This window comes from Cnephaeus nilssonii (genome assembly GCF_951640355.1).
Source record: "Cnephaeus nilssonii genome assembly, chromosome: 18".
NCBI classification, from domain to species: Eukaryota; Metazoa; Chordata; class Mammalia; order Chiroptera; family Vespertilionidae; genus Cnephaeus; species Cnephaeus nilssonii.
In genome coordinates, this window is record NC_137089.1 from 47688279 (window position 1) to 48841711 (window position 1153433).

The window sequence follows — 1153433 nt, forward strand, 5'->3', positions numbered from 1 at the left end:
ATTTTGTGCATTGGCCCTTTAAGAGAGTACCTGAATTTCCAGCCATCTCTCCCTGACAGACAGCAACCCTGCTGCTTTCACAGCCAGATGTTATGTGGGCACCCTTCTCAGTTCTGGTGCTCTCTGCTTGGGGGCCCAGTTGGGGATTAGACCCCAGAGTTCTCAGTGGCACCCCCCACAGCTGAGATATCTCTCCGGAACTTCAGTTGCTGTCTGTGAGAGCCCAGCCAGCCCTTTTGAGCCTGAGCCTCTCCTACCAGTCTCTATGTGGTCTCCACTTTCTATCCTCAGTTATCAGGGTTCTCTCCAGTGAGTCTTCCAGTGATTATTCAGGAAGTTTTCAGTGTTTTAGTTGTCATGCCAGTTTGGTCCTAGGAGGGTGTCTGTGCAGCATCCACTTACAGCCATTTTTTTATCTTTCCTAGCTACAAGAGGATTTTTGGTCTCTACTCTGATGTAGTGATTGAGCTTTGAGAGGTCTAGAAAAAAGGAAATTACTTTGTTATTGCAAAGGCATTGTTTAGCAGGTATGTTGTACTAGATGTACTGTACAAAAAGACTGACAGACTCAATTAAGGTGAAGATGGATCTTTGTTAGGGAAAAATACTGCCCTAGGACATGACTACCCACAATGAACTGCTTTTAGTTAGAAAATGTTAATTTCAAACCATTCTATGTGGTTACTTTTGGTCTCTTAATTTGTAAGGCCACCATGCAGGCCTCCCCTGAGCTTGTCAGGTTTACTTTGGGGCCCCTTTCATCCACATGTATCATTTTCCTGATTTTGTTAGTGCTTTGTCCATTTTTCTTTTGGTTCTGGGGCAAATTTAGGACAACTGTTTTTAAAGTCTTTATATAATAAATCTAATGTTTGAGCTTCCTTGGGATAGTTTGTGTGATTTTTTTCCTTTAAATATGTCACATTTTTGTTTCTTCGTGTGTCCTGTTTTTTATTTCGTGAAAATTGGGCCTTTAAATGTCACAATGTGATATCTCTTAAAACCAGAATCCTCCTTCTCCAGGAGTTGTTTGTTTTCTGTTTTGATTGTTAAAGACTGTAGTAGTCCATTAGTTTTGAGACATTTCCAAACAATTTTTGCAAATACTAGTCCTTCTGTGTGTTCACTAAAGTCACTGTTCTTTTAGGTATGTGTAGCTAATGTTTTGTGACAGATATTTCCTTGAATTTCAAGAGCTCTCCAGTCTTTACCACTTGGCTCTGTGCTATGGAAATTTTAACACTTAGTTAGGCTTTCTTTGAGCCTAGGAATGAGCTCAATGTGACAGTTTAAAGTCTTCTTGTGATTTTTCTGGGCATGTGTCTTTCCCATGCTTGCATTTGGCTTTCTAATGTTTCCTGTATACAGCTGCTTATGAATGTCCTAATTTCCTAAGTGTTGTAATCCAAACTTCTGCCCCAACCTTTAGATTGTCTATTTTATGTCTCACCACCACCCCCACAATCTCTTACCCTAGGCATCTGTGAGTGACCTTATAGCTGTTATAAGCACTGCCCATAGATTTTCCTCTTAAATTCTGATTAAACAAAGTAGAGATGAACACCTTGCATTAGTCTTTATCACCCCAAATAATTCAGAACAAAAATATACAATAATTTTCCAATAAAGTATGCTCTATCCCTTCCAGTTAAAGGGAGAAGACTGGAAACTGGGCTCTTGCTGCTGCTGCTTCAAGACCAAGACAGCCACTATGCCAGGAAAGAGGTTGGGTAAGAGTGAGTAAAAATACCACAAAACTTTCTGACCATTCTGAATATGGTCTTTTCTTAATTGGGTGTAAGCTTGGGGGCTATGAAATTGCTTGTTGTTTAGAGCTCTGACAAAGTTGGTTGAGACAGTTTCTGTTTTTTGTTGGTGGTGATGGAGCTATCATCTTCCATGTTTCTATAAGGGAACTAGAGCTTGGAGCTTCCTTAGGCCACCATTTTGCTAAAATAAATCCCTCTCTCAATTCTTTTTTTAATCTTTAGAAATTTGCCAATTTTAAAATATTATTTCAGCCTATTGATTTTCATGACTCTAGTTTTCAGATTATCTCACACAGCATGTTCTATATCTCTACCAGCTTCTTGTCATCTACAAGCCAATAAGCAAACCCTTTACTGTTGTCCAGTTCTCTCTTTAAAGTTTCAAAGAATAGCATGATCAATGCAGTGTTCTCCAAGTCTTTTGTTCTTCTTAATGCCCTCACCAACATCTATGCAATAATCAGAACAGTGTGATGCCATTGAAATAAACCTAGTTATGAAAGGAGCAAAGGGAAGCCCAAAAAGTCTAGGCATGCCATTTGTGTAGCTTTGTCAGGAAGCTGCAATTGAACCCTCCCCAGGGAGCCATCGGTCTGTTCCCCATGGATCTCTGGGAGAGGGAACGGACAGGTGGAGAATAGACGCATGACCAATAAAATCTGGGTGAAAGAGGGAAGGTATTTGTCTATCAGTGACACCTGGGAACAGGTCACTGGCCAGTGTAGGCATGGTCATTGCAAGCGTGGGAAGATTTGAAGTATTTCGTCTCCTAAACAAAGGAGCTGGGGCTCGTGGGCTCTTGTGCTCCTGGTTTCTCAGAGGCTCTCACGCTCCTACATCTGCCCACACGGCTCACAGCCAAGTGGACCCCACACCATGGACTAATGAACTGCCACCAGCCTACTACTAAGCCGGACCCAGCTCCACCGTGGAAAGGAAACTTGGAACACTGGTCTGCTTCCAGCTCTCCTGAATCCCCAGCTGCACCTCTTCCAGGACTGGATTAAAGAAAACGGGATTTCTGTAAACCAACGGATGTAATTCCATGAAAATAAAGCTTTCTACCACATCTCATTCTCCCATGGGGGCCTCTAGAAATGCTTATTCCAGTGGTACCCCAAGAACCCCATTCCCACTAGCAACAAAGAGAGACCATCCATGCATTTCTCTGATAACAAGTTTCTTATAATTATTTTGGTTATAAATGATTTCTAAAATAAGGTTTCCAAGCCATGAAATCTCCCCAGCAAACAGTCAATAGATATCTAGCAGTCCTGCCGATTTCAAAAGCACTAAATGTCAAAGGAGTTAATTATTGATGGCTTTTAAATGACATAGATTCTTTCATTCCCCCAAATTCCATTACAAAAAAAAATTTTATTTCACATTTAAATTTTTAAATGGAATTTTACTTGTAGCAATAAAAACTAGCAGTTAGTTATCAGAAAAAGTAAAAGCTTTAAAATCAAATAGGCCAGTATTCAAATATTGATGTTGGAACTTACTAATTAAGCAAATTACTCAACTTCTAAAAAACTATTTCATTTGGGGGAATAAAATGGAAAAAACAACTCCTTGCAGGGATACCATAAAAATTAAATAAAATAGCACATATAAAGTTTTAACACTAAATAAAAAGTCCTAGTCTCTAAAACATAATAACATAATCTAGACCTTTTCCCTAAAACTATTAATTCTGACTAATTTTATTAAAGAGGTATTATGTGGAGGCCAAAGTGTTGTTTTATATGCTTTCTAATTTCCGTATCCTATAACATGATTTAATATGATGTAACATATCAGATAGGACATTTATGACTGACAAATGGGGGAGCCCATTAGGAAGATATTTACATGAGGGGTAAAAATTTTCTTAATATAAACTTACTTATAAGACAATGGTAAGATATGTACACATATAATACCTTAATAAAAAAATTGAAAAAAAACAACTTACTTATAAGAGAGAGTAAAGATCTGTGCATGTTGCCCAATCAAATTAGTGCAAGTCAAAGAGTAAGCTTTTCCATAACCAATGGACACAAAACTCTGGGGGGTGAGGGCATGTATGGGTGTGGGGTGGGGGGGACAATGGTAAGATATGTACACATATAATACCTAAATTTAAAAAAGTGAAAAAAAATAAATAAATAAATAAATAAATAAATAAATAAAAAGGGAGTGGAAAAACAAAAAAAAACAAAGAGTAAGGTTTTCTTTGAATGTACCACAATGATGTGTGCTACTCAGACTGTCCTCCATCCAGTTCCCTTTGCTCATGCCTGACTCTTAGAGAGAGAGGAATACAATGAACAGCAAGTAGACATAAAATACTTTTCACTTGACTTCCTCAGAGCATAAAGGGACACAGATCCATGCTTTCTTATACTTGAGATAACATAATGAAACACAAGTCAAAGAGAGAAACTCTCACCCACTTTGGAACAATGTAAGACCCACAGTTTAGGAGCTAAACTAGGGAGCAGGGGCACATACTAGGTGCTGCTCATCACAAACACAACAGACTGACATACTGCTACACCCAAAGGCATGGCTTTCACCTACACCTGGTGCCATGCTGGCAAAGGATGATTCCCCTCCAGATTTGGCACCACCCTGCCCAGGCACCACTTCTCTTCCTCTCTTACCCAATGTTCACAACACAAAAGGTGTGCAAATGCTATGCAAGTCTGTGAGCTGCATCACCACGCACAGGTGGTGTGCATGCAGGGAGGAATTAATGAGGAGAATGCTGAGGTATGAGAAAGGACATATAATTGGCACACATCATTTAAAAAGTTGATTTACCTTTACAGTTCTTCCTTCGTCTGAATACAACACATTCTTTTTTTTTTTAATATATTTTATTGATTTTTTACAGAGAGGAAGAGAGAGGGATAGAGAGTCAGAAACATCGATCAGCTGCCTCCTGCACACCCCCCACTGGGGACGTGCCCACAACCAAGGTACATGCCCTTGACCAGAATCAAACCCGGGAACTTTGAGTCCGCAGGCCCACGCTCTATCCACTGAGCCAAACCGGTTTCGGCTGAATACAACACATTCTTGCATAACAAAATATTGATTTGCAGTAGCACCCCATATTACTGAGAGTCCATTTTCCTGCTTCCTTGCTGTGCCTGTTTATGGTTTCGGTAGGAGCCACATATCAGCACAGTATTCACCACAATTGCTGAGAAACTGTTACAGGTGAAAATGAGTTGTTTTGTGGTGTTGTGAGAAAAGAATTTTAAAGGCACACATGGAGAAGTTTAAATGTGACTGCAAGATTTTATTTCGATTTAAGGGAATTAATACAACCTCAGGGATGTAGAGGGTGGGCAGGCTCTAAAAGCACTACCATAAATAAATGAATGAATGAATGAATGAATGAATGAATGAATGAATAAATAAATAAATAAATAAATAAATAAAAGCACTGCCACGAAGCTTTTGTTAATCCTCCATATATTTTCTTGGTTCACGTAAAGAATATAGCACCATTCAAACTATCCAAACCAACTCTCTGAATTGTCCTGGGCCTGAGTAAGGCCCCCCTCCCTCCACAGGGCTTCCACACCCTCTATTCATCTGATTACTTTTCCAGTTTTTCCCAGGCTTGGCTCTGCCCCTCTCTGTCCACACCCTGGCTCTCGCTGCACAAGTCCAAAAGTTCTGTTACATCATCTGGTTTCTACTGCCCAGTGCCCAGCAGAATAATTCCCCTCCTTCTTCCTCTGGGAATTCAGTACCTGCAGCATCCCTGGGGAGATTGTCCTGTCTGAGCTGAGGACTGAGCCCCCTAGAGTGTGTAAATGAGTCTGTTTATGCTATAGTTTCCCAGCAAGCTAGATGGGATGCTGCCCTGCTACCTGCCTCGGCTTCCCAGTTTAAGTTTATTATTTAGTTCCCATTTGCATTCTTCCTTACATTAATAACTAGCTACCCACACTAACAAAACCACATGATTACCGAGAAATATTTTGCAACATTAAACAACTTATTCTAGACATAACATGAATAAAGCATAATACCAATTCTGTACATTGACAACTAGATGGACATTGAATGATAGAACTACAAATCATTTTATGTTTATAAAAATATAAATATACACCTTAGCCAGTTTGGCTAAGTGGATAGAGCATCAGCCTGCAAACTGAAGGGTTCCAGGTTCAATTCTGGTCAAGGGAACATACCTGGGTTGCAGACTCGATCCCCAGAGTGGGGTGTGCAGGAGGCAGCCGATCAATGATTCTCTCTCGTCATTGATGTTTCTGTCTCTCTCTCCCTCTCCCTTCCTCTCTGAAATCAATAAAGGTATATTTTTCAAAAGAAAAAATATATACAAATATAATAAAAATTTTATGAGATACAAGATATTTTTTAAATTAAATTTAAAATTTCAGTTTTATTTCAATAATTTAAATTTTTTTATTTATTTTATGAAATGTGTGTTTTGTATTTTAATTTTAATATTTCAGGAGAAAAATATGTTTTCAAAATCATAAAGTGTTAAAAATAACTTTTTAAGAATTTTAAATGCTTTCATGTATATTTTATAAAAATAGGTCTATTTTAATAATTTAGATCATTACTGTCAATTGAATATAAATTATATAAAAATCTTTATTACTTTTATATAATGACTGATTTCCCAGAAATTAATGCAAGTTATAATAAATTTTGTAATAAAAGTATATTTATTATGTATATTTTATTGCATTATTCCTTCAAACATCTATCAAACTCCCAGATATGTAGAATGCTTAAGTTCATCTTTGATATTTTACTTTCAGTTATACAAAAATTGTAGCTTTATATATATTTTTATTTTGTGTTTATGAAGACATTTATCAAGATACAATAATAGAATGTGTATATTTGTTAAGTGTTTATTAGTTTAATTTATTATTTAACTACTAGAGGCCCGGTGCATGAAAATTCATGCACTGGAGGGGGGTCCCTCAGCCCAGCCTGCCCCCTCCCACAGTCCGGGAGCCCTCAGGGGCGGGAGGCAACCCGGCAATCAGGGGAAGGTGATGCCCCATCACACCTCTGCTGCTGCCACTGCCAGCAGTGCAAGCCTCGGCCAGCCCTGGTTACATGAGCCTCGAGCGGCCCTGGGCAGCTGGGCAGCCGCCATCCAAGGCTTGCCTGTGCCTCGAGCGGCCCTGGGCAGCTGGGCAACTGGGGGGCTGAGGGGACTGGGGGACTCCAGAGGCAGGCGCGCAGAGTGGCCGGGCCTGCCTGGGGGCAGGCCCTGCCACTCCACATACCTGCCACCCCGGTGGGGCTGAGGGGACTGGGCACCACCATCTTGTGGCTGTGGGTGCCGCCATCTTTGAGGGTGGGGCAGTCAATTAGCATATTCCCTCCTTATTGGCTGTGGGTGTTGCCATCTTTGAGGGTGGAGCAGTCAATTAGCATATTCCCTCCTTATTGGCTGTGGGCGCTACCATCTTTGCGATGGCTTGGGGGTCAATTAGCATATTCCCTCTTTATTAGGTAGGATTTACACATGTAAGCCACACTTGTTCGGGGCAGTCTGGGTGGGGGGATTCAGAGACTCTTAAGCAAGAAGACATCAGGCCTCAAACTGTAGCCGGAGGATTCAATTGGTGGGATTCCTCCATTGCTAGTGAGCGTGGGGTTCTTACGATATCTTTAGTAAATGAATTTTCTAAGACTCACATGGGAGAGTGAATGGTTTTTATTGGCGTGGAATTATACGTCTCAGGTTGCAAAGTCCCACTGTCCTTAAACCAGTCCTGGAAAATACATAGCTGGGACTCCAGCAGAGCAAAAAGCAGGGCCAGCTCAAAAGTGTCTGCCCCGTGGCTGAGCCGGGTCCAATGCAGCCTCAGGCTAGATTCAGTTCCGTGTGTGGATCCCACTGGCTGTGGCCCCCAGGAGTCTGTGGGGAGCAGATTTGGAGAATGTTGACTGCAGCTTTCTGGCCAAGCTGTGTAAATGGCATGCCTATATTATCTAGCCTCCCCTTTATTCCTTCCCTGTTTAATAACCAGGTTATTACAACAGTATCAAAACTTCTCTGGCCTCTATGGGAGAAGTCCTCCCTAAAGCCAGAGTAGGAAATTGGAAAATGGCAGACATAAAGAAGCGTCAGAGAATCATTACCCCAGTGCATGGGAGGCGACCTTTAGAGACTCCCAAAACCAGGTTGGGGAAATTTAAGGTTAAACTAAAGGTCCAAGAAAGTGTGGAGAAATATATACAAAAACATATACACAAAGAATACTCTTGAGCTTCTCTGTTTGTGACTATTTCCATCCCAACATCATGTAGCCTGAAAAATCTTGAATTACATAAAGAAACAGAAAAGTTCTAATAACCCAAATTTCCAGAATAATATGCTTAGCGAACATTTAAGCATATTTTAATTTTGCTGTAATAGGCAACTCACTATTCAAATAACCACAAAGAGAAAGCCATAAAAAAAAACAAAACAATTTAGCTGAGCTATACAAACTACAAGAAAGGAAGCTATAAGCATAAGCCACGAAAGGGCAAGAGATCACTGATGTTTTAGGGGTCTGGCCGCATATGCAACTGAATTACCTGTATAAACACATTATCTCCATCTAGGGTGAGCAGTCATTACAAACACAAACCAAATCCAACATAAACTCTCAAGAATTATTTATGTAAAACACAGGGCTGCTGGAGATAATGAAACAGTCACTTACAGGAAGCCCAAATAACATCAGATAGCTTCCAAAGCAAATACCCTGTGGGCAGTGGATTGACCAACATTCTTACCACAGTAAGGAATCTGATGGTTTCATGGCTGCTTAACAAGACAAAAGCAAACCTAAAAATGAAGAAAAGCAAAGGGCCCTCTATGCTTCCGAAGCTTGCTTTTTGGTTGTTGTGTGTGTGTTTTTTGCGGGAGGATGGGGTGGGGAGTCAACAGCATCTTAGCCCTGGCTAAATAGCTCAGTTAGTGTGTCATCTCAATACATCAAGGTTGAGGGTTCTATTCCCAGTCACAGCACATACAAGAAGCAACCAATGAATGCATAAGTAGTGGTACTTATTGATATATCTCTCTCCCTTCATCTCTCTCTATCTCTAAAATCAATAATTTTTTAAAAAGTCAACAGCATTTCAAGGCCATGCAGTCATTCCATATTATTCATTACATGAAAATTTAGTCCTCAGTTGTCCGTCAGCTTTTTTTACTACGCACATACTTATTTGACTTAACTTGCTTGGAGTAAAGCGCTTCAGGTGACCTAGACTGACCATGAAATATTGTAAGTACAAAATGTTCTCTAGGAATCAAGTTTTCATTAACATGGCCTAACTGGACTGAAAGTGCACTAGAATTGTCAACACACAAAACTGATCAGCCGAAACCGGTTTGGCTCAGTGGATAGAGCGTCGGCCTGCGGACTGAAGGGTCCCGGATTCGATTCCGGTTAAGGGCATATACCTTGGTTGTGGGCACATACCCAGTGGGGAGTGTGCAGGAGGCAGCTGATTGGTGTTTCTCTCTCATCGATGTTTCTAACTCTCTATCCCTCTTCCTTCCTCTCTGTGAAAAATCAATAAAATATATTTTTTTTAAAAACTGATCATAGCGCACATCCTGGCGTTCTCACTTATTTGATTCCTACAGAGATTAAAAGCTCTCAAATCTTCCAGACTGGCCTTCACTATTCAAATGTTTTCCTTCTTTCTAGAGTCTGAGAAACATGTGCAATGGCAAATAATTAGGTAATTGCAATTTTATGGAAAACTATTTTTATCAACATTTGGATCTTTAGTGCTCCTAATAAATTCAGAGCATTGCTTCTTTGTGACATCTCAGATTACAGAGCTGGGAGTAATTTCTAAACAATATACTTGAAGCTAAGCAACCATAGAAACCATTCATGGAACATTTCCGTAGAATAGTAGATCAAATCTTAAGCTTAAAATTATGCTAAATTCACATGGAGAAGTATATAACAAAAAAGAATGGGTAAGGAAGGAAGGAAGAAGAAGGATTTTTAATGTATAATCTGGGATAAGAAAATATTTTGCAGCAATAAAAATTCTATTAAATCGATATTTAAAGTTACAGGTGACAGAATATGGGAGTTGGGTTTTTTTTTTAACTATTTGAAATAATCAAGAGACTTGAAAAGGATGGAGACACAGAAGGAACAAACAGTGGAGTAAAATAAATTCAAAATAATTTTATAAACATAATTGTGGATACCAGCAATTTGTCAGGTGTGTTGTGTAAAGAGCCACTATAAAAGCTGTATGGCTTATGAGTCACTTGGTCTCTGCTGCAACTGCTCACCTCTGCCATTGTATCATGGGAGTTGATGATACACGAATGAATGAGTATGACTGTGTTCCGGTACAACATTGGCTTATAGATACTGAAAGTGTAACTATGTAATTTTCATTTGTCACCAAGTGATATACAATCATCAAAATGTGGCCTCAATCCTTAGACTGCAGGCCATACAAAAACAAGAGGTGCTGCCAAATTTGGCCCATGGGTGGTAGGACCAAGGTCACTAACCGTACACCACGTGGGAAAGAGGCAGGTGGGATCTCAGCGAGGGCATTAACTAGCTTTGCCCCCCAAAGCGAGAGTTGCAGCATGATTGGAGGGTTTGTTGTGGGAAATTCGGCTCTAGCCAGGCCAGTTTCAGCAACCGAAGATCATCTCTGCTGACTAGATGTCATCGGATCTCCTTACAGTGGCAACGCTTCTAGTGGAACAGGTGGTAACAAGAAAGGTCATCAGTTTGAAATGGGAGCTTTGAGAAAAAAGGGCTGAGACCTATGGCGACATGGTAGGAGCAGGCAGCGGGGAGCATGCAGCCCAATGGGCTGGGCATCATAGAAGATTCAAGACTTTGGGGGAGAGGGAAAGAGACCATTAAGTAACCAGAGAAGCAACTCTGTCATTAGGCATGCTTAGAGGTGTGCCTCACCAAGTGCCCCATCCTAGTGGCCTGAACAGAGCTTCAGGCATCAAGACAAACACTGTCCCCACCTTGTGGCAGGTGTGGAGCTCCTTATACGCTGCAGGCATTTTCAGGGCAACTCAAAAATTAAGTGAGACCGAGCATGCAATTGAGTAGGTCCATGAGAGGCATAGACTGGAGGAGATCTAAGATGGCAGCAGTGAAAAAGGATGCTGACCTTGTCCCTTCCATGAGCAAACGCAGATATACGTATAGAGAGAGAAACTGTTCCTGTGAGAATAATGAGGCTACATGAACAACTTCTGAATAACAAGCAAGAGAAAAGGACTGAATAGGTGGAAAACTGCAGGAGCTGCGGGAATTCTCTGTGCCCATTGGTGCCACTGTTGATGTTCCCTCCATTTCAACTCAGGAGTTCTACTCAGGTGCTTTGGCCTACCTGTCAGATCACCACGGGGCCTTCCCAACTGCATCACCAGGAGTTTTTTGCCTCCAGACAAAGGAAGCAAGCAAGAACAACAGGGTGTCACCACAGCACCTGGTCTCCCTGCTGGGAGCCACTCCAGCCTGGCAAGTTATGTTAATAACTAGCTACTACACTAACAAAACCACATGATTACCAGCTTCCCAAAACTAACCAACACATAACGACTACACAGAGGTTGCTTCCGCACAAGACCACTTTCCGTACAACAAACTAGCGAGAGACAGTACTGAGAAGGTCAGGGAGACGTGAGAACTCTCCGGGACTGCAGAAATTCTCTGGGGTCAAGCGATGCTGGTGAGCACCATTGTTTATACTCCCTCCCATCTTCATAAGGCGGGGAAAGGGCTCAGTCCAAGTGCTCTGCCTGCCTGTCAAGGTCGCTGTAGCAAGTCCCTGGACACATTGCCTGCGTCTATTTTTGCCCCAAACAAAGGGAGCAAACGGGATTAACAAGGCACCATTACAAAGCACTGGCCTTCCCTCCTGGAACCACTCTGCCTCAGCGGGCCAGCGCCCCAGATGCCTTAGCCACTCACCCCGCTCCTACTAGCCTGCCAGACTACCCTACACAGTCCATGCAGAGATTGCTTCTACAAAAGGCCATTCTGTTTCAAGGTTGGAAGAGAGGGTTGTTTTGTTTAATTCACATAAACAAAAATAGAAAGTCAAACAAAATAAAAAAGAATATTTCAAAAAACCATAGAGAAAGGGGAGAAAATGGCAGCCGAATAGGCAGACCTGTCATGCACCTCGTCCCAGGGCCAGATTGGAAATACAACCAAATTGGAGAACATTCATTCCCCTGGAGTTACCAACTGGGGTCCAGCTGAGGAGGAGACGTATCCAGGAAGGACAGAGAACGCCTGGAGACCGGAGGAAGGGCGATGTCAAGAGAGGACCTGGCCCAGCTCCCAGGGCAGCAGGCTGGCCGGCCCAGAGTGAGGAGGGAGCTCTCTGCTGTGGGAGGTCTGTCCCCTCAGAATATTGAGGTGCAGAACCCGGGCTGGGCTCCACAGCTAGAGCGCCAGAGCCACGACCAGCGGCCCACGGAACATCCAGTCCTGAAAGGCAGCAGGGCTGCTGGCCCCGGGGAGCCTGGAGCTGGTAGACCAGTCCCGGTCAGAGAGAAAGCCGCAGTTTTGTTTTTGGGGGTTTCTTTTGGTTTTTGTGTGTTTTTTAAAAACCCAAAGCACAGGAGTTTTCATTTGCATCTTCTCACCCAAGGCTTTGGTGCAGGGAGGGAGGTGCAGACTCGAGGTGCCTCGGGAGAGGCTGGGGTGGGACGCATTGCAGGGAGACGTGGAACAGCAGCAGCCAGGAGCATTGGGTCTTGAGCCCCCAAATCCAAACAGCCATTTCTCCTGAGAGGAGCTGGCCACTCCCAGGAGGCGCAGGGCAGGAAAAGAAACAGAAAAAAGAAAAAACCCACCCTGGGTGATACAGCCTGTCCCACACTCAGGAGCTGTGCATGCCACACCCTGCATTTTGACCTTTTCAGAGGAAACCAGAGCAGAAGCTAAGCCTCCAGGTTTAAAGGTCTCAGGAGCGTCAGGGACTGGACTGGGGGAGGGCCATCTGCCCCACTATCCTGGGAACCAGACCGGTACTTTCCCTGCGTGGGCAGCTGATAGAAACCCCAGGTTTGCAGCTGACCCCCTGGCCTCCTAGAAGGATCTCTGTCCAGCCGAGGGCAGAATAATATTTTGGGCCAATCTCAGAGGGGAGCTCTGGTGCAGGGAAGCACACCCGCCACATTCCCTAGGAGCCAAACAGCACCTCCCGCACCTGAAGTCCTTTCAGAAACACTTTCCAGGGATTAAGATTGACAGCTGGCCACCAGACCAAGGCAGGCAGAGGTGGAGCCCGGGGAACCAGAGGGAGTTTGCTGACCCAGCGATGGCCCCATGTGCTAACAAACCCAGGTTAGAGGGCAGATGGGCCCCTCCTGCTTGCAGCCAAGGCCTGTAGAGACAGACACAGACGGTGGGTAGTTGGATTGCTCGGAGCTTCAAGCCGGTTGTTAAAAGCCAAAGGAGGGCAGTTCCTGGCAGTGGTTAGCACCTGAGCACCTCACAGGAAGCCCGGAATGGCAGACAGAACAGAAGAGTAGGACCCAAAGGGGAATCCCGCGCTAACCTGCTGAAATGAGCGCCACTTCACTTTTTTCCCCTCACTTTTTCTTTTCTATTTTTCTTCCTTTGTTCTTCTTTTCTTTTTTAATTTTTTCTCTTTTCTGTCTTTCTTCCGTTTTTAAATTGTGGTTTTTATCTATCTGGTTTATTGATTTATTATTATTCTAGTCTCTGTTGTTTCGTTTATATATATAATTTTCCTCTTCCCTTTTCCTATTTAATTTTTTCTTTTTTTCACTACTGAATTTTTTTTTTATTTCTCTGTTTTCTTTTTCTCCTGCTTTCTCATCTTTTTTCCTTTTCTTATTTTAGGTCGATCTGACTTCTCTATTTTCCTTTTCAAAATTTTTTGCTTCCTTTTCTTTTCTGTGCTTTTTTTTCCTTTCTTTTTGTTCTTCTTTATTTTCAACTGTTTTCCTTCCCTTATTCCACTAATTCTTTATTCTTATTTTCTTTATTTTGGCTCTGCATCTACATATTCCTTTCCACCACTTTTTTGTTGTTTTTTGTTTGTGCTTTTTTAAATTTGTTTTGTTTTGTTTTCTATTTTTATTTCTTTATTTTTCTATAATCTTTGTTCTCTATTCTCTCTCTCCTAATTCTCTTTTCTCTGGTGCTTGCTTTGGTTGGTGCTGTGGGGGTATTGTGTATGTTTTTGCTTTGTTCCTTTTGTTTCATGTTTTGTTGTGTTGTATTTTGTTCTGTTCAGTCAGCACCTCCACAACAGCTTGGACAACATAGGTGGGGTGAGCAACATAGTCAGCCAGCCTGAGAGGAGACTCCATCCACAAAGGGAACAATAACATTCAAAAACCAACTACAACAGGAGAACCCACATAACTCAAATAAGGGGCTTTCCTAGAACACCCAGATCAGAATATGTAAAAGACTGCACCACTGGGTCCCACAAAACACCTTCTACATAAGACCGTCACACAAAGTCTGGGTGCTATAGCAGCTTGATCTAATACACAGAAACAAAGGCATAGCAAAAAAGGGGGAGACAAAGAAACAACCCTGAATAAAAGAAAAATAGGCAACACCAGAAAAGGAACTAAATGAAATAGGGGCAAGCAATTTGTCAGATAAAGAATTCAGAGTAACGGTAATAAGGGTACTAAAACAATTCAGTGAGAACTACAAGCAACTTAATGAGAATTATAAGAGACTAAATGAGAGCTACCAACTTGAAAAGAGAGGTTGAAATACTGAAAAAGAATCAATTGGAAAAAATTTAAATACATGCAAATAATGAAACTGGACCACTTTCTTAGACCATATATAAAAATAACTCACAATGAACTAGGACTTGGGAGTGACTGAATATAAAAGGTGAAGGAAATAAAGAATATATATGCATTTACCATGGACACAGACAATAATTTGGTAAAGGCCAAGGAAGGTGTAGGCAGGGGAGGGTGGAGGTAGGCAAAGTGGGTTTGGGACTCCTGCAATAATGTCAACATTAAAATATATTTTAATAAAAAAAAATTTTTAATATATTTTATTGATTTTTTTACAGAGAGGAAGGGAGAGGGATAGAGAGTCAGAAACATCGACGAGAGGGAAACATCATCAGCTGCCTCCTGCACACACCCTACTGGGGATGTGCCCGCAACCAAGGTACATGCCCTTGACCGGAATCGAACCTGGGACCCTTCAGTCTGCAAGCCAACACTCTATCCACTGAGCCAAACCAGTTAGGGCTAAAAAAATTTTTTAATGAACTAAAGACTTCAATGTAAGACCAGAAACCATAAAACTCCTAGAAAAAAAACATAAGTAATAAACTCTAAGACATTGTTCTCAGTAATATTTTTTCCAATATTTCTCTTGGGTAGGGGAAATAAAAGAAAAAATAAACAAAGGAGATTAATTCAAACTAAATAGTTTTTACACACTTTAAAAAAAAATTCAACAAAAACGAAAAAGAACCTACTAAATGGTAGGAAATATTTTCCAATGTTACATCCAATAAGGGGTTAATAACTAAAATTTATTAAAAACTTACAACTTAACAACAAAAAAACACACCAAATAATCCAATTAAAAGGTGAGCAGAGAACCTAGAAAGACATTTCTCCAAAGAGGGCAGACTGATCGCCAATCTTCTCTAATAAAATGGTAATATGCAAATTAACCATCACTCCGCTACATAAGCCACACCCACCAGCCAAGCCACGCCCACCAGCCAATCAGGGCGAGTATGCAAATTAACCCAAACCAAGATGACTACAGCCACAGAGAGCAAGGTTTCCCAGGTAACAGAGCAAGCCAAGCTTTCCATGGCCGTTGCAGGCCTAAGCCTCCACTCAAGCTACAAAGTTTCAATTATAGAAGGTAAACAAATTCAAACAAATGGCAACAGAATGGAGCTTGAGAGAGCAGGCCAGGGTTGCCGGCGGCAACAGGGGAAGCAAAGCTTTAAAGCACACCCTGGCCGGGCCTACCCGCTTAAGGCAACAAAGTTTCAACTGTAGAAGGTGAATTAACTGCCACAGAGATGGCTGCCGCCCCGGAGGGAACAGCAGGCTTGGCTCTGCTCCAGGCTACAAAGTTTCAATTGTAGAAGGAAAATAAATCCCAGATACCAGGGCCTCCGCTTAGGTTGCCAGGGGGCGTGGCCGGCCTGCAAACCACCACAGGCCCCTCGCTCAGGCCACCCCACGCCCCAAGAGAACCCCCACCCTGATCCGGGACACCCTTCAGGGCAAACCAGCTGGCCCCCACCCGTGCACCAGGCCTCTATCTTATCTAATAAAAGAGTAATATACAGATTGATCATCACTGCAACACACAATATAGCTGCCCCCATGTGGTCAAAGATCCTGCCCCCATGTGGACACAAGATGGCCACTACAAGATGGCCAGCAGGGGAGGGCAGTTGGGAGGCACCCGGCCTGCAAGGGAGGGCAGTTGAGAGGGACCAGGCTTGCAAGGGAGGGCAATTGGAGGTGATCAACCCTGCAGGAGAGGGCAGTTAGGGGTGACCAGGCTGGCAGAGGAGGGAAGTTGGGGGCAAACAGGCTGGCAGGGGAGCAGTTAAGCATCAACCAGGCTGGCAGCGGAGTGGTTAGGGGGTGATCAGGCTGGCAGGCAGAAGCGGTTAGGGGCAATCAGGAAGGCAGGTAGGCAAGCAGTTGGGAGCCAGCAGACCTGGATTGCGAGAGTCCCAGATTGGAGAGGGTACAGGCTGGGTTGAGGGACAACCCCCCGCCATGCACGAATTTCATGCACCGGGCTTCTAGTAGAACTATAAAAAGGTGTTCAATGTCAATAATCAGAGACATGCAAATTAAAACCATAATAATATATCACCTCAACCTGTCGGAAAGGCTATCATCAATAAATCAACAAGTGTCGGTGAGAATGTGGAGAAAAGGAAACACTTGTGAATTATTGGTGGGATTGCAAATTGGTGCAGCCATGATGGAAAACAGTATGAAGGTTCCTCAAAAAATAGAACTTATTTACAGTGGCCATGATATGGAAGCAACCTACAATCAATATATAATTGGATATAAAAGATGTGGTACATTTATACAAGGGAATATTACTCAGCCATAAAATAATGAAATTATACCATTTGTGACAACATAGATGGATCTAGAAAGTATTATGCTAAGTGCAATAGGTCAGAGAAAGACAAAAGAAAAAATATGATTTCACTTACATGTGAAATGTAAAAAACAACCCACCCGCCCTCCCCTGCCCAGATCTCCTCTGCTCACAAGCATGCTTCATCATCCCATGGAAATAAAACAAAATGGAAATAAACTTATAGAACCAGAGAACATTGCCAGGAAGGAGCTGGTTTGGCGGGCTGTGTGGGAAAGGTGATGGGATTAAAAAGGACAAATTGGCAGTTACAAAATAACCATGGGGATGTAAAGTGCAGCATAGGAAATACAGTCAATAACATTGCAATAACTGTATGGTGCCTGGTGGGTACTAGACTTACTGGGGTGACTCTGTAAATTACAAATGTCTAACTAAACTACTGTGTTGTATAGCCGAAACTAGTATAATATTGACTGTCAATTGCAATTGAAAATAAAAGTAAAGAAAAATAAATACTAAATTTTCAACTTAAAAATAGTAATAATAATAATAGTACCTACCTAATACATCCATTATGGAGATAATTTTTTAAAGTATGTAAAACACTTAGTAAAATACCTGGCATAGAATAAACATTCATTAAATGCCATATTTTGCTTTTATTATCCAAAGTGTGGCATAGCCCTTAATGTTTGTTATTCCAGAGATAACATAAACCATACATTTCTTTCTTTTGTAGAGTTTTTTTTTAATATTTATTGTTGAAAGTATTACATATGTCTGCTTTTTCCCTCATTGACCTCTCCCAGCCCACCCTCACCCCCACCCCAGGCCTTCACCACCCTACCGTCTGTGTCCATGGGTTATGCATATATGCACACAAGTTCATTGGTTGATCTCTTCCCACCCACCCACCCTCCCCTGCCTTCCCTCTGAGGTATGACATATGTTTTAAAATGTTCAGCCCATGGTTCCAACTGCCAACTGCTTTGCTGCTGGCTCCCAGATCTAGATATTTTGTCCTAAAATCCAGACCAAATTCAAAACCAACATGTCCACAAACAAAATTTAAATGCTACATCTTCCCTTCCCCAACCCTGTCTATTCAGGGTCAGCTACACAATTTGCAGCACCCAGAAAAGAATGAGAGGGCAGAGGAAACTGATTATGGAACTAAAATATACAGCTTTCCCCTTCCTCCAGGATCTCTCTCTTTCTCAGCTTGTCACGGTGTTTATTGGCTATTTAAAGTTGTTCTGGGTAAACAAAAAAATACAATTTTAATTGTAAGGGTGAATTTTATGGTTCATTCTCATTTTATGGAATACCAGTTTTAAATATAAACACAGGAGCATTAAACTCATATGTGGACTCACAGAAATTGCACAATTCCCATTTTACAGTTCATCCATGCACATGTATTTTGTTCTCACCAAAACGGTGGAAATACAACACAAAACAAGCAGGACTGTTTTTAATTTTGCTTCTTGACATGTGTACATCTATCTAGCCATCCTGTCTTTAGCTTACTGATGAACAGGAAGAACTCGCCCTTTCCTTCAATGTCATCATTTTCAGCAAATACAGGAAAGAACATGAGCAAAAAGGATATACTAGAGTTTGTTTTTCGTGTTTCCTAGCACGCCTTCGCCTTCTTCCTGAGTTCTCAGCCAGTTCTGGTTTGACGGGAAAGGGTGGCCTCTCGGAGCTGTCACAGTTAGAACCACTTCCCTGGTCCTCACTTTGAATGTACCCACTGAAATTCTATACTTCTGTCAACGGGACTGCAAGAAATATACGCATACAAGTTCACTGGTTGATCTCTTCCCACCCACCCGCCCTCCCCTGCCCAGATCTCCTCTGCTCACAAGCATGCTTCATCATCCCATGGAACTTCACTGAGAATACTCAAGTTCAGAGACAAAATTATTAACAATTTCAAGACAGTGACAATTAGAAAGCATGGTTTTTTTCTGAGAGAGGGGCCCTGTATCTACCCTGAGTTCTGTGGCTCAGTGTGGAAAATCACAGAGCCTTGGAGGTCCAAACCACCAAGCTGAAGGCCAGCGCAGCCTCCTCTGTCTCACCAAACACAAGACCCAAGCAAAGCATGCCGCAAGTGCCCGTCTCTTCCTGCCTTCCTATTGCTTCTGCATTTGGAGTCCTGTAACTTTCAGGTTCTTCAACGCTAACCCTGCTCCCTGCCCGTTTATCATCTCAGTAGGGGCCAGGGATGCTCCTAAAATGGACATCTGACCCTCACAAATACATGCACACTAATTAAAACCCTCCATCTTCTTTTAAGATTCAATCCATATTCCTCACCATGGCTCAGGCCTTACTCCCTCCTGGCCTCTCTAGCCTAATCTCTCATCATTTGCTCAGGGGCCCCACATAGCACCCTGCCCAGCTTCTCCTGGTACACACATGGTTCTCTCAGCTCTGCCTCCGTACTCCTCCCTCTCCTGCCAAGCTCCACCTGGCCCCACCCCTTCTTTACCCCCTCAACCTTCTAGATGCGGTGGAGGGCTATTGGCTGCTGACAACCCTGAATACATACCCCTGGGCTAAGTGGCTGTCAGTCACAGTTTATGAGGTTATGTATAAATGGTTTCTTCCCTAAGCTGCCTTCCCCAGGAAGCAATAAGCAAGGTTCGGACGAGGACAGTGATTTTCATCCTTCGTCTCCAGCACAGGTTTAAGGGCCTTGCACAGAGCAATCCTCGTAAAAGATCTCCACAAGGACAGTGCCCCGATGACGTCAGACCCTGGGCAGCAGCCTGCAGAAGCACACCCGCAAAACCTCTCATTTTCACATTGAAATCTTCTTTACATCCGAAAGGCAATCATAAAAACTGATCATCACACATTCCAATTCATTCTTTCATGAGGAGTTACCCAAAAGACTTGCACTGCAGTGTGGTGACATGGAAAAAAGCGCTCCTCGGCACGTCGGGACAAGGGGTCTGTTTCTCAGGGCTGCCAGCTGAATGCTGTGTGCTGGCAGGCAAATTACCTAGCTTCTCCAAGGCTCTGGTGTGTTTACCTCTCAAATGAAGTTATTATATTGGATGATGGTCAATATATATGCACTTACCAAAGTCATCTGCTACATCCAGGCACGTTTCAATAAATTATCTCGTTTTTCCCCAAACAATCCCCTTTTACTAGGACTTGGAGTTTAAATATTTGCATCCTCTGGAACTGGGAAAGCCGTGGTTATTAGGAACATGGTCCCACGGTGCTGTACCTCATGCCTCTTTTCTGAACATCCATCATACTCCATTTCAAAACTGTCACTTTCCCGGTCCTTCCGAGAGGTAAGAGAAGGCGGAGTCCAGGTGTCTTCCGCTGGTACACACTGTGCGAACTGCCCTCGGCCCCCAGGTCAGCCTCATCTCGCTACTTTGGCTCCTTCCACTCTGCAGCTCTGTCCAGAAGTGCCTGGCAGCTGTGAAATGCTGTGGTTCTTATACAACCTCTGAACAACTCTGACCAGCCCTTTGCCGCCCTGTTTTCCCTTCTACCTCAAATCCCAGGTGCAAAGGTGCTGCGTTATGGTATAGCAAACGCCAATTCCCTGGAAACAGCATATGTGCAAAAATAGCCTGAGCCCAGTGTGCACCCTAACTTTCCCCGGTGCCCCCCAAACAGAAGAATGGCTCACCCCGAGGAAGAGCAGATAGCGGGGAGAGCCAGACCACTGGGCAAACTCTAAAATCTGGAATGCATTTTAGACTCCAGCGGTGATGCTGAGGAGGCAGGAGGCTTTCAGGGGGACAGGACACATGTTTGAACGAGCCCCTTGCACCCTCACAGACTGTGGTGTTGTTCCCACACCAGCCCCGAGGCAAGGAGGCAGAGGCCGCAGCCAGGGAAGTGGAGCATCTTGGCAGCCCCTGCAGCTGGTTTCTCAGAACTGCTTGTGTCTTCTTCCAGACAAACCTCTGGAGAACCACAATTTTAAAACTTACTTCAGGTCACAGTTATTTTGGCAGGTCTCTGGAAGGGGGGAGAGAGGACTAATACTCCCTTCCCAGCTCCCTCCCCATGACAAAAAGAGAAGTTACAACACAGGCATGTTGGAGCCAGTTACAGAAACACATTTGGAGATGGGCAGTGTTGCAAAATGTGCAAACATGGAGAAGTAATTTTGCGTCTAAGTAAATGTCTGGAGACTTCATTTAAATGGCCCTTTGTCTTCGCCTGGCCAAACTGGCACTTGAGGATCACAGAAAAGGCCTTTGTTTCCTCGGTGACATTGGGAAACTCTGGGCGCAGAAAGCAAGCTTCAGGGGATCTTAGGAGAGCAGAGCCTGAGGATGCACCTCTGCTTCCTGCAGGGTCAGAGTGGCATTAAACACTTGGCTTCAGTGAAATATTACACTTAACATAATTTTTAATATATTTTTATTGATTTCAGAGGGGAAGGGAGAGGGAAAAAGAGATAGAAATATCAATGATGAGAGACAATTGTTGATCGGCTGCCTCCTGCACGTCCCCTACTGGGGATTGAGCCCACAACCAGGCATGTGCCCTTGACCGGAATCGAACCCAGGCTGTGTCGCCACCCAGTCGCTCAGGCCAGAACTCTGGAAGAGTTTTTTATTCTTCTCTTTCCTCACCCCACTGTCCCCGCAACAGCAAGTCCTATAGAGTCCACCTCAAAAATATCCTAAGTAGAACTCCTCTCCACATCAGTTGCTTCCATACTAACCCGTGTCTTCCTCTTTTCTCTAGACTATTGTACCATCTTCCAATGCCAAACCTAAAGTGTCTTCCTGCCCACTCTCACCCCTAGCCAGCCTCCATACAGCAGTGAGAGTATTGAACTATCTGTTCAAACTTCCAAATGCTTCCATCTGCAGTTACCAACATTTATGGTCCCGTGGGAACCATGCCTCATCTACACCCTGACCACATTTCCTACCATGAGTATTGTGGTCGTCAGCAAAACAGCCAGCTCACACAGGTACTGGTGTGTGCCAGTTTCCCTTCCTGATGGCTCAGCAGGACCATGTAAACAATCTACACTAACAATCCACACTAATAATAGACAAATATGTAAATTGACTGTACCTCTGCGATGCCCCACAGCCAATCAGGAGGGAATATGCAAATTAGTGGGACAAAGATGGCAGCTGGAGCCAGCTGGAGCGGGCAGGAGGCTTGTGTCGCCTCCAGCGATGGAGGAAGCCAAGCTTCCTGCCCGCCTGGGCCGGCTGCCAAAAGAGGGGCCTGTGGGTGGCAGCCAAGGAGCAGGCCAGAGCAAGCAGGAGGCTTGGGTCACCCGGGCTGGCTGCCAAGGGAGGGGCCTGCACCACCATTGGGATGAGGGCCCCTGCTGGGGGGCGTGGCCAGCCTGAAAATGGCCCTCAGCCCCTTACCCAGGCTGGCCACGCCTCCATGGGGTGAGGGTCCCCACTGGGGGGCGTGGCCAGCCTGCAAAAAGCCATCAGCCCCTCACCCAGGCTGGCCAGGCACCCCAGCAGGGACCCCCACCCTGAAGGGGGCGTGGCTGGCCTGCAAACTGCCCCAGCCCCTCACACAGGCTGACACCATCCCCAGTGGGGACCCCCACCCCAATGAGGGCATGGCCGGCCTGCAAACCACCACAGGCCCTTTACCCAGGCTGCCCTGCCCCCCAAGGAAACCCCACCCTAATCCAGGACACCCTTCAGGGCAAACCAGCTGGCCCCCACCCATGCACCAGGCCTCTATCTATACTAATAAAAGGGTAATATGTTAATTAGACTTGGAGACCTTCCAGGAGACCTTCCAGATGTTCTTCTGGACAAAGCCATGGTGGCGGGGCCAAGGTAGAGGCGGTTAGAGGCCAAGAGGGGAGGGCAGTTGTGGGTGATCAGGCCGGTGGGCGGCGGGGGAAGGTGGGGGGGTGATCAGGCCAGCAGGGGGGACAGATGGGGGTGAGCAGGCCAGCAGGGGGGCCAGTTGGGGGTGAGCAGGCCATCAGTGAGGGTTAGTTGGGGGCAATCAGGCCGGCAGGGGGGAGCAGTTGGGGGCAAGCAGGCAGGTGGGGGCAAGCCAGCCAGCAGGGGGGGGCAGTTGGGGGCAAGAATGCTGGCAGGGGGGAGCAGTTGAGGGTGATCAGGCTGGCGGGGGGGCAGTTGGGGGCAAGCAGGCCAGCAGGCAGAGTGGTTAGGGGCAATCAGGCAGGCAGGCAGGTAAGCGGTTAGAAGCCAGCAGTCCCAGATTGCAAGAGGACTATGGTGCAGATAACATAACATAATGATGTTAATTCTAAATAATGTTTTTAATTTTTAGTCCAGTAGTCATCAATCCAGTTGTCATAATAACTGCTTTCTTTTTTAAAATATATTTTTATTGATATCAGAGAGGAAGGGAGACTGCCTGATTGCCCCTAACCACTCTACCTGCTGGCCTGCTCGCCCCCAACTGCCCCCCCGCCAGCCTGATCACCCGCAACTGCTCCCCCCTGCCAGCATTCTTGCCCCCAACTGCCCCCCGCCCCCGCTGCTGGCTGGCTTGCCCCCACCTGCCTGACAGTCGGACATCCCCTGAGGGGTCCCAGATTGGAGAAGGTGCAGGCCAGGCTGAGGGACACCCTCCCCCCTGCACGAATTTCATGCACTGGGCCACTAGTAATATAAATAAAGCCACTTTAAAATGGAGCTGGAGCTGCCAAAGATACTGCCTTGCACATCTTATGTCTCAAATCTTTGAATGATAAAACGGCAAAATAACCTCTGGACTGTGCTTAAGCAACCTTGTTTCCCAAGAACTGCAAAGATAACAAGAAAGCAGTTATGCCCTAGCCAGTTTGGCTGAGTTAGAGCGTCAGCCTGCGGACTGAAGGGTCCCTGGTTCGATTCCAGTTAAGGGCACATGCCCAGGTTGCAGGCTCGATCCTCAGTAGGGGGCGTGCAGGAGGCAGCCAATCAATGATTCTCTCTCATCATTGATGTTTCTATCTCTTTCTCCCTCTCCCTTCCTCTCTGATATCAATAAAAATATATTTAAAAAAAGAAAGCAGTTATTATGACAACTGGATTGATGACTACTGGACTGAAAATTAAAAACATTATTTAGAATCAACATCACTATGTTATGTTATCTGCACCAATAGAAATGCCTCCCTTCTATTGATAAAATTGTTCCCCTTCTGCCCTAACCGGTTTGGCTCAGTGGATAGATAGAGCGTCGGCCTGTGGACTGAAAGGTCCCAGGTTCAATTCCAGTCAAGGGCATGTACCTTGGTTGCAGGCACATCCCCAGTGGGAGGTGTACAGGAGGCAGCTGATCGATGTTTCTCTCTCATCGATGTTTCTGACTCTCTATCCCTCTCCCTTCCTCTCTGAAAAAAATCAAAAAAATATATTTTTTTTAATTGTTCCCCTTCCCCTTCTAATAAATACCCATTGCCTTTGTGTCCTAATCGAACACTATTTGACATTACGCCTGAATCAGTGCATCCCAAATAGCTACTATTATTGATCTCAAATAAATGCTTGCTGGCTCTCACTTTGAAAGGCTTTTATTTTAAGGTTAATGAGAACACAGTCTGTTAGGTCTGCAATAACAAAATACCACAGCTGAGTGCCCTATAAGTAAAATAAATTTATTGATCACAGTTCTAGAGCTGGAAGTCTGAGATATGGATGTCAGCACGGTCAGGCGAGGAGCCCCTTCCAGGTCACAGACTTACTGTATCCTCACGTGGCATAAGGGCTCGCTGTGATAAGAGCACTAATCCGATTCATGAGGGCAGAGCCTGCCAAAGGGCCCACCTCCTAGCAGCATCGTACGGGGCATTAGGATTTCAACATATAAATCTGTTCAGCACAATATTTAGACCCTAGCATATAGGAAGTGAGACTTACGGGAGAGTCTACAGGGATTTTTGAGAAAGAGTTTCCACAGGAGAGGTATCCTAAAAAAAGAGAAATTCTCTCTTTTACCTCTGGATATTGTCGTGCCTCGAGTTGACCCCTGGGAGTTGTGCTTGCTGTTCAACTTGTTTCTTGTCTCATAACAAAGCCATCACCAAAGACATCAACACAACGCAGAAAGATGAAGAGGTTCTGGATCCTTGATGATGTGTCCCTCAATCATACGACTTCAGAGTCTACCTCTTTTAAGACTTCCTAAAGTAGTAGATCACAAATTTTCTTATGGTGTGAATCAATCTGAGTTTGGGAATCTGTCACATGTGTCCAAAAGCAATGTGAGGTTACACCTTCCTTCATCACACTCAGTGCTGCTCCTTCCTACTTAGAGTGCTCTGTTCCAAAATCTTACCTACACTGGGCTTAGTTCAAGTGCCACCTAGTCAACGGAATCTCCCTGACCTCCTGGCTGCAGTGGCATCTTCCTCCTTACTCGACATTTTTGTTGTTGTTGTATTGCCCTCTTCTTTTCTCATGACATTTGTCATTATATAATAGTCAAGAAATGTGACCCAATGTGATTTTGACAACACAGAATAGACCGGGTTCTTGAGCTATTACTCATGAAGAATTGGCAGGACTTCATCTCCCACTAGGTATAGAGTTCAAATAAGCAATTCATATTAAAATACTAAGCATATTTCACAGATCTAGAACAAATACTCCAAAAATTTATATGGAACCAAAAAGACCCTGAGTAGCCACAGCAATCTTGAGAAAGAAGAACAAGGTTGGAAGAATAACAATACTAGATTTCAAGTTATTCTATAAAGCCACCGTAATCAAAACAGCCTGGTACTAGCACAAAAACAGGCATATAGATTAATGGAACAGAACAGAGACCCCAGAAATCAAACCAAGCCATTACATTCAATTAATATTTGACAAAGAAGGCAAGAGCATACAATGGAGTCAAGACAGTCTCTTCAATAAGTGGTGTTGGGAAAATTGGACAGATACATGCAAAAAAATGAAACTAGACCACCAACTTACACCATACACAAGAATGAACTCAAAATGGATAAAAGATTTAAATGTAAGACTGAAACCATAAAAGTCTTAGAAGAAACCATAGGCCAGCAAAATCTCAGACATCTCTCGTAGCATTATGTTTACCAATACATCTCCTAGGACATTGGAAACTAAGGAGAAAATAAACAAATGTGATTACATCAGCACAGCAAAAGAAACCATCATCAAAATGAAAAGGGAGCCCACTGTATGGGAGAACATATTTGGCAATGATACATCTGTTAAAGGGCTAATATCCAAAATATATAAGAAACTCATACAACTTAACAGAAGGAAGACAAACAACCCAATTAAAAAATGGGCACAGGACCTAAATAGACACTTCTCTAAAGAGGACATACAGATGACCAAGAGATATATGAAAAAATTCTCAAAGTCATTGATCATCAGCGAGATGCAAATTAAAATGACAATGAGTTATCACCTCACACCTCAGAATGGCTACCATCAATAAATTAACAAATGACAAGTGCTAGCAAGGATATGGAGAAATACACTGCTGGTGGGAATGCAGATTGGTGCAGCCATTATGGAAAACAGTATGGAGTTTCCTCAAAAACTTAAATATGGAACTGCCATTTGACCCAGTGATCCCACTTCTAGGAATATATCCTAAGAAACCTGATATACCAATCAGAAAGAATGTATGCACCCCTATGTTCATAGCAGCACAATTTACAATAGCTAGAATCTGGAAACAGCCCAAGTGCCCATCAGAAGATGAGTGAATATAAAAGTTGTGGTACATTTACACCATGGAATACTATGCAATAAAAAAGAAGAATCTCCTACCCTTTGAGATAGCATGGAGGGACCTGAAGAGTATCATGCTAAGTGAAATAAGTCAGTCAGAGGAAGACAAGTATCACATGATCTCACTCATATGTGGTGAATGGTGTGGATCCAGAGATGCGGAAGCTTGGAGCAGAATGCAGAATCTCAGAGGGAAGGCAGGGGATGGTGGGTGGGTGGGAGGTAATCAACCAATGACTTTGTATGCATCTATGCACGGCCTATGGACACAGACAACAGGGCAGTGAGGGCCTGTGGTGGGTGCACGGTGGGCTGGAGGAGGTTAATGGGGAAAGAAAAAGGATATATGTAATACTTTCAACAATAAAGAATTATTTTTAAAAAGAAAGAAACACATCAGGCCAGAAGGGAATGGCATGACGTATACAAAGTGATGAAAAGCAAGGGACTAAATCCAAGAATACTCTATCTAACAAGGCTATCATTCAAAATTAAACGTGAAATCAGGAGATTCAGAGACAAAAAAGGCTAAGAGAGTTCATTGCCATCAAACTGGCAATGCAAAAAATGCTAAAGGGACTGTTGTAAAAAGAAGAAATAGAAAGGGACACAGACATAAAGAATAAAAAAGGCAACAAACAAGTACCTATGTATCCTATGTAATAAAAGGCTAATATGGCCCTAACTGGTTTGGCTCAGTGGATAGAGCATCTGCCTGCCGACTGAAGGGTCCCAGGTTCGATTCCAGTCAAGGGCATGTACCTTGATTGTGGGCACATCCCCAGTAGGAGGTGTGCAGGAGGCAGCTGATCAATGTTTCTTTCTCATCGATGTTTCTAACTCTCTATCTCTTTCCCTTTCTCTCTGTAAAAAATCAATTAAAAAATATTTTTAAAAAAGGCTAATATGCTAAGTGTCTGGTCATCCAGTCGGCCATTCAACCAATCAAAGCGTAATATGCTAATGATATGCTAAGGTCGCTCAACCACTCGCTATGATGTGCACTGACCACCAGGGGGCAGACGCTCTGACTGGTAGGTTAGCTTGCTGCTTGGGGTCTGGCCGATCAGGACTGAGTGATACAGGCCGGACATGCCCTGGAACCCTCCCGCGGTCCCTCCCCAGCTGGTCAACCTCCCGCGTCCCTCCCTGGCCCCGATCATGCACTGGAGGGGTCCCTTGGCCTGACCAGCACCCTCTCGCAATCCGGGACCCCTCAGGGGATATCGGAGAGCCAGTTTTGGCCCAATCCCGCAGGCCAGGCCAAGGGACCCCACTGGTGCACCAGGCCTCTAGTCTATATATGAAAGCCCAGCAACAGTTACAGCAGAACGACCAGAATGACAGGTTGTTATGACATAAACTGACCACCAGGGATCAGACGCTCAACACAGGAGCTGCCCCCTGGTGGTCAGTATGCTCCCACAGCGGGTGCACCTCTTAGCCAGAAGCCAGACTCACGGCTGGCAAGCACAGCGGCAGGCGGGTGGTAAGGAGTGAGCAGGTGGGCGGTTAGGAGCAAGAGGTCCTGGATTGTGAGAGGGCACAGCCCAGGCTGAGAGACCCCACCCCAACCCCCATGCACAAATTTCGTGCATCCAGCCTATCCTATCTCATAAAAGAGTAATATGCAGATTGACCATCACTCCAACACACAAGATCAAGATAGCTGCCCCCATGTGGTCAAAGATCCTGCCCCCATGTGGACACAAGATGACCACCACAGATGGCCTGCAGGGGAGGGCAGTTGGGGGCGATCAACCCTGCAAGGGAGGGCAGTTGGAGGCGATCAACCCTGCAGGGGAGGGCAGTTAGGGGTGACCAGGCCGGCAGAGGAGGGAAGTTGGGGGCAAACAGGCTGGCAGGGGAGCAGTTAAACATCAATTAGGCTGGCATAGGAGTGGTTAGAGGGAGATCAGGCTGGCAGGCAGAAGCGGTTAGGGGCAATCAGGAAGGCAGGCAGGCGAGCAGTTGGGAGCCAGCAGTCCTGGATTGTGAGAGGGATGTCCCAGATTGGAGAGGGGTGCAGGCTGGGCTGAGGGACACCCCCCCACACCCGTGCACGAATTTTGTGCACAGGGCCTCTAGTAGTCAAGAATAACCTTAAACGTAAATCAATTAAATGTTCCAATCAAAAGACATAGGGTAGCTGAATGGATAAGGAAACATGACCCATTCATGCTGTCTATAAGAGATCCACCTCAGAACAAAGTACTCACACGGACTGAAAGGGAAGGGATGGAAAAAGTTTTTATCAGGCAAATGGAAATGAAAAACAGGTGGGGTAGTAATTCTTATATCTCACAAAATAGACCTCAAAATGAAGGCCATCAAAAGAAATAATGAAGCCTTCTTCGTAATATTAAAGAGATCGAAACAACAAGAGGCTATAACTCTGGTAAACATACATGCACCCAATATGGGAGCATCCAAATACATTAAAAAAAACTTCTGGAGGATATCAAGGGAGAGATAGACAGCGATACAATCATAGTAGGGGACTTTAATATCCCATTGATAAAAAAATCAACCAGGAAACAGCAATCCTAAATGACTCACGAGATCAGATGGAATTGACATCTTCAGAACATTACAACCCACAGCTACGGAATATACATTCTTCTCAAGTGCACATGGGACATTTTCAAAGACAGACCACAGGTAAGGACACAGGCTAAGTCTCTACAAATTCAAGAAGATTGAAATCATATCAAGCATCTTCTCAGACCACAATGGCATATAAAATTTCCCTGCCACGAAAGCCAGAAATTACCCAAAATAAAAGCAAGCCCTTGAAAGCATATTTCAGGTTATTTGAAAGGCCTGAAACAAAAAGATGACTCAGATATATGTCCTTCTTGTACTTTCTTTTTTATAGATGCCATATTTATAAACTTATTAATCTAGATCTCTACTCAGTTTATCAAGTGAATGAAGGTATCCCAGCAATTAGATTTACTGCAATTCTCTAATAATTTTGTCATCTTGATTAAGCAATTTTTATATATATATTTTTAAAATTCTGTACATTTTCCGGGGCTCCCCACACCTTCCCGGGCCCCTCACGCGGGCGCGTGTGAGGAGGGGTGACCGGGCGCGGGGTCCCCACCCTCCGCTGACCCCTGGCGGAGCGGCTGAGGCTGTTCCTCTGGGGACCCTGCCTCAGGCCGCAGGGGCCCGAAGGAGGCCAGACTGAGAAGAGCGATCACATTAACTTGAAGGTGGGGGGCAGGATGGGCCTGCGGGGCAGCTGAAGGTTCAGAGGCACACACCCCTTAGTAAACTAGTGAAAGCCTGTCGTGAACGACACGGTTTGTCTAGGAGGCAGATCAGATTCCGATGGGCCGGGCAGCCCAGCAGTGAAGCAGGCACACCTGCACAGGTGGACATGGAGGATGGAGATACACGTGATGTGTTCCAGCCGCAGACAGGGGGCGTCTGCTAAAAAGGGAACCTCCTACTTCCCTCCAGAACTCTGTTCCGACCTTCTCAAGGAGAAAACCGCAGTTTGGTTTCAACACCTCTGACTACTCCAGTAGTGTTCTCTATTCTTTCATGTTCCCCTTCCCCATCCCTTTATTGTACATAAAGTATCTCATGTATGTGCACACGCACTTGTGTGGGGGTTTTTAAGCCAATGGTATGTTTTGATCGACATCAAATGGAGATGAGATGGGAGAAAAATGCTGGTTCTGTAAAAACACCGCCTCTCTCCAATAGTGGCATGCTCATTCAGCTCTGATCTTTATATTCCTGTAAGTTATTTTGCTCTCACTGTTTAACAACAACAACAACAACACACATAAAAATTCTTGCATACCTTGTTTGATTGGAGAATTTTAAAGTTTTTCATTTATCATTGTAAAACCAAGGACAATTTTATAACTTTCTTGTACGTAGCTGTTACATGTAGGGCAATCCGTCTTTAAGTAGGGATAAATTACTCTTAAAAAAATGAAACCTAGATAGTTTTCCCTCCAAGTCAAGTGTCGTGTTGTTTAAATAAACTTCTTGTTTAAAAAAAAAAAAAATCCTGTACATTGGACCATAGCCAAGTCTATATTAAAACATAACCAAATAATGTGCCAGCACCTATAAAGTAATAATTTGGGGCCTTAAAGAAAAATATTGGTTCAAATTCAATACTAGAAATACTAGAAATTCAATCAGAAAGTAGATAAGAGCTCCGCTAGCATTTAGTTTTCTTAACCAATCTCCGGATAGTACCCAACAGTTTTTATTTCCCTTCATAACTATTTGGCACATTCTTTGTTTGCTCATAAAAAAAGATCAGTGTCTATTTATAACAGGTTTTATTTTTAAAACTGCCAGGATCAACTGAGGAAACACTATTTATGGTTTCCTAGAGCACAGTCGCCACATACATTAGTAGCATTTCAATAAAAGGAGGAGTAGAAATGTTCCCCTTCAATTGCTGAGCACCCCTTTCTCTAACTCCCACAGCCAGGCTGAACCCATAACCTCAAATCACCAGCAAACTCAGAAGGAGAGGGAAGTGAGTCATATCCGAGGTAAGCGATGTTGCTGAGCCAGAGAGGAAAAGAGGGCTTCAGAACCCTGTAGGTTTTACTTATGTGCTTACAGCATGACATAAAAAGGAAATCCCTCAGAAGAGTCCAAAAAGAAAAGCATCTAAATGCTCTGAGGACGTGAGTTTGGCTTCTAATTCGTTTCTTTTCAGGAAGCTTTGCTTCCTTGTGCACACATTTGCTTCACCCAATCTAGACGTCCTTCACTGGATGCAGCGCCGAACACTGTGGGCTGCCCTGACATATATTGTATTATATAATGACAGATAATTGCATTAAAACACACCCACACAGGTTTACAACTACAAAGTTCCTGATATGAACAACTCTAGTCTTTGCAAAATGTCAGCTTTTATGTAGCTAAACCAATGTAAAACTAGTAAACAAATGCCCTATTTCTCTGAAGGAAGCACCTGCTAGCAAAACATGCGTTTTTGCTCCCAGGGGGGCCAAGACAATACATATGCCTGTAAATCGCAGAGAAAGCTTCCTGGAAAGTAATCCGTGAAAAAGGGGTCATGTCAAGCTCCTTTCTCTCTGTCAGTCTTGCATCAATCCTGGTGAATTTCCCCAGATGGCTGTCTTACTGCGCCTGCTTATCTTCAAGTCAGACTGGTCATTTTCTGCTATTACATTCACCAACAGGACAGAAAAAACAGAAAGGATTTTCAGAATAATCCTTTATCCTGAGCACTGTCAAGTTATACCATATTTCATTCCGATTAACACTGTTTCGATTGGAACTGCCCAGACATTAACCATCCTATATAATAAAAGGCTAATATGCAAATCAACCGAACGGCAGAACGACCGGTTGCTATGACCGGCACTAACCACCAGGGGGCATATGCTCAATGCAGGAGCTGCCCCCTGGTGGCCAGTGCACTCCCACAGGTGGAGTGCCACTCAGCCAGAAGCTGGGCTCACAGCTGGTGAGTGCAGGGGCAGTGGCAGGAGCTTCTCCTGCCTCCGCAGCAGCACTAAGGATGAGGAGCGGACCTAAGCCGTCAGTCAGACATCCTCCGAGGGCTCCTGGACTGCAAGAGTGTGCAGGCCGGGCTGACGGACACCACCCACACACAACTGCACGAATTTCGTGCACCTGGCTTCTAGTAATGATAGAATATATTCAGACTTTCTACCTTATTCAGGTTTCTTCATTTAGCTCAACTTTCGATGTCTCTGCTACTTCCCAATTCTAAACAGATCAAATTCTAGAAATAACCTCATACTCTTTCTCTGCATCCTGCCAACCAAGAAGGTCAGTTCTTACATGGGATTCCTGACTTGGGCCAGTTAATGATATAAAATTGAGACAGTGTGGAGGACCTCTGACCCCTGGCCATTGCCTCAGATTGTGCACATGTGACTGGCTCACTGCACACGAATTGCCAGGATGGCCACGGACGCAGCTCTGCTCCACTCTGCGACTTAGAAAGCTCACCCCACTCATCTAAAAATTAAAACACACAAAGTGATGTCAGCAACATGGCAGGACGAGAAGCCATCCAGTCGCTCCCCTTGAAATTACAACAAATCGGACAAAAGATTTCCTGCTCAACGGACAAGCATGCCTGAGACATCACGCACTGAAACATCGTAAGGTGGGCTGATCTGAGCGAGCGGTGGAAAAAAGACAAAGATGGAGAAGTGCAGAGACAGAAACCAAGCACACCACAACACACCCTTTAAACACAACAGCAGTGAAAGGCTTGGATACAGCACCCACTGGGCAGTCCAGACAAGAGGGCAGAGACAGCAATTGAGCTTAAATGGCTGGCACACGTTGAAACTGGACCCAGGGCCAGGAGCAGAAACATAATCTAAAAAATTTACAGCACTCCAAAGCCCAACAGCACCACACAAATGATTCCACAGATGCAGGAATCTGCCTACCTCACCCCCTGAGGCCCAATAGGCAGCAAAATCCTCACTCAGCAGATCACAAAAGGGCTGAAAAAAAAACCACACTTCTAACCTAAGTGGTCTGTACTCATGGTGGCTAAACCCACGAGGAAGGGCAAAACTGTAGACTCATGAACCCACATTCCCCCGCCCACCCATTCCCAATCATCATGGCACAGCCTGGTAGAGGCAGCTGGGACAATTCTGCCACAAGCTTCAGGCTATAGAAAGATGGTAACACAAACACAACTTCATTAGCTATAATCATTAGCTATAAGGAAAATGCAAATCAAAACCACATTGAGATACCACCTCAAACCTGTTAGAATGCTATTATCAATAAGAAATAACAAGTGTTGGAGAGGAAGTGTAGAAACTGGAAACCTCATTCACTGTTGGTGGAAATGTAAACTGGTACAGCCACTATGGAAAAAAATATGGAGGTTCCTCAAAAACTTAAGAATAATCACCCTGGCCAATTAGCTCAATTGGTTAGAGCCGTGGTCGGCAAACTGTGGCTCACGAGCCACATGCGGCTCTTTGACCCCTTGAGTGTGGCTCTTCCACAAAATACCACGGCCTGGGCGAGTCTATTTTGAAGATGTGGCATTAGAAGAAGTTTAAGTTTAAAAAATTTGGCTCTCAAAAGAAATTTCAATCATTGTACTGTTGATATTTGGCTCTGTTGACTAATGAGTTTGCCAACCACTGGAGAGTATCATCCTGATATACCAAGGTTGTAGGTTCAAACCCCAATCAGGGCACATACAAAAATCAACTAATGAATGTATAATAAGCAAAACAACAAACTGAAGTCTCTCTCTCTCTCTCTCTCTCTCTCTCTCTCTCTCTCTCTCCCTCCCTCCCTCCCTCCCTCCCTCCCTCCCTTCCCTCTCACTCTCTCCCTTGCTCTCTCTATAAAATTAATTTTAAAAAAATAAAGAATAGAGTTTCACACATGACCCAGCAACCCCTCTTCTGGGTATCTACCAACAAAAAAGAAAGAAAACATTTATTTGCAAAGATATATGTACTCCTATGTTCTTTGCAGCATTAATTACGGTAGCCAAGACATGGAAAAAACCCAAGTGTCCTTTGATGGATGATTGGATAAAGAAGATATGGTACATAAATACAAGGAATACTACTCAGCCACAAGATGAAATACTGTCATTTGCAACAACATGGAAGATCGTGCAAGTATCATGCTAAGTGAAATAAGTCAGATGGAAAAAGACAAGAACCATATGATTTCACTCACATGTGGGAAGTAAAACAGAAAGCAAGAAATGAACAAACAGAACAAAATAATTTATTCACACAGAAAACAGTACAGTGATAATCAGAAGGGAAGGGGGTAGAGGGAGGTTGAAGAGAGTAAACTGGGACAAACATATGGAGATAAAAAGAGACTAAACTTTGGGTGATGAGCACAATACAATAAACAGATGATGTATTATAGAATCTTGAAACTTACACAATCTTATTAACCAGTGACACAAATAAATTTAATTAAAAATACCAAAAAGATCATATGTCTTTATCCCTATTAAATTTGCCTGCAAATTTCCAGCCCATCCCAGACATCAACCTCACGGATATTACAAAGATTCACCAAAATGCTTCCTTAAATTAAAGTTATTGGGGTGGTTTTTTTAAAATATATTTTATTGATTTTTTACAGAGAGGAAGGGAGAGGGATAGAGAGTTAGAAACATCGATGAGAGAGAAACGTCGATTAGCTGCCTCCTGCACACCCTCTACTGGGAATGTGCCCGCAACCAAGGTACATGCCCTTGACCGGAACCAAACCCGGGACCCTTCAGTCCGCAGGCCGACGCTCTATCCACTGAGCCAAACGGGTTAGGGCAAGTTATTGGTTTTATTAAAGAGAAAATAAACAATGGGACTACATCAAAATAAAAAGCTTTTGCACAGCAAAAAAAAAAAAAAAAAACCATCAACAAAACAACAAGAAAGCCCACTGCATGGGAGAACATATTTGCCAATGTTATCACCGATAAGGGTTTAATCTCCAACATTTACAGGGAACTCATACAACTTAACAAAAGGAAGATAAACAACCCAATCAGAAAACGGGCAACGGACCTAAATAGATACTTTTCAAAAGAAGACAGAAGGAAGGCCAAGAGACATATGAAAACGTGCTCAAAGTCACTAATTATCCCAGAGATGCAAATCAAAACAACAATGCGGTACCATGTCACACCTGTCAGAATGACAAGTGCTGGCAAATCAACAAATGATAAGTGCTGGCGAGGATGTGGAGAAAAAGGAACCCTCTTGCACTGCTGGTGGGAATGCAGACTGGTGCAGCCACTGTGAAGAACAGTATGGAGTTTCCTCAAAAAACTGAAAATGGAACTCCCATTTGACCCAGTGATCCCACTCCTAGGAATATATCCCAAGAAACTAGAAACACCAATCAGAAAGGATATATGCACCCCCATGTTCATAGCAGCACAATTCACCATAGCTAAGATTTGGAAACAGCCTAAATGCCCATCAGCAGATGAGTGGATTAAAAAACTGTGATACATCTACACAATGGGATACTATGCTGCTGTAAAAATGAAGGTGTTCTTACCATTTGCAACAGCATGAATGGATCTGGAGAGCATTATGCTAAGTGAAATAAGCCAGTGAGAGAAAGATAAATATCACATGATCTCACTCATTTATGGAATATATTGAACATCATAAACTAATGAACAAAAACAGATCCAGAGACAGAGAAGCATCAACCAGAGAGTCAAACCTCAGAGGGAAGGTAGGAGAGGGCGGAGGTAAGGGGGAGAGATCAACCAAAGGACTTGTATGCATGCATATAAGCCTAACCAATGGACACAGACAACAGGGGAGTGAGGGCATGAGTGGGGGGTGGGGGGGTAATGGGAGGATAAGGACACATATGTAATACCTTAATCAATAAAGAAATTTTTTAAAAAATTAAAAAATAAAGTTACTGGTTTTAGTTTTTATACCTTGCTACAATTAAAACTTGATTTTTATCTCCAATTTTAAAAAAAATGTTAGGGCATTTTTATGTTAAAAAAAAAAGAAACAAAAAACAGAACAAAACACCATATACTCCCTCTGCCCCCTGCACATGGTTTCCCCAATAACTTCTTGCTTTGGTGTGGTACATTTGTTTGTTGATGAACCAACATTAACACATTATTATTAAAACCTTCAGTTTTCATTTGGGTTCATTCTGTGTTGTACATTCTATGGGTATTGCAAATGCATAAGGGCACGTATCTTTCATGATAATACCACACTGTCCTAAAAATCCCCTGTGCTCCACCTCCTCTACCTCCCCCACCTTTCCCCAAACCCCTGACAACCACTAATCCTTTTACTGTTTGATTTTTCCAAAATTTCATGTAGTTGGGATATGATATGTAGCCTTTAAGGATGACTTCTTTTGAAGCATCCAACTTATATAAAAACATCCATCTTATATGCTATATATAAGCATCAACTTATATATAGTTGTTTGAACTCTTAACCCTGCTATTTTGGCTTCTGTAAATGCTTGCTTGCTTAAATAATAAGGAAAATAAGACTACTCCCATTCCAGAGAGGCCATAAACCTTCCCCTGACGAAGTTATCAGTGCTGGCGCCAGGCCAAGCCTTTGGTTGAGGTCTCAAAGCCCCAGCACATAGGGCTCTTTAAGAACTTGCAAAGGGGACCAGAAACACCCCATATTTGGGAGACAAAGAAGGTAAAAACATATAAATAGGGAAAGTTCCTCCATGTTGGGGCCGGAATTTGAAATAGTTTATCTAGGCCCCGAGAGGAATAATAAAGTGTAACTCCATCTCTCTAAGCGTTGCTTGGTTCTTCTCAGGTCTTCTGTAACACTTTCTCCTGGCAACATGCATTTAAGGTTCTTCCATGACTTTGTAGCTTGATAACTCACTTCTTTTTTTAAAAAAAATAAATCTTTATTGTTCAGATTATTACAATTGTTTCTCCTTCCCCCCCCCCATATCACCCCTCCTCCCAGTTCCCACCCTTCCCTCTGCCCTTACCTCCCCCCCTCGCTATCCTTATCCATAGGTGTATGATATTGTCCAGTCTCTTCCCGTACCCCCCACACAGACACCCCCTTCCCCTGAGAATTATCAATCCACTCCCATTCTATGCCCCTGATTCTATTATGTTCATCAGTCTATTCTGTTCTTCAGATTTTTAATTCACTTGACTTTTAGATTCACTTGTTGACAGGTATGTATTTGTTGTTCATAATTTTTATCTTTACTTTTTTCTTCTTTTTCCTCCTTTTAAATAATACCTTTCAGCATTTCATGTAATACTGGTTTGGTGGTGATGAACTCCTTTAGCTTTTTCTTATCTGTGAAGCTCTTTATCTGCTCTTCAATTCTGAATGATAACTTTGCTGGGTAGAGTAGTCTTGGTTGTAGGTTCTTGCTATTCATCACTTTGAATATTTCTTGCCATTCCCGTCTGGCCTGCATAGTTTCTGTTGAGAAATCAGCTGATAATCGTACGGGTGTTCCCTTGTAAGTAACTAACTGTTTTTCTCTTGCTGCTTGTAAGATTCTCTCTTTGTCTTTTGCCCTTGGCATTTTAATTATGATGTGTCTTGGGGTGGTCCTCTTTGGATTCCTTTTGTTTGGGGTTCTGTGCGCTTCCTGGACTTGTAAGTCTATTTCTTTTACCAGGTGGGGGAAGTTTTCGGTCATTATTTCTTCAAATAGGTTTTCAGCGTCTTGCTCTCTCTCTTCTTCTGGCACCCCAAAAATTCGGATGCTGGTACGCTTGAAGTTGTCCCAGAGGCTTCTTACACTATCTTCTACTTTCTGAATTCTCTTCTCTTCTTGCTTTTCTGGAGGCTTGTCCTTTGCCTCTTTGTATTCCAAATCATTGACTTGATTCTTACGCTCCTCTAGTCTGCTGCTGGGTCTCTGTATAATATTTTTTATTTCAGTCAGTGTATGTTTCATTTCTAGTTGGACCTTTTTCTTATCCTCGAGGGTCTCATTAAATTTATTGGCTTTTTCCATGAAATTCTTGAAAAACCTTATAACCGTGGTTTTGAACTCTATGTCCAGTCGTTTGTTCTCCTCCATTTCTTTTGTTTGGGATCTGTTTCCTTGCCTCCTCATTTTCATTTTTGCTGCTTCCCTGAATTGGTAGGGTAGCTTTGTGTCCTATTGTGTCCTATTGGTTCAACGGGTCAGCCTCCCAGTTACCTGAGGTGGACGCTCTTGGTGCACCCCTTTGTGGACTGTGTGTACAGCCTTGTTGTAGTTAAGTCTTGATTGTTGTTGGTGTCACTGGGAGGAATTGACCTCCAGGCCAATTGGCTGTGAGGACCCGCTGTGTCTATAAAGGAAGAATTGCTGTGCTGGAGACACGTTTATGGGCTGGGACTTGTTGCAGTAGGGCTTTGGCACTCACTGAGTCTGCCTCTTGAATGTGTCCCTTATTGGAGTGGTTGAAATCTGGTGTCGTCTCACACCGACCACTAGATGCCCTTGTTTCTGGATCTCCAATGGGGTGCAGGTCAGCTACTGTCTGAGGCCACTCAGCAAGAGTTACAGCAAAAACTGCAGTTTTCTCCTCTTTGCTTGAGTGGTTTTGGAGCAGTCTGACTGGAGCTGCAGTTTATTTGGTTAAGCTTCCACAGGGCAGGCCATTTATATGCAAAAGCTGCTGTTGGGAGCCTGGGCAGGTTTGTAGAATGCTTGGGGCGGGTCTCAGGGCGAGGCGGGGTCTCAGGGCGTCACTAGGCGAGGGCGTGGCAAACAGCAATGGCTGCTAGTCTACCTTTTCTGCCTTTCCCGTTTCCAAGTCCCTGCACCCCGCGCTCCAGCGCAGTAAACACTGATTGCTGGGCGCACTTCAGCAAGAAAGTCACTCTCACTTTCCGACACGATGGCCGAGAGTCCAGCTTCTCCCCGTAGGTGTCTGGGTCCCCCTGGCGTCCCCAGAAACTGGATTTCAGAATGATCGGGAGCTTATCTCCCTTCGGGTTGGAAAAAAAGCCGCGCGTCCCGTCGCCCGCCACCAGCCCGATTCACTCGCCTCCGTACCTCAGCTCTTCCGTGTTTGTTCTTCCTTTTTCCTTCTTAGTTGTAAATCTACCATTCAGCCAGCTTTCCTGTGGTTCTGGGTGATAGACGCTTTGTCTTTCAGTTGTATTTTTGAAATTGTTGTGCGCGGCAGCAGTTTAGTTGTTTAACTTTGCCGCCATCTTGGTTCCACAGCAACACACTTCTTCTTAGTACTGAATAACATCCCACTTGAGGAGGCTTCTCTCTTCTTGCTCTTCGTCTTCCATCACCGTCACCATCACCATTGTAGCTATGTGCCAAGAATTATTCCCAGTGCTTCATGCATACTGATTTATTTAATCCTTATAACATCTTTATAAGGTAGGCACATTTTACGTGAAACAGAGGAAACATTGTACTGAAATGGTTTACGGAAGGTCACAAAGCTAATAAATGGAACGGGATGTGATCGCAGGTAGCCTGGCCCAGAACTCATGCCCTTAACACATGAGCTTGGAGGAAAAACGTCGGAAATCACTGTCACCGCCGCGAGGTTGGTAAACGCGAGGTCGGTAAACAGTGACGCTGCCTCCGCGGCCCCAAGCCGGGCGCCAAGGAGGAGCCGGCCATCCCCGAGGCGGAGGCCGGGGCCCGGCCCACGGGGGGAGAGGAGGGGACCACGCGGGAGGCGAGGCCGGGGAGCCCAGCTCGCCCAGGGCTGCGGAGGGGGAAGCGGCGACCGCCGCCTCCTCGACGTCTTCCGCCCCCCCCCAAAAAAAGCGCCTTTTCTTCTAGAAGTCTTTCCAGTTGGACGGCTTCTCCTTCAAGAACAAGGAGGAGGCGTGAGAGGCGGCGGCCGAGGGCGCAGCTGGGGCCTCCGACGGCGGCGAGGACGGGGCGGGGGGGCGCGGGCGGCGACGCGCAGGAGGCCAAGCCCAAGGCCGCCGTGGCGCCCGAGAAGCCGCCCGCCAGCAAGGAGGCCTAAGGCCGCAAGGGAGCCGTCACGGCCGAAGAGAGAAGGCCGAGGCCGGGCCAGCGCTGCCGCCTGCGAGGCGCCCTTCGCCGCTGGTCCTGCGTGTCCTGGGAGCAGGAGGCGGCCCCAGGGGGAGCAGGAGGCGGCGGCGGCCCCGGGGGGAGCAGAGGGGGGTGGCGGCCCCGGGGGGAGCAGTTGGGGGTGGCGGACCCGGGGGGGAGCAGTTGGGGGTGGCGGACCCGGGGGGAGCAGGAGGCGGCGGCCCCGGGGGGAGCAGTTGGGGGCGGCGGCCCCGGGGGGAGCAGGAGGCGGCGGCCCCGGGGGGAGCAGTTGGGGGCGGCGGCCCCGGGGGGAGCAGGAGGCGGCGGCCCCGGGGGGAGCAGTTGGGGGCGGCGGCCCCGGGGGGGGGGAGCAGTTGGGGGTGGCGGACCCGGGGGGGAGCAGGAGGCGGCGGCCCCGAGAGGGGGAGCAGGAGGCGGCGGCCCCGAGAGGGGGAGCAGGAGGCGGCGGCCCCGGGAGGGGGAGCAGGAGGCGGCGGCCCCGGGAGGGGGAGCAGGAGGCGGCGGCCCCGGGAGGGGGAGCAGGAGGCGGCGGCCCCGAGGGGGGGAGCAGGAGGCGGCGGCCCCGGGGGGAGCAGAGGGGGGCGCCGGCCCCAGGGGGAGCAGAGGGGGGCGGCGGCCCCGGGGGGGTGCAGGGGGCGGCGGCCCCGGGGGGGGTAGCAGGGGGGGCGGCGGCCCCAGGGGGAGCAGAGGGGGGCGGCGGCCCCGGGGGGGAGCAGGAGGCGGCGGTGGCCCCGGGGGGGGGGGGGAGCAGGGGCGGCGGCAGCCCCGGGGGGGGGGGAGGAGGCAGCGGCGGTGGCGGCCCTGGGGAAGGAGGTGGCGGCCCCCGGGGGAGCAGGCGGCGGCGGCCTCACCTTCGTCGGCCCTCGAACCCCTCCCGGAGGCCCCTCCCGGGTGCAGCCCTGAAGCCCCCGGTGGAGGCGGCAGAGGAAAGGGGCAGGATTCCCTGAGATGATGGAAGACCTTTGCTCCCGGTTTGCGTGTCGGAGTGGTGCTAGGGGCTGGTTTTGGAGAACTTGTCTACAACCAGGGGTTGATTTATAGAGATCTTTTTTTTCCTTCCTTTTTTTAAGCAGCAAATTTTGTTTTTCTCCCCTCCCCACAGACCCATCTCAAATCATTGTTACCACCCTTCCGACAGGCCCAGGAAACCTTCAACACCTTCCTCTACCTTGTTTCTTTTATTTTTATTTTTTTGCATCAGTATTAATGTATTTTGCATACTTTGCATCTTTATTCGAACATGCAAACTTTGTCACCAATCTGTGGACATGCCCACATAGGAAGGAGACGGGTGGGTCACAAAGAGATAGAAGTCCGATGAAATGGTCGGGGCCCATAGGGAAATGTAAGGTGCCTGGCATTGCCAAGGTACGGGGCCACAAACGATGGTGGGAGGCTTGGTCTGTTTGTTTTTGTTTTTAGAGAAAAGTTGTTAGGATGTATTTTGTGAGGCAGGTTTACAACACTACAAGTCTTGACTAAGGAAAGAGAAAACACCAATACCCAGATTTTTAAGAAGATTATAGTCTTAGTTCGCTTACACCATAGGGACTTTTCACTTAATCTCATGTTAGGTGCACCAGTCAGTGATTAAGATGAACTAGAAGTTGTATAGACTTATTGTTTATTGCTGGTTTATGACCTTAATGGAGTGTAATTATGTATTACCAGCAGGGTGTTTTTAACTGTGACTATTGTATAAAAACAAATCTTTATTTTTTTAATCCTCACCGGAGGAATATTTTTCCATTGATTTTTAGAGAGTGGAAGAGAGAGGGAGAGACAGAAATATCAATGTGAGAGAAACACAACCATTGGTTGCCTCCTACAGGAGCCTGCAACCGAGTCACCTGCCCTTGACCGGAATCGAACCCAGGACCCTTCTGTCGACAGGCCAAGGCTCTATCCCCTGAGCAAACTGGCTAGGGCTAATAACAAATCTTAATATCCAGAAGCACATGAAGTTTGCAACTTTCGAACCTGCTCATTTTTGTAAAACTTCAGTCATCTTGGACCTTTTAAACACAAATTTTAACTCAACCAAGCTGTGATCAGTGGAACCGTTACTGTTTATATTGTATGTTTTTTATTACAGCAGACAATGCTTTCTTTTCCAGTTGTCTGTGAGAATAAAGGAAAAAATCTTCAGATGCAATCATTTTATGTAGCATCTTCTTCTGACATGTTTTGGAGAAGCCTTGACCAATTTGACTTAGAGATGGAATGTAACTTTGCTTAAAAAATTGCTATTAAACTCCTGCATACAGTGTTCTAATTTTCTGTGAGCACGCTAAAAGTGAAAAATAAATGTGAATGTAAAAAATAATTTTCAATGCTTATTCAGTGCTATACTGCATATATAATTACACACACACTATAACTTCACTCTTTAGTATTTCTCAGAAATAGTAACTCATCTGTCTACATATTATTTTCCTTTATTTGCATAAATATTTAATGAGTGTATCTTTTCTCAAATTCAGTAATATGCATAGATGTAATTGATAACATCAATGACTGGACTCAACCATCGAATCTTCAATTCATGTTAAATTCCCCTTACTATATGGTATCTCCATAACAACTTCAGACAATTTAGTCAAAGTTACACTTTCCAACATCACTTGTAAAAACTGAACGTTAATTTTAAAAGATTATGAAGATGTCATACTAAAGAACACTGGGCCTGCTTACATGCCTGCTGCTGTGAGAGGCCCGTGGACAGCTAGTGCTTCAATTTCAACACTGCCTCTTTTGGGCAAAGCCATAACCGGGTAAGCAGCTTTAGCTGGAAAACTACTCTTGAAATACTGTTTATAGATTTTACTGACAGTATCGAAGTCATTTATGTTGGCCGATAACAGTTGTTTGTATTACGTTAGTGAAGTCATGGCATGCAGCGCTCAGAATCTCACCCATGTGGATAAAGACTGACTTAGCTTCTTCCGCCATCCCTCCTGGAACAAGTTCCCCTTGAAGGGTCCATACCTAGCTGTCCTAAAATGTCCGTCAGGGGTGGGGAATGTTCAGCCCACGGGCCTTATTTGGTCTGGCCCTGCCAAGGCATTAGGGGTGAGTTTATTAAATGTTAAGAATCCTACATAATAAAAGGGTAATATGTAAATTACCATCACTCCGCTACACCCACAATTGGGCCAGCGGGAGGCGCAGGGGGTGGGACTCGGGGGTGGCCGGGGTGGTGATTGGGCCGGCAGGACGCTGAGCTCGCTTCGCCAGCGGCGGCGCGAGCTCAGCATCTGCGCCATGGCTGTGCTGCAGCACAGAAGGGGCCTATGGGGCAGCGTGCCGGGCGTCTGGAGGCCCCGGCTGACGAGGCGGCACGGGCGGGCGGGCGGGCGGCGCAGCTCCCGGGGGAGGAGTCTGGCAGCGGTTGGGCCGAAGGAGCGCGCGCGGCAGTATCCGCAGAGGACACGGGTTTCCGCGCAGCCCGGGCCGGCCGAGGGAGGGCTCATGAGGGAGCCGGAAGGCAGAGGAGGCGGTGGCGGCCCCAGCCTTCCTGGGCGGGAGGTGAAGGCAAGACCTCAGCCTGGGCTCCGGCCGCCGGAGGACCACGCCCCCACCCCGCCTCGCCCTAGGGGCCCAGGGACTTCGGAGCTGCCGGCCACACCGGGTCTGACCAGTGGACAGCCAGCCTACACGTGCATGATTTAATCATGCACTGGGCCTCTAGTGATGTTATAAATATCCAAATGGCCTTTGGCAGATAAAAGGTTCCCCGCCCGATGTAAACGGTTCAGCAGACTCACAGAGCACGGCTGCAGGACCAATGACACCTGAGGTTTTCAAAGTGCTGATCACCTTCCTCATCAAGGACATGATAATATTTTTCTCCTGTGACAGGGCCCCTGGAAGAACAAGCCCCCCACCTCCCTCCATAAACCCTCGCCAGCCTTAAGGCTCCAAGATTCAGACTTTAATATGTAAATTTACCATGGGGTTTCAAAAAATAACACTAGGCCAGATCACTAAGAGCTTAATGTTTAAGTCCTATATATTGATATTAATGTATATTTAATAAGGACCAGAATGAAAGTAGGGAAATATTACATCCATGAATGACTATTCCCTCACTCCATTACCCTAGAACCATGGTCGGCAAACTGCGGCTCTCAAGCCACATGCGGCTCTTTGGCCCCTTGAGTGTGGCTCTTCCACAAAATACTACAGCCTGGGTGCATCTATTTTGAAGAAGTGGCGTTAGAAGAAGTTTAAGTTTAAAAAATTTGGCTCTCAAAAGAAATTTCAATCATTGTACTGTTGATATTTGGCTCTGTTGACTAATGAGTTTGCCGACCACTGCCCTAGAATAATATGTTAATTTTCAGTGACTTGATTTCTCACTGGATTTGGGATCCTGAGAAGATCATCGGAAGAATTTGTGAGTAAAGACAATTAAGAAATATAGTCTGATCCTCAAATTACTACTATGGAAGAGATGGGTGATCTCTTTGAACTCCTAGAACAATTTGATCTCCAGAGTTTGTCATTTACTCCAAGTACATAGAAAGTTGGTATACAGTGCCCAGAAGTATAATGAGGAATTGAAGGGACAAAAATCACTTAGACCGCCCAACCAGCATGGCTCATTGGTTGAGTGTCAACCTATGAACCAGGAGGTCAAGGTTTGATTCCCAGTAGGGGCATGTGTCCAGGTTGTGGGCTCCATCTCCAGTGTGGAGCATGCAGGAGGCAGCTGATCAATGATTCTCTCTCATCATTGATGTTTCTGTCTCTCACTCTACCTTCCTCTCTGAAATCAATAAATACATACATATATATTTATTTATTTTATTTCATTTTTTTAACAATCACTTAGACCCGTGGTCGGCAAACTGCGGCTCGCAAGCCACATGCGGCTCTTTGGCCCCTTGAGTGTGGCTCTTCCACAAAATACCACGACCTGGGCGAGTCTATTTTGAAGAAGTGGCGTTAGAAGAAGTTTAAGTTTAAAATATTTGGCTCTCAAAAGAAATTTCAATTGTTGTACTGTTGATATTTGGCTCTGTTGACTAATGAGTTTGCCGACCACTGACTTAGACCAATCTTAGATAATAGAACAATTCAAGAATATACTTCTTAAACAGATTGACAGCTGTCAGAGGGGAAGGGAGAGGGAAGGATTGGATGAAAGAAGGTGGATTAGCCAAAGAATAGACAACAGTATGGTGATAGCTAGAGGGAAGGGGAGAGTGGGGGTTGGGTGGAGGTGGGCAAAGAGAGGGGAAATGGGAACATCTGTAATATTGCCAACAATAAAAATAAAGTAAAACAAAATAGTGAACAGCCAAAAAAGAAAAAGAAAGAATATACTCCCTAGGATAGTTAAGAATGAAAACAACTGTCAATATTTTATCCTAATAAATGTTATTGCTAAAAGTAATTGATATAAAACCTGTCCATGGTAGAACTTAGATCTGCAAAAACAATTTTTATTTAAAAATTATCTAGGAAAATTGGACTCAGAAAATATTGTAACTGTAAAAGATAACGTGAGCATCAAGGTGGAGTGAGAAGACCCTTTTGTATCTCCCCTTAAAGATACAACTTGGACAACTAGAATTCAACAAAGGATCCTCAGCTCAACACACAAACACGTACGACAGATCCATCCATACACTGGTACACCTGAAGGTGGGTGTATTGGAATGAACAGGGGAGGTGTGATGGTTGCCAGAGATGCAGTTGTTTGGCAACCACCACGACCCCAGCTGACAAGGTAGCAGTGGAGGTGTCATGCTGGGGGCCTTACATTATGGCCCAGAGGGTAGGAGGAGACGAAGCAACATCCCTGCTTAAAAAGCAGGCTCCCACTGCAGCCAAGCCCAGTGGCAGCGGTCTGGCAGCCACTGTCACAAGGTGACCTTTACTAGCAAGGAGGCAAAGCTTCACTCTTGGTGAACATTACTGATAGAGAGAAAGCTCTGGACTCGAGGCAACCATTACTGACAAAGAGGCAAAGCCACAGGTTCATGAACCTGCCTCCCCTTGCCCACCATGGCAGTGGAACTTGGTAGAGGCAGCAAGATGCCTGGGATAGCACAGCATGGATGGCATTTATTGGTAACTAAGAGGCAACACCAGGGGTTCGCCTGCCCAAAGCCCTATTCCCCACCACATTCAACCATGGGGGTGGGTCTCCTGAAACAGGTTACCCAGACAAAGGAGGCTCACCACCCCAGGAAATACAGAGCGTTTTCCATGAAGCAACATAGCCCCACCAATATCCCAGAGGGTCCAGCAGAGCAAGGGAAATAAACAAACAAACTTGTGCTATAGCACCATCTACTGGAAAACAAGGAAAGAGCAAATGGTACCTACAAAAATTAAAAGTTTACTATCTTAATTGTGCAGACAGAGAAACAATCTGTCAAATACCATAAATAACCAAGGTAGCAAGATGAAATCAAAGTCTCCAGAAACCAAACTCAAAAGACACGAAAGATGGACACAGACACTGGGGTGGTGGTGGCTTGCCTGGGGTGGGAATGACCGGGGGAGGCGGGAGAGGGGGTGTCAATAGGGGGAAAAGGAGACATATGTAAAACTGTACACACACACACAAAAAAAAAGCCATGAAAGATGTGACTTAAATGACAAAGGATCAGTGCCTTGGCCCTTGAGGCTCAGTTGGTTGGGCATCATCATCCCATGCACTGAAAGGTTGCCAGTTTGATTCTGATCAGGGCATATGTCTGGGTAGGAGGCAGCTGACTGATGTTTCACTCTCGCATGGATGTTTCTCTCTCTCCCCCTCCCTTCCTCTCTCTCTAAATATCAATAAATTAAATTAAAATAAATGACAAAGAATTCAGGATTACAGTTGTGGAAAAAAATCAACGAAATATAAGAAGCTTCAAAGTCACTTATATGAGCTCAGGAGTAAAATTAACAAACAAAACGACTACTTTACCAAAGAGATTGAGATGATAAAAAAGAACCAAACAGAAATTCTGGAGCTGAAGAACTCAAAAAACCAGAGGAAGAATGCATTAGGGATCATTAGAAATAGAGCAGAGCAGATGGAAGAAATGAGCAAGCTCAAAGATAGAGACCTAAAATAACTCAGGTAGAGAAAGAGAAAACTAAGAGTTTAAAAAAAGAAAATAGCTCAAAACAACTATCTGACTCCATCAGAAAAAGCAACATAAAGATAATGGGTATCCCAGAAAGAGGAGAGAATAGAAAGCCTACTCAAAGAAATAATCCATGAGAACTTTCCCAACCTATAGAAAGAACTGGACATTCAAATACAAGGAGCTAACAGAACAACTAATTATTTCTGTGCAAAAAAGGTGTTTTCCAAGACACATTATATTAAAACTGTCAAAAGTGAATCACAAAGAAAGAATTCTCAGAGCAACTGAGGAGAGAACCTACAAAGAAAATCCCATTCGATTATTTTTTTCAGTAGAAATCTTAAAAGCCAGGAGACAGTGGGATAAAATATTCAAAATATTGAGAGAAACCAACAGCCAATAATAATATATACAGCAACATTATCTTATTTTTTTAATATATTTTTATTGATTTCAGAGAAGAAGGGAGAGGGGGACAGAAACATCAATGATGAGACAGAATCATTGATCGGCTGCTTCCTGCACGCTCCACACTGGGGACTGAGCCCGCAACCCGGGCATATGCTCTGACCAGGAATCGAACCGGTGACCTCTTGGTTCCTGTTTCAATGCTCACTCCTTGAGCCACACCCAGCTGGGCAACGTTATCTTTTATACATGAAGAAAAAATAAAAGTTTTTTGAGACAAATGCTAATGAAATTTACTACCACAAGAACTACATTATAAGAAATGTTGGAAAAAACTCTTCTAACTGAAACAAAAAGACAAAAGTATATAATTTTAAATAAGATGACAGCCCTGGCTGGTGTTTCTCGGTGGTTAGAGCATCAGCATGCGCACTAAAGGGTCATGGGTTTGATTCCTGATCAAGGGCACATACCTGGGTTGCAGATTCAATCCCCCACCCTAGTCAGGGTGCATGCGGGAAGCAACCAATCAATGTCTCTCTCTCATATCGATGTTCCTCTCTCTCTTTTCTCTCTTTCTGTCTCTCCCTCCCTCCCTCCTTTCCACTCTCGCTGAAAATCAATGGAAAAAAATACCCTTGGGTGAGGATTAACAAAAATAAATAAATAGATGACAGAAGCAGAAAATATAACTATACTTCAAATAGGGTATTTAACACTTAATATAAAGATTAAAGGAGATAAAGCATTTAAAGTAACGATAACTTCTCCAATATGCTATGAATTAAAAATATAAAAAGGGTAATTTAGGACAACAAAAACATAAAAGGAGTGGAGGTAAAGGACTGAACTAAAGGTGAATAAAGATAAGATACAATCAAAAGAAAATGGACTATTGTAGGTACGAGACATTTTACATTAACCAAATGGTAACCACAAAACAAAAAATCATAGCAGAGACACACAAAAAAGGAGTTAACAGGGGGAAAAAAAAACACAAAAGAAAACCACCAAACTAAAATGGCAGACAGAAACACAATGGAAAAGAAACAATGGACATACAAAGTTACTGGAAAACAAGACAAAACAAGACAGTAGTAACTCCTCATATATCAATAATCAACCTACAAAAAACTAAAAATGGAACTCCCATTTGACCCAGTGATCCCACTTCTAGGAATATATCCCAAGAAACTAGAAACACCAATCAGAAAGGATATATGCACCCCTATGTTCATAGCAGCACAATTCACCATAGCTAAGATTTGGAAACAGCCTAAGTGCCCATCAGCAGATGAGTGGATTCAAAAACTGTGGTACACCTACACAATGGGATACTACGCTGCGGTAAAAAAAAGAAGGAATTCTTACCATTTGCTACAGCATGGAATGAACTGGAGAGCATTAAGCTAAGTGAAATAAGCAAGTCAGAGAAAGATAAATGTCACATGACCCCACTCATTTGTGAAATATAATGAACAACATAAACTGATGAACAAAAACAGATCCAGAAACAGAGAAGCCAGGCGTCCTCAAACTACAGCCCGCGGGCCACAGGCGGGTGTTTTTGCCATTTTTTTTTACTTCAAAATAAGATATGTGCAGTGTGCATAGGAATTTGTTCATAGTTTTTTTAAACTATAGTCCGGCCCTCCAACGGTCTGAGGAACAGTGAACTGGCCCCCTGTTTAAAAAGTTTGAGGACCCCTGGATCAGACCGTCAAACCTCAGATGGAAGGTAGGGGAAGGTGGGAGTAAGGTGAAGAGATCAACCAAAGGACTTGTATGCATGCATATCAGCATAACCTATGGACCAGGGGTCCTCAAACTTTTTAAACAGGGGGCCAGTTCACTGTCCCTCAGACCGTTGGAGGGCCGGACTATAGTTTAAAAAAAACTATGAACAAATTCCTATGCACACTGCACATATCTTATTTTGAAGTAAAAAAACAAAACGGCAAAAACACCCGCATGTGGCCCGCGGGCTGTAGTTTGAGGACGCCTGCTATGGACACAGACAACAGGGGGGTGAGGGCCTGAGTGGGGGGGGGGGGGTAGGGAGGCAATGGGGCGATAAGGACACATATGTAATACCTTAATCAATAAAGAAAATAAAGAAAAAAATAATCGACCTAAATGTAAATGGACTGAACTCAGCAATTAAAAGGCACAGGATAGGAGGATGGATTCAAAAATAAGATCCAACTATATGTTACCTTCAGGAGACCCATCTCAGCTCCAAAGACAAATATAGGCTCAAAGTGAAGGAGTGGAAGATGATACTCCAAGCAAACGGCATTGAGAGAAAAGTGAGTGCAGGCCCATACTTTCATCAGACAAAACAGATTTCAAGACAAAAAAGGTACCAAGAGACAAAGATGGACATTTTATAATGACAAAGTGAACAACTCATCAAGAAGACATATTGCTTATTAATATAAATGTACTCAACCTGGTAGCACAAAAATATATAAAACAATTACTAACAGACTTAAAGGGAGAAAAAGACAATTATAGTCAGAGATTTGAGTACTGCTGTTACAATGGACAGATTATCCAGGCAATGTCAATAAGGAAATAGCCTTAATTGACACTTTAGACCAAATGAACTTCGTTGACATTTATAGAACTTTCCATCCAAAACTACAGAATGCACATTTTTCAAAAGTGCACATGAAACATTCACAAAAATAGACCATCTGCTGGGTCACAAAACTACTCTCGATAAATTTAAGAGTGAAATCAAAGCATATTTTTCTTCCTTCCACAATGGCATGAAAGTGGAAACCAACTACAGGAAAGCTGGAAAAACCACAAATATGTGGAGATTAAACAATGTTACTAAAAATATATTACATTAAAGAAAGAATGTAAAGAATTTAAAAGATACACAGAGACAAAAATACAGCATATCAAAATTTGGGGGATACAGTAAAAATAATAAGAGGGAAGTTTATGACATAGGCTTACCTCAAAAAACCATGAAAATGTCGAGGGATTCCAAAATGGTGGCAGAATAGGTAGAAGCTACACTCACCTCCTCCCAGGACCAAACTGGAATTATAACTAAAACATAAAGCAACCAACCTGAATAACCAACTGAAGACTAGCTAAAGAGAAGTTTTCTATATGCAAACGGTTACAGAGCAGCCACACTGAGACAGGTAGGGAGTGTGGACATTCGAAAAGGGCTGGCCCTGCCTTACAGGCCGTTGCTGAGTCCAAAGGGCCATCTCAGCTGTGAGGGACAGCACCTGAGAAGCATGGGCTTTCACCCCCACAGCAGCCTCCCCAGCCCAAAGCACCAGAGCTAAGAAGAAACACCCACATAATTGCTGCTGCGAAAACCAGCGGGATTTTGTTCACCATGGGAGAGACAGAATCTGCTAGGGACACAGGTACCCTATTAAAAGGCCAACAAACAAAATCTTATTCACAGCCACTCAGCTTGGATGCTGGTGGAGAGAGCACAGAGCAGACTAGAATCATGCAAGAGAGTCTGCAGTCTGTTTTGTGGCTCTGGGGAGGGAGCTGAGGGGACAGCCGCTGGGACCCCCTATGTTGAGTCACTCTCCTGTACCACAAATGTCGTCTTTCTTGGGTGGGGCTCACACCGTCCTATGACATCAGCCTGGGGGAAAGCAATAGCGCCACCCTCTGGACTCCCTGTCACCCTACCTTACAGAGCTCATGAACTGCAGAAGAGTCCAGCGGCTAGACCAATGCAGAGGTCTGGGCAGACACAGGAGCGTCAGTACTTTGGAGGTGGAGCCATCCCTCCACTTTCCTATTAACCTGACTGGTGCCTCCATCTGAGAGATCCATTAGCCCCACCCTGGGGGCTCCATGGCCCCACCCGCCCTACGCTTGGTGACTCCACCCTGTCGAGGACTGGGCATAATCTGGGGCAGACTGGGTTGTATGGCTACAGAGAGAGGGACACACACCCCACCTTCCTGCAAACCTTGACCTCCTGAGCTCTGACTCCTGGAAGACTTTGGGACAGACTTGAGTTGTACAGTTCTAGAACGGGAGAAATTTTCCCCTCGCACACCCAACTGGTACAGAGCCTTACCTGCACACAGCCAAATCTCAATCTCTTAGGACCTGATAAACTCTGCTGGCCTTACTCTGAAGACTCCATAAGACCCTGCCCCACAACAAAGGTACCAGTATGTGAGCACCTAGCGGGTAGAAGACAGACCTCGTAAACCCTGGAACATTTGCTGGGTGGTCTTAGGCCCAGCACTGGCACCAACTTTGAACCTGTATCAACCTGGTGACCACCACTTCTCCCTACCTACTGACCCGCTGAGAACCCATCTCATGCAGCTCAAGTACTACCAGAGGCTGCTTCAGTGATTGAGCCTATCAGGCAGTCAGAAGGCGGAGGCAGGCAGAGGTAGAGCTCAGAGTTCCTTGGGACTTTTGCTGACCTGCCCCAGGGCCTGGTGTTGGTAAAAGCCAGCCTTGATGTGCAGTTGGATCCTTGCCAAACACACCCAGCTACAGCAGAGGCTGCCACACAAAAAAGCATGAAATGAATATAGGAAATCCTCATACATCAATAATTACCCTCAATATAAAAGGACTGAATTCAGCAATAAAGAGCCACAGATTAGCACATTGGATCAAAAAACAAAACCGAACCATATGCTGCCTTCAAGAGACACATCTTAGGTCCAAAGACAAAGGTAGATTCAAAGTAAAAGGGTGAGCCCAGGCAGGTGTGGCTCAGTGATTAGAGCTTCAGCCGGCCCAATGAAGGGTCACAGGATCAAATCCTGGTCAAGGACACATACCTCGGTTGCAGGTTCACTCCTGCACCGAGTCAGAGCATGTGATCTCTATCTCTATCTCTCTATCTCCCACCCTTCCACTCTCTCTGAAAAGCAATGGAAAAAAATCCTCAGGTGATTAAAATATATATACATTAAAAAAAGGGAAAGGGTAAAAAATGAAAATGACTCTCCAAGCAAATAACATCCACATAAAAGCAGGTGAAGTCATACATGTATCTGACAAAATAAATTTCAAGATAACAAAGGTAACAAGAGACAAAGATGGACATTTTATAATGATAAAGGGGACACTATATCAAGAAGACATAACATTTCTTAATATATATGCACCCAATCAGGGAGTACTGAAATGTATAAAGCAACTAGTCACAAAACTAAAGGGAGAAACAGATCAAAACACAATCACAGTTGGGGACCTTAATACTCCACTGGCAGCTCTAGCTAGATCATCCAAACAGAAAAATCAACAAAGAAATTTCAGCCTTAATGGCACACTAGACAAAACTGACATTTACAGACCCTTTAATCCCAGAACATCAAATTATACATTCTTCTCCAGTGCACATGGAACATTCTCAAAGACTGACCATATGATAGGTCACAAAAGTAACATCAACAATCAAGATTAAAATTGTACCAACCATATTCTCTGATCACAATGCCTTGAAATTAGAAATCAAATGCAAAAAGGGAATAAACCCACAAGTACGTGATTAAACAACATACTACTACAACATGACTGGGTTAAAGGAGAAATAAAAGGTGAGATCAAAAGATATACAGACAAATGAGAATGATAATACGACATTTCAAAACTTCTGGGATGCAGTGAAAGCAGTAATAAGAGGGCACTTTATATCATTACAGGCTTATCTCCGGAAACAAGAGTAATCCCAAATAAACAACCTCACATTACATTTTAAAGCACTAGAAAAAGGAGAACAAAACCAACCCAAAGTCAGCAGAAGAAAGGAAGTAATAGAAGTTAGAGAATTGAATGAAATAGAGAAAAGACTATACAAAAAATTAATACAACCAAAAGTTCTTTGTAAAAAAAAAAATAAAATTTACAAACCCATGGTTAGACTCACTAAGGAAAAAATCCATATAATCAAAAGCCGAAATGAAAGAGAAGTCACCACAGACATCACAGATATACAAAGGGTCATACTATGAAGGACTATATATATGCCACCAAATACAATAACCTGGAAGAAAGGGATAGGTTCCTAGAAATATATAACCTTCCTAGACTAAATTATGAATAACTAGAAAATCTAAATAAACCAATCAGCGGTAAGGAAATTGAAACAAACATCAAAAACCACCCCACCCCACCCCCCAGCCACGCCAACCCAGCCCTACCCAGTTTGGTTCAATGGATAGATTATCCACTTCCATAACAAAGGGTCCCAGGTTCGATTCCAGTAAAGGGCATATACTTTGGTTGCAGGCTCCTCCCCAGCCTGGGCCCCGGTCAGGGCTCCTGCAGGAGGCAACCAGTCGATGTGTTTCTCTCACACTGATGTTTCTCTCTGTCTTTACTTCTCTCTTCCACTCTCCCTAAAAATCAATGGAAAATATCCTCGGGTAAGGATTAACAACAACAAAAATTTTTAAACCACCCCCCAAAAAATGTCCAGAACCAGATGGCTTCACCAGTTAATTCTACCAACCATTCAAAGAATATTTAAAATCTATCCTTCTGAAACTCTTGCAAAAAAATTGAAGAAGAGGCAACACTAATAGAGCATGACCCTGATAACAAAATCTGGCAGGGATAAAACACACACACAGAAAAATTACAGACCAATATCTCTGATGAATATAGATGCAAAAATCCTAGACAAAATATAGGCAAATTGAATACAACAGTACATTAAAAAAATAATACATCATGATAAATGGGATTCATTCCAGGGGCACATGGATGGCTCAACATATACAAATCAATCAATGTAATATGCCATGTTAACAAAACAAAGAATAAAAACCATATAATCTACAATGGGGGGAAGGACATATGTAATACTTTCAACAATATTTTTTTAAATCAAATAATTTTATCAATAGCTGCAGAAAAAAAATTTGCTAAGACACAGTATCCATTTATAATTAAGACGCTCAATAACACAGTAATAGAAGGAATGTACCTAAACATAATAAAGGCCATATATGACAAACCCTCAGTCAATATAATACTCAATGATGAAAAACTGAAAGCTTTTCCTCTAAAATCAGGAACAAGGATGCTCACTTTCATCACTCTTATTCAACACTAGAAGCCCAGCTCGAGAAATCCCACGGCCCCGCCCACCCGCACTGGTCTTTGGTTGTTACCGCATTAGGGCCACTGGGTTTTTATAATATAGATAGTTCTAAAGTGCAAGCCAGAACAATGAGGAGAGAGAAAGAAATAAGACATCCAATCAGGAAGAAGTGTCACTTTTTGCAGAAGACATGATTCTGTACCTACATAGAAAACCTAAAAACTCCATAAAAAAACTTATTAGAAACAAATAAATTTACAACAGAAAATCAATAAATAAAAATCCACTGCCTTCCTGTATAACAAAACTTCAGAGAAAGAAATGAAAAAAAAACTAGATTACAGTATGTCCCAATATACAAAAATTCATTCAAGATTTTTTTGGATTCAACATGGCAGCCGGCAGGATGGGAGGGAGGGAGAGTGTGAGTGAGGGAGTGAGAGGGGTGTATGTGGACGTGTGTGATGTGTGTGGGGGAGGTAGGAACAGTTAGATCTTGCAGAGTCTTGGGGATCAGGCTCCCCTGGACAAAGAGCCCCTGCTACCTCTCTGGCACGGAAACCACACCATCTTGAAGCAGGGAGCAACAGCGCCTAGAAGCACAGCCATTCCGCCATCCAACTAGCCTTGGATACCGCCCCATACAGAACCAGTGAGCCACATGCCAGCGGTACCACACTAGGGACCAATGCAGAAAGCTGCATACAACCCCCCACCATGGGCTCAGGGACCACACGGTGAGTCGCACACTAGAGGGACCTCACAGGTTATCCTCACCACAGGTGCCGGGACCCCACGGTGAGTCACATACTAGCAGAATCCATGACCTCACAGGGAGTTGCACGCCAGAGGGACTCTGCCCAGGCCCCTGCAGACCCTGAGCATCTGCAGCTGAAACCTGCTGGACCAGATTCATGGGGGAAGGTACTACAACTCAGAACAGAGACAATCAAGGCGTGAGGCCCAAGGCAGACCCAGCCTCTGGGCTGAGGAGTCCCTGACCACTGGACAGCTGGCATGACGACATTGGGGTTGACCTCACTGGCAGCAAGTCAGAGGGGAGATCCCCCCACAAGTGCAATATCAACAATTAAGACCCAATAATAACAGGAGAGCCCAAACCACATACACAAGGGGCATTTCTAGAGCATCCAGCTCAGGTGAACAAAAAGACTACACCAATGGACCCCTCAAGACACTTTCTACATAAGGCCATCCCACAAAGACTGGGAGGCATAGCAGTTCTATCTAATACATGGAAGCAAATCCAGAGACAGCTAAAATGGGGAGACAAAGAAACAACTCCCAAATGAGAGAAAAGAAGAAAACTCCAGAAAAATAACTAAATGAGATGAAGTCAAGCAATCTATCAGACAGTTCAAAGCAATGGTTATAAAAATGCTTAAAGAACTTAGTGCAAATTACAACAGCATGAAAAGGAAAATAGAGGACATTAACAAAAATCAAGACAGAAATGAAGAATGATATATCTGACATGAAGTACACACTGGAAGGGAATGAAAGTAGACTGGATGAAGCAGAGGACGGAATCAGCGATTTGGAAGACAAGGTAGAAATAAATACCCAATTAGAGCAGACAATAGAAAAAAGAATTAAAAAGCAGGAAGATAGCTTAAGGGAGCTCTGGGACAACATGAAACGTTACAACATCTGCATTACAGGAATACCAGATGGGGCAGAGGATGAGCAAGGAACAGAGAACCTATTTTTTTAAATAATGACAGAAAACTTCCCCAAGCTGGTGAAGAAAAATGTCACACAAGTTCAGAAGGCACAGAGAGTCCCAATCAAGATGAACCCAAAGAGACCCACCCACACCTAGACACATCATAATTAACCTTTTGCACTCAGATGTCGAGTGTGACTCGACACGGTTAGCATCGGTAGCAGCTCTTTTTATACTCTTTGAATGTATCAATAATTTGAAATATAAAAAAATCCAAATAAATAAGTTTGTATGAAAAGAAACTCCAGTTTTTTGTTCTACTGCCACGCTTTGTAAAATCTGGGGTATTTAAGAAATTAAATCCCGAGTGGAATAAAGGAATCGAGAAAAAAGCAAGCGAGTGCAAAGGGTTAAAATGGAAAATGTTAAAGATAAAAAAAAGAATCGTAAAGGCTACGAGAGAGAAAATTACATATAAAGGAGTTCCCATTAGAATGTCAACTGACTTGTCAAGAGAAACACTTCAGGCCAAAAGGGAGTGGCATGAAGTACTCAAAGTAATGAAAACAAAGGCGTAAATCCAAGACTCCTGTATCCAGTGAGGCTATCATTTTAAATTGAAGGTGAAATAAAAAGATTTCCAGACAAAAAAAGACTAAAGGAGTACATTATGACCAAACCAGCAATGCAAGAAATGTTAAAGGGATTGCTCTGAGAAGAAGAAAAGGAGAGAAGATCATAGCCATAAATATAAAAATGGCAATAAGTATATACCTATCAGTAACAACCTTAAATGTAAATGGATTAAATGCTCCAGTCAAAAGACATAGGGTAGCTAAATGTATAAGAAAACATGACCCATATATATGCTGTCTACAAGAGACCCACCTCAGAACAAAAGATATACACAGACTGAGAGTGAAGGGATGGAAAAATATATTCCATGCAAATGGAAAGGGGAGAAAAAAAAACTGAAGTAGCAATACTCAAATTGGACAAAATAGACTTCAAAACAAAGGCCATAACAAAAGACAAAGAAGGCCACATCACAATACTAAAGGGAATGCTTCAACAAGGAAATATAACCCTTGTAAACATATATGCATCCAATATAGGAGCACCCAAATATATTTAAAAATTCTTGATGGACTTTAAAGGAGAGAACAACAGAAATACAGTTATAGTAGGTATACTACAAAGCCACATACACAAAACAGCCTGGTACTGGCATAAGAATAGGCATATAGATCAATGGAACAGAACATAGAACACAGAAATCAACCCAAGTAATTATGATAAATTAATATTTAACAAAGGAGGCAAGAGCATACAATGGAATCAAGACAGTCTCTTCAATAAATGATGTTGGGAAAATTGGACAGATACATGCAAAAAAATGAAACTGGACCACCAACTTACACCATACACAAGAATAAACTCAAAATGGATGAAAACCTTAAACGTAAGTTGTAAAACCATAAAAATCCTAGTAGAAACCATAGGCAGCAAAATCTCAGACATCTCTCATAGCAATATGTTTACAGATACATCTCCTAGGCAAAGGAAACAAAGGAAAAAATAAACAAATGGGACTACATCAAAATAAAAAGCTTCTGCACTGCAAAAGAAACCATCAACAAAAGAGAACCCATTGTGTGGGAGAACATATCTGGCAATGATACATCTGATAAAGGGTTAATCTCCAAAATATATAAGGAACTCATACAACTTAACAGAAGTAAGACAAACCATCCAATTAAAAAGTGGGCAAAGGACCTAAATAGATACTTCTCCAAAGTGGACATACAGATGGCCAAGAGATATGAAAAAATGCTCAAAGTCACTGATCATCAGAGATACAAATTAAGACAACAATGAGGTATCACCTCACACCTGTCAGAATGGCTACCATCAGCAAATGAACAAATGACAAGTGCTGGCAAGGATGAGGAGAAAAGAGAACCTTAGTACACTGCTGGTGAGAATGCAGACTGGTGCAGTCATTATGGAAAACAGTACGGAGTTTCCTCAAAAAATTAAAAATGAAACTCCCATTTGACCCAGTGAACCCACTTCTAGGAATGTATCATGAGAAATCAGAAACACCAATCAGAAAGAATATATACACCCCTATGTTCATAGCAGCACAATTTACAATAGCTAAGATCTGGAAACATCCCAAATGCCCAACAGTAGATGAGTAGATAAAAAAGCTGTGGTACATTTATACCATGAAATACTATGAAACAGGGATGGAAAAATATATTCCATGCAAATGGAAAGAGCAAAAAAAGCTTAAGTAGCAATACTCAAATCAGACAAAATAGACTTCAAAACAAAGGCCATAACAAAAGACAAAGAAGGCCACATCACAATATTAAAGGGAATGATTCAACAAGAAAATATAACCCTTGTAAACATCTAAGAAGAATCTCTTACTCTTTGAGACAGCATGGAGGGACCTGGAGAGTATCATGCTAAGTGAAATAAGTCAGTCAGAGAAAGACAAGTATCACATGATCTCACTCATATGTAGAATCTAAGTTAACCCAATAAACTGATGAACAGAGTGAATCCAGAGACTTGGAAGCATGGAATAGAGTGCGGAATCTCAGAGGGAAGGCAGGGGAGGGTGGGTGGGTGAGAGGTAATCAACCAAAGACCTTGTATGCATATATGCATAACCCATGGACAAAGACAATAGGGTGGCAAAGGCCTGGGGCAGGGGGCTGGAGGGGGTCAATGCAGGAGATAAAGGAGGACATAGATAATACTTTCAACAATAAAGAATTATTTTTAAAATAAACAGTGCTTCCTTATACTTTGTTTTGTAATATATTTTTATTGATTTCAGAGACGAAGGGAGAAATAGAAACATCGATGAGAGAGAATCATTGATTGGCTGCCTCCTGCACACCCCACACTGGGGATCCAGCCACACGTGCCCCGGCCAGAAATTGAACTGTGACCTCCTGGTTCACAGGTCAACACTCAACCACTGAGCGCCATGCCAGCTAGGCCCTTATTGTCTTTGAGTAATATAATTTTTAGTCAACTACTGCACTGAACAAGTAACTAAAAGTTCTCCCTCTCAATCAGTTCTATGATTTGCTGTTTTACTAACCACAGGTTTCTCATTACTGTTGGTTTCTTAGTGCCAACTATTAGTCCTCCTTTTGAGATAGACTATTTACTTTCATATAATCTTTCGACAGCCAAAATTTCTAGATAAATTTAAAGTAGCTGCTCATTGAACACGAACAACATACAAGAACTCACACAGGTCTACACTTGGCAGCAAAAGGACCACTGCACAATCCTTACAAAGTATTTGGTCAGTTATTCATTTGAGAAAGGATAATTCCTGGAACCTTTCTAACTTAAGAAAGTGAAATCTATCTGGCTTTTATCATTAATTTCATAAATGAAGTTGCCAAAAAAATTTTTGATCTTATGGACTACATCTAAAAATGAAATGGAGCCAACACTTAGGAATTTTTCTGAGTGAGAATATCTTACTACAAATTTAAATAACATGGCAATCTTTTCATATCCAATTGTTGTTGTTTTTTATCATGAATTCACTTCACTCCTTGAGTTCCCCAACTCCTTTACTGACAAAATGATGGTTTTGACTTGTCATTTATTTTCAGTATCAAATGCCTTCATTAATTTTCTCTTCAGAAAATGCTGTTTTACTTTCAATGCTCCACAATACTTTTTAAATAGCCAACATTTTCAGTATGAACCATAAGATTTCCATCTATTCTTTGTAACTTCTGTAAGGCATATTAATTTTAGCATAAAAGATATTCTATTCCCCTGCATGTCCTGCTTTTTAATAAACACAATACTGGATGGGAATTTAATGCTAATGCTCTAATCCATTCTGTTGCTCAGTACAGCCATTCCCTTTTTTAATGTTTCCATTACATAAACAAAATATATATACTTACCAAAATATTGGAATCTTTTTGTGAAAATAACCAAAAATCAATCAAATTGGCACTGGAAAATTATATTGGCATTTATCAAAAAAGTAAAACCAGTGCCTAATGATACAATGATTCTACACATATATGTCAAAAAATACACTTAAAAGGAAATCTGGGGGAAAAATTCCTTAAATACCTCTGAAAATCCAATTATTCGTGATACAATTTCTCATTAGTACTTATACTCTTTAAAATGTATGTAAGAACACAGTTATGTGCTTATTAAGAACCAACATAGTTTTGCCCAGGCTGGGTAGCTCAGCTGGTTAGAGCATTGTCCAGATATGCCAGATAAGGTTGCGAGTTCAATCCCTGGTCAGGGCACATACCAGAGTCAACCAGTGAATGCATAAATAAGTGGAACAACAAATAGATGTCTCTCTCTCAAGTCAATAATTTAATTTCATATGTCTACCAGTACCACCCAAAGCCATGCACACCAAATCTATTAAAGAAAATGCATTATTTTCCAGCTGTGTCCTCTAAATTTTCAAAAAAATATATGAATTTTGTACATATATATCAATAGCAATATATATTTAGTGGGAAATACTTAAATCAATAAATTTTTACTAAGCAATCTAGACTAATAATATTAAATGATATTCAAACTAAGTCACTCTACATTTATTTACCCAAATCTGAAGTATGAAAAATTCTTTTAAAAGGATAATTTAAAATTATAAATTTGGGCATTTTACACATAAAAGACTTAAATACCATTGACTATCCTTATAAATGTTTGTTTCAAAATTCTAAAAACTCCTCTTAACAACAACTGCCATTACTTTAAAATACTAAAAAAATTCTGAAAATTAGAAAGTAATTAAAGCATAACACTGACCTAACAGGACAAGAATTTTATTTTTGTAATCTTTATTAATATAAGATCATCCCCTAGGGCTCATCTGCTAGTTTTTTAAACAAATTTCAAAGGCAATTTTACAGTTCATTTAATACCACACACTCCTATAACCTTATCCCCTTTACAAAACAGACAAAGGAAGAATAGCTTCAAAACTGTTGTCTTAGAAATGTTACTACAATTAAGAGTGGTTCAGTATTAACTTCTATAATCAACTCGTGTGTCTTAGATTGCCACGTACATCTTGATTGTGACATGCAAAATGGATCTTGCTTTTGCATGCAGATTTCAGCAGAGATCCACAGTCCCAAAACAAAAAGGGGAAATAAACATTACAGGGCCAACTCAAACATATAGTGGAGAGGAGAAAATCAACAAAAAAACCTTCACAATTAGTGGATATGGGGAAAGAAAAGAGGACAAAAGATCAAGGTACCCAGAGTCTCAGCCCACCAATATATGAATAATTTAACAGCATTCAGCACCCATGTATGATAAGACACATTTTCGAAGTGGAAAAGAAGTTCTTAAAGGGACTGACTTAGACCATCAGACTCCTGTGTATGACATCAGTGTAATTCAACTTAATCTCTCTTACCAATTTAAAAGTTTTCAGAATGTATTCCAAGGTAATAGTTCATTTCAAACCTATTTTAATAAATTACACATGCACTAATTTGTATCTATATATTCTCTATGTATATGTCATTTTAAACATCTTTGATGATTAAAATAGAATAGCCATGTTGAAATTATAAGTTCAGACAAACTATTATTAATGACTAAGAAAAGTAGCTCAAAGCTTTAGATATGAATGAACCTGACAAAAACATGTCAGGGCCTGTTTAAGAAATCTGTCCTTGTTACCAGACCACCTTTCTATTTTGTGCCATGAACCCATAAGAAAAAAGAGTATTTTCAACAAAGTACTATACCTACTGCTTTGAAATGAAAAACAATTACTTAAAATTTCTCACTTTGGTAAAAGCAGAACATCAGTTCAGAATTACATAGATCCCAAAGTGAAAGACAAGTGGAATGGATAAATTAATCCCAGTCAATAATAAAAGCATTGGGAGAAAAAAATGTCATCCAAAAAAAAATTTTATGAATCAAAAATAGAATGTATATTTGGATAATTACAATCTATAATTCTATAAAACTTGCTAAAATTCAAACATCTTTTTAATATATTTCTGGTGAAATCAAAGTCAAAATATAATACTTGGCATTCCTCCTTCTGCAAAGAAGAAATTAAATTAATCGAGTAATTTGTTCTCTAAAATACTCTGCAAATTCCAATTTACAAGAAGCATACAAAACATGATAAAACAATAAAAAAATTTTATATGGATGAAAACCTACAATTTCAATCTTTGCTACCTCAGCAAGGTACTTTCCATATACCACATCAATATAATAGAAATGGCACAGTTTCTGAGAACACGATCCACATTTTATTTACATTTTAAGACTAACTTTAATCTCAAAAATCACATATCCATTCACCTATTTCCTTTTCGCTGATTTCACTTCAACTTAAATGCATGGTTTGTCAAACAAAGACTGTAAACAAATATTTACCATGTCTTTTACATGTAACACACAGAAAAGCTTTTAACAGAAATTCATTGACCTTCCCCGTGACTTTTTTTATTATAAATACAGATATGAAAACAATCCTGAACATATTTTTTATACTACTGGTAGTCAGCACCCACACCACTTCAAAAATTAAAACAATTTGAGACAATATGCATTGTACCTGCTACTTTAGACAATTTAAATTGAAGCTCTTTCACTAAGCAAGATGATAAAGCATGCCATTTCTCTTTCCTTCTTGGGATTTTTTACTTTTTAGTAAAAATCACCATACTTTCATCTTGTAAACCTGAATTCTGTTTTGAATACTCCAGGTTTATGTTTAAATGACAGTGCCTTAAAAAAATTGTGCTGCATTTTTTCTCCTGTTACCTGAAAACATAATGTGTATACATATATTAAATATATTCTTACAAATGTCCAGGTTATATTTACCAGCTGGCATTCTTTTACTTAATGTGTGGGTATTCTGCATTGTGATATTTAATCAAGACATTAACATGAGTAGAAGATTGTTGATTTAAGACAAGTTTGATATCCACTAAAATTAATTGTTGTATGTTTGTCCTTCTGGTGGCTGTGGAAGCTTCATATTTTCTTTGGACATCATTAGACGTCTTAGTTCTTGAAGTACAACTTTAATGCTATATGAATTTTGCCATTTTGCTAATACTGGTATGCTCCGTGCATCTACCTGGAAAGAAGGAAAAAGAATAAAATTTATTACCAGTTTATAGTATGGCATCAATTTATTAAACTATTTAAATAAGTCCTTTTAAAAATTCATAGCCTGGCTCTATTTTCAAAAAAGTTAATATTATTTTAATGTAATATTTAGGGGAAAATATTCCTTCTTTAACACGTGTTTCCAAATAATTTATGTCTTTTATGTGTGTGAATTTGTGCTTTTCTATATTTTACAAATAAACATGTAATGAACTTTAGTCATCAGAAATTTTAAAAATGTTGTATTAAATAACTACACTGTAAATATATTTGGCAATTCCTTTTTGATGAAATAAGGTTAGAAGGTTCCTCTCCATTTCCAACACCGCTACCTGGAATCTGGGCAATTATCTCCATTGGGATTTAGGAAAGAACTGTGAACCTAATTAATCTTCCACTATGAAAGACTGACAGAATGGGGTTGGAGCTCCTTCAAAGTCTCATTCCCAAGTAACTGCCATCACTTGACAGTTCCCCTGGAAAATGCCAATCACAGACTTCTCTCTATCTGACCTCAGAACTCACCCACTGGGTACTGCCTATTCTGCCACCAACCCACTGCCACCCTTATGCCTGGCACTGAAAGCAGTGCCAATTGTTTAACATCTCTACTGCCTGGAGAGGCAGTAACAAGGCAAATAGGAAGGTGACTAAAGTGCTTCAGAGGATATCTATTGATATCCACAGGGACTTGGAAAAGTTCTAACATGCCTGTAAATCTAGAAGACCACACACGTATAAGGCTGTGCACAGGCTCATGAAAGATCTGACCTTGAGCAACATACAAAAAAAGATTATGTACCATAACCAAGTGGGATTCACCCCAGAAATGCAAGATTGGTTCAATATTTTAAAAGTCAATCAATGTAATATGCCATAATAAAATAGAAAAAAAAAAACATTATTATCTCGGTAGATACAAAAAAAGCATTTGACAAGAGTCCAATAATCTTTCATGATAAAAACACTCAAACTAAGAACAGAAGGGAACTGCCTCAACCTAATGAAGGGAATCTATAAAAATATACAGCTTGCATCATAATTTCATAATTTATGAAAGACTGAGTATTTTCCTTCTGATATCAGGAAGAAGACAAGGATTTCCAGTCTCATCACTGCTACTCAAGACTGTAAAGGAAGTTCAAAATAAGCAATCAGGCAAGAAAATTAAATAAAAGGCATCCAGATAAAAACGAAAGAAGTAAAACTATTTCTATTTGCAGCTGACATGATCTTCTATACAGAAAACACTAAGGTATACATTAAAAACACTACTAGAGCTAATAAACAAGTGCGAGGCTTTGGGATACAGGATTAGCATACAAAACCAGTTGTATGTCTGTATACCTGCAAAGAACAATCTGAAATTCAAAGAAAGAAACTAATGCCAATTACAGCAGGGATAAGAGAATAAAGTACACAAGTATAAATTAACAAAAGTGTAACATGATACAACGAAAACTATAAAACATTGTTGACAGAAAGACAAACACCATAAGATATCACTTATATGTGGAATCTAATGAACAAAATAAACTGACAAGCAAAATAGAATCAAAAGCATGGCTACATGGAACAGACTGACAGCTTGTGAGAAAGGAGAGTGGTTGGGGAACTAGATGAAAAAAGGTGCAGGGATTAGCCCCCAAAAACATATATACCTAACACACAGACAATAGTGTGGTGATAGCCAGAGGGAAAGAAGGGAGGGAGAATGGCAACAGAAAGAGACTTTGCATGGGGCAATGAACGCATGGTGCAGTGTGCAAATGATATTTAATTGAGTTGTACACATGAAACCTGTATGGTTTTGTGAACCAATATCACCCCAATAAATTCAAGTAAAAAAACTGTTGACAGAAATTTAAGACCCAAATATACGTAAAGTTCCTATACACATGCATCAGAAGACTCAATATTGATTAAGATAACAATATTCCTCAAATTGATCTACAGATTCAATACAATCCCTATCAAAATTTCAAGTGCTTTTTTTTTTTAAAGAAATGGACAAGCTTATCTTTAAATTCATATAAAAATGCAAGGAAACCAGAATAGCCAAAGGAATATGAAAAAGAACCAAGTTCTCCCAATTTCAAAAGTTAATACAAAGCTTCAGTAATCAAGAAGATAGTACTTTCATAAGGATGGACATACCTATCAACGGAATATAACTGAGAGCCCCCAAATAAACCCATGCTTTATAATTACAAACTGAACTGATTTTTGACAAGAATACACAATAAGGAAAGACTAGACTCCTCAATAGTGTTGCTGGGACATCTGGATATCCACATGCAAAGGAATGAAGTTGCACCCTTAACAAGAGACAAAGAAGGCCACATCATAATGAGACAAAGGCCACTTCTTTGTCTCTTGTTATGGCCTCTATTTTGTCTGATATAAGTATTGCTACTTCAGCTTTTTTTTTTTTTTCCTTTCCTTTTGCATGGAATATTTAAAAACTCTTGATGGACTTTTAGGAAGAGATTGACAGCAATAGAGTCATAGCGGGGGATTTAAACACCCCACTGACATCACTGAACAGATCTTCCAGACAAAAAATTAACAAGGAAACAGAGGCCTTAAAATACACACTAGATCAGATGAATCTAACTGATATTTACAGAACATTTCACCCCAAAGCAACAGAATATGCATTTTTCTCAAATGCACATGGAACATTCTCAAAGATAGAAGACATGTTAGAGCACAAAACAAGTCCATACAAGTTCAAAAAGATTGATATAACATGCTAAACATCTTCTCAGATCATAATGGCATGAAGTTAGAAATCAACTACAAAAAAAAAACACCTCAAAAACACTCAAATACATGCAGGCTAAATAGCATGTTATTAAACAATGAATGGGTTACCAATGAGACCAAGCAAGAAATTAAAAACTTCCTGAAACAAAAATGAACACACAACCAACCAAAACCTATGGGATACAGCAAAAGCAGTCCTGAGAGGGAAGTTCATAGCACTACAGTACAGGCCTTCTCAAGAAACAAGAAAAAGGACTAATAAACTATCTAACACTACAACTAAATAAACTAGAAAAACAACAGCAAGAAAAACCCAGATAAAGTAGAAGGAATAAAATAATAAAGAGCAGAAATAAATGATATAGAGAGTAAAAAATACAGTACAAAAGATCAATAAGTCCAAGAGCTGATTCTTTGAAAAGATAAACAAGACTGATGAATCCTTAGCCAGACTCACCAAGAAAAAGAGAGAGCCCTGGCTAATTTGGCTCAGTGGACAGGGCGTCAGCCTCCAGACTGACGATTCTGGTCAAGGGCACATGCCCAGGTTGCGAGCTCGATCCCCAGTAGGGGCATGCATGCCCATCAGTAAATGAGTGGATTAAAAACCTGTGGTGTATCTACACAATGAAATACTATGCTGCTGTAAAAAAGAAAGATCTCTTACCATTCCCAACAGCACGATGGACCTGGAGAGCACTATGCTAAGTGAAATAAGCCAGTTGGAGAATGATAAATATCACGATCTCACTCATTTGTGGAATATAATGACCAACATAAACTGATGAACAAAAGTAGATCCAGAGACATAAAAGCATCGAACAGACTGTCCAACCTCAGAGGGAAGGCAGGGGAGGGTGAGAGTGGGGGGTAAGTGAGCAACCAAAGCACTTGTATACATGCAGATAAGCATAACCAATGGACACAAACACTAGGGGGGGTGAGGGCATATGCTGGGGAGCAAGAGCTTACAGAGAGAGGTCAATGGGGGAAGAGGAGATATGTAATACTGTAAACAATAAAGAATTTAAATTAAAAAAATTAAAGCACTGATAAATGCTACATCAATGAACCTTGAAAATATTATGTTAAGTGAAAGAAGTTAGTCACAAAAGACAGTGTATTTTATAATTCCATTTATACACAAAGCTCAGAATAGGCAAATCTACAAAGAAAGTAATTTAGTGGTTGTTTAGTGTGGAGGAAGAGAGGTGGAAAGTGACAACTAATGGGAAAAGGATTTGCTTTGAGAACGACACAAATGTTCTAAAATTGGATTTTGGTAATAGGTCCACAACCCTGTGGACACTAAAAAACATTAAATTATACTTTCAATGACTGAATTGTATGGCATGTGAATCATATAACAATAAAACTCTTTAAAAATAGGAAAGAGCCTGGCCCGTGTGGCTCAGCAGTTGAGCGTCAACCCAGGAACCAAGAGGCTTCCGGTTCGATTCCCAGTAAGGGCACATGCCTGGGTTTCAGGCTCAATCCCAGTAGAAGCCATGCAAGAGGAAGCTGACGATGATGTTCCTCTCTCATCGATAATTCTATCTCTCTCTCCTGCCTTCCTCTCTCTTTCTAAAAATCAATAAAAACGTATTTATTAAAAAAAATAGAAAAGAAAAATAATTTTTATAATTTCTGACAAGTAATTGAAAAAATGTTAAGATATATTTAAAATGCTTCCTCTAATGCTTTAAGAGTAGCAACTCCATTAGCCTATATAAATAGACTTCATCAGTGAACTAGTTTATAAAATAAATCGAGAGAATACCAAGTTCTTTCCAAAGCAGAAACAAACACTTCCAGCTGTAAAGTTAAAAGATAGTTAAATAAACATAAGTGATTGCAAATCCTGTAAAATACCAACAGAATGCATAAAAATTTGGGGACAAAAATTAATGAAAAGGGCGGAGGGAGCAAAGGGCATGGGAAAATAAATATCATGTCAGAACAAATCTGCATCTTATCAGTCTGTAATATACAATAGCCTCCAAAATTTGAGACCTCACAGCATAAAGCACTGTAATTGATGCTTTGCAATGCCGACCACCCATAAGAAATAATTCTGACTAGTTGTGTTAAGTAAATTTAAACCCAAATGACTAAAGTAACACCCATAATTCATCTGGTATGTAAATAACCTCAAACTATATAAAATTAGCCTGGCACAATCATTAATGGTCAATGTGAAATTCCCTACTATTTACTAGTTATAAAGTAATTTAAGTTCTTAGATATCAATCAAGAGAAAAATTCATGCCCAATATTTTCACCCTACCTCAACATTCTATACACACACCTACACTCCAATAATTAGAATCAATATTTATTTTACTGTTTTCAAATCCCCATTATGAAGTATTGATGGGAATGTACATTCACAGGGTCGAGTGGGACAGACATGGACATAGCCCTGTGGAAAGCAACTTGGCAATATTCAATCAAGCTGAAGAAAAGCCCCACACCTCAGGAGACATTCTACTTCTAAGTATATGCAATGGAAAAGTGCTTCTCAAAGTATGTTCCATGGAACAGTGCCAGGCCTTGAACTGATTTTTACTAGTCCATGACAAGATAAACATAGGGATTGAGAGTAGGTGTTTAGAGAGTTCTACAGCGATATGACAGAGAATTTTTTTTTTAAATCAGAGCTTGTATTTTGTCTTTTTTATTTCACTTTTCTAGTAATTCAATTTTATTATATTTTACAAAAGTTTTTCTCTACATTAGAACCAATAAATAAATACTAGTTCCAAAGAAGTACTATACTGCCTTAAAGTACTAAAACATTTGTGCAATTTTTTCAAAGCAAACTGAAAAAAAAAACCTAAATGCCCAGCAAGTAAAAAATGGAATATTAAACAATAAAAAGAAACAATCTAATATGCATGACCCACCATGGATGAACCTAAAAAAATCATTGACATGATTCCACACAAAATCACACAATATAGAGGAACACATACACACAGGCATAGTAAAAGTACAACAATCATGTGCAGAAATTATAACAGCAAATTCAAAACAGGACTACCTCTAAGAAATGATGGAAAGGGGAAATCAGGGAGTTAACTATTTATAATGCAGTCTTTAAAAAAGATGTTACAAATAAGACAAAAATGTTAAAATCTGACAAAGATAGGTGGAGGATGTTGGTCATATCATTCTCTAAAACTGGTCTGTATGTTAGAAACAGTTATTTTAAAAACATCAAAAATTAAAATAAAAGTGACAAAAAATTTACAGTAACTGCTACAAAGGAAAATAACAACATTGTGACCATAACAGAGTAACAAGATATCTGATTAAGATTGGGAAATCAGAGGAAGCCAAGATGGCGGCGGAGGTGAACGGCTGATCTGCTGCCTCGCATGGCAGTCTCGGAAAAACAACTAAAAGATGGACTGGTGAGCGCGGCGACTCCTGCTCGCGTCTCCCCAGACCGGGCGGCGGCTCCTCTCAGCCAGCACCGCAGCCGGGGCCATGAGCTCGTGGGCTCCGCGGCAGCTGCTGTGGTGGCGGCCGCGGACTCGGCGCAGCGGCTCTCGGTGAAGGAAGAGACCATCTTTCTGCGAGACGGGCCCACCCGCGTCACCGACCTGGCCCAGCTCCCCACTGAGATCCTCGGGGCCCCGGAGACCGCCAACACCGACTTAGAGGATTCTTAAGACTTCCTGTCTTACATTCAAGTCCTCTAGCCATTTTGAGAGAGGAGGACCAAGAAGGCAGCAAAGTCAAACAAAGGAACTTCGCGCACAGCAATTTCAAAGTTAAACAAAGGAACTTCGCCACGCACAGAGCGTCTGCCACCCAGAACCACAAGAGAGCTGGCTGAATGGTGGATTTACAGCTAAGAGAGAAGAGGAAAGAGCGAACTCTGGAGAAGCTGAGGTGCGGAGGCGCGTGGGTCGGGGGAAGGGACTTGTGGCTTTTGTTCCAACCCTAGGGGAGATTAGCTCCCCAGACGCCTGCGGGAAGAGGCTGGACTCTCGGCCTTCCTGTCGGAGAGTGGGAGTGACTTCCTTGTGGAGGTGCACCCAGCAATCAGTGTTTGCTGCGCTGGAGTGCGGAATGAGGGGGCTTGGAAACGTGGAAAACAGAAAAAGCAGACTTGCAGCCAGTGCGGTTCGCCTCGCCATGGCCTGGTGGCGCCCTGAGGCCCCGCCCCGCCCTGAGACCCGCCCCGCCCTGGAACCCGCCCCTCTCGTTTTGCAGGTCCGCCCCGCACGTCTTGCAGGCACACCTGGGCTCCAAGCAACGGCTTTTGCATGTGGGTGGCCTGCCCTATGGCAGCTTGACCAGATAAACTACGGTTCTAGTCGGACTGCTCTAGGGACGCTCAGACAGGAGGAGGAAACTGCAGTTTTTGCCGTAAGTCCTGCTGAGTGGTCTCAGGTAGTAGTTGACCTACACACCATTGGAGACCCAGAAACGAGGGCATCTAGTGGTCGGTGTGAGATGACACCAGATTTCAACCACTCGCATAAAGGACACATTCCAGAGGCAGAATCAATGAGCGCCAAAGCCTTGCTGCACCAAGACCAGGCCCATAAATCTGTCTCCTACACAGCAACTCTTCCTTTATAGACACAGAGGATCTGCACGGCCAATTGGCCTGGAGGACAATTCCTCCCAGCGACACCAACAACAATCAAGACTTAACTATACAAAGGAAGACCAAGATGGAGGCATAGGGCGGAAGCCTGATTGCTGCCTATCACAACAATTTTGAGTCTACGACGGGAGAGCGGAGCAGACACCATCCAGAACCACCGGAGGGCTGACTGAGCAGATGCTCTACAACTAGAATAAAAGAGAGGGGTACTCGGGATGATGCTGATGCCGGTGACCCAAAGATCACACTTTAAGAACTACGGCTCAGACGACACAGTGGCGGCCTGGAACGTGCTCGGCGCAGTTCCCCCGGCGGTCTCCGGCTGAGGGGAAGGCCCCACTCGCTGCCGAGCACGGACAGACGAGTCCCTGGGAGACATGGGGTGGGAGACTCCGTGCTTGCTGACCTCCGAGTCCTTCAAGAATCTCAACGCCCCGGAAGCGGCCAGGTGCGCACGCTCGGTGACTGGCCACCGCTGCAGACCCAAGGGCCGACGCAGCCACCCCGGACCAGCCCGCTGCCGCGCACCGGGCACACCGGAGCTTCGCCGAGCCTGCCGCCCAACGAGTTCTGCGGCGGCTGCCCTGGATCTCTGAGAAAATGGCCAAAGGAATTACTGAGATGGAATTGACCAACAGGAAATGGGATCAAGAAGACGAAACCCCGCTGGGTCCCGGATCCGGGTGAAGCTGCGCGCCCCTGGGTCCGGGCGAGGCCGCGGGCCCCTGGACCCGGGTGAGCCTGGGCCCCGGGTCCGGGCGAGGCCGCGGGCCCCTGGACCCGGGTGAGCCTGGGCCCCGGGTCCGGGCGAGGCCGCGGGCCCCGGGACCCGGGTGAGCCTGGGCCCCGGGTCCGGGCGAGGCCGCGGGCCCCGGGACCCGGGTGAGCCTGGGCCCCGGGTCCGGGCGAGGCCGCGGGCCCCGGGACCCGGGTGAGCCTGGGTCCCGGGTCCGGGTGAGGCCGTGCCCCCCCTGGGTCCGGCCGAGACCAAACCAGAGGGAGTCGGACCTGCATTATCACCATTTGTCCACCATCCAGAGCTGAGGGGTCAGTGCCGACATGTACTCATAAGGAACTGGTGGACATTGATATTGGGTCTCAAAAGAACTGTTGGTCCAGAAAGAAACTCACTACAGACTGATTTTTTGCCTGTCAGCATAACTATTATTGCCCGTAGCACATTCAATTCTTATAAGTACATCTCTAGTGACACATGATTTCGCTCATCTAGGGGAAATGATGAACAACATGGACTGATGAACAAGAACAGAACCAGAAACAAGGAGGCACCGATCGGACTATCGGGCCTCAGAGGGAGGATAGGGGAGGGTGGGGGGAGAAGGGAGAGATCAACCAAAGGTCTTGTGTGCATGCATAAGAGCCTAACCAATGGTTAAGTTCTCTTTGGTTAAGAGATCAACCAAAGGTCTTGTGTGCATGCATAAGAGCCTAACCAATGGGGCATCCATGGGGAGGGGTGTGGGATGGGAATGGGGGGATGAGGACAAATATGTGACACCTTAATCAATAAAGAAATTAAAAAAAAAAAAAAAGATTGGGAAATCATGAAAGAAGATTTCTCTAGGAAAGTGACATTTACATTTAGAATCTATCAGGATTAGCCAGAGTGAAGGAGATGTCCTGATAGGAAGAACAAAAACTGCCAAGCTCCTAGTGCCAAATGCAAGGTGTGCAGAGCTGTGTGTACTCTGAGCTGATAAGCCAGGACAAGAAGCATGCACATTGTGGCTGAAGCCATTAAAGAATTCCAAGAACAACAGTGATGTGACACAATTGGTGCTTTAGAAAAATCCCTTCGGCAGCTTGCTTTGTAAAGACTGGAAGGGATAAATAAATAGAATCAGAGAGGTTGTTGAAGGGTCCAGACAAGAGATATTAGACAATATTCATTTGCTGGCAATGTAAATAGAAATGTAAGACCTGACTCAAGTTACATTTTCAACAAAGACTGACAGGACTTGATAGATAGGTTGAGGAAAAACAAATAAGGAGGAAGTAAAAATGTCAAAAGGTATATAAAAGTCCCTTTTAGGTCAGATAAAGGTCATTAAAAAGATCGGTAGAGATTATTTAAGGTCAGTTTGAAACTGAATCCTGAATTTACTAGTTCCCACAATATTACAGAATTAACCATTAATTACTTAATTTACAGAGTCTATAATTTGAAAACAAACCAGCAGTTTGAAAAGAAAAGCTACTCCTGGCAGAGAAACTGTTATTGTTGTTGTTATTATTCCTCACCTGGGAATATTTTTCCACTGATTTTTAGGGAGAGTGGAAGAGAGAGGGTTAGACAGAGAGAAACAGCAATGTGAGAGAAACACATCAATTGGTTGCCTCCTGCACACACACCAGGGCCGGGGTTGGGGAGGAGTCTGCAACCACGGTACAAGACTTTACCGGAATTGAACCTGGAACCCTTTGGTCCCCAGGCTGATACTTTATCCACTGAGCCAAATCGACGAGGGCCTGGAAGAGAAATTTAATTAAAGAAATCACCCTTGCCAAAGCTGGTTTGGCTCAGTGGATAGAGCGTCAGCCTGCGGACTGAAGGGTCCCAGGTTCGATTCCGGTCGAGGGCACGTACGTTGGTTGCGGGCACATCCCCAGTGGGGGGCGTGCAGGAGGCAGCTGATCGATGTTTCTAACTCTCTATCTCTCTCCCTTCCTCTCTGTAAAAAATCAATAAAATATATTTAAAAAAGAAAAAAGAAATCACCTTTGCCTGGCCAATGTGGTTCAATGGTTGAGCATCAACCTAGGAATCAGGTAGGGGTTCGATTCCCGCTCAGGGCACATGCCCAGGTTGCAGGCTCAATCCCCAGTGGGAGATGTGCAGGAGGCCGCCAATCATCTCTCATCATTGATGTTTCTATCTCTCTCTCCCTCTCCTTTCCTCTAAGAAATCAATAAAAATATATTATAAAAAATATATATATCACCCTCATAAAGGCAATGCTATGTCATAAAAGAAGTTCCCTAAACAATATCCTTCTGTAAATTGAAAATGTTTCTTAATCCTGCTTCCATCACATCTCTTAACACTACTTAACATAGAAGTATTAAGTATTCACAATGTAATTTCTAGAATAACCACTGGAATAACAGAATGAAAAAGGTTGAAAAGAACCAGTTCAAAAGTAGGCAAGATAAAAGAAACACATGGGAAAATAAAATTCACAAAATAAAATGAATTATTTAAACTTGAACACATCAATAATTATTGTACATTAAATGTAAGTGGACTAGGGGAGAAACCAAGATGGCGGCATAGGTAAACACCTGAAATTGCTGCCTCCCACAATCACTTAAAAACTACAACTAAAAGACAAAACGGACATCATCCAGAACCAAAGGAAGGCTGGCTACGTAGAAATTCTACAACTAGAAGGAAAGAGAAAAGCACATTGAGACTCAGAGGAGGTGCGGAAGTAAAGTGCAGAGGTACGGAGGCACGCGCACACAAAGGACTGGAAACTGAGTACGCGGTTGTCTTTCTCAATCGGGAGGGAGACACAAGCTCCCGACTCCTCTGAACTCCAGTTCTGGGCGAGTCTCTGGGGACCCAGACTCATACGGAGAGAAACTGGACTGTCTGGCAGTGGGCAGAACTCAAGGGCGGCTTTCTCTCAGAGGTGCTTGCAGTGATTACCACGGGACACTGAGACCCGGGGGCCTCTTAGGACAGGGCTGACAGGAAGCCACTGCTGTTTGCTCTGCCCTGTCGATTCCCTGAGACCCCGCCCCACCCAAGCTGTGTGCAGAGGCTTTTGCATATGAATGTCCTGGCCCTTTGCAACCTAAAATTACCTAACAAACTGCAGCTGAGTCAGAGAGACCCAGAACATCCAAAAGAAGGCCCAAGGCCCCACAGCAGCTTGCACTGCTTCACAGCTGGGCCTCATCTGGGCACCTCCAAAACCCAAACAAAGAAGAGGAATCTGCAGGTATCTCCATAGCTCCTGCTGGGTGGACTCAGGCACAGGCTAAATTAGCACCTCCTTGGAGATCCAAGAGCCAGTGTACCCAGTGGTCAGAGTGGGAACATCCAGATTACAACTCCTCAGATCCATAAGGGACACACTCGGGGGGCAGACTCAGTGAGCACCAAAGCCCCACTGAAGCAAGTCTTGCCTCATAAGGGTGTCTCCAGCACAGAAGTTCTCCCAGCGTAGACACAGCTGATCCTCACAGCCAATTGGCCTGGATGTCAATTCCTCCCAGTGATACCAACAACAATCAAGGCTTATCTACAACAAGACTGTGCACACAGCCCACAAAGGGGTGTACCAAGAGTGTCCACCTCAGGTAACTGGGGAGGCTGAGCCACTGGGCCCTATAGGACACCTAGCACACAAAGTCACTCTATCAACACAGGGAAGCAGCCAAAATGCGGAGACAGAGAAACAGGTCACAAATGAAAGAAATGGAGGAAAAAAAACGACTGGATATAGAGTTCAAAACCACAGTTATAAGGTTTTTCAAGAATTTTCTAGAAACCGCCGATAAATTTAGCGAGACCCTCGAGGATATGAAAAAGGATCAACTAGAAATTAAACATACACTGACTGAAAAAAAAATTATACAGAGACCCAACAGCAGACTAGAGGATGGCAAGAATCAAGTCAAAGATTTGAAATACAAAGAAGCAAAAAACAACCAACCGGAAAAGCAAAAAGAATCCAAAAATATGAAGACAGTGTAAGGAGCCTCTGGGACAACTTCAAGCGTACCAACATTCAAATTATGGGGGTGCCAGAAGAAGAGAGAGAGAGAGCAAGATACTGAAAATCTACTTGAAGAAATAATGACCGAAAACTTTCCCCCACCTAGTGAAAGAAATAGACTTACAAGTCCAGGAAGCGCACAGAACCCCGAACAAAAGGAATCCCAAAGAGGACCACACCAAGACACATCATAATTAAAATGCCAAGGGCAAAAGACAAAGAGAGAATATTAAAAGCAGCAAGAGAAAAACAGTTACCTACAAAGGATCACCCATACAACTGTCAGCTGATTTCTCAACAGAAACTATGCAGGCCAGATGGGAGTGGCAAGAAATATTCAAAGTGATGAATAGCAAGAACCTACAACCAAGATTACTCTACCCAGCAAAGCTATCATTCAGAATTGAAGGTCAGATAAAGAGCTTCACAGGTAAGAAAAAGCTAAAGGAATTCATCACCGCCAAACCAGTATTATATGAAATGCTGATAGGTATTCTTTAAGAAGAGGAAGAAGAAGAAAAAGGTAAAGATAATAACTATGAACAACAAATACATATCTATCAACAAATGAATCTAAAAATCAAGTGAATAAAAAATCTGATGAACAGAATAAACTGGTGAATATAATAGAATCAGGGGCATAGAAAGGGAGTGGACTGACAATTCTTGGGGGGAAGGGGGTGTGGGGGGTTTGGGAAGAGACTGGACAAAAATCGTATACCTATGGATGAGGACAGTTGGGCAGGGAGGTAAGGACAGAGGGTGGGGTGGGAACCAGGTAGAGGGGAGCTATAGGGGGGGAAAAGAGGAACAATTGTAAAAATCTGAACAATAAAGATTTATTTTTAAAAAATGTAAATGGACTAAATGCTCCTGGTAAATTAACAAGATTGACTCTCAGGGCCCACCTTTGAGTTGGCACATACCAGATAGGGAGGTCTGGGAGTGACTTGGCAGGTCCAGAGCTGGGATTTCTAATGACCTTTGTACCTTCTTCCTCTGTCAGGGTCAGGCTTTTGGCCAGTGCACCCAGCAGAGGGGTATGAGCCTATATGAGACCCACCACTGGACCTGCCACTAGGCTGGTGGTGGAGGGTGAAGAGCTAGCTGTGCATCCAGGGCTAAACCTGTTGCCAAAAGTGCGGTTACATACAGGAAGCACTGAGCAAATTTAAGTAAATATAAAGGTGTGGCAAAAGTAGGTTTACAAGATAAATATCACATGATCTCACTCATATGTGGCACATAATGATCAACATAATTTGATGAAAAAGAATAGATCGATCTAGCCCTAACCGGTTTGGCTCAGTGGATATAGAGCGTCGGCCTGCGGACTGAAGGGTCCCAGGTTCGATTCCGGTCAAGGGCATGTACCTTGGTTGTGGGCACATTCCCAGTACAGGGTGTGCAGGAGGCAGCTGATCAATGTTTCTCTCTCATTGATGTTTCTAACTCTCTATCCCTCTCCCTTCCTCTCTGTAAAAAATCAATAAAAAAAAAAAAAAAATATATATATATATATATATATATATATATATATGAATAGATCAATCTAGAGACAAATGGTAGGGGAGGGGGGTTAGAGAGCAACCAAAGGACTTGTATGCATGCATATTAGCATAACCAATAGGCACAGACACTGGGGCAGTGGGGGCTTGCCCGGGGTGGGAATGGCGGGGAGGGGGCGGGGTGTCAATTGAGGAAAAAGGAGACATATGTAAAACTTTAGACAATAAAAAATAATAAAATGGAATTGGACACACACAAAAAAAAGTAGGTTTACAACTGAAAATAATACAATCCTTTCCTATATAATAAAAGCCTAATATGCAAAGCGGCAGAACGACCGGTGGAACGACCAGTCACTATGACACGCACTGACCACCAGGGGGGAGATGCTCAACACAGGAGTTGCCCTCAGCCCACAGACTCCAGGCCAGCCAAGGCAAGTGTGAGTGGGGCCCTCTGATTGCCCCACTGGTCACCCCGCAGAGGGAGGCGACCAGCAGCGGGGAGGCGGGACCGGCGAGCAGGCGGCACCAGGCCGGCCAAGGCGGGTGCCAGCAGGGGCCCCGATCACTCCACCGGTCACCCCACAGATTGGCCCTGATTGCCAGCCAGGCCTAAGGACCCTACCCGTGCAAAAATTTCGTGCACCAGGCCTCTAGTAATTAACAAATAATATGAGAATAAACTCTGTGTTTTGGATACTCACAACTATAAACCTACTTTTGCCCCACCCTGTATTGAGGATAACGAAAGCCAGGTTTCTCACTGTTGGAGGAGGAAGAGGGAGAAAGAATAATGTAGTACATTATGTAAAACTATAAAGAAAAGTAAGTAAATATAAAAAAATTTTTTTCAAGATATTAATTACCATTGGTGGAGAAAGAGAACATAGGGATGGGATAAGGAGAAGCACACAGAAGTTAAGAATATTGCTAACACTCTATTTTCTAAGGTGAATGAAGTTCATTTATTATTATTGTGTTATTATGATTGCTAACATGCATTTTGCATATCAGTGTGATCTCAACATGGCACCTTAAGAGCCTAAACTTCAAAGTCTAAACCTAACAATCTACTTATATTAGAAATTCAGCTACTTTCACTAACTTTCTTGTGTGAGTCAGGTAGTGTCTCATTTTTTTTTTAATTTGCTTTAAATAAACAGTTTCAACTATGACTACTTGTTCCAATACAGACATACTTGGTTCCTCAAAGAAAAACCTCCTCTTCATAAATATTCATCATTTTAAGCTCACTAAATATACCTTAACCCTAAAGAAAAATAACATTTTTTTTTAAAATGGTCATCTTTTCACCAAATAAGAATTCAATGAACTATGACTACTGAAGCAATAGTTAAAACCCTAAGAGAAGTGTTGCTATCACATCTATATAGGCTGGTACATGAAGGTTGTAAGGATGGGTTGACTCATAAAAGAAAAACAACATAAAATAAACTTTAGACTTTTATCTAAACAAAGGTCCTTTTTTTTTTTTTAACTTTCTCCTGACTATATAAGTTATAAAAGAATAAAATGAGTACTTTAACTTACCATTCCACTGGAATTATTTATTCCATTCATATTAATTTTGGTTACAAATCTAACTGATGGAGGAGCTTCTGGGTATTTAGGTCCACATTCTACTTTCAGGCTATATATTCTGTTTTCATAATTTGTCTGGAAGGCAAAAAAATAATAAAAATAATATTCAAGTGCTAATAAAGAGGGAAAGTACTTGATATTATTATGTATGTGATTAAGAATTTACTTTTCTACATTCATTTGACCTATTGGTAGAATAAACTGCAGCAAGTATATTTAAAAGTAGAGAAAAAGCAGAGATTTTATAAAATAATTCTATACAGCCATATCAAAATGATCAGAACTCACTTTTTGTGATACAGGCAATGCCTATAATAAAATTAAAGCAAAAATCAAAACACTTAAATTCAGGTTTTACTAAAAAGTTTACATTGTGGAGGAGAGACTACCTGACTATGTCACGCACATATAAAAGTTCCCACTTGTCCAGGACAATTCTGTTTATTCCTATTGTTCCAGTATTAATATTAATAGTGCTTCTTTTCATCCTCAAAAGAATCTGGTTGGACAATAAATTATATGGTTATCCCACTTATAGAGCAATCAATAACTTCTAGCAAAAAGAAAAACACTATATTATACCATGTTACAGTGAGAAAACAGTATTTCATGCCTCATTAGTTAGAGCAAACTTTATGTTTCCACATCATTTTAAAATACAGTTTCTTAATTAAGAAATTTAACATAACCATACTATAAAAAAGCCATTTTAAAGCTACCAGACTTAATGGTTCCAGATTATTCCTGGCTGATATTTCATACCTATAATTAACTCTTCTTTATCCTTATGACTTGTTCACTTGGTTAACTTATTGGTATACAATTAAAATATAAAAGTGAAAAATAAGTGAAAGAGACAAATGTAATGCCTATTGGTTTCTACAATAAACCTTGGGGAGAGGGGAGTAGCTAACCATCCGTCTACAGATTTCACTTACCAAAACTTCCTTTCCCTTAAGTAAAAGCTACTCCCAAGAGGAGGTCAGATCTTGGATATTAAGCTACTGAAGTTTAAAATGGATGCAACATTCTTATATATGTTAAATATTTCAATATTTTACAAAAGAAACAGTTGTATAAAACTCATCACAGTTTAATGGTAAATATATTAATATAACCAGCACTTTTGATATGTATACAAAGGACTAACACCAGACAGATCTCACGGAAATCATCTAGTCTGTGGTTCTCTACTTTGGATACACATCAGCCTCTCTAAAAACTTGCATTTTTAAAATAATGATAGTAATAATAGACACCGCCCAAAATTCATAATGTTAAAGATACTCAAGAGTATGTGGAAACAACTAGAACTCTCATACTACTGGGTGTTGAAAATCATACAACCATTTTGTAAACAAGTTGGCATTTTCTTATAAAGATAAGCATACACCTACCCTATGAATTAGCAATTCCATACCTAGGCATTTTAACCAAGAGAAATGAAGACAAACATATGTTTACAAAAAGACGTGTAAAGAATGCTCATAGTAGTTTTATTTGTAATAGTCAGTAAGTAGGTAAAATCCAAATACCCATTAACAGGAGAACTGATAAACATACTATAGTATATCAATAAAGTAAAATAGTACTCAGTAATAAAAAGAAACTCTACATGGAACAACACAGATGACTCTCTGAGACAGTATGCCGAGTCAAAAGAAGCAAATTGGTAAGTGAACACACTGCATGATTTCACTTATACCAAGTTCCACAACAGTCAAAACTACTCTAGGGCGCACAAAGCAGGGTGGGGATGAGGATGGGAAGGGACACAGAGAACTTTCTGGGGTAATAGAATTGTTCTCTATCTCGATAAGCATGTGGGTAACAAAGTACATTTGTCAAAACTAACGGTATGTATTTCACTATATGTACATCACACCTCAAATTTTCTAAAATCAAAAAACTATTAATCTAATTCAGTGCTCAGAATAAACATCACACTAACTTTTGATACCCTGGGCTAATTTTTCTTTTAAATTAATTTATTTTAAATTAACAACCAAATCTTTCTATTATCTAACAAAAGAATGAAATAGAAGAGAGTAATAAAACAAATAATTATTAAGAATGCCCAGATGGCGTGGCTCAGTGACTGAGCATCCATCTATGATCCAGGAGGTCATGGTTCGATTCCCGGTCAGGGCACATGCCCAGGTTGCTGGCTCGATCCCCAGTGGTGGGGGTGCAGGAGGCAGTCAATCAATGATTCTCTCTCCTCATTGATGTTTCTCTCTCTCTCTCCCTCCCTCTCTGAAATCAATAAAAATATTTTTTTAAAAGAATGTACTATAGTCAGATACTCTCCTATTGTCTAATTATTAATTCATTTAATTCTCAAAATGTCTAAAGATGGATATAGTACCTCCATTTACACAGAAACATACATATAAGGAAAAGTAACTAAACCTCTAATGCTAAAAAGTATTGCTTCAGAAAACTGATACACAAATATATCGAAAAACAAAGTTGCTAATCATATAAATTCAGATACTGGAGTAAATAACACACACACACAAAAAAAACAGTAATCTTCAGCAGTAGCAAAAAAACAAACTAACAAACAGAAAAACAGCTAACCAAGTTACAGTATGTTGAGGTAAGAATTTTCCTATTACCCTGGCTGAATGTAGATAGCTAAAGCTGCGGACAAAATTGCTCTAAATATGGCAGCTTCTAAACAGAAAACTAAGATGAGACACCAATCTCAGCAGGTTTTATTAAATGGCAAATGAGTACTGTGACCACTCACCTTCACCCAGTCCCATGTGCCTCAGTGAGGGAGATAACTTGAAAGAGGATGCAAGGCAGAAAATCACTGTGTGCTGAATAGTCTGGCTTAGGAGGAGTACTGTACCACTGCAAGGTCCTCCCCTCCACCCTCTTCCTGGCACCAAAGAGAGAGAGGGTGCTCAAAGACTAATTGCAAGCAGAGGACTCACTGGAAGAGAGGCCTGGCCTGGCAGTCAGCAGCATTGGTCTATGTTTCCCCTGCTTGCTGAGCAGACTCTACCCTTCCCACAAGCTAGCAAAGTGTTTGCCCTCCCTCCCCGCACTGGGCACACCCTGGACATGGGAGTTTCCTGCAGTTCTGTGACACCAACTTGGAGAGTCCGCTGGCGGCCACAAGAGATCAGGCAGGAGCTGTTCCTCCACATTTGCGAACTGTGCTTTGAAAAGCCCACAAAAATTGCGGAGGAACTTACACATAAGCTCCAAAACATTCTTCAAGTTTAAAGTTCACGGGAGGTAGTGGCTCAGTGGATAGAGCGTCAGCTCACAGACTGGAGAGTCCCGGGTTCAATTCCAGTCAAGGGCACATACCTCAGCTGTAGGCTCGATCCCCAGCCCTGGTGGGGGTGCATGTGGGAGGCAACCAATCAATGTGTCTCTCTCACATCAATGTTACCCTCTCCCGGTCTCTCCCCCTCCCTTCTACTCTCTCTAAAAATCAATGGAAAAATATCCTCAGGTGAAGATAAACAGATAAAAAAATTTTTTGAAATTTATACTCCATCAAGTTCAGACCATCTCAAACTATGCATTAAGAAAGATTGCTTATAAGTTATAAGCACTTTTTTTTTTACCAGACAGACCATGGTAATAATGTTCACAGGCAGTGAAAATCAAAGTTTTCATTATAAATACCAAGTTATAAAACACATTAAAAAATTCTAATCACCAGTATTATATTTCCTTCTTCAAAAGTCTTATGGAAAAAAATCAGAGCATGGGGGGTGGGGGGCATTTGTTAGTGTAGTAGTGTATATAAATTTTGCAAAAGAATACCAGAAAAGCCGAAACCGGTTTGGCTCAGTGGACAGAGCGTCGGTCTGCGGACTGAAAAGGTCCCAGGTTCGATTCTGGTCAAGGGCATGTACATTGGTTGCGGGCACATCCCTGGTGGGGGTTGTGCAGGAGGCAGCTGATCGATGTTTCTCTCTCATCGATGTTTCTGGCTCTCTATCCCTCTCCCTTCCTCTCTGTAAAAAAATCAATAAAATATATTTAAAAAAAAAAAAAAAAGAATACCAGAAAATATAAAACATTCATTAATTAATTCTTTAAATTTAACAATGCTTATTACCTGATCCATTTTTCTTTTATAATAATCAACAGGAAATTTAAACTCTACCCAATGGGAAAATAGGTGAAATGTTCAGTTAGCAAGGTAGCAAACAGTATACAAAACCAGAGTGAGAAAAAAAAACAACCTTTAAATTTGTTTTTTCCACCAAGTCAAAATATTATACAACTAGAGGCCCAGTGCATGATTTAATCATGCACCTGGTGCACCAGCGGGCTGGCTGTCCGCCTGTGCACCAGGCCTTCCGAAAGCCTCCTGCGCGGCGGAGGCTTTCGAAAGGCCTTGTGCCGGAGCAGACAGCCGGCCAGCTCCCCCGCTTTGGCTTTTGATCGCGGGGGAGCTGGCCGGCTGTCCGCCGGTGCACCAGGCCTTCCGAAAGCCTCCGGCGCAGCCATGGCACAGACGCTGAGCTCGCGGCGCCAGTGGTGCCGCGAGCTCAGCGTCCTGCTGGCCCAATCAGCTACCCCGGCCACCCTGAGTCCCGCCCCCTGCGCCTCCTGCTGGCCCAATCGTGGGCGTAGCGGAGTGATGGTAATTTACATATTACCATTTTATTATGTAGGATACATATTTCAAAGACTCATTGCAGGGAGTGCAATTAATGGTACCTTTGAGTAAGAAATGCAGAGTAGAAAAAAAATTCCCAATCTGAAAATATTTAGAGTAAAAAGAAAAATTCACAAACTTCAGAAAGACCTAAGAATAAAGAACAATGGGCCTGTTCCCAACATCACAAGAAAATATTCAAGAATCATAGACTTTTCAATATATTTTATAAATGAAGAATCTGAGGCCTATAGCATTTACATGGCAAGTCAAATATCACAAAGCAAATAGCAATGTGCTCTCAAAAGAAACCAATTTAGAAATTATTGGTTATACATAGTGAGCTAGTAATGTATTATGTCAAAACACACTGTTTGCTCTTCCCAAATAACCCCTCCATTTCCTCACCTTTTCTCCTCTCTATCTGGAATGTTCTCCATCCCCATCACCACCTTCTGAAATCCTACTAGTCAGTTCTTTAAGGCTCATTCCAAAGGCAACTTCCTCCACTGTTCAGCCTTCCTCAATTATTCCAGCTAGAAGAAACATATTCTAAAGTCCCATAGTGATCTTTCTCTGCCATATTTAGAGTCTGTCATTTACATTTACTTTTTCTTCTCTACTAAACTGCAAACACTTTGCTGGCAATGACTATATCAATCTTTTCCCCCCAATTCTCCAGAAAATCAAGTATCATATTGTGCACAATGGTAGTACCAGTAAATGTATACAAAATAAAAAGGGAATAATTGTTTCAGTTAGAATTTATCATAATTATTTATTTTAATATATTGTAAAATAAAATGCTTATTGTAAAGTGGATATAAATATCAATAAAAATATGTAATTTATAGCACTGACCCTTGGTGGCCCAATAATCATGCCTGTCCACCTTGTAAGTGTCATATCTTCATCATCTTCAAGGCCCCAGCTAACCGTACCATCGCCTACTCCTTTTTGTCCTTCTTCAAGTTCTTCCAACAAGCGAAAATTACGAGGAACTTTAACTCCTATACAAAAGAATGTCAATGTAAATGCAAAAAGCTCACAATTATAAGAGCTACACATATTCAATTTCAGCATTTTCCAAATTAACCTTTATAAATTATTTCCCCAAAAAGCAAAATTTCCTCTGAAAAAAACATTCTGCTCCAGAAAATTTTGAATCTAATAACCTCTCAAAATGAAAACCCTACAGAAAGCACTGTACCAATATTAATAGTACAGAACATGTATATAAATTCCTAATTAGTCAATTCCATACTGACATAAATTAATCATCAAAAATCATTATAAATAATTGAGTTTTTGTTCCTAGCCAAGAACAAAATGGACATGACCAGAAAGTTCACAAAAGTTCGATTTTATTAATATATATTCTTCTCTAATGACTTTTAAAGAATAATGCCCTTCTTTTAAAATGTACTAAGAGGCACTATTTTCTAGAATATGCTAAAGCAGCCCCACCCATGGTCCTCAGTTAGTCTCTTTCCTGTTCTCATCCCTAATCAATGGAGTCCTATCTCTCCCAGCTCATTTCCTTATGGGTATAGCAATTTCCTAGGACATGCCCTTCACCTCTTTGCCCAAACCCTGGCAAGTTTTACACAATCTACAAACCTCTCATACCTCCAGTTCTCTAGCCTTTAACTCCATCACTCCTTACAAATTCTGAAATCTTAACACAAATACCTTCCTCTCTGCCTAGATTCTCCTAGCCTTTCAGTTTCCCACTCCCTCATTTTCACTAAACCTGGTCTTTGCCATTATTTTAATTTCTAATCCCTGGAATCAAACCCCGATTCTTCCAATTTATCACAAACTTTCCTAGGAGTACTGGCCTAACCTCTCCAAAAAAAAAAAAAAAAAAAGGACCCTATGGTTTTCTCTGTTCACAACAGCATCTCACATGAAACACCCTCCAGCCCCACTGCACAAGTCCTGAAAAAACCTTTTCTCTGGCTCAGGCAAGAACACAAACTCACACTCTCACTCTCTCATGCACACACATACAAGCAATTATGAAGCACAAAGAAAGAAGTGATTTGTATAACTTCTGTCTCTTGCTGAAATCAAAATATCTCTTTCACTTACTAATTCATAGTAATACTTTGACATATAATCAAAAGCTAGTAAGTACTGTAACTTAAAACAAAAACACTAGCCACTTTATGTTTTGTGCTTCATAAAAAATGCTTGAAAACCTTGGGCCACAGAGATATGGAGCTGTTATAAATCCCAAAAACAGAAGTAGTCATTATTATAACTACTGTGATTATTAATAACCATTTGTTAAGCATACATTATATTTTAAATAAAGTATCCCACTTACTATTAAAAGCATTCTTTCTACAGTTGCAGAAACTCAAGTTTAAAGAAGTTATGTGACCTGCCAGTTTCTAGACCAAAGTCACTCTTTTAGCCCTGAAGTTACATAGTACTACAAGCTACACAAGCAGCATATCATGGCACAGATCTAGGAGTCAGACAGCCCGGGCCCAGCTCCCAGTTCTACTGCCCACTTGACATGTGACCTCAGCAATTATTTCATCTGTAAAAGTGTGATAACAATAGTTCCTACCTCACAGAATCATTGTGAAAATTAAATAAGGTAATGCACTGGAAACAATAAATCATGGCCACGATAATTTTAGTGTCCATATTAGGTAGAATTATATATAACTTCTACTTAACTCCATAAAAATTGTGTGAAAATAAGAGCTTTTTGTACAATCCTGTAGGGTGACCCCTGGATAATTTTACCCTAACCTGTAAGTTTCTAATAACATAATTGAGACAACTGCTATTTTCCCATAGCTATACAGTTATGATCTTCACAACATATTGCTACTAAAATGCTTTTTAAAGTAATCTTGCACAAGCTTGATTACACTTACCATTATGTAGTCATTTCCAAAGAATAATTCTAATTTCTTTTTTTCATAGAGGACAAAATTTTATTCTAAAAATAGATCTCAGTAATAATGAAATACCAAACATGGGTCATAATAATAAAAAGAGAGGTATTTTTTTTCTGAAAAGTACATCATCTCTATCATATATTGCCAAATCTCATTTATCTGTATTTTAATTAATTTTATGGATTATCCAAGGAAATTTTTTAATCATTCACTGGATTCTGCCTAATATACATCTGGATTGCCCATACTGATCACATCAATTGGCCATAATACAGTAAGTAGAAATTATCTTTTTATATCAAAATTCTTGATATATGATATTCTCTGTAAACCAAAAACTGATCACAAAAGTTACATAATTAAATGTAACTTATTAACCTATTAATTGTAGTTGCATGTTTATCAGGATATCTTAGGGCATTTTCACACTATTAAAAATTGGTGTGATTTATTTTGAAAAATCCAAGACAGAAATTCTGTCAGGGCATCCAAGATGGTGGTGGAGTAAGTGGAAGTTACACATACCTCCTCCCAGGACCAAACTGGAATTACAACTAAATTATAAAACGGTCAACCTGAGTAACCACCTGAGGACTAGCTAAACAGGAGTCTTATACCAAGGATTTTCACAAGAAGCCACATTGAGACTAGTAGGAAGGGTGAGACAAGGGCTGGGCCTGCACCCACATGTAGCAGTTGAGAACCTGGAGGGATAGCTCAGCTAAAAAGGTCCCCTGAGAGAAGCAAGAGGTCTCAACCCCATGCTGGGCTCCCCAGCCAAGGGCACCAGAGCCAGAAAAGGAGCCCACATAATATTTGGCTGTGAACATCAGAAATTCTGTTTGTCAGGGAGAAATGGGAGTCTGCTAGAAACCCAGGCCCCCTCTTAAATGGCCAGTGCAAAAAATCTCATTCACAGCCACTCACCCTGGGCTGCGTCAAAGGATGGCTCAAAGCAGATTGGGGTTGCGAGGAGAGACTGAGTTGGGTAGCTCCAGGGAGTCCCTCACCACCAGCCCACAGATACCTTATTTCCTGGGTGGATCACTCCCTTTCATACAGCATCAGCTTGGGGGGATTCTCTGGCCCCACCCTCCTAACTGTTGCTCACTCTACCATGCTCACTACAGAGGAGTCAGCTGCCTGAAACTGTGGTGCACTTTCCTAAAGGGATCTTGACAAAGTCTGGGCATATACAGGAGGTGTCAGAGGCTGACTTACGTGGCTCTGGGGGAGGGGCTATTTTTCTCTTGCACGCCCAGAGAAAAATAGCAGAGTCCTCCAATGCACAGTCCTCCCTACTCACAGTGAAATCTTGGTCTGTTCTGGCCTGACAAACTCTACCACATCAATTGGCCATAATACAGTCATTGGTCCCACCCTAACGAATCCCTGAGATGACAGCCCACCACAAAAGTCTGCAAGCACACGGCGGGTGGTGACTGGCCCTGGTGCACAGAGACTTCTGCTGAGTGACCTCAGACCCAGCACTGGTGTAGAGTTCAAATCTGTATCAATCTGGTAAATACCACTTGTTCCTACCTGCTGACTCAATGAGAAACCTACCTCACGCAACTCATGTACCACCAGAGACTCTTTCAGGGACTGAGTCTAACAGGCAGACAGTAGGCAGAGACAAATCTCGGGTGCCTTGGGCCTTTTGCTGACTTACCCCAGGCCCAATGCTGGTGAAAGGCAGCTTGGAACCTCCTACACACACCCAGGACAAGGAGACGCAGCCACAAACTGTGGATCACTTTTTACCTCCAGATAGCCAAGGGCCAGTCACAGGCACCTCATGACATTAAAGTGCACTGGAGGCCCTCCCAAGAGGCCCCAGAACTAACACACCCTGGTGGCAGGCTTCACACAAGTCACAGCATGACCCAATAAGCTCCACAAGCAGCACACCCAAAGGGAGATCTTGAAAGGAATCAGATCTTTCTGGGGCGAACTCCACTTCCAGGGCCAGGCCCTGCACAGCAGTACATACACTGTGGTTGGGGGTCGGTCCTCACAATCAGCCAGCCTGTGGGTGAATCCCAGCAACATGCCAACAGCAGTCAAGACTGAACTACAGCCTAGTGGGCGTGGCTCAGTGGTTGAGTGTCAACCTGTGAACCAGGAGGTCACGGTTCGATTCCCAGTGGGGGCACATGCCCAGGTTGCAAGCTTGATCCCGTGTGGGGCATGGAGGAGGCAGCTGATCAATGATTCTCTCTCATCATTGATGTTTCTATTTTCCTCTCCCTTCCTCTCTGAAATCAATAAAAATATTTTAAAAAAATAAATTAAAAGACAACTACAGAGATTAAAAATGGTGGCAGAGGAAGTGGATTATTAGGCTATGTGAAATAAGTCCATCTGAAAAAGACAAATATCACATGATCTCACTTATTTGTGGAATCTAATGAACAAAAAGAATTGACCAACAAAATAAGACCCGAAGCATGGAGGCATGGAACAAACTGACATACCTCAGTGTGGGGTTGGAGGGACGAGAAGAGATAAACCAAAGAACTTATATAACTTACATGCATAGCCCATGGACACAGGCAATACCTGGAGGGTGGGGGGGGGTGGGGGGAGGGATAAGGGCTGGAAGGAGGGGGGTAAAGGAGGAGAAAATGGGAGATATCTGTAATACTATCAACAATCTATATATATAAAAGGCTAAGTGTCCATCCGTCCGACCAGTAGTTATGACACGCACCGACCACCAGAGGGCAGACACTCAACGCAGGAACTGCCATGACACACACTGGCCATTTAAAAATAAATGGCACCACGGACCTGGCACCAACAAACCAACATTCGGCTTCCCCCAAGTGGGACACCACCCCCCCCCCCCTCCCAGAGCAACACCCAACCAAATCACAGCCAATGCTGCCAAGACCCCATGGCGCAAAATGCGGCCCACAGCCCAGCCCGGAAACGGTCACTGTGGGTGCCAGGGAATGACATCACATAGCAACGCCCGGCTTCCTCTCCCTAGTGACTAGCCTCCTTGGAGTTTCCTCAGCCCAAGAACCCAACTTGCTTTATAGCCAGGTGCAAACATTTTTACAATTTAACCAAATGTTTGTGAAGCATTTTCACATGCCTCATCTCATTTGATCCTCACAGAAGTCCTGGAGTAGGTAGATAAAGAGACTCAGTAGAATCCTATTTTCTTTTCATTAGCCAGAAAACAGAGATTTAGAAAGCTTAGAAACTAAGAAATGGTGGACCTTGAAAGTGACTTCAGGTTTTCTCACTGCACAGAATATAGTCAAACACTGCTAAGTTAAATATTTTACCCTTTGTTCTCCCTGCGTGATCTACAATAATAACCTGCTTCGTGTTGATATTTATTGCTGTGTTGCTGACAATTACCTGAGAGAGAAGTTGGGGTGCTTCATTAAGCTGGAAAAAGTTTAACTAAATTAGAAAGCAGGTCTAATTAAGCAAGTTTATTCTATATCTATAAAAGGCTAAGTTGACTCGCACATGTGTGATACATATAAAGCTCCTGCTGGCGCCAATCACACGCATGTGTTTCAATCTGTCATTGTCAATCATGATTTTGGTTGACACTTCTATTATAGAGAAAAAGCAAATAGTGATATTAAAGTATCTCTTCTAATTAATTTCCTTTCATTGTGCACGGATTGGGACACTAGTAAAAAATAATGAACAACATAGACTGATGAACAAGAACAGACCCAGAAACAGGGAGGCATGGATCAGACTGTCGGGCCTCAGGGGGAGGGTAGGGAAGGGTGGGGATAAAGGGGGAGACCAACCAAGGGACTTGTGTGCAAGCATATGAGCCTAACCAGCGGTCAAGGAGAGCGGGGGGGGGGGGGGGGGGATGTGTGGGGAGGGGTGTGGGATGGGAGTGGGGGGATGAGGACAAATATGTGATACCTTAATCAATAAAGAAATTTAATAAATAAATAAATAAAATAAAAAGACTCAACTACAGCCCTAGCAAGTGGGGCTCATTTGTTTGGAGCACTGTCCTGTACACCAAGGTGTGGAGGGTTTGATTTTTGATCAGGGCACATAGCCAGGTTACAGTCCAATCCCTGGTCGGGATGCATACAGGAGGCAACTGATTGATGCTTTTCTCTCACATCAATGTTTCTTTCTCTCTCTCCTTTCTCTCTCTTAAAAAAAAAAAAATTTAAAAATCAATAAAAAATTTTAAAAATAAAATAAGACTCAATTACAACAAAAGAGATCACAAACCCACACAGGAGACATTCCTGGATCACCTAGTTCAAGTGATAAAAAAGACTGCACTCGCCGAAACCGGTTTGGCTCAGTGGATAGAGCGTCAGTCTGCAGACTGAAAGGTCCCAGGTTCGATTCCGGTCAAGGGCATGTACATTGGTTGCGGGCACATCCCTGGTAGGGGGTGTGCAGGAGGCAGCTGGTCGATGGTTCTCTCTCATCGATGTTTCTAGCTCTCTATCCCTCTCCCTTCCTCTCTGTAAAAAATCAATAAAATATAAAGACTGCACTAATGAGCCCAACAAGACAGCTACTACATAAGGCAACCATATCAAAACTGGGAGACAGATCTAAATACAGACAGGCAGTCAAAATGGGGAGACAAAGAAATGTTCCCCAAATGAAAGAACAGCAGAAATCTGCAGAAAAAGTTAAATAAAATGAAGATAAGCAACCTACCAGAGTTCAAACCAATGGTTACAAGGATGCTTAAGGAACCTAGGGGAGAATGAGTAAACTCAGTGAGAATGTACACAAACAGACAGTAAGCAAAATAAAGGACATAAAAACTGTAATAAAGAACTAGTCTGAAATGAAGAATACACTAGAAGGAATCAGCACCAGGTTAGATGAAGCTGAGATTTGAATCAGCAGTTTAGAAGACAAAGGAGCAGAAAACACGAATCAGAGCAGCAAAAAGAAAAAGATGTTCTTTAAAAAAAAAAGAGGATAGTTTAAAACAGCAGTTGCCAACCTTTTAGACCTCACAGACCACTGGTTGGCGACTGCTGCTCCAAAGGTTTCCTTAAACCAGCAGTCACCAACCTTTTGGACCTCACGGATCACCTCGGACCACTGGTTGGCGACCGCTGGTTTAGAGGACCTCTGGTAGCCTGGCTGGTGTGGCTTAGTTGGTTGGAGCATGGTCCCATACACTGCAAGGTTACAGGTTTGATTCCTACTCAGCACACATACCTAGGCAACTGATCGATGTTTCTCTCTTACATCAATGTTTCTCTCTCTCTCCATGCTCCCCATTCCTTCTCTAAGATCAGTTTTTTTTAAAAAGAACTTCTGGCCCTAGCTGGTTTGGCTCAGTGGATAGAGCATCAGCCTTCAGACTGAAGGGTCCCGGGTTCGATTCCGGTCAAGGGCACATGCCCGGGTTGAGGGCTCGATCACCAGTGGGGGGCATGTAAGGGGCAGCCGATCAATGATTCTCTCTCATCTCTGATGTTTCTATCTCTCCCTCTCTCCCTCTCCCTTCCTCTCTGAAATCAATAAAAATATTTTAAAAAAAAGAACTTCTGGGACAACATCAAGCATAACAACATCCATGTCATAGGGGTAACAGAAGAAGAGAAACAGCTAGGGATTGAGAACCTATTTGAAGAAATAATTACTGACAACTTCTCTAACCTGGCAAAGGAAAAAGGCGCACAGTTCAGAAAGCAAAGACAGTCCCAAACAAGAGGGCTACACCAAGACACATCACAATTAAAATACTAAATGTTAAAGACAAGAGAATCTTAAAAGCAGCAACAGCCTGGCCAGTATTGCTCAGTGGTTGAGCAACGACCCATGAACCAAGAAGGTCACGGTTCGAATCCCAGTCAGGGCACATGCCCAGGTTTCGGGCTCGATCCCCAGTGGGGGGAGTGTAGGAGGCAGCCGATCAATGATTCTCTCTCATAATTGACGTTTCTCTCTCTTTCCCTTTCTCTCTGAAATCAATAAAAATATTTTTTTTCATGTAGCAACAGAAAGACAGTTATCTACAAGGGGGTTCCCATAAAACTATCAGCTGATTTGTCATCAGAAACATTTCAGACCAGAAGAGTTTGGCAAGAAATATTCAAAGTGATGAAAAGCAAGGCCCTACAACAAAGACTACTCTACCTAGCAAGGCTATTATTTAAAATGGAAGAAAAACTGAATAAAAATAAATTCACAGACAAAAAGCTGAAGGAGGCCATCACCACCAAACCAGTATTAAATAAAATGTAAAAGAAACTTCTTGAAGATGAAGAATGAAAAAACGTAAATATAGCCCTGGCTATGTGGCTCCTGGTTAGAGCATCATTCCGTGGACCAAAGGGTCAGAGGTTCAAATCCGGTCAAGGGCATGTATCTCGGTTGCAGGTTCCCAGCACCAGTAGGGCTGCATTCAGGAGGCAACCAATCGATGTGTCTGTCTCACATAGGTGTTTCTCTCTCTCCCTCCTCCTGCCCCTTTCACTCTCACTAGAAATCAATGGAAAAATTATCCTCAGGTGAGGATTTAAAAAAAAAGCAGCCCTGGCTGATTTGGTTCAATGGATAGAGCATTGGCCTGTGGACTGAAGGGTCCCAGGTTTGATTCCAGTCAAGGGCACATGCCCAGGTTGCGGGTTTGATCCCCAGCAGGGGGTGTTGCAGGAAGCAGCTGATCAATGATACCTCTCTCATCATTGACGTTTCTCTCTCTCTCTCCTTCTCCCTTTCTCTCTGAAATCAATAAAAATATATTTTTATAAAAAGCAAACATAAATAATAATAAAATGGCAATAAGTATGTACCTATCAATAATCACTTTAAAAGTACATGAGTTAAGGGAGGAGGTCAGTGGAGGGAAAAAAAGAAACATATGTACTACTATTTGTAATACCTTAAACAATAAAATTTTTTTAGCCGAAACTGGTTTGGCTCAGTGGATAGAGCATCGGCCTTCGGACTCAAGGGTCCCAGGTTCAATTCCGGTCAAGGGCATGTACCTTGGTTGCAGGCACATCCCCAGTAGGGGGTGTGCAAAAGGCAGCTGATCGATGTTTCTCTCTCATCGATGTTTCTAACTCTCTATCCCTCTCTCTTCCTCTCTGTAAAAAATCAATAAAGTATATTAAAATATATATATATATATATATATATATATATATATATATATATATTAGCACTTATTTAAAAAATAAAATAAAATAAAAAATGTTTTAAAAAAAGTAAATGGGTTAAATGCTCCAATGAAAAAATAAGATATAGGGTAGCTGAATGAATAAAATAAACAAGACTAAAAACAAAAAAGTAAAAAAGGTAAATATTAAAAAACAAAGAACGGAGCCAAGCCTCCTGCTTGCTCCGTGGCCGCAGCCATTTCTGTTGGGATTTATGTATCTTCTATAATTGAAACTTTGTAGCCTTAAGCGGAGGCCTGAGCTGGCCAGGGTGTGCGGAAAGCTTGGCTTCCTCCATCACCGGGGGAAACCCTAGCCTCCTGCTCTTTCCAGCTCCGTGGCTGCCGCCATTTCTGTTTGGATTTATGTATCTTCTATCATTGAAACTTTGTAGCCTTGAGTGTAGGCCTAGGCTGTCAAGGGCAGGCGGAAAGCTTGGCTTCCTCCATTGCCAGGGAAACCCTCCCTCCTGCTCTCTGTGGCCGTAGCCATCTTGGTTGGGTTTATTTGCAAATTCGCTCCTGATTGGCTTGTGGGCGTGGCTTGTGGGTGTAGCGGAGTGATGGTTAATTTGCATATTACTCTTTTATTAGATAGAATTTGTTTTATTGATCTCAGAGAGAAAGGAAGAGGGAGAGAGAGATAGAAACATCAACGATGAGAGAGAATCATTGATTGGCTGCCTCCTGCACGCCCCCCACAGGGGATCGCGCCAGCAACCAGAGCATGTGCCCTTGACCGGAATCGAACCTGGGATCCTTCATTCTGCACGCCGACGCTCTATCCACCAAGCCAAACCGGTTAGGATGTGCTTTCACCACTCTTATTCAGCATACCACTGGAAGTCCCAGCCACAGCGATCAGATAAGAAGAAATAAAAGGAATCCAAATTGGAAAAGAGAAAGTAAAATTCTCATTATTCGCAGATGACATATTGTAAATAGAAAACCCTAGAGACTCCACCAAAAAACTACTAGATTTAATAAATGAATTTGGCAATGTAGCAGGATACAAAATCAACACCCAAAATCGATGGCTTTTTTATACACCAATAATGAATTCTCAGAAAGAGAAACTAAACAAGCAATCCCATTTACCATTGCAACAAAAATATTAAAATACTTAGGAATAAACTTAACCAAGGAGGCAAAAGACCTGTATTCAGAAAATTACAGAACACTGAAAAAAGGAGACAGAAGGAGATATAAACAAGTGGAAGAATATACTGTGTTTGTGGATTGGTAGAATCAACATCATTGAATCAACATCATTAAAATGTCCACACTACCCAAAGAAATTTACAGATTCAATGCAATCCCTATTAAAATACCAACACCATATTTCAGAGATCTAGAACAAATAATCCAAAAATTTATATGGAACCAAAAAAGACCCCAAATAGCTGCAGCAATCTTGAGAAAGAAGAACAAAGTTGGAGAAATCACAATGCCAGAGACCAAGTTATATTACACAGCCACCATAATCAAAACAGCCTGGTACTGGTGCAAGAACAGACATATAGATCAATGGAACAGAAAAGAGACCCCAGAAATCAATCCAAGCCATTATGCTCAATTAATATTTGACAAAGGAGGCAAGAGCATACAATGTAGTCAAGACAAGTCTTTTCAATAAATGGTATTGGACAGATACATGCAACTTACACCATACACAAGAATAAACTCAAAATGGATAAAAGACTTAAATTTAAGTCGAGAAACCATAAACATCCTAGAAGAAACCATAGGCAGCAAAATCTCAGACATCTCTCATAGCAATATGCTTACGGATACATCTCCTAGGGCAGTGGTCAGCAAACTCATTAGTCAACAGAGCCAAATATCAACAGTATAACGACTGAAATTTCTTTTGAGAGCCAAATTTTTTAAACTTAAACTTCTTCTAACGCCACTTCTTCAAAATAGACTCACCCAGGCCGTGGTATTTTGTGGAAGAGCCACACTCAAGGGGCCAAAGAGCCGCATGTGCCTCGCGAGCCACAGTTTGCCAACCACGGTCCTAGGGCAAAGGAAACTAAGAAGAAAATAAACAAATGGACTACATCAAAATTAAAAGCTTCTGCACAGCAAAAGAAACCATCAACAAAACAAAATTGGAGCCCACTGTATGGGAGAACATATTTGGCAATGATACATCTGATAAAGAATTAATATCTAAAATATATAAGGAACTCATACAACCTAACAGAAGGAAGACAAACAATCCAATTTAAAAAATGGGCACAGGACCTAAATAGACACTTCTCCAAAGTGGACAGATGGCCAAGAGACATATAAAAAAATTAGAGGCTCGGTGTATGAAAATTCATGCACTGGAGCAGAGGGGGGAGGGGGGGGTCCCTCAGCCCAGCCTGCCCCCTCTTGTTGGAAGCCGCCCATTGTCTTCACTAGCAGAGAGGTGTGGACAAGGAACCCGGAAGGCTGGTCAACCTTGAAGCTCTGAAAGGTCAGAGCCAACCACCCACTGTCTAGTTGAGACAGTGATAGCTAAAGCAACCTCCACCTTTTAATCTTGTGTAAATCCTTGCTTTGGCTGTTACTGGAATTGCCTGCCTAGAGCTATGGGTGGATCCCATAGTCTTAATAAAAGGGATTGCTAGGCCGGAGCAAAGTGAAGTCCTTCCCCTTGAGTCGGGCTCCCGCCTGGCCCCCAATATTTCCAAATTAATATTTTCTAGTCTTTCTTTTGCGTGCGGCCTCCTCCAGAGCCAGAACCCTGAACCTGAACCCTGAATCACGCGGGACGTGAAAGGGATTCACAGACCAGGAGCCCTCAGTGGCAGGAGGCGACCCAGCAATCAGGGGAAGGTGACAACCCCATCACACCTCTGCTGCTGCCACTGCCAGCAGCGCAAGCCTCGGCCGGACCTGGTTACCTGAGCCTCGGGAGGCCCTGGGCAGCTGGGCAGCTGCCATCCGAGGCTTGTCTGCACCTCGAGCCAGCCCTGGGCGGCTGGGGGGCTAAGGTGACTGGGGTACTCCGGAGGCAGGTGCATGGAGCGGCCAGACCTGCCTGGGGGTGGGCCCGGCCGTGCCGCGGGGCTGAGGGTACTGGGCGCCACCATCTTGTGGCTGTGCACACCTCCATCTTTGAGGGTGTGGCAGTCAATTAGCATATTCCCCCTCATTGGCTGCGGGTGCCACCATCTTTGTGAGGGTGTGACAGTCAATTAGCATATTCCCTCTTTTTTAAAAATTTATTTTTTATTGATTTTTTTTTTTTTTTTTTTTTTTTTTACAGAGAGGAAGGGAGAGGGATAGAGAGTTAGAAACATCGATCAGCTGCCTCCTGCACACCCCCTACTGGGGATGTGCCCGCAACCAAGGTACATGCCCTTGACCAGAATCAAACCTGGGACCCCTCAGTCCGCAGGCCGACGCTCTATCGACTGAGCCAACCCGGCCAGGGCAGCATATTCCCTCATTATTAGATAGGCTGCTCAAAGTCACTAATCATCTGAGATATGCAAATTAAAATGACAATGAGTCATCACCTCACATCTGTCAGAATGGCTACCATCAACAAATCCACAAATGACAAGTGTTGGCAAGGATGTGGAGAAAAGAGAACCCTCATACACTGCTGATTGGAACGCAGACTAGGGCAGCCACTGTGGAAAAGGGTATGGAATGTCCTCAAAAAAATTAAATATATGACCCAGTGATCCCACTTCTAGGAATATATCCTAAGAAACCCGAAATACCAATCACAAAGAATGTATGCATCCCCTATATTCATAGCAGCACTATTTATAATAGCTAAGATCTGGGAACAGCCCAAGTGCCCATCAGGAGATGAGCAGATAAAAAAGCTGTGGTACATTTATACCAGGGTATACTATGTAGCAGTAAAAAAGAATAATATCTTACTCTCTGAGACAACATGGAGGGACCTGGAGAGTATCATGCTAAGTGAAATAAGTCAGACAGAGAAAGACAAGTATCACATGATCCCACTCATATGTGGAATCTAAGTAACAAAATAAACTGATGAACAGAGTGGATCCAGAGACATGGAAACATGAAACAGAGTGCGGAATCTTGGAGGGTGGGTGGGTGGGTGGGTGGGAGGTAATCAACCAAGGGCCTTGTATGCATATTTGCATGGCCCATGGTCACAAACAACGGGCGGTATGGACTGGGGGCGGGGGGTAGGGAAGCAGCCTGGAGGAGGTCAATGGGGGATGTAGGGGGACATATGCAATACTTTCAACAATAAAGAATTATTTTTTTAAATGATTAATAAAAATACAGGCTCTCCAATGGCTCTCTAATAGGACTAAGTCCAGGTATGGTTACTGGATTTGACTGGAGGGAGAAGGGTGGCATACATTTTGTTTCTAAACCAAGTACTAAACTTTAAAACATAAAACACTGATGCTCTCTGAAAAGACACTTAAACTAAAATTATGCTTAAGACCTGGTTTACTCATAAAATTTTTGCCATGTGGCATTACTAATTAGGATATATCCAGCTGTGAATAGCACTGAAGTTCTCTGTGTGAACAACAAACACAATCAACATCCTGAGTGCTGTCACAAGCACCTTATTTGTATGCCCAGATGGGCATCTGGCCCTTTATTGATGTCTTCCAATTATTGGCCCTATGTAACCAATGCCACAAGAAAATAGGACAGGACTTGTCTTACTATGTATGTTCTAAAAGTGAATATAACCATTGCATTAACTATATGCTCCAAATATTTATTAAAAACCCAAACCAAATCCTTTTTACCATTAGTAATTACGAGGACTCTTATATAAAAGCCTAAGCAGACGACCAGCCAGTAGCTATGACGTGCACTGACCACCAGGGGGCAAACGCTCAAAGCAGGAACTGCCCCCTGGTGGTCAGTGTGCTCCCATTCCAACCTCCTGCCATCCCTTTCCTCCATCCCCCAGCTAGCCGCCCTGATCGGTCCAATTGGGACTGGGTGATGGCCCGGATCAGCCCCGATAGCCGGCCAGGCCAAGGGACCCCACCCATGCACGAATTCGTGCACTGGACCTCTAGTATTTATATAATATTGTATATTACCAGTATATGCATGGCCTAGTTTTACTATTTCAAATAGAAAATACTGTTTGAAACTAATAGAGTTGCATCAATCTTCTTTCCATAGGTCCTTGGATTTCCTTAAATGATGGGATCACATTCATCACAGGTTCTATACCAAATGGCTCTTCTTGAATAATACACTTGCATCCAATGTAAAAAAGAAAATTCCCAGAGTTAATGCAATACCACCAACAGAGCTGCCAACATCAAATTCTGATCCTTTATTTTCTTTAAAATTTATAGTTGCTATGATTGTTACTGATGAAGAAACAGATGTCACGGAACTATTATGGATTGCGGTCATCCTGGATGTTGATATCCTAGGATGTGTTTTGTGAAACATTTATTTTGGGTATGACTTTAAGGTGGTGGAAGTCTCATTTGTTGAGACCCCTGGTGTTGTCATTTTAGATGTTGCTATGGGTTTCAAGGTGTTGACAGGTCACATTTTTTGAGACTGGGGAAACTAGTTGTAGATGGGTTTCTTTTGGAAGATTCACTTGTAAGGCTGAAAGGCACATATGGGGTATCCTTGTTGGTTTAGTAGTGGGGCTTTGCAGAAGTGTGGAAGGATTTCTGCTTGAAGATCCCCCCTCACCCCAGCTAGAAAGGGGTGGATATATGGGCTACTTCATTCACCGCCTCTGGCAGCTTTCACCAGTGCTAGCACCAGTAGTGCCCCCACTATAAACAGGGCCCAGCCACCTTGCACAAGTCTCATTGTTCTGAGAGCAGTACACAGAGTCCCCAACCCAAGTGGCAGTGGCCCTAGCTAAAGTGGCCCTTCTGCCAAGCATGCCTACCCTACCACCATGTGTCCGCCGCCCCTCCCCCCCACAATGACCAAATAGGACACAGAATCCAGGACTGAAGTGGACCTCACCTGAAGAACCTGAAAGTGGGACAAGGGGGGCGGGGCACAATGGAATAATTCTAAATGTGTTGGGTTTTGTTGCCTCTTTTTCTTTTAAATATATTTTCATTAATTTTTTTTTACAGAGAGAAAGGGAGAGGGATAGAGAGTTAGAAACACTGATAAGAGAGAAACATCGGTCAGCTGCCTCCTGCACACCTCCTACTGGGAATGTGTCCACAACCAAGGTACATGCCCTTGATCGGAATCAAACCTGGGACCTTTCAGTCCACAGGCCAATGCTCTATCCACTGAGCCAAACCGGTTAGGGCTTGTTGCCTCATTTTTATAATGAACTCAGTCAGGTGACCTTTATGAGCATCCAAAACTACAAAGTAAACAATGTATAATTACTGCTTCTCTTTACATAAGTGCCAAAGAATAAACCTAGTTACTGTTAAGCTTTTCATCATCTTTTTATATAGCATTTTAAGAAAATAGTTCTAAGATTAATGGATAAATTATTGGCAATGTTAGCATTTAAAAGGTTATAGCAGCTAAGACTTGTTTTAAAAGTATAAGACAAAACCAAAAACAAATAGTAAACTATATTTTTAAGTTCAAGGCTAGAACACTCTGCTTTTATTTCAACCAACCACTAATGCCTGTGAAGAAGGAATAACCACAAAATAAGGATGTTACTCAACAAAAGTTGCAGTGTATACGTTAGCTGCTCTCTAGATCTCGAGGATCTGAGCCTTTTTTTATAGTCATGCTAGTCCTTTTTCTGTGTATATATGTGTTATTTTTTAATACGATTAAATATTTTAATCGTCATTAAAAGAAAGTAGCCCATATGCCCACCCCTTTCTAGCTGGAATCCTTTAATTCTATCAATTTTTAAGTTCAGAAAAATCTCAGAGATCATCCAGACACCAAACACTTTGGAAGAAAATTTTCACCAGAAGAAGTTAGGTGATAATCCCAGACACTTATCTACTAGCTAGTTGCCAAAGCCAAAATCCAAGTCTCCAGGCTTCCTACTAACCTTGTCTCCCCTTTACAATAAACCCCACTCATAAGAGATAAGATCAAAAGTAATCACTCATAAGCAAAACTGAATTCAAGCCACCTAGAAAACACGCTTGTTTTTAATCTGAAGGATATCATTTGCCTTTAATTCCATTAAACTAGAAATAAAGGCATAAAGACTGCCAAATAAATACTAAAATGAGTGTTGCCATGCTGTGTTCATTAGAAATAAGAATTTTCCAATTTTAACTTATAGTATAGTTTTGAAATGTGGATCCCAGTTAACAGTCTGGATGTACAAAACTCAAAAAATTCAGAAATAATTATGGTTAACATTTTAATGTCTTTTCAGACTATTTTCCATACAGCACAATAGTTTCTGTGTTTTTCCCAAAAGTGAAATCATGTAACTCATAATTTTGTTAATTCCTTTTTCCCCACTTATGAACATATCTCTATATCTACCATAAGTAAGTATCATTTAAAATGCTCCCTGTGACTAATATTAGCCTTGCTGGGAGACAGGGGTAGGGAGTTTCCACTGTGCACTCCTATATTCCTTAACCAGGTGAGTTCATCACCTACTCAAACATTAATGGAAAAGACCTGTAGCAGCAATGGAATAAATTTTTTCTGTCTTATTTGCTTTTCAACCCTACTTTAGCTGGTCCTCATGAACACAGAGGTCAGCTACAGGTTCCTTCCCCTCAACCAAATGCCCAAAGTGTCTGAGGAGTTCAGGAAGAGAGTGCCTGGGCACGTGTGCAGTACAATGAGATGACTGGCTCTTCCAGGTTCACACCAGGCTTATGGGGGGCTAGGTTGCTTACCTGCCCCCTGCAGAGTTCTCTCAGGCACAGGGGTTTCTGTCACTGTTCAACAAACCTGCTGGGTTATGCTGTTAAGATGGAACTCTAGAAAAATTCCATCTATGATTTTAGTTCTCTGGTTCCTGCCCCACGCTGGGAGTACTGAGTTCCAGTCAAACCCCCAACAAGCTTACTTAGTTAAAATAACATATTTACTTAACACCTCCTTTATGACAGACGTTTGCTGTGAGATTTACAAGTAAAAGTATTTCATTAAAGCTCACCTTATAACTTATTTTTATTTTATTTAAATATATTTTTATTGATTTCCGAGAGGAAGGGAGAGGGAGAGAGAGATAGAAACATCAATGATGAGAATATCGTTGATCGGCTGCCTCCTGCACGCCCCCTACTGGTGATGGAGTCCGAAACCTGGGCATGTGCCCTTGACCAGAATCAAACCCGGGACCTTGCATTCCGCACGCCGACGCTATATCCACTAAGCCAAACCAGCGAGGGCCCTTATAACTTACTAACATCACCATTTCACAAAGTAAGAAAATTAAGGCTTAAATTACCAGTTTAAATTTTAGGAATAAAACTCTGATATTCAGACATCTTTTTAACTAAGAAATAGTAATTTCATAAGGTTCAATCTAATAAGGGAGAATGAGTAGGGAGTCAGGGTTGACATTTCAGTTTCAAAGCCCAATCTGTTAGTCATTATTCTCCACTGCCTCCACATGAAACCACTTTACTTCCCTACTAGCTCCTGCTAAATCGTCTCCAATCCCTGCAAATCTGATGTGGATGAGAAATACATTCTGACCAACTGTGGGAACAACTGTGACAAAATAAACCCTGTTCTGAATACTCTTAAAAAGAACCTTTTCATATATCACATACTGGTTGTGTTCAAAGCAAAATATTCCTATCCAGGGAAATAATGTATCATTTTATATTTTTTCAAAGTACTTTCTCCTATAGCCATCCATCTGAATACAAGAAAAATCTTTTGAGGTATGATGAACAGATATATCCACATTTTACAAAGACCAAAGACATAAAGTAACTCAATCAAGATCACAGCAAACTAGTAGGTAGCCGAGTCAAAACTAAAACCAAATTTCCAAACATGGTATATAACACTCTTTCTGAACTGTATACTGTATCGCACCTTATAACTTATTTATAGGGGGAGAGAGGGATTAGGGAGAATACAAATATCTACAACTTAAAATACAGTACACATTTTTCAAGAAATATTCACTGTTGAAATTTGCTATATAAACAAAAACACTATAAAGCAAGTTTTAAAACTTAATTCCCAGAAATAGGGACTTACTTGCTGCTTTTGCAGTACTTAAACTCACGTTAATATTCTATATAATTAAAGGCTAATATGCAAATAGACCAAACGACAGAACAACCAAACAACCAGTGGCTATGACGTGTGCTGACCACCAGGGGGCACGCGTGGAACATGGTGGGCACTGGCAGCAGGCAGCAGAGCGTGGAACATGGCGGGTGTCAGCCGCGGCGGGATGGTGGAGCAGGTGAGCGGGGGCGCAAGACCAAGGCGGGGTGCCAGTCACTGTCATTAGGGCGAGCCTCTGGTGGTTACTGAAAATTCTTTGCTCCTGCGTGCCACAGTCCCGCCCGGCGCTCGCACCTGCTGCCAGTGCCAGCCCTGCTTGCACCCACAGCTGGTGCTGGAGCCACTACTCACACCCACTGCTGGCGCCTGGCACCAGTCCCAATCACTCAGCGCCGTCAGTGGATGCGAGCGCCAGCTGTCAGCCCTGATCGCCCCTTGATATGGCTTTTCCACCTCCCCCTGCTCCTAAGGGGCAATTGGGACAGCAGCTGCCACTCGCACTTGCTGCTGGCGCCGGCCCCAATCGCTCTGGCAGACAGGGCACTGGGGGCCACAGCGGGAGGAACCAGGCGGGGGTGCGGAGGATGGGCCGAGACCTACCCCTATGCCCACCGCAGCCTCGTGGCCCACAGTTCCTTTCAAGGTGCACGAATTCGTGCACTAGGCCCCTAGTAATATAAGAGTTCTCTATAGGTAATATTTTTCTAATTTTTCAGAAATTCAATACTCAAGTATTTTTGTTTTATTTGAATATTCTTATATTCTCAAATTCCTGATTATTTTCCTAAGAAAAATTACGTAAATACCACCATATAGAGGAACACATATTAAGCAGCAAAGTATAAGGAGACCTGTATTTTATCATCCATTCACTTTTACTTTCATTCATTCCTTTGCTCCACAAACATTTGACTACTATTAGATGCAATTACTACACTAGGCATTTACTACCAAGAGGACTAGAACCTTTGGTTATCTTCAAGAAGTTTACAATCTAAGAGAGGACAATTAAAGAGACTGCACAATAGAATGTGAAAAGTATTACGGGAGCACCTAGAAAGGAGAACTCACTTCAAGAGAAGGGACAATAAGGTCTCCTTGAAGAAGAAATTCTCCAGAAGCACCACAGAGAACAGAAACTACCTCGTTAAAGAGTGGGTGAAAATATGTAAGATGTCAGGGAGAACATCAAAAAGAAAATGAATAGATCAATCTAACTACAGACAAACACTGCAAAGACATTAAGTTCTCCACAATTAATGTACACATTCTTCCCATTTAAACTGAAATTCCAATAGCATATCCTAGAACTTGATTAATATTCTTATGGAAGACGTCTTCTAAGAGGCAAGAGTTTGGAGAAAATGTTAAAGAAAAAAATAGAGGGGATACTCCCTAGATATTTCATCACCAGCCAAAGAAATTAATTAAGATAATGTGAAATCAGCTCGACCAGCATAGCTCAGTGGTTGAGCCTCGACCTGTGAGCCAGGAGGTCACGGTTCAATTCCTGGTCAGGGCATATGCCCAGGTTGTGGGCTCAATCCCCAGTGTGGGCGTGCAGGAGGCAGCCGATCAATGATTCTCTCTCATCACTGATGTTTCTCTCTCTCCCTCTCTGAAATCAATAAAAATATATATATTAAAAAAAGATAATGTGAAATCAGTGCAGGAATCGAAAGACTAAAAAAAAACCACCCAAAACAGATAAATGCATATATGAAAACAGAATCCTATCTAATAAAAGGCTAATACACTAATCAACCAAACGGCTGAACAACTGGTCGCTATAACACACACTGACCACCGGGGGAGGTGAGGGGGGGGCAGACACTGAACGCAGGAGCTGCACCCTGGTGGTCAGTGTACTCCCACAGGGGGGCGCTGCTCAGCCAGAAGCTGAGCTCACGGCTGGCGAGCGCAACAGTGACAGCGCTAAGGATGTCTGACTGCTGGCTTAGACCCGCTCCCCCGAGTGCCTAAGTCTGTCATCCCCCGAGGGCTCCTGGACTGTGAGAGGGCACAGGCCAGGCTGAGAAACGCCCCCTCCGAGGGCACAAATTTCGTGCACTGGGTCTCTAGTCCTATATAATAAAAGCGTAAGATGCAAATCGATCGAACGACCAAACAACGGAACGACCATCTGGGACTACATTATGACACCCACTGGTGTCAGGCCAGCCAAGACGGATGCGATTGGTCGGGGGCCCAGCCATCGCCCCATGATCGTCCTGCAAAGGGAAGCCCAGGCCACTGGCCAGCGGGGTGATCAATCGGGGGTTCCACAATCGTCCTGCACAGGGAGGCCCAGGCCACTGACCGTCAGGCTGCAGCGGGTGGGTGGGGCCTCCCTCTGGGAGGGAAGCCCGGGTGCTGGGTGCCAGCAGTCAGAGGGAAGCCCGAGTCCGGGTTGCTGGCGGCCGGAGGGGAGTCCTGGGTCCTGGCAGCTGGAGGGAAGCCGGTGCCGGCAGCCAGGAGAAGGAAGGCCTACTCTTGCATGAATTTTGTGCTTCGGGCCTCTAGTATTTAATAAAGGCATTTAAAAGTTAGCAGATATCCAGATTAAAGGAGACTAGAAAGACAGAACAATCAAATGCAACCTTGGATCATGTATTAGAAAAAAAAATGTATTAGTATTTAGCTTTAAAGGACATCAATCAGAAAATTGGAGGAATTTGAATAGGGCCTATAGATAAAAGTCTGCATCAATGTTAATTTCCTAATTTTGATATTTATATTACTGTAATGTAAGAGAATGTCCTGGTTTTCAGTAAGTACAGTGAATTACTTAAGAGGGAAAACACATTATGTCTATTATATATTCATCTCAGTGAATATTTTAACACATTTCTAAATATTGTCTTTAATCAAATCTAAGATGACATCAACTATATGATAGACCATTATTTTAAGAAATTAAAAACTACTACTGCCTCACCAGCGTAGCTCAGTAGTTGAGCACTGACCTATGAACCAGGAGGTCACGGTTCAGTTCCTGGTCAGGGCACATGCCCAAGTTGCAGGCTCAGTGGGGGGTGTACAGGAGGCCTCCGATCAATGATTCCCTCTCATCACTGATGTTTCCATCTCTCTCCCTCTGTCCTTCCTCTCTGAAATCAATAAAAATATATTTTTTAAATACTACCAATTAAACTATATAACAAATACCCATTTCAGGTATTAAATTATCTTAGAATTGATGAAACATGGTAGGTAAAAACATATCTGAAAAAACAAAATTCAAATCAAACGCTGTACATCTGGGCCCTGGCTGGGTAGCTTAGTTGGTTAGTGTTATTCCAATTTGCCAAAGTTGTGGGTTCACACAAGAATCAAACAATGAAATTAAAAAAAAAAAAAGCCCTAGCTGGTTTGGCTCAGTGGATAGAGTGTCGGCCTGCGAACTGAAAGGTCCCAGGTTCAATTCCGGTCAAGGGCACATGCCTGGGTTGTGGGCTTGATTCCAGTGGGGGACTTGCAGGAGGCAGCTGATCCATGATTCTCTCTCATCATGGATGTTTCTATCTCTCTCTCTCTCTTCCTTCCTCTCTAAAATCAATAAAAATATATTTTAAAAAATAAAAATAAGCCCTAACCAGTTTGGCTCAGTGGATAGAGCAACGGCCTGCGGACTGAAGGGTCCCAGGTTCAATTCCGGTCAAGGGCATGTACCTTGGTTGGGGGCACATCCCCAGTAGGGAGTGTGCAGGAGGCAGCTGAATCACTGTTACTCTCATCAATATTTCTAACTCTCTATCCCTCTCCCTTCCTCTCTGTAAAAAAATCAATAAAATATATTTTTAAAAATAAATAAAAATAAAAATTTTAAAAAAGAACCAACCAATGAATGCATAAATAAGTGTAAAAACAAATTGTTTCTCTCTCCCCCGCCCCCTTCCTCTCTCTCTACAATCAACAACAATAAAAAAAATTGTACATCTGAAGCATCTGTATTACACTTCAAACATAAGTGGAAAAACCTCTGGACTAGAGGATTTGTAAAATACCTCAATTCTGTAGTAAGGGGGATGCGTTATGTTTAGGATACTATGAATCATGCTATTGGTACTCTTTTAAGTTACAACCAAAACTACTCTGCCCCCAGCTACTCCCAAAAATGTCTGCAACTATATGAATAATTCATTCAGAAGTCTATATGCTGTATACTAATTCAGCTGGTGTTTAGTCAATGAATATATCTGAACATAAAATATTTTTAGTACTGTTTCACTTGAGAAAAGGAAACTAAAAACAAAGTTTGTAAGTAAAACATTATACAAAGGGGGAAAGCTAGGTTTTACTTGAGCTATTTATTTTCTCATTATTAAGTCAGTTACATAGAAACAGTATTATAATAAAGTGATGACAATACAAGAGGCACTCAATAACATTTGGTGAATTTATGGCAGATGCTACTTTCAACTTTCAACATTTATGTTGAAAGTCCTGTAGCAGGTTTTGCTGATTTCTAACATAAAGAAATTCTTTCCCCAAGGTATTACATTCCAGGGAAGTGAATACAACAATGTAAGCAGATACATTCCAATACAATACAATAAATTGCTGCAGAAGATTTTGCTCACATACACTTATACTTCATTGATCAAGGGAGAATACAGAAGTTATTGAACATTCTCCAGAAAAGCAGCTAACAATGTTTATTTCAGAACTAAGAAGGGACAATTCCCTTCAAACAAACTAGGGAATGGACAAAAATTAGGTAAGCTACAATATACTCTGGTTCTGCTCTAATATGAATTTCTAAGTAAAATTAGGAGTGGCATACACTCGACAAAATGTGAGGTCTTCTGACAGAGTCCACTTAAATAAGTGGAACTGCTCTCCTCTAAGTCTTGGAAGTTGCAGTAAGCTTCCAAAGTTAGAAAGCCATATTAAACAAAATAAGTCAATATTTTCCCTCCAAATCACTGCTTATAAAATAAACATTTTCAGAAAATTAAAGACTTTTCAATAATTTAAGTATTTCCTCTTAGGAAATAACCACTTACATCACTACTGTTGAGCAAACCAAAACTGATTATTTGGGTAGATGACACTAGCATGAATAACAAATAAAATAATACACCAAGTTATGCATTGCTTGTACATTTCACTAGATTGAAAAATATATGGCATAATTATAGTACTTACAAAGCATAATCTTCTTGGAGTATGCCTGGTGTCTGGCTATACAACTTTTTTTTTAATGTAAGGTTAAACCTCACACCCAGGTGGAACTTAAGACTTCTACCCCTCTGTCACATGGAAATCATGTAAGATAACCATAACCAGATCATTAATTAGAACTTACATAAATGTCAACATGATGTTTTTAAAACAAAAAACCAACTAACTACATACCAGAATCAAGAGTTTGCATTCTAATAAAGTAGAAATAAATTGGACTTGGACTTTATCAAAATTTAAAACTTTTGCATTTCAAATGACACCAAGAAAATGAAAAACCACAGAATGTGGAAAATACGTACAAACCATATATGATAAGAGACTTGCATCTGAAATATAGGAAGAATTCTTACAACTCAACAATAAAAAGACAAACAACCTATTTAAAAAATTAGCTAAGGATCTGAATAGACATGTCTCCATATAAGATATACACTGAGTGGCCAGATTATGATCTCTGAACGCATAATAATCTGGTCACTCAGAGTGTGTGTGTGTGTGTGTGTGTGTGTGTGTGTGTGTGTGTGTATTAAAGGCCCGGTGCATGAATTCGTGCATGGGTGGGGTCCGGCCAGCCTGGCCAGGGGGAGGGGACATGGGCGGTTGGCCGGCCTGCCTGCTGGTCGAACTCCTGGTCGAGGGGACAATTTGCATATTAGCCTTTTATTATATAGGATATACAATGAGTGGCCAGATTATTATGCATTCAGAGATAATAATCTGGCCACTCAGTGTAGAGAAAGCCCATGAAAAGACGTTCAAAATCATTAGTCATCAGGGAAATGCAAATCAAAGCCACATGAAATACTATGTCACACCATTAGAATAGCTAGAATCAAAAAGTCAGACTGCTAGTAAATAAGAGTTGAGCATACTATCAGTGGCCAATCACTTCACATCTTTCAAAGTCTGTTGGTGATGGGTCACTGCACATTTGTCACTCAGTTCACTTTAGCAAAGCATGTAGCAGTGTTGCCTCCTTGTCTACCAGTGGTAAGTAAACCCATGTGACATTCTGTAACTATAGTCGAAAAAGAAAATTAGCCCACAAAGATGAAAGTGCAGCAAAGAAACAAAAACTAGTAACATTGGAAGTGCAATCTGAATCAAATATAAATAGTTATAGAAGAAATACCCCACCACATGAATGTTGGAGACTCTAGAGGAGCAGCCAGAACTTTGTAAAGTTGAGTTTATTTATTATTTATATAAATGAGAAAAGTGACTCTGAAGAAAGGATGACAATGTCCCAGAGGAAGTAAAAAAACTTCAGAATAAACTCTGAGAGAGATTTCCTTACACTGAAAGCTCAAAGGATATAATATTGGAAACTGATCCAAACCTAGGAACATGAGAATTCATCAAAGCATAGAAAAGATGTTTGTGCTGCATCATAAGTTATACAATCAGGAGAAAAAGGCAAGCATTGTTCAAACTGCTATTGAGAAGTTTATAAAGAAATAAAACACTAACTCTTAATGTTTAGTGTACTAAACAAGTATGTTTACTACTTTATTCAATCTCCAATACACTATAACCACAAGAAAACTTTTTAATGGTTTAGTAAACATTTCCAAATGTCACAGAATAATCATAATTTTTCTCACTTAATAAAACTGATTTGAAGTTCAGTTTTAATGGTCATTTTTATCACCCTGTACTACTGTGCAAAGGGAGGACTGTCTGTATAGTAAGGTTGTATTATCCTATTGTATATAATAAAAGGGTAATATGCAAATCGACCGAACAGCGGAACGACCGGTCGCTATGACATGCACTGACTACCAGGGGCCAGACGCTCAACGCAGGAGCTGTCCCCTGGTGGTCAGTGTGCTCCCACAGGGGGAGTGCTGCTCAGCTAGAAGCCAGGCTGAGAAGTGCAACAGCGATGGCAGGAGACTCTCTTGCCTCTGCGGCAGCACTAAGGATGTCCAACAGACGGCTTAGGCCCGCTCCCCGTGGGCTCCTGGACTGTGAAAGGGCAAAGGCCGAGCTGAGGGCCCCCCGACCCCCAAGTGCACAAATGCTGTGCACCAGGCCTCTAGTACTATAATAAAAGGCTAATATGCAAATAGACCAAACGGCGGAACAACCGAACGGGTCACTGTGACATGCGCTGCCCACCAGGGGGTGCGCGCAGAACATGGCAGGCGTAAGCAGCAGGCAGCAGAGCGCAGAACATGGCGGGTATCGGCCACGGCAGGATGGTGGAGCAGGTGAGCGGGGACGCCAGACCAAGGCGGGGCACCGGCGCTGTCATCGGGGCGAGCCTCTGGTGGTTATTGAAAACTCTTTGCTCCTGTGCACCGCAGTCCCACCTGGCGCTTGCACCTGCTGCTCATACCCGCTGCCAGCGCCCAGTGCCAGCCCCGATCACCCCTCAGGGCTTCTCCACCTCCCCCTGCTCCTGTGGGGCAGTTGGGGCAGCAGCCGCTGCTCGCACCCACTGACAGCACCAGCCCCGTTCGCACCTACTGCTGGTGCTGGCCCCGACTGCTCCACGCCATCAGCAGGTGTGACGGGGCCAGCGCCATCAGCACGTGAGAGTGGCAGCAGCGGGAGTGGGGCTGCCAGCAGACAGGGACCAGGGTGGGGGCAGGAAGAATGGGCCAAGACCCGCCCCTGTGCCCACCACAGCTTCACGGCCCACAGTTCCTTTCAAGGTGCACAAATTCGTGCACTGGGCCCCTAGTTTAATCACATTATCAACATCAAACATTTATCAAGAGCATCCAGATTCCTAACCTAGAAAAATCCAACAGGCCAGTTATTAAAGTCTCAAGCAGGAAATACACTGACCTGCTATAGTTCAGATCTTCTATTATTTAGTTCTCAGGTTCTGTTATGATTTACACATGTAAATCTCATCTATTACTACTCCCAAGTTCTGCCCATATATCCAAGTGTCTTCATCTTGAAGATGGGAAAAACATAATCATGTTGTCCAACCTTTGCCTGAAAGGGCTGGAGAAAGCAAGGCTTCAGAGATTTAGTGGTATGCCTGGCATGGCACAGTAATCTATCAGGGGCAGCAGGGGAATTAAAGCACAGTTCCTGTTCCAGTATACATGATGCCGACTTCTGAAGAGGGTAATTAAGTTTTATTTTCCACCCATTTGGCTTACACAGACCTAAGAAAAAATATTCCATTTTTTATGAGCCTCTCATTACTTAAAGACATTTAAAATCATCTGCATTCAGAATCACATTTTAACACTAGTAATAATTTTAAAACATTTTGCACTTCAATGTATCCTGGATGAGATACTGGGACAGATCGTGGACATTAGGTAAAAACTAAGGAAATCTGAATATAGTATAGGTTTTGGTTAATAATATGTCACTATGGTTCATTAATTGTGACAAATGTACCACACTAACGTAAGATAATATAAAACCAATTATGAAGTATAAGGGAATTCTGTACTATATTCACTTTTCTGTAAATCTAAAACTCTTGTAGAATAAAGTTAAAAAAAAAAAAGTATTGCACAGCCCTAGCTGGTTTGGCTCAGTGAATAGAGCGTCGGCCTGTGGACTGAAGGGTACCGGGTTCAATTCTGGTGAAGGGCATACACCTGGGTTGCAAGCTTGATCCCCAGTAGGGAACATGCAGGAGGCAGCCTATCAATGATTCTCTCTCATCATTGATGTTTCTATCTCTCCCCCCTTCTCCCTTCCTCTCTGAAATCAATAAAAATCTATTTTTAAGAAAAGTACTGTATATACCTTTTAACCTAACACTAATTTAGTACTGAGATATAATGAAATTTTTGAATCACAGGCACTAAATTCTATTCCCTAGAGTAGTGTTCCTTAAGCTATGTATGTCTTGTGGAATCTCCTAGGAAGGAAAGTGTGAAGGCCACTCTCTAGTCTAAAGGGAAGTAAGATTCATGATTTGAGGAATATTCAATAGTTCCTCATAGCAGAAAGAACACTAGACTGAGGATAAAACAAAACCTGGATTTTAATCTTGCATTATTAGTAACCAACTATGTAAAACCTTGTATTTCATTAAGCCTCTGTTTTCTCATCTGCAAAATAAGACCAACTGGTATGGAAAAGCATGTTTCAGCTTAAAGGTCTCAGTCCAATTAGAATTTCTTCCCAAAATGTTTCTTCAACTATGAGAATAGTAAAATAAATGATTTAGATAATGCACATTAAAATATAATGCTTGCCCTAGCAGGGTGGCTCAGTTGACTGGAGCATCCTCTGGCAAACCAAAAAGAGTACGGATTCAGTTCTGGTCAGGGCATATACCTAGGTTGTGGGTTCAATCCCCAGTCAGGTGCATACCAAAGGTAATAGATCAGTGTTTCTCACATGAACATTTCACAAGCTCACTCAGTGCTCGCTCGCTCTCTCTCTCTCTCTCTCTCTCTCTCTCTCCCCCTCTCGCCACACACTCTTTTCTTCCCCCTCTCTCTAAAATCAATAAAACATATGATGGGGGGGGGGGGGTTTGAAATATACATAATCCTATATAATAAAAGGCTTATATACAAATTGTTCCCTCTACAGGGTGTTTGACCAGGGGGCGGGGCCGGCCCACCAACCACCCATGGCCCCTCCCCGGGCAGGCCCAGCCCCAATCTGCCCAGATCAGGGTGGGCCGGCTGGACCCTACCTGTGCACGAATTCATGCACTGGGCCTCTAGTGCTTTAATAAAAATGAAACGATATTTGTCAAGTGTTTTTTTCTTTTGGGCCTATTATCAAACAACTATTTTTATGAAGATTATTTTTACTTAGCCGAAGCGAAACCGGTTTGGCTCAGTGGATAGAGAGTCAGCCTTCGGACTGAAAGGTCCCAGGTTCAATTCCCGTCAAGAGAATGTACCTTGGTTGCAGGCACATCCCCAGTATGGGGTGTGCAGGAGGCAGCTGATCGATGTTTCTAACTCTCTATCCCTCTCCCTTCCTCTCTGTAAAAAATCAATAAAATATATAAAAAAAAAAAAAAGATTATTTTTACTTAGGCCATGGCTGGGTAGCTCAGTTGGTCAGTGTTGTCCAGATACATCAAGGTTGTGGGTTCCATTCCCGGTTAGGGCACATACATAGAAACAACCAATGAATGCATAAGTAAGTGTAACAACAAATACATGTTTCTCTCTCTCCCTTCCTTCCTTTTTCTCTCTAAAATCAATCATTAAAAGACTATTTTGACTTAAATAAAAAAAAGGATATTACATCCATCAAAATCATCTAATTTTAAATTTCACGCTATATCACTTTTATTTCACAAATATAGAGGTACTATTTACTTCCCTTGCTACCAAAAAGCAAACAAAACAAAATATAGCTTAAAACTTAAAAATAGCTTCAAAACATAGTCCAAAGCTTTCTCTGCACTCATCTCTCTACCAATACAATAATACATTTAAGTGGTATAAAGCACAGAAAATGGATAAATGGAATAATATTAAAAACTTGACCAGGCCAAGTTGTTAGTAACACTTTCAAAACTAATTTCAGTTAAAAAAAAAAAACTCAACTACCAAAAATACCTTCTTTTTTATTATTCTAAGTTTCAAATTTCATAAATCTAAAAAGCAGAATGAAACTGCCACAATTAGACTAAATATAAACTGTAAAATGCAGGCTTCCTCTGTATAACATGCTAATAATCAGCAATTTTAGAATTTACATATATTACTTGGGGATGGGGATACCAAATTACTTTATTTGAAAGAATGGTACAAATGAAAAGACAAAAGTGGATGATTTGGTACAAATTACAGAAAAGATAAAGGTTAACATGCAGTATTGCTTTGGTGACCAGGAAGTCACCCCATGGCTATGAAAGCCAGCCTAAGGCTTAGCTCTCAAGGTCTCCCGGGGCGTGCTTGTCAAAGAGATACTCTGCCATTCCAGTTTCATTGACTTCCAAAAATTACCAACCATGATTAACAAAAAGTATCTGCTATTAGTATCATCTAATATTTGGTCTTTTCAAAATATTTTTTTCTCTTTCTCATATGAATTACATTAGACAAAAATGATGTTTAAGTAAACAGTGCAATCCATAAAATGAAAACTATCAATCAAATTAAAATGCACCATTTTATTACTAAGTTTTCAAGAACCTATAGGTACTAAGTACAACTCTAAAAAAGATATGGCTCCATTCACAAGCACACTCAAGTTCAAATATCAAATACATTAGAGTTGTAACACTAAAATGTCACTTTTTAAATAACCCTTGCTTTATTAGTTAGCTCTGACCCAAAATATACTGAAATATTTCCCCAACCCTAAAATCGTTAAAATCTTATCATCTGACACCTGTACATAATAAAGATGAGAATTAAAAGACAATTTTCCATTAAAATGTGTGTAGCATGTATCTTGAAATATTACCTTAAAAGTACCAATCACAATACACTGAGGCCTTCCATTTCAGCACATAATTTGAAAATTCGTTTTATTATGCAATGAAAGCATGAAATAGTAAATCAACACTGTCCTATAATCTGATTTCAAAAGATCATATCCAATTAACATTCTTAATAAAACTTAACATTTTTTAATTTAACACTTTTTTTAAATGGTCAAATTTGTAAAACCTTATCGTTAAAACTTCATTTCAAAGTCTGTGCTCATAGGAAACCAAACATTGTATTCAATACGACAGGAGCCGAGCAGCTTATCCAAGAAACCACTTTCTCTTCAATGAGCTTTCATCTCGTTCTGAGCTTTTATGTAGTTTGCACTGCAGTTTTCCACTTAACGAAAAAAGAGAACTCGGATTCAACGAGGTAAGAATGGTCATCTTTCTGTTATTACAAAAAAAAGCAACAGTCCTCTTCTCATTAATCCTCTCCTCCTCTCCACATGTCCAGGCGAGTCCAGGAGAACTGGACCCCCCTCCACCCGGGATGCTCCGCCACCGGACACCGCCTCGCACGCCCGCGGTGGCCACCCGCCCACCCAGAGCCTCCTCTCCTCCCGCCCACATCGCCCGGCGCTCCACACCCCGACGGGCGCCCGCGGACCCCAAGAGCGCGCCCGCGCCGGCATCACCGCGCCCCAACCCGCGAGCGTGCGGCCGCCGCACGAGCACAACCCGTCGCCCCCGACGGCCGCCCCGGGCCCTGGGCGCGGGTCCCGCCCGGACCTCCCCCGGTGCGGGCTTCGCTCCGCAAGGAGCCCGGCGTCCGAGAAGGCGCACTCCGGCTTCACCCACATGGTCGCGCCCAGCTGCCAGCAGCAGACGGAGTGGCAGAGCCGGGTTCGAAGTGCGAAAGCCTACAGCCCGGCCCGAGAACCGACCTGTGGAGACCGCCATCTTCTTCTGCACCCCGACGCAGCCGTCTGCACGCACGCACGCACGCACGCACGCACGGCGACGTCATGCGTCACTTTCGGGAACGCGCGGACCAGCCCGCCGCGCAGCGTCTCTTCTCGCGGGTCACCCTGGACTCCGCCCCCTGCGGCGGGTGCTTCGGTGACGTGCGGGGGAAGGGACTTGGGACTTCGCGGCTGCCTGGGCGGCTTTCCGAGACTCTGATTAATTCAAAGTGAAACGTGAAAGGAAGAGTTTGTTGGGAGGACTGGGAGACACAGCTGAGTCAATCACCGTAATGTAGAGCAAAAGACAGAGAAAAGATCTCCAAATGACAGGTGCAGCCGCCTAGGCCCGGAGAGCGAGCCTCGAGAAGTGCAGTAAGGAAGGACACACGCTGCTTTTCAAACCCTTAGTGGAGTTAAAATTTTATATATGAATTAAGTGCCTTATTAAGAATCTTCTCAGCCCTAGCTGGTTTGGCTCAATGGGAAAGAGCGACGGCCTGCGGACTGCAGGGTCCCAGGTTCAATTCCGGTCAAGGGCACATGCCCGGGTTGCCGGCTCCATCCCCACTAGGGGGCGTGCAGGAGGCAGCCACTCAAGGATTCTCTCTCATCATTGATGTTTGCAGCTCTCTCCCTCTCCGTTCCTCTCTGAATCAGTAAAAATATTTTTTTAAAAAATACAAAACATTAGAGAGGCTCAGTAAAGGGTAAATAATGACTTTTGTCAGGGAAGATTCTAGCCTAAGTCGTGACTGCCCACCATGACCAGCCTTTAGCTAGAAAGTCTTAATTTCAGACCAACCTGTTGTAGGCGGTGGGAACGGTACCGTGGGGTCAGACCAAACTTGGGTTCAGCAACCTTGGTATTCTGGCTAGGAAAGAATTCAGAGCCAAGAAGCAGACGGTAAGAGAACATTTATTTGGTACATCACAGAGGCAGGAAAAGTAATTCGTAGGAGAAGAAAGGAGTTATGGAGGCACAGGAAGGTCCCTGGGAGCTTGAGAGTGAGGAAGCTAATGGTAACATGCCTGGGGCAAGGACGGAGAAGGGGAAGGGAGCGGGGGAGGGTGCTCCTGGGAGGGAGAGCTCACTGAGTCCTCCATCTTAAGGGTTTTAAGGATGGAGATTTTAGGGCGGTCCCAGCAGATCTCAATAGAATATTCAGCAGCTTTCCAGGCGTGTCCTTTCCGGGTTGTGGTCGCCGCTGATTAATTAGTCAATGCCAGGGCAGGGGCTCATTATTCAACGCAGCTGGTCCTGAGGGCAACTATGGGATCACTGGTCTGGTTTTGCTGCTTTTCTGGGCCTGGAGCTGAAATACAACTGAGGTATAGATGTTAGCTCTAAGAAAGAAACGGGAGGGGCCCAAATCTAACTACCAGTGATATGCTCGGAGAGGAAAAGTCCCCCTGGGGAGATGAAAAGTCCTCTTCAATGGATTGTTACTAGTCACCTAGGGCTTTCCATCCTGATGACCTTCTGTACCCGGCCCTTCGTCCTTGCTCTGCTCATGTCTAACTGCCTGCCACAAACCTATGTGGTTACTTTAGGTCTCTGGATTTGTAAGATCCCCATGCAGGCCTTCTCTGGGCTTTTCGAATTTAGTATGTGACCCCTTTTCATCAGAAAGTACATTATTAAAATAAAAGTCATGACAAAATATGGGCATTGACCATTCTGTGTTGAAAAATGATTCAAAAGAATTGAACAAAAATTTCAAGGGGCCCTAAGAATTAAACTGACTTATTCGTATTTTTCTTTTGATAAATACATAATAGTGAAATGATTAAAATCTACATGGAGGAGAGAGAAGCCAAGATGGCGGCGGAGGTGAACGGCTGATCTGCTGCCTCGCATGGCAGTTTTGGAAAAACAACTAAAAGATGGACTGGTGAGCGCGGCGACTCCTGCTCGCGTCTCCCCAGACCGGGCGGCGGCTCCTCTCAGCCAGCACCGCAGCCGGGGCCATGAGCTCGTGGGCGCCGCGGCAGCTGCTGTGGCGGCGACCGCGGACTCGGCGCAGCGGCTCTCGGTGAAGGAAGAGACCATCTTTCTGCGAGACGGGCCCACCTGCGTCACCGACCTGGCCCAGCTCCCCACTGAGATCCTCGGGGCCCCGGAGACCGCCAACACCGACTTAGAGGATTCTTAAGACTTCCTGTCTTACACTCAAGTCCTCTAGCCATTTTGAGAGAGGAGAACTAAGAAGGCAGCGAAGTCAAACAAAGGAACTTCGCGCACAGCAATTTCAAAGTTAAACAAAGGAACTTCGCCGCGCACAGAGCGTCTGCCACCCAGAACCACAGGAGAGCTGGCTGAATGGTGGATTTACAGCTAAGAGAGAAGAGGAAAGAGCGAACTCTGGAGAAGCTGAGGTGCGGAGGCGCGTGGGTCGGGGGAAGGGACTTGTGGCTTTTGTTCCAACCCTAGGGGAGATTAGCTCCCCAGACGCCTGCGGGAAGAGGCTGGACTCTCGGCCTTCCTGTCTGAGAGTGGGAGTGACTTCCTTGTGGAGGTGCGCCCAGCAATCAGTGTTTGCTGTGCTGGAGTGCGGAATGAGGGGGCTTGGAAACGTGGAAAACAGAAAAAGCAGACTTGCAGCCAGTGCGGTTTGCCTCGCCATGGCCTGGGGGCGCCCTGAGGCCCCGCCCCGCCCTGAGACCCGCCCCGCCCTGGGACCCGCCCCGCTCGTTTTGCAGACCCGCCCCGCACGTCTTGCAGGCACACCTGGGCTCCAAGCAACGGCTTTTGCATGTGGGTGGCCTGCCCTATGGCAGCTTGACCAGATAAACTGCGGTTCTAGTCGGACTGCTCTAGGGACGCTCAGACAGGAGGAGGAAACTGCAGTTTCTGCCGTAAGTCCTGCTGAGTGGTCTCAGGTAGTAGCTGACCTACACACCATTGGAGACCCAGAAACGAGGGCATCTAGTGGTCGGTGTGAGATGACACCAGATTTCAACCACTCGCATAAAGGACACATTCCAGAGGCAGAATCAATGAGCGCCAAAGCCTTGCTGCACCAAGACCCGGCCCATAAATCTGTCTCCTACACAGCAACTCTTCCTTTATAGACACAGAGGATCTGCACGGCCAATTGGCCTGGAGGACAATTCCTCCCAGTGACACCAACAACAATCAAGACTTAACTATACAAAGGAAGACCAAGACGGAGGCATTGGGCGGAAGCCTGATTGCTGCCCACCACAACAATTTTGAGTCTACGACGGGAGAGCGGAGCAGACACCATCCAGAACCACCGGAGGGCTGACTGAGCAGACGCTCTACAACTAGAATAAAGGAGAGGGGTACTCGGGATGATGCTGATGCCGGCGACCCAAAGATCACACTTTAAGAACTACGGCTCAGACGACACAGTGGCGGCCTGGAACGTGCTCGGCGCAGTTCCCCCGGCGGTCTCCGGCTGAGGGGAAGGCCCCACTCGCTGCCGAGCACGGACAGACGAGCCCCTGGGAGTCATGGGGTGGGAGACTCCGCGCTTGCTGACCTCCGAGTCCTTCAAGAATCTCAACGCCCCGGAAGCGGCCAGGTGCGCACGCTCGGTGACTGGCCACCGCTGCAGACCCAAGGGCCGACGCAGCCACCCCGGACCAGCCCGCTGCCGCGCACCGGGCACACCGGAGCTTCGCCGAGCCCGCCGCCCAACGAGTTCTGCGGCGGCTGCCCTGGAGCTCTGAGAAAATGGCCGAAGGAATTACTGAGATGGAATTGACCAACAGGAAATGGGATCAAGAAGACGAAACCCCGCTGGGTCCTGGATCCGGGTGAAGCCGCGTGCCCCTGGGTCTGGGTGAGGCTGGGAACTGGGTCAGGGTGAGGCTGGGCCCCGGGTCCGGGTGAGGCCACGTGCCCCTGGGTCCGGGCGAGGCCATGCGCCCCTGGGTCCGGGTGAGGCTGAATCCTGGGTCTGGGCGAGGCCGTGCGCCCCTGGATCCGGGTGAGCCCTGGGCCCCGGGTCCAGGCGAGGCCGCGGGCCCCTGGAGCCGGGTGAGCCCTGGGCCCCGGGTCCGGGCGAGGCCGCGGGCCCCTGGAGCCGGGTGAGCCCTGGGCCCCGGGTCCGGGCGAGGCCGCGGGCCCCTGGAGCCGGGTGAGCCCTGGGCCCCGGGTCCGGGCGAGGCCGCGGGCCCCTGGAGCCGGGTGAGCCCTGGGCCCCTGGAGCCGGGTGAGCCCTGGGCCCCGGGTCCGGGCGAGGCCGCGGGCCCCTGGAGTCGGGTGAGCCTGGCCCTGGGTCCAGGTGAGGCCGTGGGCCCCTGGATCCGGGTGAAGCAGTGCCCCTGGGTCCAGCCGAGACCAAACCAGAGGGAGTCGGACCTGCATTACCACCATTTGTCCACCATCCAGAGCTGAGGGGTCAGTGCCGACATGTACTCATAGGGAACCAGTGGACATTGATATTGGGTCTCAAAAGAACTGTTGGTCCAGAAAGAAACTCACTACAGACTGATTCATTTGCCTGTCAGCATAACTATTATTGCTCGTCGCACATTCAATTCTTATAAGTATATCTATAGTGACGCATGATTTCGCTCATCTAGGGGAAATGATGAACAACATAGACTGATGAACAAGAACAGAACCAGAAACAAGGAGGCATCGATCGGACTATCGGGCCTCAGAGGGAGGATAGGGGAGGGTGGGGGGAGGGGGGAGAGATCAACCAAAGGTCTTGTGTGCATGCATATGAGCCTAACCAATGCTTAAGTTCAACAGAGGGTTGGGGCATCCAAGGGGAGGGGTGTGGGATGGGAATGGGGGGATGAGGACAAATATGTGACACCTTAATCAATAAAGAAATTAAAAAAAAAAAAAAGAAACGAAAAAAATAAAATAAAATAAAAAAATAAAATAAAATCTACATGGAGGTCTAAAGAGTTCTTTCAAAGAGTACAAAACAAAAATCTAAGTAATTAGGAAGAATTATGTATCCAAAAAGTAAACATTTTACTTCCTTGGTGTGGACAAGAAGTGGCCCCATGCTAACCTGACAAGCTTAAGGAGGGCCTGCGTGGCGGACATGCAAACACAGAGACCCAAAGTAACCACAAAGGATGGTCTGAAATTGCAACTTTTTAACGAAAAGCAATTCCTGGCAGAGAGTCAATCTTCCCTGACAAAAGTCAATCTTTACCTTAACTGAGTTTGTCTATTGCCTTTTGCATTTATGATGACATTCCTCAGAATGTCAGGGTAATTCCCTTCTCCAGACCTCTCAGGGCATAACCAATGCACCAGGGCAGAAAACCATAAATCCCCTCCTTGTTGTTATCATGTTAATTGTTGACTTTAACTACCCCGTACCCACCTATGTAAAAGATGTACCGGTATGTATCTATCATGTTACTTTTCATCCAAACCCAGAGGTTTCCCCGATTTGCTTTCTTCCACCTCCCTAATATGTCACCAAAGGATTTCAGGTAACCCACTTAGGTCTTCTCTTTTGATGGTAATGTATAAAATAAGGTGCAAAAATTACATTCTCTGGAGCATTATCTCAATCAATCTGTTGAGATTTTAATTCCAGGCAATTGTCAACAGTTTAGCTCAAATAAACTCACAAAAATTCTTATGTTGATGTTAGTTTTCACTCTAGCAACACAGTAGAAATGTTGTCATTGTAGATGTAAGAAACATCCAAACCTGTAGAAAATTTTTATGAGTTTACGTGAACCAAAGTGGCAATTGCTGGGAAGCAAAATCTCAAAAGATTGAAAACATGCTCCAGGAAACTGTAGTATTACAATTTATTTTATATTTCAGAATCAAAGAAGACATAGGGGGTTACATGAAATCCACTGGTGATAGATTAGGGAGGCAGGAGAAAGCAGCATGGGAAAATCTCTGAGATTGTGTTAGCAGTGGGGAGCTCTCCAGGTCCCCACCTGTTGCTGGTGGGAGTGGCATTCTTCTCTTTTCTTTCTTTTTTTTTAAAATATGTTTTTATTGATTTCAGAGAGAGGAAGGGAGAGGAAGAGATAGAAACAATAAGAATCATTGATCGGCTGCCTCCTGCCCCCTACTGGGATCGAACCTGCAACCCAGGCATGTGCCCTTGACCAGAATCAAACCTGGGACCCTTCAGTCCGCAGGCTGACGCTCTATCCACTGAGCCAAACCAGCTAGGGCAGGAGTGGTATTCTTGTAATGTCACGAGAAAAAAAAAAAATTTTTTTGAGACTTGCACAGGAGAATGAGTGACATTTATTTGCATGGAGTTAAATCCCTGCGTTTCCAAGGTCCCATTTCCCTCTGTCTCCCCCAAAAGAAGCCCAGCAGGCCTTCAGTGGGGCTAGGATTAAAGCCATTGCCCAGAGTTTCTGTTGCATGTTGGAGCACAGTCCAACCCAGCATCATGCTAGGTGAGTCTGTGTCCCAGCTGCAGGCCATCAGTCCATTGGGTGTGGGTCAGCAGGGCCATATGGCTGCGGAGGCAACCCAGGTAGGAGGAAAAGAGGAAGAAGAGAGCCAGCTCCTTTGTCTTGGGAATTATGTATTCCCAAATTTTCACAGGCTTGTAGTGGCCCTACCCACTATGGCCAATGATAGTCATGGGTTCAATTCCAGTCAAGGGCAGGTACCTTGGCTGCAGGTTAAATTCCCAGCCCACAGTCAGGGCGCATGCGGGAGGCAATCCATCGATGTCTCTCTCTCACATCAATGTTTCTCTCTGTCTCTCCCCCTCCCTTTACTCTTTCTAAAAATCAATGGAGGTTGGGGGAAGGGGGGCACAGGGCAGGCACAGTGGTCAGAGCATCTGCAGGCTGATGCTCTGACCACTGAACCACCGGCTATGGCTCAAGCACCATTATTAATATCACTTCTGCGAGTTGTGAAATTGAAAGCTATAACGTTCAGGTTTAATTGAGGCCAAGGCTGTAAGAGCCGGCCTTCATGCTGCTCTTTTGCCAGGGCTGTGGGAATGGGCTCATTGTGGAGGAGGGACAGGACTGTCACTGTTTTGCCTGCACACCTGCCCGTACCTGCACATCACTGGTAAGGTCACAGATTGGAAGGATCCAAAGCTGAAAGAAGTGGATGACTTGCTTGGTGGAGCAGCTGCCCGGGAGAACGTGGACTCCACTGCAGAGCCATGTCCCAAATGTGAGCATCCTCGTGCCTATTGCATGCAGCTTCAGACCCGCGCTGCAGACGAGCCCATGAACACCTTCTACAAGTGCTGCAATGCGCGGTGTGGACACCGCTGGAGGGACTCGAGCCAGGCTGGCCCAGCTGCGTGGCGTCTGTTTACCTTATTCCCCAGAGTGGATCCCCAGCGGGAGTGAGGACTTGTGTCCTGAGGGTCTTTGCTGGCGTTGGTGGAAACAAAATGTTTTTAGGGTTGTTGGTCAGGGTGTCAGGAAATGGAAAGCCCATCTGTTAGTCAGTGGATGAGCTCATTAATGTCAAGGGAGATTTTGTGTGGCGGGGAAGATTATCCACCATAAATTATAAGGTCCTGTTCACTCACCTTTCACATTTATTGGGCAATTGACAGCCTTTTACCATTAACCAACACTCTTAAATGTTTACATTGTTTGCATAACTAATAAAGTAAAACTTATTAATTTAGTACATTGATTTCAGAGAGAGGAAGGGAGAGGGAGAGATAGAAACAATCAGAGAGAATCATTGTTTCTAAATATTTAACTGTTAAGTGCAAACTTATTTAATCAACATTTATTCTGAATATTTAATTAAAATGAAAAGTTTAAAAAAATAAAAATCGATGGGAAAAATATCCTCGGGTGAGGATTAACCAAAAAAATAAAAATAAAAATAAAAAAAATAAAAATAAAAAAGCCTCTCTTGGCACGCCACTCTTTCAGTGCTGGCGGCCCCCAGTGGGTGGGGCCTCCTCCCAGGCTCTGACCAGGCCCAATGTGGGGTTCCTTGCACTTCCAGAACTAGGTGCACATTTCCAGCCCCGAGCCTTTCCCCTTTGCCTCACGCCACTGCAGGGTCAGGTAGACCCAGCCCCCCCACAGGGTGTGGAAAGGTGGCCTCCCTTGCTCTTGAGGTGGGCCTCCCTGTTCAGTCCCCAGCTGGCTCTTTTTGAAAGTTCCTCTAGACAGTATAGGGTCCCTTAGGATCACTGATGGGAGTAGCTGTCCGACCCCTCCACTGACCCTGAAGTCCAATGGGTGGCGCCCTCCCACAGAATCAGATCAGGGCTAACTTCCCAGCTGGGATGCTGGTGGGTTGCTCGCCATGCTCCTGCCAATGAGTCTCAGCCTTAGACTCCTGCAGCAGCACTCACCACCCCCTCTCCCCTCCGGCAATCAGTGCTGTCCTGGTCACCTCTGTCAGCTCCCAGCGCTCCCGACTCTGTGGCCTAGCCACAGTTTACTCACTTTCCATCCAATCTGCAGTCCCAGCAGGGCCCAGGGCTGGGCAGTCAACTGCCCCCTCTGTGACTAACTGCAACCCCTGGCTGCAAGGCCCTTCAGTCTGCAGGCTGATGCTCTGACCACGGAACCACCGGCTAGGGTTCAAGCACCATTATTAATCTCACTTCTGCTAGTTGTGCAATTGGAAGCTATACCCTTAAGGTTTAATTGAGGCCAAGGCTGTAAGAACACAATGGTGTAAATTACAATTACCATATAAAAATTTCCAGAGACAAGGCGTTTCCTAAGTAAATTTCCTGTGCCTCAGCAGCAGTTATAGAGGGTCATATTTTAGTAGTTACTTCAACTTTCATCTGAATTAATATATCTAGTAGTCCTTGTTGGATAGGGAGTTAAGTACATTCTCATAATTAGATTCTTGAATCCTATATAACAAAAGGGTAATATGCAAATTGACCGAACGCTGGAACGACCAGCCACTATGACACGCACTGACCACCAGGGAACGATGCTCAATGCAGGAGCTGCCCCCTGGTGATCAGTGCGCTCCCACAGGGGGAGCACTGCTCAACCAGAAGCCAGGCTGACGGCTGGCGAGTGCAGCGGCGGTGGCGGGAGCCTCTCCCACCTCTGCGGCAATTGGACATCCCCCTGAGGGCTCCCGAACTGTGAAAGGGGGGCTGAGGGACCCCCCCTCCAGTGCACAAATGTTGTATATATAGTCCTATATAATAAAAGCATAATATGCGAATTGACAGAACGGCAGAATGACAGGTTGGCAGGGGGTGGGGACGATGAGCAGGCAGCGCCAGGCCAGTGGGCAGAGGGAGGGGATGGTGATCAGGGGGTGGCGGCAACAAGCAGTGGTGGAGGGGTGATTGGGGGAGGGGAGGGGGCGGGGCGGGGCCAGCCTTTGCCGCCAGTGCCTCTCCTGATCAGCCTGCCAGTTGCCTCCCACCGGTTGCCTCCCGCAGAGGGAGGCCAGACTGGGAGCGGGCCTAAGCCTCACTCGGACATCCCCTGAGGGCTCCCAGACTGCAAGAGGGCGCAGGCCGGGCTGAGGGTCCCCCCCACTGCCTAAGTGCACGAATTTTTATGCACCAGGCCTCTAGTTTATATATAAAATTCATTTCTCACTATTTCTTTTTCACTAACCTTCTATAACTTTTATTGTTCTTAATTTGCCTCCTTTTACTAATTCAGAAATAAACAAATTATTAGAACAAATTATTTCCTTTTAACTTCTCTTAAAAACACACACATCCCTTTCCTTCCTTTTGCAATAATATTCCTTCTATATTTCAAAAGAGAAACCATAAAAGTGTATTATTGATAATGCAGAAGTTATTGTAAACACCTTTAGCAATTATTAACAGTTGTGCTATATACACAAGGTTTAAGAAAAACCCAAAGAACAAGTATAATTATTATGACTAATATTATTGGCAGACAGATAAAGAAAATTGAACAAAATTTTATTGTATTTGTGTGTTTCTGGCTCTTCTGTAAAAAACAATCTGCCCATCTACATGAGGTTTTATATCTGGGCTCTCAATTCTGTTCTATTGATTTGTGTGTCTGTTTTTCTGCTAATACCATGCTGTTTTGATTATTATACTCTGTGGTATAATTTGAAGTCAGGTAGTGTGATACTTCTGGCTTAATTCTTTTTCTCAGGATTGCTTTGACTATTTGTGGCCTTTGTGGTTTCATACAAACCTCAAGATTTTTTCTTCTATTTAAAAAAAATGACAGGGATTTTGATGGGGCTGCATTAAATCTATATATTGCTTTGGGTAATATAGCCATTTTAACCATGTTGATTCTTATAATCCATGAACATGGAATATTTTCCTACTTTGTTGTGTCTTTTTCAATCTCTTTGAATAATGCTTTGTAATTTTCAGTTACCCATCTTTGATGTTGTTTAGGGGCGATCAGGCAGGCAGGCAGGTGAGTGGTTAGGAGCCAGAGGTCCTGGATTGCGAGAGAGATGTCTAACTGCCAGTTTAGACCCGACCTCACAGGGATCGGGCCTAAACCGGCAGTCAAACATCCCATGAGGAGTCCCAGATTGGAGAGGGTGCAGGCCAGGCTGAGGGACACCCCCCACCCCATGCACGAATTTCATGCACCAGGCCACTAGTATTGAATAAAAGTGGTGAGACTAGGCATTCTTGTCTTGTTCCTGATTTTAAAGGAAAAGCTTTCAGTTTTTTTCCATTCAGGATAATATTGACAGGGTTTGTTATAAATCACCTTTATTATGTTGGGGTATTTTCCTTCTATTCCTATTTTATTCGAGTGTTTTAATCACAAATGGGTTTTGTGTCTTTTTTTTATTATTAAAACATTTTTAAAAAAATATATTTTATTTATTTTTTACAGAGAGGAAGGGAGAGGGATAGAGAGCTAGAAACATCGATGAGAGAGAAACGTCAACCAGCTGCCTCCTGCACACCCCCAATAGGGGATGTGCCCGCAACCAATGTACATGCCCTTGACTGGAACCGAACCCGGGACCCCTCAGTCTGCAGACCGACGCTCTATCCACTGAGCCAAACCAGTTTGGGCGGGTGTTGTGTCTTATCAAAAAGTTTTTTTCTGCATCTATTGATAAGATCATGTGATTTTTATCCTTTCTTTTGTTAACATGGTATATTACATTGATTGATTTGCATATGTTGAGCCATCCTTGTGCCCCTGGAATGAACCCCACTTGATTGTGATGTATCATTTTTTTAATGTACTGTTGTATTCTATTTGCTAGTGTTTTGTTTAGGACTTTTGCATCTGTATGCATCAGAGATATTGGTATGTAGTTTTCTTTTTAAAAAATGTATTTTTATTGACTTCAGAGAGGAAGGAAAAGGAAGAGAGAGCTAGAAACATCAATGATGAAAGAGAATTATTGATCAGTTGCCTCCTGCATACCCCACACTGGTGGTCCAGCCCACAACCCGGGAATGTGCCCTGACTGGGAATGGAACTGTGACCTCCTAGTTCATAGGTTGTCGCTCAACTACTGATCCACACCAGCCAGGCTGTAGTTTTCTTTTTTTTGTGTTATCCTTGCCAGATTTTGGTATCAGGGTTATGTTTGTTTTGCCTCCTCCAAACTATAAGATGTTTTTGCAAACCTATCAAGGACAGCAAAGAATGATGATTCATAAAAATGAAAGTTTGGTCAAATGAGCTCTCTCATTCCAATATTAACATTTTAATGCTGTTTAAACATTCAATTAGATATATCATTTCTATGAATAGCTTATTAATCAATTTTAGAGTGTACTTAAATAGGCCTAACTCATAAAATGACTTAAATGTTTCAGGGATTATTTATTACAGCAGTATTTCCATGTAAGATTTCAGATTATGATGGTTTTATAAGAATAATGACTGCTGGAATAAATAATTTTTGAGTAAAATTCTTATTAGTTTCTTTGAAGATTTATAAAGTACTTACCATCATAAATTTTCATGAATGCAGTATTTATACATACATATGTATTTTTTTATTTATTTCAGAGAGGGAGAGCTAGAAACATCAGTGATGAGAGAGAATCATTGATTGACTGCCTGCTGCATGCCCCACACTGGAGATCGAGCCTGCAACCGCGCATGTGTCCTGACCGGGAATCAAACTGGTTCATAGGCTGACGCTCAATCACTGAGCCACGAATGTAGTATTTATTAAAGCTTTCTTTCTTAATTAAAAATAATGCCAGATAAACAATTATTACTTAAGTCTATCATTTATTTAGGAATAAGTTTTACACATTAGGATAAAGTAGTAAAGAAGTTAACGTAGAGCCTAATGCTTTTCAATCATCCATTTTTTATATTATAGTAGCCATGAGAACTAGCCACTAGAATTACACCTGAGAGTAATATCAGGGAGAAAGGCTCTGATCTTTTATTACCTCATTCAGAATGATATGCCCTGGCTAAATCTTATCTCATACTACAAAAACCTCCTGCATATGGATGATTGCCTTTACAATGCCTAGCACCAAAACCATGACCCCGACTGCCATCTTTAAAAGTCTGACATCCTGCCATCTGAATATAAATACAGATTAAAGTCCTGGTATTAAATAAATGGCAGTTCACAAAGAAAAAGAGAAGAAATGGCAGTTCAAGAAAAAAATCTCTATTGTGAACTGGCATAGTATTTTCACTTAGTGTTAGAAAAATGAAAACACATTTCTCTACAAAAATCGGACCCAGGTTAGAAAAATTTTATGGAGCCAAATAATGACTTTAAGAGTCTATTTGCAGTAAAGGCAGCAGTGGCAGCTGATTGGCCCATATGCCACACACATATGCAAGCAAGTGCAGATAAGCAGAACACACAAGCACTGCTCACAAGTACTTCAGAGCAAACGAACAGTTTTTCCAGTTACTGTCAAGAAGTCATCATCAGCCAAGGCACGCAATGCTTCTTCAAACATATCTTTGGTAATTGCCTTTGGGAAAAAGGAGAAACAAATATTTTACACATATCAAGTACTCCTTTACCTGTTACAGAGATACAATGCTTTCAATGTTAAAGAACCACCAGTCTTTTTCTTTTTGGTGGTTATATACATTTCTCTGTCCCAACTCAGGAGTGGCAAACATTTCATGTAAAAAGCCAGATGATAAATACCACAGACTTGGCATCTGTCATTAACTACTCAACTGTGCCCCCAACTACCAATGCAGCCACAGATAATACTAAGTGAAGGGAAATTATGATAGCAGACAAAGGGCTGGTTTTGGCCATCAGAGTTCTTTTCACTAAGCAACTCAATTTTACTTATTCACAGAAGGGCACCTGAGTATTTCATCCCCAAAACAAATTTATCTGATAAATTTGATAGTTACTACTACTTAAAATAGCAAAAAACCGCAAACATCCTGAATGTGCAACAACTGATTAAGTAAATGATGAAATATGCATACAAAAGAATGATACCAACCAGTACGATTAATATTATGAAATCTATTTGCCTTCACGGATGGTGTTTATGTTAATTTGTTATTTAAAAGAAACAGCAAGTTACAAAGCAGCATAAATATAATCAACTATGTTTTTTCAAAGAAAAGACCACATGTGAATATATACACATAGGTAAGTTATAAAAGCAGCAAATAAAATTTTAATTGTGATTATTTCTTGATGAAGGGTTTATGGGTGATATTACTTTTCTCCATTATCCTTAACATTTACTACTCAATAAATGAAGAAAAAGATTAGAAAAAAACCTGAAAGCCAATAATAAGAGAAAAAACTCTATTACACATAAAATACATATGAACACTTACAATGTCAGATTGTCCTCGAATATCTTCAAAAAGTTGCTGGTATTTTAGAGCTGGCGTTTTCCCTTTAGATAAAATAAGTTTTCTCAATGCTTCAGCTAACTCTTCTTTCCGTTTACGAGAGGTGGCACTCATTCCTAATTTAAAAGAAATTAATGAAAATATTTCTTCTATAAGAAAGTGAAATGTCTCCAATTTCCATTAAGGTTAGGGATAGTGGCTGAATGCTAAAATAATATCAATTACATTTAACAGCAATTACATAATTTTCATGTGCTTTTATGTTTAATGCAAATAACAAACCTGTAGTAAGAATAGATATGTCCACAATGCCGGTGCGGGGGTCAGTGGCAGACTGCTTTAGAGCCTCGCGATGCAGGCGCTTTGCCTCTTCCACATCAATTGCTTCAACTTTGCTTGAAAACCGTACTTTAGCATGGGCTTCTGCTAAGCGAATCAAAGATTCCAGCTGTCGAGGGTATGCAGAGACCATTCCTCGGCTACTACCAATCTTCCTCATGTCTACATAAGCCTAGTGTAGACAGAAAAAAAAAAAAGCCAAAATTCCTTGTTAACAATAACCTTAGTTTTGTGGTTGAACTTCAAACATTTAGGATTCTATTAAATAAACAAAACTACTGCCAGGCTGCCATGTGCAGGTACTGAAGGGAATGAAAATTGAGATCAAGCTTTGTGCCTCAAAGCCAAGAAGGTGGTATCCGATGTGATTTTGGAGAATGGTAGTGAAAGTACGTGAGGCCCAGGACCCAAAGGACTAAGGGGCAGGCTGCAGTCAGAGCAGAAGACAATCAGGATGCCTATCTGTAAATGCTCCTCAGGCACTGACTCCAAATTGTATCCTCGCTGAGGACCCATTTAATAAGGCACACAAAAGAATACTGACATGTTACAAAGGTTAAGTTGTAGTAAACTTATATATATAGATGACATAGTTTTATTTCTTTTTGAGCAACCGTCAAGAATACAAATGGGCCCTAGCTGGTTTGGCTCAGTGGATAGAGCATCAACCTACGGACAGAAGGGTCCCAGGTTTGATTCCAGTCAAGGGCATGTACTGGTTGCGGCTTGATGCCCAGGCCTGAGGCAACCAATCGATGTGTCTCTGTCTCTCCCCCTCCTTTCCACTATCTCTAAAAATCAATGGAAAAATATCCTCTGGTGAGGATTAACAACAACAACAAACAAGAATAATACATATGGAAATTTAATATTATCTGCAACTTCTGAATAGTTTGGGAGCTTCATTAGGATGTACAGCCCATAAAAATCCTCTTCCTATGACAATGTTTGAATAACCTAATGTGTCATCATGCACTGCTGCCTATGTAAGCGATACTGAAAAGTGAATATAAAATATTTTATTTTATTTTTTAAAATATATTTTATTGATTTTTTACAGAGAGGAAGAGAGAGGAAGAAAGAGTTAGAAACATCGATGAGAGAGAAACATCGTCAGCTGCCTCTTGCACACCCCCTACTGGGGATGTGCCCGCAACCAAGGTACATGCCCTTGACCGGAATCGAACCTGGGACCCTTGAGTCTGCAGGCCGACGCTCTATCCACTGAGTCAAACCGGTTTCGGCATAAAATATTTTATTTTTTAGAAATAAGAAAATGGAAGCTCAGAGAAACTGGATTACTTGTCCAGAGTTACAAAGTCACTAAGTAGAATGACCTATACTTCAACTCCTATATTCTGATCTTAAATCCACTATACTTAGTATTTAAATGTAAGAAGTGTGTACAACCTATATAAATTAACCCTCTTTTTACATTTGAAAAAATCATTTTGCAACAAAGGAGAAAAAAATAGTTGTAGAGAGACATTTTTTTCAGGCTTTAAACATGGACATGTGTTACCTCGATGAGAGCTTGGCTGGCTTCCTGGCTTAGCCGAGGCATGACCATGCTGTGAGCGTAAGCAATGTAATCCTTTAGCACTGCCATGTCCATGAACTCCTCCTCCATTTGTTCCTCACTCTGGTAGTAAAGAGCGACAAGGTGGTGAGCCAGACGCCTGTCGTAGGCTTCATCCTGAGGGTCCAGCATGAGGAAGATCAAATCAAACCTGAGAAAATATTGTAAAAGCAATGTGTTCATAGTTGGGACACCAATATACCTGTAAGCATAATTTAAAAATTGCTCCTGGGCCACCTAGGCATGTACAGTGAACATGGCATTTACTCAGGCTTGCTGAGGATTCTCCCCAAGCCCCTTCTATCCAGGTTGCCTACCGAGCCTTCAGATCAATCCAATTCATCCTGCTCTGTTCCCATCCAAGTGACTGTTCTCCTGGCCAGAAACAGCTGATTCAAAGAATTATGGTTTCCCTGAGGGAAATGTTACTATAATTTTAAAGTCTGGAATCTATAATAATAAAAGCCTAATATGCCAATTAGACCGGATGTCCAAGCCAGGCTGCTAGGGCTGAGGCAGCGGCCGCAGCTGTGAGGGACAAGCCTCTTGCACGAATGTCATGCATCGGGCCTCTAGCAGACAAATAAAAATACATTCAACTGCTTAGGGAAAAAATAACTATTTGGTCAAAAAGTCAAAAATACAAAATAATTTTATGAATATTTGTAGTAGTGGATTAAACAAAAGTGGGGATTATATGATTATGCTTTAAAATATTTAACTTTTCAGAACCTTATCTACCACGTGTAGACAGAGTATAGTGGTTGATTCTCAATAGTGGCTTTAGGACTGAGATAATAAGAGTAGTGAGTGAAGGGCTTCTGAAATAGGTGCCAAGGTGAAATGTCCTAATTGCTTCAAAAATCAAATGAATATGGAGTGGACCAGTAGTTTTATTGCTAGCTTTACCCAGTGGCCAGATAAGCTTCTATTGAACGAGTACAAAAACCATTTTACATAAATGTTAAAGGCACGGTTTAAAATTAAATACCCATTGCATTTTGAAGTTATTTATTACATGTTCTTACAAGCTAGTATCTTTTTAAAGAATTCTCATGATTGGCCACAAGCCTTAGAACAGAAAACACGAGCATTCTCGTGATCCGTCCGCAATGTGTTAAGGTGCTGCCCATAGCTGAGTAGAAAAACAGTCCTTGCCATGAAAACCCTTCACCAACCAAATTTGAAAACTTCTGCATTCAAGAGTTTGTGATATTAACAGTTGTTGATTAGTATTTCCTTTCCTTAACCCCACTCTGAAAATTCTACAAATAAGTAAAGACCAAACATCTCTATTAAATAAAAACGTTTTCATACCTTGATAATAACGTGTGAGGTAGCTGGATATTTTCAATGGTAGTTTTTTTAGGATTCCATTGAGACTCAATAGGATTTGCTGCTGCCAGGATAGAAGTGCGTGCATTAAGCTGACAAATAATCCCAGCCTATCAGAGAAAACAGCGCAGTTAGATGTCTCACCTGAATGATGGCTGGAACTGTGCGAGACATCTTTGCCTGGCATGGCCTCTACCCTGTCTCCAATGTCACCAAGAGCCACGCCACCTTGTTGTCCCACTGGGGACAATACCCTGTCCTTGGATTCATGTCAAGGACTGAGTTTTAGATAACTGTATATGCTATAACTGCATCTCTCTCAGAAACTAAACCTCTTGCATGAGCTTTAGGACAAAATCATTAATGAGTTAGTACAGCAAAAAGAAGGAAAGAGGATCCTGTAAAAAATACTCAAGAGATTTAGCTGCAATCTAATAGTAAAAGTATTTACCAGTGTCCCAGAGTTTAGAACCAAGAACACTGCAGTTCCACAGATGCTTTATTCCAAGTGTCTACACATTTCAAATGTGTCCACATTTATGGGTGGAGAATGTGACGCACCTTTGCAATGGAAAGGGTCTGCTGTTCCATGACTTCATGCAATACTGATCTTGTACTTTCATTCATCTTGTCAAACTCATCAATACAGCAGATACCATTATCACTGAGGACAAGGGCACCAGTCTGCAGCACAAGCTGCCTCGTCTCGGGGTCTTTCATTACATACGCAGTGAGACCGACAGCACTGGAACCCTTTCCGGATGTGTACTGGCCCCTGGGGACCAGGTTGTACACATACTGCAGTAGCTGGGACTTGCTGGTCCCAGGATCACCGCACAGCAGAATGTTGATCTCAGCACGAAATTTGCCCCTTCCTGTGTGACTAAAATCCTTTCTTGTTCCACCAAAGAGCTGAAGCAAGATCCCCTAAACAAAGAAACATGTGTCAACACTCATTTACTATAGAATAACTGAGATATAGTTCAAATGTTAGAGGTACTTTTCTACTCTATGAATTATAATTAAGAAATTTAAATAAAGGTATAGAAAAATGAACGTGACACTGCTTCAAGTTATCACTAACCAATTTATACATTAGCACAACCATGTCAGAATGGTGGTCGTGTAAATCCCTCTTCTGACTGTGTGCCTTTTCTTTCTTTTTTTAAAAAAGATATTTTTATTGATTTCACAGAGAAAGGGAGAGGGAGATAGAAATATCAATGATGAGAATCATTGGTCGGCTGCCTCCTGCACGCCCCACACTGGGGATTGAGCCCGCAACCTGGGCATGTGCTCTGACTGGGAATAGAACCGTGACCTTCTAGTTCTTAGGTTGATGCTCAACCACTGAGCCACGCCAAGCTGGGCATGTGTGCCTTTTCTTAGATATGGTAACATGTAAGTTTGGTGTAGAGCAAGCATGTCAAACTCAAAGGCTAATACGGTTCAAATAAATGAGGCATGCCACCTGAGGGCTGCGAGTTTGACATGCTTGGTGTGGAGATAAAGAAATGGACGATGATGGTGTGATTCTCCTCAACCTATATCCAGGTCAGGTTGTGAGCTCCTTGCTCTGCCCAATAGGCAGTAGCTCTTATTCTTTATGGTGGGGAGGGGTGGTGGCCATGGGGGAAGAAGAGATGGATGTTTACACTAAACATGTCAAACGCGCGGCTGGCATGTTTGACATGTTTGGTTTACACTATTTGATCACAAAGAACTTTCAACCACAAATTAAAAATCCACCATCACTGCCCTGGCCGACGTGGCTCAGGTGAGCATCATCCCCATGTACCAAAAGACTGCTGGTTTGATTCCCAGTCAGGGCACATGCCTAGGTTGTGGGCTTGATCCCTGGTAGGGGGCATGAAAGAGGCAGTCAATCGCTGTTCTGCTCTCATATTATTTCTCTCTCTTTCCCTCTCATTTATCTAAGTATCAATAAAATATATATATATATATATATATATATATATATATATATATATGTATATTTTAAAACTCCATTGTTACCTTCTTTATATCTTCATGTTCATAAATGCTTGGTGCCAAGGCTGAAGCAAGTCTTTCATAAATGTCTGGTTTTCTGGAAAGTTCCTTAAGCAATTCCACACGCTTTTCTGAAAAAAGCTTCTGCTCTGCTTCTTCATCAAGGCCATGCAGACGTTTTGCATCAGTTTTTCGATAATGAATGACATCAATGTGGGTTTTGTAGACAGACTTCACATTACTCACTCTTGGATTGACTCGAATAGGCACAGCTCGATAGATGCCTGAGGGCACAACCACGAGACATACATACTTTTACCTTCCACTAATGGGCTCAGTTAAGCAGTGCAGACAACGGGCAGCACGGAGAGCTGACAGCTGGCACTGGCTTCCCAGCACACTGCCTTCATGGGCCTCCCTGGGTGTAGGTTCAGGGTTACACTGTAAAGTTCTCCGCCAAAGGGGACAGGATCAAGTTGGAAAGAACACAGGTTTCTGAAAATGGGTTTCATCTGTGACCACTTATTAGCAGTGACCTTGGGCACCTATAAGAGCATAACTACACTACATATAATCATTCTTACGTTTAAATGAAATTACTTTGTTTCTACGACAATGCTTGGCTCATGGCTGTGTTCAATAAATACCAGCAGTATTTTCATTTCCCTTAAGTGGACAATCTGCTTAGTAATTATTTGATCAGAACTAAATACTAAAATCCTGTACCAATAACTTGGAAAGGAAGCTCAAGTCTTCTAAAAATCACTTAAAAATTATTTCAAACAATAAGACAATCTACTGAGTAAAATGTGAAAAAACTATTTAGAAAAAATGACTGTATTTTGTTAACAGGACATATTTCTAGATGAATGGTTGTGCCCCAGCCTGCTTGCTAAAGAATACAAATTAAGAACATTAAAAGAACTAGATGAACAATCAACTCTTCAACCATATTAGTTCATCCATTGTCCAAGAACAAAAATTTCCCTAATCTGATGTTTATCTTTTCAAAATTTCAAACTAAAATCCTTGAACTCCAGGACAACTTACTTTCTTGCTGCTTTTTGAGGAGAAAATATCTAATCTCTCCCTCACAGCTTTCACAACAAAGATCACCTGTCCTTTGTTTATTTAACAGGTCAATGTTATTCTTTTTAAAACATACAAATCAGTTTATATGTAACAGTCTTAGAATACACACTACTTTTCACACAAAGACAGATTAGGGATGGATGACTATGTTTATTATGTTTACTAGAGGCCCAGCGCACAAAATTCGGCCTCAGCCTGGCTTGTACCCTTTCCAATCCAGGACCCCTCAGGGATGTCCAACGGCCTCTTGCAATCCGGGACCGCTGGCCCCTAACCGCTCGCCTACCTGCCTGATTGCCCCTAACTGCTCCCCTGCTGGCCTGATCACCCCTAACCTGGGATCCAGGACTCCCTCCTCCAGCCGGTTGCAGGCACCCAGGACTTGGGTTTCCCTCTCTCTGGCCGGCTGCAGCCGCAGGGAACCGTGGGCAGTTGGCTTCGCCTAGGCCACAGCTGCAGGCGCCCGGGACTGCAGGGCGGGCGGCTTGTCACTCTCCCGGGCCACAGCCCCAGATGTTGGCGCCTGGGACTGCAGGGTGTGTGGCTTGTCTCTCTCCTGGGCCGCAGCCTGGCTGGTCCCCATTCCTCTCCCCAGTGTTGAGTATCTGAGCCGTTATGGCGTGACAACCATTTGCATGTTAGCTCTTTATTATATAGGATGTTTACTATGTTTAAAGTGATTTCGTTATCTTTATTGATGCCTATAATTATTCATCTTCACAGAACAGCAATGATAATACTTATTTTACATGTCAACAGCATTTTCCACAGCCTGTTCCTCTCAAGTACTTTAACGTGTATCATCACATTAATTCCAATTTCCAATTTAAAATACTGGAGTCTAGTTGGTGTGGCTCAGTGGTTGAGCATCAACCTATGAACCAGGAGGTCATGGTTCGATTCCTGTCAGTGTACATGTCCGGGTTGTGGGCTTGCTCCCTAGAAGGGGGCGTGCAGGAGGCAGCCAATCAATGATTCTCTCTCATCACTGATGTTTCTATCTCTCTTTCCCTCTCCCTTCCTCTCTGAAATCAATAAAAATATATTAAAAACATATTGGATTACATACTTGATAAAGTAATATGCTTTTATTAACATAAAAGTATCTATTAATAAAATATAATATCAAAGGTTTCAGAGCAGTAGGGGGCAGAACTAGGATTAACTATCCTTTTCACTAAAGATGACACATTCGCCGAAACCGGTTTGGCTCAGTGGATAGAGCATCGGCCTGCGGACTCAACGGTCCCAGGTTCGATTCCGGTCAAGGGCATGTACCTTGGTTGCGGGCACATCCCCAGTAGGGGGTGTGCAAGAGGCAGCTGATCGATGTTTCTCTCTCATCGATGTTTCTAACTCTCTATCCCTCTCTCTTCCTCTCTGTAAAAAATCAATAAAATACATTAAAAAAAAAAAGATGACACATTCTTTCAATTTTTAACTTAAGTTATTAAGATTGCTAGTGGCAACTGCTAAACTTCGTACTGGAGAAGACACAGGATAAGTCCAGACTCATTGAATGGAACAGATGGACTGACTGCCCAGGATCCTTAGCTGCTCCTTGGATGCAATTTCCACACTGCTTTCACTCAAGAACTATGCCTGCCATAAACACAACTACCCCCCCACCCCCGAGAAGCCAAGTGCACACACTGCTATGAAGCATCAAAAGAAACTGACATATTCATGTGGTGCAGTGGAAAGAGTACTCTCTCGGCAATAATAGAGCATGAGTCCTAGTTCCACAAATTACTGTAGAATTTTAGCTACATTGATCAATACTTCCCTGAATCTCAGCTTCCTCATCTCTAAAAATACCATAATGTAACTCCCAGAATGGAAGCAGGGTGCTCTGATCCATTTTTTTTTAATAATAAATGTTAACCCTTAACTTTGCATTTAGGAAATAAATAGATTTAAAATTCCAGAGTTGGTGAGACCTACTTCCTGGAGCTGCTGGCATAGCTCAAATCTTGGCAGTGTCTGAAGTTGTTTTCTCAACACTATCATTCAAGATACACACAGAGCTCTGGGTTACTGCAACAGCAAGAAGCAAGTGACTGTAAGGACAATGCACTGATATGTACTGTCCTGCCAGGTTAGGAAGAAAGTGACTAAAGCAGGACAGCCCATCTCAGATCTGAATGACAGCTGGAGGCAGGACCAAGCCCCATGCCAATTCATGACCAAGTGTAAGGACTGACCAAAAAGTGTGATTATAAAAGACAGACAGCCCTGGCAGAGTGGCTTAATTGGCTGGGCGTTTTCCTGTGCACCAAAAGATTGCTGGCTTGATTCCCGGTAAAAACATATGCCCAGGTTGGAGGCTCAATCTGTGCAGGAGGCAGCCAATCGATGATATTTCTCTCCTCCCCTCCCCCTCTAAAAACAAATCAATTGAGCCCTGGCTGTTGTGGCTAAGTGATTAGAGCCATCAGTTCTTGCACCAAAGGGGTCTCGGGTTTGATTCCCAATCAATGGCCAATGGCATGTACCTGGGTAGTGGGTCAGTCCCTGCTCCCCCCTTGTTAAGGAAGAGTGCAGGAGGCAACCAATCGATGTGTCTCTCTCACACTGATGTCTTTGTTTTTCTGTCTCCCCTTTCTCTCCTTCCCTCCCACTCTCTCTCTTTCTGAAAAACAATGAAAAAATATCCTCAGGTGAGGATTAACAAAAAACAAATCAATGGAAAAAAAGAAAAAAGGCAAGAGAGGCTTATTGCATTAATACAACCTACATTCTCACCTGTAACATTCACTCTGTCCCCAGGTTGAACCTTGTCAACAAGATCATTGTGAGCAAAAAGGATGACAGTGTGAGGAGTCTGGCCTGCAGGCATATCTTCGGGAGACTCTTGAAGCTTGATCTGAAGAGAGCAGTGAAAACAGAAAGTCAGCAAATGAAGAAAGCATGAGAAAAAGAGCAAGTCTTTGTACCACTTAAGAAAGAACTACTTTTGATGTCCAGAATCTTTACTTTTTAAAAGGCGAAAGATTTATGCGATCTGAAGAGAAACCAGAGCATCAGAATCTTTACTTTTTAAAACATTGTTCTTTATTTTAATCTCTAGGTAGTTAGGTTTTTAAAAAAGCTTTTAATGCGACATGTTATTTACTTAAATTGTTGTAACACAAATCAGCGAGCTGGACAAGATGCCTTAATGAGCCAATTAGTTAGGAGTCATCTTTATTGCATGCAGGTTCAGAGCAGATTACCTCTGTCAAATTCTGAACACCCCAAGGAGGAAGCATTCTCTTTTTATATCTTTTTTAGGTACTTGTGTAAGTTATTTTTACAGACAATTTGCAACCTTGAGTACATATCATATCTAACAAACACCTGTCATATCTATACAGACAACTTGTAACTCTGAGTACATATCTATACAGGCACCTGGCATCAATATCAGCGTATCAGTTAGATGGCTAGCTTGCAAGGTTAGACAATTGAGTTTATCTTTTCTATTCAAGCAAAAAACAAAAACAAAAAAAAAAAACACAGTTATTTTACAGTTTAAAAATAACAGAGTTGACATACAGAATAAGAGACTAAGAATAACAGAGTAGTTCAAACAGCAGTTTTCCAAAGGAGGGATTACTATGCCTCAAAATATTCCCCTATTTGGGGGAATAGGAAGGCAGCAATTTAGGTGACTATTTTTTGCCATTTTAAGGTTTAGTGGGTATCCCTTTGCATAAATGTTTGTCTATATTTCTAATTATATTTTTAGAAGCTACTTCTAGTAGATTTCCTGGGTGGAAAGGCCTTTCTCAAATCAGGTGAGCTCTGGGCAGAGGTTTAAGGATATTAGGGAGGAAGTATGTGCTCTCAATGTAAAGAACAGCAAGTGCAGCCATGGCAGGTGTGGCTCAGTTCATGGAGCATCGTCCCATGCACCAAGAGGTCACCAGTTTGTATGCCCAGGTTGCAGGCTCAATCCTCAGTAGGGGGTGTGCAGGAGGCAGCTGATGGTTGTTTCTCTCTCCTTTCCTTTTTCTAAAATCAATAAAAACATGTTAAAGAAAAAAAAAAAAAAAAGAGCAGCGAGTGCAAAGGTCCTATAGCAGACTTGAGCCTGGTTGATAATCTAGGTGTAAGGAAGTAGTTGAGACACTGTCATCAATGAGGTCTGTGGGTACAAAGGTGTGTTGTGGCTGATGATGAGCCATATAGTCTTGGAGATGAGTTTAAGACATTAGGTTTTATTCTAAGTTTGTTTGGGAGTCTTTGAAGCATTCTACGAATATACACTAAAGCTCTTTGGGAGCAGGGGTTCCACCTTTGTATCTCCAGCTCTTAACACCATGCTGGTGTGAGCTGAGGTACATTTGCTCCAATAATTTGTACCAATATTAGATATAATTTACAACTTAATTTAATCTTCAATTATTTGGTTAGTAATTATTTTTCACATTTGTTAATATTTTTCTTATTGACTCCCAATAAGGGAAATTATCTTTTGTAGTATTTTGAACACATTCTCTTAACATTACAATTATTTAAACACTGCAACAAAATAAAACAAGTCCTTGTGCATACTTTTACACCATTACAATCACAGTAAACAAATAATTTTTCTGCATTTCCCCACTTATTTCTGTCATTTTAAAAACTTCATCTTAAAAATTTCATGATTAGAGAGGTAAAAGGTCAAACTTCTTATACAATAAAATCTGTGAGAACTTTTGAGAAATTTCTCAACCCATTTTTTTTTTACCAGTGGAACACTTGCAAAAATGACAGAATTTAACCAAATAATTTTTACCAATCTTAAATATTTTATATAATCTTATTTAAAACACTAAAAATTTTTTAAATTACTTTATTGATTAAGGTATCACATATTTGTCATCAATCCCCCCCCCCCATTTCCATCCCAAACCCCCCCACACGCATGCCCCCATCCCCCTGTTGTCCGTGATCACTGGTTAGGCTCATATGCAAGCACACAAGTCCTTTGGTTGATCTATCTCCCTTGTCCCCACCCTCCCCTACCTTCCCTCTGAGGTCTGACATTCTGATCAATGCTGTTCTTGTTCTTCAGTCTATATTGTTCATCTTTTCCCCTAGATGAGTGAGCTCATGTGATACTAGGAATACACTTATAGGAACCGAAAATGAGACAAGCAATAATGGTTATGCTAAAACACTAAAAATTTTTTATAATCTTAAATAGTTCCCATAGAAACATCTCGTTATATTTGATTTAATAAATCAAAGAGACTAATTTGATCTGTCGACCATTAAATTTAAGATGTGTATGGTGAAAGAATGCACTCTATCTCTTCTTATAAAGTATTTTATGCCATGAGAATGTGAAATATATAATGAACTGATGATGCTCACTGGCAATAAAGCAGGGACACTGCCATCCCAAAGTGGAAGCCTTAAACGTGCTCCAGGTATCTAGCCCACAACCCTGTAACAAATCCTACAGTGAGAGAGAAGGACTGAAGTAGCTGAACACCTTAGGAAGCAGGGTTTTAAGGCTTCACAGTGGAGAAGTGTTTTAGGCGTTTTGAGGATCCGGATCAAAGCAGAACAAAAAGGCAAAACATGCCAAAGGGAGGGCCACCCAGCGCACCCACGTACCATCTGCTTGTCGGAGAACACAGAGCGGTTGTGGATCAGGGCCATGCTGTGGGTGGTGTGGCAGCGCTCACACACACCGGGCTCGGCGATGCGGCCGCGGTCCATCTCCACCTGGGCTGTGTGGGCGCACACCTGGCACTGGAAGAAGGCCTCCTGCATCTCTGGAATTAGCTGGGATGTTCTGATTACCATGCCACTGATGGCGATGAGTTGGTCGATGTCTGCAAGAAGGAGAGAGAGGTCGGCTTGTCCATTACCCACTGCCCTCAGCTCCGTCAGATGTGGTATCTCCCTGGGCTGGATTCCTGCCAAGGCAGGTCTGGGTCTGCTGTCAAGCACAGAAGATTCCTATCTGGAGGTGCAGAGGTACCTGGTAATGGCTGGGGTAACAGGTAGGCACTGTGGCCAGGGCATGAACTTCTCACTGACTACCTTCAGGTCTGGCCTAGAATGCCCATCCTGTGTCCAGTCTGCCTTCCTCTCAACCCCAATGAACCTCTGGCTCTTTCTTCCTGAGTCCCCTATCCAATAGGCATCTGACCACCTTTTTTCTCAGCTGCCTCCTGTCTGGCTCCACTTTCGAGTTTCAGATGAGAAACTACGCTTTTGCCTATTTTGTCCCACGGCCTTCCTCTCACTCATTGTGCCACATAGTCCTGCTGCCTCAGTGTATGTACAAAGCATGGACTCGAGAGCCACCTGGCCTGGACCTTGGGGACACATATACCTCATAGAGTTGTTGAGGATTAAGAGTCAGTTTATATAATACAAGCCTAAAGAACAGTACCCGACAGAGATAAGCACTATATAACTTAGCCAATCTTCATTATATAAGGCCCTCTATAATAGTTACTTCGCACTCTACAATTTGGACCTTCCCCGACTTTTTCCTCAACCAATTCCCACTGCTGGCTCTAAACGAGTTACACTGTCATTTCTAGTCAACCAAACAGTGTAGCCAGCTATTGCTGGCCTTATAGATTGTCTTATCCCTTAAGCACTTCCAACGTCCCCACCAGAATTCCTATCAGAGATGATACGAGGTGCTGATTTCATAAAATAAAAAAATTACAATTCTTCAATAAGTAGTGAAGTCCAACACTTGCTCATGTTTATTGCTGTCTTATTTTCTTTGACTGAAAGTTATGTCTTTTATACTTTTACCTAAAGCAGTGTTCACTAATTGCCAATAACTTTTATACCTCCATCTTTATACATGGCAAATACGTTTGTCCTGTATTTTTACTCTGATGGCCACTGTCCAGCTTAGGATCCGGTTGCCCTATATTGGAGCTACTGTTCGTCTCCTAATGGAACCTCAACATACTTTGCACACTGGACCGACCGTGAACTTCTCAAGAGTGGTCAATCTTTCTCCTCAATGGCTCCCTATAGGCTTTGGAATAAAAATCTCAGTTAAGTTGGAATTCAAAGCTCTTTAGGACCTAAGCTTTCCAACCTCCATGCAAACATTGCCAGCCAAACTCCCTGCTTCCGCCATCACTTACTGTGCACATATAGCTCTTGTTTTGCTTCCTTGTGTCTGGCTATTATCTCTTCTTTCTGCTGTCTAGAGAGAATTCCTTCATGTCTGCCTCCCAAATCCTTGCTATAATCCCAATTTCTATTTCACCGTGAGTTCTTCCCACTTGGGCCCAGTGCTTTCCTTCTCTCCCCGGACTGAGACATCTCCCGCACTGTTCTTCAGTTATTCTACCTCTTCTTTCATTTACTTTCCCAACTAGATTTATTTTTTAAGCTCTAGGGCAGGGATCACATTTGTACTTATTTTCTACAGTGATTCTGAGAAAGCGTAAAATTATAGTATTTGGATAAGTTCACCTTAAGATAGAGAACAATTACATAATCTTTTATATAATTTCAGTTAAGTTAAAAAAGGCTTGGTGGGTTCATAATCATATAGGTTAGCTCAGTGGTTGGCAAACTGCGGCTCGCGAGCCACATGAAGCTCGTGAGCCACCGTTTGCCACTCTGTTGACTAATGAGTTTGCCGATCGCTGACTTAGGGAAAAACACTTAAAAAACATTTTAATAGCCCTGACCGGTTTGGCTCAGTGGATAGAGCGTCGGCCTGCGGACTGAAGGGTCCCGGGTTCGATTCCGGTCAAGGGCATGTACCTTGGTTGTGGGCACATCCCCAGTAGGAGGTGTGCAGGAGGCAGCTGATCGATGTTTCTCTCTCATCGATGTTTCTAACTCTCTATCCCTCTCCCTTCCTCTCTGTAAAAAATCAATAAAATATATTAAAAAAAAAACAAAAAAACATTTTAATAATGTACTAATGTCTTTAACCTGAAGTCAAAACTTCTGGGTAAGGGTAATGCCTTATGCAGTGGTCGGCAAACTCATTAGTCAACAGAGAGGCAAACTGCGGCTCTTTGGCCCTTTGAGTGTGGCTCTTCCACAAAATACCATGGCCTGGGTGAGTCTATTTTAAAGAAGTGGCGTTAGAAGATGTTTAAGTTTAAAAAATTTGGCTCTCAAAAGAAATTTCAATCGTTGTACTGTTGATATTTGGCTCTGCTGACTGATGAGTTTGCTGACCACTGGGTTAGAGCATTGTCCTGATACACTAAGGTTGCGGGTTCCATCTCCAGTCAGAGCATACAAAAGTCAACCAATAAACGCATAAATAACATTTTTTGCTCTCTCTCTAAAATCAATTAAAAAATTACCTTCTGGATTCAGGTTCCTCATATTCTTAGTCTTCAATGGATTGAATGGTCTTACTTGAATCTGATGTTCTAAGATTGAGTCAGGATAACGGTCAAAAAAGATCTCATTGACAGCCATATCAAAAGTTGGGATAACCTCCTATAAAAAATGAGAGGATACCAGGCTGTGTTTGTATTTCCATCTTACGGTTAAACATAAAGCACTTCATATTAGCAAAAGGTAAACACAAAAACACATGGCATAATCCAAAAGCATTATTTTAGTCACACACATACCATGTATAAATCGTGGCTTCACTCAATTATCTTACGTCTGCATGCTCTCATTGGGGTTAAATGTGGTTATATATAAATAGTGCCTTCAGTTTGTACTGGCATATTTTAGGCTCTTACTTAGTAACAAAATGAATTCAAATGTTAAAGGTGTGAAAAGGGCTTATCTTAAAGGAGATTCAACATTGCTTTCTAAAGAAAGTTCTTTTGCCTTGGAGGCATATTCTCTGTTACCACCGAGGAAATTCTGCTATTCAGAAACTCTTAAGATATTCTAGATGTTTATTGTAATTCATCAAGATCAAAGACAAATTCTTACCTGTGGGTAGCAGATGAGCTGTCTGTATAGATTTTTGTCAAATGATTTTATGTGTTCACAGTTTACATTTAAAAATGGCTCTCCAATAACATTAATCTACAAAATCAAATGAACAAGTTATAGTCTGATTATTTTGAAATGCATAATTTGAATTTGTAAGTAAGAATATATAATTACCTCCCCAAGTCGTTGCATGTACAGAGGTTCAGTAATATCTATACCAACATTTTCTTCTTCTTTAGCCAGAGGGTCAATAAAACGCTGAAGAAATCTCTTGATGTGGAGAGAAAAATATTAAGGTTAATGCACTGAGGAATAAGCAAGTATTCAAAATACAAAGTTATGAGTATGTCACTATTACAAAGCAGGAAAATATCAACAATTCTAAGCCGCATAAAAATCTAACAGTAGGGCCTGGCACCAGTGGTTCAGCATCCACCGGTGAACCAGAAGGTCATGGCTCCATCCCCAGTGAGGGTGGGGTGAGGGTGGGATGGGGTGGGGGCGGGCAGGAGGCAGCCCATCCACGATTCTCTCTCCCTCTCCCTTCTTCTCCGAAATTAATTAAAATAAAATCTACTGCTAGGTATTATGGCTACTTAAATATAGGTAATTAACATTTTCCCCCAGCATTTTCAGCCTTAAGAGTATGAATTTGAACACATATAGCTCACCTGAAAATTTTCTTTGCATGTTGCCACATTTACATCTGTTCCCCAGATCACAAGTTTCTGGCCTAGAGACTGCTCACTTGCTACTATATCTTCTGCTGCTGGCTACACAGAAAAATATGACAGAACCACGTTAATGAACCATGTTATGTTCCCAAACCAAGCTATCAGAAGACTGTACTGTGTACTCACCCCATCCGACTGCAAATCCACCTGCAGTCCCTTCCGTGCAGACCCCAGGTCAGGCCTCTGCCTCAGGGGTGTGCCCCTCACACCACTCCTGGGCGTTCCCTCCACTCGAGAGCTGGGAGTGCCATATGTCAGTGGTGAACTAACATCAAAGTCAAGGGGAATAGCTATAAAAACAACATGTGGATGTTTACAATGAAAGTCTGGTAGCATACCGGAAAATACAGCATGTTCTCTGTTGATCTAAGTCATCTAAATGCAACAGCAAACTGGCTGTTTACTGTAACCTCTCCTGGTTAAGATTCTGAGGTCTACTGAATGTTCTATAAAAAGCACCATGGTTAGCCCTGGCCGGGTTGCTCCGTGGATAGAGCGTTGGCCTGCAGAGGGAAAGGTCCCAGGTTCCATTCCGGTGGTCAAGGGCACATGCCTGGGTTGCGGGCTCGGCCCAACGTGCAGGAGGCAGCCAATCAATGATTCCCTCTCATCACTGATGTTTCTACCACTCTCTTCCTCTCCCTTCCTCTCTGAAATCAATAATAATAAAAAAGCACCACTTTCTTTCTCCGCTCACTACGCCCTGACGCGGACCGTCCCACGCGGAAGCTTCGCCCGTCCACGAGCCACAGGACAGCTCAGGTCCAAACACACCTGACGCGGGCATCGGCGGCGGGCTGGAAAACAGCGTGTCCGGGGCGGCGGGGCTCTGCAGGTCAGCTGCGGGCGAGGTGGGCAGTGGCTGCAGCTCTCCCGTGGAGGTCGAGTCCTCGCCTCTGCGTCTCTGCGAGGGCGGGGACCTGGCATCCTCACTTCGAGCTTGTGACAGACAAAACAGAAAAGGTGGCCATCAGTCCTCACGGCGGGCCTTCCCGGATGTGGGCTTCTCTCGGGAAGTCTAATTCCCAACACAGGCCAAACCGAAAGAAGGGAGTGAGGACGGGCATGTTCACCCAGTCGACATGAGAAAAACCCTGGAAAGGGTGGGCGATGGGCGTCCAGCGTTGTCTGCCTCGCGAGAAAGTCTCTGCCCACTGGGACCAGCAGGCCCCGAGCAAAACGCTCGCCGTCCGCATGGCATCCTCCCGGGACCGGAGACAGCGGCCCAGGCCCACGGCCAACGCCTCTCAGAGGTGGCGGGAAAGGGCCGGAGGCGGAGAGCGGAGAGGCGGGGGCGGAGGGGCGCGCGGCCGACCCCACTCGCGGGGGAGACTTACGCGTCTGCGCGGGCGTGGCCCTGCGGCGGCTGCCGCGGCGGCTGGGGGTCGACGCCGGGGACGACATGGCGCTCGGAGTACCTGCGCGACAGACTCGGGGTCACGCCGCGCCCGTTTCTGGTTGCTCTGCCGCCGCACAGACAACCTCGCAGCGCTCTGCGGGGTTCCCGGAAGGAGGCCGCTGCTCCCGACGCACGAGGGTCCCGGCTGCACTCGGCGGGCTGCGCTCCGAGGGCCGCGCTCCCACACCTCACGAGCCCGGCACCAGGTTTCCCGCCGGCCGCGCAGTCGTCACCGCCGTCACCGCTTTCGGCGGCGCCCCACCAATCACAGCGGCGCTTCCGCCTGGCTCCGCCTCGGAGCGGCGCCACTGCGCACCGACAGGGGGGACTGAGCTCCGCGCGCGGCGCCTCGCAGAAGGCGGACGCGGGCCTCGCGCGGTGCCCCCCCTCCTCTCAGATGGTCTGACCCAGAGCCGCGCGGCAGTTTCGCGGGAAATCCGGGAGTCCCCCCAGGCCTTGTCCACCCTGGGGCTGGTCTGCGCTCGGTCGCTGGCTAAGGAAGAGGTCCTTTATCTCTTAAGCCTTTCATTGCTAAAGACACTCCAAACGCATTTTCACTCTTTATCAGGGGATAAGCTGTAGATTTCGGCCAAAGACCCTGGCGTTGGGCGCGCCATCGGATTCCTGTTTCTCCCTAAGCTTCAGTGAGAGTGCCGCGTGCCACGCACTCCTCTGCCTGTCAGAACTCCTAAGCAGTTCCCGGCTAAGCGGGCCATTCCAACAGGGAAGGCCCCCGCCCCGCGAGCCCCGCCCCGCCCTCGCCTCGCTAGCCCCGCCCCCGATCCGCGAGCCCCGCCCCGCTTTGGGAACTCCTCCCCCACTCCGCGAGCCCCGCCCCGCGAGCCCCGCGAGCCCCGCGAGCCCCGCCCCGCTCTGGGAACTCCGCCCCCGCCCCTCGAGCCCCGCCTCCGCCCCACTAGCCCCGCCCCGCTCTGGGAACTCCGCCCCCGCCCCGCGAGCCCCGCCTCCGCCCCACTAGCCCCGCCCCTCTCTGGGAACTCCGCCCCCGCCCCGCGAGCCCCGCCCCGCGAGCCCCGCCCCGCGAGCCCCGCCCCGCGAGCCCCGCCCCGCGAGCCCCGCCCCGCGAGCCCCGCCCCGCGAGCCCCGCCCCGCGAGCCCCGCCCCGCGAGCCCCGCCCCGCGAGCCCCGCCCCGCGAGCCCCGCCCCGCTCTGGGAACTCCGCCCCGCCCCGCGAGTCCCGCTCCGCCCTGGGAACTCCGTCCCGCCCCGCCCCGTGAGCCCCGCCCCGCCCTGGGAACTCCGCCCCCGCCCCGCGAGCCTGCCTCCCTGCGCCGCTACATTTCCGGCGGGGCTGCGGGAGCGCTTTCGGCGGGTCGAGGCTGGGCGTCATGGCCGGCCCTGCAGGCGGCGTGCAGGGCTCCCTGCTGCAGCTGCAGGAGTCCTTGTCCACTGCTGACCGTTGCGGCGCCGCGTTGGCCAGTCACCAGCTGATTCGGGGCCTGGGGCAGGAGTGCGTGCTGAGCGCCGGCCCCGCCGTGCTGGGTGGGTACCGTGCGGTGCCGGGTGCCGGGTGCCGGGGCGGGGGTGATGCCGGGTTTCTGAGGGGCGGCAGGTCCCCAGTCCAGCGTTTCTCCCACGGTGTTTGGAAGTCCAGGTGTTTGGCTGTGGGTCATCATACTTTGTGTAGCTATGTATGAAAAGCGGTTAGTCATGTGCTTTTAACACCAGAGGAAGCATTTTTAAACGAAAGGTTGGTGAAAATGCCCTAAATTTGCCAACCATTGCTATCAAAGTGGGAAGAAAGAACGAGAGCCAAGTATTTTCTTTCACCATAATTTGGCCGACACTCACCAGTTTCCAAACCTGTACATTTGTTGTTCCTACTTTTGAGAACCATTACAGAAACGTAACTGAAAAGGCATGCTGTTCTTTTAACTTTTTAGCAATGCCTGGATGAGAACTTTTTCTTTGTAGTAAAAATGCTTTTTTAAAGCACTTAAAAAATACATCACTGCTTGGAAACGTCTGTGATATCCCTTTAAAAAAATGCACAACTTCTCCATAGTGTGTCCTCTTAATGAAAAGAGGTGAGATTTTCTTCCTAAGAGGTCGTTGCTAAATGTAGTGGAGAAATAATGTAAACAATACCTTAAACAAGATGCTACAATAGTATCTGTATATTGTCAAGGATATATTAATGGGGAAAAAATTAAACAACTATCAGAATTAGGTAAAAAAATATTCCAAGTTTACGCTGAATATTCAATGCATATCTTTTCACTTGAGAGATTATAGAGCAGTGTATTAGTTTTCTATCGCTGCTGTTAAATTGAGTGGTTTAAAGCAACACAGGTTTGTTAATATTACCGTTCTGTAATCAGAAGCCCACACCTGTCTCACCAAGCTAAAGCAAAGGTATCAGGAGAGCCACTTTTTTTTTTTTAATAAATCTTTATTGTTCAGATTATTACAATTGTTTCTCCTTTTCCCCCCCCATATCTCCCCACCACCCAGTTCCCACCCCCCCTTTGCTCTTACCTCCCCCCCCTGTTGTCCTTATCCATAGGTGTATGATTTTTGTCCAGTCTCTTCCTGTACCCCCCACACAGACACCCCTTTCCCCCTGAGAATTATCAATCCACTCCCATTCTATGCCTCTGATTCTATTATGTTCACCAGTTTATTCTGTTCCTCAGATTTTTAATTCACTTGATTTTTAGGATCACTTGTTGATAGATATGTATTTGTTGCTCATAATTTTTATCTTTACTTTTTTCTTCTTTTTCCTCTTTTTAAAGAATACCTTTCAGCATTTCATATAATACTGGTTTGGTGGTGATGAACTCCTTTAGCTTTTTCTTATCTGTGAAGCTCTTTATCTGCCCTTCAATTCTGAATGATAACTTTGCTGGGTAGAGTAGTCTTGGCTGTAGGTTCTTGCTATTCATCACTTTGAATATTTCTTGCCATTCCCATCTGGCCTGCATAGTTTCTGTTGAGAAATCAGCTGACAGTCGTATGGGTGCTCCCTTGTAGGTAACTAACTGTTTTTCTCTTGCTGCTTGTAAGATTCTCTCTTTGTCTTTTGCCCTTGGCATTTTAATTATGATGTGTCTTGGTGTGGTCCTCTTTGGATTCCTCTTGTTTGGGGTTCTGTGCGCTTCCTGGACTTGTAAGTCTATTTCTTTCACCAGGTGGGGGAAGTTTTCTGTCATTATTTCTTCAAATAGGTTTTCAGTATCTTGCTCTCCTTCTGGCACCCCAAAAATTTGGATATTGGTACGCTTAAAGCCATCCCGGAGGCTCCTTATGCTATCCTCACACTTTTGGATTCTTCTTTCTTTCCGCCTCTCTGGTTGGGTGTTTTTTTCTTCCTCATATTCCAGATCTTTGGTTTGACTCTTCGGGTACGGTGGTCTACAGTTGAGTGTCTGTATATTCTTTATTTCAGACAGTGTATGCATAATTTCTGACTGGTCCTTTTCCATTTTTTTGGTATTCTCATTAAGGTCCTTGAAGGTCTCTTCAAGTTTCTCAGCGGTTTTTAGAAGATTCTTGAGTAACCTTATAAATGTGGTTCTGAACACTGTGTCGTCCATTAGTTTGCTTTCCTCCATCTCTTCTATTCGTGACATACTTCGGTGTCTCCACGTTTTGGCTGCCTCCCTGTGTTGATGGAGTGGCTTTGTGTGGTCAGTGACCTATAGGGGCCGGTAGCTCAGCTTCCCCAATCACTCTAGGTGGTCGCTCTTGGTACACCCCTTTGTGGGCTGAGTGGAAAGTCTTGGTGTAGTTAAAAGCCTTGATTGCTGTTGGTACACTGGGAGGAATTGACCTCCAGGTCAATTGGCTGTGAGGACCTGCTGTGTCTATAAGGGAATAATTGCTGTGCTGGAGACACAGTAGGGCTTTGGTGCTCACTGAGTCTGCCTTTTGAATGTGTCCCTTATGAGAGTGGTTGAAATCTGGTGTCGTCCACACCAACCACTAGATACCCTAGTGTCTGGATCTCCAATGGGGTGCAGGTCTGAGGCCTCCCAGCAGGAGCTACAGGAAGAGCTACAGTTTTCTCCTCTTTGCTTGGGCGGTTTTGGAGCAGTCTGACTGGAGCTGCAGTTAATTTGGTTGAGCTGCCACAGAACAGGCCATTTATATGTAAAAGCCGCTGTGTGCAGCCTGGGCGGGTTTGTAGAATGGGCGGGGCGGGGTCTCAGGGTGTCACTAGGCTGGGGCATGGCCAACGGCCATGGCTGCCTTCAGCCGTCTCTGCCTTTCCGCGTTTCCAAGTCCCCATGTCCCTCGCTCCAGCGCAGCAAACCCTGATTGCTGGGCGCACCTCTGCAGATAAGTCACTGTCACTCTCCGACCGATGGCCAAGAGTCCAGCTTCTCCCTGTAGGTGTCTGGGTCGCCTGCGCGTCCCCAGAAACTGGTGTTCAGAGTGATTGGGAGTTTGTCTCCCTTCAGTTTGAAGAAGAGCCACGCGCCCAGTCGCCCGCAGGCAGCCCGCTTCACTCGCGCCTCCGTACCTCAGCTCTCCAGTGTTTGCGCTCCCTTCTCTTCTTAGTTGTAAATCTACCACTCAGCCAGCTTTCCCGTGGTTCTGGGTGGTAGACGTTTTGTTTTTTAGTTGTATTTTTGAAATTGTTGTGCGAGGCGGCAGTTTAGTTGTTTAACTTTGCCGCCATCTTGGTTCCTCCCACTTTACTTTTTAAAATAAATTTCTTTATTGATGAAGGTGTTACCTATGTGTCCTTATTCCCCCATTACTCCCCATCCCCCCACTCATGCCATCACCCCCCTGTTGTCTGTGTCCATTGGTTAGGCTTATATGCATGCATACAAGTCCTTTGGTTGATCTCTCCCCATTACCCCCACCTTCCCCTACCTTCCCTCTGAGGTTTGATGGTCTGATTGATGTTTCTCTGTCTCTGGATCTGTTTTTGTTCACCAGTTTTGAGCCACTTTACTTTTTGAAGGCTGTTGGGGAGAATTTTTTTTATTTTTCATTCAGGTTTTTAAGCAGAATTCAGGTCCTTGTCGGTGTAGTCCTGAGGTCCCTTTTTTCTTGTTGACATTCCTTGCTTCTGGAAGCCACCCACGTCTCTTCTGTCACTGGCCCCCTCCCTCCACCTTGACAGCCAGTAATGGGGGGTCAGGTAACTCTCACGCTAGGAATCTCTCCTGCTCATGTCTTCCTTCCCTTGTCTACTTTTCCTCCCTCCATGGGTGAGGGCTCTCTAATGTGATTACATTGGGCCCACCAGGTAATCCAGGATTATCTCCCCATTTTAAGGTCAGTTGATTAATGCCCTTAAATCTATTTGCCACCTTGATTTCCTTTCCGCCTGTAAAGTTAGTAAATTTACAGCTGTGACACATCCACCCATCCCGGTGGGATATCTAGAATTTTGTTTTCCTTGCCTACACACATCAGCCTTAGGTTAGCATATTATCACTTAAAAAGGTGAATTGAGAAACATGCAATCCCTTTAGGGTGGGTTTATGGAGTGCTCCTTGGTCTCTCTCTTACCTCTTTTTTTTTTTTTGTCCAGCATTACAGACTTCCTTAGTCTTTTCCAAAGATTTCGGTTTGCTTGTATTTGTTCGGAAATCACTTAGCATTGATGAAGTAAGTTGAACATTTTCGTTTTGCTTTTCTTGCATATTCCTTTATGTTGAAGTGACTCATAATCCTACTCAGATTTACTCCAATGTGTATTTCTTTTTTTATAGTTTCGTGATTGTCGAGAAGAAGTCCTAAAATTTTTATGTATTTTCTTAGAAAAAATTGGCCAGAAGATTACACCTTATTCTCTTGATATTAAGGTAAGGAAGAGAAAACATAGTTCATTATATACCAATATTCATTTTAATTTATGGTGTAAGTTCAACTTGGATTTTTATTTGATTTCTGTCTTTTTATTTCTGCTTGATTGTGTTTTTAGATTTAATAAGCTAAGGCCATTGTCAAGAACTATTTGATAACTTTTTTTTACATAAGATCAGTAAAGCCTTTATAAAAAGTAAAAATAAGTTGTATTTTTGAATTGTGGGGAGATCTCAGAATACTTTTTTTTAATATATATATATATATATATATTTATTGATTTCAGAGAGTAAGGGACAGGGACAGAGAGATAGAGACATCAATGATGAGAGAGAATCATTGATTGGCTGCCTCCTACACGCCCCCTACTGGGGACTGAGCCCACGACCCGGGCATGTGCCCTTGACCAGAATCGAACCTGGGATCTTTCAGTCCACAGGCTGACACTCTATCCACTGAGCCAAACCAGCCAGGGCTCTCAGAATACTTTAAAAAACAATTTTAAAGAATTCTTCCCACGGGTCTGATTCATATTTCCTATAGTTCATGTTCTCTTTGACAACAGTCTGAAAAGTTTGTCTGCTTTATGCCCCCCACTCTCTTTCAACCTGCCTTCCCTAAGGTTTCCTCATAACCAACTAAGGAACTAGTAATCATAAATTAAGTTGTTCTTTATTAGACTTATTTATGCTTTCAACAAGTGCCACGTGTTGAGGTAAGTTGTTTTTATTTGTCCCAATTTGCTTCTTGTTCTTGGATGCTCAGTGTTGATGTATTTAGTTTATGGTAACTTATAGGAAGTTATCTTATATGATAAAAGCCCAGCAACCAAACGGCATAACGACCACCGGTTGACCAGTTGCTATGACACGCACTGACCACCAGATTTCCTTAGTCTTTTCCAAAGACTCAACGCAGGAGCTGCCCCCGGTGGTCAGTGCACTCCCACAGTGGGAGCACTGCTTGGCTGACTGGGATGAGCAGCTGCTCTCCGCAGCCACTCAGAGGGCAGGTCCACAGCCACTTGGCTGACGGGGATGAGCGGTGCTCCCACAGTGGGCTGATCCCCGAAGACCACGCCCCCCCACCAGGGTTTGAATCCCGTGCACTGGGCCTCTAGTAAATTTTAAGTAGCTCTAATATAGAAAATGTTTTTAATGATTTATCAGTCTTTTTATAGCAGGTTTTGATTTTATTCTCTTTTGACTTCTAATCTTTCTCGATTGGAATCTTAATATTTAAAAACATTGTCTCATGCCGAAACTGGTTTGGCTCAGGGGATAGAGCGTTGGCCTGCGGACTCAAGGGTCCCTCACAGGTTCGATTCCGGTCAAGGGCATGTACCTTGGTTCGGGCACATCCCCAGTGGGGGGTGTGCAAGAGGCAGCTGATCGATGTTTCTCTCTCATTGATGTTTCTAACTCTCTATCCCTCTCTCTTCCTCTCTGTAAAAAATCAATAAAATATATTTAAAAAACAAAACAAAACAAAACATTGTCTCAAGGGTAGGAGTAACATTTATAGAGTACTTTATAGTTTACGAAGTTCTTTAATGTATAGTTTGCCACTTAATATTTACCAAATCTATGTTATACTTCACCTCTCTAGTTTACAAGTTAAGAAACTCACCCCAGTCTTGGAGCTAGGTTGCCTCCTTCCAAACCTGCTTCTTTCATTGCACTGTTCTGTAGAGTCCCAGCCATTCTTCTCCGAATTGCTTTAGTTATTTTTTTGTTTTTCATTGTTTCTTTCTTGATATATGGCAACAAGTGTTGTGGGAAATACAGAAAGAGGAATAACTTTAACTTTTTTATTTTTATCCTGCTGAGGTTTCCATTGGCTTTGTTATTTTGGTTATTAATATTATTACTATTGCATATTGCATCAATGTTTTCAGTAATTTTAATTCTGTATTTTTATATACTCTAATGTTATTTTTAAGGGCTGAATAATAAATTGTGTTATGGCACATATTGGTATTACTCTTCTCAGAGATGTAGTTTTATATCTTATTGATTTTTTGGTATGTCTCCTTTTAAAACCTAGAATACTTGTACCAGTGTTTATACAAAGGATAAAGCTGCTAAATGTAAGATTCCAGCCCTAGAACTTCTTATTAAGGTAATTTTATATTTCTAAGTACATGCATTCTATATTAAACATATAACTTAAGAAACTGAAAATTGGAATTGTGGGTTAGAGATATTGGAGGTAGGCTCAGATGACATTGCTGTGTGGATAAAATGCACATTTTCCAATCATCACCCAACAGTACTTTGGTATTTTTTACGCAGACTCTTCTGGGTAGCAAAAGAAGTATTTGGGGTTTAGAGGAGAATGAAGGGGGAAAATAATTAAGACATTTACTGCTCCTCCACTACTTTCATTACCCTTTCTCTTAAAATTACTAAGAATTCCAAAAATATATCTCATTGTATCTTTGAGTTTTTTCCTAGAACCCTACCATGAGAATGGGTCTGTATATTGTATTTAAGTAGTCATTGGGACTCTCTTTCACTTGTTTCTCTCTCTTAGATGGATCTCTCTTTTTGCATCTCTATTTGGGTCTTGTTGGTCCTTAAGTGCTTAGTCATATTCCTGGTTTCTTGGAAAGTAAAATTAAGTTTACACCCTATTCCCCTTTGTAACTCCCCTCTGTTCTTATATCACCGCCTTAGCCCCTACCTACCAAATAATCTGAGAGGCCAAGCATAAATCCCCTAGAGACACATGATTCTGGAACTTTGCTGTATATATACTGACTTAGGTAGTTGATGCCTTTTCATTATTTTCCTCTTGAGCCAATGCTTATTTGTATTTTTTCAGTTACTTCAGACTTTGAGAAGTTCTAGACTCATGGATGAATTTAGAGTTGGGGACTTATTTAGCAAATTCTATGGAGAACTTGCATTGAAAACAAAAATACCAGATACAGGTGAGATGCATTTAAATGTTATTTTAAAAAGTTAACATTAAAAGTTATTAGTATAAAACTTAGGTTTGTCTCTGTCAAGGTATTTATGTTTTATAGATGAATCCTTTTTTGCTGAAAATAAACCAAAATGAAAACATACAAAAACAATGTGTAAAGACTTCTACTTATAAAAATTTTAATCTTTATAAAATGATTTCTTTAAATATAAATCTCACAACACATGTCAAATGTAATTTGTTTATGACATTAGATTTGCATAAAACTTATCAGGAAATATTCTAGTACATAAAACTAGATTTTTGTATGATTTGCTTTGAACTAAACATCCTCTCATTTTCTTATTTGTAAATTTTTGTTATTTATCTAAATGTTATTTTAGATCTTTATTTACCTAAAATTTATTTTTCAGTTTTAGAAAAAATATATGAGCTCTTAGGAGTATTAGGGGAAGTTCATCCTAGTGAGATGATAAATAATTCAGAAAAACTGTTCCGGGCTTTTCTGGGTGAGCTTAAGACTCAGGTATGTAAACTTTATGATATTCTGCTTCCATAGATTTGGTTGTATTTTTCTTTTTTATTGTATCTTCTTAAAACTTTCCTTTTAGATGACATCAACAGTAAGAGAGCCCAAACTACCTGTTGTAGCAGGATGTTTGAAGGGATTGTCATCACTTATGTGCAACTTCACTAAATCCATGGAAGAAGGTATTGCTTGACTTTACTTGATTCTTTGTTTATTCAGAAATTGTAGGTCTAAAATAAATTGCCCATTTATTTTTTGAACTTTAAAACCAATTTTGGATTCACATGCAGTTGTGAAAAATAATACAGAGAGGTTATGTATGTTCTTCACCCAGTTTCGGCTAGTGATATAGTATAACTAGAGTCCTGGTGCATGAAAATTCATGCACTGAACGGGGTGTCCCTCAGCCTACCCTGCCCACTCTCACAGTCTGGGAGCCCTCAGGAGCGGGAGGCGACCATCCAAGGCTTGCCTGCGCCTTTGGCCGCCCCAGGGCGGCTGGGCAGCCGACATCTGAGGCTTGCCTGCACCTCAGGCGTCGGCTGGGCAGCTGCCATCCGAGGCTTGTCTGCGCCTCGGGCTGACCCTGGGTGGCTGGGCAGCTGCCATCTGATGCTTGCCTGTGCCTCAGGCCAGTCCTGGGCAGCTGGGGGGCTGAGGAGACTGGGGGACTCTGGATGCAGGCGCGTGGAGCGGCTGGGCCCTCCTGGGGGCAGGCCCGGCCTTGCCCTACACCTGCTGCCCCAGCAGGGCTGAGGAGACTGGGCACTGCCATCTTGTGCCTGTGGGCGCCGCCATCTTTGAGGATGTGGCAGTCAATTAGCATATTCCCTCCTTATTGGCTGTGGGTGCTGCCATCTTTGAGGGCGGGGCAGTCAATTAGCATATTCCCTCCTTATTGGCTGTGGGTGCTGCCATCTTTGCGATGGCATGTGTGTCAATTAGCATATTCCCTCTTTATTAGATAGGATAACACAACCAACATATTGACTTTGAAAAAATCTACCGACCTTATTCAGGTTTCACTAGTTTTATGTGCATACACTTTTGTATCTGGATTTAGTTCTGTGCAGTTTTATCATGTGCAGACTTGTGTATGCACTCCCACAGTCAAGATACTAAACAGTCCATCACCACAAGGATCCTTCCTGCTAACCTTTTATAGCCACATTCACCTCTCTTTCTCCCCCTTTCCTACTGTAACCACAACTTACCTATCTTCATCTTGAATTTTGTTATTTCCAGATTATATAAATGCACTCATAGTATGTAACTTTTTGTGGCTGGCTTATTTCACTTAGCATAATGTCTTTAAGGTTCATCCATGTTGTAATATGTGTCAGAATTTCCTTTTTAATGCTAATACTCAATTTTATGAGTATGTATACTACATTTTTTTTAACCCATTCATACATCAGTGGACACTGGGATTGCTACTACACTTTGACTATCCTACATAATAAAAGGTTAATATGCAAAATGACCGAACGGCGGAACAACTATTACTATGATGTGCACTGATCACCAGGGGGCAGACGCTCAATGCAGGAGCTGCCCCCTGGTGGTCAGTGTGCTCTCTCAGGGGGAGCGCTGCTAAGCCAGAAGCTGGGCTCACGGTTGGCGAGCGCAGTGGCAGTGATGGGAGCCTCTCCCGCCTCTGCGGCAGTGCTAAGGATGTCTGACTGCTGGCTTAGCTCTCAGTTGGACATCCCCGAGGGCTTCTGGACTGCGAGAGGGCGCAGGCCGGGCTGAGGGACCCTCCGAGTGCACTAATCTCGTGCACCTGGCCTCTAGTTGTGAATAAAGCTGCTGGAAAATGGGTATGCAGATATCTGTTGGAGTCCCTGCTTTCATTTTTAAAATATTTTTTTATTGATTTCAGAGAGAAAGGGAGAGGGAGGGAGAGATAGAAACATTAATGATGAGAGAGAATCATTGATAGGCTGCCTCCTGCACACCCCCCTCTGGGGATTGTGCCCAAAACCTGGGCATGTGCCCTGACCAGTGATTGAACTGTGACCTCCTGGTTCATAGGTTGATCCTCAACTAATGAGCCTCGCTGGCTGGGCATGGATATTTTTTTCATTGATCTCTATCTCCTTTTTTATCTGGTAAAGTTCTCACTGAGTTCATTGCACAATCTTATAAAAAGTATTTTGAGCCCAACCAGCATGGCTCACTGGTTGAGCATCGGTCTGAGAACCAGGAGGTCACAGTTCAATTTCCGGTCAGGGCACATGACAGTTGTATGAATGTTTCCTTGTAGGTAACTAACTGCTTTTCTCTTGCTGCTTTTAAGATTCTCTCTTTATCTTTAATCATTGGCATTTTAATTATGATCTGTCTTGGTGTGGGCCTCTTTGGGTTCCTCTTATTTGGAACTTTCTTGTAAGTCCATTTCTTTCACCAGGTAGAACAAATTTTCTCTCATAATTTCTTCAAATAGGTTTTCAGTATCTTTCTCTCTTGGCTTTTTGGCACCCCCATAATGAGAATGTTGGTATGCTTGAAGTTGTCCCAGAAGCTCCTTATACTATCTTCATATTTTTGGATTCTTTTTTCTTTTTGCTCTTCTGATTAGGTGTTTTTTACTTCCTCATATTTCAAATTGTTGATTTGATTCTCAGAATTCTCTACTCTATTGTTGAATTCCTGTAAGTTATTCTTTATTTTAGTTAGTGTATGCTTAATTTTTGACTGGTCCTTTTTCATGTCTTTGATTTTCTCACTGAGATCCTTGAATGTCTCCTAAATCCCTTGAGGATCTTTTTGAGTCCCTTAAAGCTCTCATTAAGATTCTTTTTTAATTTTAATTTTATTTTATATAGATTTTTTACAGAGAGGAAGGGAGAGGGATAGAGAGTTAGAAACATGGATGAGAGAGAAACTGAGAGAGAAACATGAATGGGCTGCCTCCTGCACACCCCCTACTGGGGATGTGCTTGCAACCAAGGTACATGCCCCTGACCGGAATCAAACCTGGGATCCTTCAGTCTGCAGGCTGACGCTCTATCCACTGAGGCAAACCGGTTAGGGCTCATTAAGATTCTTGAGCAACCTTATAAACATTGTTTTTAATTCTGTATCCAGTAATTTGCTTACTTCCATTTCATTTATTTCTCTTTCTGGAGATTGCTTCTGTTTTTTCATCTATGACATGTTTATTTGTCTCCTCATTTTGGCTGCTTCCCTATGTTTGTTCCTCTGTATTAGGTAGAGCTGCTATGTCTCCTGGCCTTGTATAATAGGTGTCCTGTAGGGCTCAGCGGCTCAGCCTCCCCAGGCCCCTGTGCTGGGCACTCTAGGTGCGCCCCTCTGTGGGTTGTGCGCACAGTCTTGTAGTTGAGCCTTGATTGCTATTGGCCTCGCTGGGAGGAGTTGACCTCCAGGCCAATTGGCTGTGAGGACCAGCTGCCACTACAGTGGAAGAGCTGCTGTGCACCTCTATGGAGCGGGACTTGCTTTAGGGGAGCTTTGGTGTTCACTGAGTCTGCCCCTTGAGTGTGGTGCTTGTGGATGTGTAGAGTTTTAATCTGTTAGGGTCTGAAGCTGTCCAGCGGGTGCACTGGCTCTAGGGCTTCCAGGGAGCTGCAAAATCAGCCACTGCCTGGGGCCACCTGGCAGGAGCTACCAAGCGATCTGCAGATGGCTGATATTTGTATTGGGCTTGGAGGTACCCAGATGAGGCTAAGCTGTGAATCAAGGCAGGCTGGTGCTAGTGCTGGGCCTTGGGCCTCTTATTGATAGGTATGGGGCATGCTGATGCTAGATGCTGCTTGTTTAAGAGATTTTAGGAAAGTCTGAGCCCTGAGCCAGGACAGGCTATACATATGGAAAAGCATCTGCAAACTGCTTGGATAGGGCTGCAAGTTGGCTGTGGTGGAGTCTCACGGAATCACCAGGGCAGAGCAAACAGTGTGGGCCAGGCTGATGGAAACTCAGATATGGCTGCCAGTCCACTCTGTGGTGGGGGAGGTCTCAGCATAGGAACAGGGACCCCTGTGAGCACCTCTGTCTGGGAGAAAGCTGTCCCCGAGTTCCTACCCTGACGCCAGACAGTCCAGTTCCTCCTCGTATGTCTTTGGTTTCCCCAATGCCCCTGCCAAGCGCTGGAGCTCAGAGGGAGCAGGACCATGCAAATTAGTTTGCCGGCCTTTTAAGAGGGACTGCCTGAATCTGGTTTTTAAGCTGGGTGGGATGGGAGAGGACCAGATTTCAGGCAGAAACCTGGAACCTATGGAACATCCAAGCTTAGATGTTTACTGTGCTGTTGCATGTGTAAAACTGGATGTTGCAGGAGAAATTAGACTTCAAGATACAAATTAGAAAGTCTTCAATGTAGAGATAATATGTAAAGCTGTGAGTGTAAGATTAGCTAAAGAGCTAGAGCAGAGAGACTAAGACAAGGATGTAAGGAGAATCTCGACGAGGGAGTGTGGTACTGCCTCACTCTGGGAGGGGTCTGAATGCAAAGAAACCAGAGTGGCAGAGTGGGTCCAGCTCAACAAGGGCAGCTTCAGTTGATGCTCGTAGAGGAAGCAGTCCATGAGAAAGGAGAGATGGGCACAGGAGAGTGGACAGGGGAAGCAAAGCCTGGGAGAAGGCATGGAGCTGAGAGGCGTTCATTCCCGCTACTGAGAGCTCAGGCCCTTGAATCCCTGGGCTCCACTATGTTCACAAAGCTCACTCATTCTAGACCAGCTGTGCACTGACTAGTGCCTGGTGCCCTGTCTGCACACTTCTGTGTACACTGTCACTTTCTATTGAATGACCTTTTCCCCAACTAGTATATCTGATCTTTTAGGTCCAACTCAGGTGCTACCTTGCCTATAAAGCCTGTCTTGAATACTCACTGCCAGAAGAAATCTTTCCTTGTTTTGTATGCCAAAGTAGCTTTTTTTTTGTATGTCTTTTATGGCATTATCCTCCATACATGCCAACGTTTCTCTCTGACCCCTTTACCATCTATCACATCTGGGCTGTGTTTTCAAATGCATCAATCCTGGCAATCAAAGCACACAATTCTTGAACCTTTGCTGTTTGCAATTCACTGTTACAGGAGCAGAGAAATCAGTGATGAATAAAGCATGATTTCTGCCCAGCTGCAGTGACTACTCTTGGGAGACAGTTATACAAATAACTGTGATGTCAATCAGGCCAGGATTAGAGCCTCAGAGTATAATTGGTTGCCTGTTTTATCTTTCCTTTTAGATAATAAAATATGATCTTTGACCTTACTATTAAGGTCAAAGATCATATTATAATTATAATTCCCATAATTAGTTGGCTTATACTATGTGTAGAATAAATGCTTGGGAATATTGGGAAAATAATAATGTGTTTGGCCTTCTTTAATTCTCCAAACATCTCTAAAAGAAAATATATAGTGACCCTTTTTACACATTAGAACACTGAGGCGCAGAGATTACCTAACAGTTTGCAAGTAAGTTGAAATATAAACTTATGTCTTTATTATTTCAGGTTTTCTTCTTACTTTACTGAAATAATAATTGTGCAGCAGTCATACTAACTTGCAGCTCTCTAGCTGAATTTAATGATAGAAGTTGTTATTCCTGAATTTACAAGAGACTGCTGGGGTTAATATAGATGTCAAGCTCTCTGAAATAAAGTTGTTACTTGTAAAGTCATTTGTGAGGTTTGTCAGATTTTAATGTTATGATTTATAACAGAGCTTCTTTTCTTTCCCCAGATCCCCAGACTTCAAGGGAGATTTTTGATTTTGCATTAAAGGCAATTCATCCTCAGGTGAGATTAATATTATTTGAATTCTTTTACAGTTCAGACTTGTGATTGTCAATCATTGATGGTAGTTTTGTTTTTTTAATAGATTGATCTGAAGAGATATGCAGTGCCCTTAGGTAAGATTCTATATTTAATGAAGTAGAATAATTTGTTACTAAATTAATGTCTTCAGTAAACTTTTACTTAAACTACAATGAAAGTAAATGTGGCTCTAGGGCTGATGCCTGGATGCTCTGAGCCTGAGGCTGACATGCCATAAGCAGTTGGTCTAAGGGAAAAGAGAGGAGAGGAGAGAAGTGGGGAGGGCAGAGAAGGAGAAGGTAAAGTAGGTTAGGAGACAAGAGGGAGGGGAAGTTTTGGGGGACTTTGTGTTTACCACAAATTTTGGTTGAGATCGTCACACCTAGATTACATGATTTAAAAAAATTACTTTAGAGCATAATTTAGGGGATACAGATGGTTTGCTCCTACTTCTGAGCTTTGGGGGTAATTGGCGAAATCATGGACCTGTTGATTAAAGTGGAGGTTAGCGGCATTTGAACTCTGATCAGGACCTTAGGGCAGTGGTCGGCAAACTCATTAGTCAACAGAGCCAAATATCAGAAGTACAACGATTGAATTTCTTTTGAGAGCCAAATTTTTTAAACTTAAACTTCTTCTAATGCCACTTCTTCAAAATAGACTTGTCCAGGCCGTGGTATTTTGTGGAAAAGCTACACTCAAGGGACCAAAGAGCCGCATGTGGCTCGTGAGCCGCAGTTTGCCGATCACGGCCTTAGGGCATTATAGTGTAATGATACCGGGTCTTCATGGATAGTTTTAATTTTGACATGTACTGAAGCCTTCTTGGTTCTTTGTTGTGCATTTTGTGGTCCTATTTTAAATACAATGATATTTGCATTTGCAGCTGGCTTATGCTTATTTACCCTGCACGCATCTCAATTTAGCACCTGCCTTCTGGACAACTACGTTTCTTTATTTGAAGTGATGTCAAAATGGTGTAGCCACACACACATAGAATTGAAAAAAGCTGCACACTCAGCTCTGGACTCTTTTCTGAAACAGGTACTAAAATTTAACTATCATTTAAACACATTTTTTTCTATGCAAAAAAATTAAATTCCAATCTTGTGTATAACACATTTGAAAAATAAGTACAAGTTGATTTATTAGCTTCTGTAGTATTTAAAGGAAAAAAGCTTGGTTATTAATCAGTCATCTGGATAACAGCAGGATTGAAAGAAAGCTAGGAAGATACCAGATGTGATCAGGGCCTCAGAGTTAAGATTCTTCAGAAGTGGTGATGAGGAGGGGAAGGAAAGAATGGCTAGGATGTCTGGCCTTCTTTGAGTCAGAGAGATCCAGGTGGGGATAAGGAAACACATTTCCCTAAAGGTGAGGGTCAGCTGTTAAATACAGTCCTTGTGTTTGTGTTACTTCAAGAACTGGGAGAGCCCATTTGCCCTTGGGTGTTTCCCGCCTATTGATTGCAGAGAGAGGGAGAGATAGAAACATCCACAAGGGAGAAATATTGATCAGCTGTCTCCTGAACGCCTCCTACCAGGGATTGAACCCACAACCCGGGCATGTGCCCTGACTGGGAATTGAACCGGCAACCTCCTGGTTGGATTGATGTTCAACCACTGAGCAACACCAGCTGGGCTGGCGTTTTCCATCTAGATAGAATGTGGTTGAGGCTGCAAGCTTAGAAACATGTCTCAGTTGGCTAAAGAGAATGTGCTTGGGATTGCGGTTTAGAGCAGCAGTCGCTAACCTTTTTTTTTTTTTTTTTTTTTAAATATATTTTATTGATTTTTCACAGAGAGGAAGGGAGAGGGATAGAGAGCTAGAAACATCGATGAGAGAGAGACATCGACCAGCTGCCTCCTGCACACCCCCCACCGGGGGATGTGCCCGCAACCAACATACATGCACTTGACTGGAATCGAACCTGGGACCTTCCAGTCCGCAGACCGACGCTCTATCCACTGAGCCAAACCAGTTTCGGCAGTCGCTAACCTTTTAACTCACGGACCACCAGTGGTCCACAGATCACCGGTTGGCGACCGCTGGTTTAGAGCATCTAAAGGTGTCTGGAAATACCTGCTGTTCAGCCTGGCTGTTACGGAATTAGATTGCTTAGGTTGGCTCTGATGGAAAAGTGAAGTGTCACAATAAAAGTTTTGTTGGGAGCAATGTTATAAGTGGTAGTTAAATTTGAATGTTATAAGTGGTAGTTAAATTCACATGAAGACCAATTTGAACTTTGGCACAGATAGTTTTCCATTGTAGGGATATATCATGGTTTGTTTATGGATATTACATGGTTTCCAGTTTGGAGCTGTTTTAAATGAAATAGCAAAGAACATTTGTGACCAAGTATTTTTGTGGACATATGTTTTCATTTCTCTTGAGTAAAAACCTAGAAGTGGAGTTGCTGTGTCACATGGTTTTTCTTATAAACTTTATAAGAAACTCCTGAACTCTTCTCCAAGCTAGTTGCACCATTTTACATTTTCACCAGCAATGCATGATCATTTCAGTCACCCCACATCCTTATAAACATCTGGTATTGTAGGTCTTTTTAATTTTAGCCCTTTTAAAAAATATTTTATTGTCCAGGGAATTTCACATGTCTTCACTTTCCCAACCATTTGCATATTAGCTCTTTATTATATAGGATTATATATGAGCCAAAATATTTTTACCTATTCTCTACTATTTGATAATTATTTCAAAGTTTTTGCTACTATAAATAAAACTTTTGGGTAAAAATGCATAAGAAGTGTGTTTGTTGAAAGTACAAAAAAATTAGAAAAAATTTAAATTCATAAACATAGTATATTCATAAAATGATAACGGGTTTTTTACCAGCATATCATGCTTTTATTTTTTATTTTTTAAATTAAATCTTTGTTGTTGGAAGTATTAAATGTGTCTCTTTTTTCCTACATTGACCTCTTCTAGCCTACCCTCTGCCCAAGGCCTTTACCACCCCAGTGTCTGTGTCCATGGGTTATGCATATATGCATACAAGTTCTTTGGATGATCTCTTCCCAGCCACCACCCCCCACCTTCCTTCTGAGATTCCGCATTCTATTTTATGCTTCTATGTCTCTGGATCTATTTTGTTCATCAGTTTATTTTGTTCATTAGATTCCACATATGAGTGAGATCTTGTGATACTTTATTTAGTTATTAAGTAAGATGGTATTATGCCCCAGCTGGTTTGGCTCAGTGGGTAGAGCGTCAAGCCTGCGGACTGAAGGGTCCCAGGTTCGATTCCTGTCAAGGGCACATTCCTGGGTTGTGGGCTCGATCCCCACTAGGAGGCGTGAAGAAGGCAGCCGATCCGTGATTCTCTCTTATCATTGATTTCTCTCTCTCTTCTGCTCCCTTCCTCTCTGAAATCAATAAAAATACATTTGAAAAACAAAAGATGGTATTTGTTTACTTTTTGAGGAACATATTCATGATATGTTTATGGAAAAAGAAATTAAGAAGCAGTATGTGTGCTATACCTTTCTTCCAAAATAAATAGGGAGTAAAGTGCCCTAAAGGACATATGCTAAGACCTGTGGGACTTTGTGTGGGATTGGGGCATGGAAATGAAAGGTGGATATCCTTTTTCTGCCTTTGATAGTTTTCTAGAGTCTTTTCATTCTTGCCTTGAAAGTCTTTGTGCTGAAATTAGAATGCTTTTTTGAACATTTATGGTCTTGCATTTAGGCTGTTGTCAGTTTGGTAGATAGTGATGTACTTGCTTCTCAAAATGCTTTTTTCCCTTGCCTGACCTAACTTATTTAAGCCTTAGTTTGTGGCTTTGAAAAAAAAAAAGTATATATATATATATATATATATATATATATATATATATATATATTTGTTAATCATCATTCAAGGATATTTTTCCATTGAGTTTTAGGGAAAGTGGAAGAGAGAGGGAAAGACAGAGGGAAACATTGATGTGAGAGAAACACGTTGATTGGTTGCCTCCTGTGCAAGATCTGACCAGGGCTAGGCCAGGGAGGAGCTTGCAACCAAGGTACGTGCCCTTGACCAGAATCGAACCTGGGACTCTTTGGTCTGCAGGCCGACGCTCTATCCACTGAACCAAACTGGCTAAGGCAAAAAATACATAGTTTTTATTGATTTCAAGATAGGAAGGGAGAGGGAGAGAGAGGTAGAAACATCAATGATGAGAATCATTACTAGTAATCGGCTGCCTCCTGCACACCCCACACTGGGGATCAAGCCCGTATCTGGCTTGTGCCCTGACTGGGAATTGAACCATGACCTCCTGGTTCATAGGTCAATGCTCAAACAATGAGCTAAGCCAGCGGGCATAAAAATATTTTTTCCCATTGATTTTTAGAGAGAGTAGAAGAGAGAGGGAAAGACAGAGAGAAATATTGGTGTGAGAGAAACACATTGATTGGTTGCCTCCTGCACAAGCTCTAACCAGGGCCCCAGGCTGGGGAGGAACCTGCAACTGAGGTACGTGCCCTTGACCGGAATCGAACCCGTGACCCTTTGGGAAGAAGGCCGATGCTTTATCCAAACCGGCTAGGGCAGTTTGTGACTTATTTTTTTGGAAAAATGAGATGCCTTGTCTTTCTGATTATTAGTTCTGAACTTTATTTTGAGTTGCTGATTTCTGAACTTGCTGGCCAATTGGGCATGCACAACTCTGTGTAGATTGTCCTGTGTTCCACAGATGAGCTCTAAACATGATTTCTGCTTCATCAGAAAGCCTTCATTCAAAACTTTTTTCTTTTGTTCATATGTCTTCCAGCATTTCTTTGGTCTCTTTCAGTTCCATTCTCTTGGAAAAATACATTACATATAATAAAGCCTTGTTTAAGGGAGTGTCTTTTCTGAACTTAATGGAGACTAAACAAATTGAATCAGTGATTCTTTATGAGTAAAAGTGGTTGTATGGGACTATAACACACTAATTATTTCTACTTAACCAATTCTAGCCAGAACATTTGTATAGATTACTTTGTTTTGCCATTTTATATTTTTAAAAAGTAAATGTTATGCAATTGCAGGTTTCTTTTCTGGTGGCAAAAGATGCAGAAATGCATAAAAGTAAGCTGCAGTACTTTATGGAACAATTCTATGGAATCATCAGGAACATGGATTCAAGCAGCAAGGATTTATCCATTGCGATTCGTGGATATGGACTTTTTGCAGGAGTATGGATCATTACTTTTCTCTTAACATTTTAGTTTTATTGGGAGTGTTTAAAGAAATATAATTTACTGCATTTTTAAAGTATGTCATACTTTAGATAATTTTGTTGTTATTTGCTTTACTGTTAACTTTTAAAAAATATTTTTATTGATTTTAGTGAGAAAGGGGGAGAGAGAGAGAGAGAGAGAGAGAGAGAGAGAGAGAGAGAGAGAGAGAGAGAAATAGAAACATCAATGATGTGAGAGAATCACACCTCCTGCACAACTGACACTAGGGTAGGGATTGAGCCCACAACCTGGGCATGTGCCCTCACTGGAATCAAACCATGACTTTCTGGTCCATAGGTCAATGCTCAACCACGGAGCCATGCAGGCCGGGCACTATTAACTTGTTTTTTCAGTGGCTACTATGTACGAAGATTCTGTATGTGTTATCTCACATCCTCATAACTCCCCTCCAAGCTTTTAGGAGTATTATTTCACTTTACAGGTGAGAAACAGTCCTAGAGAAATTGGGTAACTTACTAAAGGACATATAGTTGATAATTGACAAAACCAAAACATCAATTTAGGTGTGAAGACTAGAAACGGCATATGTTTTTTCACTGTGCTATGCTGCCTCTTATTAAGTAAAATTGTAGTTGATGGTACTCAACATTATAAAAATAGAAATTCTAATTACAGAAGGAGCTATATCTTCACTAATAAAAGAGTAACATGCAAGTTGATCATACCTTTGCGACGCCCACCAGCCAATCAGGAGTGTGTATACAAATCAACCCAACAAAGATGGCGGGTTAATTTGCATGTGCAGGTGCCGAGCCGGGGCAGGACACTTGCGTCATCGCCACGGTGACAACGCAGGCGTTCCGCACCGCCCCAGCCGCTCTGGGCCTCTGGGCAGCATGGGAAGGCGGAAAGGCGGCTCCGGCTGGAGCAAAGGCAGTGCTGGCAGCCAGGGGAAGGAAGGCCCATTCTTGAACGAATGTTCGTGCATCGGGCCTCTAGTATTAGAATAATGACAATAGCCATAGTTATTTCCCTCTTAGTGGATCTCTGTGACTTCTCTTGCTGCCTCTCTACAGATTTATCCTTCAGTGTTTACTCCCTTGTTTCAGAGAACGAGAGGTCCTTTTTCAGCCTTCCACTATCACTATTCATTTCATCCAGATATTTCCTCATTTGCTTCCATTTGTCTCTGTTAGCTCCTTTAAAATACTTAGGACAGAAGAAACAATATATAAGGAGGCTCAGAGGTAAACGAGAACATGGAATTTTGAACTGAACTTCATGGTCTAACCAACTTCAACTTGTGCAATGTAGTTAGATATGTTCACAGTGTAACTAGAGCATGATAGACAAGGAAGACAGGAGAGAGGCTCTAAAAGAGAAACCAGTGAGATCCTTAAGGAGGCTGGGCTAGATCTGAAGCCTAAAGAAGCCTTTGGAAAATCTGAAGCTGGGGAGTAGCATTATCAGATCTGTGAGTTGTAAAGATGGCCTACAGTGTTCAGTGTGGAGTGGTTGTGTATTCCAATTTGAATGTAGTTGTCAGTCTCTTCTGGGTGACTAGTCTCCTGGGGACTGGGACTGCATCTTTTTTGTCTTTGATACCTACTATCGAAACGGTGTCTAGAATATAGTTGAAAATCTAGATGCTTTGTGTATGAAAAATTATTTAGAATGTATTTACAGATTGTTTAAAACATTTTTGTAAGATATGCTGTATTTTATATCTCTGTTGTCCATTAAAAAGCTTTTTAATATTTAGTTTATAATCATGGCGTAATAACACACCTTAAATATCATTATTTTGATATTGATAAGATTGATAAAGATTTCTATTTACCTTTGCTAAAGCCTTGCAAGGTCATAAATGCAAAAGATGTTGACTTCATGTATGTAGAGCTCATTCAGCGCTGCAAGCAGCTGTTCCTCACCCAGATGGACACTATTGATGACCACATTTACCAAATGCCAAGCTTCCTCCAGTCTATTGCAAGTGTCTTGCTTTACCTGGATACAGTAAGTGGAATAATTAGTTACAGTGAGCATAACTTATTTAATCTCAGTTCTTCAATCACTTGATGGAATTGTGTGAACAGGCCCCATTATGGTTAGTGACATTTTTAATTAGTATTTGGTGTCAGTGGAATTATAGTCATGAAACTTCACTTTTTGTTACCCATAGCAGGAAAAATTATTTGTTACTCTTTCTGCCTTTCTAAAAGGTTAATTAAGATTGCTGCTTGGGATAGAATTTCATCTTAAGTATCATTCAGACAGTTTTTCTCTGATTTTTAAAAATGTAATCACAGTAATGTTAAATTTATTGGTAGATGTAGATAACAAACCACGGTTTTCATTGATCTAATAGTGTCTAATGGGTTGTAATTACTTTGAATATTTGTGTTATTCCCATATTTATTCATTTCCTTCTCTAACTTTTAGTTTGCTATCCATTTCTGATAGGTCCCTGAGGTGTATACTTCAGTTTTGGAACATCTCCTGGTGATACAGATAGACAGTTTCCCACAGTATAGTCCAAAAATGCAGTTGTTATGTTGTAAAGCCATAGTGAAAGTTTTCCTAGCCTTAGCAGAAAAAGGACCAGTTCTCTGGAATTGCATTAATACTGTGGGTAAGTTTGGAATTCACTTTTGTTTTCATGATAATGAATAATGAACACTTACCATGTTTTATGATATAGATGAAGAACATCAGGTTGCCAAATTCTTTTGTATCTTTTGACGTCTCTTAGAGAAATCCATATATTTTGGTGGACCAGAATCTCCTTTTTCTATGCTTTTTTTGAATATTTTTTTCTCTTCCTTGTGCTTCTGAATCTGAATAGTACACATTTTAAAATTAAAGATTTTAACAAACTTAGAGAAAAAAATTGAGAAGTAAAGTTATGTTAAAAAAAAGAATGACTATCATTTTTGTTGTTTGGTTGTATTTTTCATTGTTTACTTCATTTTTGTTTTCGTTTTCTTTTTTTCAGTGCATCAGAGTTTAATCAGAATATGTTCTAAAGCAGTGATCCTTCAAAAGGTAAATTCTGAATCTAATGTTTTGAAAATTAGTCCTTCGTCACTGAAAGTTAGAAATGTTGCTGGACTTCGTAGTCTGTAATATATAAAAGTGGCCCTTTTTGTTATTAGCCATGCTGTACAATTTGGAAAGTTAGGATCAATAGCTCTATATTTTTTTCAGGTGAATAAACTCCTAAGCTATGAAGTTCCTTAAACATATATTTACTGTTACATACAACTTTTTACAAAAAGGGAATGTTTTTTTTCTCTTGAAATTTTAGGACAAAATACTTAGGTGTATTATGGAACACATCTTACTTGACTTGAAGTTACAGGAAATAGGATGAGATGAGAGATAGGCCTGTATAAGAAAGTGAGGTAAATGCCTTATAACACATCCCATGGATATTGTTTTTGAAATATTAGCACATGACTATTTTAGTCCCAGTGAGAAGAATCCTGTTTTCAGCTTGCCTTTTTGTTACGCTTTCATAATGTATTATCTTCTTCAATCATACTATAGTCTCCTACTGGTAGCTGATTTAGCTTAGAAAATACTGAAAAATCAGGAAGTTCTTGCAGCAATGCTTATTTTGTGACTTCATTGGTAAATATTGGTGTGATGTCTTCCTGCCCAGGGTGCTGAGTCTGAATTGGAAGACCATCGTGCATCAGGGGAAGTTAGAACTGGCAAATGGAAAGTGCCCACATACAAAGACTATTTGGATCTTTTTAGAAATCTTCTGAACTGTGACCAGATGATGGTAAAAATGACAACTTTAGTCATAAAATACCCTTGTTCCTCTGTATTATGTGCATAGTTTATACACTTAAGAATTATTTATTTCAGAATTCTATTTTTTTCTGACTTTCAGTCGTTTATTTAAAAAGTACTACAAGTAATAAAAAATCAAAACAGTGTAAGTTAGGATAAAATGAAACTAGGGAAAGGTAAATTAAAGGGAACAAAATTATTGGTGGTCAGTGCAGTGGAAGAATATTTCAGAAAAAAAAAAGTGATCAGAAACTTTTAATCTCTCTGCAAATTAAAGGCCAAAGGAAGAAATGGGCTAGCTACCTTTGCTTCCAGGGTTGAGTAGTAAGAGGATAGAGGAAAAAACCCAATGTGACTATCCCCCCATAGTTTCTCTGGTGAGATAGGCTCTCCTTTGGAGTTTTGGGTGCCTGGTTAGCCTCCGCTGCCATTGCCACCACCACCACAGCAGGATTGCCTGGAAGTTGAAGGCGTTAGAGAATAAAAACGGGCTTTCCTCCTCTAAAAAAAAAAGGAGCTAAATTATAGAGAACTCATTTAAAATTAACTACTGAGTTCATGTTTTAGCTTTAAGTATTAGTGTAATATAGTTGATGCTGTTTTTCTTTCTAATTCAACCAAAAATATAATAGAGCTATTCTCTTCTTATTTGTTAAAGATGAAGATAAATCCAATTGACCTAGTAGGTATGAAGGTGATTGGTGCACAGCTATTATTTATATCATCTATGATTAGAGTAGTGCCTCCTGCCTAATATATTTCTAGCAGATGTTTTAAAGCCAGGCTCTGGCCACCATTTTAACATAGACTGACAAAGCATTAACAGACTAGAAAAAACAGTTTTTGGCAGTAGATGATTTCTATCCTGTGACAAATCTCAGGAGTTTTTAGTTGTTTTCTTATTGAGGTAAAATAGCAGTGTTAGTAATTTTACCTAAAACATTTTTTTCTTATATGATGTTAGATAGCCTTATATTGAGGTTAAGTTCCATAGAATATTTGACTGAGTCTTTATTGAGTAATTGGCCTATATTTTTGAAATGGTAGAATAGTTTCACTTTTAGAGAAATGATAGATGATGCTTTTAAATCCATTCTGAGGATAGATATATATTTATCTAGATACATGTATATGTGTATATACATATGGTATGTGTGTATAGTATATAAGTGTATACACACAAACACACAAATTAATTGGGAGAAATGCTTTGATAAGGATTGGCCTGAATCTTCTTATTTATTACTATGTACCTAGTATTTGCTACATGACTGTATAATAATATTATCTGACCAAAATGATATTGTCCTAATAATTTAGGAAGGTGTCTACAATTTGAGCTTGTAAACTTCCAGATAAGTCTGTTACAGTTTATACAGCATCCTATCTAATAAAACAGTAATATGCAAATTGACCGCACCTTCGCTACGCCCACCGGCCACGCCCACTGGCCACGCCCACCGGCCAACCAGGAGCAAATATACACGTTAAACCAGCAAAGATGGCGGGGGAAAGGGCAGCACCCATGTCAGTGAGATCCAAGCCATGATGGTGGACCTGGGCAGGTGGCGTGGGTTAAGGCCGGCAGCCGCCTGCCCAGGTCCGCCATCCCCGATCGCGGACCTGGGCAGGCGGCGTGGGTTCACGCCCGCTGCCGCCTGCCCAGGTCCGCCATCCCCGATCGCGGACCTGGGCAGCCGCCTGCCCAGGTCCGCCATCCCCGATCGCGGACCTGGGCAGGCGGCGTGGGTTCACGCCGGCTGCCGCCTGCCCAGGTCCGCCATCCCCGATCGCGGACCTGGGCAGGCGGCGTGGGTTCACGCCCGCTGCCGCCTGCCCAGGTCCGCCATCCCCGATCGCGGACCTGGGCAGGCGGCGTGGGTTCACGCCCGCTGCCGCCTGCCCAGGTCCGCCATCCCCGATCGCGGACCTGGGCAGGCGGCGTGGGTTCACGCCCGCTGCCGCCTGCCCAGGTCCGCCATCCCCGATCGCGGACCTGGGCAGGCGGCGTGGGTTCACGCCGGCAGCCGCCTGCCCAGGTCCGCCATCCCCGATCGCGGACCAGGGCAGGCGGCGTGGGTTAAGGCCGGCAGCCGGCTGCCCAGGTCCACGATCACAGATCACGGACCAGGACAGCTGCCTGCCCAGGTCCATCACTGATCTCAGAGCTGGGCAGGCAGCGTGGGTTAAGGCCTGCAGCCGCCTGCCCAGGTCCATGATGAGGGATCACGGACCAGGGAAGGCGGCGAGGGTTAGCGCCCGTAGCTGCCTGCCCAGGTCCGCCATCACCGATCTCGGACGAGGGCAGGCAGCTTGGGTTAGCGCCCACAGCCGCCTGACCAGGTCCTGGATAAGGGCTTCGAGTCAGCCATTGCCAGTGGCAGCTGACTTAAAGCCCCTATCAGGGATCATGGACCAGGTCAGGCAGCGTGGGTTAAAGCCCACAGCCGGCTGCCCAGGTCCGTGATCACCGATCTCAGAGCAGGGCAGGCAGCGTGGGTTAAAGCCTGCAGCAGGCTGCCCAGGTCCACGATCATGGATCACAGACCATGGCAGGCGTCATGGGTTAGCACCCGCAGAGGCCTGCCCAGGTACCGGATCACGGATCCAGGTGGCGTGGGTTAGCACCCACAGCCGCCTGACCAAGTCCCCGATAGGGACTTGGAGTCTAGCATAAGGAAAAGAATAGTCAGCAAAAGCAGGAGACAAGGTTTCATAAGTTCTCCCCCAGGTCACCACTGTTCTCTTATACATTTTAAGTATCCCAGACTTTGCATGATGGGATTTGATTTGAATTATGCCTGATAGAGATTTCATGACATGAATTGTAGGCTCATTCTTTCTTTTTGTGGTTGCCTGACTGAGAAAGGCCTTGGAATGAGAGAAGGCACTTTTATTTTCCTTTTTCATTCTTTAGAGGCTGAGGAATTACAGTTATATGAAGAAGTTAGTGAGAGAATGAAAGTCTCATGCTGTATTATTCTGTAAGTTTTATCATGTGGACTATCAAAAACTTGGTGGGATCCTTTTCAAGAGGTGTTACAAAAATTATGTTGAAATTAACATTCAAGAGTAAAAGGAGAGAAGTGAGTGGTGGGTAAAGGAAAGAACTTTGTCCTAGAAACCAAATAGAAGCCACATAAACCTTCAGATTCTTACTCATTGTGCTTTGGAGGTATCCTATCTAATGAAAGAGTAATATACAGATTGATCATCACTGCAACACACAATATAGCTGCCCCCATGTGGTCAAAGATCCTGCCCCCATGTGGACACAAGATGGCCACCACAAGATGGCCAGCAGGAGAGGGCAGTTGGGAGGCACCCAGCCTGCAAGGGAGGGCAGTTGAGAAGGACTAGGCCTGCAAGGGAGGGCAGTTGGAGGTGATCAACCCTGCAGGAGAGGGCAGTTAGGGGTGACCAGGCCGGCAGAGGAGGGAAGTTGGGGGCAAACAGGCTGGCAGCAGAGTGGTTAGGGGCAATCAGGAAGGCAGGCAGGCAAGCAGTTGGGAGCCAGCAGTCCTGGATTGTGAGAGGGATGTTCGACTGCCCGTTTAGGCCCGATCCCATCGGGCCTAAACGGGCAGTCGGACATCCCTTGAGGGGTCCCATATTGGAGAGGGTACAGGCTGGGCTGAGGGACAACCCCCCTCCGTGCACGAATTTCGTGCACCGGGCCTCTAGTTTTCCATAATACCTAAAATGCATGTACATCTTTATATATTTTAATGCATATTTAGGACTAATTTTGATACTTTTATGGACAAAATTTTGTTTATAATTTTTTTAAAGGATTCTGTTTTAGCAGATGAAACATTTTTCTTTGTGAATTCCTCCCTTCAAAGACTGAATCGCTTGCTATATGATGAATTTGTAAAATCTGTTTTGAAGATTGTTGACAAATTGGATCTTACACTAAAAAAACAGAATGTTGGAGAACAAGAGGTTAGAATTTTTGTCACTAATAATTTCACATTGTTTTTATACCAACTCTCTTTGTAGGTATAGCACATTTGTAGAGTATGTAGGAAATTGGTTTCTTCCACATTAATATATATTGTTGATACTTTTGTAATAACTTAATGTGTAGCAAATGTTACCACTAGATTTTTCAAAAGTAAGTAATTTATGTGTTTAATATGTTAAAAGAATTTTTGTGTGAAACGTTGTGTACTTGGCTTGTTTTATTATTTGTTCCTTAGCAACAGTAAAACGTCAAATCGTATTTTGTGCAGAGGTGACTTTGTAGTAGGATAAGGAAACCTGGTATTCCTCTTCTTTATAGCTAAGGAAACTCCAAATTCAGGTGCACAGTATTAAATGTGTTCTTAAGATAGTAGAATATAGACCATAGTCAGGAAGGGTCTGTTGTCTGTATCCAGTTTTCATGGCTTTAGACAGTTAGCTGGCAGTTGCTCTGCTCTTATTTGAGGAGTTTTAGCAACAAAACACTATGGTGGGCCCAGTGATTTTTTTTTTTAAGACTAGATTATGCTTCTTAGAGTTAGTGCATATGTGTGATGCTGCAAGTTATTTAAGAGATAATGGGGAGGATATGTAGAGGATAATAAAACAGAAAAAGCCATTTGTCACACTGACTTAATAGTGCTGGTAATGTTCACATTTTTATGCTGGTTGATGGGGACACCAATGTGTGTTTTATTGCTTTTTATGCTTTGTGTATGTCTGAAATAATTTCAGCCTGAATTTGATAACACAAACTCATTGTGTAACTTAATAGTAAGTTACTATTACTTAATACTGTTAATTATTCCTGTTTCTTAGTTTGAAACTTCCGAGTCCATTATTATTGATGCTTTCTATAAACTTTAAGTTTGGAAATTCTACCTCTGTCATGGCATCATTGCTAGCTCCTTTAACAAACGATACTCCTCCCTTTGTCTTTTTGTATCCGTATCAATTTTTATCACTTTATTTTATCACTTCCCATATATCCTTTTAAAAGAAAAGATGTAGTGTTTTCTGTGAGTTGTATCATTTTTCTCAAATTGTAAGCTTTAAGGACTCATCTGTACTTTTCTCACTTTTGCATTCCTTCCTTATACCATCAGACCTTGGCAGTGAGGTCAGTTATATGTTGAATGAATGTGTGATTGACTGGTATAATGTTTGTTTTGGTACAATTTTTAAGGATGAAAATGAACCCACTGGTGTTTGGGTGATCCCGACTTCAGATCCAGCAGCTAATTTGTATCCTGCTAAACCTAAAGATTTTTCAGCTTTCATTAACCTGGTGGAATTTTGCAGGTATTTTTTAAAAATTCTGATTATTTAAGAGAGAAAATTGTCAGTTATTGGCTATAATATAGGAAAAATTCTTATATCGCTATAAGAAATAAAATAGCAAAAGACTTAACAATCTAAATTGCTTCTATGAATTGTTAAAATATTCTAAATGTACTATTATTTTTATATTTAAAAGACCCTCAAGTAGGAAACAAAAAGGATTGTAGATATACCTAAAAATATTATATAACTAGAAGCCCGGTGCACGAAATTCGTGCACGGCGGGGGGTTGTCCCTCAGCCCAGCCTGTACCCTCTCCAATCTGGGACTCCTGGAGGGATGTCCGACTGCCCGTTTAACGGGCAGTCGGACATCCCTCTCACAATCCAGGACGGCTGGCTCCCAACTGCTTGCCTGCCTGCCTTCCTGATTGCCCCTAACCGCTTCTGCCTGCCAGCCTGATCACCCCCTAACCACTCCGCTGCCAGCCTGGTTGATGCTTAACTGCTCCCCTGCCAGCCTGTTTGCCCCCAACTTCCCTCCTCTGCCAGCCTGGTCACCCCTAACTGCCCTCTCCTGCAGGGTTGATCACCTCCAACAGCCCTCCCTTGCAAGCCTGGTCCCTCTCAACTGCCCTCCCTTGCAGGCCTGGTCCCTCACAACTGCCCTCCCTTGCAGGCCGGGTGCCTCCCAACTGCCCTCTCCTGCTGGCCATCTTGTAGTGGCCATCTTGTGTCCACATGGGGGCAGGATCTTTGACCACATGGGGGCAGCTATATTGTGTGTTGCAGTGATGATCAATCTGTATATTACTCTTTTATTAGATAGGATAGAGGCCTGGTGCACAGGTGGGGGCCAGCTGGTTTGCCCTGAAGGGTGTCACAGATAAGGGTGGGGGTTCCCTTGGGGTGTGGGGTGGCCTGAGCGAGGGGCTTGTGGTGGTTTGCAGGCCGACCACGCCCCCTGGCAACCCAAGTGGAGGCCCTGGTATCTGGAATTTATTTTCCTTCTACAATTGAAACTTTGTAGCCTGGGGCGGCAGCCATTTCTGTGGCAGTTAATTCACCTTCTACAATTGAAACTTTGTAGCCTTAAGCGGGTGAACCCGGCCAGGGTGTGCGGAAAGCTTTGCTTCCCCTGTTGCCGCCGGCAACCCTGGCCTGCTCTCTCAAGCTCCATTCTGCCGCCATTTGTTTCAATTTGTTTACCTTCTATAATTTAAACTTTGTAGCTTGAATGGAGGCTTAGGCCTGCAACGGCTATGGAAAGCTTGGCTTACTCTGTTACCTGGGAAACCTTGCTCTCTGTGGCTGTAGCCATCTTGGATTGGGGTTAATTTGCATACTTGCCCTTATTGGCTGGTGGGCGTGGCTTGGCTGGTGGGCGTGACCTATGTAGCGGAGTGATGGTTAATTTGCATATTACCATTTTATTAGAGAGGATGGAATTGTAAACCTTTTAATTATGTGCCTTATAATTTCAAAGCGGAATAAAAATAGTATGACAAAAATTTCTGCATTAAGGTTTTAATTTGTTTTTACAGAGAGATTCTTCCTGAGAAACATGTAGAATTTTTTGAGCCCTGGCTATACTCATTTGCATACGAATTAATATGTCAGTGTACACGGTTGCCACTCATTAGTGGTTTCTACAAATTGCTTTCTATTGCTGTGAGTAATGCTAAGAAAATAAAGTATTTTGAGGTAAGTGTTTTTGCAGGACATTGAATATGCCTGTGTTTTTAAAATTAGATTGCATGTATCTGTATAAATATTATAAAAATATGAGATTGTAGCATATTGCACTTTAAAGTCTAATTTTATTACCTGTATTTTTAGAAACTGATAATGTGAGTGGCAATTGGATGACACTTAAAAAAGTTAACTAATAGTATTTTCTGTTCTGATTTACAAGCACCTGGCTAATTGTGTTAGATTAACAGAGGTTCTTTTTATGAAGATTTTTAAATTTTATTTTAATATTTTGTGGGTGTTTTTTTTTTAGAGAGAGAAATGAAGAGAGAGAGAGAAAAATAAAACACATCGATGTGAGAGGGAAACATCAATTGGTTGTTTCCCGCATGCACCCCGACTGGGGATTGAACCCACAACCTGGGCATCTGCCCGGAAATCAACCAATCTTTTGGGAAGATGCTCAACCAATTGAGCCACACGGGCTAGGGCATAACAGGTTCTTTTTTTTTTTTAGTATATTTTTATAGATTTCAGAGAGGAAGGGAGAGGGGGAGAGAGAGAGAAACATCAATGATCAGAGAGAATCATTGATCAGCCAGCTGCCTCCTGCACACTTCCTACTAGGAATCGAGCCCAAAGTCCAGGCATGTGCCTGATCTGGAATCAAACTGTGAGCTCCTGATTCATAGGTCGACGCTCAACCTCTGAGCCACACCAGCTGGGCCATAACAGAGGCTCTTAAAGTGTGGGCCTACGCCAGCAGCCCAGTATTACTTGGGGCATCTCATGCCCTCTCCAGGCTTATGGGAAACTCTCAGGGCAGCGCTCAGCAGTTTGTGCTAACAGGCCACTCAGGTGGCCACTCAAGTGGTTAGTGAAGTTTGAGTATAATTGGATCAGTGCACCTAAGGCTGAAGTCATTCATGAGTATTCTGACTTGGTTAATTATAGGATGAGCAGGTCTCATTGCTCATAAGTGTATGTATTGGAAGATGGGGAAAGGGGAATGGACTTAGCCAAGCCTGTGGCTCTTGACCAGCCATCCACCTCCCACTCATGCCGTTTCTCACTGGCCTCTGCCCGCCCATCTGCATGAAACCTTGGCGAAGTGAATCTGAGTTCACCTCTCAGAAGAAAGGAGGGGAATTACTGGGCTTAGGACACAGAAATATCTGGTTATTTCTCACTGTACTAAGTTACTCTTTTATTCAACAGGGAGTTGGTCCTAAGAGTCAGAAACAGTCTCCTGAGAACCCAGAAAAGTATTCTTGCTTCGCTTTATTTGCAAAATTTGGTAAAGAGGTAATTTTAAAATGATTCATCCAGTGGGTTTTTAAAAAATGGGCTTTTAAAAAATGAATGTATGTTAAAAAAATGTTAGTCTTCATAAATGACCTAATTACTTAAAAATTGGTTTGTTTTATTCAGATCCAGATTAAAGGATTAAGAAACACAAACAGGGCAAACCATTATGCTTCAAAAGTCCCTTGAGTTTTTCTTAAAATAATTTGTGTGATGGAAACTCAAAATAAATAGATTCTTTAGCTTTTCCATGTAATGGGATTTAATTACTTCAAATAAACTTTTCCTAGAGATCAGTCTTTAATTTGAAAATGAACATGGCCATGTCAAATAAAGTCTGCATTATCATTTTTCATATTTGAGAATAGGTAACTTCTTCAGTTGATTTCAAAGCATAGGCTCTATTCAGGTGTACATCATTGTCTTTCTCTTCTTTTTAAAAAAATCTTTACTGTTGAAAGTATTACATAGGTTCTCCCCCACCCCCCATTAACTTCTTCCAGCCAGCTCCCACCCACCCAGCCCCCTAGGCCCATATATGCATAGCCCCATTCTCTGTGTCCATGGGTTATGCATATATGATTACAAGTTCATTGGTTACTCTCTTCCCACCCAACCTCCTCTGCCTTCCCTCTGAGGTTTTTCTCTTCTTTCTTTTTAAGGTATCAGTTAAAATGAAGCAATACAAAGATGAACTTTTGGCCTCCTGTTTGACCTTTATTCTATCCCTGCCACATGACATCATTGAACTTGATGTTAGAGCCTACGTTCCCGCATTGCAGGTAGATGCATTCATTGTCTTGAGCAAATCAATTTCATATACATATGAATTCCTAGAAAACATGGAAATATCCAGGTCTTTTCATAGCAGTCACAGTAGATGCTTGCTAATAGACACCCCTGGTTTAAGTTCTACTTCTGCTACTTAGTAGTTTTGGGACTTGGAACACTTGTCTTGTCCTCTCTGAGCTTCCCTTATAGGTGGATGTGTTGAAAGTCTGCAGCATGTCACCAACCATATAGACTAGTGGTGCTGGGTTTTCTAATAATGACCTGGGATGCACCCACTTACCTCCAGCAGGGTCTCACATTCTGGCTGTAGAAAGGCTTATTTATTAGAAACCATAATTAATTGGTGGTGTTTTTTTTCTTTAAATCTTAAATTACTGCGTCTCAGTTTACCATGTTTGTATTAACATATAGATGGCTTTTAAACTGGGCCTGAGCTACCCGCCCCTGGCAGAAGCAGGCCTGCGTGCCCTAGAAGAATGGTCGGCTTACATCAGTAAACAAGTAATTCAGCCTTATTATAAGGACATTCTCCCTAGTCTGGATGGGTATTTGAAAACTTCAGCCTTATCAGGTAAGGTTTAAAAGAATTATGTGTATCAAATAAGAGGGCAATGTAATAATTCTAATAGGACTACTATTTGTAATTTTGCAATTTCTGAAATATGAACCCAACGTATTCAAAATATATTTGATTGTTATTTTTGTAATCTCTCCAATTCTTTTCAGTATAATTGGGACGTGGGAAATATAACTGAGGCATTAGACTTATTATTCATTTTATTCACTTATATTCTGCTAAGCTTTATAACATCTTCAAGAGCAAGAACTTATCTTAAATATCTTGAACTCCTTATAGCTTTTGGTTCACTGCCTTATAAAAAATTAGAGGCCCAGTGCACAAAATTTGTGCACAGGGCGTCCCCTCAGCCCAGCCTGCACCCTCTCCAATCCGGGACCCCTTGGGTATAGGGCCTAAACCTGCAGTTGGACATCCCTCTCACAATCCTGGACTGCTGGCTCCTAATCGCTCACCTGCCTGCCTGCTGCCTGGTCGCCCCTAACTGCCCCCCCCATCAGCCTGGTCTCCCCTAGCTGCCCCCCGCTGCTGGCCAGGTCACCCCAATTGCCCCCCTCTGCTGGCCTGGTTGCCCCTAACTGTTCCCCTATGCCGGCCTGGTTGCCCCCAACTGCCCCCCGTTCTCGCTGGCCTAGTTGTCCCTCACTGCTCCCCCTGCCCGCCTAATCGCCCCCAACTGCCCCCTCTGCCAGCCTGGTCGTCCTCAACTCTCCCCCCGCACCCCCGCCGGCCTGGTTGCCTCTTACTGCCCTCCCCTGCCAGCCTGGTTGCCCCCAACTGCCCCCCCATCAGCCTGGTCACCCCCAACAGCCCCCCATGCTGGCCTGGTTGTGCCCAACTGCCCCCCCCCCCGGCCTGGTCACCCCTCACGCCCCCCCCCCCCCCCCGCCAGCCTGGTCGCCCCAAGCAGCCTGCTGTTCAGTCGTTTGGTCATCTCTCACCCCCCTGCCGGCCTGGTCGCCCCACGCAGCCTGCTTGTTCAGTCGTTTGGTCGTCCCTCACTAACCTCCCTGCCGGCCTGGTTGTAGGCAGCCATCGTGTGAGGGCATGAGGGTTAATTTGCATATCACCTCTTTATTATATAGGATGCTTGTTGAATAAGTCAAACAGGAATTAAAACTTTAAGAAATTTAATAGTAATTTCACATTTTGACCTAATCTCACTTGATTTTTATTGGTTTTTTAAATATAACTGATGAAGCCCTAATGCTAACCAGTTAAGAAGAATTGTTATAGGAGAAATAGGTTTGGGAAAAGGTTAAAAGAAAAAATTCCATGCAAAAATTTTACAGTCAAGAAGAGTAGTACTTATAGTCGAGGGGAACAGATTTACTCAAACCACGATGGAAAGGGACATTGTTATCACAGGAAGCAAAAAGATTCAGTTTGGAGAAAGACACTGAAGTGTTGCTAAGAATTTGAACTTCACTATCCTCAAAGTAGAAAATAGAGGGTTATTTTATAAAATTCCATCTATGTCAATCATTATTATTACTCAACTTGAATTTTTTTTAATTTATTGATTAAGGTATTACGTATGTGTCTTTATCCCCCCATTGCCCGCCCCCCCCCTCGACCCTGCTCATTCCCTCATCCCCCTGGTGTCTTTGTCCATTGGTTATGCTTATCAACTTAAATATTGTTGGCTTGGAAACATTAAGTGAACAGTGTGTGACAAATTTCATTCACTGTGTCTGGTTTTGTAACACCTCAATATATATGCAGAGCTCATGAAAAGTGAGTCACAAATTTGGGAGATATTTCTGTAAATGATAGTAATGACAAGTATTGCTTAGAGATAAAGAATACAAACTAGTCAATGTTTATAGCTTACTTAGGCTTTTAAAATTCACATTATATAAAGAGTGCTGCTTGTTGAGTAGCTCACTAAAAATTAATGGTCTTAGTTAAAAAATTAATACATCTAGTAGCAGATATCTCTGTGGTGGTTTTATTTGCTTTATTGAAATGAAATTATTGTGATTCTTTTAAGCAAAGGATTTATCTGTTGATAAATATGTGTAACTGTAAATAATTAGAAGATAGGGAAAAGTAGAGAGTAGTAAAATTTAATAATAAGAAAATGCAGAATCTTAAAGACAGCCACTACTTTAGTAACATTTTATTTGATCTATCAAACTTCCAGAACTGTTGTATTAATAGTAAAAAGAATTCCCAAATTCAGCAATTAAGATTTTTGTCCCATATACATTATTATTGCATGTACTTTCTCTCTGTACATATTAGGCAATAATATGAGTGTGTGTGTACATGGTTGGGCAAAAGTAGGTATACAGTTGTTTGTGTGGAAAATAATACAATGATCCTATATAATAAAACCCTAATACGCAAATCGACCAAATAGTGGAATGATTGGTGGAATGACTGGTCGCTATGACGCGCACTGAGCACCAGGGGGCAGATGCTCAATGCAGGAGCTGCCCCCTGTTGGTCAGTACGCTCCCACAGGGGGTGTGCTGCTCAGCCAGAAGCCGGGCTCACAGCTGGTGAGTGCAGCGGCGATGGCGGGAGCCTCTCTCGTCTCCGCTGCCGGTGGGCAGTAAGAAGCAAGGGGTCCTGGACTGCGAGAGGGATGTATGACTGCTGGCTTAAGCAGACCCGATCCCCCCGGCAGGTGGACATCCCCCGAGGGGTCCCAGACTGCGAGAGGGCGCGGGCTGGGCTGAGGAACCTCCCCCACCAGTGCATAAATTTCATGCACTAGGCCTCTAGTTAATAAATAATAATACAAGAATAAACTCTAGCCCTAACCGGTTTGGCTCAGTGGATAGAGCGTCAGCCTGCGGACTGAAGGGTCCCAGGTTTGATTCTAGTCAAGGGCATGTACCTTGGTTGCAGGCACATCCCCAGTAGGGGTTGTGCAGGAGGCAGCTGATAGATGTTTCTCTCTCATTTGATGTTTCTAACTCTCTCTCCCTCCCCCTTCCTCTCTGTAAAAAAATCAATAAAATATATTTTAAAAAAAAGAATAAACTGTTTCATGCACTCACAACTGTAAACCTACTTTTGCCCCACTTGGTATATGTATGTATATACCCTTTTCAAGTTGCAGGCATCATGGATATTTATGTCTAAAAACTGCAATGTATATTTCTTAAGAGCAAGGATATTTTCTTACAAAACCACAGTATCATTATTGAAATAAAGAAAAACAACATGAATATATTAATCTTTGGTTCATATGCAAATTTTTAGTTGTCCCATTAATTTCTTTTACAGCTGATTTATGGTTGTATTTTTTGTGGTCTAGATTTCAGTATAGCACCATGTGTTGCATTTATTTGTTATAACTCTTTAGCCTCTTTCAAAGTGGGATAGTCTTTCTTAGTTCTCGTGACATTGACGTTTTTTAATATTACAGGCCAGTTATTTTATAGAATGTCTTTTAATGTGGGCTTGCCTGATGTTTCCCATGATGAGGTTCAAGTTATAACTTTTGGCAGAAGCACCCAGAGCTGATGCTCTGTCCTTCTCACAGCATAATGGTAGCAATTGGTGCCATTATCAGTCATGTTCATTTTGACCATTTGATTAGCGAGTGTCTGCTCCATCTTTTCGTAGTTTCAAAGTGACTCTTTTTCCCTTTGTGTGAGTTAGTTGTTTGAGGTCCTCTCCCTCTCCACTTCTTCAAGTCCTAAGGCCTTTAAGTGGCGTAGAGGAAGGTGGGTGTTAGGGTTGCAGTGGTGCTCCCAGGGAGCATGAGGAGGGCAGCCCTGAGGGTTGGCCTGTGTCGGGTCAATGTTGGAGCAGGGTGGGGGACACGGATATGTTGGGACAGCCTTTTGGCATAAAGGGGTCCAGGCAAGGAGGGTGAGGAAGGTGATAACGTATATCTATATTCATATGTACGTGTGTGTGTGTGTGTGTGTGTGTGTGTGTGTGTGTGTATGTACACAGAGATGAATAACTAGAATTGGAGATGAAAGCATGTATATATTCTAGTTCTATCCATGGAAAGGGCCTGCTTGGGAGTAGTAATACCTTAATAGTAGTGAGCAAACCTAGTGTCAAGATCATGGCTTCTAAATACCATTTTCCATGAAAATTTTATTTTCTGAAACATCCAGAAAGCAAGGAATTAATTGTTCAGAGAATGATGGGAATATGTCACAGATAAAATTTGGGATAATTTGGGCATCAAAATAAATCATTTTAGAAAGAGATTATATTTCATTGGCTCAAATAGAAAATATTCAATTCAACAAAAAATTGAAAGTCTTATAGTGTTTTGTTTTTTTTTCTGTTGCTGTTTAGTAACCACATATTTAGCAGTTTAAAACCACACCAATCAAAAAAAAAAAAAAGTGAAAAACCACCCATCCGTTATTTCAGAGTTCTGTAAGTCAGAAGTCCAGGTGGGCTCAGCTGGTCCTCTACTTAGGCTGATCATTTCATTGAGGTGTTGGCCATGCTGGGCTCTTAACTGGAAACTCTGGGGAAAGATTTTCTTTCAGTCTTATTCAGGTTGTTTCAGGATCTGAGATTCTCATTTCCTCGCTGGCTGATTGTCAGGGCTGATCAGGTCCTGGAGGCCTCTCTCTGGTCCTTGTTCATGGCCCCCTCCATCTTCACATCCAGCAAATCTTTCTGGCTTCCTCTTCTATTAGCTGGAGAAGACTGCTTTTAAGGGACAGGTGTGATTAAATTAGGCCTACGTTGTTAATCTTTTGTTATATAAGGGAACACAATTATGGGAGTAACAGCAGGAGAAGGTCATAGGCTATCTTAAAATTCTGCCTATCACATATACTTTTAAAGTACCTTACACCAGCCTGGCTGGCATGGCTCGGTGATTGAGCATTGACCTATGAACCAGGAGGTCACGGTTTGATTTCTGGTCAGGGCACTTGCCCGGGTTGCTGGCTCAACCCCCAGTGTGGGGCATGCAGGAGGAAGTTGATCAATGATTCTCTTTCATCATTGATACTTCTATCTTTCTCTCCCTCTCCCTTCATCTAAAAATAAATAAATAAATAAATAAATAAATAAATAAATAAATAAATAAATAAAATGCCTTACCCCCAAACATATGTTTTACCCCATGGTCATGGATAAAATTATAACTTTTTAGTGGAGGCACCTTGCAGACACCTCCTTGGCCTGTTGGCTATAGTGGGACCAGTCAACAGCATATGTCCTTTGATAATGGCTTGCTGAGAAGAATGCAGAGTTGTTCTGTGCCACTTCTGCCAAAGGTGCACGATCTGAATCTTCTCTTTTAGGCCATGAAGTCAACATAAAGCTCAGAAAATTATTCTGATAAGATCCTGAATTTTTGTAGTCTTGTAAGGTTACACAGAAAGTAAAGAGTAACTTTTCATATTATAGACAAAGGAAACCAAAGAAGTACATCCTTTAAAATTGAGTGACCTTTTCCAAAATTTTATCTTATTTTATAGTTTCTTTTCACACTCACTTTCCAAGTTTTGCCCTTTATTATGCTCTTTCGTATTCTGGAACAAACTGACATAATTTTAAAATAGCAGTCCCTCTCAGGCTATTGATGGGATTAAATTGTTTATAAAATACTGCGAAAATATGCATGCTAATGTGATCTTCAAGTAAATATGAAAGTCTTTAAAAAATTACATCTACTTCCAATATGGTAGTTATTGCTAGTTCTAACCCACATAAGCAAACTCCATATCTGTGGAGTTCATAGTATGTTCCAATTGTTGAAAGAGATCCAGATACCAAAAAGCCCAAGATTCTCTTGCTTTTGAGAAAACTAATCTCTTTCCTTAAAAATGAAAAGCACACCTAAAATTGTATTTCTGTACTATTGCTTCTGTGGTTTCAACCACTCATCTATACTAATAAAATGGTACTATGCTAATTAGACCGGGAGACCTTCTGGGAGACCTTCCAGACATCCTTCCGGACAAAGCCATGGTGGCGGGGCTGAGGCAGAGGCAGTTAGGGGCGAGCAGGCTGGCGGGGGGGCAGTTGGGGATGAGAAGGCAGGCACGGGGGGCAGTTGGGGGTGATCAGGTTGGCAGGGGAGGGCAGTTGGGGGTGATCAGGCCAGTGGGGGGCAGTTGGGGGTGAGCAGGATGGCGGTGGGGGCAGTTGGGGGCGATAAGGCCAGCAGGGGGGGCAGTTCAGGGTTATTAGGCTGGCGGGGGGGGCAGTTGGGGGTGAGAAGGCTGGTGGGGGGGCAGTTGGGGGTGATCAGGCCAGCAGGGGGGCAGTTAGGGGTGATCAGGCCATAAGCGGGGCGCAGTTGCAGGCAATCAGGTTGGCAGGCAGAGTGGTTAGGGGTGATCAGGCAGGCAGGCAGGTGAGCAGTTAGGAGCCAGCGGTCCCGGATTGCGAGGTCCCTGTGGGATCGGGCCTAAACCGGCAGTCGGACTTCCTCCGAGGGGGCCCAGATTGGAGAGGGTGCAGGCTGGGCTGAGGGACACACCCCCCCCCGTGCACAAATTTTGTGCACCAGGTCACTAGTCTATATATATAAAAGCCTAAGCTATCAGTCAACCATTTGACAGGTCGCTATGATGCGCACTGACCACCAGGGGGCAGATGCTGAACGTAGGAGCTGCCCCCTTGTGGTCAGTGTGCTCCCATAGTGGGAGTGCCACTCAGCTGACCGGGATGAGTGGGGTCGGGATGAGCGGGGCCCGGGTGAGTGGGAGCGGCTCCTCCCTGGCTACCTGCCACTTCGTGCACTACTACATCCCTCGGGGGATGTTGGGTGCGGGTTTCAGCCTAATCCCCGCAGGTCACGCTGAGGGACCCCACCTGTCCATGAATCTGTGCACTGGGCTTCTAGTTAATTATAACTTATTACCAAACTTATCTCTTTCGTTGAGAAAACTTGGAGTGCATAATTGAGAATTGTCTGTCAGATTCATAGAGCTTATGAGCACGACGATACCACTGACACATTCATTTACATGATCCCAAGCTCTAGCCTTGTAATAGCCTATAAAAACGAGAAGCAGAAGCACACAAACTTAAAAGTGATGCTTAGTAATCATTTATTGTATTTTGCTTGTATACTACCTGAGTATTCAGTAATTATCCATTAATTAACTCATTCAGTCCAGTTTTCAAGTTTCCTGCAAATCTTAGAAATTATCTTCTAGCTGACATGCTGTAAAACATAATTACTGGGGAAATAAAAAATTTGTCCAAATAAAGATACAGTTTATTTGAACATAAATTTATAACACTTTTCATAAACTTAAAACTTATGTAGGACTGTTTGTGATGATGAAAAATTCTGGAGATGGATAGTGGTGAGCACAACATTGTGAATGTTGTTAATGTCATTTCTTTTTTTAAACCCAAATTATTAAACTTGTCTCAAGTACCAAAGATGTGCCTGAATTATGTGAACATGGATTCATAAAATGCTTAGTTTTTGAGCTAGTTTCTGTAAGATGAAAAAAAAAACTATGGCTCATTTAAAACATAAGCACAGTGTCCTTATTTTCAGAAAAGTTTAGGAATATTCACTTTATGTAAGTTTATTAATTTGTATAAATAAGTCAGAACAGATTTTAAATTTAAGAGACTTTATAATCTAATGTATTAATACTCTCCAAATATAGGAGAACATTATACACATAAGGAACGAAGTAAAAGCCTTTCTCAAATCAGGCTAATAGACACATAAGCAAATGGAGAGCTTATAGCTTTAATTCTGCAATTTGAATCATAGCTCAAGAGACACAAGACACCAAGAAAACACTGAGCAGTTCAAATATCAAGGAGCTATTTTTCCCAGTGTACAAAATTAACTAATTTGAGCTACAAAATAATAATAATAATAATAATAATAATAATAATAATAATAACAAAAAGACACTGAAAAACAAATGCTCTTTTTCATCTCTGGCCCAATAGAAATCTCTAGAATCTGTCCACAGAAGTTTACCAAATGGTCAGTAGACCATAAACCCAAATTCTCAGACATTACTCCCATCCGTGGGGACCAGCTAATTGGGCATAAGCAAACCAAAAGCATAAAATCATGTAAAGGCAGGAACTAGATTAGCAGAAAGCTGTGCAAGGTTCTATTGTCATTTGGGATTCATTTCTAGGAGCCAAGAAGATAGGGTGGGATTAAACCTGTGAGGTGTGTATCCTTCAGCAATGCGGTTTACCTGGCTCTGTCAGCAAATCTTCTAGGCATCTCCAGAACCAGTGAAAAGTAACTTTATAGCTATGAAAGTATGACTATGCTGATATAAATGAACACGTATCAAAGATTTTACTTAACTCAATAGTTAATTAAAGGGATTAGGATGTTACAGCTGGTTTCTATAACCTAAATCTAGTCCTGAGAAAACGTTAGACAAACTCAAATAGAGGGACAGTGTACAAAATTACTGGCATATAATTTTAAAATGTTTAAATCATGAAATGCAAGGAAAGACTGAAGAACTGTTTCAGTTTAAAAGATACTAAAGAAGCAAACAATAAAATGTAATATGGTTCTGAACATGGGATCAATGCTAGAACCTAAATGGGGTTAAGGATTAAATATGGGCAATGTCTCAAGGGCCATATCCTGAATTGGATTGTTATGTGGTTATGTAGAGAAATATTTTTTAGAACTCATAAACTTATATAAAGTTAGGATGTATAGTGTTAAAACATTTCTTTCCTGAAGCCCCACTACCTCTCATTATTACTTTAGTGTGTTTCCTGCCCAATCTCTGGAATTAACACTTCTTCAAGGAATCATATTTCTTTGTGTAGACAATGATATTTAAAACTAAGACAACCACTATTAATATACTTTTGTTTTAGAAACTTAGTAATTTTTAATCATAATTAAAATTAGGATTTTAATGTCTTGATTTGGTAATACAGTATGTTCACCCTAATATTAATCAGTCAATGAATGAATGCTATTTAAAATTCATTTTCGTTTTCTGTTGATAGGTGAGAACAAGAATAACTGGGAAGTGTCAGCACTTTCTCGGGCTGCCCAGAAAGGATTTAATAAAGTTGTGTTGAAGCATCTGAAAAACACAAAGAACATCTTATCAGTAAGAAATCCCTTGTATTTTCTTTACCTTAAATAATGCAAAGATCAAATTCTAATGCTTGTGAAAAGTAAAAAATCTTTATTTAAAATCTTAGTGTTATATATAAATTAGAATACGGTATGGAAATAATCTCCATATATTTTTAGCAATAAAAGTGTAGCTAAATTATTTAGTTTACTGTCTTGATCTTGTTTTCCTGTTTGTCTCCATCTTTAAGTATAGTTAGTGGGTAATAAAAAGTAATTAGTTCAAAATCAGTAAACAGTGGGAATACTGATATTATGAATGATTGATTTATTTACTGATTGGATCTTAACACATTGCGGACCAGTAGTTTTATTGCTAGCTTTACTCGGTGGCCAGATAAGTTTCTATTGAACGAGTACAAAAAACGTTTTATATAAATGTTAAATGCACGCTTTAAAATTAAATACCCATTGCATTTTGAAGTTATTTATTACATGTTCTTACAAGCTAATATCTTTTTAAAGAATTTTCGTGGTTGGCCACAAACCTTAGAACAGAAAACACAAGAATTCTTGTGATCTGTCCGCAATGTGTTAAGTATATAATGTTGTCAAGTTCAAGTCATGTCAGTATTTTTTTTATCATGTTAATTTTTTGACAGTATTTTTCAGATATGGCATGTAATGTAATTGGAAAAAATGATGTAAATAGAGAAAATTGGATTAGTATGTAGGTATAAAGTGAAAATTAAAATTTGAAAATATTTTAAAATTAAATTTATTGTGGTGACATGGGTTAATAAAATCATATGTGTTTCCTGTATAGAATTCTATAATACATCATCTGTATTTTGCATTGTGTGTTTACCACTCTTTTCATCACCATTTTTTGACACTCTTTATCCTTTGCTACCTTCCTTCCACCTTTTTTCCCTCCGGTAACCACCATTCTGTTGACCTGTTATCTATGAGTTTTTGTTTGTCTATTGGTCTTATTTGTTCATTTGTTGTTTTAAATTTTATATCCTTCATATGAGTGAAATCATATGGTTCTTGACTTTTTCTGTCTGACTTATTTCACTTAGCATGATATTCTCAAGGTCCATCCATATTGTTGCAAATGGCAGTATTTCATGTTTTCTATAGCTGAAGAGTATTTTATTGTATGTGCGTACCACATCTTTATTCAGTCATTTATTGAAGGATATTTTGGTTGTTTCCACATCTTGGCCACCGCGAATAATGCTGCAATGAATACAGGGGTGCATGTATCTTTATGAATGAATGTTTTCAAGAGTTTTAGGTAGACACCCAGTCGTATGGTAACTCTATACTTTTTTGAGGAACCTCTATACCAGCGGTCGCCAACCTTTTGGACCTCACGGACCACCGGTTGGCAACCGCTGCTCTATACTGTTTTCTATAGTGGCTATATCAGTTTACTAGTATATCCCCATCATCAATGTAGGGATTCCTTGTTCTCCACAATCTCTCCAACACTTGTTATTACTTGTTTTGTTGATGATAGCCATTGTAACAGGTGTGAGGTGGTATCTCATGGTAGTATTTTTTTTTAAATGTGTTTTTATTTATTTGAAAGAGAGAGGAAGGGAGAGAGATGGAGAGATAGAAACATTGATGAGAAACATTGATTGGCTGCCTCCTGCAACACCCCCTACTAGGGATCGAGCCCATAGCCCGGGCATGTGCCCTAACTGGGATATGAACAAGCGACCTCTTGGTTCATTGGTTGATGCTCAACCACTGAGCAAAACTGGCCGGGCTCTCATGGTAGTTTAGTGAAGTTGAGGATCTTTTCATATATCTGTTGGCCATTGTATGTCTTGGGAGAAGTGACTGTTCTCTGCCCATTTTTTAATTGGATTTTTTGTTTTTTATTGTTGAGTTGTATGAGTTCTTTATATATTTTAGATATTAATCCCTTACCAGAGGTTTTGTTTGCAAATATCTTATCCCATTTGGTTGGTTTCCTTTTTATTTTGTTGATGGTTTTTCTGCTTTTTAGTTTGATGTAGTCTCATTCATTTACTTTCGCCTTTATTTTCCCAGCCTTTGATGGCAAGTTCATAAAACCCTCTTTAAGACCAAGGTCCATAAGTTTACTATCTATGTTTTCTTCTATGTTGTTTATTGTTTCAGGTCTTATAATTAGATCTTTGATACATTTTGTGTTAATTTTTGTGTATGGTTATAGCAGTCTAGTTTTATTCTTTTTCACCTGACTTTTCCATTTTTCCAGCACCATTTATTGAAGAGTCTTTCTTTTCTTTATTGCATGTTTTGGCTCCTTTCCCCAAAATTATTTGTGCAGGCCCTGGCTAGATAGCTCAGTTGGTTAGAACATCGTCCCTATGCACCATAGTTGTGGGTTTGATGCTCTGTCAGGTCTGATATAGGAGTTAGCCAATGAATGCATAAATAAATGGAATAATCTATTTCTCCCCCCTCCCTCTCCCACCCTCTCTTTCTAATTTATTTATTTGAAAAACAATTATTTGCCCATATACATGTGATTTATTTCTGGGCTCTCAATTCTGTTCCATTGGTCTGTGTGTCTGTTCTTCTGTCAGTATAATGCTGTTTTGATTATTGTTGCTTTGTAGTATAAAATTTTGAAAAAATATTACTGTCTAGAATTGATAATGCATACTCCAGGGTAAACTCTTCCCACCTTATTATTATTATTATTATTTTTATATATTTTATTGATTTTTTTACAGAGAGGAAGGGAGAGAAAGAAAGAGCTAGAAACATCAATGAGAGAGAAACATTGATCAGCTGCCTCCTGCACCCCCCCCCCCCCCCCCCGCACCGGGGATGTGCCCACAACCAAGGTACATGCCCTTGATGGGAATCGAACCTGGAACCTTTCAGTCCGCAGGCCGACGCTCTATCCACTGAGCCAAACCAGTCAGGCCCACCTTATTATTTTTGATAGCTTTTGATTGAGAGACTTGAATGATCTTAGAAATGGTTGTCTAATTTTTAAAAATTATTTGATCACATATTGATAAAACAGGATAAAAGTATTTGAGCTTATCTCTAGTTTTGCAAATAAAATCTCTTTGTAGATACACAATCTCTGCTCCCTAGGACCCCAGGTGATTTCAGTGGTAGGCCACACTACTTTTACTTGTTGATGTTTTCACTGTGGTGTAATGACGGGTAACACTGTTGGTTCCTTAGCACTTTATTAGGTTTTGACCCTTGAGTACACATTTTTTAAATATTCTGTGTGATGAAACAGGGATTCTGCCTAAGCAATCTGCTGCATAGTGAAGTGTGACAGTTGACTTAAGGAAAAGCACTTGTGTGATGCTTTCTTTGAGCTTTGAATTAATGTAGCCACTTTTTTTCAAGAACACCGTATTTATTTGAAAGAACGAATGACAGACATACCAGTCAATGTGGCTCAATGGTTGAGTGTCGACCTAAGAACCAGGAGGTCATGGTTCAATTTTTGGTCAGGGCACATGCCCGGGTTGCTGTATCGATCCCCAGTGTGGGGCATGCAGGAGGCATCCAATCAATGATTCTCTCTCATCATTGGTGTTTCTATCTCGTTCTCCCTCACCCTCCCTCTCCAAAATCAAGAAAAATATATTAAAAAAAAGAAGAAAGTTAAAATTTTGGAAAACTTGTAACAATCACCATGAACTTGACATCTCTTCAATACGTAAAAGATTTTTCTCAATCCAATTGAATAATGTGTAAAGGACCTGAATAGGCATTTCTCCAAAGAGGACATACAGATGGCCAAAAGACATATGCAAAAATGCTCAATGTCACTAATCATCAGATAGATCAGCAAATTAAAACTACAATGAGATATCACCTCACACCTGCTGGAATAGCTACCATCAGTACATCAACAAACACTAAGTGCTGACAAGGATATGGAGAACAGGGAAGCCTAGTTAGTACACTGCTGGTGGGAATGCAGACTGGTGCAGCCACTGTGGAAAACAGTATGGATTTTCCTCAAAAAATTAAAAATTGGAACTGCCGTTTGACCCAGCGATCCCACTTCTGAGAATATATCCTAAGAATCCCAAGACACCAATCAGGATATATGCACCCTTATGTTCATAGCAGCGTTATTTACAATAGCTAATATTTGAAAACAGCCCAAGTGCCCATCAGTAGATGAGTAGATAAAAAAGCTGTGCTACATTTACACAATGGAATGTGACAGCATGGATGGACCTTGAGACTATTATGCTAAGTGAAATAAGCCAGTTAGAGAAAGACAAACATCACAAGATCTTGCTTATATGTGGAATCTAATGAACAAAATAAACGGATGAACAAAACAGGTCCAGAGGCATGGATGTATGGGATAGAATAACAGACCTCAGTGGGGAGGGTGATGCAGGGGACAGGAGAGATTAACCAAAGAACATTTATGCATATACACATAACCCATGGACACAGACAGTAGTGTGGGGAAGGCTTGGGAAGGGGACGGGAGGGGTTTGATGAAGGGCAAAATTGGGGGACATCTGTAATACTGGCAACGACAACTACAACAAAAGGAAGCACCCCTGGCAATGTTCTGATGACATTTGTGGTAATATTAACAAGTGATTTTTTGCATATATAATCAAATGTGTCAGCATTTGGTAGATATCAATAACCCAGTGAACCAGTAACTTCAGATGAACAATATATTATGTTACCAAATCATGCAAGGGTAAAAAATCCACTCAAAAGTGCAAGATAAACCAATGGATTTTAATGTAATAGAGTGTATAAAATTTATTGATAAAGTTTCTGATTCCTCATTTTAACTACTCTTTAAGAAACTAGCACTTGTTAGTGTTGGTGTACTATCAAAGAATAATCACAGCTATCTGAAAGGAATAACAAAATATGACTCCCTCCTTCTATAGCTTCCAACTGTAGCCCTAACAACATGTCATAAGAGCTGTCTTCTAGCAAGCCAAAACATAATTTGCACAAATGTGAAACAATGCTGCTTTCTAAGGTTTTTGTTTGTTTATTTGGAAAATACAGGATGGGGCAAAAGTAGGTTTATAGTTGTTCATATGGAAAATAATATAATAATTAATAAATAATAATACAAGAATAAACTGTGCTGCATACTCACAACTGTACACTTATTTTGCCCATCCTGTATAGTTACTTTTCCTAAAAATATGTCATTTGTTAACATGTGATGGGTTTAGTTTTTTTAAATAAAATAATTATTTAAATAATTTCTAAGTTTTAACTTCTGATATGATAAATATTGATAAATACAACCAACATTGTAGCTCTTTGGGGAATCCTTAGTAACTTTTAAGGGTGTGACAGGTTCTGCTGAAACTTTGGAATTGCTGGCCTAGGAAATGGACATGTAACTGGAATATTGGAAGAGATGTTTCTTCTTTTCATGACTTTGCAATAAAATTAACAGTAGTACTGTGTAGGATACAGTGGGCCACTGGGAAACATAAACAATAAAGAGAGTTGTAAAATTGTTTTTCTTTCCTCTCATAAAACTCTTTAATTTTTAACTCAGTTATCATCACATGTAATGCGATTGTTCCATTGCAGAATGAAGCACTGTCCTTAGAAGAAATAAGGATTAGAGTAGTACAGATGCTTGGCACTCTAGGAGGGCAAGTAAGCAAAAATCTTGTAACAGGTAAATGAACTTTTTATTAAAATAAATAAAATACGTATTTGTCCTTTAATTTAGAAGTATACAGATCATGGTATATTCTCATATTTATCCTATATGTAATTAACATATTTTCAAATAAGATTACAAAAAATAATTGCCTAATGAAGTACTTTGATTGTACCATGCCATCTGAATAATATTTTACAGTAACAGGGAAAATGTTCTAGATTGGTTATTAAACATATTTTTCATTTTGAAACAATCTAATTTGACATTCTTTTTAATATTAAATGTTGTTTCAGGAATTCAGTATTTTTTAAACATGATATTCTTAATATTTGGATATTTTTAGAGTGTTTTTAGTGAGAATTAGCATTTCGTTTAGCAAAAATTCATCTATTTTTACATTTGAAATTTCATATTAAATATACACTAGTGACTTGGTTATTTAGGAAGTAAGAGCCTATATTGGGAAAATAAGTGCTTTAAAGAGATTTTTAATAAGAATATTATTTACTTATAATTTTTTCACAGATTACCTTAAGTGTTTGCTAAAAGTGAAAATTCAACACCCCAGATTATTAGACTTATTTAAAAATAATATTACTTTAAATTAAATTCATAAATAGTATATTAGTGATTTGTAATGTTGTAGTTACATGTGTGAAGTAACAAAAAGAGAAATAATGAATAAAGTGCTTAACTTAAAAGTATAACAAAATACTCTGGTTTCACTAATGAATTGTAGAGCAGTTAGTATGAGAATGTTTTGAATGAAAAAAAACATGCTCTTCTTAATATTTTTTAACAGCTGCATCCTCAGATGAAATGATGAAGAAATATGTAGCATGGGATAGAGAAAAAAGACTCAGTTTTCCAGTACCATTTATGGATATGAAGCCTGTCATTTACCTGGATATATTTCTGCCTCGGGTTACAGAACTAGCTGTTTCAGCCAGTGACAGACAAACTAAAGTACTTTTAGTTTTCATTTCACTATTATTTAGAGTCTATTGATTTTAAGACATATATTTTTTAGGGAATAGATAATATATTTCAGCCATTTCAATATTATTAATTTTATATTTTCTGTAATATTATAATTAGAAAATGACTTAATTATCAGAAGATGTCATTGATAAATGAAAGCTAAACATAAATCATCTTAATAGATAATAACCTGGCAAAACATTAATATACTAAAAACTTTAAATATTAGAAAATATAGTACATAAGGCATTTAACAGCGATTTTTCATGTGCTCGATTATCTTCTCAAGCTAGGAGATTAGAAACATATAATCCCAAGTTTCTCTAGTAACTTGTACATTTTCAGAATGCTTCAAATATTCACTGCAGTAGTGATAATTGAAAATGTGCTAACAAATGGAGCAAAGTTCCGCAATATGGCAGCATTGAAGTATATTTCTTATGAATGTATTAGTCCCATTGCCTAAAGTTTTAAAATTTCAATTCTTAACTCTTGGTTAAAGAACAAAGTGAACAGAAAAGCATTAATTTTATACAATATTCTTCTCTTGTTAACATGAAAACTTAAACTTTTTTGAACTCCTGGCCTATTTTAGGTTGCAGCTTGTGAACTTTTACATAGCATGGTTATGTTTATGTTGGGCAAAGCCACTCAAATACCTGAAGGTGGTCAGGGTTCCCCACCTATGTACCAACTCTATAAGCGAACTTTTCCTGTGCTACTTCGACTTGCATGTGATGTAGATCAGGTAAGTGATTGCTGTCTGTATATTTGGATTGGGATAGTCTTTTTCATTGATAAAATATATTAATTAATATAGGAACATATGAAACTGAAAGTAAAACTCCGTATTGTATTTCCCACTCTTATTCCCCAGGAAAAGCCACTTTATCTTAGCAGAAAATATGCTCCCAGATCTTTGTAAAAACACATTTTACAAACATGCATAAGTATTTCATTTTATTTGTAAAATGTAGGATGATAGCATAAAAAATGCTTTCTTTTGTTTATAAAATATGATTTGGATGGATTTGGTTATCACATTAAAGGTGTCCAAAAAATTGTCTTTTCATAAAGTTTGTATAGGAAGGGAAATTTTCCTACAGGATATTGAAGACAGAAGAAATGTGCTAATGTAGTGATAATTTGACTTTACAAATGTTTAAAACTACTGAAGGCACAAAAACCACAATTTTAACGTATATATAATGTAGGAATGTTTTTGCTACATTCTACTGAAGATGTAAGATCTAAAAATAGGCAAACGGATAAAGAACAAAAATAGACAACTCAAACAAAGAAGTATCTGTGGCCAGTGAACTATTCACAAACATTAACGTTTTTAGTAAAGAAAAGGAAGTTCAAATTTAAACGTTATTGTTTGCAGCTTCTGTCAAATACTTTAGAAGTTGACGCTGGTGGCATTGCCAAGCTCGTAGGGAAAGGGCCCTGCAACTTCTGTCTGCTGCGAGGGTGGGTTCGCACAGGCTCTGCAGGCAGAGCAAAAGGCTTGGTGACCTGCAGCCCTCGTCCAGCAGTTTCATCACTACCCATGTACTGAGAGCAGTGTGGATGGGACTTTTCATTGCGACTTCTTGTTAGTCACACATTAGATATACCTGCAATTCTTTTTTTTCTTTTTTTTTTTATTTCTTTATTGATTTCAGAGAGTAAGGGAGAAGGAGAGAGAGAGAAACATCAATGATGAGAGAGAATCACCTATTGGCTGCCTTCTGCACGCCCCCTACTGGGGATCGAGCCCGCAACCCCAGGCATGTGCCCTGACCGGGAATCAAACCCAGGACCCTTCAGTCCGCAGGCCGACGCTCTATCCACTGAGCCAAGCCAGCCAGGGCAATATACTTGCAATTCTAATAACAGGATTTGGGTTACTGGATCATGGTATATCCATATGTGAGGTACGGGGCAGCTAATAAACATATTGGCATAGCTTATGTATGTATATGGAAAATATTCAAAATTAAGAGGAAAAGTGCTTATAAAAAGTATTTTTACACATGTATATGTATATACATGTATACACATATATTTAAATGTGTGTAAATAAAATATTTTGAAAGTTAACAGCAATTTTAAATGTTAACAGAGGTTGCCTTACGGAGATAGGATTGTAGGTGGATGGTTTTCTATATTTTCTATAATTTCTATAAGTGGTGTGTGTGTATATGTGTGCATGCATGTGGTTCCTGTGTGTAGACATACATATATACCTGATATACTAAGAATAAAACAGTGTAATTCTTTTGAAGAAGAAAGTGATGCTTTAAGACCAGTTCAAACTGTAAGGTATGACCTTTATTTTGATTAATCCTAAAAGTTGCTTCAAAGGAAAGATATATTTTATAGAAAAATATCCAGGTGCAAGAGGTCTCTGTGTTGTTTGTTCTGCACCCCGAGGCATGGACGGTTTTTACAGGGTTTTTGAGTGGTGGTGTTCATACCAATGTGCTTCATTCTTGAACTCAGTGTCAGTGGGAAACAAAACTCTCCAAGATTTGTCAGTGCTCCAGTAGGCGCCCTAGCCTTGTGAGGCACAGAAATGTGTAAGGTGCAAAGGTAGGGAATGCTTCCCTTCACTTTGCTACAAACATTTTACTCTTCATGTAATGAGGATTGGTTTGTAACCATTTGTCTAGGTCAGTGCTCTGATCCAGAAGGATAATTAAACTTCTCTTACCTCTCCAAGATGATCACATGGTCACACCGACGCCACTCAGTTAAGCTCCCAGGGTTTCAGAAAGGTGGGCACTGTTTCCCTGGGTATTTCCTTGTAGAGGGAGGAACCCAGGCCTGGAAGACACCCTGGATTATAAAAGCCAGAGACCCACAGGGCTGTCTGGCCCCTGGAGAGACTTTATTTACATTCTGGAAGTTAGAGTGAGAACTCGGGATCCTTAACATCTCCAAGGAGTCGAGATTTTTCTTCTTTCATTTGACAGCAATGGAGAGGCAGCTGTCTTCTCCAGTGATACAAGCTTTAAGTCCGGCTTTCTCTTTGTCATTATTTACTTGTTAGTTGAATAATGATAATGTATCTGATCCACAATACCTCAAGTGCACATTCGGATATATAAAGATGAATACTATTAAACCAATAATATTTTATCCTAAATTGCCCTCTTGATTAGAAGAACAATGAGTTTTAGTGTGTATATTAGGAAGAACTTGTTCATTATAGAATTTAACTAGAAAAGGAAACTAACAAAACCATGACAGTATTATCACTTAATTTTGCCTCTGCCATTTAAATGGACTCTTTTCCAGTATCAAGTTAATTCAACATGAAGAAAATAAACTCTCTTGGTATTTTCTCTTCAGGTGACAAGGCAACTGTATGAGCCACTAGTTATGCAACTGATTCACTGGTTCACTAACAATAAGAAATTTGAAAGCCAGGATACTGTTGCCTTACTAGAAACGATATTGGTGAGTAAGGGTTGACTTTTTTCTTCTGTTCCTATTTTTCTACTTATATTTGATGTGTATTTAGTACTTTAAGAAACGTTACCTGTCAAGATATCAAAAATATAGCATTTAGCTAGATCATATTGTCTTTTTTCTTTTGTTTTAGAGATTTGGTGACATGCCATTTTAATAATCAGGATGCCATATTTATTTTTTTAAGTGATACTTTGAAATATCTGCAAGCAAATATTCACGTTTTAATTAGTTTTCTAGTTTTGGGGAGAATGGTCATAAATTTGACAAACTTGATCTATATTAAGGCTATGATGTGGGGTGGAGGGTGGAAGGCGTGAATAAAATTGTTCTTTTATCAGAACCCTTTTAGCAGTACCTATTTTTAAAAGTATCTCTAGTGCAATAACTAAGGATTATTTTTAACTTATCCAGTTTTCTCCTGCATTCAGATTCAACAACTAAAGGGCCCTAGAACAATAGCTTAGCATTTACATAACATTATCCTGACCTTAGAGGTAGAATCATTAAGATTTGGTCACAGGTTCACTAAAGGCAGAGAAAATGAGGTCAGCTAAAGCCTTAGTGTGCTTTTGACACTTGTTTTATTATAATTTTCTGAACTTGTACAAATAACTTTACATTTGACCCATTGAATGCTATTTGGTTTGATTTTACCTGTTATTTACCTATAATTTCTGTTTTGCCATATACTGACTTTGGAATCAAAAGTCCCAATTAAACATATAGCAAGTTTGTCCAAACAAAGTCCTGTCATTGTGTCGTTTGCAAATTGATTCAGATTTGAATCTGTGTGTTGCTTCTGTTTGAAATAAGCCAGAGGAAATAGGGGATTTGACCAGGGCATCCAGACAAAGGAGAGAAAGGCTTTAGGTGCGTGGTGTGTTTGTGAAGAAGTAGCTCTGTTTTGAGTTTTGCTTGCATCGGAGCCTTGTGATGAGAAGGTGGGGCTAGGAAGGTGTGTTGGTTCTGAATAGCAGAACATTGTAGGTAGGTTGACCATACATTCCCGTTTCCCAGGACAGTCCTGGGTATGCCTGTTGTGTATGTAACTCTTAAGCGCACTCCTTTCACTCTCAGAGTGACCCTAATTGGATAGATGCCATGTTGTGGGGAGTGGAGAGTTACTGAATGTTCTTATTTGCATGGTGACATAATTATATCTACGCTTCATTTCTCTGCACTATAATAAACACATTAAATTATTTTTAAAAGTTTAACGTAGCTTTATTCATAATAAGCCCAGAACTGAAAATAACAGGGTAATGGATACATAAACTGTGTTATATTTATACTAGAAGCCCATTGCACGAAGATTCGTGCAATAGACCTTCATTCACCTGGCTGCCTGCACCAGTTTTCCGCCGGCACCGGGGACCCAGGCCTTGGCTCTGGCCACCGCCTTCTGCCTTCTTTCAGGGTCGGGGTTTGGCCCCGGGCGGCGGCAGTGATCTGGGCGCCTCCCGCCTGCCTGGGTCCGTCAGCCGCTCAGCGATCTGAGCAGCGGGAGGCCCTGCCCCTCCTGCCGGCCCGGGTCCTTCAGCCGCTCAGCGATGGGGGGCGGGGCAGCGCGTGGGGGCTGCCATCTTTACTGGGTTAATTTGCATAGCACCCTGATTGGCTGTGGGCATAGCAAATGTACGGTCAATTAGCATATTACCCTTTTATTAGGTAGGATTGTACTGCAATATTAAAAAAATGAACCAGTGACACATGTAATACCTGGATTAGTCTCAAAAACATTAAGTTGATTAAAGGAAGCCAGACATAAAAGAGTAGGTACAGAATGATTCCATTTACTTGAAGTTCAATATAGTCTATTTCGACCTAGAGATTACCACTCTGACTTTCATCATCATAGATTAGCTTTGTCTGTATTGAACTTCATGTAAGCACATTAAATTAAATTAAATTTATGGCTTGTTTGCATTCAGATCAACTTATTCTAATGTTTTTATTCTGAAGTTTTTATCTTAGCTATTTCTTTTCCCCTTTTGAACCTTGAAATCAGCTTAAATAAGAGCTTCAGAAAGCATTCGGGTCAGAGTATGAAACGTAAAAGAGAGAGTTGAAGAAAGAAAAGGTAAAGGAGGAAATGTGAAGTTGGTAGTACAGTACTCAAGTGAAAGGGCATCTGTCAGTCTTCTAATAAGAATTGCTAATTTCCTTATGTGAACACAAACACTATTTACCTCTGCTCTGAGAAGTGTTAATGACCTCTTCCATTTCCAGAGATTACTGCCTTCTTGAATTCTCATTAACACTGTAATCAAAGATTTCACAAATAGCAAAAAACTTGGGATGTTAGGCAGAAGTACAACCTTATTTCAGTGTTCAGTGTACTTTTTCAAGTTAAACTTTTTCTATATAGATCTGAGAGGAAATAATGCCTAGAGGGAGACAAAAACATTCAAATTTCCTTAGCCGTTTTTTCAGATATTTAGAGATTGTGCCTTTATGGAGACTATTACAGAAAGTTATATTTCTAGAACCACATCTCCATGTGATTTTTGTTTATGTAGCAGTACAATTTCTTTGGAACTTGCAAGGGTCTTATTCTCTTTAACCCCAATACATAAGCATCTCTGATTCTGTGATAGGGTCAAGTCAGCAACAAAAATTCCTAGCATGTGGCCATTGTGTTTCTTCAGGGAAAGACTGCTTTGTTGTAACTGGTTAAAACATTCCTTTTTTTTTTTTTTTTTAAAGGATTTTTCAGTTTCTGGATTTGTTTAAAGAAAGTATTGAGTTGGGCAAAGTATGTCAGTTGGAGTTTATTAGAGTCTAGATTCTAGACAGATTGGTATTATTGGTGGTTTTTTTTTCTTGAATAGTGCTGTAAATTAATTTTTATAACATACTCTGGTTATGCTCCGAGGAAGACAGGGTATTCAATTGTCATGTTATGCTCTGTTTTAGGATGGAATTGTGGACCCCATTGACAGTACTTTGAGAGACTTTTGTGGTCGGTGTATTCGAGAATTCCTCAGATGGTCCATTAAACAGACAACACCACAGCAGCAGGAGAAAAGTTCAGTAAACACCAAATCACTTTTCAAGCGACTGTACAGCTTTGCACTTCACCCCAGTGCTTTCAAGAGGCTAGGAGCATCACTTGCTTTTAATAATATCTACAGGGAATTCAGGTTAGTAAACCACATGACTGGGGAGAGTGTAAAACAAGTTCTTTAAATTCTCTGTAGTGATTTGGAAAAGTGACTCAGTGTTTATGTGTCCATGTATTCATATGTTAGGTATTTAATAAGTGTGTGCTGGGTGCTGTTCTAGTTTCTAGGGATTAAAAAACTGAATTGAAATGCAGTTTGTAGTCAAGAAGCTCAGGAACTGCTGAGAAATGCATGCACACATGAGACTACAGCAGTCTTACAAATGCAACAGGCGGCACTGCAGGGTCTTTTGGAGCATCAGAAGACAAGCGTCTAAGCCAGCTGAGTAGGTTAGGAAAGGCTTCCCCTCACATTTATACTTGAAATGAGACTTAAAGGATGAATGGAGATCAGCTAGGGCAATTCAGATATGAAATAGGATGGTATACAAGGAGATAAAGCTATTTTATATTTGTATTGATTGTGGAGTTTAAAGCTTAAAAGAGAGTGTTGTGAGGCCAGCCAGGAGCCTTTGTCCAGTTAAGAAACATAGGTCACCTCCGGTGAGTCCCTGGAGTAGTGGGAACACGGAGCATCACGGTTAGATTTCCTCCTAAAATGTACCTGTCAATAGCTATATGGAGTGTGAATCTGAGTGGTACAAGACTGACAGCCAATGAAAGGGCTCTTGGAAAAGTCTAAGAAAAGATAATTGGCCCTTGACCTAAAGTGATTGTTTGTTCATTCACTTAGCATTATTTATTAAAAATATCATGTGCCATGTATGATAAGCCCTCAGCTAATATTGTACTCAGTGGCAAAAACACGGAAAGCTTTTTCTCCAATATCAGGAACAGAAAAGGATGCCCACTCTCACCACTGTTATCCAACATAGTTCTGGAAGTCCTAGCCAGAGCAGTCAGGCAAGAGGAACAAAAACTGGAATCCAAATTGGGGATGAAGTAAAATAGACATTTTTGCAGATGACATCATACTCAATAAAGAAAACCTTGAAGGCCAAAAAACTCCAAACACACACACACACACACACAAAACCTAGTAGAAACAGTAAGTAAATACAGTAAAATTGAAGGATACAAAATCAATTCAATGTACAGATGATGTGTTATAGAATTATACACTTGAAACTTACATAGTGGAATTAATCAGTGTCACTACAATGAATTTAATTTAAAAATTCAAAAAGACTCTATGTGCCAGACATTGTGCCAAATACTGGTGACATAAAGATGTAGCCCTTCATGAAGTTTGCATTTAAGAGAGAGAGAGAATAATTAGTCACAGAGGTAAATGTAAAATTTATACTTGAAATTAGTGTCTTTAAGTAGTGGTACATGATTACTAAGTAATTGTATAATGAGGAACCTGACCTCATTTGGTCAGCATAGCTTTTCTCAGTGGCAGTTGGGATAGAGATGAGGGGAGATATTATAAAATAAAATAAATAGGTGATTAGGTAGATAGATAATGGATGGATAGATTGATAGAAATCTGTCTTGTGTAAAATGACTAGAGTTCAAGAAACCCACTTCATTATTTTTTCAATCTTTTAAAATTGTAACATATAGGTACAGAAGAATGTTTGCAACATATATGTAAAGCTGTCACTATTTGCAGATGACATACTATGCTATGCATAGAAAATCCTAATGACTCCACCAAAAAACTGTTGTACCTATTTACCAAATTTAATAAAGTTGCAGGATAAAAAGTATGCAACAATTTGTTGTATTTCTTATACATTAATAACAAACTATCAGAAAGAAAAATTAAGAAAACAATCTCATTTACAATTGCAGCAAAAAGAATAAAATACCTAGGAATAAATTTAACAAAGAAGGTGAAAGACCTATGCATTGAAAACTATAAGACATTAATAAAAGATATTGAAGAAGACAAAAATGAGTGGAAAGATACTCCATGGTCATGGATTGGAAAAATTAATACTGTGAAAATGTCCACACTCCACAAAGCTTTCTAACCTGGGCTGTCTGGCCACTGCTGCTTCTCCCTTCTTGATGGTTTCCTTTGCTGTGCAAAAATTTTTATTTTGACATTGTCCAATTTGTTTAGTTTTTCTTTTGTTTCTCTCGTCTGGTTAGACATATCCAAAAAGCTATTCCTAAGAGGGATGCCAAAGAGTTTACCGTCTGTTTTCTCCTAGGAGTTAGGGTTTTGGGTCTTTACATTTAATTCATTTTTAGTTTATTTTTGTATATGGTATAAGAAAGTGGTGTAGTTTCATTTTTTTGCATGTATTTGTCTAGTTTTCTCAACACCATTCATTAAAGAAATTGTCTTTACCCCATTGTCATAGATTAGTTGACCATATAGGCATGGATTTATTTCTGGGCTCTCTATTCTGTTCTATTATTCTGTGTGTCTATTTTTATGCCAGTACCATGTTGCTTTGATTACTATGCCTTGTAGTATAGTTTGATATCAGGTACTGTGATACCTCCAACTTTGTTTTTTCTCAATATTGCTTTCTCTGTTTGGTGTCTTTGGTTGCTAATAAACTATAGTGTTATTTATTCTATTTCTGTGGAAAGTAACTGTTGGTATTTTGATAGGGACTGCTTTAAATCTGTAGATTGCTTTGGATAATATGGAAAATTTAATGATGTTAATTCCTATCCATAAACACAGTATGTAATATAATATTCCATTTATTTGTATCTATTTTTTTCCTAAATTTTTTTGACTACAGATCTTTTACCTCTTTGGTTATATTTATTCTTAGGTATTTTATTCTTTTATCTTTTATCTTTTTTGTTGAAATTGGATTGTCTTTTTTTTTTTTTAATTTCTTTATTGATTAAGGTGTCACATATTTGTCCTCATCCCCCCATTCCCATCCCACACCCCTCCCCATGGATGCCCCAACCCCCTGTTGAACTTAACCATTGGTTAGGCTCTTATGCATGCACACAAGACCTTTGGTTGATCTCTCCCTTCTCCCCCCACCCTGGATTGTCTTTTTATTATCTCTGATAGTTCATAATCTACATATATAAACGGAATATGCTAATTAGCCAGGCATCACGACCGCTCAGGAGGAGCTGCCGCACAGATGGGCGGGAGGGGACTGTGTGCTGCCCCCAGCCCCAGCAGCCACGGAAAGGCTGGGGCTGGGGGCGGGCCAGAGTGGAGACACCACACAGAGAGGTTGGGGCTGGAGGCCAGTTTATTCTATTCATCAGATTTTTTATTCCCTTGGTTTTTAGATTCACTTGTTGATAGATATGTATTTGTTGCTCATAATTTTTATCTTTACCTTTTTCTTTTTCTTCTTCCTCTTCTTAAAGAATACCTTTCAGCATTCCATATAATACTGGTTTGGGGGTGATGAACTCCTGTAGCTTTTTCTTATCTGTGAAGCTCTTTATCTGACCTTCAATTCTAAATGATAGCTTTGCTGGGTAGAGTAATCTTGGCTGTAGGTTCTTGCTATTCATCACTTTGAATATTTCTTGCCACTCCTATCTGGCCTGCATAGTTTCTGTTGAGAAATCAGCTGACAATTATATGGGTACTCCTTTGTAGGTAACTAACTGTTATTCTCCTGCTGCTTTTAATATTCTCTCTTTGTCTTTTGCTCTTGGCATTTTAATTATGATGTGTCTTGGTGTGGTCCTCTTTGGATTCCTTTTGTTTGGGGTTCTCTGTGCTTCCTGGACTTGAAAGTCTATTTCTTTCATCAGGTGGGGGAAGTTTTCAGTCATTTTTTCTTCAAATAGGTTTTCAGTATCTTGCTCTCTCTCTTCGTGTGGCACCCCCATAATTCGGACGTTGTTAGGCTTGAAGTTGTCCCAGAGGCTCCTTACACTATCTTCAACTTTTTGGATTCTTTTTCCTTTTTGCTTTTCCGGTTGGGTGTTTTTGCTTCTTTGTATTTCAAATCTTTGACTTGATTCTTGCGATCCTCTAGTCTGCTGCTGGGTCTCTGTATAATATTTTTTATTTCAGTCAGTTTATGCTTATTTTCTAGTCCATCCCTTTTCATATCCTCAAGGGTCTCGCTAAATTTATCTGCCTTTTCTAGAAAATTCTTGAAAAACCTTATAACTGTGGTTTTTAACTCTATATCCACTCATTTGCTTTCCTCCATTCTTTAATTTGTGACCTGTTTCTTTGTCTCCTCATTTTGGCTGTTTCCCTGAGTTGATAGAGTGGCTTTGTGTGCTAGGTGTCCTATAGGGCCCAGTGGCTCAGCCTCCCCAGTTACCTGAGGTGGACACTCTTGGTGCACCCCTTTGTGGGCTGTGTGCATAGTCTTGTTGTAGTTAAGCCTTGATAGTTGTTGGTATCACTGGGAGGAATTGACCTCCAGGCCAATTGGCTGTGAGGATCAGCTGTGTCTACGCTGGGAGAACTTCTGTGCTGGAGACACCCTTATGAGGCAAGACTTGCAAAAGCCTCTGTGTTCAGCTTGGATGGGGCGGAGTCTCAGGATGGAGCAGACTGCAATGGCTTCCCGTTAGGCCACCTAAGAGTCCCCTGGGTCTCAGTGTCCCGCGGTAATCGCTGCAAGCACCTCTGAGAGAAAGCCGCCCTTGAGTTTTGCCCACTGCCAGACAGTCCAAATGAGTCTGGGTCCCCAGAGTCTCGCCCGGAACTGGAGTTCAGAGCCGTCGGGAGCTTTTGTCTCCCTCCCGCTTGAGAAAGCCAGTCGCATACTCAGTTGCCCGCCCTCTTCGCGCTCGAGTGCTCCTCGGTACCTCTGCCTTCTGCACCTTCTCTGAGTCTCAGTGTGCTTTTCTCTTTCCTGACAGTCCAGTCTTTCCCCTTATGAGTCTGGGTCCCCAGAGTCTCGCCCGGAACGAGTTCAGAGCCGTAAGGAGCTTTTGTCTCCCTCCCGGTTGAGAAAGCCCAGTTGAGAAAGCTTGCTACGTACTCAGTTGCCAGCACTCTCCGCGCACTTGCCTCGGTACCTCTGCCTTCCGCAGCTCCTCTGAGTCTCAGTGTGCTTTTCTCTTTCCTTCTAGTTGTAGAATTTCCACTCAGCCAGCCTTCCTGTGGTTCTGGATGATGTCCGTTTTGTCTTTTAGTTGCAGTTTTGAAATTGTTGTGTGAGGCAGCAGTTTAGGTGTTTATCTATGCCGCCATGTTGGTTTCTCTCGAAAGGTTGTTTTATATTGTAAAACATATGAGCCATTTTTAAGAATAAATTTAATTAATGTATGTATTGTTTAGTAACATTAGTTATTGTCCTCGTCATTTCTGCTTTATTGTTTCCTTATGTGAAGATCGTATTCTTTATTTTACAGGGAAGAAGAGTCCCTGGTAGAACAGTTCGTGTTTGAATCCTTGGTTACATATATGGAAAGTCTGGCCTTAGCACATACGGATGAGAAATCCTTAGGTAGGTCTTATCCGAGCTTCTCTGTGCATGCCAATTCTGTTTGCCTTACAATTCTTAAGAGCTTTTTCACTCAGGGATTAAGCCTCAGCTGCTTCTGTCACAGGGTGGTATGCTTTTCTCATGTGTCCCATTTAGGGTGATACATGTGAAAGGGATATATACCCCTCCGGTGCCTCAATTCCAATTTGTAAAAGAGTTTGCCATGCCCTCCTTCTCTAAGACTTACCATGTACCCCTGGTGGCCACTGAGGTTGACCCTTGATTGGTCAGATATCCTGCAGGGCAGGTGGGACAATTTTATTGTGAGTTCAATGAAGCCAACCAGTTGCTGTGATGACACAAAATGTGAAAGTATACTGATTGTACAATGTAAAGAAAGCTGGATGTGAAAACCACTGAGATGTGGTCAATGTTCCTGAGCTCACTAATGATAACTTAGAAAGTAGAACATAAGTCTCACTGCAAGATTGTGATAAAGCTCTTTTGACTGTAATTAAGAAATAAAAAAGTCAGGAATAGGCTAAAGTAGCTAAGAGAATAATAAATGATAGCCTTTACAGTTAAATTCTGGACAGAAGCTGTTAGGAACATCATGGAATGTTTGAGCTGGAAGACTTGTTAGAGATTTCCCCATTTGTTTCCACACTAGTCAGGACTCAGGTGCCCAGAGAATGTAAGCAGCTGATTTAGGTCCCATAGCTGCATGGTGGCAGAATTTCTCTTTCATCTATCCAGATTTTGGTTTCTGTTTATTTTTTTAAGACAGGTTGAGCTCTATTATCCTTCATGTTGATAGCCTGCTATGGGCAAAAATGCTTAAAATTTAGTGTACTATTGCTTTGTTTATCTTTATATCTTATGTTATTTTTTTTCGGCAAGTGAAACTACTATTTAAAAAATACTGCCGTATTTAAAAAGTACAGAAAGGAAACTTTTTTTTGGACACAGGTTAAAAGAAGTTCTGTAAGGCTCTTTTCCTAAATAACCATTTTACTATTTTAGTTCTGTTCTTCTATAGTAGTCATATTATTAAGCTATAATATAGTTTAACCTACATAAGAAGAAGGAGAGGTCAAATTATGCCCTTTAAATAAAAGCCTTAAATTGAGATGCACAGGCTCTTGTGTCTTATGTGGGTTTATAATACATCCAAAGTCTCTTCCATCTCAAATCCATTGCATGAGGCTGTGTTTTGTTTGGCCGAAGGGCTGGTGGGGCAGTTTCTAAATAGGTGTGGTATTGCTATATGTGTGAGTGTGCTCCATAACTATCTTGCATTCTTCTTTTTTCTTTTTATCCTCACCCGAGGATATTTTTCCATTGATTTAGTAGAGAGAGAAGGAAAGACAGAAATACTGATGTGAGAGAAACACATTGATTGGTTGCCTCCTGCACAGGCCCTGACCAGGGCCCTGGCTGGGGAGGATCCTGCAACTGAGATACATGCCCTTGATCGGAATCGAACCTGGGACTCTTTGGTCTGCAGGCCGACACTCTATCCACTGAGCCAAACAGACTAGGGCAGTGGTCGGCAAACCGCGGCTCGCGAGCCACATGCGGCTTTGGCCCCTTGAGTGTGGCTCAGTGTTAGAACCACTTCTTCAAAATAGACTCGCCCAGGCTGAAAACCAACTTCTGCGCATGGGCCACGAAGTTTCAATCACACTGTACGTGCACACCCGCACGTGTTATTTTGTGGCAGAGCCACACTCAAGGGGCCAAAGAGCCGCATGTGGCTCTCGAGCCGCGGTTTGCCGACCACTGAGCTAGGGCTATCATCTTGCATTCTTAAATATGGGTTTTAGTTTTGGACGTACAATGTAAGTCATTTATTTAAAGTTTAAATTCTGAGGGGTGAAAAGATACTAACTTCATTGTAAATTTACCTCTAATTAAAAACTACATCAATAAATCTATAATGCTAATTTTTTATTAATAACCGGCATATATCTTCTTTGGAAATATGTCTTTGTAATTGAGAACAGGTACACTTCAACAGTGTCATGATGCCATTGATCACCTAAGGCGTATCATTGAAAAGAAGCACGTTTCTTTAAATGAAGCAAAAAAACGACGTTGCCCACGGTAGGTGATATTCCTTCATTTTTTCATTTTTTCCCCCCAAAATAAAACTAATTCTCAGATAATGAAAAAGGATTTGGGAGGAATGTGTGGAAATATGCAGAATTAGTTTTTAAAAAAATATTTTTATTGATTTCAGCAAGGAAGAGAGAGGGGGAGAGAGAGAAACATCAATGATGAGAGAATCATTGATTGGCTGCCTCCTGCACGCCCCACACTGGGGATCAAGCCCACAACCCAAGCATATGCCCTGACCAGTAATCGAACTGTGACCTCCTGGTTCATAGGTTGACACTCAACCACTGAGCCACACCTGCCAGGCCAGAATTAGTTTTCTAAACAAGGAATGTGTGGAAGTATGAAGAGTCAGTTTTCCAAAGACATTAAAAAGCTTTATGTTTGAAATTGCTTGGCTTAAGGTATTAATTTGATCTCGGTTGGGACAGTGGATATAATTTGAAAATTCGTTTTGTAACAATTTATTTTACCTGCACTAATTTGAATACCAATTTGATGTGGAATTATTTGCCTAGACTATGCATGAACTATTTTAGAGTAAATTTGAAATATAAGAACTGAAATATTGAAATAGTAGGATTTTGACAGACATGGAATTATAGACTTATGAGATGAAGTTGCTCACAGCCAAGGCTGGGTTATTGAGTAGTTTCTAGTCTTTGCTCTCATTTCCATCCCAGCAGGCCTCATTCTCAGACAGGATGGGGTGTGCCATGCATTAGTCCCTATGTAGGGAACTCTGGTGTCTGCTGATGGCTGCTGCTCTGTAAAAGCATTGACACATGTAGACTGGATACTAATATATCCTCTGTTTTAAAATTTATTCTTCCACTTTCTACCATTAACTTACATCTCGTTAAACCATGGGTTCTCAAGCTTGAGCATGCATCAGGATTAGTTGGAGGTTTAGTTAAAACTCAGGTCACTGGACCCTGCCCTCAGAATCTGTTTCAGTAGGTCTGAGGTGGGGCCAAGAATTTGCATTTCTGCCACATTTACAGGTAATATTGAGGCAGCTTGGTCCAGGGACCACAATTTGAGGAGCACTGCTTTAGATCTTAAATGCTCTTTTGTTTTCAAGTGCAGTGTACAGGAAACATAAAAATACTTGGTGCTGTTTTTTTAAGAAATGTTTTGTAATTTCTCCCTGGGGGGTGGGTGGGGAGGGGGAGGAGAGGCAATCAGCATTTAGGGACTATTTAATGTGTCATTTTTACTGTATTCTAATGATAATACATTAAAAATAAATTGAATGTCTTTTAATGAGATTTCTACATGTATCAGTGTGGCAAATTTGAGTTTTTGACGCCTAGACTCGTGGGTCATTTAAATGCTAAATATTGGGTTATTTATATATTATGTACCTTGTGCTATCTCCATATAGAGGATTTCCACCTGCGGCATCATTGTGTTTATTGGATGTGGTCCAGTGGCTTTTAGCCAATTGTGGGAGGCCCCAGACAGAATGTCGACACAAATCCATAGAACTGTTTTATAAATTTGTTCCTTTATTGCCAGGTATGGTGATCTTTATGCCCTATAAATGTTGGGTTTTGCTTTACCAGTAGTTTAGAGTTGTGTACTTATTTAAAATGTATTCTTTCCATTATTTAGATGAATGTAACAAATAATATGTTTCTAATAAATATAACATTAAATATGTTTACTAATCATTACAGATCCATTGTATGACAAATGATAAATTATGTGTGTACATTTCTCAAAGTTTTAGAGAAGGAAAGAAAAAATGCTATTTTGATGTTAGTCAAATGGTACAGAGGAAGTACATTTAGAATTCTCCAGCATCTTTTTTATTTCACTACATTTTTGCTTTTCTATCCCATTTAAAAGAAATAGAGTTGGATTACCATTGCAGCTGTTAACATGATATCAATTAAGATTTAAAAATCATATTAATGTTAATGAAATAATGTAGTTGTTTTATTTCCGTATGTAATTAGTAAGAAACTTTTACTCTCCTAAGTCTGAATGATCTCAGATCATTGTGATATTAAAGGAAAGAAGTGAACCTATGCTTTTCAATAATGAATGTACTAAACCAGTAAACTGTACTTACACACGTAAGATAATTAATGACGGTGCACTGCAAATCATAATAGGCAGTTGTCTTTAGAAAATGGGGTGGAGTACTACTTTGGGGCTTTTTCTTCATGGGTGAAGAGGTAAAAATTCATGTAATTCTGAAGCTTAGACAGATTCTATAATTTGTTATATTATGAAGTATAGTATAATGTTATATACTATATTTTATATACTGTATATTATAATTGTATTCATACTATATATTATGTGGCATAGATATAATATACATACTATAATTTTATTTATATTGTAGAAATGTATGTTTATATTTTTAATTTAGAGAATATTATCCTATCTAATAAAAGAGTAATATGCAAATTGACCATCACTCCTAGACACAAGATGGCTGCCCCCATATGGTCAAACATTGCTGTCCCCATATGGACACAAGATGGCCGCCACAAGATGGCTGGCAGGGGAGGGCAGTTGTGGGCAGTTAGGGGTGACCAGGCCAGCAGAGGGCAGTTGGGGGTGACCAGGCCAGCAGAGGAGGGCAGTTGGGGACCCAGGCCTGCAGAGGAGGGCAGTTGGGGGTGACTAGGCCGTCAGAGGAGGGCAGTTGGGGGAGACCAGGCCAGCAATGGAGGGCAGTTGGGGGGGACCCAGGTCAGCAGGGGAGGACAGTTGGGGGGCGACCAGAACTGCAGGGGAGGATAGTTGGAGGGACAGGCCTGCAGGGGAAGAGAGTTGGGAGGGACCAGGCCTGCAGTGGAGGGCAGTTAGGGAGGACCAGGCCTGCAGGGGAGGGCAGTTGGGGAGGACCAGGCCTGCAGGGGAGGGCAGTTGGGGGGACCAGGCCTGCAGGGGAGGGCAGTTGTAGTGATCAGGCCAGCAGGGAGGGCAGTTAGCGTGACCAGGCCAGCAGAGGAGGGCCATTGGGGGAGACCAGGCAAGCAGCGGAGGGCAGTTGGGGAGGACCAGACCTGCAGGGGGAGGGCAGTTGGGGAGGACCAGGACAGCAGGGGAGGGCAGTTGGGGGGGACCAGGCCTGCAGGGGAGGGCAGTTGGGAATGACCAAGACGGCAGAGGAGGGCAGTTGGGGGGGTGGGGACCCAGGCCTTCAGGGGAGGGCAGTTGGGGGGGACCAGGCCTGCAGGGGAGGGCAGTTGTGGGCGATCAGGCCGGCAGGAAGGGCAGTTAGGGGTGACCAGGCCAGCAGAGGAGGGCCATTGGGGGAGACCAGGCAAGCAGCGGAGGGCAGTTGGGGGGAACCAGGCCTGCAGGGGAGGGCATTTGAGGGGGGGACCCAGGCCTGCAGGGGAGGTTAGTTGGGGGGGGACTAGGCCTGCAGGAGAGGGCAGTTAGGGGCAATCGGGCCGGCCAGGGAGCCGTTAGGCGTTGATCATGCTGACAGGGGAGTGGTTAGGGGTGATCAGGCTGACAGGCAGAAGCGGTTAGGAGCAATCAGGCAGAGGCAGGTGAGCAGTTGGGAGCCAGCAGTCCTGGATTGTGAGAGGGATGTCCGGTAGGATCAGCCTAAACGGCCAGTCAAACATCCCTCAAGGGGTCCCAGATTGGAGAGGGTGCAGGATGGGCTGAGGGACCCCCCTCACCCCCCCCCCCCCATGCATGAATTTCATGCACCAGGCCTCAGGTTATTTCATATTTGCTTACAGCTTTTAGTTAAAGTTTGTTTTAATTGTTAAATTATTCTTATGCCAATCCTAAAACGGCAGTGAAGAGTGGATGGGTAGAGGGGTAGGCATGTGTTCATTATTTTTAAAGGAAACTGAGGCCCAGATATTACATAGGTAGAACTACTCGTTGGCAAACCCTACTTCATATTTGGGTGTTTGGCTCCCTCTGGCCCACATGATTTCTAGTGATGACAACTTGACTGATCCCAGACATTTCTGTTGCTGTTCTGTTCAATTTCCTCTAATAGGGATGGCATATATTTTCAATGAAATAAATGAGCTCCACCTCTTAGAATTGTGTTTGTTAAACTAAGGATGCGAAGTATGTGAACCTTGCCCTGCTGCCAAAATACGGTTTTTATAAAATTAATAAACATTCCTTGACTTACCTCTAATGTCTTCTCCCATGGTGCATGTGCCTCTCTCTCCTCTATCTTTTCCCCGATTGGTTTTTAAGGGACAGTGTTAGGCATCTCTTTAGATCAGGTGTCCTGTGTCCTGAGGTCCAGCACCATGAGTGGGGGTGCTGGACACATCAACACCCAGATCAGGGGAACGTAGTAACAGGTGCAGGTATATTCCTGTGAGCTGTGTCAGGAGCTTCTGAATGCTGAGACTCAGTGAATGGGAGCATGTTACACAGAAAGCCAGTGTGATGGACAACCACTGTCCTGAGGAGGACAGTGACAAAGGAAGCCAGCGTGACAGACAACCACTGTCCTGAGGAGGACAGTGACTAAGGAAGCCAGCGTGACAGACAACTCAGGACAGAGACTAAGGAAGAGAGCTGGGAAGTTTCCACACTCTCCAAATGTGCTTTCCTATTTTTCTCAACTTGTCTCTCTTTTCTCATGTTCTCTTGTCTTCTTTCTCTTAGATCTGCTTTTTGTGTCCTTTATTTCTATACTTTTTATCACTTTTAGCTAGCACTTGATGTAAAATTTAAATATCTTATTTTCACTCATTATTCTAGTTTTATTTTCTCTCTTTTCTTAGTGAAAATAATAGAATGGTTTAATACTTCTTTCTAAAGCAAAACCTGAAAACATGATATTAATCTTTTACTTATACAACTTGTGATAGGTATTTTTTGACACAAAAGAAAAACTGTTTCTTCTGAATACATCAGAATTACATTACTGTTTTAGATTCTTCACGAACGTCATTAGACTCAAAATGACCTGACCTTTCAGAGCCTTTCATATCAGAGAATACAAAATATAATTTTCTTTTTTTCTTTTTGTTTTTAAATATATTTTATTGATTTTTTACAGAGAAGAAGGGAGAGGGATAGAGAGTTAGAAACATCGATGAGAGAGAAACATCGATCAGCTGCCTCCTGCACACTTCCCCCTGGGGATGTGCCCGCAACCAAGATACATGCCCTTGATCAGAATCGAACCTGGGACCCTTGAGTCCGCAGGCCGACGCTCTATCCACTGAGCCAAACCGGATAGGACTTATTTTTTTCTTTAATTTAGAAATGATTAATACTTAAAAGAAAAATATCTTTTAGCAAGCAGATCATTTGTCTCTTATTTAACAAACACAATACTTACTCTATGGAAGACTCTATTCTAAGCACTTTAAAAAATATTAACTACTTCAATTCATTTAATCTTTGTAATAACCTCAGAGGTAGATACTGTTAAGATTCTTATTTAAGGTTAAGTAAACTCAGACATGAGAGGCCAGGTCCCTAAAGCTGAGAGGTAGCACAACCAAGATAGGAATATAAGAATCACAGTGTTCTTGTGTGTCTATTCCTTAAATTATTCTATTAAAAAGGAATAATAATATTAAAGAAAAAGGGCAAGAGAAAGGGCATAAAGTTTAAAGCTATTAAAATGGTGTCCAACTCTTTTTATAATGTTTAAAGAAACAGGGAAGAACGGCTTTTGGAGGAAATGCTTCCTGGCAGTAATTATAGTGAAACAAGTTGTGAGTACTATAGTAAAAAAATAGATGACCCTGGATCACTGTGAAATTTTGCTGTTCTGATATGTAGTTTAAGTGGGATTTTAATGGAAAGCTATACTTGAAATATTGTGTAGTGCCAGTCTTATTCTGTTCTGATTACATTTTTTAACTTGAAAGACTTATTTTCATTTTTTTATTATCGGGGGATGCTATTTCTCATTAGGAACAGTGATTAGATGAAATAATTTTAATTATGTGGTAGTTATTTATATGTGCGTTTAATTTTGTTTATTTTTTAAGGCAACACATCTCCTTCTTTATGGCTGAAAGACGTTATCCAGAAAAAAGACGCTTCCTTCCTCATAAACACATTTGAGGGGGGAGGAGGAGGCTGCGGTCAGCAGTCAGGCATCCTCGCTCAGCCAACCCTCTTCGACGTGCAAGGGCCGTTCAGCCTCAGAGCGGCCCTGCAGTGGATGGACATGCTGCTGGCGGCACTGGAGTGCTACAACACCTTCATTGAAGAGAGAACCTTGGAGGCATCCGAGGTCCTGGGTAGGTGGAACTTACCCCTAAGCTAGTGTTGTTCAGTTCTGCCGGGAGTCTTTCTGGGAAAGGCTCCGTGGGCTTTTTGATTAGACAGTTTGCTGCTGTCACAGAATAATAACAGTGATAACATACCATTTACGTAGTACTGTGCAAAGCTTTACCTGCATTCTTACTTAATTTCACAATGAGGGTGTGAGTATAGATGCCACCACCGAAGCTACAAAAACCTGTTCTTTTTGCCCTGCCCGTAGGTTCTTGACCCTTTTATAAAAATCACCTTTTGAGGTTTTTGTTTCCAGATTGTACATTAAAAGGTTTCTTCCTGATTTGAGACTTTAAGATCATGTTCATGCTTCTGTATGATGCGTCTTGGCTTTTCTTATTTATATTCTGCAAGCATTCTCATTGTTTACAGAGAGGTAGAAGAAGGTGGGCAGGCTCCATCCTTTTGTGACTTAATAGGACCTGTCAGGGCAGGAGCTGGCTGTGGGGAGGTACGTCTCTCCAAGGACAGAGCACTTGGAGCTGACGATTGGCTTGAAGGCGTGTTCTCTGCTTCCTGGTTCTCTGAGCAGCGTATGTTAGTCTTCGGAGATTTCACTTAAATCCTCTCAAGAGGACCTCAGACTTGCCACTCAGAGCATGTTCTATTTAAATGATTTTTAATTTAGGTGGAGAATTACTCTAGTGATGGGGGTGGCTGACTAAGGGAACTACCATTCTCTCTTTAATTTTGTCAGAGGTAAAGTTCATATTTGGGAATTTAGGAGAGAGGAACCAGGTTATTTTCCTTCTGAGGATGGTAGAACCAGGCAGAGTGGGGAGTGTTTAATGGACGTGAATGCATACATGGCGAGGGTTCAAGGAAACAGATCTTATACCATTCTGGGGAAGTCTGATTCTTTAGCATGAGATTCTGTGTGATTCTAGCATGAGATTCTCAAAGTGATAGATCAAAAAGTTGTGAAACTTTGAAAATAGCAATAGTAGCTGTGCAGATGCCAATAGTACCTTAAATATATTGTTTTAAGAGCTCTCATATATCCTCATTTTGAAAGTTTGAGCAAGGAAAGAAAGGCATAAAAATATGCAAAACCTCTTTCCTAATCACATTTCCTAATGATAAACATTTTAAGAGTTTAGTATTTACTTTTCTAAACTTGTAATATATTATATATTTTTAAAATTTTCATTTTTTAGTTAATGGATGATTATACGTGCTTTACTGTAATTTGTGTGTTTTTTTTAAAAAGAAACTTAACAGTGTACTCAATGGAACTAGGAGTTTTATAGTCAACATCATCAGCTTTAAAATACAGTTTCTTTATTGGAAATTTTGCAGAATCCCTGTATTATTACTATTTAATTCTTACATTTTTTTATCTTAAAGTATTATGCCTTTATGCTTATATTTTCATGTATAATTCTACCTATGTCTTTGAAAAAAAAGGGTGTGTTTATATAAAGGTTTCTTTTGTGTTGAGTTATCATTACTAGTACATTTGTTATTAGGGCACATTATACTCATTACCACCACAACATAAACATAATAAACATTTTTATAATCATCTAACCTAATAAAAGAGTAATATGCAAATTAACCATCACTCTGCTACACACAAGCCACACCCATCAGCAATGCCCACCAGCCAATCAGAGGGAGTATGCAAATTAACCCCAACCAAGATGGCTATGGCCACAGAGAGCAGGAGGGAGGCTTGGGTTTCCCTGGCAATGGAGGAAGCCAAGCTTTCCACACACCCTGGCGGGCCCAGGCCTCCACTCAAAGGTACAAAATTTCAATTATAGAAGGTAAAAAAATTCCAACAGAAATGGCGGCAGCCACTGAACTGGAAGAGCAGGAGGCTAGGGTTGCCCCGGGTGATGGAGGAAGCCAAGCTTCTGCAGCCCTGGCCGGCTCAGGCCTTCACTCCAGGCTACAAAGTTTCAATTATAGAAGATAAATAAACCCCAGATACCAGGGCCTCCGCTTGGGTCACTGGGGGGCGTGGCTGGCCTGCAAACCACCACAGGCCCCTCGCCCAGGCTGCCCCATGCTCCAAGGGAACCCCTACCCTGATCCGGGATACCCTTCAGGGCAAACCAGCTGGCCCCCACCCATGCACCAGGCCTCTATCCTATCTAATAAAAGAGTAATAGGCAAATTGACCATCACTCCAACACACAAGATGGCTGCCCCCATGTGTTCAAAGATCCTGCCCCCATGTGGACACAAGATGGCCACCACAAGATGGCCAGCAGGGGAGGGCAGTTGGGAGGCACCAGGCCTGCAAGGGAGGGCAGTTGAGAGGAACCAGGCCTGCAAGGGAGGGCAGTTGGGGACAATCAACCCTGCAGGGGAGGGCAGTTAGGGGTGACCAGGTCGGCAGAGGAGGAAAGTTGGGGGCAAACAGGCTGGCAGGGGAGCAGTTAGACATCAATCAGGCTGGCAGGCAGAAGCGGTTAGGGGCAATCAGGAAGGCAGGCAGGCAAGCAATTGGGAGCCAGCAGTCCTGGATTGTGAGAGAAGGATGTCCGACTGCCCTAAACGGGCAGTCAGACATCCCTCGAGGGGTCCCAGATTGGAGAGGATGCAGGCTGGGCTGAGGGACACCTCCTACCCCCCCCCGTGCACAAATTTTGTGCACCGGGCCTCTAGTTATATATAAAAAGCAAGATTATGTGGTTAGAATAATACTTTTTGTTTGTTTAGATTTTAGTACTAAAACAACTTGTTTACACTAAACAAGTGCCATATTTGAATAATTCTAAAATAGACTTTGTTCCTACATTTAACTTATCTATGGTTGGAATGTGTCATAGCTCATAGTCTGTGTAGTCAAGAATAGTTGGTATTTGAGAATGTAATTCTTAATGTATTTTCTCTCACTTCTTTGAATACATAGTGACCTGTCATCAAAATTATTTTTTAACTAGAGGCCCGGTGCACGGATTTGTGTACATTGAGAGGAAATTAATTAGAAGGTGGCCAGTGGGGCGGGATTGCACGTGGGGGCATGAAAGGCGTCTGCGGAGTGAGCGGGGGTCCCTCTGGCTGGTGGGGTCCTTCGACCTGGCCTGAGGGATTGGGCCAAAACCAGCAGTCTGACATCCCCCGAGGGGTCCTGGAGTGCGAGAGGGCTGTTACTCAGCAGCTCCTGTGTTGAGCGTCTGCCCCCTGGTGGTCAGTGTGCGTCACACCTACCAGCTTAGCCTTTTGTATATATAGATAATTTGACAGTATAATTTATTTTCCTTAAATTTTATGAAAACAAGAATTGGAAACCATTAGACTTAGAAAAGGATTTGTCACTCAGTTATTACCGTTACTTATTCTTTCAACACATGTATCACTATTTTAAACTAGTAGCCCTGCGCATGAATCCGTGCGCCAGTAGCTCGACAGTAGCTCGCTGCTGCCCTCCAGTAGCTCTCCGCCTGCTGCCCCGCCCTCCTGTAGCTCCCCGCGTCCCCCCCTCATAGCTTGCTGCCCTGCCCCCTCCTGTAGTTCTCCACCTCCCGCTTGTAGCCAGTAGCTCGCTGCTGCCCTCCTAAAGCTCTCCGCCCGCTGCCCCGCCCTCCTGTAACTCCCTCCACTTCCCCCACCCCTCATAGCTTGCTGCCCTGCCCCCTCCTGTAGCTCTCTGCTTGTAGCTTGCTGCCCCACCCTCCTGCTGATCCATGATCCTGTCATTACGCGGTCAGTTGTTACGCTTCACGGTGTAATGACCATTTGCATATTATATCTTTATTATATAGGACTAGTGGCCGGCCTGCTTGCCCCCAACTGCCCCCCCGCTGTCCTGATCACCCCCAACTGCCCCCCTCCCGGCTTGCTCACCACCAACTGCCCCCGCCCCCCCGCCGGCCTTCTTGCCCCTAATTGCCCCTCCTTGCCGGCGTGATTGCGCCCAACTGCTCCCACTGCTGGCCTACTCGCCCCCAACTGCCCCCCCTGCCGGCCTGCTTGCCCCCCCTGCCAGCCTGATTACCCCCAATTGCCCCCCCTGCTGGCCTGCTTGCCCCCAACTGCCCCCCCTGCCGGCCTGCTCACCCCCAACTGCCCCCCCCACGCCAGCCTGATTACCCCCTACTGCCCTCCCCTCCTGGCCTGATCGCCCCTAACCGCCTTTGCCTCAGCCCTGCCACCATGGCTTTGGAGGGACGTCCGGAAGGTCTCCTGGAAGGTCTCCCAGTCTAATTAGTATATTACCCTTTTATTAGTATAGATTGTCTCTTTGGGGCTCCAAAGGTCTACAGTAAATTTGAGGAGAGGAGAAAAGTGTTTCTTTCTTCCTTCCTTCCTTCCTTTTTCTTTTTTTTTTTTTTCATCCTCACCCAAGGATATTTTTTCCATTGATTTTTAGAGAGAGTGACAGGGAGGGGAAGAGACAGAGAGAGAAACATTGATGTGAGAGCGACATTCGTTGCCTCCCGCCTGTGCCCTGAATAGCGCTGGGGATCGAGCCTGCAACCGAGGTACATGCCTTTCACTGGAATCAAACCTGAGACCCTTTAGTCCACAGGCCGACACTCAAACCATTGAGCAACCTGCTAGGACTGTGTTTCTTTTGTTAAGCAGAAGGGCAGTTATGAAAGGGGTGGAGATGAGTAAGGAGCACAAACACAATCATATTTTCAGATAGATGAGTTTTGTGAAAAAGTTCATCTGGTTGATCTGAAATTGATTCTATAGCACACCTGTTTGAAGATGATTGCCATAATTGGTCTCTCTGTCACCCCTTTGAAGGACATTTAGGTTGTTTCTATTTTCTGTTATTAAGAACAGTGCTACAATGAACATCCCTATAAACATAGCTTGCAACTCTTTCACTAGAATGAAATTTCAGTGCTGGATCAAATCATATGAGTCTCTTAACATTTAACAGAAATTGGCATATACATTTTTTTAAAGCTTTTGGTATGATTTGCCAAATTGACCTTTAAAAAGATCATATTAGTTTATATTCCACAACTAGTGTTTGAAAAACACTTCAGTAGATGTGTTCTTACTCTGAGTTTAAAGTTGAATTCTGTTTGGGTGGTCTTAATTCTGAAATGAGAAGAAATGAGTGCCATTTTATTCAGCTTTTATTGAACGTCTTCTTTTACCTTTGAATTTTGACTACATTATGACTATATTTAAAGAAGAGGTTTCACATTAATCTCTTTGGAGTTAGAGAAAATAAATGTTGATATTTCAATGCAATTTTTTCTAGGTACTGAAACACAGTCTTCACTTTGGAAAGCAGTGGCTTTCTTTTTAGAAAGCATTGCTATGCATGATACTATGGCAGCTATGAAGCCCTTTGGCCCTGGGATAACAGATAACAGACTCAGCCCACAAGAGGAAGAAAGATATAATTACAGCAAATGCACAATTGTCGTTCGGATTATGGAATTTACTACAACACTGCTCAGAATCTACCCAGAAGGCTGGAAGGTAGGGTCAGTCCTGCTGCTCTATTGAGGACAACACTTGGCACTGGAAAAATACATATAAAGTGCCTATTAGAAGTGGTTTGGGCTGTCTGAGAACTTTTCATTGCTGTAGGAGTTACCTCTTTTTGAAAATAAAAAAACTGCACGTTCTTCAGATGCTCATTGTATGAATAAAATACAACAGTTTTTCTGAATTTTTATTAGATACTAGAGGCCTGGTGCATGAAATTCGTGCACAGGTAGGGTCCCTAGGCCTGGCTGGTGATCAGGGCCGAGTGGGGCCTTCCTTTGTTCCACTCCGCCCCCTGGTGATCAGCACACATCATAGCGAGCTGTCAAACTCATGAGGGGACAATTTGCATACTAGCCTTTTATTACATAGGATTGCATTTTCATACTACAATCAAATATCTACCTTAGGAAACATGAATTATCAAATATTTATAAATGTATCTGTCAGGCTTATTATATAAGCAAATTCCAGTCAGTCCATCTAGTTAATATATACTAAGTGCCTACTGTATGCCAGGGTCTGTCCTGCAGATATAGCATTGACCTGACTCAGTGGCTGGGAAACTATGGGCCCTAGGCCAGATACCACCTGCTACTTGCTCTTGTAAAGAAGGCTTTAACCCTGGCCAGGTAGCTCAGTTGATCAGAGTATTGTCCAATATGCCAAGGTTGTGAGTTCAGTCCCTGGTCAGGGCACATACAGGAAGCACCAAAGAATGCATGAATAAGTAGAACAACAAATTGATCTCTCTCTCTCATCTCTCTCTAAAGTCAATAAATAAAATTTTTTTTACAAAGAAGGTTTTATTGGAACACATCCCGGTTCATTTGTTCACATATTGTTCATGGTGGCTTTCACACTATAATGGCATTTAGGTAGCTGCAGCAGACTGTATGGCGCATAAAGTTAAACACATTTATTGTCCAATCCTTTACAGAGAATGTTTGCCAACCCTTGCCCTATCCAGGCAAAATTTCCCAACTTCATGGACCTTACACTGTAGTGAAAATCTAATTCTGACTAATAGATGTGTTCTTATTCAAATTTGTCTTTTACAGCTTCTTGAAAAGTATTTATGTAACACAAACCTTATGAAACTCTTGGTGAAAACCTTATGTGAGCCCTCGAGCGTAGGTTTCAATATCAGTGATATCCACATTATGAATCACCTTCCTGATGTTTGTGTGAACCTGATGAAAGCACTAAAGAAGTCTCCATACAAAGACATTCTAGAGAGGAACCTCAAGGAAAAAATAACAGCACAGAGGTGGGCAGCGGGTCATGCTCAGGGTCGGGGTTGGGAGTTTAAGGTTGCACCATGCCGTGGAGCGTGTGGGCATTCGGGTCATGCTCAGGGTCAGGACTGTGGAGGACTTAAAGATTGCACCGTGCTCTGGAGCTGTGTGCCGGTCAGCTCTAGCTCCATTTCTTCAAGTGAAGGATCTCATCAATGGGGCGTTGGGTGCAGAGGATCTCATCAGTTGTTTGAAAATCATCTATTTAGCAAATGCCTTCCCTGCCCCTTGATACGCAAGCCTTGCATGTGGCTTAGCCTTTGTTGATTTCCGTGGCTGGCTTAGTGCATAGGCCCCTTGGTTTGTGTTAGCCATGTTTGTTTTCCAGAGCTGGGTAAGGTATTTGAGTGCTGGGTATTTAGTTAGTTAATACATTTATAACAGAATGCGCACATTTTTCAGTATATCCTAGTAATTTAATGAGATCGGCTCTGATGTGGTGTTCTTTTTGCTTTTCTCATTTGGCCAGCTTTGAGGAGCTCTGTGGCATTGACCTGTATGGCCCCGATGCTTACGTGGACAGGGCCAAGTTGTCCTCTTTCGTGTCAACTTGTAAACATCTTCATCGAGCTGGGGTTTTGCATGATGTATTGCCATCTCAGGTAACCACATTTTGTTTTTACATGTATCTTAGCTTCAATGAGCTAACTAGTCGATTTATTTATATTCTTTTTTGAACATCCTTAGTGGGTGCTGAAATGGGAATTATAGAAATACTTGCTCCAGACCTGTAGATGTTACCAGGAATATAAATATACAAGTAAATATAAAAATTAATCAATATCAAATGAAAATAGAACAAAGGCTATTTGAATACTTCCAGCAGCCTTCTAAAGAACTTTAGGGACTAACTGCTACTGTGCCTTAGTGGCTAGGCAACGGCAGTGAAAAACGGCGTAGAAAGCAAAGTTGAGTGAAACGTTTCCTTACAGTTGGAAGGCAGTTGTCAGTGTTAGTTAACATGGAATTTTTAATTAACAAAATGTGTGAAATCGTGTGTTTTTAATATTTTGTTGTTGATTTTACTTTAGTCTGTAGATCAGCATCATTATATTGGCACAAAACTTCTTTCCCTGGTTTATAAAAGCATCGCTCCTGGACACGAACGACAGTGCCTCCTTTCACTTGACCCCAGTTGTAAGCGATTGGCCAGTGGACTTCTGGAGTTGGCCTTTGCTTTTGGAGGATTGGTAGGAAAAACCGCTACATGCTATGCTATCCTAATAATGTGAATATATAACTCACATGCATTGTGTCTTTAAAAACAGGAATTTGTTGGATAAGTTCTTAGCTGTACAAGTACTTTAATCAATTTACATGAGCTGACTTTCTAGAAGGTTTTCTGGTGTGGTTTTTTTTTTTTTTTTTTTTTTTTTTTTTTTTTTTTTTTTATGAAAGAAATAGAACAGCATTCTTTTAAATTAAGGTTTTGTCTATCCCTCTTTGTTCCTAAAAGGACTTTAGGCAGAGAACATTTTGTGACTGTACAGCTGAACTGTGTTGGCACAGTGACCCCTCCTTCCCCCCTCCTTGGTAATTCTTCAGATGGCTGACTTGGGAGAGCCCCCGAGGGTAACTCAGTCACCACACACAGATGTCTTCATTCTGTGGGAACTGCAGGGCTGGCCTCAGCCTCTGCTGCAGAGGAGACCTGCAGCCAGCACTGGGCATCCACTCATTGTGCCTGTTTCTCCTGCAGTAGAAGCCTCTGCTCCTTTGTCTACTCCATGTAAACAAATTACATGCTTTGTCTAAAAATACTCCTTTACTAGACTCTCCCCTCAAAGCAACAGTAAGATGTCTAGAGATTTGGGAGAAACATGAGTCAGGGAAGATCTCTTGTCCAAATTGAAACTTAGAAAGTAGAGACTCACTGAAATGTATCTAATTCAAATTTGAACCCTGGCCTTTAAATACCAGGCTCTTGTGCGATTTTCCACTTTCAAAGTTAATAGCTACCCAAGGAGTCTTTCTGTCACATTTGAGATGTGTATTGCTGTCATCGCCCTTCCCTTATCTTCTCAGTGGGAGCGCCTGGTGAGGCTTCTCCTGGACACGGCAGAGCTGTCCATGCCGGCCTCAGGAGGGTCCCAGAGGAACATCGTCAGCTTCTACCACGGAGAGTATTTTTACAGCTTGTTCTCAGACACAGTCAACACGGAATTGTTGAAAAATTTAGATCTTGCTGTACTGGAGCTTATGAAATCATCTGTGGATAATCCCAAAATGGTAATGAAATTTTACTTTAAGTAAAGTATATTTTCTTATATATTGTTTGCATTCCTGAAATATATTATTAAAAACAAAACAAGATTTCTTCCTGGAAGGTTTAAAGCTCTTGCCAGTGCTTAACAACAAAACCAAAGGAAAAAAAAGCCCTTAATGAATAGTTAATAATGGGTGTTGAAACATTGGTTTTTTCCCCCCTAATCTCTCTGGGCCTACGTTTATAAGGCACAGCTATGCAGGATAATGACTCTTTGTCAGGATTTGGCATTGGAGCTCATAAGCCTGTCCTGAGGCCAAGCCTGCCTCTGTTTCTCCTCCAGCCCCTCTCGGGTCCTGTTCACTCAGGGATCATTTCCTGCACGTTCCTGCTGTAGCCCACTTTGTCCCCTCGCATTGAACCTTTGGAGACCAGTACTTCATATCCAGTTGACTCTGGTTTGCTAAACTTACAAAATTTTGAAATTTAACCTGGTCTGCAGACAACCAGGAACTGTTCACTGTTAGAGTGACCTTTTTAAGGGGAGAGTGTATAATTCCCTACTGAGTTAAGCTTTTATTCCAAACAGTGCTTATTATCTATTTTAGGGGAATATTTTGTGATAGATTGCACTAGGGATTTGTATTTTTTAAAGTTAGAAATAAAATCATAGTAGACTCAAAACACTAAGAAAATATAACAATTTGAGCTTTTAAACTATTCAGACTTCTGTTGATGATGATGGATAAAAATCATGTGCCTTTACCGCCACCTCAAATACCCCAAAAATGACAGAAACAGGGTTAAAAAAAAAGTACAATGTTCAAGGACACAGAGGAAAGGAAAAAGGACAAGAGTGACAACACTTTGGAAGCTGGAAGGCAAAAACACACGTTGTCGTTAACAGACTTCGGAGTCCAAGAAAGCTGCAGTGTGACCTACCATAGCATTGCGAAGATGGGCAGCCAGTTGTGCTGCAGAACTCAGAAAGGGGTCCGTTTCTGGTCTTCAGGGCTGAGGTGTTTCCCCCCAGTTTGGCTTCCAGAATAGTCTTCTAGGACTATGCTCTCAGGCAGGATATCAGAATATTTTAACAAGACTATAGAAAACAAAGATACTATATATATAATCACTGCCCAGCCAGACCAATTTCCAGTGACCATCATGGCCAGTGAGCCCTGCCCACTGACTGGATAGTGTTTCTGATCAATTCCTTGATATGTACCAACAGCAAAATAATACCAAGTATCCAAGGAAGGGGATTCTAAAAGGGACAGGCAAGGAACAAGACACTTGAAGCAGAGACTATTTAGTGAGACGGAAATGTAAAAAGAAAAATAATCTTCAGAAAGATGAGAGAAGATAGTGTATCCATGGAACAAGACTTACTACTGAAAAGCAACATCAGAGAACAAACAAAATTAGGGAGAATTAAGCATAAGCATCAGAAATTAAAAATAAAATGGGGTTGGAAGATAAAATTCAGGAATTCTCACAAAAGTAGAGGAAAAAAGACAAAACAGAAAACAGGAGAGAAAGATGAGGAACTTGGGATCAATGTACAAGGTCTAGTAGCAGGGCCTCTGCCTCAGAGGGAAGAAGACTTCCACAGCTGAAGAGAAGGTCCCAGAAATGAAGACCTCGAGTTTCACATGGAAGAAGGCCATTGAGTGTCCAGCACCGTGTGTGAAAACAGCTGCATGTTTCTGAAAACTCAGCACCCTGGGGTTTCACTGTTAGGAAAGATCCTGACACGTGACTACGGAAGAAAGCCTGATTACATTAAAAGAAAGGATCAAGAGATTGGGTTGCTTTTATCTTTGTAGCAGCAAAGTGGACGCTGGAAGACCGTGTGCCAAATTTCCCTTGCAATTCAGGAGAGAAGATTTCCAACATGGAGTTCGGGATCCGCCGGATTATCGGTTATGTGTGAAAGTCAAGTGCACATCTCAGGTGTGCCATTTCCCCAAGGGATGCATTTTCTGTGCGCTTCTCTCCAGGGAGCTGCTGGAGGAAGGACTTCTCTAAGCAAGGCATCAGCCAAGAAAGAGAAGGATGTTGGATCTGGGAAGTTGGACTGAACACAGAAAACTCACGGGCCTCCCAGAGGGCCTCGTAGTGAGACCCAGAGGGCAGTGGTCACCAGCATTTCCGGAGCGAGCGCTGGCACCCAGAGATGACCTGATGGGCTTCTTGATACGCTTAACTGTCCTGTGGAGATTGAATTGAGAGAATTTGATGACGAATAATGGTAGGCACATGGAAAACAGCCAAGAAAGTAAGCAAGTATTAACTTCAGTGACATCAAAATGTGCTAGAAAGGAAAAGTATTGATAGTATATGACTTGATCATCTGTGAAAATGTTTACATTGTCATAATGATAGAAATATTGAATATTTTCCCAGCCAGAAAACACTGTTGAAAAGGTGATGGAAAGGAAATGTGTACATGCAATCCTGTGTGCATGTGTACTCATGTGCAAGTGTGTGGATGGGAGTGTACATGTGCATGTGCACATGTGGTGGTGATGGTGACAGAAGAAAGCTACTCCTCTGCCCATCGAGAATGCCTCTAAGAAATAGGAAATAGCCGTGTGAACATGATTTCGTAAATGAGACACCTTATACTTTTATGGGAAAATTTATATGTTAAAGCCCTGTTCTCAAATTTGAAGAGTTGTGAAGTGAACAGCTATTATAAAATTAACATCATTATTTTCCATGAATAGCTTTGAAATGAAAGTAAATTTTGTTATATATGTCGGTCTTAATGTTAAGAATTTGTCTTCAATCACCACACAATTGTTTTAGGTGAGCACCGTTTTAAATGGAATGTTAGATCAGAGCTTCAGGGATCGGGCCAGTCAGAAAGACCAAGGACTGAAACTTGTGACTGTAATTCTGCAAAACTGGAAGAGGTGTGATTTGTGGTGGGCCAAAGATTCTGCTCCTGAAAGTAAAATGGCAGTGCTGACCTTACTGGCAAAAATTCTGCAGGTATTTTGAGAGACCTTAAAAATACAATTGTGTTTGTTGTTTTGGACTCCAATTTGTATTTTTAAAAATTTGATGGAAGTTTGATAAAAATGTTTTAACTGGACAATTGGTGAATATCTTACACGTTATACTTTTATTATCTTACTTCATTATGATTTCTTATACTTTATGTTTTTGGTGTGCCTTTCCATGCATTGTCTTATCAGATAGTTTTAAATATTTTAGAACAAGAATTGCTGACATATTATTGAAGCCAAGGAACACATTTATGGGTCATTTCTGAAATTAAAACATTTAAAAACTGTGTTAAGGAAATTAGAGACATGATATAGTAATGTATCATATTTTTATTTCCTCTCCTTTAGATTGATTCATCTGTGTCTTTTAATACAAGTCACAGTGCATTCCCTGAAGTCTTTACAACATATACTAGTATACTTGCTGATTCAAAGTTGGGTCTACATTTAAAGGTAAGTAGTAAAGGGGGAAAAAAGGGGACATATGTAATACTTTCAACAATAAAAAATTTTAAAAGTAAGTAGTAAAAAGATGTTTTTTCAGACTACCTTCTTCATTATTTTTCCATTTTCTATTTGTGCTTGCTTGTTATGTTTACTACTTTTTATAATGAAAAATTTTAAACATTCAAAAGCAAAGAGGCTGGCACAATAAGCCCCATGTACTGATTATCCACCCTCAATAGCCATCTGTCTGTAGGCTTGCTTGTTTCACCGCACAGTCACTCCTACCCATCACCTTGAAGGGAACCCCTGACATCATGTTATCTGATCTGCACATACTTCAGTTTGTCTCTCCAAAAAGATAAGTTTAACCAGAAAAAAATTACCATACTTAGAATTAACATTTGTCTTTGCATGTAGATGATTCAAATGGGCTTTTCTGAGAATTGCTGTATTTAATTAATGAATGACAGAATTTATCATTAATCATTTTTCTATTAACACATTGTGGATGGATCACGAGAATTGTTGTGTTTTCTGTTCTAAGGCTTATGGCCAATTATGAGAATTCTTTAAGAAGATATTAGCTTGTAAGAACATGTAATAAATAACTTCAAAATGCAATGGGTATTTAATTTTAAACCGTGCCTTTAACATTTATGTAAAACATTTTTTTTACTCGTTCAATAGAAATTTATCTGGCCACTGGGTAAAGCTAGCAATAAAACTACTGGTCCACAATATGTTAAGTAATATAAAATATCTTGGTAATTTTTAGTGTCAAGACATATTTTAATTTTAAAGTTCTTTAATAATTAGATTTTACACTCTAATAAAATGTGGCCTTAATGTAAACCATCTTTTTTTTCCTTTTTGAAAACCATTTTTTAACTGGATCCTGAAGATTTCTTTGGAATGTTCCTGTCTATGATTAATCAAGTTTCTCATTTCTTATCAGATAGTTTGGGAACTTACCTTCATACAAGGGATGTAGGAAATACATCCTAGTTTCTTTGAAGCTTGGTATGAAGTTTGGAGTGAGTTCTGCAAGGAATATTTGTTAATTACCCCATAGGTTATTCAAGATGTTCATTCCACTAAAAAATTATCTAGTATATTTCTACTAGAGTCTGTATTTTTAGGAGAAAGAATCATCATACAGTGTCCTTTTTATTTACATTTCTATAGCCCTGAGTTGGCTCACTTCCCTCTAGAGTAGAAGCCATGATACAGCATTGCGTTCAGGTTTTTTTTAATGTAATCTAGAAGGCATTCTGAAGTCTTTTTTTGGAATCTATATAACATTTTATTTGCAAACTCTTTAGAAGCAGTAATTTTATTTATTCTGTAAAATCTGTAAGCCACGACGAGTGCAATTTCATATCTGCATTGCTCCGCAGGGTCAAGCTATAATTCTTCTTCCATTCTTCACCAATCTGACTGGAGGCAGTCTTGAGGACCTTAAGCATGTTCTTGAAAAGATCATCATTTCTAATTTCCCTATGAAGTCTGAAGAATTTGCCCCAGGAACTCTGCAGTACAATAATTATGTGGACTTCATGAAAAAGGTTAGTTTTTATTAGCACCAAGTAAAATGAAAACATTAATTTTTGTTTTTTTCTATTACATTTTGTGATGAAGAAAAGTAAGTGAAATATTCAACATTAGAAAAGTGTTCTAACTTTAAGAATCCAATTTAATTCATTTTGAAAGCTGGGTAACTGTGGAGGCAGATGCATATCTAAATCCTTTGGAATTCACTTTTTTCCCTAATTTTAAATTGTGAAATATTTTATGTGGCTTTTCCATTGAAAGGCAGAGTCTGACTTTCCTCCCATTGTGGATGGGTTGGCCTTACAAACTCAACAAAAGAATGCAGTGGAAGTAATGCTGTGTGACTTCCAACACTTCCTCCTTCTTTGTGGGACCCCGTCTCCATTGTGTAAGGAAGCCAAGTATCCTCATGGAAAGACCAGTGTGCAATACCACCATCCACACAGATTCTCTCCTTTTATATACTTTTCTCCAAACATACAGAAATGTTGAAAGAATAGTGAAGCATTCATATTACCATCTTTTATATTGAATAGTTAGCATTCTGTCATATTTGCTTTGTTTTGTTGTGAGTGTGTGTGTGTGTTTTGGCTGAAACATTTGCAAGTTAGTTTCAGACATCATGATACATCATTCCTAAATACTTTAGCATGCATGTCCTATGAATTAGCCATAATACTGTTATCATACCTAAGCAAATTAACGCTTCTCTAATATCATGTGTTATATAGTCCATATTCACATTTCTTTAGATGCCCCATGTTGAGCTGTGTTTTTTCAAACCAGGACCTAATTAATGATTGCATTGAATTGTCATGTCTCTTATATCATTTAGTCTAGAACTACATCACCCTATTTCTTTTATTTTTCATGACATTGAATTTTTGGAAGAAACCAGAGTACCACTCTTGGATGTTGGCCCATCTTTGTTTTATTGTTTCCTTGAGGTGTTCTTTAACTTGTCCCTAATCCTCCGCATTTCCTCTAAACTGGAGTTAGGCTTCAAGATTGGTCCTGAGATTGAGGCTAATCGTTTTGTAAACAGTAGCACATCAGGAGGCCAATCATGTCACTGTCCCATTGTTAGTTGCCTCAAGTCTTGTGGCCTGGTTAAGGTGGTGACTGCCTCAGTTCTCTATTGAACAGAAGGTAAAACTGACTATATCTCTTAGAAAGAAGAACAAATAGACATTGAGATGGAAATTGGGAGAGTAAAGAGCAGAATGTTATATGAGCAGCCTAGACATCTGTAAACCTAAGATGGTGTTGAAAGACACACATCTCCAGAATAAAAGACTCCACACAACAGAGTACCTAGAATGGTGAAGGGAAATAACCTCAGTGAAGGCCCATAATTATGGAATTTCAGAACCTGAGGATAAAGAGATAGTCCTAAAAGTTGTTAGAGGGAAAAATGTCTGCAAACCCCCCAAATCAAAACTCAAACATTTAACAAAATTATTTTATGTCTAACATTATATCTGCAAAAATGACTAAAATATTAGTGTTTCTTTTTTCAAAATATTTTTTATTTATTTTAGAGAGGGAGGGAAGGAGGAAAGGAGGGAGGAGGGGGGGGAGAGAGAGAGAGAGAGAGAGAGAGAGAGAGAGAGAGAGAGAGAGAGAGAGAAGAGAAAGAGAAATCAGTAATGAGACAGGCTGCCTCCTGCACGCCCCACATTGGAGATCGAGCCCGCAACCTGGGCATGTGCCCTAACTGGTAATCGAACCTTGACCTCCTGGTGCAGGTCGACATTCACTACAGAACCATGCTGGCCGGGAAGTATTTCTTAATTCTCTGTGAAATTCTGTTATAATCTCTCTATATTTTATTAGAACTGTTAAATATAAAACAATGAAAATCCAACAAAATTATTATAATAATTATTATTATTGTGTATTTTGATATATATATATATTTTTTTTGTTGTTGTTGTTGCAGTTTTTAGATGCATTGGAATTATCTCAAAGTCCTACATTGTTGCAGTTGATGACAGAAATTCTTTGTCGAGAACAACAGCACATTATGGAAGATTTATTTCAATCCACTTTTAAAAAGATTGCCAGAAAGTAAGTCATTTTCTTCTAGTCTGGGATGCCAAGAACCATATACATTATGTTTCTGAAGGAAATTTGTCTTCTCTGTTTCAGAAAAAATTTGAGTGACAATTACACTCAATTCTTACAACTAAATTTTATTTTGTTTTTTCATAAGAAATAAAAAGAGTTTTATCTTGAAAGTTTCAAACATACTCAGAGTTGAAAGTAAAACTATAAATGAATCTTCAGATTAAACAAGCATCAGCATTTCCCAGCTTCATCACCCCTTTTATACCTGGCTTCTTTATTCAGCATGTTTTTTGAGATTCATCCATGATGTAGCATGAATTAGTAACTTAATTTCTTTTTATTGGCTTTTAAAAAAAATTAAATGGCATTTATAAGTAACCTTTGCATCAAAAAAGAAATAAGGGAAATCGAATAGTATTTTAATCTGAATAAATAAAGCATACCCAAATGTCTGCGATGCAGCGAAAGCAGGGCTTAGAGGAGAATTTATGTCTTCTAATGCCTATATGAGAAAATAAGAAAGATCCTGAATTCATAAACTAAACTTTTACATCTAAAAATAAAACTGAGAATGCAGGCAAGCTGAAGGAAAGGAATAATAAAGATTAGAGTTAAAATTAATGAAATTGAAATCAGAGAAATGGTGAAGAAAAATAATGAAATAATTGGTTCTTTGAAATGGAACAGTCATCACTGAGAACCACCTGAAGACTAAACAGAATTTCTGTTACTAAGGATATAAAGAAGAAGCCATATTGAGACTGGTAGGTGGGAGGGAGATATGAAATGGGCAGGTCCCACACCCATGGTATGCTGGTTAAGACAGGAGAGGTATCTCTGCTGTGGAGGTCCCCCTGAGGAGTGAGGGGTTCCAGCCCCACACTCAGTTCTCCAACTCAGGGTGTCATTGCTGAGGAGTCCCCATAATATCTGGCTGTGAAAACCAGTGGGATTGCATTCAAGAAAGACTAAGGACTTGTGGGAGACTAAGATGTAGGTCTCAAGGAGACCATGCAGAGTGGTGGGAGTATTAGGGAGGTACTAAATTAACTAACTTCAGGGTGAGGGCTGGAGGGGTAGGGGTAAGAGCAGTTCTCTCTGGGGACAAAAGCATTGGCACCATTGTTTCTTTGGAGAGCTACCCTCCCACCTAACTGTGCTGGTACAGGCAGGCACTAAATCTCAGCTCTCCATTAACCTTGCTAACACTGTTCACCCTGCCCTGGTCACTTCCTGACACCCTGCCCAACCCACATTGTTTGCCTGGCCTGAGCCTTTTCCACCATCTCCTTTACGCAAGTGGCCTGCCTGAGCTCTGCACACTTTCCCTAAATCTCACCGTTACTGGCACTGTAACTTGCTAAGCAGCCAAAGCCCAGCACAAGGAGCAGCCGCCCTCAGTTTGCATTGTAACTCCCATCAGGTGGCCCCAACCCTGGCACAAGCAACAGCCAGTCTGGGCCAGGAACGAAGCTTCAGCAAGGCAGCCACAAGCCTGGAACAAATGGCAGCTGGCCTCAGCTCACATCATGGTGCCCACCAAAAGGGCCCAAGCCCAGCACAAGTGGCAGCGATCTGAGTAGCCTCTCACAGGGACCTCTAAGACAAGGAAGAGCAGCAACCAACTGCAGATGACTCTGTAGCTCCTACCAAGAGGCTCTAGCCCAGATCAAGCCGTGGGTGACCTGGGCCTGCACTGAAGCACCTCCCAAGAGGCTTTAGAATGAGCACATGCAGTGGCCCACTTCAGACCACACCAGGGCACCACCCAACCAGCTTTACCAATGACATACCCGAAAGGCAGACTTGATGGCACCAGAGCACGGCTAAAGCCATTCCTATTCTATTGGGCCGGTCTCCAAACAACTGCTCATCTGCTCTAGTTACAACCAGCCCTGAACGTGGTCACCCTGAGGTTCAACCCAACCTACTGATGTGCCAACAGCAGTTGAAGCTCAGCTACAACAGGAGGAAACAGACCCACATAGTAGACACCCCTAGAGCACCTGGCAGGTGACCAGGGAGAATACACCACTTGGCCTCACAAGACATCTTCTGCATAAGGCCACTTTGTCAAGACCGGGAGACATAGCAAACTACCAAAAAATAGAAATAATCATGGACAGCCCTGACCCATTTGGCACAGTGGATAGAGCGACGGCCTGCGGACTGAAGGGTCCCAGGTTTTATTCCAGTCAAGGGCATGTACCTTGGTTGTGGGCACATCCCCAGTAGGGGATGTGCAGGAGGCGGCTGATCAATGTTTCTCATCGATGTTTCTAACTCTCTATCCCTCTCCCTTCCTCTCTGTAAAAAATCAATAAAATATATTTTTAAAAAAGAAATAATCATGGACACAGCTCAAAATGAAGAGATAGAAATTTGCATCTAATGAAAGAATAGGACAAATCTTCAGAAACAGAACTGAACTACTAGATACAGGGGTCAAAATAATGGTAATAAGGATACCATAAACAACTGGGACTCCATCAAACTAAAAAGTTTTTGCACAGCAAAGGAAACCATCAACAAAACAAAATGACAACCTACTGAAGAGCAGAAGAGACTCACCAATGATGCATCTCATAAGAAGTTAGTATATAAATTTTAAAAAGAATGCCTACAACTGAACTCTAAAAAACAAAACAAAACAAAACACCCAAAACAGTCTAATTTAAAAATGAGCAGAGGACATATGTAGACATTTCTCCAAAGAGGGCATACAGATGGCCAATAGACATGAAAACATGCTGAATGTCACTAATCATCAAAGAAATGCAAATTCAATCCACAGTGAGATTTCACTTTACACCTGTCAGAATTGCTATAATCAATAAATCAACAAACAAGTGTTAGCAAGTATGTGGAGAAAAGCAAACCCTCATGCATTTTCGGTAGGAATGCAAATTTGTGTGGCCACTATGGACAACAGTGTGGAAGTTCATCAAAATTTAAAAATGGAACTGCCTTATGACCCAGCGATTCCACTTTTGGGTATATATATGAAGAAACCAAAAACATTAATTTGAAAGAATATATACATCCTTATGTTGATAGCATATATACACCCCTATGTTCATAGCAGCGTTATTTATATTAGCCATGATACAGACACAACCCACGTGCCTATCAATATAATATCAATGAAATACGACTAAGCCATCAAAAATGAAATATTACCATTTGCAACAACATGAATGGACCTGGAAGGTATTATAGTAAGTGAAATAAGTTAGATAGGTAAAGATTAATACCATATGATTTCACTTATATGTGGAATCTAAAGAGCAAAATAAGCTAAAAAAAATGGAAACAGACTTATAGATATACAGGAAACAGACTGATCTTTGCCACAGAATGTCGGGGTTTGGAGGACTGCATGAAGAGGTATAGGCATTAGGAACTACAAGTAGGTAGTCACATAATTGTCCCGGTATGTAAAGTACGAATAGGGAATATACTCATTAATATTATAATAACTAGGTACAGTGTCATGTGGGTACTTGAAATATTGATGGACCCCACTGTAAAGTATTTGATTGTTTAATGAGTTTCATGCTGTACATATGAAACCAATAAAAAAAGTATTGAATGTAAACTAATTGAAAAAAATTTTAAATGATAGTGAATCATCCTGTGTATTTGTCATTTTGTATTTTGCCAATAATTTTTTTGGAATAGATTCCTTAACATAGTCAGAAGTTAAATGCATCTGTAATTTTGTTAGACATTACCACATACCTTCTTTTGGGGGCTATATTTGTATTCTCTACAGCAATGTATGAGAATGCTTATTTTATCACAGTTTTGACAATAGAGTATATTGTCAAATATTTAGATTTTTTCCAATTTTTTATTTTAGAAAAACTCAATGTTGCTGTAATTCGAGTTATTTTTCTTATGTGTGAATAGAGCATATATTTATATATTTAATATTCCTTTGCATTTATATTTCAGTAAATAATCTGAAATATTGGCCCATTTATTTCTTTTTTTTAAATTTAATAAATCTTTATTGTTCAGATTATTACAATTGTCCCTCTTTTTTCCCCCCATAGCTCCCCTCTGCCCTTTCCCACCCCACCCTCTGCCCTTACCTCCCCCCCACTGTCCACATCCATAGGTTTACGATTTTTGTCCAGTCTCTTCCCGTACCCCCACACCCTTTTCCACCTGAGAATTTTCAGTCCATTCCCTTTCTATGCCCCTGATTCTATTATATTCACCAGTTTATTCTGTTCATCAGATTTTTAATTCACTTGATTTTTAGATTCACTTGTTGATAGATATGTATTTGTTGTTCATAATTTTTATCTTTACCTTTTTCTTCTTCCTCTTCTTAAAGAATACCTTTCAGCATCCTACCTAATAAAATGGTAATATGTAAATTACCATCACTCCGCTACGCCCACGATTGGGCCAGCGGGAGTTGCAGGGGGCGGGACTCGGGGTGGCTGGGGTAGCTGATTGGGCCATCGTCTGAGCCATGGCTGTGCTGCAGAACAGAAGGGGCCTCTGGGGCAGCGAGCTCACGTCCCGCCACGGACCATCAAAAGCGGGGGAGCTGGATGCCTGTCCGCTCCGGCACCAGGCCTTTCAGAAGCCTCTGCCGAACCAGAGGCTTCTGAAAGGCCTGGTGCACCAGCAGACAGGCACCCAGCTCCCCCCGCAATCGAAAGCGAAAGCGTGTAGGGGACCCTACACGTGCATGATTCAATCATGCACAGGGCCTCTAGTTTCATATAATACTGGTTTGGTGTTGATGAACTCCTTTGGCTTTTTCTTATCTGTGAAGCTCTTTTTTAAAAAAAAAAAACATTTTATTGATTTTTTACAGAGAGGAAGGGAGAGGGATAGAGAGTTAGAAACATCGATGAGAGAGAAACATCGATCAGCTGCCCCCTGCACACCCCCTACTGGGGATGTGCCCGCAACCAAGGTACATGCCCTTGACCAGAATCGAACCTGGGACTTTTCAGTCTGCAGGCTGACACTCTATCCATTGAGCCAAACCGGTTTTGGCCTATGAAGCTCTTTATCTGACCTTCAATTCTGAATGATAGCTTTGCTGGGTAGAGTAATCTTGGTTGTAGGTTCTTGCTATTCATCCCTTTGAATATTTCCTGCCACTCCCATCTGGCCTGCATAGTTTCTGTTGAGAAATCAGGTGACAGTTGTATGGGTGCTCCCTTGTAGAAAAACTAACTGTTTTTCTCTTGCTGCTTTTAATATTCTCTCTTTGTCTTTTGCTCCTGGCATTTTAATTATGATGTGCCTTGGTGTGGTCCTCTTTGGATTCCTTTTGTTTGGGGTTCTGTGCGCTTCCTGGACTTGTAAGTCTATAACTTTCACCAGGTGGGGGAAGTTTTCAGTCATTATTTCTTCAAATAGGTTTTCAGTATCTTGCTGTTTCTCTTCTTCTGACACCCCCATAATTCTGATGTTGGTACGCTTGAAGTTGTTCCAGAGGCTTCTTACACTATCTTCAACTTTTTGGATTCTTTTTCCTTTTTGCTTTTCCGGTTGGGTGTTTATTGCTTCTTTGTAATTCAAATCTTTGACTTGATTCTTGCGTTCCTCTAGTCTGCTGCTGGGTCTCTGTATAATATTTTTTATTTCAGTCAGTATATATTTAATTTCTAGTTGGTCCTTTTTCATATCCTCAAGGGTCTGGCTAAATTTATCGGCCTTTTCTAGAAAATTCTTGAAAAACCTTATAACCATGGTTTTGAACTCTATATCCAGTCGTTTGTTTTCCTCCATTTCTTTCATCTGTGATCTGTTACTTTGTCTTCACATTTTCACTGCTTCCCTGAGTTGGTAGGGTAGCTTTGTGTGCTAGGTGTCCTATATGGCCCAGTGGGTCGGCCTCTCCAGTTACCTGAGGTGGACACTCTTGGTGCACCCCTTTGTTGACTGTGTGTACAGCCTTGTTGTTGTTGGTATCACTGGGAGGAATTGACCTCCAGGCCAATTGGCTGTGAGGATCAGCTGTGTCTACTCCCGGAGAACTTCTAAGCTGGCAGTCCTCTCTTCACGCACTTGTGCGCGCGCACCTCCAGACCTCTGCCTTCCGCGGCTCCCCTGAGTTTCCGCCTGACAGTCCAGATTCCCTCCGTATAAGCCTGGGTCCCCAGGGTCTTGCCTGGAACTGGGGTTCAGTGCAGTCAGAACTGGGGTTCAGCATAGTCGGGAGCTTTTGTCTCCTTCCCGCGAGAGAAAGCCAGCCAGGCACTCAGCCGCCCGTGCGCATGTCTCCATACCTCAGCCTTTTGCAGCTCCTCTGAGTCTCAGTGTGCTTTTCTCTTTCCTTCTAGTTGTAGAATTTCCACTCAGCCAGCTTTCCTGTGGTTCTGGATGATGTTCGTTTTGTCTTTTAGTTGTAGTTTTGAAATTGTTGTGTGAGGCAGCAGTTTAGGTGTTTACCTATGCCACCATCTTGGTTTCTCCCCTATTGGCCCATTTCTTAAATCAAATTTTTTATCTGTATGATTTGGATGTTTTAGGGCTGTGCATCTCTACTGTGCCCAATATAGGAAGAGCCTCAAGAAAATTTAAGTCTAAGACAGTGACCAAATGAACATAACAAAATCCCATATTGCAACTAGTAGTGTTCTGCAACCTTAAAATTTTATGATTGAATTGCCTTCTTTATCTAATATTTTTGCTCTGATTCATATCTAAGTTCTGGGCATTGGGATTTTAGGATTGGAAAGGATTGTAATGTTTGTTTGCTCCAACCTCTTATTTTTATAGGTGAGGAAACTAACTCTGTAGTCTTAATTTCATAGATTTATAGATAAACCCTTATAGAAGATCATTCAAATATCTTATTTCCAACATTAGAAAATAAAGAGCCAGCTAAATATATCTCTATATAGCAAATAGGAATGGTATTTCATTATGAGGAAGAGACTAGAATTTTAAAATCATAATTCATGAGTTTTAGATTGTATAAATGTGATCATCTTTAGATCTAGACTTTCTCAAATTCTTTTAGATGTTCTCTGAAGAAGACCAGATTTGAGAGTAAATGAAAAAAATTCTTTTCCTAATGCCTAAATTTGTCATGAATATTTCTTGGTATGAGTAAAATAATATGATTTATGTACAAATGCTTTTTTACTACTTTTTAAAAAAATATCTGATCTTAAAATTTTTTTTCTAATTTGTAATCATTGGCAATTACTTTGCTTATTATGTAGTAGGCACTCATTAAATATTTGTTCAGAGCATAACTGCTTATATAATTTTCTTTTTTTCTTAGGAGTTCATGTGCCACACAATCCGGCCTTCTGGAAAGTGTATACAAAATGTTCAGGAAGGAGGACCTACTTTCAAGTAACACTCGCCAAGCATTTGTAGACCGTTCTCTTCTCACTCTACTATGGCACTGTAGCCAGGATGCTTTGAGAGAATTTTTTTGCAAAATTGTGGTGGATGCCATTGATGTGTTGAAGTCCAGATTTATAAAGGTATCATACATCTATTATTAATGAAATGTTAATAAGAATTGACAGATCTCCTTGATTAATGTCATTAAAAACTGCCGTGTGGGTTGAAAACCTATTTTAAAAAAGAGTGATGGAAACCTTCCTTAACCTGGTGAAGGAAATAGACATACAAATCCAAGAAGCATAGTGAGTCCCAAACAAGATGAACACAAAGAGGCCCACACTAAGACACATCATAATTAAAATCCTAATGGTTAAAGACAAAGAGAGAATCTTTTAAAAATGTTTTTATTCATTTTAGAGAGTGAAAGGGAGAGAAACATAGTGAGAGAAAGGTTGATCAGCTGCCTCTTGCATGCCTGTTACTGGGGATTGAGCCTGCAACCCAGGCATGTGCCCTGACTTGGAATAGGACCAGTGACCTTCAGGTGCCTGGGACAGTGCTGCACCAACTGAGCCATACTGGCCAGGGCCAAAGAGAGAATCTTAAAAGCAGGAAGAGAAAAAGTCAGCTGATTTCTCAACAGAAACTTTGCAGGCCAGAGGAGATTGGCAAGAAATATTCAAAGTGATGAAAAGCAGGCACCTACAATGAAGACTGCTCCATCCAGCAAAGCTATAATTTAGAATCAAAGAGCAGATAAAAAGCTTCCCAGACAAGAAAATCTTCAGGTGTTTATCAGCACCAACCTCTACATAAAATACTTTAAGAAGAAGAAAGAAGAAGAAAAAAAGATAAAAAATATGAATAATAAAAGGTAACAAATACATATCTATCAATGATTTTAAATTCAAATGGAATCAGTGTTTCAATTAAAAGACATATGGGGACTGACTGGATAATGAAATAAGACCCTTACATATACTATTTACAAGAGACTGACTTCAGATTGAAAGACACACACACTGAAAGTAAAGATATGGAAAAAGATCTGTGTATATAAAAGCCTAAGCAACTGAACGACCGAACGACCATTTGACCAGTCGCTATGATGCACACTGACCACCAGGGGGCAGACACTCAATGCTGGAGCTGCCCCCTGGTGGTCAGTGCGCTCCCACAGTGGGAGTGCCGCTCAGCTGACTGATGGGTGCCAGACACCTGGCTCACGGCTGGCGAGTGCAGCTGCGGGGATGCAAGCCTCTCCCACCTCCACGGCAGCACGCTACTGGTGGCAGGTGCAGCGGGGCTGGGATGAGCAGGAGTGGTGGGGAGCCTGGTGGAGAGCCCAGCCTGGGCTCGGCCTCCTTTCTGGCCTCATGCCGCTTCACACACTACTACGTCCCTCGGGGGGATGTCGGACTGCTGGGTCTGGCCTCCAGGGATCGGGCCAAAACCAGCAGTCCGACATCCCCTGAGGGGTCCCAGATTGTGAGAGGGCGCACGCCAGGCTGAGGGACCCCACTGGTGCACGAATCCGTGCACTGGGCCTCTAATATTACATAAAAATGGAAACAAACCAAAAGCTGCTTTAGCAATACTTATACCAGGCAAAATAGACTTTAAAATAAAGTTTATAACAAAAGACAAAAAAGGATTGAGCAATTCTAGAAATCCAAAGAAACTCAGAACACTAAATTAAAAAGACTAATGCAGCCCTATGTTCATTGAAGCATTATTTACTATAGTCAAGATATGGACGTAACCTAAGTGTTTATCAATAAACAAATGGATAAAGATGAATTGGTGCATATATACAGTGGAATTTGACTCAGCCATAAAAAAGAAAGAAATCTTGCCATATTCAACAACATGGATGGACCTAGAGGGTATTGTGTTGAGTGAAATAAGTCAGACAGGGAAAAAGACCATATGATTTCACTCTTATGTGGAATCAAAAAAAAAAAACCACCACACCACAAACACAAATAAACAAACAGACCAGAAACAGACTCATAAATGCAGAGCACTTCTGATTGTTGCTAGATGGGAAAGGGGTTAGGGGATGGGTGAAAAGGAGATGGGATTAAGAAGTACAAATTGGGTCCTAACCGGTTTGGCTCAGTGGATAAAGCGTCGGCCTGCGGACTCAAGAGTCCCAGGTTTGATTCCGGTCAAGGGCATGTACCTTGGTTGCGGGCACATACCCAGTAAGGAGTGTGCAGAAGGCAGCTGATCGATGTTTCTTTCTCATTGATGTTTCTAACTCTCTATCCCTCTCCCTTCCTCTCTGTAAAAAAAAAAAATCAATAAAATATATTAAAAAAAAAAAAAAGAAGTACAAATTGGTAGTTAGAGACTAGTCATGGGGATGTAAAGTATAGCCAAGGGAATATAGGCAATAATATTGTGATAACTATGTATGGTGTCAGATGGGTACTAGATTTATTAGAGTGATCACTTCATAAGTTATATAAATATCTAATTCATTGGCTTGTATACCTGTAACTAATATAATATTGCACATCAAGTATAATTGAAAAATAAAATATTATTTAAAATAACTGCCATGTGTTCAGTCAAAGGGGTTCTGTTGCTCAGGGAGTGTTATTTTTGCATTTAGATAACAATCTGTGGTTAAATCGGATCTCTATTTGTTTCCTGTGGTAACAAATTACCACAAACGTAGCTTAGAGCAACAGAATTTATTCCCTTAGTTTTGGAAGCCGTAAATAAGAAATCTGTTTTATTGGGCTGGCCAAGGTCTGGCCAGGGCTGTGCTTGCTTTAGAAAATCTATTCCTTGCCTCTTCCAGGTTCCGGAGGCTTTTAGCAATCTTTGGCTTGGGCTGCATCACTCCTATCTCTGCTTATGTGGTCACATTGCCTCCTCCTCTTTTGTCTAGACTCTCTCTCTTGCCTCCATCTTATAAATATATCATTGCATTTAGGGCCCAATTAGATAATCTCCTAATGTCACGGTCCTTTACTTAATTTAATCTGTATAATCCTTTTTTCTCCTATAAAGTATCATTTACAGGTTCTAGGGATGGAACATGGATATCTTTTAGGGACTATTATTCACCCTAATACTATTCACCTGCCCAAATATTTCCACTTGCCACATAAGTTTATTCCATCCCAACATTCCCCAAAGTCTAAACTCCTTACAGCATCAACTCTTAAGTGCAAAATCTCATTTAAATATTATCAGCTCAAAGTTCAAAACCTCATCATATAAGTCAGGTATGGGTGGGATTCTGGGTATGATCCCCTGTGGGGCAAAATTCTATCTGTGGATCTGTGAAACTAGAAAACAGTTTGCTTCCATAATACAGTGGTGGGACCGGCATAGTATGGTAATTATACATATTCATATTACAAGAACAGAAAATATACGTAAGAAAGGAGTGTTTGAAAACAATCTCAAAAGTCAGCAAGCCAAATTCTATTAGGTTTTAAGACCAGAAATAATGCTCTGTGGCCTGACCTTCCTCCCTCTGAACCAAAGGCTCCATCTTAGAGTTATTCTTTTTTTCTTGAAGGGTAGCATATGTTCGAAGCTGAGTAGTTTTATCAATGTGTTTTCTTGCCTGTAGATTTTCTTTTTCTCACTTCATCTCGGTGTTTCCTCTGGTATACACTCAAAAACCTAGGGCTGTCTTAATATGTCTGGAGATTTACTCCACAGATATTTGCAGGATAATCTCATCTCTGTTCCTGGTCCATGAGTCACATGCTTAATTTTTTCAGCTCTAGTCAAAGATTGTCCTTAGTCTTTTCTCCAGCGCACACTTTCCTAACAGTGAATCTTCTATTGTTAGCATCTTTCACAATCTGGATAGGCAGAGAATTTCCCAACGTACCAAGTTCTGGTTCTTTTTTTTTTTTTTTTTTAATATATTTTATTGATTTTTTACAGAGGAAGAGAGAGGGATAGAGAGTTAGAAACATTGATGAGAGAGAAACATCGATCAGCTGCCTCTTGCACACCCCCCACTGGGGATGTGCCCGCAACCAAGGTACATGCCCTTGACCGGAATCGAACCCGGGACCTTTCAGTCCGCAGGCCGACGCTCTATCCACTGAGCCAAACCGGTTTCGGCCAAGTTCTGGTTCTTTTTACTTAACAGTTCTTACCTCAATTTATGTCTTATACCCCACATTTTATTAGAAGCATCAAAGAAGGAACGTGGCAGCACCTTCACCAAATTTGTTTGTAAAGCTTCTCAGTTAACACATTGCGTACGGATCACGAGAATTCTCATGTTTTCTGTTCTAAGGCTTGTGGCCAATCACAAAAATTCTTTAAAAAGAGATTAGCTTGTAAGACCATGTAATAAATAACTTCAAAATGCAATGGGTATTTAATCTTAAAGCTTGCCTTTAACATTTATGTAAAACGTTTTCTGTACTTGTTCAATAGAAACTTATCTGGCCACTGGGTAAAGCTAGCAATAAAACTACTGGTCCGCAATGTGTTAAATACTCAATTACATAGCTTATAAGTTCTGTTTTCTGCACAACTATAGACTAGTATTCAACTAAGTTTTCTACCACTACATAACCAGGATCTCGTTTCCTTCAGTTAGCAAAAATATGTTTCTTATTTCCTTTTGAGACCTCACCAGCAACTACTTAATGTCCATATTTCTACCAAAAATAGTTTATCATGACTGAGACATTCTCTAAGACAATATTGGCTTTCTTTCCCATCTCTTCACTTCCTTTTAAGCCCTTACCACTAATGCCTTTACCCACCCTCCCATTCCAATACCCCATTCATATTTTGGGCATTTGTTACAGCAGCCCCCAACTCTTGGTACCAAAATGTGTTTTATTATTTTAAAAAATATATATTTTATTGATTTTTTACAGAGAGGAAGGGAGAGGGATAGAGAGTTAGAAACATCGATGGGAGAGAAACATTGATCAGCTACCTCCTGCACACCTCCTACTCGGGATGTGCCTGCAACCAAGGTACATGCCCTTGACCGGAATTGAACCTGGGACCCTTCAGTTCTCAGGCCAACGCTCTATCCACTGAGCCAAACCGGTTAGGGCCCAAAATGTGTTTTAGTTTTGTGAGAGTTTAGTTTTGTAAGAGTTTAATCTGCTGTAGCAAATTACCATAAACTTGGAGCCTGAGAAAAATAGGAATTTATTCTCTCACTGTTTTGGAGGCCAGAAGTCCAAAATCATTTTCACTGAATCAAAATCAAGGTGTGGCAAGGGCCACACTTGCCCCAGCAGCTCTGAGTATTCATTCCTTGCCTCTTCCAGCTTGACTTGTGACTGTACTACTCTAGTCTCTGCCTCTATTGTCACTTTGCTTTTCCTGCCTGTCTTATTTCCTTCTAGATCCTTCTTACTACATGTGGTTTTATTTGGGGTCCACATGAAAAATCCAGAATCATATCCCCATCTTAAGATCCTTAACTTAATCACATTTGCAAATTCCTTTTTTTGCCTTATGAGGTTTTAGTCGCACACTTCAGGGATTGGAGTGTGGATAATTTTTCGGGGTGGGAGATATTTAGAGTTTGCAGAATACTGTTGGGAATGTTGTAAATACCCAAATGGAAAATTGTTAATATACATAGTTGAAAATTTTGTTTCTAATAATTGAATTTTCTGCTGCTATTATTATACCTTCATTAAGATTTTATGCAAAAGTTGTATAGTCATACCCTAAGCTCACTATTTGGATATTGTGCATTATTTCGTGCTGCACTGAATATATAACACATCAATATTTATATCCATGTTTTAGACCCTGGGCTGACTCTTATTGAAGTGATTTAACATCTTTGCTGGAACTACTTTCTATATAAAGGGCATTAAGTATTAAATTTGATATAGTCTATAAAGTGTTTTTCATGTTTGATAAGATCAAAGATAATTATTTGTTTCCTTTTCTTAGCTAAATGAATCTACCTTTGATACTCAAATCACCAAGAAGATGGGCTATTATAAAATATTAGAGGTGATGTATTCTCGTCTTCCAAAAGATGATGTTCACTCTAAGGAATCCAAAATTAATCAAGTTTTTTATGGCTCCTGTGTAACAGAAGGAAATGAACTTACAAAGACACTTCTTAAGTAAGGTTTTAGCTACTTTTATGTTGTATTTGACATAATATTTTTGATATATATTTTTATTCATGTATGTAATATGAATAAATGTTTTAAGTTTGTTTAAATACTGAATTTTATAGTTTTCTTATTTTTTCTTATGTACAACCTACTTCAATGGACTTTAGTTTGTTATTGTATAACATACTTATCTTTTATAAAGAACAAAAATCTTCTTTTTTTAACTCTTTTTTTCTTCCAATTTTATACCTCAGTAGCTTTATATATTTTTAATGATATCACATACAGTAAGAAGGAATTTGGTATATTTTATTATTTTCAATTATTTGAAATTAAAGGAGAGTTAAATTATTTTTTAAGCATTTTATAAAACACAAAGTAATCAAATACATTCTCTTTAAAAACAGCCTTCTAATGAAGTTACTTCTCAGTAAATATGGAACACACACATTGATTGACATGTCCAATTTTGCATATTCAGAACAAACACAGCATCCTTACTTTATCTTCTCAGTTTATGACAGGCCCATCCCAAGTCTCATTTGCAAAAACAAGACGTGGGAGTTGTAGTTTATTCTTCCTTCATCTTCATCTCTGCAACTTCCAGGCACATCCTATCAGTCACCAGTGGATTTTTATCTCCTCAGTATTCCCGGAACCACTGCCTTTATTTCCTTTCCCTTCGAGCAGCCTTGTTGGGTCTGCTGTTCTTTGGTGAACACTCTAGTAGTCTCCTTCGTAATTATTCTCCCTGCTCCTAGGATGGTTTCTCTCAGCTCTGATTGTTTAACTTCCCTGCCTAAAACCCTTTTAAGGAACCTCATCTTCAGTAGCAGGGTTGACAAACTTTTTTGCAAAGGGCCTGATAGTAACTATTTTTTGCTTTTCGGACCATCAGTTGCACCTACTACCCCAAGTCAACCATAAATAGCATGTAAACTAATGGGCATGGCTGTGTTCCAATAAAGCTCCTATGGCAGTGAGCTCTTCCGGGATGCACCTTTCATTTGCTACTAGCCTCTGTTTACATTCTGTTCTTTGAACACACCATGCCGTTTATCCCCTGTTATAAGTGACACTTCTCTCTGCTCCTAATGCCTGTGTATATTTTCCTTTGGCTAATTTATAATTTGAAACTCATCTGTTTTCTCTTAAAACCTTTCTTCTTGGCTTCTTTTGCTGGACTGCTTTCTGTCCTCCTTACTTCCATTTCTTACCTTACTGTGCTTGTTTCTCTCTGTGCTTAATGCAGTGTAGTGAAATCCCGGGACAGTGACCGGCTAGTCTTCTAGTCCCAGGGCCTAGTACTCTGTTGGGCAAAAACCTGAATTGAAGTCCTGTTGTCTGGCATTGTTGGACTCGAGTAACAATTTCCCTGTTATACGAATTAATTTTTAACCTGGATCTCCTCTACAGACTGTGCTATGATGCGTTTATAGAGAACATGGCTGGTGAGACTCAGTTGCTGGAGAGGAGAAGACTGTACCATTGCGCTGCCTACAACTGTGCCATTTCTCTTATCTGCTGTGTCTTTAACGAATTAAAATTTTATCAAGGTTTTCTGTTTAGTGAAAAACCAGAAAAGGTAGGCCTTTCCTGATGTGTTTAATACTGCTCTCATTATAGGATATCAGAAGTTAAATTACATCAATTAAAGTTATATCATAATTTGCACCTTCTTATAATACTGTAGATGTAATTCTTTTTTTTTTTTTTAAATATATTTTATTGATTTTTTACAGAGAGGAAGAGAGAGGGATAGAGAGTTAGAAACATCGATGAGAGAGAAACATCGATCAGCTGCCTCTTGCACACTCCCCACTGGGGATGTGCCCGCAACCAAGGTATATGCCCTTGACCGGAATCGAACCTGGGACCTTTGAGTCCGCAGGCCGACGCTCTATCCACTGAGCCAAACCGGTTTCGGCAGATGTAATTCTTTTAGTTCCTCATATATATAAGCTGAAGTGCTTCTCCATGAGTTGCTAATTTTGTAGTAACATCAGTAGTAAGAATCTTGACCATTCAGATATTTTTCTACGATCCTTTGAATTCACAGAACTTGCTTATCTTTGAAAATCTGATAGACCTGAACCGCTGCTATACATTTCCCGTGGAAGTGGAGGTGAGTGCAATTTTCCAATGGTATTTCCAAGTTAAAAAACTTACCAAGTGCTTATACAGGAAAAGATGAATTATGCTGAACATATTAAATTGCCAATATTCAGATCTGCTTGGAACTACAAAAACTGGCACTTTCAAGTAGTTCCACCGGAGGTACGATCTCAGGCAACTACAACGAAATTCATCAAACTTACCTTTCCCTTTCTCGACTTGTAAAAGAAAGACAATGCCAATAAAAGAAGCTGTTAGGACATATCCTAGAAGTTGTTTTCTGAGTAAATTCCTCTGGTCAATGAAATTGAGATCCATCTGGATATAGAATTATGACCCTCTGGCCCCGCTTGTGTTTATTTGGCGGGATAATGAGGGTGCCAGGAGAAGTCACCGGGATAATTGCACAGTTTTCTCTGGAAAACGTGACCAGCTGGATGTTAGCCAAGCTGAGTTTGATGTGCCCCCTTCAGCACTGATGGAAGGTGGTGGCTGCAGTCTTCCCCAGCCCTGAGGAAATGTGCAGTTGGGCACGGAACCCAAGCTCACACCCCGCGTGCCAAAGAACAGAGCCGTGCCAGGAGCTGCCGTTCGCGTCTCCTCACGGCTGCTGACCGCATCCATGTCTTAGGGGCCACGAGTTCACATAAATGGTTGCTTCCTGCCTTGTGCCCTTTTGGAATAAGACTGGAAACTTTTTTCTAGACATATGTTCCAAGAACTAAAACAAAAAATAACAGCACTCGTTTATTAAGCAGACTCTGACTTCTGAACTTGACAACCGCACTGTAAGGTGCTCTGACATATCAGAACCGCTGAGGAAACAGGCTCACAAGTCAAGTACATACTATGGGCAATCAGGCCTGTGGCTGTAAGAGCTGAGCAAACACTGTCCCAGAGCCCAGAAGGCATGTGCTTCTCTGGGGCTCTGTGGGAATCTGTAGGAAAAGCTTTCCTTAAGGGGTACTTACCCGTCTTATTTTGTGGATATTGTTTAATACTTTAAGTTTGATAAAAGTTTTGTTTAAAAATTATTTTTTTGCTAGATTGCTACTAACATAGAAAACAGGTGGCCATGTTTCTAAAAAGTCTTAAATTGTGTATTTGATTTGCCTAATAGGTTCCTATGGAAAGAAAGAAAAAGTACATTGAAATTAGGAAAGAAGCCAGGGAAGCAGCAAATGGGGATTCAGGTAGGATGTTTTCAAAATAAGGAGAAAAGAGGGAAGGTAGGGGAGGGTGGGGGAAAGGGGGAGAGATCAACCAAAGGACTTGTATGCATGCATATAAGCCTAACCAGGGGTCACGGACAACAGGGGGATGGGGGCATACATGGGGAGGGGTTTGGGGTGGGAATGAGGGATGAGGACAATTATGTGATACCATAATAAAAAAATAAATAAAATTAAAAAAAATAAAAACACAAAATAAGGAGAAAAATTCTAATGGTTGATATTTGTTACATAATAGAAAAATACCTTAAGTACCCCCAAACATTGAAATTCAGTTTGAAAAAATATTAAGTGGTGAGTGGAATTGTATCTTGAAATAAATGCAATTAAACTAAACTTTTACTCCATAGAAGATCTCTAATGGCCTCAGGAGGCTCAGATATGGTACACTTTAGTGCAAGATTGGCTTGATATTTATTTGTTTGAATATGGATTATATTATTTAGCTAAATTTAGAAATCTCTGGCCCGGGAGAGGCCACGCGCCCCTGGGTCCGGGTGAGGCCATGCGCCCCTGGGTCCGGGTGAAGCTGAATCCTGGGTCTGGGCGAGGCCGTGTGCCCCTGGATCCGGTTGAAGCCGTGCCCCTGGGTCCGGCCGAGACCAAACCAGAGGGAGTCGGACCTGCATTACCACCATTTGTCCACCATCCAGAGCTGAGGGGTCAGTGCCGACATGTACTCATAAGGAACTGGGGGACATTGATATTGGGTCTCAAAAGAACTGTTGGTCCAGAAAGAAACTCACTACAGCCTGATTCATTTGCCTGTCAGCATAACTATTATTGCTCGTCTCACATTCAGTTCTTATAAGTATATCTCTAGTGACACATGATTTCGCTCATCTAGGGGAAATGATGAACAACATAGACTGATGAACAAGAACAGAACCAGAAACAAGGAGGCATCGATCGGACTATCGGGCCTCAGAGGGAGGATAGGGGAGGGTGGGGGGAGGGGGGAGAGATCAACCAAAGGTCTTGTGTGCATGCATATGAGCCTAACCAATGGTTAAGTTCAACAGGGGGTTGGGGCATCCATGGGGAGGGGTGTGGGATGGGAGTGGGGGGATGAGGACAAATATGTGACACCTTAATCAATAAAGAAATTAAAAAAAAAAACACGATAAAAAGCAAAAAAAAAAAAAATAAATTTAGAAATCTCTGTGTAAAATACAAGTTTCATCCTGCCACACCTCACGTTAGCTCCGACCGCCCTCAGGACAGAGCTGCCCAAGGCCCCGACTTCCCTGCCACCCTGCTTTCTGCGCATTCCGCTCTAGCAGCCTGGCCCCCTGCCTGTGCCTGTAGGCACTGGGCTCACTTTTGCCTCAGGGCATCTGCATGTACGTTCCCTCCGCCTGTAATAACCTTGGCCCCAGAGATCTACCTGGATTATGACCTTTTGTTTAATGCCAACTCCTGAAGGACGTTCTCCCTGGCCTCCCTATTTAAGATGAACCCTCTCTCCCTCCACATAAACTTTGTTTTGATTTTCTGCTTAATTAACCTGCACAGCTTTGTTTTCTTGACTTGAGGATAAAATTTGGACCAGTTTCCCAAATTCCTTACATATTTAGGATTAGTTATTTTTCACTAGTATCTTTTTCCACATTTATACTACCTTTCATGGGCAAAATGTACATCATTAAAATTTTAAATGCAAATAAACTTAATATAGCTAAAAATTGGATCTAGTTTAACTTAATTTTTTTTGTCCATGACAGAAGGTAACTAGTCAATAATGAGAAAAAGCAAAAGGAATCTTTGCCCCATTTCCTTTTTGCTTTGTTAATCTGGATAATGAGTTGAGAATCATAGGGGTGATGAAAGCCTTAGTTGACGGTATCCCTTAATATTAACTGAGCTTCAAAAGATGCATTTCTTACTATACATGAATAAATGTATTTTCTTTTTATTTATATTTCAGGTGGTCCTCATTACATATCTTCCTTGTCATATTTGGCAGACAGTAGTCTGAGTGAGGAAATGAGTCAATTTGACTTCTCAACTGGAGTTCAGAGCTACTCATACAGTTCCCGAGACCCTAAGTCTACCATTGGTCATTTTCGAAGACAGGTGATCACCTTTTATATATTAAAGAATATTGTTAGCATTTGTAAAGGAAGAGAGGCTTTGTTGTTAACATAGGAAGCTGCTCTTCATCAGTAGCCCTCAGAGAACAGTATTAGTTTGGGGAATTTTCTAAGATCTAAAGCCCAGCCTGTCTTCCTGCAGACACAGCAGTTTGATTTCATCACCACAGCAAGGAAGGCTATCTCCCAGGCTGACTCACCTTAGCCAGTCTCTGCCGTTAATGTTTTAAATGAGAACCGCATTTAAGGATTTCCAGTGAGAAAGATAACTAACTGCCATAGAGACTCAGATGTTCATGCTGTTATGACTGTTGCCATCTCTCTCTGGAGAGACTGAAGAAGCTCTTCCAATATTTAATGTTATCAAACAGAGATCACTGAATGCATTGATACTCACAAATGGTAGCTTAATTCTTAAAGAGTAAATTCTTGGTGACAAGGGCATAGAATATGGAATGATTTTGATTATTATTTTTAGAACTAGAATTCAGTTTTTTTCCTGTTTTGGTCCCAGCAACTTATAATAGTTTCCTTCACATCCTCATTTACTAAGTATTTCCTGCACCTCAAGTTGTTGTTGTTTTTGTTTTGTTTTTCTTAGCTTGGATTAATCTCACTCTTTTCCATTCATTCAAAGAGAAGACCTACCATGTGTTTGTTTCCTGCTGGAGGCAAAGACCAACAGTAGTTAGCATAATAAATGTGAGAAGTCCCCCATAGCAGGGCTGAAAATCTGCATATTATTACCTACTGCTGCTGGCTGAATAGCTGAAGGCAGTTCCCCTATAATAACCTGATAATCCTTTATTGTTGACCAAACCTTACCTTTGATGTCTGTTTGCTTTGCTAAAGGGAAAAATGTATATTCTAGAAAAGCCTTGAGTCTGGAGATTGGGGAGCTTCTCCACTAGAGGGAAGTGATCCGCCTGGTTCCCATGCCTTCTAAATTTGTGTTTCTTGTCTAGTGTATCCGTTAATGTCGCAGCCCCTTCTCCAGATCCCGAACCCTTGCTACGAAAGGTTGCGGCAGTTTCCCCTCCTCTGCCCCTCACCTGTTACTTCCTCTCTCTGTACTCTCACCTATTAATTTTCTTTACCAGACTTTCAGAGTCTGTATGTTCCAAAGTTTTATTTTATCATCTATGGCAGGGGTGGGGGAGCATCCAGCCCGCAGGTCATACAAGGCCAGGGAAGGGGTGAACTGATTAAATGTTTGACCAAGCACAGCAGGCTGGATTTTTAAGTTGATAATTTTGTATGGCCCAAGAATGATGTTATAAATGTCCAAATGGCCCTTGGCCATTTCTTTATGACTGTTCTAGCCTTCTTTAAAATGATCTATTTGGATATTGCAGGCTGGCAGTACTAGTTCACCGGTGTGTGCCCTTTGTCCATCTTTCTATTATCCTTTATTTTGTAAAGTGACATGCTGTTTCTGAGTTTTGAAACAATTTCTAACATAGGTAAGAGTTGCAACGCAGAGACATCCCTCAGGATCTGCCTTGTGTCTCGTACATCCTTTGTAGCAGAAGGATCCAGACCAGGACCAGACCATAGTTGCCCTGTAGTACAATGCCCCTCACTTAGTGTTTGTCCAACACTTCCTCACAAGTAGACTAGGAACTTGGGCAGGGATATGAGAGCAATGCTGTGTTCTCTTTGTGAGAGAGATGCTGACCTTGTTTGGGGGTGGACATCATTCCTAATCCTACTTTTCACCCACTAGTTTTTAGCAGTCATTGGTGTCTCTTCCCCGAATCAGTTATTGCTATGCTGGTTACAAAATGGTTATTTTCTTATTCCATATTTATTAGTTGGCCTTCTACCACAGGGAAGAGCTTACTCTTCTCCCCATTTATTTTGTTTTAATTTTTATCAGCATGATCTGCATTCTTACCTTGTTCAGTGGGTTATAATTTACTTTGATGCCGAATTGCCCCAAGTTTGGCCAATGGGAGTACCTCCTGCTGGCTTCTTTGTTCTTTTGGCATGTCCTTGTCATTCTTTGGTCAGTTCCTTACTTGCTGGCATAGGAAATGTTCACAGGTGGTCTATTCTTCCCCTGCCTCTGCCGTGGAGTGGGCTGTCTCTCTAAGGAGCCTGGTTCCTGTGGGTGGAGAACAGCAGAAAGCTGCTTACAATTCTTCTCATGGTCAGAGATAGTAACTGTGTCACATACCTGTGCATGTAACAGGCACACACATGCATCTCATACGCTCCCACCTGGTTCTCATCCAGGGTTCCTTCAAATTTTTGTCCTTTCCAGTTTTTCTGACATGCACTGCCTCACTCCCTCTTCCCCTTGACCCTTAAGCCCTCTTCCATACACTGCCATATTTCCTGGAGTGGGCCTTGAACTACAAGGTGGGTACCCCACTCTTTTCCTCCCCTGTCTCCCTAGATATTGCTAGACAACTTTTGCCCCACTCTGATCTGCCCATGGTTTTTTACTTGAGAAGGAGGGAGGGAGGAGTGATGTGCTTTTAAAGTTGAGTTTGTGTTTTATGTTGCGCCCTAGGGTTGGTTTCTCTTTTTTTTAAATGAATACTTCAAAGGGGAAGCCACTCATTAGTTCTTTCACCAAGATAATGTCATACATCTGTGGTTGGACAATAAAAAAGTGCGACTTTGCTCTGGCGGGTGTGGCTCAGTTGGGCATCCCATGCACTGAAACGTCATTGGCTTGATTCCTGGTTAGGGCACATGCCTGGGTTGCAGGTTCGATTCCCGGTTGGGACATGTGCAGCAGGCAGCCAGTCGATGTTTCGCTCTCATGTTGATGTTTCTCTATATACCTTCCCCTCTTCCTTCCTCTCTCTATTAATGGCTTCATTGTCACTTACATCAAAGCATCTTGGGTTCACTCCTCATGCCTTCTGTCTGATCGCAAGACCTGAGTAGTTTTACATCTATCCAGTCCTTGTGAGCAGCGTGTTGAGATACAGCCATTCTGAGTAAAAATCATTGTTGATTAGATCTGAATACAGTCAAATATCATAATTAACTCCTTTGACACCTTACCAGGTCTGTGGAAATAGGGACATTAAGATTTCTATGATTGTTTTTATGGCTTACTAAAAAATGTTTTTTTCTTGTTTCATGTAACTCCGATTGTGTATAAAATTTTCTGTTACAATGTTATTTACTCCTGTTACTGAAATACAATACTACTCCCTGTCATTTCTAAAACCTCAATTTATAGAAAATATCCATTGTCTTTGGGAAGAAGTAGACAGTGGACTCAATGGTTGTAAGGGGAGCACATTTCCAAATACTCTCCATCTTGGAAAGTGACATTTTGGGATAGTTCCTGCCACCAGGACAGACAGCATTACAACATTTGTCTAGGGCCATTTTTATTCCTCTTTCGACTCAATCTCTGTAAGCACTTAGTAGCCCCAAGCTGACTTTTAACTGTTCCAAATGTCCTCTCAGGATTTCTCAAGTGTTTTTTTTCCTGGAAGTGATCTGTGCTGGAAAGCATCCAGACAGATTGTTTCGCCTCAGCGCACGTGTGCGTGTGCATGTGTGTGTGTGTGTGTGTGTGTGTGTGTGTGTGAATGAAATTTACTGAAGGTGTATGTCAAACTTCAATTCATTATTATATGTGAAAAATGATTATCACTTCTGTATTTTCTCAGATATTTTATGATCAAGAATGGCTTAAGCCCCAGCTGGAGGGCTTGGTTGGTTGGAGCATCGTCCCATACACCAAAACTTTGCTGGTTCTATTCCTGGTTAGGGCACATTACCTAGGTTGCAGGTTTGATCCCTGGTCAGTGCATGTATGGGAGGCAACCGATCGATGTTCTCTCTCTCTCTCTCTCTCCCTCCCTTCTTCTCTCTAAAGTCAATAAAAAATATATCCTTGGGTGAGGATTAAAAGAAAAAAGGATGGTTTAAAAGTTTTCTTCTATTGATTACAATTTCAAGGCAAATTGAGAAAAAGGTTTTCAGAGAAAAACTATTTTTCAGATTATTGAGAAAAAATAGGTAAACATTATCTTAATGATACTTCAATATTTAATAGCTTCACTTTCTCCCTAAAGTGACATTTAATCATGAGACTATTGCTCTCAAGGTGGCGAGGGTTCTGGGGCCTCCAATACACACAGATTTATAAAAATCTTGGTGTTTCTACAAAGCAGCACATGTCTGTCTACACGCTGTGACCTGAGTGTGACCCCAAGGGAGTGACCACATAGACAAGGGATAGAAGGGAAATAGAATGTAAGGAAGACACGAGGTTCTGTTTATTTTTTAGTTGTTTAATCAGAAAACATACCAAGTGTATTTGATATTATTACCAAATTATCATTGTTACCTAAGTGTGTATTTCATGGTATTACCCAAAAAATCAGAATGTCTTGTACACTGAAATTTTAACAGTGCTCTACATAATCGGATTCTTACCTTTTTGTAGGAGCATAAAGACCCCACGATCCAAGATGATATCCTGGAGTTAGAGATGGATGAACTCAATCAACACGAATGCATGGCAGCCATGACAGCCCTGATTAAGCACATGCAGAGAAACCAGATCCTACCTAAAGCAGAAGAGGTCTGTCTTTCTTCAGTAATCTTACATTGTCTCACTTCATTACATTCATTGATATCACATTAAGAATGGACATTTAGCCATGGCCAGTGTGGCTTGGTTGGTTGGAGTGTTGTCCTGTACACTGAAAGGTCACGGGTTTGATTCCCAGTCAGGGTGCATATCCAGGTTGTGGGTTTGATTCCTGGTTGGGGTGTGTAAGAGAGGCAACCAATTGAAGTTTCTCTCTCACAGCGATGTTTCTCTTTCTCCCTCTCCTCCTTTCCTCTCTAAAATTAGTAAAAGCATGTCCTCAGGTGAAAATTTAAAAAAAGAAAATTGAATATCACAGACTAAAACCAAATTCCATATCAAATAAACATGATTTTTGCTGTTCATCTTTTACTTTGTCATTGTTGTCTCATAATATCAAAATATAAAGTTATTTTAGTTATTTTAGTCTGCTTTTGAAGGTAATTGTGAATGTATCATTTCAGGGTTCAGTGCCAACACATCTTCCTCCTTGGATGAAATTTCTTCATGACAAACTAGGAAATCCATTGGTATCATTGAACATTCGTCTCTTCTTAGCTAAGCTTATTATTAATACAGAAGAAGTAAGTAATTTATTATTTCTTTAAATATTCTTTGCAATTATATACATCTTCTTTCAAAAGCCCACAACAGCCCGGCTGGCGTCGCTCAGTGGTTGAGCATTAACCTATGAACTGGGAGATTGTGGTTTGATTCTGGTCAGGGCACATGCCCAGGTTATAGGGTTGATCCCCAGTGGGGGCGTGCAGGAGGCAGCCAATCAATGATTCTCTCTCATCATTGATGTTTCTATCTCTCTCCCTCTCCCTTTCTCTATGAAATCATAAAATTATAAATAATAAAAATAAAAAGCCCATAACAGCCCAGCCGGTGTTGCTCAGTGGTTGAGCATTGACCCATGTACCAAGAGGTCCCTGGTTTAAATCCCGGTCAGGGCACATACCCAGGTTCCAGGCTCCACCCCTGGTCCCCAGTAGGGGATGTGCAGGAGGCTGCCAATGTATGTTTCTCTCTCATTGATGTTTCTATTGCTCCCTTTCCCTTCCTCTCTCTCTAAAAATCAATAAAAAACATATTTAAAAAAAACAAACATTTTTAAAAAGCCCTCAACAAAGAAAGATGTTCTCTGAATAAATTAACCAACCATATTTATTTATTTGCTCGATATCATTCTTTTATGATTTTCTTTTTAAACATGTAAGTTAACTTCTATTGAGATACAAGTGATCTTTTTATATGTACATGTGTGGACAACTTTCTTATGGCTGCCAGCCTTCTTTGTTTGTAGTAGCAAAGAAGGTGGTAAAATTATTCCTGTTAACTCTATGTGAAAAACAACCGAGTCTCTTAGATAGTTGCTCAATTTGTCATTTGGTCTGCAGGTAGCACTGTTAGGGAGGAGCATCTTCTACCAGTGGGAGTTAGGTGAGATTTTTAAGAGAGCCGTTGAGTTACGTGTTGTAAAGTAGCACTGGGAGTTTACATTCTGCTTACAAGCAGCAGTATGAGCAGAGATAGCCCCTGAGAGAGCCAAGCTTGTCTGCCCTGACGCACAGACCAGGGGCACATGGGACAGTCTGAGTGGCATGGTTACAGGTCCGAGCGGCAGGTGAGCTAAGCCAGGCCTTCGGGTCCATGCAAGGACCTCGCTCATTCGTTGAGTGGTAGGGAGCCACTGAAGGGTGCTAAGTAGGCTGACTCGGTCCACTTGGCCCCACAGAAAGTCCTTCTAGTCAGCACTGCAGATGTGAGGGCCGTGGGGCTGTGGGGAGGTGGCGGAGAAGGCTGACCCGAGACTGCGCAGAGCCTGTTCCTCAGGGTCGTGCTTAATTTTAAGCTCCTGGGGCTGCCATGACAGGTACCACAAAACGATGGCTTCAACAGCAGAAACGAAAGCCAGAGTTCATGATCAGTGTTGGTACGGTTGATTCCTTTTTACTTTTTTTATAATAAAATATTTCATGTTCTAGTGCCAGCTTCATTTTAACTGAAATCATATTTTTTAAAAGGACAGATACAGTAAATAATAGGAAACAGGTTTAAAATTTACTCCATGTTTAATGTAGAAGTTTCCCTTAACAGTATACGATTCCATTCAACTAAAAATTATAGACTAATTTCTGTGTAGCTATTACAGTTAGTCATTTCAATCTACGAAAATGGTATATTAAGTGGACATTTTCAAAGTTACTGCCTCAAATTAAGATTCATGTTATAATTGAAAAATGCATCTGGTCATCTAAGTTAGGGCAAATAGTTCTCTTGTTTTGTGAGCTAGCCACATTTATACTGTCCTCAGCCCAGTCTCTTCCAGACTTTATCAGGATTATAAATGGAAAGAGTACCAGCTATTAGTGCTCTGATCTGACCTCCCAGTTCAAAGGACTAAAGATACTAGGTAATTTCCAGGTCTAAGGTAAGGCCCTAAGTTTGAATTGGTAGCTGTTTTTTGGAACAAATACATCAGCTCATGGTCTTTGGGGTCAGAGATTATTTTCCTTTCTATATTTTCTTTCATTATGTCCTAAAAATTTTTGTGAGAAAAAAATCTATTAGGATTTTCTTCTGATCTCAAATACAAATACTGTTCCACAAAATTAATAACTTAGCCACAGATTCATTACCTGCTGCCTTCTTAAAGTCATTACTAAATAACCTGTTTTAAATATATATATTTTTTTCTATAATAGATAAGAACAGTAAAATACAGAGTTGAAGCAAAAATACTAAATTTTAGTGTATTTGTATTATAATTATTTGAATTATTAGTATTGGTTAGTAAAGTTCTTTCATCTCTAAGAATCTCTATTTCAAGCATAAATATATCTTACTTAGTGATATTTCTAAACAGTTTTGAGATTTTGCCCCCCCTTACAAATGCAACTCATATTTCTAGTTACATTCTTGAGAGTTCTTTTTGTGACAGACATAACTTAGTGAATATTTTGAAACTTCATTAACGTGTAATGATAAACAAAAGAAGCTGAAAACAACACAGACGTAAATATATACAGGTTATATTAAAACTAAATGTTTAACTCTCAGAATGAAATCTGTCAGAGGAATCACAAAACTTATCTCCCTAATTAAGGAAGCTGTATAAACTCTACCTGCAAAAAAACCCCTCCAGTTTCCCCAGTAGAATCAAAATTGCAAATTTTAATTTCTTGAATATTTTCAATTTTTAGAGAGTAAACGGAAAACCTATTTTAAATCCAAAATATACTTTCTTGAATATCTTTGGTTTTAAGGTAGTAGTTTACAGAAATAGAATTTAAGTTCAATAATGTTCTGCTCTTAACCTTTAAATTCTGAAGTTATATAGAATTAATCTGAGTCATATAGCAATGAATTCTGAAAACGGAACGCACAATGAGTCGCATGATTTTTAATTATCTGCACACTACCATCCTGCATATTGATTTCTTTTATGTTGTCAAAACCAGGTGTATTGTGAACTGTTAATTCTTCCTCTTCAGGCATTACTGGTTCTTTTAAATTATCTTTCTCCTCATTTGAGTAAACGGCACCTTTTTCTTTTACAAATTCAGGTTCCATTTTTGACTCATGTCACAGAGATTTTCCAAATAACATTTGGGACACATCAAGAGACTCTTGTTGCAAGTATTCAGCTGAACCACAACTGTCTATTTCTAGTACTTTAACTGCTATAGATGAATCAGAATGATGAGGTGGTGGGATGTTCTGTATTTTCTTTTTTAGTTGATGACTTCTTCGTTGACTTTTTCTTCCTTTTCATGAAGCAGTTCAGAGTTACTAGGTTGGTTCTTTCTGAAAGTTGTGAAAAACCATCTGTTTCAGGTGTCTCTCCCAGCGTATAGTGGCCCCCGGTATTTCTCAGCATGTAGATGGTGTTCTCTGTGGGTTTTCAAATTGTCCTCTCTCTGTGTCTGTCTCCTGTGTACCCATTTACCCTTTCAGTACGGACACTGACATTGGATAATCTTCAAAGATCCTATTTCTAAGTAAGGCCACACTTACAGGTGCTGGGAGTTAGGACTCCAACATTTTTTTTGGGAACTGAGTTCAACCCATCACACTCAGGTCACATGATTTCTGGCTCCCATTCCTGTAAGTGCTGACTTAATGTCTAGCAAACAAGGAACTGGTGTCTTTGTTTTTTGAATGATTTTTTGGGAGGCTGGGTGTGGGTACATGGTTTGACAAGGAAGCCTGCTGAATTTGTTCACACGTGTGGATATGAGGTACCTCTGAGATATCACTTGGCGATGTCCCAGAGTGTCATATGTGTCTGAAGTTCAGGAATTATCAGGGCAGTGGTTTTCAGGAGATGTTCAAGACAGTCTATTGTGTTATGGAAGAAAGATTAGAACTTGTATTTACATTTTTAAAAATTTCAACCTTGAAATTTAGCTATTAGTTATATTTTAATAATATAGTGAAGAAGTTTGTATTTATAATTTACCAAATAAGCCAGTAAGCATACATGGAAAGTGTTCAAATTTTTGTATATATGGGGGTGCATAAATAAAAAAGACTTGAGATCACACAGGTTTAAGCTGTGAGAGTAGGTGAGGAATCTTTGAGAAAACCTTTTTTTAAAAAGAAGGTGGCAAAGGTCAAGATAGATAGCTTGAATCATACTTTAATCTGTTATTTTGCATCCAAATAGTGTTCTCTTGCAATTTCTAAAATAAATAGAATTTAATATAGAGATACATTTTATTTAGATTTGAGTCTTGAGTATATGAAGTCTTCCACAATATAGGATGAAATGGGGAAAAAATAGCCATACACATGTAACTAATTTGCATAGTCTCATTTTTCATATACCCTATGCATTGCCATAAAATAAAATTATAATTCTCCAGAGCTGAATATTATTCAGATAGGACAAGGTTTATACAGAATATGTTCATTTTGATTTCTCTGAGCATAGTTATATCAGAAAGGTTTTAAGCAAAAAAAGACATCAATAGCAAATTGACTTCCATTGAATTGTGGTTTCAGGGGGCAATGAGGAGAGAATTCAGCAGAGAATCTGATCTATTAAGCAGGGTAATTGTTGGAATTCACATCTGTTTTGGGTTTAAGTCAAGTCATATAAAATTTTAACTGATGGAGTATATGTTTCTGGATTAATATTTTGGTTATTGAAAACAATCCTTTGATATATGACTTTTAAATTCTCTTTTAGGTCTTTCGCCCATATGCGAAGTACTGGCTTAGCCCCTTGCTGCAGCTGGTTGTTTCTGAAAATAATGGAGGAGAAGGAATTCACTATATGGTGGTTGAAATAGTGGTTACAGTTCTTTCATGGACAGGAATAGCTACTCCTCTAGTAAGAATGGATACATCTTTATGTAGTAATATATCAGTTCTTTGTTGATATCTTAAATAGAGCATATAATAAGTAATTCAAGCTCCCCTTAATGACTTAGAGTCATCATTTTTAGCGTTAATTGTTGTACTGCTATACTAAATGGCCTCACCCTGCTTTCGTTCTCTTTTCTTTTGTCTGCTTTTGATATTCCTTTGATCTTTTACTTTTAAGCTATCAGATGTTTGTTTTGTTTGTTGCTTTTACCTGCAAGGAGTTTGGAAACTAGATAATTGGTTTATTAAAAGTATGAGAAATAAATGTCAGTAGGCTTCTTCTGTGACGAAAGTCCCTGAATCTTTTGGCACTTGTTTTGCCAGTCTATCTGTCTCCAGAGTGTTGACTGTGACCTGTAATGGCTGAGATGGCTCAACAAGTGACTGCGAGATGAATGGCAGTTTTATACTGCAGCCTGTGGCATTCACCAGATTTGTGGGTGCTGGAGCTCTGCCCATTCATTTGAAAACATTGGCACTAAAATGTATAAGAGTTTTCATGTAAGGCTATCCTGGAAACAGCACTTATATTAAATACTAGAAGCCCGGTGCACGAAATTCGTGCATGGGGGAAGGGGGTGTCCCTCAGCCCAGCCTGCACCCTCTCCAATCTGGGACCCCTCAAGGGATGTCCGACTGCCTGTTTAGGCCCGATCCCACTGGCACTTGTTTTTGCCAGTCTGTCTGTCTCCAGAGTGGCAGGGATCGGGCCTAAATGGGCAGTCGGACATCCCTCTCACAATCCAGGACTGCTGTCTCCCAACTGCTCGCCTGCCTGCCTTCCTGATTGCCCCTAACTGCTTCTGCCTGCCAGCCTGATCACCCCCTAACCACTCCCCTGCCAGCCTGATCAACGCCTAACTGCTCCCCTGCGGCCCGATTGCCCCTAACTGCCCTTTCCTGCGGGCCTGGTCACCCCTAACTGCCCTCCCCTGCCAGCCTGGTTGCCCATAACTGTCCTCCCCTGCTGGCCCGGTAACCCCTAACTGCCCTCCCCTGCCAGTCTGGTTGCCCCCAACTTCCCTCCCCTGCTGGCCCAGTAACCCCTAACTACCCTCCTTTACCAGCCTAGTCGCCCCCAACTGCAGGCCTGGTCCCCTCAATGCCCTCCCCTGCAGGCCTGGTTGCCCCCAACTGCCCTCCCCTGCAGGTCTGGTCCCCCCAATTTCCCTTCCCTGCAGGCCTGGGTCCCCCCCCCCTCGCAACTGTCCTCCCCTGCAGGCCTGGTCCACCCCAACTGCCCTCCCTTGCAAGCCTTTTCCCCCCCAACTGCCCTCCCCTGCAGGCCTGGTCCCTCCCAACTGCCCTCCCCTGCTGGCCTGATCACCCACAACTGCCCTCCCCTGCTGGCCATCTTGTGGCAGCCATCTTGTGTTCACATGGGGGTAACTATCTTTGACCGTATGGGGGTGGCCATCTTGTGTGTTGGAGTGATGGTCAATTTGCATATTATTCTTTTATTAGATAGGATAATAATGTATATAGAGTTTATACATGTGTTTAAATGTGCCTCTCTCATTTCAAAGTAAACTAAATTTTAGATTTCTTATCTTTAATATGATGAAATAACTTGTAGTCTGCTTACTAACATGAAAAAATTAAGGGAGTATTTGTTTTAACTTAAACCATTGGAAAAGATTGATTCAGTTGTTAGGAGCTCAGCTAATCTTGAAAGACCTGAATTACGTAGGTGTCAGAATACTGATAAAAGCAACTGGGAGCCAAATTGAAAGTTACAGTGAAGCCTTTTATTTAAAAAAAGTCATTGCAATAGTATGTAAAAGGCTAAAACTAGAGGAAGCCCTGACTCTCTTGTTCTATTTTACCTCCTGGAGCCAGCATATTGGTCAAAGCTCAGGTGGCTCAATACTGATCTGGAGGTCATTTCCCTTTTGAGGTGCCACTAATTAAAGACCTCAGCACTTTTGTAGGGCCCTGGAGTTGGGAGGAATGTGAGGGAGAAGGCCTAGGAGTTGGAAAGCACAGAGTACTGAGTCAGAGTGTCTTCACGTTTTCCCTTCCTCCCTCCAGAAGGAGGTTCCAGCTGAGGCGTTTACAGAAGATGGAGACTAGGAGTGAAGGCGCCTGGGCCAGGAATGCACATAGTGAAAGAGCATGACCAGACCTGGGCCTCAGGGTCTGACTGCAGCTGCCCTTTGAGACTGCGGTCTACCTGCTGTGTGACAAGCCTGGGGCAGAGCGGGCAGCTCTCCCCCTGGAGTCCTGTCTGGGAAAGCCTTTGTAATTGCTGCGGTTGGACCTGAAAAATCACACTTAGGTTTTTAACTAGGAGCCAGTAGAATGCCACATTTCTTTTATAAATGGACTTTTGGATTAAAAAATACTTTTTCAGAATGGAATGCTACATATTAACATATAATTTTTATACCATTTCAGGGGGTTCCCAAAGATGAAGTGTTAGCCAATCGATTGCTTAATTTCCTAATGAAGCATGTTTTTCATCAAAAAAGAGCCGTGTTTAGTCACAACCTTGAAATTATAAAAACTCTTGTTGAATGCTGGAAGGATTGTTTATCCATCCCTTACAGGTATTCATTTACTAGATTTTGCAATGTTGTTTAGAAATTTTAAAAATGTAGTATGTTTCAAATAGTGATTACAATGAAATTTAATTACTTAAAGTGATAGAAGGAGTACTGTAATTTGAATTAGAATTCATGTATAAGAATATGATATTGTTACTCATAAAACCACAACTTCCAAAGTTGATACTAGAGCACTCTGCTCAGCCCAGGGTAGAATGTAGGACTTTGCTTTGATTCCTTTTAGCACTGCCTGAGGTCAGCTAACATTTTCAAAAGGGCAAGTAATTATAGGAAGATACAAAACTGCCTGTATTCCAAAGCTAGAATAACCTGGATGTGAACAAAGAGGGTATTAGCAAGAAGGGTATTAGTTGTGGGCGGGGCGGGGGAGAGTATTTCTTACCTTGAATATTCTCCTTAGAAAATTTTATATTTGTCTTCCTTCTTCTTATTTATATGATAATCTATATTTTTATACTTCTGTTTCAGGTTAATATTCGAAAAGTTTTCCAGGAAAGATCCTAATTCTAAAGACAATTCAGTAGGAATTCAATTATTAGGCATTGTAATGGCCAATAACTTCCCTCCCTATGACCCAAAATGTGGCATAGAGAGTATAAAGTAAGTATCATAGTTTTTCTTTCATTTATTTTTTTTTAGGTTAAAGTATTCCTGAATTGGAAATAGACTGGTTTAATTTTGATAAGTTTAAGGGCTAGAACGCATGTTAAATATTTCTCCCGTAATTTAAATAGTTGGCTTTAGAGGCCATTTGAGAGAAGAATGTGTTAATGGAGTAAATGAGGAAGTTAAGTTTTTTTAAATTAGTGTAATTTTTCATGTACATTTTGTCAAATAAGAGGTATTAAGTTTTTTTTCTTATTTTCTAAAGTGACATTTTTAGCATTTATCCCTGAGAGCAACATGAGCTCTCTGAACCATTTAACTAAGATGATGTCCATGAAGGGGTGCGGCTGACCTCGTGCTGTCTGCCCTGTCTCTGTGCTGTTTGGCATAGTTGCAGCCACACTGCTCCCCCCCATCAGGACCCTGCATGGTGAGGATGGGCATTGCCCAACATATGCAGTGGAGGGGCTTAAAGTCAGTGCTCCTATCTCGAGTACATTATAGATCTCAGCATGTCCCTTCCATGCTTTAAAAAAAAAAATGTCTTTATTGATTTTAGAGAGAGGAAGGGAGAGGGGTAGAGAGATAGAAACATTGATGAGAGAGAAACATTGATTCGATGCCTCCTGCATACCCCTTACCCAGGATCGAGCCTGCAACCTGGTCATGTGCCCTGACAGGGAATCGAACCAGTGACCTCTTGGTTCATGGGTCGACACTCAACTACTGAACCACACCAGCTGGGCTCTCTTTCCTGCTTTTGCCATTTCTTTGGAAGTGTCTCTGTCTAGTTGGTCCTCTAAAATACGTTGCTCAACACAGATTCAACAGGAAATAGCTTACTTTTAGACACTTTTTTTTTTTTTTAGCTTTGGTTTTCTCCAGTGACAACTTTACAGAGCCAATGTTGGGCAGAAAATTAAAAGCCCCTTTTGCCCGTGAAGTCTGGGGGCACTGCATTCACGCTCACTCTTTTTCTCATTATTTTACTGACCTTCTCTGTCATAGTAGATGGCTTTAACAGGGTGTCAGTAAATCACAATCTTAAATGATAGCTTTTTTTCACTATAGTTTTATAGTATCCAGCATTATGGGTTTTTTTGGGGGGAGGGGTTCCCCAAGAAGCCAGCACATTTATTGATGCTTGTTCAAGTCCCTCAGATCCTGCAGGCTTCTTAGTCTCAGAAGCCCAGCCAAGCAATTCAGGCTGTAGACAGTGCCTCCCAGACATAGCGCTGGAGGTCATTGTCTGCCTGTAAGTTTCTCTTTCTCAGCCACTGGGTTCCGGCAGTTGAGCTAAAGGAGTGAATCAGTGCCTGGGAACCCCACAGGGCCCTCATTCTGCCTGCTCCTCTTCAGCTGCAGTCAGCTCCCCTCTCTAGCATTGTTTACTTCAACTATAGCAGGCTCAGTGTAATGGAACCAACTTGAATGTGCCTCCCTGATGTGATGATGTCAGAGCCTTAAAGACATCTTCATATATGTCTTCACATCTGTAATTTGGATCATGTTTTAGGCTTCATAGTTTCTCAGTGTGTGCTATTAATATGGTACAAAGAGAAAAATCATTATGATTTTATGTCAACAGAATGGATTATTTTATGCATTTTTATCTTCTATATTTGCTACAGATACTTTCAAGCTTTGGTCAATAATATGTCCTTTGTAAAATATAAAGAGGTGTATGCAGCAGCAGCAGAAGTTCTGGGACTTGTTCTCCAATATATTACTGAGAGAAAACATGTGAGTGTGTTATGCAATTTTAAATAACTGCTTTTTCAATTTTGATTTGTCATGACACTTGATACTTATATCCTCTGTACTGTAAGAAACCAAAGTGGGCATTTTGCAGATACCTGCTAAAGTTAGGCTGTTAAGCTATTAAAATCCTCACCTGCCCTCGCTGGTTTGGCTCAGGGGATAGAGCATCGGCCTGTGGACTGAAGGGTCCCAGGTTCGATTCTAGCCAAGGGCACATGCCCAGGTTGTGGGCTTGATCCCCAGTAGGGGGCGTGCAGAAGGCAGCCAATCAATGATTCTCTCTCATCATTGATGTTTCTATCTCTCCCTCTCCTTTCCTCTCTGAAATCAATAAAGAAATATATTTTAAAAATAAAATAAAATAAAATCCTCGCCTACAATTTAAAATAAAAACCTCGCCTACATAATACAACCATTACACAGGAAAAAGCGCTTTCTTGGGAGTCTTTCCCAGTCTTATGTGCCCTTCCCACTTGACTGTATTGTAAGAAGAGCCTTGTTGAATTTTTAAGCATAGCATACATTCAGAGTACTATAATTTCCAATAAACACAATTATTAAAGATATATAGGTATAACTGCATGGAAGTTACATGCTATAACTTACTTTAAAAGAGTGTAGCGGGTGATGCTGACTGCTACCTTGCCCTCCTCCCACATGCTAATAGAGTGAGGTGCTACATGTGTTCGGAGCCTCCAGAAGCAGTGTCACTCGTGATCAGATGCTTGTACCAGGCCTCTCTGTTTCAGCCTGTCCACAGCAGCACAGTTGGTCCTTGATTTCCCTCTGTCACTGGTTCTGGGACACTCTTGGCTGCCTCTCTACTTCCTTGGCAGCAGCTTCTCCCTTTCTTAGCTGCGTGTTTCCTGGGCCACCTCCACAGCTCTGATTTTGGGCTTCTGTTTTACTGCTTCCCTGCTGGATTATGTGGCCTCGTGGCTTTAAAAACGGCCTCTATGTTCATGATTCCCAAATTTGTATCTCCAGCCCATCCCCTCTCCTGAAAGAAAAGGTAGCGTGGAGTCTGGGCTACATGCATTGTCAGTCAGGATGAGAAGAAGCTTTGGGAAAGTCAGGAGGTCCTCAAGATACCCAGGTTACCCACAAAGAGCAGATTGGGCTCCATGCCCATTTACCGATTAGGCATTTATTTGGGTTTAAGATAAAATATCATTAAGCTAAAAGGAAATAGACCCCTTTGGGAAGATCAAACTTACTTATTTAAGGATACCCAGTTATTTTAGTAAAAGAAACAATTTTAAAAATTCAGAATAACTTGTTAAGACATGATTCGAATAACTTGTTAAGACATGATTCTAATGTCGCTAAATGTTTGGTAGCAGTTTATATAAAATGCTTAATATTTACCTCAGATGGAGCAAATGATAGCATATCCCAGGTTCAATCTCTCTTGACTTAAATTTCAACGTAACAGGAATGAGAAACACTTTTGTTTTACATAGTTTTTTTTCCCCTGAGTATAAAATGACATTGATTTTTGTGTAGAAATTAGTATAACGTAAATAAGAAAGTAAGGGGAAAAAAAAAAGAAGAGTCACTCATATTCTATCCACTAAGCTACTCTTGGCACCTGAGATGTAGACTCCAGTCTTGTCTTCTACTGTTTTCCCCGTATTGTTAGGTTCACATTGTTTTATAACTTTGGCACTTATATGTTGGTCACTTATATATAGGAGTGGGCAAAAGTAGGTTTATAGTTGTAATACAAATAAGTAATACAAACATTAATAAGTAATAATGCAAGAGTAAACTGAGTTTCGCATACTCAGAACTAAAAACCTACTTTTGCCCACCTCTGTGTATTAGGTACTTACTGGTTGGCTCTAGGCTCTTGTATGCAGCTGGGAACAGGACCGGGTAAGTCCCACCCTCAGGGAGCTGGCATGTGGTGAGGGGAGACAGATAATTCACAAACGAATCTATCATAGAAGGTAGTAGTGATCATGAGAAAGCAAGGTATAGGGAGATAGACAGTGATAGTTGAGATAGAGTTGCTTGAAAATTGTGGTTTGTGAGAATATTTGACCACAGACATGAACACTGACACCATAAAATGTGTCTTAAACATATTTAATCACAAATTTTAGTTTTGCTTCTTAAATGACTTGTTGGCATGTTTCATTGTCAGAAGAAGCACTAATCTTTTTTTTTCATCTTTTCAATTATTTTGCCCATTTCTCTTTTTTTTGACATTTTATTTTTTTAATTGATTTTAGAGAGGAAGGGAGAGGGTGAGAGAGATAGAAACATCAATGATGAGAGAGAATCATTGATTGGCTGTCTCCTGCATGCCCCCTACTGGGAATCAAGCCTGCAACCCGGGCATGTGCCTTGATCGGAATCGAACCCGGGATCCTTCAGTCTGCAGGCTGACGCTCTATCCACTGAGCTAAACTGGCTAGGGCAGCACTAATTTTTTTATTGATCTGACATATGACATGAGCTGACACTGCCAAGTGCTCGCAGCACAAGCGCTGGGACGCAGCCTGGCTCACCCAAACTTACGGCTCCAGAGCCTCTGCTGGTACTCAGTGGTCAGTGTCAGCCCACGAGTGCTCCTGGCTTCACCTGGTGAACACTGGAGATGATAGCACTGGACTCTCAACTATTCAAGGTAAACCTATTTTCAGAAATGTAGCCTAAGTTTCCACTTGTGTGTATTGGAAAAGAAACTTGATTTTTCAGATACTGGAGGAGTCTGTGTGTGAACTGATTGTCAAACAGCTGAAACAGCATCAGAATACAATGGAGGACAAATTTATCGTGTGCTTGAACAAAGCTGTGAAAAATTTCCCTCCACTGGCTGATAGGTGAGATGCTGAGGTGGTGAATGTCCTGTGTGGGGATGGTTGAGACTGCCCTGCCACTCACTGGCCATGTCCACTGGTTAGGTTCATGAGTACCGTGTTCTTCCTGCTGCCAAAATTTCATGGAGTGATGAAGACTCTCTGTCTAGAAGTGGTGCTGTGTCGTTCAGAGGCAATAACAGATCTGTACTTACAGTTGAAGAGCAAGGATTTCATTCAAGTCATGAGACACAGGTGAGTGGGAAACCAGCCTCATGTTCCTGGTGCAGGAGGCTCATAAAACGTTGATTTGTCCAGCTATTTCCTTCAGCTCAGAAAGAGCTTGTAGTTTCCATGAAATATGTATTGTTACATTTGAATCTGAGAAGAAAGGTTGGTGGGGCCTGGTCATCCTGCCTCCTCTCACCTGGCACCTTGTGGAGGCTACACAGGCACTGTCTAAGGCTCTTTTCCGATGTAAAATGCATGGTGTTGAGTTTTTGTACCTATCCTGCCAGGTAAGAGTTTTTTTTTGTTTTTATTTGTTTGTTAAAATTGTTCCTTTATTTTCAAAATTGCAATCTCCCTATAAATGTTAAAAGAGAATGCTGTTGATTACTTAAAATACTCTTATTTCCCTGTACTCTTTTCTCTGTCTTGTATGTGTTCCTATCTTTGCATGGTGATAAATTATTGATGAATGTGTGCTGTGCCAGCAAGAAAGAATGTATTATTGTGTTCTATGTAAACATTAAACATTTGCTGAGTACCTATTGCATGTAAAGCATTTTAAGGAGGAAATGATACACCTTATCTGGGACCCAGATGCACCTTATCTGGGACCCAGACTACACTTAATCCTGCTGTATGACATGGCAGGTGGTCTAACACTTGAAATCAATTTTTCAAATCATGAAATTTTTTATACTTAGCTTATTTTGCTTGACTTTTCATATGTTTTTTTTTAATGAACTCTTAATTTTGGAATAACCTTATATTTACAGAAAAGTTAAAAGATAGTACACATAGCTCCTTCGTATACCCTTTACTCAATTTTTTTTCATCTTACATAATTGTGGTACATTTTTGAAAACTAAGAAATGAACATTAGTTCATTACTAGTAACTAAACTAGACTTTATTTGGATTCCATTAATTTTTCTATTCCAGGATCAGTCCAAGGTTCCACATTGAATTAATTTATTTTTAATAATCTAGTCCATGATAATTATTTTTAAGAATGTAATTTTAGAATATTTGAATGCTAACAAGAGAGATGAAGACGAGATCTGTGGGGAGCACGGTCTTTGGGAAAATCTTATGGAGAGAGAAGGTTGATTGATTAATGAAGGCTTTCCAGATAGGGAAGACACTTTGAGCCATGGCTTTGGAGCAGGTAACATCTAACGGAACTGGTTTAAATCCTAATGCCAAAGTGTGGCAAGAAATCCCTCCTGGAAATACTGATGCCACAGCAGTAACTCATGGAACTGAAAGCTCTTAGCGTGAAACAGCAGCCACAGCAGGGTCATCCTGAGGGTGATACAGAGCTTTCAGACGATATGTGTAAGGAATATGAAGGTCTGAGTTTCCAGACAAAGCAACTCAGCAATTTCTACAGAAGACCTATAAGAATGCCTGAAGAAACAATTAGAATTCTGTTTCTCACAAGAAACTTTGACAAAGGATCTTTACCTGATATCTCAAATGGACAGTGATCAATTCCTTCCAATTTGGACAGTTGCCAACATGGAAGAAATAAAAAACTAACCACAGGTCCCCATCTAATTCTAGAAGTATTGAGATCTTCTCCCATGGTACAAGTTGGTGAGAAGGGTGAGAAAGTGAGACCAAGTCATAAGCATTGTAATGTGATTCTTAGAGAGATTCCTGAAACAACACCAATACAGGAAGTGAAAGCTTTGTCAAGAATGAAAATTGCCCCAAGGTGATAAGCTGTGAGTTTGCACACAATGGCAATTGGTATATCACTTTCCAGTGAGACACAGGTGCACAACAGGCTTTTAAATATTTGAGAGAAAAAGTTAAAACATTTCATGGCAGGCCAATCATGGCAAGGATAAACACCATCAATACGTTTTTTGCTAAGAATGGTTATCGACTAATGGATTCTAGTATGTATACTCAGCCCATTCAAACTCAAGCACAATATGCCTCACCAGTCTTTATGCAGTCTGCATATAGTCCTCACCAATAGTACTCCATCTGTAGTGTTGTGCCTCAGTCTGGTCTCCAAATCCTGCACCTTACTTTGAAACACCACTGGCTCCCTTTCCAAACAGTAGTTTTGTGAATGGCTTTAATTCTCCAGTATTTTATAAAACAACGGCTGCTGCCGTGAATATGGGTCGACCATTCCAAAGAAATTGCGTGAAGCCTCATTTTAGGTCATCAAGAGGTTCAGAACACTCAGCAGAGGGATCTGTATCATTGGGGGATGGACCAGTAAACTGATCTGGTTCAAGGAACTTTCCAACTGAATCACATAACCCTACAGCGCCAGGGCATCAGGAGCAAAGCTACCTTCCAAAAGAGACTCCAGCTTTGCAGATTGAACACAATGGGGATTATGGTAGAGGCAGGAGAACGCTCTTCAGAGGTCGAAGATGACAGAATCCCAAGACCCCAACCTTGACAGCTGAAGCAAAGGCACCAACACCAAAGTTTGACTTATTAGCCTCAGATTTTCCTCCTTTACCTGGAAGTTCATCAAGAACACCAGGTGAACTTGTTTTGGAGAGTAGGATGTCTGATGTTGTTAAAGGTGTCTACAAAGAAAAGGATAATGAAGAGTTAAGACGGGATAGTTGCCCAGTGCCTGCAGAGGATGAACAGACCGACTGCACTGCTGCCCAGCTACTCAATATAAGTACCGGTCCTTCATGCCCAGCTGAGCCTCCTGCATTGAGCACAACTCAGATAGAAAAGGATCTGGTAGAGGATTCCACTGTTCAGAAGGATGTTCTCCACCCAACAACTATATCAGTTTCTCCCCCAAATCCCTCAAAGCCATCAAGGACAAATACTGCTTCACCATGTGATGATAACATAAATGTAGCTGTAACCGGGGCCCTACAGGAACACTGAAAGCCAAGTTATGCTGAAGTGTGCCGGAAGCCCCCTAAAGAGCCATGTCCAATTCCTGTGCAGCCCTGACGAGAACTTTGCTCCAATGTAGGGTCTCCCACCAAAAATGAAGAGAATGGAGCTCCTGAGAAGTCCATTGAGAAACCACATGAGAAGCCAGAAGCAAGGACTAGTAAGAATTAGTCTGGCTTCCAAGGCAATACCATTCCCAGGGGGAACAGCTGGAAATCAGGGAACAGAGACGCCAATTTGGCCACAGGGAGTGACTCGACTTAATGGCAAAGAGCACAATGTGCCACCCAGATCACCCAAAGTAAAACAAACACACACACAAAAACTACTCAAAAACTTCTCTCTCTTCCCATTTAACTTGAGCCGTGGCTATATTGAACTGTTATGGAGGGGAGAGGGTGAACAGGAAGGAAACAAGAGGAAGTATATCCTTAAATCATTACAGATTTTGGAATTGTGAGCAGTAGAATCCCAAAATTCATCTCTAAAGTGATTTTAAAATGCTGGAGGATTACAGTCAGTATAAATATATATATATATACTAGAAACCCGTTGCACGAAGTTTCGTGCAATAGACTTTCACCTGGCTGCCGGCAGCAGTTTTCCTCTGGCCACCCGCCGATCAGAGCGCCTCCCGCCAGCGCGATCGGCTACCCCGAGAGGAACTCCGATCCAGGAGGCGCTCCGATCAGCGGGTGGCCAGAGGAAAACTGGTGCTGGCGGAAAACTGCTGCCAGCAGCCACGCAATCGGCCACCACCAGCGTCTTCCGCCGGCCCTATGGGTCCTTCCGCAGCGTTGGCCTAACGGCCGGTGGGAGGAGCGGGAGTCGGGGACTCGCGAGTCCCCGCCCCCCGCTCCTACCGCCAGCCAATCGGCCACCCTGAGTCCCGCCCCCCGCGCCTCCAGCCGGCCCAATCGTGGGCGTAGCGGAGTGATGCAATTTGCATATTGCCTTTTTATTATGTAGGATATACACACACTAGAGGCTCGGTGCATGACATTCGTGAACTGGGGGGGACAGGCGGGGCGGCGGGGGGGTGGGGGAGGACGGGGACAGGGAGTGGTTCCTCAGCCCAGCCTGCGCCCTTTTGCAGTCTGGGAGCCCTCGGGGGATGTCTGACTGCCGGCTTAGGTAGCGGGCCTAAGCCACAGTTGGACACCCTAGTGTGCGGTGCTCGCCAGCCATCAGCCGGCTTCTGGCTGAGCAATGCTCCCCCTGTGGGAGCGCACTGACCACCAGGGGGCAGCTCCTGTGTTGAACGTCTGCCCCCTGGTGGTCAGTGTGCATCATACCGACTGGTCATGTCACCGTTCGGTCGATTTGCTTATTACCCTTTTATTATATAGGATGTGTACATATATAAAAATATAATTTTTCTATTTTTCTTTTAATTTGCAGAGATCTACCTGGAATCAATTTTGAGGGTTCAGATTTAGCTTGGGAAAAAACATTACACATCCTTCAGTATAGGAGATGAGGGAGTGAGAGAAAATATTTTTTGAAATTAGGAATTACTGTAAAATTAGGAATTACTTTTTTTAATCTATTTAAAGTTTGGCTTAGAGAATGCCATCTCTGCCTTTATGGCCTGTGTTGCAAAGCAGATCAGTGGCTGGGGTGCCTGTTTTGGTGTGTGTGTGTTCAAATCTGTTGTACTGTTAGTAAATGATTTGAAAACTGAATGTAATATGTACTTGAGTAGATTACTTTTCCAGTTTGATATGTAGTCTTCTTTTGACCTTACTAATATTTCATTCAACAAACTTTTGATTGTACTTGGAGATGTGACTGCCAGTCAGTTTGATACTCACGGAAAGAATGGGGGTTATTCAGATAATTGAAAGATCTGTCTTAGATCCGAGGAGGTAGGTCAAAAGGCCTTCGGAGGTTTAAACTGGCCTGTGACTTCCCCTTTTCCCCCAAATAGAAAATATTTTTGTGTGTGTGTTACTTCATTCGCTACTCTCTGTTCTTTGACTACCACCCCCCAGAAGCAAATTAACCAACCACCTACATAATTGTATGTTTCTAACCACCTTGACCAGTCTAGTCAAATCATATAACTGTTCTAAATTTCTGAATTGAACAGTGAAGTATTTTACTCTTCTGCTCATGTATTTAGAAGTTTAGATCCCAGAATGGTAGAGCAGACTGTAATTTATTTGTGTTAGTGTTAAAGATGAAACATTGTAATTGACTCTCAAAGTGTTAAATAGTGTAGAAGTAAAAATAATTTTTAAAGGCTTAATTTTGGGGCAGCCTTTTCTGTTTTCAGTGTATTTATCATAACCTGCCTCCTTCCCTTTCTCCAAATATTAAAAAAAAATCAGTTTGGAATTTACAGAAACAGAGCCAGCAAGTCAGGAGATTTTTGCATTAAGGTGAGAAAGATAGTTAAAGAAAATTATTACATAATATCTCAGTGAATCAAGTTGTAGCTCTCATATTAAATAGGCAAGTTTACATGCTGGTGTTTAGAAGATGGCTAAAATATTAAAAATCATGTTGAATTAATGTTTTAAGTCATACAATTTTCAGAATTCGATGTAAGGTGGGGTTTTGTGTTTTTAGGGATAGTTTGTAGAAGTAATAACTGTCCCTTATATTAGAGAATGACTTGTATAATTTGAAACTGTAAATTGTGAACACTGGAAAGCACCATTGTGATATAGAGTAAACATCTTAGTAATATATTAACATGAATGTAAATGGAGGTTAAAACTACGTTACTGTGAAACTCATCTTCCAACTCTAAGGTAAGCTGTGGAGATTTGTATTAGTAGGCAACTGTTCAGAGCTTTGAAAACACTGCACATTTCTGTACAAGCAAGATTTACTATTTCTTTATAACTTATTCAGCTTGGCAAATGCTTTTGATTTTGATTTGGTGGGTTGATAACATAATACATTTAAGTAAAAAGAATAATTTCTACACACTATCTTTTAAAATTATCTAGAACTGAAATAAACAATTAAAACTACCTGTCTATGATAAAGTGCTTATTTTGGTTTATTTAGAACTGTGGTTGGCAAACTGTGGCTCGCGAGCCACATGCGGCTCTTTGGCCCCTTGAGTGTGGCTCTTTCACAAAATACCACGGCCTGGGCGAGTCTATTTTGAAGAAGTGGCGTTAGAAGAAGTTTAAGTTTAAAAAATTTGGTTCTCAAAAGAAATTTCTATCGTTGTAATGTTGATATTTGGCTCTGTTGACTAATGAGTTTGCCAACCACTGACTTAGATAATGCTGCAGTTGGTGGAAATGATAAACATTTAAAGTGTTAACGCTCTGTGAATGCATTGGATTTAAGAGAATAAACATTTTATTTAAAAAAGAATGTAATTTTTATATAAGTGTAGTATTGTCTATTATAACAAATTTTGAAATACAGAATAGCACAAAAAAGTTAACCTATTATATCTGAAAATATAATATTAAAAACTATTAAAATTGTGTTTTTACAAATCTCTCTTTTTATAGAGATGATGAAAGGCAAAAAGTGTGTTTAGACATAATTTATAAGATGATGGCAAAATTGAAGCCAGTAGAACTTCGAGAACTTCTGAATCCTGTTGTAGAATTCATTTCTCATCCTTCTCCGGTGTGTAGGGAACAAATGTATAATATTCTTATGTGGATTCATGACAATTATCGGTAAGTTCTACATTGACATTTTGTATTACATTTCTTAAGGGAGAATTTGGGTGCCTTTAGTAATCTGGAAAAGATTATAATAAATATAAAAACATTTTAAACATGATTAATAAAACAAGTTTATTTTGTATACTGAAATGTATTCTTATTTTAACTCATATTATGTATCTGTGGGAAATATTTGGTGCATGAAATTGTTGGTTGAGTTAAAAGTGTAATTTGTTTTCATTTTTTATTATTTTTTCCCCATCACCATTTATCTTCCATATACCCTCTCCTACCTCTACCCCCTCACGCCCTCCCCACCCAGTCACCACACTGTCGTCCATGTCCATGAGCTCTTTCTCTTTTTTTAGGGGGGAGGGGTAAAAGTGTAATTTGTTTTCATAGTTATCCCTTTAAGATCTGACAAGATAAAGGAAATGAACTTGACTGAGATGTCTTCATCCTTCAAGAGTACCACACACCCCTTCCCAGGGGACTTGGGCCAGCTCTTCGCATCCCAGGGAGCCCTCCGAAGCCCTGCTCCTGCCACCAACCCCTCCTCCCCTGCACTTGAGAGAGAAGAGCCACTTGAAGGGGCTCGCAGAGGCACCGAAGGAGGAAGTTGGGGCACATTGGCATGGGATAGGTTCTGCGTTATTTTGGAATTTAAGTTCCATGGGAAAAGCCAGATTTTTTTTTTAACTTTAATTCTAGACAATGTTACTGGGTTTGAACAAAAGTGATACAAGAGAGTATTAATGTTTTGTCATTTTATTATTTTTCTCAGAGATCCAGAAAGCCAAGCAGATGATGACTCCCGGGAAATATTTAAGTTGGCAAAAGATGTATTGATTCAGGGATTAATTGATGAGAACCCTGGACTTCAGTATGTGCTCCTCCTTAATAATTGGGCCAGGACAAAAAAATTCAGGGGTATTTTTTCCTAGACTAGCATCATGTTGTTTGCAATATTAGCATTTTCTCTGCCTCTTGCATTCATAATGTTAAATAAAATGTATTTTAAATCACATGAGACTTAAAAATCCCGACAAGTTATTTTAACATAAATCTCTTAAAAAAGTGGTGTGGTAAAGCTGTCTCTGCTGTGCAGTGAATTAAAGCATTTCAAAATGAAAGGGAAATCTAGTGACAGTTACCGTTTTCCATTTAACTCCCATCCTTGCAAGCACACAATGCGTATTAATATCTAATGAAATATTTGAGACCTTAGAGATAAGCAGAAACTATAATATTAATTATACATGGAAATATGAGTGATGATTATTCTTCTTTCAAATGCCTACCTAAATCAGTTATATGAGTGTTTTGTCAAGTACTAGTTATATAAAAAGGAGCCTAAACTTTTTATGATTCTATATATCAGTTAATTTTCTATTCTTTTTAAAAAATATATATTTTATTGATTTTTTACAGAGAGGAAGGGAGAGGGAGAGTTAGAAACATTGATGAGAGAGACATCGATCAGCTGCCTCCTGCACACCTCCTACTGGGGATGTGCCTGCAACCAAGGTACATGCCCTTGACCGGAACCGAACCTGGGACCTTTCAGTCCGCATGCCGACGCTCTATCCACTGAGCCAAACCAGTTTTGGCTAATTTTCTATTCTGATGCAATTTTAAGTTCATTGAGCCTTTAAAAATTGTATTTGTATTATGTAAGCATTTATAAATTATAAAGCCTAAACTTGTGTTTAACTAGTTTAAATTTTGAATATTTTATGGAACTAATTTTTTAAAAAAGATATATTTTTATTGATTTCAGAGAGGAAGGGAGAGGGAGAGAGAGAGAGATAGAAATATCAGTGATGAAAGAGAATCATTGATTGGCTGCCTCCCGCATGCCCTCTACTGGGGATCAAGCCGGCAGCGCAGGCATGTGCCCTTGATCGGAATTGAACCTAGGAGCCTTCAGTCAGCAGGCCAACCCTCTATCCACTGAGCCAAGCCGGCTAGGGCATTATGGCACTAATTTTTGGAGCCATTTGTTTTAGCAAGGCAGTAAAGAATTATATATAATTTTTTAAGATGTTTTCTCAGTTTTGAAATACTTAATATTATAATACTTATCATTAAAATCTTCCCAGGTAATAGAGATGAGAATAATATCACCCAGTTTCTTTTGTTAAATATGCTAAGGTTTTAGAATATTTTCTTCCTTTAATGCATATTATTTTTCTTAATTCAGATTATACTGTTTATAAATTTTGAATGTGGTTTCCCTCTATGTTAAGCTTTATTTAAATGAAAAACTGTGCCTTCTCCAGAGTTTCATTTGCCAATAATCTGAGCAATATGTCTTTTTTCTTCTTCTCTGCTTTTCAGATTAATTATTCGAAATTTCTGGAGCCATGAAACTAGGTTACCTTCAAATACCTTGGACCGGTTGTTGGCACTTAATTCCTTATATACTCCTAAGATAGAAATGCACTTTTTAAGTTTAGCAACAGATTTTCTCCTTGAAATGACCAGCATGAGCCCAGATTACCTAAACCCTATGTTTGAGCATCCTCTGTCGGAATGCAAATTTCAGGTGAAGTGCTCGTCTCTGTAATAAATATTATAAGCTTTCCCTGTCTGTTAGTCAACAAATGTTTCTAATAGTGTTAACTTGGCTTTCTTTTTCATGGAGATACTAGGGGCACAGTGCACGAATTTGTGCACCTTGAAAGGAACTGTGGGCCGCGAGGCTGCAGTGGGCATAGGGGCAGGTATCGGCCCATCCTCCATTCCCCTGCCTGGCCCCTCCCGCTGCGGCTCCTGGTCCCCTCTCTGCCAGCAGCCACGCTCCCGCCACCACTGCCACTCCCACCCACTGACTGTGATGGCAGCGGTGCGAGCAGTGGCTGCCAGGCCTGATTGCCTCTCAGGAGCAGGGGGAGGTGGAGAAGCCATGAGAGACCATTGGGGCCGGTAGCTGCCACTTGCACCTGCTGACGGCGCCGAGTGGTCAGGGCTGGCGCCGGCAGCAGGTGCAAGCGCCAGGTGGGACCATGGCACGCAGGAGCAAAGAATTTTCAGTAACCACCTGGTGGTTAACACACATCATAGCGACCGCTTGTTCGGTTGTTCCGCTGTTCGTTCTATTTGCATATTAGGGCTTTATATATGTAGATAATTGGCATGTAACATTAGTTTCAGGTATACAATATAACGATTTGATATTTGTATATATTGCAAAATGACCATATTAAGTCTAGTTAACATCCATCACAATACAAATTTTTTTCCTTGAGACCTTCTAAGATCTCTCCTAGCAACTCTCAAATTTATACAGTATGTAAAACTGCTAGAGGCCTGGTGCATGAATTTGTGCATGGGTGGGGTTCCTAGACCTGGCCAGTGATCAGGGCTGATCGAGGCTGTCTCAACCAGTTCTGATTGGGGCCTGCTGGCAGGTGGGTAAAGACAGGGTAAAGACTGGGAGGTTGGCCGGCTTGGTGGTGGTGGGGGGACTAGGGGAGGTTGGCCGTTGGAGTGTATGTCATAGCGACCAGTCAACCAATCATTCCAGTTGTTCGGTCATAATGGTCACAATGTTGTACATTACTTTTCATGACTTATTTATTTATAACTGGAATTTGTGCCTTTTGACCCCCTTGACCCATTTTGCCCATCCCTCACCCCCACCTGGCAACTTCCAATCTGCTCTCTTTATCAGGTCAATTTTTTTGTTTTGTTTTGTTGTGTTTTATTTGTTTGTTTAGATTCCACACATAAGTGATCATATGTGTCTTCCTCTGTCTGACTTACTACGTTTAGCATAATGTTCTTAAGGTTCATCCATGTTGTTGCAAATGGCAAGATTTTCTTCTTTTTATGGATGAATAATATTCCATTGTACATATATACACCACATGTGCTTTATCAGTGGACACTTAGGTTGCTTCTTCCATGTCTTGGCTATCTATATCTATAAAAGCCTAAGCGACCGAACAACCAAACAACCAGTCAACTGGTTGCTATGATCTGCACTGACCACCAGGGGGTAGACACTCAGTGCAGGAGATGCCCCCTGGTGGTCATTACACTCCCACAGCCAGCCTCACACAGTCTTGCCAACACTTGTTATGTGTCTTCCTGATACTAGCCATTCTGACAATTGGGATATCTTGTGGTTTTGATTTGCATTTCCCTGATGATTAGTGATGTTGGCTTTTTTTAAAAACTTGGAATACTCACACATTCCTTTCTGAAACACAGTTACTCTACCCACCTCTGCCTGCACTCCCGGAACACAGCTCACACTTCTCATTTCAACCTCCACTTAAATTTTCCTTTCTCCATAATGCCTTCTCTCCTTTCCATCACTCCTCCTATCCACCCTGTACATGTCGAGTTTATGCTATCTCCTGGCAGCCTTAACAACTGTGATTTATACATTAAACGAAGAGTTCACTTCATCTCTCTCAAGCTCCTGGGCAGCAGAGCCTGATCTGTTCTACTCGTACTTGTATTCCTAATATCGTGCCCAGTGCTGGGCACGCGGTGAGTATTTAGGAAGGAGTTGAGTCATTTAACTTGTTGCAGCTGTGTTGTGATATTATTGATTATGGCATTGAATATTAAAGAGTAGGAAAATGGTTTTTCTCCCCCAGTACCAATTAGTTTTTCTAGTTGGTTATTTAGTTAAAAGTTTTAGATCAGAAAAGATTCTTCTGCTGCTTCCCACAGAGATATGAAGTTATAGTACATACTTGCTGATAGTACCATTGGATTTTAAATCAAAATATTTCCAAGTTGCTAAAGGACTGTCATTGTATTTGGCATTCTCTCACATGCAGGAATACACCATTGATTCTGACTGGCGTTTTCGAAGTACCGTCCTTACGCCTATGTTTATCGAGACTCAGACTTCTCAGAGTGCTCTCCAGACCTGGTCGCCGGAAGGATCCCTCTCTGTTCAAGGGGCTGTGGCTCGGCAGATACGGGCCACCCAACAGCAGTATGATTTCACACCTACACAGAACATAGGTAACCTTCCATCTGAATGCCTGCCTCTTGTGCGCCGCGCACTGTTACCTTGGAAACAGCCTCTACTGTAAGAACACTGACCATTTGTGAGAAGTGAAAAGATAATAGGAAAAAGTGATGAGAACCACAAAAAAAGATATGTCCGTCAAAGGAGAAAAGGACTGAAGTCTCTAGAGTAGTCAAGTTCTTAGAGACAGAGAGTAGAAGGGTGGTTTCCAGGGCCTGGGGAGGGGACAGCGGGGAGTTAGTGTTTAATGGGTGTGGTGCTTCAGTTTGAAACGATGAACAAGTTCTGGAAACAATGGTGTGATGGTTGCCCAAGGTAAATGTGCTTGGTGCCAAGTACATGGTTTAGACTTATACGTGGTTAAAATAGTCGATTTGATATTATAAATATTTTACAACAATTTTTTTGAAAAGGGGAAAAGGATTATTTCTGACTGGAAAAAAGAGGAAAAGTTTTAGTACATTATGTTTTGTTTTCCCCCCAAAAAAATCTGCTTAGTGCATCAAATTTAAAACCTTATATCTCAGAAGCAAAGTAGAGGCAAACCAACTTTATTTACTATGTTTATAGTATATTAAACTTTTTTTTCTTAAATGGTTAAACTTTTTTTTGATCATCAAAGTGCAAGTTTAGAGTAAAATAAACTATTTCATAAAAACACTTCAACATTTTTCCTTTATATGAATTTTTTCACATTCTATTGGTTTTAGAAATAGGACTAATTTGAATAATGGAAATTTTATGACACTAATATTAGAAATCAAGGATCTTAGTAATTTATAGTAGATACAAAACATCATTCCTGGAGTGGTCACGGCTGATTGAAAGAACAGGTGACATGTTCAATACTTAAGTGAGGACACTGAGGCCCAGCCACCTGAGCTGCCTCGGTTGTCCACGCGTGACCTCCCGGAGCTTCCACTCCATGTCTCCTGCTGTGACATGACTGTATCCCTGGAGAGACTGTTCCCAGTCACTGTTGAGGTGAGCACACGGAGGCCCCAGCTGCCACCAGGACGATCCCCATTGTCTCACCCGGTGTGTTGTGGCGGTTGGAGCTGCCCCGTGCAGTGGGGTGGGGTGGGCTTGCAGGGCGTGCCGTTCTGAGCTGCTGTGAAATGCACTGGTTGTGCCTTTTGCAGATGGAAGAAGCTCCTTTAACTGGCTGACTGGAAGCAGTATTGACCCGCTGGTGGATTATACGGTTTCTTCATCATCTGATTCCTTGTCTTCCTCCTTACTGTTTGCTCACAAGAGGAGTGAGAAATTAAAGACGGCACCCTCGAAGTCAGTGGGACCTGATTTTGGGAAAAAAAGGCTGGCCCTCCCAGGGGACACGGTGGATAACGCACCAAAAGGTAAAGTAAGATTATCGACGTGTTTAAAATGACCTGCCCTCGCCCTAACCGGTGTGGCTCAGTGGATAGAGCGTAGGCCTGTGGACTCAAGGGTCCCAGGTTCGATTCCGGTCAAGGGCATGTATCTTGGTTGCGGGCACATCCCCAGTAGGAGGTGTGCAGGAGGCAGCTTATTGATGTTTCTCTCTCATCAATGTTTCTAACTCTCTATCCCTCTCCCTTCCTCTCTGTAAAAAATTAATAAAATATATTTTTAAAAAAGGGAATAACCACATTTAAAAAAAAATGACCTGCCCTCAAAATCAATGCAAAGGCTTAGATAAAGCAAGGACATTTCTGATTGTATTCACATATTCTTATAACCTGTAATCAATACCATTAAAATTTAATTCAGTAAATGTTGTCTGGGCATTTACCATGTTGAAATTATAGTTTTAATGTGTTCCAGAAAAGCTGTTGGATAAATTGAACTCAATCCATTTATTTAGTGACTTTCCAGAACAATAGGGCTGGGTAGGCAATCAAGAGTTGAGGCAGGGTTAGTAAACTAATCTCCGATTTAAATCCAGGCAGAGAATGGAGGGAGCCTCAGGGAAGGCCTGGTGGAGGAGGTGGCCTTTGGGACTAGCCTTGGGGGATTGAGATGTTGGGAGGGAAAGGATGGGGATGGAGAGGGAGAAGTAGGGAATGTGTTGGGTGGCGGGAGAGACTCCGATCAGCTCAGTGAACATTGAGTGAGAGCCCACTCTAGCATGCTCTGTAGCAGTCCAGTTAAGCAGATGCTTCAGCACGCTGGGAGCGAAGCAAAGAATGCTGAGAAAGCAGGCTTGAGAGTGTGGGGGTGTGGCTTTAGGAATGAACCACACAGCTTCAGGTAGTGAACCCAGCAGAGATAGGCACAGGGTCTCCGAACGACCTCTTGGGGTGGTTTGTGTGGAACAGCATGTGGAGTGCCTGAGGAGGACTGAGAGGTGGAGGTCAAAGGCAGCCACACCTTGACCTGGATTAGTAAGCTAAGTCTCCGATTCAAAAAGGAAGAGGGTGGGGTTGGAGAGACTGGGCAAGCCCATGGGTGATGCTAAGACAGCCGAGTGGAAAATGCTGGCAGGGCTCACAGACCCAGTGCTGAGAGGGCTGAGATAGAGGTCGGTAAGGTTAGCTCCTTACGAGAACTGTAGCGCTGGGAGTGAGTGAAAACCCAGAGGAAGAAAATATGAAGAGAGAAGAGGTCCCAAGACAGAACTCTGGGAAAATGCCAACTTACGGATTTAGATAAATAGAAGTAAAATTAGCAAAGTTAAATTTCTTTTTATTTAATTGTAGGAACTTAAAAATACACAAAATACTTCCTTACTCCCAACTACTCCTTTTCACACTTTCATGTAGCAAATTTGTGGCTATGGACCATTCTCTAAATTTAATATAGAAAGGTAAATCTATCTAGCCTTCTTTTAGTTCATACTGTGCATTTGACAGAGGGCCAGCGAACCCATTCCTCTGTCTTTTCCTTCACATTTGACCACTTCCCGCCAGCCTTTTTTATTTACAGCCTTTTCCTCTGTTTTCCCATCAAACCAGTATAAGATCCAGCAAGAGTGCATGGCTCTCTGTCCTTCCTGTAACTTTGATTGTGAAAAGCCCCAAAGTTAAAATGAAATTTCAAAGTGACTGTCACCTTCCCATTGCTTTTAAGTTGTCTCTCTGACCCTTTACAATTGCTTATCTTAAACCCGTGGGCATGTGCAGCTTTCTGTAGAATTGTGAAAAGTTGGTGTGCATTTGCGACAGTCCGCAGTTCCATTTATGTGTGGTGACTGCTGGTGACCAACTGGACTGGTTTCTTTATTGAATAGGGATGAGGCTCAGAAACAAATGCAATTGCTAAGGGTGATAGGAGTTACTGTCCACAATTCAAATTGTTGCACAGTTTTTCCCTTTCTACATTTTTAGAGTGAAAATATGTCATGGATGATGTAGGTAGAATTGGGGAACCATGTATATAAAATAATAAACGTAAGAGGTGAAATCTAATTTTTAAACTATTTCCCATAGACATTTTATATATGGGTTTGAAAAAACTCAACCATAGAACTGAGTAGGTAAATAAATGCTTATAGTAATTTAATTAATATACTTGAATCTCCCCAGGTACTTTTATCGATTTCAAATATTTCATATCTTGTCTTCTTCGAGGTATATGTATTTTTTTGCCTGAAGAGGAACATTTGGAGTTTCATAATATATAGTGAGTTAGTACTTACTATGTTACTGTTTATCATCATTAAAAGGAAATGCAGTTTAAAAACTTAAAGTTGTAATCTAATTAAAATCACTTTTCTATCATTTTAATTTTTTATTTTAGTTTCCTTCATGCGTATAGTTTAAAGAGTCAAATACTTTTCCACAGCTTGTTAGAAGTGACAGATACAACCACTTTCATCCTTTTAGTCAAGTTTTTGCTATTTGCTTCCATCTCTCCAAACAGTCTTTTTTATATTGCCACCTTTCTTTTTTTCAGTATCAGTCATGGTTTTGACTTCATGTTATGGGCGTTAGAATTTGTCTCCCTCTTGTCGCTCACCCCCATCTATCACACACACATGATGAATTCTTCCTGTGCCTTCATCTTCTGATATAATTATGTTGAAGCATAGTAATGATCCCTCCTTTGGGAAAACTGCTGTTTGAAACTGCTGTTTTGAAGTTCTCTGCTATTTCTTGCTAGTCCCTTGTTCCATAAGTCAACTCTGTTATTTTTAGACCGTCTCTTATTCTGTAAAAATAACTTTGTTTTTTAACTTAAATAATAGAAAAGATAAACTTAACTGACCTTGCAAGCTAGCCATCTAAAGGGGTTGATACGCTGATACTGATAATAATTCCCGTAGTCTCATGCCAAGTGTTTGTTCATTATGTATCAAAGGTTACAGGTGTCTGTATAGATATGATATGTACTCAAGGTTACAAGTTGTCTGTATAGATATGACAGATGTTTGTTAGATATGATATATACTCAAGGTTACAAGCTGACAACAAAAATAATTTACACAAAGACCTGGAAGGATATAAAAAGAAAATACTCCTTCCTGTGTTTGTTCAGAATTTGACAGAGATATTCTGCTCTGAACCCGCGCGCAATTAACAACTCCTAATTAATTGGCTTGTTAAGGCATCTTGTATCTAACTCGCTGATTGACAATACAACAATGTCTTAGTCTTTGTTTAATCGATATTCAATTTCCTTTTATCTTGACTACATAAATAGTATTTGTGGCTGAACCATGAGTGAGATTCTATCATTACTTTAACTTTTCACACAATAATTTTTCCTGGGCATTAATAATTATTTTGTTTGAGATGCTCAGATTTCTACATATTTATCACCAAACTTCCTCTGAGTTGTATAGTTTTATTGTATCCCAACATATAAATGTCTCAGATTCTTAAAGAAATCTCTCCAGGAGCCTCTGAGCTGGCTGGGTGGGGTTTCTGCTTAGCTGTTGTCTAGAGACCACCTCCACAGCCTGAAGGTCTGTCCGCCTTCCTGATCCTTCTTCCTTGGTTTAGTTCCTTCTTTTGGTCTAACACCTCCTCAAGTAGCCTCCTGAGAAAGGGGGTCAGAAGCAGTATGCTTCTTGTTGGTACTTTGATGCCGTACATTGCTTTTGGTAGCACTCACACCTAATGGGTGATTTAGCTATAGAATTCTGAGTGTGAACTCGTCGAAGTTTCTTTTGCCACAGGGCTGTGGTTGAGAAACCTGATGTCATCTCTTTGTTGATCCTTTGTAAGAACTTGATCTTTTCTCTGTGGACACTCTTAGGATCTTCCTCTTTTAAACCAGTTTTAGGAAATTTCACAAAAGTGTTCTTTGGTCTATTTTAGTCCATTTTTCTAGGCCCCTGTCAGGCTGCTAACTCATATATTCTAGTTCTGGAATATTCTTGGGTGATTTTGTTGATTTCCTCATCTCAGTTTTCTCTTTTTGAAATCCTGTTGCTTGCATGTCAGATCTTATGGTTATCCTTCTAATTTTCTTCTTGTTGTTTTGTCCTTTTTGCTCTATATTCTGGGAAATTTCTTCTATCTTATCTTCTAACCCTCGCTTTTATGTTATGATATCATATTTTTAATTTCCATAAGCTATTTTTGTTCCCTGAACATCCCTTAAGTCCTTGATCCATGGATGCACTATCTATTCTTACCTTGATGATAAATGATAATTTTTGAAAAAATTTTCCTGAATGATCTGATTTCAGCAACTGCTCATCCCTATTTATTTTGGTTTCTGTCTTTCATATTTGAAGCTTTCCTCAAAATACTCGATGATGTTTTACTTTTTTAATGTGTTCCCAAGTAGGGCACTAAAAAGGCATTTGGAATAGCTTACAAAAGGGCGTGCATGCTGACTGTGGTCTTCACTCAGCAACGTCCGGCTGGACTGTGGTCTTCACTCAGCAACGTCCGGCTGGACTGGGCCATTGAAACGTGTAGATATCTCTGTCTGCTCTTTTGTGCTGGTTGGTTATCCAGCGGCAAATTCTCGAATTTCTTCCCTTCAGGCCATTCCTGTGTCTTACTGGTCACTGTTTCCTCTGCTTCCAGCCGGGCTGGCCCTTTTACTCAGAGACCCTCTGTCCATTACCCCGGCTCCACACCCACGCCAGGAGGCTGCGCTTTCGCACCACACCTCCTGCTTCAGCCCCCCTCTCCTCCCTTCCCTGGAGGGCTGGTGCTGCCAGGGCCCAGTCTTCCAAGTCCTTTCCCCCATCATTGTTCTACTGCAGCTCTAGGACTGAGTTACTTCAATTTTCTGTGCTAGAGCTTCTAAACTAGTTAATCATCTTCTTTGCATAGGCTTGTGTCGTTTAAAAAAAGAGAGAGAAAGAAAGAAAAGAAAAACTAAATAAAATAAAAAATGGAGGTAAGCAAACAACCTCACGTTTATTTTAGGAGATTCTGGGGATGAGGCAAGTGTTGAAGTGGCCAATTATAACAAACCTGCTTTTTATTCTTCAGGTACAGACAGTCGGGTAGACATATTAAGATTACGCAGACGATTTTTAAAGGACCAAGAAAAGATCAGTTTGATTTATGCGAAAAAAGGTATTGCTGAGCAAAAACGAAAGAAGGTTTGTATCTTTCTCAATTATTTGATTGGTTTGAAATATCTGTTTTATATATGTGTAGTAAGGAAACAAGCTTCCTGCCAGATATTGGTTCTAATATTGGTCTGTAAACCACCATCAGAGAAGCAGCAGTATCTGACTTGAAGTTATTTATGAACGAAAGTCTCCTCTGACTAGTGTAAATGAAAGGGCATTCATGACTCACTGAGGGGTTGTGGTGTCTTGGAATGAGACGTGTGGGTTTTCCCCTGAACCTGTGGTGTGTCCTGGCTCACGGGCCCTGGCAGGGCCCCATCACTGCCCCTTCTTTCAGCCTCTCCTCAGCTTGGTTTGTTCTCTGAACAGATTGACCTTCTCTGTGTGGTGGGACCATGGCCACCAATTACTCCTGAATTTTACACAGTATGACTGTAGCTGCTGAGAAGGGATTGCCCCACTCTCTGCCTCAAGGCCAGAGTCTTGGCCCACCTCGGGTCGGGGGCCATTTGGGGACCACTAATCTATGGTCAGGGGGTTGGGGGTTGAGGCCATGTTACAACCAGCCACTTCCTGGAGGTACATGATGGGGAGGGAAAGGTGGGCCCAGAGGAAGGGGTGGGCAGGGCTAGGCAGGCAGATCAGAGCTATCTGCTGAAAGTAGTGATTTAAGGTGTAAGTGTGGCATGAGTTAATAGATAAAACATTTTTGAAAATGTGAAAATAATGAAATTGTTTTTTTAGCCATAGCTTTAATGTTATAAATCAGTAATTATGATAAAAATTTTAAGATTATGAATAAAAAAATCCCATCTTTGTTCTAATTACAGTTAAAATCCTTAATCACTTAATTAACTTCCACATCTGAGTATGAAGTGATTGAATGGTTTCACTGTACCTTCTGTGGAAAGTAAATGTACTTTTCATCTTCCTCTTATCTCTGTAACTGCAACTATTCTTTTGAGGACTAGGGTCCAAAATCATTGTCTCAAGTTTATCTCCTGCTCCTTCTCACTGGCCCCATCACATCTGGAGGGCCTTTTATTTTGCCCACTCACAGAAGTAGCTGTGGGCTCCTAATTAAACCTGAAACCTCACTAGGCATGCCTGAAGGAAGTAACAATATCTAGACAGCAGAAGGAAGAGAGAAAACCAGGATGGTTGGATAAATCGAAGGGAGGTATTTTGGCCTGAGAAAAAGGCCTTTTTAGTAGTTAGGAAACACAGGATGGCCTGCTGTGGGAGGCCAGGCCTGCCCTCTGATGTAGGTGTCTCATCTGAAGTGGCCAACCACTTGATAAGAACCGCGTGGAAAGTCAGGCATGGAGAGCCATGCCCTGTGGTCGTTTGTTTGCTGGAGCACTGTGCTCAGTATCTGGCTCTACTCACTGCCAGTGGCACAGAGGTGAGCGTAACGTGTGTGACGTCGCAAGTTAACCAAGAAATGAGCCTGTCTGGGAGAGGAGTAGTGAGGGAAGCCTTTTTGAAAAGGTGGTATCTGAGATGACAGCCAAACGGTGAGTGAAAGCTATCGACAGACATTCTAGACAAAGAGACGAGCAGGGACCCAGGCCCTGCATGGGGGAGAGTTGGGTTTGGGGGTGATTAAGGATTTATTGGAAGGCCCGATCTGGCCTTTGTGGATGAGCAGGGCCTGGAGGACCTGGGCGATCACAGGAGGGACTGTCGTGATCACCCTGGGCCTTATAGCCAAGTTTATTCTCAGGGTAATTAAGGAAATACAGCTCTCTGATTTATGGCTGTAAGACGTTTTCAATCAAGTTCTCTGATTTTACAAATATTCAGATTACTTGTAGTAAATATTTAAGTAATCTTTTCACCATAGTGATTTTTCTTTTGGATTTATCATCTGTCATCGACTGGTAAAAGATAGTGACTAAACCATTTTGGATACAAATTGTCACTGATTCACCTTTATGTTAAAGATGGGTACGCTCAGTTTCATAGCTCATGTACTATGATTTTCTTAATTACAATTCAAATCTTCTTTGGTTCTAATGATTATAGGAAATCAAGAGTGAGTTCAAAATGAAGCATGATGCCCAAGTTGTTTTGTACAGAAGTTACCGTCAAGGAGACCTTCCCGACATTCAGATTAAATACAGCAGCCTGATCACCCCCTTGCAAGCTGTGGCCCAGGTTGGTCCTTGAGAACTGCATTTTCTGTAGATGCATAAAAACTGGTATAACTGTTCCAGGGGTCTGCTGTGTACAAGAAAAATGGTTGAGGCTACACTGTATCATAAATGAGGTACTGATTTGTCCTAAACAATGGACTTGATTAAAAGACCTTGGTCCAAGTGTCGGCTCTGCCATTTCCTGAGGCTGAAACTTCTCTTCATGTGGTGAGACTCTGACTTGTCATCTGGAAGGTATCCCTGCAGTTGGTGTCCTTGTCAAGACACTTAGTGCTCTGAGCCGTCATGTTTTCATCCATGACATCAGAGAATGATATCTGATTTTCTTACCAACAGTGTTAGACTGCAGTAATGTGCAAAAAGTCATTGTAAACTTCAAGGTGCTAAGCCATTTAAAGAATTGCTTATCTAAAATCCTTTGCAGGAGACGTGGAATCAGGAGATTTTTAGTTTATCGGTGGGATCAGTGTTCTTCCTTCTCTGTTAATTCTCTTGATTGCAGAGGACTGGAAATGTTTTTCTAAGTCATTAGGATGTCAGAGTAGAAATTTCCTATCAGAATTCTTTGATAAAAATAGGATATTTATCCCCCAAAAGCCTGATATGATTCCTTTGACTTTTATTGAAATAAATATTGAAGAGCTTGGAGTATATAGTATGCTAGTTAGTGAAATATAATGCCTTATATATTATTGTACTTAAGTTTCCAGTACTAATGCTGATTATAATAATAGGTTATATCTGCACAGCCCCTTACTGTCTTTTAAGCTTTTTATTGAATCTAAATAATGATAGTTTGACAGGAATTTAGCAAAACTAATGCATAGTCCTGTGTCCCCTTCATCTAGCTACCTTCAATAGTGCTCCTTTTATAATTGTGTTCATTATTTTTTCTTTTTGTTTTAATCATGTACATCATTAAGACCTATAAATTGACATTGTTACAATAGTGTCAACTAGACTTCAGACTTTGTCCATTTTCATCACTTTCCTCTTCATTTATGTGTGTGTGGAATTCTGTGCATTTTTATCCCTTGTATAGATCCAGTTAGATACCCTTGCAGTAGTTCTTGGTTATTAGGGAGTGCTTTCACATTTCTCTCATTAGATTCTCACAGTAATTTTGTGCCCTTGAGGCAATGACTAGATACATTTACAGATGAAGAATTGAAGGTTAGCCAAGAATGGATGGTATGGTTAAAGCTGTCTGCCTCCCTGGTTGTGGTGTAAGGACAATGCTCTCTCTGTTTGATGACTGGCCCAGTGCTTTTTCTACATTGCCACTATTTCCCAGTTTTTCTAGCGCCTTGCACACATGTGCTCACATCACTGCCTCAAAAATGATGTTGACACCTGCTCTCCTAGGCATGACTTGCTTCTCTCCACACTGGAGAGGTACGTGATATGTAATGATGGTAGTAGGTTAGCAGGCCTGGAACTGTTGAGACACCCATGTTCAAATAAGTTCATCTCATTTGTGCTTGGAAAAAATAAAGATGGTAAATATTGTTTTGAAAAAGCAGGACTATTTTTTTATTTTTTTTTAGGAAGGAATTTATTTACTTAAATTTTTGTTAATTCTTCAAATTCCAATACTTTATTCAACAAATGTTAATATACGGAGTAACACCACCTGTATGCCAGGGCCTGTTCTCAGCACTTGGATGCAGTGGTGGGTAACAGAGAGGCCTCCGCGGCTGTCCTGGCCCTGCCGTTCTGCCTTAGAAGCCTCAGGTGTGGACAGAGCTAACAAGGAGCACGTTAGCCAGCCGTACATGCCCAGCAGCAGCATCCTATTGCTCTGGAGACATTATTGTCTTAATTACTGTTGCAGTTACTGTAACAGAATGACATGTGGGACTCCTTGGAAAATAAAGGAATTTGTACTCAAGAAGCAGTGTGTTGTAAGTGAAAACATGTTAAGTGAAAAAAGCAGGTCACCAAACAGGAGTGTGCGTGTCAGTACGAGAGCAGCCATGACAGTGACTAGATGTAGTACAATATGGGTGATACTTGTTTTCTTTTTTCCTAATCCATATTTTCTAAAATCTTACATAGCAACTATTACTACTTTTTATAAGACAAATACATCACTTAAATTAATAAGCAAAGTATTAGTCAAATTGCACTTTTTCTTCAGACACAGCTTTTATCAACAAAATAATTTTAAAATTTTATTTATTCATACTCTCATGCCTTCATTTAAAAAAATATAGACACAACATGCCAGAAATTATTCTGAATACTGGTGTTATAGACACAAATAAAGGATAATGTTCCCGTGGTCGTGGAGTATGAGGGTTAGAGCCATTAGAGATAAATAGCCCAAATTTGAAAGACACATAAACAGCTACTAATGGTTTTAATAGTTTGAATGGTCAAAGTGATGGTACCTTGAAAATTAAAATTGGCATTTTATTTAAGCTCATCGGTTAGTTATTTTAAGCTTTACAATGATGTTCATATGAAGATAATACCTGAAAATTTAATTTAAATTTTCTCCAAGATTTTATCAGTTACTGCACTGAGCACTTGACATACTTTATCTTGGGCTAATCTTACCAAAACCCTGTGAGATGTGTCCTGTTATCCCCATTTTAATTATGAGGAATCTGAAGGCCCAGACTCACACAGGAGTTAAGATATGTGGTTCCAGCTTTTAAATTTTTATCTCTGGGTCCAAAATCTGTGCTGTCATGCCTTTCCTAAGGTTAAATTCCAAATTCTCCCCTTGCCAATGTCTGTTAAAAGTTTCTAAATAGAAATGAGATCTTCAGTAGATAGGTTTGCAACAGTTTGTATTTTTCAAATAAAGCTTTGATAGTTGGTAAATTAAAGAATTTTTACTTCAGTTCCTAATTTCTTTTCCTTTTGCATATTTCACAGAGAGACCCAATAATTGCAAAGCAACTTTTTGGCAGCTTGTTTTCTGCGATTATAAAAGAGATGGATAAATACAAGACCATAGCTGAGAAAAACAACGTTACTCAGAAGTTGCTCCAGGACTTCAATCATTTTCTCAGCACCACGTACTCTTTCTTCCCACCTTTCGTCGCCTGTATCCAGGTAAAAGTCTACACACGCTTCGTAAGATGCATTATCTACTTTGCATGACTATAAGCCTTCTTTTGCTGGGGGAGTATTGGGGAACATCTGCAAAAGTGTCAAACAATAAAAAATTTAAATCAGAAAAACAAACTTCATTTGTTTACCAGGTTTAAACACAAGACATGTAACAGAGGAAACGTGCTTCGGGTTGGTTACCGCTTACAGATGGGTAGATGTAACTTATTTGTACTTAGAAACAGTATATGTGACAGGCAAGTCCAAAATTAAACTTGGCATAGAAGTGCTTTGGTTTGTAATGAGCCATGCCCTTCAGGTTTTGGTTGCCCACTGCACAGTGTTGACATGTTTTTCCTTAGGTAGTATTTCACTAAATTTTTTCCTGCTTCCTGACTGCCTTCAAGAGATGTTGATTGACTTTGATCTAAGTGGTGGGGACACAGTGATGCAGAGACACAAATTTCTGCTCTCCAAGAACATTCTGGATGGGTGACAGATAAAAATAAACAGGCAAATACAGGAAGATAACATGAGGTAGCAGAAGGTATCATAGAACTTGAGAGGTATAGAAGTTAACTAAAGTAATGCAGGGTAGTAACGAGGCAGGTGAGTAAGAGCCCTTTGATCAGGGTGGGGTGTGTGTACTGCTATACTAGTAGATACTTCTTAGATGGAGTGTCAGAAAAGGCCTAAGGCAGTTTGAGCAGAGAACTTAATGTAGACGTACTTTCAGTTATTACTAAAACATACTTATTGGAAGATTACTTTTTATGTAAGAAATGTTTTCTTTGCCACTCAAAACATGGGTCATTAATCAGTCTGTTATAGAAAATCTTTTTGGTTTGTTTTAGTATTATCTGTAACCTCCCTAGAATAATTTTAAAATTATATTCTTTAATATTATTTATTAGTAGCTTTGGTTTGCAAACTAATTGGGTAATAATTCCCTGAGATGAAGTACTTGGTTTTTCTGTTTTGTTCTTTTTGATGTAGCATAAAACTGTTAATATAGTTTTTTAATATATTAGTTCTAATTTTGTTGGTTTATAATTTACAAGTAGAATTTCTTTATTGTTTTTCTCCTGGCCACATTAAAGATAAAGTTTGAGTAATTGTATCGAATCAGTCAGTATTTCAAAGTAACTTTTCTTCACATTATATTCTGAAGTGATTTTTAAAATCTGAATTTTTAGTTTTGTTTCTATATTTGTTAAAAAACTAGTTTTTTCATTGTTATTTATGAGAGTCATTAACTGCCATTACATAAATAAATACCTTCTACTCACCCTCGTGCTTACTGCTTGACATTGACCATGAAAGAAGCAGCACAAAGGGAAGTCAGTGCCTGCGGTTTGCAGCATTTGCTGTGATGACTTTTTCCTTGTGGTTCATATCCAAAACTATGATTTGTTTTTTCTCTCCATGAAATCACATTACATTTGGCATAGCCTTCTTTTCAGCAAGAATGACTGTCTCTTTGAAGTACTATTGCCTCACCAGAACTTCCCACAATGAGTTTATCTGTGATGTAGCTTAACGAAAGAAAAATCCATTTGGCCTTTTTCCAATGATATAGTCAGTGACTGGCAAACAGACATTAATTTGGTGCCCTACATTTATGCTATTCATTGCTTGTTTGAACTTTATATAAAAGTTTGATTTTTTAAAAATAAAAACATTTGTTGATCACTTCCTACCCACCCGCCCCTGTTGAGGATATTCTATATGCAAATCTCCATTTAAGAACTATGGAGGTTACAGATAATACTAAAATACCACCAACTTACACCATACACAAGAATAAACTCAAAGTGGATAAAAGACTTAAATGTAAGACATGAAACCTAAGTCCTAGAAGAACCATAGGCACCAAAATCTCAGACATCCATTTTAGCAATATGTTTACCAATACATCTCCTAGGACAAAAGAAACTAAGGAGAAAATAAACAAATGGGACTACATTAAAATAAATAGCTTCTGCACTGCAAAATAAACCATCAACAAAATAACAAGAGAGCCCACTGCATGGGAGAACATATTTGCCAATGTTACATCCAATAAGGGGTTAATCTCCAAAATATATAGGGAACTCATACAACTTAACAAAAGGAAGACAAACAATCCAATTGAAAAATGGGCAAAGGACCTAAATAGACACTTCTCCAAAGTGGACATACAAATGGCCAACAGACATAGGAAAAAATGCTCAAAGTCACTAATCATCCGATAGGTGCAAATTAAAACAACAATGAGATATCACCTCACACCTGTCAGAATGGCTACCATCAACAAACGACTAGTGCTGGTGAGGATGTAGAGAAAAGGGAACCTTCGTGCACTGCTGGTGGGAATGCAGACTGGTGCAGCCACTGTGGAAAACAGTATGGAGTTTCCTCAAAAATTAAAAATGGAACTCCCATTTGATCCAGTGATCCCACTTCTAGGTATATATCCTAGGAAACGCAAAACACTTACCAGAAAGAATATATGCACCCCTATGCTCATAGCAGCACAATTTATAATAGTTAAGATTTGAAAACAGCCTAAGTGCCCATCAACAGATGAGTAGATAAAAAACTGGTATATTTACACAATGGAATACTATGTGGCAATAAAAAAGAACTCTTACCATTTGCAACAGCATGAATGGACCTGAAGAGTATTATGCTAAGTGAAATAAGCCAGTCAGAGAAAGATAAGTATCACATGATCTCATATGTGGACTCTAATGAACCAAATAAACTGATGATCAAAAATAGACCCAGAGTCATAGAAGCATGAACAGACTGTTGAACCTCAGAGGGAAGGCAGGGGCGGGTGGGTAGGAAGTGATCAACCAATGAACTTGTATGCATATATGCATAACCTGTGGACACAGACAGTGGGATGGTGAGGGCTTGGGAGGGTGGGGGATGGGGCACAGGAGCAGGCTGGAAGAGGTTAATGGGGGGAAAAGGAGGACCTATGTAATACTTTCAACAATAAAGATTAAAATAAAAAAGAACGATGAAATATTTGAAACAAATGTTGCCTGCATTCACCTAATACAATTAGATAAAGGTCAAAACAAGGAGTATTTTTTATTAATAAAGGTAGATAATCAACCTTTTAAAAATAAAGCTTCATTACTTTGTTCTGTTTTAGAATTATAAGGAGTGAAATTGAAGGGCTAAAGTTTTTTGCTTAACAGATCATCTATAATAATAAAAGTGTAATATACTAATTAGACCGGACAGCTGAATGACCTTCCGACGTCATTTCGGACATCTTTCTGGATGAAGCCACAGCAGCGGGGGCCAAGGCAGAAGCGGTTAGGGGCGAGCAATTAGGGGCGATCAGGCAGCCAGGCAGGCAGGCGAGTAGTTGGGGGCAATCAGGCAGGCAGGTGAGTGGTTAGGGGTGATCAGGCAGGCAGAGTGGTTAGGGGTGATCAGGCAGGCAGAGTGGTTAGGGGTGATCAGGCAGGCAGGCAGGTGAGCGGTTAGGAGCCAGGGGTCCTGGATTGCGAGAGGGATGTCCAACTGTTGGTTTAGGGATCGGGCCTAAACTAGCAGTCATACATCCCCTGAGGGGTCCCGGATTGCGAGAGGGACTGGGGACCCTCTGCCCCTGTGCACGAATTTTGTGCACCAGGCCTCTAATTCTTTATAAAGTAAAGTGATACTGTCAACAAGATTATACAGAACAGTCAAGTGTCCTGAAAACAGACTTACAGATCTCATCTAAATTATGAGTGCACATTTACTTATAAAGAAATGATATCCCAATAATAACTGTTTGTTCATTAAAACCATCTCATGAGAAAGACATCTCATGGGCAAATAGGAATAAATCTTAAAATTTATACAGTCAGAAACAACATTGTTTACCATAGTGTCTGGAATATAGAAGTCATTCAATAAATATTTATAGAATGAGGGGATTGCTTGAAAATTAAAAATATTTTTATTTTACAATATTTTCTTCTGGGCTTCCTTCTCCATATTAGAAGATGTTATATCAAAATAAGAGCCTTTGCTATGTTATTAATTAAAATAGAACTTTATTTGGATTTTCTTTACCACTAGGTTCCTTCTAAGAGTGACGTACATTTTTGTTTGTTTGCTTACTTTGGAGAATCTGTATTCTTCCAAGATTCCTAATGTAGAGCTTACGTTGGCTTGGTGGAAACTCAGTCAGACTTAGCAAGTGGTCCAGGCATGGCACAGCCATGAGGGAGTTGGGAAGAGGCTGGTATGGATGGGGAGGAGCTGTTCATATTGTTCTCTATATTGATTTGGGGTTTATTTCTCATGATTTTGGTGAACATAGGACTCTCAAATTGAGAGTTACAAAGTAAAGGTCAATATAATAATTCATGAGTGAAAAAGATGGGCGGGGAAAAGGTTTTGAATAGAATACTGGAGCTGAGTGTACCTACTTTTTGGTGATCAGATAAGAAATCTGTGTTTCAGCTGCTTTTTTAAAAATTTTAAGCCTCACCTGAGGATATGTTTGTTTGGTTTTTATTGATTCTTAGAGAAATTGAGAGAGAGAGAAAGACATCGATGTGAGAGAAACATCGAACGGTTGCCTCCCATAGGCGCCGACTAGGGATGGAACTCAAGACTTAGTTATGTGCCCTGACAAGGAATCAAACCCACAACCTTTTGGTGTACAGTATGACACTCCAATCAACTGAGCCACCTGGCCAGGACTTAGCTGCTTTTCTCATCAATTCAGGCTAAATATTCCTGGCAACTGCAATTGCTATTTGTCTCTATAGAATATATATACATATCTTCAGTTTTTCTAGTGGGTGTTATTTTCCGCTTTAAATTTAAAAATAATGTAAAAATAAGAGGTCATTTCCTCCTTTGAGCAAACTGAATGTTGAGGAAAATTTAATAGAATTACACAGAGAAACTTTTAGTTATATCACTACTTACATCAAAACTTTTTTTAATGTCTACTAGAATGAATTATTCACTGGTGAAGGCATGGTCAGCGTACTGCAAGCTAAACAGCTCTATGTGTTTGTGGTTTCACAGGAAATCAGCTGCCAACACGCGGACTTGCTGAGCCTTGACCCAGCTTCTGTCGGCGCCGGCTGCCTGGCCAGCCTTCAGCAGCCTGTGGGCATCCGCCTGCTCGAGGAGGCCTTGCTCCACTTGGCGCCTCAAGAGCCACCTCCCAAGCGGGCTCGGGGGAGGCCCCGCCTCTCTCCTGATGTGCTCCGATGGATGGAACTTGCTAAGTAAGCTCTGTGATCCGGACGCTGTTGAGAGAACAGGGAATTGCATTTTGGCAGAAAATGAACAAGTAAAGTTGATAGTAACACTGTTATAAACATTTTTGAAAAACCTTTCAGGTAGAGTACCATTCCATGAGATGACAAGGCATATCGTGCCCAAGGAAAGAGGTTAATTAAACCTGATCATTTCTTTCACTATACAATCTTTTGGACTCAGGATATTTATGCACTAAGTTTTATTTCCTATAAGTGTGGCTGTAACTTATAGTTCCTAGTATTTTGAATGTGTTTGCTGCTTTGCTATACTGAATACAGGATGATTTGTTATTTTCAGCAGGATTCACATTTTTAGGAAAAATTTAGTCCAATTATTTTGTTTATGGGGGGGGGATTTTGTTGTGTAGTTATTCTGTTTTGTGTTATGTCTGTTTCTTTCACTAGTTGTGGTTTCATCATAAGAGAGCGATTCTGTGACGTCTCTTGGTTTAGGTTGAATTTTAATTTGAACTTCTATTTTATAGCACTGATTTTTAGATCTTCAAGTTCTAGGGTAAAGTAAAAGTAAGGGCGCGAACTCCTTACCGTTTCACTATTTTATAGTCGTTTTTATCTTTCTTTTTCAATTGGGATTCTGAGTAAGTAAGTCATTCTCAGGTGCTGAGAAGAATTAAAATAAGAATTAGACATTTCTCACAGGCTCACAAAACTAGCCATATGTACTTATATACATGACTAACCATAATATGAAGTAGGAGGTGATGAGTTTTCTAAGTAGCAAGATACATCCTGGGACAGTTCAGAGAGTGCACCTGGGCTTTTTTATCTTCTTTCAGATGTACAGGGTGATGCAAAAGTAGGTTTACAGCTATGAGTACGTGAATCACAGTTTATTCTTGTATTATTATTAATTAGAGGCCCGGTGCACGAAAATTTGTGCACTCGGGGAGGGGTCCCTCAGCCCAGTCTGCGTCCTCTCGCAGTCCGGGAACCCTCAGGGGATGTCCAATTGACGACTTAGGCCTGCTCCCCGGGGAGAGTGGGCCTAAGCCACAGTCTGGCCTCCCTCTGCAGGAGGCAACCAGCAGGCAGATCGGGGGACGGCCCCGCCCCCCATCGCCCCACCGCTGCCACCAGTGGCCTCCTCTGCAGGAAGTGACCGGAGGGCAGATCTAGGGATGGCGCCAGGCAGCAAGCGGCTGGCCCCAACCCCCATCGCTGCCCCACCACTACTGGTGGCCTCCCTCTGCGGGAGGCAACCGGCAGGCCGATTTGGGGATGGCGCTGCCCCGCTGCTGCAGGTCGCCGCCGCCCCCCCTGTCCCCTCCCCCCCCCCCATCACCGTCCCCTCCCTCTGCCTGCTGGCCCCAACCTTGGCTGGCCTGGCATTGCCCACTCGCTGGCCCCACCCCCCGCCAACTGGTCGTTCTGCTGTTCAGTCGATTTGCATATTAGGCTTTTATTATATAGGATTACTCTATTATTTTCCATATAAACTGTAAACCTACTTTTGCCTCACCCTGTATAGGAACAATAATTAACACTTTGTGCATTTAGTATTTCCAGGGAGTGAGAACTCATCTAATGTGCATATACTAGGTAAATGAAGCACTTTTAAACACTTTTTGTAATTTTATTTAATACTTTCTCATACTGTTATATGTAATAATTTTGCATTTCTTTCAAACACTTTCAAGAACATAATTTAGCCTTTTGTTGATATGTCACAGTCCTGGTTTTGCCCATGTTGTAGTATACATAATCTAGAGATCTTGGGGCCAGTGTAGGGTAGCCTCTTTTCTGAGTTCCTGAAAAATATTTGTAGCTTCATCTCCTTTTGGGCTCTTGGGCCATGAGCTATTAAAGTTTAAAGTTTACCTTTACTTTTTTTGTACCTTTAACCATTTTTTGGATGTGGAAATAAGAGAGCCATATGTGTAAAGTTTTAACCTAAATTTGTAACAGTAGGCTCTGAGAGAGAGAGCTCATGGGCTCTTTTGATGTACATACATGAGATGTCATACCTGTGAAGGGACTAAACTGGAGGAAACCCAAGGAGGAAGCCATCCTTGCCTGGCTGGTCAGGTGACTGCAGATTCAGGAAGAGTGACATTTGTGTTGAGACTTAAAAGTTGGGGGAGAAAATTACAGGGGGGAGGGAACAAGCTTACTAAACATTTACCTTACAATATCTTAAAAGGGGAAGCTTGGTTGGTGGAGTCAAGCAGATTTGTGCTAATATCTTGAAAAGATAAAGAATGCTCAAGCAAATATTAAAGCTATAGGAAATTACTTATCAATAACATTGAGATTGTCCATAGAACTCAGATTAATCCATAAAACCTGGATTAATTTTTACTCACCTCTGGGTTCTTGACTACCTTCCGAATTTTAGAGCAAGACAAGGATTCTAAATAGGTCACCCACAGATATGTGCAATGTTACTGTAATGGTACCATTAACATGGAAGAAGTTTATTTAATGATATAATTAACATTGTTAACCTACATTTTCATATTTTCAAATGCACCTTAGAATGATTTCTGTCCTCTATGATTGAAGTAGCAAAACTTAATGGCAACTTTAAAATTTTAAAGATTTTATAAAACAAAAGTAAGATTTTAGTTAATATAATATGTGACATCTTGATTTAATATCATTTTATTATAATAAATACTTTAAAATATTGGGGCATTCATTAATTGGGACATTTCCCCCTTTGGTTTGCTTTATAGACTGTATAGATCAATTGGAGAATATGATGTCCTCCGTGGCATTTTTAGCAGTGAGATCGGAACAAAGCAAGTCACACAGAATGCATTATTAGAAGAAGCCAGAAGTGATTATTTTGCAGCTGCTAAGCAGTATAATGAGGTAAAATTGATCTCTAGCAAATGTCAGTTGATTAAACACTTTTGTCCTCTGGATGGAAAAACTGTTAGTTTTAAATTTTAGAGCTTCATAATGTTTCAGTTTTATGCCTTATTAGTATATTTTTACACAAATTGCAGAGAATGGTTTCATAATAAGCAAAATATTGCTGTTTCTCTTACTCTTTTTAAGAAAACATCATTGAATAACAGATAAAGCATTTCATAAATTACCAAATACTATAAGTTATTTCAATATCTGCTAGAATACTTAATTTCTATGTAATAGATTGCTTTTCTTTGACAATAAAAATGTATGAAAGGTAAGTGAGATTGGTTTTGGGAAAATGACTTTAATTCTATTTTATATATTTTCTGTTTTGAGTTGCCAGTGGCTATCCCAAGTGTAGATGCCCAGCAAATATTTGAAATTCAGGGTCTGTGACCTGTGAGACTCTTGAATGATCAATTCAGGTTATAAAATTCTCTGCAATTTTCTGTAAATGTCCTATTGTAATTTTCAATCTAAGAACTTTATAACTAGTAAATAACCCACAGTATTGACTTAAATCTAGTTATGGGTCACTTAAAGTCTTCATTTTATTAATTGGCTTCATTGGTAAGTTTCTCAGAAAAATGGCTTTTCTCTTGGTTAGGGTTTTTATATTAATTTGTTACTATAACATTCCTTTTGTGTGTTTTATTCTCCCATTCAGTGTTACTTTCTTTTCCCTTTTCTTTCCCTTTATCATAAATCTGAAAATGAATGTTATACTGCCTACATTATTTCATTTGTGTGCTTTTGAACGTTGTAACATAACCTTAGGAACTTTTCTTTGCCAGGCTCTCAATAAACAAGAGTGGGAGGACGGTGAGCCTACAGAAGCCGAGAAGGATTTTTGGGAACTTGCATCCCTTGATTGTTATAACCAACTTGCTGAGTGGAAATCATTGGCATATTGTTCTATAGTCAGTGTCAACAGTGAGAGCCCTCCAGATCTAAATAAAATGTGGAGTGACCCGTTTTATCAGGTGGGTAGAATAATTTTAGAAGTTGCTGAAATAAATATTTTAGATGGTCAGGTGTTCTCTAAGTAATTAAGTTGCTTAAAACTTTAAAAAAATACAGTAGTAGTTGTGAAGCATTATGATATTTATATATCCTGACTCCCCCCACAAACTCCATAGTATTGTTAAATCTCTTACCACTTTTAGTTAACTCCTTCAGAAGAAATGGCACGTGTTTAAAAATAAATATTGCCTTAGCTGGTTTGCTCAGTGAATTGAGCGCAGACCTGTGTGCTAAAGGGTCCGAACAAGAGCACATGCTCTGGTTTCGGACTTGATCCCCAGTAGGGGGCGTGCAGGAGGCAGCCAGTCAATGATTCTCTCTCATCATTGATGTTTTATCTCTCTCCCTCTCCCTCTCCCTTCCTCTCTGAAATCAATCAAAAATATATTAAAAACTAATAATAAAAATAAATATTAATGCCGGGGTTCTTTTCCCAGCCTTACAAAGGATTCAGCATTCTGGAGAAAGGGGCTACTTGTAGATGATTAAGAAGGAGTCCAAAGATGAAAGATAATTTTGAAAGGCATTGGGGGTCAGAGGATCTTCAGCTGTAGGAGCTAAAGACTCACCCTTGTCTAAGGACCCCGTGGTATTTATTTAACACAATTTGTCCTAAGGCAAGGTGGAGATATATGCTTCAAAGGGTAGAGTTTCAAAGGGTAGAATACAGAAGCATTATCAGTTTGGGGAATAGCCTACAGCTGTTCAGGTGTTTGGCCAACAGGAGGCAATAGAATGCCCTGAGCTGTCTGGCAGCAAGCAATAATCCTATTCAGGTTTGGGGGAAGTGCCTTTAACCGTTTCCAACAGGTAAACTACATATGTGGCTCACCCTTGTGGAGCCCCCCAAGTCCCATCAACCTTTTGATGGAACTCTTGTAATTATTACATGCTGGAATTGGTTCCCGGCATATTAACATAACATTCCTGGTATGATGACATGGAAAAATATTTTCTGTTCTCTTTGCACTGGGTCACAGGCAACACATGGGCATGCCCCAATTCCCAGAGCAAGATGGCTCCCCTCACAGGATCACCCAATTCTTAAACAAGGCTGCTCTCCTGGCCCCTCTCACAGTGCTGCTGTCCTGGCTATGCTTAAAGATTCCTCACTTTGTATGTAATATCTCCTGAATTTCAGCTAGCAGTCCGCAGTTCCTACTTTCTATAGGACATGGTCCTATATATTTTGTGGTTACATAATGAGCAAGTTTACATGAGCATGTCTTAAAAATTATAGTTTTTAGGTTTGAAGTATCGAGCATAATCACTTTGTCTCTAAATCTTGAACTATAAGTTATAAATTTACACTATAGTAATAAAATGATTAGGCATAACTCACATTGTCTTCCTGATGTTCCGTAGGAGACCTATCTACCTTACATGATCCGCAGCAAGCTGAAGTTACTGCTTCAAGGAGAGAATGACCAGTCCCTGCTGACATTTATCGATGAGGCTGTAAATAAGGAGCTCCAAAAGTCCATTATAGAGCTTAATTATAGTCAGGAGTTGAGTCTTCTTTATATCTTACAAAATGATATTGACAGAGCCAAGTATTATATTGAAAAATGCATTCAAATTTTTATACAGGTAATACAGATACACTAATCTGAAATGTACTATTACTGTGATTTATTTATTTTTGTTAATTCTCACCTGAGGATATTCTTTCCACTGATTTTTTGAGAGTGGAAGGGAGGGGGAGAGACAGAGAGCAACATCGATATGAAAATTTACTCGTTGCCTCCCGCACATGCCCTAGCCCAGGTGGAGATGGAGCCTGCAACAAGGTACATGCCTTGACCGGAATTGAACCTGGGACTCTTCAGTCTCGGGGCTGATGCTCTAACCACCGAGAAAAATAGGCTAGGGCTGTGATATTTTTAAAGTCAGTAAACTAGTGAATAAAAAAATAATAAAACATTTTTATGTACTATTTAATACCACCCATTTTCTTTTTTCTACTATTTTCTTCTGATAGCTCTCTTTACTCTGTTTATTTTTTTTTGTCTTAATGCTTTTAAAAAGTTTTTTTCCTGTTATAGAAGTTCTATTTTTTGTTTTACCTTAAGTTTTTATTTTTCTCACACTGCTAATAAAAAAAAGAAACACTTGAGAGTCGACTTTTATAGTTGGAGTAGGTGATTAGAAGTTTGGTTGCTGGGTGGGGAAGATTATGAATCTTCCCTGTTTATTTTCTGCCATTTTGCCTTTTTGCTTGTCGGAGAATCTTCCTCTGATATTTGTTTATTTTTAAAGTCAGTGTCTTGTATAGAGTCTATTAACAACATTCATCATTGGCACACAATGATCATTAGAAGCAAAGTCATTTATTGTCTTTTATTTTTTCCTGAGTTTTTAAAAATATTTTTTAATTGATTTTTTAGAGTGGGAGAGAGAGAAGCATTGATGTGAGAGTGAAACCTCAATTGGCTGCCTCCTGCACACCCACTACTGGGGAATGAGCCCGCAACCTTTCAGTGCATGGCATGACACCCAACCAACTGAGCCATACCGGCCAGAGCAATTGTCTTTTATTTTTAAACTTTAAAAGTTGATTAATACACTCAAGAAATTTTATTAAAGAAAGAATTGGCTTCTGTACTTAGCTATTTACATTAGAGGATTTTGTGATTTTTAGAAATATATTTTTATTGATTTCAGAGAGGAAGGAAGAGGGAGAGAGTGATAGAAACATCAATGAGAGACAATTTCTTGTATGACCTCATTATTAACCACACTGAGCCACATTGTGTGATGTATTTGTATGGTAGTTGCTGTATTTTACATTTTATAGAACTGTATTAAAGTTTAAAGTCTTAAATTGATTTGTAAACAATGTTAAATGCCTTTTTTTTCTAGAGCTATTCTAGTATTGATGTGCTTTTACACAGAAGTAGACTTACCAAATTACAGTCTGTACAAACTTTAATTGAAATTCAGGAATTCATCAACTTTATAAGCAAACAAGGTAATTTTTTAAATCTATCATTATTTTTTATAATTATGGAAGAATTTTATGATCTGATTAAAAATTTTTTTTTGCTTACTGGAAGTATATATTTTTTAATATGTGGGTTAGAAACTACTTTAAGTTCATTCTACAAATATGTATTTTGATATTGAAATGAATGTATAAAATGGTCAAACACTATTCTAGACATTGGGGATATAAAGCCAAATGAAACAGACTGCCCAGCTTGAGGAAGCATTCAAAATAGTGGAGTAATTTCAATATGATGTGATCCCTGCTGAGGTGGAGGTGGGCATAGGAAACTCGATGACAGAATCTGCCCTGGACTGAGGGTGCACAAGGCTCCTGGAGGAAGGGCCTGAACTCACTCTGGAGGTGGAAAGGGGCTTTGCCGAATGCCTGCCTCGCAGAAGCCTGCAGCTCCCCAGGTGCAGAAAGGTCTGTGACTGGCTGCCAGGCGCCCTGGCCTGAGAGAGGGAGACTGCGGGCTCAGACAGTGGCCTTCGCCAACACCAAGTGGATTACATCCTGGTGTCGATAGGAGGCCACGCAGAGTACTTCTTTGTAAATCTAAATTTTAATTTTTGCCCTAAATAATTAAAAATAATATGAAAGAAACTTTGCAGAGTACTAATAATTCATTAAGTGCTTTGTATTTTCCAGGAGCTATTAATCTCTCTTTTCTATATTATCTAGTTTTTATAACAGCTTTATGAGATGAAGATTCTATCTCCTCATTTTATAGAGGCCTAAAGATTAAATTTTTCCCACACTATTAAAGTGAAAGATCCAGATTTTGAACCCAGAACTGTCTGATTTAAGTTTGTGTTCTTAACCACTACTTTCCACCAACAGAAAGAAAAAAAATGAAAGCTTTAAACATTAGCAATGTGAAATTTAATTTTATGATAATTATTATGAATCCCTTTTACAAAACCCTTTGTTACTGGGCAGCCCCCTGAATCAGAGGGCGTGGCTCTCGGTTCCTCGGTTCTTGTCAGTCTCACAAGAAAGATTTCAGATGAGTGACAGACAGCAGTGTTGAAGCAAAGCAAGCAGATTAAGAATACACTGGACGTAAAACACAAGTGGGCAACTCAGCTAATCTGAGCACACTGCCTAATGGGGATTCAAGGGGTTTTATACCCTTCCCTCTGCAGGTTTCAAAGTTCCCCTGCTGAGTATCTTGGATAGCAGACTAGGTTTCAGAGTCCCCTTCTACATTATTGTGACTTATCTCAGAACATTTGTATGTACATCTGGTCATCTTGCTTGGCAAGTCCTAAAGTGGCTAACTTCTTTGTTTAGTGGGTGAGATAAAATTCCTCCTTAATTCCCCCTCCCCTCTTTCCTGTCCTAGCAGTTATCTTTCCTGCCTAACATCCCCCAAGTAATACCATCCAAATCCCTTTGGGGTTTTGTTGTATGTCCCCCAGACTTTATTTGTCTTGGATTTAGTGGGCACAAATGGCATTAATTGTGTCTTAGTTCTCTATTTAACCAGGCCAGGGTGATTTAAGCTATGTATTCTCTGGTTAGGAAGGAGAGGTATAAACCATTTACTTTCAAGTGTCTTTGTTTGGTGAAAATAAGGTCTTGCGATTCACAAGCTGGCTGCAAGCTGCCCAAACTGTTTGGCCTTGTTTAATTTTCTCATCTCACTTTCCCCATTCCATTTGACCAGGAATTTTCCTAGCTTCTTACTATCTTTCCACACCTTGATGCCAAATAGTTTCAGATATTATTATTATTATGTAACCTTCTGCACACACTAGAGCCAGGGGCAGAATTCCATAATTAAATACAACCATGCATATCTACCCTAAATGGTGAATATTCACATGAATGGCATAAACAAAGACCTATAAGTAGCCCTATGCCAATTCTGATCTGATTTTGCCAAGACAATTAATTGGCTGCAACCTCGTGAAAACCTTTTTAACTTTCAGTGCTTTTTTGATTTTGAAATTGTGGATGAAGTAGATCTTTACTAAATTGTATGTTTATATTTACCCACTTATATTCTATATTCTTAAGAGGTTGAGTTTTAATGTCAGAATATATTAGATTTAATATGGTAACTTTGTGTTCCTGTTGTGAAAGAAGAGACAAAATTTTTTAATTGGGACAATAAAAATTGGGACAGTACGTTTCTACCTACATTGTAAGTTTGTCTTGTCATTGAGCAGTAGATATAATCATCCTATAATATTATTTTTAGGTAATTTGTCATCTCCAGTTCCACTTAAGAGACTTCTAAAAACCTGGACAAACAGATATCCAGATGCTAAGATGGACCCAATGAACATCTGGGATGACATAATCACAAATCGGTAAGATGTGATCCTTTTGTGTTGAATATGGATTATTTTCTGAAATTGCCAGAACTATTTTTCTCCAAGACGGTGGTTTAGAAAAATGTGGGGTTTGAGTCTAGTGTAGATATCTGTCATCTTTCAACTTTCCATTTAAGTTGTTCTAACAAAACTCTCCATGTTGGCAATGTGTCCTCTGCCTCCATTTGTCCCCTGTGGGGGAATTGCTGCCCGTGCCTTTGAGTTCATCTTGTGCTAGGGGGTGGTTATAAGCATCATCTCTGGCAACGAGAGAAGGCCAGGGAGCAGCAGGGCAGTGGTCCGTGTGCTTCTGTCTCAGGGCTAAATATTAGGTAGTGATGTGGCAATAAGAGAATGCTGCTTAATGATTTTTTATTATTCTATTTTCATAACTTTCTTGCCTCCTGCTACCAACTCTATTACATAATTTTATATATTAGTATATATACTAGAGGCCTGTACACGACATTCGTTCATTGCTCGGGGGGGGGGGGGTCCCCTTAGCCTGGCCTGCACCCTTTAGCAGTCCGGCAGCCCTTGGGGGATGTCCGACTGCAGCTTAGGCCCGCTGCCCTCCCCCCCGCCCCCCACGCCCCGCATCCCTGGGAGCGGGCCTAAGCCACAGTCGGACTTCCTTAATGCTGCCGCGGAGTAGGAAGAGGCTCCCGCCACTGCCACTGAGCTCACCAGCCATCAGCCCAGCGTGTGGCTGAGCGGAGCTCCCCCTGTGGGAGTGCATTTACCACCAGGGGGCAGCTCCTGCATTGAGCTCTTTCATAGTGACCAGTTGATTTGCATATTACCCTTTTATTATATAGGATAGGATGTGTGTGTGTGTGTGTGTGTGTGTATGTGTGTGTGTGTATGTGTGTGTGTGTATCACCTTACCAGGCCTGAGATCATTTTCTTTTCCTCATCCTGTAACAACCCTGGGTAATCCAGTAATCCAGAAGGCAGTTATTAGTCGTATACTTAAGAGAGGAGGTAATAGATCCAGAGAGGTTGTAAATTATTCTACGCAAATATATATAGTAAGTAGGATTCAAGGACTCTGACCCCTCATGTGATAGTCTTGCCATTATATTTTAATTTACTTTTTATACTTTTGATTTTGTATACTTCTTGTACTTTTTATTTTGGGGTAAGTTCTTATCTATAGAATAATTGCAAGAAAAATAGAACTCTTCTGTGTACCTTTTACTCAGATTCACTGTTTTTTAACATGTTGCCACATTATCTTTTTAATTCTCTCTCTACATACACATTTATTTTCTGAACCATTTGAAGATAAGTTGTATACGTAAGAACCCTTACCTCTTTACTTACCAGTGTACATTTCTTACAAAATGTATTATTTCAAAGAGTAATCATAGTGCAAGAATAACTTTACAGTTTTTAATCTACAGCCTCAATTTCAGTTTTGTCAGTTGTCACAGTAAAGCCTTTTAAAGCATTTTCTCCCCTTCTAAGACAGGATCCAGTCCAGAGTTATATACTGCATTTAGTTGGTATATCTTTTAGTCTCCTTTAATTTGGAACAGTTCCTCAGACTTTTTTCATGACATTGGCACTTTTGCGGAAGGTTCCTCAGTTTATTTGTCTACCGGTGTGTATCCTTATGGTTAGATGCATTCAGATGATGCGTCCCTAGCCAGAATACCACTGAAGTGAAGTATTCTCAGGCTATCACATCTGGAAGCACAGAGTATCCATCTGCCTTTTACTGATAATAGTAATTTTGATTCCCTAGTTAAAATATTGTCTGGTCTCTCCAGTGTAAATGCCTATTTATTTCCTTTGCAGCTTATAAGCAGTGTGGGAGATACTTTGAGAATTGCATATATCCTGCTTCTCATAAGACTTAACCCTCTACTTTCATACCTGTGCCTTGCTCTTAGCTCAAGCCAATCTTGACAATATTAGTTGCAAGGTGATAATTTTCCCACTACTTGTTCCATGTTTATCAGTCGACATCCTATTATAAGGAAGAGCCCTCCCTTCTCCCCCATCTGTTCATTTATTTGTTTACTTAAATTTTAATTATCAATATGGAACCATGGACTCCAGTTTTATTTATTCATTTATTTACTTACTTTTATTTTTAATTTTTAAAAATTGATTTCAGAGAGGAAGGGAGAGGGAGAGAGAGATAGAAACATCAATGATGAGAGAGTATCTTTGATCGGCTGCCTCCTGCAAGTCCCCCACTGGGATTGAGCCTGCAACCCGGGGATGTGCCCTTGACCAGAATTGAACCCAGGACCCATCAGTCCACAGGCTGACGCTCTATCCACTGAGCCAAACCAGCTAGGGCTCCAGTTTTATTTAATGGAGTGTAATCCATTATTGTCTTTATTTATTTCATGTTCAAATTGTCTCACATTTGACTAGCAAGAGCCCCTTCAAGCTGATATTCCAGGCTCATTATGCAAAATTATTTCCCCTATGTCTTTTCTTCTTCTAGAAATGTTACCGTTTTAGGTAGTTCTTACATTTAGATCTGTGAACCAGTGGAAGAGAATTTTTGTAATGGTGTTGTTATTGGATTACACCAGCAGGATTCCTCCATTACTTTTACTTGCTTATTCTTATAATTAAAAATTCAAAACTTACAAAAACAGTAGCAGCTCTTAGGAGGGCGGGAATGCCCTTGTGTTGGGTGGGGGGCAAGGAGCCCAGAAGCAGATAGATTATTAGAGAGGCTTGTATCTTTGGAATAACCAAAGAAACAAGAGAAAGGTATGTATGAGACATACTAGTTTATCTGGCCACAGTTTTTCTAAGAAAATTGAAATTAGTTCCTGGATGAAGAGGAAATTAGTTGATATTTGAGCAGTGGTGAATTTTGTATGTTTGCCAGTATTGCTAACAATGAAAATAAAATCACTAGAACAAAGTCAAATATGTAAATTGTGATACAAATAAAAATGATTTTATAGCAATACAGTGTTATTTTTTAACTAGAGGCCCGGTGCACGAAATTCGTGCACGGGGGGGGGGGTCCCTCAGCCCAACCTGCACCCTCTACAATCCAGGAGCTCTCAGGGGATGTCCTACTGATGGCTTAGGCCCACTCCCCATGGTTCTCTGCTCTCTGCGGGGCCTGGAGGTTTCCCTGCAGCCATGGAGATGAAGCCCCCATGCCCTGCTGTCGCTCTCTGCCTGCTGCCGCCATGTGCCATGTGAAGGAAGCCCCAATGCCCTGCAGTGTGCTCTGTCTGCCGGGCCTGGGGGCTTCCCAGACATGGACACACTAAGGAAGCCCCCATGCCCTGTTGTCCAGGCTCTGTCTGCCGGGCCTGGGGGTGTTCCCACCGCCACTGCCGACTAAGGAAGCCCCCAAGCCCTGCTGTCTGGGCTGTCTGGGGACTTCCAGTCTGCCATGTCTGGGGACTTCCCTGCCACTGCCCCACTAAGGAAGCCGCCATGCCCGGCTTTGCAGGGCCTGGCGGCTTCCCGGCTGCCGAGATCAGGAAGCCGCCATGCCCTGCTCTGCTGGCACTGGAGTCTTCCCAATCGCCTAGGCGACCATCGGGAAGACCCCAGGCCCTGCTCCTCTGCAGGCTCTGTGTGCTCAGGGCCTGGCGTCTTCCCGATCGCCGCGGCGACCATCAGGAAGACGCCAGGCCCCGCTCCTCCGCCAGCTCTGTATGTGCAGGGCCTGGCGGCTTCCCGCTGCCGCAGCACTAAGGAAGCAACCATGCCCTGCTCTCAGTGCTCTGTTTGCTGGTGGGACAGGCCAGACACTCCAGCAGCGGGGCTGAGGGGACTGGGCGCCGCCATCTTGTGGGTATGGGGGCCGCCATTTTGTCACGGAGTGATGCCTAATTTGCATATTACTCTATTATTAGATAGGATATTTTCAGTGACTATAACCTGTTTGCTGCTTTACATTTTTCACCTTTGAGAGTAGAACTTTAGATTGGGAGATATAAGGAGAAAAAGGACTTTTGGCTCAACACAGGGTATATTGTCCTTTAAGAGAGAAAATTGTGAGTTTAAATGCTTTCTTTTTGTGGAGGTGGAGACAATGAATGATATCTGGAAAATTCTGTGAAATATCCTTGGTGATATTTAAAGAGTTAATTAAGATGAAGATGAAAAAAAAAAAAAAGATGAAGATGAAATCCAGTACCTAGAGTGTACAAATACAGTCAAGAAAATGAGCAAACATTTAATAAATATAAAATTTTTGTCTGTGAATGCTATCCAGTAGTGTCCTATATGTCAAAGATTTCTTTCATGAGGCGTAAATTCTCATTTTTCTTTGTTTTGTGTAGATGTTTCTTTCTCAGCAAAATAGAGGAGAAACTTACTCTTCCAGATGATCACAGTATGGACATGGATGGGGATGCAGATTCCAGTGACAGGATGGAAGGGCGGGAGCAGGAAGAAGACATTTGCTCTCTGGTTAAGAGCTGTAAGTTTTCCATGAAAATGAGGATGATAGAGAGCGCAAGAGAGCAGGTAGGTACTCAGATTTACGTCCTCTATTGTATCACAGGATTTTCTTAAATTAGCTTCTTTTAAAACTTAGCTTTTTAAAAAATCTGAATCTTAAAGATAATTGAGTATTTACTAATTTTTCCTCTTTGTAAGAAAATAAACACTTAAAATTTTCCAGAAAGCCTCTAAAGTTTTTATATACTTATTAATCATTTCAAAATAATTATTTTTACCCTAGCTGGTTTGGCTCAGTGGATAGTGTGTTGGCCTGCGGACCGAAGGGTCCCAGGTTCGATTCTGGTCAAGGGCACATACCTCTCAGTTGCAGGCTCCTCCTGGGCCCCGGTCGGGGTGCGTGCATGAGGCAACCAATTGATGTGTTTCTCTCACGTCCCTCTCTCCCTCTATCTTTCCCTCTCTCTTCCACTCTATAAACGGAAAAATATCCTCAGGTGAGGATTAAAAAACAAACAACCAAAATAATTATTTTCTCTTATTGAAAAAGGAAATAAGCTTAATATCAGGTTTGAGCTTTAGCAAAATGAATGCTTGGCACTTAGTTACAAATTATATTTAGATTTAGTTTGTAGAATTCTATCATTTGATAATTCGACCCTTTTTTAAAAATATATATTTCATTGATTTTTTATAGAGAGGAAGAGAGAGGGATAGAGAGTTAGAAACATCGATGAGAGAGAAACATCGATCAGCTGCCTCTTGCACACCCCCTACTGGGGATGTGCCTGCAACCAAGGTACATGCCCTTGACTGGAATCGAACCTGGGACCCTTGAGTCCGCAGGCCGATGCTCTATCCACTGAGCCAAACCGGTTTTGGCTCGACCCTTTTTTTAATATATAATCATGCTTTACTTAAAAGTTGCATATAAACTATTTAAGTGTATCAAATCATATTTGAACAGACTGGGAGAGCTTGTTTTTTTAGTAACCCTAAATTGATTGCTATTATAAAGCAAAGAATGTTGCTTTCTACTTCTAGTAGAGGTAATAAATATTTCTGTTTTGTAAGTTTATGTTCACGTATAGCTTTTTCTTTGAGACAGATGTTGTATCATTTAGGAATCTTTATATTACCAATAACAGAAAACCCACCCAAAGCATCCCCAGTGAATAAAGGAAATTTGTTAGTGCCCATCAGTGAAAGTCTAGAAGAGCTAGCTTTCAGAGACCATCGCCAAGGACCTGCTTCCTCTCGGTCGGTTCTCCCTCCCACCATAGTGCTCAGTGCTCAGGCTCTACATAGCGGCACTCTCTGGCAGCTCCAGGCTCACCCTTTGTGGTTGGAAATAACTGTGAATGTTTTATATCTTACTTCTTCCGTACCACGTCTTCCTGGATATGGGTTTTCTCTTTTTTCTTGGCAAAAACGAAACAAAACAAAAAAAGCATGTTTGTTTTTTTGTTTCTTTGGTATGTCTGTGGCTTTTCAGATCTTTGTGGGGCAGTAAAAGAAGTCCTGTGTTCCCTGGGGCGTCAGCATCTGCTCTGTGACCAGGTTGCCTCAGTCCCAAGGCACCAACCCTGCGTGGGAATGTGGTGGGCAGTCTGATTTCAAACCCATGAAATGCCAGTGCTGTCCCCTACATCCCAATGCTACCAGCAACGCAACCACGCTGGGTGTGCTAGGGTGAGCTGGGAGAGGTGGGCAGGTCCCTTTGTGGCTTTGTTTTTTCAGTAATGCTGACTGGCATACCTCAGCAGCCTCTCCTCTGTATATCCATCCATCCCTGGTATTAGCCACAGAGTGCACCTGTCACTCGGGGAAAATGTCTCTGTGGTTCCCGTTCTCAGGTTTGTCGGTAATGTGTTCTGTCCCAGCACTCACTGCTGCGGCTTCTTCCGCGGTCCCCTGCAGCTCTGGGAGCCTGAGGCGAGATGGCAGGCTTGGTGGCCTTGTTTTTCTGCCTGGGTTGGCAGTTGCCAGACAGCTGTGGCTGTACCTTTGTCCTTCCTCCCTGCCCAGGTCACTGGGTTTAGCTGCAATGCATCCAGCCACTCCCACAGGAGTGCTCACTGTGGCCCTCTCCTGGTCCTGGCTGAAGGGAGTGCCCGTGGCGACCTGATTCTTCCCCTCCCGAGACCAGCAGCCACCAGGCTGCCTCCCGGCACCGTCTCAGCACTTCTCCCTCCCCACTCACCTCACAGTGTTTCAATACACGGATCGCTCATATGTGCTTCTGTGTTGAGCAGCACATTCATTCTTAAACTTGTAACTGTTCAAATTGTTGCAACTTCAAGGGAGAGATCAAGGGGACCTCTCGTGCCACGATTCCTCTGACATCAAAAGTTTCTTTTGGGGTTGATGAAAATGTTCTGAATTAGACAGTGGTGGTGATTGCCCAACTTTTGAATATATTAAAAGACACTGAATTGCATACTGTAAATGTGAATTATATGCACGTGATAAATAAAAAGACATTTAATGTAAGCTAAGGAGATGGATTAGCTGCTCTAAGGTGAATTGTGCCATACATAAAGGAAACCAGGCCAATTAACGAAAAACTTCTTTTGTAAAATACTTTTATTTCTAAATTTACATTTATGTCATTGTATTCCTTTCTCTCTTCTATTATATAGAACAATTTCTCGCTTGCCATGAAGCTATTGAAGGACCTGCATAAAGAATCAAAAACAAGAGATGAGTGGCTGGTGAGATGGGTGCATAGCTACTGTCGGCTCAGACACAGCCAGAGCCAGACCCAGAATCATCCTGAGCAGATTCTTTCTGTGTTGAAAACAGTCTCTTTGTTGGGTATGAAACTGCTCTATCTATACAAGCTTAAGAATGCTATTTTTTTTTTAAGAATGCTATTTTATATTACATCTCTGTAGTCTTCTGAAACTATTATTTGTGTTGATTTTTCTGACATTGGGAATTAAGTATTTATAATTTTATTAAATACTAGAGGCCCGGTGCACGAAATTCGTGCACGGCGGGGCGTTGTCCCTCAGCCCAGCCTGTACCCTCTCCAATCTGGGACTCCTGGAGGGATGTCCGACTGCCCGTTTAGGCCCGATCCCACTGAGATCGGGACATCCCTCTCACAATCCAGGACTGCTGGCTCCCAACTGCTTGCCTTCCTGCCTTCCTGATTGCCCCTAACCACTCTGCTGCCAGCCTGGTTGATGCTTAACTGCTCCCCTGCCAGCCTGTTTGCCCGCAACTTCCCTCCTCTGCCAGCCTGGTCACCCCTAACTGCCCTCTCCTGCAGGGTTGATCACCTCCAACTGCCCTCCCTTGCAAGCCTGGTCCCTCTCAACTGCCCTCCCTTGCAGGCCGGGTGCCTCCCAACTGCCCTCTCCTGCTGGCCATCTTGTGTCCACATGGGGGCAGGATCTTTGACCACATGGGGGCAGCTATATTGTGTGTTGCAGTGATGATCAATCTGTATATTACTCTTTTATTAGATAGGATAGAGGCCTGGTACAGGGGTGGGGGCCAGCTGGTTGGCCCTGAAGGGTGTCACAGATAAGGGTGGGGGTTCCCTTGGGGTGTGGGGCGGCCTGAGCGAGGGGCCTGTGGTGGTTTGCAGGCTGGCCACGTCCCCTGGCAACCCAAGGGGAGGCCCTGGTATCTGGAATTTATTTTCCTTCTACAATTGAAACTTTGTAGCCTGGAGCAGAGCCAAGCCTGGGGCTCCGGCAGCCATTTCTGTGGCAGTTAATTCACCTTCTACAGTTGAAACTTTGTAGCCTTAAGTGGGTGAGCCCGGCCAGGGTGTGCGGAAAGCTTTGCTTCCCCTGTTGCCGCCGGCAACCCTGGCCTGCTCTCTCAAGCTCCATTCTGCCGCCATTTGTTTGAATTTGTTTACCTTCTATAATTGAAACTTTGTAGCTTGAGTGGAGGCTTAGGCCTGCAACGGCTATGGAAAGCTTGGCTTCCTCTGTTACCTGGGAAACCTTGCCCTCTGTGGCTGTAACCATCTTGGATTGGGGTTAATTTGCATACTCGCCCTGATTGGCTGGTGGGCGTGGCTTGGCTGGTGGGTGTGGCTTATGTAGCGGAGTGATGGTTAATTTGCATATTACCATTTTATTAGAGAGGATTTGGAGCCAAGGTACTTTGTAGTTAGTATTTCACAAGTATTGAATCAGCCTTGTGAAATAAGCAGAGCCAGTAGTTATGGTCATGTATGTGAGAGGAATCTGTCCGAGAATGGTCATCCCATGGGTGAGCAGGTGGTGTAGTTGATGGCATTTGCTGAGACATTTGAAGCTTTTATTTCTGTATCTATAAAATGGAATTGAAAGTAAAAGTCTTTTTCATATTTAGTTAAAGTATGAGTCTTTATGTTTACATAAAAGAATTACTTTGTAAAATAAGACATTAAAAAGCTTTTTTCTTCTTCAGGTCTTCTTTTCATAACAATATACCTGTTAAGACTCAGGGGAGAAAACCTTTCTCTTAATTATTTTTGGACCTGGTATGCTAGCTCGGTTACCATATATCCAAAGGTACATAGGAGCACCATTATGGAACATGCTCCCAATTATATTTCCAAATTTGACTTTTCAGCAGGACAGGGTATAAGATCAGAGTATCCGCCTCAGCAAATGTGCAGACAAGAAAAAGAGTCTTTCTATATTGGTCCCAGGATCAGAAAATCATCCTTACGATGGTTTAAATATGTAATGGTTTGTGTGTGTGTGTTTTTGAGGAGGATGGAGGATAGGAGGAGTGTGCTGATATGAAGATAAAAATTGGTACTTACAGAAATGATTTTACTGTTTTCGTAGTTATAGTTTGGCTGACTTTGAATCAGCCTTGTGAAATGAGCAGAGCCAGTAGTTATGGTCATGTATGTGAGAGGAATCTGTCCGAGAATGGTCATCCCATGGGGGAGCAGGTGGGGTAGTTGATGGCATTTGCTGAGAGATCACCCTTTCTCTTTACCCCGCCTTCCCCCATCTCTCACATCTTTCGCACCACCTTCCACATCGCTGCAAGATTATCCAAGGTGGATCATCTTTCCTACAGCCACACAGTAACATGAAAAACCAGACCTTTACTTTAAAAATTTTTTTAACTACAGTTGATTTTCAATATTATATTAGTTTCAGGTGTACAGTATAGTGGTTAGATATTTATATAATTTACAAAGTGATTCCCTTGGTGAGTCTTGCACCATCCGGCACCATTTATAGTTATTATAATATTATTAACTATATTCCCTTCACTATACTTTATATCTCCATGGCTGTTTTATAACTGCCACTTTTACTTCTTAATCCCTTCATTTTTTCATTTAGCCTCAGCCCTCCTTCCATCAAGCAAGCATCAGTTTGTTTTGTTATTTATGAGTTTGTTTCTGTTTTCTTAGTTCGTTTATTTTGTTCTTCAGATTCCACATATATATGAAATCATATAGTATTTGTCTTTCTCTGTCTGACTTATTTCACTTAGCACAATATCCTCTAGGTTCATCTATGCTGTTGCAAATGGTATGATGTCATTATTTTTCACAGCTGAATAATCATGGTATATTGTACCACATTGTCGTTATCATTTTGTCTTTTTTTTCCTTTATTTTTATTGTTGACACTGTTAGAGATATCCCCCCTTTTCCCACCTCACCCAGCCCTCATGCGTGCCCCCCCCCACACTTTCACCACACTGTTTGTTGTCTGTATCCATAGGCGATGCATATATCTTCTTTGACTAATCTCTTCACCTTCCTTCATCCAGTTAACCCAACTCCTTTGCTCTCTTCTCTGTATCCCTATGATGTGGATATTGTTAGGTTTTCATATTGTCCCAAAGTTCTTTCAAACTATCTTTATTCTTTTTTTTAAGCCCTGTGTGTGTGTGTGTGTGTGTGTGTGTGTGTGTGTGTGTGTGTGTGTGATGTATTTTTGTTGATTTCAGAGAAGGGAGAGGGAGAGAGAGATAGAAACATCAATGATGAGAGAGAATCATGGATTGGCTTCCTCCTGTATGCCCCCTGTAGGGGATCAAGCTCGCAAACCGGGCATGTGCCCTTGGCCAGAATTGAACCTGGGACCCTTCAGTCTGCAGGCCGACACATTGTCCACTGAGCCAAACCAGCTAGGGCTGTCCTTATTCTTTTTAATTCTTTTTTCTTTTTGCTGCTCTGGTTTGTTTTGTTCTCCCTTGTCGTTCAAATCACTGCTTCAATCCTCTGCTTCATCTAACCTACTTTTTTAAAAAAATATATATATATTTTATTGATTTTTTACAGAGAGGAAGAGAGAGGGATAGAGAGTTAGAAACATCGATGAGAGAGAAACATCGATCAGCTGCCTCTTGCACACCTCCTACTGGGGATGTGCCCGCAACCAAGGTACATGCCCTTGACTGGAATCAAACCTGGGACCCTTGAGTCCGCAGGCCGACGCTCTATCCACTGAGCCAAACCGGTTTCGGCTAACCTACTTTTTATTCCTTCCAGTGTATTTGATGCCAGATATGGTACTCTTCATTTCTGACTGGTTATTTTTCATGGTTTTATGTTTTTTTATACTATTGTAGCTCTTACTAAGTTCCTTGAGCATCTTTATAACCATTAACTGTGAATTATATATCTGATATTTTACTTGTCTCCATTTAATTTAACACTTTTTCTGGAGATTTCCTCTGTGTTTTCATTTGGGACCTGTTTCTTTGTGCCCCCATTTTGGCTGTCTCTTTGTGTTTGCTTCTGTTTATTAGGTAGAACTGCTATGACTCCCAGTGTTCATGGGGTTGCCTATGTAGTGTGTCCTATGGGACCCAGTGGAGCAGTCTCCTTGATCGCCTGAGCTGGATGCTCTAGGAATGTCTCTTGTGTGGGTTATGTGGGCCCTCCTTTTGTAATTGAGTCTTGACTGCCGTTCGCCCATTCGTGGGTGGGATCGCCCCTCAGGCTGGCCGACTGTGAGGCTCCGTCCCGACCATGGTGTGCAAGCTGCTGTAGAGGTGCGGTCTTGAGGTTCTTGTTGGGCTGTGGCACAGTCTTCCCGATCGTCTGAGCTCCATGCTCCAGGAAAGTCTCCTGTGAATGATGTGTCCCCCCTGTTGTAGTTGAGGCTTGATTGCTGTTGCCCCTTTTGTGGGTGGGGTTGACCCTTCAGGCTTGGTGACTACAGGTGATTACCATTTGTGAGATTCTGTGCAGGGCTCTTCCCTGAGCCGGGGTTGTTCCCAGCATGGTCTGGTGCCTGCCAGGATCCACCTCTGGGTGTGCTGCTTGTGTAGCTGGTTTGGTTGAGCTCTAGTGTGTTCTGACGCTCATTAATGGTTGGGTTGGTTCTGGGTCCATTTGGATGGGGGTTAGGTGCAGGCTGCTGTCAGACGTTGTGTGTGAGCAGCCTTGGGCTACCTCTCTGAAGCTACAGTGCTGTTGGCGTCTGTGCTTACTGGACCTGTGTGAATGTGAGGGGGCTAATCTGTGTACAAGGGTCGGCTTCTTCCAGCTTAGAGCTGGGAACAAATCTGTGGTAAGACCGAGGTTCCCCGAGGTCTGCCTCCCTGTCAGCTTCCCCGCCTTTCCCTTGAGGTTGCCTGGTCGTCCTCCCTCGCCTTCTGAAGAGAGACTGTGGGATGAACCCAGGTTAGCTGCGATAGGCCTAGTGGGTTCCCTACTTGGGGGTCAGACAGTCAGGCACGCAATGAAGGGAAAGCAGTCCTGGCTTCAAAGCCAAATCCCTCAGTCTCTGCCAGAGATTCCAACTCTAGTTCCCCCTAGGTGGTCTCACTGCAGGTTCAGGTTGGGTACAGTCAGCCAAGTTCAGCTGCCCTGGGCTCAGGATCATCATCCTGTTGAGGATGATGCCAGCCTAGCTCGCAGGGTGGCTTAGCACTGCCTCCCAGTCCCAGACAGTCACCGAGTGTCTCACACTTTGAATGTCCCCGCTCTGAGCTGCTCTCCCCTCCTTCCATAGCACTGCACCCAGCAGGCGTGTTTGGGGCTTGCCAGGGCTGATCCAGGTTTGGGGCTGGGAGAAAGCTTCCAGCTACTCTGCAGCCATCTTGGAAAGCTCCTCTCCTTTTGTCTTTTGATTTGAGTATTTAATCCATTTACATTTAAAATAATTATTAATAGTATGTGGTTACAGCCATTTTATTAATTATTTCTGTAGTTCTTCTCTTTTCCTTCTTATGCTCTTATTCTCTTCTCTCATATGTGGATAACTTTCTATAGTGTTGCATTTAGATTTCTTTATTTTCTGTATATTTCTTGTACATTTTTGCTATGTGGTTACCTTGTACTTCATATATACCAAGCTGTGTTTATGGCAGTGTATTTTAAGTTGATGTTTGCTTAAGTTTTAAAACATAATAAAATACCATTTTTACTTACCCCCTTCATGTTTGTTTTTGCCTTCATTTTTTTTCTTCTTTTATGCGTGTGTTTGTGTATATCCCTTAATTTACTGTTGTATTTACTCATGATCTTCCTACTTTTTTGCCTTTTAACCTTTATACTAGCTTTAGTGTTCATTGATTCACTGATGTTATTATGTTTGCTTTTGTCAGTTAGAATTTTTTCTTTGCAATATTTTCTTATTCATATCTTCTTCTTTTTCTTAAAGAGGTTCCTTACAATTTATTGTAATACTGTTTTGATGGTGATGAGCTCCTTCAGCTTTTTCATTTAAATGGGAAGAATCAGACTTTTAAATGTGTCAGTCTCTGTTCATTTATCAGCAACAGGTAACAGTTATCAATTAAAAAACTATGGGTTCCCTACCCAGTTTGGCTCAGTGGAAAGACAGTCAGCCTGTGGACTGAAGGTCTTGGATTCGATTCCGGTAAAGGGCACATGCCCAGGTTGTGGGCTCGATTCCCAGTGGGAGTCATGCACGAGGCAGCCAATAGATGTTTCTCTCTCATCATTGATGTTTCTCTCTCTCTCTCTCTCTCTCTCTCTCTCTCTCTCTCTCTCTCTCTCTCTCTCTCTCTCTCTCCTTTCCTCTCTGAAATCAATAAAAATATATTAAAAAACAAAAGGAAAAAACACAAAAAAACTATGGGTTATTCATGGATATGCATAAATGCATTTCTTTTTTTTTTCAGTTTTCTTTTTTTAAAATAAATCTTTATTGTTCAGATTATTACAGTTGTTCCTCTTTTTTCCCCCATACCTCCCCTCCACTGTCCTCATCCATGGGTGTATGATTTTTGTCCAGTCTCTTCCCGCACTCCCCACACCCCTTCCCTCCCCCCACCCCCGAGGATTGTCAGTCCACTCCCTTTCTATGCCCCTGATTCTTTTATATTCACCAGATTATTCTGTTCATCAGATTTTTTATTCACTTGATTTTTAGATTCACTTGTTGATAGATATATATTTGTTGTTCATAATTTTTATCTTTACCTTTTTCTTCTTCTTCCTCTTCTTAATCCTTTGCATTCGCTTTTTTCTCGATTCCTTTATTCTACTCGGGATTTAATTTTTTAAATACCCCAGATTTTACAAAGTGCGGCAGTAGAATAAAAAACTGGAGTTTATTTTCATACAAACTTATTTATTTGGATTTTTTTATATTTCAAATTATTGATACATTCAAAGAGTATAAAAAGAGCTGCTACCAATGCTAACCGTGTCGAGTCACACTCGACATCCGAGTGCAAAAGGTTAAAGAATACCTTTCAGCATTTCATATAATACTGGCTTGGCGGTGATGAAATCCTTTAGCTTTTTCTTATCTGTGAAGCTCTTTATCTGACCTTCAATTTTGAATGATAGCTTTGCTGGGTAGAGTAATCTTGGTTGTAGGTTCTTGCTATTCATCACTTTGAATATTTCTTGCCACTCCCATCTGGCCTGCATAGTTTCTGTTGAGAAATTAGCTGACAATTGTATGGGTGCTCCCTTGTAGGTAGCTAACTGTTTTTCTCTTGCTGCTTTTAATATTCTCTCTTTGTCTTTTGCTCTTGGCATTTTAATTATGAGGTGTCTTGGTGTGGTCCTCTTTGGATTCCTTTTGGTCGGGGTTCTCTGTGCTTCCTGGACTTGTAAGTCTATTTCTTTCACCAGGTGGGGGAAGTTTTCTGTCATTATTTCTTCAAATAGGTTTTCAGTATCTTGCTGTCTCTCTTCTTCTGGCACCCCCATAATTCTGATGTTGGTACACTTGAAGTTGTCCCAGAGGCTCCTTACACTATCTTCATATTTTTGGATTCTTTTTTCTTTTCTGGTTGGGTGTTTTTTGCTTCTTTGTATTTCAAATCTTTGACGTGATTCTTGCAATCCTTTAGTTTGCTGTTGGATCTCTGTATATTATTTTTTATTTCAGTCAGTGTATGCTTAATTTCTAGTTGGTCCTTTTTCATATGCTCGAGGTTCTAACTAAACTTATCAGCCTTTTCTAGAAAATTCTTGAAAAACCTTATAACCATGGTTTTGAACTCTATATCTAGTCGTTTGCTTTCCTCCATTTCTTTCATTTGTGACCTGTTTCTTTGTCTCCTCATTTTGGCTGCTTCCCTGAGTTGATAGAGTGGCTTTGTGTGGTAGGTGTCCTATAGGGCCCAGTGGCTCAGCCTCCCCAGTTACCTGAGGTGGACACTCTTGGTACACCCCTTTGTGGGCTGTGTGCACAGTCTTGTAGTTAAGCCTTGATTGTTGTTGGTATCACTGGGAGGAATTGACCTCCAGGCCAATTGGCTATGAGATTCAGCTGTGTCTACGCTGGGAGAACTTCTGTGCTGGAGACACCCTTATGAGACAAGACTTGCTTCAGTGGGGCTTTGGTGCTCACTGAGTCTGCCCCCTGAGTGTGTCCCTTATGGATCTGAGGAGTTGTAATCTGGATGGTCCTACTCTGACCCCTGGGTACACTGGCTCTTGGATCTCCAAGGAGGTGCTGATTTAGCCTCTGCCTGAGGCCACCCAGCAGGAGCTATGGAGAGATCTGCAGATTCCTCTTCTTTGTTTGGGTTTTGGAGGTACCCAGATGATGAGGCCCAGCTATGAAGCAATGCAAGCTGCTGTGGGTCCTTGGGCCTTCTTTTGGATTTTCTGGGTCTCTCTAACTCAGCTGCAGTTTGTTAGGTAATTTTAGATTGCAAAGGGCCAGGCCATTCATATGCAAAAGCCTCTGTGCACAACTTGGGTGGGGCGGGGTCTCAGGGAATCGACAGTGCGGAGCAAATAGCAATGGCTGACCTTCAGCCCTGCCTTAACCTTTTGCACTCAGATGTCGAGTGTGACTCGACACGGTTAGCATCGGTAGCAGCTCTTTTTATACTCTTCGAATGTATCAATAATTTGAAATATAAAAAAAATCCAAATAAATAAGTTTGTATGAAAAGAAACTCCAGTTTTTTATTCTACTGCCACGCTTTGTAAAATCTGGGGTATTTAAAAAATTAAATCCTGAGTAGAATAAAGGAATTGAGAAAAAAGCAAGCGAGTGCAAAGGGTTAAGAGGCCCGGGTCTCAGTGTCCCGGTATCGCTGCAAGCACCTCTGAGAGAAAGCCACCCTCGCGTTCCGCCCGCTGCCAGACAGTCCAGTTTCTCCCCGTATGAGTCTGGGTCCCCAGAGTCTCGCCCGGAACTGGAGTTCAGAGCAGTCGGGAGCTTGTGTCTCCCTGCGGATTGAAAAAGCTAGCCGCGTACTCAGTTGCCAGCCCTCTCCGCATGCTCACCTCTGTACCTCTGCACTTTACTTCCGCAGCTCCTCTGAGTCTCAGTGTGCTTTTCTCTTCCCTTCTAGTTGTAGAATTTCCACTTAGCCAGTCTTCCTGTGGTTCTGGATGATGTCCGTTTTGTCTTTTAGTTGTAGTTTTGAAGTGGTTATACGAGGCAGCAAGTTCAGGTGTTTACCTATGCCGCCATCTTGGTTTCTCCCATAAATGCATTTCTTATTCTTTGTAACAGATAAAATTGGGTGCTTTGACAAAATGCAGAATGATGCTACTTGAATAAAAGTTAGTATTTTATTTGCTTAGCCTCTGTGTACTTTGATATGGCCACTGCTAACAAAGAACATTTTTCATTAATATTAGTTCAAGATTACCTAATCAGTGTTTGAAGTTAGTTTCTTATAACATCAAGATTTATTTTAGTTAATTTCTTTTTAGAAAACAACTTTTATATACTATAAACTTCTTTTTTTACTTTATGGTATTCATTTACTTCTGAAAGAAATCCTGTGTGAGTTTTTATGTGTGTGTTTTTAATCCAATAGGTGAGAACACATCAAGCTACTTAAGCAAAAATATTTTGGCTTTCCGTGACCATAATGTTCTCTTGGGTACAACTTACCGGATCATAGCTAATGCTCTCAGCAGTGAGCCAAGCTGCCTTGCTGAAATTGAGGAAAGCAAGGCTAGAAGAATCTTGGAACTTTCTGGATCCACTTCAGAGAATGTAGAAAAGGTAATGTTTATTACGAGAATGAACTTTTTGTGTTTGCATGTTGTATGTCTTTAATGTGTGACCTTTTGGTTGCATGAAAGAAATAATCAGTAGAGGGCAGAGTCAAGATGGTGGAGTAGGTCGACTGAACTTGCCGCCTCCTGAGATCACATCATAATTACAACTCAGTGATAGAATGAACCACCTGAACCTTTGCTGAACAGAATGCCTATAACTAAAGATATAAGGAAAAAGCCACATCAAGACAGGTAGGGGGTAAAGATGCGGAGCAGGTAGGTCTTACATGCACAGTGTGGCAATTAAGAAATGAGGGGAATAGATTGGCTTTGGAGGCCCCTCTGAGGATCAAGGGGGTCTCAGCCCCACACCAGCCTCCCTAGCCCAGGGCACCTGTGCTGGAAAGAGGAGTCCCCATAACATCTGTCTTTGAAAGCCAACAGAGATGATGTTGAGAGGCAGATGGCTCTGTGAGACTGAATTGCCACTTCTAAAGGGCCCTTGCAGAAATTCACTTGCTCTAAGCTCCAGCACAGGGGCAGCAGCTCAGAAAGTGCCTCAGATACATGGAGAGGATCTAAATTGAGTAACTTCAGGGAGAGGGCTGCAGGGTTAGGGAACAGGGTAACCCTCTCAGGGGATGGAAACACTAGTAGGCATGCCATTGTTCCTTCGTTGAACTCCTTTTCCCAGCCAACTGGACCAGCACAGGTGGGTACCACATCTGTGCTCTCCATGAACCTGGCTAACATTTGCCCCACCCCAGTATTTCCCTGATAACCCAAGCCCTTGATCACTGGGCCCTCCCTAGCCTCTTTCACCTGCTTGTCTCCATGAGCAGCCTGCCTCGCTTATATTGTAAACTCTCCAAAAATCCACAAACCTCACAAGAGTGTTGTCTAGCCTTGGCTCATGCATCAGCCTCTCTCAAAAGTCCACAAGCTTCACACAAGCAGTAGCCAGCATCAATGTGCATTGTAGCTCCTGCCAAGTGGCCCAGCACAATAGCCATCGGCTTTAGCTTACATTGTAATCTCCCACTAGGTGGCCCCAAACTTTGCATAAGTGTTGGTCAGTCTTAGATCCAACTGAGCAGCCACAGGCCCAGCACAAGCAGCGGCCAGCCTCAGTTTACATCATAGTGCCCACCAAAGGGTGCCAAGCCCAGCACAAGCAGCTACCAACTGCAGATGAATTTCTAGCTCCTACCAAGTGACCACAAGCCAGGCACAAGCTGTGCTGACCCTGACCCGTACCAAAGCCCCTATCAAGTGGATCCAGACACAACACACCCATTGGACAGTCTCAGCTGGCACCAGAGCCCCGTAAAGCAATTCCCACTTTGTGGAATCAGCCCCTGCTCAACAGCTCATCCACTGAAGTCACAGATGGCTCTCACAGCCAGTCACTCTGAGTGCCAACCCCACCCACTGGCATTCCAGCAGCAGTTGAGGCCCAACTACATCAGGAGGGCACATATAATTCCCACACAGACACCACTAGTACCTGGCTCAGGAGACAAGGAAGACGGTCACTGGATCCCACAGGACACCTCCTACGTAAGGCCACTCTTTCAAGAATGAGAGATGGAACAAATATATCTAATACATGGAAACAGACACAGAGAGTCAGCAAAAATGAGGAGACAAACAGGCCCCAAACTATAAAGCAGGACAAAACTTCAGGAAAAAAATATAAATGAAACAGAGACAAACAATCTACTAGGTAAAGCGTTCAAAGCACTGGTTATAATTATGCTCAGTGAACATGGGAGAAGAGCTCAAGGAGAACTTAAAGAGATGGAAAATATAATAAAGAACCAATCAACATTTAAGGCTACAATAACTGCAATAAAGAATATGCAGATTAAATGAAGCAGAGAATCGGATCAGCAATTTGGGAGACAAGGTAGCAGAAAACACCAGAACAGCTAAAAAGAAAAAATAATTTTAATAGTGAGGATAGTTTAAGGGACCTGTGGGGACAATATTAATGGCACCAACATTTACATTTTAGCGGTCCCAGACAGAGAAGAGATAAAGACGGATTAAAATCCTATTTGAAGAAATAATGACTGAAAAATTTCCTAAACTCTTGAAGGACATACACTTCCAGGTACAAGAAGTGTGGAGAGTCCCAAATAAGATGAACCCAAGAGCCCTAGCCCTGGCTGGTGTTTCTCAATGGTTAGAGCGTTCGCTCATGCACTGAAGGGTTGCAGGTTCAATTCCTGCTCAAGAGTACATGCCTGGGTTGCGTTTCGCTCCCTCCCCCCGGTTGGTGAGCGAGCAGGACACAACCAGTTGATATGTCTCTCTCACATCGATGTTTTACTCTCTGTCTCTTCCCAACCCCCATCTCCCTCCCTCTCTTCCACTCTCTCTGAAAAAGCAATGGAAAACATATCCTTAGGTGAGGGGGAGAAAATGAACCCAAAGAGACCTACAACTAAAATGCCTAAGAATAAAGACAAAGAGAATACAAAAAGTATGAAGCGAAAATCATCATCTTACATGCAAGGGATTTCCCATAAGACCATCAGATGGTTTTTCAACAGAAGCTTTGCAGGCCCAAAGGTCAATTACATGTTCTATTAAAAGTGACAAAAGATAAAACCTATAACCAAGATTATTCTATCCAGCAAGGTTATCTTTTAGAATTGTAGGAAAGATATTTTCCCAGACAAGCAAAAGATTAAGGAATCCATCACTACCAAATTAGCAGAACATGAAATCTTGCCGGAACTTCTTTAAGTAGAAAAATAAAAAAGATAAAAATAAAATGTAGAACAGAAAAAAAATCTCACAAAGGCAAATACTTAGTAAGAACAGTGAATCAATAAAAAAGTCAAAAGTGAATTTATGTGGAAATATAATAGTAAGGAATACACACACACAAAGAGGTAAAATATAATGACAAAAACGTGGGGGAGAAGAGCGGGACAGAAAATCAACAAGGAAACCATGGCCTTGAATGACACATTACAGCAGATGGATTTAATTGATATTTTTAGACATTTCACCCCAAAACAGAATATACATGGGCACATGGGACATTTTCCAGAATAGACCATATGCTAAGCTACAAAACAAGACTCAATAAATGTAAGGGGATGAAATCTTATCAAGCATGTTCTGTGATCACAATGATATGAAACTAGAAATGAAATTCAAGTAGAAAACTGGGAAACATACAAACACATGGAAGATAAACAACATGCTACTAGTTAATGAATGGGTTAAATATGAGATCAAGGAGGAATCAAGATACGTTGAGACAAAGGAAAATGAAAACAATGACCCAAAGTATGAGAATAACCAAAGCATTTCTAAGAGGGAAATCTATAGCAATATAGGCCTACCTCAAGAAACAAGAAAAATGTCAAACAATCTAAAGTTAACACCTAAAGGAACTAGAAAAAGAAGAGCAAACAAAGCCCAAAGTGAGTAGAAAGAAGGAAATAATGAAGATTATAGCAGAAATAAATGAGTCTTAAAAAAAATAGAAAAGATCAATGAAAACAAGAGCTGGCTCTTTGAAAAGACAAATTTGACAAATCTTTAATTAGACTCACCAAGAAAAGAAGAGAGAGCCCAAATAAATCAGTAATGAAAGGGGAGAAGTGACAACCAACACCAAAGAAATACATAGGTTTATAAGAAAATTCTACAGTTATATGCCAACAAATTATATAAATCAGGAAGAAACAGAAAATTTGAACAGAATGATAACTAGTAATGAAATTGAATCAGTTATCATAAAACACCCACTAAATAAGTGTTTGACCAGATGGCTTCATAGGTAAATTCTACCAACATTCAAAGTAAAATTAATGCCTACTCTCTAATTATTCCAAAAAATTAAAGAAGAAAATGTTCCCAAACTCATTTTACAGAGCCAGCATTACCCTGATACCAAAACTAGACATAAAAAAATAAAATAAAAAGAAAATTACCGATCAATATCCCTGATGAACACAGGCAAAAATCCTAATGAAATTATTAGCAATCCAAATTAGGGATATATTAAAAAGATCATATACTTTGATCAAGTGGGATTTATTCTAAGGTGCAAGGTTTGTTTAATATCTGCAAATTAAGGTGCTACTCCACATAAACAGAAGGATAAAACTCTCAGAAAAACGGGGATAGAGGGAACATACCTCAACATAATAAAGGCCATATATGACAAACCCACAGCTAATATCATACTCTGTGGTGAAAAGCTGAAAGTTTTTTCCTTAATATCAGGAACAGGAAAAGGATGTCTACTTTCATCACTTTTATTCAACACAGTATTGGAAGTCCTAGCTACAGCAATCAGATAAGAAAAAGTAATTAAATGATTCGACTTGGAAAGGAAGAAGTAAAACTCATTATTTTCACATGACCTGATAACTATCTAGAGAGAACCCTAAAGGCTTCACTAAGAAAGTGTTAAAACTAATTAATGAAGTCCGTAAAGTAGCAAGATATAAAATTAATATTTAGAAATAATTGCACTTTCATATACCAATAACATACTATCAGAGAAATTAAGAAAGTCCCATTTACAATTGCATCAAAAAGAATAAAATATCGAGGGATAAATTTTTAACCAAAGAGGTAAGACTATTACTCGGAAAATGATAGGACATTGAAGAAATACATTGAAGAAGATACAAATAAATGAAAAGATATACACTGAGTGGCCAGATTATTATGATCTCTGAACGCATAATAATCTGGCCACTCAGTATATATCCTATATAATAAAAGGCTAATATGCAAATTGTCCCCTTGACCAGGAGTTTGACCAGCAGGCAGGCTAGCCAACTGCCCATGTCCCCTCCCTCTGGCCAGGCTGGCCAGACCCCACCCATGCACAAATTCATGCACCTGGCCTCTAATACACACACACACACACACACACACACACACACACTGAGTGGTGAGATTATTATGCGTTCCAAGATCATCATAATCTGGCTACTCAGTGTATACCATGCTCATTGTTTGGAAGAATCAATATCATTTAAATGTCCATAACACTGGAAGGAAAATACAGATTCCATGTAATCTTGATAAAAATACCATGGCATTTTGCACAGAACTAGAACAAATAATCCTAATATATTAATTGAGTTCCAAAAGATTGCCAGAGCAATCTTGAGAAAGAAAAACAAGTATCACTGTACCTGATATCAAACTATGCAATAAGATTTTGTTCTGTTTATTAAAATATATTTTAAAATTAATTTCTGAGAGGAAGGAAGAGGGAGAGATAGAAACATCAATGATGAGAGTGAATCATTGATCGGCTGCCTCCTGCTCGCCCCCTGCTGGGGATCAAGCCTGCAACTCAGGCATGTGCCCTGACTGGGAATTGAACCATGTCCTGGTTCATAGGACAACGCCCAACCACTGAGCCACATCAGCTGGACTTCAACAAGGTTATAGTAATCAAAACAACATGATACTGGCATAAAAACAGAGGTACATCAATGAAGCAGAATAGACAGCCCAGAAAATCACACCTATGTGTTCAATTAAGCTATACCAAGGAGACAATATCCAGCGGGGAAAAGATAGTCTCTTCAATAGATGGTGTTGGAAAAGTGGACAGATAAATCCCAAGAAAGAAACTAGACCAGTTTTTTTACACCACATAAAAGAATAAAATGGACTGTAGACTTAAATTTAAGAATTGAAACCATGAAATTCTTAGAATAAAACAGTCAGTAATCTATTTTATATTGGTCTTAGCAATAATTTTTGGATATATGTCTCCTATAGCAAATACATCAAAAGCAAAAATAAACAAATGGGACTACATTGGACTAAAAAGCTTTTACACTGCAAAGGAAACCATTAGCAAAACAAAAAGACCACCTACTGAATGGTAGAAGATATTGCCAATGATACATCTGATAGGTTAATATCCAAAATTTATAAAGAACACATACAACTCAACACCAAAAAAAATCTAATTAAAAAATGGGCAGAGGACCTGAATGACCACTTCTCCAAAGATGGCCAGTAGACTTAATGAAAAGATGCCCATCATTAGTCATTAGGGAAATGCAAATTAAAACCACAATAAGATTTTGTTTTGTTTTTTAATATATTTTAAAATTAATTTCAGAGAGGAAGGAAGAGAAAGAGATAGAAACATCAATGATGAGAAAGAATCATTGATCGACTGCCTCCTGCACACCCCACACTGGGGACCGAACCTGCAACCTGGGCATGTGCCTTGACTGGGAATTGAACCGTGACCTCCTGATTCATAGGTTGATGCTCAACCACTGAGCCACGCCGACCAGGCTTAAACTCTTAATCTTTAAGGTTTTGCGATATACTTCCAGTAACTTCAGTCAGTGGGAATTCTCAATAGTTGTCCCTTTTGCTGATACCAAGTGGGAATGTGATTGCCATGGATTATCCTTCTACTAAGTGAAGCACCAAACAAGAAAGAGATACTACAGCTTTGGGGCAAAATATAGAGCTCTGAAATTTCTTTATTCTACTTTGTTCCATTTTATTGCTTTTCAACTACTACTTATAATGAAGATTTATTGGACAGTTTAAAAAAACAGTATGTTATTTGAATAATCATATGCCAGTTTTCAAAAGAATGAATTATGGAAATCCACTCCCAATCTTTAGGAATTAGGTTAAATGCTTTTTGATAGCTGAGATGAGAGAGCCATTATTTCAGGATCCTAGGAAGGGTTAGTTTTAATCTGGACCTTAAAAACTAAAAAGGAACAAGTAGAGAAAATCTATAATAATAAAAGCATAATATGCTAATTAGACTGGACATCCTTCCAGACGAAGCCAGGACTGCTAGGGAAGCCCGGGTGCCGGGTGCCGGAGGGAAGCCGGTGCCGGCAGCCAGGAGAAGGAAGGCCTACTCTTGCATTCTGTGCATCGGGCCTCTAGTAAATAAATAATGAGCATTACTTTGCGTTTTTATAATATACTAATGACCCAGTGCATGAAATTTGTGCACATTAAAAGGGGATTAATTAGAGGAAATAATTTAATATTGCTATTTGCCCTTTCTCTATAATAGAAATGTCAGAGATGAAAGAAAATTAGTAAAATGTATATGAAAACCTTCCTCCTGTCAGAGTCTGGGGCTCACCACGGGACCCAGAGTCAAGTCCCTGCCCACCCACATGCACCTCAAAATTGTGTGAGACCCAGACCCGGCCGGACCCCCGAGTTGGGCTAGATCCAGACCCAGCCAGTCCCACCCTTGTCAAGCCCTGCCGGCCTGGTGGTAAGCGGCCATCTTGTGATCTACCACCCCCACGCAGCCTGCTTGTTCAGTCATTTGGTCGTCCCTCACTAACCCCCCTGCCGGCCTGGTGGTAAGCGGCCATCTTGTGAGGGTGCAAGGGTTAATTTGCATATTACCTCTTTATTATATAGGATTCACTTTTTTCAACATTAAAAATAGGAAATTTGTGTTGAAATGATGTGGACGGTTCTTCCGTGACTTTTGTTAATGGAGTTTCACTCCCTGTCCCCACTCAGGTTTCCCACTAGTTTGTGGGACAAACCAGCCCTTTCACTTTTTTCCTTAGTGCCTGCTTTTTAAAATCATTTTGTATTTTCATAGTTACCAGCCTCTCCTCATCTCACCAGGAGCCACCTCATTTTAGTTGTGTAGCCTTGCCTTCTTCTTTCACAATGTTCCAACATCTGTGCAGGACATTGGCCACAAGGAGCCAACTTCCAGCTCTTCAATTCCTGACGGGTTGTGTGATCCACATGGACTTTCGGTGCCCACTCTGTGTGACTAGGGGACAATCTGGCCCACACATGGCTTATTCTTTTTTATTTGGTTGTATTTTATATACTCAGGATCATACTGGAATTGCTTACTCTTTCACAATCAGGGCAGACTCTCCCTTTTCCATCTATATTTATTATTTTACCCCAGCAGCAAGCTAACCTACCGGTTGGAGCGTCTGCCCCCTGGTGGTCAGTGCATGACATTGCGACTGGTGGACTGGTCGACTGCCCCCTGGTGGTCAGTGCACGTCATAGTGAGCAGTTGAGCCGCCTTAGCATATCATTAGCATATTACGCTTTGATTGGTTGGACGGACAACTGGACGACTGGACACTTAGCATATTAGGCTTTCATTATATAGGATAGATGACTAATGAATTACAAGTATTCTATCTTTATCATCACAAGTAGAAAGTAGAGTTTGTCCACAAAACTTGAGTCCCGCTGGCAGGTTTTCTGAGATCTCTGTGAATTCTAGGTGGTCACAGCGCTGCACCAGAGAGCGTTTCATCACCTTTCCGAGGCCACGAGGACAGCTGAGGAGGAAACCCCTTCCGGCCGGGGCCCGCAGCCCGCAGCTGGGGTGGTAGATGCTTATATGGCGCTGGTGGATTTCTGTGACCAACGGCTCCGGGAGGAGGAAGAGACTGCATCAGGTGACTCGCAAAAGAAAAGAAAATTGTGCCCCATTAGGTTACTGTAAAGTCTTAAGAACTTTGTACATACTTTTGGTTTCCTATTTGTGTTTGTTTTAAATGAGGAAAGTCTTGCCTTTTTAAGAGGGAATGACATCTCCAAGAACATGACCTGCTTATCTTCTCTCCTGGAGTCCAGCTGTCTTCCAGCTCTCCGTTTACTTCACTTCCACTTGCATGTTTTGCTTGTTTGGTATTATTGGCCTTATGTGTCCTGACTCTTGTTCCTGAAATTAATTCAGGAACTCGCAGCTGCCCTTGATGTTTCCAGCCCAGGAAGCAAACCGTGCTTCATGCAGAATGGATAATGTCCTAGAAAATTCAGCTTCGAGGTAGAAACTTGTATGTGTAGTCCAAAATTGCTTCTGGTCTTTTAAAGAAGTTGTTAGGGAGGAAAAATGACATACTACAAAATATAAGCCAAAAGGGAAGCTAGAATTACATGTTACATTTATAATTTATGTGTAAGTGGGTATATTGACCATGGCTGTTTTTATCCCTGTCCATGTTAGTTACTGAGTCCGTAGAACTGCAGACGTACCCTGCCCTTGTGGTGGACAAAATGTTGAAAGCCTTAAAATTACATTCCAATGAAGCCAGGCTGAAGTTCCCCAGACTGCTGCAGATTATAGAGCAGCACCCAGAGGAGACCCTGAGCCTGATGACAAAAGAGGTGAGTGTCTTTAGTCTGTGGAACTTAAAGACATATTCCTGTTTCTATCCAAGCACATTAATGAGTATAATGCATATATTTTAGCTTTTCCTAACAAGCATCTAATTTTGCTACATTCCAAGAACATGTGTAATTTAAAACTGTATAAAGGAGTGTTCACATTTACCCATTTTCCTTAGTGGATGTTGATAACTCTGTCTGAACAAGGACCCCAAGAAATAGAGGAGGAGGTATATCCGGGACAGAGATGGGAATTTTCTGGAGTACCGTTTACTGTCCATGAAGACAAAGCTGTGGTCTTAGCACCTGCTGATGCCTGTGCTCAGTGCATTACTTAGTCCAGGGAGAAAGGAGTACATTTCAGCTGGCATCCCACCCCCAGTGACTGTAGTGCCTGCAGCAGCGCCGTGTCCAGAGGGGCCCTGGGGCATCCGAATTCACCGTGTGCAGCTCACGTGTGTGGGCGCACAGAAGCAGCCTGCAGTCCCACACGTGCTCTGTTCACCAGCTTGTATGTCCCTGCTGTCCTCACCCCACACGGGGCTTCGTCATCCTGCCGCCTTCCTGTCTGTTAGGCACGTCTGTAAAAGGAGGGCTCCTTACTGACCTTTATAGACATTTAACTGAAAATAGGGAACCTTTGAGCTGATAATGTAACAATAGTTCAGAAACACTGATATAATACTCTGCTAGCCGTCTTAGTAGGTTTTTTAACAGTGCAGGTCTCTGAGCTGAGACGCAGGGCCGGCCAGGGCTTTCCCACTCCTCTGACCCTGTGGATTGGGAGCGGTGGGGTTGTTTCAGTAGGTCTTAAACAGCGGATTAACTTTAGAAATGCACTATAGGTGTGCTTTTCCTAAAGACAAGTGAAGAAATAAGTTATGATTTCATTTTTAAATTATTTTATTTATATATTTAATGAAGATAGCATTTTCACTTTTTGAGATAATAAGTAAGGGATTAAGTCAATGTTATGACACTGGGGAGACACTTGAGATGGGCAGCTCACCTCTGCTGTGTGCTCCCTGTGGCTGTGTATTCTGATACGTTTTATGCTCACACACCCTGCTCTTCCCTCACTTATGGATAAAGTTAGGCAGCTTGCCCACATTCACTCCTCATGCCAATATGCCAAGTATGTCAGATTTTATCTTAAAATTAACACCTTAAAAAGCACTTTAATTTTGAATAAATTTTGAAAATGGTCTTGGTGTAAAGAAACAAAAACCAGAAGCCATAAAGAAAAATAATTTGACACTTCTGTGCAGGAAAAGAAAATATTCCATATACAAAGTTTAAAAAACTGGGAGGAAAATATTTTCAGTCCATATTAGAGACGGGGTTGAGGAGCCCACTCTACACCATAAATAGACCAGTCGAGAATGGTTAAGGGAAATGCACACGTGATTATTGAGGCAACACACATAGACAGCCTGTTTACTTAAAAGCTTTTTTGTTGTTATGAGCTGATTTGCCTCATTAATAATGAAACATGAAAATTAAAATTAGATTTTTCCCTTCTCAGATTGATAATGAATTTTTAAAAAATTGATTGTGTCCAAAGTTTTTTCTCAGTGTAGTTCACATTCAATAATATTTTATATTAGTTTCAGGTGTACAGCATAGTGGTTAGACAATCACATACTTTACAAAGTGTCCCCCCTGATATTTCCAGTACCCAACTGGGCCATAGTGATCAAAACAGCATGGTACTGGCGTAATTCACTTTTAGAAGTGCAGATTTGAAAAGTCTTTTTGGAGAGAGATCTAGCAATGTTTTTTACATTGTTAATGTTCACACAGTACCGCATTTTCCGGCGTATAAGACGACTTTTTAACCCAGGAAAATCTTCTATACGCCCAGTCGTCTTATACGCCGGAAAATACAGTAATTTTACTTCTAGGAATTTATCCTATTGGTGTATAGTGCACATACAATAGGGATGTCCACTATAGCATTATCTGTAATAGCAAAAACTAGAAAATACTCTAAAAATTCATTTTAGGGCAGTCGTTAAATGAAATGGAATACTATGTTGCAGTTAAGAGGAATGAGGTAAATCTGTCTAAGAAAAACCAGCAACAGTATGCCTAGTCTGATTCCAGTCTTGTACGGAAAGGATATGTGTGTACATGCCTAGAAAATGTCCGGGAGAATCGAATGGTTCTCAGTGGAACAGGAATTGAGAGAGCTGAGGGAGGGAAGACTGTATTTTGTATTTGTCTGTTTTGATACTTCTTATTATAAATATATATACTTTTTATATTGGACATATTGCTTTTATAATAAAGCGTTTAATTTTTATTCATCATTAAGTTATAGCTCTCTGTGTTTCAGATTTCTTCCATTCCTTGCTGGCAGTTCATTGGCTGGATCAGCCACATGCTGGCCTTACTGGACAAGGAGGAGGCCGTAGCCATCCAGCACACCGTGGAGGAGATCGCTGATCACTACCCCCAGGCCATTGTCTACCCGTTCATAATAAGCAGTGAAAGCTATTCCTTCAGAGATACTTCTACTGGTCATAAGAATAAGGAGTTTGTGGCAAGGTGATATTGCAGAGAAATTGGGTTGATTTCTGCTGTAGTTAAATATTACAGTTATAAAACACTAGAGGCCCAGTGCACGAAATTCGTGCACGGGGGGTGCAAGGAGGGGGAGGTGTCCCTCAGCCCGGCTTGCAACGACGCCAGCATCCCTCACCCCGGCCTCTAGCCAGAGGCTCCTCCCCTCCCTCCGCGCAGCCTCTGGGAAGATGCTTGTGCTGGGGTCTCCTCAGGGCCCCGGCCCACACCTGGCAGCTCAGGTACTCGGGTGCTTGGGCTCCCAGATCCCGCTTCCCTGCCAGCGTGGTGTGCATCAGCTGCCATGGGAGCCGCGCTTCGGGAGTCGCCCCTTGCACCGTACTACTTGCGAGCACGGGGGGTGGGGGGGTGTTCGCGGCGGCCGCGATTTGATGTCTGTAGCGCGCCCGCTGAACCGCCCCCCCCCCCCGCCACAGCGCCACACTGGCCACATCCACACTGCGGGCAGGGGGCTTCCAGTCTGTGACGGGCTACCAGGCTGTGACTGGGGGCTGCAGGCGGAGGACCCCGGCACCCATAGGGCTCCCACAGTGTCAGAAACTGGGAAGATCCATTTTTCTAGGTCCTCCCCTCCCTCCGCGCGGCTGGGGCGGGGACGCTGGGCTCGCATTACTGTGAGCCCAACATTGCTCGCCCCGGCCTCAGTCCAGAGGTCCCTTCCTTCCCTCCCTCCACGCAGCGGGGCAAGGACGCTGGGCTCTGGTCAGAGGATCCTCCCCTCCCTCCGCGACCAAGGAGTGGACTCTGGGTTTGCGTTGCCGGGGCAACGTCGCCAGCGTCTGCCCTGGCTGCTATGGGTGCCACCATTTTGTCACAGAGTGATGGTTAATTTGCATATTACTCTTTTATTAGTATGTGTATGGTAAAAGCAAACACATGGAAGCTTATATTTGTCTTCAAATTAATTAGAGCTTTTACTGAAGAGTAGAATATCTTAGATATCTTTGTTAAATGTACTTACCCTGGGTATGTTACTTGTTAGAATTTCTTTTTTAAAATACATTTCATTTTAGAATACTATTCATGGAACATTCTACCCTTATGCTAATAGCAATCTGTTGGTTGAAACAGACTAGATGAAATGCTTTTGAAATCAGTTCTTGAAATTCTTCTTTAATTGAAAATATCCAGGAAGCCCCTCTTCTTAATCAGGACTCAGTAGGCTGTCTGAAGTGTCATTCCTTTCACTTCTTCGGTTGATTATAAGTGGAGATATAACTAGCAATGGTGTAATATTTTTGCAAGAATCCTATATAATAAAGAGGTAATATGCAAATTGACTGTCATGCCCTTGCACAAGATGGCTGCCCCATGTGGTCACAAGATAGCCACCACAAGATGGCTGGCAGGGGAGGGCAGTTGTGGATGATCAGGCTAGCAGGGGAGGGCAGTTAGGGGTGACCAGGCCAGCAGGGGAGGGCAGTTGGGGGTGATTGGGCTGGCAGGGGAGGGCAATTAGGGGAAATTGGGCCAGCATGGGAGCAGTTAGGCATCAATCAGGCTGGCAGGGGAGTGGTTAGGGGGTGATCAGGCAGGCAGGCAGAAGCCATTAGGTGCAATCAGGCAGGCAGGCAGGCGAGCAATTGGGAGCCAGCAGTCCCGGATTGTGAGAGGGATGTCCGACTGCCGGTTTAGGCCTGATCCCACAGGCAGTCGGACATCCCCCGAGGGGTCCCAGATTGGAGAGGTTGCAGGCTAGGCTGAGGGACACCCCCCCCCCCCCCAGTGCACGAATTCCGTGCATCGGGCCTCTAGTATGTTATAAATGCATGGTATCTTAGTAGACAGTCCCTATCAAAAGCTTTTTTGTTGTTTTACTTAGTGTTTTGTTTCTGAGAAGACAGTAGAGTTGGGTGTAGCTTTTATCATGGTTTGTCACTGGGCTGGCTCTGCACACACCGTCTGCCACTGCTGTGCCCCACCCCATGTCTCTCAGCAGAGTCAGATGCAACATGATTAACTAGTTTAAAAGAAAGAAGGGAAAACGTTTTAAAAAGTTGTCGAGAAAGTGGCCTTTTCTTTCATAACATAACTTCATAACTGTATGTATCAAATTGTATACATCAAAATGTTGACATTATTTGCAAGAAAACTTAATTTTATCTTATCTAAGAATCCCACCTCTTTATAGAATGCAGTGGTCCTCCTTTATTCACGAGGGATATGTTCCAAGACCCTCAGTGGATGCCTGAAATGGCAGTTATGCCAAACCCTATGTATACTTTGTTTTGTCCTATAGATACATAACTATATAAAGTGTAACTTATAAATTAGGTGCAGTAAGAGATTGACAACAATAATAATGAAACAACAATTATAATAACATGCTGTAACAAATGTTATGTGAATGTGGTCTCTCTCACAAATACGTTATTGTACTGTAGTCACCTTTCTGGTGGTAATGTGAGATGATACAGTGCCTACGTGATGAGATGAAGTGGGGTGAATACGCTGGACAAAGAGATGATTCATGTTCCCGGTGGGACAGCACCAGATTTCATCACTACTCGAATGCCATGCAATGTGAAACGTATGATTTGTTTGTTTCTGCATTTTCCCACTTAATATTTTTGGACCACTGTTAACCCCAGATAACTGATACCACAGAAATTGTGGATAAGAGGGGACTATGGTACATACTTTGTTCTTTATCTAATACTAGAGGCCCCGTGCACGAAAATCGTGCACAAGGGTGGCGGGGGGTCCCTAAACCGGCAGTCGGACATCCTCTCACAATCCGGGACCCCTCGGGGGATGTCCAACTGCCAGTTTAACATCCCTCTTGCAATCCGGGACCACTGGCTCCTAACCACTAGCCTGCCTGCCTGCCTTCCTGGTCGCCCCTAACCACTCACCTGCCTGCCCCATCACCCCCAACTGCTCGCCTGCCTACGTGATCTCCCCTAACTGCTCGCCTGCTTGCCTCTTAACTCACTCGCCTGCCTACGTGATCACCCCTAATCGCCTCTGCTTTGGCCCCTGCCACCACGCCGCCACGGCTTCATTTGGAAGGATGTCTGGAATGACGTCCGGAAGGTCGTTCAGCTGTCCGGTCTAATTAGCATATTACACTTTTATTATTATAGATTAGATAGAATGTGTAAATTGCTTCTTCCCTAGTTCTATTAAGTTTTATATGTAAGTAAAAATAATTATAAATTACAGGCCTTGATCTATGGGAGATGTTTGATTACCTAAACTTGGTAATTTTTTATAGGATTAAAGTTAAGTTGGATCAAGGAGGAGTGATTCAAGATTTTATTAATGCTCTAGAACAACTCTCTAATCCAGAAATGATCTTTAAGGTAATATTACATCTTCTAACACATAAAACATAGAACTTAGATAAAAATCTACTTACAATCTAGCTTGATTTTTCTCTCTTTTTTTTCCCCCTTGCACAGGACTGGACTGATGATATCAAAGTGGAATTAACAAAAAACCCCGTAAATAAAAAAACCATTGAAAAGATGTATGAAAGAATGTATGCGGCCTTGGGAGACTCAAAGGCTGCAGGCCTTGGCGCTTTTAGAAGGAAGTTTATTCAGGTATGGGTGATGCAGCCTGCCTTTAAGATGGAATCATTGTGAAGATCAGTACTTATGTGTGCTGGTTTGTTAGCAATTCTGGTTTTAAAATGGCTGTGGAATCTGTAAACTGTCTTTAGATCTGATGCTTTCTCTGAAATATTAGTGGCATATTTTTAGGTCATACAGAGCAAAGGGAGTCAATAGGTAAAATCTCGGGGGTTTTATTACATTGTGTTCTTCATGCTCAGATTCTTAGATATGAAGGTCACATGTAGTTTAATATTTTTAAGTCTCAGAATGGTTTGAATATTGGATCAATAAATATTTGTATTTTATATAGGTTAACCATTGCTGAGCACTTACCTCTGTTCAAGGCACTCTACTGGGTGTTAAAGGAGATACAAAGGGAAGATTGATCCTGTTTCTGAATTCAAAGGAATTGTTGGCAGATACTGTATGTAAAGAACTATAGCCTAAGGACAAATGTGATATCTGAGACCTATTTCTAAAGATGTTTTAGAGTTGAAAGAAGGAGAACCTTCACACCTCAGTTTGGAGTGAGTCAGAAAATTCCTCTTAGAACAAGTGGAGATCAAAGAGCTTTGCCATGTCCAGATTCCACACCACATGCCTTGTGCCTGTTGCTCCCTCTACATGAGTTTCTCCCCTGCCCCGTCCAGCTGGATAGCTCACCCTGAGAGATGTGTCTGTGCATCATTTCTCCTTCAGAGCCCGTCTCTGAACCTCCTTCTCCTTGCTGTCCCCAAGAGTTAGGTGTTCCTTCCTCTCTGCTGCCTGAAGCACCTACATGCACATCTCTTAGCATTCATCCATGTTGTAGCATGTGTCAGTACTTCCCTCCTTTTTTTATTTTATTTTTTTATTGATTTCAGAGAGGAAGGGAGAGGGAGAGAGATAGAAACATCAATGATGAGAGAGAATCATTGATCGGCTGCCTCCTGCACACCCCTACTGGGGATCAAGCCTGCAACCTGGGCATGTACCCTTGACGAATCAAACCCAGGACCCTTCAGTCCACAGGCCGACGCTCTATCCATTGAGCCAAATGAGCTGGGCAGTACTTCACTCCTTTTTATTGCTGAATATTATTCCACTTTATACCACATTTTGTTTATCCTTCCATCAACTGATGGACATTTAGTTTTTTCCCAATTCTTAGTTCTTATGAATAGTGCTACTGTGAACATCAGTGTACAGGTTCTTTTGGCAAATTCCTCAGGAGTAGAAAACCATATTTATCTTTTTTTAAAAATATATTTTTTTTTATTGATTTCAGAAAGTAGAGGGAGAGAGAGACAGAAACATCAGTGACAAGAGAGAACCATCAATTGGCTGCCTCCTGCACGCCCCTCTACTGGGGATCGAGCCCATAACCCAGGTATGTGCCCTTTACCAGAACTGAACCTGGGACCCTTCAGTGCACAGGCTGACACTCTATCCACTGAGCCAAACCGGCTAGAGCCATATTTATCTTTAATTCTTTAATTTATGCCTCTCAAATTAGACTCGTGGACAGAGATTTTCATCTTTTCACTTCCTATAATACCATTGGGTGTGAAATAGGCATCTTTAATTAGATGCAGGAATGGTATAGTTCTGATAAGTAGAGTTAGATTTTGGTGGGTCATTCCTACTTAGGGTAGTTTTAGTTAAAGGTATGAATGAATATAAGAATCTACAGGACTGTCATTGCCTAAATGTGACAAGGGGTTTATCTCCTGAAAGTCAAGATAAAATCATGCATGCGCATCGAGTGCTGGCTGCTCTGAGGACCCAAGAGGCAGGACGGACAGGTGGCACATCCCGGCCACGGGTCCCTGTGCGAGTGTCTCACCCCCCCCCCCCCCACGTTCCACGTGGTTCAGGGTTCAGGTTCAGGGTTCGGGCGCTGGAGGAGGCCGCACGCAAATGAAAGAGACTAGAAAATATTAATTTGGAAATAATGGGGGCCAGGCGGGAGCCCAGCTCAAGAGGAAGCACTCCACTTTGCTCTGGCCTTGCCATCCCTTTTATTCAGGTTTTGGGATACACTGATAGCCCTTAGGCAGGCAATTCCAACAATAGCCAATCAGCAAGGATTTACATAAAACTAAAAGGTGGAAGTTGCTTCAGCTACCATTGTCTCAACCAAACAGTGGGTGCAGAGCTCTGACCTTTCAGAGCTCAAGGTCTCCAGCCTTCCGGGTTCCTGGTCCACACCTCTCTGCTAGTGAAGACAGTGGGTGGCTTCCAACATCCCTGCATTCCGACTCCGCTCACCCTCCTTCCTACAAGCAAGTGAAAGCTGACAGAGGATATGCTGGGTGAACAGGAGCAAGAAGATGCCATTGCCCAGTTCCCATACGTGGAGTTCACTGGGCGGGGCAGCATCCCCTGCCTCTCGTGCCCAGGGACAGGCTACATCCAACAGAGCAAGTAAATGAGCTGGTGGCTTTGATCCCACAGTGACCAGAGATTGTGCGCTCAGAGAACCAAGCAGTATGTCCTCCTGTCTGTCCTGCTCTGTCTCCTGGCATTTGGGTTAGTGATTTTCTTCCTATTTCCAAATTCAGTCCTTGTGGACGACAACAGCATCCTAGTGATGAAAGTCACATTTAATAAGATGGACTCCCGTGTAATCCTCACCGTCAAGGCCGCCCTGAAAATCAGGGACTCCCACTTCTATTCTGTGGCAGTGGCCAGCCTGCCCAGCCAAGTTCAGTGTGTGAACACAGTGGTTGGGTCATATGTGACAGCTGACGTCTCCCTCACTCCACCTTGGAGCGAGCAGCTGGTGAGTGTGACAGTGCAGGCAGAGGTGGGACGGCCATTTTCCTGTGTGTACTTCTGCACACTGCCCAGTGTCCAGGTGTACAACATAGTGATCTTCATGAGAACTTCAGTTAAGATCTCATGTATTGGCCACGTTCCATGTCTCCTTGGAGACACATCACTATGTGGATTGTGGAGCAGATTCCCAGCGTTTAGAAGATGCTTTGGCAGCACTTGTCAGAAGAGACACAGCATCTGTTCTCAGGGCCCGAGTTCCATACCTACCCCAGGTGGTAGAAGTAGAGGAGAAACTGGTTCTCTTAATCCCCAGCAAACACCCTCCTGCCATTGGGAGGAAACTCACCTCAGTAGCACCGTTCATGTATCTCCGATCCAGCAGAATCGCTGCCCAGCGAATAGTAGGCACTATGCCCAGCGAATAGTAGGCACTCAAGGTTTGAAGAATTAAATTCAGATCTTTTCAGCTGTTCTTGGAGCATTATAAATTAAAAGCATACCGTGCTAGGTTATAAAACCATAGAGTGACATGGAGGTAGGACAGTTAGTGCAGTACTGTCAGACAGTACTGCACTAACTTAATGTCAGGATTTGACAGTTATTTTTATTTTAAATTCTTGTCATATTTTTATCATTACTATGAATCAGTATATGTTATCCAATGTCTAATTAGATTATAATTTTCTTATATTCCTGATTATGACAAGTGTTCAGATTTCTATCTAATAATAATGATACTGTAATTTCTTCTAAACATACCCATGCTTTGCTTCTGAATACCTTTTCCTCAGAAAAGGTTATAAAACCATAGAGTGACATGGAGGTAGGACAGTTAGTGCAGTTCTGTGAGACAGAGGAAGATTTGATATGGTGTGGAGCCTGGTAATACAGGTCATACAATCAAATACTGAGATTTATAATCTTACCTTTTTTAAAAATCAGAAGCAGGGTATTTTTCTACCAAATCCCTAATCCCCATTCCAGCCAATGGATGAAGGCTAAATCAAGCCCCACATAGGCTCTTGGTGAAAACAGTGATAACCTTCTGTCAGTTCCTAGGCACATGGGAGCAGATGGGAATTGTCACCTATTGAGTGGTCTGTGCTTTCTTTATGTACCCAGGTTTTCTCTCCCTGCCATCTTCTGTGCCGGTGCGGGCGGTCCTGATCATAGTTGTGCAGGTGCACTAACTGTCCTGTCTCCAGCGTTCAGATTTACCTTACGCAGTAATAATTAAGATAAGTTATTAATTTCAGGCTTTTGGAAAAGAATTTGATAAACACTTTGGGAGAGGAGGTTCTAAGCTACCTGGAATGAAGCTTCATGACTTCAATGACATTACCAACACACTGCTTTTGAAAATGCGCGACGACTCTAAGCCACCCGGGAACCTGAAAGAATGCTCACCCTGGATGAGTGACTTCAGAGTGGAATTCCTGAGAAATGAGCTGGAGATTCCTGGTGAGCGAACCTTCAGAAGTGGCAAAGCTACTTTAAGGAGAATAGTGCTGTAGCAAGAACTTGTGATTTCTAAAATAATGTCAGGATTTTGACAGTTATTTTTATTTTAAATTCTTGTCATATTTTTATCATTACTATGAATCAGTATACTTTATTCAATGTCTAATTAGATTATAGTTTTCTTATATTCCTGATTATAACAAGTGTTCAGATTCCTGTCTAATAATAATGATAATGTAATTTCTTCTAAACATACCCATGCTTTGCTTCTGAATACCTTTTCCTCAGAAATATAATACAGGTATAAATGCAAATCCCTTCTTGGGATGTACATGCTGGACCCATTCAAAGTGACAAGATAATGATAAATAACTTACCTTTGAGAACAAGAATTGTGACATTGAGGATAAAGACAAGTTGGTCAGATGTGAACACAGCTTTTTTCAAAGACAATTTTTGTACATTTCATGTTCTTTACCCTGGAATCCACCAGACCAAAATAAAAATGTTTTAATATGATTATATCCATTGGATATAAAAAAAATTTGGAGAAATACTTTTCTTTGTTATTATTAACAGCTATGTATTGCATACAGGCAGTTTCAAGAAAATCATTTGAGACCAAAGCCTCCTAATATGCAGCTTGATTCTCATTGAAATCATACAGTGTTCTATCGCAGTGCATTATTTTTCCTGTTTGAAGTTCTTCCCTTAGTCAAATTCAGAAATGCAGGGTTGGGCAAAAGTAGGTTTCTAGTTGTAATACAAATAAATAATACAATAACCAATAAGTAATAACACAAAATAAACTGCATACTGTACAACTGTAAACCTACTTTGTTTACCCCTGTAATAGATTTTTTTAAATCCATTTTCTTTATTTTTTTAAATATATTTTATTAATTTTTTACAGAGAGAAAGGGAGAGGGATAGAGAGTTAGAAACAACAAATGAGAGAGAAACATCGACCAGCTGCCTCCTGCACACCCCCTACTGGGGATGTGCCCACAACCAAGGTACATGCCCTTGACCAGAATCAAACCTGGGACCCTTGAGTCTGCAGGCCAACGCTCTATCCACTGAGCCAAACCAGTTAGGGTAAATCCACTTTCTTTAAATAAAAACTTTTAGTAAAAAATTTTGTTAACTTTTTACTTAGATCACAACTATTTTTCAAGTTGTTTTATTTTATTTTATTGATTTTTAGAGAGAGAGGAAGGGAAAGGAAGAGAGAGAGAAACACCGATGTGAGAGCAAGACAGAGATTGACTGCCTCCTGCACACCCCCTATCAGGAATCAAGCCCGCAACCTGGACGTGTACCCTGACCAGGAATCAAACTGGCAACCTTTTAGTGCATGGGATGAAGCTCAACTACTGAGCCACACTGGCCAGGGCAGCAGCTGTTTTAAAGAACAGGGATCTGTAACAAGCTCTATCTAAATAAGGCTTTTTTGTTTTGTCTTAGGTCAGTATGATGGCAAAGGAAAGCCAATGCCAGAATACCACGCACGAATCGCGGGGTTTGATGAGCGGGTAGGTGCCGGTGTTTGTGACCAGTCACCAGAGTTAGGATTGTTAGTATGTGGCATTTAGTTCTTCAGATTTGAGAATATTTCTGTGTACCAAAGAAAAGACAATTAACTTCCTATGTTGGTCTAAAATGTATGTAGTTTTATGATCCTATTCTTTACTGAATTTCTTAGTGTGTCCAATGTTTTAATATCAATCATATTTAAGGACATAATAAACTTGAAGGGTAAACTATATATGTGTATCCATTGTAAAATATATGTAATTTAAGTAATTGTAGAAAGTTGTGTCTTGCTTGTTGCTAAGAACATCCACATTTATTAGCAATTCTTTTAACCAGGAATATGAAATTATGTGGGTACAGTAGTATGGTGTGAACAGGTAACAGAAATATTTCACTGACCCTTGATTATCTCTTTTTTTCTCTATATCACTTGTCTTCAAAGAGAGATCTCTCTTTGAGCAATGTGTACCAACCAGCCTTACTTTCCCCAACCCCTCTTTCTTAAATATGTTTTTTATTTATTTCAGAGAGAGGAAGGGAGAGGGAGAGATAGAAACATCAATGATGACAGAGAATCATTGATTGGCTGCCTCTTGCACACCACCTACTGAGGATCGAGCCCACAACCCCAGGCATGTGCCCTGACCAGGAATTGAACCCTGACCTCCTGGTTCCTGGGTCGATATTCAGCCATGAGCCACACCAGCTGGGCACTTTTCCCCTCTTGATGATGATGTGATGTGCTGGTCCCTCAGTGTTTTAGACTCCACCTAAAAATATTTTCTTACTTTTTAAAGGTGAAAACAATGGCTTCTATCAGAAAACCAAAGCGCATCATCATCCGAGGCCATGATGAGCGAGACTACCCTTTCCTGGTGAAAGGGGGCGAAGATCTGCGGCAGGACCAGCGCATCGAGCAGCTCTTTGAGGTCATGAATGTCATCCTCTCCCGAGATGCCGCCTGTAGTCAGAGAAACATGCAGCTACAGACATACCATGTCATACCCATGACCTCCAGGTATGACCGCCTGGGCATGGTCATTCTAGAGTAGATTTATGTAAATGGGAATTTCAGCACTGGGCCAAATCCTTGCTTCAATTGCTGAGATGGGGTCACTTGACAATTGAGTGTTTTAGATTTCACAAAGTCAGAAACGTAGCCAGAACTAAAAAACACCTCTAAACCTATGATTTTTATCTTAATGTGGGGAAAGTAAGTGAAGAATTGATGTGAAAAAAACAAAACTGTTTTGCTTTAATTCTATAGAACTTTTTTCTAGTAAAGAAAGAGTGGTTTGGTTTGTATTCATAAACCTTTTCTCCTTTTCAGATTAGGATTAATTGAATGGATTGAAAATACTTTTACCTTAAAGGAACTTCTTTTGAGTAACATGTCACAAGAGGAGAAAGCAGCTTATACAAGGTAACGTGGAGTCTCAATATTTTCTCCAGCCCTGCCCTGGTGTACCCCAGCCAGCTGCTGCTCCTCGGACATAATATTCTCCCTGAGTAGAGTTGTTTCAGATTCCGTTTCCTCCACCCCATGTTTCTAGTCACATTTTAGGGCCCCTTCCTATTGGTGCTCTCAGCCATCCCTGGCCTAGTCTTTAATCTGCTTCTGGTTAGGTGAATAAACTAAATGGAGTAGAGGAGTTTAAACCGTAGTTGCATATATTTTACCACAATACAATAGGTCCTTGGGTTCCATCGGAGATCCGTTCCTACGGCGATGTAACGTGATTTTCGTCGTAAGTCGGAACCCACCTACATAAGCACCTACGTCACTCACATGGAGCAACTACACAGCAGTAATGAAGTGAAACAGTAACAAAAATTTAAAAGAAAGATAACAATCCTTGACCTTGTGGTAAATAAATAATATAAAACATAAAGCACATATGTTCATACATTGAAATGACGGAACTTTTTTTTTTTTATAAATAAATGGGAGATGGTGACGTAACCATGAAACAACGTACGTCGAGTCTGATGTAACCCGAGAACTGCCTGTAAAGCAAAAAAAAGTATTAACTTTGGGAAAAAAGGGAAAATCTTGAAAGAAATAAAACAAATAAGAATAGCAGCTAACATTTCATTAAACATTTTCTGTGTGCTAGGCACTATTCTCAGTTCTTAATGAATTCATTTATTTTTTCACAAAAACCTGCAAGGTGAGCGTTACTAGCTCTGTTCAGATGAGGAAGTGAGGCCCAGAAAGGTTAAGCAACTTGTCCTAGGTTACCCAGCATGTAAGTGATAGAGCTAATCAAAGGGTTTTTTCTTTGTTTTTTGTTTCTGTAAAGAAAAATAAGGACAGCATTGAAACACATTTGAAGTAGGAGTTAACTAGCTTTGAGGACAAGCTATAGAATGAAGGGAGAAGAAGCAGACCTGTTTTTCTTCATTCACTCTCATTCTTTCCTGAAAGTATTTGAGAGGAGCAGTAGTCTCACCAGTCAGGAACAGTTTCTGTAAAATTAATCATTTTGATCAAACTCTTACTTGTGGGTAATAATTGCTACCCAGGACAGTGTTTACCGAATTTTAATTCCGATCCTTTGAGTCCTTTGTCTGGAATTGTCTCTACCTTGAAGACAGGAAAGCTGATGAACAGTACTTCCCGGAGTCAGAAAATCCGAAGCTGGCTCAGGTACTGACCGGCCGGCCGTGTTTCGGACCCACCTTTCCCTATTCCCGTGCCTCCTGCGAAAGATGGGACAGTGATGTAAAGTGCGTAAGGGAAGCGTAGGTATCGACAGAGTTCAAAGTGCTTTTCAAATAGGAAATTGTGTAAACTCCTTTCCTCTCCCTTTTTAAAACAAGGCACTTCCACCCCCATTACTAAAAATCATTGCTATCTTTTCTTTACATGTTACAGTTTTTCCACACTAAGGATTTTCACCCCAGTTGAAACTAGGAGAGAATTCAGTTGAAAATGGAGTGTCCATTTATGAAATTAACTTAGTAGCAATTCAGAAAAGATTCAACTTAAGTGATCGAACTATTAAGTAATACGTTGCAAAATCGTTCTATCTTTAGGTATTTTTTTAGGAAAATTTGTTAAAAGTTTTGGCACAAACCCCCGAAGTGGCTAAAATACAAATACCCCGTTGTTTCCAGCTGCCCAGATGCTGCCTTTCGCCTAGGAAGCATTGAAAACAGCTTTTCAAATTCAATTCCATTCAAACCCATTGTCTCCTAAGAAAACACTTTATTGTTCTGAGTGTGGATTTCCTGTGTATCTGCAACCTGGGAATGGTGAAAGAGTAAGGCAGGTTTTAAATAATGACACCACAGACTCCTCTGCCCTCAGTGGTTTGTGGTGGTTTGTTTGCCGTGTACCATGGCCGCCTGTTTTACTGCACGCGGTACCGTCCCTGTTGTTACGGTGCTTTTCCAGGACAGGATTCTAGAACCACATGCCAAGGTCATAGACACTTACGTTGAGGTCATCTTGTTTCTCTCCGTATGACATGGAAAAATTATTGTATTTGTTTGTTTTGTGCCTAAACTTTTACACAGGAAATAGCTTTGGTTCTTTAGAAATTAAGGATGAATAATGACATTGAAATTCTAGATCCAGAGTAACATGGGTTGTGTTAATATTAAGTATGATTAAGAATCATATTTATTTTCCCTGCCTCTTCACTGTTTCTCAATGAATTCATGGTGGTCTGTGCCTCTAAAAGCATATAATGCTGAATATCTCCCCAATGCTGACCCCTTTTTCCTCTTTGCTAGTGACCCCCGAGCCCCACCGTTTGAATATAGAGACTGGCTGGCAAAGACGTCGGGAAAGCGGGGCGCTGGCGCTTACATGCTCATGTATAAGTAAGTGTGTTTTGGTTTTCCTTTTTGTAACTAGTTCGTGCTTCTCAAAGTTGCATGTATACCCTTGTTTCTTAGAAGGTTTTTTACCTCAGAGAAATCATCAAAATCTAGTTACTTGATATCCAAGCTTCAATGTAAACCAAGAATTTTAAATTTCCCGTCACAAGAAGTTTGTTCTAATCAGACATTTTCTATTGTTAAATCTTAGGAGAGCCAGTCGTACGGAAACAGTCACATCTTTCAGAAAAAGAGAAAGTAAAGTGCCAGCTGCTCTCTTGAAGTAAGTATCCTTCTGGCTGTCTCCCCGCTGGTAGCACAGCGGGGACCCCCCCCCCCCCAGCGGTGTCCCCTCTCCCAGGCGCTGGTAGCACAGCGGGGACCCCCCCACAGCTGTGTCCCCTCTCCCAGGCGCTGGTAGCACAGCGGGGACCCCCCCACAGCTGTGTCCCCTCTCCCAGGCGCTGGTAGCACAGCGGGGACCCCCCCCCAGCGGTGCCCCTCCCCCAGGCGCTGGTAGCACAGCGGGGACCCCCCCCAGCGGTGCCCCTCCCCCAGGCGCTGGTAGCACAGCGGGGACCCCCCCCAGCGGTGCCCCTCCCCCAGGCGCTGGTAGCACAGCGGGACCCCCCCCCCCCCAGCGGTGCCCCTCTCCCAGGCGCTGGTAGCACAGCGGGGACCCCCAGCGGTGCCCCTCTCCCAGGTGCTGGTAGCACAGCAGAGACCCCCCAGCGGTCCCCTCCCCCAGGCGCTGGTAGCACAGCGTGGACCCTCCCCCCCCAACGGTGTCCCCTCTCCCCTGCTGGTAGCACAGCGGGGACCCCCCCCCCAGCGGTGTCCCCTCCCCCAGGCGCTGGTAGCACAGCGGGGACCCTCCCCCCCCAACGGTGTCCCCTCTCCCCTGCTGGTAGCACAGCGGGGACCCCCCCCAGCGGTGTCCCCTCTCCCCTGCTGGTAGCACAGCGGGGACCCCCCCCAGCGGTGTCCCCTCTCCCCTGCTGGTAGCACAGCGGGGACCCCCCCCCCCCAGCGGTGTCCCCTCCCCCAGGCGCTGGTAGCACAGCGGGGACCCCCCCCAGCGGTGTCCCCTCCCCCAGGCGCTGGTAGCACAGCAGAGCCCCCCAGCAGTGTCCCCTCTCCCAGGCGCGCCTTTCTGAAGATGAGCACCGGCCCGGAGGCCTTCCTGGCGCTCCGCTCCCACTTTGCCAGCTCGCACGCCCTGCTGTGCGTCAGCCACTGGATTCTGGGCATCGGAGACAGACATCTGAACAACTTCATGGTGAACATGGAGACCGGTGGCGTGATCGGAATTGACTTTGGACATGCCTTTGGATCCGCTACGCAGGTGTGCTCCTCCCGCTCTCGCTGTTCTTGGCTAATTACCGGTGTCTTCGGGCTTGTAACGCCCTCGGAAATGGATAGTTTTCAAAGAGGCAGTGACAGCGCTGGGGCAGCGGGGCAGCTTTGTCGTGAACGTCACACTTAACCTCCTTGCAGAAAGGGATGTTCTCAGCCCGGTGCCGACAGGTTATAGGAGGTGTGGAGACAAACTGTCATCAGAACTGAGAATAAAATGTGCTCCTGTAAAAAGGGAAGACTCCAAGGGAGTTCTGTGAAGCTGCATAATTGGCGTGTCTTGTGCAAGATAAGATGCCAATGTTCCCTCTGACATTAACTCTGTTTTAATCAGCACTTCTGGGTCTGCAGGCTGCGTGGTCTGTGCACGGAGGGGGCTGCATTGCAGGGATGACTGTTGGTTACTCGTGGGCACAGTACATTCGTATCTGTGGATCTGATATTGAGAAAAGAGGAGTTCATATTCTCACTAGATGAGAATAGTAACTGTGGGAAGATGGTGGGTTTGTGCTGTTACTTTTAGATTTCTAGTGAATATATTCCGTTTCTTGTGTGTATGTTTTTCTCTTTAGTTTCTGCCAGTCCCTGAGCTGATGCCTTTTCGTCTAACTCGCCAGTTTATCAATCTGATGTCACCCATGAAAGAAACAGGAGTTATGTACAGTGTCATGGTGCACGCACTGAGAGCCTTCCGCTCACACCCCGACCTGCTCACGACCACCATGGACGTGTTTGTAAAGGAACCTTCCTTCGACTGGAAAGTAGGGCTGTTCACATGCACTTCCACTTTTATTATAATGGGCTAGTAATTGAGATGATGGAAATGCATCAAGATGTGTTTACTGAAATATTCACATGATTTTATAGAGCATTTCACGAAATTAACCATTGGAAATCATTTGGCTTGAAAATAAGAAAGAAACATAACCTTTATTTGGACAAAGCTATTGTTTCAATTGAGTGTTTCTAACTAAGAGAGGAAGTATGAACCCATTAATGGTGGGTTCAGTTTCTCTTGGAGACAACTTTTATTTTAAAACCTGCTCTATACGAGGCCTTCCTTGATCATAAAGACAAACAGTACTTTCTTAAATCTCAAGGGTTCTTTACTACGCAGTCCCAAAAGAATGAAGCTTAGCAATGGCACCCTTTACATAGGGCAGTGATGGCAAACCTCTGACACGCGTGTCAGTGCCATTTCTGATGACACGCGGCCGCTGAGGCGGCCGCATGCCGAGGATGAAACATTTATGTTATTTAAACTATAAACATCGCGAAATAATGTTTTTTCCTCAAAGGGACACACTACCCAAGTTATGCTCAGTTTTTTGGCGAAGTTTGAAACACCGAGCTCAAAAGGTTGCCCATCACTGACATAGGGAGTGATGTTTCTTTTTTAAATATATTTTTATTGATTCTAGAGAGGAAGGAAGTGAGAGAGATAGAAACATCAATGATGAGAGAGAATCACTGATTGGCTGCCTCCTGCACAACCCCCACCAGGGATCGAGCCTGCAACCCGGGCATGTGCCCTTGACCAGAATCGAACCCGGGACCCTTCAGTGCAGAGGCCGACACTCTATCCACTGAGCCAAACGGGCTAGGGCAGGAGTGATGTTTTAAGCCTCACCATGGTTCCTCAAGATCATTGTCACTATTGTGTTACCACCATTAGAATCTGTATAAAAAGCTATAGAGCTCCTCCCAGTTACAGAGTTGTTTAGTTTAAGATCATTACTTGTTTTATCTGTTTGGATGTGATCAATGTACTCTTATAGTAAGCAAAGAAAATCATGTTCTTTTCCTTTAGAATTTTGAACAGAAAATGCTGAAAAAAGGAGGATCGTGGATTCGAGAAATAAATGTAACAGAAAAAAATTGGTATCCCCGGCAGAAAATATATTATGCGAAGAGAAAGTTAACAGGTGCCAATCCAGCAGTTATTACTTGGTAAGATTATCATTTGTGGAAAAAACAAAAACAAAAACACCAGCTGCTAGCATTTCCTGAAGAATTACTACACACTGTATAAAGTGCTAAGAACTTCACATGTAGCCTGTGGTGTGAGCCCTATTATCCTCACCTTACCAGTGAATGCCTAACATCATTAGTCATCAGAGAGATGCAAAAGAGATACCACTTCACACCCACTAATGAAAATAATGACGTATAACTAGTGTTGGCGAGGATGTGGGGAAATTGGAGCCCTCGTATGCTGCTGGTAGGAAGGTAAAATGGTGCAACTGCTGTGGAAAATGGCAGCCTGGCGGTTCCTCATGAATTTAAACGTAGAATTGCCATTTGACTCTTCAGTTTGTCTCTTCAGTATTCACCCGAGAAATGAACGCACATACCAGCACAAAAGCTTGTAGACACATTGATAGCAGCGTTATTCATGTTCTGTTTTTCTACAAATTGAGTCTCTTGACTTCAAGGTTCTGAGCAACGGAAACATTCTATAAGTGATGAGAGGGAAGGCTTGATAGCTAGGAACGCAGGCAAAAAAGGGGAAATAATGAGTGGTTTAAGCTTTTGTATTTGTTTACTATTTTTCCCAGTGATGAGTTACGTCTGGGCCATGAGAAGGAACCTGCCTTTGATGATTTTGTTGCTGTCGCACGAGGAAACAAGGATCACAACATTCGTGCCCAAGAACCAGAGAGTGGGCTTTCAGAAGAGGCTCAAGTGAAGTGCTTGATCGACCAGGCAACAGACCCCAACATCCTGGGCAGAACTTGGGAAGGGTGGGAGCCCTGGATGTGAGGTCTCGGGGAGTCAGCAGGTAAAAAATATGAAAGTGTTTAAACCTTAAATGAGCCCGTTTTCCTGAAGCACTGAAGAGAAGAAAAGATCATGATGAATAAGTGAATATTGAAATGAATGAATGACTGGGTTAAGATTATCATAGATGTTTAATAGAAAAATGTATATCCAGGCTCATACATGTATAAAGATTATAGCACATTACAAGTGCTATGCCTTAGACAAACCAGCTATCTTAATAAATGGTATAGTGTGAAATTCCTTCCAGTGTCTCATTGGTAATTACGGCATATTGGAAATAACACCCAGAAGCCTCATCACTAAGACTGAGCATAAAGCCAACAGCATGACTGATCCGTTACCTTAAATTAGCAGTACAGGAACAAAAACAGGTAAAGCTGTGGCTTATTATATTTAGAATCTAGAGGCCCAGTGCATGATTAAATCATGCACGTGTAGGCTGTCTGTACGCTGGTCGGGACCCGGTGTGGCCGGCAGCTCCGAAGTCCCTGGGCCCCTAGGGCGAGGCGGGGCGTGGTCCTGGTCCTATGGCGGCCGGAGCCCAGGCCGGGGTCTTGCCTTCGCCTCCCGCCCAGGAAGGCTGGGGCCGCCGCCGCCTCCTCTGCCTTCCGGCTCCCTCATGAGCCCTCCCTCGGCCCGCCCGGGCTGCTGCGTGGAAACCCGCGTCCTCTGCGGACACCGCCGCGCTCCTGCGGCCCAACTACCGCCAGACTCCTCCCCCGGGAGCCGCGCCGCCTGCCCGCCCGCGCCGCCTCGTCAGCCGGGGCCTCCAGACGCCCTGCTCGCTGCCCCAGAGGCCCTTTCTGTGCCGCAGCACAGCCATGGCGCAGATGCTGAGCTCAGCGTCCTGCCGGCCCAATCACCACCCCAGCCACCTCGAGTCCCGCCCCCTGCGCCTCCTGCTGGCCCAATCGTGGGCGTAGCTGAGTGATGGTAATTTACATATTACCTTTTTATTATGTAGGATGATTGCATTTGATGTTTCTCTCTCATCAATGTTTCCATCTCTCTATCCCTCTCCCTTCCTCTTTCTAAAATCAATAAAAAATATATTTTTTAAAAAACTTGGTCTTAGCACTCACTTTTGCTACCCTGCTCCAGTGGGAAGAAAGGTAGACTCAGGATAACTTCAGCGTTCCAGGTATGGTTATAGAGATAGCACTAAGCATTGCAGTTCTAGGAAAACAAATCCCTGTATGAAATAGTTTCCTCATTTGGAGAGAAAACATGCATTTTAGAACAGCAAGATCAAATTATGAAATACAAAAATGGCTTTCCACTCACAGTCTCAGCCTCCTCTAATACCTCCACACACCTGGGACTGTTTCAGATTGACTTGAGCTTTTTATTATTGTTTTTTTGAAACATATTTAGAGACAGCCTAAGTGTCCATTAAGCAGATGAGTACTGTATTTTCCGGCGTATAAGACGACTTTTTAACCCAGGAAAATCTTCTATATGCCCAGTCGTCTTATACGCTGGAAAATATGGTAGATTTAAAACCTGTGGTACGCCCTAGCTGGTCTGGCTTAGTGGATAAGAAGGGTCCCAGGTTCGATTCTGGCCAACGGCACATGCCCGGGTTGTGGGCACGATCCCTAGTAGGGGGCGTGCAGGAGGCAGCCAATCAATGATTCTCTCTCATCATTGATGTTTCTATCTCTCTATTCCTCTCCCTTCCTCTCTAAAATCAATAAAAATATATTTTTTAAAAAACCTGTGGTACATCTACACAATGGAATACTATGCTGCTATAAAAAAGAAGGAACTCTTACCATTCACAACAGCATGGATGGACCTGGAGAGCATTATGCTAAGCAAAATATTGTAAGCCAGTCAGAGAAAGATAAATATCACATGATCTCACTCATTTGTGGAATATAATGAACAACATAAACTGATGAGCAAAAGTAGATCCAGAGACAGGGAAGCATTGAACAGACTGTCCATCCTATGAGGGAAGGTGGGGGTTGAGGGTGTAAGAGATAACCAAAGGACTTGTATTCATCCATATGAGCATAACCCATGGACACAGACAGTAGGGGGGTGAAGGCATGTGCTGGGGGGTGGGAGTGGCCGGGGAGAGGTCAATGGGGGGCGGGGGGAAAGGAGACATGTAATACTTTAAATAATAATTTTTAAAAGTTTTAAAAGTTCATTGTTACCAGATGACTGTGTGTATGAGTCCCATTTCAAAGCTGTCTGCTTGGGAATTCCTTTAGAAACCATGAGCATGCAATAAAAAAGAAATAGTTACAGTGTAGAGTGTTCATAAGACACTTGCACAATTGTTCAGGATAGTAAATGTCCTCGTTACACACTTAGGGACTGCATGTCTGGCTCATACCTGTGATCCAAACTTCAACCCTGTGATTCTTGCTGAGTAAAGACAGTTGATATTTCTCATAAACAACAGAAGGGTGGTTCGCAGAGGGGAAGAAGGTTGGAGGAGCAGTAGGAGGGTAAATGGGGTCAAATATATGGTGATCGATGGAGACTGAGGCTTTGGGTGGAAATCACACAATGCAATATGTAGATCATCTCTATACATAAAGAGCCGGGGTCTGTAACGCCAAGGCTCCACCGAGCACCGGTGCCGGTGCAGCGACCCAGCTCTGACTGCCGAGGGGGCTGCGGATCAGGCCAAGAGAGAGGCCTGCAGAGAGAGGGACAGGGTCTGATCCCAGCCTCTGTGGCAGCTGTTGATCAGCACTTGCCTCTCTCTTTCTCTCCCGGCTTTGCCAGCAGACGTGCCTCTGTTTCTCTCCGGGCCTCCTCGTGGGCTGCTGATCAGCCCCGCCTCTTTGATCAGGTTCAGAGATAGGCCCAGAGACGCTGACTGGCATAGAAACCCACCAATCAGAACCAAATCTGGGTGAAGTGCAAGGATCTAATGGCTGCCTAGGAGGCGGAGCTTTTGATGCTGACTGGCATAGAAACTGACCAATCAGAATCTAATCTGAGTGAACTGCAAAGACAGAACCTAAGGTGGGGGCTGAGGAGGGGTTTTAAGGGCAACAGCCGTTTGCTGTAAGGTGTAAGAAAGAGGTTCAATTTTTTAATGACCGGTTTGGCAGTATAGTACATATGGCTGGCTATCAGTCCAGATATAGGGATTATGTGTTTTTGTCTGCCAAGAGCATCTTCTCCAGCTGAAAAAGGCTCCCCCCCTCATTTAAGCAATCCTATCTTATATAATCTATACTACTAAAAGGGTAATATGCTAATTAGATGGGGTGGACCGGCCATCTTCCGGACATCCGACTTCCTTCTAGACAAAGCCATGGTGGTGGGGGCTGAGGCAGAGGCAGCTAGGGGCAATCAGGCAGGCAGGGGAGGGCAGTTGGGGGAGAGATCAGGTCGGCAGGGGAGGGCAGTTAAAGGCGATCAGGCAGGCAGGCAGGTGAGTGGTTAGAAGCCAGCAGTCCCAGATTGCAAGAGGAATGTCCGATTGGAGAGGGTGCAGGCTGGGCTGAGGGGACCCCCCCCCCCCATGCATGAATTTTGTGCACTGGGCCCCTAGTGTATTATAGAATTGTACACTTGAAATATAATGTTATTAACCAATGTCACCCCAATAAATCTAATTGAAAAATATATTTGGTTTGGAAACCAGGAAATAAGATATCTCTACTGATTATAATTATAAGAAAATATGAATAACATTAAGAATATTTTATTGCCCTATCTGTTTTGGCTCAATGGATAAAGCGTTGGCCTGTGGACTGAAGGGTCCCGGGTTTGATTCCGATCAAGGGCATATGCCCAGGTTGTGGCTTGGTCCCCAGTGGGGGCATGCGGGGAAGCAGCCAATCAGTGATTCTCATCATTGATGTTTCAATTTCTCTCTCCCTCTCCCTTCCTTTCTCTGAAATCAATAAAAATATTTTAAAAAAGAAAAGAAAATTTTATTAAGAAACTTATTGTTGTTAAATACTTTTAAAAAGTAGCAGCCACATACCTTTTCAGAAATATGAGAGTTTAAAGACAAGCAAAGAATTTTTTCCCCCAGAAACAGGACAGATTAAGCCATTTTCTTCACCTCACACCACATCTTAAGGAGACAGAGCAATGTGCTTGAGTGCTTTATTAGTGCTGTGTGCCAAAGAGATGAGGCAGGCCTGAAAGAGCTGGAGAAGCTTTAGTAAGAAGTAATAACTAAACTTAAAATGTACTGAATTTGTTTATATATACTTATGTGTTCAAGAAGTTATTATTTAAGTTCTACAAATATAATGGTAATATTTACATTGTAAATAGATTTTGACATTATATTATGATTGCATATGAAACAAACTTGTTTTTTAACTCCAAAATAACATGGGAATGTTTATATGAAAACTTAATGAAAAAGATGTGAATGAATCCATGCTTATGAATATTAATTTAAGTACTTTATCAAATTAAAACCAAGCCTGTCCTCATTTCCTTTATTACAGGGGCAATGTCATAATCATTCTCTCACCATCTTAAGTGCCTGCACATAGCACACATGAGAAAATAATGGAGAAAGAATAGACTAAGAGAAATAAAAATTATTTCATCAGCCTACAAGAAATTTTGAAGCCAGTAACTTCTGCTAAAATGTATATTTTTGAACTTCAGAATGTTGCCCATGAATTGAAGTGAAAGCTCAGCTATCAGGGCTGCACTTTTCTCTTTGAACATTATGAAATTGGAGAATTTAAGGATTGGCCTTTGGAAAAGCAAAAGCCATTGGAATTTTGATAGGGATCTCATTGGACCCTTAGGTTGCTTTGGGTAGTACGGGCATTTTAGCAATATTAAGTCTTCCAATTCATGAACACAATATTTTTCGTTTTATTTATGTTTTTTATTTCTTTCAGTAATGTTTTGTAATTTTCACTCGTTTTGATATGTATATGTTTCAGTTTCCTTGGTTAAATTTATACCTAGGTACTTTATTTTTTTTGGATGGTATTGTAAATGAATTGTTTTTGAATTGTTTTGACGGAGTTGACCTTTTCTAATGAAACTTTGCTGAATTAATTTATTATTTCTAGTATTTATTTTGTGTTCCCTTTAGGGTTTTTTATATGTAGGATTATGTTGTTTGTGAATAAAGATAGTTTTATTTTTTTTCACCATTTGAAGGCATTTTTTCTCTTGTCTGATTCATCTGGCTAGAACATCCCCCACAGCATTGAACAGCAGCAGGGGAAGTGGACGATATTAGTGTCGGCTTTTATAAGTGGCTTTTATCGTGTTGAAGAAAATTCTTTCTATTCTTAGTTTGCTGAAAAAAAATTTAAATATATTTTTATTGATTTCAGAAAGGAAGGGAGAGGGAGAGAGAGAGAGAAACATCAATGATGAGAGAGAATCATTGATTGGCTGCCTCCTCCACATCCCTTTCTGGGAATCAAACCTGCAACTCAGGCATGTGCCCTTGACTGGAATTGAACCCAGGACCCTTCAGTCTGCAGGCTGATATCCACTGAGCCAAACTGGCTAGGGCTTGCTGAATGTTTTTTTTTATCATGAAATGGTGTTGTTGGGTTTTGTCAAATGCTTTTTTTTTACATCAGTTGAAATGAACCTGTGCTTTTTTCCTCCTTTGTCTGTTAATGTTGTGTATTACAATGATTGATATTTAGATATTGAACCATCCTGCATTGGTGGGGTAAATCCCACTTGGCCATGGAGAGTAAGCTTAATATTATGCTGTTGAATTCTGTTTTCTAGTGTTTTGTTGAGGATTTTTGAATCAATACTTATAAGGGATACTGGTACCTAGTCGTCTGTGCTATAATCTTATTATTTCCTTCGTTTTTTAGCTTTGGAAACTAAGTTTAGTTTGCTTAGTATACTCTTCTTTTCTAGTCCTTAATGTGTGGAGTTAGGTTATTTGTTTGCAGTACAGTATTCCTTCTTTTTAATGTAAGCATTAAAGTGTGGTCATCACTTTTGTTACATTCCTTAAGGTTTGGCATATTGTGTTTTGTTTGCGATGTCTCAAAGTATTTTCTCATTTCCCTTGTGATTTCATTTTTGATTTGGTTGTTTTAATAGTATGTTGTTTAATTTCAACATATTTGAAAATTTTTCACTTTTCCTTTTTATTGATTTCTTATCTTCATTACATTTTGGTCAGAAAAGATACTTTGTAAGGGTTCAGTCTTTTTCAATGTATTGAGACTTGTTCAGTGGCCTCTCCTGGAGAATTTTCCATGTGTACTTTGAAGAATGTTAGTTCTGCTTTTGTTGGGTGGAGTGTTCATTAAAGTCTTGTTAGTCCTCTGTTTTCTTATTCTTTGTTGTAGATGTTCTGCCTATCAATTATTGAACATGGAGTATTGATATCTAACAACCTTTATTGTGGTTCAGTTCTGTCAGTGTTTGCTTCATAGATATGGGGGATTTGCTGTTTGGTGTATGTATATTTATAATTGTCATATCTTTTTGGTGGATTGACCTTTTTATCTATATAAAATGTCTTCTTTGTCTCTCATGACAAGTTTTTATTTAAAGTCTATTTTCTGGTATTAGTAGCCATACCAGCTTATTGTTGGTTATTAACACATGAAATATATTCTTCCAACCTATCAATCTCAATCTGTTTTTAACTTTGGCTCTAAAATGAGTCACTTGCAAATAGTATATGATTGGATCATGTTTTTATTATCCATTCTGCTACTATCTTCCTTTTAATTGCTGAGTTTAATCCTTAGATTTAAAGTGATTTCTGATTAGGAAATACTTCTACACTTCTGTCATTTGTCTATTTGTCTTCTATGTTATCATTCTTCCAATACTGTTTTCTTTTGATTTTGCTAAGGTACCACTTGAATTCCCTATTTCTTTTTTTGTATGTTTTTAAGGTGTTCTTTTTTCTAGTGGTTACCCTGGTGGTTATAATCAGCATCCTATATTTATAACAATGTTTTGAGTTGATACTAATTTAGTTTCTGCACCTATAACGCCCCATTCTCTCTCCCACTCTATGTCGTCACACATTACATCTTGGTGTAATGTATCCCCATCAACATAGATTTATAATTACTGTTTTATGCATTTGTCTTTTAAATCACATAATCAAAAACAGTTACAAGCCAGTATTTAGTTAGGTAGCCTCTTTCACCTGTGTTCCTGGGTAAGCCTTGTAATCTTTTGCTGAAAATTGAACATTTAGAATATCGTAACGCAGTAACTCTTGAAATCACTTTTCCTCCCTCCCTCACAGTTTGCTGTTGCTTTTTTGAGGGTTGTAATTGTCCATTTATGACTGGCTTTTCCAAACGCTTTATTTTTTTATTTTTCGAATGACTGTATTCCTTGTCATATGTGATCACCAAAATCCCTGTTTAGCTTAAACATCTGGCACCAAAAAGAGAAAACAAACCTCTCCTGCACTTCGCAGGCTGGCTTCTAACTGGGGCCCCCCTTTGGGTGCTCGGCCAGGCTGTCTGCACCCCCGCCAGAGCCTTCACTGTTGGAGCCCAAGGACTAGCTATAGATCTAGGCGCGGGTTCTCTCAGGGCGTGGCGTGTACATTGGCGTGAGAGGCCTGTAAAGCCTTATTCGAACCCCATCATCCTCCCAGCCTGCTCCTGTGCAGGCTGTTGATCCCATCTGCTACTCCCCCATCTTCCCCCTCCTCACCAAGAACCCAGGGGCAGTGTAGGTGTTTACATGCTCCTGACACTTGCCTCCCGGAAAGCTGCTTGGGCTGAGGGCACAACAAAAGGAAACAGCGCCGGTCCCTCAGGCCACTGCCAGACCGGTGAAAGGCACAAGCGGTTATTTTTGAAACAAGGTCCACATCTGTACCCGCCCCGGCCCTCTCCCTTGGCACCAGTGAGCCACGCCAAGAACTTCTATCGCTATGGTTACTTCTGAAAGCTGGGAGGTGGGGGTGGTAGGGAAGTAAAAACCTGAAGCACATCAGATCTTCACAGCCTCTGTGGGGCACCAGCCTGTTTCTGGGAGAACTGGATGAGAACCCAGAGTCCAACAAACGTAGGTTCGGTCATTGTTTTGGCCAGCTTATTGGTTGCTTCAGTGGAGGTACTGATTCCTGGAGGGTCCTGCGAAGGCATGGTCTGGGACACCACTGAGATGATCTTTTGTTACTCGTGGTTGTCAAGAACTTCTAAGTTGAGTTCCCATATGTATTTGCAGATCACTGGATAAGGCACAGAGATGAGTTGATTGAGAAGCCAACTACGAAGAGTTTACGACTGAGAAATGTAGTGCTTGTACACAAACACCCCATAATGTCCAGCGAGGGAGTCACTGGCCCCAGGAGAGGCTGCCTGTGACCAGGCCTGGACAAGCAGGAATTATTCTCCAGAACATTTTCTAGAGCAACACTCTAGTTATTCTCTAAACAAACTGTGGTTTGTTTTTTTTTACTTTATTTTTCTTCTTGACGCTATTACAGGTGTCTCCATTCTCATGCCACCTTTGCCCCCCTCCGCCCAGCCCCCAAACCCCTTCCCTCTGGCCATCACCACACGGGTCACCCTGACTGTGGGTTATGCATCTATGTTCTTTGGCTAATTCCTTCGCCTTCTGTCATCCAGTGTCCACTTCCCCCTTCCCCTCTGACAGCTGCCAATCTGTTCCGTGTATCCATGCCTCTGTTTCTATTTTGTCCATCAGTTTATTTTGCTCATTAGATTCTACATACAAGTGAGATCATAAGGTATTTGTCTTTCTCTGATTGGCTTATTTTGCTTAGAATAATAATTCCAGGTCCATCCATGCTGTTGCAAAGGATAAGAGATCCTTTTTCACTGCTTCATAGTATTCCATTGTATCAATGTACCACCGATTTTTTTTTTATCCCCTTAGTTACTAATGGGCACTTCGGTGGTTTCCAGATGTACACTTAAACCTTTTATCTGGTTTGAGTTTGTTCTTGTGTCTGGTGTAACTTGGTGGTCTAGTTTCATTTTTTTGCATTTACCTATGCAATTTTCCTAACATCACTTACTGAAGAGACTGCCTTTACCCCATGGTGTGCTCCTGACCCCTTTGTCAAACATTGAGTAACCATAGAGACGTGGCTTACTTTCCGGCTCTTATTTCTGGGCACTGATCTGTAGGACCGTGTCTGTGCCGCTGCCAGGCTGTTGGATGACAAGGTCTGCAGTATGGTTTATCTTGTACGGGATGCCGCCAACTTTGTCCTTGTTTCTCAAGATCGCTGAGGTTATTCGGGGTCTTTTGGTTCCATGTAAATTTTTAGAATGTTTAGTCTAGATCTGTGAAATACGCCATTGGCATTTTACTAGGAGTTGCGTTGAATCTATGAATTGCTTTGGGTAATATGGACATTTTACTTTTTTTTTTTTTTCAAGAGAACCATTGATCAATTACCTCCTGTATGCACCCCAACCAGGAATCAAACCTGCAACCTGGGCATGTGCCCTGACTGGGAATCACCCACCATCTTTTGGTGCACAGGACGGCACTCCAACCGGCTGAGCCACACTGGCCAGAACAGTATCGATTTTATTTTATTTATTTTTACTTTTTATACTAAGTATTTTATTTGTATGCTGCTGCCAGTGTATATAAAATAATCATTCTTGGGAAATAGAAATTCATGAAAATTCAGAGAGGTGGATGTTAAGGACTGACAAAAGCAGAAGTCTGTATAGTATGGTACATGTTAGAGGGTAAGCTTTTTGTACAGGCTTCAGATTTAGCGCTCTCTGAATATTCACCGGTTCAAGAAAAGTGGTTTAGAACACCTTCAAAGTTCGTTTTACTACAAAAAGGAACAAACTTTCTGGGGTCTGAAGGGATTGGTACTTGAAGATACTCCCGTCAGCAGGGGGTCATGTTGAGCATTCTGCAGACACAATTGTTGCCAACCTGCAGCTGCCTGGCAAACCTTCACGCGGTGGAGCCCTGCCTCCGGCCGGAGCTGTTGAACCGCGTTCTTCGTAGCGGTGACGCTGGGGAGCCAGGCGTGGTGCTCGCGAGTGCCGGGCAGATTGGTCGGTAGCGGGTCGCGGGGGCCAGACGGCGGGGCCTCGATTTTAATGACGTTAATTTTCCAGCCCATGAACACGGTATGTGCTTCCACACATTTGTATCTTCCTCAGTTTCTTTCTTCAACATCCTGTAGTTTTCCGAGTATAGGTCTTTTACCTCCTTTGTTAAATTTATTCCTAGGGATACCTTATTTTTTGTTGAAATAGTAAATGGGATTTTTTTTTATAGTTTCTCCTCCCTCTGACAGCCGTCGGTCTAGGCTCTCTCCACGTTGTTAGTTTATTTTGCTTATTAGATTCCACATATAAGTGAAATCACATGGTATTTGTCTTTCTCTAATTGGCTTATTTCACTTAGCATAATACTCTCCAGGTTCATCCATGCTGTCTCAAGTGGTAAAATGTCCTTCTACGGCTAATATTCCATCGTGTAAATGTACGGAATACTGATGGACGCTTGGGCGGCTTCCAAATCTTGGCTATTTTAAATAGCACTGCAATGAACATAGGGGTGCACATATGCTTTTACATTAGTGTCACTGGTGTCTTCAGATATATTCCCAGACGTGGAATTGCTGGGTCATAAGACAGTGCCATTTTTCATTTTTCTGAGGTAACTCCATACTGTTTTCCATGGTGACTGTACCAATCTGCATCCCCACCAACAGTGCCCGAGTGTTGTTCCCTCCCTTTTCTACAGATTCTTTCCAACACGTGCTGTTTGTTGGTTTTTATTGACCCTCAGGCTGGCTGGTGGTGAGGCTCAGCCCTGGCCGTGGATGCGAGCTGCTGTGCAGATGTGACCACAGGGAGCAGAATTTGCCTCGGCAGGTCCTGGTGCTGCCGAGATCGCCCTTCGGATGTGCTGTTTGTGAAGCTTATTAGATCCTGCTCTCACGTCATCTGAAGCTGGCATGGCCTGTGGGTGCTGACCCTCTGGGGGGGGACTGGTGCAGGCGATGTCAGATGCTATCTGTGGCTGGCCCTGAACAAGCCATTTGGAGCTACAAGTGACCCACAGTTTGTGGCTGTCTCTGCTGGTCTTGGGTGCACATGGGAAGGACCAGACTGCACACCAAGGTAGGCTGTTTTTTCCAGTACCGGTTCCAGGGGCCGATCAGCAAAAGCCCCAAGTCATCCTGAGACCCGCCTCCACCTGCCTCTGCCTGTTGACAGCCTGTTGGGCTCAGTCACTGAAAGCCCCTGGCAGACGTGGGAGGCTGGGACTAGTGGTTTCCTGCAAGGCAGGGGGGGGGGGGGGGTGCTGGCCTGGCTTCAGGGGTGGTGGTGGGTGTGGACCTCACTCCAGAGTCACAAGACTCAGTCTGTCCGGAATTTCTTCCTGACGTTGGCAGGGTGAAGCCACTAGGATTCAGGCAGGTGGGGCCTCCGGAGTCTGTTGGTTGGATCTGTGGGAAACTGGGATGGTGGTTCTATTGGATTTCCATGGTGAGGAAGTGCCAAGAAAATGGGGTAATGGCCTAGGCCCCAAAGTCAGACCATTCAGTCATAGCACCCGGTGAGTCTCCCTGACTCCTACACTCTGGCCAAAGCAGCTAACTCCTCAGCAGGGCACAAGCTCCACAGGACGGGGGTGGGGGTTGGGGGGGTGGGGGGAGAGCGGGGGCAGAAGGAGTCCAGAGGGTGTGGCTGTTGCTTTCCTTCAAGCTGATGCCACAAGGAGGGGAGTGCTCCACTCAAGAGAGATGGCACCTTTGATATGGGAGAATGACTCAGCACAGCTCCCTCCCAGAGCAACAATTCCTAGACTTTCCCTATGCCCTCCCTCTGTGAGAGCCCAGTGTGAGTGGCTGTGTACAAAATTTTGTGCATTGACCCTTTAAGAGGGTGCCTGTGTCTCCCCCAGACTCCCAGACTCAGTCTCTCCTGGGTGGACAGGAACCCTGCTGCTTTTCACAGCCAGGGGTTATGTGGACACCCCCTCAGGCTCCGGTGCGCTCCGCTCGGCTGGGGAACCTGGCTTGGGGCTGAGGCCCATGCCTCTCTGGAACTCATCCTCCCCCTGCGGGATCAGAGCCAGTCCTCTTTGCATCTCCACCCTTCCTACTGGTCCCGATGCGGCTGCTGTGAATCCACGGTTATGAGGCTTCTGTCCAGCTCGTCTCATAGGTAACTCAGGATGATTGTTCTTTATTTTAGATGTAATTCCATTTTGGTCCTGAAAGGACCTGAGTGTAGCTTCCACCTACTCTGCTGCCATCTTGAGGTTCCCTCCTCTGAGTCACTTTTAAAATCAGAGATGTTGCTATTTGGGTTTTATGCCCAATACTGCTCTCTGTTTGATCAAGAGAGTTGGTGATGTAGAATTCCTTAGAAGAGAGCTCCCCACTATTATCCCTAGGGTCTCACTCCCATCCCCTTACACACACATGCAGGCAAGGCCACGTATTGTAATTGACACCTTGGACAATGGTGATTGGCATTTGCATCCAAATTTCAACAAAATATGAAATTTTCAAATATCTGCATTTGATATTTGGCAATATGTGAGATGAATTATCCTGAGGAACCCGATATGGAAATGGTTAATGTGACAGAAGGCAACAGACAGGTGCTATTTTATGAAGGCTCTGGCAGGTGGAAGGTCTTGCCAGCCAAACAGGAGAGGGGAGGCAGAATGCTCTCACCTGGACCATCACCGTCACAAACAGGGGCCAGGTAGGTCTGTGGGGGAATTCAGAGTTGAGCCAGGCATCTGCTGCTCTGGTAGGAAACAGATTTACTAGTAAAGAACTGGGCAGTTGAGGGCTCACACGTAAAAACTGAAACTCCATTCTGTTGGCCAAGAACCTCTCAAGTATTTTATGGAGCAGAACCTTCCTCTTCAAAGATCTCTTGGCAGCCATCTGGAGAGTGGATTGGGTGGGGAGCTGGTGCGTGCAAGCCTGCTGTGCCCTTCCTGGGGGAGCAAGTGTGACAAGTGCCACCCAGGAAGTGCCTGGGCGGAGGCAGGAGGTGGAGGCGGGGCTGACAGGTGTGAGCTAAGGGAAGGAGGAATCCACCTGACAAGAATGTGGGCTAGAAAGACAAATTGCTTCTCCTTCGTGTTTTATTAATGGGAAGGTGAGCAAGAACATGGAAGTTGGACACCTGACCCGCAGAATCAAATACCTGTGTTCAGCTCTGGTTGCTTCGTAATCCGGGGGCTCAGTCTCTTCGATCCAGAGGCTGGAGTAAATGCAGAAATGTCTGCCCCGTTTTTAATAAAACACACAGGCGTCCACAGGGCAAAGGATGTTGTGACCCCAACACCCACTGGGTTTATTACTTTTTACCTTTGTCTTCCTTTATTCAAACTCATACACTGGGAATAAGGTTTATTAAAAAAAGACTGCATTTGTACCGTCTGACACAGACACATGGAAATATACCCTAAAGTTAAAATTAGCTCCAAGCAGAAGTTTAACGAAAGTATCTAATCTGCTAGTTGAGAAGAGGGTGCTAACATCAACAGTTTTCTTCTTGGAACTTCATTTTGTTTTCGATAGCACTGCTCAAAAGCCGTTTTCCTTGTTTTAGACTTTAATTCGAACGACTGCTCTGCCCAGTGTCTTGCCCGTTTGAAGCCCTCCAGGACGAGCCCGCATGTGAGTGAGCTGTGGTCACTCCAGGTTACGATGAGCAGGGAAAGACCAGTTGTTTCTTTTAACCCTGGTGGCGCTTAGTAATCGTAGAGCACGTTTTAAGCATTTTGAGCCGCTTGAATTTCTAGGGACTGATGTGTTTAGAACGTCCGCGTGTACAACTCAGCTGTGCTCAACATAGGAATGTCCTTGCAAACACAGGGAAATCCAAAGCTCCCAACGGGAATGCTTTCTCACCGATTCCTCCCTGTGACGGTTCTACTCGGAACACCAGAGTCCAGGGAAGGGTCGAAGAATTATTGGAAACATCTCTAACAAGGAGAAATGCTCAAGAACAACTTCATCTTTATCTTGAATAAATTATTAGTGGAGACATTCAAAGAAGTGACTATGAACTACTGTCACAGAAACTAAACTTTAAGTTGTTTTATTATTTTTTAAAAAAGTCTTTAATTTGCCCTCAAATGTCATAACAAATCCATTATTGCGGATCTATAATCTCTCCTCCCCCTTTTTCTGGAAAAGGCAAGAAAATTCTTTATATTAAATGGAATGATTTTTTAAGTTTTATTTTTCAATCACAGTCCACATTCAGTGTTATTTTGTGTTAGTTTCAGTGTACAGCATGGTCGTTAGATAATCATATACTTTACAAAGTGTTCTCCCTGACAGTTTCTGGCACCATAGTTATTAAAATATTATTGACTATATTCGTTATGCTGTGCTTTACAGCCACTTGACTTTTTTCTGTTAATCCTCACCTGAGGATATTTGTTCTATTGGTTTTTAGAGAGTGGAAGGGAGCGGGAGGGGAGAGAGACAGATATCGATTGGTTGCCTCCGGCACCAAAGCTGCACAGGTGCCTGGGATCGAACCTGCAACCCTTCGGTGTGTGGGCCAATGCTCTAACCACTGAGAACACCAGCCAGGGCCCAGTGACTATTTTTTAACAATCAATTTGTATTCTTAATCCCTTTACCTTCCCACCTTTCCCCAACCCCCACCCCTCGGCTACCATCATTCTGATCTCTGTATCTATGAGTCTGCTTCAATTTTGTTTTTTTTTCTGTTCTTTAGATTCCACATATAGTGAAATCATATGGTATTTTTCTTACTCTAACTTATTTCACTTAGAATAACACTCTAGATCTATACTTAACTAATATTCCATTGTACATGTGTACTACAACTTTTTTATTCACTTGAGTTGCTTCCTTATCTTGGCTATTGCAAATAATGCTGCAATAAACATAGGGGTGCATATATTCTTTCAAATTAGTGTTTGGGTGGGAAGAAAATTCTTAATTACGAAAATGTAGGCTTAGCATCTTTTTCAAGCCCATCCCAAAATGTCAAAGGGCATTCTAACAGTTTTTCTTCAATAGCATTACCTTGTAAACTCAACTTCGTCTTAGCAAATATATTTACTCTGATATCTGAATGTACTAATCATCTCACTGAGTTATTTTTGAGAATATGGTCCTTCCACATACATTTTTCATTTCCTAATTTAACTGGAGAAGGCTTTATAGTGTTTTCACGGCTTCCTAAATAAACAGAACTAAGAATTTGTCCTAGGCCTTTGCCCTGGGTGGGCATGAACCCACATTATGTGGATTCCTGGTCTTTATTTACCCTTAATAGGCGATTAATGGTATCACACCAACACTGTGTACCCTGTGGGTAATTCTAAAGCAACATGCTTGTTCTTCTAGAAAACCCATCCAACACCCCAGCGTGTCCCTAGAATCTACCTCTGGGGTGATTCTACCAGGCAGAAGCTCTGGTAGCAGTTTGTGGATCACTTGGTGTTTGGACCCAACGCGTGGTGAATGAGAAGCCCAAGCCAAGAACAGATGTGAGCTGGAGCCCAGGTCTGAATAGGGGCAGTTAAAAGGAATTGATAAAAACTGCCTGCCCCCAACTGCAGGAAACTGGGCGAACTAAGACAACACATACTGTCTTTTCAAGCATTTGTCAATGTGAAGGGCTACGGACTTAATACCCCGCCAGACCTGCTGGTGTAACCCTTCTCTCCTAACGAGGGCCCCGCTGCTTTAGTCAGAAGAACATCTGTCTGAAACACTGAACAGAAAAAAGCCCAAACTGAACTTCGGGCTGAAGGAAGACGCCGCCGCTAGATGGCGCTGCTTCAGTGCTAGGAGCAGCGGCCGTGCGCGGCCTGGAGCGGGGCGCGCCCGCAGTGCGGTTCCACGGGTCCCCGGTGCTTCGTGCGGTCCGGAGCCGACCCGGTCCCGCCCGGCCTCGCGCTGCAGCCGACGGGGCGGCCGGCGGCCTGGGCTGCGACGCGACCCCTCCGCGCTCCGTCCCGCTCCCCGCGGTCCGGAGGCAGCAGCTGCGGAGCCGAGCGACGCCCGCGTCTGCAGGTCCCCTGCTCGGCCCCCCGGCCCGGGCCGCCCGCCCCCGGCTCCCGCCTCTGACTCTGGGGACCGGCCCGGGACGCGCGCCACGGCCCGGCCTGGTGCCGATCGCACTGGGGCTCGGAGGACGCGGAGCGCCCGGTCCACCCACAGGAAGGGGGAGCGCCCCGCGCGGGCGGAGGGAGGGCCATTCCCAGCAGGACGGCCCGGGCCGGTCCGGGCGGGGCCGGGAGGAAGCGCCGTGCGGGGGGAGCCGGGGGAGCGAGGCGGCGGCGGGCGAAGGTTCAAGGGGCGGCTCCGGGGGTGGCTCCCAGGCCGCCGCCCGCCGCCCCCCTCCGCGCCCCCGGGCGCCCCGCGGCCTGGAGCCGGGGCGGGGCCTGCGCGTCCGCTCGGGTAGAAAAGGCGGCGGCGGCCGGCCCCCCGGGTGACAGCCGCGCTCGCCCTCGGAGCCCCGCCGACGCCGCCATGAGCGCCGCCCTCTTCAGCCTGGACGGCCCGGCGCGCGGCGCGCCCTGGCCCGCGGAGCCCGCGCCCTTCTACGAGCCGGGCCGGACCTGCAAGCCCGCCCGCGCCAGCGAGCCGGGCGCCGCGGCCCCCGCCATGTACGACGACGAGAGCGCCATCGACTTCAGCGCCTACATCGACTCCATGGCCGCCGTGCCCACCCTGGAGCTGTGCCACGACGAGCTCTTCGCCGACCTCTTCAACAGCAACCACAAGGCGGGCGCGGCGGGCGCCCCGGAGCCGCCGCCCGGCCACCCCGCGCGCCCCCCGGGCCCGGGCCCCGCCGCCCCGCGGCCGCTCAAGCGCGAGCCCGACTGGGGCGACGGCGACGCGGGCTCGCTGCTGCCCGCGCAGGTGGCCGTCTGCGCGCAGACCGTGGTGAGCCTGGCGGCCGCCGCGCAGCCCACGCCCCCCACGTCGCCCGAGCCGCCGCGGGGCAGCCCGGGGCCGAGTCCCGCGCCCGGCCCGGCCCGGGAGAAGGGCGCCGGCAAGAGGGGCCCGGACCGCGGCAGCCCCGAGTACCGGCAGCGGCGCGAGCGCAACAACATCGCGGTGCGCAAGAGCCGCGACAAGGCCAAGCGGCGCAACCAGGAGATGCAGCAGAAGCTGGTGGAGCTGTCGGCCGAGAACGAGAAGCTGCACCAGCGCGTGGAGCAGCTCACGCGGGACCTGGCCGGCCTCCGGCAGTTCTTCAAGCAGCTGCCCGGCGCGTCCTTCCTGCCGGCCGGGGCCGCCGACGGCCGGTGACGCGTGGCCGGCGGGGGCGCGGGGAGACGCCGACGGACACCTCAGACCCGCCGCGCGGAGCCCGGCGCGCCCTGCCCGGCCCGAGCCGCCGGCGCCGCACTTTCCCGGGACCCGAGGGCAGGGGAGCTGCGGCCTGGACTTGCCACCACCGAACTTCCAGAGGAGCGACACTTGTTTATTTTCCCTTAAATTATTTTTATAACGGTGGCTTTTCTACATCTTACCCCTGTCGATGCAGCTAAGGTACTTTGAAAAAGACTTTTAAGACAATCCTTTGTATTGTAGATAAGAGGGAAAGACGGAGCATGCTCACTTTTTTATATTAATTTTTACGGCATTTGTAAGAATAAAGGAGTATTTGAAAGCAGCCTGCTTCCTGTATTCGCCGTGGCTCCTGCCCGCCGGGCCCGGGAGCCGCCGGGAAGGCGCGTTCCAGTCCCAGGTGCGCGGCGGCACCGGAGGCCGCGGGCCCAGGTGTCACCCCGAGGCCCGCGGGGCTGTGCGGGGGCCGCTCCGCCTGTGAAACGCCCGACGGCCCCGTCCACACGGTCTGTGTCACTGGCCTGAGCCCAGCGCAGCGCGACTGAGCGCGTTCAGCTGGCAGGTTCTGGTGAAGGTGCTCCGGACACAGGACCCCGCCTTGGGGAGGGGCTGACCGCCACCCTCTCCGCAGACCGGGGACCCCGGGGGACCGCCGAGGGGCTCCCGAGTGGAGGGGGCTGCTGCAGGGGCGAGGGGAGGGCGGCTCAGGGTATTCTCAGCGCGTGTCTGAGTTCTCCTTGGCCTCCTGGGACGGGCTGCTTTCACTTTCCTCGGTCTCAGGGCCGTTTCAGTAGGTTTTCCGAGTGCGCAGGAAGGCAGAACAGTCGTGTAGATGAGAAGGACCCCACAACGTTCTGTTCCAGAGTTTCTGGACAAATCATACAGCCCTGGCCTTTCCCCAGTGACAGTGGGCACGATTTGGGGTACTGCGTCTATATTATGTCATTAACTATGGCCCGTCTGGATTATATCGCTATAAGGGAGAAAACAAAACCTTTAGTGTCCAAAGCTAATAAATTCATGCTTTTAATTTAAATCTCTCCCCACAAAGCAAATGTTAACAACCCACCCCTCTTCAGTCTGTGTTTTCGGCTCTCTGCCCACAGCATCCAGGCTATCGTGCGAGCTAACTATCCTCTGTTCGGTGTCCTTATAATTACACTCGTTAACTTGTTCACACTTTATGGACAACGTTTTTGTACCTCTGATAAAGTTCTCTAAAATATTTCCCCCCAAATACTAAAAGGCAAATAAAAACAAACAAAAAACCCTGAAGTGCAAAATGCTTAGATTGGACATTTATTGTAGCAGAACAGTAATATAACAGCATAGGACAAAGGGTTAAACTTTGCAGTGTATTCTTTGGGGCAATGTTAAACAAAAACTACAAGAAAAGCATGTTGAATGAGGATAAAATTTAAATTTTAAAAAACTCTAAAATTGCAATTATAGTTTCTCCTGCTACATTAATATTATTGCCTAAGGTAAATACAAAACGAAGACCTCAAGCTTATGTAAGCTTTATTAACAGTTATGTCCCTAAGTTTGCAGGAAGGTAATAAAATATATATATAGTAGAAAAAAGTATTTTGATTTATAGTTTACAAAACCATTTTACTGACATGTGCCCCAGAAAAACTGTAAGTTCCATTTCAAGATCATAGAATACATTCACTTTGCCCATAGTTAACAAGTAACTACCAAGCCGCCAGCAGCACCCTGGCAGCCACCTCGGACTTCACTGACTCCGAGGACAAGCAGTGGTGCCTGGAGAGGCCGTTTCTGCACTCAGCAGCTCGATTTCCTCCAATCCCAGGCAGCTGGTCGGGTGGGTGGCTACGGACTGGACAAAACAACTTAACAACCCCACCTCCTTTCCGATGACGCTCTTCACTTCATAGCCCTGCAGTGATAAAAGGCATGCTGGTTAAAGCAAATAGCCCTGCATGTTTCGTTCCCAACAACACAACACGACTTCACATAGTTGAGAACAACATGGGTAAGGAGGAAAAAAGGGCTGTGATTTATTATGGCAAGTGAAGGAACTAATTTTTTCTGAAAACTGAATTGTGTTTTTCCACAAGAACATTTAAAAGGTTACTGATGTTGGTTAGTGGATGCAGTGATAAGCCTCTCAGCTGGCTGCCCTGGGAGAGGAGCCGAGGACTCGCAGGGGGACAAGCCCTGTTTATTAGCTGCAAAGGCTGGGGCTGGGCGCGAATCATGCTTGCAGCTGCCTCCCACTTCCTTTGGGACACTTCCCCAATCTAGCAACACTTCTGGTCAAAGGATTCTCTGGTGTTTTGCCCCTAAACTTCCCTCTTCAATGGGGTACTATTTCTTCTAGACTTATAGTGAGTGTTGCAAAAAGCTTTGTATTTGCCTTCTGTTTGGTGAACATCTTATGGTGATCAGTTCATCTTGGGCCAAGTTTCATCTCTTGATGAAAACAGACTAGGAAGGTGTGGTATGCCCTCATTAGTCTCTCTAGAGCAAGCATGTCAAACTCAAGGGCTAACACGGGCCAAATAAACGAGGCATGCAGCCTGTGGGCCGCGAGTTTCACATGCGTGCTCTAGATCAAACCTCAGAACGTTGCCTCCGGGGCCGAGGTGGGCTAAGGCACACTGGGTGCATCACCTCTGCCTTCCTGGAGGCGGGAGCCCTAGGAGCCTGTTCTTTCAGAAGCTCCTTTGCTGCCACCTGCAGAGCAACATCAGGAGCATCTCACTTCTCTGAGCCAGACCCTTGACAGATCTCTACAAGAGCTTTGCTCAGCATGTTTTACAACGTAGGCACGTGTCTGTGGCTTCGCGGTGCCCCCACTGGGTCTGAGCTGGGCTCAGTGACGCTTTTCAGGAACGGAGTGCAGTGGACAGGGCACTGAGTCAGTCCCAAGCGTGGCCAGGCCAGGTGCCCGGCTTTTCCTGCCTGCCTCTCTTGGGACCCAGACACGTGCTGGGTGGGTATCTGGCCAGAGCCGGGCAGGTCCCAGCCAATCGGAGCACAGAAGCCAGCGGGGGACCGAAGGCCTTCTGGGACTCCAGCCCAGCCTCTGGCCACCAGCTGACGCCCACTGGAGCGAGACGAGCTGTCCTGGTAGAACCCGGTCCTACCCACAGGCCTGTGCACAGAGTAAGCGTGGAAGCCACTGAGCTGTGAGATGTTTGTTTGGAAGCAAGAAGTACCAGGATCAGTCTGGCTGTGAGCACGGCTCTCACGGCGGCTCACTGTCACCCCTTCCTTCTGCTAGGAGGCGGGCATGGTGCGGAATGCCTAGCCCACTCATGCGATCTCTAAAGAGTTTCATTCTCAGTAAAAGTTCGTGCAAGGTCCACAGAGTGGTCGAATGGAGTGATGGGGGAGGGAGAGTTGCTGGTCCAGACGGGAAGTGATGGAGCTGAAATATCTGAGGACAATGGTGGCAAAGGCCTTTCTGCACTTGGGATCATGTGTGATACAGACGCCACTTTATGGCCCATCCTGGTCATCCCCTGAGGGCCCACTACGAGGCCGAGATGGCCTGTCGCCGAGATGGCGGCAACCAGGGAGCTGCCAGGCTGCCCATCGGAGAGCGAGCACAGGATGTGCAGAGGCCGCCACCAGCCCGGCTGGGCAGGGACACGGGCAGCAGCCCCTTCTCTGTGGGCTCTGCCACTTAATCGCCTCGCGTGCCTGTGTGCCTGTGTGTGTGCCTGTGTGTGTGCCTGTGTGTGTGTGTGTGTGTGTGTGCCTGTGTGTGTGCCTGTGTGCCTGTGTGTGTGTGTGTGTGCCTGTGTGTGTGCCTGTGTGCCTGTGTGTGTGTGTGTGCCTGTGTGTGTGCCTGTGTGTGTGTGTGTGTGTGTGCCTGTGTGTGTGTGCCTGTGTGTGTGTGCCTGTGTGTGCCTGTGTGCCTGTGTGTGTGTGTGTGTGCCTGTGTGTGTGTGTGTGCCTGTGTGTGTGTGCCTGTGTGCCTGTGTGTGTGCCTGTGTGTGTGTGTGCCTGTGTGTGTGCCTGTGTGTGTGTGTGCCTGTGTGTGTGCCTGTGTGTGTGTGTGCCTGTGTGTGTGCCTGTGTGCCTGTGTGTGTGCCTGTGTGTGTGCCTGTGTGTGTGCCTGTGTGTGTGCCTGTGTGTGTGTGTGTGTGCGCCTGTGTGTGTGTGTGCCTGTGTGTGTGCCTGTGTGTGTGTGTGCCTGTGTGCCTGTGTGTGTGTGCCTGTGTGTGTGCCTGTGTGCCTGTGTGTGTGTGCCTGTGTGTGTGTGCCTGTGTGCCTGTGTGTGTGCCTGTGTGTGTGTGTGTGTGTGCCTGTGTGCCTGTGTGCGTGCCTGTGTGTGCCTGTGTGCCTGTGTGTGTGTGTGCCTGTGTGTGTGTGCCTGTGTGCCTGTGTGTGTGCCTGTGTGTGTGTGTGCCTGTGTGCCTCTGTGTGTGTGTGTGTGTGTGTGTGTGTGTGTGCCTGTGTGCGTGCCTGTGTGTGTGTGTGTGTGTGCCTGTGTGTGTGCCTGTGTGTGTGTGTGTGCCTGTGTGCCTCTGTGTGTGTGTGTGTGTGTGTGTGTGTGTGTGTGTGACATAGACGGCCCAGGCATTCCTTCACTTTTACTTGGGGTGAAAGTATGGAATTCCGACTTGAAAAAAGTCAGCAAAAAATCACTTAAAAAATGTCAGGTTTGGCAGCTACCATCTTCGATAACAACTACCATTTATAAACAAAGGTTAAATTATACATACTTTATATTTGGTGGCAATTAATACAGATAGGTAAAAACAATCACACCCACCAACAAACGCGTATGTCCTCTCATATAAATGCATATGTGCGTAAGTGTAAAATGTGTCTCTATTTTCAAATGGTACAATATATGTTGTTTTAACTTTTCTTTTTCTGAAAGCTAAGGAAACAAAGTCCAAGCTTCGTATCACTGAGTGTTAATGAATGCACCGAGGGACACGGACAGCAATGCCAGTGCTTTCACCTCTGCAGCTGGACATTAGAGTGAAGGCGCAACACGTGCCCTCGTGCATCCTGCCCAGAGGCAGTGCCTTCGTCCCAGGGCATGGCGTTACGGTTCCATAGACAGTCCGACGTGATTCCTTGGGTTTTGGTAAATGTGCACTCACCCAGAAAACAGAATCCAGACTGGAAAACGCATGGCTGATGTCTACACGGAAGTCTTTTTTTTTTTTTAAGATTCCTTTTTTTTAAAATCCTCACCTGAGGATATGTTTATTGATTTTAGAGATAGGAAGGGGGATGGGGGGGGGGGGAGAGAGAGAGAGAGAGATAGATAGATAGATAGATATATGGACCTGTTGCCTCCCATACGCCCCCTGCCTGGGGATCAAACCTACAAGCTAGGTATGTGCCCTGACGGGGAATCGGATGCTCCAACCACCTGAGCCACACCAGCCAGGGCACACACACAAGTCCTTTTATTACCCATCTTCCAGCTGCCTTCCGGTTGGATGTAAAGCGCTGGTCAGCCACTGTGAGTGACGCTGGGGGAGGGGGGAGGAGTGCACGGAAATGAACCGCAGGCTTAGCATTTGCCTTACTTTCCTGGCGCCAGCTCTGAGAACAGAGAGCCTGCAAAGCTGGCACCTGAAGCTATCACACCGGTGCCCGCATCCAATGCACACACTCTAGCACTCCCATGTACACATGAGCACACACAGCTGTATGAGACAAACACATGAACACTCCAGTACACACACATGCTCTTTTGAGAGAGCATTGCAATGGCGGAGTGTAATGTGTGGGAGGTGCCATCAGAAGGAAATCAACGGAGAAGAGCATCCTGCAGGCCTCCCTGTCCCCCGCTCCCTGCTGAGAGTGGCTGTCCATCCCGCAGGCTGCCTGGAGGAGGCAGGCCACTGGGTGGGGAGCCGCAGGACCAAGTGGGAGGCAGGGCCTGGCCAAGGCCGCCTGGAGAATGCGGGCGAACCTGTGCCCATCTGGGTGGAACGGCAGCTGAGTTGTGCATCACTCCCAAGTGTGGCTGGTTTTGGTTTGTTAGGTTGTGGGTTTTGGTTCATTTTCCTACGTGTTCTCCTTAAGCAGGAGTGTTACCAACACTCCCCCGCCACCACTCTCCACTTCCCCGATACCCAGCTCTGTTCTCTTTAGCGCCTGCTCAGAGCCCCGCCTTGGAAACCTCCAATCCCCGGCCTTCCCAGGGCCACGCCCTGCTCTCTTCCTCTCCTCTCTCCCCAGGCACTGAGAGAGGAGGCAACGAGGTACTGCTGACTCATCCCCATTGAACACACAGACCCCACTAAGAACAGGAACACACAGGCGAGTCCGTTTCCCGACCCCACTCCCCAGTCTGGGCTGCCTACTACCTCTGCTAAGTGGTCACTCGTGGGGCTAAGGAGGCCTCTCTGCATCCCACAAAAACGGGCTGCGAGCCTGCCGCCCTGTGCTTCCCTGCAGGGCGTGTGGAGCTGCCCTGGGTGGTTGGGAGGTGAAACAGGCCACGGGAGGAAAGCAAGGAGCCCTTCCTGGGCCACTAATTACTTACTTCCACTCTACTTTGAAACGACCAGGGAATACCTGTTTATAAGCCCTCCGGCAGCCCGGTCTAAACACCAACCCCTATTGGCACTGCAACCCCTTGTTTAGCGCAGGGTGAGGGGTGTGGGGGGAGGAGGGGGTGTCACCGAGTTGCTTTAAAGAGACAGGCCCAGGCTGGTGGGCTTATCCTAGGGCGGGAGCCAGAAACTTTTATACTCCACCGGCGACTACCCTGAGATCCGAGCGGGAACCGTATCAGACCAGTGATTCTTCCAGATTCTGTGCGTGGACGGATCCCATCCCCATGTAATCCGAACTCGGAGAGTTCAGATGGAAGAACGGGACGCTGCTCCCGTCCTGGTGCCGCCCGCTCTGAGGGCAGGAGGGGGGGCGGCAGGTGGCGGGCTGAGGGCAGCCTCCACAGGATGGAGCACATCAGCCGGATTCTGCTGGAATCAGAGCTGGAGTTCGGCCAGGAGAGCCCGCCCGGAGTTCTGCCCGATCGGACCCCTGGCCCCGTAACCTCCTGAGCTGGCCAGTCTGCCCCCCCTCCGCCTGATGTGGACCCCGGCCCCGGCCAGGGGGCTGTGCCTGGCACCACTCGGTGGTCAGCCAGGTGCCCTCCTCTGGGCTCAGCAGCTCCCCGCCACCGCGGTGCCTGTCAGTGGCTGTGCCGGCCGGGGCGCCTCCGGGACAGCCTGCCTTGGCGCGAGGCCGCCTGTGAAGAGGGGAACTCGGCCCCTGAGTGTATTCAGGTGGTGGCTTTCCTGGAGGCGCACAGCGCTTTGCTAAGTCACACTGCAGTGACTCTCGAATGGAAAAAAAGGTGTGAATCTCAGTTAATCCTGTTCTCCTAGTGTGAAACCACTGCCGGCCCCGGGACTGGAAATCTCCATACTGTTCTCTATAATCCAAGGCCTGGGGCAGACTCCTGATTCTACTCTAAGACCAAGCAGGAGTGACCCCAACCCCAAAGGGAAGGCCCTGCCGGCAGACATGGGCATCGGCCGGTGAGGAGCGCCTGGGAGCCAGGCCTGGCACTCAGCAGGTGCACAGGTGTGCTGTGGGGCCGCCGGCCAGAGGGGAAGCACAGGGCGCCGGGGCTTTACCTGGGGGTGACCTGCCAGCTGAGGGCTGGGGGCACAGAACACACATCCGGCACTTACCCCGTCCTCACCGGCGGCGAACCTCAGGAGCGCGGAGATACTGCTCTGCAGCAGCTGCAAGGACAGAGGGGCCGGTTAGCGCTGACGCCAGCACTCACGCCCGCAGACTGACGTGTCGGACAGGAACCACGGTCTCCCTTGGTGGCTCTGCCTCAAAGCGTCAGCCAATGTGACTTTTCAGGCCACAGGCATGGAAGGACTGTGATCCTGAGGGTGAGTCCTCCGCCTCTTCCCAGGGAAAGAGCAATGGATGCAAGTTCGCGAGGGACGGGGCGCGCACCCACCTTGACCCTCACTGTGCACCGGGGCCGCGTGGGGCAGGCCAGGAAGACCCGGAGGTGCCGGCGGAGGACAGGAGCGGTGACCACGCGGGAGCAGTTCGCGCAGGAAAAGGCGCCCCTGTGGCTGGGAAACAGGGAGGACGGGCCAGACACACGGGTGAGCGAGTGCTGAGCCGGCAGGGGATTTCCTGCCAAAACCAAGTTCCTGAAAGCGGCCGTGCTGAGGGACAGAGGTCGGCTCCCCCGCTCGGGCGGATGGCGTGTGGCATGACCCAGGGAAGGGCTCTCAGCATGAGGCAGCACACACCCATGAGCAGAGGGAAGCCTGTGCCGAGGGGGAGGCCGCTCCGCCCTGCCCGATGGGAAAGCTGCTTTCCGCCATCAGCATCTGCCGCCCTCCTGCTGCCAAGTCCCCGGGATTCCCACTCTGCCCGCCTCTCAGGCCGCCCCGGCGATGACCTGCTTGTACACGATGCCATCCGGCCAGGAGGTGCCAAGGAGGCATCTGCCCTGGGCTTCTTCGGAAGCAGGAGCGTAAGGAGCCCCCTCCTCTGTCCTGTGACAGAGTCCACGCGGGAGGCCAGAGCACGGCCTGGAGAGACCCCCGAGGGAGGAGCGGTGCTGGGCCCGGGCCGCACAGCCGTGCGCCCAGCTGCCCCCGGTCTGCGGAATCCCGTGCCCACGGAGGACAAGCTGTAAGGCGCCACGTTAGTCACATTTGTTCACGAGGCCCCTGGCTTTCGCTTCCCCGGTAACAAACCAACCGAGGACAAACCTGGCTCCTCTTTGCAAGACGGAGCTGCAGGAGCCGGAGAACCGGAGGAGACCGTGTCCGCAGCCTCCACCTCGCAGGACAGGGACCCTGTGCTCTCGGAGCTCCGCCCGGCCTGGCGGGGGAGCGGCCCCGGGCAGGGGGCAGGCGGGGGCCTGGGACTGGGCTGCCGCCGCCCCAGGGCCTTTCAGGGGGCCCCTGCCCCTTACCTGTCTTGTGGGCTCTGCTTCAGCCGCTCGCTGCCGCACCGGTCACACACAGGCCAGGAGAAGGCCGTGCCCTCGTCCACAGCGGTCACGGTGCCTAGGCGGGGCGACAGAGCCAGCTCGGGGCCTGCCCTCAGCCTGTCTGTGCTCCGCAGGGCGCAGCGGGCAGCAAGGGCCTCGGGTTTTCCTCTCGCTTGTGAGTTTATATGAATGCCCCTAAGATTTTTGTCATTTCCATGTACTGGACAACATTATAACAGTAAAAAGTAAGTTTTAAAACTGCCCACATTGCTACCTAACCGACTGTTTTCATTTGTGCCTGATTTCTCTAGTTTTTCTCAGATGCACACGTATTGGGGTTTACAAGCAAATCATCAGTGCCACGTCCCATCCTCCTTTTAGGCTGCTATGTACTATTAAGAATTGTTTTATCTGTCCTACTGATATCCCACCGAGGGGACGTGTTCCCCCAACCATTCTCCAAACTGGACACGTGGGCTCCGAATTCCTTTGGCGGTTAAGCAGTGGTATCTTCCTGCTGAGGCCCTTTCTGTGCCGAGACCCCTTCCCCAGGATGGATTCCCAGAAGCAGAACTACTGTGAGCAGCAGAGAGACACGCCTCTCGAAGGTGCTCCCCACAAGGCCTCTGAGCCCCTCCCTTCCCCTCGCAGAGCCCGGTCTCAGGCACTGCGTGTGGACACCACTTTAAGTGTCTGCCTCCTGAACAGGCACAACGGAATTCCTTACCTTGGTTTCCACTCCTTTGATAAGGAAACATAAATATTCTATTGGTTTGTTAGTATCTCTTATTCTGTGATTTCCCTGGTTTCCTATTTTACTCCCACATCTGTGATTTATTTTTCTCAACAAACAAACATGTATACAATGCTCTTTAGTGTGGGATACATGTGTAGCACTAAAAACAATGATGAATGCTGCAATCCAGATAAACAAATAATGAGTAAAAATACCATGAAATATGGGATACAATGTTTGCAAAGGACATATCTGATAAAGGACTAATATCCACAATCTATAATAATAAAAGCATAATATGCAAATCGACCGAACAGCGGAACAACCATCCGGGACCACGCTATGACACCCACTGGCACCAGGCCAGCCAAGGTGGTGTGATGTGATTGGTTGGCGGCTCGGCCATCGCCCCATGATTGCCCCGCAGAGGGAGGCCCAGGCCACGCTGCGGCGGTGCTGCACTTGGTGGGTGGGGCCTCCCTCTGCGGAGCCATCGCGGGGCTCGCCGACTGTGTGAGGGTGCAGGCCGGGCTGAGGGATCCCCACCCCCCAGTGCAGGAATTCCATGCACCGGTCTCTAGTATAAAACAAACTTAAAACTCAAGAACACAAACAACCTGATTAAGAAATGGGTCAAAGACCTTAACAGACATCTCACCAAAGGAGATATACTGATGGCAAATAAGCATATGAAAGGATGTCTAACATCTTATATCATCAGGGAAATGCAAATTAAAACAACTCAATGCCCAACTGCACCCCTATTAGAATAGCCCGAGTCCGGAATGCCGACACCACCAGAGGCTGGTGAGGACGGGGAGCAACAGGAACCCTCTCTCACCGCCGGGAATGTGAAACGGCGCAGCGACTTTGGAAGGTAGTTTGGTGGTTTCTTATAAAACTACACACACTCTCACCACACGATCCAGCAATCAGACTCCTTGGTATTTACCCAAAGGAGCTGAAAGCTTGGTCCACGCAAGCGCCCGAATACAGATGTTTACAGCAGTTCTGGTCACAACTGGCAAAACTGGGAAGCAACGATGATATCCCTCAGGAGGTGAACGGATAAACGAACTGTGGCTCATCCGGACACGGAATATTATTCACGCTAAAAATGAGCGATGAAGCCATGCAAACACATGGAGGAAACTTAAGTGCATGTTGCTTGGTTAAAGAAGCCAGTTTTAAAAAGCTATGATTCCAACTATACACAGACATTCTGGAAAAAGCACAACGATACAAACAGAGGATGAGTGGCCAAGTGTTCCTGGGCGGGAGAGATGAACAGGGGCGTGGAGAGGATTTCTACGTCAGTGAGCTGTTCCGCAGGACACCGTCATGATGGGTACGTGTCATGCAGTTGTCTAAACCCAAATAAAGGACAGTACCAACACTGACCTTAACGTAAACTATGGCCTTGGGCGATTAGGATGTGCCCAACTGTAGCTAATGTACCACGCTGATGGGGGATGCTGATAGTGGCAGAGGCTGTGTGTGTGTGTGTGGGGGCGGTGGGGAGAATAAGGGAAATCTCTGCGCCTCCTGCTTACTTTTGCTGTACACCTAACACTCCCATAAGTAAATGCTAAATTGAGAAATGGAATAGACCCTTCAGAGGTGCAGAAGAGAGGCCCACTAAGCGGGCTCGAGCGTCAGGGAAGGCTTCATAAAAGAAGGGAACTGAGATAGGGATGCAGGTGGGGTGGGCACAGGCCTGCACTGCTTCCTGGGGCCAAACAGGCATAAAGGAAAGGCAGGTCAAGTGGCTGTAGAGGTAACAGACTATGATTACTCAGGGTCTGGCTGAGGATTTTATTTTTTTAAAATATATTTTTACTAATATCAGAAAAAAAAAGAGGGAGAGAGAGAGATAGAAACATCAATGATGAGGGAGAATCATCGATTGGTTGCCTCCTGCATGCCCTTCCCCCCCCCCCCCCCCCCCCCCCCGGGACCAGGAATTGAACCATGACATCCTAGTTCACAGGTTGACACTCAAATGCTGAGCCACACTGGCCAGGCTTGCTGGGGCTTTTAGATTGACTGTGGAAGGATGAGAAGCCAGTTAGGAATTTTAGACCGAGACTGAGATGGTCTAATTTTCCTAGAGTGTGAGGAAAATTAATATTCTGTTAATCACAGATCATCCTATAGAAAGCGAAATGAGACATTTGAATAACTGGAAGACAGGACCTGCATTTCCAGCCACCCTCCCACTCTGTAGCGGGGAAGACTTGCATTCCCACTAGAACAAGTATTAGAAGAAAATTCAACTGTAGAGGGAAAAACAGGTTTATGAGAACTAAGCAGGTTTGATTTATTAAAAGATATTCATGTGATAGATACTTGAATGACTTTCTAAAAATGAAAATAACACATCTTGATTTTGAAAAAGCTGCCCAGCTAATTTCATTGTCCTTGCAAATCTAATGAATATCAAGTTAAAGGGACAGAAATCACAGTCAATAAGAGCTTGTAACATAGCCAGAAAGGAGGGTCCACTAATTCGCAACAGGCAAAGGGAGTGGTTCTCTCCCCAGGCCCCGTGCCCAGCGAGAGCCTGGCTCAGTAGCGTGTGTCTGCTAAATGGATTAATATAAAGGAGACTGCTACCAATCAAAGTTCCTTTTGATCCCAGGATATCTCTGGGTGTTAATAGCATTTACATTTATATGGAATTAAGTTACTTCCATCCAATTAGGACAAGAGCTGAGGAAATGTATTTCATTTGGGATCTGTACACCACTGGAAATCCCTTCTGCAGCCATAAATGTATTCCAAGGGATGCCTGGGAAGTGTATTAACCAGTTAGCATCTAGAACATTCACTTCAGCGGGCATCAGGAAAAAAACAATTTTTGTTAGAGTTTGTAAGTGTGACGCCACACGCATCACTTGACTGCAGTTTGCTATTAAAAACCTTTCCTTTCCTTTTCTTATTTACCGAACTCTCTTAGAATTAGGCTTGGGAAAGGTATATCACATATTTATTAAAACATCTTTTTTAAAAGGTCCTTTAAAAAGGTCCTATTGGAAGTGCTTCAACCCTTTTTTCCTTTTGGGGCACACAACAGCTACACAAGTGCTCTGGACAGTCTGGGTTTTCCTGGCACTGTAAGCCTGGTTTAAAATTTTCTTCAGATACTTTGAACTCTGCCACACTACTCCCACCTTTTTGACAGAAAGAAGTTGGGGCTCAGACATTTTTCTTCTAGTTAGAGGCCGAAGCCAAGACTTTGCCACCACTTTCCAACAGATATTTACATTACGATTCATTAACAGTAGCAAAATTACAGTTATGAAGTAGTAACGAAAATAACTTTATGGCTGGGGGTCACCACAACATGAGGAACTGTATTAAAGGGTCACGGCATTAGGAAGGTTGAGAACCACTGGTTTAGACGGTGCTCGCCCTGTTGCTGGCTGCTACCCCAGGCCCAGCCCCTCCTCCGCTCTGCAGAGATGGAGACTGGCCCATGCCGTCCCTCTGGGAGGTCCTGACCGCGGAGCCCACTCGCCTGCACAAGCTGGCGCTCTTGCTTTGTCGCAGGTCACTCCCTCTATGCAGGTGCCTTCTGGCCTCCTTCCAGACTCTGGGGCTTACCCACTCTGTCCTTCCAGCAGCCTTTGTAAGTCCTGCTTTTCCCCACCAGATATTCCTCCCGACCTCCCGCTTCACCTCATTAGCTCCGTCCTGCCCTTGGGGACTTCAGTGACCGCCCTGGCCAGGGGAGGTGCCGGGAGCAGCCCTGGACCCCGGGGATGCTGAGGCTCTGTACCTGGCGGTGAGCATATCTGACTGACGTCCTTCTACACACACTACACATCGAGAAGCAAGAACCTCTTCTGATGTTGCTCCTTGTGTATCCAATGTCTGGAACGTGTCAGGTACTCAACAACTACTTGTTGACAGGTGTGATATGTAAGAAAATAGAAATACCGTTTCCAATAAGATCGGCTACCCACCTTGAACGCTGCAAATGCAGTTGGCCTGAGTGACGGAGTCCAGGCCATCGAGCCTCACAGGGCCCGGCAGCTCACAGGAGTGGGTGCCCGAGGCCACATCCAAAGTGGGCTTTGGGAGCAAGAGGACAGTTCGTTCACCACAAACAATCCGACCTGTCAAGAGAGACATTTCAGACTGAACCGCTGAGGAGAAAAGGGAGTCCTGCCAGGAACGGCAGTGTCCTTTGCTAGATTCCTATGAGCCGGGTGGCCACGGGGCACAACTGTGGGTCCATTCATTGTGCCCGGTGACACACACTGTGCAGAAAGGAAGCCCAAAGCCGCCAATGTGCTCAGCTGAAAACGCACACAAATACTACATTCATTTTCAATGCAAAAGGTGAATCTTATGGTATGAAAATTATACCTCAAGAAAATAAAGAAAATACATATACAATTGAGGCAGGCTCCTACTTTGATTCCTCGACTAAGTGTACATGTTCACAATTTGTGGCTTTTCATTTGTTTTAAAAAATGTCTCAGGCAATGGCTTAAAGTGGCTCTTGCACCTGTAAAGCTTGCCACCAACAGACAGTCCCAGAGTGACCACTGGCACCTGGGACAGGGTTTGTCCGTAGTGCAAGGGGCTCTGGTTCTGTCCAGGCAGCCGTGGCATGGCCAGTGAGCGCCTGGGCGGCACCAGCGGCCTCTGCACGCCACACGCCTTGTCTGCGGAGGGCTCAGTGGTGCCCAGCAGTTCCAGAGCAGGACCCGGAAGCCCCAAAGCCAAGGTCTGGACTCTGTACGTCACCACTGGCTCACGGCTGTGAGAAAGAAGCATACCCTGGTCTCGGAGAGCGTCTCTGAAGAAGAAGCTGTGGGGGGCAGCCTTGGCGAGTTCTTCCAGGACTTCCTGGCCCAGCACACACGAGGGGGTCACGCAGACCGGCAGCGTTTTGGGGAAGCCAGAGTGATTTTCATCCTGCACTTGCAGGGTGACGTCAGTCACCATCAGCCAAATCTCCCTTTGCTCCAGAAGAAGCAAACTGCTCAGCTACGAGACACAGTCAAGACTATGAACTTGATAGCTACTCTGACATCAAAATAACTTTTAAAGCAATGTTAGGTGACTGTTCTTTAATGAACATCATTTATATTAACATTATTACATGTTTACCTTAACATCACTTTAACACATATTTAAAAACATACAAGACGTGTCATGTCCTGGTCACTAGCCCCATTGACATGGCTGTGCCCCGTGAGCCCCAACCTCACACCTGTAACGGGCTCCTTCGCTCTGGTCCCATCCGCCCTTTCCTGGCACTGCTCTCCGTGTCCTCTGACCTGCTCAGGAAGAGCTCGTGTGCTTTGCCTCCTGATCCCATGTCTGTGTCCCTATGGTGCTAATTACCACACTGTCTTACATTAAGTACATACACGTTCTCCTGTCCTGCTACATGTACGTTTTCTAAGGGCTAGGAAATGTCACGGAACTGAATGATTATAACCCCCGCCACCAAAGTAATATGTTGAAGTCCTAACTCCTAAGGTAATGGTCGTGGAAGGCGATGCCTTTGGGAGGCAGTTAGGTCACATTGTGGAGATACAGGAGACATCCTTTCGTGAACCGAGAGGAGAGCCCTCACCCAGAACCCAGCCACGCGGGCACCGTGACCTCAGGCTTCCGTGCTCCAGACGGTGAGGAACACGTTTGCTGTTTAAGCCGCGCACCCCACGGCATTTGCTACAGAAGCCCAAGCTGAGAAAGACAGAACTACATCTTATTTGCTCTCAGGTTTGGTATAAAGCAGGTCTCAAATATTTGTTTTTATTTTCCTTTTTTCTTTCTTCTTTCCTTTCATTATTCTTTTCCCTTTTCCTTTTGTTTTATCTGCAAAAGTTATAACACCTTTTCAAGTTTATGATAATGGCACTCTGCCCTTTCCTCTTGATCAAAGTTTAGGGTTCTCTAGATGCAAATGGGGTCAAGGGTTTGGCGGGGAGGACCCTGGCGCTCTGTGGGGCTGGGCCGGGGGACCTGCTGGCGTGGATGGTGGGATGAGGATGAGGAGTCCACATGGCTGGTTGACAGGACCGGGCAGCTCACATGGTTGGGAGGCTGATTATTTACAGGAAATTAGAGAAAGTTAAATTGAACAAAATGAGAGCCAGGTTTCTCACTGCTGAATAAATATGAAATAGGAAACCCTAGAGTCAATTCTGAGGTAAAGTTCTAGAGTTGGAGGCACTGGTGTAAAATCAGGATAGAGAGATGAATAGGCAGAAGGAAATAGATTTGGACTTATATGTATGTGTGCATGAGTTTACTCATATATATTTCCTTGCTCTGTCCATTGAGAGAGCCAATGACGGCCCGGCAGCAATGAGCCCACCTAGTGTTGTGGCTTCTAAAAGCCGTTCTCAAAAAAACAAAACAAAACAAACAAACAAAAGCCATTCTCCTTTAAAAATCAACCACGGCTGACTTCATAGCAGAGAAAATCAGTCTGAAACACCTTATTGTGTCAGAAAATGAGGAAGTACTCAAAGAATGATGCAAGCATCACAGGAGCCAGCTTGACTCTGGGAAAATCTGGACATTAAAATGAACTATAGTAACAGATTATGAAACTGAATCCACTGGTCCATACTGACATACGTAAGTAAATACGTGAATCAGGGAAATGAAAAGATTTATATCCACATGCCAATACATTAATGTAGAAGGAATGCTGGAATTAGAAAATTACCATTTGGCCACTATCAGAGTAATAATCCAGGCATGAATCATAGGAATGTTAAAATGAGTGGATAAAAGTTTAATAAGAAGTAGGATATTTACATAGTCTCAATGTGTCATCCTACAAAATATTTGTTAGAGAGTTACTAAATAATTACTATGAAATATTTATTAGTTAACTTTATAGTGGAGAAACCTGGAAAATAACATCTTAATCAATTGATAGAATATCACAGCACTGGCACAAGTCTACTGTGTGCCTCCTGACATGAACACAATGTTTTTATGTTGTATTCCAGTCAAAAATGCATAATCTGAATCTATTCATGAGATAACAAAAGGAAAATAGAAATGGAGGGACATTCAATTAGGTAACTGGCCTCTATTCTTCAAATTTATCAAGGTCAAGAGTCATGACAACTAAGTGCATGGAGTTAGCTTTTTAGGAACAACTGGCCAAAGTCACATTTTAAAAAAATGGTATATATGTCAGGAAGGGCAAACATTTTTTGTTGTTGTTAATCCTCAACTTGAGGACATTTTTCCCATTGAATTTTTTTTTTTTTTTAGAGAGAATGAAAGGGAAGAAGGGAGAAGGGGATTGGGAGAGAGAGAAACATTGATGTGAGAGAGACGTAATTAGCTGCCTTCCTCATTACAATAACTGGACGGGAAATCGAACCTACTACCCAGATACATGTTATTGACCAGGAATTGAACCCGCGATCCTTCACTGCACAGGCAGATGCTCTACCCACTTAGCATACGGACCAGGGCCAAAGGTTTTTTTCTATGAGATTATTTACCATGGCTGGGTAGCTCAGTTGGTTATAGCATTGTCCCGATATGCCAAGGTTGTGAGTTTGATCCCTGGCCAGGGCACATACAAGAATCAACCAATGAATGCATAAATAGGTGGAACAACAAGTTGATGTCTCTCTTTCATCAACAAATAAAAATTAAAAAAAAAGATTATCTGAAGCTAAGAGTTTTAGATACTCTCTGTAAATAGTTTGGATTTGGCTTATTGTCTTTTTTTCAGTCTCTTGATGGAACCAAAATGGTCTAATTTCCTTTGAAATTAACTATCAAATCATCTTTACCATTGGGTTTTGAACAAAGTCAGTAACAATAATATCCTCTGAAAAAGAAAAAAAAAACTATCCCAATTAATTCATCACAGTACTATCAATCTTACTGCTAAAATTTTATTAAAAACAGATCTCTTCTACACAAAAATACTCTATTATTTTTTGACAAAGTTGCAGAAGTCAATGGAGGAAGAATATCCTATCAACAAGTAACACTGAAATGAGTGGACATCCATTGGCAAAAAAATGAAACTTGACCTAAACCACACACCTTATACAAAAAGGGAAGACTTTAAGGGAGAGAGAAATAGCAATACAGTCATAGTAGGGGACTTTGACACCTCACTGGCACCACTGTACAGATCTTCCAGACTAAAAAAGCAACAAGGAAACAGCGACCCTAAACAGCACACTAGATCAGATGGATTTAACTGATATTTACAGAACATTTCATCCCTAAGTGGCAGAATATACATTCTTGTCAAGTGCACATGGATCATTCTCAAAGATAGGCCACATGTTAGAACACAAAATAAGTGTAAACAAATTCAAGAAGATTGAAATCATATCAAGCATATTCTTGAATCACATGAACTAGAAATCAGCTACAGTAAAAAACCCTCAACATATTCAAACACCTGCAGACTGAATAGCATGTTATTAAACAATGAATGGATTACCAATGAGATCAAGGAAGAAAGAAAAAACTTCCTGGAAACAAACAAAAATGAACACACAACAACGCCAAATTTCTGGGACACAGCAAAAGCAGTCTTGAGAGGGAAGTTCATAGCATTATAGGCCCACCTCAAGAAATTGGAAAAAGCTCAAAGAAACAATTTACCCTACAACTAATTCTAAAAGAATTAGAATGAGAACAACAAGAAAAGCCCAGAGTAAGTATAAGGAAGGAAATAAAATAAAGATCAGAGTGGAAATAAATTACATAGATACTAAAAAAACAATAAAAAAAAATCAATGAAACCAAGAGCTGGTTTTTGGAAAAGGTAAACAAGATTGATGAACCATTAGCCAGACTTACCAAGAAACAAAGAGAGAGGACCCAAATTAATAAAATCAGAAATGAAAGAGGCAAAGTAACTACTGACATCACAGAAATACAAAGGATTGTAAGAAAATACTTTGAGCAACTATATGCCAACAAGCTAGACAACCTGGGGGAAATGGACAAATTCCTAGAAATAGATGATGTTCCCAAACTCAATCGGGGAATCAGAAAATATAAATAGGCTGATAACAACTAATGAAATTGAAGCAGCAATAAAAAAACCTCCCAGCAAACAGAACTCCTGGACAGGATGGCTCCACAGGCAAGTTTTACCAACATTCAAAGAATTAATACCTATGATCTTCAAACTATTCCAAAAACTTCAAGAGGAAGGAACACTTCCAAGCTCTTTTTACGAGGCCAACATTATCCTAATTCCAAAACCAGATAAAGACACTACAAAGAAAGAAAATTATAGGCCAATATTACTGATGAATATAGACACTAAAATCCTCAACAAAATATTAACAAATCAGATCCAGCAATACATTAAAAAAAAAAAAATCACACACCATGCCCATGTGGGATTTATTCCAGGGATGCAATATTCGCAATATCGGTTCAATATTTGCAAATCAATAAATGTGATACATCAAATAAACAAAATAAAGTATAAAAATCATATGATCATATAAATAGATCTAAAAAAAGCATTTGACAAAACCCAGCACCCATTTATGGTAAAAATGCTCAGCAAAGTGGGAATAGAGGGATCACACCTCAACATAATAAAGGCCATATATGAAAAACCTACAGCCAACATCATACTCAATGGGGAAAAACTAAAAGCGTTTTCCTTAAGATCAGGAACGAGACAGTGATGTCCGCTCTTATTCAGCATAGTTCTGAAGTCCTAACCACAGTGACCAGACAAGAAGAAATAAAAGGCATCCAATTTATTTTCTTTATTATTATTTTTAAAAACCTTTATTGTTGAGAGTACTGCAGATGTCCCTCTCTTTCCCCCACTGTCTCTGTCAACCTGGTTCCCACCCTGCCCTAGGCCTTCACCACCCTATTGTCTGTGTCCATAGGAAATGCATATATGCATAGAAGATCTTTGGTTAATCTCTTCCTGCAGCCACCTCACCCCTTCTCTCTGAGACTCATCAGTCTGTTTCATGATAAAGGGTTAATTTCCAAAATATAAAAAGAACTCACAGAACTCAACACCAGGAAGACAAACAATCCAATTGAGAAATGGGCAAAGGACCTGAATAGATACTTATCCAAAGAGGACATACATACAGATGACCAAGAGATAAAAGAAAAATGCTCAAGGTCATTAATCATTAGAAAGATGCAAATAAAAACTACAATCAGGTATCCTCCTACACCTGCCAGAATGGCTACGATCAATAAATCAATTAACAACAAGTGCTGGTGAAGTTGTGGAGAAAAGGAAACCCTAGTGCACTGCTGGTGGGAACGCAGACTGGTGCAGCCATTGTGGAAAACAGTATGGAGACTCTTCAAAAAACTAAAAATGGAACTGTCATTTGATCCAGCGATCCCACTTCTGGTGATATATCCTAAGAATCCTGAAACACCAATCAAAAAGAATATATGCACCCCTATGTTCATAGCAGTGTTAATTACAATAGTCAAGATCTGGAAACAGCCCAAGTGCCCATCAGTAGATGAGTGAATAAAAAAGCTGTGGTACATGCCGAAACCGGTTTGGCTCAGTGGATAGAGCGTCGGCCTGCGGACTGAAAGGTCCCAGGTTTGATTCTGGTCAAGGGCATGTACGTTGGTTGCGGGCACATCCCCAGTAGGGGGTGCGCAGGAGGCAGCTGATCGATGTTTCTAGCTCTCTGTCCCTCTCCCTTCCTCTCTGTAAAAAATCAATAATAATAATAAAAAAAAAAAGCTGTGGTACATTTACACAATGGTATACTATATGGCTGTAAAAAAGAAGTCTCTCTTACCCTTTGAGACAGCATGGAGGATGTGGAGATTATTATTACGATGAGCAAAATAAGCCAATCAGAGAAAGACAAATATCCCATGGCCTCATTTATCTGTGGAATCTAATGATCAAAATAAACTGACGATCAAAATAAACTGACGAACAAAATGGAGCCAGAGGCATGGAAACTTGTACCAGACTGACAAATGTCAGAGGGAGGGGTGGGAGGAGGAAGATAATAGAAGGTGATGGGATTAAACAATATATATGCATAGCCCATGGACACAGGTAACAGTGTGGGGAAGGCGTGGGGTGGGGTAGGGATTGAGTGGAGGGGGGCAAAAAGGGAGAAATGGTGGACATCTATAATACCAACAACAATAAAAAATACTAAAAAAGGAGGGGGCAATTTGGACACGGAAGAACCTGTGATGACACGTAGGGTGAAGATAGCATGTGAGCGGAGTGATGCATCAACAAGCCCAGGAAGGCCAAGGATTGCCAGCAAACAGCAGACGCCAGCAGAGAAAAGACAGGAATCTCCCCTAGAGCTGCCAGAGGAAACGCGGCTCTGCCAAGCCTTGATTTCAGACTTCTAGCCTCCCGAAGCATGAGACAATACATTTCTGTTGTATTTTATTATTATTTTTTAATCTTCACCCAAAGGTTTGTTTCTATTGATTTTAAAGAGAGAGGAAGGTCAGGAGAGAGAGAGAGAAACATCGATATGAGAGACAAACACTGATTGAGAAACACTGACTGGTTGCCTCCTGTATGCACCCAGACCAGGGATCGAACCAACAACCCAGGTATGTGCCCTTACTAGGAATCGAACCTACAATTCCTTGGTGCATGGAGGTGATGCTCAAACCAACTGAGCCACCTGGCCAGGGCTTATTGGTTTAAATTTATGGGTTTTAGAGAGCTGAGAAAGGAGAGAGGGAGGGAGGGAAACACTGATTTGTTGTTACACTTATTTATGCATTCATTGATTCTTGTATGTGCCTTGACCAGGGATCGAACCCACAACCTTGGTGTATTGGGATGACACTCTAACCAACTGAGCTACCTGACCAGGGCCATTTCTGTTATATTAAGCCATCTAGTTTTTGGCATTTTGCATATTAGGCCTAGGAAACTAATACCAATATACGTATAGGGGTAGGCAAAAGTGGTTTATAGTTGTGAGTCCAAGAAACACAGAATTTATTCTATATAATCATTTACTAATTATTGTATCATTTATTTGTATTATAACTGTAAACTACTTTTACCCATCCCTGTACACTGCATGCTTCTATGTGTGTAACCATCATAAAATAATAAAATTATAATGATGAGAACAGATTAGCGGTTGCCTGATGTCTGGGGATGGGTAACAGGATGGGTGTGGCTATAATGGGAACATGAGGGAGTCTGTGGTACAGCTGAGTATGTTGATTGTGGTAGAGATTATGCAAGGCTACACATGTGACAAAACGGCATGAAAGTATCCATACATGTACATACACATGCATGATGGTTGAGATCTGAACCAGTTTGGTGGATTATGCCAGTGTCAGTTTCTTGGTTTTGATACCATACTGTGGTTACTGCAGGTATGGGATGATGGCATGAGGGTGCATGCAATCTACTGTGAATCTATAATTACTGTGAATCTGAACATTTTGAATATTCAAAACAAAAGTTAAATACAAAAAAACACCTTTCCCTTTCCTAGTTAATCATTAGTACAGTGTCACTACAACCGAGTCTCCTGACAGCTCAGGTCTCGCAGTGACTCACTGCAATGCCACTGCGCATGTGTCGGCTTAGCCACATAGTGGGCCCAGGACTTAGCGTTTCAATTCCTCTCCACGGAAGTTGGTTTTGGTGATTCACTTTCCCACAAAAGCGAAGACAGAGGCATAAAGAAGGCCAGTGAACTGAGGAAGTTCAGTGCTCGGTTGGGTTCTGGGGCCTTGACTGTTTCCAACGGACCATCGATCCCTCGGTTCACACCCACTGCAAGGCATGCTTGCAGGCAGGCTGTACTTGAGCCGACGGGAGCCTATTTCTTGGCAGAAAACTCAGAACAGGAGGGACCGGATGGCCTGCAGTGTGTCTCCCTCTCTGCTCTAGGGATCCCAGAAGGGTGGGTGGGTGAGATCCGGTGATGGTGTGAGCATCTGACACCTGCTTTCTTCACCTTCCACTTCTGGTCTCAGCTGCAAAGCTGTGGGCAGACCAGGCTCTGTGGGCAGGAGCACATGGTGCAGCAGCCAGGAGACTGACGTTCCTGCCCCAGGACAGCATTCTGCCTGCAGCAACACAGCAGCTGTGCAGCGAGCCCCTGCCCGAGGCCACATCCCCACCACCTGGACGCACTTTAGAATGACAGGAATGTGCCAGGTGCCAGGTGAGCGTGCTGCAGAGGATGGGCAGAGGAGTGCACAGTCAGGTTCGGATGCCTCAGACCCAGAAAGTCAGAGACATCAGGTGAGCAGACCGTGTCCTCCCTGGAGGCCTGGGCCTGCTCGCTGAGCCAGACGCAGGACGGCTCACAAGGAGCACTGCTGAGTGACTGATGCCAGCCTCCCTCTTATTCCTCAGGGGGCGCTGGTCAGCTGTCACATGACTGAAGGGTGAACAGAGAAAGAAAAGCAATGGGATGCCCTCTACCTCTCAGGGGCCTGAGATGTGCACGTTCCTCTTAGTCAAGGCCCAGCAGAGGTTTCTTGTGAAATGTACATCATGGGTTGAACGCGCCAAAAGCATCTCTTTATCTACTCTTAGCTGACTTGCGAAGCGGACAACGAGCCCCTCTAGGCCGCCCCTCCCGAGAACTGCCCACGGCTGAGCGCCCGCAGGGCTCCCTCAACTGTCCACGCTCGCAGACCACTGAAGAGTTAGTTCCAAGAAGTGGCTGAGCTCAATCCTGAGATTCCTGCTTTCACCCCAAGACTGAAGTTTCAGCTTCTCCTTCTTTTCTACCTGCCATGGGTCAGAAAGGAACTACGGCTACTGGGCGAGAATCTTCCCTGGCAGGGTTAGGCCTGAGTTGTTCTATTCCTCAGTATTTAACACAGTGGCCGGCAGTCCACACCTACTCAAGGAGTGTCGTATGACTCAGCACCACGCATGCGTAACTCAATTTCAAAAATGCTTTTCTATTTTGATGCTCCATTAATTTCTAAGGGGGATGAATGATCCTTTAATAAAGTATAAAACACCTTATGCGTTATAACACGTTATGAGGGGAAAAAGAGAGAGAGATTACCAATGGTCTTTGATAAATCACTCTGGCATAGAAACTGCAACGGGTACCAAGATCATCAGTCTGAAAAGGCATTGAAAAAGATTTGTAACATCACACAAAGCACACAAATTTCAGAAAAAAAAGTAACTGAAGGCTTTGTTAGAATAAAGACATTACCTGGAGAATTTCTCGTAAGGAGCAAGGAACTGGAGGCTGGTAAAGCTTAGAAACAGGGTCTTCAATGATATCAATCTGTCCCAGTTGGGGATGAGCAGCGAGGACATAACAGAAGCTGGGAGGCAGGTGAGTGTTTACCTGTTTGAAACAGGGACAGAAGTAGAACGTGAATGCATTGTTAAAAGACTCAAATACAAAATGTAGTCTTTATACATTTTTATTCACAGATGAACACTGTCTCTGAAAGGCTGATAAGAATACCTATATAATAAATAGATTATGTTGTTTATCTCTGGGACCAAGTATAAAATCTTGTACTTTTGAATTTATTACTGATTCAGATTTCATTTTAGAAATGTATTCTTCAAAGTATATTTAAAACACAATTTAGAACATTTTCTCTAATAATCTAGAAATGAGCATTTTTAAAACTGAATTTATTGGGGTGACATTGGCAGACAAAATTATATAGGTTTCAGGTATACAATTCTGTAATACATCATGTGTATATTGTAATGTGTGTTCACCACCCTAAGTGAAGTTTCCTTTCATCACCATCTATCCCCCCAAAACCCTCTTGTACCTCCCCTACCCTCCTTCCCTCTGGCAATTACCATATTGTTGTCCGTGTCTATGACTTTTTGTTTTCTTAATCCCTTCACCCTTTGCACCCAGCCCTGCAACCCCCCTCCCCTCTCACAGCTGTCAGTCTGTTCTCTGAGTCTGTTTCTTCTTTGTTTGTTAGTTTACTTTGTTCATTAGATTCCACACATGAGTGAAATCATACAGTATTGCCTTCTCTGACTGGCTTATTTCACTCAGCAAAAGGCTATCCGAGTCCATCCATGCTGTCGCAAAGGGTAAGATTTCCTTCCTTTTTATAGCTGAGTAGTAGTCCATTGTGTAAATGCATCACAGCTTTTTAAAAAAAAATTGGAAGTGGGAATTTTTGACAGCAATTTTGCTGGTCTAGCACAGTACAGAGTCATATTCTTAGCACTTTGCTAAGAAGTCAGCTACTACACAAACAAGACCACCCCAGTTTTCAGCGTTGGGAACTGTAGCCCAAAGCAGTGCTGGCCAGCCTGGTGGAGGACGCTCAGGGTAGACAAGAGGGGACACATTTTAATCAGTCAATTTTTCTACCTGTGAGCAACTACCATAAATAATATGAGGAGGCAGCAAAATGGAAATTCCTGGCTAACTTGTTAGCTGTACGAATACCATGGATTTTATTTATTAGGTTTAATGAGTTTCTGCTCTAATTGGTAACCGAGTGTTGGTTCTGCTAGTGACTGGAAGGCGGGGGGTGCTCTGTGTCTTGTTTAGTATGAGGCTAAGACCCTAACTATTGACCCTAATGGGATGACCCTAACAACTGTGGTTTAAAGACACCACCATAAATTAACCTCAAGAAGAACATACTGAAGCACGGGAGGAAAGCAAGCAGAGCTTGGGCTTTGCAACGATGTGAGTGGGTCTGACTCTGTCCTGGCTCATGCTCACTGGCCTGGGCTTCTCGGGATTGTGGACTGCAGAGGCAGCACTTGGCGCAGCACCTGGCCCAGAGCAGGTGGCGACCGGGGGAGGGGGGGAGGGGAGGGCTTCCTCAAATGCTGAGCTTACCTCTTCACAGGCCTGGCCATGGCCAGGTGCTTTGAGAGGCACCACTGGAGGCCACAGAGTGTCAATCAAACTGAAAAGCCCTGCTGCCCTGGAAAAAGAAGAGATCAGTCAAAGGTGTTCATCACTAAGCATCACTTCCCAAGCACCTGGTCAGGGAGCTGGTCATACATAGATCTGCTTAGCAGACACGGCCCTCATGCCAAGGGCCCACCATTCACAAGTGGCAATTCAGATGGAAAAGACTGGCACACAGAGACAAACAGACCTTCAACCTGACTGCACCAGAATAGGACAGAGACTGTTCAGTAAATGGTAATACATCTTCCTTTCCGTTTGGATGCCTTTTATTTCTTCTTGTCCGATCGCTGTGGCTGGGACTTCAGTACTATGCTGAACAGAGTGGTAGAAGAGGGCATCCCTGTTTTGTTCCTGTTCTTAGGACAAATGGTTTTAGTTTTTGCTGATTGAGTACGATGTTGGCTGTAGGTTTGTCATATATGGCCTTTATTATGTTGAGGTATGATCCCTCTATTCCCAGTTTGCTGAGGGTTTTTATCAGAAAAGGGTGTTGGATTTTGTCCAATGCTTTTTCTGCATCAATTGATATGATCATGTGATTTTTGTCTTGCAATAGGTTTAGGTGATGTATCACATTTATTGGTTTGCGAATATTGGACCAGCCTTGCATCCCTGGGATAAAACCCAGTTGGTCATGGTGAATGATCTTTTTAATGTATTGCTGGACCCAATTTGCTAAAATTTTGTTGAGGATTTAGTGTCTATGTTCATTGGCCTGTAGTTCTCCTTCTTTGTCGTAGCATTATCTGGTTTTGGAGTTAAGGTAATGCTGGCCTCATAGAAAGACTTTGGAAGTTTTCCTTCCTCTTGAATTTTTTGGAATAGTTTGAGGAGAGGAAGTGTTAGTTCTTCTTTGAATATTTGTTAAAACTCCCCTGTGAATCCATCTGGACCAAGGCTTTTGTTTGCTGGGAGTTTTTTGATTACTGCTTCAATTTCATCAGTAGTATTTGGCCTATTCAAGTTTTCTGATACTTTCATTCACAGATGACATGATATGTATATAGAAAACTCTAAACACTCCATAAAAAAACTACTAAATTTAATAAAGGATTCAGCAATGTAGCAGGATACAAAATTAGCACCCCAAAATCCATGCATTTTTATACAATAGTGAACTCTCAGAAAGAGAAATTTAAAAAATGATCCCGCTGAAACCAGTTTGGCTCAGTGGATAGAGCGTTGGCCTATGGACTGAAAGGTCCTAGGTTCGATTCCGGTCAAGGGCATGTACCTTGGTTGCGGGCACATCCCCAGTGGAGGGTGTGCAAGAGGCAGCTGATTGATGTTTCTCTATCATTGATGTTTCTAACTCTCTATCCCTCTCTCTTCCTCTCTGTAAAAAATCAATAAAATATATTTTAAAAAAAATGATCCCATACCACTGCAACAAAAAAATTAAGATACTTAGGAATAAACTTAACCAAGGAGGTAAGAGACCTGTACTCTGAAAATTATAGGACGTTGAAAAAAGAGATAGTTCAAGGTATAAACAAATGAAAGAATTTACCATGTTCATGGATTGGTAGAATCAACATCATTAAAATGTCTACATTACCCAAAGCAATTTACAGATTCAATGCAATCACTATTAAAATACTGAGGGCATATTTCACAGATCTAGAACAAACACTCCAAAAATTTATATGGAGCCAAAAAAGACCCCAAGTAGTTGCAGGAATCTTGAGAAAGAAGAACGAAGTTGGAGGAATCACAATACCACATATCAATTTATACTACAAAGCAATTGTGTTCAAAACAGACGGGTACTGGCATAAGAACAGGAATATAGACCAATGGAACAGAACAGAGAACCCAGAAATCGACCCACACCGCTATGCTCAATTAATATTTGACAAAGAAGGCAAGGGTATACATTGGAGCTGAGACAGTCTCTTCAATAAAAGGTGTTGGGAAAATTGGACAGGCATATGTAAAAAAATGAAACTAGACCACCAACTTACACCATACACAAAAATAAACTCAAAATGGATAAAAGACTTAAATGTAAGATGTGAAACCACAAAAGTCCTAGAAGAAACCATAGACATCAAAATCTCAGACAGCTCTCGTAGCAATATGTTTACTGATACATCTCCTAGGACAATGGAAACTAAAGAGAAAATAAACAAATGGGACTACATTAAAATAAATAGCTTCTGCACTGCAAAATAAACCATCAACAAAATAACAAGAGAGCCCACTGCATGGGAGAACATATTTGCTAATGACACATCTGATAAGGGGTTAATCTCCAAAATATATAGGGAACTCATACAACTTAATAAAAGGAAGACAAGCAATCCAATGAAAAAATGGGCAAAGGACCTAAATAGACACTTCTCCAAAGTGGACATACAAATGGCCAAGAGACAGGAAAAAATGCTCAAAGTCACTGATCATCCGATAGGTGCAAATCAAAACAACAATGAGATATCATCTCACACCTGTCAGAATGGCTACCATCAACAAATCAACAAACAACAAGTGCTGGTGAGGTTGTGGAGAAAAAGGAACCCTCGTGCACTGCTGGTGGGAATGCAGACTGGTGTAGCCACTGTGGAAAACAGTATGGAGTTTCCTCAAAATATTAAAAATGGAAATCCCATTTCACCCAGTGATCCCACTTCTATGAATATATCCTAAGAAACCCGAAACACTCATCAGAAATAATATATGCACCCCTATGTTCATAGCAGTGCAATTTATAAGAGCTAAGATTTGCAAACAGCCTAAGTGCCCATCAGCAGATGAGTGGATAAAAAAACTGTGGGACATTTACATAATGGAACACTACGTGGCAATAAAAAAGAAAGAAGTCTTACCATTTGCAACAGCATGGTTGGACCTGGAGAGTGTTATGCTGAGCAAAATAAGCCAGTCAGAGAAAGGTAAGTATTACATGATCTTACTCATATGTGGAATTCAATGAACAACATTAACTAATGATCAAAAATAGACCCAGAGACATAGAAACATTGAACAGACTGTCAAACCTCAGAGGGCAGGAAGGGGAGGGTGGAGGCGGGAAGAGACCAACCAATGAACTCATATGTGTACACGCATAACTCATAGACATAGACAGTGGCGTGGTGAGGGCCGAGGGGGTGGGGGATGGGAGTGGGCTAGAAGAGGTTAATGAGGGAAAAAGGAGAACCTATGTAATACTTTCAACAATAAAGATTTTTTAAAATTACAATACATCGGCACAATGTAATATACAGCCATTGAAATGGTTACGTAAGAAGTATTTAAGAATGGAAAGATGTTTATATGGTCCTGACCCAGTTGGTTAGAGCCGTGGTCGGCAAACTGTGGCTCGCGAGCCACATGCAGCTCTTTGGCCCCTTGAATATGGCTCTTCCACAAAATACCACGGCCTGGGCGAGTCTATTTTGAAGAAGTGGCGTTAGAAGAAGTTTAAGTTTAAAAAATTTGGCTCTCAAAAGAAATTTCAATCCTTGTATTGTTGATATTTGGCTCTGTTGACTAATGAGTTTGCCGACCACTGAGTTAGAGCATTGTCCCGAAAAGATAAGGTTGTGGGTTTGATCCCTGGTCAGGGCACATACAAGAATCAACCAGTAAATGCATGAATAAGTGTAACAACAAATCAATCTTTCTCTCTCCCTCTCCCCTCCTCTTCCTCCCCCCCTGTCTCATTCTCTCTCTCCCTCCCTCCCTTCTTTTCTCTCTAAAATCAACCAATAAGTAAAAAATTAAAAAATATGTTTATGTGTGTTCAAAATTACCCTAGAAATCTTAGAAAAGCACAAAATCCTTTTATAGGAAGGCCCTGAAATCCAGTTATAAACATAATAATAGCTACATTATTACTTTATTATGGTTAAGGACTGTTTTAAGCATATTACATGTATTATGTTAAAGTTTCATGATAACCATATTTATGTAAATAAAAATTATAGCAAGTTAATTGACTTGCTCAAGGTTACACTTTCCAGCAACAAAGCACAGTTTAAACCCAGAGAGATAAAAAGAAAGTATTTCTTCAGAGCCCTCCACGGCCCCTGGCAAGGTTGGCTCCCTGTTCTGCAGTGTGCCCACCTTCCCTAGGAAGTGTCCACGCCACGCACATGCCATGTACACACCACGCCACTGGACAGCACAGAGGTTCTAGGGGCTACTACCCGGAGCAACAGGCTGAAGCCAACTCCAGATCAAACCACCCCATCAGAACCTGGCGACACTTCAAGACTTTCTCAAGACAATATCATCCGGTTACAGTGGCCTCTTGTTTGCTTCTGGGCATCGCAGCACCCTGGAGGTCCTGAACGTGAGGGGTGACGGGAGAGCCCTGGGGAGCTGCTTTGCGGGGCAGCTGGGCACACCCTCTGGCCTGAGCTCCTGGGTCTGCCCTGAGAAGGTGGTGCTGGAAAGGCGGGGGTGGGGGTGGGATTGAGGGTGGGGGGAGGGTGTCTGCAGATATGCCTGGGGACAATGGTCTCATTCCCAAGGTGTTTCTCCATTAGGCAGAGGGGAGGTCTGGAGAAAAAAAGTGAAACTAGAGAATCAAAGAAATCACAGAAAAATTTAAAAGTAACGAAAGAAGAGAGAACAGCCAACAATAGCAGAATGAGTTATTATGTTAGAGATGATAGGGGGGCAAAATAAGCTCATGATAGGGGACAGGAACCTGGACTAATCTACGCCCTCTCTTTAAAGAAAGGCAAGAGTGTAGTCACATTGCAGTTCACCTTTCTCGTCATGACCATTATTTGGTAAAAGGTGAAAATGCTCAAAGAGAAGAAGGCAATGTTAAACCCTTGCCACACATCTAGACTCAAAATGAATGCACCTCACTTTCCCAGTCTTTTCTCCTCCGAGGGACTGTCAAGTATCGTCAGGGCTACATAGTGCTTTCACCATTTCCTAGGGGCTTTATTCACGAGGTCAGCCTACTGCTGGGCTGGGGCTGGGGGAGGGGCTAGCTCACAGCACTGTCTTGGAATCCACTTGGAACCGCATCCCTGCAGGACTACGGGCTAAGTCTGGGGTCGAAGACAAGGTCTGTGCTGACCGTCTGAAGCAGCTGCTACCTACCTACAAGCCCCCAGTCAGCGAGCTCAGCTTCCATCGCTTTTGTTCTCACCAGAACGCCAGCCTCTTGAGAGCAGGCTCGGTGGCTGTTCCATGGTCAGTCTGGCACCTGTGGTGCTGAACCCGGGGAGGAAGGGGGAAGGGTGTGGTCTGTGCTCACAGGGCCACCCCGAGTCCTTCCCAGGCTCACAACACTGGCACCTGTCAGACACAGCAGGTTGTCCCTCAATGTTTCCATTGGAGAATTTTTCATAAGCCTTGATTTTTCTTTTAAGAAACCCATGGCTTCTAACAAAATTTATTTTGCCTAATCTCACTTGTTTATTTAATTAATCTAGTATCAGATATTATGCTACTAGCTGAAAATACAGGTTAGACATAATTTAAGAAGAAAAAAGAATGTTTTCCAGCAGGTAGCTTATCCTTTTAAACCTTTTATGTCACCCTCATATACACAAAGGACAACCCTGAATGAATTAAACAAACATTTGCCTTAATACTGAAATGCATTTTGGTCTGCCAGAGTAGACATCACCAAATGCCCTAGAAGATCATTAACAAATCAGTAGGAGACATGGAAACCATGAGACCCGAACAAGATTAGGCAATCAATGATTAAAATGTATCATTATGCTGGTGAGGTGGCAAATGGGGCAGTCACTTTGGAAAAGCTTAGCAGGGACCCAGCAATGCCACCCAAGAAAATAAAAAAGTTACGGTCCATGCAAAACCTGTATATGACTGTTCACAGCAGTATTACTCATGATAACCAGAAAGTGCAAACAACCCGAATGTCTACCACCCGAGGAATGGATAAGTGAATCTGGTGTAATGGAGGATCAGGCAGCCATAAAGAGGAATGAAATACTGACACATGCCACAGCACAGATGAACCTCGAAAACTACGCTAAGTGAAAGAAGCCAAGCACAAAAAAACCACAGGCTGCATGTTTTTCTTGACGTGAAATGTTTAGGATATTCAAACCCATGAGACAGAAAGCAGAGTCGTGTTTGTCAGGGGCTAATGGGTAGGGGGTTTCTTTATGGGGTCATAAAAGTGTTCTGGGATTAGATGGTGATGATGGTTGCACAACTTCGTGAATAAAACCAATGAAAAGTATACTTTCAAAAGGGTGAATTTTATGGGATGTAAATTACGTCTCAATAAAGTTGTCATTAAAAAAAATGACAGTGGTTTCCAGCAAGGAGACATCTAACCCTGATCTTTCCTCAGCTCTGCTCAATGACTTTGCTACAAACATCCTCTTTCTTCCTTTTCCTAGCAGCTCTCACCCAAATGCACTTCAGAGCTTCCAGGAAACAAAACACTGGGGACTTTTAAAACCAAATAGCAATGCCGTCGTCTTTCCTGGAAAGCTTTCCCAGGACCCAGTAGGCAGTGTGAGGGCTGGGAGAAAGGTGCAGAGAGGCCAGAAGCCAGACAATGCTCAGCACCTTTCTTTCGGGATGCCTGCTCCTCCTTCCTTTTCCTAAGTCAAGACAGGCAGGATGTGGGGCACCAGGTCCATGTTCCTCCTGATGCCCCCATGCCCAGGGGGAGCCAGGAGGCTGCTGACTGAACCACTTCTGTTGACCCACGGGAGTGAGGTCTGGCTCTGGACAGGCTCTTCGGGGAGACCGAGTGCTGACAGTGTTTGTGGAAGCCAAGGAGAACACGGGTTAGAATACTAAGAGGAATACACCCTTCCCAGCTGAGCATACATAAAGATGAGGAGTTTCCACAACAGTGCTGACAGTGTTTGTGGAAGCCAAGGAGAACACGGGTTAGAATACTAAGAGGAATACACCCTTCCCACCTGAGCATACATAACGATGAGGAGTTTCCACAACAGGCTGTCCTGATTGATGGCTGCATTTTGAGAAATGATTTCAGACGTAAATCTTCTATTGTGATGATGCAAGATATTGCAAAACAACAGAATATATACTGTGAAACAGCTTTTCTGGAGTACTGCTGGGATGATCACATTCCCTGAAAATGTACCACTTGCTGGGTCCACACCTCGGCACCTGGCTGCAAATCCCGAGCAGCCTTCTCACCACCTATGAGAGACAGGCCCTTCCCAAGGTCCCGGAGCCAGGAAGGGCATCGAATCCGTCATTCTGACCCAAGACGCCATTCTCTGCTAAGAACGTCCACAAATACCTACAGACGTGGGAAATTACTAAACATTTTCCAAGGCTAGTTTACTGAATTTCAGGAAAAAACTTTTCAAATTGCATAGTTGGAGAAACCGGAAAAAAAAAAAAAAAGAAATCAAACACACATCTGAAATAAAGCTTTTTGTATTATTCCTTTAAATCACTTTATATAAATACTAGTGGCACGTTGCACAAAAATCATGCGGGGGTGAGGGGCCGGGTTCCCTCAGCCCAGCCTGCACCTTCTCCAATCGGGAACATCCCCCTCGCAATCTGGGACCACTGGCTCCTAACCGCTCACCTGCCTGCCTGCCTGATTGCCCCTAACTGCCTCTGCCTGCCTGCCTGATCACCCCTAACCTCTCTGCCTGCCTGCCCGATCGCCCCTAACTGCCCTCCCCTGCTGGCCTGATCTCACCCCCAACTGCTCTCCCCTGCTGGCCTGATCTCACCCCCAAACGCTCTCCCCTGCTGGCCTGATCTCACCCCCAACTGCCTCTGCTTGCCTGATCACCCCTAACTGCCCTCCCCTGCCGGCCTGATCTTGCCCCAAACTGCCCTCCCCTGCCAGCCTGATCGCCCCTAATGGCCTCTGCCTCGGCCCCCACCACCATGGCTTTGTCTGGAAGGAAGGTGGACGTCTGGAAGATGGCTGGTCGACCCGGTCTAATTGGCATATTACCCTTTTATTAGTATAGATAGATTATATAGGATAGGATTGCTTAAATGGGGGTGGGGGGGTGGGGGTGGGAAGAGACTTTTTCAGCAGGAGATGCTCTTGGTAGACAAAAATACATAATCCCTATATCTGGACTGATAGCCAGCCATATGCACTATCCTGCCAAACAGGTTATTAAAAAATTGAACTGCTTTCTTACACCTTACACCAAACAGCTGTTGCCCTTAAAAACCCTCCTCAGCCCCCACCTTAGGTTCTGCCTTCGCAGTTCACCCAGATTAGGTTCTCATTGGTCGGTTTCTATGCCAGTCAGCGTCAAAAGCTCCGCCTCCTAGGCAGCCACTGGCTCCTTGCACTTCACCCAGAATTGGTTCTGACTGTTGGTTTCTGTGCCAGCCAGTGTCTCCGGGCCTATTAACGGGCCTGATCAGAGAGGCGGGGCTGATCAGCAGACCCAGGGAGGCCCAAGAGAAAGAGGCGCCGCTGCTGGCCAGGCCTGGAGTGAAAGAGAGAGGCAAGTGCTGATCAACAGCTGCCACGGAGGCTACGGATCAGACCCTTCTTCTCTCTCCAGGCCTCTCTTGGGGCCTGATCTGTAGCCCCCTCGGCAGTCAGTGCTGTGTTGGGGCACCTGCAGTAGTGGCAGTTAGTCGAGCCTTCGGTTGTTTTGGATGTTATGGACCCTGGGTTTTTATTTATTAGGATGTATGATAAATTGATAACTTTATAATGCCTCACATTTCACAGGATATATGCTAGTTGCTAGTTATATTTATTTTATTTATCTTTAATTGATCTTAGAGAGGGAAGAAGGAAGAGAGAGAGAGGGAAACATCGATGTGAGAGAAACATTGAATGGTTGCCTCCTCCGCATGCACCCTGACTAGGAATTGAACCAGTAACCCAGGCATGTGCCTTGACTGGGAATCAAACTGAGACCCACCAGTGCACCAGATGACACTCCAATCAACTTAGCTACACCGACCAGGGCGTAAGTTATATTTTAAAATGTCCTTCTTAATCTCAACTCTTCCCTCAAGATTTTGGATATAAAAATATTAACTAGCATAACTTTGTATAAACAAGTTCTTTGCACATTTCTGTTCTGCCTGAGCAGGAAATTGCTCACGTATACTTAGTTGCATGGGAAATAAGGAACTCCTGCAACATGTTGCTATCTGGAACTTTGCCAACAGTTCTTGATCTTTTTTCTCATGTCCTGGGTGGTACTTATTCAAAAGTGTCACATGATCTACTCACCAATGTAGAGGCAGGAATACCCACAATTCCCCACAAAATCTATCCACCCATATTTCTTGATAGATACAAACATGTTTTATTAATGTAAAATGTCTCTCTTCATTTATATGGCAAATACCGTCCCCTACTAAAAAAGAGGACATTTGTCTTTCAATCTGTCAAGCTTAGCTAGAAAATTCACGTGTGTTTTTTATAATCACATATTGACATGATAGAATGCAGGATGCAAAAAAAAATTAATAAACATTATGCAATAATTTGATACATATGCAGAATCTTGGGCAAATGGTTAAAATTAGAGATGAATATTAAATGTGGGCAGACAGATACTTTGCGTACAGCAACGAACTTAACAGATGTGTTTGCAGAGCTTTCTGGTAACTAACTTGCTTTCTGTTAATCTTTAAACACCCAGTTCCAAATCTTCCAGCTCCGGGAGAAGGGCTTTCTCTTTTTGAACTTTCTCCAACTGATTTTTTTTTAGCTGTTTTCCAGCTTCTACTTGTTCTTTCAGTTGTCTGATTGCTTTGTTTCCTCTTTAAGCTCTTGATTTTGGGTCTATCTCGGGTTCTCCAGAAGGTGACTGAGAGTATTTTGTGCTGAGGTCTGCAGACACAGGGGCAGGAAGAGGCGCCAAATCTGTACTTGTGTCACTTCTTGCTTCCTGCTTTGCAGCTCTCTCAGCTTCAGGCTTCCTTTGATTTTTAAGGGCTGTTTTTGATAAGGGCTTATCATTTCCTGGTTGTGGTTTCATATTCTGAAATGGTTCCTCCTCATGCAAGTTAGGAATTGGTGATTGGTTTACTTCCTAAAGCCAGGGGTCTATACGCTATTGCAGCTTTTGGTTCTTTACTGGGTACATCACTTGGAACTGTCTGGTAAGTTCCTTCTTTTGCTGGTAATCCTCCATCTAAAAATCACTGCCAAGAAACCCGCCATAATTTTGCATTTGATGGCACATTACGCTTGTGCAAGACAGAGCCAGTATAATGCACCAAAAATTGTACCCATTATTACACATAACCTGGGAGCAAAAGGCACTGTTAAAATATGCTTACAATCTGAGCACCAAGCAAAATATGTAGAATCAGAGGCTGCGGGTTGAGAAATAAATTTGTAGTTTTTGACATCTCGCATTTCCATCTGTCCGGTCTGATTCCCACACCCAGCTACACTAACCTACGTCCAGGAGGTCCAGAGTAGGCTGCATTCTGAGGACGAGTTCTGAAGTCAAGCACAGGATCCCATTTCAAGTTGAAGACTATCGCTTTGGCAGGCATAAAACCCAAACAGCACAAAACTCAGTACAACTAGAATTCCAAGCTACATCACCCATGAGGCCGCTCTGCAGCACGTTCTGCATTTGTTTCAATGTAGTGCGGCCTTTGTTCCCCAGAGTAGGACGCTCCCCCTTGTCAACTACAACAGCAGCAGCCCGTCTCCTCCATAGCACTGCACCCTCATCCACCTTAGAGAAGCCTCTATGGCTAACGCTGCAGGAGGCCCACCAAAGTCAGCCTACGGATGGAATCTAACAAACGAAGATGTACCCTTACCCCCAACATGACAGCCACCTTGTAGGGTCCAGGTAATAGCACAAAATCAATTTTATGCAAATGCAACTTATTTGCAATTATATTGAAACTAGAGGCCCGATGCATGAAATTCGTGCCAGGGGCTTGCCCTGGCCACAGTGGTGGCTGCCTTTGCCTCAGCCTCTACCACTGCAGCTTCGACCTTCTGGCTTCATCCGGAAGGTCGTTCGGCCTAATTAGCACATTATGCTTTTATTATTATAGACTAGAGGCCCGGTGCACGACATTTGTGCATGGGGGGGGGGGTGTCCCCTCAGCCCAGCCTGCACCCTCTCCAATCCGGAACCCTTCAGGGGATGTCCGACTGCCGGTTTAGACCCGATCCTGGGGATCGGGTCTAAACCGGCAGTCGGACATCCCTCTCATAATCCGGGACCACTGGCTCCTAACTGCTCACCTGCCTGCCTGCCTGATCACCCCTAACTGCCCCCCCCTGCTGGTCTGGTCACCCCCAACTGCTCCCCCCCACAGCCTGGTTGCCCCAACTCCCCCCCTCCCCCGGCCTGGTCACCCCTAACTGCCTCCCCCGCTGCCCTGGTTGCCTCTTACTGCACCCCCCCTGCCGGCCTGGTTGCCCCCAACTGCCCCCCCTCCAGCCTGGTCGCCCCTAACTGCCTCCCCCTATGGCCTTGTCACGCCCAACTGCCTCCCCTGCTGGCCTGGTCACCCCATGCAGCCTGCTGTTCGGTCATCTGGCCGTCCCCTTGCTAACCCCCCTGCCAGACTGGTCGCCCCACACAGCCTGCTGCTTAGTCATTTGGTCAACCCTCACTAAACCCCTGCCGGCGTGGTCACCTCACGCAGCCTGTTCGGTCGTCTGTTTGGTTGTTTCAGTTGTGACGGTCACTTAGGCATATATATATATATATATATATATATATATATATATATATATATATATATATATGGTGTTTTCAAAGAAGTGAACTTCACTGTTAACATTTCGGGCACAAATAGTTTCAACTTTTGACTGTGATGGATACCAATTTTGCATTTTTTTCTGGATGAAAGATTTTAAACATGTCTCATTTTTCATCATCAAGCTGTAGGCTGGGCTTCCCAGCTGTGCCATCTTTGAATCAGTGTACGCCTGCCACATTGGTAGGACAGTGTTTTTTGGCAAGAACTCAAGGCAAACTGCCTTTGGGAGGTCAAAGGTCTGTTGCCATTGATAATATTTATTTTTTTTCTCTGTTGCCTCAGGCAAACAAGTTCCCATACTAACTAAAGATGTAGGCTTTGTAATCCCCCCCAGATTCACTTGGAAACACTGTGTTTTCTATAAAATGTGGTGTCCATTCACCATGTATAGTTCTGATCTTTAGACTCTCAAGAGCAATGTAGACAGCACCATGTTGTCCAAGAAGGAGCATCACAAATGTTTACTAAACATTAATACAAGTATGCTGTGATACTTAAAAAACAAAACAAAAAAACTTTCCTCCTTACAATATATTCTATTATTACAAATTTACATATCAAGAAGCCTCCCTTTATATACTTTTTCAAAGACTGAACTGGTTAGTCCTATTGGCATGTCAAATAATGAAGAATAAACCACAAAACACCCTTCACCAAGGGACTGGCTCCAACCTAAATAACAAATCAACCTGCACTGCTAACTGGATGGCTTCAGGGAGAAAGCCATGGTGACGGGAAGACAGTGGCCCAGGACCTTTCCCACCCACTACCTGGCCAGGAAGCCAGGGTGGCACCCGGTTCTGAAACTGGCATTTCTGAGCATACGTCTCATTGGAGCAGCAGCCCACAGTGGGGAGGTTCTCATGCCTTCCCCCACTCCCATGATGCCCCAGTCACACCGAGTGACGGAAAGGAAAGGATAGGGCTTATTTCTTAATCAAGCACTGGGCATGAATCACCTACTCCAAACCTCCCAACCCCGCCTCATATACAGTTAAGCTAGACTATGCTTCAGGATGGCATAATAGAAGCAGAATTTGCTTTAGAGCCATTTAAAAGTGGGTTTCGAGTAAAATATTTACTGCCAATGAGCTTTAGTTCTTCATCTGTTAAATGAATGAAACAGTATTTGCCTTGAGAGGTTATTTTGAAGATTACACACATGTATACCCAGCATGGTGTCTGGCATTTGATAAATGGTAGATCCACCCACTTAACTTCTTTTGTATTTTCCTGTTTTCCTTGGTGCCCCAGTTGATCTCATTTACCAGTAAGCAGATTTGAAACTAATCAACCAAATATGTTCGGAATTGAATAAACAGTTGAAATCTTGAACTATACATTATAATCATGATTTGTGTGATTTGGGACGAAGACCTCAAATTTCAAAAAATACTTTTCTTCTAAAATAAAAATAAAAGTTATGAACTCTATTAATCTTTTATTAGAATCACTAATATAAGTAACTGTCAGTTCACAGTAACAACAAAAACACTAAAAAATAAAGGGATTAAGCAAACAATAAGTAGGAAAATATACCTCATCTTTTTTTAAAAAAAATTTTTATTGACTTTTTACAGAGAGGGAGAGGGATAGAGAGTTAGAAACATCGATGAGAGAGAAACATTGATCAGCTGCCTCCTGCACGCCCCCTACTGGGGATCAAGCCTGCAACCAATGTACATGCCCTCGACCAGAATCGAATTCAGGACCTTTCAAATCCACGGCCTGATGCTCTATCCACTGAGCCAAACTGGTCAGGGCGACTCCATCTTCTTAAAATGTAACTATTCCAAAGAAAAATTTTATAGAACTTATTTTACCTTCCAAAATGCCCTACGTTAAAAAGTCACAATCTAGGTGATTAGAACCCATTATTTTATTGGAAGAACTTACAAGGAGATACTTCAATCATGTTGTGGACAGAAAAATAAGGGGTTCAATGGAAAGCAACCCCACAGGGTGATCTGGTCATAAATTCCTAACTGGGCAGGTCATCGTGGGTATCCTGCCCCAGGCATATCACTTTTTAGTGAAAGGTTCATCTTTGTCTTAAGCAAGCCCTCTCCACTGTTTCTGTGCATCTAAGATTGAATGATTTTTTTTCTACCCTATCTTCTAATTCACTGATTCAATCCTTGGCTTCCCCTAATCTGCTGTGTACTCCTTCCAATGTGTTCTTTGTGCTATGTTGTTCTTTACTCTGTCTTCACAACATTTGTGCTATGTTGTTCTTTACTCTGTCTTCATAGTTACTATATCTACTCATGCTGTTGAGCATCTTTACCATCATTATTCTGAATTCTAAATTAGATAAATTTCTTATCTCCATTTCATTTATCTCTTCTTCTGGAGAATTCTCTAGTTCTTTCATTGGGGGGTTGTTTTTTGTCTTCTCATTTTGGCTGTCTGTTTGGGTTTGTGACTATGATTTAGGTAGATCTGCTACGCCTTTCAATCTCTAGTGCAGAATAGTGTCAAAGGCTGTTTCTGACTGAGATCAGGCAAAGACTTAAAGCTTCCAGAAACCTCCTCTGCTTGCAGACTGATTGGATTTAGGCTTGAATAGCCCTCAGGCAATCATCCACAGATGTGGTGAGAGTTTTTTTCAATACGATGGGGCAATTGCTTCTGCCTGGAGGCTAACTGTTATTCTCGGTCTCTTAATGGCCCTTAGCAACTCCACATCAAGGTGTTTTCCAATAGGGTGGGTCAACTGTCTTCCCCCTAAGCAAAGCCATCTGTATAGCAAATGTCTGTGTAAGAAAGATGACTTCTGGACCGTGAGGGAATGACTCACCACAGGAAACTGGGGTATCTGCCTTCTGAACTCTAGCCCCAGAGCCCCCGATCCTGGCTTCTGCTCACACAGCTACAGTCCACTCTGCCCTCCTTCTGACAGAGCACAGGGTGAGTGGCTGCACAGGGAATTTTGTGCATTGGCCCTTTAAGTGGGTGCCAGCTTCCAGCCGTGTCTCCCTGGCAGACAGCAACCCCACTGCTTTTCACATCCAGATGTTATGTGGGTACCCTTCTCACTGGGTCGCCCAGCTGGGAATTAGACCCCAGAGTTCTCAGTGGCACCCCCCACAGCTGAGATATCTCTCCGGGACTTCAGTTGTCTGTGGGAGCCTGGCCAGCCCTTTCACCCTCAGACCCTCCTACCAGTTTCTGTGCGGTCTCCACTTTTGGTCCTTGGTTATCAGGGTTCTTTCCAACGAGTCTTCTGTCTTCCGTTGAGTATTCAGGAAGCTTTTCTGTATTTTAGTTGTAATTCCAGTTTGGTCCTGGGAGCGTGTCAGTGCAGCACCCACTTACTCCGCTGCCATTTCTAATCTACTTCACGTACTCTTTTACTGTTGTTTGTTTCTATGTACAATTGTTAAAGAGATAAAAAAAAAATCCCCCAACTATACTGTTAAAGTGAGATAAGCCAGTAAGCCAGGACAAGTGGAAGAGGGAAACTGAGACAGACAGGTAAACCAAGGCTAAGCAATTTACAGCAGATATAGGTCACCTCCCTAGAGATAACATCTAGGCCTCAGTTGTATTTCAGCTCCAGGCCCAGAAAAGCAGCTAAAACAGGTGGGCAATGACAGGATGAGCTACAATGAGTAAGGACCCCCACACCACCATGATGCTGACCAATCAGTAGAGACCACAACCCTGAAAGAGCACACCTAGGAAAGTTGATGACTATTCTGCTGAAACCCTCCTCTAAGATTCCTGCCTGCAAAAGAGAGATACAAGCCTCAAAACAGAGGACCCAGCATGCACTCTCCCTCTGGGGAGCACCCCCCCAATCTTATTCCCCCTCTCCTTCTCCTTCTTCCCCCACAGGCACCCATCTCCTAAAGAACTCCTGCTGTGAAATCTTTCCTGCAGGAAATCAAGAACTCACCAACTACCTGAACTTACTAAACTGATTAAGGGCTTGAATTAATAGCATGGTGCCTCTTTAGGGGAACTGTCTTTTGCTTCATTGCTCATCCTTGGTTTCAAGATTTAGTACATTCTCTTTCAGTGACATTTTATTCTCCTGGCAGAAAATTGGGTGAACCCACCAGGAACAATTTTATGATTCAAAATCGTAAAGGAATTCTTAAGAATGTCAGTTTTAAAAGAGGTTTCCAACCATACCAATGAGCAAAGAGATTGTGTACATCAAACCCCAAGGGAAGTGTGTGGCCCTTTGAGAGGGTGGTCTTTTGAGAAAAATCAAAGAAAGGAACTTACTACTGAAGTTTCTTACCCAAAGAGAGCTCTTACCACTATGTATTTCCTGTTAAAGGAGCGTGTGAAATGATAACCCTGACCCGGCCCCGACAACTTGCGTTGAACAATTCCTAACGATTCCCTCCTACTGCACTTCTGTGCACTCTGGGTCACACTCAGCTGGAGGGAAGGTGAGAGTCTCCACAGGAGACTGAACATCCCGGAACCCGCAGCCCAGAGTCACACCACAGCCTGACCCCTAGCCAGCTGTGTGACTCTTAGGTAATCACCCTCATCTCTGTTTCAGGCCCTCTTCTGTAAGAAGGGGGTGAGAACAGAGTCTGCAAACAAGAAATACGATGGTGAGCAAGAAACAGCTCCTGCCTTTAAGAGCTTAATTAATAATTGGCAGGGAGGCTGAAATACGGCCACTAGGCGTTCTCACTGACGTCAATATTGATTGATTGTCTACGCCATGCAAAGGCCGCAAGTACAGTGGCTGGGGACTGGGATGAGGACTTCTACGGGACTTTTTTTCCCTGACCATGAGTTAGTGTTTGGGCATGCTGACTAAGCTTGGCTTCTAGTATAAAATTTATCAGTACTTCATGGGTTACCTTGAAAACAAAAGCTGATATTTAAACAGTAACTATTTATTGGATCAGTCCCTAAAAAGTAACCCCCTCCCAAAAGCCCAACCCCTTACTCGATCATTAAAATTGACCAGACACCAGTGCTATCCTAACTTCATACTTTCTTAAGGGAGACGAATGGATGTTTAGACAATAGAGGCTGTCCTTCCGCCCTTCCTCTCTCTAGTCCTAGACCCAGGCCTTTCCAGTTCTCTGCAGGGCTCCTAAATCTTAACCCACCCTCTAAACCTCTCTTAACCCTTTGCACTCGCTTGCTTTTTTCTTGATTCCTTTATTCTAATGCTAACCGTGTCGAGTCACACTGGACATCCGAGTGCAAAAGGTTAAAGGTGGCTATCCGCCCACAGCTCTTCGTATTAGGCACTTGCCAGTTGGTGTCTTTCTGGGTTTCCTCCTGGGCTCTCCCGCTGGTCTATGAGCTCTTGGAGGAAGTGGCCTATTTTACACTCTTGGCATCTGCCACAGCTCCTACCACAGCTGTCTGGAGGAGGAACCATGCATTCAAAATCAACTTTACCATTTGCAACAACCTGGATGGAACTGGAGAGCATCAGGCTAAGCGAAATAAGCCAGTCGGAGAAAGATAAATATCACATGATCTCACTCATATGTGGGATACAATGATCAACATAATTTGATGAACAAGAATAGATCCAGAGACAAATGGTAGGGGATGGGGGGCGGGTTAGAGAGCAACCAAAGGACTTGTATCCATGCATATTAGCAAAACCAATGGACACAGACACTGGGGAAGTGGGGGCTTGCCCAGGATGGGAATGGCTGGGGGCGGGGAGGATCACTGGAGAAAAAGAAGACATATGTAAAGCTTTAGACAATAAAAAAAAAAAGAAAAAGAAAAAAATCAACTAGCAACTGGTTCTTTGTTCTTCCTTCAATTTCTGCAGAAGTTTCCAAACTTGTAGCCCTGCCCCAATCTCTCCCTTTATGTCAAATCTATTATAGCTACAATAGTAGGATAATCTTAACTTCATTTTCATTACCTCTTTTCTTCTCTCAAAAACTCATAATGACCCTAATAGGACTTAAGACTTCACTGGTTTTATCTAGCTGACTTTATACCTCAGTATGTTCTGGACTAGGATAAATCCACCAAATCTAGCATATAGCTCAAGGCTGCAGTAGTTAGCCAGGGGCATAGCACTCAGAGCTACCAAATATTTCTAGAATAAATGACTGAATTGCTGTTTTAATAATCCTCTTTCTTCCTCTTTTGCATCTATCTTTCCTAATCCTACTTTTATGTCTCCACAGGTAACATTTCACCAGTTTGAAGAGTGTCTCCTTCTGCCAGATGAAGATGTTTAAGGCATTTGTTCTCACTCACACCTTTCATGAGATCTTCTGAGACCAGCCAGTTAAAATCTAGTAACTTAAAGCATCAACTGCTCAATAACTTGTGCCTGTCTAGTTTTCTGTTCTGAAGGATGCAATACAAGGCCAAAGATGGTATCTACTGCTTCCTTGTCATGCTCAGCCCTCAGGGAGAGCCCTTTATGTACAGTGAATCCTGACTAAGCTCTGTAGTAAAGTCCCTCTGCTACATTCCTCTTAAAGGGCATTCACGAGCTCTGAATAAAAGAATAACTATAAATTAATGTTTTAGACACAGAGATTAGTAGTTTTGTTTAATAATTTGAAACATATATACTACTAGGATTTTAAACCCAAAGAGGTTACCTTCTCCACAAAAAATTTTGCTAGCTATAGTTTCCACGTCTATAGGGTTAATAGATTTCACGAAATTTCTCCCCCCGCCTCAGTATTGCCTTATCATAGAAAAATAGAAGAATAATTCACAATAAAAAGATAAAGTTCATACACAGAATGACACCAAAATAAGGTGACTTTTCAGCTTGTCTGACCTACTAAACTGCTGCGCAGCCACTTGGGAGGGCAAAGGTCAGGGGGCCCCTTAGAGAAGTCACTGAACAAACAGTGGGGATGCCCTAGAAGGAAAGCACAGGCAGAGGTCCACGTCCTGCTTAGCAAGCATGCCTCAGGGTTGTTTCAAAAATGAAGATCCAGACTACTTTTCTGACTCTTCTTATTTTACCTAGTCAGTATAAACACTCACCTCCCCAAATGTCAGAGAAACACAAAGATATGATGGCCGTTTTTCTGCAGGCATCCCAAATGCAGCAGGTAACAGAGCGATGCTCCCTGCAGAGAGGTCCAACAGCTCTGTCGGAATGAGCAGCCCCGAGGTCACCAGTCCACTTCAAACCCATTGTGTGGACAGTGGTTTCTGTCACTATAATCATGGACCAGATGAAATCTGGTAGCCAAGATCTAAAAGACTCCATGATTACCCTAAACATACAATTATCTTCCGACTGGCAAAAAAGTTATTTTCTCTATTAGATACTGAAATTATCCTACCTAATAAAGAGAGACTATGCTAATTGACCCTCACACCATCACAAAGATGGCGGCGCCCACAGCCAATAAGGAGGGAATATGCTAATTGGCTGCCCTGCCCTCAAATATGGCGGCACCCACAGCCAATAAGGAGGGAATATGGTTAATTGACTGCCACACCCTCAAAGATGGCAGGACCCACAGCCATAAGATGGTGGCGCTCAGTCTCCTCAGCCCCGCCAGGGCAGCAGGCACACTTTGCGCACCTGCCTCCGGAGTCCCCCAGTCCCCTCAGCCCCCCAGCTGCCCAGGGCCGGCCCGAGGCACAGGCAAGCCTCAAATGGCGACTGCCCAGCTGCCCAGGGCCGCCCAAGGCTCAGGTAACCAGGGCCAGCCGAGGCTTGTGCTGCCGGCAGTGGCAGCAGCAGAGGTGTGATGGGGAGTCGCCTTCCCCTGATCGCTGGGTCGCCTCCTGCCCCTGAGGGCTCCCAGACTGTGAGAGGGGGCAAGCCGGGCTGAGGGACCCTCCCTCCAGTGCGTGAATTTTCATGCACTGGGCCTCTAGTATAATTATAACTAATCATTTTAGCTTGAATTTTTGGAAGTAAGTGTATTAGGTTTATGAGAAGTATATTTTGTTATAGTTTATGTGAGTTGCTAAGAAACACAGTATTTTTTGGGGAAAAAAGAAAGACAGACAATTTGTGTTTACCGGGCCACAGATGAATGACTGACTGACAATGGATAACATCACAATTATAACACCTAGCATTCCAAAACTATTTAATAAATTGTTTTGAAGAAATATAGCTTCCAAAAGAAAAGACAATCTAAATAAATATTTGGATGGCCGCATACCAAAATAAGGTTAAACATATAAGATAAATGAATCCCAAGCTAAAAAAGGGCATCAGATATTTAGTCACCAACTATAAAAGGAATGGCTTTCAAAAGTTTGTAAATGAATTATTTGAAATACACAGTGCATTTCCCATGGAAAAAGTGTTTCCTACGGCAATGTTGTAGTTAGTAGTAAAGCTTTCAGTGTTAAAACACAAACACTCCATTAAATGTTATCAGGTACACATGATAAAAACACATGAACTTGACAGGCAAAGACCCCTGGGTTCCAGTCCTGGCTGCAGTACTTCCACTAGAAGTTACGTCCCACAGTCTCCAGCAAGAAGAGCGTCTCCCGGAGCGGAGCACGCCAGGAAACCTGCCAGCTGGAGCCACACAGCTGCCATGGCAAGGCCGTCCCACCCTGAGAGCCTGCTGGTGACCCCGAGTGCAGGGTTCGTACCAAAGAAGATAACTTCCTAAATGGCCCTGAGGGGGTTAATGTCAGGTCCGTGCCAAGGCAGTGATAACTGTAACCAGGACTACACTTAGTCTTTTCAGATGCTTGAGATTCCAAGGACTAAAATGACGTTCCGCCTTAATAAGCGTAAGGTTCACATGACCCAATGTCTAGCATGCTTTCCAAGTATCTGGGCACTGCCCCTCCCACCCTGCCCCAATCTATATGGCAATTACATTATAACACAGCTATCCTTTTATAAACAAAAGAAGCATTTATCACAAAGCAAATCTACATGGATCCATAAAATATTGTTGTATCTAGCCAGAGCTTACAGGAGATCTGTCTATGAAATACACATCTTTCAGAAAAACAAGCTCTTGGGTAGAGCCATCACTCATCTGCAAGCGCCATATGAAAGGCGGGGACAGAGTTGAGACCCGGCGGAAAGCTGCCTGTGTATAGGGGTCCGTCAGTAATGCTCGGCAAATGCTCACAATCCAGAATGATGGCTAGAAGCGTCCTTATACAAACCACTAAAAGATGATATCCATAACTGCTTCAAAATCACAATATCGTATACTCATAATGTTTTTTCTCTCCCTCAGACACTGTTATAAGCTCACATGTTACCATAATTAAATACAACATCAACATCAAGAGAGTTAAAATAAGACACTATTTGAGGAAAGAGAGGTTACAATAAGATTGAGAAAACCCACTTCAGGGTTTACACTAATTCTCCATATGCCTAAATAGTTTCATTAAAAACGTTTCTTCCCTTCCCGAAACCATAGATTAAGAAGGTAATTGGAGATGTGGGAGCCACAGTCTGGGCCAGCTTTATGTACCATTCCACCTCTGCCTATCCAAAACCACATTTCAGGGTGAGGTGCCATGAACCTTGGTGGATAACAAAGCTTTCTTACTATGGAGAGCAAAATATGTGACAACTTAAGAGTTTAACTTAAAGCTTTTAAGATGCCTCTTCACAAAATTTCATTTACAAAAACAGACTCATATAAAGCTGACTTGTTAGAGCTAGGACAACATACAGAAAAATATTTAGAATTAAAATACACATACTTAACATTTCTAAATTTTCTTAATCTTAATAAAATTATGAATTGCTACACCTGCATACCTGTTCCTGCTGTCATTACCATTTTTTGCCCCCAGAGGTACTTTATGGGCTCCACTCAACCTCTGTCTTGTTTTACAGGCAAATTCTAAGATCCTAGAGTTTATTGTCTTTACAAATAAAATGAGAGATAAAATACTGATAAAAGAGCCAGTCATGTAGCAAGCTGGATGCCGTTACAGTGCGCCTCACCTTCCTCGGGTGGCCTTCTGTAGCACCTTCATGCCCGCCAGGCGGCAGGACTGCCCCTCCAACCGTCTGTCCTTAAAGACGGTGCCCTCTGAGTGCACTTCGCCGAACATTCCGTAGGCATCTTGCACCAGGAGGCAGACTCTACAAAAAAGCATTCACAGTTGTTTTTACTGGAACAGTTTTTGATACAACAGATCAGGACAAATGAAGTTGAATTCAAACATGCACTATTTAGATTTGTATACGCAGGCATTTGATCACTGTTCTCAAAGGATAGAGACAGAATTCTCTTTTTGCATAAAACTAAATCCTAAGCGAAATGAGGTTTAAAAGCACACGAAGAAGATCATCCTTTCAAATCAATCATATTACTGTTGCCCAGAATGAGCATCCTCTTCCCTCGCCTTCCATAACAGGTATAGGAATATAAAGTACAAATTGGTAATTTCAAAACAGTTACAAGGATGTAAAGTACAGCTTATGAAATATAGTAAATAATATTGCAATAACTATGTATGGTGCCAGGTGGGTACCGGAAATATTGGAGGGGGTAAACTATACTATTGTCTCACCACTCTAATGTACACCTGAAGCTAATGTAAAGTAATACTGCATGCAAACTGTAATTGGTAAATAAAAAATAGTAAAAAAATAGAATGATGGCAAAATAAAGACATCCTATATAATAAAGAGCTAATATGCTAATGGCTGTGATGCCCTCACGCCGTAACGACCTATCAGCAGGAGGCTGCGTGTGCAGCAGGTGCAGGTGGGTGGGGCTGTGTGCGCAGCGAGGTGCAAAGCAAGGTGCAACTTGATGCTGCATCCCCGCCCAGCACCGGCCAGGGACTTGACGCTGCATCCCCCGCCAGTGGTGCTTGATGGGGGTGGGGCTGGCTGGGTCTGGGTCTCGCCCAATGGGGTGGGGCCAGCCAGGTCTGGGTCTCCCTCGATTTCGAGGTGCATGCGGGTGGATGGGGACTTGACTCTGGGTCCCGTGGCGCGCCTCAGACTCTGAGAGGAGGGAGAAGGGAGCCGGATACTGGCACCCAGTCATTGTTTGAATCAATTTTGTTTTTATATCATGTTTTTATTGTTTTCATATCATATTTTTGTTGTTTTTATATCATGTCTTTGTTGTGTTATATCATGTTATTATTGTTTATTAATAAATTTACATATTATTTTCATATACATTTTACTAATTTTCTTTCATCTCTGACACTTCTATTATAGAGAAGGGCAAATAGCAATAGTAAAATATTTCCTCTAATTAATTCCCTTTTAATGTTCATGAATTTCTTGCATTGGGCCATTAGTTTTTAAATAAAGAAACACTGGGCACATTTCCACCTACAGAGGCTGAAATATTTAGTAGTTAGTAAATACTAAGGTAATTCCTAAAACAATTTCTAAATTCTGTAATTTAGAAAAAAGAAAATTATCCCAGCTGAAGGTCTAAGATACAAGGACTACTGAGCAAACAACATAAACAAATCTAAATGAATGTAGTGGGATAAAATAACACAATGAACAATATTAATTAATGTGTGGAAATCTCCATTATAAGGAAACCTTATGCAAAAGTATCTACGTGAAAACTACTAATTCCACCCTGAAAATATAAGGGTTGAAATTGCTCCAAAGTTCTCTATATGAGCTATAGCAGGCCATCAATAAATACTCCATCCATGAATGAGAGACTGGATGAGTCCCTGTGAACACATATATAGCAAAATCACATAATAACTAATTGCAGATGGTGTTCATAGAAATAGTCATTCACCTACTCACTCATTAAGGAATTCATTTGAAGCTTACTGGGGCTTATAATTTTGTAGGATATATGAGAGGAGTGGTTTGAATAAAAAAAATAGAATTGTAAACCTAATAAAAGATAACAGGGCAACATTAACACAACACTAATGCATGTATTATGGCTAATTAGAGCATTCTCATATATTGTCTATTTAATTCTTCAGCTGAGGAAAGTGGACATTATCACCTCCATTTGATAGATGAGGAAAGTGAGGGTCAGTGTGTTAAATGACTAGTCAAGACAGTAAGCAGGTTGCAAAATCAGGTCTTAAACCGGAGGCCCCTGTTTTGACATTTTTTGTGCCATAGCAGCACATCACAGTAACAAGCTATAAGAATGCAGAAGAGTGACCAATTTAGCCTCATGGAACCCAAGAGAGTACCCCAGAGCAAGAAGCATTATAGTCTGCAAAGGAAGCACCAAGCGGCAACAAGGAATGAACCAATGGCAAACTGCATAATGACCATAAAATAAGAATATCGAAATCTAATCTACAGAGAGGTCAGGATTTGTTCTAGCACTAGGCCAAACTATCCTATATAATAAAAGGCTAATATGCAAATTGACCGAACGGTAGAACGACCGGTTGCTATGATGTGCATTGACCACCAGGGGTAGACGCTCAATGCAGGAGTTGCTCCCTGGTGGTCAGTGTGCTCCCACAGGGGGAGCACCGCTCAGTCAGAAGCTAGGCTCATGGCTGGTGAGCGCAGTGGTGGTGGCAGGAGTCTTTCCTGCCTCCATGGTAGCACTAAGGAAGTCCAACTGATGGTTTAGGCCCGCTCCCCTAAGCCATCAGTTGGACATCCCCTGAAGGCTCCCAGACTGTGAGAGGGCGCAGTCCAGGCTGAGGGACCTCCACCAAGTGCCCAAATTTCTTGCATGGGGCCTCTAGTCCTATATAATAAAGAGTTAATATGCTAATTAGACTGACAGCGGAATGACTTTCCAGAATGACCAGTGGGTGGGGGGCAGAGCTGCAAGGCAGCTGGGACCGCGAGGGACTACTCTTGCACGAATTTCATGCATCGGGCTTCTAGTTTAAAATATAGTTATATATAGCCCTGACCTGTTTGGCTCAGTGGATAGAGCATCGGCCTGCGGACTGAAGGGTCCCAGGTTCGATTCTGGTCGGGGGAATGTGCCTTGGTTATGGGCACATCCCCAGTGGGGAGTGTGCAGGAGGCAGCTGATCCATGTTTCTAACTCTCTCTATCCCTCTTCCTTCCTCTCTGTAAAACATCAATAAAATATATTATAAAAAATATATATAGTTATATATAAACTAGAGGCCCGGTGCATGAAAATTCATGCACTGGAGGGGGGTCCCTCAACCTGGCCTGCCCCCTCTCACAGTCCAGGAGCCCTCAGGGGCGGGAGGTGACCCGGTGATCAGGGGAAGGCGATGCCCCATCACACCTCTGCTGCTGCCACTGCCGGCAGCGCAAGCCTCGGCTGGCCCTGGTTACCTGAGCCTCAGGCAGCCCTGGGTGGCTGGGCAGCCGCCATCTGAGGCTTGCCTGCGCCTCGGGCTGGCCCTGGGTGGCTGGGGGGCTGAAGGGATTGGGGGACTCCGGAGGCAGGCTGAGAGGACTGGGCGCCACCATCCTATGGTTGTGGATGCCGCCATCTTTGAGGGTGGGGCAGTCAATTAGCATATTCTCTCCTTATTGGCTGTGGGCGCCGCCATCTTTGCGACGGCATGAGGGCCAATTAGCATATTCCCTCTTTATTAGATAGGATTGTAACTAGTCAATAATGAGGCCACTTATCTAGAAGAACTTCACCAACTTTGTAACTTTCAAAAGATACTTTTAAATGTTCAACAAGAATCATATCAGAGTAGTAAGGTCAGAATGTAAGTGATTTATGCTAAATTATAAAAAAATAGGCTGTTAATATCCCTTGAAAACAATTTAATTGGCCAATAAACTTACATTTCATACAAAATAAGCAAAGACTATATGATTTAATCAGAGACCCAAGTGGGAAAGAACAAAGAAGTGTAATAGAGGTAGGGAGGCATAGCATAGAAGGCTGCAGAGCCATGGAATAAGTTTCTCAAGATTCTTAATAACAATGGCACTTCAGGATTTGTCACTGTGCTCTAAAGCAGTATCCTGGCCTCTTGGGTGTGTCTAGTGAATCTACGATCCATCTATTTATGTGTTAAGTGCAGTAGAACTGCCACTTGAGTAGGCCTTCAGCGAGGTCTAGGTATGTGCTAATGAGCAATCCTGCCCTCTGTACCTCTACACGAAAAGACTGAACACAGATAAATATACAATCACAAGTTGTGGTGGTGCGAGGAAGGAAATAAGCAGAGTGTCTTGAGAAACTACACTGGGGTGGGATGGTCTACCCAGGGAAGTTGTCTTAAAAGAGGTGACCTTTTAGTTGAGTCCTGAAGAAAGAGAAGCCAATCATGCAAAAGGTTGAGAAAAAGCATCTACAACAGAGAAACCCTGTGATAGGAAAGAGCTCTTCCATGTTTGAGAAATTGAAAGAAGGTTAGATAGATAAGGTAGGGGAAATGGTAGTAAGATAAAAGACTAATATTTGGGGATTTCAATGTATTATTCTTAATTAATTTAAACTATATTTTTGTTGATTTCAAAGAGGAAGGGAGTGGGAGAGAGATAGAAACATCAATGATGAGAGAGAATTACTGATTGGCTGCCTCATGCTCGACCACCCCTGGGGATAGAGCCCACAACCCTGGCATATGCCCCGATGAAAGGCGACCTCTTGGTTCATGGGTTGGTTGACACTCAACCACTGAGCCACACCGGCCAGGCTATTGTTCTTAATTTAAAATAAAAATTATATTTCTGAAAGAAAATTAAAATTTTAACAAGCATTTTTAAAGAAGGAAGAAAAAGGGATGGGGAGGGAGAGGACTGGGTGTGGACAGCAATACAGAGGCATCTTGGTGGAGCGAGTCTCATGGTTGGGCGTGGCTGGCTCCGTGTGGGGGGTGAGGGCAGTAAAGGCCAGGGTGAAAGGCCTGTGCAAGGAGGCTGACCTGACCAGGGCACCAGGGGTGGTAAGTAACCAGCATCTGTGCCAGTTAGCACTTACCTCTTGCCATCAAAGAATCAACAATGGGGTGATATTACATAATATTAGATACTATTTTTCTTTCAGAAATGTAACTCTTAAGACAAGGTAGAGGATGTTATGTTAAATTTTAACATATATTAAAAATTGGGTGATTTTACATAAAATTCAAATTTCCCATTGTTTTAAGAAACCTGGGTTCTAGGAGCGCTAGGTCAACACCCCAAGGATGAAGCGCCAGTTTGTTAATCCAGTCCGTGGGCCCTCGTCCCATCCTCTGATCGCAGCCCTCACACAACTCCATTCTCTTGGCCTCTGTCGGCATGCAAGCACACATTGGAAACATTTCCAGGTCTCTGTCGGCATGCAAGCATTAGAAACATTAGAAACATTTCAAGGCATGACAGAAGAACATGGTCATGGATGATGCGTGCGGGACGGGAAGAATCTATGCTGGCCGAAGATTTCTAAGGAGCTGCGTGGTGGTGGAGAATAAAGAAGAACTTCAGGGCAGGAAGCCCAGATGTGGACCTCATTTCAGAGACTACAGAAGCCGTGGTACCCGAAGGCTGGTCAAGCGACTTGAGCCGGGAGGCAGGCAGAGACGGAGGTGGTTAACACGGAACATGGAAGTCCAAACTGGTCAGTTGAGGGATGGGACTCAAAGCAGGTGGCAGAAACAACACAGGTGTGGAGAGGCCGTGTCCAGCCCTGCTGCTCCCACGGACAAACTGGGGCAGCGCTTTGGCTGACATTCCTCTCTCTTGCAAGACGGGGTTATTCTCTGGAGGCCTTTTCAATTATCCTAGTCCAAGGAAGATTAGATAATTACATGTCTATACAGGAGGCTGGAGTTCAGACACTAGAGGTCCCTGAGCAGGCAGTGTAATCGCATTGTGGCCATGCTTAGCAGGACAACCATTTCAAACAAGCACTGTCCTTAAGAAACTTTGAAATATTGTGAACTTTGCTGCTAGCCAAGCCATGTGAAGGCTAGAATTGGTGTTTTAAAGTTATGTGATGAGTCAGTGTTCATAAAATGAAGCTCCCACTTTGGAACGCAGAATACCCATTGGACAAGGTGAGACGTACATTCGGTTAATATCAAACTCTCCACTGCCAGTGACAGGCAAGCTAGGACTTAGCCTGCAGGCGCCTTTCCAAACTCCCTGCAGCACCGAGCATGGTGCTGGGACCCTGTGCCTCCTGTGAGAGGCACACTGCTGCTGTTAGAAGTGATTGACTTAGATGCTAGAACAGCAATGAGAAATGTCCTATAGCGAGAAAGGAGATGTCAGTGGTTAGAATAAGAGTCTCATAACTGCATTCACTCCATGAGACAGAGTTTGCCATTCAAAATTCTTGGAATAACAGTTTGGCAAGTGAATGCCACTTATTTAAGATCAATGTTGCGTGCCTGCCTAAAACATACACCCTCATCCAAATAAAACCCCTCCTCCCGTTTTCCTGATGTTAGGCATCTGGTGCAGGGGCAAGGCCAGCTGGCAGGAGAGGCTCTGTTTGGGGCGCTGCGGCTGAGGGAGGCAGGCTTCTGGCTACCTGGCTACCATCCAGACCCCTTTAAATTGCTTTGTTACAAATGGAATTAACTGACAAGATGATTTTCTCTCGTGGGCCAGCTCGCCTGAGTCTGTAACGCGTATGCACTTTATGGAAGGGGCAATCTTCTGTGTCAAGGGGCTCAGAGAAAGGCATTGAAAGCACACCATCCCTCACAGAAATGAACCTGCCTGGTACATGAAACCAGCCTGCGATTGGCCTTTCCATGTTGCCCTCCTCATTCAGCTACTGCGATTCTGGTTGTAAGGTAAAGTGGTGAGTAATCATTAAAATACCCAGTGTCTTCAGCTTGCCCCTCCTCTCAGCCAGCCATGCCCTACCTGTCCCAGCTGGGAAAATAAGACAGCAGACAAAAAGTAGTTCAAGGGCACAGCATTACAGCGGAGTCTCCTCTGTTTTAGCCATTAGGAACCATGCAGCAGGACCGGGATTCTATGCATTTCTGAGCCGGGAGGGTGAGGCCTGCGCCATGCTGGAAGAGCTGACTGATGTCAGTGCCAAATGAAACTACGTTCCCCAGCACATTCCCAGCACATAAAATAATACAGATAAGAGGTTCACCATTCAGTCACCGCCTTATCGTGTTGGAAGTATAAAAGTCCATTACGGAGTTAATATTTGTCTTTAAGAATGTTTTTTCTTCTCTTACCAGCTTACTATCACATCATGCTAATCACAGAGTACTTTAAAGAATTCTAAAATTACATGTGTTGTTAATCTGTAAAAGCAATAGAACAAAGCACAAGGATTAGGAAAAGTAAAACTGTTGATTTGTAGAGGGAGTTTTAGTGAGAGTATAATTTAATCCCTTTGAAGTTTTAAAAGCTCCTCCCCAACTTTCCAAAAAATCCTCATTTCCCCTTTTCAACCACTAACTCAATTTCAGATACACAAGAAAAGAGAAACAGCAGACGTGTGGGTATGTGTGCGTGTGCACGCACATGGGAGAAGAGGAGATTTAAGTGATTTAAGTGAACACGTGGGATGTTTACATGAGCTAAGAGAGCAGTTCTTCGCAGTCCACCAAGAATTCCCGGAATCATGGTCAGCCCCACTGTTTTATTCTAGGTCAGTGTCAGCTTCAGTAGCCGTGCTCCATGTCATAATACCTTACTAAGCCTCAATTTAAGGAAGAAATAGAAGAAATTAGATGAAGTGAGGGGGAAAAAGCGAGAGAGAAAAAGGAAAAGGGAGGAGAGGAGAGTTGGAACATGAACACGAGAGAGGAAAGATGCACTGAAAAGAGGGAGGGAGAGGAAGAAAAGGAGGAGAGACAGCGGAGAGTGGAGTGGGCGGAGGGCCTTTCCCAGCTCCACCCACCCACAGGGCAGGCAGGAAACTGACCCGCGGGACATTGTGTTCCTCCTGAAAAACAACCAGAGGAGCTCCTAAAGTAAACAGTTAATCCTGCTGTTTATCTTTGTAACTTGATGGGATGTGAACAGGGACGTTTCTACTCCCCAGAAATGTGGTTTCTATTCATTTAAAAATTGTATTTTCTCTTTGCTGAAAACAAGAGTGTGACATGTACACTCTGTAATATCAGAGAACAGGAAGAAATAAAAATCTTTCTTTGCTTAAAAGTGACTTAACTGAAAGCATTCCAAAAAGTCTGAGGAAGGCCTTTCTACCCTGATACATTCTCTCTATTTTGGGAAAATACTGCATTGCTGTAATGAACCAAACCAAATGAAAACAAACCACCTGCTGCAGGCTGATCTTTAAGGAAGACACAAGTAAAAGTGCTGACCTATGGTGCCATCGGGAATTTGATTTTGGTTATTGCTCGTGAAGGTAATACTACAACTGTGCCAATCAAGAGTAGGAAGAGTGCACTTTACATGTGACTGGAACTGTGCCTACATAACAAGTTTTCAAAGATAGTTATTATTATACATTTTTATTAACTGAAATATCTATTGAGAAAATAATAGGTAATTAAAATACCTGAGATTCATGTGCAGTTGTAAGATATATTAGAGAGACCCTGTATACACGTTGCCCATTTCCCCCCAATTCTGTACTTTATTCTAGCAAACAGTAAGTAGTTTCACAACCAGCATATTGATATTGATACAGTCCACCAATATTACTCAGATTTTACCAATTTCATGTGTGTGTGTGGGGGGATCGAGCTGCAACCCAGGTATGTACCCTGATTGGAATCGAACTGGCAACCTCTTGGTCGATGCTCAACCACCGAGCCATACCAGCTACGCTGTAAGAGTTTTTAAACATTCGATACCTGATTATTTAGTCAGGGGCACTGACCTCTTTTCCTTACATTGTCAAATAGAAAAATACAACAGCCAAAACAATAGCCACCTGGTGTGAATGAATTGAAATTATACCTATTTTTTTTTTTTTTTGGTCAGATCAGCAAAAAATCTAATTTTTTTTGGTGTGCCTCAGAATTGTAGTAATTAGTTCATCTGCCATTAAATGAAAAAGATTGAAAATTGCTGTCCTATGGCCACCATCACAGTCAAGATACTGAAGGGTTCCATCAGCAAAAGGTTCCCTCCTGCTACTTTTTTATAATCCACTTCCCTCCATCTCCCCAACTCTCATACCAAACATCTAGAAACCACTGTCATTTCAAAATGTTATAAAAATGGAATTTTCCAGTATATAACCTTTGGGATTGGCTTTCCCCCTTCAGCACAGTATGTTGGTGATTAATCCATGCTATTATGCCTTTTATTTTTATAACAGCTTTATTGAGACACTACAGGCCTGGTGCACGAAATTTGTACACTGGGGGAGCGGGTGGTGTCCCTCAGCCCAGCCTATACCCTCTTGCAATCCAGGACCCCTTGGGGGATGTCCGACTGCTGGTTTAGGCCCGTGCGGGATCGGGCCTAAACTGGCAGTCAGACAGCCCTCTTGCAATCCGGGACTGCTGGCTCCTAACAGCTCGCTTGCCTGCCTGCCTGCCTGCCTGATCACCCCTAACCACTCGCCTGCCTGCCTGATTGCCCCTAACTGCCTCTGCCTGCCTGTCTGATCGCCCCTAACCCCTCTGCCTGCCTGCCTGATCACCTCTAACCACTCTGCCTGCCTGCCTGATTGCCCCTAACCATCTCTGCCTTGGCCCCCCGCCACCGCGGTTTCATCTGGAAGGACGTCCGGAAGGTCGTTTGGCTGTCCAGTTTAATTAGCATATTATGCTTTTATTATTATAGATCATTTATATACTATAAAAATCACTTTTTTTTTATTGTGGCAAGATACACATATCATAAAATTTACCACTTTAACCATTTTAAGGGTATTGACTCTTAAGTACATTCACAATGTTCTGCAGTCATCAGCACTATCTAGTTCCTGAATATTTTCATCACCTCCCCCCAAAAACCTTATCTATTTAAAAAAAATTTATTGTTGAAAGTATTACATATGTCTCCTTTCCCCCTGCTCCACTGACCCTTTCTAGCCGGCTGTCACCCACAGCCCCAGCCCCAGCCCTTCACCACCCTATTGTCTATCAGCCTCCTCAATCTTCCTCCCCTGAGTTTCTGGAAGCAATTAATCTACTTTCTTTCTCTATGGATTTGCATATTCTGCATATGTCACATAAATGAAATCATATAATGTGTGGCCTTCTGTGTCTGGCTTCTGTCACTTAGCATGTTTTCAAGGTTTATCTATGTGGTAGCATGTGTCAGTACTTTACTCCCTTTTGCTGCTGAATAGTATTCCATTATATGGATATATCACATTTTGGTTATCCATCTATTAGTGGATGCACATTTGAATTGTTTCTACTTTTTTTTTTCCTTTTATGAATAATGCTGCTATGAACATCTGTGTGGAAGCTTTGTGAACATGTTTCCAATTCTTATGAGTATATTCCTAGGAATGCAAATGCTGGGCTGTATGGTAACTCTATGCTTAACTTTTTGAGAAACTGCTAAACTTCTTTTACAAAGTGGCTGCACTATTTTACATTGCCACTAGCTGAGTATGAGGATTCCAGTTTCTCCACATCCTTTCGAATACTTATTGTTTTCTGTCTTTTTTATTATAGCCATCCTAGTGGGTGTGAAGTGGTATCCCATTGTGGGTTTGTTTGCATTTCCCTAATGACTAATGATGTTGATTATCATGTGCTTCTTGGTTATTTGTATATCTTCTTTGGAGAAATGTCTATTCAAATCCTTTGACCATTTATTTAGGTTATTCTTTTATGTTGACTTGTATGAGTTCTTTATATATTCTGAATATGAGTTTCCTATCAGATATGTGATTTCCAAATAAATCTCTCCTATTCTCAGGGTTGTCTTTTTACTTTCTTCATGATGTCCTTTTAAGTGCAAAAGGTTTTAATTTTGATGAAGTCCCGTTTATGTATTTTTCTTTTGTTGTGTTATGTTTTTTGTTGTTATATGTAAGGAACCACTGCCTAATACATAAAGTTATGAAGATATATTCCTGTTGTCTTCTGAGAGTTTTAGTTCTTACATTTAGGAGTATGATTTGTTTTGACTTAATTCTTGTGTATATTGTAAGGCAGTGTGGCAGGACAGTAAGAAGCTAGGAAAATTCCAGGGCAAGTGGAGTAGGGAAAGGGACACAAGAAAATCAAACAAATTAAACAATTTGAACAATTTACACCCAGCTAGTGAGTTGCCAGATCTTATCTTCCTTAACCAAGGACACTTGAAATAAATGGTTTATATCTCCCCTCCCTAACCAGAGAATACATAGCTTAAATCACCCTGGCCGGGGAGATAGAGGACAGAGACCCAATTAATGCCATTTGTGCCTGCCAAATCTAAGAACAGATGCAGTCAGGGGAACAAATAACAAAAACCCATTAAAGTCAGACAGACCCAAGATAAAAGTAAAATAGTAAAGCAGACCAAAAAATAATCCCAAACTTCCCTATACATCATTGTGATGTATCAGCATATTAAAAACACACCTGGAAAGCTGATGAATATTCTGCTGAAACCCTCCCTTAGATTCTCATCTGCAGAAAAAAGATAAACAATCCTTGAAGACAAAGACCCAGTGCGGGCTCTCTCTAGAGCAGTGGTTGCCAACCTTTCGGACCTCACGGACCACCAGTGGTCCATGGACCACCGGTTGGCGACCGCTGTTCTAGAGCACGTCTATGCCCTTCTCAGGTATTAACTTTTTACTTCCTTCTAAACTCTAACGGTCCCTATGAGACTTGCAACCAGGGAGCAGTTGGCAGCGGCAGCTCATCCAGGCTTATCCCCTGATCCTGTCTCCAAGACCCCCTTTTCCTCTGACTTCCTGTGAGCGGCGAGCAGCCCTGCCTTGGCTCACTTCTTCCCTATAACATTTCTAGAGAGCCAAAGCAGAGCACCGCCTTGCTCTCCCCTGTTGCTTCTACCCTAAGTCCTTTGTTTCACTGTCCCCAGGTTTAATAAACTTATTCTCAACTTCACCTGGACTCTTGTTGTGAAATCTTTCCTACACGGAGTCAAGAACTCACACACTACAGGCTGGCCTGAGGAAATCCCACTCCAGGCCTACCCATCTGGTAACAGTGGAGGTCAACTAAGTTGTTTTGCATGTGGATATCCAGTTGTCTGTGTTGTTTGTTGGAATTACTATTCTTTCCCCATTGAATTGTCTGTCATCCTTGTCAAAAATCATTTGACCATGAATCTAAGGTATTATACCTTTTAAAGTATATAAATCATTCCAGGAACTTATAAAAAAATGTTATGTGAGTGTAGATCTTTAAGAAAGAAAGAAATCATCTGCTCTAGGAGAGGATGTAATCAGAATTTTAGTCTATCACTGGCAAAGAGTGATAGGAATGCATCTGTGCTTCCTAGGGTACTCAGACTAAATTTGCTGCTGTATTCATTTAGGTCCAGAGAATACAAAGCAAATGTAACTGCCCAGTATCTAATTTCAACTAGTTCTATTACTATGCCATCACTGTGCAGAGGACTCCAAAGCTTTATGTCCAAACTTGTTCCTCCTCCTGCATGCTCCCTCTTTGTGTAATGTGGCCTTATCAGTCTCAGCCACTGTTAAAAACCTTGAGAGTATTCTTTATTTCCTATCCAGTTGCTACAGCCTATCCATTTTACTTCTATTCCTGTTATCACTGTCTTGTTCTGCTTGACCTTTGTTGCCTCCTATGTGGATTAGGCAAATGGATTAGGCAAATACTTCCCAACTTGTCTCCTAACCTCATTCTTTCCTTTCTTCTAACCCCTCCTATAGGTTGCTGCTAAAGTAAGCTTTCTTGCAATACAGAGTTAATTATGTCACTTATCTAGTCATGGACCTTCAAAGGTATCCCAGTGACTCCTACTAGTCTCTTGACATGTGTGTACGTCTAAGGTCAAGCTCCTGCAACCTTCTTCTCATCTGAGTCTTGAATCCCATTAGTTCCTCTAAACTAATGTGGTATTCCCTGCCACCTCCACTTACCAAAGAACACTCATGTTTCAAAGTCAAATTCAAATTCCACATCTTTCGTGAAGACTTCTCTCACTGCAATAGTGTAAACAATTCTTTTTTCATTGTATTCAAAGTGGTTTATTTATTGCCTTTTTTCAGTTCTTGTCACATTCTACTATATATAATAATAAAAGCATAATATGCTAATTAGACTGGACAGCTAAACGACCTTCTGGGTGTCATTCCGGACGAAGCCGCTGCAGCGGGGGACAAGGCAGAGATGGTTAGGGGCGATCAGGCAGGCAGGCAGAGGCGGTTAGGGGCGATCAGGCAGGCAGGCGAGTGGTTAGGGGCGATGGGACAGGCAGGTGAGTGGTTAGGGGTGATCAGGCAGGCAGGCAGAGTGGTTAGGGGCAATCAGGCAGGCAGGTAAGTGGTTAGGGGCAATTAGGCAGGTAGGCGAGTGGTTAGGGGTGACCATGCAGGCAGGCAGAGGCAGTTAGGGGTGATCAGGCAGGCAGGCGAGTGGTTAGGGACAATCAGGCAGGCAGGTGAGCGGTTAGGAACCAGTGGTTCCGGATTGCGAGAGGGATGTCCGACTGCCGGTTTAGGCCCGATCCCAGTACCGGCAGTCGGACATCCCCTTAGGGGTCCCGGATTGCGAGAGGGTGCAGGCCAGGCTGAGGGACCCCCCACCCGCGCACAAATTTTGTGCACTGGGCCGCTAGTCTACGCTAATAAAAGAGAAAGATGCAAATTGACTGTACCGTCGCAATGCCCACCAGTCAATCAGGAGTGAGTATGCAAATTAACACAACAAAGATGGCGGGTTAATTTGTATACGCAGGCACCGCCCCAGCCGCTCCAGGCCTCTGGGCAGTGTGGGAGGGCGGAAAGGTGGCTCCAAGCCAGAGCGAAGGCAGAAAGGCAGCTCCTGCCGTCACGAAGGCGGTGCCAGCAGCCAGAGGAAGGAAGGCCCATTCTTGCACGAGTCTTCGTGCATCGGGCCTCTAGTGTATTATAAAAGCTTGAGTAGATCTTTCCCTCTCTTCTTTTTGCCAGGAAGTTTCTTAAGGGTGAGGATCATATTTCTCATTACTCCATATACTCAAAACAGCCCTTAGCTCAGAGCATTACAGATGACCAACGTTATGTATTACAGAATACTAACAGGGTGCGCTAAGTGGAATTAATTGACAGGTATTTATTCAGGTTTTAGTGGGGATACAAGATATATGATATAGTTCCTACCCTCAGGGTCAATAAAAGGTATCAAAATGGCCGAAACCGGTTTGGCTCAGTGGATAGAGCGTTGGCCTGCGGACTCAAGGGTCCCAGGTTCGTTTCCGGTCAAGGGCATGTACCTTGGTTGCGGGCACATCCCCAGTGGGGGGTGTGCAGAAGGCAGCTGATCGATGTTTCTCTCTCATCGATGTTTCTAACTCTCTATCCCTCTCTCTTCCTCTCTGTAAAAAATCAATAAAATATATTTTAAAAAAAAGGTATCAAAATGGCCAAGAGACATGAAAAAATGATCAAAGTCACTAATCAGAGAGATGCATATTAAAAGAACAATGAAATATTACCTCACACCTGTCAGAATGGCTATCATCAACAAATCAACAAATGACAAGTGCTGGCAAGGATGTGGAGAAAAGGGAACTCTAGTACACTGCTGGTGGGAATGCAGACTGGTGCAGCCATTGTGGAAAACAGTATGGAGTTTCCTCAAAAAATTAAAGATGGAACTCCCATTTGACCCAGGGATTCCACTTCTAGGAAGATATCCTAAGAAACCAGAAACACCACTCAGAAAGAATATATGCACCCCTATGTTCAGAACAGCGCAATTGACCATAGATAAAATCTAGAAACAGCCCAAGTGCGCATCAGCAGATGAGTGGATAAAAAAGCTGTGGTACATTTGCACAACGGGATACTCACAGCTGTAAAAAAGAAGAAACTCTTACCATTTGCAACACCATGGATGGATTTGGACAGTATTATGTAAGTGAAATAAGCCAGATAAGCCAGTAAGAGAAAGGTAAGTATCACATGGTCTCACTCATGTGGACTCTAATGAACAAAATAAACTAATGAACAAAACAGATCCAGAGACAGAGAAGCATGAAACAGACTGATGAATTTCAGAGGGGAGGTAGGGATGGGAGTGGGTGGGCGGGGAGAAATTAACCTGAGAACTTATATGCATATATGCATAGCCCATGGACACAGACAATAGTGTGGTGAAGGCCTGGGAGGGGTGGGTGCAAGGTAGAGGGGGTCAATGAGGAAAAAAACACAAAGGGGACATATGTAATACTTCCAACAATAAAGATACATTTTAAAAAATGCTTTACATAGGTAATTCACAAAGTGACACCTCTGAATTGTACAGAGTAGCAAGGAAAATTAGCATCCTAATGAAGTTCCAAATTAGAACAAAATAAATAAAATTTATTACTCAGATTGTGTCAAATCAAGTCAGCAGAATGTGGTCTTATTTCTCCCATTTATTCCCCAACTTACCCTCAAATGATTTGGTATTCCCATTTTCCTATGCCTACTCATCAATGAAACCTGAAGAGACAAGTGTCTGTAACCGAGTGCAGAGTAAGGAGCAAGGCACCAACCATGGGGCACATATTTTGGTAGTGCCACAGGTAAGTTACAGTGTCCCGTGGCTTCCTCAGCATCACCAAATAATACGTTGGACAAACCGGAGTTATCACAGCCTTTCTCAACCAGGTTTCATGAAGGAATTAAACACCCAAACTCTAAGGCTGTAATGAACGTAATGGATAAGGACCCCCGGTGCATCTAGAATGGCATTAGGTATGTACAGTCTTGGGAGGAATGAGAAGACAGTCACTCACATAATCTTCAGGGTTCTGGAGTTCCAATGAGGAAGCCAGTTTAGAGTAAATGAAGTATGGGCAAAGGCACTACTGTATTGGGCCTACTGACCCAACAAGAAACAGGGTTTGTTTAATCATACTTAGATGACTTGCTTCTGAATCAGGGTTTCACACTCCAAGCTGACTAACTGGCCTAGAAACCAGTTCTGTCTAATGCAATGCTTGTAAATCATTTGGATTTGTAAAGTACAGGTATATATTCTAAAACACAAACTACCTTGGCAAAAGGCATACGTACCACAAGGCTTTTTTCTTTCTAAGTATCAATGGTAATTTTGTAAATTCTTCTGCAATCCTAAGAATACCGGTTCTAGAAACAATATCGAGAAATATTAAATTGTTCTAAGATATTTTAAAATGAAGTCATTCCATTTTGATGTAGTCCCATTTGTTTATATTTTCTTTAGTTTCCATTGCCCCTAGGAGCTGTATCGGTGAAGATATTGCTTCGGCATATGTCTGAGATTTTGCTGCCTGTGGATTTCTCTAAGATTTTTATGGTTTCCTGTCTTACATTTAAGTCCTTTATCCATTTTGAGTTTATTTTTGTGAATGGTGTAAGTTGGTGGTCTAGTTTCATTTTTTTTTTTTTGCATGTATCTGTCCAATTTTCCCCTCATCATTTATTGAAGAGACTCTCTTGCCTCCTTTGTCAAATATTAATTGAGCATAGTGGTTTGGGTCGATTTCTGGGTTCTCTATTCTATTCCTTTGGTTTATATGTCTGTTCTTGTGCCAGTACCAGGCAGTCTTGAGAACATTGGCTTTGTAATACAGCTTGATATCTGGTATTGAGATCCCTCCTACTTTGTTCTTCTTTCTCAGGATTGCTGAAGCTATTCGGGGTCTTTTTTTATTCCAGATGAGACTAAACCTTCAGGGGTCACCTTCAGAAGACGCCTCTTTATTAGATAGAAGGTTCTCAGGGATGAATTTGCTCCATTTCCAGCCTACCAACCTTAGTACATGGAATGCATGCCACACCAGCTGACACTCTTCCCAGCTTCTTACCCAGCCTCATCTTCCCACCTGGTCAGGACATACAGGATACTTGCTGCCTATAGGTCTTTGTTTTACAATGATTATCAACTATTCTACATCTGTTCACTCTCAACTGTGGCATCAGAATGAGAGCTGGGGGGCAGCTTTCTCCCAGACAGAAGCGCTGGCAGAAGCCATTGTTCCTTTGATGAGCTGTCCCCCAACAGAGCCAGCAGAGGGGCTCCATACTGGAGACTGCATCAACCTGGCTAACTGTTTGCCCCATCCTGGTGATTACCCGAGTCCCCGTCCCACCCAACTTTTGGGTCCACTCAAGCTGTAGCTGTCTTGGTTCATGCTTCAGATTGTTCTAAAATCTCTCAAACAAGGAGAGAAACCAAGATGGCGGCATAGGTAAACACCTATACTGCTGCCTCGCACAACAATTTCAAAACTGCAACTGGAAGACAGAGCGGACAGCGTCCAGAACCACAGGAAAGCTGGCTGAGTGGAAATTCTACAACTAGAAGGAAAGATAAAAGGACACTGAGACCCAGAGGAGCTGTGGAGGACAGAGGTGTGGAGACCCGTGTGCGCGGAAAGGGCGGGCGGCTGAATATGCGGCTGGCTTACTCGCGGCACGCAGAGAGGGCGGGCAGCAAATGCGCGGCTAGCTTTCTCGTTCAGGAGGGAAACGAAATCTCCTGACTGCACTGAAATCCAGTTCTGGGTAAGACTTTGGGTACCCAGACTCATTCGGGGAGAAACTGGACTGTCTGGTAGCGGGAGAAACTCGAGGGCAGCCTTCTCTCAGAGGTGCGTGCAGCCATTGCCGCAGGACACTGAGACACAGGGGCCTTGTAGGGCGGGGCCGACGGGAAACCAAGGCTGTCTGCTCCACCCTGAGACTCCGCCCCATCCAAGCTGAGCACAGAAGCTCTCCCAGCGGAGACACAGCTGATCCTCACAGCCAATTGGCCTGGAGGTCAACTCCCCCCAGTGATACTAACAACAATCTAGGCTTAACTAGAACAAGACTGCACACACAGCCCACAAAGGGGCACACCAATAGTGTCCACCTCAGGTAACTGGGGAGGCTGAGCCACTGGGCCCTGCTAGGCACCTAGCACACAAAGCCACTCCATCAACTCGGGGAAGCAGCCAAAATGTGGAGAAAAGAGGCAGGTCACAAATGAAGGAAATGGAGGAAAGTAAACGACTGGATATAGAGTTCAAAACCATGGTTATAAGGTTTTTCAAGAATTTCCTAGAAAAGGCCGATAAATTTAACAATATCCTCGAGGATATGAAAAAGGATCAACTAGAAATTAAGCATACACTGACTGAAATAAAAAAATATTATACAGAGACCTAAAAGCAGAGTAGAGGATGCAAGAACCAAGTCAAAGATTTGGAATACAAAGAAGCAAAAAACACTCAACCGGAAAAGCAAAAAGAAAAAAGAATCCAAAAAGTTGAAGATAGTGTAAGAAGCCTCTGGGACAACTTCAAGCGTACCAACATCAGAATTATGGGGGTGCCAGAAGATGAGAGAGAGCAAGATACTGAAAACCTATTTGAAGAAGTAGTGACCGAAAACTTTCCCCACCTGGTGAAAGAAATAGACTTACAAGTCCAGGAAGCGCACAGAACCCCAAACAAAAGGAGTCCAAAGAGGACCACACCAAGACACATCATAATTAAAATGCCAAGAGCAAAAGACAAAGAAAGAATATTAAAAGCAGCAGGAGAAAAACAGTTAGTTACCTACAAAGGAGTACCCATATAATTGTCAGCTGATTTCTCAACAGAAACTATGCAGGCCAGATAGGAGTGGCAAGAAATATTCAAAGTGATGAATAGCAAGAACCTACAACCAAGATTACTCTACCCAGCAAAGCTATCATTTAGAATTGAAGGTCTGATAAAGAGCTTCATAGATAAGAAAAAGCTACAGGAGTTCATCACCACCAAACCAGAATTATATGAAATGCTGAAAGGTATTCTTTAAGAAGAGGAAGAAGAAGAAAAAGGTAAAGATAAAAATTATCAACAACAAATACATATCTATCAACAAGTGAATCTAAAAACCAAGGGAATAAAAAATCTGATGAACAGTATTAACTGGTGAATATAATAGAATTAGGGATATAGAAAGTGAGTGGACTGACAATTCTTGGGGGAAAAGGGGAGTGGGGGGTGCGGGAAGAGACTGGACAAAAAGCGTACACCTATGGATGAGGACAGTGGGGGGGAGGTAAGGGTAGAGGGTGGGGTAGGAACCTGGTGGAGGGGAGCTATTGGGGGGGGGGGGAGAAAGAGGAACAATTGTAATAATCTGAACAATAAAGATTTATTTTAAAAAAAAAGGAACATTCAAGGGGCCAAAGAGCCACATGTGGCTCGCGAGCCGTGGTTTGCCGACTACTGGGGTAGGACAACAGGGAGGAACAGTAGGGAGGGATTATAAAAGAGTATCAGACAAAACTTTTGGGAATGGGGCATATGTCCATGCTGCTAATTTCTTGATTGTGGTGATGATATCACAAGTATACATAATATGTACAGTTTATTTTATATCAATTAAACCTCAATAAAGCTGTTAAATAATAAAAAATCAAATCAAATCTCTCAAACAAGCAGCATCCGCCTCAGCAAGCCCCATACCGCTCACTAAGTGGCCCCAGACCCCGCACAAGCAGCAGCCATCTTCAGAACACTTTGTATCTATGCCTGGTGGCCCCAGGCAGAACACAGGCAGTGGCTGACCTTAGCCTGCACCTCCCAGGAGGCCCTGGAGCCAGCACACCCAGTGGACAGCTCCAGAACATGCCAAAGCACCACCACCCAACCACCTCCACAAGCAACACACTCAAGAAGCGGATTCTGCATGTACCAGTGTCCAGCTGAAGTAAGTCCTGCTCTATGTGGTGGGCCCCTGCACGGCTGGTCCTCCAAGGTGGTGGGAGATTGGTGTTCAGTGGTCACAGCCAATCCTTGTAGCTGATGGGCCTGGGTAAATCCCTCTCATTGATGTGCCAACAGCAATCAAGACTCAACTACAACAGGAGGGTGTACAGCCCACATGGGGGGCGGGGGGAGGATGCGCACCTTGAGTACCCAGCTGGGATGATAGGGGAGGCTGTGCCACTGGACCCTACAGGATACCCACTCCACCAAGCCTGGGAGATGTAGCAGGTACACTTAATGCATAGAAACAAGCACAGGGAGGCTGCCAAAATGAAGACACTAAAAAACATGTCCCAAATGAAAGACCAGAATAAAACTCCAGGAGAGGAACTAAACAAAATAGAGACATGCAATCTACTAAATGCAGAGTTCAAAACTCTGGTTATAAGGTTATCAAGGAACTTAGTGAGGACCTCAACAGCATAAAAAAGAACCAGTCAGAAATGAAGGTTACACTGCCCTAGCTGGTTTGCCCTCACACTATTTATTGCGTAGTTAATCTTTCTCTACTGCTTTGAAATATATACATTATTTACCAAGCTCATTTGGGGCTTTCTCTTCTGTTCCACGGTTTATCTATTACATTAAGTGAAATAACTCTTTAATTTTAAAAGGTGACTTTCATTATTTTGTACTTCTAACAGTTGGATGTTGCCTATCTTATGCTGGTTTTGTGTAAAGATAACTCCTTTCGGGGCCAGTACCTGGCTTTCATGTTCTGATCTCTCTCATCCTCTGCAAGCTTATATCCAATCTGATTTCTCCAGCTCAGTCTTTAATGGGCACCTCTACCTCAACAAGGGCATACTGGAACTCTAAACTTCCACTGCTAAACCTCCAAGTCTCCCCGCCTCAGTAACTGACACGACCATCAAACCAACAACCTCCTAATCATCCTTGATTCCCCTCTTTCTATCATCCCACATCCAATCATTAGCAAGTACTGTGACCTCTATCTTTAAAACAGATCTTGAATCTTCCTACTTTTGACCACTTCCTCACTAGCACTCTGACACAGGTCACCAGTCTTACCTGTCTGGATTCCTAAAATGGCCTTCTAACTCATTTCCTGTTCCCACTCCTATGCCTCCACATTTCATTTGCTCTAGAGTAGCCTGAGGGATCTTTACAGATCAGATCACATCCATCCCATGCTTGACACTTCGAAGGCTTCTCATCATATTGGAATGAAGCTGCTTGCCTCCTCTCTGTGCTCATCTTCTATCTTGGCCCCTGGGTTCACAAGTCCCGGCCATGCCACCTTCCTTTCTGCGGTTGGAACACACCAAATTCATCCTTTTCTTTGCCTGTAAAATTGTGTCTTCCAGAATTTTCCATGGCTGGCTCCATCTTTTCACTTAGGTCCTATCTCAAAGGGCTCCTTCCTAGGCTTTCCCTGACTAGTCACTCCAAGGTAACCTTGACACCGCCCCCCCCCCCCCCACGTTACTTTCTATCACAGAACAATATTATTTCTCATAATGATAGCAAACATTTTTTTGAACACTTTAATAAGGAGGAGAGGCAATTCCAGTCTCTATTCGGATTTATGCTATTTACCCTACCTTGCCAGGTGTGCAAATTAGGAGGTGGCTGGGAAGGTCCACAGTGGAGGCTATAATCTCCAGGGTCTTCCTCATTGGAAATCCCCACGGTACTGGCTTGGTCATGTTTCTCAGCTTTTGTGTGAGCAGCAGTCTTTGCTAAGGACCAGCCACCAGTATTCTGGCCTTAGGGTAGCTAGACAGACTGAGGGTGGAGCCCTCCAGAATGTAAACACTACCCCCTAAGCCTCTGTTGACAGTGTGCTTAGAGTTTAAATAGTGCACTTAAAAAGTATGTACATGTCACTATGATGAATAAAACATACCATGGCAAAAAACCAACCTTCAATGAATTGAAAGAATGTGTTAGGTATTGCTATGCAAGGTCATGATATCATATAGCTGAACTACTATTTTGTTTGGAGCAGGAACAACACTGTTCATATTAATTCGTCTGAATACACAGTTCAAAGTTTTTTCATTTCAAATACTTCTTTTTGTGTATAATATATAAGAAACATTTAATTATTGAAATAGAAGATCACATTTCTACAAGTTTGAAGATGAGTACCACATAATGCAGAACAGAAAAAATAAAGAATATTGTATTATTAACCACCTGAATATTAGTATTTTCTATCACAATTAGGTAGATGGGCTGAATTTTGCTTAAAAGACATTCCACTTAAGAGAAACATCCCACAGTTTCTGTATGTAGTATTCACATTTTAAGGCCTTTATAAATCTCAATGTGCATAAGATATTGGCCAAGAAAACCAATTCACTAGCAATGGTTTTCATTGCAGTAGAACAAAGTAGAATAGATGAGTGCATTCTGCATTCAAAACACAAGATTCAATATGCCAAAATCATCATGTATGAATAAGATCCATTCTAAGACCTTTAAATTTCCCAAATTTACAAAGATTGGTGCACATGTGCTTGCCTTCCACCAAATGGCACTTTTTGTCGAGTTTTCCATGAATAAACTCAAAAATTCAAAGCTGCTTTTTAAATCTCCACTGAAGTTTCCTATTTTATTAATGACCTTTTTAAAATAAGAAAAACATTAACACTTTATAAGAGTTATTGTTTATGGGAGATCTCAGAGACAGTGACGAAGCTGCCTTGCCATGCCATGTAGTGATGGTGTGAGCTGCATATAGCGAGCACAAGGCAATTTCTTACCCCACAAAGTCTCCATTCACCACACATTGCAAGGCCTTCAGGGCCAGTCTCAGCCAAGGCTGTGAATGCTAATCCTTGCACACCAGGGACCACACTAACACATGCACCACACCAAGGCCTGCCACTGCCAAACCGATCTGCCACTGCTCTTAGGCCCTAGCAGTTCATGACTAGGTTGGATTAGAACTCCCCAAATTGCTGGTTCTCCACTCCTCACCCAAGTATTATATTTCATTCACCACTGAGCAAGAAGCTATTTGAGGAATTCATTATCTTTTAACCCAGCCCTTAAATGTGCCAGGTTGGGAGAAGCTGAGACAGTTAGTAGGGCTTTTGTGCTGGGTGGTGGCGGAGTACCCAGACTCGATTTGGCCCATCCTCTCTTGAGAATTTGTCCACAGCCTCTTAGAGTCTGAATCTGCACAGAAGCTCTTAACCACGCATAGCATCCATATGTGCTGGCGTTAGTACAACCATTTTTTATTTAAGTTTCAAGAACTATTAAGCCCTTAGTACTATCATTCTTAAACACTTACTGTTTAATAATCCCACTATCCATGAGCATTTATTTGCAATGGTTATCCTCTAAAAATGTCCATCTAGCATAGGCACTCAAATAAATTTGTTGAATATTGTTTCAAATATGAAGCAAAAATGAATCTATGACAAACTATGTAACATCATAGAAATAAAAAGTGCACCTCAACCATACATAACTATTTTTCAGCACCTACTAATTAAATTTCCCTTTTAAATCAGAGCTCAACAGTTGTAGTCTATAGCCTAACATTTTATAGTTCTAATGCTTATTATCAAGTAATGTATTCAGAAATTTTGAGACTTTGAATTCTTTTAAAAGATAGAAAATGTGTTTTTGTACATCCTGCATTCACAGATATTATTTCATTCCAAAATGAAATTTTAGGATTATGTGGCTATGCTGTTATCCTCTACTTCTTTCATACATATTTTATTTCCCTCTTCCTATTGAGTTCTTTCCAGCTCTATTGGTGAATATGAAGGATTTCAATTGCTTTTTATTGGCCGTCCTAAACTCCCAGAGGTGGGAACTAAGCCCTATGCATCTTGGATTTCTTTGATATAACTTAGAACCTGTCAATCAAAGGCAGAAGTGTTGCTAAGGCAGGGCTTGACTTTGCTACTTCAAGCAAGCAGAACATCAACAAATATGTCAGGGTCTGACCAGTTGCTTTGATGCGTCAAATGGCAGGAATGAGGCACCCAGTTTGCTGATTCAACTGGTAGCCTACACAGAGTGATTCTAGAACTGGAAGTAGCAGCAACAACTTCCTGATCACGTAGGAAGTTGTTAGCTGTGGCTTTGGGGCTGGTGGAGAGCTGAAGTACTAGATGGCAGGTAGGTCGGAACCAGTAGAGGAGATGGAGGAGGAGAGAAACCCACCCAGGGACCAGGAATGGCTCAGAGAGTCGCTGAGGCTGACAGAAGAAATTCTTACACTACCCCCTGCAGAAATGCTTCATAATGACAGTAAATGATAAAAGTGTCATCCCAGGAAAGAGAGTTAGGTCATGGGTGATAATGAAAAATGTCTGAGTGACAAGAAATACTAAATTAGTACAATAACTAAAGAAAGCTCTATCTTTGGAACAAGTTTAGAAGGATCTTTTCCTTGGGCAGCAGAAAATTCCTCCTGGTGATCAGAGCTACATATTAAACATTGCAAAACAGAGCATTCCTACTTCTAAAGCCTCTATCTGACCATGGCCACTGAAGCTGGTATAAACTCGATAATGATTTAAAATGAACTTGTATTTTCTTTTTTTGTTTCTCCTTTATTTTATTGATTTTTTACAGAGAGGAAGGGAGAGGGATAGAGAGTTAGAAACATCAATGAGAGAGAAACATCGATCCGTTGCCTCCTGCACACACCCTACTGGGGATGTGCCCGCAACCAAGGTACATGCCCTTGACTAGAATCGAACCTGGGACCCTTCAGTCCATAGGCCGACGCTCTATCCACTGAGCCAAACCAGTCAGGGTGAACTTGTATTTCCTTAATATTCTTTTATTTCTTGATATCTAAAACCATTCTCTGATAAAAGAAACCCAAGTACCTTGCAGAAACGATTGTATCTAGGCGTGGGGTAGGAAATACACAAGATGAGACTGGAACATCTTTTAGTGCCTAAAAGTAAGAAAGTACTCAAAACAAAACAAAAGCAAAACCAAAAACCCAATGATGGGACTATGTCAGTGGTTCTCAACCTTTTCAATGCTGTGACCCTTTAATACAGTTCCTCATGTTGTGGCGACCCCCAACCATAAAATTATTTTCGTTGCTACTTCATACCTGTAATTTTGCTACTGTTAACGAATCGTAATGTAAATATCTGTGTTTACCGATGGTCTTAGGCTCTAACCTGAGAACCGCTAGCAGGGTCGCCTAAGACCATAGGAAAACACAGATATTTACATTACGATTCATTAACAGTAGCAAAATTACAGGTATGAAGTAGCAACGAAATAATTTTATGGTTGGGGGTTGCCACAACATGAGGAACTGTATTAAAGGGTTAAGGCAATAAAAAGGTTGAGAACCACTGGACTATGTCAAAGAGAAAAGGGAGTCAACTGAAAGAGCTTCAACGGCAAAAGCTGAAACAGTTTGAGCAACAAAATAAATAAAAAAGCACTGGACTTTAAACCTAAGTACAAATTAAATATTCATGAGTCCATAATGATGTGTATATCCTATATAATTGTATATAACAAAGAGGTAATATGCAAATTGACCATCACTCCAACATACAAGATGGCTGCCCCCATGTGGACACAAGATGGCCGCCAAAGATGGCCGTCAGGGGAGGGCAGTTGGGGGTGACCAGTCCAGCAGGGGAGGGCAGTTGGGAGGGACCAGGCCTGCAAGGGAGGGCAGTTGGGGGCGATCAGGCCTGCAGGGGAGGGCAGTTAGGGGTGACTGGGCCAGCAGGGGAGGGCAGTTGGGGGCAATTGGGCCAACAGGGGAGCAGTTAGGCGTTGATCAGGCTGGCAGGGGAGTGGTTAGGGGGTGATCAGGCTGGCAGGCAGAAGCGGTTAGGGGCAATCAGGCAGGCAGGCAGGCGAGCAGTTGGGAGCCAGCAGTCCTAGATTGTGAGAGGGATGTCCGACTGCCCGTTTAGGCCCGATTCCCGGGATCAGGCCTAAACGGGCAGTCGGACATCCCTCAAGGGGTCCCAGATTGGAGAGGGTGCAGGCTGGGCTGAGGGACACCCCTCCCCCCCCCGTGCACTAATTTCATGCACCAGGCCTCTGGTGTGTGTGTATACACACACACACACACACACACACACACGAGGCCTGGTGCACACAATTCGTGCATAGGTGCAGTCCCTAGGCCTAGCCAGCAATCGAAGTGTGAGCATCTGGCATGGAAGGGCAGGTCCCAGCTGACTTCTGGGCCCTGGGCAGCACCTGGGCTTCGGGCCCCCGTGCGTCCCCCTCCACCTGAGTCACAGCGCCTTAGTACCCATGTGGAGATGTGGTGAGTACAGCCGGATACCGCAGGCCAGGGCACAGCATGGGCCTCTGGGCTGCCCAGTGGCGCTGCACAGAAGCCAGGCGGGCAGCATGCTCTCTCCCAACTGGCCTCGCAGACCAGCTCCTGCATGAACCCACAGGGAGCCTGACTGGTCCCTGTGGTCCCGGTGGCTGCAGCCCAGCTTACCCGGAAGATGCCATGCAGGTGCGGGGCGGGCTCCTCACAGGTGCCCAGCACCTGAGCGCAAGGGCTTTCTGGCACCCCGGGGGAGGGTATAAGGGGAGTGAGAGCGAGTTTGGTGGACACCCCACATTCTCACCGCACCTCCATCCCTGTCATCCCCACCCCCAGGGAGCCACATTCTCACCGCACCTCCGTCCTATCACCCCTGCCCTCAGGTAGCCAGCGAGAGGTTGCACCGTGTCACCGACTCCTGCAGTGTTCCGTGCCACCCCCTGGTGGTCAGTGCATGTCATAGCAAGCGGTCAAACTCCCGGTCAAGGGGACAATTTGCATATTAAGCTGTTATTATTTAGGATATATATATACTAGTGACCCGGTGCACAAAATTTGTGCATGGAGGGGGAGGTTCCCTCAGCTCAGCCTGCACCCTCTCTAATCGGACATCCCTCTCACAATCTGGGACCGCTGGCTCCTAAGGATCGGGCCTAAACCGGCAGTTGGACATCCCTCTCACAATCTGGGACTGCTGGCTCTTAACTGCTCACCTGCCTGCCTGCCCCTAACTGCCTCTGCCTGCCTGCCTGATTGCTTCTAACTGCTCTCCCCGGTAGGCCTGATCTCACCCCCAACTGCCCTCCTCTGCCAGCTAATTTGGTTCTGATTGGTCACTTTCTATGCCAGTCAGTGTCAAAAGCTCCACCTCCTAGGCAGCCATTGGTTCCTCACACTTCACCCAGAGGCAACAGATCAGTCCCTGCTTCTCTCTCCAGGCCTCTCTCTGGCCCTGATTCGCAGCCCTCTCAGCAGTCAGTGCTGGGGCACCATGCCAGCAGTGGAAGCAGTCAGCGCTGGGATGACTGCTCTCAGGGTTTTTATATATTAGGACACACACACACACACACACATACACACACACACACACACACACACACACACACACACACACACACGTATGTACATATATATATTTTTCGAGTAAATAAGTGGGGGGGAGAAGAAATAAGTCTCCCATGCATTAGAATTCCAAGTAATTACTCCACTGTCATAGAGAGGGATCAAAACTCCTCATTTCTAGGCCCTGGCCGGGTAACTCGGTTGTTTAGAGTGCTGTCTCAATATGCCAAGGTGGCAGGTTCGATCCCTGGTCTTGGCACATATGCGATTCAACCAATGAATGCATGAATAAGTGGAACCTCAGGTTGATCTTTCCCTCTCTCTCTCTTTAAAAATAAATCAATAAAAAATGTAAAACAAAACAAAAAAACTCTCTTCAATTCTTAGGTATGTGTTATACATAGTGACTTCCAAAGATTTCAGGATGGAAAGAGGGAAAAAGTGTAACTTTACAGTGGAAACTTGACACAAACTACCTCAGCCAGACAATCAAGGCCAATATCAACAGCGATAGGTCATGCTGATCTAATGTGATGGAAATCGCACTTTATCTCTGTGATCTTCCTTCCAAGAACCCATAACCCCAGTCTAATCATGAGTAATCAATCAGATAAATTCCAAAGACGGAGATGCTACAAAATACCTGACCAGTGCTTGTTAAAACTGTCAAGGTCATCAAAAACTAGGGAAATCTGAGAAACTGTCACAGCCAAGAGGTGACTAAGAAGGCGTGCCTACTCAGCGTAATGTGGTAGTCTGGATGGGGTCCTGGAAAAGAATAATTACATAAGGTAAAAACCTAAGGAAATGTGAATAAAGTAAGAACTTTTGTCAGTTAAAAAAATCACATCTACAGACTTCCAAAAGGTAGTACCTATCTGTGTCAGACATTATTTCAGTCTATGTAGATAATGATAAATGTATGTAGATTTCAGGACGCTTAGCTCTAAAGCTGGGACCCCCAGTACAGAGCTGGCAATCAATACACTTGGAAGGAATAACACTTTTCTATTTTATTTATTTTTTTAGTTTTATTGAGATATAATTGATACCGTATAAGTTTAAAATGTACAACATAATGGGATAATACTTTTCTTTATAGGGGAATGATGATTTTACTATTTTGTCACTAATACATGTTTCCATATTGCTACAATTTTAAATTTAATCTAATTTTTTAGTATAGCATTCACCAATTGCTTAGAACAGTGGTCAGCAAACTCATTAGTCAACAGAGCCAAATATCAACAGTACAACGATTGAAATTTCTTTTGAGAGCCAAATTTTTAAAACTTAAACTTCTTGTAACGCCACTTCTTCAAAATAGACTCGCCCAGGCCGTGGTATTTTGTGGAAGAGCCACACTCAAGGGGCCAAAGAGCCGCATGTGGCTCACGAGCCGCGGTTTGCCGACCACTGGCTTAGAACCATGTTCTGACCAAGTTTCTCCACACGTAGGGAAACAGCTCCGTTGTGGATGGATGGTCTTGCTCAAAGCTGCACAGAAAGGCAAGTATGTCCACCCAGTTCTCACCCACTGGGACGGGTAGCGGGTGAGCACACTGGCTTCCTACTCCTCCCAAAGATCAGCGGTACCTTCACCTACACAACCTCTTCTTATGTTTTTAAATATTTGATGGCTGATTATAGTTTTCCCACAGTTCTTTTAGCCGATAGCTTGTGGATGAAAAAGGGGTGCTGTAATAAATCATAAATTCCTACCTGCTCAGGTCATGGTGGGTAGTCATACCCCAGCCTATAATGCTTTAGTGGAAGGTTTTTAAGCAAACACTGTCCATGCTTGTGCATCTAGGTTAACACACTTTGAAAACGCCAAAAGTAATATCCCTTTAAAGAATAACCACCCTCAAGAAAGCACATAATCTTGTAATCCAGTCCCCGACTTGCTTTCTCCCACCATCATGTAATTAATCTTTCTGACATTCCCTCCTTAATTTCAAATACATAAAAGAAACTGAAGAACTGTTTTTCTCTGGAGCATTTTAGGTCTTGCTTCCCCGAAATTGTCTGTTTAGGCTCAAATAAACTCCTATAAAAATTCTCTATAGGTTTGGAAGTTTCTTACATTGACAAGCTCGTGGGATATGCCCCAAAAGTGGGAAAAAGTAAAAAGCCACTAAAAAGTTAAAACTTTTAGTTTAAAATTCAATATATAGATACCAGAGTGGCTAAATAAAAGGTACTGAAAACACCAAGTCCTGCTGAGGAAACGGGGTCACGCATGCATTGCTGGTGAGAATGTAAAATGTATCGACACTCCAGGGACAGTTTGTTTTAAACTGAGCATGTACTCTTGGGCATTTATCCCAGAGAAATAAAGACTTACGTTCACAAAAAACCTGTACACGAATGTTCAGCGTAGCTGTACTCACAGTAGCCCAAACTGAAATCCAGATGTCCTCCAAAAGTGAAATGTTAAGTCAAACTGTGGTATATCCATACCATGGAATACTACTGAGCAATTAAAAAGCAATAACGTTGTTGATGCAATGCAACAATTTTCATGCATCTTCAGGGAATTGTGTTGAGTGAAAAAATTCAATCTCAAAAGGTTATGCTGTATTTTTATATATTTTACACAATACTCTTGAAAGGAGAAAATTAGAGAAATGGAGAACAGATTAGTGAGTGCCAGCAGCTTGGGCAGGGAGCTGGGCAGGGGGAATGCTTTGGGAGGGATGTGGGGCAAGAGGGAAATTGGTGTGATTATAAAAGGGCAGCAGGAGAGAACATTGTGGTGTTGTGGCTGGTCAGTATCTTGATTGTGGTGGTCCATATATGAACCTATATACGTATGTAGTAAAATTGCATAAAACTAAATACACACACACACAAGTAAAACTGGGGAAATCTGAACAAGACAGGTCAACTGTATCAATGTAATATACTGATTGTGATGTTGTACTATAGCTTTACAAAATGTCACCATTGGGGGAAACCAGGTAAAGGATATACATGTGGTCTCTTGGTGCTATTTCTTATAACTACATGTGACTCTACAATTACCTCAAACATTTTTTAATTAAAAAAAGACAAAAACCCCACCAAAAGTAACAAACATTTACATTCTCACTGAATACAATTATTACATAGCCTTCATTACCTAAATATACCTGTGGGCTCTGTGTTGGACAGCAATTAAAATTACTATTGTTTCTACCATAACTATACCTACCAACAAGGCACAAGAAATAGTGAGATTCAAAGTGAGCATTTATCTAATTAGCACTTTCTGATCACCACTTTTGATTTGGTAGTAAAGCAAATGGGGACATCTGTGATACTAACCGAGACTCAGAACCAGAAGATGCTGGTCCACCACAAACAAGTGATGGCACGTCCTGCCACACCCGCCTGGGCACCCTGTGAACTGCTTCTACTCACTGCTCGGGAAGGTCAAGGAGATATGCCACATGTCTCAGGTAAAAAGGACATACAGAGACTCACTCCAAGGGATACACCTTCCCTGTTTTGGGTTTGATGTAAGTGGTAACACATTACTTTAAAACTATGTGAATATGGAAAATATTATGCTAAGTGAAATAAGCCAAACTGAGAAAGACAAATATCACATGATCTCACTTATTTGTGGAATCTAATTAACAAAATGAATTGACCAACAAAATAAGACCCAAAGCATGGAGGCATGGAACAGACTGACATACCTCGATGTGGGGTTGGGGGGATGAAAAGAGATAAACCAAAGAACTTATATACTTATATGCATAGCCCATGGACACGGGCACTAGGGTAGTGAAGACCTGGGGAATGGGTCGGGGCTGGGGGGGGGGGGTAGAGAGAAACATGGGAGGTATCTGTAATACTATCAACAATAAAAATATATTAAAGAAATAAAAATATCTGAATAATAGTTCCACAGTGATGTTGTACTGGAAGCGATCTCTCGCCTCTTTTTTACGTTTCTTCCTTTCTTCATATTTGAGACCTACTTGTTGACATGCTTATACCTACTTTTTAATAATAATAATTGCTTTGTCTAGTCTTAAAAACAAACAAAAAACTTTCCACAACATCTTATATTCATCATTTAGCATGGCATGGAGGTCTAACAGTCTTCTCATTTACATGGCCTGTTGGTTCTGTTATCCCCTTCATTAAAAATAAATAAATTATAGTCTTTTCATCGCTACCCACACAGCCAGAAAAAGTAAGAGGTGATAATGAAATGTTCAGTAATATTTACTTTCTTCATCAAAGAGTCTAAGCAATTTTCAGATTATCAAATAGATGACTTTTTGGTTAAAATGTATTACAGACATCTTATAATATAATGTTATTAATGTTAATTTTTCAAACGCCTGAATATAGATGCCTGTTTTGACAGCTGGGTTCTTTACAGGTGAAGCTGACTAACTCCTCACACTTCAAATGAAAACATTACCTGTATCTTTTCTATTATCTGTCCCAGTGCAGGTTTCCATCAATGAATGAGAATACCCTTCTTAGACTATGACCAGTACTTCCCATGGTCATTGTTCTATTGAGCTACAGAATGTGAAATAACTTGGCCGCTAACATTTATCAAAGCAAATTGCCTTGTTGGCTTTAAATGCTTAGAGTTAGACACAGCCGGTTTTGAGTTCCAGCTCAGCCTGAGAGGAATCTTCAGGCTCCTGCCATCTCACAGACTGCTCTGGGCAACAAGAAAACTCAGAACCACCTTTTTGAGGTGCTGGCCTTGTCCTTTACTGCTGTGCGGAGTGCCACCAGCAGGTGCTGCATGGACGCCTGAATTCATTAAATCTCAAACAGAAAACACAAACACTTGTCATATCATAGGTTTCCCACCAAGTCCCCTTCTTCCCCTCCCCAAGCCAAATGGAAACTGTGTACAGAGGGAGTAAAGATTATTATAGTTTGGGGACCTTCTCTAGGCTAAGAACAAAATGTTTCATGATTTCAACGTACAGGAAAGTATTATTAAAAAATCTAGAAGACAGTATCTAAAGTGCTTATATATGGAGTGGAATTAGAATACATTTTGTACGTGTGCAAATTTTGAAACTTTTTATAGATATCACTATATGGTTATTATCACTTAAAACTAAACTAAAAACATTAATGGACCAGGCTGTCACTTACATGGTCACATTATTTCATGCACAAGATGAGCTGTGAGCACAAACAGTGAAAGACTGTACTGCTGAGCAATGCTGCTTGTATTTTGAGTTTTGCCAAACCTAGACCAGGCCTGGGTACCACGTGTTAACGCTCAAATTTTAAAGTAGGCAAAGCTTTACTGTTTGTTTGAAAAAGATGAGATGGTCATTCAATTTGGTGCTTTACTATCAGTAGGGTCAATCACAGTAAAGGGCATGTCACAATTAAATGAAAATGTAAATACTTTATGGTATGTTATAAAAAGAGTTGTGAAAAAATGTTTCCTACCCTTTGCCATTAAAAAAAGTAGTCCATTCCAAAGGGTTTAACTCGAAATATGTTCCATTTGGGTGCTGTGGAGGGTGTGTGTGTATAAAATTCTCTTTCACATCTGTGATTCCTGCAAAAATAGCTGGCAGTACATTTAGTTCTGTCTTAAAATCTCACAGGGCTAATTTAAAAATAATACTGTAAATGCTCGTGGTTATCGTCACTTAACTAAAACAATAAAACATTTGGCCCTTCAGTTTGGTCAGATCCTCACAAGGTAATGGTGGAATTCTGTAATTAGAAAGACTTGGTTTGTCATGGTGTAAATTTCATATAAATCAAGGAACTGTATTTCACTGGCCGTTCAGAAAATAAATCACAATTATAAATGAAAACTGGATGTTGATTCTCTGAATAGTGAAGTCTGAAAAGTCAAAGAAGGATTATTCATAACTCTTCATTCCTTCTACTACATGGTTTAAACAAATAAAATATAAATGTTTTTCACATAAAATTTGTGGTGATTAATGAATCCAGTATCTTTCTTTTTAGTTTAAAAATATGCAGTAACATTTGTGTGGTTTTTGAAATTCATTAATACATGAAATAGGCAATCGTCAGGAATTAAGACCCATGTGATTGCAAACAAAAGCTTAAATTCTTATTTTCAAGAACTGTTTGTAAATTGACCCTAATACGGATTTTTCTTTTCTTTTTTTTTCTTTTTTATTGTTGACAGTATTATAGATGCCCTCCAATCCCCCCGCCCCTTACCTCCCAGCCTCTGCCCCACCGCAGGCCTTCACCACACTATTGTCTGTGTACATTGGTTATGCATAGATGTATATGATGAGTCCTTTGGTTAATCTCTTCACGGCTCCCCCTACCCCCACGCCCATCCCTCTGAGATCTATCAGTCTGGGCCATGCTTTCATGCCTCTGAACCTATTTTGTTTGTCAGTTATTATGTTCATTAGATTCCAGTTACTAGTATAAGTGATATCATGTGATATATACCCTTCTCTGACTGGCTTATCTCACTCAGCATAATACTCTCCAGGTCCCTCTATGCTATCGCAAAGTGTAAGAGTTCCTTCTTTTTTACTGCTGCATAGTATTTCATCGTGTACATATACCACAGTTTTTTTACCCACTCATCCACTTGGACCGTTTCCAGATTTTAGCTATTGTAAATAACGCTGCTATGAACATAGGGATGCATATATTTTTTTCTGATTGGTGTTTTGGGCTTCTAGGATGGGATCACTGTGTCCAAAGGTAGTTCCATTTTTAATTTTTTTGAAGAAACTCCATACTGTTTTCCACAGTGGTCACACCAATCTTCATTCCCATCAGCAGTGTACTAGAGTTCCCTTTTCTTGACATCCTCACCAGCACTTGTTTGTTTGTTTGTTTGTTTGGTTAATCATCACCCGGGAATATTTTTCCATTGATTTTTTTTTTTTTTTAGAGAGTGAAAGGGATGGGGGGAGACAGAGAGAGAGAGAAACATAAATGTGAGAGAGAGACACATCAATTGGTTGCCTCCCGCACATGCCCCAACGAGGGCCAGGGATCGAGCCTGCAACTGAGGTACATGCCCTTGACTGGAATCGAACCCAGGACCCTTCAGTCCATAGGTCGACACTCTATCCACTGAGCCAAACCAGCTAGGGCTGTTTGTTGATTTATTGATGTAGCCATTCTGGCAGGTGTGAGGTAATACTCATCGTAATTTTAGTTTTCATCTCTCTGATTAGTGACATTGAACATTTTTTCATATGTCTCTTGACCATCTCTGTATGTCCTCTTTCGAGAAGTGCCTATTCAGGTCCTGTGCTCACTTTCTAATTGGGTTATTTGTCTTCCTTTTGTTGAGATGTATGAGTTTTTTATATATTTTGGAAATTAACCCCTTATCAGATGTGGCAAATATGTTCTCTTATACAGTAGGTTCCCTTTTCATTTTTAAAAAAATATGTTTTATTGATTTTTTACAGAGAGGAAGGGAGAGGGAGAGTTAGAAACATTGATGAGAGAGAAACATCGATTCAGCTGCCTCCTGCACACTCCCCACTGGAGATGTGCCCGAAACCAAGGTACATGCCCTTGACCGGAATCGAACCTGGGACCCTTCAGTCCGCAGGCCGACGCTCTAGCCATTGAGTCATACCGGTTAGGGCATCCCTTTTCATTTTGATGATGGTTTCTTGTGCTGGGCAGAAGCTTTTTAGTTTGTTTATTTTTTCCTTTGTTTCTCTTGCCCTAGGGGATGTACTGGTGAAAATTCTGCCATGTGAGATGCCTGAGATTTTACTGCCTATGTTTTCTTCTAGGATTTTTATGGTTTCGTGACTTACATTTAAGTCTTCAATCCATTTTGAGTTTATTCTTGTGTATGGTGTGAGTTGCTGACCAATACAGATTTTTCTTAAGCCAAAGACTACGACTTTTATTCCCCCCATTGTTATAAGACCTTGGAACAGTCACAGGCCAGGTCCCGATAGCCCTTGTCCATGTAGGCAGAGTAAGCCCCAGAGAAGAGCAGAGACTGGGAAGAAGAATGGGGCTCACACTGCCCCTCTACATCCAGTGCCTACAGGAACTTCTGCAGTTTGTGAGTGTTTGGAAATTTGGGCACCCTCTTTGGGGTACACCTTAGTTTCTGTAGTGCTCCCTTCCCTTCTTTCCTATTGACTCCCTCATCCTTTCCCTATTGTCCCCTTCCATTAGAATGCCCCGGGGTTGACTACATCCTTGCTCCAATAGTCTGCAGGTCACCCTTACAAAGGCCTTGGGTTCAGAACGACACGCTGGCACTGCGACTTCCTTTCAGTGGTTACAGCTGCTTAACTTTTTTTGAGCCTACAGGAAATGATAAATAATGTACATCACATGTGAATAAGGACCAGTCATGTCAGAACAGCCACACAGGTTCATCCAAAGCAGAAGGGTTATAGGTTAAGTGACATTTGTTAAAAAAGAAATTAGTAATTTCTTCTTTAGAACATTTGGCCTAAGTATGTACCTCCAAAGGTTGAATACGTAGGCCAACATTAATGTGCAGGTAACCGAGAAGCTACACGGGAAAAGACAGCATATACTCATCAGAAGGCAGCTTCAAATTGCCCTTGGATCAAGGTAAGTGTGTCTGTCATATGTACTATCAATAACGATATTTCATAGCAACCTAAAGCTCTCAAGCACTTCACACCTCTTTAACACTGTAACCAATGTGTGAAGTATGTTACCTCTCTACACAATACTGAGGAAAGGAAAGCCCAAGAGCAGTGGTTTCCCGAGGTCATAAGCCTGTGGAGGACGAGAGGGGCACCAGAATCTAGACTCAAATGAAAAATCCTGGATTACTGCCCCCACACCTCTACTGCTTCTCTCAGAATTTACAATAAGTCTTACTGTCATCCATATTTTTATGCTCTTTACGTTTTTTCATTGTGTGCTTTCTATTTTCCCCAGTGTTTATGCTCTCACTTATGAACAATAAATCCTGGATGAAGATTTTTATTTTTACCTTACTTTGGTTCAAAATGTATCATTTTGTAATTCAACATATTTGAGAGAGTGTATGTAGGAAATCCCAACGTTTCTAAATTTTGCACATTTTTACCACATGTGACAGGAGCTATTTTATCTGAAAATTGATATGTAATACATTAAGCACAGTAATTTTCTGAACATTCTTTTCTGTATGCAGTTAAAAAATGCATAAGCACATACTTATACTTTTAAGTGTTATTTTGATGTGTAATGTGGGAAGTTGGAACTGTAATAAATAGTAGCTGAAAATTGTCTTTTATCCTTCAAAAGAAAAATAAGACATAAAGAAATTTACCTACTTGTATAGAACACAAGTTGGCAAACTATGGCCTTTGGGTCAAATTCTGCCTGCCAACTGTCTTCGTAAGTACGCTTTATTAGAACACAGCCCCACTCATCTATGTACGTATTACTGTCTGTGGCTACTTCCACTCTGCAAGCTGAGTTGAGTGACTGCAACGGAAACTGTGGTATCATCTATCAAGCCTATAATGTTGTGTTTGCCAGCTGCTGGTCGGTATAAATGAAAAAAATTAAGACCTACTGTGTGCCAGGAATCTCATCTTTATTACCTCATTTAATTCCCCAAGCAATCCTGTGAGGCGGATGACAGTTGAGTCCCTATTGCCATCCTAATGCACGAAATTACTGAATATCTAATACTATCATCCCCTATTCTGGGGAAAAAGAAAGTGTCAGTAAGAATCAAGGACAGTTTTTCCTCAAGGGAAAAACTGTTAAAGGAAGAACCTTAATCCTTTTATATTTTCATAACTTAATCATTTAGCACTTTCAAAGGCCTACACTGACTTTTGTAAATAAGTTATGTTTAAAAGGAGGATATATTTTTCAATTTCTGATGAGACTGATCCAGGAAGTAGCTGAGTCCTACAGATTCTTGGCTATATCAGAACACTCGCTAAATTGGTTTAGCCTTTAAATCCCCAAACAGGCCACAAAAGAATCAAATAAACATTCTCCACTTAAAATGCTTTTTAAAAAGTTTTATAAGATTTTACCGAGAAGTTTTAAAAATTCAATATTTAATGCATCCCCTAATATTTTGAATTTGTTATCACAGTACATAACATAAAGAAAAATAGCATTAAATCTTTTTCTAAGCTCAATATGGACGCCACCAGTTCTGTACCAGTTCAGCCCAGTATGTATTTCAAAGAAACCAAGATATTTACCATAAGAGGAAAAAAATTCCATAAGGAAAATTTGAAATCACTCTTATGTAACCTCTAATAAAATGATTATCTATGCAATATTTATACCAAAACTTAAATGAATATTTTGATGAGAAATTTATAATGGATGTGACAGGCCAATAACATCTAAATGCCTTGATAAGACTTCACTAAACAGTTTATCAAAAAAAGTACAAAAAAGAAAGCAAACAAACAAAAAAACATAGTACAGATGGACCATTGGCTATTAAGTGGATCCTGATGTGGTATAATAGGGAACACACAGCACTAACCAGGAATTAAAATGTTTTTCATTTCCCATTTTCATTTTTCTAATACATACATTCATTAATTGTTTTGTCTTTAATTTTATCTTTATTGTTAAAAGTACTACAGATGTTCCCCTTTTCCCTCCATTGACTCCCTCCTTCCTATTCCTGCCCCCTCCCAGGCCTTCACCACACTATTGTCTGTGTCCATGGGTTATGCATGTAAGTTCTTTGGTTAATCTCTTATATACATTCATTTCTATCTAGCTATTAATGATTCTTAGGAAGTTACGTTTGCCTTCAGTCAGAGTTCAATCCACAAAATGCTGTAGCAATATAAACAGTTATGTTTAACTTATCCATAAACGGTTGGGTAAATTATTTTCTACCCCTTATAACAGCGATTTTCAACCTTTTTCATCTCATGTGCACGTAAACTAATTACTATATATATATTCTTTGGTGCAGCACACCAAAGAATATATTTTTGCCGATCTGACAAAAAAAGAAGGTATAATTTTGATTCACACAGGACAGTTATTTATTGGCTGTTGGCATTTTTTTTTTTTTTTTTACAATCTAAGGGAAAAGAGGTCAGTGGCCCTGACTAAATAGTATTGCATGTTTTAAAAAATTTTGTGGCACACTGGTTGAAAAATTGCTGACCTATGAGATGATTCCTTGCTGTGGCTACAGGTAAAACAACTTTCTCCTCCCAATTTTGAAAGTATAGATAGGAAACTATCATAGCTCTCTTTAAAAGAGTCACTCAAAGAAGTATGATCTGGGAAGGATGGCTAGCTGTTTTCTTTCTTTCCTGTTTATTTTTAAGGATGGCTAGTGTAATCAGGAAAGCTACCTGTATTTTTGAGTCCTTGTTTATCTTCAAGGATGGACCTGACTTGCACGTAGGAAGCTCCTGTTTTTCGCAGAGCCATTCTAAATCCCATCCCATCACAGACTGAGTTCAGGTTAACACCGTCAGAGGCATCATGGGTAACACAATCTGCTTCCATCAGAGGCCCCTTATCCTGCATAAGAGACCTGTACACTATGGGCGACCCAGGCTAATGTTAACCAGCTATAGCTGGTTCAATGCTATAAAAAGAGCTAATGAAAACACAAATGCTAACTCTCCATTCCACTTCAGCCAGTAAGTCAAAGCCACACAAAGAGAGCCCTTTCCAAATACTCTGTGAATGAACTGGGGGCCTGGTTCTCTGAAGTTGTTTACTGAACAGTGTGTGCAGGGACTTGCTGAGCAGGGGGTGGGGAGAGGGCAGGAATCACATGATCTATCAGTGCACAAAGCCAACTTTCCAGACGATCTTGGATTTAGTTCTCTAACAAATGGGGAAAATAAAAAATTTTCAAGAGCAGGGCTAGAATACTTTCAGCCATTAAGTACACACACATGCGCACACAGAGACACTTTGAGTACTTGGGTTTCTGTTATGAATATCATTACATTTGTGATAAATACATTCAGATATTCTAAACTCTTAAGTAACTGTAAATAACTTCTTACTAAGTGACTTACTTTCTTAAGATGATGCAATCCTCAGAGGAAGAAATGATCACTATTTTAATTCTTTACACAGCTATAAAAAAGGGCAGACTTTTAGTTACTGCTAAAAGGGACCGTGGTGATTTTTTCCCATCTTTTCATGTCACAAATTAATACACTGATGCTCAGAGAATCCTTAGCTGCCTCAGACCACACTTCTTAGTGGCATAAAGAACCTGTGTCCTGGGGCCCACAATTGTTTCTCTACTCCATCTTGTGCTGGACGTGGCTACATGAACATGACCAAGAATAAAATGAACAGAGTGCCTGCGTTATTTCATCATATCATGGGTTTTGATCTAACTCAGCCTTTTAATGTATGAAATTACTTGTGGAATCAACCAAAAATTTAGGGACTTACTCTGGCATTTCCCCCACGTTATTAAATAGGCTGAAAGTGTTTCTCAGTAGTGAGCCATCCAGCTGTATGAAAGGGTTTTGCCTGGGACGTGCAGTGCTGACACTTGGTGCCTAAGACTCAGTTCCTATGTGATCACCGCTACTCCCAGGGGCTCCAGTCTTGTCCTTCCATCTGCCTGTGCAACAAAGAATGCACCAGAGTATCTGCATTTCCACATTCACTTGGGGCACAACATTTGAATTAATGTCATGTCAGACACCAAACCACAGATCCAGGAAGCTCAGAGAACACCAAGCAGGAAAATGCAAACAACAAAAACAAAATAAAAACCCACATGCAGATATGTAATTTTCAAAATTACAAAACAACAACAACAAAAAAAACCATGTATAAAAGAAGAAAGTGGAGCGAAATATTTAAAGTGTTGAGAGAAAAAAATCCACCAACCTAGCAGTCTGTACTTGGTGAAATTATCCTTCAAAAGTGAAAAAGAAATAAAGACTTTCTCAAACAAAAATTTGAGGACTTTGTTACCAGTAGAACTGCTTTGCAAGAAATGGTAAAAGAAGCTCTTCAGAGAGAAGAAAATAAAATAGGTCAGATTGTCTCCTTATGTACATATATCTTACATATGCATGTGTATATATGTTCATATGTGTGCTTATATATAAGTGAAATGAACAACAGTAATGATATAAGGGATGGGGAAAAGGAATTAGAATTATTTTGTTTAAGGTACTCATACTGCCCGGGAAGTGGCCAGTGTTATCTGAAAGTGAAGATGGATTAGTTATAAATATACATTGCAAATTCTAGAGCAATCACTAAACAAGTTTAACAAGTACAACTGATATGTTAAGAAAAGAGAGAAAACGGAATCATATGACATGTTCAATTAAACCGTAAAAGGCAGAAAAAGAGTGGAGGACAAAAAAGAAACATAGAACAAGAGCAACAATAGAAAACAACAATGAATGTGGTAGATATTGCTAATCCAAATATTGCTAACCACTTTTAATTTCAATGGTCTAAATGCACAAATTAAAAGATAGAGACTGTCAGAGTAGATAAAAAAGATGACTCAGCTATATGCTGTTTATAAGAAATCCATTTTAAATATAAAGGTACATAATATATATTAAAAGTAAAAGGATGGAGAAAATATAGGTAGTTCCCCCTTATACAATGTTTCACTTTCTGCGGTTTTGGTTACCTGTGGTTAACCTCGGTTTAGAAATATGAAACAGAAAATTCTGGAAATAACTCATAACTTTTAAATATGTTTTTTAAAACTGATTTTTTTAGAGAGGAGAAGGGAGAGGGAGGGAGAGAAACATCGATATGAGAAACATCGATAGGTTGCCTCTCATATGTACCCTGACGAGGGACTGAATCCACAACATGGACATATGTCCTGACTGGGAATCAAATCGGTGACCTTTCGGTGCATAGGACGACACTCCACCAATTGAGCCACACTGGTCTGGGCTCATAAGTTTTAAACTGTGTGATGATCTTGCACCAGCCTGCTCTGGCCAGGCCAGGACATGAATCCTCCCTTTGTCTAGAGTCTCCACACTACATATGCTACCCTCTTATTAGTCACATAATAGCCATTTTGGCTATCAGATTGATTGTCACTGTATCACCATGCTTGAGTTCAAGTAACCCTTATTTTACTTGGTAATAGCCCCAAAGTATAAGAATAGTGATGCTGGCAATTTGGATCTGCCAAAGAAAAGCCGTAACGTGCTTCCTTTAAGTGAAAAGGTGAAGGTTCTCAACTAAATCAGAAAAAAAATCATATGGTGAGATTGCTAAGATCTAGAGTAAAAATGAATCTTCTAGCTGTGAAATTGTAAAGAAGAAAAAAATGTGTTAGTTTTGCTGTTGCACCTCAAACTGTAAAATTTACAGCCACAGTGCATGATTAGTTAAGATGGCAAAGGCATTCAATTTGTGGGTGAAAGACATCTATACATATAAAAGGATAATATGCAAAGTGTCCCCTTGGGAGTTCCACCGGGAGTTTGATTGCTTGCTGTGACATGCGCTGACAACCAGGGGGTGGTGCAGAATGAAGGAAGTCCCCAACCGGCAGCCGGGAAAGGGAGGCCCTGGACAGCAGCCGGAAGGCCCCGATTGGCCCTGATTGCTGGCCAGGCCTAGGGACCCTATCCCTACACAAAATTTGTGTACCTGGCCTCTAGTATATGTATAATTTGGTGCTATATGGCTTCAACTTCAGGCATTTACTGGGGTTCATAGGATGTATCCTCTGCTGATAAGGGGGAACTATTGACCCATGCTTAACCTAATACTGGTTATAATAGCATTAGAGGCCCAGTGCACGGATTCGTGTACCGGTGGGGTACCTCAGCCTGGCCTGCGCCCTCTCACAATCCAGGATTCCTCGGGGGATGTCAGAGAGCTGGTTTCAGCCCAATCCCTGCAGGCCAGGCCAAGGGATCCCACCTGTGCACAAATCCATGCACTGGACCGGTTTCGGCCCGATCTCTATAGGCCAGGCCGAGGGACCCCACCTGTGCACAAATCCATGCACTGGACCGGTTTTGGCCCGATCTCTATAGGCCAGGCCGAGGGACCCCACCGGTGCATCCTTTAAAGTAAAGAAAGTTATCAGGGATAAAGAAGGATTCTATATAATAAAAGGCTAATATGCAAATCAACCGAACAGTGGAATGACGGGTCACTATGATGTGCACTGACCACCAGGAGGCAGACACTCAATGCAGGAGCTGCCCCCTGGTGGTCAGTGTGCTTGCACAGGGGGAGCACCGCTCAGCTAGAAGCTGGACTCACAGCTGATATACGCAGCAGTGGTGGCGGGAGCCTCTCCTGCCTCTGTGGCAGTGCTAAGGATGTCCGACTGCCTAAGCCACCAGTCAGACATCCCCCTAAGGTTCCTGGACTGCGAGAGGGTGCAGGCCGGGCTGAGGGATCCCCCTGAATGCACGAATTTCATGCATTGGGCCTCTAGTATTACATAATGATTAAGGGGTTAATTCTCCAAGAAGACATAACTATTCTTTTTTTTAAAAAAAAATATTTTATTGATTTTTTACAGAGAGGAAGGGAGAGGGATAGAGAGAAACATCAATCAGCTGCCTTCTGCACACCCCCTACTGGGGATGTGCCCACAACCAAGGTACATGCCCTTGACCGGAATCGAACCTGGGACCCTTCAGTCCACAGGCCGATGCTCTATCCACTGAGCCAAACCAGTTAGGGCAAGACATAGCTATTCTTAATGTGTATCTGCTTAACAACAGAGCATCAAATTACGTGACACAAAAACAGATAGTACTGTAAGGAAAAATAGGTAAGTCCACTATCATCATTGGAGACTCAACACCCCTCTTCTCAGAAATGAACAGATCCCACAGGCATAAAATCAGCAAGAACACCATTGAACTCAACTACACACACTATCAATCAAAAGAATGTAACTGATAACTATAGACCAACAAGGGCTGCCTACACGTTCTTCTCAAGCTCACATGGAACATTTACCAAGATAGACCAAAGTCTGGACCATAAAACACATCTTAACAAGTTTAAAAGAATAGAAACTATACAATGTTTGCTCTTAGTGGAATTAAAGTAGAATTCAATAAGAAAAAGGTAACTGGAAAATCCCCAAATACAAGATTAAAGAACAAACTTTGAAAGAATACATGGGACACAGAAAAAATCTGAAGAAAAAGAAAAGTATTGTTAAAATAAACAAAAGTGGAAACACAACTTACCAATAAGTGTGCGATTCAGCAAAAACAGTCCTTAGAGCAAGCATGTCAAACTCAAAGGCTAACACGGGCCAAATAAACAAGGTTTAAGTTTATGTGGCTGCAACAAAACAAAAGCTTCAATTTTCAAAGAAATGTAGGTTTATTTTGATAGAGACATGCTGAATACAAAGGGCTGAAATAAATTAGTAATCATTAACATAAAATAATAGAACATTTTAATAAAATTAATTATTTTTCTTGAACATTAATTTACCAGACACTGAATAACTGCACAAATTAATAAGCGTAACACAAATAAACCTATTTTTCTTGTTCTCCAAAAGCGAAATATTTCCTGTTGTGCACACCAAACAAGTCAGTACAAGACTAATGACATGGGAATCGACTGTTAAAATATTCACTGCTAGTATTAGTGGAGAGAAATGGTGCGCCTACGCATAAGGGAAATGAATGCAACACAATTATAGTAATCAGTCATCAGTGAACTTTGTAGCTCATTATTAATAACTAGAGGCCTGATGCACAAAGATTTCTGCAAGAATGGGCCTTCTTTCCCCTGGCTGCCGGCACCCCCTTTGCTCTGGCTGGAGCCGCCTTTTTGTTTTGGCCTGGAGCTGCCTTTCCGCCTTCCCACGCTGCCCAGAGGCCCGAAGCGGCTGGGGTGGTGTGGAACGTCCTGCCCCGGCCACTGGGTGCCTGCATATGCAAATTAATGCACCATCTTTCTTGGGTTAATTTGCATACTCACTCCTGATTGGCTGGTGGGCATTGCAAAGGTACGGTCAATTAGCATGTTACTCTTTTATTAGTGTAGATTATGTATAACAGGATATTGTAAAAATTAAGTTATGAAATTTTTATTAAAACATTTCTTACATACTGTTATATTGGCTGGGCCGCAAAAATATTCGTTGTGGGCCGCAAGTTTGACATGCTTGCCTTAGAGGGAAATGTATACTATCGAATGCATATATTATAAAAGAATAACCTAAAATCAGTAATTTAAGTTCCTACCTTAAGAAACAAAAAAGATCAAACTAAGTCCAAAGTAGACAGAAGAAAAGAAATAATAAAAATTAGAGCAGGGGAGTTTCAAGATGGCAGCAGAGTAGGTGGCTCTTTCTTGCACCTCCTTGCAGAGTCCAACTGGCAATAAAACTAAATTGGGGAGCATTCACCCTGAATTACCAACTGAAGAATAGCTGAAGAGGCAACCTTTAAACAAGGAAGGACAGGCACCACCTCAAGACTGGTAGGAAGGGCAGAGTCACGGGAGGGGCTGGCCCAGCTCCCACAGGCGCAGGCAAAGGCTGTGGAGGGACATCCTGGCTGCAGGTCGGGGGAGGGAAGGGATGAGGGGGCAGAATTCCCACCTAAGAGGAGTGACGCCTGGACCTGGCCCCCAGGATGGGCTCCCCAGTCCAGAGTGCCAGAGGCCACATAGATCCAGTGTTGAAAAGCGGCAGGGTGCCACTTTTTAAATAAAGGGCCAGCGCACAGGACTTTCATTGGCAGCCACTTACCCTGGGCTTGCTGGAGGAAGGGCGGTACAAACTGGAGTTGCCTGGGGAGATTCTGGGTGGGAGGCACTGGGGAGAGACATGGGAGAGCTGCTGCTGGGATACCGGGGCTGCCCCCCCCCCAACCCCTCCCACACTGCAGCAGCCATTTCTCCCACTTTCCTGGCTGTGCAGGGAAGAGACTGGTGCTTTCCCCGCATGGGAGAGCTGACAGAAGCTCCGGGCTTCCAGCAGACCCACTGGACTGCCCACGAGGGCCTCGGCCCTGCCCAGGTCAGGGAAATATCCTGGGACAGACTCAGATGTGTGGCTCTGGGACGGGATACACATCCACCATGTTTCCTGAAGTCTGAATGGCACCCCCGCTCCCCATGGGAGATCCAGAGGTCCAATCCTCCCAATTCCGCCAAAAGCCCATTTAGAAACAGCCTTTTCAATGACTAAGTTTGCCAGGTGGCCAGCAGGCAGAGGCGGGTGGAGGTGGGTGTTTGCTAACCCCCCACCCCCACACACACTCTCGGTGAACTTTAAGAAAGAGACTGGCAGCAATACAGTCATAGTAGGAGACTTTGGCACCCCACTATCATCACTGAATAGACCGCCCAGACGAAAAATCAACAAGGAAACATGACCTTAAACACACTGGATCAGATGGATTTAATTGATATCTTCAGAACATTTCATCCCAAAGCTGCAGAATATATATTCTTCCCAAGTACACATGGAACATTCTCAAAGACTGACCACAAATTAGGACACGAAATAAGTCTTAACAAATTCAAGAAGATTAAAATCATATAAAGCCTCATCTAGGATCGCAATGGCATGAAACTAGAAATAAACTACAATTTAAAAAACCCTCAAACACATGGAGGCTAAATAGCATGCTATTAAATAATGAATGGGTTACCAAGTAGATAAAAAAGAAACGAAAAATTACCTGGAAATTAATGAAAATGAACACACAACAACCCCAAATCTATGGGACACAGCAAAAGCAGTCCTGATAGGGAAGTTCACAGCATTACAGGCCTACCTCAAGAGACAAGAAATAGCTCAAATAAACTATATAACCCTACCACCAAAAGAATTAGAATAAGAACAAGAAAAGATTAAAAATGGAACTGCCTTTTGAACCAGCAATCCCATTTCTGGGTATATATTCTAAGAATCCCAAAACACTAATCAGAAAGAATATATGCACCCCTTTGTTCATAGCAGCATTATTTACAATAGCCAAGATCTGGAAACATCCCAAGTGCCTATCAGTAGATGAGTGGATAAAAAAGTTACAGTATACATTTACACCATGGAATACTCTGCAGCTGTAAAAAAGAAGGAGCTCTGACCTTTTGCATGAGCAAGACTGGACCTAGAGATTATTATGCTAAGCGAAATAAGCCAGTCTGATAAAGGCAAATACCATATGATCTCACTAATAAGTGGAATCAAATGAACAAAATAAACTGACAAACTAGAACTAGCGGCATGGATACATGGAACAGACTGACAAATGTCAGAGGGGAGGTAGGTGGGAGGACTGGATATTAGACAGTGAAGAGATTAGTTAAACAACATATATACATAGTCCATGGACACAGAGAAGTGTGGTGAGGGCAAGGGAAGCGGGGGCTGTGTGGAGGTGGGCAAAGGGGAGGAAACAGGAGGGCATCTCAAAGTGTCAACAATAAAAACAAACAGCCCCGATGGACAAATCAACTAGACATTAAAAACCAAAGCAGCCCAGATGGACAAACCAAGTAGACATTACATATGGGAGGGATTCTTATTCAAACACAAACCACAAGTCAAAGATGAAGCCAGTTAACTCTGCAGTGATCTCTTGACTTCAGAGATTTTAACCCAGCACCCTAACCTTTACTGCTTACTTGGTGACATTAGAGATACACTGTGGCCTACAGGAAATCTTTTAGGACATCAAGTACCCCGAAGATGCCACTTAACACACTTGCAAATGACCTGAAGACCACTGTGTATGTCTGACGTACTTCAACAACTAAGCTCCAGCTTAGCACCAAGAGTGTGTACACATGTCCTAAGAGAGAAAGGACATGCATCATAATTTAGTATTTCCTATCCCAAAGTGGCATAATATAATCTCAGGTCAATATATCATCCCTATAAAAAACACAGTTGATTTATTGCAAAATTGACAAGCTGATTCTAAATTTATATGTAAATATAAGAGACTCAAAACTCCCAACACAATCTTGAAAACATACTATAAAGTTATAGTAGTTAGGATCATTATGGTCCTGGCATAAAGACAGACATACAGATTAGTACAAGAGAACTGAAAGTTCACAGAAATAAACACTTATATTATGATCAACTGATTTTTGACAAGGGTGCCAAGAAAATGCCACAGAGAAATAATAGTCGTTTTAGCAAATGGGGCTAGGCCAACTGGATATACACATGCAAAAGAACGAAGTTGAGGCCCTGCCTCACACCACACACAAATATTAACGCAAATGGATCATAGACCTAACTGTAAGAGTAAAAACTATAAAACTCTTAGAAGAAAACATCAGAGTAAACCTTTATAACCTTAGATTGAGTAATAGTTTCTTAGATATGACACCAAAGGCATAAATGACAACAAAAAAGAAAAGAAAAGAAAAATAGATACAAGTTAGACATCATCAAAATTATAAACTTTTCTGTTTCAAAGGATACTATAAAAAAAGTGTAACCAACAAACAAATGAATCCAAAGAATGGGAGAAAATATATATATAGGACTTGTATCCAAAATAAAGAACTCTTACAATTTAACATCAACAAAAAGGACAAATAACAACCCAATTAAGAAAAAAGACAAAGGACTCGAAGAGGCATTTCTTCGAAGAAATATACAAATGGCCAAGAAGCACATGAAAAGATGCCAAGTTTCAGAAGCCAGTATGGGTCCCATTTATATCAAATGTCCAAAACAAGCAAATCCAAAGAGACAGGAAATAGATTAGTGATTGTCACAGACTGGGGGGAAGGCGGAGTTAGCAGTCAGTTGTATGGATTTTCTTTCTGAGGTCACAAAAATGTTTCAATGTTAGATTATGGTTATGATTGCACAACTCTGTAAATATAATAAAAACTGTTGAATTGTATGCTTTAAATAGGTGAATTTTATGGAATATGAATTACCTATCAATGAAGCTCTTTTAAAAGGGAGAAGAACTAAGATATATTCCCTCAGTTTCTTTTCAGTTAAGTTCCAATTTCTAGATCTCTCTGCGTACTCATTAAAAAACAATAAGTATTAGATCTCTAATTCCATGGGCTCTGATACTATTTACCTTTCACAATAAGTCAGAATGTGAACAGGGAGAATGGCAAAGAACATAAAGATCTGGATGTTACTTAAAAGGATTACCAGTAGTAAGTCAGGACTGAGAAGAAAATAGGGCCTAAGGACGCTGGGAAATCATAAGGACCACCAATAGATGGTGAGGAAATAAGCAGAAGTTAAGAGCTGGGCAAAGGAGATTAAAGGGTTTAAGACACATGAACACAGAGCTAATGATCTGAATTCATTGAGATAGCAAGGGTAAGGAAATTCTGAAAATGGGCTCTGACATCATTTATGACGACATATTAAAAATATGATGTTCTGCTCTCATAATATCTTTGCATCACAATACAATCAAATCATTGAAAAAGAGTAATTCCAACTTCTTTACAACATGAAGAAGAAATTTCAAAAATAAAGTATGAGTAACAATAAAGACCTTCTGAAAATGTGATACTAAGTAGGTCCATCAAAATCATCCCACCGACTGGTCGAATGTGGTGGTCTGTATCTAGCAAGCTTAATACAAGAGTCTACTATCCCAACACATACAAAGACTAATCATTACAAAGGCCTCTATCATCACATCCACTATTTACTAGATCAGTGGTTCTCAACCTTTCTAATGGTCTTAGGCTCTACAGTAGCGGTTCTCAACCTGTGGGTCGCGACCCACAGGTTGAGAACCGCTAGCAGGGTCACCTAAGACCATCGGAAAACACAGATATTTACATTACGGTTCATTAACAGTAGCAAAATTACAGTTATGAAGTAGCAACGAAAATAATTTTATGGTTGGGGGTCACCACAACATGAGGAACTGTATTAAAGGGTCGCGGCATTAGAAAGGTTGAGACCGCTGTACTAGATCATCTTCCTCATTCTACTTTAATACTGGGCCATTTTCAACATCAGGATTCTGGGATGTCTTCAATGCTCCAGACAAAGATAAAAATACATCAGTCATAATTACCAGCACATTCAATATTGGACCCAGGAGTAGGGCAGTTTTTGCAACATGTTTATAGCAGAGGGCGTCAATACCTCCATCATTTAGAAGGCAGTGGTCACATTTCACACATGAATTTACATAAATGTTTGTTTTCTAAAGTAAATGAGCACCAAACTCCTTATTGATGAGGGCGAGGGCGAGAGCGAGGGTGGCCAAACTCATAGAAGTAAAAACCAGTATCACTCAAACTTCCACTGCAACCAGACAACTAACTCAATACTAATACAGATGACTATTTGTAGTTTGTCTTTTCTTTGCTTATTTTAGGTTTCTATAATTGTTACAATGTTCTTCATCAGTATTTTACAATTTTTAAGTATTCCCACTTGCTTTTAAAGAGCTAGTGAGCCATTCTCTTTTAAGTGTTTATTATAAGGGAGGCATTATGCTAAACTCTTTACATACATAATCTCCTTACCCTTGCTATCTTTATGAATTCAAATCACCTTTTAATCATCAGCTCTGTGTTCCTGTGTCTTAAATAAACCCTTTAATCTCCGTTGCCCAGCTCATGAACCTGTATTATGGGAAGTATAATAAGTATAATTCCAATTTCACAAATAAAGAAATGTACTTTGCCCAAGTCCCTCTGCTAAGTGTGAAGTCAACATTTGAACCCAAACCAGTCTGATCCTAAACCTTCTTCTGCTCTATTAACATTCTGCTTCCACCTAAATGCATTTTTTTAAAGAAAAATGGTACTTATATTGGAAACAAGAGACAGAAGTGTCCTCACTGTAGTTTTGTTTAACGCTAGACATTCTCACTCGGTGCACATCAACAAAAATTTGCTATCAAACCTGTCTCTCCTGCCGGCCTCCCACTCACGTTCATCTGTCTGCGAGCTCCCGCCCATCCCCACCATTTCCCTGAACCTTTTGTTTATAAAGTCATCCGGGAATTCTTTGGCAATCTACTGCATGTTTTCAGTCCTTATTTTATTAGGCTTCTTTGCAGCACCATACTTAGCTGCCCACTCCCACACATGAAATAGCCCCCATCCTGAGTGCCTGCCACAACACACTTGGGCTTTTCTCTTGTATCACTAGCCCGTCCCCTTAAGTCTCTTCTTCAGTTTGTGTCTACTTTTCCCCGAATGTGACCCTGTCCATTGTCCTGGCTCTAGATAGTTCCTAGTTGTGACAGAACACTTCAGAGGGGAGAAGTTGGGGGATCCATCTATGATGAGAGGAGCTGGGGGCATCTGCCTTTCACGGCATACCCTCTAGTGCCTTTGGAGCTTAGTACCACGGACAATTACAACCTACTCAAATAAATGCACATACAAATATACACACTGACCAGTTGCAGGCAGAAAACCCCCAAATATTTATCTCCAACTCAAAATCCTTCTCTGAATTTGAGATCTGTATATCCAACTTTTTCATCTGACATCTGTTGTTGGATGTCTCACAGGAACCTCACACGCAACAGCCCCAGCTGTATTTCCCAGCGGTGCCACATGAGACCCAGGAAGCCTGGGTGGCCTATTCCTGGGTCTCTGCTTCCATTGGGACCCTGCTCCATGTTCCCCATCTTCCCTAACCATTTTCCATTCAACAGTTTAAGCTGCCTTTCAAACAGGTAAACCTTATTTTGGGTCAGTGAGCAGCCACGGCCAACACTACAGCCGCACGCTGTGGCTGGCCTGCCTCTCTGGGCTCGCCTGCTGGCCGTGCACCTGGCCACAGGTCTTCTCCCTCCTGTCTAGGAAGTTGTGGAGGTATTCTCTCTTCCGCGTGAAGTTCTCTTTTTACCTAACATCCACTTATATTTCACGTGTCATTTTAAATAATACTGCCTTAGAACACCTGTCCTTGAATCCTCCAAACCCAATGCTGTCCCTTTTCCACTGGTCTTTCTCCTGGTGTTCCACTTTTTCTTACTAGAGCACTTATCACAACTTATAATCATAAACATTACCTGTTTTTAATGTTTTGTGTGGGACTCCATGGGTGGCGAGGATAATGTCTGGTCTTGTTAACCACTGCAGAACCAGAACCTGGTCCAGGAAAATGGGGGATACTTTTTCTTAGTGAAAAAGAGGAAAAAAATATAAGACAACAGACTAAAGGAAGGGTCAAAAGATTAAAACAGAGACTAAAACATCAAGGTACAGAAAAAGAAAAACGTGTTTCCTGAGTTCAGTTCAACGAATTTCCATTAAACTGCTACACTAGAAGGTTCTGTCCTTCTGGCTTTCTGTCCAAACGCATGGACACTGAGCAAGCTCTGGGTCCTCACAGAAGACGAACTCCCCCATTGAAAACATTTCTGCAGTGACGTGCAGGAAGGATCATGTATCTCTAAGGCAGGGGTCCTCAAACTTTTTAAACAGGGGGCCAGTTCACTGTCCCTCAGACCGTTGAAGGGCCGGACTATAGTTTAAAAAAAACTATGAACAAATTCCTATGCACACTGCACATATCTTATTTTGAAGTAAAAAAACAAAACGGTAAAAACACCCGCATGTGGCCCTTGCCGTAGTTTGAGGACGCCTGCTCTAAGGGATAAAGTTAAACTATATTTGTCTCTAAGTTAAATGTCTCAAGGACAAAGGAAGTGAATGATGCAGAAAGGGAGAAGGAAAGCAGTGTTCAATGGCAATTCCCTAGGACTGGGAGCAAAGTAATCTGGTTTAGAGCAGCAATTTTCAACTGGTGGGCTGCAAGAGGCACACTGTGAGCCGCAAGAATTTTTAAAGCTGCAATACCTATTTAGTCAGGGGCACTGACCTCTTTCCCCTTAGATTGTCAAATAAAACAATGACAACAGCCATCATAGCAATAGCTGCCTGGTGTGAATGAATAAAAATCATAACTATTTTTTTTTCAGACTGGCAAAAAAATGTATTTTTTGGTGGGTTGTAGAATTTTAGTAATTAGTTTATGTATGTCATGAGGTGAAAAAGGTTGAATACCGCTGGTCTAGATTCTGCTATATCAACGAGGAAGGGACTCACTAAGATAGTCACGTACTTTTTCTTTGCCTCAGGTTCCTCCACTGTAGATTATCTCCAAGATCTAAGTTCCCTTTTCTGCTAAAAAAGCCTATGGTTTTATTAGTCACACATTTATTTAATATTCATTCAACATGCCGTGGATCTAGATAAAGGTGTTTTGGGGCTCTAAACTGACCCCCTAGCTTAATGGTTATGGAGTGCTTCTGGATTGGTTTTTTATTACCTTTGATTTTAGTGATTTATAAAACTTAAATTATTGTTGGTTATTCTGACATAACACCTTGAGAAACCTGGTAGAAATGTTTTAACAGCATGAGTTAAAAGAAGTCGCCAAGAACAATGGACAGAAGACTCTCACATATTATGTTTCTGAAATCTAAAGTATAATTTTGCTAATGTTTCACAGCTCAGAGGACATGAGCCTTTTGTCTGAATTTATCTGACCATGTTCAGGACCAGCTGGCTTGAAATAAGTTTCCTTTAATTTCAAAGTTGGCAAACATTGTGCAGTCTGCCATCAGAAGATAAGCCCTCCCTGATCTCAGAAAAGTGATTGTAGAACACTGGGAATAAGGTGCTAACTATTTAGCACCTTGATTGACTCCTACAATCAAGGTGCTAAATAGTTATAATAAAACTCATCCTAGTATTTCACCGGGAATCATCAGACCTGGTTGAGCAGGGAAGGGAGAATTAGTGTGGCAAAAGTATATACCATAACACAGAGTTGTTTTGGTTTTCACAGACCTTAATTTCTTCTGACATAGTAATTTCTGATATTTGGTAGAAAACATACAGTGATCAAAGTTGTTTTTCAGTTTACTGATAGAAAGATCTTTAGGGTACATCAGATTATGACAAGAGAGCAGACTTAGAGCTGTTTTCGGTGGTAAGGGGTCACGCTGAAATGTCCCTCCGTGTCTGCTGTACTTGTGCCTCTAGACAAGCTTAACACAAATGTGTTACACAGGGTGTCACTCAAATTTATCCATGATCAAGAAGTTATGGGTAGAAATTGCAGGCAGAAAAGGAAGGGATCTTCCAAGGTATATACCTAAGACTTCTAATAATGTTTTCTCTTATATACAGGCAGTCCTCGGGTTACGTCGGAGATCCGTTCCTACGGTGCGACGTAACTCGATTTTCGCCGTAAGTCGGAACCCACCTACATAAGCACCAATGTCACTCACATGGAGCATATACACAGCAGTAATGAAGTGAAACAGTAAAAAAAAATTTAAAAGAAAGATAACAATTCCTGACCTTTACTTGTGGTAAATAAATAATAAAAAACATAAAGCACATATGTACATACGTAGAAATAACAGAACTTTTCTTTATAAATACTGTAAATGGGAGATGGCAAAGTAACCACGAAACGACGTAAGTCGTCTGAGACTGCCTGTACATGGTACATGTGTATGCATAAAAAAGTCTACATTAGAAAACATTGTTAAATAATTCTCAAAGGCAGATAATTTAATGTGCACGGGAGCGGGGGGGGGTCGCTCAGCCCGGCTTGCACCCTCTCGCAATCCGGGACCCCTAGGTGGATGTCCTACTGATGGTTTAGGCCCGATCCCGCAGGGATCTGCAGGGATCAGGCCTAAATTGGCAGTTGGACATCCTTCTTGCAATCCGGGACTGTTGGCTCCTAACCCATCGCCCCTAACCGCCTCTACCTATTTGCCTGATTGCCCCTAAACACTCTGCCTGCCTGATTGCCCCTAACCACTCTGCCTGCCTGCATGATCACCTCTAACCGCCTCTGCCTGCCTACCTGATCACCCCAACCACTCTGCCTCCTTGCCTGATCACCCCTAACTGCTCCCCTGCCTGCCTGATCACGCCTAACCATTCTGCTTGCATGCTTGATCATCCCTAACCACTCTGCCTGCCTGCCTGATGCCCCTAACTGCTCGCCTGCCTGTTTGATTGCCCCTAACTGCTCGCCTGCCTACCTGATCACCCCTAACTGCCTCTGCCTGTCAGATGCCCCTAACTGCTCCCCTGTCTGCCTGATCGCCCCTAACTGCTTCCCTGCCTGCCTGATCACCCCTAACCACTCTGCCTGTCTGCCTGATCACCCCTAACCACTCTGCCTGCCTGCCTGATTGCCCCTAACTGCCTCTGCCTGTCTTCCTGGTAGCCTCTAACTGCCTCTGCCTGCCTGTCTGATGCCCCTAACCACTCCCCTGCCTGCCTGATTGCCCCTAACCACCTCTGCCTGGGCCCCCGCCACCGCGGCTTAGTCTGGAAGGACGTCCGGAATGTTGGTCAATTGTCTGGTCTAATTAGCATAGCTTTTATTAGTATAGATTAGCAAAGAATTAGTAGAAGGTTAAGTATAATTTCTCTTCTATATTAATTTGATTTGTAAACTGGACAGTCTGATCATTATAGTAGCAAATGAAGCCAGAAAATATTAGCTATCAGTTATACAATAGGGCTGTTTGTACTAAAAAATTATCTCAGATGTCTTGTCCTCAATGGCCAAATGCTATGGCCTTCTGTCCAAAGCTCATTTTCCCGCACAGTCCATGTAATTCTCCCCATGGCTGGGCACTTGCACATCTCCTGCTGCCCCAGGATGACTTAATTTCTGAGTCAGCCTCAATCTAAGCACAGCTTGGTTCTAACTCAATTTTCTCCCTTTTTGGCATCAACATTCTCTACAACCCTGTCATTTTGGGATTCTATAGCTCATTATGTTTTTCTTTTTGTTCACCAATATAATTGTCAGTAAACAGGAACCTCTCGGAGGCTCAGTTTCCTCAGCTGTAAAATGGGACTCTAGTCTCAGCATTATACAACCGCAGGTGCACTACAAGAAACACACCATGCAAAAAGCATTTCATCGCATCTAAATAACTCTTTTCTTGTTTTTGAGGTTTATGCCTGGCCTTCTTTCAGTCTTCCACAAGCACAGTCACATCCCACGTTCCAGTGTGTGTTCTAAGGTACAAATCCAAAAAAAAAAATACATGTTCTGGACCACTGACAGCAATTCGTCACACTCTAGCTTCCAACTTGCTCAACACGTAAAACAAGTACTACTGAAGGAGCTGCAGGGACACAACCTCCGAGGTGCTGCTGTTTGTGATTACTCATAAGGAAGCAACCTTACTGTCAGTTTTATCTGGTCTTCTCATCACTGTGACTCAGTCCCTGCTGTCCCCATCTCCTCAAAGTATGTGGTTGGTGCTGGCCTGGGAAAGCTTAGGTCCTAACTGCCTAGCTTGCTCAGTATTACCTTCTCCACTGGGTATATGCCATAAAAAGCAAAGCAAAACGAAACCTATGTCTAATCTTAACTATCTCAGATCATTCTATTTGGATTGACCACAGAATTAAGTCAAAGAGTACAAGACTGATCAATAGTACAAGTCATAGTAAAAACCTTAAAACTGATAGAATGTTTATGTATTTCACACAAATAAAAAATTTTTTTTCTATAATCCAAAAGAAATATTCTCTAACTCCACACCTAAAGGAGACATTATGAAATTCATAGTACTTTCAAATCAGAGGCCATACACTTGAAGAGAATTCATAATTAATACAGAAGTGTTCCTTGTTGCTCTTTTTGAATAGCATCAGAAGGCACCATTAAAATAGAATGATTATTATTTCTATAATATGTTTTCTTATTAAGAGTACATAGAAAAAATGATTGCTGAACTGGCATCTATACTTTTAAGTTCTCTTCTGTTGTAAATCCATATTACTGCTCCAAGGGCAGCCTAACAGAAAAAAAGACAACCTCAAATGGTTATGCCAAGGCTCCGACATAAAGAAATAAACTCTTCCGTCAACAATGTGTCTCTAGCAATTTGGAAAAATGTAAAGCCATGAAGAGCCTACATCTGAGAAGAAAAGAAGACATCATTCTCTCTGTTCATCTGAGCAAAAGCGACTCTGAATCACATTTGACCTTGTTTATGTATGTTTTCATCTAGCAGCACGGTACAACAAGGTGGCCACTAAACACATAAAGCTATCTAAAATAAGTTAATTGAAATTAAATAAAATTTAAAATTGAGTTCCTCAGTCCCACTAGCCAAGTGCGCAATAACCGCGTGTAGTCAGTGGTTACCTTACTGGGTAGCGCAGATACACCAATTTCCATCATTGCAGAAAGCTGTTAAGTAGCGCTGTATAGATGAAAACAGTCTCTGAAAGGCTAGATTACAGTCTATTAACTGTCATTTACTCAGGTTTTAAGAGATATAAAATTTGATAGATAGTATAGTGAGTGGTCTTTTTTTAGGTAGGGTAACCACATCGTTTTACCTGGAACCCTTCAGTCCGCAGGCCGGCACTCTATCCACTCAGCCAAACCAGCTAGGGCCAGGGTAACCATATCTTGGCTTTTCTACAACAATTCTAGTATGTCTTGTATCTGTATTACTTGCAATAACATGACTCATTAAAGGTAAAAGTAAACAGTACAAATTAAATTATTTTAGTAGGACTTCATATATAAATAAATAGAATCCTTTGTCATACCCTGGTCCCAAATGTTGATGCAAGAAAACAAACGAACAAAAACAACCCATGTATATGGGGAGTGTAGCCAAGAAACTGCTCCTGAAAGACCTCTCCTTTCTCTAAGTAACTCTAGGTACCCCCATGCCTGTGTTGTCACTCACCGGAGGCTCGGTGCGTCTGAGCTGGGTGGAGCAGCTGAGCCGCCTCCCTGCTGACACCTGCAGGGAAGAAAGTAAACTCTTTGCACCACCACTGGGACTCCAGCTCCTGACCACGTGGCAGCTCCTTGGCTTTCTACTGTGTCCAGGAGCGAGTCGCTGAGGGGCGCTTGAGATGAGCAGTGCCTGTGGGTCCAGTCTGTCCTCAGGGTGGGGAGACTGCACATAACCTGGCCAAGACACGCAAGGGAAGATTTCAGTCTGACTCATGATGGCACACACTAACAAATAATGGTATTCTTAGGTAATCCTATGATGTAAATGCAGAACACTAAAAGAAAAATGCCCAAGGTTACCTAGAAGAAAGTGGCTGAGGCAGGACTGAACCAGAACACCTGGCTCCAAAGTCCATACTCTTAACCACTAGGCTATACTGCAGCTTCATTATCGCTGTTGCTAAAAACATATTTCATGAAACTGAAGCATTAATATACTTTGAGCCATATTTTAAATTGATTAGAGAGTTCTCCTTTTCACATAATTCCTTCCAGACACTCGTTTTTTAAAAAGGTTTATTGCCTATATTTTTTAAAAAGTTTGATTTTAGATAGAGGAAGAAAGAGAGAGATATTGAGAAACATCAATTAGTTGCCTCCTGCATGTGCCCTGACCGAAATTGAACCTGCCATCTTTTGGTGTATGGGAGGATGCTCCAACCAAGCCAAGGGAGATTCTGCTTGATTACACTTATACAAAACAGGATGAAAATCTGTCTGCTTTTCTATCTTTCCTATGTATCCTCATGCTGTCTGTCACTCTCAGCATTCCATTTAGTGCTGAATCAAGTAACGTGGCAACCTGAGCCAGGTGCACTGGAAGCCACAGAGCTTGGAGGGGTCCCAGGAGTGCACTTCATGCTCACAGCAAGGGAAAGTTGGTGGTTCCCTAAACTCATTTTGGCAGATGATCAGGGCTCAGGGCCAATAAAATGCCAAAAACAATCTCCAATTTATAATCTCAAGTTTATGCAGCTCTTTTTATCCCAAGTGATACAGATATTGTGAAAAAGAAAAATGCAGCTACACTAATTAATAAAAGAGAAACATGCAAATTGACTGTACCTCCGCTATGCCCACCAGCCAATCAGAGCGAGTATGCAAATTAACCCAACAAAGATGGCGGCTATGGAGCTGGAGAGAGCAGGAGGGTTGGGTTGCCCTCAGCGATGAAGGAAGCCAAGCTTCCCGCCCACCCTAGCAGGCTCTGGCCTCCACTCAAGGCTACAAAGTTTCAATTATAGAAGTTAAATAAATCCCAGATACCTGCTTCCAGTGGGCCCTGGCCTCCGCTCAAGGAGGCGCTGAAAAAAGAAAAAAAGGAGGGGCTGGGAGCCATCAGCCCCTCACCCAGCCTAGCCAGGCACCCCAGCGGGGACCCCCACCCTGAAGGGAGTGTGGCCAGCCTGAAAACGGCTCTCAGCCCCTCACCCAGGCTGGCCATCCCCCCATGGAGTAAGAGTCCCCGCTGGGGGGCGTGGCCAGCCTGCAAACAGTCATCAGCCCCTCACCCAGGCTGGCCAGGCACCCCAGTGGGGACCCCCACCCTGAATGGGGTGTGGCCAGCTTGAAAACGGCCCTCAGCCCATCACCCAGGCTGGCCACGCCCCCCAGTGGGGACCCTCACCCCATGAGGGTGTGACCGGCCTGAAAACCACCACAGGCCCCTTGCCCAGGCTGTCTCACGCCCCAGGGGAACCCCCACCCTGATCCGGGACATCCTTCAGGGCAAACCAGCTGGCCCCCACCCGTGCACCAGACCTGTATCTATACTAATAAAAAGGTAATATGCTAATTAGACTGGGAAACCTTCCAGGAGACCTTCTGGACATTCTTTTGGACAAAGCCATGGTGGCGGGGCTGAGGTAGAGGTGGTTAGAGGCCAAGAGGGGAGGGAAGTTGTGAGTGATCAGGCTGGTGGGGGGCGGGGCCGTTGGGGGTAAGCAGACCAGCAGGGGGGCCAGTTGGGGGCGAGCAAGTTGTCAGTGGGGGTCAGTTGGAGGTGATCAGGACAGCAGGGGGAGGGCAGTTTGGAGTGAGCAGACCAGCAGGGGGGCAGTTGGGGGCAAGCAGGCCAGTGGGGAGGGAAGGCGGGGACAAGCAGGCCAGCAGGTGGGGCGGTTGAGGGCAAGCAGGCTGGCAGGGGGGGCAGTTGGGGGTGAGCAGGCCGGCATGCGGAGTGGTTAGGGGCAATCAGGCAGGCAGGCAGGCAGGTGAGAGGTTAGGAGCCAGTAGTCCCGGATTGCAAGAGGGATGTCCGACTGCCAGTTTAGGCCCGATCCCTGTAAACCGGCAGTAGGACATCCTTCCAGGGGTCCCAGATTTGAGAGGGTGCAGGCTGGGCTGAGGGACACCCCTCCTCCCCCGCACCGTGAATGAATTTCGTGCACCGGGCCTCTAGTTTTAATAATAAAAGAGGGCTTAAACAAAAATCTTAGGTAATTATAAAATGAGAATAGAAAAAAATCAATACTCATATCTATATATATAAAAGGCTAATATGCAAAGTGTCTCCTCAGGAGTTCGACCAGGAGACTGGGAGTTCGATCGCTGGCTATGACGTGTGCTGACCACCAGGGGGTGGTGTGGAACGAAGGAAGGCCCCGGCGGGCAGCTGGCAAAGGAAAGCCCCAATCGGCTCCAATAGCTGGCCAGGCCTAGGGATCCTACCTGTGCACGAATTTCATGCACCGGGCCTCTAGTATATTAATAACTTAGAATAAATATTAAAATTATATAAAATACTATAAAATATCACAACTAAATACTGAACTGAACTATAATTTCTTTAGGCATAACAATAATTCATATATAGTAAGTTCTAGCATATATATTAGCTGAATATTTGAAGTAAGACCAAAAGTAAACGTCTTCCCTTATAATCCTTTCAAATATTATTACAAAACATAAAACGTCTAAGCCAAAGAGTTACCTGGCTTTCAGGTGAATTATTTGTTAGACTCTTAAATCTAAACATCTGGGATAAAGTGGTGCTTCTTCTTGGAAGGGGTGTGTCCCAAAAGTGCACTTCATGTGTTTTTCTTGAATCTTCTTTGGCAACAACTTTCTTACAGAAATAAGTATTCAGAATAACAGGGCAACTTCCATTTGGGATAATAAGCTTTTGCCTGGAAAGGGGAAAAAATACAACAGTTTATTTGCAAAGCTGCTCTTACAAAATCAGGAACACAAAGAACAATGACTTGCCTGCTTCTACAGATAAAAGCAAGCCCACTGAGTGACAGCTGCCCTCACACACTCAAGAGTGACTGTCAATGGGTCTACTTTTACTTTTCTGGTGAAAGTTCTGTGTCAGGAGAGGGGCTACTGCCTGGGCTTCTCTGAGATCCGCCTACTCTGGTAGAAGATGGCCTTAGGATCCCTCAGGGAGAAATGCAGGGAGGGAGCAAAGACTTTAAAGAAGCTCAAAGAATTAACCATTAAAATAAATGCTATTAATCTCTTAACCAAAGAACTTACATGCAAATTTGAATAACCCTGGGACACAGACAATAGTGTGGTGAAGGCTGCGGGAGGGAGCAGGTGTAATACTTTCAACAATAAAAATTTAAACATTAAAAATAAATAAATAAATGTTGTTTACAAAGAACACCTTCATACATTCTGACAGGTCTGATCTTTCAAATACTGTATTTTTTAATGTATACGATGCCCCCTACTTTTCCAACCCAAAATTGAGAAAAAAATATTTTTGCCCTAGCCAGTTTGGCTCAGTGGATAGAGCGACGGCCTGCAGACTGAAGGGTCCCGGGTTTGATTCCAGTCAAGGGCACATGCCCAGGTTGTAGGCTCGATCCCCAGTAGGGGCCATGCAGGAGGCATTCAACCAATGAGTCTCTCTCATCATTGATGTTTCTATCTCTCTCTCCCTTCCTCTCTGAAATCAATAATAATATATTTTTTTAAAAAAGGAAATCAATATTTTAAACATATTACTGGTTTTCCTCTTAAGGCCTTCTTTTTTGGCATCTTAAGGAATTGTTCTTCCTGTTTTCTCCACTCTCTGCTCATACACTCAGTGGGAGGAGGTCCAAATTGTCTCTCTGCAGCTCTACTTCCATGCTCTTTTGCAGAGCTGATTGCATTCAGTTTGAATTTTGCAGAGTAAGACAATTGCTTACTGGTATTTATCTTTTTATTTTTTGACATCTTTATGGGCTCAGAACGCCCCAGTCCGTGTTGCATCTGCGCACTCCCCACCTTCACCTCCAATTACAGCATCAGCTGATGTCAGTAACAATAAGGCTTGTGATTGGAGGAAGCCTGTTTGACAAGGTATGGGCAGCTAAACACCCGCTTGGCTCCCTCCTCAGCTGACATCAGTCTAACGATTTTAGGAAAAAAAAAAATAGCATCTTATACATGGAAAAATACGGTAACTTGACATCAAATATCAAAGGAATACACCCAAATGGACCACGGTCACAGACATGCCTCTTATTTAAGTAGAGAAGTCTGGGAATATCAAAGACATTCTCCTGGTTCCTTTCAGACATCTGATTTGAGAAGATCCTAACACTTACACCCCAAAACAGACAGTGCTGCTTAACATTCAGAAAGAATGATGACCTCCACTTCTGGGAAGATGGACCAGACATGTGTTCTCCTATTTCTCTCATTAAGTACAACTGAAACGCCTGACATCAGACATAAATTAAATGTAAGAAGACACTGAAAGGTGGAGAGAAGGAGGACAAGTTCCTGGGTTTTCTTTTTGCCTCTGATATTCCAGACTTGGAACCGAGGAACCTGAAAATCTGGAAACAGTAATAGGTACAGACAGGAAAAGCCTCCACAAAAGCTTCATCTCTTCAACCAAGGGACGAGGGAAGGAGCAGCCTAGTGAGACAGAAAACAACTACTCTCCTCCAGGCGAACATCACAGAAAAACTGTTACCCCCCTTCACGCACACCAGCAAAGGGTGAGGGGGACCCAGACTTCCACCCTCATCAGCTTGTAATAGGAGTCCCCATAGCCCGTGGTGGGGGTGTGCGAAGGCGGGATAGGGGCTTTCACCCCTGCAGGCTTGTAAAGAGTTTCCCCACATACACACTGCAACAGTGGAGACCACCTGGACTTCCACTCCCACCTGACACTAGTAATCAAACATCCCTCCTCACCCCTCTGGCACAGAGTCAAAACAGGCCTGGCAGAATGTCAGACACAGCATTACCGAGCCCACCTCCCACCCTCCAACCCTTCCCAGTGTTATCGGTGGAAGCCAGGGGGGAGCAGTAACCAAGCTCCCGCCCAGCCAGTTGATGTCAGTGGAAGCCTAGCAGGAAGATGGAACTCCTATCTGCCCAGCAGTAACAAGGAGTCCTTCCCCCTTCAGGTACCAGTGGAGGTCAAATGGGAAATCTGAACTTCGACCTCCACCGGGCAGTAATAAGCAGCCCCCCTTCTTGTCTCAGAGCAGTATCATACAAAGCCACACACATAGATTTAAATAAGGTCCAGATGTCAAATACCCAAAATGTACAGGTTGCCATAAAAGTCACTTGTTATACTAAAACCAGGGAGGAAAAAATCTCACCTTGAATAAAAAAAGGCAATTACTAAATGACAATGCTGAGATGAAACATGTTAGAATTATCTGACAAAGATATTAAGGCAGCCATCATAAGCATGCTTCAATGAACAATTACAAATGCAAACAAGACAAAAATAGAAACTCTCAGCAAACAAATATACAGTCTTGGCAAAGAAATATTTTTAATAAAATTTCAAAACGAAGAAATACAATAATTTAAAAAAATCAATAAATAGGTTCAACAGCAGAATGGAGGGACCAGAGAAAAGAATAAGTAAACTTGAAGATAAAATAATAGACTTTAACCAATACGAACAACAAAGAAAACACAGACAGAAAAAACAATGAGCAGAACCTCCACATCTGTGCAAAGAAATATAAGTGGGAAAATATAGGTAAATACAATAGGCCTTTCTACTCCTATTGTTTTTGAAAATTTATTTGGATTTAAAGCAAAATCATAACACTGTCTGATATGGTTCTAAATATATGCACAGGAGATATTAAGACAATGATATTATAAATAAGAACAATCTTACCTTATAATAGAGAAACATGCAAATTGACCGCACCTCCGCTATGCCCACGATTGGGCCGGCGGGAGGCTGGGGGCGGGACTCCGGGTGGCATATCCGCCGTTGAGAAGATCAAGATGGCGGTGCCCAGTGGCCGGGCCCATGCCGCTGCTCCCAGGGGTGCCTGGGGCGATCGGCACCCCGGGGGGGGCGTGGCCGGGCGCATGCCGCTGCTCCCGGGGGTGCCTGGGGCAATCGGCACCCCGGAGGGGCGTGGCCGGGCCCATCGGCACCCCGGGGGGCGTGGCCGGGCCCATGCCGCCGCTCCCCGGGGTGCCTGGGGCCATCGGCACCCTGGGGGGGCGTGGCCGGGCCCATGCCGCCGCTCCCCGGGGTGCCTGGGGCAATCGGCACCCTGGGGGCGTGGCCCGGCCCCTCCCCCCTTCCGGGGTTTCCGGAGGTCGATCGGCCACTTGGGGTGGCGTGGCCCGGCCCCTCCCGCCGCTCCCGGGGGTCCCAGGGGCCGAGGCTTTCCGGGCCTTGGGCACCAGCGGGGAGCCTGCACTGATCGCAGGAAACCACTGGGGGTCGGCTCCTGTGATCCGTAGCAGGGACGCTGGGTGCGACGAGCCCAAGGCCAGGAAAGCTTGGGGCGGAGGCTTTCCCGGCCTTGGGCACCAGTGGGCAGCCTGCACGGATCGCAGGAAACCACTGGGGGTCGGCTCCTGCGATCCTTAGCAAGGATGTTGGGTGCCGCCGAGCCCAAGGCCACCGCCCGGGGCCAAGCCCCGACCCTGAAAAAGGCAGAAGGCGGTGGCCACAGCCAAGGCCTGGGTCCCTGGTGCCGGCAGAAAACTGGTGCAGGCAGCCAGGTGAATGAAGGTCTATTGCACGAATCTTCGTGCAAACGGGCTACTAGTATAGGGATATAAGAAGTAAGATTTCTACACTTCACACAGAATGGCAAATTGTTGACCCAATAGACTGCGATAAGTATATATATAATGTAATGACCAGAGCAACCAATAAAATAGCTATAAAAAGAGATATGTACAAAAACATAAAAAAATTAAAACAAAATTCTAAATAATGTTTAAGTAACCCACATGAAGCCAGGAAAAAGAAAGCAGAAAAAGGAACAGAGAGAGAATAAGTCAGAGAAAACAAAAAATAAAAAAGTAGATTTAGTACTAATATGTCAATAATTGCATTAACTGTAAATGGTTTAATTAAACCAATCCTACCTAATAAAAGGGTAACATGCTAATTGACTGTACCTTCGCTATGCCCACAGCCAATCAGGGCGCTATGCAAATTAACCAAGATGGCGGCCACCACGCGCTGCCCCGCCCCCCCATCGCTGAGTGGCTGAGGGACCCGGGCTGGCGGGAGGGGCGGGGCCTCCCGCCGCTCCGAACACTGAGCGGCTGACGGAACCAGGCTGGCGGGAGGCGCCCAGATCGCTGCTGGCGGCGTGGGGCGGGCAGCGCTTGCCCTGCGCCACCGCCACCCGGGGCCAAGCCCCGACCCTGAAAGAAGGCGGAAGGCGGTGGCCAGAGCCAAGGCCTGGGTCCCCCCTGGTGCCTGCGGAAAACTGGTGCAGGCAGCCAGGTGAATGAATGTCTTGCACGAATCTTCGTGCAAACGGGCTTCTAGTTAAAATATATATTATCAGCCTTGGTTGTGTAGCTCTGTTGGTTAGAATGTCGTTCCGATACACCAAGGTTGCAGGTTCAATCCCTGGTCAGGGCACATATAAGAATCAACCAATGAATGCATAAATAGATGGGACCACAAATCGATGTTTCTCTCTCTCTCTCTCAAAAAAAAAAAAAAAAAGATATAGATAGGATGAAAGTAAAAGGATAGAAAAAATGTATCATTTAACATTAATATAAATATAATGGGGAAGGAATACTGATACCACATGAATCAGGCTTAAGAGCAAAAAGAATTATCAGAGATAGAGAGGGACATTAAATAAGATGGAAGGGTCAGTCAACCAAGAAGACATAGCAATCTTAAATGTGTGTGCATCAAACACCACAGATTCAGAATACATGAAGCAAAAACTAATGAAATTGGAAGGAAAAATCAGCAAACCCTAATTAAAGTGGGAGACTAGAACTCCCCTCCCCCATTATTTAATAGAACAAATAAATAGAATATCAGCAGGTTACAATTGCTCACATAGAAAATTCAAGTAATCAACAAAATAATTCCTAAAACTAGTGAGTTCAGCAAGATCATAGCATAACACAAAACTAATTTGTGTTTCTATATCTATCAATGACCATGTGGACACCAAAACTAAAAATCTAAATAATTTATAACTGCAAAAAACCAAAAAACTTTTGATATAAATCTAACACAACATGTACATGACTTGTATTCTGAAGCTAAAAAACATTGAGAAAATAACTCAAAGATTTTAACAAATGAAGAGAACTAAAATTGTCATTATTTGCACATGACATAATACTATATATAGTGAATCTAAAAATTCCACCCAAACACTAATAGAACTGATAAATAAATTTGGTAAAGCAGCAGGATACAAAATTAATATGAAGAAATCAGTTGCATTTTTATACACCAATAACAAACTATCAGAAAGAGAAATTAAAAAACAATACCATTTACAATTGCATAAAAAAAAACTAACCTAGGAATAAACTTGATCAAGAAGGTAAAAGACAAGTACTCAGAAAAGTATAAGACATTGAAGAAACTAACTAAAGAGATACAAATAAGTGGAAGTACTACAGATAGAAAGAATGAACATCATTATCATTTCCAAACCATCCAAAGCAATCTATAGATTCAATGCAATCCCTATCAAAATACAAATGACATTGTTTACAGAAATAAAACAAATAATTATAAAATTTATAAAAAACTACAATAACAGAAAAGCCATAGCAATCTTGAGAAAGACTAATTTGGAGTTATCATTCTATCTAATATCAGACTATACTACAAGGCTATAGTAATGAAAACAGTATGATCTTGGCATAAAAACAGACCTAGAGATCATTAAATAATAGAGATCAATGGAACAAAATAGAGAGCCCAGAAATAAATTCACACCTATATGGTCAATTGATATATAACAAAGGAGGCAAGAATATACAATGGGGTTAAGACAGTTTATTTCAATAGACTGAGTTGGGTAAACTGGATAAACGCCAAAAGATGAAATTACAAAAGATGAAATTACATTACCTCTTCCACCATCTACAAGGAAAAACTCAAAATGGATTAAAGACTTAAGCGTAAGACATGAAACCATAGAACTTCTAAAGAAAACATAGACAGTAAACTCTCTGACATTGCTGTTAGTAATATTTTTTCTGATATATCTCCTCAAACAAAGAAACTACCACCACTCCAAAATAAACAAATGTTACTGCATCAAAGGTTTGCACAGCAAAGGAAACCATCAACAAAATTTAAAAAAACAACCTACCAATTAAGATAAGATATTCATCAATAATATATCTGATAAGGGGATAATATAAAAAATTTATTAAAAATTCATACAATATAACACCAAAAAAACAATCTAATTAAAACATAGGCAGAGAACCTGAATATACACTGCTCCAAAGAGGACATACAGATGGCCAATAGACATATGTAAAAATGCTCAACATCACTATTCATCAGAGAGATGCCAATTAAAACTACAATGAGGTATCACCTCACACCTGTCAGAATGAATACTATCAATAAATCAACAGACAAGTGTTGACAAGGATATAGAGAAAAGGGAACCCTTGTGCAATGTTGGTGGAATTGCAGTATGGAGGCCACTATGTGAAACAGTATGGAGGTTCCTCAAAAAATTAAAAATAGAACTACCTTATGACACAGCAATTCCACTTCTGGGTATTTATCCAAGTCCAAAATACTAATTTGAAAAGATATATGCACCCATGTACACAGCAGCATTATTTACAACTAGCGGCCTGGTGCATGAAATTCGTGCACGTGTGTGTGGGGGGTCCCCTCAGCCCAGCCTGCACCCTCTCCAATCCGGGACCCCTCGGGGGATGTCTGACTGCCAGAGCTGCCCCCTGGTGGTCAGTGCGCTCCCACAGCAAACCTCCTATGGTCCCTCCCCCTGACCGGCTGGCCCCGATTGGGACTGGGAGAGATGGCCCCGATTGCTGGCCAGGCCGAGGGACTTCACTCGTGCACAAATTCGTGCACCAGGCCTCTAGTATTTAATAACATTGTATTGCATATCTGAAAGTTGCTAAGAGAGTAGATCTTAAAAGTCCTTATCACAAAAAAAAAAGTTGTAACGATGCATGGTTGACAGATGTTAATTATACTTACTTAGGTGATCATTTTATAATATATACAAGTAGCAAATCATTATGTTGTACATCTGACACTAATGTTATGTCAATTATACCTCAATAAAAAAATTCAACATAAATAAAATTTGCAATAACACATTTAATAATGTTTATAAAACACTAGAATGATGCAACAAAGATCTTTATTTTCACCTTTAAAAGGAAGGAAAAAACATAGTATTTCCCTATACATATACTTTAGGAGCTTATTGCAAACATTACTCTATAGTATAACTTAATGTTTCATTTTACTTCCTAAAGTATGCAAATCACCCGAAGAGCAAATTAGACTTGGTTATTCAATTTCTTTTGCACAAAGGTAATAAACATAAAATAAAAGAAATATATACACAATTTTATTTAACATTTCAAATACTAACAAGGAATTACAACAACAAAAAAAGAATAGCTTAAGTTGAGCAAGGAAATACTTTTCATAAATTTATTTGAGAAATAAATAAATAACAATAATCTTTAAAAAAAATCTTTATTGTTCAGATTATTACAGATGTTCCTCTTTTCCTCCCCATAGCTCCCCTCCATCCGGTTCCCACCCCACTCCAGGCCTTCCCCCCACCCCCCCTACTGACCTCATCCATAGGTGTAAGCTCTTTGTTCAATCTCTTCCCATACCCCCCACAACCCCTTCCCCCCAAGAATTGTCAGTCTGCTCCCTTTCCATGCCCCTAATTCTATTACATTCACCAGTCTGTTCTGTTCATCAGGTTTTTTATTCATTTGATTTTTAGTTTCACTTGTTGATAGATATGTATTTGTTGTCATTTTGTTGTTCACAATTTTTTATCTTTACCTTTTTTCTTCTTCTTCCTCTGCTTAGAGATTATCCTTCAGCATTTCATATAATACTGGTTTGGTGGTGACGAACTCCTTTAGCTTTTTCTTGTCTGTGAAGCTCTTTATCTGACCTTCAATTCTAAATGATAGATCTTCTGGGTAGAGTAATCTTGGTTGTAAGTTCTTGCTATTCATCACTTTGTATATTTCTTGCCACTCTCTTCTGGCCTGCATAGTTTCTGTTGAGAAATCAGCTGACAGTCGTATGGGTACTCCCTTGCAGGTAATTATTTTTCTCTTGGTGATTTCAAGATTCTCTCTTTGTCTTTTGCCCTTGGCATTTTAATTATGATGTGTCTTGGTGTGGTCCTCTTTGGATTCCTCTTGTTTGGGGTTCTCTGCGCTGCCTGGGCTTGTAAGTCTATTTCTTTCACCAGGTGGGGGAAGTTTTCTGTCATTATTTCTTCAAATAGGTTTTCAGTATCTTGCTTTCTCTCTTCTTCTGGCACCCCAAAAATTCGGATGTTGGTACTCTTGAAGTTGTCCCAGAGGCTCCTTACACTATCTTCATATTTTTGGATTCCTTTTTTCTTTTTGCTTTTACGGTTGGGTGTTTTTTGCTTCTTCGTATTTCAAATCTTTGACTTAATTCTCGGGATCCTCTAGTCTGCTGTTGAATCTCTGTATATTATTCTTTATTTCAGTCAGTGTATGCTTAATTTCTGATTGGTCCTTTTCATATCCTTGAGGCTCTCACTAAATTTCTCGGAGGTTTCTAGAAGATTCTTGAGTAACCTTATAACCATGGTTTTGAACTCGATATCCAGTATTTTGCTTTCATCCATTTCTTTCATTTGTGACTTGTTTCTTTGTCTCCGCATTTTGGCTGCTTCCCTGTGTTTGTTTCTATGTACTGGTTAGCTCGTAAGTCTCCTTGAGTTGATAGAGTGGCCTTGTGTGGTTGGTGACCTATAGGGCCCAGTGGCTCAGCCTCCCTAGTCACCAAGAGGTGGACACTCTTGGTGCACGCCTTTGTGGGCTGTTTGCACAGTCTTGTTGTAGTTAATCCTTGATTGCTGTTGGTATCACTAGGAGGAATTGACCTCCAGGCCAATTGGCTGTGATGACCAGCTGTGTCTACACTGGAAGATCTGTTGCACAAGAGACACCCTTATGGGGCAGGGCTTGCTTCAGTGGGGCTTTGATGCTCGCTGAGTCTGCCCCTTGAGTGTGTCGCTTATGGATGTGAAGAGTTGTAATCCAGTATGGTCTCACTTTGACCACTGGGTACCCTGGCTCTTGGATCTCTAAAGAGGTGCAAGGTCAGCTACTGTCTGGGGCCGCCCAGCAGGAGCCTTGGGCCTTGTTTCGGAAGCTCTGGGGCTCTCTGACCCAGCTGCAGTTGACAGGTTTTAGGTGGAGAAAAGATAGGCCATTCATATGCAAAAGCTTGGGTGGGGTTGTAAACTGGGTGGGATAGGGTCTCTGGGAATCACCAGGGCGGAGCAAACAGCAATGGCTGCCAGTCAGCCCTGCACCAGAGAGGTTCTGGGTCTCTGCGTCCCACATCCCCATGCAGGAACAATGATTGCTGTGAGCACCTCTGAGAGAAAGCCGCCCTTGCGTTCCGGCCTGATGCCAGACAGTCCAGTTTCTCCCCACATGTGTCTGGGTCCCCCAGAGTCTTGCCCAGAACTGGAGTTCAGAGCAAGCGGGAGCTTGTATCTCCCTCCCGATTAAAAGAGCAGCACATCCAGATGCCAACACGTCTAGGTGCCTCCGCACCTCTTACCAGTCTCAATGTGCTTTCTTCAGCTCTCTAGTTGTGGAACTTCCACTCAGCAAGCTTTCACGTGGTTCTGGGTGGTAGTTGTTCTGCCTTTTAGTTGTGGTTTTGATGTGGTTGTGAGAGGCAGCAAGTACAGGTGTTTACCTATGCCGCCATCTTGGTTCTCCTCCAATAACAATAATCTTATATGTATATATGCCAAACCTTTTCATTTTTAAAAATAGTATTTGCATTTAAGAAAAGCACATGTGCACAACGAATTATAAAAATATATTTAACTAAAACCTTATAAAAATAAATATTTGAATGTGATTTCCTAAAGGGATTAAACAGTGGTTATACACTGAGTGGCCAGATTATTACGATCTCTGAACGCATAAGTGGCCAGATTATTATGATCTCTGAACGCATAATAATCTGGCCACTCAGTGTATATCCTATATAATAAAAGACTAATATGCAAATTGTCCCCTTGACCAGGAGTTCGACCAGCAGGCAGGCCGGCCAACCGCCCATGTCCCCTCCCCCTGGCCAGGCTGGCCGGATCCCACCCATGCATGAATTCATGCACCAGGCCTCTAATACACACACACACACACACACACACACACACACACATATGTACACATACTGAGTGGCCAGATTATTATGCATACAGAGATCATAATAATCTGGCCACTCAGTATATATTAGATTAGACAAGTTCTTCACGCTTTAAGGGTTTTATTACACGAAAAGATATCAACTTTAGACTGAATAGGAAAGTAATCAGGTAGATGCAAGACTAGTCAGAGGTTATGTTAAATAGGTATTCTCTCCCTCTTAGTTGCAATACGAGCAACTAAAACATTATTAAAAGACAGTGCTCCTGTGAAAATACCTGACTTGATGTATCATAGAATTGTACACTTAAAACCTATATAATTTTATTAAACAATGCCATCCTAATAAATTTGATAAAAATATATTGTAAACATTCCATTCTCTTACAGAATCAGAAAAAAGAGATCAACTAAGAAACAATGAGCATTTCTATCTTTAGGATTGTTATTGCAAAATAGACTGAACGCTAAAGATTTGGGTCTTTGCAGATCCCAAATCTTGTTTTCATACTCCACTACCACCTAGACAGGCTACCCTGAGCATGTGATAACCCTGCTGTACTGTGGACAAACAGGAGCCCAAAGCTGCGTGGTATCAGGAAGTAGAATGACAAGTGGTGTGGTCTGGTAGAGAGAAGATGGACCTTGGAATCAGATAGACTTGGGCTTCAAGAAGGCCTGTGTGACCCTGGCCTGCATCTCTCCCTGGGTTTTGCAAGAATTTAATCTAATTATGTGTGTAAAAGAACACAACTTGTAGTCGTCATTGATGAGTATTAGCTCATTTCTGTCTTCACAGATAAAGAAGAAATAGCAGAAAAGTACTGTTTCTCATTAGCTCAATGATTCTAAATACCAGGAAGCATACTTGCTAAAAAGAACTGTCAAAAATCAAAACAGACCTAAGAAATTCTCTCTAGACTGTTGTCAGAAACTTTCCTAATAAAGTGAACTAAGACTAGACCTGGAGTACATTTTGTGTGGATGGTAAGAGGAAAGACAGAGAGGTAGGTTTGGGAGGGGTGGAAGGTAGAACTATATATAACAAGGAGTATGAATAAATATTCCCCCCATGCCTATGACTAAGCCCTAAAAACAGGTGTGCCTTGTATAACAAAGACAAAACATTAAAGGAAAAAACTGTCTTAAAATCGTTTTCTTTAAATAAACCTTTACCAAGTCATGAGTGGGAAAAACAGATCCTTTCCCCTCAAGACTGAAAAGTGGCACCACACTGTCAAGCTAGTTCTGGACTGCACACTGTGTGCAGTCTTCTGATCCCCAGCAGCCACCTCAGGTGACAATGCATTTGTTAGCGTTTTCTTTGCTGGCCCTGGGCCTTCTCCTGAGGTGGAGAGGCCTGCATATTTGGCCCCAGCCACTTCACCTTGTCTCAGCTGGGGTGAAGGTGGAGAGTGGAGAGAGCCTTTCCCGGAGAGTGTCAGTTCTCCGGGCACTCCTGTGAATTGTTTTCATTTTGCCCCTTCAGGAAATTAAGTGTAAGATGACCTCAGTGTTGAAACTGAGAATTCAAATCCCTACCATCATCTATTACATAGGTAATAATAATATAAACAAGTTATTTAAAATTAGTTATCTTTAAGACCAATGTAATTATGACATTAATAAGATGGTTACAAATACCACTCAGAAGAATGGGAAATCTATCTATCTATCTATCTATCTATCTATCTATCTACCTACCTATCTAAAAAGAGGTAATATGCAAATTAGCTGGGACACCTTAACAGTCATGACCAGCTCAGAAGGAGGCTGTGTGCACAGATGGGCAGCAGGGGACTGGGTGACACCCCCAGCCCCAGCGGCTGTGGTGCAGCAGATGCTGGGGTTGGGGGCGGGCCCGGGGCGGAGACACAACACACAGGGGGGCCCGTCCCTGCTGGGAGACCGTGTGCCAGCAGTCCCGCCTCTGCACGTGAGCTGCAGAGGAAACACCTTTTCTGACCGCTCATTGGCTAAGCTCCCTGTACGCCACTGGCAGTGTTCTTGGTAACTTGGGTAATAAGAATCCAAGAAGGTGATCTAGGATTTTTCCACCTCACTCCTGGAGGAAAAAACGAAGGTCCGCTGCTGGAGGGGCTAAGAAATGTCATATCCTGTCCTAGCTGGTTTGGCTCAGTGGATAGAGCCTCGGCCTGAGGACCGCAGGGTCCAGGTTCAATTCTGATCAAGGGCATGTACCTAGGTTGCAGGCTCCTCCCTGGCTGGGGCCCAGGACAGGGCTCATGCAGGAGACAATCAATCGAAGTGTCCCTCTCACATTGATGTTTCTCTGTCTTTCCCTCTCTCTTCCACGCTCTCTAAAAATCAATGGAAAAATATCCTCAGGTGAGGATAAAAAAGAAAGAAAGGTCATATCCTATGAAAGAGACATCTTGAAAATGCCTAAAGAAAGTTGTCATTTTTTCGTGGTGAAGGGACTGGAGTCCGTGCTGATGAAAACACCTTGGTGGCTGCAGCAGCTGGCAGTGGCAGCAACAGCAGGGTGATGGGGATGGTGCCTTCCCCTGATCAGCTGGTCACCTCCCATAGAGAGAGGGGAGCAGGCCTAAGCCGTAAGTAGGACATCCCCTGAGGGCTCCTGGATTGTGAGAGGGGGCAGGCTGGGCTGAGGAACCCCCCCCCCCGCCCCAGTGCACGAATTTCGTGCACCGGGCCTCTAGTATTGTATAATACCAAATAGAAGGAGAAGAGAACATGTCTAAGACTACAGTCATGCTAGGTGAAATCATACTTTCATGGATGTGATCATTCCAACATACATATGGGGGAGGATAGAAAAAAAGAAAACAAATTTTTCCTGGTTATAAAAGTAATACATGAACATTATATAAAACTTGGAAAAGTTAGAAAAATAAAAATGAGAAAAAATTCATTAAGCAGACTGCAATGAATACTTTGGTATAATTCCTTTATGTCTTTCTATGAATATGTGTCACAGTTGTAATCATGCCTCACAGAGAAAATTCAGTATTCCACTTCTCAATGTTATTAGATAAGCATTTCTTTATATTAACATACTTAATAAAATAAAATAAATATGTATCCACCATTGTTTATAAGGCTCCATGCTAACACTTAGGTACTCTTACATATGGAATGGGCAGGAGACAAGCAGCCACTGGGAGAGGCAATATGAGGAATCCACGGAAGAGAGATGGGGTGAGCGACCTTCAGGAAGGCAGAAAAGGGGCAGGGGTAAGTAAGGCAGGAGCAGAGGCAAGGGAGAGACAAAGATGAATGCTGTAGCCAGGACAGTAAAAGCCAAGGAAATGAAAAGTTAGTTGGTCAGGAACTTACTACTGAGTGAGCAATCTCAGAAGTGCAGCTGAAGATCAACTGCAATGGCTGAAACAGAATGTAAAGTGTGCCTGTGGGAAGAGAGGCCGCTGACCGATTTTTCAGGTCGCTGAGGGGAGGAGAGTTATGAGGCACAGCCTGAGGAGGGCATGGCTCAGAGGGAGATGGTCAGAAGGAAGGCCTCAAGGTAAGTGATAGGAAGCTTTGGGGTTAAACGAGGAAGCTTTGGGATTAAATGTCAGGTACTGAGGAGGCTTTGGGATTAAATGTCAGGATGTTAGAGCAATCTTGCTTGGATGTGCCATTTGGAAATTCTAAAATAAATACAATACTCGAGTTGGGAAACACATATCTGATATACTACCACATAGATATGACCAACACTTCACGGGCCTTACAAGTCAGACCTGAATAACACCATTTCAGTCACTGATGGGCCAGATAAGTGAAGCTGGTCCCAGAAGATTATAATAGAGCAGAAAAACTCCTATTGCTCAGTGACTCCTCCTCAGAAAGAGCCTCAGGCGGGCCCTGCAGGAGGTATTCATCGTTATCATAGGACTGACAGCTCCATGAGTGTCACTGCCCCTGAGGACTTCCCAGTGGGACAAGAGGTGGAGGTGAGACAGTGATATTGAGGATCCTGACCCTGTGTAGGCCCAGGCTAATGTGTATGTTTGTGTATTCATTTTTAACAAAAAAGTTTAAAAAGTAAAACCAAAAACCAAAAAAACCCCACCTTATAGAATATGGCTATAAAGATAATATTTTTGTATAGATATACAATGTTATTGTATTTTAAGCTAAGTGTTATTACAAAAGAGTTGAAAAGTTAAAAAATAAAGTGAAAGTTATATACAATTACAGTAAGCTAAGGTTAATTTATTATTGAAGAAAGGTATTTTTAATAGACTTAGTGTAGCTTAAGTGTGCATGTTTTCAAAGTCTACAGTAGTGAGCAGTCATGTCCTGGCCTTCGCATTCATTCACCACTCACTCACTCACCCAGAGCACCTTCCAGTCCTGCAAGTTTCATTCATGGTAAGTGCTATACAGGCAAACCATTTTAAAATATATTTTATACCATATTTTACTGTATGTTTGAATATTAGATACACAAATATAATTGCCATTGTGTTAAAATTGCCTACAGTACTTACTACAGTAACATGCTGTACAGGTTTGTAGCCTAGGAGCAACAGGCTACCAGGTGTACCGGTTAATAATGCGGATTTCTTTTCAATAGATGGAGTTACACATATGTTGATATATATGTGATTTGATATGTATGCTATTTTGTTGTATTGACAGCAATCTTCAAAACTTCATATGTCAAATTTTCTGAAGGTGTTAACATCATAGATATTTTTATGCTTAAAAATGTCGAATTTCGTGCCAATAAAAGAGCATTTGCGGGAAATTTTAATTCATTACTTTATTTTGAAGAAAAGTGCTGCTGAAAGTTACTATATACTTCGGGAAGCTTATGGTGAACATGCTCCATCTCAAGATACTTGTGAACGCTGGTTTAAACACTTTAAAAGTAATGATTTCAATGTGAAAGACACAGAACGTCCAGGTCAACTGAAAAAGTTTGAAGACCAACAATTACAAGCATTATTGGATGAAGATGCATGTCAAACCCAAAAACAACTTGCAGAAAGTTTAAACGTTGCTCAGCAACATTTTCAAGCAATGGGAAAGATTTCAAAGGAAGGTAAATGGGTGCCACATCCACTGAACGAAAGACAAATGGAAAAGTCATCAGTAAAATGTTGCTTCAATGGCACGAAAGTCTTTTTTGCATCGAATTGTGACTGGCGATGAAAGTGGATTTATTTTGAGAATCCCAAATGCACAAAATCATGGGTTGGTCCAGGTCAACTATCAACATCGATGGCAAGGCCAAATCGCTTCGGAAAGAAGACAATGCTCTACGTTTGGTGGGATCAGGAAGGTGTGGTGTAGTATGAGTTTCTAAAACCAGGTGAAACCGTTAATACTGATCGCTACTGACAACAAATAATCAATTTGAACCACGCTTTGATCGTAAAATGATCAGTATGGGCCAGAAGACATGGCAAAGTAATTTAGCTTCATGATGACGCACCATCACACACTTCAAAACCAGTTAAAGACACATTAAAAGATCTTGCCTGGAAAGTATTAACCCACCTGCCATATTCACCAGACCTTGCTCCTTCAGATTACCACTTGTTCTGATCGATGGCACACGCACTTTCTGAGCAGCACTTCAAAACGTACAAAGAAGTGGAAAATGGGGTCTCTAAATGGTTTGCCTCAAAACAAGGAAAGTTCTATTGGGACAGTATCCACAAATTACCTGAAAGATGGGGGAAATATGTAGCTAGCGATGGACATTACTTTGAATAAAGCACTTTTGATGTTTCTCTTGAAGTTATCGTGTTTTCTTTGATTACAAAATCCGCATTATTAACCGTTACACCTGGTGTACCATATAGCTTAGGTATGTACCATCTAGGTTTGTATAAGGGCACTTTATGATGTTCACACAATGACAAAACCACCTAACAATGCATTTCTCAGAACGTATCCCTGTCCTTAAGTGACCATGACTGTAGTGTACCCTGGGGACATACCTCGAGTTTGATTTGAATGCGTGTATTACTCAAGCCATCATTAAACCCTAGCAAAGATTTAATAAAGCACCTGCTCCAGGCCTGGCATCCTGCTAGATGCCCTGTATGCTTTACCTCAGTGCTCCATTATGCCCATATTACAAAGTCGGTGCTGTCAGTTCATAAGTTTAAAGTTAAGGGAATTGAAGTGGAGACAGAGTTACTTACCAAGGTTATGAAGCCAGGAATAGAAAAGCTGGGTTTGATCTAACGCTGCCTTAAATGATCGAATATGTTACTTAGAAAGGACACCTCTAGGCACAAAAAACTGGACTCAGTTTTACTTTACAGCAATGAGTATAGAGGGACTTTTAAGTGAAATGCTAATTATTTCTTTGGAGAAAAACACATGCAGATACTAACTCTTAAAGTGGTAAAAAGTGGGAGTAGCTGTGGATTTAAGAACAGATTGATTACTCCGAGATACATAAAGGGAAGGACAGGAGTGCAGCAAAGAAAAAAGAAGTTTTCTCTGACTATGAAAGTCATAAGGGGCCATTACAGATAATTAGTGAAAATCAGAAAAGTAGAAAAAAGAAACAAATATCAGAAGTACACAGACAGCCATAACGAACATGGTGTAATTCTGGTGCAATATGTAAAAGCAATTCCATTGGGTTTCTTGGATTTTAGTCCCTGAGCAAACCCAGGAAATTTTTGGCAAACTGCCTATATAGCTTGAACTACTTGGCTAAAACGGAGGCTTTTCAGGAAATTGGGAATCCTAAGGGAGCTGCTAGATGTAAGAGGCAGCAGCAAGTTGGAAAGAAAAAGAATGAGCTTGGCTGCCTGGCACCCAAAGACACAAGAGTGGAACTGGACGCAGCAAACTTGAGGACTTCCAGACAAAGTGCTGGGACCTAAGAATCTTCGCCTCCTTGCACCCAAACTGCTTTTATTTTTCTTTTGTTCCACAGAGCTAACTGTTTAAAGGAATACTCCCCGATAAACTAGTGACAAACTGCAGAAATAAGCAAGAGCAAACATTCCTCAAAGACTCAATCAAACCACGTCAGCAGCGACCACAAAAGATAATAAAATCTTTAGATATGGGTCAGATACTGCACAAGACACCAGTGCATATTTCACTTGCTTGTTAGAAGGTTAACATGGAATTCAAACTGGGATTCTAAAGACAATAATCCTCCACAAATTCTGAGTGTAACCTTCATTTGCCCATTATCTGCTGGTATCTTACTGGTATCAAGACATTGCAGGGCACTTGCACTTTGGGGGAAAATAGATTGTGTTTAATTGCAGATATGTAGGCCCAAGACACACTGTATGCATTTGCATGATATAAACACTTGTATTAACGTTATGGAAAAGTGCTCTATCTGTTTTTCAGAATATTAGAATTGCATGCACAAAAGCACTTTTCTGCAACAGAACCAATGTTCTTAAACCAATTACATAACTCAAAAGTTTGTTACATATCTGAAAAGATCTTAGGCATCCTTAGTAATACACCAGAGGTTCATCAAATTCAAATCGAGATTATTCTATATAAAATGTTGGCCAAAAACATAAATTAACCCTTTGCACTCGCTTGCTTTTTTCTCGATTCCTTTATTCTACCGGGATTTAATTTTTTAAATACCCCAGATTTTACAAAGCGCGGCAGTAGAATAAAAAACCAGAGTTTCTTTTCATACAAACTTATTTATTTGGATTTTTTTATATTTCAAATTATTGGTACATTCAAAGAGTAATTTTAATCTCGACATCCGAGTGCAAAAGGTTAAGAATTTATAACATAGCAATCTAGTGTGGCATTCAGGTTATACAGAAAGAGTAAGCCAACTCTAGTTTCTGTCCATTGGTTATTTACACTTTAGCACAGTGACAATGAGGTAGCGTAATATGTTTTGGAAAATGAGAAATGTATACATCAAAGAGTATATAACCAGTTTTCCACTTGCCTCCAATTTAGGAAACAATCAAACACCTGTACAGATTAGCGTGAAAGAACTTATCCTTCACTGTCTGCCACATGTAATCTTCCTGTGACTACCTTTTGTTGCCAAGTTCAGAGCAGTGGCTGGCTTGGATAGGTATCTTCTCTAAGAAGACAATAAAGACTTAGGTTTCGGTGTTCAGGAATGTGTTTCCAATTTCATTGAGATATACTGTACCCAAAATACCTAGAGTTCTCTCCTTTATCCTCATCCCTCTGATCTTCCCCACTCCAGGGGGACATACATATGTCCATAGCATCTGGACTTGTATTGAATGTGGTGAAGGGAAGCTGAAGTTCCATTATCAGTAAACTGCTAGAATGCATTAATGTAGAACAGAATTTTGGAAGCCAGCCTGATTGGAGCAATGATTTCTATCACTGATCTTAGGGAAAATGCAATCTAAGTCTAAGAAAGGAACTTTTGGGAAAGAACCCATTCATGGTTTAGGAGTGTGCACTTTAGGGCGAGAAAGTAAGAAGTATCGAGAGCAGGTTTTCGTAGATGAACTGCTGCTCTCCCATAATGCTGGCATTATTGGAATAATGCTCATATATGATTCAACCTTGTCTCTGCTGAATTGGCTCAAGTAGTGACAAGCAGCTTGGACCCATTGGTTGCCTGGCTTCAAAATTTCTATAGCAACAGGTTAAAGGCAGCAAGAAAAAAGCAAACTGTTACCTACAAAGGAGCTCCCATAAGGCTGGCATCGGATTTCTCATCAGAAACTCTATAGGCCAGAAAGGAATGGCATGAAGTACTCAAAATAATGAAAAGCAAGGATCTGAAACCAAGTTTACCATATCCAGCAATACTATCATTCAAGATAGACCGTGAAATAAAGAACTTCCCAGACAAAAAAAAAAAGGCTAAAGGAATACATCACCACCAAGCCAGCATTATAAGAAATGCTAAAGGGACTAGTATAATGAGAAGAAGAAAAAGAGAGAGAAACCTAGGCATACAGGATTAAAATGGCAATAAATAAGTACTTATCAATAATAGCCTTAAATGTAAATGGATTAAATGCTCCAATCAAGACATAGGGTAGCTGAATGGACACAAAAAGATGACCCAACTGAAGAGAGCCACTTCAGAACAAGACTCACACAGGATGAGAGTGAAGGGATGGAAAAAAATTTTCCATGCAAAGGGAAAAGAAAAAAAACTGGGGTAACAATACTCATATCTGAAAAACTAGGCATCAAAATGAAGGCCATCAAAAGAGACAACAAAGGTCATTACATAATACTAAAGGGACCAATCCAACAAGAGGATATAACCCTGGTAAACATTTATGTACCCAATATAGGAACACCTAAATATATAAAAAAGTCTAGAGGAGTTTAAGGAAAAGATGAACAACAATACAGTCATAGTAGGAAACTTTAACACCCCATTGACATAACTAGATATATCTTCCAGACAAAAATTAACAAGGAAATAGTGATTCTAAAGGACACACTGGATCAGATAGATTTAATTAACATTTATAGAATATTTCACACCAAGGCTGTAGGATATACATTCTTCTCACGTGCACATGGATCATTCACAAAGATAAAACACATATTAGGACACAAAACAAGTCTCTACAAGTTCAAGAATCATATCAAGCATCTTCTCGGATCACAATGGAATGAAATTACAAATCAACTACAGTAAAAACACCCCCAAACATTCAAACACATGGAGGCTAAAGCATGTTATTAAACAACGAAGGGGTTACCAATGAGATTAAGAAAGAAATAAAAAACTTTCTAGAAACAAATGAAAATGGACACACAACAACAGAAAGTCTCTGGGACATAGCAAAAGCAGTCCTGAGAGGGAAGTTCACAGCACTACCAGCCTACTTCAAAACACAAGAAAAATTAATGATAAACTATTTAAATGTACAATTTAAAGAATTAGAAAGCAAACAATAAGAAGAGCCCAGAGTAAGTTTTTTTGCTGGGAGTTTTTTTTGAAAGGAAATAATAAAGATTAAAGCAGAAATAAATGACATAGAGACTAAAAACACAATACAAAAAATCAAGGAAACCAAGAGCTGGTTCTTTGAAAGGATAAACAAGATTGATGAACCATTAGCCAGACTAATCAAGAAACAAAGAGAGAGGATTCAAATAAATAAAAACAGAAATGAAAGTGGAGAAGTAACCACTGACACCACAGAAATACAAAGGATTGTAAGAAAATACTATGCACAAAGTCACTGATCATCTGAAAGATGCAAATTAAAACGACAATGAGTTATCACCACAAATCTGTCAGAATGGCTAACATTAACAAATAAACAAATGACAAGTGCTGGCGAGGATGTGGAGAAAAGGGAGCCCTAGTACACTGCTGGTGGAATGTAGAATGATTCCAGCACTCCATGGAAAACAGTATGGAGTGTCCTCGAAAAATTAAAAGTGGGCTTATTATTTGACCCAGTGACCCCACTTCTAGGAATATATCCTAAGAAATCCAAAACACCAATCAGAAAGAATGTATGCACCCCTATGTTCATAGCAGCACAATTTGCAATAGCTAAGATATGGAAACAGCCTAAGTGTCTACCAGTAGATGAATGAATAAAAAAGCTGTGGTACATTTATACCATGGAATACTATGCAGCAGTAAAATAGAAGAATCTCTTACCCTTTGAGACAGCATGGAGGGACCTGGAGAGTATCATGCTAAGTGAAATAAGTCAGAGAAAGACAAGTATCACATGATCTCACTTGTATGTGGAATCTAATTAACAAAGTAAACTGATGAACGTGTGGATCCAGAGACATGGAAGCATAGAACTGAGTGCGGAATCTTGGAGGGAAGGCAGGGGAGGGTGGATGTGTGGGTGGGTGAGAGGTGACCAACCAAAGACGTTGTATGCATATAGGCATAACCCATGGACACAGACAATAGGGCCTGGGGTGGGATGGGGCTGGAGGGTGTCAATGGGAAAAACAGTAGGACATATATACTGTATAATGCTTTCAACAATAAAAACTTTTTAAAAAGTAAAAAGTAGCAAGGTTGGGGACATGCAGACAATCTAATTTAAAGTTACTAAGCTTTATTCCTACCACTATATTACCTGTGACAACTTTTAGTCCTAAACATTCACCTGTAAGTTTAAATTATAACATGTAGTTTGGGCATCACTTGTTTATGACAAACCACAGGTCTTCCTTCTTCAAGGACTATAAAGGCTAGATATCCTATCTAATAAAAGAGTAATATGCAAATTGACCATCACTCCAACACACAAGATGGCTGCCCCCATGTGGTCAAAGATCCTGCCCCCATGTGGACACAAGATGGCCACCACAAGATGGCCAGCAGAGGAGGGTAGTTGGGAGGGACCAGGCCTGCAAGGGAGGGCAGTTGGGGGTGACCAGGCTGGCAGAGGAGGGAAGTTGGGGGCAAGCAGGCTGGCAGGGAAGCAGTTAGACATCAATCAGGCTGGCAGGGGAGTGGTTAGGGGGTGATCAGGCTGGCAGGCAGAAGTGGTTAGGGGCAATCAGGAAGGCAGACAGGCAAGCAGTTGGGAGCCAGCAGCCTGGATTGTGAGAGGGATCCCAGATTGGAGAGGGTGCAGGCTGGGCTAAGGGACACCCCCCCCCCATGCACGAATTTCGTGCACCAGGCCTCTAGTGTTAGTATAATACACAAGTTCCAGAAAAGAAAAAGCAGGAATTTTTCAGCCTGGATATCTAGGTCCCAGATGACATTTCAGGCTTGGGAGGTGCTGCTCCTCCTGCAGTCAGAGCACAAGATCATAGCCACCGTCTCCCCAGAGGAACCAAGCCAAGGGAGTGGGCAGAGCAGGTGGAGGCAGGCTGGGAACCAGTGGGCGACAACCACCAGGCAAGCTACACCAGTGACTCAGAAAGCACACACCCATCTGAGCTCATCCTGCCTCCAGATCACATGGCTCTGTGTTTGAGGTCACTGGGCTACAGATTCGTTTCCATTAGTTGTCTTCTCTTTGGCACGACAGAGATAGAAGATTCTTCCTGGCTGACAATAGGCAATGGAATAGGAGTGAATATGGGTCTCCAGGGAGCTTTAGGAATTGGGCGCTAGTGTAGGGTCACATAAAAACTCCTAAAGCCTGAGCCATCTCTACTTAGAATATTGATTCTGGTATTTTATTCAGCTCTCATGACAAACCCTGTCAGGTAGATAGGATACTGTTAACATTCTTAATAGATGAGAACTGTCCATGATTGTTTTGGTGTGACACTGTCATGTTCTTGCCACGCCACTGGGATTTTTACCAGATGCAGTAAAAACTGATATACAAAGTGCCTTAATACCCAATTCCTCAAGACTGTCTCACTCACTGCACTGAGAGGAGAAAGGCTATATATACCAGCGATTTTCAACAGGCGTGCCACAGAATTTTTAAATATACAATACCTGACCCCCTTTATCCTTTACTACTTTCCCCCACCCCTTTTCCTCTGGTAACCAGTATACTGCTCTATTTGTCTATGAGTTGTTTGTCTTATTTGTTCATTTGTGAAGTCATATGGTTCTTGACTTTTTCTCAAGATTGCCCCTCCCCAACTGTTTGTCAGGGACTGTGACCTCTTTTCCCTTTGATTGTCAAATAAAAAAATGAAAACAGCCAACACAACAATTGCTACCTGGTGTGAATGAGTCAAAATTATACTTTTTTTTTTTTTTGGTCAGATTAGCAAAAAATACAATATTTTTTTGATGTACCACAGAATTTCAGTAATTAGTTTACATGTGCCATGAGATGAAAAAGGTTGAAAATCACTGCTATATACAGAAAACCAGTATCCCTTCTTGGGGGAAGCCACATCATATAACCCAAAGAATAAACATGCCTTGACGACCAATCCCAAACATTATCACCTCCATTAAATGCAATGTCTGCAGGAAGAAATCTGAGTCCGATGATCCTCTAACTTGCAACAATATAAAAATAAAAAATAAAAAACAAATTAATACTAAATTGTTGATGGACCAAATGCAAAGTTATTAGACCACATCAATATAGGCAAATGTCTATCTCCCTAGTTCCTTCCGTAGAATGCACCTATTGCCTCAATGAGATTTTAGTGATGTGAGGGGCTGGAATTACATCTATTTTTGTTGTTGTTGTTGTCAAATGATCTTTAACTGAAACATTAATGGAAACACTCCTTTGTAGTTCTTAACTAACAGGGCATTCCACTGCACCACTGCTGATGTCATGAGGGTGGCGGCCATCAACACTGCAGCCCACGGACAGGGCAGCCCAGAGCGTTCTCTAGCTAACCATCTCCTCACAAGTGGCATTTCCACTGTGTCTGAGTTTTTCTCTCCTCTCTGTCTTTGAGGGCTTTGATGATCAGGGCCGAGGCAGAGGGCACTACCTCAACCTGGGTCTGTCTGGTCTGAGTGGTCAGTTTCACTGTAATCCCCAGGCCCTTCCACGCACCCGTTGCTTTGCCGATGTCATCACCGACCTTTCTTGGAGACAGGCCCCGGGGGCTGGGGCAGATGTGGCACAGGCTTCGCCATCAGTGCACCTCAGGTATATGACTTTGATCTCACTGGGGTCGAACTTCAGCATCCTGGTGCAGGCTACTGGTGTCAGATGAACCAGATTCCAGACAACGGAAGAAAGCTGCACCTAAGCCTCGGAAAGCCGAAAAAGCCACCTTCTATTTTTATTGACCTTGTATGGTATGTACCGAATTAAGAATTTGGTTGGCACCAATACATACGTGGTGGAATAAATTTTTTCTCAGTTTCCTTCCGAAAGTTTTTCTTATTCTGGAATGGTTATTATATATAATGGAATGCAATTGCTAGATTCATGTCTAACCTATTTTCTAATTTCTTTTCTGAGAGTAAATATACAACTTCTGAAACCTGTGCTTCAGAATAATAAGAAAAGGTTCTGCATGCAGAGAAAGAGAATGGAATTAATCAAAGCAGAGATAAAGATATAATAAAAACGGGACTGATTATACAACTTCTTTCCTTAATAAGTACTCTAGATTATATCATGATCATCTAAGATAGAAGGGGAAAAAAGTTTATCTACTGCTTTTTAGGCCAAGAGGAAGAAGATAGGAGCCTGATATTTCTGAATGATCAAAATTATGGGACACGTGCATTTGAAATTTAACCTAGATAATGTACATTTCTTTTCTTTTCTTAGTCCTCACACGAGGATGTTTTCTATTGGTTTTAGAGAGAGAGAGGAAGAGATGTGAGAGAGAAACATAGACCAGTTGCCCCTCCCCCATCCGGAACTCATCCCAACTGGGGATAGAACCCAAAACCCAGATATGTGCCCCGACCAGAAATCAAACCCACAACCCTGTGGTGTACAGAAGGGCGCTCCAACCAACTAGGCAACCCAGCCTGGGCCTGGGTAATGTATATTTATTTAAACACAAAGGATTAGGGTATTTAAAGCTACAGAATAGATTCTTTCCAGTTGTTTCTTAAGATAATTTTAATCAGCCGAAACCGGTTTGGCTGAATGGATAGAGCGTTGGTCTGCGGACTGAAAGGTCCCAGGTTCGATTCCGATCAAGGGCATGTACATTGGCTGCGGGCACATCCCTGGTAGGGGGTGTGCAGGAGGCAGCTGGTCGATGAGTCTCTCTCATCGATGTTTCTAGCTCTCTATCCTTTTCCCTTCCTCTCTGTAAAAAATCAATAAAATATATTAAAAAAAAAGATAATTTTAATCAGTCCTTTCATCATTTTTACTAAAACTGATATTGTAAAACATCAACTATTTATATTACGCTATTTTCTTACCCTCTTTGTGTTAATGTGCTTAGCAGATCTAATTAGTATATATTTAATTATCAGTTTTACTTAATCTGTATATTTCATGTGCCATGAATCTATACTTTATCATATTAATTATTCGGTTTTAAGGCAAAATCTACTCTTGTCTTTTGATGAACAGAAAAATCTCCAGACATTTGGAAATTAAATTTTTTTCTTCTAAAAAAATCTATGAGAAAAAAAGAGGATGTCTCAAAGGGAAATTGGAAAATGTGCTCTACTGAATGAAAATGAATACACTACACACCAAAATTGGTGGGATATATCTAAAGCAGTGCTGAGAGAGGATTTTATAGCAGTAAATGAATGCATGCGAAGTTTCAAGCCAATAATCTAAACTTCTTCAAAACCTACAAAAGAGCAAAATAAACACACAAAAAGCAGAGGAAAGGAAATAAAGACAATAACAAAAATCAATGAAGTTATCAATTTAGCTTTTTAAAAAAAGATTCCACATATAAGTGAGATCGTATGATATTTGATTTTCTCCGAGTTATAAAATATTCTCATATACTTATCACATTGCCTTTGAGGTCCATCCATACTATTGCAAATTGCAAATGTCAGAATTTCATTCTTTTTAATGGCTCAATAGTATTCATATATTCAATATATAGATGTACACACACACACACACACACACACACACACACACACCCTCTTCTTTATCCACTCATCCATCAGTGGGCACTTAGGTTGTTTCCCACATACTGGCTATTGTAAAAAAATGCTTCTAATAACATGGGGGGGGGTGTAGATATCTTTTCAAATTAATATTTTTTGTTTTCTTCAGATAAATATCCAGAAGTGGGATTTCTGGATTATATGGCAGTTCTATTTTTAATTGTTTGAGGAATCTCCATATTATTTTCCATAGAGGCTGTACCAATTTACATTCCACCAACAATGCCATCTCCTTATTTTTAATTGTATTTATGTTTAAAGTGGGTTTCTTACAGATAACATAGTTGGATTTTAATTGGTGAATTTAGATCACCATTTCAAGCGATTACTGATGTAACAGGATTAATATCTACCATGTTAGTTACTGTTTTCTATTTGTTGCTCTTGTTCTTTATTTCTATTATTGTCTTACAATCTTTGTGCCTTCTGAGGTTTTAGTTGGGTATTTTAGTTTTCTCTGCTCTTAGCATATCAATTATACCTCCCTTGAAAACTTTTTTTAGTGGTTGCTCTTGAATTTGCAATATATATTTCCAACTACTTAATCTAGTTTATAATAACACTATCACTTCATGGACAGTACACATACTTTATAACAAAGTATTCTCATTTCATCCCTGCAGTCATTTATAACATTGCTGTCATTCATTTCACTCATATATAAGCTAAAATTGGGACATACATTGTTGCTAATATTATTTTGAACAAACTGTTATCTGCTAGATCAATTAAGAATGGATATATTTTCTTTAACTTTAATTTATTCCTTCTCTAATGTTCTTCCTTTCTTTATGTAGATCCTAGTTTCTGACCTGTTTTATTTTCCATCTTTCTGAAGAATTTAACATTTTTTTACAAGGCAGTTCTACTGTCAAAAAATTCCTTAAGATTTTGTTTGTCTGAACTAGTGTTTATTTCTCTTGTATTTTTTAAGGATACTTTTGCTAGATTAGGATTCAAGACTGGTGAGTTTTTTCTTTCAATACTTTAAATATTTCACTACACCCTCTTCCTGCTTGTATTTTTTCAAGTCTGAAGCATTTCTTATCCTTGTTTCTCCCCTCCTCTGGTTTCTCCCAAAATGTTTTTCTTTTATTCTTTTAAATTAAATTTATTGGGATGACATTGGGTAATAAAATTATATAGGTCTCAAGTGTAGATTTCTATAATACATTATCTATATACTAGAGGCCCCATGCACGAAATTCATGCACGGGTGGGCAATCAGGGCCGATCTGTGGGGCTACTGGCAAGGCAATTGGGGGGCCCCTGCTGGCACCCACCTTGGTTGGCCTGGCGCCGCCCACTTTCCAGCCCCATCCCACCGATGCTGCCTCCCTCTGCGGGGCAACAGGCAGGGCGATCAGGGGCCATCGCGGACACCCACCTTGGCTGGCCTGCGGGCTAGGGGCAGCTCCTGCGTTGAGCGTCTGCACCTTAGCTGTCAGTGCGTGTCATAGCAACCAGTTGTTCCACTGGTTGTTCCGCCATTCGATTTGCATATTAGGCTTTTATTATATAGGGCTAGAGGCCTGGTGCATGAAATCCATGCACGGGGGGTGGGGGGGTGGGGTGTATGTATCCCTCAGCCTAGCCTGCACCCTCTCCAATATGGGATCCCTCTCACAATCCAGGACTGTTGGCTCCCAACCGCTCGCCTGCCTGCCTGCCTGGCCCTAACCACTTCTGCCTGCTAACCTGATCACCCCTAACCACTCCCCTGCCAGCCTGATCGACGCCTAACTGCTCCCCTTTCAGCCCAATTGCCCCTAACTGCCCTCCCCTGCCAGCCTGGTCTCCCCTAATTGCCTTCCCCTTCAGGCCTGGTACCTCTCAACTGCCCTCCCCTGCAGGCCTGGTTGCCCCCAACTGCCCTCCCCTGGAGGCCTGGTCCCCTCCAACTGCCCTCCCCTGCTGGCCTGATCACCCACAACTGCCCTCCCCTGCTAGCCATCTTGTGTCCACATGGGAGCAGCCATCTTGTGTGTTGGAGTGATGGTCAATTTGCATATTACCCTTTCATTAGATAGGATTGCATTGTGTGTTTACCACCCAAAGTCAGATCTCCTGTCACCATATATTTGACCCCCTTTATCCTTTACTACTTTCCCCCATCCCTTTTCCTCTGGTAACAAGCATACTGCTCTATTTGTCTATGAGTTGTTTATTTGTCTTATTTGTTCATTTGTTGCTTTCAGTTTTAGATCCCACATAAGTGAAATCATATGGTTCTTGACTTCTTCTGTCTTACTGAGTTTACTTAGCATGATATTCTCAAGATACATCCATGTTGTCACAAATGACAGTGTTTTTTCTTTTCTTACAGGCTGAGTAGTATTCCATTATACGTATGTATGTACCATATATCCAATCATCTATTGAAGGACAGTTTGGTTATTTCCATGTCTTGGCCACTGAATACTGCTGTAATGAACAAAGGGGTACATCTATCTTTACAGATAAATGTTTTCAAATCTTACAGAATTTGGGTAGATACTCAGAAGAATGTCTGCTGGGTCATATGGTAACTCTATTAATTTTTTAAAGAACCTCCATACTGTTTTCCATGGTGACTATATCAGTTTACATTCTCAGCAGCAGTGAATGAAGACTCCTTTTTTCCCACAACTTCTCCAACACTTATTACTTATTTTGTTACTGATAGTTATTTTAACAGGTGTGAGGTGGTATCTCATTGCAGTTTTGATTTGCATTTCCATAATAGCTAGTAAAGTTGAGCATATTTTCATGCATTTGTTAGCCATTGTATGTCTTGAGAGAAGTCTATTCAGCACCTCGGCCCATTTTTTAATTGAATTGTTTGTTTTCTTGGTGTTGAGTTCTTTATATATTTTTGGATATTAACCCTTTATTGGAGCTATTGTTTGTAAATATCTTCTCCCATTCAGTTGGTTGTCTTTTTGTTTTGTTGATTCTTTTGCTGAGTGGAAGCATTTTAGTTTGATATCGTCCTATTCATTTATTTTTGCTTTTACTTCCCTTGCCTTTAAGGTCAAATTCATAAAATCTTCTATAAGATCAAGGGTTCATAAGTTTAGCACCTATGTTTTCTTCTCGTAATTTACTGTTTTAGGTCTTATATTTAGGTCTTTGATCCATTCTGAGTTAATTTTTGTGTATGGTGGCAAATAGTCTAGTTTCATTCTTTTGCAAGTGGATTTCCAATTTTCTCAGCACATTTAGTGAAGAAGCTTTCTTTTCTCCACTGTATGCTTTGGCTTCTTTGTTGAAGATTATCTGCCCATGTACATGTGGAATTATTCCCAGGCTCTCAATTCTGTTCCATTGGTCTCTGTGTCTGCTTTTTGACAATACCATGTTGTTTTGATTATTGTCACTTTGTAGTATAGTTTGAAGTTAGGGAGTGTGATACCTCTAGCTTCCTTCCTTTTTCTCAGGATTGCTTTGGCTATTTGAGGTGTTTTATGGCTCCATAACAATCTGATAATTATTTCTTTTAAATTTGCCATTGGGATTTTGATGGATTTTGCATTAAATCTGTATATCGTTTTGAATAACATGGTCATTTTAACTATGATGATTAATCCAATCCATGAACACAAAATATTACTAGTACTTCCTTTTTCTTTATGTCTTCTTTAATCTCTTTTAATAATCTTATAGTTTTCAGAATATAGCTCCTTCACATCCTTTAAGTTTATTCCTAGGTATTTCATTCTTTTTAAAAATATATATCTTTTATTGATTTTTTACAGAGAGGAAAGGAGATAGTCAGAAACATCGATGAGAGAGAAACATCGATCAGCTGCCTCCTGCACACCACCTACTGGGGATGTGCTCGCAACCCAGGTACATGCCCTTGACCGGAATCGAACCTGGGACCCTTCAGTCCGCAGGCTGACAACTCTATCCACTTAGCCAAACTGGTTAGGGCTAGGTATTTCATTCTTTTTGTTGCAATTGTGAAAGTAATTTTTTTCTAAAATTTCATTGTTAGTATATATAGCAGAAGATACCTCAGCATAATAAAGGCCATATATGACAAACCCTCAGCTAATATCATACTCAGTGGTGAAAACCTGAAAGCTTTTTCTCTAAGATCAGAAAGAAGACAAGGATGTCTACTCTCACCACTGTTATTCAATACAGTTCTGGAAGTCCCAGTCAGAGTAATCAGGTAAGAGCAATAAATAATGACATCCAACTTGGAATAAAGAAGCAGAATCATCACTTTTTGCAGATAACATCATTTTTTTTTATATAGAAAACCCTGAAGACTCCACAAAAAACCCTCAAACAACTATTAGAAATAATAAACAAATAAAGCTGTAGGATATAGATGCTTTTCTTTATCTTTGATTTTCTGCATTTGAATAAGATATGCCTCGGTATAGATTTTGTTTTACTAATTCTGCTTGATGTTCTCTGAGTTTCCTAACCTGTAGTTTATTGCCTATCACTAATTTTGGAAAATTCTCAGTCATTATATTGCTTTAAATATTTCTTTCTTTCCTTTCTTTTTTCTCTGGTATTCCCATTATGTTTATGTTACCCCATTTGTAATTGTCCCACAGTTCTTAGATATTATGTTCCCTCTTTTCCTCTTTGGAAGTTTGTATTGACATTTTTGCAAGCTCACTAATTCTTTACTTGGCCATGTCCACTCTCTTGATGAGCCCATCTGTTTTGCATGTTCTCCATTTTTTCCTTTAGCGTCCCTAGCATTTTAATCATAGTTGTCTTAAATTCCTAGTCTGATTAATTCCAACATCTCTGCAATAACTAAGTCTGGTTCTAATGCCTGCACTGTTTCTCTTCAAACTATAACTTTTGGCTTTTACAATGCCTTGTAATTTTTTTTGTCATGAGCCAGCTGTGATGCACTGGGTCAAAGGAACTAAGGTATATAGTCTTTGAGCATGAGGTGCTATGTTTATCAGGCCAGGAGTTCCTCTGTCTTTACTGTCTGCTGTAACTGTAGTTGTCAGAGCAAAAATTTTCTCTGGCGTTTGTGTTTTTGTCTCTCCTGTCTTCTTTGCACTTCCCTAGAGACACCTATTTAGATAAAGTCCGAGACACGTGGCTCTCTCAGCTGTATTCCTCTGCTGCTATTCAGGAGCCCTGTGGATGTGGTGGTCAGGCTGTGGTGAGAGGGGACGTGTTCTTCAGTCCTACGCTTAGCTTTCAGGCTTTTGCCTCGGGACTGCAACCTTCTCAACTGCTTCTCTGCCTGTCCCTCCTTCCTGAGACAGGAAGACGAGAGCCATGCAGGTATCCCTTTCCCTTCAGGTCAGCCGGGCCCTGATAAAACCTCAAGTGAGGGTCTGGTTAGTTTTTCTTGAGAGTAGGCCTTGTTAAGAACAGAATGCTGTGGCATATTTCAAAATGGCTACGTTCCCTTCCCCCAGTTAGAATCATGAGGACATTTTTCTCCAATCTTCACCATGAGAACCTGGCAGGGCTCCTGGAAGTAAAGCTCACAGAAGTATGGCCCCTCCTACCTCCCACCACTGGGGCCCCTCGTAGTTTTTAACTCCCCGGCTTGTCCACTCTCAGCTCCGGCAGTGGGAGTTTTCCCACCCTGGTACCGGTGCCAGTGGATGTTCTTGCTCCTCGGCTTCTGCTCTGGGAAGCTGTGATTCCCTGCATCCTCTTGTCTGTCTCTCCAATTTTGGGGGCAGAAGTGTGGTGATCTCAAAATTCGGTTGATCGAAAAGATTTGCTGATTTGGTTTGTTCTGCTTTTTTTCTTGATTTTCACAAGTTCCTTATAATGTCAGTCCAGAAACTGGAAGTCAGAACTTGTGATTGCTTCATTCTGGCCCCTTTATGCACTGCCATGTTATCATTCCTGGATGTTCAGTTGCAACCTTCCCTGCTGCACTCTATGGTTAGCCTTGGGAATCTTGTCAACCATTTCTTCATTTCTGCACATTTGATTCCTCAGAACATTAGGCAGCTGAATGTATCATCTCCATAAAACATGCAAGCAGGTACCTAATTTTATTTTGTTCATGTTCTGTTGCTATATGACAATTTGCTGGTTTTTAAGGTTTGTATCTAAAGGAAGTCTATAATTTCCCCATAATCTGTGTCTTAAATGTTCATATTTTTATTTTAGCACCTAGCAAAGTAGTAGTAAGGTAGCAGACTCCTTATTCATCTATAATAATCTATAATAATAAAAGCATAATATGCTAATTAGACCGGACAACCTTCAGGATGAAGCCGGAGCTGCAAGAGAAGCCCGGGTCCTGGGTGCCAGAGGGAAGCCGGTGCCGGCAGCTGGGGGGAAGGAAGGAAGGCCTACTCTTGCACAAATTTCATGCATCGGGCCTCCAGTTGTTAAAATAAACTCAAATTTATTGATCTTTATTCAATTAAACATTCAAATTTCTTCCACTTACATAAAACTAAGTCTTAAGTAAAGGTAACTTGGCTCTAATCCAATGGGCCAGATTAGAATCTATATATATATATATATAAAATAGAGAAGTATGCTAATTAACAGGGATGCTGTAACGGGTCGACCGGACAGGAAGAGGTTGCGCACGCAGCGTCGGGGGTGGGGCGGCAGCGGCCTCCGTGGCAACTCGAGGGTGGGCGGCACCATGTGATTTCGAATCGTGCGCTGGGCTCCTAGTTAAATAATAAAATCGGGGCGACAAGAGATACCCATGCTGCAATGCCACCAGGGCAAGATGGAGCCACGAGCCTCAGGCATCGTTTCCACGCTCCTTATTTCAGCACCGTGTGGCAAGCAGACCCTGGGCACAGCCAACCAACAGCCATCCCCCCATTCTGTCTTTTTTCCAAATAGAGGCGCTAAGTTTAATTTTGGGGAGTTACAATAAATCCATTACTCCTAAGGGTACTCAGGCTGGTGCCCTTGTATTCATCTGGATCCCCTCACATTTAATGAAGAAACGATCCTTTCTAATCCACAATCTGCTGAGTTTTGTCAGCTATCGTCACGGGGCTGCTTGGAGTTACAATGAGCACATGAGTCATATTTTCTATTACTCCGGGGAGAAGGGCAGACCTTACCCACAAATCCAGAAGGCAGCCTGCAGCACCTGGGGCTCCGACCAGGACAAATCAGTGGGCACCGTCAGGTTGGACCAGCCAACAGTGCCACATTCCTGCCTTGTGATCGCTCCTTATAGGAGTTCTTTCTTTACAAACAAAACTTTGAAAAGAGGGAGAAACATACAATTTCCTGTTTTTAACTTGTACTTGGTAGCAAAGTGGGTTTATTCAGCAGCTAATGCTAATGCTAGAACCATGAAGAGAGAACCAGTCTTTTTTACTTATTATTTATGTTTTTTGTTTTTTTTTAAAGGCTGTCTCCTATTCCCGTAACTGGAATATCAGGATTCTCCAAAGAATCATGTGATGACAAGGCAGCACACAGCTGCCCTCTGGCGTGGCAAGTAAATGAACTCAGTCACCCTCTGGGTTTTCCCCTCTCCTTTCCCTGCTCTTGATGGAGGACATAGAATCCCAGGGAGGGAGGAACTAGCTGAAGTTTGCTCTGTACTTTAACACCAGGCAGGAAGCCAAACTGCAAATACAATGACTGGATTCAGTTTTACAAGCAAACACTGGGACTGAATTCACCCTGGTCCGGGAAGAATGCCTCCGATCAGAACTAGCAGGAAATCCAACTCAATATAGGGTGTGTCAACCTTAATTAATGAAGTCCTGTAGAAATAAAAGCTTCCTTCTGTAGAAAGTCTCCCCCAAAAAAGCCTAAATTTTACTATCAAATAATATTAGCAATCCTGTGGAAGAAACGTCTGAATTCCCACAACCTGCACCCTTGGTAGGAACTGTTAGCTCTGCTCTGCTCTCCTTTGGACACTGACTGTTCAAGTCTTAGAAGCACTACATATACTTCATCCTCTCTGCTCCCTTCCAACCTCTGACCCCTCTCTTAAATCATGCACCATCAACTCCCCTCTTGTTCTCTGGGCCACTTGAATAATTTAATATAAGAATTCTCTGAGATCCTGAGAGAATGAGAAAAGTCACATACTTGGGCCCAAGCAAACCCTGAAATGTGCCAGAAGCTTTATTTGCCTTTAGCTGGCCAGGAACATCACTCTGGGAAGGGACAAATGCTAATCCTGAATCTATGGTTGCCGTTTGGGGGGTAGGTGAGTGTGGGGGGTAGAGGGATTGTATGTGGCATGGGGAAAGGGTGTCAGAAGTCAGCATCTTACCCACCTGCTGAGCCTCACCAAAATGATGCCATGATTAGAGAAGCCCACAGGCACTGCTGTCAGGAATGTGAAACCATGAGCTACATGCCAGATACATTTTCATGTGGATGTATGGGAGGAGAGCATCGGAGAAATAATTACGAAGAAAAGACTTCCCAACCTTAAAGGTTTAGGTGATTCCTAAAGAAGGGGAAATATTGCTCATCCCTACCATGACATTATTTTACATGAATGATTATCTGTACAGTTGCCAGATTCACCAAATAAAATACAGGATGGCCAGTTAAATGTGAATTTCAGATGAATGAGGAATAACTTTTTAGTGTAAGTTTACACCATAGTTTACCTGAAATTCACGTTTACTTGGGTGTTCTCTATTTTATTTGGTAAATCCATGCAGGTGTCAGTGCAATGAACTGATCCATAGACAACTTTCTGTGCTGGGAGTCAGGATTGAGAGTCCAACCAACCCCAGTGAGCCATGCCTGAAACTTCATGCCCCTCAGCCCAGCTGACCCTGTGCTTTCTTTGGGGATGTGGACAGAGATCCCTCTACCCAAAGACAGGGAAACACGAGGGTCCACAGTTCTGTGCAAAGACTTCACAACAGCTCTCAAATTCTAAACTTTTAGCACCAGAGAAACTAGGTTATGTAATGATGTATACCACACTTCTGTTTTCCCGAGGAAGTTAGCACTTACTGAGAAGACTATGCCTGCTTGTGCTGTTGTTATTATTAAAAGAAAAATCCGAGCGGCATCCTCACACAGCACGATGTAATACAGAGAAAGAGAGGCAGGCCTAGATGCAAATTCGATTTACATCACAGATCAAATGTAACCTGTACCACTAACTAACATGGAAAGTCAGCACTGAAGTCAAAAGTACAACAGCCCCCCGGACCGCAACCGGTACTGATCAAAATTCTACATTATTTAAGCTGGAAGAATATCTAAAGAGCTAAAGTATTAACGTTACATTTTAAACATATATTTTTGTTGATTTCAGAGCGAGGAAGTAAGAGGGAAACATCAATGATGAGAGAGAATCATTGACTGGCTGCCTCCTGCATGCCCCCTACTGGGGATCAAGCCCGAAACCTGGACACATGCCCTGACTGAGAAATGAACCCCGACCTTGGTTCATAGGTCAGGGTTCATAAACCTCTGTATTCAGTTGGTCTTTTCCCCTAAAGCACACACAGTCTTTACACCTCCACGAACAGTGGGAATGTGCCTTGCTCCAATCCATACTGGTGGTTATTTGGTCACAGAACTGACATTTGTGGTTACAGTCCTACTAAAGACCACCTCTGTGCAATGCCTCCATCTTACTGGTCTGGTTAGGGTCAAATAAGATGGAATAGGTTTTCAATAAAATACCAGAAAACTCACACAATGGAATTTAGGGGAAAATACAGCAAAGTGGTATGGTACTAAGGTTTAAATTCTGAAAGAAAAACTTGCTTTTAAAAAGCTCTAAATCTTTATTTTAAATGTTTTAAAAATAATATGGCAGAAACATCATTAGGTTACTATAGATTTCACCAATAATACTGTATAGAGAGCTTTCTCAGAAATAGAATACTACAACTGCAGGGGAAAAAAAAATCCAAAATAAGGACATCCAGTAAATAAAACAGTTTTAAAGATTAAAATGTAAAGATAGATTTTAAAACCACATTTAAAAATTTTGGCAAATATTTTCTCCTTTTGTCTTTTTAAAAAGAGCAAGCAATAGAATATTGTACATACAACATGGTGATATTTTGTAATTTTTTAGAGTAACACATTGGTATCCTGTCCAACTTCTGCAAATGGCAGAGGGGAGGGTGTCGGCCGGAGGTCACTCTGGCAGCAGGGACAGCAGAAACTCACTCTTTCCTTTCAAGCTCACAGGCCCTCATTTTCACGCTGGCTCTGACCCCACCTTCAGCAGCTTTTCCTGCTGCTGACAACCAAGTGGGGAAAATAAATGAGCTTTAAAATACTTTCTTTACAAATGCGAGGAAAGATACCCTGCAAGGGGAAGTACATGTGAGTAAATACAGTCACATAATCCGGATGCTGCAGAAACCACAGCGCAAAAGTAAACAAGCCGAAACGAGGGACAGCAGAGGGAACAGGACGACCCCTTAGCACTCACATTCTTGTTTTGCGGCTCAGATATTTCTAAGAACTAGGAACATCCTTCATTGACACAAAATATTGCCATATCTTGCTGATCCCACTAGATTTCCATCTACAAAAAGGACTGGAATGCTTCCAAATAGGAAACGGATCTCTCTTCTTTAAGAACAGAATCCTCTGGATTTTTTCCCTAAAATCCTCCTTTTCTCCATTTACAGCAACACACATTCCCTAATACTCAAGACATAATTTTTTTGGTTTTAATTATTTACTTCTAGGGTGAAAGCAGTAAGGAAATGAAGATATGGGAAACATAGTTATTATTCGTTTATTAGTCAAAGCAACTTCAATCTAATCTCTACAGTAACACTGAATAATGTCATCCTCAACTTCCCCTTGGAGCCATCCTTCTAGATAGAAGTCAGGCTTCCGATGCCTAAGTGGATTCGATCTGGTTCGCCTCTGACTAGACACCCCACTCTCTGCTGGCTGGAAACTTGGATCCAATATCCATTCTTAAAAAGCTACGCATGCATTTTCCTCTGAAGAAGTGAGACCATGTCCGCCTTCACCTGGAAGCTGTGTTGCACTGAAAACAAGGTAAAGCTGTATCCACAGAAGGAAAGCCACAGGTCTGCAGCCATGTCCCTAGAAAATTCTTTGAGCCTCATCCGATTTGTTTAAATTTCCTCAGGATCATCAACAGACTACTAAAGAGTCAAGAAAACTTGACATTCCCAACTCACCTGTATGCTAAACACTAAAGCAAGTCTATGACAAAGCTAGGCTTCTTTTCTGAGGCCAGTTAACTAGAATGTCATTCTGGAGTCAGACATGCCCAGTGTCACACAGCTTTGTGACCCTACTAAGGGTGGGATATTTAGCAAATTATTAAATCTCCCTGACTTCAGTTTCCCTAGCTACATTTAAGATAAGAATGCCTCTCTTATGCTTGTGTTAGGGATTAAAGGAAATAACCTACACAAAGCATTAAGTATGATTATCTTCTTTCTAAGGAAACAAGTTAAGAATTTTCATGCTATCTTTAACACACCGTCTTGAGCTGCCAAAGTTAGACTGAGAGAGGTAGGAATCAGCTAAGAGACCAAGATGAAAAAAATCCAGGATACAAATATTCTGGATCTTAAATTTTAAAATAAACAAACCAAACATTCTTGAGCTAGACTTCTTGGAGCTTGATGATACAAGCATAAAATTCAAAAATTCAAGTTTTGTTCAATTCATATTAAACACTCCATATGTGTACTCATTTCAGTAGGAAATAAATGTTAAACTGATCATTAGCAAACTAGCAGACCATTGATTAATATAGTATGTATAAAACATTAGTCTCTCTGTTATAAGAGGCATATTATCCTAAAACTTCTTTTTAGAATTCCTCAGAAAAACTGAGAAACTAAGAAAACTAACAGAATTAAGTAACAGACACTCCATATTCAAAGTCTATGCAAGGAGACTGTTATTTGTAGCAAAATTCAGGTTATACTTTGGTAGCTAACCCTCCTCCTTCCCCCCAGGATTCAAGATGAATCTGTGCTATAATGAGGAGTGCAAGAGGCAATACAATAGCAAGAAGTAAAATTTAAAAATATGCCAGACTTTGTGTTTATTGACTAACTTAATTGTTTCAGAAACTGATGATGCATCTTGCTTAAAATTTTTTAAGATCATATTCCCCAATCAAGCATATTTATTTATAAATTATTCATATACACCAGTAAGGCACTAGTTTAGGGCAAGGTTTAGAGACTGTCAATACAATGAAATAGAGCAAGCATGTCAAACTCGTGGCCAGCGGGCCCATCTAAAATCAGTGGGAGAGCCCACGTGGATTTGGCTCAGTGGATAGAGCATCAGCCCTCGGACTGAAGGGTCCCGGGTTCAATTCCGGTCAAGGTATGTACCTCGGTTACAGGCTTGATCCCGGCCCTGGTCAGGGCATGTGTGAGAGGCAATCAAGTAATGTGTCTCTCTCACATCGATGTTTCTCTCTCTCTGTCTCTTCCCTCCTCTTCTACTCTCTCTAAAAATCAATGGAAAAATATCCTCCGGTGAGTATTAACAACAACAAAATCAGTGAGGGAAAATTACTTAGGAAGTCAAGCTGATTAAATTATTTGGAAAAACATTAAAGTTGATCCCTATCTCATATTATACTCCAAAACACATTTCAAATGTATTAAACATTAAATGTAAATAATGAAACCATAAAATTACTAGTATATAAATAAGCAAACATTTCATTGATTTCAAGATGTCCTTACAGTATAGTACTAATTTCACAACATTTTCTTTTCCAATTATTTAATGCCTATATATCACAGCTCCAGGTTAAAAACTTGGTTTTTCTAAAACTAAAATCTGTGTAAGTAAACATAAATCTTCTGGATACCTAATGAATTTGTTACAGATATAGCAAAAGAATAGGTTGTAGGAGGATGAGCTAGCTGGAGGAAAACCTACTCTTTCTCTGAACTCTGAGAGCAGTGGCCATCTAAGGGTGGCCTGTGGCCGCCGACATGCAAATCACATCAAGCCACCAGTGTCAGTAGGCAAGAGAAGAGCTGGTATTGGAGGAAGGAAGGGTTGATGAGGAACTCTTCGTATCTTTGTTGCAGACTTTTATTTTGCAGATAACAATGTCTGCTTACAGGGAGGTATTTCAGAATTTAAATTTAAAAGTGTATCATGTGATCAACATCACTAGTCCACAAGAAAATGCAAATCAAAGCCACGATGAAATACCACTTCACACCAATCAGAATGGCTGTTTAAAAAAATGGGAAAATAACAAGTGTTAGTGAAGATGTTGAGAAATTGAAATCCTTGTGCGTTGCAGGTGGGAATGTAAAAATGGTACAGCTGGTATGGAAAACAGTGTAACGGTTCCTCAGAACATTAAACATAGAATTACCATATGATTTAGCATTTTCACTCCTAGGTATATACCCAAAGAAGCTGAAAGCAGGAACTCAAACAAATACTTGTATACCAATGTTCATAGTAGCACTATTCACAATAGTGAGAAGATGGAAACAATCCAAATGCCCATCAACAGATGAAGAGATAAACAAAATGTGGTGTATATATGTACAATGGCATATTCATTCAGCCTTAAAAAGGAATGACATTCTGATACACGCTATAACATGGATGAAGCTTGAGGACATTACTCCTAGTAAAACAAGACAGACACACAAAGACAAATACTGTATGTCTCCACTTATGTGAGTTACCTAGAATATGCAGATTTATGAGACAGAAAGTATAATCGAGGTGACCAGGAGCTGGGGGGAAGGTGTGGAGTGAGGTTGGGGAATTTTTTAAATGGGTGTAGTCTCTGTTTGGGAATGATGAAAAAGTTCTGGAAATGGACAGTGGTGGTGCTTGCACTACCACCTCATGAATGCCCTTCATGCCACTGAATACACCGGAAGTATGAATGATAAATTTTGTTATGAACGTTTTACCACAATTTAAAAAGCATACCATGGACTATGTGTGTGTATATACAGGAGAGTCTACAGAGTAAAGAATACAATTTTGCCGAAAAGTAGAGCAACCTCATTTATTTAGTCAACAAACATCAAATATATACTTACAAGATATGTACAGACAGTTTAGGCAATGTAACCCTAGAATTTCATAATTGACAAAAGTAGACAGAAATCACATAAATATATATAATTAAAGTCCTACAATTATTATTAAAGAAACACATATGTGATTATTCTGGCCCTGAGCTTTGTAGATTACCTTCACTAAGGGATCATAAGTCTTCCCAAGGATCCTGTGGGGACAGTGTGGCAGGCCCTAAGTACCCCTTCACCACTTTCTTTTTTTTTTTAAGAAGGGAGAAGAAAGAAATATTGATGAGAGAGCACAACATTGATCGGCTGTCTCCTGCAAGCCCCTACTGGGGATTGAGACCACACCCAGGCATGTGCCCTGAGAGGAAATGGGACCAGCAACCGTTTGGTGCACAGAATGATGCCCAATCAACTGTGCCGCACTGGCCAGGGTGCCCCCTCAATACTGTCTTATTTGAGTCACATCAAAGCTGATGTCCACCACCCATTGGTATTCACTTGGTTCTCATGCAGAATATCAGCCAAATGTTAACAAGATTCTTCTTTGCTACTGTTTAGAGAACATACACTTAAAAAGATAGAGAATAATATCTCACATTTGGAAATACGAGATACTATTAGTATTGGAAATATTCATTCTATTAATAATTCCTCATGAACAATCTATAAGATAGGTCAATGATTTCTTCTCCATCTCTTAGAAAAGACAACACTGATAGACATAAAAGCTAACTGACTTTGTGCTTATTGTTGGGGCGCACTCTAGACGACTATGGCTAGTGACTTTCTGAGGTGCAGGCTAAGCCTCCACAGCAGGTGCCATGTCCCACTGCGTGGGCTGTGTTCAAAAGCACATAGGTTCTTCCTTTTGTCTGCTTTTAAGAAAATCAGAAAATAGTTTTAAAATAGTGTTCTACCCTTAGATTTCTACCATAGCAACCTTAAAGGGATGCTTTCCATATTTATGGACACACATTCCTTGCTCTGGTCTTCAGCAGAATAGCACCAGCACTGGCCTGCCCCAGAGCAGTTATTCAGTAAGTGGTTGTGAAATCGATGGATGAACACATTTGGAATATATTAACTGTGGGACCAGAGATGTTTAAAAGGTCAATTTTTGTTGTAGAAAGCCCCTCTCCTCCAAGCCTTGCAATCATTTCCATACCAAATGAATGAAAAAATAAATCTAAATTAGTAACTTCAGATTCAGACAAATTTAACAAACGTAAAATATCCAGGACAGTGCAGGCAAGTTAAAGGCAACGAATCTAGTTTTTCTCTTAATTCCCATCAGCCAATATTTAAAGGCTTTAGTAAATTGTTATTAGATTCAGTGACTTCTGGTCACAGACATAAAAGATATAATACCACAGACCTTTTCCTGGACCAATCCTCCTAAATAAAAAAGCACCACTATGATTGACACATTACAGAGCTCACCCCATTCCATAGGGTCCACCATGGGGCAAGAAGCAGAAGAGAACAGCAGGTGACTATCACAACCTGCTTCCCAAATTCTAACTGACTGTAAAAAAACACACACGTGACCCCCTCCCGACGCGGGAACTTTTACCGTTTTGGGAGCTATTATCAAGGATCTTATCCCAAGCACCAGAATAGCCCCTCTTCCACCCAGCCCGACATCTAAAATAAAACAGTACATCACAGTGGCATATTTTGTTTGCTGCAGCCAGGCACTCAGGAAACCCCCTCGAGCCCGAACTGTGCAGCTGGATGAGTCCATCGTACACTGCGAGTCGGCACTTTTCTACGTTTCTGGAAATTCCTTACCAGCAACATGACCTACGACATGAAGCCAACTTTCCATTTCAATGTATAACAGAAAGTATTCAAACACATTTCACTTAATCTAGAGAACTGCTGTTAATCTAACTGCTGTTTCATCAAAATAAGTAAAAATCTACAGAAAGGCATTGGTTAAAAAAAAAGGAATAAAGTATTTTATTTAAAAAATACACAAACATACAAATTGTGATTTGGTAAACCAGTATAATAAATCTGAATAAAGGTACTTGAGTGGCTAGAAGGAAAACACAAATTAATTTAAAATGTAATTCAATTACTGCCCAACTTTCTGTTGCACACATTATTACAGAGTTGCATGCCTTTGGCAAAACCTCTGTTTATTTTATTAAGAAGTTGCTAAGTTTTGTTTAGACTATTTGGCTTGGCCAGTAATGTAATATACAGAAATAACAATGGAAATGTAAATATTTTGGGAAAAAGAACTTCATAGAAGATATTTCAATCTGCATATACCTTTAACTGAAATGTAACTTTCCCCTCAATGAGTGGTTGGTTAGCACAACATACATTAACAGCTTAACAGAGATTTTAGGTTACAGAAGCGAATTTTTAGAAGATTAACAGACCTTAAAAACATCTATGAATAAGTGTGCCTTTTTTTCATTTTACACTCAGAAAGCTGCTTTTCATAGTTAAAATGTCAGCTACAAGAAGTTGTTTTTCCATAATCCTTAAAGAGAGAGTTTCAAAATTTAAGTTCAGTAAGAAAACCCGAACAGTTCAGCTATTACAGTCATTAATCAATGTATTTAACATTCGTGCAGTATCAGAATGCAAGACATCTGATTCTAATTTCAATGTTGGCTCAGTATAAAAGTGCCTCCTCCACAACAGTTTGATTATAAACTGTTCTTTTCCTCCTCTCGTTTTTTCTTTTTTGGAAGCTGTTGAACTTCACTCTTGCTGGAAGCCACCTGACCACTGCCAGGAAGAAGAATGCAAAACATTCCCAGGAGCGGCTGTGACGTCAGTACCACATTCCACTCTCCGCGGTCAGGACTGTGGGGAAACTCCAGCCTCTAGCGAACCCTTCAGATGAGATAACAGCTGAGCCTGCACTAAATCACGCTGAGAACTTCCCAATGTTATGCTTTAAAGATGGATATTTTTTATAAAAAGAAGGGAGGGCAGGAACAGAGCTGGCTTTTTAAGGCATATTTACTGTTAATCTTTAAAAGTGCTTTTTTGTTTGCTATGTGGAGGGAAAACGAGGAAAAATGATTGACCAACAATCATCAGCATACCAATCCCCCTGGACCAGTGATTTTCAACCAGGGTGCTGCAAGGATTTTTAAAACATGCAATACCTGACTATTTAGTCCGGGGCACTGAGCTCTTTGCCCTCAGATTTATAAAATAAAACAATGACTACAGCCAACACAACAGCTGACTGGTGTGAATGAGTCAAAATCATACCTATTTTTTCTGTGTCAAATTGGCAAAAAATGTATTTTTTTGCCCTAGAATTTTAGTAATTACTTTATGTGTGCCATGAGATGAAAAAGCTTGAAAATAGTTGCCGCAGGCATTCGTGTGTAAATAGGGTAAGATGGACAACAGAATAGTTTGGGCCTCAACCAGCAGAACTTCCTCAATTAAACAAACCCAACCACCCAGTCTCCAAACCCCTTTCCATGAGAAAAAGACGAAAGTCCCACTCAAGAAGGCATAGACACGTTCAGACAGTAGTAAAAGCATTTTCTCTAAAGGGAAATACTGTAAAGAGATACAAACTAAATGGTGCAAGTATTACAAAGAAAATACAAATGTTTATATGCATAATCCTGTTATATGCAACTTTCATTTGTAACTTCCTAGAGTCCTCAACAAGCATATTTATCATACTAGAGGCCCGATGCACGACATTTGTGCACTTGGGGCGGAGGGGAATGTCCCTCAGCCTGGACTGCGCCCTCTCACAGTCTGGGACCCCTCAGGGGATGTCTGTCTGCTGGCTTAGGCCTGCTCCCCGTGGGGTCCTTAGTGCTGCCATGAAGGTGGGAGAGGTTCCCGCCACCACCATTGCACTCGCCAGCCATAAGCCTGGCTTCTGGCTGAGCGGCGCTCCCATTGTGGGAGCGCACTGACCACCAGGGGGCAGCTCCTGCATTGAGCATCTACCCACGGTGGTCAGTGCGCGTCATAGGGACCAGTCATTCCACAGTTTGGCTGATTTGCATATTAGGGTTTTATTATATAGGATATTTTGTACACTGTCTTTTGCATATATCAAACACTTTCCCATGCTGTATAATGATCTTTTATACTATGAAACTCTAAAACTGTAAAATGTTTATTGGGGGAGACGGGAGGAAGGGGTCTCTTACAAAAATGTTTCAATGCACATAATTTTTTTGTGTGTTTTTGCTAAATAATATCCTTGGAATAAATTTGCAGGCATGGGTAACTAAATTGAGTATACAATTTCTTACCACTGCCAAATTTGCTACATATTGCCATACTGATTTCTAAAAAACTTTGCTTAATTAAAAGACAATTATAAAGTTTCTATATATCTATTATACTGTAAACCTTGTCAGTATTCATATGTGTATGCACAAATAAGTGCACACATAGCTGAAAAATAGTAATCTGTCAAAGATACTTTAACTTATATTTTTCTGATTAAAAATGAGACTGAAAATTTCTTGAAATTATATTTTGAAGTTGTATTTTGGGCAATTTTTGAGGTAAGAGTTTTTAGAAAAAATATTACAACCATAAGTAACAATTATAGTAGCTATTATAAAAAACAGATTTTACATTCATCCGAATAAAAATATTGTATTTGAGTTTCTTAACATATGCTGCTATTAGGAACAATAACACGACTATACATTGTAGTTCCTGGATAGAGGCATGGCGTGTGTGCAGGCTTCACTATATGTGTGCACAGATACCTGTGCACAAATCTACATGCCACTCAGGTACTATGTGGTGAAGGAGGAGCACAAGACAAATATGCTCTAGGCCTAGTTCTGCCTCTGGAGAAGTTAATTACCTTTTCTGAATCTGTTTCCTCATCTGTAAGAATCTAGTCCTACTTCTCCCACAAGTTTATCTAAAATGTTTGTAAATGGCACTCTCCTAGGCTCTAAAACAAAGTAACTCAAATTTTCTGTCTGCTGCATGATATAATAATGCCTGGAATAGAAATACAGTATCCAGATGGCAAAAACGTCTCAGTGACATACAGAGGTTGAAATATAAAGACTTAGGGAGATTTACCATGTATCTTGCTTACCCACCTCTTTACATACCCCAGGAAGTCATGGAGAGGAAGGGGAGTATTGTAGGTGCTGCCTTTGAAATGGGATGCTATCACTGAGGATAAGCAAATGCCGACGCAGCAGAACTAAGTGTCCACAGGGAAGACGGACATAGTGGACATAAGAAGGAGGACCAAAGTAATGGTTTGAACTACAGGAATTGTTGGTGGTGGATAATTAATGAGGGGTTTCTAGGACTAGAGCAGCTGAGAAGACCAAGAAACTCCTATCTGAACTGTAGGTCAAGTGACAACTCTAAAACTAGGTCCCAGCCTGAGATAGGAAGCCGTCTTAAATCCCCTAATTGAGGGAGAGGTTGGGTTTTTAAGGAAGAACCCTTCAATAATATCAATCTATAATAATAAAAGAGTAATATGCTAATTAGACCGGACGTCCTTCCGGACGAAGCCGGGGCTGCGAAGGAAGCCCGGGTCCCGGGTGCCTGCTAGAGGCCAGAGGGAAGCCCAGGTCCCGGGTGCCAGAGGGAAGCCGGTGCCAGCAGTCGGGAGAAGGAAAGCCTACTTTTGCACGAATTTCGTGCATCGGGCCTCTAGTAATCATAATCATGTAATTTAGCTCTTCCTTCTACCTTTTCCCAAAGGATCTGTAGCTGCTTTTGAGGACAACTGTGCATTGGAGAAAGGGAAATAACCAAACCTTTCAGGACTTATTGGACATTGTCCCTGAGCTGATGTTGATCCCCAAGGAGTAAATACCTCTGTGTTCGACCAGTCAAGTTGAAGGCTTTATGGGTGACAAACACAAATGGAGTTTGTCTTATGATTATCTGTCCAGATTCTGAGTTTATGAATGGAATATATATTCAGAAATAGGCAAAATTCCCAAATTTTCACTTTGATCCATGTAGTAAGAACTACTGTGATCAGAAGAACTAAAAAGAAACTCCTAGGCTTTTCTTCCCTGCCAAAATAGCAAAGTAAAAGAAATACTGCATCTTTTGGGGGAATCACAAAGATTAACGTCACCATCAGAAACTTGAAACATGCAAAGTGGTGAATCTTTTCATATCTCTTTTTGTGTGGCAAGCCTATAAGGAAGATCAGTATTTGAGATTGACAGTAGTATTCAGTATCACAGATTTAATTAGGGAGCAATTCCAGTTGCAGTTGCTGATACAGATGTGGATTCTACTAGATTTGGCGTGCAGCTACTGATTTGACGTGTGTGTGTGTGTGTGTGTGTGTGTGTGTGCATGTGTGTTTCTCTCTCAATAGATAAGAAAACAGAAAGCTACATGGCGGGGCAGCGGGATATGTTCACGCTGCATTAGTGCCCTGTCAACTCTGGTTCCATGCTGTAACTCAGTCTGCAGTAACCTTCATCATCTTACAGTCCCACAGGACAAGATGGCATGAAGTAACAGGTACCCTAGGATATCCTGTTAAGACATGTATGTGCCAAAGGGTAGATGATAATAAATACTGCTTAGATCTCATTGGACTTTGGAAGCAACACATGACAATCTATTTTGTGTACTACTCCGGTCTATTTACTGAGTGACCTATAAAGTTGTCAGTGTTAAGTGAAGCTGAGAGACAGCTCTCCATATGGTCCAAGATAAAATGTAAGCAACTGTATCCTTGGAACCTTATGACCAATGGAAGCACCAATGGCTGACTGGGATACTTGGAACCAAAATAGAATAGTGGAAGGACCTAAGGTTCGGGGGCTAAGCCATGTTCTTATTCAGCACGTAACTATTGCTACTGGGTCATAGTGCAAACTGAACACCTGACTATTTTAGATAAACTCAAAACCTCCACCATGGGATACTAGATAGCCATGGAACCCATGATGAAGTGGCCCACTGATTGATTCAACTGGCCACAAAGATGGACATGTCCAGGAATACTATGTCCTCAAGTTAAAGCTATACACACAGCATGTTCAGGTGTGAAGAGTAAATTTCAAAATGAGGAAGCTCAGACTCTTGCTTTACCTATTCCTGCCATCCTTCCCTCAACCCACCCTATGGCCTCATGGGAAAGTCTGTATAACAAGTAATCAGGAGAAAAGGTCAAGCCTAGTTTTCAGATGAACTGATATGAAATAGGTTGTAGCTAGAAATAGACTATTACAGCTCCCTTCAGAGAAGGCCCTGATGGATAAAGCAGAGCCTTGTGTGGTTCCCCTTACGCCCAGGAGAGATGGCATGAGATACGGGTCATACTGACTCATGGACCACAACTGTTTAGCTGGATGGTGGGGATTACTTCTTGAGGGTCCACTTGAGGAACCATTTCTCATGGTCCACTTGACCCAGGAGTAAAGACAACTTTCAGTGTAAGCCGAACTGACAGATGAAGAACCACATTTTAAATGGATAATCACAAATGTAGAAGGAAGAAGACAAAAACTAGCAACAAAATGGTTGGGCAAAATGTATGTGAATGAATCTCTTGAATAAAGAATGAAAGAAAACATTGTGTCCCATCTGAATTCTTATTGGAGAAGAGGGGACTCTCAAAAACCAGGAGAACATTGTAAATCACCCTATAATTGCTAGTTTGTCTCTTTCCACAGTAATCTAGAGTTTGTTCAATGGGATCATAAACAAAGTGATCATGGTGGCAAAGGCAGCTTTTACCAGTTGAGACTGCCTCTCACCACTGCTAACCTGTCTACTAACACTACTGAGTACCCAACTTGCCAAGTACAACAATCAATTCTGAGGGAAAAGCCTGCCACACAGTAGCAGGTTAATTACATTGAACCCCTTCTATCAGGACAGGACAACAATTTATCCTCAGTAAAACATACATTTACTCAGGTTTGGTTTTGCTTTCCTCATCTGCCATGCTTTGCCAGCAATACTGTATGTATAGTTAAATGCACCAGGTAACAAACTTTGGCTCTATTAGGGCAAATGAATCATACAAGGGGTAGTAACCACCTGTAGAAATGAGAACTATACTAGCTATGCATATTTCTCCTTTGCCAATTGTGTAATATATATTTATGTGTGTTAAATAATTTTCTGTCTCCTTTCGCCCTATTTTATATAGAACTAGAGGCTCGGTGCACGAAATCATGCACTGGAGTCGGGGGATCCCTCAGCCTGGCCTGAGCTCTCTCGCAGTCCGGGAGCCTTGAGGAGATATCTTACTGATGGCTTGGCACTGCCGTGGAGACGGGACAGGCTCCCACCACTGCCGCTGCGCTTGCCAGCCGTGAGCCCGGCTTCTGGCTGAGTGGTGCTCCCCCTGTGGGAGCGCACTGATCAGTCATTCCCCCGTTTGGTCAATTTGCATATTAGCCTCTTATTATATAGGATGTATTGGTGATATTAGCCATGTAATTCACTTTCAGAAGTTACAGAATTCCACTATTCCAAGGCAGAACAGTACCTAATCACAAGTGGGAGAGCTGTACTAGTGGAACTAATGGCACGAGGAGATTTTAGATACTCCATTTAGGGAAAAAGAAAGACTTTGTTATTTCTATAAGGAAGAGCCATAATGTGACAAGTGTCAACATGTTGCTGCTTCTGTTGTTTGGAAATATCGGGGGGGGGGTGTGTGTTTATATGGAATAGCCACGCATGTTGGTGACATGCAGTGTAACAGCAGCATTTATGTTAAAACTGTTTCTTGGCTTCCTTCCTGCTTTTGTCACTTCCAGATGAATAGCATCCAAACATGCTCTTCCTGCTTACATCACTTAGACAAATTCTGTAGTCTACAACTGAACCCTGCTGACAGCCAGCATTCCTACTATGGTACTCAATTCTCCACTAGTAATTCAATGTTTTAATTCTATTTTACAATAAATGTTTTAATTTTTCATTGACCCACCTACATATCCTCAGTCTCCAGCACCAACAAACCATTATCTGAAGTTGGGGTAATGCCTGTCGTCATAGAACACTGTATGTTTTCTTGGCTAATCAGTGCTATTTTCTTACTAAATTTTGTCAAATCAGCCATCTGACAAACTAGAAAGAACAGGCAATAAAAGCCACATAAACACACCTCTGGTAACATGCACATTTCTTTAGCTAGGAAACAAAGCCAATGGCAGCTGTTCACTTTCCAAGTGTGTTCAGACAGACAGCTAGGCAGGGACCCACCAGAGGGATTCCAGAGCCAACACAGGGACTTGAGCCAACACAGGAGAAAGAGTAAGTCCAGGTGGCACAATCTTTGAGAGGCAACTCAAAAACTATAAGACAATTTTCTTAGCCAACTCGAAGGGCAAATATATTCCTTGTCATATAGATGATATCAATCTATAGTCTAGAAATAATATGATGGTCACAAATTTTGTAAGAGCTTCCATCCTTAGTTATATATCAACTAGAGGCCTCTAGTTGATATATAACTAAGGATGGAAGCTCTTACAAAAGAGCTTCCATCCTTCGAATTTTGTGCACTTGAGGGGTGTGTGTCCCCCTCAGCCCGGCCTGCACCCTATTGCAGTCTGGGAGCCCTCACGGGATCAATCAGACATCCTTAGCACTCCACATCCTTAGTCTGGGAGCCCACAGGGGATGTCCGACTGATGGCTTAGGCCCATTTGGGCCTAAGCCATCAGTCAGATATCCTTAGCACTGCTGTGGAGGCAAGAGAGGCTCTCGCCACCACCGCTGCGCTTGCCAGCTGTGAGCCCAGCTCAGGGCTTCTGGCTAAGCAGCGCTCCCCATGTGAGAGTGTACTGACCACCGGGGGGCGGGGGGGGGGGGGAGGCGGGGGGGAGCTCCTGCGTTGTGCATCTGCCCCCTGGTGGTCAGTGCGTGTCATAGCAACCAGTCGTTCCGCTGTTCGGTCGATTTGCATATTAGCCTTTTATTATATAGGATGTAGTGGGTCCATGAATACTTGCATCATGCAAACAATATGTTATGTATTCTTCATATTTCCTGTGCTTAGTTTTACTGAACAAATTTTTTATCGGTGGACAGGCAGTTTTGAGTACCTCCCAGGCTCTAAGGTGCTTACTGTTCCACTTTATTTATTTATCTTATTGTTGAAAGTATTATATAGGTCCCCTTCTTTCCCCCATTAACTACTTCCAGCCTGCTCCCGTCCCCTCCCTCCTCCCGGCCTTTTCTATCCCATGCCTGTGTCCATGGGTTGTGTGTGTGTATACACACACACACACACACACACACACACACACACACACATATGTTCAGTGATTGATCTCTTCCCACACACCCTCCCCTGCCTTCCCTCTGAGGTTCAACAAACAGTCTGTTCCACTTTAAATGCTTTTTTGTTGTTTTCTTTATAAAATAGCCAGCATTTCTGATATTGGAAGTTACTAAAGGAATACAGTTGTCTTCTTTTCTAAAAATCTAGTAGTGGTCAATACAAATATTTTCTTTAATAAGTTAGATGAGGTTCACATTTAGAAATCATTCTGTAACAATTTAAATACTAAATAAACACACTGGGACTGAATAAACAAGCTAGTAAAAACATGGCAATTATTCAAGTATAGATATAAAATATATTCTTATTATTGGGCCTCTCTCTTATGGAGAAGTTAATAGAGTAGGTCGCACATTTTGGACTGGTGACAAGTCTTGACCTCGTAGACATGCTATTCTCTTTGAGGCTGCAATGAAAAGCCCAGAAACTAGTAGAGACTTTCTAGGATATTCAAATAATTTAGTCTTATTTTTATACTCAGAATATGGAAATCTTCCTAAAAACTGTATGGAAAGATGTATAAATACTGAAGTATTTATTAATACCCACGATTTAGGCACTGTTTTGTATTATTATTATTTCTTAAAGCTAGTTTCCACTCTGGCTGGTGTGTCATCCCATGCACCAAAGGGTAACAGATTTGGTTCCAGGTCAGGGCACATACCCAGGCTGCAGGTTCGATCCCTGGTCAAGGCACATATGGGAGGCAACCAATGGATGTTTCTCTCAAAAGGCCCTTCCTACCTCTCTAAAATCAATAAAAGCATAACCTTGGGTGAGGATTAAAAATAAAAAAGCTAGTTTTCAATTATGTTCTGGTTTGCCTTTATTTATAATTTGAATATTATAATGTGTTAATCATAGGAGAATATTGTTAATCCAGATTGCGTTGATAAAGAAAATGCCAACCCCAATTATTCAAGATGGAATGCATGCCAATGACTGTTTGTTGCTCATTAGTAGAATAACGCAGAAGTGCTACATCAATCAGCTGGCCAACAACATGCTTCTCCTTTGGCCTGTCACTATGAGAAAGGGGAGCGGGAGAGAAAGAGATCCTTCCTCCAGATTGGGTGAGAAAACACATAACAACATAACAGCTGTCCTCACTGTTTCAACACTGAAAGTCACACATAGTTAATTCTTGATACTATGATAGCATCTACACATTGACATTATAGTCAATTCACAAAAGAACACAGTACCCACTTTGCTTCTTCACTCTCCTTTGAGTACCTCTAAATTATTCTGTTATACAAATGCAGGCCCTCTTTCAGTGAGGGAGCACAGATGTTATTAGCACATTTCACGTTGTTAACATAATAAACAGGCTCTACAAATGAAAACTGGGCCTTGTGTAGTTTCTTTACGAGGCTGTCTTTTGGAGCGATGCCTGAACAACAGGTGGCTAGTCATCGGACTGACTGTAAGAAAGATACTCAAGGCCCCATAAAATGCTATCCTATCTAATAAAGAGGGAATATGCTAATTGACCATCACACCCTCACAAAGATGGCGGTGCCCACAGCCAATAAGGAGGGAATATGCTAATTGACTGCCATGCCCTCAAAGATGGCGGTGCCCAGTCCCCTCAGCCCTGCCGGGGCAGCAGGCGCGCAGCATGGCCGGCGCTCCACGCACCTGCCTCCAGAGTCCCCCAGTCCCTTCAGTCCCCCAGCCACCCAGGGCCGGCATGAGGTGCAGGCAAGCCTTGGATGGCGGCTGCCCAGCCAACGCCCAAGGTGCAGGCAAGCCTCGGATGGTGGCTGCCTCGCTGCCCAGGGCCACCCGAGGCTCAGGTAACCAGGGTCAGCCGAGGCTTGCACTGCCAGCAGTGGCAGCAGCAGAGGTGTGATGGGGGCACTGCCGTCCCCTGAGCTCTGGGTTGCCTCCCACCCCTGAGGGCTCCCGGACTGTGAGAGGGGACAGGCTGGGCTGAGGGACCCCCCCCTCCAGTGCATGAATTTTCATGCACCGGGCCTCTAGTATTTACATATAACATCTACACGGATCCCTTTACACTTGCAGAAGTAATAATCGTATCAAGCCTTATCAAAGATCAAGCAATTAAAAGCTGTAATTATGCTAAACGAGAAATTGTAAAGAACTTTCATATCAGAATACATGTTTTTTCCAAGTGCACATATACATTCTCCAGAACAGACCATATGGTCAGTAAATTTAAAAAGACTGAAATCATACAAGCTATTTTCTTTGACCACAATGAGTTAAAATTAGAAATCAATAGAATAAAGAAATTGAATTTGGGAAATTCACTAATAAGTGAAAATTAATCAACACGCTCCTGAATAATAAACAGATCAATTAACAAACCACAAAGAAAATTAGAAAATATTTTGAAAGGAATGAAATGGAAAATATAGCACAGTAAAACTTATGAGATAGAGATAAAGAAGTGTTCAGAGGAATATTTACAGTTGTGGATGCCAATATTAAAAAAGAAAGGCCACAAATCAACCTCACCTTCCTTATTATAAAAAAGCAGAAAAATATGAGCAAACTAAACTTAAAGCAAGGAAAAGGAAGAAAATGACAAAGATTAAGCTGAAATAACTGAAATAAAGAACAGAAAAACAAAAAAAATTAACAAAACTAAAAGAAGGTTCCTTAAATAGATCATCAAACTTTATAAACCATTAGCTAGACTAACCATGAAAAAATGAGAGGAAATTAAAATGGCAAAAATCAGGAAGGAGAGAGGAAGCACTACCAACCTTACAGAAATCAGTGGTGTTATATGAAATTCTTTAAGGGAGTATGAGCAATTATATGCCAATTATTAGATAAAGGAAATAAAATGGACAAATTCCTAGAAAGACACAAACTACCAAAACTGATAGGTAAAACTAGATAATTTGAATAGCAGAGTAAGGACGATGGGCCAGATACAGAAACTCACCAGGGCAGAAAGCCTCGGATACCTAGCAAGGGGCAAACTGGGAAAACAAGAACATCACACCCCTAGGGTAACCTATCCTTCCTTAGCATATCACTGGTCATGCAGTGTGGACCCTGGATCTCCCTAGGGATAACATCTAGGCCTCAGTTGTGTTTTAGCTCCAGGCCCAGAAAAGCAGCAAAACCTGACAAGTGACACCATGGATACCTCAGGACCATCTACACTGAGTGGCCAGATTATTATGATCTCTGAATGCATAATAATCTGGCCACTCAGTGTGTGTGTGTGTGTGTGTGTGTGTGTGTGTGTGTTTGTGTGTGTTTGTGTGTGTGTGTATTAGAGGCCCGGTGCATGAATTCGTGCATGGGTGGGGTCTGGCCAGCCTGCCCAGGGGGAAGGGACATGGGCGGTTGGCCGGCCTGCCTGCTGGTCGAACTCCTGGTCAAGGGGACAATTTGCATACTAGCCTTTTATTATATAGGACATACACTGAGTGGCCAGATTATTATGTGTTCAGAGATCATAATAATCTGGTCACTCAGTGTATAACTAAAATACTGTGCAATCAACATGAAAAACCAAATGAAGTGCTAGTATAGCTGATTGGAAATATATCTAAGGTGCAGTGAAGAAACAATGTAGAGGCTGGTAAGAGGAGGGGAGTCATGGAAATGGGGAGGACCCCCTTGAGAAGGTGGGGTGGCTGAGAGGCCGGAGGGATATCAGCTGCAAAATTCCCTCCCCCTGGGAGTGTGGGGTCTCAACCCTACACAGGGATTCCAAACCCAAGCAGCAGAGACAGGAAGAAGAGCCCACATAGCATTGGGCAGAGGGAACCAGGGGGATTCTGTGCGCCTGGGAGACTGGGAGCACCTACCAGTGAAGGAGTGCTCCTACTGTTAGCAGTCCCAGCCTTAGAAGTTCACTCCAGGCTCTGACGACTGGAAAGGCTGTGCTGTGGTGTTTGGGTCCAGCAGAGGGGCCTCTGGAAAGTTCTCCTTTCTTGCAGGCATTGTGCAGAGAGCCCCGGTTATTGACTAAACTGTTTGGGCTTGGGGAAAGGGGAAAGGATTCTCCCACCTCGAGTGCAGATTGAATCCCCTCCCCCTACTTGTGGAGCCTCCAGGGATGCTCAGCCTGTGGGGATAGCAGCACAGGAAGCCAGGTAGATCAGGGATTTGGGCCCGCATTGCGAAGAGTTGAGAGCACCAGTGGAGCTGGGAATCTCGGCCCCACGGAGAGACCTGAGTCCTGTGTGGTGCTGATTTCTAACCCCTCCTGCTTGGATTGGCTGCAAAGGCGCTGGTTCTGTGCAGAGCTGGGATTTTATCCCAGGGACTGTATCCCCCAGGGAGGCCTCTATCAGGGACACAGGTGGGTGAGTGCTGGCCTTTGGGACTGCATTGTGGAGAGGCTGGTCCGCACTCCCTGTGAGCTCCACCAGGCAGCTCAGGAAGGAGAGGGAGAGCCCACTTCCCCTTCTACAGGCCATACACATCACCTACAACAGGAGACTGTTTGCTTCAGCCTTGTGAAGTCCAGGAACTCCCTCCCCCACCCCCACAGCGCAGTTCTGAGGGGAATGCAGAGCTGCTCAGAGCTGGACATTCCAAGTCTGGGACCAGGAGGAAGTGCTCAGCCCCCTCCTGTAGACTGGGACAGTAACATTCTCAACCTTTTCAAGTTGATTGTACAGTATTGTAGCTGTAAATCTGGAGACTCTTTTGATCAATACCTCTCAGCCCAGGGCAACTGAAACTGCTCCTGCAGAGAAGACTGCAGGCTGTACCCAACTTGATCCTGCAGCAAGGCCACCTTTGGGGGAACTAGAGTTGGAGTCTAACACCCACTGATGATAAACTCTCAGTAAAGTGGAAATAATGGCCATAATGACAAACCTACAGTCAACATCATACTTAATGGGTCAAAACTATAAGCACTGCCTTAAGATCAGGAGTAAGAGAGGGATGTCTGCTTTCACTACTCTTATTTAACACTAGTAGCCCTGCACACCAATCCATGCACCAGTAGCTCTCTGCAGGGCCTGGCGGCTCCGCGCCTACTGCCCAGAGTCTCTCCATGGCCCAAAGGTCCATCCGCTGCCAGTCGTGGAACGCTTGCCTCGTCGTCGTGGCGACGAAGCAAGCATTCCGCCAGGCTGCTCACACTGCCTGCTCTCAGCGGCCGCCCCCCCGGGACTGGGGGACTCCGGCAGGGCTGAGAGGACTGGGCGCCACCATCTTGTGGCTATGGGTGCTGCCAGATTTGTGATGGAGTGACGGTTAATTTGCATATTACCGTTTTATTAGATAGGGTAGTACAGGAAGTTCTAGCCATGCTACCAGACGATAAAATAAAAGGCATCCAAATTGGATAGAAGGAAGTAAAACTGTCAAATTTGCTTATGACATAATACTGTATATAGAAAACTCTAAAGAACACCTATAAACTACTATATCTAAAAAAATAAATTCAGCAAAGTTGCAGGATAGGAAATCAGCATCCAGAAATTGATGGCATTTTTATACACCAATAATGAACTATCAGAAAGTGGAACTACAAAAACAACCCCATTTAATATTGCAACAGAAAAATATAAGGTACCTAGAAATAAATTTAACCAAGGAGGTAAAAGACCTGTACTCATACTAGTAGAACTATATGACACTGAAGAAAGAAATTAAGGAAGATACAAATAAGTGGAAGCATATACCATGTTCCTGGATTGGAAGAATTAACATCATTAAAATGTTCATACTACTCAAAGCAATCTAAAGTATACATTCAATGCAATTCCCATTAAAATATCAATAGTATATGTCACAGAACTAGAAAAAACATTCCAAAAATATATGGAACCAAAAAGACCTGAATAGCATCAGCAATCTTGAGAAAGAACAAAGTTGGAAGTATTACAATACCAGATATCAACCTATACTCAAGGCCATTGTATTCAAAATAGACTGGTGCTGGCATAAGAATAGGCATATAGACCAATGGAATACAACAGAGAGCCCAGAAATCAAACCACATCTTTATGGTCAATTAATATTTGACAAAGGAGGCAAGAAGTACATACAATGAAGTAAAGACAGTCTCTTTAATAAATGTTGTTAGGAAAATTGAATGGGTACATACTAAAAAAAATGCAACTAGACAACCAATTTACATCATACACAAGAATAAATTCAAAATGGATAAAAGACTTAAATGTAAGCTGTAAAACCATAAAAATCCTAGAAGAAAACATAGGTAGTAAAATCTTAGACACCTCTTGGAGCAATATTTTTGCTGATATCTCTCTGAGGGAAAGGGAAATACAGGAAAAACTGATCAAATGTGATTATACCAAAATAAAAAGCTTCTACACAACAAAAGAAACCACTAACAAAATAAAAAGTGAACCCACTGCATGGAAGAACATATTTGCCAATGATTCATCTGATAAAAAATTAATCTCCAAAATATATAAAGAACTTATACAACTCCTAGGAAGACAATCCAATTAAAAAATGGGCAAAGGACATGAACAGACATTTCTCCAAAGAGGACATACAGATGGCTAATAGACATAGGAAAAAACGCTCAAGATCATTAATCATCAGAGATGCAAATTAAAATGACAATGAGGTATTACCTCACACCTGTCAGAACGGCTACTATCAAACAAATCAACAAACAAGTGCTGGAGAGGATGTGCAGAAAAGGGAACCCTAGTGCACTGCAGCTGGGAATGCAGACTGGTGCAGCCACTGTGGAAAACAATATGGCGATTCCTCAAAAAACTAAAAATGGAATTGCTGTTTAACATCTGGGAATATATCCTAAGAATCCCAAAACACCAATCAGAAAAAAATGTATGCACCCCTGTGTTCATGGCAGCATTATTTACAATAGTTAAGATATGGAAACAGCCCAAGTGCCCATCAGTAGATGAGTGGATAAAAAAAGCTGTGGTACATTTATACCAGGGAATACTATGGGGTTGTAAAAAAGGAACTTTCACCCTTTGTTACAGGATGGAGGGAATTGGTGGTTATTATGCTAAGTGAAATAAGCCAGAGAAAGACAAATACCATATGATCTTACTAATATGTGAGATCTAATGAACAAAAGAACTTGATGAGTGAAATGGGTCCAGAAGCATGAAAACATGGAACAGACTGGAAGGAGCCAGAGGCGGGGGGAAGGGTGGTAAATGGATAAAGAAGTTGAAGGGATTAGCTGAAGAACATAGCATATCCATGGACACAGAAAATAGAGTGGTGAAGGCCAAATGAGGGGGAGGTAAAGGGAGGTGGAGGTGGGCCAATGGGGGAAATGGAGAAAGTCTGCAATAATCTATCCTAATATAAAAACCCAGGTTCCGTAACATCCACAATGACCAGAGGCTCAACCAACCAAAGTCAGTGCTGGGTTGCTGTGATGCCCCAGCACTGACTGCCTTGGCTGCAGAAGCCCGGACCCAGCACTGACTGCTGAGAGGGCTGCGGATCAGGCCCGAAGAGAGATCCGGGGAGAGAGAAGCAGGGTCTGATCTGTACCCTCCATGGCAGCTGTTGATCAGCCCTTGCCTCTCTCTTTCTCTTGGGGCCTGGCCAGCAGCCGCGCCTCTTTCTCTCTGGCCTCCACTGGGGATGCTGATCAGCCCTGCCTCTCTGATCAGGCCTGTTGACAGGCCCAGAGACGCTGACTGACATAGAAACTGACCAATCAAAACCAAATCTGGGTGAAGTGTGAGGAGCCAATGGCTGCCTAGGAGGTGGAGCTTTTGACGCTGACTGTCATAGAAACTGACCAATCAGAACCAAATCTGGGTGAAGTGTGAGGAGCCAATGACTGCCTAGGAGGCGGAGCTTTTGATGCTGACTGGCATAGGAACCGACCAATCAGAACCTAATCTGGGTGAACTGCGAAGGCAAAATTTAAGGTGAGGGCTGAGGAGGGGTTTCAAGGGCAACAGATGTTTGGTGTAAGGTATAAGAAAGCGGTTCAATTCTTTAATGACCGGTTTGGCAGTATAGTGCATATGGCTGGCTATCAGTCCAGATATAGGGATTACGTGTTATTGTCTGCCAAGAGCATCTCCTCCTGATAAAAAAGGCTTTCCCCCCCATTTAAGCAATCCTATCCTATATAATATATCTATACTAATAAAAGGGTAATATGCTAATTAGACTGGGTCGACGGGCCATCTTCCAGACGTATGACTTCCTTCCAGACAAAGCCATGGTGGTAGGGGCTGTGGCAGAGGCTGTTAGGAGAGATCAGGTTGGCAGGAGAGGGCATTTGGGGGCAAAATCAGCAGGGGAGAGCAGTTGGGGGCAACCAGGCCGGCAGGTGAGGGCAGTTAGGGGTGAGATCAGACTGGCAGGGGAGGGCAGTTGGGGGCGAGATCAGGCCAGCAGAGGAGTACAGTTAGGGGTGATCAGGCAGGCAGAGGCAGTTAGGGGCAATCAGACTGGCAGGCAGATAAGTTTGGAGGATACAAGTTCAGTAAAAGAAAAAAAAATCAGTGCATTTCTATAAAACACCAATAGACAATGTGAAAATGAAATTAAAAACAAAAACTTCATTTATAATAGCATTAAAAAGTAAAATGCTTAGGAATAAATTTAATAAAGTACAAAATTTATACTCTGAAAACTACAAAACACTGTTGAAATTAAATAATTATTAAATAAATGGAAAGATACCTCATGTTCACAGATCAGAACACTTAATATTAAGACAGTAATACTCTACAAATTGATCTAAAGATTTAAGAGAATTCCTATAAAAAACCCAAACAGCCTTTCTGCAGAAACTGACTAGTTGATTCTAAAATTCACATGTAAATGCAAAGGGGTCTACAATAGTCAAAACAATATTGAAAAAAGAAGAACAAAGTTGGAGAACTCACACTTTTTAATTTCAAAACTTACTATAAAGCTACAGTAATCAAGACATGGTACTGGCATAAAAACAGACAGACATATAGATCAACAGTGGCATTAGAACAGACACATAAATAAATGAAAAATAAATGACCCTTAGTTATGGTCAGTTGATTTTTAAAGAATGCTGTTTAAAAAATTCAATAGGGAAGGAATAATCTTTAAACAATTGGTGTAGAATAATTGAATATCTATAGGCAAAAGAATGAATTTGGATCTTTTTCTTACACCACATACACACACACTCAAAGTAAATCACAGCCCTAAATTTAAGAACTAAAACTATAAAACTTTTAGAAGAAAACATAACAGTAAATCTTCCTAACCTTGGATCAGGTGATGGCTTCTTAGATATGACACCAAAAGCCCAAGAAACAACAACAACAAAAAGATAAACTGGATGTCATAAAAATTAAAATATGTTTTTGCTTCAAAGGATATTATTAATAAAATGAAAAAACATACAGAATGGGAGAAAATATTTGCAGAACGTATACCTAATAAGAGACTTGAATCCAGGATATATAGAGAACTCTTACAACTCAATAATAAAGGATAAGTAACCCAAATAAAAAATGGGCAAAGGTCATGAATAGGCATTTCTCCAAGAACACATAAAAACAAGAAAGAACCACATGGTAAGATACTCAAAATCATTAGTCACTAGGGGAATGCAAATAAAAACTACAATGAAATACCATTTCATATTTAATAGGATGCTTATTATCAAAGAGAAAAATAACAAGTGTTGATGAGGTTGTAGAGAAATTGTTGTGCAAACACATTGCTGGTAAAATATAAAATGATGAGCCACTTTGAAAAAGTTTGGTGGATCCTCAAAATGTTAAATATAGAATTATCATATGCCCAGCAATTCTACCACTAGGTGTAGAGAAATGAAAATAAATGTCCACATAAAAATTTGTATACAAATATAACTGATAATACTAAAAAAAATGGAAACAACCCAAATGTCCATAAACAGATGAATGGATAAACAAAATGTGGTATACCCATATAATGAAATACTATTCGGCAATAAGAAGGAATGCTGTACTGATCTATGCTACAATGAGGATAAAAAGCTACTATGCTAAGTAAAAGAAACTATGTACAAAAGACCATATATTGAATTATTCGATTTTTATGAAATTTCCAATATAGGAAAATCCATAGAAAGAGAAAGTGGATGAATGCTTGTCTAGTGCTAGGGACTTGGGGGCAATGAAAAGTGATTGCTAATGGGTATGAGATTTGTTTTTAGGGTGATGAAAATGTCCTAAAGTTGATTGTGATGATGGTTGTACAATTATGAATATACTAGAGGCCCAGTGCATGGAATTCGTGCTTGGAGGGGGTGGTGGTTCCTCAGCCCAGCCTGCACCCTCTCACAATCCGGGACATCCCTCTCACAATCTGGGACTGCTGGCTCCTAACCTCTGGCCTGCCTGCCTGCGTGATTGCCCCTAACCCCTTTGCCTGCCTGCCTGATCGCCCCTAACCCCTCTGCCTACCTGCCTGATTGCCCCTAACTGCTCGCCTGCCTGGCTGATCGCCCCTAACCACTCTGCCTGATCACCCCTAACTGCTCGCCTGCCTGCCTGATTGCCCCTAACCACCTCTGCCTCGGCCCCGCCACCGCCGATTCATCCAGAAGGGTGTCCGGAATGATGTCCGGAAGGTCGTTTGGGTGTCCGGTCTACTTAGCATATTATGCTTTTATTATTATAGATTCTAAAACCACTGTACACTTTTAAATGGTGAATTATATGGTATGTTAATTATGTCTTAATCTGAAAAAAAGTTATCATATACCTCTGTATGAATTATACCTGTTTTACTTAAATGCCTTTAGAGGATGTCTATTATGATCAACGAGGATGGGGAAAGGAAGTGAGGTCGAAGACCCAACATACTAAGTTCCAACTGATCTGGATGCAATATAATAAAATGCTTATTTAGTAAAGTTCCAAATAGGCATTTATAAGGATGCTTGTCTAACCTAGTAATAGACAAACATGTAAATTGACCGTACCTCCGCTACGCCACCAGCCAATCAGTAGTGATATGCAAATTAACCCAACAAAATGGCAGTTAATTTGCATACACAGGCGCCAAGTGACAGGGGTGGAACGCAGGCTTTCTGCCCCACCTCCGGTCTCTCAGGGCCTCTGGGCAGCATGGGAAGGTGGGGCCGGAGCGAAAAGAGGCGGCTCCCGGGCCAGAGCAGAAAGGGGCTGGGCTGGAGTGGAAGGATGGTGCCGGCAGCCAGGGAAAGGAAAGCCCATTCTAGCACGAATCTTTGTGCATCGGGCTTCTAGTAGTTATATAAGCTCTAAAAAGCACAGCGGTTTGGTGGTGGTGTAACTACCATGTTATTTTGATCAGATCCTGTACAATAAGCATCTACACTAATAAAAGAGAAACATGCTAATTGACCGAACCTTCGCGATGCCCACCAGCCAATCAGGAGTATGCAAATTAACCCAACAAAGATGGCAGGTTAATTTGCATACGCAGGCACCGAGTGGCCAGGGGCGTTCAGCACCGCCCCAGCCACTTGGGGCCTCTGAGCAGCGTGGGAAGGCAGAAAAGGTGGCCCCAGGCCGGCGCGGAAAAGCAGCTCTGGCCAGAGCGAAGAAGGTGCCGGTAGCTAGGATAAGGAAGGCCCATTCTTGCACAAGTCTTCGTGCATTGGGCCTCTAGTACATGATAAAATTCCAAACAGTAACATGAGAAAATATTTGTTACTAAATTACAGTTGATTGTAACAACCCAAAAGATTTACTGGGATGGCTCCATCTCATCATGGAGAAAGTTACAAGAACCACCCATATCCCTAAGACATTTCCTCTTCACTAGAGTGAAATGTAAATCACAGCCAGATCATGAAAATGAACACCCTATTAAAAGAAGCAATTTTTTTTCATAGGTGTACTAAAAACCAAGAAGCATTTCACGTCAGTTCTAAAAACTAGCAGGGCAAGCAAATTCCTGTCAAGTGATAGTGAAAGAAATCCATGGATTTGGGAAGTCCTACATGCCTATATGAAGGAAGGAGGTCTCAATTAATCTCATACCCTAACAGCCATTGTAAGATCCATATACAGTGGCATGCCACCTAATAGAAATACTTGTGCTTTCCAATTTGTGAAAGATTTTCAAGCTCATAATATTATTCGATCATCACACAAGCCCTGTGGAATCCAATGATCAAATTAGATAGTCAATTGTGATCTGTAAATTCAGCATGAAATCTGACAGTATAAACAACATTTTCAGTTTCAATGTAATTCAAAAAAATTCTTTATATTAACATTTATTTATATATTCACTGATATACTGTATTTAAAAATTCTACTTATAAAATGTAGGTTTCATCACAAGTTAATTAAATTAATTGGAAATTCAAAACATCTCCAGTATCCTGGATAGGCTCCATATATAACTTATTGTATTTGGAAGATTTTTCACTACTTCGTAAGTCTTTAAAAACGTAACTTAGAAATATTAGTATTTTAGTTAGGATATATTAAATTAAATAAATAAATATTTCTATGAAATATAAATCTAACAGGTAATGTTGACTAGGCCATAAACCCCTCACAAATAGTCCAAACATTAAACAAGACATTTTGTTATAAATTAGATTCTATTAAGCTTGCATAAAACACTACCTTAAAAATATGGATATATATAAATTTATACATTTTTATAAGTTTATAAATTTGTCCAAATGTATACCATGTACAATACCAAGAGTGAATCCTAATGTAAAATATGGACTTTGGGTGATAATGATGCATTAATGTAGGTTCATCAATTGTAATAAATGCAACACTCTGATGGGGGATGCAGATAATGAGTGACGCTATGCATGCGTGGGGACAGGAGGTATATGGGAAATCTCTGATCTTCTACTCGATTTTGCCATGAATCTAAAACTGCTCTGAAAAAAATAAAGTCTATTTTTTAACCTTTGCACTCAGATGTCAAGTGTGACTCGACACGGTTAGCATTAGAATAAAGGAATCGAGAAAAAAGCAAGCGAGTGCAAAGGGTTAATGGAGTACTCACTAAAAGAGCCAATTTAAAAAAATCTTTAAAAAGTAAATTTAACTTCTTACTAAAAATACCTGAAAAGAGAAAAATAGCAAATACTTAATAATTTATCATTCTTTTCCTTTTTTTCATAGGAGACTTTTGGAGAGTTTTTCACCAAAAAATTAAAAAAAAAAAAACCACATGGAAGTGCAGAAGCCAGAAAATATTTGAATTCATTAAAAATAAAATAAAATAAAATAAAATAAAAAAGACAAAGGAAAAGCCAATGAAAATAGCAAATACTACCTAAAACTAAGCCACAATATCCAAACAGCTGGTCTTGAGAGACACGTGTGCCCAGAATTTTATTCTCCTGATTCACCTGGTAGTATGGGTGGCAAAACAGTAAAGGAGAACACCACCGAAGCATCCATGAAGAGCCACAAGAGGGCCATGTTCCAGTGCAGGTACCATGCATGTCCCATGTGGCCCTCCCTCAGCGGGAAATTGCAGAGCAGGAAGAAAATACCAAGGCAGAGGGGAAGGGAAAATTACAGCCGGCCTAAAAGAACTTGGAAAAAATCATTCTCAAAGCTGAATATGCTGACAGGTAAGTATTACCTAAAAGCTGACTGCAAGACACATACGTATATCACACACATGACAGTTCTCTGCTTTTTATTTATTTAGATAGTAAACATCTAGCTACTAAAGGACCAAAATCATACCATAATCTTACCTTATAATAGACAAATATGCAAATTGACCGCACCTTCGCTACGCCCAAGCCATGCCCACCAACCAAGCCACGCCCACCAACCACGCCCACCAGGAAACCATTGCAGGGACGTTGGGGTGTGGCGGAGCCCAAGGCTGGGAAAGCCTCGGGCGGAGGCTTTCTGGGCCTTGGGCACCAGCGGGGAGCCTGCACCCATCGCAGGAAACCACTGGGGGTCGGCTCCTGCAATCGGTAGGAGGGACGCTGGGTGCTGCCAAGCCCAAGGCCACCGCCTGGGGCCAAGCCCCGACCCTGAAAAAGGCAGAAGGCGGTGGCCACAGCCAAGGCCTGGGTCCCCGGTGCCGGCAGAAAACTGGTGCAGGCAGCCAGGTGAATGAAGGTCTATTGCACGAATCTTCGTGCAAACGGGCTACTAGTCAATATATATAAAAGCCTAAGTGACCATTATGACTGAACGACGGGAACGACCGGAACACCAGTCGCTATGACACGCACTGACCACAAGGAAGCAGACGCTCAACACAGGAGCTGCCCCCTGGTGGTCAGTGCACTCCCACAGTCAACCTCCTGCAGCCCCTCCCCCCACCCCACTGGCCAACCTCCCATGGCCTCTCCCCCTAGCCAGCTTGCCCCCTGATAGGCCTAGATAGCCAGCCAGGCCGAGGGACCCCACCCATGCATGAATTCGTGCAACAGGCCTCTAGTAATAATATAAAAAGACCCAAATATTAAAATATTAATTCCTAGATGAAAAGGTTCTTAAGGAGTCACTAGATGAACCATTTTAAAATCTACTGATACAATGAGGAAAGAAAGTAAGATTTCCTCACCAGCTGAGCATAGGGAGTGGAACCCCTGCCACCCCTATGTGGACAGGACAGGCTGCTGGGTCTGCTGGCCTCTACTAGGTCCCAGGCCTCTGATCCCAGGACTACTATCATAGTTTTCACCTTTTATTTCACAATACAAGACACAAAGCCTCTTAAAATGACTATTAAGAAATGGCTCACATTTAATATTTTCCTATTTGATGCTGAAGTGTTAAAAATAAAGTCTAATACTTAAAAGACTAACCTATTGTTGGACCCCCATAGCATTAATTTTCTTTCTTAGATGTTTTTCAGTGATACATTTTAAAAATCTGTTTAAATAATTTCTTCAAATAGCTAATAGTGGTATTTGTGGCATTAACTTAGATTTTCTTATTTGTCATAGGTTTAAAGTTGTTTATTAAATGTGTTTCTATAATGTCACTGCAAATTACAGCACATTTTATAGCTGCAGGTCTCTTCTGTGCCATGTCCATAGTCACCACTCCTAAAGAACTAGCCATCTGCAAAGCATGAAGAGAGGAGAAACCCATGTAACAGCTCTTCCATTAAGCAGAATAGGACAAGTACTGCATGAGAAACACTAGTTTAAAAAAACAAACAAAAAACTACAAGGGTTCAAACGCTGGAGAGAGCCCATACAGCTGGAAAGAATTAGGACAGACTTGATGAGAAAACGGAATTTGAGATGTCTTAAATGAAGACATGCGAGGCAGAGTGAGGGGGGAAATACCAGGAATATTAAGTTGGTTCATTAACTGGCCCACAGAATAAATAACAGAGCAACAGAAAACAAACTTGGAGAAGCTGTATGAGGGAATCATAACTTGTACACTGACAAGCAGTCTCTATTGTAATACACTACAAGGAACTACCTAATATTTTTGAGTAAATGAGCAGCAGGCCCAAACCAGGCTTCCAAATTGTATGTCAGGACTGTGGCAAAACCAGCAGCAGGACACAAAAGGACTTGAAAAGAGAAGACCCCAGAAGTGGGTGGGTAACCAGCTGGAAGTCACTGAGTGGTTCGGGCACGGAACGAAATGCATGGCAGTGAAAACAGAGGAGGAAACTACTCGAGAGCCATTCTGCAGGGACAGCCTGCGAGTACTCAAGCACTGACGTGTCACTTATGATTTGGTATTCCATGATAACCACTGAGTTAGCCAGTCACGAGGTGCAAGAGGTGAATTCATTAGGGCTAAAATACCCCGTGGCTGACCTGTTTCTCAGCGATGAGAGAGCTGACAGATGTTTGAAATCAACCCTGTGGCAGTGGAAAGAGCCCGTGAGAAGCCTGTCTAATTTGGAAGATGTTGGTTTTACCCCCTGGGAAGAATAAAATGAGGTGTGTGGGCAGCAGAGAACTCTGTCACCACATCAAGTCCTGTTTATTCGCACGTGGCATGAGGAAGGGGCAGCTCTGATGCACGGGGGTTTAGTTATCCCGGCTTCACGTTTCAGTTAGGGAGCAAACGCTCCTCGCTTGAAGGATCCTTGGAACTACGCAGAGGTCATGGCCTTGACTCCTCCTACACTGTCTGGTCTTCTGTGGCCTGGTTTCTTCCCATCTCTTTGCAGATTGGTGTGTGCTTAGAGACCTTGATATGAAATTACTTTAAGAATAAAAGGCTCAATTCTGGACCAGTTTAAATCTCTGCATGCCCATACCTCACACCCTTCCAAACCACCAGGACAAACAGCACAGGACAACTGCTCTACGCTGTTGCCCCTGGGCCTCCATGCTCCATTTCAGCCCATGTTCTTTGCTCTTGGAAGTGGGTTTTGTGGCTTCCTAAAATAGAGTCTCTGCCTCAATATTTTATTTTTAAATATTTTCAGACTTACAGAAAACATGTAAGGACACTCCTGTACTCTTGACCTGGATTTGTGAAGGGTGAGCCTTAGATTACATTTGCTTTGTCACCCTCTCCAAATACAATGCACACACTTATTACTGTGGTTCAGGTTGTTTGTTACTATTATTATTCTCTTGGTGAACCATACAGGGTAAATTGCAGACATTATGGTCATTTATTTTTTTAAATTAAGACTTTACTTTTTTTCAGAGCAATTTTAGGTCATAGCAAAATTGAGGGGAAAGTACAAAGGTTTTCCATGTGTCCCCTGTCCCTACACTTGAATAGCCTCCCCCATTATCAATATCCCCTTAACACAATGGTACATTTGTTATAATTGATGAACCTATATTAACACAACATAATCACCTAAAGTCCATGGCTTACAATATGGTCCACTCTTGGTGCTGTATATTCTATAGGTTTAGAAAAACGTATAATGATACGGAGTATTTTCACTGCCCTAAATATTCTCTGTTCCTCCTACTTATCTCGAGATCCCTTCACAATCCCTGGCAACCAGTGATCATTTTACTGTCTCCATAATTTTGTCTTTTTCAAAGTGCCATGTAGTTGAAATCATACAGTGTGTAGCTTTTAAAGACTAGCTTTTATCACCTAGTAAGATACATTTAAGGTTCTTCCATGTCTTTTCATAGCTTGATAGCTTACTTTATTTTATTTTAATTTTTTTATTAATCCTCACCCTAGGATATTCTTCCATTGATTTTTTTTTTTTTTTTTTTGAGAGTGGAAGGGAGGGGGAGAGACAAAGAGATAGAAACTCTGACGTGGGAGAGATACATCGATTGGTTGCCTCCCACACAGGGCCCCAACCAGAGCCAGGGATCGAGACTGCAACCAAAGTACGTGCCCTTGACCAGAATCGAACCTGGGACCCTTCAGTCTGCAGACCGATGCTCTACCACTGAAACAAACCAGCTAGGGCTAGCTTACTTTATTTTATAATTGATAATATTCAATTTTCTAGATGTACTAGTTTTATTTATCTATTTGCCTACTGAAGGACATCTTGGTTGCTTCCAAGTTTGGGCAATGATCAATAAAGCTGCTATGAACATCCCTGTGCAGGTGTTTGTTGTGTAAACCTAAGTTTTCAACTACTTGGGTAAATACTAAGGAGCATGATTGCGGGACTGTATGGTAAGAATATATTTAGTTTTGTAGGAAACTGCCAAACTGTCCATAGTAGCTAAACCATTTGCATTCCCATAAGCAATGGGAATTCCTGCTGCTCCACATTCTTGCCAGCATTTGGTGTTGTCAGTGTTCCTGATTCTGGCCATTGGAATAAATGGATAGCACTATTTCATCACTGTGTTTGTATTTCCCTAAAGATGTGATATGGATGGAGTAGATCTTTTCATATTTTTTTTAACCAACTGTCCCAATGGTTTCCTTTACAGCAATTCTTTTTTAAAATCCAGGATCACAATTGTGTCTAGTACCAGCTTTTTAATACATGGTTTTGATTCTTTTGCTTTTACATGTCCAGAACTATAAGACCATCTCTCATAGCACTACCTGTCCAGGGCAATTGAACCTTGGGTGACTCAACAGTAGGAGGTACTACAGAGAAGAACAAAGGGCAATTGTCACTACCTCCCTCCCCCAATGTTCTGCTCTAATGGAAGGACAATGATGGTGATGGATTTACCTTCCATCAAGGGGAACTACACCCAGGACTATGGGGTTCACCCACCACAGACAGGAACAGCTGAGCCCACCGTAGGTAATCAGGGCCCTCTTGTTTAGTCTTATCAACAAATTCACAGCTGCTCCAGGGAGCAGTAAGAAAACAGCCTCCCCAGACTGAGTGCTATAGGGGAACTGACTTATTTGACCGCAAATTGTCAATGTACATAAAGAATTTACAAGGCAAGAAAGCTGTCACCAAAAATTACTGTTATCTATCGCTGCTACTACTATTGTATCTATTAGCAGAACTTTGATGTCCGTTCACTCATTTGAGAACTTCATTTAGTGACTTCTCTGTGTCAGCTCTAGATGTACTAGTGTTATTTATCTATTTGCCTACTGAAGGACATCTTGGTTGCTTCCAAGTTTGGGCAATTATCAATAAAGCTGCTATGAACATCCCTGTGCAGGTGTCTGTTGTGTAGACTTAGGCATTCAGTCTCTTTTCCCTTGTGGTAAACTCTCATATCCCCAACTACAGAAATTCATTCTTGAAAACCAGTTCAATCAAAATGACAATCCCAGAAACAGTTTGCTAATTTGATAAGGAAGAACTGACATTTTTAACGGGAGCCTCTACTTGGTAATTTGAGAGCACTCTCTAGGTGGAACTCCAACTCCACCCCATCACTACACCAACATTCTCCTAAATGTGCTTCTAAGGATGCACATGAGCCACTTGATTGGAAGGAGACCTAGGGTTTTAGATCATGATTGTATTACGCCTCAATGACCTTACAGAGGCAGTTGTTTGTTTTATTTTGGGTCATCAACAATTATGACAACTGGATATAAGGAAACCCTCTCCCAGAAAAAGAAACAGACACAGTTCACATAATCCTTGTTCTAGAGACAAACTGTATAGCTCATCGGTTCCCTTGTGTTTGAAGCTCAGTTTCTCACTTGCCTCCTTGGTTAAGTATCTGTGCAGCCACCTATCTTAAATGGTCTGTCTGTCCCTCGGAGCTAACTGTTTTGGGGATGGCAATTACCCCCGAGGGTCCGCAGAGAGAAACTACTTGGCACTAACAAAGTTGTATCCAGGGCTTATTAGAATCAACAGCAATGTGCTTGCTCTGTTTGGAGTATGGATTGGCTTCGTAGCTTATTTCTTATGCTGCTATTTTCTATTAACTCTGTTGAATAGCAGGAAGTAAAAGTGGTAAAGTTAATGTAAGCTAGATGATACAAACTATAAGAATTATAACAAGTAAAACAACAAAGCACAAAACAAAAAAGACTTACTTTAAAAGAAATAACTGGTCAAAGGTACAAAAAAATCTGTTAAAAAACAAAACAAGTCTAAACATATAATAAAGAGAACACCCACCCACACCCACACATACACGGTAAAAAGTTAAGTAGCTAAAGCTCTCTAAATAGGAACTGGCAGGGTCAAGGCAGCTAAAGAACAAGGCCAGACCTGCTCCCTTGGCCCTGGGCGATGCCCCCTTCAGAGAAACTCTGAGGGCCATACGGCTGACATGACAGCTCTAGGATAAGGAGCGTCATCTTCACACACACATTCCCATTAGCTAGGCACTTGGCATTCATTTCTAATACATTAAGTTGCTGTCCCTTTTCATATTTTTAACACTCATTCCTACCGACAATCTACCTCCTAAAAATATAAAAAACAGAAACACTATCCAAACACACATTCCTGATATTATTTATTACCCAGTAAACCATGAACGAAGTTTTATAGGGTTAGAGTTGGCATGGTGAGAATTACAGTTCTTAGTAAGGAAAACGGTAGAAAAGCCTCTTAAAAAATGGCTTCCCAGAAAAGGGAACCCTAGTACACTGCTAGTGGGAATCCAGACTGGTGCAGCCACTATGGAAAACAGTGTGGAGTGTCCTAAAAAAAAAAAAAAAAAAAAGAACTGCCATTTGACCCAGCAATCTCACGTCTGGGAATATATCCTAAGAATTCTGAAACACCAATCAGAAAGAATATATATACGCCTATGTTCATAGAAGCATTATTTACAATATGCTTCTATGATCTCGAAACTGCCCAAGTGCCTATCAGTAGATGAGCAGATAAAAAAGCTGTGGTACATTTACACCATGAATACTATGAGGCTATAAAGAAGAAGGATCTCTTACCCTTTGAGACAGCATATAAAGACTTGGAGATAATTATGTAAGCAAAATAAGCCAGTCAGAGAAAAAAAAGTATCACATGATCTCACTTATACATTATCTCACTTATGGAATCTAATAAACAAAATAAACTGACAAACAAAATAGTACTAGAGGCATGGAACAGACTGAGAAGATCTCATGCCCCCCGGCGACCCAAGCGGAGGCCCTGGTATCTGGGATTTATTTATCTTCTACAATTGAAACTTTGTAGCCTGGAGTGGAGCCAAGCCTCCTGCTTGCTCCATGGTGGCAGCCATTTCTGTTGGGATTTATCTTCTATAATTGAAACTTTGTAGCCTGGAGCAGATGCCAAGGCAGGCCAGGGCTTCAGAAGCTTGGCTTCCTCCATCGTCAGGGGCAACCCTAGCCTCCTGCTCTTTCCAGCTCCGTGGCTGCCACCATTTCTGTTTGGATTTATTTATCTTCTATCATTGAAACTTTGTAGCCTTGAGTGGAGGCCTAGGCTGGCAAGGGCAGGCGGAAAGCTTGGCTTCCTCCATCGCCGGGGAAACCCAAGCCTCCCTCCTGCTCTCTGTGGCCACAGCCATCTTGGTTGGGTTTATTTGCATATTCACTCCTGATTGGCTGGTGGGTGTGGCTTGTGGGTGTAGTGGAGGTAGTCAATTTGCATATTACTCTTTTATTAGATAGGATTGTCACAGATTACATCTTTATACATTGTGTGCCCATTAACAAAAATTTGTTTAGTGGTCCATGCATTTGCATATTATATATGAAAAAGAGAGAAATTACAAGTAATATGAAAAGTTCAATAACACAAGTGAAGATCACTGAAGGCAGTCCCCTGGAGTTTAGCTACAAGAGACTTGCCATCCCCCTAGGAAGCAACATTTTAGCTTTTCAATGCCTAAATTCAACATTTTAGCTTTTCAATGCCTAAATAGCTCTAACAAGTATCAGATGTTAACAGAATATCTACCAGTAGACCCAAACATATGAAGTGAAAACAGTGGTTTTACTGAAATTTTCCCATGGGACACTACTGAAAATAAACATCCTTTTGCAATTTTTCAATGTAAAACTTTCTCGTTGCAATGTCCACCTTAAGCTGGTATTATTTGATATTCATAGATCATTTAGTGTTAGGAACAACTTCTAGAAGAAAAAAACTCCAAGACGTAATCCTAACAACCTATATTTTCTCTTAAATAATCTGTAATTTTTAAAAGCTAAAATATATAACTTTTTGTTAAAATGAAACCAATAACCAAGAAAATAGAACTTTTTTTCATAGTTAGATACTGTATCACTTTAGATATTGCAATCCTACTCATCTATCTCATCTTTTTGGGTCATTTTATACATGTTGTCTTGGCACTGGTACCAAAATGCTTATTATTTCCCCTCCTTTCCATGTTAAGTTTGGACATAAAGCCAGCATTACCTTCTCCAAGAGATATAAATGACTATAAATATGTAGCCTTTGTATAATTTTTGTTTCACAAGAAAGATTTACATTCAAATGTTCAAATACATAAGAAGTCAAAACTTATATAAAAATTATCAAAGAATGATATTCCACTGGAAATTTTAATATAACAGGATTATTTTTTAAATCAGTGTGTGATTTTAAAGAACACTATGATCTTTAGATTATTTTAATTATGAAGCACCAGTCTAACAAACATTAAGTCAATATTTGGTTTGACTTTTACTTGAAAGGCAGGAAAGAAGTTAAAAACAAAACAATGTGTGCCAGCCAGTGTGGGTCAGTGGTTGAGTGTCAGCTTATGAACCAGGAGGTCTTTGATTCGTGGTCAGGGCACATGCCCGGGTTGCAAGGCTTGATCCTCAGTAGGGAGCGTGCAGGAGGCAGCCAATCAATGATTCTCTCTCATCACTGATGTTTCTATCTCTGTCTTCCTCTCAGAAATCAATAAAGATAAAAAACACACACAATGTGTGACAACAAAAGGATACAACTCACTACCCTTTGTGTGTACATTCTGATCAGGGTATGTGTCTGGCAAATGTGGCAGGACATGGAGGATGGTGAACTAAGTTGGATGCCTTTGCTGGGCCACCAGTCTACCTTCTGTAACAGCTTTCCCTAAACGAGGGGAAAAGGGACTAAAGATGACAATAATTCAGCTACATTTGTCTTCAGAGAAACATTTCAGAAAATATTGCTGCTTTCCAGTAATCCAAATAAAAACCGTTCTTTCACATTCATATAAGCATAACCAATGGACACAGACACTAGGGGGCGAGGGCATGTGTTGGGGGCTAGAAGTGGCTAGGAGAGGTCAATGGGGGAAAAAGGAAACATATGTAATACTTTAAACAATAAAGAATTTTTAAAAATAAAAATAAAATAAGAACCTTCCTTTCCCAATAGAGTGTTCTATTTCCCATTGTCATTCCTCAGTGGTTGAAGAGCATCTATAAAAACATTTACCTCCAGAATATAAAGAAGCTTCATTAGAGATCTAAACTCACAGTGTAGTGACAATAATAAGACATTATTACTTTGAGAACAAGACCAGCTTAAGAAATATTAAAGTGTTTGTTTTCCATAACTAAGTGTTATTTCTACAGTCCTTAGTATTCTAGATGCCAAAATAAAAATCAAGCAGGCATTTACATTTTCTGTTGCCAGGGGAAAAGGTCTGAGGTCAGCTTGGAAAGGGAATAGAAATTTAGAACGCTGTTTTTATACCACTGACTTGTCTACAAGAGAAATATGCAGAACAACCACCTGACCTGCTCACAGATCTCCCAAAGGCAAATAGCTGACCTTCAGTCCCATCAGAAAGTGTCCCAAGGTTCAGAACTAACACTCGGAACGTGATGCTGTGATTGGGGTTGGAATAACCTTACAGGCACCAGCATTTTCCTATTTTACTCTTTGGATTAATCTGACAAGATTATGTCCCTGAAGTACCTAGAAGTGATATTTTTATTGACTAGATAGACCAACTGAGTAAGTTCATAATTAATGGGAATTCATTTCAAAATATTTCTTTTAAATTGCCTCAAAACATTCATGGATATTCTACACCTCATTAAGAGAAGCCCTACATAAAAAAATTACTCCATAATATGCTTAAGATTTTTGGTCAATCATACAGAAAATAGAACGTTTACTTAGCAGTCATTTATCAGACTAGTGTGATTTTTTCCTTCTTCTTCTGGTTATTTTTCTTCACCCAATAGAATGCAGAAGGGACTCTCCAGCATCACCATGCTAGCCTATGAGATAGAATATGTCCCATGGGAAAACAACTGGAAACCCAGTGATTATGCTCATATTTTATTTGTCAACGTGGCATTAATTTAACAGGATAGCACTACTGTTAAGTGAACACTACCTGTCTCGTTACTGTCAGCCCTCTGTCCTATAAGATTGTGGACAGAGAGTAAAAACTTCCCAAGCATTTTTATCTTTGTTGGGGTTGTAAGATAAGTAAACTATGTGCTTTTATAGCTGCAAATAAGAGCATACATATTCTTACCCTAATGTCTGATGCCTAAAAAATGAGCTGATTATCTGGTTTCAAGACCTTCCTGGAAAATATGAGGACCATCTGATCACACTGCTCTTGCAAAGCCCATTTCCATTCATGTCACAAGTCATACGAGCCCTGTACTCAAGACGTTCACAGTGTGGGAGGAAAGAACAGAAGTGTAACCTCGGGTGACTCTTCTGTTGGATGTGCTCTAACAGAGGCAGGTGAAGGCACCAGTGTGCCACGTAAGAGAGAGCAGCAAGTTTGCCTGGAACTAGGTAGAAGATGGCAAGGAAGGTAAAAACAGGAGGAGCAGGAGAGGTACAGATTTTGTATGTGGACCAGGGCGGTATGAAAGACACTCCAGGAAGGAAGAACAGTGCCCATAAGAGGAGAAAACACAGTGTGAACCTCAGTGACAATAATAAGCCATTATCATTTCGAGAACAAGACCAGCTTAAGGCCATCTCTGATTTGACTTTTGTCCTGATCATCGTTATGTTAAAAACAACAGAAAAAAAAAAAAGAGAAAAATAAGGAAAATTTTCTTTATTCTAGCTGGGACACTATGATGTAAACTCCCAGGAGATGAAGAACATGAATGATCCTAAGACCTTTAAAGCAAAAATGATCCTGTATTAATTTATGAAATATAACATTTGTGTTCACATTTATTATTTAACCTGATGGGTCCCAATGTGTTATTGTATCCGAAAGAATGAGGGCGCTAAGTGGAATGTCCTTAAAGAGAGACACTGTGAGGCCAATGCAGTGACACCTTTAACACCTTCTCTGTCCGTGAGCTCAGAGGCCAGCACCAGGTGGCCAGCAACGCAGGGGCTGTGCTCACGATCCATGCCTGGGAGACCATGGCCGGAAAGAAATTTTTTAAACAGTGAAACTTTTGTTTGCCTTTCCAATCTTTACTTTTGTGATAAAGAGTACAGGTGGGCCAATAGGGAGGCTGCATTAGGTAGGAAGCATTCTATTCACTCAATAATGTTTAATGTTTAACCATAAATTTATTGCTTTAACTGTAATGCTCTTAACAGGGATTCAAAGCTAGATCAAAAGTGGCTTCACGTAACCACTTATGTTATTAGATCAAAATCACTCATTTTGAAACCAGTGATGTCTAGCTTCTCTGAAGTAAATAAACCTTGCCCTAGACAGTGTTCTCTGGCCCTAATAAATCACACTCGTTCAGAAAGAGGCCATAATACCTCTCATCTTAAGCACTTTACTTAATTTACCTTAACATGTGTGATCCGAGGAAGCAATGCTGGATGTGTTCCTTTGAAACCTGTAATATTGTTACATTATTTCACAATATTCTGTGGAGTTTTCACCTGACTTTTACATGATTTTCATATTCAATAACTGTGTGAAGTTGAAGCCTCTGAAAGACAGTTATAATTATGTTTCTATGTCACAGAGAAATATATGTTGAAACAATCAGTTTCATAGTGGATTATTTTATTCATTACTTATCCTCGGTAACCCATGAAAAGGCACAGCAGATCTCACCTGCCAGGTTACAAATGAATATATTGAGGCTCAACAAAATGATCAGAAATGCAGTGTTGAATCTTAAATTCTGGCCGGTGCAAGCTCAGTACGCTTTCAACCGAGCTCCCTCAAATATAAGGAATCAATATTTCTCTTTGGCCCTATGATTTGCAAATATTTTTTCACTTTCTATGGGTTGTCTTTTCACTCTCTTGATACTGTCCTTTGATTCAAAAATGTTTTCAGTTCAACATATTAAATTTATTTTTAATTGGCCTATGCTTTTGGTGCCACATCTAAGAAACCATTGCCAAATCCCATGTTATGATGATTTCCCCTTATATATTCCTCTATTTTATATTTTAACTCTCAAGTTTAGGTCTTGAGATTAGGTCTTGAGTTTATTGGTAATTTCTGTATATGGCCTATCATTACTCTTTTGCATGTGGCTATCCAATTTCCAATAATCTATCACACCATACATATAAGAGTTTATTTTTGGGCCCTCTATTCTATTCCATTGTTCTATATCTCTGTCCTTATGCCAGTACCACACTGTTTTGTGTTTTTTTCCTTTATTTTAATCCTCACCCGAGGATATTTTCCCCATTGATCTTTAGCGAGACGGTAGAAAGAAGGGAGGAGAGGAGAGACAGAGAGAAAGAGAGAGAGAAACATCAATGTGAGAGAGACACATCGACTGGTTGCCTCACACATGTTCCCACAACCAGGGCTGGGGATCGAACCTGCAAATGAGGTATGTGCCCTTGACCAGGGATCGAACCCACGATCCTTTGGTCCACAGGCCCATGCTCTAACCATTAAGCAAAACTGGCCAGGGCCCATACTGTTTTAATTAGTGTAGAACGTTTTGAAATCAGGAAGTGTTAGTCCTCCAACTTTACTGCTCTTTTCCAAGATTGTGTTGGCTATTTGGGATTCCTTGATATTCCATATGAATTTCAGGATGGGTTTTCTCCTTCTAGAAGAAATAGTGTTTAAATTTTATAAGGATTACAGTCACTCTGCAGATTGCTTTGGGAAGTATTATCATCTGAAAAATATTAAGAATTCTAATTCAGGAACATGGGAAGTCTTTCCATTTATTTGTTTTAGCAAATTTTCACTGTATTCTTGGTTAAATTTATTCCTAATTTTTTTTCTGATGTATTGTAAATGAAATTGTTTCCAAAATTTTCTTTTTTGCATTATTCATTGCTAGTATACAGAAATACAACTTATTTTTGCACTAGAAGCCCGGTGCACGAAATTCGTGCATGGCAGGGGGTTGTCCCTCAGCCCAGCCTGTACCCTCTCCAATCTGGGACTCCTGGTGGGATCGGGCCTAAACGGGCAGTCGGACATCCCTCTCACAATCCAGGACTGCTGACTCCCAACTGCTTGCCTGCCTGCCTTCCTGATTGCCCCTAACCGCTTCTGCCTGCCAGCCTGATCACCCCCTAACCACTCTGCTGCCAGCCTGGTTGATGCTTAACTGCTCCCCTGCCAGCCTGTTTGCCCCCAACTTCCCTCCTCTGCCAGCCTGGTCACCCCTAACTGCCCTCTACTGCAGGGTTGATCACCTCCAACTGCCCTCCCTTGCAAGCCTGGTCCCTCTCAACTGCCCTCCCTTGCAGGCCTGGTCCCTCACAAATGCCCTCCCTTGCAGGCCGGGTGCCTCCCAACTGCCCTCTCCTGCTGGCCATCTTGTGGTGGCCATCTTGTGTCCACATGGGGGCAGGATCTTTGACCACATGGGGGCAGCTATATTGTGTGTTGCAGTGATGATCAATCTGTATATTACTCTTTTATTAGATAAGATAGAGGCCTGGTGCACGGGTGGGGGCCAGCTGGTTTGCCCTGAAGGGTGTCACAGATAAGGGTGGGGGTTCCCTTGGGGTGTGGGGCGGCCTGAGCGAGGGGCCTGTGGTGGTTTGCAGGCCAGCCACGCCCCCTGGCAACCCAAGGGGAGGCCCTGGTATCTGGAATTTATTTTCCTTCTACAATTGAAACTTTGTAGCCTGGAGTGGAGCCAAGCCTGGGGCTCCGGCAGCCATTTCTGTGGCAGTTAATTCACCTTCTACAATTGAAACTTTGTAGCCTTAAGCGGGTGAGCCCGGCCAGGGTGTGCGGAAAGCTTTGCTTCCCCTGTTGCCGCCGGCAACCCTGGCCTGCTCTCTCAAGCTCCATTCTACCGCCATTTGTTTGAATTTGTTTACCTTCTATAATTGAAACTTTGTAGCTTGAGTGGAGGCTTAGGCCTGCAATGGCTATGGAAAGCTTGGCTTCCTCTGTTACCTAGGAAACCTTGCTCTCTGTGGCTGTAGCCATCTTGGATTGGGGTTAATTTGCAAACTCGCCCTGATTGGCTGGTGGGCGTGGCTTGGCTGGTGGATGTGGCCTATGTAGCGGAGTGAGGGTTAATTTGCATATTACCATTTTATTAGAGAGGATATTGATTTATATCCTGCAATTTTGCTGAATTTATTAGTTTAAACTGCATGTGATTTTTAGGATTTTCTCCACATAAGATCATGTCATCTACACACAGAAATAATTTTATTTCTCAAAACTGGATGTCTTTGCTTTGTTTTACTTGCCTAACTGTCCTACTTAGAATTTTCATTATGTTGAATGTTTTGTAAAAGGCAGCCATCCTTGTCTTGTTTCTGAGCTTAAAAAAAACAACTTTCAGTTTTTCATTGAGAGTGATATTAGGCTGTTGGTTTTCCATGAATGTCCTACATCAAGTTGAGGAGGTTCTTTTCTGTTCCTAGTTTGTTGACTGTTTTCATCAACTGAGATGATCTTAGTTTTCTCTTTTATTAATCATTGATCTATTTCAAATGCTGAACCATTCCTGCATTCTGGGAATAAATCCCACTTGGACATGGTGTATAATCCTTTTTGATATGCTGCTAAGAATTTTTATATACATACTAGAAGCCCAGCAAATGAAACTCGTGTGTGGGTACGGTCCCTAGGCCTGGCCTGCGATCAGGGCCACCTTCCCCGGCTGCCCACAGCTGGCCCTGCCCCCTGCCGCCACATACCCCTGGTTCCCCTTTTGCCATAGGGTGATCTGTGCCTGATGGCCGGTGGGGGATGGGGCGGGGGGGGGGGGGGGACGGGACTGAGAGGTTGGCTGTTACTGCCCGTTCGCCGGCCCTGCCCCTGCCAGGGATTGCCTCTGTATGTGGGGCGACCGGAGGGGTGGGGGCCTTGGCCTAGCGCTGCCCGAATCCCCAGCCACCCACCCCCCAGTTCCCTGTTCGCCACCAGGCGATCGGAGCCTGCCGGCTGGGGAAAGGAACCAAGAGATGGTCAGTGCACCTCATAGTGACTAGTCCAGCGGTCATTCTGATTGTTCCGCCTTTAGGGTCAACTTGCATATTACCCTTTTATTATATAGGATAGAGGCCTGGTGCATGGGTGGGGGCCGGCTGGCCTGCCCTGATGGGGGCCCCCAATCGGGGTGGGGAGTCCTCACTGGGGGCAGGGCCGACATGGGCGAGGGGCCGCGGGTGGTTTGCAGGCCAGCCAGGCCTCTGATGGGGGTGGCGGTCCTCACTGAGGGCGGGGCCAGCCTGGGTGAGGGGCCACACCCCCGATCTGGGTGGGGGGGTCCCCAATGGAGGCGGGGCTGGCCTGGGTGAGGGGCCACACCCCCGATCTGGGTGGGGGGTCCCCAATGGAGGCGGGGCTGGCCTGGGTGAGGGGCCTCACCCCCATCGGTGTGGGAGAGGCTGATCAGGGGTGGGGCCAGCCAGGGGGAGGGGTTCGGTTCGCTGGCCACAGTGGGCGTCATAGCGACTGGTCATCACGTTATTCCGGTGTTACGGACACTGGCTTTTTATTTATATATATAGATATGCATAACCCATGGACATAGACAATAGTGTGGTGAAGGCCTGGGGAGGGGGTGGGAGCAGGGTGGAGGGGATCAATGGGGGAAAAAGGGAACATCTGTAATACTTCCAACAATAAAGATAAATTTAAAAAAACATTTTAAAAATTCAGTTTGCTAATATTCTGTGGAGGATTTTTGCCTCAATATTAAGGGATACTGGTCTCTAGTTTTTATTTTGGGGGTGGGGGCTATAATTTTTGTCTAGTTTTGGTACCAGAGAAATGCTGGCCTCGTAGAATGAATTAGAAAGTGTTCTTTCCTTTTCAATTTTTGGGAAGAGCTTAAGAAGGAATGGTACTAGTTCTCCTTTCTACATGTGGAAGAATTCGTTGGTCATTGACTTTTCTTTGTTGAAAGATTTTTGCTTACTGAATTAATCTCCTTTCTAGTTATAGGTCTCTTCATATTTTCTCTTTCTTCATAAATAAGTTTGGGAGATTGTGTGTTTCTAAGAAATTGCCCATTTTACTTAAGTTATCAAATTTCTTCCCATTCAACTGTTTATCCTATTCTTTTATAATCCTGTTTATTTCTGTAAAACCAATAATTATGTCTCCTTTTCCATTTCTGATTGTAATAATGTGAGTCTTCTCACTTTGGGGGGGCAGTCTAGCTAAGTGTCTGTCAACTTTGTTGTTCTTTTCAAAGAGACAACATTGAGTTTAATTGACTTTCTCTAATGTTTTTCTATATAGTACTCTATTTTACTTATCTCCTCTCTAATTTTTATTATTTCCATCCTTCTGCTGGCATTGGATTTGGTTTGCCCCCCCCCTTTTTTTATCTAGTACCTTAAGGTGTACAGATATGTTATTGATTTGCGGTCTTCTTTTTTAATGTATATGTTTGCATCTATAAATTTCCAATGCCACACTGCTTTAATATAATAAGTTTAAGGGTGTTTTGTTTTCATTTTTGTTTGTCTCATGTTATTTTCTATTTTCCCTTGTATTTCTTCTCAACCCATTGGTTGTTTAAGAATACATTCTTAATTTCCATAAGATGCATTTTCTAGTTTTCCTTTCGTTTGTAATTTCTAGTTTTATTCAATTGAAAATATAAGAGGTATTTTGTAGTAAAACTTTTAAAATTTATATCCTGTGTATTCGTTTCCTAGTGTTACCATAACACTGATCCTTTGTTTTACTTGGTCAAATCTGCTTTGTAACCTCTTATTGAGTTTTAAATTTTAAATTATTGTACTTTTTAACTCCAGAATTTCTCTTTATATTATGATTTCTATATCTTGACTTACATTTTCATTTTTCTCATTAATTGTTCCTGATTTCCTTTCATTTTTATGTATATTTTCTTTTCACTCACTGTTCATGTTTAAGACAGTTGATTTCACATCTTTAACAAATAATTCCAATGTCTGAGCTGCCTCTGTGATTGTTGCTGTCAAATTATTATTTTTTCCTGTGAATAGGCCATTCTTTTTTTCTGTATAGGTATATTTTATAATTTTTGCTGAGAATTGGATATTTGAGTATTGTTTTGTGGTAACTCTAGAAATTTAATTATTCTATTCCTCAGGGATTTCTGACTCTTATTTTATTAAAGGCTGAATTAATCCATTTATGACTTTTCATGCTATCTTTTTCAAGGTGTGTGTTCCTTGTCATATGTGGTGATTGACATTTCTACTTCATTGTCTCTGTGGTCAACTGATAAAGATTTTCTTAAATGCTTGCCTCCCAAAAGGGGGAAGGTATATAAGTATTATTTATTCAAGTTTCCTGGAAACCACTTAAGCCTGTGGGAGTTTAAAAATGTCCACTAGCCTCTGCATTAGTCCCCCCAGTGCTCAAAAGCAGCACTGAGGAATCAACACACAACCCTAATATATTGCCCACCCTAGCTCCAGCATTCTGAACCAAGATTGTGGGGCTGGGGAATGTGGGAAGATAGCTGCTATCACTTTAAAGGCTGAAATTCCCCCAAACTTACTCTTAATCAAGGTCTTCCCCACAGCAAGTATTCAACTAGACTCCAGAGTTCTAAAATAGTTCTAAAACAGATAGTTCCTGCCAGTGCAGTAGTGGCTTCGATGGAGGTATGGACTTCTGGAACTTCTTTCTCTGCCTTCTTTAGCGATATTACTCCCCTTAATTTCTTGACCCCACTCTTAGATAAGAATGTTTGCTAATATTTTTAAAAATATAATTTTAATTCATTTTTAGAGAAAGAGGAAGGGAGAGGGATAGAGAGATAGAAACATTGACGAGAGAGAAACATCATGATCAGCTCTCTCCTACTAGCCCCCTACTGGGGATCAAGCCTGCAACCTGGGCATATGCCCTGACTGGGAATCGACCGGTGACCTCTCGGTTCATGGGTCAATGCTCAACCACTGAACAACACGGGCCAGGCTGTTTGCTAATGTTTTGTTTATAGGTTCGCCTCTGTTTCGGATTCCCTCTATTGTAAAACGTATTGCACATTCACAAGTTAGAGACCTTTGAGAACCCCTACAGTCCAGAAACTGATCCACATTTGACCAGGCTTTCCCAAAGTTATGTGAGCCCAGGAGCTTTTGGTCATATTCCTCTGAAGACCTCATGGAAAGGTGTTCTGTGGGTCACCAGCTGAAAGCCTGCCTTTCTTCCTCCTCATGTAAGCATGGATGCTTGATTTCCTTTTCTCCCTTCCTCCAATGTTTCAGTCTGTCCAGACTATCATTATGGTATATTTTGTCCTTTTTACACTGTATTAATTTTCTATTTATTTCCTCTCAAAACACCCTGTCATTTTGGAGAGAAAATTTGGCATTTTGGCTGTCACAACAGAAAGATAATCCCACACAGCAAACAAAGCTCTATCTTTAGCATTGCTTTATTTCTAGCAATAAGAGTCAGCAATTTCTTCATTTCAAAGAATCCCAGGCGGCAAATATACAGCAGGAACAAACAGCTGTGAACAAGCGTGTGGGCTCTACTTTGGTCCTCTGGCACTTACCACACAGGCGTTACACTTTGGTCCTCTGGCACTTACCACACAGGCGTTACACTAAAAACTCAGATGGGTTGAGTTTCTCTTCTGGCATCACAGTTTCTCTCATGTTTACCCAGGGCTCTATCTAACTATTGCTGGTGTCAAGAAGACACTGTTGTCTATGCCCTCAAAATATGCCCCATGTCTCCCCATTTTACTACTCAGCATCATAACTCAAGCCAAAACTTAGAGGAGTCTTCCTTGTCTTTCTTTCACATACCCTATCAAACCCATCAGCAAATCAGGTTGCCTCTTAACTCTAAAATATATGCTGAACCCACTGTTTACTATTCTAGTTGAAATCATCATCTTCCCTTACACTTGAGCTACCCCCAAAGCCCCTAAGCTGCCTTTACTCTGGCCTCCGACACATAGTTATCCTCCACAAACTTCAAACTGTGAATCGGATCACATCTCTTCTCCCCCTAGGCAGCAGGGAGTACTTAACGCCAGCTCTTCTAACACTGTACGCAGGTTCTCCATCCTCACTTGCTGCTGCTCCTGGTGCAGAATTTCCACTCCGTCCATACATCCCAGCATACACCCTTCATCAGGCCCTGCTGGCTTCTTGGTCTTTGCTCATTCAGTCTCCTCTATTTCAAATGCCTTTACAGTCCCTTCATGGTTCTTTTCAACTTAGCCTTCAAAGCTTAGAGAATCTCCACCTCCAGGAGGCTAACCCTGACACTCTGTGTACCATGCTCTCCTATTTTAGGAATATGTCTTGGAGATCATTTCGTAAGAGTATATTAGTATGTAAATAGTTGCTACATTATTTTCATTGACTTCTAATGCAGAGATACCATTATTAGTCAATCAGCCCCTTGGGAGGGACATATAGGTTACTTCAGACCATAATGCAGTGGATACATCATTTTCTATATTTGTGAGGAAGAGCTATAAGATAAATTTCTATAAATATTATATGTAGTTGGATCAGAGGATGTCTCTTAAGTTTTAGCACACACTGTCATGTGGCACCAGTTTACATTCCCACTAACAGTGCATTAAGTCCGTTTCCTTCCTTTACCAACGCTCTGTATTGATATTGAGCAAACTGAAAACTGAAAAATGGTATTTATCATCTTAATTTGCAATTCTTTTACTATCATATAGATTTAGATATCTTTCCCTGTGTTTAGAACCATTTGTATTTCATTTTCTAAAAAATACCTATTGGGGGACTATTGACCTTTCTTCCCTTGGACTATCAATCTTAGATTATCTAGAGGAATTATGAAGCTATAGGGACCTACATAATAATTCTTTTTAAAAAAAATATATTTTATTGATTTTTTACAGAGAGGAAGAGAGAGGGATAGAGAGTTAGAAACATTGATGAGAGAGAAACATCGATCAGCTGCCTCCTGCACACCCCCTACTGGGGATGTGCCCGCAACCAAGGTACATGCCCTTGACCGGAATCGAACCCGGGACCCTTGAGTCCGCAGGCCGACGCTCTATCCACTGAGCCAAACCGGTTTCGGCTACATAATAATTCTAAAAGTTCAACTTTACCTGCTTATTTAAAGAAAAGATATAACCTCCCCCCCTGCAATGTTTTTAAAGATAGTTCCCAAGATAACCATGCTTAAGTTCTCACAGTAAAAAATTCAACATAGCTTGAATACACATTTTTTACTGAAGTAGAATAAACTAAATCATAAACAGCTGTTGTATGTTGATAAAGAAGATGAAACTAGGACACACTGCAAAATCAAATACTGCCAATATCACTGGATTTAACCATAAATTTCCAGTAAGGACTTCCAATAACTTTCAAGAGCTGAATAAAGCAGCTGAAAGAACACAAGGAATTATAGTAACAAGATCCTGGATGGGAGAAGCAGGGTTAGGACAAGGAGAAAATTGCTCATTCATTCCACATCAAAGTTCTGTTGAGTACCCTCAGGCCCTAAGAAGTAAAGGAGACAGTTAAAAATCTAGCAGCAGGAGACACACAATAAGCAAATGAGCAAATAAAAAGTGGTAAACTGTAATATGTGTGATTGTGAAAAAAAAGGAGGAAAGGAGAATAAAGGCTGTAGAAGAGGGTAGATTCCAACATTAGCTATGTGACCCAGGGCCTCTTTAGAAGGTGGCAGCTGAGTAAATGCCTAGAAGTTTTAAGAAAACAGCAACCCATGCAGTCAAGTGGAGGTGGTAGGACAAAGCATCCCAGCACAAGGAGCAGCAAAAACCCAGGCCCCAAAGTAAGAGTAGAGAGTGGCATGGAATTTGAGGAGCAGGGTGGAGTCCAGGGTGACCAAAATGGAACTGGGGAAGCTGAGAGGAACAGGAGATGAGATTCCAGAGCTCAGGAGGGGCTCTGACTCTGCATGAGGCGGAGTGTGAAGCCAAAAACCAGTATGATGGCTCACATATTCATAGCTTTGCTCCTCTAGTCATCTTGATCAGAAAGAGACAGAGGGTAAGGAAAGAGGCAGAAGGAACATTTAAGGGACTATTGCACTAATCCCCCCAAAAGTGATTACCTGGAAAGGATCATGGCCTAGAAGTAAAAAGAAATGCTGACTTTGTATGGATTTGGAAGTGGAGCTGTTAGGAGGTTCCATGGATAGGAAGAGATGCAATCACCAAGGTGGTGAGGTGAGTAGAAAAGAGGTCTAGGACTGAGCCTGGCAGCAGTTCAGTACTGAGAAGCCAGGGAAGGTATGAGGAGGAGCGCAGGGGAAACAGGGAAACAAACCAGGAGCAAGCACTGCAAAAGGAAACACGGCTCTCTCACAAAAGAGCACTGGAGAAGCAATGTGGACAACGGGGAGTGAGCTGTGGGGAGTGCGGGCCAAAAGCCTGAATGAAATGGGCTCAGGAAAGGATGGAGGGGACCATTTGGACACAGTGTTTCAACAACACCCCGAGGCATTGTTATAAGTAAAGAAGCAGACTATACCAAGAGGAAGAGGACGTATGGTCAAGAAAAATTAAAAAAAAATTTTAAATGATAGAAAAATGATGCATGAATGTAGGATGATGGGGAATTTTGGAGAAGAGAATTAATAGTGCTGTATTCTTGAGTAAGCTACACAGGATGACAGTTGGTCATTACAGCACTGACCACAATATTCTAACTATGCCAACAGAAGAACAGATGAATTAATTGCATAAACTAATATAATGTAAAACTATATAGCCATGGAAATGAACATATAGCAACATGCAACAAAATTGATGAATCTCACAAGCATAATATTAAGAGAAAGTAGTCCAATGAAAGAGAATGCACATTGTATGACTACTGTATGATTCTATCAATATAAAGTTCTCAAACATTCAAAGGAGTCTACGCATCAGAAGTCAGAATCATGGTCACCTGGAGGAGCAGGGGGAGGGAGGTAATGGAAGGGGATAGGGTGGTCGCAGGTACAAACTGCAGTCTACTTCTTGACTGGATAGGAATTACTATTCACTTTGTGATTATTCCTTGAAATGTATATTTATGCTCTGCGTAAGGCCCTGCATATATCTTACAATGTTCAATAAAAATGTATTAAAATTAAAATAATAAAATAAAGCAAGTTATCCTCTGATATCTTCAGCCTTAATAGAAGAATTTAACTAGAGACTCATGATCACTTGCTACAGACACAATAAAAAGATGAAAGAAACTTTAAAAATTGCTGATAAAGTTAATAGTTTTTTAAATGAGGCTGCTGAATCTTTCCCTCAAAATAGCAATATTTTCTTCTTTTTGTGGTAAAAAATTTATATTCCATGCAGAAGAGAGCAAAAATGGTATCCTAAAAATAGTTTTTCTAATCCATTAGTGACCATTTAAGCTCTTCAGATTAAACCCTACAAACAAGCCATCAGAGACAAATCAGTGCTCCTATTACATAAAATCCTGGCTCCTTCCCCTGGCATGTCTCTATAATAAAGCGACAAAAATGTTCCTGATAACGTTATTGAGACAAATGCTTTAGAGACAAACTCACAGTTGGTGACTCCTGGAGTCAGTTCTTGGCACTCACCAGGGAGGGTAGATGTGGATGATGTCCTGGGGCTGCCCCCTGAGATAGTGTGCAGTCTCCTTGGTGAAGAGAACCTTCAGGCGGGTCCCAGAGGCTTCACCTGGAGAAGAGCCATCAGCCTGCAGTCCCACTAACTGCTCACACATGGCAACTTGGATGGTGCATTCTTCATGCAGCTCTAGAATTTTCACAATTAACACACCAGATCTGCTACCTGGAAGGGAAAGAAAAAGCAAAAGAAAAAATAAAGTCTAAAAGACATGGTTCAAGTATGAATAAAGGGACATGAACAAAAGAATCACGCTCAGATACTTTTCTTCCCCTGGAAAAAATGGTCTGTACACTTTGCAGAATAAAAACAGACTCTAACATGCTCCTCTTTTTTTAAAGTCCAAAACAGCCTGCATGATGCATTTAAGAAATATAAAGTATAGATTTCTATCATAAAGAAACAGTCTTATGCATACGGAAAACACAGACCCACTATTTCACACATCAAAGGAAGTATGGGCACCTCATTGATCCTTCTTTCTTATGTACTCCCTCATTACCTGCTTTGATTTTCTACTTTCAAATGATGCAGTATGACTGGTTGGCGGCAACTGTTCTGATGATCATAAAGGTTAAAAGTGGCAAATGCATATGGAATGCTAGGTGTTAGGGGTCTGGATTTAATGGGGTGAAATTCTAATCTGGATTCAGGTACTAAGCGTATTATTCAGCTAGACAAGTTATATAGCATTTCTACACCTCAGTTTTCTCATGTGTAAAATGGGAATCATGCCAATAGCCTCAATTAATATTTTTAAAGATCAAATGAGATAAATGAAGTTGACAGTGTGTATAGCCTATAACTCAGAAATCCTAGATATATATTCAGAAACTTGTCACATGCACTAGGAGACCTAAACAAGGAAGCACATCTCAGCATTGTTAGTAAGAGCAGAAAACTGGACCCAGCACTTATCAATAGGAGGAGGATAAACTGTTGTGTGTTCATACAACAGAACACTGTACAGAAGTTAATGTAAGTGAACCAGAGCTGTGTGTATCAGCATAGCGAGATCTCAAAAAGAAGATGGGGACACAAGATATGTAGAGTATGACACTTATGATGTTATTTTTTTAAAACACAGAAACCCATACAAGGTGGGGCAAAAGTAGGTTTACAGTTGGGAGTACATGAAACACAGAATTTATTATTGTATTATTATTTATTAATTTTTGTATTGTTTTCTAGACAAATAACTGTAACCTACTTTTGCCCTACCCTGTATTGTTAGAATACATGTATAATAAAAGTACATAAATATGGACTAGTAGGATACATAGAAAACTCATGATAACCACTGATTCTAAAGAGAGAGAAAGAGGAATGTGATTAGGGAAGGAAACTCAGAAGATTTCCAACTTATCTGTCATACCGTTTCTGTTATAAAATATGTAAATCAAAAATATGAAAATATTAAAATGAGTTATTAATTCTTTGTGGTAAATACACTTATGTTTTCTATTACTCTGTTTTTTAATTTAAAGAAGTGATTTAGAGATCCAAAATGGCAATGGAAGAGGTGAAAGCTACACTTGCCTCCTCCCCAGGACCAAACAGGAATTACAACTAAATTAGAGAACACTCATTCTGAATAACCAGCTGAAGATTGCTGAACAAAAGTCTTATAATAAAGGATTCACAGAAGCAGCCCCATCGAGACTGTTCCAAACAAGTTGCCAGGAGCCCGTCACAGGCAGCATCTTACACTGGCCTCCACCACAGTCCCACCCAGGCAGCCGAGAACCAACACACCCAGTGGCAAGATTCAGACATCAGAGCAGGATCCAATAAGCTTCACAAGCAGCAGATCCAAAGGGAGATCTCAGCAGGCAACAAACCCCAATGAGGTGAATTCCGCTTTGTGGGGTCAACACCTGCGTAGCCGTCCGCATGCAGTGGTCAGGATGCAGCCTCACAGTCAGTCAACCTGAGGGTCGATTCCATGCACGAATGACCCAATAGCACTCAAGACTCAATTACAACAGCGGGGCCCACATAACCCACACAAGGGACATTTCTGGAGCACCCAGCTCAGGTGATCAATGAGACTGCAAAATGGAACCCTACTAAATAAGGAAATCCCACAAAAAACTCGGCGTCACACCAGATCTATCAAATACATAGAAATAAACACAAAGAGGCAGCCAAAATGGGGACAAAAAATGAAACAGGCTACAAATGAAAGAATAGAGAAATCTCCAGAAAGAGTTAAATGAAATGAAGGCAAGCAATTTATCAGACATATAGTTCAAAGTAATGATTACAAGGATGTTTAACTCAGCAGCAAAAAAGAAAACAAAGAAACCCTAAAAAAGGAGAGTCAGAAATAAATAATACATATCTAAAATGAAGAACACACTGGAAGGAATAAACACTTGGTAGAATAAAGCAGAGGATCAAATCAATGATTTAGAAGACAAGGGATAAAAAACAACTAAACAGAACAAAAAAATATTATTTTTTAATGACGATAGTTAAAGGGAACTTTGGCACAACATGCAGTGTAAAAACATCTGCATCATAGGAATACCATAAAAAGGAGAGCAAGGGATCAAAAACGTATTTGAGAAAATAATGACAGAAAACGTCCCTAATCTAGTGAAGAAAAAAAGACACAGAAGTCCAAGAATCACAGAGTCCCAAATACAATGGAACCAAACAGACCCACGACAAGACACATCATAATTAAAGTGGCAAATATTAAAGAGAATTAGTTACCTACAAGGGAGCTCCCATAAGTCTGTCAGTTGATTTCTTAACAGAAACATTTCAGGCCAGAAGGGGTTGGCATGAAATATTTAAAGTGATGAAAAGGAAGAACCTACCTGGTACAACCAAAACTACTTAGCAAGCAAGACTATCATTTAAAATTGAAGGAGAAATAAAGAGCTTCCCAGAAAAGAAAAGATAAAGAAGTCTGTTACCACCAAACCATTATAAGAAATGTTAAAGGGCTGCTTTAAGAAGTAGAAGGAAAAAAAAAAAGAAAGAAGTAGAAGAAGCTCTAGCTGGTTTGCTCAGTGGTTAGAGTATTGGCCCACGAACTCAAGGGTCACAGGTTCAATTTTGGTCAAGGGGACATACTTCGGTTGCAGGCTCAATCCCGGCCCCAGGTTGGGGAGTGGAGGAAGCAACCAATTAATGTGTCTCTCTCCCTCCTTTCCATTCTTTCTAAAAATCAATGGAAAAAATATCCTTGGTGAGGATTGACAAAAAAAGAGAGGAAGAAGAACCAGAGGAACATAGTTAAAAGAATAAAATGGCAATAAATATACACCTATCGCTCAGCTGGGGTGTGGCTTAGTGGCTGAGCATTAACCTATGAGTCAGGAGGACACAGTTCAATTCTCAGTCAGGGCACATGCCCTTTGTGGGTTGGATCCCCAGTGTGGAGCATGCAGGAGGCAGCTGATCAATGATTCTCTCTCACTACTGATGTTTCTATCTCTCTCACCCTCTCCCTTTCTCTTAAAATATATTTAAAAAAAATTCATACCTAGCAATAATCATTTTAAATGTAAATTGCTTAAATGCTCCAATCAAAAGACATGGGGTAAATTTAACCAAGGATGAAAAATCCCTGTATTCAGAAAATTATAAGACACTAAAGAAACATATTGAGGAAGATACAATAAGTGGAAGCACATACTGTATTCACAGATAGGAAAAATTAACATCATTAAAATGTCTATACTACCCAAAGCAATCTATAGATTCAATGCAATTCATATTAAGATACCAACTGTGTGTTTCATAGAAGTAGAACAAATATTACAAACATTTATATGGAATCACAAAAGACCCCGTATAGTCACAGCAATCTTGGAAAAAAAAAAGAACAAAGTGGAAGGAATCACACTATGCGATATCAAACTGTACTACAAGGCCATAGTAGGCAAACCAGCATGTAACTGGTATAAAACAGATATACAGATCAATGGAACCGAACAGAGAGCCCAGAAATAAACATACACTTTTATAGCCAATTAATATTTGAAAAAGGATGCAAAATCATACAATGAGGTAAAGATTGTTGATTCAATAAATGGTGTTAGGAGAATTGGACAGATACATGCAAAAATATGAAACTAGATCACTCCACCTCCTGAATTCAAATGCCTGCAGGGAACAAGCAGGCAACATAAGTGAGTGAAGCAGGCCTGGGTACCCCAGAAAGAGGCTAATTAAAGTCTCAAAGTTAAAAAAAAATAAATAAAAAGAAAAAAAAGAAAAGAAAAAAAGAAACTAGATCACCTTCTTACACCATACACAAGAATAAACTCAAAATGAATTAAAGATTTAAATGTTTGACTCGAAAGCATAAAAATCCTAGAAGAAAACACAGGCAGTAAAATCACTTGAACATTTCTTGCAGGAATATTTTTTCTGATATATCACCTCAAGCAAGGGAAAGAAAATAAAAATAAACAAATCGGATTATATCAAACTAAAAAGTTTTTGCACAGCAAAGAAAACCATCAACAAAATGAAAAGACAACTCACAGAATGGGAGAGAATATTCAATGACATATCTGAAAATGGTTCTTTGAAAAGATAAACAAGACTGACAAACCTTTAAACACACTCATCAAGAAAGAGGACCCAAAAAAAACAAATCAGAAATGAAAGAGAAGAAGTAACAACTGACATCAAAGAAATACAAAAGATCTTAAGAAAATATTACGGACAACAATATACCAACAAATTGGACAATATACCAACAAATTGGACAATATTTAACTTGTTGCTGAATTAATGTATATATGAATGACTAGAGGCCCGGTGCACGAAATTCACGCACGGGGGGGGGGGGGTGTCCCTCAGCCCAGCCTGCACCCTCTCCAATCTGGGATCCCTCTCACAATCCAGGACTGCTGGCTCCAAACTGCTCACCTGCCTGCCTGCCTGATTGCCCCTAACCGCTTCTGCCTGCCAGCCTGATCACCCCCTAACCACTCCCCTGCCAGCCTGATTGATGCCTAACTGCTCCCCTGCCAGCCTATTTTCCCCTAACTGCCCTCCCCTGCAGGCCTGGTCACCCCTAACTGCTCTCCCCTGCAGGCCTGGGTCCCTCCCAACCACCCTTCCCTGCAGGCCTGGTCACCCCCAACTTCCCTCCTCTGCTGGCTTGGTCACCCCTAACTGGCCTCCCCTGCAGGCTTGATTGCCCCCAAATGCCCTCCCCTGCTGGCCTGATCACTCACAACTGCCCTCCCTTGCAGGCCTGGTCCCTCCCAACTGCCCTCCCCTGCTGGCCATCTTGTGGTGGCCATCTTGTGTCCACATGGGGGCAGGATCTTTGACCACATGGGGGCAGCCATCTTGTGTGTTGGAGTGATGGTCAATCTGCAATTACTCTTTTATTAGATAGTATAGAGGCCTGGTGCACGGGTGGGGACTGGCTGGTTTGCCCTGAAGGATATCCCGGATCAGGGTGGAGGTTCCCCTGGGGCATGGGGCAGCCTGGGCAAGGGGCCTGTGGTGGTTTGCAGGCTGGCCACGCCCCCCCAGCGACCCAAGCAGAGGCCCTGGTATCTGGGATTAATTTATCTTCTACAATTGAAACTTTGTAGCCTGGAGCGAAGCCAAGCCTTCTGCTAGCTCAGTGGCGGCAGCCATTTCTGTTGAGATTTTTGTATCTTCTATAATTGAAACTTTGTAGCCTTAAGCGGAGGCCTGGGCTAGCCAGGGTGTGTGGAAACCTTGGCTTCCTCCATCGCCAGGGGCAACCCTAGCCTCCTGCTCTTTCCAGCTCCGTGGCTGCCACCATTTCTGTTTGGATTTATGTATCTTCTATCATTGAAACTTTGTAGCCTTGAGTGGAGGCCTAGGCCGGCAAGTGCAGGCTGAAAGTTTGGTTTCCTCCATTGCCGGGGAAACCCAAGCCTCCCTCCTGCTCTCTGTGGCCGTAGCCACCTTGGTTGGGTTTATTTGCAAATTCGATCCTGATTGGCTTGTGGGCGTAGCGGAGTGATGGTTAATTTGCATATTACTCTTTTATTAGATAGGCTTTATTATTATCAGTTAACTGCTCTTAAAATGTCTTTGGTTTTAAATGACTAAGCAGCCACAAAAGAATTGAGTAAATGATGTAAAAACAAAATATATTTGTAACTGCTGGGCTAAATAACTTATTTTAAATATATAGGTAGCTAAGGTCCAATCATATATATGTCAACTGAAATCCTCCTAAGTGTTGAATTATGTTGCTGAATTAATATATAGTGTGAGGAAAAATTTCATGAATACTTACACAAAAAATACAATACAAGAAATGAATGAAAGCTGTACAGGAAAGTACCAAGTGAACCAAATTAGTATGTGGGGAGAGATATAGAGGAGAGAAACTTTTCATAATATACTGTTGTACTAATGTTAAGTTGATCCATTTAATTATCTAAATATTGACCACATAGCAATTTGGGATTTTCCCTCTATATTATTACTGTATCTCTCTTTATCTTCACAGATATCCCAAAAAGCTAATCCACTGTCTTACTTTAAAATGTATGTTCTATTGGTACTGTTTTCTCTCATTCAGGCCAAATCATCAAGTGCTCAGAGAATGCAATTTAAATGTGAGTCACCTGATGCTCCAAAACAAACAAACAAACAATACATTGCTAAATCAAATCCAAGTGAGGTTTTATCTATTTACCGTTTGTATAACTGTTTTTTTTTTTAATATATTTTTATTGAATTTTTACAGAGAGGAAGGTAGAGGGATAGAGAGTTAGAAACATCAATGAGAAAGAAACATCAATCAGCTGCCTCCTGCACACCTCCCACTGGGGATGTGCCCGCAACCAAGGTACATGCCCTTGACCGGAATCAAACCTGGGACTTTCAGTCCGCAGGCTGACGCTCTATCCACTGAGCCAAACAGGTCAGGGCTGTATAACTGTTTTTTAACATGCACTGAAAGGCAAATTGTATATATTTGTACACTAGAGGCTCGGTGCACGAAATTCATGCACTTGGGGAGGGGGGTCCCTCAGCCCAGCCTGTGCCCTCTTGCAATCTGGGAGCCCTTGGGGGATGTCTGACTAATAGTTTAGGCCCACTCCCCACGGGCCTAAGTTGTCAGTCAGACATCCTTAGTGCCACTGTGGAGGCAGGAGAGGCTCCTGTCACCGCCTCTGCACTTGCCAGCCATGAGCCTGGCTTCTGACTGAGTGGTGCTCCCCCTGTGGGAGCACACTGACCACCTGCGTTGTGCGTCTGCACCCTGCTGGTCAGTGCACGTCATAGCGACCAGTTGTTCCACTGTTCAGTCAACTTGCATATTAGCCTTTTATTATATAGGATATCTATACTATCTTTTCTTTTTGAGAAGTTACAACTATGCCTAGTTTTATCAATATTCCCAAAAACCTGGCAAATTTCCCTATTATGTTCCAGTGAATATTCAATAAGTGAGTCTCATTAATTATATTATTGCATTATTATTAATGCTTGGTAAATCAAAATTTTAGTTTCTGAGTAAATTTTTTAAGCTGCCATTAGATTCATTTCATAGATAATTTCACAATAAAATTCATAAAGCTCTAACTATAGGTCTAGATTATAACACATAAAAACTAAATTATGAAGAATTCACTTCTTTACCCTGTAAAAAGCATAATTACTTTTTGTTTAAAACGTATGCTCCCCCATAAAATTTTAAGTCATCTGGTAATGATGAGCAGACACATTTCTTAACCACAACTGCTTACTGAACTGTAAACAATTATGCTTTCACTTCTTGAATCCACATTTTTTCTTGCCTTTCACCCAGTTTAAAATATTCTTTGCCAAAAGCCACAATAATTCTAAGCATGAAACAAAAATTTGAAACCCAACCCTTAAAAATAAAAAAGGACTAGACAATACTGACCAGGAATGTTTATCATAGTCCACAGAAATGAGAACAATTAGAAATTAGTGCCGCATGCTAGCTACCTGGGATCAGTGTCAGTGCTATGACCAGGCGTGTCACTGTGAAATATTCTGCAGGGTGGCCTTCCTGCTTTGTAAAGGGTGAATGGCACTAGAAGGTCCCCTGTTTTAAGAACTTCAAGTAAGGAAAACATACAAAGGCACCAGAAAGACAAAGTTTATATAAAACCAGACAAGAATGGATATTCTGGACTGTTTGTGTACCCTCAAAATCATATGTTGAAGCTCAAACCCTCAGTGTGACTATATTTAGAGATAGGGCCTCCAAGAAATTTAGGCTGAATAAGGTCATAAGGGTGTAGCCCTGATCTGATAAGGTTAGTGTCCTTATAACAGATACCAGAGACCCCCTGTCTCTCTGCTGAGCACAGAGGAAAGACACAGCCAGAAGGTTATTGCCTAGAAGCCAGAAGGAGAGCTTGCGCTAGACATCAGTCATGGTGGCACCCTGATCTTGGGGTTCCAGACTCTAGAATTGTGAGAAAATAAATGTCTGTGGTTTAAGTCACCTAGCCTACTGTATTTTGTTATGGTAGTATGAGCTAACTAAGATTTTGGTACCATGAAGTGGGGTGTTGCTGTAATAAATACCTAAAACTATGGATGCAGCTTTGGAACTGGGTAGTGGGTAGAGGATGGAATTTTAAGATGCATTCCAGAAATATGGACATTCAAGGTGATTCTGAAGCAGTATCAAATGGAAATGAAGAACAGGTTATTGGAAACTGGAGGAAAGGCAATTACTATGGACTAATTGTTTGTGTCCCCAAAATTTAATATGTTGAGGCCTTAATCCCCAAGGTGACAGTATTTGGAGGTGGGCGTTCTTAAAGAAGGACACTAACGTACACTCCTGTTAGGATACAGTTAGGAGGGAGTTGTCTATAAACCAGAAAGTTGGTGCTCACCAGGAACTGAATCAACTGGCACCTTGTACTTAGACTTTGCTGCCTCCATAACCATAAGAAATAAATAGCTGTTGTTCAAGCCACAAAATACCAGCCTATGGTATTTTGTTATAGCAGCCCAAACCGACTAAGACAGCAAATTGTGTTGCACTGTGGCAAGGAACTTGGCTGACTTGTGTTTTGTAGAAGATAGAACTTGTGAGCCATGAGACTAGATATTCAGCAGAGATTTCTCAATCTAACTTGTTAAAAAAATATTTTTATTAATTTCAGAGAAGAAGGGAGAGAAAGAGAGAAACATCAATGATGAGAGTGAATCATTGATCAGCTGCCTCCTGCTCGCCTCACATTGGGGATCGAGCCCGCAACCTGGGTATGTGCTACAGGTCGACACTCAACCACTGGCTGGGCCCTCCTAACTTCTTAAAGTAAAATACAAGAGGAGAGAGATGACTTGAAGAAAGAAGGAAGCAGAACTTCAAGAGCCAGTCCATGTTGCAAAAAATGAGAAAGCATGTTGGGAAGAGAATGCCAAGGGTATGGGCTAAACTATCACTCAATAAAGGGATTATATAAGCAGAAGCACTGCTAATTTGTGTTTCTTTGTTTTTTTAATTCTTACCCGAGGACATTCTTCCATTGACTTTGAGAGAGAGTGGGAGAGGGAAAGACAGAGAGAAATATTGATGTAATTACGAGAAACACATAGATTGCACATGCCCAGGAGAAGCCTGCAGCTGAGGTACGTGCCCATGACCGGAATCGAACCCAGGACCCTTCGGTCCGCAGGCTGACACTCCATCCACTAAGCCAGGCGGGCTAGGGCAGCACTGCCGGTTTGAATTGAAGGAGACCTGTTGGACTTCTGACATTCTACAGGGATGATGAAAGCATCATTCTTCAAAAAGGGAAGAGTGACCCCACAGAAAATTACTTCAGAGGTCATCAGGGCTGCCACTCTCTCTCCCCACAGGTCCAGGGGGCAGGGCTGAATATTTCTCCTGGGTTCCAAAGGATGGGGCCACCTCATTGTTTTGGTGAGCCAAAAGAGCCCTCCCTTGCCTCAGGGTTTGAGCCTCTGCACACAGACAGAAGGGGGAGAGGCCCAGAAGAGCCATGGGGTTGACAGTGCCACCCCTGGTGGACCTGGAGCGCAGAGCATGGAACCAACCAGGATTTTTCTTGAGCCTCCTAATACAAGGACATTTGCTTTGGTAGTTTTTGGGCTTGCTTGAGATTCCTCACCCCTTCCTTTCTATTTCTTCCTTTTGCAATGCGGATGCCTATTCAGTATCTGTCCCCGCATTGTATTTGGAAGCATTTAATTTGTCTGGTTTCACGGGCTCGCAGCTGTTGAGAAATTTTGCCACAGGATGAATAGTACCTGGAGTCTCACCAATACCTGATTTTGATGGTATTTAGAGAAGATTTTGAAATTTACACTTTAGAGTTGATGCCAGAAGTATTTCAGACTTCTGAGGCTGTTGTGATGGAATGAATGTAGTCAGAATGTGAGAAAGACTTGAATTTTGGGCCAGGGGTAGAATGTGATAGACTAAATGTATGTGTCCCCAAAATTCATATATTGAAGCCCTAAACCCCAGTGTAGCTATGTTTAGAGATGGGGCTTCCAAGGAAGGAACTAACATTAAATGAGGTCATAAGGATGGTGGCAAGAGGATTAATGTTATATGAATAGACACCAGAGATCCTTTTCTCCTCATGTGCACAAACAGGTCATGTGAGCACATGGCTGGGTGGCAGCTGCCCACAAGTCAGGAAGAGTTCTCTCCAGAAATGGATCATGCTGGCATCCTGACCTCAGGATTCTAGCCACTAGCAATGTGAGAAATAAATGGCTGTTGTTCAAAGCACTCAGTCTGTGATGCTTCGTTGTGACAGCCTAAAGCGACAGAGATAGGAGGCTTTCCAAGGTGTGAGGCATATAGGACCACCTGGTATGCATACTGGTCCCTTCCACTCTGAGTACCCAAAGAGGAAGGTCTTCTTCATACAAAATGTTCCTCGTTTAAAACGCCTTATTTGAGAGCACTGAAGGTCATGTTTTTGGCTCAGGATACAGGATTAAAAGGTGTCCAAAAATCACACTAAAAACAACTTTTAAAAGGTCATATAGCTAACTAAAGAGAAAAATTCAGAAATACTTAAACATCTCTATTTTTAGAAATATAACATCAACTGAAAAATAAATAAAGGTGTTGAAAAAAAATCAGAAACATAATCATAAAAAATCACTAACTGTGAAAGAGTACTCTAGAGCCGTGATTTTCAACAGGTGTGCCACAAGAATCTCTAAAACATGCACTACCTGACTACTTAGTCCAGGCACTGACCTCTTGTCCCTTAGGCTGTCTTAAAATAAAAACACAACAATAGCTGTCCAGTGTGAATGAATCAGAAAAGCATACCTATTTTTTGTCAGATCAGTCAAAATATGTATTTTTTTATGTGCTGCAGGATTTTAGTAATTAGTTTATGTGTGCCATAAGATGAAAAAGGTTGAAAATCGCTGCTCTAGAGTTTTGAGGCTCATACTCACCCTTCTCTAAACCAGCGGTCGCCAACCGGGGGTCTGCGGACCACTGGTGGTCCGTGAGGTCCAAAAGGCTGGCGACCACTGCTCTAAACAATCTTGAAGAAGGCTAGAATTGCATGTACACGTGCATCAAACATCATATCCACAGAAAGATTGAAATGCTGTAAATCTGTGTAGCAAACAGCTAAAAATACATTTACTGATGTGCATTCAAGTATTATCCCAAGTGCCATGTTATTTTTGATACTTACTCGAATATCAACTTTTACTCCCTCCCCCTTTGTAACAACTATTAATAAAGGATATTCTAATGAACAACTTCTATTTCACAATTTGTCATATTAAATTGAGTCAAAATACGCAAAATCTACAATTAGAGCAATGCATGTCAATAGGAGCACTGCAAATTTTAGTCTTGGGTGCTATTTCCTTCCAACAACATTGTAACAGCCGAAACCGGTTTGGCTCAGTGGATAGAGCGTCGGCCTGGCCTGCGGACTCAAGGGTCCCAGGTTCGATTCTGGTCAAGGGCATGTACCTTGGTTGCGGGCACATCCCCAGTAGGGGGTGTGCAAGAGGCAGCTGATCGATGTTTCTCTCTCATCGATGTTTCTAACTCTCTATCCCTCTCTCTTCCTCTCTGTAAAAAAATCAATAAAATATATATATAAAAAAAACATTGTAACAAACATTAATAAGGAAGAGAGGGGAAAGGAGAAGGAAAATTAGCTAAGGGATTAAAATGAGATGATGTGAAAAAAGTGCCTCTCTTGAAAGGCATGCAGTGAGAGATCAGGGATTCCAACCATGGAAAAAATGAAAGTAAAACACAGATAGGGACTATGAAGTGAAAAATGCTCAGAGAATGATTTTACCTGGGAACCATATATAAAGGCAAGGTAAAACAGCAACACAGAATTTTAAAAGTAGAAATACCCTAAAGCTTTACAAAGCCAACTTGCCTCAGTAAAGAAACTGAGGCACAGATCAAGTGACCCACGTGGGCCTTCAGCTCTGGCAGAGTTGGGACCAGAACTGACCTCTACTGATCTACTGACTAGGATCATTGTTGCGCCCCAGTGTCATGAATATTTTAAAGTTTGCCACTGACATTTATCTATTTACTTCATAAACACTTCAGGGTGGCTGGGTAAGCACTATATATCTTTGTAGCACTTTACAGTTATTGTTTACTTATACTTTGTATAATTACAGCAGGATATGGGAAGTACAATTACAGACAGAGGAAAACTACATTAGGCCCAGTATGATGGAAGACACAGCTTTCCACGGGAAGGAGGCATTCAGTGCTGTGCACGCGTGTAAGATGGCACAGAAAAGAAGCAGTAGGAAATGAGAGCGCATCAGGCAGGCACAGAGACCAAAAATGTCACACTTGAGAGTTTAAGCGTGATGAACATTTATTCCAAGGACAAGATGCAGTCAGCAGAAATGTTTTAAAGTGGGAGAGTGATAGTATCAGATTTAACTCTTCGGAAGATAACCTGGATAGGTAAAAACTAGGAAAGGTCAGTGGAAGGGAGACCAGATGGAGAGTGACACAATAATCTAGGCACATGGGAGTTCTGAGGTGACAGATATATTGAAAAAAATGTACAAGAAACCCCAATAGAAGACTGCTATGTTAATGGGCCAGGGGAAGGCAAGTACCCGGGCATGCTGGGCCTGAGGCGCCTGTAGGATGCTTAGATGCAGGTGTGGCTGGGGCTAGGCCAGGAAAGCCAGTGGGACACAGAATTACCTGACCACCCAGAGGTCCTGGGGGAGGCGACACAAAGCTCCCCAATTCCCCATGAAGGGCACACAGAACAAAAAGAGGCCAGGACAGAAGCCCAAGGAACAGCTGTGGAAGCTGCACACTAAAGGAAGAGACAGCAAAGAACCAAGAAGGAAAGAGAACATGGGAAAAGGCGAACCAGGAGGAGGTACTGTCCTTGAAGAAAAAGCTCCAGCCGCGTGAGTGCTGAAGAAGACAGCAGTTAGGGAGGATTTCTGTACACTGGTGGAAATGGAGCAGTCACACCGGATGGGACGGGGTGTGAAAGCAGGTCTCAGGCTCCTCTTTAAATCACTGAACAATACAGAAGCAATGCTTCCACTCTTTTCCAAGTTTACCAGGCATTTTATTAATCCAAGAACTTATCCTATTTGAGGCTAAAAAGTTTGCTATTTTGTAACATAAAAGTTTACCACCACATCTGTCACGAAAGATAAATTGTATGATGGATAAACAACAACCCGTTCTTAGATTTGTGCTACATGGACTACCAGACCAGGGCCACCTAGCCTGTCAACTCACTGCCTCTTGGCGATCTTCCCTGAGAGATGAGGAAAAGTAGTGTGGGCATGTACTTTCAAATAGGTTTCTCTAGGCAACAGAATCCCAAATGGAAAACCTATCACTCCTTTGAAAATAAAAATGAGCCGAAGAGGTTTGGGAAACTAGATTGGTGGAAAGGTTAAGATGACATGCACAAGATTTCATAGCATGGACAAATGCCAGTATGAAACCGAACCAGGCGACAGGTAAAAACAACAATTGGTTGAGCAAGCCAAAAACGATGCTGCCTTATCAATATCAATACTTTTCTAAAAGTCAAAAACAGAGTTTCTGACACACAGATAATTTTCATCATTAATAAGGTTCCAATTTAACACTATGAATGAATTGTTATTTATCAACCCACATGAGGAATTCAACAGGAAATATGTTTTACCCACTTCATAATTCATTTGGAACAGGCTAACTTGGCAGTCTTATTTTTGGATAACTTACAATAGAAAACATACATAAAGAAGACCTGGGGTGGGTGGGAGCTGGGTGGATGGAGGCAAAGGGGATAAAATGGGGGACATCTGTAATACTCTCAACAATAAAAACACATGTTAAAAAATAAAATAAAAATCCCTTTAAACCTCAGGCCTATCTAAAAAAATAATCTTAAAACTATGCAGCAGCTATTTTTCATTTCAGGTAAAGAAAGAAAGAAAGAAAGAAAGAAAGAAAGAAAGAAAGAAAGAAAGAAAGAAAGAAAGGGAAAAAGCATCATTTAATTCTGCTGTATTACCAAACCTCATTTCATAAATTTTTATGTAGAAAAATTCACAAGAAATAATTTATTTCTAGGAATGAAGGTGAAAAGGTGGACAAAAGCAGCTAAGGTGTGACAGATACATTAGCCAGAGAGTTAAGTTTGGTATTTAGTATCTCTTCCTCTATTTCTCAGGTCCTATCATTATTTTCAATAAAATTATAAAATAACCCGGAATTTAGAAAGTCAAGTATGAACTCTTTACTCTTTGGTTAACTTCCACTTAAAACGACCCCTGGAAATTATAGTCATTTAGGACATGAAATCACAGCTCGAACAGTAGACAAAATAATATCACAGTTTGCTTCCTGACTATAACTCAGCCACGAATAGTCATGTGAATTCTTTTCACCCATGACTACAGAGTCATATTAAATACCACTGCTGCACTGAAATGTGGCTACGGCTATAAAAGAAACAACAAAATAAAGCTCAGGCGCTGTGCTGGCTTTCTGGTTTTACTGGGCAGAGGGAACCTGGAGGTAGTCCAGAGACAGAAGGGGAAGGTGAGAAAAGGAACTGCAGCAGGACCTCTCCAGCCAAATCAGAGCTAACAGTGTCCCTCCACTGAAGCAAAGGCTAATAAATTAAGGTAAATCAAAGAGTTTAAGAAAAATTTTAATGGCTTTTTTAAAGACCTGGGAACTACAAAACTAACAAACTTTCTTCAACCCATGTCATTCTTATTTTGTAAACTTAAATAAACATATATATTTTAAAAACATGTCATGTTATGTCAAAAATCCCCTATGTGCCCACAGACACTAAAGATTTTAAAAGGCATAAAACATTGCCAAACATAGGCCAAATTAAATGTAGAGCTCATACTACCCCCCTTTCCTAGCTTTAAATACACAATATTAAGAGACTTAGGTTAAAGATATGAATTTTCAAATAATTACTTTTCAATTAAATTAAGGACTCTTACTTATCAACCAATTGATTTGGTAGGGATGATCACCCTAACATCTTCTACCTCAAGTTACTATTTAATTATGAGAAAATAGTGTATCAAGGAAAGTAGGTAAATCTTTTAAATACTTAAGTATCTACAGAGAATTCTTGGCTCTCCTTCCTGCTCATACCCATGTTTCTCTATAGAAAATGCTGGCCCTGACATTCCTTCTTCCTCTCTTGACACCTAAGTGGCAAGTGTGGAACATACTCCGTTTCAGAAGCTCCCCAGCCTCAAAGGAGCCCCTTGAAAACAGTAAGAAAGAGGCAGGTGCCAGGGACCCCTCAATGGGTGCCACAGCCACTACTCCTGGGTGGGCCAGGGGGCTACTGAGGCAATGTTCTCACAGTCTCAGTATCAGGAGCATAGAAACGTACATGTAAGGTTCACGCTGGGAACAAGTAGAGTTTCAGGAGTGCCTAATGGGAACCTTGGTGGTGCAGGAGATGTCAAAACCACGTCTCGGAGTGTGTCCACAGATAACCATGCTCAAGGATGAAGAACTCTGCATTCTGAAAAACTGCCTCACTGAAAAACCAGTCTCCTTAGTGAAGTTTTCACTTCCAGACAGAAAGGTTTATATCTTTTATATAAGTAAAATTCAGGGTGGAATTCTCTACCACTTCATATCTCCTTCCCGTCTTAATTGTAAGAATATATATTTGATCTTGACAAATTACTAGTACTTCTTTTATAAAAGGAACTAGGGGCCCAGTGCACAAATTTGTGCACTTTGAAAGGAACTGTGGGCTGCAAGGCTGCGGTGGGTATAGGGGTTCGGCCCCTCCCACTGCGGCCCCTGGTCTTCAGTCTGCTGGCAACCTGCTCCTGCTGTCCCCGCTCCCATGCGCTGACAGCGCTAGCCTCGCTCACACCTGCTGACGGTGCAGAGCAATTGGGGCGGGTGCCAGCAGTGGGTACAAGTGGGGAGGGCGCTGTCAGTGGGTGCTGCCTCAATTGCCCCTCAGGAGCAGGGGAAGGTGGATAAGCCCTCAGGTGCGATCGGGGCCGGCAGTCACCACTTGCACCTGCTGACAGTGCCGAACGATCGGGACCGGCACTGGGCACTGGCAGCCAGTGAGAGTGGGGCCAGTGCCAGCAGCAGGTGTGAGCACTGGGCGGGAGCAAAGAATTTCCAGTAACCACCAGAGGTTCGCCCCGATGACAGCGACTGGCACCCCACCTTGGTCTGGCGCCCCCGCTCACTCTGCTCCACCATCCCTCTGTGGCCCATGCCCACCATGTTCTGCACTCTGCTGCCTGCTGCCAACACCTGCCATGTTCCACGTACACCCCCTGGTGGCCAGCGCATGTCATAGCGACCGGTTGTTGGGTTGTTCTGTCATTCGGTCTATTTGCATATTAGTCTTTTATTACATAGAATATTTAAAAAGAAACTCTGTCCCAAAACCTTTTCCAGTGATGATCTTCATTAACAGTTCTCAACAATTTATTTTACAATATTCATGAATACTTCCAAACTATTATATAGTGTGAAGAAAGCCTAAAAGCTTGAGTTAAGTGGTTTGGGGCATGTACAATAAAATAGTCTTTGAGGAATAATTAATTGCAGTCATTCTCCTTTATAATTCCTGAGGAGTAAATGCTTTATTTCCTCTGGCTTTGTTCCCTGTCTGATTTTCCAAACAGTATTCTATAAGTAAAATTTTATAGGCATTATTAAAACATCCTCAAGTGTAAAATACTGTTTTGTTTCCTTCTAAAAAATAAAGTTTTACTATTTTAAGTAAAAAAGCAAAAATAATTAAATTATAATTTCTGATAGGGTTAGTTCTATCAGTGATAAGTTCATATTTGCTGCTTATCAGAATTTTGAGTGAATAAAAATATGGATAAAAAAGGGAGGTTCTATAGTACGTAAACTCACAGGGTGACCTGATCATAAATTTCTCAATGGGCAGGTCATGGTGGGTAGCCACATCACAAGTCTATAATTTACTGAAGAGAGAGGTTTTTAGGCCAGCCAGCATGGCTCAGTGGTTGAGTATTGACCTATGAACCAGGAGGTCATGGTTCAATTCTGATCAGGGCACATGCCTGGGTTGTGGGCTTGATCCCCAGTGTGGGGCGTGTAGGAGGCAACCGATCAATGATTCACTCTCATCATTGATGTTTCTATGTCTCGCTCCCTCTCCTTTCCTCTCTGAAATCAATAAAAATATTTTTTTTTAAAGAGAGGTATTTAAGGAAGCCTTTTTCATTGTTCTTGTGCATATGAGTTAACATACCTTGTCAGAAATAATATCCCTCTAAGGTATAGCCACCCTTAAGAAAATATATATCTTGTTAAGTATCCTATAATCAGATCCCCACCTTGCTTTCTCTCATCCTCATGCAAAATTCCTTAATCACAAATGCAGAAAAGAAGTGGCAAAACTATTATTCTATGGAGCATTTGAGATCTTGCTCCATGACATACGTTGTCTGTTTGGCTCAAATAAATGCTTATAAAAAGTCTCTACAGGTTTGGATGTTCTTATGTCAACAAAAGAAATAAGCAACGAAGTAAAACACAATTAAAATATTACTTTGAAAAAAATAAAAAGGAATATGTGTCAATTTACTGCATTTCCCTAGTGAGTTAAAAAATACTAAACTTCATAGAAAATGTATTTCTATTATTTGAATACTGGTGTTATAGGGATACTTGCTTTACAAGTACTTGTTAAGCTGCATATCTATGCTTTCTGTACTTTTTTTGTATCATATGTTAAAACAAAACAGTAATTTAAGGAAAGCAGGATTCAGTTCAGGATGGCAAAGTAGGTGGAGGTTGCATTCACCTCCTCCCATTACCGTATCAAAACTACAACTACATTACAGCACAATCAGCCTGGAGAACCATCTGAAAACTAGCTGAACAGAAAGCTTATATCTAAGGACACAGAGAAGAACCCATGTTGAGACTGGTAAGCGCAGAAACAAGAAACAAGCTGACCCCGCACCCACATATGGGCAGTTGAGAATCAGAGGAATTTCTCAGCTGCAAAGGCCCCCAGGGAAGTGAAGGGTCTCAACCTCAAGCTGGGAAGAAGAGCCCACATAACATCTGCTGTGAAAACCAGCAGGGATTTTGCCCCGCGAGAAGGAAGGCTACTGGAAACCCAGGCGTCCTGCTAAAGTACTTGCACGGTAGCAGAAGGTGGGGGTACGGGGGAGAGATCAACCAAAGGTCTTGTATACATGCATATAAGCCTAACCAATGGACACAGACACCAGGGGGGTGAGGGCATAAGTGGGGGGATGGTAGGGGCTAATGGGGGGATGAGGACACGTATGTAATAACTTAATAAAGAAATTTTAAAAATAAAATAAATAAATAAAATAAAATAAAAGAACTTGCACGCAAACTGGCTCACAGGCACTCCTACTGGACTCTGGAAAAAGGCAGTGGCTTGGAGGGAGCCAGTTATACAGGAAGAGGAACAGCTGTAATAATCTGAACAATAAAGATTTTTAAAAAATAAATTAATTAATTAAAAAAAATAAGAAATGGAAGTGGGCAGACTACCAGATACAGAGTTCAAAACAATGGTTTCAAAGGTGCTCAAAAAATTAGTGAGAAAGTCAACAGCATAAAAAAGGACATAAAAACCATAAGAAGAACCAGTAACTAAAATGAAGAATACACTAAAAGGAATCAACAACAGATTTGATGAAGCAGAGGATCAAATTATCAATTAGGAAGATAAGCAATCAAAGCAGAAAACAGAAGAAAAAATGAAAATGAGGACAGTCCTGGCCAGGTGGGTCAGTTGGTTGGAGTGTTGCCCTGTACACCAAAAAGTTGCAGGTTAGATTCCTGGTCAGAGAATATACCTATGTTGTGGGTTCCATCCCTGGTTGGGATACATAACCGCATAACGGAGGCAACCAATTGATGTTTTCCTCTCACATCTATGTTTCTCTCTCTCTATATCTCTCACGCCCCTCTATAAAAATCAATAAAAATATATATCCTTGGGTGAGCATTAAAAAGAAAAAAAGAAAAAAAAAATGAGGATAGTTTAAGGGAAATCTGGAACACCAAGAGTAACAACTGTATCATAGAGGAAAAAGGAGAAGACAGAAAACAAGGGATTGAGAACCTATTTGAAAAAATAATGACTGAAAACCTCCCTAATCTGGTGAAGAAAAAGGGTTTTTACTATCCAGTAAATTCAGAGTCCCAAACAAGATGAACCCAAGGAGGTCCAAAACAAGACATATCATAATTAAAGCAACAAAGGTTAAAGACAAAGAATCATAAATGCAGCAACAGGAAGACCTAGAAGGGAGCTCCCATTGTATTGTCAGCTGATTTCTCAACACAAATTTCTTAGATCAGAAGAAATTGGCACATAATAATCAAAGTGATGAAAAGAACCTAAAACCGAGATTACTCTACCTAGCAAGGTAATCCACCTAATAAAAGAGAAAGATGCTAATCAACCGTACCTCTGCAATGCCCACCAGCCAATCAGGAGTGAGTATGCAAATTAACCCAACCAAGATGGCAGGTTAATTTGCATACGCAGGTGCCGAGCGGCCAGGGCGTTCCGTACCACCTCAGCCGCTCCAGGCCTCTGGGCAGCATAGAAACGCAGAGAGGTGGCTCTGGGCCGGAGCGAAAAGGCGGCTCCTGCCAGAGCGAAGGCAGTGCCGGCAGCCAGGGGAAGGAAGGCCCATTCTTGCACAAATCTTCATGCATCGTGCTTCTTGTCATTTATAATTGAAGAAAAAATAAGGATTTCCCAAACAAGAAAAAGCTAAAGGAGTTCATCACCACCAAATCAGTACTATAAAAATAGTTAAAGAGGCTTCTTGAAGAATAAGGGGGAGCCCCAGTGGTGTGGTTCAGTTGGTAGGGTATTGTCCTGTGCACCAAAAGGTGGATGGTTTGATTCCCAGTCAGGGTTCATGCCCAGGTGTGGGCTCAATCCCTGTTAGGGGGCACAGAGGCAGCAACCAATCGATGTTTCACTCTCACATCAATGTTTCTCTCTCTCTCCATTCCTCTCTTTCTAAGAAATCAATGAAAAATATTTTAAGAAATAAGGGGGGGAGGGATCATAAATATAAATAACAAAATTGTAATAACTATGTATCTATGAATAATCACTTTAAATGTAAATGAATGACATGACCTAATCAAAAAATAAAAGGTAATTGAATAAATAAGAAAACAAGACCCATACATATACTGTCTATAGAGACCTACATCAGATCAAAAGACACAAACTGACTTAAAGTAAAGAAAAGGAAAATTATTGGGGTAGCAATAATTATAAAAAAAACAGACTTTAAAAGAAATAGAGATAAAGAAGTTACATAATGATAAAGGTATAAATGCAAAAAAAGGATATAACCCTTGTAAACATTTATGCACCCAACATAGGAGCACCTAAATATATAAAGCAAATATTGATGCACATAAAGGGAGAGGGTCACAGTATACAGTCATAGTAGGTGACCTGAACACTCCATAGACATCAACAGAGAGATCCAGACAGAAACTCAACAAGGAAACAGTAGTCTTAAAGAACATATATACCAGGCAAATTTATTTCAGATTTTTATGCCGTATTTTTTTACCCATGATTTCAGATGCCAGTGCAATCCTTACCTGAAAGTGTCTTTTGGTAAGAAACACACTGATGTCTCCACAGGGAAATGGCAGATCTCTCTCGATTCTGCAGTCCATTGAGTCTTTCTGCTAGCCCGCCTCTGTTTAATGAATTATAATATATTAAGTTTACCTAAAAGAAAAGCTTCAGAATTGTTGCAACATCTACATTTTTTACCCTCCAACCAGAGACAAATAGATAAAACAGTCAAGTTTTAACTTATTTGACATTACAGTCTTTTCCTCCTACGTCAGTAACCCACTTCTTAAAGATTCCTTGGAAGCTCAGTTTTCTGATTCATAGAAATATGGGCTACTCTCAGATCAGTTTGACTTCCTTTCCTTCTTTCTTAGTTTACTTATTCCGTAAATATGTACTCATTACTCCTGTTCTACATAGCAAAGTGCTAGGTGCAAGGGATACAAAAAAGGCAATGAGCTACACCATTGGGGTAGAGAGGGACTTATAATCTGTTCAGCAGACAGTGGGAAATAGTTAAATGTAAAGTTGGTTCAGAATTGTAGTCAATAATAAAACCTGACAGGTGGAATACTTTAAGAGAATTTAGGTGTGGGCTCATTATTTGTACAAAAGAGATAATTGAATATTAATCACAAACACATGGCAAGAATACCAACATCTCAAAAACAGCAAAGTTTTCATGTATTGCAGGCAGATGACTGGTAACAATGAACATACAGGCACTTCACAAAAGCCCTTACCTATCAATTAATACTATGTCTACATTAATATATTTTTAAATAGATATAAGCATATATTACATATATATTTTTGATTCAGAGAAGTCAGCAGTTCTTAACACAGCTATGATCTCAAGACAAATCAAGATTACTATTATGACTTCATGCAACCTAATTTGTCAGTGTTTTGTCTTATATGATTATGAACCAGTTCACCAGTTTGGTGATCATCTCACTAAATTATCTCATTTATTTATTTATTTATTTTTTAATTTTCCAAAAACTTATTTTATTTATTTCAAATTTTTTATTAAGGTATTATATGTGTATATCTCATTTTATTTTAATAATATCCCTTCAAGGTAAAAATAACAGATATCAATATCTACCTCATATAAGATATATCAGAGTTGATAGAGAGGATAATGAAATTCACCAATATTACAGAACTAGCCAGATAAGGAAATAGTTGTTGAAACAGAAAGGACTTACCACCCTATACTCTTTATATAATAATTTAAAATATCGTTTTAATACATTATATGTTATATATATATATACTAGAGGCCCGGTGCACAAAATTCGTGCAGGGGGGGGGTGTCCCTCAGCCCAGCCTGTACCCTCTCCAATCTGGGACATCCCTCTCACAATCCAGGACTGCTGGCTCCCAACTACTCGTCTGCCTGCCTTCCTGATTGCCCCTAACCGCTTCTGCCTGCCAGCCTGATAACCCCCTAACCACTCCCCTGCCAGCCTGATTGATGCCTAACTGCTCCCCTGCCAGCCTGTTTGCCCCTAACTGCCCTCCCCTGCAGGCCTGGTCACCCCTTACTGCCTTCCCCTGCAGGCCTGGCCCCCCCCAACTGCTCTTCCCGGCAGGCCTGGGTCCCTCCCAACTGCCCTTCCCTGCAGGCCTGGTCGCCCCCAACTTCCCTCCTCTGCTGGCTTGGTCACCCCTAACTACCCTCCCCTGAAGGCTTGATCACCCCCAATTGCCTCCCTTGCAGGCCTAGTCCCTCCCAACTGCCCTCCCCTGCAGGCCTATCGCCCACAATTGCCCTCCCTTGCAGGCCTGGTCCCTCCCAACTGCCCTCCCCTGCTGTCCATCTTGCGTCCACATGGGGGCAGGATCTTTGACCACATGGGGGCAGCCATATTGTGTGTTGGAGTGATGGTCAATCTGCATATTACTCTTTTATTAGATAGGATTATCATTACTACCTACTTTGTTTTCCCACAGGCACTTGTTTTCCTATAAGCACCAATTATTTCTGAATGTGTGTTAAATTATTAAAAAATTCACATACAAACGTGCCAAAGAACCTCTACTTTACATATGTCTACCTCTACTTAATATATGTAAACTCTTTTACATATAATTCTGTTTATGTGAAGTAACTCATGTATACTCCTGCTCTAAACAACACTAGGAAAGTAGGTAGTACCTCATTCAACAGATGATAACCTGGGGCACTGGGTATGAAACACCAGCACAAGGTGAGGCATCTGATGTTCAGCAGAGCTATATGCACAAACAGGCAGGCTGACTCATTATTAAGGATGCGTTCACAAACTTATCCTTAATGATATACCTACTGTCTCAAAAAGAACTACTTAAAAAGATGCTCTTAATATCATAAACAAAAGACAAAAATAAAACATGGTATTCTTTGCATAATGATCTAGGTAATTATTTTTCAAATGTTTTTTTTTCAAACCAACAACTTAAGAGATAAGAAGACAAAATACAATCTGAACGGATATGGTTAAAGTCAAGTCCTCTATCCCACGAATAAACTGTAGGAGCTATAGGGCAAAAGGTAAAAAAACAAAACAAACTAACAAAAAAAACAACAGTTCTCTATATGTGGAAGTATCTGGAGCGCTAAGAGAGAATCAGTATCTTACACTTGGTTTTAGTCGTTAGGGGCTACACTGGTGCCTCACACAATACCTCTGCTCCAATCTGCCCAGAGAATTCCTGCAGAAAATTCCAATCAGATGCACCAGAACTTAAGAATGTAACACCATGATTTCTAAGCAACAATCATCTACACTAATAAAAGAGAAAAATGCTAATTGACTGTACCTTCGCTACGCCCACAGCCAATCAGAGCAAGTATGCAAATTAACCCAACAAAGATGGAAGTTAATTTGCATACACTGAGGGAGGAGGAGTGAAGACTGAAGACAGCATGGAAGAGGGAGGGAAAGTGGAAAGCAAGGCGGCTGCGGGAGGGAAAGCGCGGGTGGGGCAGGCTGTGGCGACGGCGGGTGGCTGAAAAGTGCGGGGCGGCAGCTGAAGGGAAAGCACAGGGCAGAGGTGGCAGGAGGGAAAGCGCAGGGTGGGGGACGGTGGCTGCAGGAGGGAAAGCGTGGGGTGGGGGGCAGAGACAGCGGGAGGGAAGGGAAAGCACCGGGCGGCGGCGGGAGGGGAAGTGCGGGGCAGCAGTGGCGGTGGGAGGGAAAGTGCAGGGGGGCGGCGGCTGCGGGAGGGAAAGCACGGAGGGTGGGGGTCGGTGGTGGGAGGAAAAGCGTGGGGTGGGTATGGGGGGCAGAAGCAGCAGGGAAAGCGCGGGGGGTGGGGTGGGAGAGGTGGTGGTGGTGGGAGGGAAGCCCGCCGGAAACCCTATTTTTGCAGGAATCTTCCTGCAACAGGCCCCTAGTCATTCTAATAAAAATCTCCTAGCATTAAAAAAAAAGTCAGGAGATCCAAGACAGCAGCAGACCAAGTGGATGTTACACTCACCTCCTCCCAAGCCAACATGGAATTACAAATAAAATATCCAACAGTCAACCTGAATAACCAACTGAAGACTAGCTGAATAGAAGTCTTATACCTAAGGATTTACAGAAGAAGCCACATTGAGGCTGGCAGAAAGGGCAGAGACATGAAAAGGGCTGGCCCCGCCCCACAGGCGGCGGCTGAGGTTCTGGAGGGCCATGACCGTTGCAAAGGTCCACCCTGAGGAGCATGGGATCTCAACCTCAGGCCAAGCTCCACAGCCCATTGCACCAGACAGCTGGCTGTGAAAGTCAGCGATTCTGTCTGCCAGAGAGAGACCGGAGTCTGCAAAAGACATAGGCACCCTCCTAAAGGGCCAACACACAAAATCTCATTCGCAGTCACTCACCCTGGGCTCTGGAGGAGGCAGGGTGGGACAGACTGGAGTTGTGTGAGCAGGGACTGGGGTTGGTGGCTTTGGGGAGAGAAGTGAGGACAGCAGCCGAGAACTCTGTGCTGAGTCATTCTCACACCACAGACCCCATTTATCTTGGATGAAGCCCTCCCCTCTGTGGGGCATCATCCTGGGGGAAAGTAATAACCCAACCCTCTAAACTCCATATCACCCCAAGCTGCAAAGCTCATGCCCTGCTGAGGAGTCTGCTGCCAGGACCGGGGTATAGAGATCTGGGCAGACTCAGGGGGTGTCAGTAACTGAGTGGTGTGGCTTTGGGACAGAGGTCATTCACTCCACTTAACCCTGAATCTGACTGGCGACTACCTCTCATGGGAGATCCTACAGTCCCATGTTCTGGGCTCCAGGTGGCCTGACTCTCTCACTGACTAGGTCTGGGCAGAAGCTCAGACAGACTGAGTTGTGTGGCTCTAGGTTGGGGGCCATGTTTCCCACACATGCCCGACCAGTGCAGAGCCCTCCATTCATGCAGCCAAATCTTGGTCTGTTTTGGCCTGATAAACTTTGCAAGCCTCACTCTGACAACACCCTGAGACCCCCCGCCTCACCACAAGGTTCACCGGACACCGTGCAGGTGGAAACCAGACTTGATATATCCTGGGACATTTGCTGAATGGCCTCAGACCTAGCACGAACACTGAATTTGAAGCTGTATCATTCTGGTGACTCACTGAGAAACTGCCTCATTCAACTCCAGCAACACCAGAGGGTCTTTCAGTGACTGACCCAGCTGTTAAGTGGAGGCAGATGCCAGCGTGCCTTATGACTTTTGCTGACCTGTCCCTGGGCCAAGTGCTGGTAAAAGCAGTTTGCACACCCAGACACAGCAGAGACGGGAATCCACAAACGGTGGGTTACTTTGTAGCTCCAAACAGGTTCCCAGGGCCAGTCACAGTCAGCATCTAAAACTGGCCTGCATCGAAGTATCTACCAAGGGGTCCAAGAATCAACAAACCCAGTAGCCAGCTTCAAACAAGATCAGAGCAGGATCCAACTAACTTCACAAGAAGCATAACTAAAGAAAGATCTTGGCAGACACCAGACCCTGCTGAGGTGAATTCTGCTTCGTGTGGTCAGCACCTGCACAACAGCTCCTACACTGCAGTTGGGGTCAATCCTCACAGTCAGCAACCTGAGGGTCAACCCCATAGAACTGGCCAATAGCAATCAATTACAACAAAAGGACTCACATAACACACACACAAGAGACAATCCTTGAGCACTCATTTCAAAGGATCAAGAAAACTGTGCCAGTGGGTCCCAAAGTAAATCTACTATATAAGGCTACCCTATGAAGAGTGAGAGCCACAGCAGATCTACATAATGCATAGAAACAAACATAAAGAGGCAACCAAAATAGGGAGACAAAGAAACATGCCCCAATGAAAAGAACAGGGGAGTTCTCAAGAAAAAGAGCTAAATGAAATGGAAGCAAGGAATTTATCAGATATAGAGTTTTAAAAAATGGTTATAATGATATACAAGGAAATTAGTAAAAGTTCAACATAGAGATAGCAAGCATAAAGAAGGACGTGGAAACCACAAAAATGAACCAATCAGAAATGAAGAATACAATATGTGAGGTGAAGAATATGCTAGAAAAAATAAACAGCAGGTTGGATGAAGCAGATGCTCAAATCAGTGATTTGGAACACAAGGTAGCAGAAAACATACAATCAAAGCAGTAAAATAAAAAATGAATTTTAAGAAATGAGGATAGCCTGGCCAGTGTGCTCAGTGGTAAAGGGTTGACTTACAAACCAGGAGGTCATGTTTGATTCCCAGTCAGGGCACGTGCCAGGGTTGCAGGCTCAATTCCAGGTAGAGGGCTTGCAGGAGGCAGCCAATCAATCATTCTCTCTCATCATTGATGTTTCAATCTCTCTATCCCTCTCCCTTCCTCTCTGAAATCAATAAACATATTCTTTAAAAAATAAATTAATTAAAAATATAAATAAGTAAATAAATAAAGATAGATTAAGGTACCTTTGGAAAAACATGAAACATGACCACATCTACATCATAGGGGTACCAGAAGGGGGTGAGAAAGAGCAAGGGATCAAGAATCTTTTTGAAGAAATAATGACAGAAAACTTCCCTAACCTGGTGAAAGAAAAAGATACACAAATCCAGGAAATGCAAGTCCCAATCAAGATGAAGTGAAAATGGCCAACACCAACACACATCACAATTAAAATGCCAAAAGTGAAAGACTAAGAGAGAATCTTAAAAGAGGCAAGAAGAAAGCAATTAGCTCCCTACAAAAAAAAACTTCCCATAAGACTGGGGAAGCTTTTTTCTAGGTAACTATTTGCTTTCTTCTCGCTTTTTTTTTTTTAAAATAATTCTTTATTGTTGAAAGTATTACATATGTCCCTCTTTTCCCCCCATTCGCCCCTTCCTGCCCACTCCAGCCCCCCACCCCAGGCCTTCAGCATCCTATTGATTATATCCATGGGTTATGCATATATGTATACAAGGACTTTGGTTGATTACCTGCCACTCACCTTGCCCTCCCTTCCCTCCGAGATTCTGCACTCTGTTCCATGCTTCCACTCCATTTATCAGTTTACTTTGTTACTTAAATTCCACATATGAGTGTGATCATGTAATACTTGTCTTTCCCTGACTGACTTTTTTCACTTAGCATGATATTCTCCACGTCCCTCCATGCTGTCTCAAAGGGTAAGAGAGGCTTCTTTTTTACTGCTGCATAGTATTCCATGGTGTAAATGTACCACAACTTTTTTATCCACTCATCTACAAGTGGGCACTTGGGTTTGTTTCCAGATCTTTGCTATTGTAAATAGTGCTGCTGTGAACATAGGGGTGCATACATTTTTTCTGATTGGTGTTTCATCCTCTTGCTTCTTTTAAGATTCTCTTGCTTCCTCAGATATTCTTCATTTCTGACTGGTTCATTTCTGACTGGTTTATTTATTAAAAAGTATGTTTTTATTGATTTCAGAGAGACGAAGGGAGAAGGGAAAGCGAGCAAGACCTATATATATATGCTGTATCAACAAAAACATTTCAGGCCAGAAGTTATTGGCATGAAATATTGAAAGTGATGAAAAGCAAGAACCTACATCCAAGACTATATACCCAGCAAGGCTATAATTTAAAACTGAAGGAGAGTGCTCACTTTGAGGGCACATGTACTGAAACTGGAAAGAGACAAAGATTAACATGCCCCCTGAGCAAGGATGACATGTAGATTCATGAAGTGTTCCACATTTAAAAAATAAAAATAACACCTTCGCAGAAAAAGAAAGCTAAAGAAGTTCTTTACCACCAAACCACTATTACAAGATATATTATAAGGTTGAAGAAAGAAGAAAAAGTTAAAAAGACAAGACAAAGGTGAAGAAGGAGAAAGAGAAGGTGAAGAAGGAGGAAAGGAAGAGAAAGAGGAGGTGGAGGAAGAGGAGGAGAAGAATGATGATGAACATAATTAAAAGATTAAAATGGTAATAAATATATACCTATCAATTATCACTTTAATTGTAAATGGCTTAAATGTAGTAATCAAAAGTCATATGGCAGCTGAATGGATAAGAGAGCAACACCCATATGCTGTCTACAAGAGACAAACTTCAGAAGGCAAGATATACACAGACTAAAAATAAAGAGATGGAAAAGAGATATTTCATGCCGATAAAAATGAAAAAAAAAAAAGCTGTAGAGCAATACTTATATTTGACAAAAGCCTATAATAAGAGATAACAAAGAAGGACAGTACATAAGGATAAAGTGAACAATCCAACAAGTGGATATAACCCTTGAAAACATTTTTGTACCCAAAATAGGAGCACCTAAATATATAAAGCATATATTGATGGGCATTTAATAAGAGAACAGCAGTAAAACAGTCATAGTAGAAAATTTTAACACCTCAATGGCTAGAGTTCCAGGCCAATAATCAACAAGAAATAACATCCTTAAGTGAAACACTAGATAAATGGATTTAATTGATGTCTTCAGAGCATCTCACACCAAAGATTAGCAGAATATACATTCTTTTTTAAGTGTACAGGGAACGTTTTCTAGGATAGACCACATATTAGGACACAAAACAAGTCTCAATAAACTTAAGAAGAGTGAAAACATATCAAACATCTCCTCTGACCGTACTATTATGAAACTAGAAATCAATCACAAGAAAAAAACAAAAACAACAACCCAAAATCTATATGATATAGCGAAAGTAGTTCTAAAAAGGAAATTCAAAGGATTACAGGTCTATTTCTAGAAATAAGAAAAATCTCCAACAATCTAACTTTACACTTAAAGGAACTAGGAAAAGAACAACAAAGAAAGCCCAAAGAGTCTAAAAAAATAGTAGAAAAGATCAATGAAACCAACAGCTGGTTGAAAAAGCTTTAAAACGACTCAACAAGACACAGAAACCATGTCATCTTGAAGGGGGGGGGGAACAGCAGCGGCTAGGGGCAGAGCCTCACCACCATCCAGATTAGCCTTGGACACCACTACAGACCCACACAGTGAGCCACAAACCAGCGGAACCTCACAAGGGACCCCCGCTGCAGGCTTTTGGGACCCCACACAGTGAGTCGCATACTTGCACGTCACCCTGCCCCCAGTCTTCAGAACCCTGCAATGAGTTGTAGAGTCGCACGCCACCCCTGCTGTGGGCTGTGGGACCACAAGGTGAGTTGAACACCAGTGAGACCTCGCAGATGATCCTCAACACGGGAGCCAGGAACCCAAGCACATCCACAACAGCTTGCACAACGAGGTCAGGGGTGAGCCACATAGTCAGACAACCTGTAAGGAGACTCCATTCATGAAATGACAATAACATTCAAGACCCAACTATATTAGGAGAATCCAAATAACTCAAGTAGGGGGCTTTCCTAAGACACCCAGCTAAGAAGATCTGAGAGACTATACCACTGGGTCCCACAAAACACCTACTACATAGGACTACCCCCCAAAAAATAGAAACAAATACAAAGGGACAGTGAAAATGGGGAGACAAAGAAACAATTCCCAAAGGGAAGACAAGGAACTAAATGAAATGGAGGCAAGTAATTTGTCATATAAAGAATTCAAAGTAATGGTTATAAAGATGCTCAAACATCTGGCTGAAAATTACAAGCAACTCAAAGAGAATTATAAGCAACTGTATGAGAAATACAACAACATGGATAAGAATCAAGAGGAAATAAAGAATGACAAAGCTGTAATAAAGAACAGCCTGGAGGGTTTCAACAGTTCAGCGAGTTAGAAGACAAGGTAAAAAACAACAACACCCAATCAGAGTAGCAATTGGGAAAAAGAATTAAAAAGCAGGAGGAGAGTATAAGGGAGCTTTGGGACAACATGAAATGAAACAACATCACATAGTAGGGGTGCCAGAAGGAGAAGAAGCTAAGAATAGAAAACCTGTGTAAAAAAATAATGACAGAAAACTTCCCTGACTTGGGGAAGAAAAAAGTCACACAAGTCCAGAAAGCACAGAGAATCCCGAACAAGATGAACCCAAAAAGATCCACACCAAGACACATCATAATTAAAACAGCAAACGTTAAAGGCTACAAGAGAAACACAGAAAATTACCTACAAGGGATCTCCCATTAGACCAGTGGTTCTCAACCTTTCTAATGTCGCAACCCTTTAATACAGTTCCTCATGTTGTGGTGACCCCCAACCATTAAATTATTTTCGTTGCTACTTCATAACTGTAATTTTGCTACTGTTATGAATCGTAATGTAAATATCTGTGTTTTCCGATGGTCTTAGGCTCTACAGCAGTGGCTCTCAACCTGTGGATCGTGACCCACAGGTTGAGAACCTCTGCTGTAGAGCAAAATTACAGTAGCAAAATTACAGTTATAAAGTAGCAACGAAAATAATTTTATGGTTGGGGGTCACCACAACATGAGGAACTGTATTAAAGGGTCGCGGCATTAGAAAGGTTGAGAACCACTGCATTAGACTATCAACTGATTTCTCAACAGAAACACATCCAGTCAGAAGAGAGTGACATGACATATACAAAGTAATGAAAAGAAAGGGACTGAATCCAAGACTACTGTATCCAACAAGGCTATCCTTCAAAATTGAAGGTGAAATCAGCAGCTTCAAAGATAAAAAAAAAAAAAAAAAGCTAAAGGACTTTATCACCACCAAACCAGCAATGCAAGAAATCCTAAAGTGACTTTTGTAAAAAGAAGAAATAGAAAAAGAGGAAGAAACACAGGCATAAAGAATAAAAATGGCAACAAACAAGTACCCATCAATAATAATCTTAAACATAAATGGTTTAAATGCTCCAATCAAAAGATATAGGATAGCTGAATGGATAAGAAAACATGACACATATATATGCTGTCTACAAGAGACCCATCTCAGAACAAAGGATTCACACAGACTGAAAGTGAAGGGATGGAAAGAAACTGTTCAGGCAAATGGAAAGGAAAAAAAAAGCAGGGGTAGCAATACTTATATCTGAAAAAAATAGACCTCAAAGTGAAGACCATAACAAGAGATAAGGAAGGCCACTTCATAATACTAAAGGGATAGATACAACAAGAGAATATAATTCTTCTAAACATATATTCACCCAATATAGGAGCATCCACATACATAAAAAATTTCTGGAAGATATAAAGGGAGAGATCGACAGCAATACAATCATAGTAGTGGACTTTAATACCCCATTGACATCACTGGATAAATCCTTTGGACAAAAAAAATCAACAAGGAAAAAGCAATCCTAAACGACTCACTAGATCAGATAGAACTAATTGACATCTTCAGAACATTTCACCCCAAAGCTACAGAATATACATTCTTCTCAAGTGTATATAGGATATTTTCAAAGACAGACCACATGTTAGGACACCGACTAAGTCTCTACAAATTCAAGAAGATTGAAATCGTATCAAGCATCTTCTCAGATCACAATGGAATAAAGTTAGAAATCAACAATAAAAAAAACTCAAAAACAAACACATGGAAGCTAAATAGTATGCTATTAAAAAATGAATGGGTTACCAAAGAGATCAAAGAAGAAATAAAAAACATCATGGAAACAAATGACAATGAAAACACAACAATCCAAAATCTATGGGGCACAGTGAAAGTAATCCTGAGAGGAAAATTCATAGTACTACATGCCTACTTCAAAAAAGAAGAAAAAATTGTAATAACTTATCTATCCTACAACTTAAAGAATTAGAATGGGAGCAAAAAGAGAAGTCCATAGTAAGTAGAAGGAAGGAAATAATAAAGATCAGAGCGGAAATTAAATGACATAGAGACCAAAAAATTACAAAAGATCAATAAAACCAAGAGCTGGTTCTTTAAAAGAATAAACAAGATTGATGAACCTCTAACCAGACTCACCAAGAAACAAAGAGAGAGGACCCAAATAAAATCAGAATAGAAAGAGAGCTGAAGTTAACAACTGACCCCACAGAAATACAAAGGATCATAAAAAAAAATACTCTGAACAACTCTATTCCAGCAAACTGGACAACTTTGATGAAATGGACATATTCCTAGAAAAATACAATCTTCCAAACTCAGTCAGAAAGAATCAGAAAACCTGAATAGGCTGATAATTACTGATGAAATGGAAGCAGTAATAAACAAACAAACAAACAAACAAACAAAAACTTTTAGCAAACAAAAGCCTTGATCCAGATGGCTTCACAGGAGAGTTTTACCAAACATTCAAAGAGTAAGTACCACCTATCCTCCTCAAACTATTCAAAAAATTGAAGAGAAAGGAACACTTCCAAGCTCTTTATATGAGGCCAGTATTACCCTAATCCCAAAACCAGGTAAAGACACTACAAAGAAAGAGAACACAGGCCAATATCCCTGATGAACATAGATGCTAAAATCCTCAGCAAAATTTTAGCAAATCAAATCCAGCAATACATTAAAAAGATCGTACACCATGACCAAGTGGGATTTATTCTGGGGATGCAAGACTGGTACAATATCCGCAAATCCATAACTATGATACAGCACATTAACAGATTTCAAGACCAAAATCATATGATTATATCAATTTATGTAGAAAAAGCATTTGACAAAATCCAACACCCTTTTTTGATAAAAACTTTCAGCAAAGGGGGAATGGAGGAATCATACCTCAACATAATAAAGGCCATATATAAAAAACTTACAGCCAACATCATACTCAATGGACAAAAATTAAAACCATTTCCCCTAAGAACAGGAACAAGACAGGGATGCCCACTTTCACCCCATAGTATGGCCTTAATAGGATTGGGAACATCACTTGCTATAATTGCACACAATTGATTTCAACAAAGACATTCGAATCACTGTAATTGGCTTCTTTTCTTGTTCTCTCCAGAGACTACTACAAACGACCACCATTCTCTTTTGAGGCTATAACTTCCAAACTCTGAGCATAAGGGCTTCTGTCATATTTTATGTTAAAAACAAACAAACAAATAAATAAGTAAAATGATATATACAGTATATAGGAAACAGGCGTGAACTGACTCAACATACTTCATCTATCCCACCAGACTCAGTCATATCCTTATACTCTTCCTTTCCTCCACTCCTACGCTCAAGACAGGCCTCTCCGCTCCAGGCCTTGCTCCCCTGCTTTTGTTCTTGGAACTGACAGAGCAATTATTCCTATCATCTGTCTAAATCTGTCTCTCCTTTTCTCTGAAATCTCTTTAGACACTGGATTCCTTTCAAGCCACTAGCAGTAACCTCCCCACTTTCCTACCTTAAATCCCTCCTCCTAGCAGAGGAGTCACAAAACTGTCTCCACTCCTTGAGTTCTGGGCACTCCTTGATCCCTAGTCCCTGGCTTCTTTCCTACTAGCCCACAAACATTACTGGAGTCTCAGTGTGCATCATCCTTCTTGCCATGTCTTGATGCAGACATATCCTAAACAGATACAAAAACTGTGCTCTTCGTAGCTACGTTTATTCTTCCTATTGGAAATCCTTTTTCCTTGAAACACTGCTCTCCACAGATTTGCCTTCTTGTTTTCATTGGGGTTTTGGTTTTATTGTTTTGTTCTTATTTAAAACACAAAGAGACAATGGATTACACAGGGTTGGGACATGTCCTCAATGGTACATCTCTTACATGCACACCAGCCAGTTTCCTGTCCTTGAGTCTTTGCTCTCTCGTGCGTCTTTGTATTTCCAAGTATTTCCCTAGTCCAGTGGTCGGCAAACTGCGGCTCGCGAGCCACATGTGGCTCTTTGGCCCCTTGAGTGTGGCTCTTCCACAAAATATCACATGCAGGCGCGCACGTACAGTGCGACTGAAACTTCATGGCCCATGCGCAGAAGTCGGTTTTCGGCTCTCAAAAGAAATTTCAATCGTTGTACTGTTGATATTTGGCTCTGTTGACTATTTGCCAACCACTGGTCTAAGACATCACCTAAAACACTGATGCTCAATAAAATTTGATAAACCCAAACAGCCAAGCTCCATTAAAGAAAGCAGTCACATAAGCTGGTTATGACTGAAATTGAATGCTCAACTTGGATGAGCTATTCCCTAAATCATCTCAAGAACTTAAGACTTCCATAATTACTTATAGAGATTACAATTCTATTCTCACAATTTTCCTTCCCAAGTAAACAGGTAAGCATTTTTAAATTACCATTTTAGATATGTGAGGTGTTAAAGAAAGAGAAAAGCTTAAAAATATTTTTTTAAAGGTGTAATTTCACCTTGAAAGCTGCTTCTTATTTGCTGACTTTTCAGGAGTCCTAGGCAACTTCATCTGTTTCTGGGGGGTATACAAAATGTTGTCTGTAGATTTCACCCTTGGGATTATCTGTCTCTCCATAACTTTTCCTCCATCTGATCCAAACTCCATGGGGTGTTTGTGAGAGGATTCGAAATCAATGAAGAAGACATTCTCTGAGTTATCTTTACTTTCACTATCTGATGAATACTCCAAAATTTCTGTAGAACTTGCCTGAAAAAATTAAGAGATATGCAATTAAATTTGAAGAATTCTTTATTCAAGTACTTATTTATACATGTCTATTATTCTATTCCCTTATAATTATAATTAGTAAATAACTTTAAACATACAGTATCTTAACCTTTGTACATACAGTAGCTTAAACTTCTATTTTGACATGAAATCCAAAATATCAGGCCATATAACCAAAGTCAAGATGAGATTAAACCAATTGTAAGCAAGATATTCTCTCATAGAATCCACCAAATTAGGTACAAATATTCAATCTTCCTTCAGTAAACTAACAGAAATGTGCCAGATAGTCAGTTTTGAAAACTGAACTAATAACACCAACCTAAATGGCCGATGAAAATCACTACAACCTAACACCTATTGGAAAACATGTAAATTTTTTTGGATTTTGAAATTTAATGTGAGGTAAATAATATTCAATATTTCTTATGAACCAAAGAAAACTGCCTCTTCATGTGTAAACTACTTAATTTACCAGAAGTCTCCAAGGGTAAAGATGAAAAGTAGACTTTCCAGCACAAATTCAATATAATATTTTCCAGAGACTAGTTTTAAATTGCTAATATCATCAGGAACTATATAAGAATATTAAGTCACTGCCTCTTTTTCCTAACATTTCCTAAAATATTTCTTTTTCCCCCAACTCAAATTTCTAAACTACCAAAATAATATTTTGAAAAATGGATTACAAACAGAAACTCACATCACATAGCCTAACTGGAGAGGAAAACCAAAACTTTCTTCTGTGATGTTCTCCATCTTTGTCCAGACACACACTAAAACTCTTAAATCTGGTATGAATTTTTATTTTCCCATCACTTGGCTTTGCAAGTCAGTCCCAGGTTGTTCTACTGTCAGCAACAATTCATCCTTCAACACCAATTTTTCAGTGTATTAGTGGCCCCTTTTAATTTAATACCTATACATTTTAAATTTACTAAATGTAAATTGTATATTTAGTTAAATGGATCTTCTGTGCCTGTATAATTTCATAGTGTAGTACGGGTCCCTCAGGAAGAGCTCTGTTTTGATAGCTCAACATGGATTGTGTCACTGGCACTGAAACAGGCACCTGGCTAAAGACAGTGAAGAGGCCACGGTATATATAAGGATTATTATCTGTGGGTATATGTGTACGCATGTGCATTGGTACATGGAGGGTAGCACTAGAATTTTCACCATTTGCTAATCTACATAAGACAAAAGGTTTATCACATTTGGCCCTTTAGAGGATTTTATAGTTACATCCTCTTTAAGAGCTAAAAAGGACATAACCAATCCCCATATCTCTTTCAAAAAACTGCTTGGGTAGTCACCTGTTACTAGGAACATTTAAAAGAAGAAAAAGTAAGTTAAAAAAACTCTAATAGCTTAGTTCCTCTACCCTTTTCACAATCTCAGTTACATGCCTAAATTACTGTAGGCAGGTGCTAATCAATAAATAAGCCCTGTGGTCACATGTTTCCCCTATAACCCAGCTTCTCAATAATAATTAACAATAGGCCATAAAAAAACCCACAATAATTTAGTTAGAAAATTAAGATGCTCGACACTAAAAACTTCATACATTACTTGAGAATTCCAGATTTAAATTCATCTTTTTGTTATGAAATGTCTTTTCATTTAGTTCCCTAAAGTTTTGCATTTCATCCTAGAACAGGGTTTCACAACCTCAGCACTGTTGCCATTTTTCTGAATAAGAGTGGGCTTCCTGTACAGGGGCACTGAGAAGTGGGTGAACCCCCACAAACTCTAAGCACGGGACCCCTCCCCACTCCCTGTCTCTGCCCTTCCCACCCTCTAACCCCACATGAGGAGAACTTCAGGCCCATAGGCCTCAGCCTCACATTCCTGGCCTCAGGGCCACCTACATTTCTCGATCCCCGACACTGGACACTCACGCTGTGACCGTCCCCAGCTGCCACCGACCCTACCTGAGCCAGCTTCTGTCTATGGGACTGAGCCCCAGTGGAAGGAAGAAGAGTGGTCCTTCCACTTGTCCCAGGCTCCTCGGCCTAGGACAGGAGTTAGGGACAAGGGGGAGGACCAGTGTGTGGGCGTCAGGGGGCCAGTGCCCACCTACACCCCCAGTGACCGAGGGCAAGCTCCTCAGAACCTGGCGAGAAAAGGCAAGCATGTCCACACCACCCTCAGGGCCACTCTATATTCTTGATCACCTGCTGGGGGAAGACTTCTGTGCTGCCCAACAATACCCCATGTTTGGGGCCCCTGAATGTCCATCTGCCCCACCAGGCCAACTCTGCACTCCATGGCGCACCCCACCTGGACGCTCCCTGGGTGCTACTAGGAAAGTAGAAACAGCAGGTGGGATGCCCCGTGTCAACCCTCTGCCATTAAATCCACAAAGAGAAAAACAAACAAAAAACACAACAAATAAATAATGCCTTTAGCAGTCAATCAAAAAGACAAACAATGCCTTAACCAGCACAGCAAATCATGTGTTCTTCACATAGGAATTTCTAAGAAGAAACGAAAGGCATAACAAACACCTTTAAGAAAAGACATCTAGAAGCCGTCACTTTAGGAGATTGTATTTTAGAACTCCACCCAAGCCCATTATCTCAGATGAATGTGGAGAAAGTCTCCTCACATGGACACACAGAACCACAGCTGACCAGTCACAGCTGTTTTAGCCCCAGCCTGACAGTCAAGAACTCATTTTCTTTGAGAAAGGATGTGTTTGTGTGTGTGCACGTGCATGCATGTGTATAGATGTGTGTGCTGGGGGTGGGCAGGAGAAGGCGGGGAAAAAATCAAAGATAGGTCAGAGGAGCCTGCAGCTTCATAAGCTCAAATTTATATTTTATATATTGTAGAATCAGACTAAAGAGAACGAAGAGCTTTAAGTTTTAGAATGATAAAGACTTGGTTTTGAATCACAACTCAGCTTTTTCATTGTTTTGAGACTTTGAACAAGTTACTTCACTGACTCTCCCATTCCTCAGTTTACTCCAAAAATGGAAAATTATTTCAGCAATATTTCAAGAATTACAGATAACAACTCTTTACTATAAAGTATTTCAAACACATAGAAAAGTATAAAAATATATAAAAATGCATGTTCTCATCGCCACCCTATCACCTTGCATCAAATCTTAACATGGTGCAAATCTTCCTTGGTAGCTTTTAATGATGCAGTTGAAATTTTCTGTATCTCTCTGTTCCATGTTCCTCCTTCCTAGAGGAGCTTTCTCCTGAGTCACATCCTGTTTTTATTTTTTAATCACACACACTAACACACACACACACACACACACACACACACACACACACACACAGACACACATATTATCTAGTACTATTTTGAAAGCTTTTAAATTTTATATATTATAAAATGGTGGTGTCTCAACACAACTCTAAATGACCTTACGTATTTTCCGGCGTATAAGACAACTGGGCTTATAAGACGACCCCCAACTTTTCCAGTTAAAATATAGAGGTTGGGATATACCCGCCCTATAAGATGACACCCGGCGTATAAGACGACCCCCGATTTTTGAGAAGATTTTCCTGGGTTAAAAAGTCATCTTACACGCCGGAAAATACGGTACTTTTTTTATCAATATAATTTTTTAAATATTTATCCATAAAGTTCTATTTCAGTGCTACCCAATACAAGAAACATACATAATTTCAAATTTTCTAGTAGCCAAATTAAGAAGATAAAAAAGAGGTGAAATGAACTGTAATAACACATTTTACTTAACCAAATATATCAAAATATAATTTCTTTTACTTCTTCGCTCTCATCAGAGTCACCTTTACCAGTCCCTTCATGGCAATGTCAGCTTTTGCTATCATGCACCTGAAAACTTGTCCAGCCTCTACCCATTACTCAGTTCCAAAGCCATTTCCTCATTTGAAGGTATTTGTTACAGCAGTACCCCACTTCTCAGAACCAATTTCTGCCCATTGTCTGCTCGGGTTGCCTTAGTAAAAAATCATAGACTAGGTGGCTTAAACAACAGACATTTATTTCTGTGGAGGCTGGAAGTCCAGGGTCAAGCTGCCAGCTGATTAAGTTCCTGGAGAGAGCTCTCTTCCTGGTTTGTAGTTGGCCACTTTCTTGCTGTGTTGGGGGTGGGGAGATAGCTCCCTCATGGCTCTTCTTATAAGGCCTATAATCCCATCATGAGGGCCCCAACCTCTAATCATTTCCCAAAGGCCCCATCTCCACATACTATCACATTGAGAGTTTGGGCTTCAACATACGGATTTGGAGTGGGGTGGATGGGATACAATTCAGCCTATAGCAGTCTCTTTTACACTTTTTAGTTTTTATCTGACAAGTATGAAATGGTATTTCACTCTTGTTTAAATTTGCATTCCCATGATTATTCACAGGATTTATCATCTGTGCACTTGTTCATTAGCTCTTCATAGTTCTTCTTCAGTGAACCGCTTATTTATATACTTTAACCATGTTTCTAGTAGGAGAGACAATTACTTTTTAATTACTCGGGTCTATGTGTTGCAAAGATGTGTCATCAGAAAATTTACAATTTAAAAGTGACAGAGGAATAAAAATAATATTGAATGTAAACTGTAATTGAAATTTTAAAAATAAATAGTTACAGAGGATGAACCACTATATAAAATTGACATCCTTTAAGAAAATGTTCTCAACCAAAGATTTTTAAACCATTATTATTACTGGTAGGCTGCTGAGTGCCACACAGTAACCTAATGTACTTGGGCAAAATTACTTTTCGTTGAAAATTTTTATTCTTTACCAAATCATTTTATTAGGAAACTAGAGGCCCGGTGCACGAAATTCGTGCACGAGGGGTGGGGTGTACCTCAGCCCAGCCTGCACCCTCTCCAATCTGGAACCCCTCAAGGGATGTCCAACTGCCCGTTTATGCCCGATCCTACTGGGCCTAAATGGGCAGTTGGACATCCCTCTCACAATCCAGGACTGCTGGCTCCCAACTACTCGCCTACCTGCCTTCCTGATTGCACCTAACTGCTTCTGCCCGCCAGCCTGATCACCCCCTAACCACTCCCCTGCCAGCCTGATTGATGCCTAACTGCTCAAATGCCAGCCTGATTGCCCCTAACTGCCCTCCCCTGCATGCTTGATCGTCCCCAACTGCCCTCTCTTGCAGGCCTCGTCCCTCCCAACTGCCCTCCCCAACTGCCCTCCCCTGCTGACCATCTTGTGTCCACAAGGGGCAGCCATCTTGTGTTGGAGTGATGGTCAGTTTGCATATTACTCTTTTATTAGATAGGATAGAGGCCTGGTGCATGGGTGGGGCCAGCTGTTTTGCCCTGAAGGGTGTCCCGGATCAGGGTGGGGGTTCCCTTGGGGCGTGGGGCGGCCTGGGCGAGGGGTCTGTGCTGGTTTGCAGGCCGGCCATGCCCCACCCCGGCGACCCAAGTGGAGGCCCTGGTATCTGGGATTTATTTATCTTCTATAATTGAAACTTTGTAGCCTTGAGCAGAGGCCAGGGCAGGCCAGGGCAGGCGGGAAGCTTGGCTTCCTCCATTGCTTGAGGAAACCCAAGCCTCCTGCTTGCTCCAGCTCCGTGGCTGCCGCCATATTTGTTGGGTTAATTTGCATACTTGCTCCTGATTGGCTGGTGGGCATGGCTTGTGGGCGTAGCGGAGGTACAGTCAATTTGCATGTTTCTCTTTTATTAGATAGGATGGATTACTTTCCTCGGATGCTGGATTTCAAGTACCAAAATAAAGATTTAACTTGTTTTCTCTTAAAAGAATTATATTTTCTCCTGCTTCCTTTGGACAGCTAAATAATGCCACCCTCTAAAAAGTTTCATGTAAGAATACTTCATTCAGGTATATAGCCCAGTTACAGAAATAATACATTAGAATAAATTAGGATCTTTGATAGAAAAATTATTATAACAGTCAAATTCATAAAGTCAAAAAGTAACTATGTGGCTATGATCATGATTTGCTCAAGTTTAAAATATAATAAAAGCATTAATATTATGATTCTTTTTATCCAATGAACTTTAGAACTAGGAGTCTCCTGAATTAATGATTAAATATCACAAACCACAAGATTAAGATATGAGCCCAGCTGGCATGGCTCAGTGGCTAAGGGTCAAACTATAAACTAAGAGGTCATAGTTCAATTCCTGGTCAGGGCACATGCCCGGGTTGCAGGCTCGGTCCCCAGTGGGTGGCATGTAGGAGGCAGCCGATCAATGATTCTCTCTCATCATTGATGATTCCATCTCTCTCTCCCTCTCCTTTCCTCTCTGAAATCAATCAATATATATATATATATATATATATATATATATATATATATATATATATATTTTTTTTTTTTTTTTAAAGATTAAGATGTGAGCAAGGAGTAGTTCCTGTGAAATCAGTCATCAAAGGCCAGGACCACATTCTAATCTGTCTGTGGCTGAAGCCACTGGCAATTTATCAAAACTATAGTGTTCAACATTGATTCAGTTTCCAAAAATTAGCAATACTGCTGTGGTAGACATCTGTCATAATTTCTTCCTGACTCTTCTTTTCAGAGAACAAACCACCTATCCCTGTAGAGGACAGCCTACAACCTCTGAGCAGCCACAGGGATGGCCACGAAGGTCTAAGCAGCCATGTGTCTACTATGATTGGCCTAAGGTAGACAACTGGTCAAAACTGAGCCAATCAGATTCATTTTCTCCAGATTTTGATTTGAGAGATTACAGTGTCTGGGAAGTACAAGCTAGGACACATACTAATAATGAATCTCTGAATGAAAGATGATGAGTTCCTCCTGGTGAGGGTTCCAGAGCTGCCCTGAGGCCCAGTTCACCTTTTCACCTTTATTTTAGACTAGAGGCCTGGTGCATGAATTCGTGCACTGGTGAGGTTCCTCGGCCTGGCCTGTGGAATCAGGCCAAAACCGGCTCTCCGACATCCCCTGAGGGTTCCTGGATTGCGAGAGGGCACAGGCCAGGCTGAGGGACTCCACCGGTGCACGACTGGGGCCGGGGATGGACACAGGAGGTTGGCCAGTCGGGGAGGGACCGCAGGAGGACTCCAGGGCGTGTCCGGCCCATCTAGCTCAGTCCCCATCGGCTGGGCCCCAGCAGCAAGCTAACCTACCAGTCAGAGTGTCTGCCCCCTGGTGGTCAGTGCCCATCATAGCAACTGATTGACCAGTTGACTGTCTGTCCCCTGATGGTTAGTGCACATTATAGCGAGCGGTTGAGTGGCCTTAGCATATCATTAGCTTATTATGGACTAGCGGATGACCAGACAACCAGACACTTAGCACATTAGGCTTTTATTATATAAAATATTTTTGGTTTTATATATAAGATTTATATAAATATATGAATAAATTATATATTAATCAATAATTACATATAAAATATACAAGTTATATGTAAAATATAGTTGTCTATTAATATATCCAGTTATAAACAAGTATATACTTTTACATATATAAAAGATACATACTATATATGTACATATTTACATATATACATATACATACATACATATATGTGTGTGTACATGTGTGTGTGTGTGTGTGTGTGTGTGTGTGTATGGTGTCCCAAAAATATATACATGCACTTTGAATAATTATAAAGGCAGTGTTTATTAAAATACATTTTATTTTCAAAATTGAGCTATCAGATGTTGAAGTGTGTATACATGTTTTTGGGACACCATATATATATTGGGTTGACCAGCCAACTGTCTGCCCCCGGGTGGTCAGTGCACATCATAGCAAGCGGTTGAGCAGCCTTAGCATATCATTAGCATATTATGCTTTGATTGGTTGAATAGACAACTGGACACTTAGCATATTAGGCTTTTATTATATAGGATTCCTCAGAATATACAAGCACGAATCCAGTAAATTTCCTCTTCCTCTTAAACTAGGTAGATTTGTTTTCTGTTACTTGCAACCATCTGCTAAATACTTTCAAATAGAGAAAACGTTCCATTAAACTAATATTAATACAGTATGCACTAAGTGTAAGGCTAATGCAAGATAGAAAATTTAATGAGACATAGTTCCATAAAGAGCTTGAAATCAAATAAAGGAGATATTAAAAACATGGCTCACACTAAATGTTTTGAATGGGTAAACAATGAAGCTTTTATTTCCGACTATTTTGAAATTAGCAGACACACTGGAAGAAATAAAACCTCTACTAGGTTTCAAAGGATTGGAAAATTCTTAACAGATGAAGATGAGAACAGAGAGAACAAGGCATATAAGGCAAGAAAGTACAGTGGATACTTGAGATACACAGACAAGTCCAGACAAATGAAAGTTTAGAGTTTACAGGAAGCAAGAGACCATAATACAAACAATATAAGGTGGGGCAAAAGAGGTTTACAGTTGTTCGTGTGGAAAACAATACAATAATAAATAAATAATAATACAAGAATAAACTCTGTTTTGCATACCCACAACTGTAAACCTACTTTGCCACACCCTGTATAATCCTCCAGATGGGGTATGTGTGTGCAGAGAGAGCACACACGTTTTCTTACATCAAGATAAATCAGCACTCCCATCAAAAATGGGGAATGTATTGTCCAGGAAAGAATCTTGTAAGAGAATACAGCGTTTAAATAATTAAAGAGCTACACTGAACTGGCGTGTCCCATTTCCTGTAAATCAAATCTTAACCTAATTCCATGTATGAAAGTTTACATGTACAGAGTCCTCTTAGATAAAAACTGTGTCTACTAACAAAGTAAAAAAGCAGTCAGTCTAACTGCAAGATTAAGCAGTGCCTCTGTGGTAAAGCTACCTCCACAACATATGAAATAAATTAGCCAGATGAATCACTGCTCTGCCAGAAATTACATCTTTTCATTCTAAAATTTATGAATAAGTCACACAAAGAGCAAGAGTGGAATATCAGTAATAAATGATCACTTCCTTATTTTTATTTTTTTATTTTTTTAAATATATTTTATTGATTTTTTACAGAGAGGAAGGGAGAGGGATAGAGAGTTAGAAACATCGATGAGAGAGAAACACCGATCAGCTGCCTCCTGCACACCCCCCACCGGGGATGTGCCCGCAACCAAGGTACATGCCCTTGACCGGAATCGAACCCGGGACCTTTCAGTCCGCAGGCCGACGCTCTATCCACTGAGCCAAACCGGTTTCGGCACTTCCTTATTTTTAAATGATACCTTTCTAGCTAAATCCTTTTTTAATCAGCTGGTAAAAAAAAGTAACTAAACTAAAATCGTTCCTTGAAATAACCAATTATAAAACAAAGAACAGCTCACCAGGCATATTTCATGCAAAAACAAAAGTCTCACAGACCCTGGTTTAAGCCTAGGCGAGAAGGCATGGGTGGTTGCTTCAGTGAAGACACCGTGTGCACCTGCTGCCATGGGGCAGGTGCTGGCTGTGCCCTGATTCACACAGCCAGGCCTGCTTCCCCAGGCCACATCCTGCAGCACACTGGTTTCTGCTCTCTGAGGCTTCCCAGCCAATATTGACTAGGCCCAGACCTGCCTTATAGAATCTTATGAGATCACTGAGAGCCAGGCTGAATTCACCATGTTAATTCTGGGTTCAGCCTCCCTTTCTTAAAGTCACACTACTAATGAGAACAGTCAGTAGCATTTTAAGGAAATAAAATGAGAATTATAAGGCCCTGCCTGCTTAGAAACTTTTAAATCCAAAGAGTTACAAGGTGGGGACAATAGCAAAAATCAGAAGATAAGCCATTGTAGCTGTGGCAAGTCAAATCACCAAAATCAAGATACCTCTTAAAAATCAGGGGAAATGAAAGAGTGCTAGAGGCTGATAAACCAGCAAATTTAGTTAGCAAATGCTTTCATTTCCACTCCAGTTGTAAAATGGAATTTACTACAAATCAATTGAGGGCCTGCTATGTAAGTATCAAGAATCACTCTGGCTACAATGGATGTAGTGGGAGAGGACACCAAAATAATTACTTATGCAGTCTTTAAATTCCAGCGGAATCCCCCCCCCCGCCTCCCCCTCCCCCCCTCTCTCTCTCTCACACACACACACACACACACACACTAAATATGTGGGTTAGTCTCTGGCGATTTATCAAGAACTGCACTGATTGTATGAAAAAGAACAGCAAAACCAAAAGAATACCTCAAACCCCCAGTTACTAACAGAACTTTATTTACTATTGGGATTAAAAATCAATAAAAGCAACATAAGTCTAGGCAACAAAGAGTCTTAAACTACTGACAGGAGATATACGCTCCCTCTCTATTTGGTGTGCGTGTTGTAACTGAAACTTTATTCGTGAAAATCAGATAGAGAGGGAAAACAAAAGCTATAGATTTTCTCACACATTGAAAAGAAGACAAAACACACCCATCTTTCCTGAGGTAAACAGGTTTAACAAGCTACACCCATGGGTACACCTCTGCAAACACTTGGCTTGTCTTTCCTGAACTAAATATGTTTCCAACCTCAAATTCCAGCCTGATGAGAACAAGAGAACTCAAGTTCTATCAATGTGGGTTCACAAAGCGCCATTCCACCACATAATGTCCAAAGCATCCGCTCTGAAGAGCCCCAGGAGAAAAAAAACACAAACAAACAAACAAACAAACAAACAAACAAACAAAAAAACAGCCATGGCAAAGGCATCTTAAGAGAAAGGGGAAAAAAGAGAAATTACAAGGCTCAAGAAGAAACCTCCTGGGTCAAAGTTCACCTAGCAGCTGCTGAGCCCAGTGGAGAAGAGCAGAGTTTGCCTGAGGCCAAGCAGACTCCACAGCACCTGCCCGGAAATACTAGGTGTACCGGTTAATAATGCGGATTTTTTTCAATAGCTGGAGTCACACATATGTTGATACTAGAGGCCCGGTGCACGAGGGGGGGGGGAGGGGGGAGCGGGGGGGGGGAGGTCCCTCAGGCCAGCCTGCACCATCTCCAATCTGGGACCCCTCGAGGAATGTCCCTCTCACAATCCAGGACTGCTGGCTCCCAACTGCCCACCTGCCTGCCTTCCTGATTGCCCCTAACCAGATTTGCCTGCAAGCCTGATCACCCCCTAACCACTGCCCTGCCAGCCTGATTGATGTCTAACTGCTCCCCTGCCAGCCTGTTTGCCCCCAACTTCCCTCCTCTGCTGACCTGGTCACCCCTAACTGCCCTCCCCTGCAGGCTTGATTGCCCCCAACTGCCCTCCCTTGCAGGCCTGGTCCCTCCCAATTGCCCTCCCCTGCTGGCCATCTTGTGGTGGCCATCCTGTGTCCACATGGGGGCAGGATCTTTGACCACATGGGGGCAGCTATCTTGATCTTGTTTGTTGGAGTGATGGTCAATCTGCATATTACTCTTTTATTAGATAGGATAGAGGCCTGGTGCATGGGTGGGGGCCAGCTGGTTTGCCCTGAAGGGTGTCCCGGAGCAGGGTGGGGATTCCCTTGGGGCATTGGGCAGCCTGGGCAAGGGGCCTGTGGTGGTTTGCAGGCCGGCCATGCCCCCCGGCGACCCAAGCAGAGGCCCTGGTATCTGGGATATATTTATCTTCTATAATTGAAACTTTGTAGCCTGGAGCAAAGCCAAGCCTTCTGCTCACTCCGTGGCTGCTGCCATTTCTGTTTGGATTTGTTTACCTTCTATAATTGAAACTTTGTAGCCTTAAGCTGAGGCCTGGGCCGGCCAGGGCAGGTTGAAAGCTTGGCTTCCTCGGTCGCCGGGGGCAACCCTAGCCTGCTATCTCCAGCTCCGTGGCTGCCGCCATTTTTCTTGGGATTTATCTTCTATAATTGAAACTTTGTATTCTTGATTGGAGACCTGGGCCCGCCAGGGTGTGTGGAAAGCTTGGCTTCCTCTATTGCTGGGGAAACCCAAGCCTCCCTCCTGCTCTCTGTGGTGGCAGCCATCTTGGTTGGGGTTAATTTGCATACACACACTGATTGGCTGGTGGGCGTGGCTGGTGGGTGTAGCGGAGTGATGGTTAATTTGCATATTACTCTTTTATTAGGTAGGATATATGCAATTTTATATGTATGCTATTTGTATTGACAACAAGCTTCAAAACTTCATATGTCAAATTTGCTGAAGGTGTTAACATCATAGGTATTTTTACACTTTTAAATTTAAAAAATGTTAAATTTCATGCCAAAAAAGGAGCATTTATGGCAAGATTTAATTCATTACTTTATTTTGAAGAAAAGTGCTGCTGAATACTTCGGGAAGCTTATGGTGAACACGCTTCATCTCAAAATACTTGTGAAAGCTGGTTGAAACGCTTTAAAAGTGATGATTTCGATGTGAAAGACAAAGATGTCCAGGTCAATCATAAAAGTTTGAAGACCAACAATTACAAGCATTATTGGATGAAGATGTGTGTCAAACTCAAAAACAACTTGCAGAAAGATTAAACGTTGCTCAGCAAACAATTTCTGATCATTTAAAAGCAATGGGAAAGATTTGAAAGGAAGGAAAATGGGTGCCATATCAACTGAATGAAAAACAAATGGAAAACCGAAAAGTCATCAGTAAAATGTTGCTTCAACAGCACGAAAGTTTTTTTTGCATCGAACTGTGACTGGCGATGAAAAATGGATTTATTTTGAGAATCCCAAATGCACAAAATCATGGGTTGATCCAGGTCAACCATCAACATCAACTGCAAGGTCAAATTGCTTCAGAAAGAAGACAATGTTCTGCGTTTGGTGGGATCAGGAAGGTGTGGTGTATTATGAGCTTCTAAAACCAGGTGAAACCATTAATATTGTTTGCTACCAACAACAAATAATCAATTTGAACCACGCTTTGATAGTGAAATGACCAGAATGTGCCAGAAGACACGGCAAAGTAATTTTGCTTCATGATGACGCACCATCACACACTTCAAAGCCAGTTAAAGACACGTTAAAAGATCTTGCCTGGGAAGTATTAACCCACCCGCCATATTCACCAGACCTTGCTCCTTCAGAGTACCACTTGTTCTGATCGATGGCACATGCACTTTCTGAGCAGCACTTCAAAACATATGAAGAAGTGTCAAATTTGGTCTCTGAATGGTTTGCCTCAAAACAAGAAAAGATCTATTGGGACGGTATCCACAAATTACCTGAAAGATGGGGGCAATGTGTAGCTAGCAGTGGACATTAGTTTGAATAAAGCACTTCTGATGTTTCTCTTGAAATTATTGTGATTTCTTTGATTACAAAATCTGCATTATTAACTGGTACACCTAGTAGGTCCATGGGGTTCGCTACAGTGACTACAGAGTACAAGAAAGAAAAGCAGTTCTGCCCACACGGTGTGGCTCAGTGGATAGAGCGTCGGCCTGCGGACTGAAGGGTCCCAGGTTCGACTCTAGTCAAGGGCATGTGCCTTGGTTGTGGGCACATCCCCAGTAGGAGGTGTGCAGGAGGCAGCTCATCGATGTTTCTAACTCTCTATCCCTCTTTCTTCCTCTCTGTAAAAAACCAATAAAATATATATTTTTTAAAAAGCAGCCCTTTCTCCGAGGAAAACAGTGTATGGCTGTGGAATAAGGATACAGTCTGTGATAAAACCTGTCTGGCCATTCTCTCTGTTTCAAAACAAGTTGAGAGAAAGACAGCCCTGAGTCTTTCTGCAACACCGCCTCCAGCAGACACCGTCAGGAGCAGCACACTTTGTCCCTGGTCTGCTGGAGGCTGAAGGGCCATCCAACTCAAACCTATACTCATAACCGGGACCTCAAAATTAATAGAGGAGCAAAAAGATGACAGCATGTTCTAAAAAATTAATGCTTATTTATGTAAATGAATCCAGAAGGCAAGACACGGGCTTTTCTGGTTATAAGCCAGGGAAATAGATGGGTGTGTGCTGGGCACTGCAGCTGCATTACAGGGAAGCAAGCAGTTCCAAGCTTGTGCCCTGCCCGCTTTGGACAGGTTGCCAGGGGCCAGGCATGCACAGTAACTAACACTGGCTTGCACCAGAGAACCTCCCAGGAGGCCCGGGAACCACACACCAAGTGGCCAGCTTCGGAAAACATCAGAGCAAGATCCAGCGAGCTCCACAGTAGGCACCAAAATCTGCTGAGGCAAACTCCACCTTTTTAAAAAATCTTTTCTTTTTATTTCATTGTTCCTTCTCTTTTTTCTTTCATATCTCTTATCTCTCTCCTTTTCGTTCTATTTTTTCCTCTTTTCTTTTTTATTCATTTTTTCTTTTCATATTCTGTATTTTCTTTCATTTATTATGAACACTTTCTAATTACTATTTTTATGTTATTAATTTTTTTCTTTTTAATATTATTTTTCTTTTTTCTCCCTACTTTCATTTCCTATTTTCTTTTTTCTCTTTTTTATATTCTTCTCTAATTCTTTATTCCTCTTGTCACTTAATGTTTTTTTCAATCCATTGTTACTTTTCTTTTTCTTTTTGTTGTTATTGTTGAGTTTTTATTCCATATTGTTTGCAGTCTGATGTTGTTTTGTCTTCCTTTGTTCTGTCAACACCTGCACAACAGTTTACATGAAGTGGTCAGTATTGAATCTCGCAGTCAGCCAGACCAAGGGCCGCACCCACACACAAATGGGGCAACAGCAATCAGGACCCAATTGCAACAGGAGGGCCTACATAATCCACACAAGTGAGATTCCTAGAGCACCCAGCTTAGGTGGATCAAAGAGATTATACCACTACACTGGGTCCCACAGAACAACGACTACAGAAAGGCACCCCATCAAGACTGGAAATTATAACAGTACTATCTACATAGAAGCAAACAAAAAAAAAGAAACAGCAAAAATTAGGAAACAAAGAAACAGGCCCCAAATGAAAGAACAGGACGAAACTCCAGAAAAAGAACTAAATGAAATGGAGGCAAGCAATTTATCATGAATTCAAAGTAATGATTTTAAGAATGTTCAACAGCATGAAAAAGCACATAGAAACCATGAAAAATAACCAGTCAAAAATGAAGAATAACCAGTCTGAAATAAAGAATACTAAGAAGAAATATACAGTAGGTTAGATGAAGCAGAGGATCAAATCAGCAAATTAAAAGACAAGACAGAAAAAAACCCACTCAATCAGAACAGCAAAGATAAAAAAGAAAAAGCATGAGGATAGTTTAAGGGAACTTTGGGATGACATCCACATTATAGCAGTATCACAAAGAGAAAAGAGTGAGCAAGGAATAGGGAACCTGTTTGAAGAAATAGTAACAGAAAACTTCTATAACTTGATGAAAGAAAGAGTCACACAAGTTCAGGAAGCACAGTAAGTCCCAATTAAGATGAATCCAAAGAGACCCACACCAGGACACACCACTATTAAAATGTCATAGGTCAGTGGTCAGCAAACGACGGCTCACAAGCCACATGCGGCTCTTTGGCCCCTTGAGTGTAGCTCTTCCACAAAATACCATGTGCGGGTACGCACGTACAGTGCGATTGAAACTTCGTGGCCCATGCGCAGGAGTCCATTTTCGGCCTGGGCGAGTCTATTTTGAAGAAGTGACGTTAGAACAGTCAAGGGGCCAAAGAGCTGCATGTGGCTCGCGAGTCGCGGTTTGCTGACCACTGGCATAGGTTAAAAAGAGAGAATCTTAAAGGCAGAAAGAGAGAGAGACAGTTATCTAAAAGGGAGTTTCCATAAGGCTGTCAGCTGGTTTCTCAACAGAAGGGATTGGCATGAAATATTCAAAGTAATGAAAAGGAAGGATCTGAAACCAAGACTACTCTACCCAGCAATGATATCGTTTAAAATTGAAGGTGAAATAAAGAGGTTCCCAGACCAAAAAAAAAAAAAAAAAAAAGAAGCTAAAGGAATTCATTGCCACCAAACTAGCATTGCAAGAAATGTTAAAGGGACTGCTTTAACAACAAGAAGAAAATAGGCATAAGGAATAAAAATGTCAATGAATAACCTTAAACTATCAAAAATAACCTTAAGTGTAAATGGATTAAATGCTCCATTAAAAAGACATGGGGTAGCTGAATGGATAAGAAAACATGACCCATAAATATGCTGTCTACAAAAGACCCACCTCAGAGCAAGACTCACACAAGATAAAATAGGAGAAATGGAAAAATCATTCCATGCAAATGGAAACCAAAAAAAGCTGGGGGTACCATTATTTATATCTGACAAAATAGATTTCAAAACAAAGGCCACAAAAGAGACAAAGATGGTCACTACATAAAATACTAGAAGTATCCATTCAACAAAAGGATATAACATATATTCACCTAATATAGGAGCACCTAAATATATAAAAAGAAAACTCCTTTCAGGGAAGACATCAATAGCAATATTGATGTGGACTTTCAGGGAGACATCAATAGCAATACACCCATAGTAGAAGACTTTAGCACCCCACTGATATCACTGGATAGATCTCCCAGACAAAATAATCAACAAGAAAACAGAGACCTTCAACGACACACTAGATCAGATGGATTTAAATTGCAACAAAAAAATTAAAATACTTAGGTATACACTTAACCAAGTATGTAAAAGGCCTACACTTGAAAAACTATAGGACATTAAAAAAATAAAAGAAGTTGAGGAAGATACAAACAAGTGGAAACATAAACCATGTTCGTGGATTGGAAAAATTTAACATCATTAAAATATCCATACTACCCAATTCATATAGTATTACCCATATAGTATTAACACAATCCCTATTAAAATACTAAGGCATACTTCACAGACCTAGAACAAATATTCCAAAAATTTATATGGGGGGAAAAAAAAGACCCCAAATAACTACAGCAATCTTGAGAAAGAACAAAGTTGAAAGAATCACAATACTGGATATCAATCTATACTACAAAGCCACTGCAATCAAAAGAGTCTGGTACTGGTGTAAGAACAGGCATAGAGACCAATGGAACACAACAGAGAGCCCAGAAATCAACGCATGCCTTTACAGTAAATTAATATTTGACAAAGGAGGCAAGAGCAATAAATGGTGCTGGGAAAATTGGACAGGTACATGCAGAAAAATTAGACTACCAACTTACATCACACACAAGAATAAACTCAAAATGAATTAAAGACTTAAACTGAGGTCACAAAATAATAAAAATCCTAGAACATATTGGCAAGTAAAATTCCACACATCTCACATAGCAGTATTTTTGCCGGTACATCTCCTAGGGCAAGAGAAAGAAAGATTAAAAGAATCAAATGGGAAAACATCAAACTAAAAGGCTTCTACCCAGCAAAAGAAACCATCAACAAAACAAAAAGGGGACCTATTGTATAGAACGTATTTGCCAATGATACATCTGATAAGGGGTAATTTCCAAAATATATAAGGACTCATACAACTCAACACCAGAAGACAACCCTCAACCTTTTAAAAATCATCCTCACAAAATTTCTTTAAGATAAATTAAGGCAATGCCCTAGCTGGTTTGGCTCAGTGGATAGAGTGTCGGCCTGTGGACTGAAGGGTCCCAGGTTCGATTTCAGTCAAGGGCACATGCCCAGGTTGCAGGCTCAATCCCCAGTGGGGGACGTGCAGGAGGCAGCCGATCAATGACTCTCATCATTGATGTTTCTGTCTCTCTCTCCCTCTCCTTTCCTCTCTGAAATCAATAAAGATATATTAAAAAAAAAAAAAGATAAATGAAGGCAAACTGAATAAACTGATACAGAGGAAGATTAAATGATTTAAATGTAATGGTCCAGAGTCACACAACAGGTTAAGGGATAATCTCAGCAATCCACACTACTTACTTAGCATTCTCCACACACTATTCCAGGCTCTGTCTAGAAAATAATGCCAACTAAAAGAATAAGGGGAAATTAGAAAACACACACACACACACACACACACACACACACACACACACACAGTATTGGGCAAAAGTAGGTTTACAGTTGTAAATACGTGAAACATGTTATTCTTGTATCGTTATTTATGTATATTGTATTATTGTCCAGACAAACAACTGTAAACCTACTTTTGCCCAACACTGTATATTTAACTTCAAGTGCTACAAATACGCCAAAAGGCAAAATGAATGACCTCTAAAGAAGAAATTTGTCCTGTGTATTTTTCCATAACCATGGCTTTCAATAAAGATGAACCAGTAAGGCCATTAATATTAAGGAACCTAAAAGGCATAATGTTTCATAATGCTTATTTCATCACTATTTCAATAACTGAAAGATAATGTATAGTAAATAATACACTTATTATATGATCCTTATTGGTCACAATGAGCTAAAACAATATTATGGAGATAAGTCATCTCTGAAAACTATTACTCTTTAACAATCATGCAAGAACATAAATTGAAAAAAATGTCAGACTGTTTTAGCTTCAACAAAAACTAGAAACAGCAAAGGTAGTCCTGGAAACCTCACCCTTGTGAACATACTTAGTTTAAAGTGGAATTCAAACAAAACCATGTTTATCCATCCTATATAATAAAAGCCTAATATGCTAAGTACCCGGTTGTCTGTTCAACCAATCAAAGCGTAACATGCTAATGATATGCTAAGGTCACTCAACCACTTGCTATAACATACACTGATCACCAGGGGGCAGACAGTCGGCCAGTCGACCAGTCACTATGACGTGCACTGACCACCAGGGGGAAGATGCTCCAACCGGTAGGAAGGATCTGAGGTCCGGCTGATCGGGACTGAGCAAGACAGGCCAGACACGCCCTAGAGCCCTCCCGTGGTCCCTCCCCAGCTGGCCAATCTCCCACATCCCTCCCGGGCCCCAATCATGTACTGGTGGGGTCCCTCGGCCTGGCCTGTGCCCTCTTGCAATACGGACCCCTTGGGGGATGTTAGAGAGTCGGTTTCAGCCCCATCCCGCAGGCCAGGCTGAGGGACCCCACTGGTGCATGAATTCCTGCACTGGGCCTCTAGTCATATTAATAAGTTATCCTGGAGTTGACTTACAAAGTTTTGTAGGTATCTTTTTTTACTTGAAAATAAGATTATACTGACACAAATAATCAAGTTACTAAAAGTACATATCTACAATATAATTATAACTAGCAGAACATTTATAACTGGAAAACAATTTGTATTTGTTTCTGACCAGAAATTGTGTTTCTGAATATACTTATTACGGTATTCAGGAAAAGCGTTAACTCAGAAGGACCTGTTTTCCTGAATGGCTCCTGACTGGCACATGGGAATTGAGCTCTTGGAGTATTCTGATACAAATGTTTTGCAGGCTCAGTACCTTGGCCACACTGTACTATTCTGTTTAGATACTCTGCAAACAATGGAACTCACGGTGGACATCTGATTTACTTCTGGGGTACTGTAGTTGTGGTCACTGCAGTCAGTCATGCAAGTACTGTCACCTACATGACGGAACCTGATAGAAACCAACTGAGCTTCCCTGGTAGACATGTTACAGTTCATTACTAGATGAATTATGTTCTGTTCAACTTCCCAGGGAGAGGATTCTTGGAAGCTTGTGAAAGGTTTCCTCTGACTGCTGAATTTGCTTTGCATCCTTTGTCGTAATAAACCGTAACCTTAAGTATACTGACTTGCACGACCAATAATTTCTTCCAGCAAATCACTAAACTTGGCAATGGTCTTGGGTACCCTAGATGCATAGAGTTTATAGGATTCTATTAATTTGAACACATTTCCCAACATTTGAAAAGAGTTCCACACTATCCTGGAAATTGGGTATGCCTGGCTATATTTCTTTTAATAACATATTCAAGTCTTAGAGGGATTGGTCCCTATCCCTGGAAGCCATGGAAGGTTAGATGAATATGGTGTTAAAGCAAACCACTGTCCATAACAAGGGTAGACAAATTTTTCTGTAGAGGACCATATAGTATTTTAGGCTTTGTGTGCCATACAGTCTTTCATAAATACTCAACTCTGCCACTGTAGCATGAGAGTAAACACAACAACAAATAAATTAATGAGGGTGGCCACATTCCAATAAAACCTTATTTGCAAAGGTAAGGGGCTTGATTTGGCCTTCAAGTTCTAGTTTGCCAATACCATTTCAGAAAATCTGAGCTTCAATAAAATTATTTTTCTCAGTTTCTTTTCTGAGTAGTTGTAGCGGGGGAAAAAGGGATAGAAGACCACACATGGGGGATAAATGGTGACAGAAAAAAATAAATTAAAACAAACAAAATTACAGGTATAAAGGTATTATAGAGGTATGCAGGACAGTAAATTACTACTATATTTCATAATATAGTATATTATATTATAATGATCTACACTAATAAAAGAGTAAGATGCAAATTGACCATACCTTCGTGACACCCACCAGCCAACCAGGATTATGCAAATTAACCCAACAAAGATGGCAGGTTAATTTGCATATGCAGGCACCAAGAAGCCGGGGGTGGGGCGGGACACTTCACCCCAGCCACTCCGGGCCTCTGGGCAGCGTGGGAAAGCAGAAAGGCAGCTCCAGCCGTAGCAAAGGTGGTGGAGGCAACCAGGGTAAGGAAGATCAATTCTTGTACGAATCTTCATGCATTGGGCCTCTAGTATATTATAAAAATACTAGAGGCCCGGTGCATGAAATTCGTGCACAGGATGGGGGAGGTCCTCTTAGCCCAGCCTGCACCCTCTCCAATCGGGGACCCCTTGGGAGATGTCCGACTGCCGGTTTAAGCCCGATTCTGGGGATTGGGCCTAAAAAGGCAGTCGGACATCTCTCTCAAAATCCGGGACCACTGGCTCCTAACTGCTCACCTGCCTGCCTGCCTGGTCGCCCCTAACTGCCCCCCCACCCCCTGGCCTGGTTGCCTTACTGCCCCCCCCCGCCAGCCTGGTCACCCCCAACTGCACACCCCTGCTGGACTGGTTGCCCCTAACTGCCCCCCCCCCACCAGCCTGGTCACCCCTTACTGCACCCCCCTGCCAGCCTGGTCGCCCCCAACTGCCCCCAATGTGGACCTGATTGTCCCATGCAGCCTGCCGCTCGGTCGTTTGGTCGCCCCTCACTAACCCCCCTGCTGGCCTGGTCGCCCCACGCAGCCTGCTAACCGGTCATTTGGTTGCCCCTCACTAACCTCCCTGCCAGCCTAGTCACCCCACGCAGCCTGTTTGGTCATCCATTTGGTTGCACTGGTCATTTAGGCTTTTATATAGATAGACTAGTAGCCCGTTGCAGGAAGATTCCTGCAATAGGGCTTCCTGCTGCGCTCTCCCCCGCCCTGCCTGCTTCTCTTCCTTCTCCCCCGCCCCGCCTGCTTCTCTTCCTTCTCCCCCGCCCTGCCTGCTTCTCTTCCTTCTCCCCCGCCCTGCCTGCTTCTCTTCCTTCTCCCCCAGCCTGCCTGCTTCTCTTCCCTCTCCCTGCCCCATCTGCTTCTCTTCCTTCTCCCCCAGCCCGCCTGCTTCTCTTCCTTCTCCCCCGCCCTGCCTGCTTCTCTTCCTTCTCCCCCAGCCTGCCTGCTTCTCTTCCTTCTCACCTGCCCCACTTGCTTGCTTCTCCGCAGCTTCACTCCCTTCTGCAGCGCTTGGCTTCTTTCTACGCTGTCTTGATATGCAAATCAACCTCCATCTTGGTTGGGTTAATTTGCATACTCACCCTGATTGGCTGGTGGGCATGGCTTGGCATGGTGAAGGTGCGGTCAATTTGCATATTGCTCTTTTATTAGGTAGGATAATAATAAACAAAACAAAGAAAAATACCAAGATTTCTTTTCTGATCACTCAATGTACCTTTATATGCTTCAATAAAAAATTCAAATCACCCGTCAGAAGTATAAATAAATGTTAAAATTCAATGTGAGCTCAATATAATACCAGAAGTTAGGAAGAGAAAACTCAAGTGTAAATCTCTGCTCACTGGTACTGAGACTCACATCTAGACGCTGATGTTTCCTGCCACTGGCTTTCTATTGCTCCAGAACAGATCAGCACAAACTCAGAGGTTTAAAGCAACACCTATTATTAGTTCCCAGTTTTCTTATTCAAAGTTTATCTTGGTAATCATGAGTCCAGGCATGTCGTGCTGGGTCCTCTAATCAGAGTCTTCCAAGGCTAAAATAAATGTATTTATTTTTCAATTACAGTTGACACAATATTTTATTAGTTTCAGGTGTACAACATACTGATTAGATGTTTACATAAGCTATGAAGTTATCACCTTGATAATGCTATTACCCATCTGACATCATAAAAGTTATTACAATAATATTAACTATAGTCCATGTCTTTAATCCCCATGACTGTTTTTATAACTGACAGTTTGTACTTTTTAGTGCACTCACCTTTTTCACCCAGGCCACAAACCCCTGCCATCTGGCAACCATCAATTTATTCTTTGTATCTATAACTTTGTTTGTTTTGTTTGCTTGTTTGCTTTTTAGATTCCACATATAAGTGAAATCAAGTACTTGTCTTGCCCTGTCTGATTTATTTACTTAGCATTATACCTTCTAGGTTCATCCATACTTTTGCAAATGGCAAGATTTCATTCTTAGGGCTGAATAATATTACATTTTATATATGTACCACTTCTTATTTATCCATTCATTTATTGATGGACACTTAGATTGCTTCCATATCTTGGCTATCTATTCTATAATAATAAAAGGGTAATATGCTAATTAGACCGGACGTGATTCCTGACGAAGCCAGGCCTGGAGTCCCGGGTGCCTGCCGGCGGCTGGAGCAAAGCCCGGGTCCTGGGTGCCAGAGGGAAGCCAATGCTAGCCGCCGGGGGGAGGAAGGCCTACTCTTGCATGAATTTCGAGCATCGGGCCTCTAGTTAATAATTATCTTTAAGTGAACGCACTTATATAAATAATATTGCAAGGAACATAGGGGTGCATACTAGTATATATTTTTGAATTAGTGTTTTGGGATTTCTTCAGATAAATACGCAGAAGTAGAATAGCTGTGTCACAAGGAAGTTCTATTTTTAATTTCTTGAGAACCCTCTATATTGTTGTGCATAGTGGCTGCACCAATTTGCAACCCAACCAACATTGCACAAGGATTCCCTTTTCTCCACATCCTCGCCAACACTTGTTTGTTTGCTGGTTTATTAATAACTAGAGGCCCGATGCACAAAATTCGTGCAAGGGTAGGCCTTCGCAGCCTCGGCTGCCTGTGGCCCCACATGCCTCACGACCCTGCCCCCCGCCCACAAATGTCTTCGCCTGGCGTTGCCCGCGTCTGCACGCCACACACCCCCGGTTCCCGGGTTCTGCAAAGCCACCTGATCAATTGCCTCACAGAAGGTGGCCTGGGCCTCCCTCTTTGGGGCAATAGATCACAGAGCTCCCCCACCGACCGCCCCACAGAAGGTGGCCTGGGCCTCCCTCTGCAGGGCAATTATAGAGCAATGACAGGGCCCCTGGACCAAACGCATCACACACACCTTGCCTGGCCTGGCACCAGTGCATGTCATAGCGTGGTCGTCTGGAAGGTCGTCCAGATGGTCCTTCTGCTGTTCGGTTGATTTGTATATTACGCTTTTATTATTATAGTCTAGAGGCCTGATGCACGAAATTTGTGCAAGAGTAGGCCTTCATTTCCCCGGCTGCCAGCACCGGCTTCCCTCCGGCACCTGGGACCCAGGCTTCCCTCACAGAGTGAGTCCCCACCCACTCACTGCAGCCCGCTGGTCGATGGCCTGGGCCTCCCTGTTTACGGTGACCATGGAGTGCCCCGACTGATTGCCCCGCCGGCCAGTGGCCTGGGCCTCCCTCTGTGGGGTGATCATGGGACGATGACTGGGCCCCCGACCAATCACATCGCACTTGCCTTGGCTGGCCTGGCGCCAGTGAGTGTCATAGCGTGGTCATCTGGATGTTCGTCCGGATGGTCGTTCCACTGTTCGGCCATTTGGTCAATTTGCATATTACACTTTTATTACATAGGATAGCCATTCTGACATGGATGAGGTGATATCGCATTGAGGTTTTAATTTGCATTTCTCTGATGATTAGTGACATTGAGCATCTTTAATGTGTTTTGCCATCTGCATGTCCTCTTTAGGGCAATGTCTAGTCAGATCATCTGCCCACTTTTTAATTGAATTGTTGTTTTTATGGTGTTACATGAGTTCCTTATATATTTTGAATATTAACCACTTATCGGATGTATTATTCGCAATTATCTTCTACAATTTAGGTTGTTTTTTCCTTTTGTTGATGATACCTTTGCTGTGCAAAAACATACCTTTTTTGTTTCTCTTGCCTGAAGGGAAACATATCAGAAAAATATTATTAAGAGTGATGCCAAACAGTTTACTACTTATGTTTTCAAGGAATTTCATGGTTTTGTTATCTTACATTTAGTTCTTTAATGAATTTTAACTTTATTCTTATATATAGTGTATGAAAATGAACCAGTTTCATTCTTCTGCATACATCTGTCTAGGTTTCCCAACATATACTAAAGAAACTGCTTTTTACCCCATTGTATGTATTTGCCTCCTTTGTTGTAGATTAACTGACCATATATGCCTGTTGTCCATAGTGATGAAGGAGGCCCAGAGAGGGTTAGTGGCTTGCTACGATCACACAGCAGTCACCTCCAGTGCTGGAACAGAAGCCCAGGCCTCCTGATTCCTAGCTATTTTAAAAATATTTTAAATTGAAGCATACACAGAGAAAAGTATACATAACTGTACAGCTTGAATAATTATCTTTAAGTGAACGCACTTATATAACCACCACCCAGGTTGAGAAATAGACCATTTCAAGCATCCCAGAAGGGCCCCAATTCTCTCCTTCCATTCACTACAAAGTCTCCTCTCTTCTCTCTTCAAAGGTCACCATGATCCTGACTTCTAACAATAAACTACTGTGGCTTGGCTCATGTTCTTTCAATAAAGATCTGTTTTATGTGGAGTTTAGCTATTTGGACCTAAAAAATAAATCTTCCATTTCTTTGGAGTGTATTAGTGCATTAAGAAAATATATCCCAAAAGGAAACTCCACACCCATTAAAAAGTATGGAGTCTCCCTTAGAGTTATGAAAATATTTGGGAACTAGACAGAGGCCATGGTTGGACAACAGTGTAATGTACTAAATGCTACTGAATTGTTCACTTTAAATGTGTGTTAGGTGAAATTTACCTCAATAAAAAAATTCATCACTTAAGAAAAAAATAGATTATGTGAGATTTTTCTTGTTTTTGAATGTAGGCCTGCATTCTGTATATTTCCCTGTTAGAAATGCTTTTTCTGTGTCCCACAGATTTGGTATCAATACGTTTTAATTTTCATTCGTCTCACAGTATGTATCTTTTGACTTCTCCCTAGATATAGTTAACCTTTGGTAGCATGTAATTTAGCCTCCATGTGTTTGTGTTTTCCAGTTTTCTTCTTATAACTGACTACAGGCCCAGTGCGCGAGGAGGGACCCCGCGGGCCGCCGCGGGAGTCAGGCTGGACTGGCACTGTGGGTGGCCAGGACCCGCGCCTGACTTCCGTCCCAGCCCCCTCCCCCCACCCCCCCGCCCCCGCCTGTGTCTGCTCCGGGCCGCCGGAGCCATCGGCGCAGGCTCGGGCAGGCCCCCGTCTCTGTCTCTGCTCCGGGCCTCACCTGCACGCGCAACCTCCTCCTGTCCGGTTGTGACCCATTATGGCGTCCCAGCCTAATTTGCGTATTACCGCTTCATATATATATAGATTTTTAGTTTCATACCACTGTCATCAGAGAAGATGCTTAATATGATTTCCTTCTTAAGTTTACTGAGTCTTGTTTTTTGGCCTATCATGTGGTCTATCCAAGAAAATGTTTGAAAAGAATATATATTTTACTGCTTTTGAGTGGGGAATAAAAAGCTCTAATAACATCTATTAATTCCATGGGTCTAGTGCAGTGATGGCGAACCTATGACACGCGTGTCAGCACTGACACGCATAGCCATTTCTGATGACACGCGGCCGCTAAGGCGGCCGCCTCGCCGAGGATGAAACATTTGCTGCTCCTGAGGATGAAACATTTGCAAAATAATGTTTTTTCCTCAAAGTGACACACTACCCGAGTTATGCTCAGTTTTTTGGTGAAGTTTGACACACCAAGCTCAAAAGGTTGCCCATCACTGGTCTAGTGTGTCACTAAAGGCCACTGTTTCCTTGTTGATTTTCTATCCAGATTATCTACCCATAGATGTCAATAGGGTGTTAAAGTTCCCAATCATGAGTGCACTACTGCCAATCTCTTTTACATGTGTTGGGTGAGTAGATGTTTACAAGAGTTACATGCTCTTGTTGCATTGATTCCTTTACCATTATAGAGCCCTTGTTTTGTTTTGTTTTTTTTTTGTTGTTGTTGTTTTAAATATATTTTATTGATTTTTTACAGAAAGGAAGGGAGAAGGATAGAGAGCCAGAAACATCGATGAGAGAGAAACACCGATCAGCTGCCTCCTGCACACTCCCCACCGCAACCAAGGCACATGCCCTCGACCGGAATCGAACCCGGGACCCCCCAGTCCACAGGCCGACGCCCCATCCACTGAGCCAAACCGGTTTCGGCTAGAGACCTTGTTTTGAAGTCTATTTTGTCTGATATAAGTATTGCAACTCCAGGTATTTTTTGCTATTTGCATGAAGTATCTTTTTCCAACCCTTTACTTTCAGTCTTTGTGTAGTTTTTTATCTGAAGTGGGTCTCTTGTACACAGTGTATATATGGGTCTTGTTCTCTTATCCATTCAGCTACCCTATGTCTTTTGATTCAGCACTTAGTTCTTTTATACTGAAAGTATTATTCCTCGGTATGTGTAGTCATTGCCATGTTATTACTTCTTGCCTAATTGTTTTGTATTCCTCCTCTGCTCCTTTCTAATGTGTTTATATTCCTTTCTCTTTATTTTATGCGTATCTCTTGTCAAGTTTTGGTTTGTAATTACTATGTGCTTCATATATACCTGCAAAGTTTACAGCAGTGTATTTTACACTGATGGTTGCTTTAGTTCAAACACATTCTAAGATCTCCACAATTTTTACTCATCCCTTCCATTGTGTTTCTGTCATTTTTTTTTACTTCTTTTGTGTGTATATGTATCCCTTAATTTACAGTTGTAATTACAAATGATTTTTCTACTTTTCTCTTTAACTTCTGAACTAGCTTTATAGTTGATTAATCCACTGCTTTCCTGTGTTTACCTTTGTCAGTGAGATTTTCTTTCTTTCTGATATTTCCTTAGTAAAAATTTTTATCTTTTTATTTTCTTCTTTTTAAATATATTTTTTATTGATTTCAGAGAGGAAGGTATAGAGAGAGCTAGAAACATCAATGATGAAAGAGAATCATTGATCTGCTGCCTCTTGCACACCCCCAACTGAGGATTGAGCTGGCAACTGGGCATGTGCCCTTGATCAGAATTGAACCCAGGACCCTTCAGTCTGCAGGCTGACACTCTATCCACTGAGCCAAACTGGCTAGGGATCTTTTTATTTTCTATTTAAGGAAGTCCCATTAACATTTCTTGAAATTTTGGTTTAGTAGTAATGAACTCCTTTAGCATTTTGGCTGGAAAGCTCTTTATTTCTTCTTTGATTAAAAAATATAGTCTTGCTTTATAGAAAATCTTGGCTGTATGTCTTTGTTTTTCATTACTTTGAACACTTGTGCCAATTTCTTCTGGACTACCAGGGTTTGTGTTGACAAAACAACTCAGAGTCCTATGGGAGTTCCCTTACACACAACAAACTGCTTTTCTCTTGGTACATTTAACATTCTGTCTTTAACTTTGGCATTTTAATTATGATGTGTCTTGGTGTGGAACACTTTGGTTTCATGGTGTTTGGGATAAACTATACTTCTTGGACTTATATGTCTATTTCCATGACCAGTGAGAAAAGCTTTCAGTCATTATTTCTTCAAATGGGATTTCAATCCCTTGCTCTCTTTTCTCCTTCTGCTACCCCTATGATATGAATGCTAATATTCCTGATATCTATAATAATAAAAGCATAATATGCTAATTAGACCAGATGTCCTTCCGGATGAAGCTGGGGCTTCGAGGGAAGCCCAGGTCCCAGGTGCCTGCTGGCAGCCAGATGGAAGCCTGGGTCCCAGGTGCCGGAGGGAAGCTGGTGCCAGCAGCCCGGGTGGGGGAAGGAAGGCCTACTCTTGCACGAATTTCATGCATCGGCCTCTAGTATGGGATAGGTCCCTTAAACTATCCTCATTTGGTTTGTTTGTTTATTTATTTACTTTTCTGAATGATTAGGAGCTTTCCACGATCTTTTCTTACTGATCACAGACTGGATCCTCTGCTTCGTCTGTTGATTCCCTCAAATGTATTCTTTATTTCAGTTATTGTATTCTTCATTTTTAACTACCATATTTTTCCATGTAAAAGACGCCCCCATGTACATGGCACCCCCACTTTTCCAACCCCAAATTAAGAAATCAAAATTTAAACATAAAATAGAACACATTTTTATTTAATGATTATTGCATGTAATGTTCACATACCAATACTATGATATTATGCAGCATATCACTTTATTCAGTTTCTGTTGCATCACTGCTTTCTTCTTCATCACTATTAGTTCCAGACATATCAATTTCTCCAACTTTTATTGTATCACTCCTGTCTTCTGAGTCACTGTCTATATATTTGAGATCATCCTCAGTTCTGTATATGGCATTGCTGATTCCACATTTCTTGAAGGACTTCACAATCACCTCTTGTTTGATGCCATACCATGAATTTAGGACCCAACTGCAGACCTAGGTAATGGTTGATTTTTTTCCTTCTTCCTGTTGGTGTCAAGTTATCACCTGCTTTTTGCATTCATCTACTCCATTCTTCTCTCATCAGGGCTTTAAATGGCTTATTGATTGAAACATCTAGTGGTTGCAGCTGACCTGTAAGCCCACCAGGAATAACTGCTAGGTGTGTTTGCAAACCTGATGCAACCCTTTTTGTCTTTTCTGTTAAATGTGCTCGGAACCGATCAAAGACAATTAGAGCTGGCTTCTTTAAGAGCCCCCCAGGTCTTCTGGACCAAACCTTTGCAAACCAAATGATCATAATGTCTTCATTCATCCATCCCTTCTCTTGAACTTGCACAATAATACTAGGTAGTATGGTCTCTTTAGGATATGTTTTCCCTTAAAAATAGGCATAGGAGGCAGTTTAGTGCCATCTGCACAGCATGAAAGCACAGCAGTATAGTGTGTCTTTTCATGGCCACTTGTTTTGATTGCCACTGTTTTGATTTCTTTCACATCAACAGTTCTGTTGGAAGGCACATCAAAATTGAGAGGCATCTCATCCATGCTTACAATCTGACTTGGTTCAAAATCATATTTTTTCCTGAAGTTGTATGACATAAGAGTGAAACTGTTGGATTTTATCCTCATAAACTGGTGGCATTTTCTGAGCTAACTTTCTTCGTGTTCTCATGGCTAACCCTTCTCTCCTCATGAAATTGAAGCACCATTTTGCCTTTCCTGTAAAATCAACAATGTTCATTTCACTTGCAAATATTCTTATCTGACACTGAATAATCTTGGTTGACACACATAAGCCACTCTGCGTTGCTCCATAATCCAAGTCTTAAGCCTCTGCTCCAATTTCACCCATTTTGCTGGTTTTCCTCGTAAGGCCTTCTTCTTTTTTTGGCATCTTAAGGAGTTGTTCTTCCTGTTTTCTCCACTATCTGATCATACACTCAGTGGGAGGAGGTCCAACTTGTCTCTCTGCAGCTCTATTTTTATGCTCTTTTGCATAGCCGATTACATTCAGTTGGAATTTTGCAGAGCAAGACAATTGCTTACCAGTACTTATCTTTTTATTTTTTGACATCTTTATGGGCTCAGAATGCTCTGTTTCTGTGGGGGAGCACAGGACACTTGGTTGGAAAGTTTGTAAGGAGGACATTCCCAAAAGGGAAGTGTGCTGAAGGTGGCCCACCCTGTTTATCAGAATTCCGACCTAGGGGAGTGCCGAAGGCGGCACCCCTAATTATTCCTTGACCTTTCCAAGCAAGTCTGTGCACGTGCAGACCCTCGGGTGCTTACTGGAATCCTTATGCTTAATCTTCAGGTGCCCTTGCTTAAAGGACACTGCAGACACATATGTCCCCCAATATTACTTACCCTACTGATTGTATCTGAAAGATAAACTTTATCTCAAACTGCTGTTACAATAAAAGCCTAACGAGGCAGGCAATGGAGGCTGTCCGGTTCCTTTAGCCAGGCAGTCCCTTAGCCCTCTCTTTCATAGCAACCATGTGTCAGAGTAATCATTCATCCATCACTCAGGTTCTGCTGGTCAGCCCCAGCATGTTTCCTGTTGCAACTGCGCACTCTACACCTTTACCTCCAATTATGGCATCAGCTGACATCAGTAACAATAAGGCTCACGATTGGAGGAAGCCTGTTTGACAAGGTATGGGCAGCTACGCACCCACGCTGCTCCCTCCTCAGCTGACTTACGTGTGTAAGATGCAGTGTCTTATACACGGGAAAAGTACGGCAGTACTTTTTTATTGTTTCTATCTCTTTATGTAAGTTCTCACTGAGTTCATGAACCAAAACTGACTGTCACTAGTGCTGAATTTGGGCACCTCCATGAGCTGAGGCCAGCTGCCACTTGCACCTGTAGCCTCTTAGTTGAAGCTACATTCCAAGCCACCACTGGCTGGGGCATATGCCAGGCTTGCAGACACCTGGTAGCAGTTACAATGCAAGTGAAGACCAGTAGCTGCTTGTGCTGGGCTTGCAGTCACTTAGCAAGAGGAATGGGGCATGCTTTGGTCAGCTGCAGCTTGCGTGGTGTTTATGGACTTTTGAGAGATTTTAAGAAAGTCTTCAACATGAGCCAAGGCAGGCCTCTTATGTGGAAGTAGCTTGGTTTGTGCTTGCGAGTTGGGTGGGGCAGGGGTCTCAGAGAATTAACAGGTCAGGGAGAATGGTGTTAGGTTAATGGAGAGCTTAAAAATGGTGCCTCTCTGAGCCTGCTGGCTGGGTGGGGGAAGGATTCAACTAAGAATCAATGGCACCTGTTAGTGCTTCCATCCCCAGAGAGAGCCACCTTGACCCCGGACCCTCTACCTCTCACCTGAAGCTAGTCAATTCAGTTTCTCCCCTTATGTCCCTGACACTTTCTGAGCTGGAACCCCTGCACTGGAGTCCATATAGAGTGAGTTTGTGAGCAAACAAGTCTGAGCGAACCCCCAGGCCTACAGCCACCCAACATCTCACTGGGATAGAATCCCCAAAGACTTTCACAGCCAGATATGTTCAGAGCACTGGTGTTCTGGGCTGGGGAGCCTGGTGGAGGGCTGGAAACCCTCACTCCTTAGGGAGAAACTTCTGCAACTGAGATATCCTTTCCCATTCTTAATTGCTACTCTGTGGGTGGAGGGACTTGCCCCTTCCGCATTTCTGCTCCTCCTACAAGTCTCATTGTGGTTTCTTTGTTATATCCTTAGTTATAGGACTTCTGTTCAGCTAGTAATCAGGTGTTCCTCAGTGATGGTTGTTCTATAATTTAGTAGTAATTTTGATGTGGTCCTGGGTAGAGGCAAGCACAGTGTTTACCTACACTGCCATCTTGACCAATAGATCAAGGTCCCTGCTTTCTTGCTGGCAGAAGCTGCTGGCTCCTTTCAGCTCGCATTACTTTCCACATAGCCTCATCCATCTTGAAAGCCAACAATAGATCATCTTTTTCCTGTGGAATACCCATATAACTTTCTGCAACTAGTTCTTACAATAAAAGCTTAAGACATTTAATTTTTCCAATAACTGGATTCAATATTGCTCATCAAATATCTCAAAGTATGCCTAACAAAATAAAAACCCCCAAAATTAATGATATGAATTTTGGAATGAGCTGTTTCTTATCAAGAATCCTATCTTAAGATCATTTAAGGTGATAGATTTCCCGGGATTGATACAAACTTCTTAAGCATTCAGGTAATACATAACTTTGAATAAAGTCAAACTGAAAAAGCTCTTCGATTGTGCTAGGTTCTTAATAATAGTTGTAAGAGCCCAAAATTTATACACTAATTTAGACACTAATTCAACTAAAAGAAAACTTCAATTCACTGTTACATATATACAAAGAAATGTTCTAGGCAATATGAGAAATAACAAAGGTTAACAAGACATCTTCAAATCGATGCAGCAGAAATAGAACTGGCCCTTGACTCAGAGAGACATGGTTGTAAATTCCAGCTTTAATATTTACTAGTGGTATAACCTGAACATTGTCTCAACGTATGAAAGAATAAAAATAATAGGTACTTCACAAAGTCATCATGAGGATTAAATGAAAAGTATGAAAAGCACAATAAGGTTCTTAAGAACACAAACAGTATCTTGTCTTACTTATCCCAATGCCCAACAAAGGCTATACCAATTATAAGCCTGCCTATCCTTACTCATTCAACAAGCATTGATTACATGTTTGCTATGTACCAGACATTGTTCTAAGCCAGGGACAAGAGATAAATAAGGTATTTTTCTTACCCTCAAGAAAGTTACAATATAGAAGGAATAGCTGTGGGGCATGAGAGGATTCATAGGGATCCAAGGGCTCAAGGTTATGGACAAGGTATATTGATGAAAAAGTCTCCCTAGAATGGGTGACTTGAAAATAAGTCGGTATTTCACAAGTGGGACAGAGGTTGAGAAGAAGAGGGCACTCTAAGCAAAGGCAACAACCAGAGCAGAAATATCTACACTAATAAAAGAGAAACATGCTAATTGACCGTACCTTTACGACGCCCACCAGCCAGTCAGGAGTGAATATGCAAATTAACCAAACAAAGATGGCGGGTTAATTTGCATATGCAGGCGCCGAGCAGCTGGCGGCGGGGCGGGACTACCCCAGCTGCTCGGGTCCTCTGGGCAGTGTGGGAAGGTAGAAAGGCGGCTCTGGCCAGAGCGAAGGCGGTGCAAGAGGCCCATTTCTTCACTAGAGGCCCATTCTTGCACGAATCTTCGTGCACTGGGCCTCTAGTGAAGAAATAAAGAGCCTGCTATGTTTAAGGAGATGTAATATGGTCAGTGTGGCAGAGCCAGGAGGCAAATGATACCAGCAGTTAGGATAAAAAGGTCATTACCACATCCCAGAGTTCCAGGCTAAGGATTTCCAACCACCTGGTAGAACCCAGCCATTTTTAATTAGTTCTCCCTAGCCTTTTTTTTTTTTTTTTTTTTTTTAGCAAGCTACTGTGTACGAGGGCCTTTATTTTCATGACTAGAGGCCCGGTACATAAAAATTCATGTACTGGAGGGGGGTCCCTCAGCCCGGCCTGCCCCCTCTCTCACAGTCTGGGAGCCCTCAGGGGCAGGAGGAGACCCGGCAATCAGGGGAAGGCAACACCCCATCACACCTCTGCTTCTGCCACTGCCAGCAGTGCAAGCCTTGGCCGGCCCTGGTTACCTGAGCGTCGGGCGGCCCAGGGCGGCTGGGCAGCCGCCATCCGAGGCTTGCCTGTGCCCCCAGCCGGCCCTGGGCAGCTGGGGGGGTTGAGGGGACTGGGGGACTCCAGAGGCAGGCACACAGAGTGGCTGGACCCACCTGGGGGTGGGCCCGGCCGTGCCACGGGCCTGCCACCCCAGCGGGGCTTAGGGGACTGGGCGCCACCATCTTTGAGGGCGTGGCAGTCAATTAACATATTCCCTCCTTATTGACGGTGGGCGCCACCTGAGGGGTGATGGTCAATTAGCATATTCCCTCTCTATTAGATAGGATGCCTTTTTCCCATTACTATAGCCCTACAATATAGGTATTTTTACACTCATTTCATAGAGAAGGCCTGAGAAGATTAAGTAATTTGTTCCAAAGTAATGACAGTTGGGACTCCAACCTGGCCCATCTGAACCCATATGCTATCACAGTTTTTAAACTTCTTTGATCACCATTTCACCTGGCAAGACTCACATGTCTATAATTGAAACAAAACAGTTCCATGAAGCAGCATAATTTTCATTCTCTTCCCTTTAAAAAAAAAAATCTGATTGCTGTTTTTAAGGAGGAGCAAATGACCAGTAGTGCCAGTGCTGCTGATCAGCCATGTAGAATAGAGACGGAGAGTTTGCCTGTAGGTCGCTTGTGGCCGTGGAGAGCAGCACCCATGGGAGGGGAGTGGCAGATGTTGGACTGGAGATGGGAGAGAGACAGTAGACACTTAACCCTTTGTATGCCATCAGCGTCTATAGATGCAGTGGGGATGGTTTCTGTTTGGGATGGTTTCTGTTTTGGATGCGTGGCAGTTAACTGGTTAAGGATGTGTCTCGAGGAATTCTGCTTCACACAGGCTGGGGAATAGATAAGGCAGAAGCTGCAGTGTAAGTGTACTTAAGAAAGATGTCAGTTTTATTTTGTTAAATATGAGAGAACTCTCCCTATTTTTTGTAAAAATAAATAAAAAGCAAATAGTTTGACATTCAAGGCCCTCATGATCTTAATTCTCTAATCTTAGTACCTACTGTTCTTCCATAAAAGTCTTTCCTAAAGGTCTAATTCAGCTATACCAAATTATTGAATTTTCCCCCGAATGCTGGTTTTTCTTTTTTTTCTGCTTTTTCTTTTTACAAACTATTTCTTTTCCTAAAATGCCCTTCCTTCTTCTTGCCTACTTGGCAAACTCATATTCAGTGTTGAAGACATTGTTCAAACATCCTACATCTATGAAAACTTTCTTTCCACACCCAACATTCTATTCTGAGTGAATTTTACAGCAAGCACCCGTATGTCCCTATCTAAATTCTACCACTTAATATTTTCCTATCTTGCTTTAGCATATATCTACTAGATGTTAAAAAGGGCTTTTCTTCTTGTCACCAGCACATATTGTACCCATTTATATTACTGAATTTCTATGTACTATAATTATCTGTATATCTGTCTCACCATTCTTTGAGACTGTGAACTCCTTGAAAGCCTCACTTGGTTTATGTATGCATGGCTCTAAGAATATAGATTGGCATAAACAAATTTACTGTAAGAGAGAATATGAAGTAAGTAAATTCTGAACATATCTCTCACTGAAAACTTCTCTTTACGTGATCTTCAAATAACAAGAGCAGAAAAATAATTTCCCCCAATATACCTTTCCTTTATATGATGGGAGCCCTAAGGGCAACTGCTTCATCTAAACAGCAACAAAGGGGACATGCACTTTGCACCACCACTACAGTTGATAAAGGAGGAAACCAAAATGTTCCTTGTGCTTTGCGAGGAGAGCAGACAGATTTCTGTCTGCATTAGATGTCACACACATAAAAAGACCCTCCTGGAGACAACAAAAATTTATAGATACTATTGACTTGATAGGTTCTGACCTATTGTTATGTCTAGGAAGCCATCTTTTCAGGAAATAATAATGATATCTGTTCTTGAACAGAAAAGATGAGGTTAGCAGTATATAAGAGATGTGCAGAGCAGAACACAGGAGGGAATGGAAAAAAAAAACAAATGGAGATTTCTTTCCATTCTGTTAAAGGGAGTGAGGGGGGACCAGAACACAAAACATCTTAAAAAATAAAAACAAACAGACAAACCAAAAAAAGTCACTGCTGGAAATTAATGAACTTACTATGATCATAAGGAAAAACAACACTGGCTGATAGGGTCCTTTTCAGACTATAGTGAAAATATTTTTCCTACATGTACTTTGTTCTCCAGATTATTAGACTCCAATATATCCCTACAGAAGAAGTTTTTTCTACAAAGTGTCCCCTTCATAACTGCCATTATGAACACCAACTGCCTATCATGACACAGCAACCAAGAAACATGAGGCTTGTTTCTGGAACAGTCCACTTGTGATTTCCTGATAGACTTTCTCAATGCATAGGATGATGCAATGGCCGAATGTTGCAATGAATTTATGGCTTTAGGTAAAAACACAGGGCATCCAATACAGAAGTGGCCGAAGAGCGTGGCACTCAGCAGGAAGTTGTTCCTGCAAAGGAAATTGCAGTTTCTAAGATGAAGAGGAAGTCAAGGGAGAGAATTAGGTGACTTAAAACTTGAGAAATACTGAATAGTCTCTAATATAGTTAAAACATTAAGTAGTACTTAGGTTAGCATTGATTATAAATGTGAAACTTTGCCAATGCAGGTTGGGGTAGAAGCTCACACACCGAAGTCAAATCATGTCAACTGTCCTTTTGTTAGGGGCTGCCTCTCTCCTCTATTCCTTGCAGAAACCTTTTTTGCAAAATACCTAATGGTGGCATCAATTGAAAGGGACAGAGGAAAAACACTATCACTCATATGTAACTTCCTGCACCCTATAGAATCGTGGTCAAATCTGTCTTAATTTTATGATGCCCTGCAATGTCCTATATGGGGGATGGATTCATATACAAATCCATCCCCCAATACGTTTCAAGTCTCTATATATTAAATGGCTAACTTCTAAAGCTTGCTTATTTCCATGTCCACAAAATATATTCTAGTTCAAGAAGACACATAATCGGTCAGTTCTCTGGCATTACATGACATAACCCAAGCTATCATTTTCAGTTTAATGCAGCTTTCATAATAAGGCCTAAGAACCTCTGAAAGAAGTTGTTTCTATCACTTTCATCTAATGACATTAGAAACTCAATAGGAATTTAAGATCCCACCTGCTTATCTGCCTTTTTAATTTTTTTTATCATGCCCAGAATTCTTTCCCTAATGCTTACAAATATTCACAGAACAGGCCTTTTCCACCATTAAATAGGAAACCAAGTACTGCATATATGTTTGTAGTCAATAGTAGGCTTTGTATATACTTAACAGTGGTATAAACAAAAAGGAGAATATTAACAATTCTTCTCGGTGTATGGAAACCACTTTTCTCTTTATATTAAGACCCACAGCATGTTAACTTTTGCAAGACAATGTGAGGCACCAGGATCTGTTTTTTATTACTCAAATATTGTTTTAATGGTCACTATTTTACTCTTAACAATCTGCCCTCAGGAGTGGGATTTCCCTGGGAAAATCTTCATTTTGACTTTTCAACTCCTGACTCTGTTAACAACCACTAATATCCATCATCCTACAATTTCTAATTTGGCTTTTGAGTGACTGTGTTATGATCTGCATCTTCTTCCTTCCCTGCTTTTCTTCAGCTGCCTTTTTTTCACCAACCAGCACTTCATAAATCCCTACCTTCATTCATTGAACAAATACTTGCTGAATACCAAGTACTCTGTTGATGATGCCACTACAACACGAAGTAAGAATTCACGCTACTTATGGTAAGCGAATAATCTGTTACAACACAGTACGCTAAGTGCTATGAAAAGATACTCTACTGTACCCTTCAACTGCTAGCTGTTCACAAACTTCGTATTAGTTTTCTATTGCTGTGTAACAAATACCACAAACTCAGTGGCTAATAGCCACACTCATTTAATAGCTCATAGTTCCATAGGCTGGAAGGCTTGCACATTTTAACTGAGTCCTGCTCAGGGTATCACAAAGCTGAAATCAAGGTATTCGCTGAGCTTAGTTCTCTAGAGGCTCTGGAGAAAACTCCAATTCTAAGCTCATTCTTCTCGCTGGCAGAACTCAGCTCCTGAGGTTTAATGACAGAGGTCTCCATTTCCTTGCTGTCTATTGGACAGGATCTGCTGTGAGCTCCAGCATGCCACGATTTGCCTTGCTCTGTGACCCCTTCCAACTTTAAACCAGCAACAGCACATAAATACCTCTCCTGTTCCAACTCTGACTTCCCAGGCTCTGAACTCCAGACATAGATTTGAAGGGCTTATGGGATTAGGTCAGGCCTATTGAGAGTCAACTCTGCTGAAAGTGCACTGTGCTATGTAACAAAACCTAATCATAGGAATAAACTCCATCTGTGGCAGTTTCAGGTATTACGCAGGTACAACAGGGAGTACGGATGTTGGGGGTCAATTTAGAATTCTATCTACCACAACTGATACAGAAAACACAAAAACTTGGCATCAAAATGATACCTGTAATTTAACCTAGTTATGAATAACTGGAAAGGAGCAAAGGGAAAGTCAATAGTATAGGCATGCCTTTGTGCAGCTCTGCCAGGAAGCTGCATTTTAACATTCCCCAGAAAGCCCCCAGACAGGGAGAGAAGAAACCCATGCCCAGTAAGGTCTGGGTGAAATAGGGAAGCTTCCTGCCAGTCAATCACATCTGGAAACAGGTCATGGCCAGAATAGGCGTGGCCACTGCAAAGGCGCGAAATTTGAGATATTTAATCTCCTAAACAAAGGCATTCTCACTCTAGGCTCTCTCTTGTTTGCTTGGGCTTGACTCCTGGCTTGCAGAACTCTCACGCTCCTGCTTTCACCCACATGACCCACAGCCATGTGGACCCCACACACAATGCTAAACCAGACCCAGTTGCACATCTTCCAGGACTGGATTAAGTAAAATGTGACTTTGCAAACGTGGAGATGTAATTCCACACAAATAAAAATCACTCATCCTCCCATGCAAGTCTCAGAAAATTCTTTTTCTCCAGATATAAGGACCCCACTCCCACTAGCAACGAAGAAAGACCATCCACACATTTCTCTGATAACAAAAATAATACTTGGCATCAAGAAAGAATTTTATGGCATTAATTACAAATAGGGCACTTGGGTTTTCTCTATGTAGGAATTTTATTTTTCAATCCTGACATTGCAATAACCAAAAAATTTTAGACTACTCTCAAATCTATGCCTCCCGCCCTTTTATCCTTAATCTACTCATTTACAAGTGACTAAGACACATTTAGATTGGAATAGCTCACTCAACCTCACATGATACAACTGAACTAATGACACTCACCTTCAGAGGTATCCCTTTCTCGGATCACCAGGTAGTCAGTACTCCAGAATCTCAGCCTTAGCATGATTATTTTATTTTTACCTCTATGATCTCTTTGACATCAAACTGAAATATCAATAAATCTTAACTCACCCTCCTCTTCATTCTCCAGCATACTTTGTGTCTGGAACAGGATCATTAGAAACAGCTGGTGTCCTCACCTGACCTCCCTGCCACTTTCTTCTTTCTGTCCATGCGCACACTAGCCCCGTCCTACACATGCCTACCAATAAACACCAACACTGCACTTGGTGTTCTCCACGCGGGAACCACAGCAGCCCCTTATTCTAGTCACTGATATCAGAACTCCTCACCCCAGCACTCAAGACCAACACTCAGCTGTTCACTGGGCCCCACACTCATACTTCAAACCCCATCATTTGATTCCACACTGAGGCAGGATAGTAAGAAGTTAGGAACATTCCCTGACAGATGGAATGGAGAAACTGAGACAGAAAGTGGATTCAAACTGGCCCCATCCAGTACCCTGACACACCCCTCCCTCTCCCTTACACAACCACTCCCTGAAGCATTAAGCCCTCAGGACAATAGAGTTTTTGATCAGCATAATCTTAGGAACAAAGTCTCAGGTTTTATGACCACAGAGACAGTCTCCCTCAAACCAGAGATAATATCTCGACTTAGTTATTTCAGCTGCAAGCCCAGAAAAGCAGCAAAACCAGATGAAGCCACCCCATGGCTGATATCAGGACCAAATGCAAAGACTAATGACCCCCTACCCTAGCATCAACCAATGAGCAGAGACCATAACTCTGAAAGACTACATCTGGAAAGCTGATGAATATTCTATTAAGATCCTCCCAAGAGCTCTTTAGAAAACAGATTAAAAAAAACCCTTAAGGCAAAGGACCCAGTGGACCAGCTCTCTTTCCAGAGCACACCCGCCCCCGTCCCTGCCTTCTTTCCTTAGGAGAATGTCCTTTGCTTGCTTTCTCTTAAGCTCCAAGGGCCCTTCTTCTGCCTCTGTAACTTGTTTCCTTAGTCCAGTGATGGCGAACCTACGACACGCGTGTCAGCACTGACACGCGAAGCCATTTCTGATGACACGTGGCCGCTGAGGCGGCCGCATGCCGAGGATGAAACATTTGCTGCTCCTGAGGATGAAACATTTGCGAAATAATGTTTTTTCCTCAAAGTGACACACTAACCGAGTTATGCTCAGTTTTTTGACGAAGTTTGACACACCGAGCTCAAAAGGTTGCCCATCACTGCCTTAGTCCATGCAGTCCAGTTGGCTCACTTCTTTAGCCTTTGTGGCTTTTTTTTTTCCCCCAAAAGGCTAGATAAACTTCTTCCTGGATCTGAATTCTTTCTCAGCCAAATACAAGAGCCGAGGTCTAACACTGCCACTAACACGGCCACACTATCAGCTACTTAGGCACCTCACCTGTCCAGTCCCAACCTCCGGCCTCTGCTGAGCTGCTCTGTCACACACACCCTAGCCTTGAATGGTCAAGCTCCACAAAGGTTTTTCTGTTCACTCTCATCCCACAATCTGTACCAATACCACCTAATGTTATCCTTATCTTGCTCTGGCTCCTATCATTTTAATAAGTGCATTGCAACTGTTCACAGTATTAAGAACTTAATGTATGTGTGTTGTGTGTGTTTAAAGTGTAAATGGTATTCTTTTTCATACCCCTCAGCCTCTTTGCAGCGTACACAAGAAGCTACACAAATAGTTATTTTCCCCCCACAATCCAATCTACATGTCCAGCCTTAAACTTTCTCTCATTTTTATCATCTCTTCATTTCTCCTCGCCTAGAACAAAGTCTTTACAATACAGGCTAATAATACAGAAATGATGTAACAGAATAACTAACAGTCCAGAGTTGAATATAAGTCAATTTATTTAATGTTTAAATTAAATACTATTTAAGACTCTTAAAATGGAATTAAATAGAAAACAGATTCTAGGAAAATAAACTACTGCTTCTAGACAATGAGGAAACATAACAAAAGAAGCTTTACAGTAGGAAGAGGAATAGAACTTGGAAAATACGCCGTTTCATGTGCAAATGCTATGTGCTGAAGAAAGGCTTTGTTTCACAAGGAAAGGATGAGAAACAATTGAAAAGCCCACTGACAGCACAATGGCTAAATGGATGCAGGTATTGCCATGCTCTGGAACGTAGCACCATAGTGGTAAAAGCAGACTTCCAAGCCACCATGGAAATATTTGGACACACTCAACATACACTTGAGTGTAGACCTAGGTGTCAAATATACTGTCTAAAAGGGTTGGCGGAACAAATCTTCATGTACATTTACTTACTAGTAATCTCTGGAAGAATTTAACAACAGTGTTGCCTATTAGGGTAAGGGACTCAGGGTAAACGGGGACAAGAGTGAGGAGGCTTCCACCTTCTTGAATGGTGTGTGGGCCATGTGGACCTGGCATATGAAGAAGCCAGGCAGAGCTACCTCTGCAGGTGCAGGAATAGAGCAGATTTGTCCATGGCTTGTTATAAAGCTCAATACCCCAGAAGAAGCTTGGAGCTTCCAGAAATATGCATTTATATTAATGACGTGACCTGATCCAGGCTCTCTGGCAGAAAAAACAAGTTATGTTGGTTATCTGCCCCAAACTTCATGGACTCTTTCTTCTGGCAACAGCATAGACACATACCAGGGGAATAAGCCGCAGACCTGCTGTAAGAGCAGATGAGGAGGTGTGCAGGAGGTCTGCCTAGCTGGCACCTGTACATAGGACGGTGCCCACCCCAAAGTAAAGACTGTCCAATCCTGCCACTTGGGACAACATGAATGGAGCACATTATGCTACGTGTTTTAGGTCAGACAGAGAAAGACAAATACTAAACAGAGAGTAAAATGGTGGGTACCAGGAATGGGGGAGCGAGGGGTGGGATGGAGAGGGCAGGACATATGTTGTTTAAGGACACAAGCTAACAACACGTAGTAAGTTCTAGAGATCAAATGCACAGTATAGTGAATATAAACAATAATGTATTATAACCATCACACTTGCAAAGAGATTAGAACTAATGATTCCTACCACTAAGAAAAAATAACTATATAATGTGAGAGAGGTGTTAATTTTCATTACAATGGCAATCATATTACAATATACAAATTATCAAATTAACATTTTGCACAACTTAAATTTATACAGTGTTACATGTCAAATATATCTATATATATAAAAAACCCAGTTGCTATGATGCCCACTGTGGCCAGCGAACTGGCCTGATCAGGGGGTGGGGCTGGCTGGCCAACCTCCAGTAGCCCCTCCCCTCAGCCAGCCCCACTCCCGATGGGCCCCCACCACCCTGATTGGCCTGTAGCACCTCCCCCTGGCCAGCGCCAGCCCTAATCACCCCCCGCCCCAATAGAGGGCAGGGCCGGCTAGCCAACCACCCATAGCCCCTCCCCCAGGCTGCTGGCACCCCGTCGGAACCCTCCACTCCATTCAGGGGCAGGGCCGGCTGGCACACTGCCCACAGCCCCTCCCCATGGCCTGCCCTGCCTCCAATCGGCACCCCAACCCCAATAGGGGGTGGGGCCAGCCAGCCAACCTCTTGCAGCCCCTCCCCCTGGCTGCCCTGCCCCTGATCACACCCGCACCCCAATAGGGGGTGGGGCTGGCTGGCCAAACTCCTGCAGCTCCTCCCTCCACCCGGCCCCACCCCAGATCAGCCCCCACACCCTGATCAGGGGCACAGTCGGCTAGCCAACCTCCCATGGCCCCTCCGCCAGGCTGCTGGCCCCCAGTCAGCACTCCCCACCCCATTTGGGGGCAGGGCCCACCGGCCAATTGCCCATAGCCCTCCCGGCAGCTGGCCCAGCCCTGATTGGGCCCCAATCGGGGCAGGCTGGCTGGCCAACCTCCCACCATCTCCTCCTCCCGACAGACCTAGCCCTGATTTGCCCCAATTGGGGCCAGGCCGGCCAGACCCCACCTGTGCAAGAATTCGTGCACTGGGCCTCTGGTATATTATATAAAGACTAGAAGCCCGGTGCACGAAATTCGTGCACGGCGGGGGGTTGTCCCTCAGCCCAGCCTGTACCCTCTCCAATCTGGGACTCCTGGAGGGATGTCCGACTGCCCGTTTAGGCCCGATCCCGTTCGACTGCCCGTTTAGGCCCGATCCCAACAGGATTGGGCCTAAACGGGCAGTCGGACATCCCTCTCACAATCCAGGACTGCTGGCTCCCAACTGCTTGCCAGCCTGCCTTCCTGATTGCGCCTAACCGCTTCTGCCTGCCAGCCTGATCACCCCCTAACCACTCTGCTGCCAGCCTGGTTGATGCTTAACTGCTCCCCTGCCAGCCTGTTTGCCCCCAGCTTCTCTCCTCTGCTGGCCTGGTCACCCCTAACTGCCCTCCCCTGCAGGGTTGATCACCTCCAACTGCCCTCCCTTGCAGGCCGGGTGCCTCCTAACTGCCCTCTCCTGCTGGCCATCTTGTGTCCACATGAGGGCAGGATCTTTTACCACATGGGGGCAGCTATATTGTGTGTTGCAGTGATGATCAATCTGCATAGTACTCTTTTATTAGATAGGATAGAGGCCTGGTGCACGGGTGGGGGCCAGCTGGTTTGCCCTGAAGGGTGTCCCGGATCAGGGTGGGGTTCCCTTGGGGCGTGGGGCGGCCTGAGCGAGGGGCCTGTGGTGGTTTGCAGGCCGGCCATGCCCCCTGGCGACCCAAGCGGAGGCCCTGGTATCTGGAATTTATTTTCCTTCTACAATTGAAACTTTGTAGCCTGGAGCGGAGCCAAGCCTGCTGCTCCCTCCGGGGCGGCAGCCATTTTCTGTGGCAGTTAATTCACCTTCTACAATTGAAACTTTGTAGCCTTAAGCGGGTGGGCCCGGCCAGGGTGTGCGGAAAGCTTTGCTTCCCCTGTTGCCGCCGGCAACCCTGGCCTGCTCTCTCAAGCTCCATTCTGCCGCCATTTGTGTCAATTTGTTTACCTTCTATAATTGAAACTTTGTAGCTTGAGTGGAGGCTTAGGCCTGCAACAGCTATGGAAAGCTTGGCTTGCTCTGTTACCTGGGAAACCTTGCTCTCTGTGGCTATAGCCATCTTGGATTGGGGTTAATTTGCATACTTGCCCTGATTGGCTGGTGGGCGTGGCTTATGTAGCGGAGTGATGGTTAATTTGCATATTACCATTTTATTAGAGAGGATTATCCATCTGCTACTTGCCTATGTGCATATAGGAAAAGCCTGGACTCTCATTTAAAATTCTATAATATTTATAGATAAAAGAGAAATTCTGATCACAAACACTGAGAAACAAACTTTTATTAAAGATGAAGCTGATTTTTAAAAAGTTTTTTTATTATAAGGCCTTCTTATCAGAAATACCACTGAAAAGACCTCCAGGGAAACATGGCATTTTAAAAATTCAAATCATAGTCTGTAAGACTTGCTACAACTGAAAAATAATCAAATGAACATTGGATATTTTCCAAATGAGAAGATGTTAACTAGATTTATTGTAGTGACTATTTCATGACATATACAAATATTGAATAATTATGCGGTACACCTGAAATTAATATAATATGTCAAGTATACCTCAATGTAGAAAGAGATAAAAACAAACAGAAAAATCATAACACTGCTTGGAACAACAGCCAGGGTTCTTTTTCTCTTTGATAGCTTTGGATGCTGATTAGGCAAACACAATAGCAAAGGCTTTTGAAGTGAACTTCAGCTGGGAGCTCAAGCGCGAGTCTGGGTCAAAGATGCTGAGGCCCAGACATAACACCTGGCTCACAGCATCCTTGGCTTGATGGCCAGGAGGGTAAAAGCCATGCAAGAGCTTGAAAGAGGCTGGAGTCACTTTCAAGTCCACACAGGATTAAATGTGATCACTTACTAGTATAGGCCAAATGCACAATACACTCTCATCAATAACCCAATGTTTTATCTTATAATTAACTGAAGAATAATACTTTTATAGGAGCAATAACTGAGCACAGAGAGCTTATTCCCCCTTCTCCATGTTCTCTTTTGAAACAATGATCCAAGTGTATTGAGAACAAATTCTTCACTTCAGATGAATGCATTAGACTTTACAGGCACATCAGCCATCTTCCTTTATGTCCCCAAAATAGCTTGCAGAACTTTGTTGGAAGAGAGTGATTTTCCTTTAACTCACTAGAGGGAGAAAGCGGGATGGGAGGGTGAGGGAGAGGGAGGGGGAGGAGGAGGAAATAAGAAACTGGGGGGGGGGGGGGAGGGAGAGGGGAGAGAATGACCACCTAGATCGCAAGTTGGCAGGATGCTGCCAAGCTCTCTTGACTAAACAGGAGCTCTGTGACCCCTACACTGAAATGCAGCACAGAGCATGTTTCTGCTCTTCTGAAAGTGGTTGTGTTTTTAAAGTATCATTTCAATAACATAAATGTCTATTATGCTTCCAAACATGAGCACGGAAAGTAGCTTCTTCCTTCAGAGTTCACTACCAGAGGCTGGAGTAGTGGACGTGAAAAGAAGGGAAACCAAGAAATTGAAGAATCTGAAATATTCTTCTACCTAAATAAATTAAACAACAACAACAACAACTATAATTTGTATGCCTCTGAGTCCCTTCAGAGATACTTTTGCCACATGAATTAGCCACACCCCTCACAATCTCACTGCTTTGTCAGATCACTTGACAGAAGGGGATGTGTAGGCTGACAACCCAAAGGTGGAACAGGGTTTTGTTAAGAGCTTTGATCTAGTATATGAGTGATCCTGGCCAGAAAAAGAGAACACAGATAAAAATGGTGGAAAGGGCCTAATTCTCCCTGTACTGTTTTATTTTTCAGGCTGTACAGATTTATGGGTGCACATTAATTTTTCTTTACATTTTTGTTACCTAATTTATTTCACTTAAAAAAAGAGATAAACACACAAAGTATATTCTAGAAATAGTAGGAATCTGATATGACTGGCATGTAAAGACGTGTGGTCCAAGAGCAATGGGAGAAAATGCTTACGAGGGGGTAAGCCCCGGCACTGTGCGGAGTGAGACGTGCTCCAGGCCGCCTTGCAGACCACAGGGCCCAGAGAAGACCCAGCAATCAGACTCCCATGGTAACAGCATTTCAAATGGGTGGTTTTGACTGCACAGCAAGATCACCCTGGGTCTTTAAAAATGATGCAAGTGATTGTCAGCACCCTACAAGACAGGCAGGCCAGCTCACTTCACAGCCTCTCAGGCACAGCCCTACAGGCTTCTACCACACCAACCTCATGGGAGTGTGCACCACTACCTGCCCTGCTGTGTGAACACACATGCACACACACTCACCCTGCACTGCCCCACAGCACTCAACTTCCGCATCTATTGGGCTTAGTATCTATGCTCACACTGCTACACCAGCCAATATGCTCGTCGGTTCACTCTGGCTACTCCCAAGACCCAGACCTCAGATTGTTGAGAAGACTGGGAGGCATGTAGCGCCTGTGTCTAGGCAACTGCACCAAAGGGCGGTCTAGGAGCAGCTGTGTCCCTGATGACTGAGGATTCCTGTGCTCTCTGACCATGTTAAGGCAATTAAATAAAACTGGCCTCAGGCTAGTGTTCCTGCCCTTACCTGAGTGCATGGGCTCTGAGGTCCTGATCAGCCACTAACATGCTAGCTCCAAGGCCACTCTCCTACAGACATTCCTGCTCCTCAGCATGGCTCTCTATCTCGGTAACTCTCACATCACAGAATCATCTGCAGAGCTTATTAAAACAAGGATGGCTTGGCCCCGCCTCCAGATTTTGATTTGGAGGTCTGTGGTAGGCCCAAGAACTTGCCTTTCTAACAAGTTCCCAGGAAGTGCTACTATTGCTGATTGGTCCCTTCTCCAAGGGACCTCCCTTGGAGACTCACTGCTCTGTGTAGCACTCACATCTGAATATTAGGCTTTGATTCCTGTCTGCCTAACACAGACTTATCCAGTCCAAACTTACAACCTCTCCTGGGATAACAGACGCCCCAACTGAGGACAGGGACTGTAAGCAGGCCTGAGCAGGCCCATCCTGGGATCCACGGTATGCTTGTCAGATCCAAAAACCAGGATCAAGGTACACTCATCTTGTTTCCTCCTTACTAATAGATGGATGGAAGGCACTCACTACACAATGAGCTCAAGTATTAATAAAATGATTTACTGACATGATAAATTCATACAGTGCTTTACCATTTACAAAAAATCTTCATCTTCACGTTGTCATACTTGAACTTTACAACAAACTGTAATAGGTACTACTATCTCCATTTTAGGAATGAAAAAACTGAAGTCAGAGAACTTAAGAACCTACTCGACGTCATAGTACTAGTACTTTGGGTACCTCCTTTTATGTAATTAATCCATTTATCAGTTATATATTTTTTGTTTTGTCAGTATCACTTATCGCTTATTTTTATATATTTTTCTTTTTATTTTTTTCTTATCACTTATTTTTAATATTAAAAAGCATGATAGCATTTAAGCAAATATGTGAATAATGTGAATGATCACTATAAACACTAAATCGATGTTGGTTGAATCAGAGTCTTATCCTATCATGAATGCAAACAGCACCAAAGCTACTGTTTGCAATTCCAAGAACAATTCTGATACCTAAAAGCACAGGATACTGCGTGGCAACCAGTGGACAAGTTTTTGTTTTTATTTTTGGCCCCAGAGAGATTCTTATCCCTAAAAGATAGGGACTTTTCCTTTTATTACAATCACAATACAATGACCACAGCTAAATATTTGTTTATTGACTTTTAGAGAGAGAGTGGAAGAGAGAGGAGATGAAGAGGAAGAGTGAATAATATAAAATAGAAATGTACTACAAATTTGTAAAAGTAAAAGGGTCTGAGACTTCTATGACTCATTCTCATCACATATGTCTATGAAATCCCAGTCACACTATAGTGTCTTAAAATGAAAATAAATTATATAAAAATGTTAACTCTAATTACCTCCAGCTAAACAGAAAATGTATTGCGACTGACTTAACAATGCAGAGAAAATTCAGTAAGATATGTGGGTATGAGTGTGGGTGTATATGTAGCCTATATTTTAACTTCTTAAATGTAAGTATCTGTGGGTAGGACTAAAACACATAAAAAGAAACATGTTCTATGAAAACAAAACCTTTAGAATTTTTCCACGGAAGTAAATATTAAGGGTCAGATAGTGCTCTTGAACTGAGAAACAAATTCTTGTTAAACAATCTAAGCCAATGAATGCCATTCCATGTTTAGCAACAACTACGAAAAGATGTGAACTTATTTAATCATTTTTCTATTCATAAGATTAGTATGAGGTAGGTATAGGGAGATCTTAGCCTCAAATCTTAATTATAAATTTAGAAAATCTATGTTAGGTCCTGTCTGCTGCCACATATGAAAATAACACAAACTCAGGAGTATACACTGTAAACCTATCACTTTTGACATACAGTTACTTGGGGGGTTGAATAGATTCTCAATATTTTATTTAAAATTAAAAGAAATAAAATGGTCTACCAAAGTCCAATTTACTGTTAGTGGATTTCATAATGATGGCAACTCTTAACAGGTTAGAGAACAAAGACTGTCAGAATAAAATATGTGTAAGCCTCTGGTATTTTAATAACTAAACACTCATAAATCCCCTGAAACTACAGTTAAATATATCTATCTAGATAGATACGTGTGTGTGTGTGTGTTCAAACCTCAGTTCTAGAATGTCTCCCATCTTGAACAATTCAGTTCTCAACCACGCTGTTCACAGAAAGCATGTCTTGGTTGTCGAACAAAACTTCAGTTCTTGACCTGACCATGCTTTCATGCTGACACCTATCTGACAGTTCAGCATCTCTCAGGTGACAAGGAGAGAATGCTCGAGTATGAGTTGGTTTACGATAAACCTCATGTTGTTAACATCTCAGGAAATCGTGCTGTGAGTATTTTCCTTTTTTTGCTTCTGTTGCTGCTATTTATTTATTTTACCCCACTCCCCGTGACTTTGCACCCACTCTCTCGCTACACCCACACCCCAGAGGGACTCCCAGGACCCACACCCACCCTGTGCAAGGCCCTCCTGTCCCTTTGGCAGGGCCTGCTGGCCCCACCCCTCCTCTGTCAGAGGGGCTGGATGTGGCAGCAGGGTCGGTGCCCCACGAGGAGGTCTATTGCTCCTCATTATTAAATACGTACAGTAAGTTACCATGGGCCCTAAGAAGGTTAGCGAAAGGAAAAAGAAAGTTGTGAGAACAACGTAGGGGTCTGGAATGAATTAATTCAATTTACATAATTTCTAATGGGAAAAAATGATTCCATTTTCAAACAAATTGCCTCTTGAACAGCCTTCTAGAACAAAGTAAGTTCCACTGTATGTGTGTATGTATATGCATAGACACACACACACATATATGTATTATTTTTTATTGATTTCAGAGAGGGAGAGTTAGAAACATCAATGATGAGAGAGAATCATTGATTGGCTGCCTCCTGACCACCCCCTACTGAGGATCCAGCCCGAATCCCAGGCATGTGCCCTGACCGGGAATCCAACTGTGACTTCCTGGTTCATAGGCCTATGCTCAACCTCTAAGCCACACTGGCCAGGCTATATTTTTAAATTTTATTAAGTTTACTGAGTTACACGGGTTAACGTTATATAGGTTTCAAGTGTACAATTCTATAATATGTCATCTGTGTATTGCATTGTGTGTTCACCACCCAAAGTCAAATCTCCTTTCATCACCTTATATTTGACCCCTTTTGCCCTTTACTACCTCCCCACTCCTCTTTTCCTCCAGTAACAACCACCATAGTCTTGTCTGTATTTATTAGTTTTTGTTTATTCGTCTTATTTGGGTTTGTTGCTTTCCGTTTTATATCCCACATGAGTGAAATATATGGTTCTTGTCTTTTTCTGTCGGACTTATTTCACTTAGCATGATATTTTCAAGATCTATGCATGTTGTCACAAACAGCAGTATTTCATCTTTTCTTATAGCTGAGTAGTATTCGATGTATAAATGTCATCTTTATCCAATCATGTACCAAAGGACACTTCAATTGCTCCATGTCCTGGACACCGTGAATAAAAGCATTTGCATATTTAATACTCTGTAATATAATTTACTGACCTGCATGCAGCTTTAAAACACTACATGATCAAAACAGAAGAGATTGCTTTTCCTTTTTTTCTCCTCAATTTTTTCTCCTCCACATTTTTTTCAGAACTCCAAATTCTAGACTTTGAATTTCTTTCTTATAAGTAAAAAAAAAAACTAAAGCAAATATTTATGAAAATTAGTTTGAGATTCATTCAGCTTTCCTTCATACACGTTTCAGCTCAATAAAAAGAACCAGAATTGTATGGTAAGGAAAATAAATGCGATCTTGTTCCATCATACCATTTTTTTTTTTAAAAAGCAACCCATATCCAAAGCAAAATAAGGAAGTAAAAATAAGATAAATAAAAGAGGTTTGACTTAAGTAAATTTCCTCCTTCCCTTGGCCTTCCTACACCTCTCCACTCGGTCCTTTTTTCAGGCAGATATCCTATGGCCTAATGGGATATCTTGAAAAACTACAAGATATACACTGAGCAGATCAGAGTGCTAACAGACTCTCCCAGAGGCAAGATAAACACATCAAGTTCTAACAGGTAGCTAGGGAGTGGGTGTTAAGAAGTAGAAATATGGGGAAATCATTTTCTCTCCCTCAGATCCAAATACCAAAATGCTCCAGGCCCAGAAATATGGATGGAAGAATCTAAGAAAAGATGAAGAAGAAGCAAGCTAGCATAGAAAATTTAATGTGTTTCTTTATAAGCCTTGTTAATAAATTAACACTCTTTCCCCTATTCCTTAATTTCCTACTTATTCAAGAATCAAAACTTCTTGCATATGAGTACTCAAACTGACAAGCAGAATACAAGAAAAGTCTTCTTCTCTTATTAATTAACTCAAAGATTCCATTCGATGGCTCATCTATCCTTTACCAGCAGAATAATGCTAGGCAGGTTTTCAATTTGAGAAACAGACAAGTTACCCACAGGCCACAAAAAGACAGTAATACCCATTTCAACAGGGTCACTGTGGAAACTGAAAGAGAAAATATATTCTGCAGCACCCCTACATACTAGGTAGGAACCCACAAAATAGCAGCTGTCATTACTGTACTAAAAACTGAAGTTTAGCATCCAAACTTTTCTAGGGCTTTATGTATATAAATGTAGGTTTACTGTGAATTGTTCAAGATGGGAGTAAACCCAAAAAAATAACCCCCCAAAAAAAGGTTATTTCTTGGGGGTTTAGTTTAGTTGTTACTGTTGTTCACATGGAAAATAATGCGATAATTAATAACCTGTATTGGTCTTACTTTAGGTATCATATGCAACCCCTCCCTCCCTCTGCCCACTACAAATGTGTTGTCTGTTCAATAATGTTTTTCATTAAAATATTTTCTGAAAATATAAATTATACAGATTATAACCATATATTCAACCCATGGGACACATTAGCTTTGTTAATGAGCAGTCTATTTAAAATTTCACTATCATATAAAATCCTGATAATAGGTTTCCAAATGACCAATCCATGTGATCATGAATGCTTATTACATACTAATTTCCTAGAACAGAAACTTTCTCCACTTGATTTTTCTCAGTGGAAATGTTTGATTATATCATGATCTGTATTTTGTTAAGTGTTCTCAACCACTTCCGTGAAAGCTTCAGTCCAGATGGACACTCTTGAGGAAGCTGTCACTGAAGGTAAGCTCCCACAACAGCAATTTTGATCCCTTAACTTTGTCCTGTCACCCACATTATAGGTGTCAAACTGTCTGATAAAAGTTGAGAAATTTAAGGAAATAAACATAGAATCCAAAATATAATATCACCAGTTCTATTTTCATGACAATTGAATGTTCAGTTATATTTGATTATGCTTTCACCATACATAAAGGTATTTAATTCATGAGTAGATGAGTTTTTGCCACCAGTCTTTTAAAAAAAAATCCCTGCCACTATCCATCTGCATGTGTTGTCTCTACTTTACTCATTCATTCATTCACTCGCACATTCATAATAATGCTGGCCCTTAAGAAATTTGCAGTTTCATTGGGAGAAAGGCAAATAAGGCAATGATTACTGGGAGAGCTGACAAAGAGTACTATGGAAGCAGAGAGTGCTATGGTGACATAACACCCAAAATCCAACTTTCAACTAACAATTAAAATATGCCTCTTGAGGAAGAAGAAAAGCAGAAGTATGCTCCTTCCAGCATTTAACATTCTAAGGTTTTCTGAGAAATTCATGCATATTCAATCTATATTTAAAAAATATAATATTGTTTAGAGGTCCGTGGAAGTGCAATGAATGAGTATTTTTGCCAAAGGAAGATTTAAGGGGTTAAAAAAAAAAAGTTTCTTCCATGAAAGCTTCGTTTCAAGCCCAGGCAAAGTAAAACACACAGAAAAATGCCCCAAAGAAAGTTTACATTATAGCTTTTTTATATAAGCATCTATAAAAACATATGTTTGTGATTTATTTGTTTTATTTATTTTTTATGATATAAAACAGGTTCATAGACCTAAATGCTCCATCACCAGAAATCTGACCTGTGACTATTATCCATTTAATTGGTCAGGTTGTAAGTACTGCTGAGCAGCTAAGACCAAGCCATTCTGCCAGATTCTAGAAAGGCATAAATGAGTTAGAAATACAGTGATTAATCATGAAAAAGTAAACATTACCAGACATTAGCCTAAATCACATATTCCAACAGACACTAAGGCAAGCCTTCTTTAAAACCTTCATCATTAGCAACACAAACTTAATCATCTTGGTTACATACTGCACTGCATAGGGAAAAAAAGGTTATTTCTTGGGGGTTTAGTCATCTAGTTAGTTATAAGGTAAGATACCTTTGTTCACTCACACATATGCAAATTAAATATTTTTTAGAAAAAGCTGTTTATGTATAATATACAGGCAAAACTGGTGTGATCCTGAGCTTTCTGTGTACTTACTGCATTTTGAGTAAACAGAGTCAAGCATTTCTGTGATTGAGAAACAGAGATCGTAAAAAAGAAAAATGAGAATGAGAAAGAACCATTCATTCTAATGAAAAATGGAATGAATACAATATTTAAAGATAGATACAGGTATATGTAGGTCCACAGCCTTCTAACACTGTATTTTTCTTACTTTGAAGCCACATTTTCTAATTTTTAATTCACATACCTGACTGAGGAAAGAACTGAATATGTGTTTTCTTTAGCGGTACAGAGTACTATCTTAAATGAGAAAGCAGAGGCCATGTGGGGCCTACTCTACACTCATCCGGTATGGTTAGGAGAGCTGTGGGAATTCACCAATTCAAGAATGGAAAGTCAATTAACAGAAAGAAAGGTGCTATCAGTATTAAAGCACTGTTTGTATATGAAGCCTTAAAAGTATCAATAATCTTCTTTTAAAACAACTAATTCTCCAGACCCACCTAACACACAGACAAGAGGAGTATTCCCCACTCTGCTCAGAATCTACACTGAAACTTATCTGAATGAGCTTGACTCTGGTTGGCAGGAAGCCAGCAATCTTCGTCAACGAATGACTTAACAGAACACTGTGTTCTTGGCACAAGCACAAAAAAGGTGTTGAAATCTACACTAAAAAAAAATCTCAGCTTACATTTTAAATCCACTTTTAAATGTAATGATAAAAGATACTTAAATATGATAAGCGATTTTTAGTGTTTGGTATATTTATTTCAGATAATTTTCATTTATCCTTACTGCAAATGGAGTCCATTTGGGTCACTTTCAATACTTCCTGAACAATCACTGGAACCCTTCCCCAAATACAATGAACCCACATTCTGGCCATCCTTCTGTAACCCCCCCTCTAACAATATACTAGAAAAATTCCAAAACACCCTGAGCTGGCATTTTAGAGACAGCAAGTAAAGCCAGAAATAATGTACTGACTCACTTCCGTAGAAAGCCATGGAGGAAAACGGGGCAGAAAGAACAGGTAAGAGGTAGTAAATTTACATCACTGACCACACAGGTTATGTTAATTAATCTGCAGAGTAAAACGCAAATAAGGCAGGTAAGAGGGAATTTGGCCAAGAGTCTATACAATTTATTTCAGAGAAAACATTAGCCTTTTCCTTTCATTTTTGCCATCCTCCTTTTATGCTACTCCAAAATGCCATCCTTGGGATAACATTAGTTCATCCTCACCATTTGCTGAAACAGTTTTTCTCTTTAGCCTTACAGTACTCAGCCAAACACTTTTCCAGTTACTTAAGTCAGCACCTTTTCTTCAAACCCTTCCATAAAGTAGTATCATTTACCACATTCTGTATTCCAACTTGGGTTCCTCCAACAACCTGATGTATTTAAACGTGTACAGAGTAAAACTCACTCTCTGGGGAGTACAGTTCTGTATGCGGTGGCAAACGCACGAAGTTGTGTCTCCACTCCCTTACTCTAACACCGCACATTGCCCCTTCGTAGTTAATCCTGTAGCCCAACCATTGTCAACCACTGTTTCACCATTATGATAGAACCGTAACATACTTGGCTCTGTCTTCTTTCACTTAGTAAAAGGAACTTAAGATTTATCCACATTGTTGCATGGATAGTGTGTTTCTTTTTATTATGTACTGAGAGTATTTCATTGTGTGGATACATCCATTCAACAGCTGAAGGACATCTGGGTTAATTCCAGATTGGGGAGGCTATGAGCAAGGCTGCTATGAAATCTCAAGCTCAAGTTTTTATAAGAAAGTACATTTTCAGTTTACCTGGCTAAATACCTAGAATTGAGACTGCTGGATTGTACGGTTAAGTATATTCTTAACACTTGTGTGTATGTTTATTTTATTGAAATATATTTAACATATAACATTGTATAAATTTAAAATATACATGTTAATTTGCTATCCTATATAATAAAAGACACCGCCACAAGATGTTCACCACAAGATGGCTGGCAGGGGAGGGCAGTTGTGGGCAATCAGGCAGACAGGGGAGGGCAGTTGGGGGCGAAATCAGGCTGGCAGGGGAGGGCAGTTGGGGGCGACCAGGACGGCAGGGGAAGGCTGTTAGGGGCCATCAGGCTGGCAGGGGAGGGCAGTTAGGGGTGAGACCAGGCCTGCAGGGGAGGGCAGTTGGGGGCAATCCAGCTGATGGGGTGGGGGGGGCAGCTGGGGGCGATCAGGCTGGCAGAGGAGGGCAGTTGAGAGTGATCAGGCAGGCAGGGGAGCAGTTAGGCATCGATCAGGCTGGCAGGGGAGCAGTTAGGGGCAATTAGGCAGGCAGGCAGGCGAGCAGTTAGGAGTCAGCAGTCCTGGATTGTGAGAGGGATGTCCCCCAAGGGGTCCCAGATTGGAGAGGGTGCAGGCCGGGCTAAGGGACACATCCCCTTCTGTGCACGAATTTCGTGCACCAGGCCTCTAATATTTATATATTGTCATATAATTGTCACTATAGCAACAGCACTTCTATGTTTGGTTGTTTTAGCCAAAAAATAATTACCAGGACCAATGTTGAGAACCTTCTTCCCTATGTTTTCTTCAAGAAGTTTTATGGTTTTAGGTCTTTGATCCATCCTGAATTCATTTTTGTAATGGTATAAGATACGGGTCCAATTTCATACGGGTCCAATTTTGCATGTGGTTATCCACTTTTCCCAGCACCATTTGTGAAATAGACTACCCTTTTCCAAAAGGTGTTCTTGGCTCCATTGTTAAATATTAGTTGACTGTATGTGAGGGGATTTATTTCTGGGCTTTCTATTCTGTTTCATTGGTATCTGCCTATTTTTATGCTAACATAGCGTTTTAAGCACTATATAATCACTGTACAGTTTGAACTCATGAAGTGTGCCTCTGGCTTTGTTCTTCCATATTAGGAAGCTTTGACTATTTGAGATCTTTAGTGGTTAATCAAAATTTCAGGATTTTTCTATATCTGTGAATGCCAATACACATTTGATAGGGGTTATGTTGCATCCATAAATGGCTTGGGTAGTATTGACATTTTCACAATACTAATTTTTCTGATTCCTGAACTTGCGATGTCCTTCCATTTGTTTGCGCCTTTGTTGATTTCTTTGAACAAAGTCTTGTCATTTTTGTTGTACAGTTCTTTTATTCCGTTGACTCAATTTAGTCCTAGATCTTTTATTGTTTTTGATGCTATTTTAAATGAGATGGTTTTATTTCTTTTGAAGATGTTTTATTATTAGTGTGTAGAAATTCAACTGACTTCCGTATGTTGATTTTATGTCCCTTACTGAACCAACTTGACTGAATTTGTTGATCAGTAACAATTTTCTTAATTGAGTCTTTGTGATTTTCTATATATAAAATCCTATCATCTGCAAATAATGAGAATTTTACTTCTTCCTTTTCAATTTGGATACCTTTTATTTTCTTGCCTTGTCTAATTACTCTAGCTATGACTTCCAAATCACAATGTTGAATAACATTGATAAGAGTGGGCATTTTGTCTTTTTCCTAATCTTAGAAGAAAAGCTTTCCACTTTTCACCATTGATTATACAATATTAGCTGTGGGTTTGTTGTATATAGCCTTTATGATGTTGAAGTATGTTCCTTTTGAGGGTTTTCATCATGAAACAATATTGTATTTCGTGAGAAGTTTTTTTTTCATCTATTAAAATGATCATGTGATTTTTATCTTTCATTCTATTAGTGTAATGTATCACATTTACTCATTTGTGTATGTCAAACCATCCTTCCATCCCAAGGATAAATCCCACTTGCTCATGGTATATAATCCTTTTAATGTGTTCTTCTATTTGGTTTCTTGTTGAGAATTTTTGCATCTATGCTTATCAGAGACTGGTTTATAATTTCCTTTTCTTAAGGTGTCCTTATCTGGCATGGTATCAGGGTAATGCTGGTCTCATGAGTTTGGAAGTATTCCTTCCTCTACAATATCTACCAAGCGTTTAAGAAGGTTTGGCCCTAATTCTACCAAACACTAATTAATTAATATTTGGCTGAATTTACCAGTGAAGCCATCTGGCCCTGGGGTTTTGGGGATTGGTTAGTTTGTTATTATTGACAGAATCTTTTTACTTGTTATTAGTCTGTTCAGATTTTCTATTTCTTCCTGATTCAGTCTAGGTAGGCTGTGTGTTCCTAGGAATTTATTAATTTCTTCTAGGTTATCTTTTTTTGTTATGTAATAGTCCTGATTTGCCTGATACACGGATGAGTACTCCACTTCCTGTTTATTTCTACTTGCATGGAGTATCTTTTTCCATCCCTTTACTTTGAGCCCGTGTGTTTCTTTAGAGCTGAAATGCATCTTTTGTAGGCAGCAAGTATACTTAGTTGTGTGAGTGTTTTTAATCCATCCAGCTACTCTACTTCATCTAACTGGTAAATTTAATCTATTACATTTAGAGTAATTGCTGATATGTAAGGACTTACTACTGCTATCTTACTGTTTGCTTTCTGGTTTGTGTGTTTTTACAGTTTTGCTTTCTGTTCTTTTGTTTACATTTTTATCTTTAATCATTTTGTAGAGTAGGGTATGTACATATTCATATAAACAGAGATTGTAGCAGATGCCTAAATTCCATTTGTGTAGATTTTTATACTTGGATTCTAAAACTGAGAAGAATAAGAATAAATGCAAATTTAGAAGCAAAAAAAAAAAAGTCCAGTTTGACTTCTTGCAATGTCGAACAAAAAAACATAGCAGCATATAAAAAAATTTTACAAAATGTTTCAGCATTCTTTTCTCCTTTCCCATAAAAAAACAAACAAACAAAAATAAACTGTAGATTGGCAAGAAAATAGCCAATCTTATTCTTTATCTTATTATTGCTTTCTTGTAACAAAATAGCACTTGGACTCAGCAGTCTTAACCAAATTATACAGTGTCCATAATTTTGGGTTCACCATCATCTTTATGTAGTGCTGATTTTAAACTGAAGAGAGTGCATTGTTAAAATACTGTAGGTAATTTGGATTCTAATAAACCTATAGGCCCAACACCAAAATGGGGAACATGATTCTGTATTTCATAGGTGAAAACTTGGCATTTGAGAATAAAAATCTGACTCTTGACTTGAAAGCTTCAAGTGCATTTTTGAATGCTTCAAATAACCTTTTTGGCCTTTTGGAAAAATAAATAAAAACACCCTCTGGAATACATATTACAGTTTTTGGCCATTTCCATAATAAGCTGCATTACAATAGCTTGGTGAGCTATTTGTTCCACAAGGACCTCATTCTGTTAAGGTTCCAGATAAAAACACCATAAAATAAAATATTTAGCAGTTTCTACACATACAAGGTCTGAATGGTCAGACAAAAATCTTTATCATCCCATTGATTCAACATACCAAAATGTCTGATTTTTTGCTCATATTTCTGCATAAATGATTCTGATTTATCTTCATCTTATGTCTCTTTTCGTTTATCTTAAACGTTAAAAACCTTACTAATGACCTACGCATCCCACAGACACATTCCTCCTGTACCAGAACCTCTCCTTTGTGCCCTGTTCTGCAGCTGTCTCAGTTCTGAAAGGCTGCTTGTGCTTTGACATGTTCCTGATCCAGGAACTCAGAGCCATGTCGTGCTAAGGTACCACGTTACTGTTACTGCTGAGTTTTAATGAGATTCCATGTGCATGCCACAGAGCTCTTCACAAACTTCGTTTTTGGCAAGCCACTTCAAATCCATGGCTATCCACTGGGTGCGGCCACCAGCAGTTGTGGGCATCGGGGAGAAATGGGGAACGTGTCCAAGTCACTCTCCTCCTCAGCCTCACTCTCCCTTGGTCCAAAGGAGGCTCCAAGGTCCTGGCAGAGGTCTTGGCTGCTCAATAACTGGCTCTGCCAGGACCTACAACCCTCACTGCCCATGGGCTTGGCAGGAGTCACTTTCTAGTTGTTTGGTACTGCCATCCCCCCGCCTCCCCATTTCTGCCTACCTTTATAAACCGCTGTTTTTCCATGTTAGTATATTATCTCTCCCCCGCCATCCCCGCTTTTTTAAAATCTTCATTAATCTACTCTAGATTTTTGTTTTGTGGTTAGCATGAGGCTTACATAAAACATGTCATAGATAAGACATTTTATGCTAATCGCAACGTATCTTAATTCACCAATAGAGGGTCCAATCTTGTACTCCTCCCCTTTTATATTTTTGATATCACAATTTACCTCATTTTATGCTGTATTTGATAACAAATTACAGTGCCTATAGTTATTTTTAGCAATTCTACCGCTATCCTACGATAGAATTGGAGTTTTCTAAAGCTGTCTTTTTCACCTATATCAGGGGATTGTATACTTTAGTATGTGTTCATGTTGATGAGTGACTTTCTGATTCTGCTTGAAGAACTTACAGCATTCCTTGCAAGGCAAGTCTCAGTTTTAATTTGTTGGGGAAGGTCTTTATTTCTCTTGCATATTTAAAGGATAATGTATTCAGTAGTCAATTTTTATCTTTTAGCACTTTGTCATTCCACTCTCTCTGGGACTACGGGGTTTCTGCTGACATTATCAGTTAAAAGCCTAATAGGGATTCCTTTGTAGGTTCCATTCTTTTTTCACCCCCTTGCTGCCTTTAGTATTCCTCTTAATGTTTATTTTTGATAGTTTTATTGATATGTCTTGGAGAAGATCTTTTTTAAAAATATATTTTTTTATTGATTTTAGAGAGAGAGGAAGGCAGAGGGATAGAGAGATAGAAACATTGATGAGAGAGAAACATCAATCTACTGCCTTCTACACACCTCTTACTGGAGATCAAGCCTGTAACCCAGGCATGTGCCCTGACCGGGAATCAAACCAGTGACCTTTTGGTTCATGAGCTGACACTCAGTTCTACCAGCCAGGAGAGATCTTTTGGCATTGTGATAGTAGGTTTACCTTTTAATTTCTTGAACTTGAATGCCTAAGTCTTTTCCCCAGCTTGGGAAGTTTTCAGCTATTATTATTTCTTTAATTTCCTGCCCCTTCTCCTCTTCTTTTCCTTCTGGAACCCTGATTATTCAGATGGTTTCCCCTTTGAATGAGTCCCATAGTCATATAGGCTTCTTCACTCACTTTCATTCCCTTCTCTTTGTTCTGTGTTACTATCAAATTCTTGTTCTCTAACTCACTTATTCAGCCTTTCATCTGCTCTTCTCTCCTACAGATGCTTTCTATTGCATTCTTTATCTCATTCATGGACTTTCACCTCCAGAATTTCTACTTGGTTCATTTTTATGGTTTCTGTTATATGGAAAGTTCATTCTGTTCATATATGTTTTTCTTAACCTCACTGAACTGCCTTTCTGTGTTTTCTTGTCCCTCACTGAATTTCTTCAATACAGCTATTTTGAGTTCTTTATCAGCCAGACTGTAGTACTGTCTGTCTTTGGGCTCAGTTGGAGAATCATTGATATCTTTTGGTAATGGCTTATTTCCTTGATTTTTTTTTTTAAGTTCCTTGTATTTTTGTATTGCTGCTTTCACATCTGACGTATACTACTGGTTCAGATGGGGTTCAGCTCGTAGGTGTTGCTTCTCTGGGGTTTTCTAGGTTATCGTGGATCAGGGATTATCATATATTATTATGGATCATGCTCCACTCTTCTTGCTCCCTCTTGTGGCAGAAATCTGAACCTTTGTGTTTTCTCCTGCTCTGGTAGCTCACCATACTGGCTACAAGAAAACTTGTTTTCCAGAAGGCAGTCTGTAGCTCAAGTTTGCGGTTTCTTCCTTTCCCACAGATCCTGGTAAGTCAGCCACAGACTGTGTCTGTGTTTGGGGCGGGGGGGAAGGTTGGGAGCAATGCCACTTGGGGCATTGGGAGTGTCTGCGACTTGGAGGCGAGATCCTCATGCAGAGTCTTCACAGAACTGTGGACAGAATTCCCCTGAAGCAGACAGCAAGCACCACATTTCTTTAATGTACTTTGATATTCCAACGTGGTTCCTTCCCTTTCTTCTCCCTACCCCTAGTCATGAAGGTCACACCTCAGAAATCAGGGTGCTGATGTAGAGAAATGGATTTCTCCAGCCATACCAGGCACAACTGGGATAGCCAGGCACACACTGTTTCCCACTTCATGGGGGAGGTCACCACTGATGTTGCCAGAGAGCTTCCTCCATGCAGTGTCACTGGGAAGGGAAGAGTCCCTACTCTCCTCTGCATCCAAACTCGTCTCTACGCCACTCAGATGCTGTGCTGTAATGTTCCCTCAAACATGAAACTTCTACAGATTCTTTCTCACCAGTGAGTATCTGCCCAGGTCAGCACTCATTAGGTATTTTTCCCTAATAGGGCGATTGAGAGTGAGGCCTGTTCGTTGACTCCCTTGGATGGATCGGCAGTCGTTTGTTTATTTTCACATACACAGGTGTGCTAGAAAACTTCCAGGTTCCTTGTTTAGGGTGCTGGAAGCATTTTTATTCATGAATCAATATCTAGTTACTTGTTTTCAAAAGGCAAGAGAAAGAAGGACGACTTCTGCAGCTTTGGTGCTGACGCCAATCATCAGTACATCCTTAACTCTCTAAGAACTACCAACCTGTTTTCCAAAGTACCCGTTCCATTTTGCATTCCCAAAAGCAATGTATGTGCACTCCAGTTACTACTCATTTCTCAGCAGCATTCAATGTTGTCAAGTTTTTGTTGTTTTTCAGTCATTCTAATAGGTACGTCATAACAGGTATATTTTACAAATTGGAACACCACACATGTGAATCTAAATTCATACCCTCGCCGAGGCCGGTTTGGCTCAGTGGATAGAGCGTCTGTCTGCGGACTGGAAGGTCCCAGGTTCGATTCCGGTCGAGGGCATGTACATTGGTTGCGGGCACATCCCCTGGAGGGGGGTGTGCAGGAGGCAGCTGGTCGATGTCTCTCTCTCATCGATGTTTCTGGCTCTCTATCCCTCTCCCTTCCTCTCTGTGAAAAATCAATAAAATATATTTAATAAATAAATAAATAAATAAATAAATAAATAAATAAATAAATTCATACCCTCTCATGGAGAATCAGAAGTTTAGATAAGACTGTACTAACATTCCTATAAGGCAACAGCTGGTTAGAACTATTGCTACTTGAACATGAACATATTCTCTCCATTACATCCCAGCCCCTACCACTCCAAACTATCTTTTCCAGTGTGCTTCACATATTCAACTTACCTGCCTGAACTGTAGAGCCACCTGAGTTTGGTGTGCCACACCTAGCCCTATCTCCAAACACTTAAATCGGCATCCTCACATCCCTTCACAATTTTGCCCCCAGCCACCTGCATGCTGTCACTTCCTGTCTTCTCCACACTAGAGTCCTGTATTCTAGCTTACAATGATTCTTAAACATACCTCTTTCATCCTATCTCTTTCTTATTTTATGAAATATTATGCAGGCTTCAAAATCCAACTCAATTTCCTCTCTGAACTCACCTAATTTTCTTGCCATTTCTTTTAATACCTGGGACCTTAAAAGAACAAATATATGACACAAAAGTTGTTTATCAAATGTTACAATACTACTTTCAAATTTACACTTTCATTTAAGGAAGCTATCCTCAACCATATGACGTGGGACGTGGTTAACAGTAGTAAAAAAAAAAAAAAAAAAAGTAAGATACAGTCATTAATAATACAGTTGCAAGCTTTACATCTGTCCCCTTAAGAAACTAGAGCAGATTCACGTTACACTTTCTCAGTAGCAAAGTCAGGAATGAATTATTAGCTAGTATCAGAAATGCACATCACCCTGAGAGTATGACAAAATTATATTAAATGTCATCCTTCATATGTGGCAAATTGCCAGAAGCCAATTCCAGCATGTCAGCAGGGCTGAATCATCTGGAAATGGCTGAGGGCATTTCCCCAGACCTGAAAGAGATGCATGGATGATTGCTTGCTGCCAGACAGCTCAGGGCATCTTAATCTACATGTTATTGCCTCCTGCTGGCCAAACACCTGAGCAGCTGAAGGCATTTTCTCCCAAACCAGATAATCTGACAATGCATTCTGTGTACTAAACCTGGCCTTTGAGGTGTATATCTACCTTGCCTTAGGACAATTTGTGTTAATAAAAAGCAGGGGGGTCCCGAGACAAGGAGAACTTGATTTCTTCAGCCAAGCTCCTCTGGCCCCCCAAATGCCTTCCAAAATTAGGTTTCGTCTCTGGACTTTTATTTCATTTACACACAGCCCTCCTCCAGATTCCTGAACCCTTCTAGATGCTGGATCAAGACCCTGGCAGCAAATGATTAAAAAAATTTAGAACCACCAATCTCAGCCATCAAACCGTGAAATATTTAGATAAGTAACCCTTTTCTGCTCAGATTCTTCTTAGGAAATCTGTAAATTATCTTTGTTGTAATTTATTTACCTTTCTTCATACAAATTTTATTTTTTATGATGGAGATGATAATAGCAAAGTTACTGGATTGTTATTAAGAAAAAAACAAACAATATACATGAAATGACCCTACTAGAGTGTCTGTGATAGGTTAAATACACAAGAAATGTCCTACAAACATTTTCTTTTTCCTTTCATGTCAGTAATTCATTGATTCAGTCAATATCTGGTGAGTATTTACCACGTGCCAACCTCTGTGATAAGTATTGGAAATGATAAATCAAAGCTCACACTAAGAAAATGCAACTCTCAGAATACTTGAGTCAAAAACAGTAGAGATAAAAAGACAACCCTTATTTTCCTATTTGCCTCTTTGCTCCTTAAATTTTAATATCGTCATCAAATTTTTATACTGAAAACCAATGTAAAGTTACTCCATAGCCTCAAATACTAGTATTACATAATTTTTAAACTTGGGAGAAAAAAAGCTAAGACCAAACTAAACAATGAACAAAACAAGGCTATAATCTTCAAAATTTTTCCTAGGTAAAATATTAACATGGATAATATAGCATCCACTTAATTAGACATAATACAAATTTACTAGGATAACAGTTAAGACAGCTAGATAATGATCCTGGAGTGTGTATATCTTACCAATTTCCAATCCAATGGAACCTTAGATAAAAATGAGAAATGTTATTTTACAAGTTACCTATGTATTCTGAAAGATCTGCTCATAAATGTGACCAGTCTGGCTTTAAGGACATGTAGTGTCTACGTCCACAATTACTATGTTAGTACAGTATAGACTAAGAGCAGAAAGGAAAATCAGCCAAGATAGATTAGACATCTGCACTAAAGGTAGTAAATAATGAAATTCCAGTGGTCATAAAAAAGGGAATTTACAATATATGCCAAAAGCTAGCTTCGAAAATATAAAATCTGGCCCTGGCCAGGTGGCTCAGTTGGTTGAAATGTCCTGTGCACCAAAAGGTTACAGGTTCTATTCCCAGTCAAGGCACATACCTAGGTTGTGTCTTCTATCCCTGGTTGGGGGTTTTGAGGGGGTGTACACAAAAGGCAACCAAACTCAATGTTATCTCTCACATCAATGTCTGTCTGTCTGTCTGTCTGTCTCTCTCTCTCTCTCAAAATGAATATAAACATATCCTCCAGTGAGGGTTAATATATAAAATCAGGACTTATTTCAAAATAAAAGAGAGCATAAATCAGAAATATGAGAAAGAAGAACTAACTTGTGTTTCCATGTAACTAGATAATATATGGCAGAAACTCTATAGAGAGGAAAGCAGTGAGGTCCCAGACCATCTGTTTCTACGCCCGAACCTCCTCTCTGTACAGATGATTCCTCCACTTATCAAGCTATGCCCTTGGGCTTTCACGTCTTTAAGATTCAAATGATTCTATCTGAAAATAAGAATATAGGAACACCTCCCAAACTAGGCAGATCTCCCTTACATAAGCTAAATTCTAGTACAAATAGTTAGACTTCTATAACAGTTTCTCTAAATACAACATTTCATGCAAAAAAATCCTTTTCAAGATCACTAGTAATAGGAATAGAGACAGAAAAAGATAAAATAGAAGCAGAGTTGCAATAAACGTATTGGTAATACTACTTGGGAAATCATAAAGGAAGCTAAAGCTAAGCATACCTGCCTTTGAGAAACAAGTTCCTGTTGTCATTTTGGCATGACAGCAGGCTGGATACTGGGTGGGAGCAGGGGGTGGGTAGGGTTGCTAGAGCTTGGCGAGTAAAAGAGTCAGGTAGGAATTGCTGATAAAGCCAGGTGAGACATACTGGTATTTTCTACACTGAGTGGCCAGATTATTATGATCTCTGAACGCATAATAATCTCGCCACTCAATAAATATATATATATATATATATATATATATATATATATATATATATCAATCAGAGTATTAGAGGTCCGGTGCATGAATTCGTGTATGGGTGGGGTCCGGCCAGCCTGGCCAGGGGGAGGGGACATGGGCAGTTGGCCGGCCTGCCTGCTGGTCAAACTCCTGATCAAGGGGACAATTTGCATATTAGCCTTTTATTATATAGGATATACACTGAGTGGCCAGATTATTATGCATTCTGAGATCATAATAATCTGGCCACTCAGTGTATATGATGTGGCAATAAAGCTTTAGAAAAGGAATCTGGAAAATATTCCTGGATGTACATAGCAATATTCCCTTAAATTGTACCCATGAGGGACAAAAGATACTAGAGGCTCTAGAAACTCTAAGACTAAGAGAATGTATGTTAACAATTTAAAATTTAAACAACAAACCAGGAGTCAAAATTAAGGTGTAAGAATAATAAAATTCTGTTTTATATAAAAATTACCTTCAATAATATAAAACTTTTAAACTGAGAAAAGTTTTGGAAACAGGATAGTAAGTAGAACTTAGCATTACATAACATAGTATTACTAATTTAAATGTATAAAGTATTTTATGTATTTAGTTTCAAGGTTCTTGAAAGAAGCAAAAAAATATATGTCTATGTATCTCAAAAGCCCAAAATTGCAATCAAAGTCGTGCAAGTATTATTTTTCACATAGGTTTTGTTACTTAAACAAAAATTCTTCTACTTGAGGGCTCTTTAAGAACATAAATCTTATAGCTATAAAGGGAACACTGTACTACCTCATAGCCTTACAGTGAGAATTGAATGATGCATGTCAGGGAAAAGTTGTTTAGCAGAACATTATTTCAACTCCAACTATTGTAACACCAACTGGGTATACTGCTCATTTCTGATATTAACTGCCCTAAGACAGTTAAGGGCAAAGTTCTCCACGCTGCCCTCATTTCTGACGCAGCTGCTAGTAATAATACCATTGTAATAATCTGGTTATTATTTAACAGAAAAGGAATAAAGGAAATTAAGAGATTTGCTAGTTAATTTAACACTCTCCAAATCTGTTCCCCACTGACCCATGGGGGAAGGGACTGGACAAAGGCAGTTTGGAGATATGCTTACTAAGGTCTCAGTGACACGGGAAGGTGCTTACCTGTCTCTTAGTCACACCTGTATTTCACTGCAATCACTATATAAAGTACATGAGAATTCCATAACAAAGCTCACTTAAATCCCATTTCCTTCACACTTCCTGAAAAATGTAGGTTATAAAGAGACTTCACTATTATATCTCTGCTGCCCTCTACAGAAATAGTTCTTAGAAGACAATGGTAAAATAAATTATGAAAATCCAAACAGCAATACTAAACAACATGGAAAGTCACATCAGTAATCAACTACACTTGTTAAATGTCCTAAAAGACAACATGTCAAAGACAATTTATTGCTATGGTCTTTAATTTCTATCAAGCTTTTCTTCCAAGTAGTTGAGTATGTAGTTAATCTGTATTCCAAGGAATACAACATAAGTAATTAAGAGAATTTAGGACATGAGTTAGAATCTCATTTTGCCATTTATTTACTGTACCTTCATATCCTCATCTATAAAATAGGGTTATAACAATAATAACATCTACCTCACATGATCAGAACTTAGCAAAGTACTGACACATTGTAAGAACTCAGGGTTACTGTGTTTTAATGTTATTATTGCTATTACTATTACTGACACTGTAACAAAATGGCCAGGACCACAGCCCAGAAGCTAGAGTGTCTGAGTTAGAATCTTGACTCAATCACTTACTACTTTATAATCACAGGAATCTTTCTGTGCCTCAGAATCCTTATCTGGAAAGAAGAGATGATAAAACAGCTCCATTCTCACAGAGTTTCTGTGAGGTTTAAATACACTAATGTGTGTAGCAGAGCACTCAGGAGAGTGACCCACAACAAGGAAGCACTTGTATTAGCTGTTGCTGGTATGAATGCAAATGCCTTTGTTCCAGGGAACTGGTGGAATCACATGTATAGGCAAATCAATCGCATTGCTGGATGAGGGATTCAAGACAGACCTGAATTATAATCAGTGCTTCCCAATGAATTAAAGTAGAACATGTCTTGTACAGTAGGTATCTACCCACCATATGTATGTTTCATTCCTACAAGCATACATGAGGCAAAAATAGCCTTATGAGTTATATAAGAGGTTTTGTTTCTGGAGAGCCAATTAATAGGTACAAAACTCCTAATTATGGTATAAATCTTCCTCCCTCCAGAGTTATTTAATGTACATAGCTCAATTACACACTGTAGCTGACTCGGTCAATACCCTACTCATATCTCCTCCCTTATGTCTTCAGTGATGCTTGCTTGCCCTATTATCCAGTTTCCAGCTCCCACATTTGTTTACCTCAGGGCCCTTCTGATGGGATAATTCTAAGGCTCACAGAATCTAAGAGCAGTAGTAAGCTCCAGGTGCCCACAACAGTAACTTGCTTGATAATGACCCCTTCATTGGCTACTATTCCTTCCTGGCTCACATGCCCACTTCACTACCAGGAGATGTTCTCAGGACATGCTTCTGCCTGAGAAATTCAAAGGCAAACAATAAACTACGAATAGAGGCAAGTCTACAAAAACTGCACATATTTTACTTCTTTCAACCTACTTGAAATATCAAACAAACAGAAGAGAATGGTTTTAGGTATTAATATAAGGAGTATTAGGAAGTAAGTGCTTATGTGACTACATGATTCTGGGCAGAGGGTATGAGGGTATATGAGTTAGAATCTCCTGAGAGGCAGCTGCCAAGACAGCATCAGCTATAAAAAAAAATCACTCAATCAGAGAACCAAAGAGAAAAAACAGGAGGACAACTTAAGGGAGCTGTGGGACAACAGGAAACAAAACAATATTTTCATCATAGGAGTAACAGAAGGTGAAGAAAGTGAGCAAGGGACAGAGAACCTGTTTGAAGAAATAATGGCAGAAAACTTCTCTAACCTGGTGAAGTAAAAAGTCACATAAATTCAGGAGGCACTAAGTCCCAAGCAAGAAGAACCCAAACAGACGTACACCTAGACATATCATAATTAAAATGCCAAAAATTAAAGACAAAGAGATTCTTAAAAGCAGAAAGAGAAAAGCAATTTTGTTACCTACAAAGGAGCTCCCATAAGGCGGTCAGCTGATTTTTCATCAGAAACTCTATGGGCCAGAAAGGAATGGCATAAAGTATTCAAGCAAAGACCTGGAACCAAGATTATTATATCTGGCAAGGCTATGATTCAAAATAGATAGTGAAATAAAGAGCTTCACAAACAAAAAAAAGGCTAAAGGAGTTTATCACTAAGAAATATAAGAGGTAAAGGGGCAGGAAAAATATTTTTTTAAAAAAATAGCTGAGCACGGCCAGCATGGCTGTGGTTGAGCATCGACCTATGAACTAGGAGGCCATGGTTCTATTCCTGGTCAGGGCAATGCCCAGGTTGCAGGCTCGATCCCCAGTGTGGGCCATGCAGGAGGCAGCTGACCAATGATTCTCTCTCATCATTGTTGTTTCTATCTCTCTCTCCCTCTCCATTTCTCTCTGAAATCATTAAAAATATTTTTTTAACAAAAGAATGAGAATAACTCAGGCTTCTTGACAGTAACTGTGGAACTAGGAAACAATGAAGCCTTCAAAATTAGGAAGACAAATTATTTTCAACCTAAAATTGTAGACAAATTTTCAATCATATATCCGAAGGTGATAAATGCATCTTCTGATTTGCCAAGTCTCAAAAAATTATCTTTCACAAATCTTTTCTTAAAAGGTCCTATAAGATATGCTCAATCAAAATGAGAGTGAAAACCAAGAAAGAGGCATACATGGAATCCAGGATTAAGTTGCTCCAAATAAGAGGAGATAAAGGGAATTCCAAGAAAGAGAATGAAGGGAGACCTAAGTAGTAATGGTCACAAAGTAGAGAGGCCGCTGAGTTCAAATTAGAGCAGTGAGAAGGTTGTGGAAAGAAATTCTCCACTAAAACAAATACAATGGTAAAAAATTAAAGTTTTATTAATAATAAGTAAAACTAGGAAAACAAAACCCCAAAATAATTAACTAAAGAAAATAAAAAGTTGTGAAGGAAAAGTAATCATAGTTAATATTTGCCTTTGTTACAAATACTATGTATTCACAAGTATGTAATGCTTAATATTAATCTAACCAAAACATGAAACATATGTTCTTAAAAAAAATGGAGGGATGGAAAATATTCAGGGGATAGCTGGTGGTGAAAAGTGGGTGAGGAGTAGAGAACTCAATATTTATATATGTTTTTAAAAAGATTGAAAATGGGTCCTAGCCGGCTTAGCTTAGTGGATAAGAGCGTCAGCCTGCAGACTGAAGGGACCCAGGTTCGATTCCAGCTGAGGGCACATGCCTGGGTTGCGGGCTTGATCCCCAGTGGGGGGTGTGCAGGAGGCAGCCCATCAGTGATTCTCTCTCATTATTGTGTTTCTATCGTTCTCTCCTTCTCCCTTCCTCTCTGAAATCAATAAAGAAATATATTAAAAAAAAAAAAAAAGATTGAAAATGGTGGCAAGGTAGGAGGATGCTGCATGTACATGCTCCCAGGAACAAGTTGGAATTACAACTGAAATACGGAAAGGTTCCTGAATAATCAATGTAAAACTCACAGGAGAGAACCCTGATACCCAAGGACCGAAGGTGGAGACCGAATAGAGTCTGGTAGGAGGGGCAAAGGCGAGAAAGGGTTGGCCGGGCACCCACAGATAGCAACTGAAGTCCTGGAAAGATAACTCAGCTGTGGGGGGAACCACTTAGAACTCTGGGATCTAATCCAATTAGTCAGAAACAGCCTTTAACACTGTCCTGCACTAGAGATTCAGAGGTGTAGAGGATCTACCTAATACATAAGTTACAAACCCAAAAAGACAACCATAATGAGGAAACCAAGAAACAACCCCCAAATGTAAGGCTATCATTCAAAATAGTCGGTCAAATAAATAGCTTCCCAGACAAAAAAAAAGGCTAAAGGAGTTCATCACCACCAAGCCAGCATTACAAGAAATGCTAAAGGGATTGCTGTAAGGAATTGCTGACAAGAAGAAACAGAGAGAGAAACCTAGCCATACAGAATTAAAATGGCTATCAATAAGTACCTCACAATAATGACCCTAAATGTAAATGGATTAAATGCTCCAATCAAAAGGTGTAGAGTAGCTGAATGGATAAAAAAACATGACCCAACTATATGCTGTCTACAAGAGACCCACCTGAAAACAAAAGACACACACAGGATGAAAGTGAAGGGATGGAAAAAATTTTTGCATGCAAATGGGAAAGAAAAAAGGCTTGAGTAGCAATATTCATACAGTAGGTCCTCGGGTTATGTCGGAGATCCGTTCCTACAACGCAATGTAACGCGATTTGCGCTGTAAGTCGGAACCCACCTACATCACTCACATGGAGCACATACACAGCAGTAATAAAGTGAAACAGTAACAAAAATTTAAAAGAAAGATAACAATTCCTGACCTTTACTTGTGGTAAATACAGTAAATAATAAAAAACATAAAAAAGCACATACGTCGAAATGATAGAACTTTTTTTTTTATAAATAAATGGGAGATGGCAACGTAACCATGAAACGATGTACATCGAGTCCAGCGTAACCCAAGGACTGCCTGTATCCAACAAAATAAACTTTAAAAGCATCATGCTAAGCAAAATAAGCCAATCAGAGAAAGATAAATATCACAGGATCTCACTCATTTGTGGAATATAATGAACAACATAAACTGGTGAACAAAAATAGAGCCAGAGGGGGAAAAATATTCTAGAATATAATAGAAGTAATCCTGTTATTTGCATATTTTTAATATTTCCTACAACTTTTGTGATATCATACTATGTTAGTACAGTTTGGGTAATATTATTATACTTAAAATCCTTTTATTCTTGAAACAATGTTTATTGCATATAATTTTATTATACATAAGATCATTTTTCTTGAATAATTGGTGTTTATTGCATGTAACATTATCACAAAAAAATTTATGTTTAGAAATACATTACAAGCATGTTATTTAGCAATAAGGATGTACAGTGCAAAAGAATCCACTAAGAGTTAAAAGTTGCTACCCTTGAGGAAGGATAGGATTAAAAAATGCCATAAATAGAATAAAAATTTTTGAAACCATTCATTCTTACCTTGGGAAGCTCAGGTACTCTCTCTTCACTTGTCAAAGAATGACTGCTTGCACAAGAAGCACAGTCTGATATTTCCACAGCGCTCTCGCCATCTTCCACAGCACTCTCACTGTCTTCAAATTCATTCTCGTCATTAGTGTCTTCCCTGTCACTGTCCCTCTCCCAGTCAACAAACTGTAGTTCACCTAGAAAATAATTTCAAACTTAATTTTATATGTTAAATACAATTTTAAACTAAATTTTTTTAAATTTATTTTTTATTCGCGACCCACAGGTTGAGAACCACTAGCAGGGTCGCCTAAGACCATCGGAAAACACAGATATTTACATTACGATTCATTAACAGTAGCAAAATTACAGTTATGAAGTAGCAATGAAAATAATTTTATGGTTAGGGGTCACCACAACATGAGGAACTGTATTAAAGGGTGGCGGCATTAGAAAGATTGAGAACCACTGCTTTAAACAACAACAACAACAAAAGGTAAAAGGGACAGAGGAAGAAAGGGAGGAGAGGAGAGAAGAGAAAAAGAGGGGAGAAGAAAAAGCTAATCAAGCAGTTGTGCACATGAATAGACAATTTCCAAGGGATCATTTACTTGCTACCTAATGGTCAACTTATTTAAGAGAAGTCAGCAACTTCCTAACTCATTTTAAAGCAATTAGCTCAAAGCATCCTCCCATTCTTTAACAGTTTTGGAAACTACTGAGTATTAATATAAAAGATCTTTTCATACAACAGGACAAAAATTACTGAGATGTAATTCACATACCTCACTATTCATTCATAAAAACATTCATTTTTTAATAATGAAATTATGTTCTGAGATACATGAAGACAAACCAAGATTTATATAACAATGAATTTCATTTAACATGGCTGAAATAGCCATTCTGAGTTTATGTATAACCTTAAAATACCACTTTATCTGGCTATTACTGAAATGTCAAATGATAGTTACCAAGCTGTCATACAAAGTGGCCAAAAGAGCAGAGTCGCTTCCACAGGAGTTGTCTGTACAAACAGAACCTTGACTCAGTAACTAAATAACACAAACTGCCAATATAACAGTGAAAAAGAAGTCAAAGCTTATTTTGAAAGCAATAAAACTTTTATCTACATAGATGAGCTATATATTTTAAAATATGGAAAATATCATGATTTCCATAATTTTAAGTCTGTGGTTCCCAACTGGGGTGAGAACTGTACTTTAGGGCAGCGGTCGCCAACCGGTGGTTCGTGGACCACTGGTGGTCCGTGAGGTCCGAAAGGTTGGCGACTGCTGCTTTAAGGGACATCTGACACCTAGAGACATTCTTGGTCGTCACGACTGGGCCTGGGAAAGCTGCTGTCACCTGACGGACAGAAACCAGAGATACTGCTAAACACCCCACAATGCACAGGAAAGCTCCCTTCCCAAACAAAGAATTATCTCGCTCCAAATGGCAATATGCCAAGACTGAGAAACCCCGTTTTAACTGTCAAAAAAAGGATATAATGTAAAATGCCATCAGAACAGACTTAGTAGTAGTTATACTTCAAACACTCATAGTATTTATCCAAAACAAGTTAGCAAGGAGGCAATATGGATGTAGCATTAAGTAGTTAGTTGAGAGTACTGGCTTTGCCGTCAAAGAATGCCAAAGTGGAATCCAAACCAATTCTCACATGTTCAAGCCTTTGTTGTTAACTGTAAAAATTCTAGTGGTAATACCTATCTCTTAATGCTATTGTGAGAAATAGTAAATGAGACAATATTTCTAAAGGGCTTAGTCTAGAGGTTGGGACTCAGTGAGATCACACATAATCAAAGCTAAGTATTCGAAAAGGAATGTAACTTTTTTCCAATATTGAACAAAATATATAATAGAAACTGGATTTCTTACAAAATTATCAATTTACCTTCACTGGCCCCATGTTCAGAACATAAAATATTCCCATTACAAAACCTGTCTATTCTAGAACTACCATGTCCATTACCTCTCTCTGACTTAGAAAGTAGTTTACCTTCATCTGACTGATCACTTCCACTGGAGCTCCAAGTTATCTCTGTAAACCCACTGGCACTCTTAGATGTGGTAGTTTCTGTTAAAGAAAAAGAAAATATATAAAAAGCAATCACCTCATATAGTTATCAGAATGAGATTTAATGCATGTTCCTTTGACGAAGTTATACATACACAAAATTCTCTATTATTCGAGCAAGCATGTTTACAGAAGCCAAGAATAACAGAGTTAATTTACAGAACAAAGGACCATTTATAATTAGTGGAAAATATCCAACAGCAGTTTTTACAATACAGATGTTACACGAACAAGATGGAGTGCCTATGTTTCAACACCACCATATATTACCGGTGATGTTAATGACAAAATGGCACCATTTGTTACCCACGAAGTTGAAAGTCACAGAGGTAGTAGAACTGAGCCAGCTGGACTGTGTAGACGTAGGAAATACATATCTGAATTACCAGAGAATGTTGCCCAAGGGGACTGTGCCAGGAGCAGGTGTGGCTCAGGCTGGACTAGAGCATGTAGGTTCATGGGTTCTTGACGTCATGCGGGAAAGATTTCACAATACGAATCCGGGTTATTTTGAGTACATTTATTAAAGCTGGGGACAGTGAAACAAGGAAGGGCTTAGGATAGAAGCAAAAATAGTAGAGAGACTCGGAGGGCTGCTTTGGCTCTCTGGAATTGTTATCAGAAGAAGTGAGCCCAGGCGAGGGAGCTGTCAACTCACTGGAGAGTCAGAGAAAAGGGGCCTTGGGGACAGGGTCAGGGGTTTAGCCAGGGACGAACTACCTACAGGTGTTTTTTTTTTAGATTTTATTTTTCAAATACTGTTTATATTCAATATTTTTTATATTAGTTTCAAGTGTACAGAAGAGTAGCTAGACAATTATATAATTTATGAGGTGATCCTACAGATACTTCAAATACTCAACTGGCCCCCTATATGTTTATTTCAGTATTATTGAGTATATGCTCTACACTGTACTTAATTTCCCAGGACTATTGTATAACTGCCAAATTGTACTTCCTAATCCCTTCTTCACCTTTTTCACCCAGGGCCCCATTTCCCCTTCCATCTGGCAAGCATCATGTTGTCTCTCTCTGCATCTCTGTGTTCATTTCTATTTTGTGTTGTTTGTTCACTTATTTCCTTCGACTCCACATACAAGTGAAATTATTTGGTATTTGTGTTTCTCAGTTGGACTTGTTTCACTTAACACCTTCTAGCTCCATCCATATTGTCGCAAATGAGAGGATTTTGTTTTTCATAGCCGAGTAATAGTGCATTGCATGTAAGTACCACATCTACTTTATTTACTCTTCTCTTGATAGAGACTTGGATTGCTTCTATATCATAGCTATTATAAATAAGACTGCAATAAATACATGGGGAACATATTTATTTTTAAACTATAGGCCCAGTGCATGAAAACTCATGCACTGGAGGGAGGGTCCGTCAGCCTGGCCTGCCCCTTTCATAGTCCGGAAGCCCTCAGGGGAGGGAGGCGAGCCAGCGATCAGGGGAAGGCGACGCCCCATCACACCTCTGCTGCTGCCATTGTTGGCAGCGCAAGCCTTGGCTGGCCCTGGTTACCTGAGCCTCGGGCGGCCCTGGGCAGCCGGGCAACTGTCATCCGAGGCTTGCCTGCACCTCGGGCCGGCCCTGGGCAGCTGGGGGGCTGAAGGGACTGGGGGACTCTGGAGGCAGGCGCCCCAGTGGGGCTGAGGGGACGGGATGCCACCATCTTCTGGCTGTGGGTTCCGCCACCTTTGAGAGGGTGGCAGTCAATTAGCATAGTCCCTCCTTGTCTGTGGGCGCCACCATCTTTGCAACAGCATGAGGGTCAATTAGCATATTCCCTCTTTATTAGATAGGATTTGTGTTTTGGGAGTTGATATACAGTCAGAAATGTAATTGCTGGGTCATAATGTAGTTCCTCTTTAACCCTTTGCACTCGCTTGCTTTTTTCTCGATTCCTTTATTCTACTCAGGATTTAATTTTTTAAATACCCCAGATTTTACAAAGCGCGGCAGTAGAATAAAAAACTGGAGTTTCTTTTCATACAAACTTATTTATTTGGGTTTTTTTATATTTCAAATTATTGATACATTCAAAGAGTAATTTTAATCTTGACATCCGAGTGCAAAAGGTTAACTTTTTTCAGGAACTTCCATACTCTTTTTCAAAGTGCACTGTGTGGCATCAATTTTACATTCCATGAATGGTGCACAAGGGTTCTCTTTTCTCCACATTCTCACCAACACTTGCTGTTTGTTGATTTATTGATGATAGCTATTCTGACAGGTATGAGCTAGAGTTTCATTGTAGTTTTAATTTGCATTTCTCTATGATTAGTGACATTGAGCATTTTTTCCTGTGTACTGGCCATCTGTATGTTTTCTTTGCAGAAGTGTCTATGCAGGTTCTCTGACCATTTTTTCATGTTTTGGGGTTTTTTTTGGTGTTGCCTGACTTTTTTATAAATCTTGGATATTAACCCCTTATCAGAAGATTTCAATCTTTATTTTGTACAGACTTCTTTTGTATCTAACGAGGTCTATCCTGGAAAATGTTCCATATGCACTTGAAAACAATGTATATTCTGCTGCCTTGGGTGGCAGATATTCTAAAAATATCAATGAAATCTATCTAGTCTGTGTGTTCTTTAAGATTGCTGTTTCCTGGTTGATTTTCTGCCTGGAAAATCTATCCATTGATGTCAATGGGATGTTATTGTCACCTACTATGACTGTATTACTGTCTTTCCCTTTATGTCCATCAATATTTGCTTTATATATTTAGATGCTCCTATGATGGGTGCATAAATGTTTACAAGGGTTATATTCTCTTATTGGATGGATTCCTTTATCATTATGTACTGTCCTGCTTTGTCTTACTATAGCCTTCATTTTTATGTTTTTTTTTGTGTGTGTGTTTTTTGATATAAGTATTTCTACCCCAGCTTTTATTTCTTTGTTACCTTGTGCATGAAATATTATTTACCATCACTTTGTTTTCAGTCTATGTGTCTTTCGACCTGAAGTGGGTCTGTTGTAGACAGCGTATATATGGGTCTCATTTTCTTATCCACTCAGCTATCCTATGTCTTTTGATTGGAGCATTTAATCCATTTACATGTAAAATGATTATTGTTGATTAGAGGCCCAGTGTACGAAATCCAAGTATGGGCTGTCATGGAGGCGGGAGCAGCTCCCACCACTGAGCTCTCCATCCGTTAGCCTGGCTTCTGGCTGAGCGGCGATCCCTGTGGGAGTGCACTGATCACCAGGGGGCAGTTCCTGCATTGAGCGTCCGCCCCATGGTGGTCAGTGTGTGTCATAGCAACTGGTCGTTCCACCATTCGGTCGATTTGCATATTAGCCTTTTACTATATAGGATAGATATGCAGTTGTTGCCATTTTGTTATTTATATGTTCCTCTCTTTTTTCTTTCGTCTTAAAGAAGTCCCTTTAACATTTCTTATGATACTGGTTTGGTAACGATGAGCTCCTTTAGCTTTTTCTTGTCTGGAAAGCTCTTTACTTCTCATTCAATTTTAAATTATAGCCTTGCTGGGTAGAGTAGCCTCAGTTGTATGTCCTTCCTTTTCACCACTTTGAATAGTTTGTGTCAATCACTTCTGACCTGAAAACGTTTCTGTTGAGAAATCAGCTGACAGACTTATTTGATCTCCTGCATCCTAGATAACTGCTATGTGAGGACACAACATGATGGTATGTATGTACCAGGAAGTGAGTATCCACCTGGCACCAAATGCACTGAACTTCCAACCTCCAAAACTATGAGAAATAATATTTCTGCTGTTTATAAACTACCCATTCTATTGGGGTTTTTTGTTGTTGTTAGTAGCCTGAATAGACTAAGACAGGATGTTATCACTATTCATGTGATTATATAACAAATTTATGAAATTCATAAGCCTATGAATTATAGACACTTAACTATAAAATTTATATAAGTAAAACCACTACACGAAATTTAATAGTCAGTAAATAATTTTATTTGCTGAAAAGCGTTGCCCTTGAAATCAAGGCCCATTCCAGTGAAATTCCAGTAAGGATATTAGTCAGACTATAGGAATAGTTACCATGCATTTGTAAACATTTCTGGGTGCCCATTGTGTGCTAGGCATTGTGCCAGCATAGGATATTATAAGTTGAACTATGCCCCTCCCCAAAATTCATTCATAAGTTAAAATTTTAACCCCCAGCATTTTAGAATGTGATGTTATTTAGAGGTAAGGTCTTTACAGAGTTAATCAAGTTAAAGTGAGGTCTTTAGGGTGACCCCTAATCTGATAGGGTTCTTTATAAAAGGAAGAAATTTGGAACAGAAACACATTCAGAGAGGAATCGACAATGTGAAGAGACACGTGGAGAAGACAGCCATCTACAAGCAAAGGAAAGAAGCCTGGAGAAGATTCTGAAATGAACCAACTTTTTCAATACCTTCATTTTGGACTTCTAGCCTCCAAACTGTGAGATATTAAGGTTCTGTTGTTCAAACCACCTACTTTGTGGTATTTTATTATGGCAGCCCTAACAAATTAATATACCTAGCATATAAAGATGAGCAACAGAGAAGAGTCTGCTGTTAAGAAACCCATGATCCACTGAGGAGAAAACAGGGGCAAATTTAGTAATACATCTCAAGGAGTAAGAGATTTCTAACTTCAATAAAAATATTTCTGGGGTGTATTTCAGGAAAAAAAAATAAACACTATTTCCTGTTTACTTCATAGTTTCATTTTGTTTGGTAAATAGATTTCTTTTTAATGTTCTGCTTTTTAAAGAAAATTGCTATCTACAAAGGTTCCAGTCTCTTAATTTTAAGTTTTTATCTTTTTCCATCTCTCTTGAACCTCTGCCAAGAGCCTTTGCTAAAATTTATATGCTTTCTTCTCTCACCTTCCCACCTTCTTCATTTCCTCCTGCTTAGTCTTTTCTGGTTCCCATTGCCTTTTTTTTTTTTTTTTTTTTTTTTTGGCACACTTAGCAAAAGTATGTTCTCCCACTTCTACTTCCCAGCTCTGATAAAAATATTGCTTCCACACCCTAAAATTTCTGTGAATAGCTTGTCTTTAATACTTTGGATGATTTTTTTTTTAAATGAGCCACTTCTAAGAAATACCTTAAGTCTATTTTATCAATTTCTATTAGTAAGCTTTTGTTAAATTATCAATACTTTCTTGCCTTAATAAGCTTCTGATATGCTGCAAGTAATTATATATTAATAAAAGCTCTTTAAGCCTTTAAGAATATATTGAGTATTCTACAGTATAGAACATATAGCAGAGTGAGTCAAATATACACTAACATGGGGAAATCATTCCAAAACATCCTTTTGTAATTATATAAAAGGTAGCAGCTTATTTATCTTTCTCCAAGTTTAACTATACTTAAAATGTTCACAGAAAGATATAAGCCACATCTATAAAATACTATTTTCTCCATATAATATATTATGATCGTTTAGAAGTCAGAATTAATTGATCTTTGAATATCATATAGCCTTTGGCACTAATAAGAAGAAAAGTTAAATTCTGGAGATCCTCTAGAAGATTATGGTATTACAAAAAGATGTGTGCCAATTTTATTTTATAATATAGAATTTTAGGAATTTTTTAAAGTTTGAGAAATGTTGTTTTCATTTGCATAAAATAATAAGTGATATTATTATTTTAGTGAAATAATAATATCACTTAAAGTGTTTAGTCTCTTATTCACAGTTTTCCCACTCTGCAGAATTCTGAACAGGCTTTCATATTCTTCATTTGGCCATCAGACATAATAGCAATTGCTGCCATCAATGAGTTTGAGCTAAGCGCTTTTTTTTTTTTTTTTAGCTCACATTAATTCAATGAGGCACACATTCTTATTCCCATTTTCCAGATGCAGAAACTAAGGCTCAGCATGTTTCGCTTGCTTTCCCAAGATCACAGTCAGGATACCATGGGCCGATGAGATCCGCACTCTCCCTGCTCACCCACAGTAGAACTGAGTGGGGCAGCACAGCCAATGACCCACCTGATACCCAGCCCCTCTTCTTCCTTACTAACAAATCCCCAATTTTATCTGAGTAGCAACATACATGTTTAAAAATCCTTAATTTCACTGAAGTCTCTTCAGGGGAGGTGCCTCTATGTAATAGGTTCTGGCCAAACCTAGAGGTCCTGGTGGGAATTCCTTCCCAGATGAAAAGTTCCCTTGGAGAAAGTCCTCAGACCTACATTCTTCCCAAGAATTGGGCCTGGAGAATTCAGCTTCTACCTCTTCAACACCAGAACAACCCCACACTAATGCTACAGAATTCAGAAAGAGCCTGGCGCCCTGGACTTCTTCTTACAGAAGATAGATTCAACCCCATTTCTTCAAACACTCTAATATAGTTCCCTACTATTTGTAACTGAAAGCCTTCCCTAACTAATTTGTCAAGTAAGAATGTCATTGCCTGAAGTAGTACAGGTCATAATTTTATTTCACAAATCAGACATTTTTTAAAACGTTGGAGCTATGAGTCTGAGCTAACCTACTGGGCTCTGTCAGTGAGTAAACCCAGAAAAGGCACACAAAAAATTCTAATGATTACCTACAGGAGGCAGAAAAAATGGGGCAGATAGTGACAAAGGTGAGACAGATTTCTCAAAAAATACCTTATTACATTGTTGGGATGTTACTAAAGCATGAATATATAGTCTATTCAAACTATGTAAATAATGTTTTAAAAGAAAATAAATCAAGGAAGAATATATTATCCTTATACTTTTTCTATCAAGAAATCAACAAAATATTACCTTTCTTGGGACTAGCAAACAATTCAATGTGCTTTTCTGTAACAGTCTTCTTTTCAGCTGCTAATGACTGTAGGCAGATAATAAAAACAAAAATAATAATAACAACAACAATGTAGTACTTTATGTGACAAGGGCTAAAAACCAACGATATTTTGTAAAATATTCAAAACCTTAATTGCATCTTCCTCAACGTATTCCTCTCTGTTTTCCTTTATTTATATTTACCAATAATTATTCCCAAAGCACATACTCTTCATATACTTATAAATGTATTTTTATAGTTTTCCTGAATCTGAACAGAAAGCTGTCTATCATTTACTTTATAATAGTATTGCTCCATATTTTAAGTATTTCAAAGTTACATTTACAAAAAATAACCTGAATACAGTAGGTCCTTGGGTTACATCGAAGATCCGTTTCTACGGCGCGATATAACGTGACTTTCGCCGTAAGTCGGAACCCACCTACATAAGCACCTACATCACTCAGAGCACAGACACAGCAGTGATGAAGTGAAACAGTAAAAAAAATTTAAAAGAAAGAGAATAATTCCTGACCTTTACTTGTGGTAAATACTGTAAATAATAAGAAACATAAAGCACATATGTACATATGTCGAAATTACAGAACATTTTTTTTTTTTATAAATAAATGGGAGATGGTGACGTAACCACAAAACGAAGTATGTCGAGTCCCACGTAACCCGAGGACTGCCGGTATCTCATTATATATCTGCATATATAAGCATTGCATAATTATACTTCTTGTAAAGAGGATGCTCATTGCTCTTCTGAGAAGGTTCTTCTCAGAGAATTCTCAGTAGGTATCCTTCATATATTAAAAAAAATATATAAAGGTGCTGCCTGGCGTAAGGAGGTGAGTACTGACATGCCATAACTATTAAAGGAATTCAAGGATAAGAAAAAAATGTAATATAGTTTCCTACTATGACAGTATCTTCAAAGAAAATAAGAAAGGGAATTCCAAAGACATAAAAGTACAGTGGCCTGAACACTCAGATCTAAAAATTTTACTGTAGTAAACCCTCAATTTTGCAGTCTTTGATTGAACAGCATTCGGATTTAATGGACAAAATTTCCAGTCTGGATGTTGTATTAAAACACCCTGTTTATTTCAAAATGCTTTTAACCAATATTTGCTGCTTATAATTAAGTGAAGTTTTTTTAATTCACAATTATTTTTAACAAATTTTAGCAAATAGGCTATATTTGGGGAAAAAACACTATAGTAATTTTGCCGACATAAATAGAGATTGCATTATCTACAAATATAGTGTACATATTTAAATCCAAGAGTCACTGCCCACAAACAATGTTTGGTGAGTAATTAGCATGTGATCACGCCACATCGCGCATTCGTTGTTGTTGCGTGGTTTGACTTTCTGGAGCAGTTTTACTAGTAACGTATGTCAGCCAATGTTCTAAGGTACGCTAAGCCATGCCCCAGCCGTGTGCATTTCTTTGCTGGAGGTGATTGGTAAACGCACACATTTACTAGACCTCTTCAGTATAAATTTAAAATTACAGTAATATGTATAAAAAACTTTTCTGTGAAATTAAACTTTTCATACAAACTTTAATTAAACATGTCTACATAAGTAAAAGCAGGTAAACTAATTTGTCAATTTTTTAACATGCACATTTGAAAAACCCACTTTATTATATAACAAACTTTCAGCTTAAAGGACACCCCCTCGCCCGAGTTAGTACTTTACTGAGTCCCAGGAGTACCTGAAGTCCTTCTGCACACCTGAGCCAGGCATCTGAGAGGGAGGCGGTGGCCCCCACGGTCCTGAGGCCTGCTCTTCTGGACTGCGGTGGACACTCTCCTGGGAAGGAGGGGTATTCCACAGCATCCCGATTTCTTTTTCTCTGTGGTGATAATTTTTAAAGAAAAAATCATCAGCTTCACTGAGTTGACAATTAACAACATGGAAACCAAGAATGGCAATGGTGAAGGCATATTTTTTAAATGTCTCTGAATCCCCATGTAAAGGAGTAATGTGACAGCAAAACCAAAAGTACACAGACAACAATTACAACTTGTCAACCAAGTCCAAAATACAAGTGGGTCAGAATAAACACCCAATCCTCCACACTCACACATGGTGTCATATCTGAAAGGCAAGAAGCTGAGAGAAGCAAAGAAGGGCCTGTGCACAGACAACTGGTGTTCATACAAAGTGGAGCAGGCGACCTGAGAACCGTGTCTGCAAAGGGGGAGAACAAGGTCCGAACCAGGATCCAAAGGGTGGGGCAGTCTGGGTACTCAAACAGTCAGCTGGGACCACCTTCCTCAAAAGGCCCACCACTGAGGAGAGCAGCTGGGAGTGGAATCTGCTCAGCAGCACAGGGATGACAGACAAGACTAAACAAAACAAACAGTGGTGGAGGGAAGCAAAGCCAAGAAATATTTAAATATCAAATAAGAGGCCATATGTTTACAAATTACAAGGAAACGACAGAAGTTATAAAAGCTATCTTGAATCCTGCCTCCTAAAAACTCTGAAAAACTATAAAATAAAAATAACAGAAAAATTGCAGAGCCAAATCACAAAGTTATTATTAGAAAAAAAGAGAACAAAATAAATTACATTCCAACACACACAGAAAGCACGCAAAGACATGCCCATAAAACAGAAAAAATTGTAACTTACTACAGTAGGTCTTCAAATAACAGTTTTGGGTTCAATATTGTCTCATTATAATGTTGATGAGAGGAGAAAAAACTACTCCTGGCTTGGGAAAAAAAATCTGCCATTCTCCCCACGTCTGCGTGGGTTTTCTTGGGGTACTCGTTTCCTCCCACATCCCAAAGCTGTGCCCATGAGGTGACTGGCGTGTCTAAATGTCTCAGTGTGGGTGAGTACGGGTGTGTATGAGTTCGCCCTGCAACGGAAGGGGGTTCTGTCCAGGGTTGGTTCCCACCCGGCGCCCTGAGTTTCAGGGATAGACTCTTACCCGCTTATAGGTCACATTTACTTCAATGTTAAAGATTAAAAGAGTTAGGTCTTTATCTACAAGTCTAGTGATGTTTTTGTGACCAGAAACACGCCACTTCATTAATTCTTGTTTATACTAATTAGCCTATGGTAAACTTGTTTTTATTATATGTCATTTTGCTTAAACTTGAAAGTTTTAAGAACCTAATGATGATGTTAAGTGAGGGCTTACTGTATTTCAAAACAAAATAAGGCATTCTGCCCTGGGCTGGTTGCTCAGTTGGAGCATTTTCCCATACACCAAAAGGCTGCAGGTTCAATACCGGATCAGGGCACATACCCATAATGCAAATTCAATTGTTGGTCGGGGCGGGTATAGGAGGCAACCTTTTGATGTTTCTCTCTTACATTGATGTCTGTCTCTCTCTCTTTCTCTCTCTCTCTCTCCATCCCTTCCTCTTAAAAATCAATTTTTACAATGCCCTTAGGTGAGAATTAAAATAAATAAGGCATTCAGATTACCAAACTCAAGGGGTTGCCATTCTATTCAAGAATAAGATGTGGTCATTAGGTATTACTTGCAGCAAGTAAAGGAGACAAGTGATTCACATTCACAGTCCCTTCTCCCCAAAGGGAGGCTTAGCTTTGCTTATACTAGTATATATACCATTTGACCAATTACACATTGATTTCTTCTTTGCATTTGGCTACTGCAACATACTGTGCTACACTTTAATATTTTAGTAAGAACCACCTCAGACCTTGAGAACCTTGTCCTATTCAACAAAAACTCAGAAATTAAATGACAAAACTTAAGTAGAATAAAATAAAAAAATCACCTCATACTTCCGTACACACTTTTAAAATGTGTATATATTAGTATGTATTTAATTTGCTTTTTGGCTTAGTGCCTAACTTTGAATACTTGTAATTGTGCTAGTAATGATTTTGCTTATTTGAATAAAACACATTTTTATGGACTCCCAGTCCAATCCTGAAGCAGAATTAAAGTGAATGAAAGCTGAGGTGTCTGATATTGAAAAACTCAATAAAGTCGTTGAAGCTTCTTCATGTTAAGTTACTTGCAAGCTAGTGGTAGAGCTGGATGAAGATTTATTTCTAGCATCTTGTCAATAAAATCATGGCAGAAAGTATCTCTTTAAAAAAAATCACCTCAGTAAAAAGAATAAATCGAAGGAACCCAAGAACAAACAGATATCACACATAATATCTTTTTTTATATATATATATTTTATTGATTTTTTACAGAGAGGAAGGGAGAGGGATAGAGAGCTAGAAACGTCGATGAGAGAGAATCATCGACCAGCTGCCTCCTGCACACCCCCCACCAGGGATGTGCCCACAGCCAATGTACATGCCCTTGACTGGAATCGAACCTGGGACCTTTCAGTCCGCAGACTGACGCTCTATCCATTGAGCCAAACCGGTTTCGGCCACACATAATATCTTAAGAGAGATAGAAGATAATGAGGAAATTTTAAAGTTTATCCTCCACTTATGGACAGGAACGATTGCTGGGACGTGGGTAGGGGAGGTGGAGGAGGGTAGAGGGGGAATAAATGGTGATGGAAGGAGACTTGACTTGGGGTAGTGAACACACAATACAGTGAACATACAATGTGTTGTGGAACTGTGTACCTGAAACCGGTATGATTTTGTTAGCTAGTGTCACCCCAATAAATTCAATAAATAAATAAATAAATACATAAAATTTACCCTCAAATGAAGAAAGAGTAAAAGGATTTAAGAGAAATAGAGTGATCAAGTCTCTCTAGGGAACCAACATACAGATAGTAGGAATCCCTGAAGAAGAAAACCAAAGCAATGGGAAAGAACAAATACTAAAGACTACAATTCTACAAAACCTTTCCTAAAATTCAAAAGCAAAAAGTAAATTACATATTGAAGTATACCACATACCTGGAAAATATCAACCCAGAAGCAATCAAAAGAAGATATGTCCTAGTAAACAGACTCAAGAACTTCTCTGAGACCTGGCCAGGTGGCTCAGTTGACTGGAGCATCATCCCTCACCAAAAGGTTGTGGGTCACATTCCCATTCAGGGTACATACCTTGGTTGTAAGTTCAATCCCCAGTGGAGTCATATACAAAAGGCAACCAATTAATTTTCCTCTCACATCGATGTTTCTCTTTCACTTCCTCTCTCTCTAAAAGGAATAAAAACAGCCCTAGCTGGTTTGGCTCAGTGGTTAGAGTATCTGCCTGCTGAACTAAGGGTCTTGGGTTTGATTCCCAATCAAGGACAGGTTTGTTTGGGTTGCAGATTTGATACCCAGTCCTGGTCAGGACATGTGCAGGAGGCAACCAATCATTGTGTCTCTGTCACATGGATCTTTCTCTTTCTCTACCCCTCCTTCCCTCCCTTCCACTCTAAAAATCAATGGAAAAAATACCCTTGGATGAGGATTAACAAAAAAATTTTTTAATAAAAATACAAAAATTAAATCAATAAAAACACCTCCTCAGGTGAGGATTAAAAAGAAAAGAAATTCTTTGAATCTCTAGAAAATAACTTACAAGTGAGTAAAAATTACATTAATGTTGACAACAATGCTTAATGCCAAAAGAAAGTAGAATAACATATTTAAAATACTCAAGAAAAGAAAATGTGAGCCAAGGAGTTTATATCCAGCAACAGTGATAACAGACTTATTTTCCAGGCTTTTTTGTTTTTTTGTTTTTGTTTCCAAATGTCTACAACAGACATGTATTCATTTCATAAGTTTTTTAAAAATATATTTTTATTGATTTCAGAGAGGAAGAGAGAGGGAGAGAGAGATAGAAATATCAATGGTGAGAGACAATCATTCATCAGTGGCCCCCCACTGGGGATCGAGCCCAAAACCACAACTGGGGCATGTGCCCTGACAGGCAATCTGGTTCATGGATCAACACTGAAACACCAAGCCACACCGGTTGGACATTTCATAACTTTTTAAATTTGCATTTTATTTGAAGGAATATTTTTACAACTGCAGTAGGAATCAAATTAAGGTAAACTACTATGAGGTGATCACAAAAACAGAAATAAAAACCCTCATCAATACCACTGTAGTTAAACAAAATATAAATTAAAACATACCATTAAAACTTCCTTAACCAAAAAGAAGGGAACAAATCCATAAAAAAAAAATTCAGCCATAACATAGATGGCCTTTTAATATGTAATTGCTCTAAGCATATTCCTCCTATGTAGAAACTCCTATGGTAGTATGCAGTTTTCCATGACAACTGTAAAGAAACTCATTTATCTAAAACAGTAAAAATGGAAAACATAATTTGGTCTATTTAGAGCATCTATATATATAAAACCCTAATATGCAAATAGACTGTACAATGCAACAACTGAACAACCGGTTGCTATGATGTGTGCAACATGGCGGGCATCAGCAGCAGGTGACAGAGTGCAGAACATGGCAGAACATGGTGGGATGGTGGAGTAGGTGAGCAAGGGTGCCAGACCAAGACGGGGCACCAGTCGCTGTCATCGGGGCAAGCCTCTGGTGGTTACTGAAAATTCTTTGCTCCCACATGCCGTGGTCCTGCCCAGTGCTTGCACCTGCTACTGGTTCCAGCCCCACTTGCATCCGCTGCTGGTGCCAGAGCCCCCACTCATACCCGCTGCCCGTGCCCAGCGCTGGCCCCGATCACGTGGCGCCATCAGTGGGTATGAGTGGCGACTGCTGGCCCCGATCACCCCTGAGGGCTTCTCCACCTCTTCCTGCTCCTGAGGGGCGATTGGGGCAGGAGCCGCCGCTTGCACCTGCTGCTGGCGCCGGCCCCAATTGCTCCGTGCCGTCAGCGGGTGCGAGTGCGACCAGTGCTGTCAGCACGTGGGAGTGGCGGCAGCGGGAGCAGGGCTACCAGTAGACAGCGGACCGGGGACCATGGAGGGAGGGCCGGAAAGGGGCGCAGAGGATGGGCCGAGACCTGCCCCTGTGCCCACCGCAGCCTCGTAACACACAGTTCCTTTGAAAGTGCACAAATTCGTGCACTGGGTCCCTAGTATTTATATATAATTCTTTAAACTCCAGAATACCTCTTTAACACATTAATTCACCCCGAGTCAGCTCTTTTAAGAAATGGGTGATACCAGAGATGGGATATGGAAGTAGAAGATGAGCCTGAAATATCTTGAACTGGAGAGTAATAAATTGCTCAGGGAATAATCAGAATGTGTCTAAAAGACACACAGCCGGCATGAATAAACAATAACAGTAGAAAATTATGGCCTACTAAATAAAATAAGAATATGAGTCTATATTAATATAAACAACAAAAAAATAGATTTAGAAAATCATAAATGAATTAGTGGATGCAAGTTTGATGACGAAGAGGATATTTACATGGTCACAAGCCACCTCACCACGAATTACTTATTAACTTTAAAGGTGAAAATAGTAATTTTACCGTAGAGAAACCTGTCAGACATCATCACAATCTAGTGGCAATGTTGAGGTAAACCAACGTTGTTATTAGGCATTGAGATAAAGACAGGACAGCTTCTCTGATATTCCTACCACACATATAACCTAAACCTATACAGGAGAAAATATCAGACTGGTCCAAAATTGGCCTATACACTCAACAATGACAAGGTCAAGAAACATAAAGAAAGTCTGAGGAAATGTTCCCAGATTAACAGAAGACTAAAGAAGCATGAAAATGAAATAGAACACATAATCCCAGATTGGATCTTGAGCCAGGAAAAATAAGTAATTTTTAGGCAATTAATAAAATTTAAATATGAATTGTTGATTAGATAATAGTATTGTATCAAGCTTTCATTTCCTATTTTATGTAAGAGAATGTCCTTAATTCTAGGGGAAAAAAAAATATTTGGGGTAAAGGTACACTATTTTCAAATTACCCTAAATTAATAGACCAAAAAAAAAAGAAAAAAAAGAAAATATACACATGCAGAGAGAGAGAAAGAAAAGAAGAAGACATAAAAAGGAAAACAGACAGACACCATTCCCGACCAAGATGGCACATAGGTAAAGAGGGTACTCACCTCCTCCCATAACCACATCAAAATTACAACTAAACTACAGAACAACCATCACTTAGACCCGTGATGGGCAACCTTTTGAGCTTGGTGTGTCAAACTTGGCCAAAAAACTGAGCATAACTCGGGTAGTGTGTCACTTTGAGGAAAAAACTAACTCCAAGACTCTAGTCGCAAATGTTTCATCCTCAGGAGCAGCAAATGTTTCATCCTTGGCATGCGGCCGCGTGTCATCAGAAATGGCTACGCGTGTCAGTGCTGACACGCGTGTCATAGGTTCGCCATCACTGACTTAGACCTACCTGAAATTGACCTGAATGGAAGTCCTAAAACTACCAAACAGAAAAAGCCACATCAAGACTGGAGACATGGAAGGGACTGGTCCCACTCGCCTGGGTGGCGGATAAAAATCAGGAGGGATAACTTGAGAAGGGAGCCAAGATGGCGGCGGAGGTGAACGGCTGATCTGTTGCCTCGCATGGCAGTTTCAGAAATACAACTAAAAGATGGACTGGTAAGCGCGGCGACTCCTGCTCGCGTCTCCCCAGGCCGGGCGGCTGCTCCTCTCAGTCAGCACCTCAGCCGGGGCCATGAGCTCGTGGGCGGCCGCGGCAGCTGCTGTGGCGGCGGCCGCGGACTAGGCACAGTGGCTCTCGGTGAAGGAAGAGACCATCTTTCTGCAGGACGGGCCCATCCACGTCACCGACCTGGCCGAGCTGCTCAGTGAGATCCTCGGGGCCCTGGTGGCCGCGGACACCGACTTGGAGGATTTTTAGGATTTCCCGTCTTTCATTCAAGTCCTTTAGCCATTTTGAGAGAGGAGAACCAAGAAGGCAGCAAAGTTACACAAATGATCTTCGCCACGCACAGCAATTTCAAAAATACAACTGGAGGACAGAGCGTCTGCCACCCAGAACCACAGGAGAGCTGGCTGAATGGTGGATTTACAGCTAAGAGGGAAGAGGAAAGAGCAAACTCGGAGGGGATAAGGTGTGGAGGCGCGTGGGTCGGGCTGGTGGCGGGGGAAGGGTCGTGCGGCTTTTTTTCCAACCCTAGGGGAGATTAGCTCCCCATCACTCTGAAATCCAGATTCTGGGGACGCACGGGAGACCCAGACGCCTGCGGGGAGAGGCTGGACTCTCGGCCTTCGTGTCGGAGAGTGGGAGTAACTTCCTTGCGGAGGTGCGCCCAGCAATCAGTGTTTGCTGCGCTGGAGTGCGGAACGAGGGGGCTTAGAAACATGGAAAGCAGAAAAAGCAGACTTGCAGCCAGTGCAGTTCGCCACACCATGGCCTGGTGGCGCCCTGAGGCCCCGCCCCGCCCTGGGACCCGCCCCGCACGTTTTGCAGGCCCACCTGGGCTCCAAGCAACGGCTTTTGCATGTGGGTGGCCTGCCCTGTGGCAGCTTGAACAGATAAACTGCGGTTCTAGTTGGACTGCTCCAGGGCCGCTCAGACAGGAGGAGGAAACTGCAGTTTTTGCTGTAATTCCTGCTGAGTGGCCTCAGGCAGTAGCTGACCTACACTCCATTGGAGACCCAGAAACAAGGGCATCTAGTGGTCGGTGTGAGATGACACCAGATTTCAACCACTCGCATAAGGGACACATTCAAGAGGCAGACTCAGTGAGCGCCAAAGCCTTGCTGCACCAAGACCCGGCCCATAAACGTGTCTCCTGCACAGCAACTCTTCCTTTATAGACACAGAGGGTCTGCACGGCCAATTGGCCTGGAGGACAATTCCTCCCAGTGACACCAACAACAATCAAGACTTAACTATACAAAGGAGGACCAAGATGGAGGCATAGGGCGGAAGCCTGATTGTTGCCTACCACAACAATTTTGAGACTACGATGGGAGAGCAGAGCAGACACCATCCAGAACCACCGGAGGGCTGGCTGAGCAGATGCTCTACAACTAGAATAAAAGAGAGGGGTACACAGGATGATGCTGATGCCGGTGACCCAAAGATCACACTTTAAGAACTACGGCTCAGGCGACACAATGGTGGCCTGGAACGTGCTCGGCACAGTTCCCCCGGCGGTCTCCGGCTGAGGGGACGGCTCCACTTGCTGCCGAGCACGGACAGACAAGCCCCTGGGAGACATGGGGTGGGAGACTCCGCGCTTGCTGACCTCCGAGTCCTTCAAGAATCTCAACGCCCCGGAAGCGGCCAGGTGCGCACGCTCGGCGACCGGCCACCTCTGCAGACCCAAGGGCCGACGCAGCCACCCCGGACCAGCCCGCCGCCGCGCACCAGGCACACCGGAGCTTCGCTGAGCCCGCCGCCCAACGAGTTCTGCGGCGGCTGCCCTGGAGCTCTGAGAAAATGGCCGAAGGAATTGCTGAGAGGGAATTGACCTACAGGAATTGGGATCAAGAAGACGAAACCCCGCTGGGTCCCGGATCCGGGTGAAGCCGCGCGCCCCTGGGTCCGGGTGAGGCTGGGAACTGGGTCAGGGTGAGGCTGGGTCCCGGGTCCGGGCGAGGCCACATGCCCTTGGATCCGGGTAAGGCCGCACGTCCCTGGGTCCGGGTGAGGCTGGGTCCCGGGTCCAGGTGGGGCCGACCCCCTGGGTCCAGGTGAGGCTATGCGCCCCTAGGTCCGGGTGAGGCTGGTACCTGGGTCCGGGTGGGGCCGTGCGCCCTGTACCCGGGTGAAGCCACGCGCTCCTGGGTCCGGGTGGGGCCGCGCGCCCCTGGGTCCGGGTGAAGCTGTATCCCGGGTCCGGGTGAGGCCGTATGCCCCTGGATCCGGGAGATGCTGGGTCCCGGGTCCGGATGAGGCCACACGCCCCAGGGTCTGGGAGAGGCCACGCGCCCCTGGGTCCGGGTGAGGCCACACGCCCCTGGGTCCGGGCGAGGCCGTGTGCCCCTGGATCCGGGTGAGGCTGGGTCCCGGGCCCGGGAGAGGCCACGCACCCCTGGGTCCGGGGGAAGCTGGATCCCGGGTCCGGGTGAGGCCATGTGCCCCTGGATCTGGGTGAGGCTGGGTCCCAGGCCCGGGTGAGGCCACGCGCCCCTGGGTCCGGGTAAGGCCATGCGCCCCTGGGTCTGGGTGAAGCTGGATCCCGGGTCCGGGTGAGGCCGTGTGCCCCTGGATCTGGGTGAGGCTGGGTCCTGGGTCCAGGTGAGGCCACGCGCCCCTGGGTCCGGTTGAAGCTAGATCCCGGGTCCGGGGTGAAGCTGGATCCCGGGTCCGGGTGAGGCCGTGTGCCCCTGGATCCGGGTGAGGCTGGGTCCTGGGTCCGGGTGAGGCCACGCGCCCCTGGGTCTGGGAGCGCCACGCGCCCCTGGGTCCGGGTGAGGCCACGCGCCCCTGGGTCCGGGTGAAGCTGGATCCCGGGTCCGGGTGAGGCCGTGTGCCCCTGGATCCGGGTGAGGCTGGGTCCCGGGTCCAGGTGAGGCCACGTGCCCCTGGGTCCGGATGAAGCCGTGCCCCTGGGTCAGGCCGAGACCAAACCAGAGGGAATCAGACCTGCATTACCACCATTTCTCTACCATCCAGAGCTGAGGGGTCAGTGCCGACATGTACACATAAGGAACTGGTGGGCATTGATATTGGGTCTCAAAAGAACTGTTGGTCCAGAAAGAAACTCACTACAGACTGATTCATTTGCCTGTCAGCATAACTATTATTGCTCATCTCACATTCAGTTCTTTTAAGTATATCTCTAGTGACACATGATCTCGCTCATCTAGGGGAAATGATGAACAACATAGACTGATGAACAAGAACAGAACCAGAAACAAGGAGGCATCGATCGGACTATCGGGCCTCAGAGGGAGGATAGGGGAGGGTGGGGGGAGGGGGGAGAGATCAACCAAAGGTCTTGTGTGCATGCATATGAGCCTAACCAATGGTTAAGTTCAACAGGGGGTTGGGGCATCCGTGGGGAGGGGTGTGGGATGGGAATGGGGGGATGAGGACAAATATGTGACACCTTAATCAATAAATAAAATTTAAAAAAAAAAAAAAGAAAAATCAGGAGGGATAACTTGGTTGTGGAGGTCCTCACTGAGGAGTGAGGGGTCCCAGTCCCACACAAGGCCACTCAGGCCAGGGTTCCTGTGCCAGGAAGAGAAGTCCCCTTAACATCTGCCTGTAAAAACCAGCGGGGACTGGAGCTGCTGGAATCCCCAGCAGTTCCCAGGCACAGACTCACTCAGTCTCACTCCCTCCAAGTCCCAGCAAGGGAGCACCAGAGACAGACGGGGAAGAAGTGGATTGTTTGGCATCAGGGCAAGAGCTGGAAGGGCAGCGGTCTCCCAGACAGAAGTGCTAGCAGAAGCCATTGTTCCTTTGATGAGCCCTTCCCCCACAGAGCCAGCAGATGGGCACCATACCTGAGACTCTATCACATCAACTCAGCTCACACTGTTTTTGGTATCCTGGTGATTCCCTGAGGCTGTGCCCCATCCAACTTTCTGGCCCATCCAAGCTGTTTTCAGGAGCTTTTTCACAGGAATGGTTTGTCTTATCTCAAGCTCCAAATTTCCCTAAAATCTCTCTAACAAGCAGCATCTGGCCTCAGTGTGCCCTGTACCTCTCCTAAGTGGCCCGAGGCCCACGACCAATAGCAGCCAGTCTTGATCCAAGGTTTGGCCTCACCTGGGCACCTCCAAGCCCAGCACAAGAAGCAGCTATCTGCAGATCACTTTGTAGCTTATGGCCCCAGGCAGAACACAGGTGGTGGCTGACCTTGGCCTAAACTACCCAGGAGGTCCCAGAGCCAGGACACCCAAAAAAATCCCCCCAAAATGAGGCTAGTACAAGGACCCTCTCAGACCTTCAAGTGTACCAGCATTCACATCATGGGGAAGCCAGAGAGAGAAGAGAGAAAGAAATTGAAAACCTATCTATAATAATAAAAGGGTAATATGCTAATTAGACCAGATGTCCTTCCAGACTAAGTCAGGGCCGGAGGGAAGCCAGCCCGGGTCTCGGGTGCCAGAGGGAAGCCCGGTGCCAGCAGCCAGAGGAAAGAAGGCCTATTCTTACATGAATTTCGTGCATCGGGCCTCTAGTTTCAGAATAATGGCAGAAAACTTCCCTCACTTGGTGAAGGAAACAGACATACAAGTCCAGGATGCACAGAGTCCCAAACAAGATGAACCCAAGGAGGCCCAGACCAAGACATCATAACTGAAATGCAAAAGGTTAAGAACAAACAGAGAATCTTTAAAGCAGCCAGAGAAAAGCAGTTAGCCACCTAAAAGGAGCTCTGATAAGACTGACACCTGATTTCTCAAAAGAAATCTGCAGCAGTCAGAGTCTGGGTGAACCTCTTGTGCTGGGGCTGCGAACATTAGCCACGCTCTTCCACTGGGAAGGTACGGACCCAGCCTCCCAGGAGAGAGTTCCCCTGGATGCCACTGCCCAGTGCTATGTGGGCTCTCCTCCCCGTCTCCGATGCTCAGGGTTTGGGTTCCCTGAATGGGAATGGGAGCCCACACTCCCAAGGGGGGGAAATGTTTACAGCCAACATCACTGAGGCCTCTCAGCCCAATACCAGCTCCAGCGGGGGGTGGGGGGGCAATCTATAGATTCAATGCAATCTCTCTTAAAAAACCATCAGCAAATTTCACAGATCTAGTACAAAGAAATCTAATATAAGACAAAGTGATAAGAATAATACAAAGGAATACAGAATGAAGTTCATTTGCAACTGGAATGATTAGGGAAAAAAAGGAATTTGAGATGGGCCTGGACAGATGATTTAGGTTTCAATGAGCAGAAATGGAAAAATGGCATTACTCCAAACCAAGAGCATTAGCAAATACCAAGAGGCAAGAAAGTACAGTGAAAACTGTAGTTTTCTTTACCTAGAGGATAAATAATGGACGAAGTTGTAAAGTTAAGGAATAAGACATAGCCGAGTTATGGAAACTGTAAAAATAGGCTATGAGGGCCTGAACAAAAGCAAGATCTGAGCTGATTATCTGGGTATAAATCCTGGCTTCTTCATTTTATTGCTTAGGTGACCTTGGTCAAGTTACTTAACCTTTAGGCCATGCCTCAGTTTCCTCATCCATAAGATGAGACTAATAATAGTACCTATCTCACAGGATTGGTGAAAGAATTAAACAAGTTAATACATATAAAGCACTCAGCACAGGGTCAGTCCAAAATGAATCACTATGTAGCCAATAATAAGTAAAATGATGCGTGTCTCTCTCCTGAATGCTCCTGACCTCAAGGTGCCCTTTTGGAAGCCGTTCTGAGTCCCCAATTTACACCCCTGATCTCCTTTAGAGAGGGTTGTCAGCATTGGGATGCAGCCCGTTATCTTTTTATTTTTAATATATCTTTTTACTATATATTTTTAAAATACATTTTTCCAGAGAGGAAGGGAAAAGTGATAGAGACATAGATGGAAACATCAATGATGACAAAGAATCACTGATCGGCTGCCTTCTGCACACCCCACACTGGGGATCGAGCCCACAACAGGGGCATGTGCCCTGACCAGGAATCCAAACGTGACCTCCTGGTTCACAGGAGCCATGCTGGCCGGGCAGCCCGTTAACTTAACGCTTCCTTGACCTTTGGTGGAAGTGCTGACATTTCCTGTCCTGTGTCCCCAGCTTCTCTGGAATCCACCAAAACACTGACCCCCAATGGGGAGGGAGAAGATATAGTCATGCCCCCCCCCCCCCCCCCATATTGTTGCTCTCTGCAAAGTATAGTCACTTTTACAATTTGATTTCTACCAAAGGTCATCTCCAAACACCCATCTATCTATAGAATAGAGGCATATGCAAATTAGCCAGGATGCCATAACATCACTCCCGAACAGCAGGGACCTGAGGCTGCATGGCGCCTGGCTGCGGGGAGGGACCTCAGGCCGCCCCCGCCACCCCCACCAGGCTGGGGGACCTCAGGCGCATCCCTCGCGCAGCAGGGCTTGATGGGAGACCTCAGGCTGCTCCCCGCCCCAGCACCGGGCTGGGGAACACAGGCTGCACTCCCTGCCCAAAGGGGCTTGATGGGAGACCTCAGGCTGTGCCCCTCACCTGGCGGGGCGTGACGGGGGACCTTTAGGCCACTTCACAATGGACATTTCATTTGCTTAGACCACATCCCACTTGCTAAGACTGTTATCTCCCCCCGTCCCCCGACTTCCCAGAATCCGGACCTGCACAGACAATTCTCTGCCCAGAAAAAGCCCGCCAAAAGTCCTTTAAAAACCGCTGACTACTGTCACTGGGGTGCTGGAGCCATCTGGGGGTCAGCCACCTGGTGTGTGGATGACGGAATAAATTCATAATCCCTCACCACTCTGTGTCCCTCCTCCGGGGACCCTAACCATGTCCTCCTGGTGACCCTAACAGTGCCCTGACCAGGAATCCAACCATGACCTCCTGGTGACCCTAACGGTGCCCTGACCAGGAATCTAAACATGACCTCCTGAGCTGTGGGGGCTGGGCTACTTGACATCTTTTAAGATCTCTCTCCAAATTGCCTTGGTAACCTCTCCCATCAAAGACTGGTGAGAATATGTGAGTTTTCCTTCGTGTGTGAGTGACACCTATTAAGAAGGACAGTAAATAAAGGCAAGTCATCATTTTTAAACCTTAAGGGAAACTCCTGCAGTGTTGAAATGTGAGCTAGCACCTACACACACTGCAATAGTGATGGAACAGCAAACGGGAGAAAACCAAACCTCTCCTTAAAAATAAAAATACCGTCATCTTAGTCACAGTCCCATTCACACATGTGCATGAAAAGTCACCCTGCTCTGCACCGTTCTAGCTCTCTGCTTGGCTCGCATGCGGGGCTCGGTGACCTGTGCCCACAGCACGTGCGGTGAGTGGGTGCGGCCTCCGGGCCCCGCCAGCCGCCGCTCACCCAGCGCCCACGAGGCCTTTCCCAGGGGCTGTGCGGTCCTCCGCTGCACCCGGGACCGCGAAAGCTCCATAACCGGACGGGAAGCCCGCTCACGCTGGTTTCGTGGGTGTCTGAGATCCATGTCTTTTCAGAGATCCGCCCGGGAAACGTCGAACCCTCTGCTTTCCCACCACGGCTGCCCAAGAGCAGACTGTGGGCGGCGCCGCGCCCGCGGGTGCGCACTCGGCACAGCCTCCCACGCCAGCCCGCGCCCTGCCTGCGCCCGCGCTCGGACCCGACACCGGGCGGACGGGGCACCGCAGCCTGGCCGCCCTGATCTCACACTCCGGCCCCACAGAAGCGGGAGGAGGAAGATTCGGGAAAGTTCGGGGAGCACGGAAAGTGCGGCCACAGATATTTGGGGGGCGGGGACGGGGTGGCAGCGACAGCAGAGCCACCCCGAAACACACTCCGCCGTCCGGGTGAGCCCACGAGTCAAAAAAGACAAATCAAGAACCACCATCACCAGCGAGGACACCTGCATCTCACACGCTGGTTCCACGCCCAGCTCCGTCCACGCCTGGCTTCCGTCCCCGCCGGCTGCGGCCCCGCCGGGCCCCGCGCACTCCTCCCCGGACCTCCGCCCGCGACCGGGTCGGCGCGGCTCCCTCAGCCCGCACTCGGGCTGGAGGCGACCTCCGGAGCCGCAGCTTTGCCCGGGACCCCCACCAGCACAGCACCCACGTCTCGCCGCTGCCAGGCCGGGCCAGGCCCCGGGGTGCAATGCCGAGCAGGATGTGCAGAGTTCCGCCCGCTCCCGAACCTCAGCTCACCTTCGGGCCGCGCGAGCTACCGCGGCCAGGCATCTCCGCGCACGCCGCCCCGGCGCCCAGCCTCCCCGCGCGGCGCCCCTCTAAAGCGCGCCGCACCGCGCGCTGCAATTGGCTGGCGATCGGGCGAGGGGCGGGGCTTCTCTGGACGCACCGACCAACCAGCATGTGCGTCCTAGCGCGCGCTGTGATTGGAGCGCACTCAGGCAGGGGGCGGTTCCTCTGCCCACCCTCGCTGTCTGGGCAGGAATGGGCCCCCGGCTGCGCTGTGAACCTGGCGGGAGGGTGCGGACCCACCGGGCTTAAGGGGTGCTGTGCTGCCCTCCAGCGTCCTCGCTGGGGCTCGGGTTCTGAGAGCCCTCTGAGCAGGCCACGCCGTTGACCATCAGGCTCCTGGTGGGGGGATTGCGGGGCTGGTGCCTTACCAGGGTGAGGGGGTCAAGGGTGTCAGCCTCCAAGTGTTTTCCAGGAAAGCTCCTATGTGGTCTCTTTGGTCAGGCATCAGTTGACTTTAAATTAAAATGAAAACCCAAAGTAGGCTGCGAATTCAAAATGAATACTTAAGGAATGGCTAAACAAAAATTTGAACCCCCAGGGCCTAGGCTGCAAGTGATTAAGAAAGCTTTTATGGAGCCTGGCCTGCTGGGCTCAGGGGTTGAGCACAGACCTAAGAACCAGGAGGTCAAGGTTCTGTTTCTGGTCAGGGCGTGTCTGGTCAGAGAGCACACGGCCGGGGTTATGGGCTCCATCCCCAGTGAGAGCATGCAGGAGGCAGCTGATCAATGATTCTCTCTCATCATTGATGTTTCTATCTCTCTCTCCCTCTCCCTTCCTCCCTGAAATCAATAAATATAAATATAGGAGCGGGGGGGGGGGGGGGAGTTTTTATTGAGCCAAAAACGCTAGCCAAAAAGAAAGACTATGAAAGGACATGGAAGACAATATGTCCATTGTGTAGGAGTTTGCAAGCATTTTTAAACATCAAGCAGGTGAAGGGAGGAGAAAGATGCAAGCTGTCTGAAAGAATTTACATTAGCCATAGGCAAAGGGTTGGAAAAAGTACAGCCAGGCCAGCTCTGGTACAGGCACAGAATCCACAAAAATAAATGTCCACTCTTGCGGAATGGCAGTAGGGTGGGGTGGAGTGGGGTGGGTGGGGTGAGGGAGGGAGGGAAGCAGGGGAAGAGAGAATGCCAAAGGACATAGTTACTGAATGATACTGGGCATGGGTATTATTCTGAATGTTTTTTAGTTTCTTTCCTCCCCCCCCCCCACCCCCACCCCCGCCCCAACACTACTCACACACACACACACACACAAAACCTGTGGGAGTGAAAGGAAGGTCACCACAGAGAAGGAGAACTACTGCTGGACTGTGAGCCTTGGCACTAGGCTGCCGGGCGGCCCACACGTGCACTTGGCAGAGACTCAAACCTGAGGCCAGGGGAGGAGTGGAAGGAAGTTTGATGGTGGTTGCGCTGTGGCTGGGGAAGTGGGGCTGGCAGCCGAGAAGATGAGGGGGAGCATATTTCCTTTCCTCCTATTGGATCCAAGTTTGGGGATTGTCTGGATGGGGTGTCCTCAAGGGGGTAGGGGGGCAGTAAAAATAAGAGGGAGGTCTTCTGTTCTGATTAGACTTTTGGGCATGCCCGCGGGGTTGGTGGCCACCAGAAGTGTGTTTGGGCTCCAGCCTGGAACCCCTTCTTCGTCCACTTCAGTCCACCTAATACCCTCCCTGGATGGGGAGAGTGCATGTGGTTAACTAGGACCACATAAGGACCACAGAGATCAGAATGGCTTATTCATGTGTCTCCATTTCCACAGGACATGGGAGTTAATATTCAAAAAGTGATGTGACCTGCATTTTTCATGTCGGTTGAAAGAAGATTCTATTTCAGGTACTGCTATGTGTTATTTATAAACTAGAGGCCTGGTGCACGGATTCGTGCACCAGTGGGGTCCCTGTGCCCTCTCCCAATCCGGGACCCCTCGGGGGATATAGTAGTACTCGAAGTGGCAGGCGGCCGGGGAGGAGCCCGAGCCTGGGCCTGGAGCCACCCCACTCCCACTCATCCTGCCCCACTGCTCCTGCCATGGGCTCCTGCCCAGTCAGTCCAGATGGGGAGAGGCTCCTGCCATGAACCCGGTGTTTGGCACCTGTTGGTTAGCTGAGCAGCGCTCCTGCTATGGGAGCACACTGACCACAAGGGGGCAGCTCCTGCGTTGAGCATCTGTCCCCTGGTGGTCAATGCATGTCACAGCAACCATTCAACCAGTCATTTGGTCATCAGATCCACGGGTCACTTAGGCTTTTATATATATAGACTAGAGGCCTGATGCATGAAATTTGTGCAAGGGGCTCAGCCCCCGCCGCTGTCATGGCTGCCTCTGCCTTGGCCCCCACAGCGCTGCGGCCTAGTCCAGAAGGTCATCTGGAAGGTTGTCCAGAAGGAAGTCCGGTCTAATTAGCATGTTACACTTTTATTATTATAGATGATGTGTGAAAAAAAAATACAAGTGCTAGTATGACTACCCACCCTGCACCTCTAGACTGCCTTCCACTCCCCACTGCACACTTGCATCTGTGGTCATTCCCTTTGCCTGGTCCCCACTTACCTCTACCCCCACCCCACCCCCCCCAATGCATGGTTTTGCCTGCACTGAATCAACCCGGCCAACTGGTCCACCCCTTTTCTTTGGAGATTATAAAAATGGCCACTGGCAGGTGGGGGCCTACTACGGGGCGCCATTGTGAGCCGGCTGGATCATGTTGGAACCACCGGTGAGATGGGGACACTTAGCTGGCAGCTAGGAGCTTTGGAACCTTTATTCTCTCTCAATCTGTCTTCCTCTCTCTTTCTCATGCTTACATGTTTTTTTTGGAATAGAACTTTGATCAATCCTACTAAAATCTGAAAATTGAGGAAACAAAAAAATGAAACAACAAAATACTCAATATGGCTTTCCAGGCCAAAATTCACATACTCTTTTTCAAATTATAAACAGCACATAAGATACCTGAGAAAAACTGTGCCTATTTAGCAAGGCACATTACTATATGTTAGGAGAGTAAATGATTGTAAATATGATGGTGATCAATGTTATTTTTTAAAAGATTTTTTATTGATTTTTAGAGAGACAGAAACATCCATGCGAGAGCAGAACACTGATTGGCTGACCCCTTTCAGGAATCAGGCCTGCAACCTGGGCATGTACCCTGACCAGGAATTGAACCATGACCTCCTGGTCCATAGGTAGATGCTAACCACTGCTCAGTGGCCTGGCCCATATGATTAGTTTTAAGCAAACTGATAAAAGAGCAGTAAGAAAGATTTGAGTTTTCTTTTTTTTTTTAAATATATATTGTATTGATTTTTTACAGAGAGGAAGGGAGAGGGATAGAGAGTCAGAAACATCGATGAGAGAGAAACATCGACCAGCTGCCTCCTGCACACCCCCTACTGGGGATGTGCCCGCAACCAAGGTACATGCCCTTGACCGGAATTGAACCTGGGACCCTTCAGTCCGCAGGCCGACGCTCTATCCACTGAGCCAAACCGGTTAGGGCAGATTTGAGTTTTTATTCCATTTTCCCACCTTAAAGCTGAACCGTGTAAATCATTATCAGTTTAAGGGTAATATCTAGTATAGTTCTTTTTATTTGAACTCTCCTAAACACTGCTATGATTTGTCTTGTGGTCTCAAAATTCATACGTTGAAATTATAAGCCCTAGTACTCAGAATACTACCTTATTTGGAGTCATTGCAGGGCCATTGCAAATGTAATTAGTTAAAAAAATAAGGTCATACTATAGAGCAGTGATGGGCAAACTTTTGAGCTTGGTGTGTCAAACTTCGCCAAAAAACTGAGCATAACTCGGGTAGTGTATCACTTTGAGGAAAAAACTAACTCCAAGACTCTAGTCGCAAATGTTTCATCCTCAGGAGCAGCAAATGTTTCATCCTCGCCATGCGGCCGCGTGTCATCAGAAATGGCTACGCGTGTCAGTGCTGACACGCGTGTCATAGGTTCGCCATCACTGCTATAGAGTAAGGGTGACTCCTAATCCAAAATAACTTGTGTTCTTAATATACAAGGGATGAGGGTATAATTTGGATACAGACACAAGGGAGAATGCCATGTGAACATTGGACTTTTGCTGCCACAAATGAAGGAATGTCAAAGATGACCAACAAACTGGTAGAAACCATAAGAGAAACGTGGAACAAATGCTCCCTCACAGCCCTTGGAAGGAGTACACATTGCTGATAACTTGATTTAGCCTCTGAAATCTCAGAATAAATTTCTGTGGTCTTAAGCCTGTCAGTTCGTTGTCCTTTGTTGTAGCAACTCTAGTAAAGAAATATACTGACTAATGTTAGTTTGTATTTCCTTGTTTACTAACGTTAGCACTTGGATATTCTACTTTATGACATGCCTTCTGACTTCTTTACTGATTGAGTTCTAAGGATATGTTAGCTATTTGGCTAAAAGTTGACTTTCAGTTACATATTTAAATATCTTCTTTGCAGTAAATTTTTTTACTCCCTTAACGATATTCCTAATTTTGACATAATATAATTTATTAGTGTTTGCCTTATGTTTGCTTCTCTTTATATTTCTATTTCTATTTGTATTTTTATTATTTTTAAAATACATTTTTGTTGATTTCAGAGAGGATGGGAGAAGGAGAGAGAAATAGAAATATCAGTTATGAGAATCATTGATTGGCTGCCTTCTGCACAGTTTTGTGATTCATTTTATTTTTATTTGTTATGCCCTCTATTCAGTTTCCACACAGTAGCAATAGTCTTATCTGAATATTAAGGACATATGGATCAATATATTGATGCAAGATGGGTAAAGCACAGTATAATCAAGATGCTTTTCAAAGTCTCACCATGTTAACATTAATCCTTGAAATAAAATAGAAATGATTGATAAAGCTGGAGTTTGCATTCTTTACCTCCTGGCTCTTAACCACTTCTTCAATCCTATCAATGTCTTAAAGATCATGCCAGAGCTCTATTTCTATTTGTATTTTTATTATTTTTTAATAAATTTTTGTTGATCTCAGTGAAGACGGGAGGAAAGAGAAATAGAAATATCAGTTATGAGAGAGAATCATGGATTGGCTGCTTTCTGCATGCCCTGCACTAGGGATTGAACCAGCAACCCGGGCATGTGTCCTGATTGGGAATTGAACCGTGACCTCCTGGGTCATAGGTCAATGCTCAACCACTGAGACACACTGGCTGGGCAATTGTAGACTATTTAAATCTTGATAAAAGAGACTCCAAGGGTTAAGTTTTTTCTTATTTTAAATGGTTATTTGAAAACACTTTTAGCTCCAGAACTTTTATTTTTTTACATATATTTTTATTGATTTCAGAGAGGAAGTGAGAGAGAGAGTAGAAACATCAATGATGAGAGAGAATAATTGATTGGCTACCTCCTACACAACCCATACTGTGGATCAAGCCTGCAACCCAGGCATGTGCCCTGTCTGGGAATTGAACCAAGACTCAGGTTCATAGGTCTATCCTCAACCACGGAGCCAAGCTGGCCAGGCTCTAGTTGTATTTTTATATCTTACATCTCTAGTTCTACAATGTTGCTAGAATTGATTTTTTGTATGTATGGTGTTTAGTAGGGTTCAAAATAAACTTTTCAAATAAAAATATTTATAATTGTTCATGGTCTTCCTTTATGAAGCTTGGTCTCTTTTGAAAATTTCTTTATAAGAAGCTAACTAATTTTTGTTAAAAAGTAAATTCTTGTGAAAAATGTGTTCATATTTGGCATGTATAAAAAACTGAATTAAAGAAGTAATTTGATATGTAATTGATCTTTGTAATTGCCTTGAATTCTGAGCACCCTTATTCATAAAGATCTATCTAGAGAACATGTTACAGTTTCCATATTTGCTTTGCCAGGTGAGGAAGAACCTGTGTCCAAAATTTCCATAATTTGTAATGGCCTTTTCTATTTAAATCTTGGGTAGTGTCACCTTTTCTATTTAAATCTTGGTTAGTGTGAGTACTCCTTTTGAAAATGAGTATGTCCCTTACATTTTTGAGTTTATGACCACAAAGTTGTTTGACTTGGAATAGATATCGCCTTTGGGGAGAGAGAAATTAGAGTGTTAGAGAAGAGATATAAATAGAAGTAGGTTGCAATTAATAGTGTTGCATTGAGAATGAATTTGTAAATTCCTCTATTTTATCAACAGCAAGACCAGAAAAGCTAGACCACACAGTTGTATGTAAGAAATAACCAAAACAAAACAAAACAACAACAACAAAAAAGAAAGCCAGGAGGCTTGCTCATGTGACTGAAGGAAAAATTACATGAACAATGTGTGAGAGAGGTGATGTGTTGAATTTTCTAAGTTCACAACCTGATTTCTCTTCATTTGCCTTTAGCTTAAAAGGAGAACTTGTATAGACAAGGGAGTGGAGTTAAATCAGAGAGTAGACCTTGTCTATTCTACCCCAGTTGGGTCTCTGGAAGGAGACTGCATGGCTTCTCCATACAATCTTTGGCAGCAGTCATGGTCAGGAGAGGGAAACTTGGAGGATCATTCTATCTCCCTAATTGCTCATACAGGCGTCCTCAAACTACGGCCCGCGGGCCACATGCGGGTGTTTTGGCCCTTTTGTTTTTTTACTTCAAAATAAGATATGTGCAGTGTGCACAGGAATTTGTTCATAGTTTTTTTTAAACTATAGTCTGGCCCTCCAACGGTCTGATGGACAGTGAACTGGCCCCCTGTTTAAAAAGTTTGAGGAAAATGTTACCAGAAACAGCCAAGCAATTTTCTGAGAAGTATGACAGAGGAGATTGTGAAAGTTGGATTTTGCCTTCTTTGTCAATTTAGCTAGTCATGTTCTAGTCAAACCATGTTTGGGTGACTTGCATTTTTCCCCACCTATGATAATTAATTAAAATTTCTTGGAATTCTCCCATAAGAATAGAATTGCATTATTAATAGAAGTTGGTTCACACTCATTGCCGGTTCAACACGATGTCCTCATATATATTGTATACTAGAAGCCCGGTGCACGAAATTCGTGCACGGCAGGGGGTTGTCCCTCAGCCCAGCCTGTACCCTCTCCAATCTGGGACTCCTGGAGGGATGTCCGACTGCCCGTTTAGGCCAGATCGGGCCTAAACGGGCAGTCGGACATCCCTCTCACAATCCAGGACTGCTGGCTCCAAACTGCTTGCCTGCATGCCTGCCTTCCTGATTGCCCCTAACCGCTTCTGCCTGCCAGCCTGATCACCCCCTAACCACTCTGCTGCCAGCCTGGTTGATGCTTAACTGCTCCCCTGCCAGCATGTTTGCCCCCAACTTCCCTCCTCTGCCAGCCTGGTAACCCCTAACTGCCCTCTCCTGCAGGGTTGATCACCTCCAACTGCCCTCCCTTGCAAGCCTGGTCCCTCTCAACTGCCCTCCCTTGCAGGCCTGGTCCCTCACAACTGCCCTCCCTTGCAGGCCGGGTGCCTCCCAACTGCCCTCTCCTGCTGGCCATCTTGTAGTGGCCATCTTGTGTCCACATGGGGGCAGGATCTTTGACCACATGGGGGAAGCTATATTGTGTGTTGCAGTGATGATCAATCTGTATATTACTCTTTTATTAGATAGGATAGAGGCCTGGTGCACGGGTGGGGGCCAGCTGGTTTGCCCTGAAGGGTGTCACAGATAAGGGTGGGGGTTCCCTTGGGGTGTGGGGTGGCCTGAGCGAGGGGCCTGTGGTGGTTTGCAGGCCGGCCACGCCCCCTGGCAACCCAAGGGGAGGCCCTGGTATCTGGAATTTATTTTCCTTCTACAATTGAAACTTTGTAGCCTGGAGTGGAGCCAAGCCTGGGGCTCTGGCAGCCATTTCTGTGGCAGTTAATTTACCTTCTACAATTGAAACTTTGTAGCCTTAAGTGGGTGAGCCCGGCCAGGGTGTGCGGAAAGCTTTGCTTCCCCTGTTGCCGCCGGCAACCCTGGCCTGCTCTCTTAAGCTCCATTCTGCCGCCATTTGTTTGAATTTGTTTACCTTCTATAATTGAAACTTTGTAGCTTGAGTGGAGGCTTAGGCCTGCAACGGGTATGGCAAGCTTGGCTTCCTCTGTTACCTAGGAAACCTTGCTCTCTGTGGCTGTAGCCATCTTGGATTGGGTTAATTTTCATACTCGCCCTGATTGGCTGGTGGGCGTGGCTTGGCTGGTGGTTGTGGCTTATGTAGCGGAGTGATGGTTAATTTGCATATTACCATTTTATTAGAGAGGATATTTAGTGTAGTATTTTCATGCATGCAACAAGTACAAGTGAATCCACCAGACATTTTAATCTACATCTAAACGTATGTTCTTGTCTATCTTTCCCATTACCTTGTTTTCTCTTACTTGATATATTCTTATCTTTCTAAAGTCAGTGTTCATTTTTCAGCTTTCCTCTTAATACTGTTTTATACATTTGAATGTTTCCCAAGAAGTATATAGTTATTAATTGTTGTATAAAATTCAACTGATTGTGTTTTTTTCAATTTTAGTTATGTTCACTTTATTAAAAGCATCGTGTCGGAGCTGTGGGGGGGGTTTTCATTAAATATTATTCTGTTGAGCTTCATCCATATTGGGATTGTTACCATAGTTAATTTTTTTTACCACTTTATGATAATCCATTGTGTGAATACATCATAGTTCATTTGTGTTCTCGTTATGAACACTTGGAGTGTTTCCCATTTTTTTCTATTGTGAACAAAATTGGTATGAACAAATGGGAAGCAAAAAGCACAAAATAAAAATCATAATTCAGGTGATAGAGAGCTATTTAAACATAAAGGTAAAAATGCCTTCTCAGAGAAACCTAGTGCCAAGGTAAAACTGAAGAGACACTTGCAGAGCCCAGTGCTAAGTTATAAATGAATAACATTGAGAAAAGTAGAAGAGACTGGAAGTAACAAAATACTTTGAAAATGTAATTTTTAAGGACATTATTGTTTATAGTTTCTTTTATTTGTATTGAAATTACTGGAGTCATATTGGTTACAAAACATAAGTTTTAAGGGTACAAGTCTGTAATACATCAGCTCTACTGTGTTCACCACCCCAAGTGCAGTCTCTTCCCACCACTATTTATAATGGCATACTGGTGATAGCATTGGAAAATACTGCCCATGGTTACATGAGGAAAGACCCAGAGGCAGGGCCTACTGGGCATAAGAAACACTGAGAAGGCTAAGTCATGGCCAGGTTCTGAGGTGACTGCTAAGGTTTGGAAGTAAATACATACTGCTCTTAAGGGAGGAGGCATAGTCTGTGGTGGGTGGGAGGTAGAATGGAAAAAGTCTATAGAGTTCAAACCCTGTTTAGAGCCCAGCCGTTTCCAGAAGATATAGCTGGGGGCCTACAACAAGCCTGGAAATGAGACCTTCTGGAGTGACAAGAACACAATTCATGACAAGAGCCAGAGGCTCCCTCTGTTCCCAAGCCTCTGGGGCCATGATAAGGAGAAGCGTAGCCAAAGAGAAAATGGCTTGTAGTAAAAATGTAGGAGACTATTCCCCATAGTGGGGGCGGTGCTCTATAAATGATAGAGTTGTGTGTAATTTTCAAATCCACATATATACACCAATATATACCTCACATATAACTCATGTTTATACATTAGTTAAATAGAGCTGCCAATAGCATATATATAACAATCCCACTTTCTGTGAGACAAGCATGGTTCTAAGCCTAATTTTCTCAGGAATTGCTTAGCTTCACCACTGGAGAGAATTAGGAATGTGCTTATCCTACACATAAAATAATTGCCTTTTTTCACTCAAGTCAACTGTCCTCTAGTTTAGATATGAAGTAAACAATTTAAAAAATTCAAGTTAATGGTAGTGTTTCCATTGGACAAAGGGATCACTCTGGCCAGTGTGTGTGGTGGCCCTGCAGTCCTGTGAATACTAGCTGGGTACCTGGGGTGCAGTGATGTCATGCACAGGTCATAGAACACCACTGAAACCATGGCGATGACTAGCATCATAACTGCCCTGGTGGTGTCCTAAGCCCTGGTCAGAACAGTGATTCTGTGAGAGAGGTCTCTCAAGTGTCTTATTATTGATAGTAATTTGTTTATATTGATTATATTTGTTAATTTGATTCTTTGTCATCATCAACTTACACAGGTCTCTCAAGTGTCTTATTATTGATAGAAATTTGTTTATATTGATTGTATTTGTTAATTTGATTCTTTGTCATCATCAACTTACACACTGAGAGCAGAATTTGGGGGAGAAAGGTATCTGATTTGAGTGACCCTTTAAAGAGTTGAACCATGAAGCATAAGAAAAAACAGAAACATCTGGAAGGCAAGTATTTCATCAAAACTGCAAGGATGTGAAGAGGTCTGTGTTACACACATTCTTGGGGCATAGAGTAACCAGGTACTGTTTTCTAAAGAATGAGAATTTCTAGTTTTGATGATGGAGGGAGAGAGTGAGCAAGTGAGGAAGGAAGAGGGAGGATGGGAAGAGAGAGGAAGGGGAGCGAGAGGTGGGTGGGAGAGAGGAGAAGAGAGAGAATGAAGAGAAGGGGAGAAAAAAGAGAAAGGAGGGAAAGAAAGAGAGGGTGATGGGAGGGAGGGAGGGAGAGACACTGAGAGACAGAGATGTATGTGTGCATGTTGAGGGCCCAGGGAGTATGAGAGTAAATTCAGATGCCCGGGTCCTTGTCACTGTGGTTTAGTGTGCCACCTGCACCTTGTCCCTCTGGGTTACTCTGTTAGAGACAGAGTGGTTGGTTAGTATAATATTTCTTAGAAATGTATTTCCCTGTATTTGATTTCTGCCTAAAGGCATCGGTAAAGTAAATGTTGTTACTAGTTTTCTAATAGTATATATTTCCTGTTAATCAAGAAGAAAGTCTGGCTCTTAGAGGTGAGGAATAAATTGGGGGGTCGGTGGACTTTGAACACTTAAACTCATTGTATAGGGATGAGAGTTTAATGTCAGATAGAAATTATTTATGCAGGTGTAAAAAATTTTGTTTTAGATTATGAAGATGTAAATGTGGGCCCCTTATGTGAAATGTAAGAAAAAATGGGGTACACACACACAACACACATACAAATAAAACAACCATTAACAATGATGGTTAAATTAAGGAGAAAGTTTGGCTCTTTCTGAAAACTGGAAAACTGGAATATTTTGGTTTCTATGGAGATTACAAGTAAACAAGTAAGCAGTATATGGAAGAACCTTTGGTCAGGGGTGGGAGGGAGACGGATTGGAGCCAACCCCAAAGTTCCAATGGCAGCTCACATTCCTCAGGGGAACTGGTATTTCCAACTTGTTTGGGATTTCTGCATCCTCCAGGGGACCTTTGGAAAAGGCTGACTTCATTTCACTTTTAAAAAATAATTGCACATATTTAGAGATGTTATTGAGCATAAACTATGAGACAAGCTAATGTACATTCACACCTTTTCACATATACACACACATATAGAATATAAATAAGCCAGGGAAAAATATATATTAATGTAATGTAATTATGTACCAGTCCTACTTTTTTGCCTCTCAAAAACACCTTATATCTCTACTTGGCGTTGATTAGGCTTTAGTGACTAAGACACAAATGAATCTATCTCTTGCTTATATGTCACATCAGCATATAGGTGCAGGCTACTAGGGCAAGTCTCCTGCATGGGATGATTCATGGACCTGAGCTGATGTAAACTTTATTATGAACATGCAGCTTTCAAGTAGACCCAGGATATCACCATCCCAGTCATCTAGGAAAGGGCGGAGCAGAGAGGGGCACATGGGAGGTTTGTATGGTGATGCCTGGCATTGGCACTTGTCATTTCCATTCATTTTCTATCGCCCAAACGTAATCACATGGTCAGAACTACCTTCAAGGGAAGCTGGTAGATATAACATAGTTGTATGTCCAGGTAGGAAGGAGACAGCAGCCTGTGTTCTATATAAAAATAACCTTCTGTGTGCAATCCCAGTCACCCATGATACTTTCTATTGGCCATCTGTATGTCCTCTTTAGAAAAGTGTATATTCAGCAATTTTGCTTTTTTTTAAATTGGGTGGTTCTTCTCCTGGTGTTGAGTTTTATAACTTCTTTATATATTTTGGAAACTAAACCTTTTATGATGTATCATTGACAGATATATTCTCCAATAGAGTGGGTTCTCTTCATTTTGCTAAGCAGAACCTTTGTGTTTGGTTAGTGGGCAGATAAAAAAACAAATTACAAACATGGACCACACTGCTAATATTTTTAATTTTTCAGCAAAGCTGAATTTACTAGAAGATGCTTTGCAGCATAGAAATAAGGCAGTGTCTCTAACTGAGGGCCAGGAAGCATGGGCGCCTTCTTCTTCCTCTGATGATTTATCCTGCATCCCATCTAAGGACAAGCTAAATGGTGCTGTAAGGGGGACTGCTGAATAGGATGCAAAGGGAGGGTGGGATGTAGACAGAACTCTGAGTTGAGCTCAGTGGTCCTACCCCTTAGTGGACACAAGGCTGCACAGTACAAACCTCAAATGCTTCTGCATCTTCTTTAATGTAATCATCAGGGGAAGGAATATATTCCAAGGGAAAAACACTGAAAGGAATGGGTAAGTCCAAGGAGATCACTGGAGAGCAGTGTTCTGTTTGAGGGTCTAATGGGAGAGGGGCTAAGTGAAGAGAGTTTTAATCAGAGAAACAGAGAAGAACAGGTCCCTGTGAGCCAGACAAGGGCATGGCATGTCACCGGGAACATGTGAAAGCACCAACAACTTAAAACACACCAAAAATGGCAGGATCCCCCAAAACTGAACTTTGGATGGAGTAGGGATATCGAGTTGAAGACCCCATCACATCCACATATTTTCATAGCCCATGTTTTCACATTCAGACCCCTTTGCACTCACTGTCCCATCATTCATTTCATTGAAATCATCCACATGCATCTGAATTCTCCACGCTCTCTACCATACAAAGAGTTATAATTTATCTGACTCCTAACACACTAGATTGGTATACCTGTTTTTAAATTTTAGGTAAACAGAAGTGCACAATATACACTTTGTGTCTGCTTCCTTTCCCGCTTCGTTATATTTGTGATATTCATCCATGCAGCATTTGACTTTAGTTTTTTCATTCTTGGTATCTGTATAACATTTCATGAATATAATTTCTTCATTAATTCTACTTTTCTGAGCATTTTGGTTGCTTTGTGTCTGAATTACATGAAAAAGTGATGTTCTGGGCATTTGATTGCAAGTATTTTTCAGTATGGACACATTTCTACTTGGTGAATGCTGAAGAGCTGGACCACTGAGCCTAAGGTGCCATATTCTATCTTCACCCTTCAGAACTCAATCCTTCATACTTTCAACTTCTAAGGCAATCACATGTTACTGGCCTCCTAATTTACACACTCTTTTTTATACTCTTTGTCATCTTTTTAAAAGCAAAGGTACTCTTTCTCTTATACACCTTCATTTTCACATCTTCACATTCTTTAATTATGCCCTCACATTTTGCAATTCCACTAGTTTCAAAGAGAACATTCTCAGTAATAAAATTCCATATCTAAACCACATGATATGAAAAACACACCAATCCTTCATTATAGGAAATGCAATATACACACATAAATATGTGCTGAACTAACACACAAAGAGCACATATACCCTCCTCAGTCACAAAAAGCCCCACCCATATTCAGATTTGCAAACGCCAAATCAATCACACATTAAACCTTAACCCAATGTTAACCAATACATTATAAACTCAAACACCACACACATTACCTTCACCATAGATTTTGCTACAAATATGAATAATACACATAGCATATACATTCATGAGACATAGAATTGATGAGAATTGAGCTTGGCTGACATTGAAACTGGGATAGTGACATAATAATATAAAATAATATCTTCAAAAATAAAAATTCATCTTTTTGTTTCTCTGTCTGTATAGCAACATCACTATAGGTAGCAATATACTGTAAATATATGGGTGCATGCAGAATGCTTTATGAAACTCACACCACATACTTCCAAATTTAACACTTTTTCATGAGGAAATTGGGTTGATTCCCAACGTTTAGTTCCTGCACACTGTCTTTCAGACATGATATTAAGTTGTTGATAATCCATATAGATCTCCAGAAATATCACATGCAAAATAACCAATCCCACTGACATCCACCAAACATCCTATCTAATAAAAGAGTACTATGCAGATTGCTCATCTGCAACACACAATATAGCTGCCCCCATGTGGTCAAAGATCCTGCCCCCATGTGGACACAGGATGGCCATCACAAGATGGCCAGCAGAAGAGGGCAGTTGGGAGGCACCTGGCCTGCAAGGGAGGGCAGTTGAGAAGGACCAGGCCTGCAAGGGAGGGCAGTTGGAGGTGATCAACCCTGCAGGAGAGGGCAGTTAGGAGTGACCAGGCCGGCAGAGGAGGGAAGTTGGGGGCAAACAGGCTGGCATCAGAGTGGTTAGGGTGTGATCAGGCTGGCAGGCAGAAGCGGTTAGGGGCAATCAGGAAGGCAGGCAAGGCAAGCAGTTGGGAGCCAGCAGACCTGGATTGTGAGAGGGGTGTCCGACTGCCCGTTTAGGCCCGATCTTGGATCGGGCCTAAACGGGCAGTCGGACATCCCTTGAGGGGTCCCATATTGGTGAGGGTACAGGCTGGGCTGAGGGACAACCCCCCTCGGTGCACGAATTTTGTGCACCGGGCCTCTAGTACCATAGAATAACTATTTACTAATAGTTTGGAGTAAATGGAATTTTAAGTGTGATAGTCACTTTAATTTCTGTGAGAGCAAGTGTCATTTGAAATGAGCATGCCTGACAGGTAATATCCACTCAACATGTAGTTGTTGAATTGACACGGACCTCAGAAAAAGCCTCATGTCAATGTTCTTCTTTATCCCATTGCCCAGGACCATGCAACACCCAAGAGGCCATGCCTCAGCGTCAGTCACCTGTGGAGGCCGCAGCCTGTCGTCAGGCAGCAGGAGAAAGGCCTGACTTCTCTAAAGGTTTCATCGGTGTCTTCTCCCCATTGAAGCGTCCCAGTCTTGAAAAGGATGGTAAGGAATACACAAAGATGGGATCTGAGCTTGGTCATGAGATGTAGCTCAATTCTTCAGGCTATTCTCTACTTAGTTCACTTTCCCCTCAAAAACAGGAAAGGGCTTCAGGGCAGAAGGACTAGTACTAATTCCTCTGCAGAGGGACAAGTAGGGAGTGTGCCTTCCAGAACTGGGCAAAGTCCTTCAGCATAAATCCCCAACAAACAGCTCTGGGACAGCTGTGGCTGAGGTAGAGGACCATCCCAAGAGGTATAAGAAAGTTTAATTAGAACCTAAGAATCAAATGAGTACAAACAAAGATTTTCACAAACTCACACTTCTGTCCTCTTTCATACCCAGGTAGGCTCCATGCTCCTCCTTTTCCCTAGTTCTCTCATATACACAGGCCTTCGCTACTCATCTATCTTTCCCACTCTCTAGCAGACTTACCTAGATACACTCTTGTCTTCATTCCTTCAAACAATCATTTTCAGACTTACCCATTTACACATTAATTCCATAAATAATCCACACAGGTAACCTAACATGCCCTGAAAGAAATGAAATTTCATCTGTTGTGTCTCTAACCATATGGCTCTTCAGTGACCAGGCCTTCAGTCCTTCATAGAGCTGAACATTCCGAAAGTACACGCACATGTCCTCTAACATGCTCCCTCTCAAAATCTCAAGTAAGAACAGGTACCACTCCTGCACATGTTCACATGTGCTGTCATACTACATAGCAAAGATGCACACCCTCAGTCACCATCCCCTTTGACAGCCATGGAAAACACTCCCAGATAAGTCCCAGAATATGCATACCACTCGGCAAAAACTTGCACACAAACTACATTCTCATTCGCACATTGTTATACCATGTAATCACATCAAACAAAGTAACCCACACACCGGATTCTGAAATACAATATATACATGAACTTTCACTCCACATGCTCACGTAGGTCATGGCCATCTTAACTCCTACCACCTTCACACACATCTTCTAGTTTTCTTATGTTTGAAAATTTCTTTCTGAGCATTCCATCAATCACATCAAAATGTTGCCTGTCCTGGAACCTGTAACATGCCTGCATCCCAGTCAGCGAGGAAGCAGAGGAGCCCGGAGGAGCACAGAGGAGCAGTGTATGGTGATGCCTGGAAGTGGAACCTGTCATTTCCCTTCATTTCCTGTTGTAGAAATGTAACCTCATGGTCAGTGCTACCTGCAAGGGAAGCTAATAAATACAACAGAGTAGTATGTCCAGGTTGAAAGGGGACAGCAGTCTCTGTCCATTTTCAAAGAACTCTTTGTGCAAACCCAGTCTCCCATGACATATATTGACACAATAAATATTTCTGTGCATTTAATATTTTCATAGGAATCATATTACCCTATCAAGGAACATGAAGGCCATGTGTGCTCACTGAACATGGCACATAGTAGACTCTCCTTGGTTGTTAAATGGACAGATAAATACACAAATAACAAGCATCAACTATATATCTATTATTTTTATTTAATTTCTCAGCAAAGCTGAACATACCTATGAGAAGATGCTTCATAGCACAGAACAAGGCAGTGGCCCTAACTCAAGGCCAGAAAGCATGCAAGGCCTCTTCTTCAGACAGTTTATCCTGCATCTCTTCTAAAGATAAGCTAAACGGTGCTGCTAAGGAGGGACTACCGAATAGGATGCAAAGGGCAGTTGGGATCTAGACAGAATCCAGGGTTGAGCTGAATAGTTCTGCCTATTAGTCAACACAAGGATGCCAAGGGCAAAAACAGGAATGCTTCTGCATCGTCTTCAATAGGATCAACAGTGGAAGCAATACATTCCAAGGGAAAAACAAGTAATAGGACTGGAGCAAGCCCAAGACGATCAGTGGAAAACAGCATTCTATTTGAGGAAATAGTGGGAAAGGGCCTATCAGAGAAACGTGGAAGAATATTTTTATATGAGCTGGAAAAGGGCATGTTGTGTTACCAGAAACATGTGAAGCACTAATAACTTAACACAGGTCCAAAGAGGTAGGATTCTCCAGAACTGAATTTGAGGTAGAGTATAGAGATAACCAAGCAAAGATCCCATAACATCTGTATATTTTCATAGACAATCTTTCCCATTCCCATTCATTCCATATCAAACTCCTAGGAACTCACTTTCTCCATCATCTATCCTATCTAATAAAAGAGAAACATGCAAATTGACCATACCTCTGTTACACCCACAAGCCACACCCACCAGAAAATCAGGAGAGAGTATGCAAATTAACCCACCAAGATGGTGGCGGCCACGGAGCTGGAGCAAGCAGTAGGCTTGGGTTGCCACAGCAATGGAGGAAGCCAAGCTTCCCGCCCACCCTGGCCAGCCATGGCTTCCACTCAAGGCTACAAAGTTTCAATTATAGAAGATAAATAAATTCCAGATACTTGATTTCAGCCGGACCTGGCCTCCACTCAAGAAGATGCTGAAAAAAAAAAAAAAAAAAAAGGAAGGACTGGGAGCTTGGGTCATCGGGGTGTGATCAGGCCAGGAGGGGACAGCAGTTGTGGGTGATCAGGCTGGTGTGTGGCGGGGCTGTTGGGGGTAAACAGATCAGCAGGGGGGCCAGTTTGAGTGCACAGGCTTTCTGTGGGGTCAGTTGGAGGTGATCAGGAAAGCAGGGGGGGGCAGTTTGGAGTGAGCAGGCCAGCAGGGGGGCAGTTGGGGGCGAGTAGGCCAGTGGGAAGGGAAGGTGTGGGAGAGCAGGCCAGCAGGGGTGGCAGTTGGGGGTGAGCAGGCTGGCACAAGGGGCAGTTGGGGGTGGTCAGACTGGCAGGGGGACATTTGGGGGTGAGCAGGCCAGCGGCGGGGGGCAGTTGGGGGCGAGCAGGCTGGCAGGCAGAGTGGTTAGGGGCAATCAGGCAGGCAGGTGAGTGGCTGGAGACAGCAGTCCCGAATTGTGAGAGGGATGTCCAACTGCCGGTTTAGGCCCGATCCCTGTAAACTAGCAGTAGGACATCCTTCAAGGGGTCCCAGATTGGAGAGGATGCAGGCCGGGCTGAGGAACCGCCCCCCCCCCATGCATGAATTTCATGCACCGGGCCACTAGTTTCCTTATAATATTCCACAAGGATCGAAATTCTGTACCATGCAGAGAGTTATAATTTCTCTGACTCCTAAGACCCTAGATTAGTATCTCTGTTTTTGAATTTTATGGAAATAGAGAGGCACAATAATACTTTGTGTCTAGTTACTTTCACTCATTACTATATTTGTGTAATTTATCCACGTTATACCTGATGTTAATTTTGTTCCTTTTTGGTATATGTATATCATTCATGAATATTATTTCTTCATTGATTATACTTTTCTGATCATTCAGGTTGCTTTGACTTGGAACTACTTGAAAATGTGATGTTCTGGGCAATCTATTACATTCACTGTATTTTTCAATATGGACACAATTCTATGTGGTGAATGCTACAATTAGACTATTAGGCCATAGGGACCATATTCTATTTTAACCTCCTCCAAAGTCAAACTTTCACATTTTACTTTCTAATGTAATTTCTTGTCACGGCATACTTAATCCTACATAATAAAGATTAATTAAGCTAATATGCAAATTGTCGTCACACCCTCACACCCTTGCGCCAGGGCCAGGGGACCTGAGGCTGGGCCGGGCGCCGGAGCCGGGAGACCTGAGAACGTGCCCCTCTGCCTGGCAGGGCTTGATGGGGGAACTGAGGCTGCACCCCCCCCCCCCACAGTGCCGGGCTGGGTGAACTGAGGCTGCGCCCCACACAGAGCCGGGCTGGGTGAACTGAGGCTGCGCCCCCGACACAGTACCGGGCTGGGTGAACTGAGGCTGCGCCTCCTACCCGGTGCCTGGTTGGGGGACCTGAAGCTGCACCCCCCACCCTGTGGGTCTTGACGGGGGTGGGGTCGGCCGGGTTTGGGTCTCGCGCAATTTCGAGGCGCGAGCTGGTGCACGGGGCCTTGACTCTGGATCCTGGGGCATGCCCCAGACTCTGACAGGAGGGAGATTTTCATATACATTTTACTCATTTTCTTTCATCTCTGACACTTATATTATAGAGAAAGGGCAAATAGCTATATTAAAATATTTCCTCTAATTAATTCCCTTTTAATGTGCACACATTTCATGCACTGGGCCACTAGTATTACAGAATATTCTCTGCCATTATTTTCAAAGCACAGGTATTCTTGCCTTATACACCTTCATTTGCACATCCCCACATTCTATAATTATTCTCTCACATTTTGGAAATACACTAACTGCTCTAGTCTCAAAGAGAATATTCTTAGTAATAACATTCCTTATCTAAACACATAATATGTAGAGCACATAATTATTATTGATAATACAATCTACACACATAAATATGTGCTGAACTCACACAGACACAAAAAGCACACATACCCTCCTCAGTCACACAAAGCTCATCCCACATTTACATTTGCAACACCAAATTAATAACACATTATACTTCAACCCGGTTTTAACCAACACATTATAAACATAAACACCAAGAACATTACAATTCACCATGGCATTTTTCTAAAAATGTGAATAATACTATAGCACACACAATCATGGGACATGATGATAATCTTAAACAGTGAAATAAGGAGCAAGACCGTGGCTAAGATTGAAATGGACAGTGACATAATAGTGAATAATTTCTTCAAAAATAAAACTTTATCCTTTTACAGCTCTGTCTGTATATCTATATCAGTATAGAGAGCAATGTAAATATATGGGTATTCATTAAGAACTTCATGAAAGTCACACCATATGTCTCCTAAATGCACAATTTTTCATGAAGAAATTGAGTTGATATCCACCTTTTAATCCTTGCATACTGTCTTTCAGGCATGATTCAAAGTTGTTGATAATGTATATAGATAGAGCTCCAGAAATATCACATGCAAGATACCCAATCCCACTGACATCCACCAAACACACCATTTAATAAGAGTTTACTTATCGTTTGGAGTAAATATAATTTTAAATAGGAAAGTCACCTTAATTTCTGCGAGAACAAGTATCAAGTGAAATGATCATGCCTGGTATGTAATGTCCACTCAACATGTAGTTTTTGAATTGACAAAGACCCCAGAAAATGCCTCATCTCAATGTTCTACTTTATTCCATTGCCCAGGACGCTGCGTCAGCCAAGACAACTTGCCTCAGCCTCAGTCGCCCGTGGAGGCCGCAGCCTGTAGTCAGGCAGCAGCAGAAAAGCCTGCCTTCTCAGAACATCTTATCGCTGTCTCCACCCCATCCAAGCGTGCCCGTCCTGATGAGGGTGGTAAGGAATAAACAAAGGTGGGATCTGAACTTAATCAAGAGATGTAGCTCAATGGCTCAGCCTACTCTCCACTTAGTTCATTTTCCCCTCAGAAACAGAAAAGGGGCTTCAGGGAAGAAGGACTAAGACTAAGGCTCCTGCAGAGGGACAAGTAGGCAGTGTGCCTTCAAGGACAGGGCAAGGTCGCTCAGCACAAGTTTCCAAAGTAGCAGGCCGGGGACAGCTGGAACTGAGGCAATAGACAGTGCTGACGTTGTGTGTGTGTGTGTGTGTGTGTGTGTGTGTGTGTGTGTGTGTGGTATTTTACTCAGACCTTCCCCTCAGAGAAGCACAAACTGAGATCCTCACACACTCACTCACACATCTGTCCTCCTTCATACCAGGTAGGGCTCTGCATGTCCTGCTTTTCCCTTGTCCTCTCATTTACACAGGCTTTCACTCTTTTTTTAAAAAAATATATTTTATTGATTTTTTTACAGAGAGGAAGAGAGAGGGATAGAGAGTTAGAAACATCGATGAGAGAGAAACATCGATCAGCTGCCTCTTGCACACCCCCCACTGGGGATGTGCCCACAACCAAGGTACATGCCCTTGACTGGAATCGAACCTGGGACCCTTGAGTCCGCAGGCCGACGCTCTATCCACTGAGCCAAACCGGTTTTGGCAAGGCTTTCAGTCTTTATCTGCCTTTCCCAGTCTCTAGCAGCATTACCGAGTATACGCTTACCTTCATTTCATCACATAATCATTATCAGATTCACCCATGCACACGCGAATTCCATAAATAATCCACATCCTCTCACACAGATAACCTTTTTAGGTCAAAGTCTAATAAAGTTATATGCCCTGTAGAAAATTTACTTTCATCTGTTGCCTTTCTAATCTATATGGCACTTCAGATAGCAGGCCTTCAGAACTTCACTGAACTCAACATTCTGAGATCTTAAACACATCTCCCCTAATACTCTCAGTATCACGGTCTTAGAGTAAGAACAAGTACCAGTCATGCACCATTCACATGTGCTTTCATACCACATGGCAAACATGCACACACTCATTCCCCATCCCCCTTACCAACATGAAAAACACTCACTATAAATATTCTAATACATACATACAATTTCAAAAATACTTGCATACAACACTACATCCGCATTCTCACATTGTTATACCATGTAAACACCTCAAAGTATGCCACACACTGAATTCTGAAATATAATCTGTGCATGGATTTTCACTCCAAATTCTCATGTGGACATCTTAACCCCTATAGCTTTCACACACCTCGGCTACCTTTCTTATGGTGGAAATTTTCTTTCCCAGCATTCCATCAACCACGTCGAAAAGTTTCCTGTACTGGAGCCTTTGAAAAGCCTGCATTCCAGTCAGTTAGGAAACCGAAGAGCACACAGGGGCACTTACAAGGTTTGTATGGCGAAGCCTCTTGAAAGAAGACAGCAATCTCTGTTCCATTTTCAAAGAAGCCACTTTGAACAAACCCAGTTACTCAGGACATATATTGGCACAATAAGTACTTCTGTGCACTTAATATTTTCATAGGAACCACATTACACTATCCATCCAGGCTTGTGTGTGCTCAACGAATGTGGTACATAGTAGACTCCTTGATTAATGGACAGATGAATACACAAATAACAATAATAGCTATGGACTGCATAGCTATTATTTTTATTTAATTTCTCAGCAAAGCTGAATTCACGAGAAGGTGCTTTCCAGTGCAGACACAAGGCAGTGGCCCTAACTCAACACCAGAATATATGGAAGGCCTCTTCTTCAGAAAGCATCTCTTCTAAAGACAAGGGAAATGATGCTGGTAAGAAGGGACTATTGAGTAGGATGATGCTGGTAAGGAGGGACTATTGAGTAGGATGATGCTGGTAAGAAGGGACTATTGAGTAGGTAGGTGGGATCTAGACAGCACACGGAGTTGAGCTGAGCCTTCCTGCCCATTAATCAACAATAGGCTTCCCAGTACAAACCGATACTCCAATGATTCTGCATCTTCTCAGTGGGATCAGCGTAGAAGCAATACTTTCCAAGGAAAATCATTGAAAACAGCTGGAGTGAGCCCAAGGAGATCAGTGGGGAACAGGGTTCTATTTGAGGAAATAAAGGAAGAGGGCCTAAGGGGATGAGAGTTTGATCAGAGAAACATGGAAGAGTATGTTCCTGTGAGCTGGCCAAGGGCATGTCATATTACCAGGAACCTGAGAAGCACTAACTTATCAAAGGCCCAATGTGGTAGGATCCTCAAGAACTGAACTTGACGTAGAGTGCAGAGATACCCAGGCAAAGACACCATCACATCCATATCTTTTCATAGCCAGTGTTTCCCATTCACATTCATCCCAAATGAGACCCCTTTGCTGTCACTGTCCCATCATTCATTTCCCAACAATCTTCCACATGCATCTAAATTCTCCATGGTGGATTTTTGTCCATACCATGCAAACAGGTCTAATTTCTCTGACTCCTAAGACCCTAGATTAGTATCCTTGTTTTTACATTTTATGGAAATAGAAGGGCACAATATATACTTTGTGTCTAGCTCCTATCACTAATCACCATATTTATGGAATTTATCCATGTTGCGTATGACGTTAATTTTGTTCCTTTTTGGTACATGTATATCATTGCACGAATATTTTCATTGACTATAATGATCTGATCATTAGGGTTGCTTTCAGTCTGAACTGCTTGAAAAAGTGATGTTGTGGGTATTCTATTGCATGTATTTTTCACTATGGACACATTTCTATTTGGTGAATGCTTAAGAGTTAGACTGCTAGGCCTTAGTTCCCATATTTTTTCTTAATCCCTTCAGAACTCAATCTTTCATACTTCTAATTTCTAATGCAATCACGTGTTACCACACACCTAATGTTACACATCCTTCTCTGAACTCTATGCCATTTTTTCAAAGCACAGGTATCATTTCTTTTATATGCCTTCATGTTCACATCCCCTTTCATTATTCCCTCACATTTTGCAAATACACTAACTGCTCTTAGTCTCAAAGAGTATATTCTCAGTAACAACATTCCTTATCTAAACAACATAATATGTAAAGCACATAAATATATCATTATTGATAATGCAATCTACATACATAAATGTGTGCTGAACTAACAGACATAAAGCACACACAACTTTAACCTTTTCAGTCACACAAAGTTCATCCAATTTCATATTAGCAAATACCAAATCAACCTTACATTAAACCTTAACCCGGTTTTAACCAGCACATTATGCATTTAAACAGCAAGCACATTACATTCAAATAACACTTTGATACCTAATCCCACTGACATTCACAAAGCACACCATTTAGCAAGTTTACTTATAGTTTGGAGTTAATGGAATTTGAAAAGGAAAGCTCGTATTAATTTCTATGAGAAGTGGTGTCATGTGTAGTAATGATGCCTCCTCACATGTCATGTCCACTCAACGTGTAATTCGTGAATTGACACAGACCTAGGCAAATACCCCATCTCAATGTTCTATTTTATTCCATTGCCCAGGACGCTGCGTCAGACAAGACAACGAGCCTCAGCCTGAGTCGCCCGTGGAGGCCGCAGCCTGTAGTCAGGCAGCAGGAGAAAAGTCTGCCTTCTCAGAACATCTCATCGGTGTCACCACCCCATCCAAGCGTCCCCGTCTTGATGAGGATGGTAAGGAATACACAGGTGGGATCTGAGTTTGGTCAAGAGATGTAGCTCAGTTCCTCAGTCTCCTCTCTATTAGTTCACTTTCCCCTCAAAAACAGGAAAGGGCTTCAGGGCAGAAGGACCAGTACTGAGGCTCCTGCAGAGGGACAAGTAGGGAGTGTGCCTTCCAGAGCTGGGCTCAGTCCTTCAGCACACATCCCCATGCCGCACTGGGACAGCTGTGGCTGAGCTAGAGCACAGTGCTGACATGTGCACGGGAGTTTACTCAGAACCTGCCCCTCAGAGGAGCACACACACAGATCTTCACACTCTCTCACATCTGTCCTCCTTCATAGCAGCTCAGGCCCCATTTCTGCTGCTTTTCTCTTGTTCTCTCATATACACAGGCCTTCCCTCCTCATCTGTCTTCCCCATTCTCTGGCAGCATTACCAGGTGCACTCTTACCTTCATTCCTTCACATAATCACTTTCATACTCACCCATTTACACACTAATTCCATAAATAATCCACATCCACTATATTTGTGGAATTTATCCATGTTGTGTATGATGTCAATTTTGTTCCTTTTTGATACATGTATAACATTGCATGAATATTATATTTTCATTGACTATAATGATCTGATCATTAGGGTTGCGTTTAGTCTGAACTTGAAAAAGTGATGTTGTGGGTATTCTATTGCATGTATTTTTCACTATGGACACATTTCTATTTGGTGAATGCTTAAGAGTTAGACAGCTAGGCCTTAGTTCCCAAATTTTATCTTAATCCCTTCAGAACTCAATCTCTCATACTTTAATTTCTAATGCAATCACGTGTTACCACACACCTAATGTTACACATCCTTCTCTGAACTCTATGCCATCTTTTCAAAGCACAGGTATCATTTCTTTTATATGCCTTCATTTTCACATCCCCTTTCATTATTCCCTCACATCTTGCAAATACACCAACTGCTCTTAGTCTCAAAGAGTATATTCTCAGTAACAACATTGCTTATCTAAACAACATAATATATAAAGCATCTAAATATATCATTATCGATAATGCAATCTACATACATAAATGTGTGCTGAACTAACAGACATAAAGCACACGCAATCTACATACATAAATGTGTGCTGAACTAACAGACATAAAGCACACACAACTTTAACCTTTCAGTCACACAAAGTTCATCCCATTTCATACTAGCAAATACCAAATCAACCTTACATTAAACCTTAACCCGGTTTTAACCAACACATTATGCATTTAAACAGCAAGCACATTACATTCAAATAACACTTTGATACCTAATCCCACTGATATTCACAAAACACACCATTTAGCAAGTTCACTTATAGTTTGGAGTTAATGGAATTTGAAAAGGAAAGCTCGTATTAATTTCTATGAGAAGTGGTGTCATGTGTAGTAATGATGCCTCCTCACATGTCATGTCCACTCAACAAGTAATTCTTGAATTGACTCAGACCTCGGCAAATGCCTCATCTCAATGTTCTACTTTATTCCATTGCCCAGGACGCTGCATCAGCCAAGACAACGTGCCTCAGCCTGAGTCACCCGTGGAGGCCGCAGCCTGTAGTCAGGCAGCAGGAGAAAAGTCTGCCTTCTCAGAACATCTTATCGGTGTCTCCACCCCATCCAAGCGTCCCCGTCTTGATGAGGATGGTAAGGAGTACACAGATGGAATCTGAGTTTGGTCAAGAGATGTAGCTCAGTTCCTCAGTCTCCTCTCTATTAGTTCACTTTCCCCTCAAAAACAGGAAAGGGCTTCAGGGCAGAAGGACCAGTACTGAGGCTCCTGCAGAGGGACAAGTAGGGAGTGTGCCTTCCAGAGCTGGGCTCAGTCCTTCAGCACACATCCCCATGCCGCACTGGGACAGCTGTGGCTGAGCTAGAGCACAGTGCTGACATGTGCACGGGAGTTTACTCAGAACCTGCCCCTCAGAGGAGCACACACACAGATCTTCACACTCTCTCACATCTGTCCTCCTTCATAGCAGCTCAGGCCCCATTTCTGCTGCTCTTCCCTTGTTCTCTCATATACACAGGCCTTCCCTCCTCATCTGTCTTTCCCATTCTCTGGCAGCATTACCAGGTGCACTCTTACCTTCATTCCTTCACACAATCACTTTCATACTCACCCATTTACACACTAATCCATAAATAATCTACATCCACTATATTTGTGGAATTTATCCATGTTGTGTATGACGTTAATTTTGTTCCTTTTTGGTACATGTATATAATTGCATGAATATTATATTTTCATTGACTGTAATGATCTGATCATTAGGGTTGCTTTCAGTCTGAACTGCTTGAAAAGTGATGATGTGGGTATTTTATTGCATGTATTTTTTACTATGGACACATTTCTATTTGGTGAATGCTTAAGAGTTAGACTGCTAGGCCTTAGTTCCCAAATTTTATCTTAATCCCTTCAGAACTCAATCTCTTTAGGTCAAACTCACATAGATAACCTCTTTAGGTCAAACTTACATACCCTAAAGGATAGGAACTTTCATCTCTTGTGCCCCTAACTAACCATATCACTTCATCCACCAGGCCTGAGACCTTCATAGAGCTGAACACTCTGAGAGCACATACACACCTCCCCTAACACTCTCAATCTCACTGTCTCACAGTAAAGACATGTACCACTCCTGTACTGTTCACATGCGCTGTCACACCACATAACAAGCATGCACTCACCCATTTGCCATCCTCTTTTAGCAACATGGAACACTTCGCAGATATGTCCAAGAAGAAACATACAACTCTACATGAACATGCTAATCATCCTCATTCTTACAGTTATACCATGTAAATACCTCAAATATAGCACACCACACATAGAATTCTGAAGTATCACATATATATTTTCACTTCACATGGTCACATATTGCACTTGTGCCTTCACTCCTACAGTCCTTACATATATTTTCTAATCTTTTTATGTTTCAAATTTTCTTTCCTAGAAATGAAGGAGCTGCCTGTATCCCGGCACTCGGAGCAAACGGAGGACTCCTCTGACTATTTACATTCCTACATTCCGTCCCATTCACTTAATAAGAACGAGCCCTTTCAGTCCCCAGCACATGGGACAGATGTGAGGCCCATGAAAATGTACTATATGCGTGTACAATTGAAAAGGGGTGTGGCCGTCTTATTCCATACCAAGGAAGGGTTGGTGCCTCCCTCTAAAAAGATCAAAATGGAAGAAATGACCTATCTTGGAAAGGTCCATAAAGATGTCCCTTTCTCTCACATGTCTGAGAAGAAACATCTAATTGCCCGTGAGCCGATGTTAGACAGCAGAGCCCAGGAGAAAAGGGGGGAGTCTGACCGTCCAGCACAGCCCCCAGCTGTAGGCGGGTATCCCAGCGCTAAGACGCCCGAGTGGCTGGTGGCCCTGGACAGTGGGTTCAGGTGCATGGCCTGCTGCCGGGTCTTCCCCAGCCTACAAGTCCTCCAGGAGCATGTGGAGTGCGGGGTCAGGGAGGGCTTCAGCTGCCATGTGTTCCATAGGGCCATGGCTCATCTCAAGTACAAAGAGCGGATGAGGAAGAAGAAGGAGAAAAAAAAGAAGGCAACATTTAGATTCTAGAAGGAAAAACATTTGGCATGAAGACAAACTTGTACAACCAAACAGACTGTTTTTCAGCCCCTAAAAGAGAGGAAGTGAAGGTTAGACTCCACTGAGGAGGCTTCATTCCCTTCGAGCAGACATAGTATCCAACCTTTTTACTCACATCTACCACCACCATCTCTACTCCCCTACCACCTTTCTCAGCAGACAGCCCCTTGTAATACCATCCACCACTTTCCTGAGGGTCAAGAAGGCAGACCACACCATCCCAGATACTGCCTTTCCTCTACCCAAGTTTATTATATACCATCCTTGATGCATGTTTGATGCAAAAGACTGTAAACACTCTAAAATTTTGATAGTACAGATTGTAATTCCCATCCCCTGTACCCACCTCCACTTTTCCATGAAATTGGTCTTTGTTAAAAAAATTTACATATTTTTCTATATCCCTTTCTTTAAATGAAGATATATCTTTTTCCAGTATCTCCCTCTGTTGTATTCACCCTCACAATTACTTGGCTGGAAGACAGACATTATGGAGGTATAAAAAGGTACTGCATGGATGAAAGCAAAAGCAACTATAATCCGCCTCTAACCGTCTATGAACTTGTGGAAACACAGGTGCATATACACTTCTTATACATACATATCCATGGGGAAGAATGGAGCACACAATGAACAATTACCAGATACTCCAATATTTATATTAACATATGTGTATATATACAGGTTTCTAAAATGTCAGAGTGCATATTTAAGGTTAATAACTTTAGAAGGGTGAGAGCTACCAACTTGAAAAACACTATTTCCATTTTTATTTACATGCATGTCATTTATACTTACTTGACTTTGTACCTTTTGAACTGTCAATGTTAATTTTTCTCTCTGCCATCTTCAGAGGGTAAGAAAAAATGAAAATACAAAAAGTATTATTTCTAATTCCAAAAACTATAATGGAGAATGGAAATTAAAATAGATTCACCTTTAAATGATCTTTATAATTTGTAGCTTTTACCCTTTTGAAATTATTAAAGCTTAAATCTGTACTATGATATTTTGGATACCTTTATGTATTCATATTAGATTGTCTTGTAACTTTTCATTTTGTGCTGCATCCTTCCCCATAAAAACACATGTATAAAAACTATATATGCACCCGTGTGTCCACAAGTGCATAGAAGCTCAGAGATGGATTACAGTTGCTGTTGTTTGCATCTGAGTATTTTTTACTTCTTCCTTTGAAAAGAGGCTCTGTTTTCTGCCAAATATGTGGGCAAGTCAGAATAGTCAAGTGAGGTCATTACTTCTCTGCCTTCCTGTCATCATCCGACCCAGTTACCCCGAGTAAACATCTATCCCTGACCAATCTGTACTGATAACTTGGAAGCTAAAACAGGAGAGAGAGAGAGATTGGGGTGTTGGTGGTGGTGGTGGTAGCGGTGGTGGTGAGTTATCCTTTGTTTGCAACTCAGAGTTTTTCCACTCTTCAATTCCTCTCTTTTGAAAGATCGGGCTGTTTAAACTGTGACTTTAAGTCATTAAGCCTCAGCACTAACTCTTCAATAAGATCTTGTTTTTTTTCCTCAATTAGCCTAAGCCATTGCCTGTTGTTTGTAACATGTTCTTTAATTAATTAGCTTCAACATAATAATTTCTTCCATTTGAATAGCTGAAATGACATAACCTAGAAAGGAGGAACACATCATATTCCTCTGACTTCATATTGAAACACTAAGGGATATACTGGTAGCCAGTACATATAGTCTGTCCTTGATTAATTCGGAAAGTGCATTTAGAATAGTAGCCAACATTTTATGCACATGTACCACCACCATCTTTACAACCATCACAGCAATATGAGCAGACGGCCCTTTTTAATACCACCTAGCACTTTCCTGAGGAAAAAGGCAGACCACACATCCCAGATACTGTCCTACCCTATATCCAACTTTACTATACCCCCTACATATCCACCAATGAGTACACGCTTGATGCAAAAGACTCTAAGCACCTTAGAAATTTAATAATACAGATTGTAATATCCCTCTCCTCTACTCAGCCCTCATATTTCTATGAAAGTGTTTTGTTAGGATAGCATGTACTAGAGCCTAGAATATATTTGCAAAGTAACATCTATTGATCTGTTCCATATGGAATTTTGTTAAATGAGTAAACAAATAAAATTTCTTACATGCTACCAATTTCATTTTTGGCATTCACTAATTGTCCTTATTTTCTATATGATGGGTAATAAGTCTATTATCTGTATATGTTACACTAAGTTATTTTCCCCATTTTCTAAAAAAAAAGAAGCATGTATATATCCTGTTGAGATTCAAAATCCTCTCTATGCTTGTCATCATTTTCTGCCTCATCCCAGTATACCTAATACTAAGTACACTATAAAATATGTCTTTAAAAGTCTAGTACTTTCTACATTGTCTACCCAAGAATGATTCCAGTATCTAAAATTATGTTTTGTACAATAAGGATAGCTTTTAATTTTCTACAAGTTAAAAATTGAGGACACTGAAAAAAACATTTTCCCTTATTATTGAATTGTGCCTTTGTTTTAAATTCATAATAATTTTATATTGTAAAATTTTTATTTATTTATAGCATAGTAATGTTTTGAAAGTTTTCTCTTGAAGATAGAGTGGCTTAGAAAGAGTTTACTGTATTTATTAATTTTTAAAAATTATATTTTTATTGATGTCAGAGAAGAAGGGAGAGGGAGAGATAGATGAAGAAAGAGTGACTTGGAAAGAGTTTGCTATTTTTTATTATTTTTAAAAAATATATTTTTATTGATATCAGCGAGGAAGGGAGAGGAAGAGATAGAAACATCAAAGATCAGAGAGAATTCTAGATCAGCTGCCTGATGCACCTCCTTCCCTCCCTGGGGATGGAGCCTGCAACCGGGTCATGTGCCCTGACCAGGAATGGAACAGTGACCTCCTGTTCATAGGTCAACACTCAAAGATTAAGCCACACATGCCAGGCAGAAATGAGTTATTTTTTTTTTGTAATTTTTAATATTTTTATTGAATTTTTTGGGTTGACATTGGTTAATAAAACAATACAGGTTTCAAGTGTTCTATAACTCAATAAAACATCATCTGCATATTGATCACCCAAACTAAAGTCACTTTTTGTCACCATTTCTTCCTTCCTTACTACCTTTAATCTCCCCTTTATTCCATCCACCTCCTTATTTTATCCGGCCCCCAAGCACCCAGCTGTCAATCTGATCTATGTAGCTGTGCTTCTGTTTTTATTTTGTTTGTTTCAATGTTCTGTTCATTAGATTCCACATCTAAGTGAGATTGTATGGCATTTGTTTTTCTCTGATGGATTTATTTCACTTAGTGTAATAATCTCCATTTCCATCCATGTTGTTGCAAAAGGTAAGATTTTCTTCTTTTATATGCCTGAGTGGTATCTCATTGTGTAAATGTACCAAAGGGTTTTTATCTACTCATCTACTGAGGGGCACTTGGGCTGCTTCCAAATCTTGGCTGTTATTAATAATACTGCAATGAAGATGGGGGTGCATACATTCTTTTGAATCAGTGTTTCAGGTTTCCTCGGATATATTACCAGAAGTGGAATTGCCGGGTCGTAAGGCAGAATGCTCAAGAGAGTGGGAATAGCGGGAACATACATCAATATAATAATGAGCATATATGACAGCTCACATCCTACTCAATGTGCAAAAACTAAGTGTTTCCCTTAATATCAGGAATAAGAGTGATGTCTGCTTTCACCACTCTTAATGAGCACAGCCTTGGAAGTTCTAGCCACAGCAATCAGACTAGTAAAAGAAAAGGCATCCAAATTGGAAAGAAGAAGTAAAGCTATCATTATTTGTAGATGACATGATACTATATTCTGAAAATCATAGACACCACCAAAAATCTACTAGAAGTGATAAATTCAATAAAGTAGCAGGCTACAAATTAATATTCAGAAATTTTGGCATTTTTATACACCAGTAATGAACTATCAGAAAGAGAAATTAAGAACAATCCCATTTACAATTGCAAATAATAATAATGTACCTAGGAATAAATTTAACTAAGGAAGTAAAAGACCTGTATTTGGAAAATTGTAATATATTAAAGAAATTGAGGGAGATACAAATAATACATCTATTTTAAATTTAAAACTTAGAAGTCTGGGCAACCTTGGCCTTTGGCAAGAAAAAGGGATTTCTCTGCCAGCCACAAAGATTAAGATATGCACCCAACAGCCTTGGCTGGTGTGTTCAGTGATTAGAGCAGTGGTCGGCAAACTCATTAGTCAACAGAGCCAAATATCAACAGTACAACGAAAACTGACTTCTGCGCATGGGCCACGAAGTTTCAATCGTACTGTACGTGAGCGCCTGCATGTGGTATTTTGTGGAAGAGCCACACTCAAGGAGTCAAAGAGCCACATGTGGTTCGGGAGCCGCAGTTTGCTGACCACAGGATTAGAGTATCGGCACACCCACCCAAGGGTAATCGGTTGGATTACCAGTCAAGAGCATGTGTCTGGGTTGTGGGTTCCCTCCTTTCCTTCCACTTCCTGTAAAAAGCAATGGAAAAAATATAATCAGGTGAGCATTAAAAATAAAAAAGATATGCACCTATACATAACAAAATGAGATGGCTGTTAGGTAAGATTTTATTATTTTGAAATGTATCGGGGTGGCATTGGTTAAAAAGATCATAGAGGTTTCAAGTGTACATTTCTATAATACATGATCATTGTATGCCCACCACCCAAACTGAAATAATCTTCTCTCACCTTATACTTGACTACCTTGACACTTTTCTACCCCCTCCCCCACTTCCTTTCCCTCTGGTAAGCACCATACTGTTGTCTGTATCTGTGAGTTTTTTCTTATTTGCTTATTTGTTGCTTTAAGTTTCATATCCCACATATGTGTAAAATCATGTGGCTCTTAACTTTTTCTGTCTGACTTACTTTGCTTAAGCATGATATTCTCAAGGCCCACCCATGATGTCACTAGTGGCAGTTTTAATAAAAGTGTAAAATATGAATGACCTTAAAAACAAACCAAAAGGAGACTATGTTTCTGTGAAACAGGCAGGAGCACCTTACTGAAATGACATAAGCTGGTAGAGGAAAAGACAAAGAGAACCAATTTTGAAGTACCACAGTAGACCAGAATAATTGTTTTTAAGCAGCCTTAAACTAAGTTTCCATGTAACAGATAAATTGTAATTATGAAAACTAACGACATACAAAAGTGTAAGTAATGTGTTCTAAACTGAGCTTTGTGAGAATTGAATTAAAAATACTATATGTTAAAGAAAAAATGAATGATAATGTCCAATATATCACATATATAAATCTATAAACTTAAATAAGATCGAAAAGAACACATAAACATAACAGATCAGGATAATAGTATTCTTAATATTATTATTTTTTAGTGCTGTCTTTGAATAAGGAACACTTGAAGGCTAATATATGTAATTTGACAAAAACTTCTGTGTCTCGATCAATGTAAAGAATTTATATAAAAGAACTGTGAAATTCAAATGAAATAAAAAAACTCTAAATTAATATGATAACGCTGAATAAAATGTTAAACATTTGACATTAATTTTACCACTTGATGGGCAAAAGAGAATACTATGAAATATGTATTCAGATTAGGTGAATTAATGATAATATATAATAAAAATTCTGGCTATCTGTGCTCAAAGATAAAGGTGGTTTGTGCAATCAAATTAGAACTCTTTTTATTAAAAAAACACACGACTTGATAGGCTTTATGTTTTAGAGTAGTTTCAGGTTTACAGAAAAATTAAATGGAAGGTACAGAGATTTCTCATATATCCCGTCTCCACACGTGCATAGTCTCCACCATGACCAACGTCCTCCATCAGAGTAGTACATGTTTTACAACTGATGACTGCGCACTGATGCATCTTTGTCATCCAGAGTCCACAGTTTAACCTTGGGTTCACTCTTGATATTGTGTATGTCATGGGTTTGGAGAAATATATGACATGTATCCAACATGATAGTGCCGTATGCAGTAGTTTTACTGTTCTAAAAACCCTCTGTTCTCTGCTTATTCATCCCTTCCCTCCTCTATCCCCTAGAAATCATTGATATTTTTACTGTTGCCATAATTTGCCTTTTCCAGAATGTCATATATTTGAAATGAAACAGGGTGTAGCCTTTTCAGATAGACTTATTTCACTTAGATATAGGCATTTGTTTTCTCCATGTCTTTGCATAACTTAATAGCTCATTTCTTTTTAGTGCTGAGTAATATGTCAATGTCTCAATGTACTAGGGTTTATTTGGCCATTCACCGACTGAAGGACATCTTGTTTGCTTCCAAGTTTTGGCAATTATAAATAAAGCTGCTATAAACATCCATGTGCAGGGTTTTTGTGTGAACATAAGTTTTCAACTCCTTAGGTAAATACCATGGAATATGATTATCGGTAAGAGTATGTTTAGTTTTGTGAGAAACCATCAAGTTGTCTCCAAAGTGAGAATTATTTTTTTAACAACATGAGTGAGAAGATTTCTAACATCTCCATGGTTCATTAAGAACAATGCTGGCAATTAATAAAAAACAATTATTAAAATGTCTCACTTGCATTTTGCTATGCAATTCTTTTTATAAAAAAGACTTATGGAGATCAAAAAATTACACTGCAACATTTTCCCAAAGAATAAACCATTTCAGAACGTGGTGGAATTATTTTCTATTACTCATGCAGAGAAGTCTACAACTTAGAACTTATTTTCTTGTTTAAAACATATAGATCTATAACTCAAAGCTTTTCAATGAATATTATAAAGAGCTTACATCTATATGAACAATGTAAAGTGAACAACTGAATTTCACAAACTGAGAACAAATATTACATTGACATACTGAGAAGTTATGATTTAACTCATAACTTGGTTTATGAACTACATTCTGTAACATATTAGAAGGGTTTAACACAAATTATGAGGTGACACCTTTCATCTGTCTCATTATTGCTCTATATGATATATTTCCTAGCGGCAGAGCAAACTAAGTCAAGTGTGATTAAAATAGATACTACCCCCCTCCCCCCCAGCCCTGCCATGGCCTGCCAGACAAACTTATTTTCATTCTAAAAGACAACTCAAATGTTACCTCCTCAGTGAAGGTTTCTGGGATCTTTTTTCCTTGCAGCCTCCATCTGTGCTTCCAGAACAATATGTACAGAGATCTGCACTTGCTGCGTTATTCTGGTTGTTTGCCGGCTTGTGGTTCTGTGCTCCTTGAGAGCACCTCTGCATCCAGCAATCTCTATGAAATGCTTGTGCAATGAGCAGGGAGAAAAGTGAATAATACATTTTGCTGTGTTATGACCTGACAAACAAACAGTGAAGAAACTAAATTTTCAAAACCACATCATTGGTTTTCGGATTGCAAAGACTCTTAACTTTCTGTATGAATAGTAACTGAAAGTGACTTCTTAAGAACTATCCATCACACAGATTTTCCTATATATCATTCAAATTTTCACTATTGATTTAATGTATCATCTATTATAAAACATTCTTTATTTGTTCCACTGCTTTATGGCATACCATATATTTTTTTCACAGTATTATCTCCTTCATGAAATGCTTTTAAAAAAGTATCTTTCTAATTTCTTTACCAACTAAATTTTGATATCCTAGAATGACTTGGCTTCTCTTTCTCTTTATTTTATTGACTTCAGAGAGAGGAAGAGAGAAGTAGAGAGAGACAGAAACATCAATGATGAGAGAGAACCTTCCATCCGCTGCCTCCTGCACATCCCACACTAGGGATGAAGCCCTCACCCAAGCATGTGCCCTGATCAGGAACAAACCGTGACATTCTAGTTCATGGGTAGATGCTCTACCACTGAGCAACACCAGCCTGATGAACTTGGCTTCTCTCTAAGAAAGAGTCCCACTTGCCCACAGGCTGTGCCCAATGCTTTACCCAGAACTCAACAATCGTTCCTTGTTATTCATTTATATAAATGGACTATATATTTAGCATCCAGAAAAATCAAACAAAACAGTTTGAAAAGAAAGCATATTTACAGAAACCTAACTCTCTTAAAAATATAAACACACACACACAGGTGCTTCCTGACTTACAATAGGATTACAAACCAAGTTGAAAAAAGTTAAATTAAAAATACATTGAATACTAAAGCTATAGTATCAGTCGTTTACCCTTCTGATCGCATGCATCACCACAGAATATCACACCCCAGACTGCCAGCCCAGGAAAAGGTCAAAATTCAAAATCTGGAGTATGGTTTCCATGAAATTGCTTTCACACCATAGTCAAGTTTAAAAATTATCTCTTAAAATTGTAAGTCATGCCCTAGTTGGTTTGGCTCAGTGAATGGACTGTGGACTTAAGGGTCTCGGGTTCGATTCCAGTCAAGGGTACATGCCCGGGTTGTGGGTTCTATCCCCAGTATCCCCAGTGGGGGGCGTGCAGAAGGCAGCTGATAAATGATTCTCTCTCATCATTGATGTTTCTATCTCTCTTTCCCTCTCCCTTCCTCTCTGAAATCAATATATACGTGTGTGTGTGTGTGTGTGTGTGTGTGTGTATGTTTAAAAAGTGTAAATCATGAACTGTCTATATATATATACACATACGTATACATGAAAATAAAGGGTTAAAATGGTTTTCTCCTTATTTGCTTTGGTTACTTAAGAAATGTAGGAATGTTTTCTTCTAATAAAGGTGTATATGAGATAAGGTTTACAGAGGAGTTGTTTGTTTCTGGTGGGAGTTATGTCCTAATAGCTCCTTGACTAAATTGCTGGTAAGAAACAGCTTGCGTATTAAATCTTCACTGAAATATTGAGGTCAAAATCTCCCCAGACTTCCTCTGGATAAACTTCACTAAGTCCTGTGACTATATTTAGACTTAGCAGCTATTGGGAATTTACAGTGGAGCATGAAAAGCATTATACTCTTTAAGATGCCTGTTGTATATCACATTTTGCAGTGAAAAAATGACATTTTGCCAGGTCCAAACATAGAGGTGACCCTTAAATTTCAAAACCGAATTGTGGAGGATGAAGTCTAGTAATTGCTTTGATATTTTTTTACAAAGATTTTACCATTGCCAAGTGACTTATTCTAAATGGCACAAAACTAAGGTGAGGGGTGGTATGATATCAGGAAAAATATAGCATAGAGTACAATTCTCCAAAACCAAAATATAAAGATTACAATCTCTGAAGGCTTTTTAAAAAGTTGACAAAGTAAAACATAGGGTAAGTCATGGAAAAATAAAAGATCCTTTTATTTCATCAGTAGGCATAGAAGCCGAAGATCAGACTGTAAGGATTCTTAGGAAGAATGCAATTAGCAAATAGACAATTAACAATTAACAGGTAAAAACACTGCAGACCAGGAAAAGTAAGAATATCCCCAAGGGCATAGGAGCAGAAATAAAAGAACAACATTTTAAGGCCTTGAAATTAGTGTCAAATGTAAAAATAGCTGCAATACCTGGCTTAGGTCTTGGCACAGTGTAGGGCTCCAAAACACTTTCATTCTCTTATTCCTTCCCTTCACCTGTTCACTGCTGTGAAGGGCATTGTAACACAGTGACTAAGAAGGGTAGGATTTCACAGGCCGGACTTCCTGGGAATATAATTAGTGTTCTGTGACCCAGGAGAAGGGAACCCTGTCGGTGCCTCGGATTCCTCATGTGTAAATAAGTATGGAAAGATGACTTGCATCATAGTGTTACTGGGAAAATTAAGTCAATAAACACAAACATGCTTAGATGAATACCTGACACATAGAACATGCTAATGAAGTTTACCTATTAATATTATAATAATTATGATGATGATGATGATGATGATATACCACCTTGATATTTACCTATGTGTACAGTGTCCAGTACCCTTTTTTGCGGCCTTGTTTCTCACACTGAAATAAATGTTAAGGATATTTATCAGCTCCCTCTTAGCAAAACATACCAAAGATATGATCTAAGTTGTCAAGTTGCAATAAAAACCTGAAGATGTTGTGATAAATTAATTAATCTAATATTTACAGTTGCTAATGGTTTAATATATCTCATCTGCAAGATACAGTTTTCATTTTAAGATTTATTTTAATTATTTATAGTTAGAGCAATATATACAGAAATACAGGACACTGTGTATGATCAATAAATCTACATTTTGATATACATTAGGATCTTGCTTTTTCCATTAATTAACAATTTAAACTGAAGATTCTGATACAGGACTTCTACCCAAATATAGCAATATTTGACCAATCTCTAGATTATAGAAATGACATTCACTATGATTAAACTAACAGGTTTATAAAATAAAAAATATTCTTAATTGGGGGTACAAAATTGCCCCAAAAGTCCTTTTGTATACTTTGTTTATTTTCATAAGTGTACATGTGTTTGTGTGTGTGTGTGTGTGTGTGTGTAGTCAAACACACTATTTTCATGTATAGTCAAACACATGCACAAGGAAAAGTAACAGAGCTAATTCATTCTGGGGAGTTAACTTTAAAACATTTACTTTTCTAGATATAACAATATGGAAGTTCATAATGTTTCTATTTTAATCGCTCATTCATTGAAATTCTTTTTCAGAAATATTCTCATCGTCTCTGAAGGCAGCAGGGAAACAACTGTGTGATAAATCCATGGACACAGACAATAGTGTGCTGAAGGCCTGGACAGGGTGGGAACTGGGTGAAGGGGAGCAATGGGGGGGAAAAGGAGGAGGTCTGTAATACTCTCAACACTAAAGATAAAATAAAATAATGAAAATCTAGGCTGCATTTCTAATCACTTCAGAGAGTCCACTTTTCCCTTATATTCTGTTAAAAATAGTTTCTTCATCTACAAAGAGAAAAAGCAAACTACATGGAGGTCCTTACTGGTTTTTACCCTTTATGTACTTACCACCTATAACCAATGTTGTTTCTGCCTGCAAACTACTAAGTGACAGCAAGAATAAGACTCCCTCTGAAATGTTATTAAGCTTTAAAAAGCACACCAAATAACTTCAGTGACAACTCCCAAGCCATATTAAAGGGACAGGCCTGAAAGTTTCTATTAAACCTTTCTGTATGCATTAACATGTCTAGAAAAGTCTGCATTCTTTGGGATGGAAAGTAGGGAGATGACTGGCTAAGGAATTTAGGAAGCAACTAGTAGCAGTGTCTACTTAATCTCAATCTAGAATAAAAGAGACTTTAGATAATGGATGTTGACTGTTCCCATCTCACTGGCGAAATGATTGCTTTCTTAAGCCAGGAGCTGCAAATTTGGAATCATAAAATCTCCATATTTCCAAATAGTTTTCACCACGCTTGGAACGTAATTATATCCTCACTTCCCATGATCTGACTCTCGATTCCAATAATTACAGGCTGTTGTTGTTCCTTGTGATTAAGCCCCTGCTAGTCAGGAAACACTGATATTTTAGGCTTTATGAGAGCTACATTTCCCACTGTATATCTAAAGGGACATACGCTTTTCTTCAGAACTCTTGAGTCCTTGGTTAAGGTGGGTGGACCTCTGGAAAAATGCTCTGTTCTCAGTTTATGAATAAACATGTTTTGAGTCAGAACAAATACGATGGTGCACTCACCAAGGAGACACTATAGTTTGGGACAGTCACTGCTCTTCCTCAGGAGACCCACGATATCCACATTAACTGAATGACTGCCTGTCAATTATTTGTTTTTAAAGTGCTACACTGTGAAACAATGATGTCTGAAGTGTGGAAAGCTAGCTGCAAAAATGCCAGTAATAACAATAACAGTAATAATAACCAGGAGTTGAATATTTACTAAGGGTTTTACTGGAATTATTTCATTTCAATCTCCTGACAGTCTTATGAGGAGAGTCTTATTATTGTTGTTTTATTCTCATTTTTCCTTCTGCTGAGGACATTGAAACCAAAAGGACATCAACTAATTTGCCAAAGTCAAACAGCTAAATGAGAGAGGTTAGAGGTGAAAACCAGGCAGACTGACTGACCAAGGGCTTTACTGAGCCACCAAGCTCTATGGATTTATTTTGTTTGCTAAGAAGGAAAACGCACCGAAGATAATGACTTGCTCATGTTATTCAGCACCTGTCACAGAACTCTGAATCTGGAAACTTGATAAAGATTAGTTGGATTGAGTAAAAAAGCATTCAAGATCGTTCGGTCTATGAACTCTAAACTGAGAAAGCTGACTAAACCAACAACACTTTAAATAAAAAATAAGTTCCACTAAGATTTTTATGCCCTTCAAAGGAACCAGATAGTTATGGTACTAAATCCTGATGTCTAATAAGCACTTTTCAGCAAGGTACAGTGTTTATCTATTCCTTTTATAGAAAGTAGTAACTATATTTGCATTAAATGAGCTTGTAAAAAGGATTGTGAGTGGCTTTCAATGCTTCTAAATCTCATTAATGTGTCTGCATATATTTAATCTTGTCTCTCCAAAATTTAATAGACCATTTTAGATAATCTGGGTATAAATTGTCCACCCCATTATCAAAAGAAAAGAATATAAACATTTATCTATTAGGAGATAACAGGGTGTTATTTTCTTAAACAAGATTGACAGTTCTACCAGATAATTATTTCATGAAGAAAGAACACCAAAAATGATTCCAAAATTAAATTATTTCTAATAGATTCCTCCTAATATTAAGTCTTAATATTAATTTAATTTTGACGGTGCTCTTACCATGGTGTGGACTTTGCATACAATTTATCTGTTAGGACTGGAAGTTCGATAGGCCTCTTTGGGAGCTTAACTGAGGGAGATGTATGGCTATAACAACCTCAATGTTTTCTGTCCCGATTGAAAGTACTCCTGTCCATGTGTTATATGACATAGAATGTTATAACTTTTATCATAAATTCATGTGTGCATTTAAGCAGACACTAGCATATTACTTAAGGGGAAAACTAACCCTATTCTTTTGACCTCTGCCTAGGCATGGTCTTCTTCAGCACAAGCCTTGCTCGCTTCCAGCTTTCATGAACAACTCCAGTTAGTCATCACATCTTATTCAAGACTCAGTCAAGAGAAACTGCCTTTAAAGTGAACGTCTTAAAAACATTTTACCTTTTACTTTTTCAGATCAGCACAAGGGTAAGACGGGCATTCTCTCCAGGATTACTTACGTTAATTTCACTTTGATGTTATAGCACTAGCTCAGACTGGAGGTCAGAATCAGAGCCTTTCCCAGTGTGGCTCAGATGGTTTGACATTATCCCAAGTACTGAAAGGTTGCCTGTTCGATTCCAGGTTAGGACACATGCCCAGGTTGTGGGCTTGGTCCCCAGGAGGGGCATGCAGGAGGTAGCCAATCGATGTTATGCTTTCACATCAATATTTCTCTCTCCTTCTCCTTTCCTCTCTCTAAAAATCGTAAAAATGATAATAAAAATAAATGGTCTCATTATATCAGTACTTAAATATGTTACATGTATTTCTGGGGGGAGATAGGAATCTATCTCTTTTTTAAGGGTTCCCTCCTTATTGCTCCCCTCTCCAAGCTTACAGAAAAACCCAAAGCCTGGGATTGTCTGGGAGTGGAGCCAGAATGTGGGGAAACCCCTATGCTTGCCCTTTGGCCTTGGCAATGCCAACAGGGAGGGTGCATGGGGAGGCAGACAGTATCTCTACCTGCACAAGACATGGCACTAGATGGGATACAAGGGGAGGAGGTGCCCGGTGCCAGCTCTTCTCTGGGACCTGCTGGGGGCAGGAGGTGACAACCAGGGGGTGCTGCCTGGCTGGAGGCTGGGACAGTGCATGCCCTTCCCTTGCTGGTGACCATCACTCCTCTCCTGCCGCTCACTACAGGCGCCATCCCCCACATCTCATATTGATTTCCTTATTGCAACACATTTTGTTTATGTAGACCACTAGGATAAATTCCCTCCAGTTGCAACAAGAAATAAGAATATTTTTGAGCCTGGCCGCAGTGGCTCAGTGGCTGAGCATCAGCCTATGAACCAGGAGGCCACAGTTTGATTCCCAATCAGGGCACATGCCCGGGTTGTGGGCTTGATCCCCAGTGGGGGCCTTGCAGGAGGCAGCCAGTCAATGATTCTCTCTCATCATTGAGGTTTCTATCTCTCCCTCTCCCTTCCTCACTGAAATCAATAAAAATATTTTAAAAAATAAAATAATTTTTGAACAACCACTTTGTTTATATCTTACAGACACTGTGGACTTTGAGCCTGTACAGGTTTCTCCCTTTTTGACTGCCTGTGAGAATGTGGAAGCCTGAGTTTTGGCACATACGGGTCATTATGGCATGATTTTGAAGCATTACTACGGACTTCATTTTCAACAGCCATAAGATTTTTAAAATTTCTAGCTTTAATTTTTTTGCAATATTGTATGTCATGCACTGGTTTAAAGTGACATTTGTCCTGAATATGTACATAGGATATAAGTAAAGTCAAGTGCCATCATGACCTTATTTACAATCTGCCTAATGATCTGGCCACAAGTTTCATCAGTTTAAGATCTCTAACCTCAATTCCTGCAATAGCTGTGCATTCTTTCTGAGGACTCTCAATACATTTTCCATGATGCTTTCTGAAATGACTACCAAAAGGTAAAAAGATTCATGATCACAGGCCCCCTGTAAACTGCTGAGCTTCACTCTCATTTGGTAGATGTTAATTCTGAGGGAGAAGGCTAGAGAAGGAGAGTCGGTCATTAGCAGGCTGAAAAGAGATTTCTGAGACAACTTGGTGAGCGAAGTACATTATGCTCAGACTGAAAACTACATATCCTGCAGACAAATTCAGAGAGAAGCACCATACAGTGTACAGATGATTCGATGTAGAATAGTGCACCTGAATCCTATATAATTTTGTTAACCAGTGTCACGCCAAAAAATTCAATATGAGAGAGAAAAGAAGAAGAGAAAGAGCCTTGGCTGGGTGGCTCAGCTGATTGAAGTGTTGTACAATAAAAGGTTGTAGGTTCTATCCGTGGTCGGGATACATACCTAGGTTGCAGGTTCAATCCCCAGGGCACATCCAGGAGGCAACTAAATGATGTATCACATCAATGTTTTATTCTCTCTCTCTCTCTCTCTCTCTCTCTCTCTCTCTCTCTCTCTCTCTTTCTTCTTCTTCTTCTTCTTCTTCTTCTTCTTCTTCTTCTTCTTCTTCTTCTTCTTCTTCTTCTTCTTCTTCTTCCCTCCCTCCCTCCTCTCTCTAACCATATCCTCGAGTGAGGAATAAGGAAACAAAGACAAGAAAGAGAAGCAAAAGTCCTCAGAACATGGGTACCATTACTCACCAGTACTCACACACAAGCCTGATGAAATTATGACACAGTATTCAGATCACCTTTGGTTTGGCAATCACACACTTTCTCATGATAGAACTATCAGTATTTTCATTTTTAAAACCAATAACCATCCACAGAAATCAAATATTCAAAATTTATCTGCCATGTTAAGATTTGTGATCATTGGAGTGGGGAGTGAGTCACAAGAAGTGATACCTACAAGGGCCAGCAAGGTGATGAAATAAGTAACTCAGTAGACTTTGTCTGGGGTTCAATGGAAAGCGTGTAGGCACAATTTACCTCAGGATGACCTGAGCCATCTGGCAATAAAGCCCTAGCATGTCTGATCATATACACTTCTAGAAATATGCCTATTTTAAAAAGTTATCAAATAACTTTAAAAGCATTCTAAAAATTAAAATGCTATGCAGGTCAAAGAAAACAGCCTACCAGTTTGTGATTTTTAGTTTAAAATGTATATAAATATTGCAAAAGACAGTTGTGTTTTTAAAATAAAACCTGGAACATTTTGAAAATGGCACTTGGATTAAAATTATACAAAAATTATGTAGAGCTTAAAATGTTTGTATTTGTATAGCCATACATACATTCAGTAATTCATTAGGTAATATAAATCTATGCAATTTTGGAGGAAAGTCTGAAAATCAACTACTCCAGAGAATATTGAAAAATTATGTGAAAATTATGATAATGTAAGGGTAAATGTCAAAAAAGGCAATTACCTTCATTTGGCCCATTTTGAAGAGCAGCTTATGAACCTTAGATAAAGATTAAAGTAAATATTGATCTTGATTGAAGCCTGGATGTCTCACTCAATGAAAGGAAAAATAGAATTGGTTAGGGGCAGGCAACATTGTTTGGATTGTCATTTTGGGAAATAGATTACTCAATACCATATGACTAGGAAATCTATCCCCAACCCACTAGATGATTTCTACATCCAGATTTTTAGATTCCACTTTACCACACTGACCCCGTCTCCAATCAGATCCCATATTGATTGTGTTACAGGATTCCAGGGCAAGAGGAATAGGGAAACTGAGACAGGAACGCTTTAAAAAGGCCCAAAAGTGAGGTCAATTTGCAGCCAACTTGTAACTAACAAGCCATTATCTTCCTCAGCCAAGAACACTTGAGAGCAAATGATAAAAAGAAAAAACCTTCCTAAGGAAAGAATAAATTAATTAAGTAAGTAATAATAATAAAGAAGGTCCATTCTCACATCATTTGCATTTCTTAATAAATAACATCAAAATGTAAGATGTAAGTACAAAATATCTTGCTTAATGTCACATGGTATATAGCAAGTTTAGGACATGAAAGGGGGAGGGGGAGGGGAGAGGGGAAAGAGAAAAAGGGCAGTTTTACTCCCTAAGCAGAGAAGGCAGCACTCTCAAGGCTTGGCAAGATCAAGTTGCCAGAGGCTTCTCAGGAATTCTGGGAGGGCCACAGGAAGTAGAAAGGGACCTTGAGAATTAATCGGCACCAAAATATTCAGCAAAGAAATTTTGAAACTTATAGAGAGGAGGGTATATGATGCCTCGGACCCCACCCCACCGGCACTACATAGCAGATGGACTAGTATATAGATTTGCTTGCTTTGCTTTTTCAATAAAGGTGCACGCTTTAATTGCTTTAATAAACTGGCTTTCCACATGGCAGTCAAGGCCTCTCATATAAATTTATTTATATGAGAAGACAAGGATTGAGGTTGGGAACAGCCCTCTTGCACTGACTCGGGGCTGGCTGTCCGGTCACACCTCTGGTGTCAGGGAGAGGTGCCTCTAACAATTGCATCCTTTTTCTCTCATGTCCTAAACTTGCTATATTCCATGTGACATTAAGCAAGATATTTTGTACTTACATCTTACATGTTGATGGTATTTATTAAGAAATGCAAATGATGTGAGAGTGGGCCTTCTTTATTATTATTACCTAATTAGTTTATTTATTTTAATTGCACATAGTTGTTAGAATGCTTTTGGAAAATATATTTAAAATATGGCATGACAAAATATACTTAAAATTGATTTATCATGGAATGCAGGTGACAGATGATGTAGGACATGAACACAACAGAATAAAATAGTAAGGAAACAAGTAGCAGTTCACCTGGCACAAAAACTCTAAAGAGCAAAGATACAATACTAAATTTTGATGTTAGTACTTCTTTGAATCAAAGAATGTTTAAGTTGCCGAAACCGGTTTGGCTCGGTGGATGGAGCGGTGGCCTGCGGACTGAAGGGTCTGGTGTTCCATTGTGGTCAAGGGCATGTGCCTTGGTTGCAGGCACATCCCCAGTGGGGGGTGTGTAGGAGGCAGCTGATCTATGTTTCTAACTCTCTGTCCCTCTCCCTTCCTCTCTGTAAAAAATCAATAAATTATATATAAAAAAAGAATGTTTAAGTTAAAGCAACTGACTTGTAATTCTTAGGACCCATCTCCTCTATGAAATCTCTGTAAACTGATCCCTCTGCCCATCTTAGTTTCTTGGTTTCTCGGTGAATGCCTTATGAACTGTTACCTTGTATTTTTAGCTCTTTTCTGTCTCCCCTGCACCAGCCCCACCCCCAGCCTTGGGCTGGCGCCACCAGCTCGCCGGCCCCGCCCTCCAGCCAACTGTGGGCGACCAAAGGGATAAAGGAGGGCCGGCTAGCACCCACCTTGTCCTGGTGCTGCCTGCTCACTGCCCCCCCGCCCCCCCACCGCCACCCATTGCCATCTGTGCGGTGACCAGCGCCCCCGCTCACAGCCACCTTGGCCTGGCGCCACCTGCTCACCTGCTCCATCCCGCTCTCATCAGGGCCTATCAGGCCGGCAGCGCCCACTGCCCCCGCTGCCAGCACAGCATCACCAACGCCCGCCCTGTTCCGCGCCGCCCCCTGGTGGTCAGCACACGTCTAACTCCAGGTCAGTTGAACTCCCGCAGGTGGGGACAATTCGCATATTAGCCTATTATTATGTAGGAGGATAATAAAGAAACCTCTTGTATTCTTTCCCTAGTTCCTTAATTGATAACGATTTACAAAACTATATATCATTACAATCAGAATGTTGATACTAATACTGGTCACCAGAAAGATAACGTACATTACATTTTATTTTCATTATGAGAGGATGTTTATTAAAGCTGGGGCCAGTGGAACAAGGAAGACAACAGCAGAGAGACTGGGGGGGGGGGGGGCGCTTTGGCTCTTCAGAAACGTGATGGGGAAAGTGAGCGGGCAAAGCTGCTGTCCGCCCACTGGGAACTGAGAGAAAAGGGCGTCTTGTGGGCAGGTTCAGGGGTGTGGCCTTGGACAAGCTGCCGCTGCCCGTGGTCCCCTTGGTTGCCAATCTCGGAGGGCCCCTTAGAGTTTAAGAGATGCATGCCTATGGGGGATGAAAGGGAGAAGGAAAAGGCACAGATGTGCTCCTGGGATGGAGAGCATGCTGGGTCATTTGTCTTGAGGGTTTGAAAGGCTGGGGGGTTAGGAAAGGTCTTAGGGGAGAATCTCAACAGAATATTCATCAGCTGATGCTGATGTGCCAAAATGAGATTTAATCCCTTAACCTCATCTGTCCTTGGGTGTGTTTGGCACAAAGGGTACTAATTGGGTTTCTTCTACCTATCTTCATGAGGAGGGTGATTTTAAGCTATTTATCCTCTGATTGGAGAGGAGAAGTGTGAACCATTTCTCTTAAGAGTCTTTGTTACAGAAAACAGAACTTTGCAATTTACTAGATGGCTGTAAATTTCTTGGCCATTTAACTACATGTCTCAGTTCCCTTATTCCACTTGGCCAGGCTGCTAGTCTTATCTCATTCCCCACTGAGAGACTTCCATCCTTAAAACCTTTTAGGGGTGATGAGGGAGGACAGTGTGTATTCTTTAACTGCTTCCTGCTGACAAGGGCTGTGGACCCTGCCCATGTAGGGGATGGAAGTCTCTCGGCCTGAGCTAAGGGGCAAGGGAATGGGATCTGAGACCGGAACAGAGAGGCTGTTAGCTGATTCTTCCAAAGTAGGGATAGGCTAGAATCCCCACAGCATCATCATCTTGACATGGAATGGTTGTATCATTCCAGAAGCAAAGTTGGTAGATTGCTTCATATTTCACTGACTCAATAATGTAGTCCTGAAAATAAGTCCGTTCCGTTCAATTGCCGATTTCAGGAGGTGATGATGCAGATGGGCTCCCAAAGTGGGACCTGGAAAGAGTGCCATGAGCCCTGTGAATAAGCAAGGTATCAGGCCATTTCTCCAAGGGGCTTTGATCAGATTCAAAGTCAATCTTAAATCCTTAAAGCTTTCTGGTGACATCCAGAGTCCCGGCATGTCTCTCTCCATCATGACATTCCAGTCAGTCTTGGTTGATAAAACCACAATTGGAAACTGGCTTTATGTGACGGAGAAGGGTGATAAGGTGATCCGAGTCACACTGTTATATTGTAAATCGGCGAGCTGAACAGAGGACGCCTTAGTTAGTAAGCCAAATATGGAGTCTTTATTACGCTAGAGGTCTCAGAGGAGTTGCCTCTCAAAGTCTGAGCAAAGTAACAGAGGAAACTTTCCCTTTAAACCCCCCTAGTTCCTTTGTCTCCTAAACATGGAGTTTCTGAACCTTTTGCAGGCTTTTCAAAGAGCCCTGTGTAGATATTTTGCAGGAAGCTTGTAACCTTGAGCACAGCATAACTCAATAGCCTGAGCACAGTATAACTCAGATAACTAAAAGACACCTGGCATGCAGCAGAGTGGCTTACAAGGCCAGATAATTGAGCTCATTTTCCCTATTATTCGAGCAAGCATGTTTACAGAAGCCAAGAAAAACAGAGTTAATTTACAGAACAAAGGACCATTTATAATTAGTGGAAAATATCAAACAACAGTTTTTACAACATAGAGGTTACAGGCACAAGATGGAGTGCCTATGTTTCTCCACCACCATATATTACCGGTGATGTTAATGACAAAATGGCACCATTTGTTACCCACGAAGTTGAAAGTCACAGAGGTAGTAGAACTGAGCCAGCTGGACTGTGTAGGCTTAGGAAATACATATCTGGATTACCAGAGAATGTTGCCCAAGGGGACTGTGCCAGGAGCAGGTGTGGCTCAGGCTGGACTAGAGCATGTAGGTTCATGGGTTCTTGACGTCATGCAGGAAAGATTTCACAATACGAATCCGGGTTATTTTGAGTACATTTATTAAAGCTGGGGACAGTGAAACGAGGAGGGGCTTAGGATAGAAGCAGCAACAGGAGAGAGACTCGGAGGGCTGCTTTGGCTCTCTGGAATTGTTATCAGAAGAAGTGAGCCCAGGCGAGGGAGTGTCATCTCACTGGAGAGTCAGAGAAAAGGGGCCTTGGGGAAGGGTCAGGGGTTTAGCCAGGGACGAGCTACCTACAGGTGTTTTTTTTTTTTTAGATTTTATTTTTCAAATACTGTTTACATTCAATGTTTTTTATATTAGTTTCAAGTGTACAGGATAGTAGCTAGACAATTATATAATTTATGAGGTGATCTTCCAGATACTTCAAATACCCAACTGGCCCCCTATGTTTATTTCATTATTGACTATATGCTCTACACTGTACTTAATTTCACATGACTATTGTATAACTGCAAATTGTACTTCCTAACCCCTTCTTCACCTTTTTCACCCAGGGCCCCATTTCCTCTTCTATCTGGCAAGCATCATGTTGTCTCTCTCTGCATCTCTGTGTTCATTTCTGTTTTGTGTTTTTTTGTTCCTCCCCCCCTACCCCCACCCCCGGCCCAACACTACTCACACACACACACACACAAAACCTGTGGGAGTGAAAGGAAGGTCACCACAGAGAAGGAGAACTACTGCTGGACTGTGAGCCTTGGTACTAGGCTGCCGGGTGTCCCACACGTGCACTTGGCAGAGACTCAAACCTGAGGCCAGGGGAGGAGTGGAAGGAAGTTTGATGGTGATTGCGCTGTGGCTGGGGAAGTGGGGCTGGCAGCCGAGAAGATGAGGGGGAGCATGTTTCCTTTTCTCCTATTGGATCCAAGTTTGGGGATTGTCTGGATGGGGTGTTCTCAAGGGGGTAGGGGGGCAGCAAAAAGAAGAGGGAGGTCTTCTGTCCTGATTAGACTTTTGGGCACGCCCGCGGGGTTGGTGGCCACCAGAAGTGTGTTTGGGCTCCAGCCAGGAACCCCTTCTTCGTCCACTTCAGTCCACCTAATACCCTCCCTGGATGGGGAGAGTGCATGTGTTTAACCAGGACTACCTAAAGACCACAGAGATCAGAATGGCTTATTCATGTGTCTCCATTTCCACAGGACATGGGAGTTAATATTCAAAAAGTGATGTGACCTGCATTTTTCATGTCGGTCGAAAGAAGTTTCTATTTCAGGTACTGCTATGTGTTACTTATAAACTAGAGGCCCGGTGCACGGATTCGTGCGCCAGTGGGGTCCCTCAGCCTGGCCTGTGCCCTCTCCCAATCCGGGACCCCTCGGGGGATGTAGTAGTACTCGAAGTGGCTGGCGGCCAGGGAGGAGCCCGAGCCTGGGCCTGGAGCCACCCTGCACCCACTCATCCTGCCCCACTGCTCCTGCCACGGGCTCCTGCTCAGTCAGTCCAGATGGGGAGAGGCTCGTGCCATGAACCCGGTGTTTGGCACCTGTTGGTTAGCTGAGCAGTACTCCTGCTATGGGAGCACACTGACCACCAGGGGGCAGCTCCTGCACTGAGCGTCTGATCCCTGGTGGTCAATGCATGTCATAGCAACCATTCAACCAGTCATTTGGTCATCAGGTCCACGGGTCACTTAGGCCTTTATATATATAGACTAGAGGCCTGATGCATGAAATTCGTGCAAGGGGCTCAGCCCCCGCCGCTGCCATGGCTGCCTCTGCCTTGGCCCCCACAGCGCTGTTGCCTAGTCCAGAAGGTCATCTGGAAGGTAGTCCAGAAGGTCGTCCGGTCTAATTAGCATATTACACTTTTATTATTATAGATGATGTGTGAAAAAAAAAATACAAGTGCTAGTATGACTACCCACCCTGTGCCTCTAGACTGCCTTCCACTCCCCACTGCACGCTTGCATCTGTGGTCATTCCCTTTGACTGGTCCCCACTTACCTCTACCCCCCCTCACTCCCCAATGCATGGTTTTGCCTGCACTGAATCAACCCGGCCAACTGGTCCACCCCTTTTCTTTGGAGGTTATAAAAGTGGCCACTGGCAGGTCGGGGCCTACTACGGGGCGCCATTGTGAGCCGGCTGGATCATGTTGGAACCACTGGCGAGGTGGGGACACTTAGCTGGCAGCTAGGAGCTTTGGAACCCTTATTCTCTCTCAATCTGTCTTCCTCTCTCTTTCTCATGCTTACATGTTTTTTTGGAATAGAACTTTGATCAATCCTATTAAATCTGAAAATTGAGGAAACAACAAAATACTCAATATGGCTTTCCAGGCCAAAATTCAAATACTCTTTTTCAAATTATAAATAGCACATAAGATACCTGAGAAAAACTGTGCCTATTTAGCAAGGCACATTACTATATGTTAGGAGAGTAAATGATTGTAAATATGATGGTGATCAATGTTATTTTTTAAAAGATTTTTTATTGATTTTTAGAGAGACAGAAACATCCATGCGAGAGCAGAACACTGATTGGCTGACCCCTTTCAGGAATCAGGCCTGCAACCTGGGCATGTACCCTGACCAGGAATTGAACCATGACCTCCTGGTCCATAGGTAGACGCTAACCACTGCTCAGTGGCTTGGCCCGTATGATTAGTTTTAAGCAAACTGATAAAAGAGCAGTAAGAAAGATTTGAGTTTTTTATCCCATTTTCCCACCTTAAAGCTGAACCGTGTCAATCATTATCAGTTTAAGGGTAATATCTAGTATAGTTCTTTTTAACTGACTTCCCCTAAACACTGCTATGATTTGTCTTGTATTCTCAAAATTCATACGCTGAAATTATAAGCCCTAGTGCTCAGAATACTACCTTATTTGGAGTCATTGCAGGGCCATTGCAAATGTAATTAGTTAAAAAAATAAGGTCATACTATAGAGTAAGGGTGACTCCTAATCCAAAATAACTTGTGTTCTTAATTTAAGAGGGATGAGGGTATGATTTGGATACAGACACAAGGGAGAATGCCATGTGAACATTGGACTTTTGCTGCCACAAATGAAGGAATGTCAAAGAAGACCAACAAACTGGTAGAAACTATAAGAGAAACGTGGAACAAATGCTCCCTCACAGCCCTTGGAAGGAGTACACATTGCTGATAACTTGATTTAGCCTCTGAAATCTCAGAATAAATTTCTGTGGTCTTAAGCCCGTCAGTTCGTGGTCCTTTGTTATAGCAACTCTAGTAAAGAAATATACTGACTAATGTTAGTTTGTATTTCCTTGTTTACTAACGTTAGCATTTGGATATTCTACTTTATGACATGCCTTCTGACTTCTTTACTGATTGAGTTCTAAGGATATGTTAGCTATTTGGCTAAAAGTTGACTTTCAGTTACATATTTAAATATCTTCTTTGCAGTAAATTTTTTTACTCCCTTAACGATATTCCTAATTTTGACATAATATAATTTATTAGTGTTTGCCTTATGTTTCCTTCTCTTTATATTTCTATTTGTATTTTTATTATTTTTTAATAAATTTTTGTTGATTTCAGAGAGGACGGGAGAAGGAGAGAGAAATAGAAATATCAGTTATGAGAATCATTGATTGGCTGCCTTCTGCACAGTTTTGTGATTCATTTTATTTTTATTTGTTATGCCTCTATTCACTTTCCACACAGTAGCAATAGTCTTATCTGAATATTAAGGACATATGGATCAATATATTGATGCAAGATGGGTAAAGCACAGTATAATGAAGATGCTTTTCAAAGTCTCACCATGTTAACATTAATCCTTGAAATAAAATAGAAATGATTGATAAAGCTGGAGTTTGCATTCTTTACCTCCTGGCTCTTAAGCACTTCTTCAATCCTATCAATGTCTTAAAGATCATGCCAGAGCTCTATTTCTATTTGTATTTTTATTATTTTTTAATAAATTTTTGTTGATTTCAGAGAGGAAGTGAGAGAGAGAGTAGAAACATCAATGATAAAAGAGAATAATTGATTGGCTACCTCCTGCACAACCCATACTGTGGATCAAGCCTGCAACCCAGGCATGTGCCCTGTCTGGGAATTGAACCAAGACTCAGGTTCATAGGTCTATCCTCAACCACGGAGCCAAGCTGGCCAGGCTCTAGTTGTATTTTTATATCTTACATCTCTAGTTCTACAATGTTGCTAGAATTGATTTTTTGTATGTATGGTGTTTAGTAGGGTGCAAAATAAACTTTTCAAATAAAAATATTTATAATTGTTCATGGTTTTCCTTTAGGAAGCTTGATCTCTTTTGAAAATTTCTTTATAAGAAGCTAACTAATTTTTGTTAAAAAGTAAATTCTTGTGAAAAATGTGTTCATATTTGGCATGTATAAAAAACTGAATTAAAGAAGTAATTTGATATGTAATTGATCTTTGTAATTGCCTTGAATTCTGGACACCCTTATTCATAAAGATCTATATAGAGAACATGTTACAGTTTCCATATTGGCTTTGCCAGGTGAGGAAGAACCTGTGTCCAAAAATTCTATAATTTGTAATGTCCTTTTCTATTTAAATCTTGGTTAGTGTCACCTTTTCTATTGCATTATTAATAGAAGTTGGTTCACACTCATTGCTGGTTCAACACGATGTCCTTTTATATATTGTATATATTTAGTGTAGTATTTTCATGCATGCAACAAGTACAAGTGAATCCACCAGACATTTTAATCTACATCTAAACGTATGTTCTTGTCTATCTTTCCCATTACCTTGTTTTCTCTTACTTGATATATTCTTATCTTTCTAAAGTCAGTGTTCATTTTTCAGCTTTCCTCTTAATACTGTTTTATACATTTGAATGTTTCCCAAGAAGTATATAGTTATTAATTGTTGTATAAAATGCAACTGATTGTGTTTTTTTCAATTTTAGTTATGTTCACTTTATTAAAAGCATCGTGTCGGAGCTGTGGGGGGGTTTTCATTAAATATTATTCTGTTGACTTCATCCATATTGGGATTGTTACCATAGTTAATTTTTTTTACCACTTTATGATAATCCATTGTGTGAATACATCATAGTTCATTTGTGTTCTCATTATGAACACTTGGAGTGTTTCCCATTTTTTTCTATTGTGAACAAAATTGGTATGAACATTGTTGCACATGACTTCTATTGTACACAGACAAGAGTTTCTTCTGTACAAATTTAGGAGTAGAACTATTTCCTTATAGTATATGCAATGTTCAGCCTTAGGAGATAATGCTAAACTATCTTGAATATATTTGCATCTGAATAAGAGATTCTGTTTGGCCATATATACTCTAACATTTCATATTGTCACATAGTTTTTATCAATTGATTAATGTAAGAGGGCATCTCATTATGATATTGATTTAAATTTCCCTGATTTCTAATAATTTTGCTTCTTATATTTCTTCTTCAGCAAAATTCCTATTCATATAGTTTGCCTTTTTTTGTTTAAGTAGTTTTCTTTTTCTTACCAATTTGTACCTATTTTTAAAATATGCTTGATGCTATTCCTTTTGGTTGTGAAAATTGTAAATATAGTCCACAATTTGTAATTTGTCCTTTTACTCTTTTTTTTTCTGGTAATAAACTAATAAAGAATGCAAACTCCAGCTTTATCAATCATTTCTATTTTATTTCAAGGATTAATGTTAATATGGTGAGACTTTGAAAAGCATCTTGATTATACTGTGCTTTTCCCATCTTGCATCAATATTTCTGTGCACTGTGATTTAACTTGTGCTTTCTAGTAGAAACATTAAGACAGCATCATAGGCACGATCAAATGTCCCTAGTGGCATCCAATGGGACAAGTTCTAGCATCTCCAATAATGGTATATTATAATCAGAAGGTCTTTAACCAACAATATATATTGATGCATATGTCCTTAATATTCAGATAAGTCTATTGCTACTATATAGAAACTGAATAGTGGGCATAACAAAGTAAAATAAAATGAATCACAAAACTGTGCGGAATGTTATCAGAGCACTTAACAGGCCATATTGTAATAACCTCTTTACCTGTTTGTCTTCCTCATCAAAATAAACTCTTTGAAAGTAGAGGTTGTATCATTTCAAGAGAATCAGCAATTCCTAGTGAGTGCCTGGAACTCTGTAGAGACCTTTTCACTACATAAATTAATTCATGCTATTATCATATGTGATGTTATATACATATTTAAATGTAAGAAATTGGCTTGAAAGTTATAAAAACAGTAATCTTGAAGGAGTAACAAAATATGATGCTTCCTCAATGTGAAATTGAAAGCAACATTTCTGTGCTGGCGAGGATGCAGAGAAAAAGGAACCCTCCTGCACAGCTGGTGGGAATGCAGACTGGTGCAGCCACTGTGGAGAACAGTATGGAGTTCCCTCAAAAAACTAAAAATGGAACTCCCATTTGACCCAGTGATCCCTCTTCTGGGAATATATCCCAAGAAACCAGAAACATCAATTATAAAGGATATATGCACCCCTATGTTCATAACAGCACAATTTACAATAGCTAAGATTTGGAAACAGCCTAAGTGCCCATCAGCAGATGAGTGGATTAAAAAAATGTGGTACATCTACACAATGGAATACTACACTGCGGTAAAAAAGGAGTTCTTACCATTTGCAACAGCATGGATGGAACTGGAGAGCATTATGCTAAGTGCAATAAGCCAGTCAGAGAAAGATAAATATCACATGATCTCACTCATTTGTGAAATATAATGAACAGCATAAACTGATGAACAAAAATAGATCCAGAGACAGAGAAACATCGATCAGACCATCAAACCTCAGAGGGAAGGTAGGGGAGGGTGGGGGTAAGGGGGAGAGATCAATCAAAGGACTTGCATGCATGCATATAAGCCTAACCAATTGACACAGACAACAGGGCGAGTGAAGCCATGAGTGGGGTGGGGGGATAGGGGGTTAATGGGGGAATAAGGACACATATGTAATACCTTAATCAATAAAGAAATTAAAAAAAGAAAGCATTTCTGGTAAGAGAGTATATATTTATATGCAATGTAAATACAGTGTTCTCACAAATATTTGAGGATGTAATAAGCTATTATTCCTGATGAGTAGCCTTGAGAATCATTTCTCTCTTCTTTAATAGAGCTCTTCTTAATTACAATGGTTATTGTTCCCATTCCATTTCAGAATTGCATTCTCTATCTCTCAAATATAGGAGCTATCACAATGCCCTGAATAGTTCCCAGCTTGGCCATGCTAAGTGCAATAAGCCAGTCAGAGAAAAATAAATATCACATGATCTCACTCATTTGTGAAATATAATGAACAGCATAAACTGATGAACAAAAATAGATCCAGAGACAGAGAAACATCGATCAGACCATCAAACCTCAGAGGGAAGGTAGGGGAGGGTGGGGGTAAGGGGGAGAGATCAATCAAAGGACTTGCATGCATGCATATAAGCCTAACCAATGGACACAGACAACAGGGGAGTGAGGGCATGAGTGGGGTGGGGGGATAGGGGGTTAATGGGGGAATAAGGACACATATGTAATACCTTAATCAATAAAGAAATTAAAAAAAGAAAGCATTTCTGGTAAGAGAGTATATATTTATATGCAATGTAAATACAGTGTTCTCACAAATATTTGAGGATGTAATAAGCTATTATTCCTGAAGAGTAGCCTTGAGAATCATTTCTCTCTTCTTTAATAGAGCTCTTCTTAATTACGATGGTTATTGTTCCCATTCCATTTCAGAATTGCATTCTCTATCTCTCAAATATAGGAGCTATCACAATGCCCTGAATAGTTCCCAGCTTGGCCACTCTGCTTTGGCAACACTTTCTCCTACAAGAAGGATTTAGGTCGAGATAATTCAGTCCAACAGCACAAGAGTGGATGGTCAAATACATGTACACACTGACGAGGGAGTAGAGAGGAAAGGGATGAATTGGTTAAAAGGCACCAAGGAGCCTCAGATAAAATGAGTGGATGGTACAGCCAAAAAATGATGAAAGTAAATACCACCACCAACTTCATAAGAACAATATAATAATGAGAATGGAAGCTACATAACCCAGGCTATACCAGGTCCTTTGGATCATTTGTTTCTCAGCAAGGGCTAACCCTCTAGCTTAAAAATGTTTTAGATAGTACTAGAGGCCTGATGCACGAAATTCGTGCAAGAGTAGGCCTTCCTTCCCCCGGATGCTGGCACCAGCTTCCCTCTCCTACTGGGGACCTGGGCTTCCTTCTGGCCACGAGCAGGCACCCGGGACCCGGGCTTCCCTCGAAGCCCCTGCTTTGTCCAGAAGGTCATCCGGAAGGATGTCTGGTCTAATTAGCACATTATGCTTTAATTATTATATTTTATATAGTGTTACTATCTTACCCTATTAATTCTTATGTCCTCCTTAAGAAAACCTAATAATGGGTGTTTTAATGAGGGTGTCCATCTTAGCCATCTCGTTAGTAGTAAAAGATGATCCAAAAGTATATCTTAGATTACATATAGGGATGACTACAGCAATTAAGTTCTTATGGAAATCTCAGGAATCATGAGGAAAGATAAAATATTGTAACCATACACCAGATGACCAGGGTTTACACTCGCTGACCCTGCTCACTGCTTCTTTATTTATAAAGTACATCACTAAATTCTCTAGGATTATAAACTCTACATTTATAATATAGATCAAGAAATTTGAAGAAAAAGACAAATGGGAAGCAAAAAGCACAAAATAAAAATCATAATTCAGGTGATAGAGAGCTATTTAAACATGAAGGTAAAAATGCCTTCTCAGAGAAACCTAGTGCCAAGGTAAAACTGAAGAGACACTTGCAGAGCCCAGTGCTAAGTTATAAATGAATAACATTGAGAAAAGTAGAAGAGCCTGGAAGTAACAAAATACTTTGAAAATGTAATTTTTAAGGACATTATTGTTTATAGTTTCTTTTATTTGTATTGAGATTACTGGAGTCATATTGGTTACAAAATATAAGTTTTAAGGGTACAAGTCTATAATATATCAGCTCTACTGTGTTCATCACCCCAAGTGCAGTCTCTTCCCACAACTATTTATAATGGCGTACTGGTGATAGCATTGGAAAATACTGCCCATGGTTACATGAGGAAAGACCCAGAGGCAGGGCCTACTGGGCATAAGTAAGACTGAGAAGGCTAAGTCATGGCCAGGTTCTGAGGTAACTGCTAAGGTTTGGAAGTAAATACATACTGCTCTTAAGGGAGGAGGCATAGTCTGTGGTGGGTGGGAGGTAGAATGGAAAAAGTCTATAGAGTTCAAACCCTGTTTAGAGCCCAGCCGTTTCCAGAAGATATAGCTGGGGGCCTACAACAAGCCTGGAAATGAGACCTTCTGGAGTGACAAGAACACAATTCATGACAAGAGCCAGAGGCTCCCTCTTTTCCCAAGCCTCTGGGGCCATGATAAGGAAAAGCGTAGCCAAAGGGAAAATGGCTTGTTGTAAAAATGTAGGAGACTATTCCCCATAGTGGGGGGTGCTCTATAAATGGTAGAGTTGTGTGTAATTTTCAAATCCACATATATACACCAATATATACCTCACATATAACTCATGTTTATACATCAGTTAAATAGAGCTGCCAATAGCATATATATAACAATCCCACTTTCTGTGAGACAAGCATGGTTCTAAGCCTAATTTTCTTAGGAATTGCTTAGCTTCACCACTGGAGAGAATTAGGAATGTGCTTATCCTACACATAAAATAATTGCCTTTTTTCACTCAAGTCAACTGTCCTCTAGTTTAGATATGAAGTAAACAATTTAAAAAATTCAAGTTAATGGTAGTGTTTCCATTGGACAAAGGGATCACTCTGGCCAGTGTGTGTGGTGGCCCTGCAGTTCTGTAAATACTAGCTGGGTACCTGGGGTGCAGTGATGTCATGCACAGGTCATAGAACACCACTGAAACCATGGCGATGACTAGCATCATAACTGCCCTGGTGGTGTCCTAAGCCCTGGTCAGAACAGTGACTCTGTGAGAGAGGTCTCTCAAGTGTCTTATTATTGATAGTAATTTGTTTATATTGATTATATTTGTTAATTTGATTCTTTGTCATCATCAACTTACACAGGTCTCTCAAGTGTCTTATTATTGATAGTAATTTGTTTATATTGTATTTGTTAATTTGATTCTTTGTCATCATCAACTTACACACTGAGAGCAGAATTTGGGGGAGAAAGGTATCTGATTTGAGTGACCCTTTAAAGAGTTGAACCATGAAGCATAAGAAAAAACAGAAACATCTGGAAGGCAAGTATTTCATCAAAACTGCAAGGATGTGAAGAGGTCTGTGTTACACACATTCTTGGGGCATAGAGTAACCAGGTACTGTTTTCTAAAGAAAGAGAGAATTTCTAGTTTTGATGATGGAGGGAGAGAGTGAGCAAGTGAGGAAGGAAGAGGGAGGATGGGAAGAGAGAGGAAGGGGAGCGAGAGGTGGGTGGGAGAGAGGAGAAGGGAGAGAATGAAGAGAAGGGGAGAAAAAAGAGAAAGGAGGGAAAGAAAGAGAGGGTGATGGGAGGGAGGGAGGGAGAGAGAGACACTGAGAGACAGAGATGTATGTGTGCATGTTGGGGGTCCAGGGAGTATGAGAGTAAATTCAGATGCCCGGGTCCTTGTCACTGTGGTTTAGAGTGCCACCTGCACCTTGTCCCTCTGGGTTACTCTGTTAGAGACAGAGTGGTTGATTAGTATAATATTTCTTAGAAATGTATTTCCCTGTATTTGATTTCTGCCTAAAGGCGTCGGTAAAGTAAATGTTGTTACTAGTTTTCTAATAGTATATTTTCCTATTAATAAAGAAGAAAGTCTGGCTCTTAGAGGTGAGGAATAAATTGGGGGGTCGGTGGACTTTGAACACTTAAACTCATTGTATAGGGATGAGAGTTTAATGTCAGATAGAAATTATTTACGCAGGTGTAAAAAATTTTGTTTTAGCTAATGAAGATGTAAATGTGGGCCCCTTATGTGAAATGTAAGAAAAAATGGGGTACACACACACAACACACATACAAATAAAACAACCATTAACAATGATGGTTAAATTAAGGAGAAAGTTTGGCTCTTTCTGAAAACTGGAAAACTGGAATATTTTGGTTTCTATGGAGATTACAGGTAAACAAGTAAGCAGTATATGGAAGAACCGTTGGTCAGGGGTGGGAGGGAGACGGATTGGAGCCAACCCCAAAGTTCCAATGGCAGCTCACATTCCTCAGGGGAACTGGTATTTCCAAATTGTTTGGGATTTCTGCATCCTTCAGGGGACCTTTGGAAAAGGCTGACTTCATGTCACTTTTAAAAAATAATTGCACATATTTAGAGATGTTATTGAGCATAAACTATGAGACAAGCTAATGTACATTCACACCTTTTCACATATACACACACATATAGAATATAAATAACCCAGGGAAAAATATATATTAATGTAACGTAATTATGTACCAGGCCTACTTTTTTGCCTCTCAAAAATACCTTATATCTCTACTTGGCGTTGATTAGGCTTTAGTGACTAAGACACAAATGAATCTATCTCTTGCTTATATGTCACATCAGCATATAGGTGCAGGCTACTAGGGCAAGTCTCCTGCATGGGATGATTCATGGACCTGAGCTGATGTAAACTTTATTATGAACATGCAGCTTTCAAGTAGACCCAGGATATCACCATCCCAGTCATCTAGGAAAGGGCGCAGCAGAGAGGGGCACATGGGAGGTTTGTATGGTGATGCCTGGAATTGGCACTTGTCATTTCCATTCATTTTCTCTCGCCCAAACGTAATCACATGGTCAGAACTACCTTCAAGGGAAGCTGGTAGATATAACATAGTTGTATGTCCAGGTAGGAAGGAGACAGCAGCCTCTGTTCTATATAAAAATAACCTTCTGTGTGCAATCCCAGTCACCCATGATACTTTCTATTGGCCATCTGTATGTCCTCTTTAGAAAAGTGTATATTCAGCAATTTTGCTTTTTTTTTTTTTTAAAATTGGGTGGTTCTTCTCCTGGTGTTGAGTTTTATAACTTCTTTATATATTTTGGAAACTAAACCTTTTATGATGTATCATTGACAGATATATTCTCCAATAGAGTGGGTTCTCTTCATTTTGCTGATGGTTTCTTTTGCTATGCAGAACCTTTGTGTTTGGTTAGTGGGCAGATAAATAAACAAATTACAAACATGGACCACACTGCTAATATTTTTAATTTTTCAGCAAAGCTGAATTTACTAGAAGATGCTTTGCAGCATAGAAATAAGGCAGTGGCTCTAACTGAGGGCCAGGAAGCATGGGCGCCTTCTTCTTCCTCTGATGATTTATCCTGCATCCCATCTAAGGACAAGCTAAATGGTGCTGTAAGGGGGACTGCTGAATAGGATGCAAAGGGAGGGTGGGATGTAGACAGAACTCCGAGTTGAGCTCAGTGGTCCTACCCCATATGGACACAAGGCTGCACAGTACAAACCTCAAATGCTTCTGCATCTTCTTTAATGTCATCATCAGGGGAAGGAATATATTCCAAGGGAAAAACACTGAAAGGAATGGGTAAGTCCAAGGAGATCACTGGAGAGCAGTGTTCTGTTTGAGGGTCTAATGGGAGAGGGGCTAAGTGAAGAGAGTTTTAATCAGAGAAACAGAGAAGAACAGGTCCCTGTGAGCCAGACAAGGGCATGGCATGTCACCGGGAACATGTGAAAGCACCAACAACTTACACACACCAAAAATGGCAGGATCCCCCAAAACTGAACTTTGGATGGAGTAGGGATATCGAGTTGAAGACCCCATCACATCCACATATTTTCATAGCCCATGTTTTCACATTCAGACCCCTTTGCACTCACTGTCCCATCATTCATTTCATTGAAATCATCCACATGCATCTGAATTCTCCACGCTCTCTACCATACAAAGAGTTATAATTTATCTGACTCCTAACACACTAGATTGGTATACCTGTTTTTAAATTTTAGGTAAACAGAAGTGCACAATATACACTTTGTGTCTGCTTCCTTTCCCGCTTCGTTATATTTGTGATATTCATCCATGCAGCATTTGACTTTAGTTTTTTCATTCTTGGTATCTGTATAACATTTCATGAATATAATTTCTTCATTAATTCTACTTTTCTGAGCATTTTGGTTGCTTTGTGTCTGAATTACATGAAAAAGTGATGTTCTGGGCATTTGATTGCAAGTATTTTTCAGTATGGACACATTTCTACTTGGTGAATGCTGAAGAGCTGGACCACTGAGCCTAAGGTGCCATATTCTATCTTCACCCTTCAGAACTCAATCCTTCATACTTTCAACTTCTAAGGCAATCACATGTTACTGGCCTCCTAATTTACACACTCTTTTTTATACTCTTTGTCATCTTTTTAAAAGCAAAGGTACTCTTTCTCTTATACACCTTCATTTTCACATCTTCACATTCTTTAATTATGCCCTCACATTTTGCAATTCCACTAGTTTCAAAGAGAACATTCTCAGTAATAAAATTCCATATCTAAACCACATGATATGAAAAACACACAAATCCTTCATTATAGGAAATGCAATATACACACATAAATATGTGCTGAACTAACACACAAAGAGCACATATACCCTCCTAAGTCACAAAAAGCCCCACTCATATTCAGATTTGCAAACGCCAAATCAATCACACATTAAACCTTAACCCAGTGAAAACCAATACACAAACACCACACACATTACCTTCACCATAGATTTTGCTACAAATATGAATAATACACATAGCATACACATTTATGAGACATAGAATTGATGAGAATTGAGCTTGGCTGACATTGAAACTGGGACAGTGACGTAATAATATAAAATAATATCTTCAAAAATAAAAATTCATCTTTTTGTATCTCTGCCTGTATAGCAACATCACTATAGGTAGCAATATACTGTAAATATATGGGTGCATGCAGAATGCTTCATGAAACTCACACCACATACTTCCAAATTGAACACTTTTTCATGAGGAAATTGGGTTGATTCCCAACGTTTAGTTCCTGCACACTGTCTTTCAGACATGATATTAAGTTGTTGATAATCCATATAGATCTCCAGAAATATCACATGCAAAATAACCAATCCCACTGACATCCACCAAACATACCATATAATAACTATTTACTAATAGTTTGGAGTAAATGGAATTTTAAGTGTGATAGTCACTTTAATTTCTGTGAGAGCAAGTGTCATTTGAAATGAGCATGCCTGACAGGTAATATCCACTCAACATGTAGTTGTTGAATTGACACGGACCTCAGAAAAAGCCTCATGTCAATGTTCTTCTTTATCCCATTGCCCAGGACCATGCAACACCCAAGAGGACACGCCTCAGCGTCAGTCACCTGTGGAGGCCGCAGCCTGTCGTCAGGCAGCAGGAGAAAGGCCTGACTTCTCTAAAGGTTTCATCGGTGTCTTCTCCCCATTGAAGCGTCCCAGTCTTGGTAAGGATGGTAAGGAATACACAAAGATGGGATCTGAGCTTGGTCATGAGATGTAGCTCAATTCTTCAGGCTATTCTCTACTTAGTTCACTTTCCCCTCAAAAACAGGAAAGGGCTTCAGGGCAGAAGGACTAGTACTAATTCCTCTGCAGAGGGACAAGTAGGGAGTGTGCCTTCCAGAACTGGGCAAAGTCCTTCAGCATAAATCCCCAACAAACAGCTCTGGGACAGCTGTGGCTGAGGTAGAGGACCATCCCAAGAGGTATAAGAAAGTTTAACTAGAACCTAAGAATCAAATGAGTACAAACAAAGATTCTCACAAACTCACACTTCTGTCCTCTTTCATAACCAGGTAGGCTCCATGCTCCTCCTTTTCCCTAGTTCTCTCATATACACAGGCCTTCGCTACTCACCTATCTTTCCCACTCTCTAGCAGACTTACCTAGATACACTCTTGTCTTCATTCCTTCAAACAATCATTTTCAGACTTACCCATTTACACATTAATTCCATAAATAATCCACACAGGTAACCTAACATGCCCTGAAGGAAGTGAAATTTCATCTGTTGTGTCTCTAACCATATGGCTCTTCAGTGACCAGGCCTTCAGTCCTTCATAGAGCTGAACATTCCGAAAGTACACGCACATGTCCTCTAACATGCTCCCTCTCAAAATCTCAAGTAAGAACAGGTACCACTCCTGCACATGTTCACATGTGCTGTCATACTACATAGCAAAGATGCACACCCTCAGTCACCATCCCCTTTGACAGCCATGGAAAACACTCCCAGATAAGTCCCAGAATATGCATACCACTCAGCAAAATCTTGCACACAAACTACATTCTCATTCGCACATTGTTATACCATGTAATCACATCAAACAAAGTAACCCACACACCGGATTCTGAAATAAAATATATACATGAACTTTCACTCCACATGCTCACGTAGGTCATGGCCATCTTAACTCCTACCACCTTCACACACATCTTCTAGTTTTCTTATGTTTGAAAATTTCTTTCTGAGCATTCCATGAATCATATCAAAATGTTGCCTGTCCTGGAACCTGTAACATGCCTGCATCCCAGTCAGCGAGGAACTAGAGGAGCCCGGAGGAGCACAGAGGAGCAGTGTATGGTGATGCCTGGAAGTGGAACCTGTCATTTCCCTTCATTTCCTGTTGTAGAAATGTAACCTCATGGTCAGTGCTACCTGCAAGGGAAGCTAATAAATACAACAGAGTAGTATGTCCAGGTTGAAAGGGGACAGCAGTCTCTGATCATTTTCAAAGAACTCTTTGTGCAAACCCAGTCTCCCATGACATATATTGACACAATAAATATTTCTGTGGATTTAATATTTTCATAGGAATCATATTACCCTATCAAGGAACATGAAGGCCATGTGTGCTCACTGAACATGGCACATAGTAGACTCTCCTTGTTTGTTAAATGGATAGATAAGTACACAAATAACAAGCACCAACTATATATCTATTATTTTTATTTAATTTCTCAGCAAAGCTGAACATACATATGAGAAGATGATTCACAGCACAGAACAAGGCAGTGGCCCTAACTCAAGGCCAGAAAGCATGCAAGGCCTCTTCTTCAGACAGTTTATCCTGCATCTCTTCTAAAGATAAGCTAAACGGTGCTGCTAAGGAGGGACTATCGAATAGGATGCAAAGGGCAGTTGGGATCTAGACAGAATCCAGGGTTGAGCTGAATAGTCCTGCCTATTAGTCAACAGAAGGATGCCAAGGGCAAAAACAGGAATGCTTCTGCATCGTCTTCAATAGGATCAACAGTGGAAGCAATACATTCCAAGGGAAAAACAAGTGTTAGGACTGGAGCAAGCCCAAGACGATCAGTGGAAAACAGCATTCTATTTGAGGAAATAGTGGGAAAGGGCCTATCAGAGAAACGTGGAAGAATATTTTTATATGAGCTGGAAAAGGGCATGTTGTGTTACCAGAAACATGTGAAGCACTAATAACTTAACACAGGTCCAAAGAGGTAGGATTCTCCAGAACTGAATTTGAGGTAGAGTATAGACATAACCAAGCAAAGATCCCATAACATCTATATATTTTCATAGACAATCTTTCCCATTCCCATTCATTCCATATCAAACTCCTAGGAACTCACTTTCTCCATCATCTATCCTATCTAATAAAAGAGAAACATGCAAATTGACCGTACCTCTGTTACACCCACAAGCCACACCCACCAGAAAATCAGGAGAGAGTATGCAAATTAATCCACCAAGATGGTGGCGGCCATGGAGCTGGAGCAAGCAGTAGGCTTGGGTTGCCCCAGCAATGGAGGGAGCCAAGCTTCCCGCCCGCCCTGGCCAGCCATGGCCTCCACTCAAGGCTACAAAGTTTCAATTATAGAAGATAAATAAATTCCAGATACTTGATTTCAGCCGGACCTGGCCTCCACTCAAGAAGATGCTGAAAAAAAGAAAAAAAAAAAAAAAAAAGGAAGGAATGGGAGCTTGGGTCACCGGGGTGTGATCAGGCCAGGAGGGGACAGCAGTTGTGGGTGATCAGGCTGGTGGGTGGCGGGGCTGTTGGGGATAAACAGCTCAGCAGGGGGGCCAGTTTGAGTGCACAGGCTTTCTGTGGGGTCAGTTGGAGGTGATCAGGAAAGCAGGGGGGGGCAGTTTGGAGTGAGCAGGCCAGCAGGGGGGCAGTTGGGGGCGAGTAGGCCAGTGGGAAGGGAAGGTGAGGGAGAGCAGGCCAGCAGGGGTGGCAGTTAAGGGTGAGCAGGCTGGAACAAGGGGCAGTTGGGGGTGGTCAGACTGGTAGGGGAACATTTGGGGGTGAGCAGGCCAGCGGCGGGGGCAGTTGGGGGCGAGCAGGCTGGCAGGCAGAGTGGTTAGGGGCAATCAGGCAGGCAGGTGAGCGGCTGGAGACAGCAGTCCCGAATTGTGAGAGGGATGTCCAACTGCCGGTTTAGGCCCGATCCCTGTAAACTGGCAGTAGGACATCCTTCAAGGGGTCCCAGATTGGAGAGGGTGCAGGCCGGGCTGAGGAACACCCCCCCCCCCCCATGCACGAATTTCATGCACCGGGCCACTAGTTTCCTTATAATATTCCACAAGGATCGAAATTCTGTACCATGCAGAGAGTTATAATTTCTCTGACTCCTAAGACCCTAGATTAGTATCTCTGTTTTTGAATTTTATGGAAATAGAGAGGCACAATAATACTTTGTGTCTAGTTACTTTCACTCATTACTATATTTGTGTAATTTATCCATGTTATACCTGATGTTAATTTTGTTCCTTTTTGGTATATGTATATCATTCATGAATATTATTTCTTCATTGATTATACTTTTCTGATCATTCAGGTTGCTTTGACTTGGAACTACTTGAAAATGTGATGTTCTGGGCAATCTATTACATTCACTGTATTTTTCAATATGGACACAATTCTATGTGGTGAATGCTACAATTAGACTATTAGGCCATAGGGACCATATTCTATTTTAACCTCCTCCAAAGTCAATCTTTCACATTTTACTTTCTAATGTAATTTCTTGTCACGGCATACTTAATCCTACATAATAAAGATTAATTAAGCTAATATGCAAATTGTCGTCACACCCTCACACCCTTGCGCCAGGGCCAGGGGACCCGAGGCTGGGCCGGGCGCCGGAGCCGGGAGACCTGAGAACGCACCCCTCTGCCTGGCAGGGCTTGACGGGGGAACTGAGGCTGCACCCCCCACACAGTGCCGCACTGGGTGAACTGAGGCTGCGCCTCCTACCCGGTGCCTGGTTGGGGGACCTGAAGCTGCACCCCCCGCCCTGCGGGTCTTGACGGGGGTGGGGTCAGCCGGGTTTTGGTCTCGCGCAATTTCGAGGAGCGAGCAGGTGCACGGGGCCTTGACTCTGGATCCTGGGGCATGCCCCAGACTCTGACAGGAGGGAGATTTTCATATACATTTTACTCATTTTCTTTCATCTCTGACACTTATATTATAGAGAAAGGGCAAATAGCAATATTAAAATATTTCCTCTAATTAATTCCCTTTTAATGTGCACACATTTCATGCACTGGGCCACTAGTATTACAGAATATTCTCTGCCATTATTTTCAAAGCACAGGTATTCTTGCCTTATACACCTTCATTTGCACATCCCCAAATTCTATAATTATTTTCTCACATTTTGGAAATACACTAACTGCTCTAGTCTCAAAGAGAATATTCTTAGTAATAACATTCCTTATCTAAACACATAATATGTAGAGCACATAATTATTATTGATAATGCAATCTACACACATAAATATGTGCTGACATCCACCAAACACACCACTTAATAAGAGTTTACTTATCGTTTGGAGTAAATATAATTTTAAATAGGAAAGTCACCTTAATTTCTGCGAGAACAAGTGTCAAGTGAAATGATCATGCCTGATATGTAATGTCCACTCAACAAGTAGTTTTTGAATTGACACAGACCTCGGCAAATGCCTCATCTAATTGTTCTCTTTTATTCCATTGCCCAGGACGCTGCATCAGCCAAGACAACGTGCCTCAGCCTGAGTCGCCTGTGGAGGCCCCAGCCTGTAGTCAGGCAGCAGGAGAAAAGCCTGCCTTCTCAGAACATCCTATCGCTGTCTCCACCCCATCCAAGCGTGCCCGTCCTGATGAGGGTGGTAAGGAATAAACAAAGGTGGGATCTGAACTTAATCAAGAGATGTAGCTCAATGGCTCAGCCTACTCTCCACTTAGTTCATTTTCCCCTCAGAAACAGAAAAGGGGCTTCAGGGAAGAAGGACTAGGACTAAGGCTCCTGCAGAGGGACAAGTAGGCAGTGTGCCTTCAAGGACAGGGCAAGGTCGCTCAGCACAAATTTCCAAAATAGCAGGCCGGGGACAGCTGGAACTGAGGCAATAGACAGTGCTGACGTGTGTGTGTGTGTGTGTGTGTGTGTGTGTGTGTGTGTGTGTGTGTGTGTGTGTGGTATTTTACTCAGACCTTCCCCTCAGAGAAGCACAAACTAAGATCCTCACACACTCACTCACACATCTGTCCTCCTTCATACCAGGTAGGGCTCTGCATGTCCTGCTTTTCCCTTGTCCTCTCATATACACAGGCTTTCACTCTTTTTTTTTTAAAATATATTTTATTTTTTTACAGAGAGGAAGAGAGAGGGATAGAGAGTTAGAAACATCGATGAGAGAGAAACATCGATCAGCTGCCTCTTGCACACCCCCCACTGGGGATGTGCCCGCAACCAAGGTACATGCCCTTGACTGGAATCGAACCTGGGACCCTTGAGTCCGCAGGCCGACGCTCTATCCACTGAGCCAAACCGGTTTTGGCAAGGCTTTCAGTCTTTATCTGCCTTTCCCAGTCTCTAGCAGCATTACCGAGTATACGCTTACCTTCATTTCATCACATAATCATTATCAGATTCACCCATGCACACGCGAATTCCATAAATAATCCACATCCTCTCACACAGATAACCTTTTTAGGTCAAAGTCTAATAAAGTTATATGCCCTGAAGAAAATTTACTTTCATCTGTTGCCTTTCTAATCTATATGGCACTTCAGATAGCAGGCCTTCAGAACTTCACTGAACTCAACATTCTGAGATCTTAAACATACCTCCCCTCATACTCTCAGTATCACGGTCTTAGAGTAAGAACAAGTACCAGTCATGCACCATTCACATGTGCTTTCATACCACATGGCAAACATGCACACACTCATTCCCCATCCCCCTTACCAACATGAAAAACACTCACTATAAATATTCTAATACATACATACAATTTCAAAAATACTTGCATACAACACTACATCCGCATTCTCACATTGTTATACCATGTAAACACCTCAAAGTATGCCACACACTGAATTCTGAAATATAATCTGTGCATGGATTTTCACTCCAAATTCTCGTGTGGACATCTTAACCCCTATAGCTTTCACACACCTCGGCTACCTTTCTTATGGTGGAAATTTTCTTTCCCAGCATTCCATCAACCACGTCGAAAAGTTTCCTGTACTGGAGCCTTTGAAAAGCCTGCATTCCAGTCAGTTAGGAAACCGAAGAGCACACAGGGGCACTTACAAGGTTTGTATGGCGAAGCCTCTTGAAAGAAGACAGCAATCTCTGTTCCATTTTCAAAGAAGCTACTTTGAACAAACCCAGTTACTCAGGACATATATTGGCACAATAAGTACTTCTGTGCACTTAATATTTTCATAGGAACCACATTACACTATCCATCCAGGCTTGTGTGTGCTCAACGAATGTGGTACATAGTAGACTCCTTGATTAATGGACAGATGAATACACAAATAACAATAATAGCTATGGACTGCATAGCTATTATTTTTATTTAATTTCTCAGCAAAGCTGAATTCACGAGAAGGTGCTTTCCAGTGCAGACACAAGGCAGTGGCCCTAACTCAACACCAGAATATATGGAAGGCCTCTTCTTCAGAAAGCATCTCTTCTAAAGACAAGGGAAATGATGCTGGTAAGAAGGGACTATTGAGTAGGATGATGCTGGTAAGGAGGGACTATTGAGTAAGATGATGCTGGTAAGAAGGGACTATTGAGTAGGTAGGTGGGATCTAGACAGAACATGGAGTTGAGCTGAACGTTTCTGCCCATTAATCAACAATAGGCTGCCCAGTACAAACTGATACTCCAATGATTCTGCATCTCAGTGGGATCAGCATAGAAGCAATACTTTCCAAGGAAAAACATTGAAAACAGCAGGAGTGAGCCCAAGGAGATCAGTGGAGAACAGGGTTCTATTTGAGGAAATAAAGGAAGAGGGCCTAAGGGGATGAGAGTTTGATCAGAGAAACATGGAAGAGTATGTTCCTGTGAGCTGGCCAAGGGCATGTCATATTACCAGGAACCTGTGAAGCACGAACTTATCAAAGGCCCAATGTGGTAGGATCCTCAAGAACTGAACTTGACGTAGAGTGCAGAGATACCCAGGCAAAGACACCATCACATCCACATCTTTTCATAGCCAGTGTTTCCCATTCACATTCATCCCAAATGAGACCCCTTTGCTGTCACTGTCCCATCATTCATTTCCCTACCATCTTCCACATGCATCTAAATTCTCCATGGTGGATTTTTGTCCATACCATGCATACAGGTCTAATTTCTCTGACTCCTAAGACCCTAGATTAGTATCCTTGTTTTTACATTTTATGGAAATAGAAGGGCACAATATATACTTTGTGTCTAGCTCCTATCACTAATCACCATATTTATGGAATTTATCCATGTTGCGTGTAACGTTAATTTTGTTCCTTTTTGGTACATGTATATCATTGCACGAATATTATATTTTCATTGACTATAATGATCTGATCATTAGGGTTGCTTTCAGTCTGAACTGCTTGAAAAAGTGATGTTGTGGGTATTCTATTGCATGTATTTTTCACTATGGACACATTTCTATTTGGTGAATGCTTAAGAGTTAGACTGCTAGGCCTTAGTTCTCATATTTTATCTTAATCCCTTCAGAACTCAATCTTTCATACTTCTAATTTCTAATGCAATCACGTGTTACCACACACCTAATGTTACACATCCTTCTCTGAACTCTATGCCATTTTTTCAAAGCACAGGTATCATTTCTTTTATATGCCTTCATGTTCACATCCCCTTTCATTATTCCCTCACATTTTGCAAATACACTAACTGCTCTTAGTCTCAAAGAGTATATTCTCAGTAACAACATTCCTTATCTAAACAACATAATATATAAAGCACATAAATATATCATTATTGATAATGCAATCTACATACATAAATGTGTGCTGAACTAACAGACATAAAGCACACACAACTTTAACCTTTTCAGTCACACAAAGTTCATCCCATTTCATATTAGCAAATACCAAATCAACCATACATTAAACCTTAACCCGGTTTTAACAAGCACATTATGCATTTAAACAGTAAGCACATTACATTCAAATAACACTTTGATACCTAATCCCACTGATATTCACAAAGCACACCATTTAGCAAGTTTACTTATAGTTTGGAGTTAATGGAATTTGAAAAGGAATGCTCGTATTAATTTCTATGAGAAGTGGTGTCATGTGTAGTAATGATGCCTCCTCACATGTCATGTCCACTCAACATGTAATTTGTGAATTGACACAGACCTAGGCAAATGCCCCATCTCAATGTTCTATTTTATTCCATTGCGCAGGACGCTGCATCAGACAAGACAACTTGCCTCTGCCTGAGTCGCCCGTGGAGGCCGCAGCCTGTAGTCAGGCAGCAGGAGAAAAGCCTGCCTTCTCAGATCATCCTATCGCTGTCTCCACCCCATCCGAGCATGACCGTCCTGATGAGGATGGTAAGGAATACACAGGTGGGATCTGAGTTTGGTCAAGAAATGTACCTCAGTTCCTCAGTCTCCTCTCTATTAGTTCACTTTCCCCTCAAAAACAGGAAAGGGCTTCAGGGCAGAAGGACCAGTACTGAGGCTCCTGCAGAGGGACAAGTAGGAAGTGTGCCTTCCAGAGCTGGGCTCAGTCCTTCAGCACACATCCCCATGCCGCACTGGGACAGCTGTGGCTGAGCTAGAGCACAGTGCTGACATGTGCACGGGAGTTTCCTCAGAACCTGCCCCTCAGATGCGCACACACACAGATCTTCACACTCTCTCACATCTGTCCTCCTTCATAGCAGCTCAGGCCCCATTTCTGCTGCTTTTCCCTTGTTCTCTCATATACACAGGCCTTCCCTCCTCATCTGTCTTCCCCATTCTCTGGCAGCATTATCAGGTGCACTCTTACCTTCATTCCTTCACACAATCACTTTCATAGTCACCCATTTACACACTAATTCCATAAATAATCCACATCCACTATATTTGTGGAATTTATCCATGTTGTGTATGATGTCAATTTTGTTCCTTTTTGATACATGTATAACATTGCATGAATATTATATTTTCATTGACTATAATGATCTGATCATTAGGGTTGCGTTTAGTCTGAACTTGAAAAAGTGATGTTGTGGGTATTCTATTGCATGTATTTTTCACTATGGGCACATTTCTATTTGGTGAATGCTTAAGAGTTAGACAGCTAGGCCTTAGTTCCCAAATTTTATCTTAATCCCTTCAGAACTCAATCTCTCATACTTTTAATTTCTAATGCAATCACGTGTTACCACACACCTAATGTTACACATCCTTCTCTAAACTCTATGCCATCTTTTCAAAGCACAGGTATCATTTCTTTTATATGCCTTCATTTTCACATCCCCTTTCATTATTCCCTCACATTTTGCAAATACACCAACTGCTCTTATTCTCAAAGAGTATGTTCTCAGTAACAACATTGCTTATCTAAACAACATAATATATAAAGCACCTAAATATATCATTATTGATAATGCAATCTACATACATAAATGTGTGTTGAACTAACAGACACAAAGCACACACAATCTACATACATAAATGTGTGCTGAACTAACAGACATAAAGCACATACAACTTTAATCTTTCAGTCACACAAAGTTCATCCCATTTCACATTAGAAAATACCAAATCAACCTTACATTAAACCTTAACCCGGTTTTAACCAACACATTATGCATTTAAACAGCAAGCACATTACATTCAAATAACACTTTGATACCTAATCCCACTGATATTCACAAAACACACCATTTAGCAAGTTTACTTATAGTTTGGAGTTAATGGAATTTGAAAAGGAAAGCTCGTATTAATTTCTATGAGAAGTGGTGTCGTGTGTAGTAATGATGCCTCCTCACATGTCATGTCCACTCAACAAGTAATTCTTGAATTGACTCAGACCTCGGCAAATGCCTCATCTCAATGTTCTACTTTAACCCATTGCCCAGGACGCTGCATCAGCCAAGACAATGTGCCTCAGCCTGAGTCACCTGTGGAGGCCGCAGCCTGTAGTCAGGCAGCAGGAGAAAAATCTGCCTTCTCAGAACATCTTATTGGTGTCTCCACCCCATCCAAGCGTCCCCGTCTTGATGAGGATGGTAAGGAATACACAGGTGGGATCCGAGTTTGGTCAAGAGATGTAGCTCAGTTCCTCAGTCTACTCTCTATTAGTTCACTTTCCCCTCGAAAATAGGAAAGCTGCTTTGGGGCAGAAGGACCAGTACTGAGGCTCCTGCAGAGGGACAAGTAGGGAGTGTGCCTTCCAGAGCTGGGCTCAGTCCTTCAGCACACATCCCCATGCCGCACTGGGACAGCTGTGGCTGAGGTAGAGCACAGTGCTGACATGTGCACGGGAGTTTACTCAGAACCTGCCCCTCAGATGAGCACACACACAGATCTTCACACTCTCTCACACATCTGTCCTCCTTCATAGCAGCTCAGGCCCCATTTCTGCTGCTTTTCCCTTGTTCTCTCATATACACAGGCCTTCCCTCCTCATCTGTCTTCCCCATTCTCTGGCAGCATTATCAGGTGCACTCTTACCTTCATTCCTTCACACAATCACTTTCATACTCACCCATTTACACACTAACTCCATAAATAATCCACATCCACTATATTTGTGGAATTTATCCATGTTGTGTATGACGTTAATTTTGTTCCTTTCTGGTACAGGTATATCATTGCATGAATATTATATTTTCATTGACTGTAATGATCTGATCATTAGGGTTGCTTTCAGTCTGAACTGCTTGAAAAAGTGATGTTGTGGGTATTCTATTGCATGTATTTTTCACTATGGGCACATTTCTATTTGGTGAATGCTTAAGAGTTAGACTGCTAGGCCTTAGTTCCCATATTTTATCTTAATCCCTTCAGAACTGAATCTCTTTAGGTCAAACTCACATAGATAACCTCTTTAGGTCAAACTTACATACCCTAAAGGATAGGAACTTTCATCTCTTGTGCCCCTAACTAACCATATCACTTCATCCACCAGGCCTGAGACCTTCATAGAGCTGAACACTCTGAGAGCACATACACACCTCCCCTAACACTCTCAATCTCACTGTCTCACAGTAAAGACATGTACCACTCCTGCACTGTTCACATGTGCTGTCACACCACATAACAAGCATGCACTCACCCATTTGCCATCCTCTTTTAGCAACATGGAACACTTCCCAGATACGTCCAAGAAGAAACATACAACTCTACATGAACATGCTAATCATCCTCATTCTTACAGTTATACCATGTAAATACCTCAAATATAGCACAGCACACATAGAATTCTGAAGTATCACATGTATATTTTCACTTCACATGGTCACATATTGCACCTGTACCTTCACTCCTACAGTCCTTACATATATTTTCTAATCTTTTTATGTTTCAAATTTTCTTTCCTAGAAATGAAGGAGCTGCCTGTATCCCGGCACTCAGAGCAAACGGAGGACTCCTCTGACTATTTACATTCCTACATTCCGTCCCATTCACTTAATAAGAACGAGCCCTTTCAGTCCCCAGTACATGGGACAGATGTGAGGCCCATGAAAATGTACTATATGTGTGTACAATTGAAAAGGGGTGTGGCCGCCTTATTCCATACAAAGGAAGGGTTGGTGCCTCCCAAAAAAAGATCAAAATGGAAGAAATGACCTACCTTGGAAAGGTCCATAAAGATGTCCCTTTCTCTCACATGTCTGAGAAGAAACACCTAAGTGCCCGTGAGCCGATGTTAGACAGCAGAGCCCAGGAGAAAAGGGGGGAGGCTGACCGTCCAGCACAGCCCCCAGCTGTAGGCGGGTATCCCAGCGCTAAGACGCCCGAGTGGCTGGTGGCCCTGGACAGTGGGTTCAGGTGCATGGCCTGCTGCCGGGTCTTCCCCAGCCTACAAGTCCTCCAGGAGCATGTGGAGTGCGGGGTCAGGGAGGGCTTCAGCTGCCATGTGTTCCATAGGGCCATGGCTCATCTCAAGTACAAAGAGCGGATGAGGAAGAAGAAGGAGAGAAAAAAGAAGGCAACATTTAGATTCTAGAAGGAAAAACATTTGGCATGAAGACAAACTTGTACAACCAAACAGACTGTTTTTCAGCCCCTAAAAGAGAGGAAGTGAAGGTTAGACTCCACTGAGGAGGCTTCATTCCCTTCGAGCAGACATAGTATCCAACCTTTTTACTCACATCTACCACCACCATCTCTACACCCCTACCACCTGTCTCAGCAGACAGCCCCTTGTAATACCATCCACCACTTTCCTGAGGGTCAAGAAGGCAGACCACACCATCCCAGATACTGCCTTTCCTCTACCCAAGTTTATTATATACCATCCTTGATGCATGTTCGATGCAAAAGACTGTAAACATCATAAAATTTTGATAGTACAGATTGTAATTCCCATCCCCTGTACTCACCTCCACTTTTCCATGAAATTGGTCTTTGTTAAAAAATTTACATATTTTTCTATATCCCTTTCTTTAAATGAAGATATATCTTTTTCCAGTATGTCCCTCTGATGTATTCACCCTCACAATTATTTGGAAGACAGACATTATGGAGGTATAAAAAGGTACTGCATGGATGAAAGCAAAAGCAACTATAATCCACCTCTAACTGTCTATGAACTTGTGGAAACACAGGTGCATATACACTTCTTATACATACATATCCATGGGGAAGAATGGAGCACACAATGAACAATTACCAGATACTCTAATATTTATATTAACATATGTGTATATATACAGGTTTCTAAAATGTCATAGTGCATATTTAAGGTTAATAACTTTAGAAGGGTGAGAGCTACCAACTTGAAAAACACTATTTCCATTTTTATTTACATGCATATCATTTATACTTACTTGACTTTGTACCTTTTGAACTGTTAATGTTAATTTTTCTCGCTGCCATCTTCAGAGGGTAAGAAAAAATGAAAATTCAAAAAGTATTTCTAATTCCAAAAACTATAAGGGAGAATGGAAATTAAAATAGATCCACCTTTAAATGATCTTTATAATTTGTAGCTTTTACCCTTTTGAAATTATTAAAGCTTAAACCTGTACTATGATATTTTGGATACCTTTATGTATTCATATTAGATTGTCTTGTAACTTTTCATTTTGTGCTGCATCCTTCCCCATAAAAACACATGTATAAAAACTATATATGCACCCGTGTGTCCACAAGTGCATAGAAGCTCAGAGATGGATTACAGTTGCTGTTGTTTGCATCTGAGTATTTTTTACTTCTTCCTTTGAAAAGAGGCTCTGTTTTCTGCCAAATATGTGGGCAAGTCAGACTAGTCAAGTGAGGTCATTACTTCTCTGCCTTCCTGTCAACATCCGACCCAGTTACCCCGAGTAAACATCTATCCCTGACCAATCTGTACTGATAACTTGGAAGCTAAAACAGGAGAGAGAGAGAGATTGGGGTGTTGGTGGTGGTGGTGGTAGCGGTGGTGGTGAGTTATCCTTTGTTTGCAACTCAGAGTTTTTCCACTCTTCAATTCCTCTCTTTTGAAAGATCGGGCTGTTTAAACTGTGACTTTAAGTCATTAAGCCTCAGCACTAACTCTTCAATAAGATCTTGGTTTTTTTCCTCAATTAGCCTAAGCCATTGCCTGTTGTTTGTAACATGTTCTTTAATTAATTAGCTTCAACATAATAATTTCTTCCATTTGAATAGCTGAAATGACATAACCTAGAAAGGAGGAACACATTATATTCCTCTGACTTCATATTGAAACACTAAGGGATATACTGGTAGCCAGTACATATAGTCTGTCCTTGATTAATTCGGAAAGTGCATTTAGCATAGTAGCCAACATTTTATGCACATGTACCACCACCATCTCTACAACCATCACAGCAATATGAGCAGACGGCCCTTTTTAATACCACCTAGCACTTTCCTGAGGAAAAAGGCAGACCACACATCCCAGATACTGTCCTACCCTATATCCAACTTTACTATACCCCCTACATATCCACCAATGAGTACACGCTTGATGCAAAAGACTGTAAGCACCTTAGAAATTTAATAATACAGCTTGTAATATCCCTCCCCTCTACTCAGCCCTCATATTTCTATGAAAGTGTTTTGTTAGGATAGCATGTACTAGAGCCTAGAATATATTTGCAAAGTAACATCTATTGATCTGATCCATATGGAATTTTGTTAAATGAGTAAACAAATAAAATTTCTTACATGCTACCAATTTCATTTTTGGCATTCACTAATTGTCCTTATTTTCTATATGATGGGTAATAAGTCTATTATCTGTATATGTTACACTAAGTTATTTTCCCCATTTTCTAAAAAAAAGAAGCATGTATATATCCTGTTGAGATTCAAAATCCTCTCTATGCTTGTCATCATTTTCTGCCTCATCCCAGTATACCTAATACTAAGTGCACTATAAAATATGTCTTTAAAAGTCTAGTACTTTCTACAGTGTCTACCCAAGAATGATTCCAGTATCTAAAATTATGTTTTGTACAATAAGGATAGCTTTTAATTTTCTACAAGTTAAAAATTGAGGACACTGAAAAAAACATTTTCCCTTATTATTGCATTGTGTTTTTGTTTTAAATTCATAATAATTTTATATTGTAAAATTTTTATTTATTCATAGCATAGTAATGTCTTGAAAGTTTTCTCTTGAAGATAGAGTGGGTTAGAAAGAGTTTACTATATTTATTAATTTTTAAAAATTATATTTTTATTGATGTCAGAGAAGAAGGGAGAGGGAGAGATAGATGAAGAAAGAGTGACTTGGAAAGAGTTTGCTATTTTTTATTATTTTTAAAAAATATATTTTTATTAATTTCAGCGAGGAAGGGAGAGGAAGAGATAGAAACATCAAAGATCAGAGAGAATTCTAGATCAGCTGCCTGATGCACCTCCTTCCCTCCCTGGGGATGGAGCCTGCAACCGGGTCATGTGCCCTGACCAGGAATGGAACAGTGACCTCTTGTTCATAGGTCAACACTCAAAGATTAATCCACACATGCCAGGCAGAAATGAGTTATTTTTTTTTGTAATTTTTAATATTTTTATTGAATTTTTTGGGTTGACATTGGTTAATAAAACAATACAGGTTTCAAGTGTTCTATAACTCAATAAAACATCATCTGCATATTGATCACCCAAACTAAAGTCACTTTTGGTCACCATTTCTTCCTTCCTTACTACCTTTAATCTTCCCTTTATTCCATCCCTCCTTATTTTAGCCGGCCCCCAAGCACCCAGCTGTCAATCTGATCTATGTAGCTGTGCTTCTGTTTCTATTTTGTTTGTTTCAATGTTCTGTTCATTAGATTCCACATCTAAGTGAGATTGTATGGCATTTGTTTTTCTCTGATGGATTTATTTCACTTAGTGTAATAATCTCCATTTCCATCCATGTTGTTGCAAAAGGTAAGATTTTCTTCTTTTATATGCCTGAGTGGTATCTCATTGTGAAAATGTAGCAAAGGGTTTTTATCTACTCATCTACTGAAGGGCACTTGGGCTGCTTCCAAATCTTGGCTGTTGTTAATAATACTGCAATGAAGATGGTGGTGCATACATTCTTTGGAATCAGTGTTTCAGGTTTCCTCGGATATATTACCAGAAGTGGAATTGCCGGGTCGTAAGGCAGAATGCTCAAGAGAGTGGGAATAGCGGGAACATACATCAATATAATAATGACCATATATGACAGCTCACATCCTACTCAATGTGCAAAAACTAAGTGTTTCCCTTAATATCAGGAATAAGAGTGATGTCTGCTTTCACCACTCTTAATGAGCACAGCCTTGGAAGTTCTAGCCACAGCAATCAGACTAGTAAAAGAAAAGGCATCCAAATTGGAAAGAAGAAGTAAAGCTATCATTATTTGTAGATGACATGATACTATATTCTGAAAATCATAGACACCACCAAAAAACTACTAGAAGTGATAAATTCAATAAAGTAGCAGGCTACAAATTAATATTCAGAAATTTTGGCATTTTTATACACCAGCAATGAACTATCAGAAAGAGAAATTAAGAACAATCCCATTTACAATTGCAAATAATAATAATGTACCTAGGAATAAATTTAACTAAGGAAGTAAAAGACCTGTATTTGGAAAATTGTAATATATTAAAGAAATTGAGGGAGATACAAATAATACATCTATTTTCAATTTAAAACCTAGAAGTGTGGGCAACCTTGGCCTTTGGTAAGAAAAAGGGATTTCTCTGCCAGCCACAAAGATTAAGATATGCACCCAACAGCCTTGGCTGGTGTGTTCAGTGATTAGAGCAGTGGTCGGCAAACTCATTAGTCAACAGAGCCAAATATCAACAGTACAACGAAAACTGACTTCTGCGCATGGGCCATGAAGTTTCAATCGTACTGTACATGCGCGCCTGCATGTGGTATTTTGTGGAAGAGCCACACTCAAGGAGCCAAAGAGCCGCAGTTTGCTGACCACAGGATTAGAGTATCGGCACACCCACCCAAGGGTAATCGGTTGGATTACCAGTCAAGAGCATGTGTCTGGGTTGTGGGTTCCCTCCTTTCCTTCCACTTCCTGTAAAAAGCAATGGAAAAAATATAATCAGGTGAGCATTAAAAATAAAAAAGGTATGCACCTATACATAACAAAATGAGATGGCTGTTAGGTAAGATTTTATGTTGAAATGTATCGGGGTGGCATTGGTTAAAAAGATCATCGAGGTTTCAAGTGTACATTTCTATAATACATGATCATTGTATGCCCACCACCCAAACTGAAATAATCTTTTCTCACCTTATACTTGACCCCCTTTACCCTTTTCTACCCTCTCCCCCACTTCCTTTCCCTCTGGTAAGCACCATACTGTTGTCTGTATCTGTGAGTTTTTGTTTTTCTTATTTGCTTATTTGTTGCTTTAAGTTTCATATCCCACATATGTGTAAAATCATGTGGCTCTTAACTTTTTCTGTCTGACTTACTTTGCTTAAGCATGATATTCTCAAGGCCCACCCATGATGTCACTAGTGGCAGTTTTTAATAAAAGTGTAAAATATATATGACCTTAAAAACAAACCAAAAGGAGACTATGTTTCTGTGAAACAGGCAGGAGCACCTTCCTGAAATGACATAAGCTAATAGAGGAAAAGACAAAGAGAACCAATTGGGAAGTACCACAGTAGACCAGAACAATTGTTTTTAAGCAGCCTTAAACTAGGTTCCCATGTAACGGGTAAATTGTAATTATGAAAACTAACGAAATATCAAAAGTGTAAGTAATGTGTTCTAAACTGAGCTTTGTGAGAATTGAATTAAAAATACTACATGTTAAAGAAAAAATGAATGATAATGTCCAATATATCACATATATAAATCTATAAACTTAAATAAGACCGAAAAGAACACATAAACATAACAGATCAGGTTAATAGTATTCTTAATATTATTATTTTTTAGTGCTGTCTTTGAATAAGGAACACTTGAAGGCTAATATATGTAATTCAATTTGACAAAAACTTCTGTGTCTCGATCAATGTAAAGAATTTATATAAAAGAACTGTGAAAGTAAAATGAAATAAAAAACTCTAAATTAATATGATAACGCTGAATAAAATGTTAAACATTTGACATTAATTTTACCACTTGATGGGCAAAAGAGAATACTATGAAATATGTATTCAGATTAGGTGAATTAACGATAATATATAATAAAAATTCTGGCTATCTGTGCTCAAAGATAAAGGTGGTTTGTGCAATCAAATTAGAACTCTTTTTATTAAAAAAACACACGACTTGATAGGCTTTATGTTTTAGAGTAGTTTCAGGTTTACAGCAAAATTAAATGTAAGGTACAGAGATTTCTCATATATCCCGTCTCCACACTTGCATAGTCTCCACCATGACCAACGTCCTCCATCACAGTAGTACATGTCTTACAACTGATGACTGCGCACTGATGCATCTTTGTCATCCAGAGTCCACAGTTTAACCTTGGGTTCACTCTTGATATTGTGTATGTCATGGGTTGGACAAATATTTGACATGTATCCAACATGATAGTGTCATATGCAATAGTTTTACTGTTCTAAAAACCCTCTGTGCTCTGCTTATTCATCCCTTCCCTCCTCTATCCCCTGGAAATCATTGATATTTTTACTGTTGCCATAATTTGCCTTTTCCAGAATGTCATATATTTGAAATGAAACAGGGTGTAGCCTTTTCAAATAAACTTATTTTACTTAAATATAGGCATTTGTTTTCTCCATGTCTTTTCATAACTTAATAGCTCATTTCTTTTTAGTGCTGAGTAATATGTCAATGTCTCAATGTACTAGGGTTTATTTGGCCATTCACCAACTGAAGGACATCTTGTTTGCTTCCAAGTTTTGGCAATTATAAATAAAGCTGCTATTAACATCCATGTGCAGGGTTTTTGTGTAAACATAATTTTTCAACTCCTTAGGTAAATACCACGGAATATGATTATTGGTAAGAGTATGTTTAGTTTTGTGAGAAACCATCAAGTTGTCTCCAAAGTGAGAATTATTTTTTTAACAACATGAGTGAGAAGATTTCTAACATCTCCATGGTTCATTAAGAACAATGCTGGCAATTAATAAAAAACAATTATTAAAATGTCTCACTTGCATTTTGCTATGCAATTCTTTTTATAAAAAAGACTTATGGAGATCAAAAAATTACACTGCAACATTTTCCCAAAGAATAAACCATTTCAGAACGTGGTGGAATTATTTTCTATTACTCATGCAGAGAAGTCTACAACTTAGAACTTATTTTCTTGTTTAAAACATATAGATCTATAACTCAAAGCTTTTTCAATGAATATTATAAAGAGCTTACATCTATATGAACAATGTAAAGTGAACAACTGAATTTCACAAACTGAGAACAAATATTATATTGACATACTGAGAAGTTATGATTTGACTCATAACTTGGTTTATGAACTACATTCTGTAACATATTAGAAGGGTTTAACACAAATTATGAGCTGACACCTTTCATTTGTCTCATTATTGCTCTATAGGATATATTTCCTAGCGGCAGAGCAAACTAAGTCAAGTGTGATTAAAACAGATACTGCCCCCCCCGCCCCCCCGGCCCTGCCATGGCCTGCCAGACAAACTTATTTTCATTCTAAAAGACTACTCAAATGTTACCTCCTCAGTGAAGGTTTCTGGGATCTTTTTTCCTTGCAGCCTCCATCTGTGCTTCCAGAACAATACGTACAGAGATCTGCACTTGCTGCATTATTCTGGTTGTTTGCCGGCTTGTGGTTCTGTGCTCCTTGAGAGCACCTCTGCATCCAGCAATCTCTATGAAATGCTTGTGCAATGAGCAGGGAGAAAAGTGAATAATACATTTTGCTGTGTTATGACCTGACAAACAGTGAAGAAACTAAATTTTCAAAACCACATCATTGGTTTTCGGATTGCAAAGACTCTTAACTTTCTGAATGAATAGTAACTGAAAGTGACTTCTTAAGAACTATCCATCACACAGATTTTCCTATATATCATTCAAATTTTCACTATTGATTTAATGTATCATCTATTATAAAACATTCTTTATTTGTTCCACTGCTTTATGCCATACCATGTATTTTTTCACAGTATTATCTCCTTCATGAAATGCTTTTAAAAAAGTATCTTTCTAATTTCTTTACCAACTAAATTTTGATATCCTAGAATGACTTGGCTTCTCTTTCTCTTTATTTTATTGACTTCAGAGAGAGGAAGAGAGAAGTAGAGAGAGACAGAAACATCAATGATGAGAGAGAATCTTCCATCGGCTGCCTCCTGCACATCCCACACTAGGGATGAAGCCCTCACCCAAGCATGTGCCCTGATCAGGAATCAAACCGTGACATTCTAGTTCATGGGTAGATGCTCTACCACTGAGCAACACCAGCCTGATGAACTTGGCTTCTCTCTAAGAAAGAGTCCCACTTGCCCACAGGCTGTGCCCAATGCTTTACCCAGAACTCAAAATCATTCCTTGTTATTCATTTATATAAATGGACTATATATTTAGCATCCAGAAAAATCAAACAAAACAGTTTGAAAAGAAAGCATATTTACAGAAACCTAACTCTCTTAAAAATATAAACACACACACACAGGTGCTTCCTGACTTACAATAGGATTACGAACCAAGTTGAAAAAAGTTAAATTAAAAATACATTGAATACTAAAGCTATAGTATCAGTCGTTTACCCTTCTGATCGCATGCATCACCACAGAATATCACACCCCAGACTGCCAGCCCAGGAAAAGGTCAAAATTCAAAATCTGGAGTATGGTTTCCATGAAATTGCTTTCACACCATAGTCAAGTTTAAAAATTATCTCTTAAAATTGTAAGTCATGCCCTAGTTGGTTTGGCTCAGTGAATGGAGTGTCTGCCTGTGGACTTAAGGGTCTCGGGTTCGATTCCAGTCAAGGGTACATGCCCGGGTTGTGGGTTCTATCCCCAGTATCCCCAGTGGGGGGCGTGCAGAAGGCAGCTGATAAATGATTCTCTCTCATCATTGATGTTTCTATCTCTCTTTCCCTCTCCCTTCCTCTCTGAAATCAATATATACATATGTGTGTGTGTGTTTAAAAAGTGTAAGTCATTTGTAAGTCACGAACTGTCTATATATATATACACATACGTATACATGAAAATAAAGGGTTAAAATGGTTTTCTCCTTATTTGCTTTGGTTACTTAAGAAATGTAGGAATGTTTTCTTCTAATAAAGGTGTATATGAGATAAGGTTTACAGAGGAGTTGTTTGTTTCTGTTGGGAGTTATGTCCTAATAGCTCCTTGACTAAATTGCTGGTAAGAAACAGCTTGCGTATTAAATCTTCACTGAAATATTGAGGTCAAAATCTCCCCAGACTTCCTCTGGATAAACTTCACTAAGTCCTGTGACTATATTTAGACTTAGCAGCTATTGGGAATTTACAGTGGAGCATGAAAAGCATTATACTCTTTAAGATGCCTGTTGTATATCACATTTTGCAGTTAAAAAATGACATTTTGCCAGGTCCAAACATAGAGGTGAGCCTTAAATTTCAAATCTGAATTGTGGAGGATGAAGTCTAGTAATTGCTTTGATATTTTTTTACAAAGATTTTACCATTGCCAAGTGACTTATTCTAAATGGCACAAAACTAAGGTGAGGGGTGGTATGATATCAGGAAAAATATAGCATAGAGTACAATTCTCCAAAACCAAAATATAAAGATTATAATCTCTGAAGGCTTTTTAAAAAGTTGACAAAGTAAAACATAGGGTAAGTCATGGAAAAATAAAAGATCCTTTTATTTCATCAGTAGGCATAGAAGCCGAAGATCAGACTGTAAGGATTCTTAGGAAGAATGCAATTAGCAAATAGACAATTAACAATTTACAGGTAAAAACACTGCAGACCAGGAAAAGTAAGAATATCCCCAAGGGCATAGGAGCAGAAATAAAAGAACAACATTTTAAGGCCTTGAAATTAGTGTCAAATGTAAAAATAGCTGCAATACCTGGCTTAGGTCTTGGCACAGGGTAGGTCTCCAAAACACTTTCATTCTCTTATTCCTTCCCTTCACCTGTTCACTGCTGTGAAGGGCATTGTAACACAGTGACTAAGAAGGGTAGGATTTCACAGGCCGGACTTCCTGGGAATGTCATTAGTGTTCTGTGACCCAGGAGAAGGGAACCCTGTCGGTGCCTCGGATTCCTCATGTGTAAATAAGTATGTAAAGATGACTTGCATCATAGTGTTACTGGGAAAATTAAGTCAATAAACACAAACATGCTTAGACGAATACCTGACACATAGAACATGCTAATGAAGTTTACCTATTAATATTATAATAATTATTATGATGATGATGATGATATACCACCTTGATATTTACCTATGTGTACAGTGTCCAGTACCCTTTTTTGCGGCCTTGTTTCTCACACTGAAATAAATGTTAAGGATATTTATCAGCTCCCTCTTAGCAAAACATACCAAAGATATGATCTAAGTTGTCAAGTTGCAATAAAAACCTGAAGATGTTGTGATAAATTAATTAATCTAATATTTACAGTTGCTAATGGTTTAATATATTTCATCTGCAAGATACAGTTTTCATTTTAAGATTTATTTTAATTATTTATAGTTAGAGCAATATATACAGAAATACAGGACACTGTGTAGGATCAATAAATCTACATTTTGATATACATTAGGATCTTGCTTTTTCCATTAATTAACAATTTAAACTGAAGATTCTGATACAGGACTTCTACCCAAATATAGCAATATTTGACCAATCTCTAGATTATAGAAATGACATTCACTATGATTAAACTAACAGGTTTATAAAATAAAAAATATTCTTAATTGGGGGTACAAAATTGCCCCAAAAGTCCTTTTGTATACTTTGTTTATTTTCATAAGTGTACATGTGTTTGTGTGTGTGTGTGTGTGTGTGTGTGTGTGTGTGTAGTCAAACACATTATTTTCATGTATAGTCAAACACATGCACAAGGAAAAGTAACAGAGCTAATTCATTCTGGGGAGTTAACTTAAAAACATATTTATTTTTCTAGGTATAACAATATGGAAGTTCATAATGTTTCTATTTTAATCGCTCTTTCATTGAAATTCTTTTTCAGAAATATTCTCATCGTCTCTGAAGGCAGCAGGGAAACAACTGTGTGATAAATCCATGGACACAGACAATAGTGTGGTGAAGGCCTGGACAGGGTGGGAACTGGGTGAAGGGGAGCAATGGGGAAAAAAAGGAGGAGGTCTGTAATACTCTCAACACTAAAGATAAAATAAAATAATGAAAATCTAGGCTGCATTTCTAATCACTTCAGAGAGTCCACTTTTCCCTTATATTCTGTTAAAAATAGTTTCTTCATCTACAAAGAGAAAAAGCAAACTACATGGAGGTCCTTACTGGTTTTTACCCTTTATGTACTTACCACCTATAACCAATGTTGTTTCTGCCTGCAAACTACTAAGTGACAGCAAGAATAAGACTCCCTCTGAAATGTTATTAAGCTTTAAAAAGCACACCAAATAACTTCAGTGACAACTCCCAAGCCATATTAAAGGGACAGGCCTGAAAGTTTCTATTAAACCTTTCTGTATGCATTAACATGTCTAGAAAAGTCTGCATTCTTTTGGATGGAAAGTAGGGAGATGACTGGCTAAGGAATTTAGGAAGCAACTAGTAGCAGTGTCTACTTAATCTCAATCTAGAATAAAAGAGACTTTAGATAATGGATGTTGACTGTTCCCATCTCACTGGCAAAATGATTGCTTTCTTAAGCCAGGAGCTGCAAATTTGGAATCATAAAATCTCCATATTTCCAAATAGTTTTCACCACGCTTGGAACTTAATTATATCCTCACTTCCCACGATCTGACTCTCGATTCCAATAATTACAGGCTGTTGTTGTTCCTTGTGATTAAGCCCCTGCTAGTCAGGAAACACTGACATTTTAGGCTTTATACGAGCTACATTTCCCACTGTATCTCTAAAGGGACATACGCTTTTCTTCAGAACTCTTGAGTCCTTGGTTAAGGTGGGTGGACCTCTGGAAAAATGCTCTGTTCTCAGTTTATGAAAAAACATGTTTTGAGTCAGAACAAATACGATGGTGCACTCACCAAGGAGACACTATAGTTATGGGACAGTCACTGCTCTTCCTCAGGAGACCCACGATATCCACATTAACTGAATGAGTGCCTGTCAATTATTTGTTTTTAAAGTGCTACACTGTGAAACAATGATGTCTGAAGTGTGGAAAGCTAGCTGCAAAAATACCAGTAATAACAATAACAGTAATAATAACCAGGAGTTGAATATTTACTAAGGGTTTTACTGGAATTATTTCATTTCAATCTCCTGACAGTCTTATGAGGAGAGTCTTATTATTGTTGTTTTATTCTCATTTTTCCTTCTGCTGAGGACATTGAAACCAAAAAGACATCAACTAATTTGCCAAAGTCAAACAGCTAAATGAGAGAGGTTAGAGGTGAAAACCAGGCAGTCTGGCTGACGAAGGGCTTTACTGAGCCACCAAGCTCTATGGATTTATTTTGTTTGCTAAGAAGGAAAACGCACTGAAGATCATGACTTGCTCATGTTATTCAGCACCTGTCACAGAACTCTGAATCTGGAAACTTGATAAAGATTAGTTGGATTGAGTCAAAAAGCATTCAAGATTGTTCGGTCTATGAACTCTAAACTGAGAAAGCTGACTAAACCAACAACACTTTAAATAAAAAATAAGTTCCACTAGGATTTTTATGCCCTTCAAAGGAACCAGTTATGGTACTAAATCCTGATGTCTAATAAGCACTTTTCAGCAAGGTACAGTGTTTATCTATTCCTTTTATAGAAAGTAGTAACTATATTTGCATTAAATGAGCTTGTAAAAAGGATTGTGAGTGGCTTTCAATGCTTCTAAATCTCATTAATGTGTCTGCATACATTTTATCTTGTCTCTCCATAATTTAACAGACCATTTTAGATAATCTGGGTATAAATTGTCCACCCCATTATCAAAAGAAAAGAATATAAACATTTATCTGTTAGGAGATAATAGGGTGTTATTTTCTTAAACAAGATTGACAGTTCTACCAGATAATTATTTCATGAAGAAAGAACACCAAAAACTATTCCAAAATTAAATTATTTCTAATAGATTCCTCCTAATATTAAGTATTAATATTAATTTAATTTTGATGGTGCTCTTATCATGGTGTGGACTTTGCATACAATTTATCTGTTAGGACTGGAAGTTCGATAGGCTTCTCTGGGAGCGTAATTGAGGGAGATGTATGGCTATAACAACCTCAATGTTTTTTGTCCCGATTGAAAGTACTCCTGTCCATGTGTTATATGACATAGAATGTTATAACTTTTATCATAAATTCACCTGTGCATTTAAGCAGACGCTAGCATATTACTTAAGGGGAAAACTAACCCTATTCTTTTGACCTCTGCCTAGGCATGGTCTTCTATTCAGCACAGGCCTTGCTCACCTCCAGCTTTCATGAACAACTCCAGTCAGTCATCACATCTTATTCAAGACTCAGTCAAGAGAAACTGCCTTTAAAGTGAACGTCTTAAAAACATTTTACCTTTTACTTTTTCAGATCAGCACAAGGGTAAGACGGGCATTCTCTCCAGGATTACTTACGTTAATTTCACTTTGATGTTATAGCACTAGCTCAGACTGGAGGTCAGAATCAGAGCCTTTCCCAGTGTGGCTCAGATGGTTTGACATTATCCCAAGTACTGAAAGGTTGCCTGTCCGATTCCAGGTCAGGACACATGCCCAGGTTGTGGGCTTGGTCCCCAGTGGGGGCCTTGCAGGAGGCAGCCAGTCAATGATTCTCTCTCATCATTGATGTTTCTATCTCTCCCTCTCCCTTCCTCACTGAAATCAATAAAAATATTTTAAAAAAATAAAATAATTTTTGAACAACCGCTTTGTTTATATCTTACAGACACTGTGGACTTTAAGCCTGTACAGGTTTCTCCCTTTTTGACTGCCTGTGAGAATGTGGAAGCCTGAGTTTTGGCACATACGGGTCATTATGGCATGATTTTGAAGCATTACTACGGACTTCATTTTAAACAGCCATAAGATTTTTAAAATTTCTAGCTTTAATTTTTTGCAATATTGTATGTCATGCACTGGTTTAAAGTGACATTTGTCCTGAATATGTACATAGGATATAAGTAAAGTCAAGTGCCATCATGACCTTATTTACAATCTGCCTAATGATCTGACCACAAGTTTCATCAGTTTAAGCTCTCTAACCTCAATTCCTGCAATAGCTGTGCATTCTTTCTGAGGACTCTCAATACATTTTCCATGATGCTTTCTGAAATGACTACCAAAAGGTAAAAAGATTCATGATCACAGGCCCCCTGTAAACTGCTGAGCTTCACTGTCATTTGGTAGATGTTAATTCTGAGGGAGAAGGCTAGAGAAGGAGAGTCGGTCATTAGCAGGCTGAAAAGAGATTTCTGAGACAACTTGGTGAGCGAAGTACATTATGCTCAGACTGAAAACTACATATCCTGCAGACAAATTCAGAGAGAAGCACCATATAGTGTACAGATGATGCAATGTAGAATAGTGCACCTGAATCCTATATAATTTTGTTAACCAGTGTCACGCCAAAAAATTCAATATGAGAGAGAAAAGAAGAAGAGAAAGAGCCTCGGCTGGGTGGCTCAGCTGATCGAAGTGTTGTACAACAAAAGGTTGTAGGTTCGGTCCGTGGTCAGGATACATACCTAGGTTGCAGGTTCAATCCCCCGTCAGGGCACATCCAGGAGGCAACTAAATGATGTATCACATCAATGTTTTATTCTCTCTCTCTCTCTTTCTTTCTCCTTCTCCTTCTCTTTCTCCTTCTCCTTCTCCTTCTCCTTCTCCTTCTCCTTCTCCTTCTCCTTCTCCTTCTCCTTCTCCTTCTCCTTCTCCTTCTCCTTCTCCTTCTCCTTCTCCTCCTCCTTCTTCTTCTTCTCCTTCTTCTTCTTCTTCTTCTTCTTCTTCTTCTTCTTCTTCTTCTTCTTCTTCTTCTTCTTCTTCTTCTTCTTCTTCTTCCCTCCCTCCCTCCTCTCTCTAACCATATCCTCGAGTGAGGAATAAGGAAACAAAGACAAGAAATAGAAGCAAAAGTCCTCAGAACATGGGTACCATTACTCACCAGTACTCACACACAAGCCTGATGAAATGATGACACAGTATTCAGATCACCTTTGGTTTAGCAATCACACACTTTCTCAAGATAGAACTATCAGTATTGTCATTTTTTTAAAAAATTTCTTTATTGATTAAGGTGTCACATATTTGTCCTCATCCCCCCATTCCCATCCCACACCCCTCCCCACGGATGCCCCAACTCCCTGTTGAACTTAACCATTGGTTAGGCTCATATGCATGCACACAAGTCCTTTGGTTGATCTCTCCCCCCTTCCCCCACCCTCCCCTATCCTCCCTCTGAGGCCCGATAGTCCAATCGATGCCTCCTTGTTTCTGGTTCTGTTCTTGTTCATCAGTCTATGTTGTTCATCATTTCCCCTAGATGAGCGAGATCATGTGTCACTAGAGATATACTTATATGAACTGAATGTGAGATGAGCAATAATAGTTATGCTGACAGTCAAATGAATCAGTCTGTAGTGAGTTTCTTTCTGGACCAACAGTTCTTTTGAGACCCAATATCAATGTCCACCAGTTCCTTATGTGTACATGTCGGCATTGACCCCTCTGCTCTGGATGGTGGACAAATGGTGGTAATGCAGGTTCGATTCCCTCTGGTTGGGTCTCGGCCGGACCCAGGGGCACGGCTTCATCCGGACCCAGGCGCACGTGGCCTCACCCGGACCCAGGGGGTGTGTGGCCTCACCCGGACCCAGGTGCGCGCGGCTTCCCCCAGACCCGGGACCCAGCGTCACCCGGATCCAGGGGCACATGGCCTCACCAGGACCCGGGATCCAGCTTCACCCGGACCCAGGGGCGCATGGCCTCACCTGGACCCAGGGGCGCGTGGCCTCACCCAGACCCAGGGGCACGTGGCCTCACCCGGACCCGGGATCTAGCTTCCCCCGGACCCAGGGGCGCGTGGCCTCATCCGGACCCAGGGGCGCGTTGCCTCTCCCAGACCCAGGGGCGCGTGGCCTCACCCAGACCTAGGAGTGTGCGGCCTCACCCGGACCCGGGACCCAGCCTCACCCGGATCCAGGGGCATATGGCCTCACCCGGACCCGGGATCCAGCTTCACCTGGACCCAGGGGCGCGTGGCCTTACCCGAACCCGGGGGCGCGTGGCCTCACCCGGGCCCGGGACCCAGCCTCACCCGGATCCAGGGGCACACGGCATCACCTGGACCCGGGATCTAGCTTCCCCCGGACCCAGGGGCACGTGGCCTCACCCGGACCCAGGGGCGCGTGGCCTCTCCCAGTCTCAGGGTCGCGTGGCCTCACCCAGGTCCAGGGGCCCACGGCCTCACCCGGACCGGGACCCAGCCTCACCTGGATCCAGGGGCACACGGCCTCACCCGGACCCAGGATCTAGCTTCCCCCGGACCCAGGGGCGCGTGGCCTCTCCCAGACCCAGGGTCGCGTGGCCTTACCCAGATCCAGGGGCCCATGGCCTCACCCGGACCCGGGACCCAGCCTCACCCGGATCCAGGGGCACCCGGCCTCGCCCAGACCCAGGATTCAGCTTCACCCGGACCCAGGGGCGCGTGGCCTTACCCGGACCCAGGGGCGCGTGGCCTCACCCGGGCCCGGGACCCAGCATCACCCGGATTCAGGGGCACACAGCCTCACCCGGACCCGGGATCTAGCTTCCCCCGGACCCAGGGGCGCGTGGCCTCACCCGGACCCAGGGGTGCGTGGCCTCTCCCAGACCCAGGGTCATGTGGCTTCACCCGGATCCAGGGGCGCATGGCCTCACCTGGACCCAGGACCCAGCCTCACCTGGATCCAGGGGCACACGGCCTCACCCGGACCCGGGATCCAGCTTTACCCGGACCCAGGGGCGCGTGGCCTCACCCAGGCCTGGGACCCAGCCTCACCTGGATCCAGGGGCACAGGGCCTCACCCGGACCCGGGATCTAGCTTCCCCTGGACCCAGGGGCGTGTGGCCTCACCTGGACCCAGGGGCGTGTAGCCTCACCTAGATCCAGGGGCCCACGGCCCCACCCGGACCCGGGACCCAGCCTCACCCGGATCCAGGGGCACACGGCCTCACCCGGACCCGGGACCCAGCCTCACCCGGATCCAGGGGCACACGGCCTCACCCAGACCCGGGATCTAGCTTCCCCTGGACCCAGGGGCGCGTGGCCTCTCCCAGACCCAGAGTCATGTGGCCTCACCCGGGTCCAGGGGCGCACGGCCCCACCCGGACCCAGGTACCAGCCTCACCCGAACCTAGGGGCGCATAGCCTCACCCGGACCCAGGGGGGGCGGCCCCACCCGTACCCGGGACCCAGCCTCACCCTGACCCAGTTCCCAGCCTCACCCGGACCCAGGGGCGCGCGGCTTCACCCGGATCCGGGACCCAGCGGGGTTTCGTCTTCTTAATCCCAATTCCTGTTGGTCAATTCCATCTCAGCAATTCCTTCGTCCATTTTCTCAGAGCTCCAGGGCAGCCGCCACAGAACTCGTTGGGCGGCGGGCTCGGCGAAGCTCCGGTGTGCCCGGTGCACGGCGGCGGGCTGGTCTGGGGTGGCTGCGTCGGCCCTTGGGTCTGCAGAGGTGGCCGGTCGCCGAGCGTGCGCACCTGGCCGCTTCCGGGGCGTTGAGATTCTTGAAGGACTCGGAGGTCAGCAAGCGCGGAGTCTCCCACCCCATGTCTCCCAGTGGCTCGTCTGTCCGTGCTCGGCAGCAAGTGGAGCCTTCCCCTCAGCCGGAGACCTCCGGGGGAACTGCGCCGAGCACGTTCCAGGCCGCCATTGTGTCGCCTGAGCCGTAGTTCTTATAGTGTGATCTTTGGGTCACTGGCATCAGCATCATCCCGCGTACCCCTCTCTTTTATTCTAGTTGTAGAGCATCTGCTCAGCCAGCCCTCCGGTGGTTCTGGATGGTGTCTGCTCTGCTCTCCCATCGTAGACTCAAAATTGTTGTGGTAGGCAACAATCAGGCTTCCGCCCTATGCCTCCATCTTGGTCCTTCTTTGTATAGTTAAGTCTTGATTGTTGTTGGTGTCGCTGGGAGGAATTGTCCTCCAGGCCAATTGGCCGTGCGGACCCTCTGTGTCTATAAAGGAAGAGTTGCTGTGCAGGAGACACGTTTATGGGCCGGGTCTTGGTGCAGCAAGGCTTTGGCGCTCACTGAGTCTGCCTCTTGAATGTGTCCCTTATGCGAGTGGTTGAAATCTGGTGTCATCTCACACCGACCACTAGATGCCCTCGTTTCTGGGTCTCCAATGGAGTGTAGGTCAGCTACTGCCTGAGGCCACTCAGCAGGAATTACAGCAAAAACTGCAGTTTCCTCCTTCTGTCTGAGCGGCCCTGGAGCAGTCTGACTAGAACCGCAGTTTATCTGGTCAAGCTGCCATAGGGCAGGCCACCCACATGCAAAAGCCGTTGCTTGGGGCCCAGGTGGGCCTGCAAAACGTGCGGGGCGGGTCTGAAAAACGTGTGGGGCGGGTCCCAGGGCGGGGCGGGTCTCAGGGCGGGGCGGGGCCTCAGGGCGCCACCAGGCCATGGTGTGGCGAACTGCACTGGCTGCAAGTCTGCTTTTTCTGCTTTCCACGTTTCTAAGCCCCCTCGTTCCGCACTCCAGCGCAGCAAACACTGATTGCTGGGCGCACCTCCGCAAGGAAGTCCCTCCCACTCTCCGACACGAAGGCCGAGAGTCCAGCCTCTCCCCGCAGGCGTTTGGGTCTCCCGCGCGTCCCCAGAAGTTGGATTTCAGGGTGATGGGGAGCTAATCTCCCCTAGGGTTGGAACAAAAGCCGCACGTCCCTTCCCCCGCCACCAGCCCGACCCACGCTTCTCCGCACCTTATCTCCTCCAAGTTCGATCTTTTCTCTTCCCTCTTAGCTGCAAATCCACCATTCAGCCAGGTCTCCTGTGGTTCTGGGTGGCAGACGCTCTGTCCTCCAGTTGTATCCTTGAAATTGCTGTGTGCGGCGAAGTTCCTTTGTTTAACTTTGCTGCCTTCTTGGTTCTCCTCTCTCAAAATGGCTAAAGGACTTGAGTGTAAGACAAGAAGTCCTAAAAATCCTCTGAGTCGGTGTTGGCGGTCTCCGGGGCCCCGAGGATCTCAGTGGGTAGGTAGGCCAGGTCGATGACGCGGATGGGCCCGTCCTGCAGAAAGATGGTCTCTTCCTTCACCGAGAGCCGCTGCGCCGAGTCCGCGGCCGCCACCACAGCAGCTGCCGCGGCCGCCCACGAGCTCATGGCCCCGGCTGAGGTGCTGACTGAGAGGAGCAGCTGCCCGGCCTGGGGAGACGCGAGCAGGAGTCGCCGCGCTCACCAGTCCATCTTTTAGTTGTTTTTCCAAAACTGCCATGCGAGGCAGCAGATCAGCCGTTCACCTCCGCCGCCATCTTGGCTCCTCCCTCAGTATTGTCATTTTTAAAACCAATAACCATCCACAGAAATCAAATATTCAAAATTTATCTGCCATGTTAAGATTTGTGATCATTGGAGTGGGGAGTGAGTCACAAGAAGAGATACCTACAAGGGCCAGCAAGGTGATGAAATAAATAACTTAGTAGACTTTGTCTGGGGTTCAATGGAAAGTGTGTAGGCACAATTTATCGTAGGATGACCGGTGCCATCTTGCAATAAAGCCCTAGCATGTCTGATCATATACATTTCAAGAAATATGCCTATTTTAAAAAGTTATCAAATAACTTTAAAAGCATTCTAAAAATTAAAGTGCTATGCAGGTCAAAGAAAACAGCCTACCAGTTTGTGATTTTTAGTTTAAAATGTATATAAATATCGCAAAAGACAGTTGTGTTTTTAAAATAAAACCTGGAACATTTTGAAAATGGCACTTGGATTAAAATTATACAACAAATGATGTAGAGCTTAAAATGTTTGTATTTGTATAGCCATACATACATTCAGTAATTCATTAGGTAATATAAATCTATGCAATTTTGGAGGAAAGTCTGAAAATCAACTACTCCAGAGAATATTGAAAAATTATGTGAAAATTATGATGATGTAAGTGTAAATGTCAAAAAAGGCAATTAACTTCATTTGGCCCATTTTGAAGAGCAGCTTATGAACCTTAGATAATGATTAAAGTAAATATTGATGTTGATTGAAGCCTGGATGTCTCACTCAATGAAAGGAAAAATAGAATTGGTTAGGGGCAGGCCACATTGTTTGGATTGTCATTTTGGGAAATAGGTTACTCAATACCATATGACTAGGAAATCTATACCCAACCCACTAGATGATTTCTACATCCAGATTTTTAGATTCCACTTTACCACACTGACCCCGTCTCCAATCAGATCCCATATTGATTGTGTTACAGGATTCCAGGGCAAGAGGAATAGGGAAACTGAGACAGGAACGCTTTAAAAAGGCCCAAAAGTGTGGTCAATTTGCAGCCAACTTGTAACTAACAAGCCATTATCTTCCTCAGCCAAGAACACTTGAGAGCAAATGATAAAAAGAAGAAACCTTCCTAAGGAAAGAATAAATTAATTACGTAAGTAATAATAATAAAGAAGGTCCACTCTCACATCATTTGCATTTCTTAATAAATAACATCAACATGTAAGATGTAAGTACAAAATATCTTGCTTATTGTCACATGGAATATAGCAAGTTTAGGACATGAAAGGGGGAGGGGATAGGGGGGCGGGGGAAGAGAAAAGGGCAGTTTTACTCCCCAAGCAGAGAAGCCAGCACTCTCAAGGCTTGGCAAGATCAAGTTGCCAGAGGCTTCTCAGGAATTCTGGGAGGGCCACAGGAAGTAGAAAGGGACCTTGAGAATTAATCTGCACCAAAATAGTCAGCAAAGAAATTTTGAAACTTATAGAGAGGAGGGTATATGATGCCTTGGACCCCACCCAACCTGCTCTTCAGATTAGCTGAGAGTCTGTCTGCACTACATAGCAGATGGACTAGTATATAGGTTTGCTTGTTTTGCTTTTTCAATAAAGGTGCACGCTTTAATTGCTTTAATAAATTGGCTTTTCACATTGCAGTCAAGGCCTCTCATATAAATTTATTTATGTGAGAAGTCAAGGATTGAGGTTGGGAACAGCCCTCTTGCACTGACTCAGTGGGCTGGCTATCCCTCAGTCCCCTCAGCCCCGCCTCATCCAGCCTCAGTCCCCCAGTCCCCTCAGCCCTGCTGGGGGCCACAGGTGCCACGTGCCTCATCCAGTCTCAGTCCCCCACTCCCTTCAGCCCTGCCTCATCCAGCCAGAGTCTCCCAGTCCCTTCAGCCCTGCCTCATCCAGTTGGAGTCCCCGAGTCCCCTGAGCCCCACTGGGGTGAGAGAGGAGCAGGTGCCACGTGCCTCATCCAGCCAGAGTCCCCCAGTCCCCTCAGCCCCACAGGGGAGGGCAGTTGGGGGCGATCAGGCCAGCAGGGGAGGGCAGTTGGAGGCAATTGTGCCGGCAGGGGAGGGGAGTTGGGGAGGATCATGCTGGCAGGGGAGCAGTTAGGCTTCAATCACTTCGTCAGGGGAGCGGTTAGGGGGCGATCAGGCTGGCAGGCAGAGTGGTTAGGAGCCAGCAGTCCCGGATTGTGAGAAGGATGTCTGACTGCCGGTTTAGGCCCAATCCTGCAGGCATTCCGACATCCCCTGAGGGGTTCCATATTGGAGGACATCCCCCCATGCAGGAATTTTGTGCACTGGGCCTCTAGTAGTAGGAATAATAATCAAACTCTTTACTCAGACCCAATGTGACGTAAAACTCCATTAATAATAAAATACACTCACTCGTCTCCACCAGCACACTTTGCAAGCAACATTAATGACTAATTATAGATGAGAGATAACGCTTAGCCTGGGAAGCATTGGTATTTCTAAGCAGCATCTATACAGACACAATTCTGATGCTTCCTGTCCTGACCACTCCCATTTGCTGGAGCCCCTGCGTGGACTGCCCGCTGTGCCCATTGCCTCCCCTGGCCCGGTCACCAGAAGCCCTTCCCCAAATACTTCAGTTGTGGGTGGTCTTCCTCCTTCTTCAATTCTTACTGAGAGTTAAAATTTTGTCCGAAAAACAGCAGTTCATAATCTACCAGTTAAAATCATTAATTGCTTCACATTTATTATGTGTAATTGATATATAGTCTCAATATAACCATTTATGAAAAAAATCTAAACATCCTACCTAATAAAAAAGCAATATGCAAATTGACCACACCTTTGCTACGCCAAGCCACGCCCACCAGCCAATCAGGGTGAGTATGCAAATTAACCCAACCAAGATGGCAATCGAAGGGAGCTGGGGGTTGCTTCCGCCTAGTGCTTTAGGGTTTAGACTTGGGAATGGGCTGAGCCTGCGATCAGAAGTGCGGGTGGGGAACTCCTTCCTAAGCCTAAACCCTGGGATCCCTCCCCAGTGCACGAATTTCATGCACTGGGCCCCTAGTCTATCTACACTAATAAAAGAGAAAGATGCAAATTGGCCGTACCTTCGTGACGCCCACCAGCCAATCAGGAGTGAGTATGCAAATTAACCAAACAAAGATGGTGGGTTAGTTTGCATATGCCGGCGCTGAGCAGCTGGGGGTGGGGCGGGATGCTTGCGTCGTTGTCATGGTGATGTTGCAGGCGTTCCGCACCACCCCAGAAGCTCCGGGCCTCTGGGCAGCGTAGGAAGGCAGAAAGGCGGCTCCAGACCAGAGCAAAGGCAGAAAGGTGGATCCAGCGGGGAGAGAAGGAGGTGCCGGCAGCCAGGGGAAGGAAGGCCCATTCTTGCACGAATGTTTGTGCATCAGGCCTCTAGTATATATAAAAAGCCAGTGACCAGAATGCTGTAACAACCAGAACAACCAGTTGCTATGACACCCACTGCAGCCAGCGAACAGCTTGATCTGGGGGTGGGGTCAGCCAGCCAATGTTCCGCAGCACCTCCCCTCGGCCAGCCCCGCCCCTGATCACCCCTTCTACCCCAATAGGGGGCGGGGCCAGCCAGCTGACCTCCTGAAGCCCCTCCCCCTGCCTGGCCCCACCCCAGATCAGCCCCCCACCCCAATCAGGGGGTCCAGCCAGCCAGCCTCCAGCCAGCCCCTACCACCTGATTGGTCCACAGCCCCTCCCCTAGCCAGCTCCCCCTGATCAGCAGCCCCCACACCAATCAGGGATGGACTGGCTGGCCAACTTCCCACAGCCCCTCCCCCAGCTGCTGACCCCCAATCAGCCTCCCCCACCCCAAATGGGGATGGGACCCACTTGCCAATCACCTGTGGCCCCTCCTCCAGCAGACTTGGCCCTGAACGGGCCCCGATGGAATGGGCTGGCCGGCCAACCTCCCTCTGTCTCCTCCTCTCGACAGGTCTGGCCCCAATCCACCCCAATTGGGGCTGGGCTGGCTAGACCCTACCTGTGCATGAATTTGTGCACTGGGCCTCTAGTTCATTACAAAAGGACTAAAAACTCAGCTCAGTACGACCAAAAGGCATTGATGATGCAAGTTATCATTTACTATCACCAATAATTTGGGTTAATTTTTATGAGGAATTCAGTAATCATTTAAATGATATAGAGCAATGAGTTATGTGCAATCTAGAGCAGCAATTTGCAGCTTTTTCATCTCATAGCACACATAAACTCATTACTAACATTCCACAGCACACCAAAAAAGATATTCCTTTTTTTTTTGCCAATCTGCAAAAAAAAAGGGTATAATTTTGACACATTCACGCCGGGTGGCTATTATTGTGTTGGCTGTTGTCATTTTTTAATTTGACAACCTAAGGGAAAAGAAGCCAGTGCCCCTCCCTTACTAAACAGTCAGGTGCTCATGTTTCAACAATTCTTGCAGCACAGCCATTGAAAATCGCTGAATTAGAGCCACTTGCCAATTTGAATAGATGAACATATGAGGCGCACAAGAACTTCTTTTTGAATTTAAGTTAATTAAAAGGCAGGCAGTGATTCCTTCATTGTTTTCAACTAATATATTTATTCAATTTCTGCCAGTAAAGTTATCCCTTTCCCCAGTATTCTAGTTAAAATTCCATTTTAGTACTTAATCCTTTTTTAAAAAAATATATTTTTATTGATTTCAGAGAGGAAGGGAGAGGTAGAGAGATAAAAACATCAACGATGAGAAAGAATACTTGATCAGCTGCCTCTCGCATGCCCCCACTGGGGACTAAGCCTGCAATCCAGGCATGTGCCCAGACCAGGAATCCAACCGTGATCTCCTGGTTCATAGGTCAAAGTCAACCACTGAGCCATGTCAGCCGGGCATTAGCACTTAATCCTTTAAGGTGCCACCGACTGAGAACATGACTCTAAAAGGGGCGCAGGGGCAGTTTGAGCGGGAGGAGTGTCGCAGGGCTGTGTGTGGTGAGCTGATATCACCCACTTTTCATCGGGTGCCACCTGACTTCCAAAAGGCCTGAGAAAGGCTAACACTTATTTGGAAACACAAGTTCTGATATTTTACAAAAGACGGTCACATAGCCTCACTGCAGTATTTTCACACCTATCCAGACGCATTCCTACCACTCCCTCTTAACGAGACAAGCACCACAAATCCATTCAATGCATTCCTCTTCCTTTTTTGTTTTGCATATGGATTTATGGAAGAAGCATTTTTTGGTACTTCACATGACTGCATCTTAAATGTTTTTTGTTTTTTTTAGGGGGGGGGGGAGGAGATAATGCGATGAAGTGAATCGACTTTTTATTTGCTTGCTTTCATTTAAGCCAAAATAGAAACACCACTTGGGAAAATCAGAGTACAATCTCTGTTAAAATATTGTGCCCATCAGCAGATGAGTGGGTAAAAAGCTGTGGTGCATTTACACAATGCAGTGGTAAAAAGAAGGATCTCTCAACCTTTGAGACAGCATGGAGGGACCTGGAGAGTATTACGCTAAGTGAAATAAACCAGTTGGAGAAAGACAAGTATCACATGATCTCACTTACATGTGGGAATCTAATGAATAAAAATAAACTGACAAACCAAATAGATCCAGAGACATGGAAGCATGGAACAGATTGACAGATCTCAGAGGGAAAGGGGGGTGAGTGGATGGAAAGAGATTAACTGAAGAATTTATATGTATATATGCATAGCTCATGGACACAGACAATAGTGAGATAAAGGCCTGGTGGGGGCGGGAATGGGGTGGAGGGGGTCAATGGGGGAAAATGGGGGTCATCTCTAATACCTCCAACAATGAAGATAAATTAGAAAATATTGTTTACCACAGTTTTACTAATAAAACTACTTAAAAGAAAACCCTTTGAAAAAATCATAATGGATTTCAGTCATGGCTCAAAGACGTTCTTCCAGACATTCAGGGCTGTGTTTTTGTGAAAGAAATCCCGCAGCCCACGTGGCAGCCGGAGACTCCCTCTTTCCCGCGATCGGTCAGAGGAGAGCGTGATGGATGCGCTGCTCCTCTCACTCTGTCTCACCTGTGAAACTGACATAGTACATTTTTCTGAGTTCTCCAGCCTCCCAAACTCAATTATTAATAGACTACATTTCCGTGGCTGCTTCAAGCAATTCAGGCAGATAAGTTCCGTTAATTCTCTGCCATTTTCCAAATAATGATGTCTAGTCATTGACCAGCACTAATAAGACACAACACTCTACTTACATACTTCTTGAGTTTTTAAGGAATACAGATTCCTCAAAAAACGAGGGTATAAACTCTGAACACTCATTCTGGGAATCCAACAATGGTAGAGCTAGGAGGCTATAACACATCTTATCTAAGAGTGTGTGGCTTGATTTATAACTTTACACACTTAGATGTGCCCTTGGGAGTTTACGTGACTACTCTTGTCCCAAGCTCCCCCAATAGTGGGAAAGTCAGTCGGTCCTATTTAGAAGTTCATCTTTCATGTTCAGATAGCAGCCTGCGTCCACCACTTCCCTGGCCTTCTCATGCACGATTCTGTTTCTTATTAGAAAAGAAATTTAAAATCCCAAAGTCAGCTTCACAAGTTTTCGTCATCGTCTGCTATGATTGACAGGAAAGGGCTCATCTTGTTACCCCAGAGAGCAAGTGCATACGACACAGCTTGTCGGTCAGCTGCTCAGAGGACTCGCATTCTCAGTTCCAGGCGTCGGGAGAAATGGACAGCACCTCCCACCCTCAACTTCAGTGTTAATACCCGGAGAGCTGGGGAAACAGACTGGGACTTAGGTTTGTGGATCCGAGGCCGAAGATTTTAAACTTTGGATTTCAACATGGTGACTTTTCTTATGTTGGGTCCCGAAGAAAGGAGAGAATGAGCAAAACTGTGGTCTAATTTCCAAGCGGACTCATGGCCAGCTCCAGATAGACGTTGGGAAGAATGGTCAGTTTTTACAAAGCATGCTTGCAATATTTACTGCTAAATAATAGCATTGCCATCCAGAGTGGGACCACCTCTTTCAAACACTTATTGCCTGAGGCTTGTGGTCAGGGCTTACGATTTCCTAGGCAGGTGATGCCACGTCCATTTATACGCCACCTGCCATCCAGTCAGAGGCTGCCGCTGGGAGCCTGCCTCTCGTTCAGAGACCACGGTGACAGTGCGGTCGGAGCTTAGTGGTTCGCCTAAAGGTTGCATCTCATTTGCTATTTAAATGTTCTGAGCTTCATTTTCATGATCATGGCAACTAAAAGGAGAGCCACACTCTTCACCAATGGAGCTGTGTTCAAAACCTTCACCCACTTTTTACAAAGAAAACCAAGCTGTGACAAGGATCATTGCTGCGTTATGTCCTGGGAATCACTTAGTTTCAGCAGCCACAAGTTACTATACGAATCTGGGTATTTTCTTTTTCTCTCTTCATGCCCAGTATTGCTTGTTTTGATAATTTGTTGGTCTCTGAACCTAGGAGGAAAGGGCCTATTTATAGTGTCAGAAACAATAATCATTAGCTATCTCATCAGCTTATCCAGTTTTCAAGATGAAGGTAATTTATGGATAGAATGATTGGAATTATTGTATTGCCATCTTCAGGGTAAGAGAGAAGAGAATTTTCCACCAAAATGTAGAAATTGGGGTAGTGGGAGGCAGGGGCTTTCAGCAAAGCTAAAATGATCAAGCAATAACCTTTCCCAAAGGGGTGTGTTTTTCTGTATTTTTAACATCCTCACCCATTTTTCATTGATGAGAGAGCGAGAGAGAGAAAGGGAAGGGGTGGGGGAGAGAGAGAGGTAGAGATTGATTAGTTGCCTTCTGTACAAGTCCGGACTGGGGATCAAACCAGAAACCTGGGTGTGTGCCCTCCGGGGAATCGAACCTGCTGCTGCAACCATTTGGTGCACAGGATGATGCTTGACCCACTGAGCCACCGGCCAGGGCTACAGAGGTCTTTAAAAACCCTGTCTTATTGTGTGTACCTATGTTTACCTAGTATTATCTAGTGGGTTATTTTTGTGTGTGTATGTATGTCAATAATTGTTTGTTTTTGTAAATGTCTTGAAATGCATGATTCAATTTTTAAAAATGACATTGTCTAAGGACTGATGAACAAGAAGAAAGAAAATGAATGACTTCTATAATACAGTACTATCCCAAGCTTCCTTATCTCCTACCCATAAGGTGGGGTACCAGCTCAATTTTCAAGATAATGTTCACAAAGGAGGTGACTGTGACCTAGTGGTATGACAATAGGAAACACTGAGCAGAAACGTTAGCAACTGTCGCTGCTAATTCCTCCCTGCGAAGTGAAATAAGGAGTGACTGCTATGATCTAATTCTTCCAAAACAAAATGTGGACTATCATGTTAAATAGAGTTGCCATTAGGCTACAAAAAGAATAATCTTTTCCTTTTAAATCTAATAGATCAATATTCCTGATATGTGAACTACCCATGCTTTGCCTGAGAACAGAATTTAAAGTTAGAATTAGATGGAAAATGAAGGATTCCTCAGAAGTTCTGTATTCCCACCTGGGAGCTGAGCTCTGCATTCCTGAGACTGTGGTTTCTGCTAGAACAGAGCTTTGATGACACCGTCTTATCCTCTAAAATACTGAGAGCCCTAAGAGCTTTCCTTATGTGAATTACATCCACTGATATTTATTCTCCAAGGAGGTACAGTAAGATGAATATTTAAAATATTTATATATTCATTCATTTAAAAGGAATAATAATATACCCATTGCAGTTAACATTTTTATATGAAAAATAACTATATTTTCCAAAACAAAAGGATTTTAGTGAGAATGTGGCATTGCACATTTAAACGACCAGACGGACGACCGGTCACCAGGAAGTGCATGGAGCACCTCTTGGTCCCTCTCCCGTGGCCCACAGGCTCCTATCACAGCAAGGCTGGTGGCAGGTGGGTGGGCGGGGCAGCGGGGGTTGTGGATGAGGCAAGGCAGGTGCAAATGAGGTTGTTAGCCTCTGGCCTGGGGCGGGCCAGAGGCCTAACAACCTTGCTGCTGCCTCAGCAGCTGCAGATCAGGCCCAGAGAGAGGCCCGGAGAGAGAGGCAGGGCCTGATCAGCAGCTTCTGTGGCTGCTGGTGAGGCCCAGAGAAAGAGAGAGGTGGGGTCTGATAAGCAGCTGCTGTGGAGGCTGAGGATCAGGCCCAGAGAAAAGCCAGGAGAGAGCTAGGCAGGGCCTGATTAGCAGCCACCATGGCTGCTGGCAAGGCCCAGAGAAAAAGAGAGGTGGGGCCTGATCAGAAGCTGCTGTGGAGGCTGTGGATCAGGCCCGGAGATAGGTCCGGAGAGAAAGGCAGCTTTCAGCGGGGTCATTTTGGATTTCCCAGAAGAGCCAATGGCTGCCTAGGAGGCAGAGCTTTTGATGCTGACTGGCATATAAACCAACCAATCAGAACCAAATCTGGGTGATGTGGGGAGCCAATGGCTGCCTAGGAGGCAGAGCTTTTGACACTGACTGGCATAGAAACCAAACAATCAGAACCTAATCTGGGTGAACTGTGAAGGCAGAACCTAAGGTGGGGGCTGAGGAGGGGTTTTAAGGGCAACAGCTGTTTGGTGTAAGGTGTAAGAAAGCAGTTCAATTTTTTAATAACTGGTTTGGCAGTATACTACATATGGCTGGCTATCAGTCCAGATATAGGAATTATGTGTTTTTGTCTGCAAAGAACATCTCCTCCTTCTGAAAAAGGCTCTCCTCCCCCATTTAAGCAATCCTATCCTATATAATCTATCTATACTAATAAAAGGGTAATATGCTAATTAGACTGGGTTGACTGGCCATCTTCTGGATGTCTGACTTCCTTCCAGACAAAGTCATGGTGGTGGGGGCTGAGGCAGAGGCAGTTAGGGGCGATCAGTCCAGCAAGGGAGGGCAGTTGGGGGTGAGATCAGGCCAGCAGGGGGTTCAGGGCAATCAGGCCAGCAGGGGAGGGCAGTTAAGGGCAATCAGGCAGGCAGGGGAGAGCAGTTAGGTGCAATCAGGCTGTCAAGGGAACAGTTAGGGGTGATCAGGTGATTAGGCAGGCAGAGGGATTAGGGGCAATCAGGCAGGCAGGCAGAGGTAGTTAGGGGTGATCAGGCAGGCAGGCAGAGAGGTTAGGGGTGATCAGGCAGGCAGGCAGAGGAATTAAGGGGCAATCAGGCAGGCAGGCAGAGGCAGTTAGGGACAATCAGGCAGGCAGGCAGGTGAGCAGTTAGGAGCCAGTGGTCCTAGATTGCAAGAGGGATGTCTGACTGCTGGTTTAGGCCTGATCCCTGTGGGTCCCTGATTGGAGAATGTGCAGTTTGGGCTGAGGAAACCTCTCCCCCCTCCCCCATGCACGAATTTTGTGCACCGGACCTCTAGTCTTTTAAATAAATGTCTGGTTTGATAGATGACAGTGAATTCTCATTTCTGCTTCTACATTCAAGCTGTTGTAATGTGGTGCTTTGGTTGAAGTATAGCAAGACATTTTGAATGAAGCTTATGCAGTATAGAAAGTATTTGAAGAAGATTATGAAGAGAATACGGTAATCTGGGAGGACTGGAATAGCACGCATGTGCTCTAAAAAGCTCTAAGCAATGTCATATCATGCCAGAAAACCGCTGGAAAATGTGGTTGTAAGAAAATGAAATTAGGGCTAGAGCACTTCTGAACCCAATCATACCAAAATGCTGGAGAGGACAGGTGGGGATCTAAGAAACATGAGCACAGTTGTACAAGTAAAACCGTTACAAATGCAGAAACACTGCCATAAATACAGCACTTTCTGTGGACAGAGACCTGGGGTTTGTTTTGGGTGCCAAGCCCACCCCAGCTCCCAGCCCCACTACGCCATGGCTGAGAACAAGAGAGAGGAAAAGACACGAGGACAGAAAAGAGAACACACAGCGTGGAGGGAAAACACACGACAGGCTGAGGGGCGGGAGAATTAAAGGGGACGCGTGTCCTCGCAGCTGGAGGGCCGCCCCTGGGCTTTGTGTCATGGAGGCAGAGGGTGATGGGAAGTGGAATGGAACGCGTGACCCTGGAGGTGGCCGGTGTCTCAGGGTCCCTGGGACACGTCTTGGGTATCCTGCCTGGCTCCCTTCAGCTGGGTACAGTTTCCCCACTCATCTAGTGCTTCCTGCTGGAATAAATTCAAATTTTCAAAACCAGCATTAAAATAGAACTGACTGTATTTTTGAGCCTTTTTAGATCACTGTGGAAACTTTTTGATTTTACACCAAAATTCAACAAGTGGCAGGTTCTTAAAGGTTACTTTTAATGTGGACTCTATAGAAACCCAAGTTAATGCACTTTCCTCTGTTTACTTTAAAATCCAATGAAGGCTGGCCCGTGTGGCTCAGTGGGTGAGCATCCACCCGTGAACCAAGAGGTTCCTGGTTGGATTCCTGGTCAGGGTAACATGCCCAAGTTGTGGGCTCTGTCCCCAGTAGGGGGCATGCAGGAGGCAGCCAACCGATGTTTCTCTCTCTCTATCCTCCCTTCCTCTCTCTCTAAAATAAATAAAAATATATATTTTTTAAAAATCCAATGAATAGATCACACTTCAGAATTTTTTACCCATGTAGTATTTTGTAACATCATCTTCATGTGGTTTGGAAAATATCAGTTCACTGAGTTATGCAGATCCTGCCAGTGGTGACGAATGTTATCATACAGTATAAAAACAATCACTTTTGTTAATATCGCCCTGCAACATCTCACCAGGAAAGTCATTAGCTGAGAACCATATGGTGGCAGGCTGCCAAGTTTCCCCAAATTCTCAATCTTTCATAAAATTTATTATTTTACTGCATCATTGGAGACTTTCTTAAGTGAAACTGGCATTTAAAAATTTAGTTATTTATTTTAAATATATTTTCATTATTTCTTTCAGAAAAGAAGGGAGAGGGAGAGGGAAATAGAAACATCAATGATGAAGAGAGAATCATTGATCAGCCACCTCCTGCATGCCCCACACTGGGGATCGATCCTGCAACCCAGGGCCTGTGCCCTGAATGGGAATCGAACTGCGATCTCCTGGTTCAACCACTGAGCATGCCAGCTGGACAAGGATTTTTTTTGTTTTTTAAACTGACAGTGTGTGTTGTGCTTCCCCTCCTGGGAGCACACCTGTGCCTTTCCTTTCCCCATTTTCTTCCCTGACCTACACACACCTCCTAAACTCTAAGGGTCCCCAGAAGACTTGCAACGAGGGAGCAATGGGCAGCGGCAGCTCATCCCAGGATAACCCCCGAACCTGTCCCCAAGGCGCCCTTTTCTCTGACTTCTCAGTGAGCTAGAGCAGCCCGGCCTAGGCTCTCCTGCTGCTTCTTCTGTCCGAAGCCCTTCTTTCATGTCACTGTCCCAGCTTTAACAAACATACTCTTAAAATAAAAATAAAATAAGAACGAAGGGAGAATCTGTGAAGTGATGAAAGGATGAAGCGCATGCCACTGCCTTAATTCAGGGTGAGGACACCCACCATTGCTTTTAGCACATCCGCGTGCTAATGTCAACATGGTGAAAACATCAGAATGTCTTAGTAGTTTTATGAAAATATTTCGACCTTTCAGACCCCCAGAAGGTGTCTCAGTTTGTAGAGCGTCATTGGAGGCCGATGGTCTCCTGCACCATCCTCCATCTGTGACCATGTAGGTGTGGGAAGAAGCTCTGAGGTCACAGCATTTCCTGAATAGCTTTAAACACCCACAGGAAATGCTTAGGGTGGTTCTAGGCAATTCTTTCCCATCCGCCGTCTTGGAAAGCAGAAAGGAAGATAACAGAACATTTTTTCTTTCAATTAAAATAGTTTCAGGAGTAAAAAAAAAATATGTAGGAAAAATGTTATCTGTGCATGTTTTTTGTTTGAACACTGAATTTTAATAGTCTGAAAAAGTATTTGATTACACTGATGAGTTATCTCTGTTTAAGTTGGCATTTCAGATTGTCAGCTGGCTTAAGGTCAAGAAAGAGGGTCCTGAATGGTGTTTTGAAATATCCTTTCTCATCCCCACCCCAAAACCATTGTTTGTCATGACGATGGACTTCCTGGAGACATCGTATTGAAGCTGGGAAAAGTAGGAGGAAGTGGCCCAGGAGGAAGAAAGACAGACCAGAAAGAAAACGTCAGAGTGATCTTCACTCTGTGAACTGATACTAATTAAAGTGCGACAGGAGACCATAGCCCTTCCTGAGCAATTCCAGCCACGCCCCACGCAGGGGGTGGGGGTGGGGGGGTGTTCCAGAGTGTTTTTAGGAATTCAGCAGGACTAGTATATGGTTGGGTCTCTAGATTTGCTGCCTCCACAAGGTGACCCAGGCGTGCTGGGTGTGGCATTTTCAAACAGAATTTTCCCATCAGACCCCAGGGTACCTAGTTTGGAGAGATGGGAACTTTCAATGTAGCCTATACTTACTTTTATCAAAACTTTAACTTTTGATATTTGTTTGATTCAAAATATTTGAGTCAATTATTTTCCTAATAAATTAAATATTATGGGTGTTATTGAATACCCCAATTCTACTCTCCCTTTTCTCGTCAGAGATAATCCTGAATTTGTTGTTTATTATTATTGTAAGCTTACTTTTTAAATTTTACAACTATTAAGTCCTGGATATAAATCACAGACATGGTTTCATTCACCTTCAGATTCACATTAAAACAAAACCTTGGGCTATCCCGTTTGGCACTCTGATGTCTCCCTGGTCTGAGAAGTCAGGAGGCCTGGCCGGTGACGTCTGCATTTCCATGCCAGGAGGCCATGAGACCCAGAGCTGGCAAGCGCCTGGTCTGCAAGGTGCATGAATGTCCACCAGCGACTGCAGGCCCAGTTCACTTGCATTTCCAATCAGAGTTCTACAGCCCTTTGTGCTCGTCACCCCAGTTCTCTGAACTTTAAGCCATTTAAAACAGTTTCCTCTTTATCTTCTGCTTCATTTTTATCTTACTTTAGTGTGTATTTCTACTTTGAAAATGATTCTTTTGTTGAAGATGATGGGAGCAAAATTTTCATTTCCCCTTCACGTTGTCACCAGTGACCAGTGGCCTAACTTCTCAAGCAGGGGCCTGTTTTCCCACATTTTTCCTGAACTAATGTGGTGAGTCATGTCCTTTTGCTCCCCTGCCCCACCGTTTTTATGGGACTGTTATTATATGGAGTTAGAAGAAGTCCATGCTTTCCTCTTTAGCTCTTAAAAGCTTCCTTTTAGTTTATTAAACTAAACCTTCAGGGATTATAATCTCAAATAATCTATACTTTGTTGGTCTGGCATATATTTTATCCCACCTTTGTCATCAAAAGTAATTCTGAAGCCAGGGATGGGTAATGAATACAGGGAAAGACCCACAGTGTCCAGCTTCAAGGCCTGATGGGAGAAAGTGAACTCTAGTAATCCTATATAATAAAGAGGTAATATGCAAATTGACCATCACTCCAACACACAAGATGGCCACCCCCATGTGGACCCAAGATGGCTGCCACAAGATGGCCAGCAGGGGAGGGCAGTTAGGGGGGACCAGGCCAGCAGGGGAGGGCATTTAGGGGCAATAAGGCCAGCAGGGGAGCAGTTAGGCATCGATCAGGCTGGCAGGGAGTGGTTAGGGGTTGATCAGGCTGGCAGGCAGAAGCGGTTAGGGGCAATCAGGTAGGCAGGCAGGCAAGCGGTTGGGAGCCAGCAGTCCTGGATTGTGAGAGGGATGTCCCAGATTGAAGAGGGTACAGGCTGGGCTGAGGGACACCCCCCCCCCGCCCCGCCCCCCGCATGAATTTCATGCACTGGGCCTCTAGTAGAGAATAATTAACTAATTAATGAATGTCTGGGAAAGTATGAGTCTCTGAATTTATGATAATGCTAGATTATATGTTATACCATTTATTGATTACCGCCAGGACAGACAAATAGCATGTTGGGGAAAGGACCCACATGGTCTCCTAACAGCACCTGTGACATACTTCCTTCCTGGAACAGTGGGCTATCTTGGGCCGCTGTGTCTATTTGGCAGCAAACAAAGAGATGACTCAGCTGATTTTCTCTCATAGAAAGTTGCCCATGTTCATTCAAGCTTCTGGACGGCTGGAGCATCTCAAGTCCTCCCAGCTTCACTCCGGGAGGGGAACTGGAACCAGGCCTTGAAGTGCAAATTGCTGACTGATGTTCCCACTCTTTCCATTTTGGGTAATACCGTTTGTTGGATGAATTGTATAATCTTCATTCCTGATTTTTACAAGACATCGAGAAAGATGATAAATTAGCTTAAAGAAGATACGAGGAAACACCCCACTTAGCCTCAGCGTCTGTGAACAGGAGCCTTCCTCCCACGGGCCCCGGGAACATCACGTCCCCTCTCTGCTCTGTCCTGAGAAGCTGGCACATTGCGCGGTGAAGTTCGAGTTGGGCATAAATGCCTACGTGGATGTAGTTTGCTTTCGCTCCCGAATAACTTTCTTAACATTTCTACATTTGGATAAGAAAGCATGCCTTGGAGAAAGGGAGAGCAGAGTGTGACTCCGGGCAGGACTGAGGCCCGCCCCACCGGGGTCATATATCAGGCAAACCCACGTGCTCCCCACGTTCCCCCACGAAGAGCGAGGGCACGTGGGGCACGTGGGGCACGTGGCTTGCATGTCAGTAGATCGTGCTGCTCTCCTTATGGCACTGACTTCATGGCATTCCAGTGACTTAAGAACCCAAACTGAATGTGGCACCGTAGGGCTCCCCAAAGGAATGCCACACACCACCTTTGTTCGAAAAGAAACAGAATTTATTAAGAAATTATGTGCTGAACTCTCCCAGGCTGTGAGGAGGCGGGGCTCTTCCATTTCCACAGCGCAAGGCGACAGCTCGCTCTGGAGAACCCAGGCGATGCGCGGGCAGCGGGCTCCCGGGGGCAGGGACGGACGATGCTGGCACCCAGGTACGCGCTCGGGTCCACGACGAGACCATCCGCTCCTCGTCTCACCTGCACTCACGCTGACCCCTGCCCGGGCTCTCCCGCCCTGCCCGCGGTTGGGTGAGAGCAGGGGCCTCCCATCGAGGAGCGCAGAGGGATGCCGAACTCAACCACAGGTCAGGCCGACACCTTCAGCTTCCTGACTCACGTCGGAAATAGTTGCATTCCTTATGAATAAAAATGGTGCGCATAGAGGGCAGAAATATAACCTTTTCAAGTATTTTATCCTTATGATCTGAAGTACTTTAAACTATAAATTAAAAATAAATTACAAAAACTAGCATATGATGTATCTTTTCTTACATAACATTGTTGGGAATAAGCTTTAAACATAGAATTGCAATATCACCCGACTTTATATATGATCAATGGTGAAACATGCTAATCATAAAAATAGCTTTTACAAATATACATTTGTATATAGTGTCTCCCTTACCATCCGTAATATCTTTCACATTTTAAGATTTTTTTTAAGACAAACAACAACAACCACCCAAACATAATTAGCAAAGGGAAACACACATTTACAATCTAAACCATAAAAATCTGACAATTATACAGCTCAGAACATAGAAGAAATGGAATTCCTAAGACTGAACAATACTGTCCATTTTATTTATTTGGGTTTTTATGTAAAGTGAACCAAAGATGCTGCTCTCCGTAAGGAATCTCCTCTCACATCTCTGGGGTTGTCAGAACGCCTCTTTTCTGCTTCGTGGCTTCGTTCATTCATTCAGATCACTTTATCTGCAGAAACTGAGAAAAGAAAAAGAGCACTTTAAAGTACAGCGATCTGCATTCCCTTGCTGGCAGCATGCACACCTGTGAGGTAGATGTCCAGGCTCCAAGAGGGGAAGCTAAGAGAGCCCCCGGTCTTTAGGGACTCTAGGTCCCCAGGTGCTCTGTGAAGGCAACACTGAGGCCGTTTACATTTGGAGCCCGCTATGCTTTTAAAGTCCAGCGAATTTCATGCCTGAGCTGGGCAATTATTTTCCAACATGAGCTCTTGTCTAGGGAGAGAATGGGGATTCTCAGGACCTTTGTTGTCCCGACAGGACGGGCCGCAGGCACTTTCCCTGTGAGAGGCTGTGAACAGGGTTCCCAGATCAGTGTACCGGGGATGAAAAGCCAGATCAGGTCCTGATCTGAGTCTCAGTCTTGGTGGTGTGTGGCCATTTAACTATGCTGACTCTTTCAATCCTTAAACACTGACCATCTTTCCATTTCTTGGTGTTTTCTTCAATTTCTTTAAATAATGTTTTATAGTTTTCAATGTATAGGGCCTTTAGATCCTTTGTTAAGTTTATTCCTAGGTATTTTGTTCTTTTTGTCGGAATTGCAAAAGGAATTGCTCTATTCATTTCTATTTCTGAAATTTCATTGTTAGTATATAGAAACACAATGGCTTTTTGTGCGTTGATTTTGTATCCTAAAACTGTACTTGTATTTGTTTATTGTTTCTACTAATTTTTTTTTGGTGGAGTCTTGAGGTTTTCTATGTAAAATAATTTTGTCTGCAAAAAGGGACAATTTCACTTCTTTCCTAATTTGGATGCCTTTTATTTCTTTCTCTTGCCTGATTGCTCTGGCTAGAACTTCCAGAACGACGTTGAATGAAAATGATGAGAAAGGGCCTCCTTGTCTTGTTACTGATCTTAGAGGAAGAACTCTCAGTTTTTCACCATTGATATGATAGTGGCTGGGGGTTTGTGACATATGGCCTTTATTATGTTGTGGTCCTTTCCTTCTATACCCATTTCATTGGATGTTAAAGAACACACCACAGAGTGGGAGGTATCAGATTCCCTGACTACGAAGTGGCCGTAACCAAAACAGCATGTTATTGACATAAAAAAGACACACAGCCCAATGGAATAGCACTGAGAGCCCAGAAGTAAACACACATGTATGCGGGCAAATAATTTTCAACAAAGAAGCAAAAAAAAAAAATACAGTGGAGGAAAAGAAAGCCTCTTCTATAAACGGTGCAGGGAAAATTAGAAAGCCACATGCAAAACAATGAAATTAGATTGCGATTCGTCACCTTTTAAAAAGGTTAACGAAAAATGGATCAAAAACCTAAATATAAGACCTAGAACAAAACATTGGTACTAAACTTATGGACATTGATCATAGGATTTCATGAATTTCACCTCAAAGGCAATGGAGGTAAACGCAAAAATAAGTGAATGGCACTAAAAAGTTTCTGCACAGCCAAATAAACAGACAATAAAACAAAACGACAACCAACAGAATGGGAGAAAATATTTGCAAAGAAAACCTCCGATAAGGAGTTATTATTCAAAATATATAAAGAACTTATTCAACTCAACAACAACAAAAAACAATGCAATTAAAAATGGGCCGAGGACCTGAACAGACACTTCTCCCAAGAAGACATATCAAATGGACAACAGATAAACAAAAAGGTCCCCAGGTGCTCTGTGAAGGCAACACTGAGGCCATTTACATTGGAGCGCACTATGCTTTTTAAAGTCCAGCGAATTTCATGCCTGAGATGGGCAATTATTTTCCAGCATGAGGTCTTGTCTAGGGAAAGAATGGGGATTTCAACTTCATTAGCTATTAGGGAAATGCAAATTAAAACTACAATGAGATATCATCTCACACCTGTTAGAATGGCTATTACCAATAAGGCAAGTAATAACAGTGTTGGGGTTGTGGAGAAAAGGAGCCCCCATTCACTGCTGGTGGGAATGTAAACTGGTACAGCCACTATGGAAGAGAGTATGGAGGTTCCTGAAAAAATTAAGAATAGAGATATCATGTGACCCAGCTACCCCTCTCTTGGATACCTACCCCCCAAATTTGAAAACATTTATTTGAAAAGATATATGCACTCCTATGTTCATTGCAGCATTATTCACAGTGGCCAAGACATGGACAACTGAAGTGTCTCTCAATAGATGATTGGTAAAGAGAGGGGCTGCATATATACTCTGGAATACCACTCAGCCACCAGAAAGGATGGAATCCTGCCATTTGTGACAATATGGATGACCTTGAGAATATCAGGATAAGCCAAATAAGTCAGACAGAAAAAGTCAAGAACCATATTATCTCACTCACATGTGGGATATAAAGCAAAAAATGAACAAACAAGACCAGCAGATAAACAAAAGTCATAGACACAGACTATAGTAGACACAGACTAGCAGAGGGAAGGAGGTTGGGGGGAGCATGAAGAAGGTAAAGGGGTCATATATATGGTGATGGAAGGGACTAGACTTTGGGTGGCAAGCACACAATGCAATATACAGACGATGTATTGCAAAATCACAAGCATTAAAAACTTACACCCCTAGGAAAGACACTACATGGGTAAGGCCAAGTACATTTTGGCACTTTGATATTCTCTCCATCACTCGTCGTTTTTTCTCCTCCCTCCTGTCCTCCTTATCTCTATACCGTGCTACTAGTATATACTTCTTGATAACATGTGTATTTTTAAAGATGAAACATTATTCAAATGTCTTCTTCATGGAATTCCAGGCTGTCTTTATAACGGGTTGTGCTAATTAGTCTTTTTTTTTAATATATTGAATTTATTGGGATGACATTGGTCCACAAAACCATACAGGTTTCAAGTGCACAACTCAATAAAACATCATCTGCCCACTGCACTTTGTGTCATCACCCCAAACAAAGGTTCTTTCCATCCCCAATTATCTCCCCAATGCCCATCCCTCCTGGCTATCACCACATTGTGTCTGTGTTTATGTGTCAATATATATATATCTTTTCTTGCTTAATCCTTTCACCTTCCTTCATCCAGCCCCCTAATCCTCCTCCCCTCTGACAGCTGCCAGTCTGTTCCATGCGTCCATGCCTCTGTTTCTATTTTGTTCATCAGTTTTTGAAGCAAAGTTTCAAACTTGCAGTACAAAATAGGCATGCTATTTTTTGCGTGGCATAAAGGAACATGTTTCCTGTATGCACAGACCCCAATTATCCACGATCAATGTGAAATGAATACCTTCACAAATACAATCAAATTGGACCTATAGAATGAGGCGGGCATGTAAACACCGGGCCTTGTGGCTTGCGGGCTTTGATGGACGGCACCTGCGTGCAGGACGGAAGGAAGTCTTTATCTGATGGCGAGGGCGCTCCTCCCTCCCGGCCTCCGTGGAGCGCTGCCTCTGCAGATGGAAGATGCTGACGCACTGTGCCCGCTGTGCGGTCAAGCCCACTAGCCATTGTGTTTCTTCAGGTGACTTTACTTTGGTACATCCTTCCACCATCCTGATCAAGAGGTCATGAAGCCTGTTTCGCAAGTACCATTTTGATAAGAGGACAGCAGTTTTTGTGCATATTCCACTCCCCAGTCTGATTTCGCTTACCCCTTCTGCTGCTCCTTGGTTGTAAATGATTACATAACATCACTCTTCTGGGAAGGAGGGAGGTGAGTTTGAAAATACTTTATCAGAGTCTCATTTCCTCGCCTAAAGCTTCAACACATTTGCATGTCAGGAGCACAAAACAAAAGCTTCATGAACGTTGCCTTGTGAAGCTGCAAGTCATGAATATAATCCTCCTCATCAGAAACCTGGCAAATAAGTCCACCAAACTTCCCACAGAACTTCTGGTCTAAGAGAAGGCTTGCTGTCCGCGTCTAAGGCTTGGGCCAAAGGGTACGACTAGACATTCTTGCTGCTTTTTTCTAAAGAAGACAGTCACTTAGGAGCTGATTGGCTCAGCATAATGGGAAGTTAACTGTGCTCTCCTTCTCCTGAAGTGGGGAATGGATCTACAGCCTGTAAGGGAGCTGGGATGCTCTTAAAACAAATTCTCTTGATGATGAATGCTTTTCAACGCCCCCTCTCCCCCCAATTTCTGAAAAACAACAACAGGAGCCACTCAGATGAGCGGAGAGCGTATTGAACCAAGTAATTGACTTCTATTTGACAAACATGAAAATGATAGCATTAATCTACTGGGAAAGCACGTTTAATTTCAGACCTCATACATGAATATATTAGAAGGAAAATAGGTATAGCAATATGAGGAACAAGCACACCTTATTTACAAAAAGTATACTTTTTAAATTCTTGCAATGTCTTTAGTATTAGAAATGATTCTGTTCTTTTTTAAATTGAGATTCATAACTAATATTCAGGACTCCAGACCTTGGCCCACCACCAACCTGAGCCCCGTGCAGCCCCCAGAAGGCCCCTCCTGGAATACAGGCTGGCCCCAGGGCCAGGCGTGACGTGGTCTACTACCCAACAGGGCACCCACTCATCCCACTTCCCCTCTTCCAGTCATTCTAGCCTTGGTTACGCTTCTCTACACAAGGAAAACCCCTTTAGCCCACCTCTTGAGACACTTACAGATCCCGTGGTCATGGCTCTTTGTTGTAAGAGTCCCATCCACCCTTGCAAGGATCCTTTGAATAAAGCATTTCCTAAGTCCATATTTGTTCTTAATTGGCTCAGGAGCTGTACAGAAGATTGTGAGGATCCGCTTTCTGTCTTGGGGGATAACTATTCTGCTTTTCTGTATAAAATGGGTGAGATTCTGTCCTACTGACCAACATGGCCTTAAGTTCTCCCCAGTGTGACTAAAACTTAGACAAGTATCTTCCTGACTGTGGGCAAAGGCATGGAAACAACCAAAGTATCCTTCAATAAATGATTGGATAAAGAAGATGTGGTACATAGACAGGGTGGGCAAAAGCAGGTTTACATTTGAGAGTACAGAAAACACCGAGTTTATTCTTGTAGTATTATTTATTAATTATTGTATTATTTTTCATACATACAATTGTAAACTGACTTCTGCCCTACCATGTATACTATGGAATACTACTAAGACATAAAAAAGAAAGAAATATTGCCATGTGTGATGGCATGGATGGACCTTGAGAATATCTTTTTAAATTTTTTTTTAAAAAAAATATATTTTATTGATTTTTTACAGAGAGGAAGGGAGAGGTATAGAGAGTTAGAAACATTGATGAGAGAGAAACATGGATCAGCTGCTTCCTGCACACCTCCTACTGGGGATGTGCCTGCAACCAAGGTATATGCCCTTGACTGGAATTGAACCTGGGACCTTTCAGTCCACAGGCCAATGCTCTATCCACTGAGCCAAACCAGTTAGGTCAAGAATATCTTGCTAAGTGAAATAAGTCAGACAGAAACAGTTAAGAACCATATGATCTCACTCTTATGTGGGATATAAAACTGAAAGCAACAAATGAACAAACAAGGCAAATAAGCAAAGAAAAACTGATAGACATAGACAACTGCATGGTGGCTACCAAAAGGAAGGAGATAGGAGGTAGTAAAGGGTAAAGGGGTCAAACATATGGTAAGAGAAGAACAGTTGACTTTGGATGGTGGGCATACAAATGATGTATCATAGAATTGTACACTAGAAACCTATATAATCTTATTACCAACTAGAGGCCTGGTGCACAGATTCGTGCACTGTTGGGGGGCATGGCCTATGGGGATTTGCCTGCTGTGGGAGCGCCACTCATCCTGGTCAGCCAAGCAGTGCTCCCACTGTGGGAGCTCACTGACCACCAGGGAGCAGCTTTTGCATTGAGCGTCTGCCCCCGGTGGTCAGTGTGCATCATAGTGACTGGTCGACCAGTCATTCTGGTTGTTCCACTGTTGGGTCACTGGGCTTTTATATGTATACTAGAGGCCCAGTGCATGAAATTCATGCGGGGGGGGGGGGGGGTGTCCCTCAGCCCAGCCTGTACCCTCTTCAATCTGGGACATCCCTCTCACAATCCAGGACTGCTGGCTCCCAACCGCTCGCCTGCCTGCCTACCTGATTGCCCCTAACCGCTTCTGCCTGCCAGCCTGATCAACCCCTAACCACTCCCTGCCAGCCTGATCGACACCTAACTGCTCCCCTGCTGGCCTTATTGCCCCTAAATGCCCTCCCCTGCTGGCCTGGTCCCCCCTAACTGCCCTCCCCTGCTGGCCATCTTGTGGCAGCCATCTTGGGTCCACATGGGGGTGGCCATCTTGTGTGTTGGAGTGATGGTCAATTTCTTATTACCTCTTTATTATATAGGATAGATGTTACCCCATAAACTTAATTAAAAAGAAGATAGTGCTCCCTATCTCCTACTCTTTGGGAGAGTGGGAGCCAATTTAGATAAGTGACAATTAGCAAATATAGAGAGCCTAATCTCAGTGACCTGCCTTCCCTCCAACTTCTTCCAGTCCTTTTCCACCAGCTCACTGCTTAAAAACCTAGTTGTCTTTTGTTTCAATGGAGATGAGTTCAATTTTGATCCTCCATTTCAAGTCTTGGTCCCTACTGCCAATCTTGACTAGTCTTCCTGCCTATTTAACTCCACCCAGTCCAATTTCTCTTTGACATTAACATTGTAGTCACTTTGGTGCTTGTATATCTGTGAATGTTCACTCAAAAAGTTGTATTTCTATTCTATGTTAGTAGAAAAGGGTCTTTTTGTTGGTCAAATTGCTTTATTTCCCCCAAAACTTTCATAACTAGCCTTTTGAAATCTGACAGCATTAATACTTCAGCTTGCTCTATTTTCTTCTAGCATTTCTAGAAAAGTAGCTATTTTTCCTTTTTTTTTTAATATATATATTTAAGGCTTATGTTTGGACTGTCTCTCATTTGCAAAGGACTTCAGGACCTTTCTATTATCTTCCTCTTTTGTTTATCCCTTATAGAAACTGTGGTATGGTGGAAATATTTTGTTTGGATTTATACTCTATTACCTACCTTTTAACATGATTAGAGGCAGTTTGGAAATTGCACATCAACCACAATATTTTTAACCTTTCAAAAGCCCTGAGTTTGAGCCCATTTTTCAAGGACCATATTGCCTTCCCAGCTGTGGGAAGTCACTACTTGCCAATACTGTCATGAGAGTGCACCAAGGAACATGGAAGGCTGATGGACCTTGGGCATTAGCAGGGCTGACGCTAAGCACCAATGGTTGGAGTTGAGATAGTAGAGGCTCAAGGCAATTCCCTAACCTGATAATCCTTTTACTGTTTATCAAACTTTACCTTTGAAATGCCTATATGCATTGCTAGAAGGCAAGATGTGTATCTAAAACTGAATAAAAAGCAGACAGGACTCAGTCCCAGTGTGTCTTCAAGAAAGAGGCTCCACCTGACCCTCAATGCCTTCTAAATTCATATTTCTTATATAGCATTTTCATTTGTGCGTTGGCCCCTCCTTAAGATCCTGAACCCCGCTGCCAAGGTCGCAGCACTGGCTGCAGCTAGGATCACAGCCTCTCCTTCCTTGTTCAAGCTTACTCTGTTCTGAGTTCTCTTACATTTATTTCCTTATGAAAATACATTTATTTTCTTGTGATTTTCAGCTTTCTGTGTACTGTTTGGGCTTAAAAATTATAGCTCAGAATGGGATAGAGGCTTATTTTCTGGTTTGTTTTATAACTTGGTGTTCTAGCTTTGCTAACTAAATTCAGGTTGCTTCCAATTTGCATTTTTATCACTTCTGGGAGGTGACAATGCGGAACCATGGAGCAGCCACTAGACAGAGTCAGTATTGCTGTGTGGCCTTTGATGTGATGGTTTAAGCCTCTTCTGGTTCCTCCTCAGTGCCTCCAGGATGCAGGCTGCTGCCCCAGTGACCTGGCGAAGAAGTTATAATGAAAGGTCTTTCCTTTCTGCTGTGTGATAATCCTTTAAGTCCCAGAGGGCATGCACACAAAAGCAATATTCAGAACAGATCTGATTATCATACACAATAAAATGCGCTTAAAAATGAAGACGGGGCTCATAGTTTGAGTTAAGCTGAAGACATTTTTCTCTCTTTAACAAATATTCATTAACATGTGTAAGTACCACATTAGGGAAAATATCAACTAAAATAAGCCCCGAGGAATTCACAAATCAGTGAGCCAGGAAAGAGCGATGTCACTAATTACAATAGAGCATGATGAAATGTATACAGAGTGTGGTCTAAAGAGAGACGCAGATCCAAAGTGTCCAGGACAGGCCTGGGCCTTGTCCAAAGATGAATTCATGACAGTGACATGGTATCGAGGACACTGGATGTGTTGACCGATCAGACAAAATAATGAGTGGAGAAGGTATTCAAGATAGAAGGAAGAGCATGCACATACAGGTATACTAGGTGTAACGGTTAATAATAGCAAATTTTGTAATCAAAGAAAACACGATAATTTCAAGAGAAATATCAAAAGTGCTTTATTCAAAGTAATGTCCATTGCTAGCTACACATTTCCCCATCTTTCAGGTAATTTGTGGATACCGTCCCAATAGAACTTTCCTTGTTTTGAGGCAAACCATCCAGAGACCCAATTTTCCATTTCTTCATATGTTTTGAAGTGATGCTCAGAAAGAACGTGTGCCATCGATCAGAACAAGTGGAATCTGAAGGAGCAAGGTCTGGTGAATATGGCAGGTGGGTTAACACTTCCCAGGCAAGATCTTTTAACGCTTCTTTAACTGGTTTTGAAGTGTGTGATGGTGCATCATCATGAAGCTAAATTACTTTGCCATGTCTTCTGGAACATTCTGGTCATTTCACGATCAAAGCGTGGTTCAAATAGATTATTTGTTGTTGGTATTTATGGTTTCACCTGGTTTTAGAAGCTCATAATACATCACACCTTCCTGATCCCACCAAACACAGAGCATTGTCTTCTTTCCAAAGTGATTTGGCCTTGAAGTCGATGTTGATGGTTGACCTGGATCAACCCATGATTTTGTGCATTTGGGATTCTCAAAATAAATCCACTTTTCATCGCCAGTCACAATTTAATGCAAAAAAGACTTTCCTTCATGACATTGAAGCAACATTTTACTGATGACTTTTCGCTTTTCCATTTGTCTTTCATTCAGTTGATGTGGCACCCATTTTCCTTCATTTGAAATCTTTCCTATTGCTTGTAAATGATCAGAAATTGTTTGCTGAGCAACATTTAATCTTTCTGCAAGTTGTTTTTGAGTTTGACGTGCATTTTCATCCAATAATGCTTGTAATTGTTGGTCTTCAAACGTTTTCGGTTGACCTGGACGTCTGTGTCTTTCACATTGAAATCATCACTTTTAAAGTGTTTAAAACAGCGTTCACAAGTATCTTGAGATGGAGCATGTTCACCATAAGCTTCCCGAAGTATTCAGCAGCACTTTTCTTCAAAATAAAGTAATGAATTAAAACTTCCCACAAATGGCACGAAATTTGACATTTTGAAGTGTAAAAATATCTATGATCTTAACACCTTCAGCAAATTTGACATATAAAGTTTTGAAGCTTGTTGTCAATACAACAAAATAGTTTACAGTCCAAATCACATATATATCAACATATGTGTAACTCCATCTATTGAAAAAAATCCTCATTATTAACTGGTACACCTAGTAATACAGTCTTTCAAGGACCACCAAGCAATCAGCATCCCTCCATCCCTACATGCCTGACCGTATGTTGGGCACTGTGCTTTGCATGAGAGATCCTAAACCAAGGGGCCTTTGGCCTGCAAGGGTTCTTAGTCTGGCTGGAGAGAGAGACATTTTTTTCAAGTGCAAAATTCTCTGATACATCATCTGTAGGTGGCATTGTGCTCACCACCTAAAGTCAGTGTCTTTCTTTTATATTTGACCTCCTTTGCCCTCTTCACTCTCCCCTCACCTCTCTTCTGCTCTGGTAACCACCATTCTGTCATGTGTGTATGAGTTTGATTTGTTGCTTTCTGTTTTATATCCCACTTAGGTGTAAAACCATATGGTTCTTGTGAGATAGACATTTTTTTATAAAGTAGTAGCAGCAAGGAGGTGAGTGTACTACTGGGGGTTTGTGTGAGTTGTGAGGATACCAGAGAGGTTTCTAGAAGGGTGTGGCATTAGAGCTGAGTGTTGAAATCAAAGTGGATGTGAAACAGAACGACACCCCAGAAAGACTAATCCTCGCCCCCCAGCCCTTGCCTCCAGATGCAATGACACAGAGTGTCCTCTTGCACGAGGCTTCTTGTTTCTGAGATCTGTCCACACTGTCACCAGGCTCAGAGCACGTTCCCTTCTATTGACCAGTAGTGTTCTTTGATGGGCACAGCCACTCTCTGCAAACCCTTTTTCCGACGGGTGGGTTGTTTGGAGTTTTGGATACTGTGAGTAGAGCTGCTAAGGCATTCTTCTACAAGTACCTTCTAGACACACATTTTCATTTCTCTTGGAGGCTCAGGAGTGGAAACACTGGCTCGTTATGTTTATGTCTAGTTTTGTTAAAAATTGCTGGGCAGTTCTAAATGGTCGCAGCATTGTATCTCCCACCAATCGCGTTGGAGAGTTTCAGCATTCCACATTTTTTGCCAACATTTTACCCTGTCAGTTTTGGCCATTCTGGGCTGTGTGCGGTGTTACACTATTGTGGTTAAATTTGTATTTTCCTGAAGTCAAATGATTCTGAGTGGGTTCCCTGTGCTCACTTCTTTTTTTTGATGAAGTTTCCACTTATCCTTCTTCCTCATGGACGTGAGCTCTGTGTCCAGGGCTCTCAACCCTGGACACACAGGAAAACATCTCTGCACTCTTGGTGAGGCTGCACCCCCAAGGACTCTTGATTTATTGCCACGGCTGGAGACACGTGTCTTTGGTATTTATGACAAAGCACCCTGGTGGGTCTACATGCATCTAGGCTGGAGGGTTCTGGCCCTGCAGTCCAGTGACTCTCAAACTTCCAGAGGCATCAGAATCACCAGGAAACATAGTCACCAACGGCTCCTTAACACGCTGATTGCTGAGGTCCACCCTCCAAGTATCAGGGTTAGAGCCTGAGACTTTGTTTTTGTCTGAGAATTTGCATTTCCAGCAAGCTTCCACTGATAGGATGCCGCTGGTCCTGGGACCACCCTCTGAGACTTACTGCTGTAGACGCACTCACCAGCCAGCTTCTCAGCATACTCGGAGTTCCTTTAAGCCTCCCTTCCGATGTACCTATTATCTGTTGGCGATGCCATCTAACCCTTTGCTTTCCTCGCACGTGCTTCTTCATTCTTTCAGAACCAGCTCGAATGTCACAACCTTTGAGAAGTCTGCCCAGCTTCTGTCATTTCACTTGTTGTCATGCGTCAAGTGGTAATTGCACTTTTCAGTTTTGTTAATATCTGTTTCTGTGTTGTGACTTCAGCATGCCCTCTCCTACCCAGTAAAAGTTCTATAACATCAGAAGCCAGCATGCTTTGTTCTTAGAATCCTTGGTGACTAAATATGTGGCACATTACTGAGTTTCCACTATTTTATTTAAATTTTTTGGTTATTGTTTTAATGAATGAATGGTTGGATGACTATAGAAAACAAGATATATAAGGCTTCCAATATGCTCAAACTCTTAAAAACCACAATTGACCATCTGTTACTAAGTTGGTGGCCAGATCACATGAGCCAAAGAACAAATCTACAGCAAAAACTAAAATAAAAGCCACATGCCATCACAGGGTACAGTTCACATTATCTTAAAAAAAGTCATAAGAAGGAAACTTGAAATGGAATATCTCTGAATTGAGTAAGCCAGCAAGCATAAAATGGAAGAAAAATTTAACAAGATGAAAGGGAAGTATAATTATACTTAGAATATTACATTTGCTTCCTGAAGGCTTTCTTATCAAATAGAAGTGCTTAGTCTCCAGAGATTTGGAAGGCACAAAGTTCCATGTGAGGATTATGTCACTAGAAATGTAATACTTTATTGAGAGCTTCACGTGGAATCGAGGTGATGATCATCCAATTATGATAACGCAGGCTACAAATTCCTTGCTCACGTTGTGTCCAAGTCTTTGTTCCGTGAAGTTCATTTAGTCCATCCAAGAGCCCTGTGAGGTGGTTATTTCCATTCTAGTACAGAGGCTGAAAGAAGCTAGAAAATTAGTTCCAAGTAAGCATTCCTATATGCATGAAGGGTTGCCAGAGGTATTACAGGAAGTCCAAGTTGAATTTCAGTTTCTAACAAATAGCACGTAATTGTTTTTGTTAGAAGTACGTCCCGTGTAATATGTGTGACATGATTACATGATTATACTAGAGAACTACTAATTGTTTATCTGAAATTAAGATTTCACAGGGTATCCTGCAGCTTTATTTGCTAAATCTGAAAATGCTGCTTCTTTTTAACGGCAGAAAAACCTGCCTCAGACCACTAGGTGGCATTGCATGTCCAATTTACTTTCATGAAATTCATGGGATCAGGGAGGGAAAGGAGAGAATCAGGGAGGGAGGGGAGGAGATCATGGAGGGAGGGGAGGAGATGGGGGGGAGGGGAGGAGATCAGGGGGAAGGGGAGGAGATGAAGAGGGAGGGGAGGAGATCAGAAAGAGAGCAGGGAAGATCAGTGAGATAAATTTCTACTCTGAGGGAGGTGGGCAGCTGTTGGAGTCTTTTTTTTTAAAAAATATATATTTCATTGTTGATAGTATTACAGATATCTCTCATTTCCCCCCCCTTCCCCCTCTCACATAATCTTTTTTTTAAAATTTGATGTAAAGTTTCCTTTCTTTTTATTTTATTTTATGTTTTTAACCTTTATTGTTGAGATTATTATAGATGTCCTTTTTTTCTCCCCCCATAGCTCCCCTCCATCCGGTTCCCACCCCACCCCAGGCCCTCACCACCCTATTGTCTGTGTCCATAGGTAATACATACATGCATATAAGATCTTTGTCTAATCTCTTCCCACACCCCCCGCACCCCTTTCCCTCTGAGAATCGTCAGTCTGTTCCATTTCCATGCCCCTAATTCTATTTCATTCACCAGTTTATTCTGTTCATCAGATTTTTTATTCATTTGATTTTTAGATTCACTTGTTGATAGATATGTATTTGTTGTTACTTTGTTATTCATAATTTTTTATCTTTACCTTTTTCTTCTTCCTCTTCTTAAAGAATACCTTTCAGCATTTCATATAATACTATTTTGGTGGTGATGAACTCCTTTAGCTTTTTCTTACCTGTGAAGCTCTTTATCTGACCTTCGATTCTGAATGATAGCTTTGCTGGGTAGAGTATTCTTGGTTATAGGTTCTTGCTATTCATCACTTTGAATAATTCTTGCCACTCCCTTCTGGCCTGCATAGTTTCTGTTGAGAAATTAGCTGACAATTATATGGGTGCTCCCTTGTAGGTAACTAACTGTTTTTTTCTTGCTGCTTTTAATATTCTCTCTTTGTCTTTTGCCCTTGGCATTTTAATGATGATGTGTCGTGGTGTGGGCCTCTTTGGGTTCCTCTTGTTTGGGACACTTTGTGTTTCCTGGACTTGTAAGTCTATTTCTTTACCCACGTAGGGTAAGTTTTCTGTTATTATTTCTTCAAATAGTTTTTCAATATCGTGCTCTCTCTCATATCCTTCTGGCACCCCATAATGTGAATGTTGGTACGCTTGAAGTTATCCCAGAGGCTCTTTACACTATCTTTATATTTTTTTATTCTTTTTTTCTTTTTGCGCTTCTGATTGGGTGTTTTTTGCTTTCTCATATTCCAAATTGTTGATTTAATTCTTGGAATCCTCTACTCTATTGTTGAATCCCTGTAAATTATTCTTTATTTCAGTTAGTGTATGCTTAATTTCTGACTGGCCCTTTTTCATGTCTTTGAAATTCTCACTAAGATTCTTGAAAGGCTCATTAAGTCCCTTGAAGCTCTCATTAAGATCCTTGAGCAACCTTATAATCATTGTTTTGAACTCTGTATCCAGTAGTTTGATTGCTTCCACTTCTTTCACTTGTGACATGTTTCTTTGTCTCCATATTTTGGCTGCTTCCCTGTGTTTGTTTCTATGTTTTGGGTAGTGTTGCTATGTCTCCTTGAGTTGATAAAGTGGCTTTGTGTAGTAGGTGTCCTATAGGGCCCAGTGGCTCAGCCTCCCCATTCACCTGAGGTAGACACTCTTGGTGCACCCCTTTGTGGGCTGTGTGCACAGTCTTGTTGTAGTTGAGCCTTGATTGCTGGGAGGAATTGACCTCCAGGCAAACTGGCTGTGGGCACCAGCTGTGACTACAGTGGGAGTGCTGCTGTGCAGGAGACACCCTTATGGGGCAGGACTTGCTTCAGTGGGGCTTTGGTGCTCACTGAGTCTGCCCCCTGAGTGTGTCTCTTATGGATGTGAAGAGTTGTAATCTGGTATGGTCTCACACTGACCATTGGGTACACTGTCTCTTGGGTCTCCAAGAAGGTGCAAAGTCAGCCACTGCCTGGGGCAATCCAGCAGGAGCTACAGAGAGATCTGCAGATTCCTCCTCTTTGTATTGGGTTTGGAAATGCCCAGACAAGGCCCAGCTGTGAAGCAAGGCAGGCTGGTGCTGGTGCTGGCCTTGGGCCTTTTATTGATAACTTTGTGGCTCCCTGACCCAGCTGCAGCTTATTTGACAGGTTTTAGGCTGAGAAAGGACAGGCCATTCATATGCAAAAGCTGCTGCACACAGCTTGGGTGGGGTTGTAAATTGGGTGGGGCAGGGTCTCAGGGAATCTCCAGGGCAGAAAAACAGAAATGGCTGCCAGTCAGGCCAGCACTCAGAAGGTCCCAGCACAGGAACAATGACCGTTTCAAGCACCTCTGTCTGGAAGAAAGCCGCCCCCATGTTCCTGCCCTGAAGCCAGACTGTCCAGTTTCTCCCCTGTATGTGTCTGGGTCCCCCAGAGCCTTGCCTGGCACTGGAGCTCAGTGCAAGTGGGAGCTTGTTAATTCAGTTTGCATTGCCGGCCCATTGGGAGCATCACAATCCGTAGTTCTTACTGCTCATAGGGACTTCTTTCCCCAGCTCTGGGACCCTGGGCTGAGGGTCTGGGGCTGGGACTCCTTGCTCCTCTGGGCAGCCACCAAAGAGGCAATCTCCCTCCTGATTAAAAAAGTGGTACACGTGGGTGACGGACTAGCCAGTTCCACGCCTCCGCACCTCCTATCAGTCTCAGTGCGCTTTCTTCTTTACCTCTTTAGTTGTAGGACTTCCACTCAGCCAGTTTTCCTGCGGTTCTGGATGATAGTTGTCCTGTATTTTAGTTGTAATGTTGATGTGGTTGTGGGAGGTAGCAAATTCAGGCGTTTACCTATGCTGCCATCTTGGTTCCTCTGTTGGAGAGTCTTAAGCAGAATGACCTGGCCCAGCTCAGGGCTAACAGGACCACACTGGCTGCTGCTCAGGGACCAGTGTGCTGAGGGACAGGGCAGAAGAGGGTGATCTGCACATGCTCAGGCAGAAGCTCCGTGGTGGGAGCTGGGTGGGTTCCAGTTTCAGGCGGTGGTGCTCTGGGCTCTGGGACCTGACTCCAGCTTGGAGCTGGGGACAGGGCTTCATTCTCCGAGCTTTCATTTGCACTCTGGCGAGGTTTCACACTGGGACCTGAGAGAACCTGAAGGGCTCCCCCTAGGGGCACCCTTGGGTGCTGCATCCCTGGATGCCCAGGAGGAGGAGGCCCTTTAGGCCAAGAGGTGTGTGGCTTTGGCAGGACGGCGCCTCCCAGAGGACAGCAGGCGGGGGCCTGGCAGGGGAGCAGTTGGTTACCATGTTTCCGATGCAGCTGAGACTCCTTGGAGAACCTGGGATTGGCGGGTGAGTTAGTACAACCACGCAGGGTTTACATGAACTGGGGGCTTTCATTATTAGTATGACTATGACCTAACTTACCCCACACCTGGATGGGCACAGACACTGCAGGGCTGCCAGTTAAGTGACAGATGTTAGAGGAGACGGTAAAACCCAACACTTATGAAGGTACAAGTGCCTTTCTACAAAGCACACACACTGAGGGCCATTTCCCCTGATTGTCTGCTCTGCCCAGGCCTGAGCTAGATGGTCACTCACACAGTGGTCCTGGGTCAGGCAGGTGTTATCTCCTGTTGCCCCAAGTTCTCTCTCCACCAGCAGCTTCCTCCCAGCATCCTCACATTTACACTGGGAGTTTGGTTCTGAGTGAGATGATCAAAGGCACTGCAAGTTTTTAAGCCAGGGAGTGGCATGATCCGATGTATATTTATACAGATTTCTATTCTTCTTGTGTGGAGAATGGATTGCATGGCTGATATGGAAATGAGACTAGCTTTGGGCTGTGATTTGGAGGTAGAATTGTTGGAGGCAAAGACCAATAGTAGTGAGCATATTAATGTGAAAAGACCCACTAGAAGGCTAATGGACTTTAATATTCAGCAGGGCTGAAAATCAGCATAATATTGCCCTGTGGTTGGCCAAATGGCTCAAGGCAATCCCCTAACCTGATAATCCTTTTGCTGTTTACCAAACTTTACCTTTGATATGCCTGTTTGCATTCCTAAAGGGAAAATGTGTATTCAAGTGAATAAAAAGCTGGCAGTTCCAGGGTTTCGGGGAGCTTCTCCTCTAGAGGGAAATTTCCACCTGGCTCCCCCAAGATTTCTAAATTCATATTTCTTATCTAGTGTTTTCATTTGTGCGCGGCCCCTTCTTCAGATCCTGAACCCTAGCCATGCTGGTTGCAGTTTCACATAGAATTAGTGGAGAGGGTGGAGGGAATCAGAAGTAATGCTAGTCCTTTGGTTTTAATAATGGGATGATGACATTTAAAAATATATATTTTGAGTTTAGACAGAAATGGAGAGGGTGAGAGAGATAGAAACATCAATGATGAGAGAGAATCATTGATCAGATGCCTCCTGCATGCCCTCTACTGGGGATCAAGCCTGCAACCCAGGCATGTGCCCTGACCGGGAATCAAACCCAGGACCCTTCAGTCCCCAGGCTGGTACTCTATCCACTGAGCCAAACCAGCTAGGGTGACTTTTTTTTTTTTTTTTTTTTTTTTTTTTTTTTTTTTTACTAGAATGAGGAAGACAGAAAAAGAATAAGTTGGCTGGAAAACATCAAGACTATTTCTGGCATGTTACATTTCAGTTGTTCACTGGAGATCTATGAGGAAATGGCATGTGAATACTGGAGTCTAGAATTCCAGGAAGAGATCAGGAATAGAAATCTAGATTTAGGAATCTCTGGCCTATAGATATTAAAACACTGACATTTGAGGTCACCTTGGGAGAGTGTGCCAAACAAGGAGGTGGTCCATGACAAAGTCTGGGCTGCTTCAATATTTAAAATGGGGTCTGGAGGGAAAATTACCAGCAGAGGAAAGTGAGAATGAGCAACTGGTAACCAACTCTCAGCCCAATCCAGCTGAGAAGTGAGTTAAAGTCAGAACAGAAGGTAACCATTGGAAATGGCAGCGGGAGCCTGCAGATGCCTCAGGGAGAGCAAGGGTCTGACCGGAGCGGCTGAGGAAGCCTCTGCTGTGGAGGAAGTCCTTCCCGAGGAGAAGCCCAGAAACTTTGTCCTCTTCATTCTAGTCCCTGCTCAACAGACTCCCAACATCAACACCATTCCAAGAAAGCTCCTTAAGTTCTTCAAACTGATGCAGTGTTTGTGGAAATAAGGGTGAATGTTAATGGCTCATCCTGGAAAAGTTTAAGGGGAGGTGCCATGCAATTTAAACAGAGCTGGAATGTTAAAAACCAACATTGAGTTATGTAAATAAAATATTGATGGGACGATTATTCCACTGACATTTGAGAGTTGGCAACACACACGCGCGTGCACACACACACACACACACACACACACACACACGCATTGCTATTAGTCAGCCCCTTAGGATAGAATATTTAATTTCATGGCTGATAAACTATGAGAACGAGCATGCTCATCAGCATGCATTTACCAGTCCCCGGTGTGCTATGGGGAAGAGGACATCTGGAGATGAGCAGTGTAATGATGGCAACAGTGGGAAAATAGAAGGTGCAAAATGAAGTCTCAGCTAAGTCCCCCCCCCCCCCCCCCCATCAGACTGGCGACTCAGCAGCACAGGCCCAGCTGATGGGGACCGGCTGTGAACCAGAGGTCCCCTCAGTGAGCGAGTGTAGGAAGGACTGCTGGCCCTGTGGCTAGCAGAGACAGTCATGCTCAGTGGACATGGCTGGATAAGAGGGGCACCGGGCATCTTCCCGTAAGTGGTCTGTTACCAGGAGGTTATATCCACGTACAGTTGATGTGTAATTTGACTGAATACACACAAGTTTGCTTCCATGAAGGAGCATTTGGGAAAAAGAATCTTCCTTTTGGGACTTGAAGTATATCTAATCTCATGCATAATATTTCTATTTATTCATGGACTCCCTCGTGCTTTACATTAGCAAAGATGTATTGAGCACTTATTCTGTGCAAAGCACTGGACTGACATTGCCTTAAACAAATGCACAGAAGAAAGAAACTAGCCCCGAACATTGAATCTTTCTTCTACACCGAATGAGCTGCTGACATGCTGGTGCTGCTCCCAATGGGCACGGACACCCAATGGACAAAAGTAGGTTTAGTTTATTCTTGTATTATTTGGTATTAATTATTGCATTATTTTCCATACTAACAACTGTAAACCTGCTTTTGTTCTGCCCTGTATATAGTCCTTTCTAATAAGGATGTTCTCTCTGAGGAGAAAATATATCAAGAAAGGAGGGGATCAGTTTAGTTCCTACCAGCGCGTGACCCCCATCTTCCTCGAAGTCCTCCTCTACACCATCGGTCATCTCCTCGCCGTCTGCATCGGGCCCTCCTTCTGCAGGCTCCTCGGGAGAGTGGTCTGCGTTCTCCGACACACATTCGTCTTGGATCAGCTCTATAGTCTCTTCCAATTGCTTCTTCTGAGCTTCTGGGGGGAGGGAGGGGAGAAAGCAAACGACTACTACTTTGGGTTGCTCATGTGCCATTTGGATAAACCATGAAGAAAAACAAAACAGTCTACAGAAGGTACACTCTACCGCTAAGTGTGTAGCTAAGTGTGTGAGGAAGATAAGGTCCTGTGAATTTCAGTCAAATTTATTGTTATGTATATTATGTACATGTCTGTTTTACATGTATGCTTATTTATTTTTTAATGGAAATAGAAAAAAATAGGGGAATCCAAATGATACTGGTAGATAAAGAAGTAAAGATTTACATAAATAGCCCAGCTGGTGTGACTCAGGTTGAATGTCAACCAAGGAACCAAGAGGTGACTGGTTCAAATCCCGGTCAGGGCACATGCATGGGTTGCAGGCTTGATTCCCCAGTGTGGGGCATGCAGGAGATAGCTGATCAGTAATTCTCTCTCATCATTGATGTTTCTATCTATCTCCCCCTCTCCCTTCCTCTCTGAAATTAATAAAAATATATTTTAAAAAGATGTACATAAATAGATTGATCTTTCTGGCTATACAGGTGGGGCAAAAGTAAGTTTAGTTTATTCTTGTATTATTTTTTTATTAATTATTGCATTATTTTTCATACTAACAACTGTAAGCCTGCTTTGTACTGCCCTGTATATAGTCCTTTCTAATAAGGATGTTCTCTCTGAGGAGAAAATATATCAAAAAAGGAGGGGGTCAGTAAAACACAGAGCTTGCTCATTGGAGGAAGGAGGGTGAGAATGCTCACTGACAGGTTCAAACCTAAGTGAGAAGCACAAAAGCTCACTGGGATAAAAGCTCAGAAGCAGGTATGTCATCTCTCAGACAACACGTCTAAGTGGACGATCCTTTGAAATTTTAGTCTAAGTCTTGTTGGCAGTTGAGGTTCACCTCACGGTTGAGAATCGAGCTCCGGTGTGGGGTGGCCTGGGCTTGGCATGGAGCTGCCTCCTTCCCCAACTTTGGGAAGCGGGGCAGAGAGTGAGAGCCCTCCATGAGTCTCGGTTCCTCAGCCTTACAAGCGGGATCTCCACTGTGTAACTCTCAGGGGTTGGAGCAGTAACTCAAAGTGTCTAGTAGAGTAATTCGCAAACCATAAGTGCTCAACGGACAAAGCAGAGAAGGTCCCAGAAAGGCTCTAAAGTGGTTGTTGTAAGACTTCCTAGATGTATATGTAAATCTATAAAATTGTCATCCAAATTAAATAGGGAAATAGGGAGTTAAATTTAAAAAATGGTTTAATTTAGAAAAGAGGATCCAAGTAGCTAGATGAAAAGAAAGGCCAAGTAGGCAAAAGCTGTAGACCCCAAATATCCTGAATTTAACTGCTATTGATCTGGAGCATATTAAACTGAGATGAGTCAGACAAAGACAAGCAGTGTATGATATCACTTACATGTGGAATCTAAAAGCCAAACTAGTAAAAGCAGAGAGTAAAGTGGCAGTTTCCAGGGTCTGGGGGCAGGGAGAAGACTCTGTTACCATGGGACACGTGCTCTTTAAAAGTATGAATTTGCAAGGAGTAGTAAGTAAGCTCTGGAGACCCATTGGGTATAGACAACAATATTGTATTATAGTCATCAAACTTGCTAAGAGACTAGATCTTAATGATTCTAACCACTAAAAAGAAATTATCACTGTGTAACCTGATGGGGGTGTTAGCTCCTCCTGCAATGGCCATTATATTACAACTAGAGGCCTGGTGCATGAAATTCGTGCATGGAGGGGGTGGTTCCTCAGCCCAGCCTGCACCCTCTCCAATCTGGGACCATCTCGGGGGATGTCTGACTGCTGGTTTAGGCCCAATCCCACAGTCAGACATCCCTCTCACAATCCAAGGTGACTGGCTCTTAACCACTTGCCTGCCTGCCTGCCTGATCACCCCAAACCCTCTGCCTGCCTGCATGATTTCCCCTAACCCCTCTGCCTGCTGGTCTGATTGCCCCTACCTTGCCCCCCTGCCTACCTGATCGCCCCTAACCTCTCTGCCTGCCTGCCTGATCGCCCCTAACTGCCTCTGGGTGCCTGATCACCCCTAAATGCCCTCCCCTGCTGTCCTGATCTCGCCCCCAACTGCCCTCTCCTGCTGGCCTGGTTACCCCTAACTGCCCTACCCTGCTGGCCTGATCTTGCCCCCGACTTCCCTCCCCTACTGGCCTGATCTCGCCCGCAACTGCCCTACCCTGCTGGCCTGATTGCTCCTAACCCCCTGTGGGCCTGATTTCACCCCCAACTGCCATTCCCTGCCAGCCTGATCATCTCTAACTGCCTCTACCTCAGCCCCCAGCACCATGGCTTTGTCCAGAAGGAAGTTGGACATCCAGAAGATGGCCAGTCGACCTGGTCTAATTAGCATATTACTCTTTTATTGGTATAGATAGATTATGATAGGATTGCTTAAATGGCGGGGGGGGGGGGGCGCAGGGAGGGGAGCCTTTTTCATCAGGAGGAGATGCTCTTTGCAGACAAAAATACATAATCCCTATATCTGGACTGATAGGCAGCCATATGCACTATACTGCCAAACTGGTCATTAAAAAATTGAACTGCTTTCTTACACCTTACACCAAATGGCTGTTGCCCTTAAAACCCCTCCTCAGCCCCCACCTTAGGTTCTGCCGTCACAGTTCACCCAGATTAGGTTCTGATTGGTCGGTTTCTATGTCAGGCAGCGCCAGAAGCTCCACTTCCTAGGCAGCCACTGGCTCCTCGCAGTTCACCCAGATTTGATTTTGATTGGTTGGTTTCTATGCCAGTCAGCATCAAAAGCTCCACCAGAGGCCAGGAGAGAAAAGAGAGGCTTGACTGCTGGCAAGGCCCGGAGAGAGAAGCAGGGTCTGATCTACAGCCTGCTTCTCTCTCCGGGCCTCGCCAGCAGCCACAGCCACTGCTGATCAGCCCCACCTCTCTCTCTCTCTGAGAGGTCAGCAGTTCAACCCGCTCACCTGCTTCTTGCTCAGCCTGGCGTTCGGTCAAGCCTTTGGTTGTTACGACCCTGGCTCTTTATATATATAGTTGTATAAATATATTCCATTAACATGTTGTACTCCTTAAATTTATACCATGTGATATGTCAAATACATTTCAATAAAAAATAATAAAAAAACCCCAAATAAACAAAATTGCTAGGTTTTATTAATCTCACCTCCCTTCCACATATGACTGCCCTCTCCAGTTCCAGACCTTATCCTAGGCTGGCCGACCTCCAGGACTGTGACAAGCACCCCCTGAGAAGAGGCTGTGAAGGGCAGACTGGTTTGATCAGTGAAAACTTTGGAATCCTTGCTGTGAAACACACCTCCTCCTCTCCTGTTGCCTCCGCCATTGCTGGTCCTTGGACCACACACAATGGATGTGGACACTGGTTTTATCCCCACATTCTCTTTCTCCTAAGAGTGTTTTTGTACTTATTACCTGACCCCCTCAATTCTAGCCCTACTAGGTGATCATTCTGCTTGTTAAACTGGCCCTCAAGTCCTGGGGTAGTATTTTAAGACAGAGAGAGAAATGGAGTTTGGGATTGGACAGTTATTCCACTGGGAAGGCCCAGTTACAGGTGAATTTTTTTCAATAAACACATACAATACTGTAAATATACTTTATCTCCCTTATGATTTTTAATAGCATTTTCTTTGCTCTAGATTATTTATTGTAAGCATACAGCATATAATACATATAACATGCAAAATATATATTAATCAACTGCTTGTATTATTATAAGACTTCAGTCAACAATAGGTTACGATAGTTAAGTTTTTGATGGGTTGAAAGTTATATGTGTATTTTTGACTGTGTGAGGGTCAGTGCCTCTGACCCCTGTGTTGCTCTAAGGTCAACTGTACATTGAGAATGGTTCCAAATCTTACAACCTTTCCTAAAGCAAAACTTTCTCAATTTTAGGTCATTGTGTTTATTTTTTTGTTAATAAATGGTCTCTTGCTTAAAATTGATATTATATTGGAATGTTTTGGTCTAGCATACCCATTTCTTCTCTAGTGGTTTCAGAAATATTGGTCTGAGAACTTTCACTTTTTGGTATTGGAAGTGATGTTCATTTTTTCCCTCTAGAAAAATCTCTAGCGGAGCAGTATGGCGGGTTTTCAGAGCCTCTCAGGGGCAGACCTTGAAGATGCACAGCCTGCATTGGGCTTTGGGTCTGAATTGCTCAGTTGTCTTTGGAGCCGAAGCTGACGTTACTGATCCTGCTCTGAATGTGGTCCCTGCTCCTGTGGTCCACCGATGCCTGGACCAAAGGCTCTGACAGTTCGTCCTACAGCTGTCCTTTGTCTCATTCCTGTTGAAGTTTCCTTGAAACTTGAGCTATCGCCTTCAAGGTCATTGTCCCACTCAAAGGGGATGATATAGGTGTCGGTCTTTTGTAAAATGGAAAGTACAACACAAGGCAATTTTCAAGACATATTTTCATGTGTTCTGTTCCCTTCACTGAATGCCTAATACAGACAGGAGATGACATAAGGTATTAGAGAGGATATGGGACCCACATTTTCTCTGATTACTAGTCCTACTAACTGTAATTTTCTTCTGTGAAAGCTGAGCATATAATTGGCTCACAGATGGTCGACTTAGCTGCGTTCAGAGTTGCTCTACGTGCACATGAAGAGCAGGGGTGAGTGCCTTCTAAATTGTAAAGGCCACACCAACGTGTCAGCACAAAAGGCTCTAAATAGTTCTCGAATTGAATTTATTTTGATTACTTCTCCAGACAAATTGTCCATGTCAAAATACTTAATCACTATTAATCATTAAGAATCACATACTCCAAAGACAATTTTGGCTTTGACATGGCCCCTTAATTTTTGTTTACACAGACATTGTGTTTTAAATTATTCTCTGTCTTTTTGTGTGTGTGTGTATTAATATACAACTTACATGTAAAAGGTAAATGCATGGGAGACATGACCTGGGTTGAGAAAAAAACTTTAAAGACAATGGCCATCGACTCATAAAAGTTTAACAGAACACCTTCAGCCTGTGCTTTAGGACCTGTGGATTCCTCCATCCATGTCATCACCTCAGCGGGAAATGCCACAGCCCCTAAGCAAATGGGTTCCATGAATGAAATCACACAGGGAAGCACATGGGTCAGTTTCACAAGCAGGTAGGACCCTGTAATTATCTTGTTGAAATAGAATGGAAAAAGCAACTTGTCTTATTTTTATGAACAACTAGCTGTACCCGGCCACGCATTGCTGTGGCTCAGTCTGGTTAAATGGAAAAGAAAGAAAAGAGAAAGCGCATGTTTCCAATATGTTTAATTTCACAATGCTTGTGGGTATACAATATTTTTTGTTGTTCCATTGTCTGTGCAGATATAGAGATTGTCTGGTTTGCCGACTCTAGAATACGCAACATATAATTGTCCATGTGAGAAGCAATCCGTGTCTAGATCTAAACCGCACAATTCTAAAGATTGGCCCTGAGCTTTGTTGATGGTGATTGCAAACGCCAATCGAATTGGGAATTGCAATTTCTTAAATTGAAATGGCATATCCGTTGGAATCATAAGAATGCGAGGAATGAGGACATCTTCACCTTTGAAAGGTCCTGTCAAAATTGTTGCTTCTACGATATTGCTCATTAATTTTTTTACTGCAAGCCGTGTGCTGTTGCAAAATGTTGGCTGGTTGATATTTCGCAACATGATAATTGGCATGCCAATTTTCAATTGCAGTACATGCGGTGGCATCCCTGGCAGATCAAGTGAATTCAAAAATTCTGTTGGATAATTAACCACTTCATCTGCTTCCACAACAGTGTCGACGGACTTGTATGTGACTGCCTTACTTTGAATGTTAGACTGAATAATATTGTTAAGTTCGTAGTCTTTGTTCTTGGCCAAAAGAATAGCTTGTTCACTCAACCAATCATGATTCTTATAATTGGTTTGAATATTGGGAAATACTTTTCAACCAATTCTTCTTTTGATGTCACTAAATTGCAGAAGTTATGAGGCAATGAAATTCGTCAGATCAACCAGCACCTTTCCGTTCCCAATTTCCAGCAATTGATGTGAGAATATCTCAGCTGATCGATCATTTTGCAGCTGGACACGCATATTTGTAGTTAATTTTAATGTCTTTACATGTTGCCACAAAGTAGAGTATTTCAGGCAAGCATTTATTTCGTCCGCTGGTGTCGATCGAGGAATTACAGGTAATGTTTGCCTGAAATCTCCTGCAAGCAATATTAATGCGTTCCCAAATGGTCTGATGTTTCCATGCAAATCTTGCAATGATCAACCAAGAGCCTCGAGTGATTTTTTGTGCGCCATTGTGCATTCATCCCAAACAATAAGTTTGCATTTCTGCAATACTTTTGCCATGCCGGATGCTTTGGAAATGTTGCACGTGGGAGTTTCAATGAATTGCATGTTCAATGGCAATTTCAAAGCGAATGAGCAGTTCTTCAACCTTGTAGCAATGTCGCAGCTATTCCGGACTACGCAAGAGCTAAGGCTATGTCATTTTGGGATCGAATTGCTGCCAGAATCAATCTAATTAGGAATGTTTTACCAGTTCCTCCTGGCGCATCTAAGGAGAAGATTTCTCCAACCCCGTTAAAGACAGTTTGCATTATTTGATCGTAAATGCCGTTTTGCTCAAGCATTAGCTTAGGAATATTTGATTGCACATATGACAAAAGATCACCCTTGTTGTAAATTTGTTCACGATGCAATTCTACATTGAATTAAGCAGCAGCAGATCGATTCGATGATGGCATTCCCAATTGATTGAGAACTTTGTTTGCGATTTTTTAAAAAAAATATATTTTATTGATTTTTTACAGAGAGGGATAGAGAGTTAGAAACATCGATCAGCTGCCTCTTGCACACCCCCTACTGGGGATGTGCACGCAACCAAGGTACATGCCCTTGACCGGAATCGAACCTGGGACCCTTGAGTCCGCAGGCCAACGACGCTCTATCCACTGAGCCAAACTGGTTTCGGCTGTTTGCGATTTCTAAGCACAAATCTTCTATCATTATCAACATTGAAATGGAATCGTAAAATTGGAAATTTGGAAATCATAAATGGATCGTAAATCGGAAACATTGAAATGGAATCGTAAAATATTTAGTATAGCGTGTGTTGCTTTTACATCCAACAGATGGCGCTGTTTTTCAAAAAAAGCATGTTTTTACCTGTCATAGGTGTGAATCTATATAATAGTAGGTATCCTACCTAAAAAAGAGTAATATGCAAATTAACCATCACTCCGCTACACCCAGCCACGCCCACCAGCCAATCAGAGCGAGTATGCAAATAAACCCAACCAAGATGGCTACAGCCACAGAGAGCAGGCGGGAGGCTTGGGTTTCCCAGGCAATGGAGGAAGCCAAGCTTTCCACCTGCCCTTGCTGGCCTAAGCCTCCACTCAAGGCTACAAAGTTTCAATTATAGAAAGTAAACAAATCCAAACAGAAATGGCAGCAGCCACAGAGCTGGAAAGAGTGGGAGGTTAGGGTTGCCCCTGGCAATGGAGGAAGCAAAGCTTTCCGCACACCCTGGCTGGCCCAGGCCTCCACTCCAGGCTACAAAGTTTCAATTATCAAAGATACATAAATTCCAACAGAAATGGCTGCTGGCCACGAAGCAAGCAGGAGGCTTGGCTCCGCTCCAGGCTACAAAGTTTCAATTGTAGAAGGTAAATAAATTCCAGATACCAGAGCCTCCGCTTGGGTCGCCAGGGGGAGTGGCTGGCCTGCAAACCACCACAGGCCTCTCGCTCAGGCTGCCCCACGCCCCAAGGGAACCCCCACCCTGATCCAGGACACCCTTCAAGGCAAACCAGCTGGCCCCCACCCATGCACCAGGCCTCTATCCTATCTAATAAAAGAGTAATATGCAGATTGACCATCACTCCAACACACAAGATGGCTGCCCCCATGTGGTCAAAGATTCTGCCCCTATGTGGACACAAGATGGCCACCACAAGATGGCCAGCAGGGGAGGGCAGTTGGGAGGCACCAGGCCTGCAAGGGAGGGCAGTTGTGGGTGATCAGGCAAGCAGGGGAGGGCAGTTGGGAGGCACCAGGCCTGCAAGGGAGGGCAGTTGGAGGTGATCAACCCTGCAGGGGAGGGCAGATAGGGGTGACCAGGCTGGCAGAGGAGGGAAGTTGGAAGCAAACAGGATGGCAGGGGAGCAGTTAGACATCAATCAGGCTGGCATGGGAGTGGTTAGGGGGTGATCAGGCTGGCAGGCAGAAGCGGTTAGGGGCAATCAGGAAGGCAGGCAGGCGAGCAGTTGGGAGCCAGCAGTCCTGGATTGTGAGAGGGATATCCGACCGCCCGTTTAAACGGGCAGTTGGACATCCCTCAAGGGGTCCCAGATTGGAGAGGGTGCAGGCTGGGCTGAGGGACACCCCCCCACCCCCGTGCATGAATTTTGTGCACTGGGCCTCTAGTAAGGTATATAAAAACACGTGCGTATTCGAATGCAACATTGTATCAAAATTTCAAAGCAATCAGTGAAGAACTTTCGGAGACTTAAGATTTTAAACAAACGAACATTTACATTTTTATTTATATAGATTATCTGCTTTTATTTCTGCTAGAAATTAGTAAAATTTTTGTTTATTCTTACCTTCATAACAGTCTCTTTATCTGCATAATCCTTTTCCTTCTACCACTTTTACTTTTTATTATATGAGTATGCATTATGTGTGTGTATATGTGTGTATGTCGTATGTGTGTATGGTGTGTGTGTAGTATGTGTGTTGTGTATTGTATATGTTTTTGTGTGTATGTGTGTGCATGCACTCACACACATTTATGTCCCTACTAGTAAAGCTTTTGGGGGCAGAAACATTTTCATTTATCTTTGTATTTCTGGCGGCTAACTCGGAGTCTTACATACAAATTAAATATTTGCGGAATATATTCATGAATTGTCATGGAACTAAAACATAAAAACATAAGTGTCTGGGTGACATTATTTTCATGGAGTTGGAGTTATCGTTGAATTTGGCTCCGTGGTAGCAAACGTATGAATCCAAAGAGAAATTAAAAGCAACCTCCTGGTGACATTCCACAGCACAGCCGCACACACTAAGTCCAAGTCAAATGTGGGGCCTGAGAGTTCCCACGAAGAAAATCGTAAAGGATGGATTTCAGCAGAAAAAGCAAATGATTGATTTCCACAGAAAAAAAAAGGGGGGGGTTATTACGGCTGTAAGGTAGTGAGGGCTCACAAAATGCTGACCACGCAGAACTCACTAACGCCAGGCATGGCAACATCCTGCGGGTGGGCTTGTTCATCACTTTACAGATGAAGAAAGGGGGGCTCCCTCCCCCCAGGAAGACGCCCAGGGTCACACAGTCAATGAATGCCAGCGCTGAAACTCCCCCTGAGGCATTCCGACTCTACAAGAAGAAAGGCCTAACTTGACACGCGTAGAACGCTTTGGCTCTCTTCAGTAACCGGAGCATTTTAAATTCCAGAATGAATTAGTTTCTTAGTTTGGGCCCGTGTTGGAGCGGATCAATGACGTCAGAGCTGAGGAGGGAAAGGGGCGGGTAAGTCCTCTGCAGGAGAGGCCTCGGGTGCCAACACGCCTGGAGGGAGATGGTCTTCAATCTCAGTCCTCGGTCTGCCTGTGTTTGCCCGCACATCTCGTTCCTATTTCAGAAGCTACACGTGATTCAGAAAACAAGTGAGAATGTTTGGAATTCACGTTCAAAGCATGTTTATTAAATTCAGTTTGCTGCATAGCTGCTGCCGTTAATGTAACTCTGAAAACTGGTTGAGCTGGCAATCCAGCTTTTTGACGTGCTGGCTTCATTGCTAACTCAGGGGCTGGAGGCATGTTGACACAGAAACATGACATTAATCCTGGGAGCCGAGCTAGTGCCCTGAAGGGGTTGTCTCACACCAGTATCCATTGTGTTTAGAAAATTCTACCTCACAGCTCCTGCGTCTCCCTCGATGATTCCAGGCAATGCCGTTTAGAAGAGGCGGCTTCTGACGGCTGGTGCGGACAGGAGCGTGGTGAGCAGCGGGCCAGCCAGAGAGGGAACACCAGGTCCTGCAGCGCATTCCCGGAGAAGGTGACCTCCGAGCTGTCCACACCAGGTGCCTCGGGCCACCACAGGTGCCACATCAATCGTTTAGAAAAGTACTGAAATATTGTGTTTGTTTAAGTGTTGCAATAATTGTAAGGGTTAGAGATTACTTTCCCCCGTTTTAATCAATGTTATACGGCCCTTTCCAAATTGCCTGCAGCACGAAGTCGCCAGCTCTTCGCGGACTAGCTGTCAGTCGGTGCGGGCTGCGCGGTCTGGCTCCTGGTCTGCCCTCCAGTGTCAGGGTAAACCCCTCGGATGGGATGAGGGGTCAGGCGCGGGGAGCCGGGGGCAGGGCAGCTGGTGGTGCTGGGGTGAGGTCCTAACTGACCCTGGCCGTGTTCGCTGACGGACTCGGGGAGGGTAGGTTTCTATCCCCCTCGATGGTTGCAGCACTTGGTCAAATTACTAAGACGTCACTGAATTATACTCTTGAAAGGGGTAACATTTGTATTATGTAAATGTATCTCAATAAAGTTGTTAAAAAAAGAAGGCGGACCAGAGCCAGTGAGAGGTGAGGAGGGTTGAGGGCTGGTGTAGCTCTGGGAAAGCAGGGGGTGGAACAGAGAGAGCGGGGGCTTAGAGGTGGGGGCTCGCGCTGGGATGGGCAGGGCTGCTGTCAGGCTGATGGGAGGGACTGGGGCGAGACTCTGTTGGGATGAGGAAATGAGGAGAGCGTCCCTGGAAAGACTGATGGAGTGACCACCCAGGGCCTCAGGCTGCCCGTGGCGACTAACGGCAGTTTTCTTCCTGACCGTAGGCCTGACCGGCTTCTCAGGGCATGTCCTTTAGGATCTGGCCGTGGGAACTCTCACTCTGCCCCTTTGAGACGCAAACCTGTTACAATTACTCGGACATGTCTCCTCAGGACCTGCAAAGTGTCCCTTTGAAATCTGACCATCGGGAGAGACCGGCCCCTCCCAGTGTCAGTGGGAGAAGGACACCTACCTCCCCTGCCTCACTTCGCAAACACGGTGCTCCCGCTACCCCCTCCCACGCGGCCCCCTCCCACGCTGCCCCCCCACGATGCCCCCTCCCACGCTGCCCCCCTCCCACGCTACCCCCCCCACGCTGCCCCCCTCCCACGCTGCCCCCTCCCACGCTGCCCCCCCCACGCTGCCCCCCCCACGCTGCCCCCTCCCACGCTGCCCCCCTCCCACGCTGCCCCCCCCACCCTGCCCCCTCCCACGCTGCCCCCCCCACGCTGCCCCCCTCCCACGCTGCTCCCCCTCCCACGCGGCCCCCTCCCACGCTGCCCCCCTCCCACGCTGCTCCCCCCCACGCTGCACCCCCCACGCTGCCCCCCCTATGCTGCCCCCCTCCCACGCTGCCCCCCCACGCTGCCCCCCCCACGCTGCCCCCCCACGCTGCCCCCTCCCACGCTGCACCCCCCACGCTGCCCCCCTCCCACGCTGCCCCCCCACGCTGCCCCCCCCACGCTGCCCCCTCCCACGCTGCCCCCTCCCACGCTGCCCCCTCCCACGCTGCCCCCCCTCATGCTGCCCCAGTGCATGTCCCTGAGCTCCCCGGCGCTGGACGCCCTGCCCTCCTTTCAGTGGCCTGGAGTGCGGTTTCCACTCTCCTCACAGCACTCTTGACCCTGTCGCCACCATGTCTTCCTTGCCATTTGTTAACGTGTCCAGCTCAAAGCTCCTTCTACAGTTATCTGAGGGGCAGCACATTGCAGCTGGAAAAGCTTTGATGGAGTTGTTAAAGACCCCCCCCCCCCCTCCGCCAATTTAGCTTCTTTTGAAGCATAGTGACCTCCATCTTGTATAAAACTGCTGTTTGAATTCTCTGCTATTGTTAGATAGTCCCTAGTCCTGTAAACTCTGTCATTGTAAACTCTGCCACTTTAAAACAGTCTCTTATCTATAAAATGACTTTGTTTTTAGTTCAAATAATAGGAAAAGATAAACTTAACTGTCTGACCTTGCAAGCTAGCCGTCCACTGTAATAGACTAATACTGATAACAATTCCCACATTCTTATGCCAAGTACTAACTCATTATGTATTCAAGGTTACAACTGTCTGTAACAGTAACTCACACAGAGCCGTTTGTAATATCTGCAAATAGAGAGGCTCAAAAAGTATAAATATTGGGAACTTCCTGTCTGTGGGGCTCAGAAATTTGGAAGAGACACCTCCCTCTGGGCCGCGCGCAATAAACGACTCCTAATTATTGGCTCATTAAGGCGTCTCATTATGATACAACACTTTAAAACATTTAATTTTTGCAGTCCAGTATTTCTGAGACTTGTTAAGAGAAGCAGCACTGTCTGTCCCTCCCTGCTCCCCATTTTCAGCTCCTTAAAGTCCTACTCCCTCAGCTGATTCTTCCCGAGATATGCCTCCCAGGTCTTCATGACACGATGCCATCGCTCCTTCTCCATCAGTTCGGTGCCCTGTCTGCTGCCGCCACACTCCGGGGCGGGGATGCAGTTCTCTGCCACAGACCCCCGCTCACGGGCCTCCTCGTTTCCATCTTTGCTTTCCCCCATGTTTTCTGGGAGAGTTCCTCCAACTTGTCTTCCCTTCCTGAGTTGAGTTATTTATTTTGCCATCACGTGTTAATTTCTAAAAAGCTCTTTACCTGCCATCTGAATACTCAGTTTATGTTTCAAGTACTTACTTCATGAATGCAAATCTTTTCTCTTCCACGAGGTATTAATCAGCATTTTTTGTTGTTTGGTTTTTGAAATTTTATTCTTCCCGCACAATCTCGGTTTCCTCCAATTTGTGTTCTATTTTGGTATTTGCTTTTTATGTTACATCTTTTCTCCTGTCTGTTCACAGTAACAGTGGGTGTTAGAGTGCCGACAGGCAGCGTGTACAATGGGGACGGTTTCTGCAGGTGACCTGCTGACCATTTCATTGGGTGGCACCCATGCCAGCTTCTTTAAATCTTTCTTCTAGGGCTGGTCATATTCCCAACTGAGAGGTCTTCTAGTGTCTTCCAGGAGCCTGGCTCCTGAGAGGGAGAGAATGCTGGGGATTTCTACAGTGAGGGAGTAAACGCTTCCTCCTCTCTCTGTTTTCAAATGCTCTCCAGTCTGTCTAGCAGCCTGAGGCCTGCTGTGTGCGCTCTGCCAGAAGACACTGCTCTAGCCTCCCACTGGGCCAGGAGCGGTCAGGAGGACAACACGGGTTTCTGGTTCCCCAAAGGGCATTCCGCCATGTTTTCTAGAGGAAGATGGTTGCCTTCATGCTGAGGTTTGGGGAGTTGGGTGATTAAAACCGGACCCAGGTTGCACAGGTGTGCTGAGTCTGGTCCACTTCTCCATCTGCCCAGCCTCCATAGCTAGGTCCCCATTCTCCTTAAGAAAAGGGTTTTCAGTTTAAAAACACCGTCACAAATGTGATGCAGTTTCAGGAGGGAGCAGGGCTCAGTTGTGTTTGCTTAACATCTGTAACCAGAAGCATCAGCAATTTGATCCAAACTGTCAACGACAGGAAGGTATCAGAACAGAAACGGGGTCACACCATCGGTGGCAACCCGGTCACACTGAAGTAGCGCCCTCCCTCTGAGAGCCACAGTCTGTGGCCAGAGAAGAGAGATGGAGATGGTTCAAGATGGAGAGTCCAATTACTGCGAAGCAGCTGATGGAATTCCTGACACTTATCCGGAGTAAAGAAGGCTGCAAAGATGCCGTGACCAAACTCTGAATGCAGCCAAGTCGACTATCTGTGGGCCAATTATATTGACATTCTGTTCAAAGGTTTAGGAAGGCAAGGGTATTTTAGCTCCTTTTAAATATTTCATTGGCTGTTACCGTCACAAGGGATTGGACATTAAGCTCGGTTTCAGGGGACATAAAAGGGGAACTGAACTGAGTGAAAGCAGCAGACATTTGGTTCAGAAGAGAGGACCCTGCTATAGGCGTCTGAAACCCCAGTATAAACAGGGACCACGTGACTAACATCAGTGAGTGCCTGGGGCACCCATACACTAGCTGACTGAGCAGCGCACCCCCGCGCAGGTGAGCAGCAGGACTGAAGTCTAATGTTTCCAAGGAAGTCATGTATTTTGGCATTTATGTATAATCTCCCATTTTTGGACATTGATGTTCTTAAAAAAAAACAACACCCCTATCTTTTACCAAGCACATGGGAAGATGCATTTATCCAATGGGACTCCGGTCCGTGACCACTCTCATGCTTCGGTCTAACATTACCATAAATGTGACCTATGTCACTGGGAGTGGCTGAGAGAGACTGGCTGGCCATGTGTTAGCCATACCCCCAAGAATAAAGTGGAACTAAATAATGTCTAATTGCCTTTTCATAGGAAAGACTGTATGCCTGACATGTGATTTTTTATAAGAAGTGTGGCCACCCATGGAGTAATTGTGCCCATTGTTTTTCCTGTTCTCTCCGTACACCCTTATGGGTCATTTAACATCACCGTGTACACCACGTAACACTTGTGCTATTCATAGGTGGCAATTTACGTGTGGTTCTTTAAAAAAAAATCTAGGAATGAAGCACATTTATAGGCTAAACTGATGTTGAGGGTTATTTATTGTTTTCAATAAATAGTCAGTATATCCCAAAAGTGGTACTTGAATTATTCAATGGAAAAAATAACACAAGCATGGTGGATTCCTAGCAATTATAATTTAAAAGCTGGGACTACTTTTGAGGCCACAATCCCTCCCTCTAGCTGGCACGGGAAGGGCTGGAGACCCTGAGAGCAGTCACACGTGCTCCAGCCTGGGGCGAGGTGGATGGCGGGGGAGAGCGGAGAGGAAGAGAAGACATGCCTTGTTCCTGAGGTTTCCAGCTCAGAGAAAGAGCCCATGTACCACGCGAGTATCTGCTGGAAGCTGTTTAAGATGCAGGGAATCCAAGATGTTGTAATTATACTTCAGCACACTGACTCCTGATGCTTAGGGATTCACTCCCAACGGCGCAGAAGAAGGCCTATGCGGCCTGAACCCAGCCACGTGGGGAGCGGGGAGGGGCGCGGTGGGTTTTCCCTCACCATCTCCTTCCTGCCTCTGCCTGTGCCCTGGGAACTGTCATCATCTAAGGATGTGAATTGGGAATGAGAGACGAATAGAACATAACAATAAAAGTCAATGTTAGCTACCAAACAATAAGCTTGCAACTAAATAAGTATTAAAACGAGTGCCCCTGAACATTAATAAGGAGATATTGAGTCTTTTAAAGAATTCTACTGCATTTCTCTCTACTTTCTTCTATAATGCAGGGTTGACTGTTTTCATACAACCGTGATTTTTTTCATAAAAAATATATAGAAAATGATCATCTTATCTCTATAAAAACGAATGCGGTTCAGGAGACAATTGGCAAGAGAAAAAAAATTAGCAATTAAATAATTCCACTTTCTTCCCACCATGGGAAAGGAAGAAGCACACCTATCAAAGGACCAAGCCCTGTAGCTGAGGAAGCCACTGCCTCGTGAGGGGCCGGATGGACTGAAGCATCACATTTTCCTCCTGGAGGTGATTTGTATTTAAATGAGTTCTCCACATCCTTTAAGCTGACTTGGGAATTGGTTGTCAAAGTCCTTCGCTGCAGGGGTTGCTGTACATAATAACGGATTTCACAGAAGTTCCTTGAAGGAAAATACTGATTCAGAGACCTCACAGGGTATTTTCGTCCTGGGAATGCTTTCTATTTCCGCCCCAGATGGCATGTGACAAACTCCCTCCAGCCTACGTTTCTCTAGTGAGCGGTTTAGGCAGCGAATCTCTGCTCAGCAGAAAACACATTTGAAGTAGAAATTTTTAATAAACATGAGTCTGCTTCCTCTCTCATTTGTCATCCATACGAATGTAAGACGTGGTCACGAGACGTTGCCGGTGGTGGGCAGACAGGCTGCAGGAATCTGGTGGAAACACTCTTTGGCCGTGTATGTCTGCTCCCACCCGCCCCAGGTCGCTCTGATCAGAGCCTTTACCCCTCGCCAGTGACTGCGGGACCGGGACCGACTTCCTTAGGCAGCCTTGTCACTCCTCACAGTGGGAGGCACCACCGCTGTCATTGTGAGCGAGAAACAGGCTCAGGCAGAGGCAGGGGCTGGGTCGCTTGGACCCGAGCTCATTCCTGTCACCCGGAGGCCCCACGTGCCTCATGAGCCAGGACTGCGTGGTCCTTACCCTGCGACACGGTCAACATCAGGCCAGATGCTGTGTCGGAGCCCAGGGCCCACATCCCTGCAGGTTCTCCCCAGGGAGGAGCTTCCCAGGCAGCCGCAGGGCAGTGACATCCTGGGATGAGGCCCTCGTGGCACCTGAGACTGACACTACAGATAGGGAAATGATAGGGACTTAGAATCTGATGGTTAGAGCACCTGAATTATACCGAAAAATAACCATATTATTTTCAATCTTAGAACACATATACTCATGTGAATAGGGTTAAGTTTCTTTTATGTGAAGAGGGGAATTTTTCTTAAGTTTCCTTTTCAAGCTCTGTGCGAAGCAATTGAGGGGGTGACTCAGACCCGATAAGCAGGGTCAGATCGACCCACCAGGAGTCAAAACATCATCTCATCGCCTGATGACAAGGACAATAGCGGACGTCTGTGGACCTCCAGGGCTACACGTAGCCGCATTCTGTTCCCAGCCTCACCCCGGCCCCTTCCCCTTTATAGTCCTGTCCCCTGCACCTGCTGGGAGGTGCTTGTAAGCGCCCTTCTTGGTTGGCTGGCCTTATCAATAAACGCCCTATGTGATTCAACCCGGCCTTCGTTATTGTGCACAGCGACAGGCAGCCCGGGCCCAACTGGGGGTTTCCCGGTAACAAAAGGACAGTGGACACACCTGATGGGGAAAATGAGACATTTTTTTGGAGGGAGGGGGAGCTAGCAATCTGAATCTGTGCCATTAACCTAATGCACATTCTTGTTAGCCTATAGTCTAGCCACTGCCCCTTTAATTGTCTGGTCCTGCAAGACCTGGTTACTCCCATTTTAGAGGGGCCATAAACTATCCCCAGACGGAGTTATCAGTGCTGGCGCCAGGCCAGGCCTTTAGTTGTGGCCTCAAGGACCCAACACATGGGGCTTTTTGCAAAGCCTGCGAAAGGTCCAGAAGTATAATCCATATTTGGGGGACAAAGAAACCAAAGGGGTATAAAGGGAGAGCTTCCTCCATATTGGTTTACCCAGGATTTGAGAGGAACAGTCTCCCCTGAGTCCCGTGCCTCCAGTACTCCTGCGTATTTTTTTGGTCGCCTGGTAGGCTCAGTAACACACCCACAGACCTGGGCTTGAGACCTGGTCTGCCACTAACTGGTTATGTGGCCGTGGGAAAGTCTGCTGGCCTCGACCCTTTGCTTTCTCCTCGGGGAAGTGAGGGGCTGGATGGGAGCAATGGCTTTCAAAACTGTATTATTATTTTTTCAAGTGAAACTTTTTGCAAACAAAGTCATAGGTTGAGTCCCAATGGATAAAACAGGTGGAGGTGACACTAGTTATCCACCTTTATCACCTTATCTTGTCTCCAAGGGGCCTTGGAGGATCTGAGGCTGCACAACACAGTGTCAGCCTGGGCACTGGGCACCTCCAGGCTCACCCCAGTCCTCACATTCTGTGATTCTAAACGATATCGTGGCCACAGGGAAAGGCACTAACATTGCATGAAAAGGACTGGGGACCAGCATCAGGGCTGACAATTCGGAGCCCAGAGACACGACATAATGAAACTGTCATCATCGACTTGGCCGGGTGGCCAGAGACACTGGTGGTGAGTTCTGAACTGGGTCCTGAAATTTCACAGGCTCACAGCGATGCAGGAGTTGGGCTTTGTGATCATGACCTTGAAATCCATTCAATATTGCTGCACTTACTTTAATGACGTATGAATTGTACTTTTAGCCTGATAGCATTAGTCCATGAATGGACTTTATTTTCTTAAAGATTACTTGATATTGAGCTATAAACTTCCAAGGACAATCCTACCATAACTTATTAGCATCAATATACTTTTCATTTTTCCCCTTTTGTGACTATATGAATTTTAGACAAATTGGCTCATGTTCTCTGAAAAGCAAAAGACCAGATCCCACTGTTGTAACTCTAGCTTACAGACTTCATTCACAGTGAATCTGCATTAAACTCTATGAAGCCTGCCCCTGGCCCAGGCCCCGCCCCTGGTCCTGCCTGTCTAGGTGATTGACAGTGTCTCTGATTTCATTCCCACAAGTCTGTGGGCACAGACCCTGTTCACTTACCTGCCTCTGCCTTCTGCTGCTTCTCAATCTTCTCCAGGCGTCCTAGCAAGGAGTCGATTTTAGTTTTGATCTGCGTTAGTTCTTTCTTGATTGTCTGTAACTCATCTGATTTCACTGGAAGGGGAAAAGAGACAGAAAGCAACAGAAAGTCAAAGGCCAGGACTCATGGACACCCTGTGTTTCCCCCAGACGCTGTCAAATCTCAGAGGATGCTTTCGAGTCCCATCAACTCTGACTGCCTCCAGCTTCCCCCCACACTGAGGACTTGATCACACAGTGATTCTCCAGGATGGGAGCCTCTGACATGTCTTCTCACCAACATGGTGCGAGGTGGAGGGATCTAGAAATATTTTATAAAATAGCTGACACTAAATTTAGTTTGGGCAAATACTAGTAGTTGAGTAACTCTCAGATGGACTCAGATTGAGGGAGGATTCAATCCTGACAGGTGTGTTAATAATGATACTTTTAGGACTAAGTCGTAACATATATTTTAGCAGTCAGCGATATTTTTAATCCAGTACTTTGGTGATTGATTGGAACCAGAAAATCACACTTTTCCCCTAAAATGTCTAAGATGCTAGAGAAGTCTCCCAACTTACAGAACGCTTGTACTTGACTTTTTAAAAAGGAAACTGAGGCGGTGAGCTGTGCCAGCCTCCCTAAGCCCTGATGCCGGAGGAAGGAAATTCACGGACGCTCCCACTCCGTTTCACACGGATGCTCTCATGCTGGGTTTTGGCTGTTCACTGTGGTTTTTAAAGATAAAAGATAAGACTAATAGAAGATTGACAACTTTTCATTTTGCCAAGTAAGGATGTTAAAAAACAACAATTATAACAAGCATCCTACTATCTCCTAGAATTAGAAAGAAAGGGCTTAAGAAAAGGACAACCTCATATTGACCAAACACTCCTTTAAATGAAGCATGTTTATGTTCATGGAAATCCACTGCGCCGCCCTTAACTTCCTATTGTGATGAGAACGTTTGGAAATGCTGTCAGGAACCCACAGAAACCGGAGCCTGAAGATGCTGAAGCTGGCACTGTGGGAGCCACACCTGCCCATGAGCGTTCACCTGGGGGGTTGGGGTGTCTGTGTCCCAGCAGAGAGCTACACTCAAGGTCTGGAGCACAGTCCCGGCCACGTAGCTCAGTTGGTTAGAGCGTTGTCCTTATCCACCAAGGTTATGGGTTCAATCTCCAGTTACGTCACATACAAGAATCGACCAATGAATGCATAACTAAGTGGAACAACATGAAACAACAAATTGATGTTTTTCTCTCTCCATTCCTCTTTCTAAAATCAATCAATAAAACGTTTTAAAAAGGTTTGGGGCACAGATCTTGAAATCAGGGACTATCCTTCTCTGTCACTTTCACTTCAAATTTATAATGATCTGAACTTGGCTATTCCCTAAGAATTTCAGAAAAACAAAACAACTGAGTGTTTAGATTGCTTCTTTAGTCTTCAGGAAATTTATTGTAACCTATGTTTGCTTGAAATAGGGCTGTCTGTCAACTCAGATATGTCATATAACATACAGGGTAAATTATGCATTAATGTACACTAATCGCTCAAAGGAAGAAAGACTTTTTCCAATATGAAAATGAGAAAATTTTTCCATTATAAAATCATAGATTTTTCATAAAAAACAGATTTTTACTTATAATGAAAGTCATTTGTAAAATAAAAGCTGCAAGAACCAGGGACCCCTGGAGTGTTCCTATCTGAAGAACCCAAATGAAAGCAGAGCAGTTTAAAGTAGAGAATTGCTCCTTCTGTCAGTCATTTCAAAGACATAAAAGTGCCGTTGTCGAATTGCAGCTTAATTTGAAAAACATCATCTGTCACAACTTGAAATGGATTCTGCTTTGAAGAATGATTTTCGCTCCCTTTGATGAAAGCACCCCGTGTAGTTTTACTTAACCTTATCGACTGTAATAGGAAATACTTTATAACACTGGCTGTCAGTGCCGGAGAGCTGGGGCTGGGGCTGGGAAGTAACAGATTTCTCGGTAAGTGGAGCCACTCCGCTGCCCAGGAATGGAATTGACTAATTTTAATTTATCTCCTTAAAAAAATGAACAAATTAACCACCAATGTCCAGTTTTATACAACTGCATTACATACCAACGAGGCATCTGGACTCAGCAGTAGGAACTTGTAAGTGTGCGGGGAAGGTTTGCTTTGTCTGGGCTCATGCCCAGCTCTGTGGGAACCTCTGACCACAGCGGGTCGCTGTGAAGTCTGTCTAATTAGCTGTTGGAGCTCAGAGACATCAGGGGCCGAGCCAGCCAGGTTCTGCCCCTTTGCTGCCCCACCAGGGCAGGCGGTGGGTGCAGGCCTGTGCGGGGCCCGCCCCTTTCCTGGATGCCTAGCGCAGGTGCTCCGATAGACCGGATGGTTCTCTTCTTATGCCTGGATTCTGAGGACCCTGCCGCAAGCCACCTGTGTCGATGTGCTTCTCTCTCACTTTTTTTCTGCCTTTTTTCTACCTTTTTTTGGTTCCTGTGAACAATTTCTCTACCGCTTGGTGGGTGACATTCATTCCCTGTTTTTACCTACCCCATCAATATTGTGCAGCGGCAGTTTTCTAAACTTAGAATTTTAAAAATCTTTGCAACTTTGGCTTCTGACATTTTTCCAAAACAACAGAAGTTAGTTCAGAATTCAGGCGAGCCTTGGGTCCAAAGCGCCCCAGGCGTGCTTTCTCCCCCCACGTCGTTTCTTCCCCAGTGTTCTCACCGCCCTCTTCCTTGGCGTCTGCGCTCCGGCTGCCCGGCCCTGGAGTGGGACCTGGAGAGCCTTACTTACAGGTCGTAAGTCTTTCCTGCTGAAAAGTCCAACTGCCCCACCTTTTACAGGAAAAAGACCAGAAACACTCCCACGTTCCAACCCAGCTCTTCAGGCTGCTGCACGGGTCTCTCCAAAGGTAACCCCAGGTGTGCCTCCCACTGCCTTTCAGGCTGACCCCCCACTTGAACAGCACGGCTGTGCCGCTCAGCCAGCCTGGCCTCCGGACCCGCTCTCCGCTGTGCCCCGGGAGTCACTCCAACAGCTCAGAGCAGCTCCTCTCCGACTCCCACCCTCTGCCTGAGGGCCTTGCTGCAAGGACTCAGTGAGCTATAGCGTTTAGAACAATTGGCACCTTGCCCTAACCGGTTTGGCTCAGTGGATAGAGCATCGGCCTGCGGACTGAAGGGTCCCAGGTTTGATTCCAGTCAAGGGCATGTACCTTGTTTGCGGGCACATCCCCATTAGGAGGTGTGCAGGAGGCAGCTGATGGATGTTTCTCTCTCATTGATGTTTCTAATCCTCTATCCCTCTCCCTTCCTCTCTGTAAAAAATCAATAAAATATATTAAAAAAAAAAAAAGAACACTTGGCACCTCGCTCGCATCAGCAGACCAATAGGTGGTAGAAGCAGAAGTTGCTATTTCAGGTATTATTATTTTTATTATTTACATGCCAACCCAGCAAAAACGCTCTCTCCCCCATGAATATGTCTGTCAAATTGCCCACGTGCCTTTCAGGAACCATATTCTGTCTTTTCTGTCCTGTGAATTCTTTCTGGACTGGCCCCCCGGAGGGGCGTGTCTTGCCTGTCTGTTTACTGAGTCTCACAGGTGCTGCTGGACTGTGCTGTGGACCGCTCCATGTCCCTCTCTGTATCAAACGTGGGCTCCGCGCTAGACGGCGCCGACCGCTGCTTTGGGATGTTTCTGGGTTTGGCCAGCTCCTCCTCTTCCTCACTGCAAGGCTTCTGCTACCAGGAGGCCCTGGGCTTCGAGGTCTGTCCTCCTTAATTAAACATGATATGAACACGTCTAAGAAGAAACCCTAACTCAGATTAGCACCGAATGGAAACTTCTTGCCTTTGTCATCATAAACCAGCTCTGTGCAACCTATTCAGATTCCTGGTTGACATAGTATTCTGATCTCTGACAATATTACATTTTAGAAAGAAGAAATCACAGGCGGTTGTCTAAAGTAAGACATGTTCTATGCCATCACAGGCTGTCAACAACAAAACTCCCTGAATGGAGAGAGGGCATCCATTTTCCTCTCCCTCCCTCCCTTCCTCCCTTTCTCCCTTCCTCCCCTCCCTGACCCCTCCTCCCAATCTTAAGCACATCTTACGCACAGTAAGAAATTAACAAATGCCAGACAATCTGTAGGTATTGTACGCAGGTATGGTCACTGCAAGTCCAGCTCAGCGTTGTGTGTGTGCTGGCCACTGATGGAGCTGACTGCCTAATTCGAGGCTAGATAACCAAACAGGAAGTGCAGAGAGAAAAATGACGTGGAAATAGCCCTTTCCTAATTTATCAGAAGCACTATGACAAAAAATGAGAAAAGAATGCCTGCCTTTGGCAAACACCATTTTGCAATTTTTCCCAATTCCCCTTGACTCTTCAAAATCCAAACTTCTTGTATTTAAAGACACACCCCATTGACTGTAGCACCTTATTCATGTAGAGTATGAGCTAGCAAGAGTCAGGCATAGTTCTCTTGCTAAGAGTAATACTGAAGCCTGGCCTGTGTGGCTCAGTGGTTGAGTATTGACCTATGAACCAGGGGGTCAAGGTTTGATTGCCAGTCAGGACACATGCCCAGGTTGCAGGCTCAATCCCCAGTAGGGGGCATGCAGGAAGCAGCCTATCAATGATTCTCTCTCATCATTGATGTTTCTATCTCTCTCCCCCCTCCCTTCCTTTCTGAAATCAGTATTAATAATAAAAAAGAATAATACCGAATATTTTTAATCAACGTGCTGTTATACAATTATTGATATAGGAAAGCTGGGTGCTGGGGACAATTAGATCTGATTACTGGAGATTATGAATTTTGAAATTTAAAAATTATGAATGTGAGAATCTGAGAAAATGGCTTCACTTCCCAGTTGGCTCCAAATCTCTCCGCTCACATCCTCTTCCCTGTGTTTCTAATGGCCTGAGGCTCCGGGAACAGCTGCTCACACCCAGGGGGTGGGGGGTGTCTTGTTTTCAGGCATCCAAACCCTTGTTCCTGTTTCCACTGGTCTGCCTGCACGCTCACTCCGCCTGGGGCATGCCCTTTGACCCTGAAACCCTCAGCTCCAATGTTGCCCACGCTGTGACGTCCCCTCCACGCTTGTCCTCTTCTGCCCCAGACTCATCCTCCTTCCCACACCTTCAGGTGACACTCAGGGGGGCACCATTAGAGCCGAGCCTCAGATCAGGGGACACAGCGGTGGAGGAGGGAGAGGAGGGGAGTGAGAGCCCACCGGGAAGTAAAGCAGTTTTCTCAGACTCCCCCAATCCCGGGGCTTCAGTGATCAGATCTCCCTGTCCCCTCCCAGCAGTTTTGTTTAAACCGGTTACCTGTGACATGCCTGCTAGTCCCCATGCGCAAGTGAGCAGTAGGCATTGGTATATAAGTCCGGAGAACGGGAGAGAGCAAATGTAGGAAAATAAATATGTGGGTAACCAGTTAGAGATGGCATTTTAAGTTACTATATTAGATGGGCCTGCCTAGTATTTGAGTTTGCATACATAATGCGTGTTTTAGATGGCATCAGATACTGCCTTCCAAGGGAGTTTACATATTTAGGTGCTCCTATGTTGGGTGCATTGATGATTACAAGGGATGTCCTCTTGTTGAAATGATGCCTTTACCTTTATGTCTTTTACTCCTTTCCTCTAGATAAATTCTACAACAAAAGCTTTGCAAAAAAAAAATAGACAAAAGAAAACATGCTGTTAACTATGCGCTCTATTCATATGTTTGGTAAGAAAATAAATAACATGTAAACATAAAAAAGAAAACATAATGTCATATTAAAAATCAATGCTTGTCCAGTTGACTATACTAACTTATTTTTCTATGAGTGGTTATAGGGTTTGAATTTAAAATTATTCTTCACGATTAGAAAAATGATAAATGAAAATAAAAAACCTAACAAGTTCCTAGGAAAAATGGTTTTAACTTGCTTTTAGACCCTGGAGAAGCTAGGATTAGGTTACATCACACAGACCATCTTAAACATTTTCGCCTAAGCTGTCACTGCAGGATTTTAGTTTGAAAAAAGAAGGCATGCTAAATCATTTCAGACCTGCTCTCTCTAAATAGCTCATTGATTTGGTGATAAACATTATTACATTCGGATACAGTCAACAAAATGATGTCTGTGCCTTTTGCTGCAATGAGATACAATCTGAGAGGAAATAGGCATACAGGCTGACACTGTCTGCCTGTATCGAAAAATGTGTGCCTCTCTGATTTATGTGATGGAAAATATTTCAATTTATGTTCATCCCTGTGGGGCAAGACTACCCGGGGACAAATAAGTACTCTCCAGCTCGCTGCCTCTATCAGTGATCTTCACAGAGGGCAATATCACCCTGAGGACACTTCTGCCAATCGGGACTGAGCGAGACGGGCTGGACATGCCCTGGAGTCCGCCTGCAGTCCCTCCCTGGCTGGCCAACCTCCTACGTCCTTCCCCGGACCCGATCGTGCACCAGTGGGGTCCCTTGGCCTGGCCTGTGCCCTCTCACAATCTGGGCCCCCTTGGGGGATGTCAGAGAGCCAGTTTTGGCCTGATCCCACAGGCCAGGCCAAGGAACACGAATTTGTGCACCAGGCCCCTGTTCATCAATAAAAACCAATTAAACCCACCTGGTCTAATGTAACATTTAAAGCCTCTGTTTCCTTGTTGATTTTTTTTTTGGCCTGGAAAACCTATCCATTGATGTCAATGGGGTGCTAATGTCCCCTCCTATGCCTGCATTCCTCTGTATCTCTCCCTTTACACCCATCAACATTTGCTTTATATATTTAGGTGCTTCTATGTTGTGTGCATTGATGTTTACAAGGGTTATTTCCTCTTGTTGAAATGATGCCTTTATCATTATGTAATGACCTTCTTTGTCTCTTGTAATAGCCTTTGTCTTAGAAGAAAACAAAAGCATAGGCAATAAAATCTTGGACATTTCTCTGACCAATATTTTTTTCTGACATATTTCCTTGGGTAAGGGAAACAAAAGAAAAAATAAACAAATGGGACTACAACAAACTAAAAAGGTTCTGTACAGCAAGGGAAACCATCAACAAAAAAAAGAAAACCTACTGAATGGGAAGAGATATTTGCCAATGATACGTCTGATAAGGAGTTAATATTCAAAATTTGTAAAGAACTCAGATAACTCGACACCAAAAGAACAAATGACCAATTAAAAAGTGGCAAAGAACCTGAATAGGCAGTTCTCCAAAGAGTACATACAGATGGCCAATAGACATATGAAAAGATGCTCAACATCACTAATTATAAGAGAGATGCAAATTAAAGTCACAATGAGATATCACTTCGCACCTTTCAGAATGGCTGTCATCAATAAATCAAACAACAGGTGTTGGTGAGGATGTAGAGAAAAGGGAACCTTCGTGCACTGTTGATGGGAATGCAGACTGACTGGTGTAGCCACTGTGGAAAACTGTGGAGGTTCCACAAAAATTAGAAATAAAATTGCCTTATGACCCAGTTTCCACTTCTGGGTATATATCTAAAGAACTGCAAAATAATAATTCAAAAGAATATATACATCTCCATGTTCCTTGTAGCATTATTAGCCAAGATATGGAAGCAGCCTAAGTGCCCATCAATAGATGATTGGATTAAAAAGCTGTGGTACATATATACAATGAAATATCACTCAGCCATAAAAAAGAATTAAATTTTATCATTTGCGACAGCATGGATATACCCAGAGGGCATTATGCTAAGTGAAATAATTCAGACAAAGACAAACACCATGTGATTCCACATATGTCGAATCTAAAGAACAATGTTAAAAACAAACAAAATGGAAACAGGCCCATAGATACAGAGAACAGACTGATGGAGGCCATGGCGGGGGGGGGGGGGGGGGGGGGGGGGGGACTGGGTGACATAAGGTGAAGGGATCAAGAAGTACAAAGAGGTAGTCACAAAATAGTCACAGGATGTAAAAAGCACAGCAGAAGGAATATAGTCAATATTGTAATAACTATTTATGATGTCAGGTGGACACTTGAATTATTAGAGGGAATAATTTGTAACCTATATAAATATCTATCCTCTGTTCTGTACACCTGAAGCTAATACAAATACTATTGAATGCAAACTGTAATCAAAAACCAAAAGAAAAGCCTGAGAATCTGACAATTTACAGTACATTCTCAAAGCCCTAATCACTTTGTGAAATGTATTAATCTGAACAGGTAGAGTTTAGGATCAAATGCAGATCTGCCTACTATAATCTCAAGATATTCTATAAATAAGTTTCTCTTAGTTGTAGCATTTCTGAAGAGGTATTTTATTGTCAAATATAAAATTTGTGAAAAAGAAAAAGCAAAAAGCAAAAATAATACTGGTGACATAGATTCCATAAATATTCAACAGTATACTCTGTGCAATGCGGAAGTGATGAAGAATGCATTTGTAATCTAGAATGGAGAGATTAGATGCTCTTACAAGTAACTGTAACATGAGACAGATGGGCTGAAGTCCCATAATAGAAGATGAACACTGGTTCACTCTAGAGGGCGGATGCTGCAGGTGAGAACTTATCTCAGAAGACCCGCATTACCTGAGCTGGCCTTGAAAGGCAGATAAAACAACCATTAATGCTTATTTGTATGAAAGACAGATACTAAGATTGCTAACTCCTTTCTCCAGGTAAAGGAAAGGGCTGTCAGGTGGAGGTACATGAACATGAGTTGGGAAATATTTAAATAAGTGTTCAGTTAAGCTAGGAGAAGAGTGGGGTACAACTGGGGATGGAGGTATCAGACCACATACTGGTATACCTTGAGAAGTACCTGGAGAGTTCGGATTCTTACTTGGTAAATGGTAGTAATTTTGAGTGTTGAGCGAGGAAGTGACGAAAGCACTCGGTTTAGGTAATCCAGTGGGTGGGCATGGGTGAACAGGGTTGGGGGAGAGCATAGAGTCCAGAAAATGAGTTAAATGAGTGTTAGGGTACTCAAGGCTGTGCTTGGTAGGGCCCGATCTCAGGAGAGAGCTGAGAGGACGAAACAGAGATAGATGTTAGGTTTGTCGGTGGACTCGCTCTCCTCGCTCCAGTGGGAGGTTGGTCGGACCCCCTGGGGTGGCTTGTGGAACAAGTTCTCAGCCCCGAGGAACCCACTCCAGTGCTGCAGCCTCACTGACGGGTCTTGCTGAACATCTTGTTATTGGCCGTTCTGCTTTAGAATCTGGTTATATGAAGGAGCCCCATTACAGCAGGTTTGTGACTTTCTTTATACAGATACCCAACACAACCTGTTGGATCCAAGTATTATCGTCTCTATTTCCCGGGTAGAAAATAGGGGCACCTCAGGGTTCAAGGCTCTCTGTAGGCCACCGTGACTGGACACTGTGGAACATGGATGTGCCCCGGGCCACCCACTGGCCACTCTCTGCTCTCCACCCAGAGTCTGTCTCCTGGAAGCAGGAATCTCTGTGATTCCATCCTCCCCAGCCCACCGCCCTTCTCAATTCGATTCAGTACCATCTGTGAGGCCCCTGCGGCCCCTCTGGCCCAAACCTGAGAGCAGAACACACACAGGCGTGCTCCGGAGACTGGCTGCTGGATGATTAGCGACAGGGCTGCACATTGGCATCGCTCCTCTACTGAAGCGTTATCTCCACACTTAAACCACATGGTCTTCTGGGGAAAAACCCCAACATAACAGCACCTGCTCAGTGTTGGGGATAAGTTCTCACAACTATTCCTTAAAGTTAATGGAACTCTCTTTAATGTCCTGTTGGGGTCACCTGTTCCGTTATCAAAGGGCATCGACAGAACCCCCCAATGCATCACAACTTACTAAGATTGTTCTTGTTACACATAAGCATTTAAATTAATTGATTTAATGAATTATTTGTTCAGAGGGAACTGATTTTTCCACTGAGAAACTGTAACTCATCGGTACACATGCCTTCTCTGTTGTAAAATGCTTATTAGCAACATCAAGGTCTCCTTCATCTTAGGATTCCATGATGTGGGATGGGACAAGTGGGTGACAGTTTCAGTTCAAATTGATTTGAAAAGGGACAGAAATGTCTCATGGTAACCTCAATTTTTAAAGAGCACACTACTAGAAACATTTATCTTTGGTAAATTACTGCATTAATCTATTTTTTCTTTATCTGTTTTTTTCTCCTCAGCAAAATCCTATATAATAAAGAGGTAATATGCAAATTGACCCTCATGCCATCACACAAGGTGGCTGCCCCCATGTGATCAAAATTGGCCACCACAAAATGGCCAGCAGGGGAGGGCAGTTGGGGGGACCAGGCCAGCAGGGGAGGGCAGTTGGGGGCAACCAGGCCAGTAGGGGAGGGCAGTTTGGGGTTACCGGGCCAGCAGAGGAGAAGTTAGGAGTTGATCAGGTTGGCAGAAGAATGGTTACGGGGTGAGTAGGCTGGCAGGCAGGTGAGCTGTTGGGAGCCAGCAGTCCTGGATTGTGAGAAGGTTGTCTGACTGCAGGTTTAGGTTAAATCCCAAGGGGTCCCAGATTGGAGAGGGTGCAGGCTGGGCTGAGGGACACCCCCCCCCCCCCAGTGCATGAATTTCATGCACTGAGCCTTTAGTTTAATTATATTTAAAAATTCTGAAATAAGAAATGAAAATTGTTCAAGCTATAACATTAATTTCCTCTTCTGAATTTACAAAGTTATTAAGTGCTGAGAGACAGCTATTAATTATATATTATATATAACTAGAGGCCCAGTGCATGATTTAATCATGCACCTGGTGCACCAGCTGGCTGTCTGTCCGCTGGTGCCCCAGGCCTTCCGAAAGCCTCCGGCGTGGCGGAGGCTTTCGAAAGGCCTTGCGCCGGCACAGACAGACAGACAGCTCCCCCGCTTTGGCTTTTGATCGCGGGGGAGCCGGCTGGCTGTCTGTCCGCTGGTGCCCCAGGCCTTCCGAAAGCCTCCGGTGCGGCCATGGCACAGACGCTGAGCTCGCGGCGCCACTGGCTCCGCGAGCTTAGCGTCCTGCTGGCCCAATCAGCTACCCCGGCCACCCTGAGTCCCGCCCCCTGCGCCTCCTGCTGGCCCAATCGTGGGCGTAGCGGAGTGATGGTAATTTACATATTACCATTTTATTATGTAGGATTATATATATACATACTAGAGGCCCAGTGCACGAAATTTGTGCACGAGGGGTGGGGGTGGTGTCCCTCAGCCCAACTTGCACCCTTTCCAATCTGGGACCCCTCGGGGGATGTCTGACTGCCTGTTTAGGCCCGATCCATGGGATTGGGCCTAAACAGGCAGTTGGACATCCCTTTCACAATCTGGGACTGCTGGCTCCCAACTGCTCGCCTGCCAGCCTGATTACCCCCTAACCATTCCCCTGCCAGCCTGATTGACGCCTAACTGCTCCCCTGCCAGCCCGATCATCCCCAACTGCCCTCCCCTGACAGCCCGGTCACCCCAAATGCCCTCCCTGCATATTCCCTCTTTATTAGATAGGGTTTTTTCTTTAACATATTGGGCAGCCCTAACTGGTTTGACTCAGTGGATGGAACAATGGCCTGCAGAGTCAAGGGTCCCAGGTTCGATTCCGGTCAAGGCCATGTACCTTGGTTGGGGGCACATACCCAGTGGGGAGTGTGCAGGAGGCAGCTGATCAATGTTTCTCTCTCATAGATGTTTCTAACTCTCTATCCCTTTCCATTCCTCTCTGTAAAAAAATCAATAAAATATGTTAAAAATAGAAACATTTAAGATTCCTCCATATATGCCTGGTTGATGTGACTCAGTGGTTGAGACCCCAGGCTGGGGCTGGGACGGGATTGCTCCGTGGGGCAGCGTGCCCCTCCCAGGCTGAGACCCCAGGCTGGGTCTGGGAGGGGATTGCTCCCTGGGGCTGTGTGCCCCTCCAGGCTGAGACCCTAGGCTGGGGCTGGGAGGGGATCACTCCATGGGGCTGCGCACCCCTCCCAGGTTGAGACACCAGGCTGCAGGTGTGTGTGTGTGGGATCACTCCATGAGGAGTGAATTTGTTTTTGTTTTTTATAAAGGGTCAGGAGGGCCTCTGGGCAGCATTCTACCAGGCTGCTTTTGCTGCTGGCTCTCAGCAGCAGCCCTCCCTGGGACTGGGAGACTCTGGCGGGGCTTAGAGGACTGGGCTCCGCCATCTTGTGGCTATGGGCACCTCCATTTTTGTCGCGGAGTGACAGTTAATTTGAATATTACTCTTTTATTAGATAGGATATATGGCTCAGGAAATATTCCTTCAGATTAAGGCAATATTAACACGGTATATTTTACACTTCACCCAAATTTTTCATTTGTGATTTGAATTTGAAAATTATTGTTATTCATAGGTACCAGGCTAATTATAAAAGTACTCTCAAATAATGATAGTATTTATATACAGGGTGGGGCATAAGTAGGTTTATAGTTGTGAGTATACAAAACAGTTTATTCTTGTATTATTATTTATTAATTATTGTATTATATTCTATATAGACAACTACAAATCTATTTTTGCCACACCCTGTATATATTTATACACACATATATCTATATGTACACTTGTACATATGGATTTTCAGGAATTATATATAAATCTTGTTTAGATTTGTGTTTCACTAACATAACAGTAATTCACAGTTAATTTCTGTGAACTGAACCTCAAAACGAATAAAACTATATGAAATCTACATGAAATTGATCACTCTATTGTCTTTCTATACTAATAACTCTATTAAAATGAGCACATTATGAGGAAAAAAATATATTCACACTAAATTTCAAATGATTATTGTACTAGATCCTACAAAACATTTCCAGTCCATTGCTGATCTGTAATATTTCTACTGATTACTTATTTCCATCTTTTAGAGCAACAAAGGCACTCTGGTGTGCCCAGTTCCACATGATTGTTGCTAAAAAAACAAAAGACGCCAGATTTATTTCAAAGCGTCTGGTTGATACTGAGACATGCAGGTTCAGGGTTAGCCTTCCCTGAAGACTATCACATCTGTGCACAACCAGGAAAGAGGCCAACTGAAGCCACTAGTCCTAACAGGCAATGACGGTGACAGACACTGGGAGGTGGCAGATAAGCAGCAGGTGCAGAATATTAGAACTTGCTGCTTCTGGGAAATCCTGAGCTTCGGGGGGAGGAGAGGGGAGGTGCAGAGCCAGTGATGGCGTCAGGGCTGCTAAAGCTGAGTCCGGAGGGGACTTAGAGCAGTATTGTTTGCTTTTAAGAGGTTAACCGGTAAATATAGGTTGATTCATAACAGTTTAGTATGTTAATATAGCAGCTAATGAAACAGGGGGCTAGTGGAATATCCAAATTAAGGTAGTTTCTGTGGAAGACATGGGAATTAAAAGAAAATTCATTAAGGAAGCAAAAGCAAGGAAAGGAAAAGAGGGGAAACAGTAAATTATACACCTGACATTAGGATGGAATAAATATAATCCAATATGTTATTTAATCATAAATGAAAAATTAATTTTACACCTGTAAAGTGGGAATGATATACTAATACCTCACTTACAGGGCAGTGACGGCGAATAAATTAGTTCATATTTGTAAAGTACTTGAATCCATAGCTATCATAAACACTAAAAAAGTGCTAGCTATTATTCTTTTTCCTATTATTATTATAAACTATTTCATAAAAACCATCCAAGCAGCATGGAATATGAACCAAAATCTCAAGAAAAAAAAAAAAGTAAAATCACCACAGTGGTAGAGGATCTTAATCACCCTCAGAAGTTGACATCAATTTGCCACAACACAGCAGGGTGATGGAGGATTTGGGTAACAGTCCACAGGGTAACACACACCCTCAGCCCTAGACTGGAAGCAGAAAATAGGGCCTGCTTATATGTCCATTTAGACAATCTGTTCGTTACAAAGCCAACATTCTTTTTTTTTTTTAAATAAAAAAGAATTATAAGATATTAAAAGAAATATAAAATAAAATTTAGCTTTATTGTAAAAAAAAAAAAAAGAAAGAAACCAACATTCTTAATAAATATCTCAAAAAAATTTTCATCATCCCCATTCTCTCTCCATGACCCAAGATAAACTAGAAATCAAAAAATACAAAGGTGAAAAATAACCACTTGAATACTAAGATTTTACATTAAAATAACCACTGGAGTCCACCATCTTCTCTGCACGCCGGGCAGGGCAGGTGGGTAAGGCCACCTCGTGGCCGAGTCTGCACAGTTGAGTGGCACTTGCCAGAGACGGCCACGGAGGAGGGAGGGCCGTCCCCTCAGGAGCCCTGCCTCAGGACCAGGGCGTTTCTGGTTGTCACAAAGACAGGGTGGCCATTGGCCTTTGGGGGTGGGGTCAGGAATGCTACATGATCTGCGAAGCTCAGAACACTCTCACCGATGAAGAATTGGAGGAAGAATTGCTGTGGCCAATAGGCCAATGATGTTGCCATTGATAAACTTTGTCTTAAAAGCGACCACAGGGCAAAGAATCCACAGATGCCTGATATTTCTGTTTGAAGTTAATATTACCATGGTAGGAAAAAGTCTTCTGTAAACCTCGCAGGCCATTCAATGTTCAATTTCCCACAGAAAAACCGAATTTGAGAACTTTGCTTTGCTTTTGACAATCATCTGAGAGCATATAACACTCTGTTTAGGAATTGCTGCTGAAAGTCATTTTATTTTATTACTAAGACTCAGAAAGGGAACTCATGTTCAGCTACCGCAGAACAGATAGACAAATGGGCAGATATGCGCACAGGGAACTGTAAATCTATTTTACTTGCTGTTTGGGTGATATTAGCTAGGTCACATTCTCGGCCACATTCTGAGCAAACCAAACTTTTATCAGTTACCAGAGCATCAGTGGGTCCTTCTCCCTGAGCTAACTTTGTGTACATCTTCACGTAAAGACCACGTGTTTCAGTGATTCCGTCTTAGCAACTCTGGTCATCCCGGAAGGCCAGGGCAGTGTCCTGTGGTAGGTACAGCACCTGGCATGGGAAGCACGAGGTCGGTGCAGGCCTGGCCCTCCCCTTACCAGCCATGTGACCTCCCGGAGTTTCCTCATGGGTACATTGGGAGAACAGTACTTCCTGACTCGTCTTAAAGGGCTGGGATGCCGAGTGACCACAAAGTCCCTCTAAGGGCCCCCAAGCTGCACTGACTCTCACCTCCCCTACCTCCTGCGCTTGTTACAAGCCACCCTCTCCTCTCCCCTATCTCCCCCGCCCGCGCCCTCCCCCCCCCAGCTCTGCACCTCCCTGGCTTCCTCCCTGGTCCCCAGCTATGCTGATTGAACATGTCTGTGCTCACGGTTCTCTCTGCCCAGAACGCCCTGCCCCGACAACTTTGGAGCACTCTCGTACTCATGCACTTCCTTTCCTTTTCTTTTTTTAAAAATATATTTTTATTAATTTCAGAGAGGAAGGGAGAAGGAGAGAGAGTTGGAAACATCAATGATGAGAGAGAATCATTGATCAGCTGCCTCCTGCATGGCCCCTACTAGGGATTGAGCCTGCTACCTCAGACATGTGCCCTGACTGGGAATCAAACCGTGACCTCCTGGTTCTTAGGTCAACACTCAACCTCGGAGCCATGACAGCCGGGCACTCATCCACTTTCTTGAGATCTCTGCTCATGTCATCTCATCCAAGAGGTTGTCAGAGACTATCCTGTGACAGAGTTCTCCCAACCCTTTCTGTTGCTCTATTCTACTCGATTCCTCAACATAGAGACAATCGGCCATGTATTATCTCACATTTTAATTTGTTTATTTATTGTCTGTTTCTTCTCTGCTAGAATGTAATCTCAAAGAATGCAGGAAACTTCACTCTCTTTTCCGTAGGAATAGTATTCCAATAATATATTAGTTTTTCCTGAATCAGTCTGTGTAAAAATTTAGAAGTGTGTTTAGTTAGAAAGTTTGTGTCTCTACGTTTCAGCAATGTAAAATTATATAAATACTAGAGGCCCGGTGCACAAAATTCGTGCACGGTGGTGCGGAGGGGGGGGGGTGTCCCTCAGCCCTGTCTTGGCCTGCAAAGACACCAGCATCCCTCACCCCGGCCTCTAGCCAGAGGTTCCTCCCCTCCTTCTGCACAGCCTCTGGGAAGATGCTTGTCCTGGGGCCTCCTCAGGGCCCTGGCCCACGACGCCCTGCAGCTCAGGTACTCGGGGGCTTGGGCTTTCAGGTCTGGCTTCCTCACCTGGCATGGTGAGCATCAGCTGCCATGGGAGCCTTGCCTTAGGAGTCACCCCCTTGGACCATACTACTTGCGTGTGTGTGTGGGGGGGTGGACTCAGTGGCAGTGATTTGATGTCTGTAGCATGCCCGCTGACACCCACCACCACAGCGCCACACTGGTCCCATCTGGAGTGCTGTCAGGGGGCTTCCAGTCTGCGACTGGGGCTGATGGGCTGCAGGTGGAGGACCCCGGCAGCCATAGGGCTCTGTCAGCATCAGGAACTGGAAAGATCCATTTTTCTGGTTCCTCCCCTGCCACGCAGATGCTGAGCTCGCGGCTCCACAGGCCCCTTCCCTCCCGCCGAAAGGCAGGCTGGGGCGGGGACGTGGGCGCGCGGCCCGGAGGCCCCTTCTCTGCCGCAGCACAGCCGTGGAGCGGACGCTCCCAGTCCTCTGGCCAGGGACCCCTCCGTGGCCAAGGAGCAGATGCTGGGCTCCCGTTGCCGGGGCGATGCCTCCAGCGTCTGCTATGGGCGCTGCCATTTTTTCGTGGAGTGATGGCTAATTTACATATTACTCTTTTATTATATAGGATTTTATTTTTTATGACATTAAGTATGTCTGCAGACACATCTATAATAATAAAAGTGTAATATGCTAATTAGACAGGACGTCCTTCTGGACGACCTTCCAGACGAAGCCAGGGCTGCAAGGGAAGCCCGGGTCCTGGGTGCCAGAGGGAAGCCGGTGCTGGCAGTCGGGGGAAGGAAGGCCTGCTCTTGTATGTATTTTGTGCACCGGGCCTCTAGTAATGAGTACGTATTTTGTGCATCGGGCCTCTAGTAACTTGTCTAGTAACTCGACAAGTTACACTTTTATCATCTCTACTATGCAGTTTGCCTATCTTCATGATCCTAATGCATTTTCAGTTACTCACACACGCACGGATTTTGCATAGTGTTCCTCTGGAAAGGTAGTATATGCACTCTATTCAGAAGGGAAATTGTTCATTCACTGAAAGCAACATGTTCTGCTTCAGGACTTTAAATGCCACAAGCTAAGAGGGCCAACAGCTCGTTATTTGCTCAGATCAAAGTTTTCAAAGTGTTCCTGGGTCTCGTCTCTTCAGTCACGCCTGTGTTTGTGCTGGAAAGTGACCCATTTCTTACCAGTTTTCCCCTAGTACTTAGTGCACAGCAGACACTCCGTGCTGGTGTGGTTACCTGCTGACACAGGCTTCCGGCAATGTATCTACCCCCACCCTCTTTAAAAGGCCATGAAGGAGGCTACTTACATTTCAAGCCTGATGAAGAGGACCCGCTGACGGCAGATCTCGAACCCCCTTTCATGGAAAAGACCCCTTTTCCCCGACGAGTCGTGGAGACAGCTACCCTGGGGCGCTTCAGCGGGATGACCGCGCGAGGAGGAGGAGGCACGCGGCCGTGGTAATCGAACAACCTGCACAGAACACAGACATGGGAAGATTGGCTTGGGCCTCAGCATGCTGTCCAGGGAGGAAATTATTGAGAGAATGGCCTGGCAGAAAACTTCAGTAGATGTTTTGGTTATCTAACATTTGGAAACGGGTATTTATTAGAAAATCATTTCTCAAAAGAAGCAAAAATTATACTATGCTTTCTGGACGTTAGAATCTGACTCTCCAATATGAGCTCATTTGTCAGGTATGAAAGGACCTATACAGGTGTCCATTGTTATAGCATCTCTTTCATTTCTAACTTTACTTATTTTGGTCCCCTCTCTTTATTTCTTGTTGAGTCTGGCTAGGGGGTCATCAATCTTGTTTATTTTTTCAAAGAACCAGCTCTTGGATTTATTGATCTTTTGTACTTTTTTTTTTAGTCTCTATGTCATTTATTTCCACTCTGATCTTTATTATTTCCTTCCTTCTACTTCCTCTGGGCTTTTCTTGCTGTTCTCTGTCGAAGTCATTTACTGGTAGTTGTAAGGTGAGATCGTTTATTAGTCCTTTTTCTTGTTTCTTGAGGTAGGCCTGCAGTGCTATGAACCTTCCTCTCAGGACTGCTTTCACTGTGTCCCATAGGTTTGGGTGGTTGTGTGTTCATTTTCACTTGTTTCCAGGGAGTTTTAAATTTCTTGTTTGTTCTCATTGGTAACCCATTCATTGTTTATTGTTTAATAACATGCTATTTGACCTCGATATATTTGAGTGTTTTTGAGTTGTTTTTTTTTTATTGTAGTTGATTTCTAACTCCATGCCATTGTGACCTGAGAAGATGCTTGCTATTATATCAGTCTTCTTGAATTTGTATAGACTTGTTTTGTGCCCTAATATATGTTCTCTTTTTGAGACTGTTCCATGTGCACTTGAGAAGAATGTATATTCTGTTGCTTTGGGGAAATGTTCTGTAAATATTGGTTAGATCCATCTGATCAAGTGTGTCATTTAAGGCCTCTGTTTCCTTGTTCATTTTTTGTCTGGAAGATCTATCCAGTGATGTCCCTGGGGTGTTAAAGTCCCCTACTATGACTGTATTGCTGTCAATCTCTCCCTTAAAGTCCATCAAGAGTTTCTTTATGTACTTGGGTGCTCCTATATTGGGTGCATATATGTTTACAAGGGTTATATTTTCTTTTTTAATCCTTCCCTTTAGTATTATGAATGGCCTTCTTTGTCTCTTGTTATGGCCCTTGTTTTGAAGTCAATCTGGTCTGATATGAGTATTGCTATCCCCCCTTTTTTTCCTTTCCATTTACTTGGGAATATATTTTTTCATCTCTTCACTCTCAGTCTGTGTGCATCTTTTGTTTTGAGGTGGGTCTCTTGTAGACAGCATATATATATATATATATATATATATATATATATATATATATATCATGTTTTTTTTTTATCTATTCAGTCAGCCTATGTCTTTTGACTGGAACATTTAATCAATTTACATTTAAGGTTATTATGATAGGTATTTATTTATTGCCATTTTTGTTTTTTTTATGCCTATGATCCTCCCTCTTTCCATTTCTTTAGGAAGAAAGATTTTAAAAACCTTCTATAATAGGTTCTTTCATAAAGCTATATGTTATTTACACATTCAGATAAAATGGGATAATTGTTTTGGAGAATAAGATGTGAAATATGATAACAATTAGACCGGCTGGTTTCCAGCCTGTTGGAGGAAAAGAATTAGAATATGAACCACATTTAAAGCGGAACTTAGAGCTAGGAATGTCCAGCATTAGCAAGCTAAAGTGTTCAAAAACAATTGGGAAACATGCTGTGGACAAAGCAAGAGATATCTGGGAAGGAAAAGAAATGAAATGAGAGAGTTCAAGGGGGGAGCCATCCTCTGCGAATAAGCGAAGTCCACTAGATCCAAAGAACTGCTAGCAAAGAGCAGCTCGTGGGGGTCCTTGCAATGTAGGCAGAGTGTCAACCAGGGTTAGGAGCGCCATTCCTACCAGGCCTGGAGAATCAAGAGGGTCAACCAAGCCCACCCCTCACTTCACCACAAACAAGGTCTCCAGGACTTCTTTATAAGTTGAATTTGCAGAGCACCTTAAGTCAGTGAACCAAAGTTCGCAGGCAGCTATTGAGGGAGGAGAAAATGTGGCAATCAACTTCTCTCCCGGGGTAGACTTGCCTTGAGATGAAAGGCAAGCTCTTTTGGACAGACCATTGCCCCAGGCCATGCAATCTAGCAGGTTCATTAAATAAGCTAATCTATACATTTGGTAAGGAGCACTTCTAAAGCATCACTGAAATCTGTAACGATATGAGAATGCTATAATGAAAATTCAGGCCAAATAAAGTACCGTACTCATTGCTACTTCAGTGACGATGCAATCGAGTGCTATTTTATAGGGAACTGAAAAGTCTAGCAGCATCTCTCCTGCCTCCCCAGCCGAGGAGCACAAAGCCCGTATGTTGCTGGGTCTGAGCCTATGTGGAGAGAAGGCAGCTGCATCTGACATACTTCCTGTATGTGACACACATTTTATAACGTCCTCAGTATGTGTCCTGTCCTTTGTTGATAATTCCAACATAGTTTAGCCTGGTTCTCTGACTATTTTGCTGAGTTGCTTCAAAGGGGGTAAGGAGTGAGGTGACTCCTTCTCACCAAGAACCAGGTGCCGTTTTACCAGGTCCTTCTGCCAAACTGATGGGACGGCATACAGCATCAGAACGTCACCTTTTATTTATTTATTTATTTATTTAAATATATTTTATTGATTTTTTACAGAGAGGAAGGGAGAGGGATAGAGAGTTAGAAACATCGATGAAAGAGAAACATCTATCAGCTGCCTCCTGCACACCCCCCAACTGGGGATGTGCCCACAACCAAGGTACATGCCCTTGACCGGAATCAAACCTGGGACCTTTCAGTCCGCAGGCTGACGCTCTATCCACTGAGCCAAACCGGTTTCGGCAGAACATCACCTTTTAAAAGTGATATGTAAGTTAAAACAAAACAAAACAAAAAAACAGACAAAGAAAGGTATGGGCATTTCACAGAATTTGACAAAATGAAATGGCGTTTGGGAGTTTCTTAATCTTCACTGGGCACGTGTGAGTTGACCAGAAAGAAAAGGGAGGAAGACTGGGCACTGTCCTATGCATAGAAGCATAGCAGGGTCAGGCTGGGTAGGGGTACTGAGATGGGATGTGGGGTCCACCCCAATGCCGGGGAAGTGGGCGAAGAGCAGCTGTGAAGGGGACCCCCATGTTGGCTTCTTACCCCAATTCTGTGTGTCACAGCTCAAAGAAATGTTGCCTTCACAGAGTATGGATGGGGCTGAGACAAAGGAAACAGTCCATTTAGGATCCATATAGGACAACAGAGACGCCAACCAACGGAGTTCAGTGGACTCCAAATTCCAAAGGTCAGTTAAAACTAACATTTCTTCCCTCATCTTATTTTTTTATTTCCACTCTTAGAATTATATAGATTCCCGGTCTTTCTGTAATGGTTCATTTCCCCCCAATATTGCTTAGTCAGAATACCGTTTTCTCCCTGTATTTACTGGTCAAATAGATAATGACTCATGATAAAGCCAAACACATCAGTTTTCCTTCCCCAGTGTCTATTTTAAATTAAAACCTCTAAAAATCTAAGAATGCTATTCCCCCCTAATATTTACTGATCAAATAGATAATGGTTTACAATGAAGCTAGACATAATTTTCCTTCCCCAAGGTCTATTGTAAAACAAGAACTCTAAAAGAGCTACTCTCAAACACTAAATAAAACGAATGCAGTCATATTTTAAGAAAAGCAGCCCTTGGAGGAAATTTGAGGATTTAAGTTGCTTTATTTAATAAACTTTTCTAATTTTCATGTGCCCATTTCTTGTTTGGAATTTTCTTTGCTTTAATAATATCAGAAACATGTAATTTTATTGAATAGCAAAAGCTAAAATCTGGTAAATAATTTTAATATTAACTTACTTGACAAAATAGACATAATTTGTCTCTAGGAAGAATAAGGGCATTAGCTATTAAAATGGCTTCTTTTTGGACAAGGCAATTCAATGGCATATTGACATATAATGAATATAATTTTGAATGTTTGCTTTTATTAAAAACTTGTTACTATTAAACTTTAACAACAATAAAGCAACATTTTAGGGAAAATAGATGAAAACCCCCAATCCCAGTGTTACACTCTAAAACAGCTAGCATCATTCTCTAGTCTTTTTTTCCACAAGCACCCCCATTCTTCACAGAATTAGAAATGTGTGCAGTCACGCTTTCTGACGGATTCTCCTTGGCTTATACTAACAGCATTCCAAGCCTGCTCTGCGGTCTTCCTAATGGTTCTTTTCATGTCGGTGGTGCATTTTCTCAAGTAGACACACCTTGTTGTAATAAATCATTGGCTGGTGGATTTTTGACTGAATGCCTGTTTTTTACTGTCAACTAATTTGATTTTAAAATTAAAAAATAATTTAAATGTAACATTTGTAGAGCATTTTGTCACTGAACACTGAATGTTCATTTTAGATAGTGAGTTCAAGAATTGGCAGTTACTTGTTTTCTCCTAAAGTTCCTTCATGAAAATGACTTCTTCATTTTCCTTACTTATGAATCAGAGTGTATAGCCATGTGCTTAATGCTAAGAACAATATGTGGCCTGGACTCGGGGCTTACTCACTGGGCTGCCTGGACCCAAACCCTGAGAATAGGTTCCTGGCCACGTTCTCACTGGGACCTTTTAGCAGGTGTATGATCGATAACCAGGGATCAAAACATTAACTATGCAACTGCCATTTGACCCAGTGATCCCAATTCTAAGAATATATCCCAAGAAAGAATTTATGCACCCCTATGTTCATAGCAGTATTAATTACAATAGCTAAGATCTGGAAACAGCCCAAGTTCCCATCAGTTAGATGAGTGGATAAGAAAGCTGTTGTACATTTATACCATGGAATACTATGCAGCTGTAAAATAGAAGGATCTCTTACCCTTTGACACAGCATGGAGGGACCTAGAGAGTATCACGCTAAGTGAAATAAGCCAGTCAGAGAAAGACAAGTATCACATGATCTCACTCATATGTGGGACCTAAAGAACAAAATAAACTGATGAACAAAATAGATCCAGGGACATAGAAACATGGAATAGACTGTCAAATCTCAGAAGGTGGGGGGTGGAGGGGTGGGTGGGAAGAGATTAACCAAAGAACTTATATACATACTAGAGGCCTGGTGCACGAATTTGTGCACAGGTGGGGTCCTTTGGCCTGGGTGGTGATAGGGGCCAATCGGGGCCAGCCAGCTGAGGGGAGGGACCACCGGAGGTTGGCCAGCCAGCGGGAGGTTAGCTGTGGGAGTGCACTGACCACCAGGGTGCAGCTCCTACATTGAGCATCTGCCCCCTGGTGGTCAGTGTGCATCATAGCTACCCACCAGTTGTCTGATGGTAATGGTTGCTTAGGCTTTTATATATATATAGATATGGATAACCAATGGACACAGACAATAGTGTGGTGAGGGCCTGGCCCTGGGGCAGAGGTGGGCTAGAACGGATCAATGTGTGGGAGGTAAATGGTACATCTATATAACTTAAACAATAAAGATACATTAAAAAAGAAAACAATCCAGGGAACCAGTGAGGATCTTCCCCCCTGACTTGATCAAACATTGAAACCTTTTCTTCAAAACTGCTTAACTTTGGATAGGTGTACAGTCTATAAAACCAAATCAAGTTGTCTCCTGATTTTTAAACAAGGCTGTATTTGAAACCCACATAAGTGATTTTTATAGCCTTTTAGTATATCTTTTTTCTATACTGTTTGAATGACTCAAAATTCATCTATAATTTCCACCCCAACTTCAGATAAGCTTTTGGTTACAACTGATCAGAAAATACCCTTTAAAGTCTCCCTTCACTTGTGTCCAGTAGATGAATAATTTCTCTTTCTGTTTTTTGTCATTAAATGTTTCCAAGATTTCAGTGAAGTCCGCCATCCCTGGTCTTGTGCAAACACTTCTGGGACAGGCCTCAAAGGCTTGCTGACTAAGATCTTGAATGATCTTTCTTGTAATAGTTTTTTTTAAAAAAATAAATCTTTATTGTTCAGATTATTACAATTGTTCCCCCTTTTTCCCCCCATAGCTCCCCTCCACCCGGTTCCCACCCCACCCTCTGCCCTTATCCCCCCCACACTGTCCTCATCCATAGGTGTACGATATTTGTTCAGTCTCTTCCCGCACCCCCACACCCCCTTCCCCCTGAAAATTGTCAGTCCACTCCCTTTCTATGCCCCTGATTCTATTGTAATCATTAGTTTATTCTGTTCATCAGATTTTTTTATTCACTTGATTTTTAGATTCACTTGTTGATAGATATGTATTTGTTGTTCATAATTTTTATCTTTACCTTTTTCTTCTTCTTCCTCTTCTTAAAGAATATCTTTCAGCATTTCATATAATACTGGTTTGGCGGTGATGAACTCCTTTAGCTTTTTCTTATCGGTGAACCTCTTTATCTGACCTTCAATTCTGAATGATAGCTTTGCTGGGTAGAGTAATCTTGGTTGTAGGTTCTTGCTATTCATCACTTTGAATATTTCTTGCCTCTCCCATCTGGCTTGCATAGTTTCTTTTGAGAAATCAGCTAACAATCGTATGGGTGCTCCCTTGTAGGTAACTAACTGTTTTTCTCTTGCTGCTTTTAATATTCTCTGTCTTTTGCTCTTGGCATTTTAATTATGATGTGTCTTGGTGTGGTCCTCTTTGGATTCCTTTTGTTTGGGGTTTTCTGTGCTTCCTGGACTTGTAAGTCTATTTCTTTCACCAGGTGGGGGAAGTTTTCTGTCATTATTTATTCAAATAGGTTTTCAGTATCTTGCTCTCTCTCTTCTTCTGGCACCCCCATAATTCAGATGTTGGTACACTTGAAGTTATCCCAGAGGCTCCTTACACTATCTTCATATTTTTGGATTCTTTTTTCTTTTTGCTTTTCCGGTTGGGTGTTTTTTGCTTCTTTGTATTTCAAATTTTTTACTTGATTCTTGGGATCCTCTAGTCTGCTGTTGGATCTCTGTATATTATTTTTTTATTTCAGTCAGTGTATGTTTAATTTCTAGTTGGTCCTTTTTCATATCCTCAAGGGTCTCACTAAATTTATCGGCCTTTTCTAGAAAATTCTTGAAAAACCTTATAACCGTGGTTTTGAACTCTATATCCAATCGTTTGCTTTCCTCCATTTCTTTCATTTGTGACCTGTTTCTTTGTCTCTGAATTTTGGCTGCTTCCCTGAGTTGATAGAGTGGCTTTGTGTGCTAGGTGTTCTATAGTGCCCAGTAGCTCAGCCTCCCCAGTTACCTGAGGTGGACACTCTTGGTGCACCCATTTGTGGGCTGTGTGCACAGCCTTGTTGTAGTTAAGCCTTGATTGTTGTTGATATCACTGGGAGGAATTGACCTCTAGGCCAGTTGGCTGTGAGGATCAACTGTGTCTACAATGGGAGAACTTCTGTGCTGGAGACACCCTTATGAGACAAGACTTGCTTCAATGGGGCTTTGGTGCTCACTGAGTCTGCCCCCTGAGTATGTCTCTTATGGACCTGAGGAGTTGTAATCTGAATTGGTCCCACTCTGACCCCTGGGTACACTAGCTCTTGGATCTCCAAGGAGGTGCTAATTTAGCCTCTGCCTGAGGCCACCCAGCAGAAGCTATGGAGAGATCTGCAGATTCCTCTTCTTTATTTGGGTTTTGGAGGTGCCCAGATGAGGCCCAGCTGTGAAGTAATGCAAGCTGCTGTGGGGCCTTGGGCCTTCTTTTGGATGTTCTGGGTCTCACTGACTCAGCTGCAGTTTGTTAGGTAAGTTTAGAATTCAAAGGACCAGGCCATTCATATGCAAAAGCCTCTGCACTTAGCTTGGAGGGGGCAGAGTCTCAGGGTGGAGCAAACAGCAATGGCTTCCTGTCAGCCCTGCCCTAAGAGGACCCTGGGTCTCAGTGTCCCGCTGTAATCATTGCAAGCACCTCTGAAAGAAAGCCACCCTCGAGTTCTGCCTGATGCCAGACAGTCCAGTTTCTCCCCGTATAAGTCTGGGTCCCCAGAGTCTCGCCCGGAACTGGAGTTCAGAGCAGTCAGGAGCTTGTGTCTCCCTCCCGACTGAGAAAGCCAGCTGTGTACTCAGTTGTCAGCCCTCTCTGCAAGCGTGCCTCTGTACCTCTGCCTTCCACATCTCCTGTGAGTCTTAGCGTGCTTTTCTCTTTCCTTCTAGTTGTAGAATTTCCACTCAGCCAGCCTTCCTGTGGTTCTGGATGATGTCCATTTTGTCTTTTAGTTGTAGTTTTTAAATTGTTGTGTGAGTCAGCAGTTCAGGTGTTAACCTATGCTGCCATCTTGGTTTCTCCACATAATAGTTTGACTTTAACATAATTTTTATATTTTGTACAACTTTGCTATCTGCTATAGTTTGTATATAGCTTTGGGTAATTACAAAGATGGCGCATTTGAATAGTAATACAATGAGTCTTTAAGTCTTGTAATTCTGCAGTGTAGGCATTGTTGAGCCATTTTTCCCATGAAGGAAACTTGCAAAAAAGGGAGGAGGTGACTTGCCCAAATTTAAGCCATTGACATGTGCACAGCTGGCCTGCAACTCAGTTCTTCTGCCTTCACATTGTACCCTTTGTCTACTGTGCCATGTTGCTATTTCCAGATGTTCTCAGTGGAAGACCACTCTACCAGCTGGTAATTCAAATTTGCATAATGACATAGACGTTGCCTCTTGCTAATATGTTTTTCCAACATTCACAAATGCAGACTGTGCTCAACAATCAATGGTCTGAAACAATTGCAACCTAGAGGTTTTTCATGAACTGCAACTCTAGCGGCTTCTCTTCTGGTAATTAACAGGAGGTCAAAAGGGTCCCAGAGTTGAGTGAGCCCCTGACTGCTTACTGGGAATATGATTTCTCTGGGCCAAGCACCTCTGGCATTTCCTTTTCTCCATTAACAGCAGCCCCTATTCCTGGTTCAAACTGCTCAGTGTTCTTCCTGAGGCTGTTTGTTGAATAGAGGTTGCCTTAACCTGCTCCCACCTCAGAAGTGGAAATCACCTCTGGGGGCTTCAATAGGATTCCGGGACCCGCCTCCTTTGCTTTACTTGGAAGATGTTTTGTTTTAATAACGTGTGAAGTCCTTCATTTAGAGCTGGACTTGCCCTTTTAGCAGAAAATGCCAGCGAGTGCTGTCAATTGCAGCCCAATGCTCTGCGTGGCATAAAGAGATGAACGTGTGGAATAGCCACTCAGGTCCTATTTGGTGATACTCTTCGCCACCCCTGAAATTAGGGATAGGTGTTCGATTAGCCTTAGGAAAAGTTACTGCTGGGCCAGTGTATCAGAACCACCACGATAAGATGGACCTTTGTTAAAGAAGTTTTCTAAGCGTTTAAAACTCCCCAAGGGTTGGTAATTCCCATGTGCGTTAGACTCCCCATGGGCAGAAACAGGGCGATGGTACCATGCGGATGCTGTCCTTCCCAGGATAGCATCTCTCCGCTGCTGCCGCGGCTTGAGCCACAGCTGGGTTGGGACTCTGCAGACCACACTAACAAGGGACCGGAGGGGACACAGTGAGACTGGACAGGGAGAGTGCTTTGGCATCCTGTTCTTGTCCCCATCCCTCCGCCCGTGTCCTCACCCCGGCAGCGGCCATCCATCCCTGCAGCAGGGGTGGGCCCAGGCTGAGTGGCTTTGCCACCCTGGCTGGCAGAACAGTCCCCTCAAACTCCTGGAAGTGGTCAGGGACCCCTCCGGACTCAGACACAGCCGCAGGGGCCGAGCAGAGCCCGCTCAGGTGTCAGTGCTGAAAGTCCCTCCCATGGTCCCAACCTCTGCTCCGGTCCCCAGCCCTGGAGGAGGCCGCTGCTTCGTGCCATCTCGAACTCCATGATATCAGTTTCCTCTTTGCTTTTTCCATGCAGACATCCCTGTGACACAGCCGTGTGATTTCTGTGTTCCTGACCCAGAGTCCCTGTCAGGTCCGTGTGGCCAGTTGAACGGGAGGCTCTGGGGGCAGGAGGGCAATCTACAAGCAGAACGCCCGGAGCTTGTAGTGAGGGCAGTGAGGAAGGACCGCTGACCAGCCGCTTGTTCCTCTGTCACTGGGACTTTGCCACAAGAATATCGGTATAAGAAATCCATTCATTGTTAACCGTTACTGCTCTAACTGTGCTTAACCAACACCGATGAAGCACTAAAAACAATACCAGGCATAATGCTGATTGTTACACATATGCTACTTCATGTAATCCTCAGCACAGACTCATGAGGCAGGAATTAGTATCATGCTCACTTCATGGATGAGACAACAGGGTTTGTGGTATTAAATAATGTGTCCAAGTTTGCACTACCAGTAAAGAAAGAAAGAAAAAAAAGAACCATAAATAAAAAACAGAATTGAACGTATGAGGAATCACTGTGGATAAAATTGAACACTGACTTGTGAGCTATTTCCCTGGTCTGGATGCTCCAGCCTGGGCACCTGTGTTCACAGGAGACTCCTGGCTGGGCCACTGTGGCAGGTGCTCATGTCTGTGTCAGCCAAGTGCAAAAAATGGAAGACACACTGATGAGAGCACAGACTGCTCACACAGCCTGTCAGCCGCACAAGCACAGCACTCTTCTGCACACTCACACGCCAAACAGGTTTTATATAAGACACACAGATTATTTGGAAATTGTTCAGAGTCAGCTTTGTTGTATAGAGAAGAGGCATCTGAGAGCTTCAGACTGTAATTATTTGGCTGATTAAGGCTCTTGCTCTTTGGCAGGTAAGATCTATCTATCTATCTATCTATCTATCTATCTATCTATCTATCTATCTATCTATCTATCATCTATCAATCATCCATCTATCATCCATCTATCTATCATATTTCGATCTATTTATCTATCATCTATTCACCTATCTACCTACCTATTATCTATCTATCTATCTATCTATCTATCTATCTATCTATCTATCTATCATCCATCTATCTATCATCTATTGACCTATTTATCTATCATCTATCTACCTACCTATTATTTGTCTATCTATATCTACTTATCTATTTCTCTGTCATCTATTTATCCACCTATCTACCTACCTATCTATTTAATGACATCTAATCTAATTAATGATTTTATTAAGCAATAATTTATACAAAGTAAAAATGCTGATCTTGGCTTCCTTTATTTTAAAATATTTTTGTTGATTTCAGAGAGGAAGGGTGAGGGAAAGACAGAAACATCAGTGATGAGAGACAATCATTGATCGGCTGCCTCTTGCACGCCCCCCAATTGGAGATAGAGCCTGAAAAAAGTCCCCCAACCAGGCATGTGCCCTGACTGGGAATCAAACCATGACCTCCTGGTTCATAGGTTGACGCTCAACCACTGGGCCACACCGGCCGGGCTTGGCTTCCTTGTAAAGGTGAGAGGACTGGACCTGACCACTTGCCCAGAACTTGGGTCTCTTGCCATCTAGACCAAACTCTGAAATTCTTTCCATTCGGAAGGAAGTCGCATGTTAGAAAATACTCAAGCAATTATAATGCTCAAACAATTTCACACTGACAGACTAAATGACAATGTACACTGATTGAAAACTTCAGTCATAGTAATTAGGATAATGCTCTACAACTCAAAAAAAAGCTGCATTAGAAAATGTCTTTAAAATTGTCAAACATGAAAATTTCCAAATAGTTTGAAGACTATCTAAATGTTACGTTTTCTTCCCAGAAAACAGTGTGGTGCTTGCCAGGGGGTGGGGGATGTAGGAGAGGGTAAAGGGGGGTAAATAGTGATGGAAGGAGACTTGACTTGGGTGGTGAACACACAATACAATATACAGATGATGTATGTATAATTGTACCCCTGAAGCCTGTATACTTTTATTAACCAATGTCACTCCAATAAATTCAGTAAAAATTAAAATCCTCTCTAATAAAATGGTAATATGCAAATTAACCATCACTCTGCTACATAAGCCACGCCCACCAGTCAAGCCACGCCCACCAGCCAATCAGGGCGAGTATGCAAATTAACCCCAATCCAAGATGGCTACAGCCACAGAGAGCAAGGTTTCCCAGGTAACAGAGCAAGCCAAGCTTTCCATAGCTGTTGCAGGCCTAAGCCTCCACTCAAGCTACAAAGTTTCAATTATAGAAGGTAAACAAATTCAAACAAATGGCAGCAGAATGGAGCTTGAGAGAGCAGGCCAGGGTTGCCGGCGGCAACAGGGGAAGCAAAGCTTTCCGCACACCCTGGCCGGGCTCACCCGCTTAAGGCTACAAAGTTTCAATTGTAGAAGGTGAATTAACTGCCACAGAAATGGCTGGGGCCCTCGGAGGGAGCAGCAGGCTTGGCTCCGCTCCAGGCTACAAAGTTTCAATTGTAGAAGGAAAATAAATCCCAGATACCAGGGCCTCTGCTTGGGTTGCCAGGGGGCATGGCCGGCCTGCAAACCACCACAGGCCCCTCGCTCAGGCCGCCCCACACCCCAAGGGAACCCCCACCCTTATCGGTGACACCCTTCAGGGCAAACCAGCTGGCCCCCACCCCTGTACCAGGCCTCTATCCTATCTAATAAAAGAGTAATATACAGATTGATCATCACTGCAACACACAATATAGCTGCCCCATGTGGTCAAAGATCCTGCGCCCATGTGGACACAAGATGGCCACCACAAGATGGCCAGCAGGGGAGGGCAGTTGGGAGACACCCAGCCTGCAAGGGAGGGCAGTTGTGAGGGACCAGGCTTGCAAGGAAGGGCAGTTGGAGGTGATCAACCCTGCAGGAGAGGGCAGTTAGGGGTGACCAGGCTGGCAGAGGAGGGAAGTTGGGGGCAAACAGGCTGGCAGGGGAGCAGTTAGGCATCAACCAGGCTGGCAGCGGAGTGGTTAGGGGGTGGTCAGGCTGGCAGGCAGAAGCGGTTAGGGGCAATCAGGAAGGCAGGCAGGCAAGCAGTTGGGAGCCAGCAGTCCTGGATTGTGAGAGGGATGTCCGACTGCCCGTTTAGGCCCGATCCCACCAGGATCGGGCCTAAACGGGCAGTCGGACATCCCTCCAGGAGTCCCAGATTGGAGAGGGTACAGGCTGGGCTGAGGGACAACCCCCCGCCGTGCACGAATTTCGTGCACCGGGCTTCTAGTAAATGTTATATTTTCTTAATATCTGTGGGTTATTTTAATGCTGCCAGAACTTCACATCATTTCTAGGACAAGTTATTAGAAGCTATTTAATATTTAAAATGAAGTATATTTTGCAGAAATGATAGAAATGACTTGATCAGATAGTTCTTAAAAATTCATATTTGGCCACGAAGGGCTAGCTAGTGCAGTAACCTGCTCTCCGCAGCAGGCGGCAGTGGTCAGGAGGCGTGGCTGCGGGTCTGCGTCCCGGGCAAGGCTGCTCCTGGCCCTTGGCCCTGCGCTTTGCATCCTCACACCGCAGGTCACACCACAGCCGCAGGTTCTGCTCGTAGCCTTGCCATTAATTAACTGTGCGCCTGGGAAAACCAGTCTCTCTAGACGCAAGGAGATGAAATAATAACACAGACCGGTCTCCACTGCGAGGGAGACACGAAAGCGCCTGGAGGCAAAAACTAGCCAACCGAGCCCCTTGCCTGCCTGGGGGGGCGGGGGGCGGGAGGCAAATCCTGGCACCCAGAGAGGAAGACACAGCAGAGGCCCACGCGCCCTGGAGGGGCCAGAGGGGACTTGGTCGGGACGCGTGTGCTCAGGGCTGCAGGGAAGTCAGGTAAGGAGCCGGCGCGGGTCCGAGGAGAAGGAGCCACTCAGGAAGGTCCCGGGGAACCGGAGGGGACCCGGGGCTGGACCCGACAAGGGCTGCACCGTGTCTTCCCTCAGAGTCTGTGAATGTCCATCGCCAACTCTTCTCCAAGTTTGCTTTCCCAGACCTTGGGAATGTTGTTTGAATGAAACTTGTAATTAAAGGCTTAAGAGATATTTCCATCATTTTGGTTGGCCCGATGGCCTCTGTACAGCGGCTCCTCACTTTGCATACCTCTGCGTGGTCAAGCCAGCGTCGTATTAAATAGCACCAGTCCCCCCCCAGCACCCCGCGCCTTTCGGGGTCCTCAGCGGATGGACTGGGAGAAGGTTCAGGAAGTCCAAGCTTAGCTGCCAGGTTCTCAGTCCACAGACCGTGGCACCCCACGACCGGCCCTCAGCCTGGCACCTCGCTCGAGGGCCGTCAGTGAGGGGTTGCGGTCACCTGACACTCGGGTCACACAGACAGCAGATGTGGGGGTGCTGTGTCCTCAGGATGAGCCATGTGGCATTTCACGCAGATGGATAACCCCAAGGGGGACCTGGTCACCAAGAGGAAAGAGCAGCAGGAACTGGAGAGGGTAATGGCAGTGAAAGGTAAAGATCACGTAATGGAATTATCATGTGAATGTCAGGCCAGTGAAATGTAAATATCATCTAAGCGGAAACGTAATGCCAGTGGGATTACAGGGCACACAGCCTAACCCTAACCCTAACCCTAACCCTAACCCTAACCCTAACCCTAACCCTACCCCTGCAGCTAGGCTGACGCTTCCGGTTGACTCCAGATGTGGAGCCAGAGGGATCCAGGAAAAGCAAACCTATGGACCTGGACGAGGAAAGTGGGGAGTCCCAGGAGAGGGACAGAGGGGAAAGAGCTCCCCCTGAAGGACTCTGGGGCACGGTCATCCGCAGGCCCGGCCGCCATGCCGATCCACCCTGGGGAGGCCCCCACTCGCCGGCTCCACGCCCTGAGTTAGGAGAACTGACTGCTCAAACTATTTTGGAAAAGCCTTTTTTTGCAAAGAAATAAAACACATTAACTCTCAATATTTTCACCGTTTTAAATGACAGTGTACTACATAACTGTTAGTTTTACTCTATTTCCCTGTACATGTATAGCCTAGAATAAGGTAGTTTTTAATGTTTTAATCAACATTTGTAAAGACCATGGGAAGTCCCGTTTCCCCGCTGATTATTAGCATTGCAGTGCACGGCCTCCTCTCCTGCCCCCACCACTTGCCGGGTGAGTGTGCGGTGTACTCCACCGAATCAAACCAATCTGGGCTGCTCAATTGTCATATGAAAGCAGGTGGCTAAGGTTGAAGTCATTTTCTGGGTTTATAAAGCTCTGTCTTAAGAAATTCAAAGTCAACAACAGACCTATTAAATAACTTTGGTTGATTAAATCTCTAAAATATTACCCAAATATCAGACACCTAATTTTAGGCTTAAGCACCTAAAAGTCCAAGTTGTACTTTATGTAGTCCAGTAAGTACCATGAAAATGGGAAAAGCTGTCTAAATTGTATTTTGGGGGACTTAATATTTTATTTTATTTTTACTATAGAATATTTTAAACACATTAATCAAGAATACTCATGAATGAAATGTACAGAATACTTAAAAGATAATTTAAATCAAAGGAAACAAGATGAAAAGTCCACATACCGATTGTAGAAATCATCTCTGTAGTAATCATAGTCGAAGACGTAACCACTAAGGGGAGAAACAAAAAGTTAGTTGACATTTGTTTCAACCACATTGATTTTGGTGCTAATTTATGACGTTCTAGCAAGCAATGTAGGTCACTTTATAAATACTGATTTTTCAATGTAATTATGTGTCTGAAGAGTCTTGCACGATGATGTTTCCTTCTCTATCACAGCGTGCCTGAGAACTGCCACATGTCTGACAGCGCAGAGACTGATGTTGGTTGGAATGGAAGATGAGAGCAGGAAGCGAAATAAAATATTTCAATACTTGTCATTAAACAAGACTGAAGCCCATTTTTTTTTTCTAGACAAAATACACTACCGCTGTCTCTTCTTCCTAAGGTCTGTGCAATGAGGCTAACCAGTGAACAAAAGGAATCAAAGTAGCATAAATGAAAGGGTTTAGCGGCCCATTCTAAGAATGATAAGTAGGAATGTGGTTTCCTCAGAAATTCAGCTTTTAAAATTCTAAACACTATGATTCAATACTTTTACATCGGGAAAAATTAAAAAAAAAAGCCACTTTGGCTGAATCATAGCAACTATAACAATATTATAGGGTATTCAATTAGGAATTAAAGAGTACATTTCAGTGATAAGGTTGTTATGACTAAGCACCTTAAAGGAATAAATTATACACTTTGCCCCCATGCACCATAGTGTGGAGTTGATAAAGCACTTTCTATGCAGTATTTCCTTTTAATCTTGTCCTCAAAACAACCCTGGCTGGATACTGCAACTGGAAGAAAATAAAGCGCAAAGGACCTCTGTGACTTGCTCAAAAAAAACAAAAAATATTGAATTTATTTTTTACTTATTGATTTTGAGAGAGAGAGAGGGAGAGAGAGAGAGAAACACAGCTCTGTTGTTCCAATATTTATGCATCACTGGTTGATTCTTGTATGTGCCTTATCAGGGGTCCCCAACCTTGTGTACCAGGACTATACTCTAACCAGCTGAGCTACTGCCCTGAGCAATTGCTCAAATGTTTACCACTAGGAAGTGACAGCCGACACTGGAGGAAAAACTCCTGAATCCAGGTCTAGAGCGCTGTGGTGACGCTGTGCGGCTGCCCAAGCTGGGAGAAGTTTACTCTCATGCCAACACAGCATCTGCTCTACAAGGAAGTGATAATTTTTAACATTTACTCATTTATTTTGTCATAAAGCTTATGATTTTAGCCCGTTTTAAGTATGCACTTCAGCACCATTAGGTACATTCACAATGTTGTGCAAACATCAGCACTATCTACTTCCAGAGTTTTTCATCTTCCCAAACAGACATTCCGTGACCCCTGGCCCCGCCCTGTCACCTCCATCCTACTTTCTGTCTTTGTGAATTGGCCTAGTCTAGGTTCGTCCTATAAGTGTAATTGTACTGTATTTGTCCTTTTCGTCTGGCTTGTTTCAGTTATCAAAACGTTTTCAAGGTTTATCCACGTTGTGGCACATAACGGAATTTCACTTCATTCCTTTTTATGACTGAACTAGAGGCCCGGTGCATGAAATTTGTGCACAGGTGTGTGTGTCCCTCAGCCCAGCCTGCACCCTCTCCAATCTGGGACATCCCTCTCACAATCCAGGACTGCTGGCTCCCAACCACTAGCCTGCCTGCCTGCCTGATTGCCCCTAACTGCTTCTGCCTGCCAGCCTGATCACCCCCTAATCATTCCCCTGCCAGCTTGATTGACGCCTAACTGCTCCCCTGCTGGCCTGATTGCCCCTAACTGCCCTCCTGTGCCAGCCTGGTCACCCCTAACTGCCCTCCTTTGCCAGCCTGGTTGCCCCTAACTGCCCTCCCCTGCCAGCCCAGTCACCCCTAACTACCCTCCCCTGTAGGCCTGGTCCCCCCAACTTCCCTCCCCTGCAGGCCTGGTCCCCCCAACTGCCTCCCTTGCCAGCCCGGTCACCCCTAACTGCACTCCCCTGCCAGCCTGGTTTCCTCTAACTGCTCTTCCCTGCAGGCCTGGTCTCCCCCAACTGCCCTCCCCTGCAGGCCTGGTCCCCCCCAATTTCCCTCCCCTGCTGGCCTGATAGCCCACAACTGCCCTCCCCTACCGGCCATCTTGTGTTCACATGGGGGCAGCCATCTTTGACCACATATGGGCGGCCATCTTGTGTGTTGGAGTGATGGTCAATTTGCATATTACTCTTCTATTAGATAGGATAATATAACAGTGTGTATATATCCTGTATAATAAAGAGTTAATATGCTAATTAGACTGGATGGCAGAATGACCTTCTGGAACAACCTTCCAGATGATCTTCCGAATGACCAGTGGGTGTGGCCACGGGGCCTGGGCCATGAGGCAGCCAGGGCTGCAAGGTCCAAGCCCCTTGCATGAATTTTGTGCATTGGGCCTCTAGTCTATATATATAAAACCCTAATATGCAAATAGACCGAACAGCAGAACAACTGAACAATCGAACAACCAGTCTCTATGAAATGTGCTGATCACAAGGGGGCATGCACAGAACATGGTGGGCGTTGGCAGCAGGTGGGCATCGGCCACTGTGGGATGGTGGCGCAGGTGAGCGGGGGTGCCAGACCAAGGTGTGGCCCTGGTTGCTGAAAATTCTTTGCTCCTGTGTGCCGTGGTCCCACCAGGCGCTTGCACCTGTTGCCAGTGCCGGCTCTGATCGCACTTGCTGCCAGCACTGGAGCCACCGCTTGCACCCGCTGCTAGTGCCCGACACTGGCTCCAATCACTCGGCACCATCAGCGGGTGCGAACGGCGGCTGCCAGCCCCAATCGCCCCTTAGGGCTTCTCCACCTCCCCTTGCTCCTGAGGGGTGACTGGGGCAGCAGCCGCTGCTCACACCTGCTGCTGGCGCCGGTCCCAATCGCTCCATGCCATCATGGGTGTGAGCGGCGGGAGCAGGGCTGCTGGCAGACAGAGGATTGGGGGGGGGGGGGGGCTGTGAGGGGAGGGGCCGGGAGGGGGCACAGAGGATGGGCTGAGACCTGTCCCTGTGCCCACCGCAGCTTCATGACCCACAGTTCCTTTCAAGGTGCACGAATTCATGCACTGGGACTTTAGTGTATGTATAATGGATAAATATCACTTTTTGTTTAAAGTCATGCTACTTTCACTCTAATTTGTCATGAATAATTATTGTTTTAGCTTGTGTTGGATTATTTGAAGAATATGTTCATATTATAACGGGAAGTTTGTACCCTTTGGTCTCCCCATCTCTCCCCATCGCCAGGCCCTGCTGACACCATTCTACCCTCTTTTTCTGAGTTTTTTCCTGATTCCACATATAAGTTGGATTGTGTAGTATTAGTCTTTCTCTGTCTGACTTATTTCACTCAGTATATGCCCGCAAGGCCCACCCACACTGTCCCAATGGCCGGATGTTCTTCCTTTTGGCTGAGTAACGTTCCATCGCATGGGCACCTTGTCTTCCTTAGACAGCCATCTGTGGACAGGCACTGAGAAATGCTAATTATATTTTATAATCTTTTTCCTGAGACTCTTTTTTATATTACAACCTCAGACAGCAGAGCTTAATAGCAAGAAGATACGATGACACACGGACCAATTAACACATGTTTCTAATGTAGCTGACGGTGATCATCCCATTCCTGTGTCTTCAGCCTTTAGGAAACACTTCAGTAATAGAACAGCCTCTGGAAATTTAAAAATGCACAAGAAAAAATAATTCGTTTTTATTGTTTCAGTGGCTGCTTAAGTGACCTATCCATCATGCTTGCTTTGTTTGACCCTGACTGCGAAGGTCATTCACAAGAGCAGGCAAGGCTGAGCGTCAGAATGGTTTGACCTCCAAGCCCCCCGTCTGCATCATGAACTCGATTTTGCCTGTCCAATTGGTAATGAGATGAAACGTCAGGGCAATCACGATGAGCCTGCTTTTGTCCTGATGGCTTGAACTTTTAGCAGACACTCGGGCTCAGTTCATTGGCTGTAAAATCGAGCTGGGTTTCCGAAGAGGAGGAAGAGATCCAAGGGGATGGAGAGAACACCCGGGGCTTGTCTCATGCACGTTCCTCATGCTCTCTTGGGCCTTCCTGCCGCCCTCCTCAACTCCTTTTTTTTTTTTTTTGGTCTTTTTTCCTCCCTGCAGATTGCATCTCTTTCATAAAAATCTCTCCTTTTTCGTTCTGTGCAAACCTTCACTGGAAATTAGCTGTCAAAAATGGCATCTCCAGGAGTCACATTGAAGTTGCTAAGGCACATTATGTATCCTAGAATTTTACTGCCAGAAAACCACTTGTCTTTCACATTGAAAAGGTCCTCTTTGCCCTCCCCCGAGCCAGGAGGACAGCTGCTATGCTTGGGGCTAATCTCTTTTGGCTTTTAAGGGAGGAATTTTTGCAAATTTCATTGCGGTAGTTTTGTATGTCACCCTGGACCTTAGGCCACTGAAAACAAAGGGCAATAAGTTAGATTGTGTAGCACATGGTCCAGGAGGAAACTAACTGCAGTAAATGTCAGCATTTCTGTCATTTGAGGGCAAAGCCAGTGGCAAGGAGCAGTACTTGACTTTCTAGAAAAGTGGAATAAAAATTTTGACTATGTAACCCAAATACTTTGTATTTTCACTTTTAAATCTGGTACACATTCATGATTTTTATTCTACTTTTCAATGCACCTTTAATCTATTTGCTCACATTTCTTTAAAATTTAATGAGAAATCAGAATTGGTACAGTAATTGTTGAGTGTCATACAATACACACACACACACACACACACACACACACACACTTTCTTTTATTACTGAAGATTGAATGAAACCTAGTAATGCTCCTGGAATGTCATTTATACTTTTTCATTTATAGAAGAAGAGATCATCACAACTCATTGGGTTTTGCAATATATGAGATCCATTTTCTCTAATCCCTTTGTGTTCATAAAATCAGCTTAGTGTGAGTAGACTAATACACAAAAGTATTCTTGGTATTTTCCATTATGAAACTTCATTAAAATATAATCTGAAGAATGTTAATAAACTTCTTAACACAAGGAGGGAGCAGTTAGTGACTTCCTAACAGACACCTTGTCAATAGAGACTATTACTCAAGCTTCTCAATGACTGCATTGTGCTCTCCAAAGCAAGCTGAATAATCAATTATTGAGTACTTATTGTAAGCACAATACTGGGAGCTGTCGATAATATAGGCGGAACATGGCTTCTAATCTCAAGGAAAGTCACTCTAAGGGTAAGTGATCAGACAAATACACGGGAGATCATAATTCAAAGCAGAATTTCGCAAGTGCCAAAATAGAAATAGAAACTACTAGGGGAGCTTCTGGGATGTGGTTGGTGGGACACAGGGATCAGAGGTGTCGTGAGAGAGATGGCACTGGGCCTGGTCCTTCTAGCTGGTCGGAATCAGCGGCGGGATCAGCGGTGGAGCGAGCGTGGAGAAGGTGCTTCGGGAAGTTCATGGCTCTCTAGAACGGTCCTCTCAGCACGCCCGCGGGAGTCCTGGGTGCAGGAGTGAGGACAGGCGCTCACTGCCTGAGCGTGCAGAGCTCCTTCTCCCTGGGCAGGACGTGGCCTCAGCGGCACCAGAGACCCTGCTCCAACCTGTCGTAAAGCTGGGCGTAGGCTGCCAACTCTCAGAGTGCATACGCATAGTTGAACAGATTTGTCAACTTTGCCGAGATAATATGCGGACAACATCTATCCATTTTCCTATGTATAAATCTGTACATTTACTTCGGAGTGTGTGTGTGTGTGTGTGTGTGTGTGTGTGTGTGTAGTGGATACACACATGCATAGATTCAAAATTCAAAAACAGTGAATTAAGTTATTTAGTCTAAACATTATTGACAAAATATTGGATTTACTCCCAAGGACCTTTGGATTGGGGGCAGGGGGGCGGGGGGTTGGAGGGAGGGAGGGAGGCTAGCAGGAACCTAAAGGACTTATGAAATTCCAGGCTATTGTGGACTAGGACCTGGCAGCTTAAGAAGATCAAATGCCTAAGAAGTTCAAAAGATTAAACAACCCACCGACCCTGGTCAGAGTCTGGTCTCTTACTTGCTGTGTCAAGCTTACTCTCACACATTTGAAGGGTGGTGACTTTAATGGAAAGATATGTGAAGGGTGAATTCTGGGAACAAGAGGGAAGGAGAAGAAAAAAAAAAGATTTCTTTTTCTCTCTTCTGGCTGAGCTAGCCGAGGGATTCTGGAAGCACCGACAGATGGGGTGTGCTTGTCACCTTTCCCTAATAGGCTCTCAGGAAGAAGAGGTGCACATGGAATTCCAAGCTGTGTCTCGTTTTCACTGCTGTCTGCTGGTTTAGAATGAGTGAAAAGAAATATCTAAATACAACCCTCTTCAATTCGTGATTACTTTCTAAAGCTACCATGAGAATGAACGTTTATTTTTTATAGACATCTTGACACCTTTGATGAGAGAACGGTGAGTATGAAAGCAGGTGAACCATGCCCCAGCTCCTTGCAAGGCCTGGCCTGGAGCTGCGCAGTCTTCCTGGGGCAGGGACACCGGCTCCCAACAGGTATTCCTGGTCTCAGGTCTCTCCCAGATCCCCACCTACCACATACGCTGCTAAGGAATTAAAAGCATTCTTTTCACACAGTGTCAGAATAAACAGAGAACCGCAGCAACACCTCTCCAGCTACTCCGCACAACCTCCAGGTAACCTTGAGACTGCAAACTTCATTTCTCTCCAAAATGCAGCTGCTCCTTGCAACAGTAGTCAGCAGTGTGTCCATTACTCTTCACTCATTCCGCCCGTCCCAGCCCTGCGCTCTGTGTGGCCCAGCGAGGCTCCTTGCTCTCAGAGAGACCCTCCTCTCCACAGCCTTGGCCTTCACTGGACAGGTTGCTCAGCACAAAGCTCCCTGTCAGGGGCTCTGCTCAGGTGTGCACCTGTCAACGTGTTGTATCTTCCTTGTGTTGAATATGCATCCATCCTTAAAGGCCTAACTCATCGTCCTCAATTAAAAAGTTTGTTGAGTTAGACTAAATTCCACCTCCTGTGCTATTGTTTGTTTTTGTTATCTTGTTTTGCTGGTGTTATTGTTTGCTGTCTTTCTGAATTTGTATTGGAATCAATGCTTGTCAGCCCTCTTCTGTTCCTGTCACATAGCTAATCTATACAGATTTATTTCTGTTAGCCTTTTCCTTCACAGACCAGCCTCTCCACCCCATTAATCACTCCTGTCTTCCTCCCTTGAACTTAATTTACTCTGTCTGAATCTCTCGACACTGGAGTTTTCACAGTAAGATATTCCAGGAGGGCTCATGTCAGAGTCCCGCTGGGTAAGACCCATCTCTTTGTTTTAACCTGATTCAGTCATCAGTGCACAGGTGTCATTCTTGGCATGTCCGCAATCTTCTGGCTGAAGAGTGTATGGAATTGGCTGTGAACGCCTCTGCCTCACAGGAGGGGGAGCCTGGGAGGAGAGGTGTGGGTTGTCACCCAGGAGATATTTTTTGAACTGAATGGTACACGTTTGTGAAACTTTCTCCTCTAACAGTTATTATTATTACATTTTGTAAGAAAACAACATATCTACACTAGAATGTTTAAACATCTGACTATTAATTTAGAATTTTGGACCATTACAATGGCCACCTTGGGTTAGACTGTTCTTCACTTATATTTTTTATTTTTTAAAAATTTGTTTTTATTGATTTTAGAGAGGAAGGGAGAGGGAGAAATAGAAACATGATGAGAGAGAAACATCAGTAGTCTGCCTCCTGCATGCCCCCTACTGGGGATTGAGCCTGAAACCTGGGCATGTGCCCTGACCAGGAATCGAACTGGTGACCTCTTGGTTCATGGGTCTACTCTCAACCACTGAGCCACACTGGTGGGCCGTTCTGTCATTTTAAAAAAATGTTTTTATTGATTTCAGAGAGAGGAAGGGAAAGGGAGAGATAGAAACATTGATGAGAGAGAAACATTGATCAGCTGCCTCCTGCACACCCCTACTGGGGATCGAGCCTGCAACCTGGGCATGTGCCCTGATTGGGAGGGAATCCAACTGGAGCCTCCTGGTACATGGGAGGGTGCCAGACCAATGGAGCCACACCGGCCAGGTTGTCCTGTCATTTTGAAGTTGAATGTGGCCTGTAGGATCTAATGGTGAGTTCTGAATGTGACCCAGTAAACATTTCATTGAAGAAACAAGAAGGTATCTAAAACCATGAAACATTGGGGGTTGCTTTTTTATCTTAGCATCTATCCTAGTTGGCATGCCATAACATAGCTGCTCAAGGTATCTCTCCCTCCCCCCTCACACACATAAGCTCTTAAAGTGTAAGTGATGCCCGTCTTTTGCTGGTATTTGGCAGCGACCGGTTAAACTGTGATAACTGATTTGTTCTGCAGAATTAAGTGGGAAATCTTTTGTTTATTTATTTAATATATTTTATTGATTTTTTTTACAGAGAAGAAGAGAGAGGGATAGAGAGTTAGAAACATCGATGAGAGAGAAACATCGATCAGCTGCCTTCTGCACACCTCCTACTGGGGATGTGCCCGCAACCAAGGTACATGCCCTTGACCGGAATCGATCCTTGGGACCCTTCAGTCCGCAGGCCGACACTCTATCCACTGAGCCAAACCAGTTAGGGCAAGTGGGAAATCTTTTGAATCAAGAAATATTCTGTACTTTAAAACGTCACTAAAAGTGTGGAAAAGGTCACATTTTGAGACGGATGAAATAAAGATCTGTCACCCCCGGCTGGTGAACAGACTCTAACTGGGAAGCGAGGCTTTAAATCCTCTGCCAGCACTTTCGACGCAGATCTGAGGTTCACAGAGCCTCTAAAAGCGAAAATAACTTTTATGCACAGGATGATTGTCCTGGATCACTGAGCTATTACTTAGGCATTCATGATGATTATAATATGAAACTCCAAAGAGCGGATAAAGCGGAAGGAAGGTGGAACCCGCGGTGTGCGAGGGGACTCAGCAGGGTCTGGGCTGCCCCTCCGGCCAACCTGGGGGTGAAAATGCAGATCTTACAAAGAGTGTGAACTTTAATGAAGTCAGGGAAAGTGACGCTGGAGAGCCATTCTGATCCCCAGCAAAGCCATTTATTGCTGATGATGTGGGACAAAGAAGAGAGAATCAACAAGGATAATGAAGTGAGACTACCTGCTGGATCAGTTTTGAAAAACGGAATAGCTGGATCGCAGGTGATAGATACACGATTAATTGTGGCAAATGTGGCCACACCACCTGTCCATCAGTAGGAGACTGGTCAAAAGGTGTGGGGCATTCACACTGGAGAATGTCACGCAGCTATCAAATCGACCAGGATGCGTTGAGTAAGCCGGCATGGGGACCCGGTAACGTGCAGTGAGAAAACTGACGCCCACTGGATCCAACTGACACAGGACGGCGCCCTGCCCTCCTGGCATCCTCACTCGCAGCCCCTCCTCTCTGCCTCAGGGGCTCCGGGGCACTCAGTGTGGGGCCCAGTGCTGGGGAGAAACACATTCTTTCTGCAGAGCTGGCCACAGAGGCATGGAGAGTTCTGGTCAGAGCAGACACCACACATCAGGAAACATCACCCAGTCCCGGTAGTCACAGATGTTTATTGAGTGCCACCAGGTGCCTCAGGCATCACCCCTGTAATCCTGAATTCAGCCCGATTCAAACGTGAGGCCACCTTCTCAGGCTTGCTAGCTCCACCCACTCAGACCTGGACCACGAGCCACAGTGGTCTCCAATCCCGTCCTCTGCTTCCATTTTCAATCTCCTCCCCTAACTCCTCTTCCCAACTCGTTCTAGACATCAGTCAGATCTTCCACGTAAACCCTCCAGTTACGGCAGTCCCAGGGAGGGCCTGAGGCTCTGAGCCCGGCCCTGTGGACAGACTCAGGAAAGGAGCTGGGCTTCAAGAAGCAGAAGGAGGCACAGCCCACCCTCCCTGTGCAGAGGCTGAAGGTGACTCAGTGGGTAGGAGGCCATCCCCAGGGCTACCCTGGGGCCATGAGCTGAGGATGGAGGGCCTCATTGGGAAGAAGCCTGGGTCCCTGCTCTCTCCATCCAGGAACACTTGGTTTGGGGCGGGGCGCGGGGAAGAGGGGAATGGCTCCACTTAAAAGCCATGAACTTGTAGGACCTGCCAGCTGGGGTCCGTTTCTCTGGAGTTCTCACAATTAATCCTCCTTAGTTCATTCGGGGAGATGGCCCTCTGTCCCTGCCTAACATGGACCAAACACGTGGAGAGAGGGGGGAGTCTTAGAGAAGGGGGGATCCCTGGGGCCTCTGGAGACAGGAACCCTGAAATCAGGAAGGTGAGCACCCCGGGACAAGGTCTAGCTGTGCTGCTCTGACGCTCTCTTACAGGGAGCCGGGAAAGGTTGGCACGGCCACTCTGCCCTCCAAGTTTGCGGCATGGCCCTGCACAGCTCCTGGCTGCAATCAGCCTGTGTGCTTCCCCAAGGTGCTGAGCAGGTCAACCCTTCCTGTGCGTGTGAGCAGGTCAACCCTTCCTGTGTGTGTGAGCAGGTCATCCCTTCCTGTGTGTGTGTGAGCAGGTCATCCCTTCCTGTGTGTGTGAGCGGTCATCCTTTCCTGTGTGCGTGTGAGCAGGTCATCCCTTTCTGTGTGCCCTGAGCAGGTCATCCCTTCCTGTGTGCGTGTGAGCAGGTCATCCCTTCCTGTGTGCGTGTGAGCAGGTCATCCCTTCCTGTGTGCATGTGAGCAGGTCAACCCTTCCTGTGTGTGTGAGCAGGTCATCCCTTCCTGTGTGTGTGTGAGCAGGTCATCCCTTCCTGTGTGTGTGTGAGCGGTCATCCCTTCCTGTGTGCGTGTGAGCAGATCATCCCTTCCTGTGTGTGTAAGCAGATCATCCCTTCCTGTGTGCATGTGAGCAGGTCATCCCTTCCTGTGTGTGTGAGCAGATCATCCCTTCCTGTGTGCGTGTGAGCAGGTCATCCCTTCCTGTGTGCGTGGGAGCAGGTCATCCCTTCCTGTGTGCATGTGAGCAGTCATTCCTTCCTGTGTGCATGTGAGCAGTCATTCCTTCCTGTGTGCGTGTGAGCAGGTCATCCCTTCTTGTGAGCAGGTCATCCCTTCCTGTGTGTGTGTGAGCAGGTCATCCCTTCCTGTGTGCGTGTGAGCAGGTCATCCCTTCCTGTGTGTGTGTGAGCAGGTCATCCCTTCCTGTGTGCGTGTGAGCAGAGTGGCCCGAGAACGCTGCTTTCCAGGCCTGGCTGGCCTCCCCTGCGCAGCCTGCCTGCCCCCCGTCTGTGATGAGAGGGACACTCTGAAGGGCTCCCTGCGGTCTGCTGTGGCCCAGGGGGCACTGGCGATCAGGACAGAGCTGTGTTGTGTGGAGCCGGGGAGGGCGTGCTGTCTGCCACCACATGCCGCCCCTGCCCCGGAGCCGTGTGGCGTGTTCTCTGCTGGTCTGGGACTCTGAGACAGGCCCGGGGAGCTCTGGCTCCGTGCTCTCTGGGGCTTTTATGGTGAAGAGCCGACACACTCTAACAGGAAAGGAGAGCGGCCGGAGGGAATCTGACCGGGACGCAGTCCAAGGCAAAGCCCAGAAGGCTGGACTGACGACACCACCGCGAAGATGCCCTCAGCCCCCGGGTCAGGGCTCCGCAGTCACCGCCTGTGCGCGGCGCTCTGAGTAAAACCTGACACGCGGCCAGTGGGCATGGGGTGAGGAAGGACAGCACACTGAGCCCCTGGACCTGCGGCCTCGAGCAGGTGCTGGCTGCCTTCAACGGGGACATGGCCACTCGCAGACGCATCAGAACCCCCGGCCCGGTGACCGATGCGGAACATGTGAGAACAATGCTCAGCCCCTCGGGGAAGTCGTGGTGGTTTCGAGGAACACATTCACCTCCGGAGAGGCCAGCGCTGCTCAGAGCTGGGCATGGAGGCTGAGACCGCAGGAGCGGGCGGGCTGGAGCGCTCAAACCACCGAGGCAACAGCGACTGGGTGTGCAGGAGGCAGCCGGTCCGTGTTTTGATAAAAATATTTTAAAAATAAAATAATTAAGAGGTAAAAATTGCTATGGCTCAGAGTTTAGAGGGTGCAGTTAGGTTATTTAGCCAATATTGTTTAAGTTACAATTTTAACACCATTTTACTTTAAATACACACGGAGCCTGTGTGACATCAGACTTGCTATTGGTTCGAATGGATTTAATGCCTAAACAGTGTTTTCTCTCTGACTGTGTACCAAATGATAGGCTGCTCTTTAAACACCTCAGTGTTTCATGCTCACCCAGACCTGGGGGAAGGTGGCCCGTGACAAGTGGGGCCGGTGCAGACCGTGGCATTTGGCGTGCGGGACACTTGGCTACGTGAATGCGCGCGGTGCAGGGGAAGTGCTGATAACACTCTTGAATATCATCAGCGACAAAGCCCCGCGCCGCTGCTTCCTTTCTGAGCAGAACGTCAATCAGTCTGAAAACGCTGCTGTGCATTTTCTTCCCTCCAGGAGTGCCCGTCGGTCTGTCCTGCCCGCTCTGCCCGCCCTGCCCGCCCTGCCGTTGCAATTCGCAGGACTTCCCTCTCCCCAAGGAGGAAGTTTCCGGGAGAAATGAAAGTGGTTGTGGCCGCCAGCAGCCCGTGTGGCCGTGACATTAGCGCTGGAAGGACCGAGCAGGGCTGTGAGGACGCCTCTGATTTCATTAGTGAACAGCCGCCGGTTCTTGCTGCTGAGGCACCTCTGCCAAAGCAGACACAGGCGTGATCGATCGCCCAGTGTCCCGGGGCTGCTGTCTGCCATCCAGTGGGTTTAAATGATCTTGGCGGCGGGGAGCACACTGACGGGGCAGCAGTACCGGTAAGAGCCTGGGCCGAGCTCTCACGTGCTCCCACAGCGCCGGGCTGAGGGGCAGGCTGATGAAATAAATGACAACTGAGGCATCAGAAGCTCCGTGCACTCGCCAGAGAAGCAGCCCGGGGGCCTCAGAGGAATAACACGAGCACAGTTGCTAAAGGAACCATTAATTTTGTGGTGGCACTTGTCTGAGTCTAAAAAACGAGAAATGGATTTTTAGAAGGGGCAAATTGGCGTCATCCCCGTATCCCCGTTTCCCTGGAGACGGAGAGGAAGTGAAACCACACCATCGGAAGGTAGACACTGAACTGGCCGTGGTGACTCCGTGAAGTCCGATGGGTGTGTTGAAAGCTTGGGGACAGGTTCTCGTTACCCTTCCCTTCGTTCTGACCCTGCATCTGGATTTTAGCACATGCCACAGCACCCCGATCCTTCTACCAGGGGACTTGGGCATCCCTTTCCCCAGCGGGTGCTGGGGGTGGTTCCTTATGATATCTCGAAAAAAAGAAAAGAAAATGTCTGAGACTCGCCTGGGAGGATGCGGGTTTTATGTGCGTGGAGTCACAGTCCTGGTTTCCAAAGTCCCGTCGTAGCCGTGGCGGGGGCTTCAGTGGAGCGGGAGGCAGAGCCAGGGTCCAGTTGCCTCCCACTGTGCGTGGGGCCCATGGCCTGGCCCCGTGGAGAAGTAGGGAGCCCAGGAGTGCGCCCCTGCAACGAGAGTCCCCAGAGAGCCAACAGGAACCAAGAGCCCAGAGCACGAGGCGAGAAGAGCCCAAGAGAGCGAGCTTCTTGGTTGAGGGGACAAATACCTCAAATCCTCCTGTGCACGCAGTGGCCACGCCCGTCCTGGCCCGTGACCTCTGTTCCCAGGTGTGACTGACAGCAAGCATGGTCGCTGTCCCCCCACTTCACTGGGCCTGCGCCTATCTCCCCATCCCTGCCTGGTCCGCAGCCACCTGTGGGGAACGGACTGAAGGCTCCCTGAGGGCTGCAGCCTGCGGCCTCCTGGCTGAGCTGCCCAAACCGCAAGCCCGCGACGCCGGGCCTCCCCGCTGCTGCTTTGCCGTCATGAGTAAGTCGGTTGACAACACGGTGTATTCCCAGCACCCTCCGTGGGAGCCTCTCGGACGGCACCCTCACTCACTGACTCTGATCTGATATCCTAGAGAAATGACATTTCCATCAGGCATTTCCTTTCTGTTCTTTCTGTTTTTTTTTACAGATCCCATTTTTTTTTTGACAAATGAAAACTGCATATATTTAAGACGCACAACGTGGTGTTTTCGTATACGTACAGATTGTGAAATGACTTCCACAACCAAGCTAATTAACCTATCCACCACCCCCCATAGTTCCACTTTCTGGGTGAGAGCATTTAAGATCCACTTCTTTAAAGCAAGTTTCAAGTATACGAAACAGTGCTATTAACGAGTCACCATTAACGGCAGTTCGGCTACTGCTCCCCGCCCGCCCCCCCTGCCCCCCCCCCCTCAGGCTCTGAGCTCAGCTCGTCCGGCTCCACCGCCGTGAGGCCGTGTGTCCTGGCCTTTCTGTCCAACGGTTCATTTGCTGTAATGTCCTCTAGGCTCATCCAGGGCGTCCCTCCCAAACGGGGGTTTCCTCCCATCACAGATGAGGGTGCCCACGGCCTCGGGGGACTGAGCAGGAGAGCGGCTCGGCTGGCCAGGGCCCCTCGCTCACGGAGCCAGCGCCTTCGTGAGATCAAGGTCATAACTGGGCTTCGTGTCCTGAGTGTGTGTTTAAACGCCTCTCAGTCAAGCCTGGAAAAGAATGTATTCTGAGCTGTATCCACATAATTGTTAAATAGTCTGGGTTATTTGAATTATTCTACGTCAGTGAAAAAGTCTGAAAAAGGTGTTTACCCATGCAATAAATAATCATTCTTACAATCAAGCTACTCCTGCGAAAATTCATCTGCTGAACAACTGGTGTGAATCAAAGTTTCAGTTCCAAAATGCAACCAATTCATATGCAAAGTCTTCCCTTTAAAAGGTCAACTTCATGCGACAAGGTGAGGAGAGCTAATTCATTGGCGGTTTTCATTGAGTGCCTTGAGAATAAACAGCTCAGTATGAGAGTGCCTTTCACTCAGGACTCACAGGCTGCCCCAGCTGCACTGACATCTCCGCTCAAAGGGCCAAAGAACAGCACGTCCTTCCCCCCGCCTCGGTGCTGTCCATTAAGAAGCTGGGGAACCGTTTTCAAGGCAAAACTGGTCTTAAACTACGATTTTGATTTTGGAATCTTAACTGGATCAACCACTCAGTCCTTATTCTTTTCCAGGTGCAGACCGGATGCCCTCTTCTCCCAGCGCACTTCCCAAGTCAGAGTCTACCGGATGCCACTTAGAGGAAGCCTGTGCCAGGCGCGTTCCGGGGTTGCCTCAAGGTGTGACGCCGGAGGAGCGGAGCGGAATAGCGCGCTGAACGGTCCTCTGGCGCGCAGGCCTGAGCTCTGCGCTGAAGGTCAAGGCAGTGCAGCTGGGACTTTTTATTGTCAGGTGAGAGGGGAAAAGCATTTTACTTTCTAAGTCTAATTAAAATTATTTTATTTATCGGAAAGTATTTTATATTCTATATAATAAATTATACACGTAATACATATTACATATAAATAATGCATTTATATGAGATCTATTTATAATAATTTGAAAAATGAAACATTGTTATTAATATTTAATAAAATCACTTATTAAGTGTTTAAATTATATTTTTAAAAAATAATTTAACATTTAAAGTTTAGTGCAACCCCAACCTGCGGTCTGGGATGACGCCAGAGTGAGTTTCGTGCCCGTGAGCGCAGGCAGACTCCGAGGCACGCCTTCCGGTCTCTAACGCCTGGCCTCCGTGCTGAGCCCGGACAGGGCTAGATCAATGTGTCCACCCCCCTGTGCCTCAGAGCAGGGAGGGGTTGGGGGAAGGTAGGTTCCAAAGGTTTTTCTGAAGCGATCCCGAAACCATGGATGTTTGTGAGGATGACCTGCCTGCGGCAGGAAGGGGAGGATGGGGAGGATGCAGGCTTGGTGCAGACAGGATCTCGAGGCCTGGCGGTACCAGAATTGCCAGGTAGCCATGGAAACCACCCTATGCATTGACCCACCCTGGGAAATAGCATCAGACTGTCCAATGAGCCTTCAGGCTTCGTGCTAGGCTAATGTTTATTGTTTATTTTCCTTTCTTTTTTTGTTAATCCTCACCTGAGGCTATTTTTTTTCCATTTATTTTTAGAGAGAGTGGAAGGAAGGGAGAGAGAGAGAGAGAGAGAGAGAGAGAGAGAGAGAGAGAGAGAAAGAAAGATCAATGTGAGAGAGACACATTGTTGGTTGCCTCCCACATGGGCCCTGACTGGGGCCAGGGATCGAGCCTTAAACTGAGGTACGTGCCTTTGACTGGATTCAAACCTGGGACCCTTCAGTCCACAGGCTGATGCTCTATCCATGAAGCCAAACCGGCTAGGGCGATTTTTTATTTTCCTAATGACATTATTTATTCATCACTGACTTGTGAATGTGCAAGTTCTTATATCAGCCTAGAGTGGAAGGTCTGAGATCACCGATTTCCTCTCACAATTCTCTGAGCTTTTCTGTAAGCAAATATTTCCTTGTGTTGTAACTGTTTTTTTTTGTTGTTGTTGTTTAAATATATTTTATTGATCTTTTACAGAGAGGAAGGGAGAGGGATAGAGAGTTAGAAACATCGATGAGAGAGAAACATCGACCAGCTGCCTCCTGCACACCCCTCACCGGGGATGTGCCTGCAACCAATGTACATGCCCTTGACCGGAATCGAACCTGGGACCCCTCAGTCCGCAGACCCACGCTCCATCCACTGAGCCAAACCGGCTTAGGCTGTGTTGTAACTGTTTTTGACAAAATTTTCCATGGGTATGTTCTGATTGATTTTATGTTGTGTCATTTAAAAACGCTATTTCATGCCTGGCCAGTGTGCTCGGTGGTTGAGCGTTGACCTATGAACCAGGAGGTCATGGCTCAATTCCTGGTCAGGGCACAAGCCCGGGTTGCGGGCTCGATTTTCAGTAGGGGGTGTGCAGGAGGCAGCTGATGGATGTTTCTCTCTTAGCGATGTTTCTATCTCTCTCCCTCTCCCTTTCTCTCTGAAATTAATAAAAACATATTAAAAAATATAAAAATGCTATTTCATAATTTCTGCAGCACATGTATCTGAGGAGAAAATTTGCTTCCATATTTACATTAAGAAGAGATGGGCATCAAAATGTATTGACATTTCTTTTCATTTCAAGAATTTAAATGACAATTATTAATGTTCATCATTGAAATTTGAAATGGAATATACGTGCTCATGTTTGATAGCTTATTTCATTCACACGTTTTATTTTTTTCTCTGCTTAATGAAAACTTCTTTGATTTCCACGTGTAGCTCACAGCATGGCCTGCAGAAGGCGCTTACCCTCTGACTGACTCTCCGGCACAACATGGATGCGCCTCTAGGGCTGCAAGGAGAGCTTAATTCTGACAGTCCCTATGCGCCAGGACGGAGCTAAATGCATGATGCAAATTTCCTTACTTATTCTCTATTTCACAAATAAAGACCTGAGGCGTAGGGTTGAAATAACGGCCTAAACTAATAGAGCTTGTCTGTGAGGGTCAGAGGCAAGGAGGTGGAGGCAGTTTCTAAATGTACATAGCAGCACCTTTTTAAGACACGGGCAGGCAGTGCTGAAGTATGCAATATTTAACACTGCACTATTCACTAATAGGATTTTTTATTCAACACAGAATTAAAGCGAATGTCCATGAGGTGTGCAGGGTCCTATGTTATATGGTCACATGTCCACGATATCATGGACCACACACCATGCTCTTATTCCCTTTGGCAAACAGCTGAGATACAAGTCACATCTCTGAACATATGTTTCTTGCAGTATATTACCTGTGCCTGGTAGGCTTGTGTGTGTCCTCATGGTCACCATTACCCTGTTCTCTCACTGAAGAGGGTCAGGAGAGATTCATGCATCCTTTTGGACAATTGTATTTAAAATCATTTCCTTGGAGGAGAACGGGGAAGTTTCACTATGACGTAAAATGTTCAGTCAGCAGAACCATTGGGTGTACGTTTCACCCCACTTTACTTCTAAGTCATATCTAAGTTATGTTTCAGTCACATCTAAGTCATACCTAATTCATACCTAAGTCATATCTAAGTCACACATAATTCATGTCTAAATAATACTTAAGTCATATTTAAGTCATACTTAAGTAATGTCTAAGTCATACCTAAGTCATATATAAGTCATATCATCATCGGCTATGTCATTTTCCCATTTTGAGTATTTGCTGAGTTATAAATCATTCTTCTTTGGAAATTTTTTCTCAGGGCTCTACTACTGAGTTCTAAACTCCAAATAAGTTTAGAACAAAGATTATGGAGGCTGTGCAATAAAAAATGACTTCCATCTCAGAGTAGTGGGAGGACAGGGGGCGCTGCTGGGAAAGTGCACTAAGTGAGGCGTGAAGAAAAGCCATTTCACCCCCTGACTCGAGTGCAGGTCACACATGAATTCCGAATGAGAGGCTGCCTCTGGCTCACAGATGTCTAACAACAGCAGCTGATGACAATGAAGGAGGAAGCATGCTCTAGTGATTTCTTTAGACCAGATCAACGCGACCTTCTGTTTTTCATGAAGTCCTCCAATAAATCACCTGCTTATTTCTTTCCCCAGCATCCCAAACCATTATTTTGATTACTGTGATTCAAGCGACTTTCTGAGATGCTTTTATGAGGAGTAGAAGGGGAGGGACCATGGTGCTCAAGGAGTGACAGAAATGTTCAAAGGCCACCAACAAAGTCACAAAAGAAAATTGATGTGATCACTCGGAATCTAACCCCATCCGTGTTCTGGTTACCGAGCGTGAGCACAGTGGACCCTAGACGTGATTGTTTCTTCATCAAATGCCGCACAACCTCCTCAGAGCGAGACATCACCTCTTCCAGCTCCTTCTGAGACTTGACAGCATGGACATATGCTGAGCATGCAGAGGTGCTCTCACCTTTGACTAATCTATTAAAATGTCCTAAAGTGACTAATATACGAACAATCCTTTAATATATTAGTCAAAGGATTGCTGGACAGATTCGTTAAAAACAATCAGTTCGGAATGCCGGAAGATCATCCATGTGTTCTTGCCCACAACATACTACCATTGGACCATGTATCTTGACTCGGGACGACACCACCAGCTCTGTGTTCAGAGAGCCAGTAAGTGTGAATGGAGTGGAGAAATAAAAGTGAAATGAGAAAAAAAAAGAGAAAAGATAGAGATTTTGGAGATCGAGTTGGAGAAATTGGCGGAAGAATCACTGAGCAGAGAAGACTGAAGGAAAACGGCCACGGTGGGTGGACAGGCAACAGAGACGCTGCAGTTCAGAGGAAAGCTTAGAACCTGACTGAGCATATGTTTACATGATGAGGACATAGATGACCAGTCTACCCTGTGCTCATTGAGATGGAGGGTTGCACAGACGTCCATCAGCTGCATTTCTGAGGTCTCAGACAGCCCAGGCTGCCTTTTACTTAAGTCTTTATCAAATGGAGGCAGTGATGCCGCTGAAGAAATGATGCGCCCAGAGATGTGTTAAGACTCTGAATATGGACTTAAATGACTGAAACACCACCTCAGCAAACCTTGGTAATTTGAATTAAAAATTGATTAAAGAATTGAGATTTAAAATATTTAGACATATACTCACCCAACAGATAGGAAAGGCTCCTTTGACTCAAGTCTGTGAAAAAAATATAAAAAGTTTATTTTAACATAATGATATGCTATCCAATTAAATTGCTTTTGTATAAACCTGACTGAATTGTTATCCTTGTTGGGATGAAAATGCACAACTTAGCACCAGTGTAAAGGCTATAAAAAATATATTAACCGCTAATCTGGACTAATTCAAATTCTAGCTGGATTAATGGGGAGGCTAAAAAAATGAGAGAACCCTGGTATGGGATGTAGCATTGAAACAATACATTAGGATAACATTGTTAGTTCAATTCTGATTTGCTCTCTCTATATCTACTTATTTTCTGTCTCTCCCACCCCCAGTAACTTGTTTGTAGAAGTTCCTACATGTGTCTGTGATGGTTGGAGCAGTAAAATTTACAATGCATTTGGTTACATAGTAATTGAATAATTTATTTCCAGTACATCGTCCCGCATGAAGATCTAAACATCGTGGTCCCCTGGCCACTAGTGACACCACCACCCAGAAGCCAGGACACAGGCGAGGCCTTCCTGCTCCTGTGTCCCGGGGACCAGGTACTTGTTGTGGCTCCTCACATGTTAACGGGAAGCTAATTCTGAAGGAAGCCTCTGCCTTGTTGTGGCATCTTGAACAATCCACTTAAAAACATTTGGGGTGGAGGGATTGAGCAAAATAGAAAGAAAAAAGAGAAAGAACTCCTGGGGGGAAGGGGAGGGAAGGGCATAGGGGGAGGTGGAAGAAGGTAGAGGGAGGATAAACGGTGATGGGAGAACATAAAGGGAAAAAAAGAAATATAAGGAGGCAAATATAAAAAAATAATTAAAATAAAATTAGTAAACCAAAAAACAAAATAGAAAACCCCTGTATTGTGGCCCTTACTTTTCTCATTATAGCAGAGGCTAGGATTGCACCAGGGAAGAGGCTTATTTCCTAGATCAGCTCTATATTCTTTGCAAAAGGTCAGCCAGCAGAAAGGTAGCCCTTCCCCACGCTCTCTCGCTAACAACCAAGGAGGCCGGTTGGTGGGTGTGCACTGGCCACTTTGTTTTCATGTAAGTTTCTTATCACATAACTAGAGGCCTGGTGCCCGAAACTCATGCAAGGGTAGGCCCTCGAGGCCGCGGCTGCCTCACGGCCCTGCCCCCCGCCCGCACCCAACTTGGCCTGGCGCCGCCTGCGTCTGCCGCCATACACCCCCAGTTCTCCGGTTCCGCGGAGCCCCCTAATCAATCACCCCGCAGAGGGTGGCCTGGGCCTCCCTCTTTGGGGGGATAGTAGAGCCCCCCCATTGATCGCCCTGGCTGGAGGCCTTGGCCTCCCTCTGTGGGGTGATCGTGGGGCGATGGCAGGCCCCCCAATCAATCACATTGCACCTGCCTTGGCTGGCCTGGCACCAGTGCGTGAAATAACGTGGTGGTCCAGATGGTTCTGCTGTTCGGCTGTTTGGTTGATTTACATATTACGCTTTTATTGTTATAGACTAGAGGCCTGGTGCAGGAAAATTCATGCACTGGAGGGGGGTCCCTCAACCCAGCCTGCCTCCTCTCATAGTCCGGGAGCCCTCAATGGCAGGAGGCGACCCAGCATTCAGGGGAAGGTGACAACCCCATCACACCTCTGCTGCTGCCACTGCCGGCAGCGCAAGCCTCAGCCGGCCCTGGTTACCTGAGCCTCGGGCAGCCCTGGGCGGCTAGGCAGCTGCCATCTGAAGCTTGCCTGTGCCTTGGGCTGGCCCTGGGTGGCTGGGGAACTGAGGGGACAGGGGGACTCCAGAGGCAGGTGCACAGAGTGGCCGGGTCTGCCTGGGGGCGGGCCCGGCCGTGCAGCGCGCCTGCCACCCCGGTGGGGCTGAGGGGACTGGGCACTGCCATCTTGTAGCTGTGGGTGCTGCCATATTTGAGGGCGTGGCAGTCAATTAGCATATTCCCTCCTTATTGGCTGTGGGCATTGCCATCTTTGTGAGGGCGTAATGGTCAATTAGCATATTCCCTCTTTATTAGAGGGGATTATAGGTTAAATGCAGGCAATTATTAAAGACATTTTCATCTAAATCCTGGCGGTTAAGATTTTTAGAATGCTTTCTTGTTTTAAATTATTTTATTTACATGTATGTCACCCCTTTCTTGACAATTTCAATAACCGTTGAAGAGACAGAAACATTGATCAGTTGCTTCCTGTACACTCCCTGACCGGGGATCGAACCCACCACATTTTGGTGTCTGGGACGATGCACCAATCCACTGAGCCTCCTGGCTAGGGCTTTCCATGTAGCTCTTTATCGCTTCTCTTACCAGCCACTTAATTGCATGAAACTTGTCTCCTTATTGCTCAGACGTGTTCGGTTTAGCGACGCCTTGCTGTCTTTAGCATCCATTTCTATACGAGCACTGATTTTTCCTTCTTCCCCACTGCATGGTCTCTTTAGCTTTCGAGTCTCTCTACCGCCTTCTAAAGCCAATCTTGACACCTCTGTCTCACAGGAACAGCCCTGTCTCTGCTTCTGTGACTCCTTATCTCTGTCGCTGTGACCGTCTCAGGACACAGTCCTGGTGAGCAGGCTGAGAGGGCGTGCAGACTGGTGAGAACATGACGCTTGCCTCCATCTGGACAAGAAGCCCCTGAGGCTCTGTGTGAGGCCTCCCTGGGCCTGGGCGGGGGATGGGGAGCTGGCTGGTGCTCTGGGAGCCGAGCAGAGGGGAAAGAGGATGTCCACTGAACACAAGCCCCGGGCGCCGGACCCCCAGCACTTTCAGTGGTGACCTGAGCAGGAAGTCTTGGTGGGGAGCTGCCACAAGCCATCCCGCCTCAGGTCTCATCCCGCAGTGGTGACCAGTGACCTCAGTGAGCCACGCTGGGCCTCACAACCACCTGCTTGGCCGCCCTCATCTTGCAGGGCCAATGCCCTGCCCGAGAGACTCAGAGATTCTCACACTTTTCTCATTCATCACCTAGCAAACCCCGAGCCAGCCCAAGGGGCGGGGTGAAGAACACGAGGATCGTCTGCAGGGTTTCCCCACAGAGCGGACAGGGGCCAGGGCAACGCCAAAGGCCAGCCGTCACTCTGAGAGCCGGAACGACTGGAATGTAGGAAAAACTCACTTCTGTCACTTTAGTCCTGAAAAGTGAAAAGAATAAGTAAAAGAAGGAAAGTGCTGGAGAAGCAGGCCCCTGGGGAAACTGTTAATCAATTTAAACCCTAGAAACATGATTCCATGGCAGAATACCCTGCGTTTTTTATATCCTCTGAGTTTTTTATAAGCTAATTGTTCGGTGAAGAAAATAATTGATTTTACCTTTCCTGAGATTTACTTTCAACAGGAAATAGGTAGTGAATTTAATGCTACTTCGTTCAGGATCCACTAGAATTATGAGTAGAATAAGATAAACTTCCAAAACATAGGCGCAGAAGACTAGTAAAATAGAATGCAAAATTTAAATCAATATTTGGGGCTAAAGGATTTATAACACTTTGTATTTTACAACAACAAAGAACTAAGCTGTATTTACTGAGGGCACGGCGTTATTCAAAATGCTTTATAAACGTTGATTTATTTCAGCAACATGATACCCACCCTCTGAGGTGGAGCTCACTTTACAGATGAGGAAAGGGATACCCAGAGACGCTACCTGTCTTCCCAAGGGCACACAGCCAGCAGGTGCTGGAGGCCGGGTTTGAATGTAGGCAGTCCGGCCCTGAAGGTCATGGGCTCATGTCCAGAGTGGCACGCCCTGTCTCACCAGTTTATTTGGTTTGTTTGCACATTGCTGATGGGATTGCCAAGAGTCCTCCCTTCATTCTTCCTTAATTCTCCTGAGAGGTCTTATCTGATTTCCATTGTTGTCCACATTCCGGCTGTTCTGGCATCACCCCATTTCCGATGCGTGGCTACGTCTGCCCAGCATGCACCTTCAACTGTAGGTGCCTTTAACGCAACACGGCCCCGATTCAATTCCTTGTCTCCCTCCCTCCTTCCCTCCCTCCCTCATTCTTCTCCTCTTTGCCCCTCACTCAATGGCCCCACTGGCACTGGCACTGCTCGGAGACCGGAGGCCGAGCTGGAAGGCGGAGAATGTTGCTCATTCACTCCGCACAGCCTCAGCGCACAGCCGCTCCTGGTTCCCTTGTTTCTGTTGCCGAGTCCTCTTCACGCTGCTCCAGCCTCTCAGTTCTCGCTGCCTCGGTGCCAGTGCGCGGATCATCAGCTTCCAGGTGGCCCGTCGCCCCAGGCCTCCCGCTGCAGCCTTCCTGCTAAGCGCCCTCTCTCCCAGCAGAACCATCTGCCTGCCATGGAGTCCGGGTCCTGGCACCTTAGAGCTTAGCCAACCAATTGCTCCTTGCACGGGGAAAACCGGGCACAGTGTTATACACAAAGCGCACAGCTGTTTTTGAGGATTATAGGAACCATATCTTGATGTATACAGTCTAGTCTCCATGTCATCATTAACCAGTTATAGTCTAAACATTCACGTGACGTTTTCATGTTCCATGGTAAGTGACTAAATGTGAGCAAAAGATGATGATTTTGATCAAAGATATGCACTTGTGATTCTTAGATGTCTTTCTGTGCAAACACTTTCCATATTAAAGTCCAACACACTTCTATCAGTATTCTTAAAATTCTTACAAATTCATTTATTGCTGAAAGATTAAGCAGGCAAGCGTCTTCCGTGTGTAGTGCGGACAGCCTGTTCATAGGGAACTATAGATGGATTCTTTGACACCCAGCGAGAATCAGAATCTGTCTCTTGACTCTCCTCTCCTCACCTGAAGACCAAAAACCAGAGCGAAGCAGCCCCGGCCTCTGTGGGCTCTGCTGTGGGGAGCAAGGCGCTGGGCGGACAGCTTCCCCGGTGCTCGGCGTGCGGAGAACACGGGCCAGCACGGGACCGCGCCCCAGCCGCCCAAGGAGGTCTGGGCACGAGTCGGGACCACGAGGGCAGTTGCAGATCAGTCCCAGGTATGAAGTGCAGCTTGGAACAGAGTCAATAATATCATCATCGCTATGCAGGGGCCAGGTGGGCCCCAGAAATCAGGGGGCCACTCTGAAGAGCATACTGTTGTCTAACCACGAGGCGGTGCACCTGGCACTGATACAGAATAATGTCGAATGTCAACTGTTAGGAAGAAAACGGATGCTTTGTCCACTGGCCATGGGCAGGCACTTCAAGGGCATTCTCATGCACCCTAGCCCTTCTCCGGGTGCAGCGACCTCCGGGGCGCAGAGCCGCCATAGATGCCCCAGGGTTACCCCACCCGCAGCCTTTGATGCTGCTCTGTCAACCACATTGAGAAGTTTATGACAACGTGCAGCTCTGGGTGCGACCACGGGAGCAATCATTTCCGAAAAGCTTGTCTGCTCTGAAGCTGAGAGGTCAAACGCTTTAATTTTTGTGTCAATTCTGACTAATTGATGGTGGCTGCTGGGAACAGTGTGTTGACAGGAATTCTAAAACCCGCTCAGACCTGCGGGTGGAGGGCTGCAGTTCATCCGTGTCCGCCTCGCAGCTGGCAAAGGAGGCACAGGATGCTATGCCAACTGGGCTGGTGGCGCTACAGGAACTTCTCAGCCTTCCCCCAGGAGTGGGGAGAGGGACAGGGTGCTGCAGGGCACGATGTCCAGGCACGCGACCCACCTGCCAGCCTGTACCAGTTACGGTGTGTATTTAATGCCTCGTGTGATAGCCACTGTCCGGAACTGGGCTGCTAGTCTCAGCAGGTTAGCACATTTAAGCCTCATAACCACCCTGAGGCCATTATCGTCTCCATTTTTTATAGGAAACTGAGGCAGAGAGGATTGGGCAGCTTTCCCAAGACCTTATAGCTAGAAGGTCATAGAGGAGGAAGGTAACTCAGAGTGTGACCCAAACCTTGAGTTCTTTAAAAAAATGTATATATTTTTATTGATTTCACAGAGGTAGGGAGAGAGAGAGAGAGAGAGAGAGAGAGAGAGAGAGAGAGAAACATCAGCTCTGAAGGACAGTCAGTTGGCAGCTGGAAGGGGGCATGTGTCCATCAGCCCCGGCCTCACGCCCTCTGGCCATTCCCGGGCACTTCTCCCCACCCAGAGGGGTGCTCAGTGAAAGGCCACACACACCAGGCACAGGCTCCCCGCTCAGGGCCGGGGCTGGGCAGTGAGCCCGGTCAGCCGCTCCTGCTTTCTCTGACTGCTGGCGTGGCTCTGGGTGTCATTCGAACCTGGCTGCTCTGTAGGTCTAGCCATCTTGGAATGATTGTTTGTTTGTTTGTTTGTTGGTTTTGTTTTTTTTTTTAAGAGAGAGAGAGAGAGAAACATTGATCATTTGCCTCTTGTAAGCACTCCGACCAGGGATTGAACCTGAAATCCAGGCATGAGGCCTGACCGGGGTTGAACCCATGAACTTCTGGTGCACGGGACCACACTCCAGCCAGCTGAGCCACACTGGCCGGGCAGAGCATTGCTCTTTCTGAGGTTCATCGTTGGCCACAGGATGGTAAGTTGTCTTGAGAGAAGCAGGAAGGAAAACTGTGGTTTGTTCCACTGCACTTGGCCTTGGCTTGTGTTGAAAGACTCGGCAAGAAGAGCTCCACTGGTGTAAGAACGTGTTGTGAGCGTGACTGTGTGTTAGAACTACATCTGAGGGTGGTATGTGCTGATTTCATATGTGACAAGGACCTCTCAGAAGAGAGAGTGAGGGGCAGATTAGAGTATCTCTTTTAATAGACAGTTACACCCATTATCACGAGGCACTCACTTGTAATTCCTTATTATTACAAACACTAGAGGCCCAGTGCACAAAATTCATGCACTCGGCGGGGGGGGGGGGGGGTCCTCCCTCAGCCCGGCCTGCACCCTCTCACAATCGGGGACCCCTTAAGGGGATGTCTAACTGCCGGTTTAGGCCCAGTCCTGCAGGGATCCCTGCAGGATCAGGACTAAACTGGTAGTTGGACATCCCTCTTGCAATCTGGGACTTCTGGCTCACCCCTAACCACTCTGCTGCCTGCCTCATTGCTCCTAACCACTCTGTCTGCCTGCCTCATTGCCCCTAACTGCTCGTCTGCCTGCCTGATCTCCCCTAACCACTCTGCCTGCCTGTTCGCCCCTAACTACTCATCTGCCTGCCTGATCACTCCTAACCACTCGCCTGCCTGCCTGATTGCCCCTAACTGCTCACCTGCCTGACTGATCATTCCTAACCACTCTCCTGCCTGCCTCATTGCCCCTAACTGCTCACCTGCCTGCCTGATCACCCCTAACCACTCTGCCTGCCTGCCTAATTGCCCCTAACTGCTCACCTGCCTGCCTGATCATTCCTAACCACTCTCCTGCCTGCCTGATCGCCCCTAACTACTCTGTCTGCCTGCCTGATTGCCCCTAACTGCTCTGATAACCACTAACCACTCTGCCTGCCTGCCTGATCAACCCTAACTGCTCACTTACCTACCTGATCGCCCCATCTACTCTGCCTGCCTGCCTGATTGCCTCTAATTGCATGCCTACCTGCCTGATCGCCCCTAACCACTCTGCCTGCCTGCCAGATCACCTGTAACTGCTTGCCTGCCTGCCTGCCTGATCGCTCTTAACCACTCACCTGTCTGCCTGATTGCCCCTAACTGCTTGCCTGCTTGCCAGATCGCCCCTAACTGCCTCTTCCTTGGCCCCTGCTGCCATGGCTTCATCCAGAAGGTTGTCCAGAATGACATCGGAAGGTCATTCGGCTGTCCGGTCTAATTAGCATATTACACTTTTATTATTACAGATTGTGCCTGATCCTTCCTGTCCACCCACTCCACCCCTGCTTCTTCTAATTCCGGGCAGTTACACTGTCAGTCAGCCATCAGCTCTGATACACTGTCAGCAATCAGCTCTGCTACACTGTCAGTCAGCAATCAGCTCTGATACACTGTCAGCAATCAGCTCTGATACACTGTCAGTCAGCAATCAGCTATGATACACTGTCAGTCAGCCATCAGCTCTGATACACTGTCAGCAATCAGCTCTGCTACACTGTCAGTCAGCCATCAGCTCTGATACACTGTCAGCAATCAGCTCTGATACACTGTCAGTCAGCAATCAGCTATGATACACTGTCAGTCAGCCATCAGCTCTGATACACTGTCAGTCAGCAATCAGCTCTGATACATTGTCAGTCAGCCATCAGCTCTGATACACTGTCAGTCAGCAATCAGCTCTGATATACTGTCAGCAATCAGCTCTGATACACTGTCAGTCAGCAATCAGCTCTGATACACTGTCAGCAATCAGCTCTGATACACTGTCAGTCAGCAATCAGCTATGATACACTGTCAGTCAGCAATCAGCTCTGATACACTGTCAGTCAGCCATCAGCTATGATACACTGTCAGTCAGCAATCAGCTCTGATACACTGTCAGTCAGCAATCAGCTCTGATACACTGTCAGTCAGCAATCAGCTCTGATACACTGTCAGTCAGCAATCAGCTCTGATACACTGTCAGTCAGCCATCAGCTATGATACACTGTCAGTCAGCAATCAGCTCTGATACACTGTCAGTCAGCAATCAGCTCTGATACATTGTCAGTCAGCCATCAGCTCTGATACACTGTCAGTCAGCAATCAGCTCTGATACACTGTCAGTCAGCCATCAGCTATGATACACTGTCAGTCAGCAATCAGCTCTGATACACTGTCAGTCAGCAATCAGCTCTGATACACTGTCAGTCAGCAATCAGCTCTGATACACTGTCAGTCAGCAATCAGCTCTGATACACTGTCAGTCAGCCATCAGCTCTGATATACTGTCAGTCAGCAATCAGCTCTGATACACTGTCAGCAATCAGCTCTGATACACTGTCAGTCAGCCATCAGCTCTGATACACTGTCAGTCAGCAATCAGCTCTGATACATTGTCAGTCAGCCATCAGCTCTGATACACTGTCAGTCAGCAATCAGCTCTGATACACTGTCAGTCAGCCATCAGCTATGATACACTGTCAGTCAGCAATCAGCTCTGATACACTGTCAGTCAGCAATCAGCTCTGATACACTGTCAGTCAGCCATCAGCTCTGATATACTGTCAGTCAGCAATCAGCTCTGATACACTGTCAGTCAGCAATCAGCTCTGATACACTGTCAGTCAGCAATCAGCTCTGATACACTGTCAGTCAGCAATCAGCTCTGATATACTGTCAGTCAGCAATCAGCTCTGATATACTGTCAGTCAGCTATCAGCTCTGATACACTGTCAGTCAGCAATCAGCTCTGATACACTGTCAGTCAGCTATCAGCTCTGATACACTGTCAGTCAGCTATCAGCTCTGATACACTGTCAGTCAGCTATCAGCTCTGATACACTGTCAGTCAGCAATCAGCTCTGATACACTGTCAGTCAGCCATCAGCTATGATACACTGTCAGTCAGCAATCAGCTCTGATACACTGTCAGTCAGCAATCAGCTCTGATACACTGTCAGTCAGCAATCAGCTCTGATACACTGTCAGTCAGCAATCAGCTCTGCTACACTGTCAGTCAGCCATCAGCTATGATACACTGTCAGTCAGCAATCAGCTCTGATACACTGTCAGCAATCAGCTCTGATACACTGTCAGTCAGCAATCAGCTCTGATACACTGTCAGTCAGCAATCAGCTATGATACACTGTCAGTCAGCAATCAGCTCTGATACACTGTCAGTCAGCAATCAGCTCTGATACACTGTCAGTCAGCAATCAGCTCTGATACACTGTCAGTCAGCAATCAGCTCTGATATACTGTCAGTCAGCAATCAGCTCTGATATACTGTCAGTCAGCTATCAGCTCTGATACACTGTCAGTCAGCAATCAGCTCTGATACACTGTCAGTCAGCTATCAGCTCTGATACACTGTCAGTCAGCTATCAGCTCTGATACACTGTCAGTCAGCTATCAGCTCTGATACACTGTCAGTCAGCAATCAGCTCTGATACACTGTCAGTCAGCAATCAGCTCTGCTACACTGTCAGTCAGCTATCAGCTCTGATACACTGTCAGTCAGCTATCAGCTCTGATACATTGTCAGCCTTGCTCACATCAGAGGAAAGTTCTGTTTGCTCTCCAAGCAGAGGGGAAACCATCACACCCTTCTCCCCCTTGAGCAATGAGTTAGTACCGTTGGAACTGTGTTTGTGGGGAAAGTCACTTCCTGGGGGGAATCATTATTGTGGACGCCACAGTGATGGACACAGAATGTTGGAAGCAGCAAGTTATCCAACGTTACAGCATTTCCTCAGAGAGCATTTGCTGTTCACCATTATATGAAGTCCAATTTTTATGGAATGTTCACAAATGGCTAATTACCTTTCCTATACCAATAGCCTCGAATGAGAGACCTTTTTATTACAAGTGCTATTTTCGTGAATTGTCTGTCTTTATGAATTCATGTCCAAGACGGAAATCATTACTTTTGCTCCCTTCCTCCAACCCTGTGCCTGAGCCACTGTTCCCCGAGAGCCTGAGAACAGAAGTCGGACTGCCTTCATCTGATGAGCAGGCTATAGGGGTCGGGAGAGCCTGGCCACCAGACAGTCCAGTTCTGTGGTCTTCGCCAGTGGCTGATCCTGCTCCCAGCATGCCATGCTCTTCTGACCTCTGTGCCGGGGCGGAGTCTGTGCCTGGTGTGCCGAGTGACCATCTACTTGTGCAGCAGCAGCACCCAGACTTTGCAGCCCTTCCCTGTCGGCAGTACTGCTCTCACTTCCTGTCTTACATATCTGTGTGCATTTATGTTCATCCATGTTCCTGATTTACATGTACACCTAACTCATGTACAAGACAGGAAATGTTCTGCAGCTGCACTATGTTTTAAAATGTTTGTGTCTTCTCTGTAGGCCATGTTAATTCAGCATATGATGCATGATCAGTGCAGCCTGTCTGGCTAAGTCAAAACTCAGTCACGAGAAGGAGCAAGGCACGTGATGCCTGCGTGGATATTCCATGCCGGTGCTGCTTTGTGGTGACGATGGAGAGGAAATAGACATAAGTGGAGAGGAGAGTCTGATGGCAGACCTTTTCCATCCCCCGCTGAGCAAACAGATACAGAGACAGCAGTTTAGGGCATGAAGGCCAACCCGAGGTTACCTGTAACTGTGAAATCATTACTTTTACTTCATTGTCCTCTCCATGCCCTGCAGCCTTGCATTTTTCTGTGTCACTTGCCAGGAAGATCAGCTGTCACAGTGCCCACACTAGAGTAAGTACACAGTAAATGTTTTGTACGAATGAATGAATGAATGAATGAACAAATGAAGTCATTCCAGTCCTTTCATGTGACAGGTAAGGAAACAGACCCAAAGGTGCAAAGAACAGGAAAGCAGAAAGCTCCCTGTGCGAGCTGCTTCCACGTTCACATTCCTGACACCCCTGGGCGCTTCCAGCCCGGTTGTTCAGTGTCACCCTGTCAAGGAACCCATCGCCCTGGCCGGCGAGCTCATTGGTCAGAGGGTCGTGCTGATACGCCAGGGCTGTGGTTTGATCCCTGGTCAGGGCACATGGAAGAAGCAACCAATGAATGCATAAATAAGTGGAACAACAAATTGATGTCTCTCTCTCTCTCTCTCTCTCTTCTATCTCTCTCTCTCTCTCTGTGTCCTCCTTCTCCTCTCACTAAAATCAATCAATAAAAATTAAGAGAAAATCAGCTTTAAGAAAATCACACAACTATATGTGAAGAAGAACTTGAAGCAACGTGAATAGGTGGTAACGCATGTTCTCATGTGCACATGGAGAGAAATGGAATGGACTGTGGCTTTGGGTGGCAGGAATCTGCCTGTCATAAGCTGTGCAGTTTCGATGGTAGCAGGTGGAGATGGCCGTGAGCTCCCAGCAAGGTCACCAGTCTCCAAGGCTGCACCCAGAATTCAGGCTCTGATCTTGTGACCTGACTCCAGGCAAACCCTTGGTTGTCTCATAAGCTTACTTCCCACCTAGGAAGCCAGGTGCACAGCAGCAGCCCGGAGCTGGGCGGTGAAGGAGGAGCATGCAAACAGCTGGCCCCACGGAAGAGGAAGAAGGGAGGACGGAGACCTCCAGCTGACCGGAGCGCACAGGGGCTCTCTAGCGGCGCTCTGTTCCCTTGGTGACCAGTTGGCAGGGTCAGCGCATCCCAGCCTTCATTTGTGTAAACAGATGGAAATCGCATAAAAATTAGTGTGGTCTGTGCGCAGTGTCAGGCGGAAATGGCTTCTGCTTCTAGTTCTTTTGAATTCACAATTTAAGTAGCTGAGTAATAGAGGAATGACAGCTACAAGCGCATGCGTTTCTTCTCATAAGCATCTATCTCTAAGGAAATGGCACCACTCCGAGAACCAAAGGCAGGGAAGTGGACGTCCCTGCACGGGCGGGCGGTGACACTGATGAGCAGGCCGCTGCTGACTGCTTTCTAAGGACCCGGCGCTGGCTTTTCCCGCTGCCCCGGCAGCTGCGGTGCGCCCCGCCCAAAGCCCCCTCCCCCCCCCCCCCCCCCCCCCCCCCCCCGGGAACGAGCTGCATTTCTCTGCGGCCAAAGCAGGCCTTCGCCGGTGACGGCTCCTGCCTCTCACGTCCACACGCCCTGGACCAAGTAGCAACATTGGTGTGAAGCCGTTTAGCTTTCCATTCTTATATTAAAAATCTCAGTTAAAATTCGCACACAATACTAAGATCAATCAAGATACACTTCCAATACATCGTCTCAGCTCTCTGCTGGCCGCTCACCGGAGAGCAGGGCCAGCCGGCGAGGCAGGGCCCCGCAGTCCCGAGCTCTGACTGTTTCGCATTGGACCGCCCTGGAAGCGAGGCTGTGCGTGAGGCTGTGGGTGAGGCTGTGGGTGAGGCTGTGGGTGAGGCTGTGGGCGAGGCTGTGGGTGAGGCTGTGGGTGGGGCTGTGGGTGGGGCTGTGGGTGAGGCTGTGGGCAGGGCTGTGCATGAGTCTGTGGATGAGGCTGTGGGCAGGGCTGTGCGCGGGGCTGTGCGTGGCTGCAAAAGGAGCACGGGCTTTCAGAGGACAGAGGCCAGGCCACAGCGCCAAGCTGCCTTCTAGCACCCTCTGCTGCATCCACTGCCATCCACGGTGACAGCCCAGCTCAGTTCTCGGTTATCCACATGACAGCGGGCGGGAGGGGCCTTGTCAGCGCAGTGGGCTCGTGGGATGGGGACACCGATGGGGTGAGACAGGAGTCGGGGAGAGGCCCAGGTTGATTGGAGGGGGATGGGGACACCGATGGGGTGAGACAGGAGTCCGGGAGAGGCCCGGGTTGATTGGAGTGGGATGGGGACACCGATGGGGTGAGACAGGAGTCGGGGAGAGGCCCAGGTTGATTGGAGGGGCATGGGGACACCGATGGGGTGAGACAGGAGTCGGGGAGAGGCCCAGGTTGATTGGAGGGGCATGGGGACACCGATGGGGTGAGACAGGAGTCGGGGAGAGGCCCAGGTTGATTGGAGGGGCATGGGGACACCGATGGGGTGAGACAGGAGTCGGGGAGAGGCCCGGGTTGATTGGAGGGGCATGGGGACACCGATGCGGTGAAGACAGGAGGCGGGAGAAGCCCGGGTTGATTGGAGGGGGATGGGGACACTGATGTGGTGAAGACAGGAGTCCGGGAGAGGCCCGGTTGATTGGAATGACAGGAGACCTCTCCTCAGTCGCCCGGGACAGCTGCTGCGACAGGAGGGAATGTAGCGGCCAGAGCAGAGTCAGCCCAGGAGCCAGAAAGCAATGCCAGGGCACGTGAACGGGGCACGGGCTCAACCGCAGGACATGGCTTTTTTCCCAAAGAGGCTGTTTTTTAAAAAAACCAAAATTTCCAAGAGTTTACTTTTGTTTTCCCCCAAATCGACCGAACTTTACTTAACCTAAGAAAAGTACACACAGAATAGTGAGGATGCTAAACACATGCCCCCCATCCGCTGGCACTGAGATGACAGGTGTGGGCACCACAAGCTGCCGCCTGGGAGGGAAGCACCAGCTGCTAATGGACTCAGACCCAGGACTGTGGGGAGAGGGGAGGACGCGGAGCTGCCCTCGGAGAATAGGAGGACGGTGTTGTTATCTGGGAGAGAGGGGGGCAGGGGCATGTGCGTTGTCACAAGGAGGCTGAGTGGCCAGGTGGATGGGATTCCGGCCCGGCAGCGGAAAGCGTGAGTGTGAGCACGGGCGCCATCCTTCTGGGGGGGAATGGGGGGCGCGCTTGGGGGAGTGACCAGGGACTCTCTCAGAAACTGCATGTCAGCATCTCGGTCTGTAAGAGGAGAGCAGCATTGCTGTGAAAATTAAATTAAATCAAACGCCACGTGTGAGCCACCTACAGTGCAGGCATGCGGCCATCACCGCAGGCTGACCTTCCCACCACCTGCCAGTGGGCCAGGAGAGGCGTCACCAGATGTAAGAGAGCTGTCTGAGGAGGTTCCGCCAGACCAGGAGGTCCGCCGTCCAACCCGGCCAGTGCCGCCCATTGACGTCGGTGCTGGCTGCTCCTATTTGCCCTCATAGGTCACCCGCATTGCCTTTCAAGTTCGTGGGCATCTCCACGGCCCCATAGTGCAGCCTAGTGCCCACCCACTCACCTGTAAAGTGCAGAGAGGGGCCTCTTGTTCCCGGGCTTTGGTCTGTAGGGTTTGGGTTCGCCGGCCATGTTGATATCTAGAAGCATAAGATAAAATAGCATGGATTAAGAAACTATGAAGCCATTTGAGGAAAGTAAACCATGAAGTTTTAAGTTCTTCTTGCCATTGGTCTATGCAAATGTTATATGTCCTTCACTCACTCAACAAGGATTTACTGAGCACTGACTTAGGCCCGGCAGTGGTGGAGATAGGTCATGTACCGAACAGGTTAGACACACCTCTGTGGAAACCATCTTCTACCGGGGAAACAGACTGTGGGCAACAGACATAATAAGTGAGAAAAATGCATGACAGATTAGAAGCTGATAAGTAGTATGAAAAGAGAAAATGTTGAACAGGGTAGGGGGAATTAGGAATGCTAACTAAAAATGAAGAGAGACAGAAAGAGGAGAGGGGAGGGGAGAGAGAGAGAGAAATATTAAGAAGAGAGCATATTCTTTGCTTCAGGAACGATAACTCTGATAAAGTCACTAAGATTCAACAAGAAGATGCTTAAATACATGACAAAAGAGTATCTGCATGCGATTGACCAACTCAATTTTTAAAAAATGTATAAAACGTAAGAAATTGCTAAGTTGAGTACAAAGGTTTGGAAAATGACATAACCAACTAGATTTAATACAGTTAAAATTTCCAAAGGATGATAAAAAGGAAAATCCAAAGGAGACAAACTTGAAGAACAATTGGAAAGAAGTGAGGGACATTATTTTATAAGAAAAAGGGAAGACTTCTATTTCTGTGGAGTGGATTCAATACACTGTGTTAGGGATAGATGAGCACATTGAAAGGAAATTAATTAGAAGGTGGCCGGTGGGGTGGGACTGGGCGAGATGGGCCAGACATGCCCTGGAGCCAACCTCCCGTGGTCCCTCCCTGGCAGGCAGCACCTGGGAGGGCACGGCTCAAAGGGTGTTTGTGGAGTGAACAGAGTCCCTCAGCAGGTGGGGTCCCTCGGCCTGGCCTGTGGGGATTGGGCCAAAACTGGCTCTCCAACATCCCCCAAGGGGTCCCGGATTGTGAAAGGGCGGTTCTCAGGTGACATACCCAGGAATCGGACTCCCTCCTCTCTGGTTCCAGGGTGCTTCACCTGAGAACCCACTGCTGCCAAGTCACCGCAGCTCAGCAGCTCCTGCGTTGAGCATCTGCCCCCTGGTGGTCAGTGTGTGTCATAGCTACTGGACAGTTGCTTAGCCTTTTATGTACATGTTCTACACTACTTTAGTGACCATCATCTGAAATCTAGTGGTTGTGCCAGGGGTGAGGGTGAAAGGCGTTGGTTGGGGACAAGGGACAAGGGACAAGGGACAGCGGGCAGGGAGCTCAGCTAATCAGTGAACATAAAGCATTGCAAAGGTTGGGATGAGCGAGCACTACCTTCGTATTAAACTTTATAAATACAAGATTCAATTGTGTCTTGAGAACAACCCAACTTCTCTGGAAGCCAAAGCTCAGGTTTTTATGTCTCAAGAGCTGTTGACCTTGGAGTGACCGTACCTACCAAGTGAATGGCATCTTAACAGTACCCTCTGTGGTCAGTGGCAGAGCAACCTCTGAGGCGTTCTTCCCCGATTGCCTGGCAGCGTGCCAGTGACACACAGGTAGGGCAAGAAGAGGGATGACCAAGCTTCCATTTTAGGCCACTCTCATAAGATATGAGCTTTGGAGCAGAATAGTAAGATACAGAACATAAAGTGTCATTTCTTAAGTTCTTGAGTTTGCAAATAAATTCATACCAAATACTAATATTTAGGAATCTTATAGTGTCCTCAAGAAAGGATGTGGATGTGGATTTAATTATCCTCAACAAATTCTTTTGAGATAGTCCTCAAAATCCTAGTTGCATTCCTACTTGTTGTGCAGAAGTACCTATGGAGGTATCTATGTACCAAGCTGGTGGACTCTAGTCCCTGAGTATGAGAATCATGTTGTTGTAGAGAGGGTTGGTGAAACTAGGTAAGTACCACCAAAAAGCAGTCTCTTGAGGAGTTTCTGTTTGGGTTCACCTGTGTGGAGGAACTCCCCTGATCCCTTCCCAGACACAGGGACAAAGCAGAGGAAGCTAAGGCTTTACCCCAGGCCAGGAGACTCCTGGACACAGGAGACCTCCACACAGGGAGGGGGAGGGGCCTGTGACATTGTGAGCCTCTGTAAGGGCCTACTGGGAGGCTTATAGAATGGAACCATATCTATATTTTTAAATATGTTTTATTGATTTTAGAAAAAGAGAGGAAGGAAGAGGAAGAGAGAAACATCAATGAGAGAGAAAAGCATCGATGAGAGAGAACTATCTACTGTATTGGCTGCCTCCTGCATTCTCCCTCCTGGGGATGGAGCCAGAAACCAAGGCTTATACCCTGTCTGGGAATCCAACTGGTGACCTCTCCGAGCATGGGATGATGTTCAACTAACTGAGCCACACTGGCCAGGGCAAACCCATATCTATTTTGAGGTTTCAATATTTCAAGTGAGCATAAGAAATACAGAAAAGAGAAAATTTTATCCTTCTAATACTAAACCTCAGATTCAAACAATTGAAAAATATTCTGTCGGGCCACTAACTTCATTGAAATATCTTCAATGTTCTAAAAAATGTAATGAGTTTTCTTTTCTTCTTTAGTTTTACACTAAATAAGCAATGTCAATATACCACGAGAGAAATAACTAGAAAGTTACAGAACTGGAAAAAGTCAATGAGCTGAACGAACCTCTTTGTATTTGAGGTAAACGATTCGCGGCAGAGGGAGACAGGTGCCATTGCAAAGTGTCATCCTCAGAAAGGACAGCCTACACGCGGAAATATTCTCACATGTCCAGGTCCTGGTAGCATACCACTGAACGTGTTAGTGGCCGCATTCTATGATTTTATGCTTTGAGTCTTGGGAAGATACCTCCAACTCTATGCCCAAACAGGCGTGGCTCTCCTCACTTATTACATTGTTCCAGCGGTGCTGACTGCTGACTGCTCCTTTGACCTGGGACGCCTACAGGACAGCCATCATTCCACTCCCCTTCCTGCCTGCCCACGGGTGTTTGTCCAGCCGGTGCTCAATGAGTCTGCCAGTCAACTGGCTTTCCACAGCCCAGCAGGCGTAGTGCCGCACGGCTTGCGGAAGTGTAGCCAGCTCACTTGGTCAGCTCTGGCCGAGCGCGCTAGTTACCTGAAGAATGTTTTGGAAGATGCTGTTAGGTACACTGCCAAACACATAAATCATGGCAAAATAAATCTGGCAAAAATGCTATCATCTATCCTTTCTTGGATATCTGTAATGGATATTAAAGCATAAGATTCTGGAGAAAGAACCACTCAGTTATGTTCCCCGTCAGTGTTTTATACAGATTTGAACAAAACATCATGGAGATGTTTTGGATGGCACCCCTATGAGTATCCAGCCAAACAGAGCGCCCCTGAAACTCTAGTTTGTGAGACGACCAGAAATATTTAGAAAAGTGTTTTACATTCATTTATTTGCATGTATTCAATCGGGAATATTCTCCTTTAAAAGTGAATTGAATCTTTGAAATCACATAATATTTACACTATTACAGTAAACAAACACTTGTTGCCCATCTCTACCACCCTGTGGGCATCCGTTGTGGCGAGAGAAATTTAATCTTGATATCAAAGTGATGTCTACCTTATAGAGTAATAAGGCATCCATATTACCAATGGGATCTTTTTAGATAGAGAAAACGTTTACAAGAAGAAAAACAATTTCTAAGTGAATTAATGAAAAGTAATCTCGTTACTCTTGGGATTGTTTTGTTTCACTCCCTTCCCCAGGATTAAATAAAAGTTTAAATAATTCAGCTTCGGCACAGATGCTGCCAGGAAAAGCCACTCAGGCTTTTATTGTTCACATTTGGAAGATTTAAAGATTCACTCCTGTTTCATTGAATAAAAATCCAGGAGATGAAGAAAACAGTCTGCTGGGTTTGACAAGCGAAGGCGTGAAAGCATCCATTACCAGCACAGGCAACGTTCCGCGGGTGTGCGCTTACTGTGAGTCAGCACGTCAGAGCAATCCTGGGGAATGCGAAAGCGGGTCCCTCCTCCCTCCCACGCCACGCATACAGATGCCCCAGAGACCGAGAGGTTGAATGGCTCCCATGATAATGCATGGCAACTGTCTGTACCAGTGAGCTCAGCGCCATGCCAGGCACTGTCCTGGGAGAGAGGGCAGCCTGAGCCTCAGCAACAGCCAGGAGCCACGGCTCCACCAGACTCAGTCCAGAACCGCCCCACTGCCTAGGGCTCTTAACCAGGTCAGGGCTCGCCTTTCTCTGCCCCTCAAACCTGCCTGGCTGGGGGAGCAGCAGGGAAAGTCCTGTGCCGAGTCCCCAGGAGCCTTGGCATCCCGGAGGCTGTAGGATTGAAGGGTGCTGGGGGGACTGTCTGGCAGTGATGGGGAAACACACCTGACTCTCGGCTGCGCTGCCTGGTGGGTTCCCAAGGCCGTGGTCAGCTGGGGCTGCCCGGGTGCCGCACCTAAGGACGACGCCCCAGTCTGGAGAAGGCGAGCCCGCCCACCTGTGCTCTCCAGTGCACACTTGGGGGCATTTCCCGCCTGAAGCTGAGAGGGAGCGCGGCCGCTTTTGTACAACAGCGAATGGCTTTCTCATCTTGTTTCTCTCTTTGCAGAATCAAAGCTAGCCTGAGCCTCTGAAATAGGTCCTTAATGGTATGTAAAATAGTCACTGGTGTGGGTCTGCAACTGTAGCCTCATTTTACTGGGCAGTCACTGATTTGTGAGCATTTTAATGAGCGCTCAGGCCTAGTTCCATAAATTAGTTCTGACTCTGCGCCAGGGACGCGGCCTCCGGTTATTAGAATGCTAATGCAAAGATCACCGCTTGGCCGATCCCATTGGTTACCAGACCAGCTCTGCTCCGGGCTCTGTCTGCAAGGACAAGTGAAAGTGGAAACTCCGAGTTCCTGCTCAGCACCTGGGAAGCGGTCTCCCCAGCAGAAAAGGAGCGAGGACAGTGCCCGTGCCCAGCTGGGTGCCTTTTTCACTTGCTGGCTCTGATCTCAGCGAGGCCTGGTCCCGGGGAGGTGGCTGTGAGCCGTTCCTCAGGCTGGCATCATCAGCAAAGTCTGCCGACCGGTTTCTCTTCTTTTGTTGGTTTTACTTTTTCCTCCATCAAAACTCCCACTAGCTAATTGTCAGCACACCTTTGATTGGCCTTGAGGTGTAAGTGGCCACGGAACTTGATAAAGCTCTGTGGCTCTGGTGCACGGATAATCAACGTCTAGTTTAAAGAGATTTAGCAGCGAGCACAGCACACCTCCCTCAGGTGCAAGGCCAGCACCAAACGGGGCATTTATCAAATGTGAATTTACTTAACTCCTGAAACTTACATAATTTCCCCCCTATCACGTTGTCTCTTATTTTATCTGGGATACTTTTCTTGAAGATTATTTTTCTATATTTCATGAGCATCTGTCAAATCTCTACAAAGGTAAAAATGAAGGACGTATTTATTTATTTATTATTTATCTTTATTGTTGAATGTATTGCAGACGTCCCCTTTTTATCCTCATTGATCCCTTCTAGCCTATACCTGCCCCTCTCCCCAGGCCTTTACCACACTATTGTCTGTCCCCGGGTTATACATATATGCATACAAATTCTTTGCTTAATCTCTTCCCACACAACCACTCCCACATTCCCTCTGAGATTCATTAGACTATTCCATGCTTCTATGTCTCTGGATCTATTTTGTTCATCAGATTATTTTGTTGTTTAGATTCTACATATGAGTGAGATCATGTGATACTTGTCATTCTCTGACTGGCTATTTCACTTAGCATAATGCTTTCCAAGTCCCTCCATGATGTCTCAAAGGGTAAGATGTTCTCTTTTTAACAGCTCCTTAATATCCCATCCCACAGTTCACATGTGATGTATAAAACACCAAAGCTCCAGCACTAGGCATTTATAACTCATAAACATAATTAAACGTGTAAATGTACTCAGAACTTCTTTACCCACTCATGTACTGATGAGCACTTGGACTGTTTCTAGATCTTACCTATTGTAAATTTCACTGCTATGAACATAGGGGTGCATGCATTCTTTCTCATTGGTGTTTCAGGATTCTCAGGATATATTCCTAGAAATGGGATCACTGGGTCAAATGGCAGTTCCATATTTAATATTTTGAGGAAACTCTATACTGTTTTCTATGGTGGCTGAACCAGTCCACGTTCTCTTCAGCACTTGCCATTTGTTGATTTGTTGATGTTAGTCATTTTGCAGTATGAGGTGATACCTCATTGTCATTTTAATTTGTATCTCTTTAATGATTAGTGACCTTGAGCATTTTTCATATGTTTCCTGGCCATCTGTATGTCCCCTTTGGAAAAGTGTCTATTTAGGTCCTTTGCCCATTTTTAAAATTGGATTGTTTCTCTTCCTTTTGTTGAAAAAAGAGGTAGGGGAAGATATAAACAAGTGGAAGAATATACCCTGTTCATGGTTGATAGAATTAACATAATTAAAATGTCGATACTACCTACCCAAAGCAATCTTTAGAGTCAACTCAGCACTACTAAAATTCCAACAGCATATTTCACATATCTAGAATAAATATTCCAAAAATTCATATGGAACCAAAAAAGACCCCAAATAGTCACAGCAATTTTGAGAAAGAAGAACAAAGTTGGAGAGATCACAATGCTAGGTATCAAGTTATACTACAAAGTCACGGTAATCAAAACAGCCTGGTACTGGCACAAGAATAGGCATATAGATCAATGGAACAGAATAGAGACCCCAGAAATTGACCCAAGCCATTATGCTCAATTAATATTTGACAAAGGAGGCAAGAGCATATAATGGAGTTAGGACAGTCTCTTCAATAAATGGTGTTTGGAAAATTGGACAGGCACATGCAAAAAAAATGAAACTTGACCACCAACTTACACCATACATAAGAATAAACTCAAAATGGATAAAAGACTTAAATGTAAGTCATGAAACCATAAAAATCCTAGAAGAAACCATAGGCAGCAAAATCTCAGATATCTCTCATAGCAATATGTTTACCGATACATCTCCTAGGGTGAAGGAAACTAAGGAGAAAATAAACAAATGGAACTACATCAAAATAAAAAGCTTCTCCACAGCAAAAGAAACCATTTGAACTGTTTTGAAATTGGAGTCCACTGTAAGGGAGAACATATTTGCTAGTGATACATCTGGTAAAGGGTTAATATCCAAAATATATAAAGAACTCATACAGCTTCACAAAAGGCCATGTTTTGTTGAGATAAAGACTCTAGAAACCAAACGAGTCAAACATAAAATTTGAATAAGTGTTCACCAGCAGTGCTGTGAATATGTTTAGGACCCTAAACGTATCCCTTGGACAGATAATATAGTGCAGGGAAGGCCTGGGTGGGCTGGGAGCCAGGTTGAGGGGGGCAAAAGGAGGAAATGTGACCCCACTTCTAGGAATATATTTGAAAAATGAACAATTTTACAAATACACTGAGTCATCTATTGACCTCAACAATAGAGACAACTCCTATGATAATTAATCAAGAATACTCAGTGAAAAATAATCTTAGCTGTACGTTCATTATTAATGTGTAGACTTACTGGTAATGTTAATTTCTTTGCAGCCCAAGTGTCTACAAGTTTCATACTTGAGGACACAATGCTACTTCAGGAAAGTGAAATTCAAACAGCAAGGAGTCTGGATGAACCTCAGATTCCCATCATTGAGGCAAAGTCGACCCCAAGCTTCGGCTCTTGCTTCTCTCTGCTCCCTTTCATTTCTAATTTCTCTCTTTTCCTACGAGCATATACGGACTTATTTTCTCAGTCCTTTTGGGGGTCACTTCACATGCGATGTATAAAACACCAAAGCTCCAGCACTAGGCATTTATAACTCATAAACATAATTAAACGTCAAAGCCAATGTTAGGCAGCTCAGTGCATTCTATGTGTGGAGTAGTGCCTGGCTGCACCACTCAAAGTGGGCTTCGCGCACAAGAGCGTCTGTCTCGTGCAGAAACCTGTTAGAAATGCGGAGTCCAGGGCTCAGGTCTGCATTGTAACAAGACACCTGGTGACCACTATGTGCACTCAACTTTGAGAAGCACTGACATGTAACACATTTAGCGTAAATCCCTTTTCTCAGTTACTATCATTATGACTATTATTATTGTTGAGAGTATTTTATATGTCCCTGTGGGATCGGGCCTAAATGGGCAGTCGGACATCCCTCTCACAATCCAAGACTACTGGCTCCCAACTGCTCACCTGCCTGCCTGCCTGCCTGATTGCCCCTAACCGCTTCTGCCTGCCAGCCTGATCACCCCCTAACCACTCCCCTGCCAGCCTGATCTACGCTTAACTGCTCCCCTGCCAGCCCGATTGGCCCCAACTGCCCTCCCCTGCCAGCCTGGTCACCCCCAACTGCCCTTCTCTGCTGGCCTGGTCGCCCCTAACTGCCCTCCCCTGTAGGTCTGGTCCCCTCCAAATGCTCTCCCTTGCTGGCCTGATCACCCACAACTGCCCTCCCCTGCTGGCCATCTTGTGGCGGCCATCTTGTGACCACATGGGGGAAGCCATGTTGTGAAACGGCATGACAGTCAATTTGCATATCACCTCTTTATTATATAGGATATGTTCTTTGGTTAATTTCTTCCCCCACCCTCACTTCCCTCTAAGAATCATCAGTTTATTCCATGTTTCCATGTCTGTGGATCTATTTTCTTTATCAGTTTATTTTTTTCATTAGATTCCACATATGAGTGAGATCATGTGGTACTTGACTTTCTCTGACTGGCTTATTTCACTTAGCATAATAGTTTCCAGGTCCCTACATGCTATCTCAAAGGGTAAGAGGTCCTTCTTTTTTATAGCTGCTTAGCATTCCATTGTGGAAATGTACCACAGCTTTTTCATCCACTCATCTATTGATGGGCACTAGGGCTAAGGATTTTATTTTTTAACTGTTTTGAAAAGGAATTAGTGAGGATTTTGAGCAGTAAAATGAAGCGTTCAGGGAAGAAACCTGAAAACATTTAAGTTTAAATTTAAGTTTTAATTTAGTGTAAAGGCTCAAAATGAAATAATGCTCTCTGAAGGTCACCTTTGATGATAATAATAGTTGCTGGCATTTGTATGTCATTTAATAGCTGGCCACATTTTCATATATTACAAAAGTACTTTTCACATTCATCTGGTACAGATATCTCTCGAGTCAGTGTTTTTGTTTCCTTTTGGATAAATACCCAGAAGTGGAATTGCTGAACAACCTGGGAGTTCTACTCTCAAAAGGAAATCTCATGTCCAGATTAGGTGTCTCCCAGGGGCTCAGGGGCACAAATCATCAGTCGGAGGTCAAGAACACGACTTAAAAATATATTGTTTATTAGTGACATATGGACATTTGTGGAAAAAAGTTAACATCACAGGTATGTAGTGGGGTAAATAGTTGCCTTTTTATTAAAATAGACTAGATTTTGGACAACAGAGAAGACTAAAGACTAATAAATCTGAGTTATAAACTCACCTGCCCATCTCTGCAATATCCATCTCACTGTCCCTAACTGATAGGGGTAAGACCTCAGACAACAGAGACAGTAACTTGCATAGGCTGCCCAGGTAATTTCCTGTCAGGAACCACATTCAAACTACATTCCCTCGGACCCCAGAGGCCATTCCTCCAACTGCACCGATGGCCTGCTCCTACTTAAGGGTAGAAATGTGAGCCCTGCTCTTGGCAGCCACGCCTGCCTGAGGAAAAGCAGGTAGGGGTGTGTGTTTCCACGGCCACTGGGTGATGGGCACGGGCGGTCTGTTCAGCTTCTAACGAGCGCCCTGCAGGGCCCGGAGCATGAGTGTGTGCACTTGGGAAGGAGGCAGATCCTAGGAGCATTATTTGATAGCAACCGATTAATGTGGTAGTTTACAAAAGATGTCCACAACTCTTTCATGCCTGCACTTGGCAGGATAACAGTCCCTGGAAGACATGCGGGAGACTGTGGCCGTGTTGTTACAAGCAAAGGGGAAGTAAGCTGGTTCTAAAAGATGAAGATTGTCCTAGGTCGTTTGGGTGGGTCCAGTGCAATAACAAGGGTCTCCCCATCTGGAAGAGGCAGGAGGAAAAGAAGGTCACAGCGATGCCTTCTGAGGATTCAGCTCCCCCGTGGGCTCTGGCAATGGGAAAGGGGTAACGAGTAAAGGGTGGTGAAACCCTCCAGAAACTGTGAAAGATAAGGAGGCATCTTCCAAGAACCTCCAGAAAGAAACATGGCCCTGCTGACCTTGACTTTTGCCCAGCGAGACCTGTGTTGGACGTCTGACCTACAGAATGCTAAGATACTAAATTTAAATTATCCTATATAATAAAGAGGTAATATGCAAATTGACCATCACATCATCACAAGATGGCTGCCTATGACCAGGCCCGCAGGGGGGTTAGTGAGGGATGACCAAACGACTGAATAAGCAGGCTGCATGGGGCAACCAGGCTGGCAGGGGGGGCAGTTAGGGGTGACCAGGCCAGCAGAGGGGGGCAGTAAGAGGTGACCAGGCCAGTGGGGTGGGGCAGTTAGGGGCAACCAGGCTGGCAAGGGGGGGCAGTTGGGGGTGATTAGGCTGGCAGGGGGGGTAGTGAAGGGTGACTAGGCCAGCGGGGGGTGGCAGTTAGGAGTGACCAGGCTTGCAGGGAGGGGGCAGTTGGTGGCGACCTGGCTGGCAGCGGGGGGCAGTTAGGGGAAATCAGGCCAGCACGTAGAGGCAGTGAGGGGCGATCAGGTCAGCAGGGGGGAACAGTTAGGGGCAACCAGGCAAGCAGGCAGGTGAGCAATTAGGAGCCAGTGTTCTAGGATTGAGAGAGGGATGTCCCAGATTGGAGAGGGTGCAGGCTGGGCTGAGGGAACCCTACCCCCACCCCATGCATGAATTTCATGCACTGGGCCTCTAGTTTTATTTATAAGACACTAAGTTTAGGGTCATTTGTTATAGCACCAACAGAGAACTCACAGGATGCCATTGCCTCTGCTTGAGTGCGGACTGGACTAAGTGACTCACTTCTAATGAGCACAAGGTACAGCAATGGGACGCCACTTTCTGGATTAGGTCATAGAAGACTGGATCTTGAATCGTGGGTGAGTTCCTGCTTTCTCTCCTGCTTTCTCCCACTCCGAGGGAGCTGCTGACGCGTCACCAGTCACCGTGTGCAGTGGCCACATGGTGAGGAGCGGGGCCCACCAGCAATCACGTGGGTCTTGAAAGAAGATCCTCCCCGTCAAACTTACATGACTGGACCCCATTGTCAGCTCAAAAGAGATGCCAAACCCAACCACCCAGGTGAGCTGCACTTAGATCCCGACCCACAGAAATGGTGAAATATTGTGTGTGGTCATTTTAGGCTATGACGTTTTGGGAGAACTTATTACAATTACTCTAGATTTTATTTACCCACCAAAAGAGAGAAAAGAACCAGGAAGGAAAATGATAATTAGGAAGGTATTGCTCCATATGTGCACATTCCAATGAAAATTGTGAGAAAATATCCAGTATTTTCAGTGTCACAATGTGCACACATAAAAGCTGACACCCCTGTAAGTACAGTCAGCTTTTATCCAGGTTATAAATGGAATGAAAACCTGAATGTTGAGAACAAAATTCCTCAAAACATGCAGTCTTACTAAGAGTACTTTCATCCACTTTCACACACATTTTAATGGATCCGAGCTGTCAAAGCCACTGTGAGGCCACAAAGGCAATTAACCTCTACATTTTCTTCTGCTCTTTCTTCTCTTATATTTTTGCTTTTCCTGTGAAGTCTACACTTAGTGGAACAAGGCATGGCACAAACTGAGATTAATTGATGGGTTTTCTACTTTGCTATATAGAATATTTTCTAGACTGCAAGTTACAAAGCCTAATCAACTTTCATATGTATACATATCTGCACATCTGCTAAATGAAGGAAATAACTGTTCACTTCATGGTACTTTTATGTTGAATTTCAGCTTGAAAATAATTATTGAATTAGAGCATATTTTTCTTTTATTAGTGTAAATTGTGTCGGCCAAGCAAAGATATGTTCTAGCCACATTATAGTGCATGATGACCAGGCAGATTCCCTCCCCACGTCTTATTTAATTCCACTGACATTCAGACCACAGCTTCTTTTAAATGGAAGCGTTAGCTGATCAACTCCATGGCTCCTGCATTGCTAAAATGTAATTCCCCAAATCCAGCTTTTATTGACTGGTGTATAAATCATCTCTATGGACAAATATAGGAGAAAAGGGCAAATTACAGCCTGGGATTGTAATTTTGTTTCCCATGAAGTTGAATGAATTTCCTTGCCTAAATGTTGCAGTAGAGAAAATTGACTTTTTATAAGTTAGTGTCCATTTTATTATTTTTCTCTGTGAAATCAGAACTAGTTTTATTTTTTAAAACTAATGGCCAAGGTAATTTCCAGTGGATAAAGATTAGGTATTTTTATTTTGTAATGGCCTCTTGCTATAGTGACATTCAATATAACATCTGATCTGAATTTAATCAATAGAAATAGTCCAATATTGATAAGTTATCAAAAATATTTCTGAAGTCTACTTATATTCAGCAATGAGCGTTTAGGTGCTTATTGGTACACAGAGGAGATGGACTTTTCCTCACCCAAAGCCCCTTTCTCCTTAATTCAAATTCTCCTTTGTTAGCGCCTCAACCAGACATCCTCACTGCTTCACCGAGAGGGCACAGACACAGCACCACACAAAGCCCAAGTCCGAAAGTGCCCAGGCACCGTGCCTTAACCGAGCAGGAATTGGTAAGGAAGAAAAATAAGCTTTGTGCATTTAACAGAGAGAAGAGTAATTGTGATTTGATTCACAGAACAATCAAAATATGCCTCCATTCTGCAAAGGAAAGTGGGCTGATCTCCACCGCAATCGGTTCTGCTAATGAAATGCTGCAACAGCCTTTTGGGGTGTCTTTGTAACCCCGTTGCCTCGCACAGGAGGCGTGGCTAATAAATCATGACAAGGAAACACCATCGGCAATACGAACATGAAAACAGGAGAGTGATTAATTACGCACACTGCTCCGCTCCTGAGCGAGGGCCCGGACAGGCGTGTGTTGTTAGTGGGTTCCTAAAACATGTCCACCACGTGGCCTTCGCCGTTAGTATTTACTCCGAGGAAGGTGACAGTTCAGAGGTGGCCAGGCAAATGTTTTTCAATTGTAGGTTTGTGACGAGGCTGTGACTGTCACTTGAGTGTGTTACCCGTGTCAGCTTCTGTCTATGGAAGAAAGGGGACCATGGTTCACCGAGGTTGTCTGGGTAGTTTGGGGGGCTGATCCCATAATTACGACCCTCATTTTGAGGGTCACCTATCAGTTCCTTTGTGTCTCCCTACCTCAAACCTGCTCTTGCACTATTCTGTTTCATTTCTTCTCTATTAGGAGGTAGGCACCTGGAACATGTGTCACTCCCTGTTTTACATGTCCCTCTTGTTCCTCTGGGTGGGCTGGTTGTGGGTGCCACTGGGGCGATAAAATCCGTGGTATGTTGGTCCAGATAGTGTCTGTCCCTACGCTTTATGGGTCTATCAGTCATCTCAAACAGTCAGGAAAATGTCAGCGGCCTCTATTTGTTCAGAGCAATGAATTATAACACATTTCCCGTAAATCTTCCCGGAAACATTCAGCTTAAGCATGGCTCACATGCTGTAGAACTGTCCCAGCACGTCCAGCTCCACGGCATTGTCAAATGTCACGCGTGCCCTGCAGAGCTTTCGGGGTTCTTTTCTTTCACGGGCACAACAGCTCCCCCATAGCAGCGGGCAGCGGGCAGCGGGCAGCACTGCAGGCCACACGGCACTCGATGCATCGCTGGTTCCCTCAATGCCCCACAGCCAGAGCCGGCTCGCGCTCTCCCAGGGCCACACAGCTTGGTCGCCTTTATGTGAACACAACGCAGCATGGTTCAATGCTGTACAGCAACCTCAGACTGACGGTACTTAGCAGTTCCTAAAGAGGCAGCTTTCTCCCGAAACAGCACTCACTCACGTCTAACTCAACCAGCTCACAAAACCTACTGATTCTGTAAACACAACTTGGCCAAATTCTACCTAGACAACGTTGAACATTTTAATTCGACGCCGCATGAGTGAGGTCCAGTTTGTTTATGGTGACAGCGTTGGCCAGACGTGGACACAGTGACACGGTAAATGTGAAAGTGCGACCGTTGAGAGTTAAAGGACCTGCCACACCCGTGTCCTGGGTGCCTGAGTAGGTGCTTCTGTCGACAGCATGTGATGCTCATGTGTGGTTGTGACAGAAGATGGACAGGCTGTCAGCAGGGATCTGCACCCGCTCCACACGGGGACACCGCCCCTCAGTTGGGCCAGAGCGTCTGAGTCCAACAGGCCCCCGGGTCCCCTTCCCACTGCGCGCTCCCCCAAGGTGTAGGGCACACCTATGAGCTTTGCCAGGTCCTCAGTGCTGCACCCTGCACATCGCCTCTCCCCACGTCCCCCGACAGTGGCACCTCATTGTCCCCTATGCCTAAGTTCACTAGCCGGTCTCAGAACCAGGCTCAGGAGCTGGACTGCCTGGGATCAAACCCCAGCTCCAGGACTTACTAGATCAGAGAACTGGACAAACTACACTCATTTGTCAAAAAAACCATTGTACTTCCACAGAATACTTTGGGGAGGGATTCAGTTAGTTATTACATGTAAAACACTCAGCCTCCTGGAATGTACTCATGGTTAGCTGTGTGGCTATTCTTACTCTAACGTCATCTACCTCCCCATGCCTCCTGGGAGCCATCTATCCCTCCCCGCTCCTCCTCGTCTCTCTGTCCCCCACTCAAGAAAGGAGCAGGGAGTGGGAGGCAGCTGGGACAGGCACTTGGGGAGGGCAAGAATGTAAGAACACCTCCCTGAGTCACAGTTCCCACCCAGATTCTTCTTGGGCCCAACAAGTCTGAGTGATCCATGAAGAGCAGTGAGCTCTCTGGCGTAGGATGGCCTGTGACAGCGGGAGTCCCCAGCAGGAGACCCCAGGAGAGTGGGAGACCCCAGGGCGCCTGGGAGAGTTGCAGGGCACTCGGCACTTCACCAGGGACACATTGAAAAAGGTCCTCGTTAAGGGGCAGCACCGTTTCACACGTGTGGGATGTAGATACACAGAGTAAATGGCACTGGGTCTTGAGGAGAGGCCTGAGTTTGCTGTGGATGGGCCCCGGGCCTGGAAGGGGCAGCTTGGGAGGCGCTGGGGGTGGGGCGGGGTCTGAGGCATCAGGCGGCTGTGACACCAGCTACCGATGCACCCAGGTGGCTGCTGACTGAAGAAGTGGTAGGTACTCAAGGTGTGTGTGTGTATGTGTGTGTGTTTGGGGGTGGTGTGTGTGTATTTGTGGTGTATATGTGTGTGACTGTGGTGTGTGTTTGGGGTGGTGTGTGTGTATTTGGTCTATATGTGTGTGTGTTTGTGGTGTGTGTGTGTATTTGTGGTCTATATGTGTGTGTGTTTGCGGTATGTGTATTTGTGGTCTATATGTGTGTGTGTTTGTGGTGTGTGTGTATTTGTGGTCTATGTGTGTGTGTGTGTGTGTGTGGTGTGTGTATTTGTGGTGTATGTGTGTTTGTGGTCTGTATGTTTGAGCGTGGTGTGTAGGTGTGTTTGCGGTGTGTGTATGTGTGTGGCTGTGTGGGGGCTTTTTGAGGGGGCTCTGTATTCCCATATCACGTGGCTTATCTGAGTGAGCCAGTGTTCCCTAATGTTCCCTGAGACTCAGGCTTTCCCTGGCTCCTCGCTGGGCCATTCCCTGTGGACCATGGTCAGCTGCCCAGGCTCTGCTCAGCATTGCCTCCGCCTGCGGCTCCGTGTCACCCTCTCCCTCGCCAGTCTCGTGTCGATGAAGGTGAGCCAGCACCACGCCTGCTGCCAGGTCTCTGCTGCTCCACGCAGCCGCCTGGCTCCACCGGCAGCATCAGCCAGCGGAAGGCGATCCTGGACAGCTAGCCATGCCTTAAACCCTCCAATGGCCGTGATCTTGTTGTGGCCCAGATGAGCGACTGTGCACACCCTGGGCCGGTCCACGCTGAGCTGCATGCAACCAGGGACCCTGGCTCCCGGGCTGAGCAGCAGGTGCTCCGCGTGCACAGGGCTCAGTCACCTCCCTGGGTCTCCACAGCCGGCCCGCTCTGCTCGGCTGGGACCTTCCGTGGCAGAGGAGGTGTGGCCCGGCCAGCAGCACTGGGTGCCGCACGGGCTCAGGGTGTCCCACAGGCCAGAGCATGCAGGGTCTGCAGCCAGGGCCCCAGGGCGTCTGAGCTGGGAGCTCAGGCGATGGCGGTGCAGTGAGCAGCAGCCACGAGATGTGCACCGTCTTTTCTTCCAGCCCCTCACAGCCCTCCAATACCCATCGCTCTCATTTCCTCCTATTTTTACTTTCCAAATAGTGATAAAATGCACACAACAAAACCCACCATTTTAAACATTTCTCCGTGTGCAGTTCAGGTGCATTAAGTCCGTTCACAGCGAAGTGCAGCCACCCATTGGTGGAGCTGTGTGGAACTTGTCTGGTCTTCACTGACCATCACGTCTTCGGAGGCTCATCCATGCAGTGGCATGGGGAAGGATGTCTTTCCTGTTCAGGCTGAATCATATCCCTCGCTCTGATTTCTCTTGATGTTGACTAAAACAGTACATATTTATTTCCAGGCATTCTGTGTTGTGGTGTTCCGGGTTGTGGCTTCCGTAAAGTGGCCAGATGCGCTCGGTTGTCTTAATAAGCTCGGAGCTGGCCAGGCAGGCCCCGGGGTTTGCTTCTGCCCCCGGCCTCGCACAGCCGTGCTGCAGACTCCCAGCCCTGAGTGACACTGGTGACCGCAACACTGGACCCCCCTTTTCCTGGACCAATAGATCCCCAACCACGGAGCACGAATGGGCAGTGTTTCCCCTTAAGAGGCACTTTTCGCTTGGAGGGGCAGGGATTTAGCAAGAAATCCAAAGGACATTTCCTTCGGAGTATCTTTGGTTTTCTGATTCTCCCTGTGGTCAAATTCAGTTTCAAATGAAGGAGGCGGGAAGAGAACTGCCTGCAAAGGGCCCTTTGGGGAAAGGGCAGAGTGAAACCAGCTCCATTGAGCTTTATCCTGCGTCGGGGAATCACTGTCTTATTTCAGAACGCGGTCATTTTAAAGCTTTGAAATGCTTTCGATAGAAATGATGACATTAATCCTGCAGTCAATTTGTCTGAAGTTAGCAAGTGCTACAGCTATCAAATGTGCTACAAAAATAATGGAATACATTTTTGAAACTAGTAGATACTGTGACTGTCATTTATTTTCCTGGAATTGCCAAGAAAGAGCAGAAGAGAAATAACTCCATCAGCTACCAAGAAAAGGGATGGATGAATCAAGTGATGCTGTGCTTCACGCTGGCCGTCAGCTCACTGGGTTCTTAAGTAGCATTAGCTTCCGCCTTAAGTGATTTGGAGCCATAGAATTTAGGACAATCCTTTCCCGATTTAAACCATGTGCAGGGCTACCTGATGGACACCCTAACCTGCCTGCTGACGGACAGCCGGTCTGTGGTGCTTCCAGGCCCCACGGGAACAGATGATGCTGGGGGAGAGGGTTTCCTTGGGGTGTCCCATTCTACCTGCATCGCCTTGCATTTAGTGCATGGGGCACCTCAGAATCATTGACCTGGAGGATGTGGCATTCCCCTCCCAATTTTCTCTAGTTTTTTCTTACTCCCTGGAGTGTGACATGCGTGACTGAAGACATGTTTTGTGTGTTTGTTTTTTTTTGCATATAGTTAACATCTTAGGATTAACCTTTATAACAAGTAATAGAGGCCCACTGCACGAAATTTATGCACAAGAGGGGGTGTCCCTCAGCCAAACCTGCACCCTCTTCAATATGGGACCCCACAGGGATCAGGCCTAAACCGTCAGTCGGACATCCCTCTCGCAATCTGGGACCACTGGCTCCTAACCGCTCACCTGCCTGCCTGCCTGATCACCACTAACCCCTCTGCCTGTCTGCCTGATCACCCCTAACCTCTCTGCCTGCCTGCCTGATTGCCCTTAACTGCCCTTCCTGCCAGACTGGTCACCCCTAACTGCCCCCCTGCCAGCCTGATCACCCCTAACTGCACTCCCCTGCCGGCCTGATTGCCCCTAACCACCTCTGCCTTGGCCCCTGCTACCATGGCTTGTCTGGAAGGAAGGCAGGATGACCAGAAGGTGTCCAGTTGACCAGGTCTAATTAGCATATTACCCTTTTATTAGTATAGATTTTTGTTCCAATTAACTTTGTGGACTATACTAATATTTACTTTTTTTTATTTATTGATCTTTTATACCATGTTGTACTTGTACTATTTGCTAAGGACATTTCTCCAGAAAAAAAAAAAAGAAATTTAATGGTAGTTTGAAATGTCTCAAAGATTTTTTTAAAGTACTGTCTTATCTGAACACTAACTTCTTTTGCTGGCAGAAGCATTTGCTAAAATATATAAAAGTGCTAGCCATGCCCACGGATGTGTGGTGTTGCACTGGGCATTTTCCCATAAGGCTGGAGTCTAGTCCTGCCCACAGGCTTCCCAGCATGTCTACACTGAAGTTTGAAATAGACAAGGTTATCAAGGACATTTGAGCTTTGAATTCTTTAACAATTAATCCTTATATGGCCATCAACTTCTTGTTTGCATCTTTCCACTTCTTCTTGATCTTCCCTCATCTTCAGCAACTCCCCTCCCCACCACACACTCTGTCCCACCTCAGGCTCAAGAGCAAGAGAAGGAAAATGAAAAAAATCACTTGGCCTCGGACATCATAGGCCAGGCTCATTTCCACACCTTCCACAATATTGGCCCACATTTTTAGTCAACTAGCAGCTAAAAGAATATGCAGTAAGAATACTGTAAAACCCTCGTTAAACTAAGCATTTCCTTTTGAGAGTGAGGGCTATGGGAGAGGCCGTGTGCTGTTGTACAAACTCTTGCTCTTTTCAATGTGACATTCTCTCCTGCGGGTTACAAAGGCATTCTGGGTAAATCACCAGAGGTGCAGACTGTGGGAGTGGTGAGATGGCCCGAGGAGACCACAGCCCATAGGGAGCCGTGCCCAAGGGGCTCACGGGGCTGTCACCCGCCTCTTTCCATGGACTACAGGAGACACCATGTCCTTTCTTCTCCAGCCCTTCCCCGAGTCTCGCCTGGGGTATGAAACTAAGCGCTATTAGCGGGGGAGTTGGATCCTGTGTGTAACCAACCCTTCCAGGCCATTTTGGAGACATTGGCTTGATGAACTCAATGATCAATCTAATTATCTTGGAATTAGATTAAAAAAAGTGAAGCCCTCTGTGTGTTTCTTCACTCTGATTTGGAAATTATTCCTGGAATCCATTAGTGTTAATAAATGGGGTCCCTCCCTTTCTCTAGGAAGCGTGCTTGGTATTTCTTTGGTCTTCTGTAACAATTGCTCTAAACATTAGGTGAAAAAGCATTAGCTTAGACATAGCGAGCAAGTCTGGACACTAAAAGACAATAAAAATGATCAAATGATTTCTTAGAAGACAGAAAATTCTGAATCAATGATCATAGTCAGTTGTAAATTACCTGAGAATGGACCCCTAAGCTTTTCATTTGGGGGAATTACAGTTCCATGGGAGCAGAAATGCTTACCTAATAACATTCACAGACCGCAGATAACAGGGAAGTCTAAGCCACTCGTACACACTTTGCAGGTCTCGCTCACATTTCTTCTGACTCAGAAAGTTTTTTTGATCTCTTAGTTTCTATAACACAGAAATATTACTAAAATTTCCACAGGTATATAGTCTGTCTTATACTGTCCTTTCCTTGTTTGGAGTAATTTCCCAAATTGTACTTGCTAGGAAGAGAAGATGAGCTTTTATATTGTCTTCTTATCATAAAAGATGCAGCAGTTGGCTCCAGAATGAGACACCTAGCCCTCAGCTGGCTGTCAAGATGCTTAACACATAGTTTTTGTGCTGATGTGGAATTCAGGCATCTTCGGAAAGAACGCGAACTCTTCCCACCATATGAGTATACTTACGGCACTGAGAAAGCAATTATATTGGAATAGTGTACTAATTATTGTAATTATTTGTTTCCTGTGAAATTAAAATTAACTGGTCTCACATCCACCTCCTGTGTCTCTGGCATTGCTAGGAAAGTCTGTCTAGAGTTAGTGTTTGAGTATTGTAATTTTGGGAGAATAGTGTAGGAAATAATGTGTCATAATTGCATGTGTTTGACTGTGGTATTTTGGGACTGGTTGAAAGGCTTGTCTCCAAGGAGCAAGGTCAGAAATAAGAAATGCAGTGTCTGAGGAGGCATCCTGAGTGACATCCCTGAACTTGTATTTTCTCTCTCAGTGTTTGGGTCTCGGGGAAGGGAGCAAACTTTTTGCTCCTCGTTGGACAGCAGCATCCTCCTTTTAGGAAGTTTGTTTGAAATGCACCCAGTGGCTTAACCAGTGGCTGGAGAGAAGCTCCTGGATCAGGGTCCTGATACAAAGGGTAGATGGTCAGTGTTCCAGGCAAGCACTCCAGCCTGAGAGTGAAGGGCAGCCTCAGGTAGAGCCAGGTGAGAGCTCACCCGTTTAGATGAGCACCGGCTGGCGGGCCGAGGCTCACCTGGAGATGGCACCTGGGAAAATCCTGGCAGGGGCCGGGGTGCCTGATACATAGCTCAACTGGGTTCTCTTTGATTTTAGAAGCCATGGGTGGTAGACTTTATAGAATATATTGAGAGGATTAAAAAAAGTTCTTTGTCTATAAGTTGTACTGGTTTTTAACTCAAGAAACTGTATGATGAGTTGGACAGGCTTTCTGTCCTTCATTAATTTTATTTCACGTCTCTGTGACAGGCATTGATACAGGTGAAGAACTTGCAACAGCATCACAGGCAAAGATACTGGGAATTCATCACCCAGGTGCTGTTATCTGGGCTAATTTGGGGGGTTATTGTTCCTCTTAGTTCTCAGAAGTGTCTGAGGTGGTGACGAGCAGTCCATCAATATGACAAGTGAAATTCTGTTTCTGCCCATTTGTAGCCAGTAAAAATGTCACTGAGCTTCCTGATAAATGAGGTGTTTTATATGCATACTAGAGGCCCGGTGCACGAAATTCGTGCACTGGGGAGGGTGTCCCTCAGCCCAGCTTGCACCCTCTCTAATATGGGACCCCTTGGGGGATGTCCAATTGCAGGTTTAGGCCCGATCCCTGTGGAATCGGGCCTAAACCTGCAGTTGGACATCCCTCTCACAATCCGGGACCGCTGGCTCCTAACTGCTCACCTACCTGCCTGATTGCCCCCTAACTGCTCCCTTGCTGGCCTGATTGCCCCCTAACTGCTCCTCTGCGGGCCTGATTGCCCCCAAATACCCTCCCCTGCTGGCCTGATCACCCCCAAGGCTTTTATTAGTATAGATATGACCCTGCACAGAAAATTTTACTAACCCTGCTTTACAATAAGGGCTTGATGATTGAATCATTAGAACCAGAGACCAAGATTTCCTTTCTTTGAATAGTGGAGGGAATACTTATCTTGTCTTTAAGTTGCCCGGAAATTAAAATGAGATAATGACTTAGAAAAGTATAAAAGCACCATATAAAGTCAACTTTCTTTTTAATGAAGTGGCAAAATGAAAAACACTTTTTATTCTCCCCTTCCTTCCTTTACAGATTTTTTTTAAACTTTGAAATTTATAAAAATTTCACTCCAATTTTCATTTCTTTACATTCAACATTATTTTGTATTGGTTTCAGGTTTTATATTAGTTACAGAATAGTGGTTAGACAATCATATACTTTACAAAGTGTTCCCCGATATTTCTAGTACCCACCTGGCATCATACCATCATTACAACACTATTGACTATATTCCCTATTTAAGTGACAATGGGTTTACAGGTTCCTTTCAGTCTTTCTTTTGTGTTGCTTGTCCTTCCTTTTCTTTCTCACTTCTTCCCTCATTTTCTTTATATAGTATCTCAATTGGCCATCAAAGCTCAGTGAAGGCACTGGGACACGCTTAATCCATTTTACAGACCAGGAAACTGAGGCCAATTCCAGTTGGCTGTGGAACTTGACTCAGCACACAGGAAGCCATCAGAGCCATGCTCTTTGCGCTTCCTAAGGGGCAGCGGCCCAGCAAACAGAACAAACCTTCCAGTCAGGCTTCAGAGCCTCTTTCTCAAGCACCTCTTCATTGCGGATGCTCCACATTCTTTCCTCTCCCCCCATTCTTTACTGCCCCCCCCTTCTCCGAAGCAGGTGGAAGGCTTCCCACTCACTGCCTAGGCATGCTGTGCCATGGGGCAGGGTGTAGCGAGCTTGCTTTTGGGTCAAGGCAGGAGCAGGAGTCACTGCCTCTGAAGTGTGTAGGCCACCTGTGCGTGGCCCGTTAGCACTGGGAGCTTTTCTGAATCACATCAGTCAGTCCAGTACCCTGCAGTGCAGCACCCCTCCACTGAGGTGGCACCACCCCTCAACCCCCGCCTCAGGGGTGAGGGTCCTGGCCCTCTGCCAGGAGTCCTTCCATGCCCCTTGATCCCTGGCTGGGCCCACCCACGTCTTGGGGGCACTGCAGAACCTCTGTCTCTCTGCAGATGAGACAGATCCCTGCCCTAGGTCTCCGCAAAGCTATGAATCTGTGGCCAGAGGCCTGGTCTGGGTCTCAGCAACCACATGCCTGCAATGTTCCCAGGGACCCTGGGAGCGGCTTGGCGAGTCCCACCTCACCTCCCCGGGGTGCCGATCTCCCCAGGGACCCCCCTGAGAGGCTGGATGGGCCCAGCCATGACCAGCCAGGTTGCCGATCTCCCACCCCCAGGAGGGGCGGGAGGGGCGGGAAGGGCCCAGCCATGCCCCACCAGGTTGCCGATTGCCCAGGGACCCCCGGGAGGGGCGGGAAGGGCCCAGCCACGCCCCCCAGGCGGCCGATCACCTGGGAAGGGCCTGGCCACACCCCCCAGGAGGCCGATTGCCTCCGGGACCCCCGGGAGCGGTGGGATGGGCCCAGCCACGCCCCCCCAGGTTGCCATCTTCCCGATACCCTCTTGAGTGTCTGGGCAGCCAGGTCTCGCCTCCCCGGGGCAGCGATCTCCCCAGGGACTGCCGAACTAAGAGGACTGGGCGCCGCCATCTTGATCTTCTCAACGGCCGGATAAGCCACCCGGAGTCCCGCCCCCCAGCCTCCCGCCGGCCCAATCGTGGGCGTAGCGGAGGTGCGGTCAATTTGCATGTTTCTCTATTATAAGGTAGGATCTCACACTTGTCTATGTACTGTGCTGTGGGTCAGACCTTACAACATGTGTTTGCATTAGTCTTCTCCAAGCCCGAGTGTTCCATTTGAAATGAACATGGTGTACTCTTCCTCTCATTTATATCTTTCTCTGTCTCTTTTTTCAATGTCCTGTAGTTTTCTGAGTACAGGTCTTTTACCTCCTTGGTTCAACTTATTTCTAGGTATCTTAATTTTTTTGTTGCAATGGTAAATGAGGTTGTTTACTTACTTTCTCTTTCTAAGAATTCATTATTGGTGTATAAAAATGCCATTAATGTTGTATCTTGCTACATTACCCAATTCCTTTATTAAATCTAGTAGGTTTATGGTGGAGTCTGTAGGGTTTTCTATATACAATGTCATGTCATCTATGAATAAACAGTTTTACTTCCTCCTTTCCAATTTGGATGCCTTTTATTTCTTCTTCTTGTCTGTTCTCTGTGGCTAGGAGTTCCAGTGCTATGTAAATAAGAGTGGTGAGAGTGGTCATCCCTGTCTTGCTCATGTTCTTAGGAGAAATGGTTTTAGTTTTTGCCCATTGAGTATGATGTTGGCTGTAGGTTTGTCATATATGGCCTTTATTATGTTGAGATATGATCCCCTCTATTCCCACTTTGCTGAAAGTTTTTATCAAAAATGGGTGTTGGATTTTGTCAAATGTTTTTTCTGCATATATTGATATGATCATGTGACTTTTGTCTTTCAATTCGTTTATGTGATGTATCATGTTTATTGATTTGTGAATATTGTACCAGCCTTGCATCCCTGGAATAAATCCTACTTGGTCATGGTATATGATCTTTTTAATATGTTGCTGGAACTGATTTGCTAGTATTTTGTTGAGGATTTTACCATTTATATTCATCAGGGATATTGGCCTCTAATTCTTTCTGTGTAGTGTCTTTATCTGGTTTTGCAATTAGGTTAATGCTGGCCTCATAAAAAGAGGTTGAAAGTTATCCTTCCTCTTGGATTTTTTGCAATATTTTAGGAAGATAGTTGTTAGTGCTTCTTTGAATGTTTGGTAAAACTTCTCTGTAAAGCCATCTAGGCCAGGGAGTTTTTTTTTTATTACTGCTCATTTTCCTCAATTGTTATTGGCCTACTCAGGTTTTCTGATTCAGTTTTGGAAGATTGCATTTTTCTAGGAATTTGTCCATTTCATCCACATTGTCCAACTTGTTGGCATATAGTTGCTCATAGTATTTTCTTACAATCCTTTGTATTTCTGTGATGTCAGTTGTTACTTTTCCACTTTTTTTTCTGATTTTAATTATTTGGGTCCTTTCTCTTTGTTTCTTGATGAGTCTGGCTAAAGTTCAACAATCTTGTTTATCTTTCCGAAGAACCAGCTCTTGGTTTCATTGATCTTTTGTATTTTTTTTAAGTCTCTATGTCATTTATGTCTGCTCTATTCTTTATTATTTCCTTCCTTTTATAACTCTGGGCCTTTATTGTTCTCTTTCTAATTTTTTAAGTTGTAGGGCTAAATAGTTTATTATTATTATTTTTTTGAGGTAGGTGCTCCTATATTGGGTTCATATATATTTACCAGGGTTATATCTTGTTGCACTGATCCCTTTAGTATTATGTAGTGACCTTTATTGTCTCTTGTGATGGCCTTCATTGTGAAGTCTATTTTGTCAGATATCAATATTGCTACCTCAGCTTTTTTTTTCATTTCCATTTGCATGGAAAAATTTTTTCCATTCCTTCACTCTCATCCTGTGTGAGTCTTTTGTTCTGAGGTGGGTCTTTTGTAGACAGCATATATTTGCGTCATGTTTTCACATCCATTCTTTTGATTGAAGCATTTAACCCTTTGCACTCGCTTGCTTTTTTCTCGATTCCTTTATTCTAATGCTAACCTTGTCGAGTCACACTCGACATCCAAGTGCAAAAGGTTAATTCATTTGCATTTTAATTATGATGTGTCTGGGCATGGTCTGTTTGAGACTTCTTGCTTCGAACTCTCTGTGCTTCCTGAACTTCTGTGACTTTTTGCTTTACCAGGTTAGGGAAGTTTTCTGCCATTATTTCTTCAAACATGTTCTCTATCACTTTCTCCCTTGCTGCCTCTTCTGGCACACCTACTATGCAAATATTGGTACATTTCATATTGTCCCACAGCTCCCCTAAGCTTGCCTCCTGTTTTTTAATTTTTTTTTCTTTTTGGTTCTCTGATTGAGTGGATTTTTGTTTTTGCTTTTGTGTGTGTGTTTTTTTCTACTTTGTCTTCTAATCCACTGATCTGATCCTAGGCTTCCTCTAAACTGCTGTGTTCTTTATTAGTGCTATGTCATTCTTCATAGTTACTACATATTTTCTCATACTGGTGATCATCTTTGCCATCATTATTCTGAACCCTATGTCTGATAACTTCCTTATCTCCATTACATTTAGCTCTTCTTCTGGAGAATTCTCTTGTTTTTTCATTTGGGGCTTATTTTTTTTTATCTCCCCATTTTGGCTGCCTGTTGGGTTTCTGTCTATGTATTAGGTAGATCTGCTATGCCTCCCAATGCAGGACAGTGTCAGACGCTATTTCTGACTGGCCCTGAGTACGCTGTTTGGAGCTATCAGCAATCCACAGCTTGTGGCTCCCTTTGCTGGAGCTAGATGTCTTTGGAAAGGACCAAGAAGTGCACCAAGGTTTTCTTTTCCTAGCCCTGGGCCCTGAATTAGATTAGGCAAAGACTCAAAAGCCTCCAGAGACTCACCTCTGCCTGCAGTCTTATTGTTATTCAGTCTTTATTAGCCTCAGGCTATCTACCACAGTGTAGGGCAAGAGATTTTCCAATAGGGTGGGGCAATTGTTTCTACCTGCAGGCTGATTGTTATTCTTAGTCTCCTAATAGACCTCAGAAACTCCACAGGGTGGGACAAGGGGTTTTCCAATATGGTGGGGCAACTGCCTTCCCCCCAAGCAAAAACTGCCTGTATAGCCAAAGTCTGCTGGAGAAAAATGACCTCTGCAGTGTGAGGGAATGACTCAGCACAGGAAACCGGGGTGTCTTCCTTCTGAGGTCTCACTGCAGAGCTCCCAACCCTGGCTTCTGCTCACACAGCTCTAGTCCACTCTGTCCTCCCTCTGTCACAGCCCAAGGTAAGTGGCTGCACACAAAATTTTGTGTTGTTGGCCTTTAAGAGGATGCCTGCATTTACAGCCATCTCTTCCTGGTAGACAGCTACCCTGCTGCTTTCCACAGCCCATTGTTAAGTGGGCACCTTTCTTAGTTCTGGTTCTCTGGACTGGGGATCCCAGCTTGGGGTTTAGACTCCAGAGTTCTCAGTGGGAACCCCCCACATCTGAGATATCCCTCCAGAAACTTCAGCTGCTGTCTATGGGAGCCTCACCAGCCATTTCCTGCCTCTGCCCCTCCTAACAGTCTCTATGTGGTCTCCACTTTCTATCCTTGGTTATCAAGGTTTTTGTGTTTTTTTTGTGTGTTTTTTTTTGTATTTTAGTTGTAATTCCCGTTTGGTTCTGGGAGCAGGTCAGTGTCTTCTGTGTTTTTACATTGACCTGTACCCTTAGCCTTCATGCTAATGAGTCCCTCATGCATTATTTCCCCAGATAATATTATTTGCAGGTAGAACAGCCAAAATACAGGGAATGAGCTCAGATTATTCGTATAAGAATCATCAACATGTCTTTAGTGGCTGTCAAGAGCAGACTATCACAAAAGAAGAGGACAGTTTTGTGTTCCAGGACTAAATATATTGCATATATATGTATATATGTAGCGAATTACATGAAGCTTTTTGCTCTGGCAGCTGGATATTTCCATCCACAATACCCCAAATACAGCCCTGTTATATTATGCAGTTTTAACAATAGAGAAATAGTCAGTGAAAGACTTATATAAGACTATATCTTAAAAAATGAAAGAAAAATTAATCTTTGTCATAAATATTCTCTTAAGATCAAACTAACAAGCACAGAAACTATAACCAAATTTGTTGACTTATCCAATTATATTGTTTTAAAGGTAAGTAATTTTTTCACTCTAAGAAAGATTTCATTTAGTCAATTTGTTTTTAGAGATTTAAATTAAGTGGTGACATGCACAATGAGAACAGAAAATGGAATTAACAATGAAGGCCACTCCAGGTTGGCAAAGATAGATCTGGCTGCTCACTTGCTGATTTCAAACAGACTGTGCAGAAATTATATGTTACAATCTGTGAACATAAATCATGCAGTTCGTACACACAAAGCAAGACTTATTTACAACAATGTCCCCAAATAAAATGATGGCTTTTATTTTCAAGGAAAAATACTCTGTGTGCAGATCAAAACCCACATCGATTTGCAGCAACAGCCATCATTGGCTCTGCTTCTTTAATCCACATGCCAGTCCCCTTGGCACATTCCATCCAGAGGTGGTGACGCCTCGTGTGTGGCTCGTCACTCCAGCTCTGGACGGGGCTGAGGGTGGCGGCAGGTGTCTCAGTGCTGACCACCATTCTTCAGCTGGTCATCACGGTGGTGACAGGACTGAGGGCTTCAGAGACACTTTCTCATTTAACAAAACCACCATCATCAGAATTTCTTAATTGTATGACATGAGGACATTTTTGGATGGGATAGGTGAATGAGAAAGTATCCTATATCATGGAAACCTCCTTGTCATTCCTAACGCACAGATGGGCAGACAGGCCAGCAGGGGGACAGAGGGATTCTAACTGTGGCCCTCTCAATTCCAAGGCCAGCACTTTAAAGCTCAGGCTCAAATTTAGCTTTTCCTTATAAATACCACTGTATTGTTTTCCTATGTCCTGCATCTTTAGGACTGACTTCATCACTCTGTTACAGGTATTAACACTAATATCACATACATTTTTATTTAAAAAAATTCATTGATTTTTTTGAAGAGAGGAAGGGAAAGGGGGAGAGAGAGAGAAAGAGAGAGAGAGAGAGAGAGAGAGAGAGAGAGAGAGATAAACATCCATGTGAGACCAAAACATCAAGCAGCTGCCTCCTGCACACTTCCTACTAAGGAATAAGCCCACAACTGGGGCATGTGCCTAACCTGGAATTGAACCAGCAACCTTTCAGTACACGGGACAACACCTAACCAATTGAGCTATACTGGCCAGGGCATACCACATACTTTTTTAATGATAAGTTCTTGTATAGAGCATTGTGGTGATGCACTCTATATGACAGGGTAGACAAATCAGGAATAAAACTATGGCTTTCAGATTGGAAGGGAACAATATAGTCAGGCTAGGTGAATTTCTTAATTGTATGACATGAGGACATTTTTGGATGGGATAGGTGAATGAGAAAGTATCCTATATCATAAAAGGCTAATATGCAAATCGACCAAATGGCAGAACAACCAGTTACTATGATGTGCACTGACCACCAGGGGGCAGACGCCCAATGCAGGAGCTGCCCCCTGATGGTCAGTGCGCTCCCACAGGGGGAGCATCGCTCAGTCAGAAGCCAGGCTCATGACTGGCCAGTGCAGCGGCAGTGGAGGGAGCTTCTCCCACCTCCACGAAAGCGGTAAGGATGTCCGACTGCTGGCTTAGGCTCGCTTCCTGTGGGGAGCGGGCCTAAACTGGCAGTCAGACATACCTCCAAGAACTCCCAGACTGTGAGAGGACGCAGGCAGGGCTGAGGGACCACCCCGCTCCCCCGAGTGCACAAATTTCATGCACTGGGCCTCTAGTATACTATAAAGAAGATGTGGTACATATATATGATGGAATACTGTTCAGCCATAGAAAAGATGAAATACTGTATTTGTGACCACATGGATGGATCTTGAGAATATCATGCTAAGCGAAATAAGTTGGACAGAAAAAGTCAAGATCCATTGATTTTATTCATATGTGGGAAATAAAATTGAAAGCAACAAATGAACAAACAAAACAAACTCATAGACACAGATAACAGAATGGTGAATACCAGAGTGAAGGGAGAGGGGGAAGTTGGAGAGGGTAAAAGGGGTCAAATATATTGTGATGGAAGGAGACTAGATTTCAGGTGGTGAACACATGATGCAATGTACAGATGATGTGTTATAGAATTGTACATCTGAAACTTATATAATGTTATTAACCAATGTCACCACCCAATTTAATTTTAAAAAAAGTATATTCTGAGATTGACACACATGATATACAAACGCCAGGGGTAAGGCTGATTATAACTGGTTTATTGCCCTATACTGGCTTCCTGAACTGGAAGCTAGTGGCTCATCTGAATGCTCTTCATAACCTCCATTTCCTCCACAACGGGAGCATCCATATACCAAAGAAGGTAACTTAGTAGTATGGTGGGTGGGCCACCGTCCATTTTTATTGATCATTCTGACTTCCCCAAACTCATATCTGACTCTGGACCCTAAAAGGACCAGCATAAAAAATATGTTAATTTATTAAAATAAGCATTTAAAAATCAAGATGATTAAATTAGTCTTGTCAAGTAAATTATACCCTTTTAAGGCATTACCTAAACATTAAAATGCATTTTATTTTTATTAATTTATAGTAAAAAAGATTTTATTTTTATTAATTTATACTAAAAGACATTTTTCCCTCAATAAATGTTACTTTTGTTCTTCGGTAGCTCTGATGTTTTTGTAGTATAATATCTTTTTTAAAAATACTCTCTATACAGTTAAGCACTTCTCATGAACAATTTTACTTGTTAGATTGTTACTATTCCTCTTTGCCTGATGGGGAAAGAACAGCTTGTCCAGTTTAAGGAAATCACCCAAAACCACGCACTTAGTCAAAGAAGGGGCTAGAATTTCAATACAGGCAGGCTATTACTTATTCATGGTTCACTCAACAAATATTTACTGAACACCTACTTGATCTTGGATGCGGGTTCTAGAGATAAAACACTGAGATAAACATGTGATTCCTGTCTCCTGAGGCTTTTAGACAAGGGGGAGGGATAGATAATGAACAGAAAATAAACTTGTGAATACATGTTCACCAACAGAGGCTACATAGCAAAAGGTTGCTGTGAGGGCCTGGGAAGGGAGAGCACCTCTGCTCTGGGCATCAAGGAAGATTCCCAAGGAAGTTACTTTGGACCTGAAGGATCAGAAATGGGTGTTCAATACGACAGAGTGGAGAGGTGGGTGGGACAGCAGGGACAAAGTCCCAGCTTGTTGAAGTAGGAAATAGCACCAGGGTGGCTGAGGTGTGACAGCTACGTGGACAATGGGTGATGGTGCAGAGGTGGTCACGTCTGCCCTATGAGGCACCTCCTAGGTTGTTGAAGGACACTGGCCTTTTTCTAAGGGCTATGGAAAGTCATGAGAGGTATTTTATATTATTTTTTACTAGAGGCCCAGTGCATGATTAAATCATGCACGTGTAGGGTCCCCTACACACTTTCGCTTTCGATCACGGGGGAGCTGGGTGCCTGTCTGCTGGTGCCGGAGCCGACAGGCACCCAGCTCCCACGCTTTCGCTTTCGATCGTGGGGTAGTTGGGTGCCTGTCCGTTGCTGCACCAGGCCTTTCAGAAGCCTCCGGTGCGGCGGAGGCTTCTGAAAGGCCCGGTGCACCAGCGGACAGGCACCCAGCTCCCACGCTTTTGATGGTCCGCGGCGGGACGTGAGCTCGCTGCCCCAGAGGCCCCTTCTGTGCCACAGCACAGCCATGGTGCAGACGCTGAGCTTGCGCCTCTGCTGACAAAGCGAGCTCAGCGTGCCGCCCGCCCAATCGGCCACCCCAGCCACCCCAAGTCCCGCCCCCCCGCGCCTCCTGGCCAATCGTGGGCATAGCGAAGGTACGGTCAATTTGCATATTTGTCTATTATTAGGTAGGATTTCACTTCTGAGACCTGATGTGAAGAATAAATTTGGGCTTTAAAAACATGAGTATAAGAAATGCTTCTAGGTGAGCCACCAACACTGTGGGTGCATCTCAGCTTCACGTTCCATGGGCTCTGTGGCCACAGGCCAGCAAGGCTTTCCGAGCCTCCACTTCCCCTTCTACAAGTTACATAACAATAATATATGGCTCTTGGGCTGTCATAAAAAGTAAATGAAATATTCCATGGAGCTTACTTCCTTAGTTTACTTTTAACCAAATGACACTTTCCATAAAAATACTCCCGCTCCTTCTCCTGACTTTCTCTTCTCTACTGCTCCCTGTTTCTTCTGCACATCTACTGGCCTCCTGTACATCTGTTCTCCTCCTCTTTCTCTTCCTCCTTCTCCCCTCCCCACCCACCATCATTAGCACTCTGCTCCTCCACTCCCTTTCCCCTTCTCCTTGTTCATTAGCATATTCATTCATCTCAGCATGATTTTTTCATCTCCTCCTTTCTACTAGCCCTTTGCTTTCCTTTCCCATCACCACCAACAACTACTGGCCTGCATTATTTCATTCCTCTACTGAGATGAATTGTGTGGTCACTTCTAGTCTTGCCACTTCCAATCATGGGACACCCCTCCCCATCACATTAATGATCCTGAACGACTACTCTTATCTTGTCTGAGTGTCCTGCTCAGAACCTTTCATAGCTCTTCCGGGATGTTGTGAATGGGAATGTGGTGAGGAGTGAGGCCTCTGGAGTCAGAAGGGCTGATTTTCCATTTTTGTTTGGGGCTCAGGTGCTCACCAATTTGGGCAGAACTTACTGCCTGTCTCTCAGGTTTGCAGTCCTTCCTCTTCTATAACTTGGAGATCACAGCTCCTTGGAGGCTCCTGTGAAGATCAGCTGAGAGAATGTGCCAGATGCCTAGGAGACACTCAGCAGTTGGCATCGTTATCTTCATGGATGAGGGTCACACCTGTATGTACACCATTGAAGACCTTCCAATCCGATGTCTACTTCTATTGACATCTCATGACCCCTCTAACTTGGAGACAGACGTCAGCCTTATCATTCTCTGAACACACAGCTGTCTCCCAAGTCTGCTTTTCTGTTTCATCCCATAGGCTCTTCCCTACTTCCAATGACCACAGTCTGCCTGTCTTTCAAGCTTTAACACAGAGGCAGAAGTAATTTGCCAGGGAATTTCGTGCTCCAGTTTGTTTTGTGTTTGTGTAAACTTCTTGGGGATGAGACCACCTGATGTATAGCCCCTACCAGGCCGAGCAAAACACATTTCTCATTGAATAAATGTTTGCTAAACAGATGAGTGAATGAAATGCTTTTATCATGTACAAGCTGAGAGGAACTTGGGCTGGAGCCCTAAGAAGGACTTGGAAAAATCTGACTAGGGCAGAAAAAATAGAGCAAATTTTTGGAAATTGGCCATCTTCTACCATAGTAATAAAGTAGATTCTTTCTACATCCTATATTTTGGATATTTTATATAATTGTGTATGTTTTGTTTTTAAATATGGATTTAAGCCAATTTCTGTTCTGTACACATTGTTGTTTAATGTGGCTTAGAGCTCATTTATCTCTGTGTTTTGAAAGTCTAAGTAGAGTTTAAATTATTTTAGGTAAATTATTATACTTTCCTTATAGTCCACAAAAATCAAATAAACTGCTAGGTAGTAACTGAAACACTTCTTTTGAACTTCCCCTAGTTTTTCAACCATCACTTGCAAGAAAGATATTACAAAGAACTACACCTCCAAAAATAGGGTTATATAAGTGTAATGTTACCCATGAGCTGGCTTAGCTATATATGCAATTATACATGGTTGTGTAAGGATTTCTTGATTTTATATATTTAAAATTTTTTAAATCCTCAATTTACCTGAGGATATTTTTAAAAAATTGATTTTAGAGAGTGAGGGGGAGAGAGAAACATCAATGTGTGAGAGAAACATTGATTGGTTGCCTTCCATACACCCCTGAACAGGGATCGAACCCACAACATAGGTATGTGCCCTGACTAAGAATAGAACCCGCAATCTTTTTGGTATACAGGGTGGCAGTCCAACAAACTGAGCCACCTGCCCAGGGCTAAGGATTTCTTGATTTTATAGATTTAAGTTGCCCCAAGGCCATTTTACATATCTGGGTTTTCTTTTATAGTAAATACTGTAGTTGTCTTAAAGTTTTGTGAAGTGGTAAAATTTTATTGTTCTATATCCACTGAAACTATAAACCTACATGCTTGTAAAGCACAATTATTTTCACAATCCTCATTTTAAATTTAAAGGAAACTGATGATTTCAAACAAAGATTGTTCAGTGTTATTAAGTGTGTTTGCTACTCCTATATGCACCCGGGAAAGAAGCATAAAGTATATTCAGGCAGGTTATTTACACTAGATTAAGCTTGTCATCATTTCCATTATGAGTAGAGTACTAGGAATCTGTATCATCCATGACGAGCTTTCCGTGGCTGGGTTCCGGCAGCTTTACTATCTCTCATAATAACTCGTATTTCTAAATTGAGGACTTGTAGACATATTCTATATAATGTTCACACTCAACTAGAACATGGTGAATGCAAAAGTCATTGTTATTAAAGGAACAGAAAATTATGATTTTTAAAGAAACATCATTCTTTCTTGTGTGAACAGATGTATTATCTACTAAAGGGCATGACAGCACGGCTTTGATTAAAGCACACACTGAACCCATTCATGTCTTTTGGTAGCCCATTCCGATGGTATCGAAGTTCTTGTTTAATACCATCCTTTTTCCTTGGTGAACTGGCTAGATTGATTGGGTCCATTGTTCGAAATAATTACCTACCATTTTCACTAATCAGATTTCTACAGCAATAGGAAAAGAAACAAGTGTGCTCTAGATCCATTCTTGGCTAGTCTCTGCCATGAAAAGGTATCTTCATACATTATTTAATGACCTTGGCAATTATGTTATATATATAGAAGGGGGAAAATTGTTCTTAAGCCACTACTTAAAAAGATGAAAATGACATTTTTGACAAAACACACTTTAATAACATCGGGACTGAGATGATTAAAAAATACTACTGGTGTAAGCAGATCTTAGGCAGGGGGAAATTATAGACTATTCATTACATACCTACAATCGAAGTATATATAACCACCATAACTGCCATGAAATACCGACCATAATAAACAGGAGGTTGACTAATCATCAAGAAGAAAAAGGAATGAAGCTATATAATAAATAGGTAATTGCAAACTAAAGTATTCTTAAATCCCATAACACTGTTCCCATTATGAAAAGAGCATTGAACTGTTCCATTGGGGAAGATTAATTAAGGATTGTAAAATATTCAGTCCTTCTACTTAGAGGTTAATTATGGACTTGATAGTCATCTGGTGAAGGTCCAAGCACAAATTCCAGAAAAATGGGGGACTTGTAAAACTATGTAATGTACATAGTGTGTGGGGGAAACGAGGAAATAGAATCCAAAGGCATAATTAAGAATTTTGGTTATTACATTGATAAAATTTGGAGGAGAAGTTCTTTGGCTTAGTTTTAAAAAGATTTGGCAAGGAATAGAGAAGAGGAGAAGACAAGTTGCTTGAGAATCCTCCAGCAAAGCCTGTGGCTTTGGGCCAAAATAAATCAAGGAGATAAAATCCCAAATGTATGTCAAAGATGCTACTTTTTCAGTTTGTCAGAAATTGGAGCAGTAGGTCAAGAGACTTGGACATTTTTCCTAGAAAATAGATGGCTAACTGAATACCTTTAACAAGCATGCTTAGCACTCTAAAGTGGTGAATAAATGATTTCTAATTCAGATATGAAACCTGCCTTTTATATTGTCACTGAAAGACAGACAATGCAAAGTTTTTGAATGATGAATTTGCAATAGTCATTAGATGGCCAACCACACACAAGAGTGTAAGTTAAAACCTTTGTGCATTTTTAGAAACTGTCAAGGATATTGTGGGACAATTGTATTAGAAAGGTAATTATATGCGTTAATTTATCCAGGTGACTGAAAGGAATCAGAGTAAGTTAAAAAGTATAATAAAAATAGGAGATAAACAACTAAAGCCAAAAACTCAACAATATGAGTGAATTTATTCATTTACTCATTCATCAAATGCTCAGTGAGATCCTACCCTGAGCCAGGTACAGAGCCAAGTAAGGTGGTCTTCGTTCTCATAGTTTCCTGGAGAGAGCTACAGAGTCAACAGAGGCGATGGAGAAGTATATAGGAAAAGGAGATGTGGAGATGGTTGGGAAGAGAAAAGAGGCTGAAAATAGGAAGATAGAATACTGAAACATAAAAACAGCTACTTGAAAATTGGTGTTAGTTATTTAAATATCTGAGAAGAATATTATCATGTGGATTTGTATTAAACATTAACTTTTCCAAAACAAGATTATTATTCTTATTTTAAAAATAAATAGTGCAGAATAAACCCCCATCTCCCAAAGAAGGAGGCTGTGCAGGCACATTGATTGGTTACCACTGTTTGGTGAGCAATAAAACAAATCCTTCCCTCCTCTATGAAAAGTAGCAGTTAGCCTAGATGGCTCTGCTATCTCTCTGCCTGACTCTATGTCATTGATAGGTCACACTTATTACCCAACGGCCTCAGCCCTGGCCAGTGTGGCTCAGTTGGTTGGAGCGTCATCCTCTGCACCATAAGGTTGCCGGTTCAATCCTGGTTGGGGCACATACAGGAGGCAACCAATGGATTTTTCTCTCTCACATTGATGTTTCTCTCTTTCCCTCACCCTTCCTCTGTCTCTAAAATCAATAAAAACATCCTCGGGTGAGGATTAGGAAAAAAAAAGAATAAAGAAATTGATGTAAAAACAAAATAGAGCAGCCAGGCTGGTGTGGCTCAGAGGCTGAGCATCAACTTATGAATCAGGAGGTCAACAGTTCGATTCCAGTCAGGGCACATGCCCAGGTTGTGGGCTGGATCCCAGGTGGGAGGTGTACAGGAAGCAGCTGAGCAATGATTCTCTCTCATCATTGATGTTTCTATCTCTCTCTCCCAAACTGTAATTAGGTCCAAACTATAGTTTGAAGATTGTGGTTCACACTGCCAGTTGAGGTGTAAGACACGTGCTTAATAGAGAAGATGCCTGGTAGACTGTTGTCCCAGCTGGATAAGATTAAACATTTCCTACGATTTTACTCAAAGCAGTCCCCGAGCCCATGCTAATGAAACAAACCATGGCCTCTCTCATGGGAAGAAAGTAACATTTTTCAGAGAATTTAGTCACATTCTGCTGCCTGGAGGGAAAGCCAACATACTCCATTAGTTCAGTGTCCTGTCAAGTATCTAACGTTAACATATACCTGCTAAAATGCAAAGGTGATAATGGGAACTGTTAATGGAGACTAACTTCACAGCCACTGTGAAGCAAGCCCTTCTTGAAACGGAAGATGTTTGTACTCTGTGACATTCCAAGTGTGTAAACCTGACATTTGATCAAAAAGAAAGTTAGGCTGGCTGAATTTTCCCACCTTCACAAATTGAAACAGAACTAAATAACGGTTTCTTCAAAGATAGATGTGTTCCTTTGTGTATATAAAGGTGACATAAACAATATGACACACATTCTATATGTGCATACATATATGTTATAAACATAGAATAGCAAAGACTCTGTGGTCATGTGGACTGGGGACTGGCCCCAGTCTGGTCTGCCTTGCCTTGTCCATCCTCTGTTACCTTCTGTGAAGGAGGCTGGTCGGGTGGCCACCGTGGCCCCTGATCCCAAGTGAGGGCAAACCTTCGTGCCCAGAGAACTCACACCACTGACTGGGGACGTGCTAGCTTGTTGCTCTGACCAACGCAGGTGAGAAGCTTGAAATAACATCAAGCATACAATATTTTGCTCTCAATTCTTTATTGAGTTCCTTATTGCTTCTCTAACAATGTTATCTTTTTTCAATTTCCAAGTCCAGGAGGTAAATGGCTCCTTGGTAAAAATTCTTGGAAAGCTCCATTATACTCAGAAAATAAAAAAAAAGTGTAGTATGAGATCATACTTTCAGAGTCTCTGCCTTATTCTAATAGCTTTTCAAGCATTCTAGACTAAGCTTTTATGTCAGGAATTTGCCAATGCTGAGAAAAAGTTTGTGCTCTAACCACTGAGGTCAATGTAATGTGCGGCTTTCATTACTGACGCAGATTGTACATCCACGTGCGAGGAACACCGGCAGCCCTTCAGAGAGCTGCCACCCGCAATGCCTTTAAGTGCTTTAGAATGAGGTCACTTTTAGTTACAGTTCAAGAATTTCCAGTTGACACCACTACTGAGCAGCAAGAACAATGGAAAGAGGATGAAAAGAAGAGAGTAGAAGGTAGTCTGTGAAATTGTTTTATAATACCATTCTAATTACATCTCAAAACTTAAAAGTGGCAGAACATATGAGTGACACAGACTTATTCTAAATGTCATGAAATCTTAATTTTCATAGATTCAGCCGGTATGCCCTGGACTTGGTGCGCATTACTCCTTCTAGCCTATGTCTTTGTGATGTTAGGGTCTGAAAAAATCAATCACTGTGTTCCTGCTGAGATTAATGACTACAGATCTGTGGAGAAACAAACAGCTTGCTCCTCTAACAGAAGCAAAATTGATGTAAGGAATAATGAGACCTAGCAGCACAGCCAACCCAGAGAGGGAGCAGCTGAGAATGGAGAGAGGCAAGTTTTAATTTTAATGTTGTCAGCCATCAGTCTGCGGTGCTTAAAGCACAGTGACATGGCATCTGGAAGCTTTAAACCCACTAACTAGAAACCAACCCAGTTGCCCCATGATCTGTGCAGCAGAAGTCCTCAGCAGAAAGCCACCCTCTGTGTTCCATGTGACTTCCTAAGTGAACCTTAAATTTGGGGTAAACATTGTTCCATTACCCAGGACATATTATCAGTACTTTGAAATTATTATTATTATTATTATTATTATCATCATCATCATAAATAAGGAGGAAAGGAGAGAGAGAGAGAGAAACACTGATGTGAGAGATACATCGATTGCTTGCCTCTCAACCAGGGATTGAACCCACAACCTAGGTATGTGCCCTAACCAGGAATCGAACCAGGGAATTGTTGGTGCACAGAACAACATTCCAACCAAAGGAGCCACACCAGCCAGGGCTAAATTATTTCTAATACTTTTTATGAAATAAGTAAATTAGAGATGTTAGTAGACAAAATAACCCCAAAAGCTGAGGCCAAAAAGACCTTAGCAGATGAATATCACCTCTGGAGATATCTCCTGACTATAAAAAGGCAGGAGATATTTTATCAATAGACTACATCATAGTGTTTATTTGTAGCAAATGACTGCAATTTCTAGTTGCTGACAATGGTATATAAGGAAGACAATCTATTCCTTTCAATCTTTAACAACTATTGATAGGAGGCGTCCTCGTGCCAGACCACACTGGGGACACACACAGGGATATGTCTTCCAGGAGTGCAGCCAAATAACCGATTCATTACAACCCATACGCAACACGAGGCACATGTAGGGCACGAGGAAAAGGCGCCTCGCCACCAGGAGCTTAGAGAAATTACTCAGCAGGAGGTGCTTATGTGAGCTGGCACCTGAGATGAGCAGGAATTCACGAAGATGGGGGGAGGGGAGGTTCCTATAGGTAACCTAAGTGGTTAATGATGGAGAACAGAAGGAAAATACAGTGTCACACACCAAACTGGAATACACAAAGCAGAATGGAAGAAATGAATCTGCAAAGTCAGATAATACCCGGGCAAGAGATGCCTTGTCAGTCTTGTTAAAGTCATAGAGTTAGACATGGTTTACTTAAATTTACTTTTGTGCAAGGATTGAAGAATCTGTTCACTATGACAACTAAGTTATAAAGTTTGGATGGGTAAATAATAGGAAGGCTTTCAGTTTATTCTGATGTAGGCACTGACCCAGAATAACTCAAAGAAATAACCAAGAAAACTTTTAGTCGATAGCACAGTGATGGTGCTTATTAGTCAACTAAAATTACTTCTAGACTTCCTTGGTTTTCCAGGATATTTGACAGTTAAAGCTTGTTTAAATAAGGACAGGTAATGGAGATACACTGTATACGATCATCCAACAAATGCAATAACATTTTAACAATTAGATCATAGCATGATTGAAGATTCCTACTAATTTACATTTCTAGATGGAAGATAATAAAATAGCCAAGACATAAGAACCAAAAGAATTCTATGAATGGTAGTTGAGCACCAAGCCACTTGCTCCTTTAACACCAAATAAACAAGGCAGGACTTAACTGAATTGGGCTTGAAGTATGAGGCCAATTACTACAAGAGTTGATTTAATTCTTGTCAGTAGTAATAGAGGGGAAATGGTATTACTAATGATTAGTAGCTTCCCCAAACAACTAAAGACATGAGATGGTTGCCTCCATAAGACAAAACCCACTTGCAGGGTCTTTAACCTGTAGAACAGCCGTGTTTAGTATAAGAGCTGGTTAATTTAATGTGGCTCCACAGACCTAAAAGAAACCCTCAGCAACCAACGCCTGTGATCTCCCTGACACAGTTACTATATTTTATTTTTGTGCTTGCTTATTACCTTCTTTCTTAAAGAACCAGGTAACAAAAATATTTCTAAAGTAGAATTTTAAATTGGTTTTTCTTTCCATTTCAAATGAATTTTTCATGTCTGTTCAAATAGAATCCTCTCTCAAAATCTAGCCTGGGTTCTGGTAAAATCAGAAAACTACTTCTGTCTAAGGGTGAATAAACAAACGACTGCAGGAACCCGCCTGGGTGTCGCTGCCCCAGCCTTGGGGGGATTCGGAGCCCGTTCGTCACATTCGAGCGGGTCACCTGTGCTGGAAATGGTCACTAGGAAAGGCCAGTTCCCTGTAAACAGCTCTGGGTGGACAACTTCGGTGGAAGAACTTTTATGCTCACTGAGAACATTCCTGTGGCCATTGCTCTCTGGTTAGCTTACCAAAGCCAGACGTGAAGGAAAAAAAGTAAGTGAAAATTTCCTTGTACTCCAGTTAGAAATACATGTTTTTTGATTCTGTGTCAGTGTATTATTTAATTGTGCATCAGCCCCGCATTAGTTACTGATGCTATAAATGAGCTAGAACTGAAGGTTCCAGGCGTCCTGCATGCATTTACAGGGGTTGTGTGTGTTTGCTATCCGATTTTATGTTCCATTTTATGATCATATAAAATAAAATGCCGAAATGTTATAATCGGAGAGCACAGTAAAGGGAAAGTATGACTATGTGCTTGAGTTGAAAGATGCCGTTCAAATATGGGGGGAATGAAGGTGGAAGGTGGACCTCCACCAGCACCCAGCAGAGGGGACTGCAAAGTCAAGTTCCCGTGGCCCGTGGGGCACCTGGAGGAGACCATGCCATCAATTTGAAGAACAATGTGTGTTTGTTTAAGGAAATACATCCTCTGTTCCTTTAGGGCAGTTTCAAGTTCACTAAGGGTCAAAAGAATCATATAATCATAAAAAATATACTTATAGCACTTTCCAATGATAAGCAGCCTAAGGCATGAGGCATTACAAAAATACGTGCCACACTCTCTCTAAGGAGTTTAAGGAAATGGATGTGGATTTTATCTTTATTTTAACACAAATGAGGTTCTAGAGAGAATAGAATGTCAATGATAAAGTCCATTAAGACCTTGAGCCAGTATTAAGGCATATGTAATGTAGCCCTATATAACTATAGGGTCAGCAATTCCATAGTTGGAAAGAGATTGCAATTCAGAAAATAATGCCAAGAAAATCAATAACTAGGAAAAGGAAAAGGAGTCAAAGGTAACGCCACACTATTCAGCTGTTTAGACCAAGAAGGGGACAGCGACTCATTCTGAACTAAGCCTCGGCAGCGTGCTAGCTTTTGGAACTTCTGAAATCCTTGCATCCTTCTGCAGAAAGAGAGCAAGTGCACTTAGAGTGAGCATTTCATTTGCACATATGTCTGCAAACGTTTTCCTCAGAGTATTTTTCCTGTTTTTATATGATTCAAATAATAGGAATATTGGTCAAACACTATATTTTGACTTTTAACGTTAATTTCTTACTTTCCTCAAGAGACACAAAAGCTGATTCTTTCCCTCAGGCCAATGACATATTTTAATTTAACTTGGTGTTTGATTTCCTGGAGAGTAGATATCAAAATTATGAGTAACATTTTGAAATTGCATTGAAAATTAAAAGGGTCATAATTACTAGATTAGTGCTTCTACATGTTCAATAATTGCCCTGTTACATGCATTACATTAGTTATATATTACAAAGTGCTTAAAATAATACCTGGCATAGAGTAGAGTTCAAGAAATGTCAAATGCTACTTTTATCATTTTTGTATTACTATTAATTCATTTATAGTTGTTCCAAGTGGATGAAAGCAAAGTTCTAGTAATAAAACCATGTAAAATTAGAATTCACATTTTTATAATAACCGCTTTGTTTGGTGAGAGGTAGGCAATTTCCAAAGTTTTGATGATCTTTAAAACCTACATAGAAGGATTAATAGCTAAAATGTCATCTATTTAACCTATGTTGACATGTTTGAATGCACTTCTGTTCCCTTGTGGCTGCTTTAACCTTACATGCCCCAAACAACAGCGCATACATTCTCTTAGTTAATTATGCTCTTTTAGACAGCCAGTGCTCATCCTCAGCTTAACTATAAACGCCCTTGACATGTTTTAGTGCAATGAAACGAAAACTCCTGCAATGACAGTGGAAGGATACAATAAAATACACTGCAGGCAACGACACAGTTTAGCATCATTATCAAGGGCTCTGAGGCTTAGTCATGCTGAATAAACAGTTAAATTAATGAAGGATCATCACCACACCCTCACCTTTTAATGCCAACTAGTGTTGGTGTGATGGCTTTCCATCTGCCTGCTCCCCTTGCATCACCAACTTCCGTGATAGCTGGTGTTTAGATTAACAATATGAAACTGTTAATTTTGACTTGAAATGACAATTTAATGTGGCTCAACAAAATAGACAGACTGTCCAAAAAGCATAATTACAGCAGATCATGGCTTTTGAGAAAGTTGCTTTCTAAGCTCCCAACGGCAGGACAACTTAGACACTCCAAAGACTCCTTCCCATGTTATCCTCTCTCCATTAGGGTGTTGGAGTGGCCATCTTGTCTATCACCATGTAAAAATCTAAGAACTTATAAGCATACTAGAGGCCCGGTGCACGAAATTCCTGCACTCGGGGTGTGGGGGGGTTTCCCAGCCTGGCCTGTGCCCTCTCACAGTGCGGGAGCCCCACGATCTATCTCCCCAAAGAGGTAGGCCCTGCCCACCCATCGGGACTCCTCGATGGATTTCCCCAAAGAGGTAGGCTGGAGCCGGGGGTCCCGACCCTGGCATTGCCAGGACCCGCCCCCACAGCTCTGTGTGGAGCCGCTGGGGCAGCCTCTGCACTGCGTAGAGCCATGGGGACCCCCGTGTCATCACACAGAGCCACGGGACACCCCCTCCCCCCCCCCCCCCCCCCCCCCCGCGACGCCGCGGAGCCGCAGGACCCGCCTCCACGCTGCACACGCTGTGTCAAGTCCCCGCCCACCCGCACGTGCCCGCTGCACATGCAGCCTCCTGGTGGAGGATTGTTTTGGCGTGAGGGTATCATGGCATGAGGGCGGGATGACTACATAGGCTTTTATTAGTATAGATATGCATAACCCATGGACACAGACAATAATGTACTGAAGGCCCCGGGGAAGGGGGGGCGGGAGGGGTAGAGGGAGTCATTGGAGGGAAAAGGACAGGACATCTGTAATACTTTCAACAACAAAGATTGAAATCACACACACACACCTGTGCATTCATGGCAGAATTTTCAAAAGATACATTGAGATCTACTTCAACACCAATCTGATTTAGCTAAGAATCTAGTTGCTTAGCGTGTATCAGGTGTTCTCTGTAAACAAAACTCCCATCATTCGTCACTGTCACCTTCTGTGAGTGGTCAGTGCCATTCTGTAGAGAACATTTATCTGAACAACTGTGGTGGGGCAGGGCCGGCACCAAGGTTTCTATGTAGGTCTAGACAGGAATGCAGCCCAGGTTCTCAGAGGAGAGAAACTAAATGAGCAGGTGGTGGATGAGAGCCAAGTTCAAAGAAAATGGACAAACAGTCACCTTCTATAAAAGTGACCTTTGATTATGGGAACACTGAAATAGAAAAATACCTGGGAGAGAGAGAAAGGGAGAAAGAGAGAGAGAGAGAGAGAGAGAGAGAGAGAGAGAGAGAGAGAAAAGCATTCCTTCAGGTGGATCCAGTCGCAGCCGCAGGCTGGAGCTTGAGAAAGCAAAACACAGGGAGGAGGAGAGGCAGACCCCGTGTGCCAGGGTGTCCTCAGCCATCCTGCCTACACCCCTGCTCTCTGCACGACAGCCCCGGTGAGCATGCTCTACCAGGCCATCCTGACGCTAGCTGCAGACACGAGTCCACGGAGGGTAGTGCAGCATTACATGGCTCACTCTATGCCCGCTGTAGACGTCATATCAGGAACCGGAGGGGAAAAGACTGGAGAAATTTCAGATGTCGGCCAGGATTCCCAACAAGCGTTTAATAACAGAAAAATCAAGGGTTGAATTTAATAGTGTCTTCCAGAGAGCCTTACATAATAAGCGTCAAGTATTTTTTTTTTTAGTGTAAACTTAAAAAAATTTTAACCTAAATCATATGGCTCTTCAACTAGTTCTATAATAAATAATGTCAACATTTGAGATATGATCTAATTAAGGAACGAAGAGTCATGCCTGCTTTCATCTTCACAGTTACATATGGCATCAACATAAATATTTGTTTTGAGTAATAATCCATTTTTATCTTTTCTATCCAATTTGTACTAATTTCAAAAATATTTCAATAAAGATTTATATAACACCAAATGTAGCAATAAAGATGTATGTGTCAAGTAAGACAGCGCATGTTCTAACAATTCCAGAACATCAAACCAATTATCCACTTGACCACTAACGCACCAATTCTATTACCAATTAAGAATGGCAGCTAGCGTTTCTTCCTGCCAATCCCTTAGGAAACTGGACAACATTTCCATCAAACTATGAATTTATTTGTTTCTCATAGCAAGATTTTTAAAGAGAGGGTGGGTTAAACAATCAAGAATATAAGAATATTCGTAAGAAGACAAATCAGAAAATATTCTTGTTCAAATAATATCTTTCTGGCTCTCAGTGACCACGATTTGATTCTCTTTCATTTAATGATTGGATGCCTTGACTAGCATAAAGTGTAGTGATTTCTAAAACATCATTCTTATTATTTTCATTTTAATAGAACTATTTCACAAGTCACTTCGAAGTACAGTGTTTCTTAAAAGTTAATAAATACATATAATATCTGAACTCTGTTACAAATAAAATACATTGTTACGTTTAATTCTTTGTCCTATTTACCCATCCAATGCCTCTGGCTTTTTTTTTAATCTCATATCTGTTCATTAATTCTAGTTTTCTTCTCTGTCTTCCTCCAATATCCCAAGTACCCCAGGGACTGTGCACATGCTGTGTACGCCTGGAACTACGCAGGAAGTAGAGATTGCTACCTCACTTCCTCCAGGTGTCTGATCAAATGTCACCTTAATCACAGTGGCTTTTCCTGTCTACCCCACAGAAAAGAGCAGTTCTCCACTCCACCTCCCCAAACTCTCTTTCCCTCTTGCTTGCTTTATTTTTTTCTCCATAGAAAATAGCATCACATGGCATATGGCATATTATATATTTATTTGCATTTTGTTTTCCCTTCCCCAATAGAACTTCGTTTTGTACATTGCTACAGTCTTAGTGTAAGAGCCGTGTCTGGAAAGTAATGTAAGGGGTGATGAGTAAATAGTTCTTTCTGTGACTAAACTTCATTAGAGAGTTATGTATTGTTATGAGTGAGGCATTATATTATGCTCTGAGAATACATCCAACAAGAATAAGAGGTACCTCATGTGAAAGGAAAATGAGAGATTGATGGAATAAGCAGATAAATGTCACTGTATAAGACAGAACCATAGAAAGTGTGAGCAAATTATAATTACCTGAGAAGAGAGAAGAGGAAGAGAAATTTGACTTGGAAACGGGAGAGACCTTTGTGAAGGAGGTGGTCCTTGAGTGAAACCTCGAATAGCAATGGTTTCTGCACGAGAAGATGCTGGTGAGGCCGCCTGTCTAGAGAGGAGGCATGGCAAAGCTGGGGCAGTCCGGAGCCTGATCAAGCCCAGAACACAGGTGGCGTGAGGAAGGCGGGGCTGAGGATGGCGCGGGTGTCTGTGACATGATGTCACATCTGTATTTCATTTTCCAGTTCTGTGATTCCCAACATTTGGGAACATGAGAATACTGTTCTTTCAACATTGAACATAATTATATCCAATGTGATATATTTTTTAAATAACATATAAAATATATGGCATAAAAAGTTTACAAGTTTAGTATCACCTTTTAAATACATTTTATTAATTAAACATACCACTTTAGAACCCAAAATTAGTATATGTTTATATATGTGTGTGTATGTGATACATATGGGTAATATATACGTATTTTTTCATCATTACACAGGCAATGATTAATGTTCTCATGGATTCTAGGGCCTCTTGCATTAAACCCAAGACCATGTGGATATGAACACATGGGCCCAGAGCCCCAGTGTAGCCAATGAGAACCATGCACTGTCTTTGAGGAGAATTACATGATGAAACTATGTACTGGAAACGCTGAGGTTAGAAATGGAAGACACTCCAAAAACCATCTGTGCACTGGTCACTGAAGGTATCGAAGAAATCGCAACCCACAGACCTGGGACAAGATCACAGGAGACTGGCGGCGGGAATCAGGTTCCTGCCATGATCTCAGCAAGTCCTCCCACAATAAGGTGTGTAAGGTCACCCTAACGCATCCTTAGCAGCCAGAAAGCCACATCTGCTCCTACTTAGTACATACAGTGAGATGAAGTGTTACCCCTACAATGAGAGGGGCACTGTTTTCTCGCTGTGTGTGAGGTTGTAGGATGTTCACAAATCCACATCTAACATCCTAGGGCCCTGCACTAAGGTTTCCCTATGTATGTATTTCAAAAACATATTCAGCTTTAAGAATTTCTCTCTCTGTCCTTTTAAAAAACAAAACACATGTTTTCTCAATGTCATTTGGAATTCCAGTAAGGGAGGTCACTGGGATACCTTGTTTTACACATAATATGAATTTTGAGAGTTTAAACATAAACTTCACACTTTAACAAACAGACTAATGCAATATGTGTGAAAAAAATCTATATTTAAACTCTGAAGGAAAAATTGTTACAAATATGATTCCGCCCCAAGCTAATTTGTAAAACCAGGTTTCCAGCTATTAAAGTTCCTTAAAGTGGTTTCTACGTATTTGGCTCTGTTAGACACAGGCAATCATTTTGTAATGCCCCCCCCCCCCCCAATTCATATCTAATTGACAGTCATTATGCAGTTACACGCCAGGAAGACCTGCCAGCTGAGTGAACACAGGCCGTCTCCTTTTCCACAGCAACTGCTCCCCCACCCCCTCCTCAGGGGATTATAAATAACCCGCCTGGATGGGGGAATGTGTTTAAAAACCCCACAGGAATTCTCAAAGGCTTAGCGCAATTTCTACTTTAAACACCCTCGCCCCCCCCCCCCCCCCCCCCCCGTGCTGGTGCTGCCCCCTCACCCCTGGGGGCTCAGGCGGCTTGCTGCGCTCTCCTGGGCCTCTCTAAGGAAGTTGCATTGTTTCTGCTGGAGGATATTATAGTAAATCTTTATGGAATGAGAAAATTAAAAACTTTATTTATGTACTTTTGCAATTTTAAAGACAATCATAGAACACTCTTCTCCTTTCCCACACTGAGATTTTATGCATGCAATTATTGCTTTAATTGGATTACAATTGCCTCTAGCTTCCTTTATGCCTTTACATGATCAAAGCACATAAAACATATGATTTAACGCGAAACTGCACTGGGTTTTGGTGAGGGGATAATCCAGATATTATTATATGCCCGTTGGAGAGCAAACAAGGGCATTGCATTCCACTTTTGCAAAGATTATTGGCGTAAGATCGACATTCATTTAAGGATCCCATTTGCTTTTATTGCTAAGGTTTCCTAATACTTTATTTTACTGCACTCCTGCTCTCCAGTCTTATCTGGTTAGAATATAGAACAGTTAGCGCAGTAGAATCCAGCCAGTGATGCAGGTAGACAAGACACACCGGGCTTTGAAAATCCAACCGTTCAGCACACACACTGTCTGGCTGCATAATTACACATTGCGGACTCGCCTCCTGTAATTCACACTTTCTTCCTGCTGCTTCGTCGCAGACTCCAGCAAGCACATTTCAGGGAGGGACACTCGGGACGGTTTCCTGTGAATCTGTTATTTGCCATGTGCATTAAGGCGATGGTTGCCCACATGGAAAACGTGAGGGGTGTATGAGACAGGAGCAACGGGGCTTGCGGGTTTCCAGTGCGTGCCCCGCTCAGAGTGGCTCTTGCCGAAGGAAATCACAAGGAGACAACCAGCAACCGACTTGTCGGCTGTGTACGAACCATGTTTATAGGGAAAAGCAGCCGCTGTCCCACACTGTTTCTCAATCCCAGGGCAGAAATGGAACCCAGAGGCAGGAAGCGCTCGGCAGTCGCAGCTCACCGGGCGCCTTGGAGCATCAAACTTCCTCGAACAAGAGAAACGTTAGCGTTCAGCTCGCAGGTGACGACGGACCAAAGATCACATTATCACCCTCAAAAAACACTGTGTTCCTATCGTCCTGTAGCCCGTGATGGAGGAATGGCTGCTGCTGCTGCTGTGTTGGCCGTATTCGCTAACACCCAGGACGTCAGGATGGAGATCAAGCCGGGGGAGCTGGACCACAGAACAAGGTGGTCACCTGCCTCAGGCGGGAGCGGTCAGTGCGGGGCCACGGGCTCCATGGCAACGCTTACTTCAGACCCGAGAAGATAACGTGGCCCAGAGCCGGCGGCCGCGGTGGGGGGAGAGGTCGCCCTGAGAGCACGGGGCTCTGCAATGAAAGGGTTTCCATCAGTCCCACAGCCACTGTGGTCCGGACATCTGGCCGGAGCAATTGTCATGCCGCTGCTCTGTCAGAACCAGCCCCTTTGGGGCGATCACAGGTGACTCCTCAGAGCCCTGGGACGTGCTGCCTGTCGTGAATGAAGTTACAAATGTGGCCGGGACCAAGAAGTTTGGCACCAAACAATATCCTGTTAGATATTCGCAATGAACCCTCTCCCCTCCGGCCCGAAGTGTTTAGAGACACTGAGAGTTACACTTGAAATGGGATGAATAAACAGATGTGCCAGGCTCCCTTCCCAAACCTTTCCATGACTCCCAGGGAGAAAACCCCTTGCTCCCAGTAAAGAAGGGAGAGAGAGACAGAGAGAGAGAGAGAGAGAGAGAGAGAGAGAGAGAGAGAGAGAGAGAGAGAGAGGAGAGAGCGAGCGCTACCCAGGGCTCTGCTTGATGAAGGAGGCTGAGCTCCACTGGAATTGCATTGAGCTGTTTCTCTGTTGATTTTGTAAACCTTTTCAAGGGTTTCCATAGTAACAAGCGAATTCCCCCTGCTCTCGCCCCCCGCATCTTTCTGGCATGCAACCGCGATGAAGATAAAGGCGAGGGTGGAAAAGCTACACTCCCTTTTCTAGTCCCAGGAAATACCTGAAGAAGTCATGGTTAGTCTCTCCTAACAAACCAAGTCCATTTCTGCCACTGCCGTGTGGTGAGAAAGTTGGGCCAGAAGGTACTCACATCTCTGATGCCGGCGCTTGCTCCTGTACATGGTCATCCCGGGCCAATGCCTCCCCGGGGGAGCTCTGCCCACCAGACAAAGGCCGGCTGGGCTCCCGCTTTGCAGCAAGACTGTTGCTCACTGACAGGAGGCAACCAGCGATCCCAGGGCGAGAGCCCGGGTAATACCATTCTCTGAGATTGCAGGGGAGCCGCCGTCATGCTCTGTCTGACGCCCATCTGCGGGAGCAAATTGCATCTGCTTCGCCTCCGGACAGCAGCGAGGCTCCTGCGCGCGCTGGAAGCAGCGGGGAGTGAAGAATGGGCTCGCGTGTTTAGCAAGAACAGGAAGACTGGGGAATCCACATGCGAAACCTGCACGCCCCTGTTTGCTGTCCCCAGACATGACAGCTCTGCGTGAGGCCCTGCCTTCCAGCCGCTCCGGGTACGCGGGCCTCTGTTTGTTTAGAGAACTGCTCAGTCCTGCTCTGAGCTCCCGCCGCCCTCTGCGTGCTCAGACACCACAGCAGTGATCACTCTTTGTCTGTTTGTCTGGACAGACCGTTCCCAGGCAAAGCGGGAAAGCCGTGTTTTCACATGACACCCCGGGCCCTCGGGGGGCGGGGAGGGCGCACAGTGAGGTCTCAGGCTCGGGGGGACTACTGTGTGCTGGGCACCCTGCCCCTCCTGAGAGAGGCTCACCTGCTCAGCCTCCTCAGAGTGCTCAGACCTCGATGTTCCCGGGACCTGGGCGTCTCCTGGTCTGTGCTTTCCCACGGGCACGGCCCGGCCGCTGGAAGCTCTGCCTTCCTGGCTTGCTCACCGCCCTGAGCGTGATGCCCAGAGCATGAGTTCCGATCTCCTTCAGGGCGGTTACGGTGTCTGAAATGCAGTTCTTACTGAAAATGCAGGCGGGTGCACGCCCAGCAGAGGCTTCCTCTGTCCTGGTTCGGCGGGAGGTCTCCTCTCGCAGCCGAAAGGAGAGTCACGTCCACGGCCAGGGTTCCTTCCCAGGAGCCAGCGGGCTGCCCTCTGAGCGCAGGAGAGGCGGCCCTCAGCCTTCCCACTGGAAGGCGTTTGTCAGCGTCAAGAGTATGCTCCTGCTCAGGACTGACTGCGTTTCCTGACCGCAGACATGGAGAAGAGCATCTCCGCGGGGTCCCCCTGCTGCCTCTCCAGCGTCCTTGCTGTTTGACTGACAAGCATCCCTCCCTGTTTAGGAAGGCTCACCTCTGTGCTCACCCCTAGCTGTATAGCATCATCCGCGCCTGTGTCTATCTACAGACAACGTGAGACATGAGGAGAATCGTCCTTGTGTTTTCTCTAGCAGTGAGATTAAAGTATTTCAATAAATCAAATGAGCAGGTCTTTTCTGACCAACACAGGAAACTCCTCACCTCCCACGGCCCTTCCTTGTGGCATGTTCTCAGTCGCCCTTGACAATCACCTGGAATGCGTGTGTTTACTTGCTGGCTTCCTTCTGTGGGCCTCTACCTGACAGAGCAGGAGACTTCTGAGCACAGGGCGGCCCTTTGCTGGGAGAGGTCCGTCCAGTCCAAGGTCAGATCAGCCCCGCACAAAGTCGGCTCTCAGTAAATATTTGCTTGATTAGATGACTTTTGCATACAAATTTAAATTATAAAGACAATACAAACACAGATTATTTTTCAATGAATTCAGACAATAGCCGTTGATGAAAGTTATTTTCTTATTTAAAGCAAATACTTGTTACTTTGTGTGTCTGTCTTTTGGTCCTAAGGTTAGTGTGAACGAGTTCACTGATTTGAATGAACTTGTATATACTCACAGGTGTAAAGTTATGTTTTAAACTTCCTGAACCAAAGTCACAACCAGTAAGCAACATCTCCTTAGTAAAAGTCGCCTATGCCTTAAGACCAATAAAGCACAAAACCTTAAACCATGGTCCAGCGGATGCTGAAAACGATGCTGGGATGGATGATTATCAACATCCCATTTTAGCATCCTCATCCTCATTTTATGTTTCTGTAAAGGGAGGCTGAGAGGTGAAGGCTTCGGCGAGAGTCCCACAGAGAACAAGAGGCCATGCCCTACTGGAGGGGTCACAGGTCACCACACCTGCCTCTCCACAGTGCCCTGGCCCTTGTCCTTTCTTCCATAAAGAACACTCAAAGGATGTTGACTGACTACCCAAGAGCATCTGATGATGAGCCTCTCCAGAGTGCTGACATCCTCCTCTGGTTTCAAATTATAATCGACTAGAGGCCCGGTGCAGGGATTCATGCACCAGTGGGGTCCCTCGGCCTGGCCTGCGGGGATCAGTGGATCTCCTCGCCACCATAGCCTGGCCTTACCTGGCTCGTCGGGCTCCAGCCCACTGTCCACGTACATCCCGCACAGCATGAAGTAGTGCGCAAAGCAAGCGTCAGGTGGCCGGGGAGGAGCCAGAGCCTGGGCTGGGTGCTGCTCTGCTCCCGCTCATCCCGGCCCCACTGCTCCTGCCACCACCGCTCAGATGAGCAAGGGGAGTGTGCACAGGAGAGGCTCACGCCCTCGCAGCTGCGCTTGTCAGCTGAGTGGCGCTCCCTCTGTGGGAGCACACTGAACACCAGGGGGCAGCTCCTGCATTGAGCATTTGCCCCCTGGTGGTCAGTGCGCATCATAGCTACCAACTGGTCATTCGGTCGTCCAGTCGCTTAGGCTTTTATATATATAGACTAGAGGCCCGGTGCACGAAATTCATGCATGGGGGGGTCCCTCAGCCAAGCCTGTACCCTCTCCAATCAGACATCCCTCTCATAATCTGGGACCACTGGCTCCTAACTGCTCACCTGCCTGCCTGCCTGATGGCCCTGAACTGCCTTCCCCCCCCGCCCCGCTAGCCTGGCCGCCTCCAACTGCCCCCCCCCACCAACCTGGTCACCCCTAACTGCCCCCGCACCAGCCTGGTTGCCCCTTACTGCCGCCCCCCATGCCGGCCTGGTCACCCCCAACTGCCCTCCCCCCTCACCGGCCTGGTCATCCCTTATTGTCTCCCTCTGCTGGCCTGGTCACCCCCAACTGGCCCCCCTGCAGGCCTGGTTGCCCCACGCAGCCTGCTGTTCGGTCGTTTGGTCGCTCCTCACTAACCCCCCTGCCAGCCTGGTCACCCCACACAGACTTTTCCGTCATCCATTTGGTTGTGATGGTTGCTTAGGCTTTTATATATATAGATGTTGACTTTGATAAAAATTTAAAGAATTTGATCAAGACACAGAACACAGACTGTGTAGAAATATTTAACTTGAACCATGTGATACATTTCAGAGAATTACCAGAACAATTGAATGTTAAAATTAAAAAGGTGTGAAGAGGGTCACTGCCCAGACTCCTTGTCTCCTGATGTTTGGAAGAGGACACACAGCTCTCACCAGGTTGCTGGGTGGGACTGAGGGCCAAGGGCCAGGACCTCATGCAACCTGAACCAGCCCCCCCACCCGGGGCTAGAGTTACCTAGAGACTGTCCCTCGGAACAATGACCCTGGAATTATTTCCTTACGTGATACAGTGACACCTCCACTATCCTTCAAGTCATTTTTCTCAGGTTGGACAGAATGAGACCCATAGTTCACCTTCCTGTGATGTCATTCTCTGACGATGAGTGGACAGAGCAAGCCTCCTCCTGCTAACAGGCCAGCTGTCCCTGTGGTCACTCGGCCTTTTCTCCTCTCAAATATGAACTCTGTTTTCTCTATCGAAACAGCACCCATAGATTCCTGACAATAGTCCTCTCGCAAATCCTTTTAGGGACAACTGAATAATTTACAACCCAGCACAATCACCAACCCATCTTTTCAACAGTTCAAAATGTACACCTGCATTTTACATGTCTATGCGGAGTTGCTGTCTTGCCAAACGCCTCTAGGACTGTACCCACATCTGTTTGCCAAAGTCAAGTGCCCTCCTGTTAGCGGGTAATCTAAAAATAGTCATTAATTAAAGTATTCAGTGGCTATCATATTAACATGACAAACTAACATTGAAATGAAATGTATTTTATTTTAAGGATAAAAGTTTTGTTGTCATGGTCTTGGTTAGGGAGCTCAGTTGGTTAGAGTGTCATCCTGATGCACCAAGGTTTTGGGTTCGGTTCCCAATCAGGACACATACAAAAGTCAACCAATGAATGCATAAAGTGGGAAAAAAATATTTGTCTCTCTCTCTTTCTCTTCCCCTCTCTCTCCCCCTTCCTCTCTTTCTAAAATCAATAAATAAATTAAAAAATGTTTTCTTCTATCTGTCCAATACATGAAAAAATAAATGAAACTAGACCACCAACTTACACCATTCACAAAAATAAACTCAAAATGGATAAAGGTCTTAAATGTAAGATGGGAAACCATAAAAATCTTAGAATACTCCATAGGCAGCAAAATAGCAGACACATGTCGTAGCAATATTTTTACTGATACAGCTCCTAGGGCAATGGAAACTAAAGAGAAACCAAGGGGATTACATCAAAATAAAAAGCTTCTGCACAGCAAAAGAAACCATCAACAAAACAACAAGAAAGCCCACAGCATGGGAGAACATATTTGCCAATGTTATCTCTAATAAGGGTTTAATTTCCAAAATTTAAGGGAACTCATACAACTTAACAAAAGGAAGATAAACAATCCAATAAAAAAATGGGCAAAGGACCTAAAGAGACCCCTTACAAAAGAGGACATACAGAAGGCCAAGAGACATATGAAAACATGCTCAAAGTCACTAATCATCAGAGAGATGCAAATCAAAATGACAACGAGGTACCATATCACACCTGTCAAGTGGCTATCATCAACAAATCAGCAAATGACAAGTGTGGCCAGCGTGTGGAGAAAAAGGAACCCTCATGCTCTGCTGGTGGGACTGCAGACTGGTGCAGCCACTGTGGAGAACAGTAAAGAGTTTCCTCAAAAAATTAAAAACAGAACTCCCATTCAACCCAGTGATCCCACTTCTAGGAATACATTCCAAGAAATTAGAAACACCAATCAGAAAGGATATATGCACCCCTATGTTCATAGAAGCATAATTTACAACAGCTAAGATTTGGAAACAGCCTAAGTGTCCATCAGCAGATGAGTGGATTAGAAAACTGTGGTACATCTACACAATGGAATACTACACTGCTGTAAAAAGGAAGGAACTCTTATCATTTGCAATAGCATGGATGGATCTGGAGAGCATTATGCTAAGTGAAATAAGCCAGTTGGATAAAAATAGATATCACATGACCTCACTCATTTGTGGAATATAATGATCAACATAAATTGATGAACAAAAATAGATCCAGAGACAGAGAAGCATTGAACAGACCATCCCACCTCAGGGGGAAGGTGGGATGGGTGGGGGAGAAGTAAGGGAGGTGTGTGTGTGTGTGTGGGGGGGGGGTTGAAAGATCAACCAAAAGACTTGTATGCATGAATATAACCATAACCCATGGACACAGTCAGTAGGGGGGTGAGGGCATGTGCTGGGGAGGTGGGAATGAGTGGGGAGATGTCAATGGGGGAAAAAGGATTCATATATAATACTTTAAACAATTAAAAAAACGTTTTCTTGTCATTTCATCTAGTACCTTAGTTTATTAGTATATTTATGATTGTTCTTTTCTAAATTTGAGGAAATAGAAAATTTTCTAATGTTTAGTCCAAGTCTTCATTTGTAATATTGGTTCAAATTAGGGAAAGAGGCCTCGTTCTGGATTGTTTTTCTTTCCCACAAACGTTAGTTCATTAAACGTTTCCATGGATCTCAAAAAGACTTTTCTAATTTGTGTTTTGTGTTTTTTTTTTAACTGCAATTGGTTTTATTAAGTCTTTATTCATTTCTTTGGACTTTCTCCAGTTCCTTCTGCTGTAGTCTCAAAGAAGTCTTTGAAATCATTAACATTTTGAAATATTTAATGCTAACAAGTATTAAGCACAGTTGAAATGTTTCTCCTCTACAACTCAATTTACACTGGATTGTGGTTCCCTGAGTCAGGGGTCATTGTTTTGGGGTGTTCTCACTTTACTGCTTCCTTTTTTTGTGTGGTTTCCTTTCCATCTTATCTTACTTTCATCTTTCCTTTCTGTTGGCCTAACTTGTTTTATCTTCTTGGGGGTGTTAGTTTCCTATTTATATCTGGATAAATTTGCATTGTGCTAAAGATAATGGCATTCTATCGTTGTTTTGTTTTTTTTAAATCACATTCTTTGGATGGGTCTAAGTATTGCAGGGTTAATAAAACAAATATTTTTTTTTAAAAGAGGAGTAAGTATATACAATTAAATTAACCTTGAACATGGTACATTTGCACAATGGAATACTACTCAGCTATAAAAAATAAGGGAATCTTAGTTTTCGAGACAGCATGGATGGACCTAGAGGTATTATATTAAGTGAAATAAGCCAGTTAGAGAACAAGAAATACCATATGATTTCACTTATATGTGGAATCTAATGAACAAAATAAACAAACAAAATAGAAACAGGCTCATAGATACAGAGAACAGACTGTCAGCTGTCAGAGGGGAGGGATTTGTGAGAGAGAGGGGAGGGATCTGGGGGCTGGGTGAAAAAGATGAAGGGATTAAGCAAAAAAAAACAACAACCCACACCTCAAAGACAGACAGCAGTGTGGTGATTACCATAGGAAAGGGGGTGGGGAGGTAGAAAAGGGTAAATGGGAGATAAATGGTGACTGAAGGAGACTAGACTTTGGGTGGTGAACACACAGTACAATGTACAGGTGATGAGAATTACACCTGAAACCTACATAATTGGTTAACCAATGTCACCCCAATAAATTTAATTAAATTAAAAATGTATAATATTCAAAATGGACAAAGAGCAGTACTAAGATGTATGACTTCATGGACTTTGAAAACCTACTAGATAAATGTAACTTCTTATTTATGGATCACATTCTGCATATTTTGGTTTCTAATGATTATTCCATAATTGTTACTCTAAAATGTCCAATAATTTCCAATGTATAATGTGCATAACACACCTTTTGTATATAAATTGTGTTCATTTCAGCCTGTGTGCAGGGTAGGCGCCCGCAGCCCCGCCCTCCCCTCTCCTTTTCTGTCTGTGTTTAGTTATAATTATTTCGCAGATGAGCTCTCTCCGCCTGCTGGGCGAATAGACTGGCTTTCAGTGTCACTCAGCGTGGCACAGCCCAGGGCTCGGAAATCCAGCTCCCCTCCTCCTTGTGTGGTTAGTTAGTGGCAGCTAATGGGCTCGAAAGCACCTGGCTAGTCCCTGACCTGGCACATGTGTTCAAAGACAAGCATTTGAATAAACTCTGCATCTGTTTCACCAGCACCGCAGCATGTGGACAGGAAACGTGTAAGTGAAATGCACGATTCTCTTACGGTTACAAAAACCATTTCTAAACGTTTGCCTAGCCGGCCCTGGATACAGAAACAGGAGCGATAGGTGGAAAAGAGAGTCAATTTTATTTCCCAGACTGTCCTTTAGAGGGGTGAGTGCTTGCTCTCCATCATCTTTAACTCATGCCTGGAAGCTGTAGGAAGCCCACCTGGACTGCGCAATACATAGTTAAATGCCCTTACTGGGCTCCAAAACACGGACACAACGTGGCATGTGAAGAGGTGATTACTCACATTTAGAAAGCTTTGGTTCCCAACTTCTGAGATAGTAAAAGAAATTTCTGTAAGAAAACAGTATAACAGACAATGAACTGAAATACCTGTTTGTGATTGCCTGATCTTGATTCAGTGAAAACAACTGTGTTTTGCTTTTACTATTTTCTGGTTAAGGGGCTCAGGGTGAGTGGATGGTATGCGATTCCAGGAACATAAATACCTCTGTTCCCACTTGGATCAGGTTAGCCCGATTCTTTGTTGTAAGATTTAGGACTCCACCTGTCATTCCTCACTGAAACGAAATTAATTCGGCTTTCTGTTTTTCATATATCCAGCACCTATACTTTGTGCGTTCACGTTGTGCATTTGGATAATGTGATCACGTGGCTTTTACTTTGCTGGGGAGTACAGGCAATAGTTGGGTAATAACATGAAAGGATATTTTCTGTAAGCCCCAAGGTAGGTGCTCTGAGAGTCTGTGCAGTCCCGGCAGTGTGCAGTGCTGTGCGCGGGGCGTGGGAAGAACGAACGGGGACGCCCGGAGGCGGTGCGTCACTGAGCTCAGTGGGAAGCTCAGAGGAGTGTGCTCGTGTCTGAATGGACGATGGTACACAACTGGTACTCAACACATCAGAGATGTTACTTTCATGTTGCCTGTGACCAATTTTAACCTTTTGCACTCGGATGTCGAGTGTGACTCGACACGGTTAGCATCGGTAGCAGCTCGTATGTCGAGCCACACTCGACACGTAGTTTCACCGCGGGGGGAAGGGGGATTTTTATCTATTTTTCCAGTATCTTTTCTTGTTTTCATTAGCATGAAAGGACAAGTAAAATGTAAATGCCGTCTCAACTGATGCCAAAAAAGAAAAAATGAAAAACCAATAACGCATGTGAAATTTATTAGGAAACTAGTACACGATCTTGTTGGAGAATTCAGAGATGGTACACTAACTTCCAGGGGTAGATTATTATCCAATAACTTAGAGCAACGTTTAGATGGAAAGCTCCATATAATCACACCTCACCCTAACAAAAAACACAAAGATTGTGTTGTTTGTTCTAACAGAAAAATCAAAGGAGGAAGAAGAGAGACGATTTATATTTGCGAAACATGTGAATGTAAACCAGGTCTTCATGTGGGTGAATGTTTCAAAAAATATCACACCATGAAAAATTATAGAGATTAAAATTACTCTTTGAATGTATCAATAATTTGAAATATAAAAAAATCCAAATAAATAAGTTGTATGAAAAGAAACTCCAGTTTTTTATTCTACTGCCGCGTTTTGTAAAATCTAGGGTATTTAAAAAACTAAATCCCGAGTAGAATAAAGGAATTGAGAAAAAAGCAAGCGAGTGCAAAGGGTTAATCACACTCCAAACACTTGTTCATTCCTCAGATGAAGACAGGAGAGTTAATAGAATGCTATGTCGCCCTGCTCCACTCCACAAACACCTACTGAGCACATATTTGTACAAGATACAGGGGGCAGAGGAAGCTAGAACAGCATGGTCTAGTCTTGAAATTTTATTTACTAATAGGTATTGTGAAACCAAAAGTTTAAAACCGTTTTGATGAAAACAGCAGCTAAAGCATCTGTCCACAGCAGGGAGGGCAGATGCGCCAGGCCCCGTAACGCATGCTGGCTCTTGTGCAGAGTGGCGGTGAGCATGTCAGAAAGTCACGGAATATTCGGCAAGTATCTGAGGAGACCGCATTCCCTGGGGATCACTGGACAAGACATCCGGGGAATTTCAGAGGAAGCAGGATAAGCTCTGTGGTCGTAGGAAACATCACAGAAATGTGAGCCAGGACAGATGGCAGCACGCGTTCCATCTGGATGCCTCCGGGGGGGGGGGGGGGGGGGGCGGGAGGCCCACTTCCTCACCTTTCTAGAAGCTGCTGACATTTCCGGACTATGGCTTCCTCCTCCACCTATGGGTGCGTCACTTCAACAGCGGGTTCCATGGTCATGTCTCCATCTCCTCCCTGCCCTCCTGCCTCCGTCTTACAAGGACCATTGAGATTCCATGGCCCCATCCAGAGAGTTCAGGCCCAGCTATCCCCATCCCAAGATCTTCAATTCAACCACATCTGCTCGGTCTCTTTTGCCCATTAAGCTCAGCTGCTGACAGGTTCTGGGGATCAGGACACGGACATCCCAAGGAGAACATAGTTCTGTCTCCCCACTGAGGGAATGTGTTGGTAAATTAATGATGGGACTAGTTATGAGTGAAGGAGCATTTATACACTTGAATGTGGCATATCATTTCATTCCCTAGTCTGGGGCTATTAGAAACAGCGTTCTTATGCACATACTAGAGGCCCGGTGCACAACATTCGCAGTCCAGGAGCCCTCGGGGAATGTCCGACTGATGGCTTAGCGGGCCTAAGTCGGCAGTCAGATATCCTTAGCGCTGCCATGCTCACTAGCCTTCGGCCCGGCTTCTGACTGAGCTGCACTCCCCCTGTGGGAGTGCACTGACAACCAGGGGGCAGCTCCTGCATTGAGCGTCTGCCCCCTAGTGGTCAGTGCGCGTAATAGTGACCAATTACCCTTTTATTATATTGGATTTGCAAAAGTCCTTTGGTAAGAGGTTACATATTTACACCTAGGAGATTTATTAGTTCATAAGGCAGTGTGTGACCAGCTTTACAGACAGGAACAACACCTTGTAGCTGCATAATGTTTTTAAAGTGCTTAAACCAATTTACTCCCCTGGCAGCGAGCATGGGAGTTCTAGGTGTTCCACACCCTCGGCGACATTTGTCAATATATTTATTTTAGTCATTTTGGTAGGTGTGTACTGGGATATCACTAGGGTTTTACTTTGCATTTCCCTAATGACTAATGAGGTTGAAACCCATTGTGTTTTTGTTCATTTGTAAATTCTCTATTCTAAAGTGATATTTTAAGTTTCCCCCCATTTCTCTGGGTTTTCAGTGTTGTTGTTTCTAATTAGATTTATAGAAATTATTTTAAATTCTTGGTAAAAGTCCTTTGTCATATATATAATCTTCTACATTGTGGCTTGCTTTCACTCTCTAAATAATGCACTTGATAAACTCAAGTTCTCATGTTTAATGGGGTCCAACTTTTCAATTTTTTACTATGGTGGCTATTATTTTCTCGTGCTCACCTCAATAATGAAAACATGTTCCTATAAGTACTTATAGAAGTTCATTTTCACATTTTGATCTCCAATTAAAATTATTATTTTTTGTATGGTATGAGGTAGGGGGTCAATATTAGTGCTTTTAAAAAAGAATGGCGATCCACTTTATCCCACACAATTTTACCTTTTCCCTCCTGCAAATGAATCAGTTGATCATATATTTATTAATCTATTTCTCAATTCTGCATTCAGTCCCATCTCTCTGTTGGTTTATTCAGGCTGCATGACCACATGCATTGCCTAACTATTGTAACTTTATAGCGTACAAAGTCTTGACATACAGTGGTATAAGTCTACCATTTTAAATTGATTTTAGAGAGTGAAGAAGGGACAGGGAGGAAAGAAGAGAGAGAGAGAGAGAGAGAGAGAGAGAGAGAGAGAGAGAGAGAGAGACATCCATTGCTTGCCTCCCATATGCATCCCAACTGAGGATTGAACCTGCAACTTGGGCATATGCCCTGACCAGGAATCAAACCGCAACCTTCTGGTTTATAGGTTGACGGAGTGTTTTTATATCCTTATTCTTTTGTATTTCCGCATTAAATTTTAGAATAAGATTGCCAGTTTTTACTTCAAAAATTTTGGGGATTCTGATTGGGATTGCATTGAAACTAAAGATCAACTTAGTGAGAAGTTGTATCTTAATAGTACGTCTTCAATTCTATGAACAGGGTTTGTAGGTTTCAGTGTAGAGGCCGTCCACATTTGCAATTAGATTTATTTTGAAATATTGGAGCTTTTGAAAGCTATGTAAAATGATGTGCTTTAAAATTTCATTTTCTGCATAGTTATTGCTTTTGATGGTATGTAGGAAAAGTTTGACTTTGCATTTTGACCTTTTAGAATTGCTAAATGAATTCTAGTATATTAAATTAGTCAATATTGTCTTGTATTTTCTATATAGCAGTCAAGTTATTTGTAAATACAGACAGTTTTTGTTCTTCTCCGGTGTCATAGTGGACATGAGTAGAGTAGGCATTCTTTTCTCTTCTTGATTTTAAGGCAAAAATTTCAATAATTTACCACTAAGTATGACTTTGTTGTTGTCTGCATATATTTTATTTTCAGAAACTCCTTATTACATGAAAGACATTCCCTTCTTTTTCTAAGAGTTTGCAACATGATGAGATCTTGAGTTTTGTCATCTATTTTTCCGTGTCTGCTAATGCCTACGGCTTTCCCCAATTGCTGTGAAGTGTTTGGGTTGCCTTTTCAACGCTCTGTCAGATCGGCATTTGGAGAAGAAACCCGAAAGACGGTCCTGATCCCCCATCCCCTCTGGGGTTTCCCGCACGAACTTGCTAACTTTTCTCTCTTCCTGTGTCTGCATCCGCGCACACAGCAGCTTGGCCTGGCGGCCCCACTGCACTGGTGTTCGCATCCGCCAGGCCTGCGCTCACTTTCTGTGTGGGACACGCTCCCAGGAGAGCTAGAGCCACACACTCTGGTTCCCACGGCACTGGGGCACCCCTGTGCGAGAGCCCCCATCCCCACTGTGAGGGGCTAAGCCTGCCAGTAGCTGTAGCTTAGCAGGTGCGATACTAATCCTCCTTAAATTAACGCGGGCTGAGCTGAATTCCTTAGGGATATAATCAGATAGTACTTTGGAGGTCTTATTCTTCCCTTTTGAATCTTCTTATAGCCTCTCTCAGTTCACTCTCACTTCAGCTACTTAGTGATGGATATAAACTGTTCTTACTAAAACACACAATTTAATTTTCCTCCATCAGAGAGGTTCAGAAAGCTAAAGCTTAATCTAGACCAGGGGTCCTCAAACTTTTTAAACAGGGGCCCAGTTCACTGTCCCTCAGACCGTGGGAGGGCCAGACTATAGTTTAAAAAAAAACTATGAACAAATTCCTATGCACACTGCACATATCTTATTTTGAAGTAAAAAAACAAAATGGCAAAAACACCCGCATGTGGCCCACAGGCCATAGTTTGAGGAACACCTGATCTAGACTCCCAGCTGGCCAGGGATGTTAGGACGTCCCAGACCGGACCCAAGAGAGCCGAGCCGAGAAAGATGAGCCTCCGAGGAGCCCGGAGTGCCACACTTCACATGTGACAGGAGCCAGAGGCCCGGCGTGCCCTCCAGCAGCTGCTGTCTCAGCTCGCCCAGCACGTCCAGATCTTGTATCAGGTTATCCCGACAAACAATACCAAGTGTGTGCTCCAATAGAACGGCGGCAAGTGATTGCCACGCTGAGGTTTGGTAACCACCCGCCACCTGGACCTTCTCCAGCCAGCGCCTTCCCCGGCCTGGGAAACGCTGTAACTGCAGCATGCTTACGGGTGGTGGCTTTCCCTTTATTTACCGCAGGATCACATGGCAAGGAGGGGACTCCTGGCAGCCACACCATTTAGAGCCGTCATTTCCCCGTCCTTCACCTTCCTCTGGCTTGGCTGCACTGATAAAGTCACAGAAATATAGGAAATAACAGGTGCTATCTCCAAAAACTGAGTCGTCACCATCCACAGCTCCTCTCGTTTTCCTGGGTTTGTTTTAGTTATTTAACGTTTGGATGTCGATCTTCACTGATTCCATCTTCCATATTATAAAATCCATCTTAGTGTTCTTTCACATCAGTGATTTCTAATGTCCTTGACTTGGGTATTATCCTTGGGCACGTATTTGACTTTCTTTGTACCTCCCAAGATCTCTTCCACATAAATTCCACACTAACGAACAAGCCGTACTATTTGAAACATGGAGACAAGTTTTATCCAGGATTATTGATTCTAAAGTTAGAGGGAAACGCATGAGGAATAGAGAAGTAGCTGAGGTAATCAATGGCCTTTGGCGAGAAGGGCTGAATAAATGAATAAATGACAGTCAGAGTTCCCACTTAGGCATTTTAATCCCTTTTCTTGGCTGGATCCCAATAAAGAATAGTAGGATTAACTGGTATGAACTTAATGCCTTTCGCATATTGTCCTCGTTTGTAGCGAACCAAGATGAGCACGGTGAGCTGGTGGGATGAGCAGAGGACGGAGGATGGAGGGAAAGAAGAGCACAGGAGTCCGCGGCGGAGACCAGCTCTCAGAGCCGCACGTCCTGGCCGGAGCGGGCGCGGTGATGAGAGCCCGAACACTAACGCGTCCGGAGGGATTTACAAAACACGACACACCCAGACCGCCCCCCCCCCCGCCCCCCGGAGAACACGTCACGGCCCCGGACCCCCGCGCACTGGGCTGCGGCTCCATGAATGCTTCCATTACTCGGGTACTCAGTACCTCCAGCGAGTGTGCGACAATGAAGGTGTCTGTCACCCTGGAGCAGGAGCTGGCAGAGAAACGCAGATTGCAGTGTCCTCAGGGGACTCGACTCTAAAGCACATTTGGTCACCCATGAGGGGCAAAACGGCCCGTGCCCACCAGGAACCCAACCAACACAGCCACGTGAATGAATGAAAAGCTACTGTGCTTCACCCCAGTGCTTCTCCCATTCAGGGTGAGTCCTCCAGTGCCGCCCGGTGGATGCACTGGGAGCAGTCGTGAACTGAAGTGACAGCATCAGAGTCCCAATGCTCGTCCTGGGCACACGCAGGCATTTACCAGCTCATTGCTAATTGATTAACGAGTCTACCTGGTATAAGAACACATCTTACACTTTATTAACTTGCAGGAGGCTAAGTTAAACCCCTGGGAGCAATTGAACATTCTAACATTAATTTCTGCCTTTAGTTTGGACTATTTCAGAATACGGATAGAATGAAGTCCATGCGTCAGCTCGGGAAGTTGCCATTCTGCTCATTCCCAGGACGTGGCGAGGCTTCCTCATTTTGGACCTGGTGGGGCTGCTTGTACTTTCCATCCAGGCAGCCAGGCCCGCTGCGGGAAGGAAGGCTCTGCCAGGTGGCCACGCTGTCGTGGCATCCGGTGACAGACACAAACATAAAAGCACCTGGACTGAATGAGGACTGCAGACATTAACGGAAGGAAAGTCATTTTCCCAAAAGTCATAGAAACAAAGAATCGAGTGTTGGAAAAGGAGACCAATTAGGACAACTACTAGGAAAAAAATAATTGCATAAAAGACAAAAACCAATAGTATGGGTTAATGTGGAAAATCCCACGTGGGCAGCGGCACAAACCTGCCAGTCCCTCCTGCCTGGCTCCCGGCCCTCTCCCCCCCTCCCGCCTCCAGGTTGCAGACGGCCACGCCCCACCTTTGTGACACTTCCCCTTGGCTCTGCTGGTCCTGACACCCTGAGTTTGTTGCAGTGTGACTGATACAGGCCACCAGTTGCCGATGCGTGATTTCCCTCATGAGAAACACAGGTTAGTTCACAGGACTGTGGACGAAAGGAGCCACATGCTAACCTGTCAAGCTCAGGGGAGGCCTGCGTGGCAGTCTTGCAAACTCAGAGACCTGGAATAACCACAAAGGATGGTTTGTAAATTAAATATTTAACTACAAACAGGTTATAGTGGGTAGTCATGTCCTAGTCCGATATCTTCTCTGACAAAGATCAACTTAGATCTTCTTTACTGAGCCCATTTGCCTTTTTGCCTCTAAGATAACATATCTGTGAGATGTCTGTGAGATGTCTGGGTAACTTGTAACTTCCTTTACCCCGGACCCCTCAGGGCACAACAATGGCACCGGGACATTCCCTCATTGTTATCAAGTTAATTGTCAACTGTTAATTACGTTAAAGTATCCTGTATTCATCTCTGTAAGAGAAGCACATGTCCATCATTTCACTTTTTACCCTATCCCAGAGGTTTCCCCGCTTTGCTTTGTCCCACCTCCCTAATCTGTCACCAATGGATTTCATGTAACTCACCTACGTCCCTTTCCTTTGATTTCAATGTATAAATATAGATGTAACCCTGCATTCTACGGAGCATTATCTCAATTCATTGAGGTTCTGCTTCCCGGCATATGTCGACAGTTTGGCTCAAATAAACTCACAAAATTCTTTACAGGTTTCAATGGTTTTTTTTCGTTAACAGGACGCACCGTGGAACTAGCCGGGTGGGACCAGGCCACGCATCCCACACCCCACACCTCGGACCTCGGACCTGGGACCCCTCCCTCAGCTCCGGTGTGACTCAACCTGTCCCCTCTCCACACACCCCCACCCCACCCCGCCTGTCACTCACCATTCACCACCCTCAGGAGCCAGTGCGGATTTATGGGAACACCCTGGAGCATTAATGCATTATTCATGCATTTCTTAACTATTTATACAATAAATGCCTGGTACCTGCTGACTCCTGGAAGCCTTTCAGTATTCACCTCCGTTTCTGTTTCCGCATTTTCTTTTTGTTCTTGAAAGGTGCATCCCTGGGGGTGATGTCCCAGACATCAAGGCACCTGGCTTTGTGTCGGTTGAGCTGCCAGGCAATCAGTTTAATGCAAATTAGGCCCTTCTAGGGGCTCTGGGTTGGTGGCTGATGAAGTCAGGGAGGGAGGGACATCAGCTCTAAGCAGCCCCTCCCATTGGCTTTGTCCAGGCCACACACTCACTTCACATGGTTCTGTGCAATGATAAAGTTTATGTCTAAAAACAGAGGAGCTGTTTCTGTGAAACTATATTTTTAAAATAAAGATATTGCCACTTTGAGGTTTTATGTCTAGCTTCGGGTGTTTGTGTTTTGTGTGAAGGACAATTGTGTTAAAAAAATGGTAGTATTGTATGTATGTACAATACTGCCTTCTCCACTAGGGGGCGCATAGCCCTGAGCTGAAAGATGCCGGTATAGGATCATTATGGCTGGAGCTGCAGGGGAGGGTTAGAGGAGGGGGCCTGCGGTGCAGGGGATGCTGGGAGCTGGGTAAAGTGCAGGGAAGGGACAGGCCCAAGGCCAGTGCACTAGCCTCTCCTGGTGGCTTGGAGTTGATGGATGACAATGGAGGTGGGAAATAGTGGGTTGCTTGTTCTCCCTCAGTTCCCATCAATCAATCAGCAAAACCCATTGACTTCACCTCATACCTCCTCTTCTATTTGTTCTTTCCATGTATCTTATCAGTCCCAGCTCAAGGCTTCATTATCCATCCCCTTTATTATGACAGCAGCCCTTTTATCTCCTTTTCTGGACGGAAGGTGTATGCCTGCCCAGATTTGTATGTTGAAGCCCTAACACCAAATATATCTATACTAATAAAAGGGCAATGTGCTAATTAGAGCGGACATCTTCCGGACAACCTTCCAGATGTCCTTCCAGACAAAGCCACAGTGGTTGCAATGGCCAAGGCTCAGGCAGCCATGGGCAGCTGCAAAGGGCCGAGGCATGGTTGCGAAGGGCCCAGGCTCAGACCGGCAGTGGCAGCAGCAGTGGGGTAATGGGGGCGGCGCCTTCCCCTGATCCACCAGGTCGCCTCCCGCAGAGGGAGGCCAGACTGTGGCTTAGGCTGAGGGCCGAGGCAAGAGGCAGTTAGGGGCAATCAGGCTGACAGGGGAGCAAGTTAGAATCAATCAGGCTGGCAGGGAGGCAAGGTAGGGGTGATCAGGCTGGCAGCAGGGCAAGTTAGGGGCAATCAGACAAGCAGGCAGAGGGATTAGGGGCAATCCGGCAGGCAGGCAGGGGAGCAGTTAGGAGTCAGCGGTCCCAGATTGTGAGAGGGATGTCTGACTGCCAATCCCCTGTGGGATTGGGCCTAAACTGGCAGTCAGACATCCCCCCGAGGGGTCCCAGATTGGAGAGGGTTCAGGCCAGGCTGAGGGCCCCCCCCCCCGTGCACAAATTTTGTGCACCGGGCCTCTAGTATATATATAAAAGCCCAGCAATCGAACGGCGGAATAACTGAAATGACTGGTCACTATGACACGCACTGTGGTGGCCAACCAGCCCAATCCAGGCCCTGATTAGCCTCTCCACCCTCCCACAGCCCCTCCCCGCAGCCGGCCCTACCCCCAATAGGCCAACGGACCCCACCTGTGTACAAATCCATGCACCAGGCCTCTAGTGCTATGATATTTGGAGATAGGGTCTCTGGAGGTGAGTATGGTTAGATGAGGTTATGGGATGGGGCCCCATGATAGGATTAGGGTCCTCTCAGAAGAGACACCGGAGAGCTTGCTCTCCCCAAGCTCAAGGTCAAAGAAGAGGTATGTGAGCACACAGTGAGCTGGTGGCCCCCTAAAAGCCAAGAGAAGAGGCCACAGAATGAACCTGCCACGCCAGCACCTTGACCTTGGGTTTCCCAGCCTCCAGAACTGCTGTTCAAGCCCCCAGGCTACGGCCATTTGTTCTGGCAGCCCCAGCACACACCTGCAGTAAGTACAAACCCCACGTGACACGCAGAGAATAGGCATCTGGGCTATGCAGAAACTCTGAAACTCTTGATCGGCTTCCCAAACCTAGAGGGTAAAGTTTAACTATCTCAACACATCACCCCAGTTCGCTCACTGTTTTACCCCATGAGCCTTCCCACTCTTAGCTGTGCCAGAACCAACCTTTCCAATGCCAAATTCTCTGTAGTTTCTTAAACATGTATCATGCTTTCCCATAAATACCTTTGTCCACACAATTTCTTAGTTAGGTAGTCATGTCTCTTCATGTTTAGGTGCAAATCTTCTAAAGTTATCCTTCAATACATAGCTCGACCCTAAACTTCTCCAGAAAGCATTGCCTCAGATGAGTCTATGCTTTTATAATTCCCATTGTACATCTTGTTATGGCCTTGGACACACCTCGTAATATTTGATTAGGATTAGAATTGATTTGATTTGATTAGACATGTCTCTTAATATTTGCCTTGAGGGCAATGATCACCCTCCTTTTCCTAATTCCTTTAGCACTAACAGCTATATGGTGGGTGCCCGGTCAGTACTTATTGAATAAACAAACACTCGTGCCAAAACCGGTTTGGCTCAGTGGATAGAGCGTCGGCCTGCGGACTCAAGGGTCCCAGGTTCGATTCTGGTCAAGGGCATGTACCTTGGTTGTGGGCACATCCCCAGTAGGGGGGTGTGCAGGAGGCAGCTGATCGATGTTTCTCTCTCATCGATGTTTCTAACTCTCTATCCCTCTCTCTTCCTCTCTGTAAAAAATCAATAAAATATATTTAAAAAAAAAACAACCACTCGTGCCCACGTAGGGATTTGGCACAAGTTCTATCTTCTCAATAACTGACAGCATCATTGTTGCTCCTTTATGTGCCAAGGCTAGTTCAGGAAATGTGAAAATAAGAAAGATTCAAGAAAGAACTACATGTTCAAGTGGATTCAGATAATTTTTCTGACTTTTTGTGGCCTCCATTTAAATTCTTTATCACACACCTATTGCTGGTTGTATTAAAAAATGCTCCCTTGCCCGGCTGGAATGGCTCAGTAGTTGAGTGTCATCCCATGTACCAAGAGGTCGCAGAATCCATGCCTGGTCAGGGCACATGCTTGATTGATCCCTAGTAGGGGGCGTGCAAGAGGCAGCCGATGGATGTTTCCCTCTCATCAATGTTTCTATCTCTCCCTTCCCATTTGTCTAAAAATCTATAAAAAATATTTTTTAGATGCTCCCCCTTTTTCGGGATGTAGGAGGCCCCGTGTCGGAGGCAATCCAGAACACTGGCAAAGCTGCCTTCAGTGGTCCTTTCTCAGACGGACAATGTTTAAAAAAATGTAAGCAAAGCAAATTCTACCCACATTGCTCTGGTATACCTGCGATGTGGGTGGACTTTGACACTTGGAACTAATGGTTTTTCAGTTGCCTGCTAACGTGAGAGGAAAGTGGCCTCGCTGGCTGACCCCAATGCCACACTCCCACACTCGGGACATCGGGAACATCTGCGGCAGGGAGAGGAGAGCCCCCGCCCGGAGGGAGGAAGCAGAAAGAGGCTGTGGTGTCTGCTTGTGCGCACGCCTTATTTTGTGCCAAATGCAGCTGAAGTGGGAAAGGGGAGGCAGTCAGGCTGATAGGTGAAGCCCACGCGCTGACGGTGCATGGAAAAAAGCCACCTGCCAGGCGCGCCCTCGCTGAGCCTGGCTTCCAACAGCTCGGACGGGAAAGTGGCCGGAGAAGAGCAGCTTTCACAGCACAAAACGCCAGTCCATGCTGCTGGCTTTCAGCAGCTTCACTCAGGAGCATCTTCATTGCTTTCCAGGCTGCCGCCAGATTGAGTGCTTAGATAGACTATGCTGTAGGTACACCTCTCTGACCAAAAAGTCTCTGAAAAACACATTTTGTTGTGATCATTAAGAAGTAGGTAAATTATTTATTCTTGATGTGACAAAATGCCATTTCTTGGTAGGTAATCTGTTCTTACTCCATTTTACCACACTTTTATTTCCTTTTAAGGTAATAAGTAGTGCCTTGACCAAGTTTAACTGTTTATGTCATTTCCAATCTAATTTAGTATTGTCTGAAAATAACTGAGCCATGTTATTTATAATGCATTTATAATGCAGCAGTTTTTAACTCTTTGCTAGTCTATTTAATAAAATTGTATTTTCTCCGGAATATTTGACAAAGAGAAATGTTAAGCCTTTGAGTCTTAACTCAGATGGCCCCGTCTACATGAGACTTTCTGCTTCTTTAGTCTTCGATTCCCTCATGGCCGCCTCCTGCTGAGAGTCCATCACTCGCTCCCTGTATATGGAAGCGGGTCCACGCCCTGATGACACTGAGAAGGCTACAACTTCCGCATCGCTGCCGTGTCCCCCTCAGAGGCCCTCAGTAGCCCTGTGGCTGGGATCACCAGGCAGAACCAGCTGCTGTTTAGCACTGTAGGACCCAGAGCAATGTTAGGATTGGGTAGGGGTCATACATGGTCACCTGCTACCACACACAACACAGACATCTTGTGGATGCCGTGTAAAATCAGTTTGCTCAGTTGATGAACTGCTCTTCGGGACATGGGTCACATGGGGAGGGCAGGACATGGTTTTGATGGCAACAACTCCATAAAACGTCCGAAGAAAGAAAAGTATGATGCCTGGGATGAAGCTCTGTATCCTGACACCAGGCCACCAACTAAACCTGTTCCTGCCCCTGGAAATCCACCAGACCACACGGACTCCAAACTGCAGTCCAATGTAGTCACAGTCCACGCAACCAGAACTTAACCTCATCCCTTCTAGATCAGAGAACCCCGGGCTTTGAGATTTCATGGATCAAAAAAATTCCAAAAGGGAAGACAGGCTTTCAAATAAGGACATTACACAATATCTCCCATCATTTCATTCCGTAAAGACACGCTCATCCGACAACGGTAAACTACGACCAGATACGTGGACAGTGGGGCTGGGCGGCAGTGGGCGGCTGGGCCAGACGGACCTCCCAGCATTAGCACGCGTGAGATATTAAGGGATTCGCCAGAGAAGACCAAGTCGGCTTTTCAGAAGAAAAGAGATCTTTGAATTTGATCATGCTTGTATTTATGGCATGAATACCATCAAATATTTGTTCCCTAAGTCAAATATCAACTTCTACAATTTTAATTCATAATTTAGTTTTGGAAATATTCCCCAACTTTTGGGTGGTGATTTTGGTAGTTCTGAAGTAAATTTTATTATTTTTTAAAATATATTTTTATTGATTTCAGAGAGGAAGGGAGAGGGAGAGAGAGATAGAAACATCAACGATGAGACAGAATCATTGAGTGGCTTCCTCCTGCACGCCCCCTACTGGTAACTGAGCCCACAACCAGAGCATGTGTCCTTCAGTCTGCAGGCCTGCTGATGCTCTATCCACTGGGCAAAACCGGCTAGGGCCTGAAGTGAATTTTAAAGTAATATTTGGAGAATCAGACAATTCTATTCTGTTCCCCATATCATATATTTAAGGGTTAGTATGTAAGTCTCTATTGAGAAAAATTAGTTTAAAAACATTAGTGGAAAAACAGCAGAATTGGTGATTTTGGTTATATTTGAATGCATAGTTTTGAAATAAGAAATTCCTTAAAGGTATTACTGAAACAAGTACATTCTTTAAAAGTCACATTATAATTAAAAATAAAAATATAAGTTGATTTTTTCAGTTGAAATATTAATTTGCTAAACTTTCAGATTAACAGATGTTTCTCAGACAATTTAGAACTGGCAGTATAATAAATCTGATTTGTTATGGGTTTGATGTTTTAAAAGTCCTTCATTTTAAATATTTAAAAAGCATATTTATGTTTTAAGAGCTTGAGTAGATAGCTCTGAATTCTATGCGTTCTTTTTGTTGCCTTCTAAAACATTCCCATATTCCTTCTTATAATCAAATTTTAAGTAAAAACAAGTAAGACTGAATCTAAAGTTCAATTTCAATTAAACTGGGGTTACTTTGAAGAAAATCTGTAATTTTGAATTTCTCACGTTATATGGTAAACAAGAATGAACCACACTATAGGCAGACAGGGGTCATTTAACTCATATTTGTTGAGTATCCAGTCCTGTACATACTAAAAAAAAAATTGCTAGTGATAAAAGACAATTGTCCTGTCTGCCAGGATTATTCAGTTTTGATGAGAACGATGATAAGAATGACCTTTTTTAGTCCTTAGAAGTCCTGTGTGCACACCGGGCCATGGAGGAAGCAGGGAGGCCAGAGAAAACCAGAGAAGGTGCATTTGGACGGAGGTTGGAGAATGTGGTCGGGAGGAGAGCCGTGGGCGGGTCCAGCAAACCTGCCCAGCCCAGTGCTCACCCTTCTGCGGGCCTCAGTGTCGTCACCTGAGGAAGGCCAGCTTTGACCTGTCCCACGTGTAAGAGCACTTCCCATTCTAAAAGTTCTGTAACTCCCCCCCCCCTTTTTTTTATTAACCCTCACCCAAGGACCTTTTTTCCATTTATATTTAGAGAAAGTGGAAGAGATGGAGGGAGGGAGGGGGAGAGAGAGAGAAACATCAGTGTGGGAGAGACACATCAATTGGTTGCCCCCTCACCGGCCTGGAAGTGAACCTACAACCCAGGTATGTGCCCTTGACCAGGAATTGAACCCATGAACTTCAGTCCTCAGGCTGATGCTTCAACCACTGGTCACACTGGCCAGATTGTAACTCACTTCTGTTTTTTTTTTTTTAATTTCTTTATTGATTAAGGTATTACATATGTCTCCTTATCCCCCCATTAGTAACTCCCTTCTGATACTACTAGAGGCCTGGTGCACAAATTCGTGCACAGGTGGGGTCCCTCAGGGTGGCCTGTGGGGATCGGGCCCCAGCTCCCGCCCCCAGCCTTGTAGCCTTGCAGCCCTGCCTGGAACCCTGCCTTAGCTTAGTGCTGCCCCCTCAACTGCGGGGTGATCAATCAGGGCCGGTCCCCCCACCCAGCTCCCTCAACCCCTGGGAGCCAGGCGGCAGCCCTGCTCCCCGCTCCCCACCACCACCACTGGTCGCCATCTGAGGGGCGATTGGTGGGGTGATCGGGCCCCTGCTCACACCCATGTTGGCCTGGTGCCGCCTGTTCACCTGCTCCACCATCCCGCCATGGTCCCACTCTTATTGAGTCCCATAGGGGCCAGCAGCACCTCCACTGCCTCCCGCTGCCAGCATCATGTTGCTGACGCCCGCCATGTTCCGCGCCGCCCCCTGGTGGTCAGCGCACATCATAGCAAGTGGTCGAACTCCTGGTCGAGGGGACAATTTGGTTATTAGGCTTTTTTATATAGGAAATCAAATTGGTAAAGCAAGGTCGTTACAAATTTCTTTGAGAGCATTACATGAACACATTTCTAGAAACGAGAACTTCTAGGTGAGAACACATTATTAAAATCCTCACATTGTTTTGCAATCATCTCTTTAAGAAGGGTCAGATTCCTGAGGTTTTCTTCTGGAAGGACAGTCCCGTTGTGAATGGCTAGTTGGTTGACAAGCTTTGTGCTCAAAATGAATTGAACCAGGCAGAAGCTGTGGATAATCCTTTCAATTAGGAAAGTGTGAAAACAAAACAAAAGGCCTTTGAACACCTTTCGGTGTCTTCTGGGAAGAAAAGTCAGAACTGATCCTGGGCCAGGACCCCAAAAGCAGTGGGAAGTCAGTGAAAAGGTGGGAAGTGGGTTACTGTTTCCTCAGTGGAAACTAGAGAAGATGCCCGAACTTGAGAAACTTAAACCCGGCAGAGGTGCCAGCTCTCCAGAATGTCCCTGTCAAACAAGCCAGCGGCAGCGCCAGCACCGGGGGTGTTTCCAGACTAAAGGAAGGTGAGCGTGAACAGGGAGAGGATGAAGAATCAGGTCCATGCACACCTTCAGTTGTGAACAGCTCTGTTTACAGAGATGCATTAAGGAGTACAGAGCTTAAAGTTAGTGTCTGAGGGGCAATAAATGAAGTTATGTCTATTTAATGAAGGCATCGTTTCTTGTAAGGAGCTCGCAGTTGCTAGTCTGTGGGGTGGAGCAAACCTTAGACACACCTGCGGCTCTAGCAATGGGAGTGCTCCCTGGGCTTGCAGGTGACAAGGCCTGGGCTCCAGGTGACAAAGCCTGGAATTACAGGTGACAAGGCCTGGGCGTGCTGGTGACCTGCGCATCGTCCTGGGCAGGTGTCATGAATCCTTGGCATCTGTTTGGCCAGAGTTGACCAGAGACATGCTCGGAAGCACACGGCTGTGGAAATGGGAACTCCCACAGGGCCCTGTCCGAGCAGAGACTACGCATGGTCTACTGTGATGTCAACGTTAGCCAGGTGGGCAAATACCATGATACTGTGATCTAAATACAGAGGCAAGAAGCAAGGAGGGGCTGGGTGAGCCAGGCAGACAAGGGGTGAGGGACAGCCCCTGCCCGCCACTCGGAGCGTGGCTTCTCATCCCAGCCTCCGGCACCTGCTGGCTGTGTGCGTTCCCCATGGCAACAGCCCCAAGGCAGGGCCAAGCCTTACTTCTCATTCTGTTTCTCACACGCAGCTCGGTACCATGAACACTACAGCGGTTAAAGTTGGAAGAGTAGCTGCCCATGTGTTTGTGGGAGGAGGTTTGGAGGTTATGCTGAGGCTGATGCCGGGCGAACGGATGTGGGTGGTGACCGAGATGATGCATTTGCATGGCATGTCCAGTCAAAGGGACAGTTTCAGATGACAAGTAAGCGAACAAGGAAAATGACTCGAGAACACAGAGAGTTCAGACCATCAACACAGACTATGCATGTCCCAGCTACACTTCTACATGCACAATTTCTAGAACCTTACATAAGAAACTTCAGAATTTAAAGAATATTGTGCACATGTAAAGGTTTAGGAATTTAAGTCGGATGAGAGACATAAGTAAAGTCCTCATTCTGTGTCTCCCTCCTCTCTGCTTTGGTATTTTCCCTGGGGGACCACCAGTGTCCACAGCAGTGAAGTCCTGGGATTCCTCGGGGTCCTCAAGGAGGGATCCGTGGCTTCCCTTGATTGGCTGGCCCAGGACGGCCCCGCCTCCTGCTCTGACAATACAGCCGCTCTAGCCCTGAGCCGCTCCACTGGGATCAGGTCCCCAAGATCCTGGATCTCCTCCCTCCCAGGCCGCTCCCCACTCCTCAGGGGCCGGCCTCCCTGGGCTCTCAGCAGGGCTTCATCTGTCCCTGGCTCTCCCTGCCTTCCATCCAGGCCTCTCAACTAGAACTTGCTGACGGCCTTCACCAAACATGGACGCCCTTCTGCTCTTTGAAACTGGCTAATGTGAACTCTTTTCTTTTTGGCTCTTATTTTATTTTCTTTAAATAAAGTGATTTTTTTAACTTAAAATATTTTTTTAAATTACAGTTGACATTCAATACTATTTTGCATTGGTTTCAGGAGTACAGCATAGTGGTTAGACAGTCCTACACTCGATGAAGTGTTCCCCACTATTTCCGGTACCCAACTGGCCCATACATAGTGTTAGAGAGTGGAAATTTTTGAGCACTCCAGAGAGGCTGTGGACTATGCCCCAGATAGAGATGTCAAGTGCTGACACCAGGCCAGGCCTTGAGATAGAGTCTCATGGCCCCTTCCCAGTTGCACCTCACAAAATAGCCTTGCAAGATAGAACACTGTCAGCTTTCTAAAGAACAGGATAACCCTATAAATAACATGGTCATCAATAGCATGGCCCTGACATTATTTGGGAAAACTGTTTTGTCTTGGGTTGCTTACTCTGCAAAAACAGGATGTGGTTAATGTGTTTAAAAGTGGTCTTGCACAAAGGGTCGGGGCTGCTCTCTGAACTCCCTGCGTGGAGAGAGAACAGTCGCTGGCTAGCAATTAAAGGCTCCCTAAATTTTAATTTGGTCTGGACTCCAGTGGTTGTTTACTCGTGTTCGCTCCACAACACATAGTTGTGACAATATCATTGGCTATTCCCTGGTCTGTACTTTACATCCCAGGGACTACTCTATAGCTACCGACCTGTACTTCTCAGTCCCTCCACTCTCTCACCAGTCCCACCCTCCCTCTGGCCGCCTTCAGTCTGTTCTCTGCATCTACACAGACTCTTTCTTGTGTGCCCTTCCCTCACGCAGTGCTCCCAGGGAAAGGTCCCTGACGGACCTGCCTGCTGAAGTCGGCAAGGACGCAGATCCGTTCCTCCCAGGAGAACTGGGCCGAGGCAGGGAGGGGCTGTCCTTTCAATGGCAGTTCTTTTTGTTGTGAGAACACCTTCTTTTGTTTGTCAATGAAAGAAAACAAATTGGACAAATGGACAAGCATTTAATAAGCAACTACTAGGTACCAGGCACCACCCTGGACAGCTTTGAGTGTACAAGAGACTGAGAAAAACCTAACACCAAATAGATATTTTGAAGATGAAACCACCATTGAAACAGCACAGCAATTTCCATTGTCACTACATGTTGGTCAGGGGACACTGTAGCTTTTCAGTAGGCTTGAAAATTGGTGTCTGGAATAATCATTAGCAATAAGTAAAATCGGGATCAGCACCTTTTCACCACATAAAACATTTGCCATCGCCCTGTGTGTTTCAGAATTGTTCAAGCTACAGCATTATAACCAGAGTCCAGCAAAATGGGAGCAAAAGCCTTCCAGCCCCTGCAGATCTTCCGTGGAAATGGTCAAGGGATTTGTCTCATGTGGTTCCTTACACCAAATGCATATTAAGGCATAACGAGCTTTATTGATCTTATGAGCATTTAAAGTATATTTAGAAGTATATAGATAATGTTTTAAATATTTAGAAGTATATATTAATATTTAGAAGTATATAGGTAATGTTTAAATATTATATATTTAAGTATAATTAATATATACAATTAAATATTTAGAAGTATATTGATAATGTTTTCTTGAACTTTCACAATTTCCCCTATTTATAGGAAACCTAGACTCAATTTTGGATGTTTATATGTCTATATTCATTTTTCATGCACAACAGTAGCATCTTGGAGCCCTAAGGAATAGTGGAGGAAATATAGCTGCTAATGCCCATTACTAAGCACCATGGAGCTAGTTTCTGTAACTTAAGTCGAAGTCACATGTCTAGCTTTCTGGTGAACTGATGCTATGTCGAATCCTGATAAAATCATCCTGGTTTCTTAGCGTGACCTAGAGTGACCATGTGATTTATCACCCAAAGTAGGGAACTTGGATGGAAGACAAATGGGAAAGCACAAGGTCATAAATCAGGAAGGTCCCAGACACCAGGACAGATAGGCTGAGAGTTGGGGATTTGGCAGATCTAAAATTGAATCACAGCGTAACTCTCACTCCTTTTGCAGGTCAAACACATCACATGGGCTGTTTTAGAACCAGAATGTGGAGTAAGAAAACCCAACTCATGATGGCTGGGGAGTATTCATTAGATGAAAACATGTCCAGAACAGAGGCGTTTCAGAAATGAGGTCTAAGCAAAGATGAGGGGTGAGAAGAATTCTGATCAATGATTGCAGAGGTTATGGAAAGGAACTTTCCTGGGCTACGTCACTCTACAGCCACGTCAGTGTAGAGCTACAATCACCCTGTGACTGCTGAGGTAACCAGTGGCGGTTCTGAGCACACCCTGGCATAAACAGGAGTGCGGTCCTTATTTCTTTAACTCAAATAATGACCAGTGAAGTGATACAATCATGAAATATAGTATTCACTTGTCATGATATTAGAACAATGAACCTTATAATAGAGAAATGATTTCTAAGTTGTTAGGTATCAGATTGATTGCTTCAGTGTGTTAACTTTTTGTTTTCAATCCTCATCCGAGTACATTTCATTGATTTTTAGAAAAAGGGGGAGGGAGGGAGCAAGGGAGAGAAAGAGAGAGAAATTGATGTGAGAGGGAAACATTGATCAGTTGCCTCCAAATTGCTCCCTGACCAGGGATTGAACCTACAACCTAGGCATGGGCCCAGAGCGAGAATTGAACCCGCAACATTTTGGTGTATGGGACAACACTCAACCAACTGAGCCACACCCTCTAGGGCAACATGGTAACGTTTGATAACAAGAGTTTCCTTGGTAGAGAGATTTAAATGTCTCCCTTCCTCTTACAATTATAGTCCACGGTTGAATCCACTTGGAGAAACACATTGGCACCAAGTCGCCTTCCCCTGCAGATTCCCACAGGTCTTCACAGAGACTGGCCTCCTGGTGGGACACTCAGCCCTGGTGACCTTCAGGTCTCATGTCAGATACAATTAGAGGATTTGGGCCAAGATCCCAAGATGCTTTCTATACAAAGACTTGTTGAAGGTTCTCATTTCCGGAGATTCAGGGCAGGCAGACACATTCTCTACTCTTTTAAATGACCTCAATCAAGTAGAGCCACTCTGCTCTCCCAGGCTCTGTCCACAGAATTGGATGTCATAACTATTTTTCATATAGCATACAGCGTTTTATGAAATAATCATAATATCCAATAGTTATCTTAACAGTCTTCAATTGACATGGTCTGTAATGTATTTCAAATGACACATTTGCATATTCTGTTACGTATTCTTGACATGTTGAACTTTTTCAGACAAAATAACTTCAGGCACTGTCTTTATTACAAGGAGAGCTTTTGCTCCCTTCCCTTAAACTCAATGGTGCCCGAACCTGGAGCCTGAAGGACATTCCTACGTCTTGATAAAATTTCCCGTTTGCCTTCGAATTAGAATCCATTCAATGCCATGGATATTTTTATCTTCACAGCTTGTGCCTGAATATGAGCAATCTCATATTGTGGTTTCGTACATGTTATTAATCACATTACAACTATTAACTACATTGATGATATTAACTATATTAATGATAGTAACATTTATACTGTGCTTTCCCCATTACTTGGCCCTACTCTAAGTGAATTGAACAGTTTTACAAATTCCTATGCTCCATGATCTGTAGAGACTTGTAATCAATCATATGCAATAATTATGTATATCAAGAAAAGATTGAATATTATTAATTAATAAACTCTTTATAAACTAATACAAAGGGTGGGAGGTCTTGGAAGCAAGCAATCACTGTAAGAGGAGAACTGTGTCATGTTACTAGGAAGGACGTGGTGAGGAAATCTCCCCCAGAAAAATACACAAGAATGCCATGCATTCTCCCTGCCATTTTGTTAAGCTAATCCAATATTATTAAAATATGTATGTGTGCTATATATTTGTACACATAAATACATACATACACACATACATACACACACACACATATATATTTACAATTCAATTAAATATATTGGACATATATTCAAATAATGTATATTCATACAGTATATACTATTTCTACTAAATTGTTGCCAATGTTCCTCTTACAATTGTAAAACATTAGAATTAATGCTTTTCCTAACTCATTTGAAATTTGGAGTGCTGAAATACACTCTTTGAAGATACTTGTAAGTATCTACTCCATGTTCAGTAATGTGTGTCTGATTTTTCTTATGTTAATAATCCACCAGGCATGAGAAAAGCTCACCAGGGTCAGAGAAAAGGAATTAGAATCCTTGCACCAGGTGCTAAAACTGCCGTAGAGAAGATGGTGGTGTAGGTAAATGCAGTCAGTACTCACATCCTCCCACAACCTGATCAAAATTACAACAAAAATACAGAACAGCCATCATTCGGATCTGCCTGAAGTCTGGCTGAATGGAAGTTCTACAACTAGAGAAGCAAAGAATAAAGTACATCAAGACTGGTAGGAGGGGCGAGGGGCAACAACCACATGAGATGTTTTTTAATCGGGAGGAATATCTTGGCTGCAGAGGCCTCCTGTGAGGAGCAAGGGTCCCAGCCCCACACCAGGCCCCAGCCCAGGGTTCCAGTTCCTGGAAGAGATGTCCCCAAAACTTCTGGATGTAAAAGCCAGTGGGGCCTGTGACTGAGTGGCCCAGAGGCTGCTGGAGACCCAGTTCCTCTTAAAGGGCTGGTGCACGAACTTACTGGGACTACTCCCCCTGGGCTCCAGGGCTGGGGCAGCAGCTTGAAAGGATCCAAGGACATACAGGGAGGAACTGGAGTGTCTGGCACCAGGGCAAGAACTGGAGGGTCGCTTTCTCCCAGATAGGGGTGCTCTCAGAGGACATCGTTCCTGTGCTGAAACCTCCCCTGCCACAGAGATGACTGGCAAGTGCCATATCTAAGTCTCCATCAACCTGGCTCACACTATTTGCCCCACCCTGATGATTCCCTGAGGCCCCACCCCACCCAATTTGCAGCCCCACCCCAGCAGTTTGTAATGTCTTTTCCATATGAATGGCCTGTCCTGGCTCAGGCTTCAGACTTTTCCAAAATCTCTCAAACAAGCAGCAACTGGACTCAATGTGCCCCATACCTCTTGATAAGTGGTCCCATGCTCAGCACTAGCAGCAGCCTGCCTTGGGTCACAGTTTAGCATCTCTGGGGCACCTCTAAGCCCAATTCAAGTAGCATTCATCTGCAGATGGCTCTCTAGTTCCTTACAGGTGGCCCCAGGCAGGGGCTGACTTTGTACCTCCCAGGAAGCCCCAGAGCCAGTGTACCCAGTGGACAGCTTCAGACCACACCAGATTACAACTCTACACATCCATGAGTGACACATAAGGGGCAGACTTGGTGAGCACCAAAGCCCCACTGAAGCAAGTCTTGCTCCATAGGGGTACCTCCTGCACAGCAGCTCTTCCACGGTAGTTGCGTCAGGTCCTCACAGCCAATTGGCCTGGAGGTCAGTTCCTCCCAGTGACACCAACAGCCATCAAGTCTCAGCTACAACAAGACTGTGCTCATAGCCCACAAAGGGGTGCACCTAGATTTCCCAACTCAGGTGACTGGGGAAGCTGAGCCACTGGACCCTAATGGGCACCTCCTACACAAGGCCACTGTACCAATTCCAGGAGACATAGATGCTCTACCCAATACATAGAACAAAAACAGGGAAGCAGCCAAAATGTGGAGACAAAGAAACATGTCACAAATGAAAGAACACAAAAAATTCACAGAAAAAGAACTAAATGAATGGAAGCAAGCAAACTACTAGATACAGAGTTCAAAACAATGGTTATAAGGATACTCAACGATCTTAATGAGAGCTTCAGGGGACTTAGTGAGAATTTCAACAAAATGAAAAAGGACCAGTCAGAAATGAAGGATTCACTAACTGAAATGGAGAATAATTTACAGGGAATCAAGAGTAGAGTAGGGGATGCTGAGAACCAAATCAGAGATATGGAATATAAGGAAGCAAAAAACACCCAATTAGAAGAGCAAAAGGAAAAAGAATAGAAAAATATATGAAGATAGTGTACCAACATTCACATTATGGGGGTGCCAGAAGGAAATGAGAGAGGGCAAGATATTAAAAACCTATTTGAATAAATAATGACAGAAAACTTCCCCTATCTGGTGGAAAAAAATAAACTTACAAATCCAGGAAGAGCAGAGAATCTCAAACAAGAAGAACCCAAAGAGGCCCACTCTAAGACATATCGTAATTAAATTGCCAAAGTTTAAAGACAAAGAGAGAATCTTAAAAGCTGAAAGAGAAAAGCAATTAGTTACCTACAAGGGAATGCCCATACGACTCTCAGCTGATTTCTCACCAGAAGCTTTGCAGGCCAGAAGGGAGTGGCAAGAAATATTCAATGTGAAGAATAGTAAGTACCTACAACTAAGATTAATCTACCCAGCAAAGCTGTTAGAATTGAAAGTCAGATAAAAAGCTTCACAGATAAGAAAAACCTAAAGGAGTTCATCACCACCAAACCAGTATTACATGAAATGTTGAAGGGTATTCTTGAAGAAGAGGAAGAGGAAGAGGAAGAAGAAAAGATCAAAATCCTATATAATAAAAGACTATTATGCAAATAGACCGAATGGCGGAACAACCAAACAACCGAACAACCTGTCGCTATGACATGCACTGACCACCAGTGGACATTGTCTGTAGTGGGATGGTAGAACAGGTGAGTGGGGGTGCCAGAGCAAGGCGGGGCACTGGTCACTGTCATTGGGGTGAGCCTCTGGTGGTTATTGAAAATTCTTTGCTCCCACGTGCCACAGTCTGGCCCAGCACTCACACCTGCTGCTGGTGCCTGGCACTAGCCCCGATCGCTCGGCACCGTCAGTAGATGTGAGCGGTGGCTGCCGGCCTTGATTGCCCCTGAAGGCTTCTCCACCTCCCCCTGCTCCTGAGGGGCAATTGGGGCAGCAGCTGCTACTTGTACCCCCTGATGGCACTGAGTGATTGGGGCCAGCAGCAGCAGTGGGTGCGAGTGGAGCTGGTGCCTTCAGTGCATGGGAGTGGTGGCAGTGGGAGAAGGGCTACAGGAAGACAGGAGACTGGGGGCCACGGCGGGAGGGGCCAGGGGGAGCACCGAGGATGGGCCGAGACCTGCCCCTGTGCCCACCGCAGCCTCGTGGCCCACAGTGCCTTTCAAGGTGCACGAATTCATGCACTGGGCCCCTAGTATAAACAATAAAATGGCTATATGATCAACAATTGAATCTCAAAATCAAAATAAATGAACAAGGAATCTAATGAACAAAATGAACTGATGGATAAAATAGAACCAGAGGCATGGAAACATGGAACAGACTGAGGAATCTCAGAGGGAAGTGGGGAGGAGAATGTGGGAAGAGATTAACCAAAGATCTTGTATGCATATATGCATGACCTATGGACATAGACAATAGTGTGGTGAAGGCCCGGGGCAGGGTGGGAACTGGTGGAGAGGGGTACCAGGGGGAAAATGTGGACATCAGTACTACTCTCAACAATAAAGATTTGAAAAGAAGAGTCCTTGCACCAGCAATGATGACAAAGGCCTGTGGGCCCTGCAGTGAGAAGCAGTCCTCGGGCACCCTCTGCTGGCAGCATTGCAGCATTGCTTTCCTTCCTAATCAGCACGGAATGAATAAGACAGGTTTTCCCACACTTTTCCTTCATGGTTCATGACAGCAGTCGATGGGCTCAGGGACCTGGGGAAGTTTATGCTGCCCCCTTGGCGTCCCATGTTGCCTCCTAATCACTAATGAGAACTCGTCTTAATGACTGCACAGGGCCCACCTCCCCAGGTGCGTCCTGCTGAAGAGTCTAGAGCCACAACTGCCCTCCCAGGATGACTGGCTGTCGAAGGCCTTTTTTTCAAGCATTTAAACTGCTGGGAGCCATTGACACACCCCTCTGTGGTCCTGACTTTGACCCCAGCTGCCGAAAAGACACCTGCATAAAGAGACCAGGTGGAGACATGACTTAGGCCAACCCTTTGACACAGGTGCCACCTCCTCCTTCCCCAGATGACAGGCACAAAGCATGGACACCTCAGTGCGAAGCCCTCGTGCCTCTCCGGGTGTAATTCGAATGCCACGCTGGCAGTAAGTGCTTCCCCAGAGGCCTACGGTTTTAACACACGCCCCCAACACTTCTTGCCCCCTCACACTGTTCAGCAATTCTTCAACAACAGATACGTTACACACGCATCTTGTTTCTGGTCTGTCTCCGTCCACAGCAACAACTCATGTTCGCTGAAGCTGACTGAGAAACAAGGCTGTGTTTTCTTTCAATTCTTCTGAATTCACTAGAGAAGGGCAGCTCACGTGCCCCCCTGGGACCACTCGTTTCTCTGATGTTCAGGATGCCTCCGCTGACCGGCCTGTCTGTACTGGGCCAGGCTGAGAAACGGCCCCTCAGGCAGGGCGTCAGCGGGAGGCAGGGAAGGAGGCCACAGCTCATGGCCCTCCCACGGAAAACGGGGAGCGGGCGGGTCAGGACGCAGCGGCCGGCCTGACTTAGAGCACAGGGCCCCGCGGGCCGCTCCATCACTGAAACCTACTCCGTGCCCCACACTGGCTGCTGGAATGCTGGGGGTGGGCGTGGAGGGGCCTTGAACCCTGTAATGAGCTCCCCAAGCCAGCACACAGCGCCACGCCTACTTTCTGAAGGGCGAAGCCTCTGCCTTCTACTTTGGTTTTCAGATACGACACCCACCCCAGCTTCGCCTGAGACAAGGAGCAGCAAACAGCTACAAAGCCAGGCACAGTCCCAGCCTCGCAGGTGAACGGTGAGAAATAAGCGGTGAGCGTGTTTTTCTGCAAGGAGCAGAGGAGAGTCTCTTATTTTAAGTAGATGTGAAGACGCACTTTAATTCTGTCATACGTTTTTTCTTCTCATTTTAAGAGATGCATGTCACGCCACAGGACAGGTTTGATGGCAGTGAGGAGCCAACTCACCAGTCACCAACTGAACGCATCTCCTGGATGCTGGTCTGGGCTGTTCGCGAAGGCCGCTAGCCTCCACGCTGGCTGCGCGCAGGCGGCAGGCACAGGCTGACCCTCTTCTTGTTTTACCTGGAATCCCAGCCAGGCCCAGTGAGGGCAGCGGCCTCTCCAGAGCCATGGGGAATGGCTGGTCTGAGCGCCGCTGGGCTCACTGCTCTGCCTGTTGAATGTGTGACTGAGTCTCTATTAGTGACACTCAGTCAACATTAGTGATGGGCCGAATTCCTCCAGTACATGACATACGTCCTTTACCTACAAACCATATTCGCAGTTCACCTACTTACGGGAAAACCCTTTGGAAGTCGTTAGAGCGCTTATTCTGGCGGACGGCACCCACCGCCCTCCAGGATGTTCTCAGCGGGGGCGTGGCTGTGGCCTCCACCCAGTGCCAGCCCGCCTCACCCTGATGGTCTGCGACCCTCTGGCTGCAAAGCTGTGTGCTATGTTGTCACGCTCCTCTTCGCTGATGCCGAACGCCGAATAGCTAGAGGGCTGTCGGTGGAAGGCATGCCCACCCTCGGTGTGTCCACGGCATCCCACGCACCAGCAGCGTAGGGGCGATCGCCGTGGGCGCACTGGCTGCTGTCCTCTCGCAGGGCCCTTGCTGTTCTCATCACTCACCCACACCACCCCCGCTGCTGACACTTTATGACGCTCTCACCCGGTGACCCACCTACTCCGGGGACAGTCCCTGGTCCCTGGAGACAGATGGCTGGCACCTGCGCCCCTCAGTTTAATCTTACACACATTAGCGCTCAGTTACTCTGACCTGAGTGCTGAGCCCCCTGCACAGTCAGGCACGGACTTGACAACAATGTTTTCATGAGCCTTTGGAGACGTGTCGTCTCCAAGTCCGCGCTGTGAGAAGAGGGAGGACTAGACATGAAGTCGCTAGTGCAAACGACATGGGTTGGTTATCACCCATCATTGTGAGTGTCTGTGTGCTGTCACAGCCTCAGTGCCTTGAAAGCCTAGAAGATTCTGTGGTGAACAGCTAGATGGCTGCACACGGGCTGTGCTCCGAGCCGTGCAGAGTATAACCCCGGTACACGCTGGTCTTGGGCCAGCGCCGGCGCCGTGAAGCCTCTCTTGGTGTTTTCCTCTAGGAGTCTCATAGTTTCAGGTCTCACGTTTAAGTGTGATCCACTTTGAGTTCATTTAAAAATATATATATTTTTATTGATTTCAGAGAGGAAGGGAGAGGGAGAGACAGAAACATCAATGATGAGAGAGAATCATTGATCAGCTGCCTCCTCACGCCCCCTACTGGGGACCGAGTCCACAACCTGGGCCTGTGCCCTGGACCCGAATCAAACCCAGGACCCTTCAGTCTGCAGGCCAACGCTCTATCACTGAGCCAAGCCAGGTAAGGCTTGAGTTCATTTTTGTGTAAGGTGTGGACTAGGGTCTCATTCATGCTTCTGCAGGTGGGGACCCAGTCTTCCCAGCTGTTTGCTGAAGAGACTGTTTTTCCCAATTGTGTGTTCTCTGCACCCTTGGTGGAGATGAGTTGACTTACAGGTGTGGGTTTAGTTTGGGGTTCCCTGTTCTGAACCATTGGTCTATATGTCTGCCTTGCCGCCAGTTCTATACCCTTCGTATAAACTACCTAAAAGGAAACTAAGAAAGTTACCAGATTTACAATGTAGCAAAAAGGATAACATACATAGGAATAAACTTGTGAAAGAGTGAAAAACTTGTACACTAAAAACTACAAAACATTGAAAACATTGATGAAAGAAATTAAAGACACAAATAAATGAAAAGACCACCCGTGTTTATGCAATGGAAGATTTAATATTACTAAAATGCTCACAGTGCCCAAAGCAACCCACAGATCAAACGCTGTGCTGATTTAAATCCCAATGGCATTTGCTCAGTGTGGCTCTGTGGTTAAGCATCCACCTATGAACCAAGAGGTCACAGTTTGATTCCCAGTCAGGGCACATGCCTGGGTTGTGGGATGTGCAGGAAGCTGCTAGTCAATGATTCTATCTCATCATTGATGTTTCTCTCTCTCTCCCTCTCTGAAATCAATAAAAAATATATTTCTTAAAAATCCCAATGGCATTTTTTACAGAAATAGAAACTACAGCTCTAACACTCACTGGGACACCAAAGGGCCCCAATGAGCCAAAACAGCCTTGAGGAAGAAGAACCAGCTGAAGGCATCACACTTCCTTATTTCAAGGCACATTACGAAGCTGCAGTCATTAAAATTGTATGCACGTTTGCCCAAGCTGGTTTGGCTCAGTGGATAGAGCACAGGCCCTCGGACTGAAGGATCATGGTTCGAGTCCAGATCAAGGGCACACATTTGGGTTGCAGGCTCCAGTGGGGGCGCTTGCGGGAGGCAACCAGTGGGTGTTTCTCTCTGTGTGTCTCTCCTCCTCCCTTCCACTCTCTGAACGTCAATGGGAAAATACCCTTGGGTGAGGGTTAACATAAATAAATAAATAAAACCAGAATGCACTTTTCATTTTAGCTCTTAGTAATACAGACATTTACATCTTTCAATCTTCTCACACTATGCAAAGCTCCTTGGTTATGAAAAACGTGACCTCATGTGCAGGTTTTCTTCCCGTATTGTAGGTTTGACCCCCTGAGAATGCGGATGGATTTATTAAATGTTGATTGTTCCCTGATAGCACCCACTCTCTGCTCCCTCACTTGCAGTTCATTAAGGAACCTGGAGCAAGCAAGCACCGTCCCTGCGCCCCAGCTCTCCCGCTCCTGAGGTGGCCTGAGCTTCACTGAAGACAAATGCGGACGTGCAGGGGCCTTGTCATCCGTCTCCCCCCTTTCACCAGAGCACAGCAGGTCCTCCGATGGCCTCATTGCATTCCACATCTTCATTGTGACGCTGAGTCACAGCGAAGGAAACTGAGAAAGACCGACCTGAACCATAACAGGAACTCGAGACACACGACGCAGCAAGCAGGAAATGCACGCACGTCAGCGAGAGGCCATGAGAGAAAACTAACCGCTGTCTCTGAACTGTCAGCCTGGCCACTGCTGCGAATTCGACAAGACTCCTCTGCAGACCGTGGTGGGAAGGACCTAGTGACAGGGACGTTAGGAATGAGTGTATGGCCTCTGAGTGACCCACACAGGGACTTCACCCCGCCGTCCCCAGCGGAGGCCGCAGGCCCGGGTCTGAGCGGGGACTGTCCCCAGAGGCCGCAGGCCCGGGTCTGAGCGGGGACTGGGAGCCTCACAGGCTAGGAGCGGCAGCTTCCCAAAGGCCCCCCGGGTCAGAACAAATGGGGCTCTTGACCTGGGGAGAGGAGTCCTGCACGTTCAGATGTCAGAAGCCCTTGTTCCGTCATTCAATCCAGCCCAGAACTGGCAAGAATGACCTTCTTGCCGCAATGATTTGAAGGCATTCTGACATACCAGTAGTTAGGATAGCAAGTAAAGAACGAGGTGCCCCACGGATGGGACAGGCACCCACCTGAAGGGAGGGAACGGTACCAATTTCATTTGAATTCTCCCCGGAATAAGGCTTTGGGTGTGTGTGTGGGGGGGTCCTTCAGCATCACATGAAGCAGAGCCTGTCATCATTTCCTCTAGCACATTGCTCATCGAAGGCCGAGCCTGGTGTTCCCCAGTAAACACACTAACACGGAGACACATACACCAATGGAATGTCACTTGATGATATATCTGTGTACAACCCTCAACTATTTTACATAAATTAAAAACTTGTTTCAAACAAAGCTTGTATTAAATCAATCACTATGAAATAGAGTTCTGTTCTCAAGCAGTTACATATTTCTACTATTTCAGTGACTCTTCAGAATCATGAAAAACAATGTTCCTGAATTAATGAATATTTTTCAGCAATCTTGAATTTCATCGGAAATAATCCGCGGTTGGTTGTGAATGTTCATTGGACTAATTTTCGTTACTGTTGTCAAATGGAACCTACATGTTTCAGAGGAATATCCTAATAGATTAAACATTTTTAATGGATTTTCTTCGAAGAAAACTCAGAAAGTGGAAATGTGGGTCCAGAGCGCACTCTCGTGGCTGGAACATGGTAATACACCAGCAGGAGAGCAGGAGAGTCATTTTCTGTTCTCTGGACATTTCTGAATTTTACAGATGAATCCTTCGGAGGGTAATGCGAGGCAGAGTTAGCACAGTGCATCTGCCTGGCAGCGCCCCCTGGAGCCCCCTCTCCCCCCCCCCACACACACTGTGCGTCACGTTCCCGTCAGTGACTTCGTTCCCGCCCTCCCGTGTCCCCTGAGCTTGTGATGTGTCCCCAGAGGCACTGTCTGCAATCTGTGTTGTTCTCCTTGGAGCCAGTGGAGAATCCCCTCCCTGTGTTTCCCCAGAAGAACTGCCGCCCACGTCGGTGTGATCTCTACGCTAAGAGAATAGAGGTTGAATTTTGCTCACTGTTGGTGAGTTGTCACCGGGCTGTAGGAGACCTCAGGGGTACAGTGTTTCCCCAATACCAAACTGGGACTCATTAATGTCACCAACACATCTATCCTCATCGCTAACTTCCTACAGGGAGCGAGGAATGCCTTTAAAATGGATTTGGGGCCGGAATTACTATTCCACGTGGGGAACTGGCCCAAAGGAAGGTGTCATGCCTTCAGACTAATATCATGTAGTAACGGACTCATTAATTCTTTACCCAGTGAACAACCTGTTCCCACTGAAGATTTAAACAACGAAACAAAAGAAGGAATTGAACTGCCCCTCGTAGTTGAGAAGTGGAACGGAACTGACATTTGAAGACGGAGTAAAAGCAGCGCAGTTCTTCATTTGGGGCCACATCTACATTTCGGGGAGACTTGTTATTACCCATTGTTTGTGAGAACCGCGCATATTATCATCGTAACTGACTGAGTGAGCCATGAGCCTCTTGAATTTTTAAGCTTCTGTGATGTGTCCAATGCCTGAAAAAGAGATGAAATTCACTTCCATGGGAGAGACACAATGATTGGTTGCTTCTGCACATGCTCAGACCAGGGCTGGGGATCCAATCTGCACCCCAGGTACATGTCCTTGACCGGGAATCGAATCTGTGACCCTTAGGTGGGCAGGGTGATACTCTAACCACTGAGAAACACAGGCAGGGCAATGATTCTTGCTTTTTCACAAAATCTCAGATCTTACACCGATAACTCAATCTACTAAGAGTTTTTTCACACAGGTAACAACTGGAAACGTGGGTCTGTCTGTTATTCCAAATGGAAGTATTCCTGCTGCTGTTAGTCCCTTATGTCCTCACTAGAGGCCCGGTGCACAAAATTTGTGCACACAGGGGGTGTGTGTCTCTCAGCCTGGCCAGCACCCTCTCCAATCCGGGACCCCCCTGGGGTGGGATCGGGCCTAAATCAGCAGTCATATATCCCTCTCGCAATCCAGGACCACTGGCTCCTAACCACTCACCTTGCCTGCCTGCCTAATGCCCCTAACTGCTCCCCTGCCTGCCTGATTCCCCCTAACCGCCTCTGCCTGCCTGCCTGGTCACCCCTAACAGCCCTCCCCTGCCAGCCTGGTTGCCCTCAATGTGCATATGGCTGGGGTACCTCAGCCCAGCCTGTGCCTTCTCACAGTCCAGGAACCCTCAGAGGATGTCCTCGGGGGAGTGGGCCTAAGCCAACAGTCAGACATCCTTAGCTCTGCTATGGAGGGGGAAGAGGCTCCCGCCACTGCTGCTGTGCTTGCCATTTGTGAGCCCAGCTCAGGGCTTTTGGCTGAGTGGCACTCCCTCTGTGGGAGCGCACTGACCAGCAGGGGGAAGCTCCTGCATTGAGCTTCTGCCCCCTGGTGATGAGTGTGCATCATAACAACTGGTTGTTCCACCATTTGGTCAATTTGCATATTAGCCTTTTATTATATAGGATAGACCGTCCCTGACCCACAGGACGTGCTTATACCTTCCCTGTGGGACAGCCAGGAGGTCAGTGGCTCAGGTGTATTTCTATCTTTTAATCATATTTAAAAATACTTGAAATAATTTTTAGAGAGAGAGGAAAAGAGAGGGAGAGAGAGAAACATCAATGATGAGAGAGAATCATTGATTGGCTGCCTCCTGCACGCCCCCTACTGGGGATCAAGCCCACAACCCAGGCTTGTGCCCTGACTGGGAACTGAACGGCAGCCTTTTGGTGCCCGGGACAACGCCCAACCAACAGCCGCCGCAGCCACATCTCCTTCCCAGCCTTGTAAGATGCAATTGTATAGTTTAGCTTATTGGGACCAGCACCGGTTATCTCCATTGGACTGCTGTCTCCTCCAGTTACTCTGTGACCTCAGGTAACGCACTTGACCGCGCTGTGCATCTTCTTCTCTGGACTGGGCATAAGGAAGCACGAGGAGTGACTCGGCGACCACCGAAGGGCCAGTGGCTGGGCTCAGTGCCCTCTGTCACCACTGAGGTCAGCAGAGTGCCACACAAGCCTCCTGCCCCAACCTTGTGGGGACATTTAGGATAACTTCTTTCCTGAAGGAACCAATTTACAGCAAAAAGCTCGTGGACGTATGTTTTACAGAAAATATATCGTCTCTGTTTCTGGGCCGAAATTGACTTTTTTAATGGATTCGTCTTTAGTTCACATGAAAACAGAGGCTTTGGGGCGCTGACCGTGATTCCCCAAGACAAGCATCGCTCTGCTCATGTGAAACGCGTTAAACCGTCCGTTTGCTCGGTTGTTTTATGTTTCCCAGCATTGATTAGCGTCGTTACTCAAAGCAGCTCTCAGGGCCCGAATCTTTTCAAGAGCCTCGCACCCCACGAACGTGGAGCACAGCAAACACTCCGCAAACATCTTCAAAGGGGCGGGCGCACACAACCCATTTCCACGTCATTTTACTGCCGCGGCTGAGCTGTCTCTACGGGAAAACGCAAGCGACCCACACGCAGCGACCGTTCTGCTGGCCGCGCAGTGCGGCCGCGGATTCACACGCACATTTTAAAGGACACGCGCCCGCCCCGAGCGCACTGAAGACCGGCTGCCCGGCTCTGGCCCTCGTTCTCTCAAAGGACTTTTCGGTGATTTGTGTGATTCCCCCTTTCCACCAAACGCCACAAAGCAGTCCTGCCAAGTGCACAGCCTTGTGCGTTCCCAAAGTTGTGAGATTGTCATCATAGAAGAGAAGCAGCCACCTCACATGCAGGAACCCGGGGCCTCAGAGGAACCTGGTGCCTGCTGGGTTTTAGATGCCCGGACGCCCCCTGAGGCTCAGCGCTGGGACGAGTCTGCAGCCTGCCCACACCACGCCCCGCCCACACCACGCCCAGCCACGGACCCGCCCACACCACGCCCAGCCACGGACCTGCCCACACCACGCCCCGCCCACACCACGCCCAGCCATGGACCCGCCCACACCACGCCCAGCCACGGACCCGCCCACACCACGCCCAGCCACGGACCCGCCCACACCACGGCCAGACAGAGACCCGCCCACACCACTCCCAGCCATGGACCTGCCCACACCAGCCCAACCAGGGACCCACCCACACCAGCCCAACCAGGAGCCCGCCCACGCCACGCCTGTACAGAGACCCGCCCCCACCATGCCCAGACAGAGACCCGCCCACTCCACGCCCAGCCACGGACCCGCCCACACCATGCCCAGCCATGGACCCGCCCACACCAGCCCAACCAGGAGCCCGCCCACGCCACGCCTATACAGAGACCCGCCCCCACCATGCCCAGCCCCCTACCTGGCCAGCTTCCTTCCTCCTCCTCTGCAAAGGCTCCTTCCCCCTGACTTACCATTTTGCTAAGTCAGTATTTTGTTGGTTTTTCTCTAACCTGGAACATGAGATGTATTTCTGAGATTTAAAAATCAGTCTGAAGGTCTGAAGTTATATTTAATTACCATCCAGTGAAAATAGCTTCTACGCATGTTCCTAAAGTTACTGTCAAGTTACTGCAAGTTGTCTCTATCCTCTGGCCAGAGGATGACTTACGCAGCCCGTCTGTGAGAATGTAACACTTGCTTCTCTACCATATACCACTGCTTTTCAGGAGAAGGAGAGGCAAGGTAAGTGAAACAGAGGAAGAAGAGGAAGAAAGATTGGGAGACATGGGAAGGGATAAAAAAATGAGTCCGAAATGCTGTTTTAGTTTTACCGAGTTAGAAATTTAATAATAATCATTGCAGAACAACTAAAATGTAGCAGTTGTGTATACACTTCAGATTCATCATCATTAATCACACGCACGCGCATATGCACACACAGACACACACATAAACATATACATATACACATGCACACACACAGATATACAGACACACACATATACACACATACACACATATGTACATACATACACACATGCACATAATATACACACAGCCATGCACACATAAACATGCACACATATGCACAGACATATACAGACATGCACACAGACATGCACACAAATACACATACATGCAGACACACATACAGATACACAGATATACACACATACACATGTGCACAATGCACACACAAAAATATAAGACACACACACATACACACAGATATACATGCACACACACATACACAGGTAAACATACTCACATGCAGATACACACATGTACACACACAAACACACACAATACACAAATACACACAATACACACATTCATATTACACACATACATGTGCACACACATACACATATGCTCACAGACACTGACACACACAAATACACACATATACATACAAAATACACATATACACACACTCTACATATATACACACAGAACATAAATGCAGACATATACAGACATATGCAGACACATAGAGACACACAGATACATATGCACACCTGCACATGCACACATACACAGATAAGATATATATACATAGACACACATATGCACATGCACACATGCATGCATGTACACACAAATATACATGCATGCACATACACATGCATACAGACATACTACACACTTAAACACATACATACAAATACAACTGCACATTCAATACATAGTACACATGAATGCACACATACACATATACACACATACAATAGACAGATACACACATACACACATACAATACACACATACACAGACATACATAGACATACACAAGCATATGCAGATACACACAGAACACATACACAAATGTACACATGCACATATACACATGCATGCATATACACATGTGCAAGATTTACACACATAGATGTGCACTTACACACATACACATGTACACACATACTCATATATGCACATACACACTGACATACATATATACTCACAGTTCACACATACACACATATCTATAAATACACATACAATACACACATACACATATGTATACACACATGTAATTCACCCATATGCACACATAGACCTACATGAACATACACAATGCACATACACATAATATGACATACAAATACACACACATACACATGTGTACGCACACAGCACTCCCAGGAGAACATTATTTTCCCAATTTACAAAGTTTCACTGAGGTAAGATGCTGGTAGGTTGGGGCAGAATTAGGACTGGGCCCTGTGACTCCAGATCTCCCACGGCCCCGCACTCAGTGTCTCCCCCACACAGTGGCCTTGGACATGCGTGTGCTCAGTATGTTGCTCTTGACGGCTAGCTTCTTTATACTCTAGTTGGCATCATCACAAGACAGCGCCTATTCCCTGGGCGAGCACCCTTGGTCGGGTGAACATTTAGAAGCACACGACAGCCGTGGGATCACACGTGTGTGCGGTGCAAAGACCTCCACGTCCACAGAGAAACCGGGAACACTGGGCGCCCGCAGGGACATCGCAGTGAACATCCTCCAGCTAGATGATGGGGTGCAGACGGAGCATGACAGGCTCTCGGGCTAAGTCCTGTGCTGCTTACATGAAAGCAGCATAGACGCACACCCGCAGTCCTCCGCTCCCAGACCCAGGCCCACGGAAGTTAGGGGCGTTCTCAGCGCAGGGGGGGGGGGGGCGGCACGTGTGCAGGTGCATTTCCTGTGATGGAGGAGATGCATCCTGAGATCAGCTTCCCCCGAGGCTCTGTGACGGCAGCGGGAGCAGGCAGCAGGGTCTTACCGGGGCCTGGGTGCCCGTGAGAGCTGGCAGCCTGGGACAGAGCTGTGTGCCCGGAGAGAGGGGGTGTCCACAGCACGCGGGGGAGCTGGGGCGGGGCTCGTGCGGGCGCCGGCCCGGGGGGACCTGCAGGCTCTGCCGGCACGAGTGGCTCTGCTCCTGAGCAGCAGCCGCACATCCCAGCAGAGGGTCCACGTCAGCCGACCCGGCACCTGCTCAGCTTCTCAAGAGGGTCCGAAGGCAGGGCGGCTCTCCCCGTGGGCGACGCCGGGAGTGGGTGACGCCGGGAGTGGGTGACCCCGGGCTCTCCCCGTGGGCGACGCCGGGGGTGGGTGATGCTGGGAGTGGGTGACGCCGGGGGTGGGTGACGCCGGGGGTGGGTGATGCCGGGAGTGGGTGACGCCGGGGGTGGGTGATGCCGGGAGTGGGTGACGCCGGGGGTGGGTGATGCCGGGAGTGGGTGACGCCGGGGGTGGGTGACGCCGGGGGTGGGTGACGCCGGGGGTGGGAGTGGGTGACGCCGGGGGTGAGTGACGCCGGGGGTGAGTGATGCCGGGAGTGGGTGACGCCGGGGGTGGGTGATGCCGGGAGTGGGTGACGCCGGGGGTGGGTGACGCCGGGGGTGGGTGACGCCGGGGGTGGGAGTGGGTGACGCCGGGGGTGGGTGATGCCGGGAGTGGGTGACGCCGGGGGTGGGTGATGCCGGGAGTGGGTGACGCCGGGGATGGGTGACGCCGGGGGTGGGAGTGGGTGACGCCGGGGGTGGGTGATGCCAGGCTCTCCTAGTGGGTGATGCTGGGAGTGGGCGACGCCGGGAGTGGGCGATGCCGGGAGTGGGTGATGCCGGGAGTGGGTGATGCCGGGAGTGGGTGATGCCGGGAGTGGGTGATGCCGGGGGTGGGTGACGCCGGGAGTGGGTGATGCCAGGCTCTCCTAGTGGGCGACGCCGGGAGTGGGTGACGCCGGGAGTGGGCGACGCTGGGGGTGGGTGACGCCGGGAGTGGGAGTGGGTGACGCCCGGAGTGGGTGACGCCGGGCTCTCCCCGTGGGTGACGCCGGGAGTGGGTGACGCCGGGAGTGGGTGACGCCGGGCTCTCCCCGTGGGTGACGCCGGGAGTGGGTGACGCCGGGAGTGGGTGATGCCAGGCTCTCCCCGTGGGTGATGCCGGGCCCGGAGTCCCCGCTGCTCGGCGCAGGCCTTGGCAGGAGAAAGGACCGCCAGGGGCCCAGCGCCCACAGGGGACATCGGGTACAACAGAATCCAGGTTTGGAGCAAAAGGTCCGCAGTGATGCTGCGGCTACTGACATGGGCCCTGTCTGCCCCCGGGGAGGCCTGGCAGCCCCGCAGGGACGGGCATGGTGCGGGGGAGGCCGGCAGAGGGTAGGGCTGGGAGGAAGCTGGCGGTGCCGGGTGGGCGGTGGGCCGCGCGGGCGTCTCCGTGGGAGAAGCTGCAGAGACAGGCGTGAGAGTGGCCTGGGTGATGGTGTGGCAGCGCCTGCCGCCCGGCTTCGGGGGGGGGGGGGGGCTGTGGAACTGCTCTAGCCGGTGGGCGGCTCCGGTGGGCGGCTCCGGTGGGGCCTCTTCCTGGTCAGCAGGGAATGTGCATCAGTGAAGCTGCGTGGAGGCCACGCTCCGGGTGAGAACGCAGATGCGCTGCCTGAGGCTGGGCACAGGATGGAGCCAAGCCCAGGAGGACCCGCTTTACGGTGACCCACCTGCTCAGGGGCACGGGAAGCTGGGCTGGAGGGGGTGGAACAGGCATTGAGCAGGAGAGCAGCGTGAACAAAAGGGCCTACGATGGCGTGGAAGTCACCAGTTACCACCGGGTGGCAGCCGAGAGCTTCGCCCAGGCCCGCCGAGCCTGGATCCCTCTGTCACAGGCAGTAAGCACAGCCAGGGCGGCAGGCACAGCCAGGGCGGCAGGCACAGCCAGCACAGCCAGGGCAGCCAGCGCAGCCAGGGAGGCAGGCACAGCCAGAACAGCCAGGGCTGCAGGCACAGCCAGAACAGCCAGGGCGGCAGGCACAGCCAGGGCGGCAGGCATAGCCAGGGCAGCCAGCGCAGCCAGGGAGGCAGGCACAGCCAGAACAGCCAGGGCTGCAGGCACAGCCAGGGCGGCAGGCATAGCCAGCACAGCCAGGGCTGCAGGCACAGCCAGGGCGGCAGGCACAGCCAGGGAGGCAGGCACAGCCAGGGCTGCAGGCACAGCCAGGGCTGCAGGCACAGCCAGGGCGGCAGGCATAGCCAGGGCACCACTGAGAGGGACAGGGCGCCAACGTGAGTCTCCCTGGGAAACTACCCGAACGGGACCCACAGATCCCACTTGCGCTGAGGGGAAAGGAGGAGCAGGGCCTGCGGGGAAGCAGCCCCATGGCGCTCCACATCTCAGCCGCCTCCGCGGGCGGTGGTGATCTCCGTGTGGCAATGTATTTGGAGAAACAGCACAGCGCTTTGCAGAAATTCCCATCAGCCGCTGAGGGTTCTCACGGGAAGCGGGGAGCCCTGCCGGGGAGGCAGGCCAGGGAGGCCGGTGGCCCAGGGGACAGCTGCGCCCTCCACATCCCAGGCACCTGCGCCAGGGCTTCTCGGTGACCCGCTGCTTGTCCACACGCCCCTCCCCGTGCGCAGAGCCCGGGTGGACACCCAGCTGGCAAAGGCCTCCTGCCGCTGAGTTTGTTTTTCTGGTTTTCAGGGCTTAGGGGCAACCACAATAGAGCAAAACACTGGAGGAAGGAGGACCGGGACATGCACTTTTCTTTTTAAAAATATTTAATTTATTGATTTGAGAGAGGGAGGGACGGAAAGAGAGAGGTAGAGGGAGAGAGAGAGAGAGAGAGAGAGAGAGAGAGAGAGAGAGAGAGAGATTTGTTCTTCCAACTATTTCTGCACTCATTGGTTGATTCTTATATGTGCCCGGACTGGGGATCCAGCCCACCCCCTTGGCCTATGGGACAGCGCTGGACATGCGCTGTTTATGGTCAGAGGGTTGAGCACATCACTGAGCTGCTGTTTGGAGAAGGGCGCTCTACTTCACAGGAGGAGAAAGCGTGGAGGAGAGGTAGGTATGGTCTTTGTCCCTCAAGTCATGGCTCCATAAGGGACCGAGTTCCAGGTCCTGCTCTTACAAAAAAGCAGCCAATGACGGAGAACGCCAGGTGTGTGTGTGTGTGGGGGGGGTGACATGTTTAGGAAAAGCTGGGACAGAGGGGCTGGAGTGGGGCAGCCGGGGCTCAGGGAAGTATTTCTCAGGAGGGACACTCGCAGAGCCCAGGGGAGGGGGGTGACAGCGAGCCACACAGGGCAAATGTCCCGTCTGTCGGAGACGAGGGTACGAGGGTGCGTGGTGTGAAGTCTAGTTTCCACAATGAGGGTGGCATTGCTTTCAGCCAGAGGGGGGGTCACCTCTCCGCCCTCCCCCCTGGGCAGGTGGGTGCTGCTCCCCGGGCTCTGTGAGCCTCACCCCACAGCTGTGAACCATGTGAACTCACCGCAGGGAGTCCCTCCTCCCCCTGCCCGCTTTCCCCAGATCCTTCTGCTATTTTCTCAGCTCTCGTTCGGTGCTCAAAGCACAATGTCACCACCCTCCATCCATCCACCACTTCCCCCAGGCCTCAGCAGGCTCGTACTCTGTCCTAGGTTCCCTGCTGTGCACCGTGGACTTCAAGATGAACAGTATGGAGAGTCCTCTGAACATCAAGACCAGCCTTACCATGTGACCCAGCAACCCCTCTCCTGGGCACCTACCCCCCAAATTTGAAAACATTTATTCATAAAGATGTATGCACCCCTATGTTCATTGCAGCATCGAAAGGACACAACTGAAGTGTCTCTCAATAGGTGATTGGTAAAGAGGGGCTGCATATATACTGTGGAATACTACTCAGCCATCAGAGAGAATGGAATCCTGCCATTTGTGACAACCTGGATGGATCTGGGGAGTATTATGTTAAGTGAAATAAGTCAGACAGAGAAAGCCAGGAACCATATGATTTCACTCATGTGGGATATAAAACTGAAAGCAACAAACGAACAAAGAAGAAACACAAGCAAAAACTCGTAGACACAGACCACCGGCGAGGGACAATTGACTTTGTGTGGTGAGCACACAGTACAGCATTCAGAGGATGTGTCAGGGTTGTACACTGGAAACCTACACAGTCTCATGAACCAATGTCACCCCAATCCATGCAATTAAAAAACACAAAGTTCCAGGATCGGCCTAAAAGGGTTAGCCGTGGGGAAACAAATGAGTAATTGCACGAGACCGTGTTAGTTCCTCTCCGGTTATTCACAGCAGGAGCAGGGGTGGGGAAGGGGAACCCGGGCGCGAAAGGGCCTCCCCAGGGCCGGCCTTGGCGGTAACCTGTCCTGGCTGTGGCCGAGACCACACGCTGCCGGTGGAGCACGGTGTGCGCTGTAAGCTGTGAGCGGCCTCCGTGATCGGGGACCCTGCTGCGGGCACCTGCCTTGTTCTCTGACTACATCGTGGCCCCACCCAGCCGAGCGTGGAAGCTCCTGAGGGAAGACCCCAGCCAGGATTTCCCATAACTTTGCTGTAGACCTCACCGGAGCTCGCACAGTGCCTCTGGACCTGCCGCTGATTTCATCAGGTTCCTGGTGGTGACACAGCTCCCTGAGGGCGAGGACTCGGGAGGTCAGCTGCGGGACAGAGCACCTGAAGCTGGGACCTCACACCTGCCCCACACGCAGGCGCCTTCCCCACACTCACACCTGCTCCACATTCAGGTGCCTTCCCTACACTCACACCTGCTCCACAGACAGGCGCCTTCCCCACACTCACACCTGCTCCACATTCAGGTGCCTTCCCCACACTCACCCTGCCCCACACTCACACCTGCTCCACATTCAGGTGCCTTCCCCACACTCACCCTGCCCCACACTCACACCTGCCCCACACGCAGGCACCTTCCCCACACTCACACCTGCCCCACACTCACAACTTCCCCACACTCACCCTGCCCCACACTCACACCTGCCCACACTCACCCTGCCCCACACTCACCCTGCCCCACACTCACACCTGCCCCACACTCACCCTGCCCCACACTCACCCTGCCCCACACTCACACCTGCCCCACACTCACCCTGCCCCACACTCACACCTGCCCCACACTCACACCTTCCCCACACTCATCCTGCCCCACACTCACACCTGCCCCACACGCAGGCACCTTCCCCACACTCACACCTGCCCCACACTCACACCTTCCCCACACTCACCCTGCCCCACACTCACACCTGCCCACACTCACACCTGCCCTACACTCACACCTGCCCACACTCACACCTGCCCTACACTCACCCTGCCCCACACTCACCCGGCCCCACACTCACCCTGCCCCACACTCACACCTGCCCCACACTCACACCTGCCCCACACTCACACCTGTCCCACACTCACACCTGCCCTACACTCACACCTGCCCACACTCACACCTGCCCTACACTCACCCTGCCCCACACTCACCCGGCCCCACACTCACCCTGCCCCACACTCACACCTGCCCCACACTCACACCTGCCCCACACTCACACCTGTCCCACACTCACACCTGCTCCACACTCACACCTGTCCCACACTCACACCTGCTCCACACTCACACCTGCCCCACACGCAGGCGCCTTCCCACCGCCCTGCCTGCTGCGCATTTCTCACACCGGCGTCAGGCGCTGAGTGGCGGCCACGTGCGCCCCACCAGAAGTTTGCAGTCAAAGCAAACGGGGTTATGAAGGTGAGCCTTCCTCTCCCCTCTTTCCTCTTGGCTGCTCCTGGCTCTGTACTTGCTGGCTCCTCCAGGATGGGCTGTGGAGCCAGGAGACTCAGGCGGTGCGCTCCGGCGGAAAGAGAAGGGAGCTACGGGACCCTCCTGGGAGAGCATCTTGCTTCCAATACCACCCCCTCTACTATCCCGCCACAGGAGCAGACCTTTCTATTGAGTGAGGCAGAGCAGGGCGAGCTCCGCAGGCCAGCAGAGAGGGGACCGTCCCCAGATAACCAGCCGGTGGGCAGGAGCCGGAGCCCAGACCTGCAGGCCACACTCGCCTCGGCCCGGAGCGTCTGTGCAAAGGAGCACAGGCCGCAGCTCAGCCGTGAGGGGCTGCTCCACGGGTTAGAGATGACCGAGGCCAGTGGTCGGCAGACTCATTAGTCAACAGAGCCAAATATCAACAGCACAATGATTGAAATTTCTTTTGAGAGCCAAATTTTTTAAACTTAAACTTCTTCTAATGCCACTTCTTCAAAATAGACTCGCCCAGGCCGTGGTATTTTGTGGAAGAGCCACACCCAAGGGGCCAAAGAGCCACATGTGGCTCGCGAGTCGCAGTTTGCCAACCACGGACCTAGGTGAAGGGAGGATGCGCCCGCTCAGGGGACAGTGCACTGGTAAGTAAGGCTTATGCTGGCTGCTTTGTCTGTAGAGAAATAATATGGCCAATATTTAAGCAAACTAATCACACAATTCTCAATGAAGAGTTTCAGGAATAAATGAGTCAAATAGAGAGAGAGAACACTGCGATAGCTCACGGGTTAGGATATCACCCATCAATCCGGCGAAGATTGGCGACGTACAATTAGAGTGAAAACAGAAAGCGACCCCATCCTCAAATAAGATCAGGCCCTGAGAATTAATGGGGGTTAAAGAGGCAACGACAGAAGAAAAGCCATCTATATCCGGTGTCCCAAAATGTGGACACACTTTAACAGCGGATGGCTCAATTTTGAAGATGAAATGTATTTTAATAAACACTGCCTTTATAATTATTCAGGGTGTGCATACATTTTTTTTGGGACACCCTATATATTCTGCTAAACCCTGGGCCCATTTCTCACACCAGTTGCAACAAGGGGAACAGAGTGTTGTATTTGGAACAATTAATTTGAAGAAACAGCTTCTTTTTTGTTGTTGTTAATCCTCACCTGAGGGAATTTTTTCCATTGCTTTTCAGAAAGAGTGGAAGGCAGGGGGTGGGAAGGGAGGGGGAGGGAGGAGGAGGAGGAGGAGGAGGAGGGGAGAGAGAGAGAGAGAGAGAGAGAGAGAGAGAGAGAGAGAGAGAGAGAGAGAAAGAAAGATTGCTGTGAGATGCATAGACTGGTTGCCTCCTGTAGGCACCCTGACTGGGGGTAGGGAGTGGACTGTAATCCAGGTACATGCCCTTGACCAGGAATCAAACCCATGACTCTTCAGTGCCTGGACCAACACTCTAACCACTGAGCACACTGGCCAGGGTGGAAAGCTTCCTTTTTCAAGAAACACATATATTTACATGAATCAACCCAAAAGCAATGCATGATTAAAATACTTAAAACATTAGATTTCTTTCCTAGTTAGATATATCAAAGGAAGCAATTCCTTTTTATATCTCATAATTAAGAGCAAGTTCCATAGATATATATCTTAGGTTTTTAAAAAATGACATTTAACTGGTATTTAAATTGTGATATATTTACTGTGATTATTTGACTAACTTCTATGGGAGGAAGCAAGTTATTTTGAAATATAGTTTCTTGATTTACAAAATAAATACAAAGTGTCATCTGGAAACAATGCTACCACACTAAATCTTTCTCCTAGCCAAGACTGTGCATATGAATTATTCCAGCTACATGAGGTTCCCCCTGCTTATAGTCATAGTACATTTAAGACATTTTTAATGGTCAGTGGTACTTGATAATGAGGGATAATGGCAAGGTGAGTTGTTTAAAATATTTATTAATTGTGTCATCCAGGCCTATGATAAAATTTTATTTTTGCATATAAAGAAATTGGCTTAAGTTTCTATGTTTCTTGCTATAATGTCCTCAAACTACAAACCATCTTATCTGTAACTAGAGGCCCGGTGCACAGATTTGTGTACCGGTGGGGTCCCTCAGCCTGGCCTGTGCCTCTTGCAATCCGGGACCCCTCGGTGGATGTCAGGCTGAAACCAGCAGTCCAACATCCCCGAGGGATGTGGTAGTGTGCAAAGCAGCAGGAGGCCGGGGGAGGAGCCTGAGCCCAGGCCAGGCGCCGTGCTGCTCCCATTCATCCTGGCCCCGCTGTGCCTGCTGCCGCCGCAGCTCGGTAAGCTCAGTGAGTGGCGCTGCTGCTGTGGGAGCACACTGACCACCAGGGGGCAACTCCTGGATTGAGTGTCTTCCCCCTGGTAGTGAGTGTGTGTCATAGCCACTGGTTGATGGGTCCTTTGGTTGCTTAGGCGTTTATATAGAGAGATATTTTATTGAAATTAAAGGTTTGAACATAATTTATGTTACATTTTTGTTGCAGAATAATATTGAAAAATAGTATATGTAAAGTCCTCTTTTTAAACATTAACTATTGTTACTTACTTTATAGGTCAGGTATCTTAATTTATTCAACAAACACTAACAAGCTAATTTGAAGTGTGATCTTCACTGAGGACATTAAAATAAATGAAACCAGCTAATGGGCTTGCAATCAGGGCTTGGTATTTAGACATGTAGAAGTCATGTTCATGAAATAATGGGTGTGAAGACAGCAGAAGTCGAAAGAGCTCAGCCTTTTGGGGGAGGTCTGGGGAGACTCCCTGGAGGAGGTGGCCTCAGTTTTCCTTCCAACAGGAAAATACATGTTTGACTCAACAAAGAGTATGGAGGGTGGCATTCAGGGCACATAAGCTAGGAACCCAGGGAGGCATTACCACCAAGCAGTAGGTGTGACACAAAGGATGCTGAGGCAGCAGACACAGGCCAGCTGACAATCTGTATGCCACGCTCGGGACCGGGTGCCCCTGCAGGGATGGGGGCATGAAGGGCGCTTTGGAGCAGGGCAGGGCAGGGCAGGGCACACTTTTTACAAAGGGCCAGACAGTGTCTTAGCCTCCATGAGCCTCTGCTTCCTGCTGCCAAGGCTCGCGCCCACTGTTGAAGCACGAAGACCCCACTGACGTCAGGACGTAAGGGCGGTGGCTTGTTCCAGTAAGACTTTGTTCACTGACAGTGAAATCTGAACTTCATATCGTTTTCATGGGTCATGAAGTATTACTTCTAGTTAATATAAAATTAATGGTTTTATGGGTTGTAAAAAGTAGCCAGCAGTCGGATTCGGCTCCCAAGCTGCGTTTGCTCACGTGGTTTGGATCCGTCCCTCTGGCCAGATCTGTGGAGCTTGGATTTGAAGGAGATGAGATGGAGTCCTGACAATTCATCCAGAAGCATTTTCAGGCACTTGGTACAAGAGCTCTGTGAGCCCGAAAAGGCCATTGTTGTAGACATTCAGCAAAAGGCAGAAAACACCAGGAAGGTTTGGGCAATAAGTCAGTGGAATTTGGTATTTAAGAAATGAACCTCAGGGAGGAATCACAAAACTACACGGTCCTGGCGTGAATGCTGGGGAGATGGCGGTATCAGACTGTGCGGAGAATGAGGGGAAGGATTTGGGGCTGACGATGAGGGAGCTCCGAGACCCGGGAGAGCCCGAGATCAGCTTCTCCCGGCGACTCGCCAAGGCCCAGTTTCATGACTTTGGGAAATGTGGCTTTTAAATGTATGAACATAGTTCATGATCCTGGACAACCTGTGTTATTAAAAAAAATATTTCAGAGAAGCTAGCTTTTAAAATGGTTCACTTTCCTATTGAAGCTTATACTCAGTTCATGAACCTGTAGCCTCTTGTTTTCTATTTTCCTCTCATTTACTTTATATTGAATTATTTAAGCCTCACCCTGCTTCTTTAAGGAATTGTTTGCACATTTTTAAGTAAAGTAGAATGTTTCAGCTACTTGCTCCTCAATGTTATTTATAACAATATAAATATTCTTAATATAGAAATTGTTTGTAACAAATTATGTCCATTTTTATGTATAAATGGATTTCAATATAAAACAAGTGCCTGAAACATTTCATTTAGGACCAAAGAAAGAAAAACTGTTTTGTTTTACGATAATTAATTTAATAATTTATAAACTTTAAGTACATTTTTTTAAACTTCACAGATTATTTATTTATTTATTTATTTTTATGGAGAGTTTAATAAATCTTTATTGTTCAGATCATTACAATTGTTCCTCTTTTTCCCCCCCATAGCTCCCCTCCACCTGGTTCCCACCCCACCCTCTGCCCTTACCCCCCACCACTGTCCTCATCCATAGGTGTGTGATTTTCGTCCAGTCTCTTCCTGCACCCCCCACACCCCTTTCTCCCTGAGAATTGTCAGTCCACTCCCTTTTTAAGCCCCTGATTCTATTATATTCACCAGTTTATTCTGTTCATCAGATTTTTTTATTCACTTGATATTTAGATTCACTTGTTGATAGATATGTATTTGTTGTTCATACTTTTTACCTTTACCTTTTTCTTCTTCTTCCTCTTCTTAAAAAATACCTTTCAGCATTTCATATAATACTGGTTTGGCGGTGATGAACTCCTTTAGCTTTTTCTTATCTGTGAAGCTCTTTATCTGACCTTCAATTCTGAATGATAGCTTTGCTGGGTAGAGTAATCTTGGTTGTAGGTTCTTGCTATTCATCACTTTGAATATTTCTTGCCACTCCTGTCTGGCCTGCATAGTTTCTGTTGAGAAATAAGCTGACAATCATATAGGTGCTCCCTTGTAGGTAACTAACTGTTTTTCTCTTGCTGCTTTTAATATTCTCTCTTTTGCTCTTGGCATTTTAATGATGATGTGTCTTGGTGTGGTCCTCTTTGGATTCCTTTTGTTTGGGGTTCTCGGCGCTTCCTGGACTTGTAAGTCTATTTCTTTCACCAGGTTTTCTGTCATTATTTCTTCAAATAGGTTTTCAGTATCTTGCTCTCTGTCTTCTTCTGGCACCCCCATAATTCAGATGTTGGTACACTTGAAGTTGTCCCAGAGGCGAACTTACACTATCTTCATATTTTTGGATTCTTTTTTCTTTTTGCTTTTCCGGTTGGGTGTTTTTTACTTCTTTGTATTTCAAATCTTTGACTTGATTCTTGTGATCCTCTAGTCTGCTGTTGGATCTCTGTATATTATTTTTTATTTCAGTCAGTGTATGCTTAATTTCTAGTTGGTCCTTTTTCATATCCTTGAGGGTCTCACTAAATTTATTGGCCTTTTCTAGGAAATTCTTGAAAAACCTTAAACCGTGGTTTTGAACTCTATATCCAGTCGTTTGCTTTCCTCCATTTATTTCGTTTGTGACCTGTTTCTTTGTCTCTGCATTTTGGCTGCTTCCCTGAGTTGATAGAGTGGCTTTGTGTGCTAGGTGTCCTTTAGGGCCTAGTGGCTCAGCCTCCCCAGTTACCTGAGGTTGACACTCCTCATGAACCCCTTTGTGGGCTTTGTGCACAGTCTTGTTGTAGTTAAGCCTTGATTGTTGTTGGTATCACTGGGAGGAATTGACCTCCAGGCCAATTGGCTGTGAGGATCAGCTGTGTCTACACTGGGAGAACTTCTGTGCTGGAGACACCCTTATAAGACAAGACTTGAAAAAGCCTCTGTGCTCAGCTTGGATGGGGCGGAGTCTCAGGGCAGAGCAGATAGCAATGGCTTCCTGTCAGCTCTGCCTTAATAGGCCCCTGGGTCTCAGTGTCCCGCAGTAATTGATGCAAGCAACTCTGAGAGAAAGCCACCCTCGAGTTTCGCCCGCTGCCAGACAGTCCAGTTTCTCCCCGAATGAGTCTGGGTCCCCAGAGTCTCGCCCGGAATTGGAGTTCAGAGTCATTGGGAGCTTTTGTCTCCCTCCCAGTTAAGAAAGCCAGCCACAGACTCAGTCGCCAGCCCTCTCTGCATGTGCGAGCCTCGGTACCTTTGCCTTCCACAGTTCCTCTGAGTCTCAGTGTGATTTTCTCTTTCCTGACAGTCCAGTTTCTCCCTGTATGAGTCTGGGTCCCCAGAGTCTCGCCCAGAAATGGAGTTCAGAGCTTTCGGGAGCTTTTGTCTCCCTCCCGGTTGAGAAAGCCAGCTGTGCACTTAGTTGCCAGCCCTCTCTCTGCCTTCTGCAGCTCCTCTGAGTCTCAGTGTGCTTTTCTCTTTCCTTCTAGTTGTAGAATTCCCACTCAGCCAGCATTCCTGTGGTTCTGGATGATGTTCGTTTTGTCTTTTAGTTGTAGTTTTGAAATTGTTGTGCAAGGCAGCAGTTTAGGTGTTTACCTATGCCGCCATCTTGGTTTCTCTCTTTAAGTACATTATTAAATACAACATTATTATATTGCTCAAGATATCCTATCGTCTAGTTTATTGTAGATTGTACTGTGATGCTTTCCATCCCTGACAAAAAGTTAAGTTATTGAGAATAAACACTTCAGAGGTGTTTTTGTTTTGTAGGTATTGGGATTGATTGACAGATGATACTGAAAGGCTGGGAAATTAGAAGCCTGACCTATGAACTAAATGAGGACAGGGGTTTATACATGGATGTGAAGGATGCTAAGAGGACATGGTGAGATCTGTAGAAACCATAATGGAGCTGGTGTAGGAAGAGCTATAAGAGGCATTAAAACAGACACAAATGGTACCGTGACTAAGACAGGGAGGCACAGCCCAGGAAGATGAATAGAAACAGCAAGAGATGGTACATGTAATGTGTGTGTTCAATCTAGGAAAATGCAGCGAGGATAGATATGTGCTTAGGCGGCTATGAAGGAAGATGCTCATTTTGCAAAGGAAAAGTTACATTTCAAACCAAAGAAATCTAAGCAGTATTCCCCTACAGGCCTAAGGTAAAGGTGAAAAATCTATTCTGGCCTCCACTTGAAATGAATCAGCTTGGAGACAAAACATTAGACCTGATCCATGTACTGAGATTTACACTGGACACATAAAACCGCAAATGCCTGACATGTGGATGCTTGCCTTTTACCGTGTGCGTGACATTGGCCCTGAGAAGCCCCTGGCTACCTGTTAGTCAGTAGCCTAAGTGTGCACATCCTGTTTCATGCAAACCCCATCACGGGGTAAATGCATGAGGTTTGCACCTTTCCTGGAGAGAAGCCCATTGACAAGCTGCCAGGGATCTTCCCAAATGCTCTGCCCAGAGCACAGTCTCAGGGCCAGCCAGATCCTGCTTTTCAGGACTCTGCATTGGGGACTGAAGATTCAGGAGGAGGCTTAGCATCCGAGAGAACACAAGCCAAGAATCCTTAAGACAGAACACAGATAACACAAAACAGCCAAAAACTGAGCTTCAGAATCTATGAAAAATTAGGAGTTATGAGTGATCCAGATTCATGATGGAAAGATCAAATATATTGGGAAGAGAGTGAATTAGGTAGTTGGTAAAGTAAGAGATATAGAAAAAGAAAAGAATAAATTTGGACCCCTATTTCACACCATATACAAAAAATAACTCAAAATGGGGCAAAGATCAAAACGTCAGAACTAAAAGTATAAAACTCTTAGAAGAAAGCAGAGATATAAGTCTTTTTAATTTTGAATTAGGCAATATTTTTGTCAGATATGACATCTAAAGTGCAAGCAACCAAAGAAAAATAAATAAACTTGACTTCATCAAGATTTTTAAAAAGTATTTTAAAGGGCACCACTGGGAAAGTAAAAAGTCAACCCACAGAATGTGGAAAAACATGATACAAGTAAGCATTTTCCAAAGAGGACAGGCAAATGGCCAATAAGTGCATTAAAAGATGTCCAACATCATTAGCTAGCCAGCAGGGAAATGCAAATTAAAATAATATTGAGATGCCACTTCAATCTACTAAGATGGCTACCACCACAAGCAGACAATAATAAGTGTTGACATGGAATGAGGAGAATTTGGAACACATACATGGCTAGTGGGAATGCAATGGGGTGGCACTTTGGAACACAGTCTGGTAGTTCCTCCAGAAATTATACAAAGGAACCATTAAACTCGGCAATTTCATTCCTAAGTGTATACCCAAGAGCAATGAAAACCAATGTGCACACAGAAACTTGTACACCCACGTTCATAACAACATTATTCATAATAGCCAAATAGTAGAAAAACCCAAATTTAAGTCAACTGATGAATGCATAAATAAATTGACATGTATCCACATGCTATATCATGGATGAACCCTGAAAATATTATGCTAAGGGAAAGAAGTCAGTCACAAAGACCACATTTTGTATAAGTTCATTTATATGGAATATCCAGAATAGGCAAGTGCACAGAGATGGAAAGTAGAGGAGTGATTGCCCAGGAAGAAGGCTGCTAAAGGTCTGCCGAAGTCTCTTGCTGTGTGATGAGAATGCTTTAAAGCTGATTCTGGTGATAGTTGCACAACACTATGAATGCACTAAAATGGATTGAATTCTATACTTTACATGGATGAACTACATGGCATGTAATTATACCTCAAGTTCTGTCAGCAACAGCAAAACACTGGATTCTATCAGTTTCCTAATGACTTTTTTTTAACATTGCTTTCTCATGCTGTTTTATTTATTTATTTATTTTAAATATAGTTTTATTGATTTCAGAGAGGAAGAGAGAGGGAGAGATAGAAACATCAATGATGAGAGAGAACCATTGATTGGCTGCCTACTGGGAATTGAGCCTGCAACCTGGGCATGCACCCTTGATCGAAATCGAACCCAGGATTCTTCAGTCTGCAGGCCAACGCTCTATCCACTGAGTCAAACCAGCTAGGGCCCTAAAGACTTTTAATGTCCATAATTAATAGCACTATGCCTTTTCCCGTTTCCTTGACACAGACACCTGTCCACCCATTTCCTCCTCTTGCAATACAAGAATCACCCTGTTACCACAATTATTTGGTTAATGTTTGTCTCTAGTATATGAATCTAGAAAATGTCTGGAACCCAGATTTTGCAGCAGCGTGTGCAGGCAGCAGCCTGACTGCCTGAGCGAGTCACGGAGCTATGGCATGGCAGAGGGGCTGTAGGGATTGAAGGGAAAACCGCACACTCTGAGGAGCAGAGGCCAGCCTTCCTTTGGTGTCAACCGTGAATGCCCAACAGACATCTACAGGGTTGTCCACAGGAGGACTTGGTTCAAGTGGAGAGTTTATTATTGTTATTATTATGGAATTTCAAAATTTCATATTTCCAAAGTTACATAAGCCTTAAAGTGGAAATTTCCTTATAGTTATGTAATTTCAAAATCTTACTTGCTAAGAAAGAATCAATGTGTCCATATGTATTATAGACATCTTTCTGGACTTCATTCTTAACAAATTAAATGTTGAAAACTATAGAAGGGCTGAAGAAACTAGCCTGGGTTTCAATATTCATATTGTCAACAGCATCTTTCACTGAAAAATCAGTATCTAGACCATAAGTTCAATGATCTTCCTATAAAACACATTAATTCATTTAAAACAGTTTTTGTGTGTGTGTTTACAATGGGTGTTGTGCCCAGTTGTTTTCCTAGTACAAAATGGATATACCAACACACACAGACAAAACCCCCTGAAACACCCCATAGTGCTTGTTAGTGCCGTTCACTGTGAACTTCAAGCAGCATCTGTCTTTGTCTCTTTGGTGCTGGATTTACAGACCCTGACTCAGCCTTCTAGACCTGCCTGTTCAGGGTTGACCTGTGTCCTCCAAACACATATGTTTGATATGAAGGTATGCTAAGTCTGACTCCTAGTGCCCACGAATGGGACCCTGTTTGGAAATAGGGGCTTTGAAGATGTAATGAGGTTAAAATGAGGTCCTCAGAGTGAGCCCTAATCTGGTATCACTGGCGACCTGGTAAGAGGAGACAGACCCACACAGGGAGGCTGCTGTGGGACCTCAAGGCAGAGGCTGTTCGGGTGCATCTACACACCAGGCATCTCCAAGGACTGCCGCCTGTCCCCAGAACTCAGAGGATCCAACCTTGCACACACCTTGATTTCACACTTCTCACCTTCGGACCTGTGAGAAGGTAAACTTCTATTGTTCGCAGTCACCCAGTTTGCAGCCCAGGAAAGTAATGAAGTGCCCAAAGGTCATGTATCTGACATGCACAATAAATCCACCGTGGCCTCACCTTTCTTCCCAGGGCCCTATCTTACCTCGGGGCCCTGGGATTTACAGCTACACCATTTTAAAAACTATGGTATTAAAGGTAACACAGGAAAAGGTCTATTATATACTTATAATTTATGTGAGCATTTTCAAAAAACAAACTACTAAATACCAAACGTTTGTTCAGTGAATGATTTCTCTGTCCTTAGTATACAAATCATTTAAGATTCAGAGATGAATTTTTAATTATGTGGCATGGCCAAGAATACATATTTCCCCAAACAGATATATTCTGTAATCTCATAGCGAAGCAATCAGCCAATTCTGAAAAGAGAAAAATATCTCTTTCCCTTGGGAATGATGTGGGAAGGGTATCAGAGGAGCTGGTCCCTTGGGAATGATGTCTTGTAGATCACCACTTTTAAAGCATTCTATTCTGTTCATTGTCCATTGGGCTGGACGCCAGTGAGCCTCAGAGAGGCTGTGGTTTGCTCGCCTTCTACACTCAGCAACCTGCTAACGTACAGGACCCAGGAGGGTCTCTCATTCGGACACAACCGGGAGATGGCCATCATTGGTTAATTGGGTAATCCCCATTTTAAACAAAAAGACACAGGCAAAGATAACAGACAGAATACAAACTGATGACAATTCTAACAAGAGTGCTTATAAAATATTATGAGCTTAGTGAGGACACTTCAACTAACGCTAGCTGGGGGATTTCAGGAGAGTGTCGCGGACATTTTAGGAAGTTCTTGCAGAAGGAGGGTGAAGCCGTGAGGTGGACCACCTCATTTCCTGTGTAACACAGAGCGGTGGAGATAGCAGCTGCTCAGGGTATTTTGATTATAACTAAGGAAAAGCTCAGTGCTGTTTGAAGGTGTCCAGAGGTCCTGACTTCAGGGGGCAGACCACCAAAGGTCCTCTGGAGGAGCCGAGTCTGCTTTGTAAGATTTACAGAGATACTTTAAGAGACACTGAGATATTCATTTAAGAGATATTAAGATGACTTTGAAATTTTCAGATCAGTAGAGAAAATCAGTGTTCAATTGTATCTTGTTCAGCATACATTGCTCATTGGCATGGATGATGGTATTTTATATGTTCTGTTAAATCGATGACTAAGACATCATACTCTTGTTCTATCTAATAAAAGAGTAATATGCAAATTGACCATCACTCCAACACACAAGATGGCTGCCCCCATGTGGACACAAGATGGCTGCCACAAGATGGCCAGCCGGGGAGGGCAGTTGGGAGGGACCAGACCTGCAAGGGAGGGCAGTTGGGGGTGATCAAGTCTGCAGGGGAGGGCAGTTGGGGGGGACCCAGGCCTATAGGGGAGAGCAGTTGGGGGGGACCAAGACTGCAGGGGAGGGCAGTTAGGGGTGACCAGGCTGGCAGGGGAGCAGTTAGGCATCAATCAGGCTGGCAGGGGAGTGGTTAGGGGGTGATCAGGCTGGCAGGCAGAAGCGGTTAGGGGCAATCAGGAAGGCAGGCAGGCGAGCAGTTGGGAGCCAGCAGTCCTGGATTGTGAGAGGGATGTCCGACTGCCCATTTAGGCCCGATCCTACTGGTATTGGGCCTAAACGGGCAGTCGGACATCCCTCGAGGGGTCCCAGATTGGAGAAGGTGCAGGCTGGGCTGAGGGACACACCCCCATGCACGAATTTCGTGCACCAGGCCTCTAGTTACTTATAACCATGGAAGCAAGAGGGATAGTTCGGATATATCAACAGTGATCTTATGCAAGTCCCACATTTGTAACTGAATTGGGTACAAATAAGAAGCATCTGAACTTCTGCAGAGAACAGTGGTCTTGAGATCATTACTGCTTACTAGAGGCCTGGTGCATGGATTCATGCACCGGTGGGGTCTCTTGACATGGTCTGTGCCCTCTCGCAATTTGGGACCCCTTGGGGGATATCAGAGCCTACTGCATGGATTTGGCCCAATCCTTGCAGGCCAGGCCGAGGGACCCCACCAGTGCAAGAATCTGTGCACCGGGCCTCTAATATGCATATAAGATCTTTAGTTAATCTCTTCCTGCCCTCCCCACTTCCCTCTGAGATTCATCAGGTTGTTCCATGTTTCCATGCCTGTGCTTTGAGCAACTGTCTCCTATTCGTCACTGCATATCATAGCTACCAGTCAAATGATTGAATAGTCGGACACTTAGCATATTAGCCTTTTATATATATATAAAATAGCCTTTTATATATATATATAAAGCATGTGTATGAACTTCCCTTACTCAAAAAAACTATAGTTACAACCTCAAAAAAAGGATACACTTTTTATGAAAATAGATAATAATTGAGTCCTATGCCTCCCATATGAATTTTAAATTACCTCTTTGGTAATTTTCTCATTAAAGATATTAGAGACATCATATTACTATTTTTCATGCCAAAAAAGAGTTTCTAAGCTACTTTAAGTGTCTACTGTAGTATCAAATAATGTCTAGACTCTAAGAGACAATTGAGTTCACTGTCTAAAATGTTTGGTCAATTGGCCCTTTATAAACCTAGGGCTCTTTCTGCATATCAAGAGCTGTTCTTAGTGAAAACACGGTGTGTATCCCAGAACTCGAATTCTGTTAGAAGCCTATGATTTCTGTCACACCTTACCCCCTATTCTTTATGCTCATAATCTCAGTGGCACCCCAGCTGTGGAATCCACAGCATCCTTGACCAGCAGCCTCTGTCTCTGTGTCTGTTTCTGTTGCTGCCGCTCTCCATCTCTTTCCTTGTTCTGTCTCTCTCTGTCTCTTTCTTTGTTTCTGTCACTGCCTCTCTCCAGCTCTTTACTTGTCTCTGTCTCTCTCTGTCTCCTTCTTTGTCTCTGTCTATCTCTCTTCATCTCTTTCTTTGTTTCTCTCTATCTCTGTCTCTCTCTGGTCCCCAGCACTGGGTTAGCTATCAAGGGAAATAAGAAACAGGAGAGTAGCAAGACTGTGCATGAAAAGTCTGAATTTTCCCTGGAGACTGGCTATCTGTCGTGAGGATGTGGTATCCATTCATGATCATACATATGTGTTCTAGTCCTTAGGCTCCACATAATAAAAATTACAGTAGGAAGACAGCAAGACTAAGCATAACCATAGGAAATAGCAAACAAGGAGCCCCAGGTAAAAATCCAAAGGGCACAATTGGTACATAAAGTCAGAGCTGGAAAGACCTTAGAGACCATATAGTCTAATCTTATTTTTAGAGGTAAAGAGATTGAGACCCAGAGAAGCTGAAATCATACAATTTTATATGCACAAGGGTTTGTGACCATCCTTTGTGTATATGGTCTCCTTTGCTCTGTACAACCCTAGTGTGGTGGGTATTGTCACTACCAAATTGAAGGATTAAGAAGTACAAAACACTAATGGGGAAGTACCCAGCAGCATAGGGAGTATGGTCAATAATAAAAATCTAATAAAAGAGTAATATTCAAATTGACTGTCACTTCAACACACAAGATGGCCACCCCCATGTGGTCAAAGATGGCTGCGCCCATGTGGACTCAAGATGGCCAGCAGAGGAGGGCAGTTGGGGGTGACCAGGATGGTAAGGGAGGGCAGTTTGGGGTTACCGGGCCAGCAGGGGAGGGCATTTAGGGGCAATCAGGCTAGCAGGGGGAGCAGTTAGGCATCGATCAGGCTGGCAGGCAGAAGCGGTTAGGGGAAATCAGCCATCAGGGAGCCAACAGTCCTGGATTGTGAGAAGGATGTCGGGCCTAAATGGGCAGTCGGACATCCCTCGAGGGGTCCCAGATTGGAGAGGGTGCAGGCTGGGCTGACAAATTTCATGCACCGGGCCTCTAGTATTGTAATAACTGTGTATGATGGCAGGTGGTTACTAGACTGATCAGGGGACTGCTTCGTAAATTATATAGATGGCTAACCACTGTGCTACACACCTGAAATAATATAAAATAATACCAAATCTAAACTGTAATTAAAATAAAAACAAATAAACAGGAGGAGACTGAGGATTAAGTTATGGAGTGATTAAGTAATTCTCTGTAGATCACCCAGAAAATTAGGGGTAGAGTCAGGGTCCCACTACTGTCTCTGCTCCAGTGCCGGTGCTCATAGCCACCCTGCTCTACCGAAGGGATAGGGATAGTTGTAGGTCTCAGGAACCTCAGTCTGGCCTTTAAATACTCCATTTGTTACTCCTGAAATAAGATATTAATTTAATTATGTTTATTTGAAAGTTAAAGAATAAGATCCAAACAAATCCATCTGAAATTTGACTAGAAGGAGATGCTTTGCAAAGCAGCCCATGTGATAATGTGACTTGGGGACTAGTGCTGGAGCTCCCAGAATAGTTCTGGAGTTCAACTACAACTCCTTTCAATGGGGCGTGGCCAGTGATTCCCAAACATCCTGTAGCTAAACAGTTATCTGTTAGATGGAACAATGTTTATTTATTAGTGGACTATATTCTTGGGTGAAAATCAGAGAACGATGAAGGCAGAAATGACAAATGTAATAAAGAAAATATGACATTCAATTGTTTTTATGATGATGGAACATTTTATGAAAGTTATCATTTCTATTGTTTGTCCTCAGAAACCCAGTGTACTCAGTTCAACCTGAGTTATTAAACATTTTTCCTGTGTTTCAGTACTATTGTGGGAGAATATATCTTATTATAATCATCTACTTAATTTTGGTATGCATTAATTACCTTTGTTCAATAGTATTCAAAGGCCCACTTTCAATTAAGTATGTTATTAATAGCATTTGATGTTAATGGCAACAGATTCTGTGAGATTAAAATTCATAATTATTTATAGCAAAAAGTTCCCAGCATTTAAGGAAATTTAAATCAAACACTTCAGACATCATAAATAGACAGATCTGTATCAATTTACAAAACTTACCTGCTACAGAGGGGAAAAAGGAAGCAAAGGGAATACAAGCCTTAGTTATTTCTGAATAAACACTGTTATTTTTAAACAGAAACTTGCTATCTCTAAAACTTTTAAAGCAAAAAAAGGTCTTGTCCCAGTATATTTCCATTATAATATTTACTACATCTTCCTATGGCTTTTGCATATAATTGCTGGCCTCTGGGTATGGAAACCAACCAAGCTACAGGAATGTTCCTAGAAGACCAGAATTTTTGAAAATTGTGTTCTATAGGTCATCTATACTAATAATAGAGAAATATGCAAATTGTCTGGGACACCATCACAGTAACAGTAACGACTGAACAGCAGGCTGTGTGAGGCGACCAGGTCGGCAGTGGGGGTTAGTGAGGGACGACCAAACGACTGAACAGCAGGCTCTGTGGGGCAACTAGGCTGGCAGGAGGGGCAGCTGGGGGTGACCAGGCCAGCAGGGGGAGCAGTTAGGAGCAACCAGGCTGGCAGAGGGGGGGGGAGTTGGGGGTGACCAGGCAGGCAGGGAGGGCAGTAAGAGGTGACCAGGCTGGGGGGGCAGTTGGGGGCAACCAGGCCAGCAGGGGGTGTAGTTGGGGGTGACCAGGTCTGCGGAGGGGGGGGGGAGAGCAGCTAGGGGCAATCAGGCAGAGGTGGTTAGGGGCGATCAGGCAGGCAGGCAGGTGAGCAGTTAGGAGCCAGCAGTCCCGGATTGGAGAGGTTGCAGGCTAGGCTGAGGGGACCCTCCCACCCCATTCATGAATTTTGTGCACCAGGCCTCTAGTTTTTTTTTTTAAGTCTTTGATCCTGGTTTGATTCTTATCCTCCCAAAATGCACTGGTTTGCTGCATGTTTGGGCAATGAAATAAGATGAGCACAGGTACAAAAATAACAATTGAACAACCAAGAAGAAACAACCAATTGTGAAAATAGCATCAGGCACTCAATAAGTAAAAGCCACTGATATCATGTGAGTCAGTCGATAGCTGCTGTCTGTACACCGTGCAGACTCTTGACTAGAGGAATTCATAGTCTCCAGGTCACATCTAACACATTGGATCTGCAAGTTTCACTTTCCGCATCCTTTCCTCTTCCCCATCTCTGTCACACATCAAAGTCAGGCGCAAACCCTGGCCTCTGGAGTTCGCGATGCAGAAGCGCTGTGTGCGTGATAGTGTCAGCAGACCATGCTCTGTGTGTCACTCGTGTTTCTGTATGTCTTGTGAGAAGCACTAGCAAAACTGTCTTTGAACTATATTTTCAAAGATATTTGTATGACAAGCAACCTAGGAAGGGGGGATATCTTCTCCCTTTGGAGCACAGGAAAACATGGTTACTACTCATTGTAAAAGATTTGGGGTTCCCTATGCATGCTCATCATTCTTTCCTGTAATGCAACCCACCAGGCCTGCATGCACGCTCTCAGCCCACCTGCATACCCCTGAGATCCGGGGGCCAGGAGCACCAACTCACATCTGCCGATGTCCACTGCTCTTGGCTGTTATGGTGAGTAATAAAGTCCTTTGTCTCTAACCCAGGAGTCTTGGGCCTTCTGTTAACATTCGTGACACTGGTATTCTCCGACCCAAGAATCTTATTGCTCACGTTAGGTGGGCTCACTTGTCAGCATGCGAGTTTGGTAAAACCTTATGCTCCTCACAGGTCCTGAAAGCTCTCTCATGGAAATGTTATTTTAATATTATAGTAACTATTTCTCTTATATGTCATTCAAGAAAGTACTATTGTAGCCCAACCGATGTGGTTCAGTGGTTGAGCATCCATCTATGAACTAGGAGGTCACAGTTTGATTCTTGGTCAAGGCACATGCCCGGGTTGTGGGCTCAGTACCCAGGGAGGGACATGCAGGAGACAGCTGATCAATGATTCTCTCTCATCATTGATGTTTCTATCTCACTCCCTCTCCCTTCCTCTCTGAAATAAATAAAAATATATTTTTAAAAAAGTACTATTGTATATTGATTTCATAGCTCACTCCAATAGTTTTGGTGCATCTCTCTGTTCAAGGCTTCTAGACCTCCTGAAGGAGATAAGAATATAATTAAAATGCAGTTACTAATCTTATGGAATTTACTGTATCGAAAAAAAATCTAGCAAGGAACTAGATATATACATAAAAATCTATAATTAATAAGACAAGATAAATGTCAATGAGAGAGCTGTCGAATTATATAAGTGAAAAAAATACAATCCAGGAATCTGAAGATCAGAAGGAGCCTTTGAAGTAACATCATAATTTCTTCCAGATTTGATTGCAGAAATTCTTTGTTTATAATCAGCTTTCCTGACATGGTTATACCATCATTGGATAGAAATAGCCAAGGACACCAGTGAGAAAGCACTCACCACCTTCCAAAGCAGTCATTTCCATATTTGATAGTTCTGGGTGTACACATGTTATTTCTTGAATTAAAAACTGACTAAAAATGCATTCTATAATTTCACCTGCCCAAAGCTCTAACCCTCCTTTACACGAGCTTCCTTCAAATGTTCCCCATTCTCACCTCCACTGGGCTCCTGCTCAGACATTCACGCTCAGCATATGTCTCCCTGAGCTGCATTTACACGGAGGATCATTGAAGCCCAAAGCCAATTTCCATTCTCCTGTTAAATTTCGTCTCACTGCTTTCAACCCTGAAGTCCAGCCTGCTGAAATAATTTTGTATCTTGATTCTCTTTCAGGCTATAGAAGTCTACCAATTTTATGATCACAAGAAGTTACTGAATGAGGTTTATATGTTGAACCAGTCATTATCCATCAGTTTATTGTTTGTTACCTGAGGAAGATCAGCAAGGTCCAGGAAAAACTGACGTGCAAGACCTGTGCTCACCATTGAATGGTGCCCCCTCGGGTTTCATGTGATGTCCCCCTTGTTAGTTTTAGGAGGATAATACATTTAGTATTTGATCTGTCTCTGAAGAAATGAATTAAGACAACCGTGTGCTGTAAAATGCACAGAATAGGAAATAGACCTCACAGGGTTAAGTGTTACTTCCAATAATGTGAGACCACTGGCGCTAAAGAGCTTTCGTATGTCTTCCTCATGTCTCTAAATAATTGGATCCTCTCATTAGAACAAAATAAATTTATTATGTTCAATGTAGAGATAATAAGATATTCAATGTCTTTCCCACCAGCTATGTGATACAGAAACATTATATATGACTTTTTAATAATTTTATAAAACTGAGTGTCTGGGTTTATTTCACATTCATATGTTCTTTTCCCCCTTTTAGCATTCTTATTGTTCTAAAATTTGACACAGATGGTTAAGTTCAGTTGCCATCAGCCTTCTGGTTCTAACATGACTAGATATGATGAGCTGGATATGAATATATCAGAACTGGGCCTTTAGGCATGAATTATGATAATAAAATACAAGACTAGCTGTTTGAAAGTATTTTCCTGCTGTATCTGATGTTCCAAAATATATTCTCACAGTGAACTGTGTTCATTAATGCTTCACAAGCTATTATAATAAACTAGATACCCGGTGCACAAAATCTGTGCACTGGGTTGCGGGTGTCCCTCAGCCCATCCTGCACCCTCTCCAATCTGGGACCCCTTGGAGGATGTCCGACTGCCAGTTTAGGCCTGATTCCACAGGGACTGCTGGCTTCTAACCACTTGCCTGCCTGGCTGCCTGATAGCCCCCTAACCGCTCCCCTGCCAGCCTGATTGACACCTAACTGCTCACCTGTCGGCATGATTGACACCTAAATGCTTCCCTACTGGCCTGATCGCCCCCAACTGCCCTCCCCTGCAGGCCTGGTCATCCTCAACTGCCCTCCCCTGCAGGCCTGGTTGCCCACCCCTGCAGGCCTGGTTGCCCCCAACTGCCCTCCCCTGCCAACCATCTTGTGACAATGTGGAGGCGGCCATCTTGTGATGATGTGGGGGTGGCCATATTGTGGCAGCATATTGTAATGATGTGGGGGCAGCCATTTTGTGACAACATGGGGGCAGCCATCTTGTGGTGGCTATCTTGTGACAACATGGGGGCAGTCATCTTGTGATGACATGGGGCAACCATCTTGTGACAACGGGGGGGCAGCCATTTTTTGACTCAAGGGCATAAGGGTCAATTTGCATATTACCTCTTTATTATATAGGACAAGAGGCCCGGTGCATGAAATTCGTGCATTGGGGGGGGGGTTGTCCCTCAGCCCAGCCTGCACCCTATCCAATCTGAGACACCTTGGGGGATGTCTGACTGCCGGTTTAGGCCCTATTCCTGGCCTAAACCAGGAGTTGGACATCCCTCTCACAATCCAGGACTGCTGGCTCCTATCTGCTCGCCTGCCTGCCTGCCTGATTGCCCCTAACCGCTTCTGCCTGCCAGCTTGATCACCCCCTAACTGCTCCCCTGCCGGCCTGATTAACACCTAACTGCTCCCCTGCTGGGCCAATTGCCCCCAACTGCCTTCCTCTACTGGCCTGATCTTGCCCCCAACTGGCCTTTCCTGCTAGCCTGATCTCACCCCCAATTGCCCTCCCTAATGGCCTGATCTCTCCACCAACTGCCCTCCTCTGCAGGCCTGATTCCCCCCAACTGCCCTCTCCTGCTTCCCTGGTTGCCCCTAACTGCCCTTCCCTGCTGGCCTGATCTCACCCCCAACTGCCCTCCCCTGCAGGTCTGATCTCACCCCCAACAACCCTCCTCTGCCGGCCAATTTGGTTCTGATTGGTCGGTTTCTATGCCAGTCAGTGTCAAAAGCTCTGCCTCCTAGGCAGCCATTGGCTCCTCACAGTTGACCAAGATGTGGTTCTGATTGGTCAGTTTCTATGCCAGTCAGCATCAAAAGCTCTGCCTCCTAAGCAGCCATTGGCTCCTCACAGTTGACCCAGATTTGGTTCTGATTGGTCAGTTTCTATGCCAGTCAGCGTCTCTGGGCCTATTAACGGGGCCTCATCAGAAAGGCGGGGCTGATCAATAGCCCTGGTGGAGGCCTGGAGAGAAATGGAGGCATGGCTGCTGGTCAGGCTCAGAGAGAAAGAGACAGGCAAGTGCTAATCAACAGCTGCCACAGAGGCTACGGATCAGACCCTGCTTCTCTCTTCAGGCCTCTCTCCAGGCCTGATTTGCATCCCCCTCAGCAGTCAGTGCTGGGTCACCACACCTGCTGCCATAGCAGTCAGTGCTGGGTTGCCACAGCAACCCAGCGCTGATTGCAGGACTGACTTCTGGTTGATCGAGCCTCTGGTGGTGACAGACCCAGGGTTTTTATATATTAGGATTATGCACCTGTATGCAAAACATATGCTACTTCTAAGTTTGTGGTGTAATTAACCTCACCTAATAATACAAACAATAACTCAAGTTAATGTTTGTATTATTTTAGTTAATTAATATAACTTGATAACACAATATTAAAAACAAGAAAATGAAACCCAATGTCTGTAACTGGCATATTGGACAGGCTGCATCTAGCAGGACACAATTGATAAAAGGTTTCATTTTCTCCAAATCCAGGTATTCCATCTGGCCTTTGGGAATTGTTAGTCCCCTCGAAGGCTCTCCCTGGAATTTAGACATTGGTGGTTGGTTGCTGTCAATCATTAAAAAAGTGTCACCCTGGAGATGGGGGGTCCACACATAAAAGCCACCCTTAGTCATTAATCTCTAGTCCTAAATAATCAAACTTCCGCAGACACCCAGTTCAATCTCCTTGCCCCCCTCATCTTCAGCCCGAACTCTGGGTCTGGACCTCCAGGGGGAATGGAGTGTTTCTCAGTGGTTAGTGTCCCTGTGCCCTGCCTCTGATTTTCCAGGGTCAATGCCAAGGGATGGGCCGCTGTGAAGTCTCTGTCCTCGCTTTCCTGCTGTCCCGCTCCTTAGCACTGGCTGCCGGTCATGCTCTCCATGGTGATGTGTCTACAACACTGGCTTTTGAGGGCACATTTGTGGCTTCTGCAACCTACTCCCTGTGCTCAGGACTGCACGCCCCCATCTCGTGGGCGAGGTCAGCCTAAGGCACCTCTCACCCCGCCACTGTCCCAGGGGCACAGCTTCCTCTTCCTCAGCAGGTGACCTGTGCTCACAGTCCTGGTGCTCGCTGGGTCCCTCAGCTGCTGCAGACTCAGGCTACACCATGTCCCGGGAATGCAGATACAGGCCTCCTTCCTTAGCCTGCCTGTTCCCTGTAACTGCCCAGGCTTGTAACATGGAGGCCTGAGTCAGGTGCTGGTCTCTGTTCCTTAATTTAATGACCGAGATCGAGATCTCTCAGGAAATACCTTGCAGAGCGTTTCTCTCAAGCACCAGCTGGTCTGTGTGCTTCTATAGCTCAGCACTCATCAGTCACAGAGACCCAAGCTGCCAGACCCCGGAGCAGATCTCAGCATTGGAGGTGGGTCCCTTGGCTGAAAGGATGGAGCAGCAGTCGCCTCCCATATGTGTGCATGTGTGTTTGTGTGCATGTGCATGCACACAGCATGGGAAGGGAGTAGGAGAAGTGGGCATATGAAGTGACATATATTCTCCATGAAGCTGACAACTCTACTTCTGTGGTTTCTGCCACCATCCTGTTGAGTTTCTGGTCTCATCGTATATGTGGCTGGAAGAGAGTTAGAAACTGCTGTCATCTGTACTCGGTTATCAGGAACCTGCTGGCCATTCTTGTAGATTGTGGACTAGTTATAATCTGTTGCTCTCAGTTTTGGATTTTCAGCAATAATCTGAGACATCTAGGAAGTCCCACCCAACTGGTCCTTATGTTTCATTTACATTTACAAAATTTCAGTTAGTACCCATAGCACATGACCCATGATGCAGTGCTTAGCCTGGGAAGTCCTTACTTTTTGGAGTTTAATAATACAAGTTTAAATCAGGTTGGAAATGCTGCATATGGTTCCCTGGGAGGGGACAACTTCAAGTGTTACAGACCTCCCCACATGCTTATTTAGTGTTGTTCACCCAACCCAACATTTTTCTATGTGAACTATTGTATCTTATGGAACAAGTATCTCTGGAACACAATTTGGGGAACAGACTCTTAAAACCAACATTTAAAAGCCAGTATAAAGCATCCTGAAATTCAGTGGGCTCACTCTGAATAGAACAGACTGTAGGGTAAAGTCGGTCAGCATTGCCCTAGATGTCAGCAGCTCTTCAGGACCTACCTGTGGCTATCCCATCTCAAAGGAGCTTGCAACCTCAAGTAAAGGAGCTTGCAACCTCAAGTAAACCTAGAAATTAATACAAATCAGATACTCTAACGTTTAGCTGCAATGCTGTATTTCAGTGTCACCATCAGAATGAGTGAAGGAAGGGTCCCATTTTACTGTGTCTCTCTTCCGTAACCCTGCCTTCCATGGACAGGTCCCAGGACCAGCAAATGAAAACAAATGTGCAGTTAGCAGGGCTATTTGTGTCCTTTCCCCTCCAGCGCGAGTGCTGAGACTGGGGGAGTGTGCTGAAGTCACGGACTGTTGTGTGTAATGATACGTTCAGTAACAATCCATTTCCAGCCTTGGACAGCTGAGACACTGATGTCGCCCTTTCACCCAGACAGTGAACAAAATGAGTCATATAATTTTCCTAGTGTGATGTAGAGATCATAAAAACGCATTATGTGGCACCTAACAACGCTGGGTCACAGTACAAGAAAAGCATGCCTCTCTCGGAAGTCCAGGTTACCATCAGCCAGGAGATGTTCTTTAAAAATAAGAATACGAGATTTGCTTCTAGCCCTAGGGCCACACAGAAACCTTCAATGGACAGTGTTTCAAAGAAAAGAAAGCACTATGCACTATGATTTTCCAGCTCAACTTTAGCAGATTAGCTTAAGACTAAGCATTTAAATACTACTCGCTAATCTAGGGTTAATAATTATCAGTAATTCACATGATAGTTTCATTATTCGTCCATTGCACTTCAATGATGGCAGGCTTCCTAACTGTCTAAGTACTTGGAACTTAAGGCCTTATTTAGGGTGTCAGTAAGGAGACAGAGTTAAGAGTTTAGGCTGTGGACATGGCAGACCTGGATTCAAATCTCTGCTGTGTGACCTTGGGCAAGGTAATCACAAATTCCCCTAAGTTGCAGAGTTCTCACATGAAAACGGTAATCATATACCTCCCCAGGTTCTTTGAAGCTTAAATACAGGGTAGTTTTCCACAAGGCTAGTCCTCTCTGGCATCAGGAAACATCCTAAACATCAAATTCCCTAAGTGATTCCTCCACAGTCCAGTGGTTCTCAACCTTTTTAATGCCGTGACCCTTTAATACAGTTCCTCATGTTGTGGTGACCCCAACCATAAAATTATTTTCATTGCTACTTCATAACTGTAATTTTGCTACTGTTATGCATCGTAATGTAAATATCTGTGTTTTCCGATGGTCTTAGGCAACCCCTAACGGTTCTCAACCTGTGGGTCGCGACCCACAGGTTGAGAACCGCTGTTGTAGAGCCTAAGACTGCTGTTGTAGAGCCTAAGACCATCAGAAAACACAGATATTTACATTACGATGCATAACAGTAGCAAAATTACAGTTAGGAAGTAGAAATGAAAATAATGTTATGGTTGGGGTCACCACAACATGAGGAACTGTATTAAAGGGTCGCGGCATTAAAAAGGTTGAGAACCACTGCCACACCTTTCCACTCTCCACATCTAATGCAGCTCAGCGTTCAGCACCACGGACAGCAAGCACCTGGTTTCCTACCTGCCTCTTATTCAGTTGGTATCTACCTCAAAGACAGGACCCCTTCCTATTTCTCCTTTGTCTCCAGTGTGTAGCCAAGTACTCAGTGCGCTTGGCATATAGGGTAATGTAAAAACAAAAAGCATTTAGGAATAATTCAAGTGTCAACGCAAACCACATTTACATGTATTTTGCTTATTTTCATAATAATCTTAGATTAAAGTATATTTAAATGAGGTGTAAAATGTTCATCCAATAAATATTTTATATTACAATGTGGACATGAATAACAATAATGGCTGAATATATGCATATATGTTTATATGTGTATGTGTGTGCTTATACATATATATGTACACATATTATATACACATATTAACTGTATTCCAGTAATAATCAATGCATATTTTTATTATTACTACTGTTATTCAATAACATGAACTAATAATGTTGACAATATTCATTAACAAGTACTTATTGAGCTGATGCAATGACTTTAGAATGCACACAGTACTGAATTAGACTTTTTCCCAGGGGGATTTTCTCCCAAATTAGACAAAAGACCAGACACAAACACAGAGAATGAAGGTTAATGCATTCAGGGAATGGCATCACGGCATATACTTCAACACCTGATACTGAAGAGCAAAGTGAGGGGTTCTAAATTGCACAATGCAATTTCATCACCATTATCGAAAATACCTACATCAATGGAAGGACTCAAGCTCATATTCTGAGGGAATGTGGACCAGAATGTCTCAAGTCAGGGAAGGACCAAATGTAGCAATCACTGGGCAGCCAGCTCTGCAGAAACAGGTGGAATCACCTTAGACTCTGACTAACACCGCACAGAACAGAGGTGCTCATGGAAAGCTGTTCGTAGAAAGCTTTAAGGCGAAGGACAAAGTCATCCGCTAGTATCTCCTGCAGGATCCTAAGAAGGTATGAGCAGATGGAAGGGAGCTGGGTGTTAGTGGCTCTATTATCTCTACACGATTGTTATTGTCTTTATTTTCAACTCACAAATCATAGTTCTTTACTACAAGCTTATTCCAGTTTCTTTTGCTTTTGTACATCTCAGGTGATCACAAAATGACATTATTTTCTGGAAAAAGAAACTTGAAAGAAAACACACTAGATGATTCATAACTTTAAAACATAATAACAAATAATCAAAAGTTATTGAATCCCTATTGAATTAAATATATTTAATCATTAAATATACTTATTAAATATTAAATACCTGAAGATATTAAAGAAAGGTAAAACTTGTGAATGTGACACACTTGTTTTTATAAATTACTCTGTGTTCTGCCATATAATCTGTTCTGATATCTAGATTTTTCCAATTAAAAATATATCAATTTTGTGGGCTAGAAAAGTCAATGCAATGCGGGGGGGAAAGGGGATATATGTAATAATTTCAACAATAAAGATGAAAAAAACATAAAAAGCCAAAACCCCAAAATATATCAATTTTTATCAAATACATGGGTAAGCTACACTTTGCAATCATGGGTTATATTTAGGCTCTAAACCTTTCCAGCTGAATAATTTCACCATTTATAAGCTTCTGTTTTTTTGAATTTTCAAAAATAACTTACATCATCATTTACTGCAAGGATTTAATAATGCAAGATGTTTTAGCCTCCAAGCAATGCCTGGCATATACTATGCCTCAAAAATGTTAGTTTTTTTTTTAATGTTCAGCATCTTTATTTTTTCCCCCTCTCTTTAAAAAATCTTTATTGTTGAAAGTATTACATATGCCCCATTTGTCCCCCCCCCCATTGACTTCCTCTAGCCCACCTCAATCCACCCAGGCCTACTGTCTGTGTCTATAAGTTATGCATATATGCATGTAAGTTCTTTCTACCCACCCTCCCCCACCTTCCCTCTGAGGTTTCACAGTCTGTTCGATGCTTCTGTGTCTCTGGATCTATTTTGTTCATTATATAACACGTCTGAGTGAGATCATGTGATACTTATCTTTCTCTGACTGGCTTATTTGACTTAACATAATGCTCTCCAGGTCCATTCATGCTGTTGCAAATGGTAAGAGCGCTTTCTTTTTTACAGCTGCATAGTATTCCATGGTGTAAATATACCACAGCTTTTTTATCCACTCATCTACTGATGGACACTTGTGCTGTTTCCAAATCTGAGCTATTATAAATTGTGCTGCTATGAACATAGAGGTGCATATATTATTTCTGACTGGTGTATCTGATCTCTTAGGATATATTCCTAGAAGTGGGATTACTGGGTCAAATGGCAGTTCCATTTTTAGTTTTTTGAGGAAACTCCTTACTGTTTTCTACAGAAGCTCTACCAGTCTGCATTCCCACCAGCAGTGCACTAGGGTTCCTTTTCTCCATATCCTTGCCAGCACTTGTCATTTTTGATTTGTTGATGATAGCCATTCTGACCAGTGAGAGGTGATACCTCATTTTCATTTTGATTTGCATCTCTCTGATGATTAGTGACTTAGAGCATTTTTTCATATGTCTCTTGGCCTTCTATATTTCCATTTTTGAGAAGGGTCTATTTAGGTCCTTTGCCCACTTTTTAGTTGAATTGTTTGTCTTTCTTTTGTTAAGTTGTATGAGTTCCCTATTTATTTTGGAGATGAATCCCTTATCAAATGTAACATTGGCAAATTTGTTCTCCCATGTAATGGGTTCTCTTGCCATTTTGTTGATGGTTTTCTTTGCTGTGCAGAAAGTTTTATTTTGATGTAGTCCCATTTGTTTATTTTCTCCTTAGTTTCCTTTGTCCTTGGAGATGTATCAGTAAACATATTGTTATGGGAAATGGACATATTCTTAGAAAAATACAATATTCTAAAACGCAATTAGGAAGAATCAGAAAACCTGAATAGGCTGATAAGTACTGATGAAATTGAAGTAAAAATAATAATAATAAAACTTTTAGCAAACAAAATCCCTGGTCTGGATGGCTTCACAGGGGTGTTTTACCAAACATTTAAAGAACTAACACCTACCCTTCTTAAACTATTTCAAAAAATTTAAGAGGAAGGAACACTTCCAAGTTCTTTCTATGCAGCCAGCATCACCCTAATTCTGAACCCAAAAAAGGACACTACAAAGAAAGAGAATTACAGGCTGATATCCTTGATGAACATAGATGCTAAAATCTTCAACAAAATATTAGTAAATCGGATCCAGCAATGCTCTAAAAAATAAGTTTTTAATTTTTTAGGTATGTTTCTTTTACTCTTCCAGACATATAATACAATTATAAATGATTGTAAGATCTAAAAGTAGATAGAAATAAAGTTTAGTGCATACAGATGCAGCTTTCATCAATTATTTGTATTACTCATATTCAGGAATTCAACAATTAATTGGGAAAACCTTCAAACTCGACAGTCTGGAAGCACTCTTAACCTAGTCGGTCACAAGCCTGGAGTCAGTAAGTTCACGGGTAAACTGAAGGGCCAACAGTACATTTTATTTTATGGAAACAGCATTGTTACTTGTCAGAAGATGAAGAAAATGTTGGATTAATTTTTACCAGGAAAATAGAAGGAGGGGACAAGGAAGTCAAAGAGCAAATCAGTGTCATCAGTCTCTCTTACTAGGCAGCACTGTCTGTGAGATATGTGTAGAGAGATAGAGTCAGGAAATGAGACAAGAATGCCATCGATTATAACTAGAGGCCCAGTGCATGAGATTCGTGCACGGTGGGGCTGGGGGTGTCCCTCAGGCCAGCCTGCACCCTCTCCAATCTGGGACCCCTCGAGGGATGTCTGACTGCCTGTTTAGGCCCAATCCCAGTAGGATCAGGCCTAAATGGGCAGTCGGACATCCCTTTCACAATCCAGGACTGCTGGCTCCCAACTGCTCGCCTGCCTGCCTTCCTGATTGCCCCTAACCGCTTCTGCCTGCCAGCCTGATCACCCCCTAACCAATCCCCTGCCAGCCTGATTGATGCCTAACTACTCCCCTGCCAGTCTGATTGCCCCTAACTGCCCTCCCCTGCAGGCCTGGTCACCCCTAACTGCCCTCCCCTGCAGGCCTGGTCACCCCTAACTGCCCTCCTCTTCAGGCCTGGTTACCCCTAACTGTCCTCCCCTGCAGGCCTGGTCCCCCACAACTGCTCTCCCATGCAGGCCTGGGTCCCACCCAACTGCCCTTCCCTGCAGGCCTGGTCACCCCCAAATTCCCTCTTCTGCCAGCCTGGTCACCCCTAACTGCCCTCCCCTGTGGGCTTGATTGCCCCCAACTTCCCTCCCTTGCAGGCCTGGTCCCTCTGAACTGCCCTCCCTTGCAGGCCTGGGCCCTCCCAACTGCCCTCCCCTGCTGGCCATCTTGTGGGTGGCCATCTTATGTCCACATGGGGGAAGGATCTTTGACCACATGGGGGCAGCCATATTGTGTGTTGGAGTGATGGTCAATCTGCATATTATTCTTTTATTAGATAGGATAGAGGCCTGGTGCAGGGGTGGGGGCCAGCTGGTTTGCCCTGAAGGGTGTCCTGGATCAGGATTGGGGTTCCCTTGGAGCGTGGGGCAGCCTGAGCAAGGGGCCTGTGCAAACCACCAGGCACGCCCCCTGGCGACCCAAGCGGAGGCCCTGGTATCTATTACCTTCTACAATTGAAACTTTGTAGCCTGGAGCGAACCAAACCTCCTGCTCGCTCCGGCAGCCATTTCTGTTGGGGTTAATTCACCTTCTATAATTGAAACTTTGTAGCCTGGAGTGGAGGCCTGGGCCGGCCAGGGCAGATGGAAAGCTTGGCTTCCTCCGTTGCCAGGGGCAACCCTGGCCTGCTCTCTCCAGCTCTGTGGCTGCCACCATTTCTGTTTGGATTTGTTTATGCTAATTAGACCAGACGTCCTTCCAGATGAAGCTGGGGCTGCGAGGGAAGCCCTGATCCTGGGTGCCTGCTGGTGGCCTGAAGGAAGCCAGTGCTGGCAGCCAGGGGAAGGAAGGCCTACTCTTGCATGAACTTTGTGTATCGGGCCTCTAATTTAGGAATAAAGGAGATTTAAATCAGTGTCTCAGAGTATCCCAAACTATATGTGGTTTTTAGGCTATAAAAACTGTGCCTTTAATATTGGTTATTATGATGAGACACAAATCTATGGCATATTTTATGAACTCAAAGACATTTGTAGGTAAATGCCATGATAAATTCTGCACTACACCAGCCGTTGTAAACCAAGCCAGCTTGGAGGGGCTGGGACACGCTCATGATCAGCTGCTCTGCTGACGGTAAGGGAGAATGGGGGCACTTTTTCAGTCACATGCAGAGGAGGGAAAGGGCACCAGCCTAATGGACCATTTCCAACATGACATGACTGTTCAGGGAACGAAGATGACACGTGAACAAAGCCCGAGGTCCAGTCACTGTAACAGAAGCTATCATTGCGGTGAAAGCACTCCTCAACATCTGCTGGTCAAGTTAACCAGCTGTAAACTCTGAAAGTCACCACGGGGATGAACTTCTGGTTAAACATATGTGAACACCATATTCATTGGCACTTTCTTCGCCACTGAGGAAGGACCAGAGAAACTGAAAGCTATAGGCCGGGAACCACAGGAGTTCGTGGAACTCTCTGCTTAATGTTCTGCACTAAGGTAAGGATCAGTCATGTACAGAGACCTCGTATCCTCATTTTCTGTAATTACAGATGTTTTCAATAGAGGCCCAGTTACTGTTAATATCAACCTGGAAATGTACTTGATTTGATTGCTCTTTAGACCATTTCAAGAACACAAATGACCTTATATAATAACATGTATCATAATTAACGATCTCATATAATAACATGTACCATAATCAATCTGCTCCAGAATTGTCCTCTCTCTATGGATTGAAATAGAAAACTAACTCTTCCTCCACGTTGTTCATAAAAAGTCCTTTGTCCATGGAATAATCCATGGAGACCTTTGTCAGAGTTATGGACAAATATTTGTAAAATACTTGGCTGAATGTGTGCCAGACACGATCATAAGCATTTTATACAGATTATTCCATTTGATACTATTAATATCCTATTAAGTGAACTATTAATACCTTCATTTTACAAAAGGGAAACTGAGGCTTAGAGAATCCAAGTGACTTAATCAAGGAAAATGTGTCGCAGGTCTTGGAGCTGAAACCTAAGGATGTATCATTACGGTGACTGTAAGCGCCAGAGCTAACGGCCACTGAGCACCGCTGCGCCCCGCCTCCGCAGACCCCCGAGTTACCAGCCAACGCGGCCTCACAGCTCTGCGCCCGTGTGTGCTGGGCGCATTTTGCCGCCTCTGGGCACCCACAAGTGACAGCGCTCGTGTCCAGCGGGCTCTGCAGGCCCAGCAGACAAGACGGAATCACAGTAACGGTGGACACGGCGAAGCTGAGGTTTCAGAAAGCAGTGATGTGGCGCTTTTCAAACATCTCCCCAGGTCTTGGCCGCTCCCATGGAGAGGTGCGGTCCGCGTCACTCCCTGGGCGTTTGGACTGAGCAGGTCACCAAGAGAAAGAGCAGAAATGACACTGTGGGACTTCGAAGTCCTAGAAAACAATGGCTTGGAGTCCTGGCCCCTGGAGGAAAGCCAGGCTGCGGGGAGCCACACCACACAGGACGCCTGTGGGAACAGCTCGTCCCCCTTCTCCCAGGTTAGGCTCCAGACCTGTGACTGAGCCAAGGTTCCAGGGGCTCCGGGGTCCAGTCTCCCACTCAAGGCCCCAGACCTTGGGGACCAGAGACAAGACCCCCGCCCTGCCCTTTTGAATACTGACCAGGAGATCTGAGCGTAATGACATGGTTGTCTTGTCCTGACAAAGTTGGGGAAATTGTTCTGCAGATGGAACGCTTTTCATAACTGTAACGATAGTCACAATGAGAAGATGCACCTGAGCTAACCTGCCACAGTGCACGTTCTGTAGCTGAAATGAGGGGGTTGCCAGAAAGAACTTTTAGCATAAATATAGGCCATAAAATACCTCTGCTATTAATTAATATGTCAGTTATGGATTTCAAGCACTCAGTAAATGAATGAGTGGAATGAAGGTAAAATTATTTAAGTCTCTGCTGTTGGTTGTGGCTGCTGATGAAAGGGAGGAGCGTGCTAAGTGTAAAATACACACCAGCGTTGGAAAACTTAGTATGAAAAAGATTTAAAGAAATCTCATTAAAATTTTACATTGATTAATATTTTGGATATTACCTCATAGTTTTTATATTGATTACATGGCTACAATGATAATATTTTGGGTAGTGGTTAACTAGAATATATTACAAAGTAATTTCATCTTTTTCTTTTTTACTTATTTTTGTTAGTTTGACTCCTAGAAAATTTAAATTTAACTGTAGTTCACATGGTGTCCCTGTTGGACAGAACTGGATGAAACTATTATTCTTTCTTAAAAATTATTATATATTTAATAGTGGAAAACAGAACCTTATTAATAATTCTCATTTTGTCACAAATTTCTCCAATTCTGAAAAGCAAGAGGACTGAGTTTAGTTTTCCAATGATTTCTGTCACCCAAGTCGGTGATGTATGAATTCTAATGGCTTGTCATTCCAAGACAAGGGGGAAAAGACTTGGTGTTAGAAACTCTCAGTAAAGCTACCACTGTCCCATTAGACACTGAACTTACTGGTTTGTGGCACTAGCTAAGGTTCTGAGTGTTTTAAATTCTCTTCTCATTTTCACACTAAAACACAATGTAGCAAACCCTTTCGCAGAGTTTCTTTATTTTCTCACTAACTTTAAATGTATTTCCTCTTATGAATACAATTTATTTGACACCTCTAGATTTGACACCTCTTGAAGCAGAGACCAAAGTGATAAAAATGTAATAACTAAAATCATCTTTAAACCAAGGCTCAGTATCTTGGGAAGTGTTTAAAAGGGGGAGGGATCTATATAAACATTTCCAAAGTAGGAAGATTTAGTTTTATTTGGTAAAGTCCGTGGCTTTCCTTTGGAAGGTTGGAATGGCTGTGCCCACCCAGGTGAGCCTCCCACCTGCTGAACCGCAGCGCCCGCTCAGGACACGGCTTCCCGCAGCACCGGCCGCTCTTCCCCGGGCGCCGCTGGCCCTGTGCCCCCGGGGACTCCACGCCCCTCAGGCTGCAGGCCCTGCCCCAGCCTCACCTGCAGGCCTGGCCCTTAGCCCTTCCTGCTGGGCTCCTCCCATCCGCCTCCGCCCCCGGAGGGCACCCTGCAGGCCAGGGGACAGTGTCAGCCTCCGAGCCCCGGGGTTGGCTGTGTCCTCCCGGGAAGCGTGTCCTAGTGCCCCGCGCAGCTGCCGGCCTGCTGGTCTGGTGGCCCCGCGGCTCCCGGAGGCCTGGCGGCGGCCAGGTGGCCGCTGTGGGCAGCACCTCCAGCCGGCGCAGCAGAAGCTCAGAGGGCAGCAGTGGCCGTGGGGGACTGGGGACCGGAGGTGGGAGCACCAGGGTAGGCTTGGGGGGCCCTGGGGTCTGACTGAGTTGGGGGCTCCTGCCACGAACTGAAAGGCCCCAGGAGCCCGGCGGTGGCATGGGCCGTGAAGAGAACAGCCTGTTTCCTGCCGCTGAGGCCACAGCTGCAGCCACCGTTAACCGCTGCCCAAAATATTATCAAAATATCCCTCCCTGCGCCAGCAGCACATACATAGGTTCCCAAAGGCGAAATGCTGGGAGCAGGGCTGCGTTCCTCTGCGATTCACAGGCACACAGCGGAGCAGAGAGCACGTGCAGCTCCCACGGCGCCTGGGGCAGGTGCCGCTGTCCACCCCAAGACCGTCTCAGCCTCCAGCCACGCTGCCTGGGGCGTGGCACCCCTGTCAACCCGAGGAGCGAACATGGAGCCTGAAGACGCACAGATTCGGTCACAAAAACACAGGCATCTGCCATCATCCAGCCCCTGAATGTCCACAGTCGCAGGCAAAATACAGGCGGCCGTTTCTCTAAGTCCACCACGTGTTCTCATGTAACCTGAGGTTACACGTAAATATCTAACCGTGGAGCAGAATTTAGTCCTAGTAATCAAACACAGCTTTAAAAGGTCCTCCCTATGCTTAGGGCTTCTTTATAGTGTCCATGACAACTGAAGTTCAGGAATGTTTTGTTTATATGTCTAGGTGGTTAAAGGAGAAGCTGACACAACGTCACAGGAACATAAAGGAACGCTGTTCACTTTCACAGTCTAAACTATAGCGTTGTAAGGTGTCTTTGTTTTCAACCAACAAGTGCATGACTGACAGAAAAAGAAACCGATAGCCCTCACAGGGGGTCATTTTCTGCTGAACCTGTGACTCTGACACTTCACTTTTTCATACTAAAAGTTGGACCTAAATAGACACTTCTCCACCGTGACATATGAAAAAATGCTCAAAGGCACTGATCATCAGCGAGATGCAAATTAAAACAGCAATGAGGTATCACCTCACACCTGTCAGAATGGCTACTATCAACAAATCAACAAACAATAAGTGCTGGTGAGGTTGTGGAGAAAAGGGAACCCTCGTGCACTGCTGGTGGGAATGCAGACTGGTGCAGTTACTGTGGAAAACAGTATGGAGTTTCCTCAAAATATTAAAAATGGAACTGCCATTTGACCCAGTGATTCCACTTCTAGGAATATATCCTAAGAGACCTGAAACACCAAACAGAAAGAATATATGCGCCCTTATGTTTATAGCAGCACATTTACAATAGCTAAGATCTGGAAACAGCCCAAGTGCCCATCAGCAGATGAGTGGCTAAAAAAGCTGTGGTACATCTATACCATGGAATACTATGCAGCAGTAACAAAGAAGGATCTCTTATCCTTTGCAACAGCATGGAGGGACCTGGAGAGCATTGTGCTAAGTGACATAAGCCAGCCAGAGAAAGACAAGTATCACATGATCTCACTCATATGTGGAATCTAATGAACAAAATAAACTGAAGAACAAAATAGATCCAGGGACATAGAAGCATGGAACAGAGTGCAGAATCTCAGAGGGAAGGCGGGGGGGGGGGGGGGGGGGGGGGGCGGGGGGGGGGGGAGAAATGGACCAAAGCACTTGTATGCATCTATGAGTAACCATGGACACAGACAATAGTGTGGTGAAGGCCTGGGGCGGGGAGGGGGATGTGGGGGTGGGCTAGAAGGGGACAACGAGGGGAAAAGGGGACACCTGTAATTCTTTCAACAATAAAATTTAAAATATTAACTATTCTTTCTTCATGAAGGACCTGTTGTAAGAGAAACAATGCTTTGACTGCAAACGAGTGGCAGTGGAAGAGAGTGGCTCCTACTGCGGTTTGATGCCACGGCTTGGGTTTGTGCAAAGGCGGCCGCAGCTGTATTCATCGTTGCCTTTTTACCATCAGTGTGAGTGCAACACACCGAGAAAGACATACCATGTTATTAATTACGAAGGAAAACGTTTGGACCTTACAGGCCACACCCATCCCTGCAAAGGCCCATGGACCACTGTTGGAGAACACTGGACTACGACACGAGTAAACAGTAACCTTTTATAATTTATGCCCAAACAATCTTCTTGTGTAATTACGGGAGGGCGTGACGGAACCACGCCCAGCATTTCCATTTCTAAAGATCGCAGGGGACCCAAGCGGGGCTGCCTCGGCCACCTGTCCGCCCCCTGGATGTGCGGCCTGGGAATCCTCTCCCCCCGAAGGGCCGTTAAGGGGGAAGGGGATGTCCACGTCTGGGTCCTGGGCACGCAGGTGCCTGGGCATTAAGCAGGAGCTTTTGCTGCCTCAGAAGACAAGCCCCAAATGACCCTCCATTGCCTGGGCGGTCCTCCTGATTCTCAGAAGGGGGAACACTTTCCACGCTGCACCAGCCAATTACTGACCTGCGTTGATGCCCAGACATGTGAGTAAACGGTTTCCTGGGATAATTCACTCTCAACCCAAACTGAAGCGGAACAATCGTCGCCCTTCTGGGATTCTACAGATGGAAGCAAGTCGTTCAAACTACCTTTAGTTACACTTTTAAAAATGAGCTCTCACTGCTTCCTGTAAGGGAATGCATTTCAAATACATCATCTTATGCTTATATTTGATTATAAACAAACCAATAGACATGTTTTTAGTTTTGACTTACAAACAAGCAACAGACATATGCGAGATTTTAATGGGAGATTAACTAGGAGATTCAGAGGCACTAAAATAAATAGAATAGACTTCTAATCTCTGCTGCAGAATACAAATGTCATGCTATTATTTTAGAACATAGCAATTTTTCCCCTTTTTAATTCGCAAATTAGAGCCTTCTGCATCATCAAGGGAGTGAAATGAAAGCAAAACAAGTTAGAGGTCTGGTTGAGGGGTCTTTTCTATTTTGCTGAAAGTAAATGATGCCTCTGAAGAGTATGCGGCTTGACATTCTGATATCTGTTCAAAAGCTATTCAGCTGGCGAGGGATCCGCCAGGGGCTGATGGTGCCAGAGAGCTGATGGAGATTGTACTTGAAGTAAATGATACAGACTAAACCCAGGAGTAGATATCTGCGCCAGAATCCCTCCAAGATCGCGGGTATCTGTGGATTTTGCCTCTGAAGTTTCTCCGGCTGCAAGTCACTTGAGTATTCTGGTTCCCAGCCTCTTCCGGGGACCCAGGCACATTCCTGAGTCCTCACAGAGGCAGGAGCTCTGCTGGCTGCATCGCCTCCCTCGTCCTCAGCTCTCCGCACCCCGAGGCTGGAGCCAGTGTGTGGCAGCTCCCTCCCCGTGTGTGTGTCTAAAGCTCAGGTCTGTACCAGGTCTGCACGCCTGTTCCTTTAGATGGAACCTTGGTGCGTGGGGACGATGCTCTAACCAACTGAGCTGCCAGCCAGGTAGAAAACTCAGTCTTCAGGATTGAATTCCGTTTCTAATTCAGGAACAGACCTATTGGTTTTTGTTTGTTTTGTTTTGTTTTGTTTTGTATCCATTGTCCCCACCCTGCCCTGCCTACCACTTTTTGATAGTGTGGGTTTTTGGGCATTTGTCATTTTTTGGTTTCCAATATAGCAGCACATCAGCAGGATATGATTTTCAAATGTTCTTGTTGCAGAAGGACTTTCTGTAAAAAGGCGAAGAATGAAGGCTACGGCATGGAAGGCAGGAAATGTACTATGCCAGTCATCATTCTTTCTCTTAAAGACCCCAGACGGCTCGCCGTCTAATGGGCCTGTGGAAAGACACACACGGCACTATTCCATTAGGGATGCATCGCAGAAGCCAAATGACTGCACTTCTGCCCGACCCAACTCAGATGAATCACTTTTGTGTCCAATGGACTAAGGCACAAGGCAATTAATCCTTCCCACCTTCGGTGACTGGAGGAGGATGGGATAAAGGAAAGGAGAAAACCAACCATTCGGGGCTGTTCTATTTGGTCTGTGTCAATTATTTTATTGAGTCATGATAATCCTGTGAGGTGGGTGACGTGACCCACATTTACAGAGAGGGTACTGAGGCAGCTCAGAAAGGTGCTGAAGGGCCCAAGACTCCAGTGAACAGCCAAGTTAAAATCTGATGTCAGTAAAGTGAGGGAAGGGTTAAAAGCTGCTGGGAGTGATGGGAGGGAAGGGTTAAGACCTGCTGGGAGCAATGGGAGGGAAGGGTTAAAAGCTGCTGGGAGTGATGTGAAGGAAGGGTTGAGACCTGCTGGGAGTGATGGGAGGGAAGGGTTAAGACCTGCTGAGAGTGATGGGAGGGAAGGGTTAAGACCTGCTGGGAGTAAGGGGGGTCTGCCCTCTGGCTGCCTGAGGCTGGAAACCAAGGCCCCTCACCAGCAGCTTTAGGGGGGCTCAGTGCTAACTTGTCCTGAGTTCTGTTTCAGCTGCTCTCTGAGGTCCTCAGGGAGTTACAATCGGCCTGGTTCATGCTGGGGAGCCTGGAATATCTGCTCCAGCAAATGGCTTTTCCTGCCAGACATTCCTGGACCTGCTCACCTTGACCTTACCTGTCCCATTTGAGTGCAGGACAGAGGACTCCTGCCCTGGCCCAGCCTCCATGGAGGGGTCAGACACACTCAGTGGGTGTTAGGAGCTCTCTGCTGCGGGGACACCTACTATCTCAGGGTTAGGTGGTCAGTGTGCACACTGCCCATCGCAGACCAGCAGCTGCTTCTCCACAGGAGGGCATTATCTGCAGATCAGGCCTCTGGATGGACCAAAAGCTGGATGGACCACAGAGGCTCCACCCAGTCTGTGCCACGGACACCTCAGGTGTTGTTACCAGACCTGCTGGGTCTGCCGCTCAAGATTGTCAGTTTCCTGTGTGTCCAACAAGGACGTACATTCCAAGATTCAGAGACCCAGCCTTCACCCAAGGCCCTAACTTTCCACAGAACTTGCTGAGGCTGAATTCAACCAGCTTTGCAATACAGCAACCCGCACAATGGAATTTGTGTTTGATTTCAGCAATATTAACCCTGCAGCTAGGGGAAGTGAGAGCTTAGTTCAGGCTGCTATGGAAGTTCTCTGATTCTCAGATAGTGGGTGACGTTGAGAGTTAACAGGCCTGAGCTTGTCATTTTCTCTTGGTCCCTCACATGCACTCAGGGAAGACTCCACCCCACACCAGTTCTCCTAGTCCTCCTCGCTGTTCTAGGGGCCAAGTGCTACCTGGGAGCTCAAGCTACCTGCTCCAGGGGCCCTTCATTGCCATCAACTACAGGCCCTCATCCACACATTAATTCCATGTGCTTGTGTGTAGGGAGCAGCTATAGGGTTAAGCCTCAGACTGACCTATTGGCAAAGCCACAAACAAGTCCCAACTTAGAGGGCACAGCCCTCTTAGCATAATTAACCTTGACCTTATGAGCCCACTAGATCCTATCTGGGTAGCTGATGGGCTGTGGGAGGTGCAGCAAGTGCTGCCAAACAAGTGAAACTCACAAGAACATTGTAACTATGGTGACCACTACCTTGTTTACCTCTGACTATAAAATAAAGGCTCAGCTTGCCCTCTGGATCTCTCTCTGTGGCATCAGCCAGGCACGGGAGATCCACCTAGACCCAGCTTATTCTCTTTGTCTGTCTTTTCTAAATCCTTCGCCGCCGCCCCTCAGGCTCGCCGAACTCTTGGTTGTGCTGGCCCGGCACATGTGGCACCCAACTCAGGGCCTGAGTTCAGGGGAACTGCAGTTGTCAGGTGAAAGGACGCTCCAGTGAAGCACATGCAGAAAGCAAAAAGGAAGGTAAGGAGTGAAGTTTAGTACTAGCTAGGTGCAAAACATGGGAAATTCAGGATCGCAGGATGTATCCATGCTTAAGGCTATGCTCCAAGCATGGGGCTGTTGTGTGAGGTATCAACAGCTTTTCGATTTGTTGGATTTTGTAAGTAAAACCTGCCCATGGTTTCCTGGGGGAAGGAAAGGTAAATGTAGAGACAGGGGAGAAGGTAGGAAAGCAACTTAGAGATCATTATATAGCTGAAGGTCCAAGGAGAATTACTTTCTCTACTTTCAGTCTGTGGTCCCTGATTTGGGACTGCCTAGAGCCCACTCCTGAAAGGGAATGGATGAATGTGGCAGGGGAACTCAGACGGATAGAGGAAGGTTACCAGAGGCTTAATATTATCGCAAAGGCTCGTCTCTCACCTGGAGACTACTTATTATGGAAGTATTATATTCGTGTCTGTGCTGACATTGGACAGCCCACGTTCGGGGAATAGTATTAGCTGCTGCATTAAAGGAGATGTTACTCACTGGTCAGCAGAAAAAGAAAGGGGGCTGCTTTAACTGTGGCAAACTAGGACATTTTGCTAAAGACTGCAATGCTAGAAATGGAAGTCAAAGGGCTACAGGGAGTGGGAACAAGCAGCTGGACTATGTTCAGGATGCAGGAGAGGAAAGCACTGGGTAAATGAATGCCTCTCCAAGACTGATGTTGATGATAATCTAATGCCCCCTAGGCAGGGAAACTTTAAGTGGGGCCAGCCCCAGACCCACCAGACAGTAGGATCCTTATCCTTGACCCCACTGCAGCCTTTCCAGCCTGCTCAGTAAACCTTTATCATGCCACCCTGGGAAGCACAGGATTGGCAAGCTCTCCCTGGGGTGATAGATCAGGACTCAGGCAATAGCAGAAAAAGCCAATCCTACTCTTAAAAAGCAATTATAAAAAAAAGGGAGGGGGAGAATGTTATGTGTTAAAGTTTTTAAATTACAATGCAGAGAGTTGTACAGCGGCCAAAAGGCATTAGGCCTCCTGTACAATAGCCTCTGCGGGGTTAGCCCGATGGAAGGATGCACAAACCAGACAAGAGTTTTACCAGATTCAGTAATGATGTGGGGAAGAGGTTGTGTTTGTATCTTTCCAGAAGGAGCAGATCAGCCAATTTGGGTGCCAGAGCGTTACGCGCGTCACCACAATGGACCCAGAGAAGCTCCTTGTCCCATCGTTCAAAAGACTGAGAGTTGCCCTGATGACAGCAAAGCAAAAAAAAGAAGAAACGAAGGCTATGCAAGAGACCGAGGTGCCAACATGGGGTCAGCTGAAGAAGTTAACAACTGAGGCCCAGCAGATGGCAGAAAAGCAAGAAGTGGAAGCTACTCCCTCAACCATGTTTCTGGCCATGCTAGCATTGGTTAGCTGCCAGTCTTCTGCAAACTCTTTCACAGCCAAATCCGAGGACTCTTGAATAAATCAGCAAAAGAAACTTTCATTTAGTAGGAAAATGTTACCGTAGTTTGATTTCTCTCTTATTGCTGTGTTGCATTGGCATTGTTTTGTTAATAGCCATGTCTGGGTTTTGCATTGGCATTGTTTTGTTATTGTTTTAATAGCCAGAGTTTTGTTCTTGATGTCCAAGTTTTAAAATGTCAACATGTCTGTAGTTTGGGTTTTGCATTGGCATTGTTTGCTATTGTTTTAATAGTCAGAGCTTTGTCCTTGATGTTTAAGTTTTACTTTCATTATAGTAGCTTAAAAATGAAAGAAGGGTGAGATGCAGGGAGCGGACATAGGGTTAAGCCTCAGACTGACCTGTTGGCAAAGCCACAAACAAGTCCCAGCTTAGAGGGCACAGCCCTCTTAGCATAATTAAGCTTGACCTTATGACGCCCCCTTTTTCCTATCTGGGTAGCTGATGGGCTGTGGGAGGTGCAGCAAGTGCTGCCAAAACAAGTGAGTTCTTGGGCATTCTAAAAACTCCTGATCCGCATGTTGAATGCTAACTTCCAGAAAAATTTTAGAACAGATCATTAGTAAGTAGATCTTTTTCAACCCTTTGTAATCCCTTATAATGCATAGTGTTTTGAAAGTTTATGTAACTTTTTCATATATGGCATAATCTTATTTAATCATAGAAATTATCTCCAGAAACTACCAAGAGTTTAGGAAGACTAAGTGATACTAAAATAAATATTTCCCATTTTGATACGAGAAATGGTCTATAATTTAAAAGCTTCAGAAATTGAAAATCTTAATTTTTGGAAGGTATTTTATGAACGTTTCTCTTCTAGCCAAATAGGCCACATTAAAGAAATGTGACTACATAAATATCTAGTTTATCAGAATTATGTCTTGAAATTATGCTCTCAAATAGTATTAGTTAATTAATCTATTTTTTTTCATCATTTACATATATAACTTATATAGTCATGGAGAGATTTTTTTAGAATATATCTTAATATTTTTCCATTTATTGGTCACCAGAAGGTAGAGATGCAAGTCTGGGCGAGGCTGCTAGTATATTAGAACATAGGATAAAAATGTTAAGAGAATTTTATAAGAAGAAATTATAAAACAAAACTAACAAAACAAATGTCAGCATGAACAGAGTGTGAAAGGGCCCTTGCCTACACAGTATTTTGCATGAATGAGATCTTCATATTTTTTTATAGAAAAATCCTTTTGAGGTAAAATGAAAGCATTGCTCAGTAGGCATCCAGAAGATGCGGGTCACATTCACAGAAATATGAGGAAGTGTAGATTGAGAGTTGGGCCCCACGTAAACCTTCCTTCTAGCTCTCTGACAGTAATTGAAAAAGCCCTTGTACATTTAAACTCCCACTGTTTGCAACAGTTACCAACACTTTAGGGAGGATTGCTGCAAAGAGAAGCAGGAAGACAATAAAAGGTCTAGAAATCATCCATAGGAAAAATGCTGTAAGGACAGGGGCTGTTTAGCTGAGAGAATAAAAAATAAGACTTTCATGGGACGGCGATGGCAGTGGAAGTATCTGAATAGGTATTTTGTAGATAAAATGTCAGGCTTCTGGAACAATGCATATGGTGCATGTAAGACAAGAGTAAACATTACAAAATACAGACTTAATCTTAGTCTAAGGCTCAGTCCCAACAGTCATCATGCGTGGAAGTGCTCAAGGGAAGTGTGATCACCACTGGTGACAGGTGTCCTGCAGGCAGGTTCTGACTGAGCACCAGTGGGCTGGGCGGCCTGGTGTCCACTCGCTCAGATCCATCATCCTGAGCATAACAGCGCCCACTCAAAGGAGATTTATATCAACAGACCACTGAGAAAGGCAGAGCTATTTGACCTATATTTTTGGACTGCTTTCCCCATCAATTCTATTGATCTAAGCGCTGGGATTGATAGACCAAACACGGGTAGGTTGTGGAATTAAATCTGAGCGGATGATAGCGATAGGGTAATCTACAATCCAACCAGAGAGGTTCTTCTTTTGATTGTATAGGCATACAATGTCTGTCCAGGGACCTTACAAATCCATGTTCACGACATGTGAATACCTAGGGCCTTCTAAATTCAGACTGGTCTCTGTTTATATTGTTAAAATTATAACCCTCAAATATCAAAATAAAAAAAAACAATTAAACATAACATTTAGCAATTAAACATATACTATAATAAAGTGTATCTCCTAAATATAGTACATAGCATCATGTTATTAAAATTAGCAACAGATTCATAATGCCATAAGCTGCAAAGGTGAAATAACAGAGAGGCAGCCCTTTAAAACAGTATCTTTAACCACAGATTAAAGGGAAAATATGGTTTATTGCTAGGGAAGCAATTTCCCACACATAAAAACAACCAAGAAAAGATCTAAGTTTACAACAGTGCAGTGGTGGCTGGGAATTAGAAAGAAGTTGCCCAATTTGATCACTCAGGGTTTGCTTACATGAAAGTCCCTAAATCTGTCCCAACTGCTGGTGTTTCTAAGCTAAAGCTCAGAGTTTTCCCTGAGCTGTCCTGGGACCTGAACTTGCATCTCTGCACAGAACTGTTCCAAGAGTGAGGGTGATCATAGAAAAGCTCTCCTCTCTATGTGCTCAACAACTGGTTCCAAGATACCAAATTAGAGAACAAATAATTATTTGTGATCATATATAACTAGGAGCCCAGCACGCAATTCGAAACCGCACTGCGCCGCCCACCCTCGAGTCACCGGTCCGGCCATGCCTCACTCCTCGGGCCCCGCAACAGCCGCGGCCACTGCCAGTCCAGCCCTGCATCCCTCTCTGGTCCTTGAAGCAGCCACGACCGCTGCTGATCAGGCCCTTCCCCCAGCGCAGGGGCGTGGAGGCCCCTGCCACCCCGCCCCCAATGGTGCGCATGCAACCTCCTTCTCTCTGGTCTACCAGTTAAAGAGTCCCAGTTAATTAGCATATTTCTCTATTATATATATAAACTAGAGGCCTGGTGCACAAAATTCGTGCATGGGAGGGGGTGTCCCTCAGCCCAGCCTGCACTCTCTCCAACCTGGGACCCCTCGAGGGATGTCCGACTGCCCATTTAGGCCCGATCCTAATGGGCAGTTGGACATCCCTCTCACAATCCAGGACTGCTGGCTCCCAACTGCTCGCCTGCTTGCCTTCCTGATTGCCCCTAACCACTCCCCTGCCAGCCTGTTTTCCCCTAACTGCCCTCCCCTGCAGGCCTGGTCCCCCCCAACTGCTCTCCCCTGCAGGCCTGGGTCCCCCCCAACTGCCCTTCCCTGCAGGCACGGTCGCCCCCAACTTCCCTCCTCTGCCAGCCTGGTCACCCCTAACTGCCCTCCCCTGCAGGCCTGGTCCCTCCCAACTGCCCTCCCCTGCTGGCCATCTTGTGGCAGCCATCTTGTGTCCACATGGGGGCAGCCATCTTGTGTGTTGGAGTGATGATCAATTTGCATATTACTCTTTTATTAGATAGGATTATTTTCCATTTCCAAGATCAGTTTCCACAAGATTATACTTGTAGTTTATATTTTCAGGGACCCGAGTTTGTTAACCTTTTGCACTCGGATGTCGAGTGTGACTCGACATGGTTAGCATTCGAATAAAGGAATCCAGTGCAAAGGGTTAATATGTAATCGTGTGGAGATGCTGGATGTGATGAGGATTATGGGAACTGTGGGGCAAGAAGAGGATTTCTGACTTTTATCAACCAGGACCCATCCCTGTCCCCAAGCCTTCCACATGGTTATGTGATCGGTGGAAAATTTGTGGATAAAGGGATCCATTCACCATTCTTATGTTTTCTCCAATAAAGACAATCTCTTTCTGCTCCTCTTTTGGAAGATGGCATCTCCTGGGGCCGACTCAGCCAGGATGGGAGACAGGCATGACCCTGACACAGTCCTGCTGAGGAGGGTCCTCTCCTGGCCCAGGGCCTCGGAGAAAGTGACAGAGGAGCGGGGGCAGCAGTTTCTGAAGCAAGGACACAGTCTGACTCAGACGCCCAGGGCTGCTCACAGCAAAACCATTACTCCCGTTTTATAGAGGAGGAAACTGAGGCTGCGATGAAGAAATTGTGATCACATACACTCACATCCCATTGGCGTGCACACCAAGTTAAATGGCCAAGTTAAATGTCAAAGATTTACATATGGAAGATTCACAACCATGTGGAATAACAGGCTACCATTTGAAAAAAAGAATTTGAACAAGCCCCTGGAAAGTTTGGAGTCATTTCAGGTGTGTTCCAAGTGAATTTCAGCCCTGGCTGGTGTTGTTCAGTGGTTAGAGTGTCGGCCTGTGCACCAAATGGTCTCGGGTTCAATTCCCAGTGCAGGTTCAATCCCCAGTCATGGTCAAAGCGAGTGAGGGAGGCAACTGATTGATGTGTCTCTCTCACATCAATGTTTCTCTCTCTCTCTCCTTCCCTCCCTTCCTACCTTCCACACTCTTTAAAAATCAATGGGAAAAAATATCTTCAGGTGTGGATTCTAAGCTTCAACTATAAATGTGAATAATAATCTCTGGCAGATAAGCCATCCGGTAACTTACACTTCTAAAGAAGGCCTCCTTAGCCGTGGGCCTTCCGGACATGAAATCAGAGAACGACTGTGGGGAGAAGCCTGAGAGGCCTGGTGGAAAGAGTTCATAGATACAGGCCTCAGCCATCCTTCAAAGTGCCTGAGTGCTTTGCTCATAACCTAACCAAGGTAGTTCCCTTAGCAATTAGCTTTGCAAAGAAACATGAGATGAGGCGTAATTTGTACGTATGCTAATTTTCATCTACATGAGCTGTTACCTTGAGATGTTCTTTAGGTATTCATATTTAGCTAGTTCTAATGAGTGACTATAATTAAAATTTTAGATTAACTGCTATTCGTTAACTTTGGTATTTTCAATGAGAGGTTTTCATAGTCTTTTTTTGTACCACAACTATTTATTGAAGAAAAATGCAATGGGCAGCATGCAACCCTAAATTCTGCTATTGTTGGGTGCCTGGCTTAAGAAGGATTAGATTTCTGGCGACTGGCATTCATTGATGCAATGCCTGATCTACTGTAGGTATTGGACAAAGACTTAGTAAAGAAAAAGAGCAGAATCTTCTGAAAGATACAATAAAACTTCTAAGACTTTGGAGTTTCCTAATTGCACTCAGTCTAAAAGATGATTACTCTGCTGCACAGGCACAAACCCAGCAGAGAGGAGAAAGCACCCATCTGATAATTAGAGATAGACACGCAGGGAAAGAGAACAGCTAACTGGTCAAGCCAAGAGCGCCGAACGTACCAGTTCTCAGACGGACTTGAAACCCTCTCCTGGAACGTCCCTCCCAGCAGATAAGCAGGTGACAGGCATCTGTGCCTAACTTATCCTCTCTTCTTGACCTGGAAATTAGGCCTCCAGTCTCAGCTACCACCACACATGATTTAGCCTGTCTTTATTACCCTGAGACATCATCTTTACGAATTTAGAAGAGGTGAGGTTCTCAGAAGAGAATTCTCTGTAAAGAGGAGCATTAGGTTTTAGGGCAAGAAAAACATTGCTACAAATAGTAATCACAATTAAGAAATGGAAAAAGCAGTGAATGAATGAATGAATGGATGAATGGATGGATGGAGGATGGTGGCTTCCTATGTAAAAACATCACTATAACCTTGCTATGGTTTCTCCACTGTCCTATTGCTCCTTCAGAAGCTGGTAGGTGTCTACAGAATGACCCACAGACTTAGGCAATTTCTACCTTCTGGTGCCATCATTACTATTATTTGTCATGTTGCTGTTTAGTATCCATTTCTCCCACTTTTGGTAACTGCTGCTTTTGAGAAATTATCTCTTCTATTGTTCATAGCAAGGGAGGAATTCACTTAAGTGCATTGGCCTTTTCTACCAACAGGTAGACAGGGAATCCAAGCTTAGCATTTGGACACTGTCCTTATAAACCTAATCGTGCATGAAAATGACAATTTAAAATGTGTCTTCATGAGTCTAGGAAGGACGTTTTAGAGCCGGGAGTCACTCTGGACTCATTGTTTTCCACGTGTGGTTCTCCAGTCTTCTCATGGACGCTGTGAACTCTCACACAACCTTTCAATACATTCTGCTTGCTTAGATTAGCCAGAGTTAGGATCTGTTTCTGGAAACTTAAAAACACAAAAACAAACAAACAAAAACACACACCCTACTGCATTGCTTGTGTGTGATTGGAGCTCAGAGCTGTCACTCATGATGCCTCTACAGCTCCCTTGGAATTTGTCACCCAACCCTCGACACCTCCCAGCAGCTTCCTTTCCCCCATGTCCAGCCCCTTCAAAGCTGACACGTCTGATCTCCCTACTCTCGCCTGAGTCCATCTGTTGTAAATACTAGACCATAGCCTGGTCACATCCTGAGATGTAACCTGAGCCCTGTATCTGAAATAAGTCATCACTGTATTTAACAGTATTTTCATTTTTATGCCAGATCTTCGCCATGTACTCTTCCTTTGCTAATCAGATACTAATTTTTCCATCCTATCATGGCACTTCTAATGCTCCCATGACTAACAAAAATAATAAATAGCTCTCTTTAATAAGCTAAAGCCACAATCATTTATATGAAAAATGAATCAGCATGAGATGCAAATTTAATTTCACCACAAATAGGTATTTTCTGAAATAGCAAAGGCTATGTTGATGTCTTCAAATGTAAAAAAAGAAAGAAAAGAAAGAAAGACAAGAAGGCTCTTATTTCTGCTTTTCAGATCATCCTGAGTTGTATTTGTGGTTGTATAGGATGTTGAACAAAATTCCTGCTTGCTTCTTATGAAAATTCCACTCCCAATTCTGTAAGTACAATTACTTCCTGTATGTCGTCACACTGTGCCTTTCATGGTTTCAAAATAACCCTTATAGTAAAATTCATAAATGGGCTACAAAAAACACTTCATTCATCGACCTGCTAACATAATGATAAAAATACTATTTTATTATTTTCCCCAAATAAACAGAAAATATTGCTCAATAATTTCCACATAAAAAAGGTTAGATGAAGAACCATGCAGATGAATGAAAAATGCTACTTGGGGCCTCGAACAATGAATATTCAATTATTTTCCAGGAAACAATTGGATGATGATGACATGAAAATGTGAGTGATGTTTCCTGTGCTCTGATTGCGTTGTTTGCAGCGGGGCTCCCCCCAGCCCCAGCTCAGGGCCGAGGGCGGCTGGTGGCCTGCAGGGAGGAGGACACGTGTCCGGAGCCGCTGAGCCCGCAGCATCGCACAGGGCAATCCGCGGGGCTGGGGGCAGTGACGGGGCGGGCCCGCTGAGAGGTACACGCTCGGAAACCCCATCCATGCCGCCTAATTACTCCACGAGAGAACTTCCACTCCAGCGACCAGAAACTTGACGCTCAGATTTCAGTGTACACAGATCGACATAAACCAGAGAAAAGAACACTGGGAAAGCTGGGAAATAAATCAAAGCCACAGAAATGAGTGCAGCTAACAGGCATAGCAACTCCCACCCCAAAAGAAAGCTTTAAAAACTATTCTCAACTGTAGCACAAGAGATGCTGTCATCTTCCATAACCCAAAGAAAGTCTGTAAACGAAACCACCAGGCCAGTTCGCAAGTTGACCCCTCACCTCTTAAATGTCAGTTTTGTGAGTCCTTGCACAAGGAACGTCAGTCTCGATGAATCAGAAAGTCAGCTGGAGGAAGGGAAAAGGGCGGGGGGCGGGGGCAGTGCGTGTTCCCAGAGAAAGGCTTGGATCACAAGGGGAACGTGGCCAGGGACACAGGTGCTTTGCCTGGATCCCTTTCCAGATAGAAATTTCATTGCTTGAATTCCTGGATCCAATGGTACTTGGAAGAACAATTTAAAGTGATCGGACCAAGAATTGGGCTTGTTTACTCACTAATTACTCAGGCGTTCCACTGACCAGCCTGCAGAGGCCAGAGGGACGAGGAGGCTGTGGACTGCCGCTCGAGCTCGGCAGGAGGGAGCATCATGGGACACGTGCGGGCCCCAGCTGTGCAGGAGGCGGGCTGTGGGGGGAGCATCACGGGACACGTGCGGGCCCCAGCTGTGCAGGAAGGAGGCTGTCTGGAAGAGCCAACCTGGCCTGAGGGGCACAACATCTGGCTGCGCAGGCAGCCCGGGGAGGCAGGAGGGAGGATGGACTGGACCTGGGCCAGCAGGTCTTCCTTCAGCAGGAGCGGGTCTGCACCCGCGTGAATGTCAGTGTTCTCGGAGTCCCCACCAGGACGCTCCTACCCTTTATTGCTGTTGCTACAACAAATAAAAGGATGGCCTTTAAGGGATTCTAAATCTCATCAGGAGACATTTCTGGATTTCAAACAAAAAAACATCCTCTCATCTGTCTGTCACTAGGTTAGCTGCTGTTATTAGACATCACAATTCATATAAAATTAAAACGCAGCTTTGTCGAGAGCAGCATCTCAGCCACTCGGGGAACATCTCGAAGGGGAGTGGGTTATGGACTCAGCACTCGAACCCTCGCTCTCTCTAGATGTCCATTTACCCCCCACAGACGCTGCCCCGCGCACTGCGCCTCAGAGAACACTGACAGAGGGGGCCGCTCGAGAACCCCGGCTGGCCATGGCATAGTTCGCTCTCTTTGCGAGTTTGAGAATATCTGTGCTTTGAAAATAGTTTTTGTAACAAGTATAACTCTAAAGCAAAAGCAAAATTCTTACAAGCCCTTGCTGAGTTAGATTATATTCGTTACACTTAAAAACATAAGGGCGTGAAACCAGCTGTGCATGGGTCATGAAATTAGGTACAGACCTCTCTGCTTAAACATGGAACTGAAACGGACATAACTAAAACGTAAAAGCAGAATCCGAGGAAGTCCCTGTCTGTGTGCCGATGTAACGTGCCCAGGAGACCACCCCGGCGGACAGGGCAGCTGCGCTCAGCGGGCCGGGAGGGCTCCTGGCCGCGGTCAGCGCTCCAGCCCCAGGCCGGGCCGGCAGCACTGGGCGGCCGCGCTTGTAAAGCTGCTGCAGGTCCTCCCTCCCGGCCGGTGGCTTAGGTCTCCTAACTCAACTTCACCCAAATGGACGGATGGCCTACGGGTCGGCCTTTGTTCCTTTCCCAGGGGGCCGGGAAAGCACAGCTGGGACATCTGGCGCCGACACCCCAAGGGCAAACTTCCGCCCGAGGCTGTGACAGGCCGTCTGGAAGGTGGTCACTCCTACAGTCAGGTCATGCACGCATCATTCTTGTCCACATATGCTAACAAATATGTTAACATGATCACCGGGGGGCGTGAGCTCGAAGAACATATGTACTTGTGATGTAAAGTGATCACAGTTATGTAAGAAGTGCGATGCCCTTTCACTCCTGTCCTTTCTGTCCACCCGGTGACGCCGTGGCTCTGGGTGCACCCACGCCCGTCCAGTCACGGAGACAAGCACCTGGGCCAGCACAGGCGCCGGAAAGCACTGCTCACGTCGGGAGCCACTCCCGGGATGACATAGAAACCGTCCACGCGGAGCTCGTGATTCTTAAACAAAACCAATGGCTTTCCAGCGCCCAGCGCACTGAGCATGTCTGTTCCCACAGATGCCCACAGCTGACATCAGGGGACAAACCACAGAAAAAGCAGTGTTCTGTATTGAATGAGCGTATTTTTCCAGAACAGCCTCCTGCTTGCCCCTGGGAGCTGTGAAACATGAGGCTTTCTATTGTGATTTGCTGCCGATGATCCGTTTAGAGTGAGACGCTTTCCTAGAGGCTCGACAATGAGTTCAGTCAGATTTCTCAGACGCTGTTAGTCGCTGACCCCAGAATACCAGGGGCTTCCAGGTATCCCCCACTCGTGTGCTCTGCCGTGGCCGCCGTGGCCTGTTTCAGGCTGTGGCCAGGTGCTCGGTGCTCACACCTCCACAGGGTGCGGTCTTCTCAGACTCAGGTTCAGGGTGCCGACCCAGCACCCACTGTTGTCCTAACAGAGTCAGGAGCGGAAGCAGCAACGGCAAAGCCTGGAGCCCAGGTCCAGCTTCTCCTTGGCAGCACAGGGTCCTGTCCACTCGTGTGTTAGTCAAATCCAGTGTCGTTCGCCGCCCTGACCTCAGGGTGGCGGACTCTGCTCACGGAGCATCGGCGACAATGTGCAAGGAGTCAACACTCGAGGCCGATGTTGCAAAAATGACCACCATCAATGATGTGTTTGGGAAGTGACCACACAACCCAGACTGTGGGGTCCCCCGGCCGGCAGGGCGGGGCGGGGCTCTGCCTGTGGAGTCAGGCAGCCCTGCGAAGACTCCAGCTCGGGCCCTAGCATGCTGAGTCTGGACGAATGCTCTCTGCCTCAGTTTCCTCACTGGAAAAGTAAACTAATAGCATTTGGCTCCTAGTTTTATTCTACTATTAAGTGGGGTCCTTCGTGTGAAACTATTGCATATCTTTTCAGAAGTCTGCAGCTTCCTGTACATTAACAGCTTCCCATCACCCTCATCCATCATCCTGCACCTCACACCACTTGGCTGTGACTCCGGGAAGGGGAGCCAATGTGCACCTTCAATAGTCGTTCTTAATACTATTTTGCATCAATCACTCTTGTCCTTAATCAGTCAAATGACCTTTTCTGTTTTTATCATTCGTCACAGTGTTCCTGCGAATGTATGTGGTCTGAGAGCAATTAATCTGGGAAGTGGACGCAGGCATTCGCAAAAACACCTGCTGCGGGGACAAGCCCGGGGAGCAGGTCCACGCGGGCTGACTCTGGTCTGCTCCTGACTGCTCACACAGCGAGGTGTCCCAAACAGTGACAGTCTGTACCAGCCTGGACATGATCTTCCTGTCTCTCCTGGTTATATCATTTCAGTCTCCACTGTCAGCCAGTGGCTTGACTACTATGAAAAGAATGTTATAGAGGCTACAAAGTTCCTCACATACTCAGAAGAGGGTCTGCACGTTGAACATGGGCCTTTTTCCAGAAGAAAAGAAGCCAGATTCCAGAAGCTAAACTTATTTCCAAAACATTAAAAGAAACCTTAGACATACTCTTAAATAAGATTTTCCAACCCAAACCTTAGTAGTATTTTTTATTCATTCAAATAGAATTGTACACTTGATAGCTATATGATTTTATTAACCAATGTCATCCCAATAATTTTAATAAAAAGGAAAAAAAAAAGTTCATTGGTGAGGAAAATGGTTCCTCGACTGGACTTATCCCAGGCAGTGAAGCGGGGAGAGTCCCTGTGAGTCTGTGCCTGGGGCAGCCTAGTGCGGTCCTCGGCCCGAGAAGCGTCCCGCCAATGAGCGTGCGCACCTGGCCGGGCGCCCCTTCGGAAGGCGCTGCCCCGTCAGACAGAGACAAGCCCGTGTTGTCCTGGAAACCACTGTTCACAGGAGGAGGAAACGTGAAGGCGTGACCACGGGTGATGGTGGGGGGGGTAAGCGTGTTGTACAGGGTTTGGGCCCAGAGACAGCACACAGAGGCACCACATGGTATAGACTCAAAATTATCCCTGAAAAACTCCTAACTAGACCAAAAACATAGCACTCACATTATGAAAACTGCTCCGTGGCCAGACTCCTTATTTTTTGGAAGAAACAATTTACCAAGAATTCTGTGTAGGCCTACAGAATGCTTTCCACACTTAGCTTCATATACATGGCGTGAAGTAGGATTACTCCTCCCGGGGTGATGCCTGTGGTCTCTGGTTTGAAAAGGCGCTGGTGACGTGGAGTGGAAATGACTGAGGTTTGGTTTGTGATTAGGAAATGGAAAACGTTGTAACAGGTGCTGGCGAAAACTGCCTCTGAGGTGATGGGCCTACTGCCTACCGCAACTACTGGTCTAGGATCTCTTTGGCATCTGATTGACACAAATAGTGACTGGAATATAATTTGCAGTACTTTATATTTTGGCTTCTTTGGACTGTGTTTATTTGTAAATGGTCATTGCATAGACAAACACACCTGATAACTGGGTTGGCAATATTTATACTCATGTGCAATAGAAACACTGGCCGATAATTAGCACCATCACTTTGATATTGTTTTCTGTTGAAAAGATGCACACTCGCAGTGGATGAACACAATCTGGCTGAAAATCCAAACACAATGAATCGTTAGAAATTGCAATAACTCGTTACATTCCGTGTTTTTTCACTGTGTGATGGTCTAATTAAGTTAAGATAAAAAATACCGAGATGATTTCAGCTAATGATAAAATATTGTTGCCTACAAACATGAAGAAATGTCTTTCAGCCATCATTACTTAATTTTGCAGGGAATTTTGTTATTATAAGAACCACTATTGCATCATGATAATCAAGTTTCTAACAGAAACCTATTAAGTTTTAATTCAGTAAGAGAATTAAAGGAATATGAGAAAATAAAACTCTATTAAGAATGTTATTGTCACATTAATTCTTTGCTTTAAAAGTTGTTTTCGAGTCTAATTTGGTATTCTAAAGTATTTTAAAATAGTTGTGAGTATGGAAAGTTGACACATCTCACAGCAAATGTTTGTACAATAGTTCCTTTTTCTGCCTTTGCCACTTTGCAGTGCTAAGCTAATCTATATATATAAAAGGCTAAGTGACCGACCACCCGTCTGACTGACTGACTGACCGACTGGCCCGTACATATGATGTGCACTGGCAATTTAAAAATCAACATTGACTTGTACATGCACGATACATATAAAGCTCTCGCTGGTGCCAGTCACATGCGTGTTTTAATTTTATAATACTATGTTATGTATACTATTTTCACATGTAATTTTTTGCAGTAATGTAATTACTACACAAATCTTTCTTCTAATTAATTTCTTTTCAATGTGCATGAATCCGTGCACCAGGCCACTAGAAGTATATAAACATCTCCTAACAAGATACACATATAAAAAGGGAGATATGCAGCAAAGGTCAAGGACATTAATTTTCTTAAAAGTCCCCTGTCACCCTGACCAGTGTTGCTCAGTGGATAGAGCGTCGGGCTGTGGACTGATGGGTCCAGGGTTCGATTCTGGTCGAGGGCATGTACCTTGGTTGTGGGCTTGATCCCCAATAGGGGACATGCAGGAGGCAGCTGATCAGTGTTTCTAACTCTCTATCCCTCTCCCTTCCTCTCTGTAAAAAATTAATAAAAATATATATATTTTAAAAAGTTGCTGTCACCTATAGCTTGATTTTACTTGGATTTATGCTCCAATTTTTATTAAATCCTCATTCATTTTTTTCTAGGCACAGGAAACAACTAATTTTCATGGTGTTCTAAATACCTCCAGAAAAGGTTAGAGTTTATGGAATGATTTAGTAAATGATATTTGGGGAACTTCCACGGTTTAGTTTTGTTATTTTGACCTTGAAACAACTTAAGGTGCAGTGCTCAGTCCCCACGGTGTCCCTCCCTCCGGGGTAGTGTGATGCGGTGGTGACATCTGTGAGGGCCCACCCTCCACAATGGTACCTCCCTGGCCTCCCGCCACACTGGGTGACAGGAATGCCGTCTTTTTCTTATCAAGTTATTTAAGATTTGATTGATGTGAACTTGAAATTGTTTAAAATTTGGCCCTGGCTGGTGTTTCTCAGTGGGTTGGGCATCGTCTGTGCACTAAAAGGTCCTTGGTTTGATTCCCAGTCAGGGCACAAGTCTGGGTTGCAGGTTCAATTCCCAGTAGGGAGTGTGCAGGAAGCAGCTGATTGATGGTTCACCATCACAATGATCTTTCTCTCCCTCTCTCTCTCTCTCTCTCTCTCTCTCTCTCTCTCTCTCAAATAAATACAAAATCTTTAAAAAATTTGTATATTAACATTTAATTTTTAAGAAATAATGTCATAGGATTTTTCCTTCATGCAGCCCATTTATATATGTACCTGTGTGTACATGTGTGTGTATTTGTGGGTGTGCATGTGCATGCATGTGCATGTATCTCTGTGTGTGTGGACTTTTTTGTCTGTCCTGCCCTTTGACCCCAACATCTTTAAGCACTTTGTTGACTGGCCACTTCTCTGTTATCACTCTGTCTTATGTTGAAGACTTTAACTAACATAACTTGCATATTTTAAATGCTACTTCCATATAAAGATGTGATGGAAACATTTATTTTATTTTATTTTTTTGTTAATCCTCACCCATGGATATTTTTCCCATTGATTTTTTAGAGAGAGTAGAAAAGAGAGAGGGAGGGAGGGAGAGAGAGAGAGAGAGAGCAAGAGAGAGAGAGAGAGAGAGAGAGAGAGAGAGAGAGAGAGAGAGGTGAGAGTGTGAGAGAGACACATCACCTTGTGATGGAATTATTTAAAATGGGAGGCTGGTGCACACCCTGCTGCATGAAGCTGCAGCGAGATGCCAGTGGTGTGGATAGGAAGAGGGAAGTGGGTCTGATTAGGATGCAAAGTCAAAACAAAGGTCCCAAATCAGAGTGCCCGGCTAGGGCAGGAGCCAAGATCGCAAGACCAAGTAGCGAGGAGAGGAGCCGCGATGCCAGGACAGGAGTGTCTGCTTAGCTTTAAGTGGTACTGCTCTCTGGGGGTCCGGCAGTTCGCTTTGTCTTGTAAGAAGGGGATGCGTCTACAGAGGAGGCCATGCCGGGAGACAGAGGCACCAGTTAATCCCCCACAATGCCTCTCTTCACACAGCGACTGCTGTGTCCCCATTGTGCAAACAGATACACCTCCCTGTAGCTTGCTGATAGGTAAACCTTTTAAAGTTCTAAATTTACTTGGAAGTATAGCCACTTTGTGTCTGTTTTCCTAGAATGTTGCTGAAACCCGTTGGGCTTTGGAGTGATTTTCACACTCGTTTTTCTCACAATATTTCCCCATTTTCTATGTTCAATAACCAAGTTGTAAAACTTCCTCTCTTGAAAGTCTCTGCCAGTTACTCCTCCTGTATTCATCACTCTGCTTTGAACTTGTCAAAAGGTTCTGAAATTGCTATATCCTCTTGTTCTGTAGGCTCCAGAAAATGTGAGGACTTGCACAACCAGGGCAATGTTTTATTCCCCTTGTGGTTGGCGTTCACAGCAGAGCTGAAAATAAGTGAATGACTAAGTGGCTTCTTTACATTCACACAATGGCTATCTTGGTCCAGCCACAGGAGGCATGCCATGAGTTACGTCCATCTTCACTCAGCAGGGCGCAGCAGCCTAGGAGCTGGGAACACAACCACGAACACTCCAGACCTGGCTCTCCATCCTCACACATCCCACTATCTTTCCTTTTAAAATTTGTTCTTATATTTCTTGGGGAGACGTTGGTTAATAAGATTACATACGTTTCAAGTGCACCATTCCAAGGTACATCATCTGTACATCGCCTTGAATGCCCACCACCCAAAGTCAAATCTGTTGCCATATATTTGACCCACTTTACCCTTGATTACCTCCCCCGACCCCCTTCCCTCTGGTGAGGACATCTCTACGGTAATCTATGTCTGTGAATTTCTGTTTGTTTGTTTTTCTTCTTGGTTCATTTGTTGCTTTCAGTTTTATATCCCACATGTGAGTGAGAGCATATGGTTCTTAACTTTTTCTGTCTGACTTACTTTGCTTAGCTTACTTTTCTCCATGTCCATCCATGCTGTCACAGATGGCAGCATTTCATCTTTTTCTTATGGCTGAGTAGTATTCCATAGTATATATGTACCACGTCTTTATCCAATTACCTATTGTAGGGCACTTCGGTTGTTTCCATGTCTTGGCTACTGTGAATAATGCTGCAGTAAACATAGGGGTGCATATATCTTTGCAAATAAATGCTTCTCTCTATAATCATCCTTCCTTGTTCTGCAATCTTTTCACTTACTATCTTTAAGTACTTCTCTGTAACATCCACTTACGGATTTTCTTTCCTTATAGCTCTTTCTTGCTCAAGCTATTCCTCTTAACTAGAATGCACTTACCTATCAGCTCTACCAAGTCATTAGCTATTTAACATTTGAACTCAAAAGTCACCTTTTAGAGAGGAAAACACTTCCCGAATTTACCAACTTCTTTCTTAATTTATACTATGTTCATCAGGCACATACATGTTAAGTAATCTATTCATCCCAAGACCATACCCTGGTCTGGACCTAAATGATACTGAGGTAGAAACTGTCATAGTATTTCCATCTTTCAACCAGAAACCACTGTGCTTATCAATAAATCATTTTTAAAATAACCTTATTAATTGAAATAATGAAAAGTTATATTTTTAAAAAATCGTGATGTTTCTGTAATAATTGTTTTAAAATGCTGATTTCATGTAACATCTGTATTCTTCTCAAGATTTTACCTGGTAGAAACCTAAATTTCAAAAGGAAAACAAAAATGTAGGAAATTACAATAAATAAAATAAATTTAATTTTAATAAAATTCCTATGTTAATAAAGACTAGGCATTTGCCCTGGCATGTATTTCTTAGTGGTTAGAGGGTTGACTACATACTGAAGGGTCGAGGGTTTGATTCCTGGGCAAGGGCATGGACCTGAGTTTCAGGTTTGATCCTTGACCCAGATATGGGTGAGTGTAGAAGGCAACCAGCTATGCCTTTCTCACATCAATTTCTCTCTCTCTCTCTCTCTCTCTCTCTCTCTCTCTCTCTCTCTCTTCCCTCCCTACTTCCCTCCCTCCTTTCCATTCTCTCTAAAAAATCAGTGGAAAAAATATCCTCTGGTGAGGATTAACAAACAAACAAACCACCAGTCATTCTAGGGAAAACTGCCATATTTTTATTTCTAGGAAACTAGCTCAAAGTACCCCATGTAAAATATGAAAGGATGTATCACAAGGCTATGTACTGAAGCATTACTTGTAATAGGAAAAGACTGGGGAAACTCAAATGCCCATGCAAGAGGTCTGAGTGAATAAACTACAGTACATGGAACATCTACATGATAGAGTACTATGCAGCTGTAAAAAATAACATGACTATCTGAGACATTTGGAATTGTTACCAGAATAGACTATTAAGTACAAATAAAATATGGATACAAGTAATTTTAGTATGTCATCATTTATCTACAATTGAGGGTATATAGTTAGACAGATATGATTGTAGATGAAAGATGAATAGCTAGAAAACCAAGATGGTGGCATAGGTAAACACCTAAACTGCCGCCTTGTACAACAATATCAAAACTACAACTAAAAGACAAAATGGACACCACTCAGAACCACAGGAAAGCTGGCTGAGTGGAAATTCTACAACTAGAAGGAAAGAGGAAAGCACATTGAGACTCAGCGGAGCTGCAAAAGGCTGAGGTACGGAGGTGCGCAAGCACGTGGAGAGGATGGGCGGCTGAATGCACAGGCGGCTGAGTGCACAGCTGGCTTTCTAAAGCGGGAGGGAGACAGAAGCTCCGACTGTGCTGAACTCCAGTTCCGGGAGAGTTTCTGGGAACCCAGTTTCATTCGGGGCGAAACTGGACTGTCAGGAAAAGAGAAAGCACACTGAGACTCAGAGGAGCAGCAGAGGCAGAGGTCCGGAGGCAGGCGTGCACAGAGAGGACAGGTGGCTGAGTGCACAAGCAGCTGAGTGCGCAGCTGGCTTTCTAAAGAGGGTGGGAGACAGAAGCTCCCAACTGTGTTGAACTACAGTTCCGGGTGAGTTTCTGGGAACGCAGACTCATTCGGGGAGAAACTGGACTGTCTGGCAGCGGGCGAAACTCGAGGGCGGCTTTCTCTCAGAGGTGCTTACGGTGATTACCAAGGGACACTGAGACCCAGGGCCCTCATAGGGCAGGGCTGATGGGAAGCCAAGGCTGTCTGTTCCACCCTGAGACTCCGCCCCATCCAAGCTGAGCACAGAGGCTTTTGCAATTTTGCAAGTCTTGTCTCATAAGGGTGTCTCCAGCACAGAAGTTCTCCCGGCATAGACACAGCTGATCCTAACAGCCAATTGGCCTGGAGGTCAAATCCGCCCAGGGATACCAACAACAATCAAGACTTAACTACAACAAGGCTGTACACACAGTCCACAAAGGGGTACACCAAGAGTGTCCACCTCAGGTAACTGGGGAGGCTGAGCCACTGGGCCATATAGGACACCTAGCACACAAAGGTACTCTACCAACTCAGGGAAGCAGCCAAAGTGCGGAGACAAAGAAACAGATCACAAACGAAAGAAATGGAGAAAAGCAAATGACTGGATATAGAGTTCAAAACCACGGTTATAAGGTTTTTCAAGAATTTCCTAGAAAAGGCCAATAAATTTAGCGAGACCCTAGAGGATATGAAAAAGGACCAACTAGAAATTAAACATACACTGACTGAAATAAAAAATATTATACAGAGACCTAACAGCAGACTAGAGGAATGCAAGAATCAAGTAAAAGATTTGAAATACAAAGAAGCAAAAAAACACTCAACTGGAAAAGCAAAATTAAAAACGAATCCAAAAAGTCAAAGATAGTGTAAGAAGCCTCTGGGACAACTTTAAGCGTACCAACATCAGAATTATGGGGGTGCCAGAAGAAGAGAGAGAGCAAGATACTGAAAACCTATTTGAAGAAATAATGACTGAAAACTTCCCCCACCTGGTGAAAGAAATAGACTTACAAGCCCAGGAAGCACACAGAACCCCAAACAAAAGGAATCCAAAGAGGACCACACCAAGATACATCATAATTAAAATGCCAAGAGCAAAAGACAAAGAAAGAATAATAAAAGCAGCAAGAGAAAAACGGTTAATTACCTACAAGGGAGCACCCATACGATTGTCAGCTGATTTCTCAACAGAAACTATGCAGGCCAGATGGGAGTGGCAAGAAATATTCAAAGTGATGAATAGCAAGAAACTACAACCAAGATTACTCTACCCATCAAAGCTATCATTCAGAATTGAAGGTCAGATAAAGAGCTTCACAGATAAGAAAAAGCTAAAGGAGTTCATCACCGCCAAACCAGTATTATATGAAATGCTAAAGGGTATTCTTTAAGAAGAGGAAGAAGAAGAAAAAGGTAAAGATAAAAATTATGAACAACAAATACATATCTATTAACAAGTGAATCTAAAAATCAAGTGAATAAAAAATCTGATGAACAGAATAAACTGGTGAATATAATAGAAACAGGGGCAGAGAAAGGGAGTGGGCTGACAATTCTCAGGGGGAAAGGGGTGTGGGGGTGCAGGAAGAGACTGGACAAAAATTGTACACCTATGGATGAGGACAGTGGGAGGGGGGTAAGTAAGGGCAGAGGGTGGGGTGGGAACCGGGTGGAGGGGAGCTATGGGGGGAAAAAAGAGGAACAATTGTAATAATCTGAACAATAAAGATTTATTAAATTAAAAAAAAAGAAAGATGAATAGCTAAATCTAGATACATAAGAAGTAACTAGCTATTTTTAACAAAATTATATATGGGGGCAGAGAGCATTGGTTGGAGGGGATAGAGATAAAAACTAAACTACTTTGAATGTATCTTGTTTTTAATTTGATTTAGCATCTGTACATATTGTACATAGTTGTAAAACAAAATAAGTTTAAGAAAAGCAAATGGAAGGCTTTCCTTCTTTTTTAAGGCTGCCTGATATTCCACTTTATATACATCACATCTTCTTTATCCATTCATCTATCACTGATATCCAGTCGTTTCAGCAGTCATTCAGCAAATAATGCTGCAATGAACATGGGCATGCAAATATCTTGGAATTCTGACTTTAATTCTTTTTAATAAATATCCAGGAGTGGGATCCCTGGACTGTATAGTAGATCTATTTTTAATTTTTTGAGGTTATAGTGGCTGCATCATTTTTCATTCTCACAATCAGTCTACAAGGGTTCCAATTTCTCCACATCCTCACCAACAATCAATCTCTCTCTCCTTTTCTCTTTCTTTTAGAATTGTCACATTAATGGTTATGAGTTGATAACTCATTGTGGTTTTTATCTGTATTTGTCTGAAGATGAGGGATGTTGAGCACTTTTCTGTACACCTGCTGGCCATTTTCATGGCTTCTTTGGAGAAAGGTCTATTCAATTTACATGACCATTTTTAAATTGGATTTTTTTTTATTTTGCTATTGAGTTGTAGGAAATTCTTATATGTTTTAGACAGTAACTCCTCAGATAGATAGATGGTTTGCAAATATTTTCTGCCATTTCAGTAGGTTGCCTTTCACCTCTGTTGACTGTTTCCTCTGCTGTACAGAAGTTTCTAGTTTGATGGAGATGGATCTTGAAGGTATTATGATAAGTTAAATAAGCCTGAGGCAAGGGACAAATATTGCATGATTCCACTTATGTGAAGTATCTAAAATAGTGAGACCTACAGAAGCAGAGAGTGGAATAGGGGTTGCCAGGGCCCAGGGCTGGGGAAAGGGGAATTGGTGCTCAGTGGGAATAAAGTCTTTTACACAAAGTGAATGCGTCCTAGAGATCTGCTGTACAACACAGTACGTACAGTTAGCAATACTGTGCTGTGCACTTGTTGAGAAAATAGATCTTGTTAAGTGTTCTTGCTACAAGAATAACACCCATAAAACAAAACAATCCTAAATAATAAAAGGCTAATATGCAAATCAACCAAAAGGTGGAACAACCGGTCACTATGACACACACTGACCACCAGGGGTCAGATGCTCAATGCAGGAGTTGCCCCCTGGTGGTCAGTGCGCTCCCCCGTGAGAGCCAGAAGCCTCTGAAGCACCACTAAGGACCCCTCGGGGGATGTCTGACTGCAGGCCGGCAGTCGGACATCCCCCGAGGGTTCCCAGACTGCGAGAGGGCACAGGCCGGGCTGAGGGAACCCTCCACACCCCCAGTGCATGAATGTCATGCACCGGGCATCTAGTAAATAAATAAAACCACAAGGAACATGAGTACATTTTTGGAGGTGATGGATAATGACATCTTGTTGTGGTAATGGTATCATGTATATACCCATATCCCCAAATTCATGATGATGTATATATTAAATGCATGCAATATTTATATCAATTATGCTTCAATAAAGCTAAAAAAATGCAATCCCTAATCATCAAGCACAACTGTATGTCTACTTAGTGACATAACCTCACAGAGAAGAACCCCTCCCAGGGATTTTCTGAGATTCACACGTGTATTATTGGATGATCCTATAAGTAACTATAAGGTATAGTTGAGAAGAGAGATTTCTGACAATGTTGAAGGGAAATGTAGATGTAAGATTGATGAGGTTAAATTCCGGTAGTCCTGATTGTTAATAGATTGTGTGTGTGCCTGTTTGTGTGTGTGTGTGTGTGTGTGTGTGTGTGTGTGTGTGTGTGCGTGTCTTCTAGCTCTGACTACTGAAGCAACTGAGAAGCAATAACAAATTCAGTAGCACCCAGAATGTTAGATCTAAATAATATTTCCCACTAAGTGGTCCAGAGCTCTTTGGAGAATGGGCTAATTTCCAGTATGAGACCAGAAGTTATGTTTCTGTAACATTTTGTCATATCAGAAAAGGCATCTATCAAAGACTATTAGAGTTCTATCAAACCAACCTAGGCAGCAGCTTTAATATGGTGTCACAATGCAAATTCAGGATAATTTGATCATTAATCAAAATTATAAGTGCAAGGGGTAGAAACATAATACTATCGTTAATTCTTAAACTCAAAAATTCTAAAGGTTTTTTAAAGCACATTTTAAATATTTAGTGAAGGCTAAGGAACAACTTTATGAACATTAGTATAAAAGGAAAGAATACATGTTATCCTCTTTTTTCTACACAGTAATAACTTAGGGTAGCCACATACATGATGAAAGAAGTATCTCTTTTTAGAATAATTACAGCTAATAAACAAATAAAAAATGATAGAAATAGATAACCACTTTCAGTAGCTATTAGGAGAGAAAACCAACCATGTACCTTCTGATGGATCACATATGAAGGGGCCTTTAAAAAGTCCACCTGAATGTGATTAGGCCTCTAGACATCACCAGCCATCTTCCAAGAATATAAGGAAGAGAGAAGCACAGCATGTAATCACCAATAGCAGGACCTGTGAAACTTTACAGGTCAAATGATGTAGTTCTTTCAGTAGATAATTCCAGGGGAGATGGGGAATCTATAAGGAGAGCCTATGAATTAAGAGAATTTAGGGACATATCGACAAATCTCAACCTTTTTACCTTATTTGAATTCCAATTAAAATAAATTAATTTTAAATTAAAATATAAGAGAGGGAATTGTTGAAAACAGGGAATTACTACTAGATGGATATTTTTAAAAAATATATATTTTATTGATTTTTTTACAGAGAGGAAGAGAGAGGGATAGAGAGTTAGAAACATCTATGAGAGAGAAACATCGATCAGCTGCCTCTTGCACACCCCCTACTGGGGATGTGCCCGCAACCAAGGTACATGCCCTTGACCGGAATCGAACTTGGGACCCTTGAGTCCGCAGGCCAACGCTCTATCCACTGAGCCAAACCGGTTAGGGCTACTAGATGGATATTAAGGAATTGTAGCAATTATATTTGGTGAGATCATGATATTGTGGTTATGTTTTCTTTAAAAATTCATGGTTTTTATATTTAGAATAAAATATTTGCAGACTATCAAGGACTTGCTTCAAAATAATTCAGGGAGTAGCAAGGAAATGACTGAGGTATAGAAAAAAGCAATATGCTTGTTGGTTGCTAATTGCTAAGATGGGACATGTATGTATCTAGTTCATTATATTATTCTCTTTACTTTTGTACATGCCTGAAAATCTCCAAAATACAAGGTTAAGAAATGAAGCAAAATACAGGCAAAATTAAAATTCATTACAATTATAACACAAAAGGTATATTTTCTCTATTGATATTTGTTTTTGTTTAATTATTCTGTAATCTTATCTTTATTATTTTTTTCTACTCTGTTTGGTTTTGGTCACTAATTTTTCCATAACTTCATGGATGAAGACTTAAATAATTAATTTTCAGCTTTTCATGTTTTCTAAAAAAGCACTTAATTTTTGATACTGAACACAGCTTTTACTTCATCCCACAAGTTCTAACACCTCATACATTCAGAATACATTAGTTGATAAGTATTTTCTAATTCATATTGATATTTCTTCTTTGATCTATTGGTTATTTCAAAGTTTGTTACTGAATTTATACTTTTTAATTTATTTTTGCTTAATTGCACTGTAAGTAGAGAATAATTTAATTAAAACATACCGAGACCTCTGTTATAGCTCTGTATATGGTCAATTTCATATTGTCCATATGCAGTTGGTAAGCAGCCCATGCATTTGGCTGTTCTTCTTAGCTGACTTCTTATGTGTTCAACAAGCAATAACTGCTAATTTAATTTATCTGCTGTTATCATTGATTTTTATATTCATTTCCATCAGTTATTAAGAGAAGTGATTTTGATTATGGATTCATATTATCTTTTGTTATTTTAATTTTGCTTTATATATTTGAAGGAATAATATTTGGTAAAGACACATTTGAAATTATTGCATCTTTCTAATGAATTTATCCTTTTATTAGTATGATGTATCTCTCTCCATTAATTATTTTTGTCTTAAGGTAAAACAGTGTCTAATCTTAATATAGTCAAACTCTCTTCCTTTCTATTAATGTTTTCATAGTGTATCATTTTTCATCCACTTTAATTTCAGTGATTCTGTGTCTGAATATTTAAAGCATGCTTGTGAGCAACATAAGATCTTTTAAAAATATAGTCTGATAGCCTTCGTCTTTTACTTGTAATAATCTATTCACATGTAATTATGATATACTTGAATTTATATCTACAAGTTTGCTATTTTTTCTATAGATTGCATGTTATTTTTTCTTGCTTTTTGAGATCATTTTTCTTTTATTGTTTAGTATTTTCTATTCTACTAGCTTGTGAGTTATACGGATGTTTACTGTTCTTGTGCTGTTACTCTAGAGATTGCAACAGATATCCATGATTTATTAATTTAATGTATATTACCCTTCTACTATTTTCTTGAAATCCTACGTGCATAGCACACTTGTGGGATGAAGTAAAAGCTGTGCTTAGAATCAAAGAATAAAATGCCTTTATAGAAAACACGAAAAACTGAAAATTAATTATCTAAGTCTTCATCCATGAAGTTATAGAAAGAGTAGCAAACAAAATCAAACAGAGTAGAAAAAAATAATAAAGATGAAATTACTGATTAATGAAACAAAAAGAAATATGTGATAGAGAAAATACACAAAGCCCTAGTTCAGTTATTTGAATAAATTATTAAACTGACTGAAGAAGAAAGAGTTAACTAAAAAATTACCAACATTATGATTAGCAAATAGATATCACTTAAAGGTCCTGATGATAATAAAATATGAGAATACTATGAACAGCTTTAAGTCCATACACTTGAAAATATATATCAAATTAGCATACTCCTTGGAAAACTTCTCTTTCTAAAGCTAGCACAAGGATAATTTTTAAAAAATATGAATAGTCTTATGATTATTAAAACAACTGAATCTCTATTAAAGATATTTCCACTGGCTCAAATGACATCATTGATGAATTCTCCAAATATCTATGAAAGAAATAATATCAATCATACATTAACTTCCAGAGAACAGGAAAAGAAGGAATAATTAGTTTGTTTTATGAGGCCAGCATGTCCTCAACAGCAAAACTGGTAAGGATATAAAGACATAAGGACAAATAAAAATGCCAGGCCAATCTCTAGATCTCTATTGTGAACATAGAGGTAAAAAAAAAAGATAACTTTATGACTATGTTGTGTTGATTCCAGGAGTGTGAAATTGATGTAACATTCAAAGATCAATTGTAGTTCTTTACATGAACAGAAAAACGGAAAAAAAAATCAAATATTCATTTCTATATATACAGGAGAAGTATTGAATAAAATTCAGTAAAATTAAATTACAAAAATAAAATCCTGTGGCAAATGATAATAGCAAAATATTGACAGATTTCTCATGTAACAAGAAAAACATATCTGCAACCACTACAGCTCTTCAGTATTACTTCAGAGGTACTAGCCAAGTGACAAGGCAAGAAATGCATACACATTGAAAGATGAGAAATAAAACTGTCATTATTTCCAAGATATGTGGTTGTACACATGAAATATCAAAAGAAAACAAACAAACAAACAAAAAACACACACAAACAAACCAAAAGAACCACCCACCAACCAAAAACAAAAAACACACATAGTGGGGTGAAGGCCTAGGGAGGGGAAGGCCTGGGAAGGCGGCGGGAGTGGGGTGCAGGGGGTCAATGGGAGAAAAAGGGGACATCTGTAATACTTTCAACAATAAAGATAAATTAAAAAACACAGCCACAACTGGTTTGGCTCGGTGGATAGAGCGTCGGCCTGCGGACTGAAGGGTCCCAGGTTCGATTCCGGTCAAGGGCATGTACCTTGGTTGCGGGCACATCCCAGGTAGGAGGTGTGCAGGAGGCAGTTGGTCAATGTTTCTCTCTCATTGATGTTCCTAACTCTCTTCCCTCTCCCTTACTCTTTGTAAAAAATCAATAAAATATATTAAAAAGCAAACAAACAAACAAACAAAAACAGAGAGTAAACTGTGAGAATTAATAAGTGAATTTAGAAAAATCTGTGAATATATTAATAAATATACCAGTGATGATCAATTAGAAAACGAATGTAAAAAACAGTGCATTTATTGTTTTATCAGTACTATTTATAGTATATCTATTGCATATCTGAAATTATGTAGATAAATTTATATTAAATAAAATTATATATAATAACATATAACATATGTGCTATCATATATATAGGTACATATAAACATATACATTTTATATATATAGTAGGTGTTCAAAATGAGTCTTCCCAAAATGTGCCACACCCTAGAATGTAGTTTATTTTGAGCTGAAGACAATTGAGGCCTAAAGATTCAAGAAGAGCTTTTTTCCTCCCCTTAACTGCCTAAAAGAATTTAGAGAAAGGGCTTAGTCCTGGAAGATCACCGTCAGCAGAGATAACTGCCAGGATTAGGGGGTAGAAGGAGCGGGGTGACTGGTGGGGCTTGGAGAACAGGGCCTTCTTGAGTCTCATTGTCCGCACCGCGTGGGGAACCTGTTTCCCCACCTCTGTGGGAGCTGCCTTCCGCCCCTTTGATGGCCCAGCCCTTCCTCTCCTCCTTGTTCCGAATGGCAAGTAAGCCGCCACTGCCTGCCTACCTGTGCGCGCTCATCTTCTTATAGAGTCCAAGTATGTACACAATTAACACCTTTTCTGTTAATCAGTCTTAAGTTAATTTGGTTATTAGCCCCTCCAAGGAACCTGAAAGGGTAGAGAAAAGTATTTCCTCCCCAACAATATAATAAGTATATGTATAAGTATAAGTATATGCCACCTGTTCTATGTCCAAACTGACATTTCCAGCCAGTGAGGAACGCATCGTTTCCTCCAAAAATAGAGCTGGTTGATATTCAGATGGAAATAAGTGCATTTATTCAATAACATGCACCATATAAAAATCTCAATTCCAGAGATATTAAAATCTAAAGTAAATGGTAAAACAGACAAAAATACCCCTAGAAGAAAACATAAAAGGATGTCTTCATGACCAAAGAGTAAGTAGAAATTTCTTCACCAGGACAGAACAAGCTCGAACCGTGATGGGTATGAGGGTCTGGGGGACCTGCAGCCGCAGTCTCCTCAAGTCCGAAGACATCAAAGCCCAGGAAGGGTGAATTCTTGTGCCGGCCCAGTCCTCCGGGAGCCGACCACCAGGGGCAGGACTCCAGGTTTCTGCCTTCTTGTTCAGAAGGTATAGAGAACATCACACAGCAGCGTTAACGGGATGTGGAGTGCGACTCCCTTTGATCTTTATAGCACTTCATAAGGCCCGGGCAGCGTTGTAGGAACTTTACATACATGGATGCATTTAATTTTCACAACTTTATGATTATCTCCATTTTGCAGATAAGAAAACAGCATGGAGACCTTTATGCAGCAAAAAGTACAAAGCTAGGATTCTAGCATAAGAAGCCTGAGTCCAGAGCCTGCACTCTTAGCCACCAACTTTCACAAACTTTTGACAAAAATGTCAACTGTCTTTTCCACTTTGTAGTATATGTTATATCATATGTGCATATTTTAAAAATATATTTTATTTATTTTTAGAAAGAGGGTAAGTGAGAGGCAGAGAGAAACTTCAATGTGAAAGCAGAACAGCGATCAGCTGCCTCCTGTACGCCCCCCATCCCCCACCCACCCTGGGGATCAAGCCTGCAACCCAGCCATGTGCCCTGAGCCAGAATCAAATCCATAACCTTTTGGTTTACAGGACGACACTCAACCAACTGAGCCACACAGGCCAGGGCTCATATGTGCATATTATGATATCACTAGTAGCCCGTTTGCACGAAGATTCGTGCAATAGACCTTCATTCACCTGGCTGCCTGCACCAGTTTTCTGCGGGCACCAGGGACCCAGGCCTTGGCTGTGGCCACCGCCTTCTGCCTTTTTCAGGGTCGGGGCTTGGCCCCAGGCGGTGGCCTTGGGCTCCACGGCACTCAACATCCCTGCTAAGGATCGCAGGAGCCGACCCCCAGTGGTTTCCTGCGATCCGTGCAGGCTGCCCACTGGTGCCCAAGGCCGGGAAAGCCTCCACCCCAGGCTTTCCTGGCCTTGGGCTCGCCGCACCCAGCGTCCCTGCTACCGATCACAGGAGCCGACCCCCAGTGGTTTCCTGGGATCGGTGCAGGCTCCCCGCTGGTGCCCAAGGCCCGGAAAGCCTCCCCCGGAACCCCCGGGAGGGGCGGGAGGGGCCGGGCCACGCCCCCCCTGGTGGCCGATCACCTCCGGGACCCCCGGGAGGGGCGGGAGGGGCCCGGACACGCCACCCTAGGTGGCCGATCGCCCCAGGCACGCCCGGGAGCAGCTGCATGTGCCCGGCCATGCCCCCCCCCCCCCGGATGCCGATCGCCCCAGGCACCCCAGGGAGTGGCGGCATGTGCCCGGCCACGCCCCCCCGGGGTGCCGATCGCCCCAGGCACCCCCTGGAGCAGCGGCATGGGCCCGGCCACGCCCCCCCCGGGGTGCCGATCGCCCCAGGCACCCCCCGGAGCGGCAGCCTGGGCCCGGCCACTGGGCACCGCCATCTTGATCTTCTCAACGGCGGATATGCCACCCGGAGTCCCGCCCCCAGCCTCCTGCCGGCCCAATTGTGGGCATAGCGGAGGTGCGGTCAATTTGCATGTTTCTCTATTATAAGGTAAGATGCTTTATCTTGTATTTGCAAATCCCATTTGCATGTTATTTTGTGTATACATGTTCTACTCCACAATTGGGATGTTTTCCAAGGGAAGCCATCTCTTTTATTATATTGTACTAGAGGCCTGAAGCATGAAATTTGTGCAAGAGTAGGCCTTCCTTCCCCCGGCTGCCGGCACCGGCTTCCCCTGGCACCCGGGACCCGGGCTTCTCTCGCAGCCCCGGCTTCGTCTGGAAGATCATCTGGTCTAATTAGCATATTATGCTTTTATTATTATAGATTATTTTACCTTGATTTTGGTGGGGCTTTGTTTTTCTATGCGCCTTCAGTGCTTAGCACGTTTTGGCAAGCATCTAACACATTTCCACACCCAGGGTTAAAATAATAAATGTTCCTATTAGTACAGTTTCCTGAAATTGGTTCCCAAGTGACTTTTGGACATTTTGTCACAGGATTAAAGGTAACTTGAGGCGCTGTGTTTTATACAGCATCACGTCGGCCTGTTCTAGGGCTGAGTTAGAGCAAGTTAGAGCTAATAAGGCCTTCTAAAGGTTGCTGGGGAGCTTCCAGTGACGTGAAGAAATGGCTCAAGGACGTATCTGCCTCCTCTGCTTCTGCTAATTTAGGTTCAGCCACCGAGTCCAATAACCAATTTCAGAGGCGCCAAGAAGGCCCCAGGCTCTCATCACACATGGGGACATGCATCTCCTTGGCTGATAGGCGTCAGTCCCCCGACTCACTCGATCATGGAAGTTTGCTAGTTAGCATCTGTTTACAGCCTAGTGAGGGGCTCTGTTTAATCACAGAAAACCGGAGATGTGTCCTGAGTTCTGAAGGCCTCCTTTCTGAGAGCAGCGGGAAAGGGTGAGCATGGGAGGCAATGGGGCGTCTCCAGCCGCCCCCAGAGAGGACACGTGTGCTTTGGAGAGTAGAATTGAGGGTAATTTACAGTAATTTTTAAAAATATTAGAAGGAAGTTCCAAGACTGCTATCTTCATGAAAACATGATCGCTTTAACGTTATAGGATTCCTTCTCTGAGCCTCGGGAAGGGTACGGGAGGGGGCATGCGTGGACTGTGTGTTGAAAGACAGCTCTGGGTGCACAAGGTGGCTGAGGCTCAAAACGCACTTGAAAGCCATCCTCCTGGGCGCTGGATGGACGGTGCGGGCGCCAGTCTCCTTCACCTTTGCCCTTTGGCACATGGCACATGCCCTCCCACCCCCTCCTGCCAGGGCGCTGCCATCACTCCGTCCTGAGCAGGACTAGGATGACCCCCAGACTCACTTTAAAACCGCTCTCTGCTCAGCACGCTCCTTCCTCCGAGTCCACGCAGTGACATTAATGCGACGCTCCATCCCGCGCCCCTTTCCTCAGCCAGCCTCAGTTTGGAAATGACCGGACCTGTGGGCAGCTTCGAGGTTTCAGGGCCAGGGCAGGCCGCCCACTCCGCAGAGGAACGGGCGAGGCTGGAGTAAAGTTACTTAGTAAGTGGCCAGGGCCCCGGGCACCGCGACCCCTGCCCCTTGACTGCAGGAAGCCAGTGCCCAGGGAGGGTGCCCTGCAGGGCTGAGCGCTGGTGCTGCTGAGGGACAGAGGCCCGGGCGGCTCGCCCGCCTCCTCACCCCTGCTCTGAGGTGCCCCCAGCCCTCCTGTTCACATTCCTGCCAGAGAGCAGCCGCCTGGCCTTCTTCGTCCTGTAAAATCTCCACAAATGTATTCTTTTTGTTTAAAATCCAAAGCTGCTTTGCTCATCTCTGCCGTCGTTCATGACCTACGGTGTGCTTGTGAATTGCTTTTTCCTCTGTTAACCTGGTCTGATGTCAGTGTTATCACTGGTCCAGCCACAGGCACAGGGCGGGCAGAGGGGGCGTCCCCCTTCCCCACAGAGCAGGGTGTGTTTTTATAGGTAAGCTACTTGTTAGTGTTGGGTTCCTCTGCTATTAAAAACTGATTTCTTAAGTTTATAAACTGCCATTTGCAAGCCTCGTAACAGTGATAGAGAGCAAGGGCGTGACCCAGGTTGGGGTTCAGGAAGTCAAGGGTTTGTGTGGGCATTTGAAGCTGAGATAGCTGTAGCTCTCCGGGAGAAGATGTGTAACCAGTTCCATATACTAATATCATCTGGTCAGCAGTTAGGGACTCACTGATGAATTCAATGCATTTTTTCCCTCATGTAAAAATAGATCAATTTTTACTTTTAATCTATATATTAATTACAAAATATCTTCTAAATATTTTCACTTTACTTCAGATTGTATTCTTCTCCTTTCTTTCAGAAAGCTACATATCCCTTGGACATTAGGCATAATTCTGACCACTGCACACGGTTCAACAGGCACCAATCCTGACTCGATAAGAAAGAGTGGGTTCTAGTCCTTTTCAGTCCTGAGAATTTACCTCCTCTTGCTATTTTTCTATCCCTTCTTCCCAAAAAGTAAACACAGAAAATGAGAAAAATACGTGAGCCCCTAACAACAAGTAGTGTGAGCATTGGATGAAGCGGGCTCTGTAATAAGTCTGACACGTCCAGTGGCGGGAAGTGGCCTCACAGGGTCAGCTGCTCATAACCTTCTCCTGGCAGGTCACCGGGCCCAGAGCTTCTGGCTGAAAGGTCTGCGACAAGTCCTGTCCCCGCTCCTGTGCGCCCAGCTCACCCGCCGGGCAGCGCCAGGGGCCCCCTCCTTTCAGAACCTCGGGCGTCACCTCCCTCAAGGAAACAGTCCCCTTAGCTCCCCGGACCTGGCTTTCTCCACCTTCGTGGCATCTTCCTCACGTGCCCCCTTCATTCCAAATGTATAAAACCCCGCACAGCTTCACTCCCCAGAGCATCCCAGTCGCCTCCCAGCACCATCCTCAGTTTGCGCCAATGAACTCCTAGAATCACTCTTTACAGGTGGGACCTTCTTGCATCAGCCGGCACATGTTTTATTGTTTTTGCAAAACAGTGTCTCCTGGAAGACAGACACCGCTTCAAATCAGATCCCTTAAACCCGTGGTCGGCACACTGCGGCTCGCGAGCCACACGCGGCTCTTTGGCCCTCTGAGTGTGGCTCTTGCACAAAATACCACGGCCTGGGCGAGTCTATTTTGAAGAAGTGGTGTTAGAAGAAGTTTAAGTTTAAAAAATTTGGCTCTCAAAAGAAATCTCAATTGTTGTACTGTTGATATTTGGCTCTGTGGACTAATGAGTTTGCCGACCACTGACTTAAACTCACAGCCTCGTTCCCATTTGCCGCCTCTGTTAGGATTGCTGGTGGTAACAAGTCTCACAAAGCAACTCGATCCCAGGTTTAAAGGTGTGTAAAGAAAACAAGATACATACATCTAAAACAATATGAGGACAAAGAAGCCACTGTAAGTGTTAGATAGAGAAGCACTGTCAGGGGTTAAATAGGAGCGAGACGGTACCCCGAGCTGGCTCTCACACACGCAGCCCACACCCGTGCGGAGAGGAGACAGCGGAGCATGCAGCCGGGCACCTACCGAGGGGCTGGCCCGCGATGATCCTGGCGTTCTCCCCGGCCACCGCCGCTCTCGCATGCCGCTCGCTCATGTACTGCACAAATGCATAGCCTTTGTGAACCGAGCATCCAACGATCTTCCCGTACTTGGAAAAAATGGCTTCGATGTCCACTTTCTTGACAATGGCTGTGTTCAGGTTGCCGATGAACACCCGGGAGTTGATGGACTTGGGGTCGTTCTTATTGGTGACGTTGCTGGTCTGTGTTTTGCCAGTCATGGTTGGGGCACGGTGTTTTAATCCTGAAACAAAAGTGAAAACAAAAAACAATTAAAAGGTAAATAGGTGGAGTGGACATCACTGGCTTTGAGCAGTTTTCCAATAATGAACCAGGTAATCCCAAATCCCTAAGTATGACTTGTTTTTGAGAAGAAAATTTAGTAGGGTACACTGCATCGCATTGCAGAAAGGCGGGAGAAAAATACTTATTATCACTTAGCACAGAGTTAGAAATGAGCTCCTGATTTCTTTTTCTACAGTTGAGCCCTGTATAATGACTAAGCCTTTGTATTTTTAAGTCCATCAATTTTTTTAGAAGCAAGTTTGAGGAAGAAGACACCTTATTTTATCAACAACAAAAAAGTCCAGCGCAGCTATGATGGAAATAGGAATGTGACCTCCATTCATTGTTGAGAACATGCATTTTTATCTCTACATTTTTTATAACAGGTAGACATATTGTTTATTTCAGACTCAGAACTCTTCTATCGGAAACTAGCGATCCATGCCATTAAATGCTGCAGGAAAGGGAAAAAGGCATTTAAAATAAAAAAATTCAATAGAAAACTCAATATCAAGAAAACATAAAGAAATGAACCAGAATGAATTCTGTATATCCTCTTTAATTGAACCAATATCACATGTCAGTTCCCACCCCCGGACCCTCAAAAAACAATTTGCCTGCGTAGCTAGTTTTCATCAGTGATCAGCAAATTAGTGGACTGGGTAATCTGTTGAAATTTCTCCTCTCAACCTCATTTTTAATTCATTTAACGAATGGCTCCTATGTTGCCTAAATACAGCTAGTCTTTCCAAAAACTGTTTTGTGAGCCTGGCATAGTGTTTACTTGTGCTTAATTAAGCTCAGTGAAACTTTTATTCCTAAGTACTCCAGCACTGCAGCATTGCTTTCCAGCTTTGCAAATTCATTCATTCATTCATTCATTCATTCATTCATCCATCCATTCAGCAGTATTTATTAAGCACCTATTTTTAACTGCCTGATATTCCCTCCTAAAGTGCCTGTCAACTTAAAGAAACCAATATAGTGAAACTGAAGTTCCACAAGGACACAGAACCTGACATTGACAATCATTGCTGACCATTAGCTAATTGATACATTTTATCAGTAACAAATATATTTGTATCTGAACAATCTCTTTTACAGTCTCACAGTTAGAAAAATAATTAAAGTGCCTCATTTAAAAAATAATTTTAAATGACATTTCTCATTTGAGCATTAAAGTTGGAAGTGTTAAGGGCATTCGAATTGAATCTGCTAGAAAACTTACTTTCACTGAAACCAGCCACCTATGAGATCAGGAGCAACTGGGTAACATAAAAATGTTTCCAATAATGGAAACATTAATACAGCTCCGGTGATTAAATTTTTACTAAATATCGGACCATCGACATTACATATGTCTCCTTATAATGAAGGTGAACATCATAAACAGCCATTCACACAACAATGAAGAGAGTGACGTCATTTAAATAAGGACTCATTGCAGCCTTGCCTTGTTCTAGCTTAGCTACATTGAAGAGGTTTCTTTATGAGTTATTCGAAGCAGTCACGGTTAGGATCGAAAGGATAAAAAGCTGATCATTTGTTTAAAATTCTGTAATCTGAGCTATTGCATATCTTTAGACAAATGCTCTGAGAACCAACTGAAACAAGAAAAATCAAGGTGCGTATATGTAATGTAGCATTTACTTCTTCATGTACCCTAGTACACTTTAATCACACTGAGGGAGCAAATTAGACTAAAAGGCCCATTTTGGGGCTCTAGATGGATAGATGGCTACCTTTCTTACCCCTCCAGGCCAACATCAGTAATATAATCCACAGAACTAAGATTTTGGTTTTGCTCTTATGTGGTATTGTTGGAAATGTTGTAGAGTATTTCCAAAAATATCACAACTTGTATGGCTAGCATTTAATTTCCTGGACAGGGATGAGTTGGTTAAGGTGCAAACACAAGGACTATTAGATTAGGTCCAATCCATGGTCTGAGAACCCAGTGTTCGTCTTGGACAATGACCTGCATCAGATCTAATATGAGGGCACAGCTGTACTCTCAATTCTTACTGTGAGAGTCACTGTACCCGGGGGTCTGTGGGCCGCGCTCCTAGAGAGAAGAGAGCTGTGCAGAAAAGACATCGGAGACCGTCTCAGCAGCCCCCGAATTGGTGCTGATGCCTGAGGTATGTGCAAGGGTGACTGCCTGAGGCTGGCTACAGGTACTGCAAAGCTGTGAGCTGACGGGTTCCGACCCACAGAGGCCAAGGACCATTCAAGTTCCCAGCAGCAGCAGTGGCGAGTCCAAGTCAGTTCCTGGTGCACAAAGTTAGACGCTGCAGGGCCAGGCCTCGCTAAGGACGATAAAGGTCCCCACAGTGAAAGGCACTCAGGGAGGCCCCCTAACGAAATTCAAAAACAAGCGTCAAGATGATCACACTACACCCAAAGCATCTCAATGTCTACCCGAGCAAAGCACAACACTTCTTAAAAAATGTAAACCAGAAATAATTTGGCTCTTTATGTACGTTTTTGGTCCCCAGAACTTACGAACGATATGATGGTATTAGATATAATTCAGAAAAATACCAAATAAAAATTTCAAGTAGCTGCCATCTGAGGAATAATTTACAAGTGCGTTTTCATTATGGGAATATCAGACTGAGATGATGAATGCTTGGTAAAATAAAAAAAAATGTGTTTTGAATAAATATAGCTTTTTTCTTTGTGTTTGAGATTCCCACCCTTGAATCTAAAAGATATAATTATGAAATAAAGGCAAGGTTAAAATGGGCTTTGGAGAAAAATTAACAGGGCAGTATATTCTACCCTTCCTTCTCTTAATTTAAGCAGTCATGAATTTCTGAGTTAAATTTTAGATTCACTCAGACACTCCTACTGAACAAAGAATGAGCAACAAAAATAACAATAACAACAGTGAGAAATGCCCAGGTGTTCAAAAAGTCAACCAACAATATAATGCACTAGAAGCCTAGTGCACAAAAATCATGCCCGGGTAGGGTCCCTAGGCCTGGTTGGTGATCAGGGATGATCTGTGGGGTGACCAGTGGGGAAATCTGGGGGCCCCCGCTGGCACTCGCTTTGGCCAGCCTGGTGCTGCCCGCTCGCCGGCCCTGCCCCCTGCTGCCACCGTTGGTCACCTCCCTCTGTGGGGAGACCAGTGGGGCGATTGGAGGGTCCCCACTGGCATACGCTTTGGCTGGCCTGGGGCCTGCGGGCTGGCAGCAGCTCCTGCACTGAGCATCTGCCCCCTGGTGGTCAGTGTGCATCATAGCGATCGGTTGTTCCACCGGTCATTCCACTGTTCGGTTGATTTGCGTATTAGGCTTTTATTATATAGGATACTATATTCTAGAACCTGATAAAATGTTAAAGGAATAAAAATGAATAAAATAGAACAGTTTGTACCCTAAATGTTATCACCTGAGGTCTGCAGCCAGCAATCACATAAATGCTATAATATAAGGCACAATCTGGCAAATTCTGCGAAATATACAGCACTGTAATTTCTGAAAAAATAGAATGTTTATATCCACTTGAGGAGACCAGATAACACTTCTTAAACAGATGATATTTAAATTAGTCTTTAAAATATATTGTAAGAATTCAATTGCCATACTGTAAATTTCTCAGTGTGCTCAAAAGGACAGTTTTTCTAATATTTTAAACTCATCTAATTGTACTTGAATAAATTTTTTTAATAAAACAAGTTGATATAATATTTGCTTAGAATCATAATTAGTAAAAAAAGGGGAAAACTGTCCTGCAATAAACAAATGCATGTAAGTATCTCTTCTTAGATAAAATAAACCAAAGGAACATAAAAAAAAGTCTGAATTTATTCTTAAGAAAACCATCTACAATTTAGAAAGATAGAACTTATATCTACCCAAGCAGTGACAATTCTTCAAGAGATCTTATGCATCATAAACATTATTTTGTAAAAAAAATCTCCTGATGCCATTTTTCATGGGAAGTCACCAAGTATATTTGGTATAGAATAAAAATGAATATTGCAGTTAAGATGAAGATTCAATCTTAAGCCTCAAACTGCTTCCTAAAGTAAGCCAAATTTAGAATATGGATACATGAGAGGTAATACATACACAGAAGGAAGGAAAACAAAAACACAATGTAGGGCAACTGAAGACAATCTATACTAATAAAAGGGTAATATGCAAATTAGTCAGGATGCCCTCACAGTAACATCTGAACTGCAGGCTGTGTGGAGCAACAAGGCTGGCAGAGGGGGTTAGTGAGGGACGACCAAACAACTGAACAGCAGGCTGCATGGTGCGACCAGGCCGACAGGGGGGTTAGTGAGGGATGACCAAACAACTGAGCAAGAGGCTGTGTGGGGTGACCAGGCCACCAGGGGGGCAGTTGGTGGCAACCAGGCTGGCAGAGGAGGACAGTGAGGGGCAACCAGGCCAGCAGGGGGGAGCAGTTGGGAGTGACCAGGCCAGCAGGGGCGGGCATTTGGAGGCAGTTGGAGGTGACCAGGACAGCAGGGGGGGCAGTGAGGGGCGACCAGGCCAGTGGGGGGGGACAGTTGGGGGCAACCAGGCCAGCAGGGGGGGCAGTTGGGAGTGACCAGGCCGGCAGGGGGGGCAGTAAGGGGCAACCAAGCCAGCGGGGGGGGTGTGGGCAGTTAGGGGTGATCAGGCCAGGAGGCAGAGGCAGTTAGCGGTGATCAGACTGGCAGGGGGGCAGTTAGGGGCAATCAGGCAGGCAGGCAGGTGAGCAGTTAGGAGCCAGCGGTCCTGGATTGTGAAAGGGATGTCTGACTCCTGGTTTAGGCCCAATCTCCGGGATCAGGCCTAAACCGGAGTCAGACATCCACCGAGGGGTTCCAGATTGTAGAGGGTGCAGGCTGGGCTGAGGGGACCCCCCCCCCGTGCACGAATTTCATGCACAGGGCCTCTAGTTACTATTAAAATGCCATATTTTCTCTGCCATTTCTTTCTAGTTTGTAGGAAAAAAGTTGTAAATTATAAAAAATAAAAGTAATTATAATCTACATACCAAGTACCACTACCTATCATTTGAACACCCATTTTATTTTGTTCTGAAATAATCTTATTGGATATAACTTAGTGGCATCAGAATAAAACTATGGCATTGCTTTCTTCATTCTCTTGTTGAGCATTTAGCTTGTTTTCAATTTTTTCAGATTGCAAAAGTATCCCCGATGAACATTTTAACAAACCTGTGAGGATACATCCCCAGTCCTGAAATTCCTTTGGGGAAACCCTCTCGTTTAACTAAGGATCATCAGCTATTTCCCAGGAAGCTCCAACCCTTCCAATCCCACCAGCAGAGGGGGTTTCAGCAAACACCGGGTGGTTGTGGCTCCTCCCTAATGTACATTCAGTGCTTTCTGATCCATCCGGTTGAATAGGAGAGATGGGCAGACCTTAAACTCAATGGGAGAGGGAGGCTGGGATCTGCAATCCTGAGTAGAATCTGTTTACGAGGTCAGCCAGGCTGGTGGTAATAACAGAAACAGCACAATTCCCTTGTATTCAGAGAAAAATGAATTTGTGTTGGGAGCTTCCCAGGCATAGCTCCAAAGTCATTATTATTTAAAAGTGTAATAAAAGCGATTCTAGTTTCCTTTGTTAAATGCACTTTGCTACATCTACAGATTCTATTTTAATATGTTGGGGTGTTACAACAGTATGTGGCCAATGTTTATTAAAAATGTAATGGTTGATTAAAAAGAAATTAAAAACAGCATATTAGAATTATTGCCTTTCTGCAGTCTTTCTGTCTCGAAATTCAGTTACTACAACTATAAATAACATACAGAGCAAAGGTGAAAGTTATTACACATAAAGTTCTTGAAAATATATGAATCAAATCATTCTTTATACGTTTATATGCAGCTCAGACACTGAGTATAGGGTTGCGGTAACAGCACCAACAACCTAAAACCTAAATTTCCATTTTCTTTTTAAATTAACTAACTCATTTGTATGTAAAAAAAAGTAAAGGTATAAAATAATTTGCTATAAATAAGGACCCACTGATAATAAAGCAACATGATAAATTTTACAGAAAATTGATTATATATGAGTGATTTTAGAAAGAAAAGTGATTTAAAATACCACTTCATAGGATGCAGAGAGATTTAAAAATTAGAGAAATGATAGTATTTTATTCAATAGCTCCAGGTAGAACATAAATGTCAAATAAAATTAGTTGAACAACAGAAAAATAAAATTACTATATAAAAATATGAATATCATTCATTTTGTAAAGCAAACAATGCTAGCTAAAATGTCTTAAAAATAGTGGTTAATAGAATCATTAGCTACAAAGAAATAAGTATTTTCTATCAGAAGATTAAGATTACATCTTTGAAGAGCAAAAGTACATAAATATAAATACATAGGTATAGACAATGGAACAACTATGGTGACAAAATGTTAATGATTTTGTATTGATTATCATAAACATAAAATTGAAAATCAATGGATATTGGTCAGTCAACATTTCAAACTTAATTAAGAATTTGAGCCATTAATAAATTTTTGTGTTAAAATCACTTTGGAAAATGTAAATTAGTAAATGAAATTTTGTAAACAAGGAGTAATGATATGTGTTAAAACACTCTTAGGAAATGTTTAACGATGAGCTGCAGATCCAAGCCACTATCTGGCAAAGGGTTATGGTATCCAAGGGACCACCACCTGAGTTTGTGAGGGTCAGACACATCCATGTAAAAATTGTGACCAATCTGGAAGATGCTGCTACAGTCCAAGCTTCGAGAGTAAAGAAAAAAACAAATGATCAGAAAAAAACAAATGGTAACAAAACTAGAGGCCCAGTGCATGAAAATTCATGCACTGGAGAGGGAGGGTCCCTGAGCCCGGCCAGCCTCCTCTCACAGTCTGCAAGCCCTCAGGGGATGTCCTACTGATGGCTTAGGCCCACTCCCCATGGGAGGTGACCAGCAGATCAGGGAAAGGTGTGGCCCCCATTACCCCACTGCTGCTGCTGCCACTGCTGGGGCTCACGGCTGCCTGAGCCCACTGCTGCCTGAGCCCCAGCCCTCGCAGCCACTGAGCCGCTGTAGCTTTGACCAGAAGGGCGTCTGGTCTAATTAGCATATTACCCTTTTATTAGTATAGATATCCCAGCCTGAGTGACTTCAACAGTGACAGTTACTTCTTAAAGTTCTGGAGGCTGAATGTCCACCATCGAGGTGCCACCCGATAGAGTTCCTGGGAAAGCTTTCTTCTGGCTTGCAGATGGCCTCCTTCTCATCGTGTCCTTCAGGCATTATCAGGAGAGAGAGAGACAGAGCCTGGGCCTCTCTTCCTTTCTTCTGAGGACACTGATGTCATCCTGGGAGGCGCCACCCTCCCATGACCTCAGCTAACCCCAATTACTTCCTGGAGACCCTTCTTCAAATAATGCCACTACGGGAGTTAGGGACTCAACATGTACACTTCGAGGGGACCTAACGTGGTCCACAAGCCCAGATCCTCCTCCTGGGTTTGGAGTTTGGGGGCATGAAAGGAGCTTCCCTTGAGCCCTTAGACGCTGGGACTGATCTGATATCTATTCCATCCAGATCCTGTAACCATTGTCTGATCACTAAGTTCAATTCAAAAGGTTTAAAAATGACATTGTTTCAAATAAGGAATAACAATCAACTTTAAATTAAAAACGAGAAGATTCTAAGAGATAAAGACATATGGTGGTAAAACTCAAAAGAGAACTTCATGGGATGATCCTAAAGTATACTTATAGAATGTGAGCAAACTGATATAATCCTAGGAAACTTACTGAATGTGAAATTCTTAAAAGCTTTTTCCTTTGCAAAATAGAATGGTGAGTCACAGGTTGTCCTAAGATGCCGACTGTAATTATGCTTCCAAGATAACTTTCCACTGGTCAACATGACTCAGAAGAAGATTGTTTTGAGCTATACAGAGCAGTCAAATCAACAAAAAATAGACTCTTCCTACTTGACGTGGGGAGATTTGTTAATCAGGTTACTTCCCTCTTGCATCTTGGGAAATGGAACAATTAAGGCATGTGCTTCCTCTGAGGCATTGGAGACACTGTGGTTGGTGCTCTCAGGGGTTGGGCACTGAGGGCAGACACAATCCTGTGGCGCTGACTGCACTGGGACTGTGACTTAGCAGAGGCCCTGGACAACGGGGCAACGTTACCTTGGGCTGTGATTGGCCAGGTACACCCTGCAGATACCAAAACCTATTGGGAAAGATCCCTTCTTGGGCTGGGACCATCATCAGAATGAGGCAGGAACAAGTAGTCTGTGCCATCTCATCCTTCACCACCTGATCCTGTGTGTGTATATATCTTACCTAATATTAGACAAATATGTAAATTGACTGTACCTCCATGACACCCACAGCCAATCAGGAGTGAGTATGCAAATTAACCCAACAAAGATGGCAGGCCTGTGGGCAGCTTGCATGCTTGCAGGCACGGAGTGGCTGGGGGTGGGGCAAGACGCTGGCCTCGTCGCTTGGGCAACAAGGTCCGATGGTTTGCTCGCTGTATCTGCCTCCCAGGAGCACACCTGAGCCAGTGGCTCCTACATGCGGTTCCAAGCACTGAGGAGCAGTCAGACCCCAGGGCCACCATCTCTGCTGAGAACCAGAAGGCCACTGCCCCGAGGCCCAGGTGAGAGCACAGCTCTGCCTCCTGCTTTTCAGACCCACCAGGACACAGGAACAGAGCCCGGCATTCACGGTCTCTCTGGAATCAGTCTCCCAGGGCAGATGAGCGGGCTGGAGATGCCTCGGGCTCCATGCCTTCCAGCAGGTGGGGAAGAGGCAGCTCGGCTCCTCCTCCTCTCCCCTCTCCCCTCCCTTTCTAACCAGGGGCCTCACTGGGAACTTAACTTTCTTTGTTAAACAAGGAAATACTGGACAATGATTGTCCGACCTCTGCGAACCCAGTGAGAGAACACATCTGGGGCCGGGGTGCCCCCATCGGCCCAGGATACCTTTCTTCCCATGGAAGATGGACAGATGCTCAGAGAACTCTGGAACAGCAGGGATCTGCTGAGCAGTTCCCAGGCATCCAGTAACCAGTCTTCCTGTGAAGAGGTTATGGAAGAAGGGTGTCTCTCTGCCGCAGGCACTCCTGGCCAACCCCTCTGACAGCCCCAACGGTGAGGTTTTGCACGGAAACCACAACACAGGACGAGACCTGCATTTCCTCACCATTGAGCTCTCTGAGAAACTAAGAGAGAGGCTTCCAAAGCTGTGACTGTGAGCGCTTCATGCAAACCCACACGACTGCCTCCCCAGCCAGCACCCGGCGCCTGCTATCACCCATGGGTCTTCCATGTTCCGTTCACCCAAACCTTTGACAGCACACCTCCATCGCTGTGAGCTTAAGGGACCGTGATGGAAGAAGGCACCATGACTGCTCCGGGATGCAACAGTGGGGCGACTCAGGGCACAGAGAACTGGCTGCATTCCCAATGCCCAGATCTGGTTACTACACGGGATTGAGGCTCCGACTCCCCAGGCCGTGCCTTCCCCGTAAACTACGCACAGCCCCGACGTGCACTGCACTGCCGGACCACACTGAACAGATGCATGAGACCCCCCAGCCAGGAACGAGCCAGTCTCAGGCAGCTGGTCATGAACTGGCCACTGCAGGGATGGCCCTGCTGGCCTCCCCACACTCAATTGCCTGCCGAGGTCCTGATTCTACAGTTTGGTTCACTCATCTTCCTCCCCAGCCCCCTCTAGAGACCCGAACTTACATATATATAATCATCTGAAGAAAGAATGATTCAAACAATTCCAAATTTAGCAAAATATAGTAAAAAATATAAACCCACAGATCAAAGAAGCTCAGTGAATAGCAAGCACAGGACATAAAGAAAGCTACATCAAGACACATAAAAATCACATTGCTCAACACCAATGATGAAAACAAAAATCTTTTAAGTAGTCAGAAGAAAAGAGACACATTATACACAGGAATAAACATAAGGATTACAAAAGATTTCTCATCAGAAACAGTGTAAGGGAGAAGATAGTAGAGCAACATCATTAAAGTACTCACAAGAGGAAAAATCCTATCAATTTATAATTCTAGACTGAGTGAAAGTATTTTTAAAAATAGTTAAAATATATTTTTCATATATAAAAGATTGAATTTTTTTTATCACCAGCAGATTTGTAGTGCAAGAAATGTTAAAAGAAGTCCTGCAAGCAGAAATAAAATTTTGCCAGAAAGAAATAATGATCTATGCCAAGAAATGGGAAACACCAAAGACAGTAAATGCATAGGAAGAAATATAATAAAAGTTTCTTATTATTTAAATATATTTAAAGACAATTAATTATTTAAACAAATAATAATGTAATGTCAGTTTTATAACATCTGTGAAAGTAAAATACATGACAACAATAGCACAAAGATTGCCCGGGATAAATGAAATTTTGTTACAGTGAAGTTTCTATACAAGATGTGAAGTGGTATAATATCCATTTGAAGATAGACCCTGACAAGTTAAAATCCTATATAATCCTATATAATAAAGAGCTAATATGCAAATAGTCATCATGCTGTCATGCCATCACGCCATAACGGCTCAGACACTCAACACTGGGGAGAGAGGAATGGGGACCAGTCAGGCTGCAGCCCAGGAGAGGAATAAGCCACCTACACCAGGGTCCCGGGTGTCAACAGCTGCACCTGCACCTGTGGCCCAGGAGAGGGACAAGCTGCACACCCTGTGGTCCTGGGCGAAGCCACCCATCTATGGTCCCATGTGGCTGAGGCCGGCATGGGTGAAGCTGGCCCTGGTGCCTGTGGCTGGGCAGAGGGAGGGAAGCCCAGGTCCTGGGTGTGGGGTGAGGCGGAGGCAGTTAGGGGCAATCAGGCCAGCAGGGGAGCAGTTAGGGGTGATCAGGCAGGCAGGAAGAGGTGGTTAGGGGCAATCAGGCAGGCAGGCAGAGGCAGTTAGCGGCAATCAGGCAGGCAGGCCGGTGAGTGCTTAGGAGCCAGTGGTCCCAGATTGCGAGAGGGATGTCCCACTGCCGGTTTAGGGATCAGGCCTAAACTGGCAGTTGGACATCCCCGAAGGGGTCCCTGATTGGAGAGAGTGCAGGCTGGGCTGAGGTAACCCCCCTCCGTGCATGAATTTCATGCACCGGGCCACTAGTATATATATATAATTTTTTATTTTATTATTGACTAGAGGCCTGGTGCATGAAAATTCATGCACTGGAGGGGGGGCGTCCCTCAGCCTGGCCTGCCCTATCTCATAGTCCAGGAGCCCTCAGGGGAGGGAGGCGACCCAGAAATCAGGGGAAGGCGATGCCCCCATCACACCTCTGCTGCTGCCACTGATGGCAGCTCAAGCCTCAGCCAGCCCTGGTTACCTGTGCCTCAGGCCAGCCCTGGGCGGCTGGGGGGCTGAGGAGACTGGGGGACTCTGGAGGCAGGCGTGCGGAGTGGCCAGGCCTGCCTGGGGGTTGGCCGGCCTTGCCACGCCTGCTGCCCTGGCGGGGCTGAGGGGACTGGGATCCGCCATCTTTGATGGTGTGACAGTCAATTAGCATATTATCTCCTTATTGGCTGTGGGTGCCTCCATTTTTGAGGGCGTGGCAGCAATAAACATATTCCTTCCTTATTGGCTGTAGGTGCCACCATCTTGGAAGGCGTGGCAGCAATTAGCATATTCCCTCTTTATTAGATAGGATTTCAGAGCACGAGAGAGAGGGAGAAAGGGATAGAAACATCAATGATGAGAGAGAACCATTGATGGGCTGCCTCCTGCATGTCCCACACTGGGGATTGAGCCTGCAACCCAGGCATGTGCCCTGACCGGGAATTGAACCATGACCTCCTGGTTCATAGGTGATGCTCAACCACTGAGCCATGCTGGTCAGGCTGATATTTCTGTTTTTAATGCCTGTTGTAAACATCACTAAAAGGAGCTCCATTTAGGATATTTGAATTTTAAAAGGCAGTCTATAAATTATTAAAATGATCTCAAAAGCAGTTCTGCAACTTTATATTTAACAAGCATGGCACACTTATCCTGCCTGCCATTAATTTAAGTGCTTATTAAATATTCATTCACTTACAGTAGTATGAAAAGAGTTCCCCTTTTTTCCTTAATTTCCTGTGGGATTGGGAATATTTACAGAAATGTGTTCCAAGTCACTTACAGAAGACAGCACCCCCGAGTGCCCAGCGATCTTCACTGAAAAACTGCCATGTGACCCCAAAGGGAGCGGGTGAAAGCTGCGAGACCTTGGTTCTATGAAGAGAGGGTGTCCTGGGAACGCTGGAGACTGTGCCTCAGAGATTATAAGATCCATCCACTGACCAGCTCCAACTCGTTTCCCTGAAATTCTATAACATGAAGCAGAAAGCTCTAACTTTGCATTCATCTCCTCTGTGAGCCACACAGATAGTGGAACCAGGGGTTCAGGTTAATGAAGTTTAATAAGGTGACAGGAGAGTCAGAGCACAGTCATCACCACACTCACTTCTTTTTTTCCTTTGCATTTACCAGTGGTGTTTACTGTAATATTTAGGCTAAAGGTGATGGTTGCTAAAGTAAAACCCTGACGTAGGAATCATTTCTATTCCGGGGGGGAAGTTCCATCCAAACGTTTCATCTGGGGGGAAGGGAGAGGAGGTAAAACTGTAAGTGCATTAGGAAACCAAAATTACATTGTTTAATTTGGCCATTTAGAACTTCCATAAAGTACACCAAAACCCTCTCTTGTCAGATAGGTACAGAGACAATGTATTCAAGTCACAGCTTCTGCTTCATCTGTCGTGTGAGTAGGACTGCCCAGGCCTCCTGGGCCCTGCCAGCTCTTCCCAGAAACGTGGTCTACCCCCAGATGTGCTAAGGCATGAGATCATTTTGAGGTCTATTTTTGTTCTGTCAACTCTCCCATCCCTTGTAAAGAATGTGCTAAATAAACGTAAACATTTAAAAAATGTATCTTTATTGTTGAAAGTATTACAGATGCCCCCCTCCCCATATCGACCCCAGCCCCTTGCCCACCCTCCCAGGCCTTCAGTGCACTGTGGCCAGGACACTCCCTCTAACTGAGGCCGCGAGGCCAGCCATGGAGGAGCGTGCAGAGGATTATTTGCTGTGTTCACCAGTGGCCTCCAGGGAACTCACTCTGGCCTCCACATTCCTCTACTGAATAAAATGCTTGTCCCCAAAGTTAAACGCTCAGGTCGCTTAGAGCTAAACTGCAGGAGGCAAAGCTGTGGTGCCCACAGGGAAGTCCTCTCACTCCCAGCGAAGGGTCCCCTCCACTCTGGTCTTCTTTGTTCCAGCTGTCAGTCAGGGCTGGTCCCCAGGAGGTCTGTTCGGGCCACTGAGTGGTTTCAGGAGGCTACTGAACTGTCTGCAGAGGTGAGCAACCTTCAGGCATTATCCACACGGCTTTGAGAAGCCCTACAGTCAAAGGTCTTAAAATCACACAGCCATGCCCTGGAAGACATGTCCTCTCCTATCTTACCTAATAATAGACAAACATGTAAATTGACTATACCTCCGCCACACCACCAGCCAATCAGGAGTGATATGCAAATTAACCCAACAAAGATGGTGGTTAATTTGCATACACAGGCGCCCAGTGATGGGGCAGGCAGGATGCTTGCGCCATGGCAACGACGCAGGTGTTCTGTCCCACCCCCAGTCTCTCAGGGCCTCTGGGCAGCATGGGAAGGCGTGGCTGGAGCAGAAAGAGGTGGCTCCAGGGCCTGAGCAGAAAGGAGCTGGGCCAGAGTGGAAAGGTGGTGCCAGCCACCAGGGAAAGGAAAGCCCATTCTAGCACGAATCTTTGTGCATCGGGCTTCTAGTAATGTATGTAAGTGCCCCATGGGGAGGGGGAGGGGGATGGGCAGTGCTGAATGTCTTGTCACACACTGGGATGTCCGGGGTTGTATTAAGTAGCAATAAAAATGATATAGTGAAAATGTCTATTGTATGTCTGGATCAGATAAAAGTCCTATTTGGCAATTCCTCAAGCTCCACCCATGAACGAAGATGCATGCTATAAAGGAGCGCATCTGCAATCCGTGTATTGCTAACAACGGACTCAGAACACAGAACATAGCTTCCTTTTGGTGGAACATAGCCTATCTCTGTTGACACAATAGGCTATGATGATATCCAAGACTTCCTAATTCTCCCCGCCCCTTTGCTATGGAAGTCAGAATCTCCACAAAAGATGAGAAAACTCAGACAATGGAGAAATGTCAAATTATGGGTGCCCCTTTCTGAATAAGAGTAATGTGGTTATTATTAATGCTCACCCTTAAGTTAAGATTTGTTATACGATCTTACCCCAGAAATAACAGTACGGACAGGGTTGACTGTAGGTGTGAGATAACGATGCCACTAAAGTGTGTAAATTCACTGGGCACCTGTGGCCTCCACAGACGTGGAGGCCTTCACAGTGGCATCTCCGGCAGGACCCGTCAGACTTGGGGAGGAAGCTCCCGTGGTTTCCAGAATGCTGTCCTTCCGTTAGACCCCGGATCCCGCCTCGGCTCTGCCCATTTCTGGATCAGTCACTGAGCAGCTGCTTAAGCTCTCGGTTACTCAGTTTCCTATCTGCACTTTAGGAAATTGCTGATGTATGACAGTTAAGAGGCTTAAATGAGATGCAGCAAAGCACCAACCTCTGTATTTGGTGCAGGAACTGTTAGTGTCGCTATTACTCGGGGTCACGGAGAGGTTAGAAGTGCTGTCCCCACTGGTTTTCTTCGGGAAGATTACAGTTATCTCCTTGCAGGCACATGGAGATGATCCCAGGGTCTCAGGCAGCTCTCTGGTAACCTGATAACCTCTGCGCTGGATCTGGACACTGATTCCTGCTGTTACAGCAGGTTCTTCCCAGAGCGCTTTGCAGGGCTTGCTGGAGATAGGACACAGCATCTGTAATGCTATATGGGAGGTCTTTGTAACTGGTTAGTAGGATTCTTGTGAGCCAACCAGAGAGATTTTAATGAGCAGGTGTCAGATCACAGCCATGGCTGATACTTCTTATCCTGACCCATGAGCGACTGGGATTCTCCAGGCATCTTGCCTTTGATATTCTGACCCAGCCCTTGAGCGTCACTGGTGTGTGCGTTGTAAGAAGCAATGGTACAGAAGCCAGGTGTCTGACTCGCCACGTACACTCTCAGAAATGTCCCTCATGCTTTATGCTTCTTCTCTGAGTCTGGATTTTGCAAGCAGAGGCTGTAGTGTCGTCGGGCCTGCGGGATGGGGCGGAGCTAAGTCACTTGCTCTGCACATTCACCCCCTCGGGGACAGTGGTGGCCGGGGCTCCTTGTGAACATTTGTGTTATAGATGTCTCTCACAATCTGACACACCAGTACCGACGATGCTGAGATCGCTGCTATGGATCATGAGGGGTCTTGGGGCGGCACCCGGGAAGGGGCGATACCAGACATCGGCCAATCGATGCAGGCGCTGTGTTCATTCAGGAACATGTGGATGGCTCCTCGCTGAGACAGAGCGTATTCACGTGGTAAACTGCCCAGGTGCTGGTGGAAATGGCTTATAAGTTACAAATGTCCGCACTGACCCTCCTGGCAGGATGTACTCAGAACAGATCTGGGTCTCAGGGTGACATGAAACCTGCATGGACAGCCAGAGGGACTGTCCTGGCAGCCAGGCCAGGGTCCAGCCGGACGTGCCACTGGGGACTCGGTCACAGGGCCGCTCGCACCCAGAAGAGCAGGGTGGGGTTGAGCCCTCTGGTCAGCAGCCTGTCTTGCAGTTCAAGTCCTTTATCCTTTTTTCCCATTAAAGAGGCTCTTACCCTTCACTTGGTTTACTGACGTCACTTGCTTCATAGGGTTGTTACCCCAGGGTTTCAAAATGAACGTCACGTGTAACTTCGCAGAGCATGTTATTATTTAACACTAGCGTCCCCGTTGCAGGAAAAATCCTGCAATAGAGTTTCCTGATGCACTCTACCCCGCCCTGCCTGCTCTCCTCCCTTGTCCCCCACCCCGCCTTCTCCGCCAGCCCCCCTGCTTTTGTCCCTTCTCCACCAGCCCACTCTCCTTCCTTCTCCCCCGGCCCCGCCTCCGCTCCTCCCTTCTTCCCCGGCCCCACCTGCTCAACTTCCTTCTCCCCCGGCCCCGCCTCCGCTCCTCCCTTCTCCTCACCCTGGCTTGCTTGCTTCTCTGCAGCTTTGCTCCTTTCTGCAGCTCTTGGCTTCTTTCTATGCTGTCTTGATATGCCATCTTTGTTGGGGTAATTTGCATATTCATCCTGATTGGTTGGTAGGCGTGACTTGGCTGGTGGGCGTGGCTTGGGCATAGTGAAGGTGCAGTCAATTTGCATATCTGTCTATTATTAGGTAGGATGTTTGAAAGGGCAGTGCTGAGCTAGCCCATGGAACTCCAAACATGGGCAACACAGTAGCCTCTCCAGGGTAGCGCTTCATTTCCGATGTCTGAATCCTGGTCAAGGAGTTATGTACCACGTGGCAAGCAGGGGTAAACTGCATTTCCATTTGAATTTTATAGATCATGTCAGGAAACATGTAGGAACAAAGTGAGCTCTGTATGGCCTATATCTCTCCTTTAGACTTCTCTTATTTGCATTATTTTTCTTACTAAGTTAAATGCAGGGATAACACTTATTATACCTCATATGTATGCATGGATGTAGTATAGTTGTTTTTGTCCCTCATCACCATTTACCCCCTCTATGCCCTCTTTCACCTCCATACCCTCCCACCAAATTTTTTATTGATTTTTTTTTAGAGAGAGGAAGGCAGAAGAAAAGAAAGAAACATCAGTGTGGAAACATCTATTGGCTGCCCCCTGCATGACCCCTCCTGGGGATCCAGTCAACAACCAAGCCTAATATGCAAAAAAAGCCCAATATGCAAAGTGTCCCCTCGGGAGTTGGACCGACAGGGTGTTCGATCGCTTGCTATGATGTGTGCTGACCCCCAGGGGGTGCCACAGAACGAAGGGAGGCCCTGGCAGGCGGCCAGCAGCCAGCAGCTTCTAGGGACCCTACTGTGCATGAATTTCATGCATTGGGCCTCTAGTTTTGACATAATACAAGACTTTGTACATTGGTAAATCCATTGTTTTCAAGAATGGTAGGATGAATTTTACTGGGAGTCAAAGTTTCCAACAGAAGCAGAGATTCTGTGGGAGGAGAAGACCTTTATGATTTGCTAAAATTTGCAACAGGCTCTGCCATGGCTCATGGGCAAAAATAAGTGTTTCCCTGTTGTGTCAATAAAAAATTTATATATATATATCCTATATAATAAAAGGCTAATATGCAAATTGACTGAACGGCAGAATGACTGGTCGCTATGATGTGTACTGACCACCAGGGGGCAGACACTCAATGCAAGAGCTGCCCCCTGGTGGTCAGTATGCTCCCACAGCAGGAACACCGCTCAGCCAGAAGCTGGGCTCATGGCTGTCAAGCGCAGCGGCAGCGGTGGGAGCCTCTCCTGCCTCCGGGCTGGGCTCATGGCTGTCAAGCACAGTGGCAGCGCTAAGGACCCCTCAGGGGATATCCACCTGCTGGCTTAGGCTGGGGAGCGAGCCTAAGCCGGCAGGGGGACATTCCCTGAGGGTTCCCGGACTGTGAGAGGGTGGAGGCCAGGTTGAAGGAATACCCCCTCCCCCAGTGAACAAATGTTGTGCACCGAGCCTCTAGTAAATATATAAATATATATAATAAATATATATAGTAGATATAATTTAAAATTATATATAAATATAACAACACCTTATATATAAACATATATATAATTTGACTATTTATATATCACTATGTAATTTGAATATTTATATACAAATATATATTATTTGAATATTTGAATATATATACAATTTGAATATATACACATATCCTATATAATAAAAGTCCTGCAACCATTACGGCGGAATGACCAGAACGACCAATGACCAGACGTCCAGCTGATAGCTATGGCATGCACTGACCCAGACCTTGCTGTCGGCGCCGTGACAGCCCCAAATCCCATTCACCTTACTTTCAAATATTTCACAAATTTTCTTTAATCTCTGACACTTCTATTATAAAAAAAGGGTGAATAACTATATTAAAATATTTCTTCTAATTAATTCCCTTTCAATGTGCATGAATTCATGCACTGGGCCACTAGTGTATATATAAAATTTGTCCTCTACATGCAAAGAGAGGGATCACTGTCATTCCCTGGCATGACCAGTCATCTAAATCAAACAGAAGAGCCTACATAAATTAACTCCATATGTAAATTAACTCCATTTGTAAATTACATAGGTTAACTCACAGAGATTATCATACTTCTGGAAAGGACAGAAGCACCATTTTAAGAAGCAGAGAGAGGAAAGAAATTCTGCTGGCTACTGTTGTTAGTGGTACAATTTTCAACCTTTCACAATCCCTGTGAACAGTGTTGAAAAGAATATATGCTCAGCACAGCATTAGGGACAGGCTTTCCATATTTGGAATGGATCTCATTATTTTAAAATGGTGTATAAAAACACTTCTCTCTAAGAAAACATTTTAGCACCCACAGTGCACAACAGATTCAGATAAAAAGAAGAGCTATTTAAAAAATGGGCAGGATTGCTTTCCTCCGTTTATAATAAAAAAGCTACTATTTTACTAAAGTATACTTAGAAATAATATCTCTCACTATGGAGCTATTGTTTAGTGAATAGCTGTGGAGTTTATTCGGTGAAATAAAACTGAGTGTTGCGTAGGGTCATAAACACAAAAAGTAATGACCTCAATAGTGCAAAGACTTATACAGAAAATCATAGGTTGTTGCAACTACCTAAGTAGGCTTTATAGGCTTAAGCATCCGGAAGCCAGAATGATTTTTGAAAGAGTGCTAACACGTTCTTACCCTCTGTTTATTCTGCTGGCATTGATTGTAGTGTTATCTGATTATCTCTAAGTTTCCATAAAACACTTTACATATAACAGCCACTAAGGGGGCCATCTGCCAGAACTCTCAGCCTTTCCAAGGACTTCCTCCTCTATAGTAACACCAGCTGTAGCTCACACTTGTAGCCCACACCTGTAGCCCCTGCCTGCAGCCCCTGCCTGTAGGCCCCACCTGTAGCCTCTGCCTGTAGCCCCCATTGTAGCCCCTGCCTATAGCCCCCACTGTAGCCCCCGCCTATAGCCCACACCTGTAGCCCACACCTATAGCCCACAGCTGTAGCTCACACCTGTAGCCCACATCTATAGCCCACATCTGTAGCCCACACCTGTAGCCCACAGCTGTAGCCCACACCTGTAGCCCACACCTATAACCCACACCTGTAGCCCCCTCTTGTAGCCCACACCTATAGCCCACACCTTAGCCCACACCTGTATCCCACACCAGTAGCCCACACCTGTAGTCTATTATCCACACCCAAAACAAATGTTAGATTTCTGGTTGAGGACACTGTCTCCTGTCAGTTCTCCCGAGCAGTTGCCAATAGCTGTGCCTTGCTGGGCTCCAACACTTGTCAAAGTTTGTTCTAGATAATTCATAAGTTGTCACTGAACTCAAAATCCCTGCAAGCAAGGCAGCATCATTTACGTTGCACAGACCAACAAGATGCTGCCCACTGGGGAAGCTGGTCCGAGATGACAGTGAAACAGCGTAGTCTGGACTTGGACCAAGGTCTGCTCATCGCATCCCATCGCCCGCTGGTGCCTCGGGCTATAGCAGAACTCCCTTCAACATTTTGATGCTGGGGGATCTGCCAAGGAGCGGAACCCCTCAAATGCACCTAATCTCGTTCCTTCTCATCCTGGAACAATCCCTCCTTCAAAGCATTGATGTGCCAGCATCGCCGTGGTGACCTGTCCATCAGAAGATGGGTCTGTCCAGATGGTCTCTCCATAAACTGTAGCAGACAACACACTGTATTGATTTTAGGAATGTCTCTCTTTACAACCAAATACTTTTTATGATAGAATATATCTGTAATCAACATACTAGGTATATTTTTTTTCTAAAGTAATTAGGCAAGCAGATGTATAAGTAGAAAATATTTTTAGAATCCTCAAATTAGTTACTTAAGAGATAGTCATTATCATGTTCATGGATATTTACCCTACTTGAAAAATCTAGTTATAATTAATTCTTGAATTCTATAAAGTATGTGTACCCAAGTTGAATAGATTTGTTTGAACTGCTTTACTATTAGAATTTTTATGATGTGCCATGAGCCAGGAATAACAGCAATAGCAGTCAACAGAATCACAAGGCAAAATGCTTAGTCCTTGCATTCTTGATTTCCTCCAAGCAGAATGGGTTCTACTTTTTATAGGATAAAACCCCAGCACAAGTTTTTCAAAACTTTGCAAAACCCAGCTTTAAACGATATATTACAGATAATTTGCACAGTCTTACCATATAGTACTATTTTAATAAATTCTAATGGCCATCATATCTGTCACGCTGAAGTTATTTTCAAAAGTTTTTATTTAAATTGTTTTGAATTTGTACAGCCATCGGAAGGTCACAAAAGGCTTACCTGTTATTGTTTTGAGTTGTGTAGTGACCTGGGAAGTAGAGGGACTCCTCACAGGTGCTGTTTGCACAGACAGCACCATCCTTTCCTCCAAGGTCGAATGATACTGACCCTGCAGTTACAGGCTGAGAACCGGGCCAGCCGGCACCCAACTCAGCACTTATATGATCCCACATGCCTCTTTGTGATGCAATTAGTATAAATCTTTGCATTTATCAATCCTGCTTATCTTCGTCAAGGCTGAGAGGACTTGGGAAGTGTTTACCGTGTTCATAAATTAGAGGATCTTATGTCCTCAAGGTGTGCGAACAAGAACATTCCATGGCATGAAGATTCTGTTGTGAGGGATGGTAATCTAAAAACTCTGTCTCCTATAGAAACAGCACTAGGAGATCTGTCCATGGGTCTAACACACTCCCATTAATGTTTTTTTCTGAATCACTTCCCTTTCCAACCCAAGCAACAGGAGGACACTACTCTAATGCATCAAATTAACAAGTGGATTTAAATTTTCGGTGCAGACAAGAGAGTCTTAGAAATGTCAGTCATTCATCTATGGTCAGGTGTCCACTCATGAAACGTGTCCTTAATTTTCCTCCTCAAGAAAGGATCCGCGCTGTACGCAGGCTGCCAGAGCAAAACGCTGCACTTCCACATTGTACCTAATAATTACTCTACACTAGAAACTCAAGCCAATGGCTTGTCATCATCTACAGACTGTCCCAAGTCAGCGGCCAGAGCTCACCTCTGCCAATGCAGAGAGAGACCTCGGTGCCAAGCGCCTGCCCGCCACCAGCAGGAACAACAAACCTCCGCTAGCTGCAGCCTCTGGGCCTTCCCTCCTGTGTCCCAGAGCACCGAAGAGGCCAACAAAAGCCCATGCGCTCAGTGAGACTCGACAATCCTTCCTTGATGGCAGATTGCTATCCTCTGTACTTCGGTAGGCCTTTCTTTTTCCCCTGATTGCAAGATCCTACAGATGCCGCAGCCTGCACTTCCACCTGGCAGCCAGGGAGTCTCTCAGGCAGCCCATTTCTGCACATCGCCCCCTAGGGAACGGCACATCTGGGGAACCATAATTACATTCTGTACCTGATAATTAAAGAATTAATCAGAATAACACGAGTCACGCGCGGACCAGTGATACCTGTACCTTCTGATCTTAGAATTATTCCGAATTTAATTCCACGCACCTGCTGTCAACACAGATCAATCAAAGCAAAATCTCACCTGCAAGTAATTCTATTTCTATGTCTGACAGGTAAATAGGCTTTGGGGACAGTGTGCTAGTAATTGTAGAATGTCTCTGTTTTTCTTTTGGAAAAGGAGGCGGGGCAGGGGAAGTAGGAAAAGTGGGGAACAATGCAAAACGCACCATCATGACTTTAGATGGTCAATGAAAAAAACCCAGCTCATGAGTATGTTCTAGACGTTTTTGTCAAATAGAGTGGTTTGCAGCTAAATACCAGCTAGATGACAGCTTTTCTCTGGTTACACAAATATGGACAATTTTTGGTTAAATTGAGTGCTGCTTTGTGACGAGTTTCAGATGTAGAAATTTATATTATCATTATTACCTTTAGGAGAGAAAAAAATGTTGGGTATCATGAAAATTTAAAGAGCCCATTGATTTAGGCTGACAGTATTCAATCTAAAAATGATATTTCCCCCAGGTAAAATTTTACTTGTATTCTAGCTCAACTAAACTACTTAAAAGTCACACACAGTATGGGTAGCTTATAGATGTAGATTAATTTTTATCTGCTGAATAATCTAAACCACATTTTGGGATAAAATACAAAGTAACTGGAAATTAGTCTACTGTGACCTAATATATTATTTTACTTAAATTTCAAAACCATCTTTAATCCTAATGAGATTTAGAAAAATGAAATACTTACCTTTCTTTTCACAAGAAAAATCATTATTTCATTTAGCATAACTAAATATATTTCCAAACATAAAAAATCTAACCTAATACTTGACAAAACAGTTTCATTATTAGTGTTTTAGAAAAAAATAATTAGAATTATAAACTTTGTAATAATTAATGACAGAACTATAATTTGGAAAAATCCAATTTTCTATTTAATTACTTTAGAGAGATGGAAGCAATAACAGAATACTGAAAGCATAGAACCTGGAATTGGGCAGCCTTGGTTTGAATGGCACCATTTCCTCTGAGCTGTATGGCTTTGAGAAAGTTATTTAATTCCCTTCATCTTCATTTGCCCTACCTGTAAAACCAGAACAATGCTACCACTTTTCTCACAGGCTGGGATGGAGACCAAGGCAATTATTTCAATAGCTAGGTACACAGTAAACACTGAAAATATCAGTGACAGCATACTGATCTAGTTGGAACAGTTGGTGATTAAGGAAAAGTCGTGATGGTGGGTGGAAACAGTCAAGAAGCTCAGCGAACAGCACCACCCCAGTGTCATGATTACCAGTGTTAACTCTGTCACTGCTGCCACTGAACTTGCAATTACGAATTCAGGTCACAGTATGCTAACAAATTCTCGTAAGATACACACAAAAGAAAAACAAATTTCAACACATAATGATAGTTACACCTGAGTAAAAATGACAGTACGTGTGTAAATAAAAATAGCCACCATATACATACATACATACATACATACATACATCTATACTAAAAAGGTAATATGCTAATTAGAGTGGTCATCTTCCAGACAAAGCTGCAGCGGCTGTGAAGAGCTGAGGCTCAGGCTGGCAGTGGCAGCAGCAGCAGGGTAATAGGGGTGGTGCCTTCCCCTGATCCGCCAGGTTGCCTCCCGAAGAGGGAGGTCAGACTAGGGTCCTAGGCATAGGCAGTTAGGGGCAATCAGGACAGCAAGGTAGAGGCAATCAGGCTGGCAGGCAGAGGGGTTAGGGGCGATCAGGCAGGCAGGCGAGAGGTTAGGAGCCAGCGGTCCCAGTTTGCGAGAGGGATGTCCAACTGCTGGTTAGGAAACAGCAGTCCCGGATTGCGAGAGGGATGTCTGACGGCCGGTTTAGGCCCGATCCCACAGGGGTCCCAGATTGGAGAGGGTGCAGGCCGGGCTGAGGAACCCCCCTCCCTGCACGAATTTCGTGCACTGGGCCTCTAGTATATAGAAACCGGCAGTTGGATATCCCTCTCACAATCCAGGACCGTGGCTCCTAACTGCTCACTTGCCTGCCTGCCTGCCTGATTGCCCCAACTGCTCCCCCTGCCAGCCTGATCACCCCTAACCACCTCTGCCTGCCAGCCTGATCACTCCTAACTGCCCCCCCCCCCCCCGGCCAGCCTGGTCTCCCCCAGCTCTCCCCCCCCCCCACCAGCCTGCTCACCCCCAACTGCCACCCTTGCCAGCCTGGTTTCTCACAACTGCTCCCCCAACCAGCCTGGTTGCCCCCAATTGCCCCCCCACTGGCCTGGTCGCCTCCAACTGCCCCCCCTCCATCCTGGTTGCTCCTCACTGCCCCCCCCTGCCAGCCTGGTGGCCCCACACTGCTGCCCCTGCCAGCCTGGTCACCCCTCACTGCCACCTCTGTCAGCCTGTTTGCCCCCAACTGCCACCCCTGCCGGCCTGGTTGCCCCTCACTGTTTCCCCCTGCCGGCCTGGTCGCCCCTCACTGTCCCCCCCTGCCGGCCTGGTCGCCCCTCACTGTCCCCCTCTGCTTGCCTGGTCAACCCTCACTACCACCCCCTGCCAGCCTGGTTGCCCCACACAGCCTGCTGGTCAGTCGTTTGGTCATCCCTCGCTAACCCCCCTGCCGGCCTGGTCACCCCACACAGCCTGCTGTTCAATTGTTACTGTGAGGGCGTTATGACCAATTTGCATATTACCCTTCTATTAGTATAGATATATATGAATGCCCCATGTACAATGGATTCTGCCTACATTTTTATGAATCTTATCCATTTAATCCTACCACCTAGTAATAATTATTAAAAATTAAACAAATTTCCCTTATAGCTTTTTATTTCTTCTATTTTAAGGTTACCACATTAAAACTATTCCAATGATATTCAATTTTAGATGGTTTTTGTTTGTTTTTCCACCAAAAACCTATGGTGGTACCAACTTTTCCATTCCCACAAGAGCATTACATGTTATTATATGCTTAATATTAATTAAAAGTTTAATCTTAAAACACCATTTACTGAACAATGGCTTTTATCTAAGGGTGTGCAACCCTCTGTATTCTTATAGACATAGAGGTCATGCTAACTACTGGCTGCCCAGTTGTGTGTGCATATGGTTGCTCTGCTCACCATATTCCCTTTCTAATAGCACACACACACGTCACCATCTAAGCTTAAGAGGAGAACTCCTAAAGCACTTGTCATTTGCCAAATTGTTGAAAAAAATGGCTGTTTTGATCGGATTGCTATAAAACTATAAATTAATTTGGAAAAATAATCTACATCTTTACAATAGTCAGTCAATCTTGCTTTCTAGAAACATGGATGATAGATTTTCATTTGCTTAAAACTTTAAAAGCAGTTCTTGAGTAAGATTCTAATATATTTTTAAAATATAGATGAACAGGTGCTGAACCTGAAACCTGGCTGTACTAAAGACCTGCCTAAGGAGTTTTTGTTTTGTTTTGTTTTGTTTTGTTTTTAATGATACCTGAGAGTCATCCCCAAAGATTTTGATTTTATGAGAGAGAATAAAAACAGACACAGATCAATATAATCTAACTTTCTTGAACATTCTTTCCAGTGATTTTTCAGTTTGTATATTGGTTTTTATGTGGCCTGCAAGAAATAATTATTCTGAAAAGTATTATGTTTTATTATATTGACCATGGCCTTCCAGGATAATGTTAAATGGAAATATTTTCATAATTTTAATTGAAATATCACCAAAGTTTCACCAATTTATAGAGAATTTTGTTGGCTAATAAAGGACATGTGTGTATGTGTGTATGTTAAGACACGAGTCATTATTCTAGTGTCCTAGAACATCCATGAAGAAAGTTAAACTGGATGTGCAATGACATCTGCAGGACAAAGGGTATTTTTTAAATGTTATCTAACTTTGGAGAGCAAGATAAAGACATAACTGCCCCAATTTAAAGGGCTTCAGGAAATAGTATATTAAAATTTGAATACTGGCTTTCAACTAACCTCCTGGTGCAGTGCAGTGTTTTGTAAACACTAACACTTCCTGCATGCCCCCCCACCACACACACACAGGGTGCATTCAGTGACTACAATACATATTCCATACATGAGTGGCATTATATGTGATGACCTATATGCTACCTTCAAGGTTATTTACATGAATCTCAAAAGCACGGGAAGAAATGATCTGATCAAGTTTGACAGCCAGAATTGAAGGTTATTGTTTGATATCATCTTGTCATTCTAAATAATTATAATATATGTGAGGTAGGTTGCATTTTCTCAATTTAGTCCTGTCAACAATATTAATTTTTTGACAGAACTAATTATTTTGAGAATCAAAGTCTGCTCAGCGGGAACAGAAATGGCACTTGTACACGCAAACCCGGCTCCCCGGCCACACCGCTGAGCACCAGCATCACATTCAGTTTCCATTAGCAAAGCCAGTCATTGTTTTAATATAATTACACAGCGTTGTAAAATGTCCTTTTTTTATGAAAAGCAATTAATTTTCACTTAGTAACATTGTGGATGCCAAGAATTTAGAAGTGACTTCTCAGAATGTAGTTTTTCCTACAGATATCGGTATTAACCCCCAAATCTGTATTAGATTAGAGACAAGGAAAAAAAATGAGCATAAAGCCCTCAATTTTAATTGCCTTCATTAATACCACAATAATTTTGAATATTCCCATTAATGTCAGGACATCAATAGAAAAAGCACTTTTTTAGTTCCAAAGCTACATAGTTCATTAAAATATATGTAGAGAAATGAAATAAGCATGTGTGTGTTTTCATCAGATCTGATTACATACTGATTGTAGATGCTCTAAGTTATTCAGCCTTGATTATCAGTAAAGTTCACTAGATGTCTCGAGAAAAGGCCAGGAAAAGATTGTAAAATAAACATGGCAGCTCCCCAAGACACTGAAAAGCAACCATTTGCAACGTTTTGAAAATTAAGTTTTTTAAGTCATCATATTTCAGTTTTACAGAAAGTTGTTTTACGTATTCAGTACGTGGTGATAAATGTATAAAGTTCATATCATCCTGAGTGTAGGAAAAGAGAAATTAGTTACACATCGTCTTATCTATACTCTCCTCATATCAGGAGTGGCTGTTTCTCAAGAAATGCCAATGGGCTTTATAATCCTTCAATGAAGTCCAAGGTTAGATCTTTTTCCTGGAAATGTGAGGAAATACTGCTTTCTTCTGGATTGGCATTGTCTGCCTGCGAACTTCTAAAATCACACACCTGGTGCCCCCTCCACAGCAGGTCTCTGCTGTCTGTGTTCAATGCTTAGAATACACAACTGCTTACTGCTTGAAAGGTGGTAGCATGGGTAAATAAATTTTAAATAAAACAATAATTCTCCAATCTTAGTAGTGATTTTCAATGTCTTCCTTTTTTTTTTCTTGTTTCTTTTTTCTTTATTGAGGTACTAGAGGCCCAGTGCACAAAGTTTGTGCACGGGAGGGTGGGGGTGGGAGGGGGGCGGGGTTGTCCCTCAGCCCGGCCTGCACCCTTTCATAATCCAGGACCACTGGCTTCTAACCGCTAGCCTGCCTGCCTGATTGCCCCTAACCAATCTGCCTGCCTGCCTGGTTGCCCCTAACCACTTCTGCCTTGGCCCCTGCCATGGCGGCTTCATCCCAAAGGTTGTCTGGAAGGACGTCCAGAATGACATCCGGAAGGTTGTTCAGCTGTCTGGTCTAATTAGCATATTATGCTTTTATTATTATAGATAACTGATAAATAAAGATAGAATATATTTAAGGTGTACAACTTGGCATTTTGATATGTGTATACTTTGTGATTCTCACTTATACTTGGAATCTTAAATAGTCATGCTCATAGAAGCAGAGTGGAAGGGAGGTTGCCAGAGGCTGGAGGGAGGGGAAGGGAGAGATGCTGGTCAGTGGGTACGAAGTTTCAGCTATGAGGATGAGTAAGTTCTGAAGAGAGAAAGAAGAGCATGGCAACTATAGTTAACAGCATTGTGTTTATACTTGGGATTTGCTAAGCTCCTCAAGAGTGGCAGGATGGTAACTATGTGAGGTGATGCATATGTTAAATTTCTTGATTGTGGCGATCATTTTGTTTAAGATTTGCTAATAAACCTCACAATTTACTAACATTTCCCCTAAATCAGTATTCTTTTGGAATTATATAAAGATTTAGGGGAAATGTTAATAAATTAAAGGAGAGATTAAAAAATTATTATAAGCTCCTTCACCACAGTGTAGCTACTGAAGAAAGCTGGCTGCATGTTCTTCATATTATATTTCTAGCTTTTACTCATAAGTGTTCACACAATAATACTAATACAATTTTGCCTAATAAAGCATGCATTAGTTTGCATGAAAGAAGAAAAACATTAGCAAAAATCCTTTTATCTCCTGAATAAATAATAGTTCATTGATGATAGATAGGTAAAAGGGAAAAAAGCTATGCATATAATTAGATAATTTTTGGCCTTGTTCTTAAGGAATTATATAAAGTTTTTCCTGTCCTCTTAGGAAATATAACAATTCTACTTTCTTAGTGTTGTGGCTGTGCTTTTCTTTCACATCTTTGTATGTAACAGTCTGTTGAAAATATCATCATCCCTGTTCCTCTTAAAATAATATATAGGTTTCCTCAGATTTTTGAAAGTTTGCAAAAGTTTTCAAAATTTCGCTTTTACAAAAGCCCGATTTTCTCTAACTGAAAAAAAATCCATAGGATATTTTGCTTTTATAAAAACAATAACAAAACAAAAAATGAAAGTCGTACTCAGTGTTTGTTTTACAGCGAGCAAAAAAAGCCTAAGAGAGCTGATAAGGGTGAGAGTTAATGCAAAACTGCATGTAATTAACTGTTTCTGCTGTGGCAGATGAAATGAACACACACACACATGCACTGAATTTGGGGTCTGGGAATGCTAAAAAATTATTTCATGTGAATTCTGGAATGCCATTTCGGCTTTTGAACAGTTTTCTAGGAACACTCTACTTTTGGATAACCGAGTATTGGACGGAAGCTTTGATGATGCAACTTAAGTGGACAGCAGTTTCAGCATTTCATACTTTCCTCACGCGAGGGCAGGAGTGCTGTTGCTGGGCACCCGCACACAGGAGCTCAGGAGTGCGTCTTGCCGTCAGACACCGAGCACTTCAGTTGAGGTGCTGTGTCAGCACCCTCTGGGACATCCACTAGCAGCTGCACTGAGGTGTTTTAGTCAAAGTCAGTCATTAATGGAATTATGAATCATGGATATTATTCCACCCAATCACAGAAAATGACACTGAATATGAAAGGAAGGACTTGATGCTGCTCATAAAGTAGCTAGAATTTTGAAGAGCTAATCATATAATGGATATAATCTCCTAGGGTGATGATACTCTGTCCACAAGATGCGAACTCAAGAGCTTCTTCCTGTGGAGCACACAACTCCTTCACGAATCTCTAATGTATAAATCTGGCTGTTACATGATACTAGCCTCTACAGGGCACATGAAAATCACATGTCTCTTGATTAATAATTACAACGAAGGCATGGGAGATTTCTTCAAGAGTCAAAAGTAAAAGTAAACTTAAAAATCATTCATTTCCTTTTCTGAAATTGTATGCTATGGAGGAAGAAAACATTGCTAATAATCTGTGCATTGGTAACCCTACATATGCGAGAGTTTAGTCTATTTTGAAAGGGTAGAAGGTTAATGCCTTTACCCAACCTCCACTCTTTCCACTCTACACATACGTACAAGTCAGGAAGGAGGCGTTAAAAGGGTGAGTCAATTCTGAGCCAGCTGATAAGCCACTGTTACTAGCAGCCCCCCGGGGAACGGTACAAAAGCAGGCTTGGCTCCCTGATTTGTGGATCTTAGTGAGGAAGTTGATTCAGGCCTTACATGGGTCCTGCCGGTTCCCTCTGCCCTGTGCTGCCTCCACATACATGTTGAGCACTCACATGAGTGCTCACAGGGGCAAGTTCCTATACCCTGCTGCAGTACATGCCAGTTCTCTACCCACTGCCACGGGGCAGTAGGCTCCCGGGATCTGGACGCAGGTCCTAATGGGTGTTCAGAAGTCCCATCTTAGACCACGAGCCAAAGTGGAATCATGCCCCACTTTTCCCCAGAGCTTTGACTTTGAATCCTGAGCACTCAGCAGCTATTGAGAAGGCATACCTGGGTTCTTTCCCGTTTTCTTCATGTGCTTAGCTCCTTTGGGAATTCCAATGGGAGTGAAAGGAAGACTTCTTTCCTTTTCTCTTCTTTTCTCCTCTTCTCTTTTCTCTCTCTCTCTCTTTGTTTGTTTGTTTATTTATTTATTTTGTTTCAAGGCCATAATACTATGGGAAAAAATATCAAAACTGTCCTAACACTACACTGATTGCTTATAATAAATGCTAAAAAGCAGGAAAAGTTTGAAGATGAAACTGCAATTACATTACTTTGTATGTGATTGGAGCTTGAAGTGTTCTTGGAAGTCTAGGTCAGGTCTGGATGTGTGTGTGTGTGTGTTATATACTTAAATATATGTATTGTATATATATTTAGATACACATTTACAGATATTTATATATAAGAATATACTCATTTTTTCATGGATATAGATAATCTAATACTTCCTTAGGAGGGTTCATTCTGAGAATGATAATTATATCTTGACATGAATTAAGCATATACTAAATAGCTTCATTTGCTTGGTTAGATAATTGTGCAAATCAACTAAGTCATGGTGGTGAGTTGATTATTATTAAACCAACAATCAACCCAGAAAGGACAAGATCCTGTCAATCTGTCCAGCTTCCTTTTCAAGGTGGTTCTACAGCATTCCAGATGCAGCCATCCAGCCCAAATGGAACACCTGCTGCTACTACCACCTGGTCTGAAAACTCTGGACTGACTATTATAGTTCGTATATACCCAGTCCTTCACTACCTTGCTTGTTTTCATAGAAAAGAGATTAGGGTCTCAGTGGTTCAATAGTAGCTATCGTGATGACTAAACCTGAAATAAATAACACAATAAAAACAATGAATTCAACCTAGTTTTCTTGTTTTGTTGCTATTAATAATCTCACTAACTGAAATAAGCAGAAGTAAACTCAGAGAAGTTCATGACATTTTAGAAAGCATAGAGCTCGTGAGTGGTGGCGTGGTCTGTTTATATATCTTCAAAGTCAATTTTCTTTCCTCTAAAAATACTTGATAGTAACTAGTAATTGGCAACCCAATGGCTTCCCATCTCTGCTTCTGAAGATGCCTTATGTTTGTTTCCATTCCTACTGTTGAAGAGAGCTGAAGGTTACAGAGAGAAGAGGAATGTGAAGTTTTGCTTGATTTTTTTTAAGTTTCTAAAAAGTAAGACAATAAAAAGATGAGTGCCTAAAGTTTTCAGAGTGAAGATAAGTAGAAATAATAGCTCAATGAAATAGTTAAAACAACTTCCAAATGCCATCTACTTTGTGTGCGTGAATTAGTGACCTGTTCCTAAAAGCATCCATATGCCATATAAATGTGAAAAATTGTAAAATAGTATATTTTTGTTTTAAGGTACATTTCTTTAAAATATTATTGTTTGATGTATATTTTCAAAATATAAAGAATAGTGAGTGCTAAATACAGAAAATATTTTTTAAATCAAGAGAACCTTTAATAAGTGAACACAAAATCAAAATGACACTTTCAAATTGATATCTTAACATATTTTACACTCCTCTGCAGTGTTCCAGTCACCCCAGGGACTGTGTATTACGTTAGGGACATCTACCCAAGTCCTGGGAAATAGGCACCCTTTGCTAATTCACAGGTCGGGTTAATAACAAAGATCTGTTCCTAGAGGAAGAGCTGGGTCTTCATTGCATACATCAAGGATGAATGTATGCCGTCTCCACTCTAAGCACGTGCTCTGGTGTGGAAAATACTAATCGGGCCCCTCTGACAGCTTGGAATCTATTGAGGGGCAAATAGAACCATAAATACAAATGTAACTATAACACAAACAACTCTATTATGTGACTGCCTTATTAGAGACATCCACGCAGAGATATAATGTGTACCCATTGGTATATTATGGGTATTCATAGCAAGAAAATCACCATGTGTAGGGTATCCAATGCGCTTTATGGAGATAGAGCAATTTGAATGGTGAGTTTGGAGAAAGGGTTTCAACAGATTAAAGAAACATGAGTGGCTTCATGGAATATTCCATTTGATGACTGCCCTACATTCATAAAAATGGGGAGCAACTAAAGAAATAAATTGAGGTCAGACTTGTGATTTTTCAGTGCTAGCAAGAGGGTTTAACTGTAACTCAGAGAACAAGGGGAATGGATTGAAATTTTTGTTTGCTTTTGGAGTACAGATCTCACATTACACCTACATATTTGCAACAATATTTTGTAATCTGATCTTGCACAGCTCTGCTGTGGTTATGCAATTGGATTATAGCTGTAAGCCAGGCTTCAGAGTGGTTGCTTCCAAGGTCAGGGGCATTTTTCCAAGGTTGGAATGGAAAGTTATCTCTCATTATACATAATTTATCTTTAAAATATGTTTTTATTGATTTGAGAGAGAGAAAGGGAGAGGGATAGAGAGAGAGAGGAACATTGATGAGAGAGGAACATTGATCAGCTGCCTCCTGTGCACCCCCAAGCTGGCAACCTGGGCATGTGCCCTGACTGGGAATTGAACTTGTGACTTCTTGGTTCACAGGTTGATGCTCAACCACTAAGCTGCATGGGCCGGGCTATTTTTATTTTTTTTAAACTAAGCGTCTGTATATCTTTTGCAATAAAAGAAGCAAAAGGGGTGAAGCCTTATTACAATATACAATGTATATTTGAATATCACATGATCTCACTCATTTGTGGAATATAATGAAAACATAAACTGATGAACAAAAATAGAACCAGAGTCACAGAAGCATTGAACAAACTGTCCAACCTGTGAGGGAAGTCGGCGGGTGAGGGGGTAAGAGATCAACCAAAGGACTTGTATGCATGCATATAAGCATAACCAATCGACACAGACAGGGGTCAGGGTGAGGGTAAGTGCTGGGGGATGGGGGCGGCTGGGGAGAGGTCAATGGGGGGGGGGGGAGGAGATTTATGTAATACCTTAAATATAAATAATTTAAAAAAAAAGAATGAGGCTCTGGGAATAATGTCCAGATAATCTCTTCTTATTGCCACCTACAATTCCTTCAAATGCTCTTACCAGGAGATTCCAGAGCCCTCTGTGCTTGTGCCTATCAATTAATAAAATATATATTATGCTGGGCAGTAACTCGCTACTTGTCAGGTTCTCCAACTGGGCTGCACACTCCTGACTGACTTGTGTGTTGTATGTTTGACTCCCAAGCACTTTGCCACAAGCACTTACTGCCCCATAAATGTTTACTGACTCTAGGATATGAATGTCAGACACTAAAGTATTGAGAACTTCACTGATGAAATTTCAAATCTAAACATAAACGGTCATGTTAGAACTAAGTTCCTTTTTCAGAGACTTAATACCCTAGCCTTCATTGGATATCCTTCTTGGTAGCATCAGTAAAACATGAGTTTCTGAACGGGGTTCCAGACTTCCTAAAATAAGGCATGAGAAGGAATAGATAGATAATTTCTATAATAACACAAAAGCTACAGAAAACAAGGACAAAAGCCAATAGTTGCTCGCACTGCTTAAGCTTACACGGTAAAGATGGACGTTAACATTTATTTATACTCGTGTTTGACAGGAGTTTTCCTATCAGACTTTGTATAGAGAGCTTGGATATACAAACAATAGAACTCTGTGCTATATACATACAGGCAGCAAGTGGAAACAGTGAGTACATACTGGACATTTGTTAAACAAATATATCTTCTCACTCAGCCTGTACATGCCTTCCTTTATTTTGATAATTGGGCTTATTATCAGTGTTCTGCTCCAAATTACTGAAGTCATTCTTCTTAAATGCTTTGGTGGTGTTGTACACAAAAAATCAGATGGTATTTACAATTACACTTCTTATTAATACCATTTAAAAAATGTACTAGGATAGCTTGTGAGGGAGGTGCTCAATATTATTCTATATAATATAAGGCTAATATGCAAATAAACAGAACAGCAGAACAACCGAACAACTGGTTGCTATGATGTGCACTGACCACCGGGGGGCGTGCACAGAACATGGTGGGTGTTGGCCACAGCGGGATGGTGGAGCAGGTGAGCAGGGGCACCAGACCAAGGCAGGGCACCTGTCACTGTCATCAGGGCAAGCCTCTGGTGATTACTGAAAATTCTTTGCTCCTGCATGCCGTGGTCCTGCCCGGCGCTCCCATCTGCTGCCAGTGCTGGCCTCACTCGCACCTGCTGCCGGTGCCAGGTGCTGGCCCTGATCGCTCATCACTGTTTGTGGGTGCGAGCAGCAGCTGCCAGCTCCGATCACCCCTGAGGGCTTCTCCACCTTCCCCTGCTCCTGAGGGGCGATCGGGGCAACAGCTGCTGCTCGCACCCACTGCTGGCGCTGGTCCCAATCACTCTGCACCATCAGCAGGTGCAAGGGGGGGCCGGCCCCCTCAGCGTGTGGGAGCAGTGGTGGCAGGAGCGGGGCTGCTGGCAGACAGGGGACCGGGGCTGTGGTGGGAGGAGCTGGGCAGGGGCGAGGAGGATGGGCCGAGACCCGCCCCAGTGCCCACTGCAGCCTCGCGGCCGACAGTTCCTTTCAAGGGGCACGAATTCGTACACTGGGCCCCTAGTTTTAGAAACAAGAAGCTGTTGCCCATGTCTTGCCAAGGTGGGCCCAGTGTGACCTTGGAAATGTCCTTTATCCGACTCACTCATGGGCCTTCTCACGGATGGGAGTGCCTGGCAAGTATCATCGTTCTGAGAACAGGGACAGGGGAAAATTGACCTTCTGTGTCTGACCAAAGCTGCTCCAACTGGTTGTCTTTGGAAATGAAATATTTTAAAGGAGGAAACAGGTCATTTTAAAGAGTCCAAGGAGCCTCCTGAGAAGAAAGGGAGCAGAGCTCAGAGGCCCGGAGAAGAGGGAAGTTCTATTCTCAGGGGCAGCTGGTGGCGGTGAGCCGGGGCAGCCGTAGGAGCCAGGAACCCTCTGGGGTGCTTTCTGGGCTCTCCAACTACCCATCTGTGTGTGTTTTAGACCAAGAACGCCACTGAGTCCAGAGAGGCCCACAGGGTGAGGAGGCCTAAAATACCTGACTTTAAGCTTTTACAAAATGGATCGGTGATAACTCATGCAATTAATTGGACGAGTACAATATTCAACCATATTTCTACCACTGAACCTGTGAAGCAGGCGATATGACTTATGCTGAGGGGGAAGGAGAACATTTGTTACAATCATTTCCAGATATGAAGTATTTGTACCATGAAAATATCTGTCTCTACAAAGCGAAGTTATAAATCATCTCATGAGAAGTTATTTCGTGTTACTCTACCTCGTACGGATGCTAACACTTCAATCATTCTTTCTCCATAAATGCTATTTTCGCTCCAATATTAATGCAAACACAGAGTCACTATTTCATAGTCTCATGTCTGGGATATAAACATTTTTCATAGGTTGACTTCCCAGTCAAGCTGGAAAACACCATTGCCTCAGTAACCCTTTCCTCCCGAAGTAAATCGCTCACTGCACATACCCTGCCAGACCAAGCCCTTCGCGTCTCTCATTAACAAGTGCAATAGAGAAACTCATTACAGAATAAACCCGAGCACCTGATTCTTTGTATAAAATGTAATAAGTAAAATGTTTGCAACCATTTTTTCTGTAACAGGTCAGATAGTAAAAATGTTAGGCTTACAGGCCATTTGGTATCTGTTTTTCTAAAATTATTTTTATTGTTGATATCTGTTTTAATGACTCAGTTTTACCCCAAAGCTTCAAAGCAGCCACAGACAACATGTAAGCGAATAGGCTGGGCTTTATTCCAATAAACTTGACTTATAAACACTGGTGGCAGGCCAAGTGTGACCTGTGGGCCATAGTTTGTTGACTCCTGCCTTATATTAGTTGATGAGGGAATAATTTCACACTTTAAAGGACTTTCTCCATTAAACCACCATGGGTCCAGAGTGTGTGTATTATATATCAAACATTCAGCAAAACAGAAGTGCACTGAAGCAGAATGTGGTTTCTGTCATTGTATCTAAAGAATTCCGATAAATAAATATTTATCTAGTTTCCTTATTATCCGATGACCCAGTCGCCTCCCAGGGTTAGAGCGGTCGGCACAGCCCGCCAGAGTACTGGCAGTTCTAACCAGTGTCCATGGAAAATCCTTTCCCAAAAATATTCTTTGTTGGTTTAATTTTAAACAATTGCTTTGGTTATTTTTAAATTTTAATGCTTTATTTGTAAGTTTCTAATTGTCCTGTTTTATTACTTAAAAGAAAAAAACACATGGCAACAAAAGCAAAAATAAACAAGTGAGACTATAGCAAACTAAAAAGGAAACCATCAACAAATGAAAAGGCAACCTACGAATAGGAGAAGATATGTGAAAATCATGTAACTGGTATGGGGTTAATATTCAAAATATATAAAAGACTCCTACAACTCAACAGAAAAAAATCTCATTAACAATGGACAAAGTTCTGAATAGACTTTTTATTTTTTCAAAGAATATAGGGGTGGAGGCAGGCTGGAAGAGGTCAATGGGGGGAAGGGATATATGTAATAACTTTCAACAAGAAAGATTTTTTAAAAAAGAAGACATAGGAATGGCTAACAGGTACATAAAAAGGTGCTCGACATCACTCATCATCAGGGAAATGCTAATCAACATAAAAACCACAGTGAGATCCCACCTCACATTGCTTAGAATGGCTGTTAACAAAAAGACAAGAGCTAACAAGTGTTGATTAATTAGAATGTAGAGCAAAGAGAACCCTACCTCCCTCACCTCACCCCACTCCCCCTACCCCCTCGGCACTGCTGCTGGGAAGTGAATTAGTGCAGCCACTACGGAAACTATGCGGTTCCTAAAAAATTAAATAAAACTACCGTGTGATCCAGCAATTCCACTCTGGGTATTTATCTGAAGGACATGAAATCACTATCTCAAAACATATCTGCATCCCATGTTCATTTCAGCATTATTTACAATAACCACGACAGGAACAATGTAAGTGTGCACCCGCGAATGTATAAAGAAGATGTGGCATATATACACAATGAACTATCATTCAGCCATAAAAAGAGAGAAATGCTGCCATTTGCAACAACATGAAAGGACCTTGAGGGCATTATGTTCAGTGAAATCAGTCAGATGGAGACAGACAAATACTATATAATCTTACTTATATGTAGGGTCTTAAAAAAATGAACTAATAGATACAGAGTAAAAAACACTCACACATGGAAGGCTGCCATAGAAGGTGGTGGTGGGGGCGGGTGTGATACATGAAACGGGGAAGGTGGTCAAAAAAGAAAAAAAGAAAAACCATTGTGTTCTACATGGACATTAATTCAGAAACTTCATTATTCAGTCAGTGCATGAAACATGTCCCAGCATCCCTTTCAAGAGTCAGTGAGGGACGTGCTGGGTCATGGAACCCACGGGAGGCTCAGTTGTGGTCCCTCACATCCCTGCACTTACAGCAGGTTAGATGCAAACAGGAATGAGGCTGGGATCACAAAGAGGCAGAAACCAGATCTGTCACTTCATGTCTATCATTGGATGTAATTACTGGATATCTTTTATATTTGAAAAATTTAGAGTTTATTATGCATTTCTTTCAAATTTAGTCTGATGTTAAAAATTTTTTTCTAAGTTGGTGTATATGTCTTTTTTCATGTGAAAGAAAGTTTTTGAAATCAAAACTAATAAAACATGTTCAACAACTATATTGTCTACTGACCTGAATACACAAATAAATTAATTTGGACAGAGTCACTGACAATTTACAAATTAAAGCTGGAAACAGAATGTTACTAATTATTGGTGCAACCACTAAAATGTAGGTGGAAAATCTTCTCTTTAAAAAAATGTAATAATATAATTTAGAAGTATTAAGCATCATGTTTTGCTTTTTTGTACTAAACAATTGTTTTATGTTTAAAAATTCTTATATTTACTAGCATGAATATGTATACAAAGTTCAATATAAGGAAATTTTCCTTGGCTTTCTTTTCTGGCTATTAGGATTGTTTCATTTAATGATTGTCACTAAACATACTTTGTGTGCAGAAGGGGGTCTGATCCACTCCACTGCATGTGTCTAATCTACTAGACACAAGGCTGCCGTACTCCATCATGTGGAGAGTCAGGGGCAGATCATAGGGGCGGGCCCACAAACTGTTGTCAGAATTTTGACTGTTACTCAGAAATAAACAAACAAAAAAGCTTTTTTTCCCTTTTAAATTAGAGGAGAGACATAACATAACTTACATGACAAAATCACCACTCTGGTCTTTCTTGAGAATATATCGTAAGAGATTAGAGAGAGCATGTGTGGAAGCATGAATCCTGCCTCCCAGGCTCCTGAAAAACACAGGCGAGACGAGACTGTGCCAGGACAAGATTGACCTGAGTAGAACGTGCGAGAGCAGGCTGCCTTCTGGATTCATTTTGAAGGTGAATCTATTTTAGTTTCTGGAGGATTTTGGATTTGAGAGGAGGGAAAAGAATAAGTCAATAAAAAAAAACCCCAAGGTTTTTGCCCCAAATAACTGTAAGAATAGAATTGTCATCAACTGGGGTGATGAAGGCTGTCAAAGAACAGGTTTGGTGAGAAGACCAGGAATTTCAAATTTGGGTTCTTGAGTATATGTCTATTCACCCCTCCCCCCACCCCAAGTTGTGATGTCGAGTAGGTAGTTTAATATAGAACTTCAGAGTTTGGGAGAGAAGTCAGGTTGGACAAAGATGTGATGGTTTCTAGGATACAGAGGGACATGGAATTCGTGGGCCCTCATGAGATCACCAAGGCCTGGAGATACAGAAGCAAGGATGGGTTCCTCAGCGCTCTCCATCAGCAAGTTAGCAATGAGGATAACTGAGCTAAGGTCCTGGGCAGAAGTGCAGTGGACTAGGATGTGTGGGCAGCGGTTTGAAAACATCTCTGCAAGAACGATAAGATATTGCCTGAAAACAAGTCAGTACTAGGTTTGGAATATAATTAGGACTCACTAATAGCCATTGTGAGTCATAACTATACTGCTATCCTATTTTGAGATATACTTCGATTGATGGGTCCATCCAATTCGCACATCATTGAGTAAGCTAGTTAAAAAACGAGTTCACCATGCTCCAAAAAACACTTCCATATCACTTTAAATTAATGCTGATAATCAGATTTGAATTGGTTTTGCAATTCTGGTCCTTTTTAATGAATCAATATGCTGTGGACTGTTGTCAAATAAAAGAAATATTACATCTACAAAAACAACAATGGAAATCATTTGCGTTAACACTACCGATCGGCAGGCGAGTTCTTCCCCGTGAAAGCTGTGTCGTTACTCCTGTGGAAGGACTGCCCCCACACGGCTGCAGCCGAGGACTCAGCCCCTGCACAGGCCTGGCGTTCACACTCCCTGCCTTTGTCTACGTCCTTCCTGCCTGGTGGGACGTAGAACCCCTTGATGGGTTCTTCCTTCTCTGACCACATCCAGAATGATCCACGCCCTCTTCAGTTACCCTAGCAAGCATGTCAAACTCGCGGCCTGTGGGCCGCATGCCTGGTTTATTTGGCCCGTGTTAGCCTTTGAGTTTGACATGCTTGCCCTACAGCATTTTAAATACACCCACAGGAGGCTGCCGGGACGCTTGCTGGGTTGTACTCTATTTCATTGTCTTTATACTTATTTTTGCCGTTAAGAACTCAAGAGGATTGAAACCTCGTCTGTCCTTACTGGGGTTTCTTAGCAGCTAGCCTCATCCCGGCAGAGCAGGTGCCCAATACATAGTTCTTAAGTGAATGCGTTCATTGAATAACCATTTTTTCTTGATTTCTAAGGTGCTATCTATTTCAAGAAAACCTGCCAACTCCATGACAGTATCTTGGGAAAGAAAGCTGCATTAAGCATGTACCAATTTAAAAACATATCTCAATTCAGAAACATTAAAATGGAACAGCGAGTTACACCGCCAAATTGATGTAACTCAGTGATGTCTATCCACAAGGAGACCTAGCCTGCAAAACAGGAAGAGAAAACATAAAATGAATAAATGAAAGAACATAGGAAATATTTCAAAATAAAACTGTATATTCTGCCTCAGAAAATGATATTGCACTTAAAATCGGCAGGCTTTTGTTCAGAAACGACTTTCAATTCCAATCCAGACTGTCTTGTCTCTTAACGACTTTGTAAGAATATAACAGCTCCTAGGTCTGTTCTTTCCTGATGATAACTGCCCTCCCAATTAATCATCTCTTCTCCCGTCAGCGCACCCCATTTCCGGCCCTCGAGTTGATGATGTCCCTCCTTGGTTGCACAGAGGCCAAATTAACCTTAAGGACAATGGCACATGATTTAAATGACCCACAATCATCCGTGTTATTATTACATAGAGAGCAGATGACTGTTAAGGTGACGTTGAAATTTTCAGAGTGTTAGCATCCTAAGGAAGTAAAATCAGCTCCAGCATCATGGCCTGAAGGGCCGCACGCGCTCAGGGGTCTGTGATGACGTCAGAGTCTGCACTGCAGCCCAGCTACACTCCGCATCTCAAGGAGGAGAGGAGAGAAGTTGCGTTCCCACTCCAGGGTTTGAGGACCTGATGTCCAGTCTCCAAGGGAAAATGTTTCAGCTCTATCTTTCCAGACTATTAGCAGCTGTTGTCTAGGCATGAAATTGGAGGAAACTAACACCGCATTTATAGGTGACATGGAAATTTACCATTAGAAATTGCAAGAAATAATTTTGCCTTTATTTTAAATGCAATTCTCCATGAACACCGAATTTATGTTAATTTCATTCTAATTCCCTGTTTTCATATTTTCAGGGTCTTTAAAAATTACCCTCTACAGGAAAGAATCACCGAATTATTAGCTCTTATATAAGGAGGTTTATGTAGACACAACACAGGAAAGTAATTTCAAGTATAATTCTTATATTAGGTGTCTTACGATCTAGGCACCAAATCAAAAGTGCGATGATTTTTCACTGTGTGTCTACCTAGGGCTTTGTTTTATCAACAGTGAACCTTCAGTGGACCTTCAAGGGCGTTGTTATTTCTGATAAAAGTGAGAATACCATTACAGCTCTGCCCTGCACACCAAATCACCCGGTTCTAATGCAGTTCTTGTAGGGACGAGGGCATGCGCGGCGGTCATCTTGTGTCTGTAAGAATGGAGGTGAAACGGATGCACAGCTCCCTGTCGCTCCTTTAAAAACACAAGCCAGCGCTGTGGACGCTCCTGAGCCACATGCACCTGACACGCAGCTATGGGTGTGCGTGCTGTGCTCTGGTGGGCTCTCTCCGAGAGCATTTCCAGAAATGGAGTGCAGGCAGTGGCAGGCTGATGGGGATTTCCGAGGTTGTGAACTGTGGAATGGAGTTTAAAAGCTACTTGCCAGTAAGTACAGATAAACAGCTTAATTGTGAAACAGTAAAACAAAAGAAAACAAAATTACCCTTGGAGCATAAGTGACCACACAAAGAAGTCACAAACAAAATAAAACTGATGGTGCTGAGTGTTCATTATAACCAGGCCAGCAAGGCACTGGGACTTCAGATCACAGGATTCAAGGATCGAAGGTGGACACAACCTTTAGGCAGGGTATCTTTTCAAAGATGCTCTCTAATGTGGATTACTACCTGTGTCCTCATCCGGAACACAAGGAAAAGAGGTGTCTTCCTCTGTTCTCAATAATCTGCTTCTGCTTACTGCTTTTTAATTTTCTGTTTTTGTCAGGTACTAAACTATAAGCATATGACAACTGAAGAAAACCCACTCTGGAATAAACTTACCAATTTTCCTTATAGAGTTTTGGACATGTCTACAGAACAATATTAGACACAGGTCCCTTTTAAATGTTCAGGTTTTTGTTTTCTTAATTAGGTATTATTCATATACATTAAAATTAGCACATACATATGTAATGTTATGAGGATTGACAATTGTATACATTTACACAAGATACAGGGCATTTTCACCACCCAGAATATTCTCTTGTCTTTTTTTGTGTTTTAATGGAAACCTCCAAGGGCCTAGATTGTGCCCAGTGTCTGGACTGTCAGTGGGGGAGTGGAGCTCCTTCATGGGGTACGTCCTAAACAACCCAGGGCGACCAGACGCTGGTCCTTCCGACCTTTGCTGAATTTCAGCCAACATTAAATGTTTGTCTCTTCTGGACAGAGAAGAACAAAGCAGTTTGAGAAGACCACTGCCCTTTTGAATCATAGGAATTTTTTTACTTAATGGGTCATCTTGGTATTAATATATTCACAGCAAATGTTTTAAGTTGTAGAGTCAAACTTCATTTTGGCTAACGCTCAAGAATTACTTTAAGTTTAAAAGAAATAAAATAGAGATTATCTGAGGATATATAATTGTATATGTAGTTGTATATATAATTGTATAAATAGTTCCAATTTCAAACATTAAGCAATTGAACTCATAAAGTAGTGCCAAAATTAGATTCTTAAATTTTTTCTTTAAGAAAGTAAGCATATTTGTGCTTAGAACCTCACAATTTGCAAATTAGGGCCCAATATGAAAATCATGTACATCTCTTCTCTTTTCAATTCCCAGTCAAGCCCTACTTCTGGACTCAGGAAATAATCTTTTTAACTTCTAATTCCAAAAATCAGATTTACTTTTCTAGGTCATCATACAAGTGGAATGTGACATGAACTCTTTTGTGTCTAGCTTCTTATGCTTTGCATGATTCTGTAAAATTTATCCATGTGAGTACATGTTATCGGTGGTTTCTTTTTTTATGGTCAAATATTCTGTTGTATGAATATATCACATCTGTTTTTATCTATTCACTTTTTTACACCCATTCTCTTCTAGATGGATATTTGAATTGTTTCCAGGTTTTTATTATTAAAATAGGACTTCTGTGAACACTGATGAAGGTACGTTTTTGATAAAATTCAAAATGAGAAGAGAGGGGAACTTCCTCAATCTCATAAAGGGTACATTTGAACCTACAGTATACATCATACAAAATGGTAATATATTAGCCCTCATTCCCCCAAGAGAAGGATCTAGAAAAATATATCTGATATTGACATTTCTATTTCAACACTGAAATCACTAGCCAATGTAATACTCTAAGAAAAACAAATCAGAAGCATAAAGATTAGAAAGCAAGAAGTGTAATTTAATTAGCATGGACTCTGCCCCCCATCTAGGTCAAAACACCCCTGGGACAGGCTCCTGGACCCTCACCATGAACCTTTACTTACTGACAATTTTCCATGCGGTCTGTTCCAAATGCTGTATGTCGTTCCCCTCCCCATCTCTGTCTCAGACTGTGAGATGCATGAAGTCAGGGCTGCATCCACTTTCATCCACCGTTACCTCTGACACATATTAATAATAACTCACATTTCTATTGAATGAATGCCTGCTATCACTGTAATTTTTTGAACTCTTAAGTGGTTGTATAGTTCACCTTGTATCATGTAGTCACCTTAGCGCCAAATTGCAAGTTTTCTGTCCTGTAATTCCTTTGACTAAGCAGTGAGTGCTGTTAGATGTCATGGGTTCAACCTAGAACATGCCAAACTATGGTGCTTTCTTGAAAGTTTTCATGCGTTAATGCAACAGTCTGGATCCGCTACCAAGTCCTGAGGCAAGAGTCCCCTAAGTAGGTTTAAAAACCAACCCTAGAGACCGTAACCCTAGAGACTTTCAATAATTTCTCTAGCCACTGCACACAAAATAATATCTTTTTTACTAAGAACTTCTTTGAACACTAATTGTCTAATTCACCAGCTAACAATTTATCACAATTCACAATCCTCATAAGAGAAAATAAATGATCTTTCCCCCACTTTAGTGAATGTCTAAACACACTTTTCTATGTCTCTGACCCTTATATAAGTTTTATATGCGACACTTTTCTAATCTGCCTAACCTTGTTTTATACATTTCTAAACATCTTTAAAAAGCAGCTACCTTTAAATGAGTGATTTTTTTTCTATTCCCTTATTTCAAAGAAATACACAGCAGAGTACAGTGTATATCACACTCACCACACAAAACTTAGTCTGAGCGAATAAGGACACTTCTAAAATTCCAAGGTTTCTGAGCAAAAGCACTGGCAGGAGTACATTTGCTGAGAGGTCGTCTCCCAATGCCAGGAGCCTGGGCTTGTCACCTTCAGGCAAAATCAGGATAAAGTCTGAGATCACACTACAATTCCAAAGGTATTTCCTGGGCAGGAGCTACAGAGCCTGAAATTCGATGGAGGGAATTACTCCACACCGACAATGCTTCCCACAGCTATCAGATATGCTTTGGTGTCACGCAGTTGGGGCAGGGAGAGGGGCTAGCCCATTTTCTGGTTATAACAATAGCTTATAAGCAATTAACACCCACTTCTAGTAGGGAAAAGTAGTTAGACATTGACATTTAAATTTCTGATTACTTTTCCCTAAAAGATTCTTACTACTTTTATTAAAAACATTATTTACTTATTTATTTATTACTCAAGCAGTTCCAAAGATTTCCAAAAATTGGGGCAAATAAAAAAAGAAAAAAAAAACCTTTTACAGGCAGAAGCATGGAACTGCTGAAGGGGAAGGCTGCACTGCTTTAGCCTTTCTACTTTGAAATAATCGTTAGTCGACACTTCATTTCACTATAAACCTCCGCTTCTTTCCCGTTCTAAATGTAGTAAAGACGTTGCCTTTAGTGGTGAAACTGGCACTAAATCAATGATTGAAACAGCAAAGAAACCCGCCATCTTTCACTCCATTCCCTACCTCTCAGCAAAGAGACTGATGGTTATGTTACTTGATGCCTCAGCAACCATAACTCTCTGAGTCAGTAGTCACTTTAAATAATAGAAACAAAAATTTCATATTAATAAACCAAATTCCATTTCATTATTTGAAGCGGAGGTTTTTAAAATCATCCTTATTATACTTAACATTATTTATAATACTATGCTTAATTATATTTATAACTAGAGGCCTGGTGCACGAAATTCCTGCATGGGTAGGGTCCCTGGGCCTGGCCAGCGATCAGGGCTGATCTGTGGGGTGATCAGTGGGGCAATCAGGGGGCCCCCCGCTGGCACCTGCCTTGGTCGGCCTGGTGCCACCCGCTCGCAGTTTCCTGAAGAAAACACTGTGGAGCTGTTAGAAGAACAAAGGGGAGATTTTGGAAAAGTAAGACTACGTTAAAACATAGTTTTCATCCTCTTCAAGCTCTGAACAGCGGTCAGCCTGATTTCACTGAGAGTTCTACATGCACCTCTTCCTTTTGGAGTCGAGGGCGCACTCCAGGAACCCATGTCCACAGACGGGTGCTCCCCCACCCGGGCTGCCTGTGCTCCCTTCTCACTGTGTCCAACCCCACTCCCCGGCCTTTCTCTATGTGCTTCACCAATTCCCGTCAAATGGACCAGGTCCCCAAACACTGCACTTTTCATCACCTCTCAGTTCTCAGAGTTCTCTTTCGTGGGATTTTCTCCCAAACCTACCATTCCTCCAGCCCCATCACAGCCACCCACATCTCCCCAGGGAAATCAATGGCTTGCTCTCCTGAACTCCTTTGAATATAAATAAGGCTTACATGTAAAGTATGTCTTCATCTTCCTTCTGCCCTCAGACATCGTTTTATTTTATTTTTTTAGAGAGAGTGCAAGGGGAGGAGGAGGAGGAAGAGGAGAGAGAAAGAGAGAGAAAGAGAGAGAGAGAGCGAGAGAGAGCGAGAGAGAGAAACATTGATGTGAGAGAGACATATCAATTGGTAACCACCCACATATGTCCCAACCAGGGCTGTAGATCAAACCTGCAACCCAGGTATGTGCCAGGGCTTATTTTTATAAAATTTTGTGCCCTTATCTCCCTCAAAAGCAAACATGAAAGGGAGCACTCCTTACACATACAGAAAGGGAGGACCATATTGGTTTTGAAGACTGAGTACCTGATGAATGAATGAATGAATGAATGAATGATCAAATGAAAAAATGAAATGGAAAAAGCTATTTTTAAGTCATATGTGAATGCTTGGCTACTGGATAGCAAGAAGCAGGTGAAAAATTAGCCAAACTGGGGTAAACTATGATGATATTTGTATAAAAAATAAAGATTGAAGTACCAATCAAGAAAGACTGTTTCTACAGAGAAGTTTGCCATGGTGTCTAATGACAAATACAGCCTCTGCTTTCTATGGTTAAGTCGTGTCCACCTTTGTAATTCAATTTACTGCCACGACTACCAGATTTATCTCCTTCAGGAAACAAATACTCCAGAGTGGTTTTTACGCACCAAGTAAATACCCCAATAACTTTCACCATTTTGTTCCCATGAGTCCCTTGAGAAGGGTGCGCATCTCCACTGTTTGGACACAGCCTGATGCTCCTAAAGCTTAAGAACTTCTCCAAGGTCACAGTCGGGACATATGCCGTCCAGGCTGCATCGTACAAATGAAGTTTACTAAAAAATGCTTATTTGTTTAATTCCTTAGAATTTTGGCCGTTTTACAATCCTACATGTCCTAATTTATGTGACCTTGGGGAGGCTAGGGAATGTCTAATCCTGTTACTATTTTTCGTCTTTCCTTAAAAAAAATCTCAAATCAAAAACTTTACTAAAAAAAAAAAATCCATATTCCCATGTTTATGCTTATAGCAATAATTTTGTAATAGACTAATTCCATAGATTTTGTATGGGTGTAGTGTAACTTGATTTTCTATGTAACAAACCATTGGAAATTTAACACTTAATTTTGAAAAGACAGCATTCTTCTGATAGGAAGCCCCTGAGTTTATCCGTTTTACTTGCCTGATATTACAAGAAAGTGTCAGCGGTGGGCGCTGCACCCAAAGGCTCTTTCTGCTGCTGCATCACTGGGGCTGGGTGGAGGGAAAGGAAGGGGCAGGAAGGAGGCATCTGCATTTCCGGGGGAGCCTCCTAACTGATGGCAATTAGCAACCAAAGCTTCACAGGCTGCCAAGCCCAGTTCATTGTAATTCACGGCTGTGTAATCATCCTTCTAGCATCTAATTATGCACAAGGACTGGTGAATGAGGAACAAACAAGAAAAGGATGGAATAACTTCCTGACTTAGAGAGGGGCTCTGGAGCAGGCTGGCATTCCTGTGGTCTTGAGGCGGGCTACTGGGGGGCCACTCTGGGAGTCCCTGGGAAAACACAAAGGCATTCACACCCAGCTGCCCCCTGCCAGGCCCACAGGCTCCAGCGTCAGAAATCGTCAGCTGCCAGCAGATTTCATGTTGAAGTGTGCAATTACTTTAATTTTATACCTTTCTTGTTCAGCTCAGAAAGGCTTTTTTTTGGAAACAGGAAAATAAAAAACCTACGCAATCAATCACAAGTGGCCTTTCAATCCCACACATTTCAAGAAAACCACCTCCTATAGGGCTGCAAACATTACAAAGTTAGATTTCTTGAAAACTATGCCGCTGGAAATTCACTTTTCACTGGAAAGAAATAAATCATGGTGCAAGGCTTAAGAGAAATATTAAAAATGTTCTTGTCTATATTCTATGCTAATAGATGTATATCTTCATTCAGTGGAGTAATTTAACAATATTTTATTTGATAAAAGCAATAATTTTAATTTTGTTTTAAAGTAGATTAACTGGACTTTAATACAATTTAAAAAATCTCTTCTTCATAGATGAATCCACAGGAACAAACCACTGAGGGGTAGGGCAGTATGGATGAGTCTCAAAGAATACTGGTGACAGTGAAGGGAGGCGTGGCCAGTGTGACCCTATTTGCATAGCATCCTGCAACAGGCAGATCACAGAGGGCCCACTGTGTGCTGAGGGAAGGAGACTGCACTCTGGGACATGAGCACAGAATGCCATGCACAGGTGATGTATTATGACATCATGCACTTGAAGCTTACATAGTCTTATTAGCTAATGTCACTGTGGTAAACGTAATAAAAACGGTAGGAACACAAAGGAGTTTGGTGGTTGCTAGGGGTGCACTGGGAAGAGGCAGGTGGGGACATGTGGGTGACGGAGTTGGTCTACCGTGGAGATCATGCAAGGTAGGTCATGCAGACCTAACTACATGGCCTGATAAAACTATGAGACCAGCACACTGGAAAGGGTGGTTCTTACTGTCTGTAAGTTACTCCTCAGGGAACCGACTTAAATTTTATTTTCAAAGATGTCCTCACAGTAATTCCTCAAAACTCACCAGAAGATAGATTGGGAAAGAACTGTTATCGTCATTATTTTACACAGAAGTAAACTGTGTAAAGTTAAATTACTTGCTTGAGGACAATCAGCCAATATGCACCTACCCCTAATGCCGGCCTCCCAGTGCCAAGTCCAGCTTTTTTCCTCATATAAGCACACTGCCTCTTCATGTACTTTATTCTGCGCCCCCCCCTACATTCCCTCAAGGCACATCAGAGTGAGATTTTCCATACTCACCAAACAGTATTGAATATGACCACCAGGCACATGCTAATTTCATAATGAGTTTAATATAATGGTGCATTATGCCATTTTGGCAGTAAAGGTACCAATGACTTAAGGCTCAAATAATAGAGGATGCTGCCTAGGCCACAGAAAGTAAATAGACTACTGTGCATTATACAAAGCAGATGACTTCTGGAGCAATAGTTTTCCTCTGAGTGAAGAATTCTTTGAGAGGAGCACAGACAAATGAAACGGCACCTGATCATTTCTGTGAATATCACATTCGGGGTGTTTGAAAGAACAGGAAAGCATTACAGTGAGAGATGGCAGGTCCTCTGACAGATACCAAAGTAAATGCTACAGAAGAGGAAATAGATGTTTGTATATTGCCAAGAGAATGGAACCACAATCGTGTCATTTTAGATCAGATATGGGGCTAAGTTGTATTAGAGGGTGTGCACTATGTGTTGAATGGATGAATGAATTACAACTTGGGTTATCTACCACAGTGACATGTTGCTTCATGGCATGGTGCTCTACTCCTTCAAGAGGAGAGCCTCAGGAATGCCACAGGGAGACTCCTCCATTAGACGGGTGGCTGGAAAAATATGGAAGATTTCTTCCCAAAGGCTGGTGTTGTAAGGAGGAAAATTGGAGTAGAGAGTAGAAATGAGGTTGGAGCTGTGCAATTTGTGAATGAGATTAGAAAGTCAGCAAATAAAATTGAAAAAAAATCTTTTTCATGAAGGCTTTTTCAACAAATAATGCTGGAATAACTGAACATCCATTTGCAAAAAATAAACCTAGACACAGACTTTACATATCTCATAAAAAATTAACCCAAATCACAGAGCTGAATGAAAAATGCAAAACTATAACACTCCTAGAAAATCACATGGTTGAAACTCTGGTGACCTTAGGTTTGGTGTTGACTTCCTAGATACCAACCTAATAACATAATTCATGAAAGAAAACAAATGGGTTGGAAGTCATTAAAATAAAACTTCTGCTCAGGGACACTCTCAGAGAATGGAATGAGTCACAAACAGAGATAAAGTTTTATATATATATATATATATATATATATATATATATATATATATATATATATACATACATACACACACACACACATATACACACTAGAGGCCCAGTGCACGAAATTCATGTAACACTAGGCCCTCACAGCCCTGGCTTCATCCGGAATGTCATCCAGATGGTCGTTCTGCTGTTTGGCTGTTTGGTCGATTTGCATATTATGTTTTTATTATTATACTAGAGACCTGGTGCACAAATTCATGCATGGGTGGGGTCCCTCTGGGTGGCCTGCAGGGATTGGGCCAAAACCCACAGTCCAATGCTGCCTGCAGCTCCTACCTGCCGCTCCTGTTCATCCCGGCCCCACTGTGCCTGCCATGGGCTCGCATCCAATCAGTCCCAATCAGGAGAGTCTGGTGCTTCCGCAGCAGCACCCACCAGCCATGAGCCCTGTGACTGGTGCCCTCCCAAGGGGAGTGGCCTGCAGGATCAGGCTGAAATCAGCTCTCCAACATCCCCCAAGAGGTCCTGGATTGCGAGAGGGTGCAGGCCAAGCTAAGAGAGCCCACCAGTGCGTGATTGGGCTGGGGAGGGACCGAGGGAGGGCTCCAGGGAATGTCCAGTCCATCTCGCTCAGTCCTGATTGGCCAGACCCCAGCAGCAAGGTAACCTACCAGTAGAGCATCTGCCCCCTAGTGGTCAATGCACATCATAGCGAGCAGTTGAGCAGCCTTAGCATATCATTATAATATTATGCTTTGATTGGTTGTTCAGTTGTTCTGCCGTTCAGTCTATTTGCATATTACCCTTTTATTATATAGCATATATATATATATATATATATATATATATATATATATAGAGAGAGAGAGAGAGAGAGAGAGGTAATATGCTAATTTATCCGTTACAGTGTCCCAGTCATGACCAGTCTGTGGACGGGGATGGGGGCGGGGACTTCCACCCCAAGCGCTAACGTCATGCTGCCTGCGTGCATCCCTGCCCAGCGCTGAGGTGAAGCTGCCTGCCTGTATCCCTGGCTGGGGAATTGACAATGCCTGCGTGTGTCCCCGTTCAATGCTGACATGATGCTGCGGGGGGTGGGAGGCTGTGCTTGACGGGGGACCTCAGGCCACACCGCCCGCCCAGCGGGTCTTGACTAGTGACCTCAGGCCATGCCCCCCACCCTGGCACTGAACCGGGAAATATCAGGCTGCTCCCCCTGCCCCAGCGCCAGGCCGGGAGACCTGGCGGAGCTTGATGGGGGATCTGGGGCTGTGCCCCCCACCTGGAGGGGCTTGACGGGGGTGGGGCCGGCCGGGTCTGGGTCTCACCCAATGGGGATGGGGCCAGCTAGGTCTGGGTCTCCTGTGTTTTCTAAGTGCATGCGGGTGGTTGGCGGGGACTTGACTCTAGGTCCCACGGCGTGCCCCGGCCTCTGACAGGAGGGAGATTTAATATACATTTTACTAATTTTCTTTAATCTCTGACACTTCTATTATAGAGAAAGGGCAAATAGCAATATTAAAATATTTCTTCTATTTAATTCCCTTTTAATGTGCACAAATTTCATGCACCAGGCCACTAGTGTGTGTGTGTGTGTGTGTGTGTATATATATATATATATATATATATATCTGAGAAAGAACTGGTATCCAAAATACAAGAAAGCCCATGTAACTCAACAATAAGAAAACAGTTTTAAAAACAGGCAAAATATCTGAATCGCCACCTCGCCAAGAAGAAATACAGATCACAAGTAGGACTATGCGCAGCTGCTCAGCACCCCAGGTGGACAGGGGATTGCAAACTGAACACCGGTGAGACACTACTGTGCAGCCATTCGAGTGGCCAACATCCAAGGCACCGGCAGCATCACAGGCTTGTGTGGAAGTGGAGCGCAGGAACTGCCATTCACTGCGAGTGGGAGCAGAAACAGTGCTGCGTTTGAGCAAAAGCATTATCAGGGCTGTGGAAACAGTTCACGTGATGCCGTGACAGTGCACTCCTGTCATCATGCGTTTGTCAGAACTCACAGGTGCACAACCTAAACAGTGCACCCTAGCAAACTGTGGACTTTAGGGGATAATAATATATCAATATTGGTTCATCAATTGTAACAAATGTACTCACTCTAACGCAAGATGTGAATAGTGGACATGGAGGTGGAGTAGATATATAACCTTAGTGCTTAGGAGATTAACAAAGTTTCTGATAACATTCAAATAAAGTATATTTCAAAAAATAAAAACTGAATCACAATAGATGCATAAAATATAAACCCTAAAAAAATTATTTGTGCCATGAATTAATCTAACATCTCTTTTTGACCTCTTTCACAACTATACATTTAATAGATTTGTGAATTATCAAGTTAAAAAATACAGTGGTATTGTCGATTTTACTTTACAATTTTAATAAAATCCCTAGCTTCTGCCTGAATTCAAGATTTTGCAAGACACTACTTATAGAATATGTTCATTTATCTGAAATGCTTTTTTAATGTAAGCTATTTCTTTATTGTCAATTATGCTGAAGATGTAAAAGAGAACCACCATTTATTTTGTGAATTAGAGGCCCGGTGCATGCATTCGTGCACCTGTGGGGTCCCTCGGCCTGGCCTGCAGGATAGGGACGAAACTGGCTCTCTGACATCCCCCAAGGGGTCCTGGATTGTGAGAGGATTCAGGCCAGGCTGAGGGTCCCACGGGTGCATGATTGGGGCGGGGAGGGACCGCAGGAGGGCTCCAGGGTGGGTCCAGTCCATCTCGCCCAGTCCCGATCAGCCGGACTCCAGCAGCAAGCTAACCTACTGGTTGGAGCATCTGCCCTCTTGTGGTCAGTGCACATCATGGCGACTGGTCAAATGGTTGAATGGTCAGGATACTTAGCATATTAGGCTTTTATTATACAGGATTAGGTGGGCCTTCTCAAAATCTATACTATTCTTTATTAGATTTCTCTTGGAGACTCATTCTTTCAATATTCTTTTAATTTATATCAGTGAATATATTTTGTTTATGATACCAAATGAAAGTTCTTAGCAGGTACATCTGCCCAAAGACTGGTCTTTTATTCAAATGGAAGATGTTATAGAAGTGCCCACATTCATCTTTATTAAATTTTATTGCAAACTATCTAAAACATGGCTTCCATGTTTGTAAGAATAGATCAGGGATTATCTAAAAGTGTGTGTGTTTTTTTAAAAATACTTTCCCTTTAATAATAAAATTCATGGTACACTGGTCCAATTTACCAAAATGTAAATAATGCCCGTACACTGAGATGTATTCAAACTACACTTTAAGAACAAGAAGAGAATAAAATTGCTTGCAATCAAAACCCACCACCAGTTATATCCACTATTGATATTTTAAGGGATGCTATCTTATAATTTTCCTACTCCTGTATCATATTGGAGTTACATAATACTCTTTCCTAAGATTTTCTCTCCTGTCCCAGGCTCATTATTTAAATAGCAAATGATTTCCAAATGAAGGCCTAGGGCAGAAAGCAGGGGCAGGCATATATAATACTTTCAGCAATAAAGATTTGAAAAAATTAAAAATATGAAATTTTACAATAACTTTTATTCTTGTTACATCAATAAATTGAGTATTTTAAGTTGTCAAATGGTAATAATACATTCTTACAATTTAAAAGTCATAAAGAAAAGATATGCGATGAAATGGCTATGAAAGTTGCTTTCCCATTTCTGTCCCCCTGCAAATTCTCTTCTCAGCAGTAACTAATGCTATTATTTTCTGGTAAATTATCTGAAAATAATTTAAACATACACATGTGAAGTCACGTAGGAACTGTCTTTCTTTTTATATGGATGGCCTTCTGCCTCACACTCTGCTATGAACCTTGTGTTTCTTTTCAAGTTAACAATGTATCCTGGGGACCCTTTCACGTCTGTAAGGGGTTTTCACATTAGTTTCCACAACTATAATATCCCACTCCATGGATGCCCCACACTGTGCCCAGGCAGTTCCCCACGGATGGGCACTTAACTCTAACAAGCAACAAAGTAACTGTGCGTTCTTTATGTTGCATGTGAATAAATACATCTGGAGGTCAAGTTTGCAGAAATGAAATTCCCGATTGAATGGCATTTGCATTTAAAATTGATGGACAGGGACAAGTTGCTTCCATAAAGGGTCTACCAATTTAGACTTCCACAGATATTTTGATTTGTCATAATTCACTTAAGCCCTCATCTGTTAGTGCACTTCTGAGCTGTTTGAAATCATTTGCTATTACTTACGAGACTCTAAGGAACATCCTAGTGATAATATTTGTGCCACCCTAAATTAATTGGTGGTGAATAAATCCTAGAAGTGAAAATAATGAGCTTCTCCAAGACTTGATTGTTTATTTTCATTGTGCTCTTTTATAAAATTACTAGTGGCCCGGTGCATGAAATTCGTGCACGGAGGGGGGTTTCCTCAGCTCAGCCTGCATCCTCTCCAATTGGGGACCTCTTGAGGGATGTTCGACTGCCGATTACAAGTGGGACATCCCCCTTGTAATCTGGGACCGCTGGATCCTAACTACTCACCTGCCTGCCTGCCAGATGCCCCTAACTGCCTCTGCCTGCCTGCCTGATTGCCTCTAACCTCTCTGCCTGCCTCCCTGATCACCCCTAACTGCTTCTGCCTGCTGCCTGATAGCCCCTAACTTCCCTCCCCTGCTGGCCTGATCTGGCCCCCAACTGCCCTCCCCTGCTGGCCTGGTTGCCCAAAACTGACCTACCCTGCTGGCCTGATCTCGCCCCCAATGGCCCTCCCTTGCTGGCCTGATCTTGCCTCCAACTGCCATTCCCTGCCAGCCTGATTGCCCCTAAATGCCTCTGCCTGCCTGATCACCCCTAACTGCCTTCCCCTGCTGGCCTGATCTCGCCCCCAACTGCCCTCCTCTGCCGGCCAATTTGGTTCTGATTGGTCAGTTTCTATGCCAGTCAGTGTCAAAAGCTCCACCTCCTAGGCAGCCATTGGCTCCTCACAGTTCACCCAGATTTGGTTCTGATTGGTCAGTTTCTATGCCAGTCAGCATCAAAAGCTCCATTTCCTAGACAGCCATTGGCTCTTCACAGTTGACCAAGATTTGGTTCTGATTGGTCAGTTTCTATGCCAGTCAACGTCTCTGGGCCTATCAATGGGGCCTGATCAGAAAGGCAGGAATGATCAGCAGCCTTGGTTGAGGCCTGGAGAGAAATAGAGGTGCGGCAGCTGGCCCAGCCCAGAGAGAAAGAGAGAGGCAAGTGCTGATCAACAACTGCCACACAGGCAACAGATCAGACACTGCTTCTCTCTTCAGGCCTCTCTCCGGGCCTGATTTGCAGCCCCCTCAGCAGTCAGTGCTGGGTCACCATGCCTGCAGCCGCAGTAGTCAGTGCTGGGTTGCCACAGTAACCCAGCACTGACTGCAGGACTGACTTCTGGTTGGTTGAGCCTCCAGTCATGACAGACCCAGGGTTTTTATATATTAGGATATCATTGTTTCTAGTAGTTTTTCAGATGAATCTCTTGGACTTTTCAAGAATTTCTCTAACTTTAGAATTTTAAGCTCCAATATTCTACATTTTCAACACACTCCCTGTGTTGAAACCTTTCCAAGGTTCTCATAGCCTTGTTTCTTCTGCATGTGTCTGAACTCCGCAGCTTTAAATGTCTAATGTTGATTCTGCTCCATCCTATCCCCACTCCTGTATCCAGTCAGGACCCCAGGGTTCATCACTTGGGCTGCTCTCCAACCTCCTTCACTCCGTTCCTCTTCCTGTATTTCAGGTCCACCACACCACCTAGATTTGTGTGCAGGGGGCACGTCTAGTCGCTTCCCCATGAGTTCTCTGTCCCATTTTCCCACAGGTGATATTTAAGTCTTTGACCACCACTACCCCTCCCCTTCCTCACTCACAGGGACGATCTCAGCAATTTATTTACAGAGAAAACAGATGCCATCAGAGGGTGCTCTCCAGGCTCCCCTGCCCTGAGTCACCAGCACCTTTGTCTCAGTCCCTCCAGTGACAAGGTTGTGAGGGGGACACTGCCCTCTGCTTGCCCTCACTCAATGACTCCCCACTGCTTTTAGGGTGAACTCCTTAACTTAAGCTACGTGCCTGTGGGGTTTGAGCCCTCATTTTCACGTGTCTTCACTTCCACTCACTCATAGCTTATTCTCCCAGCCAGTCACTGATTGCCAGGCTGACTTCATCTCCTCACCACTGGTTCGGAACGCATGACCCTTTCCCTCTCTTCACCTAGTTACGCCTCCTACTTTTTCAGGACTCCACTCAGATGCAACATTTTCTAAAACATTTTCCTAGACCCTCAGTCTTGGTTATGGGTCCCTTGGTTAGGGGTCCCTTAGTTAAGGGTCCCTTCATTAGGGGTCCCTTCATTAGGTGTCCCTTTGTTAGGTGTCCCTTGGTTAGGTGTCTCAGGACCCTTTCGTAGACACCACATATAATCACCGTATGGAGACTTTATCCCATAAAAGTTTACATGCAAAGTGGAAACATGTCAATATGTTATAAGCCATTTATAACATATTGACTTGAATTGTTTTGGCTTATTATCTGTGTTGTTGTTTTTTTTACCTCTTACTCTTACCACATCTCAACAATTTCTAATATCAGATCTTTCGATTTGAAAACAATCCAATTAACTTATCATTCTTTATGTTATACATCATACTTCTGATCACTTATAAACTTAAGGTAGCATTATAAAGACTAGTAGTTTCCAACTTTGACCCACTTTTCCTTTTTTATATCATTGTGAAACATATTTTATGTTTTAAAGCTGTTTTCCTCAAAAGAAACTGTAATGGAGCACCTCTATGTTAGGAGGAAGCATATAACAGTGTCATGCAAACACAAATTTGAAAAGAGAAATGAATTACTGTTTTAAGGTTGAAGATTCAGTACAATAAAAAAATAAACATAGTAATAAATTTAGATATAGCATAGAAATTTAGCAGCATCCTTTGGAATGAGAGGTGAAAGCCACTTTGAGTCACGGTCAGAAAGCTAGAATTGTACTTTTGTGACCTCATGGTCTTACCTGTAGGGAAACCTCTGCAACTCTCTGTACTTGAGCAGGACATGAAAAGGCAGGGTTCTACACTTATATCCCCCCTGGCATTTAAACAGCAAATATGGCAATTGCCACATGCAAGAAACTATTGGAGAAAAGAACAGTTGAAGTCAATTATTTCAAACTATCCAAATGTTATTTCCCCACAAATGAAAGGAATCAGTTGAGGTTAACCAAATATTAATTTATTTGGCTGTAAAATGTATTTTTGAGCCCATACCTAAGGTCTTTTGTACTATTTACAATTCAACAGTTTTAAAAAATACTTATAGAGGATCTGCTATGTGCCAAACACTAAGCTTGGCACGGGGGTTGAAAGCATAAATAAGAGAGAGTTTGCTATTTTGTCAGCATGTAATTCAGAAGATAGTGACCTAAATGAGCGCAATACAACATGGTAAGTGGCCATAATATAAGAAAGCAAGAGTTCTAGAAACACCAGGAAGGTCATCTACCCTTGTCTGACTTAAGAGTGAGTTCAGAAGGAAGAGTAATTCGTTAGTTCAAGGTGAGAAGAACGGAGAGAGGCACGTGAGATAATGGAGAAGATTAAAAGAGCAACATCTGGTGACCACAGCACTGGAACCCAGCCACGGTCCTGGTATTCTGAGCACATTTAACAAGGACACTAAACCAGGCCTACCGTTAGCCATCACTCATTAATTCCTGAGTGCCAGGAACCGAGATACATACTTTACCCAACTAACTATGCTACTCACAGGAAGGTGAGATGATAGACAGACAGATGGATGGACAGACAGACAGACAGATCTGAGAGGTGAGTTAAGCAACTTCTCAGCAACAGCACAAATGCACGCATCAATTACATTTTAAAAGTAAAAATCTGAGCACAGCATTAAGCCTTTTGCCTTGTTAGTTGCCATTCAAAATCTCAAAATATAAGCCCTTGGTCATTATTACTAAGTTTCAATCAATGATTTAAAAGAGAATGCTGACACCGCCAAGGCTCTTTTTTATAAGATTTATTTAAAAAAAAAACATTTTTTAAAAATTGAGTAACGAGTAAATTATGAAAGAATTATAATTGCACTTTGGCATAGAATAGTTATTCTAAACAATAAAGGGATGGGTGGCCCTGGCTAGGTAGCTCAGCTTGCAGAGTGTTGTCCCAGCACTCCAACGTTGCAGGTTCGGTCCCTGGTCAGGGCACATAAAGAATCAGCCGAGGAATGCACAAATAAGTGGGACAACAAATCTCTCTCTCTCTCTCTCTCTCTCTCTCTCCTTTTCTATCTCTAAAAAGCAATAAAAAGAAAACTTTAAAAAATAAAGGAATGGGATTAATCTATAGATAAAAAGACATTAGGAATAAGAAGTAGTTGAGTGATTCACAGCTGGGCAATGAGACAAGACCAGGCACAGAATATAAGGAAATGCACTAAATGCACGCAAGCTGCAAAGTTCTGTAAAGCTACAAGGATGCCACCCCACAGCACACTCACCACGTGATTCAGGTCTTGTGAAGAATGTTTCTAAACATGGAAATGTTAATGCATCTGTTGTCTGGCACAATGTAAAATAACACATTATAAATAGTGAGACTTCAGGACACTTGGTAAAGAGTGAAATGGCTACAAGATTAAAGTTAACTTAAGAAAGGAAAATGCTATCAATGAAAGCAAATATGAAAGCCACTCCTGGCCACCAAGGAGCATGAAAAATTTAAACGTATATTCCAATGTGTATATTATCCAAAGGTGGGTTTAGAAAAGCAGTGTCAGATGACATCATGTACCATCCCTTTTCTGTTCTATGAGTCATTGCTACATCATTTAGGAATGGGGAAAAACAGCTTTGGTTAGCACAGAGCAAATACAACTTCCAAACCTAGATTTTATTCATCTTTAGGATGACTATTGCAAAGAAAACTAAGATTCTAGAAGTGCCATATTGTACTTGGCTATGAAAAGAGAATAAAATAAGAACTTTCAGGTAAACATTTGCATTGTCAGTATAAAAATAAAAGAAATTCTTAACTTTAGATTAGTCCTTTTTTTTATGATAGTTTTATAAACTCTATATATAACAGAGAGATGTATGAATGGTCAAAGCAACTCCTAAAACTGAGCATCTATGGAGAACAACTATGCTAATTCATCACAATATGTAACCTAATATCTTTGTCAGAGTCAAATGCCTAAACCAGTGGTTCTCAACCTTTCTAATGCCGCGACCCTTTAATACAGTTCCTCATGTTATGGTGACCCCGAACCATAAAATTATTTTCGTTGCTACTTCATAACTGTAATTTTGCTACTGTTATGCATCGTAATGTAAATATCTGTGTTTTCCGATGGTCTTAGGCGACTCTGCTAGTGGTTCTCAACCTGTGGGTCACGACCCACAGATTGAGAACCGCTGCTGTAGAGCCTAAGACCATTGGAAAACACAGATATTTACATTACGATTTATTAACAGTAGCAAAATTACAGTTATGAAGTAGCAACAAAAATAATTTTATGGTTGGGGGTCACCACAACATGAGGAACTGTATTAAAGGGTCGCGGCATTAGAAAGGTTGAGAACCACTGGCCTAAACAATAGAGAATCGCCCTTTAAAAACTTTTTTGAGTACTGTAACTATACTAGTAGTTCTTCTAAAATGAATTAATGCAGATCAAATATTTCTATGATTCTAAGTTAACACAATGCAGGATGTTAATAATATGATTTTCTCTAAGAATCTCAGTCACCTGTAGTTGGTGTTATTTTATTCATTTGATTATTCCCAGTGCCTGGCTCATAGTAGGGGTGCAATAAATATTTATTGAATTAATGATATTCAGAGCATGCACAATAAGCAATAAGCCATTCATTCAGTGTGCTCTTTGGAACGAGGTCACTAATTCAGAACAAGGTTACACCTTCAAAGCTGTAATCGGGAAATGCCCAGGGTCAGTATTGTGATTGTGCCCCTGAGGAGCTGTCTGAGCTTAGGAAAGCAGCATAACCCACTAAACTACATGAAGTCCATATGGATACTGTCTTACCTGAGGCAATAAACGTAAAGGGTTCAGAACAGGCATTAGATTGGAACTTGTACTGAAAAACGTCTGAGAATTTGCAATAGTCCAATCTCTGAGCCAGACACAGGGAATAAGCCGTCACACAGTCTCTGTCTCAAGGGGACAAAATGGTCAGAGAGACACCTGTATTTTGGAGCTGTCTACATTTTGCTCAAAAACAGAGAGCAGAGACATCCAACCTAGACTGAGAGAGGAGAGAAGGTCTGCAGAGCTGACTGGAAGGGATGCGTAAGGGGGGATAGCTATCAAAGTCGAGGTTGAGGGCTGAGGTTGGGGTTCGGGCACCAAGAAGTAGCACAGAGGGACGCTGGCTAGGCCTGAGATGCCACTGACAGATGTTAAGCAATGAGATCAGTTTAGTTGAGCGTGTGTAAACTGTCACATAAATTGTTTGGGGGGCAAATAAATGTCTATGCTCACAAGATGTCTATGCTCACTAGATGCTCACTATATGTCTATGACAATAAAACAGATGTGGAGATTTATGTGGAAACTTAAATTTATAGCTCTTAAAAGCAAGAGAGCGAATAACTGAACTAACTTACTAAAGTTTAAGAAAATAAACAAATATAATGAAGCCTTTGACATTTGATTATCGTGTTTTTTTGCGACCAATTTCATTTTCTTTTAGGTTTAGGTTAAATCTAGTTCTTTTGTATTTAAATCCTACATGGAATTATTCTTTGATATAGAGGAAAATGGTTCAGAATCCTATAAAACACTGGGTTTTAGCCACAAATACCAAAACCTGAGCAACTCGGGGAACTACTTTGAGCACCAGCAATACTTGTAGAAGATGGCTAAATCGCACATTTATTCCATTTGGACTTGTTGGTCCTGACTCTGATGGAAAATGGAGACATTTTCTCTCCTGGGACACTCATTTCCCTGTGGGAAGAAATAATCCCATTTTTCTGGTTTCACATTGCGCAGTGAAGACCTTATCTTTTATACCAGACTCCAGGTGCGCCTCAGCCAGTTCTCACAGCTTCACTAGGGAAGGGAGGGTCAACAGGAAAAAAGCACCTGCTGGTTGAAGGGGCGGTAGCAGGAACAACCAGGGTGTACTGATAAACTCAGCCCGAGATTTTCTCACGTAACAGACCTCCGCTTGAGGGTGGCTCCCAGACTCTGCACAAGCCTGCCTCGTCTTTGTCTCCCTTTGCAGGGGGCCTTTTGCACCACACTCCCTATCCTCATCCCAGCGCAATCCCTCGGAGACAGGCTGTTTCCCTCATAGGAACTCCTATGTATTGCTTTCGCCTTTCTGAAGCTGTGGAACCTACTAGTTTCTAGCCCAGAGTGAACCCCGTTGGACACAACAGTTGGCTTTGATTCCTTCATAACAATACAGATTTCCCAAGTGCCTCCCAGGTGCCTGGCACTGTGTGGGAACAGGGATTCAGAAATGAGCCAGTCCCTTCTCCACAAAAGCTGTGACTCCATTCGGGGAGAGGGGGATGGGGGGAAAGGTGCCTGGCACTGGATGTTAAGAAGAGCTGCCTGGGTGCTAGGAGGACATTTCTCCCATCTCTGCCTCTTGTTGTTTGTTTGTTTTAATTGATTTTTAGAGAGAGACAGAGAGAGGAGAGAGAGAGAGAGAGAGAGAGAGAGAGAGAGAGAGAGAGAGAGAGAAGAGAGACACAGAAAGAGAGAGAGAGAGAGAGAGAGAGAGGAGAGAGAGAGAGAGAGAGAGAGAGAGAGAGAGAGAGATTTGTTGTTCCACCTATCTGTGGATTGATCCTCCCTTGGCTGATTCTTGTATGTGTCCTGCCTGACCCAGCGTAGAACCTGCAACCTTGGCGGCTGGGGACGATGCTCTAAGTGACTGAGCTGCCGGGCCAGGACGCAGCCTCTTGTTTGGACAGTGTATAATGAGAAGTGTTCATCCGTCTCTCTCATTAGAGTCTAACCTCTGTGGGCACAGACTCTGGCCCGCTCTCCTTTATATGGCTTACCCCTAAAGTGCATACTTGGTCTCTAGCTTGAAAAACTCAGCGGGACAATAAATAAATTCTAGCATAAGATGGTGCTTCCTCACCACTCACCACACTCCCCCCTCCCTCTCGGCACTTCCCACAGAGCGTGTTAGCAGTGGCTCAATGGCCAGTCTGGGTTTAGGAAACTGGTAATAAACATCCCTTGATGTTGAACTTTTAAACAGCCAAGAACTCCAATTGTATATGTATTTGTACACACAAACAACACGAACACATTGACATGTGTGTACCTATATGTGTGCATGTATAAAACAATACCTACTCATGTAATGTAATATAATATCACATTTCAAAAAATTGAGTAGAATTCGTAGCAGTCAGAGCATCACATTCTATGACGGTCTACGTAGACAATGTGGGATCCTCACTGCACCTGTTATAGGCAGCGCATCAAATAAGATAAAGGTGATCCCACAGAGCCAGTGCATAAGGCCAGGAAATGGACTAAATTTTGCTCCATGGAAAAATGTCCAATAATCTATATCTTAATTACAGACATATACATATACAGAAGTACAAAGAAGAATTTTTTTCTTTCTCTTAGATATTTTAATACAATGATCTATATAATTTTATATATAGAAAAATAAAGGTCAAAATAAAGTGGAGAAAAATACATAAAAATTTCAACACCCAATCCAATAATGTCTGAAAACAATGCAATTGTTAGAGCTGTGACAAGATTCCTTCAACTCTTGACAACCATTTCTGCTGGGTAAGATTATAATGGAAATCCAAGGTCTATATAGTATCTTCTAAGAAGTTCTATTAACAGCTGATTCACTTATCAGCACACCATGTCTAGACTGATAACACATGTTTTCTTTATTTATTTTCTACTGTGAAAGAAGAACCAAAATAATTTAATAATATAGACAAAAAGATATCGGGCTTTATAATCTTGGCCAAACTCTAACCACATGTGACTTTTACCTCTGACTTGTTGCTGATGCATTTATTCACTTCCACACGGGTGTGTTTGCTCTAAGTCAGTGGTCAGCAAACTCATTAGTCAACAGAGCCAAATATCAACAGTACAATGATTGAAACTTCTTTTGAGAGCCAAATTTTTTAAACTTAAACTTCTTCTAACGCCACTTCTTCAAAATAGACTTGCCCAGGCCATGGTATTTTGTGGAAGAGCCACACTCAAGGGGCCAAAGAGCCGCATGTGGCTCGCGAGCCGCCGTTTGCTGACCAAGGCTCTCGGACAATCAGTATTAAGGTGAGTAGTGAGGAATGAACCACAACCCTACAGACAGTCAGGGGCCCAGAGGGGCGGCACAGCTTCTGTCCGAGCTCTTGTTAGTAACTGGGGAAAAGCAGCGTCAACAACCAGCCACTGTCACCGGAGCAAAGTTGGAAAGGTCACTGTGATGCTTTGACAGTTAGACAGAATGCCTTATGGGTAAAGCACTTTTTAAAGAGCATCTGCAGGAAAAGGGAGATTTTCACCTCCCTATGCGTGGGAACCATTTCTTCAATGGTCAGGGATCACATATTTCAGGGGCGACTGTTGGCGAACAAGGGCACAGACTCCGTCTGTAATAAACACAGCCTGGCATTTGCTGAAATAACAGTCAGGGATGCCCTTTGGAATATTGATCCGGCTACAAGGACAGTACAGCAAGAACACACCAGGGCACTCTGCAATTCTATTACCGTAATCAACAAAGTACCATGTAGAAAGCCGGAGTGACAGTTAGGCCAAATATTCTTTGTTTGGAGACGCTAGCTAAAATCTCTTAGCTGAAGCAAATGGGTCTGGTGATGGCCACTAATATTATAAACACTCATTTTCTTATATTGAGGGGGGAGGAAACCAAATACTTAATGAGACTTTTACAATTTGTTATCTTGAGCATTTTGTTGCTCCCTCTCATTGTGAAAGCGACCCAGTTTTCTTTGCATCCATCACAACGCCACCACTTTTCTATCGCTACTCAGAATCCATTATTCCAAAGGTAAATAAGGCGTATCTTTAAATCAAATCTTCACTCATAATGTCACTCAACCTTTTGGCAAATCTGTCCACAGAATTAACCCCGATTTATTTAGCATACCATAATATCAACTTCCTCTCCCTGACTTACTTTCTTACCACTATCTTAAACTAAAAAATAAGTGTTTCTGAAAAATGACAAATACGTTAAGGCAATAGCCACTATCCCATGACAAACCCAGCAAGGTAGCTGGGACACTGGGGGGCTTTAGTGGACTCAAGAGGGCTGTTCCAGGGACAAAATGTACCCATAGCAATGCAACTCTCCTTTCTTAGCCCAGAATCAACCAGATCTGCTCAGATAGGAATAGGAGACGACACAGAACCTTCCTCAGTCTGACAGCAAGTCGCTTGCTGGCAGCGCAGCGGCAGGGCTGGGGCCGGCAGTGTATCCAGCTGGCTCCTCCCGGCTGTGAGAAAAGCCGCCCAGACTTCACAGAGCAGGGCTGCAGGAGGAGTGGACAGACAGGAAGGTGGATGATCAGCCGCTCGGTGTCTCTCTCGAACATGAAATTCCGCAGCTGTTAACTTGAGTCACTTGATAGACTCTTTTCAGAAGTTTAACCCTTTTTGCCCACAAAAAAAAATTGGAAAAAAATAATCATAATGAAACAGGACTAACATGTTATTTTCCTGCACTTTTAAAGTTAAATAAAATTTCAGAAAGGGCCAAACTTTTGCATGAAATGCATGTGGGGGAGGGAAAAGCAAGGATTTTTGCTCTTCGGTAAGTCTTCAAAAAAGCAATTTAAAACTGAGGAAAGGAGAAAGATGTTATCTGAATGGTAAGTATTGTGAAAATTGGGCTGTGAAAATTAAAACACTAGTTTGTGCCAGAGCCATAAATTACTAAACTAATTATCCAGTCACGGCGTAAGGGAATCATTCAGAGGGGTAATTAGCAATCAGACATGACGAGTCCCGCTACCGTGGCGCGTCATTCTGCATTTAGCTCTCGGGAGCCGGGCGCGCTTCCCTGCCCTTCTCAGAGCCGGCGGCCAGCCCAGCCCATCACGCCCAGGAGCTGGGTTCTCTGAGGGCCCCTGGCCCGGGGCTCCCTGTTCCCCAGGCCCTTGGAAAGCCATCACTTCTTAGTCATCACTCCTTAATAAAATGTAAACTGCGCCTCAACCAAATTATGCATTTTCTGGAGTAATACCTGAAGTTTTACTTATATGTATACATTAACATACTTCTAGCATTTTCCATATGTATTTTACACAGACATGCAAACTCATCCTTTCACTCTTTTTTTCCCCCCACTGAACGCCTTGTACAAGTTCAGACAGGAGCCTGTGTCCTGAGGCATCCGAATGAGCAGACTTGGTCCCTGTGTCCAGGCTCAGAGTCTCCTGAATAGGGCAGCGGCGGAGGTGGTAGGTACTTGAATGTTTGCACTGCAATGTGGCAAAAGCAAGAATGAGGCGAGTAGGAGGGAGTGCATGTCCACACCACACCCTACATCACTTCCCTCGCGCCTCCTCCTCCTATGAGCAGAGCCAAGGGATTAGATGGAAGAATAATATTAATAATGCAAATCAGATAGGGGAGAGAGTAGATTCTGGAGGAAAGTCAGTTCATTTTTAAAATTCAGTTGAGATTTATTAAACATCCACTTTATGTAAATGCAGCTACAAAGGCTGATGCTCTGAGAAATCCCGAGGTGGAGAGGCCAGGGGACCAAATTTGGACCCGAGAACGAAGCATAGAACCCCTAACGCAGCAAATCCCTTGCTGGGCCCCTGCTTGAGCCAAAGAGCATGGAGGGCATTCACCCTGGACCACAGAACACGACTCTGAAGAGGGCGAAGTGGTGCAGCGAGCTGCGCAGGCAGTGCTCAAGGGTCAGGTGCTTTTCCTTTCTCAAATCCGCCAGGAACGGGACGCCCCTTCCCCCCTGCTCAGGGGTGCCCAGTGCCGCAGAGCATCCTGGGAGAGGATGCACATGCCGCCATCCTACTCTGGCCTGAACTGAACAGCAATTGATAAAAGCAGATGCGTACATCTTAGGACAGGCAGAGTCCTGCTCTGTGTGGACTTACTATTTATTTATTTTTAAACTTATCTTTATTGTTGAAAGTATTACAGATTTCCCCCTTTTCCCTCTGTTGATCCCCTCCACCCCCATCCCCTCACCTCTGGCCTTTTCCTCCTATTCTGTGTCCATGGGTTATGCATTGATGGGTAGAAGTTCTTTGGGTGGATAATCTCCCTCTCCTGCTCTATCACCTCTGAGATCTGTCCATCTGTTCCAGGCTTCCATGTCTCTGGATCTATTTTGTCCGTCAGTTTATTTTGTTCATGAGAGTCCACATATAAGTGAGATTATATACATTTATAAACACAAATTAAAATAAAATATTGGTATTTTTTTAAAAATGGAAGAATTATCAGAAAAAATAGTAATATTAAATGATTAGATAATTTTATATGTAATATTATTTAAAAACTACTAAAGGAGCATAGATAGATGATGTTATTTGGCCTCAACATTTTTTTTAAATCATTGGTTTTGTCACAAGAGGGAGCCCATGTTTTCCAATGAATGCAAACACATTCTTAGTAACTGAAATAAAGGAAAGTTGACGCTGACTATATATGAAGCTGTGAATTTTATAGTGTAATCCACTACTGATAAGAAAACATAAGTTAGTATTAAATATCAGCTGTCACCTCCCTCTATTTCAGTGTATCTGGCTGGAAGAGGAAAAGGCATTTTCAAATGATTCATTTCCCAAACAGAACTAGAACTATGATATGAAGGAAGCAAAGACACATGCATTAGAATACAGTCAATATATTGATCTACTAACATGCTACTAAGAAAAGAGCAGAGGCTAGTGTCTTCTGCTTCATAATTATGTACTAAATATTCTTCTATCTTCAATCTGTCGGAACAGCTGTTGGGTGGATAAAAACACAAGGAAAAACTGATTATAAAGTCATGGAACTTCCTGGAAAAGCAAGGTTTCCCACATCTATTACAGAGGTACATTTGTCTATCTTTGGGAGAATTGATGAGATAAAGGCACTTAGAAATGGCATTTGGTAACGGTTAATAAAAGGCGGTTTCCTTCTGTCTTTTGAGTAAACATTACAGAAACATCTCTAGTAATAAATATTTCCAAGTCTCGTTCATAAAGACACACCCTTTCCTGATGTGTAATTCCTCTTCCACCCCCAACTTCCCACTCCACCCCTCTCCTGAGTAACCCCAGCTTTGTTCAGGGGGAGCGTCTATGGACCACTCCAAGTCTTCCACTCAACCAAACAACGCCTATACATTGCGCAATAAAGACAAGCGACAAAAACAAATTCGGTTTTCAGCCGTTACAGTGCCTTCCTGGCCTTTCTGAAGGTTTTTTTGTTTTGTTTTTTTACATGTCTATCAGAATATTTATTTATTTATTTATTTAAAATGTCTTTATTGATTAAGGTATCACATATTTGTCCTCATCCCTCCATTCCCATCCCAAACCCCTCCCCACGCATGCCCCCACCCCCCTGTTGTTCATGACCACTGGTTAGGCTCATATGCATGCACACAAGTCCTTTGGTTGATCTCTCCTCCTTATCCCCACCCTCCCCTACCTTCCCTCTGAGGTCCAACAGTCTGATCTATGCTTCCTTGTCTCCGGGTCTGTTCTTGTTCATCAGTCTATGTTGTTCATCATTTCCCCTAGATGAGTGAGATCATGTGCTACTAGAAATACACTTATAAGAACCGAAAATGAGACAAGCAATAATGGTTATGCTGAAAGGCCAATTAATCAGTCTGTAGTGAGTTTCTTTCTGGTCCAACAGTTCTTTTGAGTCCCAATTTCAATGTCAAACAGTTCCTTATGTGTACATGTCAGCAATGATATTTCAGTTCTGGATGGTGGACAAACGGTGATAATGCAGGTCCGACCCTCTCTGGTTTGGTCCTGAGCAACCTGCAGTGACACACAGCTGCTGACTGCTAGTATGGCAAGGCATCCTCAGCGTCTTCCATCTCTGGAATGCTTCTCTTCTGTCTTCATGGCTGGAGTAGTCCTGTCAATTCCTCTCTGTTGCAGGAATCCACATGGTCTCGGAGTTGTTTTCAACTGAAGTTTTTGATGCTGTTTCCTCCTCACACTGGTCTCGCCTGTCTGATCAATCCTGTGTCCTCCATGGTCTCTCCTAGAATGACTGGTTATGGCCAGGGTTCCACCGGGGACACCTTTGCTCCACTGTGTCCATGTCTCTGGAAGTCCTATCTTCTTTCCTGGCTTCACAGCGGCCTCTGGCTGAGGTGGGGATAATGGGCCTATCCAGTGTGCAAATCTAACCATTTCTCTTTTCTTCTGAAAATCCTCGTGCTCTCCTCCTACCTAGACAGAGGTCAGCCTGGGAGGCTGACAATGTGTCCCTTAGGCTGGCTCCCATAGGGCTGGCCATGCAATGCTTTATTTTCTATTTTAGTTAGTTATCTGCAAAAGGAAATATACAATAAAACACAAGTTCCACTCCTCTAGCTTCTGTCAGAAAACTGAGAAAATGGAAACATTAGGTCCTCAGCCATCAGCAATGAGGCAAAGTACACAGTACGAGGCGCCCACCACCTGCATACAGCCCGGGCATCACTGCCCTCCTCTCCCTAGCCCCTGGCTCCTCTGGGCTTCCCGCCTCTCCATCTCGGGCGCCTGGGTGAGGAGGGCGAGCTCTCCCTCAGTTCCGTGTCCCCGGCGCTCCACAGGGGCGAGGCCAGAGAGAATGGTCCTTGCGGGAGGAATAAGGGAGGGATAAGCAAAGCCCCGCACAGGCTGAGATGCCGAGGAAAACAGGCTCTGCAGGCAGATTTAAATGGGAGCCTTAATCAGACCCAGGCTGCGAGCTGCCTGCCTGGGACACAGCCCCTGGCTCAGGAGGAGCCCCACTCGAGGTCCCTCACCCGTGGGTGGCCTGGGCCTCGCAGGATGCAGGCTCACGGCTTCCTTCTATCCGCACCCGGACAGCATGGCCAGACGCTGCACACGCAGAAGTTTACAAAGTAAAGCCACGTACGGGAGTAAGGAACGCGAACGCATTCCACAGCTTTCCTGCTTTCCTTCCTTCTCCCGTCTCCAGCTGCTGCCTCTGTCTAGGCGTTCAGGGACGCCCCGTCGGATTAAAAGGTGCGTGTGGAGCAAGCATTCCGCTTTTCCCGCAGTTTCACTCTAAGTTAGGACCGTCAGCTTGTTTTCAGATGTGGTCAGGAGCGTGCAGCTGGCTCCGGAAGTCCGGCCCAGCGGGGGTCTTCAGAGCCCGGAAGGCGCATTGTGTCTGGGGCCTCGGGAAGGGACAGCCGAGAGGGACGGCTGCGGGGTGCGAGGACCAGGCACCGCGTGGGGCCCGCGGTCACAGTGAAGCCACTGTCCCCACGGCCCCGCGCTGGTGGGAGACCCGGGGGCGCTGGTGGGAGACCCCGTGGGGCGCTGGTGGGAGACCCCGTGGGGCGCTGGTGGGAGACCCCGTGGGGCGCTGGTGGGAGATCCACGAGGCGCTGGTGGGAGACCCCGTGGGGCGCTGGTGGGAGACCCCGTGGGGCGCTGGTGGGAGACCCCGTGGGGCGCTGGTGGGAGACCCCGTGGGGCGCTGGTGGGAGATCCACGAGGCGCTGGTGGGAGACCCCGTGGGGCGCTGGTGGGAGATCCACGAGGTGCTGGTGGGAGATCCACGAGGCGCTGGTGGGAGACCCGGGGGCGCTGGTGGGAGATCCACGAGGCGCTGGTGGGAGACCCCGTGGGGCGCTGGTGGGAGATCCACGGGGCGCTGGTGGGAGACCCCGCGGGGCGCTGGTGGGAAACCCGCGGGGCGCTGGCAGGGAGCTGAGCTCCAGCACAAGACGAGGAAGCAGCAGAAAACCCTTCTTTTTTAATAAAAAATTTATTAATTTTTATAGTTGAATAAGTCATATAGGCAAGAACTTGCCACGGTAAGGTGGCACGGAGCTAAGGTGTCTGTGGTTCTCTCTTCTCGGTTCTCTATCCCGCAGCTCAGCGTCCGCGGCCCCAGAGCGGGTCCATCCGGCCCGTGTTTAGGGAAGAGCTCAACCCGCAAAAGAAGAAACGTTATCGCAGCTCAAAACTACAGGCGACTGGGGTCTCCGGCCTGGTCTTTCCAAGCTCTCTTCAGCCCTGTCCTCATCTCATCGGCGGTGACCAATGACCCCCGCTGCCCTCCCGCGGCTGGACGGACCCCATACGCTGTGGCCTGCGCTCAGGGTCCCACGCAGAAACCCTGATCCATTGTGAGCAACGTGAAGACGGGCCGTTTCTTATGAAATGTTGAATCTTCAGATATCACACAGCACCTTGTGAAATGCCTAGAAAATGAAACTGGCCAAAGTTCTTTCCCCTGAATGTGTGAAGTAAAGCAGAAAATGGGAAACGCTCTTTGTAAGAAAATGTGCACATGTGTAATTCCATGTCCTTTTGAAGTCTGTTTTCTACTGTGATACACTTGAAGCGATATTATCCTGCACCAGGAATATATATACTGCACAAATATTGGGATTGCAAAACGCAAAATTGTACAACTACTTCAAATAATCTTTTTCTTAGACTCTTAAACACCTACCACACCACCCGGTATTCCCACTCCTGGAGATTTAACCAAAATAAATGGGAAACAATGGTCAGTGAAACCTGTCCAAAGATATATATAGTGGCTTTGTTCAGAATCTCCCCAAATCGGATACAAGTCAAATATCCCTCCGCTGGGAACTGACAGACAAGCTGTGGCATGTCCATGCCACGGAATACTACACGTGCTCCTGATGCCAGGAAAACAACGGCGAGTCTCCACTGCTAAGGACTTTAGGCCGACATGCAGTCCATCAGTTTATGCAGCATTCCTGCAAAAGGAACACTACAGGGCGGGGGCTCTGTCCTGCAGCGGAGTCCGAGAGCACTGGCCAGCTTCCACTGCCTTGTTCAACACCAGCACCATCTCCTTTTCTCAGAAGACACTGATGTTTTAAAAAAAAAGCCAGAATTTGAATTCAGGCTCCTGTTAATCAATTCACTATTGTCTCCTATCAGAGTTGTGACACATCAACATTTCAGATGTCACCGTGACTATTAACAAAATCAATCTTTTTTCTCAATCCTTGAAGAAAGCATGCATGCAATGTTATGAAGATAAGCATCAGTAGTATTGGCCAATGAATACTCCAAATTGTTTGTTACCTACTGAAAACTCTAAAGGCACTCACATATAAAATGTTGTAAGCATTTTCTCTCTCATAAAATTTCATAGTGAGTTCCTATATTCTGCCTTAATTATAATAATTTACAAATGTAAAACACATAGCTTAGAGATATTATAAGTTAACAGTAATTCTATTATATTCCTTTACTGATTTAAAATTTGTTTCTGAAAGTACTTATAACTGCATGTAACATTATGCATTACATTACTTTAAAATGTTTGAAATTTAGGCTACACAGTGAAGGCCATTGGTATGCATGATTAAAGGATTATCAGGCATAAATCCATCACAGCCGAGCAAATGACTTTTTTAATTGCAAAGAAATCCAAATATTAACACATTTGCAAACATATTTATCTTAAGTGTGACCATAAGAATCTGACAAGTTATTAAATTTGGTTGAAAAAATGCTTGTATAGTCATCTGTGTTTAATTATTAAAATCAGGAACAGAAATCAGATGGAAAATATTATCAAAATAGAATTACAATGTATGAAAACAACAACATATCAACCCCAGTCTATCTAGCCTCCATGATGCAGAAGAAATAGGAAAGACAGAAGTACAGGCGACAGAGCGGCTTAGGAACACGGCCTTGGAGAGGATGGAGGGAAACAAGCTTTCGCCCGGCCAGTAGTTCAGTTGGTCAGCTCCCCATAAGCCAAGGTTGGGGCTCCATCCCGCATCAGGGCATATACAAGAGTCAGCACTGAACGCATACATAGTGGGGCAGCAAGTTGATGTTTCCTTCTGCTCTCTCTCTCTCTAATCAATAAAAAAGAATTTTAAAAAAATATTACTTTGTAAAGTATATAACCACTATGCAATGTACCTGAAACTAATATAATATTAAATACTAACTTGTAATTGAAAAAGAAGAAAAAATAAAGAAAAATTAAGCATCAGAAGTAAAAGTGAACAAAAGCAAGTAGAGAAAAAACAAACCAACAAAAATGCAAACTAAAGCAAAGCGTCCTCAGAGCACACATTGAGAAAGCGGCTGCCGAAGGGCCACCCATGGGGTGGGGAGCGCCCGAGGCTTGAAGGGACCCTTCAATGGAGTTGGCGACCTCTAGACACACCTCTGGGGTCATGCAAAACAGGGCCATCCCTGCCAGGACAGCAGGGACGCCAGAGCAGAGGGAAAAGCTGGAGTGCAAGCAGCTCCCCTGGGGGGGGAGGGGGAGGGGGGACACAGTTGCCCACACAAGCTGCTTCAGGGGAAAAAGCGTCCTGTCCGTTGCACTCTGTGTCTCCATGCAAGGACAGCTCTCAGGGTGTGGGCGGGGGACAACAGGCCTGGGGGACAGGGACGACAAAGGGGGCCTAGCCTTAAACCCAGCCGGGGCCTGGTCTTCGGGAGTGACAGGAAAGCCGCTCCACAGCTAAGCTAATGGGCTTGGGGCAGCGACTGCCCTGTGTATCCCACTCCTGGGCACAGGGCAAATGCCGGCCTGTAACACATTGAGATCAAAATGATGACATCTAAGCAGAGCTCCTCCCCTGATGTTAGCCTGCTGTACTGTGGCTGTTATCAAGTCACTGAGGCACGGGACTAATTTTGTCATATTAATCTGTGTATCTGGAGCCAATGAAAAAAATCCCTTCTGAATAAGATACTTTCTTTGAAAATTCTGAAAACTACAAATGTTCATTTAACAGTCTTCTTTCAGATCATGTCTCACATGAGTTGATACACTCAGCACCATAAATTTGCACTTTGAGAACAAAATTTTCACCCAAGGTTTGTAACATCTCAACCAATAAAAAGGTGATAATGCTATGCTCACACTAGATGTTTTTTAGAAGTGAGATGTTTTTTAGAAGTGAGAATGCTGTTCCCGCTCACGTGCAGAAATAAACTTGAGTCACATGGAGCTCTGGGTTCTAATATCTGTGTGGGCTACGGCCCTGGGGCAGCGGCAGATCCAGCCTCCCGGGATCACAGATCTGCCGCTCAGAGGCCGTGAGCGCTTTCTTTCCCACACTCGCTGCTTTTCTCCAGGCGAAAGCTCCTCAGGCAGAGGAGAGCATCTCTAAGGGACTAAGGCCGTGGTCGGCAAACTCATTAGTCAGCAGAGCCAAATATCAACAGGACAACGATTGAAATTTCTTTTGAGAGCCAAATTTTTTAAACTTAAACTTCTTCTAATGCCACTTCTTCAAAATAGACTCGCTCGGGCCATGGTATTTTGTGGAAGAGCCACACTCAAAGGGCCAAAGAGCCGCATGTGGCTCCTGAGCCGCAGTTTGCCAACTATGGGACTAACACATTGGGTTCCACCTGAAACCCCAGTGAAGACCTCGCATCGTTTTCTTGGAGGAGTCCTGTTAGTGCCTTCAGAGCATCGGTGTATCTCCTCATTCGTTACTTGTAGCTGTTATCATGTGGGACAACAGAGATTACTTCAGTGAAATCAAAATGCGCACGGCCTGTTTGGCTAGGTGTTTCACCAGAATGAAGTCAAGAAAAGCAAAGCCCCAAATCTCTCCAAGAAGTTAATCACATTCTTTTCTTGCCTCAAAAGAGTTACCACGTGGACATGATACTACATTTGCCTTTAAAGAAAAGTGTCAGCTGCCCATGTGCATTCTACATTTGAATATTGATAGATCCTCTCTTCCCCCAATTGATGGACGGAGTATGACGTAAACTCCACCTGCAGCCAGACATTCCTGAACACTTTATATGGACTGTACATTGAACCACCAATCAGCACCTGCCATATACCCTAAGCCCCCAATTCCTAAATCCCTAGGCCCCTAACCATGTACCTTACATGAAACCACCAATCAGCGTGGGCTGAGTGCCCTAAGCCCCGTCCCCTCTTTTCCTCCCCTTAAAAGGCTCTCTCACCCCGGCACTCTCTCTCTTTCTCTCTCCCTTTTCCCCTCTGGAAGATGGCCGGCAGGGTGATCTCCAATAAAGCCTATATCCTGGTATCCCATGGTCTCCGGCCCTCTGTTTCATCTTTCAAATATCTCACAGGGTTTCTGGTTAGCTGGCCCTTGAGGGGCTCTTCCATGCCTGCTGCTTGGGGCTGAATTGTGTCCCCCAAATCCACACATTGCGGTCCCTCCTTAGGACATCAGCACGTGACTGCCTTTGGAGACAGGACCTTCAGGAGGCAGGGAAAGTAAAACGAGGTCATTCGAGTGGGTCCTCACCCAGCTTGGTCGCTGTCCTCATGAGGGGAGGAGGTGGGACCCAGCTGTGCACAGAAGCACGTCCATAGCAAGGCCGCTCCAGAGGCCCAGGAGAGAGGCTCCCCCACACCCAGCCCTCACACGCCGGCCGCAGGCTGCCGGCCTCCAGAACGGGAAGCCATAAACCTCTGTGTCGGCCTGCAGCCTGCGGGGCTTTGCTATGACAGGGAGCAGACTCAGACACTGTCCTGCAAGGCCCTCTCTGAGGGTGGAAGACGCCATTAAACCGAACAAGGGGGGTCCCCACATAGAGCTGCGCTCTTCCAATACCACAGGTTGAAATAATAGTTCTTGTGATGGTATAACAGTTGGAAAAATACATATTTTACACCTTGTA

The 1153433-nt window shown here is 43.1% G+C and overlaps 6 protein-coding genes and 5 pseudogenes across 18 annotated transcripts; 5 read left to right on the top strand and 6 right to left on the bottom strand.

Moving 5' to 3' along the window:
* Positions 1-54825: 54825 nt before the first annotated feature.
* Positions 54826-115282, bottom strand: UBE2V2 (ubiquitin conjugating enzyme E2 V2). Of its 3 annotated transcripts, none has more exons than XM_079796149.1 (4): positions 115101-115121; positions 84362-84510; positions 78814-78939; positions 54826-63578 (listed from the first exon to the last, which is right to left on the bottom strand). In XM_079796149.1, exons 2-4 carry the CDS (start codon positions 84404-84406, stop codon positions 63432-63434), a joined length of 318 nt encoding a protein of 105 aa, XP_079652275.1. In that variant the 5' UTR covers positions 84407-84510; positions 115101-115121; the 3' UTR covers positions 54826-63431. The 3 variants fall into 3 exon arrangements, with proteins under 3 accessions (XP_079652275.1, XP_079652276.1, XP_079652274.1); XM_079796150.1 differs by lacking the exon at positions 115101-115121 and adding an exon at positions 95498-95517; XM_079796148.1 differs by lacking the exon at positions 115101-115121 and adding an exon at positions 115187-115282 and having other exon boundaries at positions 56803-63578.
* Positions 115283-122114: 6832 nt separating this feature from the next.
* On the top strand, positions 122115-122506 carry LOC307114076 (DNA-directed RNA polymerase III subunit RPC10-like; annotated as a pseudogene). The gene has a single exon. The product of its transcript is annotated as a DNA-directed RNA polymerase III subunit RPC10-like (transcript).
* Positions 122507-127182: 4676 nt separating this feature from the next.
* On the bottom strand, positions 127183-146532 carry MCM4 (minichromosome maintenance complex component 4). The gene is made up of 16 exons (XM_079796572.1): positions 146191-146532; positions 145628-145792; positions 144980-145143; positions 144791-144892; positions 144294-144389; positions 144117-144212; positions 143525-143663; positions 140829-141049; positions 137982-138102; positions 134169-134428; positions 132714-133079; positions 132135-132262; positions 130761-130968; positions 129182-129410; positions 128882-129015; positions 127183-128040 (listed from the first exon to the last, which is right to left on the bottom strand). Exons 1-16 carry the CDS (start codon positions 146255-146257, stop codon positions 127948-127950), a joined length of 2589 nt encoding a protein of 862 aa, XP_079652698.1. The 5' UTR covers positions 146258-146532; the 3' UTR covers positions 127183-127947.
* A 1030-nt stretch (positions 146533-147562) lies between these two features.
* On the top strand, positions 147563-353238 carry PRKDC (protein kinase, DNA-activated, catalytic subunit). The gene is made up of 86 exons (XM_079796147.1): positions 147563-147755; positions 151768-151844; positions 151949-152041; positions 154089-154163; positions 154869-154977; positions 155387-155499; positions 155585-155684; positions 161213-161268; positions 161351-161381; positions 162173-162330; positions 166320-166466; positions 168324-168488; positions 168936-169104; positions 169468-169517; positions 170137-170262; positions 174066-174218; positions 175426-175541; positions 177064-177223; positions 178430-178516; positions 179179-179298; positions 179720-179879; positions 188802-188908; positions 194455-194545; positions 195336-195499; positions 196110-196262; positions 198854-198961; positions 201893-202119; positions 207372-207466; positions 209452-209551; positions 210951-211084; positions 215527-215781; positions 220995-221218; positions 222289-222497; positions 222995-223127; positions 223557-223715; positions 224551-224754; positions 227543-227728; positions 228094-228198; positions 229590-229757; positions 231686-231813; positions 239081-239288; positions 245071-245249; positions 246660-246828; positions 247303-247368; positions 248479-248551; positions 250518-250666; positions 255107-255244; positions 255718-255837; positions 260454-260597; positions 263030-263181; positions 263668-263799; positions 265437-265548; positions 268273-268397; positions 268479-268628; positions 274975-275148; positions 275921-276019; positions 277477-277684; positions 279936-280125; positions 281275-281490; positions 286510-286622; positions 288624-288755; positions 291641-291820; positions 296852-297057; positions 299787-299925; positions 300765-300953; positions 302359-302583; positions 303856-303964; positions 306189-306300; positions 310584-310770; positions 313347-313521; positions 322906-323096; positions 331356-331533; positions 332085-332245; positions 334584-334795; positions 338049-338136; positions 338236-338379; positions 342408-342612; positions 344080-344147; positions 344946-345166; positions 345479-345571; positions 347890-347979; positions 348188-348259; positions 349120-349321; positions 349905-350093; positions 351143-351282; positions 351891-353238. Exons 1-86 carry the CDS (start codon positions 147602-147604, stop codon positions 352093-352095), a joined length of 12399 nt encoding a protein of 4132 aa, XP_079652273.1. The 5' UTR covers positions 147563-147601; the 3' UTR covers positions 352096-353238.
* On the top strand, positions 269754-271945 carry LOC307114077 (la-related protein 4-like; annotated as a pseudogene). The gene has a single exon. The product of its transcript is annotated as a la-related protein 4-like (transcript).
* On the top strand, positions 340400-341576 carry LOC307114078 (transmembrane protein 106C-like; annotated as a pseudogene). Its single transcript has one exon. The product of its transcript is annotated as a transmembrane protein 106C-like (transcript).
* A 15106-nt stretch (positions 353239-368344) lies between the features above and the next one.
* CEBPD (CCAAT enhancer binding protein delta) lies at positions 368345-369689 on the top strand. The gene has a single exon (XM_079795889.1). The coding sequence runs from the start codon at positions 368537-368539 to the stop codon at positions 369320-369322; it is 786 nt and encodes a 261-aa protein (XP_079652015.1). The 5' UTR covers positions 368345-368536; the 3' UTR covers positions 369323-369689.
* A 147-nt stretch (positions 369690-369836) lies between these two features.
* Positions 369837-694313, bottom strand: SPIDR (scaffold protein involved in DNA repair). 6 transcript variants are annotated; one of them, XM_079795887.1, is made up of 20 exons: positions 694207-694313; positions 679283-679423; positions 677532-677598; positions 670707-670784; positions 668699-668883; positions 597282-597532; positions 583666-583766; positions 562517-562730; positions 476095-476290; positions 473110-473336; positions 416470-416610; positions 394836-394923; positions 393210-393347; positions 393054-393113; positions 383823-384033; positions 383001-383153; positions 378279-378372; positions 377301-377421; positions 377017-377070; positions 369837-371267 (listed from the first exon to the last, which is right to left on the bottom strand). In XM_079795887.1, exons 1-20 carry the CDS (start codon positions 694237-694239, stop codon positions 371103-371105), a joined length of 2718 nt encoding a protein of 905 aa, XP_079652013.1. In that variant the 5' UTR covers positions 694240-694313; the 3' UTR covers positions 369837-371102. The 6 variants fall into 6 exon arrangements, 5 of the variants coding, with proteins under 5 accessions (XP_079652013.1, XP_079652012.1, XP_079652010.1 ...); XM_079795886.1 differs by having other exon boundaries at positions 378279-378516; XR_013814915.1 differs by lacking the exon at positions 378279-378372 and having other exon boundaries at positions 371183-371267.
* On the bottom strand, positions 403699-405894 carry LOC307113888 (eukaryotic translation initiation factor 2A-like; annotated as a pseudogene). Its single transcript has one exon. The product of its transcript is annotated as a eukaryotic translation initiation factor 2A-like (transcript).
* On the bottom strand, positions 654219-659520 carry LOC307114079 (hsp90 co-chaperone Cdc37-like 1; annotated as a pseudogene). The gene is made up of 2 exons: positions 659487-659520; positions 654219-655843 (listed from the first exon to the last, which is right to left on the bottom strand). The product of its transcript is annotated as a hsp90 co-chaperone Cdc37-like 1 (transcript).
* Positions 694314-804424: 110111 nt separating the features above from the next.
* RALYL (RALY RNA binding protein like) lies at positions 804425-1079262 on the bottom strand (the record flags this gene model as incomplete). The annotated part of the gene is made up of 8 exons (XM_079795890.1): positions 804425-804556; positions 823296-823468; positions 841770-841883; positions 859253-859416; positions 874907-874954; positions 894462-894494; positions 909016-909091; positions 1079007-1079262. 8 exons carry the CDS (start codon positions 1079260-1079262, stop codon positions 804539-804541), a joined length of 882 nt encoding a protein of 293 aa, XP_079652016.1. The 3' UTR covers positions 804425-804538.
* Between the last annotated feature and the right edge of the window lie 74171 nt (positions 1079263-1153433).

Bases quoted from the DNA above. Each gene is read 5' to 3' on its own strand.
- SPIDR (XM_079795884.1), bottom strand. From the start codon at position 694,239: ATGCCTGGCCGCGGTAGCTCGCGCGGCCCGAAG. The intron at 679,424-694,206 runs GTGAGCTGAGGT...TTATCACCACAG, and splicing joins GTAGCTCGCGCGGCCCGAAG to AGAAAAAGAAATCGGGATGC. The intron at 597,533-668,698 runs GTAAGAATGAAT...TAATTTTTTCAG, and splicing joins GAGTACCTGAGCTTCCCAAG to GCAAGTTCTACAGAAATTTT.
- UBE2V2 (XM_079796148.1), bottom strand. The intron at 78,940-84,361 runs GTCAGTGCTATA...TTTGCCTTCCAG, and splicing joins TGATTATTGGGCCACCAAGG to ACAAATTATGAAAACAGAAT. The intron at 63,579-78,813 runs GTAAGTTAAAGT...CCTTCTTTCCAG, and splicing joins TAAATAATTCCAGTGGAATG to GTAGATGCACGGAGCATACC.
- CEBPD (XM_079795889.1), top strand. From the start codon at position 368,537: ATGAGCGCCGCCCTCTTCAGCCTGGACGGCCCGGCGCGCGGCGCGCCC.
- PRKDC (XM_079796147.1), top strand. From the start codon at position 147,602: ATGGCCGGCCCTGCAGGCGGCGTGCAGGGCTCCCTGCTGCAGCTGCAG. The intron at 169,105-169,467 runs GTAAGTTTGGAA...TCTTTTTTTCAG, and splicing joins GAATTGCATTAATACTGTGG to TGCATCAGAGTTTAATCAGA. The intron at 313,522-322,905 runs GTATGAAACTGC...TTAATCCAATAG, and splicing joins GAAAACAGTCTCTTTGTTGG to GTGAGAACACATCAAGCTAC.
- MCM4 (XM_079796572.1), bottom strand. From the start codon at position 146,257: ATGTCGTCCCCGGCGTCGACCCCCAGCCGCCGCGGCAGCCGCCGCAGG. The intron at 144,390-144,790 runs GTGAGCTATATG...CTCCACATCAAG, and splicing joins CATGCAAAGAAAATTTTCAG to AGATTTCTTCAGCGTTTTAT. The intron at 141,050-143,524 runs GTAATTTTTTAA...TCCTTCTTGCAG, and splicing joins GAGGAACCTGAATCCAGAAG to ACATCGACCAACTCATCGCC.